Raw genomic sequence first — 922,866 nt, forward strand, 5'->3', positions numbered from 1 at the left:
AGAAAATTACTAGTGAGATATTTAATTTTTTTTCTTTTTTAACCATTCTAAGCCCTTGAAATCTGATTTATTTTACACCTCCCTCACATCTCATTTTGGACTAGGCATATGTGGCTAGCGGCTACCATGCTGACCAGTGCAGATGTAAGGGCTCCAAAAAGAAACATTTAAAAGTAAAGCACATTTTAAAGAATTTGATATTTGATTTTTCTACAACGCAATGTAAAAGTTACCACATGGAAAATCGTATCTCATTTATTTTGTGATTTTTGAATTAGAATTGAAAATGGTGTGTGTTGATGATGTCATAGTTTAATTAGCAGTATCTTTTTTTTTTCCTAGTGTCACATGATATAATGGTGCATCTTCTAATTCATGACATTTCAGATTTTAAGAAATACAAATCTCAACCCTCACAGTCTCTGGCTTTTCCTCCATAGAACAGGACAACAAGAGGACCTATGGAATAGGGTTGTTAGGAGGGTTAAATAAGATAATGTGTGTAAAATATTTAGCAGCTTCTAGGTGCTGCCTCTGTTTCTTGGCTCATGGCCCCTCCCATATTCAAAGCCTTTGCTCTGACCTCTGCTTCTGTCAACATATCTCCTCCAACTATGACTCTCCTTTCCTCTTTCACTTGAAACAACCCTTGTGATTACATCAGGCCCACTTGGAAAATAGAGGATAATCTCCCCATCTCAAGATCCTCAGATATGATCCATTATTCATATCTGCAAAGTCTCACGTGAGTCACACCTTTATAGGTTCCAATGAATAGGATGTGGATATCTTGGGGGACATCATTCTGGCTCCCACATTTGGAAAGGGGTAAGGTTTTGCTTTACCCTGATCTCTATACTCTCTCTATGCAATAGAAAAAAACTCACTATGTTAAAGAAACTATTCTTATCAATTCGAGGTAGGTGGCAGCAAATGCAGACCCAGCTGGAAGATGCCAAAGCAGCGTAAATATGAAGATCAGATGGGTGGCTGCATATTGAGGTGAACTCTGTCTTCCCACATAGAGATGTCCCTGCTTCTTCTCACTTACTTTCCCAATTTGGAAATAGCTGTCCCCACCTTTCTCTTTGCATAAAGAGCCTGGAGGTTACTCTAAATGCTTTTAGAGCAGTGGTTCTCAGCCTTGGCTGTATATTGGAATCACCTGGGATGAGGTGGAGGAGGGCTTTTCAAAACTAACAATGACCTTAAATGAAATCAAGATATCTGAGGTTGGGGCCCAGGCACTACTATTTTTAAATATCCCCAGATGATTCTAATGTATTACTCTCTAATGGTCTCTAATGGGAGTCTCTGGTGTAAAGGAAGTAACTGAATTGCTCTTCCACAGACTCACAGAATGTTCTTTCCCTTTTTCTTCTCTTTACTAAATAATGTTTCACTTTGGTCTGAGTACCTCTAGAATCACTGGCCTTGAAGGTTTAAGAATTTAAGTGTTGGATGAGATCATTGAAACGAGGTGACTACTGATTGACCCATGAGCTGGACCTGGGCAATCAGAGGCTTCTTACCCCTCCCCTGTCCTTGGAATGTGTATTTCATCTGCTCCCCCGCCCCCCACTCCAAAACTAGAAGATGCCTCAAGGACGTAGTGTTGAAAATGCAAGGTGTTGTTGAGACCATCTTGGTGGTATACACGACTGAACCCCCGCTAAAGCTGCTACATAAACTTTAAGATTCTGGAGGGCGGGTGCGGAGATCTACTCATCTCGTGACCACCTAAGACAAAGCCTCATATGTAAATTTCTTGCTTATTAAACTGCCATTTACCAATCTGGAGTGATTCGCCTCTTCGGTCTCTCCTTGCCCTTCGCGTTTGGGGACGCGCAGGATTATCAGAGAAATTCTCCCTCCAATCTTGTCAATATCGAATCCATTGAAGACAAATGTTGATTGAATCCTCTTTGGAACTCTTTCCTGCAGACCAAATGTAAGTGAATAATTAATAACATTTCTTAAACAATTAGTAATCAAGTAAGCTGCTGTTAAGATTTTCTCTCCTGGGAGAATTTTCTTTCCATGTTCAAAGGTTTAGTGGCGCTCTACCCTCTCCCTGGGCAGTTTAGATCAGTTTATTTAAAAGCCTGGGGAGTATTTGAATCACCATTTCTCATCTTCCCTCAGAAAGCCCTTCCTCCTCTATCTCTGAGGGTAGAAATCCTATCTCTCTGTCAAAGCTTATATCAAATGACACCTCCCTATCCTTCCTTCGTGCTCTAGATATAACTATCTCCTTTGAGCCTCCTTGACACTCTGTATGCTCTTAATGGTACTCGCCTCACTTTGCTTTGCCTTACAGTTACTAAGTACTTTTTATTAGTTGCTAGTAGATTATGAACTCTTTCAAGGTAGAAATTATATAATCAAATACACAATTCTGCTGTGCCTATTTTTCCTAGCACAGTAGTGTAGGTAGGAAGGACATGAAAATTTGTTGACTTGACATTTTTTCTTGTAAGATTAGTCAGTGGTGATCTTCCCAACAGGACAAAACCCTGGGGAGAAGGTAGGTTTCTCATTACATAGGAAGTCACGGGTACACTGGGCTCCATGCTTTTGTTGACTTGTCAATTTCCTAGACCAGAGCCGCTCAGACCATGCCTGGAGAAGCAGGTGGATCTTTTAGCACCTTATCTCAAGCTTACCTCTTATTTCCAGACTGAAGCACTGACTGTGAACTGTACAGAGTTTAAAGTGTCATGTGGTTTTGTTTAAAGTTGACTGCAAATGTAGTTCCAGGTTAAACTGGCCTGGAAGGTAGAGAATCTCCTAACCACCTACATTTGCAGCAGGAAAATTGTAGCAAAAGGAGGGATCAATAGACAGGAAATCCATTCCCCTTTTCATTAGACCCTCTTAGACGTTTCTCTCTGCCAAGCTGCCCCAGCCTTCACCTCCATCCCAGCTCACCATCCGGTGAATTGTAACTCTTTTAGTAGCTGCTGAAAGTCACTGCCTTTGCTCATTTCACTCTTCTGCGAATTAGTTCAGTGGGGCTGAGGAAAGCCTCAGGCTAGATCCAGGCTTCACCAACCTGCCAACAAATGTCCCAGAAGAAAAGTAAATTCTGAGCTCCAAGCGGGGGGTCAGTCTCCCACAGACTGATGGCAAACAGTAGACAGCTGCCCATTAGGGCAGCTTTGCTAGCTGAGAGCCTTTAGGACAGCAGTAGGGAAGTCTTCTACCTGCCCAAGCAAGTGGAGGGAGCAGCACCTGCCCATTTGTGGTTCCTGCAACAGAGCTGGTGGCTCTTGAGCTCAGGGACCATAGAGCCCTCAGTTTCAAACTCATTGAACTCCCAGAGGAAGCAACTAACATTGTGCTTTCAAGTTGGCACGCACACACAGGGGGCGAATGACAATGGCGTAAAGGCAAGGATTTCAGAAGATCTGATGCAGTTCTAACTGGTGAGTCTATATGCAGGGTGGGAGAAAGACCCATCAGGAACAGTTCAACTGGGCTTTGCAAGACAGCAATCTGCAGGGGACAATGGCACCCCTGGACAGGGCTGGGTTCCCTCCAGGTCCAATTATTTTATACTAAAATCTGTAACCTGAGAGTGGTGTGGCTATGTGTGAGAACTAAAGCTTTCACTTGGGCTCCCCAAGGGGTATTTCAGGCAAAGCTGCTCTTGGTAGAGTCATTATCCTAATGATTACTTAGAATAATGACTAATAATGACTAAGGAACAGCTTCCCTGTTCCTCCCTCGATACAACACCCTCACCCACCTTCGAGTGACAACAGCCTTAATATTTCTTTCAGCTCCTCCCCTCCCCCTGTAAAACTCAGTTCTTCCACTTTGTATTTATACTAAGGTATGAATGGCCCTCAATGCCTTGATAAAGCGTTTATCCAAGGCACTTTTTTATTTTAATGGGAATCATTAAACTAGAGGGATAATTCAGCTCCAAAGGAAAATTTAAGACCGTGAAAGGAATGATACTGGATCTCTATAGTAACTTTAAACAAACTATAGAGGAGAGAGGAAAATAAGTAATGGAGAAGTAACTGATTACACTTACTGATTCAACAGTTCTAGTACTTGGCAGATTAATGTTATATTTGAAGATGACTTCAAGGGTCTTGATCACTCTTTCTTACTTGCCTTTCGTGTTTCCTGGGGGAATCCAGAGGTGGCCTGTGAGCCCTGGCTCTGCCATTTACTATCAGGATAATCTCAGGCAGTTCACCAAACTGTGAAATGGAGACCATAGGAAGTATCTAATGCAGTATCTGCAGTACAGTTGATGATCTATAAATGTGGTTATTGTTAATTCTGAGCCCCCATTAAGTCAGCGTTTATCGTTCAGAAAACTTCGGAGCTACATCTCAACTTGATGTTGATCTGCCACACAGTTGAGTCTTTGAGAGCATGACTTATTGCTTATTTCTTCAACTGTTCCCACTTCCTTCTCCACATCCCAGTGCACTGATAGTGCAGTGCCTGGCACATAGTAGGAACTCAATAAATGTTTGTTGAACTAGAACTTTAAACCAAACTTCTTCTTTCTTTAAATTAATTTTTATTGGAGTATACTTGCTTTACAATGTTGTTAGTTTCTGCTGTACAGCAAAGTGAATCAGCTATACATATACACATATCCCCTCTTTTTTGGATTTCCTTCCCATTTAGGCCACCACAGAGCACTGAGTAGAGTTCCCTGTGCTACACAGTCGGTTCTCATTAGTTATCTATTTTATACATAGTAGTGTATATATGTCAATCCCAATCTAAACCAAACTTCTTAACTCAATCCTAGAGTTAATAGAAACATTGTTTCTTCTTAAGAAGAATTATAGAAGCACCACCCTCTGAAAACTCCTGAGGATGAAAAGTGATGGAAGCAATTTGAGGCTTCCAGAGGGATTCCCTGGGGAAGAGTAAAGGCCAGGAGAGGGCTAAGATCACTGGGAGAGCTGAAGCCTGACAGGCTTGCAGAAGGTTAGGAGGAGGGCTGTTTCTCACTCATGCAAAGACCTGAAGGGACTAGTTCGTAAAACCAAAGAATGTCAGCACAATGGTCTCGGAAGGCACTCAGAAATCAGGCCCAGAGAGGGTATGGTGACTTGTGGAAAATCAGCTACATAACAAAAAGGCTGGGACTAGGTTCCAAGGCTTGCTTCCTTATTCGGTGCTTCTTTCAAGACAACACTGGGGTTTGCAAAAAGATATTATAAAGTGCATTTTTTTTTAAAAAAATACATTTTTAATGTTATGTTTGGAACAGGAGAGATGAAAGGGGCAGGCTACTCCGTAGGGCATGGGGTGTAATGTTAAAAGGTAAGAATCCTATTCCACATCAGCCTTCTCTATCAAGGACATTAATTTTTTTTTTTTTAACTTTGGGTTTATTTATTTATTTATTTATTTATTTTTGGCTGTGTTGGGTCTCCGTTTTTGTGCGAGGGCTTTCTCCAGTTGCGGCAAGTGGGGGCCACTCTTCATCGCGGTGCGCGGGCCTCTCACTATCGCGGCCTCTCTTGTTGCGGAGCACAGGCTCCAGACGTGCAGGCTCAGTAATTGTGGCTCACGGGCCTAGTTGCTCCGTGGCATGTGGGAGCCTCCCAGACCAGGGCTCGAACCGGCGTCCCCTGCATTGGCAGGCAGATTCTCAACCACTGCGCCACCAGGGAAGCCCAAGGACATTGATATTTAGCATGCTAAAAAAAGATAGTCCAGAATAGTTAACGGGTAATCAAATTTTAAGATAGGTGAGAAGATATAAGGAAAGTGCTTCAAGCCTTCAGACCCAAAGACATTCCATTTCAGAATACTGAAAGAAAGAAAAAAAAGACTTGGCAGCTGCTGTAACAGTTTCCTGGGGGAGAGTATAATTAGCCACTTTAAAGCAAGGGTTAACTAGCTGCCTGGGGTCAACAATTATTACAAGGCCAAAGGAGATTTCACACTCAAGCCTCTCTCCATCCAAAGTTCAGCAGTTTCTCTTCTACCAGGTGACTCTGGTCATTAAATGGGCCAGTTAATTCCTCCGTAGAATCAGGGTTTTGAATGATTGCAACAGACTGAAACGAAGCATCCAAACCAACAAATGAAATTTAATAGGGCAAGTGGTTAAGTCCTACATGGTTTTCAGTATATGGTTTTATCAGTATTTTTTTTTAATCCATACAAATACAAAACAGAGAAGATGTAGGATAAAAATAATTCATGTCCAAAAATGTTAAGAATCTCGGTTGACTCCAAGCTCATATCTTTGTGTGATACAGTTGCCAGCCAAGATGGCTAATGAAATCTTAGGCAGCATTAATAAAGTCATACTGTTTAAACTAAGAGGAGAATAGGGCTACTGTACTGTGCCAGTCAGACCTCATCTGTAGTATTCTGTTCAGCTCGGTAGGTGCCAGGGAGGGGTAAATAAGAAAATACAAGATCTAGAAGCCATGTCATGTGACAGCTTAGAGGACTTGGGAATGTTCATTTGGAGAACAGAAGGCTGTTCATTTTAGTGACTAAAATAGAAAGGAGGCGGTCAATTTGCTGTGTTGCTATATAAGATTAACTGCTAGATGAAGGCAAACTTTACTATAAAAAGGAAACTCGTGCTGTTGAATGCTCTGCATGTGCCCTTTGTTGTGCTAGGTGGGTTAATTATTTTGTTAAAATCTTTCAGAAACTGATGGACCTGTGGGGTTTGGGTGTGATGAGCTCCCAGTTGCTGGAAGTGGGATGTCCGGCTTAGCACTGCTCATTTAAAGCAGCAGTGACCTCTCTTCTGCTTCCCAGACTTTTGAGTGCCATCCAGGCCCTTCTGGAGCCAGCTTCCTACTTGGAGGCAGGCTCTCCGGGTGGCAGAAAAAAGGCCGCTGTGCTTCTGCAACATGGATTTCCAGTACAACTTTAAGGTTTCAAATCCCCAGTGAAATGCAGACTGCAAGTGAGGGACTACCTAGTCGCAATTTTCCTAAGCCAGTATTGCTAGCCAGTCTTGAACGTTGGGACGGGCCCACATTTGTCTAGAACATGTTGGCGGGAAGGGCTGGGTAGTGGAGGAGAGCCTAGGCCTTCCATTTGCCTATGAGGGGCTGTGACCAGAGATGGGAATGACTCAGGAAATAACACTCTGTGGACACATCTCTTGGCCAGTTGCAAGCGTTTTCTTCACATACACCTTTAGTTTAGAATCACCCAAATGCTGAAATCCTCCGGTCTAAGGCATGCCTCGGCAGTGAACGGCGGCGGATCAGCCAGGGTCTTGGCAGGAACTCAGCTCGGAGGATTCCAATGAAGAGAGTTTAAGGAAGGGACCATTACAGAGGTGTGAGCAGGGAATCAGCAAAGGAACCTCAAACGCAGCAAGGGGCACACTCCACGTTCAAGGCCACGTACTTGCTGTCTGTCTCCCTGTCGGCCATACTAACCCCCTGGTATCCATATGCCTCCTTCATCGCCTTCAGGTCTTGGTTATAACGCTACCTTGGTTAATGCTGTAACGCTTCTCATCATCATTCCCCTCCTCCTCCCCCATCTAACTTTTTAATATATCCTAATATCATCTGATATTTTTAGATTTTAATTATTTATTATCTGTATCTACCCACTACAATGTGAGCAGAGATTTTTGTCTGTTCCATTCATTGCTATCATCCCAGCGCCTGGAATACTGCCTGGCCCAAGGAAGAGGTTCAGTGAATCTTTGTTGAATGAGTGAATGAATGAATACTAATTGTACTTATTAGAGCTCAAAGAATTGTCCAAGATCCATCTTTCTGCTTCAACTTGCGGATCACACTCCTGCCCTTTGGAGGGAAGCCTCTGAAATGCAATAGAGCTTGTATCTGGCCACAAGAGGGTGGTGTTGATCAGCTTTTCGTTTTTTTAGGAGCCTTCTGAGATCATTTCACCCTCTCCTCCTTAGACCCCCAAAAGAAAGCGTGGAATAGTGTTATGTCGGCAGCCAAAGCAAACATACAGTATGTCTCTTCCACCCTGACATCGCTGTGCAAGTGAAATTCAGTTAAAACCTTTGTCAGGAATGGTCTTAAGGAGAAAAGTCAGCAGAAAGCAAGAACCTCAGGAATGCACAGGAGGAAGGAGCTGCCAAACGAAGGACCCTCCACCATTGAGCTCTGGTGCCCAGTAGACACCACCAGCTGGTCACACAACCTCGTGTTTTGTGCCACTTCCTTCTACCTCCCTTCCCTTTCTTTTTTTTCCCCCCTTCCCTTTCTACTGCCAATGCCCAGTTGGCTGTACCCGCAAAAGAAAGAGCTCTCATAATACAGGTCTAGGCTCATGGTTGTTACCCTCCAGATGCCACAGAAGGGAATTACAAATTCTTCAAGGAATCTTTGTAAAGACACTGTTCTTGGGGCCATGAGGGATGATACAGAATCAAGGGATCAGAAGCCCTGCCGTCAAGACACACAGTAACAACACTACAAGGCACAAGTGGGCAGGGCAGTAAGGGAAGCCCAGAGAAGGTGCCAGCAGCATTCAGAAGAGGGCAGGTGGGGCTGTCTTGGGTTGGGAGGGGTCAGAGGAGGCATTATGGGAGGGATGGCATTTGAATTACGATTTGAATTTATGATAGCACTTGAATTTTAGGGTAATTTTCTTCTCAATTGAGAATGAGTAACCATCCGTGGACATGTAAAAGGTCAGCTTTTCAGGATATCCCACTCCTGTAAGGCATAGCATAATACAAAATAAAAGGGCTTTAGGGAAGATAATGTGTTGTTATCTTCCCTAAAGGACTCACAGACTCACAAATTCACAGACCAACACAGTGAACTCTGATCAAACATATATTTTATTTGAAAGAGAGACACTCTGGAGAAAAAGCGAGGGAGGAGAATGAAATGAAGAGGTCAGATGTCAAAGCAGCAGCTCTGAGTCAAAGCTCCACTTCCTTTCTGGCCCATCCCCCAGTTGGGGCCACAGCCATGCCCCCCTCTCCACTTGGGTGCAGTGTGAAGCCCCCAGGTCACTCCAGACTAATGTGGTAGAAGTTCTTCTACCTCTAGAGTGAGGAAGGGAAATAAGATGTCCCTCAGCCTCTTCAAGGTGTCTCTGCTCATTACCATGGGCAGAGCATCCACAAGGAGGTCTGGGTTTATGTACTGCAGGTAGAAAAGCACATAACCCAGCAGCCTAATGAAGATCATGACCATGAAGACAAGATACCTGAAATGCCTGCAAAGAGACATTCATCGTTAGCACGGGGGAAAAAGATAGCCCAGGATCCAGCCACAGGAGGTGAACTTCACACTTATAAATGACTGATGAATTGCTTTCTTCAGGCCAACCCGATGGGGAAGTGGGGAATGGAGACACAAAGGGTGAGGGTAGGGGATAGGCGATAACAGGAAAATATTGATGTGGTGGTAAGGAATTGAATACAGCCCTCCTGACATTTAAGCCCTCCAACAGAATAGATGTCCACATAGAAGAGTTGAAGGTGCAGAAGAATAAGACCTTCCAGGTACTATATACGCAGGCCTTTGTGGAGGTTGTCAGGAAAGGTCCAGGACTGTCACACTTATGAGTCTCATGATCAGTGGCCCTCTTCAGGCCCACTATAGAAAGCAGTTCTAGAACTTGAAATAAGTCTGGGCCATCTCTGATATTAACATCCACATAAAATGGTTAAGGTTGATTTTTTTCTAAACATCAAGTACCAAAAGAAACCAACTTAAATAATAATAGATTGTGTGTGTGTGCACACCTGTGTGTGTGTGCGTTTTCTTGTATACACCCAAGAAAATTCCACCTGGAAAACTAACCTAAGGCTTTCAGTCTTTAACTATACTGGAATGGCATAAATTGAAGCTTTTCGTTAAAGTGCCATATGGAGTATTTTAGAGTTAGTCTCCTTGTTTCAAAAATTAAAAAAGAAAAGGCCTGGAGAGTTCAAGTAATTTTTTTTAAAAAAATTTTCAGCCTGCAATAAAAGAACTAAGAAAATTAATGCACCCTTAACTCTCTTTCCGGCAAAGAGGAGAGCAGACTATCAGATTTAGGATCTGAAAAACAGAAAGGGGCCCTACTATGGGTTGTAAGAATGGAAATTGAAACAAAAATGCAACCAGCAAGCTTCATCTTGAACTTCTCAAAAATAGCCACTTTCTCCAGCCACCAAGTCCTGTATAACTCTGGTTTTCAGAAAACAAGGAAGGAAGAGTTAGGATAAATCTGGGGCTGCCTGATAGTTTCTGGTTGGTGGCTATGTTAATCCTCACTCCATATGCCCTTACCAAGTTACTTACTTCTACGGAGTGAAGATGACCTAGACCAGGAAAACAAAAAACAAAAAAACCCCAAGATTCTACCACTTACCTGCTGTACCAAAAGATTCTCTTCTGTTTCTTAATGATGGTCTTCTCCTGTGAGAAGCAATAAAAGCCAGAGGTGTGCCTGTTTATGTGCTCACAGAGAGGCAGTATAGCAGGGTGGCTAGAGAGCTTGACCCAGAAGTCACTGGCTCTGCCACGTCCTAGCTGCCATGGTGTGAAGCAAGATACTGAGCCTCATTATTTCCTAACTCTATTTCCTAACTCTTCGCTCTTCCTGCCCCCTGCACCCCCCCCCCCCCAACCATGGCAGGGGGCAGGAGGAGCAAAGCCAGGGAAGGAAGGGATAGAGGAAACTCCAGTTTGGGACAAGGAAGACTTACCATGTTGCTTTGGATGGTCTCCACCAGAACTGACCCCGGTTTCACTATTTGGGAGGAGTTGTCCTGGGCTTTGAACCTGGGTGAGAAAGATCAGATCCAAGAATTAAGTAACATAGTACGTGGGACTGATGAAAGGTGATTTTCTAAGTCATGCAATGTCTATGATTTATTTCCTAGATTCTTGATAACATTCACAATGTACAATATTCAAAATTTATAATTGGTCAATGTACAAAGAAACAAGAACTTGTGGTCCATTCTCAAGAGAAAAGACAATCAATGAAAAGTAACATGACGCAACCCTGATGTTGGATTCATACTGCAAAATGTCTGTCTTCTGGTGGCAGTTCAAACCTCAGTTTGAGTCTGATATCCTCAGCTGGGCTGTTCACAGAATGCCCTGGGCATGCGTGGTTTTGGAGGTCAGCCTGCGATTTGGGCCAAGTTTAGACAAAATCTGAGACTCTCCATCTCTGGCTCTCTGTTTTTTATCCAGCAGTTTGACTACCCCAAACTCTGTCCTCTATTTTCTAGCCCAGAAAGACTAAGTTTTCTCAAGGTATTTTAGTTGACCCTCACACACCAAGTTTAGCTTGCCCTCAGGCTAAAAGTGATAAAATGGGGAAATCACCTCCTGCCTTTCCCTTCTTCCAAGTGTCAACCACCCTCCAGAATCTGCTCGGTTTTATTCACTCTCCAGTGCCTACCAATTGTCCGTTCATTTCTCTTGTTTTGTTGTTTAGAGTTTAGAGCTGTTTCCTGCTGGAGGGTCAGATCCAGTAAAAACTTACTAGGCTTTACATGGGAATCTTTTTGTAATCATCAAATAGAGAAGAAAGGGGAGAAGAGACACAGACTCCACGTTCTGGCCATGATGGAATAGCTTGTATCAGGCTAGTCCAACTCTACAAGCAACTATAAAAACTGGACAAAATACATAAAAAAGCCATTTGAGTGCATTGAGGAATGCAGTCAGAGGACGAGGGGATACAAACCCTGAGCAAAGTGAAGCTTACTGAGGTAAGCTCCTCATGCGTTCAAGGGTTTCCCCAAGGGCACTTGCCAATTTGTGGTACAGGGAATAGAGTCCAAGGAGCAAGTGGCAGCATCAATTGGCTGAGGAGACAGGGCTTGGAGTTTAAGACCATAAGGGGAAAAATCCAAGGAAGTGTTGGAGTCCTGAGTCTATCTATTCAAACTGTTTCAGCTTCCTGCCCTTGGGTGAGTCATTCATCAATTCCTTTCTTTTTGAGGGATAGTAGTACATGAATTTTCAACTGTGCAGAGGATTTGTGTCCCTAGCCCCCAAGTTGTTCAAGTGTCAACTGAATCTATAAACCAATTGTATTTCTATATACTATCAGTAATCCATTAGAAAATCAAATTAACAAATATCTTATTTACAATAAAATCAAAACTATCAAATACCTAAGAATAAATCTGATGAAAGATGATAAAAGATGCACAAGCACAGTACAGAAAACTATAAAACATGTTTATGACAAATTAACGAAGATCTAAATACATGGAGGGATAATAATGTTCATGGCTTAGAAAACTCAATGTTGTTTAGATATTAATTAGCCTCCAAATTAATCTGTAGATTCCATGTAATTGCAATCAAGATCTCAGCAAGTTTTTTTTTTGGTAGAAATTGAAAAACTAGTTTTAAAATTTATATGGAAATTCAAAGGGCCAAAAAGTAGGGACTTCCTTAGTGACGCAGTGGTTAAGAATCTGCCTGCCAATGCAGGGGACACAGGTTGGATCCCTTGTCCAGGAAGATCCCGCATACCATGGAGCAACTAAGCCTGTGCGCCACAACTACTGACCCTGTGCTCTAGAGCTTGCAAGCCACAACTGCTGAGCCCACATGCTACAACTACTGAAGCCCACGTGCCCTAGAGCTTGTGCTCCACAACAAGAGACGCCACCGCAATGAGAAGCCCGCACGCTGCAATAAAGAGTAGCCCCTGCTTGCCAAAACTAGAGAAAGCCCGCGTGCAGCAACAAAGACCCAACACAGCCAAAATAAATAAATAAATAAATAAATAAATAAATAAAATGAACATTTAAAAAACAAAACAAAGGACCAAAAATAGCCAACATAAGGGTTCTGTCTGTCCGTTTTTTTTGTTTTTTGTTTTTTTTTTAGTAAAGTTTTTAGGGCTTGTCATCATTGGTGGATTTGTATTTTGGTTTGGTTGCTCTCCCTTTCTTTTTTTTTTTTCTTTTTTTATTACTTAAACAATTTTTTAATTTTTAATAATTATTATTTATTTTAATAACTTTATTTTATTTTATTTTACTTTCTTTTCTTTTCTTTCTTTCTTTCTTTTTTTCTCCCTTTTCTTCTGAGTCGTGTGGCTGACAGGGTCTTGGTGCTCTGGCCGGATGTCAGGCCTATGCCTCTGAGGTGGGATAGCTGAATTCAGGACATTGGTCCACCAGAGACCTCCCAGCTCCACGTAATATTAAACGTCGAGAGCTCTCCCAGAGACCTCCATCTCAATGCAAAGACACAGCTCCACTCAACCACCAGCAAGCTACAGTGCTGGAAACCCCATGCCAAACAACTAGCAAGACAGGAACACAACCCCATCCATTAGCAAAGATTTTAGGCAGCAGAGGCTGCCTAAAATCATAATAAGGTCACAGGCACCCCAAAACACACCACTGGATGCGGTCCTGCCCACCAGAAAGACAAGATCCAGCCTCATCCTCCAGAAAACAGGCACCAGTCCCCTCCAGGAAGCCTACACAACCCACTGAACAAACCTTAGCCTCTGGGGGAAGACAGCAAAAACAATGGGAAATACGAACCTGCAGCCTGTGAAAAAGACCCCCAAACAAAGTAAGTTAAGCAAAAAGAGAAGACAGAGAAAAACACAGCAGATAAAGGAGCAAGGTAAAAACCCACCAGACCAAACAAAGGAAGAGGAAATAGGCAGTCTACCTGAAAAAGAATTCAGAGTAATGATAGTAAAGATGATCCAAAATCTTGGAAATAGAATGGAGAAAATACAAGACACATTTAACAAGGACCTAGAAGAACTAAAGAGCAAACAAACAATGATGAACAACACAATAAATGAAATTAAAAATTCTCTAGAAGGAATCAATAGCAGAATAACTGAGGCAGAAGAACAGATAAGTGACCTGGAAGATAAAATAGTGGAAATAACTACTGCAGAGCAGAATAAAGAAAAAAGAATGAAAAGAATTGATGACAGTCTCAGAGAACTCTAGGACAACATTAAATGCACCAACATTCGAATTATCAGGGTCCCAGAAGAAGAAGAGAAAAAGAAAGGGACTGAGAAAATATTTGAAGAGATTATAGTTGAAAACTTCCCTAATATGGGAAGGGAAATAATTAATCAAGTCCAGGAAGGGCAGAGAGTTCCATACAGGGTAAATCCAAGGAGAAACACAACAAGACACATATTAATCAAACTATCAAAAATTAAATACAAAGAAAAAATATTAAAAGCAGCAAGGGAAAAGAAACAAATAGCATACAAGGGAATCCCCATAAGGTTAACAGCTGATCTTTCAGCAGAAACTCTGCAAGCCAGAAGGGAGTGGCAGGACATATTTAAAGTGATGAAGGGGAAGAACCTACAACCAAGATTACTCTACCCAGCAAGGAACTCATTCAGATTTAACGGAGAAATTAAAACCTTTACAGACAAGCAAAAGCTAAGAGAATTCAGCGCCACCAAACCAGCTTTACAACAAATGCTAAAGGAACTTCTCTAGGCAGGAAACACAAGAGAAGGAAAAGACCTACAATAACAAATCAAAAACAATTAAGAAAATGGTAATAGGAACATACATATCGATAAGTACCTTAAATGTAAATGGATTAAATGCTCCAACCAAAAGACATAGACTGGATGAATGGATACAAAAACAAGACCCGTGTATATGCTGTCTACAAGAGACCCACTTCAGACCTAGGGACACATACAGACTGAAAGTGAGGGGATGGAAAAAGATATTCCATGCAAATGGAAATCCAAAGAAAGCTGGGGTAGCAATTCTCCTATCAGATGAAATAGACTTTAAAATAAAGACTATTTCAAGAGAGAAAGAAGGACACTACATAATGACCAAGGGATCAATCCAAGAAGAAGATATAACAATTGTAAATATTTATGCACCCAACATAGGAGCACCTCAATACATAAGGCAAATGCTAACAGCCATAAAATGGGAAATCGCCAGTAACACAATCATAGTAGGGGACGTTAACACCCCACTTTCACCAATAGACAGATCATCCAAAATGAAAATAAATAAGGAAACACAAGCTTTAAATGACATATTAAACAAGATGGACTTAATTGATATTTATAGGACATTCCATCCAAAAACAACAGAATAAACTTTCTTCTCAAGTGCTCATGGAACATTCTCCAAGATAGATCATATGTTGGGTCACAAATCAAGCCTTGGTAAATTCAAGAAAATTGAAATTGTATCAAGTATCTTTTCTGACCACAACACTATGAGACTAGATATCAATTACAGGAAAAAATCTGTAAAAACTACAAACACATGGAAGCTAAACAATACACTACTTAATAACCAAGAGATCACTGAAGAAATCAAAGAGGAAATCAAAAAATACCTAGAAACAAATGACAATGAAAACACGACAACCCAAAACCTATGGGATGCAGCAAACGCAGTTCTAAGAGGGAAGTTTATAGCAATACAATCTATCTCAAGAAACAAGAAACATCTCAAATAAACAACCTAACCTTACACCTAAAGCAATTAGAGAAAGGAGAACAAAAAACCCAAAGTTATCAGACAGAAATCATAAAGATCAGATCAGAAATAAATGAAAAAGAAATGAAGGAAACAATAGCAAAGATCAATAAAACTAAAAGCTGGTTCTTTGAGAAAGTAAACAAAATTGATAAACCATTAGCCAGACTCAGCAAGGAAAGAAGGGAAAAGACTCAAATCAATAGAATTAGAAATGAAAAAGAAGAAGTAACAACTGACACTGCAGAGATACAAAAGATCATGAGAGGTTACAACAAGCAACTCTATGCCAATAAAATGGACAACTTGGAAGAAATGGACACATTCTTAGAAAAGCACAACCTTCCGAGACTGAACCAGGAAGAAATAGAAAATATAAACAGACCAATCACAAGCACTGAAATTGAGGCTGTGATTAAAAATCTTCCAACAGACAAAAGCCCAGGACGGATGACTTCACAGGTGAATTCTATCAAACATTTAGAGAAGAGCTAACAACTATCCTTCTCAAATTCTTCCAAAATATAACAGAGGGAGGAACACTCCCAAACTCATTCTACGAGGCCACCATCACCGTGATACCAAAACCAGACAAAGATGTCACAAAGAAAGAAAACTAGAGACCGATATCACTGATGAAGATAGAGGCAAAAATCCTCAACAAAATACTAGCAAACAGAATCCAACTGCACATTAAATGGATCATACACCCTGATCAAGTGGGGTTTATCCCAAGAATGCAAGGATTCTTCAGTATACGCAAATCAATCAATGTGATACACCATATTAAAGAATTGAAGGATAAAAACCATATGATCATTTCAATAGATGCAGAAAAAGCTTTCAACAAAATTCAACACTCGTTTATGATAAACACCCTCCAGAACGTAGGCATAGAGGGAACTTACTTCAACATAATAAAGGCCATATATGACAAACCCACAGCCAACATCGTTCTCAATGGTGAAAAACTGAAACCATTTCCACTAAGATCAGGAACAAGACAAGGTTGCCCACTCTCACCAGTGTTATTCAACATAGTTTTGGAAGTTTTAGCCACAGCAATCAGAGAAGAAAAATAAATAAAAGGAATACAAATCAGAAAAGAAGAAGTAAAGCTGTCACTGTTTGCAGATGACATGATACTATACATTACATTACTATACAACATTGTGACAATGACTCTACTACCCAAAGCAATCTACAGATTCAATGCAATCCCTATGAAACCACCAATGGCATTTTTCACAGAACTAGAACAAAAAATTTCACAATTTGTATGGAAACACAAAAGACCCTGAATAGCCAAATCAATCTTGAGAAAGAAAAACGGAGCAGCAGGAATCAGGCTCCCTGACTTCAGACTACACTATAAAGCTACATTAATCAAGACAGTATGGTCCTGGCACAAAAACAGAAATATAGATCAATGGAACAGGATAGATAGCCCAGAGATAAACCCACACACATATGGTCACCTTATTTTTGATAAAGGAGGCAAGAATATACAATGGAGAAAAGACAGTTTCCTCAATAAGTGGTGCTGGGAAAACTGGACAGTTACATGTAAAAGAATGAAATTAGAATACTCCCTAACACCATACACAAAAATAAACTCAAAATGGACTAAAGACCTAAATGTAAGGCCAGACAGTATAAAACTCTTAGAGGAAAACATAGGCAGAACAGTCTATGACATAAATCACAGCAAGATCCTTTTTGACCCACCTCCTAGAGAAATGGAAATAAAAACAAAAATAAACAAATGGGACCTAATGAAACTTAAAAGCTTTTGCACAACAAAGGAAACCATAAACAGGATGAAAAGACAACCCTCAGAATGGGAGAAAATATTTGCAAATGAAGCAAATGACAAAGGATTAATCTCGAAAACGTACAAGCAACTCATGCAGCTCAATATCAAAAAAAACAAACAACCCAATCCAAAAATGGGCAGAAGACCTAAGTAGACATTTCTCCAAAGAAGATATACAGATTGCCAACAAACACATGAAAGGATGCTCAACATCACTAATCATTAGAGAAACGTAAATCAAAACTACAATGAGGTATCACCTCACACCAGTCAGAATGGCCATCATCAAAAAATCTACAAAAAATAAATGCTGGAGAGGGTGTGGAGAAAAGGGAACCCTCTTTCACTGTTGGTGGGAAAGTAAATTGATACAGCCACTATGGAGAACAGTATGGAGGTTCCTTAAAAAACTAAAAAGAGAACTACCATACGACCCAGCAATCCCACTACTGGGCATATACCCTGAGAAAACCATAATTCAAAAAGAGTCACGTACCACAATGTTCATTGCAGCTCTATTTACAATAGCCAGGACATGGAAGCAACCTAAGTGTCCATCGACAGATGAATGGATAAAGAAGATGTGGCACATATATACAATGGAATACTACTCAGCCATAAAAAGAAACGAATTTGAGTTATTTGTAGTGAGGTGGGTGGACCTAGAGTCTGTCATACAGAATGAAGTAAGTCAGAAAGAGAAAAACAAATACCATACGCTAACACATATATATGAAATCTAAAAAAAAAAAAGGGTTCTGAAGAACCTAGGGGCAGGACAGGAATAAAGACACAGATGTAGAGAATGGACTTGAGGACATGGGGAGGGGGAAGGGTAAGCTGGGATTAAGTGAGAGAGTGGCATGGACTAATATATACTACCAAATGTAAAATAGATAGCTAGTGGGAAGCAGCCGCATAGCACAGGGAGATCAGCTCTGTGCTTTGTGACCACCTAGAGGGGTGGGATAGGGAGGGTGGGAGGAGATGCAAGAGGGAGGAGATATGGGGATATAGGTGTATGTATAGCTGATTCACTTTGTTATAAAGCAGAAACTAACACACCATTGCAAAGCAATTATATTCTCATAAAGATGTTAAAAAAAAAGAAAAAAAGAAAAATAAATAAAATAAATATTAAAGAAAAAATAGCCAAGATAGTCTTGAAGAACAACAAACCATTGCAGGACTTAAGCTATGGTAAATCAAGACTAATTATAAAGCTATAGGAATTAAAACATTGTAGTATTGGCACAAGAATAGAGGCTTAGACTAACGGTACAGAATAAAGTATCCAGAAAGAGACTCACACATATACGTCACCTGAAATAAAACAAGGCACCACTGAAAATGCATGCTCTTTTAAATAAATAGTGCTGGGCCAACTGGCTATGCACACACACAAAAGAATGAATCTTGATCTCTACCTCACATCATAGGAAAAAACAAATTCCAGATGAATGTAAACCTAAGAGTCAAAGGTAAAACAAACAAAAAAATTCTAGGGGAAAGCATAAGAGAATAGTTTTAAGACCTAAATAAAGCACTACACAAAAAAAGAAAAAAATTGATGGATTAGATTTCCTTAAAATTAAGAAAGTGTTTGTCAAAAAATTCTATTAGGAGAGTAAAACAGAAATGCCATAGAAATGACTGCAATAGCTATATCTGACAGAGGACCGTATGAAAAAAAATAAGGAACTCCTACAAAGCAATAAGAAAAAGACTGACAATCTCTCAAATATAGGCAAAAGATATATTATAAAAGAGGATATACAAACTTCCAGTAAGCATTTGAAAAGATATACAACATCATTAATAATCAGTAATGAAATGCATCATTAAAATCAAAATTAGATATCACTACACTCTTGCCAGAGTGGCTAAAATTAAAAAGACTGTAAATACCAAGTGTACATGAGGAAGTAGAATAACTAGAACTAGTATAGATTCTTGTGGGAGGAGATGTTGGTACACCCACTTTGGAAAACTGTTTGGTTTTGTCTAGTAAAGCTGAAGATATGTATACTCTATGACCCAGCAATTCCACTCCTTGGTATAAAACCGAAAGAAATGAGTGCATGTGTCCACCAAAAGACATGCACAAGAATGTTTATAGCAGCTTTAGTTGAATAGCCCCAGACTGGAAATAACCAAAGTGTTAATAAATGGCAAAATAGATAAATTGGGCCATATTCCTACAATGCAATACTATACAGCTATGAAAAGGACAAACCACAGGGGCATGTAGCAATGTGGATGAATCTCAGTGAAAGCCAGAGATGAGAACATATTGAATTTACATAATTTTCAAGATCATATAAAACCCATAAAAATGATAGACATCAGAATTGTGGTTACCCCAAGATGGCGGAGTAGAAGGACGTGCTGTCACTCCCTCTTGCGAGAGCACCAGAATCACAACTGACTGCTGGACCATCATTGACAGGAAGACCCTGGACTTCACCAAGGAGGATACCCCACGTCCAAGGACAGAGGAGAAGCCACAGTGAGACGGTAGGAGGGGCGCAAGCAGAGTAAAATCAAACCCCGTAACTGCTGGGTGGGTGACTCACAGACTGGCGAACACTTATACCACAGAAGTCCACCCACTGGAGTAAAGGTTCTGAGCCCCACGTCAGGCTTCCCAACCTGGGGGTCAGGCAACGGGAGGAGGAATTCCTAGAGAATCAGACTTTGAAGCCTAGTGGGAATTGGATTGCAGGACTTTGACGGGACTGGGGGAAACAGAGACCCCACTCTTGGAGGGCACACACAAAGTAATGTGTGCATCAGGACCCAGGGGAAGGAGCAGTGAGCCTGGGGGAGACTGAACCAGACCTACCTGCTGGTGTTGGGGGGTCTCCTGCAGAGGCGAGTGGTGGCTCTGTTTCACCGTGGGGATAAGGACACTGGCAGCAGAGGTTCTGGGAAGTTCTCCTTGGCGTGAGCCCTCCCAGAGTCTGCCATTAACCCCACCAAAGAGCACGGGTAGGCTCCAGTGTTGGGTTGCCTCAGGCAAAACAGCCAACAGGGAGGGAACCCAGCCCCACCCATCAACAGTCAAGTGGATTAAGGTTTTACTGAGCTCTGACCGCCACAGCAACAGGGAGGGAACCCAGCCCCACCCATCAACAGTCAAGTGGATTAAGGTTTTACTGAGCTCTGACCGCCACAGCAACAGTCAGCTCTACCCACCACCAGAGCCTCCCATCAAGCCTCTTAGATAGCCTCAACCACCAGAGGGCAGACAACAGAAGCAAGAAAAACTATAATCCTGCAGCCTGTGGACCAAAAACCACAGTTACAGAAAGATAGAGAAGATGAAAAGGCAGAGGGCTATGTACCAGATGAAGGAACAAGAAAAAACCCCAGAAAAACAACTAAATGAAGTGGAGATAGGCAACCTTCCAGAAAAAGAATTCAGAATAATGATAGTGAAGATGATCCAGGACCTTGGAATAAGAATGGAGGCAAAGATTGAGAAGATGCAAGAAATGATTAACAAAGACCTAGAAGAATTAAAGAACAAACAAACAGAGATGACCAATACAATAACTGAAATGAAAACTACACTAGAAGGAATCAATAGCAGAATAACTGAGGCAGAAGAACGGATAAGTGACCTGGAAGACAGAATGATGGAATTCACTGCTGCGGAACAGACTAAAGAAAAAAGAATGAAAAGAAATGAAGACAGCCTAAGAGATCTCTGGGATAACATTAAACGCAACAACATTCGCATTATAGGGGTCCCAGAAGGAGAAGAGAGAGAGAAAGGACCAGAGAAAATATTTGAAGAGATTATAGTCGAAAACTTCCCTAACATGGGAAAGGAAATAGCCACCCAAGTCCAGGAAGCGCAGAGAGTCCCATACAGGATAAACCCAAGGAGAAACACGCCGAGACACATAGTAATCAAAGTGGCAAAAATTAAAGACAAAGAAAAATTATTGAAAGCAGCAAGGGAAAAACGACAAATAACATACAAGGGAACTCCCATAAGGTTAACAGCTGATTTCTCAGCAGAAACTCTGCAAGCCAGAAGGGAGTGGCATGATATACTTAAAGTGATGAAAGGGAAGAACCTACAACCAAGATTACTCTACCCGGCAAGGATCTCATTTAGATTTGATGGAGAAATCAAAAGCTTTACAGACAAGCAAAAGCTAAGAGAATTCAGCACCACCAAACCAGCTCTACAACAAATGCTAAAGGAACTTCTCTAAGTGCGAAACACAAGAGAAGAAAAGGACCTACAAAAACAAACACAAAACAATTAAGAAAATGGTCATAGGAACATACATATCGATAATTACCTTAAACGTGAATGGATTAAATGCCCCAACCAAAAGACATAGACTGGCTGAATGGATACAAAAACAAGACCCATATATATGCTGTCTACAAGAGACCCACTTTAGACCTAGGGACACATACAGACTGAAAGTGATGGGATGGAAAAAGATATTCCATGCAAATGGAAATCAAAAGAAAGCTGGAGTAGCTATACTCATATCAGATAAAATAGACTTTAAATTAAAGAATGTTACAAGAGACAAGGAAGGACACTACATAATGATCCAGGGATCAATCCAAGAAGAAGATATAACAATTATAAATATATATGCACCCAACATAGGAGCACCTCAATACATAAGGCAACTGCTAACAGCTATAAAAGAGGAAATCGACAGTAACACAATAATAGTGGGGGACTTTAACACCTCACTTACACCAATGGACAGATCATCCAAAATGAAAATAAATAAGGAAACAGAAGCTTTAAATGACACAATAGACCAGATAGATTTAATTGATATATATCGGACATTCCATCCAAAAACAGCAGATTACACGTTCTTCTCAAGTGCGCACGGAACATTCTCCAAGATAGATCACATCTTGGGTCACAAATCAAGCCTCAGTAAATTTAAGAAAATTGAAATCATATCAAGCATCTTTTCTGACCACAACGCTATGAGATTAGAAATGAATTACAGGGAAAAAAACGTAAAAAGGACAAACACATGGAGGCTAAACAATACGTTACTAAATAACCAAGAGATCACTGAAGAAATCAAAGAGGAAATCAAAAAATACCTAGAGACAAATGACAATGAAAACACGACGACCCAAAACCTATGGGATGCAGCAAAAGCAGTTCTAAGAGGGAAGTTTATAGCTATACAAGCCTACCTAAAGAAACAAGAAAAAGCTCAAGTAAACAATCTAACCTTACACTTAAAGAAACTAGAGAAAGAAGAACAAACAAAACCCAAAGTTAGCAGAAGGAAAGAAATCATAAAGATCAGAGCAGAAATAAATGAAATAGAAACAAAGAAAACAATAGCAAAGATCAATAAAACTAAAAGTTGGTTCTTTGAGAAGATAAACAAAATTGATAAACCATTAGCCAGACTCATCAAGAAAAAGAGGGAGAGGACTCAAATCAATAAAATCAGAAATGAAAAAGGAGAAGTTACAACAGACACTGCAGAAATACAAAGCATCCTAAGAGACTACTACAAGCAACTTTATGCCAATAAAATGGACAACCTGGAAGAAATGGACAAATTCTTAGAAAGGTATAACCTTCCAAGACTGAACCAGGAAGAAATAGAAAATATGAACAGACCAATCACAAGTAATGAAATTGAAACTGTGATTAAAAATCTTCCAACAAACAAAAGTCCAGGACCAGATGGCTTCACAGGTGAATTCTATCAAACATTTAGAGAAGAGCTAACACCCATCCTTCTCAAACTCTTCCAAAAAATTGCAGAGGAAGGAACACTCCCAAACTCATTCTATGAGGCCACCATCACCCTGATACCAAAACCAGACAAAGACACTACAAAAAAAGAAAATTACAGACCAATATCACTGATGAATATAGATGCAAAAATCCTCAACAAAATACTAGCAAACAGAATCCAACAACACATTAAAAGGATCATACACCATGATCAAGTGGGATTTATCCCAGGGATGCAAGGATTCTTCAATATACGCAAATCAATCAATGTGATACACCATATTAACAAATTGAAGAATAAAAACCATATGATCATCTCAATAGATGCAGAAAAAGCTTTTGACAAAATTCAACACCCATTTCTGATAAAAACTCTCCAGAAAGTGGGCATAGAGGGAACCTACCTCAACATAATAAAGGCCATATATGACAAACCCACAGCAAACATCATTCTCAATGGTGAAAAACTGAAAGCATTTCCTCTAAGATCAGGAACGAGACAAGGATGTCCACTCTCACCACTATTATTCAACATAGTTTTGGAAGTCCTAGCCACGGCAATCAGAGAAGAAAAAGAAATAAAAGGAATACAAATTGGAAAAGAAGAAATAAAACTGTCACTGTTTGCGGATGACATGATACTATACATAGAGAATCCTAAAACTGCCACCAGAAAACTGCTAGAGCTAATTAATGAATATGGTAAAGTTGCAGGATACAAAATTAATGCACAGAAATCTCTTGCATTCCTATACACTAATGATGAAAAATCTGAAAGAGAAATTATGGAAACACTCCCATTTACCATTGCAACAAAAAGAATAAAATACCTAGGAATAAACCTACCTAGGGAGACAAAAGACCTGTATGCAGAAAACTATAAGACACTGATGAAAGAAATTAAAGATGATACCAACAGATGGAGAGATATACCATGTTCTTGGATTGGAAGAATCAACATTGTGAAAATGAGTATACTACCCAAAGCAATCTACAGATTCAATGCAATCCCTATCAAATTACCAATGGCATTTTTTACGGAGCTAGAACAAATCATCTTAAAATTTGTATGGAGACACAAAAGACCCCGAATAGGCAAAGCAGTCTTGAGGCAAAAAAATGGAGCTGGAGGAATCAGACTCCCTGACTTCAGACTATACTACAAAGCTACAGTAATCAAGACAATATGGTACTGGCACAAAAACAGAAACATAGATCAATGGAACAAGATAGAAAGCCCAGAGATTAACCCACGCACCTATGGTCAACTAATCTATGACAAAGGAGGCAAAGATATACAATGGAGAAAAGACAGTCTCTTCAATAAGTGGTGCTGGGAAAACTGGACAGCTACATGTAAAAGAATGAAATTAGAATACTCCCTAACACCATACACAAAAATAAACTCAAAATGGATTAGAGACCTAAATATAAGACTGGACACTATAAAACTCTTAGAGGAAAACATAGGAAGAACACTCTTTGACATAAATCACAGCAAGATCTTTTTTGATCCACCTCCTAGAGTAATGGAAATAAAAACAAAAATAAACAAGTGGGACCTAATGAAACTTCAAAGCTTTTGCACAGCAAAGGAAACCATAAACAAGACGAAAAGACAACCCTCAGAATGGGAGAAAATATTTGCAAATGAATCAACGGACAAAGGATTAATCTCCAAAATATATAAACAGCTCATTCAGCTCAATATCAAAGAAACAAACACCCCAATCCAAAAATGGGCGGAAGACCTAAATAGACATTTCTCCAAAGAAGACATACAGACGGCCACGAAGCACATGAAAAGATGCTCAACATCACTAATTATTAGAGAAATGCAAATCAAAACTACAATGAGGTATCACCTCACTCCTGTTAGAATGGGCATCATCAGAAAATCTACAAACAACAAATGCTGGAGAGGGTGTGGTGAAAAGGGAACCCTCTTGCACTGTTGGTGGGAATGTAAATTGATACAGCCACTATGGAGAACAATATGGAGGTTCCTTAAAAAACTAAAAATAGAATTACCATATGACCCAGCAATCCCACTACTGGGCATATACCCAGAGAAAACCGTAATTCAAAAAGACACATGCACCCGAATGTTCATTGCAGCACTATTTACAATAGCCAGGTCATGGAAGCAACCTAAATGCCCATCAACAGACAAATGGATAAAGAAGATGTGGTACATATATACAATGGAATATTACTCAGCCATAAAAAGGAACGAAATTGAGTCATTTGTTGAGACGTGGATGGATCTAGAGACTGTCATACAGAGTGAAGTAAGTCAGAAAGAGAAAAACAAATATCGTATATTAATGCATGTATGCAGAACCTAGAAAAATGGTACAGATGAGCCAGTTTGCAGGGCAGAAGTTGAGACACAGATGTAGAGAATGGACATATGGACACCAAGGGGGGAAAACTGCGGTGGGGTGGGGATGGTGGTGTGCTGAATTGGGCGATTGGGATTGACATGTATACACTGATGTGTATAAAACTGATGCCTAATAAGAACCTGCAGTATAAAAAAACAAACAAAAAAAAAAAAAAAAAAAAAAAGAATTGTGGTTACCTTTGCAAGGAATATTGACTGAGAAGAGGGCACAGGGGAGACTTCTGGGATACTTGAAATGTTCTGTATCTTGTTCTGAGTGATATTTAACACACCACTTAAGATTTGTGCACTCTATGTATATTACATTATATAATACATAACACAATTAAAAAGTATAAGCAAACAAAGGAAAGTGTGGCCAGTCCTAAACCATACAAGTCTATGGTTACAGATCGTCCGTAAATGGGTATCACTGGGGCCCCCAGTCAGTGTGGTGGGTTCACCATGTCCTGGGAAAGGGGTCAGCACAATCAATTTTCAAGAATTACACTCAACTGAGGACACAGGAAAAGAACATAAAAAGAGAGACCAGTTGCCGAGAAAGGTGAGAGAGAAGCCTGAATGCCGATGAGTTTTCAGTACAGAACATGTAGCAGAAGTTGACAAGGGTAACTTGGTGGTGGCTATTTATAGTGACACGAACTGGTCTGAGAAGTACTCTGCCCTTCAAAGACCACCCGGAGACTGTAACTTCAGCCCATTTTCCCAAACTTACACTTCTTTTTCAAGAAGCAGCACCTCCTTTTCCTTTTCCATCTGCCTCAGAATTTCCTGGTATTTCTTCCCATGGAAAGAAAAATATATTGATCATAATCAAGAATTTCTGTATATTTCATTTCAATGTCACTGATAAAAAGCTTCTCCCAAGACTAACTCCTAATATTCCAAATGGTTCATGCATGAATGTGCACACACAACTAGGAAGATGTTCTAATAAAAATTAGGAGATATTAGTCACTGGATGGATACACATGGAAAAAAAGAAAAACGAATTCTCTCTTTGGAGCCTGCTTGGATTCAAATCCCAGCTCTCACACTTACTACCTATGTTTTCAGAGCGCATTATCAAACTCCTTTGAACCTGTGTCCTCTTGATCATAATGATATCATCCCCAAAGAGTTACTAGAAAAACTAATTGAGAAAAATACTGTATGTTGATTGCTTAAAAATACTGTATGTGCCAGTGCCCAGCCCAAGACAAATCCTTAACATACATCTGTTTTGTTGTTGTTGCTACTGCTGGATAAATGGCATTTTCCCCAGTGGCAGACTTTAGCCTTAATGAGAAACCGAGGTATCCATGGCATTGGAAAAATTCTGCCTCTACTCTGACCTTTCCTCAGAGGCAGTGTACCTTTATGTAGTGGGCCTGGTCCTCACAGAGCTGATACACAGATTGGTAGTCACTCTCTATCTAGAAAGAAAAGAGAATTAACAAATTTCATGGATTAAATCGCAACCAACCAAGCCTTGGCTACTCCCAACTAGAGCACTGGATATTTGGCTGGTTATCTAGCAACTTCTTACTAGGGAAAGTAACCACATCACAAAGTGGTGATCTCATCATTCATGGGCAGGGTCTAATTTTGAGCAAAGGATGTTGTTTGCCTAGGTTCTCATATGCCTCTCAGGTGAGACATCAGGAGATGTTTCAGGGCACTTAAGTTTGGGCTTCAACAATAGTATGTAGTATTTGAGGTAGAGGGGTGTTTAAGAAATGGTAAGACCAGTACTTTTAATATAAACTTTCTTTCCCTTCACCTGCAGGTGAATCAGAAATTCTTGCTCCCTCCCCTCCTGTGCCTCAAGCTGTTCTGTTTCTAAGACCTTTGGGGTTCTCGCCCATCTGTATCCTGAACACATCCTCAATGGAGGAGACTGCCTCTACCTTGACCAGTTCCTTCTCTTGATTTGCACAGGATTCTGTTGACTTTTGTAGTCTCACCTATGGAAGACAGCGAGTGACAGCAAAAAGTTGATAGCATTCTTAGTGGAAGGCAAATGGGTAATATTCATCCTCCCTCCAGGCTGGCAACGAGCATGATAATAATGGCTATTATATAGTGAGGACAGACTATGACAATGTGGAATGGGCTATTATTGGCCCCATTTTACAGGTGAGAAGACAATGGCAAGGAGAGGTTAAGTGCATAACTTGTTTAAAAGTCACACAGTGGGGGCTTCCCCGGTGGCGCAGTGGTTAAGAATCCGCCTGCCAATGCAGGGAACACAGGTTCGAGCCCTGGTCCGGGAAGATCCCACATGCTGCGGAGCAACTAAGCCTGTGTGCCACAACTACTGAGCCTGCGCTCTAGAGCCCGCGAGCCACAACTACTGAGCCCACATGCCACAACTACTGAAGCCTGCGTGCCTAGAGCCCGTGCTCCACAACAAGAGAAGCCACCGCAGTGAGAAGCCTGTGCACTGCAATGAAGAGTAGCCTCCGCTCGCCACAACTAGAGAAAGCCTGCATGCAGCAACGAAGACCAAATGCAGCCAAAAATATAATAAATAAAATTTATTAAAAAAAAAAATCACACAGTGGCAGAGCTGATGTTTTTAAGCCTTGGTCGTCTGACTGACCAGTCTGTGAACCTAATCACCCTCCTTCCTCCAGTCTTACTGACCAAAGTACCAGCCCCTTCCTCCACCTTGTACTCCACAGGGTGCACTAACATGCCGCCTCAATCACAAAGCAAAAGAGAAAACCGCCTCTTTTTCAGAGAAAAAGAGGACAGTAGGGCTCTGGCATGGTGGGCTCAGCCAAATTGCCATATTTGCCACATAAAGCTGCAGAGAGCATTTCAGTAGGATTTCTGCCCTCTTTTGGGCATCCAATTCATTCATTCATCCAACAAATATTTACCAGGCTACTACCATGTGCCAGACACTATTCTAGGCACTGGGGAAATAGGAGTGAACAACACAGACAAAAATTCATGCCTTCATTGGGTTTACGTTCTGGTAGAAGAAAAAGATCAAATTTTTTAAAATTCCTTGCCCTATAAGCCATGGGTTGGAAAATCAGGTGCACTACTTGACCTATCCCTGTGTAATTGTGGAAGTTAGTATTCTCTTCTTACTTGACTATCTGTATTTGTGTGTCATTTAGATCATAAATTTCTTGAGGGCAGGTCCCGATGGGCATTCAGAACGTGTGTTCTAGTGACAAATAGATGGTGTCTCTGGAGCAATTCCTTCCACTTTGGTGCCATTGCAGTCATCTCTGCCACGAGTGTGACTGATAAAGTTATGAATGTCACCCAGGTCAGAGGGTAAAGCAGAGGGAACAAAGGACATTGGCTCACCTCTGTGAGCGCACAGACAGACTTAGCCTGGGGGAGTCCTTGGAAGCCGTTCCTCCCCAAACTTAGAACTGACACAACATCTCCCAGAAAATCTGTAGCTTTGCTTCTCTACTCACCTTCGATTCTGCCAGCATCTGCTTTAGGGCTTCTTTATCAAGGCCAGCATTCTTAAATCTCTTTGAAATCTGAAATACCAACCCACAAATTGTAAACTGAGTAAGGCATCCAGACATGAAAATGTGGGATAGAGTCAGACTTGAAGGTCTCAGAACTGCAGAATGGTGATTAATTATTTCAGATCCCAGATGGAAGCTCGATAGAAAAGTATCTCCTTCTCCCTCTGGAAGCTGCCTGACTCCACGCCAGCTGGACAGACCTTTCTGTCCCCATAGCCCATGAAAAGTACGGCACAAAGGATGTGAGGCAGGTGGGGAGAGAGGGAAGAGAAACTGGGGTAGGGTAGTTGGGGGAGGGAGGGACAGTTCTCTCCCTCCACAGTCCTTTAGCCTTCCCACCCCAGATCTGTAATTCCCAGAGGACAAAGGGTGGTATCAATTAACCAGAGTTTGTTCTAAGAGATTTGGAAGGTGGAGTCGGGAGCAAGCATACACTTTGGCGGTTGCTCCTCCTCCTGTCTTTCTGACTGGAGAGTTCAAGAAGACGACGACTCTATTGGGATTCCTAAGAAATGAGTCTCCTTTCAAGGGTGGACTTATCCTGGGGCCCCCAAAAACCCAGGGCCCACCTTACCTTCTTCTGCAGCTCTACCACGTTCCTGCTTAGAATCTCCTTATTTTTTTCCTGGGGAAAGAAAGAGGTAAAGGGAACAAACCCCACTCTGCTCTCATACCCTCCCACTCACCGGTCACTGAAATCCCATCTGGGCAATGAGGGTACCAAGTGGGAAAATTGCACTCTGGCCCCACGCAGGGGATCTGGGAACAGAGCCCAGGCCTCACCCCTGTGCTGAGTGCATCATTCCCAAAGTACTCTGTTAAACAGCTGTGATATCCACAGACACAGCAGTGATGGGCGATGATGGTGCCCTGGGAAAGAGAGAGCAGCGGAATGCGAGCAAAGTACATCTGACAGTCCTCTTCTAGACGCCTCCTTACCAGCTTTGCTGTTTCTAATTCCAGATCCCGCAGGGCTTCCTCCTTCTCAGATATGATGTGGTTCAGCTCCTCCCTCTCTCTGGCTTGTCCTACTGACAGGGTAATCTCTCTTTCCAGACTGAAAAATAGTGTCACCCAGGTGTGGCTCAGTCCTAAGGAGGCTGCCAGGACCCCAGCTTGGGAAGCTACAGCCAATGCCTCAGGGAGCCAAAGGGACTACCCAATGCGGTGACAGTAAAATGTCAACTTGATGCGGAAATTTAGTGCAAACATCTGTACATAAAACCTTTTGAGGGCACCACTGTTTAGTTTCAGAATTTAAATAACATGCCTAGATTCATGGACAAAGAAGTAAACCTTCTTCCCATCCCCTCTTGATCCCAAGGTACATTCAGATGAGGAGAAGCCCTTCCCCCACCAACTGCAAAGCCTGCCTTTGAATGATTTCTTCTTTCTCTTGAATTTTTTTGTGAAGAACCTGATTTGCCTCATCCAGTCTCTGCAGGTCCTTTTCAAGGCCTGAGTTCAGGTAGTTGAGGTTCTGTTTTATGACTTCTAGTTTCGGTATTTCCATCATCTCCTGCCTGCAGGAGAATCATCTTCATTACCAAACTCAGGAAAGGAAAACATATGAGCTGTCATCTCACTTACTCCCCCATCTTCTGTTGTTACTGTGCCTCACCAGCCCTACATTATCATTTCCCATGATAAATTGATTTCTAAGGTGTTTTGCATAAAGTAAATTCCTGGAGTCAAATCACATTTTAATTTTAAATATTATAAATGGAACCTATTAAAACACAAATATTTTGTGAAGCAAAAGAAATATTTTTTTCATTTGAATATATTCTAACTTATTTGTTTTCAAAAAAATGTATACAGAGTATAGGGAATCCAAGCCACACCTATAAAGCATTTAAATATCTGCAAGGGAGAGGAATGTTTTCAGTCTCCTTTTGTTAGAGTCTCCTAAGGAGTTTGTTATACTGAATACCTTCTACCTTAGTCAGGTAGGCACATGGGCTGGGTAGGGGGCAGGGACGAGGGTGGATCTTTTCCCCAAGTAAGACTGATTTGCTTTTGGAGACATTAGCTATCTCTGAAAACACCACTTCTAGTATGATGAAGTCCAAAGAACTAAAACCAAAGTCTTTCCTCCCTAGGAAGGCTTCCAGGCTTAAGGAGGTAATGTCCTGCACAATTGAGGTTTTCTTCCTTATTGGATTGTGGTAGACGCTTTCCATACTAGCTCCTCTTTCTCATTACTTACACATCATCCAATGGGTCCTGTCCAGCTTCTTCCATTGTAGGTCTCCTAAGTTGTTAATACAAACATGTGTTATGGGAAACAAAGCCCCTAGTGTCCAACATAGTCATTGGCCCAGGAAGGTGCAGGGAAAAGGTTTGACCAGGCAAGACAGAGCCAAGAAGAAACCCATGCCTCCTAGACCCTCTCGTATTTCAGAATCAGTTGCAATATTTTGCTAAATTACAGTAAGCCAGCTCATATCTCTTAAATGAATATCATAAATGAATCCCACTGGAGTACAGAAATCTTTCTGTTTTCACAATTTTCACACTTTGGCTACCTTTCCCCTTTCTTGCCTGCATTGGCCCAGTCACAGGTAAAGTGCTAGGAGAACGCAAGCTGGTGTCTATTGGCAAACACACTGAGAGTTTATTTCTAACCCTGACCTTCAGGGAGACTTAGGAAAAAGGAATAATAGAAGAGTCAGAGGGTACCAAAAAGTTGGCTGGCTGATTTCTGTTGGTCTATAGTTATCCTACTTTTGAACAAACTCTAGATATTATGACTGGGTTGATCCTGAAACGGGAGCAGAAACAGTACCATGGACAACAGGATATAACTACTGAAAGGAAAAAAACAAACGTTGGGCTCTCAGGGATGGTATCTGCTCCACTGTACCAAAATTAAAGTTCAGGACTGAACCCAATCTAAGAGAAGTAGAACACCAAATCTCCTTTCACATTTCATCTTTTCTTCCTTTCTCTTTTCTTTGAAGCTTTTTTGTTTTAATTCCCCTGTTAATTCCTTCTTCTACCTTCTCCTTTCATAGTCCTCCCTGCATTTTCCTTTTCTATCTACTCTCTTGTGTGTACACAAGGCAACCCAGCCCATGATGATGCCCTCTGAGCTCACCCTTCTCTTCCCAACAGAAAAGAATCTCTGTTAACAACAGAAATCTCTTCTTCTCCCACCGAGATTTCCAACTGAATGTCAGAACTTTCAGAAAAGGTATCTCCTTGATAACTGAATTCTCCACATACAGCTGGTCATGACATCTCTAGCCGGGTGGGGCAGCATGTCATAGTGGGTAGGGGTGGGCGGGGTGGCAGTGACTCTTTGTCATCCCTGTAGGCAGAGTGGGAGCAGAGTTCAAAACTTTAGGACACTTTAATTCTCTGACTGAAGTGCAATAAGATCTATGCAACAAATTTCTGGACACAGTTTAAACTGCTTCTGAAACAGCAATCAGCTCTATGGGACACATTTCTTCATTTTCCCAAATCCATAGACCTAGTAGTCGTTGACGTCATGCTCATTTCCTTCACAATCTCTGTGTGGTATATGTGCAGATTACTGCACTCAAATCCAAACCATGCAAGAGGTGGGGTTAGGAACATCTGAGAGCTGGCTAGGAAGAACCTGAGAGATGTCTTATCTGTGAACCAAGCAAGCCCTCATTCTCCCCAAGTTGGATTCTTGGAGCTGCAAAACAAATTCCTTTATTTTCCCTGAAGAGGCACTGCCAAGTCATTGGGAAGGAAAGTCTGATGTTTCAAAGGTGGAGAGTATGTGGATGTTGAGCAGGAAGGAGGAAAAGAGGAGTGTTAGGCCCACAGACCCAACTCTACTGCCCACTCCTTCAGAATTCTCTCCTCATTTTTTGAGGTCTTAAATTATTGGAACAGTAGATGGGATTTTACATATCAGTGTCACTCTACTAACCAGTTCTGGATTCCTCTCTGTGTTGATGGAGAAGATGAGGCGGGATACAGAATTGGTGAGATATCAATACAGGTGTGTGCTTGGACTTCACATCTTGCATTTCTGTCCCTTACACTCGGTTCACTTCTCCATGATATAAGTCTAACCTTTCCCAGCTGAATTATACTAATCTCGAGTCCCTGAAAAGGCCTTACAGAGCATACCACTGTCTCTCCAGGAAACTGTCTCTCCTACATAATTATCTGTCATAATCTTATCCATCCTTCTCAATTCAGCTTAAACACTGCTTCTTCTACACTTTCCCAGATACCACACCCCAAATCCTGGCAGAATTAATCCCTCCAACCTCTGTTCTCCTCTTTTGTTATTTTACATTGTTTTTAGGAATGTGCACACACTGGTCTTCATTCCACAATTAGCCTATAAACCTCTTGAAAGAGTGTGCTTTAGTCAAAGCCATTTTGATTTCCCTCCCCAGTTGTGTTCTAGGGCACTACTTGCAGAATTCAATGGGAATGGTGCCCCTGGAGTTGTTCAAGAAGGGGACGACCCTGAAAACAGAGAGTGGAAGTAGGCTGGGGTCAGCCACAGAAAGCACCTGAGTTTTATTCTATCCTGGCACTTTTTAGTTGTGGTACCTTGGACAAGCTACTTAATCTCTCTGAGCTCAAGTCTCCTGATCTGTGAGATGGACATTACTCTTGCTTCACAAAGTTATGGTAGAGATTAAATGAACTAATGCATGTAAAGCTCCTAACACAATGTGTGGCAGGCATAAGTACTTAATTCTCATCCATTCTCCAACACAGTACATGTTTCATTTTCCTATCTCATATTACCTTTGCTCATGGTACATGCTGAATGTTTTTAGAATAAATGAATGAATGAATGACTCATTCCACTCCCTTTATCTGGAACAGGAGTTATCCTCCCTTTCCTTTCAACCCACCTGGGAGATGCTCACCCATACACTCCCATTAGTACACTCTCGTTGGCAGCACAGTGCCCCATGGCAGAACTCTCAACAGAGGGCCACACCCCCAGGAGTCTGATCCACAATCACTGGGGATGCAATTTGAAAGCCTCTGTTAAACATCCCAGAGCAGCAGCCACCTCTGATTGAGAATCAGTGACAAAGACCATATTCTCTCCACAAAACTGCATCCCTCCTTTCTTTAAAGACACCACACAAATTCACCTGCTCCATGAAACCTTCCAAAAATGAACCCTTCTTAGCTTATTGCCCCAAGTAGAAACTTTGAAAGTGACCATGTTTCCCTTTTCACTTTGGTACCAAGAAGCAAAAATGCCACGTTTGAAACCCTCATTTTTTGTGATTGCACTGGACATTGTGGTCTGTGTATCTTTCCTTTGGCCTTGTTCTCCTATTCATATTTCACATGGTAGTGATTTTTAACTTATTTTCCACTATTCTGGATTTAATATAGATATAGTAGTTCCAGGTGATGCAGATATAGGTAAACATAGACATGGACATAGTTATAGGTTTAAATACTATCAAATACATAGAGATCTGAGAGGGGTAGTGGGTTTAAGTGTAGTGGATAAGGACATTAGCTTTGGAATCAGAACAGAGTGACTTTGAACACCTGCTCCACTTTCCAGATATGAGGTCTTGGATAAGTTTTTCAACCCTTTGGGCTTCAGTTTCCTAATTTAAAACTGGAGATAATGCGTACCTATTTCATAAAATTATTGTGAGCTTAAAAAAAGGACTTACCATTTGTTGAGACATGGATGGATCTAGAGACTGTCATACAGAGTGAAGTAAGTCAGAAAGAGAAAAACAAATATCGTATATTAACGCATGTATGTGGAACCTAGAAAAATGGTACAGATGAACCGGTTTGCAGGGCAGAAGTTGAGACGCAGATGTAGAGAACAAACGTATGGACACCAAGGGGGGGAAACTGCGGTGGGGTGGGGATGGTGGTGTGCTGAATTGGGCGATTGGGATTGACATGTATACACTGATGTGTATAAAATTGATGACTGATTAAAAAAAAAAAGCACTTACAATGCCTGAAACAAAATAAATGTTCAGTAAATGGTAACTATGATTATTTAATCATTATTATGAGCATTTCAGAGGGCTTGGCACCATTGCCAGCTTCTTTCCATCCATCGCCTCAGGGAGGCTCCATCTCCAACAACCATACTGAGCCTTTGCTCTGCTTGGATGGCTTCCCATTCCTTCCTTTGCCACATCTTTCTTTGGTTTCTACTTCTCTGTCCAGCCCTCTTAGCATTACATTTTTGCTGCCGAAGTGACCTTTGGTATTCTGGCTTTTTCCCCTGGACACTGTCCTTGGCTCTTCCTTAGTTGCACTTTCTGTCACCCATAAACCACCTTCCCCCAACACTGTACCAAGTTCATCCCCTGGAACAGTAAGTTCCCATCTGTTTATACAGGCCATGAGGGCCATCAAATGCTTCAAATCTTTTGTGGTGATAAAGGAAATGTGATGGCCACAAAAGTGGTCAATAAAGTGAGCCCTGAGTTGATTTACTTGCCAGAGAATGGGACCTAGACCAGTAAAAAAATGGCATTTGTTTCAGTAAGTAATTGGCTGGAGGAGAAAAACTCAGGGTGGGGGGTTGCTAGAAACCTAAGTTTGAGTGGGTTATACTAATTAACAATTGAAAGTTTGCACACTGGAGAGGGAGAAATGAATTCATATATTTGTATCAGGTGGGTTAAAACAAATATCATGTCCACAGGTCAGGAAAGAGTTTCAATTATGCTAGCAAGGAGCTAACATACTAGGATTTCTTGAAGTTCTCAGTTATGTGTCACCTTCATCTGGTGAGTTGCTCCAAGAAGATAGTCCTTTTTTTAAACTCCTTATTTTTAAGCAATTATAGAAAGTTGCAAAAATAGTACTGATAGGTTCCATGTACCCTTCACATAGTTTTCCCCGAACACCATAAATGACTATAGTACAATATTAAAACCAGGAAATTGACATTAGTACAATGTGTGGAAATTTCTATGACATTTTACTGAAAGTGTATATTTGTATAACCAGCACCACAATGAGGATTCAGAACTATTCCATCTCCACATACAACTCCCTCATACTATCCTATTATAGGTGTACCCACTTCCATCCCCTCCACTATCCTTAACTCTTGGCAACCACTAATCTGTTTTTATCTCATTTTGCCACTTTCACAATGTTATGTTAAATGGAATCACACAGTATGTGATCTTTTTGAGATGTGCTTATTTTTCTTCACTTTTTAAAAATCCTTGAGATCCACCCAAGTAGCTTCATGTATAATAGTTCATTCATGGTATGGATGTACCAGTTGGTTTAAACCATTTGCCTATTGACATTTTGGTCGTTACCAGGTCTCGCTGTTACATATAAAGCTGCTGGGAACATTTGTATCCAAGTTTTTGTGTGGATGTCAGTTTTCATTTCTCTGGGATAAATGCCCAGGAGTGTAATTACTGAGTTGTAAATATTATAAATATATGTTTACTTTTTAAAGAAATTATCAAGCTAAATTCCAGACTAGCTGTACCATCTTACATTCCCACCAGCAATGTATGACTGATTGTTTCTCTTCATCTTTTCTAAGATTTGGTATTGTTATTATTTTATTTTTAGTTTTAGTTTTTTAAGTTCTTTTTTTGCCCTTCCAGTTTTATTGAGATATAATTGACATAACAACACTGAAAAGTTTAAGGTGCACAGCATAATTATTTAACCTACATACATCATGACATGATGACCACAATAAATTAAAGGAACATCCATCATCTCACATAGATACATTTTTAAAATAGAAAAAAAATTTTTTTCCTTGTGATGAGAACACTCAGGATTTACTCTCTTAACAATTTGCATATATAACATATAGCAGTGTTAATTATATTGATCATGTTGTACATTACATCACTAGTAATTATTTAACTTATAACCGGAAGTTTATACCTTTGACTACCTTCATCCAGTTCCCCCTCTTTCCACACCCTGCTTCTGGGAACCACAGATCTGATCTCTTTTTCTTTGTTTGTTTGTTTGTTCCTTTATTTTCAAAGTATAATTGACCTACAACACTACGTTAGTTCTTATTACACAAAATAGTGATGTGATATTTCTATACATTTCAAAATGATCATCACAAGTCTAGTTACCATCTGTCACCATGAAAGATATTACATAATTATTGACTCTGTTCCCCACACTGCATTTCATAACTGTAACTCATTTATTTTGTGATTGGAAGTTTGTACCTTTTCATCTTCCTCACCTTTTTCTCTCATCTCCTCACCAGCCTCCCCTCTGGCAACCATCTGTTTGTTCTTTATATCTATGACTCTGTTTCCATTTGGTTATGTTTGTCCATTTCTTAGGTTCTATGTGTAAGTGAAATCATACAGTTTCTCTGTCTGACTTATTTCACTTAGCATAATACCCTCCAGGTCCATTCATGTTGTTGCAAATTGCAAGATTTCATTTTTTATGGCTGAATAATATTCCATTTTATGTATCATCTTCTTTATCCATTCATCAATCAGTGAGCACTTAGGTTGTTTCCATATCTTGGATGTTGTAAATAATGCTGCAATGAACACAGAGCTGCATATATCTTTTCAAATTAGTGTTTTTGTGCTCTTTGGAAAAATACCCAGGAGTGGAACTACTGAATTGTAAGGTAGTTCTATTTTTAATTTTTTGAGGAATCTTCGTAATGTTTTCCATAGTGGCTGCACCTATTTATATTCCCACCAATAGTACACGAGGGTTCCTTTTTTCCGCATCCTTGCCAACACTTGTTATTTGTTGTCTTTTTGATAATAGTCATTATGACAGGTGTGAGGTGATATATCATTGTGGCTTTAATTTGCATTTCTCTGATGATTAGTGATGTTGAACATCTTTTCCTCTGCCTGGTGACCATCTGTATGTCTTCTTTGTAAAAATGTCTATTCAGTTTCTCTGCCCATTTTCTAATCAGGATGTTTGGTTTTTTGATGTTGAGTTGCATGAGTTCTTTGTATATTTTGCATATTAACCCTTTATTGACTATATCGCTTGCAAATATCTTCTCTCATTCAGTAGGTGGCCTTTTCATTTTGTTGATAGTTTCCTTCACTGTGCAAAAGCTTTTTCGTTTGATGTGGTCCCATATGTTTATTTTTGCTTTTGTTCCCCTTTGCCTGAGGAGAGACATTGCAACAACATTGCTAAGACAGATGTCGAAGAGTTTACTGCCTATGTTTTCTTCTAGAAGTTTTAAGTTTCAGGTCTTACATTTAAATCTTTAATTCATTTTGAGTTTATTCTTATATATTGTGTGAGAAGGTAGTCCAGTTTGGTGCTTTTGCATGTATCTGTCTAGTTTTCCCAACACCATTTATTGAGGAAGCTGTCTTTTCCCCATTGTATATTCTTGCTTCCTTTGTTGTAAATTAATTGCCCATATAAGTGTGGATTCATTTCTGGGCACTCTATTCTATTCCACGGATCTATGTGTCTGTTCTTGTGCCAGTACCATACTGTTTTGGTGACTGTAGCTTTGTAGTATAGTTGGAAATCAGAAAGTGTGATCACTCCAGCTTTGTTTTTCTTTTTCAAGATTATTTTGCCTATTTGGTGTTTTTTGTGTTTCTATACAAATTATTGTATAGAATTATTTGTTCTGGTTCTGGAAAAAATGCCTATGATATTTTTATAGATACTGCATTGAATCTTAGATTGCCTTAAATAGTATGGTTATTTTAACAATATTAATTCTGCCAATCCATGAGCACAGTATATCTTTCCATCTGTTTGTATTTTCTTCAATTTCTTTCATCATTCTTATAGTTTCCAAGTACTGGTCTTTTACCTCCATAGTTAGATTTATTCCTAGGTAATTTATTCTTTTTGATGTCACTGTAAATGGGATTGTTTTCTTAATTTCTCTTTCTGGTAGTTTATTGTCAGCATATAGAAATGCAACAGATTCCAGCATATTAACTTCATATCCTGCAACTTTACCAAATTTATTAACTGGTTCTAGTATTTTTTTGTGGTTCCTTTAGAATTTTCTCTATATAGTATCATGTCATCTGCAAACAGTTGTAGTCTTACTTCTTCCTTTCCAGTTTGGATTCCTTTTATTTATTTCTCTTGTCTGATTGCTGTGACTAGGACTTCCAATACTATGTTGAATAAAAGTGGTGAGTGTGGGCATCCTTGTCTTCTTCCTGATCTTGGAGGAAATGCTTTTATCTTTTCACCATTGAATATGAAGTTAACTGTGACCTTGTCATATATGGTCTTTATTATGTTGAGATATTTCCCCTCTATAACCACTTTGTTGAGAGTTTTTATTATAAATGAATGTTGAATTTTGTCAAAAGCTTTTTCTGCATCTATTGGGATGATCATATGATTTTTATTCTTCAATTTGTTAACGTGGTGTATCACACTGCTTGATTTGTGGATATTGAAAAAATCCTTGCATTCCTGGGATAAATCCCACTTGATCATTGTATATGATACTTTTAATGTATTGTTGAATTTGGTTTGCTAATATTTTATTGAAAGTTTTTACATCTATGTTCATCAGATATTGGCCTGTAATTTTCCTTTTTTGTGGTATTTTTGTCTGGTTTTGACATCAGGATGATTCTGGTCTTATAGAATGAGTTCAGAAGTGTTCCTTACTCTGAAATTTTTTTTGAGTAGTTTAGATGAATAGTTGTTAACTCTTTTTAAATATTTGATAGAATTCACTTCACAGTTGCCTGGTCCTGGAGTTTGCTAGGAGGTTGATTTTTTGTTTTGTTTTATTTTTGTTTTTTGTTTTTTTAAAGTTACTGATTCAATTTCGTTACTGGTAATTGGTCTGTTTGTAGTTTCTGTTTCTTCTTGGTTCAGTCCTGGGACATTGTACATTTCTAGGAATTTGTCCATTTCTTCTAGGTTGTCCATTTTGTTGGTGTATAATTGTTCATAGTAATCTCTTATGATCCTTTGTATTTCTGTGGTGTTAGTTGTAACCTCTCCTTTTGCATTTTTGATTTTATTGATTTGTGCCCTTTCTCTTTTTTTCTTGATGAATCTGACTAAAGATGTATAAATTTTGTTTATCTTTTCAAAGAACAAGCTCTTAGTTTCATTGATATTTTCTATTGAATTTTTTAGTCTCTATTTCATTTATTTCTGCTCTGATTATTATGATTTCTTTCCTTCTACTAACTTTGGGTTTTGTTCATTTTTTTTCCCCCAGTTATTTTAGGTGTAAAGTTATGTTGTTTATTTGAGATTTTTCTTGTTTCCTGAGGTAGGCTTGTATCATTATAAACTTCCCTCTTGGAACTGCTTTTGCTGCATCCCATAGATTTTGGATCATTTTGTTTTCATTTTCATTTGCCTCCAGGTATTTTAAAATTTCTTCTTTGATTTCTTCATTGACTCATTGGTTGTTTAGTGGCATATTGTTTAGCCTCCATGTTCTGTGGTTTTTGCATTTTTGTGTGTGTAGCTGATTTCTAGTCTCATGACATGGTTGGAAAATGTGCTTGATATGATCTCAGTCTTCTTAAATTTACTGAGATTTGTTTTGTCACCTAGCAAGTGATCTATCCTGGAGAATGTTCCATGTGTACTTGAAAAGAATGTGTATTCTGCTGTTTTTGGAGGGAATGTTTTATATATATTAAGCCCATCAGATCGATGTGTCATTAAGACCAGAGTTTCCATATTGATCATCTGTCCAGCGTTGTAAGTGGGGTGTTAAAGTCCCCTACTATTATTGTGTTACTGTCAATTTCTCCTTTCATGATTGTTAACATTTGCCTTATGTATTGAGGTGCTCCTATGTTGTGTGCATAAACATTATAATTGTTATATCTTCTTCTTGGATTGATCCTTTGATCATTATGTAGTGTCCCTCCTTATCTCTTTTAACAGTCTTTATTTTAAAGTCTATTTTATCTGATAGGAGTATTGCTACTCCAGCTTTCTTTTGATTTCCATTTGCATGGAATATCTTTTTCCATCCCTTCACTTTCAGTCTGTATGTGTCCCTAGGTCTGAAGTGGGTCTCTTGTAGACAGCATTTATATGGGTCTTCTTCTTGTATCCATTCAGCCAGTCTGTGTCTTTTGGTTGGAGCATTTAATCCATTTACATTCAAGGTTATTCTTGATATGTATGTTCCTATTACCATTGTCTTAATTGTTTGGGGTTTTTTTTGTGGGTCTTTTTCTTCTCTTGGGTTTCCCACCTAGAGAAGTTTCTTTAGCATTTGATATAAAGCTGGTTGGGTGGTGCTGAATTCTCTTAGCTTTTGCTTGTTTGAAAATCTTTTGACTTCTCCATCGAATCTGAATGAGATCCTTGCTGGGTAGAGTAATCTTCATTGTAGGTTTTTCTCTTTCATCACTTTAAATATATCCTGCCACTCCCTTCTGGCCTGCAGAGTTTCCGCTGAAAAATCAGCTGATAACCTTATGGGGATTCCTTTGTATGTTATGTTTTGGTTTTCCCTTGTTGCTTTTAATATTTTTTCTTTGTATTTAATTTTTGTTAGTTTGATTAAGATGTGCCTTGGTGTGTTTTTCCTAGGGTTTATCCTGTATGGGACTCTCTGTGCTTCCTGTACTTGAGTTACTATTTCCTATCCCATGTTAGGGAAGTTTTTGACTATAGTCTCTTCAAATATTTTCTCAGACCCTTTCTTTTTCTGTTCTTCTTCTGGGACCTCTGTAATTCGAATGTTGGTACATTTAGTGTTGTCCCAGAGGTCTCTGAGATGGTTTTCAATTCTTTTCATTCTTTTTTCTTTATTCTGCTCCTCAGCAGTTATTTCCACCATTTTGTCTTCCAGCTCACTTATTTGTTCTTCTGCCTCAGTTATTCTGTTATTGATTCCTTCTAGTGTATTTTCCATTTCAGTTATTGTGTTGTTCATCTCTGTTTGTTTGTTCTTTAGTTCTTCTAGATCTTTGTTACACATTTCTTGTATTTTCTCAATCCATGCCTCCATTCTATTCCCGAGATGCTGGATCATCTTTACTATCATTACTCTGAATTCTTTTTCAAGTAGATTGCCTATTTCCTCTTCATTTATTTGGTCTTGTAGGTTTTTACCTTGCTCCTTCATCTGTGACATATTTTTTGCCATTTCTTTTTTTTTTTTTTTTTATGAGTGGGATTATGTTTCTGTCTTACTGGTTGTTTGGCCAGAGGCTTCCAACACTGGAGTTTGTAGGCTATTGGGTAGAGCTGAGTCTTGGTGCTGAGATGAGGAATTCTGTGAGACCTCATTCTGATGAATATTCCCTAGGGTCTGAGGTTCTCTGTTAGTCCAGTGGTTTGGACTCAGAGCTCCCACCACAGGAGCTTTGACCTGACCCCCGGCTCGTGAACCAAGATCCCACAAGCCACGTGGGGTGGCAAAAAAAAAAAATAAAGAGAGAACAATAACAAAGTAAAAAAAAAATTAGACTAGGAAACTAACAGATATATTAGAAAGAATATAAAAATAAAAATATAGGTGAATCAACAACCGGAAGGTACATCAGTACCACAATAGTAAAAAAGAGGAGGAGGGAAAGAAAAGGGGTGGGGGAGGCCTTGGCTGTGGAGGGCAGGGCCTAAGCAAGGGTGAAGTTTGGGCCATGGGCAGGGCCTATGCTTAGGACCCACAGGGCTGGAAAAGTCCCTGGGAGTTGTGGGGGGTGGAGCTTAGGCTCAAGGAACAGAAGGGGCCCAGTCTTGTCCCCCAACCCTGGTCTCAGAGGGCAGGGGTCCTCACCTGGGAGCCCAGCAGGCTTCCTGGGCTCGAGTGGGTGGGGCAAATGCTCTCCTCTCTTCTCCTCCTCCCCAGGTCTGGGAGGGCCCCTCCCACCTGCCTCTCCTGATCTCCCCGGCCTCCCTCTTATGCCCCCAGGACTAATGCACTGGGGGTGGGGAAGGGGGTGCCTTGGAGGGCAGGGAACCGGCCTGGGAGCTCAGCAGGCTCCCCAGGCCCAAGTGGGTGAGGCAAACGCCCTCGCTTCTCTCTCACTCCTTCTGGATGGCTCCTCCCGCCAGCCTCTCCTGATATCCTGGCCTCCCTCCTATACCCCCAAGGACCCACGCAGCCTGGAGGGGGCTTTGGAGGGCAGGGAACCGGCCTGGGAGCTCAGCCGGCTCCCCGTGCACGAGTGGCTGGGGCAATCACCCTCTGCTCCTCTCCCCGCTCCTCCCTGAGGGCCCCTCCTGACTGCCTCTCCTGTTCTCCCCTTGGCCTCCTTCCTATGCCTCCCCATATTTTACATGTTTTGGTTTTGTGTATCCCTTAACTACTTATTACAGATATAGATGATTTTACTACTTTTGTCTTTTAACCTTCCTACTAGCTTTGTATGTGGTTGATCTACCACTTTTACTGTATTTTTTAAAATTAATTTTTATTGGAGTGTAGTTGCTTTACAGTGTTGTGTTAGTTTCTACTGTACAGCAAAGTGAATCAGCCATACATATACATATATCCCCTCTGTTTTGGATTTCCTTCCCATTTAGGTCACCACAGAGCACTGAGTAGAATTTCCTGTGCTATACAGTAGGTTCTCATTAGTTATCTATTTTATACATACTATAAATTGTGTATATATGTCAATCCCAATCTCCCAAGTCCTCCCACCCCCCATCTTTCCCCCTTGATATCCATACATTGGTTCTCTACATCTGTGTCTCTATTTCTGCTTTGAAAATAAGATCATCTATACCAATTTCCTAGATTCCACATATATGCATTAATAAATGATATTTGTTTTTCTCTTTCTGACTTACTTCACTCTGTTTGATAGTCTCTAGGTCCATCCACATCTCTACAAATGACCCAATTTCGTTCCTTTTTGTGGCTGAGTAATATTCCATCGTATATATGTACCACATCTTCTTTATGCACCTTTACTGTATATTTGCATTTACCAATGAGATTTTTCCTTTTGTAATTTTCATATTTCTAATTGTGGCCTTTTGTTTTTTTGTGTAGAGAAGTCCCTTTAACATTTCTTGTAAAGCTGGTTTTGTACTGCTGAACTCCTTTAGCTCTTGTTTTTCATAAAACTCTTGATCTCTCCTTCAAATGATAGCCTTGCTGGCTAGAGTATTCTTGATTGTAGTTTTTATTTCCTTACATCATTTAAAATATATCATGCCGCTCCCTTCTGGCCTGCAGAGTCTCTGCTGAAAAGTCAACTTATAGTCTTATGGGAGTTCCCTTGTACATAACTAGTTGCTTTTCCCTTGTGACTTTTAACGTCTTTGTCTTTAGTTTTTCCCATTTTAATTACAGTGTTTCTTGGTGTGGACCTTGTTGGGTTGATCTTGTTTGGGACTCTCTGTGCTTCCTAGACCTGTATGTCTGTTTCTTTTCCCAGGTTATGTTTTCTGCCTGTTTCTTCTCCTTCTGCGACCCCTATAATGTGAATGTTAGTACGCTTGGTGTTGTCTCAGAGATCTCTTTAAACTGTCCTCATTTTTAAAACTTCTTTTCTCTTTTTTCTGTTCAGCTTCAGTGATTTCCACTATTCCATCTTCTAGTTCTCTGATCTGTTCCTCTGTATCATCTAATCTACTGTTGATTCTTTCTATTTTGTTTTTTATTTCAGTTATTTTATTCTTAAACTCTGTTTGGTTCTTCTTTATATTTTCTAACTCTTTGTTAAACTTCTCTTCTCACTGTTCATCCATTCTTCTTCTGAGTTTTATAAACATCTTCATGAGCATTACCTTGAACTCTTCATCATATAGATTGCTTATCTCCACTTCACTTAGTTCTTCTTCTGGCTTTTATCTTGTTCTTTTGTTTGGAACATGTTCTTCCAATTGTGGTGGGCCAACTGCTGTGGGTATGCTGGTAGGCATGGTTGGCCCCTGACCTGGTTGATTGTCAGGCCCTGGCTAATGCAGAGGCCAGTGGCTGTTGGTGGGTAAGGCTCCTGCTGACTGCACAGCCTGAGGGGTCACAGTCCTGGTGCCAGCTTTCTGGTGGGCAGGACCAGGTCATGGGGTGGCTGGCTACAGAGACCTGGTGGAGCCCAGGGCTAGTGCTGGCCCACTGGTGGGTGGTGATGGGCCTGGGGTGGCTGGCTGTTGGGCCTGGGGTCCCAGAGCTGGTGTTGGCTTGCTGGTGGGTAGGGTTGGGGTCCATGGGGTCCTGGAGCTGGTGCTGGCCTGCTGGTGGGCAGAGCAGGTCCTGATGTGACTGGCTGTGGGGCAACAGGGGTCCTGGGGCTGGTACCAGCCCACTGGTGGGTGAGATCAGGTACCAGGGCTAGTACTGGCCCACTAGTGCATGGGGCCAGATCCCAGGACAGATGGCTGAGGAGTCCAATGTGTCCTGAGGCTGGTATTGGCCCACTAGTGGGTAAGGCTGGGGCCCCGGGTATCTCAGGGCTGGTACTGGCCTGCTGGTCAGTGGGCTGGGTTCCAACATGGCTGGCTGCAGGGCCATGGTGGTAGCAAGGTAATGCCAGCCCACTTGTAGGTGGAGCCAAGTCCTGTGTCTCCAGTGGGTGAGGTTGGGGTCTGTGGCAGCTGGGGAGCTCAGGGAGGCCTATAGCAGGCAGCCTGATGGGGGTGGAGCTGTGTCCCTGTGTGGCTAGCTTCTTGGCCTAGGTTATCCCAGGACTGGTGCCAACCAGCTAGTGGGTGGGCTGGGTCCCAGTGTTAATAAACTAGACAAAGGACTCCAAAATAGCAGTTGCCCACACCAGTGTCCTTGTGGTAAAATAAACTCCCCAAAATTTTCAGTGTCTATGTCCCCAGCTGAGTCCCAATTTCCTCCTGCCTCTTTGGGAGGCTCTCCAAGATCAGCAAGTAGGTCTGATCCCAGGACCTTTCATATTACCGTTCCTGCCCTGAGTCTTGGAGCTGTGAGATTTTGTGTATGCCCTTTAAGGGTGGAGTCTCTGTTTCCTACAACATTTTGAATCTCCCCAAAACAAGTTCTACTGGCCTTCAAAACCAAATGTTCTGGCATTCATCTTCCTGGTGCAGGACCCCAGGCTGGGGAGCCAGATGTTAGGCACAGACCCCTTGCCCCTTGGAGAAAATCTCTGCAATTATGATTGTCCTCTTTTTCACAGGTCACCTGCCCTGGGTGTGGGTTTTGACTATACTTCATCTCCACCCCTGCTACTCATCTTATTGTGGTTCCTTCTTTATATCTTTAGTTGTAGAAGATCTTTTCTGCTAATTTTCATGTTGGTGTCATTGGTAGTTGCTCTGTAGATAGTTGTAATTTTGGTGTGCCTGTGGAAGATGGTGAGCCCAGTGTCTTCCTGCTCTGTCATCTTGGCCATTCCTGCCATTGTTATTTTTTAAAGACCTTATTTTTAAGAACAGTTTTAGGTTTACAACAAAATTAAAGAAGAGGTACAGTACCCATCTATTCCTTCCCCCCCTATATCCATCACCTCTCCCATTATCAACATCACTCACCATATGGTATTTTTTATTTTTTTAACCAAGTATGAACCTACACTGACATATCATAATCACCCAGTCTCTAGTTTACCATAGGGTTCACTATTGTTGTACATTCTATGGGTTTGGACAAACATATAATGACATATGTCCATCATTACAATATTATATGGAGTATTTTCACTTCCCTAAATATCCTCTGTGCTCTGCCTATTCATCCCTCCCTTACTCCCTTACCCCTGGAAAACACTGATTTTTTTATTGTCTCCATAGTTTTGCCTTCTCCAGAATATCATACTGTATGCAGTCTCTTCAGATTGGCTTCTTTCACTTAGCAATATGCATCCAAGATTCCTCCATGTCTTTTAACGGCTTGATAGCTCATTTCTTTTTTGCATTGAGTAATGTTCCATTATCTGGATATACCACAGTTTATTCATCCTTCCACCTAGTGAAGGACATCTTGGTTGCTTGCAAGTTTTGGCAATTATGAATAAAGCTGCTATAGACAAACACCTATGCCCAGGTTTTTGTGTGGATGTGTTTTTAACACCTTTGAGATACCAGGGTGTGCAATTGCTGGATTGTATGATATGAGTATGTTTAGTTTTTTAAGAAAACACGTAACTGTCTTCCAAAGTCCCTGTACCATTTTGCATCTCCATCAACAATGTATGAGAGTTCCTGTTGCTCCACATCCTCACCAACGTTTAATGTTGTCAGTGTTCCAGATTTTGGCCATTTTAATAGGTATGCAGTAATACTTCATCATTTTTTTATTTTGCACTTCCCTGATGGCATATGATGTGGAGCATCTTTTCATATGGTTATTTGCCATCTGTATATCTTCTTTGGTGAGGTATCTGTTAAGGTCTTTGGCCCATTTTTAAATCAGGTTGTTTGGTTTTTTATTGTTGAGTTTTTAGAGTTCTTTGTATATTTTGGATAACAGTCCTTTATCAGATGTGTCTTTTGCAAATTTTTTCTCCCAGTCCATGGCTTGTCTTCTAAATCTGTTGATGTTGTCTTTCACAAAGTAGAATTTTTAAATTTTAATGAAGCTCTGCTTATCAATTATTTCTTTCACGGGTCATGCCTTTGGGGTATCTGAAAAGTCATTGCCATATCCAAGGTCATCTAGGTTTTCTCCTATGTTATATTTCAGTAATTTTATAGTTTTGCATTTTACATTTGTCTGATCCATTTTGAGTTAATTTTTGTGAAGGGTGTGAGGTCTGTGTCTAGATTCAATTTTTGCATGTGGATGTCAATTATTTCAGCATACTTGTTGAAAAGACTAACTTTGATCCATTGTATTGCCTTTGCTCCTTTCTTAGAGATTAGTTGACTATAATTGTGGGAGTCTATTTCTGGGCTCTCCATTCCATTCCATTGATCTATTTGTCTGTTCTTTTCCTAATACCACACCATCTTGATTACTGTAGCTTTATATTAAGTCTTGAAGTTGAGTATCCATAAAATAACTTGCTGGGATTTTGACTGGCATTGAATTAGATATACAGATCAAGGTGGGAAGAACTGACATCTTGACAATATTAAATCTTCTGTGAACATGAAATATCTCCCCATTTATTTAGTTCTTTGATTTTGTTCATCATAATTTTATACTTTTCCTCATATAGATCTTGTACATATTTTGTTAGATTTATACCTAAGCATTTCATCATGGAGGGTGCTAATGTAAATGACATCATGTTTTTAATGTCAAATTCCACTTGTTCTTTATTGTTATATAGGAAAACAACTGACACTTGTATATTAACCTTGTATCTTGCCACCTTACTATAATCAATTGCTTATTAACTCTAGGAGATTTTTTTTGTTTTGTTGTCATTTCTTTCAGATTTTATACACAGATGATCATGGCATCTGTGAACAAAGATAGGGTTATGTCTTCCTTCCCAATCTGTGTACATTTCATTTCTTTTTCTTGCCTTATTGCGTCATCAAGGAATTACAGTATGATACTGAAAAAAAGTGATGAGAGTGGACATATTTGCCTGTACTTGATCTTAGTGGGAAAGCTTTGAGTTTCTTGCCATTAGGTAGGATGCTAACTGTAGGGTTTTTGTAGATAGTCCTTATCAAGTTGGAAAGGTTTTCCTCTAGTCTTACTTTGCTGAGAGTTTTTATCATGAATAGGTAATGGGTTGTCATTATTTTTATTTTAGCTATTCTAATAGATCTGCAGTAATAGCTCATCATGGTCTTAACCTGCATTTCCCTAATGATTAATGATGCTGAATGTCTTTCATGTGCGTAATTTGCCATCTGTACATTCTCATTGGTGAAATGTCTCTTCATGTTCTTTGCCCATCTTCTACTTGGATTGTTTTTCATTGTTGAGTTTGGGGAATTCTTTATATATTTTAAATACAAATCCTTTGTCAGGTAGGTGATTTGTGAATATATTCTTCCAGTCTGTAGCTTTTCTTTTCATCTTCTTAACAGAGCTTTTGCAGAGCAAAATTTTTAAATTTTAATGTCAGTTTACGGATTTTTCTTTTATGGATCATGCTTTTGTTGTCATATCTAGAACTCAAAAGCCCTATGTCCCCAAGTTATTTACTATGTTTTCTTCTAAAAGTTTTATAGTTTTACATTTTACGTTTAAATCTATAATCCATTTTGAGTTAATTTTTTTTCCTGCAGAGGCTTTTATTTCTATTTATTTTTTTAACATCTTTATTGGAGTATAATTGCTTTACAATGTTGTGTTAGTTTCTGCTGTATAACAAAGTGAATCAGCTATATGCATATGTATATCCCCATATCCCCTCCCTCTTGCATCTCCCTCCCACATTCCTTATCCCACCCCTCTAGGTGGTCACAAAGCACTGAGCTGATCTCCCTGTGCAGTGCAGCTGCTTCCTACTGGCTATCTATTTTACATTTGGTAGTGTGTATATGTCAATACTACTCTCTTACTTCTTCCCAGCTTACCCTTCCCCCTCCCCGTGTCCTCAATCTCATTCTCTACTTCTGCGTCTTTATTCCTATCCTGCCCCTAGGTTCATCAGAACTTTTTTTTTTTTTTTTAGATTCCATATATATTTGTTAGCATACGGTATTTGTTTTTCTCTTTCTGACTTACTTCATTCTGCATGACAGACTCAAGGGCCATCCACTCACTACAAATAACTCAATTTCCTTTCTTTTTATGGCTGAGTAATATTCCTTGTATATAGATATAGATATAGATATAGATATAGATATAGATATAGATATAGATGCCACATCTTCTTTAGCCATTCATCTGTCAATGGTCACTTAGGCTACTTCCATGTCCAGGCCATTGTAAATAGTGCTGCAATGAACATTGTGGTACATGACTCTTTTTGAATTATGATTTTCTCAGGGTATATGCCCAGTAGTGGGATTGCTGGGTCATATGGTAGTTCTATTATTAGTTTTTTAAGGAACCTCCATACTGTTCTCCATAGTGGCTGTATCAATTTACATTCCCACCAACAGTGAAAGAGGGTTCCCTTTTCTCCACACCCTCTCCAGCATTTATTGCTTGTAGATTTTTTGATGACAGCCATTCTAACTGGTGTGAGGTGATACCTCATTGTAGTTTTGATGTACATTTCTCTAATGATTAGTGATATTGAGCATCCTTTCATGTGTTTGTTGGCAATCTGTATATCTTCTTTGGAGAAATGTCTATGTAGGTCTTCTGACCATTTTTGGATTGGGTTGTTTGTTCTTTTGATATTGAGCTGCATGTGTTGCTTGTATATTTTGGAGATTAATCCTTTGTCATTTGCTTCGTTTGCAAATACTTTCTCCCATTCTGAAGGTTGTCTTTTCATCTTGTTTATGGTTTCCTTTGCTGTGCAAAAGCTTTTAAGTTTCATTAGGTCCCATTTGGTTTTTTTTTTTTTTAATTTCCATTTCTCTAGTAGGTGGGTCAAAAAGGATCTTGCTGTGATTCATGTCATAGAGTGTTCTTCCTATCTTTTCCTCTAAGAGTTTTATAGAGTCTGGCCTTACATTTAGGTCTTTAATCCATTTTGCATTTATTTTTGTTTATGGTGTTAGGGAGTGTTCTAATTTCTTTCTTTTACATGTAGCTGTCCAGTTTTTCCAGCACCATCTATTGAAGAGGCTGTCTTTTCTCTATTGTATATTCTGGCCTCCTTTATCAAAGATAAGGTGACCATATGTGCATAGGTTTATCTCTATGCTTTCTATCCTGTTCCATTGATCTATATTTCTGTTTTTTGTGCCAGTACAATACTTGGTAATCGATACTTGTCTTGATTACTGTAGCTTTGTAGTATAGTCTGAAGTTCAGGAGCCTGAGTCCTCCAGCTCTGTTTTTCTTTCTCAAGATTGTTTTGGCTATTCAGGGTCTTTTGTGTTTCCATACAAATTGTGAAATTTTTTGTTCTAGTTCTGTGAAAAATGCCATTGGTAGTTTGATAGGGATTGCATTGAATCTGTAGATTGCTTTGGGTAGTATAGACATTTTCACAATGTTGATTCTTCCAATCCAAGAACACGGTATATCTCTCCATCTGTTTGTATCGTCTTTAATTTCTTTCATCAGTGTCTTATAGTTTTCTGCATACAGGTCTTTTGTCTCCTTAGGTAGGTTTATTCCTAGGTATTTTATTCTTTTTGTTGCAATGGTAAATGGGAGGGTTTCCTTAATTTCTCTTTTAGATTTTTAATCATTAGTGTATAGGAATGCAAGAGATTTCTGTGCATTAATTTTGTATCCTTCTACTCCACCAGATTCATTGATTAGCTCTAGTAGTTTTCTGGTAGCATCTTTAGGATTCTCTATGTATAGTATCATGTCATCTGCAAACAGTGACAGCTTTACTTCTTCAATTCTGATTTGGATTCCTTTTATTTCTTTTTCTTCTTTGATTGCTGTAGCTAAAACTTCCAAAACTATGTTAAATAATAGTGGTGAGAGTGGGCAACCCTGTCTTGTTCCTGATCTTAGAGGAAATGGGTTCTGTTTTTCACCGTTGAGAATGATGTTGGCTGTGGGTTTGTCATATATGGCCCTTATTATGTTGAGGTAAGTTCCCTCTATGCCTACTTTCTGAAGAGTTTTTATCATAAATGAGTGTTGAATTTTTTCAAAATCTTCTTCTGCATCTATTGAGATTATCATATGGTTTTTTATCCTTCAGTTGGTTGATATGGTGTACCACATTGATTGATTTATGTATATTGAAGAATCCTTGCATTCCTGGGAAAAACCCCATTTGATCATGGTGTATGATCCTTTTAATGTGCTCTTGGATTCTGTTTGCCAGTATTTTGTTGAGGATTTTTGCATCTATGTTCATCAGAGGTATTGGCCTGTAGTTTTCTTTTTTGTGTGACATCTTTGTCTGGTTTTGGTATCAGGGAGATGGTAGTCTCATAGAATGAGTTTGGGAGTGGTCCTCCTTCTGCTATATTTTGGAAGAGTTTGAGAAGGATAGGTGTTAGTTCTTCTCTAAATGTTTGATAGAATTCGCCTGTGAAGCCATCTGGTCCTGGGCTTTTGTTTGTTGGAAGATTTTTAATCACAGTCTCAATTTCAGTGCTTGTGATTGGTCTGTTTATATTTTCTATTTCTTCCTTGTCCAGTCTCAGAAGGTTGTGCTTTTCTAAGAATTTGTCCGTTTCTTCCAGGTTGTCCATTTTATTGGCATATAGTTGCTTGTAGTAATCTCTCATGATCTTTTGTATTTCTGCAGTGTCGGTCGTTACTTCTCCTTTTTCATTTCCATTCTATTGATTTGAGTCTTCTCTCTTTTTTTCTTGATGAGTCTGGCTAATGGTTTATCAATTTTATTTATCTTCTCAAAGAACCAGCTTTTAGTTTTATTGATATTTGCTATTGTTCCTTTATTTCTTTTTCATTTATTTCTGATCTGATCTTTATGATTTCTTTCCTTCTGCTAACTTTGGGGTTTTTTGTTCTTCTTTCTCTAATTGCTTTAGGTGTAAGGTTAGGTTGTTTATTTGAGGTGTTTCTTGTTTCTTGTGGTAGGATTGTATTGCTATAAACTTCCCTCTTAGAACTGCTTTTGCCGCATCCCATAGGTTTGGGGTTGTCATGTTTTCATTGTCACTTGTTTCTAGGAATTTTGTGATTTCCTCTTTGATTTCTTCAGTGATCTCTTGGTTATTCAGTAGTGTATTGTTTAGCCTCCACCTGTTTGTATTTTTTACAGTTTTTTTCCTGTAATTGATATCTAGTCCCATAGGTTGTGGTCAGAAAAGATACTTGATATGATTTCAATTTTCTTAAATTTACCAAGGCTTGATTTGTGACCGAAGATATGATCTATCCTGGAGAATGTTCCTCATATGAGCACTTGAGAAGAAAGTGTATTCTGTTGTTTTTGGAGGGAATGTCCTATAAATATCAATTAAGTCCACCTTATTTAATGTGTCATTGAAAGCTTGTGTTTCCTTATTTATTTTCATTTTGAATGATCTGTCCATTGGTGAAAGTGGGGTGTTAAAGTCCCCTACTATGAGTGTGTTACTGTCGATTTCCCCTTTTGTGGCTGTTAGCATTTGCCTTATGTATTGAGGTGCTCCTATGTTGGGTGCATATATATTTATAATTGTTATATCTTCTTCTTGGATTGATCCCTTGGTCATTATGTAGTGTCCTTCTATGTCTCTCATAATAGTCTTTATTTTAAAGCCTATTTTGTCTGATAGAAAAATTGCTACTCCAGCTTTCTTTTGATTTCCATTTGCATGGAATATCTTTTTCCAACCCCTCACTTTCAGTCTGTATGTGTCCCTAGGTCTGAAGTGGGTCTCTTGTAGACAGCATATGTATATGTTTTGTTTTTGTATCCATTTTTGGATGTTTTTGTATCCATTCAGCCAGTCTATGTCTTTTGGTTGGAGCATTTAATCCATTTACATTTAAGGTAGTTATGAATATATATGTTCCTATTACCATTTTCTTAATTGTTTTGGGTTTGTTTTTGTAGGTCTTTTACTTCTCTTGTGTTTCCTGCCTAGAGAAGTTCCTTTAGCATTTGTTGTAAAGCTGGTTTGGTGGTGCTGAATTCTGTTAGCTTTTGCTTGTCTCTAATGATTTTAATTTTCCATCGAATCTGAATGAGACCCTTGCTGGGTAGAATAATCTTGGTTGTAGCTTTTTCCCTTTCATCACTTTGAATATGTCCTGCCATACCCTCTGGCTTGCAGAGTTTCTGCTGAAAAATCAGCTGTTAACCTTATGGGGATTCCCTTATATGGTATTTGTTGCTTTTCCCTAGCTGCTTTTAATATTTTTTCTTTGTATTTAATTTTTGATGCTTTGATTAATATGTGTTTCGTTGTGTTTCTCTTTGGGTTTATCCTGTATGGTACTTTCTGTGCTTCCTGGAATTGATTGACTATTTCCTTTCCTATGTTAGGTAAGTTTTTGACTATAATCTCTTCAAATATTTTCTCAGACCCTTTCTTTTTCTCTTCTTCTTCTGGAATCCCTATAATTCGAATGTTGGTGCATGTAATGTTGTCCCAGAGTTCTCTGAGACTGTCCTCAATTCTTTTCATTCTTTTTTCTTTATTCTGCTCCCTGCCAGTTATACCCACCATTTTATCTTCCAGCTCACTTATCCATTCTTCTGCCTCAGTTATTCTGTTATTGATTCCTTCTAGAGTATTTTTAATTTCAGGAATTGTGTTGTTCATTACTGTTTGTTTTCTCTCTAGTTCTTCTACATCTTGTTAAATGTTGTATTTTCTCCATTCTGTTTCTGAAATTTTAGATCATACTTTACTATCATTACTCTGAATTCTTTTTCAGGTAGGTTGCCTCTTTCGTCTTCATTTATTTGGTCTGGTACATTTTTACCTTTGTCTGTAACATATTTTTTTGTCCTTTCATGTTTATTGTTTTTTGTTTTTTTGATGGGTGGTGCTGTATTCCTGTCTTACTTGTTGTCTGGACTGATACGTCCAGCACAGGAGTTTTCAGGCAGTTGGATAGAGCTGGGTCTTGGTCCTGAGACGAGGACCTCCAGGAGACCTCACTCCGATTGATATTCCCTGGGGTCTGAGGTTCTCTGTTAGTCCAGCAGCTTGGACTCGGAGCTCCCAACACAGAGGCTCAGGCCTGACCTGCGGCCTGGGAACCAAATCCCGCAAGCCGGTCGATTGGTGTTCCTCCCATCCCTTTAGGTGTCTGTGATCCCCCAGTGGTGCCTGGTAGGTGCCCTAGTTGTGAGGAGATGAGAATTCTGCATCACCCTAGTATGCCATCTTGACCCCACCTCCCATTTTCAGTTAATTTTTGAGCGAGGTGTATGTTGAGGTTCATTTTTTTTGTCTATGCATGTCCAATTCCTCCAGCACAATTTGTTGAAAAGACTAACCTTTCTTCATTGAATTGTTTTTGCACCTTTGTCAAAAACCTATTGGCCAAACCATGGTCTTTCAATAGGTTCTGCTGGTTAGATCCAGTTGTAGTGTTACAACATTTAGCTCCTAGGCAAATGCTGTTGTAATTGAATATTTCTTCTTTTTCAGTGTCAGGGTAGAAATATACAGTTAAATCTTTTTTTATTCTGGGCTTTTCAAGTAACTCTATTAGCCCTTAGTGACCACATATGTATGACTAATTAGTAAAGTGTATTTGGATCTTTCTATTGCATATAACATAGCTTGAAGTTGTGGGTCCCCATAGATATAAACTTTTACAAGTATGGCCCATACTTTTTCCTGGCACAGTGTATAATCCATGAATGTGAACCATTTGCTGTTGAATAAATACTCAAATTCATGTCTTCTTGACATAGTTCCATTCATGTGATCCTAGCAAATAGAAAGAATGATATATGTATCAAGATGACAAAGACCTTTTTAACACTTCAATTTTCTAAAAATGAATCTAAAAATGATCAGCTCTTTAGACTTCCTATGGCTCTCCCTACACCTAGCAGTACACTTGTAATGATGTGGTGCATCAGCTCCCTAGTGGGAGCTCTAAGCTTCAGCGGCTTAGGGAAACAAAGAATTGATGGCTCCTATTTACTGTTTTGACTTCTGACTTTCTATTCTCAACAGCTTAGTTTTACTGAGAACTGCTCCTGTTTTGTTCCAGTACCTGAGGCTATAGAGGAGTTCTATGTTAATTTGCATGGCTGCAGAATGCAGTTTTAACCTTTTTCTTAGAAATGCCACAAGTCAGTAGGATTTGTGTTGTCACGCTATTTTAGTTCTCCAGAAATATCACAACATGGCAAGACAAATTGTTGCAGTGTCAGGAATTAACTTTGTTTTCTGATTAAGAAGTATTCATTTTCAGTCATTGGATTGTATGCCTGGAAGATCAGATACGTAGATTTAATACATTTTAAAGATCTTGCATTCTTCACTTTATATGTAGTTATGTGAAAAATGAAATCTTTTGAGATTTAGAGCAGATCCACTTAATTTGCATTTTGTATAACTTTTCATAATATTAAGATTAAGTTGTCAATCAAAACTAATAGAATAAAATAAAAATTTCCTACATCATTAATAGAGAGTTGTTCACAAGGTAATGGTGGATTTGCACAATTTGTAATCAAAGTTTATGACACTAGGATGAAAATATAATAAATGACTTGATCACCAAAAAGAAAGTGTGTGTGTGTGTGTGTGTGTGTGTGTGTGTGTATCCCTTCCAGTCCATCATGATAAAAACTTTTTTCATGATATTCTTAATATCTGGGAGAGATCTATTCTCTAAGAATCCCTGAGTTATTTTTAGGACAGTGGGATCATTTTAGATCAAAATAATGACAATATTGGATTCTTGAAAACTCCAAGATCTGTTTTCTCCTAAGGCGACCTATAACAGAGTGTGTTGTTGAAAACTTTGCTGGTGTCTTGCCTTTTATATTAGCTGAATTCACAGAAAAAATGAAGATCTCAGTTAGACAATATTACTTATGGCCTAATAATTTATGTGCAGCAACAAGAATCTTATACACTGCCAGTGGGATGTAAATTGGCACAAAACCATGGAAAACAATTTGGAGAAAACCACCTCTTCAGCAAAATCACTTTTGGAAAACTGCAAATGGCAAAATAGAACATTAACTCATCCTATAAGCCAGTAATCTCACTATATAACATACCCTAAAAATCTCTTGTGCATATACTCTAGGAGAGAATGTACAATAATTTTTACACAGCATTGCTAATAATAGCAAAACATTGGAAGCAACCCAATGTCCATCAACAGTATAATGGAGAAATAAAGTTGTGATATACAGCAGAAGAAATAATTTATGATTATACTCAATAACATGGATGAATCCCCTAAACATAATGTTGACCAGAAGAGACAGATCACAGAAGAATGTATGCATTCTAATTTGAGATAGACAAAGTTCAAAGTTGATTAAACTAAACAATATATTTTAGAGTACATATGTAGGTAATAAATATATTAAAAGAAACAAGGGGATAGTTATCACTAAAACTAAATAACCTAATTATATAACCACTAAAATTCATAATAGTGGTTAATATTCTGGAGGAGAGAGGGGATGAGATCAGGATAAGGTAGAGGAAAGTTGTGGAGTATATTTTGTTGTCTGGCCTGGGTACATGAGTGTTGACTACTAACCATTCCTTAGACATTACACATGTGTTTGTACACTACATTTATTCTCTACTTCAATAAAACATGTAGAGGAAAGGTACTTTAGTTTCATGTTTTTAGTGTCTGAGTTCCCTATATCCCCAGGAGGTGTAGGGGTTGGAGGATGGAGAGTTCACAGGTAACAGCTGAAGGAAACAGAAATGGCCCTTTCACAAAAGGCAACCCCAAAACAGACTTTCCTTTCATCCAAGTCTAGTCTAGGCCTGTTTGAAAGAATCACTCTGGATCTGCCAGGACAGGAAAGCAATGGCAGGAATGGATTTAAGCAGAAGTAGGAAACACCTCTCTCCAAAATGGCAGACTTGGTTCTGGGGCTCAGAGTTTGTAAACTGCCAATGGTAGGGAGGGGCTCATATGGGCCATGGACATGTGTTTATGATTGGACCCACATGTGTTTATGATTTTTAAGCTAGTTGGTAGCAACTTCAAAACAGAAGATTTCACATGAAAATCTTAAATTTCAGTTCCTCTTGAAACATCAAACCTGATAGCACTGGGTGCCCATTTAGATGGAATATTCACTCTTCAGTTCAGCACGATCCTCATCACCCCCCATTGGCTGACACCGAACTTGCTCATTTACATGAGTGGACTGACCTCTGAAGGCATGAGCAGTACCTGGTTTGTGGGTTCTGTGACCACAGAAATGTGGCGCTTTTGCTTCTAGTACTCCAGAAACAAGCCTGGGTATGGCAGAGGCCATAGGAATGCCCGTGGAGGCTGGATGCTATGTGACGTGGTCTCTGAAGCAGCAGTGATGAGGCCCCTGCATGGATCTGGCATGGAGGGACGGGGTTCAGCGGACATGGCTCAGGCCTCACAGCAGCTGGATGGGGAGAATGCCAGCAGGGATCATGATGGATGGCTAACCCTTCTCTCCCATTTTCCTGGATGACGAAAGCGGAGGATCCTGGTATAACACCAGGAAGGGTGGGTGGCGAGGGGAGGAAGCAATAGAAACATATTGATATTGGCCATCTCATTGATCTTGAAAAGGTAGGCTGAGAAACGGATTTGACTTGATGAAGAAAAAAAAGAAATATGACCTTTTTTGCACCTTGATTACTGTGGGAACATTCATTCATGCCTTTTATGTGGTGTTTTACGATGACCTATTTTGATGGGAGTTAAAAACAATATTAACCTCTAAATGTTTCCAGTCCCTCTCTCCTCCCATTTAGAAAAGAGAACCTTGTGTTTGCTAGTTTATCTTCTCTCTCTTCCTCACTCTCTGTTTATCAGTCCCAGAACAGTTCCTATACTTGCAAATGCCAGAGCAGAATCAGAAATGGGTGAGGAAAAAGCCCAGATGACAGGAGGAGAGGGGAAATGAAGGAAAGAAGCCAAACTGAGTTCATAATAAAGCGCGGGAGAGAGGGGAGGGGGTGAAAAGTGAACTGGGTGGAAAGAGGCTGGGAGGCGGCTTGACAGGTGAATCAGCCTGAGGACCGGGTGGTAAGCAAGAAACCAGTGGAGGACAGAAAGGTAAAGACCAGCATGCTTCCATCGTGAAATAAGTAAGACCCCCCCACTTAATATTTAAAATTTATTTGATATTTATGACAGACACAATTTAAAGATTGGAATCGCTATTTGGCAGTAGGTGGGGACTGGGAGACTGAATTCTTATTTGAACCTGATGCCGTTACTTACAGAAACAGGGCAATGAAGGTCCGCGACTCATAAGGGTTACCCCATAGCATGGAATCCAGCAGACCCGGACTCGGTAGAGGGAAGGTAGGGACTTTGAATTAAGAGGAGGGACCTGTCCAACTTTAGAACTGGGCGGGCAAATGAGCAGATCCCAGTGGAACAGACAAGATGTGGGCAAAGTCCTGAATCCAAAGGGAGTCAGTAAGGCTGGTGCAAACAGGGATGCGATCAATCAGAGCTACAGGAGAAGCTGAGGGCTCTCTCCGTTTCTCTACTGCCTGCAGGGGCAGGAGGCTCTCGTGGCTGGGAAGGAGGTCAGATGAAGTCAGGGAAACGCTGAGCTGAGCTGCTGCTGGGTCACTAAAAGGTCCTAAAAGGGAGAATATTTGGTTAAACGTTTTCCACTTATTTGCCTCACCTGACCATGCCTCACTGTTGATTGATGGGTGTTTATTTATTTGGAATATAAACAAGTGTTGATTTTTATGATAGCTGTCATGTCAGTCATGCCACTCTAAGTATTGGAATTCAAATATATTCCAATTAAACTCATTTAAATTCTATGCATATTTGCATAATGCCTATTGTTTATATAGTATTTGAATTTGCCAATTGTGCCAATAGTGTTCTTTACAGCATTTTTCCTATATCCAGGATTGCATCCAGGATCACACATTGCATTTAGCTGTCACATCTCTTTAGTCCCCTTTTTTATGGAACAGCTCTGCCTTCTTTTGTCTTTCATGACCCTGCTATTTTGAAGGGTTTAAGACAGTTGTTGCATAGAACGTTCCTCATAGTACATAATAATCTTCTTAATACTAAGAAAGATACAGAGAGAGAGAATCTTAGTGCTGAAGGAACCTGTGAAATTATTCCACATTGCTTAATTTTACAGATGAGAAATCTAGTGTATAAGCTAATTTAAAATTAATTTTAAAAGAGTAATCCAGACATTATAATCTCATTAGGCAGTTGGCACATAAAAAAGGTTTGATGAGGGCTGTAGTATATTCAGAAGATTCCATGAAGGAATCGGGAGCCTGAAGGCTGGTGGGACTTAGATAGAGAGAACACAGAGCATCAGGTGCCTCATGAACAGGACTCCTCTCAATGAAAGGGACCACCTTGTTACATTTTCCAAAGACGGCCATAATAATAGGTCTTTCTAGGACTTGGCCACTTCCTTATCAAGTGAGGAGTCCAAGTCCCTTCCTCCTTGAATTTGGCCAAACTTGTGATTGTTTTCGTAAATAGAATGCAGTGGAAGTAACACTGAGTGACTTCCAAGGCTAGGTTAGAAAAGCCCATGCAGCTTTTGCCTGATTCCCCTGGAATTCAGCCACCATGCTTTGAGGAAGCCCAAGCAGCTCACAGAAAGGCTTAAAGTATTAGGCTCACAGGCCTGGTTGAGCTGCTTGGCAACAGCCAGTGCCAACTTTCCAGCCATGTGAGTGAGAAATCTTGAAGGCAGGTCCTCCAGCCCCCAGTCAAACAGCCTCACCTAACACCACGGAGAACAGAATAGCTGTTCCCATGGGCACTTGCCCAAGTTGTAGATTTGTAAGGAAAAAGGAAAATATAGTTGACATGTACACACTGCTATATTTAAAATGGATAACCAACAAGGACCTACTGTATAGCACAGGGAACTCTGCTCAGTATTATGTAACAACCTAAATGGGAAAAGAATTTGAAAAAGAATAGATACATGTATATGTATAACTGAATCACTTTGCTGTACACCTGAAACTAATGCAACATTGTTAATCAACTCTACTCCAATATAAAATAAAAAGTTTCAAAAAATAAATAAATAAGAACAATTAAAAAAAGGAAAATATTGTAACTCTATTAAGCATCTAAGCTGTGTTTGTGGTTTTTTTGCTACACAGCTGTAGATAAACAGAATGCTGGCTAACCTTCGGGTGTCCCGTGAGGAGGAGGCAAGAAACCAGGAGTGAGGTGCTTAGAATCCTTCAGACACATGGGCTTCACTGGTGGCACAGTGGTTAAGAATCCGCCTGCCAATGCAGGGAACACGGGTTCGAGCCCTGGTCTGGGAAGATCCCACAAGCCGTGGAGCAACTAAGCCCATGTGCCTGTGCTCTAGAGCCCGCAAGCCACAACTACTGAGCCCGTGTGCCACAACTACTGAAGCCCAAGCGCCTAGAGCCTGTGCTCCTCAACAAGAGAAGCCACCACAATGAGAAGCCCGTGCACCGCAACTAGAGAAAGGCCACGCACAGCAACAAAGACCCAACGCAGCCAAAAAATAAATAAACAAATAAATAAAATTTAAAAAAAAAAACAACAAATCCTTCAGACACAAAACCAAGTATAGGGTTCCAGTTCAAGCACACTACAACTGCAGCGACCCGACCAAACGAATTTAAACAGAGGGCTCTTTGCATCTACTGGACCTCATAAGCAAGACACAGAAGCCACCCCTGAAAGGCTGCAGCTGAGAAACTCTGAGTGTCATCCCAGGCTCCCCGCGTGGCCCCAAGGAGCTTTGCTGGATTAACCATTCAGCCTCCTGAACTCCATCCTCATCCTTCACACTAAACACCACATCTCATCTTTGTCCTGCTTCTCCAGTTTATAGTGATTCTCTTCCATCCGCTCTCTGCCTCACCCTGAGTGCTTAACTACAGGTTTTTGAAACTGGGACACTTGAAAATGTGAATGGTGAGCAGGCCCAGAGTCTGCAAAGGCAGTCAGAGCCATTGTGCCTAAGACCAACCCACTGCCACAAGAGCCACTGCACCAAGAACCCAAGTCCTAAGGCTATCTCAGGAAAATAAGAGCTACTCTACAGTAAAGACTTCCCAAATGCGGGGTGGGATTTTTCTCCCACAGGTCAATAGCGGGCCCCTTGACAGCCATAGAAAGAGCTTTCAATCTTTTCTAAAATTTATTAGCGACTCGTTTTCCTTTTCTCTACATCTAGGGAGTAGTTGAAAGACTTCATTGCAACTGACAAGCTGTAATTAGGGACTTATGGTTTCCCTAGAGTTTAGGACCAATGGCTACAGAATCTTATTAGAAAATGTAATTAATGTATTCCCATTACATTTTCACTTACTAGTGGGGAAACCAGAATAGTGATGGAAGGCTTTTCACAAAAATGAAAAAAGTTAGGTAAATTACCATTTTTTAAGCCTCATTACAAAAGAAAAACACTCTTAATGCAATCTTGTTCAGCTAAATGAGTAAAATGCTTCTCTGCATTTAAAAAAAATGCCATCTCTCTTCCTCGTTTTAAAACAAATTAAGTCTGAATAAAGTATTACAGCTTCCAGTGAAATCAGTTCCTCCTGGATTGGGAAAAATATAATCTTGGTTATAAAGGGCAAATGAAACAAAGATTACCATGGCTAAGAGACAACGTTAACATCTGATTATTCAAGGGAGGGATAATATTTCACACAGTTCTGTCCATGCTGTGAGAGTAGACATTAAAGTCACTGTACTAAGACATATCCCCACCAATCTACCAAAATGACAAAAATTCCACAAATGAAGATTCACTAATTTTCAGTAAAACTTTTTGCATTTAGAATCAACCTGTTCAAATACTATTATTCCTGGAAAGAGTACTATATCGGTTATGACCACTTATTGAGGTTTTATCTTGAACCTTTTGAAATAAAGAATTGCTGCCTTAAAAAGCTAAAGCAAATGTCCTGAGTGAATGAGCACGCAGGACAGATACTTTGGATGTGAAAAGGAGTTTAACAGCTTTTCAGGAGAGCTGGTCTGTGTGGGATGCATAAAGTCAAAGTTGAAGAGCAAGTCTTCTCATCTTCCAGGGTTGGCCCTCATCTTTGGTGGTAGAACTGTAGTAAACTAGATTCTAATTACTTAAAAATAATGACGAAATTAAACATAATGAAAGTTTACCCCTCTATGTCTTTTCTCTTTAGCTGAAAGTCTTCTGCACTTGTTTCCCTGGCAAATGCCTAGTGTTTTCTCAAGGTTTAGCTCCTTTGTGAAGCCTTCCAGAAACCCCCAACCCCTAGAGCAATTAATTACCCCATCTTACTTAATCTCACAGAATTTTGTGTATACCTCCACTATAAATGTATAACCCCTGTTAGAGCATGAGCTCCTAGAACTTTGATGGTGCCTAAACAGAAAGGTGTCTAAAGGTTAAGATATGTAATAAGCACTGTGACACCTGTAATTTCTGTGCAGTAGGAGAATTATTTTCCAATTCAAATGCAACCCATATGTTATTTTTCCTACAGAGGCTTCAGGAACATTCAGAATAGAGACAGATAGAAAGCATCAGCAATATGCAAATCGAGAAACTATTCCCAGTTAATGAGTATATATTGGCAAGCATTTTGCCAAGCTTACTTAACAAAGCAAATCTCCTAAGAAATAAAATTGATGAGACCCTGTTTTATAACATCTGAACCTGTACATCTGCAAATCAAAAAACAGAACTCTGAAATTGGCAACAAGTGCCTTGATACAAGGAAGCAGCTGTTTAAGGCCAGAGCAGCATGGAGTAGGAATAGCTCCCAGTAGAATCTGAACAAGCAGAAAAGGGTGCAGAGCCAAAGAGGAACAATTCACTAATTTGCATTAAGGATAGATTGAAGTTAATCCCCAAACACCACAATATAGCATTTTTACTCATTCTGTCTATCAATCTATCATTTAGCTATTGAGTTAAAGGAATGGTAAGTTATTGTTTATCAGTGTGAGTTCAGGCATTCTCAATCCTTTGATTGACTTTACTAAAATTAGAAATAATTTCTCAAATATTATAGACAGCTATCTCAATCGATTCCACCTATCTAAAAATTGCAAAGGTAATCAATATCCTGGTGCTCAGAATGAACCCACCAGATAAGCATTTTTCCTTATAGAATTTTCCCTTAACAGGTTCATTTCTGTCTGAGTGTGCTATACACACTACAAGCACACATTCTCCCTTATTTTGTATTCCCAGGTACTAGTACAATGGCTGACATAGGTTAGGCATTCAGTAAGTATTCTGTCCTGTGAGTGAGTCAAAAGGGTGCCATATGTCCTTTCAGCTAAACCCTAAAAATGAAGTAGTTGAATGTTTTAATGGTGGGTACATAATCTATCTTGCTGTTGATGATAAATGTCATACAATAAAATTATTGATACAACACATTTAAAAAATGTGTTCTTGCAGAGCAGATGGATGTAAGTGGAGTCAAAGAGAGCTCTGAGATATTATTTTCTCACTTCTGGTTTAGCTTTGAATCCAGAAAATAGTGGTAATGAAGAGAAAAGGTGTGGGGTTTCAGTTCATGCAAAAGAGCATTCTTTTCCAAAGGCACATCGGGTCAAGTTTGCACACCTTATTTATGAAACTTCCGATGTTGTATCTCTAGGCCAAAGTGAGCCAAAAAACACTTTTCCCAATCAAATTCAGATTGATTTGGGTCGATATCTCAAAACTAGAATCTGAATCTGAGGGCTCTTTGTGTCAGGTTTTAGTTGGCTACTTAAGCCATAAAGTACTTACTCTCTTTCCTCATGTATTCCTCCCAAAACAGAAAAGTAGATATTTCCTTTTCTGATAAAGACATATGCCAAAGTCATAATGGCTGCTTAAAATGGGGAAGAGGGCAGAAAAAAAATTATTTTAATTAACACCTGGCAGATATGCATCATTACACATATTTTTGATTAAAGTATTTGGAGGCTTCCCTGGTGGCGCAGTGGTTAAGAATCCGCCTGCCAATGCCGGAGACACGGGTTCAAGCCCTGGTTCGGGAAGATCCCACATGCTGTGGAGCAACTAAACCCGTGTGCCACAACTACTGAAGCCCGTGTGCCTAGAGCCGGTGCTCCGCAACAAGAGAAGCCACCGCAATGAGAAGCCCGGGCACCGCAACAAAGAGTAGCCCCTGCTCGCCGCAACTAGAGAAAGCCCGCACGCAGCAACGAAGACCCAAGGCAGCCAAAACCAAAAATAAGTTAAAAAAAAAAAAGTATTTGGAACTAGACTGAATGTCAACACAATCAGTAGTTGTCACCATTTGTATTGACACAGCAAGGTAAAATTGTTACTCTGGGATCAAGGAAAAGTAATGAATAGTGACAGTAAAGTCTTTTATTATTTGGTAAGTTGAATTATACAGAGAAAACTCTTCTCAAATTAGAGTCAGAGAGGTAGCGCATGCAAACACGATCAACTTGAAGGACTGAAATGATAAATATTCGAACTGTCTTTAATTAGATTAAAATACCCTCTTTTAGTCCTTAGGGAAGATCTGGTCTTTGAGAGACCATATTTATCATTCTCAGGCTATGCTTTTGTGCAGTGACTGTAAGTAATAGAACAGTTCTGAAGCTAGAACCAGAAGTATGCTAGCTTGTGGGAAGTCTAACTGAATTCAAACCAAGAGGCAGGAGGGCTCAGAAACGACCTGATAGTTGTAAATAGAACCCCTGCCTGGTGTCATACGGTCTGACTGGCAGACAGAAAGGGCTGGGTCAATTTTCATATTTTATAATACTGTGCTAATTAGACCCTTTTTATTATATGGGATGGAGCCTCAGTCACTGAGTTTTAAAAAAAAAAAAGGCAGATCCTAGAGATAAACAAGAACCAAGCCCTGAAAGTCATCAGGATCTGAGACAGGTCTTTTAACCACGTACGCCTTGCTTTTACTCTTGGCTAGTGAAGGCTGCCTCTCACGAGGTCTTGCTTTACTGGGGGGGTATCTGTTTTATCATCCTGCTTCCTTATTTTTAGATGAGGAGACTAGTTCCTCTGCATAACGTTATTGTAATGATTAATGAATGTTACTAAAAAGCGCTTAGAGCAAGCATGCATTCCTTTAATCCATTCATTCTTCCTCTCTCCTCAGAGTTCTTCTCTATTTTAAACCTCCCACGCTTCCTGCCCCAACCTCATTCTCAGCTGATGACTTACTTGCTTTATATTTCACTGCGAATCCAAAAGCAATGAGAAGAGACTGTCCACAAACCCCACCACGACCTCAACTTGCTAACAAGTGTCTGTGCCTGGGTACTCGGCCTGCCGTCCTGGTACCACGGAGGAGGTCTGTCTGTGCGTCCCTCCGCTCATACATTAGGCCCCCTCCCTCTCTTCTACACAAGGACACCATCCCAGCGATGCTCGTCTCTCTTCCCTGTGTCATCATTTCCCCCTCTCTAGTAGATCATGCCCACCAGCATACAAGCAAAGTGTAATGTATCCTGCCATGAAAAAATCAAAATCAAAAGCCCTCTCTGGACCCTCACATCCGCCTCTGGCTACCACCCCATTTATCTCTTTCCCTTTAGAGCAGAACTTGCAGAAAGAATTTTCTATTCTGTTTCCAATTCCTCTTCTCACATACTGTCTTGAAACCACTCCCACCGAGCTTTCATCCCCCCACGCCTCCACCAAAACTACTGCTGTTGAGGCTCTTAACAATTCCCACACCTCCAAACCCAGCTGGTCTCCTCTGGCTATCTGCAGTATCTGTCACGGTCGACCATCCCCTACTCCTTCACTTTGCCTTCCCACTCCTAGTTTCCCCCCATCTCACTGGGTTCTCAACCTCAGTTTCATATCCTGGTGTTTCTTCACCTCCCAGATCTCTAAATAGTGGTGTTGAGACAGGAAGGGGGCAGAGCACAACCTTCAAAAGAATGACAGCCATTGAGGACACGACATAAACTGGTTAGAACCAACCAAGTCCAAGATGGCAGTCGAGTCGACTTCCCGTAGACCTTGAGCCTCAGTATACGCTCACTGTAACACATCAGCACAAGCTAAATGACACACCCACAGACGCCGTGACAGTTCCAAGGCCGACCATAAAAGGTCAAAAGGTGGGTGGTGGCCCAATTCCTGGAAATCCTCCTCCTTCCCCAAAATAGCTGGAATACTCTTCCCACTCATTAGCCTATGAAATTACACACCCCTATAAAAACTGATAACCCCATACCTTGGGGCCTCTAACCTTCCGAGATGGCCCACACTCTGTCTGTGGAGTGTGTATCTCCCTGAATAAACCTTCTTTCACTTAACTATGGCTCACTCTTGAATTCTTTCCTGTGCAAATCCAAGAACCCACACTTGGTGGCCGTCCCAGGGGCTCATTTGAGAACTGAGATGTGACCATCCTTTCTGTCCTGCAACAGAGTGACCCAGGGATAGTCGTTAGACCTTTTTCTTCTCTACCTACTTCTCCCTAGTTGGTCTCTTTGTATGTCACATGCTGGCATTCTCAAATATATGCCTGCAGGACAGTTCTCTCCACTTTTATGCCTAGTAGGCATCTCAAACTTATATCCAACTGAACACCTGATCTTCCCCCCTACAATCTGCTTCCCCACGGTTTCCCTTATTGCAGGAGATGGCAACTCTGTCCTTCTGGTTGCTCTGTCAGCCTTGGTTCCCCTCCTTCTCTGAACCCTAGTTCTAATTGGTCAGCAAATCCTGACAGATCCATCTTTAAAACATGTCCAAAACTTGCCACCCGTCAATGGAAATTCTAACAATTTCCATTGCTACTGCCTCCGTCCCAGCTTCCATTGCCTGCCCCCTGGGGTGTTACAGTAGTTGTCCGGCTACCCTGGGCCCCAACAGTCTGCTCTCAGCACAGCAGCCAGAGGGAGCTTTTAAAAAGGAAATCAGAGTATGTCACTCTTCTACTTCCCACACCCAAGGATTCAAGTCACTACATTTGACTTGAGAGGAAAGGCTGAAGTCACTATGGCGGCCTTTAAACAAAACCCAACACAAACTAGCCCTTCCCTCTACCCATTAGCCTCTGACCTCGTCTCCTCTATTCTCCTTATTCCCACACTCCAACCCAGCCACTCTGGCTGCCAGGGCCTTGGCACTGGCTGTTCCCTCAGCCTAGAATGCTTTTCCACGTGGCTCACTGCCTGACCTCTCTCTGGTGCTTATTCAAATATCACCTTCTCCAAGAGGTCTTCCTGACCATTTAAAGTCCTACTCTCCTCCAGCCCACCCCCCTTTCCTGACTTATTATCCTCCATAGCATTTATCACTATTTAATATTCTACTTATCTCACTTGTTTGAAAAATTGCCTCCACATGAGAATGGAAGTTTCGTGAGAGCAGGGTTTTGTTTTGTTTTGTTTCTACGTTTTCAGTGTGTGGAAAAGCTCTTGGAACAAAGTAGCTCCTCAAGAAATATTCAAACAGTGATTGGCAGAAGATAAATGGTCCATAAGTGTCATTGATAATTATCACCTGCTCTCAACTGACCAGTTTTGCTTCCCTGAGCAGGGAGAAATTCAAGGGGAAATTTCAGTTACAAGAGAACGTAGGCTAAGCAAACTCCCAGGAGGTCTGTGTTTCGTGGCACACACCACTGTCTGCTCAAACTGCTGCCGTGGCATTCAGCACATCTGAGTTCCACCCTGAGAAGCCGGTGAACTGTGTGCTCTGCCTGCCCCTCTGCCCTGTCCCCTGTTCCTCACCCAGAGTTAGGACCCACCCCTGTATGGAGAAAGGAGGGGTCAGGGGGCTACCATGCTCAGAAAAGGTCAGAACAACAATGGATGGAAACCGAAGAGTCTGGAAGAATCATCAGGCTGTTAATGGCAGTTTTCTCTGGGAGGGTATCTTTTATGTTGTGTATTTTGCTTGTCTGAGTTTTCTGTAATAAACAAATAGAAGAAAAAGGTTTGAAAACTTTGTTTTATGAAAATGAGAAAGAAAAGTTACATCTGGAGATTCTTCTGCCAGCAGTGTGTCTCTAAAATGTCGAGAATGACAAGTGCCCCAGGATTGGAAGCTACTGCCCTGGGGGCAAGTGTGCCCCTAGAGAGGGCCTGAAATGCATCCATTCCAACCTCAGTGGGCAGGAGGCTTGCCTGAGTAGTTCTGCTTGCTGTGATGCCATGATCACCAAGCAGCGTTCTGATAATTTAGTATCCCGGGAAAATTGCCTACCAGGAGAGGCACACAGCATTCGTCTTCCTGAGAGTTACATTTTCTTCAGTAAAAATTAATGTATTAGCTTTCTGGATTTGGTTTTTAAGATGATGACATTTTTTGCAGATCCTAGCTGAGAACAACCTCAAAGCCATCTTATTCAGAAATCCTATTTCAGTCTGGTTAACACGTTTGCCCTCATATGTCCTTGGCTGGAGGCGAGCCCTGTGTCTCACCTGGTAGTGAGAAGTGGATCTGAATTTCAGGTAACAGCTGAAACCAATGATGGGTGCCTGGTGAAAGATCAAATATTTTGTTGAAACTATGGTAAGCAAGACAAGGGAGACTCCACTGAAAGAAGCAAATGTGCCTTATGATAACGGGGAAGTAACTAAACCTCACTTTGGTGGATGGCTAACATTTATTTCATGCCTGCGGCTGCACATTTTAATCTTCTCCTTCTTGGAGAGTGAATGACATTATTTATGCCTGGCAACGGAGGATGTCTCTTCAACTTTATTGGCATAAAGATCTCCTGGGGATGTTATTTCACTTGGAATCCCAGGCCCCACTCTCAGACTCTGCTTTTGGCCAGCACAACGGAGCGTGGCCCTAACTCAGGGCAACTCAGTTATGCACTTCAAATCCAGCAAGACTCAGCCTCCTCTCCTGGTTCTGCTTTCCTCAGTCTGTTTCTTCTCTTCTTGCCTCCTGATCTCTGGTCTATTTGTCCTGTAGCTTCTCCCCCCGCCCCTCAGGACTGATGCCTGTTAAGCCTTCTTCAGCACTGAGCTTAGCTTCTATCTTTAGTCCATCCTTACTCCTCGGAACCCATGGTTTGAGATCAACCCAACCCTAATCCTAGGCCCATGATGGAATGAGAATAGAGGCTGGGAGCCATTGCCACAGGCAAATGTATTCATGTTCAGCGTCCAGGAAAGAAATAAAGGAATCTGCATTTTTATATAAGAACCCCAGGAGATTCTGTTATAGTGTGCATTTTGGGAGACGTCTTTGGATCACATTTTGAGAAACATTTTATAAGGCAATATGCATTTTTTCAAACTACAGATCATAATCCACTAGTGGGCCATGACATCAATTTAGTGGGTCACCACCAGCATTAAAAAATAATGAATAGGGGAGGAGCTTCAAGATGGCAGAGGAGTAAGACGTGGAGATCACCTTCCTCCCCACAGTACATCAGAAATACATCTACATGTGGAACAACTCCTACAGAACACCTACTGAACGCTGGCAGAAGACCTCAGACCTCCCAAAAGGCAAGAAACTCCCCACGTACCTGGGTAGGGCAAAAGAAAAAAGAAAAAACAGAGAGAAAAGAATAGGGACGGGACCTGCACCAGTGGGATGGAGCTGTGAAGGAGGAAAGGTTTCCACACACTAGGAAGCCCCTTCGTGGGCAGAGACTGAGGGTAGCAGAGGGGGGAAGCTTCGGAGCCACGGAGGAGAGCGCAGCCACAGGGGTGCGGAGGGCAAAGCGGAGAGACTCCCGCACGGAGGATCAGTGCCGACCAGCACTCACCAGCCCGAGAGGCTTGTCTGCTCACCCGCCAGAGCGGGCGGGGCTGGGAGCTGAGGCTCGGGTTTCTGTCAGATCGCAGGGAGAGGACTGGGGTTGGCAGCGTGAACACAGCCTGAAGGGGTTAGTGCACCACAGCTAGCTGGGAGGGAGTCTGGGAAAAAGTCTGCAGCTGTGGAAGAGGCAAGAGACTTTTTCTTGCCTCTTTGTTTTGCCGTGCATGAGGAGAGGGAATGATTCAGAGCGCCGCCTAAACGAGCTCCACAGACGGGCATGAAACTCTGAGGCTGCTGCTGCAGCCACAGGAAGCCTGTGTGCGAGCACAGGTCACTCTCCACACCGCCCCTCCCGGGAGCCCGTGCAGCCCGCCACGGCCAGGCTCCCGTGATCTGGGGACAACTTCGCCGGGAGAACGCACGGCGCGCCTCAGGCTGGTGCAACGTCACGCAGGCCTCTGACGCCGCAGGCTCGCCCCGCCTCCTCTGTACCCCTCCCTCCCCCCCCCCCCCCCGGCCTGAGTGAGCCAGAGTCCCTGAAGCAGCTGCTCCTTTAACCCCGTCCTGTCTGGGCGGGGAACGGATGCCCTCAGGCGACCTACATGCAGAGGCGGGTCCAAATCCAAAGCTGAACCCCAGGAGCTGTGCGAACAAAGAAGAGAAAGGGAAATCTCTCCCAACCTGATGTACCTGCAGCTGTGGAATACCTGAACAGACAATGAATCATCCCAAATTGAGGAGGTGGACTTTGGGAGCAACGATATATATATACATTTTTTTCCTTTTTCTCTTTTTGTGAGTGTGTATGTGTACGCTTCTGTGTGTGATTTTGTCTGTATAGTGTTGCTTTTGCCATTTGTCCTAGGGTTCTGTCTGTCCGTTTTCTTGTTGTTTTTTTTTTATTATAGTTTTTAGTGCTTGTTATCATTGGTGGATTTGTTTTTTGGTTTCGTTGCTCTTTCTTTTTTTTTTATTACTTAAAATTTTTTTTTAATTTTTAATATTTCTTTTTTATTTTAATAACTGAATTTTATTTTATTTTTTTCTTTCTTTCCTTCTTTTTTTTCTCCCTTTTATTCTGAGCTGTGCAAATGACAGGGTCTTGATGCTCTGGCCGGATGTCAGGCCTGTGCCTCTGAGGTGGGAGACCCGAGTTCAGGACATTGGTCCACCAGAGACCTCCCAGCTCCCCATAATATCAAACGGCAAAAATCTCCCAGAAATCTCCATCTCAACACCAAGACCTAGCTCCACTCAACAACCAGCAAGCTACAGTGCAGGACACCCTAAGCCAAACAACGAGCAAGACAGGACACAACCCCACCCATTAGCAGAGAGGCTGCCTAAAATCATAAGAAGGTCACAGACACCCTGAAACACACCACCAGATGCAGACTGCCCACCAAAAAGAACCTTATCCACCAGAACACAGGCACCCGTCCCCTGCACCAGGAAGCCTACACAACCCACTGAACCAAACTTACCCACTGGGAGTAGACACCAAAAACAATGGGAATTACAAACCTGCAGCCTGCGAAAAGGAGACTCCCAAACACAGTAAGTTAAGCAAAATGAGAAGACAGAGAAACACACAGCAGATGAAGGAGCAAGGTAAAAACCCACCAGACCAAACAAATTAAGAGGAAATAGGCAGTCTACCCAAAAAAGAATTCAGAATAATGTTAGTAAAGATGATCCAAAATCTTGGAAATAGAATGGAGAAAATACAAGAAACGTTTAACAAGGACATAGAAGAACTAAAGAGCAAACAAACAATGATGAACAACACAATAAATGAAATTAAAACTTCTCTAGAAGGAATCAATAGTGGAATAACTGAGGCAGAAGAACAGATAAGTGACCTGGAAGATAAAATAGTGGAAAAAACTACTACAGAGCAGACTAAAGAAAAAAGAATGAAAAGAATTGAGGACAGTCTCACAGACGTCTGGGACAACATTAAATGCACCAACATTCAACTTATAGGGGTCCCAGAAGAAGAAGAGAAAAAGAAAGGGACTGAGAAAATATTTGAAGAGATTATAGTTGAAAACTTCCCTAATATGGGAAAGGAAATAGTGAATCAAGTCCAGGAAGCACAGAGAGTCCCATACAGGATAAATCAAAGGAGAAACACCACAAGACACATATTAACCAAACTATCAAAAATTAAATACCAAGAAAAAATATTAAAAGCAGCAAGGGAAAAGCAACAAATAACATACACGGGAATCCCCTTAAGGTTAGCAGCTGATCTTTCAGCAGAAACTCTGCAAGCCAAAATGGAGTGGCAGGACATATTTAAAGTCATGAAAGGGAAAAACCTACAACCAAGATTACTCTACCCAGCAAGGATCTCATTCAGATTTGACAGAGAAATTAAAACCTTTACAGACGAGCAAAAGCTAAGAGAATTCAGCACCACCAAACCAGCTTTACAACAAATGCTAAAGGAACTTCTCTAGGCAGGAAACACAAGAGAAGGAAAAGACCTATAATAACAAATGCAAAACAATTAAGAAAATGGTAATAGGAACATACATATTGATAAGTACCTTAAATATAAATGGATTAAATGCTCTGACCAAAAGACATAGACTGGCTGAATGGATACAAAAACAAGACCCGTATATATGCTGTCTACAAGAGACCCACTTCAGACCTAGGGACACATACAGACTGAAAGTGAGGGGATGGAAAAACATATTCCATGCAAATGGACATCAAAAGAAAGCTGGAGTAGCAATTCTTCTATCAGACAAAATAGACTTTAAAACAAAGACTATTACAAGAGATAAAGAAGGACACTACATAATCATCAAGGGATCAGCCCAAGAAGAAGATATAACAATTGTAAATATTTATGCATCCAACATAGGAGCACCTCAATACATAAGGCAAATGCTAACAGCCATAAAACGGGAAATCAACAGTAGCACAATCATAGTAGGGGACGTTAACACCCCACATTCACCAATGGACAGATCGTCCAAAATGAAAATAAATAAGGAAACACAAGCTTTAAATAACACATTAAATAAGGTGGACTTAATTGATATTTATAGGACATTCCATCCAAAAACAACAGAATACACTTTCTTCTCAAGTGCTCAGGGAACATTCTCCAGGATAGATCATATCTTGGGTCACAAATCAAGCCTTGGTAAATTTAAGAAAATTGAAATCGTATCAAGTATCCTTTCTGACCACAATGCTATGAGACTAGATATCAATTACAGGAAAAAAATCTGTAAAAAAATACAAACACCTGGAGGCTAAACAATACACTACTTAATAACCAAGAGATCACTGAAGAAATCAAAGAGGAAATCAAAAAATACCTAGAAACAAATGACAATGAAAACACGATGACCGAAAACTTATGGGATGCAGGAAAAGCAGTTCCAAGAGGGAAGTTTGTGGCAATACAATCCTACCTTAGGAAACAAGAAACATCTCAAATAAACAACTTAACCTTACACCTAAAGCAACTAGAGAAAGAAGGGAAAAAAACCCCGAAGATAGCAGAAGGAAAGAAATCATAAAGATCAGATCAGAAATAAAACAAAAAGAAATAAAGGAAACGATAGAAAAGATCAATAAAACTAAAAGCTGGTTTTTTGAGAAGATAGACAAAATTGATAAACCATTAGCCACTCATCAAGAAAAAAAGGGAGAAGACTCAAATCAATAGAATAGAAATGAAAAAGGAGAAGTAACAACTGACACTGCAGAAATACAAAGTATCATGAGAGATTACTACAAGCAACTCTATGCCAATAAAATGGACAACCTGAAAGAAATGGACAGATTCTAACAAAAGCACAACCTTCCGAGACTGAACCAGGAAGAAATAGAAAATATAAACAGACCAATCACAAGCACTGAAACTGGAACTGTGATTAAAAACCTTCCAACGAGCAAAAGCCCAGGACCAGATGGCTTCAAAGGTGAATTCTATCAAACATTTAGAGAAGAACTAACACTTATCCTTCTCAAACTCTCCCAAAATGTAGCAGAAGGAGGAACACTCCCAAACTCATTCTATGAGGCCACCATCACCCTGATACCAAAACCATACAAAGATGTCACAAAAAAAGAAAACCACAGGCCAATATCACTGATGAACATAGATGCAAAAATCCTCAACAAAATACTAGCAAACAGAATCCAACAGCACATTAAAAGGATCATACACCATGATCAAGTGGGGTTTATCCCAGGAATGCAAGGATTCTTCAATATACGCAAATCAATCAATGTGATACACCATATTAACAAATTGAAGGGTAAAAACCATATGACCATCTCAATAGATGCAGAAAAACCTTTCGACAAAATTCAACACCCATTTATGATAAAAACCCTCCTGAAAGTAGGCATAGAGGGAACTTTCCTCAACATAATAAAGGCCATATGTGACAAACCCACAGCCAACATCATCCTCAATGGTGAAAAAGTGAAACCATTTCCACTAAGATCAGGAACAAGACAAGGTTGCCCACTCTCACCACTGTTATTCAACATTGTTTTGGAAGTTTTAGCCACAGCAATCAGAGAAGAAAAAGAAATAAAAGGAATCCAAATTGGAAAAGAAGAAGTAAAGCTTTCACTGTCTGCAGATGACATGATACTATACATAGAGAATACTAAAGATGCTACCAGAAAACTACTAGAGCTAATCAATGAATTTGGTAAAGTAGCAGGATAGAAAAGTAATACACAGAAATCTCTTGCATTCCTGTACACTAATGATGAAAAATCTGAAAGTGAAATTAAGGAAACATTCCCGTTTACCATTGCAACAAAAAGAATAAAATACCTAGGAATAAACTTACCTAAGGAGACAAAAGACCTGTATGCAGAAAAGTATAAGACACTGATGAAAGAAATTAAAGATGATACAAACAGATGGAGAAATATACCATATTCTTGGATTGGAAGAATCAACATTGTGAAAATGACTATACTACCCAAAGCAGTCTACAGATTCAGTGCAATCGCTATCAAACCACCAATGGCATTTTTCACAGAACTAGAACAAAAAATTTCACAATTTGTATGGAAACACTAAAGACCCCGAATGGCCAAAGCAATCTTGAGAATGGAAAACGGAGCTGGAGGAATCAGGCTCCCTGACTTCAGACTATACTACAAGCTACAGTAATCAAGACAGTATGGTACTGGCCCCCAAACAGATATATAGATCAATGGAACAGGATAGAAAGCCCAGAGATAAACCCACGCACATATGGTCACCTTACTTTTGATAAAGGAGGCAAGAATATACAATGGAGAAAAGACAGCCTCTTCAATAAGTGGTGCTGGGAAAACTGGACAGCTACATGTAAAAGAATGAAATTAGAATACTCCCTAACACCATACAAAAAAAGTAAACTGAAAATGGATTAAAGACCTAAATGTAAGGCCAGACACTATAAAACTTAGAGGAAAACATAGGAAGAACACTCTATGACATAAATCACAGCAAGATCCTTTTTGACCCACCTCCTAGAGAAATGGAAATAAAAACAAAAATAAACAAATGGGACCTCATGAAACTTAAAAGTTTTTGCACAGCAAACGAAACCATAAACAGGATGAAAAGACAACCCTCAGAATGGGAGAAAATATTTTCAAATGAAGCAAATGACAAAGGATTAATCTCCAAAATTTACAAGCAGATCATGCAACTCAATATCAAAAAAACAAACAACCCAGTCCAAAAATGGGCAGAAGACATGAATAGACATTTCTCCAAAGAAGATATACAGATTGCCAACAAACACATGAAAGAATGCTCAACATCATTAATCATTAGAGAAATGCAAATCAAAAGTACAATGAAATATCACCTCACACCAGTCAGAGTGGCCTTCATCAAAAAATCTACAAACAATAAATGCTGGATATGGTGTGGAGAATAGGGAATCCTCTTGCACTGTTGGCAGGAATGTAAATTGATACAGGCACTATGGAGAACAGTATGGAGGTTCCTTAGAAAACTAAAAATAGAACTACCATATGACCCAGCAATCCCACTACTGGGCATATACCCTGAGAAAACCATAATTCAAAAAGAGTCATTTACCACAATGTTCACTGCAGCTCTATTTGCAATAGCCAGGACATGGAAGCAGCCTAAGTGTCCATCAACAGATGAATGGATAAAGAAGATGTGGCACATATATACAATGGAATACTACTCAGCCAAAAAAAACCCCAAAATTGAGTTATTTGTAGTGAGGTGGATGGACCTAGAGACTGTCATACAGAGTGAAGTAAGTCAGAAAGAGAAAAACAAATACTGTATGCTAACACATATATATGGAATCTAAAAAAAATAAAAGAAGAAGAAGATGGTCAGAAGAACCTAGGGGCAAGATGGGAATAAAGATTCAGACCTACTAGAGAATGGACTTGAGGATACGGGGGGGAGGCGGAAGGGTAAGCTGGGAAAAAGTGAGAGAGTGGCATGGACATATATACACTACCAAACGTAAAATAGATAGCTAGTGGGAAGCAGCCGCATAGCACAGGGAGATCAGCTCTGTGCTTTGTGACCACGTAGAGGGGTGGGATAGGGAGGGAGATGCAAAGTGTATTCACTTTGTTATAAAGCAGAAACTAACACACCATTGTAAAGCAATTATACTCCAATAAAATTGTTACATAAATAAATAAAATAATGAATAGTGAATTCCCTGGCAGTCCAGTGGTTAGGACTCCATGCTCTCACTGCCGAGGGCCTGGGTTTAATCCCTGGTTGGGGAACTAAGATACCACAAGCCATGCAGTGTGGCAAAAAAAAAAGAAGAAGAAGAAGAATAGCCTAGGACAAAACAGAATAGATTAGATGTATTACTGAGTCCAAGCTCATACTTCTCACTGCACAACAGGCCAAAAAATCGAGAGATGAGTTGTAGGGGCAAGGCATAGCGACTTTATCTGGAAAACCAGCAGACCAAGAAAATGCTGGACTAATTTCCCAAACAATCATCTTCCTTGAGTTAGAATTTTAGTTTCTTTTATACTAAAAGGGGAGAAGGTAAAGTCCTGGTTCCTCAGACTCTAGAGGGGATGTATTAATTTCTTTCTGCCTACAGCCATTCACAGGTGGGCCTGGTCAGGATATTTCCTGTGAGCTAAACAAAGGTGTTTTAGCTTAAGGCTCATTGCCTGGGAGACAGGGTTCCTAGAGATGGGCCATTACATATAATTTAAGCTTATAGGCAACATCCCTTTAGTGATTAACTTGTAATAGAATAGAAGGTTCTTCCCTATTACAAGAACACATCACGGAAAATAAAATGTATTTCTTATTATGGGTTACAGTTAAGAAATAAAAAAGGAAAAACCTTGGTTTAAAGGATACTCAGGAATCATTAACATGAAACTTCCTCATCAAACACTGATTTTGCTTTCCATACTGGAAAAGTGAGTGATTTCTCTCTGTCTTTCTTATGATCGTACACTCTCCTGGGCCAGTGGCATCTCAAGTTCTGACAGTGTGTGGGTTGCTATTGCTATGGTGATTTTGATATTGGTTCTATCCCATTGCAATTCCTTAACAAACATGGCCCTCCTTATTCTCTACACTTAATTTGAGATTTAATTAGACAGGGTTACAGACCCCTCTTCATTTAAGCAGTATTTATTCAAAGATTATCTTGTAGCATTTTCAATTTAATTCCTTAATGTAACAGTGGAGAGGAATAGAAATCTGTAAGACTGATTTTAACTGTTTATCAAATCATTCAGGAAGGATTCACAGGTGATCAAAAAGCCCAGATAACTTGCATTTCTTATCTTGGCAATGGAGCTTCAGAGGAAGCAGAGAATGGGCAGTGCACTCTGTGTTACTGGGTAGCTGGTGGGACAAGCACCCCACCCCCTGCCCCATGTCTCCATTTATTCCCTACTATCGAGTATGGCTAATTATATATATTATTTTTTTTCTTTAAGTGCAACACAATACTCTGTGGCCTTCTACCTCTAAGCAATCTTGAGGCTTATTACCACAGGAGGAAAAAGTTAATACGGTGTAGAAAGAAAGGCCATTTGAATTTCAAATCTGAAGGATTTTGCTTAAACAATTTAGTAAGTTCAAAAGTCTTAAAAGCAAAGATTTATGGAGGTAGAGATGGGATGTCTGTGGCCCAAACCTTGTTTCCTTAACAGCTCCGTGCCAGGTGGTCTTGATCTCAGAGTCTTAGGTCAGGGGAAGCCAGTAGATAAGATGGAGAAGTGATGAGCCTGAACTTTTCAACACCTTCAGGTTTGTGAAAAGAAGAAAAGAGGCGTTTTCTCCTCTTCTGGAGCCCAAGCCTTGAGCGAGTGGGTGTGTGAGCACATTAAGGTGGGTACTGAGGCCTCCATGATCCTGAGACTCAGTGCTGCTTCCTGGGAGAAGCCTGGAGGAGGCTGCGGCTTCTTGGGGAGCCCTGGTCCGCTGCATGTCTCCACGTCCCACGCGGTGAGAGAGTGATGGAGTGGGGTGAGCTGATTGGGTCAGTGAGCGTGGGACCCTGTTCCTGGCTCCCCACTGGCCTCATCTTGCCTGGGGAGATGTCAATGCCCCGCTGAAGGGATGGAAAGTGCTGGGGGAGCCAGGGTAGCAGCAGGATGGAGAGGTTCCTATGAGAGGGGTCTTCACGTAGGAGCAGGTGGCTGGGACCGCGGACTCCAGGGATGGGTACCAGGAAGTGACCTGAGAGGGCCATATGGGACCAGCCACACTGCGGTGATTACCAGTTAAGGGTGCACATCGGACAAGCCATACTATAGTAAAGGCCAGCAAGCCCCCAGAGGATGTCCCCAGCAGGAACCCAGTAAAATGCCTTATAGATCTCTTAGGAAGGAGGACATGTATAGAGTAGCACTCTGGAACCTGAGAATTTACCCAGAGAGACCAAGTCATCCAAAATGCATGCTTTATACCAGACCCACTAGGAAACTGAACTTTGAATAATCTGATTCAGGAGATTGTTTAAACCCTCAGAGACAGAAACTTTAATTAGGAAGTTAATTAGCAAGTTTTTCTGGTACCTAGTGAGGGTGGAGGCTTTTGGAAAATTAACTACATCTTCTTTGTACATATGAGTATAAAGTCTGAGTTATTTGTAACCCTGCTACAAACCCTGTTGGCTGAGAAAAACACATATGAAAAATCCCAAGAAAATTCTTTCCTTCAGTTTTGCTTTATTGCAAACTATGCTTAGTCAGGGATGCAAAGGGCTGGGTGGACCCAGTTTACCTAAGTCACCCAACTCCCCACCCATGAGCTCAGGTGTCACTGTCCGCACTTTAAAGTTATGCCCTGTGGATATTTGTCTCACCCACAGCGAATCACTCCCTGGACCTCTTCTTCTTCCCTAACTCCTAGTGACTGAACAGTCAGGCATGTATGACCTTCCATTACTGGAGGTCCAGAGAGCTCAGGCTTGTTTGATTCAGTGGCCCAACCGTTCTACGAAGTCTCTGGTTTTGGTCCACTCTCTGGTCTATTATTATTAGTGTTGTCTTAACTGTCAGACTGGGAGAAGGTGACTGAGGCAGCTCCAAGAGTCACATGCGGACATAACAATGTCCTTAGGAAGCAAGACCATTTCTTCCTGTGCTTCCCAGAAGCCCTCTGCAGACTTCTCTCAAGTCTCATTAGCAGAATTTTGTCACCCATCAGTTTCTAGCCAAACGCTGGCAAGGGTGATGGAATTACAAGATGAAATTAAACTATCTTCAATAAAATTGGTATTGTGGGATCAACAACAAATACCCACTCCCTCTTCCCCATTTTTCCAGCTTCAGCAACGGATGATTAACTTCTTCCCAGCCCTTGATGTCTTGGGCATTTTTTTGGAGGGGGCGTCCCCTATTTTCTTCTGAAAACTTCAGGCTGTTAGCATCATACCATCCATTGTGTTGAAACTTCTGATGCTGAGAGGAAGGAGCTTTAGGTCCTGAGGGTGGAGCAGGGTGGGAACTCCACTGAGGGGATCTGACTCCAGCCAAGAGCTCACCCTATTTACTTCTCTCTTTCTCTTGATACCATGATCATTTAAAAAGAAAGAAAAAGGAATCTCTCAGTGTGGGAGCTAATCTTCCACCTAACATTTGAAGCTTATTGTGCCAAGAGAGTGAGCCTCTGCTTCCTGGCTCGCTGGCTTGCATCCCACAGCTGTCTCCGCCTAACTTCCATTGCTTTGCCCATTTAGCTGCAGGTTGTGATTTCTCCTTACCAGCTCGACTGAAGCTGGTTGGCGATAGCATCATACCGTCACACCAATTGTTAAATATTTATTGGAGTAGAAAATGCAAAGCCTCAAAAAACAGGCAGGATGAAGCGGGATCTGTAAGCAACTGGGGACCACAGAGATCAGCTCAGAAGGAGGGAGAGAGAGCATGATGCCATGTCTGAAGTCTGTGAGGCTCGTAAGCTCCGGACCACGCAGCTTGCCTCAGTTCTCTCTGGTACTTGAACTCTAGTAATTTGGAGCCCAAAAGGAAATGACTTGCACTTTATTTGCACAGGGTGTAGCTCACTGTATAGGTACAAACTCCGCTGTAGTCATTAATGGTCAACTATCATTTTAATTCCAACTACATAGCTACAAAACATTAGCTCTATTAGAAGGCACCTGTATTAACTTAATGATCAGAAGAAAACATTCACAAAAACATGTTTTTTCCAGTTAATAATGTAAAACCTGTACCTTCCTGAAAAAGAATAAAATGCAAAAACACACTGAGAGAGAACTATAAAATGGCACAACTTTCTGGGGGGAAATTTGGCCTTATGCTTCAAAAACCTTTAAAATGTTCATTTTCTGGGATCCAATAATCTCTATCACTTCTGTGAATTTATCTTGAGATGATTACCTCTCGCAGACTCATACACAGACTAATGCACATGGAGTCAATATGTCTTTAGTACGAGTGAGAAACTGGTAGTAAACTGCATGTACAGTAATAAAGGATGGATTAAATAAAACAAAACAAACACAAAAAAAACAAAAAAAAACACACCAAGAGTAAAACAGCAGTAATTCCGATGCCATCACTGGTAATAATCTGCTTTGTCTTAGTCTGATAATTTTTCTATATGCGTGATATTTTTCTATACACATACCCACGCAGATACACACGCACACACACACACATATGTCCATTATATTCATTGGGAACATACTACATGCCATTTTATAAATTGCTTTTTTCACTTAAAAGTATATCATGAACACTTTCCTGTTTCATTAAGTATTTCGCTAAAAAATGTATTTTGGTTTTTTTTCTTAATAATTCTTAGTCATCATGATGAACATACTATGTTTGGGGAACTTGGGGGAGAGCTGGAGGGAACGTTAGAGACCACCTTGCTCATCTTCCTTGCTTACGAGTGAGGACATTGTGACCCAGGCAGACGCTATGACTTAAGTACACAGAGAAATTAGTGAAAAAAACGGACAAGAGCCCAGACCTGTAGACTTCTAGATTTCATTCTAACCAACTGTTTTACCTGATGCCTTTCATCTTCTCAAATTTTCTGACCTTTTATATAAAATTGGGACCACTCACCTGCCATCAGCAATTGTTGTAAGCCATATTTTTTTAATTGCCAGCAGCACATCGGTCTAATAATCTTAAAGTTGTAAGCTACTTTGATTGCCCAGAAAAATGTCGTTTGATCAGGGTCTGAGGAAGCATTCCTCTTCACAAGCCTTTCTTTGGGGGAGCATCTTGTCCCAACATGGTTTCCTATTCCCCTGAGGTCATCGTTAATTCTGCGTGCACAGTGGTCCCTTTTCTCCAGACTGAAGCACTTTCACCCCTCTTTCTTCCTGCCCAGCCCTGTCCTGCTGCCCCCAGCACTAGATGGGAAGTATCACCATATATGCAAATAGTCCTACAGGGACCAGGGACATGAATGGGAAAGATGCATTTAGAGAGTCCAAGGTGAAGCCTATGGCTATACATCCCGGAATTTGGCCTAAAATCTTGACCTCACCATCAAGAACTGCCAACCATTTGACATAATGCAGCTCAGTGCCCTTCCTGTCCAAACAATACGCAACGAGTGTTTTCATTTTGTTATCGTGGTTGTGATGCAGATTCCCTGCTCTTGGATATAGCCACCTGTGTGGAGTGCTACTCATTTAAAGAACACATACTGGGAGTTTGCTGGTTGCCAGTCACGAAGGAAAGTGGTGCATCAGACAGACACGGAGCCTGCCTTCAAGGAGTTAGAGCCCGGTGAGGATGCCCGCGTCTAAACAGGTAAATACAACATGGCATCATAAAAGCCATGCACGCACGACAGGAGTGGGTAGAGGGGGCTGTGGCAGCACCAGGGGGACACTTAACCAAAACTGGGGAGGAGGAGGCAGCCGGGGAAAGCCTCCCAGAGGACAGTTTCTGGGTTGAGAATGGAAGGACAAGCGGGAGTTGGCCAGAGAAGAAAGCAAGGGTGGGAGGAGTGGGGGGAGATATGACAATAGGGGGATGAGGCATGGAAACTCACAAGCGGCGATAACAGCTCAGAGTTTCCTGTCCTTAATGAGACCGTGGAGGGCTGCTTTTGTGCTTACAAATGTTCATGGCACCCCACTCCTGCCCGCACCCATCCAAACCCGGAAAGAAAACACGTAGTGCTCGTCACTTAGTAGGCATTCAACTGACCAGAATTTCATTTCTGGTATGTTTTACTGAGAGCATTCCTAACAAACTTAGCTGTACATTGACACTTAGACACCACTAACTTGAGAGTTTTTATTCCCCCCATGAGACAATTATATTCATATAGCTAAATGCTGGTTTAAAAGAAAATCCCAGTTGTACATCATCTATACTTCAATAAAAATAAATAATAATAAAAAAGAAAATCACAGCAATTACTTTGATCTACTATACCACAGAGATGGCCCATGGTACATAGGGACACTTGCCACTGGACTTTTTGTTTTTATTAATGTCCCATTTTAATAGGTTTTTATCTCCTCTCTTCCCATGAGATTGTCAGCTGTCCCTCCTCCCAGATGTTGGTGTCCCTGCCTACAGCCCTCCTCCCCTCCTCCAGTCAGATGTGGCCTTGAAAACCATATGACCATGTCTGTTAAAAGTGCATGCGATATAAAAACATACAGTTTTTGAGTGAGGAATTCTCCTCTGAATGATACATTTCTGCCCTTGGGAGAAATGAACTTTGGGGGCATTTATGATTTTTCACTATTCCCAATCATTTTTCACTCCTTTTCAGTTGTGTTCTAAAGAGGAAAGCTTTCTAAATCACTGAATTTCCCATAGGCGAGGACCTTTGAGTTCTGAATACTGCCCACGTCATGTCTATTTCCTGATCTGTGGGCCTGTAAACATCCAGTGGGAATGCATGTACCAGGGAGTTACCATGATGAGTTGTAAGTTGGGTCAGAGTTGTAAGGGGAGTGGGGAGGAGGAACCATATGATCCACGGATTAAGGGTGGTTTATAGGAGGAGGCCAGAGAGGCCAGAAAAGCCAGAGTTCAGTTCTAAAGAAGGCTTCTAAAACATCAAATCCAAGGGGTGAGTGAGAAAAGCTGCAAACCAAATAGACAAGAGAGTGGTATTTACTCATCACTTTTTGTTGTGATTATGCTGTGTGATAAACACCCCCCAAATTCAATGGTTGTAACAATAAACCTTCGTTTCTTTGTCATATGTCTGTTAGGTCATTTGTGGCTTTGCTTGGCTTGGCTGGACTTGGCTAGGCTTGTCTAGACTTGGGTGCAAGTTTTTGAGTCCCACTGGAGCAGCCATTAGCCAGGGCATTTGGTCCTGGCAGAGGGCAGGAGGACAAGAGGGGAAGCAGAAACAGATGATACTTCTGCTCAGAACTTGCACCTGTCATTTCCTCAGATGGCCCAGTCCAGAGTCAACAGGTGGGGAAGTCCACGTGGTGAACAAAGAAGGGAAGGAAGAATTGTGAGCAAAGAATACATTTCACTACGATAGTTGATCAGAGAAGAAACTTTTGGGGAAAAGCTAAGAGGGTGGATCCAGGCTTAATATTTCAGGATATTGAAGGGCAGGCAAGAAGGCATCAGCAAGCCCTGGTCGACAGGGACCTCTCTTATTGGACCTGGTCACCTGAGTGGCCTGTTAACGACACAGAGATGGATGGGCTCTATGAGATGGCCGTGAGTCCAAGAGGGATGGCCAGCCCAGCCCAGCACCTGTGCTCTTATGAAAGCTTATCTCACAACTAGGAGGCTTGCTTCTTTCACCTTTTAGCATTCAATATGCAGTTCTTTTCTGGTTGGTTGCACAAATACAAATTTACCAGATGGGCCACAATTAAATTTAATTGGATACTTTAACAACAACAAAAAAAATGATCAGCTTACCTATTAAGTGTTCAGGAATTCTAGTCTCGGTCCAAGTTATGCATTCCCCTTCATGCCTCTTTCCTAAAACTATAGTTTTTATTTTGCAATCTCGTTGGTAACTCTCTACCATGACCATCAAGTAAATGTTTCCAGCTGTGAAGGTGATACCATTCTCTCTGGCACCTTGACGTGAAAATTCCAAGTCATCTGAGCTCCGGTATCCTATCTATTGAGTTGCCAATATGGGCACCTTTACCTGCAGGATGCTTCTTGCTTCTTTCTCCTTTCTATTCCTGCCGACACCTGGCACTTATGACGTCTCACGTGGACAATTGCACTAGCCCCTTGGGAGCCTCCTAATCAGTCAATCCACTGTACTCTGTCATTACATTATGGATTTTATTTTTCCTTTAACTTTCATTTTGACATATTTTTGGTTCTACAGAAAAGTTTCAAGAAAAGTACAAAGAATTCAAGAATACCTTTCACCCAGATCCTCCAAATATTAATATTTTATCACATTTTAAAATTCTTTTTCTCTCTCCAGATAGATAGATACATACATACATATAATACATACATACATACACATACACCCCACATATGTGTACTTGATATATACATGTGCATGTGTGTATATATCTATATTTCTGAACCATTTGTCAGTTGCATTTGGCAGATATATGTCCTTTTACCCCTAAATGCTGAGGTGGACATTTCCTAAAAACACAAATATTCTCATGCATAACCATAATACAGTTATCAAAATCAGGAATTATACTGACACAATACTATCTTCTAATCTATGAACCTTATTCAGATTTTGCCAATTATCCCAATAATGTCTTTATAACTAAAAAGAAAAAAAAACCCAAGTCACCTGTGGCATTCAGTTGTCACGTTTATTTAGTTTCCTTTATTCTGGAATAATAGTCTTTCTTCACCTTTCATGGTATTAATACTTTAAAGAGAACAGGCCAGTTATTATACAGAGTACCCTTTATTTGGATTTTTCCTGATGCTTTCTCACTATTCACATCATTCTTTTTAAAGCTCCACTGAGGCTCAGTAACCCTCAGTTACTATCTGTTACATCCCCAGCAAAGTTCATATCCTCTGTCCCAAAGGATCTGACTCTCCTCCTTTCTCCAGTCTAACTTTTTATAACCAGCCAGACTGGACTGTACAGTCTACAGTCATCTGTTCTTAAGCTGTTCCTTCTCTCTACTATATGTCACTACATCATTCTCTCCACTCCCATTCCAACTGATACCTACTCTTCCTCTTTCAAGGATGAATATAAATACCACCTAAAACTACTCATATTTTCTCCCCAGTCATGGAATCATCTTCTCCCTTTACTGAAATACTCTAGGCTTTGATTAGAGTTTTATGTTGATCTCCAGCAAAATTAGGATGAATTATGAAACACAAGTCTATGCACACTTGAAGGAAACAGTATTGCTGGAAGCCAGCTCCCATCAGTGAGGGCAAACTGCATCAGCGTAATCTCATTCCCTTTCGTGATAAGGTTGTGAGACGAAGGCTCAGGGGAGCAATAGAGAATCTCCAACTGGGCGATGCATGTGACCAAGTCTTGCAGTGTGAATCAGGGGAAGAAATATGACCTGCTTATTACTATTGACATACAGATTCCTGGCCTCTGGAGCACTCCTCTCCCTAAACCTGGTGCCACTGATTCCCCACCTGCAGGTTCAGCCTTAGGTGGTCTAGATCAAGTCACACTAGTGACCCATTCAGCTCTGACTCTGTGTTGCACTTCAGGTTTGCTCTCTTGCTTCTAAAACTAAGTCCTGACTGGTCCAAGTCCCAGTAACTAGATTCAGTTCTTACTGGCTTTCTACGCTCCAGTACTCATCTTTGCTACATTCTTGGTCCTCTTTTACCTCCAGGACCATGCTTTGATTTTACTATATCTTCCCCTGGGAATTGGAGTACTGCCCATGAGCTTGACTAGTAGCTTGGGTTCTAGTAGATCATAAACTGTATTCCTGATGTTAAATGATCCCCTGGATTTCCAAATATCCTCCCTAACACTCTGTCCCACTCACCTTTTAGATAAACCCATTATATTATGTAATTTTCATTCTCTGCCTCCCCTCCCTACTTGAGTACTTGCTTGTTATCTGTTCCCATGATTTCCAGATACTGCCTGTTGGACCGGGTTCCCTCCAGCATTGACGTGTGGATCTGTCTTCTGATGCCTGGTCTCCCCTTTGGCAGATACACATTTATATCTGGATCCTTTCCAAGTTATCCTAGCCTGACCTTCCTGGCAATAGGTAACCATACTATCTCTCATTACGACAGAGTGTTAGCTAATTAAACAACCATATGTGTAGGCTGTCGATTGCTGGATCAATGTCAGTTTGGCAGGAGATCTCTAGAGAATACTGAAGGGCTCTAGACTTGGTGCTGCACTGTTCAACGTTTTTTATTTTTATTTTATTTTATTTTTATTTATTTATTTTTTAAAATTTTAACTTTATTTATTTATTTATTTATGGCTGTGTTGGGTCTTCGTTTCTGTGCGAGGTCTTTCTCTAGTTGCGGCAAGTGGGGGCCACTCTTCATCGCGGTGCACGGGCCTCTCACTATTGTGGCCTCTCTTGTTGCGGAGCACAGGCTCCAGACACGCAGGCTCAGTAATTGTGGCCCACGGGCCTAGTTGCTCCGCGGCATGTGGGATCTTCCCAGACCAGGGCTCGAACCGGTGTTCCCTGCATTGGCAGGCAGATTCTCAACCACTGCGCCACCAGGGAAGCCCTATTTTTGTTTTTTAATCAAGGACTAGAGGAAACTAGAAAAAGAATACTCATCAAATTTTCAGATGATCTGTAGCCTGGGGAAATAGTAATTATAGACCTTTGATATTCTGAGAATATTCTAAGACTACTATGAAAGGGCAAAACAGATAATATGAGTATTAAAATGAATGAATGTAACGACTTTTTCTTAGGTTCTAAACGTAACTTCTCAAGTACAGGAAAGGACAAATCTGACTTCCAGTGATTTACTCTTGACAATCCAGCAATACAGAACTACAAGTAGCTCCTTTTTACATCATGCTGTTTCTCATCCCCTGGGCCTTCACCTGACTTTTTTCTTCCATCGAGAAAGTCCTTCCCTATTCCTTTCATTTACCCAACTCCTTCTCATCCTATAAGACTCAATCACCTCTTTCAGAAGTCTTGCTCCTCTTCTGTGGTTCTTGTGGTTGCTCCATCATTGTACTGATCACATTATGTGGCAGGTAGATGTCCTGTGACCATCTCCGAAAGGAGGCTGTGAGAACTCTGAGATTTCAGTGTAGACCTTCTTTATCATTTATACCTAGTGCTTAGCCCAGGCCATGGCAAACAGGAAATATTGATTAAATGAAGATGCTGGAACAGTCTTGGTCTTTTTAATAGCTTTCTCTTATTCTCTGGGCTCACTCCTGGAAGACCTAAAATTGCTTCGAGTTACCATTCTGGATTCCACCTATGAAACCTGCTTTGCAACCTTGCCCGTTCCTGCTTGAAGCCATTTCACTATGGATCTTGATTTTCATTTCAACTTGCTTCTTAGATGTTCAATTTCTATTTTTTGCCTTGCTTTCTGGCCTGCCCTCATTCAGGACTCCCTTTTCCATTTTCCCCTAAGCCTGGACCCCCAAACCCAGGACCAGGGCCAGCCTGATTTAATTCTCTGTCCACATACCCAGGTTCTGTTCAAGAGACCCAGCAAACGCAAGACGCATTTCCTTAACTAACCCTCCCTCGCTCCCTCTCCCCTCCCACCACACACTATAATTCCCCTGGCCAGGATGGTGGCTGGAGCAGCAAGATCTGGGGCTTTAGTTGACTTCAGGTGCTACACAACCACATACTTTTATATAGTTCATTAGTATCAATAGAAGTGTAAAACTATCATGAGATGAAGTGACCCCATTACACTTCGAATAGATCAGATCCAATATGGACATCACATTTAAAGACAATACAAATTTAGTTCTTCCAAAAGAGGCAAATCAGAATGCAGAAAAATTTTCAGGCTCTGTCCTGGAAAATAAACAACCTACGAGGAGGTGTGTTTAATGTTAAAATATCTATCATGGAAAAAATTTTTTTAAGAAATAGTATAGCTTTCCAAGTAAAGATTAAATTAAGTGAAGATTTTTTTGCTTAATATCAGGAGGATTTTTTTCTCACTTAAAACTGTTCAGGGGCTTCCCTGGTGGCACAGTGGTTAAGAATCTGCCTGCCAATGCAGGGGACACGGGTTCGAGCCCTGGTCCGGGAAGATCCCACATGCCGCGGAGCAACTAAGCCTGTGCGCCACGACTACTGAGCCTGCACTCCAGAGCCCGTGAGCCATAACTACTGAGCCCAGGTGCCACAACTACTGAAGCCCTCGTGCCTAGAGCCCGTGCTCCACAACAAGATAAGCCACCACAATGAGAAGCCTGTGCACCACAGTGAGAGTAACCCCTGCTCGCTGCAACTAGAGAAAGCCCATGAGCAGCAAGGAAGACCCAAGGCAGCCAAAAATAATAAATAAATAAATAAATAAAGTAAATACTAAAAAAAAAAACCAATTGTTCAAATGCAGGGCTTCCCTGGTGGCGCAGTGGTTAAGAATCTGGCTGCCAGTGCAGGGGACATGGGTTCGAGCCCTGGTCCAGGAAAATGCCACATGCCACGGAGCAAGTAAGCCCGTGTGCCACAGCTACTAAGCCTCGTTCTAGAGCCCTCAAGCCACAACTACTGAGCCCACGTGCTACAACTACTGAAGCTCACGTGCCTAGAGCCCAGGTTCTGCAACAAGAGAAGCCACCACAATGAGAAGCCTGCTCACCGCAACAAAGAGTAACCCCCGCTCGCTGCAACTAGAGAAAGCCTGCGTGCAGCAATGAAGACCCAATGCAGCCAAAAATAAATAAAATAAATAAATTTATTTTTTTTAAAAACTGTTCAAATATAAAATGGTCTGTTCTTGTAGGAGAGGTGTATATGTTTATATATATATATATGCACACACACATATATTCTCATAGGAAATATATATATATTTATATATATAAACACACACATATGTATCTCCAGGGTTTTTCCTTTATATTCTTTATATATACATGTAAATAATATATATTAAGTATATATACATAATAGATAATATTATGTATATAATATATGTATATTAAGAGTGTCAAGAAATGACCCTGGTTACCAAATATTCTATAGAGTGTGCCCTATGAGAGAAGTTAGGCTGCATAATTTCTTAGGTCCCTTTAGCTTCTGAAATTCCAATTCTATGAACTTCTAAAGCACCCATTTCAGCCTATTTTCTATATTTATACATGTAGTTGCCTGATTGGTCCTACTATATTCCAGACTCCTTGTATACAGGGATATTTTATCATATTCACCTTTCCTATACTTACAAGGGTACACACATAATAAACAGATTTGCTTAAGAGGTATCTGTTGAAAAATGAATGAATGAATTGATGGATAGATGAATGGATCAAACAAGAACCATGTAGAGTTCTCTAGGGGTTTTTCTGTGATCTTGAGAAGTCCCTCACTTTTTACTCTAATTAATAAAATAGACATTAACTAACAATCCTTTCTGCCTTCAATGTTAGAGGAAATAGCTAATGTATGAATTTAAAGACATAAACATAAAAATGTTAGGCAAAAAACATAGTAAAAGAGTACTTCGTCAATGATCGTTGCTCTTGTCTCAAATCCTTCTATTAAAATTTGACTTTCTGGGGCTTCCCTGGTGGCACAGTGGTTAAGAATCCGCCTGCCAATGCAGGGGACACGGGTTCGATCACTGGTCTGGGAAGATCACACATGCCGCGGAGCAACTAAGCCTGTGCGCCACAACTACTGAGCCTGAGCTCTAGAGCCTGCAAGCCACAACTACTGAGCCTGCATGCCACAACTACTGAAGCCCACGTGCCTGGAGCCCATGCTCCGCAACAAGAGAAGCCACCGCAATGAGAAGCCCGTGCACCAAAATGAAGAGTAGCCCCTGCTCTCCGTGACTAGAGAAAGCCCACGCACAGCAACAAAGACCCAACACAGCCAAAAATAAAAACAAATAAATAAAAAAATTTTTTTTGACTTTTTTTTCAAATTATGGAATTTTATAGCAGACATTTAAGGCTCAGATGCATTTTTATCTAAGAGATTAATGTTTTTACTATGCCATGTTCCTTGTAAGAAATCTTGAGACATAAAACCTTTTTGTAGCATGGATCAGAATACATTAACTGAATAATATGGCTTTAGTTCTACTACCTAAAGTCAATGAGATAAATAAAAAATATTCACTTCCTTATTAATTATCAACAACAGTAGCCGCAGCATAAATATGTACTTGTTAATTATCAACAACAGTAGCCACAGCGTAAATATGTACATATTAGGGGTCAAATCAAGAGATCATTCACTTATTTTAGAGTGGTAAGAGTTTGCCCTTGCAGTGGACATCTACTGAGTTATCTGCCCCAGCCTCCAACCCCATCCTGTTCATACTATTTACAGCCACAGTTATGTAAACCTGGATGGGCCCCTGACCAAAGCTCATTTACAGATTCTTCCTTCAAAATCTGAGTTTGAGATGAAATGTTGGGCCCTCTCCTTGTAGCTGTGTCCATAATGTATCCACTTTGATGCTCACTTCTGCCGTATTTCCCACTGTCTTTTAAATAATCAGAGGAAACCTTCCTCATGTATTCATTGTTTTTAATTATCTTTATAATGTGTGTGCACATATTATTGGGTCAATGCTGATTGCAGTCTTCTGGAGAGTATTAACATTGAGTTAACATTACTTTGGTTAATATTTAGGTTGCAAGTAATATTGAAAATATTTTAAGGAAAAAAAGAGGAAATTTATCTTAAGACTGTCAGAGTATCTAACGAAATCCAAGAACACTGAACCAGATAGCGACAGTATCAGGACGAGAAATTCAATTATTATTATTTTTCTTATCTCCTGGTTATTTTCAGTAATTGTTGGCCCTTGTATCTTTTCAAGTTCACTTCAAGTAGGTGTTGAAGTTTGTCCCGGCTGAGAACATCTCTTTCTAAACCAGAGTGTTTTAGTTGCCATCAACAGTGAAACCTTATTTATCAGACTCTCTATCAATCTCAGTAACAGAATCCCTATTAATGACACCTCTTTTTAGATAATAGTCCAATGATGATTACTTAGGTTCTTCAAGATCCCAAATTGCTTCCTGAATTCTTTACAAGAAATTAAACAGGAATCATAATTAGTTTGTGTTTTATTATTTCTTTAGTCTGTAAAAATTGTGAGTTAGTATTTGCTACATATGAAAACGCTATTTGCCAGAACATTGAACTCAAATCAGAGGGATGGCAGAGGATACACAAATTTTATCGGAAGCTGGATTAGCTCCTTGCCGCCAGAGGGAGACCTAACCTAATTATGTGGTTGCCTGGCCTCAGGAAGGATCTGGAGTGAGCCCCAGATTGTTGACAGGGAATATCACAAACAAGAACACACATCTGGAAAATTAAACTAAGCATACACATGCCCACAATCTTCCACTTTTCCCTATTCATACTTCCTTGTTTCTAAATACTTGTTCATTCATTAAGGACACATTAATTGTTTGCTACTTGATATTTTTATGTCTTGCCTTGGTTATTTTTAAACCCTGCCCTTGCCTCATTGCTGTCTGAGGTAATAACAAAAGTGTTTCTTTAGGGCAAAGGATTATGTAGACAATAACGCACTATAATATCTGCAACTCACTGCCTAAAATTGAAGGGTGGCCCTGGGGCCACTCTTAATGCATGGGGACCCCTCCTCCTTAAAGGTGCACTGAGACATTTGTTCCATTACCTCCCGTGTTGTTACAGCAACAGAGTTCTCGTGACTTTTAGCCCAAATTCCTAATTCTAATCCACATCCTCCTCCTCTGTCCAGTAGTGATGGAAACAGCTTGTTAAACACACAGAAAGTTCTGTCATAGCCTTTCCTTGGTTTTTTGCTCTGCTAGTTAAATAATATGCATTCTTCTTAGCTTCTTTTCAGGCATTACCTGGCATTGCCACTTCCCGGCTTTGCCCTCTTCTGAAACAAGCGAATTGGTTGATTTCACGTTCAGCACTCTTTAGTCCCCACCCCCTGCATTCGTTTGCCTCTTAAGGTACCAAGTGCATCATTGGTCAAGTGGTGGGTGTTTCCTTGTTTACTTTGGTTTTAGTTCAAAAACACACCAGAGCCAGCCACTTGGTGTGGAATCATGCTGTTTTCCACTCCTTCAGCAGGACACGAGAGAAGTCCCCAAGCCCGTCTCCAGACAAACGGCACATCGTTCGTTACCTGAAATCAGCCCTTGGATTCTCAAATGCAGCCACCAGGCAAGTCACAGCCCCCTTACTGCTGAAAGGTCTTTTTTGGGCCGTCTGATGACAGGGCTCAGCCTGTGTCCCCCTGGCGGGGAGGAGCCTTTGAAGTTAGGCTGCCGTCCTGTCCAAGGCACGCATGGCTCACGGCAATCATCCCTAATAATATCTCATGAAGACAGTCTTTCCTGGGAAACAAATCCGTTGACCACTGCAATCTGTGTAACGGGCTTCCAAGAGGTGTGTCACCCTGCAAATATGTGGGCATTAAGGAGTATATTTTCCTGGCTCCAGACATGGAAACCAACTCTGTGCTGACAGTTAACCAGCACTCCGAGGACCTGTGGCAAACAAACATGCTGCCCGGGTCAACACCGTGCCCTTTCCCTCCCGCAAGAGAAGCTCCTGTTCCAACACAAACAGGATCTTGTTGTAGTGAAGGGGATTGTCCCAAACTCACACACAGCAGAAGGTCAAATCGGAGGCACAGTTTCTTTAGTGAACCAGTGGCTGTCCTCCTTCTCCTCCGTCTTTGGGCTTTTGATAAGAACGAAAAAAGAAGCAAGACAAACCTGTGTTTTCCTTTCCTATCCGCAGCAAGCACTGTGGGAAACAATGGGTCTCTCTCGTGCTTAGCATATTAAATATTAACCACAAAGTAGGAACAGAAATTCCATTTTCCAGCCCCTCTACTCTGCCTAACATAAAGAAGTGTTAGATATATAAGAGCAGTAGTAGTTCCCATTTTTTCCGGGTCTTTCGTGGTGCCAGGCCGCTCTGCTAAGCACTTGGCATACATTATATCATTTAATTTTCACCGTGACCTTTTCAACTCATATTACTAGTATTCCTATTTTACAGATGGGGAAACTGTAGAGTGTAAGAAATTTGCTCAAGATCTCACAATCAGTAGGATGAGCTTTGATTCAGCACTTGTAACTGTACTTTAGTCTGGACTTAAAAACTGTGCAAGATAGGACATGTACACAGGCAATACACCCTGAGTTCTACATCACCAATCTCTAATCTATAGTTCATCTAAGATCCATGCTGTAAATATTAGTGTCCTGTCCTGCCAGTTTCTTGAACCAAAGGAAAACTTCATGTGACTCCGTGGAATGAGAAAAGGCTGCAGGCTTCAAGCTGGGGTGGGGAAGGGGGACACCGGGGGGAGGGGGTGGAGCTCCCAAACTGCTCATGTTTTAGCTCTTGAGGTTAATATTAAGCTTCTTGAGCTGTATGAGAGACCTCCTTACTCCAAATTAATACATTCTGTACAGTTGAAGATCAACAGAAATCAATCAATGCATTTTATAGAGTGTGTATTGTGTGCTCACGGTCCTGCTAGGCTCTGTAGAAGATAAAGAAGGAATATGAAACATGGCCTCTGATGTGGATTTGACCATAAAGGAAATGGACAGGCTTGAGGCTACATGTCACTCTAAATTGCTCCCTATTCCTGGGGATGGCCAGTTACCCCCAGGGACACACTGTGCTTCTTGGTCCAGCAGAAACATAATCAGTGATCTATAGCTGCGGTTTCTCAAGCATCTTGGTTTTAGAATTCTTTACTCTCTTAAAAATTATTGAGAACACAAAGAGCTTTTGTTTATGTGGGTTATATCTAATGATATTTCTCATATTAGAAATTAAAACAGATTAAATTTCTAAAAATAGGTACATATTAACTCATTTAAAATAACAATAATAAACTCACTGCATATAACATTTTATGCAAAATAACTGTCTTCCCAAAAAAATTAGTGAGAAAAATGCCATCATTATACATTTTTTCAAATCTCTTTAATGGATGACTTAATAAGAGAACATGATTATTATATATGCTTTTTCATTTATAACCTGTTGTAATATGTTGTTTCTTTTTTTTTTTCAAGGAGTTGTTCTTTTTAATATGCAAAGGCTTTTTAATATAATCATCATCATAATAATGTATAAATATATATCCATGATACATGTGTTACGTACTACTTGACTAATAATCTGGATGCTGGGACTACCTTGTAATTTAGGTTTCTGTGTACTTTTCTCTATTTTCCTAATTTTCTTTATTGATATGTTATTTCCCACACATAATGCAATAAGTGTTATTGAGGTTAAAAATAATATCTTAGGTAGTTTCCAAAAATGATTTTTCCATCCATTATGGATAGAGAGATGGATTGGATAAATACCAAATTTAAAACAGCAAGGCTTGCATTTATTTGGCTAATGTTACTATGTTAGGTATATCCCCAGGCCATGGAAGCCTGGGGTATAGTTTACTTACAAGATAATAATAAACCCTTCACACTTGGGAGTGCTTAGGAAACATAACTTTTTCTCAAAGTTTCACACTCCTCTTAGTTTCCAGGTGTTCCATATGCATCTATATTATATAGTTGGGCAGTGCCAGAGCAGCTGCCCAGGGACGTGTATGCCACATAATGCCCCATTCACTTGCATGTTAATGCCTGGACAGTATGCCTGCAAGAGCAGAATTTTGCATTCTTAACATCAAGAGCCATTCTCGCATTTTGATAATGACTTTAAATATATTAAATTATGTTGTTTCAGTTGAAGTGTATGAAGAAAATACAGCATCTCACAGATATGTAGGTGGAAACAGAGGACCTAGTAGACTCCCTGAGAGTGTTTTGGGGACCTCTCGGGGTCCTCAGACCACACTCTGAGACCAGTGCTTTTTATGTGGAGTTTGGGCACAGGCAGTTTGCATGGTTTAATGTCAGTCTGTGACCGCATCTTGGAACAGGCACAGAAATGTAATAAGAATATGGGTGGCAGATTAGGCAGCTGAGCGATAGGATTTGAGAAGCACGAAGAGGTGCTCCTGCCCCAAAGTATTTCCCTTTCAGTGCCCCTCACGGTGCTTGAACCTGACCATTTGTCTTATCTTTGGGTTAAGACATTGGGTGCTCCTATTTAAATGTAAACTTACCAGTCACCCTTTAAATAAACCTGTATGCAATGGCATAAATTGCAAGACTCAGAGCTAGGAACGTAAACGTGAATAAAACAGAATAATAGAACAATGTATTAGCAACTAGTTCCCTGAGAGAATGGAAAACATGACAAGCAAGTTTTGATGGGACAGGGAATAGTGGCTGAAAAAGTCTGAAGAGGGTGTTACCAAGGACTAATTCAGACCACAGGGGAGGTGGCCAGCATACATAATTTGAGGGACATCCAGAATTCTCATCTGGAAAGAAAAGAAGTATCGCCAAAACCCTATTTCTTTGACTTAATCAACTCTTCTTTTAAAATGAACATATGCCTTCCTCTCCCAACCATTATAGAGACCACTTTCAGAACTACTGGACAGTCCCACTTGTGTCATTCAGTGTTCCACCAGAGAAATAGAACCAGTAAGTTCTGTATTTATCTATATATCTATACCCAGATATAGATACAGACGGTCCCCAACTTAATGATGGTTTGACTTATGATTTTTTGACTTTACAATGGTGCAAAAGTGATACACATTCAGTAGAAACCATACTTTGAATTTTGAATTTTGATCTTTTCCCAGGCTAGTATGATACTCTCTTTTTTTTTTTTTTTAAAGGAATGTAGTTTACTTATTTATTTATTTTTGGCTGCGTTGGGTCTTCGTTTCTGTGCGAGGGCTTTCTCTAGTTGTGGCGAGCGGGGGCCACTCTTCATCGCGGTGCGCGGTCCTCTCACTATCGCGGCCTCTCTTGTTGCGGAGCACAGGCTCCAGACGCGCAGGCTCAGTAATCGTGGCTCACGGGCCTAGTTGCTCCACGGCATGTGGGATCTTCCCAGACCAGGGCTCGAACCCGTGTCCCCTGCATTGGCAGGCAGATTCTCAACCACTGCGCCACCAGGGAAGCCCCGATACTCTCTTCTGATGCTGGGCAGTGGCAGCTCCCAGTCAGCCATGCAATCAGAAGGATAAACAACTGTTACACTTACAACCATTCTGTTCTCCACTTTCAGTACAGCATTCAATAAATTACATGAGATATTCAACACTTTATTATGAAATAGGCTTTGTGTTAGATGATTTTGCCCAACTGGGGGCTAATGTAAATGTTCTGAGCATGTTTAAAATGGGCACTCCTGGGTAGGAGTGATGTTGCAATCCACAGGCAAAATTTCTTCTTCGAGGAAACCTCAGTTTCAACAGATTAGATCAATCCCACTCAGATTTTACAGGATAATCTCCTTTACATAAAGTCAACGGACTGTGGATCATAATCACATTGACAAAATATCTTCACAACACCACCAGATTAGTGTTTGATTAAATAACTGGGTACTGTGGTCTAGCCAAATTGACATAGAACTGACCATTCTACCACATTATGGTGAATTTGTTTGATCTCAACTTCTTCCTTCCTAAAACCTTCTTATAAATTAAAATTTAAAAGCAACCTAGGGGGACTTCCCTGGTGGTCCAGTGCTAAAGAACCCACCTTCCAATACAGGGGACTTGGGTTCGATCCCTGGTCAGGGAACTAAGATCCCATATGCCCCATAGCGTAGCCAAAAAAATAAAAAATAAAAATAAAAACAACCTAGGGAGTAAGAAGGACAAAGGATAAGAAAAACACAGCTCAAGAAGAAAATAAGAGAATAGGAAGAGCAAGCTGGTCAGGTGGGAGGGGAATGGAGAAGAAACACAGTATGGACAGAGAGAAATTGCCACAGAGAGACATACAAAATCAGGGCGGGAAAGACAAAGGACAGGAAGACAGAGAGAGGGAAGAGTGACTGTTCCTGAGTTAAACTGCTCTCATCACTAATTTTAAAGAAGGAATTGGAGAAATAATTATTATTCCCAGCTTTCCATTTTCTTTACCCTTAGAGCTGAATGGCAGAGTTTGCCAGGTAGGGACACGTAACTCCCAAAGCTGAAGTGATCTGAAAATTATTAACTTTAGATCCTTCCTGGAGCTGGTCCCTGGGCTAGAAATTTCCCATCTCTATGCTTTTCTGAATTTGACTTTAAGGAAAATGTGTCCCTTTCCTCTCTTGATCGGTGCCTTGGGCTCTGCAGTCAGACTGTGTGGAAGGCATCCTTGAAGATGCCCCACTGATCCTGCCCTCTGGATTATACACAACTTTTGTATTATACACTCCTTTTGAGAGTGGGTTGGACCTAGAAAATCATTTTTAATGAATAGAATGTGGCAGAGTGGTGGGATGTCACTTCTGAGATTAGGTTACAGAAGATTGTGACTTCCATCTTGCTAGCACTTTCCCTCTCTTTCCCTCTGAATCTTCTGGCTTGCTTGTTCTAATGAAGTGAGCTGCCATGTTGTAAACTTCCTTATGGAGAGGCCCATGTGGCAAGGAACTTTGGGCAGGCTTTGGCCAACATTCAGAGAGGAGCTGAGGCCCTCAGTCCAATAGGCCACGAGGAATTGAGTTCTGTCCATAAACACATGAGAGACGATGGAAGTCAATCCTCCCCCCATTGATCCTTGATATGACCAACCCTTGCTGACACCTTGAATGCAGCCTGTGAGGGACCCTGAGTCAGAAGACCCAGCTAAGCCCCACTTGGATTCCTGACCCACATAAAGTATAAGACAGTAAATGTTGTTTTAAGTCCCTAAGTTTTGGGGTAATTTGTAATACAACAATAGATAACTCATACAATCTGCCTGTATTTAAATCCCACCACTGATTAGCTATGTGACCTTGGGCAAGTAACTCGAATTCTATGCCTCAGCCAACTCAACTGTAAAATGTAGACAATAATAATAATACTGACTGTATAAGACTGCTTTAGGACTAAATGATTTATCATATAAAAGCCAAATAGTGCCTGGCACACAGTCAGTGTGAGCTTACTACGGCTACTGCGATTACTACAATTATCATCATCATCATCATTAAAAGTTTTGGGAAGGATCATTGTGTACATCCTTCTAGAGAAACACACAAGGTCACCACCAGGCAATTAAGACTAATTGCTGCTCCTTAGGGAGTTATTCTTACATTTTCAGCATTAACTTCCCAAGCTCGTGCTAGCTTCATGCGATTCTATATTTGGAATGGCATGTCCACATACACAGGTGGTCCCAGAGAGCCCAGTGCCTCAAGGAGCCCAGGATATCCTAAAATATTTCTGAAGTATTTGGGAAATGAACTCTTCAGCCATCTTTTCGTATCCGATCCCTTTCATCATGGTGTGATTTTACCCAAGGATTTTTAGCACACAGTCATGGATTTATCTGATGAAAAAATGGAGAAGACCTCTGGCCTCAGGGATTGGCAAGCCATCACTTAACCGAAACTCTGAGAAGAGTCTACATCTGCCCTTCGTACGATTTACTCTGGAATCTTGCAGAACTTTTTCTCTGGGGATGCTGACAGGGAGGTGGGGGAGGGGTGTCTACAAGAGGGAAAGGCTGTATTAAAGGATCATTATCGGTCATTTCTCTTTCCTCACCTGTAAATGAAGAATAATATTTTACTCTCTCTACTTTTCTGAGCTGTCTTATTAGAAATGAATGAATGAATGAATGATGATATCTCTAACACATCTGTTACAGAGAAAGGAGGCTTCAGGTAATGAGTACCTTTGATTTAAAAAAAAAAAAAAAAGTGCCAAAAGGTAACAGATGGAATGTTCAGTACTAGCTGAATGAGCCTTGCAATTTTTGCAGAAATGGGGTTGAACTCAGATCTCAAGGAATTCTTCTTCTCCTAGATATCCAAGAATGCCATAAATGCACCATCTGTTGACCAAGGCAAAGAAGTTGTCACTCAAATGGACTTCAATCTACTCTTTTTTGTCCCTTCCCAATTTGTTTTCTGTAAGCTTGCTGCAGCTGCTGGGAGAGAAGTAGCCTTAGAAGATGTGCCCATAGCTGTGCTGACTCTGAGAGAGAAGAAAAAACCTATCAATATAAGTGCTTTGGATCAATCTGCAGGATCTAATTTGACTATCCCAAATTTCAAGTGATTAAAAGAGTTCTTTGTCTCCCCTTTGCTTGAACTGGAGGCATCAAGCATAGTGATTTGGTCTGGCTTTGAAATAAGACAGACTAAGACGCAAATCCAAATTTAGCTTAAAAGGCATTCCTTAACCCCCAATCTTAATCCCTTCATCTATAAAATGGTGATAAAAATGCCTATCTCACAGAGTTGTTGATAGCTGTTATTATGATATGAGAGATAATGTTTAAGAGGGAAGATCAGTGCAGGGATGGAGAGAGAGATTGAAAGCTGGACCTGCCTCTGCGAATGCTGGTTTAGGGAGAATGGCATCACTGCTAGCAGAAAGCACTTTGCATATTCCAGGATAACTGAGGGATGGTGTGAAGCAGCAGTCCCAGCCCCCAGGCCTTCAACAGTGTATTGCTGCCTCCTGGAAAGTCTACTCTGCCCCTGTTCTTCTAACTGAAAACCAATCGTTGTATAGGGCTGAGCCTATTTACTCAATGGAGCCCATTCTGACTGCTCCAGCCCATGGCAATCTCACCCTTCCAAACAGCTTCTGCCCCACTCACTAGACACTGAGCAAGTCCTAATTTCCATTGCTGCTTACCTTACTGTACTATGTTTATAGTTGGTCTCAGAAACTAAGTTGCAGTTCCTTGAGGACGGAAAGGGTCCCAGTAGTAGGCACCATGAACTGTACCCCGCAAACTGCTCTGTGGATCTCTAAGATTCTGTAGAGGTGACTCCGGTCTATCAGCTGGGATGAGAGAACTGGGCTCCCAGTGCAAATCTTGGGCTCATCACCCTCACTGTCTCCTACCAGCTTTAGCCAGAAGACCCTGGCTTTCATCCGTTTTGCTTTTGGACTTCAACAGTGATGATGATGATGGCGTATTTATTGAGCATGCCGGTAGATAATGTCCCCAAGTATCTCCTTGGGCCCTACCGTTGTAGGGGATTTGTCGGCCCAGTTTCCAACTGCCTGAGGGCTTTCTCTGGCAGCCAGAGAATTCACTACCCTGGGACAGCCTTCAACACTGGCTGGAAATAGTATGTAAATACCTCAGGTTCCTTGACCTTCTGGGGGTGTCTCTGAGGTGGGTGTTCCTTACTGACTCCCAGACCTCCCCAGTGCAATTAGGCTCCACTTCCTCACAGTGGAAACTGGCTTGATAACCTACCCCTTACTGGCTTTCTTCCCTTCCCCATCTCACTTCTTCACTTATAGGTATTTCCTGGGATCATCTCCCAAATCCTTGTCTCAGGGTCTGCTTCTGGGAAAGGAGACATTAACTCAGCACCTGTTCATTACCAATCACTGTTCTAAAAGCTTTACAGATACTGACCACTTCAATTCTTCAACCATCCTATTAACAACTTTAAATTTTATTTTCATTTGCAAATAATGAAACTGAAGCAAGGGAAGGTCAGGTGTCTCACCTGAGTTCATAAAGCTAATATAGCTGATGCCAGGATTCAAAGCATAGGGTTCCATAATGAAGAGACTTTGAAATTTGCTGATCCACGTTGATATACTGCCCATTCGAGAAGAATCACAGCTTCCTCCAGAAGTCCTTGGCAAAGCTCATTTTCTCCCATTAACTCCTGAATCTTGTCTTTGCTTTTAAATATTTTAACTCTAGATGACCTTGGTCTGTGGTTTAAAGGTGACTCTATGGGAGGCATTGTTGTTTTTAATTGGAGTCGAGTTGATTATCAATGTTGTGTTAGTTTCAGGTGCACAACACAGTGATTCCAATATACATATACATATACCTATTCTTTTTCAGATTCTTTTCCCATGTAGGTTATTACAGAATATTGAGTAAAGTTCCCTGTGCTATACAGCAGGTCCTGGTTATCTATTATATATATAGCAGTGTGTATCTGCTAATCCTAAATTCCTAATTTATCCTTCTCCCCACCTTTTATTTTGTTTCTTACATACAAAACTCTGTTATGGAGGTCAGAGCAGGGGCGATGCAACAGGGAGAAGCAGTGTGTCCTGATATCTTGACTGAGTGGTGTTTATTATTTCTGCTGGTTCCCTTGCCCGTGTCACTGGAGGAATAAGGCCTTGGTTCTAGAAATCATTCCTCCAAGGATGGTAGTACCAATAACACAGATGTAGATGTTGGGAGGAAGGAGAAGCCAGCTGGTGTGGAAAATGAGAGTTCGTGGGGAAGGCTCTTCCTCAGGAGATGAATCCTGTCTTAGTCACGTTGAGTTTGAAGAATTGGTGATACACACAGTTGGAAACATTCAGCATGAGGTTAGAAAAAGTGAGCTTGGAACTTGGAAGAGCTGGTAATAAAGATATGGGCCTAGAGGTGGTGGTAGATAAAGTCATAGGAGAGGATAAGACTTGCATTTATAGAGGATGAAGGAGGCTCAAGGATGGAATACTGGGGAATGCCCATTCCTGATGAGGAAGAGAAGTCATCAAAGGAGGTGGAGAGGTAAGAGAGCCAGGGAAGCCAGAGCTTCCCAAGGATGAGGAAGGGGAATAGTATTAGTTTCAAGAAACAGTAACTAATCAACAGGGCCAAATACTACAGTGGTCAAGAAGGAGAACAAGGGCCAAAATTAAAATGTCATGCTTGGGATGTCTCTCTTGACCTTGGAGGTCAGAGACTAGAATGTTGAGGTAGAAACTAATGAGAGGAAGGGTTTGGAAAATGTGAAAAGTGGTGTGTAAGTCACGCAATTTAGTAAATCAATCCTTTGCTTTTGTGAAGGGTATTCTAGAACCACCCAATCCCCAAACCTCCTCAACACACTGTTTTAATGTATAAGTGTTTAAGTGAGGAATCTTTAAGATTGACCTCAATCTTAACTGTCTGGGTTTGTTTTGTTTATTTGTTTATTTGTTTGGTTTTAAAGACTAGTAAATCATTCCTTAGGGAACAAATACTCTAGCTAGCCACTAGAGAATCCCCACACAGGTATTATTGATTTTTAAAGAAATAGACTATAGTCAATTTACTTAACACCACAACTTAATAGAAGGCAAAATAATTTTATTTGATGATTAAGAAGATATTCCAGGATCTGGCTGTACCTCTGGGACATCACCCTGAATTCCATTACAAAGACAGCAGGGAAAACAAATGCTAGACAAGGAGCCAGGAGGTCTGGGCCTAGTCCCAGCTTTCATCAATTCAGTTCACCTCAGAGAGCCTCAGTTTTCTTATCTTAGAATGAGGAGGTTGACTTTATTGGAGAGTCCCAGACCAGTACTGGTCTCTGATGATGTTTGCATCTCCTTTGCAGCAAAGGAAGGAGGGAAGCAGGGGGTGGAGAGAGAGAGAGAGGAAGGAAGGAAGGAAAGAAAGAAAGAAAGAAAGAAAGAAAGAAAGAAAGAAAGAAAGAAAGAAAAATTATGTAGTGAGTGTTACATTGCAACATGAGTTGTTTATAAAGTCAAATGTATTCATTTTTAATTCTAAGATTTGTCATTTCTACTGTATGCTAAAATGTTCTTTTATAAAACAATGTTCTAGGCATTAACAGATTTTTTAAATATGTTTACATAGCAACATAAAAAGCTAGCAACCTCATGGTACTGCTGAAAATTTTCTCTAGATTTTTACTGGTCTATGGACCCACTGGGCTAGAATGCTTATTTCCTCTTCAATTCTAGGTTGAATGTGTCAGGTAGAGTTTAAAATCTCTGACTTTTATTTGTTGTTTTTTTTTTTTCACATCTTTATTGGAGTATAAATGCTTTACAATGTTGTGTTAGTTTCTACTGTACAACAAAGTGAATCAGCTATATGTATACATATATCCCCATATCCCCTCCCTCTTGAGCCTCCCTCCCACCCTCCCTATCCCACTCCTCTAGGTGGTCACAAAGCACTCAGCTGATCTCCCTGTGCTATGTGGCTGCTTCCCACTAGCTATTTATTTTACATTTGGTAGTGTATATATGTCCATGCCACGCTCTCACTTCATCCCAGCTTCCCCTTTCCCCCTGCAACCGTGCCCTCAAGTCCATTCTCTACGCCTGCGTCTTTATTCCTGCCCTGCCACTAGGTTCATCAGTACCACTTTCTTAAATTCCATATATATGTGTCAGCATACGGTATTTGTTTTCTCTTTCTGACTAACTTCATTCTGTATTACAGTTTCTAGGTCCATCCACCTCACTACAGATAACTCAATTTTGTTCCTTTTTATGGCTGAGTAATATTCCATTGTATATATGTGCCACATCTTCTTTATCCATTCATCTGTTGATGGACATTAAGTTGCTTCCATGTCCTGGCTATTGTAAATAGAGCTGCAATGAACATTGTGGTACATGACTCTTTTGGAATTATGGTTTTCTCAAGGTATATGCCCAGTAGTGGGATTGCTGGGTCATATGGTAGTTTTATTTTTAGTTTTTTAAGGAACCTCCATACTGTTCTCCATAGTGGCTGTATCACTTTACATTCCCACCAACAGTTCAGGAGGGTTCTCTTTTCTCCACACCGTCTCCAGCATTTATTGTTTGTAGATTTTCTGATGATGGCCATTCTGACAGGTGTGAGGTGATACCTCATTGTGGGTTTGATTTGCCCTTCTCTAATGATTAGTGATGTTGAGCATCTTTTCATGCATTTGTTGGCCATCTGTATGTCTTCTTTGGAGAAATGTCTATTTAGGTCTTCTGCCCATTTTTGGATTGGGTTGTTTGTTTTTGTGATATTAAGCTGCATGAGCTGCTTGTATATTTTGGAGGTTAATCCTTTGTCAGTTGCTTCATTTGCAAATATTTTCTCCCATTCTGAGGGTTGTCTGACTTTTATTTGGATCTCAGATGAGAGCAACAGGAGGCACCCAGCAGCACTGCCAGTGTCCGAACTCTTATCAGAGTCTGGGAGCTATCTGCCATACTTGTCAGCAGCGGTGACATATTGAGAAGAAATTTCAAAAGCAGAGCTCTCATCCCAGGACGCTGGAGCTCTGAATGCCAATGAAAAATTGTGCATCCTTGTAGAGTAGAGAGAAAGAAGATTTATTTTGATAAATTCCTTAATCACTGTAAAGGAAATTTCACCAGCTCAAAGATACTGGAAATGAGATCCGCTCAGCACAGGCTGGAGAGACAAATTAACCCAGAATTTGCCTACGGAAACATTACCTTAGAACCAGAATAAAAGTTATGTACGTCCATTTTTACCTCCTGAAATGTGGGTCTTACCCTGGCACCTGAAATAAATGACACAAAACTCCATTCATCTCCTTCCCACTGTGTACCTGCCTATTTCTGCAGGAACTCTTAAAACTGTAGCAGGTCAGAGCAAATTGTCGCTGGCAGCAGCTTCAATATATCTGTGCCACTAAACTGCAGGCAGGAAGAATTAAGATGCAGAAATTAGGAATCAAGGGCATTGAGTTTAGGGTAACTGAGACTTATCTAAGTGTAGTTTCATAGATCTCAATCTGATAAAGCCCTAGGCAAAACCTGAGGTGGGCACTGATGATTCCACCTACCGAGGAAGCCATGAATTTCAATACACCATAGCAACAGAATACATTTCTCATTAAAGATGCGGACATAATACAGTTCAGAACAAAACTCCATAGGAAACAAACAACGAAAAGCAGTGTTGGTGTTCCCCATGAACTCGCAATGAGTGAGATCTGCCCAGAATGTTTTGCTTATCGGGGCAGTAAATTGTTTCCTGAAATCAGAGACATTGTGTCTTTTTTGGTGAGTAGAGGCCTCCTGAAAGTCAAATGAGAAGGGAACTTTAAGAGAGGCAGGCATACAAACAGACCTGAAGGGCAGGCATTGGAAACCAATACAAAGGAAAAGAAAGGGGATGGATCTGCAAGAGAGATCTCAGGATTTTCTTTTCTTTTTCAGACGTGCGAATTTTTGTTCCCCGACCAGGGATCAAACTGTCACTTGTTGCCGTGGAAGCATGAAGTCTTAAGCACTGCCCCACCAGGGAAGATCCTCATGATTTTCTACTGAGCACTTTTACAAGACACTTTGATAAACATTTGCTAATCACCAAGTCATTTAATCCTTAAAGTAACCTTGAGAAGCAGGTCTTTTCATTCCCATTTTCCAGAAGATGAAATAAGTTCTGAGAGTTTAAATCACTTGCTCAGAGTCATACAATCCTTAAATTGTACAGTCTTACCCAGGACTCAAACCCTCATCTGCCTAATGTAAACTTTGTGCTATACACTCACGAGAGTGTAAATTTGAGGTTAAACAGTGGTTGACCTGGAGGCAAATGCAAATGAGCAATGATACTATTGTGGTTTAATCTATTGCTTTAACAAACGGTTCCTGCTGGAGAGGCCCTGAGGATGAATCAGCTCAAAGGATGGCATAGGGTGCGAGGATCCGCCTCCCAGGCTTCTGCAGGTGTGCCCAGCTTGCCTCCATCTCTGCTGAGATTCAGTCAAAACGCCCCCTGGAACAGAGCCCCCTCTTAATTTTAGGAGACTTTCACCAGAGTGGCATATTAGCTCTGACCTTATCATGTAATCTTCCAATCTTAAGGTGTCAGAAAAAGAATAAAATAAAGACATTTTCCATGTGTTAACTGCAGGAGGTCTTCTTAACTGTGAATCCTTGCCTGTGTTAAGCAGTTGTGACGTCTGTGACTTTTATGAGAGAGATAGAACAGATATCATCAGAAAAAGACAAATATTTTCCTGCATCTGTCCCCTTGCTAATGAAGAAAGGAATTCAAGTCAAGGCTTTTTGGTATGGCTTCCAATTCTTTGACCAAAGGAATTCATCAACTTAGTAGCTTATGGCAAATATCTTGGAAACAAATGATAATCATTACTTAACATTAAAAAAAAAAAAAGACTGGGCTTCCCTGGTGGCGCAGTGGTTGAGAATCTTCCTGTCAATGCAGAGGACACGGGTTCGAGCCCTGGTCTGGGAAGATCCCACATGCCGCGGAGCAACTGGGCCCGTGAGCCACAAGTACTGAACCTGCGCGTCTGGAGACTGTGCTCCGCAACAAGAGAGGCCGCGATAGTGAGAGGCCCGCGCACCGCGATGGAGAGTGGCCCCCACTTGCCACAACTAGAGAGAGCCCTCGCACAGAAACGAAGACCCAACACAGCCATAAATAAAAAAAAAAAAAAAAAAAAAAAAGACTAATGTAAGTGTGTACACCATTATTCCTATCAGTGCAGAATCAAAAGCAGGTGTCTTTTTTAGGAATATTTCTGTTCATGGGCTTAATTGGTAACAATACCTTCTTGCCCTCCCACCAGTAAAAGACCTTCACAGTTTAAATACTTGAAAAAAAACACAGAAAGGTGGGTTTTTTTTTTCTCTTTGCTAATGGAAAAATAAATACATCTGCAGTCAATATATAGATAGTACTCATGTGTATGGTGTTGGATCCAAAAAGATGGCAGCTAGCAGAGGTCAGACCCCTCCTCTCCTCTACAGTTATTCCATCATTGCCTTTTATACTTTCCCCAGGTGGAACGTGAGTCAATGCAGGCCAAAGTCATGAGCATAATTAACTGCAGAAATGTATTTTCAGCACATGGATGACTCCTGTAGCTGGGAGGTGAGGCTGAAATGGATATTGAAGACAGATTCAATGTTGTGTAGAGTTTAATATATCTCCAATAATATGGGTGAAGGCTATCTTTACCAAGTGTGGCCTCTTAGTTTCTGTGTCTCCAAGAATGGTAGGTCTTAGTTAGTCACCAGGCTTGGGCCTGCCTTCCCTATGGTTAAACCAGCAAAGGTTTCTGAGGCTCTTGGCCAGAGTAAAGGGGCCAGGGTCTTTGACCAGCAAATAGAGCGAGACTAACTGGCCCTCCTGGAATTGAATCCACAACCCTGGCCTCATTAACACCACTTGAGCAATTGACCACCATGAGTAATAAAGCATAGCAAACGAGATACTGAATTATATGACTGTAGCCATTTTTCATTATTTTAAAGCCGTATCAGTCTTTCTGGTAAAACACATACAAGAGGCCCTGTTATGTGAGAAAATCCTCAGAACCAATACTTCATGTGAGAATTTGCCAGAGGGAAAAATAAAATACATGAATTTTATTTCAGTAATCAGGCTTCAGATTTTGTCAGGCCTTTAAAAAGTATATATGTAAAATGTACAGAAGTGCTGAAAGGATAAAAATTAGAAATTTCTTGTTTGGCCCTGAAGGCCTAGGGGCTTTTACTACGTGCTTTCCAGCTGCTGGTGATATTGGCTGCACGGTGCCCCACATTCAAATGCTGCTGGTTTCCAGGGCTGGCTCTGAACAACTCAAGTATCCCAGTGGTATTTTATTGCTCTGTGGGCACCTCACTGGACTTTTAATAAATGGCAGAGAGCTTTCAGGGGTTTAGAAACCTGGGAGGCTTGGCTTTTTCCAATGAGACTATAGTAGCTGCTATGTCCTCTAAAGACCTAAAGTCCAAGTCCTCTAGCTCTCTACGAAGAGAAACTGGTTTTGGGAGATACCCAGTTTAAAATACAGGGTGTGGAGGAGCAAACCTGATATGTGGGGATGTAGGGTGGTGGGGAGGGGTTGTATCAAACTGATGGTTTCTATTTTTCTGTCCTAGAAGCAAGGCGGCACAGTATAAAAAGTACCGAAAAGTATTAGGCTTAGAGTCAGACAATCCAAGTCTGAATGACAGCTCTGCCACTTACCAGATGTATAAATTGACAAGTAACTTGATCTTAGTTTATTCTCTCCCAGACTTCATGGAAGGACTAACAAAGCCCAATATCTGAAATCTATCTATTTATCTACCTATCTACCTATCTATCACCTATCTACTATCTACCTATCTTACCCATACTAGTTTCCTTTCTTTCCACTCTGTCTTTCAACTAACCCTGCGGACAAGGGCTTCAGCTGTCATATTCAGTGTTATATCTGCAGACCTGGATGAATTAAATCCTAAAGTGGTGAGATAATTTGATCACCTGACTACAGCATCATTATTGGTAAATTTTGGGGAAATCTTAGAGAATGGAAGAGGATTTCACACGGAGGTAAATGTTCTACTTTCCCCAAAATATAGGCTGAAACTATAGGCTGAGCCCCGGAATAAATCCTAGACTGGGTAATTAAACAGATCACTTTTGTGCACACTAAAGCAATGTAAGGACCACCCAGAATCCAAGCGGATGCACTCAGTGTCAGAGCAAGGAGTGTCATTCCCACTTCCTTTTGTGGTGGGGTTATTTGACCGATAAAGAAGGTAGTGCCTGTCCTACCCCACGTATCTTGATTTCAGTGAAGTGTGTGAAAAAGGCCTTTGTAGTCTCATGGACAAGAAAAAATTTGGGCTGCAAAATAATATATTTAGGTAGGTTCTTTACCTATCAAATAATCATAGACAAAAGTATGAAACTTGACCCAAGAAGGTGTCCAGTGGTATGGCAAAGTTATGCCATACCATAGTTTAATGATAATTAGCACTTTGGATGGCATAACCTAGATTCAAAAATGTCTTAAAGGACCATATGTAGACAGAAATAAATAAAATGAATTAGAAGAGAAAGAAATACTTTTTAAAGCTGGTACTTCAGTACTTAGACATGACCAAAGTGGGGAAGTCTTGACTTTAGTGTCCCATGTGGAAAAGAGAAAAAAAACTACAGAAATTCTAGTTAAATGCAGACATAAGGTGTCATTGGTGCTGCTCCAAAGCCCATCCAATATTAGGCTGCATGTACAGACTGTTCAAAACAAGGGAGGAAAGCACTACGAATTAGGAGGAAGAAGACAAACTGGAATGCTTATAACTAGGCCATCAGAGATGATGGAGGCTCTGAAAACTGTGCTACAGGGGATGGCCAGGGGAGGAGGAATGTTTAGCCAGGAGATGGGAAAAGTGGATGGTGGGTCACAGAGGTGAGCATGACAGGTGCCCTCCCAGTATGTGAAGGGCCACGATGTGCAGATGGTTTGCTTTACTCTAGGCAGGCTTCAGAAGAGGCACTAGGGCCAAGGTGCAGCCTCTGGAAGGAAGCAGTTTGGGTAAAATATAAGAAAAAAACACACTATTTTTCTTAGCATCTCTGATGTCCAGTAGAAAATGTGAGACTGGAGTCCAGGAAAGAGGTCTGAAGGTAGAGCCAAGAGAAAGGCCATCAACACAGAAGCTGCAAAATTGGTTGGGGTTTTCAGTGTCCTCTGCCACCAGTAGCCCAGAATTGTCACACATACATCTTCTGGGTCCCTCTTCATCCTAGGTGCACCGCTCTCTTCGTAGCACCCCTTCTCTTGAAAGCTTCTCTCACCCTGGAACTTCTTGGCCAGCAGACAGAAGGAGGCATCCTGTACCCTCAGCTTTAGAAAGGACCAGTCTGACAGCCTCCCACCTCCGGAAAGTGACCTAAGGCTGGGTGAGATGTCAGCAGTCCAAGGACCTGGAAGCGGTCCCACTGTATATACTCTCCTCTATCTTTTTTAGAGTTCCCAGAGCTGGCACCCTAAAACGCAGAGTAAGTTTAGGAGATGAGGGGTAGTCAGAGAGAAGGGGTTTTCATGCCACCTGACCTCTGAACTGTGGATGGAATCCCTGGAAGCTCTCTGAGGTGCCGCGAGATGTTACTCTGTCCAGCAACAATGGATAATCAAGAGGTTCGGTAAAACTGATTGGATTTTGAAGAGGCGATGGGGCTCTCTTAAGGTGCGGAGAGGGCTATTCAGGGAGTTGCAAACTTTGTTATGAATGGACAGACACCCTCACGGCACCGTTTTCTCCCTGCTGCTCAGAAGAGCACAGGCACACGCCTCTCAGCCTTCCGCGGCTGGGGCTCCGGAGGCCCTCGGGTCGCAGCAAAGCATTCGTGTCGCCCCCGGCTCCACCGCGCCACACACGCACGAGGGGGAAGTGGGCAAAGCGAGGGGGTTGGCGCCCAATCTGGGCACGCTGGAGCCAAGCACCTGGCCTTTGTTTGCGAATCGGAGCGGGGTAGGGGCACCCTCCCGTCGCCGCGGGGCGCGCGTCTCCGCCGAGCTGGCGGCGCGGCGCGGCGCGGCGCGGTGCGGGGGCGGCCCCACGGCCCCCGCCCGGGTGCCTGCGCCGCCGCCCGCCCGCTCCGTGCGCCCGGCGCTGCGCTCTACGCGGGCCCCGCGGCCGCCGCACACTTGGCTGGGGCGATCGGCGAGAGGGTAGGCGGGCTGCTGGCGTTGGCGCTCTGCAGTGCAGTGTTAGCCCAGCTCCCTATATGGTCGGGGATTAGCTCGGCGCTGCTGAGGCTGAGCCAGGAGCCGGAGGAGGAGGAGGAGGAGGAAGAGGAGGGGGAGGAGAAAGAGCGCAGCAGCCGCGGGCGCACGCCGAGCGGCTGCCGGGCGAAGCAGAGGCGCCGGAGGCTGGGGCACCGCCGACGCCTCGGGAACCATGGCCGAAGGGGGAGAAGGAGGCGAGGACGAGATCCAGTTCCTGCGGACTGTGAGTCTCCGCGGCGGGGGCGAGGCGGCGGGGAAGGTGGGGAGGAGCGCGGAGCCGGGCGAGGAGGGGCTGCGCTGCGCCGCGGTGCCCGATGCGCGGTGCCCGATGCCAGGAGCCCGGCGCGTTCTCCGCACCCGCGGGGCCGCGAGGGGGCTGCGCGGGAAGGGGCACCTTCTCCCGCCTGTCCCTTCTTCCCCTGACGCCGCCCCCACCCCAGACCTCCACCTCCACCTCTACCGCTCTCCGGGCAACTTGCTACTTGATCCGAAACCTTTGATGCCCAAACTTCCAGCCAGGGTTTGCTCGCTGTTGTTCTGACCCAGAGGGTCAGAAGTGGAGGCTCTCGCCCCAGAGTCGACCCCGCTCTTTCACCCCAACACTCCACCCCAGCCCCCTGTCGCCTTCTCCACGCACTGGGGAACCGCCAGAAGGAACCAGCGGGGCAGGGGTGAGCGTGGGGCACCGAGAAGCGGGCGCAGGCGCTGGGTCCCAGTCCTGGGTTCGCTCGGAAGGGAAATCGCCCGGCACTGCCCCTCGCACGTTCAGCCCCAAGCCGGCAGCTGCTGCTGGAGCGTTGCTTGACTGCGCCGAGTGTAAGAGCCGTGGCTTCTGCTACTCGCTCTTCCGAGCCCCGCAGGACAGGGAAACCCCGGGCTCTGGCTCCGCGTCACTCAGGTCCCCTCCCTGGCACTGGAGGGCGCTGCTCCGCTCCAGATTTTAGGGGAAGTGGTGGGGTTGGGGGCTGGGGTGCCGTCTGTCGTAACCACATCCACCTTGCCCCTTAGGGGTTGATGTGAAGGTTTTCGGGGTGGACGACTACCAGTAGGGGTGGGGGCATTGGGGTGCGTCCCAGCTCTGATTTTCGCCACGTGACCTTGAGCGAGTCGCATAATCCGCCCTTCCAAGCCTCAGTTTCCTCGTGGGTAAAATGAAAAAAATACAACCAGCGTTTCAGGGTGATAAGGATTAAATGAGATAGTGAATATCATACTGTTTTGTAAACTGTAAATTGCTCTATAAGTGTTAGATCATTTTATATGTGCTGCCTAGCTGTCAGGGATTGGAATCCTTCCTCTCCTTCTCTCCTTCTCTTCAAGCGCCACCTTCAAACCTGGTCTCTGAAGATCACAGCTTAACTCTTGTCCATCTTTTGCACCATTCCCTCTCCTTCATGGAGTGCTTCCTTACAATTCCGTTTAGTTTCTCTTCCAAACATGGTTTCTCTTTTGGGGGTGGGACTTGGGTCTCGTTTGGGACCCAGTACCCTTCTGGTACTACCTTCTGATACTGCATTTCTTCATCCTGGCTCTGATCTGCAGACCCAGACCCCATCCTCATCTCTCTTGTCTATGAGAGACAACCACACAAGACAACCACACATACTACTCCTTACAGCCCTTTTGCTGTAAATCTGTCTGTTCCCACCAAAGCCCTGTGAGATCCTTAGGCTTTCCTTCCAACACGTGTTCTTGGTATTGGGTGGATGGAAGCTCAGGTGCTTCCTGCCTTGTGCCTTCCTCAGTCAGTCATTTCTTCTGCTTATTATTAATGATCTTCTAGGCATTGTTGATTGAAGAAGTTCCATTCTGACAGACAGGCTCAGTGTTGTATAGATGACCCAGAGGGTCAAGGCGAAGTCCCGGTGGTTTTCTTGAGATCCGATCCTATGTGTTTCTCTTGGCTTCTGTGGCCATCTTTCCTGACTTTTCCTCTCCATCAGGCAGTGTCACTGTTTTTTTGGTACACCTGTAACCAAGGCTTACCGTAGAGCAGTGCTTCTTAAACTGTTTGTGTCATGGACATCCTGCCCCTAGATCAGAGCAGGTGGGCTCCTTTTAAAGCTCATTCATGGCCCCCTGTGTGGTTCAAGGATCCAGGTTAAGAACCTCTGTTGCAGAGGTACTGCATGTCAGTTATGGCTTCTACTGAGACCTGCAAGTGACCATGGGGGCTAGTGACTCCAAATGTGGCATTGATCCTTTTCCTTCTAGTAATCACCTTAAGCATTTTTAGGTGTGTTCCTTAGTAACCCTGTGAAGCAGCTGAACTTCTTCATCTTTGGCTTATTGGGGAGAGAATAGGTGATGAAACTGAGGCACAGGAAATCAAATGACTTGGCCATGGTTGCCCAGCAAGTTACTGATCACTGTCATTCCATAATGTTAAATTAAATTCCCACTAGAGCCTGACATTGAGCATTACTCCAGAGGTTATAGTCTTAAGAATATACTGAGATGAGAACTGCCGTTTTCTGAACCCTGACACTCTCCCTCTGTATCCATGAATTAGACAAAATTATTTCTCCAAACCTAATTGATGGAAGTTTTTGATCTGCACAAGATTTTGGTTTTTTCTTGCTGCTTTTAGAAGTGTCAGGAATCATGGGGCTGTGCTATCAGTGGAAAATTTTCACTTCTGACCAAGACTAGGTTTGAGAACGTAATATTTCAGTTTAAACTCCCCACCTACCTTTACCTTAGAGTTTCTTTCTTTTCCCAAAACAGTATCTTTGAAAGCATTTTGGCCATATGTTAGTCATGTAATGCCTCTTCGCCTTAACATTGTCCTGGACCAGAAGGTGGTTGATTTTTGACGATGAAATAGAATTCTGTCTTTGCAACTGTGAACTTTAGAGGGCTGCTACTCCAAGAGCAGAGGCTTTTTAACCTACTTAAAAAAAAATAGACCATAGACTAGTACTGTGTCAAGGACCCTTGCCAAATTGTTGATGGTTGCCGTGTCCTGTTTATCATGATAGTGACAAAAATGAAAGCAGCTAGAACTGTCGATGACCTGAAATGGGCCAGAATTACTGCAGTAATCCCTGTAGGCGTGTGTACTGGGGTTTCAGGCACTAGCTGGGTGGTAGTGTTCGTCTTGGTTGCCTCCTCTGATACATTTGAAGCCCACCCTCTCCTAAGTTGGGGGCAGGTCCTGCACAAGGGGTTTGGAAATGTAAGTACATCATGTTAACTAAAAGCTCCTATACCCCAAACTTGAAAATGGCTGTGTAAAACTACCGATTCTCTCCTGGCCTTCCGAAATCATCTAAGTGATTCGTCATGGCAGTCATCTAAGTCAATGAGAGCGAGTCAGCCAGACGGATAGACCTGAGAATTTTCTTGAAGGCTACAATTTTCTCTCCCACTGCTGCTGGCAGTGGCATCATTCTCCCTTCCGATTGCTCTTGCTGACGTAGCCAGTGTCACTGACGTGGCTCCGAAGCTGCTCAGAAGCAGATAAACCTGCCAGCCGCCGATCTGAAAGCAAGAAGTTACGGTGAGAAGAGTGACAATTACCCTATCTCCAGACGGTTGGTGGAGTGCCTGGCACTGCATCGTGCTTTGAGAGTGCCAGGAAGAAGATGGTTTCTCCCCCCGATTTTTTTCCCCTTGGACTACAGCATCCGTGAAAAAAAGAGAGAAAGGAAAACCTCCAAGCCTCAGCTTGTTGTTTTAAAATGCCACAGCCTTCTCTTTGCCAACGCCCTCTCCACCACAGACTTAACTGAGACAGAACTCAAAATGAGATGGCATGCGTTTCTATTAGTTTCCATTAAAGATAGGTCATAGATGCCTCATTTAACCCTCCTCGTAGAAAGTTGTCCTCCTTCACCTAAATTTGCAGCTCTCAAGCGACGGGAGAAGGCACTTGGGCTGGGAACTGAGACCGCTCCTGTGGTCTTGGCTTCCTCCCTACAGGGTGACTAGGACAAATCCCTGAATTTGAGCTGCGTGAGCTCACGTCGGTCCAGAGCACATGGTCGTGCCAGGTGGGGATGACAGTGAACTTTCCTTCGGTGGTTTATAGATTCCTGCTTGCTTCTCCCCTCAGCTGAGTCCATTTACATAACAGCGGCTTGTTGCCAGTGTCGTGCTTTTGGTAGCTCTTCCTCAGGGAGGCAGGGTGAGGAGGTGGACAGCAGTGACTTCTTCCTTCAAGCACATCGGCTCTCGGGGCGACAGTGCTTGGTGATGGAGGGAGTGCCAGAATGCAGACCCAGGACAAGGTGTGTGTGGTTGGGCTGTGCTGCCGAATTAGGTCTGATGGTTAAAATGGCAAAAACGCAGAATATTCCCACGCTCTGGGTCTCCCAGTATGACTTCGCACTTTCTCAGTCTCTTTTCCTTTGGCTTTGGAAAGCTGATCTTACTAAGGAGCTGTAGCAGGATAGCTGGACACCTGATATCCCCTCCTTTCCAGGGAAATGCCCTGGGTGGATGTAGAAGGAAGCCAGTTCCTTCTCACAGAAATTAACTTGCGTCAGAAGGTCACATCAGCACCAGGGGGTGGAGCTTCTCCCCGGAGGCACTAATTGCCGTGACCAGGGTTGTCCTGGGGGATTGGGAGCTGCCGAGCTCCAGGGAATGAGGTGATGGTGACTGTGAACCTGGAAATGTTTGGAATGTGTCGTAGCCCAGTGTAAGAGGAGTGGGGCCAAGAACAGGTCTGCAGTTGAATAAGGTGTGTCTGACGTCTGAATATTTTTTCTGATGCGAATATGATTGTCAAGCAGGATGAGGACACTTCAATGAAATACATGTTTTTCACAATTCTTTATTTCTTTTCCAATACTGAATTAGAGGAAAACAAATATATTTCCTGGGTTCCTTAGGGTTGATCTGAGGGGAAAAAATGTTGAAAAAGAAAAGGTGGGAGGAACTTATCTGGAGAGCAGAATACCCTGGTAATTATTTTTGAAGGATTTGTATTTAAATAGATCTTATTATGAATATCTGTGTTCACTTGCCTCTGTTGCTTTTTTTGTGATCACCTGTTTTCACTACTTCCTGGGAAGGATTTTTTTATTTCATCATTTGACTCTTCCTTTACCTTACAACTTAAAGTGGGTTTAGTTTAGAAGCCACTGGCTTCATCATTTTCTAATTGACTTGCATCCTCCTGCCTGATTCTTCCCAATCTCTTGTGTAGGCCCAGGAATGTCTTCAGAAACCAACACTCCAGCTCATTTCCCACAACCCCGCATCTATATAAACCCTTCTTTATTAGCTCTCTTTAGGCTGCCCTTAATACAAGATTTATCCAATAGCAGTGGAATGATAGAATAAAAAAATTGAACTCAGAGGCAGGAATTCTTATTTCTAGCCCTAGCTCACTGTGACCTTGAATGAGTCCCTTAAGAAAATGGAGACCTTCCACACTGTATCAAGGTAGAACTTGCTTTAGTAGCTTCACAGAAGTGTCACGAGAGGCAACGGTCATTCCAACAGTACCTCAAAGGGGAGAAGAGGGTGTGTTTCGTCGGGTATTATCATTGTGTTTCTCCTGCACGAGGAAATCAACCCTGCTTGTGACTGGATCTTGTCGAAAAGCGTATTTCCTCTTCCTCTAAAATGCTCTCTGTCTCAGGGCCTCGCCTTCATCCCAGAGTCGTTTGACGGTCTCCAATGTTGGTCCAGCCCCAGCATATCTGGAAAATTACTTGACTAAAGCAAACACCAGCTTCCCCTCAAGCTATTTGACTAAAGAACTTGATTGAGAAGACAAGTTAGTTGGTGCAAGAGCCTTCAAAAGGCCAGGTAGGTCCCCAGGATTCCAGAACCTTCAGAGTTATTTTTCGTCTTCTCAGATAATTACCAAAGCTACGATTTCCCACTGGACCACCTTTTCTTATTGAATCCCTTATCTCTTCCCTTCAAAGCTACCCCTCCCGTTTCCTCCCTCCCATTTCTTTTATGAGCCCCATTGTCCTTTCCCCCAGAGCGCTGGGACCAGCTTTCTTATAAGCCCACCCTGCTTTTCCTCCCAGGGATTTTGCTGCTTCAGTCACGTGTGTTTGGAGAGTCGGGGCCTTTGAAAAGTTCCTGTCTGGCCACACCTGGATGAAGCAGATGTTTTTGTGGTGGGATCCCAGCCAATGCTGAGGCTGCAGGGCACCACTTCTCCCCAGGGAGCCACGTCGGGTCCTCGGGCTTTGGGCTGGCATCCTCTCAGCCATCTTCCTGTTTGGAAGCCGGTGGGGTATTTTAGGGACAAAGACATTTCCAGCCACTGCAGCTTCCTTTGCTTCAGTGAGTTTTGCCATCAGAGCACCTCTTCAACTCAGAGAGAGGGAATGAAAAGTGCTGGCACCTTGGTCCTGATCCTGCTACAGGGATGGGCCTTGTGAGGTGCCAAGATTGTTTTTTTCCTCCTTATGTCATTTCTGATTCCTGATTGTTAGAAAACAAAGTTCAGATCAGCTCTGAGACTGATGATGCAGTATTCAAAAATAAAAGAGCTGTGTCTCTTTTCCTCACATGCATTTCTTCCCTTGTCTAGCTCAGAGCACATTGCTGACTCTACAGGAATGCTCTGGGCTATTGTCCTCTTAGGCCGGACATGGCCTTACCAGTAGGAGACACTGAGTCACGAGGCCCTGTTTTTCTCTTTGTTGGGTTTTTCTCTTTCTTTCACCTTCCACCTCCTTAGACAGTGAACTCCTCACTGATTACAGGTCTCCCAGCCCCCATTCAGGTTTGACTACTTGAAGAGGTCTTACTTTATTGGATCTGGTGCCCAAGAAGAAGGACAGCAAACATTATATCCTAAAATCAGATCACAGAGAGATTCAGAAATTTTCACAGGAGCCATCCCCTCCAGGGTGACAGCTGCTTGTTGCTGCTTATTTTTCAGAGTACAGAGGAGGCAGGAGAGAGCTCTAGAGACAGAACCTTACAGGCCATCAACAGTTTTCTACTGAGTTTAGTTTACGTGTGGTTTTATGCCATAGGAACCAACCCATGTGATGAGCAAGGCAGCACAACTTTCAGGAAAGTGTAAGAATGCAAATCTGAGTTGGTGTCAATGTCAGTGTGACCCAGAAGGCTAACTTTCTTCTTGATCTGCCTTTGGGATGAAGCATTGACTCAAGAAATTCCCTCTATCAAAATACAGAAATGCAAAATTGATAGCTCAGCAGGTGCCGTCAATGATAAGCATCATTAGCAGAGCCAGTTTCTGAAGAAATAGGAATTGGATTGGTGACACCTGAGAGCACTTGGGAGCACTCCTGAGAGGGGCAGGCCTGGGTGAGCACTGCACTGGTTCTTGGGGGACCCTGAGTAGGCAGAAGAAGCACCAGGGCACGGAAGTCTGGGTTCTGGGGGTGGTGGCACAGAGACTCCATCTTTATCTACTTATGACCTTTGATCACAGGAGAGGAATCCTTGAGCTACATGGGAGAAGTGGCCAACCTCATTTCAGGCATTGGGAAGATCGCTGTTCGCAGCCAGGACTGGTGCTAATAAATACTTTGTTTTAGATAATTCAGAATCAGAGACAACAGTTCGAAAAAGAAAGCCTCAGATTGCTATAAGATGAAGTGACGCTACTTCAAACAGAGTACTAAGGCAGCACCTTCCTGAAGAAGAGTGTTCAAGTGACAAAACTCCATTGTCCGTTATCATATTTGGCGATACGTTGCTCATCGTCATCCCAAGCAAATGCTCCAGAGTCCCTGAAACCAGATCAGGGACAATTAGAACAACTCCTACAGCAATAAAGGAGAATGCCAAGGAGAGCTGCCTATCCTCCAACAGAGCAAATAGAAAAGGCTCTTACTGGAAGGTACCTGCTTCTCAAACACACCAGTGACAGGGCCTGGCAGTTACTCTCTGATAATTTCACAGTTGAGTTCTCTAATGGGCCTGAGCAGAGAGAGCTAGTCAGTGGGACTACAGGAAGAAATGGAAAGTTCTCCATCAATGGCACCTAAATGTTCCACAGTGTAAGAAGTATTGATTGGCCCTGCCGTACTGTATGCTGTGGACCAGATCCAGACTGTAAATAACACTGGGGCAGTAAGTGAGATTTAGTTGGCCACAACTTCACATTGAACCAAAAGCTGAATCCAAGCTGTCTCATCAAAATAGGGCAGGCAATCCAGGAAGAGTATGAGCCCCTCAAGAGCCCCTTCATCTCTATCATCCAGGACACATAGATGTTGCTCTCAACTATAGCAGTGGTCCACCTCCAAGTCGGCCTCTCTTCTGTCCTCTCTTCTGCCTAGAAAAGAGGAGTCCAAGAATAAACCATAGTGATGTCTTGAGCAAATCTCATTTCTTTGCAAGAGGGATTTTAAGATGAAAAACAGAACATACCAGTCAAATGGGTAAACTCAGAGCAAAAGCATTCGCTTTATTTGGTGGCATTTCCATCACCAGATACCTGTAGGATTGTCTGCCCTCCCCTAGGTTTTAGTTCATCCATTTCTGAAGACATGGCAATAATGTATATCTCCGGGATGCCTTGAAAATAGGAGTGAAGAGATTCTGAGTCTCCTCCAGGAGAATTAGATATGTGTATATGGAAGGAGTAGCTTGGAATAAAAGAATGTTTCGTTGCCCCATTGCCTGAAAAGTTTCCTATCCACCTAAAGCGTTGGCCACAGATTATAAACTCCAGGAACACAGAGGTCTTAAATTCAGTCTACTCCAAATCCCTAGGTAACAGTAGATTGGAGGGCTCACTTTTAAACACTTTTGGGGCCAGGCAGGTAACTAAATGTGTGAATCAGGCTTTATTTGCAAAGAGAGGTGGGCCTGCTCTACACATTCAAATAAAAAAAATTCTTAAACATGGCCAGCCAAGCAAAACACATCTGCAGCAGGATCCTGAGCTGTCTGCCAGTTTGCAGCCGTGGATGAACCCTCAGATTCTGAGTGAATGCGCTCCCTGGAATGCATGAATATTTTTATGAGTAGGATCGGGCTCACAGTACACATCAAGGTCCTTGGATGAAAATGTCAACATAAAAGACAATGTATCATCTGTTACAGTGTATAAGAGAGAGATTGGCAGGCAGACAGATTAGTAGGGTTAATAAATGATAGACTTGATCGTCAAAATGAATGCAGATTGTGCCAGCCTTTAAACACCCTTTAAAATTGTCATATAGATATAGATATCATGAAATATAAAGTAAGCAGGGTATCCATTCAACATTTATTGACCAGCCTGGACCTTGACAAGTGCCTGGGAGTTACACAGATGAATAAGACATCTTAATGGTCCATGCCTCCAACAGCTGAAGGTCAAGAGGGAGCTCCGTCTGGTTTTGAGGTAGCAAGGATATCACTTCAGATGCATTCATAACAATTAATTTCACTTTCCCATACTTCTGTGGTACAAAAATTTTCTTATTAAAATCTACGACCTTGGGGACGTTTCTTAACTTCTGTGCCTGTTTTCTCATGGGTTAAATGAGAGTAGTAATAGTGCGTCTCTCCAAGCTTTGTTGTGAGGATTAAATGAGTTAATCCATGTAAGGTGCTTGGAAGAGTGCCCAAAATATAGTAAGTCCTCGGTAAATATTAGCTATTAATATTGTCTCAACAACCAGTGTAAAACAGCGACATTAGTCACACTAGCTACTCCAAATGTCATTGCACATCCATTTTAAAGTTAGAAAGTACAAAAGGACAATGCCCTGGGATTATTCCATGGTCTGGATTGCTGACATTCTGCTTAAGTATAATATGACCAGGCCTTGTGAATGGAAATGAGCCTCGGATGGACACGGCCCCAAGTGCACAGACTGAAAGGTCAGTTCTCAGAGTGTCTACTGATGCAAATGTTGACTGACTCTTCCTCTGGCAATTTTTGATTACCTGTATCAGTGGGTAGGCAACGTGGCTTGCAGAATCCTAAGCACAAGCAACACATTGTCCTTGGTTTGGGGAGATTTTTTTTCAAACGATGTCTTAAGTATGGAAATTTGCCTTTCAGGGAATTCGCTGTATTTTTAGCAATGCAAGGTCATCCCACTGTAAAGATCTGGCTGTGCACCTTACCTGATCCCTTCTCATGTCTGTGGATGCAAAGCTTGAACCTAAAGTAAAGCTTGATTTTTGTTACGTACTTCAGTGCCCTCTCCTCTGAAGGGTCTTGCTGCAGGCAGTGGCCCAAGCTTCTGATTTTTACCTCCCTCCTACTCTACCAAACATTATTTCCATTATTTCTCCTCTGCTTTCTGTGGAATTAAATTTGGATAATGTTGGTTATTTAATCTTTATCAAGAATTTTCCCTTCTGTGGATGAGGGTAGATGTTTACCTAGTTAAAATTCTCTGGTCCTTGAGGAGTGACAGGTGTAATGGGAGTCTAGGCGTGTGGGCTGGCTGGTGGTTCCTTGTTTTTGATTAGGTTGTAGCCCCCAGTTGGCTCTTTATTTTCATTCATAAAGCTGGTCCCAACAACCGAAACAATTGGGCCAAGAAGATGGGAAGTTATATTTTAAAAAATTAAAGTGAGATTTCCCCCAGCTAATAGAGATTGGGGCAGGGGGGCTTTTGATTTCTTTAAAGAAAGGAGGAGATTTCTTTTAGCACTGAATCTGGATGTTTCACTAGCTATAAATTTCACTTTTTTAGTGTTGAATAGAAAAACTAAACTCTATGGATGAGCTATTTCATTGAATCTAGCCTCAGTTTCCTTCCTAATCTATAGAATGGTGACTGTCATAATTAATTCACAGGAAGGGGTCAGGATGAAATGACCACACCCTGATTGTCTCCAGAGCCGGGCCCTATTTTGTTACTATTGGCTGCCTCCTTCCCCCTAACATCTGATAACGTCTGCTGCTTGAGGATGTCCTCAGAAAGCATACTTTATAATATACAAAATGCTATAAAGATGTCACACATGCACATTAGAACCTGGGCAACAGTGAAGTCTGATTACATATGTCTGGAGCTCACTATTCTAATCAAATACATTTTAGATCAAAGTTATCCTGACATTTATTTTTGTACATAAATATTATTGTAGTGACTCATAATTAGGCATAATTGTGCATGATTCACATAAATGACTATAATTAGTATAAATTTTGCCTAGCCAGACCAATTTTTTAAAATTGCACGTCTTAGTTGTCTCCTATTATCAGCCTTAAAGTTGATGGTTTCTCTGGTACCCCTGCCATTTTCAGATCACCATTATCATAATTGTCATCAGTGTCAACACCATAGTCACTTGTAGTCTTTGATAAGAGAGTGTTTGAGAGCTCAAGGTAAAACAGACCTGAGTGTGAATTCTCGATTGATCACTTGCAGGCTGTAAGACCCTGACTGTTTCCTCATCTCTAAAATGGGAATATTGATAACTTTTCATGTAGCTGTTGAGATCATCAAATGTGGTAATGTTTGTAGAGCTGTAATGAGCACAGTATCTCATACTATGCATATTTTCTCCTCTGCGCTACAATATTATGATGTGATATAATACATATTCTCATGGTAGGTCCTCCTCCCCAGTGGATGGGGATTCCCTTTGCCAGGTCCCCAGCACCCATGCTCAGCCTGTGCTTCTACGAGCCACCTGGGATCCTGAAGCAGCTGCTCTTCAATGATTCGGGAACTGTTTAGAGGGTAGACAATGTACTTTAAAACTGTTTATTTACTACAATTTCTAACTCAGTTAATTGGGAAAAAAAAATCTAAATAGCTCTCCCACCTGCTCCCTAGAAGCCTTTGCCAAATGAAATCCTGTGGGTGTGCACGTGTTCCTGCTTGGGTTTCTGCATGTATGAAGGTTTCAGTCCCAAATCGTGTTTTTACGGACAACAGGAACCTGGGACTGACTTCCAGCTGCTTTTTAGGTGATGACAAATACATTTACCAATTCTTGGGCTTTGCTCTGGTCTCTGGCTGTGCTAAGTGCATGTCACTCACGGTCACGTCCTGGTGAACCCTCCAGGATACACATAAGAAGGCACATAACTCACAGAGCCCAAAGAGGCTCTGCATCTAGTTTAAACTCCCCAAATCAAATGAAAATTAAAAGTAGGTCTACTGGGGTTTTAGAGCACAAGAGATTTAAGGTTAACCTCTGTCTCACCCATAGGTTAGGTATAATATGCTGTTGGGGAAGATACGCTCCTTTGCCCCAGACTTCTCTCTCACCAGGTGACAAGGTGCATGGAATTCCTGACATTTAAGATACTCCTTTAGATTAAGGCATTATCTCCATGGTAAATGGAGTGGTCTGGGAGTGGATTTGGATGTTGCTGTGCCTCCTCTTGGGTGATCAGATTATCTAGAAATAAAACCTTGATCTGGTATTATGGCATGTGGGGTTGAAAGAAAAGGAATGGTCACCAGAGCACCGCAGGTTCAATTCCACAGTTGGTTACACTGGATCTCCTAGGGAAATAGGGAAAGAAAGGGTACGTTAACAAAAGGAAAACAATATGGCACCTAAAGGGTAAGGATAAGGAGGAAAGAGGCCAAACATCACTAACTTCATAATTTTCACCCCAATATTATTGTGTAGATGTTAATATCTTAGACAGAACTCAGTGTTTTCAATTAAGAGTGACTTTTACGTTAACTGTCTCTTTCGTACTGTTGATTTTTCTTCACCTTTCACACTTATCACCATCTAACATACTACATATTTTATTTACTTATTCTGTTTGTGTCTCTCCTGCCACTCAAGGATCAGAATTTTGTCTTCTTTTTTTCTTTGTTATATTCTCAGTACTAAGGATGGTGCCTGGCACAGAGTAGGTCTCTGAAAATAGTTGTCGGATGAATGAATACATTCTCACATGCTGGTCTTGCAGCCCACGTCCCTACCTCACTGTGTTCTCACTGCCTGAGTTCCCCTCTCTGTGCCCTTATAGTTGGTGACACTGATGTAAATGTGTTACAGTGAAGATTAAACACCCCAAGCATATCATGGAATCTTCCAATCCAGGCTTGGGAATATGGGGACTAATGTCTCAGTTTCTGACCTCCATGACTTACATGAAGTCAGCTTGTAAAAAATGAGAAATGAGAATGGCTCTGACTTCACATATATGTTTGCCTGACTCTCAGGACTAAACACACACGGGACATTTCTAGGTCCTTATGGAAATAGAAAACCGGTATGGGACAATTCCACATGTATGGAACATATGTCTGCTGTATATATCATTGATACCAATTTGATGACTATTGATATTTTTATACTCTTTGTGTTTCTCGGTGTTTGCAAACTGATGCTTATTTGAGTAACTGAAGGCTATTTTGATGTCAGTCTACCTTGGAAAAGATTTCTGTGTGCTTTAAAAATCCCTAATCTATACCAGATAGAAACCAGTAACCACTCTGTGTAGCCCCTTTATTTCCATGTTGAGCGCTAGCAACAGCATGTACACCATCCTCGACTGGCACATGAACATGCAGATTTGGAGTAAAACTCGGCCACCATTCATATTTACAGATGAAAGGAAGCCATTTTATTAATAGTTCAAATTATTGATAATTCAAGATTGATTTTTATTTGGCTTTGAAATGGACTTTAATACTTTCATGTTGTTCAGCTTGTTTCTACTTATATACCATCTCTGTTTCCTCCAAGCTCTCGCCCTCCTTTAGAACTTAGAGGTTCTTCTGGACCTTCTTCTGAGATTTCCTCCTGTAGGGTCCTGAATAAGACTATGGTGAGGCTTCTCCTTCTTATGTGAGTCTACTGAGGTGGTTTTTTCCCTCCCAGTGTCTACTGAGCTAAATCAGAGCTAATAGCTTTCTAAAAGAATCCTAAGACATTTATAGCTAGGTAATGACCCTTGGCAATCATTTGTTAACTTTTGTGTTAGGAAACTGAGATACTATATGTTATCCGTTTATCCATCCATCCATCCAAACAAATATTTGTTGAGTACATACTATGTGAAAGACATGTGCTAGGAACTGAAGAAGATTTAAAGGGGAGCAAAATACATAATCCTATTCTCAAGCATCTTAAAGTTTAGTGGGAGAGCTTAGACATCTAAAGAACTAACAGTAGATTAGGACAAAGATAGAAGTTACACAGCCTAGAAGGAATGCTTAATTTTGACCAGGGAGTCAGGGAAAATTTGAAAAGAGAGGGGGTATTTGAACTGGGTGGGTTCTATAAGGTGTTGGTAGATGGAAAATGGGGTTAAAAGCACATTTCAGACAGAAGGGTCACCATCAAGTAAAACCCATAGGTGCGAAAATATGTGACACATTCAGGGAACTGTGAAGACTAGAGTATAGGGGGTACATGGAAGACTATTGGGAGATAAGACTGGAAAACTATTCTGCAAGCAAATCAAGGTGAACTGGACTTAATTCTTTAGGTAATGGAGAACTAGCTAACATGAATATAATTGATCCTAAAGATTTCAAAATATATGCTCATGTTAATTCACTACTGTATGGCTTTGGTAAAGTAGAATATATAGATATAGATTCTGTAAGGGTACTCTTTTATACTGGTTTCTTCAGTTCACGACTGTATATCTGATACTTTGAGAATCCAGTTGGCCCTTTAAGGACAGATATTGATCACTTGAACAACGGCATCTGTATAGACGCGACCTAGAGGTCTGAGGCTATTACCAGAGAGAACCTCCACTGACAGGGACCTGGCCTTGCCCCTGGAATGGAAATGAAAGAAGAGTCTCATGCTGCACCTAAACTTTTCTTCATGGCGTGAGAACTACTGTATAGCTATAGAAGATGATTCACCTTGGCTTGGGCAAGGGGTTTAAAGTAACAGAAAAAGAAGTAGGCACTTCAAGAACATCTAGAAAATAGAAACTGATTAGCACTGAAGGGCTAGCACTGAACGGTAGCTCTATTACAGGCCTTCTTGAGGGAGGACTCTGGGTGTTAAAAGTTCAGTATCAGCAGTGTCCCTCATACCTCAAACTGTTAAACTTCGGCTCCTGTACTCCTGCCAGAGGCCATTTCTAGGCCATGGGGCACCTGAGCCCTAAAGTCACAGCAGTAGTGGAATGCAACCCTTTCTTGAATAGATTTTATAGGCTTTACTACCCTGGCTCTTTTTGCTTTTGGTGACCTACCATATGGTTACATATAATAGTGAGAAAAAAATAGGAGATCAAAATTCAAATCAACACATTCAGATGGTTTGTTTAAAATTTTTCTAAAAGTTTAGTGAGGCATATGACTGGAAAGTACTTGCTAATTGTTGTCTGAACTGAATAATCTGGTACTTGATCATATTGTGCAAACTTGGTTTCATGGGACCTAAATTTCCTTTTCTCCACAAGATTGACTATCTCCCTGGGGGCAAGGTCTTCTTTTACTAGTTAGTTTGATTTCTTACAGCTCTTTCAGTGCCCATATGTGTGTGTACAGTGGCTCAGTGATTTCTTGAATGATTTTTTTATTCAGTGTTTCTGCAAGACCTCATTGCTTAGAGCAAATGGCATGTTTTTATCTAGTTATTTATAAAAAGGGACTCCACCTTCAGAAATTACAGGTTCCATTCTGAATTAGACAATGTGAACTTCTAATAGGACTGACTCTTTTCCCATAAAGTTTAAAAGTGTGTGTGTGTGTTTGTATGTGTGTGGTTTGACTGTGATTAAGGCATTTTTGTTGTTGTTTCTGATGTATCCCCAGTGGCAAACAGAGCACAGCCTATAGTATGTGCTGAGTAAACACTTATAGAACAACCTAATGAAACAAAATGGAGAAAACAGGAGGAAACTTAAGTTTATTTGAAATCTGATACCTAAACTCAATCCAGGAAATGGAGCTAAGAGTTGGAAGTTAGGAAGACAACCATTGGTAAATCAAGATGGCGGTACAGATGGACCAAAAGGAAGTGATCCTGGATCTAAACACAAAGACCCGGAGGGTCCTTCAGGGCAACCTTCTTACACAGGCTTGAGGCATTCTGGGCCTAAGTCAGGCTGGTCAGTTTTTACTTGTGCTACATTCTGTGGCAGCACCATTCTGACCAATTCATAGCAAGAGTAACTAATCTCAAGGTGGTGGTTCTTCAGTTTTGGGTAACATTTTCTTCATCCCCAAATTATTGGGGGTACACCATTTTATGGGTTCCCTTGTCTTCCATTCACCAACCAAACCTACTTGTACTCCTTCCTCATGCCCCCTATTTACTCCCAGAACTTATACTAAATAAAGCTAAAAGAAGAGTGTCATTGTTTTTGTTTTCTTTGTCCTGGTATCCCCCTTTCTGAAACAGTCTCATGGGAACAGTTGCCAGCATGTCATTTTTTGCTCCCCGGCTTTCCTCCCACTGACTGACTGAACCTTCCTACACACACACTCGGGGGTGCTGCTCATAAGCTAGCTCATCCAGCAGGCTAGCTATGCTGTGCTCGAGTTGTCCTATTTTTCCTCCCCTCCAAAGTCTGCCTTCCCAGTGTTCCTTTACATCATGATTCTGTTTGGTATCTTGTTACTGTTTCTATGAATTAATTTGAGCTAGGATATTAAAGATTGACCAATGCTGTACCTAGATAGTTTTATTTTAAAATCAGTCTTCAATGCTTTGATTCATATAAATAAATAATAACTGGAATTGTAGGCATACTAGCAGGATGGCATAGATTGTAGCTACAATAAGAATAGCTACTCGGAGCTACCCTACTTCCACGGCTATCAATTCCCTTCATCAGTCTTATGGATATTGTTGCACAGAATTAAAATGAACTAAAGAGCAGTGAAATACTAGGTTTCACAGAATTGTCTCTTGAAAGTACCCACTCATTTAGCATTTGGGTTGTAGTCTTAGCTCTGCCACTAATTCTGTAAATTTGGACTGTTGCTCATTCATCTCTAAAATGAATGGGGCTATATAATTTTTAAGTTCAGTTCCAGGTCTAATATTCTCTGACAATAACAGTAACTGACATTTTATTTATGAAGAACTATACGCCCTGGGGAAGGGTGAGCTGGGACGAAGTGAGAGAGTGGCATGGACATATATACACTACCAAATGTAAAACAGATAGCTAGTGGGAAACAGCCGCATAGCGCAGGGAGATCAGCTCGGTGCTTTGTGACCAACTAGAGGGGTAGGATAGGGAGGGTGGGCGGGAGACGCAAGAGGGAGAGATATGGGGATATGTGTATATGTATAGCTGATTCACTTTGTTATACAGCAGCAACTAACACACCATTGTAAAGCAATTATATTCCAATAAGGATGTTTAAAAAAAAGAAAAAAGAAAAAAGAACTATATGCCCTAGTAAGCATTTCATTTATTCTCGTATTCAATGAATATTTTTGAGTGCCTACTATGTACCAGGCACTGCAATAGGCACTAGGGATATGATAGTAAACATGACATATGGAACTCCTGCCCTCATGAAGCTTACGTTCTAGCGAGGGAGTCAAAGAACATATAAACAAGGAGTAAATGTGATTTCATATAAGGCTGAAAGCTATGAGGAAAAGTAATACATGATCAGGGGATAGAGAGTGACAGTTTGCAGAGGTATAGGTGGTTATTTAAAAGCTGAAATGATTGTAAGGTTATGTTTGAGTTGAGCTCTGAATGATATGAGAGAGAAGCCACAGAGAACATTCATTTCTCTCTCAAAGGAAAGAGAGAGGACAGGTCAGAGGCCCTAAGGCTGGAGAGGCTGGTGTGGAATGAACAAGGGGAAGATTGCAGGACATGGAGTTAGAGGTAGGCAGGGGTCGGATCTAACAGGGTCTTATAAGCCTTGCTAATTGTATCATATGGGAATCACATCAACCCTATATTGTAGGTAGGCATTATTATTATCTCCATTGTACTCATAAGAAAACTGAGGCTCAGAGAGGACAGGCAACTTCTTCAAGTTCACACACGGTCTGTCCATGCCACAGCCAGGTGGTCTGTCTCCAGGGAATCTACCCTTGACCACTGTGTTCTGTCTTTAAATAAGAAGTAGAGATGAGATTGAGTTGAGCTAGTGTTCTGATGAGAAGCGGTTGGGAGGTTTTCAGAAGGGAGTGACATGGTTGAGAGCCCTGGCTTCCATGTAGTAGGAGAGAAGTGGAAGCAGGGAGACCAGTTGGAAGGTGACTGCAATGGTCCAGGTGAGGGGGTAGTGGGGTAGATAGACCAAGGTTTGCTGGAACACTGAGTCATGTCAAAGACCAGTCCATGTGATTAGGTACTTGTGCATCTTTGTGTTTGCTTTTATTTCCAAATAAACATTTAAGCTAAAAAAAATCCAAAAAACAAAAACAGTTCACCCGTTTCTTCTACCCCCCACCCCCCGCCTCTGGCAACCATTAATCTGTTCTCTGTATCTATAAGCGTATATCTGTATATCTATATATACATATAGATATACACATACATACACACACACTATATATATATGTATTTTTAAAAGTCCACATATAAGAGAAAGCATATGTATTTTTCTTTCTCTGACTTATTTCACTTCACATAATGCCCTTGAGTTTGTCACAAAAGGCAAGATTTCATTCTTTTTTATGGCTGAAATATATCTGTCTGTCTATCTATCTATCTATCTATCTATCTATCTATCTATCTATATCTGTCTCACAATTTCTTTATCCATTCATCCATCAGTGGACACTTAAGTTGTTTCCATGTCTTGGCTATTGTGAATAATGCTGCAATGAACATGGGAATGCATATATCTTTTTGAGTTAGTGTTTTTGTCTTCTTCGAATAAAAACCCAGAAGTAGAATTGCTCGATCATATGATAGTTCTAATTTTTTGAGGAACCTCCATGCTGTTTTCCATAGTGGCTCCATCAATTAACATTTCCACCAACAGTGCACAAAGTTTCCCTATTCTCCACATCCTCACCAGTACGTGTTATTTCCAGTTTTTTTTTGGTTTGTTTCTTTTTTCTTGATAATAAACATTCAACAGGGGTGATATCTCACTGTGGTTTTGATTTGTGACATTTCCCTGATGACTAATGATGTAGAGCAATGTTGCACGTAATACCTGTCTGTCTTCTTTGGAAAAATGTCTATTCAGATCTTCTGCCCCCCCCTTTTTTTTTTTTTTTTAGTTTATTTTTGGCTGTGTTGGGTCTTCGTTGCTGTGCGAGGGCTTTCTCTAGTGGCGGCAAGCGGGGGCTACTCTTCATCGCGGGGCGCGGGCCTCTCACTGTCGCGGCCTCTCTTGTTGCGGAGCACAGGCTCCAGACGCGCAGGCTCAGTAATTGTGGCTCACGGGCCTAGTTGCTCCGCGGCATGTGGGATCTTCCCAGACCAGGGCTCGAACCCGTGTCCCCTGCATTGGCAGGCAGATTCTCAACCACTGCGCCACCAGGGAAGCCCTGCCCATTTTTAAATTGAATTATTTCCTTTTTTGCTACTGAGTTGTATGACTTCTTTAGGTATTTTGGATGTTAGCTCCTTATCAGATACATGATTTATAAATATTATCTCCTATTCAGTAGGTTTCCCTTTTCATTTTATTGATGGTTACTTTTGCTGTGCAGAAGTTTTTTAGTTTGATGTAGTCCCACTTGTTAATTTTTGCTTTTCTTGCTTTTGCTTTTGGTATCAGATTCAGAGAATCATTTCCATGACCTATGTCAAGGAGCCTCCCGCCTATGTTTTCTTCTAGGATTTTTTTGGTTTCAGGTCTATGTTCAAGTCTTTAATCCATTTTGAGTTAATTTTTGTGTATAGTGTAAGATAGTGGTCCAGTTTCATTTTTTTGTATGTGACTGTCCAGTTTTCCCAACACCATTTATTGAAGAAGCTGTCCTTTCCTCATTGTATATTCTTAGCTCTTTTGTCATAAATTATTTGACCATATGTGTGGGTTTATTTCTGGGCTGTCTATTCTGTCCCATTGATCTATGTGTTTTTATGCCAGTACCATACTATTTGAATTTCTATAGCTTGGTAATAGAGTTTGAAATCATGGTGCGTGATGCCTCCTGCTTTGTTCTTTCTCAAGATTGCTTTGACTTTTCAGAAATTTTTATGGCATCTTTGTGCTCAGTATGTCTGTTTTGGTTTGGCCTCTATTTTGGGTGCAGGAGGGTACATGTGATGGTTTAATGTATTCAGATTTATCAGCCCTCTATAAATACAGAGGACTTCATCTCATTTCCAGGTAGCTGCTCTCCCAAGAGCAGAGCACTCAAGTGACAGTGCCTTTTTTGCAGTTTTATGAGCAGAGTTGAGAGAGCCTGTTTTAAAGGTTGGTGTTCAAGGTTTTCAACCTCTTCATCCTACTGTATATTTTTTAATACGTTAGAGTTAACAACTTTTTTCTAGACAAATATCCTTTGGATCTTTTGAAAGGATAATCTTTTAAAATTGATTCACTTTCAAATATATATTAACTTAATATTCTTGATGCCAAGCACCTTAGGGTACATTCACATAGCTAAGGCAAAATAACCTGTCCTTAAATTCATCCCATCCATTATCTTATAGCTATTTAATTTGTTGATGTTCTTATAAAGTAGATCACTAGCTAATACCACATTTAGGAAGATATACTGAAGCATAGTCAGGTTTAATTAATTTTTGGTAGCAAATTAGAAAGAGACTCTTCACTAGAAAATAAAATAGACTTTTAATAGTTTAACTAGAAATAGACTTTTAGTTTTCTTGATGCACCTGGTGATAATGCTTCTAGCTATTCTGCAGTGACAAAAAATATACACATACAATACATATTTATATATTACACATAGTAATTATATAATTATTTTAGTAAATATATAATTAAATAATTCTGGAGTGACAAAAACATACACATAAATATATATTTATATATTAAGGTCTGAAAAATTAAGATATCCAGTGAAATGATCTTTCAAGTGTAAAGACTAAATAAAAACATTTATAGACAAAACTAATCCAAGGAAGTTTGCCACCAACAGGACTTAACTAAAGGACGTATTTTATGTAGAGTAAAAATAATCCCAGGAAGAGGGTCTGAGAAGAGAGAGGAAGCGGTAAGAACAACAAAATAAAACCAAAACAAATAAAAATGGTAAACAAGTTGATATGAAACAGTAACAATAAGATTGGGGTTTAAAAAATCAGTGTATACCTACAATTCTGGACAATAATAGCCTATAAATCAGGAAGGAGGTTATTGATGATAATTCTTTTTTATTGTTGTGGGAGGGTAAAGATATTAATTTGAGACTTTAAATATGCAAGCTAAAATTTCTAAATTAGCCTTTAAAAAAAAGAAAGAAAGAAAAATTATATAACTTTAAAGCTAGTAAAGAAGAAAAAAAATATAGTGGGGGAAATGTCAATCAATCTAAAGGGAGACAAAATGAGATATAAGAAATCAGATGATCAAAGTAATCCAGGTACATCAATAATTACGATCAACTAAATGGACTTACCATCCAATTAAAGTTAAAGATTCTCAGGGTGGATACATAAACAAAATTCAACTATTTACTGTTTATAGGAAACACGCTTAAGACATGTCATTAGAAATGAATAGGGACAATGCTTATCTTCATAAGAGAATCAGTTCACCTTGAAATTATAAAAGGTTTAATTGTTATATATCTGAAAAAATAAAGCAAAAATGGACAGTGCTGTAAGTGAAACTGATAAATCCACCCTTTAGAGGGAAATTTTAACACTTTTCTCAATAATTCATTGGTTAAGCAGACAATCAGTAAGGATACAAAAGATTTCAAAGATACGATTAATAAGACACTACATATACATATGTACAGAGAATACACATTATTTTCAAACGTACATTAAGAAATTACAAAAGTGATCATATACTCGGCCAGGAATAAAATTTCTAAAATTTTTAGAAAATCAGTATCACACAAATCTACTCTCTCATCACAGTACAAATTAGTTAGAAGTCAATTACCAAAAGATAGCCTTGAAAAAAAACATGTTTGGAAATTCAAGAAGCACACTTTCTAAATGACCCATGGGTCAAGTAAATCATACTAGATATGAGAAAACACTAAGTTAAGAAGAGTTATGAAAACACTGTGTAGCAAAATTCGTGATGTAACTCAAGCAATACTTAGAGAAAAATCTATATCCTTAAAGCAGAGGTTAGCAAACTTTTTCTGTAAAGGAATAGATAGTAAAATATTACTGGTTACAGTCACAACGCTGTCACAACTACTCTACTTTGCTGTTGTAGCACAGAAGTAGCCAGGGACAATAGGAAAATAAATGGGTGTGCCTGTGTCCCAGTAAAACTTTATTTACAAAAACAAGAATCAGTGGGCTCTTGGTTTGCTGACCTCTGCCTTAAAGGCTGATGTTAGAAAAAGAGAGTGGTTAGAATAAATGACTAATCATCTAACTTAAGAACTCTTAAAACAAAACAGAAAATAAACCTAGAGAAAGGAGGAGGAAGGGAATGATAAAGACACTAGCAGAAATAAAGAAAAAGAAAGACTCCCTAAACCAAAGCCAAAATCTGGTTATTTTAAAAGACTGCTTTAGCCTGGGTACTCCAGAAAGCAGAACCTTAGGTCAAGACTAAAGTTACTAGCACTTTTTTACTTGAGCGGTAGAAGCCCAGGGCTATGAGAGTGAGGTAAAAAAAGAGTAGCAGAAAGCACAGGGAGCTATCAAAGGGCACAGCGTGTGGCCCGTCAGCACATTCACTCAGCAGTGTGATCTTGCATCCAGGTGACAGTGGAGGGGTGATCCAGTGTGGGTGGGGTCCGTATGAGAGAGAAAGAATGTGGTCAAGAAAATCCAAGAATGCACATCAATTTGTGTTGCAATATGAAGACTAATAATGCTTCTCAAAGTATGACAAGACTAATGTAAAAAAGAAAGAAGGCATGAGTAAACAGTATTAGGAATAATATTTTTAAATATCTGAAGCAGCAGAGATTTAAATGATAAGAGAATATCATGAACCATTTTATGCCAATAATTTTGCAAACTTAGATGTTAGGTCAAATTCCTAGAAGAGTATAAATTAGTAAAACTGATTTAAGATGAAAAAGAAAATTGGAATGCTCCTAAAGACTATTAAATGAAATGAATCACTGTATTAGAAAATGTTTCCTTCGAAAACACAGGACTAGGTAATTTTATAGGCAAATTCTACAACAGCAAAAAAAAAAAAAAAAAAAAAATCAAGCAACTGATAATTCCAATCTTGCAAAAACCTTTTAAAAGAGTGTAAAGAGAAGAGAGACTCCCAAATTAATGTATGAGGTCAATACAACCTTTACACCAAAATCAGTCAAATATTATTTAAGAAAGGAAACTTAGCAAATTCACTTTTGAACATGGATGCAAAATCTTAAACAAAATATCGTCAATTGAATTTATCAATAGATGAAAAAGTTATGACTATCAATTGGTACAGCCACTTTATTTTATTTTATTTTTTTTTAAACATCTTTATTGCAGTATAATTGCTTTACAATGGTATGTTAGTTTCTGCTTTATAACAAAGTGAATCAGTTATACATATACATATGTTCCCATATCTCTTCCCTCTTGCATCTCCCTCCCTCCCACCCTCCCCATCCCACCCCTCTAGGTGGTCACAAAGCACCGAGCTGATCTCCCTGTGCTATGCGGCTGCTTCCCACTAGCTATCTATTTTACATTTGGTAGTGTATATATGTCCATGACACTCTCTCACCCTGTCACATCTCACCCCTCCCCCTCCCCATATCCTCAAGTCCATTCTCTAGTAGGTCTGTGTCTTTATTCCTGTCTTGCCACTAGGTTCTTCATGGCCATTTTTTTCCCCTTAGATTCCATATATATGTGTTAGCATACTGTATTTGTTTTTCTCTTTCTGACTTACTTCACTCTGTATGACAGACTCTAACTCCATCCACCTCATTACAAATACCTCCATTTCATTTCTTTTTATGGCTGAGTAATATTCCATTGTATATATGTGCCACATCTTCTTTATCTAGCCGGACACTATCAAACTCTTAGAGGAAAACATAGGCAGAACACTCTATGACATACATCACAGCAAGATTCTTTTTGACCCAGCCCCTAGAGAAATGGAAATAAGAACACAAATAAACAAATGGGACCTAATGAAACTTAAAGCTTTTGCACAGCAAAGGAAACCATAAACAAGACCAAAAGACAACCCTCAGAATGGGAGAAAATATTTGCAAATGAAGCAACTGACAAAGGATTAATCTCCAAGATTTACAAGCAGCTCATGCAGCTCAATAACAAAAAAACGAACAACCTAATCCAAAAATGGGCAGAAGACCTAAATAGACATTTCTCCAAAGAAGATATGCAGATTGCCAACAAACACATGAAAGAATGCTCAACATCACTAATCATTAGAGAAATGCAAATCAAAACTACAATGAGATATCATCTCACACCGGTCAGAATGGCCATCATCAAAAAATCTAGAAACAATAAATGCTGGAGAGGGTGTGGAGGAAAGGGAACCCTCTTGCACTGTTGGTGGGAATGTAAATTGATACAGCCACTTTGGAGAACAGTATGGAGGTTCCTTAAAAAACTACAAATAGAACTACCATACGACCCAGCAATCCCACTACTGGGCATATACCTGAGAAAACCATAGTTCAAAAAGAGTCATGTACCAAAATGTTCATTGCAGCTCTATTGACAATAGCCAGGACATGGAAGCGACCTAAGTGTCCATCATCGGATGAATGGTACAGCCACTTTAGAAAACAACTTGGCATTGCCAGATCGCATACACACACCCTGTGGTATGTTCTGGATACAGCCTCTAAACTCATACATATGTATCTGAACATGTGTTTAAGCATGTTCATAATATTGTACAAACAACCGCCACACCAATCAACAACAGAATGGCAAAGCGTGTGCATAGCCTGCATATAAATAAACAGATTTCTAGAGAACAGTGAGGTGAATTCTCCCCCTGCAGCAATGTGGGTAAATCTTATGAACAGAATGGTGAAGAAGCAAGTCCTCGAAAACCACAAACATTTGTCTTCTCTTAAAAACAAGTAGGGCTTCCCTGGTGGTGCATTGGTTGAGAATCTGCCTGCTAATGCAGGGGACACGGGTTTGAGCCCTGGTCTGGGAAGATCCCACATGCCACGGAGCAACTGGGCCCGTGAGCCACAATTACTGAGCCTGCGCGTCTGGAGCCTGTGCTCCGCAACAGGAGAGGCCGCGATAGTGAGAGGCCCGCGCACCGCGATGAAGAGTGGTCCCCGCTTGCCGCAACTAGAGAAAGCCCTCGCACAGAAACGAAGACCCAGCACAGCCATAAATAAATAGATAAATAAAAATTAAACAAAAAACAAAACAAAACAAAAAAAAACCCAAACCCATCACCTCACATAGTACCTTTCTTTGAAAAACAAAAACAAAAACAAAAAAAAACAAGCAAAACCAAACAATATTATTCATGGGTACTTACACACGTGATAAAACTACCAGGGAAATCAGGAGACTGAAAAGCCTGCAAATCAAGGAGAGCTGCTACCTCCGGCAGAAGGAGGGTAGGTGGGAGGAGAGGGCTTCCTAAGATGGGTAATAGGTAATATTCTGTTCCTTATACCGGTGATGGGAACACAAGGGTTGTTGTTATTATATCATAGATGACATTTCACACACACACACACACACACACTCAGAGGCAAAAAAAATAGGTATTTTCTAAAAAGAGTTAAGGTACCTACTCGGACCCAGCGGAGGGGAGGCTCATGCTGGGTTCAGGGACTGGAGACCTGTGAGGTTGCTGTGCCTGCGGAGGTGATGGGCGTGTGGCCGAAGGACAGACTGGAAGGGCAGGCAGGACCATGAACAGCCTTGTCTGAGATCTGTGTTTTGGGAGGAAGACTTCTGCCCATCCTTTGGAGAGGATATGAAGGGGTGAGGTCAGTGATCAGGGGACCAGTTACAAGACTTCAAGTTTAGCTCAGGCAAGAGATGATGAAGGTATCATCAAAAGTAGTGGCAGCCGTCTCGCCTAGAGTCTGTCATACAGAGTGAAGGAAGTCAGAAAGAGAAAAACAAGTACTGTACACTAATGCATATATATGCAATCTAAAAAAAAAAAAAAATGGTACTGATGGGGCCTTCCCTGGTGGTGCAGTGGTTAAGAATCCGCCTGCCAATGCAGGGGACATGGGTTCGAGCCCTGGTCCGGGAAGATCCCACATGCTGCGGAGCAACTAAGCCCGTGCCCCACAACTACTGAGCCTGCGCTCTAGAGCCCGCAAGCCACAACTACTGAGCCTGCGTGCCTAGAGCCCGTGCTCCACAACAAGAAGCCCGCGCACCACAACGAAGAGTAGGCCCCACTCGCCGCAACTAGAGAAAGCCCGCACGCAGCAACGAAGACCCAGTGCAGCCAAAAATAAATAAATAAAATAAATAAATTTATTAAAAAAATAGTACTGATGAACCTAGTGGCAGGGCAGGAATAAAGATGTAGACAGAGAGAATGGACTTGAGGACACGGGGGTGGGGGGAAGGGGAAGCTGGGACAAAGTGAGAGAGTGGCATGGACATATATACACCACCAAATGTAAAATAAATAGCTAGTGGGAAGCAGCCGCATAGCACAGGGAGATCAGCTGGGTGCTTTGTGACCACCTAGAGGGGTGGGATAGGGAGGGTGGGAGGGAGGCTCAAGAGGGAGGGGATATGGGGATATATGTATGCATATGGCTGATTCACTTTGTTGTACAGCAGAAACTAACACAGTATTGTGAAGCAATTATACTCCAATAAAGATCTGTTAAAAAAAAAAAAAAAAGTAGTGGCAGACGGGAGAGAGAGGAGAGGAAGGATTTGAAAGATATCTCGGAGGCAGAAGGTACAGGATCAGGTGGTGCCTGGTGGATATGAAAGAGGAGGGAACCAAAAGGTCAAGGTGACCTCAGGGATTCTAGCTGGCATCATCAAGGGGTAAAAACGCCGTAACCTGAGCCATGGAAACTTGAGGAGGCATGTTTTTGTGGCCCAACAGGGAAGGGAAGGGGAGAGAAAGATGACAGATTGAGCTTGAGGTGTATCCAGGATTGGCAGGTTTGGTCACTGCCCTTCTAGCACCTGTCCTACTACTACTGCCTGCTTCTTCTGGGAAGACAGGGACCTCATACCTTATGTTACTCAATCTTCCTTAACTTTTCCCAATTTAGTGGCCCCTTTAAACCCTCTTATAAGGACCACAGCTCTCATATGACTGTGGCAAAACCATTACACAAGTTGCAGGTTTGGAGAACTTACCCTCTGAGCAGTGTCTGGCCTGTGCACATGGTCAGGGCTCCAGGAAGTCCTCTTCTTGCCATTTGTCAAGCTGACAGAACAGCCATCCTAGGGATTCATTTGTTTCTTTAGGTGTTGGAGACTTATTCCAGCATTCCAAAGTTTCTTAATTGAAATAAAAGATTCATGTCCAGAGAATCAGAAGACCTGGTATATTCATTTGCTAGAGCTGCCATAATAAAATACCACAGACTGGGTAGCTTAAACAACAGAAATTTATTTCTCACAGTTCTAGAAGCTAGAAGTCCAAGTTCAAGGTGTTGGCAGGTTTGGTTTCTCTTGAGGTCTCTCTCAGTGGCTTGCAGATAGCTGCCTTCTCTCTGAGTCCCCACATGGCCTTTTCTTTGGGTGTCTGGGCGTCTCTTCCAGAGACATTCTGGGAGTCTCTTCCTCTTGTTATAAGGATGACAGTCCTATTGTACAATACTAGGGCCCCACCCTTCTGACCTCATTGACCTTAATTAACCTCTTTAAGGCCCTGTCTTCAAATTCAGCCACATTGGGGGCTTAAGGCTTCAACATATGAATTTGGAGGGAGGGCATTAATTCCATCCATAACACCTGATTCTAATCAAGGCCTAACCACACACTAGAGGGGCCAGCTTGGGCAAGTGACTTTTCCTGTACTCCTGCCCTCCTCATCTGAAAAGGAGGGTACAAGGACCAGAACAGTGGATCTCAAACATTGGCATGCATTAGAATCACCTGTATGGCTTGGTGAAACACAGATTGCTGGGTCCCATCCCCAGAGTTTCTGATTCAGTGGACTGAGGTGAGTGAGACTTTGCATTTGAACAAGTTTTCAGGTGCTGCTGTTGGTTCAGGGACCACACTTTGAGAACCATTGGGATAGAACGATACATATGGTCCTTTTAGCTTTGCATTCTATGATGATTCTACGGGAAGGTAATATCTTGCAGCCTTTCTCAACTGGAGTTCCTCATCTGAATCACATAACCTGGAATTTAATCTGAGTGGCTGTTTTCTCTGTTCTCCCAAGGATGGTACATAACTAGTACCAATCTAGATGCATAGGGGGGAAGTTCTTTCATCACAGAGAGGGGATGTCTTTGGACATGAAAGCTTCATCCCCTTGTGGAAACTTTGTTGGAAAGGACTGATATTAGAGGTCCCAGCATACTCAGAGGACTCCTGTGACGAACTTTACTTTTCCCAAGGTGGTGTCCACAGCCTGCAGGAGAGCAGAAACCCTATCTTACCTGTCACTACCTGCTGGCCAAAAAGGATTTTTAAAAAATCAAAAGATGTTAGAACTCAAAGAGACTGTAAATTATTTCTAGAGCAGAATTCTAATTTTTTTAGAAGAGGAAACTGAGGTTCGAGGATGACCTACCCAAAGCCACACAGCAAAATAGTGGCAGGGCTGGAACTAGATTTGAGGTCTAATGATTCATCTGGCCAATCCAGGTGCTCCATACCTACTTAGCATGATAAACAAATGATTCAGCAGGACAAGTGAAAGAAACAGTATGGGGGTGGATGGGCAGGATTTCTGCTTTCCAGTGGAGCTGCAGGTCCTGCCCCAACAGATGTGGTGGGGTGGGTTACTTCAGCATTTAGGAAGGGCGGCATATGTTACATAAATGCTCCTGCTGGGAGCCTTCACTGACATCTGGCCCCTGCCATCTGCAAATTTCCGTAGTGTGGAGTTTAGAAAACTGATAATTTGTTGCATTGCCTCAAGCTCAATTTTCACTAATTAAGAATAAAATACAAGATAATGAAAGTTGCATGCCTAAAAGAAATTTGTACCTGATGAAAGTTGAGAGATGTTCATTCTTCTCAGCTGAGTTGGGATGTAGTGTTCATTTCTTGTACTAAGATCACAGCCCTGATGCCAGTTTTCTGCTTGATGTGTTGATATCCATCGACTAAGGATTGAAAATGTATTAATAGGGGAAATTTCCGTAACCTGCAATAGTTTAAAAAGTCATTTCAAGGAAAGCAGGTTTTTCATTGATGTACCTGATATGATCCAATGACCTTGTTTAGTGTAGTTATAGAGCCACTTTGTTTCCTCTTTCAGATTCCTTTTTCCATCCCCCAAATTCAAAATCATAAGCAAGATGCTTCCCTTCAGAATGGTAGGATTTTGTTAAAATTGTTTTTCTCCAGTTACCAGAATCTATGCCTCAGATTTTGGCTCTTATTACGATTATAATCAAACTATGAATTTCCCAGCCATACTCTGAGACTCAACCTCAAAACCATTTCCAAAGGAAAAAGACATTTCTTATTGATATTAACTCACAGCTCAGAAGTTCTGTTCAAATTCTGGCCCCTAGGTCCCTCCGCATAGGTAATGTCAGAGGACAAGCTGTGATCTGTGATGAGGTATCTAGATATAATATCTCATCTCAGGGGATTCTAAAGGGGCAGAGTATCAGGTTTTAAACAAAACAGAGTTGGTTGTTCTAAATGTTCTGTCTTGCTCCAGTTAATTAAGACAGAAAAAACATCCACAGCAAAGCTCTTTTTGATAATGGAAATGAGAAATTGGAGTCAGGGAGCATGATTTTCTTACTTTCCCATCTCCCCACTATATATATATAAAAGAGCAGCCATTGAGGTAATGCATGGAGCTGTCTTTACTAGGAGTGCAGTATTTTATAGCATCATCATGGTGTAAGTAAAATCTGCTTCCACAGGTCCTCTGAAAGTTCTGAGTTCTTTAAAAGCAAGGGATGGCTCTCTGCTTCTCCACAAGCTCCTAGTTTCCCTAACCTGCCCTTTGTTGTCAAATGAAAAATAAAAAATAGCCTTCATCTTTTATTCCCTTTCTCTCTTGAAGTCTAACAAACACCTCCTTTTGTGTTTTTTCTTTGTACCGCCTTCTTTGTGGTACCTCCTGCTGAATCACGCAAGAGAATTTATTTTGGGTTATTTTGTCACTGTTTTTTTGCTTTCCCCCACCCCCTACTTTGACTTCCCAGAAGCTCTCACTTCACTATCTTTTGAATTTTTCTGCCCTTTCCATCTTCACAGTGATTTGTGATCATCCTCGCCAATTTTTCACTGTCTCGGGAAAAGAGATTGTTCCTATAAGTGAAAAAACATTTTTTCCCTTTAGTATTATTTCCTGTCCACACATTTTGATATTTTCAAAATAGTTGGACATTTATTATTATCTCCTGTCCCCATTGTTTTGATCTCATTTTTCAGATGAAGTAACCAGGAGGTGTCCCATCCCAGGGAAGCAAGCTTTTGCCTTGGTTTCTAATTATCTGGCCCAGTTGCAGACAGCTTGACTACTTAGTTATTCAGAAAGATGTCTTGGTCATTTTCATTTTCATTTTTCCTGTGCAGTAGTAATTCATAGTATCTTCTGGCTATGAAGCATGATTAGTGAAATGGAGAAAGGTTAAGGGGATTTCCAAAGATGGCAGCTTCTAGCAATCTTATTTTAAGATTCAGAAAATTCTCTGCCAGAGGAAAAGTCCTGAAATGCTACTGCAGGCTTGTATTTAAAAATGTTCATTCACTTGCTAGAATTTTTGTTGTTGCTTTTTTTTTTTTTTTAAATGTTCTTTCCTTTGGGGGTAATTATTGTTTCACTGTTAGGAATTTTATTATTTATTAATTTATTTATTTTTGCCTGTGTTGGGTCTTCGTTTCTGTGCGAGGGCTTTCTCTAGTTGTGGCAAGTGGGGACCACTCTTCATCGCGGTGCACGGGCCTCTCACTATCGCGGCCTCTCTTGTTGCGGAGCACAGGCTCCAGACGCGCAGGCTCAGTAATTGTGGCTCACAGGCCTAGCTGCTCTGTGGCATGTGGGATCTTCCCAGACCAGGGCTCGAACCCGTGTCCCCTGCATTGGCAGGCAGATTCTCAACCACTGCACCACCAGGGAAGCCTCTGTTGTTGCTTTTTACAAAGCAGTATTACTGCCGAGTAGTGAGAAGTTACCATGAGCCAAAGACAGAAAACTCTTTGCCTTTATTGAAGGTGAGGTTTCAATCCATCCTCGTAAACGTCCAGTGGAAAAGGAAACTCCATTGACTTCATTCAACAGTGTACCTAGTACCAAAATCTGCCAAATGGCTGAAGAGATGTGTCTTGGTAACATTGAGTTGAGTAATGAAAAGTCATTTCTTCCTGGAAAGTATTTCCCAGTACTGACCACTTGCCAATTGAAGGTTAAAATTAGGAAAATTAGACCTCACTATGGCCATATCCACAATGGCAAGTGTTTCCTGACAAAGTTCTCAGTTGTCTCGTTTTTAACATATTCATTCTTAGAGGACAATTTTTTTTTTTTTTTCCGTAAGAAGATTTAGAATCAGCCAGTTCATATAGAAAAAAAAAGAAGTTTATTTTCCCAGGCAAAGTGTTTTTTCTTGGTGGTTCTTAAGACCACTGCCTTCAAAATGTTTCTCAAATGTTTCAACTCAACTGTAACTTTAAAGACTGGTTCTGGGTGAAAGACTCTTGATGAGTATGATAGTACAAGCATTTTGAAAATGGTTTCTTTAGACACCAAGATCTATTTTCAATTCATTCTACTTTCAGTTGAGTTATTAAATCTCCAGCCACTAGAAAGCTGAAGTGGGTGGGGAAGAGGGGTAGGAGATGTGACTTAATATACAAAATAAGAGACCAAGACGTAAAGGCCATATTTAATAAGTATAATTGAAAAGTCCTGGGCTTAGGCATGACTACTTATATAGGATGGCAAAAGTCTTGAGGCTGTAGCTTATTTTCAGAGTTTTATTGTTGAAATCCACCTTCCCAACTCTCCCCATATTTTACAGATATGAAAAAAAGAGTTCAAAGATGTGAAATGACTTCCCTAAATTTGCACAGTTGATAAATAGCACAACCAGAAACAGAACTCATATTTCTTGGTTTCTAATTCATTGTTTTTTTTGCAATTATTGCTTTTTTCAATACTAAGTAACTGTGTGATGTAGTGGCTAAAATACATGATGCAAACTCAGGTAAAAGAAGACTAGAGCAGAGTGAAAGCCTATCTCTTCTCAACAATCAACTTATGCATTCAATAAATATTTATTGAGTAGCTGCTATATGTCATGAATTATGCTAGACACAGCATTAAAAATGGCTATTCAGGATGCCATTGAACAGCTATTCTGTAATTTTGAGTCACATGTAGAATTTTTTGAAAATATCCCCAAACTCCTAAGAATAAAATGGCTGTCTCATGAGGTAGCGTGGTCCCAGTGTCCAGCCAGGAGCTGGGGAACCACCTGGTGGAGATTCAGTAGAGCATTTCTGCAATGAATGATTTTACAGCTTAAAAGTCCTAAGATTCCTGAAAAAGCTTCTATAAATGTTTTCATGACAGGGTTTTAGATATGGGTTGAGCAGAAGAGAAGGTAGTGTGTAACCTACATCAGTTACAGGACTAAAGAAGGTCTCAGACTTCATTCTCTGTCAAGTGTGGGCCCAACCTGGGTCCTGGCAGAACTCGAAGGGTTCACAGATTTCTCTAGAATGGCCAGCACCTCGTTGCATCAGGCCACATAATATTCAAGAGGAAATACATAGACATTTTTTAATATTGAAAACATTTCAAATTAAAAAAATTAATATGCTCTGTTTATAAAAGTTCAAACATGACAGAAATCCTACATAAAATCCTTTATCACATCGTCCTCCTATAGAGCAGTTTGGAGTGCATTTCTCCAGATAGTTTCCTCTGAATATACTAACATATATTATTTATACATATTATAACTTATTAACATATTCCCTTTCTTAATAAAAATCAAATTATGTTATACTTAAATAGTTTGCAACTTTTTAAACTTAATTATCTTAGATTTTTTTCCATGTTAGTATATTTATTTTAAGAGGCTATGTAGCATTCCATTGAATGGGAGTATCAGAACCTAAAGCTGTCTTTTATATTTTTTTCTATTTCTAAAATAACAATACTATACCAGCTTCTAAAGGATGTTGACCTTTCTGTTTTTAAGATAAAGGTGACAGGTGATTTTTGGAATATGAGAGAGACAACAAAACTTTCTTATTTTGGTGTGTGTGTGTGTGTGTGTGTGTGTGTGTGTGTGTTGGGGTGAGAGAGACATAGCTGATGGGGAATCAGTCATAAAAATATATTGAAAAAAAGAAATTGTAATTTCTGGACAAACAATGACATTCTGTTGTTCCTACTTACTGACCTAAAGAGGTTTCAGTGCAGTGCTACTGAAATGAATGAAGTAAATCCTCTTCTAATTATCTGCCCGCATCCTTCAATGAAATGTGCACAAAAGTCTGGCAGTGCCCTAGGGAGCCACAAGACCAGGAACCCCAGAACCATTTGGGAGGGCACAGTGATTTATTCATGGCTTTACCTTCTAATTTGAAAAACTATATCCAGGGGAATGTTTCAACTATTGATACCTAAATGTAAGAATTGACATGGGTTTAAATGCATGAGTTCGGAATTCTTCAAAATCCCCTATTTTGGTGTGTGTGGGGATCTTGTCATGATTAGAAATCCTGTTGACATCAGAAAAACTGGTAGGCAAGGTTCTCCTGTGACTCCTATAAGATACCAGAAAGAGTGATTGGTAACCAGCATAATCATGTTGCTTTATTGGTAAAGGTCCTAAAAAATAGCACACCAGAAGACAAATTAGTGTTTGTGGATTTTTTTATTGATAAACTTTATTTTTTAGAACAGTTTTAGATTTACAGAAAAAAATGAGCAGAGAGTGCAGAGTTCCCCTATTACTCCCCCTCCTTATCATAGTTTCTCCTGTTATTATCATTTTACACTAGGATGGTCCATTTGTTACAATTAATGAACTGAGGTTGATACATTATTATTAACTAACATCCATAGTTATTCAGGTATCCTTAGTTTTTACCTAATGTCCTTTTTCTGTTTCAGGATCCCATCCAGGATACCACATTACATTTAGGTGTCATGTCTCCTTAGGTTTCTCATGACAGAGAGAGTTTCTCAGACTTTGTTGTTGATGACCTTGACAATTTTGAGACGTACTCGCCAGGTATGCTAATGTCCCTCTACTGGAATTTGTCTGATATTTTTCTCATAGTTAGGCTGGGGTTCTGGAGAGGAGTGATCACTCCTCTCCCTTCCAGAGAGGTGAAGGGCCGAGTTCATCACATCATATCAAGGGTACACGTTATCAAGATGATTTATGACTCCATGTGCTGATCTTGATCACCTGGCTGATGTAGTGTTTGTCAGGTTTCTCCACAGTCAAGGTGCTTTTTACTGCTCTTGCCACACTGTTGTCCTTGGAGGGAAGTCACTTTGCACAGCCCACATTCAAAGAGTGGGGTGTTAGGCTCACCTCCTTGAGGGCAGAGCATCTACATAAATTATTTGGAAGTCTTCTGCATAGGAGATTTGTCTCTTCTCCCCCTTTGTTAATTTATTCAATCATTTATTTATGTCAGTATGAAGTAATGGATATTTGTTTTATACTTTGAGTTATAATCCAATATCACTTTATTTTGACGCTCATATTATTCCAGCTCTTGGGAGCTCTTTCAGTTGGCTCCTGTGCCCCTTTGATATACTCCCATCATTTTTTTTTTTTTTTTTTAGCACTTCCTTACTTTCTGACCCTGAAAGATGCTCCAGGTTCATCTTGCATAGCCCCTGCCCTAGTCCTAGAATCAGCTGTTTCTCCTTTTATTGGAGAATGGTATTAGAAACCAAGTTCTAGGTGCTAAGTGTGCTGGTTGCTACTAGCATTTTGCTTATTTTAGGTCCCTTTTACTAACAAAGGGATGTACACATAATAATAACCTTTGTATATACATATATCTATAAATATTCTGAGTGTAATCATCTATAAATAATCTATATCTATATTAAGTAAAACATGAGTGCTTATCAATGTCTCCAAACCTAATACCTTACCACATGGATTGTACTAGGCTTCTCCTCTTGCTTATCTGTAAATTTCACTCCCACAGTAAGAAACCTGTCTCCTCCCATCCACCATCCATTTACTTAATGGTTCACTTCCAGTCTACTGTATCAGAATTGTTGACTCATACCCCTGTGGGAAACAACTGAATCAACTGGAGTACAGGCTAGGTACAGTTCATTTTGCCTTTAGTCTTATAGACTTCATTTATTTCCAAAGTTACATAGGTTAGCATCTTCTCCCTACTCCCCTCAGTGAGGTTGTTTCATACATTTGCAATACAATGAGATTTTCTTTATCATCATCTTCATTCTTTCCTGATGTTTTCTGATCTCCTAAATGATTTTTCCAAATGTGCGTGCATTAAGATTCACTTTTTATGCCATAAAGTTCAATGGGTGTTGACAGATGCTTAGTATCCTATATCCACTATTATAGTATCATACAGGATAGTTTCATCACTCTAAAAATCCCCTATGCTTCATCCCGCCCTTCCTCCCTCTGAACGCCTGGGAATCACCGATCTTTTCAGTGTGTCTATAGTTTTGGCTTTTCCAGGTCACATGTGTAGTTAGAATCATATAATGGGTAGCCTTTTCACACTGGTTTCTCTCGCTTAGCAATATGCACTTAAGATTCCTCCATGTCTTTCTGTGGCTTGATAGCTCTTTTACTTTTTTCAGTGAATAATATTCCGTTGGATGGATGTGTCCTGATTTGTTTATCCATTCACCTATTGAAGGACATCTTGATTGCTTCCAGTTTTGGCAATTGTGACTAAAGCTGCTATAAATAATATTCATGTGCAGGTTTTTGTGTAGACATAAAGTTTCAAATCAATTCAGTAAATACTTAAGAGTGTGAATGCTGGATTGGATGGTCAGACTATGTTTACTTTGTAAGAAGCTGCCAAACAGTCTTCCAAAGTGGCTGTACCATTTTGTATTCCCAGCAGCAATGAATGAGACTTCCTGTTGCTTGACAACCTTGCCAGCATTTGGTATGTCAGTTTTCTGGGTTTAGCCATTCTAATAGGCGTGTAGTAGCATCTCATTGTTTTATTTATAAACATTTATTTATTTATTTTTGGCTGCATTGGGTCTTCGTTGCTGCGCGCGGGCTTTCTCTAGTTGCAGCGAGCAGGGGCTACCCTTCATTGCAGTGCGCGGGCTTCTCATTGTGGTGGCTTCTCTTTTTTTTTCTTTAATTAATTTATTTTATTTTTATTTTTGGCTGTGTTGGGTCTTTGTTTCTGTGCGAGGGCTTTCTCTAGTTGCAGCAAGCGGGGACCACTCTTCATCGCGGTGCACGGGCCTCTCACTATCGCGGCCTCTCTTGTTGTGGAGCACAGGCTCCAGACGTGCAGGCTCAGTAATTGTGGCTCACGGGCCTAGTTGCTCCGCGGCATGTGGGATCTTCCCAGACCAGGGCTCGAACCCGTGTCCCCTGCATTGACAGGCAGATTCTCAACCACTGTGCCACGAGGGAAGCCCTGTGATGGCTTCTCTTGTTGCGGAGCACGGGCTGTAGGTGCGTGGGTTCAGTAATAGTGGCTCGCGGGCTCTAGAGCGCAGGCCCAGTAGTTGTGGGTCACGGGCTTAGTTGCTCCGCAGCATATGGGATCTTCCTGGACCAGGGCTCGAACCCATGTCCCCTGCATTGGCAGGCGGATTCTTAACCACTGTGCCACCAGGGAAGTCCCTCGTTGTTTTAATTTCAATTCCTAATGACAAATGATGTTAAGCATCTATTCCTTTTCTTTTTTCTTCTCTTTTTTTTTGGGGTGGGGGGCTGCATCGGGTCTTAGTTACAGTGCAGCCTCTTGGTTGCAGTGCTCGAGCTTCTCTCTAGTTGTGGTGTGCGGGTTTTCTCTCTGTAGTTGTGGCACGCAGGCTCCAGGGTGCATGGGCTCTGTAGTTTGTGGCATGCAGGCGCTCTTGCTGAGGCACGCGAGCTCAGCAGTTCTGGTGCACGGGCTTAATTGCCCCGCGGCATGTGGGATCTTAGTTCCCCGACCAGGGATCGAACCTGCGTCCCCTGCATTGGAAGGCGGATTCTTTACCACTGGACCACCAGGGAAGTCCCAAGCATCTATTCATATGCTTTTGGCCGTCTGCATATCTTCTTAGGTGACTATTCAGATTTTTTTATCCATTTTCAATTGGATTGTTTGTTCTTTTATTGTTGAGTTTTAAAGTTCTTTGTATACACCTTTAGATACAGGTCCTTTACCAGATATGTGCTTTGCAAATGTTTTCTCCCATTCTATGGCTTGTCTTTTCATCCTTTTAACAGTGTCTTTCATGTGGTGTTAATTTCATCACCATTTTCTTTAGTCTCAAAGAGTAGCTTTAGGATTGAAGCCTTCTGGTGCTACACAGATCAGTTGTTCTGATACAGCCAGTGCTTCCTTCCTATCTTGCTAACCACTGTTCCAGATTCTCACTGCCAGGCCAAGCCCACCACACTTTGGAGCCTCTCTCATTGACTTAACTAGATTGAAGCAGTGGGGAAGTAGGTACATAAAAACCTGGGAGATTTGGTGCTTAGTTCTGGCTCTGCTCATTACTAGCTGTGTGACTTTAAAAAGACAGTGGTTATTTCTCTGCATCTCAGTTACTTTGGATCTGAAACTCTTTTAGCTAGTAGTTTATGAGATATTATTCACAAGCAAAAGCTTCAGTGTCAAAGTACTTGATTACTCTCATTGAGTTTCAAAGTTGGATACTACAGTTAGCCTTTTTAAAAAATTGAAGTATAGTTGATTTACAATGTTTCAGGTGTACACCAAAGTGATTCAGTTATATATACATACATATATTCTTTTCCAGATTCTTCTCCATTATAGGTTATTACAAGATACTGAATATAGTTTCCTGTGCTATACAGTAGGTCCTTGTTGTTTATCTATTTTATATATAGTGGTATGTATCCGTTAATCCCCAATTCCTAATTTATCCCTCCCCCCTTTCCCCTTTGGTAACCATAAGTTTGTTTTCTAAGTCTGTGAGTCTGTTTCTGTTTTATAAATAAGTTCATTTGTATCATTGTTTTAGATTCCACATATGAGTGATAATCATATGATGTCTTTCTCTGTCTGACTTACTTCACTTAGTATGATCATCTCTAGGTCCATCCATGTAGCTGCAAATGGCATTATTTCATTCTTCTTAATGGCTGAGTAGTATTCCACTGTATATATATACCACATCTCCTTTATCCATTCCTTTGTCCATGGACACTTAGGTTGCTCCATGTCTTGGCTACTACAATTAGCTTTGAAAGCAGGAGTCTGTTCCCACTTCTGTTCACGCATGGTGGTGATTTAGAGGGTCAATGTTAAAGCTGTAACTGGACCATTTCTAGAAAATATGTATAAGCAATTCCAAATGTCTCACTTAAATATCAGGACTTTGTGGGCCCATTTGCTTTTCTCTTAGTATATTATATTTAGTGTGGGCTGTGACATCTCTCCTAGGCCTAACCTGAGCTCTCCTTTGGAAAGTGCTTCCCGGAATGTAGAACCGACCTACAGGGTCTTCTTCAGACATTGTTAGACCAAGTAGAAAGGTTTAGAACAGTAAACCCAGTATTTTTTTCATCTTCTTCACTTCTCTAAGGTATATGACTGTGTTTTTCATTTAACTTGAATTTCAATAAGAACAGCCTAAGTTGGCTGTTCAGAAGGTAGTAATGTACAGCCAAGTCTGATTTTTGCCTTGATAAGATATTTCTATATTATTCCATTTGCCAAAGGAAGCAACCAAAAGATTTTAAGGAGGATATTGATGTGATTTGATCTCTTTTTAAAAGAGATCACTCTTGATGGTGTGTGCAAAAGATATTTTATGGGGACAAGAGTGGAAACAGGGAGACACATTAGGGAGTGATTATGATAGGCAAAGCTAGAGAATGGCTTGGACCAGCGAAGTTGGAGAGACGGCATCAGAGCTGAAGCCTGTTTGGGAGGGCGGGCTAAGTAGACTTGCTGAGAGATTGAACCTGATTGGGGGATAAGACCACCAACCACACTGGTTTGCTCAAGACTGTCCCAGTTTTAGCATGGGTCATGCTAGTAGGGGATTATCCACTCTTTAAAATCAGAGATTGGATTCACATATCACGAAGGTTCTTCTTGGCTCTAAAGTTCTACATTGCTATGATCCTGTGAAATACTCCTGTAGAGCAGTTTTCCCCCAATTAACAGAAGGTCTAACAGCAATCTTGGTATTTTTTTCTGCCAGGGCCAGGCAGGCACTTCAGAAGAAGGCATCCTCTATAAGAATAACATACCCCCCCCCAAAAGCAGAAACAAAACAAAAACAAACAAACAAAAAAGAATACCATACCCCATCCTTATAACATCTATGTGAAAGAGAGTTCCTTCCCAGTAAGGGAGTGTTAGCGTCTATAAAAGAGATAGTTTTCCAACTGGATAGCCCTGGGAAATGGAAAGCTGTGACTCCTCCCTTCTGAGAGATCTTTGAAGAGAAGTTCGGACATCCATTCATCTGAAGGCTGCTCAGAATCAAAAGAAAGGTTGACATGACCTTCTGAAGTCACTTTGGGATTCTGGCAAATGGTTTGGGTTCTATAGCAGAAGAAGTTGGCAAATGCAAAAGTTAATGAGTATTTATTGTCGTTACTCAAGATAAATGTTTAACATCCCACTTTCTCAGATACAGGTGACATCCATGAGAATCCTTAGAGATGCATTTGATCTTGCAGCTGTTCAATTCAGCCTCTCTGCAGCACCTGCCAAGAAATCACTTGTGAAAGAACCATGTAGTAAGATGCCCATTTGTTAGTGTTTCATCCACTCAGTTCTAATTCTCTCTTTGGAATCTGGTCTGCCCCCACCTCTTCTGATATAGCATTGCTCTCTATTTGCTTTTCTTTCTGAAAACTGCACACATTAAGTGCCAACATTTTGACTAATGCCACGTGTGAAGCCCTGAACCTACCCATGGGGAAATATCAAGAGTCTTTTCAAATCCTGTAAATGAGAGCATCTTTACAAAAAAGAAAAACTGCTAAGTGTCAAGTATCACTTCATAATGCAGCTCTTGACTTCTTATTATTCAAGAATGCTAGGGCTTTCATCTACTTCAAAACCTGCTCTGGAATTGATTTAATCAGCTTTGTGAGCATGGCGGGAAAGTCGTGGTATAGGAATGGGGGTAGGGAGTAGTTTCTCACTAACTCTCACATATACTCTTTATAAAATAAGGAGATCTTTCTTTCAGGGAAGAGTTTCTCAAGGCTGATCTGGAAGTGTACCCCTTTCCTATGATCCTCGATTTCTTTAGCAATTCACAAGTAAAATTGTTGGACTTCATCGGCTAGTCTGTGACAGAACCGCCTTTCAGCACATTCACCACATACCCTGACAGCCAAGAGCATGTCATTAGCTGCTTTGGGCAGGCTTGCCATCCTTATTTATGGGGTTACGGAAAACGGTGTTTTCAATATTTAATCATGAAGGTTTCTAACTTGCAGTCATTTAATGGCAAGGAGAATAAGACCCATGCTTATAATAACAGCCAATATTTATTTTGCATCAGACAGTACCTCATTTAGCAGGCTCCTACCAGCACTATGAGGGGTATTATTAACCCCATTGAACAGATGAGGAAACTGAGGTTTGGAAACTTTAAGATGTTTGTGCAGGCTCACATTGCTGGTAAGCATTAGAGATGGGTTTGCTGCTACTGTGGCTACTGTAAGACAATCAAAGCCATGATTATCTTTCTTCTGCCGTATTTCCTCCTGGGATCTTATAGAACCAACCTTTAATCCAGTCATGAGACATCTGGAGTGTCTGGGCCTCCCAGGCTGGTGTTGCTCCTACTGCAGCTGGCTCCGTGGAGGCCCTTTGTCACCTGAGCTGCCGGAAGGAAATGACTGCCTCTCGCCCCTGGTCTACTGGGCTGGGCAGCACTGATGCCAGTGGTACTCAGCGGTACTGAGTGCAGAGGAAGGGAGCTTGGTATCTCCTGGTTCCTATGCTGGCCAGGTCCTCACCACCTCACTTAGCTCAGTTGTGGGGCTTTCTTTTTGCCTTTGAAGTCCTTCATTTATTATTCAATAATTGTTATTAAGTGCCAACTTCATGCAGGACCCTGCTGTAGATACTGTGAGGGAAACAAGAATAAGACCTACAGCTAGGACACTCGGATGGAGATGCCCAGCCGATGGATAGTAGAGTTGTACTTGAATTTGGGAGATAGATAAGGACTATAGCATAGATCTGTGAATCATATGTGGAATGAGGTCTGATGAATCTAAGTGAAGCAGCACAGCTTATTGGAAAGAGCCCAGAATTTGAAGCAAGAACGTCTATGTTAGAGTGTCATTTTTGTCTCTTCCTAGATGGTTGACCTCTGGCAATCTATATAATCTCAACTAAACTCAAGATTCCTTATCTCTTAAAACAGAATAATTATCATTCCTACTTCACAGCATTGTCACAAGGATAGCAATGAAGTATTCTGGCATGCTTTTAATGCACTATCAAATTTAAGTTGTTTTTTTATTATTATTGTTACTGTTATTAACAAGGAAGAAAGACAAAAGTAGGTGGGGGTGAATCTACATGGAACCAACCTCCTGGTTACTGGCTGCCATTTGGGAGGTAGGCTTAGAAGTCTGAATTCGAATTTGTAGACCTTTCTCTATGGACAGATGCCGTAGCACAGATAGAAGAAACAACGGTAGTTGAGAACATATCAAAAAAAATAAAATTATGTATAGAAAAAGATTGTCACATATTCTCTCTGAATCTTGGTTTCTTCCTCAGTAAAATGGAAATGATTATAGACATATCATATGTTTACTTTGAAGATTAAATGAGATTAAAAATATACTTTCAAAGCCCCTTAGCATAGTCCCTGCCCGTAATAACAATGCAAGAAGTTGGCTCGGTGACTACTTAGAACAGTCTGGTGTTATGATGGTTGGGTAGCCCTGCCAGTTGCTTTGACCAGTTAGTCAAGTGTTCGTCCTCTGCTCCCTCATCTGTATGTAGATGGTTTATTGTGACAGTGGCTGCCACAAAGTAAGCATCCAATAAATGGTAGGTACTATTAACAGTAAGTTTATGTAATGAGCTAGTAGGAGAGTGGAAACCCATGGAAGCTAAACGTTTAGACAGATGGGACCAAATGGGAATTTCCCATCTGTTTTTTTTTCATTAGGCAGGATCAGTTGTCTCGATTGGTAGGATGTTAGGGCCTGCTTCCGACCATTCTAATATTCAACAGAGCCAGAGACAAAGGACCTAGAAAAGACAGGTGGACCTGGAATTGTCACAGGTGAGCTATTTATAGGTAAGGGTGGGAAGCAGAAGTCAAAGCAGAATTTATTGCCCAAAATTGTGTAGGAAAAAGGAAAGATCAGCTCATTTCACTCACTTGCAAGACTATAACCAAACACAATTTTAAATTTATGGGCTTATGGATTCATTAACTTCAGTAAGCATCATAGTTAGGCTGTCAAACAAAAGATGTTAACTCCAAAACAATAATTAGAGTGATGGATTGTTATAGTAAGTCACAGTTTGTCAAAAGTAATTTATAAAAGCTACTGTTATAAGTTTACGTAAGAGTCTTCAGTTGTATTCATTATATCAGAAGCGCTAGGATCTTTCTGGGGGGCTTACTATTAGTGAATCTGAGAAGGTTTTTGTTAAAATCTGGTGATTTGATGATTGCTGAAATTGAAGTGTATACAATAGACCACTAGAATTGAACTGCATGAATGATAAAAATATCAGTAGTCTGTACATCTAGTCAGTTTTTTTTTTTTTTGAGGTCTACCTTGTATAGTCTATTTTATTTCTATGCAACATCCTTAATACTCCATGTCATAAAGCACTTAACATAAAAAATAAGAGAATCAGTTACAGACTGGAAAAGACATAAAAATAATTTAACACTTTCTTCACATTGCATTTTCACACCAATTAATTTCAAAATGAGTCGCTGGATTTTTTTTTAATGTTTTTTTTATTGTGGTAAAAGTCACATAATATACAACATACTATTTTAACCATATTTAACTGTACAGTTCAGTGGCACTAAGTACATTCACATTGTTGTGCAACTCTCACCATCATCCATCTCCCGAATTTTTCGCTTTGCTAAACTGAAACTCTGCCCCCTTTAAACACTAACTCCCCATTCCCCCCAACCCCACCCCCGGCCCCTGGCATCTATCAATGTACTTTTTTTTTTTTAACATCTTTAATGGAGTATAATTGCTTTACAATGGTGTGTTAGTTTCTGCTGTATACTAAAGTGAATCAGTTATACATATACATATGTCCCCATATCTCTTCCCTCTTGCGTCTCCCTCCCTTCCACCCTCTCTATCCCACCCCTCTAGGTGGTCACAAAGCACCGAGCTGATCTCCCTGTGCTATGCAGCTACTTCCCACTAGCTATCTATTTTACATTTGGTAGTGTATATATGTCCATGCCACTCTCTCACTTCGTCCCAGCTTACCCTTCCCCCTCCCCGTTTCCTCAAGTCCATTCTCTACTAGGTCTGCGTCTTTATTCCCATCTTCCCCCTAGGTTCTTCTGACCATTTTTTTTTCTTTTTTCTTTTTAGATTCCATATATATGTGTTAGCATACGGTATTTGTTTTTCTCTTTCTGACTTACTTCACTCTGTATGACAGACTCTAGGTCCATCCACCTCACCACAAATAACTCAATTTCGTTTCTTTTTATGGCTGAGTTATTTTCCATTGTATATATGTGCCACATCTTCTTTATCCATTCATCCGATGATGGACACTTAGGTTGCTTCCATGGCCTGGCTATTGTAAATAGAGCTGCAATGACTCTTTTTGAATTATGATTCTCTCAGGGTATATGGCCAGTGGTGGGATTGCTGGGTCATATGGTAGTTCTATTTTTAGTTTTTTAAGGAACCTCCATACTGTTCTCCATAGTGGCTGTATCAATTTACATTCCCACCAACAGTGCAAGAGGGTTCCCTTTTCTCCACACCCTCTTCAGCATTTATTGTTTGTAGATTTTTTGATGATGGCCATTCTGACCGGTGTGAGATGATATCCCATTGTAGTTTTGATTTGCATTTCTCTAATGATTAGTGACGTTGAGCATCTTTTCATGTGTTTGTTGGCAATCTGTATATCTTCTTTGGAGAAATGTCTATTTAGGTCTTCTGCCCATTTTTGGATTGGGTTGTTCGTTTTTTTGTTATTGAGCTGCATGAGCTGCTTGTAAGTTTTGGAGATTAATCCTTTGTCAGTTGCTTCATTTGCAAATATTTTCTCCCATTCTGATGGTTGTCTTTTCGTCTTATTTATAGTTTCCTTTGCTGTGCAAAAACTTTTAATTTTCATTAGGTCCCATTTGTTTATTTTTGGTGTTATTTCCATTTCTCTAGGAGCTGGGTCAAAAAGGATCTTGCTGTGATTTATGTCATAGAGTGTTCTGCCTATGTTTTCCTCTAAGAGTTTGATACTGTCTGGCCTAATATTTAGGTCTTTAATCCATTTTGAGTTTATTTTTGTGTATATGGTGTTAGGGAGTGTTCTAATTTCATTTTTTACACATAGCTGTCCAGTTTTCCCAGCACCACTTATTGAAGAGGCTGTCTTTTCTCCAATGTATATTCTTGCCTCCTTTATCAAAGATAAGGTGACCATATGTGCATGGGTTTATCTCTGGGCTTTCTATCCTGTTCCATTGGTCTATATTTCTGTTTTTGAGCCAGTACTATACTGTCTTGATTACTGTAGCTTTGTAGTATAGTCTGAAGTTAGGGAGCCTGATTCCTCCAGCTCTGTTTTTCTTTCTCAAGATTGCTTTGGCTATTTGGGGTCTTTTGTGTTTCCATACAAATTGTGCAATTTTTTGTTCTAGTTCTGTGAAAAATGCCAGTGGTAGTTTGATAGGGATTGCATTGAATCTGTAGATTGCTTCGGGTAGTATAGTCATTTTCACAATGTTGATTCTTCCAATCCAAGAACATGGTATATCTCTCCATCTATTTATATCATCTTTAATTTCTTTCATCAGTGTCTTACAATTTTCTGCATACAGGTCTTTTGTCTCCTTAGGTAGGTTTATTCCTAGGTATTTTATTCTTTTTGTTGCAATGGTAAATGGGAGTGTTTTCTTAAGTTCACTTTCACATTTTTCATCATTAGTGTATAGGAATGCAAGAGATTTCTGTGCATTAATTTTGTATGCTTCTAACTCCATCAAATTCATTGATTAGCTCTAGTAGTTTTCTGGTAGCATCTTTAGGATTCTCTATGTATAGTATCATGTCATCTGCAAACAGTGACAGCTTTACTTCTTCTTTTCCGATTTGGATTCCTTTTATTTCTTTTTCTTCTCTGATTGCTGTGGCTAAAACTTCCAAAACAATGTTGAATAACAGTGGTGAGAGTGGGCAACCTTGTCTTGTTCCTGATCTTAGTGGAAATGGTTTCAGTTTTTCACCATTGAGGACGATGTTGGCTGTGGGTTTGTCATATATGGCCTTTATTATGTTGAGGTAAGTTCCCTCTATGCCTACTTTCTGGCGGGTTTTTAATCATAAATCGGTGTTGAATTTTGTCATAAGCTTTCTCTGCATCTATTGAGATGATCATATGGTGTTTCTCCTTCAATTTGTTAATATGGTTTATCACATTGATTGATTTGCATATGTTGAAGAATTCTTGCATTCCTGGGATAAAACCCACTTCATAGTGATAGTTTATGAACCTTTTAATGTGCTGTTGGATTCTGTTTGCTAGTATTTTGTTGAGGATTTTTGCATCTATATTTATCAGTGATATTGGCCTGTGGTTTTCTTTTTTTGTGACATCTTTGTCTGGTTTTGGATTCATGGTGATGGTTGCCTCGTAGAATGAGTTTGGGAGTGTTCCTCCCTCTGCTATATTTTGGGAGAGTTCAAGAAGGATAGGTGTTAACTCTTCTCTAAATGTTTGATGGAATTCGCCTGTGAAACCATCTGGTCCTGGGCTTTTGTTTGTTGGAAGATTTTTTAAACACAGTTTCAATTTCAGTGCTTGTGATTGGTCTGTTCGTATTTTCTCTTTCTTCCTGGTTCAGTCTCGGAACATTGTGCATTTCTAAGAATTTGTCCATTTCTTCCAGGTTGTCCATTTTATTGGCATATAGTTCTTGTAATAATCTATCATGATCCTTTGTATGTCTGCAGTGTCAGTTGTTACTTCTCCTTTTTCATTTCTAAATCTATTGATTTGAGTCTTCTCCATTTTTTTCTTGATGAGTCTGGCTAATGGTTTATCAATTTTGTTTATCTTCTCAAAGAACCAGCTTTTAGTTTTATTGATGTTTGCTATCATCCCCTTCATTTCTTTTTCATTTATTTCTGATCTGATCTTTATGATTTCTCTCTGTCTGCTGACTTTGGGGTTTTTTTGTTCTTCTTTCTCTAATTGCTTTAGGTGTAAGGTTAGGTTGTTTATTTGAGATGTTTCTTGTTTGTTAAGGTAGGATTGTATTGCTATAAACTTCCCTCTTAGAACTGCTTTTGCTGCATCCCATAGGTTTTGGGTCATCGTGTTTTCATTGTCATTTGTTTCTAGGTATTTTTTGATGTCCTCTTTGATTTCTTCAGTGATCTTTTGGTTATTAAGTAGTGTATTGTTTAGCCTCCATGTGTTTGTACTTTTTACAGATTTCTTTCTGTAATTGATATCTAGTGTCATAGCGTTGTGGTTGGAAAAGATACTTGATACGATTTCAATTTTCTTAAATTTACCAAGGCTTGATTTGTGACCTAAGGTATGATCTATCGTGGAGAATGTTCCATGAGCACTTGAGAGGAAAGTGTATTCTGTTGGTTTTGGATGCAATGTCCTATAAAGATCAATTAAGTCCATCTTGTTTAATGTATCATTTAAAGCTTGTGTTTCCTTATTTATTTTCAGTTTGGATGATCTGTCCATTGGTGAAAGTGGGGTGTTAAAGTCCCCTACTATGATTGTGTTACTGTCGATTTCCCCTTTTATGGCTTTTAGAATTTGCCTTATGTATTGAGGTGCTTCTATGTTGGGTGCATAAATATTTACAATTGTTATATCTTCTTCTTGGATTGATCTCTTGATCTTTATGTAGTGTCCTTCTTTGTCTCTTGTAATAGTCTTTGTTTTAAAGTCTGTGTTGCCTGATATGAGAATTGCTACTCCAGCTTTCTTTTGATTTCCATTTGCATGGAATATCTTTTTCCATCCCATCATTTTCAGTCTGTATGTGTCCCTAGGTCTGAAGTGGGTCTCTTGTAGACAGCATATACACAGGTCTTGTTTTTGTATCCATTCAACCAGTCTGTGTCTTTGGGTTGGAGCATTTAATCCATTTACATTTAAGGTAATTATCGATATGTATGTCCCTCTTCCCATTTTCTTAATTATTTTGGGTTTGTTATTGTAGGTCTTTTCCTTCTCTTGTGTTTCCTGCCTAAAGAAGTTCCTATAGCATTTGTTGTAAAGCTGTTTTGGTGGTGCTGAATTCTCTTAGCTTTTGCTTGTCTGTAAATGTTTTAATTTCTCCATCCAATCTGAATGAGATCCTTGCTGGGTAAAGTAATCTTGGTTGTAGGTTTTTCCCCTGCATCACTCTAAATATGTCCTGCTACTCCCTTCTGGCTTGCAGAATTTCTGCTGAAAAATCAGCTGTTAACCTTATGGGGATTCCCCTGTTTGTTATTTGTTGTTTTTCCCTTGCTGCATTTAATATTTTTTCTTTGTATTTAATTTTTGATAGTTTGATTAATATGTGTCTTGGAGTGTTTCTCCGTGGATTTATCCTGTATGGGACTCTCTGCGCTTCCTGGACTTGATTCACTATTTCCTTTCCCATATTAGGGAAGTTTTCAACTATAATCTTCAAATATTTTCTCAGTCCCTTTCTTTTTCTCTTCTTCTTCTGGGACCCTTATAATTCGAATGTTGGTGTGTTTAATGTTGTCCCAGAGGTCTCTGAGACTGTCCTCAATTCTTTTCATTCTTTTTTTCTTTTGTCTGCTCTGCAGTAGTTATTTCCACTATTTTATCTTCCAGGTCACTTATCCGTTCTTCTGCCTCAGTTATTCTGCTATTGATTCCTTCTAGAGAAGTTTTAATTTCACTTATTGTGTTGTTCATGATTGTTTGTTTGCTCTTTAGTTCTTCTATGTCCTTGTTAAACGTTTCTTGTATTTTCTCCATTCTATTTCCAAGATTTTGGATCATCTTTACTATCCTTATTCTGAATTCTTTTTCAGGTAGACTGCCTATTTCCTCTTCGTTTGCTAGGTCTGGTGGGTTTTTACCTTGCTCCTTCATCTGCTGTGTGTTTCTCTGTCATCTCATTTTGCTTAACTTACTGTGTTCGGGGTCTCCTTTTCACAGGCTGCAGGATTGTAGTTCCTGTTGTTTTTGATGTCTGTCCCCAGTGACTAAGGTTTGTTCAGTGGGTTGTGTAGGCTTCCTGTTGGAGGGGACTAGTGCCCGTGTTCTCGTGGATGAGGGTTGATCTTATCTTTCTGGTGGGCAGGTCCACATCTGGTGGTGTGTTTTGGAGTTTCTGTGGCCTTGTTATGATTTTAGGCAGCCTCTCTGCTAATGGGTGGGGTTGTGTTCCTGTCTTGCTAGTTGTTTGGCATAGGGTGTCCTGCACTGTAGCTTGCTGGTTGTTGAGTGGAGCTGGTGTTGGCTTTGAGATGGAGATCTCTGGGAGATTTTCACCGTTTGGTATTACATGGAGCTGGGAGGTCTCTTGTGCTCCAATGTCCTTAACTTGGCTCTCTCAACTCAGGGGCACAGCCCTGACACCTGGCTGGAGCACCAAGAGCCTGTCATCCGCATGGCTCAGAATAAAAGGGAGAAAAACAAAGAAAGAAAGAAAGAAAGAACAAGAAAAAAGAAAAGAAAAGAAAAGAAAAGAAAGTTACTTAAAAAATTTTAAAAAAAAGAAAGAAAGAAAGAAGAGAGCAACCTAACCAAAAAACAAATCCTCCAATGATAACAAGCACTAAAAACTTTACTAAAAAAACAAGAAACAAGGAAACAAACAAACAAAACGGATAGACAGAACCGTAGGACAAATGGTAAAAGCAAAGGTATACAGACAAAATCACACACACAAGCATACACATACACACTCACAAAAAGAGAAAAAGGGGAAAAAATATATATATCTTTGTTCCCAAAGTCCCCCTCCTCAGTTTGGGATGATTCATTGTCTATTCAGGTATTCCACAGATGCAGGGTACATCAAGTTGACTGTGGAGACTTAATTCGCTGCTCCTGAGGCTGCTGGGAGAGATTTCCCTTTCTCTTCTTTGTTCGCACAGCTCCTGGGGCTCAGCTTTGTATTTGGCCCCGCCTCTGCGTGTATGTCGCCTGAGGGCGTCTGTTCTTCTCTCAGACAGGACTGGGGTAAAGAAGCAGGTGATTCGGGGGCTGTGGCTCACTCAGCCCAGGGGGAGGGAGGGGTACGGAGTGCGGAGCGAGCCTGCAGGGGCAGAGGCCAGGGTGACATTGCACCAGCCTGTGGCGCACCGTGTGTTCTCCTGGGGAAGTTGTCCCTGGATCACGGGACCCTGGCAGTGGCGGGCTGCACAGGCTCCTGGGAGGGGAGGTGTGGATAGTGACCTGTGCTTGCACACAGGATTCTTTGTGGCTGTAGCAGCAGCCTTAGTGTCTCATGCTCGTCTCTGGGGTCTGCGCTGATAGCCACGGCTCGCGTTCATCTCTGGAGCTCCTTTAAGCTGCACTCTTAATCCTCTCTCCTCCTGCACCAGGAAACAAAGAGGCAAGAAAAGTCTCTTGCCTCTTCGGCAGGTCTAGACTTTTTCCCAGACTCCCTCCCAGCTAGCTGTGGTGCGCTAACCCCTTCAGGCTGTGTTCACGCCGCCAACCCCAGTCCTCTCCCTGGGATCCGACCGAAGCCCGAGCCTCAGCTCCCAGCCCCCGCCCTCCCCGGTGGGTGAGCATACAAACCTCTCGGGCTGGTGAGTGCTGCTCGGCACCAATTCTCTGTGCGGGAATCTCTCCGCTTTGCCCTCCGCACCCCTGTGGCTGCGCTCTCCTCCGTGGCTCCGAAGCTTCCCCCCTCCACCACCCACAGTCTCCGCCCGCGAAGGGGCTTCCTAGTGTGTGGAAACGTTTCCTACTTCACAGCTCCCTCTCACTGGTGCAGGTCCCATCCCTCTTTTTTTGTCTCTGTTTTTTCTTTTTTCTCTTGCCCTACTCAGGTACGTGGGGAGTTTCTTGCCTTTTGGGAGGTCTGAGGTGTTCTGCCAGCGTTCAATAGGTGTTCTGTAGGAGTTGTTCCACATGTAGATGTATTTCTGATGTATTTGTGGGGAGGAAGGTGATCTCCGTGTCTTACTCTTCTGCCATCTTGAAGCTCCTCCTACCAATGTACTTTTTTTTTTTTTTAAACTTTGGGTTTATTTATTTATTTATTTATTTTATTTATGGCTGTGTTGGGTCTTCGTTTCTGTGCGAGGGCTTTCTCCAGTTGCGGCAAGTGGGGGCCACTCTTCATCGCGGTGCGCGGGCCTCCCACTATCGTGGCCTCTCTTGTTGCGGAGCACAAGCTCCAGACACGCAGGCTCAGTAGTTGTGGCTCATGGGCCCAGTTGCTCCGCGGCATGTGGGATCCTCCCAGACCAGGGCTCAAACCCGTGTCCCCTGCATTGGCAGGCAGACCCTCAACCACTGCGCCACCAGGGAAGCCCCCAATGTACTTTTGACTCTGAATTTGACTATTCTAGGTACCTCGTATAAGTGGAATTAAACAGTATTTGTCTGCATCTAATGTGTACTGGAACGCATTTTTAAGGTTAACTTAATACATGTCCAGCAAACAGATTGTACCTTCTTTTTTTTCCTGTGCTATACAGTAGGTTATTACCAGCCATGTACTTCATACATAGTAGTGTGCATATGTCAATCACAATCTCTCAGTCCATCCCACCCCCCTCCCCCGTTGGTGTCCATATGTTTGTTTTCTGCATCTGTGTCTCTTATTTCTGCTTTGCAGATAGGCTCATCTGTACCGTTTTTCTAAATTCCACATAAGCGTTAATATACAATATTTGTTTTTCTCTTTCTGACTTACTTCACTCAGTATGACAGTCTCTAGGTCAATCCACGTCTCTGCAAATGGCACAATTTTGTTTATGGCTGAGTAATGTTCCATTGTATATATGTACCTCATCTTCTTTATTCATTCCTCTGTTGATGGACATTTAGGTTGCTTCCATGTCTTGGCTATTGTAAACAGTACTACAGTGAACATTGGGGTACATGTATCTTTTGGATTTATGGTTTTCTCCGGGTATATGCCCAGTAGTGGGATTGCTGGGTCATATGGTAGTTTTATTTTTAGTTTTTTAAGGAACCTCCATACTGTTCTCCAAAGTGGTTGTATCAATTTACATTCCCACCAACAGTGCAAGAGGGTTCCCTTTCTCCACACCCTCTCCAGCATTTATTGTTCATAGATTTTTTGATGATGGCCATTCTGACTAGTGTGAGGTCATACCTCATTGTAGTTTTGATTTACATTTCTCTAATAATTAGTGATGTTGAGCATATTTTCATGTGCCTTTTGGCCACCTGTATGTCTTCTTTGGAGAAAAGTCTATTTAGGTCTTCTGTGCATTTTTTGATTGGGTTGTTTGTTTTTTTTGATATTGAGCTGTATGAGCTGTTTTTATATTTTGCAGATTAATCCCTTGTCAGTTGCTTCGTTTGCAAATATTTTCTCCCTTTCTGAGGGTTGTCTTTTCATCTTGTTTATGGTTTCCTTTGCTGTGGAAAAGCTTTGAAGTTTAATTAGGTCCCATTTGTTTATTTTTGTTTTTATTTTCTTACTCTAGGAGGTGGGTCAAAAAAGGTCTTCCTGTGATTTATGTCAGAGGGTGTTCTTCCTATGTTTTCTTCTAAGAGTTTTGTAGTGTCCAGCGTTACATTTAGGTCTTTAGTCCATTTTGAGTTTATTTTTGTGTATGGTGTTAGGGAGTGTTCTAATTTCATTCTTTTACATGTAGCTGTCCAGTTTTCCCAGCACCACTTATTGAAGAGACTGTGTTTTCTCCATTGTATATTCTTGTCTCCTTTGTCATAGATTAGGTGACCATAATTGCATGAGTTTATCTCTGGGCTTTCTATCCTGTTCCAATGATCTATATTTCTGTTTTTGTGCCTGTACCATACTGTCTTGATTACTGTAGCTTTGTAGTATAGTCTGAAGTCAGGGAGCCTGATTCCTCCAGCTCCGTTTTTCTTTCTCAAGATTGCTTTGGCTATTCGGGGTCTTTTGTGTTTCCATATAAATTGTAAAATTTTTTGTTCTAATTCCGTGAAAAATGCCATTGGTAATTTGATAGGATTGCATTGAATCCATAGATTGCTTTGGGTAGTGTAGTGGTTTTCACACTATTGATTCTTCCAATCCAAGAACATGGTATATCTCTCCATCTGTTTGTGTCATCTTTGATTTCTTTCATCAGTATCTTATAGTTTTCTGAGTACAGGTCTTTTGCCTCCTTAGGTGGGTTTATTCCTAGGTATTTTATTCTTTTAGTTGCAGTGGTAAATGGGAGTGTTTCCTTAATTTCTCTTTCTGTTCTTTCATTGCTAGTGTTGAGGAATGCAAGAGATTTCTGTGCATTACTTTTGTATCCTGCTACTTTACCAAATTCATTGATTAGCATCAGAAGTTTTCTGGTGTCATCATTAGGATTTTCTATGTATAGTGTCATGTCATCTGCAAACAGTGATAGTTTCACTTCTTCTTTTCCAATTTTGATTCCTTTTATTTCTTTTTCTTCTCTGATTGCCATGGTTGGGACTTCCAAAACTATGTTGAATAATAGTGGCAAGAGTGAACATCCTTGTCTTGTTCCTGATCTTAGAGGAAATGCTTTCAGTTTTTCACCATTGAGAATAATTACTATGGGTTTGTCCTATATGGCCTTTATTATGTTGAGGTAGTTTCCCTCTATGCCTACTTTCTGGAGAGTTTTTATCATAAATTGGTGTTCAATTTTGTTGAAAGCTGTTTCTGCACCTGTTGAGATGATTATATAGTTTTTATTCTTCAGTTTGTTAATGTGGTGTATAACATTGATTGATTTGCGTATATTGAAGAAACCTAGTTTGTTTTTAAAAGGTGCCATCTTGGACTAGATTATCAGCTCTTAGCCTTGACTGAAGGAAGATTTTCTTTAGAAATGAATTTAATAATAGCAGCTTATGCTTCCTTTGTAATGCCACTGACATCTGTGATTGTGTTTCTTGACACTGGCAGAGCTCCCCTCCTGGACAAGCAGTGTCAGGGGGCTCTGGGCCCAGCCTTAGCTCCTGAGGTTCTGGGCTGAGGGTGGGGGTCAGGCAGGGCTGATCACCATACATCAATCAAGGCGATCTGAGAAGACCCTGGGAGTGGGTTGGAAATCAAAAGCCAGGCAGCCCCTCTGAAGGGGCTCCTGAGAGGGGACCAAGACACAGGACGGAGGCAGGGACACAAGCTCAGATGAAGAGAGTGTGTGAACCTGGATAAGGCATGAAGGGAGGAGAGTCCCCTGAGTCACTGGGGTGGAGACAACGGCATATCTTACGACACTTGCAAGCCTCCACAAGCTCTGATGTCTGGAAAGAAAAACTTTCTTCCAAGTCCTAAGGAAATTGGTCGGTAGATAAGACTGAGGTTTACTCTCCAGGCACCAATGCAACATTTAACTTCCCTCTAACTTTGCGTAAGATAAGCATCTAATAAATGATAGATAGGAATAGTTATAACATGGGAAGATGGGACTTTGGGGGCCATAGTTCAGCAAAGCCATTGATTATCAGGTAATGTAGTCCAGATGCTTCTTTGGAAAGGAGTGAGTCCTATGTCTCATGACATTGTCTGACTCTTTTGGACGTGTCTTTAGGAAGTGGAAGGTGTGTGTCCCATCCTTCCCTTCTGTCCTGCCTGCCTTCACCTGTCTGTTTGCTTCCTCTGTCTTTGATTTCTCATCATGTCGCCTGGTGCTAGACATGTACGGTGTTTGCAGCAAACAGAAGTCTAACAATGTTGAAAGAGGGTCTAGCCCTCCTTTTCTGACACTTATCAGGTCTAGATTATTTAGGAACTACTGGACTTCTTGAAGATGACATCATCTCTTTTATTGAATGATTTGAGAAAGAACAAACAACAACCACCAAACAAACAAAATCCTCTGCCCTTGTAGGGACTTCTAGTTTGGGAAAACTTACTTGCCACATTACTCTTACTTACTTGACAAGAGAAAAGGTAAGGCTATGTAGATCAGAGAGTGATCTGGTATCACTCTCATCCTCAAGTGACCTACATGTCACTCCATATCACCCTAATCTGTCATGCAGTCCCCTAGATTTCAGAACTTCTCTGCTGTTCAAACACCTTCAGGTTTTAAAATTTGAATCTAGTTCTCCAGACTAACCCATCCAGATTTCCCAACTTGCTGCATTTTTGTGTTTTAGGTTATTTTATAATGCCTATTTAAAATGAGTGATGATCTTCCTAAGTATGCTGGAAACTTTAGAATTAATTTATGAATATTTTAATGCATAGCTTCTCCTCTCACTAAGTTTTAATTACCATTTGAAAACAAACATACAGGGTATTTTCCCCCTCCTGCCATTGCCGTTGAACCTGATCGTGTTTGGGATCTTTTAGATGAGAAGTATTTTACGTGAATGGCAAACTTGTATTGGACTAGATGGGAAACTTCACTAGAAGAAGGGCTGTGTCCAAGCTCTTTTTACACCAGTATAGCATCACTGCCTTTCACCTTGGCAACAGCATGGTGGGGACTGTCTTCACCTCTCATTACTTCCTTCTGTACTGGCAGATTAATCAGAAGAGTAAGGAGTCAGGTTGGCACAAATTCTGGCTGAGTGACCATTGGCAGTTCACATATTTGCACCGCACCTTGCTTTTTTTTCCTTGGTGAAATGAGGATAATTATGCTAAGTTCATGGACTTGTCCAGAGCAGCCACAGTGGATCAAGCAGGCTGGGGAGCAGGGGTAGCTCTGTGCTGGGCACTCCTGCTCATCTGTGAGCTCAGACTCAAGCAGCAATCAGGGGAACGTACCCAGGGTTTCTCCACTGGAATATTCTCTTGGCCTCTATTTGGCTTACTCGGAATTTGTTTGACAGTGTCTCTAGCTGACCCATAAAGAGAGGGATTCAGACCTGTCTCCACAAATAAAACTCTCTGTTGTGTTAATGTGAAGAGGGGCTGCAGAAACATGGTGACCTGACATGGTTCAGCCCAGGACCTAGGTGGAGCTCAGGTCCTTAATTCCTGTCCCAGAGTCTAATATTCACAAGAGTTTTGACTTAGTCTTCTTGTAGTGACTACTGAAACAGGGTAATAGTCGTGTGGAAAAAGCAGGAATAATTTTACCTTAATTTTAACACTTTATTAAATTTTGCCTCTCTCACAGTCCCTTGCACCGTAGCAGTAGTTAAACCAGTGAAGATGAGGCCCTCTCACAGCCCTTCGGCCAAAAACACAAAGCGCTGCCTTCCCTACAGGGATGATGACAGTTCTTTTACCACAAAGGAGTGTTAATCCTAGCTCACAGGGCTGAGTCCTAACTGCATGCCAGGTACTATTCTTAGCACTTTTCAGGGGCTTAGCGTATTCTAAGCACATTTCTATTCTATTTTCCTTAGAATAGTCTAAGTATTATTCTAAGCAGTATTTCAAGTGCTTAGAGTATTCTGAGTACTTTTTAGGTACTTAGGTACATAGAGTATATGAAGTTCTTTTCCGGTTTTCCTCAGAGCCACCCCCAAGAGGTAGGTACTGTTTACTCCTCAGATTTACCCTGACCACCTTCTGCCACCTCCACCTACCCTTACACCCTAGTCCCGTCACTGTCACCTCATGCCTAGGTACTACACTAGTCTCCTCGTAACTACTGCTTCCATCTTTCCTCCCTTCCACCTCTTCTACACAAAGCAACCAGCATGATGCTTTAAAAATACAGATCAGATCAGATCAAATCATTTCTTATTTAAAAAGACACAGTAATAACAACAACAGTAATAACAAACAGACAAAAGCTTCCACTCACTTTCCAACCTATCTTATTCCAAATTCCCTACACAGCTTTCCTGCAGGACCACGTCTTTAGTCTGTCACCCTCAACTTTGATCGATTGGCTTCAGTCGTAGTGGTTTCCCAGCCACCCCAGACATAGTTCTGCCTCAGGGCCTTTGCACTTCCTGTTCCCAGTACTTGGAATGCTTTTCCCCCAAATGATCTCCTCCTCCTCCTCCTCCTTCTTCTCTTGCTCTCTCTCCCTCTCTCTCTCTCTCTCACTTCATTGAAGCCTCTGCTCGAAATGTAGTCTCTGCGGAGAGGCCTATCTCTGACCCTCTATCTAAAATAGCACCTCTGTCCCTCTGTATCCCCTTACCTGTCTTTATTTTGATGATGGAACTCATCACAACAAGTTGAATCCATTTTTATGCATTGATTATCTGTCTCCCCTCTTTAGAAAGTAAGCTTCATGAGGGCAGACACTGTGTTTTGTTCATGACTGTATTCTAGCACGTAGAACAGTACCCGGCATATAGTAGTGCCATATATAAATAAATTTTATTATTGAGATGCTATTTAGATACAATAAAATGCACCCACTTAAATGAACAGTGTGATGAATTTTTTTTTTTTTTTAGTTTATTTATTTATCTATTTTTTGGCTACATTGGGTCTTTGTTGCTGCACGCGGGCTTTCTCTAGTTGCCCCGAGCAGGGGCTACTCTTCGTTGTGGTGCATGGGCTTTTCATTGTGGTGCCTTCTCTTGTTGTGGAGCACGGGCTCTAGGCGCACGGGCTTCAGTAGTTGTGGCTCGCGGGCTCTAGAGCGCAGGCTCAGTAGTTGTGGCTCACGGGCTTAGTTGCTCCTCGGCATGTGGGATCTTCCCAGACCAGGGCTCGAACCTGTGTTCCCTGTGTTGGCTGGTGGATACTTAACCACTGCGCCACCAGGGAAGCCCCAGTGTGATGAGTTTTGACAAATGTATAAACCACTACTACAGTCATTGATGGAGCAGTCTCCCAAAAGAGTTCCTCCTGACCCTTTATAGTCAGTACAGTCAGTCCCTGCCCACTGCCCACCCCCTAGTCCCAGGCAAACACTGATCTGCTTTCTATCCCTATGGATTAGATCTGTCTTTTCTAGAATTTCATGTAAATGGAATCCTGTAGTGTGTACTCTTTTGTGTCTGGCTTCTTGCTCACATAATATTATAGATAGGATATATATCTATCTCTAGATCTGTCTATCTATCCACCTTTATTATTTCATGTACCAGCAGTTCGTTTCTTTTTTTTGCTGAGTAGTGTTGCGTTATACACATGTATCGCAGTTTATCAGTTCACCTGCTGATGGTCGTTTACAGTCTTTGGCTCTGATGAATAAAGTTGTTATGAACATTTATGTACAAGTCATCTGGAGGATACATGTTTTCATTTCTTTCTACTAAACACCTAGGGTTGGCTTAATATATATTTGAATGAATTTTACAAATGGGGAATTGGAGCCTTAAAGAGGGTAAATGACTTCCCAAGAACACACAGTCGGTGAGTGGGGAAGCTGGGGTTTGCCCCTGAGTGGTTTAACTCCAAAGTGCCTTAGTTTTGAATCTTTCCTTGAAGATTTCTATAGCCCCAGGCAGCTAAGGAACCTGGCACGTGCCTCAGAGTGGCCAGCTCTCTACTCTTGGAGATGGAACGGTAGACTGGGGTCTGACTGGGCCCTGATTCCCTTCCCTGTCTTCTCCCCTTCCTGCCTCTCTTTCCCAGCCTAGAGCGGTAGTGGCTCTGTTAAGGGAAAGATGCTGTGCACAGCAGCTCCTAGTCTAATTGGAGCACATGGCATGTTCCCTGCTAGCTGGAGGCTTCTCAGCCTGTATGCAGCTGGGCCCCACATGGTTCGTGGGCCTGGATGCAGGTCGTCAGCTGGGCTGGTGTAGCTTCACTACTGCACCTTCATGTGTACGGTGAGAAACAGACACTCGATCTCACCTTTCCTATTGGTAAAGAAGCTCTTTTCTTCCCACCTGGGACTCTTCACTGAGTGCCTGCTAAACACGTGACAGAATTATTACAAAGGATAGGACCCCTTGGCAATCTATAGCCTCATTAGAAGGATGGTGAGCAACAATGTAGCATTACAGGAATAAAACTACCTGCCCATGCATGGCTATCTGCATTCTAGCAGCAGGGGAATCACATGGTGGTATCAGTAGGATAGACTTCACAGGAGAGGATGAGGAAGAATGAAGTTCAGGGATGTTTAGCATCACACCTTTTGAAGAGTCGCCAGAGCAGAGAAAAGTAAAAGAAACTGCAAGAATTGCAGGTGCCCAGGCCTCAGGCAGCATCATGAATGCAAAATATGGGCTAAATTAGCAGCAGAAAGGGCTTGCTTCACTGTGAAGTTAACAGCTCCCAGCCTTGAGGAGCCCCTTTATGTTGTGTTTTTCCCTTCCTGATTGGCAGTGGCTTGGCTGATACACAAGCCAGTGGTCCCTGGTTTGGTTCCCAGTATGTGAAAAACCTGGTGCTGTGTTAAAAACACAGATTCCCAGAGCCTACTTTCAGTGACTGGGAGATAATCAGTCTGGGATGGGGCCCAGGAATCTGTATTTTAGCAGTTCCCAGATGATTCGGATGCTTGTTGTCCGGGAACCATACTTAGAGAAAGGGTGTTCTAAGCCCAGCATCTTCCTCTGTGAGCAGAGTTCAGTGGGAGCCCCGCAAAGGTAACTGCAAGCCAGCTGATGAGGCATCTGAGTCCCAGGAGCTGAGCCACATGGCCACCGGCCAGGTATCCATAGCCAGGCAGGACCCTCTTCCGACTGTCTTCACAGGGTCCCGTGGGAGGTGAATCCAACAGGTAAGAGTTGAGTTATTTATAGCACATTGCTTTTGCCACCTGCGGTGTGTTACTTCTTATTTTTTGTACCAACGGCTCTGCAGCTCTTGTAAATAAGAACTCCCTGTTGGCTTATGTTCTGCATTTATTGTTTGATATTTTTGTCTTCTGTTCTCTTTTGCCTCGCTGTGTTCCAAAATGAACAGCCTGATGTTTCCCCCTGCCCTCTACATCATAGGGTTGTTGGGAGAATTAAGTGAGATACTGCATGTACAGCATTGAGAGGAGGGCCTGACACTCATAAGCACTCAATAAATGTTAGTTGTCATCTTCATATCATCATTATGATCATCATTTCACGGGTATAAACCTGCACGTTTGTATAAATATATACATATGTTTAAACCCTCCGTTCAGATGCTAGAACAGAGACCCCAGGGCCCAGCTCCTAGCCTGGCAGCCATGGCCGACCGCAGCCTTCCTTGTCAATCGTAGCTCTCTCTTTCCCCCAGTGTTTTAATGGAGTTGAATTGCTCAGCATCCCCCCCGCCCCCATGCTTTTCCATGTGTCTTCTCACACTTGACTCCAGGCTTGGAAAGTCCTTCCCTGAAACATCGTATTCCATGACCATCCTTTAGGCCCAAGACAAGACACTGAAGTCATCCCCTCCCCCAGAGTTTCCCCAGCCTTCCTGGACAGTATAATGTTTTCCTCCTGTGAAATCTGTATGATTTATTTCCCTTCCCTTATGCCACCTACACTTTCTACATTATGATAGTATCAGTTGAGCTTGGGTCTTCTCTCCCCTGTTAGAGAATAGGGGCAGTGGCTTTAGGACAAGGCTGTGAATTATGTACTTCTTTGTATCCTCACCCTGTCCTAACTTCTTCTTCCCCAACACAGTGATCCACACATGATGGCAGTTCCATACACATTGATTGAATGAAGAAATAAACAGAGAATGAACATCACAAGGGTGCCATGTGTATCCATCAGCAACAGAGAGAAAGCAGGCAACTTTTCTGCAGTGCCTGCCCTCCTTGTTCACCTCTCTCCATCCTGTGCAGAGAGGCTTACTTAGCCAGTGTGGCCACTGCTCCGAATTTTCCCTCTTACCTTCCTCCCTCATTCCAGTTAAAAATGTCTTGGTTCTGTGTTGATTGTTGGCTTGCTAACATTTGATAATTAATTTTTGTCAGTATGCTAAAGGTTGAAAATAGCTCCAGAGCTTTCTCTTCCATTTTAACCAGTACAGATCTGTAATGTTCAGTTTTGGGGTGCAGGGGAATCCTTTGGCTGGTGGATTCTAGTTTGCAGCATGAAGGTTCATAGGTTACAATAGCAGTTACTACAGTGGGTCTTCAGATCCACATGTGCACTAAAGAAGTGTGTGCTGGATAAAAAAATACACTCTTGAGATATTTATATTAGTATTTTTTTAGATTTAATTTTTATTTTGTATTGGAGTATAGTTTTTCAAGCATATGTAGGTGTAACTGTGATTATGAAAATGAAATTATTTAAAGGAATTACTAGATACATCTTTTTTGCCAGTTTGCATTTTCTCAATCATGGGATGTTAGCTTAAAAATCACTATTATGTGCTGAGCTCGAGAAATTTTTGTTGAGAGGTTATCACATTCAAAACTTGCCGTGTCTCTACACTGTGCTGTCCACAGTGTTGTAGCCACCAGCCCCCTGTGGCTATTAAGCCCTTGAAATGTGGTGATGCAACTGAGGACTGGAATTTTAAATTTTACTTAAAATTTGAAGTTTAAATTTAAAAAACGGATACTGGATCCGGCTATTGGAAATGTTTTAAGTGTGGTTAGAACAAGGTGGATATAAGAATCTACTTTTTCCACTAAAAATTTTTATAAAATCTAAATACAGATCAGGTATTTCTGATGAAAATTTAGCATCTGAATTGAGCTGTGTAGTAAGTTGGAATTATACACCAGATTTCAAAGACTTAGTATAAAAATATATAATATGTCATAGTGACTTTTTATATTGAGTCTATGCTGAGGTGACAATATTTTGCATCTATTGGGTTAAATAAAATGTTATTAGTAGTTATTTCACCTTTTTCTACATGTTTAAAATGTGGCTCCTAGAAAGTTTACATTACACGTGTGGCTCACATTATACATTTGTTGGACAGTGCAGCGCTAAACCGTGTCTCTCAGTGGTTAACTGTTCACAGCACAAACCTGTTCTTTCTCTCATTCTCTGTGTTTCATATGGAGCAAAGGGGTTCTGTGATTACCTTAAAACAAGTGATTAAGCAAAATTGCTGCCTTCCATGCATACCTCATGAGCACCCCTTTGTAGGTTCCCTCTGTTCCCCATCTGTACCTTTCCTCTAAATTCTCCTTTTAACGAGATCATGATTTTTGTTAGCAGCTTGTAAAACCATGGGCACAATACTGGGAGAAATGCAAGACAGAGTAACAGTGGGAGACTTCAAATATTTGGACCTGTATAGGCAGACACATTCAACTGAAAAGCAGAGGGCCAGACAATGCACAATGCATCAACATGCTCTGCAATAAAAGTCCTTTCCTAAGATATTGAAGAAGTGACAAGGTGGACAGAATTCTGTCCAACAGGGAAGCCCCAGATTGATGAGCTGCAGAAGAATGCACTCTAGAAGAAAAGTGATTCTCTCCTTAGAGTTCATCAGAAAAAAAATTTAAGGAAGGCTAGACAGAGGAACCCTAGACTCGAGCAAGGCAGACTTCAGAAATGTCAGAAAAAGCAGGAGATATGATTCTCTGGTATCTAATTCTAACAGGAAAGAGGGATCAGTACTGTTGAGGCATTTTCAAAAAGTAACTCAACTACTTGCAAATGATCTCAGCAAGGAAGAAAAGAAGATATTTAAGAACATATATATAAGAACTGACCTTCTTTCCTTCATTCCTGAGATCATTTGCAGTTGCATTATGAATGCTTAGGGAGCTTCTTCAAGAGCTCAGAGGCAGAGAGGACACATACCAAAGATGGACAGAAGAACATGTAACCAAGAGGAGTATGACAAAGTAGCAGCAATGTGTAAGAGCAATACCCAGGAGGCTGAGGGTTCAGATTAGCTGATGCTGGTGAATAATAATGGCAATTCTAAGAGACATTTTAGTTCAGTTGGTGCAGAAAGAATAACAGGAAGGGACAGTTCGGATAGACTTCCTCCTTGGGGCCACGGTGCTTATCCTTGTCTTAAGATTGGGAGAATGAACATTAATTAATAATGGGGAATTGAGAGCTCATGGCTTCTAGCCTGGATGAATTACATTCAAGGGAACAGAGAAGCAGTCAGTAAGACCACTGAATTTTCTACAGAATCTTTAAGAGATTGAAAGGGGGAAAGAGTGATATAGAGTTTCTAGATTTAACAAAAAAGGAAGTAGATTGTAAAGACCAGTAGGTTGTAAAGTAGATTGTAAAGAGTGAGTTCTACATCAATTCCATCCGATACTCTGGAATAAGTTATGAAAGGGGTAGTTTGTGAAAATTAGAAAAAGCTATCAGTGATCAGTAGAAGCCAATTTAGGTTCACCAAGTGTACGTCATCTCAGAGAAGTTGATTTTCCTTACTTTGTTAAGATTGAGATAGTATTTTACATATATATCTACAGTTTACACAGCACTTGATAAGGTCTCCTATGAAAGTGTTGTAAACAAAAAAGAGAAATGTAAACTAAATGATGCCAGAATTGTGCTTGGTAACTAATGCTCATGCTTAAAAGACACTTAACTAGAATGCAAACAATGTTTTCAATGAATTAGGTAAAGTCTAGTGTATGTGCTGCCGAAGCGAGCACAAGGTAAAGTCTAAAATGACATGCTTTTCAATTTGTAGATATCATGAAGATTTCAGGAGTAGTTAATATATTGGATGGCAGAATTTAAAAAAAAATCTTAATAGCTAGGAATGATGGGCCCCATCCAAGAAGAATTTTTTAGGAATTAATGTTGGCCTCTGCACTTAGTTTCAAAAAACTAAGAGAACCAGCAGTAGTGGTACATGTGAACAAGACTTAGGGGTTTTAAATTGATTGTAAATTCAGTATGACTTTTCAGAGTGGTGTGCTTGATGAAGAACTAATGTGAACTTGGACTACACTGAGATAGACAAAGATAAATTGGAGGAGGGGTTTGCTAGGAGAATGACTGGATGTTGAATAGCTTAAGCACTGTGAGCTAGAAGGAACTATCAGACCCATGGAATCATGGAGCCTGGAGACACACAGTCAATAGCTTTACTCAAAATATGAGAGAGTTTTGCTCTATGTGAGAGACTTGCTGTATACATAGCCCAAATGCAGAACAATAGGACCAATTGGTAGAAAATGAGGGAGATGGATTTGAGCCCAACAAAAGGAAGCATTTTCTAATAGTGAAGATGGAATGGAATATCATAGGAGGAAACAAGCCACCCCATCTCTAGAGGGATGCAAGGATGCCTGGATGACACTGGGTATGTCTCATATCAGAAAGATTATTCTAGCACTGAGAGTAAACATTTTATTCATTCATTTAAATGCTTCTAAGGACGTTGCAGATGATTTAAGAGCTGTGAAAAATAAATAACAAAACATTATTTTTTTTTTGTAAGTACATTATTTTCAGCAGCCAGGGGCTGTGATAACCACCAGTGGTTATGTCATAAATCAGAAAGCATGCAGTTTACTACCAGATGTTAAGTTCTGTCACACTGCATTTCTGAAAAGAAGTTCAGAAAGTATAAAGAAAATAAATAACCAAGGAATAACTACAGGGACCTTATATTTATCTCCTCTGAATTCTTACTCTCTTTTTTCATCTCTATCTCCCTATTTCTGCCCTTTTTCCTGACTCTGTTGTAGTCTTCAGAGCTTTTAGATAGAGTTGATTTAATTTATTTTAAAATTTATTTATTTTGACCTCAAAGATTTAAAAACATTTTTTTTCCACTCCTGGTTATATATCCAAAAAAAATCAAAAACACTAAGCCAGGGGCTTCCCTGGTGGCGCAGTGGTTGAGAATCTGCCTGCCAATGCAGGGGACACGGGTTCGAGCCCTGGTCTGGGAAGATCCCACATGCCGCGGAGCGACTAGGCCCGTGAGCCACAACTACTGAGCCTGCGCGTCTGGAGCCTGTGCTCCGCACCAAGAGAGGCCGCCATAGTGAGAGGTCCGCGCACCGCGATGAAGAGTGGCCCCCGCTTGCAACAACTAGAGAAAGCCCTCGCACAGAAACGAAGACCCAACACAGCCAAAAATAAATAAATAAATTAAAAACAAAAAAACCAAAAAACCCACCAAGCCAAAAAGATATATGCACTCAATGTTCATAGCAGCATTATTTACAATAGCTAAGATAACCTACGTGTCCATCGACAGATGAATGGATAAAGAAGATGTGGTATGCAAATATGATGCACTACTACTCAGCCACAAAAAATAATGAAACTTTACCAGTTGCAACCACTTGGGTGTTCTTTAAGGGTATTATGCTAAGTGAAATAAGTCAGACAGAGAAAGACAAATACTGTATGATATCACTTGTATGTGGAATCGAAAAATACAACAAATTAGTAAATATAACAAAACAAAAACAGACTCATAGATTTAGAGAACAAGCTAGTGGTTACCAGTGGAGAGAGGGAAGGAGGGAGGGACAAGATAGGGGTAGGGGATTAAGAGGTACAAACTATTATGTATAAAATAAGGTATAAGGATATATTTCAAGCACAGGGAGTATAGCCAATATTTTATAATAGCTATAAATGGAATATAACCTTTAAAAATTGTGAATCACTATGTTAAAAGTGTGTAACTTACATAATATTCTACATCAACTACACTTCAATAAAAATAAATAAAAATAAATGAATCACACAACAAAAAGAATTAAAAAACATTTTTTCCGTTTAAAGTGTACAGCATGATGATTTGATGCACTTGTGTATTGCAAATTGATGACCACCATTAGGTTAGTTAATACCTCCATTTCCTCACATAATTATCATTTGTGTGTGTCTGGCGTTAACATTTAAGATCTACTCTCTTCACAACTTTCAAGTATATAATATAATATTGTTAACTATAATCATCATGCTCTAGGTACATTATATCTCCAGAACTTATCCATCTCATAGCTGGAAGCTTGTACCCTTTGACCAACATCTCCCCATTATTCCCAATCCCTAGTTCTACCCTGGTAACCATGATTCTACTTTCTATTTCTGTGAGTTTCGCTTTTTTGGATTCTATAAGTGAGAACATACAGTATTTGTCTTTCTCTGTCTGACTTATTTCACTTAGCATAATGTCCTCAAGGTCCATCAAAAGGCAGAATTTTCTTCTTTCATGTGGCTGAATAATATTATTATTTTTTAATCCATTCATACATTGATGGACACTTAGGTTGTTTCCATATCTTGGTTATAGTGAATAGTGCTACAATGAACATGGGGGTGCAGTTATCTCTTTGAGATAGTGATTTCACTTCTTTTGGATATGTACTCAGACATGGGATTGCTGGATCATACAGTAGTTCTAGTTTTAATTTTTTGAGGAATTTCCATAATGTTTTACATAGTGGCTGCACCAATTTACACTCCCACCAACAGTGCACAAGGGTTCCCTTTTCTCTACATCCTCACCAACACTTGTTATTTCTAGTCTTTTTGATACTAGTCATTCTAAGAGGGGTGAGATGATATTTCATTGGGGTTTTGATCTGCATTTCCCTAATGATTAGTGATATTGAGCACCTTTTAATATACCTGTTGGCCATTTCTGTGTCTTTGGAAAAATGTCTATTCAGATCCTCTGCCCATTTTAAAAGCAGATTAATTTTGTTGTTGTTGTTTTGTTTTGTTATTGAATTGTATGAATTCCTTATATATTTTTGCTATTAACCGCTTATCAGACAGGTGGTTTGCAAGCATTTTCTCCTATCCCATAGGTTGCCTTTTCACTTTGTTGATTGCTTCTTTTGCTATGCAGAAGCACTTCAGTTTGATGTAGTCCCACTTCTTGATTTTTGCTTTTGTTGCTTGTGCTTTTGGTGTCATATGCAAAAAATTGTCTCCAAGATCAACGTCAAGGAGCTTTTTCCTTACCTTTTCTTCTAGTAGTTTTATAGTTTCAGGCCTTACATTTAAGTCTTCAGTCCATTTCAAGTTAATTTTTGTGAGTGGTGTAATACAGGGGTCAAATTTCATCCTTTTGCATGTGAATATCCAGTTTTCTCAACACCATTTATTGAAGAGACTGTCCTTTCCCCATTGAGTGATCTTAGCTACCTTGTCAAATACAAGTTGATCATATATGCATGGGATTTTTCCTTGGCTCCCATTTCTGTTTCATTGGCCTATGTATTTGTTTTTATACCAGTACCACACTGTTTTGATTACTGCACCTTTATAGTAAAGTTTGAAATCAGGAATTGTGATGCCTCTAGTTTTGTTCTTCTTTCTCAGCATTGCTTTGGCTATTTGGGTCTTTTGTGGTTCCATATGAATTTTAAGATTGTTTTTCTATTTCTGTGAAAAATGCCATTGGAATTTTTATAAGGATTGCATTGACTCTATAGATGGTTTTTGGCTATGGACATTTTAACAGTATTAATTCTTCTGTCTATGAACACAGATATCTTTTCATTTATTTGTGTCTTCTTCAATTTCTTTCATCAATGTCTTATAATTTTCAGTGTACAGATTGTTTACCTCCTTGGTTAAATTTATTCCTAAGTATTTTATTATTTTTGATGCTATTGTAAATGGGGTTGTTTTCTTTATTTCTTTTTCAGATAGATTGTTGTTAGCACATAGTAATGCAGTTTAGTTTTGTGTATTGATTTTGAATCCTGCAGATTTACTGAATTTGTTCATTAATTCTAACAGTTTTTTGGTGGGGTTTTTCGGATTATCTGTGTATAAGATAATATCATCTGCAAACAGAAACAGTTTTACCTCTTCCTTTCCGATATGGATGGCTTATGTTTCTTTTTCTTGCCTAGTTACTCTGGGTAGGACCTCCAGTACTATGTTGAATAGGAATGTGAGAGTAGGCACCCTTGTCTTGCTCCTAATCTTAGTAGGAAAGCTTTCAAACTTTCACTGTTGAGGATTATGTTAGCTGTGGATTTGTGATATATGGCCTTTATTATGTTGAGGTACATTCCTTTTATACCCAATTTTTTGAGTTTTTTATTATGAAAGGATGTTGACTTTTGTCAGATGCTTTTTCTGCATCTATTGAGATGATCATATCATTTTATATTTCATTCTGTGAATGTGAAAATATATCACATTTATTGATTTGTGGGTTGAACCATCCTTGCATCTCAGGGATAAATTCATCATGATGGTGTGTGATTTTTCTAATGTGCTATTGAATTTGGTTTGATAGTATTTTGTTGAGAATTTTTGCATCTGTGTTCATCGGGGATATTGCCCTGTGATTTCCTTTTCTCATGCCTTTTTCTGGCTTTGGTACCAGGGTAATGCTAGCCTTGTAAAATGAGTTTGGGAGTGTTGTGCTGGAGTCCTCGGGTAGGCAGGTATTGTGTCTGGGCTGGAGAGTGGGAAGGCTTGATGCTTGGGTACATGGGGGCAAGCCTGGAGCCTGCTGTCACTGGGGTGGGCCTGGGAACTGGGTCTGCATGGGCAGGCTTGCATCCTGGGTCAAACTGGTGCCAGGGACCACAGGTTTGGGCCTAGCACCTGGGGCCCTGGGAAGTAGTCTGGTACTGGAACAGGCCAGGAGCCTGGTTTCCCAGGAGCTGGCCTGGAGGTTGGGTCTGCCGGGCTGGTGTGGTAGTGGGGCAGATCAGGAGCCTGGGTCCATGGGGGCTGGCCTGGCTGGGGCCTAGGGCTTCAGTGGTCAGCCTGGCTCAGGGCCTATCTGGAAGCTTAGGTTTGTGGGTGCCCACCTGGAGCCTGGGTTTGCAGGAACTGACTGGGAGCATGGGGCCACAGGAGCTGCCAAGGCCATGAGCTCTGGCCAGTGCTGGGATGTGCTGGGGGCCTGGGTTCGAGGGAGCACACCGGGAGCCTCTTTGGGTCACAGGAGTCGGCCTGGTGCTGGGGTGGGCTGTGCTGGGGTCTTAGTGCAATGGGCACCTACTTCACTCTCCTTTCCTAGAGGAAGGGTATCTATCTTTGAGCTGGACTGCCAGGCTTGGGGAAGGGTGATGGGAGTAATTTGAATCTATCTTTTCTACCCTCATCAATGCATCTTTTCTTATTTCTGCGCTTCATCCAAGTGCTATAATTCCTCACCTGGAATCCTTAGATCTTGTGAAGGTATTTTCACCTGTGGGTAGTGGTTTAAATTGATGTTTCTGGGAGGGGACAGGTGTTAGAAACTCTTATACTGCCATTTTGTTGTTGTTCCCTCGGTTGATTTAATTTAAATGGTGATGAAGTCCAATTGCATTAATGAAAAAAATCTGAATAAGAAAAGGAAACTACAGGCCAGTATCCCTGATGAATATAATATAGCTTTTCCACTTGTAAGAACATATACACAGAATAACCCCGTGGCAAGAAGAAAAAGAAATTGAGACCCCAGAATCCTGCCCAGGCTTAGGCTGGATGAGAACCATTTCTAATGAGCACAATTACTGGTTTGGTACTAAGGTTGCCAGTAAAGAGATTTGTTCTTAACAAGTTAAACAATGCCTGTGTACACGATGATTTAAAAACAATGCAAAATTCAGCCCCCTTTTCATGCAGAAGTACAGTATTATCAATTTCTGAGCTGCTTCCATATCCCTGAAGCTATACCCAGGAGCGGTGCTGGCTGATCTCATGACAACACATTCCTCTAAGTGCCCAGACTCTGTATGTTGCAAAGAGCTCAGGAGATCTCCCAGTTCAGCCTCACCATTTTGCAGATGTGAAAATTGAAGCCCACGGAGGTAACTGACTCATGTAAAGTTGTGGGGCTTCTCTGCAGCCATTGATCTCTTACACCAGAAGTTTCCCTTTGCTTTGTTTATATGACACATACTCTCCATAATGAATGTATATAGGTACTGTTAACCAGTGTAGGCGGGAAGGAGGAATAGAGGCTTACACTGAACTTTAGTTTTATTGAAGTTTCGTTGTTCTGCCAGTAAATTGCAGAAACCCTTTAACTTTGCTCAGGCTGCCTAGTGAATCCCCTTTGGAAAAGCCAGCCAAGGTAAATCACAGAAAGACATAAGGACTCAGCATAAGGAACAGACAGACCGCTACAGAGATTGAATTGCATCAGCTCATTTGAATATATCCATTGGACTAGATTCTGGGTCATAGCCTGGTTTTGCAGCTTGAGAAGGGGAATCTCTCTCTCTGTTGTAACATTCTTTCTCTCTCTCTCTCTTCCCCATCCTGGTTCCTTATCGTGAGGCCTGGTGAACAACCTTGCATCTCCCCTTTCAGCATCAGCAGGCCTTCTAAGCTTGGTGGGCGGGGGGGTGGAGGGGGTGTGTGGGTGCAGGGTTCAGCTTCAGCAGCCCCCATGCTGGTCTGTGCGGCTCACCTCTGTTGTTGGCTTTGCCTTTGGGACCTTTCTGAGGCCGTTGAAGCTGTGACTACGGGACGTGGTGAGATGGATGGATGTGCTCTCCTGGTCCCACGTTAGCGGTGGTCAATTCAGTGACCTGTTCAGTATAAAATGATCGCACCATTGCTCCCAAGAAAAATGCGGTGAGTTGCCTCCTTCTTCTGGTCCACGCAATCGGAACGCAGTGTCTTCACCTGCGGTGTCCGCAGCACGCCACCCTCAGCAGTGGATCAGCTCCCTCAGCAGGGAGAGCAGTGGGAGAAAGCCTCCATCTGATGGTGGGTCCTAGTGCCTTAAGACCCGAGAAACAAGCCTGAAGGGCCAAACTCACAGCAAGGTCCAGAAGAGAACATTTCAACTGGAGAGAAAGCAGTGTCCCGAAAGCTTTACCTTCCTCAATGCACCTCAAAATAATGGGTCATTACCCAGGGACATTTAGTCATCACCATGGATGTTTCCCAAGTTTGGGGAGAGGCTGAGTGAGCCCTTGCTTTGCACCGGCACTGTTAGACAAGGCCTTTACCACTCTCTCCTCGGTCGTAACACACACCGTTAAATGCCAGATGCTACTTACACGTTTGAGTGATATAAAATTATTTAATCCCTGAAACAACTGTGTGGAGACTGCTGTTCCCCAGTCTGCAAAGACTGAATCACCGAAAAGTATAGGTCACACACCTAGGAAGTGGCCAAACCAGGCAAGCTGGTTCCAGGACGGAGTCCTAGCTGCTGTGCTCTGCTGTCCTGGCATGGACCTTGTTAGCTTCCTGCTTCCCGCTTCAAGCATTCTCCTTACATTCTAGCCATTCCACTGTCACAAGGACCGCTGGCACTCTTCCACCTCTGTGTCTTCGTTCAGTTTCTTGTCCTTCAATGCTCTTGGTCCTCTCCCTGTTTGGTAGACTTCCTTATCATCCATGGCTAGGCTCACATGCTGTCTCCTCCCTGAAGCCTCCCTTCTCCTTCCAGCTGTAATAATTTCACCATCCCTGTGCTCAGGAGCACTTTTATTATAGGATCCTGTCTGTTACCTTCATGGCAACCACCAATTTGTAATCTCTCATCTGTCTGCCTATCTATCTATCATCCATCTGTACATCCTTCCATCATCCATCTATTCATCGATCATCTGTTGATTATCTATCTATCTTTATCATCATTCATCTCTAATTTATCATCTATTGCTCAGGTCTCTCCCTGCCCTAGTTGATAAAGGAAGACATCCTGCTGCTTTTGCTTTTTTTTTTTTTATTCTTTTCCATTATAGTTTATTACAGGATATTAAATATAGTTCCCTGTGCTATACAATAGGACCTTGTTGTTTATCCAGTCTATATATACTGCTTATTTTTCTTATCACTGGATACCCAACATCTATAGGAGAGCTTGGACTCAAATATTTGTTTAATGAGTAAATAAGTGAATAGATATTTGTACCTTTCCTTTAGTAGCTGTCACACTCTGCCTTATGTTTTAGTTCTCTTTGTGAAGTATTTCTCTGCCAAACTTGATCATAAACCCCTTGGGTAGAGCATGGAGAGCATCTTATTCATCCCAGCCTCCATCCTACACCTAATACAATGTGCCTAGCACATAGTAAGTAGTCCTCAGTGGATGTTTGTTCACTTGAATTGCAGGGGCCTCCTGACACTTTCAGCCATCACACTGCCATTTATTTGAATATTTCAAACAAGTATTTGAAAATGCATCTTTTTCCCCCCTTGTAGGAGCCTTGGTACCATGGCAACCAAATTGGTTTGACTTGGAAGTATGTCTTAGGAGCTGAAGGCTTTTCCTTCTACCTGCTGCTATAAAAGCCATGCAGTGAGACACTTTCCCCAAAAGGCTTTTTCTTTCCACCTAAGCAGGTTTGAGTAGGTAGAGCCCTTCACTCCATGCCCTCTGACATGGTTTCCACCTGGCCTGCCCCACCTCCACCTCTCATCCCATTACTGATGAGTTATCTTGGGACCTGTAATCATGATGTCAGAAACTCCACAGTGATCATTCCCTTGGTGCTCTTATTGGCTCAGAACACCGAAGTCCAGAATTCCCAGGCCAGATGTGCTGAGAAAGGCAGCTGGCAAGCTGTGCTGCTTGCAGACTGGACACAGCTGGCCGTAAAGAGTGCTGACTCTCATTTCTTGGCTAGGCTTCTCATCTTTCCTGTAGATAATCGCTACTGTGGCCCTGATGCAAAATAAACTTTTTGGAGTGGTGATATGTACCCAGTTTTCCATTTTCCAGCTGGGCATTTTATGGGAATTGTCATGCCAGGATGTTGGCAGCTTTGGTGCAAGACAAGCAAGGCTGGGAGCCAGGGTGGAGAAAGTCAAGTATAGCAAGTCAAGTAAAGCATCCAGAGGCAAAACTCACCCTTGGGTGTCTCTCCTTATAAGGCCACTAATCCCATCGTGAGAGCCCCAGCCCCTCGTGACCTCATCTAACACTACTTACCTCCCCAAAGCCCCATCTCCTAATACCACCACGTTGGGAGTCAGGGCTTCAACATGAATTTGACATCATTGCCAATAGCAGACACTATCTCATACTTCTCAGGTGTGTCTCTGCCGTTGCTCCCATCAGTGAGTTTACTGACCCATTCGTTTTCACCTAGTTTTCCAGGAATGGTGGATTTATGCTGATTGAGTCCTTGCCTTCCTAGTCTCTCTTGGATTCATCAATAAGCATCGGCAAATGGCTGACCAGGAGAGTCCTAGTTCATCACCTTCTGTCTTAAGAATACATTTCTGTTTTAGAGTCCGTACTTGTTTTTGCCTTATTTTTCCATCATCTCTATGTAAATACCAGAGAAGATCCAGATCATGTGAGGTATTTATTCCTAGTTCACCTACCAGATGAGAGACTTTCAACAAGTTAAATTTAACTTCTTTGAACTTTACTTCTGTGTCTGTAAAATGGACTGAGTTAATACCTATTTCCTAAGCTTGCCACAAGGTCTAACCAAAATAATGAGGCAAAGGGTCTGGTATAGTAAATGATCCACCTATCTTGAGGAAAAATAATAGTGTTGGTGATACACCACTGAGTGGAATCTCAACATATATTTCTGGGCAGGTGTCAGATATTGATGCAACAGCTGCTCTGTGTTTTTGTTTTGTTTTGTTTTTTTGTCCAGGATAAGTTTCCAAGAGGTGACTTGCTTTTTATATTCTGATGTGTTTTAAATTGCATATAATCTTAGGAAAAGGCATCGTAATGCTTAGTTCTGCTGCAGACCCACAACAATGAAATTGGATTCCCCTGAATAGGTTCAAGACATTTAAACTGAGGGCTGTCGGAAGTGGCCAACGCGGATAAGAAGAGTCAGTACACGATCTAATTTGTCTCTCAGTCGTCGTGGCTACGTGAAAATGAAGTTGGTCCCCGGGGTTTGCATGGAGAGGGGGAGAGGGAACTGTGCTCTGCAGGGTAGTGCAACCAGCCCCATCCCCACTACCTCCTGTGTGCTGTGGACGCTACATCATCTCAGAGCACAACACTTCCTGAAGGGCCCTAATGGCTTAATTCATAAGCGGCTTACATGGTATGTGGGGCTGAAAACATAGCGTTTCCTTTAAAAATAGCTAAGAGTTCTGACCTTGCAACCTTTAAAATACAATACACATCTCAAGGGGATTGGGCAAACAGATATTGCATGGCAAGGGATTTGGTCCCTAAATGGTATCTATTTCTGACTCCCAACAGAAAGTGTCTAAGACTTTCCCCCAACAGCTGCCAATATTTATATTTTGTAAAAGTGCAAGACAGATGAAATGGAAGTTAAAACCATTTTAAAATATGTTGCAGTAGAAATAGAGAATAAGAAACTGGATAATTGAAATTTATAGATGATTAAAGAAAATAAATCTAATTTTATGTGATGGTTTAAACCACCTTCCTCATAATGCCTTGAATCAGGGATTCTGTCAGAAAACAAAATTGGCTGGTTTCATTTGGTATCTTTTTATTGTCTCTGTCAAATCTCCAATGGAGCAGCTAATCAGTAGTGAAATGTTGAAAAGATAGGTAAATAGAGGGAGGAAGATGAGTAACAAAAAAAAAAACTTTAAGAAAGAAAAAAGGTTAATTTCGGACCCTGGATCCTCAGCATCTGAATAACTGAGTGTTAACTGCGGCTGCCTCCCCAGCTGACTGATATGTGCCTAGTTCTGAGGTCATCCCTCGTTTAGTCAGTGGCTAAATATCTCTCTCACACACATACACACACACACACACACATACACACACACACACACACACACACACACACACACACACACATCCCGTCCAGTGCCATCTCTACCTTCTTTGCTTTGAGCAGCCCTGACAGAGGGCAGTGAAAAATATCCACAGTCAGTGGCATCAAGAAAGATTTCTCAACACACCAGATCACACGTGCTTCTTTGGGACAGTTTGAAGTTGTATCTGGTGGCCTGAAAAGAATCTCACTGGGGTTTAAAAAGAACCAAAAGCAAATTTGTGCTCTGAATGTTAGTGAAATGGTAATGTTATAATTGAGAGCAGGTGAAGTATATTGCACTAAACATTCAATGAGCAGAAATGTAATTGTGGCAGTAGGTGTTTGGGGGCATTTTGGGTGTCTCCCAGAGCCCCCCGGGCCTTGGCTCTCTGTGGGCTTTATCCAGCCTAAATCAGAGCTTCAACTTGATGCCCCTTGTTTCTAAACCAAAAAAAGTGGTGTTATTTATTTTTAAAAGCTATCTTGAATTCTTGTTATAATCATTACATTATTAAAAGCATAGCTATCTTTTTTTATTTGAGTAAGATATTTTATTAAATATGTGAAAAGCAAATAGTGCCTAGTAGAAAGGATCCAGCCTTTGGAGTCAGAGTTGGATTTGAATACTGGGTTTTTTATTTATTGGCTCTATGAATATGTATAAGTTGCACAATTTCTCTAAGTCTCTGTTTTCTTATCTGTAAAATGGGGATAATCATACCTGGCTTTAAGGGGCTGACCTGTTTTTATGTGAGATAATGTATAGACTGAATGTTTTTCTTCCCCCAAAATTCATAGGTTGAAACCTAACCCCTAAGGTGATAGCATTAGGAGGTGGGGCCTTTGGGAGGTGATTAGGTCATGAAGGTGGGGCCATCATGAATGGGATTAGTGCTCTTATAAAGGAGATCCCAGATCACTTCCTTGCCCCTTCCACCATGTGAGGTTCTGTCTCAGAACCAGGAACTGAGCTCTCACCAGATGCTGAATCTGCTAGCGTCTTGATCTTGGACTTCCCAACCTCCAGAACTGTGAGAAGTAAATTTCTGTTGTTTATAAGCCACCCAGTCGGTGGTATTCTGTTACAGTAGCTCAAGTAGACTAAGACAGTAAACGAACCATTTAGAACACTGCTTGACCCGTGATAAGTACTCAAGAAAGGGCAATTACTGTTATTGCTGTTGTTATTGTTATTAAGTCCTCCCTGGTCTGGGGATGGAAGAGAGGTTGATTCTTTAGCTGGCAAAACAGTGAGTCTGGCCATCTGGACTCAGAGGTGGAGAGTACGTGAGGAAGGAAGTTGTCATAGTCCTCAAAGAACCTTAAAACTCCTGAAAGGAGGGAAATCCAGCTCCATTAAATTCAGGAGGGAATGAAAGGAGAAGGGCAGAGTTCTGAATGAAGCCAGATAGGGAAGTTTCAAGGCTTCGGACTCGAACATGGGAGTCACCTTATGAACCACTCTTTAAATCCACTGCAGTGGGATCGGCGGTGATAGAGAACTGTGCCCACAGCTGGGGGTGAGAGAGGAAGCCCAGATGCGAGGCAAGCATTTTTTATTGAAATAAAATCTTCATACAGTAAAATGCACAGAGCTTTTGGGTACACTTTGATGAGTTTTGACAATTGCATCCACCTGTGTAACCACCATTCTGATTAGGATATAGAACCTTTCTATCAACACAGAAGGTTCGTTTTTCCATTTTTCAGGGAACTTCCCTCTCCTCACTCCAGAAAAGCACTTTCTAATTTCTAGTACTGTAGTTTTACCTGATCTGGTGTTTCATATGAATGGAATCATACCATATGTACTTTTTTGTGTCTGGCTCCTTTGGCTCAACCTAATGTTTTTAAGATCCCCTGTGACGTTGGATGTATCAGTAGTTTGTTGCTTTTAATTGCCGAGTAGTATGCATTTGTATGACTATCCCACGATTTGCTCATCCTCTTTTGATGGACATTTGGGTTTCCATTTGGGGGCCATCGTGAATAAGGCTACGGCAGACATTCATGAATAAGTCTTCTGTGACCACATGTTTCATTTCTCATGGGATAACCCTTCAAAGTTGTCCCAAATTGAAACAAAGGGGCAGATCTTTTTTGTCCCCAGTCACTGGACAAAAGCTGTCTCTGGGGGTAGAATGTTACTCTGGGTGAGGTAGATCCCTTTTGCAGAAGGAAACATCTGGGGAGAGACTCAGCTGTGAACCACAAGAGCCAAAACACTTGCAGCTGGGGGAATGAGGGTCTTGATCTGATGGGGGGAACCTGGGTAGCTCACCACAGCATCTGCTACACCAGTCTGAGAAATTTTCTCCAACTGCAATGTCATGCTTTCTTTTACGTTTTCCTCTAGAACTTTTATGGTTCTTTTACATTTATGTCTGTGATTCATCTCAAATTTATTTTTATGCATGGAGCGAGTTAGGAATTGAAGTTCGTTTTTTTACATACAGATATCCAGTTGTTCCAGCACCATTTGTTGAAAAGACTTCCCTTTCCCTATTGAATTTCTTGGTGTCTTTGTTGAAAATCAATTGACCACATATGTGTGGGTCTATTTTTGGGCTCTCTATTCTGTTTCATTGATCTATTTATCCTTACATGAGGCAGTGTTTTGAAAGTACTCTGGCAGAAACGGCGTAACCCTTTTTGATCAGGAAGGTAATGTAGTAGCTTAGGGAAGCAAGGAAAACAGTATGGTTCATGCAGACTCACTTAGACAGATGTAGACAGTAATGGGCCCCAATAATTAAAGCCTGAAGTAAATTGCATGGAATGTGCTCAGAATTGGCAAGGCTATGCCATAGTTACAAACCAATTTTAAAATCTTAATGGCTTACTCTTATAGAAGTTTCTCTCTTCCTCACATCACTACTTGGTGTGAGCTGAGTGGCTCTCCTGGGTAAGCTCTTCTCCCAAGTAATGACTGGGACACCCTGGCTGCCTCCATCTTATAACTATGCTATCTGGAACTTACGCCTTCCAGGGCTTCATGGACAGGGAAGAGGGAGCTGAAGGTCCTCACGGGACATTTTTAAGTGTCTGCCCTACGTGTGCTCACATCATGTCTACTCACCTCTGACTGGCCAGTACCCAGTCACATGATGCAACCTAACCGCAGGGAAAACTGGGAAATGTAGTCTTTATTAGTAAACATGAGCATTGTCTCGGCCACAGGTGAGCCTGCGCAGTGAAGAGGCAGGACTCTCCTTGTGGAAGGCTTTGTAGCAGAGCTGTTAAATGCCTGAGCTCTAGAGCTATTCTAGATTCCTCCAGGTTCAATCCCGTCTCTTTCCCTTACTATGTGGGTGATCTTGAGCATGTCACATACATTTCCTGATACCCCAGATCCTTTATCTGTAAAAAGTGATGGATAATAATACTTAAGGGCTTGTGGTGACAATTTAAAGAATTAATATACATATAGCCCTTAGCATAGGCTTGGCATAGAATAAGTAATAAATTGTAGTTATTATTATGTGCATTCATAGAGGCCTGTAGGCATTACTTGAAAGTGTTCAGATCCAGAGGAGCCAGTTAGCCTAGCTTCTTCCCCCTTTATTCACTGCTTTGTTCCACAAATCCTGGGAACTCTTGGAGGGACCACAACATTAGAACTGAAACAGCTGTGTGCCCCACTGCCTGTTTTTCTAATAAAAACACTGCTTGTTTTCAATAAAAGGTGTTTATTTTTTTTAATTGAAGTATAGCTGGTTTACAATATTGTGTTAGTTTCAGATGTACAGCAAAGTGATTCGGATATATGTGTGTGTGTGTGTATATATATTCTTTTTTTTCGATTCTTTTCCATTACATGTTATTACAAAATATTGAATATAGTTCCCTGTGCTATACAGCAAATCCTTGTCATTTATCTGTTTTGTATATGGTAAGCCTCACACTGCTTCAAACTTACAGGTGTTGTTTCCTGGGAGAAATGTTGTCAAGGGGTCAGAGGCCATACATAGCAGAATTTTAAAAGAATTTTTAGTCCCAAGCATCTTGGGCTGTAAGTATTTTGAGGCTGTCTCTTCATCTTTGACAGAGGCTGATGTGGTTGGTGATATGCTGGTTTGCAATGACAACCAATGAAACCCAAGTTGTTTAAACGAGAAGCAGGTGAGGAGAGGGGGCTTAGTGTTTCCTTATGGAGTAAACTTAGCTGTACTCAGGGTATTTGTTTGGCTTGTCAGAAGTTAGTTTTAGGACAGAAAGTAGATTGAAAATACGTTTTAATACTACGCTTAATCCAAGTGAAAATCGTGTCTGTGTTACTACAGAGGTTCCCTTTTCTTCCTTCTAAACGACAGTGGATAAACTACTTCACCCTTCTGGGTGTCACTCTCTCCACATCAGTCTTTCCACATATGGAAAAAAATGGAGACGGTAAAAGACAACAGATTCTGATAATCTTCTGGTCAGGAAAGAAATGAGTGCAAGCAGTCTGGCTACTGCTGGGCAATCACATAAAACTGGAGAAATGTTTGTCCGTGATGTTGCGAAACACTATGGTTTTCAAAAGTCTGAAAGGTTGCTATGTAATATTCTGAAATAAAGATGGAAATGACACTTGGTTATCGATGACTAGCCATGTGGCTGTTCCTTATTATAGTCTAAAAGGAATGGAATTGAAGGGTTGTGCTGGTGGGGGCAGTGCTGGGGCAGATTGGACACTAAGGTCTGGTTTGACTTTTTTTTTTTTTGAAGAAGCTTTTTGTCATTATTCTGTTAGCAAAATCCACTTGACTTTGACTTGGACTGTCCTGCCACCTAGATTTCATCATTCTTCAGTTTGCTTGTTTGTTTTTCGCCTAATTGGGAAGCAAACAATGGAACTGATAAGTCAAGAACAGAGCTGAGATTAAGCCATTGACTTCTGCTCAAGTTTCTAAACTGGTGACTTCTCTCCCTGCCAACCTTATATAAAGGGGCTCCCGGTGCCCCAGGGTCAGCAGAGGGACTGACCAGAGTCTGCTCTTGGAGGAAGGAGGTGGGACTCAGCGTGGGAGTACTTAAGCAAGTGCCTATTACTTGCCCCAGGGAAATCCTTCCAACATTCTATTTTAAGGCATTTTCTGGCAGGGAATATTTATCTTTGAGTGACTTCTAAAGTTCTTTTAGCTGTGGGAAGGTGGAACTAGAGATGGCTGAGCGATTAACTACCAGGGTGATAAGCACTCTAGAATTTTCTAGCAAGAGGGCTAAAGATAGCAAATTCCACATGCTGCACTTATTATCAGAATGCCAGGGAGACAACGCACATTACTTGGGCTTCATTCATCTTACACGGTGTAGCCAGCTGTGTATTTACACGTTGTCAAGCCAAACCCCTTATAGAGTTTTGCAGCTGGTACGAGCTGTATGGTATTCCTCTGGCATGCAGGACATTCCTTTGGAGTCCGTGGAACAGCACATGTACACTTAAGCCCCGTCTTATGTGGAGATCCGAAGTTGTCTTTAGCCTGAAAAGCTCTCTCTGGTTCTGCTGATCTTGGTCAGCATCATGGCAATGAAGCCTTGATAGCCAGCTATTTAAAGGAGATGGTATTTTTAGGAAGCAATGGCTTATTCATGACTTAACAAAGCTGTGCTATTCCCCCATGATTTTGAATCTAAGGATGTATGTCTGAGTCTTCATCACCTTGTAAGGATCAGTTATCTCCTAAATTGTTTCCAGCCTCCTATTTGCTCTTTTCTGCCTTCAGATTATCAGACCAATCTCTCTAAATCTCCTAAACCTTGAGGGTGTTCCCCATACACAGAAAAAAAACAAGGGCTTTCAGCCACCCAAATGAAGGAGTCCCGTTTCCTTAGCTCACTGTCATCTGGCTCCACCCAATTTCCAATCTCTGCCTATTAATCTTAGAATGTTGAAGAGAAGAGCGATCTTAGAAATGCCCCAGGCCCACGTGTTACATGTAAGGAGACAGATATACAGTAGGGAAGCTTTGCTCAAGGTTACACTGGGAATTAGCCTCAGCACCCCTGGAATGGATGCTCTGTGAGGTCAGGGATTTTTATTTTGTTTACTGCTGACATCAGTGCCCAGAACAGCCAGAGATTCAGTAAATATTTGTTGAATTAATTCATGAAGGAGCCAGCCCTACACCACCAGTCATCAAAATCTGAGCTCAACCTTCTTCCTGTCTCCTTCTCTCCTCTGCAAACCTCAGCTGCCCCAGCCTAATCGTCCTCCAGGTGTTTGCTCAGGGCATTCTCCCTACCCCAATGGTTCCTTCCGCTCAGTCTAATTCTTCCTTCAAGATTCGGTTCAATCCTGCCACCCCTCCAAATCATTCTTGATGGCTCCAGATCTCACTTTCTCTCATTCAGTTGGCCTCCTGTGCTATCTGCAATATTCATGGCTCACTTAACCCAGGCTGCCGTGCGTTGATGTTGGTCCCCCAGGGGCACCTTCTCCTGCTCACCCACTTCAGCACCCTCTGTCCTGCAGGGGCTCTGTTCACTGGGTGGTGAGCATGCCAGTGCCACAGAGTGTGATGATTTTCATTCAGGCTCTTACACGCCTCATCCCATCTTCTTTTCAAGTATCTATTATTTCACCTACCTATATGCCTGCCTTCATCCATCTCACATCTTGGGTGTGCTGGGACAATGGTAGGTGTAACGATTATTTCCAGAATGCATGGAGCATAGTGTAGCACAAGAATCAAAGGAATTTACAAGGGGAAGGAGGGACATCAAAATTAGAATAAAATTTGAGTACTTTTAGAAGATGAGTAAAAGTTGGCCAGACAGAGAGGGGCAGAGAGAACATTACAAGCAGATGTAACCTAGCAGCACAGGGTTTGGGGGAACTACATGTGACCAGAGGACGACTGTGTATGAGGAAGTGGAGGAGATGAAGCAAAGGGTGTAGGCAGCAGCCAGATCCTAAAGAACTTGATTTGAACTTGACTCTGCATTCACTGCAATTTTGTTTCTGAGAGTACAGGACTGAAAAAAAAAAAACCATAAATGTCAACAGAGAGGTGCTAATTAAATAAATTATGGTTTATACTTGTAATTAAATACTATGCAGAAGAATAAAGTATGTCTGTGTGTGTTCATATGAGAGAATCTGCAACGTAAAGTGGATAAAAATCATTTATATAAAATTACAAATATATGTGTGTATATCACAGAAAAGTTTTGTGATACCTGAGAAACTATTAATAGTAGGAGCTTTGGAGGTCAGATGAGTGAAAAATCGACATTTCATGATCTATCCTTTGCTAATATTTAAAAATTTAAACCTGTATCTGTATCACCTTGACTAAAAGAAAATTCTTAGCTAAAACATGAGCAGTTCTTTACACCTAGAGCCACTTGGCACCCTGAGAGATTTTATTTATTTTTTATTATTGTTATTTTTTTTACCCTGAGAGATTTAAAATAAGGAAGTGATGTGATCATATTTCCAAAAGATGATAGGACAGCAGTGGGGAAGGAGATGGAGCGTGCCTGATGTAGGTAGGGGACCAGGCAGTGGTGAGAGACTCTTGAAGGAATCCCAGGGGGCAGTGATGGGGGACAGCAGTGGGAGTCAAGATCAAGTGTGATGAAGAATGAAAGATGAGCATGTCAGAGCTCCAGGGCACTCATGTAAGGAACAAGGAGGAGGGTGCCATGACAGCCAGGTTTGAATTGTTGCAGTAACTGGCTACCTAGTGTTGCTGCCACTGGAGAGGGAACATGGGAAAAAGAATTTTTTTTTTTTTTTAATGGATGCAGTTTTTAGACATGTCACATTGGAGGGGCCTCTGTTAGGCAATTAGTGTTCTTTGACTAAGAGGATTCGTGGTCCTTGTTGGTGTCTTCCAACTATTGCCTTCTGGATTTCACGCTAAGAGCATAGATTGGCATCTGGCATTTTCATGGAGTCCATAGTGCCTAAGTCTTCCCTTTCAAACCACAAGAGTCCAGTTAGTTTCTAGTTAGTAGGAACACAGGAGCAGAAAAACCAAAGCAACTTTTGCCCTGTGCCCTCTGCCCCTGTTTGATAGGGAGGTAAGTTCTGTCTCCTAGATCTTGAATCTAAGAATCCCTCTGGGAATCTTGCTATTGTGATATAATGTGATACTGTTTTTGGACCCAGACTAAAGAAAGATGGTTTGACTGCTTATGTTCTTTTTTTTTTTTTTAACATTTTTATTGGAGTATAATTGCTTTACAGTGGTGTGTTAATTTCTCCTTTATAACAAAGTGAATCAGTTATACATATACATATATCCCCATATCTCCTCCCCCTTTCATCTCCCTCCCACCCTCCCTATCCCACCCTTCTAGCTGGTCAAAAAGCACTGAGCTGATCTCCCTGTGGTATGCTACTGCTTCCCACTAGCTATCTATTTTACATTTGGTAGTGTATATATGTCCATATATACACTACCACTCTCTCACTTTGTCCCAACTTACCCTTCCCCCTACCCGTGTCCTCAAGTCCATTCTGTAGTAGGTCTGCGTCTTTATTCCCATCTTGCCCCTAGATTCTTCATGACCTTGATTTTTAGATTCCATATCTGTGTGTTAGCATACGGTATTTGTTTTTCTCTTTCTGACTTACTTCACTCTGTATAACAGACTCTAGGTCCATCCACCTCTCTACAAATAACTCAATTTCGTTTCTTTTTATGGCTGAGTAATATTCCACTGTATATATGTACCACATCTTCTTTATCCATTCATCTGTCGATGGACACTTAGGTTGCTTCCATGTCTGGGCTATTGTAAATAGAGCTGCAGTGAACATTGTGGTACATGACTCTTTTTGAATTATGGTTTTCTCAGGGTATATGGCCAGTAGTGGGATTGCTGGGTCGTATGGTAGTTCTATTTTTAGTTTTTAAAGGAACCTCCATACTGTTCTCCAAAGTGGTTGTATCAGTTTACATTCCCACCAAGAGTGCAAGAGTGTTCCCTTTCCTCCACACCCTTTCCAGCATTTATTGTTTGTAGATTTTTTTGATGATGGCCATTCTGACCGGTGTGAGATGATATCGCATTGTAGTTTTGATTTGCATTTTTCTAATGATTAATGATGTTGAGCATCCTTTCATGTGTTTGTTGGCAATCTGTGTACCTTCTTTGGAGAAATATCTGTTTAGGTCTTCTGCCCATTTTTGGATTGGGTTGTTTGTTTTTTTGATATTGAGCTGCATCAGCTGCTTATAAATTTTGGAGATTAATGCATTGTCAGTTGCTTCATTTGCAAATATTTTCTCCCATTCTGAGGGTTGTCTTTTCGTCTTGTTTATGGTTTCCTTTGCTATGCAAAAGCTTTTAAGTTTCATTAGGTCCCATTTGTTTATTTTTGTTTTTATTTCCATTCCTCTAGGAGCTGGGTCAGAAAGGATCTTGCTGTGATTTATGTCATAGAGTGTTCTGCCTATGTTTTCCTCTAAGAGTTTGATAGTGTCTGGCCTTACATTTAGGTCTTTAATCCATTTTGAGTTTATTTTTGTGTATGGTGTTAGGGAGTGTTCTACTTTCATTCTTTTACACGTAGCTGTCCAGTTTTCCCAGCACCACTTATTGAAGAGGCTGTCTTTTCTCCAATGTATATTCTTGCCTCCTTTATCAAAGATAAGGTGACCATATGTGTGTGGGTTTATCTCTGGGCTTTCTATCCTGTTCCATTGATCTATATTTCTGTTTTTGTGCCAGTACCATACTGTCTTGATTACTGTAGCTTTGTAGTATAGTCTGAAGTCAGGGAGCCTGGTTCCTCCAGCTCCGTTTTTCTTTCTCAAGATTGCTTTGGCTATTCGGGGTCTTTTGTGTTTCCATACAAATTGTGAAATTTTTTGTTCTAGTTCTGTGAAAAATGCCATTGGTAGTTTGATAGGGATTGCATTGAATCTGTAGATTGCTTTGGGTAGTATAGTCATTTTCACAATGTTGTTTCTTCCAATCCAAGAACATGGTATATCTCTCCATCTCTTTGTATCATCCTTAATTTGTTTCATCAGTGTCTTATAATTTTCTGCATACAGGTCTTTTGTCTCCTTAGGTAGGTTTATTCCTAGTTATTTTATTCTTTTTGTTGCAATGGTAAATGAGAATGTTTTCTTAATTTCACTTTCAGATTTTTCATCATTATTGTATAGGAATGCAAGAGATTTCTGTGTATTAATTTTCTATCCTGCTACTTTACCAAATTCATTGATTAGCTCTAGTAGTTTTCTGGTAGCATATTTAGGATTCTCTATGTATAGTATCATGTCATCTGCAAACAGTGACAGCTTTACTTCTTCTTTTCCGATTTGGATTCCGTTTATTTCTTTTCCTTCTCTGATTGCTGTGGATAAAACTTCCAAAACAATGTTGAATAACAGTGGTGAGAGTGGGCAACCTTTTCTTGTTCCTGATCTTAGTGGAAATGGTTTCAGTTTTTCACCATTGAGGACAATGTTGGCTGTGGGTTTGTCATATATGGCCTTTATTATGTTGAGGTAAGTTCCCTTTATGCCTACGTTCTGGAAGGTTTTAGTCATAAATCGGTGTTGAATTTCGTCAAAACTTTTCTGCATATATTGAGATGATTATATGCTTTTTATCCTTCAGTTTGTTAATATGGTGTATCACATTGATTGATTTGCATATATTGAAGAATCCTTGCATTCCTGGGATAAACCCCACTTCATCATGGTGTATGATCCTTTTAATGTGCTGTTGGATTCTGTTTGCCTGTATTTTGTTGAGGATTTTTGCATCTATATTCATCAGTGATATTGGTCTGTAGTTTTCCTTTTTTGTGACATCTTTGTCTTATTTTGGTATCAGGGTGATTGTGGCTTTGTAGAATGAGTTTGGGAGTGTTCCTCCCTCTGCTATATTTTGGAAGAGGTTGCGAAGGATAGGTGTTAGCTCATCTCTAAATGTTTGATAGAATTCGCCTGTGAAGCCATCTGGTCCTGGGCTTTTGTTTGTTGGAAGATTTTTAATCACAGTCTTAGTTTCAGTGCTTGTGATTGGTCTGTTTATATTTTCTATTTCTTCCTGGTTCAGTCTCAGAAGGTTGTGCTATTCTAAGAATGTGTCCATTTCTTCCAGGTTGTCCATTTTATTGGCATAGAGTTGCTTGTGGTAATCTCTCATGATCCTTTGTATTTCTGCAGTGTCAGTTATTACTTCTCCTTTTTCATTTCTAATGCTATTGATTTGAGTCTTCTCCCTTTTTTTCTTGATGAGTCTGGCTAATGGTTTATCAGTTTTGTTTATCTTCTCAAAGAACCAGCTTTTAGTTTTATTGATCTTTGCTATCATTTCCTTCCTTTCTTTTTCATTTATTTCTGATCTGATCTTTATGATTTCTTTCCATCTGCTAATTTTGGGTTTTTTTTGTTCTTTCTCTAATTGCTTTAGGTTTAAGGTTAGGTTGTTTATTTCAGATGTTTCTTGCTTCTTAAGGTAAGATTGTATTGCTATAAACTTCCCTCTTAGAACTGCTTTTGCTGCATCCCATAGGTTTTGGGTCATCATGTTTTCACTGTCATTTGTTTCTAGGTATTTTTTGATTTCCTCTTTGATTTCTTCAGTGATCTCTTGGTTATTAAGTAGCGTATTGTTTTGCCTCCATGTGTTTGTGTTTTTTACAGGTTTTTTCCTGTGGTTGATATCTAGTCTCACAGCGTTGTGGTCATAAAAGATAGTTGATAAGATTTCGATTTTCTTAAATTTACCAAGGCTTGATTTGTGACCCAAGATATGATCTATCCTGGAGAATGTTCCATGAGCACTTGAGAAGAAAGTGTATTCTGTTGTTTTTGGATGGAATGTTCTATAAATATCAGTTATGTCCATCTTCCTAGAGTCTGTCATACAGAGTGAAGTAAGTCAGAGAGAGAAAAACAAATACCGTATGCTAAAACATATATATGGAATCTAAGAAAAAAAAAAAAGTCATGAAGAACCTGGGGGCAAGATGGGAATAAAGACACAGACCTACTAGAGAATGGACTTGAGGATATGGGGAGGGGGAAGGGTAAGGTGTGACAAAGTGAGAGAGTGGCATGGACATATTACACTACCAAACGTAAAATAGATAGCTAGTGGGAAGCAGCCACATAGCACAGGGAGATCAGCTCGGTGGATTGTGACCACCTAGAGGGGTGGGATAGGGAGGGTGGGAGGGAGGGAGACGCAAGAGGGAAGAGAGATGGGAACATATGTATATGTATAACTGATTCACTTTGTTATAAAGCAGTAACTAACACACCATTGTAAAGCAATTATACTCCAATAAAGATGTTAAAAAAAAAATGGGTCAGTGCATTGGAAGTAAATGATAATCGGAAACAAAGTTTCAAGGTTGAAAAAAAATTACATCCATCTTGTTTAATGTATCATTTAAAGCTTATGTTTCCTTATTTATTTTCATTTTGGATGATCTGTCCATTGGTGAATGTGGGGTGTTAACGTCCCATACTATTATTGTGTTACTGTTGATTTCCCCTTTTATGGCTATTAGAATTTCCCTTATATATTGAGGTGCTCCTATGTTGGGTGCATAAATGTTTACAATTCTTATATCTTTTTCTTGGATTGATTCCTTGATAATTATGTAGTGTCCTTCTTTGTCTCTTGTAATAGTCTTTGTTTTAAAGTCTATTTTGTCTGATAGAAGAATTGCTACTCCAACTTTCTTTTGATTTCCATTTGCATGGAATATCTTTTTCTATCCCCTCACTTTCAGTCTGTATGTGTCCCTAGGTCTGAAGTGGATCTCTTGTAGACAGCATATACACAGGTCTTGTTTTTGTATCCATTCAGCCAGTCTGTGTCTTTTAGTTGGAGCATTTAATCCATTTACGTTTAAGGTACTTATCGATATGTATGTTCCTCTTACCATTTTCTTAATTGTTTTGGGTTTGTTATTGTAGGTCTTTTCCTTCTCTTGTGTTTTCTGCCTAGAGAAGTTCCTTTAGCATTTGTTGTAAAGCTGGTTTGGTGGTGCTGAACTCTCTTAGCTTTCGCTTGTCTGTAAAGATTTTAATTGCTCCCTCGAAAGTGAATGAGCCCCTTGCTGGGTAGAGTAATCTTGGTTGTAGGTTTCTCAGTTTCATCACTTAAAATATGTCCTGCCACACCCTTCTGGTTTGCAGAGTTTCTGCTGAAAGATTAGCTTTTAACCTTATGGGGATTCCCTTGTATGTTATTTGTTGTTTTTCCCTTGCTGCTTTTAATATTTTTTCTTTGTATTTAATTTTTGAAAGTTTGATTAATACGTGTCTTGGAGTGTTTCTCCTTGGATTTATCCTGTATGAGACTCTGTTGGCTTCCTGGACTTGACTATTTCCTTTCCTATATTACAGAAGTTTTCAACTATGACCTCTTCAAATATATTCTCAGTCCCTTTGTTTTTCTCTTCTTATTCTGGGACCCCTATAATTCGAATGTTGGTGCGTTTAATGTTGTCCCAGAGGTCTCTGAGACTGTCCTCAATTCTTTTCATTCTTTTTTCTTTATTCTGCTCTGAGGTAGGTATTTCCACTATTTTATCTTCCAGGTCACTTGTCCATTCCTCTGCCTCAGTTTTTCTGCTATTGATTCCTTCTAGAGAATTTTAAATTTCACTTATTGTGTTGTTCATCATTGTTTGTTTGCTCTTTAGTCCTTCTAGGTCCTTGTTAAACCTTTCTTTTATTTTCTCCATTGTATCTCCAAGATTTTGGATCATCTTTACTATCCTTACTCTGAATCCTTTTTCAGGTTGACTGCCTATTTCCTCTTCATTTGTTTGGTCTGGTGCGTTTTTACTTTGCTCCTTCATCTGCTGTGTATTTCTCTGTCTTCTCATTTTGCTTCACTTACTGTGTTTGGGGTTTCCTTTTCGCAGGCTGCAGGTTCGTAGTTCCTGTTGTTTTTGGTGTTTGCTCCCAGTAGTAAGGTTGGTTCAGTGGGTTGTGTAGGGTTCCTGGTGGAGGGAGCTGGTGCCCGTGTTCTGGTGGATGAGGCTGGATCTTGTCTTTCTGGTGGGCAGGACCACATCCGGTGGTGTGTTTTGGGGTGTCCGTTTGCTGATTATGGTTTTAGGCAGCCTCTCTGCTAATTGGTGGGGTTGTGTTCCTGTCTTGCTAGTTGTTTGGCATGGGGTGTCCAGCACTGGAGCTTGCTGGTCGTTGAGTGGAACTGGGTCTTAGCATTGAGACAGAGATCTCTGAGAGAGCTGTTGTCGACTGATGTTACGTGGGGCTGGGTGGTCTCTGGTGGTCCAGTGTCCTGAACTCAGCTCTCGCACCTCAAAAGCTCAGGCCTGACAGCCGGCCAGAGCATCAAGACCCGTCAGTCACATGGTCAGAAGAAAAGGGAGAAAAAAAAGAAGGAAAAAAATAATAATAATAAAATTATTAAAATAAAAAAAATTTTAAATATTATTAAAATATAAAAGTAATATAAAAATTGAGGAACCAAACCAATAAACAAATCCACCAATGATAACAAGTGCTAAAAACTATAGTAAGATGAACATAAAAATCAGAAACTAGTCAGTCACATACAGCAAACCACAAGTCTACAGTTTCTCCCGAAGTCTACCACCTCAATTTTGGGATGATTTGTTGTTTATTCAGGTATTCCACAGATGCAGGGTACGTCAAGTTGACTGTGGAGATTTAATCCACTGTTCCTGAGGCTGCTGGGAGAAATTTCCCTTCTTCTTCTTTGCACAGCTTCTGCGGTTCAGCTTTGGATTTGGCTCCGCCTCTGCATGTAGGTTGCCCTCTGGTTTCTGTTTTTCTCCCCCACAGGAGGGGGTTAAAGGAGCGGCTGATTAGGGGGATCTGGTTCCCTCAGGCTGGAGGGAGGGATGGGTTCGCAACGCGGGGCGAGCCTGTGGCGACAGAGGCCGGCGTGACGTTGCAACTGCCTGAGGCACGCTATGTGTTCTCCCAGGGAAGCTGTCCCTGGATCACGGGACCCTGGCAGTGGCGAGCTGCACAGGCTCCCGGGAGGGGCGGTGTGGATAGTGACCTGTGCTTGCACACAGGCTTCTCCATGGCTGCAGCACTAGTCTTAGCAGTTCATGCGCGTCCCTGGTGTCCGCGCTGATAGCTCCAGCTTGCGCCCATCTCTGGAGCTCGTTTAGGCGGTGGTCTGAATCCCCTCTCCTCGTGCACCCCGAAACAATGGTCTCTTGCCTCTTAGGCAGGTCCAGACATTTTCCTGGACTCTCTCTCGGCTAGCTGTGGTGCACTAGCCCCTTCAGGCTGTGTTCACGCAGCCAACCCCAGTCCTCTCCCTGGGATCTGACCTCCGAAGCCCGAGCCTCAGCTCCCAGCCCTCACCCACCCTGGCTGCTGAGCAGACAAGCTTCTCAGGCTGGTGAGTGCTGGTCGGCACCAGTCCTCTATGCGGGAATCTCTCTGCTTTGCCCTCTGCAGCCCTGTTGCTGCGCTCTCCTCTGTGGCTCCGAAGCTTCCCCCCGCCGTCCATCCACAGTCTCTGCCAGTGAAGGGGCTTCCTAGTGTGTGGCAACTTTTCCTCCTTCACAGCTCCCTCTCAGAGGTGCAGGTCCCATTCCTATTCTTTTGTCTCTGTTTTTTCTTTTTTCTTTTGCCCTACCCAGGTACGTGGGGGAGTTTCTTGCCTTTTGGGAAGTCTGAGGTCTTCTGCCAGCGTTCAGTAGGTGTTCTGTAGGAGTTGTTCCACACGTAGATGTATTTTTGATGTATTTGTGGGGAGGAAGGTGATCTCCATGTCTCAACTCCTCCGCCATCTTGAAGGCCCCCCAGCTAATGATTTTCTACAGGTTTATCGGGGGTGCTTTGGGATATCCAAGGCTATCTCATAAGCATTTAAAGCTAAACGAATGGGGCTTCCCTGGTGGCGCAGTGGTTGAGAATCTGCCTGCCAATGCAGGGGACACGGGTTCGAGCCCTGGTCTGGGAAGATCCCACATGACGCAGAGCAGCTGGGCCCGTGAGCCACAATTGCTGAACCTGCGCGTCTGGAGCCTGTGCTCCGCAACAAGAGAGGCCGCGATAGTGAGAGGCCCGCGCACCGCGATGAAGAGTGGCCCCCGCTTGCCACAACTAGAGAAAGCCCTCGCACAGAAACGAAGACCCAACACAGCCATAAATAAATAAATAAATAAAAACTAAAAAAAAAAAAGAACAGCATTACTGGGACTTCCCTGGTTGTCCAGTGGTTAAGACCCCATGAAAAAAAAAAAAGCTAAACGAATGGAAGGAATAGGAATATAAGACTGTGACAGAGTGGCCTTGATGTTTTCCCCTCCACACCTAGGTGGTCCCCACAAGTTATAGAAAGTAGAAAGCTAAACTGCTTCCTAGGAAATTTGATGTAAACCAGTTCCTCAGCTTTTTCCTTATTCTCTTACTTTTTCACCTATATTAAGGATTGTTTAATTTCAGCATGTGTACAACACTTGCCATTTTACTCATGGAAGCAAGATGCTGTATTAGTTAATAAGTGTTTATTGATTACTTCTGGGCCTCTTGGCAGAATTGAATTAGACCCAGTTGCTACCCCTTTGTACTGAATGGTAATTTTTTTGGGTGGTTTCCTTATAGAAGATGAAGAAATATATTCTCTTTGCTAACAACAGTGACAATGGAAATTTTGTTTCTTACCCCTGTAAATGCCAGGGTACTTAAGTGTGGCTTCTTATTTTTAGCTGAATGATGAGTAATATGATTCAAGTCATTTTTTTCTGTAGCTGTCTCCAGTACTGTTTTTGTATATAAACTGAGGAGACCTGAAGTTAAAAAGTAACTTCTTCTTTCTGCATTAACAAACAAAAACAAAACCTCAGAGTTTAAAATCTGAATGACAAAGCCAAATATTCATCCTCTATGTTATCACTGATTTGGGGCAGGAATGATTTGCCTCTACATCAGGAATTTTCATGAAATGTGCTGGTATCAGTACCCTCGTTTCTTTTCTCTAAAAGTGTCTTTACTTTTGTAAAACAGAAACAGTACTTTTCAAGAAAAGAGTATTCATGGATTCAAAAGCCTGAAATCTTTATAAAATTGTTTTTACCTTCTATGTCAATTTTTCATAAGTTGGGAGCGTTTAATTTTATTCATAGAGCCTGAAATTTTTTGCCTTCAAACACCAGCCCCTTGTTTGCTTTATATCTTCTTAGAAGAAGGTATGAATTAAGAATAAGAACTGCTAAGTTCTTCAACTCACTGGCCTTTAATTCCTTGATGCCTATTTTATCATAATTAGGCCTTATTTCCAAATACAGAGCAACTTTTTAGGTGTCAGATAGCCCATTCTCTTGGAGAAAAATGTTTATATGAATGTGCAGTACTAATATTGATCATTACCATGTCCCAGATTGATAAAATTGTCATGAACTGGTATACTCAAATCTATCTGGAATCATGCCAGCATGGGCTGAAATGGTAATTACTGAGAAATAACGGGCAGGATCCCAATGTGTCTGCTACAGCTTCCTGTAAATTGTTGTTTTTAGCCATCTTAACCACTTTTAAATGCACAGTTCAGTATTAAGTATATTCACATGATTGTGCAACCATCTCCAGAACTTTTTCGTCGTGCAGAACTGAAGTTTTACACCCTTTAAACAACAGTTTCCATTTCCCCCTCCCCTAGCCTCTAGCAACCATGATTCTTTATAGTTTGATTGCTCTAGATACCTTATGTAAGTGGAATCATGCAGTGTTTGTCTTTTTGTGACTGGCTTATTTCACTCAAGCTTCATTCATGTTGTAGCATATGTCAGACTTTCCTTCCTTTTTTTTTTTTTTTTTTAAGAATTGAACGCACTCTTTTTATTTATTTTTATTTATTTATTTTTGGCTGCATTGGGTTTTCGTTGCTGTGCGCGGGTTTTCTCTAGTTGTGGCAAGCGGGGGCTACTCTTCATTGCGGTGCGTGGGCTTCTCATTGTGGTGGCTTCTCTTGTTGCGGAGCACGGGCTCTAGGCATGCGGGCTTCAGTAGTTGCAGCGGGCGGGCTCAGTAGTTGTGGCTCGCAGGCTCTAGAGTGCAGGCTCAGTAGTTGTGGTGCACGGGCTTAGTTGCTCCGCAGCATGTGGGATCTTCCTGGACCAGGGATCGAACCCGTGTCCCCTGCATTGGCAGTTGGATTCTTCACCACTGCGCCACCAGGGAAGTCCTGCTTCCTTTTTAAAGGTTGCATAATAGTCCACTGTATGTATATACCACATTTTGTTTATCCATTCATCCATTGATGGACACTTGAGTTGCTTTTACCTTTGGCTATTGTGAATAATGCTGCCATGAACATGAATGTACAGATAACTCTTCAAGACTCTGCTTTTGTTTCTTTTGGGTATAATCACAGATATGGGATTGATGGATCATATGGCAGTTCTGTTGAAATATTTTTTGAGGAACCACATACTGTTTTCCATTGCAAATGCATCATTCTATATTCCCACCAACAGTGCACAAGAATTCCAATTTCACCACCTCCTCACCAACACTTATTTTCTGGCGTTTTTTTGGTAGTAGCCATCCTGATAGGATGAAGTACCTGTCAGTTTTTTATTGCTTGATTCTTAATTATGAATAACTAAGGATCACCAGATGTTTGCAAAGTGAAAAAAAAAGAAGAAAACTGAATAGAAAATAAATGACCTCACAGAAAACAGAAATAAGTTAAATGGTAAGAGAGCTCGTTTTATTATTTTCAGGAAAATGTGAGTAGATGCTGTATCCATAAAATAAGATGCTCTAAAAAATGAACAAATGACAAAACATTTAAAATGTGACTACTGATAAACAACAAGGTCCTACTGTATAGCACAGGGAACTACATTCAATATCCTGTAATAACTTATAATGGGAAAAATCTGAAAAAGAAATGTATACACACACATATACATACACACACACACACGATATATATATATTAAGTAAATCACTTTGCTGTATACCAGAAACTAACACAACATTGTAAACCAACTATACTTCAATTAAAAAAATGTGACTATTGAAATTTAAAAAATACTGAAAGCATGGAAGATAATGTTGAGGCAATCTCTTACAAAGGAGAACAAAGAGATACAGTAATGGAAAATATGAGAGAAAAAATAAGTCATAGAGATTAAGTCTATGAGAGAGAACAAGTAAAAGAGAAAGAAGAAACTTATCAAAGAAATATTTTAAGATAATTTTCTAAAACTGAAGGACCAGAATGAAAGGAGTCACTGAATGTCTAGTACAAATGAATAAAGTATGATCTATAGAGAAAACATGCAGTTTCAGAAAGTTCTGAAACATGCAGTTTCAGAAAGTTTAGAAAGTTCTGAATAAATGGAAGCTTTTATGAGTTTCTTGAGGAAGAAAATAACAAGATAAACATAAAAACAGGCAACCCACAAAGGAACAAGAATCATAGCAACAAGGGATGCAGTTCGTTCACGGGGTAAAACTTCAGGTTTTTGAGTGAAATTTTTCAATTTAGATTTCTCTGTCCAGCAAAATTCTCGGGCAAGTGGGAGGGTAGAGTACAGATATTTTCAGATATGTCCTAAGAGGAAGAAAAAACAAAACAGGAAGGTGAAATTCTGAAAATAATTCCAGCCCAGTAGTATAATTCAGTCCGAGGATGACAACTAGGTTGTACTAACTAATTGGTAGAAATTAATCATGATTAGAGCAGGAGAAAAGACTGATTTAGGAAGAAGTTATCAGAGTAGGTGTAGGTGAGGGAAAGGGATTCCACAAATATATTACTCCCTTTGATTCTTTAGAAAATATAAGGAGGTGAGACAGATAAACATTGCAAGAGGGAAAACAAAGGCAACTAGAAACTCAAGGAAAAATAAAGAGCTGTACAGAAAGGAAATATAACCATATTATACCATTTAGCTCTAGGTGTGAACAATATTTATGGAGTCATCATTATATAGATACTGTTTATTGATTTCAACTTTTAGAATTAAACTATAGACAAAGCATGGAAGACAGTCATGGCTACAAAACAGATGTAAAAGATATCAGTCTTACACTATAGAAGTGTTAGTGTGAGCAACAGAAGTTCAGAATTGGAAGTTAGAGAAGAGAAAAGAAGGGTACTCATAACTCTTCATTCTCAGAGTGGGAAATTAAGAAAAATTCTTCCACCTGTAGCAGATGGAAGAAGAAATGAAGAGATAAGTATAGTATCTAAATACAAAGAAAACCAACAAGGAAACTAAAAGTAACAACTAATATCTAAAATCAATAACTTGAGAAATAATAAGTATGCTATTTAGTGAAATAAAGATAATCAGCAGAAAAGTTGAACATTTAAATAAAAATGGTTGCTACGGGGGAATGGCAGCAGCTGGGATGGGGTAAGGCAGGGGACTGTGATATTATAATTCATTTCTTGACCATTTGATTTTAAATAGTATATATAGATTACATTGATTAAATGGAATTTTTAATAAAAAAGTATTAAAATTAAATCTATAGCAATAGTTGAATGGAACAATAACACATGGCATCTATAGAGAAACATGGAAAATATTTGCTGTATGTTGAACAATCTGTGAAAGTACAAGTACAATATGATCATAACTTCATCAAATATCTGTGCATTTGGACAGGAATTAAAAGGTAATATGCCAGGTATTGTGTAAAATTGTGAATGATTCTCTTTGCAAAATTTAATATTTTTACATTGCTTTTTCAAGGATACAGTTTAGTATTTGTGGTTATTATTATATGCAGCTGTTTAACCTTTCAGGAATATTTATGAAAATGTAATGTGACAGTGAATTACATGAGAAAATAGCATCCTATACAACATGCTGCCTTGGCACTAAGAAAGGTCACTTTGGCTATAAAAGAGTTACAATGAAGAGGACCATTTATTTAGGCTATGCTGATCAGTTTCCAATTTCTCTCATTTCAGATATGTAAATTATTGCTGAAAACATGGTTTATGTTTATCATAAATGGATTTTATGTCACTGGATGAGTTGGCTTCATTGCTGGAAATCTGCACTTTTATTCCAAGCAGAGTCTTGCTGTTGAGAGACAGAAGAGATGGTCTTAGTTTTTAACATGCTTTGCAAATGATTGCTTTCATTAAGTGATTTGTGTTTTCTACTGGAGACTTACAAAAGAAGTGTTTTGGTTGGTCTGTTCTTTTGGTTGGGCTGGGCCAAGACTGGCTTCAATACCTGTATACCTGGAGGCACCTAAACCACACTTGATCTAGTTAATACTTATGCTTTCAAACCACTCAGGACCAAGCTGCTGCAGAATAGAATTCCTATAAAACTTCCTATTAAGTTACTAATCTTTCTCTGTTGATCTTATGATGCTGAAATTAGAGGAAAATGTGTTCTATTTGTTTTCACAATTTCTTATTTACAGGGGTGGTAGACGTGCAGAAAAGAGTTAACATAACAGGCCTGAGGGCTTCTTTAGTAGGATCTGCTTGCAAGGCTGGCCTTTGGCTGGCACTTGAGAATTTCACACTTGACTCATTCCCTTAAGAGGTAAGGGTGATCCACTGGTCCTAGACTGTCTGCACAATGTGATTATGCCAAACACCTGCTTGCTTCTGGGAAGTATGTGCTAGGCAGAGGGTACCTGTGTGACCATACCCCAGTAAAAGCCTTGTGTGCTGAATCTCTAATGGGATCCCCAAGAAAAACATTATACACTATTGCATTTTTAGTTGCTAGAGAAAGGAGTATTCTCAAGTGTACACTTTCTCAGGAGGGACAGGTCAGAAGGAAGCCTGGCATTGATTTTTCTGCCTGTGTCTTTTCCTATTAGGATCCAGCTGTATATCCTTAGTACGTGGCTGTGATAAATCCTAGCCAGGGGTACCACTATATGCTGAGTTCCACAAATCCAAGTGAATCTCCGAAAGTGGAGGTGATATTTGGGATCCATGAAACAGGAGGAAATAGATTAATCATGCCCCTTTTCTCTCATTAATCCAAACCACCCCCTACCACCACCAGGTCAAAGATTTAAGAGTAATTCTCAAACACATTTTCTTTTTTTCTAAGAAAGGACTTGTAGTCCAACCAGTCTGAACCAGTGTGCCTCCACTGAGGTTATACTTTCAGCTTAACTTTTGAACAACTTCAAGATTTCATGTTTTTAAATGGGGTTTAAAAGTAATCAAGTTTTTCTTTGTGTTTTTTTTTTTTTTTAACACATCCTCTATGATACAGTGAGCTACCAAGAATTTTTTCTGCTTTCCTGTTTGGAAAAGTACATAGAACCTCTTAGACTAGCACTTCCAGCAAGTAATACCATCTTCTCTGACCAGTGGTACTACAGATACATTTAAAATACAGAACTGTTCATGTCCCCTAAGAATGAAAGGCAGAAGTCATATGAATATTGAAATGAAGAGAACAAAACTAACCTCAAGCAGGCTGCTCAGTTGTGGCCAAAGGGATAGAAACCTAAAGAAACACCCAAAGGACTAAATGTGTCACTCTTGGTTAAAGATATCTGCCAGTTGGAATTATCAAAGATTTATAGGCTCTAATGAGCTGCTGACTAGAGCGGTGAGCAGCCTTGCTGAGCGTCAGAAGAGTGACCTACTAGAGCCTATCTGCAAGGACTGGAAAGGAAGGGCCAGATACAGTAACTTACTTATGGCTATAAAAGGGAGAGCTTGACATGCCCACACCACTGGACCTCTAGAAACTTTCCTGAGTGAATTACAACAGGAGAAAATCAGACTTCTATGCAGTGGATGCTTGATGCATTTTTAGAAGCCTAAGCCATAGAGGCGAGGACCTTCAAGATGGCGGAGGAGTGAGACGTGGAGATCACCTTCCTCCCCACAAATATATCAGAAATACATCTACATGTGGAACAACTCCTACAGAACACCTACTGAACACTGGCAGAAGACCTCAGACCTCCCAAAAGGCAAGACACTCCCCACGTACCTGGGTAGGGCAAAAGAAAAAGAAAAAACAGAGACAAAAGAATAGGGATGGGACCTGCACCTCTGGGAGGGAGCTGTGAAGGAGGAAAAGTTTCCACACACTAGGAAGACCCTTCACTGGTGGAGACATGAGGTGGGCAGGGGGGAAGCTTTGGAGCCATGGAGAAGAGCACAGCAACAGCTTTTCCTGCATCTACTTAGATGATCATATGGTTTTTATTCTTCAATTTGTTAATATGGTGTATCACATTGATTGATTTACGTATATTGAAGAATCCTTGCATCCCTGGGATAAATCCCACTTGATCATGGTGTATGATCCTTTTAATGTGTTGTTGGATTCTGTTTGCTAGTATTTTGTTGAGGATTTTTGCATCTATATTCATCAGTGATATTGGTCTGTAATTTTCTTTTCTTATAGTATCTTTGTCTGGTTTTGGTATCAGGGTGATGGTGGCCTGATAGAATGAGTTTGGGAGTGTTCCTTCCTCTGCAATTTTTTTGGAAGGGTTTGAGAAGGATGGGTGTTAGCTCTTCTCTAAATGTTTGATAGAATTCACCTGTGAAGCCATCTGGTCCTGGACTTTTGTTTGTTGGAAGATTTTTAATCACAGTTTCAATTTCATTACTTGTGGTTGGTCCGTTCATATTTTCTGTTTCTTCCTGGTTCAGTCTTGGAAGGTTATACCTTTCTAAGAATTAGTCCATTTCTTCCAGGTTGTCCATTTTATTGGCCTAGAGTTGCTTGTAGTAGTCTCTTAGGATGCTTTGTATTTCTGTGGTGTCTGTTGTAACTTGTCCTTTTTAATTTCTAATTTTATTGATTTGAGTCCTCTCCCTCTTTTTCTTGATGAGTCTGGCTAATGGTTTATCAATTTTGTTTATCTTCTCAAAGAACCAGCTTTTAGTTTTATTGATCTTTGCTGTTGTTTTCTTTGTTTCTATTTCATTTATTTCTGCTCTGATCTTTATGATTTCTTTCCTTCTGCTAACTTTGGATATTGTTTGTTCTTATTTCTCTAGTTCCTTTAGGTGTAAGGTTAGATTGTTTACTTGAGATTTTTCTTGTTTCTTGAGGTAGGCTTGTATAGCTATAAGCTTCCCTCTTAGAACTGCTTTTGCTGCATCCCATAGGTTTTGGATCATCGTGTTTTCATTGTCATTTGTCTCTAGGTAGTTTTTGATTTCCTCTTTGATTTCTTCAGTGATCTCTTGGTTATTTAGTAGTGTATTGTTTAGCCTCCATGTGTTTGTGCTTTTTACGTTTTTTTCCCGTAATTCATTTCTAATCTCATAGCGTTGTGGTCAGAAAAGATGCTTGATATGATTTCAATTTTCTTAAATTTACTGAGGTTTGATTTGTGACCCAAGATGTGATCCATCCTGGAGAATATTCCGTGCGCTCTTGAGAAGAAAGTGTAATCTGCCGTTTTGGATGGAATGTTCTATAAATATCAATTAAATCTTTCTGGTCTATTGTGTCATTTAAAGCTTCTGTTTCCTTATTTATTTTCATTTTGGATGATCTGCCCATTGGTGTAAGTGAGGTGTTAAAGTCCCCCAGTATTATTGTCTTACTTTCGATTTCCTCTTTTATGGCTGTTAGCAGTTGCCTTATGTACTGAGGTGCTCCTATGTTGGGTGCATATATATTTATAATTGTTACATCCTCTTCTTCGATTGATCCTCTGATCATTATGTAGTGTCATTCCTTGTCTCTTGTAACATTCTTTATTTTAAAGTCTATTTTATCTGATATGAGTATAGCTACTCCATCTTTCTTTTGATTTCCATTTGCATGGAATATCTTTTTCCATCCCCTCACTTTCAGTCTGAATGTGTCCCTAGGTCTGAAGTGGGTCTCTTGTAGGCAGCATATATATGGGTCTTGTTTTTGTATCCATTCAGCAAGCCTGTGTTTTTTGGTTGGAGCATTTAATTCATTCACGTTTAGGCTAATTATCGATATGTCTGTTCCTATTACCATTTTCTTCATTGTTTTTGGTTTGTTTTTGTAGGTCCTTTTCTTCTCTTGTGGTTCCCACTTAGAGAAGTTCCTTTAGCATTTGTTGTAGAGCTCGTTTGGTGGTGCTGAATTCTCTTAGCTCTTGCTTGTCTGTAAAGCTTTTGATTTCTCCATCAAATCTGAATGAGATCCTTGCCGGGTAGAGTAATCTTGGTTGTAGGTTCTTCCCTTTCATCACTTTAAGTATATCATGCCCCTCCCTTCTGGCTTGTAGAGTTTCTGCTGAGAAATCAGCTGTTAACCTTATGGGAGTTCCCTTGTATGTAATTTGTCATTTTTCCCTTGCTGCTTTCAATAATTTTTCTTTGTCTTTAATTTTTGCCACTTTGATTACTATGTGTCTCAGCGTGTTTCTCCTTGGGTTTATCCTGTATGGGACTCTCTGCGCTTCCTGGACTTGGGTGGCTATTTTCTTTCCCATGTTAGGGAAGTTTTCGAATATAATCTCTTCAAATATTTTCTCTGGTCCTTTCTCTCTCTCTTCTCCTTCTGGGACCCCTATAATGCGAATGTTGTTGCATTTAATGTTGTCCCAGAGGTCTCTTAGGCTGTCTTCATTTCTTTTCATTCTTTTTTCTTTATTCTATTCCGCAGCAGTGAATTCCATCATTCTGTCTTCCAGGTCACTTATCCGTTCTTCTGCCTCAGTTATTCTGCTATTCCTTCTAGTGTATTTTTCATTTCAATTATTGTATTGTTCATCTCTGTTTGTTTGTTCTTTAATTTTTCTAGGTCTTTGTTAAACATTTCTTGCATCTTCTCGATCTTTGCCTCCATTTTTTTTCCGAGGTCTTGGATCATCTTTACTATCATTATTCTGAATTCTTTTTCTGGAAGGTTGCCTATCTCCACTTCATTGAGTTGTTTTTCTGGGGTTTTATCTTGTTCCTTCATCTGATACATAGCCCTCTGCCTTTTCATCTTGTCTATCTTTCTGTGAATCACAAGCATATCTTGAGATAAGGTTGGAGTACAAGTAGTTTACTTAGAAGGTGATTTCAAGAAGCGTTGGTAGGTGTGGGGAAGTGAGGCAGGGAAGAGAAGCCAACCCAGGGTGAATAGCAGGTCACCCCAGTGGGCAACTGAGACTCAGTCCTGCTGGGGCCTCAGAGATGGTGTAGAACTTGCCTCAGAGCTGTTCTGAGCAGTGAGGAATTGGATATTTAGTCACTAATTTCCTTCTATCTTGTTTGAAGGCCACCCCCTGGATCATTAACTCCCTAATACTTCTAGGCTGTTCCATTTGAGGGCCTAGCAGTCTCCTCTAGCTAGGGATGCCCCTTAAGCAAAGAGGAGAAAATATTTGTAATTGCAAGACCTCAGCCTTAGTGGAATGCTGTTGAGGTCATACGATGATGGGTCACCAACAGCTTATGGGACAGTCAGAAATTCAGCTGGATGAAACTTAAGCCAGGAGCATCTATGATTGTGTCCTATGGTGAAAATGAAAGGAAAAAGATAAAACTTTATATATGTAATTGTTATTATTGCTGACATATATTTGAGAAGTATGTGTGGGCAGTGAATTGCACGTGAAGCTAGTACACAACGTATGTATAGCTGTGGCCATAGGAACGTCATATTGGCTCTAGAGTTGGAGATGCTGAAGAAAGTTCTTTCAAAGTCCCTGAGTGAGTGGCTGGGACCATCTCACCTCTGTCCCATGGTGCCATATTTATCAAGAGGGACATTGTCTGCAGTGTTTAAGTGTGTTTTGTAACTGCTTAAATATTTTTACGAAACAGTCCTCCTAGTTTGACGTTAACAGGTAGAATCTAATAACTGATGTGACTTTAACAAGGAACTGAAACATCCCAGGACTGAGTATTGGGCCATAATCATTACTTGTTTTCAGAACATCAGCATAAATATGAAGTGGACTTTCTCCATACCTACTGACTTACTTTCCCCTGAGTGGAGCGGTTTTATTTCTACAGCAAGGTTGTTATAAAGACCACAGGGACCATGCTGAGAAATTATGTACCATGTGTGAAAATGCAACACGTCTTTATGCCATTTCTGGGAATTGGAGGAGAAGGAACCACATATTAAAAAATAAGGGTGGAAATAGGAAAGTTTATTATTTATAGGAAAGGAAGCAATTATATGTTCTAGATTGAAATTGATAATGAGCCCACTCAAACCCATTATAGTTGAGGAGCAAGATGAGAAAAATTCAACAACATGGGGGTATTGTTGGGTAGGACTCTGGAGTAGGAACTCTCCGTCCCATATTTTAGGCCTGGCACATTGCCAGTTTGGTAGCTCTCAGAACCTCTGTTGGTTGCTGGTGTGGGATGATAAGCTTGAATTCCAAACCAGGCAAACTCACAATCTTGGATCCTTGGACCACCACATGGCATCTCCTGTTGGCTTTCCTGATCTATCCCAGGGAAAGAGAACAAGCATCACTGAGCAAGGACCACGTGCCTGACCCAACGTTAGATATATCAATATTATCTCATTTAACACTTCTAGCTGCCCCATGACCTAGACATTGCAGTCCCAGTTTCAGATGAAGAACCTGAAACACAAAGAAATTAAGCATTGTTTCCCAAGGTCACTCAACTAGTAAGTGGCGGGGCCAGACTCATATTTGTCTGGTTCCAAAGTTTGTGCCTTTGTGCCACCCTGTGTGGCACAGGTGACCTCTCCATTTTCCCATGACCTTGGGAAATCAGTTGAAGTGTTATTATCCTTGTTTGTTATGTTGGGGAATGTAAGGCCATACATTTAACCCTGCCTGGCAGTGTCGCCTTCCCAGAGCAAAATAGCCCTTTGTATTAGCGTGGTGGCAACCCTATGATGGGCTGAGATGGTGGGCAAGGAAGCAAGACATTACAGAATACAGAAAGCTCTCACTAGAACTCAACATTGTTTAAAATATTTTCTGCAGAACCCAAAAGAGAGATGGGAGAATCAGAATATCAGAATGTCTGGTAATCTGAATCCAGTGGTCAGAGAGAAGGAAAGAATTTACATTTCACAGTCAACTTTCCGTGTGGTTTTGGTTGGCCCAGATTTCAGATCTTTTGTTTTTTTAGGCTTGGGGGCAGGGAGGGAGGTGGCTATGAGACACCTTGTTTTTTTCCATCGTATTGAGTCACAAGTTGTCACTTTGGCTGCTGAGCTGATTTTTTTTCCTCAGTATCTCTTTGGGGTGTTACCCTGTGAAGAGAACTGTAATTTCAGTGGAAGAATTCTTTCCTTCATTGCATGAGATTCTTGGCTGAAGCCACAAACTAATTTGATTCTGAAATGATGCTGTATAGAAAACTCATCTTTGAATCTCTGGGGCTTCCACCAACCAAAATGTGCCGACTCTGTTTTTCACAAGTCAAGCTAATTTCCAAATAATGTAGCAATAGTTCGGGCAATAAGAAGAGGGAGGGAAATTGATTTTGAAAGCCAATTTTGAGAGAAGAATGGAAAAAAATTTGGAATTTGAAAGGTAGGGAGAACCAGACTGGTATATGGTACAACACGAGTCATGAGGGATTTTTAAAAAATACTGGGTCCCAGAGGTTCTGGTTTCATTGGTATGGTATGGACTGCAGCCTTGACATTGGGATTTTACGAAGCCAAACTTTGAGAACCACCGGATTAGAAAGTCATGTGTGTTCTTCCCAGGATTGTGATATCAAGGTAATTTTTAGAGGAAAAACAAAATTTGCTCAGATATACCAAGAAGGCAGTTATAAAGTCTGATTGTGAGAAAGTAGTGCCCACCCTCATAGCTGTGCACACATCAAGGTGTCGCTTTCCGTATTACTCACGAACACGGGGGTCTAGCTGGAGCAGGTACCTCAAGCAGTGGACTGATTGGAAGGCACTTCTAATTCAGAGATGATGTTTTTATGTTTGGTATTTTATTACCCATAGTTCCTGGAGCACTGCTCTGTTTGTGATAGTTTGAAATTTAAAAATGGAACCCATCCAGGGCCCTTTTATCTCTAACATTGGCTGCATAAGGCAAGGCGCAGAAGCAGTTTGACACTGGGCATTTCTAAATGTCAGACTAGGCTGTCGGATGACTGACAGGCAAACCAGAGAGACAGGCAGAGCATAAAATTTGAGCTAGTGATAGAATCTGTGCCGGACCCAGTAACTGACAGGCTGCTAGTGACCGAGGCAGGAGATCTGCTATGTCTTTCCTCTGGAGCTGGAGCCCCGCGTTTGTCAGACATCCTAGAAATCGTATCTGGCTGCTCCAGGCAGTGATGAACGGGGACGTGCTTCACTCTGATGGGCTCACTTGTTAAGTCTTCTCTGGTTAGCAGAGTGGTTTATCTTGGGGGCTGTTCACCTTGGAATTGAGTTCTTATCTGTCCCACTGTGCCTGTCCCATGGAGATGTCTGGCCTGAGTGAGTGAGTGAGAAACTCCATCCACCTGTGTTGTCGTTCAGGGACACAGATGTTTTGGATTCATGACTTTTCCTCGGTGCCTGAAGAGTTGTGGGTGTTGCCTGAAGTGGTCCTGTATTCAGTTGTTGGCCCACTTGGGTAATTCTGAAAGCTGAATGTATTCTAACCCAAAATGGCACACCTCACTAAAAGAGCCATGCACAGGCTTTGTTGGGACTGCCCTCATTCAGATTAAAAGTTGGAAAATATATCCGGTCTGTGTGGGTGGGAGTGGAGTGCCCCATCCCCCAACCCTTGTCACTGACACATTGGGTGGCACATCTGACTCATGCCCAATGGGGACAGTCATGGCTTTCACCTCAGTGGTCTTCCTCTGGCCTCTGCCCACCTGAGAGCCACATCACCTGCTCTTTGGTGAAGTAATGGGACTTTATCACAAACTTCAACTTCTCATCTCCTCTCTCTCTAGATCAGAGATCTCAAGCCCGTATGATCACATGGCCAGACAGATGAGACAGGGGGGAGACAGGCCAGGGTAAGAGACATTAGGGGTGCTAGGCACTGTGGCAAACTGGAGAAGAGGTGACCCATCTACAGGGAACACCTACTACTCAGCTTCAGCCAGTTGTTGCCAAGAAGGAACTCGAGACCTAAGAGGTTCAAGAGAAACTGTAACTACAGAATAATATAAAACCTTTGGATTTTGTATGTTGACAGCAAATTAATATTTTAAAGAGAATGAGACAGACAAAAACTGCTATGTGTTAGATAGGATCTGGAGCTGCCGCTTCCGGTCACTCTAAGAAGCAACCTCTTTCCATGCCTTTGGATCTCCCTAGACCTCCCACCCCACCACTGCCTCTCCCTGCCCCTCAATACTATACATGAGCATGTAGGAGGGATCCAGCCCTGATATCAGGGCTCACTGTTATCAGTGAGATAACAGATGACCTGGGTATGGAGTCCTGGGGAGATGTTTGCCTTTCACCCATAGAAACCTCATCCCACAGGAAAGAAGACTTAGAGAGGCACCTTCCTCCTTCAACCCCCTTTATAGCCTTTGAAACCCAACCAGCCTCTTTATTTCCTTGGTCAAGAAACTAAGCCAGTTGTATGTTGTTAATACGGCTAAAATAAGGTAAGGAATAATGTCTGCAGAAGAATTGGAGCTTATACATTTCCTAAGAAGGAAACAAAATACATTTGATTTTTGTGATCTATCAAAAGCCTAGTATATCTAATATAATATCTATATAATAATATAATCTATTTAAACTCTTTCTCTGGTGTCCCATTATGATAAAATATTCAACTCAGGACTCCTTAAAGAATGATCTTTTATAAATTTACAGTACCTTTAAATAAAATGTGTGACAAACACATAAAGTTTACAGAAACTACTGAGGAACTACCTTTTTTTTAAGGTTTTTTTTTTTTTTTTTACAGTGTATAGATCGTGAAATGTCAGTGGTCAAAGTTGATAGGTTTTGTTATTAGAAACTATCAGGAATAAAGACGTAGACATAGAGAATGGACTTGAGGACACGGGCGGGGCGGGGAAAGCTGGGGCGAAGTGAGAGTAGCATCGACATATATACACTACGGAATGTAAAATAGTTAGCTAGTGGGAAGGAGCTGCATTGCACAGGGAGATCAGCTCGGTGCTTTGTGACCACCTAGAGGGGTGGGATAGGGAGGGTGGGAGGGAGGCTCAAGAGGGAGGGAATATGGAGATATATGTATACATATAGCTGATTCACTTTGTTATAAACAGAAACTAACAGCACTGTGAAGCAATTATACTACAAGAAAGATGTATTAAAAAAAAAGATATGGGGATATATGTATATGTATAGCTGATTCACTTTGTTATAAAGCAGAAACTAACACACCATTGTAAAGCAATTATACTCCAATAAAGACTTTAAAAAAAAAACCAAATTGTCAAGGCAGCCATTCATCCACAGCGTTTGTGGTTATCAGGTGTACTAGACATTAGTGTAGCAGCAGTGAGAGGAATTTGTGACTTTGTAATATCTTAACTGTCAAGAACATAAGTAGTGGACTCAGGGAATGGTGTCTGGCAACTTCACAGTCAGAAAATTGGGGATCTGAGTCAGAATTAGGTCACAGAAAATTTTGTTGTGCTGGGGCTTGCCTGGAGGCGCGGTGGTTAGGAGTCTGCCTGCCAATGCAGGGGACAGGAGTTCGAGCCCTGGTGCAGGAAGATCCCACATGCTGCGGAGCAACTAAGCCCACGCACCACAACTACTGAGCCTGCGCTCTAGAGCCCGCGAGCCACAACTACTGAGCCCATGTGCCACAACTACTGAAGCCCACATGCCTAGAGCCCGTGCCCCGCAACAAGAGAAGCCATCGCAATGAGAAGCTCGCGCACCACAAGGAAGAGTAGCCTGCGCTCGCCGCAACTAGAGAAAGCCCGTGCACAACAGCAAAGACCCAACGCAGCCAAAAATAAATAAATAAAATAAATTAAAAAAAAATTTTGGTTGTGCTAAAATATACTGTCTTGACAGAATGTCTCTGAATGGCAAATAGATCTGTACTAGTTTCACTTTGTGTAAAACAAGAGATTTCTCTCTACATGGGATTTCAGGGAGATGGATTGTCCCATGCTCTTCTTACCTAGGCAGGGGAGGCTTTGGTTGCCTCCTGTGGGAGTGAGGTGGTGTTGGGAGCATCGTGAAGCGCAGAGGTGAGCAGGGACCTTGAGCTGAGGGGTGATGGGTTGTGCAGACCCCCCGGGGCAGAGTTGAGCCACGTGCCTGGCCCTAAGGAGAGTGAGGCCCCAATCTGGAGGGGTTCCCTCACCCCAGAGAAAGTGGGCATCTCCAGTAGTCAGGGTACCTGGGTGCTGAAGGGCACTATAAGCTGTCACCTGCCCACAGCATGCTAAGAATGGACCTTCCAGATTGTGCTGACATTTCTTGGGTCTCTAGGTTGACTGTTTAGTTTCTCCAAACTGTAGCATTAGATGTAAATCCAGAATCCTACACAAGGGTTGGGATTTAGATGAGTAGACACCAAGAGTCCTAAGAACACAGAGACCTCGAGGTAAAGAGCACAGGCGTTAGAACCCATTACACCTGGGGCCAGATCCTGGCATCACCTTTGATAGGTGACCTCCTCTTTCTAAGTCTCTCTTTCTTCACCTGTGAAATAGAGCTCTGTTGTGGTGAGACTTTGATGACATAATTTGTATTTGCTCATTATCAATTTAAGCACAGCATTTATAGTACCATTAAGGTCCGAATTGTCACAATTTAATAAATCAGTTGATCGAGAATGAAGTTCTCTTTCCCTGTATTTAAAAAAACCCTGAATTGTTCGTGGGTCGCAGCTGTTTTACCTGTACCTCCCCAGTTCCACAGGCAGGGAGAAAAGTGACATAGCAGCTGATAACTAAAGTAAACCGGAAAGCAAGATACATCTATAGTTATAGCTGTAGCTATAGATAAAGATATGAATATATATGTATATATGCTATGTATACACTACATGTGTACAAACAATCAATTCCTAAGGCTTGCTTTTTTTTAAGATTTTTTTTTTGATGTGGACCATTTTTTTAAAGTCTTCATTGAATTTGTTACAATATTGCTTCTGTATTTTATGTTTGGGTTTTTTGGCCACAAGGCATGTGGGATCTTAGCTCTCTGACCAGGGATCGAACCTGCATCCCCTGCACTAGAAGGTGAAGTCTTAACCACTGGACCGCCAGGGAAGTCCCATAAGGCTTGCTTTTTAATAAACTTCTAAAATCGAATTAGGACAAATAGAGAAGTGCACATACAGTACAGCTCAATGAATTATCACAAAATCCATACACCGCCAGGTCAGGAAATTGAATATTATCAGAATCCCCAAAGCCCCTCTCATGCCCCTTCTCCCTTACTTCTCCTTCTCACACTTTCTGCCATGGAAAACTCTGACTGGATTTGTAACCCAATGGATACGTTTTGCATGTTTTTGAATTTCATTTAAATGGAATTGTGTATGTATTCTTTTGTGTCCAAATAATTCCACTTAGAATTACATTTGTGAGACTCAAATACATTAATGCATGTCCTAACACTAAGGTAACTATATGTAAACCGGGACCGTCCTGGTTATATTATTGTCTTATTGGTTGCCTACCCTTTCACTCTTTAAAGTGTCCTGATTTGGGTAATAACTTGAATGACCAACCCTACCACCAAGGCAAAGAGATGAAATCCTTTCTCCCACACACCCTATAGGCTCCCCTTTTGTGACTCCTTTTCCTTTAAAATCCGCTCTTCGTGATGAAGATTATTGATTGCACCTGTTGCTCTTTTTAAAATATTTATTTATTTATTTATTTTTGGCTGCGTTGGGTCTTCATTGCTGCACGCGGGCTTTTCTCTAGTTGCAACGAGCGGGGCGCTATTCTTTGCTGCGGTGCACGGGCTTCTCATTGCGGTGCTTCTCTTGCTGCAGAGCATGCGCTTTAGGCGCACAGGCTTCAGTAATTGTGGAACGCAGGCTCTAGAGCGCAGGCTCAGTAGCTGTGGCGCACGGGCTTAGTTGCTCTGCTCGGCAGCATGTGAGATGTTCCCGGACCAAGGCTACGAACCCGTGTCCCCTGCGTTGGCAGGTGGATTCCTAACCACTGCACCACCAGGGAAGTCCCGAACCTGTTGCCCTTTGTGTTCATGTGCTGGGAGAGAGAAGATGAGGCCCTGAGCTATTTTCCTGCTTAGAGGTTGGCGAAAGCTGTAGAGGGCTGAGTTCTATCGTAATTTGAACTTCCTTCACAGAGACCTTCTTCCTTCATGGGAGCTGTAAAAACAAGGTAAGAGAAAGGGGCATTTTCCTGTAGTAAGTGAGGAAGTAAAGAGTAAGGGTGCTTGAATTTTTTAGAGTCTGAAAGGAAAAAAATAGCTTCCATGGCAAGGTGCCTGAGTTGGCTTCCACTGGGGAGGGGTGGTGCTAAACTTATCACTGATTCTTTCTTCCCCCAACTCACACTTCAGCATACTAAAGCTATGACCTGAACGAGAAACAATATTCTGTGAACCTTCTTCTGTAAATTTTTTGTTCCCTTTTCTTGCCTCTGATCTCTGAGCGACTGTCTGGGTCAGTCATACTCACCTAGAGTCAAGACAGCCTGGGCAGCTCCGTCTTAGAGAAATGACTTGCTGGGCCAGCAGGATGCCTTACCACCCACCGTGACCTGGTCACCCAGAAACATCTTTTCGTTGTGTAAGACCTACTTTCTGGTTACCAGGACATGTTAAAGGCATTAGCAACCCGGGGCCAGATATGAACTAGTGCTCTTCTTATCTGCACCGTGTGAGGTGTGTCCCTCAAGAGTCTCATTTAGTGCTATCTTCTGCTCAGCTGTTATGAGGTCTTAAAAATAGCACTGCTTTGTTGGGTGAAACATGCTGAAGGAGAATAGAGTCAAGAAGCCCCTGGATGCCTTCCTTCAGATGATGGAAGTACTGCATTACATTTAGAGAGCACTTTGAGCTTCTCAAAGCTCATTCAAAAACTTAATAATTTTATCCTTGCAGTAATAGCCTTGGTCAGGATGGGTGTAACTTTCTTGTTGATTTCACAAGCGCTCTATATATTGCATGAATTTAAGCCACCTGGTAAAATCCTGTTAACAGGCCATCCAAAGATGATATTCAGCTGTCCCCCTCCCCAGCTGAATGCTGTATAGCCATTAAAATGATGCTGTAGAAATTCTGGAATTTCTGACCTGTAGAATACTTTTTACATGGACAAATATTCACAATATTTTACTGGAAAAATCGGGCTATAAACAATATGTTCAGTGTGATGCTGTGTGGAAAAAATGTCATATTTCTTTAAGACTAAGACAAATTGTTTTCTGTTAACATTTTTAAAATAAGGATACGTTTTACAATGTATTTGCCCCACTCTTACATGATTCTTATTACAAGAATGGTAAATCTTATATTTGATAGCATTTTGGGATCAATTAGGATCTCTCTCCCTCTCTCTCAAATCCCTGTCTATCTAAATAATTGAACAAGGATATCTACCAAAATCTTAACAGTGATTATCTCTGGTGGAGGACTGTGGGTGATTTAATTTTCTTTTTTCTTTCCTTTGTGTTTTCCAAATTTTCTGAGCGAATATATTAATTTCAACAGTGACTTTTAAATACTTGATTTACAATGTGTGTTAGTTTCAGGTGTACAGCACAGTGATTCAGTTATACATATGTAATATGTACTCTTTTTCAGATTCTTTTCCCTTACAGGTTATTATAAAATATTGAGTATGGTTCCCTGTGCTATATACAGTAGGTTCTTTTTGGTTACCTATTTTATATATAGTAGAATGTGTATGTTAATCCCAAACTCCTAATTTATCTCTCCCTGGCCCCTTTCCCCTTTGGTAAGCATAAGTTTGTTTTTAAAAAGATAGTATACAGATACTTAAGACCCCAAGACCCCTTAATCAGGGCAGTGCACTCTAACAGAGAAAGATGAAATTCTTTTCCCATGATTATTATAAAGCAGCAGATAGAGAATCAAAACAGCTACAAATATCTCCTGCAGAAATGGTTAAATGTATTTAGAGAGGTTGCTTTGGGGAAAAGGGAATATAAATCAGTGTAAATATTGTGTTTTAAGAGCTTTTTCTTGGTCGTAGATATTTCTGTACAGTGTAGGAATATCAGATAGGAAAGACATTATAAGACACTAATAAATTCATACTTGTTTTTGTGGTTGATTCATTCACAAGTGCTTTCCTCATAGAACAGGGAGACTATAGCTGTTTCCATTTTATAGATGAGGAAGGGCAATGAATAGCACTGCCGAAGTGGTATGATTAGTAAATGACAGTGGAATTCAGATTTCCTAATTTGGTTTTCACTCCCCAAATACTGAAGGTGCAGAGGAGGCTTGCATACACCTTTTGCATCATATATGTGCAAAAGCATTCACCAGGTACTCGGTGTTACTGTCCTACTTGTGTAGATTCACAATCTGCCTTGGATGAATGTCCTTTATTCATCATCTTAACCCAGACCTCTACTTGAGAGCCTGATTGATGGTGGAAACATAGGCTAGTGTTGTTTTTGTTAATACTAGGCTGAACTTAACATATGAAACAGCTTTGCTAGACTTGGGCCACTAGCTTTGGGGATGATCCATCCATTTTGCGTAAATCCTGCACAGACTAAGAGCGTGTCGTCAGAACTGGCCCTAGGTAGGGGGGGGTGCCCAAGGACTCAAGGACTCAGAAGACTGCTGCTGTGGGATATCAAGTTTGTGTTTTTAGACTTGGTGCTGTTTGTTGTTATGAAATCCTATGACCAGTAGGGCCGAGACTAATGAGGTTGACCGTGGTGCCAGCTGCAGAGATGCTAGTGGTCAGTGAACTTCCTACAGAGGGATAGCGGTAGGCAGTGCCAGCCCCTCGGTCTCAGCATGACGCTACTGTGAGTGACCACGTCTACCATCACATGACTAGAGACAGAGTTATTTAAAGGAGCATTTATTGGCATTTCACTCTGGTACTTTATTTTAGTTTGCATCTTTATTATGAGGGAGCATAGAAATGAATGAGTGGCTGGGACAGCTGATTTGGACATGAGGAATCATGAAGACTTCATTTCTGAACGACTCTGTAAAGAGGTTTGAAACCCAGTAACTGATGAAAGATCTCTTTAGCTACCTAACTATGTGGGTATTTACTTTCTAACCAGGTATAAGGAGCAAATTAAACCTGTTTGTGACAGTGCTTTTTCTTTTTTTTTCAAGCTCTGAGCCAATATCTTTATCTTTATAAAATATCTGGGTTTGTGAAGATAAGCAAATTTCAATGCTAAGTAAGATATATGCTTAAAGCCATGAAGCTAATTCTGAAGACTATACTGAGAAATGCCGAGATTTGTTTTGTTTTGTTTTTTCTGTTAGTGGGTATTAGATGCATTTAGTAATCAGAGATGAATTGAAATACTTTATATGTCAAAGGTACACTTTACCCAGTAATGTATATGCCTGATACATATTAAATATAAACATCCTTAGTAGATAAATATATATACACCTATACAAGAAATGAAGATGTGAGTCTTTCAGTGTTAATAGGTTCGATGAAATCTCTGAAGATTCCTCTAGGTTAAATTGTACATTTCACTGTAGAATAATAATTCTGTAACAACTTTCAGTAAACATGCATGATGCGTTGATGTAAATGTAATTTTAGAAAACATAAAATGAATCATTTTTCTTTTTTCATTGAAGTAAATAAATAACCACAATTTCGTCTCCCATCAGCTTCATGGCCGATAATGATATTCAAGTATTTCTGTGTATCCTTGACATTCAATGCCGAGCCTAAATGGTTAAGAAGAATCTGTTCATAATTGAGTCCATTGTTTTCTCCAATTTCTTCAAAATATCATTACTCTTAGTTAGATCTGGCTGAGTTTGTTCTTCAAATAAATCTTGGGTGGTTTCCAAATTAAAGCCAGAAGAGAGATTCTTAGCCAGCCATAATTTTAGATGAGCTGTAAAAAATAAATGCCATTGCCAAAAAGCATATGGAATATCTTGTCAACCCAGAGATAAACAGTTGTTTTGTATGGATATTTCTCACTTGTAATAGCAGGCCACATGTTCCTGTTCTGTCAGAAGTGTTTTACCTTTCCCTTTCAGGGGTGATGTGGCACTAAAGTAATGGTTAGCTTTCATCTGGAGTGGTGCCTTTTATTAGTAGAAATGATGACAGGATATAAAATCAAAATATTGCTTGCACCGTTGTTTTTTAGCTTATACTGTTGACTATAAATGTTGGAACATATTGGTGATCTTTAAAGGGAAGGAACTCACTTTTATTGAACTTTTACATGTTCGTGTGCTCATTTAATCCTCACGACAATTCTAGATGGTAAATGTTCATCCCTTCTTAACCAATTTAAAGAACAAGCTTCAGAGCTGCTAAGTAACTTGGCCAAGGTCACAGAGATGGGGGTGGCTGTGATCTGAATTGAAGTTTATCTGATCTCAAAGCTCAAGTTCATTGGGCTAGACCATTCTCTTAAGCCATCTGGTTTGTGCATGCACAATGACTGTCATTGAAATACCTAATTCAATTAGCACAATAAACATACCACAAAATAGGGATCTATTCATGATTTTAAATGAAGAATGTCTGCTTACTACTGTTGTTACTTTTAACTGTCAAAATTGGAAAGCATTAAGCTTGAGTTACTGTTAAAAGCATATAAACCAAGCAAATTATTAAAAAACTGAAAGGCATTATCACTATAACAAGGTCTTAATGTAAATGGAAAATAGTTGAGTTCATAATACGTTCATAATAAAAGTATAAATAGGACTGACATGAATTAGATTTTTGAAAGCTGTAGACTAATTTTTTTTTCTTTCTAGATAGAATGTGTACTTTTTTTAAAATTAATTAATTAATTAATTTATGTTTGGCTGTGTTGGGTCTTCGTTTCTGTGCGAGCGCTTTCTCCAGTTGTGGCAAGTGGGGGCCAGTCTTCATCGCGGTGCGCGGGCCTCTCACTATCGTGGCCTCTCTTGTTGCGGAGCACGGGCTCCAGACGCGCGGGCTGAGTAGTTGTGGCGTACGGGCTTAGTTGCTCTGCGGCATGTGGGATCTTCCCAGACCAGGGCTCGAACCCGTGTCCCCTGCATTGGCAGGCAGATTCTCAACCACTGCGCCACCAGGGAAGCCCCAGAATGTGTACTTTTAATCTATACATATAATCTTTGTTTACAGTCTTTTTTTTTTTTTTTGGTATCGGATGTCAAGTATCCGACGGGCTATCTCTTGGGGAAACTTGGAAGCAGAATGAAAAGAGCATGAATCCTTAAGTCAGATGGCCTGAGTCTAAGTCCTGGTTCTGCCACTGATTGGCTTGGTGACCTTGCGCACATGGTAAACTTAGAAAGCCTTGGTTGTCTTATTTGGAAAGTAGGAACCATAACATTTCCTAGGTTGCTGCGTAAAGCCCCAGTGAGATAATATTTATGGAAATATTGTAAATACACAGAGTTCTCTGAGTCAAAAGTGATGATATTTTCTATCAAACATACAAAAGAAAACTTTGGTCTTCTTGAGTGAGTATTTTTAGTGTGAGACATGGCTTAGTGATCTGAGTGAGCAGCCATGGCTGGTTTTCATGTTCTAAGGCCACAGTCCTGGTACCGGAGACCGAGGCTCTAAACCACGCTCCTGACATACTGCGTTAAGTATGTGGCTTGGAGTTTAACGGGGTGAGATGTGACCTTATAAAGTTTCTTGTGTCGACTCTCTAGGGATGTTCCCACGGGCTTTTCACTGAGTTATTTGGCTAAGATTCTAGGCCAGAGATAAGATTCTGGGACCATAGGAAGTTTATCTTGCCTTCCATAGTGAAAAGAAATACTGTTGAGCAAATCTGGACAACCATGAAATCTCTCTGGTGTGCTGATATATTCTTTTAGCCTGGATGTATTATGTGTTCAATAAATAGTTTCTCCAGTAGGGAGCAGTGATCAACTCATTGGGTAGATGCTTCTCTGATACTTACAAGCAGGTAAGGCCTGTATGTAGTAATGATATGTATTAATGATGTTTCAAGTGTGAAAACCCCAACTCAAACGAGCTTGCAAAACGGGAAAATTATTTGCTAGTGTAATTGGATAGTCCAGGTGATGATGTTGGCTTCAGACACGGTTGATCTGAGGATTTAGATGATGTTATCAGAATTCTCCTCTGTGTCTCTTGGTTGGCTCTGCTTTATTTTCAGGCAGGTTCTATGGGGACAAAGAGACCCACAGTGGCTCCAGGGCCTTGGCATCCTCACTGCTGTAGATCTTGGAGAAAAGAATGTGTTTCTAAACTCTTCTCTACCATCCCTATTAATTCTGAAAAGTACTTTTAATGACCTTGCTTAGGTCATGTGCCTACCCTTGAACTAAACAGCGTACCTAGAAGGATGTGTTATTCTGGCCATCCAGCCTGGGCTTTCTGCTCATTCCTGTGGTTAGAAAGGGTATTCAGGGCTTCCCTGGTGGCGCAGTGGTTGAGAGTCTGCCTGCCAATGCAGGGGACACGGGTTCGAGCCCTGGTCTGGGAGGATCCCACATGCCACGGAGCAACTGGGCCCGTGCGCCACAATTACTGAGCCTGCGCGTCTGGAGCCTGTGCTCTGCAACAAGAGAGGCCACGATGGTGAGAGGCCCGCGCACCGCGATGAGGAGTGGCCCCCGCTTGCCGCAACTGGAGAAAGCCCTCGCACAGAAACGAAGACCCAACACAGCCATAAATAAATAAATAAATAAATAAAAGACCATGAATTTCTTAAAAAAAAAAAAGAAAGGGTATTCAATTATAGTAGGGGGTTAGGATGGAAAGAGCACCACAGTGGTTCATTAGCACTTTGTGTGCTTTGTCGCGCATACATGGACATAGCAGTGTGATTGGATGTCAAAGAAATGCCTTCTTCCATTAACATCTTCTCTGATTAGAGAGGTGATTAGGGAGGAGGGAGTCTCAAGGAGTAGATAACTGATGACAGATAAGTAGCTCCCTTTGGCCAGATGGCTGGACCTCCGAGTGTTTCAGCGCCCCTCTCAGGAATCCTCCAACTGTTTTCCCCCCACCTCTGGCCTCACCCCACCTCCATAAAACCTCTATCTGTGATCTATTCATATCAGCCTGACAGTGAAAGGGTTGACCAAATGAGATTTAATTGCCTCTGAAGAACATTTACACTGGAGCTTTTTTCAAAGATAAGCTTTTAAGAGCCAAAGAATAAAGAATTACCATGAAACAATGGACAGAAGGTCTCTAAATGGGGGTGAGGCAGCCCCGCCCTGCAAATCCTCAAGTAATACAGTGCAGGCAGGCCCCTAGTCTGCCGTGGGCTACAGTCTCCAGCCCTGTGTTCTGAAGAATCAGTTTGGACGTAGCTGAAAGCCGGCAGATGAGAACCCTCCTGCTGAAGAGCGAAGAACGACCTCAGGACGGTCCATTGATTCCTTCCACAGATGTTGATTGAATTCCTGATACATGCCAGCTTTGAGTCTGGGTTCTGAGGATACATCAAGGAACAAAGCAAAGTTCCTGACCTAACTGAGTGTTCATTCTAGGGCAGGAGAGAGAGCAACAATAAATAGAAAGGCAAATAAATGAATCTGTTGGCAGAGAAGTAAAGCGGACCAATATGGTGGAGGGGAGGAGCCTCATTGGACAAAGGCCTGATGGAGGAGTGAGATTGAGCTTTAGAGGGATCTGTGGAGAGAGTTCCAGGCAGAAGGAACAGCAAGTACCTGGGCCTGAGATGGGCCGCGCTTGGCGTGACAGAAGAACAGCAGGTGAGGTAGCTGGAGCCAGAGTGCTGGGGGCCTTGGAGGCCACTGTGAGGACATTGACTCGTGCTCTGAGATAGGTGGGAAGGCCCTGGAGAGGTGACATGCCCCTTCACCCTGGTAAAGACCTGAGAGCTGGGTAGCTCGTTTTGCGTCGTTGGTTGGAGTGGGATGGGGTTCATGTAGCTTCCTACCAGCTACGTGGAGCCCTTGCTCCTCGGCAGTGGAAGAGAGTGAGTAAAGAGAAAATGGTGGCATCTACAGAGAACAGGAGTGTAAAATAGAAAGGCATTTACTCCTCCTATGGCTGCTGGCTTCCAGATTAACCGTGAGCTATACAGTTGCCATCTGAGCGGCTCCTGCAGCATGTGTATTCTTCCCTTCCCCTTTTCTCTCAAGAGTCGTATCTAGTAGTGTTCTCCTGTACAGTGTTGCTTGGGAGTAGGGTTCCCAGATTTAGAAAAGAAAAAAGAAAAAAAAAAAAAAACAGGGACACACAGCAAAACTTGAATTTCAGATAAACAGCAAATAACTTTTCAGTATGTCCCAAATGCCGCATGCCATCTGGTATTTTATCTGGTACTCTGTCCCGTGCACAATAGCTGTCTTGGTCTCTCCAGATTCTCAGCTCTGTCTCCTTTACTCAGGCTCCCCCTGGGGGTCCCCTCCATATGCCACAGCCTGGAACCCCCATAGGCAGAAAGCAAGGCCAGCTGTTGGGCTCACCACCCTTCTTTACCTGATGGCCAGTGTCTTGAAAACCATTGCTTCATACACACTATCTTGTCCTAGTTTTATTTGTTTAATTTTCTCTATTGTCATTTCGGGAGGGAGGGTAAATCTGGTCCTTCTGTCTCATCTTGGCCAGAGGTGGGTGCACAAGAGACAGTATCATAGGAGTTTCTCACTCCTGGAGTTCTAGCTATGCTTGCAAAACAGCTGAATTAAAACCCACCTCTTGGAGGGAATCAGTCTATTTTGTAGACTAAAATGATAAGAGGGAATCAGGCAATGACAGTTCCCATTCCCTTTTTCCTTCAGACCTGGATTGGAGGAGGATTGCAACCCAAGAGATACCTGAAAGTACTGGGGTCTAGTGGTCCCGGGATTCAAATCATGTCCATAGCATAGAGCAGTCCAAAGAGGTATAAACCCCAAAGAATACAGAAGTCAAGTTCACATAGATTCTGTTCTGTTTCCTTTCTTTCATTGTTTGGTTTTGAACTTGGAAAAATTGTACATCTCACTGCATAAACACGACCTGGGGCTCTGTGTACAGTGATAAATGGGAGCGAGAGGAACTGTGTAACTGGCACATATAATGCAGCTGCCTGGGGAAATCGCGTCACAGCGCTGATGAAGCAGAGATTTGGGCCCAATCTGCTAGATCATCAGACTCGGGAGCATTATTGCTCCTCATGTATTTTTAAATAACCGAACACGATGCTTAGCTTCTTCAGAGCATTCGACTTGACAGGCCCAAGGCTCCCTAATTTGTAATCATCTGAGAAGAATTGAGCAGGCAGGTAGCCTCTACAGTGGAAATTAATTATTCACTACATGTCAAGATGTTGAGAATGATTTGTTACAAGTTTAGACAAACTTTTTGTCGCTCAAGTTCATCCTCATTATTCAAGTGCAGGACCAGCCATCCATAATGGATTCAAGAAGAAAAGCCTGTCAGGCGAAAAAAGCCGACTGGTCAGAAAGCAATGAGCAGTCTGTGTGTGCTTCGCTGCATTATCTTCATCTAATTGTCAGAGTTGGAATTGAGTTGTAAACATCTCTCAGAGAAGTTTGCTCTTCACTGTAGATTCTTTCAGCTCCCGAGTGATAGGACGGTGTAGGCCCTCAGACCACACAGCAGTGGGTGGAGGACCCGGCGGGGTACCATTACCACATCCATCCTTGGCTTAGAAGCTGGCTTCCTGCTGGTATTCAGCTTCTCAGCCCCCTCCACCTGGATTTTTCTTGCTCTGGCTGTTTGAAAGTTGTTTCCCTAGGGCTGAAATTGTCTTGCTGAGCCTCTGAGAAAAGTTATGAGATATCCAGACTAAATGTAAACAGTAGATTGTTGTTGTCTTTACACAACACTCAGCTATGACATTGACATCTTTGAGGTATTAAGTGATGCAGGCAAATGTGCTTCCTGCCTTAAGAAGCAGGGGGCAGACATTTGTAATCAAAGCGAACAAATCTATCTGCTGCATTCTATTCAGATGTACATTGTGAGAGGAGTTTATGTGGCCATATATAGACATGAGAGGGAATAAGGTGTAAGGCTTGTTTAGATAGGATACTTATGGGGTGATTAGGCAACATCACCTGTTCCCTGGGCATGCTCTGTCTTCCAACTTACTACATTTTTTTTAATTAGTTGAGCAAAGCTGCCAAAATCTGAATCATAGAACTTCCCACAACATCAAATTTACCTTGAGTTAATTTCCCTGACTGCTCACATGCAAAAGATCATGAGGGCTGCAGAGGTTTCACACTTTCTGAGAGGCTATGTCTTTGTCAGAAAAATGCTGTTTCTGTGCAGGTCTCTGCCCTTTGGCTGAAGAGCCATGGCTTCTCATGGACCTTGCTGGTGGCCATCATGTCACCAATAAGCCCCAAGGTGTAGGGAGAAAACTGTCTGACCCTTTGCAAATGTCTGGTCTGTCTTTCCTATCTTTTGGAGATTTTCTGTAGTCATCAGCTCCATGAAGACATTTTAGGGCCAAATTAACCCCCAAGAAAGAATTTGCCACAGTTGTCCGCCAAGAAATCTCATGTTACTGTGAATGTAAAATCAACTGTATGTTTCCTGGGCGTCAGTTACACCTGTTGGTGCTATTCATTATGCTCCTTAGTGGAGAGTTTCTAAGTTACTTAGGATAGTTACTTAGGCAAACATTATAAATATGACCATTGAAATGAAATAGACTCATTTCCCTGTCAGAAGCAGTTATGGGCTCACAGAGGCAGTAGTTTCTGGCAAAAGAATGCAGCTTTTCCATCTCATGACCCCTTTGGCCTGTGGCTGGGAAGGGCGGGGGATGTACTGGGCACTGACTTGCCGGTGACCTCTTCCAAGTGCCAGAGGTATGTTCCTGAGCTGGATCTGGGCTTTGATGCCGCTCCTCCCCGGGGGGGCAAGCTGACAGCGGAAACTCCGGCTCTCTTTAAGCCCTTGGGAGAGGCAGCAGGTGGTGGTGTGTGGGTTTCCATCAAATAACTCAGTTGTCACCAGAAGGATCACTTTGCAGCCATCCCAGCCAACAGACCGAGTTTGTTGGCAGAGGTCTCCCTGCCCACTGGGGAAAGGAGAGGAAAGCCCCATGGTTTCCCTTCAGGGCCTAGCCTTTGTCACCAGGGCTCAGGAGGATGGGACTTAGGCCTTTTCCTGTATCACTGGGGATGGACAGGTTTGCTTGTGACTCTGAAGCTGAGCAGTGTGGCTAAATCGAGCTCCTGCTCCACTGGTGCATTTTCAGAACGGTCCTCCGGTTTGTCTGTTTCTCACCCTCCCACTTCGGCAGCTTCCTGTTTGCAAACAGATTTGCTTGTTAAATGGGGAAAACCAAGTTTGTATGCATTTGTGTCAGGGAAAGGAGGAGGAAAGCCAGTCTTCCTGGAGGAAGGCAGCTGGGGTTGAGTCTTGATCAAGAGAAAAAGATTCTGTTTGAGAAAATAAGATTCCATAGGATGGTTTTTCCATCTTTTTATTGTGTTCTTTTTGAGGATAGGAATGGTCTGTCCATCTCTAAACCTGAAAGGCAAGTGTACCGTCTTGATAATCATGATTTTTTTAATACCAAGGTTTTCTCATGTATAAAGTAACTCTCCTCTTTTGAAGAAAAAATAATGAGGCATTCTTGCCAGCTCTTGAATTCTGGCATTTGTGCTTCTAGGAGAGGCCTCACTATGCTTTTTTAGAAAAAGAAGGTAACTTGCATTTCCCAGGAAACATGGTAAAAGCACATTTGTATTGTCCAAATGCTTGTCTTGCTGATTTAGAGGATTCTCAAAAGATTTATGTCTTGGGCAAGAGTTCATACTGTTTTAGCAAACTTTTCAAAAGATGCACATGAGGAAGAGATGCTTAGCAAGCATGATTTCCAAAAGGCCTGAAAAAACTCTGAAACCAAAGTAAAGAACTGTTAATTCCTAGTGGAAGAGTCATGCTATTTGATAGACAAGATAGTCTTCTTTTAAAAGTTATCATTACAGTGCGGTATGTTAAGGGCTACGATAGAAAGTGAACCATTGCTATAGGAGCCCCGAGGACAGCAAGAGAGGGAGTGATCACTGCAAGCCAGGGAGTGGGGAAGGCTTCAGAGAGGAGCTGACACTTGAACTAGACTTTAAAGGAAAAGTAGAAATAGAACAGATGGAGAAAATGGAAAGAACATATTCCAGGGAGCAAGGAAGGCATAAAGGAAGACAGCAAGACAGGAAAGAGCTGGACAGAGTGGGTTGTAGGAAGAGGTCAGTGCGGCCAGAGGTGGAAACACATAGAGGAAAATGATCCTGGAATGATAGTTGGGGAAACTGGACTTTATCCTATAGAACATAGCCTATAGAATATGTTAGCCTGTCAGTGATGTGCAATTGAAGGTTTTTGAACAGGAGATGACTTCAGGTTTGTATTTTAAGACAACTAACTCTGGAAGCAGTATAACTGAGTACCTGGGAAAGGCCAAGTTAGAAGCCCCACTAAGACCAGGCATAAAGTCATTGTCCAGAGACATGAGGGCCTTGACTTCAGACCCTGGGAATAGGGATGAAGACAAGGTGACATAGCCACAAAATATTTAGGTGGTGTAGAAAACAGGATTTGGAAGTTGACTTGTTTTGGGGAATCAGGGCAGTCTGCTAGCGTGTTGAGGGCAGAAGCTAAAATACAGTTCTGAGTTCTAAGGGAATGAATGGAGGTAAAGAACAGGCAGCCATAAGGATAGAGGAGTCTTTATTTCCAGAAGCTTGAATGTTCAGGAAAAGCAGAAAGGTGAGTAGCCTTTGGTGGGAGGACATGGGAGTGGTGCATGGCCATCCTGCTGTGTGTCTCATAATGAGGGAAACTTAAGCTTTTGGTGGCAGTAGTTGGTGGGGGTGGGGTTGGGGGATAGAACCAAGTAGGAAGAGAACAAATAAGAGTTATAAGAGCAAGGAGATAGTTAGTGGGCAGAGGTTCCTGAAGAGACATGAGCAGGGTCTGGGAATCAAGAATTAGGTTAAGGAGAGAAGTCAAATTCAAAAAAGCCACCAATGGCAAATTGAGGTTGCTGAAACCCTCAGTTCTACCTTTTCGGTAACACTGGCACCACAGACTTGAAATTCTTCAACTTGCAGCAAGCGTCTTAGAGGTCTGTCCTGTTTCTGCTTGCTGCTGACCTCCCTAGAAGGGACAGGGAATCCATTTCAAGTTGGTTCTGCCTCTTGGAGGTGGGCTGTGCCAGGAAGCAATCAGTATGATGTTGGACTCTCCTGTCTCCCATCATAACATCGAGCTCCTGCCCTCCCCACCTTTTTTTAAAAATCTATGTGCTCTCCTTTGGGATTTAGTTTGCAAATATGTGCAGAAATAAAGTGTCTTGTAAAGGGTTCTCTGACACTTAATGGAAATAGTACCTTTACCTGACAATGTGACCACATGAAATACACTTTCTTTTTTTTTTTGGCCTTTATTATGTTGAGGTAGGTTCCCTCTATGCCCACTTTCTGCAGAGTTTTCATCATAAATGGGTGTTGAATTTTGTCAAAAGCTTTTTCTGCATCTATTGAGATGATCATATGGTTTTTATTCTTCAATTTGTTGATATGGTGTATCACATTGATTTGCGTATATTGAAGAATCCTTGCATTCCTGGGATAAACCCCACTTGTTCATGGTGTATGATCCTTTTAATGTGTTGTTGGATTCTGTTTGCTAGTATTTTGTTGAGGATTTTTGCATCTATATTCATCAGTGATATTGGTCTGTAATTTTCTTTTTTTTGTAGTATCTTTGGTTTTGGTATCAGGGTGATGGTGGCCTCATAGAATGAGTTTGGGAGTGTTCCTTCCTCTGCAGTTTTTTGGAAGAGTTTGAGAAGGATGGGTGTTAGCGCTTCTCTAAATGTTTGATAGAATTCACCTGTGAAGCCATCTGGTCCTGGACTTTTGTTTGTTGGAAGATTTTTAATCACAGTTTCAATTTCATTACTTGTGATTGGTCTGTTCATATTTTCTGTTTCTTCCTGGTTCAGTCTTGGAAGGTTATACCTTTCTAAGAATTTGTCCATTTCTTCCAGGTTGTCCATTTTATTGGCATAGAGTTGCTTGTAGTAGTCTCTTAAGATGCTTTGTATTTCTGTGGTGTCTGTTGTAACTTCTCCTTTATCATTTCTAATTTTATTTATTTTTTTAAATTTTTATTTATTTATTTATTTATTTATTTATTTATGGCTGTGTTGGGTCTTCGTTTCTGTGCGAGGGCTTCCTCTAGTTGTGGCAAGTGGGGGCCACTCTTCATCGCGGTGCGTGGGCCTCTCACTATCGTGGCCTCTCTTATTGCGGAGCAAAGGCTCCAGACGCACAGGCTCAGTAGTTGTGGCTCACGGGCCTAGTTGTTCCACGGCATGTGGGATCTTTCCAGACCAAGGCTCGAACCCGTGTCCCCTGCGTTGGCAGGCAGACTCCCAATCACTGCGCCACCAGGGAAGCCCCTCTAATTTTACTGATTTGAGGCCTCTCCCTCTTTTTTCTGATGAGTCTGGCTAATGGTTTATCAATTTTGTTTATCTTCTCAAAGAACTAGCTTTTAGTTTTATTGATCTTTGCTATTGTTTTCTTTGTTTCTATTTCATTTATTTCTGCTCTGATCTTTATGATTTCTTTCCTTCTACTAACTTTGGGTTTTGTTTGTTCTTCTTTCTCTAGTTCCTTTAGGTGTAAGGTTAGATTGTTTATTTGAGATTTTTCTTGTTTCTTGAGGTAGGCTTGTATTGCTGTAAACTTCCCTCTTAGAACTGCTTTTGCTGTATCGCATAGGATTTGGATCGTCGTGTTTTCGTTGTCATTTGTCTCTAGGTATTTTTTGATTTCCTCTTTGATTTCTTCAGTGATCTCTTGGTTATTTAGTAGTGTATTGTTTAGCCTCCATGTGTTTGTGTGTTTTATGTTTTGTCCCCTGTAAGTGATTTCTAATCTCATAGTGTTGAGGTCAGAAAAGATGCTTGAAATGATTTCAATTTTCTTAAATTTACTGAGGCTTGATTTGTGACCCAAGATGTGATCTGTCCTGGAGAATGTTCCATGTACACTTGAGAAGAAAGTGTGATCTGCCGTTTTTGGATGGAATGTCCTATAAATATCAATTAAATCTATCTGGTCTATTGTGTCACTTAAAGCTTGTGTTTCCTTATTAACTTTTTTTTGGATGATCTGTCCATTGGTGTAAGTGAGGTGTTAAAGAAGTCCCCCACTATTATTGCGTTATTGCGATTTCCTCTTTTATAGCTGTTAGCAGTTGCCTTATGTATTGAGGTGCTCCTATGTTGGGTGCATATATATTTATAATTGTTATATCTTCTTCTTGGATTGATCCCTTGATCATTATGTAGTGTCCTTCCTTGTCTCTTGTAACATTCTTTATTTTAAAGTCTATTTTATCTGATATGAGTATAGCTACTCCAGCTTTCTTTTGATTTCCATTTGCATGGAATATCTTTTTCCATCCCCTTACTTTCAGTCTGTATGTGTCCCTAGGTCTAAAGTGGGTCTCTTGTAGACAGCATATATATGGGTCTTGTTTTTGTATCCATTCAGCCAGTCTATGTCTTTTGGTTGGGGCATTTAATCCATTCACGTTTAAGGTAATTATCGATATGTATGTTCCTATGACCATTTTCTTAATTGTTTTGGGTTTGTTTTTGTAGGTCCTTTTCTTCTCTTGTGTTTCCCACTTAGAGAAGTTCCTTTAGCGTTTGTTGTAGAGCTGGTTTGGTGGTGCTGAATTCTCTTAGCTTTTGCTTGTCTGTAAAGCTTTTGATTTCTCCATCAAATCTGAATGAGATCCTTGCCGGGTAGAGTAATCTTGGTTGTAGGTTCTTCCCTTTCATCACTTTAAGTATATCATGCCCCTCCCTTCTGGCTTGTAGAGTTTCTGCTGAGAAATCAGCTGTTAACCTTATGGGAGTTCCCTTGTATGTTATTTGTCGTTTTTCCCTTGCTGCTTTCAATAATTTTTCTTTGTCTTTAATTTTTGCCAATTTGATTACTATGTGTCTCGGCGTGTTTCTCCTTGGGTTTATCCTGTATGGGACTCGCTGCGCTTCCTGGACTTGGGTGGCTATTTCCTTTCCCATGTTAGGGAAGTTTTCGACTATAATCTCGTCAAAGATTTTCTCTGGTCCTTTCTCTCTCTCTCTTCTCCTTCTGGGACCCCTATAATGCGAATGTTGTTGCACTTAATGTTGTCCCAGAGGTCCCTTAGGCTGTCTTCATTTCTTTTCATTCTTTTTTTCTTTACTCTGTTCCACAGCAGTGAATTCCACCATTCTGTCTTCCAGGTCACTTATCCGTTCATCTGCATCAGTTATTCTGCTATTGATTCCTTCTAGTGTATTTTTCATTTCAGTTTTTGTACTGTTCATCTCTGTTTGTTCTTTAATTCTTCAAGGTCTCTGTTAAACATTTCTTGCATCTTCTTGATCTTTGCCTCCATTCTTTTTCTGAGGTCCTGGATCATCTTCACTATCATTATTCTGAATTCTTTTTCTGGAAGGTTGCCTATCTCCACTTCATTTAGTTGTGTTTCTGGGGTTTTATCTTGTTCCTTCATCTGATACATAGCCCTCTGCCTTTTCATCTTGTCTATCTTTCTGTGAATGTGGTTTTTGTTCCACAGGCTGCAGGATTGTAGTTCTTCTTGCTTCTGCTCTAAAATACACTTTCTGTGCTTTGTTTTCTTTATCTCTATAACTTAGGCATTGAGTTTGATTACCACTAAGAATCCTCCTTTTAGTTCCAAAATTCTGTGGTGGTGTGGCTCTAACTTGAATTGGTGCCCATTTGTAAGACATGAATCAGAAAGAAAAAGTGATACAGCGTGTGCTCATCAGTGAGGGAGCCAGTGTTGATGGGCCACATAGGTCTAAAGTCCCCGTGTCGCCTTACTAGGCATCTGCAGTACAAGGACACTTTGCCTGTGTAAGCAGGGTATGCTTCAGCTCAGAATATATGCCAAGCACACTTGAGAACTTTCGTATTTTGCAGCTGAAATACAACACAGCTGGCCTCCTAAATGATGTAAAGTCTTCCTCTCCACCAGCAGAATTAAAACTAAGAGACTGTTATGGTGCCTCTAAGAGAGTGGAGATGCAACCTATAATTATGAATTTATCAGACAATAGGTGACTTTCCACAAGCAATCCTTAACATGTTACCCTAATCACACTTTCTCCTTTGGAGAATCCAGCCTTGTTTTCACAAATTTGAGTTGCATGGAGGATGGAGTAGGGGAAACAGATGGCTCATCCTTCAAGGCTGAAAAAAGAAAATTTGATGGGTTTTCTCCTTACCTGAAGCTGAGCAACCAAAAGATAGAGGAATCAGAGTGTCGGGGAGATGGGTGTTCAGTAGGTGGTCTGGGCGTCTCAAGCCCAGGGTCCTGTGTATATCTCTCCACAGAGCTTAATTCATGCCTTTGTGTCACGTTACTTGTGTTGGTATCTAAGTGTAGCTAATATTTTTCTAATGGCATAGAAGAGCAAGGTGAAATCCATTGCATTTCGTGTAGCTCTTTCTTTCAGAGGTGAGGTCCCTTCACATCTCTTATTTGTTCTTGCAACACCCTGGTAAGTAGTGTTTACCATCCTCATTTTGCACAGGAGGAAGTTAAAGCACAAAGGAGTCAGATTCAGCCCAGCAGGTGAGGGACAGGTGAAGCACTATAGAGTCAGGTCCAGCACGTTATTGTCCTTCCCTTTAGACGGAAATAAAAAGAAATTAAATTTTAAAAAAGCAACTGATGTTTGAGTTGTTTGCCTCGTTCTTTGCCTACCTTATAAGAAAGGAATCTATTTGTTTCTGATCAGGGCCTACCATGAAATATGCCCAAATAGGAGAAATAAAAGAGCAAGAATATTCTGGGTCAGTACCCGCCATTGGTAAAGTGGAATCCCACTATGCCCATTGCCTGTATGTTGCAAATGATAAGCTGTCATTCTAGGAGTGTTTTTGAGCACTTGTGTTGTGTCAGGCAGTGTGCCAGGCACTGAGGATACATGGTGAGCCCTCACAGAGCTCACGGTCTAGTGGGAAGAAGAGGCAAGTAAAACAGATGATTCAGATTATACGAAAAATGCTGTGATTGCAGTAGTACAAGGTATCACAAAGAGGAGCACGCGACAGAGGAGCCTCTAATCTTTTCTTGGGGATGGTACATAGTTTGGGAGGATTGCCTTGAAAAGATGACTAAAAGACATCTGAATAGGTTAGCCAGGTCAAAGAGAGATTCCCTTGCTATTCATTCTATCCAGAACACAGGCCTGGAGGTAAAAAAGATCCCTGTGAGTTAGAGGAGAAACTTAATGAAAGCTGAGTTGGTGCCTGATGAGACTGGAGAAAGAGGCAGAGGCCAGATATGGCAAGACTTTGAAAGCTGTGTCAGGTATTAGAAGGGCCTTCAGCAGGGAGTGCATCTAATCAGAGCTGTTGCCAATCAGTCATTCTGGGTCTAATGATAGGCTGGAGACAAGACTCAAGGCGGAGAGCCCAATTGGAGTTTGTTCGCCATCCAGATTGGAAATCCAGGCCCGGACTAGAATGGTATTGAGGATGAAAGTAATCTACATGGGGTGGGAAAGATTTAGAGGAACTTGGTGATCATTGGATGAGGAAAAAAGGCAAAGGAGTGAGGCTTCAAGGATGAGGCCTGGGTTTCTGGTTCTGAAACCCAGGGAAATGGTGAGGTAGGGAGCCCTGGAGAAGGCAGTGGCTCTGAGGGATGGTAGGAGACAGTGAGCTTGCTTTTTAGACACCTTTAACTTTATCTGTGAGAAATTCAAGGAGAGATACCCAGGAGGCAGTGGAGGAGGTGTGGACCAAAAGCCCAGTTGAGAGATTTAGGCTGGAGATAAAGATCTGAGTCTGAGTCTTCAGCAAAGGAATCAAAGCTTTTGGGGCTTCGGGGTTCGGGGGTGAGATGACCCAGACACACAGCAGAGAGCGGAATGAGGGGAGGACCTATGAGAGAACCAGAAGGCATGCGCCATATAAGGGAAGAAGAGAGGGAGAAGGGTGATCAGAGGAAATTGAAAAGGAGCATCAAAAGCAGCCACAAAAAGACAAATATTGTGTGATGCCTGCCACTTACGTTAAATGGCCAGGACAGGCAAATGCATAGAGACAGGAAGCAGGCAAGTAGTTGCCAGGGGCTGGGGAGAAGGTAAAATGGGGAGTGACTGCCAATGGGTATGGCGTTTCTTTTTGAGGTAATGGAAATGTTTTAAAATTAGGTGCTAGTGAAAGCTGCACAATTCTGTGAATATACTGAGAACCACTTAATTGTACACTTTGAAAGTATGATGTGTGAATTATATCTTAATCAAAGTGTCCTGTATAAAAGGAGCTTCAGTAAACCAAACACCTTAATTATGGGAGAAGTAGAGTTAATGCAAGGTTGCAGGGCACAGGGATTTTGTAAATTGGTGTCAACTTTCACCTGCTTTTCTCTGGATCCTTCAGTAATCAGGCTGAGCCCATCCACCTCCGAGAATTGCATGCGCCTAGAAGTTTATGCTTATAATTCAATAAATTAAAAACAAGAGACCAACATGAGAAGGACATCTCATTCCAGAACCACAGGACTGTGAAAAGTGTTTTTCTTGTTACGATAAGCACAAAGCAGCCACAATGTAAAAGGACTCGGAAGGCATCCAAGGCTTTGAATTACCATCATTTTTCACATCACTCCTGAGTGAACAGTTATTTTTTAAATTTTTTAAAAATTTAACCCAAGAATAAACAGAACCTATTCTTGCAGAAATGGCAATTTAAAATCTTTTGACTTAAGTCAAAAGTGTGTTTTCCATTATTGCTTCTGTGAGCTTAGCCTCAGCCTTCAATCTTCCTGGGACCCTGCTGAGCTGCTGTCTCCCTGTTGCTTTAATTCTCCAGGGCTACCCGGGGAGTTAAAATGGATAAGTTAAAATGGAAGCGATGCAAGGAAAATCCAGCCCAGCCACTAGTGAGAGCTGGTACATGGGCAGCAGATTTGGGAGAGCTAGGTTCATGAATCAATCTTAGGAATTAGTCAAGTTCAAGTTTCTGGCCCTTATGTTTGTAATGATCAGCTCTTAGTAGAACGGTTTTGGGGGACCAACTTTTCAAATATAAAGGACGTCTATGCATGTATTAAAACTGGGAATGCGGAGGCTCAGAGGAGTGACTGACAATCCCAGCTTCACATGTGGGATTAAGTCAGGGAGCCAGAGTTGAAACCTAGGGCTTCCCCCCTCCTGTGGAGCTCATCGTCTTTTCTTGCGACATCAGCTGTCACATGGGTCCAGCCTTGGGTGTGGGAGGTGGGGCACATCTGAGTGAGGACTTATGAATTGGACTTGCTCAAGGGCATAGGTGAACCTTCTCTGGGCCTGGACATTCAAGACTAGGCCAAGCCACCTCCTTCTGAAATGAACATGTTAAAAGCCTCTTTGAGGTTCTGATGAAATGTGGCATGACCTTTAGGTGAACTTCTCAGCTAGGCCCTTGGGGACTTGATCACAGAAGAGTCCAGCTTGTTTCTTTTTGGAATGCCTCCCAAGACCAGCACGGTACCTGACGTGGTGTCAGATGGTGGCTCCAGGAGAGAAGACTCAGAACACAGGTCATTTCCAAGTGCTGGGCGGGGGCCTGGCTGCCATAATGGAGCAATGGCTCAGGCTTACTGATACTAAGCAGTTCCAAAGAAGCAGAAGAGCAAGACTTTGATATTTGGGTCTAATTCTCTGTTCTCTAGTGGATCCAGCATGCTGGTAGGAACTTGTTAGCATGACCAGAGTAGCACAGGGGAGGGAGAAATTCAGTGGTGATTCCTGTCCATGCAGGCCAGGGGTACTAAGTAAACTCCAAATGAAAAATAGTCAAAAGTTTACTTTAAAGCTGGATGTGAAGGATGCGGAATAAGTTTTCCAAATGAAATAATAGTATAAATGGGGGTTGTAGGTAGTAAAAAATTGAGCAGAGCTGGAATTAGCTAACTGATGGAAGGGGAAATCCAGGGAGCATCACAGCAGGCGGCCTTCTGGAGGGGAAGGAGAAAGGGGGTGACTGGGGAAAAATCTTCCTCAATATAGCCTCCATTTCAGCCATAAAGAAGTGCTGTAAGCCCAGGGTGACGTCATTCCTAATGTTGGAATTCTCAATCCTGAAGAACGAAATGCTCATTTTTAATTATGGTCATGTAGGGCCGATTAGGCCCTAATCGTGCTGACCAAACTCATGGGAGTTTATCAGAGTATCAGTTTGTTAATTTTTATTTAGAAACTTATCTTTCTGATGACTGGAAAAACCCCCTATGTGTATCAACTCCATCTGCTAGATAGTGCCTCAGAGTAACCCAATGATCAGATGTATTTAGAAGCAGAACAACAACAAAATGGTTGGATTTTAAAGAAGGTTTATTTAGTCACATAAAACGTGGAAGCTCTTCTGCTTAGAAACAGACATATTTAGCGACAAAAATAATCAAATTACCCATTTGAGGTTGGTAGTATTGGATGATTACTAACATTTTTATTTTTCACCTTCAGATTTGGTTTCCCTTCGTTTCAATGCAACTCGGTGCATCTTTATAATTGAACAATCCTATTTCACGGGGAGCCCATTTTCAAAAAACCGCTTCTCATTTGCCTTCTCAGGAAACTTCCTCAAGTTCCAAAGTATATGGATTTCTTATAGTCCCACAGGTGTGGGTGGTCCTTTGCAGCTTTTCTGACTTTGATTGTTCGATGTTTTACTTCATACCTGGTATTCAAACCGAAATTTGATGTCCATTGAAGTACATTGAGGAAGTATTGATACCAGTGCGTGACCACTCCTTAGAATTTGGGGGATCTGAGTGTTCATTCCTCAGCTGAGTGCTGGGCTTACTGTCTTGCCCATTTGTTAGAAAAACACTTACGGGATACTAGTCCCTGTTGAGAGAAGTGAAATGGCATATTACTACTTTCAATAGAGTAACGGTCTAGTAGAATACAGACATGCAAGTAAACAATTAGAATATTATAATTGCTATTATAGAGGGACCAATAAATAAAGGCAATGGACCGTGGGTAAGGAGGCTCGGAAGTCCAGGGAAGGCTTCATGGAACTGAAACTTGATGGTAGATTGTTTAGGCATTTGCTAGATGATAAAAGTTGGGGAGAGGAGCAGTTAGTGAGCCCTTCCTAAGCACATGGAACAACATGGGCAAACAGAGGTATGAGAGAGCCCAGCATTCCTGGGGCCTGTCAGTATCTCTGAAGCATAGTTATAGAATAAGCAGAGGTGATGTGGGATGAGCCTGGACTTGAACGGGTAAGTAGGAACCAAATTAGGAAAGGTGTTGCATCCCCTGTAAAATAGTTTAAATATTAGCCTGTTGGTTGTAGGAAGCCAGTGAATTCTTTTGAATAACATATTTTGAAGATTCTCAGTTCATTTGCATATATTGTCATTCTTATCCAGCAGGGAGGCCAAGTTCCACACAGTTCTATACACAAGAAAGGTTGCATTTATTCCCTCTGGCAGTGGTTGAGGCAATTCTGCACATTAGTTTTTTGTTTTTATTTTTCTTTGAGGGAAAATTTTTCTAATCATGGTAACATATGTATAGCATAGAATTTGCAATTTGCCATTTTAACCATTTTTAAAATAATTAATTAATTAATTAATTAATTAATTTTTGGCTGCGTTGGGTCTTCATTGCTGCGCGCAGGCTTTCTTTAGTTGCGTCCTGCAGGGGCTACTCTTCATTGCGGTGCACGGGCTTCTCATTGCGACGGCTTCTCTTGTTTCAGAGCACAGGCTCTAGGCGTGTGGGCTTCAGTAGTTGTGGCACCCAGGCTCAGTAGTTGTGGTGCATGGGCTTAGTTGCTCCACAGCATGTGGGATCTTCCTGGACCAGGGCTCGAACCCGTGTCCCCTGCCTTGGCAGACGAATTCTTAACCACTGCGCCACCAGGAAAGTCCCATTTTAACCATTTTTAAGTACAATTTTTAAAGTACATTTTAAGTAAAATCCAGTATCATTAAATACTTTCAAAATGTTTGTAACTGTCGCTGCTACTTCTAAAACTTTTCCATCACCCCAAATAGAGGCTCTAACCAATAAGCAAAGACTCCCCATCCCCAGCCCACGATCCCCTGGTAACCTCTAATCTTTCTGTGTCTGTGAATTTGCCTATTCGAGGTATTTCACGTAGGTGGAATAATCATGCAGTATTTTTCCTTTTGTGTCTAGCTTATTTCACTTAGCAGAATTTTTCCAAGGTTCGTCCGTGTTGTAGCAGGTATCAGAACATCATTCCTTTTTATAACTGAATAATATTCCATGGTATGTATATACCACATTACGTTTATCCAATCATCTGTTGCTAGACGCTTGAATTGTTTCTACCTTTTGGCTATTGTGAATAATGCTGCAGTGAACATTGGCCTACATGTATCTGTTTGAATCTCTGCTTTCAAGTCTTTCGGTTATAAGCCTAGAATTGGAATTGCTGAGTCATATGATAATCCTATGTTTAACTTTTTAAGAACCGCCAAAATGTTTTCCACAACAGCTGCACCATTTCCCATTCCCACTGCCACTGTAGGAGGGTTCTAATTCCCTTACATCCTTGCCAACACTTATTTTCCATTTTTGGCATTGTTTTATTTTATTATTATGGCCATCCTAGTGGGTGTGAAGTACAACCTCATTGTGGGTTTGGGCCCACTAGTTTTGAGATATGCAAAGACCTTTCCTAGTAAGTAATACCAAGCTTTGAAGACATTTTTGTTCCTGAGGCTTCTTAAGATAAGTGTTCCTATTTTTGCTGTGAAAAATGATGTTTGATTATAGATTTGTATTTCCAAGTGAATGGTTGTCATTGGTGCATTCTTTCAAATTTTTTAAAGTAAGACAATTCTTTGCTCTGTAATACCCTCTATTGCATTTGGGATCAATTTGCTAAAACAGCAGCTCCTGGCTATCACAGTATGCTAGTGATACAAGTCGTACTTTCTTTGCCCTGGTTCAGATCCTCCGTGTCTCTGGGCAGGACTAGGGCACTGGCCTGCCTGCTGCCCTTCCTGCCTGTGATCTTTCCTTCTAGTTCTAAGAGCATAAGCGTTGGAATCAGACCCTGATCGGAGACACTGGTCTATCTCAGAAGTGTTGCTACCTGTGACACCTTGGGCAAGTCATTTAATCTCACTTAACCCTGTGTCCTTACCTATAGAAAGGGGAAGCAATAGCATCTGTTTGATTGGCCTGCTGTGAGGACAGTACATGCTGAGCCCTTGGTACTTGGCTTAGTACATACAGCAGGCTCAGTAATTGTTAAGTTGGGGCTCGTTGTGCAGCCTGCAGACTTACTTTTCTAAAAATCTGATTATAGAACTCCTCTGCTTGGACTAACTTGGATTTCTGTTTTCTCAAAACAAACTTCAGACTATTTGGCAGTGCATACAAGGCCCTTTGCAACTTAAGTTGCTAGCCTTGTCTGCTGCCTCTCCACTTTTCCTCAGCCTCGTGAGCCACTGGCCAGTGTAGACCAGACACATTCATGTGACCAGAGCTTAGAGCATGCTTTTCTCTCTCCCTGACTGAACCTCCTATAAGGAATTTGTCCTTGATTCTCAAGCCCATAGAAAGACGTCTTCTCTTTGAAGCCCCACCTGACATGCTGGGCTGGGTCATGGCTCACTTATCTATGTTACAGTGATTATCTATTGTCACATGGGTGTTGTGCATTAGGCTCCTCTGTCTTATTCATCTCATTTATTGTATCTCATTTATATTATGCATACTGTGGGGTTTGATCAAGACGTGAATATGGGAAATACTTTACCTGCGCAAGTCATTTATAGAAACCAGCCCTACTCCCTTGTTCTCTAGCTTGACATGGTTGGTGAGAATTAGAGTTTCTGTATCTTAAAACTTACCTGCCTTTCCTGGTGGCCATATAGTCATCAAAAGAGACTCCTTAAAAGTGAATCCTATTTGCTGCTGTTGATCTTGACTGTGTTTTACTTATTCAACAACTTTATTGACCACCCAGTTTGTATAAGTCAAGGGACACAAAGAATTGCATTAAGACACAAGAGAAATCCTGCTGTTTGCAAAGAAGTTGAGAGGGAGATCACAGTAGGTAGCAATTCAGAAGTAAACACTCAACAAAATAATCCTGTGTCATCTACAGTCTACAGTGAGTTTTCTGATGCCGGCTGTTTAGTCTGAAGTTCTACTAGGTTAAGACTCACAGTTTTGTTAGTTTTTATCTTTTAAAAACAATGTGTTGGTATGTTCCTTCATTGTTAACCCGCCTTCCTGACTCTCTAATCTTAAAAGCTACAAATTCAGTAGCATTCTTTTGAAAAGACGTTAATGAAAGGGGGAGGAGGTGTGAGTCAGGAGAAAAGTTCTAGGAAAAAGCACAGGCTAAGCATTCTTTTTAAAACTAGATGTAAAACTTAGTTTTGAGCTTCTTGACAGTTAACGCAAAAAACAACAATAAAATAAATATCAGGAACTGAATTAACACTTTGAAATATTATGATTGTAAAACTTTGAAATCGCTTAGTTAAAAGCTTTTCTTTGTTTTTAAGAAAATGTACTGATTGTAGGCATCCACTGTGGTCCTTCATGTGCTTCAGCCTTGCTTCCAGATTTGAGATGATGTTGGATCCAGACTTGGAAGTGAGGATGGGCCTTTGTTCCTAAGTTTGAAAGATAGTGGACTGTAGGCACTCACTATTATTCCATGTTTTTTTAGTTAGTCATTAAAAATGTCGCCCCTGAAAGTGGCACCTTGCCATCCTTTTAGTGGTAAAAGTGTAATATTTTTGTACTAACAGCAGCTTAGTAGGTACAAAAAAGACACAAGAGTTACATGGTTTATTAAATGCTTTTACATGCATCTAATTGGATTCAGCCTTCCCAATAACTCTCTAATGTTTTGAATTCATCCACATTTAACATGGATAAAACTGAGACTCATAGAGATTAAGTAAATCAACAGCTGATTTGTGGCAGAACCAGGATTGGAAATCAGGTCCGGGGATTCTCTGGCCTCGTTTTCTCCATTCCACCATGCTCAACAAGTATTTGTTAGGTTCCATAGCTAACTGGCTAAATAGTGCCTCTGATGGATGCAAGGATCCAGAGGAAAATACGCAGCAAAGCGTTGAACTTGAGTGTGTATGGATATGTGAGTCAGTGGGTGTTCGTTAAAAAAAAAGTGCAGTAGTATCAAAATTTAATGTTCTACTCTTTACTGAATTTAGCTTCTATCTCATTTTAGAGAGCTGGTGTCAGAAGATATTTCTGCCTACGGATCAAAAAAGATTCAAACTGTGATGATTGGTAGTCAGTAATAGAGAACTCTGATCATAGCTACAATTTAGTGTGTTTATGAGTGTGCTTTTCAGTAAATATTTAAAACTAGCATTCTTTCTTCCTTGAAAAACACATCTTGGGATGATGACTTAAAAAAAAAACAAATTTGATTTTCATTTTCTGAAACTGGCTATTGTATGGCAGCCCATCACTGGAAGTTTATTCATGACTGTCTCTGAAATGAACCTTTATGCATCTGTGCAAAGCTTGCCTCATGTCTCCAAGTGGGACCAGTCACCAATCAATGGCATCACAGTGAAAGCCAGAGGTGGAAAGGGAGCAGGTCCAGACCCACTAACATAACACATGAAACTAGACACTGACATTAAAGAGGTGTCATGACTGCATATCCCTTCCCATATTCCTGCTGAGAAGTCTTATTCTAGATCGGAGCTCTGATTCAAAGAAAATAGCAGAGGGCAGGTCTTGAGTAGACTAGAAATGTTGATGCAGGAAATGCCATCTTGGTGAATCCTTTCTCTTTTCTCTCCTTCCAGCCAAAGACATCTCTTTGACCTCCCTTCTTCCTCCGTGTCTATCCCAACCATGAGGTATAATAATCTGCCATGTATGTCCATTACATTTGCATAGTAAGCTCCTTGAGGGAAAGGTTCACATCTTTGTCTTTGCTTTGTAGTAGAAGGCCACCTGATATTCTTGAACAATCTGGGATTCCTAGATAAGCCTCATGTTCGTCATACATCTAGAACTATGGTGCATTTCCTTATTTCCCTATATCTTTCTCCATCTCTTGTGTTGCATGAGAGTGAATAAGCTACTTCTGTATCAGATGACTCTGTGACACTTGACATATGAGTACTTGGTGATTAATAATGATATGGGCACTATCTCAGGTTTAACAAGCTCTGCTGCAAGAAGGATTTCACTTTCTCTCCCTTAATTTCCTTTATGAAAATTATCTTTGTGTGTGCAGATATTAAGATCTGTACTTTGAAGATTTTAATAATCCTTACCCAAATATCTTGGCTAAACAAAATCCTCTATATTGTTGAACAAACAACAAAAACTATCTCAGACCCTTGTTTCTGGGTCTTCTCACATCCATTTAAGGCAAGATAAAATACCCATGTGGAAGTACAACCTTAATCTAGTTTTATTCAGGGTTTTTTTCTCTCCTCTCTTTGAAGAGGAAGATGCCTGGGAAAAATTCTCAGATTCATTCCAATTCTAAGATTACTTGATTCCTGATTCTTTTCTAGCATTCACATAGACCCAATTTGGTCAGACGTTGTTTCTGACTTGATGTTTTAAAGTGAATAATATAATGAGTTGTAGTTTAGAGGAAGTATTTCAATGAAAAAACTAGAGTTGTTAACATGATTCTCTAGGGTACTACATTAGGCTTTTCACTAAAGTAGGGTTTTTTGAGAGATAATTGATGTATTATATTAGTTTCAGGCATACAACATAATGATTATATATATGCATATATTGTAAAATGATCCCACGGTAAGTCTAGTTAACATGTATCACCACACATAGTTACAAATTTTTTCTCTTTTTTGATAAGAACTTTTAAGATCTACTTCCTTAGCAACTTTCAAATATAGAATACAATATTAATAACTGTAGTCACCATGCTTTCATTACATCCCCATGACTTATTCACTTTATAACTAGAAATTTATACCCTTTGACCATCTTTACCCATTTCACCCACCCCCTACTTCCCGCCTCTGACAACCACCAATCTGTTCTCTATATCTGAGTTCAGCTTATTTTTAGACTCCATATATAAGTAAGATCATACAGTTTTTGTCTTTCTCTGACTCATTTCATTTGGCATAATGCCCTCAAGGTCCATCCATGTTGTCACAAATGGCAAGATTTTATTCTTTTTTATGGCTGAATAATCTTCCATTGTGCATATAGATATCATAGTTTCTTTATCCATTCATCCATTGATCAACACTTAGATTGTTTCTATGTCTTGGCTATTGTAAATAATGCTGCAATGAATATAGGGGTGCAGATATCTTTTCAAGTTAGTGTTTTCATTTCCTCTGGATAAATACCCAGAAGTGGAATTGCTGGATCATATTTTTATTTATAGTTCTAATTTTAATTTTTTGAGGAACCTCCATACTGTTTTCCATGGTGGTGGAACCAATTTATACTCCCACCAGTAGTGCACAAGGGTTCCGTTTTCTCCACATCCTTGCCAGCACTTCTTATCCCCTTTTATTCTTTTTAATAATAACCATTCCAACAGGTGTGAGGTGATATCTCATTGTGATTTTGATTTGCATTTCCCTGTGATTAGTGAGGTTGGGCATCTTTTCATGTACCTGTTGGCCATCTGTATGTGTTCATTAGTAAAATGTCTATTCAGATCCTCTGCCCTTTTTTTTTAAGAAATACATTTTAATTAATTAATTAATTAATTAAATTATGGCTGTGTTGGGTCTTCGTTTCTGTGCAAGAGCTTTCTCCAGTTGCGGCAAGTGGGGGCCACTCTTCATCGCAGTGCGCGGGCCTCTCACTATCGCAGCCTCTCTTGTTGCGGAGCACAGGCTCCAGACGCGCAGGCTCAGTAATTGTGGCTCACGGGCCTAGTTGCTCTGCGGCATGTGGGATCTTCCCAGACCAGGGCTTGAACCCGTATCCCCTGCATTGGCAGGCAGATTCTCAACCACTGTGCCACCAGGGAAGCCCCCACTGCCCATTTTTAAATCAAACTGTTTGGGGATTTTTTGCTATTGAATTGTATGAGTTCTTTACATATTTTAGATATTAACCCCTTATCAGATATATGATTTATAAATATTTTCTCACATTATGTATGTTGCCATTTCATTTTGTTGATGGTTTCCTTTGCTGTGTACAAACTTTTTAGTTTGATGTAGTTCCCACCTGATTATTTTTGCTTTTGTTGCCTTTGCTTTTGGTGTCAAGTCCAAAATATTGCCAAGAGCCATGTCAAAGAGTTTATTGCCTATGTTTTCTTCTAGGAATTTTATAGTTTCAATTTGAGTTATTTTAATCCAGTTAGAGTTGCTTTTTATGTATGGTATAACATAGTGATCCAGTTTTTTCCTTTATTATGTGGCTGTCCCACTTTTCTCAGCACCATTTATTGAAGAGACTGCCCTTTTATCATTGTATATTCTTGATTTCTTTGTCATAAATTAATTGACCATATATGCACAGGCTTTTTCTGGGCTCTCTATTCTGTTCCATTGATCAGTGTGTCTGTTTTTATGACAATATCATACTGTTTTGATTATTATAGCTTTGTAATAGAGTTTGAAATCAGGGAGTGTGATTCCTCCAGCTTTATTCTTCTTTCTCAAGATTGCTTTGGTTATCCAGGGTCTTTGTGGTTCCATACAAATTTTAGGGTTGTTTGTTTTATCTCTGCGAAAAATACCATTGGAATTTTGGGATTGCATTGACTCTGTAGATGGGTTTGGGTAGTACAGACATTTTAACAATATTAATTCTTCTAATCCATGAGCACAGAATATCTCTCTATTTATTTGTGTCATCTTCAATTTCTTTCATCAATATCTAGTTATCAATGTACAGGTTTTTAACCTCCTTGGTGAAGTTTATGTCTATGTATTTTATTATTCTTAATGTAATTGCAAATGGGATTATTTTATAATTTCTCTTTCTGATAGTTCATTATCAGTGTATAGAAATACAAAACATTTTGGTATATTGATTTTGTATCCTGCAACTTTCTGAATTCATTTATTAGTTCTAATAGTTTTTTGGCTGTGTCTTTGGATTTTCTATATGTAAGATGACATCATCTGCAAACAAAGCAGTTTTACTTCTTCCTTTCTGATTTGCATGCCTTTTATTTCTTTTTCTTGCCTCATTCCTCTGTCTAGGACTCCTAATACTATGTTGAAAAGAAGTGGTGAGAGTGGGAATTCTTGTCTTGATCCTGATCTTAGAGGAAAATTTTTCAGATTTTCACCATTGAGCGTGACGTTAGCAAGTGGGTTTGTCATATATAGCCTTCATTATGTGAGGTACATTCCCTTTATACCCATTTTATTGAGAGTTTTTATCATAAATGAATGTTGAATGAATGTCAAATGCTCTTTCTGCCTCTATTGAGATAACCGTATGATTTTTATCCTTCATTTTGGTTAATGTGGTATATCACAATGATTGAAATGCAGATATTGAACCATCCTTGCATCCTTGGAATAAATCCCACTTGATCATGGTGTATGAGCCTTTGAATGTATTGTAGAATTCATTTTTCTAATATTTTGTTGAAGATTTTTGCATTGATGTTCATCAGGGTTATTGGCCCATAATTTTCTTTTCTTGTAGTGGCCTTGTCTGGTTTTGATACCAGGGCAATGCTGGCCTCACAAAATGAGTTTGAAAGTGTTCCCTTCTGTTCTGTTTTTTGGAAGAGTTTGGGAAGGATTGGTATTAATTCTCTTTAAATGTTTGGTAGAATCCACTAGTGAAGCCATCTGGTGCTGGGCTAAAGTTTTACAAATACCCAAGGTAATGAGACCTCATACCAGAGTGTGATTTGAATATCTGGTGATTTCTGTTCCTTTAAGCTGTTGAAATTCTTTACTATTGAAACCTGAGAATTTTAAGAGGAGCACCTACACAAGAATCTTGTCCTCAGCCATCAAAATGGCCAGGGGCTCCAACATCTTGGGAAAGAAACAATACTTTATGTTTAGGGATGGAACACTGCAGGAGTTTATTCCTCCTTTTCTCCCACTCTGATCCTTTGTGTTTTGTATTACTCCCTTAAAATAATTGTTGAAAGAGATGATGCAGGAGGCCTATGAGGCTAATTTTTCAATGTGTCTAAGTGTTTGTAAGAGTTACACCACCAGGGACCTCAGAGAAGTTATAATTTTATTTCCTCTCAGTTTTTATGGGTTGATGTGGAAATCTTTGAGAAAGCAAGGAAACATTTTTTAGCTCAATGAGTACCCTACATTAGTGAAGTGTAGGAGTCACTAAGGATTGTCATGTTGCTCAAAGAGATTTAATTTTTTTCTTATAAACTACCTTCCTTGCAACAGTAAAGGCAGCCTTTTCTGAGAAGGGTTTAAAAAATCTGAGATAATAAATTATAAGTATGTCGTGATGCAGGATTCCTCTCTTTCTTCCTCTTAGCTTCTGGGAGGCTAAGCTTTTAATGGTGATTACAGTATCAGATTTGAGCTTACAATAGTCCTCTAATTTACTGGTTAAAAAGTGCCATTGATGGCACTAATGTTTTCATTGTGCTTTTAATAAAGCTCTTTGAATAGAAGAAACACTCCTCAGAATTCTGAATGCTTCCCCAACAATCCTCTACATCCCCTCTAGAAACACTGTTTTGAGGGACTTCTTCCTTTGTACATTTTGCTTAAATAGATTTATTGAGAACTTTTTGAACATGTATAGGAAAATCACAAAAATCCAATGAATAATTTAGGAAGCTTCTTAAAATGACTGGATACCTCTGACAGTTGGCTTTTGGAAAGGCAGAGCTCTGTTAAATATTATATGACACAAATAATATTTCTTTGCAGAAGATGGGTTATTATTAGTGATTCTTCAGGAAATGGAAATAGCAGCAATGGGATAAAGACATTTCTTTGGTTTTCTACAATTCCTTCAGCCAGAAGCTCTTCAGAGCACATAGGGCCTTCTGGCTGGGTATGCCTGGGGTTGGTCTAATAGGAGAGGGGCATTCATTTCACCAAATGAATGAGTGAGATTTCTAGCCAACATAAGAAAAAACTAGGGAAGAGGAAGTGTAGATTGTTTGAGAGACATCACATGACTGCTAGTAAGCTCATCAAATACTGGCAGCCTTAGAAGAGAGTCTAAATTGCTTTCTTACCACTCCATTTTTTTTTTTGACCCACCTTCTGTATCCCTGCTCAGAAAAATGACTGAACTCAGGGGTCCAAAAGAGAATGGGTCAAAGTGAACTGCCCTAAATAAAAATGTTGACAATATCAAAACTAGCTGAGAATGTGGGGTAACTGGGACCCTCACTCATTGCTGATGGCACTATAAGTTGGTACCACTACTTTAGAAGGTGAGTTGGAAGTTCTAACTCAGCATTTCTGCTTCAGTATATCTAGCAGGAGGTAAGCATAAGAGTGTCCACTGCCAAATAATAGAGTATTTCTATACCATGGGAAAGTAACTATGAAGCGTTTAAAGGGAATAAGCTAGATCTGTTCCAGCTCAACACAGAGGGATCTCCAAGATGCATTGAGTGGGTGGAATAAAAGTTGAGATATATACATATATATATGTACATATATATACATATATATATACACACACACACATACATACGTATATATTTATATATACACATAATCTTATATTAATGCCTTTTATGAGATAGTATATAGTTTCTGTTGCTACATTTACATACAACCACACATAGATATGAGTATGTGTACAAGTGTGTAGGTGTGTCTGGAAGGAGATTAACCTAGTTTTACCTCTGGGAAGAAAGAGGAAACAGGGATGGAGGATGAGGCCTTTTCTGAAATGCCAAAAAGTCTTAAATAAATACGTGCTCACGTATTACTGATGTAATTTAAAGCTTAAAACAGAAAGAAGAGCATTGCCCTTTTCGTAGGGGGTGGGACTGGGAAGCTTGTGGGGCTAGGGGAGGTTTTTTTGCATCAAAGTGATCGGCAGCGTATTTTAGAGAACAAACAACTTGACTGATTGGAGAGAGGAGTTGCTTCTTCTGCTAAGTCAATGGGTTACCCTCACATACAGTGCTTTTCCTTGCCTTACTTCCGATTTGGCTACTTGTAAAATGTGAATGTAACAGCTAGCTCTCGTTTATCTCAAAGGTGCCTCACAAATATTAATTATTCAGTTTCAGACGAGAATATGTTCTCTCCATGGCTGACTGAGTTTTTTAGAGAAAGCCAAGATGAGTGTCACAGTAGAAGCTTGTGAAGATCATAAAAAATCATAGGTGCCGATGTACAAAGATGACTAGGACAGCAGGAAAAGAGCCGCGTTTGCTTTGTGCTCTAGGGAGCACAAAGGATATTATTGAACTGCACAGATGTAGTTTTCAAAACAATACACCTACGTTTAACCTGCCAGCCCTCATCCTGTGGCTGCATCATCTATTTGATAAAAATCACTGTTCCAAGATTTTTCCTTTCCTGTGGGTTGTGCAACTTCCTGCCACTTTAAGAATCCCCGCTCCTGAGCTTTGCAACAAGGCTGCACTTAAGTCGGGTTTTCAGACTACTATGGAACTTGGCTTGAAATAGAGTCAACCGTCTTATCCATCAGTTTTTTTTTTATTATTATTATTAAATTATGGTGAAATTCTTTCATTTATTTACAGAGAAACAAAATATTCTGTAGGAAGTATTAAGCAGGACACAACAAAAAGGATACATTACATTCCTATTTGTCTCTTATGAGAAAAGAAGGGGAGAATTTTTTCTAAACTTTTATCTACATTGTTTTAAATATTTGCTGGCAATTTGAAACAGGAAGTTGAAAACAGTAATCTTTGTGTTAAATCTAGAATGTCTATATTTTTTTACGATTATGCCAGTAGTCATTAAAATTCTATTTTACTTGTTTTTATTCTCTACCTCAAATAACCCTTGTTTATTGCACTTAATACCTCTATAAACTAGTTGGCTGAAAAGTGGCCTTATTGGGAAGCAGGTAGGGAAGGTCTGTTGTAAATAGTAAGTAAAATTATCCATCAGTTTTTGACCATGGGAAGCACTTACATTCCACTAGATGCAAAGCTGTTTCTAGTTCCACTGATTCCACACTGAATTAGTTTTTCAGTGTGTGGCTTATACGAAGTGAGGATAGAAAAATCAATAGACTCCAACTCTTTGGGTTAATTTAATCTAATCTTACAACCTTGGAAATAATGCCCATCATATTGGCTGCATTAAATTAGTTTATTGATTAGCCCTTTCACTTGGTTTGTCTATTGCTTGAAACCTATATTAACCTTTACCTTTATCAGGCTTTGACTCAGGCTAACATTCTGGAGGAAAATGAAATGGGATCTTCCAGTTCATTGCTCTCTGCTGTACAGAGATGCATTTTAAGTTGTATATAGTCAGGTATGTGTTTTTTGTTAGTGTTTACGCAGCATAAAACTGCTGCCCAGAGTTGGACCCAGGGGTCACCACACTGCTCGGTTTGCTGTCTCCCACAGGAAATCCACTGTTACAGAAGAGCATCCTGGTGTGATTTCTGTTTTACAACATTAGTACCAAAGGTTAGGCCCCCAAACCCTTTATTCCATTACTAGACCCTGAGTATACCTTCCGATTTATCTAAAGCTATTTTGGTCATTCATCATTTCATTTAATATATATATATAAGTACATATTAAGTGCTCAAAACTTGTGAGGTTTATGTGTTGGACGTAAAAGATGAAAAGTAAGTAGATACTCTCAAAGAGTTTAAAGGACATTTGGGAAGATTAATGTGTAAGTAAATAAATGCAGTATTAGGAGTATGAATAAGGGTAAGAAAAGGTAAAAATGAGAAGTAGCCCATGTACATCTTGATTCTGTAGCATCTTTTGCAGTAATGAGTTTCACATGATTACTCTATATAAGAAGTACTTTTAGTGTTTTAAAAATAAAATGAATATGTGTGAGAAAGCACCTAACTTAGTAGCTAGTACATTTCAGATTTTCAGTATATGTTAGTTTCTCCTTCTCTGGAGCTTTGAGTTGCCTGGTCTATACCTTTGGGTGATAAATTGATACATTCCAGTTACATTTCCTTTTCTAATCTCATCTTTTAGATTGGCTAACTCTTGTATTTTAGTGTGACTTCATTTGGTACAACTTCCTCCCCTTGATCATTATACTTAATCTTTTTGAATCTTTTCCAGGTCCATTACATTTTTCTTTAAGAACAACAAATTGAACTGCACACAATGTACCAAATACATAAGCACCCTTGTTCTCCAAAATTATAGGATAATATTTTGTACCTTTTCTAACGATCATTGACATTCTGTTGGCCATTTTTCCAGGCAATAACACACTGGGTCAATGTCATTAAAAATAGTTTGTGATGTCATCAAGTCTTCTTTTCTAAGTTGTGCCAGAGAGAAAGCTCATTAGGCAGCTGCGAAAATATGGGTTAATTTTTTTTTTTTTTTTAGTAAAAAAAACTGTCTTGTGCTTGCCCATGGTGACATTAACTAGTTGTTTGTTTGTTTTGTTGATTGTTTGCCACTCATAGCTTCAGAAGTTTGCTCTGCAAATCACCTCTAATGCCATGGTGGTTGTGGTACTTAACAGTTCATATTGCTGCAGAAGCTCGGTGTCATCTGCACATTTAAAGATCTCAAAGTATATTTGCTCCAAAAGGTGTTAGAACTCAGTTGAATCCATTCATTCCCTCCCATATTTCAGGTGTGCCTAAAACTATCTCCTTTCTATAATACAGAACAGCATTGACCAATTTCATGGCAACGTTTTTGAAAATAGAATTTGCTGTGGAACCTTGGCAATTTTATGAAATATTTCATACATATAAAAGTACATAGTGCCTATATGTGAGCTACAAAGAATAAAGGTAAAATGAGCCCATGTACTTACTATTCAGCTAAACCAACATTATTGATAACCGTACTCCCTACCTAACTATATTTCTTTACCTCCTCCCCAGAGGTAACCTCGGACCAAAATTTTGTATTTGTCATTCTCTCGCTTTTCTTTAGGGTTTGCTGCATTTCTCTAAACACTAATAAACAATATTTGTTTTTTTCTTTTTGAAAATTTTTATGTAAATGGTATGTTCTTCTGGAACTTGTATTATTACTTAATATTGAGAGTTTCATTTATGTTGATATATATAGTTCTCATCAGTTAATTTTCAGTTTTTCTCTGGTATTCCAGTGCATGCATTTGTCACAATGTATTTATCCTGTCAGTGGAGAGTTTGGGATTTTTTTTATGTGTGTGTTTGTGTGCTGCCCTATTATGAACATTCTTGTACTTGTGTGAGAACTTCTGTAGGATTTATACTTAGAAGTGAAATTGATGAGCTGTGTGCCTCTTTATTCATATTGTCTAAAGCCAAATTGAATTCCAGAGTGGTGCTTTATACTAGTTTACGTTCCCACCATCATTTTCTGAATCCACCTGGTTCTATGTCCTTGCTGTACTGGTTTTTGTTGGACTTGTATATTTTTTGCAAATCTGATAGAGTGAAATGGTGTCATATTGTGTTTAATTTTTATTACTATTGAGGTTGGGCATCTTTTTCATGTACTTAACAGACATCATCTGTGTTTCTTTTCTTTTCTTTTTTTTTTTTTTGAAACGTCTGCTTGTAGCTTTTTCCCATTTTTATACTGAGTTACTTTCTTTTCCAAATAGTTTGTAAGAGTTCTTACATCTTATAATGTACATTATAGCTGTTAAGCTGTGGGTTATATGTTATAAAGATCTTCCAGTTTTTGGCCTGTACTTTTACTTTGTCTTTTAATGAAACTGTATTTTTAGTTTTAATGCAGTCAGATGTATTAGATTTGTAAGATATGTGATATTGTTTGTTTCTTAAGTGATCCTTATTTATCAAAATGCCCAAAGTATACTTATCTTCGTCTAAAATTTTGAAAGTTTTTCTTTTTCCACTGAAATACTTAATCCACTGGAATTGATGTTATGTGTGTTGTGAATTGAGGATTTAGTTTTATTATTCAGGTAGCTAGCTAACCAGTTGCTAGGTGTCACTTACTGTAATGATTTATACTTGTACCTCTGTCAATATCAAGATTGTATGTGTGTCTGTATGTGAGTTAAAATTCTATTTGATTATAAGCAATAGAAAATATTAGTAAAGTAGCCTGTTAAACTAACATGGGACTTATTTATCTCATGCAGTAAGTAGTCTGATGAAAGGCAGTTCAGGCTGGCATAGCAGTTCAAAAGCATCATCAAGAGCCTGAACTTATTTTACATTACGACTCTACCGTCCTTCACATCCTTAACATTTTCCTCATGGTTACAAGATGGCTGCTGCACCTCCAGGCATCATATCTGTGTTCAAGTCAGGAAAAACAGGGGGAATTGTAAAGGACAAAGACCGAATCTTTGTGATGCTTCACCTTGTATTTTTCAGGAAGAGAAATTTTCCCTGAGGAAATCTTATTGTATACAACTGTTAACAAATGCTAGCCTTAGCTTAAAGGAGGTTAGGAATTTAAATAGAGTGTTTAACTGGGTAGTGTCCACTGCAGAGGAAAGCAAGATGGAATGTGGTTGAAATAAGTATTGAGTGGGCCAACTTACAGTATCTGCCACAATGGCCTGTTTCTGAGCTATACTTTTCCATTGGTCTTATATGCTTATGTTGGGCCTATTACCACATTATCTTACTTACTATAACTTTAAAAGAGTGTTGTTGTGTGGTAGGGCAAGTCCTCCTTTCTTATTCCCTATTGTTCTTCTTTCAAGCATCTTAGCTATTCTTTTTTCTTCCATGTAATTTTTAGAATTATCAAGTTAAGCACACACACACACTGGTTATTTTTGTTGCATTGTACTGAATCGATAGATTAATTTGAGGGTAATTGACATTTTTACAGTATCTTTTTTCTCTTTGATCATGATCCATTTATTCAGGTCTTCTTTAATGTCTTTCAGTAACGGGTATATGAGTTTCTCCTGAAATTGATAGATGTGAAAACATAATGATAACTAAAAGAAAGCATGCAATCAATGACACATTACCTTGTATGTCAGATAAATATACAGGCACATAAAACAGTAATCTGCACTTTATAAGGACTCACAGAAACAAGGATACAAATCAAACACATTAGGATGTTTTCTATGGGTGCTCTGGAATCGAAGAAGAAATGAAAGTGAATGGGCCAATGTTGACTTATGGGCCAAGATGTGAGGAGTATTATTAGCTCAAAGTTCAAAAAGTTAAAAAACTGAAAGTCCCATAATCTTTTGTTAATGTATTTTCCTGGTTTATTTGTTGTTATTTAAATCTTGTTATGTTTTTAAACTTCATTTTGTAAATTTTTATTGCTGGGACATAGAATGCCTTTGTTTTTTTGGATGTTTATCTTAGAACCAGCCACCTTGTAAATTTCTTAATATTTCTGTTTGTCTTTGAATTCACTTGGGCCTTCTATACACAAAAGTTTTTCTTTTGTGATATTGCATAGTACAATGTTGAATAGTACTAGTGATAGTGGATATACTTGTTTTAATTTTTAAAGGGACTGCTTCCAATGTTTTATCACTGAAGATGACTTAAGCAAGTTCCCTTCACTTCCTAGTTTGCTAGGGAGTTTTTTGGTTTGTTTTTTTTTTATTTTTTGTAAATGACTATTCCAGTGCTGCTTCTGCATCTATTAAGATCATCATATCATTTTTCTGCCTTATTCCATTAATGTGATTGGTGCAACATCAGAAAGTATATTTATGTGCTCAACCTTAGAATCCCTGGAATGCACTCAATTAGATTATGATATAATATCTTCTTCTTACTCTATTGGATTCAGTTTGCCATTATTTTGTTATTGTTGTTGTTTTTTAAATTTATACTCATGAATGAAGCAGTCTTTGTCTTTTCCCCTATTCCCCTTAAGGGGTTTTAATCTCATAAAATAAAGTAGGGAATATTTCCTATTTCTTATCTCTATTCAAAATGTTTTAAGACTAAATTAACTACAACCATAAAATGGTCGTGTGACTGTGGATGAGTTACTCAGTCTCATTAAGCTTTCACTTTCCTTATAAATAAAATGGGGACGATAATAGTACCAATGCCATGAGATTATCGAGAGGATTCATTGACATAACCTTATGAAGCATTTAGCTCGTTGACTGACATACAGGAAGCAAGAGTACAAAAATGATAGATACGGTTGTATTATCTTTCATTAGTCCCTTTTCATCCATAAACATATGGACTTGCTCTTTTCTTATGGAAAACAGGTTGCCTTTCATGTGCTGTAATTACACAGGCATGGGTATTTGAAACCACTGAATGCGCTAGGATTAATTCCCTTCGAGCTCAGGTAGAATAACCAAGCAACAGAGGGCAGGTCTGTGGGAGCAGGAGCTTGTTCCTTGGCTGATAACTCTTGTTCTGGTTTGATGTCAGAGCAACTAGCAATGTGGAGGTCAAAACAAATTCCCTTTAACTTCTTGAACTATAGCTCATCTTTTAACAAATTGAGTTCAACCTCGTGCAAGGTGTTATGGGAAATATGAATAAAATTGAGACTTGGATGCGGAGCACCGCCTTGAACCCATGTAAACGAGGAAGCCTGTAGGTGCACATACGTGAGCCTCCCAGCTTCACTGAGGCAGTCATCTGAGCCTTGATCCCACGTGAGTTTAAAGATAGACTAACTCAGTAGTTTCCAACCAGGGGCGATTTTGTCCCCCAGGGGATATTTGGCTATGTCTAGAGATGTTTTTGGTTGTTATGTTTTGGTTGTTTTTGGATGTTTGGTTACTGGGGTGTCGGTGGCGCTCCTGGCATCTGGTGGGTAGAAGCAAGGGATGCAGCCGAAACATCATACAATGCACAGGGCCGCCCTGGTAACAAAGGTCCAAAATGGCAGTAGTGCTAACTTTAAAACCTGTATGCATTGAAGTGACTCTGCAGCATAGCATGTCTAGGTATCTTTTGGGTTTCTTGTTCAAAATTTCTAGAAATTCTAGGCTCCATCCCTTGAGTTTCTGTTTCAGCTTCCTAGAACCCTAAAACCTGGATCTTTAAACATGCTGATGAATCTGATGTGGGTGATCCAGGAAGTTCTTAGGAAATACTGAAACAAGTACAGTGTGAACATTTTAATAAGTGCCTTGACCAAGTACCTGGAAGGCAAAGGGGAAAGAACGGTAGAGCAGCACCAAGAATGATAGTGCTTAGAGCTCAGGATTCAGGAGAAGCCAGGCTCTCATTGGCTTGTTCTCCTGCTGGTAACAATGATTTCTCAAGTCGTTCGCCTTTGTGCGGCAGTGGCTTCTTACCCCAGTTACATGCACAGCACAGCCAAACGATTTGCATTATTGAGCACTCTGTGCTCAGCCAGCCACATCTTCAGGGTCACTTCAGTGGCAAGGATCTGCCATCATTTCTAGGCAGGCTGCAAACAAGGCTGAGTGCTATGGATTAAAGTCACAGTACTCGTCACAGAAATGTCTTTATTGCAGTCCTGGTTGCAGTTAGGGACAGGATCACCCAGAGGAAATTGCACATCAGATTTTATTCTCTGTTTGCCAAATTGTTCATTCTGGCTTTTGGATCATCCGTTTTAGCAACAGCGGTAACTAATGTCACTTTGACCAAAAGCCCCTTTGTAGGGATCGTCTTTGTATAATAGGTACTTTTTTAGCTAATACTTACATAGCAGTTACAGTTTTCCAGGAACTTTTCTGAGTACTTGACATTGATGATTTAATTTTTGAAATAACCTTGGTGAGTAGGTGCTATTATTATTCTCATTTTTAAGGTGAGGAAGTTGAGGCAGAAGAAGATAAGTAATTTCCTCATGATCACACAGATAGTGCAGATGGAGACCGAAATCCAGACACTTGGTTCCAGAGCCCATGCTCTCAGCCACTTGACCAAACCAACTCTCTCAAACATTGTCTGTGATCGTAGAATTAAATTTACAAAATGCTCATGCCCTAAAAGTTCATTGTTTAAAGACCTGCGCTTTTAAGTGAATGTTCTGCTTTATACATTTGGCTTTTTAGTTCCATTTTATTTCTCGAAATGTCCTAAATACCTTACTGCTGTTGACTATGAAATACCTGTTGCAGGACCTTACATGGTCACCACATTGGATTCCGTGGTGAACATCTTGCTGGAGACTGAATTATTTCCTTGAGCATAGGAGAGAGAAGAGAAAAGATATTAATTGTACAGAAAGGAAGTGTTTTTCAGACATATCACTGGAATATCATTCAGCAAATTAATTCTCGGTTACCACTTTGGGGATTATCCATAGGTATTTCCAAATTTCATTTTCTCTACTGCTCAGCCGGGCCATAGGCTGTTGACTGTAGGATGGAACCAGAGAGAAGGCAAAGATAGAAACTGATGTGTCAGTGAGTGGCTTTTGAGTGAACCAAAACGATTTTTTTGATTTCTCAACTTGGTATTGTCTGTCCCCTGCATTTGGAAGTTGACTGTAATGATAAAGTAATCAGTGTAATAAATTACCTTTTTTTTCCCATCCAAGAGTGGAAATGTAGCTAAAAGATGGTTGTGAAAACAATATTCAGCCAAGCAGTTGGATTTCCATAATGAATTAATTATGTCGTTTCATGCCATTTCATTTTTATATTCTCCCGGAACCAAGTTAGCCGTTTTCATACAACTTACCTTTGAGCATTTGTGTTCAATTTTTTTGGTTTGTTTATTTTGCTTAATATTAGGTAGTTTAAAAACTTAAATGTATTTAATGCCCTCATATTTTGCTTCTAAAATTCTTTTCAAAGTTTCGAAGAAGAATTAGATTTGAGGATTTCAGCGTGAAATGGTTTTCTGTGATGCTTCCGGCCAAACTAAATAGGAGAGGAGATTGCAAAGACGTGACATTCAAAACTGACAATGCTGATAACACAATTAGCGCTGCAGGTTATAACCACCTGACTATATCAGCAGATTGCACGTGGCTTGGAAGTGTCACCTTTTATTTCCTTTCCTCAAGCTAAATAAATTTTAGACCGAAATTTCCACCAAAGCAGTACTTCCTTTATCTGGAGGTCACTTTTCCAGTATCTGTGAGCATTTAAAATATAATTGGCGATCTAATAATAAGCAGAGGCCTCTGAACAGCCAAAATGGATGTCACAAAGCCAAAACACTAAGTGCATATATTCACTCACCAAAAAGGGCCATAACCAAAAGACATTTGTTCCTAAAATAGGTAGTTCTAATTGTTTTGCTAATTAGGATTTCCAGACTACAGCACAGTAGAAGGTGGGAGAAAGGAGGGAATTACAAACTGCATAAACAAAAGCACAGCATTTCTTGTGGATAGCTAGAAAATGAACCAAACCCTGGAACAAGTCAGAAACAAGCAAAGGGTGATGCCCTGGGGCTCTTCAGATAGGCCACCTGACACAGGTAAGGCCATAGCGTCATTATTTAACTTGATTACTACGAATAAAGCAGAAGTTTATAATCCATCTAAAAAGAGATTAACCCATTTTTCCCCCTGAGAAATGAGTGAACAGCCCCTAATAACATGACAATATCATATCAAAAGTGCTGCTTACTTAAGATGGTAAAGAAGGTTGTGATGTTGTTCAGAGTAGTAATTGTCAGGTTGTCAAGCCCTTTTTTGTTGTAGGTGACACGGGGACCCCAGAGTCTGGAAATGATGGAACAGGCACAGTTAACATGCCCGTCTTGCTCATGCATTTGGGAAATCATGGGCTATGTCGCAGTCACCTGCACACAGCAGCCGGGTGCTCTGTCGTATTTCCCCTTATAATTCCCTCTTGTGTTCTGCCTTCATCTAGCTCCTGCTGTCTTTGGGGACTTCAGCCTACGTGTTGACAGTTCATCTGGGGTTTCTGAAAATCTGTTCCCCACCCCAGCACAGCACAGTTCCTGGGGGGAGGCAGCCATGGCCTGAAGCCGAGCTCTCTCTCTCACACCCTGTAGGTTATATTGGGGTGATCATTGCAAGGTGCCCCGTGGGCCTGAAATGAATTTGAGGGCTTTGTGGTTATGTTTTTTGAAATAAAAATTTCAGTCTGGAAAACCAAGTTGGGACCCACAATAACACACTTTGGGGGGCATTTTGCTCTCTGTCATGGCCTGCGAACGGGGTCCGTGCTCAAAGCTGGGAGGCTACCACAGACTTGGTCTAGACAGGTAGGTGACACTAATTATTCAGCTCCCTGAGCGGGAAGCTTGTTGTTAGAGCCGGGAGTTTTCCTAGCAGCAGCTCCTCCAGTTAAGCCGATTTGCATTTTAACTTGCTTTCTGAAAAAGAGAAGGTTTGAAAGTATTTCTTATTTTGCTGATTTCAACCGCAGAGTAATAAGGAGAATGTGAGATAGCCATAGTCCCTACTTGGAGGTCTCTTTTGTTTGGTGGCTGTTTACCATGACTGGCCTTGCTCATGGCATGGTGGTGAGGGCAGGACCTCCCTGCTCTCAGGGTGCTTACATTCTGGTGGGGAAGAAAGGCAACAGAAAGCACGTGAATAAATACAGATCAGGGCCGCTCTCTGGTATATTAGCAGTGGTGTGAGAGAGGGCAAAGGCGGGGTGGGAGGGTGGATAGCTCAGCATCAGGTTCCTGGCTTAGATCCGAGGGGTGCGTGAGCTGCCACATATTAAAACTATCAGAAGAGCATGGCAGACAGAGAGAACGGCCAGGGTCAGAAGCCCTGAAAGGGAAGGGGCTTGACATGTTCAAGGACTGAAATAAGGCCAGGGTGAGTGGGTCCTGGTGACGTGGAGGGACAGTGCTGGCAGTTGAGGTAGAGACGAAGGCAGTGGGCAGCTCAGGACGGGCCTTGGAGGACACGATAAGGCATTTGGATTAATCCTGTGGAAAACTGGACACTACTGAAGGTTTGTAGCAGAGGAGTGGTTTGATCTGTTAAGTTCTATAAAGATTGCATTTGACTGCTAAGATGACCGAGGAGAATGAAGCAGGAAGTTTGAGTTAAGAGGCCTCAGTGGTGGCCAGAGCAGAGGTGGTGAGAACTTGGGCTGAAGAGTCAGCGGTGAGGATGCTGTGAAGTGGGAAGATGGGCGTGGTTTGCGGGTGATGGTGATGGGAGCTGCTGAGGGGCAGGATACTGGGGGGAGATAAGAGAGAGGGTGGGATTGAAAATGAAGATGTGAGCTTTGGACAGCTGGATGAATGGTGGTATCTGCCATATTGAGGAAGACACAAGAGGAAATTAAAAGATCTGTTTGGGGCATAGTCACATTGAAATGACTATTAGCCATCTAAGTGAAGAAATGGATCTTACTTTTCCTGATTGAGGTCCCCTCTGGAGAATGTGGCAGATGAATGGTAGGCCTTAGGTTTGCCAAATATCATTAAATTGCAGAGAAGCTGCCTCTGTTTTTCAGTCTCAGATGTGAATGTCAATTCCCGTCTCTCCTTATCTCATTTTGCCACAAGAATAAGTACACACACACATACACATACATGAAAACCCTTTTGAGACTCAAAGAAGAAATTCAAGGGAAGAATTCCATTTTGATTTTGATTGAAAAGCTAAAAAATCATTTTGATGAAATGATTTTTTAAATTTAATTTTATTTTTTTTAACATCTTTATTGGAGTATAATTGCTTTACAATGGTATGTTAGTTTCTGCTTTATAACAAAGTGAATCAGTTATACATATACATATGTTCCCATATCTCTTCCCTCTTGCATCTCCCTCCCTCCCACCCTCCCTATCCCACCCCTCTAGGTGGTCACAAAGCACCGAGCTGATCTCCCTGTGCTATGCGGTTGCTTCCCACTAGCTATCTATTTTACGTTTGGTAGTGTATATATGTCCATGCCATTTGAAGGGTAAGCTGTGACAAAATGATTTTTTATTTTGATGAAAGTTAAAAATATCAACATAATTGATCCTTATTTTGTACTGGGATACTGGATTATACATTTTATAGCCAAAGAGGAAGATTGATGTAATTTTTTATACCATCAAAAATAACAGTAGAAGTGCTTTAAGTTAGATAATGAAGACGAGCCTTAAGATTCTGAAGGTTCTGGGACCCTGAGGCACCTTAGTAGGAGACTTGCTTCCCTTAAGCCTGTACATGAACTCTCAGGAATGGCTTCAGTGTCCAAAGTCCTGAGGATAGTGGATGCAGTTTCTTAAGAATATTCCCACCCCTCATATTTATTTTCTGCATGAGAAAGTTTTAGAATGGGAACTAAAAACCTATCCTTTTCTGTGATCTGGAGAAAATGCCTTTTATTACTATTGGCCTAACTTCTGTTTTCCTCTTCTCTTGCTCAAGTTAGTGTTCTCATGAGAACCAGGCAAAAGAGATTTAGGGTAAAAGATTTTCTTTTTAATTTGAAGACATAGGAAAAACTGAGCTTTTCCCTCCCAGGTATGGAAGTTTTAGAATAAACACCAACATCTCCTTTTATGGGTAGAAATTGTTATAAAAACAGACCCTATATGTTTGTATTAGTTTGCTAGGACTGCTGTAACAAAATACCATAGACCAAGTGGCTTAAAGAAAGAAATGTATTTTCTCACAGTTCTGGAGTTGAAGTCTGAGATCAAGGTGTCAGCAGGGTTGGTTTCTCCTGAGGCCTCTCTTTGGCTCACTGATGGCTTTCTCTATCCAGTGTCTTCATGGCCTTCCTTCTGTGCCTGTGTCTGAATCTCCTCTTCTGGTCAGGAGACCAGTCATAGTGGATTGGGGACCAGCCTAATGACCGTATTTAACCTTAATCAGTCTTTAACCTTAAAGAAGTAATTAAGGTTAAACATAACATGGTCATTAGACTGGTTATCTCTAAATGCAGTCGAATTCTGAGGTACTGAGGTTAGGACTTCAACATATGGATTTTGAGGAACACAATTAAGCCCATAACAGTATTTCAATCTTACAAGACTCCTCCCCCCATAAAACTCACTCTGGTGTGGAAACTTCCATCCTTTCTATTAAAAAAATGAACAGTTGTTAGTCATTGTGGATTCCCTGTCTCTGCTCCTTCCCTCCACACACACCGTCCCCTGTCTCCTGCTCCAGTGCAGGTGTCTTCTAACTGATGCCCATACCCTCCCTCCAATCCGTCTCCCACACGATGTTTGGAGTGACCTAACACACAAATCCCGTTACCATCCTGTTTGATATCCTTCAGTGGTTTCCCATTTTCTAAGAGAAAATCTAAACTCCTTAGGCAAGCCTCTTACGTCCTAACCGCACTTAACTTTTCTATATTCCTCCCAGATTTGCCCCCTGAGTGTCAGTCACGAACTGTGGATGCTTCTCTAAGGTGCCGGGCTCTGCACGTGCTTCTTCTCTGCCAAGAGCACCGTCCCTTCCCTTGCACACTTTGCTGCGTGCGGGCAAGTTCTACGGCGCCTTCACAGCCCTGCTCAGTGGTCTCCTGCTCTGAGAAAGCTTTTCTGCTCTGTTTCCAACACCTGCAGTTGATTACGGACTCTTTATGAGGCCATATTGTACTTCTCATCCTACACCACCATCCTTTACTTGCTTCCCTAACTTGGATTAGAGAGAAATGAGGTAAAGAAGTGTGTTCAATTTTGTATTCTAGTGTTTAGCCTGACATATAAGTGCTTAATCAATACGAAGGTGAAATATGTATAGGTGTTAGTATTAGCTTGAAGTTAAGCTTACATTTCACACATGGTTCATTGCTTAGGACTTGGTATTAATTACTTTAAATTCTCATGTTCTCATTAGCCTCACACAGAGAACCCCCTGACTTCAGCCAGCCAGTAGCCATTAAGGTGACTAGATGATGATGGCGATAACAAAGTGACAAGTATTCTTCAGAACAAGTAGAACTGAACATCCTGTTGATGGCAGGTCAGACGCACTCTCTTTGCCCGAAAGGGCTTCCCTCTCCATCCCATACCCATTCACAAAGTGCTTTCCTCTGAGCAGTATTGCACTCTTGGACTCTTTCAGGGGTCAAGGTGATATTTTGCAGCGCTCTCTGGTCATGCAGGCAGTTTGCTTGTACTCCCTGTGGGAAGGACATGAGAATGGCAGGCTGCTTCAGAAATGAGATATTCCTCTAAAGCTGAATTGTCAAATATGGTAGCCACTGGCCATATGGAGCTATTTAGATTTGAATAAAGTAAAATAAAATTAAAAATTTAGTTCCTCAGTTATACTAACCATATTTCGAGTATTCAATAGCCACATGTGGCTGGTGGTTACCATATTGAATAGCACAGACTGTAGAACATTTCCATCATCACAGAAAGTTCTGTTGTTCAGCTTGGCTCTAAAGATTAGATCCAATTTCTTGTTAGTCATTTACTTCAGTAGATGATAATCACAATACGTACCATTTAGTGTGCACTCACCATGTGATAGACTCTAGAAAATCTCAAGTTGAGCATGTGGAAATGGAAGCTCAGTGAATTAAGTAAATGACTCAAGATCCCCAAGATCCCCAAATTAGAAAGTAGCAGAGCTAAAATAATAATAAAAATATAGTATTTTTTGAAATTACTAATTTAATAGATGCAAAATAGTCCTTCATTATAGCTTCAACTTGCATTCTTCAACAGTGAAATTAAATAGCACAAAGCTGGTCCTAGAGAGATTGTGTCTTGTGCTAAGCTGGTCTCAAGTTCCCCCTGCCCAACTTGTCTTGGTCCCCAGTGTCTTGAGGTGGCCGAGGCTTCCACTGAGGGGTTCCCAAACTTGAGCAGCCCCTCTTGGGGAAGAAGAAGTCTATCCAGCTGCCAAACACGAGAAAATGTGGAGGCAGTTGCCCATCCTGCAATATCTCATTTACAAGGAGAGGTTTGAGCTCCGTATTGCTTTTTGCTCCTCCTCCTTTTCTGGATCCAAATCATGTTTAATTGGGACTAAGAGTAGGTAAGACTCTGAGGCAGCCCAGTCTACCAATGAAAAGATGCTCTGGCTGAACAAGAAAAGAACCTTGAAAGTCTTAAGGATGTGAATCCTTTATTCATGTTTCTATGTGACTTACAAAACACCTTGATCAGGGGAGACTATTGTAGACTTCCTAAAGAAATGGACAAATATTTCTAAAGAAGGGAACAAAGAAAAAGCCTTGACAGTAAGATTTGAAGGTGACTGACACTAATGAAATAAGGAAATGTACATAAAATACCAATCATAGAGAGCAGTTTCCACAGACTGTGGCAAAGTAATGACGGGCCTTTAGCTGATAGAGCAAAGGAAAGACTTATCTGGAAATCAATTCTTTTTGTTTCAGTGTAGTTGGACTCTTAAAGAAAATTAAAGACAGAGTGAGGGAACTGAGGCCATGGGAAGGGGATTCTGGGCCTCATTAGGTGACAGAGGGTGACAGGTGATGGCACTCTTCTCATACAGTCAGCTCCTGAAGACAAATGGCTTTGTCTTGGTGGTCCATTCTGACTGATTGGAAGGGGCTGCCCCCTGGAGTGTGGGGTGATTAATTCTCTGTACCTTCCACAGGTTCCAAAAGGGAAGTGTAGTACAAATGTCAGGTATTTGTGACACACGTTGTCTGAGAAGAATGTCTTAGGGAGAGTTTCAGTGCTCAGAACATCTGATATACAGAGTAATTAGTTATCTGCTGCTGCATAACAAGTTACCCCCAAACTTAGTGGCTTCAAACAACATTTATGATCTCTCAGTTTCTGTGGGTCAGGAATCTGGATGTGGCTTAGCTGGGTCCTCTGGTTCAAGTTGTCTTACAGGCTGCAGTCATCTCAGAGTTCTATCGGGGGAGGAGGTACTTCCAAGATGACTTACCTGGCTGTTAGCAGCTTCTGATCCTTGCTGGCTGTTAGCCAGAGATAGCAGTTCCTGACCACGTGGACCTCCCCACGGGGCAGCGGACGTCCACCAGAAACAGCAGGAGAGGGCAAGAAACAGGGAAGCCAGGGTCTCTTTGGAACCTAATCTTGGAATGACATCACACCATTCTGCCGCATTCTTTTCATCAGAAGGAAGTCCCCAGGTCTAGCAACACTCAAGGGGCGGGGATTCCACAGCGTGTGAACCCCAGGAGGGCGGGGATCCCTGAAGGCCATCTGAGGGCCTGTCTGCGCCATATTGTAGTGGGAGGGCAGGATATTGAGCATGTTACAGAAGTACATTTGTGTTCCTGGTAATAAATTTTAAAATGTAACAGCGCCATGTGTAGTCCCGTACTGCCTATTAAAAATAACACAGAAGCCATAATGAAACCTGGAAAAACCCTGACAGTTCCCTAAAGTGATAACATCATGAGCCTGGAAGTTTTCACAAAGTGTGTAGGAGGTCAGTAACTTTGAAGCAAGGATCTCTCTGCTCCAAAGACCGGGAGCCTGTGCCGGTGTGAAGTGAAGGTATTCAGCCAGAGGGAAGTGTTGAAGACACTGACATTTTGGAAGGAGAGAGACAAAGGGGAGTCAGGGAAGTGGAATGCAGTCTGAATGAGGTGGGAGAATACCCCAAAGGAAATGTAAACCTATTCTGAAGTTTTGCTTAGGGGCAGTCCTAACATTCCCTATTAGAGAGCAAAGTATTCAGGGGTTCTCTCTCCTATCTCCATCCCCTGTCCCCTGCCTTCCTGTGACTGAAGGATTGAGACCTAAAGAGGATAGAGCAAGAGATAAGGCAGCAGCATGGAGCTAGTTCCATTACCACCTTAGCAGGAACCCCCCTCAATGGAAGAATGCTGGGGGTATCACTCACCTGCATGGCCTAACCAAAAAGGTCTGACCAAGGGTCTGATATTCTCCAATGCCCTTCTACACACACAAAACACCATCCTGCTAACTAATTAGCTCTTGAGTCTATTGGCTGCTCTCGATTTGGGAAAACAAGAGCCTGATCATGAGTTTCTAACACATAATTGATTCCTCAGGCCAGGAGGAGAGAGCGGAGGGGGTGGGGGTGGGGGGTACTGGGTGCAGCCCAGCCCCAAGCCAGGCGCTGCAGCTTTGCGCGCAGCAAAGGCACGTTTCCTGCCTTCATCTCAGACCGCCCCAAGTCAGAGGTTTCTGTACTGCAGTTTACAGAGCCCCGTGTGCTGAGGCGAAACCTACGGATGATATACATAGCCTTTGTTTAGGCTGCAGAGTCTGCAGGATGCTTATCTTTGCAGAAGCATCAGCCCGGGCTCCCTGATCTTCCCAGCAAGTGAACAGATTTTGGTCATGCCCAGTTCGAGTGCACCTGTTGGTGCCAGGAAAGAAAAGACTTCCAGAACACGTGCTCTGGACCACAGGAAACAGAGCAGTAATACTGTGTGTCTCCTATCCGGGGTGTTCCTCGCTGCCCTGCTCCAGAGTGGGAGACATGCTTACTGACTTTCCAGCTCACAAGTTCCAGTGCCTATTCCCAGCCCTCCTGAGCTTTGCAGTGATCTCTGGAAGAAGCAGAGATGGGATGTGCTTTGGCTCTTACTGGAGGCTCGTTGAGGTGGCTGAAGCAACCCAGCGCTGGCAGAGGCAACGTAAAGATGAGGTGACTTTTCCCCTATCCCTTCCAGCAGACCTGGATTCTTTTCTTTTCTTTTTCTTTTTTTTAACTCCCTACATTGTACATTTCATACCCATGACTCATTTCTTGTGCAACTGGAAGTTTGTACCTCTTAATCTCCCTCACCTATTTCTCTCCTTCCCCAGCCCCGTAGCAGACCTGGATTCTCCTTTCATCTCTTCCACTGTGTGGCTTTGGGTAAATGACATGTACCTGGAGCCTTATTAGTTTTCTCCTTTGTGAAATGCATATGAGCTTATCATCAGTATTGATGAAGTACTGTTTACAGATTGCCTAGCATGGAACCGGTGCATAATAGGCACTCAGTAAATGGTGACTTTCTTCTTCTTTTTCCCCAGCAGAGAGCAAGGGCTGTCAGTTATTACATCTATTCAATCCTGTACCCTAATCTCCTCTCTCTCTCTTTTTCACCCTCATGCACCTTTCAGGATACTGACAGTTCCCATTTGCCTGGTAGAGCCTCCCACATATAAATGGATGAAAAAGAGTGCCCACAGGCTGCAAAGCTCTGTTGGAAGTTGTCAGGATTGTCAGGAAAGAGGAGCCCAAATTAAAAAAAACAAACAAACCACAACAAAAAAAACTGCAAAGAACGTCTAATCGTATTAGTGAGACAGACAAGCAGGTTCTGTTAGCTTCAGGATTATTAATGTGTCTGTGGCACCTGCAGCGGCCTGCCAGAATTTGGCTGAATGGAAGAGAACCCAGAAGATCTAGAGGCCAGAGGTCAAGTCCCGAGAGGAGCTTGGGGCTTACATAGCAAGGATGATAGGGCCCCAGGCAAATCAGCAGACTGAAAAATAAAGTTGAAGGCTAAGAATTTGGGTCACTGATGTTCGTTATGATCTTATCGTTTCCCTGCATGCGTGACTGTGTTACTTCTCACAATCATCTCTGACTTGGGCATTATTAACTTCATTTTGTAAATAAGGCTCATGGAAGTGAGGACTTACCCAGAGCCGCAGAGCCAGTGAGTAATCTAATCAGCACTCAAACCAGGGACTTGGGAATTGCATTTTGGTGCTTCGTCTGTTACAGCTGCTGTCACAGACTTAATCAAGGGCACTGGAAGTCTGGTTAAAGGACAGGAAAATGCCTCTGTACTCCAGCAACCAACTAGAACTTGAGAGTGGGGCAGAACTTTGTAGGCCAGGGCATGTGTATTTGTCTCTTTCTCAGAAATAGAACTGGTTTCAAAGAATGGGAAAGATCCCGGCGTACTGGGAGCGGACTGGCAAGCTTGGTTATGGGGTCCAGAGCGGGCCGTTATTTGCTGTTTGGTCAGTGCTGGTGATCCCCCAGAGGGCTGACAGTTCATTGCAGGACAGAAGCAGGACCCTCCTCATTTAACTTACAACTTCCAAGATCAGGACTGATATTTCAGGTCTGGGGCAGTAATCTGTTGGGGGATTTTACGTTGTTTAGGTTTAAAGTAGCATCTCAGTTGTCAAAAAAGCAACCAAAAAAGCAAAAATCAGCCCAATTTCTCCTTCTAAACTATGGTTGTAGCTTTGGAGACATCAATGATATGTCTGTGAAGATCAATCTATTCTATTGTTATAGGGGACATAGGCCTTTAAATATTGGTTATTCTTAAAGGGTTTCTCAAATAAAATATGGTAGTAATATTAACAAAATACCATTATCTATGGAATGCTTGTTATGTGCAAGTACAGTTTCAGGGGTTTTACATTTACTCATTTCATCTGAAACGATGCCTGAAGAAATTATTTATTATTCCCATTTCACAACCCAAAAAAAGTGAGGCAAGAAGGTAATAAACTTTGCCAAAGCCTACATGGCTAGATTCAGAGATAAGGTGCCAACCCAGCCAGTCTGATTTTCAGAGGCTGGTACTCTTCACTACTCTGCTGTCATGGATTTTTAAATGAAAATGGAGGTAGCAAAATCAATCAACTCACAAGACAGACTTGAAAAACATCTTAATGCTTTAACTGTAATTACATAAAAACCTGCAGAATATGATACTGCCAGTGGAGGTTATCTGTCTTTGAATGTGTAACTTGTCAGATAAAATCTCCAGAGCAGCAAGGCCCACAGCACTCTGGCTCTTTTTCCCTCTCTTCTAAGACTCCAGTGAGGTTTGCTGCTGTTGAAAGTAGGATTTTCTTCTTAGGGGCAGCAACTGGAATTGCAGCTTATAGCTTCAGAAAGGAATCTAGTGAAGCAACGAGTTGTATCTCTAAGCTCTAAATAAACTAAGACCTTTATTAAAACATCTATCTGGGGCTTCCCTGGTGGTGCAGTGGTTAAATATCCACCCCGCTCGCCACAACTAAAGAAAAGCCTGCACGCAGCAATGAAGACCTAACGCAGCCATAAGTAAATAAATTAGTTAATTTAAAAAATACATTAAAAAAAACATCTATTTGTCAACTGAAATGGAGGAAAGTAGAGAAGGCTAAGTGCCATCTTAGAGCAAGATTCGTGGACAAATAAATCTTAACTACTACTATTCAGAAGGCCTTTTGGCATTTTGTATCCATTTAGCTCTCATCCTGGCCCAGATGCAGTGGATTCCACAAGCTTATTCCAGCTTTGCTGGTGGTTATCTTTAACTGTTTGAGAATGTTTATGTATTCTTCCTCTAGAGTCGTCTCCCCATAAAAGTCTGGCGTTACACGTGGTAGGAAGAGAGAACATCCATTTGCATGATTGCCTGGGTGAGAAAATCCTATATACCAATTACTTGTCCATAAAAATGCAGAAATCTAAAGAGGAACATATGACAATTCTGTAGGTTTAATGCAGAAAGACCAACTGGTATAGTATAAAGAGTAACAGTTTAGCCTCCCTAGAAGTGTACATCTGTATGCAAATGTTGACGATGCCGTTATACCACAAACTTGTTACCCTTGGAAAATAAGCAGGTGGTATTGCATTGTCTTTATGTTTCTGCAATAGTCAACACACAGGTTTCAGTTCATGACTTTTTTATTGTTGCAAAAGCAGCAAGGATGTTGTTTCTAAAGGAAGTATTAGCTTCAGAGGGGCAAACATAGGGTTAACTCACACACAAAGGAACCGAGATGCACAGCAGTGAGTGACTCTTTGACTCAGTTGCAGAGGCACAGTGAGTTAGACATAGGCTTTCCATTCCATCCTCTTTCTGAGGATCCATAGGTAAATGCTGGACTCATGTTGAACTAGGAGCTGCTGGGTTCTTGGCAGGCTGAGGCTCGCGGGATGGAATTGCCCCTGAAAACTGACAGTCACGCAAAACCTGAACAACAGGCATAGTGGGAATTCCGCTAAGGCTGGAGGACATCCCGTTGGTCTGTTCCTTTAGTTCTTTCTGAGGTGGAGGTTCCCTTGGCAAAGTCCTATGGTGATACTGGAGAACTGGAAACCATGGCTCCTGACGTCAGGGAGCTGCCAGTAAAGAGAAGGCTTGAAGGCTAAGAAACAAGGAGCCGTACTGTTGCTGAGCACGCTCAAACCAGAGCAACGGGCCAGAGAGCGCAGTCGAGGGGCCTGCTCCTGACACTGTTTAACCCAGCCAGCTACTCCATTGCACGTGACATTGGCCTTTTCTTTCTGCCTGCTTCCCCTTCCAGTGGCCTGGCTTAACAAATAACAGCTAGAAGTTAAACAGTGACTATATTGGTGCGACAGGCTGAGGTCGAGACCCTGGGCCAGCTAAGCTCATCATTCATTCCTGAGGCATTTACTGGACACTTCCTCTGTGCAAGGCCTTGTTCGAGGCACACAGACGGATCAGACATAGTCCCCATCTTCAGGGATCTTACAGCCAGCAGACGGAGGCAGACAAACCTGCAGTTAGGGTACAAGGTAATAAACGTAAGGCCAGAGGTGTGCAGGGAGTCCTATGGAAGCACAGTGGTGGGCCTTTCCAGATCATAAGTCTCAGAAAATAGGGAGTGTGATGGAGACAGGTGTTCCAGGCCAAAAAAACAGCCTGTGCGAAGGCTCAGAGGTAAGAGGAAAGCATGGCACTTCAGTAGTAGCTCCAGAGGGCTGAAGTTTAGCCTTTGGGGGAGGGTAGTGGGGGGTGGGTGGGAAATGAGGCTGTGGACAAGAGGGCAGGAGCCAGATGAGGAGGAGGAAACTGAAAGTTACGGGGAAACCACTGGAGAGGTTTAAGCAATGGAGTGAGCTGCTCAGATATGCCTTCTGGGGATATCACGGTCAGGAGCATGGAGGGTTGGTGGAGGGGAGTGAAACAGAAGGCCCGGCTCGGTAAGGAATCTATTGTGATCCTAGGGGCCTAAATCAAGGCAGGAGCAGTGGGAATGGAGAGGAGGGGAGGAGGAAAGGAAATTCTAACTGGGTATGTGAGAAAGGAGCTGTGGGTGCCTTCCAGCCTCCTACCATGGGTGTGTGCATGAATGCCGGTACCTGTTCGCCCATACAGGGGGTGCAGAGGGAGCAAGTCTGGGAAAGGAAGGATAATGAGATGCTTTGGATGAATGGACTTGTGGTGTGTCACGGACGTCCAAATGGAGATGACCATTTCATTCATTCTAACACGGGGGCCTGGGAGATTGAGGAGTTGTAAGTGAAAGAGATGTGAGTTGAAACCAGTGACTTGGATGGAGTTACTCGGTAAATAGTACGAGCAGACAGAAGCCTGAGGAACTCCCAGCTCTCAAGGTGTGAGAGAGGCTGAGTGAGAGGGGAGACAATGGGAATGCACTGGGAGAGTCGTGTGTTGCCTTAGAAGCCAAAAGAGAAAACGTTTCCAGAAAAATGAAGAGATTTGCAGTGCCCATGGCCACACAGACAGGTCAAGAAAGACAAAGTCAGAAAAGCTCCCCCAGATATGACAAATTGGAGGTTACTGGTGACCTAAAGTGAACGCAACTGGCTGCAGAAGCAGAGATAATATCACACATTATTGAATAAATGGATGAGGCTTTGTCACATTGTCACAAGAGACAGACCCCAGGAATCCGGGTCTCTGGATGTTGGTTCTAGACAAAAGTATTAGGCACAACTGTCTACCATGTTAAACAAAGAGCAACAAAAATACTTTATTGCCTATTTATTTGCACATAATGCCATGCTAAACAGAGGAGAGGGAGAATTAAACCGTTCATGCATTTTTTGTGGAGCTCACATCAAGTGCATGAGTATCAAGGTGCTAAAATTGGGTAAATCGACCAAAAATAATCTTATTTTAATGGCTATTTCTGCAGAGTTGTGTTCTTACAGAATCTCAATCACAAGATACTTTAAACACTCCCAGAGGAGATGTTTCTGTGTTCCATTTGTAAATAACTGTAATCCAATCTTGATAATTTATGGTCGTGTTTAACCCTCACTTTCAGTAAGACCTTCCTCATATCTCATTTTAGTCTTTTCTGCTATATCTTTAGGGCTCTCCTGTCTCATTCTGACCTCAGTGGATAACAGATGGTTACGATTTTCCATATATCAATCCTGCCTGTACTTGCAGATGAATAATAAATTTCCTTCCTACTTGGAATTCCCCAGGCCAAATAACTCTAATAAAGCCTAAAGAATTGATCTCACAGAATACCAAGAGGATTAACTAGTTAACAAGTACTGGCTGTGGGTAGGCAGAGCAGGGTAGCACATGACAGAAGAGGTTTTTAATTTGGAAAGAGAAGTGTGCAAAATAGTATCCAATATTACATCTTTCAGTAGGTTTTTATATATCTTTTGGAGCTTCACATGTGAATTTTCCCCCTCATTTGTGTGAGTGAACTCCCGAGAAGTTTGGATTCAATGACTGCTGAGGTGCTTCTCCTCTAAACATGCTATGGTTCCATGTAGACCACTTTTCCTCCTGTCATCTTGGTCTGAAGGGATATTTGCACAGGAGAACCTGATCATGGCAATGCAGGGAGGAGGGAGGGCCTGTGCACTTTCTTAGCATTTTGCTGGTAGAGATGGATACTGCTTTGGGCTGTTCCTGGTGTGGTCTGCTCTGTACAGTTTTAGTCAGTCAAGGCTGAATCAAAAATCATCAGAACTACAATTAGTTGCAACTGTAGGATAAAATAGGGGCCTTTCTGTATTGTTGATCTGCTTCATAAAAAAACTAATATAATAATAATTATAGATACATAATGTTGTAAATCACCTATACTTCAATTTTTTTCTTCAGAAATGTACTTAATCCCATCTAACATCTTTTATTTATTTATTTATTTATTATTTTAAAATTGAAGTGTAGTTGATTCAATGTCATGTTAGTTGCAGGTGGATATCACATGATTCAGTTATATATACATATATATGTATGTTCCTGATCCTTTCCCATATAGGTTATTACAAAATATTGAATAGAGTTCCCTGTGCTATACAGCAGGTCCTTGTTGGTTATCTATTTTATATATAGCAGTGTGTATATATTAATCCCAACCTCCTAATTTCCCAACCACCTCTACTTCAGTTTTTCAAAAGCCAAAATAATAAAAGCAGTGGATAGTGATGCTTAACTCTAAGTCAGCTCAGGGTTTTACAACCTAAAATTATTAAAGTAAAGGTTCTTGATCCCTGGGACCATAAATATTGCAGCGACTAGACTTCTGCTGTGTTCAACACACCCATAGCCACCTATAGCTGAGCTGTGATTTCACAAGTTTGTTTGAAATACATTTACTTCTAAGTCACACAAATTATTTAGCATTGTGTGATCCCAGCCATAAATATTCCTCACCTTTAGGAAAGAAGACTAACACTGCTCTCCCTATTTCCAGGTAGAAAAAAATATGTGCCAAAGAAAAAGATGGATACCCGTTAGCTTTGGAACATCATTTAGATATGCTGACTCCTGCCACGGAGAAGGAACTGTGTTACTGAGGAGGGGTGGAGAGAACTTGCTTCTCTTCCAAAATCGGCCACTGGGCAACTCTGAACAGTTCCCTTACACGTTTTGAGGCTCGGTTGTCCCTAGCTGCAAAGCACTTCCGTTTCTTTAGGGAATGGAAAGAGTGTTATTCATTCCAAATGGTTTTACTTGCTCTTCATTGAAGTTATCAGAAAGTCCTTCACGCTTGTCAAGGAGGGGTTTGGGAGTGGGTTGGGGAAAGGAGAGCCACAGGTGTCATGGCATAGATAATGTCAGGTACATTGAGAACATTCAATACGTACTTGCTGGTTTGTTGGCTAGCTTTCTGTTTCAAACTTCTCATCCATTGTTAATTTATCATTCCCTACTTTTGGAGGAGTCTACGACATATTAGTTTCTCCTGGTGATTCGCTTATAGCTGACAGATCATCTTCCTAGTCCCCTGTACTCAGAGAGAAGGAGTCTCATGAGGCAACATTATAAAGGCCTAGCAAAAAAGAGAAAAAAGGAATCAGGCTATGTTCTAGAGGAGCACACCTGACGAGGGGCCCGCAGATGACGGCCTTTGGTGATTGGAGGGTCTTGGGTCAGCCGTGGCCTAGCTTTTGGATCCTTGATTAAAAGGAAATGAGGATACCTGATTTTCCCCCCAGGATTTTCCTTTTATCACATCCAGAACTCACTTATTTTTCCCCTGTGATTCCATACCTGTATCAGGGTATCTGCCGGCTGCCTCTGACTTCCCTAGTTGTCACCTCTGACCTGAGTCTGGAAAGGAGTTCTCCACCCTCACTGAGCATTGGTCACCTGGGGATACTTGCACCCAGCACCCTTACCTAGAGATACCCATCATTTGGATCAGGGTAGGGCCCCGGTATCAGCATATTTTAAAAGCGTTCAAGGTGATTCTCATGTTCACGTGTGGTTGAGCGCCACTGCTTTGCAGCAGAGGCAGGTTTGTTTTTTTCCTGTTGACTCATCAAAGTGAGAAAAATTTGGGAAAAAAATAATACAGAATAAAAATGAGTTATTTCTTTCTTTTCTTTCTCATCAAGAAAGGCTAGGCTTTGTGTCCTGGAGATCTGGGGCTTCCTTTTGCTCCGAGGACTTTTATTTCCCAAAGTCTCTTGGGGGTGAAAATTGGGTGGTCCTAGTAGGGGATGGGTCCCAAGACTTGGACAGGGTGAGGCTAAGTTGCCAAGCCTGGCGAAGCCTTGCTTTGGAAGCTGGAGAGAAGGGCATGGCAGGGGCTTCATAGGTAGCAGAGACCTTTAGCCCTGCCCATATACTACCCAGGAGATGGTAGGGTGATGGAGATCAAGATGCTGATCCTAAAACACCAAGACCTTGGGGACGACAGTCTCTGTGCCTAAGAAGGGTAAAGAACTACTGGATCCCTGCCAGCAAATGGACCACACAGACTCAGAAAATGAGCATCTTGGCAGCAATCTTGATGGACTTAGGACCAGCTGCTTTGCTCCAAATTTTATGGACTACATAAATCTCCTGGGATTGTTACACAGCCCTGGGGAGGAGAAAGCTTCCCTGAACATGACTGAGATTGAAATTATTGCAAGTCAGGATTCAGAGCCAGACGTTACTATATTTAGAAAAAAAGGCAATATGGCATTTTTTTTTTATATGAGGGATGTGGAATAAATACTAGTCTGTGTAACAAAAGGAATCAAGCAATCCAGTTAAATAACCCCATGTCATATGCTTTTAATTTTATTGGGTTTTCATTGGATTTCGGTTTGGCCAAGAACTCTGAGGACTTTTGCTGAGGAAGGGCACTTGCATTTTCTAAGCCTGTTCATAGAATGTAGTGTTCTCTGGAATTTAAAAAAAAAAAAAGCCTAGGCAGGATTTAGGGGTGGCAGTGTGGTAGTGAATGATGGAGGTGGAGTGTGGACAAAAAGAATGACCCTGGGGCTTGAAGTTCTATTTGCACTTGACTAAGATTGAGAAACAGTTGGGTGTTTATACTTTATTTAAGGAAGAGGAGGCGACCCCTTCAATGAAAGTCTTCCAGCTACAACCACCCAACCGCCACCAGCCCTAGTAAGGTGAGAAATTGAAAAGACAACATTGCTAAGTGGGAGTGGTGTTAATTATTAAATTACTGAAATGCTTTCTTCACCAAGGAGCCTCCGTATAGTGGGAAGAATGTGGGTTTTGGAGTCACACAGAACAAGATTGAAATCCCCACTTGCTAGCTCTTGATGCATTTTTGTCTTCTCAGGACCTAGCAGTGCATGGCGTATAATAGGCATTAATAAATACTTCATAAATTAATGAATAATGGATGAACAAAAGCAATAGCCATCTGACTCTAGGCCATTACTTACCACATCTGAACCTATGTCCAAGTGGCTTTACCTGTAGGATAGGCATACTGATGACTAACGTGATGTGGTTTTTGAAATTTTATAAAATATGAAGTTTTTAAACCTGTGCCTGGTAGGTTCTCCTTATATTTAATTTGCCTGCTAGCACACACCTTATCTCAGCACTGTGTATTCGCTGATTTGTGGTAGGAAGAGCCTCACTGAATTGAAACCATCAAGTATGGGAAATTGTTGCACACAGTAGCCAACTTTTAACCCCAGATTAGACTCTGAGAACTAAACACTGAGTCCTGCCCCAGGAGGATGTGTCAGAGTGAATCCCTGTTAGTAGAAACAGGCTCGGCTCAGCTTGGCTTGGCTTGGCTTTCGTGGGTCCTCTGTCTCTTCAGGAGGTGTGTCTTGATGATCCCCGACAGTGTCTGGTTTTGATTCCTGACTTTTAAGTACTCGTGGTGTACAGCTTTTTACTCCGCTTTGACCAACCATTCCGATCCACTATTTCTTCTCACCTTCATGATTTTCATTCAACAAGCGTCTGTGGTATGTTGGCCACGTGGTAGGTGTTAGGGATACCACACAAACAAGACGGAGATGAGCAGGATGTAATCCTTGCCTTCCAAGCAGGAAAAAAAACTCTGGTAAGAGGGGATTTCAATAAGAAATCCAAGAGTTACAATATGGAGGGGTAGGTTCTCTGATAGAAGCACATACACAGGAGCTCAGCCTGGACAGAAAAGGTGTCAGGGAGGAGGGAGAAGTATCTCAAATATTCCTGGGTTCTTTTGTCTTACTCAAATTCCTCTGGTCCTGAATTATATCATCGTCTCCGCAAACCACTACAACAGAAAGCCCATTTGAGCCAATCTATATGACGATATAGTCACCCACTTAGATTGGGGGCTCCAGGAGGGTAGATGCCTTGCCTTTGTTCACCACTTCACTCCAGGCCGTGAAACAGAACCTGGTGCATCAGTAGGCACACGAATATTTCTTGAATGATTGTATGTAAGCTGGAAGACATGGATAACTTTTTAAAGAAAGTAGTCCTGGACAGTTCATAGGGCTTTACGCACCATTAAACTATGAAAACACTTCTTTTGCCTTTAAGTGATCTATTTTCAAAGACTTAGCCATCTAAATGTCAGCGCATAAATTCCATTATAACCTACTGACTTCATCAAGCATCCTTTTCAAAAAAGGAACAGTGTTCCCTAGCTATTAGATTGTGTATGGAAATTGCTGGATGCTTTGTTCTTGCTTTCAGATACAACATCTGTCAGTAAGTTGGAGTGATTATGTACACACACAGAGTATTCAAGTGTATCTTACATGTAGGATACTTGAGTTTTGTTTGCTTTTTCTACAAATCTTAAAGTGGAAAATTTCAGAGAGCTCCCTATCTGAGGCACTGCCTTATGCTAGTAGAGAGAAACTCAAAAGTTAGTTTATGTCCCAGAAACAGAAACAGATGGTCCTGTGACCCACTCCCCTGAGCGTAGGGATTGTTAGAAGATTTGACTTGGGTTGACTGTCAAGGGTGAATTGCATGGCCTAGGGAAGACATTATACCTCAAGTCAGAAGCCACAGTTCCCAGAACCAATGACAAAAGCAAAGGAAATTGACTTAAAATAAAGGATAGATCTGATAACATAAACGCTCGTGGCACAATTCATCAAGGTCTCTCAGTAGTGCTGTTGGTAGAATCAGAATTGGATGCTCTGTGTCTTTCTGGGGTTACGGTGCTCAGGGTGTATCAAGATGGAGAAGGTGTGCAAACTCATCAGCTGTTATAATACAAACATGGGAAGTTGAATTGTGCTGGTCAAACCCCCTTTTTCCTTTCTAAATTAAAAAAAATTTTATTTTTTATTGGAGTATAGTTGACTTACAATATTGTGTTAGTTTCATGTGTACAGCAAAGTGATTCATTTATACCTATACATGTATCTATTCTTTTTCAGATTCTTTTCTCATATAGGTTATTACAGAATATTGCATAGAGTTCCCTGTGCTATACAGTAGGTCCATGTTGTTTATCTATTTTATATATAGTAGTGTGTATATGTTAATCCCAAACTTCTAATTTATCCCTCCCCACTCCCTTTTCACTTTGGTAACCATAAGTTTGTTTTCTAAGTCTGTGAGTCTGTTTCTGTTTTGTAAATAAGTTCATTTGTATCATTTTTTTAGACTCCACATATAAGTGATATCGTATGATATTTGTCTTTGTCTGACTTACTTCACTTAGTAATGAAAGTCTCTTAAGTCCATCCTGTTGCTTCCAATGGCATTATTTCATTCTTTTTTTATGGCTGAGTAATATTCCACTGTATATATGTATCACATCTTCTTTATCCATTCCTCTGTTGATGGACACTTAGGTTGCTTCCATGTCTTAGCTATAGTGCTGCAATGAACATTGGGGTGCATGTCTCTTTTTGAATTATGGTTTTCTCTGGATATATGCCCAGCAGTGGGATTGAAGGATCATACAGTAGCTCTATTTTTAGTTTTTTAAGGAACCTCCATACTGTTCTCCATAGTGGCTGCATCAATTTACATTCCCACCTTTTTAAAATTCGGTTCAGAGCAATGTTAGATCCAGAGACTTCCCTGCCACAACTATTATCGACCCTTGCTCCCTCTTAGGTTAGACATCTAACATCATGATTTGTTTTAGTGTTCTAACTTTTTCCCACTCGCTCTTCATCCCGGCTGATGTGCCTAAAGAAGAAAGAAAGCAAAGGGGGTGTGTGTATGCTCCCAGGTGTGGTCACTGGTGTAGGGGAGAAGGATTCAAAATATCAAGTTACAAATAACTTTATTAAAACAAAACAAAGCAAAAACCTTCCTGTGGGGCCTGAAATTCCCTTGGTACCAACTAGATCATTATTTTTCTATCCTGTGAGAATCGAAAATTTAAATAAATTGACCATTATTTCTAGGAGAAGATGTCATAGGTCACTGCATTCTTCCATGTCGCATAGCAACATGTTCTATCTGAGAGGGACTTAATTGCATATGGGAACCCTAGTGCCTGCGGATCTCCCTAATAAACTCAGGGAAGGCTTTCCTCTTTGCCTTCTTCTCTGCAAGTTCCAAAGGGACCAAGCCATGGGGGAGGCTGAGTCGATTTTATCATCAGACTTCAAATTCAGCCTTCTCTGCAATGGGAAAAGTTATAAAGAGGAAACAGGACACTTCTTTCGGTTGCTGGAGCAGAGAAGGCCAGAGGATTGTAGGCTGTAGGTTGCTTCTTTTGTTTGTCAGCCCTTAACATAAGCAATTCCAGCTGAAACTGAGGAATGTTTGGACGCTTCCTGTAAAGGAATAAAAGGGTGTAATGAATTCATCAGTTTTGGAGGGCACTGTATTTAATAGGAAATAAAACCACTAGTCTTTTATTTGGTGACTGAGTGCCTACCTGTACCAGGCACTGTTTTGGCCATTGGAGATACAGTGGTGAGCAAAACAGTATTCATGGAGGTTACATTCTAATGAAGGAGGAAAGAGATAAGAAACAAACAAGCACATGTTCTTAGGCGGTAAGTGCTAGTGCAGAAAGAAGGCAGATTAAGCAAAATGGGGAGTGCAGAGTGGGAATGGGGTTGTAATTTTATATGGGGTAACCTGGGAAGACCTCTCTGATAAACTGACACTGAGCAGACACCTAAAAGAAGTGAGGCAAAGGGTTGGGGGGGGGGAGCATGTTTCAAAAATTTGATCTCCTAGAAGGAGGCCAGTGCAGTTGAAAGTCAGCAAGCAAAAGAGTGATAGAAGAGGAATCACAGGCAGGGGGGCAGATTTTTAGGACCTCGTAGGCCACAGTGAGAATTCTACCTTTTTCCTGAGTAAGACAGAAAGCCACTGGCGAGTTTTGAGTAGTGGAGAGACATGATCTCAGTTAAAAGCCTTCCTCTACCTACTGTGTTGAAAAGAGATACGAGTGGGGAATAAGTTCAGGGGTGATTGCAGTAATGGTGCCAAGAGGCGATGGCATGACCAGGTGGTGGTGGTGAAGAGGATGCAAGATGGTCCAATCAGATGTATTTTGAAGGTAGAATGGGTGGGATTTGTTGCTGGTGTGAAAGTGAGGTGAGAAAAAAGAGGAATCAGTATGACTTCAAGATTTTTCTTTTGCCCGAGCATCTAATGAATGGAGTTGCCATGTCCTGAGATAGATCACAGGAGGAACGTACAGGGGAGATGATTAGGAGTTGGGCATATTAAGCAATTGGAGATACAAGTCTGGAGCTCAGAGGAGAAGTTTAAGCTGGTGATACAAATTTGAGAGTCAATAATATTAATGACTACATAATGGTTTTTAAAGCCATGAAACCAAATGAGATGACCAGGGAGGGGAGTTCAGATAAAGAAAAGAACTCTGAAAAATAGTCCGGGAGCATTACTCCAGCATTACACAGGCTAGGCCAGCCAAGGAGCCTGAGAAGGAGCTGCTAGTGAATAGGAGCAAAAAGCAAGAGAAAGTCTACCCTATGAGCCAAATGATGAAAGTATTTTAAAAAGGGAGGAATGATAAACTGTATCATCTTTGTCTCTCGGGATCCTGTCCTTTCCATTTTATTGCATTTCGCAGCAACCAGTGAGTAGTCAGGAACCAGAGATAGGAGCCATTCCTAATTTTTGACAGATTGGAAAAACAACCAATTCCAGAGGTGTCATCATACTAAAACCAAAACAGACAATAGCAACAGCAAACCCCTAGAAATGTTATCCTTAGAGACACAACATAATGCCAGCCTCTAGAGCTGGACATCAGGCTAGTTAATCTCCTCCCTCAGTCATCACCTTTAGCTTCATAATTTTTTAAATGGGATTAAGAATAGTTGTAGGTCTCATAGGGCCACTGTGGAAGTGAACAGGGTGTCTTACTTAGAGCCTTTTATATATCCCAACTATTTCCATGTTGGCATTCTAGACTCTGCAAGTAAGAAAATACAGAAGTCTCTTTATGATGCAATTTTTATACATAAATATTTTGTTAATATTATTAGTTGTTTTCAAAATATATGATTCTTTCGTTAAATTCACAAATATTTGTGATTTTCTACTCAGTGTCAGGCACTGAGGATTCACAGGGAAATGAGCGGCTCCTGCTTCTAAGGAGCTTTGAATCTAAGGAAGCAAATAGTTAAAATGATTGATACTTAGAATGTACAGTAGACCGCCAGTGCCATTAATCCTTGTGAAATAATCTGTGGATGGTCTTGTCATCCCAATAGCCCACTTATTTTTCATTTAAGAGATGCTTTGGGGTAAAGCCTTAGAATGAGCTCTGTTACCCATGTCTGTATATATTTAGCTCTAACTGTACCAGTTCCCAAAATAGTGCCAGATGAGTGGCTAGGCCACATATTCCTTTTTAAAGCAATCAATGGTTATGGATTGTCCTCTGCAGTCATATCTGCACTTAAACGTGGACCATGAAATCTGCTGGACTGCACTCTGTCCCACGTGCTCCCGTGCTTCTCTGTCCCAGTGATGTGCACAGCTAACTATAGGGCTGTCATCAGCTGCCTAATGATCTACCTTAAGTAGGGCTGTCAGCCATTTTGTTTTGTCCCAGAGTCCTTTGCGAATGACCTAGAGAGAAGAGGGAGAGCCAAGGTGCCTCTGGCCATCAGCTCCGAGATGGCGAAAACGGACACTCCAGTCCTTGGGCTGGGAGCCAGGGGGTAAGAGAGGAGCAGTAGGGATAGAATAGGCAAACCCCATTCATTTTCAAGTTCAGAGTTCTTTAGCTAGCAGAGTACAGAAAGAGCTTTACTTTGTCAGCAGCGACCTGTGATAATATGAAATCTCAGCAAAGAGAGATGAAGGCTGTATATTCTTGTTCAGGGACAATCACTCACCACCACCACAGGCTCAAGCTATGACAGGAATAGCTGGTGCTCGTGAACCACAGAGCTTGGAGGGATGCTGATATGTGATATACCTTGGATTTTTAATCTTTTTCTCCCCTCTGCTACAAGTTTGGGGGTGATGTTCACTCCTTCCATTGTTATAGTCATGGTACACAGGGAAATTTGGTTTTATTAGTTCTTAAGTTCTCCGGCTGTTCTCTCTGGCATCGTGCTCTGTGATTTGGTTACTTTTTAAAGTTGTATGGCCACGTGAGAGGGCTGGGATATATCTATTTTTATCGACACCGTCACCATGGGCCTTAGAGTCTGGAAGACAAGTTTCAGACCTATTGCTAAGGTCAGTCTCTTGGAGTCGAGAGCCAACTTGGCACCATGGTAAAGAGGACAGGCTCCTGATTCATGAAATCCTAGGTTCAAGGTCAGAATCTGTCACTTCCATGCTATGCAGTGTTATTAATTAACCTCTCTATGCCTCAACCACTTTATCCACAAATAGAGAGAATATTAGTACCTATCCAAGGGTGGTTGTAAGGATTAAACTGAGCTTTTGGAACATGGTGGCACATAATGGCTGTTCATTAAATGGTCATTCATGAAAATCGGCTAATTCCTTAGAGCTTTGGTTTCCTCATTCTTAGAATGGTTGTGTTGATGTGAGAGTTAAATAATCTGGGGGGAAATTTCAGCAGAGTGTCTGGTATAGAGTGGATGGTCATTATTATCAGTAATAATAATAACTAAGCAACAGAAACTAAAAAATTTTGAAATGGACTCCAAAGCCTCATCATTGCTGATTCCCTATTACTTCGTTGTGTCAACGTCTGTTCTCTTTTGATGAAATTACTCAGTTCTGACTCACCAGTGAAGCAGTGACCCTTTCTACAATAACTATTGTTACATGAGAGTAGAGAAATCTCTTCTTTTAATCGGATTCCGTATCCCAATCAGTCAACATGATTTTACCAAACACATTATGTTCCCAGCTTGGATGGGGAAGCCGTTTTCTGCTCTAGCAGAGTTTGTAAATAATTGGGGTTACAAGGGGAAAACACGCCCATTCAGTAAATTATAACTGGGTGTATAATGTGTATAAGGTGCCATGCTTGTGAGTATCCTGATAGGTGTAAACTTGAACCAGATGGGGATCCTGCCTTCAAGGGGTACCAAGTCAACCGAGAGGAGCTGAGAGAGACCATGGATATAGAGCCTGGACTGGATACCAGGCTCTACCCCTTGCCACCATGAGACCTTAGGCAAGTTACTTAACTGCTCTGCACAGGGGCTTCTCATTTGTCAAATAGAGATTATAATAGTACCTACATCATAATGTTGATGTGAAGCTTAAATGGGTTATTGTGCATAAAACACAGTGCCTGTTACACAATCAGAGATTAGCAAACGTGAGCCATTTCCGAATATAAAATGTAGCTGGAAATAAGACGTGCATATGAATAATCATAATGCAAGAGTATGGTGATAATTGCTATGGAAGTTCAGTGGGAGAGGTGAGATGACCTGGGTTTCGTAAAGAATGTGGTATTTGAGCCAAGCTTCGGAGGCTAGGGAATCTATGAACTTGGAAAAATAGGGCAAATCATGGCAGCTTTAGAATTACAGACAGCATGAGTAAGGGCATGGAGGTAAAGAAGGCCAAGGACGTCTGTAGGGAAGAACTTGAGAAGATAAGTTGGAAGGTGAAGGTCCTCATATGCTAGTTCAAGAAATTTATATTTGTTTTATGGATCGTGTAGACAGTCATAGTGGATTTTCAGCAGGAAAATGATAAGATCAGAGCTGTGCCTCCAGGAACAGACCAGAGGAAGAATGTTCTGGGTGTTGTTATAGCCTTGTCCTGGGCTCTGGAGCTCCAGTCTCTCCTTCCTCTGGCCCATTTGCTGTAGGGCAGGAGGGAGAGGAGGCTCATAGATAGACAGGGGGTGACGATGCTGAGCCTGGGCAGCAGAGGGGTTGGATGTGTCATGAACAAACATAGGGAACATAAAATAAGAGTAGACGGAAAAGGAAGCCTTTTGATGCATTGGGACATATTGCTTTGAGGTGTTGATAAGTCTGTGGATCAAGCTAGGAATAGGTGGAGGTTTGGGGCCTTGGGATGCCTTCAGGTTGGAGGTACAGATGGCATAACGACTTCTCAGAATAAAACTGGAAGCCTGAAGAATGGATGGGATTGCTAAGGGAAAATGACAAAGACCTATCCTTGGGCGATCCCTATATTTAGGGGTGGCTGGAGAAAGGGAACATGGGAAGGATCCATTGGAAAGGTAGGAGAACTAGGAGAATACACAGTCGAATGAAGGAATGGAGGGATTTCAAGAAGGAGCATTTCATGAATGCTGAGCAAGACTTATTTGGGAGACAGTAGGCAATAGGAATGGAGGAGAGATAAGATTAGAGGTGGAGGGGAGAACTCAACAGTGGTGGGGAGGGACGCTTTAAAAGCCAGACAGAGGGCTTCCCTGGTGGCACAGTGGTTAAGAATCCGCCCGCCAATGCAGGGGACACGGGTTCGAGCCCTGGTCCGGGAAGACCCCACGTGCTGCAGAGCAGCTAAGCCCATGTGCCACAACTACTGAGCCTGCGCTCCAGAGCCCATGAGCCACAACTACTGAAGCCCGGCACCTGGAGCCCGTGCTCTGCAACAAGAGAAGCCACCGCAATGAGAAGCCCGCGCACCACAATGAAGAGTAGCCCCCGCTCACAACAACTAGAGAAAGCCCGTGCACAGCAACAAAGACCCAACACAGCCAAAAATAAATAAATAAATTAAAAAAAAAAAAAAAAAAAAAAAGCCAGGCAGAGACCTTTTGACTTATTTGGTAGAAAGCCAGAAACCTTTATGTGATCTTACAGAGATTATTTCCTGGAGACCTAGGGGATTCATACCCCTCACCCTTAATGACAGAGGCTGGGTCTGAAAGGTCTTAACCATTACTGATTATTGTGCCCTCTTACAGATGGAAGGTATTATTATTTGATATTGACTGTGTTGGATCTGCTGTTAAGTCCTACAAAAAAGGACAAATTTTATGGTCTTGTTCCAGTGAATAAAGATTCAAACAAGCTGAGAATGCATTACCAAAAAAAACCCCATAAATTTATAGTAGAACAAAACTTCAAAGTTGTGTTGTTTTCCCTATCAAAAAATCAATCATTTTCCTTGCTGGGGTGGTGGAAATAATGGAGATGGCAGTGCCCTCTTGGAACTGGACGTCTTGATGAAGGGGAAAACAAGAATAGTGAAAGAGAATGAGAACGCAAGCAAGCGAGAAGATTGCATCTATAGAGTAAGATAGTCTCGTTTAGGATTTTAGAATTGGAATCATTCTAGGTTATGACAGGGAGTGTTCACTAGAGTGTGTTACTAAAACAGAGCAGCAGTCATTAGGTCTAGGTGTTCTTCTTGAATAGATTGTCCACATGAACCTTGAAGTTACTTGAGATGATGGCTGAAGCAGAGTGGGGAAAGGCTGTGGGCTGGGCTTTCAGTTGTCAGCTCCATCATGAAAGTATTAACAGATCTCCTCTTACAAAACCTGGTGTACTCCACGATACCCTGGAAGAATTCTTTGCCCTTGGAAGATAGTCAGTGCATGTGTGTTGAAATCACACAAAAATGTTTATCAAATTTCCTGATTGTCATTAAGAGTCAGATAAATGGTGGGAGAAGTAACTAGTCTGTTGATAGATTGCCAGAGAAGATGTGGAGATTGGCTATCATGTGTCTCAAACTAGAAGAGTGTTTGCACCTGAGTAGAAGAGGAATGATCTGAGTTGGCATTGGGGGATGTGAGGAGAGCGTGAGCTTCTGGGGAGAGGAGATAACAAACGTGGAAGAATTTCCAACCTTCAATTAAAGGGGCTTCCTTGGAAATGGAATCATCTGGAAATTCCCAGGTTTGCTTTAAAGCAAAGGGAGAAAGGAAGTGAGATAACAAGAGGGGAGAAAGTATACATCAGTATAGGGATCAGTAAACTAGATAGAGCTGGTAACTGGGGGGGGGGGGGGGGGGCTTGCGTTCTGTGTTTCACTAGGGAGTGAGAGAATTCATGAGATGGGTTCAATTAACTCATCTTATGATTCCAAATGGTGCAAAGATTTCCGGGCCAAGCACTCCAAGGCTCCAGATGTCTGTCTGTTGAAGGTTTGTGGAGATAATAGCTGCCGTCTGGAGCGAAGGCAGGTACGGGCTGCCACGCCAGGCGGTGTCTGTAGCCAGGTCAGCACGGAGCATACGGTTCCGTGTGGAAAAAAGCGAAAGTGTTTGGAGAAGAGTGAGTTTGACCCAGAGTTCCACACCCACCTGTGTCCCCCAGAGTGCTAACTTGGACAGCGCCTGTACACGGGTGCCCTTTAGGAAGTGGTTGCTGAGCCAGGACAATTCTTTTTTTTTTTTTTTAAATAAATTTATTTATTTATTTTTTGGCTCTGTTGGGTCTTCGTTGCTGTGTGCGGGCTTTCTCTAGTTGCGGCAAGCGGGGGCTACTCTTTGTTACGGTGGCTTCTCTTTGTGGCAGAGCACAGGCTCTAGGCACGCGGGCTGCAGTAATTGTGGCTCGCGGGCTCAGTAGTTGCGGCTCGCGGGCTTAGCTGCTCCGCGGTATGTGGGATCTTCCCGGACCAGGGCTCGAACCCGTGTCCCCTGCATTGGCAGGTGGATTCTTAACCACTGCACCACCAGGGAAGTTCCCAGGGTAGTTCTTTTATTTCATCAGTTGATTGGCAGCCTAGGTTGTGAGGATGTGAATTATAGCACAGGTCAATTTCAGAAGACAAAGATCCCAAGGCAGCTGGTGCAAGGTGGTTTGGGCACTTTGGGGTGGAAAGAGCATGGGAAAGGAGATCATGGAAAGAGATTCTCTAAGACACATATTGAAAAGAATACCCTGTCGAGTTTCACTCGACAGAATACCCTGTCGAGTTCGTGAAAAGTCTGGTCCATAAAACCACTCCTGTGATTTCCAGATTTTCCTGTTTTCACTGGGGAGTGGTGCGTAGGTGGGAGATATTTAGATATTTCTCAATAGGGGTCCTCTTGACATTTTGGACAGGTAAATTATGTGTTATGAGGATTGCCTCTTGCAGTACAGACCACTTAACGCCCACGGCCACTGTTTTGTAGCACCCTTCCATCAACTCAGAGTACTCCCTCACGGCCTGTGCCCCTTAGGGAGGATGGTATCACCGCTGGTTGCTGTGGGATCTGGGGGAGACCCCCCCCCGGGGAAAAACTTCATCCTTGTCAGAGATTTCCCTGAGCCCACATTTTGAGAACAGTGGTATTCTGGAGTTTTCTTCTGTCTCAATTCAAATGAAGACTGAATTCTGGCTTCACTAGATGCAGAGGCTTGAATTTATTACTGACTCAATTTAGTGATGAACAGTGACATTTCAGTGCTAGTGAAAGTGTGGAGCTTTTTTTTATTCCCTCAGTCTTCACCTCATATGTCTGTGGTTTGTGGCTTCTCGAATTTCCCTGCTGCCCCTGGCCAATCCCTGGGCACCTACAGCCATCTTTCTGGGGCTTGGTTCTGTTGACTCTCTTCATGTCCCACCAAGTAGAGGATTTCATTTTTCCACATGACCACGTGTGCTGTAGACACAGATGAAGAAAAACCATGCCTATTTAGTATGCCTTTCCAATACTCCACGACAGACACTAACAGCGGGGACATGGGAGTGAGACGGGCAACAGGAGAGCAATTGCTAAGGAGAAAGCTCCACCTGATGCTCCTCTGGTTACTCCTTTAACTTCATCACACCTGGAAATCTTTTTGATGTTTGCAACCCAAAGTCAGGCGGTAGTGGAGAGAGAGACTGTGGACTGACGGGTGGGAGGAGTAAGGAGGGGAGGGGTTGGTAAGGAGAAGGTTTTCCTCTCCGCCTCAGGCAGGGTTGAGCACGGGGTGAGCATATTAGTGTAAATGGAGGGCAGCCTCATTTCTGGACCATCAACCAGAGGAATGCCATTCAAACAAGGTGTCTGCAATTGGAGGAGGGCTGCTTTTGAGACTGATGCCTAGGAGAAAGGTCCCCTCCTTGGGAATCCAGAGTGGCTCCCCCACTCGGCCTTCAGCATCTCCTTCCGGTCTGGCTCCTCCAGGTTTCTTCTGTCTTCCTTTCCCATATGTCTGACACCCATCTGCTGCCTCTCTCCACAGCCTCCTCTGTCACCTCCGGCAGATGCGTTATCACTGCGTGCACCCCGTCCCCCCGACAAAACATGTCTCTTCTCTCCCTGACATAAAATGGACTTTCCCTCCACAAATCCCACCTCCCTCAGATCTCTGCTGTTGTCTCTGTCTCCCTCAATCTCACCTCATTGTTTTGTTTTTTTTTTTTTAATTTTTTTTTTTTTAATTTTATTTATTTATTTATTTATGGCTGTGTTGGGTCTTCGTTTCTGTGCAAGGGCTTTCTCTAGTTGCGGCAAGTGGGGGCCACTCTTCATCGCGGTGCGCGGGCCTCTCACTATCGCAGCCTCTCTTGTTGCGGAGCACAGGCTCCAGACGCACAGGCTCAGCAATTGTGGCTCACGGGCTTAGTCGCTCTGTGGCATGTGGGATCTTCCCAGACCAGGGCTTGAACCTGTGTCCCCTGCATTGGCAGGCAGATTCTCAACCACTGCACCACCAGGGAAGCCCCTCACCTCATTGTTTTATTGTTTAGTTGGAGAGATTGCTTAGGTTTACTTTCACATTCACTCAAGTGTTGACACCAACTGCTCGCTTGGATGGTGGGCAGTTTGTACATTTCACAAGTGAGGCTCTCGCTGTGTATTTAAGTAGTACCTCTGTTCCATGTACTTGCTCTCTGTGACCCCACCCCAGATTTGAGGAGAGTCCTAACTCAGGGGAGGAGCTCGGTTGTGCCATGGGAAGAACGAACTTTCCTTTATCTAATATTCAAAGGCATGTGCCCCTCAGCGTACCTGATAAAGGCACAGCAAGGTGCCTTGGGGGCTTGGCTCTGCGTGGGGATGCAGCCCTCTCACTGCTCACATGGGTCTCTGTTCCCCTGGCAGGAAGATGAAGTGGTCCTCCAGTGTGTCGCCAACGTTCACAAGGAGCAGAGGAAGTTCTGCCTGGCAGCTGAGGGACTTGGGAATCGCCTGTGCTTCTTGGAACCCACTTCAGAAGCCAAGGTGAGGTTGACTGTCTGCCCTGCACCTTCCCGTCTGGCACCCCAAAAGTCGTCTAGGGGATGGGACTGCTGGGATATGGTGGTGAGGGTGATAAGGATGGTAAGGAAGAAATCTGAAAGGACACATTTATTTTTTAAAATGGGAAGCAGATCAGAACACTGTCTTTCAGTGTTCAGCAGGACACGGGGGATGCCTTGAGGTCATTGTCAGTCTTCATGGAGGAGGTTCTTTTACTACCTCCAGAGCACCTTCCTTGTTGTTAATTCCTAGAAATCTGAGTGCGTGTTGTGTACTCCCAGCTATCGTTTTATTGCTACAGGGACTCATAGGTCCTTGGACCTGTGTTTCACAGTAAGCTCATCCCTTTCAGCTGTGACTGTGCTGAGATTGTTGTAACTGCCTGCTGTGAACCGGGGGCAGAGAGGAATGTTTGCTCTGGTCCCCACCTGCAGGGTGGCATGTAACATCATCTCTCCTCAGCCAGACTTTGCTTCCTGCGTTTTCAGTTGCTTTCTGCTTTTCATGAACTGTATGTCAGGTGGATGTGTTTGCCCAGTATTCTCACAGTACTTTGTAGTCCTGGAAAGACCTTTATATCAGTCAGTGTTTTCCAGAGAAACAGAACCAATAGGATCTCTCCCTTTTTCTAGATAGGTGGGTGGATGGATGGATGGGTGGATGGATGGATGGATGGATATGGATTTATTTTAAGGAACTGGATCATGCAATTAGGAGGCTGGCAAGTCTGAAATCAGTAGGTTCAGATCAACTGGAAACTCAGGAGTTAATGCTGTCTTAAGGCAGATTTTTTTTCTCCTCCAAGAAACCTCAGTTTTTATTCTTAAGGCTTTCAACTGATTGGGGGAGGCCCACCCATATTATCAAGGGTAATCCCCTTTAAAGTCAACTAATTGCAGATGTTAATTACATCTACCAAAATGCCTTCGCATCAAAACCTAGATTGGTGTTTGATTAAACAACCGAGTGCTGTAGTCTAGCCAAGTTGGCGCACAATTAACCATCACCCCTCCACGCTCAGTTTTTCTTGCAGAATCTTTTTTAATTTTAAATCAGAAGATGGTTACATTTTCCAGTGAGCCCACCTGATTGATATATCATTTCTCCATGTGAACATATACAACACAGGCACACATGCAGAGTCTGGGCAAATCCTAGCGCAGCAGATGTGCACCGTGATAGCTGCGTCTCCCAGAAGCCCTCTCTTCTCCCTCACGCTCCTCCCTCCCGTGTAGGTCACTGATCCACGAGCACAGACGTATGTCAGTGGCATGTAGGACAGGGTCACATTCAAATAAATGCCAGAGCAAAGAGACAAGGAAGATTTTTATCTTTTTAAAGGTCTTAGGCTTGATTTCCCTGAGGCCTTTTCTCATTTACTTTTGTTCTTAGCTAGGTTTTTTTCTTTTCACTCCCAGCAGTCTGGGATTATAGGAAAATCATTAGATTATAAGTCAAGTAGTTAATTCTCAGCCATTAGCTCATCATGTGACCATGAGCAAGTCACTCAGTCTTCTTTTCAGCTTTCTCACCTGCCAGATAAGATGCAGCCTGGTGCAGTAGAAAGAGCATTGGCCCGAATTAGAAACCCATGGTACCATTTTCTAGTCATCCATTGAGTGGATCTTAGGACGTTGGTTTAGGGCACAGCTCTGGAGCCAGACTGGCAAGAGTTTGAATCCTGTCTCCACCACTCACCAGCTAAGCCAGGGCCTTGAGCAAGGTACTTCACCTTTCTGAACTTAGTTTTCTCCTCTGCCTAGTGGGAATTTAATAGGAACTACCTAATAAGGGCGTTATTAGGATTAAATGAATTAATACATGTGAACCACCTAGCACATTGTAAACTCTATTTAACCACTGGCTATTGTGATTTACTCTTACCTAGACCAGATTACCTAAAACAAATTAAAGAGAACTGTATATCATAATCTAAGAATTCTTTGTATCTCACAGGTGTAAAGATAATAACCTACACCACTCATAAATACATTAGGGTTAAGACGAATCCTTCCTAACCCCCCGCTTGACTAAGTGATTGTTCTTATTTTAATTTTTCATTTTAAATGTAAAACAAGATAACACGACTGAAGAATTTTTAAATGAAATAAAATGTATCATCTATAACTGTATTCCTTTGTCACAACTGTTTTCATTTTTGTTTTGCACCCTGGCCTTTGTCCACATGTACCCATATGTTTTCAAAGTCGTACTCATAGTGGATAGTCAGACATTCCGCTTTTTTTCTTTCATGTTTCAGCCAGTTCCATATTGCTATGTAGCCTTCGTGGTTATTTAAAAAAAAAAAATCATGTATGTGGTTTTGTTGGTTTACTTTTGCTTCCTGGAGTAATGTCCAGGAGAAGAATTAATGATATCAGAAGGATAAACAATATTAAACTACTTTCCTAAAAGGATATACCAGTTGTTACAAGTTAACACACCCACTATCATTATGTGAGTGTCTCTCTTTTATATACAATATGAAGAAAATGTACCATGAGGGCTTCTTACAGAAAAACAGGGTAAAGTTCCTGGGAAGGATAGAGTAGGTCTTCAGAATTTCCTGTCACCGCTCCTGAGAGCAGCCTGCTAGATGAGCCCATTTTCTGTGGCTTCAGGCTTTCCTACAACCAGCTCCAACTATGCACACACCTCTTCTGGCCTGTCCCCTCCCTTTTCAGTAGATATTTCTCCTAATTCTCTACCATCAGATTTCACAACCAGCTGTGCCGTTCTTAGGCTTTTGGAAACTAATATAAGCCATGCGATGAAGTGAGAAGGTGTGTGTATTCCCAAGCCTGGCACTGGGCATGAGGCACAGACCTCAAATGTCACTCTTACCAGCTGGCTACAGAGCCAAATGGTGACCTTGGGCATTCCCAGTCAAGGGTATTTCAAGCTAGTTGAGACTCAGAGAGATAAAACTGAGATGAACTCTAGGGAGAAGAAAGACAGAGAAAGAACAGATGAGATAAGGTACTTAAAAGAGATTCTCAGTATATGAGCCCTGAGAAAAAGAGGTCATATTGAATTCATGAAAGCACCCTTATTCAGCTTTCCATTCTAATGAGCACAGCTCAAGGAGTTAAAAGGTATTTTGTTTTGTAGGGAAGACTCAGGGTAAAAGCCAGAGACCAGGAAACATCGAGGGGAAATGTTGCATCTCTATTTTATCAATAGCAGCAAATGTTTATTGACTGTCATTTTTAAGTGGAAAATGTGTTCCCAGGAATCAGGAATTTACTACTTTTCCTCTGGTTCTTATTATATCTCATCTGTGATGTATCTGCAGTGTCCACAAGGGGGTCATCTTTGGTTCAACTTCACATCCAGACTCATAAGATGCTGATAGACCCCAGTCTGCTCAGTAGGACAGGAGCCACAGCTTGCCTGCTGGGAAGTGTCAGGCACTCCTGCGGGAATCCTTGCAGCCCTCCAGGGGCTGCCTTCTGAATCCCCACCCAAAATGACAGCTCAAATTCAAAGACACAAGGTCCACATCAGGCAGGTGTGGAGTCACCATGGCTTAAAAGCCTCATGTACCACAGGAACCAGTGTATCATGTAACAACTCCATAGACATAGCTTTTGAGATGCCCACGAAGGACCACCACCACTACAAGGGTCATCACACTTGGGGAAATCACAAATACAGGACTTTCTATGAGGTACTGGTGGTCTTTCCAGGCCAGAGACAGGCTACCAATCAGGGATCATTTTCACCCTAAGTAATGTTCCCTAGTAACATAATTAACATATCAGTTTTATCAGGTTGTCCCAAGAACAAAACTGGACAATTAACTGAAGGTCAAATTCTCATGCAGAAAGAGAAAATTTCATAAGCCTTATCCCATAGGAATCTTCATTGATGACCATTACTTAACTACTGCAGCCCAACACCTTTCCAAATCCTGACTTCCACCTTCCTTAATTGTATTGTAGATCATCAAAAAGGAGGAAAAATATGGGAACTTTTTGTTTAAAATCAGTCGCAACAGACTGAGGTTTGTTTGTTTCACTGATTTTAATGATAATGAAACTGCAATTGATGAAGTGAAACAACTTACCCAAGTACCCATCAAAAGCCAGTGTCACATCTAAAGTCTTTGGGCTCTAGTATCTCAGAAAAAAGTTCTACCTCTGTCAGGGAACATTGTGTCTTACTGATCATGGTTTATTCAAAATGAAAAATCCAGTTTCATATCTAATTTTCAAACTGAACATTTTCAGGGAAAATTTTATTCCTATTGTTTTCACCTCCTCTTTTGAAAACTGAAAAATAGTCTGCTATGGTTTCTGAAAACTTGTATAGGTTCTCAAGACCCAGAATTAAACATTTGCGATTGTGCAAACATCATTATGTCAATGACATAAATTAGGATAGAATTCTTGGCTAAAAAACCCTTATTTTCTGTTGCTTTTATTATCTTCAGCTCAGAAAGATTTACTGTTTACTCCTGAAAAACTAAGCCTTTGCAAATTTACAGCCAGAGGCTCAGCCTGAAATTGTATACCCTTTTTTTAACTTCTGATTGTTAACTTTAGTGTGTAGTATTCTCTATGGACTTGAGATCTTAGGAAAGGCCAAACTATTATAAAACTTGCTTCAAAAAATTCCCTTGTCTTATAATATAAAGAGACTTACACATTAATATAAAGAGACTTAACACATCTTTTTGGTTTTTTAACAGTTATCAAGCATCATATGCTGTATGCCATGTAATGCCGCGGTGCTTACATACTTTCTTTCATTTAATCTTTACAACCCTATGGAGCAAATACTATTCTCATTTACAGAAAAAGAAAGATATAACAATTGAGACAAAGTTAAATGACTTCTTGAAGATGATTCATTACAAACTCGAATCACTGACTAATTTCTATAATGCTCATCGATAAAGAGTATTATGACTCTAACTTATTTAATTATAAAGAAGCCATATTTCTTCAGGTGGTTAGATTTTAAGAATACCTGGGCAGATCTCCACTCCCCTCCCACAACCTTCCTTCACGTGTCCTCTGAGTGCCTGACATTCCAAAGTTAGAAATACGTATTTTGCCTAAATCAGATAGAATCTATTAAAATGCAAATGCTCTCAACACCTGACGCAATATTAAAATTTTTATAGCTAATTTTTTACAGTATAAAGATTATCATATTTTTTCCTAGAAAGTAAGTTTATAAAGGGGTGATAAGGCAGATTACTAAGTGCCTCAGTATTGAGATATAAGGCACAGAAACACTGTAAATGGGGTAGCGGGGTGGGGGGGGGGTGATCAAAACATCCATTGCATTGCAGTAGGATGGTTTACTTGTCTTTTCTCCTGCCCTCCACCATTCTGTGATCACTAAAGTCAAAGACTATACAGGCATACCTTCGAGAGATTGCAGGTTTGGGTCCAGACCACTTCAGTAAAGCAAATATCGCAATAAAGTGAGTCACAAATTTTTTTGGTTTCCCAGTGCGTTTAAAAGTTATGTTTACACTATAGTGTATTAAGGGTGTAATAGCATTATGTCCAAAACTAACAATGTACATACCTTAATTTAAAAATAATTTATTGCTAAAAAAAATGCTAACCATTATCTAAGCCTTCAGCCAGTCGTAGTAATAACTCAGAGATCACTGATCACAGCTCACCATTACAAGTATAATAATGAAAAAGTTTGAAATATTGTGAGAATTACCAAAATGTGACACAGAGATGCAAAGTGAGCAAATGTTGTTGGAAAAATGGTGCCGATAGATTTGCTCAACATAAGGTGACCACTGACCTTCAATTTGCAAATAAAGCAATATCTGCAAAGCACAATAAAGTGGAACATAAAAAAAAAAAGTATGCCTGTATAGTACAGCAGTTAAGAAACACAGCCATGGAGCTAGAATTTCTGGGCTGGTAATTTTGGCTTCACTGCCTAATAGCTTTATGACCATGGTTCAAATGACTTCTCTCTCTTTGCCTCAGTTTCTTCATCTTTAAAACTGTTCCCATCTCATAGGATTTTCAGGAAGATTTAATAACAAGGGTTTAAATTGTAAAGTACTTACATAGGGCCTGACACATCCAAAGTGCTATTTAAGCAATAGCATTTATTGTCCCCAGCAGAGGGTCAGACACATATTAGGTCCTCAGGAACTGTTGTTGTATTCAGTTAAGTTACCCATGTACTGAATTAATTAATTAAAAGGCCTGGATTTGAGGATCAGCAGGACATTTGTGACCTTAAAAGTGACATATAAAGGAGAGTCAGAGAGAGTAAGTTAGATAAAAAGGATTAAGCAATAAGCAAATGGTTTTAAAAAGTAAGATGAATTAGTGGGATGTAGATTTTTATGTTACTGACTTCTAATTTAATTTTAATATGGTCAGAGAACATACTCTGTATGATTTCAATCCTTTGCAATTTACTGGGACTTATTTTTTAGCCCAGCATATGGTATATCTTGAAGAGTGTTCCATATTTACTTAAACAAACTGCATTCTGTAGTTGTTGAATGTAGTGTTTTATGAATGTCAAGATGAATATTCTTACTAAATTGTATCTGCTTATTCTGTCAACTACTGAGAGATGTTAAAAACTGAAGATTTGTCTGTGTCTTTCTTTAGTTCTGTCAGTTTTGTTATATGTATTTTAAAACTCTGTTATTACATGAGCACACGTTTAGAATTTTTGTTTGTTTTCTGATGAATCGGTCCTTTTCTCATTATCAAATGTAACTATTTATCCTTGGTCTTATAATATACGTTGACTGATACTAATCTAGCTGTAAGCTTTCTAATGCTTACTGTTTGTGTGGTATATCTTTCTCCATCTTTTTGTTTTCAACTTGTTTATATCTTTATTTTTAAAATATGTCCCTTATAAACAGCATAGAGTTAAGTGTTGATTCCCCCCCCATTCTATAATCTCTGCTGTTTTATTGGAGTGTTCAGTCCATTTACATTTATTATAATAGTTGATACTATTGGGTTTTAGTCTACTATCTTGCTATTTGTTCTGTGTGTGTATGTATACCCCTAGTTTTTGTCCTAGTTTCTCCTTTTCTGCCTTCTTTAGAATAAATCAAATATTTTTTTAAATGTCCCATTTTATCTCCTCTATTGGCTTTATAGCTCTACTTCTTGGTATTGTTTTTCACTAGCTCCTTTGGGGATTACAATATGAATCCTTAACTTATTACAATCTTCCATGAGTTACTATTACATCACTATCCTTATCCTTTGTGCATTATTGGCATGTGTTTATTACTACAAGTTATATAATGTGCAATACTTTATTATTTTGGTTGCAAAGAGTTGATTGTCTTTTAAAGAAATTAAGAAAAGAAAAAAAAAATGGTTTTTATAAAAATAATATCCAGGTATGTAACATTTTTAGTGCTCTTCAGGTTTTCCTTTAGATCCAGATTTCCATCTGGTAGATTTTCCTCCAGGCTGAAGAATATCCTTTAGCATTTTTCGTAGTGAAGATCTGACAGAGACAAACTCACCCAGCTTTTTTTTTTTCCCTGAGAATGTCTTTATTTTGTCTCTGTTTTTGAAGGATATTTTCTCTGGTTATAAAATCCTGGTTTGACTTTTTTCTTTCAGCACTTTAAAGATGGTGTTGTGTTGTCTTTGACCTGCTTTTATTTATTTTTTAATGAAAAATGAGCTATCATTTTATCATTTCTCTGTATGAAATAAGTCTTTTTCTTTGGAAGGTTTTAAGAATTTTTTCTTTATCTTTGATTTTCAGCAGTTTGAATGATGTATTTGAGGGTAGTTTTCTTTCTATTTATCCTGCCTAAATGTTGCTGAGCTTTATGGATCTCTTGGTTGGGTTTGTCTTTTTTTAACAATTTTGGAAATTTGACAGCTGTTACCTTTTTTTTTTTTTTCTTTTGGCTGCGTTGGGTCTTCGTTGCTTCACATGGGCTTTCTCTAGTTGCAGTGAGCAGGGGCTACTCTTCCTTGCTTCTCATTGTGGTGGCTTCTCTTGTTGCGGAGCATGGGCTCTAGGCACACGGGCCAGTAGTTGTGGCTTGTGGGCTCTAGAGTGCAGGCTCAGTAGTTGTGGGCTTAGTTGCTCCATGGCATGTGGGATCTTCCTGGACCAGGGCTCGAACCCATGTCCCCTGCGTTGGCAGGCAGAGTCGTCACCACTGCACCACCAGGGAAGTCCCCGTTACTTCTTTTTTTTTTTTCTTTTTATTTAACATCTTTATTGGAGTATAATTGCTTTGCAATGTTGCGTTAGTTTCTGCTGTATAACAAAGTGAATCAGCTATATGTATACATATATCCCCATATCCCCTCCCTCTTGCATCTCCCTCCCACCATCCCTATCCCACCCCTCTGGGGGGTCACAAAGCACCAAGCTGATCTCCCTGTGCTATGCAGCTGCTTCCCACTAGCTATCTATTTTACATTTGGTAGTGTATATATGTCAGTGCTACTCTCTCACTTCGTCCCAGCTTACGCTTCCCCTGCCTCATGTCCTCAAGTTCATTCTCTACGTCTGCATCTTCTTTATTCCTGTCCTGCCCCTAGGTTCATCAAAACATTTTTTTTTTTTTTTAGATTCCATATATATGTGTTAGCATACGGTATTTGTTTTTCTCTTTCTGACTTACTTCACTCTGTATGACAGACTCTAGGTCCATCCACCTCACTACAAATAACTCAATTTCATTTCTTTTTATGGCTGAGTAATATTCCATTGTATGTATGTGCCACATCTTCTTCTTCTTTTTTTTTTTATAAATTTCTCAGGCAGTTAACAACTTAACTTTTATAAAACACTTTCTAATTGTATTGACATTATTGTTTGTGTTACTTTTTGGAATTTACTCACTAGGATTTTTAAATTCTTTTTTTTTTTAATAAAACATAGTATATTTATTTATTTATTTTTTCTTTTTTTTAAAACATCTTTATTGGAGTATAATTGCTTTATAATGGTGTGTTAGTTTCTGCTTTATAACAAAGTGAATCAGTTATACATATACATATGTTCCCATATCTCTCCCCTCTTGCATCTCCCTCCCTCCCACCCTCCCTATCCCACCCCTCTAGGTGGTCACAAAGCACGGAGCTGATCTCCCTGTGCTATGCGGCTGCTTCCCACTAGCTATCTATTTTATGTTTGATAGTGTATATATGTCCATGCCACTCTCTCACTTTGTCCCAGCTTACCCTTCCCCCTCCCTGTGTGCTCAAGTCCATTCTCTACGTCTGCGTCTTTATTCCTGTCCTGCCCTTAGGTTCTTCAGAACCAATGTTTTTTTTTTAGATTCCATATATATGTGTTAGCATACGGAATTTGTTTTTCTCTTTCTCACTTTCACTCTGTATGACAGTCTCTAGGTCCATCCACCTCACTACAAATAACTCAATTTCGTTTCTTTTTATGGCTGAGTAATATTCCATTGTATATATGTACCACATCTTCTTTATCCATTCATCTGTCAATGGACACTTAGGTTGCTTCCATGTCCTGGCTATTGTAAATAGAGCTGCAATGAACATTGTGGTACATGACTCTTTTTGAATTATGGTTTTCTCAGTGTATGTGCCCAGTAGTGGGATTGCTGGGGCATATGGTAGTTCTATTATTAGTTTTTTAAGGAACCTCCATACTGTTCTCCATAGTGGCTGTATCAGTTTACATTCCCACCAACAGTGCAAGAGGGTTAACTTTCCTCCACACCCTCACCAACCTTTATTGTTTGTAGATTTTTTGATGATGCCATTATGACTGGTGTGAGGTGATACCTCATTGTAGTTTTGATTTGCATTTCTCTGATGATTAGTGATGTTAAGCATCCTTTCATGTGTTTATTGGCCATATGTAGATCTTCTCTGGAGAAATGTCTATTGAGGTCTTCTGCCCATTTTTGCATTGGGTTTTTCGTTTTTTTGATATTGAGCTGCATGAGCTGTTTGTATATTTTGGAGATTAATCCTTTGTCAGTTCCTTCATTTGCAAATATTTTCTCCCATTCTAAGAGTTGTCTTTTTGTCTTGCTTATGATTTCCTTTGCTGTGCAAAAGCTTTTAAGTTTCATTAGGTCCCATTTGTTTATTTGTGTTTTTATTTCCATTTCTCTAGGAGCTGGGTCAAAAAGGGTCTTGCTGTGATTTATGTCATAGAGTGTTCTGCCTATGTTTTCCTCTAAGAGTTTGATAGTGTTTGGCCTTACATTTAGGTCTTTAATCCATTTTGAGTTTATTTTGTGTATAGTGTTAGGGAGTGTTCTAATTTCATTCTTCTGCATGTAGCTGTCCAGTTTTACCAGCACCACTTGTTGAAGAGGCTGTGTTTTTTCCATTATATATTCTTGCCTCCCTTATCAAAGATAAGGTGATCATATGTGCGTGGGTTTATCTCTCAGCTTTCTATCCTGTTCCATTGATCTATATTTCTGTTTTTGTGCCAGTACCATACTGTCTTTACTACTGTAGTTTTGTAGTATAATCTGAAGTCAGGGAGCCTGATTCCTCCAGCTCCGTTTTTCTTTCTCAATACTGCTTTGGCTATTCTGGGTCTTTTGTGTTTCCATACAAATTGTGAAATTTTTTGTTCTAGTTCTGTGAGAAATGCCATTGGTAGCTTGATAAGGATTGCATTGAATCTGTAGATTGCTTTGGGTAGTATAGTCATTTTCACAATGTTGATTCTTCCAATCCAAGAACATGGTATATCTCTCCATCTATTTGTATCATCCTTAATTTGTTTCATCAGTGTCTTATAGCTTTCTGCATACAGGTCTTTTGTCTCCCTAGGTAGGTTTATTCCTAGGTATTTTATTCTTTTTGTTGCAATGGTACATGGGAGTGTTTCCTTCATTTCTCTTTCAGACTTTTCATCATTCGTGTATAGGAATGCAAGAGATTTCTGTGCATTAATTTTGTATCCTGCTACTTTACAAAATTCATTGATTAGCTCTAGTAGTTTTCTGGTAGCATCTTTAGGATTCTCTATGTATAGTATCATGTCATCTGCAAACAGTGACAGTTTTACTTCTTCTTTTCTGATTTGGATTCCTTTTATTTCTTTTTATTCTCTGATTTCTGTGTCTAAAACTTCCAAAACTATGTGAATAATAGTGGTGAGGGGGCTTCCCTGGTGGTGCAGTGATTAAGAATCCGCCTGCCAATGCAGAAGACATGGGTTCGAGCCCCGGTCTGGGACGATCCCACATGCCACGGAGCAACTAACCCTGTGCGCCACAACTGCTAAGCCGGCGCTCTAGAGACCGCAAGCCACAACTACTGAGCCCGTGTGCCACAACTGCTGAAGCCTGTGTGCCTAGAGCCCATACTCCACAACAAGAGAAGCCACCACAATGAGACGCCCATGTACCACAATGAGAGGAGCTCCTGCTCACTGCAACTAAAAGAAAGCCCACGAGCAGCAACGAGGACCCAGGGCAGCCAAAAATAAATAAATAAATAAATAAATTTATTAAAAAAAAAAAAACAGTGGTTAGAGTGGGCAATCTTGGGCAATCTTTTCTTGTTCCTGATCTTAGAGGAAATCGTTTCAGTTTTTCACCTTTGAGGATAATGTTGGCTGTGGTTTTGTCATAAATGGCCTTTATTATGTTGAGGTAAGTTCCCTCTCTGCCTACTTTCTGGACAGGTTTTATTATAAATGGGTGTTGAATTTTGTTGAAAGCTTTTACTGCATCTATTGAATTATCCTATGGTTTTTACCTTCAATTTGTTAATATGGTGTATCACTTTGATTTATTTGCATATATTGAAGAATCCTTGCATTCCTGGGATAAACCCCACTTGATCATGGTGTATGATCCTTGTAATGTGCTGTTGGATTCTGTTTGCTAGTATTTTGTTGAGGAGTTTTGCATCTATGTTCATCAGTGATATTGGCCTGTAGTTTTCTTTCTTTGTGATATCTTTGTCTGGTTTTGGTATCAGGGTGATGGTGGTCTCATAGAATGAGTTTGGGAGTGTTCCTTCCTCTGCTATATTTTGGAAGAGTTTGAGAAGGGAAGGTGTTAGCTCTTCTCTAAATGTTTGATAGAATTCGCCTTTGAAGCCATCTGGTCCTGGGCTTTTCTTTGTTGGAAGATTTTTAATCACAGTGTCAATGTCAGTGCTTGTGATTGGTCTGTTTATATTTTCTATTTCTTCCTGGTTCAGTCTTGGAAGGTTGTGCTTTTCTAAGAATTTGTCCATTTCTTCCAAGTTGTCTGTTTTATTGGCACATAGTTGCTTGTAGTAATCTCTCATGATCGTTTGTATTTCTGCAGTGTCAGTTGTTACTTCTCCTTTTTCATTTCTAATTCTATTGATTTGAGTCTTCTCCCTTTTTTTCTTGATGAGTCTGGTTAATGTTTAATCAATTTTCTTTATCTTCTCAAAGAACCAGCTTTTAGTTTTATTATTGCTTTAGGTGTAAGGTTAGGTTGTTTATTTGAGATGTTTCTTGTTTCTTGAGGTAGGATTGTATTGCTATAAACTTCCCTCTTAGAACTGCGTTTGCTGCATCCCATAGGTTTTGGATCATCGTGTTTTCATTGTCATTGTTTCTGGGTATTTTTTAATTTCCCTGTTTGATTTATTCAGTGATCTCTTGGTTATTTAGTAGTGTATTATTTAACCTCCATGTGTGTTTTTTTTTTTTTTTACGGTTTTTTTTTTTTCCTGTAATTGACATCTGGTCTCATAGCATTGTGGTCAGATAAGATACTTCATACGATTTCAATTTCTTAAATTTACCGAGGCTTGATTTGTGACCCAAGATATGATATATCCTGGAGAATGTTCCATGTGCACTTGAGAAGAAAGTGTATTCTGTTGCTTTTGGATGGAATGTCCTATAAATATCAATTAAGTCCATCTGTTCTAATATGTCATTTAAAGCTTGTGTTTCCTTATTTATTTTCATTTTGGATGATCTGTCTATTGGTGAAACTGAGGTGTTAAAGTCCCCTACTATGATTGTTTTACTGTCGATTTCCCCTTCTGTGGCTGTTAGAGTTTGCCTTATGTATTGAGGTGCTCCTGTGTTCAGTGCATATATATTTACAGTCGTTATATCTTCTTCTTGGATCGATCCCTTGATCATTGTGTAGTGGCCTTCTTTGTCTCTTGTAATAGTCTTTATTTTAAAGTCTATTTTGTCTGATAGGAGAATTACTACTCCAGCTTTCTTTTGTTTTCCACTTGCATGGAATATCATTTTCCATCCCTTCACTTTCAGGCTGTATGTGTCCCTAGTTCTGAAGTGGGTCTCTTGTAGACAGCATATATACGGGTCTTGTTTTTGTATCCATTCAGCCAGTCTATGTCTTTTGGTTGGAGCATTTAATCCATTTACATTTAAGGTACTTATCGATATGTATGTTCCTGTTACCATTTTCTTAATTGTTTTGTATTTGTTATTGTAGGTCTTTTCCTTCTCTTGTCTTTCCTGTCTAGAGACATTCCTTTAGCATTTGTTGTGAAGCTGGTTTGGTGGTGCTGAATTCTCTTAGCTTTCGCTTGTCTGTAAAGGTTTGTTTGTTTGTTTGTTTTTGATTTATTTATTTATTTTTGGCTGTGTTGGGTCTTCATTTCTGTGCAAGGGCTTTCTCTAGTTGTGGCGAGCGGGGGCCACTTCTTCATCGCGGTGCGCGGGCCTCTCACTCTTGTGGCCTCTCTTGTTGTGGAGCACAGGCTCCAGACGCGCAGGCTCAGTAGTTGTGGCTCACGGGCTTTGTTGCTCCGCGGCATGTGGGATCTTCCCAGACCAGGGCTCGAACCCGTGTCCCCTGCATTGGCAGGCCGATTCTCAACCACTGCACCACCAGGGAAGCCCCAATCTGTAAAGGTTTTAATTTCTCCATCGTATCTGAATGAGATCCTTGCTGGGTAGAGTAATCTTGGTTGTAGGTTTTTCCCTTTCATTACTTTAAATATGTCCTGCTACACCCTTGTGGCTTGCAGAGTTTCTGCTGAAAGATCAGCTGTTAACTTTATGGGCATTCCCTTGTATGTTATTTGTTGCTTTTCCCTTGCTGCTTTTAATATTTATTCTTTGTATTTAATTTTTGATAGTTTGATTAATATGTGTCTTGGCACGTTTCTCCTTGGATGTATTCTGTATACGACCCTCTGCACTTCCTGGACTTGATTGACTATTTCCTTTCCCTTGTTACGGAAGTTTTGGACTATAATCTCTTCAAATATTTTCTCAGACCCTTTGTTTTTCTCTTCTTCTTCTGGGACCCCTATAATTTGAATGTTGTTGTGTTTAATGTTGTCCTACACATCTCTGAGACTGTCCTCAATTCTTTTCATTCTTTTTTCTTTATTCTGCTCTGCAGTAGTTATTTCCACTATTTTATCTTCCAGGTCACTTATCTGTTCTTCTGCCTCAGTTATTCTGCTACTGATTCCTTCTAGAGAATTTTTAATTTCATTTATTGTGTTGTTCATCATTGTTTGCTCTTTAGTCCTTCTAGGTCCTTGGTAAATGTTTCTTGTTTTTTCTCCATTCTATCTCCAAGATTTTGGATCATCTTTACTATCATTACTCTGAATTCTTTTTCAGGTAGACTGCCTGTTTCCTCTTCATATGTTTGGTCTGGTGCGTTTTTACCTTGCTCCTTCATCTGCTGCATATTTCTCTGTCCTCTCATTTTGCTTAACTTACTGTGTTTGGGGGTCTCCTTTTCGTAGGCTGCAGGTTCATAGTTCCCGTTGTTTTTGGTGTCTGCCCCCAGTGGGTAAGGTTGGTTCAGTGGCTTGTGTAGGCTTCCTGGTGGAGGGGACTGGTGGCTGTGTGTGGTGGGTGGGGCTGGATCCTGTCTTTCTGGTCGGCAGGGCCACGTCCGATGGTGTGTTTTTGGGTGCCTCTGAGCTTATTATGATTTTAGGCAGCCTCTCTGCTAATGGGTGGGTTTGTGTTCCTGTCTTGCTAGTTGTTTGGCATGGGACATCCAGCACTGGAGCTTGCTGGCCATTGTGTGGAGCTGGGTCTTAGTGTTGAGACGGAGATGTCTGGGAGAGCTCTCGCTGATTGATACTACGAGGAGCCGGGAGGTCTCTGGTGGTCCAATGTCCTGTGCTCAGCTCTGCCACCTCAGAGGCTCAGGGCTGACACCTGGCTGGGGCACCAAGACCTTGTTAGCCAGACGGCTAGAAGAAAAGAGAGAAAAAAAGAAAGAAAAAATAAATAAAATAAATAATAAAATTATTAAAATAAAAAAGTAATAATAATTTTAAAAAGAGAGAAGAAAGCAGTGAAACCAATAAACAAATCCCCTGATGATAACAAGCACTAAAAAGTATACTAAGATAAACATAAAAATCAGAAACAAGTTAGTCTCAGACAGCAAACCCTAAGTCTGAAGTTGATCCCAATGACCACCCCCTCAATTTTGGGACGATTCGTTGTCTGTTCAGGTATTCCACAGATGCAGGGTAAATCAAGTTGATTGTGGGGATTTAATCCACTGCTCCTGAGGCTGCACGGAGAAATTTCCCTTTCTCTTCTTTTTTCGCACAGCTCCTGGGGTTCAGCTTTGGTTTTGGTCCCACCTCTGCATGTAGGTTGCCCTCAGGCATCTGTTCCCTGCCCAGACAGGAGGGGGTTAAAGCAGCAGCTGATTAGGGGGCTCTGGCTCTTTCAGGCTGGGGGGAGGGAGGGGTACGGTAGTCATAGTTGGAATGCGAGGCGAGCCTGCGGCGGCAGTAGAAACCAGCATGAGGTTGCAACAGCCTGAGGCGCGCTGTGTGTTTTCCCTGGAAGTTGTCCCCGGATCCCGGGACCCCGGCGATGGCGGGCTGCACAGGCTCCCGGGAGGGAAGGTGTGGATAGTGACCTGTGCTCGCACACAGGATTCTTGGTGGCTGCAGCAGCAGCCTTAGCATTTCTTGCCCATCTCTGGTGTCCTCGCTGATAGCCACAGCTCTCACCTGTCTCTGGAGCTCGTCTAGTCAGTGCTCTGCCTTCTGTGTGCAGACAGGGAAGGAATCCCCTCTCCTCGTGCACCCTGAAACAATGGTCTCTTGCCTCTTAGGCAGGTCCAGACTTCCTGGACTCCCTCCCAGCTAGCTGTGGCGCACTAGCCCCTTCAGGCTGTGTTCATGCAGCCAACCCCAGTCCTCTCCCTGGGATCTGACCTCCGAAGCCCGAGCCTCAGCTCCCAGCCCCCACCCGCCCTTGCCAGTGAGCAGACAAGCCTCTCAGGCTGGTGAGTGCTGGTCGGCACCAGTCCTCTAGGCGGGAATCTCTGCACTTTGCCCTCTGCACCCCTATTGCTGCACTCTCCTCCATGGCTCTGAACTTACCCCCTGTCCAACCCCTGTCTCCACCAGTGAAGGGGCTTCCTAGTGTTTGGAAACTTTTCCTGCTTCACAGCTCCCTCCCAGAGGTGCAGGTCCTGTCCCTATTCTTTTGTCTTTGTTTTTTCCTTTTTCTTTTGCCCTACCCATGTACGTGGGGATTTTCTTGCCTTTTGGGAAGTCTGAGGTCTTCTGCCAGCGTTCAGTAGGTGTTCTGTAGGAGTTGTTCCACATGTAGATGTATTTTTGATGTATTTGTGTGTATAAGGTGATCTCCATGTCTTACTCCTCCACCATCTTGAAGGTCCCGCATTACTTCTTAAAATATTTATTTTGCCACACTTATTCTCTCCTTCTGGGTCTCCAATTACGTATACATTAAACCATTTTATGTTGTTCCATAGGCCACTAAAACTCAGTTCATTTTTTTCAACTATATTTCTCTCTGTGCTTCAGTTTGAATAATTCCTATTGACTTATTTTTGTTTCTTGATTCTTTAATTTAAAAGTGCCTTTAACTCTCTCCAGTGAATTTACTTCAGATATTGTATTTTTTTAATTACAAAATTTTCAGTAGTTTATTTCTAAGGTTTACATATTCTCATTCTCATCTCCCATTGTTCTTATTTTTTTCTGATAAATTCATTAACATTTATAATAGTTATTTTAAATCCTGCCTACTAATGCCAGTATATGGGTTGCCTGTGGATCTGCTCCTTATGACTGGTTTTTCCTTTGATTGTGAGTCACATTTTCCTATTTCTTTGCATGTCTAGTAATTTTTATTGTATACTGAAGATTGTAGGTGATATTTTGGAGTTATTTTGTTTTCACTTTTCTTTCCCTAAAGAGTATTGTATTTTTTTGTAGCAGGCAATTAAATTACTGGTGGAGCTCCTTGATCTTCTGGAGCCTTGGTCTATTTTAGTTTTGCATTTAGTTTTAGGATATAGTTGTTAGTCTTGGGATGTAGCCCATCTGGGTTTTAAGGAAAATCCTGAGGTGTTTCCTAACCCCATCTAGATAGTTAGGCTTGATCACCAAATTCTGACACTCCAAAACCAGGTAGCTACTGAAACCTTCCTTCCTTTTAAGCATTCCAGCTGTTCCTTTCCATTGGATACTTGGAGTGCTGCGCTGTACAGTTGATGAGTGGGCCAGAATTTGAGGGGCATTTTTATGCCGATTTGGGGTTTTCATATACGGTGGTTCCCTCCTTTTTCCACATTCTCCTCTTCAATTTCCTGACATTCCAACAACCCCAAACTCAGGCCTCTGACTCCACAGCAGCTTTTTTTCTTGCCATCAATCCCCCATAAGATCCATAAACAAGGGAGTGCCTTCAGGGGAAATTGTAACTAAATGTGCATATCACCTACTTGGCTTCCCTTCTTTCAAGAGTCATATTTTTCCCTCCGGCTTTAGATTGCTCTCCAGTACCTTTAAACAGTTATCTTTTTAATGTTTTTCCAAAATTTATAATTATTATTGTCAGGAAGATTATTCTGCCGTAAGCTTCTCCACTGTTCCCTGAACCAGAACCTCTTCAGTGAGTGTTCACTGCTCTGTGAAGCAGCTGAGAGCTAAAAGGAAGAAGAGAAAATGGTGTTGAAGCAAAATCTGGGTTATAAAGAAGGAGTTTCCATGATAAGAGAGACAGGCATGTTTTAGGCAGAGAAAAAGGAGGCCGTAGAGAAGGAGAGACTGAAGCCGTAAAAAAAAAAAAAAAAGGCAGGGAAGGGGGGGACTAACATATAGCACTGTTAGTGAGGGGATTAACTGAGAGCAGCTTCGGCATATGCAAAAGAGAAGAGGCAAGGGCACGTGTTTTAACGTAGCAAAGATGGGAGTTGAACACAAACGGGCTGATTGTCAGGGGAAAACATGAACTTGTGGAAACTGTATAGGTCCTTCATATGTAAAAAGGACATGAATAGACAGGGATTAAATTGACTTCAGGTGTGGTTAATGGGACATATAGGGTGGTGAAGGGATCAAAGTGGGAGGAGTCAAGTGTAACTCTAGAGTTACAGGCTTTAGCTGCCTATGGATGACATGTTGTTTAGTGAAATAGGGTATATGGGAGAAGGAAAGTGTTAGGACAGATAGTGCTTATGAACTGAATTTGGGGCATATTGAATTCAAAAGACCTGGAAAACATCCAAGAGGACATTTTGATAGGCATCTGGATGTATGGATTAGAGAGGTTGGAATGGAGATAATATTTAGGAGATATTGGCTTAAGGATAGCCAGTCGAGCTTTGAGAGTGGAAAAAATATGGATTAAGAAGGGAAGAGAAGAGGGCTTGGAAAATGTAGATATTTAAAGATGAGTAGAGGAAGAGAAACACAGCACAGAGGAGGAGGAGGAGAAACCTAAGAGATCAGAGGGAAAATGGGCATTGACAATGTCATAGAAGCCACAGAAATCACGGGAAGAGTGTCAAGAAGGAGTATGGTCAGTAGGGTATAGGATGTCACTTGGAGGCAAAGTAATATGAGTTTGGAATGTGTCCATTAGATGTAGTGACACGGAGGCCAATGGCAGTCTTGGTGAGAGCTTGCTCAGTGGGGCGACAAGGGCAGAGCCAGTTTAGCCGAGGTGGAATGCAAGCAGAAAATAAGAAAATAAAGACAAAATAAAGACAGCCAGTGCAGAAATCTCTGAAAGAGAGAGTGATGACTGGAGAGGGTCAGAGGATGGAAGGATTTTTGTAATAGAAAAGACTTAAGTGTGTTTAAGACTTAAGCATGTTCCCATGCTGATGGAAAGGTACAAGTGGGGAAAGAGAAGAAAGAGATGCAGGAGAGGGGAGGGATGGTTTAGTGTGCAAATTGCTGATACGGTGCAAAGGGCTGGTATTAAGAACAGAGATGAGGAATTGGCCTTCAAGCAAGGAAGACCTCCTATTCCACTGAAGAGGAAGAAGGCAAGGCTGGGAGGAGACCTGTAGGTTTTGTGCAGAAAGTTTTGGCGAGTGAGCCGCCTAGAGGAGACTAGTGCGATTGCTGAGCGGTGTGAGGGCACAGCAGGGAGGGCCAGCTGAGGTTGGTAACCATGACTTTTCAGCGCTACCAGTTTCCTGAATTGTGTCATCTTGTGCAGCAGCCCTCCGCAGGCCCAGCGCAGGCATGGAGAAGGTGGATGGTTAAATTCTGCCAGGGTCAAAGTGTTGCCGGGTGAGTGGGGTAAATGTCAAAAGGGCAAGAGAGTTTAGGAGACTGGACCATGGAATCTTGGAATTTAAGCTGAATGAGGAAAGAACTAAAGATAGGAGGAGACTGTGTGAGTGAAAAGGATTAAGGGGTATAAATAGTGATGAGAGTAATTGAGTAAGCAAGCCCGCTGAAAGGTGACTGCATGGTGAAATAGTGGGGTGTGTCCATCAGAGGTTTCCGAGTAGAGCAGTTTGGCTGAAACTAGGCCCCAGGTGTATGACCATGAAAGAGGGTAGCTGAACTACAGTATAGAAGATCACTGATGAAGAAGAAGCAAAATAACTGAGAAGCTGTAATATGTGGTAGATTATTCATACAGCCCATTAGTTTCCTAGGGCTACTGTAACAAATTAGCATAAACTAGGTGGCTTCAGACAACAGAAGTTTATTCTCTTACAGTTCTGGAGGCTAGAAGTCTGAAATCAAGGTGTGAACAGAGATATGCTCCCTCCGAAGCTTCTGTGGGAGGATCCTCCTTGCCCATTCTAGTTTCTGGCAGCCCCAGGTGTTCCTTGGTTTGTGACAGCATACCCCCAGTCTCTGCCTCCATCTTTATATGGCCCTTTTCTGTGTGTCTGTCTTCACATGGCGTTTTCCCCTTCTCGTAAGGACATCAGTCATATTGGATTAAGCCCCACCCTAATGACTTCATCTTAAGTTGATTACATCTGTGAAGACCCTATTTCCAAATCAGGTCATATTAACAGTTGCTGGGGGTCAGGACTTCAGCATATATTTGGGGGGAGCGCACAATTCAAGAAATAACAGTGTGAGTGTTCTAATCACCAGGAGTGGGAACGCAAAAGGGCCAGAGATTTCAGTGAAGGTGAGAAGGTGACAGAAATAAACAGATAGCAAAAAGGGAGGCAGCAAAGGGTGATGTGTCCAGGCACAGGAAGCTTAAAGGAGAAGGAGTTAACTTGTGGAAGAGCAGTGATCTAGAAACAGTCCCGGGAAGGAGAAGGACACAGACCCTACCTCCTAAGCCCAAGTTGTCTGAAGAATGAGAGAACGAGCATCTGGAATCGAGAGAGCCCCAAGGGAAGATTGTTCACACTGGGTCAGGGACTGTTGTTGTTTTGTGTAGGCAGGATAAAGGGCTCATTTCCTACTGGTCCATATGTGAATTCATCAAGTGGAAGGGTTGGAATCTAATCCTAGGGATGCTCAGATTCTGAAAATCATGGCTCCACAGTCCAGTTCTTCCCATCCGGCAGCTAAATGGTTTTCTTTCCAGAAGCTTTCCTTCCATTTCTGCATCCACATTGAGCCTCACGCTCTGCTGTTTCTAACAGTTAGGAGATGAGAACGGAAACATATCCAAAGGAATAGCATAGAAGTCGAGAGCAACGCATGTCAAGTTTATTAATGCATTTGTCAGTTGCCGGATCCGAGGACCTAGTTAAAGAGAAGGAAAAAAGTGTTAATCCTGAGATCTCCTCTCGTCTATATTGTCCTTCTTACTATTTGAGTTATTAATACTGTCTTGATAACTTATCTGCTTGAGGCAATACCGTCCCCTCTTCTTATTTAAAGACAGTCTGTACCTTTAGTGGTGGGAATCTTCACAAAGAATTTATTCAGTGTGTAAAGTGGCACCATCGCTTTGCTGCTCATTTGTCATTTACTTGTTCACAGCAGGCAAATGGCCCCAGGTGAATTATGAGTAGGTGTTATTCATACCCGGGCTCCTCTGCAGCGCTTAGTACTTTGCTCCTCAGACCTAATAGCTGCTATTTTGGTCTCGATTAGCAGTATTTTTTCTTCCTCCACCAACTCTTGAACTTACTAATTAGACCACAAAGACTTGCCTTTTCTTCCTGTGATTAGGGGAATATCTCTCTTCCAGTTGTTACTTTTACATGGAATTAAAATGATGCATTGCGTTTGTGTTAGAATTTGAGTCAAAAACCCAAGGCATGTTACATCCGTCATTTTTATTCCTTGTGGGTATTTTAAAACCTGGGGATAAAACCTAAGCCATGCTGATGACCTCTTATGTGATCTTTTGAAACGATGTGCATATTCATAATTCACAGATGAAATTATTGTTTACAAAGAATGGAATAGTGATTCAAGAGATCTGGTTTTGCTCTCCCTCCAACGTGCTTTAAAATGTTACACAAAATAACCTCTAGGATCCGATTTGCCAGCCACTACATGAGGAGAGTTTTGTAAAGGAAATGTTTAAAATTGTTTTAGAAGTTAAGATTTGCAGACAGTTAAGTTGACAACTTTATTTCTCTCCTTTTCAGTAGTTCATTGAGTAGTTTTTAAATAGTGACCTGAACAAACTACATGAACTGAAACATTTTATGGGTCATTTGGAAACAATATCTTGTTTGCTCTTAAATTCCTGTTGTGTAGCAAATAGTTGATTTTAAATAATTCAGAATGCTATGGAGAATTAATTTGTGTTTCTTCATCCAAGTTATTTCAGGGAGTGAATACAAATTGTTTTTAAAACAGTCATTCCAGGATTTAGCTGCTTTCTCTGTCAGTATGTTTTCCAATCATTTTTCTTCCATTCCACTAAAACTCAGCTGAGCTTTATGCAAAGCCTTTAGATGAGAACAACTGGTACAGGAAATCTGTTTGTAAGCCTCTGTCAGACAGTTCTTTTTGAGCTATTGAGTGGTTGACAGGATTTAAAAACCCTTGACCCTAATGATGCATTTCTCATTAGAGCACTTTCATCAAAGACTTTTGCCTTAAGCGCTACTTTAGCACTTCGCTATACATCCCAACATATTTCTCCTTCAAAATAGAATAGATTATCATCTCTTTGGGGCGGTTCAGGTACAGTACTGCCTCAGAGCACTGAGGGTGGAATAATTGACTTCCACCCCACCTCCTCCATCCCCAGGGCAGTCCCTTGAGACTTGAAATCTGAATCCTTACCCTGATAAGCTGTAGCGGCTAGGTTCAAACAATTCTACTTCTTTTATCTAAAGGTGAGGAGAGTTTTTAGAATTTAATGCAAGCTCTGAGACTGAGTGAACGCAAGAAGGCTTACTATTATCATTCAGTAAAACCTCTTAGTAAACAGCTAAAGGGAATTACTTTTTTTGTGAAAAATACAGCCAAGAAAGATGAGAACTTTTTGATGTTCATGAGGAAGTTTCCAGAACCTCCTATGATCACCTTTCAGTTTGGAAAATGAGCACTGTGGTTTTGCTCACTCCCTGATTTCGCAGGTAAATTGTGTCATGAATGCTTTATCCTTGAAGATGATGATCCTAGCCGGCATCTGTGAGCTTTGGCACTGAGCTCACCCAGAAAGGCTGAGCTTCTCAAACTGGAATGAGCACATCCTTCAATCCCCAGCCTTGTCTTGCATGGGGCCAGAAATCTGCTTTTATTTTTTTTTTCAAACAAACTTCTGTCTGGTTCTTATGCAGGTGGTCCACAGACCTCACTTTCAGAAATTGTGGAAGGTCTGAATTTGCAGTCATCGGCCTTATACATCTGTTTCCTTGTTTGACTAAGTAATGACAAAGTAGCTAGATGTCATCACACAACGAGGCAAAGCTACCACCGACCTTGGCTTCATTAGTATCTCGTTCACCCTTTCCTACAGCCTGCCATGAAAAGTTTCGAATTGCCGTAGTAATGAATGAACTTGCTTCTTTCCCCAAATGTACACGTTTACTAGAAAGTCAGACATGGCGCTCATCTTCATCTTGTTCACTAGAACGTAAGGACAAATGCTGCTGGAGGACAACTGACTAATTTGAGACACTTTAAAATTTTTATTTATTTATTTATTTTTGGCTGCGTTGGGTCTCTGTTGCTGTGCGCAGGCTTTCTCTAGTTGCGGGGAGCCGGGGCTACTCTTCGTTGCGGTGCCTTCTCTTGTTGTGGAGCACAGGCTCTAGGCGCACAGGCTTCAGTAGTTCTGGTGCGTGGGCTCAGTAGTTGTGGCTTGTGGGCTCTAGAGCATGGGCTCAGTAGTTGTGGTGCACGGGCTTAGTTGCTCCGCAGCATGTGGGATCTTCCCAGACCAGGGACCGAACCTGTGTCCCCTGCATTGGCAGACAGATTCTTAACCACTGCCCCACCAGGGAAGTCCTAATTTGAGACATTTATCTTCATAAGGTCTGACAAACTTATCTTCAGTCACCATGAGCAAGGGCTTTCCTTTCTGAGGTATGGCATTGCTCTTTCAGCTTCTATCAGTGTGTTCATTCTCTCTCATGGCACCAAGTTGACACAACCATTGTGTGTTGGAGGTAACTCCTGATGAGGTGTTTCCTTTCCCCTTCCCTCCTGAGTAATCTGCCCTGCAACACCTATTCTCTGTCCTCATCGTTGATGGGAAACCTCACTAACCTGGGTTAGTTGCCTAGTGCAGATAAGGAAGGGAATTGAAGTGAAGGCTCTGTCACGTGAACTTGGATGGTTGGGCAGAGGCAGTATTTGACGTGTTATTTCCTGGTCACCTTCACCAGATGCTGAGTGATGGGTTGGGTTGAAATAGGAAGAGACTGAGTCTCCTACTGGTTTCCTTGTGTTTATCAAAGCTGGCTCACGACCTGAGTGAAAGGTATCAGTGACTTCAATGGGAGACGGTTTGGAGAGAATGGAACCCAACACGTCTCCACAGTTGAATGAACATTTTGATGTTTGTTCATCCTTCATACTTGGAGTGCTTCCTGGTAAGGATGGCACTACTGAAGTAGATATAGCCCACTCCAGTGAAGCAGTGCTTATTATTAGGTGAACATTTTTAACTCATGCAGCTACTTCTGACTGGCAGTGCTGAATCCCTCTCCAGTATACATGTTTTAAAATGTCTGTGTTGAATACTACACGCCCCCTTGTAAACGGGGGCATGTGATACTAATCCTTGCACATGTAAATATCTAGTGGTAGTAGTTTAGCTCAGACAACTATGAGGCAGTTGAAGAGGGTAGGATATAGGAGGACTTTTTCCATATTGGGGAAAAGTATTTATAACTGTTATTTATTTCCACAAAGCCTTTTTAAAACTGAAACTTTTATGAACATCTATCCATATACTCCTGCCAAAAGAAAAAATTTGAATGCAGAACTTAGTTTATAGTGACGTGTTTATTTTTTCCAAAACAAAAATTCCATGGAGGGGACAAAAAGTAAAAACTGCCTTTGCACATTGGAATTTGGATTCAATCTGAGAGTGGGAAGGAGGCATTGGAGAAAAAATTCAAACCATTTGGAAGCCAAGCTGTTGTCCTTGCCCTTTGGCGCCCCGAGCTTTATCCACTTCAGATCCAGAGCCTCGTGGAGCTGATACTGTAATCAAGCAGGACTCAGTACACAGGAGGTTCTCCCTGATAATAATAGTGGTGATCATTGCACCTAAGGGGACAGAACTGCCATTGCATACACAGTGTCTCTGTTCCATCAGCCTTTAGTTGAGCTTGGCATTTTCTCTTCTCTTGTGGGCGCCTCAGAAGGCTTTCCTCAATCTTCGCCTCCCTGTATGCGATGAGAGGCCAAGAGACACACATTGTCCCCTCCTGCAGCTGCTGGATACCACTGCTGGAGAAAGTGGAGAAGTGCCTTGCCGTGGAGAAAAGCTTTGCCGTGGTTTCTAAATTCTCTGACAACCATGTCATTTCTCAAAAGGGGGGAGAGGGCAAGTGAAATTGCCAAGGAATATGAGGGCGGTACACTGCTGGTCAGTGTTCCTCCCACCAAAGCTAAAGGAAACCAAGCTCGCGACTAAAACACAAACATTAGGTTGAGACTAGACTTTCCTGCCAGTCTGCCCCCCTCAGCTTTGATCTCAGCTCTTGATATTTCTGCCTATCACACCTCATTCCGACTCCACCATCCTGTACCCTGTGCTGTTCCTCTTGCTGAGGCTGGTACCCCTAATTTATTCATGGCACATGGAACACACATGCTGGTTTCATCTCCTTACTGACATGCTGCCTTTCCTCTTTCCTGAGCTCTGCTTTTTTTCCAATATGTAAGCTCTTTGGAATAACAACTTCAGTTTCTCACAGTAGATCCCATTGAAAAGTAGCAAATTAGGGTCGCATTCCTTACCACAGAGCTTGTTGTATTACCTGTGCTACTCATTAAGCTAGAGTTTAATTTATGACCGTATTTTTTTTAGGGCCATACAAAGAGTCATTGTTTCCGCTACCTCCGTCTATAAACAGTAGGTATTGTTTGCTGCTCCTCCGCACAGCTTGTTTTTTTCCAGGTGCAAGTGTTCCACATTTCTACCTTTTGGCACCTTTTGTTATTTTACATGCCGACCATGCCAGGCAGGGAGGCAAAACTTGGCTCAATCAAGACCCAAATCAACCATCCAGCCTGTGAGTTATGCATTTTCCCAGCAGGCAGCTTTACAAGCCAGCTGCCCAGCGTTTTTACTCTGATTCTTTGGCTGCCCCTTCTTCCTTATTTTAAAGAACACAAGCTTCACAGCACTTATTTTTGCCAGGCTCTTGGTGACATTCTTCCTATGTACCAGAAACAACTGATGCTTGCAGAATAGAGGTGTCCAGGGTACCTCAGCATTACTTTTGGTTGGGGCCATAGCAGGCAAGATCATAAAAACAACAATTATGTGGATTTCAAATTATTGGGTTATTCATTTGAAAGAAATTCTTATATTTTGATGAATTGAACTCTTTTTTTTTTTTTTTTTTTTTGAATTGAACTCTTTTAATGAAAGATCTAGAGTAAGAATCAGTTACTGTCCAGAGACCTGACTTTACTTGTTTGGTCCAGTTACTCTACAGTATCTTTCAAATTGGGGTCAGAGACATCCTGCTTCATAATCAGCTGGGAGATTCTTTTAAAGTACCACCTGGAGAAGGGTGCCAGGAATCTGAAATGTTAGCAGCCTTGCCCAGGAGATTCTTGGGCCAACTGTGCCTTCTGCATTCACGCTTCCAAAACAAGCTTATTTGTGTTACCTCTTGTGAGAAATCTCCGGGCATCATCAGAAGGATAGTTGATGTTGCAAGTGTGGCTCTTACTTGAATTAATAAACATTCTCCCTGTGAGAGGCTAGACTGTAATGGATCCGTGGATCAGTGTGAATTAAACAACCAATATCTGGGCATTTGAGGGATGAGGCAAAGAAACAGTGATTGTGGGTGTTTTTAGTTCTTTATCACTTTGGGCTGGTATTTCTTGGCAGGACTTTTGTCAAAGGATATTTGTCCTGCAATTTGGATTTCCCGCTTCTAGGTGGCAGTGGCTCCTCGCTCACATAGGAAGCGTTTCAGCAAGTGCTCTGCTCAAGTAAATATTTAACTCCCTAGTAGAAGCTTTTTATTTTATTTTATTTTAAATATCAACACCTTTCTGTAACTTGGTAATCTTCCCTTCCCTTATGCATGATCAACTTATTCTATCCCTTTCCTTCTGAATACTCCCTCTTTCTTGGAGTAAACCTCAGGCCAGCATGGCATCAGATGCTGCAGTTGTTCTGCTCATGACTGTGAGTGATTTTGCTTAGTAAGTCTCCTTGTGCTGTGGTAGTGATTTTCCACAGCTGTCAGTCCTCCCAGGGATGCTCACTGTTCCCTAGAATGAAGAACCGCCAAGAGACTGGGGGATACTGAGAGCATTGCCTTCCTGTGGTTGATTCCTTGGGCATCAGAAGGCACCTTCTTCATTTCATTCCTTTAAAAGATAATAGCATCTTTCTCCTCTCCTCCCAAAAGGAATGTTTTCCAGCTATAAGTTTAAATTCTGTGTGCCTTACTGTTTACGTATAATGGTTTTTGTTAGCAAAGTTCAGGCAAAAATTGGAACTCAAATGTTTTGAATAGCTTCTGTATATATTTTCAGAAAGACCTTTCTGAAAGATCCTTTTCCATAGCAAAATATATTTTTGAAAAATTTAAACGAGGTTTTATACATTTTAAACTTGTTTCATGATAACTTTTAACACAGATAGGCAAAGTCTCTTCCCTCGACATGTTTAAAATCTGGATGCACACATGTTTAAAATCTCCACATGTATGTCCTTTGTGGAAACTTGTCCCATCATGCCCAGAGTTGAATTGCTTTTTGGAAGAGAGAGCTTACGTGGTAAGTTGGTTTCAGATTTCAGAACTGCATAAAGATGGAAATGAGCTCGCTTGCCAGGAATCTCAATTTTAGAAAGCTCTTGAGCCCCGATAGTCCCACTAACTGCAGCCCATAATCTTTGCAGTAGCCATTCCAGAGTAGAGAACTCTTCCTGAGATAGTCAAGAACCTAATATGAAGTCCTTAAATTATTAAAGTATAAGAATTGGGAGGAGACTTCCCTGGCGGTCCAGTGGTTAAGACTCTGTGCTTCCACTGCAGGGGGCACGGGTTCGATCCCTGGTTGGGAAACTAAGATACCCCACATGCTCCTCGGTGTGGCAAAAAAAAAAAAAAAAAGAATTGGGAGGAGGTAGCCTAGTAGAATTAGAGTTCCACAACACAATGTTGGTATAAGGATGAGAGCCTTCTCTTCAGGAATATTGACACAGTATCAGAAAGAGTTGAGTTTGGAATTCCCGATTTAAATGCTATTCTCAGCATGTGATTGTGGGGAAGTGTTTCAACCTTTCTGAGTCTCAGTTTTCTCATTTATAAATTGTCTATCTATAATCTTTCTGCTAAAAGAGTTGATGTAAGAGTTAAATGAGGTAATATTTATAAAGGATTTAGTACAGTACCTGCTACAATTTATATATAGGTAAATAGTTACATTTTAAATGTATATGTGAATTCTATTCTTATTTCTCCACTTGCCCATATAAGTTTTACCTAATTCCTTTGTATCTCAGTTGACCCACCTCTAAAATAGTTGTAAAGCCACCAACTATTTTTGTAGAAATACAGAGACTGGGCAACAGCTTCAGGTTTAAATATTCAGTATATAACTTTCTTCATTATAATCTATCAAAAACTTAGCAGAGGTGACAAAGGTAGATTTAAAAGGCGCTTAACTGCATAAATACTTAAAACCTGCTTGGGACGAGATGTAGGTGTTAGTTTGCTTAACATCGGCTCTGCCTTTGAAGTATAAACACAATACAAATAATTATGTATTATCAGTAACAAGAGAGGCAGTCCACAGATGAGCTCATGTCTGCTGTAGGTGGATGAGGTCATGTCTGTGAAGTGCTTAAAGCTCCTGAAATACAAGCTACATGCCCCATCTCTAGCCATCCTGGTGCTCACCCATAGAAAGTTGGTCTTATCCAATGCCACGCCGTACCTAGTGGGGCCAGATTGACCTGGGACATTTTCTGGAGGAGAGAATAATTTTCTGCCTCTGGGGCCTTGGGAAGTCTTCTCATCCATAGTCTTTGAGTAGGACTGCATTGAGCCTTGATAGGGAGATGGTTATCGGTCCTGTGTGAGGCACTGTGGTGAAATGGAACAAACAAGGCATGTAGAAGCCAGACCACTGGGGACAGAGTCCAGCTCTGCCTCTTACCAGTAGACATAGTGCCCATGGAGGTGAATTGGGGGGATGGTGAATTAGGTGAAAAAGCAAAGGGAAGTGAGGACAGAGGTTCTGGAAAGCCTGTAACTTAAAAATGCTGCTTCAACGAATGGAATTTTAAACAGAAGGGAAGAATCCACACAAGGAAATGGAAGGATAACTTTCCCATCTTGTTCATTCATTAAACAAAAATTTGAGTTCTGGCTCTATGCCAGGAGCTACTTGCCCATGTAAACCCTCTTTAGGCCACGCTCCAGCCTGGGCTGGCCTTTCCCCATCCCAGCATGGCTGAGAGTCCTCTTGGTCCTGCAAGACATACAACTCATACTCTCCAATTTAGCATTGAATGTAAACTTTTTTTATTGTTTCATAAAGTCTCATCTATGGTAGATCTGTCTCTTCAAATAGCTTAAGAATTCCTTAAAGGATAGAAACCATGTCTTTTCTCTTTTGTTCCCCACAGCAGCTAGTACAATACTGAATGCATACTGTTAGGTTCTCTAATTATTGGCTGACTGCCTAATGGACATGGGAAAGGGAAGTAAGGTTACTTGGGCTGACTTTGGTTGCTGGGTCTCCAGGAATTCTCCTTTTGTGGAGAACATGTGTCATTCTCTCAGGTTCCTCCTCCTCTCCCAGGTGAGCCTCCCTCTGCTGACACCTGCAGGGATACCACTACATCTTCACAGAGACTTTGCTCTCCCATCATCATTCTGTTGCCCAAATGGAGATCCAGGGACAATTTGCCGAGTGCAGTTACTGTCTTCTTTTGACCCTTGGTGTGGCTTGTTCTTCCTGAATTCTTCTTTGCACTCTTTTTCCATCCGATAGAAACACTGGTTATCTTCCACTCCTCTCCTACGTCCAATTAGTCACCAGATCTTCTCTCTCTTAACTTCTGAAGATTTTTCAAATTCACTGCTTTATCTCCGTTTCAACTACCATTACTTTAATTCATGCCATTGTCCCCTTGTAACCAGTTTATTGCAACAACTTCCTAACTAGTTTCTCTGCCTTGGTCTAGCCCACTTCACACTGGACCTGCAGTGATCTTTCAACGATGCACATTTGATTTGGTCACTTCCTTTAATGTAGGCTATTGCTCTGAAGACAGAGTCCAAAATCCTTGGCAGGGTGACTCAAGACCCTCAGCCTAGCAGCTACTTCTTTCTCAGCCTCACTTCTCACCTCCCTTTGCTTGTTCCCCTCCCCCTCTCCCTCTCTCCACTCCAGCCCTGTTCAACTCTGGGTGCTTCCTCACGCTTCCTTACCCACCTATGGACCTTTTGAATCATACTTTGGAAATTTTCCGTTTGCTTCCCCAATACTCCATGAGACCGCACAACCTTGAAGAGCAGGGATTTTGCCTTATCCTTACACAAAATAAGAACTTCAAAAATAGTAGATATATACATAAACATTTAAGTGAGTTATTGATGTGTGGATTTCACTGCCCTGTGTGGACAACATTTGACATTTATTGAGTACTTACTACGTGCCAGACCGTATCGTAAGTTCTTTAAATATAAAAAATGAGTTTATTCTGAGCAGTGGGTACTATTAGATCTCTACTTTACAGGTAAGGAAACTGAGGCAAAGAGACTAAGTTATCTGCCTAACGTCATTCAGCTAATAAGTGGTCGAACAGAGATAGGACCTCAGGCAATCCTGTGCTAGAGGGTTCGCTCTTAACCAATATAACCTATATTGCTTTTCATTCAAAGCCATTGCTGCACTTACAGGGTATATTATTGAGGTGTGGCCGTGTGAGAGCCAGAAGGGCTAACAGAGAAGTGGGAGGAGACCCATGACAATGAGAGAAGAAGGGTCCCTTGAATCTTTTTTTTTTTTTTTTAAACAGGAGGAAAAAAAAAAACAATTTAATTCAAGCACATGGAGGTGACACAGAAATGGGACCCCCAAGGTGATCAAGCAGGGTGTTTTGTATAAAATTTTTAGACAAAGAAACAATTATTTGTGAAGATTTAGCAAAAGGACTTGTACTTGAAGCAGCAGACTAATAAAGAAACAACAAAGTTTGTGTATCCAGCTTTCTTAGCCTTCAATTCCCTAACTCTGGTAATAAGGATGCTTTCTGTCTTCGTGGTACAGGGAGGTGGTCCTTGAATCTTAAGCAGGAGGCTTGGGGAAGGGGCTCAACAGGCAAGTGCATGCTCAGTGCTGCAACCACAGCTATCATCAGTCACACACTCTCGGATAGTCTAGGACACAGAGAGGCAGCTCAAGAAGGCTTGAGTTGACCACTTGCTGTTCCGTGTACAAAAGTAGCAAAAGTAGAGTCAGACACAGATTTTGCAAGATACCCACAATCTAGGGAAACAGCCTGCATTGCGTGAAGAACTATATAAGCCACAGCGACTGTGGTTAACGGCATAATAGAGGGAGAACAGCCCTGTTTCTGATAACTATTTCTTCTCTTCATTTCCCTGAAGGCTTGCCTCGTACAAACTACTACCTTGGTGAGTGTACATTGTGGGGTGCTAGGTAGAAAAATGCTAAATGAATCCAATAACAGGAGTGTTAAATTCCCACCTTCTTAGACTTAGTAAGCCCCAGAAAAATACTTTGAGTGCAGCGAGGTATACGTTACATAGATTTATGGAACATGGACGGTCCATAGGCCTTCCCTTTCACTGTTTTCTACATAGTGGGGTTAAATGAATACCTCGTTCCTGGCTTATGCAGAGCCCTGGCATCTCAAGGTTTTCTGTAGGACATTTGGCAACATGGTGCTTCTCTAGGCTGCGGACAGGGCTGGGGAGAGTGATGAGGAGCTATTTCAGAACAGATGTCAACAGAGCCCTTCTCTCCGTGCTGAGAATCATCAAACACGTGCCCCACGCCCGCCAGGCAGTGACCCAGGCACAGGCTCCAGAGCGCAGAGACAATAAGCCGGCCTCCTGGGGGAACTCTCATGCTGCAAACAAATTAGCTTTGATGGACCAGTAGCCTTGGCTCATTCTTGGGAAATGTGGAGGTGGGAGCTCAGGCCGGTGTGGAGTTTAATTAAGGATGGCAGCTGGTGGAGCAGGTCAGACGGCTCTGTGCTCTGCACTCCATGTCACAAGTTGCTAGCTGCATTTTGTTTTCCTCCAGATATTCCTGTTGCCCTGTTCCCTCCCCTGCCGCTGCCCACATGTTGTTCTGCCTGCTCTTGGAGTGGTGTGACTTTATCCCCAAGCATGGAGAGTCCAGGCAGGACCACACTCTAGAGGAAGGAAAACTAAACTGTAAGGAAACTATGTAAACCAGTGGCAGACACAGTGTTCCCATATGAGATGCTTCCTCCCCGCGCTCACTCTCCCTCTGTAAATGTACCCATTTGTACCAGTAATTAAATCACGACCACCTTGGGACTTTTAATATCTGGAGGGAAAAGAAAAATGTAATTGGAGCATGCCTCGTGTCTGGTATCCGTGGTCCTCTATCAGGATGGGGGATGGCATCGCCGGGGGAAAGCTCCTATCCCTGTCCAAGCAAACCAGAACAGGAGGAAAGAGAGCTGACAGAATCACACAATCTCGTGTAAGGACAGGATCTCTAGCACTTGGAGCTGTGAAGGTTTCTGTCTTAAAGAGACTAGACTAAATAGGGTTCTTGTAAAAGTGAGCGTGAATGTTGGGGTCATTCAGTTGATTAGCCAAAACGCACCCTTTAAAGTACCAGCCATACCCGTAGACATTCCTGAATAGAGAAATCTCCAAATCGCATGCTCTAGTGAAGTGAAGGAGGAAGAGGAGACACTCAAACCCTAGCTCTTTTTGCTTCCTATTCTGGTGACATGAGATCCAGATAGACCAAGATGTGGTACGAAAAAAAACCTCTGTAAAATCTTCTGAGGTGGCATCCTCTTTTGGGAGACTGAGTCGGACTATATATACTTATGGCATGTGGTCTTTAGGGAAATGCTTTATCATATTATTGTCTGGTACTTGTAATGATGCGATATGTACTCTAAAAACACTTCCTGATGTGAAGCCTTGCCCTGCATCACCAGCCATCTGCTTGCTCAAGTCTCATACAAATGAGTTAATTACCTGCAGCAGGAACAAATGTTAAAAACGAAGCAAGAAACGTAAAATAAAGACTGTTGTCTCCTCGTGTTACATACAGTTTCTCCTTGGTTACATCATGTTCATAAAGAGAACTGGGCAATTTCCTGTAACACCAGAATTCTAGGTAGTCTGGGTTTTTAGGATTTCTGACTGTAGAGATCCTAAGTAGAAAAGTATTTAAGTGGCAAAATGTAAGTCACCCATGGGCCAGTAGCCTTCAGGATAGGATGAGCCACTCTTGGCTTAAGGGGGTCTTAAAATTTTACTAAAGGGAAAGAGTGGGCAGGTCCAACAAGTGGGACATCATTTTTATTTTTGAGGGCATTGAGGTTGGGGAGGAGGAGGAAGAAGATACAAACACTTGGAAATTAAAGGGAAATTAAAGATCGCCAATTCCATAATCTTTATTTAAAAAATGAAAATGTTGAAAATCAGAAGGGTTATCTGTGCTTTAGTAGCAGGCTTGCTTTTAGCTTTTAAGTTGGAGCTCCATAGAAACAGTGTTACCTGTCTCCGAGTGTTAGACATAGCTGTTGGTGACTTCTGGCCCTCATTCCTTATTCCTGTTACTCTGATGGTGTCAATGTTCAGCCAATATCACAGAGGAAACAAAGGCTTGGTGTGCAAGGTGAATATAAGCTGTATTCCCAAGGAAAATGATGTATCGTGGAACCAGATTGTAAACTCCTGAAGAGCATTGATTTTGTTTTGCGTGTCTTTATATCTTTCTCAATACCGAGCACCGTGTTTTGCATAAATATAAAACTTAAATATTTGCTGATTGAAAATAGTCTAGGGCTTCCCTTGTGGCACAGTGGTTGAGAATCCGCCTGCCAATGCAAGGGTCATGGGTTCGAGCCCTGGTGCAGGAAGATCCCACATGCCGTGGAGCAACTAAGCCTGTGCGCCACAGCTACTGAGGCTGCGCTCTAGAGCCCGTGAACCACAACTACTGAGCCCACGTGCCACAACTACTGAAGCCTGCGCACCTGGAGCCCGTGCTCTGCAACAAGAGAAGCCACCGCAATGAGAAGCCCACACACAGCAACAAAGAGTAGCCCCCGCTCGCCGCAACTAGAGAAAACCTGCACACAGTAACAAAGACCCAACGCAGCCAAAATGAATGAATGAATGAATAAAGAAAGAAAGAAAGAAATTTGTTAAAAAAAATAGTTTAGTTGTGAAAAAAATCTGTAATGTTTCCATCAGCAGCAGGAACAGAGTTAAGTGTACGGATTTGGAGACAGAGTGCCTAGATTTGAATCCAACTCACCCAAGTGTAAGCCATGACCTTGGGCAGGTGACCTAACTTCTCTGTGCCTTAGTTTCCTCAGCTGTAAACTGAGAGATAAACAGTGTGTATACATGGAGTGATTGTGAGGATTAAATGAGCCAATATAAGCAAAGCACTTAAAACAATACCTGGCACAGAAAAGTACTCAATGAGCATTAGCTATTACTAGTCAATCTGCAGAGAAGACTGTCCGTTTTTGAGAAATGTTTGAAAATATCATGGTATTACCTGAGCATATAATAAATCAGAATGATTGTTGTAGGGGTCATCAATTTCTTTGTTCAGAATTAAATTTATATAGCTCTTAATCCTCTCTTTTTACACTGTGGTATCCAGATTTTCTTAACAAGTAAATGGGCTCCCTATTTTGGTCACTATTGCCGAGTGTTTGGTCACTATTCTGGTCTTGTCCTCTTACAAATTATTGTGGATGAGATCCCAGTGACTTTCTTCCTTTGGTCCCACCCAGACATCAGTGTCGATCAGCCTTCGCTCCTTCAGCAAGACTGGATGTGTATTCTTCTCCCATGTGTGCCCCCAGCCATTACTCAAGCTGATCCTGACATTTTGGTCGCTGTTCCCTTGAGACTTGGGGCTTTTCTTCTCCTCATCCTTTAGAATCCAGCTTGAAACCCATTTTAACGTGAATAAAAAAAAAAAAAAGCTACCTTTTGTACTCATTCATCCATCCATCGATCCAAGTGTTACTTTGATTCATAGGCTCTTTGCCCTTGAGATGTTACTGCGTGACTGATCCCCAACTGATATGAGTAGGTATCCTCATTCTGGTTTTATTTCCACAGTATGTTCCTCCAGATCTCTGCGTCTGCAATTTTGTACTGGAACAGTCCCTCTCTGTCAGAGCCCTACAGGAAATGCTTGCCAACACAGGTGAAAATGGCGGCGAAGGGGTGAGTACCTGAATTATGTCCTTGGTGGGGATTGGGATACTCCATAGCCCAGAAGTATACAATTCAATTCATTCCTCCAGTTTTGAACTAGAAAACCTTAGTTTTCCAGTTTCCTTGAGTCAATCCTCTTATTCCTCTTACTTAGCAGCCCTAACTCTGCTTCCTTTGGGTTAACGAACTTCCACCAGAAAATAGAATAGATCACCATTAATGCTGCCTGAGCAGGGCATAGGACATTGAACCCATAATCCACTAGGAAATATGGAGAGGCTGAAAGGGCCTTGGGATGGGGGGGTGGGTACCTGTTAGGCTGGTTCTTTTTTCTTGGGAAAGTCTCATCAGAGATTTATGACTGCCTCAGTGCAGCACAACCAGGTTACAGTATTTTGGAGAGGATTTCCTGTAGAATGCAGAATCTTTGACGTGTACCCAGATTTCCACAGTTTCACTCATGATGAGCAAGTACAAAGCTGTCTTGAGTTTCTATTGTCGGTAAAATTGTCTCTAAGTCTTTTAAGTGAGGGATGATGGTCTCCCAAAGGTCTCCCAGGCAAGACTTTGGCCAGAGACTTCAGAGTAATGTTTGACCCTTTCACTGATGACCCACATCTATTTATATTCATTTATCATCAAGTATTTTAATTCTATGGCCTGAATATCTGAAGTCCAAACACCCCTCTCCACCCCTCTTAGATACTTTATTAGATGACTATCCTTTATCTTCTGCGTTACTACCTCAGACTAACTGCTTTGATTCCTTCTGTGCCTACCTCCCCTATCATTTTTTTCTTCACTCAACTGTCATAATGTTCTTTCCAAAATGCAAATCTAATCACTACACTTTACTGTTTTAAAATTCTCTGTCTGCCCATTACCTTAAGAGAAATCCCAAATTCCTTAACTAGGCATAAAGGCCTTCAGGATTTGGTGAGCCCTGCTTACCTTTCCTGCCCTGTCTCTCACCGTCCCCCACCCCAAGCACTCAGTGATCCAACCACATTGAATTCCCTTCACTTCCTCAAACACGACAACTCTCTTTACCCCTGATCATATGTGTCAGCTGTTTCCTCCATGTAAAACAGCTTTCTCCTCCTCTCTCTCTTACTTTATGTAATCTTTACTTCTCCTTCAAGGAACGAGTCTAGATATTAGGTCGACTGAGAAGCCTTTGTTGACCCCGTAAGTCTAGGTTGGGTGCCCTTGCTTGAGCAACAGTCAGTAAATAGTTCTTACCATTGTGTATTATAATTACAAGTCTAATTTTTTGCATCCTATACTGCACATAGGTAGGAATATTTGCAGGGCCTAGCACAGTTTATTACTTGACTTGAAAGAACTCATACATCATAAAGAATGTCTCATTGGTGGTAGAAGAGACAATGACCATAGACTCAAGAGAACCAATGTTTACATTTGGGTCATCTTCCAGCTCTTAATGTGATCTTACATAAGTCTTAACAATCTCTTGGCGCCATAGTGTTCTCATCTATAAAATTAGGATGTTTAATTAATTTTCTATGGTCCTTAACACCAATACTTGCGATTCTTTACTCTTTCGGCTTAGCATAGTATGCTTTCATCAGCCACCTGAAAATAGTTTTTCCTTAGAGCATTAACACAGGTGAGTTTTTGTTCTTTTGATGTTCACTGAAATCTGAAATCTGTGTTCACCTCCTCCTGACACTGACCTCAGGACCCCATGCTTTCCTCCTTAGGTACATACCCTCAAACGTTTCCAGTTCAGTGGAACAAATTACTTTTTAATTGCTCACTTTTCTTTCCAGTATGATTAACTCATGATTTACAGACACCTTTGGTGAGAGAAACCTGGTTGATGTGGAATATCACCACTTTCAGTGTCAACCAAGATCAGCTAGACCCTGCCAATATAGGACCCAGGATAGAAATTGGGAAGATAGAGAGAAGCCATGTTAACTGGAGAATTTATCTTGTGTGCATTCTCTTATTTTGTTTGTTCACAAAGTGCATTTCAAAGGACTTCTTTTTCTTTACCATTTAGTTTGAGTAGTTCAGGGAATCCTATAGATGACAAAGTAAATTGAAAAGTTCTGATTATAACCCTTGCTCTTCTTTGTTGCCAAGAACTTAAACAATAGTCTTAACTTGATTTGTCTTTTAAAAAAGAATAAATAACAATTCATTTTCCAAATAGAATACTAATGCCAACTTAATAAGATTGAATTCTTAGTTTTGGAACATATGAATAAGACATACCTTAATTACCAGCCATGTTATAGCAGAAGTTTATTCCATATAGTTATATATTTCAGGGGCCATCTTTAATTTATAATATTTAAAAACCAATATGTTAAATCTTATTGGAGGAGCCATTCTCTTTGAAAAATCAAGTCCAAAATAAACTATCCATGACATTTTTATTATTAAAAAGTCATTGGATAACAATCAGCATGTTGAATCAGACTCTGAAATTTTCCAATGTGTCATATTGCTGTTTTGTGCCATTTTACCAAAGAAAAGAGCGATCCAACAGTTCTTTCCCATCTTGATACATTATTGCTATTATTATTAATAACTAGAGATCTTAGAGCTAGAGGAAGGGATTTGAAAAGAGAGCTGGAGTACAGATAAGAGAGGGTACTCTTTTTAATTAATTTATTTACTTTTTATTTATTTTTATGGCTGTGTTGGGTCTTCATTTCTGTGTGAGGGCTTTCTCTAGTTGCGGCAAGTGGGGGCCACTCTTCATCGCGGTGCGCGGGCCTCTCACCATCGCGGCCTCTCTTGTTGCGGAGCACAGGCTCCAGACACGCAGGCTCAGTAATTGTGGCTCACGGGCCCAGTTGCTCTGCGGCATGTGGGATCCTCCCAGACCAGGGCTCGAACCCGTGTCCCCTGCATTGGCAGGCAGATTCTCAACCACTGCGCCACCAGGGAAGCCCCAAGTGTACTCTTTTTAAATGATTTAGATTTTATTATTTGTTGGTGGCTCCACTAGTTACCTGAACAGCAGCTTCAGTTGCTATAACTGAAGTTACAGCAACAGAAGAGTTGCTATGACTGAGAGTTCTTGGAACTCTCTCACAATTCCATCTGGGCTCTCAATCTTTATTATGAGAAATAATATTTTTATATAACCTCTTGAGTCTGAATGTTTTGCTTTTCTGAAGTGATTGCTGTGCGCACTTACTATTAGTACTTAATTTGATTTGAGATGATAATATTCAGCAGGGAAGAAAAAGGAAAAGTGGAAAAATCAAGAAGGAAGTGAGTTAACACGACAGAGCATAATGATTCTCCGGGGAGCCTGGGGATGTTTGACTGGGTTCACACCTCCTCTGCATGTCAGTCCATTCTGTTTGGAAATAGGCATTTACTGCTTTTTAACAGATATCCCTTTCCCTAATGATCATGACTGTCACCAAACGGGTTGCTTCGAAGACTGTCATTTTTCCTTCTAGGCATAAACTGGTCCTTTTGTGTCTCTTCACTGCTGCACAGCAACTGAACTTTTAAAAAAAAATGACATGGGTTATTTGTTTATTTGTTTGATGAGTGTACAGAAGCCTTTTTGCAAGGATTGACAGTTCTGCAGCAATTCCTTTTGCCAGCAAAGAAAACAGAGGTGTCCAGCTTGGTTTAACGACTGAGTTTATTATGGAAATGTCCTTAGCTACAGCCAGTAGCATGCGGGACCCAGCTTTATGTTGGAAAGGAGAATGAATGATGGGGAGGCCCTGGGGGCAGAGAACGTCAGTGCCCCTCAAGAGTCCACCCTCGCTAAACTCATCCTTGGGTCACTTTACCTCTGATTGAATGCTGTCTGGTGTTATTCTGGGAATATTACCAGGAGATGGATGCTTGGTACTGTGGCCAATTAAATAGCTGGAGTTTGATGTAAAATCCCTGCATACAAATATTAAGGTATTTTTCACATTTGGGATTGATAGAACCTACGGTATGGTATGTGAGGTCCCCAGCCACCTTCAGCAGGACATGGGGCTAAAAAGGATGTCACCTTCTCCCTCTGAGTCCTCAATCCGCATCATCCTATGGCAGTGACTTTGAATACAGAGCTAGCAGCACTTGTAGTGAGAGAAGCTCTGTTTTTGGAGTCAGGCAGATGTGTTTTCAGTCCAGGCTAAACTGGAGCGAGTGACCTCTGGGACAAATTGTTTCCCCTTTCTCTACCTGACTTTCCGCACCTTCAAAATGCAACCTCCCTCAAAGGGTCGGGTGAGAATTAAATAAGTGCTGACAAGTGTCTGTGGGTGTGGAAATGAATATTGGTTCCTCTTTTCATCTCTGGTTCACTTCCTCCTGTCACAGCTTTTCAGGCATATTCAAATGCCTCAAAAGAAGGAGAGACCCACACTGTATGACCAGGTGCATGTTAAACCGAGGGCCGAATAACTACAAATGGGTTTTGACGTGAATGAACATAATGTTTTTAAAAATGAAAGGCCTTGATTTACACAGTTACCAGCTGCACTCCTGATAAGGGCTCTGGTTTTCTCTAAAAGTTGACTTAATCACTGTCAGACTTTTACTACTTAAAAAACAAGAAAGAGATGAAATATACATGTAAGAAGAATTAATGTTACGGTTATATAAGATCACTCTTGACTTTAGATTCTAAAATATCTAGAATGCAAATACACACTCAGCCTTTTAAACTTGACTGGGAAATGTGACCTGGAAAGATACTGTTTTCTGCAAGAACCTGTCTCACGGGTAAGCTCACTGAGAGGTGGTCCTTTAATTCCCCATATTACTTATGAGATGGTCCTGTTAACACTAGGAGGAACTTCAGGCTCCTTTCACTTGCCCCTGTCTTTAGAATAGGGAATACTACACGCAGCACAGTTGCTAAAGAAATGCATACGTGTGGTGGCACATTTGTCAGGCTCAGGGATGACGTGCCCATGCTTTCTGAGAAGCTAGGGGTTGCCTCCTGGCATTGTGTGACCTTGTAAATGGCCAAAGAGGCATAATCTTACATTTTGCTGTATTCATGTAAATGTTATTTAAAGTACATGTCATGAGATACTTACCTTGTAGCCAAGATCAAGACATTCATCCATCTTATAAGGTCACGGAAAAGTGACAACATCATTAAAAAAGAACCTGCTAAAGATACATCTCCCCTGACATGGTTAGGTAATGAACAAATCAAAACAGATGCTGATGAGGGGAATTAGAAGCCCATTGTCTAAAGTTTGAATTCTGGCTGTGCCCAGATTTAGAGATCTTGTGCAAATTCATCCAGAATGAAGAAGGCAAATAGGAGCCTTACCTTTTAATTCCTGGGACCCTGAGTTCCCACCATCATTTCTGTATTATAGAAGAGAAGGGACAACCCCCATCATCCAGATGCAGCCTCTCAATTTTCTGAGGGTTTTGTCTTCCCTTCATCATTGTCAGAAAAGAGCCAGAATGAGAATTTATTTTGGTATGTATGTGGGGAGGGAACAAGACTGGTGGAGAAACTTTGTACACAATCTAAATAAACCTGGTCCCCACTGATGTTTTTTAAAAGAAAGAAATTATTTAATGAGTCAAATCTAACAGTGGGCATTAATTACACCTTTAAAATAGGACATAAGATTTCCTTTGGAGAAAAAGTACAAAGTCACTTCTGCATGTGTCGTTATGTCAGTCCCAGGACCCGCCCATATATGCCCTAAAGCTAGGGTAGACAGGATGCACCAAAAATCACTTTATTAGGTGTTCAAGTCTGAACTTCCTTTGCACTAGTTGGTAAACAGCCACTGCGTCAGGCTCTCCAAGTACCTCCTCGATGCTCCCACTCGGGACCTCCCCTCTCCAGTGCCACCACCTGTCGGGTTGTTCATCCTGTGGTTGTTACCTGTGCCTACTGCCTAATGGACAAGAGCCAGATGCCACAGTATTAAATTCTTAACTTGTTTGACTTGATCCTACTTTTTCTTTTGAAAGGGAGAAAAATAACATTCTGATTTGGGATGCTTCCACTTCTTTTTTTAACCTTTGGCTGGTCATCCACACCTGCTACAAAAAAATATTTTTGTATTAACAAAATAACCAAACCCATTTGGTGAAATTGCTCTTACATGCAAAAGCTTGAGGGGTTTATATACCAAAAACTACTCTTTAAAACCTGCCCCATGTTAGAGCTCATGGCAGCCTGTTTGGTGACAAAGCTGTCAGGTGGTTTAGTCCTAGTACTGCCACCTACTGGAAGTTTAACTGCGGGCAAACCTCTCACTGCCCTGGGCTTTGGTTTCACCATCTCTATAGGACAGACATCAAGATGAAAAAGAACTTCCTCCTGTCTGTGATGGTTGCAATGCACCAAGTTAAAATGGAAAAGTGTCACCATCTCACTTCCTCTGGTGTGTCCCGTTGACAATAACCCATCACCAATTAGCTGTGGAAATTTTAGCCTGTTGGTATTAGCTGTTATTCTGGAGACCCTGGCTCCCATAATTTTAAGTAGATGGATAAATGCATTTATTCTCTTTCTGCCTTGGTGTGGACAATGAGAATTTTTTCAAACTCCATCCAAAACATCAACCCTAAAGCACTAAGTGATGACAGTATAGTTTTATTTATTTATTTATTTATTGTTTTGAGACATGAATCTCCTATAAATTTTCTTTTGGAAGAATATGGGATGTATTCTGCAGTTTTGACAGAACTTCTTTCTTCAAAGAGCCAGATATTATTTTCAGAAATTAAACAATAATGAAAGGCCTCCAAACTAAGGTTTTTAATGTATTTTTCCACAGACCAAATTGTCATTAAACTTATGTCTCTTCTCACTTTCTTTCCCCTTCCTTACTGTTCTCGCTCATGTTAGGCTATGATTTTAGAATTTTATGCTGCTATAATGGATTTTAATGTTTCTCTGATAAGCTAATACTAATGAAAACGTGTGCAAGTAACTCATATTTTACTGTTGAACCGGTCTTTCGATAACATGATATCTCATTAAAATTTGCCATCTGGAAGACCTTACTTCATGGTAAGAAAACTCCTCTTTGGTAAAAGAAGAAAACTCCTCTTTGGTAAAGGAAAAACTCTAATTGATTGTTTGCAGTATTTCTAAGAAAAAGAAATTCCAAATTTTCTGATGTGGGTACTGACCATTTTCCTTGGGTGGATTTTCTTGCATAATGTAATTACAAAAAAAGTGCTGCAGACAAATTTTGGCTACAGCATGTTGCTTGCTTGCTAGTTTCTTGATGACATCAGCACAGTACTGGAAAAGTAAAAACAGACTTTAACATCTAATGCCACTGCTTACTTCTAGCCAAAATCACAAAATATTCACCCGGTAGGAACTTCATACCCTCTATTCCCATTGGGGTCTTTCTCTGTTGTAAGTATCAGCAGGTTCCTCAAATGGCTTGAAAGCTTTCAGCAAGACTGGCACACACTAAAATATCCATTTACTGTTTCGCTTTGGATTTTGCTAGCTCAGTGACCTCTCGGAATGGGTATGTTATTCACTCCTTTACTGTACATGTACTTTGCATGGACAACTGACTCCCGCTGTATTTGTCATGAACTGGGCTTTTCACTTGTGAGCGTTCAGGGCAGTTTCCATCCTTTGTGCCTCTGCAATTTAAAAAAACACCACTGCACCACACACTTCAATCTGGTGGAGTTAGAGGTGGTTGCACACTTAGGAATTTGTTGCCAAGAAGCTTGTTAAACTGCTGCTCTGAAATTACAAGGATGGCTTGCCTGTGGACTCATGTTTTTTCCTTCGAGATATTGAAAATTGTTTTTAAATTCTTTTTCCCTCTGACTGTGGTCTAGATGGCCTGTGGCCGTAGGGTCCAAGCTGGTGAGATGACGGAAGCGTGCCGCCTTGCCTTACTCCAAGCTTCTCAGTGCTTCAGACTCGCCTAGTCTATTATGCAACTCCAGCTCTGCTCCTCCGGAAGGCTGGAATTCATAATAAAAATGGAAGAAGCTAGTTGGATATTTTTCCCTTTCTCATGCAACATCCCCAGAGCCAACCAGCAGAAAAATCAAATGTTAATTTCAACAGTTAAGAATAACCATTAAAGTTAACTGGCTTTTTACATTTATTCATACCCTGAGTAGAAGCATTTTCAAGTAAAGAACCCACAGAATTAATTTTTAAAGCTCCAGACTCTATCAACCACCCCCCCCCCCTTTCTGAATATAGTGTTTCAGCTTGAGTGGAATTGCCTTTTCTTTGGTGGAATTTTTTTTCATTCTGAAGTCAGTACCTCCTGCTTAAAATCGGTATGCCTGTGTGATCTTGGGGTTATTTTGCAAATGTGATAACGGATAGCTTGGCTGATGTTACACAAACTCTGGAATTCTTCTCACTGTTGCTATGGACATTCAAATGCTCTGTGAATGTAGTCCTGTCACAATGGCCTCAGTTGTCTTAGAAAGCTTGAGCGTCTTCCCCAAGGCTGGACTAAATGTAGTTTTCAGTGGTTGTATATGTGTGTGTGTGTGTGTGTGTGTGTGTGTGTGTGTGTTTGCGTGTGCTCTTTACATTTTAATTGTAAAAAAATTTAAACATCTTCATTAAAGTTTCTTAGAGGAGTGAGGCGGGATTGGGGTACTTAAACTTTCTCCAGTACGTACTAAGTAGGTAAATAGTTGTATTCTTATGTGGGATGTTTTGAAGAGAAATTTTGCTGAATTTTTTTTAATAACTAGTTGGTGGGGGGCGGGGGCAGAGATGAATTTCAGCTGCATTTTTAGAAATTTTTTAAATCCCGAGTTGTGGGATATTTGAATTAGGGGAAATCTTTCATTTTAAGAGCCTTGCTTACCTTTTTAAAAATGAAGCACATTTGGAATTCAGGAAATCCTGGGAGAAGAGAAACCTTTCAAGTTATTTATTAGCCTTTTCCTTTGATCGTGTAATTTACTTTTAATAGCTACCAGAGTTTAAATTATATATTTGTAGGGAAAACTCAGTGAACTAGAAAAGAACTCCAGCTTATTTTCATTTCATGAAAGTTTAATGAAATTCTATTCTATTTGGAAATTCTGGGAAAGAAAAATTAACTTGGTTCCAGAGAAACCCTTACCTCAGCTGGTGCTTTCATCCTCACTGGAGTAAAAACCCTGTAGCCATTGTCCCAATCCTATGATTACTAATATCTGGTTTTACAATGGAAGGATCTGGAATGACCAAGTGGCATCAAATGGAAAGAAAACATGAATAAGAACAAGATGTAGGGAGTTCATGGGGTAAAAGGGCCTCCAGCTCTGTAGAGGAAGAGGAGAAAAGCTAAAGGCAGAATGCTTGTTTTTACCTGGCGTGTCCTGTGACTGAGACTTAGGTTGGTCCCGAGTGGGGAGGGGGCATCTGATGGGAGGGAGGGAAGTGTAGGACTAGCAGGGGCTGGGCATTCTGGCTCGGGCCTTGCTGCTCTCTGGGCCTTGTTCTACCCCTCTGCAACATGGGGCCTCTGAACTACATTAGTGGCTCCTGAACATCTTAGGATGCCCTTCCAGGACCGGTGTCTGTCCATGAGGAAGAATCTGCAGGTCATCAGGAAAAGTAGGAAAATAAAGACAACGTATGAGTTGTTTCATTAAGCAAACTTTAGAAGTGGAAAGTTCTGCCTTTCTTATTTTCTGTGATTATGTCCTTTTTAAAAAATATTTATTTTTTATACCATTTTTAAAGGTTATACTCCATTTACAGTTATTACAAAATATTGGCTTTGTTCCCCATGTTGTACAATACATCCTTGTAGTCTATCCTACACCCAATAGTTTGTACCTCCCACTTTCCTCACCTTGTATTGCCCCTCCTCCCTCCAGCTGGTAACCACTAGTTTGTTCTCAATATCTGTGAGTCTGCTTCTTTTTTGTTAGTTAGTTGTGTTTTTTAGATTCCACATATAAGTGATATCATACAGTAGTATTTGTCTTTCTCTATCTGGCTTATTTCATTTAACATAATGATTATGTCCTTTTTAGTATTGTATAACTGAATAAAGTTGGTGTGTTTTCTTTTTGAAAATTATAGTGATAGTGTAAGTGACAGCTTTCTTTCTTTCTTTCTTTCATAAATGCGTTTATTGGGAAAAAGTAAGATTGGCAACCATGGATGATCCGTTTTGGTCCTGTTGTTGAAATCGCACCAGTTCTTGAGCGTGTGAACCCCTAAGGCGTATTCTCATGTACAGCTTGTGGACTCCATGTTCTAAGTAGTTGCAGCCAAACACCAGACATGTGCTTTGGCTTATTTACAAAAAATGTTTGATGAAACCCAGATAGTTGGTGCCCTTGTTGGTGGTAGTTATTCACATCTTCCTTGGTGGGTAACTCCAGGTCTTAGCTCCGTGATGGAAGGAACGGGCTTCTGAGTTCATAGGCACCAGTTGTGCCTCTTTTGTTTTTGTTATGGAGAGAAGTGGAGTCAGCACGTTATTAAGAATCACCCGCTTCCATCTCATTAGTGATGTGCGGCTAGAGGCTGGGTTCCCTGCCCCATTTCTCTGCTGCTCGTCTGCTTTTATACGGTGGAGGGCAGTGGGCAGGAGAACCAGGATGTTGTTCTTAACTATGAATTCGGAGCTGTGCCAGCACCATACAGGCTTCTGCTAAAAAACAGCCTTTGGGGATTTGCTTGAGGAAGTGTTTCCTCTTCCTGACCCCCCTGAGTCCTCCTCTCTGGTTGGTGCTGGGGCCAGTGATGGAAACTCATGGCGTGACCACTCCTGAAAACACCTGTTTGCATGTCTTTTGTGAGGTATTAATTAGAAAGGTAAGTTGAATTCATCCCTTTTTTTTTTTTTTAAAAACTATGTGTATATCTTTAAATAGTTGTCCCTCTTCTGAAGTTTATGACTTGGTATTAGAAATTTTCAGAATTACTGCTGGAGTACAAAAATCTCTAGATTTTATCTTATTAGTGGATACCAGTAACTGAATTGTAATTCTTGAGCCGCCTTTAGTCCGGCAATCAGAGAGAGCTGTCCATGGTGCTGATTCTCTAAGTTAACGCAGTACGTTGTGTGTTCAGTTCAGGACACAGCTCCAGGGGCCAGAGGACCTGTCATTTTGCCCCAGTAGTTTGTAGGACTGTTTCCCCATGTTATAACCGCGGCAACTTTACCTTATCTCCTGCCCTCCTGGGGATTTTCCCACGTCAGCTTGCTAAAGGGACTGTTGGCAAACCCTCATCCAATTTTAGGATTTACACAAATTTTGGAAAAAATGACCTGATGTAATACAATATCTCAAATTCACATTCTTTCTCTCAGCCTTTAACAGGGTCCAATAACATGCTTCTATACCAGTTTCATCCAGAGATTTCCAATAATGGGGAAAATGGAGGGTGTATATTTAGCAAGATGCTAGCATTTCAGAACCTCTTGCTGCGCTCAGAGTTGTAAACTTTGTGGTGGATTCAACTCCCTGTTCTACTCCCATATTGCACCTAGGCAGGCCTCAGCCCCGGGTGATGCTAAGGGCCTGGGAGAGGTCTGAGAAGCAGCAGCCACAGTTCTCTGACCCCAGGCGATTGACCTGGGTCGCCAAGAGATTGAGCAACTGCTGTTTCCCAGTTCATTGTTCCCTCTGGGCAGCCACTTTGGAGTGTAGGGCAACAGGGATATACAAATCCATGATTTATTAGCTACGCTGATTTCAGTCAATGTCAGTGGGAGAAACAATAGGACTGGGGTAGTCCCAGGCTCTCTCAAGAACGCAGTCTTGGCTACTGTAAACAGCTATAGATGCATATTAATTACTAGACAGTGATAAGTTACCAGGAATTTTTTAGCTGCTCTGGTTCAAGACAGTCTGTCTGTTCCTCTGACTTTCCCTCTCCCTGCAGACTCTTTAGATAACATACTTACTTCTTCAGGTTTCTGAGGATCATTCACAGTCAGCAGTGATCTCTCTGAGTATAAAGAGCAGAAATCAATTGCAATATTTTTGTTATTGTTGTTTAATTGTGATATAATTGGTATACAACACTGGTCTACAGCATGACAACTTGGCATACACATATTGTAAAATGATTACCGTGATAAGTTTAGGTGATATCCATCACCTCATATACATAATTACAAAAACATTGTTTTTCCTTGTGAATTTACTCTCTGAGCAACTTTCAAACATACCATACGGTAGTGTTACCTAAGGTCATCATGTTGTACATTATATCCCCAGGGCTTATTTATCTTATAAGTGGAAGTTTGTACCTTTTAACCACCTTCACCCGATTCCGCTACTGCCCATTCCTTGCCTTGGTAACCACAAATCTGATATCATTTTCTATGAGTTTGGGTTTTTTTAGAGTCCACATATAAGTAGATTATACTGTATTCATCTGACTTATTTCACTTAGCATAATGCCCTCAAGGTCCATCGATGTTGTTGCAACTGGCAGGATTTCCTTCTTTTTATGACTGAATATTCTTCCATTGTACCACATTTTCTTTACCCATTCAACTGTTGATGGACACTTAGGTTGCTTCCATATCTTCGCTATTGTAAATGATGCCGCACTGAACGTGGAGGGTGTAGATATCTCTTTGACATAGTCATTTCATTTCCTTCAGATAAATACCCAGAAGTGGAATTGTTGGATCATACGGTAGTTCTACTTTAAATTTTTTGAGGAACCTCCATGCTGTTTTCCACAGTGGCTACACTAATTTACATTCCCACCAGTTGTGCACGAGGGTTCTCTTTTCTCTGCATCCTTGCCAACACTTGCTATCTCTTGTCTTTTTGATAATAACCATTCTAACAGGCACGAGGTGATATATCATTTCCCTAATGAGTACTGATGTTGAGCACCTTTTCATATACTTGGCCTTTGTGTGTCTTCTTTGGAAAAATGTCACTTCAAATCCTTTGCCCATTTTTTAATTGAATTATTTGGAGTTTTTTGCTATTGAGTTGTCTGAGTTCTTCATGTATTTTGGATATTAACCTCTTATCAGATATATAACTTGCAAATTTTTTTTTTTAAAGATTTGTTTATTTTATTGATTGATTGATTGATTGCTATGTTGGGTCTTCGTTTCTGTGCTAGGGCTTTCTCTAGTTGCGGCAAGCAGGGGCCACTCTTCATCGCGGCACGCGGGCCTCTCACTATCGCGGCCTCTCTTGTTGCGGAGCACAGGCTCCAGACGCGCAGGCTCAGTAGTTTGTGGCTCACGGGCCTAGTTGCTCCGCGGCATGTGGGATCTTCCCAGACCAGGGCTCGAACCCGTGTCCCCTGCATTAGCAGGCAGACTCTCAACCACTGTGCCATCAGGGAAGCCCACAAATATTTTCTTCCATTTCCATTTTGTTGATTGTTTGCTTTGCTGTGCAGAAGTTTTTATGTTTGATATAGTCCCACTTGTTTACTTTTAATTTCGTTGCATTTGCTTTGCGTGTCATATCCAAAAAATCATTGCCAAGACCTATGTCAAGGAGTTTTTTCCTCTACATTTCCTACCAGGAGTTTTATGGTTTCAGGTCATGCATTCAAGTTTTTAATCCATTTTGAGTTAATTTTCGAGTGGTGTAAGATCATTCTTTTACATGTGAATATCCAGTTTTCCCAGAACCAGTTATTGAGAAGACTGTCCTTTCTCCACTGAGTTATTCTTGGCTCCCTTGTCAAGTATTAGTTGATGATATATGCATGAGTTTACTTCTGGGCTCTTAATTCTGTTCCATTGGTCTATGTGTCTGTTTTTTATGCCAGTACCATAAAGGTATGATTATTGTATCTTTGTAATACAGCTTGGTTCCATACAAATTTCAATATTGTTTTGTCCATGTCTATGAAAAATGCCATTGGAATCTTGATTGGGATTGTATTGAATCTGTGGATGGCTTCGGGTAGTATGGACATTTTAACAATATTAATTCTTCTAATCCATCAACACAGGACATCTTTCCGTTTATTTGTGTCTTTTTCACTTTCATCAATGTCTTGTATTTTTCAGTGTAAAAATCTTTTACCTCCTTGGCTAAATTTATTCCTAAGGATTTTATTTTTTTTGATGTTATTGTAAATGGGATCATTTTCTTTATTTCTTTTTCAGCTAATTCATTGTTTGCAGTGTTCTTTTCTGTACCAAATCATCACATTGTATTATATTAACCATCACATCACAACCCCACTGGGAAATGATTGATTGATTTTTCTCCAACCATTGAAGGAGGCAAACATCAGCACAACTGAGATTTCGTTTTGCTTATTTTGGCATAATTTTTTTCAAATTGTAACCCATACTTGGTGTTTCTGAGCCAGCCACTCTCCTCCTCCTCCTCTCATAGATAGCAGGGGCCATTTTAATGTGCCTTTCTTCCCTTGCCCACAAAGATTTGCTGTGGTTTCTTGCAGCTCTAGTTGGTTTTACTGTCAGTCCCAGTTGGTTATCCTCTCAATGTCAGTGTGATGAATTTACTCCCTGCACAATGGCGAGAAAATAGATCAGATAGTGCTTCCTCTATCCAGGTCCTGGCTTCCATTCACAGATCAGCAGAGGAGACTTTTTTTTTCAAAAAAAACCCCAAAGTTTTTCTCTTTGACAGAAGAACTAGTTGGTAGCAAGAACACTTAGATTTAAGCTAGGCTTTTGAAAGCAGCCATGTGAATAGCACTGGCCAAGTATTAGATGATTCAGAACAACTCTAAGACACCTTACAGACGCAGGGAAAAAAGTAGAATGTTATAAGTGAGAATGCAGAAGGGCACTCTTAAGGGCTGGGGACACAGCAACCAGAGTGAGAACAGAAGACTGGAAATGACTGATTGGGGAGGGGGTGACCAAGTAGTGAGAGAAGAAAAGTAAAAGTCCCTCCCCCCTAATCTGTTCTGCTTTTTGCCCTCAACTTCATCTCTTCCCAGGCCTTATGAAGTCCAGACTGGTGGGAGAGGGAAGGCCAGATTGCGGGTGACACAGCACAGGAAGGGTCTAGCTGGTCTTGGACACCAAGAAGATGGGTGTAGAGATCTAGAGGTCATTGTGGTGGGCCTGGAACTCTTTTTCTACCAAGTTTGAATTGTCTAGAGCCCTCACCACACAGGTTTTACAGTAGAAATTTGTGTCTTTCCACCTGTCACATACATGGCAGTAGAGCTAAGAGACAGAGAGCTATAGTTGAACACTAGTCCTAGAGCTATCAAGGGCAAGGGGGAACAACCATGTTTATTCTTTGCTTTGGTAGGATTCTGGAGAAATGCTAAAAGGAAAATCAGCCACTGGTCCAGAATGATGCTTCTGAGAAAGGGGAAGTATCGGGCTGGCCAAAAAGTTCGTTCGGGTTCTTTGTACCATCTTACGGAAAAGCCTGAACGAACTTTTTGGCCAATCCAATACTTGCTGACAGTAAGCATCATACCAGTAACTTAGATGAAGGGTCCAGTGTGGCTGGGGAAGTCCCAGAAGGGTGGTGGCTCTCAAGCTAGGCTGTTCGTTAGAATTACCTAGGATCCCAGGACCCACCAGAGACCTACCAAATAAGAGTCTTAGGCAAATGGCCCTGCCTTTGGGGCTGTAGTTTTTTTTCCCTCGATTTGTTTTCATTTTGAAAGCTCTACCAATGATTCTGAGGGATAGCTGGGATTGAGGAGCACTTATGTATAATCAACCCATGAGAGGTTCAGGAGAACCATTTCCACTGCCCTCCGAGCAGTGTATGGTCCACGGACACATAGGAAGTATTAAGAGCACCTGTTCTATCCATCCACAGGCCCACACATACACAGAACTCTTTGAGAATCAGCTTCTCCACCTAAAGCCACTTCATATACTTCAAGGAAAGGTCAGGCTTTTGTTTGTTTGTTTTGCTTGGAAATGTAAACTTGACCCTAGGCTTATTTTGTGGATGTAGAGAAAACAGGATGAATTTATCTCTATCCAGCAAGATCATAATTGGGAACAGTGCAAGGGGGTTAGAGGGATGAAGGAAACAGAAGTTGTGTTGATAAAGGACGTCCAGGAGAGAAAAACAATTTGTTAAAGAGTACAGGAGAGAGAGAGGAGGATCAAACAACAAAATATATTTGAGTTCATTTTCTTCCTCATAGCCCACATGAGTAGAGGTGTTTGCACACAGTAGGACTCAATAGTAGTTTTATGATAAAAACTTACACCTATTTTGTTAATTCCCAGGATGAATGGTGATTTTTTTTTTTTTCCTAGAGACGTAGTAGATTAAAGACAGTATTTGATTTTTCATGTCCAGGTAATCTGACCTTTTAGATGTTAAACTCTTTGTAGGAAATATTTGTTATACGATGCCTTGGATGAAAGGAAATGGTTGAGCAGAGTTCTTAGTCTTGACCCTATGTGGCCGCTGGTCCACCATTCCATCAGAGGGCTGATGAATGATGAGGATGTACGGTTCAAATAAAAACTACAGCAGTGCCTGGAAAACAAATCTGGCTGACAGGGTCCTTTTATTTAGAGAATGAACTTGGCAATGTCAGATTCTTAGAAATCTGTTAGTCAGCTATAGGAGAAAGGGGGAAAATTAATTCAGAGAAGAAAATAATTGCTTCACCTCTTTCAAAGTATACTCGTCATCAGTCTGAATGTCTTTAGTACCCTGAGAAATATCTCCTGTCAATTTGCTCCTTTGAAAGATACCATAATAGGAAATATGTTCGAGCTGCCATCCTGGCTGTCTGGTTTCCCTGTGGTGTCTACCTGCAAAGAGAAGCACAGGTGCATCTAGAATGACCCCGTGCTCAATTTGGAAGCGTCCCAGTGGCCACCATTTTTCCCCTCAATGGAGAATGCTTATCCTCCTGTTTCAGAATCAGCATTTGTAAAATCCCAGCCCTAGTGGGAACCTCCAAAAGTCATTGAATTTGTTCCCCAAACATCGTGGGTTGGGATGGGAACATGGTTGCATGTGTCCACCATTCTCAAAGAGCCGAGACCTTTATTTTTAAAGACTTGAAAGGCAGGAGATTCCACAGTTGCCTTTAGTCGTGCATTCAGGGCTCAAATCTGCACCATCTGCAGGCTCTTCCTTCTCATGACTTGAAGTGCTCACAGGAAATAATGAACTTGGGGGCATAACAACAGTTCCTCTGCGATCCCTAAGTCATCCGAGCCATCTCTCTGATTTTCCTCACCCCTTCGGCCACATCTGTGCAAAAGAGAAGCCGTGTAGGCACTTTCCTGGAAGAAAATTCCTCCTTGCTGTGCAGGTTCTTGTTACAGATAAGGCTCATGACCCAGAGCTTACATTTTCTCACATAAGGATCTGGCCTTTCATCCTTTTGTCCTGAACTACTTCCATGTAGCTATGAAATTAATGAGTTGAACAAAAATGAGATTGCCAAAATCTTCTCACCCAGGAAGAAGAATTCTAGGTGCTTCCAGGAGGTTGGGTTGGCTGAATTCAATGAATGATAAGTTATGGAAATGGTAAATTTGGCATTCAGTGCTAGATGGTCGGCCGATGGATTGTTTGGGTTTTGCCTGTGTTTTCTCTATTTAAGAAGTGAAAGAAAGAAAAGAGACTAGCCTGCCTTTGTGCACAGCTTTTTGAGCATTCTGTTCGTGGGCCCTGGGATATGCAGTGATGGTGAGCGAGCAGTACTGAGGTCATGGGAGGTCGGGCTCCTTGGAGTCACGGTCACCCTGCTGACCTTGCTGGGAGGTCAAGTTCTGCCATAGGCCCTCTGCGGACCAGCTTTAGCCTTTTCTCTTTGGGGTTGTACTGTGCCTGCAGCTTGTGAATCGTGGGTCTGTCTTGTCAGTAGGGCAACTGGGGAGACTCTCGTGATTACTGAACGTGGGGAAGTGGGCTGTCAGACGCTGCACTTCCTCCTCTTTTCTGAACTTCATTAAAATTCTATTGCATGATTTCAGTTTTTAACAGTATCCCAAGAGGCCCATGAAGGATGCCAAGCATGTGACCTCCTTTCGCGTGTGTTTACCTTAAGGGCCTGCACTGTTGTGGTCGAGTTGGCCCAGACTCACTTGAAGTGTTTCCTGTAGGGGAAACCTCATTAGGGGACTCCATCCTGATTCTGTTGCTTTCTGTATAGCCAATGGCTCAGAAATCTTTGACTAAGAGTTTTAGATCCATATTAATCATCCTTTTATAAGTGAAAAATCAAGGTGTCAAATTGTAAGAATGATACCTTAGACTTCTTATAGTGTCATTATATCCCAAAGTGGGGAACCAAAAGCTGGACTTGGCAATTACCTAGCTGAAGAGTAGGGTATCTGATCCAGAAAAGGTGGTGAAGAAAAGAGTTTAGTGTCCTGTATTGGGTTTTTCAGGATTTCACACATAGTGAGGGAGTTAGGATGGCTAGAAAGTGCTTATGGAATTGCTATTGTCATATTCCCTGATCTGACTCCAAATCGCTAGTCATACTAATCTGTACATGTGCCTTCCCACCCCTGGACTTTGTAAATTCCAGTATACTACTTTAACTGTCATTAAAGAGGGAAAATTGTCTCTGTTCCCAGGAATTTCCAATCCAAGACCTGTTTGGAAAGTGCCCCAACAGTTCCTTTGGTGCCATTTGAGCTGGGGAGTCCCATCTGTCCCACTGATTATGCAGATCTATCTGTCAACCCCTCCTAGAACAGTGGGGTGCTTGAGTGGGGTCTTGGGAGTTTGGCCAGAAGGGTGTGAGGGCTTGTAGCAGTTGGGGAAGGTAGACCTGGAATCTGATGGCTGGTGGGGGCAGCCTTGGAAAGCATGGAGTAGTGTAGAAACCATGTCTCTAGGGACAAGGGTGGGATCCAAGGTGAAGGATCCACTAAGGGCTGTCAGAAGAGCCAAGATGTTTGAGATCCAAGTGAGAGTGACTCCCTGGGCAAGAGATTTTCCCTATAGAGTCTGGGGTAGGCCTGAGGGAACTCAGGGGAGGACAGAGGTGTCTTGGATAAAGACTGCCTCTCTGGGCTTTCTATCCAACACCAGGGTAGGGCTAGACTCTGGAGTCAGTGCCTAACTGCAAGTGTGCTAGATATGCCTTGCCAGCCACCTTTCAGACAGGTGAAGCCATTTACAGAGGATTCTGGCAAATAAATCACACCTCGAGCAACTGAAGTTTTAACGAAGAGACAGAACACTTTTGTAGCCCTCCATTGTTTTAAACACATGCAGCACGGTGTTGCGTCCCATGCACATGGACGTTTTACTGAAATGATCACGTGGTAGTAGTGCTAAAGAACAATTTGGAAAAGGAAAGTCCAGTCGTTCTGCAACCACCCAAATGGCTATTTCATTTTTATACGTTTCCTTATCATTCTTGCACATATATATATATATATATATATATATATATATATATATATATATATATATATATATATAATAGTAGAAGGCATTTGGCATTCTGCCTTTTTCACAGTGGTCTATCATAACCATTTTCTATGTTTCCAGTAGCCTCTGTAAATTGTCTCCTTTAATGGTTGCAGGGTAGAACATCCTGAAGAAGCCCCATGTTTTACTAGACAGTATTTTTCTTTTGGATAGTCAAGTCCTTTCCGGGTTTTTTGTTTGCCCCATTATGATGCTCTTTTCACAACAGTGTGCAAACCGTTTTGCTTTTTTTGAATTACTCCCAGAAGTAGGATTACTACAGCAAAGGTTATTGACTTCTTTATGGCTCTTTTTATATACTACCATCTTGCTTTTCAAAAGAGTTGTATTCAGTGCCACCTTACAGGGTAGCACCAGCTAAATTGCAACTCTGATGGCATTAAGGCTTTTTCCCCATTTTTGAAAATTTAGTTGATGAAAAATGATACATCGAAGTTGCTTTGTCATTCCTTTCATTACTAGAAGAGATAAAATCTCTGCCATATGTTTTAATTTTATTCCTGATATGAATCATTTATTCATATCCTTTGCCCATTTCTTTATTTGATGATTTTTTCTTACATTTCAATGAGATGTTAATCCTTTTGTCAAAGTGATACAAAGAATTTCTGTAGTCTATTAAATGTCGATGTTTCCATTGTTCTGAAGTTTAGTAATCTTGGTAAAATCCTGTCTTTTTATTTCCTTTGAATTTATCTGTTGCTTCAGAGCATAGATAAGTATTAGCTCTGTAAAAGAACGTGGACTATTTATTACATGCTAGTCGTCTTAGAGTTTAATTTTAAAATAAATTATTTAACTCTGTTACGCATCCATAATCTATCTTTTATATTTCCTGTGGATCTTATGGAATACTTTTCTGTTTTGCTCTCCACGTATCAAAGAGACATTTGCTTAATAATCCTGCCTTCCCTGCATTGTACTAAAAATCTGCTTTATCATGTGCTGCATTTCAGATCTGTTTATGGACTGTCCGTATTGTGCTACGTTCTTCTTTTGAACCATTACCAGAATGAATGAATGAATTTTGCTTCGTAACATTTTCTAAAACTTGGTTCCTTTTCAGAATAAATTTCTTAATGTTTTATGTTTGCAGATTAACTTCATAGTGATTTTGTTGAATTCCTAAATACCCTACTGGAATTTTCATTAAAAGTACATTAAATCTGTAAGTTAAATTTAGGAGAATAAGCATTAACAAGTACTAGTATTTTCATTCTGTAACAAAGTACACATTTCCATTTCACCAAATCAAATTTTGTTTTATAGAGCAAAAGTTTGTAGTTTCATTTTGAAGGTTTAGCTCAACATTTAGGTAAATTCCTAAAATTTTTAATATCTTGTAGCAATTATGAATAGAAACTTTCATTATGTTTTCTAACTGAAAATACTAGGTTACTTGCTTTTGCTTCTCCTATTAGATGTTACTGTTTTTTTACTTGTATGGCATCATTGTTATTTAGTTGTCGGTTGTGTCAAAGGAAACCTCCTGGGCGATGTAAAGGGTCTCCAGCGTGTTGGAGGCAACATTGCTCTGTGACCTTCTAGCAAGACTCCTTTCTTTCTTTGATAGCCTGAAAGAGTGGAAGGGAGGGGAGTGGGGGAGGAAAAGAAAATGAAAATACACACATCCACACCCAGGAAGTGATGTCGTGCCCTGCAAGCCCTCCAGGAAGCTAGCCCCCCAAGCTTTCGCAGCTTATGTTAGATCCACAAGGAGTCTTTCCAGATCCTGGGACCCCCAAAGTGGAATCTGGGGTTCCAGATTATAAAAGAAGGTGGCTTAGAGATCTGACAGTCTTGAAACATTTATGTATGGCTGGAGAGAAGCAGAGTTCCCCTCTCCTTTGTTGCCATATCGGGATTATCTTACTGGGTGACAGTGTCCTCTGGGAACCTCCTAAAGAAATGTCAGTGACAGAATCATTTTTGAAATTACAGATGAGATGATTGAATTAATGATCTAGTGGAACATTTTTCCTCAGGACATGGCATCAGGGTGCTTTTGCTGGCTTCACCCTCTGCTGCACTCCCATCCCACGAGGTGGTACCATATATTCTCATTCTGCCAATGATGATAGCGAAGGTCACTCCCAGCAGAGGCAGAACTGCCATCCCAATAAAGTCTCACAGTCTTGAGGTCTGGATCCCGCTTGGGAACAGACCCGTGAAGTCTTCTGTGTAGCATATCATCTCCTGGAATGTTATCTAGAATTAGCATCAAATAGTGAAAAGAGTTGGTAGAATTTGTCGTTAGACCCAAGTTGAAATCCAAGCTCGCTGCTTACAAGCTGACCATAGGAAAGCTTCTCTTTTTCCATTTGTATAAGGCAGACAAAAGGACTGTCTCATCCAATTATTATTCATTTGTTCAGGAAATATGAAGATGAAATATGAAAACGAGTGCCTCCTGTTTGCCAGGCACTGATAAAAGTGATGTTGATATGGCAGAGAACACACCAAAGACTCATGGAGCTTATGTCCTAGGGGGAGGGAGGGAGGGGAGATACATGTCAAAAACAATATATCAGCTAATAAATGCCATGAGAAATAATAAAGCAGAAAAAATGTGATCAAGTAAGGGGGATTGTTCTTTTAGAAGAGATGATCAGAGAAGACTTCTCTAATAAGATATCTGAACACAGAGATGAATAAGGATGGAAATGAGAATATTGAAGGAAGAGCATTCCAGGCAGAGGGAAGCATGTGCAAAGGCCCTGCAGTAGGAGCTTGCTTGTCTGAAGAATAGAGGCAGGGCCGTGGGGCTGGCGCAGAGGGAATGGTGGAGACCCTCCTGCTGGCAGGTGATGAGGTCAGATAGGTGGAGGGACCCAGATCGAGTAGGGCAGGGATCGCAACAGCAGGCCAAATCCAGCCTATGCTTGTTTATGTACAGCCCTCTAGGTAAAAATGGCTTTTAATTTTTGAAAAAGTTGTTTAAAAAAGAAGACTACATGACATATGTGTCCTGCAAAGCCCCAGTTATTTACTGTCTGGTCTTTTATAGGGAAAATTTGCCAATTCCTAATGCAGGGCCTTAGAAGCCATGGTGAGGACGTCGTATTTCTAAGTGTGAAAGGAAACCATTGGGAGGATTTTGAGCAAGAAAATTAATGTGAGGTGATTGGCAGTCTTAAACAGATGGCTGTGACTGCTGTGTTAGCTCAGACTATAAACGGGGCGAGTGCAGCAGGGGCACAGTTCGGAGGTGTTATAGTCAGGGTGAGACAGGGCAATAGGTTGAACCAGACTGGTAGCAGTGGGACACTGAGTAGTTGGATAGAGAATACATTTTGAAGGTGGTACCGAAGGTGCTTTGGATGGACTGTGGAGTGTGAGAGGGAGGCTGGAGTAAAGGGTGACTCCGAGATTTTTGGTCTACATCCTCTCCTTAGGTTGTCCTGGAAACTGAATGAGAGAATGATCTTTTCTGTCCTTAGGGTTTGATGCCTTAAATTCTTTTACCATTTTGCAGTCAGTGTTACCTTCCTAAGGGACAGTTTTGATTGTGACATTCTCCACATAGCACAGGGAGATCAGCTCGGTGCTTTGTGACCACCTAGAGGGGTGGGATAAGGGAGGGTGGGGAGGGAGGGGATATGGGGATATATGTATATGTATAGCTGATTCACTTTTTTATACAGCAGAAACTAACACAACATTGTAAAGCAATTATACTCCAGTAAAGATGTAAAACAAAAGAAAGAAAAAGAAAAACAAAACATTTACATGATTAAAAAAAAAAAAAACCTCTACCAGTGTCCTATTAGCTGTGGAACGGTCAGATGTGGCCCTCCATAATCTGACAGGCCTGTACCTGCGTCCTAACTCATTTCCAGCTGTTCCCTTTCATCAAACCCAACGCTAACCAGTGAATTGTCCACCAGTCCCCACGTGTACTTCATACTCCCACCTCCAGCGCTTTGCCTATATGGGTTCCTCTTTTTTTTTTTTTTAATTATCCTTACACATCAACAGTCCTACTAGAATGTTACTGTCTATCTTTTTGATAAAGCAATTCCTTAACACCCTCCTTACCCTCCTGGTCTATTCCAATGCTGTTTGTCTTCACCTCTTTGAACAGGGATGTCATTTCTATTTGTAACATGGTTTTTTATACACAAGCCTTGTCTCCTGCCAGAATACAGAGAGGGAGACAATAGAGGATACGGTTAAATCCCTCGTCTTTGTTAAATCCCAGCTTTGCCCTTGGAACCTGTATGACTTTGAGCAAGTTACTTTACTTCTTGCAGCCTCAGTTGGTGCTTCCGTAAAATGGAGGTAATTCCATGGTTACTTCGCAGCACTAATTAAGAGATAGAATGAGATGATTCCCGTACAGCACTTAGTGTCCTTCTGTGCCTGCCATGTGGTTAGAGCTCATTTAATTCCAACTGTATCAATTCACCTTCATTAAGGAGCTGAGGAAGTATCTTTCTATCCTGTTCTTCCTGGTGCTGTGTACCCTGGTTTTGTACACAGTAGGCAAATGAATATATTGTAAAAAGTACAGTGAAATGAGTCAGCTTTTGGAATTAACTCTGAGTTCAGTTCCCACCACCATCACCACCACATCCAGCTGTGTGACTTGTGGCAAGATCCTTTCCTCTCTGAGATGCAAATTCCTCACGTTCCAAGTGGATGAAATGATTCCTACCTTGAAAAGTTAGGAGGATGAACTATGATGGATGTAAAGCACCTGAGGCATGGTGTGTGCCAATGATAGCTCTCACCAGGATGACGATTATCAAAGCTTCTGCAGAAAAAGCTCCTTTACCTTTCTGACACGGAAGCTTGATCATTCCTTAAAGCGCAGTGGTCCTCAAAATGTGGTTTCCGGACCAGCAGCATAATCAATGTCATTTTCCCTGGAACTTACTAGAAATGCAAGTTCTCAGGTTCCACCCCGAGCCTAGTAAAGCAGACACTGTGGAGTGGGGTCCAGCAGCCTGTGTATTAACAAGCTGATGTGCACAAGCATCTGAGATCTTAGTGGAGGGAGGAGTTGGCATGTGTCGTTCCCTTCAATCCCAGTGGGGTAGTTAAGTCACTCTGCTTTTCTGTTGGCATCATAATTGAGGACATGAGGGCCAGGAGATGTTTCAAGCATTGCCAGAGAAGGATAACACAGGCTCCTTAGTGCCACTTTGGGGGTCAGCAACTCCTGACTCTTTACCTATGATTACTCACAGAGTTGACAGGAACAAAGAAGAATTGGAGGAAGATGTGACCCATGGTTAACAATGGGAAGTATAGTTTAGTGAGTAGTTCAGTTTGAGGCACAGGACTAGTCTGGGAGCATAAACCCACAACATAAGCCATCGTGAGCTATTAATTAACTTGTAATATTACAACTGTCAGTGAGCCTGACAAGATAATGAAAATTCTTTAGTGTGACTGATTTTAATGTACACGGTTGACACATTCGTAAATACAGCAACTAAAGTTAGTTCAGATGGTTTCAAGAAATTCAGAAATATTGTGAAGAACATTTAATCCTTCCATAGTATTAAGGTCTAGAGAGCATTTAAATATCTCTATAGCTGTGGGAAAAAAAGCACAGCCACATTTATATATAGTTACTGGCTTTTTTTTTTTAACATGATACCACATTTATCTTTTTCCTTTTCTTTAGGCTCCTTGTATGACATGAAAAATCATCTCTTTGACAGGGTGATTCTGTTAATCCAAATAGAGTTGAAATAGAATTACTTCAGGCCTTACCATCTAGACCTCTGCCTTCTCTCCACCACCAGCTTTCCCCTTCATCACCCGTGGCCCTGATGAGAGGTGGACACAGGAGGGGAGCAGACCCTCGAACCAGCCCTTGGGCTTGCTGCTATGTAGCTCTAATACATGATGCATAGGAGGTGCCCTTGGCATATGGAAGGAAAATGTTAGAATTTCTGTTTATGATTCATTTTAATCTCAGGCTTTGAACTCTCTTTTTGTCCATATTTGGGGATGGTGGTCTATGCGCAAATATTTCTTCCTAAAAGGGGTGTGTGATCAAAAAAATGTGACTTGTCCCTGAGGGCAGGTTAACATGACAGGGAGAGATTTGGGTAAAAGGTTGAAAATGTTGATGCCAAAACATTCTAGAATTTTCTGTAGATTTCAGTTTTCCATGTTTCCTTTTCACCTATACCTGGATACATAATAGCCTTGTCTCCTATCGTGTGCTATTCAGTTCAGATCATGGAGTGCCCATCAGATAAGGGGAAAAGTAAGAAGCAGACACCGGTGGCTTTATGTTGGGCTGTCTCTTCCTCTTGGGCCTCTCCCGCTGCTTGGGCTGCCACTGCGTGAACAGCCAGAGTGGAGCTGCCTGGTGGGGCACAGAAAAGGCACCTAGATGGACCCTTAACGAGAGGATCTATTCTCGCATCACTGGTTGCCCTTTTAAAGCCCTGGATTTCAGAGCCGTCTCTCGGTGGTGCAGTGTGGGTAAATAGGACCCATTTAAGTGAGTGGGCAGGAGGCAAAAGTGCCTTGAAGAGAAAAGACCACAAGGCACAGACTGTGACCATATGCCTGCCCCCAAGCTGCCTTTTTGTCGCTAGGCTGTAGTTACATCACATTTGTTTCTCTCTCTCACTCTGAACGCTTCTGAGAAGTTTCAAAGGAAGGTAAGCAGTACCTATCTAATTTACGTGCTTCTCTGGTAGAACGGCTCTGGGTTTCCGCTGATCCTGGGCAGGGGCCGTTTTCAAGAAGAGGCCCCACCCACGCTCTCCCAGGGGTGTTGCATGGCCGTGGTCACCAGTCTCCCCCCCGCCTGTAGGCTGGCCACTCGCTTCTAGAATGAATTCCTTGGGAGCTTCGCGATGGGTCTTTTCTTTGTAGTCTGTCTTCCAAGACTTCTTGTGCTGCTTTGCCGTCAGAGAGGCCGTGCCTGGCTGGTGCTGACACTTCTCGCCCTCCTTCCCCACAGGCTGCACAAGGGGGTGGCCACAGGACCCTGCTGTATGGCCACGCGATTCTCCTGCGGCACTCCTTCAGCAGAATGGTAAGCATCTCTGGATCCGCTTTCACCATTCAAGGAGGAGGGGAAAGATGAGGAGGGGAGAAAGGGCAGGAAACCAGCAAGTGTCTAGATCAGGTTAAGTAATCAGCGGGAATCATTTGAAATGGAAATAGCTATAGCACATTACTGTCTTAGCGTTTCCTTCCTGGAACTTACCTCACTTAGCACTTACATATTTGTGTTTGTTTAATGCCTGACCACCTTCCTCCCCACTCCAGAGAAGGACCATGTCTTTTTAAAAATTTATTTAACTAAACCTAACTCGACCGAGTGCAGTGCCTGGATATACTAGATGCTCAGTAAATATCTGTTGAATGGATGATCAAATAAACCGTGGAATAACTGATGACTTGCGCATACGACGTATACGAGCTTACCAGCGTAGGAGAAAAAACAATCAAATGGATTTTTTGTGAAATTTCTCCTCTTTTACTAGCTAAAGGAAATAGGATGGTATCTGGTGCCTTCAGTCCTGGAAGAATTTGAAGGTATTATGTTAATCCAGAGGTGGGAGGCAGACAAGGAGCAAAGCAGTCATGGGAAGCAGGTCAGGCTTTGATCTATTCAGGGATCTAGAACCAGAATTAACCGAAATGGCGATTACTCACTATAACTTGAAAATTTTTTCAAGTTTTAAATATAATTTGTAAAAAACAGATACCACAGTTCTTTTGCAGGGAGTGTTAAGAGGAATATCATGATCTCAATCAAGTATAATACGTGCCAACTCTAATAACCTTTGCCCCCAGTTCCTACATGTATCATTCTCCCTTGCTATCGGTATAAGGAAGATTTCTTTCTCTAGCCCTAATGGAAAACTGTTACATTAATTCAAGACTTTATTTTCACACATTTTACACCTGCAGCAGCTGCAAAGTTTGTCTCAAAGCTTGAACTATCAAATTGGCAGCGAGAGCAGCAGCTGCCTCTTAAATAATTTATTTATTGCAGCATTTTTTTTTTTTTTTCCTGAGCACTGGTAAGAAGTTGACCTTTTCAGCCTGAACATTCGTCTGTGATAATCCCTCGTGGCAAAGGACAAAGAACAAAAAATGACCAAATCGAAGGTTATCTGAGCAGGAGATGGGGACAGAGAGTGGGGAAACTTTTGCACCCTGGCACTCTCTAGAATTGAGAGGTGATCATTTATCTTTAAGAATCTGGTGCTTATCCATAGGGTAAATAAAACCCTAATACCTCTCTTTTTCTACCTAAATAGAATAAACAGAAGCTCAAATAGCACACTTCTGGCTTTGAAAACTCAGGCTAGTGTTGTGCTAGAGAGAGGAAGGTTTACATTATTCATCCTTAGGTTGGTTGCCCCTCACTCCCAAGAAATCCCACTCACAGTTAACATGAATTCTATCCTGGCCAGTTCCTTTTAGGAGCAGCACTGAGCATGAAGCCTATGAAGATGACTGTATAATACAATGATTCTCCATTTTCCTGTTGCAGTGAACTACGAGTATAACTCATCAAGTTTGTGCCAAGTGCATATCTGCCTCCCCGTCTAATTCTGAGACCACCCACTGTGCCTGTCAATAAAAGGAGGCAGGGAACAGGCTGTGTACTTTTTTCCTTTATTAAGTTATTTTTTAAAATAATTTTTAACTTTTACATGCACATGTATTTTTATCATCAGAAAAAAAAACCATAGGTATTATTTGAGAAGTTCTAAAGCTCATAGAAAATTTGAAAAAACAGTAAATAAATAGAAATGGGGGCGTCATTACGGTCGTTCCCACTGTCCAAAGACAACTTGTTATCAATTTGATGTAATTCCCTTTAGCCTGGCTGCTAGGCGTTTAAGTTTTGCATACATGGCAACTATATAAGTACACTATTTTGTGTATATTCCATATTGTTACACACTCTTGAAAAATATGCTTCATGGTAACATAATATTCCATAAAATAAAGTACCAGAGTGTATCAACCTTTCCATTATTGTTGGCCATTTATGTTCTGTTTATATTGTTCCCAGTTTAAAAGTTTCTCAGAGTATCTTTGAACAAAAGCATATTTCATATTTCAGACTTTTTCTATTTCAAACTTATTTCTCATAGTCCTATGAGTTAAATCACTGGGTCATCAGATAAGAACATCTTTGAGGTTTTAAATATTTTGCAAAAATATATCCCAGAAGCACTGTAGCAATGAACAAGATAAACAGGCCCTTTTCATAGTAGCTCAATGTTGAAATTGACAACTGGAAGCCAACTAGGGTGAGATGCCAAGATTTGACAGAAGAGTATGACTTTACTAGCATCTGCTCTTATTCCACAGTATCTAACATGTTTGACTACATCAAGATCCCAGACAGATAAACTTGCCTTTGATGTAGGTCTACGGGAACATGCCACAGGTAAGTCAACATGCCTAGGTCTGCTGCTCAGTGGGGTCTTGGGCTAAGGGCTTTTGAGAAGGGTACTGAATGCTACTCATTTGGGATTCCAAACCAAACTGGTCAATATCAACCTGGTCTGATAAAACTTTGGAGAATTTAAAAAAAAAAAAGAATGTGTAATGAAAACATAGGAACTAAGAATGAGGGCAAATACAATGTTTTAACCACAGTCTGCCAGAGTCTCAAAGAAAAACAATTTTTAGGGTTAGGAACCGAAAGTAAGTAGAGAAGTTATTCCTGATAAAAACCAATGGTAATGAATAATTGCTAAAAAACAAAGATAGCATAATAAGGGTTTATATAATGAAGTATAGTGTTGAGGTCAGAAGAGTAGTTCTGGGACTTCCCTGGCGGTTCAGTTGTTAAGACCTCAACTTCCAATGCAGGGGGTACAGTTCGATCCCTGGTTGGGGAGCTAAGATCCCATATGCCTTGCGGCCAAAAAACCAAAACATAAAACAGAAGCAATATGGTAACAAATTCGATAAAGACTTTAGAAATGGTCCACATTAAAAAAAAACTTTAAAAAGAGTAGTCCCATTTTATTCTGCAGTGACCCAGCTATTTTTAAAGCAGTGTTTCCCAAATGTTAGTCAATGACATCCACCATCGCGGTGTTTGCCATTCCTGTATATCACTTTTTTTTTTTTTTTTAAAGAAATTCACGTTCTTTTATTTATTTATTTATGACTGTGTTGAGTCTTCGTTTCTGTGCGAGGGCTCTCTCCAGCTGCGGCAAGTGAGGACCACTCTTCATCGCGGTGTGTGGGCCTCTCACCATCGCGGCCTCTCTTGTTGCGGAGCACAGGCTCCAGACGCGCAGGCTCAGTAATTGTGGCTCACGGGCCCAGTTGCTCCGCGGCACGTGGGATCCTCCCAGACCAGGGCTCGAACCCGTGTCCCCTGCACTGGCAGGCAGATTCTCAACCACTGCGCCACCAGGGAAGCCCCATCACTTTTATTATTATTTAATTTATATTTTTCTTTACATTTACTTATGTTTGTACTTAAAATTTTATAATAAGACAAAACTAAAATCATTGGTATAAGTAGAAAACTGGTATTGCTTGCCTTAAAAATAAATATAGTGAAAAGAAAACCATGTCACTAAATAATTGAAGAGGTGTTGGAAAATATTAGAAAAGTGTTCATGATATACAAGCTCCAAAGTGAAAACTTCCTGATAGAATCAGAAGGCTTAAAAGTAATAAAAGAAATTTCTCACTATATGATTCAATGTTGTTTAATTGCCCTCCACCACCAGTGCTATATATCATATACCGTCATATAGTTTGGGGAACACTAGCTGTTTTTTTTTCGTTCAGTCGAAAATAATGACAGTCAAGTGATGGATCCTAAGAAAGGTGGTGACCAGGAAGCTGCAGGTTCTCCCTGGACACCAGAAATGAAGAACAGAGGATTAAGATAATTGTCAACAAATATTTCTAGTTATAGTATCAAAGAAGGGGCTGACTTGCTGTGGGTTATTCCAAAGACCAGTGGAGCAATGGATAGAAGTTGAAAAGAGGCCCATTTCTTCTCAATGAAGGAAACCATTTTGTAATATCTGCAAGTATCCAGCAGAGGAACAGCTGGCCTCGGGATGGAAGATGTTCCCTGTGGCTGGAAATATTCATGGGCAATCTATCTGCCAAGGGCATTACATACATAATATCTGCTCTATTTAGAGGTTGGGCTTATGGACCAATCAGGATTCTTGGTTGCAAACAGCAGAAACTAATTCCATTAACTCAAGCAGAATGAGAGTTTACTGGAAGGATATTGTGTAGACCTGCTCTGAAGCTGAGCCCCAGGCTTAGAAAATGGACAGAAACAAAGGCAAGGAGAGAGCAAACAGCCTAGGTCACACTGCAGGAAGAGTCTCACTTAAAGTCTCAGTCTTTAATATCATGACATTTTCCCCCAAATAGGAGGGGAGTTCCATTGTTGGGTAGTCAAACAAGGACAAAATCCATGTGGTTTTGCTAAAACTACGTCAGTTCATAAGGGGATGATCCAGATTGTCTGATTTTACAGATATCTAGAAAAAAAAGTCTAGAGTTTAACCCATGTGCATTTGCAGTTTCTGCATCATGCACGGTCACATCCAAGAACGCCTGACGAGAGCCCCTCCCTCTCCTCCTTTTTGTACAGAGCAAAAGAGTGAGCCTGCCTCTTCAGGGTTTTTTTTTTCTTCCTGAAATCAGATTATATTTGAATTTGATCTGAGTTTGCTTTGTTTTCAGCTAAAGTGTTATTCTTAAAATATAATTCCCTCTAAGGTGTTGTCAACCTTTGCTGAAAATGACAAAATGAGTGAAGTGCCACACATTCTGAGTGTAAGTTGACCTCTAAATATAAACCAGCTGTCAGTCTTAGAGCACATAATTGGAAAAGTCATATACGGTCATTCTATTTATACCAGTAAAATGGCTTCAGACTTTTTGAGAATTGGGAGGAAATTTGAGAAATAACCACTTTCTCGTCATGTGTTCAGGAAACCTATTTTTTTTTAAATTATTAGAGCCTCCAATAAAAATAGAGGGAAATAGCAGCAGAGAATATTACTCTTTCTAGCATTTTTTTTTTCCTAAATTCCTAAAATCAGACTTGGTGTGAGTTCTGCTGACAGATTAGGGAAACACATGCACCAACCCAAGCTCAAGGTGGCTGATGAGAAGATGACTTTGGCGGAAGGACAGAGGGGAAAGTGTTGATCAGGTATTCATGAAAACCTAGAGCCTAAAATAATTTGTTCACCTCCCTCACCCCCAACCCATTTCATATTCTCCTTGAAGAAGGCCAGCTTGCTATTTGTTGGGGAGGAGGAGGGCACTCATGCAGCTCAGATACAGTTCAGTATGGCCTGGAGTGGGTCCTCTCTCTTCAGGAGGTGAGTCACTCAGGATCCAACAGAAAAGCATTGTTTTTTACCCAGGTCATTCTGTGAATGCACTTTTGGCTCAGAAACCTCTTCTGAGTTGAAAACAAGTAGTTGAGTTGAATCTCTAGGAGAATGTGAGTAGAAGTTTGGAAGCAGTTTCTTGAACATTTCTGGAAACTTTTCCCCCTGCACAGTGGATAGTAAATGATTTGACTGACCTAACAGAACTGGTGACCATTTTGCCCTTGATTTTGCTTATTGGGTTCTTTCTTTTCTCCTTTTAAAAGTTTTTTGTTGTTGTTTTGGTTTTAGACATAACTTTAGAATTAGTTTAGAATTGGAAAAAAATGAAAAAAAACAATGCCCACTAAATGTACTATTAGGTATTTTAGGACCTTCACCTGGCCCGTACACATCCTACTGATTTGGGGATTGGCCCTGTCCCTGGGCTCCAGACCACTACCCTGTTCCCAGGAGAGGGCGAGAGAACAAGGATGCTCTTCTCCCGTGTGCCTCTTTAGGACCCCTTCATCCTGGTCCCCCTCAGTGGTCCAGAGCACATAATGGATATATACATGTCATTTCCCCCTTCAGATGTAGAGGCCAGCCTCTTCTGTTACGAAATTTTAAGTTTAATCAAGATGTAATCAAAATGATCATATTTATTTATCCAAAGTAAATCAAAGTAATACCCGTACATAGTTAGAAGATAGACATAGTACTCCCATGTTTATTGGAAACATCCATCTCCTGCCCCACCCCTCCCTGTTCTGTATTCCTACGTCTCTGGGGTGTCCACTTTCAACTCCTCTAATATGCTCCCCACTTGTGTCTGAGTCATACAGTTTACTGCTATTTAGTTATTCTTTCCAGTTAGGTATGATCTATTGATGTCCTAAATGAACAATAAAAATTTAGCTCTTAGTCCCCACTCTTCCCTGTCTTCTTTCCACCCTCCCAATATATTTGCATCCATTTTTTATATAACTACCAAAGTCAATATTAACTACTTACATTGGCATAACTGTAACTTGTATTTGCAAGTGAGACTCATCATATACTATGGTCAGTTCACTTTACTGTATTGCTTTTGAGTTTTCCAGTACTTAATAATTGCCTTGTTTGTTGCTTTACTTTCCGTGACCCGGTCATTCATTTCTAAACTGTCCCATAGAACAGAAACTCTCCCCGGATTACATTCAGTCCCAAGAGCTGTTCTGTCAGTTTCATCTTCTTAGAAACATCCACTGTCATCCGGGAAATTCCCGTTTTCTCCCTCCAAGATTCTGTATTTCCTGGATCTCATGTTTTTCTCCCTTATTGGTTTATCGCATCGTTTTGGGGGACTCCACTTCCAGTAGCCTTTACGGAAAAGATCCATGGGAGAAAAATTGTTGTCTGAAAGTTTCTTGATTCCAGCTTTACAAGTAATTCATAAGAGTATTCTACATTGGAAATATTTTTTTCTCAGCATCCTGGAGGTTTTCTTCTAGCTTTTGGTCTGGCTGTGAGACGTTTACATTCTGATTCCTGATCTTTTGTGTGTGACCTGTTTATATATTCTGAGAGCTGCTTGGATCTTCTCTTTTGCCCTGATGTCTGCAGTTCCCCAGTGCTATGTCTTGTCCTGGATCCTTCTTGTTCTTAGTATTACAGGAGTGGACCCTGGTGTGTGTGTCCATTCTCCACTGTGCTAGGGACTCTGCAGGCCTCTTCAATCTGAAAATGTTTGTCTTTCAGCCTTGGGAAAATTTTAATATTATCTCTTTGTTAATTTCCTCCCTTTGTTTTCTCTGTTCTTGCTTTCTGGAACTCCTCTAGACTGGTTTTCTAATTTTCTTTTCAGTCTTGTTTCTAATCTGTTTTTCTTCATTCTTCATTTTGGGAGAATTTTTCAACTTTATCCTATAACCTTCCTGTTTCTTTCTCTCTTTTTCAGGATCTAAGAATTTTCTTTCTCTTTGAAGGGATCCTTCATGGATACTCTCATAGCTGCTTCGTGAATGTTACTTTTTCTTATCTCTCTGAGATGATTAATTCTAAGATTTGCTTAAAGTTATCTTTAGCTGTCTGTAATCTTCGTTTTTTTCCCTTTACCCACTTTTTGGTTTGTTCCCGTCATTCATGTTAGAGACTTTCCTCACATGTCAGGTCATCCTTGGTCCCCGCTGATGTTTAGATCAAGGCGGTAAAAAGCGACAGGAAGCCCTGACTGTGTGAGTGGCTTGCCATCTCTTAAGCCTCGCTTTGGGGTAATCTAGCAGGGACCTAGGCATTGCACTGCAGATGCCCAAACAGGTATCTTTTATGTTGGGTAGTTTGGCTTCCCTAAAGAGTAATCTTCATTTGGGTGGGGGGAGGTTCAGTATCGCAGCTGGCATTCTGGAAGCTGAGGAATGGAGGTAAAGGAAGAAGAGCTGGGGTTTTACTAATCAGGGCAAAGAATTCTAATTAGTCTCCATTTTCAGCAATACTCTTTACTTCCGTGTCTGACAGTACCTGATCCATGGAAGTCATTCCATGGATTTAACTTCTATTCTTCTGTACAGTGGAGGGGGAAGAGTCACCTGGCACGCAGGATAAAGAAAGGGATGCAAAAGATTAAATGTTCGCTTAAAACCTTCAGCCAGTCCTCCTGTTTTCAACCCCATCTTCTATGGTTGCCTTCACAGGGAACTGTTACCTCCAATTCCAGAGAGTTTCTGGAGAATATGTAGCAGGAATGGCCTTATTTCTAGAGATCAACTTCTCATCCATTTTCTTACCCAAAGACTGGAGTTGTAGCTTTCTCTTGGCTAAAAGCATCTATCTACATTCCTTTTTCCAAAATGTCAGTTTTTCTTCTTTGCTATTAACTTCTCACCTGCTGTCTTAGTCCTCGTAGATTTAGGCCTTCTGAAAAACCTCTGATTGTTTTTTTTTTTTTAGTGGAATTACTGATGATTTAGTAGAATTTCATGGGGAAGGGGTGGGGCAAAGATAAAAGTCTGTAAGTGGTCAGTAGACCAATGAAGTCATTTCTTAAAGATGTGTAGGTGCTTGTGAAAAAAAAGCATTTTTCCATATGTATTAAAAATACTCAAAGGCTTCTATAGCTTCTGACCTCCAGTACTCTTTTGCAAATACTTTCTGTCTCTAGAGAAAATGAAAATGATAAACACACTCAAGAGCAGACATGGGGGTAACTGGAATGCTTATAGATAAATAGAAATTGGAGTGTGTGTGAGTGCGTGCATGCGTGTTTCAGGGATTCTCATCAGGAGGAAGGAGAATGAGGGACAGAATTAGGGACACTGGCTTCCAAGAAGCAGTCACTAACTCAAGGAGCCTTTGTGTAGGAGAAGCCTGTTGGTGGACCATACATCCCGCTTCCAAGCAGAGGTCTGAGGGAGAAAAGGTTCGAATTGGTGATGACCTCATCCTTGTCAGCCTATCCTCTGAAAGATACCTTGTAAGTACCTCCTAACACAAGCACCTTTCATTTCCGGAGTAGTTTCTTTTAGAAATAGATGGCCAGGGAGAAGAGAACCACATTAGATTGGGCAGGATAAGATACCTTTACACAGTATACTTGAGAGGTGATTAAATTCTCTCTCCTGCCAGATTATCATGGGGCCTGGAATGTAACAGTTATTTTTTTAGATTAAAGTACTGTTCCCAGCAAACTCTGCTTAAATGCCCCCAGGCTCTTCCTAAGAAAGCCAGCTATTAACACATTAGTTACCATTACTCTCAGTTTATCACATTGTTTAGCTCTTGTCCAATGAGGAACAAGCCAGAAAGTGTTGGATATAAAAACATAAACTTATGTTGGAGGGAGAAAGAGAATTGCACATGTTTCAGTGTGTGGGATGTCACAGTGGTTAGAAGAGGCAAGTGAGATTTTGCACCTGGGGATGGTACTAGGCAAGCATTGTTGAAGTCAAGCCCTTAGGGGGTGGAGGTGGGGCAATACCTTGCAGATCAGAGAAATGTCAGAGATAAGTTTTTAAGCTTCTCAGCGCCAATCCTGCCAGCAGATTTTACTTTGCCTAGACCAAAGGCTGGAGTAATTTTTCCCACTTGTGAGTTCCCTTCTCCTACCAAGAATAGACATTTTATAACTTCCTGTTGAATCAGGGATCCATCCAGCTGAGGGGATGAAGTCAACTCTTGTCTGCCACCTCTGTAGCTGAATACTTCCTCTTCCCTGAATAAAGTGTCCCACTTTGAAGCTGCTTCTAGATTGGGTGGAACAATCTCCCACAGGCTACGTAGAAAAAGCCCGATTACAGTAAGGCTGTTTAATTCAATCCTTGAAATTCTAGGTGAGCTGCTTCTCTCAGGACTGGCCTGGTGATTTAAAGGGTGTCTCATTTCTGTTTCTGCTGCAGCATCTCTCAATATCAAATGGCAGCATACAAGTGGATGCCTCCTTTATGCAAACACTCTGGAATGTACATCCTACGTGCTCAGGAAGTAGCATCGAAGAAGGTGTGCTTCTTTGTGTGCATTCAGCCCTCAGCCTGCCTGTTTGTCTTGTGCTACGTATATTGGCATTTTCTGCGACTTCCCAGCTCCCGCCTGAATGTCTCGGTACACAGCGTGATTTTGGTTCACCTGAATTCCTTTCTCTGATGTTAGTGTGGATTATCTTCTGTCCTGATTTCTGATTACATGAGCACTCCTGACATGATTTTTCAATCCTTTCGAGTTCACTATTGTTTTGGCACTATGTGTATTCAGGACCTTGGAGACGTACCTTCCCTCTCCCGCTGACTTTTCATTTTTATTTATGGTTATAAGTATACAGACCTTAGCAGGTTCAGTTTTAGAAGACATTATTTGCCAAGAAGGTGACTTTTTAAAATATTTCTCCCCAGTGCATCTCTCCATACAGGTGGGAGAAGGACTTTATATAAAAGGATATTTGGCCATTTGTTTTTACTTGTATTTATGGAAGGCCATTTAAAAACAACAAATGGTATTTTCTCCATGTTTTCTTGTTCTCTTAGAAGTAAGATCATTAAAGTTTGTTCAACATATCCTATTTCTTGGAGCCAGGCAAAGTCAATACACCTTTCAAGTTGTATAATAAATACACTGGCCTTACCTTACTCATGGGTAATATCAAAGCTGAGCACAATAATCAAATGTCAATGACCTAAGGGTTATCACATCACATTCTAGCACTTTATAGCAAGATCAGGATTTTAAAAAATACTCGTATCACAGGCTTTAACCCTGTTTTAAATCTTGAGCCTGGTAGTTTCAAAGTTGGAATGCCTCTCTGTTTCATGATGTTGGAAAATAGAGGGAAAACTGAGAGTTGTCAAGGTGATACCCCAGTTTCAGGAAGCTAAATTGAATAATCAGGAAACAACAAATTTGTAACTCTTTTGGCAACTGATGGAAGACCTTTCAAAAGCAGGATATGTGTTTAGCTCTCTTCCTTCACACCAGAATTCACCCACCGCTCTAAATCTATTGTCAATCATTCCCTTTCTATCAGGAATCAAGGAACTGGGTTAAAAAATCTTCCCCAAGGAAGTTTTGACTGAATCTTCTCCATGTTAATTTATTCATTTCCGCTATAGGAATAAAATTATTGCCCAGTCCCAAAAGAGGGCTTGTGGAGATTAATTAATTGCAAATCACTTCGCAACAATGCTTTTAGAAGTATTGAGTGCCCTTGTGATAGAGCCTGGGTAGCTGATCACTTGAGTCATCCGACTGCAAAATGCTCTCTCAGCATCCACTGATGAGATACCCACTTCAGCCCTTGAGGGAGTGAGCGATCTTCCTTATGACCCTTCTTTCCTGATTATTGCCCTGGTGTGTTTCAACTAAGAAATGCTGTGATGCCCCAGCATTTGGCAGTTTCCTCTGTGGAGTAGGATATTGATTGGAGGAGCCTGAGGACTGTAAATGGTGGGCTCCAAGGGGAGCATGGCCTCACCATCATGAGACGATGGAGAGTTTAATCGAGTAGCCTTGACATACATACACTACCAAATGTAAAACAGGTAGCTAGTGGGAAGCAGCTGCATAGCACAGGGAGATCAGCTCGGTGCTTTGTGTCCTCCTAGAGGGGTGGGATGGGGAGGGTGGGAGGGAGACGCAAGAGGGAGGGCATAGGGATATTTGTATACATATAGCTGATTCACTTTGTTATACAGCAGAAACTAACACAACATTGTAAAGCAATTATACTCCAGTAAAGATGTTAAAAGAAAAAATGTGATCATGGAAGGGGTTAATTCTCTAAACAAATTGGCTGTTAACAATTCCCCTACAGTAGTATATCGTGAATTATTTGAATGCAAAAAAGTATGCAGTTGCAAATATTAGTACAGTAAGAGAGAGGAAAATGATAAAATGACTTCTAAATATTTGAGGGAAGTTCAAAAAGAACTTGCCTTGCCTGGATGGAGAAAAATGAACCAGGGAATATCAGACTGTCCCTGTATTAGATGCATTGATAACACCCTTTTCTACTCTGGCATGACTTTTCCTTCATGCCGTTTTGATCCAACACCCCAAATAGTTTGACAGCCCCTAAAGTGATCTAATTATGTGATTTTCTCAAAATCCTGATACAGACATTGAACATAATAAGTCCATTTGTCTCCTGAGAACTGACTAGCTGGGAGAGTTTTTTTTTTTTTTTTTTTTTTTTTTCTACTTTATTTATTTATTTTATTTTATTTTTGGCTGTGTTGGGTCTTCGGTTCATGCAAGGGCTTTCTCCAGTTGAGGCACGTGGGGGCCACTCTTCATCGCGGTGCGGGGACCGCTCTTCATCGCGGTGCGCGGGCCTTTCACTATCGCGGCCCCTCCCGTCGCGGGGCACAGGCTCCAGACGCGCAGGCTCAGCAGTTGTGGCTCACGGGCCCAGCCGCTCCGCGGCACGTGGGATCTTCCCAGACCAGGGCTCGAACCCGTGTCCCCTGCATTAGCAGGCGGACTCTCAACCACTGCGCCACCAGGGAAGCCCTGGGAGAGTTTTTTCATTCAAAGGGATAACGAATTTCATTTCTTCATGCAAGGTAAAGCTCAGACTGGGGCCCCTCTCTTGCTACTGTGTTCTTTAAATGGAGGCTCACAGTTTATTTGAAGACTTAACTGGTCATGGAGTCCTTGAAGTTCATTGTTTCCTATCCATCTTTGAATTCCATGGCTATTGAGATTCCTTTCCTTATTCTGAAAGCTAAGGGCTTGTTGATAGCTGCCTCTGTGCTTGTCCACTCAGAGATAGTGGAATGTCATTCTGCCTTCTCCTTGGTGCTGTAGAAATAGTGTCCAGGTTTGATCTGTGTTTATTTAATGCATTGGAAAAGTAGCTCCTCCTAAGAGAGCTCGGAATAACAGTTTGCTTCCTCCTTCCCAGCACCTTCTTTCTTTCTCATGGCTGCAATTTAATTTGGAATTTGCCACAAAGTATACACATCCAGATTGTAACAGTTTATCCAGGAACTTGGTGTTGGATGTATTTATATACTAAACAACTGGAAAATCCTTATCCTCCTAAGAGTAGCAGCTTAAATTTCCTTTTGGCCTTGTGTATGTGTGTATTTTTAAATGTCGCATTATTTTTATTGAGGCATAATTGATATACAACATTATATTAGTTACAGGTGACCTTTTGGCTTTTAATGATATGAATTGACACATTGTTTTCACCCTCCCTTTTGATATTGGACTTGCTCATCTCTGAAACCCTATTTAACTTTCAGTGTTAGAATTGTTTTGACTTTCCTGTCTTTTCTACCTGAGACCTGAAGTCGTGGAATCTGTCACGTCCCAAATGCTTTTCTCTTGGTGTTTTCTGTAACTGACTCAGATATGCATGAATTTACCCTTTTTAAATACAGTGTTCTCATTATTCAACTTCCTGTAAGCTCATGGTAGGATATAATTCTCTTATAGGATACCTACTTGGTGGGCATGTAGTACGTCTTTTCCATGGTCACGATGAGTGTTTGACAATACCATCTACGGACCAGAATGATTCCCAGCACAGGTAAGCCAATAGCTTTATCCTTCTCTTGTCTCCTGTCTCCGGTGACTCAGACTAAAGAGTTTGCTTTTGGATGTGGAGACAGATGAATTCTATAAGTGTTGGTTACTTGACAAACTTCCCTCCAGTCATGGGTTGCAGTTATAAAACAGGAAAGGCAGTATGCTTGAGTGTGCTCACAGGAATAGCTATATACACGCGCTGCTTCTTAGGCGAGCAATTCTATGGTGCTTTTCAATCCCTTTGTTTTCTGTGGTTGCTTCCAAATCTAAGGAGTTTCTGGTAGCATTAATTGTAGACTGAAGAACCCATTTTTGTGATGGAAATCAGGATAATCATTGTAGTGAGTCTGTGCACTTACATAAATTATTCACCAGGCTCTTCAAAGGCAGATTATCTCTATTACTCCCCCTTTTATGTACTATGAAGGTGAAGTTCAGTGATTTCATTCTGCTTATCATCAAACAGGATTGGAGAAACCAAATGTCAATATCCAGCCAGAGCTGGATTAGCAGGGGATAGTGCCAGGGGCAGCACGTAGAGCGTACTGCTGAGGATAATGCTTTCTTTGGTTCTCTAGGTATCTACTCAAAGGATGCTTTTCCAAAATTCAAAATCAGGAGATGGAAGATATTAATCTAGGTCTTAAATTCACACTGAAGCATCCTTTAGTATTCTGTTTATATAGAGAGGAACAGAGTATAAAAAGCTTGGCCTCTGTAACTATGGAACTCTGATATATTTTTAAAAATCAAATCTCAGATGTAAATTAGACTGAACTTAGGACAGCAACAAGTCTGATCTCCCAGATCGCTCGTAATACATTCTTTGTTTTTTGCATGATGTCTACGGGAACCTCATTAACTGCATTTCTTTTACTTCATTAGAAACACATGATCACATTCACACAACTTAGAAATCATCTAAGTCAGGCTCCTGCCAAAGGTCACACACTGGATGATTTCAGATGGGAGCCTGAAACCCAGAGATGCTGAGTCTCCAGCCGGGGCTCCTTCCTTATTTCATGTTCTAAAGGACCCCCAGGAGCAATGTGCTTGAGCGTGTTACTGTGCATCTGAGAAACTATCCATTGGCAATGTATATCCTTTATTGTTCGGAACCTCTTTCTACTTGCTCTGTCCTCTGTGTATCCCTTCATGGGAACCAGATGTGACCCGGAATGGTGTCTAGCCTTCCTGGTACTGGTCCAGTGGCTGGCAGTTATCTCTGAGTAGAAAAGTTAGGCTGACCTGATTTCCCTTGGAATTAAGGATTCCCTACAGTACATAATGTCATGTGATCCTACTCAGTTGTGATTTTCTTTTCCTTTTTAAAATTTTTTATTTATTTATTTTAAAAAATATTTATTTATTTATTTACTTTTGGCTGTGTTGGGTCTTTGTTGGTGTGCACAGGCTTTCTCTGGTTTCAGCGAGCAGGGGCTACTCTGTTGTGGTGTGCAGGCTTCTCATTATAGTGGCTTCTCTTGTTGTGGTGCGTGGGCTCTAGGTGCACGGGCTTCAGTAGTTGTGGCATGCGGGCTCAGTAGGTGTGGCGCACGGGCTTAGTTGCTCCGCGGCATGTGGGATCTTCCCGGACCAGGGATCGAACCCATGTCCCCTGCATTGACAGGCGGATTCTTAACCATTGCGCCACCAGGGAAGCCCTCCTTTTTTTTTAAACAGTAATATTATGCAGTAGCCCACGTACTGTCTCTTTTAATATCTTATCCTGCTGCAGTAAGGCAAAAGCTTGCAGGTGGATACACAACTGAAGTTTTGTTAGTGAATTTGGCAGAGTTCACTACATCTAAGATGGAACACGTCCAAACTCACTAGTTCTCTCTTCCCATTCCTATTCTTTTTTTAAGGAAAGGAATTTGGAAACAATTAAAATGATAACATTTGCATGGCCCTTTACCCCTCCCACACACACACATGCACCTGTCATTAAATTTAGAACAAAATTAGAAGCATCTGGGCAGAAACAATGCTACTTGGAGAAACTTGTCATTTGGTGGGCACTCCTGTTGAGTGGTTCAACAAGATCCTGACCCAAAAGCAAGACTGGACAAGTATTTGAAAGAAGGTGCTGGGGAGAGTGAAACAGATAGAGAGGAATTCCCAGAATGGGCCCCCTGAGGCAGGCATGCATGTCCTCATTGAGTTAAGAGCAAAGGTGGCCTTCCTTTGGCTGAGGATTTCACGTGATCTAATTTGTATTTTGGGGAAAAAAAGAAATCGACAGATAAAAATAAAAAGACTATTCCTATGAAGGAGTTGACACTGGGGTGAGTCAGCAGTGGCTCCCTTATACTGGAACTCGGATTTTTGTAGCAACTGGTCTCTCAATTCAACACAGGATGCTTTGGCATTATTTGCTGTCTAGGTGAGGTGAGTGGTAAGCCTCATCATTGTCATGTGTCATCAGGTAAATCCTCAGAACTGGCCAGGATAGCCAGGAATACCAAAATTTGGGAGAGCACAAAGGAACAGGAAATCGAGAATACACAAAAAAGGTGCCCGGAGTCAGGAAGGCATGCAAGTGATTCCGCTGTAATGGGGCTGACTTTCCAGAGGAAATCATTTCTATTCCTTGTAAAGCCTGAGAGCAGCCAGGCTGGGCAGACAGGCTGACCGTCCCAGGGTGCAAAGCCGAAAGAATAATCTAACATTCTGAGCTGTGATCCTTGGCTCTGCCTCAGGCTTGTCAAGCATCCTGGAATAAGTCACTTAACTTACTGAAGCTAAGGCTAAGCTGTCAGCCAAGCTTTCAGAGCACCTCAGCTCCCCACCCACTCACCTCCTCTCCTTGGGTAATTGTTTTAGAGAACGGGGGCAGGTTGTTTCAACCTCTGTAACCTTGCGAGATTCAATGCAGCAAGCCACCCGCATTTCCTAGATGGGAAGGACTAACCTTCTAGAATTCTTTAAATGTCAGAGGGAGAGAGTTCTCAAATCATGTGACCTAGGTGATCTGCTCCACCCTTTCCACCTGAGAGACCCTTTTTGCTCTCATTGAGGATGGAGAAGCATCAGTGAAAATCTCAACAAATTTTCCTGCAGGGCTAGGTCAGTACAGCATCATTACTATTCTGGGCCTGGCCCAGAGACACCTGGGGTGTTGGAGCTCTGCAGTAGCATAGGATTTCTTTCTTAATATTTACTGCATATTTCCTGATAGTACTTACATTTGAAAAAGGTTTAGAATGTCTTCTATAATCCCACCACCAAAAGGTAACCACTGTTAATGTAGTGTTTTATTGGATTTCTGTGCCAGGTAATGTAGCTTTTGATGCACATTTATAAACATCTGTATTTAAACAAAATTTGGAAAAATCAACAATACGTAGTATTTTGTACACCCACGAACATCTTTGTGCACATTCATTATTAAAAAAAAAAAAAAACATGAAATGCTCACAACCATTCTGTGACTTAAGTACCCTTATTAGGCTCATTTTACAGGTGAGGAAACTGATACACAGAGATTTGAAGGGACTTGACAAGGTCACACAGCTAATAGATTCAAATTCAGGTCTGCCTGACTCCCAAGCCCATATTTTTAACCAACTCATAATTATAATACTTCTTGGGAGAAGGAAATAATTACCACACACTTCCTCTTCCCCTCAATTGATTACCTGTTGTCTTAAAATTTAGATCACGATTCTTCTGGAGTTTGAGTAATTCGATTGTGATATATGCAAACCCTCTGTAGTAGAGGTAGCATTTTAAATTAGTGAAATTAAATGCAGTTAAATGATCAGTGTTGATCCAAGGTCACAAGATTCTCAGAAAGTATCTGGATTCAGTATACCAGGTAATCCAGGGACCACTATCATGAGACATACCTTTCAACTAAGATAGTTCATTTAATTCCTCATAATCTGTGATATAGATGGGTTGGTCCCAATTGTATGGGTTAAAAATCAGACTTTGATAATCATCAGATAAACATCAGACAAACCCAATTCGTGGGACATGTTACAGAATGCCTGACCCGTACTCCTCAAAACTTGCAAAGTCCTGAAAAACAAGGAAAGACTAAGAAACTCTAACAGACCAAAGGAAACAGGGAAAGCATAACTGAAAACATAAGGAAAAGAATTAATAGGAAAACTGATGAAATCCAAATAAAGTCTTGAGTTTGAGTTTAGTTAGTAATAATGTGCCAGTGTTGGTTTCTTAGTTCTGACAACTGTACCATAGTAATGTAAGATGGTAACCACAGGGGAAACTGAGTGAGACTATACAGAAGCTCTCTGGACTATCTTTGCAACTTTTTTTTTTTATAAATCTAGAGTTATTCCAAAATAAACATTTTAGTTAAAAACACATTAAAAGATTGTTGTTAATGCAGGAAAGGAGACAACAGCAACTGAGAATAGAGCTTTGTGCCCAGCTTCCTAGAACAATGGGAATGAATTCACACTGTACTATGTATATGTTTTACAAGTACAAATACATTTTCTAAAGATGTGAAACTGCATCAGCGAGCTGAACGAGAAAGAATTGGAGCATTTGGTATCTCGTCTGATGATGTGACTGGGCTGTTTTGACTGCTGATGTGGAAATAGAGACAGTCCTTTTCCATTGTACACCTGACGGTCCATGAATGTCCCTGATGAGTAAGCGGCTAGCAGTTCCCTCCCCTTTAGCACCCTTTTTCCCTTATAAGAGAGACTGGGAAGTAGTGCCTTCCTCCGACTCTTGCTTCTCATTTTGCTGACTCTGTGAGGGCTTCGAAATACAGCGGGTTCTGAGCAGCCTCTGCAGGGAGCTGGTCAGCAACCCACACAGAGGAGCTAATCTCCAGCTCTGCTCACAGGAGGATATACTACGAAGCTGGGGGAGCTGGCACGAGAGCCAGATCTCTGTGGAGAGTGGAACCCCTTCGGATAAGGTAATGGAGTGTCAGGGGGGGCATTCTTTTCAAGGATTTTCTCTTCCAGGACAGTCCATTGTCTTAAATGTTTCATTTGTTCCATATCACCTGGCAAACTCTCAGAAGTTCCTTGGCCAAGAGCTAAATTCTGAAATGTCTGTGACTTTGTTTTTAAGGTGCACGCACACGTGCACGCACGCAGTCAGAGACACACACACACACACACACACACACACACACACACACGATTTCCAAGACCTCTGTTTTGACTCTGAAGCCAGCAAGCTCTGCTGCCTTGGACCAAACCCCCAGCTCCTGCTGCCCTTGCAGTGGCTATGTTATAAAAGGCAAGCGCAGACATGTTCACCGAAAGCCATCAAAGCTGTTCGCCCATTTATTTTCTTAAGTAGATTCTCTGGAACCCAGGTAAGTTCTCCTCCTCCCGGTAGCCTTGTTGGCTCCAGTGCAAAGTTAGCTTTAAATGACAGAGTGCTGTAATCGCATGAGGTAGGGAAGACTAAAACATTACTGGAAGTGTAGCGGTGAAGGAAACTGTATTTATCAGAACTTGTCAGAAACGGTTGTACCTGGATGAAGGAATGGGAGGCTGAGACTTTGGATACAGGTCCTTGAGTAAAAACATGGCATCTCTAAACGTCAGACTACTGAAGGGGGTGTCCAGTTAAGCTCTGGACCTTTATTTTGCCTGGAGGGGTCACAAGTTAGGTTAGAGCTAAACTGCTCGGGGTGAGAGGAGGGTCAATGTAGCCATTTTTGGTTTTCCCTCTCTGCCTTTCCCTCTAGCTCTCTGCTCAGTCTCTCCCTGAACACTTGTTCAAAGTAAAATCTCTCTAATGCGGGGGTGGGGGGGACGCTATATGCCCCCCAGGGGGTCCTCAAGATAATCCCCTGGAGATCAGGAGAAAACATTAGAACTTCTCTCACACACACACATGCAGGTACAGTCAAATTTTTTCCTGAGAAGCTCTGGAGGTGGCTGGTTGAAAGAACCTGGTTCTAAGGAGCTTCTGCTTGTTAGCTGGCTTGTGGTATTTATATTCTCTTTCAAGCCTGTTGAAATTCTTATAGTATCATACTCTTTTTTTTCAGGGTATTAGGGCTTGGTTCTTGTTTAATGGACTTTTTAAAAAATCAAAATAAGTATATGTATATGTATATATATATATATATATATATATATATATATATATATATTAGTTCCAGTTATGGTTCTTTGTTTATTTCCCCAGAGTCTTAAATATGAAGAATTTAAGCCTTTTATCAAAGTTATTTGGATTCTTTGGGACTCCAAAGAATTAGATCAAGAGGAGGGTCATTTTAAAAGCTGATACGTGTATTCCTGAAACATTTTGTTCTAACTGAAAAGATAAATTAGATACAGATTATTCGGTGAATAATTCCTACCCTGACACTTAACATGACTTTTGTTGAATGCCAACCTTTTGATGTAGGACCATGGAACTTTGTACCTCTTGATCCCCTTTACTCACTTCTCCCACCTCCCCAACCTGCCTCCTCTCACAACTGCCAGTCTGTTCTCTGTATCTATGAAATTTATGTTATTTTCTTTGTTTGCTCATTTGTTTCACTCACATATGAGTGAAATCATATGGTATTTGTCTTACTCAGTCTGATTTATTTCACTTAGGATAATACCCTCAAGGTCCATCCATGTTGTCGCAAATGGCACAATTTCATTCTTTTTTTATGGCTGAATAGTATTCCATTGTATATGTGTATACGGCACATTTTCTTTATTGATGAACAGTTAGGTTACTTCCATATCTTGGCTATTGTAAATAATGCTGCAGTGAACATAAGGGTGTGTGTCTGTTTTCAAATTAGTGGTGGTAGTAAAATGCTTGAATTGTGATGGCACATTTGGAAATGCTTCACTTTCCCAGAAATAAGTTTCTCTAAAAAGGCAAGCTTCCCTTTTTTTTTTTTTTTTTTTTTGTGGTTTTGGCATCGAGACACTTCAGTGGAGTGAAGGAAAAATTGGAAGCTTGGGACTTCCAGTTACATTAAACCACTGACCTGCCCCCAGGACCATGTTCCTTGTTGGTGATGTTAAGAGAGTTCATTAGAGAACTCCATGCTGAGTTGTAGGCAGGCATGCAATCCTAGAGCAAGCCAGGAGTCGGGGGATGAACCCCAGAAGGCATGTGTGAAAAAGCACAGGATAAATATTGAAAAAGACTTATTTTTGTGTAAATGCAATTTCTTGTCTGTTTCATCTGCCCAGTTGGAGTGGCAGTAACATCAGATGGGGCCAGGCTTTCCGACTTCGGCATCTCACCACAGGCCACTACCTGGCCTTGACAGAGGACCAAGGCCTTATACTGCAGGACCGGGGAAAATCAGACACCAAGTCCACAGCCTTCTCTTTCCGAGCATCAAAGGTGAGGTGCACTTCGACCTTGTTGTCAAAGTGAAAGCTCTGAAACCTCCAGGTAGAACGGTGACTGAAAAAAAAGTAGGCTGGAACAAAATGGAATTGGAAATTAGACCTATGATAAACACTTTGTTCTCTTATCTTTTTTTTTTTTTTTTATAATGACTTTATTCAGAAAGCCAGCAAGCTGAGAAGCTGGTAGACTCGTCCCCCAAAGAACCGTCTTCTCTTATCTTTTGAATTGAGTTCATAGAGGAATGGTTACCTTGGTTGAAGGTTGAAGTCTTAAGAGAGAAAAACTTTAAAGGAAAGTAGAAAACCCTAGAAAACAAAAATGTTCACAGGAAGGGACAGCGTTGCTCAGAGGCTAATGGAAAATATTGTTGTAGTTAAATATGTTCTGAATTGTTTTTAATACTTTTAAGTCATATGCTTCACTCCCATAAAGCAAGGGTAACGTGGAGGCATAAGTTTCAGTGCTACATTTATTTAAATCAGGGAAGTGATTTCTTTCAGAAAGATGCAGAGAAGGTGTAATTCTGGACATGACATCGTCTTGCAGTTATTTCTATTATACAGAGTTACTAGTTCCTTTTCCTGGGTCGTCTGTTCTCTCCAGATGTCTTAGCTCTGGCCTGTCCATCCCCAGCCGTCTTTAAGAGTGGATTCTGTGGTCACCATGTTAACCCCAGACATGTAGCTTTGCCACTTGGTGTGTGGAAAGACAGATATTTTTTTAAACCTCTATCTTTAATGGTCAGCCAGGTTTTGACTCCGCGTAACTCAGAGCTGGATCTAGTTGGATGGTCGGAATTGCACACTGAGCTAACTTCTGACAGACAGTTCGGTGCTCTGTTACTTTATGATTGTTCTGGAAGGATCAGCCAAGCATGAGAAGGGCTCTGCCCAACATGCGCATAGTTATCAGGGAGCCTGCACCTCCTAAGAGGACAGGTCAGCGTCTCCGTTGGGAGCTTCCTCTCTAGCTTCATTCTTCTTTGCTCTTTTCCAGAAATAGATCTTGATTTGTGTTCTCAACACGATTTCAGTAAAGGCTTATTGATGATTCCGTTCATGTAGGACTCGGTGTCAAGCTGACAGCTGCATTCCTGCGGGACATCTCTGCTTCATAATGAATCAGAGAGGCCGGTCTTTCAGCACTGTCTTCCTTGAAACAGGGAGTCACGCTCCTTTTTTCCCTCCTTGTATGGTCCTGAAGTATTTTTAGGCAGAGAATCTCTGGCACAGAGATTTTTCTCCCCTAGTTGCCCTGTATCAGAGTCAGGCTTTTCCTACACCCATGGTTCAAACCTTAAGAAATGAGAGCTTCCTGCCATAAATTCCCTCAAGCATCTCCTTATGTCTGCTTCTCTTCCAATGGCACATTAGCTCCTTGACTTCATTCTGGTTTTCGGAGCTCATCTCCTTCATGTTACCCTCGCTTTTGTTTTTTTTAAGATCCTCAACACAAGAAGGATTTTAAATTCAAGTTTAGGACCATGGAGTAAAACATTCTGGCCTCCAGGAAGTGCGTTAGGACATTGCAGCTGGCTAAAAGAAGCAGCGAAACAAAGCAACAGAAAAGTCCTAAGAGCAGAGATGGGCAAGATCCCATTCTTCCCTACGAGACAACCTGGACATGAAGTGTGGGGGGAGAGCAGGTGTGGGAGGGTCGGGAGGGGTGGAAAATAAGAAGTGACTCATCATAGCTGGTGACCATGTAAATACCTTTCTAAGAATGCCAGCTTGGCTTGTCCCTTATTTGAGCGCTCTACCCCAGTCTCAGCCCTGGGACAAACCCTGACACTGAGGTCTTTACCACTGCAGAAAGAGCCTTCTCTTGTGACAGCAGAAGAATCAGGTGGCCTTCCAGGCAGCTGGCAGGATCCTGTTCCAAAGGGACTCTTCCATTCCGTTCCTTTCTTGGCTTAGCCTCGTGGAGCGTGGCTCAGCCCTGTGCTGTGGCCTCTGCAGGAAGCCAAAAAAGCTCAGAGTATCACGGACAGTCCTCGTAACATTCCTTCTACTCGGCACCACTTCCAGCCTGTGAGCACATTTTACCGTCCAAAAGCTCATTCCTTATCTCCGCAAGTCCCCCCGTTTCCGTGCACAGGGAGGCCAGCAGCTGATGGCTGAAAGGCATCATGGTTCCAGGGGGCTGCCAGCGTAGCAGAGCTGGATGAGAAGTCACCCATGAGTCACATTATCCTGTGCACTTGGCAATGTGGTTGCATTTCATTGGCGTCACAATGTTGGAGGTTTAAATAACTCTCGGTGCAGCAGTGTTCAGTCCAGCTACCTTCCTTTTAACTTGAAAGGAACTGAAATTAAAGTGACCTAGTCTCCATGTCAGGCCAAGATAAGGCTGCGTCCCCCAGGAGATCGGAGCTTCCTTGGGACATTGTGTGGACAGGGCATTGGGCATCTTAACTGTGAAGCTGCACAGGAAGGAAGGACATGTGGGAACATGAAGTTCTGCCGTCCACGATCCAAAGAGCTCCTGGGGAAGAACTCTAGAGATGCCTTGATTTCTCTGGGCCTCCAGACTCCTCCTTAGTAAATGTACTTTTACCTTACTTGGTGCAGGCTCTCTTCCTTAAATACACTCTCCACTGTGCTTCCCCTCACTGGGGAATAGTGTTCCCCAGCAGAGAGATTTGTGGCTCTGTTTTTCAACAGTGGGAAGGCTCTGAGTTGCCTTGCCAGTTCTCGCCTGTACCAGGTGTTAGGTGATGGAGCAGACAGCAGACAGGGGTCTGAAATAGCGTGTCAGGATCTGGGTGGTGGCACAGGGGTTGGGGGGACTCAGTGGGAAGGTTGAGAGGGGGAGATAGTGTGTCCTTTGTGCTTCAGTGAATGGGGTTGAGTGGGGCTATTCGTCTGATCTTCTCTGTATGGTGGAGAATCTGGAGAACAGGAGAAGAGACTCCCGGAAGGAACACTGTTTAGGCTCCTATGTTCTGGGAGGACGCTGGGCTCTGAGTCACCGGCAGTGATGGGCTTCCCGCCGCCCCATGTTTCCTGTCAGGCTGCATGAGCCCGTGACAGCTATGACTGCACGACCCGGGGCCCTAGGACAGCTGCAGGTGTGTGTTCATATCCTCAGCAAACTGTCCTTACGAGGAAGATGGCAGGTGCCCCTGTGAATCTTGTACCTGCACGACAGGATGGGGGGCGTGACTGAGCCTTACTGAGTGGGGGGATCAAGGCCGAGCATCGGCTGCAGTCATTGGCCTGGCCTGGCTCAGGTGGAATCAAACTGTGGTCTCTGAGCAAACTATGTGAATGAGCAGAATGGGATCTCGGTCAGAGCTTGCATTCGTCTCCTTCAGCAGAGGATCCAAATCAAACTGGAGGCCTGGGAGGTATATGAGGGCTCTGAATCACAGCATCGCACCTATTCCCTTAATCTGGAAGGGGTAGCGTGTAAGATAGAAAATGGCTTCCAAGTCACCTAGATCTGGCCTTGACTCCCATCTACCCTCTGTGGAACCTTGAACACAATTCTTAATCTAGTTGCAGCTCGTTTGAAGTCTGTCATAAAAGATGCTTTAAGGGCCGACCCCTGCCTGCCCTTCCATGGTATCTCTGGCCACCAGCTCACTCTTGCCTTGAGCTCTAGCATACTAAATACGTATCGTCTTTGAACATGTTATCTTTTCTCATTGCTAAACCTGTACCCTTTTAACCCTCCACGTACCGTCATCAGCGAACTCCTCCTCATCCTTCAGACAAATGTCAAGTGCCCCTCACAGGAAGAAGGCCCTTCCACTTCCCTCCAGCAGGGCCCTGTTCACGATTCTGTTACAGTCACCACTCACTCGACAGGGAGCTCCTGGATGACAAGGAGCACACATGCCCCCAGCCTTTTCTGTACCTCTGCACCCCACACACTGTGTAGCATGTAGTAAGTCTGAACATTGCTCACTGAAGGGATACGTAAATGTGGTCCTAGGCTAATACAGAGTGAAATCCATTCCATTTTAACCTCCATCCTCTTCATAGATTTTCTCATCATTGTGTAATCATTTTCGATCATAACACAACCCCTGTAAACACTTAAGGAGAGAGATTCATTAATTTGAACATCGAAGTCAAATTTCTGTGAACTTGATTTCACATCATTTTCCCATGGTCTTGACATTGCAAGGCCATTCTCCAAGGATTGTCGGGTAATGCGATTTAATATTTACTCTGGCACAGCAAGACTGTCTATCTAGATGTCATGTCTCCACGTCAGTTTATAACACTCAGTTCCTTTCAGGGAAGGGTGAATTAATAATGTTAAAGCAAGCCTTATTATATGAAGCCATTTATTTTATGGCTACCTTTAATGACTTTACCATAAGTTTTGAATGATTGAGATAGTCTCAAATTTTGCCTCCTTTGTTACATAAAGGCAGAGAGCTATCGCTGTTCTCAACTGGAGGAAATTTTTCCTCAGTGTATAAAAACATTCAGTTCAATTCAGTCAACATTTATCAAGTGTCTGCTATATGTTAAGATCTGTGTTCTTGGCCAAACGTGGCTTCCCCTTTAAAAACTGCCCACTGCTCTCTCTGCTATGAGTGGAAAGCATCCCTGTAGACCAGATCCTCTTGAGCTTTTTTTTTTTTAACATCTTTATTGGAGTATAATTGCTTTACAGTGGTGTGTTAGTTTCTGCTTTATAACAAAGTGAATCAGTTATACATATACATATGTTCCCATATCTCTTCCCTCTTGCATCTCCCTCCCTCCCGCCCTCCCCACCCCACACCTCTAGGTGGTCACAAAGCACCGAGCTGATCTCCCTGTGCTATGCGGCTGCTTCCCACTAGCTAACTATTTTACATTTGGTAGTGTATATATGTCCATGCCACTCTCTCACCCTGTCACATCTCACCCCTCCGCCTCCCCAAATCCTCAAGTCCATTCTCTAGTAGGTCTGTGTCTTTATTCCCGTCTTGCCACTAGATTCTTCATGACCTTTTTTTTTTCCTCCTTAGATTCCATATATATGTGTTAGCAAACTGTATTTGTTTTTCTCTTTCTGACTTACTTCACTCTGTATGACAGACTCTAACTCCATCCACCTCACTACAAATAACTCCATTTCGTTTCTTTTTATGGCCGAGTAATATTCCATTGTATATATGTGCCACATCTTCTTTATCCATTCATCCGATGATGGACACTTAGGTTGCTTCCATGTCCTGGCTATTGTAGATAGAGCTGCAATGAACATTTTGGTACATGACTCTTTTTGAATTATGGTTTTCTCAGGGTATATGCCCAGTAGTGGGATTGCTGGGTCGTATGGTAGTTCTATTTTTAGTTTTTTGAGGAACCTCCATACTGTTCTCCATAGTGGCTGTACGCAGATGACATGATACTATACATAGAGAATCCTAAAGACGCTACCAGAAAACTACTAGAGCTAATCAATGAATTTGGTAAAGTAGCAGAATACAAAATTAATGCACAGAAATCTCTTGCATCCCTATACACTAATGATGAAAAATCTGAAAGTGAAATTAAGAAAACACTCCCGTTTACCATTGCAACAAAAAGAATAAAATATCTAGGAATAAACCTACCTAAGGAGACAAAAGACCTGTATGCAGAAAATTATAAGACACTGATGAAAGAAATTAAAGATGATACAAATAGATGGAGAGATATACCATGTTCTTGGATTGGAAGAATCAACATTGTGGAAATGACTCTACTACCCAAAGCAATCTACAGATTCAGTGCAATCCCTATCGAACTACCTCTTGAGCTTTTTAACCTCAGCGGCTCCGCCCGAAACAAGAGGGCAGCGGGTCTCACAGCATCCCTCTGTGAAATCGCAAGCGCTGAAGTAGTGCTGTTTGTGCCTGTCCCCTTGCTTGCTCTGTCCATTTCCTCACCAAGTTCTCAGCTGGGGAAGAGAGGGTATGGAGGAAAGGAGGGAAGGGGAAAGAAGAAAACATGGACCTTGAGATTCAATCATCCCAAGACAGCACCACCTCCTGCAGTTTCATTTTAAATGGAACCTACAAAGCATTTTTAAAATTTAACTCGACAATTTCCCAAGACTTGATTGTTCAAAGTGGACCAGATAGAGAGGCAGTCAAGGAGAACCCTGGGCTTTGAAGTGGAGGAAACCTGGGTTTGAATCCTGGCTCTGCCATATGCTGTTCAGTCTTCCTGTCTCTTTTTGTAAAACACGAGAGTGAAGAAGTATGTCCTGAAGGATTGTTACGAGGATTAAATGAGACCAGGAAGATGACCTAAGAGAGTGTTTCCTTATGCATGAAATGGCAGGAGTGCTGCCTACCTGAAGGTGATCGTGTAGGGAGGGGGATTGATGAGAAAGACGGAGGAAAGAGCCCAGCACAGTGACTTCTGCTCACGAAATGCACCTTCCCTAACGAGCCAGACAGGCCTGCTCCCCTAGCGTGCTGGAAATGGCAGAGGATCTGTCATTGGCTTCCCACCCAGCAGAGGCTCTGCAGCCAGCCCTGGGGCTAGCCAGGCTCCTTGCAGTATCCTGCAGCGTGCAATTTTTTTAAGGCCATTCTAAGACCTCCCATTCGAGATCAGAAATTCAGAAGGGGACTATATTGGTGGAGAAGTGAACCTAAAGGTGATTTCTCAAGGTTTCTCCTGAGACTTTTAGGAAGGAATGGTCTCACCAGCACTTTGTTGATGGCTGACCGCAGCATCCATGAATGGGGCCCATCTTCCCATATCTCCTTTTCCTCTGAATCTTTTTTGATTGTTTCCTGTCTGTTGGAAAGGTACTTTTTTGTCCTCTGTGAATGTAGGTGGCTTCAATATGTCAAATGCAGCAGACTTCACTCTAATAATAAACACGAATTAGGACCTGCTCTGTGCCAGGTATCGTGCTAGATTTCTAATACCATAGCTAAAACTCGTCCATCTCTATGCCTTTGTTTCTTTTCAATCCATCATTCACATTGCTGCTGGAACAATTGTTCTAAGATGCAACCCTTGTGTTAGCCCCACTTAAAATTCTCAACAGTTTCCCATTACCTATGCTAGCTTTTTCCAAGAGGTGTTCCAAACAATAATTCTATGAAAAAACCATTTTTTTTTAAAACCATTTTTTTTAAGTAAAATGCTACGTTAAACAGAGTTGAATAGGTTGTTTTGTTTTTTTTTTGCTATTCTCATAAGAGTCCATTTTATACTATTCTAATGTTCCCTTTGACTCCTGGAAGAAGATACAGTACTGTCCAAAGTCCTCTTTTCCCACAGAAAGTCTGTGAACAGTGTGAGTTTGAGAAACATGCACCTATAGCATTAAGTCAGAGTCCTGTTGTTCAGGTCCTTTTCTGGACTTCACCACCCCCTTGCCACACTATACCCATCTTACTAGAATGTCGACCCCTTCCGTATTCCCCGTCTCTCCTCTTTCTCCTAGCCAAGCTCACATAAAGTGGCAACTGGTATAAAATCATCCCGAACTCCCCAGGCAGAGTGAGTTGTTCTCTCTTCCAAATTCCAGTTGCACCTTGAATATAAACCATATCACCTTGTTGTTGTTAGTGGTTTGTATGTATGACTCCTGAAGTTTATACTTTAGAACCCAGAGCCATTTTTTCACAAAATGATAACATATATTTTCCACTTCTTCTTTATAACAGCATTCAAACACATAAACATTAATACAATCAATACTTTACTGATAGTTACCATTCAAGAAATTATGTTCAAATGACAAATGGGCTTTGGAATTCCACTTGTCTTTGGATTCTCTTCCATTGCTTACTAGCTACAGGGCTTTGAGCAAATTACTCCAACTCTGCAAGCCTCAGTTTTATCATCTATAAAGTAGGAGAAATAAAAACAGCAGGACCATTGAAAGGTTTAGATAAAATATTTTTAAAGTGTCATGTTTAATACACATCACTGTGTAGGTCTTTGGTAAATTCACATGTTGGTGTTGTCATTGTAAAGCACTTGGCAAAATACTTCACTCAAAGTAGGCACTAAACGAATACTAGCTCCAGTTCCCTTTCGTGTCCTTCTAGAAATTTTAAATCGATCTGGAGAGCAGCAGCTTATCATCTAAACTAAATACATATTTATGTGACAATTATGATGTGGTCACAACCATTTCCTTATAAACTCTCAGTGGAGACAAGGGGTAATGATTATTATTACCCTTCAACACATTATTAGGCCAAGTAACCTGTTCCTTCTTAGAATCCACTCATGATGTAACGTAGGGGAGGTTGATGCAGATAAACAGATAAAAATGATGCCCACAGACCAAAAAACAAAAACAAATTATTTGCAACCTAGGCAGAGCATTGTGCGAAATGTAAAGACAAACAAATCTCAGTCTTGCCCTTGGAGACAGGGGACACAGGAAGTGTACCAGCAAAGGATTCATATTGCAGAAGACGGTAAAGAGCCTTGAGAGAGGGGAAGGGAGGTGCCATGAGATCAGGGAAAATGCACAGGTGGATCTGCAAAAGGTTTGATGGATAAGATGAAAAGATACAGAGATGAAGTAGGGTCATTCCAAGCAGGAAGTGTAATGTCAGTAAAGGCCCTGAGGGAGGGAACACTTGATATGACACAGAAACATAGTCCAGTTTGGTTAAAGCATGTGGTATACAAGAACTTTAGAAGTGAGAATTGTGTTCTGTGGGAATTGGGGAGTTATTGAAAGGGAGTGACTGAAATAGCCCTGTCGTATAGGAAGGTTCCATTTCTAGCAGTAAGTACATCTGGGGCCATGTTCAAGTGAAGACAGAGAGGGGAGTATTAGTTCATGGCTTAAGTCAGAAGGAGCTCACCCACCTGTGGTCAGCCAAATCCAGCTTCTCTATCTCGGGATGCTCTCACTTCTTTTTTTTTTTTTTTTTTTAAGATTTTTAGAAATTTCATGTAATGTCTAAAACATTTATATTAACATATTTCCATACAAATAACCCAAAGAAAGTTTAGTATTAGTTGTTTTTTTGTTTGTTTGTTTTTTTATACTGCAGGTTCTTATTAGTCTTCAATTTTATACACATCAGTGTATACATGTCAATCCCAATCACCCAATTCAGCACACCACCATCCCCACCCCACCATGGTTTTCCCCCCTTGGTGTCCATATGTCCATTCTCTACATCTGTGTCTCAACTTCTACCCTGCAAACTGGCTCATCTGTACCATTTTTCTAGGTTCCACATACATGCATTAATATACGATATTTGTTTTTCTCTTTCTGACTTACTTCACTCTGTATGACAGTCTTTAGATCCATCCACGTCTCAACAAATGACTCAATTTCGTTCCTTTTTATGGCTGAGTAATATTTCATTGTATATATGTACCACAACTTCTTTATCCATTCATCTGTCAATGAGCATTTAGGTTGCTTCCATGACTTGGCTATTGTAAATAGTGCTGCAATGAACATTGGGGTGCATGTGTCTTTTTGAATTATGGTTTTCTCTGGGTATATGCCCAGTAGTGGGATTGCTGGATCATACGGTAATTCTATTTTTAGTTTTTTAAGGAACCTCCATACTGTTCTCCATAGTGGCTGTATCAATTTACATCCCCACCAACAGTGCAAGAGGGTTCCCTTTTCTCCACACCCTCTCCAGCATTTGTTGTTTGTAGATTTTCTGATGATGCCCGTTCTAACTGGTGTGAGGTGATACCTCATTGTAGTTTTGATTTGCATTTCTCTAATAATTAGAGATGTTGAGCAGCTTTTCATGTGCTTCTTGGCCAACTGTATGTCTTCTTTGGAGAAATGTCTATTTAGGTCTTCTGCCCATTTTTGGATTGGGTTGTTTGTTTCTTTAATATTGAGCTGCATGAATGCTCTCACTTCTTTAAGCTGTGTCATCGTTGTTTAGTAGAGTTGGCTTTGTGTCGGTTTGTCTGTCTGTTTTAGATTTTGTTGTTATTGCTTCTGTCTTTCTTTTGAATTACAAGCAGCCCCTGTATTGCCAGCCATAGAACTTTGGGAGTTGATACCATTTTTTCAAAGCAAAGACACCATCGTCTGTAAACAATAATGATCCATTTATTTCAGAGACTCTAAAAAAACAAATCCTAGTATTTATTTTATTTTGGCAAAGTCATATTTAAATCAATGAAAAGTGATAAAACAAGTGAAATGACCATAGTCACTGATCATTGGGGAATATGTGCTATTTTAACTATGAGCTCTTGGTAATCAGTGTAATTATTCATATTTAACAGCCGTAGTGTGTAATATTTTTATTTTGCTGCATTGCCTATGGTTAGAGAGCAAGCTAGAGATGAAAACTTTGGTGTATTTTAAATCCATCTACTGGCTTGAGTGTCTATAGAACTCTGGATATTTTTGAAATGAAAATCAAATAGCCATTGTTTTATAGAATAAATGCATTTTTGACCACTTGCCTACTAAGAATTCTAAAATATCAAATTCTATTTTCCCACTGACTTTTGTTATAAAATCAGAAATATGTTCCTTTGGAAATGTTCATTTTGAGAAATAAGTCATATTTAACAATCTAGCCAGTGTTTCAACATACATTTAAAATAAGAATGTTCTTGCAATATATTAACGTTGCTCAAAATGATCCTTAAATATGTGCAAAATACCTAATTTTGCTTTTATGAAGATTTGAAGGAAAGAAATAGGAGCTGAAATGAAAAAAATATATATATATTTGAAGGAAAAAAATTACTCAGCTATATATATTTGTTCCTTCAATATATGTTTGTTAAGTAATTGATAATTCTCTGTATTAGGAATCCAAAATTAATTGTCATCTGGCCCATGCCCTTCATTCTCTTATAACCTGGCAAAAGGAAAGTATCATTAAAATAAGCCCGTTTACGTTGTGATGTGCTAAGTACTCAATAGAGGGATGAGACTGTGCTGGGGAAATACAGCAGGAGAGACTTAACTCTGCCTTCACAGAGAAGGTGGCACCTGAGCAGGGTATTAAAGGGTGAGTAGGAGTTTGGGACCATGGGAAGAGCACAGTCTCTGGAGTTGGACTTCCTGGTCTAAATCTTGGCTCTTTCACTACTTCTTAAATGACCTTGGACAAATTACTTGTTTCTCTGTACCTTCATTTTCTCCTCTGTAAAACTGGGATAATATTTGTAGCTACATCAGAGGCCATTATGAAGAGTTAGTGTATGTAAGGAACTTAGAGCACTGCCTTACACATGGGAAGAGCTTAGTGCATATGCTCCTGCTGTTCCATCATTAAGAATAAGAGTAAAGTTGGCACAGCAGAGGGAACAGTGTGCTACATTTTTATTCTGTAAAAATGCAAAATGCCACCTAGCTAATGGCTTTTACAAATGAGCAGTTTAACACAAGATGTAGAGAAGAAATGGAAATAGGGTAGAACCATACAGAGGCCCTGATTGACGAGGAGGGGACAGAGTTACCAGTCCACTTCCTGAGTCACTCTGTGACAGGCACCTCAGGTTATCACCAAGTGGACACCTGGTGCACAAGCAACTCCTTTTTCCATACTAGACGGTAGGTTTTGTGAAACAGTGGCAATTGAAGAATGAAACCCATTGACTGTAACACACAACTGAGGAGGCCATAAAAAACTAATACAACAATTACTGCATTGGACTAGCCCCCGACCTGCTCCAAGAGTCTGTTTCCTCTGCTGATTTCTCTGAAAGATACTTATATGATTTTTTTTTTAGTTATTTCTGAGATATACATTTTAAAGTAATAACTAAAATTATGACTTATAACATTATACCAGAACATATAAGATTTTTAGAAATTTCATCTAATGTCTGAAACATTTATATTAACATATTTCCTTACAATTAACCCAAAGAAAGTTTAGTATTAGTTTTTTTTTGTTTGTTTACACTGCAGGTTCTTATTAGTCATCAATTTTATACACATCAGTGTATACATGTCAATCCCAATCGCCCAATTTAGCACACCGTCATCCCCACCCCACCATAGTTTTCCCCCCTTGGTGTCCATACGTTTGTTCTCTACATCTCTGTTTCAACTTCTGCCCTGCAGACTGGTTCATCTGTACCATTTTTCTAGGTTCCACATACATGCATTAATATACGATATTTGTTTTTCTCTTTCTGACTTACTTCACTCTGTATGACAGTCTTTAGATCCATCCACGTCTCAACAAATGACTCAATTTCGTTCCTTTTTATGGCTGAGTAATATTTCATTGTATATATGTACCACAACTTCTTTATCCATTCATCTGTCAATGAGCATTTAGGTTGCTTCCATGACTTGGCTATTGTAAATAGTGCTGCAATGAACATTGGGGTGCATGTGTCTTTTTGAATTATGGTTTTCTCTGGGTATATGCCCAGTAGTGGGATTGCTGGATCATACGGTAATTCTATTTTTAGTTTTTTAAGGAACCTCCATACTGTTCTCCATAGTGGCTGTATCAATTTACATCCCCACCAACAGTGCAAGAGGGTTCCATTTTCTCCACACCCTCTCCAGCATTTGTTGTTTGTAGATTTTCTGATGATGCCCGTTCTAACTGGTGTGAGGTGATACCTCATTGTAGTTTTGATTTGCATTTCTCTAATAATTAGAGATGTTGAGCAGCTTTTCATGTGCTTCTTGGCCAACTGTATGTTTTCTTTGGAGAAATGTCTATTTAGGTCTTCTGCCCATTTTTGGATTGGGTTGTTTGTTTCTTTAATATTGAGCTGCATGAGCTGTTTATATATTTTGGAGATTAATCCTTTGTCTGTTAATTCGTTTGCAAATATTTTCACCCATTCTGAGGGTTGTCTTTTCGTCTTGTTTATGGTTTCCTTTGATGTGCAAAAGCTTTGAAGTTTCATTTGGTGCCATTTGTTTATTTTTGTTTTTATTTCCATTACTCTAGGAGGTGAATCAAAAAAGATCTTGCTGTGATTTATGTCAAAGAGTGTTCTTCCTATGTTTTCCTCTAAGAGTTTTATACTGTCTGGTCTTACATTTAGGTCTCGAATCCATTTTGAGTTTATTTTTGTGTATGGTGTTAGGGAGTGTTCTAATTTCATTCTTTTACATGTAGCTGTCCAGTTTTCCCAGCACCATTTATTGAGGAGACCGTCTTTTCTCCATTGTATATCTTTGCCTCCTTTGTCATAGATTAGTTGACCATAGGTGCGTGGGTTTATCTCTGGGCTTTCTATCTTGTTCCATTGATCTATGTTTCTGTTTTTGTGCCAGTACCATATTGTCTTGATTACTGTAGCTTTGTAGTATAGTCTGAAGTCAGGGAGTCTGATTCCTCCAGCTCCATTTTTTTCCCTCAAGATTGCTTTGGCTATTTGGGGTCTTTTGTGTCTCCATACAAATTTTAAGATGATTTGTTCTAGCTCCGTAAAAAATGCCATTGGTAATTTGATAGGGATTGCATTGAATCTGTAGATTGCTTTGGGTAGTATACTCATTTTCACAATGTTGATTCTTCCAATCCAAGAACATGGTATATCTATCCATCTATTTGTATCATCCTTAATTTGTTTCATCAGTGTCTTATAGCTTTCTGCATACAGATCTTTTGTCTCCCTAGGTAGGTTTATTCCTAGGTATTTTATTCTTTTTGTTGCAATGGTAAATGGGAGTGTTTCCATAATTTCTCTTTCAGATTTTTCATCATTAGTGTATAGGAATGCAAGAGATTTCTGTGCATTAATTTTGTATCCTGCAACTTTACCAAATTCATTGATTAGCTCTAGTAGTTTTCTGGTGGCATTTTTAGGATTCTCTATGTATAGTATCATGTCATCTGCAAACAGTGACAGTTTTGCTTCTTCTTTTCCAATTTGTGTTCCTTTTATTTCTTTTTCTTCTCTGATTGCCATGGCTAGGACTTCCAAAACTATGTTGAATAATAGTGGTGAGAGTGGATATCCTTGTCTTGTTCCTGATCTTAGAGGAAATGCTTTCAGTTTTTCACCATTGAGAATGATGTTTGCTGTGGGTTTGTCATATATGGCCTTTGTTATATGTTGAGGTAGGTTCCCTCTATGCCCACTTTCTGGAGAGTTTTTATCATAAATGGGTGTTGAATTTTGTCAAAAGCTTTTTCTGCATCTATTGAGATGATCATATGGTTTCTCTTCTTCAATTTGTTAATATGGTGTATCACATTGATTGATTTCCGTATACTGAAGAATCCTTGCATCCCTGGGATAAATCCCACTTGATCGTGGTGTATGATCCTTTTAATGTGTTGTTGGATTCTGTTTGCTAGTATTTTGTTGAGGATTTTTGCATCTATATTCATCAGTGATATTGGTCTGTAATTTTCTTTTTTTGTAGTATCTTTGTCTGGTTTTGGTATCAGGGTGATGGTGGCCTGATAGAATGAGTTTGGGAGTGTTCCTTCCTCTGCAATTTTTTGGAAGGGTTTGAGAAGGATGGGTGTTAGCTCTTCTCTAAATGTTTGATAGAATTCACCTGTGAAGCCATCTGGTCCTGGACTTTTGTTTGTTGGAAGATTTTTAATCACAGTTTCAATTTCATTACTTGTGATTGGTCTGTTCATATTTTCTGTTTCTTCCTGGTTCAGTCTTGGAAGGTTATACCTTTCTAAGAATTTGTCCATTTCTTCCAGGTTGTCCATTTTATTGGCATAGAGTTGCTTGTAGTAGTCTCTTAGGAAACTTTGTATTTCTGTGGTGTCTGTTGTAACTTGTCCTTTTTCATTTCTAATTTTTTTGATTTGAGTCCTCTCCCTCTTTTTCTTGATGAGTCTGGCTAATGGTTTATCAATTTTGTTTATCTTCTCGAAGAACCAGCTTTTAGTTTTATTGATCTTTGCTATTGTTTTCTTTGTTTCTATTTCATTTATTTCTGCTCTTATCTTTATGATTTCTTTCCTTCTGCTAACTTTGGGTTTTGTTTGTTCTTCTTTCTCTAGTTCCTTTAGGTGTAAGGTTCGATTGTTTACTTGAGATTTTTCTTGTTTCTTGAGGTAGGCTTATATAGCTATAAAGTTCCCGCTTAGAACTGCTTTTGCTGCATCCAATAGCTTTTGGATTGTCGTGTTTTCATTGTCATTTGTCTCTAGGTATTTTTTGATTTCCTCTTTGATTTCTTCAGTGATCTCTTGGTTGTTTACTAACGTATTGTTTAGCCTCCATGTGTTTGTGTTTTTTACATTTTTTTCCCTGTAATTCATTTCTAATCTCATAGTGTTGTGGTCAGAAAAGATGCTTGATATGATTTCAATTTTCTTAAATTTACTGAGGCTTGATTTGTGACCCAAGATGTGATCTATCCTGGAGAATGTTCCGTGTGCACTTGAGAAGAAAGTGTAATCTGCTGTTTTTGGATGGAATGTCCTATAAATATCAATCAAATCTATCTGGTCTACTGTGTCATTTAACGCTTGTGTTTCCTTATTAATTTTCTGTTTGGATGATCTGTCCATTGGTGTAAGTGAGGTGTTAAAGTCCCCCACTATTATTGTGTTACTGTCGATTTCCTCTTTTATAGCTGTTAGCAGTTGCCTTATGTATTGAGGTGCTCCTATGTTGGGTGCATATATATTTATAATTGTTATATCTTCTTCTTGGATTGATCCCTTGATCATTATGTAGTGTCCTTCCTTGTCTCTTGTAACATTCTTTATTTTAAAGTCTATTTTATCTGATATGAGTATAGGTACTCCAGCTATCTTTTGATTTCCATTTGCATGGAATATCTTTTTCCATTCCCTCACTTTTCGTCTGTATGTGTCCCTAGGTCTGAAGTGGGTCTCTTGTAGACAGCATATATATGGGTCTTGTTTTTGTATACATTCAGCAAGCCTCTGTCTTTTGGTTGGAGCATTTAATCCATTCATGTTTAAGGTAGTTATCGAAATATATGTTCCTATGACCATTTTCTTAATTGTTTTGGGTTTGTTTTTGTAGATCCTTTTCTTCTCTTGTGTTTCCCACTTAGAGAAGTTCCTTTAGCATTTGTTTTAGAGCTGGTTTGGTGGTGCTGGATTATCTTAGCTCTTGCTTGTCTGTAAAGCTTTTGATTTCTCCATCGAATCTGAATGAGATCGTTGCCGGGTAGAGTAATCTCGGTTGTAGGTTCTTCCCTTTCATCACTTTAAGTATATCATGCCACTCCCTTCTGGGTTGTAGAGTTTCTGCTGAGAAATCAGCTGTTAACCTTCTGGGAGTTCCCTTGTATGTTATTTGTCATTTTTCCCTTGCTGCTTTCAATAATTTTTCTTTATCTTTAATTTTTGCCCATTTGATTACTATGTGTCTCAGCGTGTTTCTCCTTGGGTTTATCCTGTATGGGACTCGCTGCGCTTCCTGGACTTGGGTGGCTATTTCCTTTCCCATGTTAGGGAAGTTTTTACTGTAATCTCTTCAAATATTTTCTCTGGTCCTTCCTCTCTCTCTTCTCCTTCTGGGACCCCTATAATGCGAATGTTGTTGCATTTAATGTTGTCCCAGAAGTCTCTTAGGCTGTCTTCATTTCTTTTCATTCTTTTTTCTTTATTCTGTTCTGCAGCAGTGAATTCCACCATTCTGTCTTTTTTTTTTTTTAAATAAATTTATTTATTTATTTATTTATTTATTTTTGGCTGTGTTGGGTCTTCGTTTCTGTGTGAGGGCTTTCTCCAGTTGCGGCGAGTGAGGGCCACTCTTCATTGCGGTGCGCGGGTCTCTCACTGTCGCGGCCTCTCTTGTTACAGAGCACAGGCTCCAGATGCGCAGGCTCAGTAGTTGTGCCTCATGGGCTTAGTTGCTCCGTGGCATGTGAGGTCTTCCCAGACCTGGGCTCGAACCCGTGTCCCCTGCTTTGGCAGGCAGATTCTTAACCACTGCGCCACCAGGGAAACCCCCACCATTCAGTCTTCCAGGTCACTTATCCGTTCTTCTGCCTCAGTTATTCTGCTATTGATTCCTTCTAGTGTAGTTTTCATTTCAGTTATTGCATTGTTCATTTCTGTTTGTTTTTTCTTTAATTCTTCTAGGTCTTTGTTAAACATTTCTTGCATCTTCTCGATCTTTGCCTCCTTTCTTTTTCTGAGGTCCTGGATCATCTTCACTATCATTATTCTGAATTCTTTTTCTGGGAGGTTGCCTATCTCCACTTCATTTAGTTGTTTTTCTGCTGTTTTATCTTGTTCCTTCATCTGGTATATAGCCTTCTGCCTTTTTATCTTGTCTGTCTTTCTGTGAATGTGGTTTTTGTTCCACAGGCTGCAGGAATGTAGTTCTTCTTGCTTCTGCTGTCTGCCCTCTGGTGGATGAGGCTATCTAAAAGGCTTGTGTAAGTTTCCTGATGGGAGGGACTGGTGGTGGGTAGAGCTGACTGTTGCTCTGGTGGGCAGAGCTCAGTAAAACTTTAATCCACTTGACTGTTGATTGGTGGGTCTGGGTTCCCTCCCTGTTGGTTGTTTTGCCTGAGGCAACCCAACACTGGAGCCTACCTGGGCTCTTTGGTGGGGCTAATGACAGACTCTGGGAGGGCTCACGCCAAGGAGTACTTCCCAGAACTTCTGCTGCCAATGTCCTTGTCCCCATGGTAAGCCACAGCCACACAGTCACCCCCCGCCTCTGCAGGAAACCCTCCAACACTAGCACGTAGGTCTGGTTCAGTCTCCCCTGGGGTCAGTGATCCTTCCCCTGGGTCCCGATGCACACACTACTTTGTGTGTGCCCTCCAAGAGTGGAGTCTCTGTTTCCTCCAGTCCTGTCGAAGTCCTGCCATCAATTCCCACTAGGCTTGAAAGTCTGATTCTCTAGGAATTCCTCCTCCTGTTGCCGGACCCCCAGGTTGGGAATCCTGATGTGGGGCTGACAACCTTCACTCCAGTGGGTGGACTTCTGTGGTATAAGTGTTCTCCATTCTGTGAGTCACCCACCTAGCAGTTATGGGATTTGATTTTACTGTGATTGCGGCCCTCCTACCGTCTCATTGTGGCTTCTCCTTTGTCTTTGGATGTGGGGTATCTTTTTTTGGTGAGTTACAGTATCTTCCTGTCGATGATTGTCCAGCAGCTAGTTGTGATTCTGGTGTTCTCGCAAGAGGGAGTGAGAGCACGTCCTTCTACTCCGCCACCTTGGTTCTGTCTTGATACTTATATTATTTTAACAGATATATTTAAAGCTCTGAGGCAGGGCATTTATATAACATAACCATTAAAATCATGGAAGATACAATTTGCTGAAAATAAGTTATTTGGCCAGTAAAGGGTTAGTTATTAAGGTATCTAAGTTGGGATGAAGAAAGTAGAAAATATAATGGAGAATTATATAAAACCAGAACCAAAGAGTGATTAAATAATCACTAAAGTAGCCAAAACTTGAAATCCATTGATTTTACAATTAGCAGCAGATAAAGGAAGCAAGCCTTTCTGCAGTCCTGGCTTGGACAGGCACATCATGATTATCCTGGTAATCGGTTCCCTGGCTTACAAATTCTGCACAGGTGACTTGCTTTATACATTGCATTTCTATTTAATCAGACATGCCTACCTTTGTTTCATTTTCTGTGAAATAGGAAATCAAGGAGAAACTAGATTCCAGTCACAAGCGAGATATAGAGGGCATGGGAGTCCCAGAAATCAAGTACGGAGACTCTGTCTGCTTTGTCCAACATATAGCCAGTGGTCTGTGGGTGACCTACAAAGCACAAGATGCCAAGACATCCCGCCTGGGACCTCTGAAAAGAAAGGTGAGGGGTTAGAAGGTCTGGAAGCAACTAGGCAAGAGAAGTGATTGTGAGAATCAGGTGAACATAATGTATGTTTACTTCTTACTGTTCTTACTATTCTGAAGAGTTATTTCTGTGACAGATTGTGTAGCCTAATGTGGTTACTCTGACCTCATATTCAGTGGGGGAAGAAAAGAGCTATATAGATGACAAATCTGTGAGGAGAGGGTAGAATATGTTCCATGTGCTCTAAAACCTGAACTAAATGACTTTTGGTGGTATGCTGTTTTGGGATTATCCACATCATTGCTCCTTTCATTTAAGTGGATAATTGAGTTATTGTGCAGTTTTCATAATATACAGACTAAATAGAATCTCTATAAAGAAAAACGCAGATTGCATGATAACAAGCGCACAGGAACCAACGTGCAGAATGATGAGATACCGTGGAATGATACTGTATTCACAGAGAATGAATCCAGATCTGAGTGGTCTGTCACAGCCTGCTACAGTGGGAAATCTGGCTTGGATACACAGAGCATCTTTTTTCCAGAAAGTCAATTGCCATAATAGGGTTTCTTTTGATAGGAACCAGAAAATAGATGCTCCAGGCATGATACTTTTTTTTTTTTTTTTTGAAAACCCTTAACAAAACATGGGTTTGGGTAGTCAAGGAGTCCCATAATAAGGTTCTAGGAAGCATTGTACACTATGTTTTGTATTTATCAGCCTAATGTGGAGGTGATGAAAAGTTTCCCAGAATGCTGGTTATTGTAAAAAAGGAGGTTGGGAGGAAACCATAAGGTAATAAATAGCTTATTTTTGTATAAAGTAAAACATACCAGGAAAACATCCAGAAAGGGTAAATAAAATTACAAAGAGGAAATAGAAAATAGAATAAGTAAGAGGGCACAAAGACTAGCTTTTATGAACCCAGCCCTTCCTCTGCCAACAATTATAAAGGCTGGATTAAACACAGAAACAAACCATTTGAAGGCTTCCAGAAGCAAGGTACCCAGGGCATGGGTACTAAAGATCCCAAATAGAATGTAAGTGCATTAAGGTGAGTTCCTCCTTTATCACCAGTTTCCCCTCAGCATTTTGCTGAGTTGCAGCACAAGGAGTGGGGTCTTCTGTTAGTTTCACTGGGCTGGAGAGACATATTTGTGATAAGGTCAGCCGAGGTTTCTGGGACTTGAGGAGCCACATTCCCCAGTGGAGGAAACTATAGAAACATGAACCTGAAATTCTATATGCAGCTTCCCCTAGCATCTTAAGCTGACTGTGGATAGAGTATGAAGCTAAGATAGTGAACAGAAAGTGTCAGCTATGGTGGAGAAGAGCAAAGCAGAGATGTGGACAGTATGACAGTACTAGGATACAGAGGTGGGGAATCGAAGTCCCTCAAGCTGGAATGGCCCCTGAAAATACAGTAGGTTTTCAACTGAATCCCCAAAAGGGCTCTAACCCAGGAGTAAGAGCTACACCCTGGAAATAAGGGCAAATTGAAAATCAATGCCAAAGGCCCATCATCTACCCTAACAACCAATGAGAAGAAAATTAAATCCTCTAAAGAGTATGATAATATCATCTAGCGTTTCCACAATTTTTCATACCTACTAAGATAAGAATGACATTTAAGAAAATAGAATTTGTGGATCTTGGCTGTAATTCTGTGTGGGTGGGGACACAGTCGAAGGACCCTGTCAACTAGGAGAGATCCCAGTTTACGGTGTTGATTTACTGTGCCTACCCCTGACTTTTTCTTCTGGCCATAGTCCAGAGGTCCATTTAATTGCTGGAATGTGCATGTGAATTTGCGAGATGCTTCCAGAAACTCTCTCTAAATGGTGCCATAATGCTCAGCCCTTGATAGGGCTGCCCAGCTCCATTTCGTGAGGAGCCAGTTAAGTTCCCCTCTATAAATACAAAGAATGTCCAATCTGTGTTAAGCATTTTATGAAACAAAATGGGAATTTAGAAAAACCAATGGGAAACAGACACAGTGAAAAACCTGACGAATGATACTTCACCTTAAAGGAAGGCTTCTGCTCTCTTCTCTTGGGTTATGGAATTCCTCGGAGAGAAAAAGGACCTTAGGACCTGAGCTGCAGCGATCAATAGGATACATAATAACAACATTGTAACAGCTGCATTTCCCCCATTTCTCATTACTTTCTTGTTTGATTGGCTGGTTTGAATGTGTTATCTGAACAAGCAAAACCTAAGGTCTTCAGGGACTGACCCGAAAGCTGGGACTGAGGCCAGAGTAAACCTAGTGAGATGTATTGCCAAATCTAAATGCAACATTGGTAGGCAGTTGCTGGGAAGTTCGGACAAAGTAAGGTTTTGAAAGAGTTGGTAAAGCCAATAGTAAGGGCATCCTTTGCTAATGCTTAAGCTACAGTGTATAGATGGCGTGCAAGGTCTTTTTTCGAAAATGAACATAAACTTGTACAAGCCAGCATTCTACTTCCTGTGTGAATTCATTAAATCAGGATATGCTTTCAGAAGAACATAAAATAAGGAAGAGATTTTCACATGGAAAGGAAAATAAGTTGTTTCTTTGTGCTAAAAATGAGGTACCAAAAATCCTTATTCTAAGGATATTTTTTGGAGCCACATATTTAATTGTCACAGAGACTGACTGACCCCCACCCCTCTTCCCCAGGACCTACAAATGGCCTCCCCTCACTTACTCACCATCCAGAGGAAACCATGCCAGGAACTTGAATCAGGATTTGGCCCTGACTTGAACTAGAGTCAAACCATCCCAGTTAATAACAGTATATATTTGGCCCTTCTAGAGAAAAAAACAGGTGACCTCCACGCCAAAAGATGCTAGCCCCACCCAAAAATTCTATCATGATGTCACTGGTGAGCAATAAGTATATTAGCTTCCAGACAACTGATCTGAGATCAGTAATATATTTCCCCTTATAACAAATATGCATCGAGTACCTTTTACATTCTAGGAAATATGCTAAATGACTTACATGTAAATCATCTAATCCTCTAAATAACCCTCTAAGTCCACCTGCAGATGGTGAAGTCAGCAGAGATTTGCCCAAGGTCGCACAGCTGGGATGTGGCCTAGCAGGATTAGAGCTCAGGTCAGCTGATACCCAAGCCCAGGCTTTCAAACCCCCTCTCTAGCCTCCATGAGAAGCAAGCTATCATCTCGAGCTGCTTCCCCAGTTCTACAGTCAGCTAACTCAGTGTAGCTGTCATTCAGGAGAGAAAGCCATGCCTGATCCCAGTAGAGGGTTTTAGAGGGTTTTATTTTAACTTGTCTTTCTTCTTCCTTGGTTTATCTCTGGAGGAAAAGGCTCTGAACAAAGTGATTTTTCTCATCTCCAAGGATAAGGTTTTGAGTTCATTTTAAGAGAGAAATCTATCATAAAATATGTTTTCACCCTTTCAAATGGGCCATCTAGGCCCAAGGAATTTATTGTAACTCACATCACAGCGGCACATAAAGTTTCATTTTCATCAAAGCACCGTGTCTCAGGAATGAGTCAATACGTCAGCAGTAGGGAGTATGGGGAAAATAACTTTTTTAATGTCCCACTTTCAAAATGGGCCCGGGGGGAACTTGGCTGGGGAGAAGGAGTACAAGGGATGAGGGGAATACTGCCAGAAACGTTGACTCTCCAGCTGTGTAACCTGGACCTGGTGTCCTTGGCTCTGGGGTAGGTCATACTCCATCAGGAAGGCCACATGGATGACGGGTTAACACTGCAGAGATGCCAGCATGAGGAGTCCCAGGCTGCCAGGATCATCCGGAACACGACCGCTTTATTCAGCCAGTTTGTAAGGTAGGTGAGCTCCTTCCCCTTCTCTGCTCGTCAGTTTCTATTTTGTGGCCATCCAATCCTACCGACCACCCCCTTTCAATACTATGAATTTTCAGGAAATAAGTGTGCACCAGCACAGAGTTTTGCCAGAAAGAGCTTGGGATTGAAACTTATTTCCCAGTAGGTAAGCTCCTTCCAGCTTCACTCTTGGCCCAACAGATGCCCAAGCCGCATTAGTTATTCAGGTTGGTGTCACCAACACCCAAGGTCTTCTCGTGAAAATTAAGTGGAGAGAGCTGGAGTGCTTTAAGTCCCGTTTGTATTAGCGCGCGAAGAGGGGAGGAGAGAGGAGTAATGGATCCACACCCTCTGTGCTATTTAGAAAGGCTTTCTACATCATTCAGAATTGTTGCTGTGGTTTGGTTCCAAGGAGATTTGCATGGAAGGCTTGGGTTACCCACCTATGGCTGGGACTTAAATGGGGAAAGTAACTTAGCCTGCTTGGCTCGTAATTCCTCCAGCCTCAACAGTGCCGCTGAAACAGAACTCTGTGGATTGTGTTCACCAGTTACCACGAGGAATGGATTCTGTTGTAAACAGTGCAGTGTTGCAAGCCGTCCTTCTCTCATAGGAAAATCTCTAAAGCCTAGAGGGTTTCAACTGCGTGTGTGAATTTGCATGAAGTGAGAAAAAAAATTTATACCTTTATTTTCCTTCCTTTTGAATCACTGTGATCCAAGGGATGTGTGTTAGTTAGGATACAGGCTAAGCTGCCATTGTGGTTCAGAATAAACTTTTATTTCTTTCTCAAGTAACAGTAGTATAGGGGAGGCAAGTGGTTTGAGGAAAACAGACCATGCTGCTACTGGGGCTCAGTTTTCTTCTGTCTTGCTGCTTTGAGATCTCCTACGGGTTCTTAAAGTATGTCCCTGGACCAGCCCAGCAGCATCACCTGGGAACTTGTTAAAAATACAAATTCTTGGGTTTTACCCCCGACAGACCTACTGAATCAGACACCTAGGAGTGGTACCTCAGCAAAACTGAGTTTTAATGGGCCCTCCAGTTGATGCTGATGCTTGCTCAAGTTTACAAACCACTGCCCTGGAGTAAAGGTCTTAACCTTGGCCAGATGTTAGATTCACCTGGGAAGCTTTTAACACCCTGATGCCCAGGTGGCATCTCCAAACAATTGCATCAGAGTCTCTGAGGTGGGATCCAAACACCAGCTTTTTCTTAGCGCTCCCCAGATAACTCTTATATTCAACCACAGTTGAGAACCAGCTGTGCTGGTATGTATTCTTCATCCATGTGATTAAAAATAGCTTACTAGTACCATGTCTAAGGTCCGTCCTGAAAAGATGGGAAGAGAGAGGAAGTAGAGCGCAAGCCATTTCTTTTTTTAAAAGATATAACCCAAAATTAGATCACCTTATCTTGCGTTCTATTGGCTAACAGTAGTAACATGGCCACATCTAGCTGAAGGAAGGCTGAGAAATATCATATCTGGTTGGTTGGCTATGTACAACTCAGGGGTCCTGATACTAAATTGAAGGAAGGCAAGTAGACAATAGGGGTATTCCTGCTACAGGATGGGACTGAGACCTGCAAGTCAATGATCTTTTGTCTGCTTTTGGCTCTTCCACTGGTTTTCTGTGAACCTTGAGCAAAATATTTCCTCCTTTTTATTCTGCATTACATCCAGACTGTTCTCCTTCTTCAAAGAAAGAGCCTAAGAACGAATGACTTGGTATGGGCAGAAAAAATTAGCTACATGTACACATGAAGGTTTCATATAGTCTGGGCTATGACCACAACCATCACCATAGGGAGTGGATGGTTTTATTAATCTGGCCCTCAATTCTCTCAGCCTCTGCCCTTATATCTTTCTTAAGTCAGGGGCCCCTACCTCACACATATACAAAAATTAATTCAAAATATATTAAAGACCTAATTGTAAGACCTTAAACTATAAAACCTGGAGGAGAAAACATAGGCTTAAATCAGCATGACCTTGAATTAGGCAATGGTTTCTTCAATATGGTACCAAAAACAAAACGTACAGAAGAAAACGTAGATAGATTGGACTTTATCAAAATTAAAAGCTTTTTTGCTGTGAAGGGCACCATTAAGAAAGTGAAAAAACAACCCATGATATGGCAGAGAATATTTGTGAATCATAGATCTGATAAGGGATTTGTATCTAGAATAAAGAATACTCACAACTCAGCATTAAGAAGACAAATGGAACCAATTTAAAAATGGGTGAAGGATCTAAATAGACATTTCTCCAAAGAAGATATATAAATGGCCAATAAGCACATGAGAAGATGTTCAATACCATCAGCTATCAGAAAAATGCAAATCAGAACCACGGTGATATAACACTTTATTCTCACTAGGATGGCTATAATCAAAAAGACTGTCAATTAGAAGTGTGGGATAGGATGTGGAGAAATTGGAACCTTCATACACTGCTGGTGGGAATGTAAAATGTTGCAGCCACTTGGGAATACAGTCCGGGCATTCCTCAAAATGTTAAACATAGAGTTACCGTGTGACTCAACAATTTCATTCCTAGGTATACGCCCAAGAGATATGAAACATAGGCACACACAAAAACTTGTACACAGATGTTCAAAGCAGCATTACTCATAATAGCCCCAAAGTATAAGCAACCTAAACATCTATCAGGTGATGAATGAATAAATAAAAGGTGCTATATCCACACAATGGAATATTATATGTCCATAAAAAGGAATGAAGTACTGATATACACTGCAACATAAATGAACCTTAAAAACATTATGCTCAGTGAAAGAAGCCAGTCACAAAAGAACACATATTGTATTATTGCATTTATATGAAATATCCAGAAGAGGCAAATCTGTAGAGACAGAAAATAGATTTGTGGTTGCCTAGGGCTGGGGTGGCAGCAGGTGAAAAGAGGAATGACTGCTAATGGGTGTGGGATTTGGGGGAAAGCTGAGGAAAAATTCTAAAGTTGATTTAGAATAAAGTTGCACAACTCTGTAAATATACTAAAAACCATTAAACCATTAAATTGTACCCTTTAAATAGATGACTGTATGATATGTGAATTATATTTCAGTAAAGCCGTTATTTTTAAAAATTCAGTGCAAGTTACATGCCAAACAATGGGAAAATTATTTTTAAACAGCTTTATTGGGTTATAATTCACATATCATAAAATTCATCCTTTTAAGTGTACAAGTCAATGAATTTTAATAAATTTACGGAGCCGTACAGCCATTGCCACAATTCAGTTTTAGAACATTTTCATCACCCCAAAAGGATTCTTATGCCCGTTGCAATTTATACTAGTTGCCACCCCCAGCCTTAGGCAACCAATCATCTATTTCTCTCACATTTTAATGCATTAAATTGATAAATCACACAATATATGATCTTTTGAATCTGGCCTTTTCGTTTGGCATTACATTTTTGAGGTTCATCCCTGTTGCAGTACATAATGGTGTTCTGTTCCTTTCTATTGCTGAAGAGTATTTCTGTGTATGTGTTTTATATATATATACATATACATATATATAAAAATTGTACACACATATGTACACATAAAGGTATATATGCATGTATATACGTGTGTGTGTATACATATTTATATATAGAGAGAGAGAGAGATACACACATACAGGTATACTCATGTCACATGCTAAAACATGTATATGATAATACAACACTGTCTTCCTTAATGTAGCTTTATAGTAAGTATTAAAATCAGGTAGAGTGAGTCCTCCTACAATTTTGTACTTTTTCTCAAAATTATTTTGCCTCTTCTAGGTCCTTTGCATTCCCATATAAATTTTAGGGTGAATTTGTCAATTTCTGTAAGAAAGTCTGCTAGGATTTTGATAGATATTGCATTGGATCTATAGATCAGTTTCAGGAAATTTTTGTCTTAATAATGAATCTTTCAATCCATAAACATAGAATGTCTGTCCATTTATTTATTCTTCTTGGATTCCTTTCAGCAAGATATTACAGTTTTCAGTGTATAAATCTTTCACTTCTTTTGTAAAATTTATTCCTAAGTATTTATTTTTGACGCAACTACAAATGGAAATGTTTTCTTAATTTCATTTCAGATTGTCCACTGCTGGTGTCTATGAATACTGGTATATAGATCAATCATGTATCCTGTGACTTAGATGAAATTTTTTAATCTACCAGGGGTAATTTTTGGTGTGGATTCTTTAGAATTTTCTACATACAGGATCATGTCATCTGGGAATAAAAAGTTTTTTTTTTCCTTTCCAATAAGAATGCCCTTTATTTCTATTTCTATTTTATTTTATTTTGCATGATTTCACTGGATAGAACATCCACTGCAATGTGGAATAAAGTAGAGAGAACGGACATCCTTGTCTTGTTCCTGAACTAGTGGGAAAACATTTGGTCTTTGACCATTAAGTATCATGTTAACTACAGGGTTTTTGTAGATGCCCTTTATCAGGTTGAGGAAGTTCTCCTCTATTCCTAGTTTGCTAAGAGCTTTTTATCTTGAATGAGTGTTAGATTTTGTCAAATTCTTTTTGTCTATTGAGATAATGATGTGGTCTCATCCTTTATTTATATAGCTTATTACATTACCTGCTTGAAAATGTAATTGAAGTCTATTATTGTTGAATTGTCTGTTTCTCCCTCAATTCTGTCAATTTTTGCTTCACACATTTTGGTCTCTGTTGTTGGGTGCTTTATGTTTATAATAGGTATATCTTCCCCCAAAATTGACTCTTATAATTATAAAACGTCTCCCTTTTTTTCTTTTTTTTTTTTTTTTCAGTTTTCCCCAAGTGTTTCTCTTCTTTGAAATTGAAGTATAGTTGGTTTACAATATTATACTAGTTTCAGGTGTACAGCATAGTGATTCAGTATTTTTGCAGATTACACTTCATTATAAGTTATCACAAGATAATGGCTATATTTCCCTGTGCTATACAATCTATCCTACTTGCTTAGGTATTTTATACATAATAGTTTGTCTGTTAATCCCATACCCCTATTTTGTTCCTCCCCACTTCCCTCTCCCCTTGGTTAACCACAAGTTTGTTTTCTGTATCTGTGATTCTGTTTGTTTTGCATATACATTCATTTGTATTATCTTTTAGATTCCATATATGTGATATCATACAATATTTGTTTTTCCCTCTCTGACTTGTTTCACTTAGCATAATATTCTCTAGGTCCATCCACACTGGTGTAAATGGCAGAAGTTCATTCTTTTTTATGCCTGAGTCCCTGGGCTTTCCAACCCTCTGTGTAACAATGTACTGCCCCATCAAGCTACAGAAATGCCTACAAACCTCTTCTTTCATCCTCATTTCTTATCACATGAAGAAACAAACACTTTTCTCTTAACTGGCATGAGTATCTCCAGTAAATGCAAAATATTTAAAAAAAAAAAAAAAAGAGAGGGAGAGAGAAAAACAAACTCTGCAACTAGACCAGAAATGTTGAGGAAAATGAATTCATCTTTCACTGAATCTAGAATTGGGGAGTCATTTCTGACTGGGTTTTTGTTCCCAAACCTTCACCTCATATCCACATGGGATTATCTTCCTCACTGTCTCTGTGTCCAATAATGTCCCAGAGAGTCATTAATAACCACTTCCTGAGCACCTGCCATGGGCCAGAGGACACACTGCAGAGAAATACCTCCTGCCTGTAATTCACTCTTCTCTCATTGTGTGCACTTGGCATCTTTATACAAAAATGGAATTATCATTACCTCATAACCTGAGTGTTTTCAGCCTTTGCTTTAGGCCTAGATCACAATCTTTTCTTAGCATGTGTCCAGACTGATATATAAGCAAATCTGCTGTAAATGAAAGGACAGCTCATTAGAAATTGACCACCAAGGAAAAACCCTGATGTTATTTACACATGGTATCAGTTCCCATTCTGCTGGGGCCACAGATGCAGTTCCACGGGGGCTGGGTCCATTTCCCCCTTCCTCTTCTTAGCCTTGGCCTCTGAAAGGCTCACTGGTGTCCCCCTCTCAAGGAGATGGGAAAACGAAGGGTCATTTTGTCATCTGTGGAGGTCTGTGGTCTCTCTGTGTTGAAAGGATTTAATTATAAGATTTGTTTGGAAAATTATGACAGAGGGAGTCAGACAGACATACATACAGGATGGGAGGAACACAACAGAGAAAGTGAGGGAGATGATGGGGATGTTGAGACAGAGAGGAAGGATGTTGAGAGATGGGACACTGGGGGAGGGGCAGGTAAACAGAGGCAGGGCACACAGAGGAAGGAGGGAGAGACAGATACAGAGAGCAAGGGAGACAGCAACAAATGGGGTGAGGAAGCACACACACAGAACACATGGGGTGCCTGCACACACACAAACATGAAGAGAAAAACACATGCAGAGGTATCACAAAGATGCGTGGAGAGAGACAGAAGACAAAGATGTAGATGGGGGAAGAGACCTGCTGATGAAACCCCTTCCAGCCAATGCTTAACCTATTCCAAGGATGTGTGATAGTCTAAAAGAGCTATGGGTTAATAAGTTTATTATTTATAAACGTGTTTCCACTTAAAAAGGAAAAATGGTGGCAGACAGCCAAGGGTCATTTCCCTGGATTTATGAAATGGCTTTAAAATTGAGTCAGAAATTCTCTCCCGTTGCTCTGTTTGTCGGCAAACTACAATTTGTGGTCATCTGTAGAGCGACTAGCCCGGGCAGCAGTCCGTGTGCCCAGCGTGGGGCAGGGAGGAGCCAGGACCTAGTGGACACTTGTCAGAGCCCTGCTGGGGACCCACTGCCTGAGCCGTGTCCATATTTGTGGTTTTAGTGGAAACAGCCGCACAGCAGCCCCTGTCAGCCTGCCGATAGAAGAGGTCCTGCAGACCTTACACGACTTGATCGCCTACTTCCAGCCCCCAGAGGAGGAGATGCAGCATGAAGACAAGCAGAACAAGCTCCGCTCACTCAAAAACAGACAGAATCTTTTCAAGGAAGAGGTAAGTCCAAAACATTAGAAACTGAGATTCTCTTTGTGTCCAGAGCTAAAGTACCCCCAATGACTACAGTTTAGCTTTGTCCCCATTCATGCACGTGTTTAAGAAAGAGACAGAGAACAAGAGAGAGAGGAAGCTGGAAAGAAAAGGATTCACTGGAAGCCGCCCTTCCCTGTAGGCACCCCTGATCACATTAGCAGCGAACATTGTCGTGCTTGTACGTGGGCACATTCAAACCAGATTAATTTAAAGCCTCAGTGTCACCTATGTATCCAAAATTCATCTTCCATAAATCTCAGCTACGAGAGTATGGCATTGGCTGTGATCACCACATTTTGGAAGATGTCAGAATTACCTTGGAAACTTGTTGGAAAAATACAGATGCCGAGGTTCCACCACATCAGAAATGCCTGAGGAGCTGGTTTGAGAGATACAGATGCTGCTATGTCTCAAGTCGAACTTGAGCATCTAAGTCACTTGGGATGAGGCCCGGATATAGGGGAAATACTAACTTGGGGCTCTAGGGACCCTGGCCCTAGTTCTGGCTCCATCCCTGGCTGTGTCTGTCCTTAGACAAGTCACATGCCTTTTCTGAACTTGGACGTGATGATTTGGCACTAATTTGAAGGTTATGGTCATATTCCTGCAGCCCCCCCATTCCTGGGGACAGGGCTCGTCCCTTGGGCATTTCCAAAGTTGATAGTGTGGGAAGTAGACCCATCCCTACCCAGCTTTCTGATGTGAGTAGACTTTGGCTGGGGGAACATTCTGTGTGCCTTATAGGGCTGTTGAAAGTACACTTAATACCTCCCTCCTGCTCTTTAAGAACAGCTGGGCACCGATATTTTTACTGGGCGGCATAGTATTGTAAATTAGCTGAAAAGTAGTTTAAGATCCTCTTTTATTGTCTCTAAATTCCACCTCTTTTCAAGGGGATGGGGAGATGTCTTGTGCATCTAAGAGAAAAATAGGTCCTATATCCAGGACTGTTTCTGGGTGAGTCAGAATCATTTCACACCTGACACAGGGCAGGCTTCTGTGAGACTCATTCATGCTCCCCCTTCCTCAGTATGTCCTTGGATTGAGTTAAACACGTGGGGAGCAAACCCGTCAGAGGAGACTGCTGATACTCCCCAAATGGGTGCTATTTAGGTCTCTGGGGCATAAAAATGCATGTTTTGTTTTGGGGAGGAATAAACAACATCCAAACTGGCACCATGAAGGTCTCTTTGCATATTAGCATTATCAGCTTTAAAAGGTGAATGATCTTGGAGAGGAAAGAACAAAAGGGATCCCATGATCTTAATCAAGTATTTTTACTTTTTGCCCAACTCACCTTCACAGGGGATGTTGGCCCTTGTGTTAAACTGCATTGATCGCTTGAATATCTACAATAGCATAGCACACTTCGCAGGGATTGCCAGGGAGGAGAGTGGGATGGCCTGGAAAGAAATTCTGAACCTACTCTACAAATTGCTGGGTAAGTACATACCCAGAGCCCTCTCCCTGGGAAGGTGGCCAAGGGTGGTCTGTAGGTATTTCCATGGGACAAGCTAAGACTGTCATCCAGCCTCATTCTTTGGAAGCTTTTGTTAAATCATTTGATTCTAAGCCAGCCATTCATTCTGTTAACTGGTAGCTGCTCGTGCTTTCCAAACTGACAGCAAGATGTCAGCAAGTAGAAGCAAATAGTGATCAGTTTTGCCAGAACTACCTGTGAAACCCTTAACACTCACACTCCCTGAACCTCAGTTCTTCATCTTTAAAATGAGGGAGCAAGACAAAAATACATTTCAGGTCCCCTCCAGTTCTAGACCTTTGACACCTGCAGTTGGAGGATGGTTACCCTCTTCAACTGTGTGCCCTTTCACCCTCCACTTGTTGAGCAGTCATGATTCCTGCTGCTTTGGCCTGTTCCTTATTTCATTTTGGTGGAAAGAAAAAGGCAAAGAGTAGGGATGTTCCAGCATCCAGCCTTTCTTCTCACAACTGTGAGTGTATGGTGACCTTCCGGTGCCTGCTGTAACTGATGCCATCACATGGGCCCAGGCTGCCAGGCTGCAGGAGGAAGACAGCATCAACCTCTGCGAGAAGGTGGCCACCAGTAATGGCTCAGCCATGGTAACGTGGCAGCATTTTAGTACTTTGCTGTGATGTAAATGTCCCATTGAGAGGAAGTCCATGGAAAGCTGAACAGGCCAGAGGGGAGGCCAGAGAAGTCAGATTAGACTCATTCTCCATGTCAAGGGTCAGGCTGATTAGACTGCCACTGTATTTAGTGACCTCATAAAGTCTCTTCCAACTCTAACATTTTGTAGTGATGTGGCTCGAACTCAGTAGTAATTATTACAATAATAGCTAACATTTGTTGAGTTCTGTATGCCAGGCAGTAGAATATCTCTTTTTGATCCACAGAGCAACACTGTGAGGTGTAGGTACTATTACCAATTTATTGATGAAGAAACAGAAATGCTCATAACTTATCCAAGGTCACACATGTTGTAAGTGATGGAACTGTTTTGAGGCCAGACAGCCTGACCCCAGAGCCTCGAGGTTAATCCCTTGCTGGGGCCAACCCGAAAAGTGGGGTAGGAGCTCAGACTGAATTCTGGAGGTACAAAACAGAGGTCCTGAGGAAGACATTTCCTTATCCAAATACCTTACAAACATCTGTCAAACCCGTGGTCTTTGAAAGCCAACAGCATGAAGAACAGGCTACTTGGGGGCCAATCAACTTACACGGACTTATTCCAGAGTTGCATCTACAGTACAGGCCTATGGAGGGAAGGTTACTTGGTCTAGATTGGTGGAAATCTAATGACAGCATATTCTCTCTCTCGCTTTACAGTATCACCTACCAGTGGTCCTCAGATAATGAACAAGCATCAGAATCAGCTGGAGGGCTGGTTAAAACACAGATGTTGGGCCCCATCCCCAGAGTTTCTGGTTCAGTAGATCTGGGATAAGGCCAGAGAAATTGTGTTTTTAACAAGTTCTCAGGTGATACTGACATTCCTCTCCAGGGATACACTTTGGGAACCACTGTCCTGTGCTGATGTGTTTTAGATATTTTAGAGTTTCATGTTTTGTTATTACTTACCTCTTAGTTTAACCAGCCTTTTCAGTTGTGTTCATTTGGATGCCTTCCTTTAGCACTGAAGAATAGCAGGTCTGTAGCTAAATTTGAGAAAACGTTAGAGGAAACTGAATTCTTAAGCCAGTAACCAAGCAGATATTATTTTCTTGCTTATCACTATCTGAAGTAATTTTATTAATTTGTGTGTATATTGTCTCCCTCTCCTGTTTCACAAACGCAGGGAATCTGTTGTTGCATTCCCACTGCTTTATTCCCAGCAAGTAGACAGATGCCTGGTACACAGTAGAATTTCTGGAAATATTTGAGTGAATGGTAGATTTTTTACTCTCCAAAATGTAGAAACAGGATTGTATCAAAGGGCTTGGGAGGGGAAGAGTGTTACTCTATTCTTTTTAGTTGCTAAGCAGGTGGAGTATTGAACAGCACCCCAAGTTCTCAGGCCCATCACTGTGCCCTTTAACCTACATGATCCAATGTGTTCTTGTTCACAGCTGCTCTCATTCGTGGAAACAGAAACAATTGCGCTCAATTCTCCAATAACCTTGATTGGCTAATCAGCAAATTGGACAGACTAGAATCTTCCTCAGGTAAGATTTGACAGGAAACATAACTGGAGAAGGTGGGGGGTTTTTAATTTCTGTTAAAAAAAAGAAAACAAAGTTGAATCTCTGAACAATTCTTTTTTCCACTGGATTGCAAGCAATCCTCAATAATTACTTTAACGAAAAGAAATATAAAGTCCTAAATTTTCCTGGCGCTCTTATAACTTTATTGAACAACTTTAACCCATGCTTCAAATATCTTTCCTTTTCTGCTTCATTTTTCACTTTGTGCCTTCATCTCCACCCTCTGGGTTCTTGACTCGCCCTCTCCCCACCCCAGGGTGCTGGTCCCCTTCTAACTGCTACTTGGACTGTTATTCTCTGGGTTTCTAAACCCTGTCTGGACATAGTGCTCTCAACTCTTTGGTTAGAAGCAGGTCTAAAGGATGACCAAGAACTTAGAGGAAATGATAATCCTCATACTCCCGAATCACCCTTAACATCCTATCTAGAGCCCTTCTTGGTGACTCCCAGATAATTTGAGCCAAGAAGAGTGGTCCTCGTTGGTAAGTGACCATGCCCTGAGGCTCTACAGTTTGCTTCCTCAGAGATGAGAGAACATGAGAGGTGTGGGCCCCCATCTGGGAAGCTAAAAGGTTTTTAATGCTCTTTTCATTGTCTAGTGATGGCAGGAGCTTGGACAGGCCAAGGCAAGGCTCCTCCAGGACCATCCACCTACATATGTCTTCTTCCAAAGCCTCTGTTTTCTTCAGTGCCTCCACCCATGGGCCAGACTACATTTTAGGGTAATTTATGAAAACCTTGAAAGAAACAGAATCAAGAGGAATCTTCTCAATAGAACCAATAAAGATATTGGCCAACTACTTCCCATGCATTTCCACCCCGGTGTTAACCCTGTAGGTGCTAGGCTGCAAGGGCACCTGTTAGTTTTTCTTCAACCTTCACTTAATACAGAAAACCATCCAGTGTGCCCAGGAAAGGGGACAAAGCCAAATAGTCTTTATTTGTGAGCTTATAGTTTACTGACATACCAGTGCATCTAAAATAAAAATTCTGGGATGATTCCTAGAAAAATTCTTATTCAAGGAACACTCAGACTATTTTCTAAATTACTTGAATGACCTTTAGAATTTATAGTAAACTAAGTATCCCATTTTCTATCTGTTTTTAAATTAAGTATTGCTTGGTTTGATCAAATTAAGGATTCTATTTTAAAGCTGCTTCTCTATATTTTGACACAGAAGGATCCTGTCTTTGTCCAGGAAGAGGGAGATGGGGTTAGTGATGAATAAACTCACTTCTGAATTACAGACTGGTTGGCCCCAGAGGCTTTTGAGCCATCCGAGGTGGCTGCATTTTTCTTCTGGCTGGAAGTATTTAATAGATTCAAAGAAATGACGATACTCTGTTCACTCAGGATGGTCCTTTCACTCTCAGGTTTCTAATTATAGTCAGTTCTGCAGGTTATTTAACGTCCAAATGGTTTTTGTGGTATTCGTGTAGGTATCTTGGAAGTTTTGCACTGCATCCTGATTGAAAGCCCAGAAGCCTTAAACCTGATAGCAGAAGGCCACATCAAGTCAATCATCTCCCTGTTGGATAAGCACGGGCGAAATCACAAGGTGGGTATAGAAAGAACCCCAAACAGTGTTTGACTTTACCCGGCTTTTCCCTTTCTGCCACTTAATAAGTGTTCTGTGTTACTGAGAGGATGTTGACTACTCTCTTTCTTGGCTTTGATTTAAAATAATAATAATAGTAATACCTTTGGAAACTGAGGTCCTGAAAGACCCTTCCTCCCTAAGAGCATATTCCGAGCCAGTCACGCGGGATCTTGGGTGGTCCCCTCAGTTTCCACCAGCTTCCCAAGCCTGGCTCATCATTACCCCTTAACCCACAGCTGGCTGTGTGTGGGGCGCTCAGCTCCTTACAAGGCCAGCTGCAGGATTCACGCCCACCCTCGGGTCTAAGAGCTTTAGTAGTGAAACAGCTAATACCAAGCTTTATAAAGCAGCTGTACAGAAATCAGATTTAGAATAATGTAGAAAGTCTTGGCAACATGGCATGTTCTTAAATGAAATCAGACTTGCCATGAGTCAAACCAGGTGAAGTAAATGGGTCTGCATGAACAAGCCGGAAGGGGCAAGCTGTGGGGCTCTCCCTCTGATACAAAACAGGTGTGTGACCTTGCACCCCAGTCATTTCAGCTGTAAAATGGAGCCGTCGCCAGCTCACTTATGAAGGTGGAATGCTATATCACGTTTTTCTGAGGTCTCTTAAAGTTCTAACATCTCTATTTTTATGGCATTATATCTCTAAGACACAATGATCTCTGGGGAAAGTCTATTAAAATATGTCTTATCCTGACCCTTCGACATCTGCCCCGTATATGGGGGTTGCTGTGATGACTTGCTAGCGAGCAGGCAGGTACTTCAAGGCTGAGGGGGTGCATTTCAAGAGCAGATGGCATAATTGGATGTGAGGGACGGCCGCTGGGCTCATGTAGAGTGGAGAGAACCCAGCTTGGTCACTGGCCCTCTCTGCTCGCCATCAGTTGGGGTCACTGCACATCGGAGACATGTCTCAGGCGGTCCAGGAGAACAAGCCTCCGTAGCACTGCTTGGATGATATGTGTCATCCTTAGGAAACAAACAAAAAAAAGCTGTGGTCCTTAGCATCTGTGAAATTGCCTGGCAAAGAACAAAAAGAAATATATGGGGTCTGTAATTGCTTTCCCAAATGTGGTGAATCAAAAGCAGGCATGAGGCTCCTGCTTCAGCCCAGCTTAGCTACGTTCCAACATGTTCCTTCCCGTCTGCAAAGTGTAATGAGCGTAATTGATAAGCACCCGAGTAACCTGTGGCCTGAGCCATGAGCTATGGGCACATGTCAAGAGGAGCCCTTAGACAGGAAAGCTGCTCTCGTTTCGTTGCTCCCAGGGCTGCTTTACGATCACACCACAGAACACTCTTAGTAAATAACCAGCTTTGCGATGGCTTCTTTCAGCCAAAAGCCACAAAGCCTTTAATGGATTGTCGCTCGGCGGAAAGTTGATTACTGTTCTGCCCATTCCACTGTTGAGAAAACTGAGGCCTAGGAAGCTGCAGGGCTTTGCTAGAAAGCAGTGCCTGGTCTGATAATGTTACCTGAGTGCACTAGCAGAGTAGTCTTTAATCTTCCAGAGCCAGGGCACTGTTTGAGAAATTCTGGCAATGATGTCAAAGTTGAGGCAATGTGACTTCATACGATAAGTCAGTGTTTCTCAGACTGGAATTTGAGGGCCCCTGTGGGTCCATGAAGGTGGTCTTCAGGGTCATGACACTTCTTGTTAAAGGTCTGTAGATGTGGTGGCTTTGAGAAACCCCTTACTGTACCATGCCACCTCCAATCACATGTTTAGAATGGGGAGGCATTCTTTGTTTCCTTCCTGAGTTCCCTCAGGGCTCACCATAGGGGCGGCTATAATACGACAGCTGATGGCTGTGACATCCTTTGTTTACTGATATGGCAGGCAATATTTTAGTTCTCAGTTCTATCCTTGCTGTGGAAAGCATTGCCACTCATCTAAAGCATGATCAAATTTAGGTCAAAAGGTTAGAGGGAAAGAGCACAGTCTTTGGAGTGAAAGGGACAGGGGTGGGATGTGCTGCCCATGTCCCGTTTTCTGAATGTACTCTACCTCCTGACCTCGCAGTGACGAGCGACCAGCCACAGTGACGCGGCTCATGGTGATCCCTCAGCGTCTCCTCACTTTCTGCTTTTCCAGAAACCATCAAAACTGTATCTGTCTTCAAAACTTACACAGACCTACTAGAGAATGGACTTGAGGATATGGGGAGGGGGAAGGGTAAGCTGTGACAAAGTGAGAGAGTGGCGTGGACATATATACACTACCAAATGTAAAATAGATAGCTAGTGGGAAGCAGCCGCATAGCACAGGGAGATCAGCTCGGTGCTTTGTGACCACCTAGAGGGGTGGGATAGGGAGGGAGGGAGGGAGGGAGATGCAAGAGGGAGGAGATATGGGGATATATGTATATGTATAGCTGATTCACTTTGTTATAAAGCAGAAACTAACACACCATCGTAAAGCAATTATACTCCAATAAAGATGTTAAAAAAAAAAAAAAGATTACAAAATCAAGCAAATGAACAAAGAACAAAAACCAAAAACAACAACAACAACAGACAACTTAGTTCAGATGCCACGCCCTCCCTGAAGCTTTTTCTGAATCCCAGTTGGACATGATCTCCTCTCCTCAATACTTGTACAACTGTGCACACTGTTACATGGTGTTTTCACTCTGCCTTTCCTTATAATTATATTACATGTATACTTCTCTCAGAGACTAAGTTCCTTTGCAGCAGGGACCTTGTAAACCCCATAGTGCCCAGCTCATATGTTATACATGACAGGCATTTAATACATGTTTGCTGAAGGTATAATGAATGAATGAGAGGAATGGACGCGTAGAGCCAGAATCTACTCCTGTCTCATCTTGAATGATTGGATGGTAGCTCACATATACGTACAAGTCTCATCTCATCCAACAGATGGCTATTAGTAGTAAGAAACACACCTATTATGTTGGTAGCACCCATGTTACTGGGTAAAAAGAACAATTCCTGAAAATTATAACAGTTACCCTCTAATTTTTCCATGGAGTAAGCATGTAATAATAAAAGTAAAATATGCCCTTTTCACTTGTCCCCCCCCCCAACCTACCTTACTCCAAACCTGCTCAGTGTTATCACAGATTAATATTTTTTATTATCTTCTTTGTTTCACAAGGATTTGGAGCCACCTGTGAGAAACATACATGGTAAAATAGTAATATCATTGGTCCTGAGAAAGTATGAATCAGAACTGAAAAGTTAGCCTGGGGTGGGGATTTGGGGCAGGAGGGGGCGGTGCAGAAGAGAACACAGGGAAGCAAACCATTAACTCCCACGGACCTGCTACAGTAGCTCCATAAAATCACCTCTGAGTTCCCAGGCAGCCAATGTAGACGTGTTCCTAACCACCCAGTTTGCGCATCTACAGCGAGAACAGAACCTGTTCCTCAGGGGCAGCAAAGCACTCATTTCTCAAATATACAACCTGACAACAAATTCACAGAATTAAGTACGTTTTGCATTTTTAAACATTGTTTTTATAGATAAATCTGAGGACAGAACTGCACCAGCCAAATGATATGTCCGTGGATGTACAATACCTATTTCTTACCTTTAAAGCAGAATTCCCACAGGAGCCTGTGTCTGGGGTAGTGACTAATGGAGATTAAAAGCACAAGAGAGGATCTTAGATGAAATGTGGTGTCATTGATGAAAATGATTACAGCTAAGCAGCAAATGAACTCCACAGAGTGGGCCAGGGAAATTCTCAAGTTGGGCCAGTGTACAGATTAGAGAAGCCTAATTCCTAAGACAGACAACCCCAGATTCTCACAGCGAAGTCATTGTCTGAGGCCGGCCAGCGGGAGGGCTCCGTGCTGTGTGGTCGTTCAGAAACACAGGCTCCTTCTCTGTAGCGGCCCCACTGTCCCCCAGGACAGGACTTCACAGACTGTCATGTGCTTATGAATCTCTTGGGAATTGAATCAGATATGAATCTCTGATCTGGTAAGTCCGGGGGTAGGTCTGAGCATCTGTACTTCTGGCAAGCTCCTAGGTGATGCCAGCGCTGCTGGGTCCCACTTGAAATAAGGAGACCCTTGGGATTTGTAATCCTTCCTTGGATCGCCACATCCAGCTGGAAAGAGAGAGGGAGTATAGGGGCTGGGCCTGAAAGCAGTGTACATCACATCCACCACTTTCCACGGGGCCAGAACTCCGTCACATGACCCCACAGAACTGCAAGGGAGGCTGGGAAATGTAGCCTCTCTGTGCTCAGGACGAGAAGGAGGCAGAGTCTGGTGACCACTGGGCGGTACCTGCCACAGCCTGCCACTCATCCCAGAGGTCTCTGGGATGCTCCCTGTCTGTCAGAAAGTACAGATGACCCCTAGCACTGTGTGCATGTCCCCCACGTGGACTGGCCCATCTGTACTCCCTTCACTTTTTTAAAAATTTTATTGGAGTATAGTTGATTAATAATGTTGTGTTAGTTTCAGGTGTACAGAAAGTGGTTCAGTTACACATATATGCATATTCATTCTTTTTTGGATTCTTTTCCCATATAGGTTATTACAGAATATTGGGTAGAGTTCCCTGTGCTGTGCAGTAGGTCCTTGTTGGTTATCTGTTTTTTATATAGTAGTGTGTGGATGTTAATCGCAAGCTCCTAATTTATCCCCTTCTCCACGTTTCCCCTTTGGTAACCATAAGTTTGTGTTTGAAATTTGAGAGTCTGTTTCTGTTTTGTAAATAAGTTCATTTATATCATTTTTTAAAAATTAGTTTCCACATATGAGTGATATCATAATATATTTGTCTTTCTCTGTCTGACTTACTTCACTTAGTATGTCATCTCTAGGTCCATCCATGTTGCTGCAAATGGCATTATTTCATCCTTTTTTATGGCTGAGTAATATTCCACTGTATATATGTATCACATCTTCTTATCCATCCCTCTGTCGATGGACATTTAGGTTGCTTCCATGTCCTGGCTATTGTAAACAACACTGCAGTGAACATTGGGGTGCATGTATCTTTTTGAATTATGGTCTTCTACAGGTATATGCCCAGGATTGGGATTGCTGGCACCCTTCACTTTTTTAACAGATGAGTTTTTTTTTTTTTAAATTAGTAGCTACTTTATTTATTTATTTATTTATTTATTTTTATTTTTGGCTGTGTTGGGTCTTCATTTCGTGCGAGGGCTTTCTCTAGTTGCAGCAAGCGGGGGCCACTCTTCATCGCGGTGCAGGGGCCGCTCTTCATCGTGGTGCGCCGGCCTTTCACTATCGCGGCCCGTCCCATTGCGGGGCACAGGCTCCAGACGCGCAGGCTCAGTAGTTGTGGCTCACGGGCCCAGTTGCTCCGTGGCATGTGGGATCTTCCCAGACCAGGGCTCGAACCCGTGTCCCCTGCGTTAGCAGGCAGATTCTCAACCACTGCGCCACCAGGGAAGCCCACCTTTCACTTTTAAAAGAACCCATTTAAACTTTTTCGGAAAAGGGAGTTTGCCCCTATTTCCCATTTTACCCAAAGAAATGCCTTCTAAAACAAAGCTTGAACAATGTCAGCACATTCTTTATGGCATCATTTATTTGTAGGCGACATACTACTCCCTTAGTCTGTGTGTTTTCTACTGAGCCTTTTTTCTTCTCACGGTTCCTATTGTATGTGGATTAAGCTCTGCTTTTCTTCCGGCTGTGACAGCAAGGCTCCTACAGCTGTCGCTCCAAGGCAAAACAGATGAAAATGTGCGATAGGCTGGGTGATAAGTATTTAATTTCCTGGCCATCTATGGCTCTTTTCTTAGAGTGGGAAATCATCCTCTGGATTTCCAGTGCCACAGTCAGTATGTTTCACGCAGTGGTAATGGTGAGAGTCCTCCGTAAAACTGCCTTTGGGGTTCTTTTCTGCTCGTCCCATAATTGTGCTTTGTATTTATCTGGAATGAAATTGACATGCAGGGAGTCAGGTAGGAAATTCGTTTGTGAGAATTATGGATACAGATGCCATCAACAACCTGAAGCCGTCCAACCCCACCAAGCACTGAGTCTTCGGTGGTCACTTTGTGAGACTGGACTGCGGCTGCCCCCTCCCTGTCAGCGCAGCCTGCCGCGGTCCTGGCCGTTATTTAGCCACTGCTGTTTGCACAGTCGTCCCCGTAGGGGAGAGAGGGAGGAGAGGGCCCGGCTCAGCAGTTTGCTCTGCCACAGTAAGAACACAACATCTGAATGAATGAGGGTGCAGCACAAGGAGGCAGGGCAGACAGGCCAGCACGTGGCGGAAGCGGCCAGAGGCTGTTCCCACTTCCCAGGTGGCTGGAGAACGATGTGGATTAGGAACAACTCACGACGGGTCTGGTAGATTCAGGGGCCGCCTGGTCTGCTTGCTCTGGTGGTTTGCTCTCACTCTAAGGGGGAGAAACGGTAGGTGAAATGTTTTGTTGTTTTTTTTTTTATTTATGGCTGTGTTGGGTCTTCGTTTCTGTGCGAGGGCCCTCTCCAGTTGTGGCAAGCGGGGGCCGCTCTTCATCGCGGTGCGCGGGCCTCTCACTGTCGCGGCCTCTCTTGTTGCGGAGCACAGGCTCCAGACGCGCAGGCTCAGTAGCTGTGGCTCACGGGCCCAGCCGCTCCGCGGCATGTGGGATCTTCCCAGACCAGGGCTCGAACCCGTGTCCCCTGCATTGGCAGGCAGATTCTCAACCGCTGCGCCACCAGGGAAGCCCAGGTGAAATGTTTTTGAATCTGGATTTCTAGGAATATAAGGGTATCTTAGTGAACTTTGGTAATATCACAGCAAGAGACCCAAGACTCGGAATCTGCCCTGCTCTCCTCTCTACCCCACCCACGTGAGTCCCAAGCCTGCTACGAGCAAGGGACCTTAGCCAAATGGGAATCGGAGTGTGTTTCAGGAAGCACTGTGTGAATGCCTACTGATCTGCAGAGGGCCCCCAGGGCCAGGCAGGAGCACGAGCGTCAGCTTGAGGCCCATGGAGGGCCTTCCAGCACCTACCCTGAGAGGAAGTTGTGCCTGGGTTTGGTGCCCTCGATGACTCACCTCTCCCTAGTCCTGGCCCTGGCTGGGATATTAATCTAGACGGGCTGTCTTCAGAGCTCAGACTCTTACCCACTTTAACAGAACAGTGGCCACAGGTGACATGCCTAGTTTGGAGGGATGGGGCACAAGACTAGGGCAGAGCAGTTAGCAAGAAGCCCAGCCTCATCTTCCCCGAGGGGCAGCAGCCTCCCGGGCACCACTCACTCATGCCTCGTGAGACAGGTGCAGCTTTCTTGACTCTAAACAGGTCCTCGCACCTGTCGCCTGGCCCCCACCTTCACGAGACCTGCTTCCTTCATGTGCTGTGGCCATCAGGGCCTGCCTGCTGTGCCCTCCCAGTGGTCCTAAGGTCTGGCGGCGTGTGTCCTGCTGCAGGTTCTGGACGTGCTGTGTTCCCTCTGTCTCTGCAATGGGGTCGCAGTGAGAGCCAACCAGAATCTGATCTGTGACAACTTGCTGCCCCGGAGAAACCTGCTCCTGCAGACGCGGCTGATTAACGATGTGACAAGGTAAGGCCACCACCGTCATTCCAAATGCCCATCTTGTCCCCAGAAAGGAAAGGAAGAGGGCTGATCTCAACTCCAAAGCCACCTGCCCATCATTTCTGTGCTGATGAAGCCACATAAGACGAGACCAGGCAAATGTGTACTTTTTTAGGGCCTTGTACTCCAATCCCTTCAGCTGCGTTTCTCAAACTTCTCCCATAAAGCAGCCAAAGGTAGAGTAAATATACCATCTGAGGGCTAAAGAATTTGGCCTTGAGAGAGGGGTCTACCACGTTTTGTATTAAACATTAATGCATCTCTTATACCTTCTTCCTAACGTATTTATTTTTATTTTGCGGTACCAACATTTTTTTCTAAAAATCTTTTAATAAAGTGGATGTCCCATGTTGAGACCATGATTTCTTGTATCCTCTGGCACACGGCCGTTTACCCCAGGGCCATCTGTGAAGGCCAGGATGAAGATCACGGGCCCGTGCAGAACCCTGGCCTACTGGTCCATACATGCGGCCACATGGGAGTCATGAACTCACTGGGCCTGGACTAGGGAGCAACTACAGCAACTTTGCACCTAGGCCTGCTCTCTACCCTGCAATGTGAGAAAAGAACCTCCCCTCAGAAGTGTAGAGCAGACTCTGGTCTGCAGGCATCACACAGACTTTCTTCTGGGTACCAGTCTGGTTTTTCCCTTGTGGACCCAAAACTGACACAGCCCCAGCCCAGGCCAGTGGACCTCTGAGAGTAGGATTCCAACCAGGACAACTCCAAGTGGTTTGTGCCAAGCTTTTTAACCATTTTTGCTGGATCCATTACAACCTCTATCCCTTAACAAAGTTGCCTAATAGTGATGTCTCCACACCCCACCTCCACCTTTTTTGTCATCAAGCTTGAATTTTTTTTTTAGCTTTATTGAGGTATAATTGACAAACAAAAGTGTAAGATGTTTAAAATATACGATGTGATGGTTTGATACACATATACATTGTGAAAGGATTCTCCCCATCAAGTTAATTAACACATCCAGCAGCTCACACATTTACCATTTTTTTTTAATGAGAACATGTGAATTCTACTCTCTTAGTGAATTTCAATTATACAATACAGTGTTATCAACTATAGTCACCATGTTAAATCCTCAGACTTTATTCATCTTATAAGTGAACATTTGTGCCCTTTTACCAATCTCTCCCTATCCCCCCAACCCTACCCCTGCTCTCTGGAAACCACTTTTCTGCTCTTTCTAGGAGTTGGACTTTTTCTTTTTTTTTTTTTTTTTTTAGATTCCACAGGTAAGTGATACCGTGCAGTATTTCTCTTTCTCTGTCTGGATTATTTCTAATAGTGACTTCTTAATGCTTTCAAGAGGCCATTGTTACTAGTAAGGCCTAGGGGGAAAAGCTGATGCTATGAAAATGGTTTGGGGGTGCTTAAACCAATTTACCAGAAGATGGAACTTGAGTAAGTCAGTTCTTTCACTTAGAGAAGGAAACAAGGGTTTGTAATCATACAACTCTGTATGATGTTTTCAGCATCTTTACCCATGGATGGCACTCAGTAAATGTTGGTTGCCTTGAATAGAATATTTGAAGAGATATCCTTTATATTTTATAAGGGAATTAATGTTGTCCTGACACCTCCCACTAAGAACTTGATCCAGTGTTGGAGGCTCGAAGCTTTTTCTACTTTAGAACAAGACAAAAATCACAAAATTGCTATTGCCCTTGGTTTAATTAGGCCGATGCCTCCTGTGGTCTGGTTCAATTTGCTTTTTTACTTCTTGAGAGTCTGTAGATGCCACCTGTCCCATGTTTAATTTCAGTATTCGGCCAAACATCTTCCTGGGAGTCGCTGAGGGCTCAGCACAGTACAAGAAGTGGTACTTCGAGCTAATCATCGACCAGGTGGACCCCTTCCTCACAGCAGAGCCCACACACCTGCGGGTGGGCTGGGCCTCTTCCTCAGGCTATGCCCCATACCCCGGAGGCGGAGAAGGATGGGGGGGCAATGGTGTTGGCGATGACCTGTACTCCTATGGCTTTGATGGACTTCACCTTTGGTCAGGTGAGCACCTTGCCAAAGCTTTGGCTCCTTATCTCTTCCTGAGGATGATTGATGCTCAAATTGTTCAAACTGAAATGGTCACTTGTTGAAATGATATAGACTCAAGTCTCAACTAATTAGATGGTTAAGCAGGAAGGGCATCACATCTGAAATGAGACTGTCCTGCATTTAAACCATGAGTCTGGCACTTCAGCTGCATGGTCTAGTACAGATTACTTAACTTTTCTCAGACTCAGTGTCTGCTTCTGTACAATCCTAATTGCATAGACTTGTCAAGATTATATAGGTAAACAGGGAAGGAGAAAAAGACTGAGCATTTACTCACTGGGCAGTAGGCTACATATCTTTTGTACATTTTTTCTCTCATTTTATTTTTACAGTGACTCCCTAAGGTGGATAATATTGATCTCATGTTACAGACATGGAAACTGAACACAAAGATGTTTAATTAACTTACTCCCAATCACACTGGGACGGATCCACATCTGACTACAAGTCCGTCATTTTGTCGATGCAACATATTGCTTCATGCTACACTTTGTAAGGTGTCTGGGTCTGTGCCTGACACACAGTAGATGCTAATCTCTTAAAGGAATTCAAAGCTTCCTTTTTTTATATAGACATTGATGCTTTCCCCAAAGCATGTCCATGGCCTGTGCCTGTGGACGAATGGGTTGGCTTCTGCCTGGGTGAAAATGTAAAACTAACCCTCAGGCTTTCACCCACAGCAGAAGCTCTACTCCTCCCATCTGCTGTCCACAGTGTGTCTTATCTGTATCTTTTGTAAAACTGCAACTGGAGACATTGTGTCCCTTATAGAAATTCCTTAGGTAAGCGTTGTGCTGTGTGCCTCTTACATAAAGAACCAGGACACACATTCCTCCTTAAATCCAGTACCAGGGAAAAGTTTGTCTCCACAGGACAAAACTATGTATTTTCTTTTGTATCTGAGAACTACATTATCCATCATGTTTTCCTTCTTCCCTTAGCCTCCAGCTAAAACCAGTAGCTCAGGTCCTGGTGACATGTTTCTTACAGTTGGTCTTTACTTTCAATTGATCAGTATGTTTTTTTTTTTTTATTTTGTGCTGTTTTATATTCAGTGTAAACAGTTTTTAACTTTTAGGAATGGTGTAAACGTATTTATTTATGTACTTCTATATCTGGGATCATTTATGGGAAGAAATCGTCTGTGTCTGTTTTTGTGTGTCCCAGGAGACAGTGTGGTACAGACAGAAGTGGGTACAAAAGGGCAGGATGATGGGTTAGAGTGAAGTGGCAGTCTTGTTCTCATATCCTCCCAGCTTAACCTTCCCTGGTTCCATTTTCGTGGGGGGCGGGGATGGATCTTCTCCTCTTGGTTCTCAGAGCCCCATCGTAGAGCCACTGTTTCCGTGGTGATACGGTCGTAGTAGCCTTTAGCTTAGATTATCATCAGATGGCATAAGCCTCCCAGGAAGTTGTCTCTGGGGGAGTGATTTGAAAAGAAAGAGTCCCTATGCTCACACACATCTACAGCTCCTGAGTTTGATAAAATTGAATCTGTGGGGGAACGAGTGGGATTCAGGTGAGAAACTCATTACCTCCTGCCTGCTGGTTGCCGCTCAGCTCCTGCCCTGTCCTCACCATGAGCCAAGCATATTCTCTGGATCCCAGGCTGCACCTAACGAGAACTCTGGATTGGTTAAGGAAATAACGGAGTCACCAAGACCCTTGGATGAAGCAAAATGGCCCCTAGTTTCGAAGAGAAACTAACCATTCTCAGAGGAAAACATTTACTCCATCTTTTCTAGATTTCGCAGCCCTCCATGCCCCTCCATGGGGCACTTGGCATATCCCTTTGTAAAGTCTGCAGAAGAAATACATCAGTGAGTCAGGAGGCAGACAACCCACTCGTTGAGCATCCAGAAAGGGCTGCCGTCAGTGCATTTCAGGACGTGGACATCCATCCAGTTGTGTATTGTTCCAGGAGTGTACGGTGCCCAGGGGTGTACAGTGTTCCCTTCTTTCCTCTTGTCTGCTCAAGACCAGGAAGCCAGATGTGCTGAGCCCACACGGTCGTTACTGGCAGGGGCTCATCTGATTGGAAATACAGGGGAAGGGGGCTTGGGATTCAGTTTTTCACAAGCTGACTGTGGCTCTCTGAACATTATTCACATAGTAATATAACTCCGTATAGGTGCATTTGGGGGACTTCAGCCTTCAGCATCTGGTGAGATGTAGAGAAACCAGCATCTACAAAATTGGCACCTTTCATGCTCACTAAAACACAAAGCTTCCTTGGGTTTGGGCATCATTCTGAATTCTCCAACCAGCACACAGGGAACATATATCTTGCAGAAGCCACTACAGATGAATATGTCATCATGTGCTCCAGCAGAAGAAATAAGGTTTCTGTTAATGGCTTCTACCAGGACAGCAGTGAATTCTGGACTATCTGATGAAAGGGTAATTGATGTAGAAATGAAGTGAAGTGACGCTCTAACTTACTGCAGGAGGGAATGGAGGATGGCTAGGGAGAGAGAATGGAAACTGGTCTGACAACTTTTCTTCTTTTCCTTGAGATGTAAATGCCCAGGTCCATTACCTTTATTTTATTTTTTTATTGGAGTAGAGTTGATTTACAGTGTTGTGTTAGTTTCAGGTGTACAGCAAAGTGAATCAATTATACATATACATATATCCACTCTTTTTTTTTTTTTTAAGATTCTTTTTCCATATAGACCATTACAGAGTATTGAGTAGAGTTCCCTGTGCTATACAGAAGGTCCTTATTAGTTATCTATTTTATGTATAGTAGTGTGTATATGTCAATCCCAATCTCCCAATTTATTCCTCCCCCCCCCTTATCCCCTGGTAACCATAAATTTGTTTTCTACATCTGTGACTCTACTTCTGTTTTGTAAATAAGTTCATTTGTACCCTTTTTTTTAGATTCCACATATAAGTGATATCATATGATATTTGTCTCTCTCTGTCTGACTTACTGCACTCAGTATGACAGTCTCTAGGAATGGGAGAAAATATTTGCAAACAAAGCAACTGACAAGGGGTTAATCTCCAAAGTATACAAAAAGCTCATGCAGCTCAATATCAAAACAAACAAACAAACAAACAACCCAATCAAAAAATGGGTGGAAGATCTAAATAGACATTTCTCCAAAGAAGGCATACAGGTGGCCGAAAAGCACATGAAAAAATGTTCAACATCACTAATTATTAGAGAAATGCAAATCAAAATTACAATGAGGTATCACCTCACATGGGTCAGAATGGCTATCATGAAAAAATCTACAAACAATAAATGCTGGAGAGGGTGTGGAGAGAAGGGAACCCACCTGCACTGTTGGTGGGAATGTAAATTGGTAGAGCCGCTATGGAGAACAGTACGGAGGTTCCTTAAAAAACTAAAAATAGAACTACCATATGACCCAGCAATCCCACTCCTGGGCATATACTCGGAGAAAACCATAATTCAAACAGATACATGCACCCCAATGTTCATTGCAGCACTATTTACAATAGCCAGGACATGGAAGCAACCTAAATGTCCATCAACAGAGGAATGGATAAAGAAGATGTGGAACATATATACAATGGAATATTACTCAGCCATAAAAAGAACAGAATAATGCCATTTGCAGGAACATGGATGGTCCATTACCTTTAAACTTATCTATGTGCACAAATTAAGCCACTGCCTTGAACTGGTCATTAACTACTTATTAAAGCACAGAGGATGTTGCCGAAGTTGGAAAGAATGGCAGAGCCCTTAACACTTTGTCAGTAGAGAAATTCAAGAAGAAACAGCATGGCTTTGGAGGTATGCCTGGGTTTAAATCCCAGCTCTTGACTTATTTGGTTTTTTTAACCAGGCAAAAAGACTTGGTTTCCTCAGATAAAATGAAGATGATACAAGGCTCTTAGGAAATTTAAATGAAATGAGGAATGTGGAGTTTTTGACACACACTAGATGCAAAGTAAATATGATTTCCCTTCCTTCAGTGTCTATGAAGTCAACCATCGTCATAAAGACCAACTCCAGAGTTCCACGTGTCTCACTCAAGATCATGAGATTAGCCCCATCCTGAGGGGGAAAAGAACCCAGGTTCCATGCTGAATGGGAAAGGAAGTTTTAAAGTGACATCCTGGGAATATGAATGAGCCTTTTCTCTGTGTAGGGGGAGGGCAGCCTTAATCGGTCTTTTTAGCCACGAAAGCCTATGAAGTCACTTTCAAGCAACAGCTGTACAAATATCCCCCCATCTCAGCCCTGCCCAGCCCTCCCTACAGACTCCTGAGTCAGCCCAGCCACCGTGATTCTCCTTTCAGAGGAATGGCTCTTTTCTTGTCATCATTTTCTCTCTCCTGATGTAGGCTTTACATACGTAGCCTTTCAGAACTGCAGTCGGGGGTGAATTTGGCTCAGGGCAGCCTATATAGTACGTCACTGGTTAGGGAGCAATTTCACAGGAGGAAATCACACCTACCCTTCCCTTTTTGCAACTTTTTCCCTTGCAAAATTGGAATAAGCAAAGGAATTCACCTTCCCAAGAGATAAGTGATACAGAAAGTAAATGAATGGAATAAAATTGTGTTTCCTGATTTCTTAGGACTTCTGACTCATGAGGACAAATTAGCTCTACAGTCGAACTTGGATGAGAGGGTCTTTACGTGTCTCCCTACTAAGATGAGCTCCAGGGTATCGGTTCATCTATCAAAACGCACCCCACTGTGACTTGGACTTTTCCAACCCTAGCGCTGTGTGGAGAGGGGTCAAGGAGTAGCTGTAGAACACCAGCATTTTTATGTATTTGGATCTTCTCGCTTTGCAGTTGCCTGAATATTTGTGTTTACGTTATAATGCCAAACTCTGCGGTGCGTGGGGCGATGGAAATGCTGAGCTGAGCATCAGTGTCTACATTACTCATCAGAAGAGACGAAATCCCTCAGTGTTACACCCTTAGGTTCATTAGAAGATGTACGGCATATGATAAAGCGGCTTTTCCCTTTATCTGAAAAATGCTAGGCTTGGAACGGCCTTTCCAAGCTTCCTGGGACCTTCAGGTGGTCCTGAGCCTCTAAGTCAGGGGAGGTTTCTTCAGACTAGCAGAGGCCACAAGACTTCCCAGACTGTCCCAGTAGGTGGTCCAAGGATTACTCAGAGTTCCTAATATCTGGAAAAGCAGTTGAGGCGATTTAGAAAAACTGTCTGTGACGTATTTGCTTTTCCTTTCTACAGCATCACATTTCTATTGGTTGTGCTAAAAGCATCAAATACATCGTAAATGTGTTTGAAAGTGACAGTTTTTGAGCACAGTTTTTCAGTGAAGGGATTTATTGGTTTCAGTAACTCAATTTTCAAATCACTTTCCTAGACTCAGCCCTCAATGTTATGATTCTCCATATTGTTATTTTTACCTAGTATTATAAAGGACATAATACCCCTACAATGTTCTGGTAAGCTTATCTACTGTTAGCCTAGTAATTAACATGTCTGGAGTTATAAAAGCAATAGTAATAGCATTTATTGTGGTTTGCAATGTGTCAGGCTCTTCCAGTTACTCTCTATGGAATAATTCATTCAAAACTCACAATAAATTGATGACTGATTAAAAAAAAAAAAACCTCACAATAACCCCACGATATTATTATTTTCATTTGATAGATGAGGAACCTGAGTCCACAAAGGTAAGTGACTTGTCCAAGGTCACACAGTAAGTGGCAGCACCAGGACTCAAGCCCAGGGAGCCTGGTTCTAGAAACACCCTTTACTGCTACATGCTGTGGCCTCTCGAGAGGTACACAGGACGTAAGTCATTGTCTCGTCAAAATCATGGGAATAGTAATGGTACCTTACAAACCTCTTGACAGCATTACTGTACCCATTTTATGGACATAGAAGCTGATTTTCTAACAGAATCACAGCAGACAAAGACTTGATGTTTGAACCAGCTCTCTGTGACTCCGAGACCACTCCCACCCCCATGCCACCTCATTACAGAGCAGTTGGAAGGACAAGCATCTTGTTTAAATGTGGGGTGCAGGACTCTCCAGAATCATCTGGAGTCATGAAAACCCTCCTAGGCTAGAGATTGCTTCCTCCATTTGGGAATGGTTTTATAAAACAGAGTGTACAAAAGCAATCTCATAATTCCATTGTTTTCTAGTTTCAAATCTTTATACTACTCACATTTTAAAACAAGATGTACTTTATCACATGACCTTTTACAACATGAATGTTATATGAAATGGACTCTTTTATTCAAATAGACTTCCCATTACATTGCTCTAAGCACTTGTTAAGTACATGCTTTATATCCAGTGATTATTCACAGTCTCTCTTCAGTTTCTAGATAATACTGGTCCCAACTCTATATTATCTATATGTTTTAAAAATAGGCTCAGACTATGATTTTGATTTGCCTATGGATGCTCTTAGCAAGTGTTCCAACAGCAACTTCTACTAGGCACCCAGTCTCTTAGAATATGGGAGTTAAAAGACAGTGTCCTTCACCACAAGGACATAACTTCTCGTCCTGGTGGTGGTTTTCAAATGAGAGAGCAGACTGGACAGGAGAGATACTCCCAGCCATCCTTCCTCAGTAAGGCACTTGGTGCTATGGTGTATTGAAGGCTAAATAAAGCTCAGAACTCAGTCTCAGATGGCATCAAGGCACTGCTGTATGAAGAGCGTCCCCCATGAAGGTTGCTCTTTATCTTTACTGGCTGAGGCTCAGACTGGCACAAAAACCAGCAGTGAATTGTGAGAGGGTGGGACGAGAGGGCCCTGGAGTCACAATTCAACACTGTCAGTTTTGTCCTAGTTGATGTGGATCTCAGAAAGCTAAAGGTCCTTCTCATTTGTATTTTTATCCAGTAAGGATCTTGATACTTTGAAAGGTAGTTGTCCAACCCAGCATTTCGATAATTTCCTGGTTTTCCCAAATTTATGGAAATCTCTCAGGATTTGTGCAAATGAGTACAGTGATATTTTCCAGAAGTTAAACTAATTGAAAAAGAAACAGTTGAAGCAGGAAAGATTGGTTTTTACTGGGAAAACAAGAACTCTTAAGAATGAGACAATTATGGCAAAGTTTGCTGAGTTTTAATACCAATAACAGACTTGAATATGATAAGGAAGGAAAGATTCTGGGACCCTGGGATATCTAAACTCCATAAAAGGAGCTGAGAGGACTCAGTCTTGTCAAATGGAGACATTGGAGAGGTATCAAACCTACACACTCATCAAGTTTGCTTAGATTTGTTTTAAATAGTGTTGACTGTAGGTCCTACAATAAGGAAGTTGTTCTTCATTCTCAGTGATGAAACAAGGTATAAAGTTGTAAAAACAGAGTCTGAGGCCATCCCAGGCTAATTTGCCAATATGCATTGAATATGTTAGGTGCTGTTGCCCTGTTGCAGTGCCGGTGGTCCAAGTTCTACATCCTTTATTCCCCTATCACCCCTCATCAGGCCCCCATAAAGCCCCACGTTCCAGCCTCACCAAACTCTAGCCATTCTGCAAATGTCATACGCTCATACACTCCTCTTGCATAAGCTGTTCCTTCTGTCTGGAATGCTCTTTTCTTTCTCATTTATCTAGTGAACCTTTCATTCTTCAAGTTTTAACTTGTTCCATACTCCCAGGCTGACTTCGCGCCTTCTTCTACCTCTAAAGGCATCTCGTCATGTACACCTTCATTCCAATAGTTATACTGAATTGTAGTTCTTTATTTGAATGTTTATTTTCCACGAGACTATGGATTTCTTAGGAGTGGGAACTGGATCCTCAGTCTTTGATCCCCAGCCCCAAGTACAGTATCTGGCACAGTGCAGAGCCTCATTACTGTTTGTGGAAGGGTGGGAGGGAATACAATATGATTTTGTCAGTCAACCAAAACAACCACAAGGGGGTACCTAAATTTTTTTCTTAAGGAGATTGTAGTAGTTTCACTATTTTAAAATCCACCATTTAGTTTGGAATCTATTACTAGAATAGCAGTAACCACTGAAAAAGAGTTCTAAACTAAGATTAGAAATATTACATAGCATAGATATATGTACAGAAGTTATGAACTCACATAGTCATCATAAGGGGATTTTTTAAAAATTGCCTTTTCATGGCGTATTATGAAGCTATAAAGAATCTAGTTTCCAATGAATATTCCATTATACAATCAAATATTTGCAATGTGATAAGTAGAAAAAACAAGTTACAAAATCTACAATATCCCAGTTTGGGTGAATATTTAAATATATGTGAAAAAGTCAAAAAAATTCATTGTAACATTTTTTTTCCTTGTTTATACTTTTCTACATACACAATTAACATTTATAATGAATGTGTATTGCTTGCATGATCAAGAAACAAGATATACCTTTATAAATGTTTTGCTTGAAACCCCATTTAATACCTAACTTTTGCCCCTTTGTTGCTCCCTTTCCAATAGAACTGAAAGCTTGATAGGGGGATGGGAGGAGTGGTTACGATAATTTACTTCTAGAACTTCCAGAATGGGATGGTGTGACATAGAAAACCTAAGAGATGATTTTCTCACTAGTTTAAGTTAGGTCAGGAAATGACAAATCATCTTATGAAAGATAGGCAACAACAACAAAAATCAACCAATACAGCGTATAACTGACAATGTGTTTCCCTGCCTCACTGAAATAATAAAATTCTTTAAAACAAGCAAGCAAACTATGCTGCACCGTTTTGTGGCTGGATAGCCTTGCTCTTACTCACTCGGATGGCTCCTGCATCCGATGCTGAGGTGGCCATGTGTTTTAGAGGAAATAGAAGAGAGCAAGGTCTTCGGGCATCTATGAATAAACACACACACATACACACTCTAGGAGCCACGCCCAGCAAAGCGGTTTGCCCGTTAACTTCAGACACCAGGCCAGAATCTGAGCACACGTTGAACGGGTCGAATTCTTGTTTGTTCTCATTCCTGGCAGCTTGAGACTTTCCTGTGGGACTCATCTCGTCTTGGGCTGCCTGTTCACAAAGCTTAGGAAACCATTTCTCATTGCGCACCTCACCTGTGAGCATCTCCCCAGAGTCCCACACACCTTCTTCCTGTTCTTTGCTCACCAGGCCGCATACCCAGAGCCGTGGCCTCCGTCAACCAGCACCTCCTGAAGTCAGACGACGTGGTGAGCTGTTGCCTGGACCTTGGAGCACCCAGCATCTCTTTCCGCATCAGCGGGCAGCCTGTGCAGGGGATGTTTGAGAACTTCAACACAGATGGGCTCTTCTTCCCTGTGGTGAGCTTTTCAGCAGGTGTCAAGTAAGTTATGGCTGGGATTTCATGGAGAGTAGCTGTTCCCCCAGCTCCCACCACTCTTATGAGCTGGCGAGCGTGGTAATCTCCTTCAGGGCTTCAGCACCATAAGCCAAACTCCCCGAAGAAAGCGATGGTGAAAGGGGAGGAGCAGTTTAGAGTCACGAGTATATATTTGTGGGACACGTACCTCCTGCCAGTGTTTATGTTATGTCCTCCGATAAATAGTAAGATGAATAAGATAAATCCTACGTAGAAAATTACCTTAATAATTGTAAAAAGTATTTCATGCTCATTACAAAAAATTTGAAAGATACAGATAAGGCAATAAATATCACCCATAATCCCAATGTTTAGTTCTAATCTCTATTAATATTTTGGTGTATTTTCTTCAAGTCTTTTATATTACAGATATATGTATTTTTTAATTGACATCACACTAAAAATGAAGTTTTGTCTTGATTTCCTTTCATTCAGCAGTAAGTACGGAGCCTTTTCCTGAGTTATTAAGTATCCTTCTCAAAATGATTTTTTATGGCCAATAATATCCTTTTATTTGGCTGTCCCACAATATAACCATTACTTTATGTTAGTCTTCCATGCTGATTTCTTTTTTATTGTTATAAATGAAATTATCATGAACATCCTTGAGAATAATTCTTTTGTCTGCATTTCTGTTTAGTTCCTCCCAGAAGTAGGTCAAAAGGTATAATCTTTTTAAAGTCTAAATTTACAATCGTGTGGCCAAAGAGATTTTCAGGAAGATTGTATGAACAGTTCAGAATTCATTATCAACAGTTCTGAAATCTAAAAAACTCTGAAAACCATACATTTTTTTCTTAACTCATTTCACTGCAAACTCTGGCCTGAACTTATTTTGTGGAAAAAAATGTCATCAACAGAAATGAGGCTGTTTTCAGTCCTTCATGTATTCAATTTCTTGTGAATATTTACATGCTTAACAGCAAAAATGTATGTGTTTGATTATGGGGTACAGCCTCTCACCTAGCTGGAGGTTCTATTTAATATATACTACATGTCTTATTTTCTGTCTTCTTTAAAATCTAAACAATTCTGAAGTCTGAAACACAGCTCCAAAAATTTCAGATAAAGAATGTGGGCCTGTAGTATCATTTAAAGTAACATATGGGAATACCCAAATGATTGGTTCCCCATTAACTTTTACTATTATGGGTTATTTTTAATCTTTGCCAATTTGAGAAAATTGTGTCTTAAAGTTTTAACTTCCTGTTTGTTTGATTACTGATGTGGTTAAACAGTTTTTATGCTTATTGTTCTTACATATTATTTCAACCCAATATTTTTTTAAAATTCTGTGTTCTCTGCCTTTCTGGTATTAATTTTGGGGGCAATTTTTTATATATTAAGATTATTAAACTATTATTGCTTTCAAATATTTTTCCCAGTTTGTGATTTACCTTTTTAAACTTAGTTTTTTTCTATTGTAGTTTTTGGTTTTTCCCTTTTACAAAAATAATGCAAGTCAAAAAAAAAAAAAAAAACCAAGAGCCCCTAGTTGTACCACCCAGAGATAACCATATTACCTTTTTATTTATACATCTCAATAATTTTATATTAAATTGGGCTTGTACTATGCATTCTGTTTTTCTTCATACTGTTGACAACTGTTGTGTTCATTGTTCTACCCCTTTCCTTTTTTTTTTTAAACATCTTTATTGGAGTATAATTGCTTTCCAATGGTGTGTTAGTTTCTACTTCATAACAAAGTGAATCAGCTATACATATACATATATCCGCATATCTCCTCCCTCTTCCGTCTCCCTCCCACCCTCCCTATCCCACCCCTCTAGGTGGTCACAAAGCACCGAGCTAATCTTCCTGTGCTATGCGGCTGCTTCCCACTAGCTATCTGTTTTATATTTGGTAGTATATATTAGTCCATGCCACTCTCTCACTTCGTCCCAGCTTACCCTTCCCCCTCCCCATGTCCTCAAGTCCATTCTCTACATCTGCGTCATTATTCCTGTCCTGCCCCTAGGTTCTTCATAACTTTTTTTTTTTTATTCCATATATATGTGTTAGCCTACAGTATTTGTTTTTCTCTTTCTGACATACTTCAATCTGTATGACAGACTCTAGGTCCATCCACCTCACTACAAATAACTCAATTTCGTTTTTTATGGCTGAGTAATATTCCATTGTATATTTGTGCCACATCTTCTTTATCCATTCATCTGGCGATGGACACTTAGGTTGCTTCCATGTCCTGGCTATTGTAAATAGAGCTGCAGTGAACATTGTGGTACATGACTCTTTTTGAATTATGGTTTTCTCAGGGTATATGTCCAGTAGTGGGATTGCTGGGTCATATGGTAGTTCTATTTTTTGTTTTTGAAGGAACCTCCATGCTGTTCTCCACAGTGGCTGTATCAATTTACATTCCCACCAGCAAGAGGGTTCCCTTTCCTCCACACCCTCTCCAGCATTTATTGTTTGTAGATTTTTTGATGATGGCCATTCTGACTGGTGTGAGGTGATACCTCATTGTAGTTTTGATTTGCATTTCTCTAATGATTAGTGATGTTGAGCATCTTTTCATGTGTTTGTTGACAATCTGTATATCTTCTTTGGAGAAATGTCTATTTAGGTCTTCTGCCCATTTTTGGATTGGGTTGTTTGTTTTTTTGATATTGAGCTGCATGAGCTGCTTGTAAGTTTTGGAGATTAATCCTTTGTCAGTTGCTTCATTTGCAAATATTTTCTCCCATTCTGAGGGTTGTCTTTTGGTCTTGTGTATGGTTTCCTTTGATGTGCAAAAGCTTTTAAGTTTCATTAGGTCCCATTTGTTTATTTTTGTTTTTATTTCCATTTCTCTAGGAGCTGGGTCAGAAAGGATCTTGCTGTGATATATGTCATAGAGTGTTCTGCCTATGTTTTCCTCTAAGAGTTTGATAGTGTCTGGCCTTACATTTAGGTCTTTAATCCATTTTGAGTTTATTTTTGTGTATGGTGTTAGGGAGTGTTCTAATTTCATTCTTTTACATGTAGCTGTCCAGTCTTCCCAACACCACTTAATGAAGAGGCTGTCTTTTCTCCATTGTATATTCTTGCTTCCTTTATTAAAAATAAGGCGACCATATGTGAATGGGTTTATCTCTGGGCTTTCAATCCTGTTCCATTGATCTATATTTCTGTTTTTGTGCCAGTACCATACTGTCTTGATTACTGTAGCTTTGCAGTATAGTATGAAGTCCGGGAACCTGATACCTCCAGCTCCGTTTTTCTTTCTCAAGAGTGCTTTGGCTATTCGGGATCTTTTGTGTTTCCATACAACTTGTGAAATTTTTTGTTTTAGTTCTGTGAAAAATGCCATTGGTAGTTTGATAGGGATTGCATTGAATCTGTAGATTGGTTTGGGTAGTATAGTCATTTTCACAATGTTGATTCTTCCAATCTAAGATCATGGTATTTCTCTCCATCTGTTTATATCATCTTTAATTTCTTTCATCAGTGTCTTATAGTTTTGTGCATACAGGTCTTTTGTCTCCTTTGATAGGTTTATTCCTAGGTATTTTATTCTTTTTGTTGCAATGGTGAATGGTAGTGTTTCCTTAATTTCTCTTTCAGATTTTTCATCATTGTTGTATAGGAATGCAAGAGATTTCTGTGCATTAATTTTGTATCCTGCTACTTTACCAGATTCATTGATTAGCTCTAGTAGTTTTCTGGTAGCGTCTGTAGGATTCTCTATGTATAGTATCATGTCATCTGCAAACAGTGACAGCTTTACTTCTTCTTTTCCGATTTGGATTCCTTTTATTTCTTTTCCTTCTCTGATTGCTGTGGCTAAAACTTCCAAAACTATGTTGAATAATAGTGGTGAGAGTGGGCAACCTTGTCTTGTTCCTGATCTTAGTGGAAATGGTTTCAGTTTTTCACCATTGAGGACAATGTTGGCTGTGGGTTTGTCATATATGGCCTTTATTACGTTGAGGTAAGTTCCCTCTATGCCTACGTTCTGGAAGGTTTTAGTCATAAATCGGTGTTGAATTTTGTCAAAACTTTTTCTGCATATATTGAGATGATTATATGCTTTTTATCCTTCAATTTGTTAATATGGTGTATCACATTGATTTGCGTATATTGAAGAATCCTTGCATTCCTGGGATAAACCCCACTTGATCATGGTGTATGATCCTTTTAATCTGCTGTTGGATTCTGTTTGCTAGTATTTTGTTGAGAATTTTTGCATCTATGTTCATCAGTGATATTGGCCTGTAGTTTTCTTTCTTTGTGACATCTTTGTCTGGTTTTGGTATCAGGGTGATGGTGGCCTCGTAGAATGAATTTGGGAGTGTTCCTCCCTCTGCTATATTTTGGAAGAGTTTGAGAAGGATAGGTGTTAGCTCTTCTCTAAATGTTTGATAGAATTTGCCTGTGAAGCCATCTGGTCCTGGGCTTTTATTTGTTGGAAGATTTTTAATCACTGTCTCAATGTCAGTGCTCGTGATTGGTCTGTTTATATTTTCTATTTCTTCCGGGTTCAGTCTCAGAAGGTTGTGCTTTTCTAAGAATGTGTTCATTTCTTCCCAGTTGTCTATTTTATTGGCATATAGTTGCTTGTAGTAATCTCTCATGATCCTTTGTATTTCTGCAGTGGCCGTTGTTACTTCTCCTTTTTCATTTCTAATTCTAATGATTTGAGTCTTCTCCCTTTTTTTCTTGATGACTCTGGCTAATGGTTTATCAGTTTTGTTTATCTTCTCAAAGAACCATCTTTTAGTTTTATTGATCTTTGCTATTGTTTCCTTCATTTCTTTTTCATTTATTTCTGATCTGATCTTTATGATTTCTTTCCTTCTGCTAACTTTGGGGGTTTTTTGTTCTTCTTTCTCGAATTGCTTTCGGTGTAAGGTTAGGTTGTTTATTTGAGATGTTTCTTGTTTCTTGAGGTAGGATTGTATTGCTATAAACTTCCCTCTTAGAACTGCTTTTGCTGCATCCCATAGGTTTTGGGTTGTCGTGTTTTCATTGTCATTTTTTTCTAGGTATTTTTTGATTTCCTCTTTGATTTCTTCAGTGATCTCTTGGTTATTAAGTAGTGTATTGTTTAGCCTCCATGTATTTGTTGCCCCTTTCCTGTACCAGTTGGATGCTGTATTAATTATTTTACTCTGACAATACATTTTAACATTTGTAAGGCAAGACCTCATTATAACTATTTTGTCGCAAAATTTTCTTAGCCATTCTTGATCCCTGCTTTTTAAGGAGATCGTAATTGATTGAGTGGGAGACTAGAATCAGTACAGTTAGAATCTTGCTGGTTTCCATTGGAAAAGGCCATGAAAAGAGGAGAGTTGTGGAGAGCAGACACTTAAAGCTGGGACCACAAAAAATCCATCTGAGAGCTTCTGGTATCCAAGTGATGGGACTTCCAGAGTGATACCACTGTGATAGGTCTCAGTACCTCCGGAAGATGGATAAATCAAGGCATATTCATATATTTTCCAAAAAAGGATAAAACTTTCATTCTGTCTCAATTAAATAGACTATTTAGGAATAAAGAATTATCCTTTGGATATGATATTCAGCCTTTGGAATTTGACACAGATATGCAGACATACATACTATACAGCAGGGGTCCCAACCCCCTGTTAGGAACCGGGCCGCACAGCAGGAGGTGAGTGGTGGGCAGCAAAGCTTCATCTGCTGCTCCCCACTGCTCGCGTTACCACCTGAACCATCCCCCCCAACCCCTGTCCATGGAAAAATTGCCTTCCACGAAACCAGTCCCTGGTGCCAAAAAAGTTGGGGACTGCTGGTATACACTACAGGTGTACCTCGTTTTATTGCGCTTTGCTTTATTGCAGTTTTTACAAACTGTAGCTTTGTGGCAAGCCTGCATGGAGCAAGTCTATTGACGCCATTTTTCTAACAGCATTATTTTTTAATTAATGTATGTACATTTTTTTTTAGACAGAATGCTATTGTGCACTTAACAGACGATGGGATAGTGTAAACAGCTTTTATATGCACTGGGAAACCAAAATATTCATGTGACTCACTTTATTGTGATACTTGCTTTATGTGGTGTCTGGAACCAAAGTCACAATATCTCCAAGGTACACCTGTAATATATGTTTGCAAACATACATAGCAACACAGTATACACATCCCTACACATGTACACACACACATATAGACATATTTATAAACATACCCGTGTAGATGGATATAATATATTGAAATTAAGCATTTTCATTGTTTGTGGTTCTTGTAACAAATGGAGAACCACTATAGTAAAACCTTACTTAAGGTTGTAAATATGCCCATCGCAGGTTAAGCCAGAGACTCTTAACATCAGCCTTAGGAACTATAGTCTAAAGAGTTGAGAGTTCTTTACCTGTGTTTCTCTGTGCTGACAATATTTCCATGAGAATTTCACCCCAATTCTCCCTTTTGAAGTGTGACAGAATGTATCATTCCTATTGCTATCCATAGGGAGCATGTAGACAACAAGAAGCGTTATTGAAAGACAGAGGCACTGTAAACACAAAGAAAACTGATTGGAACAAACTGATTCCCTCTGGCAATCAGGGGGAAAACCAGCAGAAGCCCCATTGTACATCTTTCCCACCCCATTCCCCAGGAGTAAAGAAAAAGAGCAGAAATCTAAATCCAATGTAACAGCATTTGGATCATCCACCTGTTGGCTCAGTGCCTTCCCTGGAGAAGCAAGGTCACTGAGCAGTCAGTTCTCAGGACTGCATTTGCCTGGGTAGTTAATGGCCTTGGTCACCCCGCATCAGTGCCCTTCCCTTTTTTCTTTGTTTCGACTATATCCTACTCACTGGGTTTCACTAATTTTCAAAGAAAGCCCACCTACTTCCCAAGCATCTCATCTGAGAGAAGTGCTTAGCTAGAAGTCAAATCTCTGGAGAAAGAGGTCTTTGCCAGTCTGCTGGCTAGTGGACTTTTCTGCATATTCTGTGTTTAGCAAACAGTATATCCGATCTCAGATGTTGTATGACTTTTAATCGTTAACTCATCCACCCGATCCCCCCTCAGTTCAAAGAGATAGGAATTTTTGAGTGTGATATGATTTTTGTTGTTGGGGATTTTTTGAAATCTTCTCTTTGCAAAGATTGTGGCTAGTAGGGGAAGAGATAGGGGGCTGAGAGGTATTCATATGTAAAAGATGTTTCTAGTATCTTGTGTCTAGGTCAGCAGATCATGCATCCTTCTCAGTGCACAGGAGAAAAGAAGCAGAGTTCCAAGATAAGAACAATGAGACGTCTAACACATTTAGAAGGCACAACTGCTGAGAGAATTTAAGAACTAGGGGTCCAGATGCGTTGACTTGAAAACTTAACAGCTTAGACATAAGAACCTCTTGCTCATAGCAGTTGAATGAGGGTAAGCTGAAAAGTTGTATCAGGGGACTTGATGTCTCTTAAGCCTCCTTTCTATCAGGAAAATATCACCTGTGTCATATTCCTGTCTTTGGTTCTCAGAACCTGATATGGTCTGAGGAGAGATGGAATCACAGTTGGTTGCATACTTGGGAAATACATTTTACTGAAATACATCCAGCCCGTCACACGATGTCTTTGCTCAGGGTCAATGCTGGTCCTGTCTTGGAGTAGCCAATTCTTTTATTTTCACTTATGAGCAAATGAGATCAATATACCAGTACTTACTCTTACGTCAATTGGTAAAATATGATTCGGTGCGGAAACCCAGCACTTCCTCTCCGTACTACTTTAGTTCAGTTGTACAAAAAGCTAGAAAGAGAAAACAAGTTATTAATCCAAGTTAAAGTACCTTATTGAAAATAAATGTGTTTAATAACAAAATTGAAAAGAAATTATTGTTTTCACCCAATATAGTAGAGTACTTGCCTAGTTCCATAGTGTCCCTCCCAGCAAGGTACAAGGTTATTCCTCTCTAGAAAGAGATTCTTCTCCCATCATACAAACATTGAGAATTGTTTCTCATGTTTACTTTCAACTTCTGTGAGCCCTCTAAATTAGATTTCTCTCCTATGGCCCCATTTTCCTCCTCGGTCTTTACTGAGGTCATGGTCTTGAATTTGTGACCCCACAATTATTTTTATAATTACAAACTATGTTGTTAATAATACCTGATTAGGCTGTCCTTGCCAGCAGTCATTGGAGAGCAAAATCTTTTTCAATTAGATTTACCCACAGTGAAGTCAAAAGCAGCCTGAGTCATTACTAATAAAATCCACAAATCAATATGTGCTCTCTTTTCTAACTATTATGAATGTGCCTCGTTAGTTTCCTTCTCACTGTGGTTTGTTTGTGGAGGGTATTATTAGTGTAACAGGCCCTCAGTGTAACAACCCTATTCATTCTGGGACAGAATTTGGGATGATGCATGTGTACCTTGGAGCCCACCCAAAAGTTGAATTACTTAAATACCAGGAAGCTCTTATTAAAAGGTAATCTCACCCTGCCAAGTGGTATGATGGCATGGGCCACATGGAGAACATTACGCAGAAGCCACAGTGTGTAGTGAAATTTGGGAGCTACTTTTAGTTTTGCAGAAAATTGATGAGTTAGTCACTGTAGTAGAATATATTTTATAGCTATGGTTAAATTCCCCGTAGATCTACTTAATCTTCTTATGTAACTCTTTTACCAGCCCTTTCTCATTTATAAAAGCAACACTATCCAAAGATGGTTGGTATTTGCGGTTGCTGTTTGTTTTCTGTTGGTATCCACCAGGCTTGGCTAAAATTCAGGTAACCAGTAGCTTAGCTATTTGCAGCTTGCTGTGGTCAATGCTGTGGAAATTATTACTGAGATAAATATACTTTTGCAGAGAACATGATGAGCGCTGGCTGGATTGCCCTGGGCTTTCATCAAACACTGGCCAGAAAGAAATATGAATGTGAGAACATACATAACTCCAATTGTTCTCCCGTCTTAGCAATATGGACTAAAGATGCAATTATGAATCATGACTTATGAATTGAATTTAGGTCAGCAGAAGCTCGCTAATTCTTTCTCCTCCTAACCACAGCCTGTATCTTTTTCTTCTTTGGAACGCCATCCCAACTCCTGGGAGGAATTCATTAAGAATAATGGGACATCTAGTAAGACTAAAATGATTTCACAGTTTGCTAGCACGCTATGAATAAGGAAACCTAGTCATCCTTTTTGAGCATAGCAAAGGTTTGTCTTGATTTTTACTCTATTGTTTTTTCATGGATCAGTCTTTCAAACTTGGGGATTTGTGATAGGTATTCTCATGTCTTCTGCAAACTGGCAAACAAAAATGCACAAATCTTAAAAGATGAAATTGGAAATGCTAGTGGGGATTTTTCAATGCAGTTTTCTCTGTTTTTTTAAAATTAGTCAATAAAAAATTCCTCTACACATCCTCAAACTTCACTACTCCCAGGCGGCTATTACTGAAGCTATTACTCATCTCTAAAGTGGAGAAATCTAAGGACACAGTCACTGACTGTAATCACTTTAGGAAGAAAAAAAAACCTTGGAGAGCCGATGGCATGTCTGAGTTATAGGAAGAACCCCAGAAGATGATACATGTGCTTTAGTGGAAGAGATTAAATTGATTAATGAAATTGATTTTTAAAATCTATTAATGTAGAGAAAAATTGGAGGGTAAAGAAGAACTAATTTTAATGAGCTCCGTTCTTAAATTATCTTTTTATTTTCAATTTAACATTTTTTTGCGATGCTGAGAGAGTCAGTGGAACCCAAGGAGCAGGGAAGAATATACTTAGAGAAGAGAGGTTTATATTCTAATTGGAAATTTAAATCTTTTAAATTTCAAAGGGTTTAAAAGATAAACAGTAAGTGCCAGATAACAGATTTATTGGAAGAAGTAGACTAGATAGGTGTAACTTCTGTTGGTTCTCTTTCCACCCCTTCAAATCCATGCTCTGGACTCCTGGATAAGTTCTTGGGCGAGTTCTATAGCCTTCATTACTTCTTTTAAGGCCAGGAACCATCTTGCCAATACTTTAAAAAAAAAATTCCATCTTCTGAGTAGTATAAAAACTCCAGATTTGTATCCAATTAATATTTGAGCCCTACCCGACTCCCCCTGCAGTTTGAGGTCAGGCTCCTCTTCAGTTAGCTAGCTCCTTTCTCATGCCCTTCTGGAGTCTAGGGTCCAGCCCAGACCCAAGATGACTGGGGGATGGGCACATCTGATGGAGTTGGTGCAGCTGCCTTGTGGCATCAGGACTTTTGTAGCAGTTGCACAATTGCTGCTTCTTTCTCTTCTGAGGCTCTTTTGTAGCTTTCTTGGAGAGCACCAGGCTGGAAGCGTCCAACTTCAGTTCCCTTGACTTGGCTTTACCACCTGTGTTGGTTGCTCCCTTCTGGTTGACCCCAGACCTCCCCCGTCCCCTCCCCCTCCAGCTGCATGGGCCTCCTACCTCCCCCAGCTCCTGGGTTTCTGATCTCTGCTCAGTCATTTGCCTTTCCGGCCAGAATTCCTTTCTGATGGCTGGCAGCTGGCTCATTTCTCCCTCTACTCTTCACTATCACTAGGCAGATATGACCCTCACTACATCCAGGGGGTGCTCACAAACTTCTGAGTACTTCCTTACAGCCCTCATTTGACTCCTGATGGGAAAGAACTCCCATCCCTTTCTCCCTGATGGTTTTCTCCAAATGAATTCTTTACCTTTCTTATCAGCGTGGAGGTATGGGGTGGGCTAAAGCTGAACAGGTTTCATAGTTTTTTGATGGATCCTCATAATTGGTCCAGCACTTCACTTCAGGATGAGAAAATATTGGCATCGTCTGAATTAGTTGCCTTTGGGACTCCTGCTAAAATGGAGACAGAGGGGATCCCGTTTTAATATCCTCAAATAATTAAGGTGGGCTTCAGGTATTTTATTTCTTTCTTTTGATTGTTTCCTTTAAGCCTGTATTTGATCCCCATTATTTCCTTTGACCTGGACAATCTGGGTGTCTCAGAGGGAGTTCATGAGGACCACCAGTATTGGTGGTGGTTTGCTGGAGCCCTTCCCACAGACTCTGGGCAGCGAGGGAAGGAGCCACAGATGGCAGGGCTGTTGTCTGGCAGGACTTGGGAAGCTACCCAGAACCATTCCTTCTACCCACTGAAGCACAGCATAATGGCGTTGGAAGACGAACGCTTCAGTAAGCAGTAAACGCTGATTTCTGGCTACGTTAATTTTTCATTTTACAGTCTTTGTGGCCATTCAAGGTGATAAGATTAAGCTGTAAAACCAGATTATCATTCTCCTTTTAATAACTGACTCTAAAAGCAGCATTGTTCTCCCTGAGTGCTACACGGCTTTCCACCTTTCTTGATTTGTTATCTATCCAGAAGACAACAGCAGATTTTAAAACATAAGAGAAGTGTTCAGACTAAATGGAACTGGCGAGAGAGCTTATGAATAATTAAATCCATCTAGACGGCTTCATAAGAGATCATTTGCTTGGCCTTGGAATCCGTACGCTAGTGAGTAACAGAGAATACAGTTACTGTACAAGCTCCCAGGAAGCTTCAGCTCTTCACAGGAAGGATGCTCAGTGAGAAGGGAGAAGCAGAAAACTTCCCACACAAATTCTTTGTTCAAAACAATTTAGTTTTATCCCATAGTTTCAGCATGTCAGTAACACAATCTGTTATGTTGCAACTGAATTTTGGAAAGTTCTCAATAAATTTTAAGTCTTAGTCATTATTTCCTGAAGTTTTACTAAATTAGTAACACTGCAGGCTAATGACTCAATTTTGTTCTTATATCATTGTTCATAGTCTTAATACACATAAATCGTGCCCTGTCATATAACATTTAATGTAGGAACGTTCACAAGGGACAGTTGTGGTTCTAATTCTATATTGTTGTTGCTTACTAGTTTAAAATGGGAAAGTTGGAGGCTTCATATGATTTCTGTAATTAATTTTACAACAGCATTTTATAAAATGCTGTTTGGATAAAAATTTTGTTTATATTGGGAAGGGGAGAAAAATCCTAAATGTCTTTTACTCAGAGAGATTTTCATTTTCCAGTTTTATCATTAGGCTACACACAATCACAGTTACTCAGCCAACACTGAGACTCTCTCGCAAGGCTGCCCCACCAGAATATTCCAGTTAAAGGACATGAGATCTAGTGGAGAGTGTTGTTAGAGCTTTGCTAGATCATAACCTTTCCCACATATACCTCACCCCCCTCCACACACACAGGCTCACTCCATCACCAGTTCCTAACAAAATTGGGATCTAACTGCTGCTTTCCAGCTTGGCTTTCATCACCTTGGTCCAACCCCCCCTCATGTCTCTTTGGGACTAGATTGGTGTCAGGTGCCTCCTACATAGAGCAGCTAGAAGAATCCTATATTTCTTCCTCCTTAAAATCCCTCAGAAGCTGCTCACCGGGAAGAAAATTCCAACTCAGAGACCTTGCCTGATCTAGCCCTGCCCCCTGCCATCTCATCTCTTAGCCCCTTGGGCTCTCCGTGTTCTCACTCACACTGCCCTCCACCCAAGCTCTTCCCTACCTCAGGGCCTTTGCACGTGTTGTTCCTCTGCCTGGAATGCTCTTCCTCCAGATTTTGAACTCATTGGCTCCTCCTTTTCCCTCGGGGTTAACAAAAATATCTCCCCCTCGGAGAAGCCTTTGTAGCCTCCAATCTAGGACTCTCCTCCTTCCCCGAGTTGTTTCAGTCTCCCTCTTTATTCCCTCATCAGATGTCTCCCAATCAGTAATTATCCTATTTGTCTCACTGGATGCCTGCTCTGTGACACCAGGGACAGGGTATTCTTTGTTCATTGCTGAATCCCCAGTATGGAGAACAGTGCAAGTCGTATGGGCTCAGTAAATAGTTGTTACGCAGAGGGAAAGAGGGAGGGAGTGAATACGTGTAGCTGCTATGTGTATGGATGGATTTTTCCTGTGTAAAGTTATTGTTGATTCTGCAGGGCTGTGTATCTTGCCATGTCTTAATTATTTAAAATTGCAGTCATATTTTCTCATCAATTTAATATGGTTGAAGTTGATCTACAAAAGCTATATATCTAGTCCCAAACCTAAGAGCCTATGACCCTCACTTTCACCCTCTTCTTGTAGAGGATCTGTGGGCTCTAACCCTAACCCTAACTTAATAATATATATGGGGCTGAAATTCAGCCAGAATGCTGAATTAAAATATTGAAAGACTTCAGTTTATTGGTAATTAGTGCCTGCCATGACTGTGGCCCCCCAAGGATCCTTCCCTCTTCCTTGGGAGGCCCCTGTGGGCACTGCTGGAGTGGGCCAGAGCATCAGGCCTGGATGGCAGCAAGGCAGTGGTGCCCCTGAGAAGGCACTGGGACCCTAGTGAGCAAACACTTGATGCCTATTTGGCACCCCCATGGCTGTAACCACCTGCTGATGCTTCCTCACAGTCGCCCTCATATGGCTGCTTTGGGGAACCGCAGCCTCTTCAGTGTTATCATTTCTATTAAAGCCTCTTGGCATGTATACCATTTCTGTTTAATACTCTCGTGTTACTTGATCTTTTACCTGCACCTTAAAATGGGAATGTCCTATTTTCCCCAAATATTTATATCATGTTTTCTTTCATCATTGTGTGAGTAACCTCTCTCAAGTAAAAAGACTTGAAGTTCTCATGCTGTAGTTTGAATGTGATCTTTTCAGAAAATAATGTCATCATCATTATCACTGTTACTCTTTTCAAACTGTAGTAATAATATCTACAGTAATGATTCCCCTACTAGAGTAAGGATGAACTTGATTTTTAAAATCTAGTGGTTTTAAAGTATAAGTTCATTTTTAAGAACTTAGCTGACATGGTCAACTGAGAATCACAGGCACTATGAATTGACAGTCAGCTTTCTCTCCACTGCTTTGTTGTGTACTTTAGAGTGTTTGCTGTGATGAATCTGAAATCATTCACTTCCCAAAAAAATAATTTGGGTAGGGAGAGCTGATCTTTAACTTTCACTTATTTGGGCTGGCATATATTTTTTTAACCTCTCTCTTCCTGGTCTCTCCAAATAACGCAGAGTACGTTTCCTGATGGGGGGACGTCACGGAGAATTTAAGTTCCTGCCTCCCTCTGGCTACGCCCCTTGCTACGAAGCCTTACTTCCAAAAGAAAAGATGAGATTGGAGCCCGTCAAAGAGTATAAACGTGATGCTGAAGGTGTTCGAGATCTGTTGGGTACCACCCAGTTCCTCTCCCAAGCTTCTTTCATTCCGTGCCCCATAGATACCAGTCAGGTAGGTCTGAGCTGCCAACAGAAGGCAGCCCATGGAGATGATGTAATAGGGTTAAATCCTCCTTGCTGCATTGTCTTTGAAACATTCTTATCATACATTCTACAGAATTGTCGTGATGTGTGAACAACCATTATTCTTCACGTTTCCACCATATGCGGCAATTGAGCTCTTGAAGGATTTTGCAACCAATGAACACGTTAAGCACTTGCTACATGCAAGGCACTGTACTAGGTTCTGTGAGGCATAGGCAGAAGTGTGACAGTATTCTCTGGGAATGCACAACCAAGTTGAAGAGATAAGAAGCTAATGTGTGATTTTTTTTTCAAGTCCAAATGTAATATGCAGAATGATCGTGTACACAAATAAATGCTACAGACATTCTTTATGCTAGAATGTTTCTAAAAGTCTGTGTAGAGAGATGGCATTCAGTCAGGACCTTTAATAAACTTAAATGGAGAGGGGCATCCAGGGGTAAAGTAACAGGAATGGGATGAATAAGAGCCTGGAAGTAGAAACACAAAATAGGGACAGGTGGCAATGAATATTCTCCTGGCTGGATGCTTGGAGGAGGAGGAGCAGGTAGGAGAAGAGTGGGAAGTAAAACTGAAAGCAGCAGGGGAGAGCATGGAGGCCTCAGAAGGTGCTGGTAAATGGACATTTTCTTGTTTTTTTTTTTAAAGTCTTTATTGGAGTATAATTGCTTTACAATGGTGTGTTAGTTTCTGCTTTATAACAAAGTGCATCAGCTATATGCATATGTATATCCCCATATCTCTTCCCTCTTGCGTCTCCCTCCCACCCTCCCTATCCCACCCCTCTAGGTGGTCACAAAGCACCAAGCTGATCTCCCTGTGCTATGCAGCTGCTTCCCACTAGCTATCTGTTTTACATTTAGTAGTATATATAAGGCCATGCCACTCTCTCACTTCGAAATGGACATTTTCTTTCCCTTCCCAGGGTCTCTGTTTTGAGAGACACACGTTCAGACAGTTATGATGAGGAGCATACAACAGCTTTCCAGTGCCTCTGCCACGCCAGTGCCATTCACATCACTATTCTAGATGTTAGAGAAAATAAATGTAAAGGCACCTTGTCTCTGAGGCACTTGGGGTAATAGTTTGTAGGAGTATGGCTCTTTTAACCTGTAGATGGTCTCTAGAGTATATTTTCCCATAATACCTGTATGACCCTATTACATTCAGCTCTGTGTGCGTGGTCATGCGTCTGCTTCTTACCTCCTGTAGCTAATGATTGTGAATTCTCATTGTCTAGAAATCACAGTGTCTCTCTGCCTGCTTCACAGAGCCTAGTACAACACCAGGAATGTAGCTGGAGTTGAGAATGTTGATAGGAAACGAGGTAGGAGTTTGTGAGCCAGACGTAATCCTAGGAATCGGATCATCTGCTTGCTGTGTATTTTAGATAAGAAGTTTGAGGGCCAAAGAACTAAACTAGCTTTTCTGTGGACACAAGGTGGTTAGTGCCCAAGCAGGGAGAGGTTGTACTCATGGACGTGATTTCTACTTCTCTGTGCTGCCCTCCTTACCAAGTTATCAGAGATGTATGTATTACTCAGAAAAGGCTTCCTGGAGGAAGCAAGCCTCAAAGAGAGTTCAAAAGAATGAAGGGAAGTTTTGATGAGGGAGGAAAGGAGGGCTGGACCAGAGTGAGAAGAGTTTCTAAACATACAGAATAGAAGATTTGAAAATCAAAGAGTGGAGATAAATCAACGAGCCAGATGAACTTTGATGTCTGGACCCAAAGCTGAATTTGTATAGACCCTGGAATGAGGGAAGTGTTGCTGGGAATCAAATAATAAGAAAGTTCTCATTGGAAAGGTGCAATTTATTATCTTGAATTAGACTTTGTAATTTTTTAGAATCTATCAGTCTGTGAAATTATTGTCTAAAGAGAAGTTAAATACAAGATACGCAGTCAACTCCATCCTGCTTGGGGCACATTAACCAGTTTGCAGATGAAGTATTGTTGACTAGATCCCTGCCCTTCAGTGCTACCTGTGTCCAGTGCTTGAAGCACCCCCAGGCCCTTGCTGAGCGCTGCGGGGGAGGAGCCCAGCTCCTAGCAGCCTTCCCTGGGGGCGTCAGTCTCAGGCCCCAGACACCCAGGAGGCAGTTACCAAGCCAACGTTACTCTATCCCATCTAGTCACCAGTTGAGGTCACTGAAATTATGATGTAGGATTGTTTGTGGAGGCTTCTTTCCACATTTCCCCCTTTTGCTGAAGCAAGTGGTTCCTTCACATGGAAATCCCCCTTCAGGCTGTGATTAATTTAAACAGATTATATTAGTTAACCAGTAAAACTCAAATACAGTTGTCATTTGTTTGCTAATAATTTTCCCCACTTTGCTCCTTATCAAAACATTATGCCACTTAACTTTGACTTTTCAATAATAAGTTGGTTTTTTTTTAAAAGAGTGTCTTTAGTTGAAAGGCCAATAGTGGTTATGACACATAGTTAAAATATTTTATTGCTACTTTTCTCTGTGGTCTCCTTATACATCACTGACTTGATGTACTTTTTCTACAAAAAAAAAAATATATACATTTTTTCCATGAGCTCCCCTCCTTGAAAATAATTGGGATTTTTGTAAGTAGTGGAAACACTAATAATCATTATAATAGAGCTAGAATTGTAGGAGCCAGGGAGGTGATACAGAAGGGAAACAGGTCAAGTGTGCAGGCCCTCCTAAAGCAGGGGCCCATTTCTTAGCCCCAGCTGACTAGTTGCCAGGCAAAAGTGTGGGGCCAATGTTAGCAATCTTTCAACTGGTCAAAGGAGATTAGAAATCTGGATTTTTATATGAAATCTCCCGTTTCTTAGGAGTTATCAACTAATAAATGAAAATGGTAATAAAAAATTGTTTATTGTTATAATTGTAGTAGTAGTAAATTAAAGAAAGAGGGGGAAAAAAGAGAAATTTGAGTCCCCAGTTTGTGACCTTTGTGGAGAGACATGAGCAAGGTACCAGGAAAACACAGAGAAACTTTCCCTGAAGGTACCTGGGGAAGACCTCCAAAAGGTAGTGAGGCATTTGAGCTAACTCCAGAAGGATAAATACTGAGGGAATTTGTATTAAGACCAGAGCTGGACAGCAGTTAAAGAGGTAAAGACAGATTTTTGCTTAGAAGTTATTGCAGTAGGGGAAAAGGAACTCCACTATAGAGCTGGGGTCAGTTCTGAATACAACACAAACAACTGGAGATTTACAGCCAAGGAGCAGGTTTGGGGTGGGGGTGGGGTGGACGTGTCAGTGATGGAAAATTACTAAGAGGAACATCAGGGGTTGGGATGGATTCTTGCTAAACTGATCTAACAGGATTCTTGCTGAGGGCAGGTCAGATAGATCCGATATCACCTGGGGGAGGATGGGGGATGAACAAGTTTGATGAGACATAGAGGGTGATCACATATCAAGGGTGTGGATTGTCACTAAACTGATTTAGCAAGATTCTAGCTAAAACTGGGATCTTGAGGACAAGGCCCAAGGATCGAGCCTAGTCAGAAATGGCTCAGAAGCATCCATCTAGAGCTTGGTCCAAGGAGAAGGTCTTTGTCATTTGCCATGTGGCATGGGGGTGGGGGGTATACATATTATGTGTATCATGGGGAGTACTAATAAGAATTAAGGTTGCGTGTGCAAGGGCACAGAACTGAGCGACAGTGTGACCTTTGGGGAGAATTTCAGGAGCTTTGAAACAATGTGTTTGGGAGGACCGTGACGAGAGGACTGAAGAATGGCACTCTATGCTTGGTTAATACATCTAGTCTGTGTCTTGGGAGCGTCAAGGGGCACTTGGAGGTGCTCAGGAGGAGAGTGTTTTGATGTGGTTGTGTTGTCATGGGCTCATCACTCTGGCCACAGTGTGAAGAACAGATTGGCAGGGAGTTGGGGAGACCAGTTGTAAAGCTCTTGCAATGGTCCAGGTAGAAAATAATGGGGTTGAGTGATGTAGAGGAGGGGAACCTTCAGAAAGATGATTAGGAAATAAACATGTTGGATTCTGTGACTGATTAGGTGTTGTTGGTGGGGGATGTAATGCCAAGAGAAAAGACACTAAGATGACTTTATGGTGGAGCCATTCAACGAAAAGAGAAAATACAAATAAGACAAGAAAAAGGTTTTGAAGGAAAAATAATGAATTCAGCTTTGAATAACATGCTGAGTTCACTTTGGTGGGAAAATCCTGCAGGTAGTTGGAATAGTAGGTCTGAACTTCAGGAGAGACCATGGCTGGAGACTGGATGGTCAGGAGTGGCCATCTACAGGTGGATGAGATCTCCCAAGGAGAGAGCATAGAGGAAGGGGAGATACGGTCCAGGGGCAGCCAAGAGAGGAAGGAATCTCTAGAAGTAGCCCCTCCTGGGTGATGTGTAGAGAATTCAACTGGGGCACATGATCTGTCTAGATTTTATGACAGATTTCAATACAGTTGATTCTTGCAGTTCTGACTTCTCACTTATTCCTTTTCCTTTTAGGTTGTTTTACCACCTCACCTAGAGAAGATCCGAGACAGGCTGGCTGAAAACATCCACGAGCTTTGGGGAATGAATAAAATAGAGCTTGGCTGGACTTTTGGCAAGGTATGTGTTTGAGTGGCTGGGCCAGGGTGGAGGGTTAGGTTGCCTTGTTACCTGGAAGCGTTCTTCAAAGACTCAAATGAGAAACAAACCTCATGAGCCCAAACCCACTGGTTCTTACTGACTCCCATCCAGCTCTCACTGAGTACAGCAGCCTTGCTTGGGAGTTCGTTGAACTGCAGTCAGGAGTGCTGGGGAGACCAGCTCTGCACAGACAGACCCAGGAGCCTGTCTCCTTCCTACTCCCAGATGCTGGTCTTTTTCTTCAGGGAATATCGACTGTGGTCAACCCTTAGCTCCTCCTTCAGAGCCTCACATCTCCCTTTCCCTTCAGAAAAAGCTGTTCTCTGTGCATGGCTAGTGAAAAGAGGCTGATTCATTGTTGTGAAGCAGAATTTGTTTAGTGTGGTTTTCAGATGCATCACTAAGATTCATGGACACGCAGAGGAGGTTAAGGAATCTCTTTCACTAGAAAACATTTTTCAAAGAGGATGTAAATTGACTTTGTTCTGTGACTTGTGTAAGGTCATGTCTGAAGGCAGAAGGATCTGTGATTCTGAAGCTCCCTACAACCCTGACACTCTCAGATTATGCACATTCCAGCTTAGTTACTGAAAGTGTCCCTGCACTCTAGCACTTATATATTGATATAGCTCCCATAAATATTCTCCTTATATATGACCACCTCTTTGCTGTATGCTCTTTTAACACCACAAACCTCTCCTTTGAGAACGAATTACAATTGCAATTGTAAATTTATTTCTATGATGATTGTATTACTACTCCATCAGACTGTATCCTTCGTGGGGCTGGGGCTACCCCAGCTCACCATTGAACTCCTAAGGTCTAGCTCACTGCCCACCACATGGTAGACATTCAACAGATGTTTGTGGAATGAATGAATGAATTAGTTAATGTCTGGATCTACACCGTCCGATACAATAGCTATGGGCCACATGTGGCTACTGAGCACTTAAAATGTGACTAGTGTGAGTTGAGATGTGCTGTAAGTGTAAAATACACATTGGATTTTCAAGACTTTCTATGAAAAACTAATATAAAGTAGCTCAGAAATAATTTCTTTTATTAATTACTTGTTAAAATGGTAAGGTTCCAGGTGTATTGGGTTAAGTAAAATACATTATTAAAATGCATTTCACCTGGTTTTTTTGTTTTTTTTGTTTTGTTTTGTTTTTTGTTTTCTTGCTTTTCTCCTATGGCTACTAGGAAATTTGAAATTACAAATGTGGTTCACATTGGTGGCTGACTTTGTGCTTCTATGGGACGGTGCTGGCCCCGATTCTGTAGTCCTTTATGTTCTGAAGAATGCTACCCTGCGGTGGCACTGTGGTTCCATGAGTTTTGGACCGGCAGGAGCATGGCTACCACACACAAAGTAGCTTCTCTGGGAATGTATGTTCTGAATGCAGACGCTTGACTAGAAGCGATCCACAGAACACAAGCCACTGGCAGCCTGGGGACGGCGTGTATCATTTATTAGAGAGAAGATCGTCTATTTGCCCATCAGCAAATAGCTGTCTTTGTCTTGCCTGATATGAATTGCCTGGGCCATGTTTCAAAGCGTGTCCTTTTCTGTTTCCCAAGGCAGTGCCAGTTGTCAAAACTTAAATTATATTCTTTCTTATGTTGTCACCTAGATACGGGATGACAATAAAAGACAACACCCCTGCCTTGTCGAGTTTTCAAAGCTGCCTGAAACTGAGAAGAATTATAACCTACAAATGTCAACTGAAACCTTAAAGTGAGTGTTTAATTGAATTGAATTTGGACTAAACAGTGAGTGGATGATTTAATGCCTTATAACTAAACTACAAACCTGTTGTCTCTCGAAAACATGATGCATTCTGACAAATTAGCCAGGATGGGGATTATTCATGCCATGAAAGGATTCAGCATAGTGAATAACACATCTACTATTGTTATTTAGCATATATAGTTCTTTAGAGACCATTTGCTATTTGCCAGGGACAGGGAAAAGGTAGGCAGAAAAAAAAGAAGAGAAACTTAGAATCAAAGGACCAAGTGCCTCTTTTAGTTCATGTATAATCAAGGAAAGAAGATAAGATATATAGTAGGTTCTAGGTCATACTGAAATTGGACAGCTTAACCTCTCTAAGTCTCCGTTTTCTCATCTACAAAATGAGGATAGTAATAGTTCTTATCTCTATATAATTGTTCTAATGGTTAAATGAGATGATAAATATTTTTTAAAAAAGAGAAAAGGTAAAGCATTTCTAAAAATGAATAGGAAAACATGGTTTAATTCACAAAAATTCAATTTAAAAGTGACTTTTAGCTTCTCTGTGATCCCACGTGTGGTTTAAACCCTGATTCAGATCTTCATTTTTTTAGCCCCATTTTATATCTCCCTTCTCGAATTCCCTTTGTGCTTGTTACCCGTGCTTCTCTGCATTGTATTTCTCTGTCTGACAGTTGGTGCAGAACTTTTTAACGCTGTGGTTTTGCTGGCACAGTGATGCTCTGTCAGGTTGCTTTGTCTCATAGATTCCCTGTATGTGATGTCTTCCATCTCACCGACCCTTCTTGAGGATGTGGCTTTGGTACCTCCTGGTGTCCAACACAGCTCAAGACACTTCGTACAGGGAGCACGTGGGAAATACTTGCTGACCTCTGGGTTTGCTATTAGGATCCTATCTGTCCTCTGGAATCAGAGAAGCAGGATACAATCCTAAGGCAAATTTGTAAACTAGAAAATGTCTCCCAAAGGGACTATTAACGAACTTTTTGTTGCATTCTTGCTACCGTCTAAATCACAAGTTGGCAAACTAAGGTCCACGGGCCAATCAAACCAGCCACCTATTTTGGTAAAAAAGTTTATTGTAACAAAGCCAAGCTCATCAGTTTGTGTATTTTCTATGGCTGTTTTCGCTCTGTAATGGCAGAGGTGAGTAGTTGTAGCAGAGACATAAGGACCACAGAGCCTGAAACGTTTCCTATCTCGCCCTTTACAGAAAGTTTGGCAACCTCTGGTCTAAGTGAATGAATATTGTCTGTTTTTATCACTTCAGACACAGGTTAGGGTTCCCACTGTCCTTCACCTTGCAGTTGACTCTTGTTTTCTCTCTCCGTTACGTCACAGAACCCTCCTGGCCCTGGGGTGCCACATCGCTCATGTCAACCCAGCTGCTGAGGAGGATCTCAAGAAGGTCAAATTGCCCAAAAAGTAGGTGATCATTTAATGGTCAGAGACTTTAATGCTTCAGTCTGAATTTTTAAACTGGGAGGACAGGAGGCCCATGCACAGAGGCAGGTGACGGCCCCAGATACTTCTAGCGCCCGCTCAGGATGTCTCCACCAGGTACCTAGACTGCCCTGAAACCCCCAGACGGAAGCCGGCTGAAGTAGAGTATTTCCAGTGCTTCTGCCTGGACCTACACTACTATCTACTATCGTTAGTTTTGAGCCAGGAGATGTGGCACTCAGATGGATACGCTGTGTTGGTCTATAAGAATAGCGGTTGGCACGGGAGCTTGAACATCGCCGGTAGCCACAGCAAAGATTCAGTCCTCTGTCACTGGGCCAACCTTGTAAGTCCCTTGTGGAAATGTGTGTCACTGCCAAGATTTAATTTGGCCCCTAAGTCTGCACGTGTCCTCTCCCTCTCGTCTGTACATTCACTGAGCCATGCGTTCTCACACATTCACATGCCGAGCCCACGGGCACATCCCCTGGCTCACTTGCTCACCCGCACATGTGCCAGCCTCGGGTGCGCACGCATTCACACCCAGGTGTCGTAATGACTTATGAGCCAAGGCAGTGCCAGCCCTTAATCAAATGCTTATCTTCCCCTTCCTCCCTGTGAAACTCCCAAGCTGCCAAGCGCCATTCTCAGAGGCAGCTCCTGGTGCCAAGGGCAGCTCATCTGAGAGGCAGCAGCTGAGGGGTGGCTGGGGGCAGTGCTCAGCGAACAACACACGTTGACTCTGCCCAAAGTCAGGCATCCCTAGAAGGTGGATGAGGGGCGATATCATGCCTACAGTCGACCTTGTATCTCGCGCTGCTCACAGGTTCTTGGGTCGAGTAGCGCTGGTCTGCAAGTCATCACATTTAGGCTCTGGCCCTGATCTGGGCAGTCCGTGGCCTTGGGGCCCTGGATGCCTCTGGACTCACATTCCCACGTGACTGTGGTCAGTTACTCTCCTGTGAGTCACTCCACTCAGGGCCCTGCTCCTCTCCACTCATACGATGCGTCTACCTGCACTCACACTGAGCTTTTCCCGTCTTCACGTTCTCTATCAAATTATCTATCGAATTACAGACATTTGTGACTCCTGGACTGGACAGCAAACCATGAAGATCACTTCAAGCTCACAAACTCTCTAATGTAATGATTTTTTAAAATTCTCAAAATGAAGGTTTAGTGTTCTAAGACTGAGTGATCATTCTTTGCTGATTTGTAAGAAACCATTTGGCTCAAGGTCCTGTCCTTGCCAATGTGGTCATAACCTTTTGTGCTTTTGAAGCGAGACCAAGGAGCTTCGGGTGATGTTACATTACACTGAATGTGCCCATCGTTTGTAGGGCAGAGTAGTTTTCTTAGGAATAAGGGTGGATTTGCACAGACCATCCACTTTCTCCAACAGTCGCCCTAATCTGTGACATGCATTGGCAAAAAGGATGGTGGATGAGGGTCTTCTTCTAAAGACTTGAGATAGAGCTGAACTGTCCATTCTGCCAAAGATAGAATCTGTGACTGTAGCCTTATTTTCCTAGTGTTCTGATCCTGTGCTATTGGTCTAAAATCAGGAATGGGGGAGTCGTACAGTTCTGTTCAAAATATATATTTTCCATTTACTTGTAGCTACATGATGTCCAATGGCTATAAGCCAGCCCCTTTGGATTTGTCTGATGTGAAGCTGTTACCTCCTCAAGAAATTTTAGTGGATAAGCTTGCAGAAAATGCACACAATGTTTGGGCAAAAGACAGAATAAGACAAGGATGGACCTATGGCATTCAACAGGTGAGAAGTGCTGGGTCAGGCCTGCTGGAGGAGCCAGGAGATGTGATCATGCATTAAAATGCCATTTTGCTTTGGTAGGTATTAGATTGGAAGGTGGAGGTTGCCCTTGCACTCTGTTCCTCATGCCTCAGCACATTCATTATTTATAGAATCATGGGACTGGATGGAATTTGTAATGGTCACATTGATATTAACTCCAGGCATAATTCCAGTTTTTCAGCAATGGATAGGCTTACCTTTCCTTTGTTAGTCTGGTTCACTTGTGATCATGTTGCCCTGTGTATATGGCCGCTGGCTGCATCTTCTCTCATTCCCCGTCTTGTTGCTCGCCTCACGGAGTGCTGAGCTTTCATGCACTCTCCAAGGCCAAGGTGAGGCTCACATAAATCAACGTCACAGCTCAGCAGTATTTCTGGGATGGTCCCAAGTATCTACCACTGAAGGGGAAAAGGAGGGGAAGCTAGCCCAGGAGAGAGGCAGACTAGCCCACCGAGAAGCCTGTGCCCCCTTAACTTGAGTCCACAGGGCCAAGATTCTTGGGCAGGGTTCTTAGTTTATCCAGAGGCAGCCTGAAAGCCCAGCAAGGAATTAAGTGGAGTTTAGAACCGGGGTTCGGCCCAAATCATCTGGTACACCTCTCACTCTGAAATGCCCCCCTCATCTCAGTAAGTACCGGGCTCAGTATCAGGGAAGTTCAAGGATAGCTGTGTGCACACGTGTTCATTCATTCCTGAGCCTCCAAACCTGCACGCGTCTGGAACCGAGAAGACCACAACTATGGAAACTGTGGCAGGGAAGGGAGTTGGGGATTCAAAACAGCATGTGAGGTTATGATGACTTGTCACTGCTGTTGTCATTATTGTCTTCTTAGTCCCCATTAAGGAACCGAGGAGGACTGTAATACAAATATGTGCCTACTACCATGAAATGGCCCCACTGTGGCTCTGCCACCTTTTCAGATGTTTCTCTGTGAGCAGAGATGTCTATTAAGAACTGTTGGGACTTCCCTGGTGGCTCAGTAGTTAAGAATCCGCCTGCCAATGCAGGGGAAACAGGTTCGAGCCCTGGTCCGGGAAGATCCCACGTGCCGCGGAACAACTAAGCCCGTGCGCCACAACTACCAAGCCTGTGCTCTAGAGCCTGCGAGCCACAACTACTGAGCCCACGTGCCACAACTACTGAAGCCTGCATGCCTAGAGCCCGTGCTCCACAACAAGAGAAGCCACCGCAATGAGAAGCCCGCGCACCGCAACGAAGAGTAGCCCCCGCTCACCGCAACTAGAGAAAGCCTGCGCGCAGCAACGAAGACCCAATGCAGCCAAAAATAAATAAATAAATTTTAAAAAAAAACGAATCTGTTGTGAGGAGGCCATAACTGTTTGAATCATGGCATGATCTTTCATAAGGGAATAGTTACACAAACCCCCATCTGCCTTGCCTTGGGAATGGAGGTTTCTAACCAATTTCATGACACTTCATTTTATTCACAGGCTGGCATTATTGAAATGGGTTTTTTTACTGCTAGTTTTCAATGTTAGTACAAATTTTCCTTTTATACTCATTTAATCTTGAAGCGGCAAATATGTACATTGGTAAATATCAAGGCACTGGGAGAAGAGCTAGCAGATTCACCCGAGGAAGCCAGGACTGTCGCTGGGAGTATGAGAGTGGGACAAGCTCTTTGTAAAGATGATAATGCATTTTCTCAGCATCTCTTTTCTCTGGCTTCACATAGGATTTAAAGAACAAAAGAAATCCCCGTCTGGTGCCATATGCATTATTGGATGAGCGTACCAAGAAGTCAAACAGGGACAGCCTTCGTGAAGCTGTTCGGACTTTTGTTGGTTATGGCTATAACATTGAGCCATCAGACCAAGAACTAGGTAATCAGTGGAGATTGTTCACTCTGGCCCCAGCTTACTAAACAGGTCTTCTTCTGGCGGAATGCTAGCTTTCAACAGGTCTAACTTGCACTATTAGAAATGCTGGTGGTGCTAAAGAGTGCTAAACTCAATGGTGTATTTTAGAAGTGGGGGGGAGGGAGGAGGGACCATGTTGATAATAAAGCAGTGTCCCATTGACAGATGTTTCTGTAACGAGCACGTCTATGACATAATCCCACAGGGAATAAGTTATCCTCCAGCACTGCTGAGCTTTTCAGGATATTTGGTCACAAAACCAAGTTACCTTTATTTCTCTTGTTTTCCAAACATGTGACTATCAGCTTACTTTGGGGCCAGGTAATGCCATCTCTAAATTGAATTCTAGCACTGATTAAAATCACCAGCTTATGATTATTTAACATGTCACTGCCATCTCGTACCCCAGGGGATACCATAGGCTAGTGGGGCAGTAAAACATGGTTAAGGGGATGGATTTGGAGGAAGACAGACCTGGGTTCAAATCTTTGCTCTCCTTGGTTTATGGGCTCTAAGACCTTGAAGAGGTGAAACTCTCTGAGCCTCAATTTCTTCATTGGTAAGAGGAAGACAATAATACTGATTTCATAGGATTATTGTGAGGAAAAACTGAGATTTAGTTTCTACTGCAAAGCAATCACTCACTGAATGGTAGCTTGTATTGTTATTATGATATGATGATGATAGTGAAGATTATATTATGAACAGAATGCTGTATTGGCTAGTAGGAGATCTGTCATCAGCCTTTGTTGTTGAAAGTCTTTTGAGGAATGCTCTCTAAATATTAAACCTATGTTCTCTCTCTCCCTCCTGCACCCTCTACTCTCTTTTCTTCTCGATAGCTGACCCAGCTGTGGAGAAAGTCAGCATAGACAAGATCCGTTTTTTCCGGGTAGAGCGCTCTTATGCAGTGAGATCTGGAAAGTGGTATTTTGAGTTTGAGGTGGTGACTGGAGGAGACATGCGTGTCGGCTGGGCCAGGCCAGGCTGTCGGCCTGACGTTGAGCTGGGGGCCGATGACCAAGCCTTTGTGTTTGAAGGCAGCAGGGTGAGTCTGGCTGGTGTCCGCATGTCCTCAGTCCGGGTTTTTCTGCTTCACATATTTCCCCGGAAGTGAAAAGTGCTGAGTATCTGGATCTCTGGCTTCAAAAGGGAGGAGCCACCACACTGGCTGATGGAGACCATAGAACGATCATCACTTAGTGTTTGTCCCTTCGCTCTTTCCTCGGGAGAAGGGGAGGGCTGCACACTTCTGTCCCTTCCGTAGTCACCTCCGTATCTGCCGTGCCTCTGAGCCCATGTTCCCCTCTGCAGGGGAGGCTCACAGAACACTGTGCAGCCAGTATGAGGGAAAATCTTACCACTTTGTCTTAGAGGCAGTTTGGCTTGTTTTCATAGCTGGCTAGGTATTGGGAGACTCAGGCCACCTTTTCTGATGAGCCTTGTATATCTTGGTTTCATTCATCTGTAGATGGACCACTTCTCCCTGTGAGTTGTCCTTGGTAGAAAGGAAAGTGCCTTGTAGAAAAAAGGTACCACTGCCCATTAGGAGAAATTATTCATGGGGTCATTTCTCCAGTAGCACAGGGCCCTCTAGGCTAGGACCTCCATTTCTCTAAGCCCTCGCTCTTGTTTTCTAGGGCCAGCGTTGGCATCAAGGGAGTGGGTATTTTGGACGGACCTGGCAGCCAGGAGATGTGGTTGGATGTATGATTAACCTGGATGATGCTTCAATGATCTTCACGCTGAATGGGGAGTTGCTGATCACCAACAAAGGCTCTGAGCTTGCCTTTGCTGACTACGAGATTGATGATGGTAAATCCACCAGCTTTCCCCCCTTCCACCTCCACAAGATGAAGGGAAATCCAGGGAGCAGGGTGAGATCTTCTACCTCCTCACTTAGGACACACTGACCTTTGCAGATTTGAAACCCTGGTGGGGAAGATGAGATCTTATACTATCATTTTTGAAGGATCAAGACAAATAATAGGGATAGTTGACGTGTGCAGTGGAAACGTAAGTCTGAACTTGCCGAGAGACTGACCAAGGGGCTCTCCTCTAATCCCCTGCCCTGTGCCTTGGCATGTTAAGGTACCTCATGTTTCCCGGTATCACAAAGGAAATGCTAATTGCATGTGGACTAATATCCCTGGCAGGAGAGAAAAGTTGGTGAGTTAAAGAGTTATCCTCATATTCTGAATTGAATTGTCAGTCTGAATGTCTGTGTAATTGAACTTGATGCTTTGATGAGAACCACTGAAACACAGAAGTCTGACTTAGCTGTTCCCTTGAATGAAATAGAATTTATTTTGAAAGTCAAGCATGCTATGAAACCCAAGCACAGTTGCACTTGTTAATGGCCGTGAATAGACTGCAGTCAGGGCAGCGCTTCCAGCTACACAAAGGAGTGACGGGCGCTTCTTACTTCCCATCTGCAGAGCTATGTTAGGTACCAAGGCTGTTGGCACCAGGAGAAGGAGCCCTGGACTGTGGGTTAGCTGACTCGCTCCTAACAAACTGCGTGGCTCCCGGACAGGTTTGGCTTGACTTCTCTGGGCTTTGCCTCCTTCCTCTGTACCAGAAAACAGGATGATAGACTGCATAAGTGCCAACATCCTTCTCAGTTGTAAAATTCTATGGCAGTGACTTAATACCCACTGTGATCACACCCCTGTGCTTGGTGCTTTGCCACTCTCTGCTGCTTCAGTACAGATGAGAAGGAGGCAGGGAGGTCGAGAGGAAAAGAGGCTGCTCTGGGTCAGGAGGCCTGGGTTCCTGTCCTGCCTCTGCCCTTCCCACCTGTGACATCTCGGGTTGACTTTATTTAATGTCTTTTTACCTCATTTCCCCCTTCTGTAAATGATTAGGGTTCCTGGTAGCTTTAAATTGCTGAGACTTTACAAAAAGAAACAGTCCTCCCTCCCCACCCTGAAAGTGAAAAAAGATAAAACCGCACAGGCAAGAGCAGCAGAAATACATGAGTATGTATTTTTAATACATATAAAATATTCTGTATTTACAACGTGTTTTAGCTTTACAAATCACTTTCACACTTTTTGCAGACATCTATTATCTGCAACATGCATATCCAACTGTACCTTAAAAGAGCTTTAAAGATTTTTCTAAGAGCCACATATTTGGGGTAATAGAAAAGTTGCAAGTCAACGTATTTTCCTAGAAAGACAGGATGACTGAAGCCAGATGGGGTCATATTTTAATGCCTTCTAAAAAGGTTTAAAATCAAAGTTTTGAAAAAATATGTTTCTGGAAACAACTGGGAGAGATGTTGCCAGCAGAAAGAATGGTTTATGCACTGGTTCAGAGGCAAAGAGGGGGAAATCATGTCAGGGGGCATGAGGGCAGTGGAGAAGAGCATCCTCTGACACTGTTCTTTGGAAACAGATATTTACCAAGTACCCATCACAGGCAGTGCTCTCCTCATGAGGCTGGAGGAAAACGAAGAATTAGAAGATTCAGATTCATCCCCAAGGAAAGTAGCTCCCTGGAGTAGGAAGAGTCCAAAGACCAGAGACCTTGTTATGACTCCCTTGAGTGTGGATTTGGGGAGGTCACTTGTCTATGAGACTTTGGCTCAACGTAAGGAGGAGACAAGAATCTTGTCTGTGTGCAAAGTTCTAAGAATTCTGTAAAGTCTAAAGCCTTGCTGCTCAAAGTGTGGTCCAGTTGTTATAAATGCAGAGTCTCAGACCCCATGCCTGTCCTACTGATTCAGAAACTGCATTCAGACAAGACACTCCAGTGGTTCCCACACACTTTAAAGTATGAAAAACAGTGGTCTAAAGTATACACAAATGTAAATAGTAGCAAAATTAAGGAGTTCATTTTCTAGTTGGAAAAATAAATAAGGTGAAAATATGGAAAGGTAACTACCAATGCGAAGCGGTGGGATAAAAATGGCAAATGACCAATGCAGGATGAAAATTCTATAAGAATGGGATTGGAACTGAAGGTTAAATAAAAAATATGAGCTGTCTACCTCTGAGGAGAAGGGTCTTCTTCTAAAGGGGATGTGAGTCGAGTAATAGTGTGGAATCAGGAAACTGCAGGAAAGAGTGATGATACGTTTTGGAAGATTTGTGTATGGAATTTACAGAAGATGAAGGTGGAAAGAACAAGAAGGTGCAGATTATAGCCTCAAACATCAAGGCTTGGTCTTTTTATTCAAAAAACTTTATTTATTGTCTAATCTGGGCCCAGCATCCTTGGACTCCACTCTCTATGACATGGGGAGCTGTCCTAGGGTTTGTGCAGAAGAATACTATAAAGAAGAGGGATGTTTTAGAACTCCGTTTTTAGAGATCATCTGTGCTGTAATGAAAGAGATGCCTCATAGACCTTTTGTGTACAGAGACATGATTTAACCTTCAGAATAACTGAGTCTATTATTAGCACTCTGTTTTATAATAGAATTGTACTGTACTGTGTTAACACACTGTACTGTAGTATTGTATCGCACTTTAATCACACAGAGACAAGATAATTGGGAGGCTCTTTCAGTTCTGTGATGGCTCAGGAGTCAGAGGAAGGGCAGTTGAAAGGCAGTCTGCATGCTTTTCTTTGATGACAATAACCCGGAGGCCTAGAATCACCATATAGCATCTCTCTATTCTCTGCATAAAGTGGAAAGAGGCAGCAATTCTTGCCTTGAGCTGTTAGGAAAAGCATCTGTTGAAAATAAAACATTTTGTGCATTCTAGCCCCATATCAAGCAAAATCCCCTATATGTTTGTGTTCTGGTCACCAGCACCCCAGCCTTGATGCAGGCCATTTACCCCAGAGGGAGTTGCACTGTGTGAAGTTTTTAGTCCTTTGGGGGAAGGAATGGGGACAGGCACTACAATTCGTGGCTGGTCTTTTTTCCCTCTGGGTTATTTATAAGTTGTCATCTTCATCCTCTCCTGTATCATAGATGATCTACTCTTATGGGCCTCGTTAGAATTTTCCTAATCATTGTTCCCTGGCCTGGACCATCACAGCTCACAGTGTTATCACCAAAAGGTATCTGGAAGCTCAGAAGCTTCCACGGTGAAACCTTTGCTATTAGTGTTCTCTTTTATCCCATTTAAAGGAAAGGAAGAGAAAGTTCTGCACATGGTGCCAGACCTCAGAACATGCTGTCTGGAAGAGGCTTCAGAGCTGGTCTCCTGTTCTGCCTGTACCAGGCACTCCCCTGGGGCACCTCCTGCCTCGCTACAGCTTCAGCTCCTGCAGGGGCAGCCTCCCAGGCTCTTCCTGCCCCTGGCCTGTCAGGGTTGAACACATCCCCCAGCTCTGCTGGCAGCTGTTCCGTAGGCAGCAGATGAAACTTCGTTGCGGGCAGTGTCGCCGCCATGTGCGCACAGACACACTGGGACCCAAGCTTCCCCTGTCATTCTCTCCCCGGATGGGTGCTGTGGCAGGGGAACGTGGCCTCTTGTTTCCTGTGTTCTCTACAAGCCTTGTGACCATCTCAGTGCTGTCCCCGAACACCATCTTTGTGAGTCTTAGAAAATTAAAGTTAATGGGTAAAACATGAGCTGCTGGATTGAGACTCTCAGAAACAGCCCAGGAATGGTCTGGGCAGTCATTTAACCACCTCTCCCCAAGATCTGAGTCTTTCCATTACTGGGAGTGATTTGCTCTCATGTCTTTCTTCAGCTTGACATGGCCTAAAAATGGATCCATGGTTGGGATTGTGTAGATAATTGGTTTCTTTCCAAGCTCCTGAATTATAAAAAGATGACCTCCTGGCTGACTCTCCTCCTAGTCGCAAAGCCGTATGAGGCCTTGTGATTCAAAGTTTATCAGAACCTGGGGTCCTCTGGAGGATTTAAATGCGTGTGTTCTTGACATACCTTTCCTAGAACAGGAATTCTATGCACATCTAGGTTCCAAGTAAGGCCGTTTGCAAATTTTCTCCTCAAACCTCTTCAATGATGTCAGCATAATTACTTCTACTAGGCTGCAGGTAGGGACGGAGTATTGCTTTTCCCCTTTATTTTTCCGTTTTCTTACTTCTCCAGTCTCATTTGAAGCTAGGGATTAATTGAGTTGTGTGCAAAGTGCAGATCCTTGTGTGTGCACGACATTGTTCACAGTAATGCCAGGTGGCCTTACCAAGTGGATCTGTTTATCCAGATCAACTCCAGGGAGCCGTGTGGCCACTTGAAGAAAGCAGCCCTTCTCCTCCAAGGGGCCTGGAGTGCTTTGCGGTTGTAGGTCTCCAGCTGCCTGATCTAGAGGCAAACTAATCAACTACACGACACTTAGGAAAATCATCTGAAAAGTGAAGGAAGAGTTCATCACAAAGCCAGTCACTGGAGATAAGAATTAGAAAGCAGTCATCCGGACCTCAGTCCCCATTTCTTGCTCTGGACTGCTCTCGGGCAGCCTCGTTCACATGCTGGCTCCACATACTTACCAAGAGACAGAACTTGAGCAAGTTATCAACTTGCTAGGCCTCGGTTTCCTCATCTGTAAAATGGGCACAATAATGAGCTAAATCTGTAGAGCGCTGAGCCCAGGGCCTGACACCTAGAAAGTACTTGATAAATATTAGCTGGTAGGGTTTATCATCATTGTTTCCCCTTATCTGTCTATCAAGCAGAGTTATCAAGTTACATGAAGTTGTAACTCCTCAAGTAAAGAAGTTGTAGAAATGGAGCAGAGTCTCTCCACCAGGTGGAGGGAGCTGATTAAATGTATCCAGTTTTCAAGTATTCTTCCCCAGGAGAAAGTGCTGGTGCCTTATGAGGATGTAGCTTTGCTCTCGGTCCTTTCTGGAGTTTCGCTTTTCTGGCTCAAGCCTGGGATTTAGCTTCTTGTCTGCTGTTGTACAGAGCTGTCCCCGCTGTGCCCACTTAGTCCCGAGGAGCTCCCTGACACTCCCTCCTGTTGCTTTGACATCCCCGACTTTTGTTTCAGAGTCTGTTTTCAGGCAGTGTTCAGCTCTCCCCCATAGAGATGGCTTCTGCCTCAGAGCGACAGCGCTCTGCTCTGTAATGCGTACAGCCCTCTGCCCTAGGACATAACTGCTGTTTAAATCTGGGGCATTCACCCCCTGTTACCTTCACCCCCTCTCTTGCACACTGACTGTCAGCTGGTCTGTGAGTCAGAGGGTGTGGGGTCTTTTCCCATTTTGTCACTTGCCCTTCTTACAACCTTGGTCAAGTCTGTTAGCGCCTCAAACCTTCAGATTTATCTTCAGCAAAGTACTGTCCCCTCTGCTGATGGCTTAGGAACAATGAGGAGCCCAAGCTCCTTAGAAAAAAGGCCTCATGCAGATATGACCTTTCTTCCTTTCTGCATGCATCTTGCATCGTCAGGGGGTCTATAACTAGGAAGTCATTGATATGACCTGGGTTAGTCAGAAGTCCCCATTGTTTTTGAATCTGCTGCTTACTTATCCCATCATTCAAGTTATTGGAGAAGAAAGAGGAAGAGAGACTTTATTTTTTTTTATTGATTTTACTGAAGTATAGTTGATTTACAATGTTGTGTTAATTTCTGCTGTATAGCAAAGTGATATATACATTCTTTTCCATATTCTTTTCCATTATGCTTTATCACAGGATATCAGATATAGTTCCCTGAATGTTTATCCATTCTATATATAATGGTTTGCATCTGCTAATCCCAAACGCCCAAATATCCCTCCCCAACCCCACCCCTTGGCAACCACAAGTCTGTTCTCTATGTCTGTGAATCTGTTTCTGTTGCCTAAATAAGTTCATTTATGTCATATTTTAGATTCCACATATAAGTGGTATCATATGGTATTTGTCTTTCTCTGTCTGACTTCACTCCCTATGATAATCTCTAGGTCCATCCGTTTTGCTGCAAATGACATTATTTCATTCTTTTTTATGGCTGAGTAATATTCCATTGTATATATGTATCACATCTTCTTTATCCATTCATCTGTCGATGGGCATTTAGGTTTTTTCCATGTGTTGGCTATTGTAAATAATGCTGCTTTGAACACTGGGGTGCATGTATCTTTTTGAATTATAGTTTTGTCTGGATATATGCCCAGGCATGGAATTGCTGGATCATATGGAACTCTATTTTTAGTTTTTTGAGGAGCCTCCATACTGTTCTCCATAGTGGCTGCACCAACTTACATTCCCACCAGCAGTGTAGGAGGGTTGCCTTTTCTCCACATCCAAGAGAGACTTTCTTAAGATGTCCTATCTCTGCTCACATCACGGATGGAATGCTTCAAAATCATGTCTCCAAGATAAAACTACTATAGTGGTACTTTTCCAGGTTGAAAACAAGTACTGTCTTGCAGGTGGGGATGTCTTACCACACAACATTCACTCTTGTGCGTTCTATTTGTCGTCCCCACTTCTGTAAGCTCCTGGTGATCAGGATGGTTTCTTTTCCTTCCCTCATGTCTTCTCATAGCATAGAACAGAGCCCGCTGGCCCAGTAGGGACCCAAAAGTTTTGCCAACAGTCAGTCCTTAGTCCATACTGGAATCAGATCTCCAAAGATTCCTCATTTATAAAAATCTCTTTCTCTAGAAGGGGATAGTTTCATCTATCCCAGTCTCGAATGCCACGCCAGAAACATAGCAGTGCTCAGGACGGTGCATGAACCTGTGCTTGTCTGATGGACCAGACCGTCTGCCTTACCGAGTGGTGGGACCACCAGCCCCCGGTGGTCCTGGGAGGAGGCTCTTTGTACATACGTCACCGTCATTGCTAGGATTTCACTGGAGCTCTCTTACTCAGAAATAGTATTAAATAGTGTCCTAAATGAGTTCATAGTTTCTGAAAGCAACCAGCTCAGCTTGGGAGGGATTTATCTTTCACTTATGAGACTTATTTACATAGAAACTTTGTGGCTTAGATAATAGTATATAAGCACTGGTTTTAGGAGGAGTGCATTTTGGCCTTGGTCTCTATGAGCGACTTACTGTTGAACATAAATTCTCCCAAAATAGACCTTTAAATGTCCCCTTAGATAAGCACCGCCATCCTAGGAGTGACACGGTTTTCCTCGTAGGGACTCCAAGGCCTGCTTCAGCCACCAGCCTCCGAGCCCTTCCTCCTTTTCTGAGCTCTCCTGGCAGCCTCAGCTGCCCTCCGGCTGCCTGCCGCCCATCTTCCCAGATCTGGGATAATTAGTGCTTTCCCAGTTCTGCTGATTTGTTGGTCCACAATTATGATTCATAAATAGCCTACAAACAAGAACACCAAATAATCTGAACTTCTGCCTTGGGTCTGTTCCGCATGACAGTGTTATAATATGATGAGGATACAGAAGAGAGCTTGGAGAGGCAGTCACTGTAAGAGTGAACAGAGATGTCTATGTCTCCTGCTTGAAAATCTCGCTTTCCTGCTTAGGAGGGGACTACAGCAGAAGGCTGCGAGGGTGCGGTTTGTAAACTGTATTTTGTAAACAAGCGGAGTCATTGTGTTAGCATCCAAAACTTCTTAGGCGGTACTCTCAAAATGACATGAACCGTTAGACCTCTCATTTCACTGGAGAAGATGCTGAGACCTAGAAAAGTTGGGCAGTTTACACCAAGTCATTCTTTAGGCATTGTTTTGTTTGGGGGCAGTATTTAAAATTACGCAGGGCCTAAGATATGGAAGCAAGCTAAGTGCCCATCAACAGATGGATGGATAAAGATGATGTGGTATGTGTCTATACACACACACACACACACACACACACACACACGTGTACATACAATGGAATATTATTTAGCCATAAAAAAGAATGAAAATCTGCCATTTGCAACACCATGGGTGGATCCAGAGAGTATTATGCTTAGTGGAATAAGTCAGACAGAGTAAGACAAATACTCTATGTTATCACTTATATGTGAAATCTAAAAAATAAAACAATTGAAGGTATATAACAAAACAGAAACAGACTCATAGATATTGAGAACAAACTAGTGATAACCAATAGGGAGAAGGAAGTGGGGAGGGGCAAGTTAGGGGTATGGGATTAAGAGACACAAACTACTGTGTATCAAAGAGATAAGCAACGAGGATATATTATTGTACAGCACAGGGAAATATAGCCATTGTTTTGTAATAACTTTAAATGGAGTACAATCTATTAAAATATTGAATCACTATGTTGTACACCTGAAACTAATATATTGTAAATCAACTGTACCTCAAAAAAAAAACAAAAACATCTCCAGAGATAAATAAAATAAAATAAAATTACCCAGGGCCTAAAATCAATTTTAGTTAAGGCATAGATAAAGAATTTCACTTTTTCTCTTATTGGTTTTACTTTTCCAGCTGATATTTATTTATGTCTTAAGAAGAATCTTACCTAGATGATTGTTTTTTTCAACAAATCATTTTGAACCGGACTCACTTTTCTTTCCCATATACCAAGGGCAGCCGTAAACTCCATGTGACCTCCTGTTGTTGAGTTTATGTGCCAGGAAGAAAGAAAAGGACGCTGTCCCATCTTTCTGTCTTTCCTGCTGAGACTCAAAGCTGTTAAGGAAACAAAGGTTCCGCTTCCTCCCAGCTTCCCAGGAGAGTCCTGCGGGCTGACCGGGCTCTCTCACCATTCTGCAGGCTTTGTGCCCATATGCTCTCTGGGCCTGTCTCAGATCGGCCGCATGAATCTCGGGATGGACGCCAGCACATTCAAGTTTTATACCATGTGCGGCCTCCAAGAGGGCTTTGAGCCTTTTGCTGTCAACATGAACCGCGACGTGGCCGTGTGGTTCAGCAAGCGCCTCCCAACATTTGTCAACGTGCCCAAGGATCATCCACAGATAGAGGTAACGCTGCACGTTGCGGGGACCCTGGCAGGCCAGGGGGGACCAAGGCCCTGAACTCCCGCTGGTGCTCCTGTCACCAGGTGGTGCTTGCCTAAGTCCACGCCCTAGCTGCGCCTACCCCGGTCACTTCCTCGCTGGCGCTCAGAGCCGTCGTTGCAGGTGCCTTAGTTGGGGCAGCTGAGTGGCATCTTACAAGTGGTAAGCACCTTGCAGATCCATCCCCAAACCTCTGGGCCACAATGTTTTCTCCAGACATGCCTATACCGGTATTATAGCAATACAGTATCCAGAGACCTTAAATGTTGTTTTCCTAAAAAAGTTCAGTACCTGCGCTCAGGATGATGTGTTCCAAACCTGGTTCTCCTCTGCTCATAACTCGATGTCTTTTAGGCTTTGTTTAATTCCTGCAGAACCGTCTCCAGGTTTTTAAGTGGAGGTGTAGTAGTTGATTATGATGCCTCCCACCTTGTCGGGGGAGCAGAGAGGCAGAGAAGCCAAAGATTGTAAGCAGCCTGATTCGGATTCTGGTTCTACATCTGCTTGCCTCTGTATCACCCAGCCCCACCATGGTTTTTTCATGGCGTAGGGGTGGGATGGGGGCCTATGGGATGTCAGACAAGTCAGCTCCGCTGAAGCGTTAGATTCAATGGCTTGATTCCCCCAGACTGTTAAGTCCCCTTCACTCACTGCCCACTTTGAATTCAGCAAGTATCCACTCTTCACCCTCCGCTTTTCCCCACACTCTTAAATGGTAGAGACTTTAATTTCTCTGATTCCTACCCGGCCATTACTTTAGAAAGCTGGCTCATAAACTTTTTGGAGGTCGTGAACCCCTTTGGCCAACTGATAGAATCTAGAGAACCTCCACTTAGAAAAATATACAAACCACACAAAAATATGCAAGTGTACTCATGGACCGCAGGATAGGAAGTGTTCTCTAGAACGCAGGCAGAAATGCTCAGATTGTAACAAAATTATTATTGTAAGTCTGTTTACTTTCTCTGCTCCTCCCTCCCACCCCCCCTCAGCCCCCGGCCACACACACACACCTCAAAAATCCAGTTTTGATCTTTCCTCCAGTGCAGCCCCTGCAGTGCTTGTGCCCTGGAGCTGGGAATTTCCTCCGTATGTAGAGGAGTCTCCAGGAGCTTCCGCGCTCAGGCTGCAACTGTGGTAAAGGTGGGAAAGGCACTGGGTGGGAGACAGTGCCTCCTAAGGAAACTCTGATGTCTCTTCTTGAGCTTTGGGCTTTCTGCTGCCTTCTCCCTTAGATGTTCTCATGCCCACTGACAGGGGAAACCTCTGGAAAGATTTTCTCCTTCAGCCACTTGTCACCTTCCTAAAAGGTCAGCATCAGCGAATACAACACTGCATTACCCCCCTGCCTGGCATCCTTGACCTTGCAGAAAACCCAGTGAGCATTTTTAGATCCCTAATTTAGATCCCTCACTCCCCCAGCCAGAGGCAGATCTGTGATACTTTATAGGGCACGGTCCACGTAAGGATGAGTGTAATGGTTCGTTATCACTCATGACAACCTTAGTAGTTCGCATGAAGCCTTGACGTAAGTAGTCAGTGAGGGGAGGAGGGGTGGGTCAGAGTCAGGCTGTGTCAGGTGAGGACCACGGCATTTCCAGGTCGTGAGGATCGATGGCACCGTGGACAGCCCTCCGTGCCTCAAGGTGATCCACAAGACGTTCGGCACACAGAACAGCAGTGCCAGCATGATCTACTGCCGCCTGAGCGTGCCGGTCGAGTGCCACTCCTCCTTCAGTCACAGCCCGTGTCTGGACAGTGACGCTTTCCAGAAAAGGTGAGGGAGGAGCCTCCAGCTCTCAGAGGTGCTCAGCGTGTCTGTTGCAAAGTCGGCTTTCTGTCTGTCTCCTGCGCACTCTACCTCGGCACAACTAGAGCCCTGTGAGGAGGGTTCCCTCTGCTTTCAGTCAGGAAGAAATGAGGATGGGTGTGCACACGAGTGCATGCCCGTGCACATGTGTGTGTGTGCAGTGTATAATCAGGGGACCAATCAAGCTTAACTGGGTCACATCCAGTGAACGAGTTTCTGCTCTTCCCAAGTTGTCTGAGTCCCTAGCCTCCTTGCAACCTATAATTCGTATGCTTTTGGAGTAAAAAGAATGTAAGTGCATGAGAGGGTTCAATTGTTGTTGCCTTTGTGTGAAATTAGAAGCTTCTGTAGGCAAATACCACCTTCTTTGCATAACTATGGACAGTGTCCAACCCAGTAGCTGTGTGACTCATGAGTAATGTGACTTCCTCCTTCCTGATAAGGAATATATTCCTTGCTATCTTTCTTCCCTTTAATGTCTATTTTTTATTGTTGATGTATATCTGGTCCGGGTTTCCTCTAGAGTTTTACTATCTACCAAGCTTTAAACAAGCAAAGCTGCTTAAGAGAACAGGATAATGTATTCCAAGTTATCCCTGCCTACATTATTAGCGTCTCCCAACCTCCCCCTAGCTCTAACTTACACCTGGGCTGAGAGACAAGAGTTGGAAGTCAGAGCCCTGCCTGGTGGTATCAGGTTGCAAATGAACAAGTCCCAGGACCAGTCAGGCTCACTCATGTATAGGAAAGAGCCAGCTTCTTAAACCTGCCTTCGTCATTAAAGGTAGATCAGTTGCCTGTCAGACTTGTGGGCTTCTCTATAGACCTGAAGAACTAAAACATGGATTTCTTCCCCCCAGGAAACAGATGCAAGAAATACTCTCTCATACAACAACAGTAAGTAAATGTGCTCAATTATGGTTTTAATTATTTGATTCTTTGCTGTGCCTGGTAATATGCCCCCTACAGCAAAGGTCTGTCTAGAGATCCTCTTTAATTGCCAATTACTCTGTCTTTTAATATCCTTCTTGATGCTTCCAGAACATATCTATGGCATTTCTCAAGTGGGGGAAAGAAAAACAGTTATTCAGTGCAAAACAGAACTCTACCTGGAGCATCTAATTGGGCATCATTGTGTGATTGGTGCCTATTTGCCACCAGGGACTCAGCACTGCCTTTCTGATTGAAATGAACATCAGTTGGGGGAGAAAGGGGGGGATTCTTAATGTAATCCTTTTGTTTGCTCTTTTATGTAAACTGCTATGAATCAATTCTCCCGTCTCTCTGAGCAGTGCCAGGAATAATGTTGAAAGCAGTCAAATGAGAAAAAGGAGCAGGGAGCTAGCCCAGAAGATGGAGGCTGCCTTTGGTTCTTTTTCTTCAGGCCAGACAGTGGTCAGAAAGCAATGCTTCTGAATTTCTTTCTTTCTCTCATCCTTCTTTAGCACCTGACCAAAAAACACACATACACACACACACACACACAAATTGCTTTGGAAGAAATGCGTGTCACCCCTTCTATAACGTTATCCTGCAACCCCACGTTCGTAGGTTAACTATCAAGAGTATGATTCTTGCAGCGGCATGTCACACACTTACTATGTGCAGGGCACTACACGGAGCACGTTGTATCACCTTCCCTCTTAAGTTCTACTGCAACCCCAGGAGATGAACAATATCATGCGCTCTGAGGCACAGAGAGGACAAGTGACTTGTCCAAGGTCACATGATTCATAGCTGCCAGTGCCAAGATGCCAGCACAGGTGTGTCTGGCTGACCCTTTTCCAATCAAAAAGTAGGACAGACTGCACATAAAAGGACTTCATTTGCACTACTGATACTATGTATAAAATAGATAACTAATGAGAACCTACTGTATAGCTCAGGGAACTCTACTCAGGGAACTCAGTGCTCTGTGGTGACCTAAATGGGAAGGAAATCCAAAAAAGAGGGGATATATGTATATGTATGGCTGGTTCACTTTGCTGTACGGTAGAAACTAACACAATATTGTAAAGCAACTGTACTCCAGTAAAAATTAAAAAAAAAAAAATAGAAGCAAAATAGAAAAAAAGAATAAATGTGCTCAGTTTCATAAAGAAAATGATGAAGCAGTCACTTACCTCAGTGCTTTAGTAGTTATGATAACACAGTGATACAATTCACAAGTTGTTACAATGCCCACCAAGAATGGCTGTAATTTTTCAGCCCTGCCTGTCACTGAGTCTGATGACCACACAAAGCACATTTGGCCACATTGTGGGCTTTTTCTTTTGTAGCATCTTTTTCAAGACTTAAAAAAACTTAGACTTCCTGCAGAATTGCAAAGTGTAGCCTGAGTTCTCTAACCCCCGGCCCCCAGGGCAATTTCATCGCTCTTCTCTCTGAGGGCAAAGATGTGCCTGGCTCGCCCTAGCAGCTCTGGTACCCAGAAGAGGGTTAGGGTTCTGTGCTGACCATTCTGAGTGGCTGCCCCTGGCCTCGGCAGCAGCATCTTCTGGGCAGAGGGTGGTATATTAGATGCCTGATGTTTTTAGGCTAAAGCACAACAGAAAAGGAAAAAATAAGGAAGCCAGATTCTCTCATCAACTCTTCCCCCAGTCCAGAGTGCAGTGCAGTACACCCCCAGAACAGTGTGTGCTTTTTAAGAAAAGGGAATCAAGGGGGGCTGCTGCATAATTTCTGCCTCTTGAGCCCGCTCCCCACAACAGGGGCGGGGGAGGGGGTCACTCACGCCCCCCTGTGGTCTCTCCCCAGCAGTGCTACTACGCAATTCGCATCTTTGCTGGACAGGACCCCTCCTGCGTCTGGGTCGGATGGGTGACTCCCGACTATCATTTGTACAGTGAAAAGTTTGACTTGAATAAAAACTGTACCGTGACTGTTACTCTGGGGGACGAAAGAGGCCGGGTCCACGAAAGGTAAGAGGACTCCTGAGGGACAGGTTGGCCCTCCCCCAGGGCCTCCCCCCCTTTTTCCCTTCCCCCTCACACCCCAAAGGAAACATCAGCCTCTATTACAAAGGGAAAACGAAGCACAGGCTTAAAATCCTTAAGTAAATGGGGTGGGTGGGTGGGGAGGACTATGGTGGGAGAAGTGTTATTAGCCAAAATAAAGGGCAATTTCATCACATGTATAAAACATGACCCAGGGATGGGAGATACAGATGGACAGTCGGGAAGCCTGGGCTTCCTCTCAGACTCCGTGATTTCTAGGCAAGCCCCAATTTCTACAACATCAGAACAAGACAGAGAAAAATCCCTGGGTGCTTGAGGGAAGCCAATTGCAGAAAATAAGAAGATGTACCACATCACACAGCAACTGATCAACTCAGAGCTTCTCATCCCAGAAGTTTGTAGTGGCTGAAAGCATAAAGAACATAAAAGAGACATGGCAAATTTATAAATAATAACCACTGAATAGAAATTAGGGATCTTCAAGGAAAATATGTTTTAGGCACACCCATACCCTCCCACGGGTCCGTTGGTACTACCACCAAGGAAGGATCTTTAACCAGTGATGCCCCAGAAATGAACCAGCAGACCATGCCTTATTTCCACCTAAGTGAGATTTACTAGAGTCCTTGCCCAGATGGCAGGCTTGTATAGAAATGTAATAAGTTGTTTCTCATGACAACTTTATCCCTACAAAGTCAGGAATGTTTTGCAGTCAGTACTCTTCAGATACTACTTGCTCATCAAAGGCCAATGGCCAGAGGTCGGGCGCAATTGCTGTTTTCTGGGGGGACCATTGTTGGCGGGTGGTTAAGAGTACAGACTTTGGAAGCAAACTGCCTGCGCTTTAAACTGGGTTCCAGTACGTACTAGAGGTGTGACTTTGGACCTATTACTTAACCTCCCTGGGTCTAAATTTCCTTATTTATAAAATGAGAATAATAGTTCTAATCTCACAGAGTGTTATGAGGCTTAAGTGAGATGATACATAGGTAAGAGCCTACAGCAGTGCCTGAACTCAAATACTCAATAAACAGCCCTCTTATTACCATCACTGAATGTCCATCGTGTTATGAGGCCCAGAGTAGATGCTATAACCAGATGCAACATCTGGTTTGGTTAAAAGGAAAGTATGTGAAAGCAGTTGACCACTCCAGACTTTGCTCTTCAGCCAAAAGAACAAAAAGCACACAGTCGCACCCCAGTTGGGTCTGTTGCTCCAGTTTGCTCGCTCTGCCATGCCAGACTGATTATTTTTATTTATCTGAGCCTCGGTGACCACATTCATGGTGAAAATTAACTGACACATCGGCACCTTAGCGTAAGACCCAGTAGATAGTAGGTGCTCATTAACTCTTGGTTCTTTGTCTTGTGTAATAAGAAGTAAACACAGGATCGATTTTCGGATGTGTTCAGGCATTTCAAACTTAGACCCTTTGAAATATGACCAAAGTGTGGCACTTCACACTCTTGCGGCTTCTGTACCTTATTAAATGAATTCTGTAGTCATTAGTGTACTTCGTACTTGAATCACTGAAAAGAAGTAATGACATCGCCACAGTTTAACCTTAATGGAAATCTAGCAATGGCTATAACTCTTTGGAAGGAGCAATTTGCACTGGCGCTGCCTGAGGGCATTCACTCTGAGAAACCAGCCTGACTGGTGCCGCGGAGGAGAGTCGAGGGGAGGAGGTGAAGGAGTGCTTACACACGGGATTTCTAGTTGTCTGGGAAAGTGATGGACTTCTAGAACCGGAAAAAACCTGGGAGAATTCTAATCAAACTCTTGGCTTTCCAAGGCCAGATCAGATTGACCTTAGGAAGTTTAAAGGGGCTGCTCTAGCATCCCGTATAGAGTCACTCTCTCCTTTAGCCTGAGACAAATCGCTTGGTGTTACTTTAAGCAACCGGGTCCCTCAGATGAGCCACACCAGGACTGGGTTTAGGAGGAGACATACCAGCTGCCTCTTGCCCGCAGCCATCGTGAGGGGCTCTGGGGATCCACATACCACTTCTCCAAAGCCCACCCAGGGTTTGAAATCTTACCATTAAAAACCCAGGCTTGGGCTTCCCTGGTGGCGCAGTGGTTGAGAATCTGCCTGCCAATGCAGGGGACACGGGTTCGAGCCCTGGTCTGGGAAGATCCCACATGCCGCGGAGCGACTAGGCCCGTGAGCCACAACTACTGAGCCTGCGCATCTGGAGCCTGTGCTCCGCAACAAGAGAGGCCAATAGTGAAAGGCCCGCGCACCGCGATGAAGAGTGGCCCCCACTTGCCACAACTAGAGAAAGCCCTCGCACAGAAACGAAGACCCAACACAGCCATAAATAAATAAATAAATAAAATTAAAAAAAAAAAAAAAACCCAGGCTTTGGAGTTTAAAGGCTTTGTGGTTATTATAGTTGGCTTTTAAAGCTAAATGCCTATGGTGGAGTTTTCTTTCTTGGGGGTGGTAGCCAGCTAGCTGAGGAAGGGACCCAGGTTGGTAGGTGGTGAAGAGTGCAGGGGGCAGGGCTCCAGGGAGCTGGGAGTGGGGGGTAGTACAGATCAGGAGGTGGGAGGCCATCAGAGACTAACTTTATCTACTTTGCAAATCTTCCTGGGGCCCAGGCCTGCCATCCTAGGGAACGTGGGCCTGAGTTCTCAAGTGTCACACGGCCTTTTGCCCTGGCACTGAAATGGAACTCAGGACACAGAGTTTTCGTTCCTGCCTCTTATACCAAATTCCTCTCTAAGTCCACCTGTGGTAGTCATCCTCTCTGCACCTTTATCTCCCACTTCTAAGGTGGGAATACTACCGTCCCCATTATCTGTTTCAGAAACATGAATTGACGATGAGCCAGGAAGCAAGTTGCCTGAACGCTCTGCTGTTTGAAGCAGATAGAGGTGCCACATTCCTAAACTGAGTGAATTCATTTAAGAAAAAAAAAATTATTCGCAGCTGATTGGAAAGCTTCATTGGAAGCTTTGGGGGGCATTTCAATCCTGAGTCTTGATTCCAAACTGCCCCAGTCCAGATTCTGTGCCTTTTCCTCTCTCTGGCTCCTAGTGTGAAGCGCAGCAACTGCTACATGGTCTGGGGTGGGGACATCGTGGCCACGTCCCAAAGAGCAAGTCGCAGCAACGTGGACCTAGAGATCGGCTGCCTCGTGGATCTGGCAATGGGCATGTTGTCCTTCTCGGCCAACGGGAGGGAACTCGGCACCTGCTACCAGGTAGGGGCGGCTCCTGGGGCCGTGACAGCAGCATCTCCAGCCTGGTGCTCAGGGCACGGCTCCTCGGTCTTCTCCGTAGGTGGCGTCCCCACCACAGCACATGGAGTTGATGTACCCATGTGGTCCAGTGCCATCTAGGGAGACAGACAAGAGTAAAGTGACTTCCTTTTGTTCAGAGAGGGAAAGATCTCATTTATTGGTTGATCAGAAATGCTGGTCATCCTTCTAGAAGATAAGAAGGCTTTTCCTTGGTGATGGGCTCTAAAAGGTTATTCGTTGGTTCCATCAGTATTTCTTGTGCAACTTTCATGTTACCTACACTATATGAGATGCAAAGTTTAAAAGGTCAACAGAGATACTCCTCTCTTTAAGAAACTTCTGTGCTCAAAATATAGACCTGTAAAAACTGATTTGCCAGGGAGTATTCCCTTTGCAATAAAAGGTTATTCTCATTCACTGTGGCTTCTTTACAGGGTGCTTTAAAATGCATTTACATAAATAATTTATTTTCCTCTTTCATTGACTATGAACTTCGACAGAACTACTTGGGGAAGCCATTAATTATACCCACGTAGGTTTACCCGTCATTAACCACAAGAAGCCTAATCTCCTTTAAGCTTCATCTTTGATGGCCAAGTAAGCTTGGGAAATGCCACAAATGATATCCTCCTTTGGAAGTTTCGCAGTGAGTGTTAGTACAGGAAAAGTTTAAGAAATGCTTCAGAAAGAAACCTAGCCAAGCATTTCTCATATTATTTAACCAAGAAGAGCTTTTTTTTTTTTTTTTAAACAATTAGTAATATTCTATAAGCCTAGAGTTCTACAGAGCATACTGTGAGACAGGCTAAGTTAGGAAGTCAAATTTCTGTATTAAACCTTCTTGACACTCCAAGGGTAGAATGGAGAGCCTCATGTACGTGTGGATAGAGTATTATCCGAGTTCAGAGAAGGAAGAGGCTGATTCCATTGGGAGTGATGAAGAGAAGGTTTATTACAGAGAAATCTTGATTTTGAAGCAAAGAATTCTTCCAGGTGGAGAGAGAGGAGTGTACTAGATTGAAAGAATGGCACAGAAGAGTAATGGAGACGGGGGCATAGTGTATGTCTGAGGAACGATGGACAGAATAGAATGGGTTATGGTTCATAGTAACAAATTTGGAAAGGTAGGGAGGTATTAGGAAGAAATGTGGAGCTCCTGAAGAGTTCTGACCAGGGCAATGGCAGGCAGTGTCCAGGGAAGCTTAGCCAACTACAGCGGATTAAAAGCCTCCGGCTCCTGTGTAAATGGCTAAAACCCCAGATTCCAGAATCAGCCCCAGGTTACAGCCTCTGGGCTGAAAAACCCCTTGGCAGCCATTGTCTGAAATGTTAGGTGACCAAAATCAGATGGCAGGGCCCTTCCTGGGGGCCAGGGATGGCCTGCTGGTGTGGCGGTCCTCTCCAGGACCTCCTGCAGTGGGTAGCCCCCTGCACACCTCCTCTTCCTCCTGGGAAGAAGTGGAATCATCACCACCACCCAGCAGCTGGGACCCCACCAGCCGCTCCCAGAAAGAGGCCTCTGCAAAACCAGGCTTTGAAGCAGAAAGTAAGGTATTCTTCCAGTACTTTCTCATGCTTCCACGTTCCCCTCCCCACCAGTACCGAGAGGAGGCTTATATACATTACTGCCGTCCTTCAGAATCCATTAGCTTTTTCCCATTAACTTTTGAAATGAGTTTGACTGAAGGGTCCTCCCTGAGCTACAGAGAGCTCCAAAGCATCTAATCACTCTTAAGGTCCCTAAATAAATAAATAAATAAATGGCCCATGGCATTTGCAGCAGCAGGGACTTGCCTGCTTCAGGAAAGAGCCCATGACGGTGAGAAGATGTTACAACAAAGAGGAGAACACATTTGTATCCCATCTTTCACAGTAGTTCCTGGTTGACATTGGGCTGGTCCACTGTCTGAGCTGCATGTTGGCACCTGCACCCCAGGATGCCTGGCGTGACTCCATGCGTATAAATCCCGATGGCTCTGCTCAGGGGTCCAAACCCACTCCCACCCTGAGGTGGGGTTGGGGAGGAGGTCAGGACTCTGAGCAGGGACCCTCGGGGGGCTCATCCCCACCCAGCCCCCTGCTCATTCCCGTGAGACAGTTAACGTGTCCAGCCATGCGTCTGGGCTCCCAGCAGTGGGATAATTGTTATTCTGCAGCTGTAGCCATTTTCATTTTTCAATTATCTCAAGAGGAGCAGGGCAGCAATATTTATATACTGGCTTTCCATTCAGAGAGGACCAGTAAGCAAAATAATGAGTGGAGGATTCTCTCAAACAATGTTTCTAGACCTCCCCATTAAATACTGCTGCACAATTTGAAAAGCTTTTTCTGTCTCACTTAATGTAATCATGGGAGAAATGAGAAATAAAATGTGTGTTCAAGAGATACTCCTCAGTTACTGCCACTCCAGCCACACTGCTCTGAGAGCAGAGCCAGCCGTCAGATTCAGATTTACCAGAGGGGTTACCATTCAGTTCAGGCTAGTTCCTATGCCCTGACCTTCACACGTGATTAGAAATAGAATGTCTGTCATTGCAAAGACAAAACATAGCAGCCAGTGATAAAAGGTACCTTAAACACAAAGGGAAGAAAGTCCATGGCACTTCGTGGCAGCCTCAAATCTGGGCTCACTGCTTATTCCATTAGAATGCAGCCTCCACTTCCAGAATGTAAGCTCCTTGAGGGGAGAGGCCATCTCTCAGGTTCACTGCTGCATCCCCTAACACATGAGACGGTACCTGGTACCTAGTGAGTGCTTGCTAAGTATTTATTATCAAACTGACCAACTCGGCTGGGAAGCCACTAGTTTTTTAATTGCTGCCTAAAAAGTTACCACAAAATTAGCAGCTTAAAACAGCATCCATTTATCATTTCATAGTTCTGTAGATTTGACTGGGCTCTCTGCCCAGGTTCTCACAAGGCCAAAAATCAAGGTGTCGGCTGGAATGAGCTAGCTCTGTCCTGAGGCTCTGGGTAGAATCCCCTGCGAGCTCATTCACGTTGTCGGCAGGATCCAGTTGTGGTTGTAGGCTGAGGTTCCAAAGTCCCCATTTTCTTGCTGGCCAACCCCTCTCTGCTTCCAGAGGTGCCCACATTCCCTCTCACGTGGCCCCTTCCATCTTCAAAGCCAACGAGGGCACATCTGGTTCTTCTCGTGCTTCAAGACTCTCTCTGATTTTCTCTTCTGCCCCCAGCAGGAGAAAACACCTGCTTTTTTTAAGGGCTCGTGCAATTGGATTAGGCCCACAAGGATATTCTGTCTATCTTAAGGCCAGCTGGTCAGTAGCCTTACTAACATCTGCAGAAACCCTTTTGCCCTGTGACATACACGATCAGGGGACTAACCCCAGGGGTCAGGAGGGCCGTCTAGTATTCCACTTACCACACCACCAGTTGCAGTTTCTCTCCTTAGGTACACCCATCAGGAGCTCATCCTTGTGTGTTCTTGTTATTTTAGTGATTGGAGAGACGTTTCCGTTGTTCATCGTGGTGGGAGTATACTCTGTACGGTAGAAATAAACCCATCCCAGGGCACCCATCCTAGATGCTTTCAAGGACCTCCTCTCTGCAAGCAGGTTTGAGGAGGGCCCTGGCATTTGACTGGGTAGTTTATGAAGTTTGCAGGGACCATTCCTGAGGGACCTAAAAACGTACCACCCTCTTCAGCCTATCGTTCCCTATACTGGTACAATTTAGCTCAGCAAAGAAAACCTCTGGCTGAATGCATTTCTCTCTCTCTTCACCTGGCTGGTCCAGGTGAAGTTTTCTCAGCTGCCAGACCTCTGCTTGCTTCAAGTTGCCATGACTTGAGGGACACACATTGTTCTAGATGTTATTGGGTATTTGAGAAATCTGGCGCCAGACCAGAGATGACTCTTGCCTTGTGGCCAAAGTCACACAGCATCAAATCAGAATTTCCCATATGTGTCTCTCACCCATAAACCCAGATCCTGGCACAAAGAAGGTATGTGATAGGCACTAAATAATTGTTGAATGTCCTTACCAAAGCTTATTTCAGACATAGCCTAGGCAGTTCTAGCAGCCCCCTCCCTACCCGTTGGTTTTACTGGCATCATCCCTTCATATCGTCCATGGGTACCTGAAGCATCAGGTAAAAGCAAACGTTTTATCTGAAACGTAAGCCCACTACCGTGTGCTCAAATGACATGTGCTGGGTGCGCGCCTGGGGTCTAACCAGTCTGGCCTCCTCATCGTGAGCAGATGATAGCACTGGACCAGACAATCTTTTAAGTCACTTCCAGCCATAAAGATGTGTGTTTATAATTCTTATGTCTGAATGCATTGAGGAAGTTCATTATTTACAGGAAGCCCGTAACCAATATCCTGGCAGAAAGGAAAACTGCTCTATTCATTTTCTGTTGCCTGATAACAAATTACCACAAACTCAGTGACTTAAAGGCATTCATTTATTGTCCCACGGTGTCCGTGGGTCAGGAGTCAGGGCACAGCTTAGCTGGGTCCTCTGGGCGGCGTCACACAAGGCTGCAGTCAAGGTGTCAGCCGGGCTGCATTCTTTTCTGGAGCTCGGGGTCCCTTTCTGAGCTCACATGGCTGTTGGCAGAATTCATTTGCTTACATTTGTAGAACTAGGGCTCCATTTCTTGCTGGCTGAAGCCAGGGGCCGACCACTCTCAGCCCCATGAGACCCCCTGGAACTCCTGTCACATGGCCCTCTGACAACATGGCAGTTTACTTCTCCGAGGCTGTCTGGACCATCTTCCTCTCCCATCTGCTGAGATGGAGTCTTCTACAATGTAACCCAATCAGGGGCATGACAGTCGCTTTTTGCCATATTCTGTTTGCTGGAAACAAGGCACAGGTTCTAGGAGAGGGGATTGTACAAGGGGGTGACTCATTGAGGGGCACTTTTAGGGTATGTTCCCAATACCCAGCAGCCCCTAATGTGACAGGTCGGGAGAGTCGCAAGGTTTGCTTAAAGGCAAAGGACTTTAGTTGGTGGAATTAAAGTTCCATTTCTTCTTCCGTGGTCCTCCGAGTCTGATCAAAAGCCCGACATCAAAGTGAGCAAGGGATAAGTGGAGCCCCAGATGTCATAAATAAATAAATCCACATGCCTCATCTCAGTGGCAGCTAAAAGGCAGTTGGTGAATCCTGCGCCATCTAATGTAAGAACTAAAATCATGGAGAGTGAGGAAGGGGTGGAGAGAAGTCCAGAGGAACCAAGTGAGAGGGAGCGGTTTTGAGGGAGGAGAGAGGCTCCAGGTGCGGCCTCTTCATGTAATTCCAGGGAAGCGCCGCGTGATCCCTGCCTGCAAAGCGGGCTCTCGAGTGGGGCCTCCTTTCCCTTCAGGGACATTTGGCAACTCTGGAGACGTTTATCAGTAGGGCTGAGGTTGCGACGCTCTGCTGTAGGTCCCCCGGCTTTGCCTGACCGACACCCATGTGCCTTGAGAAAGAATACTGAAGCCACCGCACCACCCTCCCTTGTCACCTTCCAGGGCGGGAGTGATGGATGGTGGTCCTCGCTGTGGGCCTGGGGGGGGCGGGTCTCCGTGCTCTGTGAAGAGCAGCACCTCAGCTTGTTCTGTGACCAGAGCAGGCACTGCCTTCGGTGGCCGGTGGGCTGCGACTGTCCTCCTGAGCACTGCAGAAAGCTGCTGGCTTCGGTTACCCGAGAGAGGAACTGAAAGGACGTGAGATCGTTCAGCCCCGCGTGGGGAGAGGAAGGGCGTGTGGAAGGTGGGAGCAGTGACAGTAGCTACGCTTAGGCACCGGGTCTCTGGGAATTTCTGAGCAGTGAACAATGAGCAGCCAGTTAACTGCCCTCTTTCAGCTCAAGCTAGAGTGAGAGTGTTGACTGAAACACCCATGACTTAGCCCCCCTATGATTTTATAATTCTGGGCAAACATCTGGATTTGTTTTGGTTTCCAGGTGGAGCCCAATACCAAAGTGTTTCCAGCGGTCTTCCTGCAGCCTACCAGCACCTCTTTGTTTCAGTTTGAACTTGGGAAGCTGAAGGTATTTATCTGTCCCCTCATCTAACGTCTGTGACATGAGGGGGCCTACTGACCATTAAGGGGAGAAGCTCAGGCCTGAGAAAGCTGGGAGTCTGTCACCTCTTGCTTGTCATGTGCCTCCCAAACTAATAGGTTCCTATTTTCCCCTTCTCCCACTTCTGTTGAGTACCGAAAGAATTAATGAATGTTCACGTAACCCATTATGTCAGGTCTTCATTGATGCTTGCGAAGCCCTCATTGGTCCCTGGATGCATTTGTCTCTTTGTAACGTATGCTCATCCTTTTGGTTATCATGGGCCGGGTGCATTGTCCAGCCACTGAGCATCTCTGCGTTGCACGTGTGTTCTCCTCCCTGATGCCTTTCTGCCTTGCCCCAGAACGCCATGCCCCTGTCGGCGGCCATATTTAAGAGTGAAGAGAAAAACCCCGTCCCGCAGTGCCCACCACGGCTGGACGTCCAAAGCATCCAGCCCGTCCTCTGGAGCCGCATGCCCAGCAACTTCCTGAAGGTGGAGACGGAGCGGGTGAGCGAGCGCCATGGCTGGGTGGTGCAGTGCCTGGAGCCCCTACAGATGATGGCGCTCTACATCCCCGAGGAGAACAGGTAGCGGAGGGGCCCGAAGAGGGAGGGCCGGGCCCGGGAGGCAGGGAAGCAGGTACCCAGCAAGCCCAGAAGCCAAGGAGGAGCATCCTCATTGGCAAAGGGCCCAAGATGACTGCTGATTGCCCCGAAGCCTCGGTTTCTCTTCTTTCCCTTCCCCACTTTGATTATTCACTCAGAAACAGCATGGTATTCACAGTGATGTGCCTGCCACGGGGCTTTCACTGTAGCTCCGAGTACCTGCACTCAGGGACATTTCCATGCGTTTAATTAAAAACCCTAGCATGGCTCAGAAATATATGTTACTGATGGCAAGAAGGGGAAGAATGAGGCATGCCTAGCTTGCTTGGAGAACCAAGAATCAGGCTCCTGGTCCCCACTCTTTAAGAGGTGCTCCTGGATTATGGGCTAGATTCAATTCCAGCACCATCACTTTCTGGCTGCATGGCCTTGAGTGAGTTACTCATGCACTCCAGGCCTCAGTCTTCTCATCAGTACAGTGAGATCAATGCCCACCCAAAGGATTGCTGAGAGAGAAAAAATGAAATTGTGTAGGGAAAATCTAGTTCAGGTTCTGTACATAGAAAAAATTAAGTAAGTTTTATTTTTATGGATGTTATTACCCCTTGATCTCTTGGACTGAAAAAATAAAGCAATAGAGGATGGAGGTATTTGGCACCTGCATAGCTCACATTTAGGTATTCCACTGGGTCATGGGCAGCAGAAGGACAGGCTAATGTGGGGAAGGAGCAGAAAAGACCAGGAGACCAGCCAGGTAAGCCAATTGCAAAGTGTCCTCAGATTCTCAGTGAGGACCAAGACAAAGTGGAAGAATCTAAGCAGAGATCAAAGCCCCGGGCCCCCACACACAAGGGAATAATACACAACAGATAGATCTCTACAGTCAGGATGGAGAAAGTGCACTGGTTACCTGACTACGCCAACTCATCACAGACTGGAAGGCGTTTCCTCTCTGGACAAGAGCGCGGGTGTGTGTTTGTTTTCAGGAAAAGGATAGCCCCATGGCTGATGGTAAACTGGAGATTACATAGATGAGGCAGAATGGTAAATTGATGGGAGGGCTTTAGCTACGTCTTCTGAGGGGTTCTTACATCAGGAAACAGAGGATCCCCTTGAGCCTACAAATAAGAGGACCAAGTCACCTGTCACATACCTGAATGTTTTCAGTTCTGAGTTGGGTTTTTCCCTAATAATGGGGACTTTGATATTTGGTAAGCTAGTGTCTTTTTTTTTTTTTTTTTTTTTTTTTTTTTTGGCTGCGTTGGGTCTTCGTTGCTGCGCGCAGGCTTTCTCTAGTTGCGGCGAGCAGGGACTGCTCTTCGTTGTGGTGCGTGGGCTTCTCATTGTGGTGGCTTCTCTTTGTTGCAGAGCACGGGCTCTAGGCACATGGGCTTCAGTAGTTGCAGCACGTGGGCTTCAGTAGTTGTGGCTCGCAGGCTCTAGAGCGCAGGCTCAGTAGTTGTGGCACACGGGCTTAGTTGCTCCATGGCATGTGGGATCTTCCCGGACCAGGGCTTGAACCCGTGTTCCCTGCATTGACAGGCGGATTCTTAACCACTGCACCACCAGGGAAGTCCCAAGCTAGTGTCTTTTAAGTCTTACAGACTTTTGAGACCCTCATAGTTAGAAATGGTGGATTATCAGGAGTTGGGATATGGACCAGAACTGGGAGACGAATGATAACCTGTAAGAGACTCCTCCAGGCTTCTACCCGCTCTGCCTTCCTTGGCTCGGGTGAGATCCGTGGGGATTCCGAGGGTAAGTGCTCCGCTGAATTCTGGCACAGTTTTCTCCCCGTGGAGTGGTTGATTGCTTGTCTCCTCCTCAGGTGTGTGGACATCCTGGAGCTCTGCGAGCAGGAGGACCTCATGTGGTTCCATTACCACACGCTGAGACTCTACAGCGCCTTGTGTGCCCTGGGAAACAGCCGCGTGGCTTACGCCCTGTGCAGCCACGTGGACCTCTCCCAGCTCTTCTACGCCATTGACAACAAGTACCTCCCCGGCTTCCTGCGCTCCGGCTTCTACGACCTGCTCATCAGCATCCACCTGGCCAGCGCTAAGGAGAGGAAGCTGATGATGAAGAATGAGTACATCATCCCCATCACCAGCAGCACCAGGAAAATCCGCCTGTACCCGGACGAGTCCAAGAGGCATGGGCTCCCTGGGGTGGGCCCGAGAACGTGCCTCAAGCCAGGGTTCAGGTTCTCCCCCTCCTGCTTCGTCATGACCAGCGAGGAACACCAGAAGCAGAGCCCCGAGATTCCCTTGGAGCTTCTCAAGACGAAGGCGCTGAGCATGCTGACGGAGGCAGTGCAGTGCAGTGGGGCTCACATCCGGGACCCCGTCGGGGGGTCCGTGGAGTTCCAGTTTGTGCCTGTGCTGAAACTCATCGGAACCCTGCTGGTCATGGGGGTGTTTGACGATGACGATGTTCGGCAGATCCTCCTTCTCATCGACCCCTCCGTGTTTGGGGAGCACAGTGGGGGCACGCAGGGCGGAGCAGAGAAGGAGGAGGTGACCCAGGTGGAGGAGAAGGCTGTGGAGGCTGGGGAAAAGGCCGGCAAGGAGGCTCCCGTCAGAGGCTTGTTGCAGACCCGGTTACCGGAGTCCGTCAAGCTGCAGGTAACTCTTTCCTGCCCTTGGAAAGAGCTGGGGAGGGAGACAGTGCAGCCTGGTGGTGACGCCAGGACTGTGGGCATTGGCCTGAATGTGGAGTGTAGCAGAGATGCTCAGGGAGAGCGCCCACTGGTCCTGCTTGTTCCTGAGCTGGAAGGTACTCCCTAAGTCTCCCCAAACCAAAACGAAAATACCAGCCCTCGTCAGTGAAGCGTGTGCTTTAGAACTGTTTTTCTGGTCCCAGTGACGGATTTTCCCTGATCTTCTCTCCTACCCTTTGGGACTAAAGCGCTCATTTGTGACATCTTGTCTGGAGACAGGGAGGAGCCTTTGGCCGTGGAGTTGTCCAAAGGAACTGGCTTGTAGGATGACCACACTCATCACCGGCTCTCATTTGTTGCCGTGCTCCGATCACAAGCCTGACGTGAACCGGTTACACTGGCACTCAAAGAAAGTGCCATCTGAGCTAGGAGCTCTGCTCACTTAGAGCTGCCCCCTTGCGCAGCTTAGTCTTACCAGACGTAAGCTAGCATCAGGGATGCACTGAAAGAGGATGGTGACTTTTGTCTTCTCAGCACTGAGAAGAGAGAAATGAAAACAAATAGAGGAGAAATGAACACAACACTGTAAATCAACTATACTTCAATAAATTTCTCTTCAAAAAAGAGAAAAGAAAAGAAATAGAGGAGAGCAGTTTATCTCAATGGAGTGACCCTGGTTCAGGCATCCCTGGATTTCAATTCCTGCTCCTCAGCCACTTCCTGGCTAAATAAATTTGCCAAGTCAGTAGCCCATCAGTCTTGACTTTATGATTTGTAAAATGTGGATGATGATATAGTAAAACATAATATTAAAATGTGTGTTTAAAAAATATAATTTGAAACATATGTTAGCGTAAAATATATTATAAAAAATAATCTGCAGTCGAAGCTCTCTTATCCAATATGATGGGATTGGTAGGTGGTCATTTCATCAAAACATTGAATATAGAGAAGAAGCATAACAAATTTTGCATATGTACCTTAAATATTTTATTAAAACATAGAAATGTGCTATTCTGATGGAGGGCCAAGACCTCTTCTTTTTTTTTTTTTTTTAATTTAATTAATTAAATTTTTTTAAAAAAAGATGTTACCTCAAGGCAAATGAAAATGAAAACAAAAATTACCAAAACCTATGGGATGCAGCAAAAATAGAAGAGGGAAGTACATTGCAATAAATATTTACATTAAAAAAAGGAGGAAGATCTCAAATAATCTAACTTTATACCTCAAGGAGCTAGAAAAAGAACAAACCAAGCCCAAATTTAGCAGAAGGAAGGAAATAAATATTAGAGCAGAAATAAATGAGATAGAAAACAGAAAAACAATAGGAAAATGTCAAAACTAAGAGTTGGCTTTTTTTATTGTAACTTTTCTTAACTCTAAAATTAAGAAAATAAGTGTGCCTGCAGTAGCCAGTTTAATTGAAGCAGGTATCTATATCCACATGATCTGGGGCAAGACCTCTTCTTTAATGTGAGTCCCTGACTGGCACGTAGCGTCCTCTCTTTTCCATGGATGACACCTGTCATGCACCATCTACGATTACCACTTTGGGGTCTTTAAGGTAGGCTGCAGATTTAGAGGTAATTGAAAGCAACCTGAGTGCAAAATGCTTCTAGATTTTTATGATTTCCCCCAACTTTTTATAGTTGTCTAACTCACACTCAATTTTAGCATTTAAAAAAAAAACAACTCACCTTTCACAGATGTTCCCTAGTCATTCAACTTAGTTTTCCTATTTCATTCACCCACATGACTTTAAATGTTGTAATTATAATCACAAGTAGGACGATCGTAAGCTCTGGGTCCCAGTTTACCTGGCGGGAGCAGAGGTGTGCAGATGTGCAGAGACTGTCCTGCTAGGTGACAGCACCCCACCACCCGGGGCCTTGTCTGTGCCCAGACACACTGGAGAGTGTTCTTTAGTCACGTGTGATGGGTTAAGTGGAGGTGGGTAAATAGAACTTCTGCTTTAGTAAAAATATGAGGAACACACATAAAGTATGGCAAGTGCCTGGCACGGTGTCTGGCAAATAGCTAGTGCTCAATAAGGTATGGCTATTTTTTTCTTATTAGTATAAATTCTAATAGTGATAAGATTAGTTATAACAACTGATCATAGAAAAACAGTGCCGATAAACAAAAACAATGAAAGATGGGGAGGGAAGCAGAGGTCTCGCTTTTCCATCATCCAGAACCAGAAGATGTCAGGAAGGAGACCCAGTGCTCATATGTACCATTCAGTGGTGGTTTCTGTACTGAGCTTAGAGCCCTGGGAAAACGCTCTCCTACATGCTGTTCTCTGTCTCCACAGGCAGACATGCTCTGTGTTTAATGAGCTCATTTTCCTGTTGTTCTCCTGGCTCAGCAGTAAAGAGCTGGGCTCTGGGTTCAAGTACTAATCCAGAATCATCCAGTAATGCCCAACTTGGATTCCAGTAGTAGCTCTATGATTACTCTGTGACACTGGGCAAGTTCCTTAAATTGCCTAAGTCTCAGTGTTACCATCTGTAGAATGGGGATGATAGCTGCTTCACCAATGTACATGACGTATTATTATATTCACGTGTGTGTACACTTTTGCAGATGTGTGAGCTCCTCAGCTATCTCTGTGACTGGGAGCTGCAGCACCGGGTGGAGGCCATCGTGGCCTTTGGCGACATTTATGTCTCCAAGCTCCAGGCAAATCAGAAGTTCCGCTACAACGAACTCATGCAGGCCCTGAACATGTCTGCGGCCCTGACTGCTCGGAAGACCAGGGAGTTCCGCTCACCCCCGCAGGAGCAGGTGAGAAGCCCCTCCCGAGCCTCCATCCCATTCCTAGGGAAGAGCTTGAACCCGACGAAGGAGGGTACACAAAGCCTTCATGGGAGGTTGAAAGACCCCGACCAGCACCAGGAGACAGGCTAGTCCTGTGCTGAGACAACTGGGAAGCCTCTGCCAGCTGTCTTGGGTGGAAAGATAACCTTCCAAAACCACACACAGAGCCAGGCTTCCTCCTTTCCTTCGCTCGCTCATGCCACCACTCCTGTCTCTGTTAGGATCCAGCTTCTACCCCTCAGAAGCATTTCTGTCCAGTCCTTCCAGAAGTCACTACTCTCCATCAGAGATCAACAGAATGTGGTCCGCATTTCCTGACTCGTGAGGGCGGGTGCACAGTCTTCCTTGACTGAGACCCTCTGGAATCCCCCCACCCCAGCCCCAGGAAGCCTGGAGGGCAGGACATGGATGAGGGAGTCCTCTCCTGGGATGTGTTGTCTCCATTCTTTGTGGTACCCCACCTCGTAGTCAGCCTCACCCGTTGAAAGCAGTTGAAAGGCTGCTTTGAAAAGAATGAACATCCTGGTGAGAAACTTGCAGATGAGGGAGGGACAGCTTGTAAAATAATAGTCTCCATTCGTCGCCACTGCTCGGCTGATCACATATATCCTGCAGGCCATTTGTCCCAGCTCCCTCAGTTTCAAAAGAGAAGATAGATCTTCCAGTGAAGACATTCATTTTTTGTCGTCGAAACCAAATCTTTGGATCTTATGTATATTTAATAAGCAGCCTATCCATAAATTGTTGTCGATATAATTACCACCATTTTGTAACAATGGCGAGGCCACCACAGCATGGTCCAATTACGTTCCTAAAACCTATTTTATAGGCTATAGATACTTATATTGGCTTAAAAATGAACCACCTATCTTGGCTCTTTAAGATGCCTTTGAATGATACTGGCCTTGATAAAGAGCAGACAGAGCTTCACATCTCTTTGCTAGAGGCAGAATGCCAAGGCCCTGTGGATTGGTGGGAACAGGTACTTTGCACTGTGCTGAGGAAAATACAGTGAGTGTGAATTATTCTTGAAGGCTTTACAGATGTTGTCAGGCTGCTTTTAGACTGGCAACAGGTGCGAACATTCCCTGTTTCACTGGGCAGATGCTGACTTGTATTTGTGAAAAACGGGAAGGTGGATGAAGTGGTGATTAAAACACTGCTGTTGGCTTCCGAGCCTGGCTCCCATTGCGCCCCCACCATCACTCACTGGGTAGTCTTGGACGCATTACTTCTCTTTGTCTCTCAGTTTCTTCGGGCTGCAAAATGTGGATGATGTTTGTGAGAATCCTATGAGATCATTCATTTAGATTGCTTAGCAGGAAATCTGTCAGGAAACATTCTGTAAGTACTACAAGCTGTCATTAGTTTTAGTGTCAGAGGTATTTGCATTTGCCTCATGCCATGTTCTATGCCCTTCTGTCAGTGAGCCAGTGAGTTTACACATGTTTTCTGGCATCTCCTTAAGCCAGCCGGGACTGGGTTGTCCATCTGACACCGTCATCCCCATAGACACAGCTCCTGATCCTGGATCCTAGAAGGGCCCTGCTGGCTGCACCGTCTTCTTGCCCCATTCTGCCTCCTTACCTTCTCTTCTGTCATCTTTGGGACCTAACCATCACTTCCTTCTTTAGCCTTCTAGACAATCCTCTGAACAATCATTTCAGACCCATTTCAGAAGTCTGTATCTCAAGAACTTGAGCAGACCTCAGAATCCCTGGAAGGCTGAATAAAACACAGATTGCTGGTCCCACCTCTAGGGTTTCTAATTCAGTAGGTCTAAGGTAAGGCCTGAGAATTTACATGTTTAGCAAGTTTCCAGGCTATGCTGATGCTGCTGGCCTAGAAATGAAATAAAAGCAGGGACCCTGTTACCAAATTCAGCTGTCCCATCTGCCACCCCTCCCAGAGTATTCATTTCTAGAAGGAACCTACCCATAGAACTTTCTAAGTAATTAAGAATTTAATATTGATAAACGATATGGAGGATTTCAATTTCAGGGCAGAGGAATGCAAAATCACTTGGAAAATAGGATACATAGGAATTAGAATTTTAAAACAGTGATATGATTACCTCATTCTTCTGTAACCTGTGAGGATAAAATAGAGGTTTTCAGCCCTATATCCATACACTATTCAGAGAGATGAAAAAACATACTTGGGGGATGTAACTAAGTACAAAAGTAGGTAAAGCGAAGATTAGTCCAGTGATTGTTGGCAAATTAGCCAAGCACAGTTTGCAAGCCTTTCACTTTGAAAAGGACTTTCTTTAAAGGGTATGACCTAGCAGAAAATTCAGTTCACTCCCCTTTTGGTTACGCCCTGAGGGCTGATGGGCCACTTGCTTCCTAGGTGTTCCAACAAAAGAAAGATCATTCAGTAAGAAATTAACTTTCAGATTCTTGAAATCAGACCTTCAGATCTGATTTTTATTTAATAAACAACACATCCATATATGTTGCTGATATAATTAGCATAATTTAACATTGTGGAACAACCACAAAAATTACTTTTCAAACCTGTTTTATCAATATTATTTTATTATAGACAATACCTTACCTTCTGCCAAAAACTTGTTTGCAGTAGAAGCTTTGAAAAAGGATCTTCCTAACAATATTAAATAAGGTTCATGGTTTAATAAAGGAGACTGTGAATTTTTTTCACCTAGATATCCTAAACAAAAGTAGAATATACCCCTTTGCCTGGTGTTTGGGTTACTCTGCCTGACACAGCAAAATGGACAAGATTACCTCTAGCTATTACTTCAGTGCCTCCAGATATTCACTAACCTGGTGTCATGGGTCTGTGGAAGAATTTAGACATCCAGAAATCTGAGTGACAGCTTTATTTTCACCAACTTTTCATTAATTTCTAAGAGCATTTCTTTCAATTATTGATGTAGACAGCAAAGCAAGTACCTAACCTTGTCACCCACAGAAATTACATATTTTTTCATATCATATTACAGAGTTCTAATACCTTGAAGTATCATTTACATTCATCACTACTTCAAGATCACAGTGCATGTGAGACCTGCTGCTAGATCTTTTTGTATATATGTTACTGTATCACAAATTTGTTTTTTGTCATGTTGATAACTGGATTGCAGTATAATTGTTTCTTTGTTTCTCTTTGTAATGCTCTATATTTTGTTTTAGGTATTTAAAATATTAATCTGAGAAAAAATCCACGGGTTTCACTAGACTGTCAGGTGGTCCATGGCACAGAAACAGTTAAGCATCTCTGACACAAAACTATAGGGGAAAAGATGACAGGCTGGCTGCAAAACTTAAAACCTACATGTCAAAAAAAATTCTGTAAACAAAATTAAAAGCTCACTAACAACTGGGAAATGTATTTGGAGTATATATTACCAAGAGTTAATAAACTGCAGATGTGCAAAGCACTCACTGATTAATTTTTAAAAAGATAATCACACAACAGAAAAATGGAGGAAGAACATGGATGGAAAATATATAAACTGTGAGATAAAAACAGTCCTTCTGGGTGGAAAAACAAAGTTCAACCTCACCAATTAAATGCAAATTAAAGCAACAGAGGGCTTCCCTGGTGATGCAGTGGTTAAGAATCCGCCTGCAGGGCTTCCCTGGTGGCGCAGTGGTTGAGAATGTGCCTGCCAATGCAGGGGACACGGGTTCGAGCCCTGGTCTGGGAAGATCCCACATGCCGCGGAACAACTAGGCCCGTGAGCCACAACTACTGAGCCTGCGCATCTGGAGCTTGTGCTCCGCAACAAGAGAGGCCGCAACAGTGAGAGGCCCGCACACAGCGATGAAGAGTGGCCCCTGCTTGCCACAACTAGAGAAAGCCCTCGCACAGAAACGAAGACCCAACACAGTCAAAAATAAATAAATAAATAAATAAATAAATAAAATAAAAAAAAAAAAGAATCCGCCTGCAAATGCAGGGGACACGGATTCGAGCCCTGGTCAAGGAAGATCCCACATGCCGCAGAGCAACAAAGCCTGTGCACCACAATGACTGAGGCTGCACTCTAAAGCCCACAAGCCACAACTACTGATCCCACGCTCCACAACTACTGAAGCCCACGCACCTGAGAGCCCATGCTCCACAACAAGAGAAGCCACTGCAGTGAGAGGCCCGCACACCACAACAGAGAGTAGCCCCGGCTCACTGCAGCTAGAGAAAGTCTGCGCACAGCAATGAAGACCCAACACAGCCAAAAATAAATAAATAAAATAAATTAATTAAAAAAAAAAAAAGATTAGGGCTGTTTAAAAAAAAAGAAAAATAAATAAAGCAACAGAGATATGACATTTTTCACCCATTAAATTGGAAACTATTTGAAAATATGTTAACTCTCACTACCATAATGGAGATGGCAAAGTAATACACACTCTTGTATAAATTTGGTATTAATGCAAATTGTTGTGAGCTTTCTGGAGGGCAGTCTGGCAATTAATATCAAAAGCCATTAAAATGGCAGTTCCAGTTGGAATTACTGGGTGGTGCATGCCAACATGACTGCGCTGGTAGTGAGAGGTGCTTGGGTCATGCAGAAGCCTGTGGACTTTGCAACGGTCCCACAGAGACTTTGACATAAGAAGCAGCCATGCAGCTGAGAGGGTCTTGGTGCTCCGGCTGGGTGTCAGACCTGAGCTGCTGAGGTGGGAGAGCTGAGTCCAGGACATTGGACGACCAGAGACCTCCCAGCCCCATGCAATATTAATCAGCAAGAGCTCTCCCAAAGATCTCCATCTCAATGCTAAGACCCAGCTCCACCCAATGGGCAGCAAGCTTCAGTGCTGAATGCTCCATGCCAAACAACTAGCAAGACAGGAACACAACCCCACCCATTAGCAGAGAGGCTGCCTAAAGTTATACTAAGATCACAGACACCCCAAAACACACCACCAGACGTGGCCCTGCCTACCAGAGGGACAAGATCCAGCCCCACCCACCAGAACACAGGCACCAGTCCCCCCCCCCCCCCCGCCAGGAAGCCTACACAAACCACTAAACCAACCTCACCAACTGGGGCAGACACCAGAAATAAGAGGAGCTACAAACCTGCAGGCTGGGAAAAGGAGAACCCAAACACAGTAAGTTAAACAAAATGAGAAAACAGAGGAATATGCAGCAGGTGAAGGAGGAAGGTTTTTACCCACCAGACCAAACAAATGAAGAGGAAATAGGCAGTCTACCTGAAAAAGAATTCAGAGTAATGATAGTAAAGATGATCCAAAATCTCAGAAATAGAATAAAGAAAATACAAGAAACGTTTAACAAGGACCTAGAAGAACTAACGAGCAAACAAATGATGAATAACACAGTAAATGAAATTAAAAATACTCTAGAAGGAATCAATAGCAGAATAACTGAGGCAGAAGAACAGATAAGTGACCTGGAAGATAGAATAGTGGAAATAACTGCTGCAGAGCAGAATAAAGAAAAAAGAATGAAAAGAATTGAGGACAATCTCAGAGACCTCTGGGATAACATTAAATGTATGAACATTCAAATTGTAGGGGTCCCAGAAAAAGAAGAGAAAAACAAAGGGTCTGAGAAAATATTTGAAGAGATTATAGTTGAAAACTTCCCTAACATGGGAAAGGAAATAGTCAATCAAGTCCAGGAAGCGCAGAGAGTCCCATACAGGATAAATCCAAGGAGAAACATGACAGGACACATATTAATCAAACTATCAAAAACTAAATACAAAGAAAAAATACTAAAAGCAGCCAGGGAAAGCAACAAATAACAGACAAGAGAATCCCCATAAGGTTAACAGCTGACCTTTCAGCAGAAACTCTGCAAGCCAGAATGGAGTGGCAGGACATATTTAAAGTGATGAAAGGAAAAAACCTACAACCAAGATTACTCTAACCAGAAAGGATCTCATTCAGATTTAATGGAGAAATTAAAACCTTTACAGACAAGCAAAAGTTAAGAGAATTCAGTACCACCAAACCAGCTTTACAACAAATGCTAAAGGAACTTCTCTAGGCAGGAAACACAAGAGAAGGAAAAGACCTGCAAAAACAAATACAAAACAATTAAGAAAATGGTAATAGGAACATACATATTGATAATTACCTTAAATGTGAATGGATTAAATGCTCCAACCAAAAGACACAGACTGGCTGAATGGATGCAAAAATAAGATCCATATATATGCTGTCTACAGGAGACCCACTTCAGACCTAGGGACACATACAGCCTGAAAGTGAAGGGATGGAAAATGATATTCCAGGCAGGTGGGGAAAAAACGAAAGCTGGAATAGCAATACTCATATCAGATAAAATAGACTTGAAAATAAAGACTGTTAAAAGAGATAAGGAAGGACACTACATAATGATCAAGGGATCAATCCAAGAAGAAGATATAACAATTATAAATGCTTATGCACCCAACATAGGAGCACCTCAATACATAAGGGAAATTCTAACAACCATGAAAAGGGAGATCAATAGTAATACAATAATAGAAGGGGACTTTAACACACCCCACTTACACCAATCGACAGATCATCCAAACAGGAAATAAATAAGGAAACACAAGTTTTAAATGACACAACAGACCAGATAGATTTAATTGATATTTATAGAACATTCTACCCGAAAGTGGCAGAATACACTTTCTTCTCAAGTGCACATGGAACATTCTCCAGGATAGATCGTATCTTGGGTCACAGATCAAGCCTAGGTAAATTTAAGAAATTGAAATCATATCACGTATCTTATCTGACCACAACGCTGTGAGACTAGATGTCAATTGCAGGGGGAAAAAACTGTAAAAAATACAAACACATGGAGGCTAAACAATACGCTACTAAATAACCAAGAGATCACTGAAGAAATTAAAAAATACCTAGCAACAATGACAATGAAGACACAATGATCCAAAACCTATGGGGTGCAGCAAAAGCAGTTCTAAGAGGGAAGTTTATAGCAAAACGATCCTACCTCAAGAAAGAAGAAAAATCTCAAATAAGCAACCTAAACTTACACCTAAAGCAATTAGAGAAAGAAGAAGAAGAACAACAACAACAACAAAAAAACCCAAAGATAGCAGAAGGAAATAAATCATAAAGATCAGATCAAAAATAAATGAAAAAGAAATGAAGGAAACAATAGCAAAGATCAACAAAACTAAAAGCTGGTTCTTTGAGAAGATAAACAAAATTTGATAAACCATTACCCAGACTCATCAAGAAAAAAAGGGAGAAGACTCAAATCAACAGAATTAGAAATGAAAAAGGAGAAATAACAAGTGACACTGCAGAAATACAAAGGATCATGAGACATTACTACAAGCAACTATATGCCAATAAAATGGACAACCGGGAAGAAATAGATAAATTCTTCGAAAAGTACAATCTTCCAAGATGGAACCAGGAAGAAATAGAAAATATGAACAGACCAATCACAAGCACTGAAATTGAAACTGTGATTAAAAATCTTCCAACTAACAAAAGCCGAGGACCAGGAGGCTTCACAGGTGAATTCTATCAAACATTTAGAGAAGAGCTAACACCTATCCTTCTCAAACTCTTCCAAAATATAGCAGAGGGAGGAACACTCCCAAACTCATTCTACGAGGTCACCATCACCCTGATACCAAAACTAGACAAAGATGTCACAAAAAAAGAAAACTATGGGCCAATACACTGATGAACATAGATGCAAAAATCCTCAACAAAATACTAGCAAACAGAATCCAACAGCACATTAAAAGGATCATAAACCATGATGAAGTGGGTTTTATCCCAGGAATGCAAGGATTCTTCAACATACGCAAATCAATCAATGTGATAAACCATATTAACAAATTGAAGGATAAAAACCATATGATAATCTCAGTTGATGCAGAAAAAGCTTTTGACAAAATTCAAAACGCATTTATGATAAAAAACCTCCAGAAAGTGGGCATAGAGGGAACCTACCTCAACATAATAAAAGCCATATATTACAAACACAGCCAACAACATTCTCAGTAGTGAAAAACTGAAAGCATTTCCTCTAAGATCAGGAACAAGACAGGGTGCCCACTCTCACCACTGTTATTCAACATAGTTTTGAAAGTTTTAGCCACAGCAGTCAGAGAAGAAAAAGAAATGAAAGGAATCCAAGTTGGAAAAGAAGTAAAACTGTCACTGTTTGCAGATGACATGATACTATACATAGCAAATCCTAAAAATGCTACCAGAAAACTACTAGAGCTAATCAATGAATTTGGTAAAGTAGCAGGATACAAAATTAATGCACAGAAATCTCTTGCATTCCTATACACTAGCAATGAAAGAACAGAAAGCGAAATTAAGGAAACACTCCCATTTACCATTGCAACAAAAAGAATAAAATACCTACAAATAAACCTACCTGAGGAGACAAAAGACCTGTATTCAGAAAACTATAAGACACTGATGAAACAAATCAAAGATGATACAAACAGATGGAGACATATACCATGATCTTGGATTGGAAGAATCAACATTGAGAAAATCGCTGTAGTACCCAAAGCAATCTACAGATTCAGTGCAATCCCTATCAAACTACCTATGGCATTTTTCACAGAACTAGAACAAAAAATATTACAATTTGTATAGAAACACAAAAGACCCCAAATAGCCAAAGTAATCTTGAGGAAGTAAAACGGAGCTGGAGGAATCAGGCTCCCTGACTTCAGGCTATACTACAAAGTTACAGTAATCAAGACAGTATGGTTCTGGCACAGAAATAGAAATATAGATCAATGGAACAGGATAGAAAGCCCAGAGACAAAACCACACACATATGGTCACGTTATCTTTGACAAAGGAGGCAAGAATATACAATGGAGAAAAGACAGCCTCTTCAATAAGTGGTGCTGGGAAAACTGGACAGCTACATGTAAAAGAATGAAATTAGAACACTTCCTAACACCATACACAAAAATAAACTCAAAATGGATTAAAGACCTAAATGTAAGGCCAGACACTATAAAACTCTTAGAGGAAAACATAGGCAGAACACTCTTTGACATAAATCACAGCAAGATCCTTTTTGACCCACCTCCTAGGGTAATGGAAATAAAGTAAAAAATAAATGAATGGGACCTAATGAAACTTAAAAGCTTTTGCACAGTGAAGGAAACCATAAGCAAGACAAAAAGACAACCCTCAGAATGGGAGAAAGTATTTGCAAAAGAAGCAACTGACAAAGGATTAATCTCCAAACTATACAGCAGTTTGTATAGTTCAAGCAACTCATGCAGCTCAATATCAAAAAAACAACCCAGTCCAAAAATAGGCGGAAGACCTAAACAGACATTTCTCCAAAGAAGATATACCGATTGCCAACAAACACATGAAAGAATGCTCAGCATCACTAATCATTAGAGAAATGCAAATCAAAACTACAGTGAGGTATCACCACACGCCAGTCAGAATAGCCATCATCAAAAAATCTACAAACAATAAATGCTGGAGAGGGTGTGGAGAAAAGGGAACCCTCTTGCACTGTTGGTGGGAATGTAAATTGATACAGTCACTATGGAGAACAGTATGGCGGTTCCTTAAAAAACTAAAATAGAACTACCATATGACCTAGCAATCCCACTCCTGGGTATATATCATGAGAAAACCATAATTCTAAAAGAGACATGTACCACAATGTTCACTGCAGCACTATTTACAATAGCCAGGACATGGAAGCAACCTAAGTGTCCATCGACAGATGAATGGATAAAGAAGATGTGGCACATATATACAGTGGAATATTACTCAGCCATAAAAAGAAACGAAATTGAGTTATTTGTAGTGAGGTAGATGGACCTAGAGTCCGTCATAGAGAGTGAAGTAAGTCAGAAAGGGAAAAACAAATACCGTATGCTAACACATATGTATGGAATCTAAAAAAGAAAAATGGTTCTGATGAACCTAGGGACAGGACAGGAATAAAGATGCAGATGTAGAGAACGGACTTGAGGACACGGGTGGCAGGGGGAAGGGGAAGCTGGGACGAAGTGAGAGAGTGGCATGGACTAATATATACTACCAACTGTAAAACAGATAGCTAGTGGGAAGCAGCCACATAGCACAGGGAGATCAGCTCAGTGCTTTGTGACCACCTAGAGGGGTGGGATAGGGAGAGTTGGAGGGAGGGGATATGGGGATATATGTATACATATAGCTGATTCACTTTGTTATTGAGCAGAAACTAACACAACATTGTAAAGTAATTACACTCCAATAAAGATGTAAAAAAAAAAAAAATCATAAGGGGAAAAAAAAGCCATTAAAATGTTCAAACCTTTTGGTCCAGCCATTTCGCTTCTCTGAGTCTATCCTAAGAAAATGATCAGAGAAATTCAAACCAACTTTATTTTACAAGGATAAAAAAAATGAAAACAACTTAAATATTTCATAGCAGATCATTAATTTTACATGTATTTTATATAAACTGCTGTTCATCCTTATAATGAAATGTAATGCACCTGTTAAAGATCAGGTTAAGAAAATTTTAAAATGCTCGAGGTAAATTAAGTGGAAAATTTGAGTTTCAAAAAAGTTTATTTAGAGTGTGATCTCAATCTGCATACATAAAGATATTAACTAAAATATTAACAGTGGCTGTCTTTGAGTGGGGAGATCTCAGTAAATTTTCTTCTTTAGGTAATCTCCAAGTTTTGTGTAATTAATAAATTACCTTTATAATCAGAGAAAAGTGAAAGCTACTTTTATTTTTTTTTAGCATGTCATAGTTTATTGCTTTGTTTCATTAGTGTATTTTTTACATCTTTGTATTCTCATGACTCATCTCTCCAAAGATCATTTAAAATGCCCTGGATGCATGACTTTTTTCTCAGAATCATGCATTCTTTCTTAAAGACAGAAATTAGAGCCATAGTCACCAAAGTAATTATTCTGAAGAAGGAGAGCAGAGACAGTATCTTGGTGATGAAAAGCAATATTGCTGGAATTTTTTTTTTTTTATTTGTAGTGGGGTTTTTTCCCCAGTTATTGAGATCTGGTTAACGCATAACACTGTATAGTTTAAGGTGTACAACATAATCATTTGATATATGTATATATTGTGAAATGATCACCACAGTAAGCTTAGTTAACATCTATCACCTCACATAGTTATGAATTTCTTTTTCCTATGATGAGAACTTTTAAGATCTACTCTCTTAGCAATTTTCAACTACAGTATTGTTAACTATTGTCGCTATGCTATACATTACCTCCCCAGGACTTATTCATCTTATAACTGGAAGTTTGTACCCTTTTTTAAAATTTTTATGTTTTATTTTTTATTGAAGTATAATTGACTTACAATGTTTCAGATGTGCAGCAAAATGATTCAGTTATAGAAAGCTACTTTTAAATGTTGGCCATCTTTACCGAAAAAAATAATAATAATCGAGTTAGATAAAATTTGCAAAGAAATACTAGGTGTCTGACTAAGGTTGGATCTGAGTTCTTTGGACAGACATTGAGAACCAACTAGCCATTCTTCTTTGTCCCTCAAAGATCAACATGCTTCTTAACTTTCAACTGGGGGAGAACTGCCCGTGCCCAGAAGAGATCCGGGAGGAGCTGTATGACTTCCACGAGGACCTTCTCATTCACTGCGGTGAGCTTCTGAGATAAAAGCTTTATGAAAGACAAGTCTGTTCATGATTCCTTTGTTAGAAGCTCAGGGGGGGTTGCGAAGTTAGTTTTCTATTTTAAATTACAATACTAATTGTCCAAGAAATGATTCTCTCCAAGACTGTTTGGGGCAGAGAAGATACAGGACATCATCCAGGCATAATACATGACTGAAACTACTACCTAGAAGAAATTTTGCTGAGATCTAAGAGAGAACTGGGTCTCTAAAGAAGGAAGGAAAAGAACTGATCTTTATATAAACCTCACCCAGTTTACCTCAAGTTAGATAGTTCGGACTCTGCTCCCAGCTGAGCCAAGATTCTGATCCCCTTTGCTTTTTAGCTTCTGCAATGATATAAGTATGGCCATGTCTGCCCTTAAGGATTCTGAACAAGCCATCCCTGCTTAGATACGTATCTGCTGGTTTTAAAGAGGCTCTCAGCAATTGTGCTGCTTGTACATGGGTGGGTTGAGTACTACGTGGATAAGAGATGACTTTTTCATTTGAAGTAACTCATGGTTAACTCTTTCTTTTTGGACACTCTAGAGCCCATTTTGGGTATGGGTTAGAAAAAGGTAAGTCTTGGGATTGAAATTACTTAATGTTCTTGTATACAAGAAATCATCTTTTTAGAAAACTTGCCGAAAGACATGATGTAGATAAATACTTATGGGAGGCTGCCTATAGTATCCTTAGAAAGTTCCAAAAGGTGGAAAGCAGTGTTTCTATGTTCTTTCCATCATCTGGTGGCTTCATGTACTGTTTGAGGTTATCACTCTGTTCTGTGACTTGCTTAGGGGTTCCCCTGGAGGAAGAGGAAGAGGAGGAGGAGGACGCCTCCTGGACTGGAAAATTCCGTGCTTTGGTGTATAAAATCAAAGGCTCTTCCAAGCCAGAGAAGGAGCAGCCGACAGAGGAGGAGGAGAGATGCCCTAGTAAGTTCCAGTGCCTTTCAATCACACTGCCCCCAACCTGGAGCTCTTCTAAGACTTAATTAAGATCACGGACTTTCTAAGCAAATACTGTGGGATAGAGAAGGGCTGCTTAGCTAGCTTCAAGGAAGCGCTCTGTTATAATTTGTAGAACTGATTGCTATATGTTTGGGGCTATGCTTTTCTTCTGACTTAAGGAACTTACTTTGAGTCGTCTTTTAGGGATGGATTGCTTGGTGGGTCTGCTCTTGTCTGTCTACTTTTAAATGCCTGTAAACAGATTTCTGTTCTTTCTTTAATGTTTTCATAATCTTCCTCTTCTAACCATTGTTGTTTCTGTCACTTTTGTTTGTGGTTCCTTAGCGTTGAAAATTGCCCCAGCAAGGAAATAACGTAATAATAATAAGGCAGAAGTAAAGGGAATAGGATGTGGGGTTTGGGTGGGGGGGGGGGGGTTGGTTTTTGGCTATGATTTTCCTAATATAACATCCCAGAGGAATTGGACCTTCTGTTTTTCAACATTCACGAACCTTGTTCAAATCATTTCTCTAATCCTAATAGTACAGATGACTCCTACCATTTCGACCCATGTTGAAACAAGATCATAATTTGTTCTGCAGGGCAGTTGACTGTCCATTACCATTAACATTTCAAGAGGAAGATTGTCTGCATATTATAATCAGTCTGCTCCATAGTACCAAATTCTGCAAATATTTCACTGTCTAAAGAAGAGGGAATTTCCCAGGTGTAATATAGTTGCCTTTTGTCTTATTCCCTGTTCCTATGCATCGTAGAACATGCTTTCAAATTATAGACTAGAGCAATAGACTGACAAGATGTGATCAGTTTGTTTGAAAACACTGCTTTGGGGTTCATACATCTTATTGCCCTTTCTATTGACCTTCCATCTTTGTCAGACTATCTCTGAAGGGAAAGTATCCTCTGCACTTATCAGCAGAATTGTAGAAGCCTCTGGAAGAGTGTCTGGGGTACTTGGCAGTAGTTGCACTGGCAACCCTTGGTCGGTCCTATTTGTCACCATGGCGGCGGGGGGGGGGGGGGGTCTTTGGTGAGGACAGGCCAGCATGATTCAAAGGTCCAAAAAAGTGAGTTTAGACTCCCTTTGTGGTACTGCCAAAGCAGAACTAAAAATAGGTTGAGCTGACCCATATTCCCTGCGGAGAGTCAGTTTTGAAAGTGGTTGCTTCTTTCTAACACAGTATGTCACAACCAGGGGGTCCTCCAAGGTGACCGCTTCATGTTAGGTAAATGGAGTCACTTAGATTAAGTCACCTAACTCTGTGAAGTCTCCCTAACTCTAAGAACGGTGTCCAGGCTCTAAGGACTGCAATCTTTAGCATTGCTACCCTGGGCCTCAGGCAGAAAGATTATGTTCTGTCTGTTCTGGCAGGATGTGCAAACCTGAAAGGCTAGCCCAGCATGAGACTCCATGGTGCGCCCCATGCTGCTTCCATACGACAAGCAGAATTCTGAGAGGTTCAAGCTTTGTGTCCTAAGTCTTCTTTCCTGCAGTCCCAGAAGTAGAAATAGAAGGTGGCCAAGCATGTCTGGTTGTCAGCATACAGGTTCCCTGCCAAATGTTCCAGGGACATAAAGCTCCTCACTCAGGGCTGACATTTTAAGAGAAAATCTTGGGGATGGTTTAACTGCCATACCACCCCAAAATTGTTTTTCACTTGATTGAATGGAAATGATGTTTCTGGATGCATAGCCAGTTGCCGTAAAGGTTTCTAATCCTTTAAAATATTGGTAACTTTGCCCATGTTATTGCTTATGATTTCTCTTACCCTTGCATCTGATAAAATATTAAAAGTTTAGATAATGAGAATCGCATGCTATAGTGAACTGACAGTTTACCAAATACTTCATATATATTAGTTTACTGCTGTTAGTTTTTTTTCACTCCTCCACTGTGTAGGTGATGAACATAGGACTCGGAAGAGTTAAAGGATACTTGTTCATTCACTAATTCTTTCCACCCTTACCTGGTTCCAGAAAAATTTCCAGATCTAGAATGTCAACAAGATGAGTAAAGCTGTGACTTGATTGAGGTCTTCTGACTCTGATTCCACACTCTTTCCATTGTCCCATGACACGACATTTGCCAAAGAATTTTTCAGCATATGTATCCATGAGCCCTCAACCCACATATTACACATATTATCAATACATACAGAACGACGGCATCTTAAAACCTTCATCTTTTTTTTTTAAGTACTTTATTTATTTATTTATTTATTTATGGCTGTGTTGGGTCTTCGTTTCTGTGCGAGGGCTTTCTCTAGTTGTGGCAAGTGGGGGCCACTCTTCATCACGGTGCGTGGTCCTCTCATTATCGCGGCCTCTCTTGTTGTGGAGCACAGGCTCCAGACGCACAGGCTCAGTAGTTGTGGCTCACGGGCCTAGTTGCTCCGTGGCATGTGGGATCTTCCCAGACCAGGGCTCGAACCCGTGTCCCCTGCATTGGCAGGCAGATTCTCAACCACTGCGCCACCAGGGAAGCCCAACTTTCATCTTTTTATCTTGCTTACTGCATCTGTGAGGTAACTCACTCCTGTGACTCATTGTTATTTGTAGGAATCTGAACCCAACAGAAGTCAAAATTTTTACATCAAAAAGTTAACCCAGCCAAAGATCTGGACTCAGGGTTTTCAGGGCAGGTGGTGCAACTTCTCCTCTACGAGCAGTTGGTGTTGGCCAGATAACCTGCAGGGGACCTCAGCTTTTAGGAAAGAGGAAGCAAGTGTCCTGAAACCCATAAGAATCCTGCTAACTGGTTCAGTGTTACAGGGATTTGCCCAAACTAATTCCAAGTCATATTGTGATGGAAGTTGTTACAATCTGATCAAAAGATTATATGATAATGAAGAGGTTAAAAAAAAAAAAACCCTCTAAGAGTAGCAGCCCACCATACTAAGTCACATTTCTTTTTTAATATCCCAATCCATCACATTCCCTAGAAAATCTTTTGCCTGTTCGTTGGAGGCCAGTGCTTCTCGCACACTACAATTTAAGTAGGGTTTCCTGGAATATAAAAATCTGTAGCCCCTGAGTTATCCCTCCAGAAGAGGCCAACCAGCTCTTTCTGCTAAATTCTAAATTTAACAAAATAAAAATCACCTGTCACTTCACAGCTCAAAGTTGGTGCCTTCCTGACCTCCGTCATTCTCTGAGTGCTTTCTCCATGGCAGGTTTTTTCATAATCTCTTTTCAAAGAAAGCTGCTACCTGTATCAGCTCTCACCCAGTCACTGAATAACCTGAGCCCTAGACCAAAATTCTCCCCCCCCCACCACCTAAATGCTGCAGCCTTTTCTCATGCTGAGGAGGGGAAGAAAGTCTACTGTTTGCCACCAAAATAAGCCTTGGGCCCCAACACAAATACTCACACACAAAGTAAGATAACTTAGCAGTAGGTATATCTGTGGCACTCAGGCAGTATTTCTAAGCCTCTTTAGAGTCTCTCCAAACAGCTTCTCCCTGAGACATACACACACAGATACCGCCTCCATGTTGTCTTTTTTTTCAATCTCATCCTCCATCACCCTGCCCCTGCCACATTGTGGAATTTCTAACAGGGCATGTGTGACTTTCCACCTCAGGTAGAGTATCTGTCTACCTGTTTATTTTCTTACTGGGACTTAGTACTGGGACCACGCCTTACTTGTTCCCACATTCAGCTCATCGGCACAAATCTTTTTGACCTCCAATGCACGTTAGTCATTTGAGGCTTACAAAGATGAAGAAAACAAGGACCTCGCAGACAAAGGAGTGAATATGTGTGGACAGGCAACTCGATATAACATGAGGTCAGATGTGCTATAGTAAAAGTACAGATAAAGGACAGTAGGTGACCAGAGGTGGGGGATTGGAAAAGTGTCCATAAAGAACATAGATGGGTAGATATATAAGGGAGAGGTATTTTTGGTGAAAGGAGCTACTTCAACAAAGCCCAGAGGCAAAAAAAATTTCATATTCCAAGAGTGGCAATGAGTTGAGATTGGCTGAATTATAAGAGGAGTAGAATAAGGAAGAGTGGAAAGGTAGGGTGGTGTTAGAGCAGAGTGTCTTGAGAAATCCAGCGGTTAAACTGTATTCAGTCTTGGAGTGTGACATGTTACTGTTCCTGTGTATTTTATACTACTTGGCCTTACAGCTGCCGGGGGGAGGCGTTGACATTTACATGGTACCCACTGTGTCCTGAGCATTGTCTTAAGCACTTCTGTAAGTATTACCTCATTTAATTCTCACAACGAAAATATGCAGTTGACAGTATTATTCCTATTTTACAGTTGAAGAAACTGAAGTAAAGACAGATTAAATAACTTTCCAAAGTCACACAGGGGTGGCATAAAAATTCAAACCTTTGTCCACCTGAGTCCAATTCCCATCCATATTATTTATGTAATAACATTATAGCAATGACTATGAAAGGTTCTTGAGGACTAAATTATTCTTTCATTCAGTAATAGTGAGGTAGGGACTTCCCTGGCGGTCCAGTGGTTAGGACTCCACGCTTCCACTGCCGGGGGCCTGGGTTCGATCCCTGGTTGGGAAACTAAGATGCCGCAAGCTGTGCAGCGCGGCATATATATATACACGTATATATATATATATACGTGTGTATATATATATATATACGTGTATATATATATATACACATATATATACACGTATATATACACACACACACACACACACACACACACATATATATATATATATATATATATAAAAATAAAATTTTTAAAAAATAGTGAGGTAGTATGAGCACAGGACTCTGGAGTTAGGCTGCCTTGTCTTAAATTCTTGCTCTGCCACTCTCACTGTGAGAGTGAACATGTGACCATGTCTCTGTGCCTCAGTTTCCTCATCGTTACGATGGACATAGCGTTAATGCTTCCCTCGTTTGGTTGATGCGATGGTTAAATTAGTTAATATATGCAAAGTGCTTTAAAGTGTGCCTGGCACAGAGTGAGCACTAACTTCAAACATTTTTTGGCTATTAAAATGTTTGTTGATCACCTGCCATATCTCAGACACTGTATTTAGCACCGGTCAATCTATTTTAGCAAGATAACCATCCAAAGGACTGCAGCAGGGATACATTGGAGGTATGGGGGCCCATTGGAACATCACTGCAGTGCCCTAGATGAGAAGTTCTGAGGACTTACATAAGGGTGGTGTGGTTGGCAAGATAGTGATCCCACAGATGTCCATATCCCTGGAACCTATATATATGTTAAATGACAAAGGGAAATTTAATTGCAAAAGGAATTAAGGCTGCTTATCAGCTGGCCTTAAAGTAGGGAAATCTCCTGGATTTCTGGAGTGGACCCAAAGTAATCACAAGGGTCCTTAAAAGTGAAAGAAGGTGGCAGACGAGAGTTAGAGGGTTGGGGACATGAGAAGGGCCTGGCTCAAGTCTCCTGGTGGAAGAGACCATGAGCCAAGGAATGCCAGAAGCCTCTAGAAGCTAGAAAAAGCAAGGAAATGGATTCTCCCTTAGGGCCTTCAGAAAGAAATGCACCCTGCTGTGCCATGATTTTAGCCCAGTCTGGGTTTACCCGTATCTGGGTCAGACTTCTCATCTCTAAAACTGTAAGATAGTAAATTGGTATTGTTTTGACACCAAGTTTGTGCTGATTTGTCACAGCAGGAAAAAAAAAAATTAATACAGGTGTTAACAGCAAGAAGTGAGCTCAAGGGGTCAGACACATTCTAAAAGTAGGGTTGGCACATCTTGGCAACCAGTTGGAAATATGAGGAAGAGGAAGGGGTTACAGATGGTCTTTGCATTGCTGATGGGACAGGATGGGTGACTGTGTTAACAGACATGGGGGTGGGGGGAGGCAGAGCTTAACTTTTATTTAGCTCCATAGGAGACACAAGAAGATTTTCCACACCTGGTCTCAATCTACTGGCTAGCCCTGCATGGCAGATGAAACAGGCATGTGAGTCCTAGCTTAGAGATGAGGAAGTGGAGAATCCGAGGCATTCGGTGACTCGCCCACCGATAGATGGCAGAGCAGGGTCAGAACTCACTGTGATCATGCACTGGCTCCCAGTCCGGAGCGCCACAGAAATCCATGCATAACAGGTGTTCTGCATCTGTTTGATCAGTCGATGTGAGGCCCACCCTCGGAGTAGCTTGCATTCTTGTGATGGAGAGGAGAGTCTGTCAGGAGAGGGAAAAACTACCATCGATTGAGCACCAGCTTTGTGCCAGGTTCTGTGCTAGAACCTGAGTTTTACCTCACCTGAGTTTATCCCACAGCAAACAGCCAGATAGAGTGGCAGCCAGATTCCCATTTTTGTACACTAGGCAGCTAAGCCTGAGAGAAGCAAGATAATTTGGACAAAGTTCTTGCGACATGTGAAAAAGAGGCCAAGATGGGAATCAAGCTGCCTATCCAGGGCAGGGACCCTGCTCTTTCAGAACTGGGCAGGAATGCTGGGCAGGGGCGGGAGGGAGTGAAGGGGGGACAGGCAAGCACAGACCTCAGGGACGCACGGCTGGGAGTTTGCCTCACCGTCAGTGTATTCTCCACAGTGAATAAGACATAGAAACTAAAAAGCAACTTGATTGCTTTCCCAACAGAGTAAAGACAGAGACCTCAGGTCCCTGAGTCCTTTGCTGTCCCATCTGGGCTTCGTCTTCATTTCAGAGATTTCCCCCCCTAACACATCAGCCAACATCATCTGTTCTCTCTGTGCTCTTTACCCTGTTGTCATCATCGGTCATTTAATCGCCTGAGTGTTTCTGAGAGAATGATTATGAGGCTGGTTGACTATTTTAGAAACAACAGGCTAATTATCTCCATATGATGGATGAGACCCCAGGAGGCTGCGGAGATGGGCTGGCAGGACCGGCGCCGTGAGTCCCACTGGTGCTTTGCGGGGCCGCCTCTAACGGCAGGGGGTGGCCAGCCAGCTGGGGAAACGGTCCTGGGGGTGAAGCAGTCTGCTTCACAAGTGGGGATGCTCTGGCCAAGGTAGAAGACCACTGAGGGAGGGAAATAGCTTTAGCAGAAGTAGCCAACCGCCACGAGACTGTCCCCACGTGGCGTGCCCTGAGAGCCAAGGTCCAGGACATCCAGGCCAGGGAGACTGGGAGGTTTGTAGGGTCCAGTTGTGCAGAGAGGTGAGAGGCTCCGTCTCCTGTACAGCACTCACTCCCCCACTGCCTCAGCAGACCCCCTATTTACAAGATCCTTGGTTTGTTTATTATATTGAAGTGCTTCCTTGCCGACATAAAAAATAAAGTGAGGATTAGTCTAACAGCGGCCATCCGTGTTGGAGAAACTCAGTTCCTGCCGCATCTGTCTTTTCTATTCTTACATGGTGGTCGTGAGGGTTAAGTGATCATTCAGATACAGCATTTAGCACAGAGTCTGACACACAGGAAGCTCTTAGTAAATATTGGCTACTACTGTTGTGAGAAGTAGAATGTTCTAGCAAGCAGCCTGAACTTTTATCCTTATTCCTCAGCCAAGGAAGCCCGTAGAGAAGGAAACGAGTAGACATGTCCCAAAATTAAATGGAGAGCTGAGATGAGCGAGAGCTGGGTGCTTTCTTGGATGTTCAGCTGCTTGCTGCAGAGCCGGGCGGTGGGGCGCTTGCGCATCACGTGCCTCTGGGGGTCTGACAGCCAGTGCCTGTTCATTGGGCCCCATCGTAAACAGAGCGGTTCTTTCTTAGAACAACAATGTCCAGTTGTCTTTGCAGGCTTTGCCTTTCAGGTTTTCAGGGCCTTGTAACCTTGTTCTCAGTGATCTCAATAGAATCATTGTTCTACTGAAATGAGGCAAAAGTGGCACCAAGTGCACAGCCGGGGCCAGAGAGGCACCAGGCAAGTTCAGAGAAATTAGCATGATGAATTTTCCAAATCTCCTTGGAGTGGATGGATTTAACTTTCTCCCTGACCGTCTCTGCTCCGAAGTCTAGGTATTTGGATACTTTGTAAGCCCGGAGGAAGCTCTGGAGGTCAGAGCACAGAGGGCATGAGACTTTCCCCAGTAAGTCTTCCCAGCTAAATCTAGAGAGTGTTATTGTGCCATCTGACCCCTGACATAGGGAGGGCTCTTTCTCCTCCAGCAGTCAGGACAGTCATCAGAAAGACCATCAAGTTTCCACAGCTCATCTCCTCAATGTAAGTGATTAGCGGTGTGCAGTGATGCTTCGATAATGACCACTTCCTCACCATGGTCAGTAACTGCTGGCATTTTAAGATTTTACTTCCTCAGTCTCAGGTTTTACTATTAGTATTTTCTGAATTTTATGAAGCTATTGAGAGTAAGCAGCACTAAGATGGTAAAGTAGATGGGTTTAGATTCTAGCAGGCAAGGTTTGAATCCCTGCTCGCTCATTTACTACTTGTGACGTTAGGCAAATTTCTGTAACTTCTGTATGTTTCAGTTTTCTTCTCTGTAAAAAAGAGAATAATAATTCCCACTTCACGGGGTAAGGGAAGGGAATATAAGAATTCACTAAAGCAGTGCTCGGTTTAATGTTCTGATACTTAGAAGTTGGTATCCCCATCAGCTTCTGAAGTGAATATACAAAGCACAGGTCATACGTAAGAACTTCACCTCCAAAATTATCATTTCAGATGCTTTCATCAAAAAAGAACAGAAAACCCAATTCAGGTAGAGTAGCTGACAAGGGACTTTTTTGACGGGCGTATCTGGAGGTTTAGAGATGGAGCCAGACCCTGGTTGAGTTAATCCCTTGGCTCTGCTCACGTCCCCAGCCAACACGGTGGCTGTAGTTCTGGGCCTTACATCCATGCATTACAGTGTCCCAGGGAAAAGCAAGAAAGTTTCTTCTGCCCTGATATTCGGGGCAAGGATCCTGAGATCACCTTTGATTGGAGAACTCGATCATGGGTCAACTTATGAACTGATGAGTGTGAACTAGAAAATAACATGTGCGGGTGACTTAGTCAACAGAGCCACCTTTGTAGTGGTGTTGGGCCCTTTCACAGAGGAACATGGGCCATAAGGCAGAGAGGCAGATATCGGTACAAAAGCAGAGTTCTGTTAGGAAGGAAGGATGGTCAAATGGATGCTGGCTCAGTGTCAGGAATATTCATTATGCCACGATGGTCATCACCTTCAGCATCTTTCATATACTCAGCGGGTAGTGTTGAGATGCAGACAGTTCTACCCTTGATGTTCAGAGGGGGAGTAGAGGCCAAAAAGCTGTGTTACGGGAACTAGAGAATGTGCTGTCTGTGATGTGTGCACATTATCTAATGGGCCATAGCGGTTCTACGGTAGGTACTTTCCGCGTTTGATGTTGTTCTCGTTTGACACAAGCTCTGGGCCAGATCCAGAGAGACTTTGCTTTTGTCAGCAACCCTGTCATTTACTTACTCCAGTTGCCTCATAAAAAATTTAGAAAACCGGCTCTGTCTCAGGTCCCAGTGTCTGTAGTACTTGCTCACTGAGATGCTCCAGTCTGATTTGGAGCTTCAGGAAAACAGTCAAATATCCTCAACCCAGGACTTCCTATCCATGGAACTATATTAGTTTCCTACTGCTGGTGTAACAAATTACCACAAACTTGGTGGCTTAAAACAACACAAATTTGTTATCACCCAGCTCTGGAGGTCACAAGTCTAAAATGGGTTAGTAGCATTGCAGTCTTTCTGGAGAGAATCTGCTTCTTGCCTTTCCCAACTTCAAAAGGCCTCCTGCATTTTTTGACTGGCGGCCCCTCCAGCAGAGGTACCGGTCCAACCTCTGCTTCTGTCATCACAAGTCCTTCTCTGACTGTAACCCTCCTGCCTCCCTCGTAAAAGGACCCTTGTGATTACATTGAGCCCACCCAGATAACCCGGGATAATCTTCCCATCTCAAGATCCTTAACTTAAACGCATATGCAAAGTATCTTTGCCATGTAAGGTAACATATTCACAGGTTCTGAGAATTTGGAGCTGAACATCTTGGCGGGGGTGTAGAGGGGCATTATTCAGCCTACCCCAAGGAGGAAGAAAGCAGAGGTCAAAATACACTTGTTCTTTCTACTCGGAATTGATCTACCAACTGTTACGCCTCCAGAGCACTTGCAGCATACCACAAGCTGACTTTTTAATCACCTAGAATTTAAAAATAAGTGTACGTAATTTAGAGACACGTAACTATTTTTCTTTTCCCATTGTAAGCGTGAGCATTATAAATTGCTTTCTAAGTTTAAACTAAGTGCAGTGCAATTTTGTTTGCTCCCTCTCCACAATGTAATCGGGAACACTTTTTCTTCCAAACTGACCCAGATTTAAGAGCACACTCGAAGAAATGTAACACCAGCATAGGTTTGGACTCTGTAAGCTGCAGGGATTTGCTTTGCCAGTGGCCAACATCTGCTCTCTGATAATAAGCATGCACTTCATTGTTTGATGGCCACTTGGACTGTAGTCTAAATTTAGCGATGAAAAGATTCTTTTCAGACCTCTGAAGCCTAAAAATTTAAACCTGCACCGTGAGAATAAATGGCCTTTCTCTTATTGTAGTTGGCATGGCAAAGCTGGTAATTTGACCATTTAGAAAAGCGTTATACCAAGTATGATGGGTGACTCCCTAGAGAATTTGCTTGCTAGGTTCACAGAATGGTGGGCTTGAGGTTCTGAGGTCCAATAGGAGGTTACAAAGTGACAAGAGGAAGGAAATAAACAACTTACCAACAAATACTACCTGGGCTCCCAAACCGGTGTACTAAGGCTAGCTCTAATTTGAAGACACTCTAATCCTTTCTTCTTATGTGGAATGTCTGACTAGTCGAGAAATTAAGTAGTGAAGTAGCTATTTTTCTTTTAGACTACCTTCCAGTCATCAAGTCTCCCTAAACAATACAGTGCCTTAGAAATATTTCCACTCTGAGTTAGCCTGAGCAATCATTTAAAATGCGGTTTCTAGATCATATACTTGATATAATTGCCTAGATTTGACTATCCCTAATTAGACTAATTACAAAAGTAAGGTGTGAGTCAGAATGTTAATAATTTCATAAGTGAAGCCACTTATAGTCATCAAGGAATCCACACGTACACGTCTAGCTTCCCAAAGGCGTTCTGTTTCATAGGATGTTTTATCTCTCAACAGAAAAACAAGGGCTTGGTTACATATCTTTCTTTCTTTTTTGTTTTTGAAAAGAGCACGCTAGCTTTTTTAAAATCCCATGAGCTGAACTATCCAGTTCACTTGACAAGGCCTTCTTGGAACAGGTAAATCGGTGGATAAAAATCCTAGCATTGCAACCAAGACTGGGGAAGCAATTTTATCACATGGGGTGGAGGTTCTGAGTGGAGCAATTAAGCGTGTGTGCACATGTATGAGAAAGTAACAGGGGCCAGAACATGATGGCAAACAGTAGATGGACCTCTCCACCTCACCTTTACCTTATTCCCAGAGCCTCGCCCCCTTCAGGAGACGTATTTCTTTTCTTTTCTTTTTTTGTAGTTTTAGCAATTTTTTTTCCCATTGATTAACAATGTTGTGTTAGTTTCAGGTGTACAACAAAGTGGTTCAGTTATACATATACAAGTATCTATTCTTTTTCAGATTCTTTTCCCATATAGGTTATTACAGAATATTGAGTAGAGTTCCCCATGCTATACAGTAGGACCTTGTTGGTTATATATTTTAAATATAGCAATGTGTACGTGTCAATCTCAAACTCCCAATCTATCCCTCCCCCACCCCCCTGTTCCTATAACCATAAATTGGTTCTCTAAGTACAGAAACAGACTCACAGACTTGGAGATGTGTTTCTTATGAACACCAGAGTGTCTTTAGTCATTAACGGGCAGCATTTCCAAAGATGAATTTAGAAAAACAGCAGAAATGAAATCAATATTTAGTTGTATCTGTCTCTGCTTAAGAAAGAGATTCAGATATATCTCAAGAATCGCCTCCGTTTGCTTTGTTGAAAATCCTTCCAAAATTGTCAGCACTCTCCCATTGATACCAGAAAAAAAAAAAAAAGTACTACGTGAACTACTTGTGTGAATCATATTTTGAAGGGAAATGGCATTCCAAACCATTGGAATGTCTTTTCTCTCAGATCGTTTTGTATCCCCCTTGGAGGGACCCTCTTAACTTCATGATAGAACTTTTTCCTCCCTTCTTCTTTAGTCTCCATGTAATGTGGACCTATTCTAGAAACATAAAGAACTTTAGATAAAGGACTCGTTAGGGAAAAAAGTAAGAAGGGAAGATCTGATCATTTCTCTTCTCTGATTTCTTTTGGGTACATGTATTACAATGGAAGTTGTACCTTCTTATAAGTTGTCTTATTTCTAAATGTCTTAGGCAACACAGTTTCACCCATTATTTTACACTTTATTTCTTCTTCACATGTATGTATTTAGTTTTCCCAGCTAGGCTGCTGTGGGTAATTACTGTGTCTTGAAATAATTTCATATAGAGTTCTTTACTCAAAATTGGGCACGTAACAGAAATTATCGTTCTATTAATAAGCTAATTTAGGAGGGACACAACTGGACGTAATTCAGCTACTAAGATGAGGAGAGGCAGAAACAGGTGAGTGACGTCTGTCCTGAGGCCTAGATATACATGGCCTCCAGAGCAAAGCCTTCTGGAATTGACAGCCCCGGTTTCCAGCGTTAATGAGAGTGAAGTCTTTGCTGAAAGGTAAGCTGATGTCGGGGGCAGAGGATTAATGCCGCCCCCTGCAGCCTGCAGCCCACCTTTTCTCTGTGCACCCCGTTGTACTGGCCACAGAGCAGGCTGCAGAAGGCCCAGCAACCTCCGTATCAAAGATACCCGGCCCCCTCCTTGCTCCCAAGGTGACTGATCTTCAACCCAAATGGAAGAGGGAAGCATTTAGGGCCCTTCAAGCTGGCGGGAAGCCCTTTGGTGATGAATGAGTAACGGCTGGGCCCCTTGCCGACTGCCGGGCTTCAATTTTCGAGATAATGATTCTTTAATCTTCACTTTAATTCTCAATGTGAGGTGTCTTACTCTTTTTATATTCTCATTTAATCTACCTCCTATCCAGAAACAAACAGAGAAAGCTTCCTAAGCTGCACTTTTCAAGGTTCAGGTCTCAGCCACTTGATTAGAATCACATAGCCTAATGGAACAGGGTTCATCTTAGCTGGAGGGAAAGCTTTGCTTTCCAATCACAGCCATCACCTAACATAGGCCTTTTATAGAGACCACTGATTCTCTAAATTTTGGTCTTGAGACCCCTTTATGCTCTTAAAAATTACCAAGGATCCCAAAATGCTTTAGTTTATGAGGATTATATCTATCACATTAACACATTTAAAACTGAATTAGAATTAGAATTGTTTTAAATTCTCATTTATTATCAATTTTATGAGAAAATGGTTATTTGTTAATTCCTTTAAAAATAATAAACCCAATTATGCTTAGTGAAATAAGTCAGAGAAAGACAAATACATTGTATTATCACTTATATGTGGAATCTAAAAAATAAAACAAACAAATGAATACAGCAAAACAGAAACAAACTCACAGATATAGAGAACAAACTAGTGGTTACCAGTGGGGAGAGGGAAGAGAGGAGGGGCAAGATAGGGTAGGGGATTAAGAGGTACAAACTACTATGTATAAAATACGTAAGCTGCAAGGATATATTGTACAGCACAGGGAATATAGCCAATATCTTATAATAACTTTAAATGGAGTATAATCTATAAAAATACTGAATCACTGTGTTGTACACCTGAAACTAATATATTATAAATCAACGATACTTCAATAAATAAATTAAATAATAATAGTAAACCCATTACATGTTACATAAATAACATACTTCTATGAAAAACAACTGAATTTTTAAAAATTAAAAAAATGATGAGTGACGTTGTTTTGTATTTTTATAAATCTGTGTCTCACTTAGAAGATAGCTAGATTCTGTTGTTTGGTGTTTTTTTTTTTGAATTCTTGTATCTGGTTAAAGAATTGGCCTCAAACAGACATATAGTTGGAAAGGGAAGGAGTATTTTTAGTAGCCTTTTCAGTTAATTGTGGATATTCTTCTCTGATACTACGTCAAAACTCAGCAAGTAATAGTTCCTCAGAAGTTAATTTGCTATGTGGGATCTGAAATCATAGTAAAGAAATTTTTGTATTTGGTTACATAACAATCCATTGGTCTATCTTACATATTAAATGGATTCTTTTACCCATGATGCTTTTGTAACATCATGCATTGATCTTTGGGAAATTATTGGTTCACTGAGTTATGCAGAGCTTTCAAATGTTGACACATTTTATTATAAACTATTTTAAAATCATTCATTAATATCAACAGCTTAATCAGAAAAGTCTTTAAGTGCTGAGAAGCTGTCAAATTCACAGTGGCAGATAAACATTTTGCAGAATTCTAGTTTTCATTTGAAAGCTCGAATGATAAACTTGGCAATAGGTACTATCAGTTGTTTTCCTTCAAGTGACAGGCTTCTTTCATTTTTAAGAAAATATCTCTCTGTTAGTCAAGTGTGACTAACCATAGTTTGTCATTCTTTTAATTAAGATGTCATTCCATGAAATAAGCACCTAGTTTAGCTCATAACAATCACGACAATTGCACAGGTGTTTTTCCTCAGGAAAACCGCTGACCTTTGTACAACAGAAGTGCTTTAGACATGCTTCCCATTTTGTCAGACGGGATATTAAAAGGATGTATACTCAAGAGTTTATTGTTAATAAAATTAACAATCTTTATATTTCACTCAGAACGTTCTTATGTGACACTGGGCGTTGTTCTAGGGATGTGGCAGTAAAGCATAGAGTTTGGTGCTGCTGCCGTGATTTGTGCTAGGTCCCCAGCAGTTTTACTCGCTGTTGCTTTTGCACCATCAGTGTTGCTGTCCGCACAATTAAAAAGACAAACGACATCTTAGAATTATTATGAAAATACAGTAGGCCTTGCAAACTTCCTGAAGGGTCTTGGAGACCCAAGGGGTCTGTGGACCACATTTTTATAGCTTCTGGCATAGATAGATAGCATAATAGTTACCCTTTATTAAGCCCACGGTATATGCCAGACATGGTTGTGTGCATTAATTATTTTAATCCCCAGATGTACAGATATATAGAGAGCCTACCACATTCTAGAAAATGTATTCTTGGGCTTCCCTGGTGGTGCAGTGGTTGAGAATCCGCCTGCCAATGCAGGGGACACGGGTTCGAGCCCTGGTCTGGGAAGATCCCACATGCCGCGGAGCAAATAGGCCCGTGAGCCACAACTACTGAGCCTGTGCTCTGGAGCCCGTGAGCCACAACTACTGAGCCCGCGAGCCACAACTACTGAAGCCTGCGTGCCTAGAGCCCGTGCTCCACAAGAGAAGCCACCGCAATGAGAAGCCCGCGCACAGCAACGAACAGCAGCCCCCGCTCACCTCAAGCAGAGAAAGCCCACGCGCAGCAACAAAGACCCAAAGAAGCCAAAAATAAATAAATAAATAAATAAATTTTAAGAAAAGAAAAGAAAATGTATTCTTTTTAACCTTTCTACCCTGGTTACGCTGCTCTGATGCTGGCTCGTGGGAGCTAATTAAAATCTGAGGAATTGTCAACAGCGTTGCTGCCAGGGGTATAATGCTCCATTTTCTCAGCCCCAGAAGTGTTTAGACCTTTAGAAATTCATGATGCAGTCTACGTTTGCTTGGTGGGTGCTAGGTCTCTAGCATACGTCAGGCCACAAAGTATGCTGTGCTTTTCAGGGTTCTTAAGAATGTTTCCTCCCTCCCCCCAATTTGCTTTCTTCTCATAGTTATTCTTTCTCTCACTTTCTGGACCTTGGTCTCACCATTTGAACCCCTGTCCAACAAGAATGGCCTTAAATGTCATGCCTTTGGCTGAATTACATCTGCCCATCAATACACAATGATGAGTTGCTTTTTCTGTCAGGATCTTGGGGCCACATTTTTTTAGCTGAGCATTAGCTTGGTCACACACAGATAATTGTTTATCCTGTTGTCTCATACGTACCTTGAAGGCTGGCCTGGACGAAGAACCTGTGGGGCATTTCCTGCTCCACCCTTTCGGGTTAAAGAGCTGTTTCTCAGAAACGGACTCACAGACATAGAGAACAGACTTGTGGTTGTCAAGGAGGATTGCGGGGGGAGGGTGTGATGGATTGGGGGTTTGGGATTAGCAGATACAAACTATTACATAGAGAATCGATAACAGCAAGATCCTACTGTAGAGCACAGGGAACTGTACTCAGTGTCCTGTGATAAACCAGAATGGAAAATAAAACTTTAAAAAAAGACTGTGTATACATATATATATGTGTGTGTGTGTGTATACATGTATATATATGTATAACTGAATCACTTTGCTGTATAGCAGAAATTAACACAACATTGTAAATCAACTATACTAAAATAAAATCTTGCCCTTTCCAAAAAAGAAAAAAATAGCTGTTTCCTTTCCCATTTGCCCTCTCATGAGATGTTTTGCTGGCAATGTTTTGTTCTCTAGGCTACAAATGTTGATTTGGATTGATAAGTCTGTGGGTGGCTAAGAGCTCTCCCAGATCCCGAATTAATCCGAAAGCCAGGTTAAGGGAAAGCTAATATTTGCTTGGTTTCATTATGACTCTGTAAAATTCCCTGTTGGAATGGTCCTTGAGCTGATTAACGACTCTGATGGTTGTTTTTCATGTGTGGCGGGGACTGTGGTGATGTGTGTTATCTCTGCAAAGAATTTGGTTGTAGGTATTGAGAACTGTAATTCTTTCAGGCCAAATTCAGGCTTAAGAGGGAACTGTACATAGAAGACTGGGACTAGATAAAATTACGTTGCGTCCAAGAGTGTCTGTGGTTTTGTCCTGCTTTTATTCCTTAGCGTGACTGTTAGGTAGGAGAAACAGGAACTTTTACATTTGGCTACTGAGGAAACAAGTTCCTGAGAGGAGCCCAGGCTTAGACCATAAACAACTTTTCTCTCTCAGAGAGTACAGATATTATCTAACCTAACAGATATTAGTCAGCAATCCCTGCCTAGTGAGATCTCTTAGGAACATCTTTTAACTGTGCTTCTCTCTGCCTTGGGTATCCTTTTTTAAGTTTTTCAGCTTATGTCTCCTATCTGAACCTAAAACACACACCGGGTTGATAGACACAGCGGTAAGTTAAATTAATCCATTACATCTAGATCTCTTCTGCAGCTTTGGTAATGAAGTTCTATTTTTTTTTTTAACTTTTATTTATTTATTTATGGCTGTGCTGGGTCTTCGTTTCTGTGCGAGGGCTTTCTCTAGTTGTGGCAAGCGGGGGCCACTCTTCATCGCGGTGCGCGGGCCTCTCACTCTCGCGGCCTCTCTTGTTGCAGAGCACAGGCTCCAGTCGCGCAGGCTCAGTAATTGTGGCTCACGGGCCTAGTCGCTCCGCGGCATGTGGGATCCTCCCAGATCAGGGCTCGAACCCGTGTCCCCTGCATTGGCAGGCAGATTCTCAACCACTGCGCCACCAGGGAAGCCCTGAAGTTCTATTTTTATACCCTTATGATGAGCCATTGCTGTATGTAGAGCAGATATCTGCCGTATTTAGTGGTATGGAGTAGAAAACTAGACTGTTAGAGATGGGGCACAGGCTCCCAAGAGCACCCATCTGAGTTGATTCCCAGTCATTTCACTGATAGACTATGTGACCCTCATCATCCCCTGAACTCTGCCTTTATCACTGGGTCTGAATTAACGATCTTGGTGCCATCCATACCTTGCAGGAGCGTGACAGGCAGAGCCGGACTTGGATGAAATTCTAAGAGCAGCATTTCTAACTTCTGTTATGGCATTTTCTGGAAATGTGTATGACATGGAGAGGGGTGAGCAGTAGCTTCCCAGACATTCTGGCAGGGTCCCCTGTCACTCTGCACAGATGTCCTCCTGCACAGATCTGCCTCTCTCTTTTGGTCATCTTCCCACACCAGTGCCCATCAGCACTTCTCGGGGGCCATTCAGTTCAACCTCTGAAGGTCCCAGGTCTGGTTTGAGCCCCACTTCAGCCGTCTTTCCTTTACTTGTGCAGCCAGTGGTGTTTCTGTGCAACCAGAGCCCTGATAAATTTTGAATTCAAAGTCCTACTGGTTTCCCTCTTGATGCTTGTGAAATTAGTCCTTGACATAACGTCAGCTGACTCCTGCCAAAGATCCAAGACAACACAGCCAGTTCAGTGGGTGATGGGCAGATGTCCAGTGTTGCAAGGTCTTTGGACCTAATAGAGTGTTCTCGGTCCACTTCTCTCCATCCCCTAATGTATGTTTATGTCTGTGTCATCTCAAATATATTTTAGAGTTCTTGAATCAGTGGCATGGCTTACTCAGTTCGTGGTACGTGGTATCTTTAGAACACTTGGAGAATAGCATTCATGGTAGAGAAATCCCAGCGCTTAATAGTGCTTTACTCTAAAGAGGCAGTGACCAATGTCTTCTTAATGTTTTCATGCATCCAGAATCACTCACTCCCCACTCTATCCCATGGCGCTTGCATCCATACCCCCATGTTAGTGTGTATTACATTATATTATAAAATAAAGATAAAACGTAACTTTTAAGTCAAAATGAAAATGTAAAGAACCAGCTTGTGAGCACCCTGAAGGCAAGAAGGCATCTTACTTTGTCTTCTACATCCAGCATCATTCAAACGTCATTTAATGTCATTTAATCCAAATAGAATATTTAGGTTTCTCAATTCAAAGTGGAGATATTCTTTTCTTATAGTACGGCTCACGGTCCTGCCTTTTGGTAATATGTTCTACTTCTCTACCTGCCATACCCCACCCTTAAAGAAAGAATTTTTTCACCCTGCCCAGCTGATGATGTGTATTATTACTGAATGACGTGGCGGAAGTACACAGCTCTCCTGAGCCTTGACAGCCGCGGTACTGGTCCTTCCTCTTGTCCTTCTAGCGACGCTGAAGGAGCTCATCTCAGAGACCATGATCTGCTGGGCCCAGGAGGACCAGATCCAGGATGCAGAGCTGGTTCGGATGATGTTCAGCCTCCTGCGGAGGCAGTACGACAGCATCGGGGAGCTGCTGCAGGCGCTGCGGAAGACCTACACCATCAGCCAGGTCTCCGTGAGCGACACCATCAGCCTGCTGGCTGCCCTGGGCCAGATTCGCTGCCTGCTCAGTGTCCGGATGGGCAAGGAGGAGGAGTTGCTCATGATCAACGGGCTGGGGTAGGTCATTCCCATCAAGGGCAAGTTCTCAGAGAAGCTTCCGGTGGGAAAACCGGTTCAGCTTGCTACATGGCAGTTCCGGAATCAAATCACATAAAACCTCCGTGTGCCCCCATCCTGACTTCACTCCTCATGGGATTATGTGCTCATTAAATCAGTCACCTTCGATAACCTGAGAGACCAGGGCTACTTGGGATGAAGGGACATGGCCAGAAGCAGTGGGGAGGAGTCTTGGAGAAAAGCAGATATTTAGTTTGAATCTGATAAAAGTAGCCCCAGGGAGGCAATGAAAAAAATCCAGAGGAAGGGGCAGTGTGTTCAACCCAACAAGAGAGAAACGTTTTGAGCACTTGATTTTTTGACTGGAGATCTTCTGAGACTTCCCTCTGAAAAATTACAGCCCAGTTCCTCCCTTTTTTCAGGACTAATGTGGAGTCATTTTCTTCAGTTCTTTGAGACACCTTTCCCCATGACAATAGCTCGTGGCTCTTCCTTAGAAGCCATGTCACCAGAAAGATTGCATTTTATTTATTTGTTTATTTTTAATTTCATCATTTAAAAATTTTTTTTATTTTTATACAATTTTTAAAGGTTACTTTTCATTTACAGTTATTACAAAATATTGGCTAAATTCCCCGTGTTGTACAATACATCCTTGAGCCTGTCTCACACCCAACAGTTTGTACCTCCCACTGCCCCACCCTTATGTTTCCCCTCCCCACCTCCCCACTAGTAACAACTAATTTGGTCTCTATATCTGTGGGTCTGCTTCTTTTTTGTTGTATTCACTAGTTTGTTATATTTTTTAGATTCTACATATAAGTGATATCAGACAGTATTTGTCCTTCTCTGATTTATTTCACTTAGCAGAATGCCCCCCAAGTCCATCCATGTTCCTGCAAATAGCAAATTTTCATTCTTTTTTATGGCTGAGTAGTGTTCCATTGTATATATATATACCACAAGAAAGATCACATTTTAGACATCAAAAAGATTTCCTTTAATTAGGTAGCATAGTTCCCTGTTGCAGATGAGAAAAACTGAAGCCCCAAAAGGCTCACTGACCAGCCCACAGTTTTACTTGATTAAAATCACGCACTAGAGCTACAGCCTTCCTGCTGCTGGATGTTCCATCCTACCACCCTCGAGCCAGCAGAGTAAAGGAGCATCACTGGGGCCCAGAACAGGGACTCTGAGGATACCTGCTGGGAGTCAGGGGGAGATGCATGCATTTTTAAAACTCATTTCCAAAGAGGAATCTTATAATAGAGATGAAGAGACTTTTATGGAAAGAGAAAAAAGCCACAGAATTAGCCTCTCCCCCAGGCCTTGCAGTAGACACAGCTGTGCTAAAAACTGAGTGTGTCTCCTCTCAACAGCTGCAACCCTTGGGGGAATGGGAATGGGCAGAGAGTAACCACCTGCAAGGGATTCCACAGCCGGGTCACAGGATGCTTCTGTGTTTTGATTTGTCTGCAGCTTTATTATGTGAATTTATGTTGAATGACTTAAAAATATAATTATTTTTATGTTTCATTGTTGATCATTTCATTGATTTTTTAGCACTGTTGTCCAAAAATATCACTGGTACCTAACACACAATTGCCTTAAGGAAAGGGTACAGCCCTACCATTTGGATATCTGAAGTACACAGAGACATAGATATAAGGACAAGAGAACAGAAAATAGAAGACCCTTAGCACACAGAGGAAGAGAAATCCAGTGATTTGAGCTGTCTCAAAACTATTACAAGCAAAAAAATCAAGGGACAACTGTTTAATGTCATTAGAAGGAAATATTTCAAAGAAAGAGGGCACTTAGTAGAAATAAAGGAGCACAAAATATTCCTTTCAGCTAAAGAAAGGCCCTCCATGTATATTCTCACCAACCTAGTGCCTTCTTAGCGTCTTTCCAGCACGTCACATGTACATGACTTCACCCCGAGTATGTTTGTGCATTTGTGTGTTCTCGCCCCTGAATTGTCGTAGCATTGAAATAAGCAAGGGCTGACCTCTCTCTCCGATTACCCTAGAGACATAATGAACAACAAGGTGTTTTACCAGCACCCCAACCTCATGCGAGTCCTCGGCATGCACGAGACAGTCATGGAGGTGATGGTGAACGTGCTGGGTGCAGAGAAATCTCAGGTAATGCTCGGAGGAGAATTTAACCAGAACTTGACCCCTGGGCAGGGACACGTGAGGTGACCTCTTCACAGCCACGTGGCTGGTGCCTACTGCCTAGTGACTCTTCCCAAGGAGGGGGCGGGGATGAGCACACAGCCAGGAAGGAGCCAAGAGTTGGGGTCCAGCCAGTGTAGGAGTTCTTCTCGCTCATTCCACCGGGTTGCTTAGTCTCCTTCCCATCCTCTGCAGCCCTGGTCCTTCCGAGATGGAATGCCTCTGGTTCCGCTTAGGAGCCTGGTGTGTTTGGTGCTGTGTCGGGAGAAGGCTGTTCTAAAGGAGAGCACGATTTTAATAACGATCCTGGCAGTGTTCCCACCAGAGTATGCGTGTTTCCTCCCTGAGCCAAGCTCCTGAGGATGTTGGATTTCCTGGCCAGCTCCCCCATGAGGAGCCTGCTGTCAGGGGGAGCTCCTGTTGCCAAGGGGCAGGGAGTGCTGATAGGGCCCACGTGGGCATGTATCCCAACTTGTCTGCGTCCTCCTCAGAGTTAGAGAGCTTCTGAAGGCAGAAGATGGGGTATGTTTTCAAATACTGGAAATTGCGAAGTGCCTGATCCTAGGAAAGCAGTTCCACCAGCATTGACAGGTGAGGGTTGTGAGGGAAGAACAGGAACCAAGCTGACCTTCCTCCTCACTTCCTTCCTTCTGGTCTCTTTTGACAGTGGACTCTCTCCAGAAGATCCCTGAGCAAATGTCTGGATGCCTCAGCAGGCAGGCAGACTGGAGCTTTCAGGAAATTAAGGGCTTTCTAGGGTCCTGAGCCAACACTGACACCACTTATTGAACATGATTGATCGGACAGAAGATGTGGCCAAGCCCTGGATATGCTAATTACTTTGTTAAGCAGAGAAGCCAAGCACTGTAGATGGCAATAGAAGTTGGCATCTCAGTGCTAAATTGTAGGAATCATATTACGAGTACTATAGGAGCCCATAGGAGAGTGGTTATCAAGGACAGAAGTAATTGGGGAAGGCTCACAGTCTGAGAGGGTGATGCTTTGGGGGCTTCTACAACTGTAGGGGCCAGTCTTTACCCAGAAGACTCAGGTTTGATAATAGTTTTGGGTCTTGTTTGTCTGTGATCACCCATCTCCCTTTCTGTCTACTCCCTTCCTAGTTAGAATGGTCTGATGTAGGGTTGTACAGTTTCTCATGACATGTAAGGATGACTGGGATTCTGGTTTGACATCTATTTTCTTTGAAAGAAAGATACTTCAGGAACTATAATTAGCTCTCAGTATTTTTAGAAGCCTCTTTTAGGTGTGTATTCTCTGTCCCTCCTATGAATCAGTCTTGGAACCATCTGGAAGTAAGGAGAAAATTCCTTTTCCAAACGGTTGGCAGCTTGCAAGACTTCACCCTAAGACTCTTTGAAGTCAGCCTTTTCAGAAAGGCCTCGTGATAGATTCTTCTCCCTGACACTTTCTACTTCTCCCTACAGATTGCCTTTCCGAAGATGGTTGCTAGCTGTTGCCGCTTCCTGTGCTATTTCTGTCGAATTAGCCGACAAAATCAGAAGGCCATGTTTGAGCATCTCAGTTACCTGCTGGAGAATAGCAGTGTTGGCCTAGGTAGGTCACATTATAACGTCTGCTGTTGGCTCAGAGGTTACCCTCCCCCTGCTGACCACTTAGGCAATAAAGGGAAAGAAGTCACATGCATGCTATGGTATTTTTAAATATAAGAAGGAACCCTGCCTGATCTAAAAACAGGTGAGATGATAATAATACCGTGTCTCTGCTCTCCAACCTGAGTAGAGAAGTCGCTGCCAGCCAGCGCTGGTGACAGATTTGTGTCAGCATAGTCACACAGTTTGCCTCCTGTCTCTGGGGACCAGTGGCTCATGGTATATGAAATGCTGCCTGAGACTGTGGATGTAGTCTGGAGATACAGCGCCTCCCAGTCCATTCAGCTGACCAGGGAGCAGTGCTAACGAGACCAAGGTCATGGATCCAGTCCCCTCTTGGGCTGCATGCCTGTCCCATCAGCCAACCAACCAGTGCTTTCGTAGCTGCAAGGCAGACGGGCCAGGAGCAACTATGGACAAACAGTGGAAATCCATCACCGTTGCTAGAAAACCAACGCATGCACATGCCTCACTCACTGTTGTGCATGTAAACCAAATGAATTTGTGGAAGACTCAAATACACACATTACGTGCACGTGAAATCTGAAATCTCAGTTTTCCTATTTATCAAATGCAACCATACACTAACCAACCTTTTTATAAAATGCCACCTGAAGTTTTTCTCAGTTCTAGCCTAAGAACCAAACAAAGGAAACGAAAGACGTTGGTGACCTGATTTAACTGTAAGAGCTAATGCTGTTTGAAGCTATTTTTAAACTCTAGGTGGTGACCCCAGAAATGGCCAAGTTATGTGAGCTTAGTTGATCAAGTGACATCTGAGACTTTTGAATGATCACCAAATGGGGGCCCAAGAACTTCCACGTTAGAAAAGCACTTGAAAATACGTGGTCCCAGCTGATCCTATGAACTGATTTTCTAACTTAAGCTATGTTCGAAATCAGTAATGAGTGTGGGGAGGAAAGATAGCAAATAGAGGTCTTCTTAAATTGGGCGGGCAGCCCCCCTCGGAGGACAGCGATGGGACCCAGGTTTTGTGTTTGCTGCCCTCTCCTGGCCAGTACTGTGCACTGCAACCTCAGCTCAGCGCTAGATGGCCTCTTTCTCCCTTTCTTTCTCCTTCTCTCCTCCTTCCTCAGCCTCCCCGTCCATGAGAGGATCCACCCCGCTGGATGTGGCTGCTTCCTCTGTGATGGACAACAACGAGTTAGCGCTGGGCTTAGAGGAACCAGACCTCGAGAAGGTAAGTGGCCCTGGGGAGGCACTGTGCTTGCTGCCCTCTGCCTGTAGCACAGCCAGGCCAAGGAAAAGCAGACGGAAGTCTGGGTCTCCGTCAGAACCTCTTTAGCGTGTGACAAAAATATGGGGGGGAATGTGAGTCACTGGCAGCTGTGTGATAATTAGGACCAAGCATCTCCTGTGGTCAGGGCTCGCCAGCTCCACAGACGTGGACATGTGTGTTCTTTGTGTGTGAAGGCCCAGCCTCACTGGTCTGCATGGGACCCCCAGAGACCTGTGGTTCCTAATAAAGTTCTGTGTCATCGAATTTACATGTTTATACACTAAAGAAAGCGACATGACAGAAAACGGTATAATTACTATAAAGATAAAGAGCGCCCACACATGTCCTCTCCGTGGACAGAGGAGATGAGACTGAGCTACCCGACGTCGTCGGGACGGTGAAGTGCACTCCTGGTGGGGGTCAGGCCGCCTCGCCTCCATCATTTCCCTGTCCCGTCTTGGGACTGTTTCCTTGACTAGACAGCTGACGAGGTTGGCAGTGAACTTCCTGAGTGCGGAGAGGAGCAATCTAGTAGGGGGACAAGGAGAAGGTCGTCCACTGCGTGGTGGGTTTGGGAGCACCTAGGAGTGGGCCCCTGACCCTGACAAGGGGATCAGGAAGGGCCCTCGGCAAAGAGGTGACCCCCAGCGTGGGCAGAAGCTACGCAGCCACATCGCGGGGAAGCGGGTGCCAGGAATGTTTGAAGTTCAGAGAGGAGAGCATGGCGTGCTTGAACTTCGGAAAGCTGGGTGTGAGCAGAGCGCAGAGTGCTTGGGCGGAGTGGTGAGGAAGGAGGGGGAGCAGAAAGGAATGGGCCTTATGCTGCCATTGCTGCTAATAACAGAAGTCCACGCTCCTCCGCAATCACTGTGTGCCGTGCCCCCTCGGAATTAACTCACATGACCCTCAGGACAAGCCTTTTTATTGTTGCCCTAGTTATAGGAGAGGAAACTGAGGCATAGAGCGATTAGGGAACATCCTCAGTGTCGTGGGGTTTGTAAGTGTCAGAGCCAGGGGTCAAAAGCACTGGGCCCCAGAGGCCGTGCTCTTACCTATTATATTGTGGGACCTCCCTGTAGAGCCTGGAGCCACGGAAACCACTGGAGGGCTTCAAGCAGAGGAGCAACACAGCGCCGTTTATATGTTAGAAAACACTTCCTGGTTTCAATGAGAAGAACTGATTGGAACAGAAACAAGACAACCCCCCCCCCGCCCCCATACACACAGGGACTCAGGAGCTGTGCACCCAGCAGCACGATAGGTGATAGCTGTTCCATAAATGCCCTGGGTATTCCTGGTCTCTGCCTCTGGTGGGACAGACTTCAGTCAGGCTCAGCTCTTCAGACATTTAGACAGCAATAAATATCACGGTTTTTATTTGGGTGGTGTGATGATAACTGACACCTGTATTTAAAAGCAGTTAATGGTTCTCTATTTATTTATTTATTTATTTGCTTTATCACTTATCTGTCAATCAACCAGCCTTTTTTTTTTTTTAATTTATTTATTATTTATTTTTGGCTGTGTTGGGTCTTCGTTTCTGTGCGAGGGCTTTCTCCAGTTGCGGCGAGCGGGGGCCACTCTTCATCGCGGTGCGCGGGCCTCTCACTGTCGCGGCCTCTCTTGGTGCGGAGCACAGGCTCCAGATGCGCAGGCTCAGCAATTGTGGCTCACGGGCCTAGTCGCTCCGCGGCATGTGGGATCTTCCCAGACCAGGGCTCGAACCCGTGTCCCCTGCATTGGCAGGCAGATTCTCAACCACTGCGCCATCTGGGAAGCCCCAACGGTTCTCTTTTGACAAGACAGTGCCACAAGGCTCAGTGCCCAGCACCCCACCGTCCGCCTCGTTCACCTGTTCAGTTGATACTGCTCGACAAGGACCACAAGCCTCCCTCAGAAGATGCAAGACATGTTGAGTGGAGGCCAGGAGGCGGGGAGAGGGGAGAAAGGGGACCCAGGGAAATCTGTAGAGGAGGATGGTGGGGTTGCTGCCTCCTTTTCAGGTGGTTCTTGTGGCTCAGCACAGTGCGCAGACTTCACTCAGGCCAGTGTCGGGAAATGCCCCAAGTGTGGTCCCTGGGGGAGAAGGCGACGGGCCAGTAAATGCTGCCATTCCATTCCACCCTTCTGTGTATCACAGCAGGAACCAGGCCTGAGACTGTACAGCAACCACACGCACACACACACACGCGCACGCACATGCATGCACATGCACACACGCACACACACACACGACCACTTATTTTTGTGGCCGGTGAAATGCCCTGCACCTGTAACCCTGAAAACTCTGCCTAATTCCTGCTTTTATTCATGCTTTTCCGGACTTTATTTATTTATTTATGGCTGCATCGGGGCTTCGTTGCTGTGCACAGGCTTTCTCTAGTTGCGGCGAGCAGGGGCTACTCTTCGTAGCAGTGCACGGGCTTCTCATTGCGGTGGCTTCTCTTGTTGCGGAGCACGGGCACTAGGGTGCATGGGCTTCAGTAGTTGTGGCACGTGGGCTCAGTAGTTGTGGCTCGCGGGCTTTAGAGTGCAGGCTCGGTAGTTGTGGTGCACGGGCTCAGTAGTTGTAGCTCACGGGCTCTAGAGTGCAGGCTCAGTAGTTGGGGTGCACGGGCTTAGTTGCTCCGCGGCATATGGGATCTTCCCGGACCAGGGCTCGAACCCATGTCCCCTGCATTGGCAGGCGGATTTTTAACCACTGTGCCACCAGGGAAGCCCTTTTCTAGACATTTTTAAGACCAAACAAAATCTAAGCTCCAAGCATAATAATATCCTTGCTACTTTAAGTAGGAAAAAGTGTGATGATAGTTTCTTACTGAGTTTTGGCTTAGATCCATCATTCTTTCAAAATGACTTAGAGTATTTGCTGTCAGCAAATACATGAGTCATTTGATGAATGTTTATTGAGCCCCTACTCTGTGCTAGGCCCTGGGGACTAAAAAATGAAAACACCATTCCTGACTTGGAGGATTATCAGCACAATGGATTCCCCTCTTCTCCCCGCGTACATAAAATATCAGAGGCTAAATTAGAATGACAACTGCATTTCAAGCACAGGAGGTCTATTTGCTAAGCTTTTAGCCTGGCACCTTCTGAAAAGTAGGCAGATTCTAAAATATTCTACCAGATCACAGAGCTGAGATCTTCTGATAAGTGTCTGGTAACCTGGAAGTGAAGAGAACGCACTACCCATCCTAGTCCTTAACTGGCCATGACCTCTTCGCTAGCCATCCCACACTGAACATCTCAACTCCTGACTTGGGACGGCTGTTGTTGAGCCAGAACTTACCTAGGGACCCCTGATTAGTTGAAGGCCCACCCAGTCGACCAGTGACTGAACATTTTGGTCTTGAAATAGCATGGCCAAATGAACATGGCCAGCCTGCGTACACTGTTGCCTCCCAAGAGACACCCTACTTAGGCCTACTTTTAAATGGCAGATCCCTCTTGCCAGAACTGGAAAATCCACGGAACTATAGCACATGGAGTGTTCCTACATAGCAGTGATCATCAGTCTCGTCAATTGCTTGGAAACAAAAATGAATAAAAGGTTCCAATTTCAAATCTACTAAATTATTTACCTGGAAAGTCCTGGGCTCTCTCTAGCTTCTAGGGAAATGAAAGCCCTTCAGTTCCCAGAATTTTGCATACCTTATAGCTATGTAAAAAACTTACATTAAAAAAAAAAAAAAACCTGGGCACTTACCTTTGTCTTCTTCTTGGCAGGTGGTGACCTACTTGGCAGGCTGTGGCCTACAGAGCTGCCCCATGCTTCTGGCCAAAGGATACCCTGATGTCGGCTGGAACCCCATTGAAGGGGAGCGCTACCTGTCCTTCCTGAGGTTTGCCGTCTTCGTGAACAGTGAGTCTCGGTTTTCCATGTTTTTCAGACCTAGGATGGCATAATTGTGGCGGATACTAGGAAAAGGAAATCCTTTGCACTGCTTCCTCTCCATAAATATGATAGATTCTGTAGATAGGTGGCAGCTGGAAGAAAAATCTCAGGGAGAATCAGGCTAGACAAGGATCAAGAGTAGAATCCAATGGACAGTCCTGAGCTCTAGTGCCGGAGCCTGCAAGGAACTCACTGCATGGGCTTGGGCTTGTCATCGCTCTGCACCTCTTCTCCTAAAAGAGGGGGCTTATTAATATCTTGATCTCACCTGTTTCACAGAATTAAATGCAAGTGTGCCTCCAGATCCTTAGACTATTAGTTGGTTGGATGGATGGATGGATTGATGGATGGATAGATGGATGGGGGGAAGGATGGATGGATGGATGGATTGATGGATGGAAGGAAAGAAGGAAGGATGGATGGATGGATGGATGGATGGATGGAAAGATGGATGGATGGATGGATGGATGGATTAATGGATAGATGGATGGGGGGAAGGATGGATGGATGGATGGATTGATGGATGGAAGGAAAGAAGGAAGGATGGATGGATGGATGGATGGAAGGATGGATGGATGGAAGGATGGATGGATGGATGGATGGATGGATGAATAAAAGTCAGGAATAACTGATCACTGTTAAAGGTAGCTAAACTCCCAGGAGAAAAAAATTGCTATAGGAACCCTAAATATTATTCTTCTTAATATTGATACAAGTCACCTCTCATTTATAGTGAATTCCAAGTTGACACAAATTCTGTATTTTCACTAGTTTAATATGCTGAATATTGTGTAAAATAAGTAAACTACTTTCGTAAAACTGTACCTTGTCTCCCTAGATTCTGCTAAAATACTAATTCACTTATATTTACATTATAGTTATAATAGTTCTCCCTTTTCCCAGTTTGGAGTTTCAGGCTAACAAATCCAGCTGGGCTGGTTAAGTGATCACAAAGAGGGATTGCACCTAATAAACAATCATGCCGATTGTTCTAACTATGAGAATTCACCTAAAAATATGTTGGCGTGACGTGATCATTATATTCCCACGTGCTCTTCTTGTCTTCCTTCCCCTCCCCACCCCCCATGCTTATTTTCCTGCACCATAATGCACTCTATTCTTAATATTTGAATGGTTTCCATTGTCCCGGTTTTTCCCCTTTCCTGACTTGGTGACAGACCTTGAGATGTCTATCTTTTGTTCTCCTGGGACTCATCCAGCCAAGTTTTTAGGAACTTGGGCCTTCTGCTTCTCTCTGCGTGTTCTTCACTGTCCCTCCTGTCTGTTCATCGTCAGCATTGCTAAGCTCCATTTTCTTCCTCTGAGGCCAGTTTCAGAGCATCCTCTAATAGTCTGTCTTACTTCTAATCCAGATGATTGCATGTCCAGAATTAATGCAGAGTTACTGTGGTAATAAAGGGAAATTTTTTGTTAAATAGATTTTAAGGATTCATAAATGTCACCAAATTATGTAAATAGACTGTATGACACAAACCAGATACAGGCAGGACCCATTTATTCATGTTGGCCACCTTCACAGTCAAGATCAAGTGCTTTATGAGTCAATTAGTGGGACTATCCACATGGGTTATGAAGGTAGAGGAGTCCACTGGCTGTGGTCTTACCTGGATGGCCAAATTCCAAAACTTCCTTATGCTTATTAGGTACGACCATATTCAACTAAAGTCTAAACCAAAAACATTTGGCCCACCCTCTTTGCTTTCAGTTTGTTTTATGTCTTTTTAATATATTCTCTACAGTACGATGTCATAATGCAATACGTTCTGGCAAATCTATTAGACCATCAGTAGGAAGATATGTGCACTTTAATGTTTATTGTGTCTCTATTATATAAAGGCCACATTTGGTCTTGGCAAAGGATGTTGGCTTTTGCATTGAAAGAATTAACAGTCTAGTAAGTGGAACAGGCATGGATAGAGGTCACTATAATAAGGTGTGGAGTAAGGTAGGGACAGAGTGATAGAGGATTTCACGAGGGGAAGCTCACATCCTGTTGAGATCAGAAAAAGCCTCCTGGGGGAGGTGATATTAGAGATGAGCTTTGAAGGGTCAGATTTCCAGATGCAGAGATGCAGGAGAGGTGATCCAGGTAGGGAGAAGCTTGAACAGTGGCCTGAGAGCTAAAGCACACATGCTCAGGAAACGCAGTGATTGGCTGATCTAGAGGATAGATACATGGTTGACAGCGGTAAGAGATGAGGTTTAAAAGATAGGTAGGCAGCTATACTAGGGAGAATCTAAATGCTAAGCTGAAGAGTTTTGTCTTGATTCAGTGTGCAGAGAACTGGGAAAATTTTTATCAGAAGAGAGATTGATGGCAACCACTGGGAACTTCTGTGCCCAGGTTAGGATAATGAGTTTCTGAATTATAATGGTGGTGATGGGAATGGGATGGAGGAGATCAGCTGGAAAGAAATTACAGAGACAGAATTTATAGGACTTGCTGGTGGCGATGACTCTGGTGGCTGGGCCCCGGGTATGTTGAGAGAAAAGGAACAGAAGTCACTTTGAAGTTTGGAGATTTTTTTTTTTTTCTTTTTTTTGCTGTGTTGGGTCTTCATTGCTGCGCACGGGCTTTCTCTAGTTGCGGCGAGTGGGGTCTACTCCTCGTTGCGGTGCACGGGCTTCTCATTGCAGTGGCTTCTCTTGCTGCGGAGCATGGGCTCTGGAGTGCAGGGGCTTCAGTAGTTGTGGCACACAGGCTCAGTAGTTGTGGCTCACGGGCTCTAGAACACAGGCTCAGTAGTTGTGGCGCACGAGCTTAGTTGCTCCATGGCATGTGGGATCTTCCTGGACCAGGGATTGAACTCGTGTCCCTTGTCCCCTGCATTGGCAGGTGGATTCTTAACCACTGCGCCACCAGGGAAGTCCTGAAGCTTAGAGATTTAAGGGTAGGGAGAAAAGAAATAAGGATGGTCAAAAGGAGAAAATGGTTTGAGATGGAGGGTAATGAGCTTGTGTGATTCAGGTAATGATTTGCGAACCCCAAATGGAGATGCCCCAAATTGGGGTAATAGGATAGAGATCAATCAGGTAACAGATTGGGACCGAGTAGACTTGCAGGTCACCTGCAGTTGAAATGGTAGGAGTGGACTGTCACAGGGGAGAGCATGAAAGAGAGAGGGATGGCAAGTATGGAGAAAGAAAAAATTAGAATCTTGTTGAGCACCTAGAGGAGATAGAGTGGCTCAGTCACAGCAGAATGACATGGAAGAATTTGGGCTGGAGGATGGAGTATCTTGGGTTCAGATATGGCTCCATCACTAGCTCTGTAAATTTACACAAGTTACTAAAACTTTCCTAGCCTCGGGGGTTTTTTGTATATAAAACAGAGATAATAACTGCATATATCTCACAGAGTTGTTGTGAGGCTTAAATGAAGTAATCCATGGAAAACTCAGATTAGCACACTGCCAGAAATGTAGTAAGCCTGCAGTTGTGTTAGTTGGCATTGTTACTGTGATCCTTACAAGAGTATTAGGGCATTTGAAATGGGAAGACTCTCATAAACGGATTCCTTGGGATCTCAAAGCTCTTTGTCTTTACATCTTTATTTCAAAGTCTTTATATCTAAGAGGTGATTAAAAAGGACTTCCCGGCCACTTTTGTGGCCTCTGCTCAGCAGTGAAAGATGAAGGTGTTATGGGTGATCATGATAGATAACGGGGGTGGTTATGGTGGGTGATGGTGATGGTGGGGGTGGGTTGGTGGTAGGTGGTGATGATGGATGAGTCATAGTGAGGGTAGTAATAGTGGGTAGTGATTGGTGATGACAGTGATGATGGGATATGATGGTTGAGTGGTAGCCATCGTGGGTTTAGCGAGGTGATTAAGGTGAGTGGTGGTGAGTGATGGTAAGTGTGGTGATAATGTTTCGTGGGTAGTGGTGAGTGATGGTAGGGGTGGTCATAGTGGGTGATGGTAGTGGTGGTGGTATGTGATGGCTGGGTGGCAGACAGTCATAGTGGGTTGTAAGGGGTGACTGTGGTAGGTGGTAGTGAGTGGTGAGGATGGTGGTGGTAGTATATGATGGCTGGGTGGCTGATGGTCATAGTGGGTTGTAGGGGTGACTGTGGTAGGTGGTAGTGAGTGGTGAGGATGGTGGTGGTGGTATATGATGGCTGGGTGGCTGATGGTCATAGTGGGTTGTAGGGGTGACTGTGGTAGGTGGTAGTGAGTGGTGAGGATGGTGGTGGTGGTATATGATGGCTGGGTGGCTGATGGTCATAGTGGGTTGTAAGGGTGACTGTGGTAGGTGGTAGTGCGTGGTGAGGATGGTGGCAGTGGTAATAACAGCCAGCACTTAGCATTTTCATGTGCCAGGCATGGTTCAAAGCACTTTTATATGTATTAACTTATTCATTTGATACAACAATCCAATGAGATAGATACAGTTATCTTCATCATTTTATGGATAAACACCCCTATGCTGAGAGAGATTAAGTACCTTTCCCGGAGTCACACAGCTAGTAAGGCTTTTCCTAAGATTTCAACCAGAGCAGTTTGGCTCCAGAGACCAAACTGTACTCAAACCATTATGTAGTATTGCCTTGATAACACTTTCTCCCTAATGAACAAGGAGAAATAGCATTTCCTCCTTTGAGCTGATCAATAATTGTGGAATTATTTAATTTCTGTTTGGTGCTAATGTTTAAAAAAAATTTTTTTTTAAAGGCAAATCAAAAGCTCTTGCTAAGAGGGAGGGGATATGGGGATATAGGTATACATATAGTTGATTCACTTTGTTGTACAGCAGAAACTAACACAACATTGTAAAGCAGTTTTACTCCAATAAAGATGTTAAAAAAAGTAAAAAATAAAAAAAAACTCTTGCTATATCAAAATAATAGAATTAGAAAATTCTTTCTAACATTATTTTACTAGTTTCTATTAAAGTTGGTGTTAAATCTTCTTAAAGAAGATTTGTCTTCAAAAGCACTTCTTAAAGCATATCATTTTCTCCACATTATTTTTATCAGCTTTCTGGGAAGCCTTGGGTTGTGTTTAACGCTAGGAGTACTGAAGCTGACAAGTTTCTGTTAACCCAGGAGTTGCAAACTTTATAGCCAGTGTACACACAGATGTGTCTGATTAATCCCTTCCTAATGTAGTACGAAGTAGGAAAAGATACCTTACAAATCCGCAAAAAGAAAGGAGAAGGAATTCTGTGCCTCCTTAGAGTCCTCGGAGTATTTTAGTGATATCTTCCTCAGGCTACAAGCTTATCTGTGAGGAACACAGTATGTCCTAGCTTTGCTGAATCTGTTTCCCTAGGCAGCTTGATCATCAGCGGTCATAAGCTGGGCATCCATCATGTGACATGTGAAGAGGGGTTATGAGAAGTGACAGGGGACATGCTCGAGAAGTTCTGCCCTGAAGTCACTTACAAATCAAAGCAGCAAACAGAGAAAACCCAAGTAAAATGATCAGCAACATACATACATACTAAAAACTCAACTACACCTACCTACATAGTGAGACATGTGCCTGCTGGCAGGCCAGAAATGATGGTGCTTATTGGAATCTGGTGAAGTGAATATAGGTATGCCTGGGGAAGAAGGCAAATGTTGAATAACACCTTGAAGGAAGAAATGGACATAGTTTAACAGAGTAGTTGGGGGAGAGCATACTGGGGGGGCGTTGAGCTGGGAGCCGTAAAACTTTTAGGATGTGTCATTTATGTCTCAATAACAATGGAGGAAAAGTCTTTTAGGATCAAGAGTACAAAGTAGCATGTTAGCTTTGAAGGGCATAGTAGGAATGAATGCTTAAAAGAATCAGCTGGTTCGTACATTCATGTTTTTAGAGTTAGAAAAAGATGTAATAACCATTCTTCAGTGTGATTGGTACTGATGACCGGGGATGGTTAGGATTAAAATGTCTTAAGACGTTCTCAAATTTATAATCCTAGGAAACGGACAGCCTTGGTCCCTGCAAACAAAGGCTGATAATTGGCCTGATAATCAGTGATGGAGAGTCACCCTCAGTGTTCCATCTGATCATTTCAAGCCTCTACGTGAGGTTAACAAGAGGCTTGAGCATACAGGGTTAGATCATTCAGACATGAGCCCTGTTCTTATTAAATATACAGTCTAGTGAGAAAAGTAGAAACAGATACAAACAATGCATTAATTATACTTGTGTGCAATGCTTTAAGGAAGAGGATAGGGTATTTGAGAGGACTAGATCCTCTGGGGCTTCCAAGTCTAAGCTGGTCCTGAAGGATGAAGTGGAGTTACCTAGATCAAGGTTTTATGTCAAAGGAATGAGGAAGGCAAAGTTCCAGGCAAAGGAACTTAAAACAGGGATTGTGTTTAGAATAGAGAGAGTAAGAAAAGCGATGGGCGGAAGGTAAGATCATTTCATCGTTACTAATCATCCCTGTGGTGAGAATGACTGCTTCTGGTTAAAATGAGGAGAATCATTCCATTTCCATGCAACTTCTTAGGAACATTGAAAAGAAGATCATAATGCGAAGGCAGTGTTGAGAGCCTTTGAAGAAAGGCTCTGTGAGCATACACACTGCTGTTAAGCTTATTATTCATTTGGAACTCCAGCAAAAACATTGCTATAAGCCCCTGGGCAAAACCAGCTTACCTCAGATCTCTCTCTCCCTTGAAAAATGCCCTCAAGTCAGTATTCGGCTTCCCCACTGTGGATTTGGTTGGCAGTCCGACTTCCTGAGCTACAGGTAATTAGGAAGAGAATGTTCTCTCTCTTCTAATCAGGCCATCCTCTCTACCTTGTGAAGCCTTGAGAAATTCTTTTCCCTGGTCCCCTCTCCAATTAGCATCAGTGGTTGCATTTCAGTTCCTTCCTATTGCAGCGTGCCCTCTGCATCCCCCACGGATGACCACAATTCAGTGATCAAGCGATGGCTTCCTGGGTCCATTGTAGCTCCAACCTAATTAGCTTAAATTTAAAGACCTGAGATTCAGATAAAATAAGGCTAATTTGGCAAATGAATTTCAATAGCAAACTCAATATAGAAATCATAGCCTAATTTTTCCAATTCTTTTGGACATTGCGGTCCACGTTCCGTCAAATTCCATGATGCTGATCGCTTTGGCAAGAGCTAAGTTAATTTCAGTGTGCTGGTAAAGGGCTGACCCACAAGTGTTTCCATTCTGAGAACTGAAAGAATCAGAGCACAGTGTTTAAATAAGCTTGACTAACAGGGTTGGGTTTTTTCTCCATTTTTTGACACTTACAATTTCAAAGTTTTAGCTTCATTATTCTTGTAATAGAAAATGACAACTAAGAGTGTGCTACCTGATAAGTTTCGGGGGCGAACAACATTTGAAAGTAGCCAACTGTGAGTTATGTCTGTAACTAAGAATATTTGCTTTCAAATATGCTGATTATAATGGTGCTTTTCTTTAAGTATCCCTCTGTGATTAAACTCTATCATGTATAAATGCTAGGTTCACCTCATAGGAAAACATGTCCTTAAGTCTTAGCATCACCTCTTTATCTGAGCTCTTCTATAAACTGTACAGTATCACTCAGCCTTCTCCTTGGGTTCCTTTCCTTCCCTGATTCATTCCACTATACCATTATTGTGATTATTTTACCTTTTTAGCATCTCCTGAGAATTTTCTTCACATGGATTCTAGTTTAATTAAAAGCAAATTCTTTTTTGGTGTTATATTAGATGAAACCTGAAGAAAAGCTTCTTTATAAAAATTTCAGTCTCTTCTTGAAGGATTGAGCTATAAAATAGTGAATGCATGCTGATGGGCTGTATAAATTCAGTTTAATGAAATATTCTGAATCTAGTTACACAGTTCTAAAACTTACAGAGGTATATACTTTACAATCCTGAATTTTACCTGTGGTGTAGAAGGTCAAGTGATAAAAGGGGATGTCAGCAGGCCAAGCTCTTGACCAAGACTACGGATAGACTCTGCAGGGCTGTGAGACACAGCAGTGTGTTCACTTGTGAGTTTGTGTGGGCACAAGTTAGTTTCAAATATTTGAACAGCAAGCTCAGCCCTTCTGATGCCGTGGGCATGGTGGAAGAAATCTCTGCATGTAGGTTAAACTAATAGACTCACTCTAAAGCTAGAAGAGGCACAAGCATCTCAACAGGGCAAATGAGACCCAGTGAGACTGTGCAGGGTACATACTCACACAGGGATTTGCTAAAAATCTGGAAGAGAAGCCAGATTTTAAGGGTTCCCATTCAAATGCTTTTCTCTAAGTTGATTCATAAAATTTTTCATCAAACAGAACTTAAACTCCTGTGATAGTTTTAAAATATATCTATAAATTCTTCCATGCTCCTTCTTCCAAAAGACGGAGGCTGCTTCTTCTCCCTTTGAGTGTGAGCTGGACTCAGTGAATCACTTCTCATGAATAGGATGTGGCAGGTGACAGTATGTGACAAAGTTGTAAAAGGTACTACAGCTTCTGCCTTACCCTCTCTCTTGGATCCTTTGCTCTGTGGGAAGCCAGCTGGCATGTCATGAGAACACTGAAGGAGCCCTATGGAGAGGTCACATGGTGAGGAACTGAGGCCTCCTGCCAACAGCCATGTGAGTGAGTGTGGAAGCTGATACTCCACGTCCAGTCAGGCCTTCAGAAGACTGCAGCGCTGGCTGACATTCTTACTGCAACCTCATGGGAGATCCCAAGGCAGGACCACCTCACTTAGTCACTCCCGAATTCCTGACTACAGAAACTGTGAAATAATAGTTACTGCCTTAACCTGCTAAGATTGGAGGAAATTTTTAATACAAGAATAAATAATATTACAACAGCATATCAAGATGCTATCTATTATAGAGCTCAATCCTCTAATAATATCTAATGATTTTATTAAAAAGTTTTTCTTTAGGCTTCATCCAATATACAACATCAAAAAGTCTTGTCTTTGAGGCTTATTAGCCCAGGGATAAATTCTTAGACACAAATTAAGTTGTCGTCTGAGACACTGAGACAGAAAGTGTGTTTCATGAAATTGTTTGAACAAGCTGTAAAACTACTTTTGATTATAAATATTGTCTCTGAGAAGCCTTGGCTATCCCTCTCTACATGTGATAGTTCACTGCTTAATTACTTCTTTGGGAAATGATACCCTGTCTTAGTTGTCTACGGTTCTTCCAAAGAAAAATACCAGCAAAATACAATTGTCCAACCTTTAGCTCCCCACAGAGCTAGTCTAAGAATAACCAAGAAAACTTTACCAAGTAGATTCTCACCTGGATAAATGATTTCAGAAATGCCCTGAGGTACATCCCCACCTGGTTGTCCTGGGGTATGTATTAGACCTGGTTGTTCTGGGATATGTATTAGACTCTGAGAGAAGACAGCTCAGGAGCTAGCATGTCACTTCTCCAGATGTTAATTGAGGCACACCCGCTTGAGTTACCATCTTACCTCCTTTCAAGGAAGGAAGGAAATACCTATTAAGCACCCCTCAGGGAGTTAATAAAGAGGTAAAGTCACTTGTGAATTAATCAGTAATCCATGGCAGACTCAGTAGTGTATTTCTTGCCCTCTGAGGACCTAAATATAGCAAAATAATGTGAATAGCACAAAATCCTGAACGGAGAAGTAAGACTGTTCTATATCAGTTAATCATAATACTTCAAATAAATAGAGTCTGACGTAATTTATCAAAGCTCCCCTTTCTCTGCATCAGTATTACCTCCTAATCTTAAGAGTATGTGACAGGATCCATCAAATACTGTTCTCCCAGCCTCGTCAATTAGAAATCAAATCTGGGGGAATTCCCTTGCGGTCCAGTGGTTAGGACTCTGCAGTGTCACTGCAGAGGACATGGGTTCAATCCCTGGTCTGGGAACCAAGATCCCACAAGCCACCTGGCGTGGCCAAAAAGAAATCAATTCCGGGGTTGTTCTCTCCAATGAGATGGTAATAATGCTTCTTTCCCTTAGGTGAAAGTGTGGAAGAAAACGCTAGCGTCGTGGTCAAGCTGCTCATCAGACGCCCCGAGTGCTTCGGCCCGGCCCTGCGGGGTGAAGGAGGAAATGGTCTATTGGCGGCCATGCAAGGTGCCATTAAGATCTCTGAGAACCCAGCCCTCGACCTCCCCTCGCAGGGGTACAAGAGAGAAGTGTAAGTGAATGAATTGCCTTCTCACCCCCATATGGTTGGTGAGCTCTGAAATATTCTCAGTACACGCATGATAAAGCAAACGTCCATAACCTCCCCCTGGTAGAGAAAGCACAGGCTCTTTGCAGTTGTGGCTCAGACATTTTAGATCACTTTGTCAAGCTTGTTGTTATCTTGACTCCCAGTAAGCCTAGTGATCAGTATCATCTTCACCCCTCTCCATTTCTCCTACTCCACTCAGGCCAATTGGCAAATGGAGGAGTCAGCAAGCTCTTTCAGCCCTCACTGCGCCTCCCTATGGCACCCCCATGGGAGGAAGCTGTATCCAGGCTAAGGGGCCTGGACCAACAGGGTTCCAGTCACTGTCTAACCCCAGCCCGTTCCCTTCAGTATTTTGAACCTTGGTGTCCCATCTCATACCTCACTTTTAAGAAGAGCGAGTACCCTCCACTCCCTCTTCTGAAAGTGTTTGATTTGATTCCTTAGGTAAAAAGAAAGCTGCAGAATGTGAAAAATCACAACACTAAAACTCTTGGTATTTAATGGTTAAAGACATAGTACATTATCAGATTGCCTCGTGACCTTCCTTTCATTATGTCTTGTGAACATTTCCCTTTTATTGCAGCCTCTAGATTAGAGCCCAGAGTCTAGAGATGGGATATAACTCAGCAGAGGTAACTTTGCAGCCAGTGACTCCTTTTTTTTTCAGGGGGGTCATTAGTTCTGGTAGGTGATCTGGTAGAGTTAGATAGAACCCCGAACATAAACTGTCCTAAATTTCTCATGTAAAATGAGAAAAACTGAGGCCCAGAGTCAAATAGCTTGTTAGCAGCAGGGCCAGGACCTGGACTTGACCCTTCTGACTTCTTGTCCAATGTGCTTTCCATGTCTATTAAGGAAGGAAAAGAGAAGGAAAGGTTGGTGGGAGCTTTGGGGGTCACAGTGCAGCTCCATGAGTATGTGTGGTCTGCATGATCCGTTCATGTCAGTAAAGTTCATGGGACCCTAGGAATGTCATGAACAAATATTTGGGTCCCTTGAGCTTGGTGAGTTAAACCACCTCATTGACAACTAGAGGGAGAGAAGGAGCCCAATGGAAAGGATGCGTGTTGCCCAGGGTGAGCAGAGAAAGTGATTCCATATCGTGTCTAAAACATGGCCCCACCTGCCAGGCTTCCTATACCTCCTTGTTTTGGTTCTCTCTCAGCAGCACGGAGGACCATGAAGATGAAGAAGAGATTGTGCACATGGGCAATGCAATTATGTCATTTTATTCGGCTCTTATAGATCTGCTGGGCCGCTGTGCTCCTGAAATGCACGTAAGTGATGGGTTCCCAGGGAGCAGATTTGGGGGGCTTGAACCAGGAACACTGTAGATTTCATGAATGTCATTTCTTCTTCTGACTCTGGCATTTGTGAACATGCCTTTCTCTCTGTTGCTTTTAGCCAACATCAAAAGTAGTTTCCATCTCTCGTACCTGATTCTACAGTTTTCTAAGGAATGACTCCTGGGAAGATCTCTGCGTTGTGTGATTTCTCTGTGACACTAATAGGGCATATCTGATACATATTCTGTTTCAAAAGCCTCCCAAAACCATGTTTTCCTATGCCTCAACTTGGTCAAAATATGACCAGCTTGATTTCTTGATTGTACATGTAAAATCCTTTCTTGACAACCATGGTGTCAGGCATCAGGAAGGTAGTCATGGTTCATGTTTGCTTATTTCCCAGAGGTAAGCTTTACAGACATACTAAAAAAAATGTTTCTATTTTTATGGAATGTCTTCTCAGACGTCCAGTTTTGAACTAAAAAGTTATGTTTTCACCTTCCTTTTTTCATCTCTGCTGGGGGTGGAGAAAGAGATTGGCCTTATTTCTCATAAAGACTCACATCATAAGTGAGAGAGGAAATAATTGCTTCCTGTAGGAAAACAGAAAAGATAGCTTTTTATATTTAAAAAAATACTTGGTTAACTCTTTAAAACAACTGTTTGATTTGCTCATTCAGGGCTCAGGTGCCTGCCTCTCTCCGCAGTGCTCACTGCATTTGGATTATGTCAGAGCGTCTCCTAAAAGTACTTACAATGCAGATTGGGATGACATAAATAGTGGTTTCTGGTATTGATGAGGTTATATATTTGGTCACTGCCAAGATAACAGTGGATATGTTGTATTTGTTTAATGCTAATGAAAGAATCAATTAAAGTAGTGGCTTTCAAACTTTCTTTCTGGCCAAAAAAGAAAAAAAATTTGTTTTGATCATAGTAAGAAATACAATTTAATTGCAACCTAGTATACATATATTCCAGAAACAAAATTTATCCTTACTATGGATAATGCACTCTAATATTTTCTATTCTATACTCATTTATTTCATGCTTTTTAATGCTGGTGACAATCCACTAAATGATTTTACAGCCCACAAATTGGTGATGACTACAGTTTGAAAGACATTGCATTAAAGCATTCACTCTTATCTTTCTTCCAGTATGTCATGGTCTTATCTCATAAATGATGTAGCCTGTTTGCAAATCCATCTACAAGTGTTTAGGGAAACTATTCCAGTACGGAAGAATCTAGGATAAAAGTACTGTGGAGAGGAGAAAGTCTAAATCTTCAAAGCGAGGCTGATCAGAATTCTTAACTTAGTATTCCAGTTCCTACTGTGGAACTTGTACCTTACCCACATAGGCCCATCTTGCCATTTCTGTGCCCTTAAACAAATAAAGGAAACTTAAAAGGGGGCTAGGGAAGTACTAGGGTGTCCTACAGTCTTGGGGCAGGGTGTCATTTCCCCAAATCACCTGTAATCACTTCAAACAACAGGTTACACCATTTGCCTAGTCTCGGGAAGACAGGCAGCTTGGGATAGCTAAGTCATCAGAGCCCCACTGGGAAGGTGTTTCCTCCTTGCTTACTGCCCCTCAGACTCAATACCTTATAAACACACACACACACACAGACACTTCTCCCCTGGCCCGTCCTCTGTTAGTGAGGGGGAAGGGCGATGCCTTCATCACTGACAGCCTCCCCTCTGCCCACAGAGATGAGAGGTGGCAGCTAGGGTCACACACAGGTGTCCTCCTGTCTCCAGTCCTTCAAGCATTATGTCTCAGCATGTCATCCAGCTCCCTCCTGGGTAGAGTCTGTCCTGAGCTCATGACAGTTCCATTGCTGGCTAAGAGCCTGTGCCCAGAAGCGCACCTGCTGCCCCCAGATCCAAGAGAATGTGCACCTGTACATCCCACCCATGGCCATAGGATCAGGTTATCCGTCCCCGGATAACTCCCTTGAGAGGTTCACGTTCTCTCTGACATCCTCTGCACCCCTTTTATTGCCTTAGTCCCAGCATTAATCAAACTTTTAGGAAATCGAAATTCCTAAGTCATTTCTACATTTAGCAGAATTCCAGGGTCTGGAATCGTGGCCACGTTGTCACCCCTCCTGTCATAGCCACCAAGAGCTCCTGGTATTGCAGTCACACTGAGGACAGGCTGCACCTTCACTGCTGGGACTTGATGCCAAAATGGCATGACCATTGCTGTCGCGGCAAAGGAACACACTAGCCCTCCTTGGCCAGAGTCATTCCCTCAGTAGCACCTCTTCTAGAAAATCAAGAGAAAGCTCCTCTTCTTCCTGTGGTCGCACATGTCTAGAACAATTAGGGAAACATAGACGTGTACCCACCCCGTCGCCCCGACAAGGAGAACCATTTTACTGCCCCAGGTTTGTGGAGCGGGAGTGTGGGAACCTCATTTATCTTACTCTCCAAACCTCCCTTGCAGCTTATCCAGACAGGAAAGGGGGAGGCCATCCGGATCAGGTCCATCCTGCGCTCCCTGGTCCCCACCGAGGACTTGGTTGGAATCATCAGCATCCCCTTGAAACTGCCCTCCCTGAGCAAAGGTAAGGGAAGCTGCTGGAGGCTGAGCCCTGCCGGTCTCCCCAGGGCCCCCTGCTCACGGCAGGACTCCATCCGCAGTGCAGGGCTCCTCCCAGCCTCCTCCTGCGGGGCAGGTTGCACAGGCGAAGTATCTTGCTCTTCTTCTGGTGTTGAGGAGTCCTCTCCTCCCAGCTCCAGCCGGCTGCTGTCTCCCCTGCTCCCCCGCGTTGAGACTCCCGTACCCCATTTCCTATAAGTACAGCTAGTCCAGACCTCGCTGTCTTCTGAACTCCAACCCTCTGGAAGGAGGCTGATGGATTGGAACCAATGAGATCTCTCACCAGACCTTCCTTCTCCTTTGCCTCTGTGCCCCCAGCTTGTGTAGCCAGCCAGAGCGACAAAAGGATAGGGTCTGACCCAGGCTCCCTTGCACCACAGTACTATGTACCTCGCAGTCATGGATCATAAAGAGTTTTCCCCCTGTGCTACATGTGACATTCGGCATCAGTCCTTATTAACTTTACAAAACCCGTACTCTCCCCAAAGCGCACAGGTTCTCCATGTCACTGCACCTGCTATCCAGGCAGTTTCCTCTTAGCAGACGGAAGAATTGAAAAGATAGCATGATTTTGTTATAGAGTTTCCCAAAACTAGTGTTCCAAGGAACATTTTTATAAAAGAGATTAATTGGTGTACATGTCAGCAAGGGGTTTGCAGTCAGCCACTTTGGGGAATCTATGGAATATATCACATTTTTTCCATCCTTATTGAGATATAACTGACATATAATGTCATATAATTTTAAGGTGTACAGTGTTATGATTTGATATTGCAAAATGTTTACCAAAATAAGGTTAGTTCATGCATACTTCACCTCACATAATTACCATTTGTTGTTGTTGTTGTTACGGTGAGAACATTTAAGTTCTACTCTCATAGTAACTTTCACGTATACAATACAGTATTGGTAACTATGGTCACCATGCTGTACATTAGGTCCCCAAAACTTATTCATCTTATAACTGGAAGTTTGTACCCTTTGGCCAACATCTTCCATTTCTCTCACTTCCCCCAACACGGGGTAACCATGAATCTACTCTCTGATTCTATGAGTTCAATTATTTTAGATTTGACATATAAGTGAGATTATACAATACTTTTGTTTCTCTGTCTTATTTCACTTAACCTTATACTTTCAAGATCCATCCATGTTGTTGCAAATGGCAGGATTTCCTTGTTTTTATGGCTAAATAATATTCCTTTGTGTGTGTTTGTGTGTGTCTGTATATATGTGTATACATACCACATTTTCTTTATCTATTTATCTATGGACACTTAGACTATTTTATTTCTGTATCTTGGCTATTGTGAGTAATGTTGCAGTGAACATAAGGATGCAGATATCTCTTTGAGATAGTGATTCCATTTCCTTTGGCTATATATCCAGAAGTGGGATTGCTGGATCATTTGGTTGTTCTATTTATAATTTTTTTGAGGAACCTCAACACTGTTTTCCATATTAGCTGCACCAATTTATATTCCCACCAACAATGCACAAAGATTCCCTTGTCTCCATATCCTCACCAGCATTTGTTATCCCTTGGTTTTTTGTTTTTGTTTTTGTTTTTTATAATAACCATTCAACAGGTGTGAGGTGATATCTCATTGTGGTTTTGATTTGCATTTCCCTGATGGTTAGTGATGTTGAGCATCTTTTCACGTACTTGTTGGCCATTTGCATGTCTTGGGAAAATGTCTATTTGGGTCCTTTGCCCATTTTAAATCAGATTATTTGTTTTTGTTTTTGCTGTTGAGTTTTTTTTAGTTCCTTTTATATTTTGTATATTAACTCCTTGTTAGATATATGGTTTGCAAATATTTTCTCACATTCTGTAGGTTGTCTTCTCATTTTGTTGATTGTTTCTTTTGTTATACAGAAGTTTTTTAGTTTAATGTAGTCCCACTTGTCAATACTTGCTTTTGGTGTCATATCCAGAAAAATCATTGCCAAGACCCTGTCAAGGAGCTTACCCACTATGTTTTCTTCTATGTTTCCAGAATTTTTCAGTTTCTTCTGGGTTGTCCAATTTGTTAGCATATAAGTGTTCATAGTAGTCTGTTCTGATCCTTTCTATTTGTGTGTTATCAGTTGTAATGTCTCTTCTTTCATTTATAATTTTATTTATTTGAGTCTTCTCTCTTTTTCTTGGTAAGTCTAGTTAAAGGCTTGTCAATTCTGTTTATCTTTTCAAAAAGTCAACTATTAGTTTTGTTGATAATTTTTATTGTTTTCTATTCTCAGTTCATTTATTTCTGCTCTGATCTTTCTTATTTCCTTCCTTACAGTATTAGAGTATTCTGGATCTGACTATATACTTAACTTTAACAATGTGTGATATATTTTCATATTTTTTCATGTTATTAATTACTATCCCTTCATTTCAGTTTGAAGAACTCCTTTCAGCATTTCTTATAAGTGAGGCCTAGTGGTGATGAATTCCCCCCACTTTTATTTGTTTGGGAAAGCATTTATCTCACCTTCATTCCTGAAATACAATTTGCTGGGTACAGTATTCTTGGTTGGCAGTTTTCTTCTTTCAGCATTTGGAATATATCATTCCATTCTTTCCTGATTTGCAAGGTTTTGGCTGAGAAATCCACTGATAGTCTAATGGGGGTTCCCTTGCATGAAAGAAATTTTTTTCTCTTGTTGATTTTAAAATTTTCTCTTTGTCTCTGGCTTTAGACAGTTTTATTATACTGTGTCTTAGAGAAGATGGTTTGGGATTGAAATTTGGGAGTGACATATCAGCTTTATAAACTTGGATGTCCAAATATCTCCCCAGGTTTGGGAAGTTCTCAGCCATTATTTCTTTAAATAAGCTTTCTGCCTCTTTCTTCCTCTTTTCTCCTGGGACTCCAGTGATAGCTGAATTGTTTCTCTTAATGGTGTCCCTTAAGCCCTGTAAGACCTTCTTCATTCCTATACATTATTTTTTCTTTTTGCTCTGCTTACTGGGTAATTTCAAATTATCTGTCTCTGAGTTTACTGATTCTTCTGCTTGGTCCAGTGTGCTATTGAAGCTCTCTATTGAATTTTTCCATTCAGCCATTGTATTCTTCAGCCCCAGTATCTCTTTTCTGTTCTTTTTCATGTTTTTAATGTTCTGTTCTATCTCTTTGTTGAACTTATCATTTTGTTCTTGTATTGTTTTCTCTGTATTAAGTTGTTTATCTGGATTCTCTTGTAGCACTCTAAGCATGTTTAGAATAATTATTTTGAATTCTTTGACAGGCAATTCATGTATCTCCATTTCTTTGAGTTCAGTTACTAGAAGTTTACTGTGTTCTTTTTGTGCTGTCATGTTTCCCTTATTCTTCATGATTCCTGTAGCCTCGCATAGGTATCTGTGCCTTTGAAGAAGCAGTCACCTCTTCCAGGCTTTATGGACTGACTTTGGTAAAGAAAGAGCCTCACCTTCAGGTGGGGTTCATTAAAGTGTACTGTGACCCGAGGTCTAACGGTACAGGGCACCAAGTACGGGGGTGTGCGGCAGCTTCAGGTCCAGAGGGGGCATGATGTCTTATTGACTCAGGCCACTGGGGTCAACAACACTGACAACTGCATGGACCTTGGCAAGTGCTGCCTGGGGTCTGCAGTGGCTTCAAGGGCTGTTGGGGTCCTAAGCAGTGCTTCTAGGTTCTAGTAACTAGGGACCAGGGTAGGCAGTGGTGGTGGCCAGAGCCAGTGGTGCACATACACTTGGCTGCAGGGAGCAGCTGCAGGTGACTGTGTAGTGGCAGAGGCCAGCTGCAGACACACACGTAGTGGCAATGGCAGGGACCAACAGCAAAGACCAGAGCCAACTGTGGGTACACTAGCACCTGCCGAGACCCTGGCTATCAGCGTGCACTCCCGTGCCTGCAGGGTCTCGCCTGGGTGCATGCACAGCAGTGGAGGCCAGCGATGAGAGCTGGGCTGGCAGCGTGCAGGTGCACAGCTGGAGTGACTAACCCTTCAGCTGAAGGGGTCTAGGTGGCATCTTGTACTTGCACAACCACAGAGGCTGGGGCAGGCTGCCAGTGCAGATTTTGGGTTCTGGCTGTTGCAGGAGAGGCACTGGGGAGAGAGTCAGGTGACTGGGCATCTGTGAACACAAAATCTTGTGGGACAAAAACTGGTGAAATCTGGATTTTGTGGCGGCTGTGCTGGCTTTTGGTTTCTTCAGTGGCAGAAGCTGCTGGGTCCTCAGCAAGCAGGTCACTGGGAACCACAGTGGCTCCTACTGTGTGGCTGATACTCGTAGCCCCTGCCCTTCTTCCTTGTTCCTAGCCATCTCTAGACATCTCAGCTTTACCAGTCTTTGGGTGGGGTGAAACCAAAGCTAGTCCTTCATGCAGTGCCCCCAGAAGGCTGGGGAAGCCGATCACCCAGCTCACTCTCGCTTTCTGGCAAAAGGAACTCTTTCCAGCTGAGGAGTTTCACTCTTGCCACTGCGATGCAGGCAAAATGAAGCTACCCTTCCTGCCCTTTTTGTGCACTTACTCTCAGAGTTTTTTTTTTTGTTTTTTTTTTTTTTTTTTTTTTTTTTTATCCTTCACCCACTTTTCCTTTAATGGTTATATTTTACAAAATTATAGTATGACATCAAACCAGGGTTTTTATATTGGTGTGTGTGACTGTGTGTGTGTGTCATTTTATCACATGTGTAGATCTGTGTAGCCACCAGTATAATCAAGATAGAGACCTGTTCTATCACAGATGTCAGATGCCACTCAGATCTCCCTCGTGCTGCCCGTTGCAGTCACACCACTCCCTCCCCCTACCACCCTGACCCCTGGCAATCACTGATCTGTTCTCCATCTCTATAATTTTGTCATTTTGACTCTCAGAGTTTTTGTTCCATTCTGTTGAAGTTTCTTAAGTGGATCCCTGAGCTCTCCCAGACTGGTTTGGTTCATGGATAGGTGTTTAATTGTTGATCTTTGGGGGGCGGGTGGCAAGGCTGGGGTCTCCTACCCCCCCATCTTGGTGACATCATTCTTGAATATATCACATTTTGTAACTTCATGAAGCACATTAAGATTATTAAGGCTCTGAGAAAACATATGATAAAGAAAATAAATGTTGAACTCAGTGTTTCCCAAACTTTTTGAACACAAAGCACTCATTAGTATCTGGTAAAAATACTGTTCTTCAGAACACCACGTGTCTGGAGAGATTAATTCAGCCTCCGATGTTTGCAAACAGCTCCCCCTGGTGCTCAGGGGAGGAGAAGCAGGCAACCTCCTGTCTGGAAGGTGTCTTCTCTCCTTGCTCTCCCAGAGCCCTGCACAGGTGCCTGGGCTGCATTAGGTTCTGGGCTGGATAGCGCTAAATGTTTGCGGCTCTCAGGGTGCCTTACAAAGTACAGTATTTATATATGCTGTGACTTTAGCTTGATCGTTTAGGGGCTCTCTTTCCTAGTTTTTGGTGTTAACAAAACAGTAGGAGGAAGACTTTCTTTTTTATCCTCTTTCAAGATCCTTTTTGTTCTCCAAGTCAAGAAATTTTTATTTTCTTCATGATATTTCCCCACTTTATCTTTGAACCACTCTATTAAAATAAGGTTAGAATTCTTGGATGATCTGATCTAAATTTCACCCAAATCAAATAATAGTTTCTAAATACTGAAAGAGTATTTCCTCAGTTTTGTGCTATTTATGTTACAATGGCTGTAAGCATGACAAACTTTTCAGTTTAATCTGCTTTACATTTTTCTCCCTCACTTTCTTCATCATTCAACAAAGCAATAAATCAAGCCCTGATTCCTGGCATTTACCCACCAGTTTCAAGCTCCCAATGTGATACCACTGAGCATGGAGTTGGACAGAGAATGCACATAGCACCCTGTTGTACTGTGCTTCCAACATACAAATACAACAGATATAAATAACCTCAAGTATAGTTTATAGTACAATAATTAGGAAGTGGTGATCTTTGAGTACTTGTTACCTTTTAAAATATAATATACTTAATTGCAAATCATAATTTTTAATAATGGGCATATCTAATAACTGGCTCACAAAATTCCTGAAATTTTAACAGTCAGTTCTTCCAAGCCAGTATAAGCTGACTCTAGCACAACAGTGTATTATTTCTAAAATTCCTGTTTCTTGTCAGGAGAACAAGCCATAGCCAGACAAGCTCTGTGTTCCACTTGAGACTGTGGAGCTAGAAAAGGGGAAATGACATTCTCTGTGTGTCTTTCAGATGGATCAGTCAGCGAACCAGATATGGCGGCCAACTTCTGCCCCGACCACAAGGCACCCATGGTGCTGTTCTTGGACCGTGTTTATGGTATAAAGGATCAAACTTTCCTGCTCCATTTGTTGGAAGTTGGATTTTTACCTGACTTAAGAGCCTCTGCCTCTTTAGATACAGTAAGTGGTTAAAATAAGAAAAATTATTTTTCCATCATTTTAAATGATTAACATTGGAATTAGAAGCTAATAGTTTCTATCTACTCACTGATTACATACTAACAGTTTGCTTTAAAGGGTGAGAAAATAGAGGAACCAAGAAATGGCAGATGTGAATTTATTAGCCTAGAGACTTATGTGTAGGTAAACTGGACCTCAGATATTCAGTCTAGCTCCCTCTAGGGCAAGGCTTCCCAAGCTCAGCACTCTTTGAGGTGGCGGTGGGGAGCACCCTGTGCATCGTAGAATGTTTAAAAGCATCCCGGGCCTCTACTGGTACTACATACCCGTAGCACACCCCCCCAAAGCAATTCACCAGAGGTACCCTGGGAGACAAAATCTCCCTCACGTGAGAACTATGGCTCTGTCACTTATGAAAAAGGATGGCTGGCAGCATGATAGGCTGGAAGTGCTCTTCATACTCTCACTCCTTAAGTTACGTGCACTGACCATCAGGAAGGATAGTCCGAAGCTCACGGCATGACAAGGTCAATGTTAGAGGCCAAGTGCAAATCCAAGTTTGGAAGTCAAGTGTGAGGTAGGGTAATCCAACATCAAGAGACATCAAGACAGGAGGCCCCAGGAGTTAGAACACATAGATACCAGATGCCCCAAGTCAGGATGAAGCAGAGAGATAGTGTACCAGGAGTCCTGGGTCCAAGGAGGAAAGACCAATTAGATCAGCGTAAGTTTTCAAACAAATCTTGGCCAGTTTAGGGTTGTTTTTAAAGAGCCAGTGGCATATCTTCTTGATCAGTCATAAAGTTTCTCAAAGGCTCCACCTGGTGTCCAACAGCAATAGAGGTCTGAGCTCTGGTGATGGGTGGTCAGCTAACCAATATCTTAACTGGGGTGGATTCCATTTGAACGAGTTACACAGAAATGGATGGGGTCACCCAGAAATGGAAAGCAGTATGAACCCCAGTCTGAATGGGAGCTCTGTCCCTATCTGTGGCATGGAGATAAGAAATGGTATATCCATGAAGGCATTAGAGGCATATGGCTGTTTTGTAAAATTAAAACAATGCTTCCACAGCGATTTTTTTGAGGTTTCCTATAAATTCCTTGATTTAAAATATTAAAATATTTTTAACTTGTGGGACGTTCCCAAGTTTCCTGATCAAAGCATTCAACTTGTTTATAGATCAAATAAACAGCAAATACTATTCTAGAATTTGGCGTTCAAATCACATGCTTGTCTACACACCACCTACCACAAAAGACGTTTTGTATTCAGTTCCTCAGCACACACATTTTCATGCATTCTCTTTTGAAAACTTTTAAGCCACCGGAATCAAAGCTCTTCCTTCCCCATTTTAACAACTCTGTCTTTTAAAGTGATAAATGTGGAAGATTAGCTGTTTCTTTCCATGTGATTACTGCAGCTCCTAGAAGGCAAACTTTTGATAATTAATAGAAACACCCAGAAATATGTACCATTCAAAGAAAACAGTTTATCAGATCATAAGTTAAAGGAAATGTGTTACAGATACAATGGCTGTGATCATGACAGGAAATAAGGATAATATTTCATCTCTCTGGACCTCAAGGTTTCTTTGGCAGTTCTGCACTTTTCAAAGATGGTAGTTAAGCATGCTTTGGCTATATTTAGTGTCACTAAGTGGGCCTTCCTTAAATCTAAGGAAGGCCCACTTAGTGACACTAAATATAAATGAGCAAGAGATAACATTGTGCATGAGGATTACAGCAGAGTTTAAGAGGAGGCCCTTGATGTCTATTCCTTGTACACTTTTTCCCCATGCAGACTTATGTTCCCTTCAGTGATGTCTTCCCCTCATGCCAATTATCAGATTGCAAATTGCTCACAATGCTCAAAAATTAGGTGATGGGGGTCAGAGCTCCACTTCCTCTCTGTAAAATTGTCACACAACCAGTGAGTTTGAGAGCTTGCTCAGCTTGTAACCGTTTACTAATCTCACGATCGCAAGAGGACAGCTTGTGAGTCTCCACACGGTGAAAACAGAGAGCGAAAACCAGAATAATAATACAGTAGCCTGGCAGTTGGTCTTTGCACATATCAAGGGTGTTGGGTTAGACTGGTCATCAGCTGATTTTAATAAGCGTTTAGGCTTCTTCTTTGAAGGGAACAGATGTTTGTGGACCATTTGGAATGAGTTAGCACCAGCTAGCCTTTGCTTTTCTTCTGTTTATTGTTTCTTTTAACCTGATTCTTTTTCATTTAAGATGCAAAAGAGAAATAGATCTCTTTAGACCAGGTAGAAAGTTGTTCAGTCTGTCACTGTGAAACACGCATATGTGTACACCTCCCCGCCCTGCTAGATGAGAGCTCAGTACAGGGGGAATCCTGGCTCTGTTTTTCCCAGGAGACTAATCAGCATCTCAATCTTCTTTCTTTAGGTTTCCCTCAGCACCACCGAGGCCGTGCTGGCCCTGAACAGGTACATATGTTCTGCCGTGCTCCCACTCCTCACGAGATGCGCCCCTCTCTTTGCTGGAACAGAGCACTACTCCTCTTTGATCGACTCTACGCTGCAGACAATATACAGGCTTTCCAAGGGCCGTTCCCTCACCAAAGCTCAGAGGGATACCATAGAGGAGTGTTTGCTGGCCATTTGCAAGTAAGTACCCGGTCTTATGTGCTTCACTTCCGTGTACGCACCCACATCAGCTGCATTGAATGGTGTAACCCAAAACCTGGTGAATCTAGTCTGAGGATATGCTCAGACTCTAAGGATATGCTGGGTCCCCTACTTGCTACAGGCTCTTTTTTCTTTTTTTAAAATTTTTATTGAAATATAGTCGATTTACAATGTTGTGTTAGTTTTGTATACAGCAAAGTGATTCAGTTATACATATATATATATATATACACATATTCTTTTTTTAGATCCTTTTCCATTATATGTTATTACAAGATATTGAGTATAGTTCCCTGTGCTGTACAGTGGGTCCTTGTTGGTTATCTATTTTATATATATATATATGTATGTATGTATGTTTTTTTTCCCCCACACTATTTTTTAAATATTTATTTATTTATTTATTTATTTTTGGCTGTGTTGGGTCTTCGTTTCTGTGCGAGGGCTTTCTCTAGCTGCGGCAAGCGGGGGCCACTCTTCATCGCAGTGCACGGGCCTCTCACTATCGTGGCCTCTCTTGTTGCGGAGCACAGGCTCCAGATGCGCAGGCTCAGTAGTTGTGGCTCACGGGCCCAGTTGCTCCGCGGCATGTGGGATCCTCCCAGACCAGGGCTCGAACCTGTGTCCCCTGCATTGGCAGGCAGATTCTTAACCACTGAGCCACCAGGGAAGCCCTGTATGTATATTTTAAACCGAAACTTCTAATTTATCCCACAGGTTCTTTCTGATCGCCTCTCCTTTGAGGCTTATCTCTCGCTCTGGGGAAGTGAGGCCGACAGCTCGGGTTCTAGCCTTTAGGGCTGGTGAACCAGGAGATGAGACTGATTTTCAAGCCTGAAGTATTCTGAACTAATAAGAACTGAAAGGACTGACCAGTTGTTTATTTCTAGGCAGGCCTAGCCCCCTACCGCATATAAGAAATAATGCTTTAGTTCCTAAAATAGAGCCAGAAGCAGATTTTCCTATTCTGAATGAGTGGACCTTTACACAGAGGCCAGACTGTAAAAGTGTCAATCAAACAACCTACTCTAGGCCTCACAAGGCCTGAAACGAAGAAAAGAAGGCATCTCCAGTCCCCGTGGGGAATGAAGGGCAGTAGCTTTCACCGCTACAGATGAGCATCAGGGCCAAACAAGGAAGAGGGTAAAGTCACCCCCAAGAGGGGAGATTGTCAGGAAACTCCATCAGGACTGGTTGGGTCAAAGGAAGAAGGACTCTTCCCGTGGTGGGTCTCAGCAGCACAGTCTAGGACCAGGCTCTGATGTTTAAGCCAGTGGCTTTCCACCTCAGCTATGTATTAGAATCACCTGGGAGCTACTAAATAAATACCCCAATGCCAGGCCACACCTCGGCCCAAAAAATCAAAACCTTTAGGGCTGAGAGCCAGACCTCCAGCTTGTGAAGCTCCCCAGATGATGCCATGATGTAGCCAAGACCGAGAATCACTGCTGTAGGTTGTCCTGGAGTCAGGACCAGCAGGTGCCCCCCTTTAGCGGCCAGCTGGGTCTGGTCCTGATTCTTGTTGAATGGGTTGTTTCCTAGTCACACAAGAGATGACTGCTCAGTGAGGGGCTAGGGCTGCCTAGAAAAAAGGAGTTGGTCAGTCCTTTTAGGACATCAAGTTAAAAGGCAATCTCACATTTCTATTTCAAATGTAACAATGGTCCTTCCATTTTAAATGCTTTATTAAAATTAACCTCTATCTGCTACCTTTCTATCATCTAAGGCCTACAGGCTTCAACTGCTTTAGGGACCAAACTGTGTCATGCACAGTACTCTTTGCCTAGGGTGTGGAGTGGAAGGTGGGAGACCTCCACCCAGGCCCCATAGAAGGGGTTTCTCTCTGAGATCCTCTGCCAAAATCAGGCCCTATACTCTGACACCACTTCATTCATTCCAATGTTATTAGAACTGGCAGAGAATTAAGCTCATTGGAATACTGTTGGTCTTAGAAGAGAGACAAAGCTTGGTAAACACACTATAGGCCTCTAGGAATTAATAGAGTGACTAGGGTTTCCACGCTGCCACTTCAAAAGGAGAGACAAGAGCCCCGTTACTGGTGTACATGGGCTCCTACTTTTCTTCTGAGTAGTGGTCAAGGGAATAAACAGTGAGTCTGCACAGAAAGAAAGTCTTCTATCAGCATCGATTCTGTAATTGGCTGGTAGCCACATCGATCACAGCTATAGATCTTGTTCTACCTTTTGCTGGATCTGAACTCAACAGGTATCTTAGAAACCAAACCAAAAGTCCTGTCTCCCAGCATAAGCTGTTTCCTAGTTTAAAAAAAAAAAAAAAAAAAAAAGTCATGGCGAGACTGATGTTAGCGCAAATGTTTTTAAAGAATCAGATCAGAACTTGGGGAAATTAGAATTTCACATCAAACCAAAAATAGAGCTCACAGCCCTCCCTATACCTGTACTCCTAGGAGCTTCCCCACTCCTCCTCTTAACCATCTGAGCTCTAGAAACACAGACAAACTGACACTTACATAGATTTTTAATTTATTTTTAGTAAGTCAGGAATTAATCAAGTTAGAGATTTATTTTATTCCTTGATTTTATTCATTAGTCAATCTAAGGTGATATTGCTAATTGGGTAAATGATGTAAAAAAAATGAGGAACTTTATACGCTTATAATTACTACATTTAGAGACAAGTTTTTTTTTTTTTTTTTGCTATATATTATGCCTGACCTCTTCACTCCAGGGCTTTTTATCGCAAGGCCAGCTCTACCAAAAGTTGTGAAACAGATGAACTTTGTTGTCCGTCTCCATTCACGTCCATGCTTCTTGTTGTGGATGCCTCCAGGGCTTTCTTTCCTGGCATTTTTACATTCAACATCAGTTATTAACTTTGCCTCCATGGCTCTTAGGCATCTCTGAAAGGGGCTCATGGGCTGAACTTAACGTGCCAAATTGTGTGTAAGTGTGTATTTTCACTGGGAAGAATCCAGAGGTTCCACTGAGTTTTGAAAGGTTTGGCAATCTGAAAATATAGGCTAAATCAGCGTTGCTCATCTCTCCTTTCTCTATCTCAGAATTTACTTTCACCAAATACCAAGGCCATGAATGCTTTGATAATTTGATACATTGTTCTCTAATTACTCAATTTGCCTTTTAAAGGAGTTTTTTTGAGGACCGACCCTTAACCCAAAGAAATGATTTCAATAATGAGAATATCAGGGATCAGGTAGTAACTCAGAGCACGCTTCAGATCACACCAGAAGGTGGCCTCAGATTCCACCCGTGCAGCTGATCACCTCTAACTTCTTCCTTTGCAGAGTTCGGGAGGATGGTCGGTTCGTAGCAATTGCTCTAAAATCACCTGCACTTTCTTTCTGTTATAGACTTCTTTGTACATAATCAGTGGCTGTATTTTGAATGTGCATCAACCCTAGGACATCTTGTCACATGGTGATTGGAATTTAACCTTAGGGATCTCAAGCCATGAGCCCACTCCCTCTTTCTGCATTTTAACTATACTCAGTTTTTAAAGTGTTTTATCATAGACTGTGGTTTATCCACGATCTGATTTAGGAGCTAAGTGTTTTGAAGCTTAGCTCTAATATATGGTTATCGCTGAGTATTCCTTTCATTCCCTCTTCCTTATTTTTTTTTCATTCTATCCTTTTGTTTTTCTTATTTCATACTGCAGTCACTTGAAGCCTTCCATGTTACAGCAACTCCTGCGACGTCTAGTTTTTGATGTGCCGCAACTCAGTGAATACTGCAAAATGCCTCTGAAGGTAAACCTCTCTATCGTTACAGAAAAAACAGTCTATGGCCCAGGAAACTTGCCTTGTAAAACATGATCTTCACAACTGGGGGAGCAAAATACGTCTTAAATGGGTTTTACTCCTTTAAGTTGATAGCTAACTAAATACGATCTCCAAAATCAAATCCCTTCTTGAGTGTCAAGGTTGGAAAGAGTAGTTCTGCTAGATTCATTAACTGCTCCAATTTTCCTTAATCGATTTCTACCAATTACTTGTTATTTAGCAGAGGTTAGTGAGGGCACTTGGATTCTGTACTTTCCTGCCCTAATTAGGTTTTCAGAATGTTTTTAATCTCAAAAAGCTTTGAAGGCCCTGTGATTCTTCATTTAGGTACAGAAAATAAAATGTCCCTTTTCTATTCCATACTGTGTTGTGCTTTTTTTTTTCCTTCTGTAACAGGTCCTCTTTTTCACTTTTTTTTTTTTTTTTACTTCTTTTCACTTGTTTTATTAATGAAAAGTAAGGCCACAGAGCCCTCTCTTTGCCACCTGATTCCTGATTTTCTCACAAATTACCAACATTTCGTTGCTGGTATAGGGAGCATCTGGGCCTGGGTAGAAGGACACCAGAATCAGCCCCCACACAGACGGCAGTGTTTTTCATCTTTTACCTCTGAGGCACCTGCCATATTAGCATATTCAAAAGGGTCAGCAGTGGCCAGCCCAGTGATTTCAACAGAACTTTTCCCTCTTTTCAGAAATATCAATAGTTCAAGCAAGGATTTCAAGAAGCATTTTACCGGGATAAACAGAATTCCCAGAAGCCTTTAGTTCATCCTCTTTCTCCACACCAGGCAGAAGACAGCTTGTATGATGTCAGAGATTCCACAGTCCTCCATGGGCTCATTCTTCTATCTAACCCTAACACTCCCAGTTTTCAACCCAAAAAATCCTTTAGCTAAAAACCACAGTTTTTACAGTTCAACCTGGCATTGCTTCCTTGGCAGACCTGTGCCGTCAGCTGGATTCTGGCTCCCAAAGAAACATCATCGATAGCCCTCAATAAGCTCACCTTTACCCCTTAGATCAGAGGGATTTTTCTTGGAGGATGTGGATCCCGCCGGCTGAGATGGGACCATTGGCAGTGTACGTGTGCCCTCTATTGGCCATGTGGGGAACTGCTGCAACATGGCTGGACCATCAGAAGGCTCAAGCGAAAGGCAGGGAAGCCAGGGGCAGTAATCAACGCTGATAAAATCTGCAGACCCACAGCCTAGTCCCCACCCTCCCCTCCCCATGTCAGCATTACCAGGATCTCCCAGATTTATTATAAGCAAAGATCTCAGAAGAAATTCTCCCCATCCCTGACTGCCTGGAAAAGCACACGGTGACTACTTCCGGAGGGTAGCGTTTTCTCAGTAGGAGGAGACACAGTTCCTCTCCATTTTCCTGGAAATGCGAGGGACGAGTTAGGAGGCACAAGAATTAATCAGGTAGATTCCGTTCAGGCTGGAGCTCGTTAGGCACAAGAGCAGACCGTTGCCAGTGGCGTTTGGGGGCCTCTCTGTAGATAACCGAACTGTTTCCATTGTTGGTTTCACTCTCCTGACGGGTGTGTGCTGTTTTCTTCTCCCCTGTGTGCTGTTGATACCTGTGGATCATCTCTGCCCCACCGCACTGGTGCACATCTGTTCTCAACCTCCCAGCTTCTGACAAATCACTACGAACAGTGCTGGAAGTATTACTGTCTGCCGTCAGGCTGGGGGAGCTACGGTCTGGCTGTGGAAGATGAGCTGCATCTGACAGAGAAGCTCTTCTGGGGGATTCTTGACTCCCTTGCCCATAAGGTAATGGCAGTGCTTCCTGAACAAAGAAGGGGGCTTGCCCATTCGGTGATACAACCGCCTGCACGTAAGAATAGCTGATACCTAGTCAGCCTCTATCTACCATGTGCCCAGAACTGTGCCAGGCACTTCACAAGCGGATCGCATTCATTACCCCAACTCTCTCAAGTAGGAGCTAGCCCGACCCTCCTTTGACAGGTGAGAGAAAGAGCAGTTGATGACTTGCCAGACTCACAAAGCTAATATATGGAAGGGCAACTTCCAGAGTGAATCACGGAGATATTTCCTGGTTCCAGTATTAATGACTTACCCCGCCCCCATTCCTTCCCTGCTATGTTGTGGGGCCCCGGTTAGCTGGCCTTCACCAAGTCCAAGCCTAGAGAAGTCCTAGCGTCTGCCCTGATGCAGGGACGTGGGGTTCCCAGGAGACCTTACGCCATTCAGGCGAGGTGATTCCCAGCCACTGAGGAGAAGGAGCTTGAGGGAGGATGCGGGCCTCTGAATCCCAAGCCTTCCTATGCGGTCTGATTGGATTACAGCCCCGACCTGTAGGCAGCCTCACACCTGCCTCCCCCTCCCTTACCCCAGATTTAGATTTGTGATGTCACCAGCTTTAGACAAGATCGGGAACATTCAGGATGGTAGGGCCATAGACAGGTCACCAGCTTTAAAGGTAGAACATGAGAAGTTTTTCGGGTTTTCATACAGAAGTCTGGAGCAGGTGTACAGCTGCAGTCTGGTGTTTACCTACACTTACATGATCTTCCCTCCTACCTTCCTTTGGTCTAGTACAAGCAGATCAAAGGTTGTCCCTCACCTGACATGCTTTAACTGAGATTCCTTCCTGGCCGGGTTCTGGAGAGAATGTCTGTGGTACAGAGCAGTCTGCTGATGGTGTCAGCATATGACCCGCATCAGCTACCGAGGGAGCCAGAAAAGCTGCTGTGCCCTCCCTAGGCACAGGCTGGGCCACTTTCTATAACCATCTATGGCCGACAAGTTTGTAGACTCTGTTGGCCTAGTGAGAACCACTTTAACCTTTAGATATTCCTGCAATTAACTAGTTAGGAGATATTGATTTAAACCTTGATTTAAGGTTTCTCAACCTACAGCAAACGGTGACTTGAAGGCTTTACAGATTGTCACTTTTCTGTGACAAGGATACCTCAGTTTCCACCAGAATGTATTACAGGCCTTACATGTTCCCCGTTTTGGTTAACCTGGGCAAATGCACGTGTTTTTTTTTTTTTCTTCCCAGCTAATCGGTAAGTGGTTCTGCCTGGCGGGCTATGGTTTTGTTGTGTGTGCTAACGTGGTCTTTGTCTTTCCTCACAGAGGTATGACCCGGATCTTTTCCGAATGGCCCTGCCCTGTCTCAGTGCTATAGCTGGGGCCTTGCCACCAGACTATGTAGATACCAGAATCTCAGCCACATTGGAGAAACAGATCTCAGTGGACGCAGATGGCAACTTTGACCCCAAGCCTATCAACACCATGAAGTGAGTCCAGAATCATCTCTAAGCTGGTCCTAGATTTTGCCCCGTGGCCAGTGTTTCTCTTTCAGAAGGTAGCCAGAAATTTAAGCTTCCCTCCCTTCCCTCCTGCCAACATGGTTTATCATGTCCCTTGACACTACGAGTCACATTAGGTGCTAGATTTTGTCCTCACCTCCTGAAAGATTAATCCATCCATATCTGATTATATGCCGTATTATTATATTCTGGGCTATTTTTTTGGAGGGTGGGGTTGGTTTATTTATTATAAGAGGTAGATGCTCTCCACATATGTCACCTGAGGCACCACAAGAACCCTGACAAATGATGCAATTAATTTATTAATGAGTTTTTTGACGAAATCTTTGCTCTTTGTGAATTAGGCCTGTATAGTACTAATAACATCATACATCAAAACATCTCCATAAATAACACTCAGCTGAGCTCCAGCAGGACTTCAGGGGGTGAGGGCAGAACAACATGGGGTCCTTATTTGAGCCACTGGACCTGCTCTTTGCCAACGGATGCTGGATCTTTGGAAAAGCTCTACAGTAGCGCTTTTTCATTTCTCCCCCTGATTCTCCAGCATTCCTCACTGGTGATGATTAGGCCACGGACAAAGTATTAGACAAGATCTGCTCAATTTTGACTTTGGCAGTATGGCCCCAATTATGATTATGGGTCATGGGGCATACAGGCTTCATCTCCAGCTGCAATTTCAATGAAAAGCTCCAAAACTGCTGTAGAATAAGCAGGGAAAAGAAGGCATGCCCTGTGAGCCCCTTGGACTTATGTTTTATGGCAGTAGTTCTCAGATGAGAGCCATAGCCTGAGCCCTTCCCCGGAGCTGTCAGCTTGTGATAACATATAAAATTCATCTTTGGGAAAATTAAATACGTATTCCATCAGCAGAGCCTTGAGCTGAGCGGATGGTGGGAAACAGAATTGAACCTGCTGTAAGGAAGAGGTAACGGGTGTGGTGAGCCTTCAAGCTAAGGCTAAAGGGAAGGCAGGTATTGATTTGGAGAACTTGGCCCTATGAAAACGTAAGTGTGCTGAAGGCGGACAAAAGGTGTGATCACTTGGACGCTTTTATAAACATCATGAGACAATGTGGTACTCTAGCAATGGTGTGCTGAGGATGACTCATTCGGTGTTTTTTTGAGAGTTCTGATTTCTTCAAATAGACCTCTGACATCAGTATGGCTCTTTGAGTACTGTGAATAATGGAAACTGTGACCAAAACTTAAACAGAAAAGGGCCTTATTGCAAGGATGTGGGGTCATTATTAAAACCTAGTGAAAGGCTGACTAAGCAGGCCTCAGCAAGGGCCAGAACTAAGGCAGAGTGACCAGATGGACATTCTCCAGGTGTCCACATTGGATGAGTCACCCTGAAGAGTTTGCTGTCCTGGTCTCACTCAACTCAGGATTCACATTCCAAGTTCCCTGGTGGTCTAGTGGTTAGGATTCAGCGCTTTCACTGCTGCGGCCCAGGTTCAATCCCTGGTTGGGAAACTGAGCTCCTACAAGCCGTGCAGTGCGGCCAAAAAAAAGAAAGATTCAAATTCCAGGAAGAGTGAGTCTGACTGGCCTCGTCAGAGCCAATCCTCAGAGACAATTCACATAAGACTGCACGCAAGTCAGGAAGACTTATTCCTTAAAGCGAAGCGGAGGCATATTGCCAACAGAAGGGGCAAAAGCTGCAGGGCTAACAGAAGTGACAGGTGTGTCTACTGGGTTGCCATGATTCTAGTATTTAAACATGAATCACCAAACCCCAAAATGTAGACAAGCATTATTTTGTATCATTTGGTCCTGTAGCTACCCACTTCTGCCATCCACAGATCAGAGTTGTGAGATGGCAGGACAGTGTCTTTGGATGAAGGGATTCTCACGGTCTCACCCGGACAGGTCTGGCTCAGGAGCCAAAGTGGTTCTTAGGAGCCAAGGGAACCCAGAGCAGCTGTAGGGAGGCCACCTGTGAAGCAGAGGCTGCTGCAGAGACGCCCTCTGATTAGCCATGGGTGTGTCTGTGACCTGGTCCTGGATATGCTTGGAGCTCAGGAAGGTCACTGCGTCTGGGGTCCAACTTCAAATTTGGGGTTAGCTGGTTGATCACATGCAACTTCTGATGGCCGATTGTTAGCTCTGGCCATCTTTTCGGCACATGTGACTGAAGTGCTTGGGGAGGTTGTAATTTTATTTTTCCCCTCATTTCACAGTTTCTCCTTGCCTGAAAAGTTGGAATACATCGTCACCAAGTATGCTGAGCACTCACATGATAAATGGGCCTGTGATAAGGTAGGGATCATCATCCAACCGACAATTGTCAGGGGAAAAAAACAAAACAACACAACAGCCCAAGAACATGAAAGGGTCCAATCCTGGGAGTCTGCCTGACTTGTCTTAAGTGACAGACTCGCCATGCCAGCGGCATTCATTATTTCTGAGCGGCGATTTCCCAGGGTTGGTGGAGATCGGAGAAATGGGCGGGGGCAGTTGCTGACGTGGCTTTTTGTGTCTCTCAAGAAAACGATCGCTTCTGGGAGTGTTAATGTCTCTCTTCACGTTGCGTTTCCTGGAGTCGGCGCCCAAGCACATGCTTGCGTGTGTTTGACATAAAGGCTTAACGTGGGGCTGGAGACTTTTATTAAATGTTTCCTTTGAATGTAGTGTCGGAAAAGGGAAAATTGAATGGAAAGATTTACCCTTGCATTTTGCCAGCAAGCTGAATTTTATTCTAGGGAGGACACACGGCTTCCTGTGGCAGGCAGTGCTGGAACTTCCGGACCCTCCCTTATTAGTAAGCCTGTCCAGCTGGTGTTTAAAATTCTTCACCACATGAGGTCAGGCTGCTAATAGGTTTAATTGCTCTGTCAGCCCTTTAATGCTGGCAGGCACATGGGGAGGAATGCCAAAGACATCTCGGAGTCCTGTGGGCAGCCAGTTAAGCACTGGGCCTTTGCCCAGCTGCAGCTTACAGCCCGTAACGGTGGACCTATCTCCACAGGAAGACCGCAGAAACCACCTGCCTGGATGCACCCTGGATGAGGGGCAGCTTGAAGCCCTGGCTCAGCCTCTGCCCTGATTCTTTCCTGAACCCCTGTTTAGAGCTCATGATGACGCCAATTGTTGTATCTGTAGAATGGGCTAATACTCATGATTCTAGAGCAGAGGTTGGCATGCTTTTTCTATAAAGGGCCAGAGAGTAAACATTTTAGGCTTTGTGGGCCGGACAGTCTCCACTGCAACTACTCATCTCTGCTGGTGTAGCACAAAAGCAGCCGATGACAACACATGAATCCATCGCAATATCCAATCCATCCCTAAGCCATGTGCCTTTTACCTCCTTAGTCGCTTTCGAACTTGAATGGTTCTCTCTGTGCCCATGCCTTGGTTTTAGTCTAAGCTGCTCTCATCTTTCACCCAGACGATGTGATAACCTTCTAACTAGTCTGCCCACGTGCACTTTCTCCAGTCTGTTCTTCACGCTGCAGGCAAGTGGTAGTTTCTGTATGCAAATTTGGTCAGATTCTCCCAAATGGGTCATGTTCTCCAACCCAGCCCCTTCTCCTTGTTAAAATCCCTTAATAACTTCCAACTCTTTTCATATAAACGTCCAACTCCTTAAGATGGCCTGATAGGCCCTGCTTCATCTGGTCTCTGCTACCATCTCTAGCCTCATCTCTCCCTTCACCCTCTGCCCTCCAGCCATATCCCCTTCATTTAGGCTCGTTCTCTCTCTCTCTCTCAAGCACACACACACACATGCGCATAAACACACACACACACACACACACTCTGCATATGCCTGAATCTGCCCCCTGTCTGAGCCAGGTACCCATCTGCACTCACACGTGTGAAAACACCATTCACCAATTCCTCCTTCAAAATCTGTCCAAGTGTGAATTCCTAGGACGCCTCTTTCCCAGATTTCTCAGTTATAGGCCCTCTTAGCACCTTGCTCTTTTCCTTCCCAGTATTTTTATAGCAGTCTTATATAGTTGGATTTGCAGCAGTTATACATTTATACATACCAGTTACCAACTATGCATTTACTGGCACGGTATTTGATGAATCACTCTCATCCACTAGCCTGGAAGCTTCAAGTTTGCTCACCCTTGCCAGGTGGGCGTTGATAATCTGACAGGAAAAGAGTATTTTCCCCTGCCCTCAAGGACCCCACAATCGGTGGGAGAAACCAAGTAAAGCAGCCATTATACAGGTTGTGCCGTGCTGTGATGGGCACGGGGTGAGAGCACACAGGAAGAGACCCCAGCCCAATAGGGAGGGTCCGGGAATGCTTCCTCGAGCTGCTGACACCTACAGGGGGTGATGAATGAGGGGCCATTGTTCAGGCACAGGGGAGCAAGTGCACTGCAGGCCCTGGAAGCAGCGGGTGCAGACCCCGAGAAGCAAGAGAGTGTGGTGGCTTTAGGGGAGCTTGGTTCAACACACTGGGGTCACAGAGTAGGGCAGGGGAAGAAGGGCAGGACATGAGCCTAGAGGGCCAACACGATCTTCACTGCAGCAGTAGAAGCCAGAAAGAATTTGGATTTTTACCATGATGGCAGCTGGGAATCAGAAATTTTTAAAGCAGCAGAGTGCCCTGAGCAGGGTATTTTATAAAAATCACTTGACAGTGGTGTAGAAAATGGAATCCGTGAGAGACGGCAAGACTGGAGACAGGGAGACCGCATAGGAAGCCGTTGCAGTAATCCAGGTGACAGCTGATGGTGGCCTGAGCTAAAGCGCTGGCAGGAAAGTGAAGGAGGGGCAGACCAATATAGGTCTGGGAGGTTGAACACACATGAGAGAGTGCAGAGAAGGAAGATTCCCACATTTCTGGCTTGAAAAGTGAATGTAAGCTGGTGCTGTTCACGGAGATACAGGGAACCTGAGAGGAAGAGCCATTTAGAGAAGTGAAATTCCAGGTGCTGTTTCAGACCTGTTGAGAGGTACCTATGGCCATCCAAGCAGAGCTTAAATAGGTATGGAAGTTAGGAGAGAGATCTGGGCTGGAAATGCTGATTTGGGATTCATCCACTTAGGGACCATGGGCCTAGATTATATCCCCCAGGGACAGTGTTCCTTGAGAAGGGACAGAAACTTGAGAAACAGCCACATTAACAAGGGGACATTGGCAGAGGCTGAGACAGAGCAGCCAGAAGTCTTTGGGCTGTGAGGTTATGGAAAACAGAGCCTTATTTATTTCTGTATCCACCATGCCTGGGACAGAGTTTGGCACCTACTGTCATAGGCATTCAACCAATGTTTGTTGCATGACTTCTGAAATTCTTAAACCTCTATGATTCTAGAAACATGCCTTGCTACAGCTTTGCTCTGGGGTTGGCGGGCAAAGGGTGCAAACCCAATCAGCCTCCTCCGAGCCGTGGCCAGTAGGTCCAATACTCACAAGCCTTCAGCCTTGACGTCTGTCCTTGCCTGTGATTGTGACACATTGTTCTGAAAAGCATTGTTCTCAGGTCTTTTGAAGCATACTTCTGTCTGTAGTGGGCCTGAAACACAAGCGAGTAAGTGGAGGGGACAGCAACTAAAACGAGAAGAAACAAAGGAGCAGGGTTCAAAATTCAGGGGGCAGAGAGCCTGACAGCCCGAAAGGATCAGTTAGACATTTCGGAGGGAAGTTTCCAAGCTCTGTCACATTCCATTATTCTATTTGTTCAGTGAAAATTGAAGCTGGGATGTGGGTCACCTAGCGGGGCTCTCTGGGTGCCAAGGATATTTGAACTGAGAACATTTCTACAGAGTCAGAATGGATGGAAATATGGAATTTCCCTGGATGAAAATGTGAAGACCCATCCATTGATCAGGCCTTTCAAGACATTAACAGAGAAGGTAAGGACCAGGCCATGCTAATTTCCCTTCCCTGGGAATTATATCAGATGGCAGAGGAGTTGAGGGCACATTCACCGTCCTGTTCCTTAGAGACTTGCCAGGACTTGGCAGACTCCTCAGGAGCTGGCCCGTGGGCCACAGCCTCAGGACTGGTTTCTGAGAACCCAGCCTCCCATTCTGCTATTTGGTTCTGAAAGCCCATTGGAGAGAGAAGCACCAGTCAGCACTTAGAGGCTGGGCCAAAATGCATTTGTGGTTCACTTGTAACTGAACTAGGAAGGGCTTCTGTTAGATTGTTGCAGGGGACGGGGGGCGGGACTTGCATTGTTGGAGAAAATTCAGATAGAAAGGACTTCCAATCATGACGGATAAAAAGAATAGAGAAGAGAGTCCCCAGGGAAACGTGGACAGGTCTCTTGGTTTGTTTGTGTTTTTTTTAAATTATGAAATTTGGTTCAACTCAACTCTGAATTCCTATCTTGCGATCAGTAAGAGTTCCTTGTAGGCTTTAGACCTAGTGTCACAGGTAAAGGATGACATGTGTATCTTTATGTGCATATTGACCAGTTATAAAATTGTGCATGGCTCAAAAGAGAATTCTAAATCTAAGAAAGTCTATTTCCCATGCTCCGAGGAGAGCTTTGTGCAAATGCATTTTGACATGTCCCCTCTTAAGTACCTACCAGAGAACAGAAGTCACTCTGGAGAGAAAGGGGTGGGTCCAGGGCAGGCGACACTTGTGCAGTGGGCGGGGCACAGAGGAGGCAGAGGTGGCAGCGCTGGGGGGTGGGGGGAGGGAAGAAGTCATTCTCCTGTTCTTGCTCTGCTTTCTCCACAAACTGTGGATATGTCTGGCACATTCCCTCTAAAAGCAGGAGACTGTGGGGTCCTATACTTAAAAACCTCAGAAAGACGGATGACGTGTTTCAGACGGGATGCTGCAGAGGGTATTCTGACCCAGTGAGAGGAAGCTGGAGCCATTTAGCCCCCTTCCACTGTGGGAGGACGTCTCTTCCGGGAGACAAGCCAGCCACAGTGCTGGGGCGTGCCCTGCACAGCTCTTCTGCTCCAATGTTCTTCCAGGAGAAGGAAATTTATCGCTGGCCTGCCAGAGAGTCCCTGAAAACCATGCTGGCTGTGGGCTGGACGGTAGAGAGGACCAAAGAGGGAGAAGCCCTATTTCAACAGCGGGAAAATGAGAAGCTTCGAAGCATGTCCCAGGCCAGCCAGGTATGACCATCACGCCCAGAGGCCAACACTAGGCCAGTAGAACCCATGGAGAATCTGGGAAAGCTATCCCCAGGGTATCAGAGATGAGGCCCACCACCCATGAGCCCTGGGAATCTTTCGGGACATATCTTTGGCCACTGAAGTCAGGGATGCTGATAAGAGTAAGGCAAGTAACGGGAAACCCAGTGATTCTGCCTTTGCTTTCCTAGGGCAACAGCTACAGCCCTGCACCCCTGGATCTCTCCAACGTTGTGCTCTCCAGAGAGCTCCAGGTCAGTGTTGATACTTTCAGAACAGCGTAACCGACTTTCTAAAACCCCTCAAGTGCAGGACATATTACCCTCCAAAGAGTTTTTTAAAAAGGGGCGAAGGGGAAGAATGCCTAAAATATATCACCGCTGAAATTACAAAATTAGAGAGGGCCACAACGAGCAGAGGCCACTCATCTGACACAGTCTCAGCAGAATTAGCCAACAGTCCAAGAAGGTGAGGCTTTGCGCTTCTTCCAGAGACGTCATAGCAGGTCATGACTCAATAAAAGGGAGATCGAACAGCAAATTACTGTATGAAAACCCAAAACAGAACTTATAACAGCCAGGAGAGATAACTAGTAACAAAGCTATTAACAACTAGGAGAAAACGTACGAGGTGACCCCTGGGTTGGGGTGCTGGACTGCTCACACCAGACCCCCCAACCTTGAGGACAATCGTGTATCCCGTGGTGGATTCACTCGAGTTGCCCTTGGTGGTACAGACAAGTCATCATTGTAGGATTTAGGGACTTAACACCCAAGAGGATGAAATTAAAGCCTTAAGCTTCCTCACCCCCATTCCTCCCCTGTACACATGTCGGTGACCGTGACCGGCTCCAGCCTGAGGCCGTTACTCCTCAGAGAGTCCATCAGACCAACGCTTTCGACCTTAAAGAAAGTTTCTTTCCAAAGTACACCCTTCATTCCAGGTCACTATTTTATGAACCTTATAAAGATGCACTCTATTTGAGAAATCTTATGTGCAGCAGTTTTCTCCAACATGTGATTATTTTTAGTTTGCTAAGCTAAAGGCTTTCGGGGATCCTAGAGTTTTGCATGACCCCCACTCCCAGCTGCCTATCTCAGGTCAGGAGTAAAATACTCAACTCCTGTGACAAATGAAGTGCCACCAGAATGCAGTTTCCAATGGAAATGTGTGTTTCTGAGAAATGCATCAAACTGCCAAGATAATAAGTTACCAGAAAAGGACAGAATTAGAAATTGTTTTCTGTGTGTATGGGAAGATATAAAACTAATGAGGTGCATAAGCACAGACTAATTAATGATGGGAGACACTCAGCAATGTGCCATTAGCATTTGGTGGTGTTCTGTTCCTGAGGCTGCCTGAAACAGCAGGGCAGATATGAACCCATTTTTCTTGCTTGCTTTCTCTCTGACTGTCGTCTCCCTGGTGGGACACAGGGGATGGTGGAGGTGGTAGCTGAGAACTATCACAATATCTGGGCCAAGAAGAAGAAGCTGGAGCTGGAGAGCAAAGGTGAGCTAGGTTCACAGCATCTCCCGCAGAAGGTGAGCTGGGGGGCAGGTGTGTTTTCCCAGAAGTGCAAAGGAAGAGCCACCTATTTTGTCATCTCTCACTTTACTGACCCCAGGTGGCGGCAGTCACCCTCTTTTGGTACCATATGACACCTTGACTGCCAAGGAAAAGTTCAGGGACCGGGAGAAGGCACAGGACCTGTTTAAGTTCCTCCAAGTGAACGGCGTTGTGGTTTCTAGGTAAGTCGTCTTCCGGGTGATGTTAGCAGGGCAGGGGCAGGCTTGTGTGGTCTCTCACGCTCTAGATAGTTAGTTGATCACCTGCCTGCAAAGCAGATCACAGTAAGGATAGCGGTTGAGTCTTTTGAAATGAATAGATGTTTATTCTGGAGCATGAATCCCTCTCTTCTGACATAAATAAGACTGGTCAATATCAATTTCTAAACATCAGTTACAGCAAAGAATCGTGACAAATTATACATCTGTACCTTAAACATTTAATTTTAATTAAAACAAACACACATGCATTCATTCACAAATCTTGTACCATAGGCCCCCAGATCTCATCTTTGTTGGTTGTTTTATTGATTGGAATTATAAACCACATCCACAGTGCATCCTCAAAGCTCTTGGAATTGGGCTAAAGAGCAGTTAAGGTACAGTTAAGAGAATTAAGGTACATACAAAACAATGTAAATGCAGTATTCTGGGTTTCTTTTTGTTTTTTCAATTTCCTCCCTATCTTTTTTTTTTTTTTTTTTTTTTTTTTTAATTTACTTTTGGCTGTGTTGGGTCTTCGTTTCTGTGCGAGGGCTTTCTCCAGTTGCAGCGAGCGGGGTCCACTCTTCATCGCGGTGCGCGGGCCTCTCACTATCGCGGCCTCTCTTGTTGCGGAGCACAGGCTCCAGACGCGCAGGCTCAGTAATTGTGGCTCACGGGCCCAGTTGCTCCGTGGCATGTGGTATCTTCCCAGACCAGGGCTCGAACCCGTGTCCCCTGCATTGGCAGGCAGACTCTCAACCACTGCGCCACCAGGGAAGCCCTCCTCCCTATCTTTTACGGTTGTCTCACTCACACCTAATTCAAAAACTCTGTATTTGGAAACTTAACAATCGCAGGTCTTTGCAAAATATGCAGCTTAATTCTCACAGAATCACCAGTTCTCTTCACACTTGTGTTTTTTTATTTTATGTGTTATTTAATGAAACGCCATAATAACAATAGGGAAGATGAGTGACATCAACAACCTTTGAACAAAGATGGCAACTCCACTGGAGAGACTGAATGAATCATGATTTCCTAAGACTTTATCTCAAACTTATGTTTGTCAGAATCATCTAGACAAATGTTTTAGGGGAGGATGGTCTGGGCTGCTGCTTAAGTCTTAAAGGTAGAACCTATTTTCCCCGCTGGTCAGGTGTTGGTGATGGGCTATGCTTGCTGTGTCCTTTGTAGAACGAAAAACAAGGTAGTGTCCCCACCTCAATAAGCCATTCCTCCAGAAAGAAATGTCTACTGAGCCAGCTGCTGTTTCTTCTTTTAGTTTCCTACAGAATTTTTGCTACTGAATGACAGAAACCTGAATAAAAATCTATACACATATTTCTATTGTAGCTCATATGAAAAAATAACAAAACCTATTTGCTGTATTGTTGAGTGGGAAAGGTCAGGCAGCAGGAGACAGCCTCTGGGGAAGCATTTGAGAAAGACTCCCATCGTCATTTTAATCCTGTTCTTAACACCAAGATGCATGCAGACTGTGATTTGCCAATAAATAACTTGCTCACAGAAGTGAAAAATTCCTCTTTACTGTAAGAAGGGAATCAAGGAGATAGGGGGGGAAAGGAAAAAGATCACTGAATTCAGCAAACATACCCTTATAGCGGTTTACCCTGAGCCAGAGCCTGTGGGGGGCACTTGGATGTACCGATAAGGCAGTAACGTCCCTGTCACCAAGGAGAAACCCTCGGTTCCTGCTACCCATGCCTCAGACCTGCTCCATCCTCAACTTCCCCATCACTTGATGACAGCCTGTTCTTCCCAATGCTCAAGCCAAAAGCCTTGACTCCTCTCTTTTTCCCTGAACCCACATCCAATCCTTTAGGAAATCCTGATGGTTCTCCCCTTAAAATACCCAGAATCTGACCACTTCTCACCCTTCGTGCTGTCACTGCCATTGCTGAAAGGGCTTCCTTCCTGGGCCCCCTGTTTCAATCCTTGCCCTCAGTCCATTTTAATCCTAGCAACTAGAGTAATTCTGTTACAATGTGAGTCATATCATGTTGTTTCCTCTATTCAAAACATTCAATAGCTTCCCATGTCAAAGCAAAAGCAAAATGCTAAGGACGGCCCACGGCATCCTGATGGTTGACTCCACTGCCCACCCCACGCCCCTCTGACTGCCTGCTCACTTCCATCCCTCCACACTGGCCTCAACTCAGCATGCATGCTCCCACTCAGGACCTTTGCACCCCCGCTCCCTATGCCTGGAAAGCTCTCTCCCCTGATGTCTCTATGCCTCACCTCCTTCAAGCCTATACTCCAGTGTCATCCTTCCAATAAGCCCAGCACTGATTTAACACGACAGTCTACTCAACCCCACTTCAGGCACTCTTGGGCCCTTTCATCTTCCTTTAGTTTTTCTTTTTTCCACAAAACTTATTAACTTACAGCATTCCAGATAATTTTTTAAAATGTATTTATTTTATTTATTTTATTTTTGGCTGCGTTGAGTCTTCGTTGCTGCATGCAGGCTTTCTCTAGTTGTGGCGAGCAGGGGCTACTCTTCGTTGCGGTGTGCAGGCTTCTCATTGCGGTGGCTTCTCTTGTCGCGGAGCACGGGCTCTAGGCGCGCGGGCTTCAGTAGTTGTGGCTCGTGGGCTTAGTTGCTCCGCGGCATGTGGGATCTTCCCGGACCAGGGCTTGAACCTGTTTCTCCTGCATTGGCAGGCAGATTCTTAACCACTGCACCACCAAAGAAGTCCCCAGATAATTTATATTTCGTTTTATGTAGCGTTTGTACCTGTTTATAGCAAGCACATAAGTTCCATGAGCACAGGGATTCTTGTTTGCATCTCTGATTTATCCCCAGCTCAGTATTTGTTGAATGAATGACAAAGATCTTTCTGAAAACTCTTTTCAGAAATTATTGTAGCTCAGGTGTTGCATGCTCACAGAGGCAGGTTTCAAGTGCAAGGGGAAATGAGTCAAATGATGAGTCAGGCCACTAAGCCAGAATAGCCATCAACATTTGGAAAGCAGAGCTGACGTGGAGAAAATTGCTTGTGCGCCAAAGTCACATTGTTATCTCTGTTACTCCCTGGGGTTTACCCATTTCCAATCTAGAGGTATCAAGGACATGGGGCTGGATGCCTCCTCCATGGAAAAGAGGTTTGCCTATAAGTTTTTGAAGAAGATCCTGAAATATGTTGACTCTGCTCAAGAGTTTATTGCCCATTTGGGTAAGTATCATTGTGAAATATCAGAAAAATGTGTGCTTCTCATAATATCAAAAAGAATTAGATATTCCTTTTACAAAGAGCGATGCTTTCATACTGTAGCTGTTATGATTCTTTTAAACATATGGTTTAGGGAAGGGCACAGTGGCTGAGATTTCCCACACACACACACTTACAAAAAATCAGTTTTGTCTTTGGTTTGCCTTCTGGGTTTGATTGAATCATTTGCCATTTTTCACATAACTCATCCTCTTCTAAGTTTTCTATCGTTTTGCTTTATGCCTGTGAGCATATGACTCAACCTCTCTGAAGCTGCCTTCTTATCAATAGAGTAGAGAAAAGAGTAGTGAAAGCCTAGACAATTGCCACAAGAAATAACCAACCCTCACAATTATAAAGTACTTTGTAAAATATTAGATATTTTGTAAAATCAAGTGGCCTTTTCATGACGAAAAGCTGCTCTGTTTCTTTAATGCCGTGACTCTTTTTGTTTTTGTTTTCTTTAGCTCTGGCCAACTTTGTGTCACTTTTGTCTTTGTAGAAGCCATTGTCAGCAGTGGGAAAACTGAAAAGTCTCCCCATGACCAGGAGATCAAATTCTTTGCCAAAGTAAGTGACTCTCTGCATTTAACCGGTTTACCTTCTTCTTGGGATCTGTACCATTTAGGGTACAAGTTAAGCAGATCCAATAATGACTTTGATGAGATGGACATGTGCTTCTCTGTTGTGGAAAGGTCCTGAGGCAGGTGGGTGGTCCGAGGAGGTAAGCAGCCTGCTCTGCTCCACGCCATCACTCAGGGACTCGGGTTCTTCCTCTCTCGATGCTCTCTCATCTCCTAAGATGTGGTCCCTGACAGTGGTCCAGACTCACCTGTACCACATCTGTGAGAAAGGGGGGAAGGAGAGGGGAGGGCAAGCTGTTGTTTTATTAAAGTTCTAAAGTTTAATAAAAGTTGTTTTATTAAGTGGCTAGAACTTAATCATTTCAGCCTCAGCTAGCTGCAAGGGAGGTGTATAATGCATGCTTTAACTGGGTGACCCCATGCCCAGCTAAAACACGGGGATTTCTACTGCTAAGGGAAAGAAGGGAAGAACGAATTTGGGTGCCAGTGGGCTGTCTCAGCCACATGACCCTACTCAGAGGACTAAATACAAGTGAGACTTTGGAGTAGCCATGCTCTGAGAAGCAGAGACAGGATGGTCAAGTCCAGTGGTGCTGGGCCATGCCTCAAATATTCTGTTGGATGCCATGCCCAAGAAGCCACATCTGAGTGCAGGTGTCCTACAGGACACTGATGAAAATGTTGATTCAGGATGTGCATTTCTTTGGGCCCTTAGTCAGTGTCCTGCACTATCCCTTCACGTATTTCTAAGGCCTCTGGTTACAGGCATAGAAGAAAAAAAATGTTTTGGAAACTGGGATTCACAGGTAGAGTTTCCTAGAAATTCCAGGACCAGAGTCTTTTTGTGTTCAGAGTCTTTTTGCTCATTAAGAATGAACTTTTTCAAAGGAACCAGAGGAAGGGCTTTGGCCAGCCTCCTAGAAGTTCATCTCTGGTGGATCTTTCAGGTTCTCCTCCCACTGGTTGACCAGTACTTTACCAATCACCGCCTCTACTTCCTCTCGTCCCCTCTGAAGCCCCTTAGCAGCAGCGGGTACGCCTCTCATAAGGAGAAAGAAATGGTGGCCAGGTGAGTCTACAGAAGAGAAGGTCACAGTGCTGATGTGATTTATGTAAAACCCCAGACTCCTGGGGCTTCAGTGGTGAATCTTTTGGAGAAATGCGCTGTGGCCTGATGATTGGTAGCTCAGAGGTTTTGGTTATCATCTGGTTTTGAAAGTGACTTTATTCACACTTATCTGTATATTATTTTGGCAACCAAGAGAGGTGCACTGTTTGGGGGTATCAGTAGGACTTGGGGGAAACTTACATTACTCAGGTCAGCTTCTATCCTGAAATAACATTTAGAAAAAGGAGAAGGTAATTCTGAAGCTTGGGAAAAGCAAACACACAACCTTGAGAAGAAACGGATTAATACTGTTTTCAATCTCATTCTTCTCAGGCTTTTTAAGCTTAAATTTTTTTTTAATTTATTTATTTATTTATGGCTGTGCTGGGTCTTCGTTTCCGTGCGAGGGCTTTCTCTAGTTGCGGCGAGCGGGGGCCACTCTTCATCGCGGTGCGTGGGCCTCTCACTATCGCGGCCTCTCTTGTTGCGGAGCACAGGCTCCGGACGCGCAGGCTCAGTAATTGTGGCTCACGGGCCCAGTTGCTCCGCGGCATGTGGGAATCTTCCCAGACCAGGGCTCGAACCCGTGTCCCCTGCATTGGCAGGCAGATTCTCAACCACTGCGCCACCAGGGAAACCCGCTTAAATTTTTTTTAAGGAATCAGATCTTACAAGTCCTGGTGTGGATGATCTGAGATTTGAAATCTAGAGTGACATGATTCAATTTAAATTCCTAACAGGAAACACATTTTCATCAAAAGCACCAGCTTCCCTTCTTATTCCACTAGGCGTGACACGTGGATGCCTCAGCAGAGCTGAGAACAAAGCGGGTGCTTCATGATCAGGCTACAAGTGGATACCACTATGCCTCAGGTTCTCTGTATTTGATTTACAAATGACAAGGGATGGATTAGACTTCTAAATTGCAAAGAGTTAAGGACTGCAATAAAGGCAGTCTATCAACCCTTTCCCTGGCATCCACTGATGGTGAACAATGCACTTTATATTTTATAAGGGCCCAGCCGTTGAATATCACCATCTTTGGGAGGATATTCAACCTTTGGATTTAGCTAACATTTATCAAGCGCAGCATGGCTCAGCAGTGAGTTTGATTTTTCATATGCACAAGTTATTGCCCACTTGTGGAAATATCATTGTGAAACACCACAATGCTTTAAATTCCAAGAACCACCTGTGTGTTATGATCTCCATTTTGCAGATGAGGAAACTGAGGTTTGGGCAGGTTCACTCCAGTGCCTAAAGTGACCCAGGTAGTAAGTTAGGGCAAGAATGAAAGCCTAGCCCTCTCTATCCAGATCGAGTGCCATTTTCTCTACACTGTAATTACTTCTTATATTAATATTTGTTAAGCAGGGAGGAACGCATGATGTCAAAATGAGATACACTTAGAATCAGTTACTGACCCAAGATTTGCTAGATATTTTCATGACACACCAGTGTTTTTTGTAAGAAGTTAAGGAAATGAGGAGCCAAGTGAGATACTCAGATAAGCCAACAGAGGGCAGGTGTGTCTGTTCTCTTCATCTATTTTTCTTAGGGTATTAATTCATGGAAATGTAACATTTGTTCAGCCAGGCACCACTTGTCACAGCTGGAATACAAGCTGGAGCTCGCTGATCAGCCTTGCAAATAGCTTTCCGATCCATCAGTGTGCCCGCCGCCCTCCCATAGAAGTGGCCGTATCGGCACTGAACATGCTCACATTTCCAGACCCCTTTTGTTCCCAGCCTTCACCCATACCCCACCTCTTCTGCATCTGATGCAATTTACCAGTGCTTTCCGGAATCTCTCCCCTGGGATCTCTTTAATTTATCACCTTGAAATTCTGAGATGAGAGAGAGGCGCCTGGGGACTCTGGCCCCTCATAACTCTGGGTGAAGGACAGTGCTTCTGCTTGAATCGTGGGTCCCACAGGCAACAAAAAAGGGCCTTTGGAAATTTCAGACCCCGGCCTTGACATGCCTGAGAAAGCACATCTGACAGCAAGGGGAGCCACGTTTATATTAGGATCAAACAACCCAAGGATCTGCTTTAGTTAGAAAAATGTTATTTTGTATTTATACAGAGCGGGTTCATTTTGAAGCATTTTGCCAGAAATAACTGAGTTTATCAGCCCCTAATTCTACAGACTAAAAGGGTCATGTGATTAGTCGCTGACTACAGACGAGAAAGCTAAAACGCAGAGCGGGATGAGGTGAATTCACCACGACAGCCCAGCGAGTCCTGGCAGAGCCACAGAAACTCATATTCCTCCAGGATCTCCGCCAACTCCATGAGTTTTCATCAGATGCATAACTCTGAAAAAAAAACAAACATCCGGGGAAGAGAAAAGAAGCAGCAGTTCATATTTAATTTCACACTCGCTGGCTGCCAAATTTCTGTTAACTTATTCTGAGCTCTCTTAAGCTCTAGGCCAGTGTTTCCAACTTTTTTCCACTGCAAAAACAAATGACTAACCAGGAGAGACTTTGGCTGTGGTGTCCAGTAGATAGCCCAGAAAGGGTCAGTGTATTCATTGAAAACCATTTAGAGGTGAATAAGTGTTCATCCCCACCAACACTTGGATGGATTTCTTCTCTATTTGAGCTGTCTCCTAAAGACGTTTGCCCTGTGTGGGGCAAGACGCCCATGACTTCTAAGAAGATCTTGGGAAGGACTTCAGCTAGGTCTCACCTTGGCATCCCATGGCCTGTACCAGGTGATTTTATTTTACTTCCCCTCTTTCTGTTCCACCGGGAAGGACAGCTTTCTGAAGGGATTGCTAAGTTCTTACCTAGCTGTGCCAATGTCACGTAATGTCAGCGTTCTAAGGAATCTCCTCCCGAGAACTTCAGCAATGCAGGTCAAATGATGGCCATAGTGCCCCTAGACAGAGGCTCTCAGGAGCGTGTTCAGAAACATCTACGGGCTCTTTGCTAACTGCACAAAGCCCTCTATTAGGCACTGTGGAAAGTAAAACAGTAAGACACAACTGGACTCCAAGGGGTTCCATGGTAGACAGTATGGGTGAAAGCATGGAATAGGGTCAAAAAACACAAAAGCGTAGCAGATGGGATTTCCTAGCTTCAAAGACACAGATAGGACAGCAACCCAGTCAGGCCTATAGGCTAATGGAGATGTCAGAGAAAAGCCATTTCTTGAAATGTTTCTGGTTCAGCACAGTATTGCCCATACCTGAACCTTTAACTTTCTTCCAATCCCACCATCTTGCCCACCTCCAACTAAGGCCTCACACCCTGTTCCCCAGAGTGAAGGCTACAAAAAGGGCTTGCAATCTACTGCAGTAATGGAAAACTCATGCTTCCTTCCAGAATCCTCGTTTATCCATGAATGTTATACAAATGAACCTTTCAACATATAGTACGCTCTAGCAAGAGGTGGTTTGCAACAGGTGGGTCATTGCAAAACATAGTACTTGTTGCAGAAGGATTGTTTTCTGCCTGCAAGGTACCCCTCGTGATTCTCCAACAAGACAGTGGGAACCACATGTTGTCCTAGTGTGGTCCAGAGGATTCTTTGAGGGGAACACAGTGCATCTTCCCGGGGTGCTGTACTAGGCACTTTGTTTTACTGCACAGGGGCCAAGGGGTGGGGTACAAATGAGTCTCCCTTGAATCTCTGTCCCTTTCTGACTTTCATTCTTTTCTGCTTCAGCCTGTTCTGCAAACTCGCTGCTCTTGTTCGACATAGGATTTCCCTCTTCGGTAAGAGAAGTATTGCTAAAGGCTTCACCCTCTGTAATTATCCTGAACTTGTGTTTTGCCTTCATCTGTGGCTCCTGCAGACAAGCTGAGCCTGAGGACTAAGGTGTCACCTAAATTTGCCATAGAAAGTTGGTCTGAAGTATGATAAACCCCTCTCTCCCCCTTGAACAGCTCAGATTTATGAATGAATCTTTAATGAATGCTTTAAGCCCTGCCTCTAACTTCCATCATAAAGCGATGTGTCAGGCCAGAGATAAATGCTTTGGCCCCGAACGGAGGCCTGGCGCTTTGTGTGTTGGTGGTTAATAAAGCTGGGCTGTTTATGCGTATTGAGAAGACTGTGTTTAAATGCCAGGCTGAATGCTTTGGGGAGTCACAGGGGATATTTCTGATTTTAGGGAACGATGCTACTACAATGGTGAGCTGTCTTCACATCTTAGCTCAGACACTTGACACAAGGTAAGTGTGCCCAGAATTCTCCAGTAGTTTCTCAGGACTCCCTCTGTGACCCTCTCTCCTTGCTTCTTATTGTACTGAAGAGGAGATGTGTCACCATTATGCAGGAGCTGGGGAGAAAAGGGAAGATGGGGGAAAGATGGATCCCACCATGACATTAGCACACTCTGTTTCTCAGCTCACATGATGGAGAGCCACTGTCATGGTAGATACCGAAAGCTGAGCATTTGATCAATTCTTGTCTTCTCTTACTGAGAAGTTCGTCTTTCAGAAGATAAAATATGTAACGTGGCAAAGTACCACTTCGTATCTAATTCTCCACAAAAAAAGAAAAAGGAAGAGCTGCCTGATGGGTGGCAATGCCATAAGAATCCTGGGAGAGGGGACCCATAGCACTCTGAATTCAAAATGGCCAAGGAAGGGATGTGATTACCAGAAGATCAAAGACAAAAGATAGATTCGAGCCCATGACCTGAGGGTCTGATAGGAAAGATGGCTGAACAAGAAAGGAAGTCTTCCTTTTCTTTCACATACATACATATATGTGTATGTGTGTGTGTGTGTGTGTGTGTGTGTGTGTGTATATTCTGGTAGTATAAACATAAATTATTTGATGAGATAAAAAAGAGAAGCAGTGCAAATAACTGACAGGGAGTTTTCTTTAGCACACTCATTAAGCAGGGCCCTTGTCAAAGTTGAGAGGAGAACACACATCCCAAAACCCAACGCAGAAGAGAGGCACCAACCTAAAAGAGTGGCCAGATGATGAAAATCCTCTACAAACTAAGAATGTTTTTTTTAAAAAAAGTTAAGGGTAGTTAAAGGGGATTTTCAAGTGTCAGAGAGAAACAAACATGTTGTGGAGATGTTAAGACAGCACAACATTTTCAGGCCCAGACCAAAGCATCCCAGGAATGCAATTGGGACGAGGAATCTTTATTCCCAAAAGCGTGCAAAATGCCTTAAGAGAGAGTCCTCTTTCTTAAACGTACCGACCTGCATTTTTTTTTTTTTTAATAGTCATTCCTGAGAAAACCTGAGGAGGATGGTTCATAAATACTTACAGCAAGCCTCACTGACTCTATTTCCTTGTTTTTATTTTTCTGATTGGCTGGATGATTATCATGAAAATGCTGTAGATAAAAAGCATCTGTCCTTATAGCAAGCCTGTCATAATCTTGTGAATAAGATGTAGAAACATGGAAAATAATAGATGACTTGTAGGTTTTGTTCCAGTTCTAAGTTTTATAAAATAGTTTTAAGGGAAAGCCCCAGGTACCCATAGCTAATCTCCATTCCCACATATTTTTTTCAGTGGTCTGATTAAGCTGTCTGTTTTAAAAGGGGCTGGCTCTTCTCCACTCCCCTTCTCCAAGCTAGGACATCCCTGAAAACTGGTAGAAATCTAAGCTTCAGTTGATTTAATTCTCTGTTCTCTCTCTCTAAGAGGTCATACATCACAGGAGAGCTAATATTTCTAACTAGTCCTTATGAAAGTTGCTGAGCCCATGTGGAGCTGCAAGAAAAGCTCCCCTCTCCCTCCTTTAAATTAGATATTTCCAGAAGAATGTAGCCAGCTGCAATATTATATAGATAGCAGGTGACCAACATCAGTTTCTTTCTAAGTCGTCCTGCCATTTCCTAAGAGTTGAGCAGTCATTCCCTCAAATCAAGCATGCCTTCCAGTTGCTGCCCCCCACCACCCCCACCCCACCCCCCACCCCCACCCCACCCCCCGCCCCCCACCCCCCACCCCACCCCCGCCGCCCGACCTTTGGGTTTGTGGATCCCAGTTTCTTTTTGGATGCTAATAACCACTCTCTCCATTTCTCCTGACTCGGTGTCTTCCAGGTGAGTGGGGTGTCAAATGTCTGCCCAGGTTGCACTGCAAGTCACCAGTCTCAAGAAGGGGGTTGGCAAAAAGTTCAGATTATGCTTCTGGTTTTGAACATTGTTTGCTTACAGGACAGTCATGAAGTCAGGCTCAGAGCTGGTGAAGGCCGGGTTACGAGCATTCTTTGAAAATGCAGCCGAAGACTTAGAGAAGACTTCAGAAAACCTGAAGCTCGGCAAGTTTACCCATTCCAGAACGCAGATTAAAGGCGTTTCTCAGAATATTAACTACACCACGGTGGCTCTGCTCCCCATCCTGACGTCCATCTTTGAGCATGTGTCTCATCATCAGTTCGGGGTGGATTTACTCTGTGAGTCAGCCTGCTGTCTGTCATGGATTCATGTGCATCTGGCCACAGATCAATAGCAAGTGTGTGGCTCATTCCCTTAGGCTGACCTTGAGGACAGAGTAGAGATAACTCTTCCACACTTTTTCCTTCTTAGATTTAAAAATGAAGTAACAGACTCTTGGAGGGGAAGAAATCCCCAAATTTGAGTATATAATATTTCATCTTTTCCCACTGTTTTTCAGGACCAGAATTTTCCACCCACTGGTTTAGCTCTCAGCCATTGTGTTCTCACTTAATTTGAAAAGGTTATCTGAGAAATCCAGCAAGAGATATAGGTTGCTCCCAGGCACCAATTTTCCTGTAAAGAAGCTTTAATTTATTCATTGGATACCAGGAGCAAAGAGAAGCTGCTAACATTTCATTGTCTAAGCCTCCAGAAGAAGACTGTAGTTGGTTGCTTTTCTTTTAGTTTGCATTTAGTACCATGTCCAGCCCTCTTTTACTGCCACCAAGCTTCAGTTTCACACTTTAAATGGTGGCACATGATTTAATTAGTTTAACCAGTTGTCAGTAGCCCAGGCTGTGTCTTCCATAGCCTTCAACAATGAAAATCACTTATTTCCATGGGGTTAGGGGGAGAGGTAGGGGAACATTCAAACTCACTATTCTGTGTCATGGACACAGTGCACTTCCTTGTTGAAAAATAAAAAATTAAATTAGTTCTCTTTATGTTAAATTGGTTCCAGCCTTATTGTGAGTTCCATACATTAATAGAGGCACGTAGCCTGCCCATTAAGTTCCTAAGCGACACATGCCCTTCCCTTGGGAAACATGGCAAAATCATGATACAATTGAATTACCTTTTGAAAAACATCCATCAGAGAACTTGGAACAGGTGGACATGAGGAATTTTGCTCTGTCTCTGCAGAGGTAGGGACATTGTACATATCTCCCTAAGAAAGGAACAAAAAGCTCATTCAGACTTCTTTGATTTCTTGCATTCTTCCTTTCAAAAGAAGGAAACAGTGCTCTGGATAAAATTTGATTACAGTGTCTCCCTCTATTGGAGGGAAAAAAAAATACCCATATGGAAGGACTCATTGGTCAAATGATTCCTTTCCCTGAGAAGCAATGTGATCTGTATCAGGAGTCCTACAAAGGAATTGGGATAGCTCAATGGAGGGTGTTTTTCTGTTGGTGTTTCCTCTCCCAGTTCAGTATCTGGCATTTGAGTAGAGAGGGGCTATATTTGTTAAAAAGAGAGGAAGAGAGCTCTTTGGCTCTTAGGTGATGCCAACACGTGTTTTCTGTTTGCAGACCCTTTCTGTGTGCAGGAGGTGGGTCACTGGGATTGATGAACAGGAATGACAGCTCTTGTTTGGTCTTTTCAGTGGGTGACGTGCAGATTTCATGCTACCATATACTGTGCAGCCTCTACTCCCTTGGGACAGGAAAGAACATCTATGTTGAAAGGTAATTAGCGAACAAAAGAGGCTAACACATTCAGGCTGAATGTGTTTCGTAAGTGTTTAAACATTTAACAACAATAGCATCTTTTCAATCCAGCAAAAGCAAAATGCTCACTGAAATGGCTTGGCGATTTGGAGCCTAGGGTATGAAATGTTTACGGCAGTATAAAATGTGTTAATGAGGCTTCTGAGATGTATGACTTCCCTGGCAATCGCTGGAGAATGTATGTGGCTGGAAGAGCAATATAGCCAAGCTAAATTATGTGCTGGTGGCCAAAAGAATGTCGAAGAAATGTCTCTTTTTTCACAATCACAGTTTCCAAATAGCCTCCAGAGTTCCTGTGGTTAAAGCTTGCTGAGAAGCTCAAGGGACGTGAGGCAGTTGCTTTAGTGTTTAATGAGTTTCTGTGTGATACAGCCCGGGACCTTTACCATTCTCGGCTGTCACATTAGCTATAGTTTTAGACAAGTCCACGCTTTGGAAGCAGAAATGCTATTCAATGGTCTTGAGTCTGAACAGGCTGATTTGCTGAGGTGCTTAGGTTCCTGCTCTACTCACTACTATGCCTGGAGCGATGGAGGCCTTCGGTGACTGCCTGCTTTTCACCATCAAATGCCGTGTGTTGTGTGGTTCTGTTTAAATCCACGGGGAAGATCAGGAAGATAAACACAGTGTTAGCCAAACCCTAGACTTAGTCTTATCCTTGGAAGACTTTTTTTCCCTTTTCTGCCTTTTCAGTCAACGATACTGAAGGAATTTGATCTGTGCTTAAAATTATTTAATGTAAACATCCCCTTGGTATCCATGCTCCATGGGCCTCCTCAGTTTATGATTTACAAACAAACCAACGGTAAATCCCTATTTCACATTGAAACTTACATAAATTCTAATTGCAATTTCTCAATAAAGCAAAGACAAGACTTGGGCTCCTTCAAGAACTCAAGAACTGATGACTTGAAATCATGGGCTAATAATCAAATAATGTTGAAGAAATGTCTATGTCTTCATAATTACTGCTTTTAAATAGCTTCTAGAGTTCAAGACATCGACTGGAGAACTAATGACTAATTTATTTTGATTATGATTTTAATTCCTTAGAGTTATGTAGCTTTCCTTATTTTACATGAAATATAGATAAATAGTTCTATCCTTTAATAGGAACTGGGCAGACAGAAGTCATAACCATATTTTATACCAAATCAACAAGAAAATTAATAAAATTTTTTCTGTTTAATACAGAATTTCACTTAGGGAAGGTATCTTTACTTTCATTAAGCATTTGTGAATATTTTCTCAATATCTTTTCTTATTCTGTCAGTTTCTATATGCATATATACATACATCTATATGTGTATGTGTTTCTTTATACAATTTTTTGAAAAGCTTATGCATTATTCTCTTTTTAAAAAAGAAAAAAATTCAAAGAAAGGTCAACTCTGAAATGTCAGACCAGACCATATGACTTTTTATATTTTATTCATATACTCACAACACTGTGAATATTGGTGCCTGTGTTTTATACTCCACACAGGTAGAAAGCCAGGCTTGAAGAAGCCCCTAGATCAAATATGCCCCTATTGTCTCTCCATTAGTTAAGGAAGCAACTAAGGAAATAAAGATTTAAAATCCTCGAGTTGTGATGCTGCCACCATTAATGACTTTTATTTGTTTATTTTCTCTTGTATTGTGAAAGTAAGACATACTTATTCAAAAAAAATCAAACAGTACAGACATATGTAAAGTTAAAAGTCTGCTGTTTTCGTCACCCCAGACCACCCCACCTAGTAACAGTTTGGTGTATACCATTCCAGGTGTTTTCTACATGTGTACGTTTTTACACATGTTGGATCATAATATTGCTTTGCAACTTTGTCTTGTTGGATGAAGCTAAAAACTGAATTTCTTTATCATACAACTCATATTTTTAATTTATCATTTAGATAAAATCATCATTAATTCTCTACTTTAAAAAAGATGAGCAAGTTTAGTACATTTACATTTCTAGCTACTTCCTATCCTTTCTACCTTTCCTTTTTTGCTATGTAATTCCTTATAACACGTACATGTTATTTTGGAATATTCTAGAACTAATGTTCCTTGAGTTGTTTACCTTGGTTTGTATTTAAATGATTCAGTGTGTAGCCAATCCTTTTGAACTGTGACTTTCCCATTCCAGAACTCTTATTTTGATTTATCTCTTGGTTGGCCAGATTCATCATATGTAGTTTGCTTCTGTAAGAGCCCTACTCTTGAGTCTTTGCATATTTTGGACTATCATCCTTTGACTTTATATGTGAACAGTTTCCATGGTATAAAATCCTTGGGTCATAATTCTCCTTCCTCGGAAGTGTATAGCCTTTGCTTCTTTGTGCTCTGACAGTGTGTGTTCCTTGGATCCGGTGATTTGTTCCCCATACACGCGACTTTGCCGTGGGAGGGGAGAAGCTGCTGCTCACTGGGTTCTTTCTTTGGTCCTGAAGCTCATTCACTTCACTACTACCATGTCCCAGGGTTGTCCTTTCTGTATCAGCCCCTGCACTTCTTCTCAGAACTTAATATGCCCCCTCCGTCTTTAGGTCCTCGTTTATTTAACGAGTCTTTCATTTTATTATATTGTTGTCGGGTTTTTTGTCTTAGCTGTTGTTCAAAGAGCGAAATTACGTGTATTTATTGGCTTTTTCTTTAACCTCCCACATCTCTCATTTTCTCTTCAGTAACTTTTTTTTTTTTTTTTTTTTTTTTTAAATTAATTAATTAATTTATTTAATTTTGGCTTGTTGGGTCTTTGTTTCTGTGCGAGGGCTTTCTTTAGTTGTGGCAAGCGGGGGCCACTCTTCATCGCGGTGCGCGGGCCTCTCACTATCGTGGCCTCTCTTGTTGCGGAGCACAGGCTCCAGACGCGCAGGCTCAGTAGTTGTGGCTCACGGGCCTAGTTGCTCCGCGGCATGTGGGATCTTCCCAGACCAGGGCTCGAACCCGTGTCCCCTGCATTGGCAGGCAGATTCTCAACCGCTGCGCCACCAGGGAAGCCCTCTCTTCAGTAACTTTTAGCTAATTGTTCTTTTCTGAAACTATCTCCGTGTTAATACTTCTTCTTATATTCTGTGAGGGTAGAGAGAAGTTTTCTGGTTTTTTTTTCCTGGATAATTCTTCCTCTGAACTCTGTTTCTCATCTATTTCTTGGTCATTAGGTACATTTCTAGTTCTCAAGAAGGGAAAGGAGTACGTGTGCATGTACGATGCATGTATGCGTGTGCGTGTATGTGTGTTCAGTGGAGGAGAGTGGACAGGGCTGAAATATCAGGCAGCTTCAGAACCTAGAAGCTGACTGAGAACTAACTCTTTCTCACTGTATCAGCAGTGCCTTTAGCCCTAGGAGTCATCCACCCTTATCCTTTGGTGTCCTTCCTCAACCAAAGTAAACAGCTGGTGCAGATAAGAGGTTGGTGAAATTCTTGGTGCATCCTATAGAATAGGCCTTTTGCTTAGTGATTTAATATGTGTTTCTTCTCTGCTTTAGAGGAGTTGAGGCAGCAACTACAAAACAGGTTACTTCTCACTCTTTCACTCTACCTCACCTCCACTGGTTCTCCAGGCCAGGCGTCCAGGTCATAGTTATGGCAGATGGCATGCACACTCCTTCCTACTCTGGTCCTGCCTGCCACTCTGCAGGATGGAACCTGGGTCCCACACACGTCCAACAGGTCTCCCAGGGGCTGCTCACACCCTTAATCCTCATTGTTTCAAGCAAAACTCATTTCCTGGGCTCCTCAAAATCCCCATATTTACTTCCAATGATCTCTACACTCTGCTCTAGGTCTTGAAAGAATGTTTCAGTTTCAGCATCTTCACTTGATTTGGTCCATACTTTGCAGTGTGAAATTATCACACATTTTCTAATTTTAGCATAGATCTAAATTTCTTCCCAAATTTTCCCCCAGCTCTTGTGGGTTTTAGGGAGGAAAGTATTGGCTTGGCCAAAAAGTTTGTTCCGGTTTTTCTGTAAGGTGTTACGGAAAAACCCAAATGAACTTTTTGACCAACCCAATATAACGAAACCCACCATTTCTCTACCACCTTTTACTGAAGTTTCTTTGGCTAATGAATGTCTGTAGGGTTGCAAAGGAACCACTCAATATAGCTTGAGTACATTGTGGATAGAAAAGATCCAGACACCTCAGTGATAGGGTTGAGTGTGAGAAGGAAAAAGTCATTGAAACAGAGTAGAGACCTCTTTTGGGGATATTTTCTAATTGAGGCAATACTGAGATGGCCACTGACAAGTTAAGTTTTCAGATACAAAATTTCAGGGTAGGGTAAAGGCTTTAGTGTATTTAAACATGGAGAATACTTAACATTCTTTAATCTGGATATACTTTGATTAATTGGTAGAGCATTTGATGGGGGGTGCATCAAGAAAACTAAGTTTTGTAATTAACTGCGTTAAGCATTGACTCTCCATTTTATTTCAAATTAAAACTTTGTTTTTGCCTTCACACTTTAGAAATGTTTATATCTTCCCTCCTGCTTTGCCCCCTTTGACCAGTTTTGTTCTGAGCAAACATTGCTTTCCCTAAACCACTGAGATGACTAGTATTTCTCTCTAGAACCTTGCTGTGCCTCCACTTTCCGCCCCTGTGCTACGTGTTGCCTCCTCTCCGTAGCATCCTGTGGAATTTACATGAAGGAACTTTCAAAATTGCAAAGCACCAGATATGTGCAGGCATAATTATTATTACCATGATGACTTTGTCTCTGCCTGTGTCCCGGATGATAGGCAGTTGAGAAGCAAGGTCCGAGTCCATGGAAATAAAACTGAGAGATCAACTTAGGAGGTAACAAGAACTGAAATACAAATTGAACCAAAGTGAAAAGCAGGAAGGGAGGGATAAATTAGGAATTTGGGATTAACAGATACACACTACTGTATATAACATAGATAAACAATAAGGACCTACTGTAGAGCACAGGGAACTATATTCAATAACTTGTAATAACCTATAGTGGAAAAAAATCTGAAAAAGAATATACACACACACACACACACCAAATCACTTTGCTTCACACCTGATACATTGTAAATCAACTATACTTCAACTAAAAAAAATAAATTGAACCGTTTTCAGTCTGTCAGCATTGACCAAGTACTGTTATATGAAAAATACTGTTCTAGGCAATAAGAACTAAGGCAGGGGGTGGGTGTGTAGGGGGAGAGTGAGTTTCTCTATCCACTGAGAAACTCTTCCAGTAGATCCTTTAGTTGCCATGGAACTGTTTCTGTAGCCCTTGCTCTGCTTGGTCTACACCCACACTGCCCCCTGGGGTGGGGGGCACTAATGATCAGAGAAGCATTTTAACAGCAGGCCTTTGCCAGGCTTAGTCCCCCTTGGACCTGGAGACCAAGGTCATTCACTCTGGTATTTCACAGCCAGGAACATTAATTGGCAGACTTCTGGGCTTTACTTTTACAGAACTTCTAACAGCGAGGCCAGGAGAACTGTTGTTTCTCCCTCACAACTAATTAGCATCATTGTGTGCTCCAGACTAGAAAATGCCAGTGTGGTGGGCTTGTAGAGACTCAGTTTGTCAGTAACTAATATTATGCTTGACCCTCTCCCTTGAGTCAGGGAATCAGAAGAGCACTAGAGAACTGTCTTTTGCTCCAAGGATTGCCTTTTATCAGATGAACTTCCTATAAGTCCACTTGCAGGAGATGACAACTTTTAATTTTGGTGAGAGAAAGAGAAAGGAAGGAATAATGGGTTTAGTACCAAGACAACCCAGGACCAGCTGTTTCCAAGGTTCCCCTCCCTGGGCCAACTAAAATTTGCTCTCAGATTTCATATTACCCCTGGTCCTCCCTGATTTTCACCCAGAGTTTTTTCTTACTCAAAGCTCTCTCTATGGTATTTCTTTCCGTTCGTAATTTACCTCTTTATTTCCTCTTCCTCCTCAAAAGGCAAGACTAATGAGAGGAAATGGGGTTGGTTAAAATGGCGAGACTGTTGACTGAAAGTCAGCCCCTGTGTGTCCTCATGTTTGATGCGTACAGGCCCTCACTCTGCTCAGTTGTCCCTGAGGGCGTTGGCCTCTTCTCATGCCCCTCCACCACCACCGTGAGCGGAGCAAAGAAGGGAGGGGGTGGGGGAAGAAGAGGTGGAGAGAAGGGGAGGTGGGAGAACAGGCCTGGCCGGGGCCAGCTCAGAGGTGAAGCAGCTTTTGCAAAGCTTCCGGGAGAGGAAGCCTGCGCAGCCCCACTGCCTCCCCTGCCCCCTCCCTCCACCACTGATGAAGCCTCCAGATGGAGCAGGGCAGCACACACAGGGCCCAGGGGGGCTGCTTCTGTGTCTCCAGAGCAGACCTGGATGGGGCGAATTAACAGTCACACCTTCCACGGAAGGACAAGGCTGTGCTGTTAGCTGAGAACGGCTTGTCCGGTTGAGGGCATTCTTGCTTGCTAGAGGCTAATTTGAAAGTTATCTGCTCAAATACTTCATGGCCAAATAAGCTGTCAGCTGGTCCCCTAAAAGCTGAGCCCAAGAAGAAGATACAAGATAAGGAATAAAACCATGTATATTAACTGTCTTTGAAAGTAATGAAAAGATCTCATTTTTCATAAGTTTGCTAACTTGGCTAAGATTGTGTGGGAATTCCAAGGAATACACAGCTTTCTACCGACTCACTCACCCACCCTCTCCCTCCTTCCTTTCTCTGGTCCAGCAGACTCCTCTGGCATCTCAAGCAGAACAGTTCCGTGTACCCCCGGGCTAGCCCCCTGCAGATTCTGATTCTACCCCAGATAGTCCTGTCAAGTCAGTTTTTCAGGACCAGTTAAGATCACATTTTTAATCCTGCTCAAATGTGTATCTTCCTCTGTGCTATAATGGTGTTGCAGGTTGATTTTAATCCTTATAATTAGACCATAAAGACGTGTTATTTTGTCATACTGCATCAGGGTTCTTTGTTTCCTTCCTGCATTCATTTCACCACCTGGAAGCCAAAGGCCAAGGTTAAGACTACCTCGCTCACCCCTCAGTAAACAGTGACTTCCCTAGCCATCCCCCTGCCTTGCCCCATAGTAAATGCTTGTTATCCCACCCAGAGACCCTGCAGCTTTGACACTCTGACTTCTTGGTGCTGCTGGAATTGTTGGCTGTTGTCATAGTGAAGGGCAGTTAACGCGGTCTTGGGTTTGGGTTTTGGTGGGAGCTGAAGGGAACCCTGAGAACTGAATGCCTTCCTGTTTCCACAGAATTGCAGTAGTAGGTTGTTTGCTCTTGGCTCCAAGTATGCCCTCTCTAGCTGGCAGTTTTCTCCATGACGGTTCTGTAACATCCCCCAAGATGCAGCCTGACACCCTCCGCTCCCGAGGCTTCTGCTAGAGGGCTTCATATACACAGTATCCACGCTCAGTTTGAGTTGATCAGTCACAGAGGAAGGCAAACAACCCTGTAAGCTTGAACCCTGTAAGCCCTTCCAACTCTTCATTATCGACCTACTGTCTGCATTTTCCACTAGCTGTCTTTGTATCACAGTCTAACAAAGGACTCACAGTATTGGTTTATTTGAAGAAATTTTTCCCCTTGTTTGGGAACTGACATCACTTATGTAACTCACAAGGCGGGCATGTAGTCTGTCTGTGATTGAATGCCAGTGAGTGGCAGAGAAAAGATATTGATGAGTGGAAACCAGATGGCTTTGGTCTCCCATTCATCAGAAAGCAACAGATGTCAGCCCCCATATGGGGCCCTTCTCGCCAGTACTGTCACCGTGTCATCTCACTAGCAGAAAGGACCTGTGGGGTTAGAAAGTACAACTCCAAGGCTAAGCCCAGGTCTGCGAGGGGGAAGCACTATTTCAGTACTAGCTCTGCTTTGACCAGCTGGTGGCTGGTTCCCATCACTTATTCTTGTAGCCTTGGTTATCCTGCAAGCAGCACAACTCCTCTCAGCCGGAGAACGCTTGGGTTGGCCAAAAAGTTCGTTTGGGTTTTTGGCCAATCCAATACAAATCTGAACTAGGAATCCCAAGCATTTTGTTTTTGACTGATTGCTTGTTTCACAGAAGGACTTAAAACCCAGAGCTTAATACATGGTGGACACACAAATGTTTGTGGGAAAAAAAGAGAAGTAATAGGTGTTAGAGCTCTTTCGTCTAAATCAAGCAATAGGTTTTAGGACCTGTTGTTTCTCTCGCAAAGCGGGTTTTTAGTTTTGTGTCTTATTGGTGCTTTTGGCCCATTATCTACTGTTCCCACTGGTGGACACAAGCTCCATTCACAGGGAACAGACACAGAGAAATTACACAGAAGATTTCAAAACGTTTTGAGAACCAGGAAGGTCCGATTCAATCTGGATGCCAGCAAAACTTGCTCTCAGAGATGCTGGGAGAGAAGAACAAAGCTACATAGTGTATTATATCATCTTAGTTGCTTAAGAACTAGGTACCAGGGAGTGAGACCATTGTAAACCATTGGTTAGTGTCCAGAGAAAGGCGAGGGAGGGGGAACAGCATGCAACCTTGCTGAGCCTGGGGCCCAGGATGTCCAGGGGAGCCATCTGGGGGGAAGTGGCCCACCAATGCATGGGGCCAGCATGAGGGTGTCACCACTTCTAAATGGACTTCTTTGTTTCCAGGCAACGTCCTGCCCTTGGAGAATGCCTGGCCTCACTGGCAGCTGCCATACCAGTGGCATTCCTGGAGCCCACCCTTGACCGCTACAACCCACTCTCAGTCTTCAACACCAAAACCCCCAGGGAGAGGTCTAGTAAGTATCATCCCACAGAGGCCATCACTGATGTGCTTGAAGAAAGCAGCGGGAGGGAAGGCCACGCAGGCAGGGACGGCAGCCTGCAGCACTGTTGCTGGTTCATGTGGTCTGAGAGGGGCCGGGAGGTCAGATCTGGGACCATGTGGCATGTCTCCATCTTGCTGGAAAAGTGGGCACAGGCAAGTACTTTGTTATCGCTAGACTTTGGTTTCATCTTGTGTAAAATGAGGAGACAGTGTAGTTGATTTCTAAATCCCTTGCATCCTAAAAATTCAGGTTCTCCTGTCTTCCCTGGTCTCCGTTCTCTTTCTGCACCTGGGGATGTGACTGCCCTTTACAGTTCCTCTCCAGAGTGTCAGTGGCAGGGGCACAGCTGCACTGATAACCTTGTTACACTCTTCAAGTCCACAGACAGGCCGTGTTTCCAAGGATGATGACCACGTGTTCTCCATCTTCGGGGAAAATAAAAACAGAAAAACACAAGAAAGAACTGAAATTCTACAAGAAAGAGAATTTGACAGGAGTGTTGAGGCACTGAGTTCTAGAACAGTGGTTGGCAAACTCTGGCCACAGGCCTAATCTGGCCCGCTGCTGATTTTTGTAAATGGTGTTTTATTAGAACATGGTCACACCCACTCATTTACATGTTGTCTGCAGCTGCTTTAGCACTGTGTAGGGGAGGAAAAATAATTTTCCCTCTACCCTTCATCGTTCTTGGCTGAGAACCCCCCTACTAAAAAAGACAGAATGACAGGAGAAAAACAAACTTTTACTTATGTACATATGTGTACATAAGGGAGCCCCACAAAGATATGAGACTCAAAAGCCAGCCCAACAATTGAGGTTTATACACCATCCTGATCTAAGGAAAGGGTTAGGAGTCTGGGGCTTCAAAGGGGGTAGCAATTCATGGGAAAGTGAGAAGAGGAAGGATTTGGTAAACAGTTTGCCCTGCCATGCACGTGAGTCTTTCAGAAGAAAAAGTAATCTCGGGCAAGAGCTCTCTTCTGGTACAGGCACTTGTATCTAAGGTAAACTTTCTTTATAAATGCAGATTTTCCTTACAAAAGAGTAACTCTGTTTTCAGACACTCTCCTGGGTCTGCAGTTTCTTAAAAATAATCAGCTCAAAGTAATCCCTCTGCCAAAGGGGCATATTTGGGGGTGGCCCATTCTGCTCCCCTTCAACTGCAGTGACACAGATGAGTAGTGGCAGCAAAGACTGTCGGGCCTGCAATGGCTAACATATTTACTGTCTGACCCCTTTATAGGAAAAGTTTTCCCACCCCCTCTTCTAGGATAACCTAGAAGTGGAATCCAAGGCAGGTGGTAAACTGCTTCTGGAGGGTAGAAGAGAGAGTCCCCATGAATGGATGAATTGTGATCCTGCTGAAGGGCAATGGATTAGAACAGAGGAGCTTCCAGTAGGAACCTTGAATGAAGCTTGGACTCCAGCTGGAAAGAACTACAATGATTTGATGCGACATGAAGCAAAAATTACCACATCATGGGTCTGATCAATATTAAGAAAAACAGATCAAAAAAAATCATAGTAAACCATTTCTAACCAGAACCTATCCTATTCAGAACCAATATTTTCTTAAAATATCGATGCACAGTACCAACAGATGACGAGACTGTGCATCAATTCCATTTGGTTCCAGCCCCCTTTTCAAGCTATCATGGGTCCTAAGGGTTCTAGGAGAGGAAAGGTTCCTGTCACACTTTTCTCTGTCACCACTCTTCTTTCCGTCTAAGAATCCAGAGTACTAATAAGCCCTGGTGGCTTTATTCTCGCTTGCTTTCATTACTTCAGATAAAAGAAGCACGTGACCCCCAGAAAGAATGACCAGGACAATTTAGACAAGACTGTTTAAAGTTCTCTCCCTGAGCTAGAATACAGTGGAGACTAGTGTCCTCAGAGCTCGTCGAGAGAGAAGCATTGCCAAGATGCCTCCACATCCCAAAGTCTCACATGGAGTCTCTCAGTTAATTCCCCAGCCCTCTCAGCCTCATCTCACCCTTCCTCCCCTCTCATGGACTAGGAAAAATATAGTTCCAACCTTGTTTTTCTCTGCCGTCTCATGATTCCGAATGAGTCACATCTTGCAGCTAAAGTAGGAGCTGAACAACTGAGCAGGCTTTGGCAAAGTTGAGGAAGGGCTGTGACATCTGTAGGCAAAAGCAAGCTAAAATGTTGCTCTCCAACTCCAGAGGGACATGGGTCCAGGCATGACAGCGCTGGATACTTATACGTTTATTCTGCTCCAACTGTGATTCAAGAAAAAGTGTGTCTCTGTGTATCACCAACGTGTAGAGCTTGCACCTTGGGAAAGAGAGAGACCTACTCTGCTCTTGAGCTCCCAGAGGTAAGCCCGTGCGCCACAACTACTGAGCCTGCGCTCTAGAGCCCGCGAGCCACAGCTACGGAGCCCACACGCCACAGTACTGAAGCCCACCCACCTAGAGCCCATGCTCCGCAGCAAGAGAAGCCACCACAATGAGAAGCCCGCACACCACAAGGAAGAGCAGCCCCCACTCGCCGCAACTAGAGAAAGACCGTGCACAGCAACGAAGACCCAACGCAGCCAAAAATAAATAAAATCAAATCTTAAAAAAAAAAAATGAATCAACAAAGACTGAATGCTGACCATGTGTATGGCTGTTGAAAAGTAGAGTGTACACAAATACTTATTCTGGGATAACCAGGTTTGCCTGGAGCCAGAGAATGACTGATGGCTTGACGGACTCTGAGAAGGTAGACTTCATTCATTATACAAAATAGGTGGCCTGAGGGACCAAGGAGGGAAAGGAATGTGACAGATAATGTGACGTGACAAATGATGTGAGTCTTTGGTTGAGAAATACAATATGAACTGATTTATCAAGGCTTCAGTCAATTGGGCGTCTCTATTAATTAACAGTTGGTGTTTTGCCAGCAGAGTTACTCATATTAGGAACTCTTCTCTCTTGTAATGTCCTGGAGCATTTTCTGACTCATCCAAAAACTGGAAAAGGTTTAATACTGTTATGTGCTAGATAAAACTAGATAAAATCTTTGGTTATGTGTGGCAGTGGTCTATTAATCAGAATATTAGATTGACCAAAACATCCTACTCACCAGCCAGTTTACTTTCCAAATCCTTATTGGAAAAATCAACCAGAGAGAAAGGAGGTCCAGTTTCCATGCAAGCTGTCTGCCTGTACTACAGAGACGGTGCTCTCTGATGCTGGCTTCTTGAGGGAAGAGCTGCTTGGTGAAGAAAATACTACTTTGGAATCTAACTCAGTGGTTCCCAGTGCTTCTCAGACACTAGCATGTATTAGAATCATTCGAAAGGCTTGTTAAAGAATGCCAAGTCCTGCCCCTAGAGTCTCTAATTCAGTAAGTCTGGATTCTGAAGGTCCTAACAAGTTTCCAGGTGATGCTGCCACTGCGGGTGGGAGGATTTCGCTTTGAGAACCACTGATCTAGCAGATGGAAGTCCAGTGTGTTCCAATGGTCCCCTCTTACATTCTTATGTCTGATTCTGATAGGACCCAGCTGAGCTCTTTTTCAGGTAGATAACTCAGCAGCATTCATTCTGCGGGTTTATTACGTGGCATTTGAAGAACAAAACACCAAGTAAATCACAAATGTTTCTTCCCCTCGAGGACCAATTACATATAAATAACTTTTAAAGGTCATTGTAATGACTCCAGCGAAGCAACCTCAAGCAACTCTGTGTTTCTCTTACGTAGGGAAAAAAAGTGTCCATGATGATGTATTGTCGATGTGACATCTAAACACACACACGCCCTGAGCCTTCTCACGTATAATTTTATAGCAAACAGTTGTAAACTTCAGTCGCATCTGTGGCAGTTGGCAATGTTCTGTGTGCAGAGCTTGAAGGTAGAATGTTTGACTGTACTGTTCGTACCTATTGATTCTGACACTGTATGTGTCAAATGATTTTGTTTGTGAGAGTCTCCCCAGACTCCCAGGTTGATGTCACCCCTGATTCTTGTTGCTCTGCAGCAAGGTACAGGCTGGACTTGTTCTCTGCAAATGACCAGCATTGGCAGTGGATCGTGTCTAACCTGTATAATTCCCTTACGCTGTAAATCATAGGAGTTCGATGTTCTTTGGCTTTCATGCTACTAGTCTTTTTTTTTTTTTTTTTAATTTATTTATTATTTATTTTTGGCTGTGTTGGGTCTTCGTTTCTGTGCGAGGGCTTTCTCTAGTTGCGGCAAGCGGGGGCCACTCTTCATCGCGATGCGCGGGCCTCTCACTATCGTGGCCTCTCCTGTTGCGGAGCACAGGCTCCAGACGCGCAGGCTCAGTAGTTGTGGCGCACGGGCCCAGTTGCTCCACGGCATGTGGGATCTTCCCAGACCAGGGCTCGAACCCGTGTCCCCTGCATTGGCAGGCAGACTCTCAACCACTGCGCCACCAGGGAAGCCCTACTAGTCCTTTTGAATTGTCTGGATTTAAAGGACATTGGTTCACTCCTAACTTCCAAGGAAGAGAGATCTGTAGTCTTCTACCTGCCGAAAGGCCATACCGATAGCAACAGAAAATCACAGTTAGGGAAAGGGTGTTAGCACCTCACAGGGCCTGCTCCATAGCAGGGAGGCTCTTCCAAGTCCCTCACTGTGCAGCTGCACACCATCTCCTAGAACCACTTGTAACAGCTACAGATTCATTGTCTCCAAGGCAGCCAGGATTATTCTGGATCTCTGCTCCAGGCAGGACAATTATGACAGAAATCAAGACAGTCCCTTCAATTGGCCAATATTCCTAAAGGCCAAAGAATTTGCAGTGGCCTCTTATTCATTAACCCTTCCATTCCTATAGACTTAAAATCTAGAAAAGAGAGAGACTTCACACCAGCAGTAACCCCATGGCAAAGGGCCTGCGGGCACAACCCAATTCACTAAACGGCACATTTTATTTAAAGTTTCTGCTTTGTCCTTTGAAATTCATGAGAACTTTACACTTTACTTCTAATATCAAAAAGAATTTCCTCAAATCTTCTAGTGGATCTAATAGGCTCCACTAGTGGATCTAAAATGCACCACATTTTCCTGTTGCTTCTCTGACTCCCTAGCCCCCCTGGTGTCTGATGCTTCGGCCCCACTGTGAGAAGTTTGGCCTGTGGGTGGAGTCTGCAATGAGCTGCCTCCCAGGCCCAGGCGGACCCTGGGGGCTATGACATAAATGGACGCTCTGCAGAGCTTTTGGCCTGTGCTTCTTTTCAACCATGCCCCGCCCTGCCACTCAGAGCCCTTGTTTTCGTCTCACCCATCAGGAACCTCAGGATGTTTCTTGTCTTCTCCTCCTGTCTTGGAGGGAAAGAGTGTCCTTTGCCTTAAGAAGAACAAGACAGATATCCCCTTGGCTTCTTCTGTTTGCTATTCTTGTATCTGACAACGTTTAATGTTGAACTCTGTCATCATCTCATCCTGTCTTTCCTCGATCAGTGAAGTGACCTCAGTCACTCAGTGTGAGGAAGAGATAGGACTGACTCACTATTCCTTGCACATAAACCTTCAGAAACAAAAAGGTTTAAGTGAATGACAAGAGGTCTTGGCAAAGGTTACTTCAGGTCATCAGTAACTTCTTTTGTAAACTCAGAAATCAATGTATGTGCAAAGCTTTCTTCCCCGAAATTTCAACTGGATGGAAAGTGTTGTCTCTGGTGCAGCTGAAAGAATCTTTGATGCAAGATGTTTCTTTTTCCTTTTTGAAACAGTACAGACATCCAGGTGACCGAACCACAAATTGGCAACTCAGCACCGATGGGTTGCTTTTCTCCTCCTAGTCCTGCCTTTCCTGCAGTGCATGCACTGAGGGCAGGATGGAGAAGCAAGAGACTGACTGTATCACAGAGAAGTTTTATGAAATGTCCCTCGGCCATGTCTCTGTTATGCTCCTTTAAGATTCAGTTTAAGTGTTTTAACCTGAATATGACATCTAGAAGATAACCCAGCCTCTGGAAGCTTCAGTCTTTACAAAGGCAGCAGGAGAGCAAAAGCTCCTCTGTATCCGGAGCTTACTTGTTTGAGGCTCTGGGGTGGAAAATTATGTCTAAAGACCAAAGGAGGGGTGGACAGAGAGAGAGAAGGTTGCACTATTTGTGCTTTTGAATTACTGTCCCTTTATTCTTCCTGTACCCTCTCGGTCAGTTCTGGGGATGCCAGACACGGTGGAGGAGATGTGCCCTGACATCCCCCAGCTGGAAGGCCTGATGAAGGAAATCAACGACCTGGCCGAGTCAGGGGCCCGGTACACGGAGATGCCCCACGTCATCGAGGTGATCTTGCCCATGCTGTGCAACTACCTGTCCTACTGGTGGGAGCGGGGGCCTGAGCACCTGCCCCCCAGCACAGGGCCCTGGTGCACCAAGGTCACCTCTGAACACCTCAGTGTCATCCTGGGCAACATTCTGAAAATCATCAACAACAACCTGAGCATCGATGAGGCCTCCTGGATGAAGCGCATTGCAGGTACCACACATGCCTTTCCTCCCCGGCCCCGGCCCCAGCACCAAGACGCCTGGACTCTCTTTTCTTCTCTTAGTCTATCTTTAAGCTATTCCCCCTCCCCGCATTTAGTTATTTAACAGTGAAAAGAATTGACTTATTCCCCTGTAGAGCTTCCTGGAGCAAATGCTCCTGCCTAACTCCCCAACTAATCCAGGTCCCTCGAATCTCCAGGAAGCCCTTCTTGATAAACTCTACCCGAATCCCATGATCATTGCTTATTTGCTTTTGGTACTTAAGAATTCCATTTGCTCTTACAGTAATAATTGTCCATATTTTCTTGGTAAGTGATCCTGCGTGTTTTCCACACGTACAAAACTCACTCCCATCTGGGCTGTACTCTAAGTTTCTAGCATTTGTATTTCACGTTATGCTTCCTAAGACACTCTCTAACTTAGGTTCACAGTAGCCTCACTTGGATTTCCGTCCTGTTTTGTACTCCTCCTTGCATGCAGTAGGCTCTTAATGAATGTTGTTAGCTGATTTTCTGCTCCTGAAACAACTCCAAAAGAGGAGAGGCTTGGAAAATTAATAACCACACTTTCCACAGTCAGGAAACCGTGAATATTTTAGTGTCCTCTGTCAGAGAGTCGAGAAGACAGAAGCTAAAGCAAAGTCATTGCCTTTGAGGGACCTGCAGTTTTGATGGACCATGGCTGTTTCACCCCTACAATCTCCTAACCATAAAACACAGCAGTGGGATCAGTGGTAGCTATTAGCTTCCTGGACAAATGAGTAGATATTCCAAGGAAGAAAACTTCTACCCCCTTCCTGTCTCTGAAGTGAACTTCAAATTATAAATACTTTGGGTACTGATGGCTCCTAGACAGTATAGGCCTCTGGGAACATAAGAGTAGATAAAGCTGGCGTTCCTTTCTTACCTATTAGCCCAAGAATATTGTTAACCCTAAGGCAATTTGTTGAGGAGCTCTAATTTCTACATCTGGATTAAGGGAAGGAAGGTAATCAAAGGATGGACTCCCTTAGCTTCCCCAGAGGTGCAATGGAAAGATGTCACAGCACACTGATGGGAACTGAACTTGACCTGTTATTTCACAGGTGAACCCAGATCTCATTCAGTTAGGCCACTTCATTCCTGGTGCCTAAACAAAGTCCATTTTAAATAGCAACCTCAAATCACCCATATCTGGAACAGCCATTCCGATTCCAGGTCCAAAGCAGAAATGCAGCCCAGTGAAGGCTGGAGTGTGAAATGTGAGCCATCACAGTGTTGTTTCGACCTGTTGGTTAATGCTTCTCAGCAGAGAACTGTTTTTGCCTTCTCTTTCTAAAACAGCCTTATTTATGAAAGCAAAAAATAAGGTAAAGTGAGATTAAAAAGAAAAAGTGCTGGATTATAGGCTGTTTCCAATTGAAACTCCCTACATTAAAGAACCTTTGAAATACACAAAATACGCAATGCACTTTGTGAATGGTTCATGACTCTTGAGAATTTTATTTCACTTATCTTTAAATAATTACTCTGATTCTCATCTTTATTATGAATTAGACCAATAGGATATTCCATTTAAGAAACTTGATGAGACATGTAAGTTTTATCTTTCTCTTCAAGAAGTCTGGAATCATAGTTGCAGATCCCACTGATTGCTTGTTTCTGCTCATTGGCTTCTAGTGGCCACCCCAGTCTGCCTCTCAGTTTATTATAGATGATAGTAGTTTCTCTGCTTTTCTCAGGGCCCAGAGGAGTCCCCAGGCAGTAGGTTGGCATTTCTCAAGTCCTGGGGGCTGAGAACTGTGGTTGGGTCCATATATTTTTAACAAGAGATTTTTCTATAAACCAGAAAGCGTAGTATTGAGTGCCTACTCTTGACTCAGCACAGTGTTGGTTATTATGAATAAAAGGTTTATAATCTAGCCAAAACCAACATGAATGTACTCTAAAATGAAACAAGATAGTCTGTTATGAAGAGCTCAGAGGTATAGCAAACGCCATACGTGTAGAGTTAAAGGGTGGCAAGGTTTCCCCATGGCCTAGAGAAGCAGAACAGGAATAGAGACCTTCTCCTGTAGCTCCACCCCCGCCCCCAGCAACTGAGGCTTCATGAGATGGAAGTGCCAAGCAGAGGATGAAGGAAGGGCAAGTGCCATCCTGAGTTGATGGCTTTTCACAGCCTCACCTTTGAGTATCACTTCTTTCCTTTCATCGATTGTCATAACATGCACAGTGAGGGGGAGGCCCTTTGTTTGCAAACACAGTGTATGCCCAGCCAATCATCAGCAAGGCCAGGGCGGACCTGCTAAGAAGCCACTTCATCCCAACTCTGGAGAAGCTGAAGAAGAAGGCTGTCAAGACTGTGCAGGAGGAGGAGCAGCTGAAAGCCGACAGCAGAGGGGACACCCAGGAGGCAGAGCTCCTCATCCTGGATGAGTTTGCCGTCCTCTGCAGAGACCTCTATGCCTTCTACCCCATGCTGATCCGCTACGTGGACAACAACAGGTACGGAGGAGGCCTAGGCAAGTCCCCAGGCTGGAGAGACGGTACTGGGTTTTGTTACAGGTGAGAGAGGGAGGTCACAGCTGCCACCACCGGTGCCCCTCCCCCACAGAATCCCTGGTGTGGGACCTCTGGGCAGTGCTTTTCCTTGGCCAGTGATTCTACATGGTCAGCGGCATGGCCACCCCTTCCATCTTCACAGGCCACCACAGGGAAGAGGGAGTTAGTCGAATAAGGGCAGCAGCGACCCACTTCTGCCCCTCTGCTGCTCTGTCACACATTCATTCACCAGACATTACTGACTGTGTGTCAGGCACTGTTGGAGGCATTAGGGGACAAGAAAGAGATGTTGGCCCAGGGAGCTTTCATTCCGGCAGGGGAGTGGGGCGAGCAGACAATGAACAAAATAAATACTTGCATATTTATAATATACTTACCTATATACTTATATATTTACTTATACACTTTACTTATAATTTACTTATCTAAGTAAATTATACAAGCAAAGTAAAGGGAATTAGGAGTGCCAGGGTGGCTGTTTTAAAAGAATGTTAACTGAGAAAGCGACATTTGAACACTGACCCGAAGGAGGTGAGGTCGGGAACACTGCAGGTCTGGGGAAGGGTTATGTTCCCAGGAAAAGGAAGCATCTGGTGCAAGCCCTGAGGAAGGGGTGTGTGTTGGGATGTTCAGGGGATCACGAGGAGGCCAGTACAGCTGGAGAAGAGTGAGGGGTGAGGAGAGCAGCACGAGACGTCCGAGAAGCCATCTCCTCTCCACGGGGCCAGGGCTTCTCCTCTGAGCGAGATGAGCAGTTGGTGCAGGTTTGAAGATAAGCTGTGATGTGATCTGACTCAGTCTTTGAACGCTGTGGTGAGGGATCAGGGCAAATAAGGAAGTGAGGAGACCGGCCGAGAGGCTCACGGTGACCCAGTCAAGAGCTGAGGGTGCAGAGCGGGCTCGTGGTGCCAGGGCTGGGGCAGAGGATGGGGAGCCCCTGCATGATGGGGCTGGGGTTTCCTTTCAGAGTCCTGAAAATGTTCTGAAACTAGATAGTGATGGTTGTACTAAATGTTGCTAATGAGTAATTTTATGTTACGTATATTTTACCACAATTAAAAAGAAAAAAAAAAAGAGTTGGTGGTGGCTGGGACCAGGCTGGTAGCAATGAAGGTTGACAGAAGATGTCAGATTCTGGGCCTGTTTTAAAGGTAGAGCCCTTGGGACCTGCAGATTGGGAATAAGAGAAAAGAGGGGAGTCAAAGATGACTCTGGGCAAATGGAAGGATGGAGTTCCCAGCAGTTGAGTTGGGGAGGATTGTGGATACAGAAGTTTTTTTAGGGCAAGATCAGGATGTCACTTTCAGTCGTGTTAAATTTGAGTTTCCTCTTCAATACAAAAATGAAAATGTTGAGTGGGCAGTTGAATATATGAGTCCAGAGTTCAGGAGGGAGGTCTGGTGTAGACATGAGAATTTGAGAGTCACCTACACGCTGATATGTGGTCTTTGAGCGACATGAGACTGGATGAGTTAAATAAAGGCTTGAGAGGGACAGAGAAGAGTTCTAAGGACTGAGCCCGTGTGCTCAGGTCAGGCAGAAGAGAAGGAACCCGTGAGTGAGACTGAGAGGGAACCACCAGTGAGACGGGAGGAAACCAACAGCATGTTGTGTCCTGGATGCCAACTTCACAAGGGATTTCCAGGAGGAAAGAATGATGATGAATGAAGGTTATTGATGACCTTGACAAGAGCAGTTTCAATGGAGCGATGGAGATGAGGACCTCTTCGGAGCAGGTTGGAAGAGAATGGGAGAAAAGGACTTGGAGATAGCAGTACAGACAACTAGTTCAAGGAGTTTTAACTGTAAAGGGGAACAGAGAAACGGGCTGCTAGCTGGGGGAAGAAGTAGGCTCGAGAGGAGAGTTTTTGAGATAGAGAAGGTGCTTGGAGGTTTGAGGAGGAAGGAGGCAGGGCCCAGGGAGAGCAGGAGAGCGGGTGGGCCAGGGAAGTGTGTGGGATCGCCGGGCTGCATCCAGGGCCCCACCTGAGATCTGCGGTCGTGAATTTAAAGTGGGACCCGTTGGCAAGTCGTGTTTTTCTCCAGCCAGTTTGGCTGCCAGGTACAGGCCCAGACTGGGAAGAGAGTTGGGGCTTTGCAAAATGAGTGTGACGAAGAAAAATGGGTTAGGGAGTTGAGGGTGTATATAATAGGGTAATTGTAAAGGTTGGCCATGGAATTTAAGCTGGATGAGGGGGAAATGAAGGCATAGTAGCCTAATGTTCATGAACAGGCAAAGGAACAAAGTACTGTTGGTCCCAGGGGAAGGCGAAGACCGAATAGATGTTTTTATTATACCACACCCTCTTAAAGCTTAGAGGCCTAAAATGTAAGTTTGGGAAGGTTTAATTTTAAAATACTCCATTGTAGATACTGAAAAGACCTAGGGATATTGGGGGGAACATTGCTGACTTTTTGAGTGGTATGCCATTCTGTCATGGGCAAGGAATAGGTCTGGATATGCCCATTTTAGCATTTATTTCATAAGGTAAATTGTACTTACTGTTTAAAATATTTACTTAAGATTACTTATATTTAGCTTTGCAAAATAAACATCTTACACACACTATATATAAGTGTGTGTGTATGTGTGTGTGTGTGTGTGTGTGTATGTATGAAATTCCTTACCTATCTGTGGGGAATTTTACTCACTGTCTCAAAAGAAATCCTGCTTTCAGGGTCATCATTTTAGTCATTTCTGATAACATAATTATGCTATCAGGTTAGCGAAGGAATTTGTCAGAGTTTGAGGTGAAAACAGAAATGAAAGTAGAGTAAGGTTGCCCCTGGAATAGCTCTTTAACTGCATTTGTCACTATTGACGATCAAGATGCAAAATAGAGTGTTCCACTTACACGTTGTTTGACAGTTGCTAAAAATGGCAATGCCAGAGAGTCTTTGAGATCATCATTAATTCATTCATCCCCGCTTTTCAACCCTTTCTTCCCTGAACACCAGGGAGCATTATGGCCATCTGAGCCTCGCTTAGAAATCCTTCCTTCCTGTGTGTGTGCCTTTACCTTCTTCAAGTTCTTTCTTCACCCAAAAGAATTGGCTGGCTTGGAAGCACGGGACTGTGGAGTTGGCAGGAACAATAGAGGTCAGCTCATCTTACCTATAACTGGATGAATCAATACCCTCTTCCCTTTCCTAGCGGTGCATTTCCTGCCTGATTACCCACCACGGTTATGGACGACAGGTACAGCCATACTGTGTGTGTCTTCCCACTCTAGTTTCAGACAGTTAAAGCCATTTTTGTTCACCTCTTTCTCATTCATTTTTTTTCTTCCAGTTTTATTGAGATGTAATTGACACACAGCCCTCTGTAAGTGTAAGGTAGACAACAGAACGATTCGACTTATATACATCATGAAATGCTTACAGTAAGTTTAGTGAATATCCATCACCTCACACAGATACAAAATAAAAGACATGAAAAAGTATTTTTTCCTTGTGATGAGGACTGTTGGGATTTACGCTCTTAACTTCCATATATAACATACAGTGTTAATTAGATTAATCATGTTGCACCTTCCACCCCCTAGGACTTATTTATCTTATAACTGGAAGTTTATACCTTTAGCCACCTTCATCCAATTCCCCTTCTCCCCACTTTGAACCGTTTTTGAGTTCAGATCTGTATCTCCTATCAACTCTGATTTTGCTCTCTTGAGCCACACAAAACTACTCCAATCTCTCTTGCGGCAGCTCTTTAAACATTGAAGACAGCCATCTTGTCCTGTCCTCTCCTGTTTTCTCTCGTCATATTAAACCTTTGGACTTCCTTCAGCCCTGTCACAGCAGTGTTCCGAGTCTCTTTGACATCTGAAACAGTCTTCTGAAGAGAAGCTTCTGTGGGTCAGTGTTGAACCTGAAGCTGCCCCAGAATAAGCAAGAGCTCCAAGCGTGCCGTGGCCCGAGCAGGGCGAATCAGGGCTCCATCTCCTCATGCCAGGAGATTATACATCAGCATAGGTTCAGCAAACCTCTCTACACAAGGCAGCAGCGTCTCAGCCTTCTTTCTGGAAATTAGACACACTCTGAACAGAAACGAACAACTTTAAATAGTACAATTTTGGGTGAAAACCCATCTCACAAACTGTTGAAGGGAATCCAAGTAAATCCTGTGTGGTGACCACCTCAGGCTGTATCCTCTACAAGAGGCTCAGGAACAAGGCAGAGATAAAGCTCTTACCTCTTAGTCAGACAACCTGACCGTGAATATAGGAACATGGCTTTACTTTCTTTCAAAACCTGATAACTGGCTTTACTTTCTTCGAAAACCTGCTAAGTTGGCATTTTGACAATAGCAGTCTAACTCTCCTTTATTCTCCTGCTTTTTGTTTCTGTTTTACCTCTAAACCCAGCCGTCTTCCCCACCTACAGCTTTGCATTTCCCAGCTGCCTTTTGGTAGCATGCAGAGCAGATGATAAAAGAAACCCACAGGTTGGCTAAGTACCTCCAAAAGGATCAAATGCCTGAATGTTGAGAAAGGTCTGAGTTCTGTGGAAGGCTGGGAGCAGGGAGGAGAGAGTCTGGTTACATCATTTGGGGGTAGGAAGTATACGGGCACGTTGGAGAGGCAAGGTCAGTATCTTCTGTCCTCCTGCAAATACTGACTTCATCTGGTTTGAGAGGTGCAGAGAGTTTACGTGCCTGGGGGAAAACATTTAATGGTGGGTTCATGTGTACCCACCATTCTGAACCTGAAGAAAGAACCTCACTAAAGACAAAGAGTAAAAATCTGCCTCTTGGAAGAAGGGTGTTGAAAACAAAATTCATTCAGCTGAAACTGCATTCCCATATGAAGGCAATGGTATGCAAAGCCTCTCCTTTCTCCTGTGAGCAGTGAGCAAATGTTTACCTGAGATTTTGCTTTCAGTGTTCCTGCGACTCACTCCCTGTGGCTGTGCTTTTCCTCAGCGGGATAGGATGTGACCCCTTGCTTCTTCCCACTCAAGGCATAGTGCAAGCCTATAAAGCACATTTAAACCAAAACGCTACAGAAGGAACAGCTGGCGGTTCTGATAAAACCTGACACTTGACCCTGAAAAAGCGCTCCTGAAAAATCAATATGAAAGAAATCAAAAAGCGTTACCAATATCAAGCCTCGAGTTCAGATTGCATTTGGCTTCTAGTGATGGATACCTTATAGAATGGCTTAAATTAGAAGTTAAATCTCACACATGAAGGAAGTCCAGAGATAGCCAGTCCATGGCCAGTATGGTTGCTCCTCATTAGAAACCCTCACTCCTCTGTCTTTCTGTCCTTAACGTTGGCTTCCATGTTCAAAGCCACTTCAGGTGCAACGTGCCAATTAGAGTTTGAGCTGTCATATTTTCATTCCAGAGAGGAAGTAGAAAGGCAAAAGGGCACCTTCAGCTATCTGATCCTTTTTAGAGAGCTTTTCCGGAAGGCTCATCCAACAACTTCCTCTTCCATCTCATTGATCAGAACTTAGTTCCACGGCTGTCCCTCGAGGGGGGCTGGGTAAGGTGACCTTCAGCAGGGCACAATGCCACCCGGAGTAAAATGGGGCTTTGTGCCTAAGGAAGAAGAGGAGAATGAGTGTTGGGCAGACCACCTGTAGTGTCTGCCTATAAAGGAGAGGCTAGTTGAGGTAGAAAACAAGGAAGGTTAGACAAGAATGCCCATGAGGCTGGAACTCAGGGCAGGAAGGAATTGAGGAGATGAGAAAGGAATCCAGAGGTGGTCTTGGCCTCATGAGTCTTCACCTTTCTTCCTTAGCCTGGTGCCTTCCATGAATGGGCAGAAGGTACAGGTTGCTCTGAACAATTCAGTCTGATGTCCCAGGGCTTAGGGAACTGGCTTTTTGATAGCTATTACCATGCATACACCAAGGGACATTAGGTTTTTTAGACCATTCATGACAGCCCCAAAGTTTTCTTTCTTTTTTTTTTTTAAAAAAACATGTAGTAAAGAAACAAATTTTTTTTTAATTTTATTTATTTATTTATTTATGGCTGTGTTGGGTCTTCGTTTCTGTGCGAGGGCTTTCTCTAGTTGCGACAAGCACGGGCCACTCTTCATCGCGGTTCGCGGGCCTCTCACTATCGTGGCCTCTCTTGTTGCGGAGCACAGGCTCCAGACGCGCAGGCTCAGTAATTGTGGCTCACGGGCCTAGTCGCTCCGCGGCATGTGGGATCCTTCCAGACCAGGGCTCGAACCCGTGTCCCCTGCATTGGCAGGCAGATTCTCAACCACTGCGCCACCAGGGAAACCCCCAAAGTTTTCTTTAAGAAAGACGATAGACAATTTAATTTCTAATGTGTTACTTTATGCAGATATTTACTCACCCAGCCGTTTCAAAATATAATTTAATTCAAATGCACAAGATAGAGGCAAGACAACTTTTAGGAAATGACTGAATTCTACTGCAATTTAGCCTTCTTGCCGCCACTGTGAAATTTACCTAGCCTAGTATTTTTTTTAAAAATGAGTAATGCCTATTTATAGGGAATTTGCAGACCATTTCAAAGGGCATGGGAGATGTTTGGTCTCTGCCTATACACTTTAAATAACAGTTAAAAAAATTATTATCTTACAGATTTCATTCATAAAAGTGGCTTTGAAAGGAAGACGGGCAAGGCCTGAACTGTTTATGCAGTGCTCACAATTTCAGAGGCTTGACAAGATTAGATGTCATAGTGACCAAGACTTTCCTAGTCTTGCTAGCCTTGAGGATTAAAGGAGGCCTGTCCCAAAACTTAGAATGTAACCTTGATCACCTCTTCAGTTTAAAGGACAAAAAAAACCTTACCTTTGACCATTTTGAAATGTTGATTTCTGACATCTGTTTGCTAAGAGAATCCTGGAATCCTTTGGTAAAATGGAAATGATTATTGTAGGTCTTCAAAGATACCTACAACAGTTACACGCCTATATCTAAGCATGCAAGGAATATATTGATATTTAGTCTCTCTGAAGATTGCCTCCTATGGGAATGCAATTTTATCTGGATAAATGTGTGCATCTGATGTCGGTATAATTTTTAGAGTGTGACTCTTCCAATCATTGCTGAATTCCACGTGCATATGCATTTATCTTTCACCTCAGATCTAATTGGCTCAAAAGCCCCGATGCTGACTCTGACCAGCTCTTCCGCATGGTGGCAGAGGTCTTCATCCTGTGGTGTAAATCTCACGTAAGCACACATGGGGGCCCTGGATTTAGAGTTGGTGGTGAAAGGTACACCTCAACTTTCTTGTAATGTTTGCTTTTTTATTTCCCCCCACTTAGAACTTCAAGAGGGAAGAGCAGAATTTTGTGATTCAGAACGAAATTAATAATTTGGCATTTTTAACTGGAGACAGCAAAAGCAAGATGTCAAAAGTAAGTCCATAGAAATCAATTCCAAAGACTCTCCAAACTTGACCTAAGCTACATATCTTGGGTGTATGAAGGGATTAGTTCCTACTGCATTTAGGTCAAACCACAGAAACCAACAGGTCCACTGTTCTTTCTTTGAGAATGAGCCAGAAGAAACTGCTCTCAAGTAAGCACGGTCATCACATTTTATGAATAAGTAGCTGCTCTGTGCGTCAAAAAGTTTAAGTTTCAAGACTTGCCGAAGGCATTCGAGAGGTCTCCAAAACAAAAGCTGCTGTTACTTGTTTTAAAATAGAACTACTTGCTGTGTAGAAAAGCTGCAAAAATACATGTGCCTAGAGCCACCTTTTAATTAGCTGTGAGGACATTGCCTTGCTCTGAAGATTTCGTAGACACATATTCTTACAGTTCACTTATTTTCTTCCTATCTTGAACATCTAATAGCTGCTTTATTTCAGCTGTGCTGACCTCTTAATGCCTTCTGTTTATTCTCCAAGTGAGTTGCACTCAGAAACCCAAACATTTGTCCATCCCCCTGCAGGGAAATGTTTGAAAGAGGGCGTTCCAAACCTCTGTCTGAAAACAGAGTCACCTACAGGGAGGGTGTCGCAGTATTGAATACAGGAGGGGGAGCCGGCCTCCGGGTTCCCCCTGAGTCAGCTCTGCACAGTTAGGTTTTGCTGCTTTTATTGGAGAGAATTCTCAGACACACTCCTTTAGGTGTACACACAAAAACAAGGCTTACTTAAATGTGCTGTTTCGTTCCCGGCTGTCATGGCTTACCTGGACTCTCTTCCCCTGAGAAGCATGCCTGGGTGAGGGTTGACTGTACTGTCACGTATAAGAGACGTGTGACACCTGAGGTGTGCATCTCTCTCACTGCTGGTACAGTGCTGTCTCTGAGGACCAGGAAGGTGGAGTGTGCACGGGAACCCCTCAGAAGTGAGAACCAGTTCTGGAAAGATGACAGTCGCGGGTTTGTAGCAAAGCTCTTGGGGCAACCTTCCAAATAACCATTTGGGATAGAAGACCTTTGTATGCAGAGCTGCAGACCAGGGGCCACCAAAAGTGAAAACTTCAACACCCAAAACTTCACCAAGCGTGCCTAGCTCTGGTCAGCTGCAATCACTCTGAACTTTCCATCCCTTCCATCTTTAAGCTATGTTGACATTAACACTTCTTCCAGCATCCAAAATTTGATTCTCAGAGTTTAGAATCTGGTATGCGCTGTTTAGTAAAGTTTGATAAATAGAACTGTGCACATACAATGTAGAGAGATTAGGTATATATATATATTCACATTCAAGAGGAATCTTTGCTGCAAAGGAACCTTACTTAAGGTGCATCCTTTTGTGCTTTGGATAATTTTTATTTGATTTTCCAAAGTTTATTTTCATTTGACTTTTGGCAAACACAGCTGCTCCTGTGAGGTACAGGAGGAAGGATATTTTCAGACTCCTGATCCCTGGATATCTGTCCCTAAGTTCCCTCTGAAGGGTCTTCTTAAAACCATTACAGTGTCTCGTTTGACCCTGTCCACCTAGCGAAAGTCACTGAATCCCAGACAGATTCCTTGCTACCTTCAACTTGGGGTAGATCTTTTGGCCTTTGATTGAACCAGCTAGCATCCGTTGTTATTGTCAGCGGATGGCAAAAAAGCAAAGAAAATGATTCTGATACAAGGATTTGGATCCCAGATGAGCAGAAATGGCAAAGATAATCTCAGCCCTCTGGTGATGAATGGATACTCAGGGTCCTTGGATTTATACTTGGAAAGAGAAGAGGTGACAAAGAATGATGTTTCAAAACTAACCTACTAACAAACTAACCTGAAATTGTTCATTCACATCACTGAATGAGGAAAAGGGTATGTTAGTCTTGTCAGAGGATGAGCATATTCAGAATCTGTGCATCTTTCCTGCTGGTAAGGTTAGTCCATAGGAGCAGATGCTTTCATTTCATTTCCACTGACATTGTGTGCCAGTGTTTTCTGAGATGTGTTGGAGAGGGTCAAAGTTACAGTGTAATGGATGTAAGGACACTCCCTAGATGTTAAATAATAATTTGCTGTGCTTCTCAGGGTAACAAATATTCATATTGTTCCTGTGGCCTCAGTTGAGACACAAAGTGTAGTAGCAAACAGGACTAGAGCCTGAAAGGAAGCGAAGTCCCACTCTTGGCCCAGCTGCTCGGTATAGGTATGGCCTTGCATCGTTCACTTAACTTCTCGGGGCCCCAGTTTACCAATCTGTAGAATGGGCTTGAGCTTACTGCCTGACTTCTCCCAGCTCTACTAGTAGGCCCTGTTGAAAAGTCAGTTTTAAATGCATCTCTAGAATTGAATAATGTTACATAAATGCAGCACATTATTTCAGACAGAGAGATATCATACCTCCAATAAACAGCAACTCATAGCCATTTCTGGTATTTTTTGGATGTAGAACTACGTATTGCGAGGATGGGGATGGGGTATTCTCTTTATTATCAGCTGAATCCCCATTGCCTTTGCCTTCCTGAAATTAGATGTTCTCTCTACTACCTGATCTGAATGATCACCTGTGCTTGCTTTTATCTGCACTTTTATCTGCACCTGTGCTGCACTTTTATCTGCACATAATTGAATTCTGGTGTTGTATAAATGAAGTTGGCCTCAGTGCATATGGCAGAGATATGTGTGCTGGAATGCTGCATGCCCACACACACTGCACATGCCATTGCAGATGGAAAGGAAGTGGAAACAATATACTTTGGGCCACACTGTTCTTACTTGATTAATTGAAGGTCAGTTCAAAGACGTGTCCTTTTTTCCAGCATCTAAAGCACATTTTGGGGAGAGCTCATTGTATTGTATTTTGTTTATATAACACCAGTTTGCAAATACATGTTAAGCAATACATAACTAAGCTGAGCACGTGTTTTTTGTTTTGTTTTTAAACTTGTTTTGTTTTCTGGAAAAATGGCAGCAGCTTCCTCAGAGGGGAATGGTAAGTTAGAATGTGTTTAGCCCAAGAAATGCCAGTTCCTTGACCAAGATTATAAACAATAAAAGAGTTGTGATGCAGCAAATATTAGAGTGCCTCGTGTAAAGCCACTCCACCCCATGAGCGTGATTTCAGTGTATTGAAAAAGGGCAGGGAAGAGTTGAGAAGACATCTTTATGCTTGTCAAGGGTATTCAGAATGACATGTGTGACTTTGCTTCCTCTTCCCATCTCCCTAGCTGCTCACTCGCCTCTCTCTCATTCCCTCCACCCCCCCACCTTTTTTCACTTTCATTTGTATTCCCTTTGCTTTTGCACTTGTGCAGTTCAAGTGCTCTCTCTCCCTCTGCCCCCCTCCCCCATCTCTTCTCTCTCCCCCTTCCTGTTCCCTCTTTCTCTTCTTCTCCCTGTCTTTCCCCCTCCCCCTCCCCCATTCACTTCATCTCTCTGTCTCCCATCCCCTCCCCCTCTTCTTTCTACCATTCCCTCCTCTACCCTTCCCTGTTCTCTTAACTGCCCTCCCTCCTCCTTTGGTGCCTCTCTCTCTCTCTTTCTCTCTGTCTCACTCTCGTTCTCCCTCTCACTCTCTCATTCTCAGACTGGCTTCTGGACATTCACCTTTCCCTCTACCATCTAATTTTGGGTTGACTGGTCTCTACTTCCCTTACCCCCTCAGTGGGGATGAGCACTTCAGATGGCAGAGCTCTGCCTTTGTTCCGAAGCCTCCCCCTGTGCTGTCTCAACACAGCACACCACCTACCATGTGTCCTCTTCCAACTCCTTTTCTCTTAAGAGTCTCTGTTTTTTTAAAGTTCACACATAAATTGTCTATTTGGTCATAAACTATTGGTGATAAAGTGTGGGGAAATGAAATGATTTTGAAGGTATAGGAATTTCTAGATTTCTGTTTCGGAAATAAAAAGTTTCAGCTAACATTAAAAAGATGCATAAATAGATAGATCAATAGATAAATACATATATACATACATACATAAATAAAAGCATTTCCAGCATTAGGGAAATGCGTTGAGTTAACTAATCCTAGCAATATGTGAAGAAAAGAATAAAATTAGAACCTATAGCGTATAGGAGCCTTTGACCTAAGGTATATTTAAAGGTCACAGCACAGAAGGGAGATTTCCCACCCTTTGGGCTGTGGGGTGATCCTGAACCACCTTGGATATTCCTAGAGTACATTTTTTAGAAACTTTTTTTAGGGGAAGCACATACATGGCCCCTTAGTTCAGTTCTCCCAACTCTTTTTGTAACCACAGATCTTCCGGAGGTGATAATGTGGTGGGTGGAAGGAAAAAAGAAAATTGGGGTCTTTGGTTACATGACAGATTGTCTGCATCCCACCCAGGTGCCAGGAGGGAGGTGAGAGGGGGGGAAGGCATGAGATCTAAGAGTTCACTTGGGTGGCCAGATCTGAAGACCACCAGGGTCTGAGGGTCACACACTCTGGAAGGCTGGTCTCTGAGATGACCTTGCCCCAGGGATGCACTGCTTGGTCTGGGTGTAAGTCCTTTTGATCCAATTAACCTCCATCCTAACCTCCCACCCCCTCTTCATGCTGTGCTCAACCGGCTTCCAGAGCCGTTGGTTTTCTGTTGTGTTGGCAGAGGAATGGGGGTGAAAGAGCTGTGACTAACATGTGCTGCCTTGTGTCTTGGACCCCTGCTTTCACTGACTGACTTCTCCTTGTTTCTTTTCTCTTGTCTTTCCACACAGGCCATGCAAGTAAAGGTACAGGTCAAATGCATGACGTGTCTTTTCTGTCCTAGTATTAGAGGTGCCAGGCTCTGGCCACCCTCTGTACTGTGATCACCGTGGGGGTGGTACAGAATGGATTTTCCCACCTGGAGGTCCCCCAGGCCTGCTTCAGGGAAGACAACTGCCTGTCAAAGAGTGAATGTAGGCCCTACCCACCCTTGGAATGGGGAAGCCGGGGAAGCCAGCCAAGCCTCGCCCTATCCGAGGTCTCCTTGCTATCTCTGCTCCCTTCCCCAGCTGCCCACTCCACAGCCAGCACACTGACAGATACGGACGCTGACTGAGGCTGAGAGCTCGGGAGACTCACTCCTCTTATCTGCTGTTAGTGATCCCAGCCCTTCCACACTATACATGTCTGCCTCTTGTGCAAGGCTCCTATGAGTCAAAGAGAGTTTTCCAAGGACTAAAGTCAAGGATTTGGAATCAGCAGCAAGGATTGGAAATAGCCATGAGTTTTTGCATAAAACGTGCACACAGTGGAATAAACCCTGGGACAATTTTCTAGTAACCTATACAGGTTATTGCTTGGAAATATTTCTCTATGTCTCCACTGATGTGTGTCTGCTGCCACTTGTCCCAAGCCCTCTGCACTCAGGTCTGTAGCAGAGACAGGGAGATGTGCAGGAACCAGGTCATGTGCAGCTCTTAGTTAGAAAAGGAAAATGGAGCCATGGCCAGGTAGATGTCGGTCTGTGTGACCTTGGAAAAATCACTTAACTGCTCTGAACATCATGTTCCCCTTTATAAAACTGACTGGGTATCTCAGCCTTGTTGGGAGGATTAGAAATGCTTTATTTAAGTAGCAGGCACGTTGGAGCCACATCATTTATGCAGCATTTGTAGTTAGAACAACATGAGATTGGCCAAATAAAATAGTGCAAGAAATTATTTAAATTGTGTATCAAATCCACAGAGTTCTATTTCGCATATTTCCTTGATTATATACTGCATGTTACTATTTACCTCTTAACATTTATATGTAATGTATATGTAACTATACCTCATAATTTATATTCACAAAACTGGGTTCTATCCTCTATGGACAATCTGAGGATAGAACCTCACAAATTACCCTTACAATTTTCAGGGGTAATTTAGACTTTAAATGAGTTCTGCATTAGGCACAACCTTTAGAATTCTCTGCCTGATAGAACATCTAAGGAACCCAGCAAGCACTCAGTAAATAGAGCTCTTGAGGTCTTTGTGTGAATCAGCTCTCCACTGTGTGTCTAGAACATAAGACACTTTGTATCTTGCCTGTCTGCCTCAAATCCCCCTCCCTCCTCATGTTTCTCACTGCCGCCTCCCACTGCTGTCCTGGATCTGACCTGTTGTTTTGGAGCACCAGGCACAAGTAGAATTGTCTGGCAGTATTTGGTCAGACTGGGTTTTGCTGGCCAGGGATTTCACTGCGGTTTCTGTGGTGTAACCACCCGAAGGTTTAGCCACCACAAGCTGGGTAAAAGAAGTCACCACTATTTTAAGAGTGTCCATTAATAATTATGAACTTCCTTCACACTTTGGGAAGTAATTTAAAGAGATCAGTCCCAAGGAGGTGTTCATTCTGACCCTACTTAATCTTCTCTCAGCAAGCCAATCCTTCATAAAACAAATTCTGTTCCAGCCCAGGGCCCCAGGTCTTACAAGCCAGTTCCAGAGGAGCATCTGGCCTCTTCCCCGCTCCCAGAGCCTTACGTGTTTGGGTTGCTGTGAACCACAGCACGACCACCTGGATACTGCAAACACTCGAATGCACCTCACAAAGCAAAAGCTTTAATGAGCCCCGATTCTCCCCTGTCATGGTCCCTGACTTCATTCTCGGCCTCTGGCCACCCAGCCCTTCCTCACTTCCAGCAAGAGCCCACTCAGCTGAGGCAGAGTCCAGCAAACGACGTACCACGTGGGCAGCTTTGCTCTTCTGGAACCTGACTCAGGAAAATCGGGTCACCACAGAGCCTTGTTTTGTTGAGCCCACCCATACCCACCTCGTGTTGTGGGTGCAGAGGGTCCTCAGTTGGTTGCCTGGGGCTGCCATAGCCTAGTGCATTGGCCTCTTCTCTCAGACCTCCCACTTCGTTGGATGAACGCTCCCAGAAAGGGGTGAGAAAGTGTAACCAAAAGAGGGCAGACTCCCCCAGACTTGGGGCGTTCCCTCCTCACTTGTCTGCACTGTTTCTCCTAACTCTGCCCCAGCCAGATCCCAAAGCAGCCCTACCTACTTGGAGGTCCCCCTTTTCCTGCAGGAACGTGTGCTGCCTTGAGCAGAGGCTGAGTGGGATACCGGTGCTCCAAAAGGCTCGCTCCAGCCCTGGCCACGAGCACTTGCTCTAGGGTAGATGCTCTTTCACTTGTTTGCTGCCGCCCAGCATCAGGATTCTCAGTTCTTTTCTGCAGTCATTTTGTCAGTTATCGAATCATTCTTTTAGTAGAAACACCAGTTTGTTCATTCTGCCCAGACGTCAGCGAACAGAGACCGTGGGTGTCCGTGGTGTGTGTCTGGTCACGTGGTTCCGTGAGCATGCGCACAAGGAGAGGGCGCAGGGTCAGGGCCGGTCTTGAAGGGCCACCTGGTTGGCTTTGTTTCATATGCTCCTTTACTGTCCTCTGAAATGTTTAATAGAAAGGCCCACCCTGTACTGATGGGGCCACAGGAGGCAGGCTGCCTCCAAGGTGAGGCGGTGCCTTTCAGAGTCACTGAGCCCGTTTGTTTCAACCTCACCTCCTAGTCTGGAGGACAGGACCAGGAGCGGAAGAAGACGAAGCGGAGGGGAGACTTGTATTCCATCCAGACCTCCCTCATCGTGGCTGCACTCAAGAAAATGCTGCCCATTGGTTTGAATATGTGCACCCCAGGCGATCAGGAGCTGATCTCCCTCGCAAAATCACGGTACAGCTATGTAAGTCACCCATCTGCTTTGGCGGAGCATGTAATACAGGTGGTGGTGATCAGTGCTCAGCCCCTAAAGGGTTTGTCCTTCTTCCCCGGGGACCAATGGACACAGAGGTGCCAAGGTGCACAGAGGCAACACACCATCATCTTTTTTTTTTTTTTTTTTAATTTACCATTTATATATATATCTTTTTAAATTTATTTTATTGTATTTTATTTTTGGCTGCGTTGGGTCTTTGTTGCTGCACACGGGCTTTCTCTAGTTGTGGCCAGTGGGGGCTACTCTTCGTTTCGGTGCATGGGCTTCTCATTGTGGTGGCTTCTCTTGTTGTGGAGCATGGGATCTAGGCGTGCAGGCTTCAGTAGTTGTGGCACGCGGGCTCAGTAGTTGTGGCTCGTGGGCTCTAGAGCACAGGCTCAGTAGTTGTGGCGCATGGGCTTAGTTGCTTTGCAGCATGTGGGATCTTCCTGGACCAGGGCTCAAACCCATGTCCCCTGCATTGGCAGGCGGATTCTTAACCACTGCGCCACCAGGGAAGTCCCAACACTCCATCGTCTTTACAGCTGACTTGGGAGTCAGCGCATGCCCTTTGGGACGAGTCTCTGTCATTTCTATTCTTTTGTCCTCATAATAAAGATCGCAGCAAAACTGTCCATTGGCCCTCGGTGCATCCCTGCGCCCTGCTTTATATTTCCATATTGACCTGTAGGAATAAAATTCAACATTTCTTTCCACAGAAGGACACAGACGAAGAGGTGAAGGAACATCTGTGGAATAACTTGCACTTGCAGGAAAAGGTGATGCAGCAGGAAGACAATGAGAACTCACACAGGCTTCCTTCTGGCTGCAGGGTGCCACACACCCACTTAGTTTACTCATGTTTTTTTAAATGTGTTCTAAAAACATTCTCAGAGTACTTGTGCTTAATTGGTAGGACTAACTCTCTGCCCTTAACTTTTCATTTTTTGGCCCTTAATTTTTGTTCTTTCCTTTGCTGTTGCAGAGAGGTCCAGTAAAACATGTCTTCCCACCTCCCACTGTGTGAGCATCAAGCCATAGCAGGGGGGTGAGGTTAGGTCTCATAATTTACTGACTGTAAAGTTTGTTAAAGAAGGGAACAAACACCTGGGGGAAGTTTTAGCACTTCCAGCTCTAGAGATTTGTAAACAAAGTAACTTTGTACCTGAGTTAATATAACCCAAAAAAACAAACAAACAAAATCAAGACTAATTTTGATTTTAAGGCTAAACCAAGCCTGCACATCTGAACAACTCTTTCCTCAGATACATTATATTATGCTCTAAGATGGAAGATTAAAATGACACAAATAGCCTCTCTTTTCCATCCCAAATATGTAGGAATGGTGGGTAAAATATACTACAAAAAAGGCAGTAAAAAGAAATTCCAAGTGCCAGAAAAAAGAAGGTGCTCTAAATCATAGTAATGAAGAGAAGATGATGCAGTTGGGAAAACTCGTAGAGCTCTCCTGACCAGATATATATATTATAGGGGCTGGGGTTTTTAGTAACCTGGAACAGGAGTGTGGGGCCTAACTTCCCACGCTGTGCATGAATGTAGAGCAAGAAACGTACATAAAATTGGCCTTGAACCAGTGAAACCCATGAATCTTCTGTAAAAACAGCCATGAAACCACTTAGAGAGTGTCTACCTGCTAGAATATAGGCTGAGATGCCAGTCAACAAAACTCCTGAATACAAGCTCATATTTTTAAAAAATACAGTGTGAAAGGAAATCCACCACCATTAGAGAGTCAGAAAATGCAACGAAATGAAGAATTCAAGCCTAAGGAACTACAGAAAGGAATTTTTATAGTATGGTTGAAATATTTAAAGAGATTAAAGGCAGCAATGTAAACTATAAAGCAAGACTTGGACATTATTTTTTAAAAAGGAGAGGGGAGGTGGCACTGAAAAAGACCTCACAGTGACTTTTAAAAATTAAAAATAATCATTGAAATTAAATATTCAAGTTATAGGTTAAAAAATATAGTAGATACAGCTGAAAAGAGAATTTATGAATTGGAAGATTGATTTAAGGAAATCGTAAGTCAGAGCAGAGAGAAAGGGGTGGAAAATATGACAGAAGGGTTAAGAGACATATAGGCTAGAATGAGAAGTTCCTACAAAGCATCTACATTGTTCCAGAAAAAGATAGTAGAGAAAATGAGAGAGGAATTAATAGAAAAGACTCTTGAATACTATGGCACCATGCTAGGAGTAAAAGGCCTTTTCAGTTCAAGGGGTATAAGAGATTTCTCATTTCATGTACGTGCTTCAATTTGCAGTCTGATGACCCAGCTGTAAAGTGGCAACTGAACCTATACAAGGATGTTTTGAAGAGTGAAGAACCTTCCAACCCAGAAAAGACAGTGGAGCGTGTGCAGAGAATTTCAGCAGCTGTCTTCCACCTGGAGCAGGTAAGTAGCATCTACCTTGAGGATTGAGGGAGGAAGACTACCCTGCAGAATATAAGACTCCTCCACACTCAGCTCTTAGTTAAGAGCACCCTTGTGAGACAGAAAGCAAGGAGCAAGGATCATCCTGGCCTACCCCCAAAGTGTCATCTTGGTGCCTTGTTGTAGCAAGACTCCTCAATGCTTAACATTCCCAGTGTTTTACAGATTTTTCCCATTAGTTCAAATGACCCATCCAAACTCCCTACTCATTTGTAAAGCAATAAGACACCAAAAGCAGTTGGGAAAAGAAAGAAAACCTAAGACTCCCACAGACTGAATCATTTAGTGCTGGGTACCTTTTGCTGACTACAGCTGAGAAATCAAAATTCTTCTAGGGTTGAGAAGTCTGGGCTGCAGGTGACTATCTTCTGCCACCCAGATCAGCCTGGTGTGCATGTGATTTCTTCTTAGGTGGAACAGCCTTTGAGGTCCAAGAAGGCGGTCTGGCACAAACTGCTATCAAAGCAGCGGAAACGGGCAGTGGTGGCCTGTTTCAGGATGGCCCCTCTCTACAACCTGCCCAGGCAAGTGTTCTGTCATTTTCTCCTGGCATGTGAGTCAGAGATGAGAATTAAGGTATCTTCCCAGAGCTGTGCTCTCTTCTGGCCCTGACCCTCATGATCCCAGAGGTAGAGATTGGAGTCCTTCACCCTCAGAGCCATTACAGTCTGCATGTAGTATAATGGCCTGCTAAGGTAAGCATAAAAACTGAAAATAGGTGAGATTCCTTCGTGCCCCCAAGCCTGCCTCAGCTCACCATTTTACACTGTAAAGTCAGCCATGTAAGCAGATGGAAGCTCTCTAGTTTTACCTTGGTGGGATTCTTTGTGCAGCTGTAAAGGCACCCTGGAAAAAGGGAACTGTTTTCTAAAATACTTTACCCCAAATTCCATCCACAGATCAAACAATATTTCCATGTTCAAGTACTTGGTTGACACCAAAATTATTATGTTTCCTTAGCAAGTACTGAAATGTAACCTGAGAATCCTTCAGCATGATGTACTTGCCTTCAAGATGAAGAAAGGGCACTGGTTAGGGATGGTCCAAGAGGCCAGCCATGGGCATGAGGCCTTTACCTGGATGTTTAGTCTATAATCTGAAGTCAAATATATGTGAAGGCTTTTCTGGATTGTGTGTGAACACATGCTGTGTCAACATAGGGCAGAGCATCAGTATAGACTGGACCAGTGTCGACCACTGAGGCTGACTCAGTGTCATTGGTGATATGGCAGCATTCCCATCCTCAAATTAATTGCACAGTCAGTAAGGTTGAGCCTATGATCATAAACAAAGCTGGTAGTTGAATAGCCACTGCTTCATCAACTTTCAAATCAATAGGAATATCCTCACCTGGTCAGGAAAAATAAACTGACTAGGCCAAGTAAATTCTGAATCCCATGTAAATAAATGTGTTTCTTTGGAATATTGGATGAAAGAGTATTCCTGTGCTTGACATTTTGCTTTCATCAAATTGTGCATCTTGGCCATCATTTGTTGAGAGTGTCCTATATCCCTGTCCTGAGCCATCTGGCCAACTGAACTCTCCTAGTTAGGGTCTTTGAAGATGATGGAGACTCATGGCCTCTGAGACACACACCTGCTCCTACAGGTCTCCTGAGAAAATAAACTAGTGTCTCTGGAAAGGTAGAGGCATCACAAATCAAGTAGAATTCATTAATAAAAAGCTGAAAAATTAAGTCAGGCAGTCATGGGCATGAAGCCTGCTGAAGTCCTGGCAGACAAATGAAATTTATAGCCCAGTAGAAAACGCAAAAATGCCTAGGATTTTTGTCTGTTTTCTAGAAGTGGTAAAACATCAGAAGGCATTCGCTTTCCCCTCTGGTAGAGGGCCATACCTGATGTGCTAATGTGACCTCCAGAAGGGCTCAGCTTTAAGCACATGTCTCCAGGGCCAGCTAGGCGGCAGTTACATCTCTCAGAAACAAGCAGTTTTTTCTAAATCCACTGAAAATGTTAGTACCATCCTTTAATATTTTGGTTGCTTCTTCAACAACTCTGTCCCTGTATGGATCATAGTAAGTCCAGGAATTCACTGTGTCCTTGATGAAACGTGGCCACCCCAGCCCCTAACCCAGCTGTTTTAGAGGGTTGCCCTGGATTTCTCCCTAGCATGGAGGATTGTATGTAGATTTCGTAACAACAATAAACACTAACTACCTAAGAAGCTAAGTTGTGGAGACCACTCCTTTTCTCCATCTTATGAGGATCTAAACTACATGGAGTCTTCCAAACTAAAGGGCTAAAGGGATTTATTTTATCATATGGAAACTGTTTCTCTGATGTGAGTTTTTAAAAGAAAACCTGTATGCTTTTCCCCAGACACAAAATTAACAATTTCTTCCTGAGCACCTTTCAACGGGTTTGGCTGGAAAAGGTTAATGAAAAAACTCAGTATGACAGGCTTATACCCATTTTAATGGTAATGTAACCTGTGGAGAGACCGGCTCATTCTCTGCACACCCCTCCTTTCTTGACCATGATTTAACATGACCATAAAAACACAAATTTGTACAATTTTTTAAAAAACTCTGATTGGTCAGATTTTGAAGAAAGATGGTAAGGGCTGTGTTCTACTGGAAACCATGACCAGGTCTTGATGACTCTGGTCTTGACCTTCCTTTTCTCTCCTTCCCTCCTCACATTTGGGTAACCACTTACTGGCTCGTCAGTGGCTAATATTCCCAGACGTCAATTCTTGTCCTATAGGGAGTGAGTGGCTTGTGCCAGTTTATTCAGTGCTCCCACATACCAGGGCCACAGCTAGAACATGTGAAGCATGCAGAAGTTGTGCAGCATGCCCAAGCTTTGCTTCCTGAGTAGAAGCTGGAGCTCTTGCAGCTGTGGTTCCTCAGAGGCCCTGTAATGAAGCCACGCTTTGCTGCTTTCAGCGTATCTGAGACTAACCCCCTCACCATCAGCATGATTTTGATTGGATCGCCTGGACAGGTGATCAGCCAAAATGAATAACCAAATTGCCATATTTAGCAGATAGTTCAGGACTGTTCCTTGGCCTAATGAATTCTCATTATAGGGAAAACATGATAAAGACCCAAGGAGACCAGAGTAGGGTTATGGTGACCTCCAGGTCTTGAACCAGATATTCAGGATCTGCCACGTTAGAGGATTCCGGTTTCTTTGAAATAAATGCTTACGGTGTGCTCTTGGCTACCCTGACCAATCAGAAGATAAGAATTGTACAAAACTGCTTACTAACCGTTAACCGCCCAAACTAAAACAAGGTGTCCCGTGGACCCCTCTTGACCTCACTCTCACCCCTTCCGCTCAGGCACCGCTCTATTAACCTCTTCCTCCATGGCTATCAGAGATTTTGGATAGAAACAGAGGAGTATTCCTTTGAAGAGAAACTAGTACAGGATTTGGCTGTAAGTACTGACTCAACTGGGAGCAGATATGGGTGCGAATGAATTTGATTTTTGTATTCATGTGTGTGCGTTATAACCATTAAAGATGCGCAAAGAATTGGGTGTCTAAATCTGAAAGGAGCTAACTGTATAAATTATCAGAGGAAACCCTGCTAATAATGGTCATAAGAGCCAGAGGATGAATTTCACTCGGAGGGGCTGGTCCTGTGATCATCCTCCTCCTCCTCATTAACAGCTAATGTTGCTTGGGATGTGCAGCCGTGCCTTGGAAAGTCCACGCTAAGTTAAGTTTTGAGCACCCTTGGTTGCAGGAGGCCAGCCACTCCAGCCAAAGCCCTGCATGTCTGGTCAGTAGCTCCACTTTGGGGAAGGCATATCTAAATGCCCTTCCTGCCTCTCACAGTTCTGTATTTGGCCCTTCTGAAGATTTGCCACGCCTCGTCTCTAACAGGCTTCATGCTCTAAAACTACTTGAAACAACACACAAGGGGAAAAGCTTATTACTGCAGCAACACTGAGCTTCATCCTGGTTCAGAAAGAAAATACACCCTTCTCTCCTTTGGCCAAGCCCTGGTTCTTTTCCTCTTTCTCCTTATTTCTCCCATCAATCTTTTTCTCTCATCCCTACTTCTCTCCATTAGTCTTGCCCTGTGTTTCTCGTATTTAACACTTTCCATGTTACATTCTCTTTCTCTTTCCCCATCTCCTTCTGTTTCTTATCCTCTTCCCGGCTCTTTTCCTTTAATCCTTCCTCCTGCATTTTCTTTCCATTTCTCTTTATGCCCTTCAGTCTTTTCATATATTCCTGTCGGTGAGAAAGACAGTCACTTGGTTTTCCCAGGTTCTTGATTAGTGTGAAGTTGACAATGAGCATCATTTCAACCCTCTCCCTTCTTCTGAACCATTCACACAACCTGCGTAGTTCTCACCAATTTACTGAATATGGTCCACCCTGCTGGTTCTGCCACTGCTGGAAAATCCACGTCTGGCATCAGCTGCTATTTCCCTTTCTGTAAAAGGAGATAGAGAAAAGGCTTGCTCAGAGGAGAAACTGCAAGGCTCACAGCTCCAGGATGGCATCTCTCAGGAACAGCAAGATTTTCAGGGTCAGGGGTGAGAGCGGGAAAGAGAACTGTTTCAGTGGGTTGAGTCTAGAATAGTAATAGACCCGAAAACAGCCCCAGTGCTTTATAACTCTTGCCCCACACTTGTTCCCAGCCCAGCTCTCCAAGACATATGTCAGGTGTTGACGGAGAGATGCAGCCTCTCGGGGACTCTCCAGGGCTTCCCTCCTGACCGCGGGTGCCCAGAGCTTGCATGAGAGTTCTGCTGACTGGGGTCTGTAGCGCCTCCCCTGCGGTCAGGCTTTTGCTTTTCCTTTCATTTCGTTTTAACCCCCAAATTGCAATGTTTCTTTAATTGGCTGAAAAATACATATATTTCATTCCCCAACCTTGCATCCTTAGGGCTTCTGTCCTGAAATAAACATATGACGTCGTGGTTTCTCTTTGTGCTTTGAGTTGATGCGCTCTGTGCCTGATGCTTTACCTATGTTCGCATGCGGTGGTGTGCCATGTGCTGAAATCCACGCCTAAAACCTGTCTGCCTTGGTTTGTGTAGAAATCTCCCAAGGTGGAAGAGGAGGAGGAGGAGGAGACAGAAAAGCAGCCAGACCCACTTCATCAGATCATCCTCCACTTTAGCCGCAACGCTCTCACAGAGAGGAGGTCAGCACTGCCGGAGCGCCCCGCTCGTCCCAGGCACAGGCACAGCTGTGTCAACCCCAAACCGTCCTCCCGCAGCTTGCAGTGTGCACAGAGGGGATGCCAGATTTGAGCAGCCCTCCTTGCTGCTCTGTTCTTGGCCATCCAGAAACCTCTAGGGGAACTACCTAAGCCCTTTCATCATTACGCCTGACACTGAGTCTGAAGATGAAGCAGCCTGAAATTGTAACTTCATCCCTGAATTCCGTGTCAAGCCAATGCTGATTCAGATTTTCACAGTGGTTTCTAAGAATCGGGGTGAGGGAGGGAGTTTCTAATTAATTCACCAGTACATTGAAGATTTATATGGCACTTGGTCTTTTCTGCTGGGTCCAAAGGTAGCCTGCTAAATATTTCCTCCATTCTTTCCAGCAAACTGGAAGACGACCCTTTGTACACCTCCTATGCCAGCATGATGGCCAAGGTACACGTGGGTTTTCTGCCCGTTGTCTCAGTCTTTCTATTTCCCTTAGACCTCTGCAGGCACATGAAAACTGTCACAGTGAGCGGCAGGCCTGGGACTGGGTCACGGCCTGGGCTCCAGGCCTTGCACAATTCACGTGCTCTACGGGCAGCATTAATAAACCACTCTCCCATCATCCTATGGAAACCTTGAAGCTTTGCAGAAACAGTGGGGTCTGGTGGCTGGGTTCGCATGACACTTCCTTTTTTTTTTTTTATTCCCAGTGTTTTTATTTATTTTTTTATTTTTTTATTTTTTAAAAAATGTCTGAAACATTTATATTAACATATTTCCATACAAATAGCCCAATGAAAGTTTAGTATTAGTTGTTTTGTTTGTTTGTTTTTTTATACTGCAGGTTCTTATTAGTCATCAATTTTATACACATCAGTGTATACATGTCAATCCCAATCGCCCAATTCAGCACACCACCATCCCCACCCCACCACAGTTTTCCCCCCTTGGTGTCCATATGTCCGTTCTCTACATCTGTGTCTCAACTTCTGCCCTGCAAACCGGCTCATCTGTACCATTTTTCTAGGTTCCACATACATGCGTTAATATACAATATTTGTTTTTCTTCTTCTGACTTACCTCACTCTGTATGACAGTCTGTAGATCCATCCACGTCTCAACAAATGACTCAATTTCGTTCCTTTTTATGGCTGAGTAATATTCCATTGTATATATGTACCACTTCTTCTTTATCCATTCGTCTGTTGATGGGCATTTAGGTTGCTTCCATGACCTGGCTATTGTAAATAGTGCTGCAATGAACATTCGGGTGCATGTGTCTTTTTGAATTACGGTTTTCTCTGGGTATATGCCCAGTAGTGGGATTGCTGGGTCATATGGTAATTCTATTTTTAGTTTTTTAAGGAACCTCCATATTGTTCTCCATAGTGGCTGTATCAATTTACATTCCCACCAACAGTGCAAGAGGGTTCCCTTTTCTCCACACCCTCTCCAGCATTTGTTGTTTGTAGATTTTCTGATGATGCCCATTCTAAATGGTGTGAGGTGATACCTCATTGTAGTTTTGATTTGCATTTCTCTAATAATTAGTGATGTTGAGCATCTTTTCATGTGCTTCATGGCCGTCTGTGTGTCTTCTTTGGAGAAATGTCTATTTAGGGCTTCTGCCTGTTTTTGGATTGGGGTGTTTGTTTCTTTAACATTGAGCTGAATGAGCTGTTTATATATTTTGGAGATTAATCCTTTGTCCGTTGATTCATTTGCAAATATTTTCTCCCATTCTGAGGGTTGTCTTTTCGTCTTGTTTATGGTTTCCTTTGCTGTGCAAAAGCTTTGAAGTTTCATTAGGTCCCATTTGTTTATTTTTGTTTTTATTTCCATTACTCTAGGAGGTGGATCAAAAAGATCTTGCTGTGATTTATGTCAAAGAGTGTTCTTCCTATGTTTTCCTCTAAGAGTTTTATAGTGTCCAGTCTTACATTTAGGTCTCGAATCCATTTTGAGTTTATTTTTGTGTATGGTGTTAGGGAGTATTCTAATTTCATTCTTTTACATGTAGCTGTCCAGTTTTCCCAGCACCACTTATTGAAGAGACTGTCTTTTCTCCATTGTATATCTTTGCCTCCTTTGTCATAGATTAGTTGACCATAGGTGCATGGGTTTATCTCTGGGCTTTCTATCTTGTTCCATTGATCTATGTTTCTGTTTTTGTGCCAGTACCATATTGTCTTGATTACTGTAGCTTTGTAGTATAGTCTGAAGTCAGGGAGTCTGATTCCTCCAGCTCCGTTTTTTCCCCTCAAGACTGCTTTGGCTATTCGGGGTCTTTTGTGTCTCCATACAAATTTTAAGATGATTTGTTCTAGCTCCGTAAAAAAATGCCATTGGTAATTTGATAGGGATTGCATTGAATCTGTAGATTGCTTTGGGTAGTATACTCATTTTCACAATGTTGATTCTTCCAATCCAAGAACATGGTATATCTCTCCATCTGTTGGTATCATCTTTAATTTCTTTCATCAGTGTCTTATAGTTTTCTACATACAGGTCTTTTGTCTCCCTAGGTAGGTTTATTCCTAGGTATTTTATTCTTTTTGTTGCAGTGGTAAATGGGAGTGTTTCCATAATTTCTCTTTCAAATTTTTCATCATTAGTGTGTAGGAATGCAAGAGATTTCTGTGCATTAATTTTGTATCCTGCAACTTTACCATATTCATTAATTAGCTCTAGCAGTTTTCTGGTGGCAGTTTTAGGATTCTCTATGTATAGTATCATGTCATCTGCAAACAGTGACAGTTTTACTTCTTCTTTTCCAATTTGTATTCCTTTTATTTCTTTTTCTTCTCTGATTGCCGTGGCTAGGACTTCCAGAACTATGTTGAATAATAGTGGTGAGAGTGGACATCCTTGTCTCGTTCCTGATCTTAGAGGAAATGCTTTCAGTTTTTCACCATTGAGAATGATGTTTGCTGTGGGTTTGTCATATATGGCCTTTATTATGTTGAGGTAGGTTCCCTCTATGCCCACTTTCTGGAGAGTTTTTATCATAAATGGGTGTTGAATTTTGTCACAAGCTTTTTCTGCATCTATTGAGATGATCATATGGTTTTTATGTTTCAATTTGTTAATATGGTGTATCACATTGATTGATTTGCGTATATTGAAGAATCCTTGCATCCCTGGGATAAATCCCACTTGATCGTGGTGTATGATCCTTTTAATGTGCTGTTGGACTCTGTTTGCTAGTATTTTGTTGAGGATTTTTGCATCTATATTCATCACTGATATTGGTCTGTAATTTTCTTTTTTTGTAGTGTCTTTGTCTGGTTTTGGTATCAGGGTGATGGTGGCCTCATAGAATGAGTTTGGGAGTGTTCCTTCCTCTGCAATTTTTTGGAAGAGTTTGAGAAGGATAGGTATTAGCTCTTCTCTAAATGTTTGATAGAATTCACCTGTGAAGCCTTCTGGTCCTGGACTTTTGTTTGCTGGAAGATTTTTAATCACAGTTTCAATTTCATTACTTGTGATTGGTCTGTTCATATTTTCTGTTTCTTCCTGGTTCAGTCTTGGAAGGTTATACCTTTCTAAGAATTTGTCCATTTCTTCCAGGTTGTCCATTTTATTGGCATAAAGTTGCTTGTAGTAGTCTCTTAGGATGCTTTGTATTTCTCGCATGACACTTCTAAGCCAGCTAATCAGGGCTTAGGCATCCAGATCATCCTCGCATTTTTACTCAGTGCTCAGAACACGTCCAGCAGTTCAGACACATCTGTAGGTGAAGGAAGTTCGGTACATTTGGAAACAGGCTTAGAGACTAGAGGAAGTTCCTAGTGTTCTGGAAGAGATGGAGTGACCAGAGATGATGTTTCTATGTCACATAGAGGGACGGTGGCCTCTGGAATGCCAAGTGGTTAAGCAAACTGCTGCTTCTCAAATGGGAGACCTTCATGTCGGGCAGCAAGGGGGGTAGGTTGGGGTACAGGAGCACCCATTCCTCTACCAGCTGCACCACGGGGTCACTTTGGGATTCACAGCCTGGGTTTCCCTAATCTTTGGTCCAAGCCCCTGGTTCTTGTTGAGAAAGGCCAGCTCCCTGTGCTCTTGTCTCTCGATTTACACCAGAACTTGACTAAGTAGAAGAGTTCAGGTCTGTGGTTAAACCAGATGGGTCCCCATTGACTATGTGATCTTGGTGTTCCCATTTCTCATTTCTGAACCCCTTGGTAACTGCAAAGGTGGCCTTTATAGTTGAATGTTGCCTGCAGTGGTCCAAATGTTCTTGGTTTTACAGAGTGCTGAGGTCCTGAGGTACCTGTGAATTACATCCTGTCCCCTGCCCTCACACAGTAGAGTCTTGTTTACAAGGCTCACCTTTTTGTTTTGTTTCGTTTTTTTTTGTTAACACCTCTATTGGAGTATAATTGCTCTACAATGGTGTGTTAGCTTCTGCTGTATAACAAGGTGAATCAGCCACACATATACATACAAGGCTCACCTTTTTGTTTTGTTTTGTTTTGTTTCGTTAGCATCTTTATTGGAGTATAATTGCTCTACAATGGTGTGTTAGTTTCTGCTGTATAACAAAGTGAATCAGCCATACATATACATACAAGGCTCACCTTTAATTTGATTGTCTGTCTCCTCCTCTCCCTGCTGCATTGAATTCAGAGTTGTCAGAGTGGGGAAGACGAAGAAGAGGAGGAAGACAAGGAAAAAACATTTGAAGTAAGTTCTCACTAAGATTGAAGCCAGCAGGAGGGCCTTCAGGGGTGGGTGCTGACATTAGCCACACAGCTCACCCACCACATGTGTCTGGTGGCAAATACATTAGTTGTGGTTGCTGTCTGTCTCTTGGCTTAATGAGACGTAGCAGGCAGCCAGTCAGTCAGCAAACAGCCCCACAGGTTTGCTCTTCTGGGAAATCTCCTGCATCTACCCAAGTGTGGTCGTAACAGGGGCCATAGAAGGGCACATTCAAACATTCAAAAGTGAAAATTCACAGCAGTAGAGACACTGGAAGGTTTTTTGCACCGTTATTCTGTAAACGTACTTAATAACAATCTTAATTTTGAGGCAGTGCAGGACCCTGAATCTCTCAAGATAGAACGACATGAGTTTACTTGTACTGTTTTATAGACAAAGTATACAATAGTAAAAGTAAATGAAGACAATTACAGTTCTGGAAAGCCTTGACATTCTAGCATCTCGTATCTTGTAGAGTCTCAGTTAAGTGTGGTCTGAGCATTCTGGATAAGTGGGTGTTTCCTACAGTCCGACAGATGAACTCCAGCTGAGCCCGCAGCAGGTCTTCCTGTATGACTGAACATTGAAAACAAGCACATCTTAATCTGGGGTCACTTCCTATAATTATAGTATCACAGGGGAACAGACTGTGTTACCTATCAGTACAAAAAGTAGAAAATGCGGCATCAAAAGGTGAGTAAATTATGGGTGGTCAGTTTTGGAAAGCTGGACAGCGTCTAAAAATAAACTTCCAAGGTCTGTTTTGTTCAAAATTATGTTTGTTGCCTTCTTAGGCAAGTAAAGATTCTCTCTCCCGACTCACCTGACCACGGTGAATTCTCTGGGGGTAAACAAATCTTTTCCTGCTTTTTTTTTTTTTCTAGGAGAAAGAAATGGAAAAGCAGAAAACCCTCTATCAGCAAGCTCGGCTGCATGAGCGTGGAGCCGCAGAGATGGTCCTTCAGATGATAAGCGCCAGCAAAGGTGACTTCTGAGATTTCTACATGGGCCCCTTAACTACCACAGAGATGTCACACCATGACGTGACGTCATTATTAACGGGTCCTGGTAAAGCCCAGTAGATGTGATTTTTTACCCTCTGTTTCCTTGGTGATTCACCTGAATCTTTACCACGGCAGGTGAGATGAGCCCCATGGTGGTGGAGACTCTGAAGCTGGGGATCGCCATTCTGAATGGGGGCAACGCTGGCGTGCAGCAGGTAATGGGGGCTCGCAGGAGGTGGTGCAGACTTCCTGGGGTATTTCCATTTGACAGCTGTCACACTTCAGGGAAGAGATGTTGACTCTGCTACAGAGGTGGCCACCCAGAATCACCTTTGCTGGTGTTTTGTCCTTAGTGACCAGTTATGCCAGAGTAACTGGGAACACAGATAAAACCAGGACTAGGAGTCTTTAGACAAACGTATGCTTAGTAAAGAGGGCTTACCTAGGGTTCAAAAAGAAAAACATTACATTTTTTTCATCATTAGATGATTTTCTACAAAAATATGCTCTAGAGGAAGTTTTCTAAGCCTTAGGTTTTTATTTCGACCCTTTCGCGTATTAGCTGCCTTACTGTGAGCAAGGGGCCTGATCAGTTAAGTGAGGTTCATAACAACACACACCTATTGTTTGTTCATTCATTCATTTATTCATGTATTTAACAGCGGTTTAGTGATTGCTGACTATGCACTAGGGCCAGGCTCTCTTCTGTGGGTAGAGGGTGTAGCAGTGAATAATGCAAATAAAAACCCCTGCCATCATGCATTAAATGAGAGAACACACAGAGACATACAAAGTGGAGTGTCTGGCACATGGAATTCATTCAGCAATCTGAATTGGAACTGGCTACAGAAGATAGAAATGCACGGGTGTCTCCTGAGTGCTCCAGGCTCTGGCTAAAAATAAAAGCATCTGTGTGCACAGGAAAATGAAATTTTAAAGACTTTTGGCATTCATAAGGGTTATATCCCAGGGCCTTTGAGAATTTCCAAATCCATGACTACCATTATTGCATATAATTTTTCCCAGGCTTTAACTCATCACAAACAAATTTCTCATTAAGAACTACCATTTTCAAAGGCACCCCTCACTTTCTGTTCTCTTCCATCACCACCCTGTCAGTTGACTTTCTTACAGAGCCCTTTTAAAAAAAAAACAAGACAAAGAAACAAAATTCTTATTATGTCAGACAAAGTTCCTGGCTTGCCAGTAACAGAGAACAGAGGAAACTAAGTCTTATTGTGAGAGAGATACTGAGCTCTCAACTAGGCTCATTAGTAGGTAAGCTCCTTGCTCCGGTGCGTTAAAATCATTGCATGAGCCGTTCAGATTGTACCTCAGCAACCGTAAACATTACTACATCCCAGTCCTGGCACCTGTTCCCAAATAGCAGAGGCCTCAAACAGTAAATCTATGAATGTCAAAGATCCACTATACTGTCAATACCAGCGGACCTTTATAAAATAAAACATCTGCCCTAAAATATTCTGGTTCCATAAGTGGAGGGTGGCGCTCAGGCACACGGAAGGTTTAAGTCCACAGGTGGAGTATCTCACTGCTTACCCGGGGTTACAAACCAGCATCCTGGATGTGACTCGGTGTGCCTGCATGGCTGCCATCTGTTCATCACAATCAGGAGGGTCAGTACGTGTGCCATAGTTGTCATTGTTTTTCCTCTTTAAATGTGTCTCCCTTGCAGAAAATGCTAGATTACCTAAAGGAGAAAAAGGATGCTGGGTTCTTTCAAAGCCTTTCTGGTCTTATGCAGTGTTGCAGGTAAATATGGGAAAACCACCCATAGCATTTTCTTAAAGTTCTTCACTATTCGGGGAAAGGGGGAGGGGGTGGGGGAGGGCCACAGAATAAACTGGCTTATCATGGAATTATTGAGAAAGGAGTAGCTACTTCCGAAAGCTAAGAGGATGGGTATTGTTCCTCCAGCCCTCAGGATTACCTTCAAATACCATTCAGAGGGGAAAATGTAATCTGTACACACACACACACACACACACACACACACACACACACACACACACACACACACACACCTACATACCAACACCTGTTTGGTGTTTGAATCGCCCCTTCCTCCTTTTTTCTTATGTTGTTGTTTTATTTGGAGCTGAGTGTGAGTTTCTCTTAAACATGTATGCTGATAAAAGTCGAACTAGAAAAGAATGGAAAAGAGGAGGAATCCCTCAGTATGACTCAAGGTTATGTGTTCGTTAGACCCATTAGGCACTTTGTTAATCCTTAACAATTCTTTGAGCCTGAATAGATATTTTGTAGGTACATATTTTGACACATCCATTTTGACAGAGGCACATCCTGACGTGGGAACATTTTGACATTGTCTGAAAAACAAAGCATTAAACTTTCCATTTATATTACCCAGTTGTGTAAGCCTCCCCTCATGGCTGAACCCTCTGACAGATGAACAATAGGTAACCAAAAGTCGTAAGGTTACCATACTTGCTCATTTCAGAAATAAGCCAGCAATCTTTCAGCTTATTCTCCGAGATTCGTATGTATTTTGAATCGTCTGCAACTCATTCTGAAAGAAGTCAAAGTTGTAATTATCCAGCTCGTTTGCCTCCAATTAATAATTCTTAAACTTGGAACGTTAGTCCAATTGAAAATTTGGAGGATGGATGTTCTTTCTTTGGTGGACTTCATAATATTGCTAGTTATATTGGATTGGGTACATATTGTACCCTGGGGTTGTACGGAGCATATTTGAGCTGCAGTACAATCCCTTGTCCTCAGCTCCATTTTTCCCCCACCGACAGCCAATTCGTTTATTACCTCCCTCAGGAAAAGAAAATGTAATATTGCCAGACCTGACTCACTGAGGGTGAAATAGTACATGTGGACTCAAAGATGGCAAAAATCAAGGCAGTTCAGTCCCATATTGCTCATGATATTCTCAATTAAATTTCTAAGAGTTCTCTTGGTAGACTGTAGAACTTAATATTGCTAAGCTAATTTATAATGATGGCTTAGAGGGACAAGTGACATACCGTTAGAGGCCAACTGAGTTCTCACAGAAGTTTTAAGGTATTTTAATGGTTTTTTGCTGATTATAAAAATAATATGTATTTGTAAAATAGTTAAGCATTGAAGAAATCAGAACATTTGAAATGGGTATTTCAGGATGGAGTAAGGGTCAGAAATGTCCACTGCACAGATTGTCTCCTGAATCAGCAGTGACACTTCAAAGCAGCTATGTCCAAATGTCCTGTTTCCGTATTCTCCTCCCAAAATCAAAGGATAATTTTGTATTATCAAACAGAACTTTTTTATAGCAGGGTCTGGGGAAAACCAACATAATGGCGGTAGGAATTTTCACTTTCTCTTTAAAATTCATCTAACTTACAGAACATATGTGACTCCCTAAAAGGGGAAAAGGGGTGCTGGATTTTTCCCCAAAGTCTTTCCAATCCAACAGTCATTTCCTTTGCCCAGTGGTAAAAGGAAGAAGAGGTTTTGCAGAATCTTACTGGACTCAGCCATAAGCTTCTCTAAGGTCTATATTCTTGTGAGACTTTGTGGTCTTATGTTCTATAAAATCTTTCATATTGGCTAAGGAGTTAGACCCTATTAGAGAAATAGAGTGAGCCCCAGTTGGAAATCACATGAGCATTATTCTCATTATAGCTTTGCGGTTGTCCTAGAGGTTCCTGGCTAAGCAGGCTTTGTTGGTGGCTGTGGCTGGGAAGGTTGTAGAAGGTGAGGACAAAAATGAAAGCCAACTTGTCACAGGTTCAGGAACACCTAGGGACACCATTGCCTCTAGAAAGCGTGATCTTGGCTACTTTTGGCTCCTGAATGATAGAGTAAAAGGGTGTGGCCCTTCAAAATCTGAAACTTTGTAGCTCTCTCCATCAGTATTCATCCTAAGCACTAAAAGCCACAATTCCTTGTGATTCTCAGAGAAAGTAGGTACACGTGGAAGGTGAACATGAATTAGTGCAGTTTAAAGTAAACTTTCCCTTAAGAAATCTTAGAAACAGGTTATTCCTTCTCGATTTGGAAAGCCTTTCTAAATCTTCATCCATAAGAAGGGACTCAAAGTGGACAAACAGTGACAATCTCCATACATGTTTCTGACCCCTGTCCTTGCACATGGCAAGGGCTGTGAGCTCCAGGCACCCTTGGACAACACTGCTTAGCACAAACCCGGGGAATCATGAGACTCTCAACCACACCACAATACGTTGGTGCATTTATGATAATGCAAGGACAGGGTATTCTTAGTTGATGGGTTCATCGACGTTAAAAACCCATTTTCCCAGTGTGCGTAGCCCTGAACCTTCTTTTCTTTCGTCTGTTACAAGTGTCCTTGATTTGAATGCATTTGAGAGGCAGAATAAAGCTGAAGGCCTGGGGATGGTTACTGAGGAAGGAACACGTAAGTAACTGATGAAGGTGAAGGCTGCTCTGTTTCCAATTAAAATCCTAGTTAACTATTTCTGGTTAGAGCCCCTGTTCACTGCTGCTTAATCTCCAAGGACTTGGTCCATTTCAGCAAGATGTTTCCATCCGTAGTTTTGATAAAGCATATCCAGGCTGATGTGTTCACAGAACCAGTATTAGCTGAAGAGAGTCTGTCTTGATGTCTGTGGTTTTCTTACTCTGTGTTCTTCTGTTTTTCTCTTATGGCTAGTCATTGTTCGTGAGCGTGGTAAGTCCGAGTTTCCGGCCTGAGTTCGTACCGCGTGTGCGAGTCCTAAGGGATCTTATTTAATTGGCTCAGCACAGACACATTTTCGGCTTGGTGGTTGCATGTTGAGTTTAACTCAGCAGTTTGTTGTTTAATTAAAGAAGTGTCTTCCATCTTCCAAAGCATGTGTTACGGACTGTGAATCATTACTGCCTAGTTGTTTTCCTTCCAAATGCATCCCGGGGCTAACAATTCTGGCTTTGTTGGGTGTTGCCTCAGTTCCAGTTTTAATTGGGTCTGTCACCATTCATCCACAGTTCCCTTTCCACACTGTTCTGACACAGCTCCTTTAGCATTTTTGCAGTCATGTGTGGTGGAAGGTATTCTATGTTGAAAAGCCAAACAGATGCTCACCAGTATTCTGTGTTTTCAAGGTGAAAAAGTACTCCAGAATGACGAGTTTACACGAGATCTCTTTAGATTCCTACAGTTACTTTGTGAAGGACATAACAGTGGTAAGTGGAACAGATTTGATTTGTCAAGGGACAACAACATTCAGGTACAAAATTTTGATTCATTTCAGGTTGCCACATTTCATACAGCCAGTTGCTAATTTAAGGACAACAGTTAATCCATTCCTTAATAAGAAACCCTATGTAACATGGCCTTTAACTTCATGGCTGATGTTATTTAGTGCCACCCAGGCTAAGCTGCTTCCAGAATCTTCAGATGTTGAAGCTAAACACCCACCCCTTGCTGTCAAGTCCCTCGGGGCTCGTTAAGTCCAGTTTCTGGTGCCGCTGGGATGGGAGGTCTCAGGGCAGTGCTCTGTCCTTCAGGACCTAAGCAGTGTGCCCTTGTAAGGCTTTTCACATGGTGAGTCTCTTCTGAGCTCAGCCGAGAAGCTGAGCTCCGCAGGGACGGACTCTGACCCAACCCTGGTGTTCTCAGATTTCCAGAACTTCCTGCGGACTCAGATGGGCAACACCACCACCGTGAATGTCATCATCAGTACCGTGGACTACCTCCTGCGTCTGCAGGTGGGTGGGCGTTGGATGGTAGCACACCTCACATGCACTTCTGGAAGCTAAAGACAGTCACACAGCCTCAGGGACGGCCCAGGATACAGTCCAGCCCCAGCAAGGAAGGTCTTGTAATCTTATGTCCACACACTTATGGGGAGTCAAATACCTAAAATGTGAGTTTGAAGACTGAAGTCGGGGGAGTGGTTAACTACCAAATCTTCTGTTATAAACTGCTGATTCACTTTAGTTTTGCCTGTGTAAGCTTAGCCACAGCGCTCCAGGCAACCTGTGCATGGGAACAGACTTTCACTAGGAAAAAGAGGTACAGAAAGCAGGAATAAGATGGGTTCACAAGTTCTTAGTGTTGAGACGTCATCTGGTTGAATTGTTTGAAGGAAAATCCAAATAATGTCAAGAAAATCTGCACAAACATAAAAAAGGATGCTCTTTCCTCTTTGCTGATTCCTCAGCCTGGTTCTGCCACTCAGCAGTTCGTGACCTGGAGCAGTCTGTTTAACCTCCTTGTGTTCCAATTTCCTCATCTATAAAACGAGTAGTCCTGTCTCATTGAAAATGGGTAGTCCTGTCTCATTGGGTGGTGGTAAAGACGGAGAGCTTTAATACATGTAACGTGCTCAGAACAACGCCCGGCACTTACGGTGTCAGCTATTATGTTGCTGCTGCTATCATGATTATTTGGATGATCAATATTATCTTTAACGTCCATTTTTCATTGTGAATAAATTGTCCTATAACATGGTCACCCAGGTCCAGCTGAACGCTGCCCTCTCTTCTATCTGTCCTTTCCTGCGGTGGGGGGGAATATCTGTACTTAAAAGGTGCTCGGGATCAGATACCTCTGTGCTTCTTCACAGAGTCCCAGGCTCCTGTCATAACAAAGTGGTCACAGAAATGTAGGACGCTCTTGTACTCTTCCTGAACATTGGGTTTAGCTTCACGGACTGGGATGTGAGAAATACTAAACTCTCCTTTTTTGTTCTTAGGAATCAATCAGTGACTTCTACTGGTATTATTCAGGGAAGGACGTCATTGATGAATCTGGAAAGCACAATTTTTCCAAAGCCCTGGCGGTCACCAAGCAGATTTTCAATTCTCTTACGGAATACATCCAGGTATGTGCTATAGAGTGCATGCCTGAAAACAAAGAGAACATTTTTAACATTCCCATATTCTAATTGTCTACAGAATACTTGGCTGCATATGTGGACTGTGCATCCAGCTATAGCACTGACAATATTCCATACCTATAAATAGAAACCAGTAGTACCTACACTCTACAAGAAGCTGTAGTTTATGGACCCCACTGTGACCTGTAAATAGCAGTGTCACACTTTATTTGCATTTATCTAGTTAACATTTTGCTTTCCCTCCTAGACTGAAATCTTTGTGTCAACAGAAAATTTCTTATTTGTTTTAAAATTCTTAATTTCTAGCATGTGTGGCACATCAGAGGTGTTCAGTAAGCATGGAGAGTGGAGTGGAGAAATGATTGATAGAATGAAGGAATAAAGGGACAAGTGGTATTATCTTGAGCCTTGAGATTAAAAACAGAATTCATGAGAGCCTACTAATTTGTCAGAAATTCACTCTATGGAAAAGGTAACTTCAGAAGCACATAAGCTAAGTGCAATGGCAGTCAAATCCACAGGTGAATTTCAGGTTGAACATCTCACAGCAGTCTTTCTCTGTTCGCAACATTCTCTATTCATTGCCTACAGTGGTCTAGCTCCTGTGAAAAGGAGTAGAGGACGTCCTCAAGCAGAATTTGCTGTGAAATCAGTAGCCATACCATGGTGCTCTGTGGTGTAATATAAGATTTTTGAAGATCTATATGTTGAGCCAACTGGCACACTCAGATCATATTTGCTTACTAAAATAAACACAAGACTAAGACTTGAAAAGAAGGATTTTAAGGAAGATATTGATCCATGCTTTATTCAAGGATTGTAAGAACATAGGGAGATAAACCTAGGAACAGGTGACTGATCTGAAGTTTCACAGCATGTGAAATACGTATGAAGATCATTGAACTGATCTGACAAGCATCTGATTTGCTCTCTGCAGAGCCCATCCTAATCTCCAGAACTTCCTATGGAGCACTTAACCCAAATGTAAAAGAAAAGCATATTTTGGGTGAACGTGAGTTTCTTTCAACAATCAGTTTTGTTTCAAAAAAGAATCTAGGGGCTTCCCTGGTGGCGCAGTGGTTGAGAATCTGCCTGCCAATGCAGGGGACGCGGGTTCGATCCCTGGTCTGGGAAGATCCCACATGCCACGGAGCAACTGGGCCCGTGAGCCACAACTACTGAGCCTGCGCGTCTGGAGCCTGTGCTCCACAACAAGAGAGGCCGCAACAATGAGAGGCCCGTGCACAGAGATGAAGAGTGGCCCCCACTCGCCGCAACTAGAGAAAGCCCTCGCATAGAAACGAAGACCCAACACAGCCAAAAATAAATAAATAAATTAAAAAAAAAAAAAAGAATCTAGAGACTTCTAGGGGTCAGACACCAAATGTACATGAACAGTGATTTTTAAACAAGCTTACTTGATTTAGGGATGCAGGCAAAATTTCTCCTGCTCACCTCTTCCCTGGGAATTCTGCCAAGCCTTTTCTAGAACTTGATACTAGAATACTAGTATCAGTGTTCCTTTTGAAAGTTTATTGAAGCGTGATTTGGAGAGTGATTAAAGTGTAGAAAAATATAGGAAAAAGCTATAAGGAGGAGTTAAGGATAAGGAACATAGGCAGAATGTGACAGAAGACTCTAAATGTATAAAATGTATATATACAAGACAGCCTCACTGAAGAGGTAGGGAATAAGGTGCTGGCCTAAGAAACTTTGGAAATGAGTACAGTCTGAAAGACCAAAGGCAAAAGGAACTATACATAATCACTTTAGTTGATGAAGTTTTTCCCATGTGGATATGTGTTAATAATTCTGAAACCATTATACATATATAATGGAAGTGAACCAGGTTTCTCACTGTTGGAGTGGGAGGTTACAGATGAGCAAGCAGAGGAGATAGAAGATCCCTGTGGGAATGAATGAGAGTCAGAGACATTTGTATGCTAAACTCATGTTCAGCTTAACATAGATACAAATGGTTACATATGGAAATATTTATGGATATGTGTATACACATGGATTAGGACAACACACATATTTCTGCTGCTCTGTCAGCCAGGAGGACCTAAAAAAATGATACCTCAGTAGCAACAAGCACAACTAGAGCCCAGATCTTGGTTTCTAATACCATTCTCCATTGAAAGGAAATAGGGCTCCTTAGAGAAATGGCTGATTCTAGAACTAGGGCTGGAAACATACAGGATGAGCTTGGAGAATCCTATAGTGCAAGAAAATGCTAAAAACAAATGATGGGGGTATGTCAAATGGATACAGGAGCCAACTGAAAGAGCTCCCAATGGCCAAAACTGGAAAAATTAGAGCTACAAAAGAAAGTAAATAAAGCAGTATTGAATTATAACCCAAAGCATATAATGAATGTGTGGAGTCCATAGTGATGTAAATAAATGATTAAATAAATAAGAAAGACAACTCTCCATTCAGAAGAATTCCAAATAACTTATTTTTAAAAAGAAGAGAAAAGAAACAGTGGTTCAAAAATGATCTTCCAAAATAGGAAAGGTTATTAACATGGAAAATTCAGACTGGTCATCAAGTCATCCGTCTAGGTCTGGCTTTCAGAAAAGATAGAGATGATGTACCCAACGTTTAGGTTAATGATAAGAAAATCCTAAAAGTAGTTGAACATTAGGAATATAATTCAGATTTTTTTCACTTGAGTAGATAGCCATGTGGTCATCACATTTAATGTGCAGCTTTGCCTGCAAACAATGTGTGCACAAGGGCCTGGTTTTCAAATTGTGCTCCTTGGAACCCTGGAGTTCCTCAGAACCCCTCTTAGGCCAAGGTGTGGGCCAGAGTCGGCAGGAGTACCCTTCAGTCCTGTTTCAACCAGAGCATTTACCTCTTAAATAATGTTCTTTAGCATAAGAACGGAAGCTAAAAGAAAATCTCTGAAAATCACCACACTGTGACATTCCTAGTGATTTTTCCTAGAAATAGGATCTTAGGATTGGGGGGGGACACGATGGAGTGGGGAGAAAAGTAATATCCTGGGAAAATATTGAGCTGCAAAATATGTGACTTTTGGAAAGAGCTCCCTACATATATGAGCTGATGTCAAATGCCCTTACTAGGGCAAGTTTCAGAGCAACTTGTGATGCTCCAGTGAAATAAGAATGTCCTCCTCTCCGTAGGGCCCCTGCATTGGGAACCAGCAGAGCCTCGCGCACAGTAGGCTATGGGATGCAGTGGTCGGCTTCCTCCATGTATTTGCTAACATGCAGATGAAACTCTCTCAGGTACTGTGGCCCGTTCCCCATTCCTGATGTGTCATTGGTGTGAAACGCTAAGTCAGTCCCCACCCCCTGGTCTTCCCATTGTGGATGTGGCTGCTTGACGAAATGATTGGAAAAGCCATGCAGATCAGGTGTCATTTTTAAAATGAGGGCTTAAATGGGAGATAGGAATGAATACCTCCTCCTGGTGGTGGGGGGGTGGGCAGGGGTGTCCCAGACAGGCTTTTGCATGAATGCAGCTTTCTCCCTTGTGTCCCCCCAGTTGCTACCCTTTTCATAATAGCCTCAACACTTGCTTTTTATGGTGCTAATCCCTTTTGCTTCCTTGTCACTGGTTTGCAATTTATGCACATGATCTACCCCCCTGTCTGCTCTGTCAAATGTCTGCATGTCTCTGTAATTCACATCTCCCTTCTCTGTCACCTTTGCTTCCCCTCTTCCCCATCTCTGCCTTTCCTTCTCACTCCCCATCTCTCTGGCAAGATGAATCGGAATCGCTCAGAGCATTTATTATGAACAAATAAATGTAGTGTCTGTAGTAGTCGATGGCCTCTCTCCATGGCAACACATGAGGGAGAACTTCAGGATATGTTTCAGGCTGATCAGAGTAACATTGGCAGCATTAATTTAAATAATGTGTGTCTAAAATTGTCAAGGCTGTCACATCTGCCTCTCTCTTCTGGAATGTGCTATTTACCCCTTTCATTTTTCCCCTTTTGACTCTGGCCTTATGGGAGGAGAGAGTTCTTGGGAGGGCTGCCAATTTGTCAGCCCAGTGGGGCAGTGCGGTGTAGAGGCTCCAGAGACAGGATGCTGACCCTGCCACCTCCTCACTGGTGTCTTCTGGGAAGTCACTTCCCCTTTCTGGTTTTTGCTTTCATCATCTATAAAATATTGGGAGTTAAAATAGACGACCTTTGAGGGCTCTTCTAGCTCTGACAGTCTACACTTCCATGATGTTTTGTGGATAGCTATGACACACTCCAAAGGCGCTAGAAAATCCCTCTGAAGTCTGAAGGGCCAAAGAACTATGTCTTTGTGAGAGAGAGTCTGTAAAAGAAGTGTGGCCCAGAATGCATTTTTTAACCTCACCCTCAGATTCCCCACCTCAGATCTTCCAAGGAGTGTTTTCCTTCTGTGACATAGGTATGAAGCCCAGAGCTCACCTGGCAATGCCTTGTCTGCAGGGCTGAAATTAAAACCAAACAGACTGGTATCAAAACCATCCGGAGGAATAGCCTCGATGATATATTAATGACAATTTATGGGCCACTGGCACCCAGATCACCACCAATTAGAATCAGGAGGACCTAAATTAAGAAAAAAAGGAGAACCCAATTGGTGATTAGAACCTTGATCCTTTAATTGGATTGCAGTAGTATTCCCCAAAAGCTCACTGGTAATTCTTCAGTATGAAAAATGGCAACCTAAGCTACTTAGAGACACCTAACGGCTCTTTGGTGGCTTGGGTTGTTCAGTAGTTTTGGACAACAATCGGTATATCTGCCACGTTGCGTTAATAAAAGGAAAACTGTAAAGGAAGTCTTTTGTATGAACCCTGCTGCAGCGAGCCTCCCGATGCTACAAAGAGAGGATGCTAAGACATCCGCATTCACCATGAGAAGGGAGCTCATTCTGGAGATGGATGCAGCCTTCACCTGACCTTCCCAGAGCAGGCTCTCCTTGCTCACTGCCCTGTACTTTGCTGAGGGATCAGATAGCTCAGGGGTATCTCCTGTTTCTGTTCTAGGATTCCAGTCAGATCGAGCTGCTGAAGGAACTCTTGGATCTCCTTCAGGACATGGTGGTGATGCTTCTGTCCCTCCTGGAAGGTTGGGCTGTTTGGTATAACTAGGCAATCACACGACTGTAATTGGTCCAAGCACTAACCATACTAATCACTCAGATTATCCTTCTGGCAGGTCATTGGTGCCATATGACATTGGTTAGAAAGCCAAATTTTCAGAAACAAAAAAAATGAGTGAGGGGCACATGGTCTGATGGACAAAGCCTGAAACCAACTCATTTTATCTCAGTAGGAAAGCCAGAATGAACTGGGGAAAACCTCCAAGCTTTGCTCTTCCCTACCCTCTCCCTCTCCCCATTGCTTTTCGATACATCTGGCTGCCAGTGTGTATGCCAGCCATCTAGTTGGGCACCCTCCTAGGTCTAAGGGGATTAGAGGGGCACCACTTATCCCTATGTGTCCCTGATAATCTGATAATGAAACCACTCTCCAGGCCCCAGGCCAGACAAAAGGCACTGGCGTGGCCATCTCCTCCTTCCCTGTGTTTCTTTCCCCCTTGGCTCCTGGTGGTGTAGTCTTTATGGCTTGCTGCTCCCTCCTACCCATTTCCAAATCATCACGGTCAGAAAAGAGCTGACCGATTTGGCATATAAGTCTTCTAAAAAATATCTGCCTGACCAGTTACATGATGACATGGGTTTATTTATGTATCTGTATGTCTTTTTGAACCTGCCTCACAGGGAATGTGGTAAATGGAACTATTGGCAAGCAGATGGTTGACACACTGGTAGAGTCCTCTACCAATGTAGAAATGATCTTGAAATTCTTTGACATGTTCTTGAAACTTAAAGACTTAACCAGCTCAGACACCTTCAAAGAATATGACCCCGATGGGAAAGGGATCATCTCCAAAAAGGAATTCCAGAAGGCCATGGAAGGGCAAAAACAGTACACGCAGTCGGAGATTGACTTTCTCCTTTCATGCGCAGAAGCAGATGAGAATGACATGTTTAATTACGTTGACTTTGTAGACCGGTTCCACGAGCCGGCCAAGGACATAGGGTTTAACGTGGCGGTGTTATTGACAAACCTCTCCGAACATATGCCAAATGATTCTCGCCTTAAGTGTCTGTTGGACCCAGCGGAAAGCGTCCTCACTTACTTTGAACCGTACCTAGGACGCATTGAGATCATGGGAGAGGCCAAGAAAATTGAGCGCGTTTATTTTGAGATCAGTGAGTCCAGTCGAACTCAGTGGGAGAAGCCCCAGGTGAAGGAGTCTAAGCGGCAGTTCATCTTTGATGTCGTCAACGAAGGCGGAGAGCAAGAGAAGATGGAGCTGTTCGTGAACTTCTGCGAAGACACCATCTTTGAGATGCAGTTAGCGTCACAGATCTCAGAATCGGACTCAGCCGACAGGCCAGAAGAGGAGGAGGAAGAAAATGAAGACTCTTCCTATATGTTAGAAGTTGAGGGTGAAGAGGAGGATGACAAGTCTTTTGAGTGTGCCTCTGCGTTTGCCATGGCCTGTGCCTCAGTGAAGAGAAACGTGGCCAACTTTCTGAAGAGGGCCACCCTGAAGAACCTCAAGAAGCAGTGTAGGAAGGTAAAGAAGATGACTCTGAAGGAGCTGGTGAAGGTGTTCTTCTCTTTCTTCTGGACGTTGTTCGTGGGGCTCTTCCACTTGCTCTTCGCCATATTGGGAGGAATCTTTCAGATTCTCTGGAGCACAGTGTTTGGAGGGGGCCTCATAGAAGGTGCAAAGAACATCAGAGTCACAAAGATCCTGGGTGACATGCCTGACCCAACCCAATTTGGTATCCACGATGATGCGATGGAGGCTGAGAGGGCAGAAGTGCCCGAGCCAGGTATCGCCACGGAACTCGTGCACTTCGTAAAGGGGGAGAGGGGAGATGCGGAGATTATGTCAGATCTCTTTGGACTCCAGTCAAAGAAAGAAGGTGGCTTAAAGCATGGGCCTGAAGTGGGTTTGGGTGACCTCTCTGAGATTATTGGCAAGGATGAGCCCCCCACGTTAGAGAGTACTGTACGGGAGAAAAGGAAAGCACAGGTAAGCATGATTTGTTTCTATCATCTTTCTTTATTCCCAGAAAAAGACTTGCCACTCTACCTTGCCATCAGTACTGACACCAGTTCCTAGGAGGCAATGTTGTGTTAGACACCAGCTCATCTGTGGTTACCCTGGTCTGATAATTCCAGCTCTGCCATGTCTGGGGAGCTGAGACTTAGATGGTTGTCTCAATATCTAATTGCTGAATGGTCTTCCAGTTTACATTGTAGAGTTCAAACAGGATGGTCCATGACCCTCAACTTGCTTCCACACCTTTATTAGGTTAGTTCTCAAGGCGCACAGGTTCATTCAGTAACTGAAAGCATAGAAAACCAGGTATAGCATACGAGGATACCTTTCTGGTGAGATAAACTTCTGCAGTATCCTAAAAGGTCCAGATGTTATCATATGATTTAGCACAGTGCCCAGTGAGTTTTATCATGCTTGGGACGTTTTCATCCTTGTGATGCAGCCACTATCCAGTTTGGACTTGGAGTCAGTCGACTGGATTAAGATAGCAGTAATTCAGAGCCCTTTGGCCATGGAAAGTTCTGGGTGTTGCAGCATCCAACTCACAGCATCATTCTAGCGATAAAGAGAGTATGGAGAGAAATGTAAAGAGATCAGAGCCCAAAGTCAACCTTTATTCATTTTTTAAAAATAAATTTATTTATTTATTTATTTATTTATTTATTTATTTATTTATTTATGGCTGAGTTGGGTCTTTGTTGCTGTGCACGGGCTTCCTCTAGTTGTGGCGAGCGGGGGCTACTCTTTGTTGCGGTGCGTGGGCTTCTCATCGCGGTGGCTTCTCTTGTTGCGGAGCATGGGCTCTAGGCGCGCGGGCTTCAGTAGTTGTGGCTCGCGGGCTCTGGAGCGCAGGCTCAGTAGTTGTGGCACACAGGTTTAGTTGGTCCGCGGCATGTGGGATCTTCCCGGACCAAGGCTCGAACCCGTGTCCCCTGTATTGGCAGGCGGATTCTTAACCACTGCGCCACCGGGGAAGCCCCTTTATTCATTTTTTACATGAATGTTTATTGAATAGTTAATATGCACTTGTCACTGTTTTAGGCTCTGGGAATACAGTGGTGAATGAGAAATGCATCGTTCCTATAATTTAGTGGAAAAGATAGACATTGGACAGGTCAGTACAAGCATGAAGAACATTAGGAAGGAAGTCTGTCAGGTGCTATGGAAATGTATAGGAGAGATGTCTCACCTGGGTTAGGGAGTCAGGGAGAGAAGTATCAGAATCATAAGCATTCTGACAGTATTAATTTATTTATTGTTTTGCTCCCTGATGTAACCCAGGGCCTAGAACAGAGTTTGATACATAAAAGGGACTCATTCAAGGCCTGCTACATGCCAGGCTGTGTTCCTAGGATATGAGAATACATTGATTAACAAAAGAGACAACACTTTTGTTTTAAAGGAGCTTAATTTCTAGTGGAAGAAGACAACAAATAATTATCATTTTTGACATATGCTAAAATAAATGAACAAGGTCGTGTGTTACAGAATGAATGTGGGCCCTACTATAAGGATACTCAAGGAGCATCTGCAAAGGTATCATCTGAACCAAGTCCTGAAGAATGGCAGGCACATCAAAAGCCAGGGCAGTCATATTCCAGGCAAATGATACGGCATGTGCCAAGGTCCTGGTGCAGGGAAGGATTTGGAATGTCCCAGGAACGGAATGAAGGTCTGAATGTTTGTGCTGGAAGTGAGTCAAGTGATGCAAGGTGAAAATGGAGAGAAAGGCCATGATCATGTAGGCCTTATAGGCTTTGGTGTAGGGAGCTTGAATTTTATTCTAAGTGCAATGGTCATCCATCAGAGGGATTGGGGTGATGGAAGAGAATTGAAGATACTGTCTGATGGAAGCAGGTTCTGGATTGGACCTGTGTTCCATCTCTCCCTGACCCCGTGAAGCAGTAGGACCACTGCCATGGGGCTCTGACAATGTCCTAGCAGAAGTTTTTTCTTTGGGTTGAATAATAACAGGGCGGTTATGTTTTCAAGCTTGAAATCTTTGTCTTATCACTCTAGAGCAGCTTAATATATAGCAGGACACCTATGTTCTGTGATCCTGAGAAAAGCAGAAGCATAAAGAGAGAAAGCCATTGGGACTTGTGACCATGGAGAGTAAAATGGCCAGGGATATGGCTCATCACCATGAACTCGTTTATCTGAGGAAAGTTTGACTGATTGTTATTTTTGTCTAGGCAGCAGAGACGAAAGCAGCTCATGAAGCAGAAGGAAAAGTGGAGTCTGAGAAGGCAGAGTAAGTTCTTGGTAGCATGGACTGCTCTAATTGCTGTGCTTGATAGTTCTTGCTGTTAACTACTATTTTGTTGTTATGGTAAATAGAAAGCTTGATTTCTATTAATATAAGAAACAGATATTGTGCAAGCCCTGAACATAGAAAAGCCATTTCTTTTTTTTCGTTTTTATGGCTGAGTAATATTCCATTGTATATATGTGTGTGTGTGTGTGTATCCTTTATCCATGCAGCTACTGATGGACACTTCAGTTGCTTCCATATCTTGGCTATTGTAAATAATGCTGCTGTGAACACTGGGGTGCATGTATCTTTTGGAATTACTGTTTTCGTTTTCTTTGGATATATACCCAGGAGTGAAATTGCTGGATCATATAGTAGATCTATTTTTAGTTTTTTGAGGAATCTCCATACTGTTTTCCATAGTGGCTGCACCAATTTACATTCCCACCAACAGTGCACAAGGGTTTCCATTTCTCCACATCCTGACCAGGACTTGTTATTTGTTGTCTTTTTGATGATAGCCATTCTGGCAGGCGTGAGGTTTTGTGGTTTTGATTTGCATTTCCCTGATGATTAGTGATGGTGAGCATCTTTTCATGTGTGGATACATTTCTTTTTACCCCAGCTATACAATAAACACAATCTAATAATTTTGTTCACTTTAGACTCCAAATAGTAGATCAGAGTTTCACCATCTGAACGAGCAAATTATCAAACACTCACACTTAGCAACTTCATATAATGTTGATGATGGTGATATCTAGTAATTACTGAATAACTATTACATACCAGGCCTTTTGCTAAGCTCTTTTATACAATATCTCATTTAATTCCTACGACAAACTTAGAAGAATAGGTACTATTGGTAATGCCCATGAAAGCCTAGAAAATAAAGGACAGCATTTCTGAAGGGGAAAAAGGTTGGTAAGGCAAAGTTCAGAAGAACTTGTATATAACTGATGTACGCCTGTGACTGTGACTCATCAAAGCAGGCACCGCTCCTCAATACAAAGTTGACATCCAAGCACTATGGGTAATAAAGACCTGAGGTTCCCACCCTCAAGGAATAATACATCTCCCACCCCTCTCAGCCAAGATTTCTCTTTAGCTTCCCTGCCAGGGCCAGGCCTCCCTCTCCCCTCCATGATGAGTGGGCTTCTCGTTCCTGCAGCATGGAAGATGGGGAGAAAGAGAACACAGCCAAAGAAGAAGAGCAGGCCGAGGCCGGGTGGGCAGACGTGACCAAAAGGAAGAAGCGATGGTGTGGCCAGAAAATTGAGAAGCCCGAAGCCCTCATGGCCAGTTTCTTTAAAGGGCTGGAAATCTATCAGACCAAGTTGCTGGTGAGTGCTCCGGCCCTGGCCCGCTCAGGTGCAGGCGCTGGCCTGGGCAGACCTCAGAGAAGTGGCCACTGACTTTGTTTCACATTTGGTTAGTCGTTCTTCCTCGTCTTTCTCATTCCTCTTCCTTCCCTCTTCTCGATTATCTGTCTGTCCCTTCTGTGTCGGAGGGAAAGGAAAAGGGAAAAGGCAAGTGCTCCAGCTCCTCTGCCCCGCCCTCTCTCTAGGAGAGCTGCTCCTTTATGTGTGCTAGGTGGGGACTTGGCCCATCCTGGTCCAAAACTTCAGAAGTAGTGCGATCATTCAGATGCAGAAAGAACATTCCTGTGTTGTGTTCGGTTCTCACACGAGTCCTCAAAAGCTCTGTTACTCCACACACCCTCAGCCCTCAGCCCAGCTTGTAATATCCTTTCTCTGGCAAATTGCCCACTGCGGCACAGTTGCTGAAGGCCAGGACTACACCTCCCAGCACCATTGGGGGGAGCCCCCTCCACAGAGAGGGTGAGAGTTTCCCCAAGCAGCTACCATTCCGGTCTTCAAGTGTCGATTTTTCCAGGGAAGATGGCAGTGGGTATGGGAATGGTTCCCCCTAAAAGGGGAGAGGCAGTAGCGCTGGGTCTGTGACTTACAAAGAGACAGAGACTCTCAGCCTCAGTCTGGCTGCAGCCAGGGTGGGAGCTTCAGGGGTCTTTGGTGGGCCTAGATCACTCATAATTTCCAAGCTGACTGCTTACTTGCTGTGTGGAGGGTACACGCACATGCGCATGGACACGCGCACATGTACCTTCACAACAGCATGAGTCCTGTGCTGGCGGCGTGTTTAGGCATTTGTTTCCCTGAGGTTTAAACCAGAGCAGGGTTCCCTTGAGCATCATTCTAAGCAATTTTTTAAAAAATCATCATTTTTGGTTCCCCCCAATAAGTCAAAAGAAGGCCCGGCTAGTCCTAGATGAGTGGTTACCAAAGAGTAGGACTAGTCCTGTGTAAACTTCTAATCAGAGAAGATCATCGGTGTGAAAGAGGGAAGGTCCTTCTCCCTGCCAAAGCTCTTCTACTTCTGCCTGTCCTTTTCTTTTCAGCACTACCTGGCCAGGAATTTCTACAACCTGAGGTTCCTTGCTCTGTTTGTAGCCTTCGCTATCAACTTCATCCTGCTCTTTTACAAGGTGATGCTTCATTCAGGGGGTATTTGGTGAATAGATTATATACTTTTTAAAAAGTAATAGAGGTTATGCTCTTAATTCAAGCAAAAACTCTAATATCTAAGGAAATTTCTAAGACACTGGCTTCTAAAAAAAGGACATTGTCTTTAGCAATGGGGAGAATGGAGAGACTGGTGGTAAGGGAAGCCAGTTAGGGCACCATTTCAATCATTCAGGCTTGTTTGAGTTATTACTTAATTCTTCAGACATTTGTTGGGTGTCTACAATGGGCTAGACCCTATATTAGGAGCTGTAAGGTATTTCAAACTGAATAATAAATACAGTTCTTTCCCTGGGGAATAAGGTAACAAAGAACCATGATAGTTGGCCCATATGTTAGAACTATTATGAAGGAAGAATTAATAGGAGTTGGTTTCTGGATGTGGAAGACAGGGACTCATCAAGACAAATGAAGATTTTGAATGTTGGTAAGTGGGTCTTGTACACTGTAGATGCATAATGAATGTTAGTAGAATGAATTAATGAATGCTGTAGGTCCTGGATTCTTTTTTTGACATAGTCTTTAACTGGCTATTCTGTCTCTTGCCTCTCTCCCTTCCTATTGAAAACCACAAATCTAATTTTTATAAAACATGCTCTTATCCACATCAATATTGCACTTGATAAACTAATGGCTTTTGCTGTTGCCCATAGCAGAAAAATGGAAGTCTATAGAGGGGCGTGGCGAAGCCTAGCTTTAAGCACATGGAGAGGTTGAGGTGACTCAGCCATGCATGTGGAGACAGCCAGCAGGCAGCTGGACATGCACGGTAACAGCCTCAAAGGCGCAGCTTTGGGAGTCACTGTGTAAGGATGGCAGTGAAGCCACGGGTGTTAATGGCACCTAAGAAAGAAGGGAAATGTCTGCACTTGTGCATAGGCGAGTTTGTCCTAGCCTCCTCCCAGGCTGTAGCATATTTTTTTTTAATTTATTTGTTTTATTTATTTATTTTTGTCTGCGTTGGGTCTTTGTTGCTGCGTGCGGGCTTTCCCTAGTTGCGGCGAGCGGGGGCTACTCTTCATTGTGGTGCGCGGGCTTCTCATTGCTGTGGCTTCTCTTGCTGCAGAGCACGGGCTCTAAGTGCACGGGCTTCAGTAGTTGTGGCACGCGGGCTCAATAGTTGTGGCTCACGGGCTCTAGAGCGCAGGCTCAATAGTTATGGCACATGGGCTTAGTTGCTCCGCAGCGTGTTGGATCTTCCCGGACTAGGGCTCAAACCCGTGTCCCCTGCCTTGGCAGGTGGGTTCTTAACCACTGCGCCACTGGGGAAGCCCCAGGCCATAGCATTTTAAAGATTATCTCCTGCAGCTGAAGGATTGTAGAACATGTAGTAAAACTCTCCTAACTTTTAAATTTTTGGCTTGTTTTCAAGAGAGAGGTTTTGTCTCTTAAAACTTTTGTTTGCAATTATGAGAGATGCTGGAGATTCCCAGGAACAAGGTACCTAAAAACCTCATGCCCTCATTGAGAAATATGGAATCACTACTATTTGCACAGCAAATGCCAGCGGTATGAAATACGTGGGGAGAGCCCAGTGGCGGAGGTCTTTCCGGTGTTTCTAAGAGAGTGTGTGTTTTGGGCCAGGTCACCGAAGAACCTTTAGAAGAAGAGACAGAAGACATTGCAAACCTGTGGAATTCCTTTAATGATGAGGAAGAGGAAGAAGCAGTGGTGTTCTTTGTCCTGCAGGAGAGCACTGGTTACATGGCGCCAACATTGCGAGCCCTGGCCATTATCCACACCATCATTTCTTTAGTCTGCGTGGTGGGCTATTACTGCCTGAAGGTAAGTTGCCAGCCACTCTGAATCTAATCTGACTCCTTGGGGAAGAAGCATCATTTTTGAACCCAGCCAGCCCTTTGTTCTCTAAGACTTTACTAATAGCCTAAGGTTGGTGAGGCCACAGCCTGGGCACCACCCAGGAGCGGGTTAAAACTGCAGACTCTTGCCCCCTACCCAAGCCTTTTAAATCAGAATCTGCAGTGAACATGACCCTCAGGTGATCTGTATTCACACTCTGGTTTGAGAAGCCTTGGTCCAGGAGTCTCACTTCAGCCACCCCTTGTTACATTGCATAGAATCAAAATCATCGGGCTAAGTCACGCATGGAGCTGGTAATGAGGGGCTCTTCTCACCTTTGAATTTATGTTGAAATGTTTATAAAAATGCTTTTCACCTTTCAGAAATTATTAGGTTTTAGCTGTTTGAGATGAGTTACTGTTTCCGTTGTCCTATTACTGCATTAACAAATCAGCCCCCAGAATTCAATGGCTTAAAATGATAACCATTTTATCTCTGATTCTGTGTCTGCCTGGGCGCATTAGAGCGGTTCCTCTGCTCCCTGTGGAAGTGGCCACCTCAGCAACCAGCTGGGAGCTCAGATGGGCTACACTGTCCAAGATGGCCCATGCACGTTGGCAAGGGAACAGCTGGAAGGCTGGGCTCAGTTGGGGTAGCTGGGCCTCTCTCCCGCTCCTTGTAGACTCAGGGCATCTCCCTTTCCATGTGGTCTCTTCACATGCTCTGTCCAGCTGGGTAGCCGGACTTCGTGCATATGATGGCTTGGGTGTCCAAAAAGAGCACAGATGGAAGCTGCTAGCCCTTCTTAAGGCTTAGGCCCAGGACTGGCAAGGTGCCATTTCTACCACATTCTGTTGATTCAAGCAAGTCACAGGGCCAGCCAAGATTCACTGTTGCACAGAGGGTGAAGAGGGGGCTACACAAGGGCATGAATAACAGGAGACATGGTTCTCTGGGGCCATCTTCAGACACTGCTATAGCTAGCTATGTCAATCTTCAGTCATTCTGTTTTGGGTGTTCCAAGTCCAGTTCTGTTTCTACTGCACCACAACTGTTTTTTCTCATTACATTTTTTCTTACTTCTCTTAAGTAGGAAGTTTCCTTGGCCCTACACCAAGCCACCTTTTCCCTGAGAAGAGTCCAGGAAATCTTTTCCTATCCTTGTGGCTCTCACTTCCCCTAGTGGACTGCAGTAGCACTTAGCAAGTCCAGCTGGCTCTGCTGGAGAGACCATGTGTCCTAAACTGCTCTGAGGCCTCCACTGTAACGATGAAAGAATGGATTCTGGAGCCTGGCCTCCGGGGTTGGACCCACAGCTCTGCCACTTAACCTCGCCATTCCTCTGTTTCCTCATCTGCGAAAAAAATGACCATGATAATAATAACACCAACCGCTAAAGTTGCTAAAGGGAGGATTAAGTGAATTAACATGTGTAAAATACTCAGAGCCAGACGTAGTAAACACTAGAGCATGTTCGCTACTATTCCTTAGTTCACCATGTAGAGCTCAGCTTGTCAGCTAGGGTACAGGTAACCTAGAGAAAACAAAAAGAAACACTATCTAGGGAATAAAAATGTGGAAGTTGTACTTACAAGGGAATACAAATTCATAAAAGATTGACGGAGAATGCTTCAAATCGCAGTGATCAGTACTGATCTAAAACTTGCTATTATTATTGTAATTCAGAGTCACCTCGACACACAGCAGACACTAGTCAGGGTGGCTTTCCCTGCTTCCCCTCCCACATGATCCATGAACCAACACCAGGCACTGATTCTGCAGTGTGCAATGTCCATTAGTAGCCTTTGACACCTTCCTGTCATGGTTCTTTTATTCCCTCAGTGTTGTTGCCTTGTTTAAAAAAAAGGGTAAGCAGGAACTATATTCAATATCCTGTGATAAACCATAATGGAAAAGAATATGAAAAAGAAGGTATATATATGTATAACTGAGTCACTTTGCTATATACCAGAAACTAACACAACATTGTAAATCAACTATACTTCAGTGAAATAAATTTTAAAAATAAAAAATAAATAATTAAGGGAGGAAGAAAAAGGGTAAGCAGTAACTCTTTACGAACCATTATCTAAATTTTGCCTTTTTTATCTTGGAAATAAAGGAGCAGCGTGGGTTGGATGGATATCATGAGATTTGAGAAAAGTTATTAGAAGAAACAGTTTGGAGACCAAGGTCTCAGGGATGTTGCCAAGTACCCAGTAGCTTCCTGGGTGGATGAGAAGCCCTAGCTCTGTCTGAGTTAAGTTTTTCTGGCTAGTGGAGCTCTGGCTCTTCTGCCTTCTCATTTCCTGGGATTCCAGTCGTATCCTCTGACCTTGCTCATTCTGTCCCTTATCTGAAGTGTGTGTGTCTGGCGATGGCTGGAGCAAGTGGATTTTCCCAGCATTTTCTGTGTATGTACTGCTTTTGTGATAGGTCTTTATAACCATGCCACCATGTGTAGGCTAGAAGCAGTCATAACTATAAGAGAATGGGAAGCGATGGTAGGGAACAAATAAGTGTGCCTGGCAGGAGCTCTTCTCGGAAGGAATGTCAGGAAGAAAACTTCAATAGCAAAAGACTATGCACAGAGCCCAGTGAATCCTCTCGTTGTAACCATTAAGCCATATTTCATTAATCAGAATTCAAAGACATGAGATGAATATGACCCTAGCTATTGAAGGGGGTTGGAACTTTTCATCGTTATTTCTGCAGCTGTCCAATATATTCTAGAATAGTTTATTATGCTTTCTAAGTCTTGGTTTACCTCCAGCCTAAGTGTTTTAGGAGACCTAAGTCATTCGGCCCTGTGATTCATCTAAATGTGGTCTTCTCACCAGGACAGGTCAAGAAGTCCAGTTTGTAATACTATCAGCTGTTTAAAGGATGACCCAAATCATATCAGCTTTGGAGAGGGAGGTGTCTGAGCCAGAGGACTGAGAAGTGATTTCTTTGGCTTTGGACCCACAACTAGGCACCCGAAGAATCCCACTACAAAGAGTTTGCTGCCCTGAAGTTGGAAGGCCAATTTGTGAGCTACGCATGGGAGAGGATGCTTTCGTTAGAAAGCCTTCTCTGAGTAACCAGTGTCTTCCCATTCCTAGGTTCCTTTGGTGGTATTCAAAAGAGAAAAAGAAATTGCCAGGAAGCTGGAGTTTGATGGCCTGTATATCACTGAACAGCCTTCTGAAGATGACATCAAGGGGCAATGGGATCGCTTGGTAATCAACACACCGTAAGTTTCCCCCCACCCCAAAAAGAAAACGGAGTTTCTATTGTAAATAGGATAATACCTTCTTCAGCAGCCCTGGAGACTGATTAATATAAGCCTTCCTTTGGTTTCTGGGACTTGTTTTCTCCCCTGCCTTTTCACAAAGTAACCTATTGTGCCTCCAACAGTTATATGTATCCCTATGCATTTCATGGGGGACAGAGGATATTATCAGAAAGTTCTGAGCATATTTAATTAAGACCGGATGGTCCAGCACAATACTACTTAATCTAGTTTTCCATGTTCAAGTCATACAGTGTTTCCCTGGCCCGGGGTTTCAGTGATCAAGCTGATCAGCTTCTCCAGAGTCCCCAAATGGCACAGCAGCCCTGTGACAGCACCACCTCTGAAGTCTTCTCCCTAAACAAATAGCCTGGTTGGTACTAGAACTCCTCCCAATATAATTTGATAGGCAGTTCCATGGGCAGTTAAAATAGGCCCATCTGAGTGGGGATGTTAGGACCCGTGGGGTGAAGCCTGCCTTCTTGGTAGGCACGTGTACAATTGCTAACGTGGTGGAGACAAGCATTGATTCTAGAGGCAAAGAGGTAGAATACTGAGTCAGCTTTATAACTTAGACACCCGTGACCTAGGGCAAGAGAATCAGGTTTGATAAACCTCAGTTTCCTCTTCATTAATAGAGGGATGAAAATACCACCACCTACAGTCCTGGGAGGACTCATGAATGGATTGTCACGTGCTTGGTACAGTGCCTGGCACGTGGCTGTTCGTTAGTCCCTTCCCCTGTTAAAGAAAAAATATTCATCAGCAGTAAGTCAGACAAATACCATATGATATCACTTATATGTGGAATCTAAAAAATACAACATAGAGAATATAACAAAAAAGAAGCAGACTCACTGATATAGAGAACAAACCAGTGGTTACCAGCGGGGAGAGGGAAGGGAGAAGGGGCGATATAGGGACGGGGAGTAAGAGGTATAAACGATTAGGTATAAAATAAGCTACAAGGATATACTGTACAACACAGGGATTATAGCCAGATGATTAAGATTGTAAATTTTAAGTTATGTACATTTTACCGCAATAAAAATTTAGAAAAAAAAATGACCACCATTAGCAAAGGTGATGCTCTAACGCCAGTGTATTCACAATAGGGAAATGAGAGTTGCAAGATAAATTAATGTGATGAAAGAAAAGTCAAGAAATAGGGCTGAATATGTAAACAAAGATGACTGTTGAAACTCTTGGCTGTGCCAATAAAATATGCACATCTAGAAACAACAACCGTGACCCCTGGAGGAAGAAAATGCCATTTATTCAAAGATGGTTAGGCAAATCGAGAGAGGCAGCTCTACACAGGCACCACTGAGCTTTTTTTAATAGTCCCTAGAAAGGGAAGACTCCTCTCTTAGGGGAAAAAAGGTGTGAGCAGGCAAATCAAAAGCTTCCTTCCGCCTGCAGGTCACTGCCAATCTCCTCACTTAAGGAAAACTAAGGGAAACTACTAAGACTTATTTCTGACCCTTTGTTATTATAGTATAGACATTTTGAATATTAAATAATCTCATTCCTTGGTAAGCTTTCTGTAATTATCAGTAACGCTTGTGTCTGTGGCACGATATAGCCTAAAAGTCCCAGTAAAAACGCAATTCAGTTTCTAGAAATTTATCCTAAGGAGATGATAATGAGACAAGAACACCAAACTGTTTTAACAAGGACAGTTGCTGACATTTATTTGAAGTGGCTGAAATGCCCATGAATAGGGAAACGCATGTATAAGTAAAACAACTGTTTTAAAACATTTAGATCAATGAACTTTGATTATTTCTTCACGATAATGGCATCATTGTACATGTAGTGCTTTGTAACCTGCTTTTTTTTGAGTTAACTATATGTCATGGAGAGCTTTCTTTTTTAATTTTATTTTTGTATTGTTAAATACACATATAGAAGAAAATATAAAAATGTGTAAGTATATTTTAAAGTACAGTAATAAAATGAACTACAAAGCTTTAAAACTGGAACATCGCTGAAGACTTTGAGGTCCCAGACGTTATCCTCTCTGGCCCCTATCCTCCCCAGGCCCCAGCTAACCACCCTCCTGACTTTAGTGCTCTCCATTCTTTTGCCTTAGTTTATAGTGTTACCACTTAGGTATGTGTCCCTAGATACATGGTTTCATCTTAACTAGTTTTGAGCTTTATATACATGGAGTTATACCATATGCATTGTACTGTCATTTGAATCTTTTGTTCAGCACCCTCTTCAAGAACTCATCTGTTGAATACGTTGATATGTGTGGCCCGAGTTGGTCATTTTCAAAACTGTAGCATTTTCCATTAGGAGTATATTATTGTGCATTTATCCATTTTCCTGACAGTGGCTATTTCAACTGTTTCCCACTAGTGTCTGTTGGAAACAAACAGTGCTGTAAGGACTATTTTTATACCTGGTGCACAAGTAAAAGAGTTTCTCCGGAGTAGGTAGCAGGAGACGAATTTGCTGAATAGGATATGCAAATGTTTGTCCCCATTTACATTAAACCAGCACCCTGTGAGAATTCCTGCTTCTCTGCCTCCTCGTCAGCGCTTGTTATCCTCAGATAACTTTGCTCATCTGGTAGGCGTGTAATAGCATCGCATTGTGCATTCTGCTGGTTTCTAAGAGGTTGAGCAGCTTATGTTGTTTTTCTTGACCATTCACATATATATCTGTCACTTATTTATGCATTTCCCTGCTGAAGGTTCTTGGCTTACCCCACACTTAAAGGAATATTACCAAGTGGAATTATGTCTTCTACCTTGAAGGAGCTTACGTACCTGGTCAGGAGACAAGAATATTCAGATCAAAGTAAGATTACATCTGTGAAAGGGTCTTGACCGGAGCCTTTAGTCACTGGCCCTTCAGGATCACTTGTGGAATTTTCCACTTATGCCAAAATGTGGCCGACCCTGAGTTGTATCTTTTTTTTTTTTTTTTTTTTTTTTTTAAATTTATTTATTTTATTATTTTTGGCTGTTTTGGGTCTTCGTTTCTGTGCAAGGGCTTTCTCTAGTTGCGGCAAGCGGGGGCCACTCTTCATCGCGGTGCGCGGGCCTCTCACTATCGTGGCCTCTCTTATTGCGGAGCACAGGCTCCAGACACGCAGGCTCAGTAGCTGTGGCTCACGGGCCCAGTTGCTCTGCGGCATGTGGGATCTTCCCAGACCAGGGCTCGAACCCGCGTCCCCTGAATTGGCAGGCAGATTCTCAACCACTGTGCCACCTGGGAAGCCCCCTGAGTTGTATCTTACAGACCATTTTTTTCTAAAAGATTTAAGAGAAAGGTGATACCAGTGTGGACAGAGGAAGACTGGCTTGTTTTTATTTGTTTTATTTTGGATTCTAAATACCATACATGAAAAAAAAAAATCAAGTAGCAGAAAAATGGACAAAGAAGGAAGTCAAAATAATTACTTCCATCCCCCATAGATAAAATCTATTAGCAGTTTGCTTTGTTTTTAAGTGGCATTTGGATGTTTAAGACCAAGACTGCTGGTGACTTCCCTGGCAGTCCAGTGGTTATGACTTCGCCTTCCAGTACAGGGGGTGTGTGTTCGATCCCTGGTCGGGGGAACTAAGATCCCACTTGCCGCGCGGCCAAAAAAGCAAAACAGAAGCGATATTGTAACAAATTCAGTAAAGCTTTAAAAACGGTCCACATCCCAAAAGAATCTTAAAAAAAAAAAAAAAAAAGACCAAGACTGCTTTAAAGATCCAAAAAAATTTTTTTGTTTTGTTTAAAGATTGCCACCCTGTTGTAAGAGAGGTGCCAATTGCTCAGGGTTATTCTTCTGAGAGGTCCACGAACAGAGGGAGGCCCCCCCCTTCCTCATCACCAACTTGGGTGGCCTCTATAGCATAGGGGACTGTTGTGTTCCAGAGCTAACAAGAACGATTTACAAATGAAGGAAAACAGAAGTAAGAATGTTTGCACCAAGGGCCAGAGGTTCCTTGGCTGCAAACTAGACTCCCAAGGAACCTCTCAGGAAGGACTGATCATTCTGGAGGGGAGCAAAATATTTTAAATGGTTTCTACCAACATACCTGAAAGTAACAGTTATTTCTCGACTTTAACAATAAGAAGGTATTTGCAGTGGAGCTGGTACTAGCTACTTGCCAGAAGAAAGCTGTTCCCTCTGTGGGGTTAAGGTTGGGATGGCATAGGAACCACCTCCAGAGGAGAGAGGGATCTCATTCCCAGGAAAAGCGCACCCCACAGGAGTTAGTTATGCAGGAATGGAGAACAGAGCAGAAAAGCACTCCATTAAGAAAACCCCCGTGTAAATTAACTAACGGTGATTTCCAGACGGGAAGCTTCATAGTTAGTTAGGGATCTTGTCTACACCTCCCACCACCGTGTCCCCAGCACCTACCCCAGTTACTGCCATAAAGCGGGCACTCAGTGAAGGAAGGTTGAATGCATGTGTTTCCTGCAGGGTTTGGTTTCTAGTTACACTGAGCCCAAGACACATATCCCTGCCTCTAGCTAGTCTGTCATCACAATTCCTGGCTCTTAACCATAATTTTGAAGTAGAAAATGCAAAGGAGCTTTCCAAGTGTTTCAGAACTCACCACAAAGCAGTGAAACCAGAAATCAGACCTGCGGTGACTCTGAACTTCAATCAGGTCTTGAATTCTTCAATGAGCAGGACAAAACCCCAAAAGATCACAGGTCCAGACACTCAAACTGCAAAGTTTCTTGATGTGCTTGCCTTGATGTTGTTAAGAATCTCCCTGTTTCATTTTCTTCTTCAGATCTTTTCCTAATAACTACTGGGACAAGTTTGTAAAGAGAAAGGTATGCCTTGTTGGGGGGCAGGGCAGGGGGAGTAAATTCCATGACCTCCAAAGAAATGTAGATTGTTTTTTTTTAAGTTCTCCATATACGAACATGAATGAATGTAATGGTGCTTTTATGATGCTATCTCGAGAAGAGTAAGTCACAGAAGGGGTTTTATATGGACGCATGGAGGTTTGGGGCTTAGTTCCTATACTCATCTGCCTTAATCAGCTTAACAAAATCACTGTTTTGTACATACTAGGATTTTTCTCTCCTCCTAAATGATAGCTAGAAAAGCAGTTTTCACTTAATTGTCTTTATCACTTCTCTTTTCTCTGGAGGTTATTTTTTTTCTCTTTATTTTCCTTTTGCATTTTGACTCATGTCTTTATCAACCCCTTGGAAGAGCCCAGAGCGTAACACAGCTCTGACGGCACTGGGGCTGGAGAAAACATTGGTGGTGACGCACGGCCCGAGCTCACCCTGTCATCCTCTCTGCTTTAGGTGATCAACAAGTATGGAGATCTCTACGGAGCAGAACGCATCGCTGAACTCCTGGGGTTGGACAAAAATGCCCTCGACTTTAGCCCCGTAGAAGAGACCAAAGCAGAGGCAGCCTCCCTGGTGTCATGGTACAGAGCTTAGGAGTTAAATCCCGAAGTCTGGCTGACTAGACCCTTTATCTTTCCAGTTCTCTTCCCTGTGCTACAGGGAAAACTCAGAATCATGTCTTCGCTGTCTTAGACTCTGGTCTCGCCTAAGTGTTTCTTCTAGGTTCTAAAATATGGGGGGGAGAGCAATGCTTTAAAAAAATCCTAAAGACTTATCAGCCTTTATGCCTGATAGAGCTGAAAGAGAAAGACTAATTAAAATTTCAGGGTGTGTGATTCAGCCATTCTCATTCTCATGGTGAACACATACAACTTGATAAAGCTCAGAGCTGTATTTAGGTTATTAAACCCGAGAGAGAAAAAAATTCATTTTTTCCCCTTATTAAACACTTAACTAAATCTTGACATTTTTAAGTTTTGAAATGATTTGTTCCCCTTTAGGCTAAGTTCCATCGACATGAAGTACCATATCTGGAAGCTGGGAGTTGTGTTTACTGACAATGTAAGTATGGCATCTGGGAAAGCAAAATTCTGTGCCCCAAGTCCAGGGATGTCATTAGATGCCACAGAGAAACAAGCTATGGAGGCGGCTCAGGAAGATGCAGGGAGTGCTTGTCAAAGACAGAGGGCCCTAGGGTGCTGGGGGGACACTCCTCTCTTGTGCAGTAGTATAAGGCAGATGGGGCTTGACTTGGGCAATTCTTGAGCCAGCTCAAAGCACCTCAGCCCCCCGAATGCCTGAAAAGCTGCTCAATTTCTTCCATTTCCCCAGTCCTTTCTCTACCTCGCCTGGTACACGACCATGTCAGTCCTGGGCCACTACAACAACTTCTTCTTCGCTGCTCATCTGCTGGATATCGCGATGGGCTTCAAGACTCTGAGGACTATTCTGTCATCTGTCACTCACAATGGCAAACAGGTATGGGGTTTATACTGCTGCAGAACGGGAGGGACCTAGATATGGTTAGGAAAAAACATAACCAGTGGGCTTCCCTGGTGGCGCAGTCGTTGAGAACCCTCCTGCCAATGCAGGGGACACGGGTTCGAGCCCTGGCTGGGGAGGATCCCACATGCCGCGGAGCAACTAAGCCCGTGTGCCACAACTACTGAGCCTACGCTCTGGAGCCCGCGAGCCACAGCTGCTGGGTCCACGTGCCACAACTCCTGAGGCCCATGCACCTAGAGCCCGTGCTCTGCAACAAGAGAAGCCACTGCAATGAGAAGCCCGTGCATCGCAACAAAGAGTAGCCCCCGCTTGCATCAGCTAGGGAAAGCCCGCACGCAGCCATGAAGACCCAATGCAGCCAAAAAAAAAAAAGAACCAATGACTTAGATATATATAGATCTATACATATAAACACATATATACAGCTATATGTGTATATAGGTAGACATATATAGCTATATATGTTATATACATGTATGTGTGCATTTCTATATATACCTATATAGTCATTGCTTATATATCTATATAGTCATTGCTCTACATCCAGTCTCATCAATATCCAGTCTGTCTTCTACAGAATTGTCAGGGTCAATCCCTTGATTAAAGTCCTCTAATGGCTCCTCCTGCGAACAAATTCAAACTCCCTAGCATTTTATTCCTCATTAAGTACAAATCCATGAATGAGACATGTTCCCTCATATCTCTAAATATTTATAGGAGAAGGGAGAAAAGAAAGGAGTTGTTAATATGTACCCAGCTTGGTACAGCCATTATGGGAGACAGTATGGCGGTTCCTCAAAAAATTAAGTATAGAACTGCCATATGATCCAGCAGTTGCACTTCTGGGTATATATATCTGAAGGAGATGAAATCAGTATCTCAAAGAGATATCTACATTCCCATGTTCGTAGCAGCATTATTCCCAATAGCCAAGATATGGAAACAACCTGTATCCATCAATGGATGAATGGATAAACAAAATTTGTTATGAACATACAGTAGAATATCATTCAGCCATTAAAAAAAGGAAATTCTGCCTTTTGCAACAACATAAATGAGCCTAGAGGGCATTCTGGTAAGAGAAATAAGCCAGACACAGAAAGACAAATACTGTATGGTGTCACTTATATGTGGAATCATAAAAAAGGCAAACTTCTAGAACCAGAGAGTAGAGCAGTAGTTACCAGGGGCTGGGTGTGTTGGGGGAAATGGGGAGCATTGGTCAAAGAGTACAAACTTTGAGTTATTAAATAAATTAGTTCCGGGGATCTAATGTAAAGCATGGTGGTTATAGTTAAAAATGCTGTATTGTATACTTGAAATTTGCTAAGAGAGGAGATCTTAAGTGTTCTCAGCACACATACACACACATACACACACACACGCGCACGCGCGGTAACTGTGTGAGGTGATGGATATGTTAATTAACTTGATTATGGTGATCATTTTATAATGTATGCATATATTAAATCATCACATTGCACACCTTAAAAAATAAAAATTCCAACCAGAAAAAAAGTCAGATTAACCTTTAATTGTTCTAAAATGAAAGGGTGCTAGATCATCAGGTATTACGATGGTTTATTTCTTCTAGGCTTCTGGTAGCGGCACCAGTTTCTTGGTTGAAACTAAAAAGAATGGAGGAAAGCTAGAGATAGAAATTTGCTGCCACATACAAGAAGCTAAAGTTTGGGGAGGTAATAAGAGAACCTGTGATACAGATGTTTGCTTAGAGAGTGGTAAATACTTCCTTATAGGTTCCTGGGAGAAAGGGCATTGTGTATTATTTTTCCATGTGTGTCTTGGGAAGTTTTATCCTATAAAGGTGCCGTTTCCCAAAACGGGATTTATGGAATGCCAGTTGTTCTTTTAGAATTCTTTTCTTCCCCTTTACTTAGATATAGAAAGTTTAAATTTTATTGATTTGGTTTAACGGCGTTATACAAAACTGTACCTTAAATGAAAAGTTTAAACAATGAATTTCTTTTAATTAAAAAAATTTTTTATTGGAGTATAATGGATGTACAATGTTGTGTTAGTTTCAGGTGTACAGCAAATTGAATCAGTTATACATATACATATATCCACTCTTTTTTTAGATTCTTTTCCCATATAGGCCATTAGAGAGTATTGAGTAGAGTTCCCTGTGCCATACAGTAGGTTCTTATTAGTTATCTGTTTTATATATAGGAGTATATATATGTCGATCCCAATATCCCAATTTATCCCTCACCCCCTTATCCCCTGGTAAGCATAAGCTTGTTTTCTACATCTGTGACTCTACTTCTGTTTTGTAAATAAGTTCATTTGTACCCATTTTTTTAGATTCCACATATAAGCGATATCATACGGTATTTGTCTTTCTGTGTCTGACTTACTTCATTTAGTATGACAGTCTCTAGGTCCATCCATGTTGCTGCAAATGGCATTATTTTGTTCTTTTTTATGGCCGAGTAATATTCCATTGTATATATGTACCACATCTTCTTTATCCATTCCTCTGTTAATGGACAGTTAGGTTGCTTCCATGTCCTGGCTATTGTAAATAGTGCTGCATATTGGGGTGCATGTATCTTTTCGAATTATGGTTTTCTCAGGGTATATGCCTAGGAGTGGGATTGCTGGGTCATATGGTAGTTCTATTTTTAGTTTTTTAAGGAACCTCCATACTGTTCTCCATAGTGGCTCTATCAATTTACACTCCCACCAACAGTGTAGGAGGGTTCCCTTTTCTCCACGCCCTCTCCAGCATTTATTAAACAATGAATGTCTTATACGAGCTTGCCGACTAGACTCTGGCAAGATTGTTAAAAAAAATAAGCCCAGTTTGTGCCATGTGCTGGGTATTGCAGTAGGCTCACAACCACCCTATAAGGTAAGTGTTACACTCACTTGAGAGAGAAGAGCACTGAGGCTCAGAGAGGCTAAGTGTTTCACCCAAGAGCACACAGCTGCCAAGTGGCAGAACTTAGATTCAAGCCCATTTGGTCCTTGGTGCAAAGCCCACATTCTTTTTTATTTTTAAATTTTATTTATTTATTATTTTTATTTTTGGCTGTGTTGGGTCTTCGTTTCTGTGCGAGGGCTTTCTCTAGTTGCGGCAAGTGGGGGCCACTCTTCATCGTGGTGTGCGGGCCTCTCACTATCGTGGCCTTATTGCGGAGTACAGGCTCAGTAGTTGTGGCTCACGGGCCCAGTTGCTCCACGGCATGTGGGATGTTCCCAGACCAGGGCTCGAACCCGTGTCCCCTGCATTGGCAGGCAGATTCTCAACCACTGCGCCACCAGGGAAGCCCCAAAGCCCACATTCTTTCTCTTTTTCTAAACCGGCTGCTTTCCATGAGGTCTGCTATCCAAGGTTCAAATCACTAAATTCATTGTTCAAGAAGCTGCTGAATATGTCTGTTCTGGTACTTATCATGCCCACTCCCTTTTGTGTAGCAGCTTGAGGGCAAAGATTTTTATGCTGTTTGTTGATCTTCACAGCTCCAGCCCAGCACCTAGTCCCTGGTATAGGCCCGATGAGCAGGTCCTGTGTAGTCCTCATTTATTGTGCCTCTGAAAGCCGAGAAACAAACAGGCCCTGTGACCCTGGCAAAGGTCCAAGGCAGGTGTCTTCGTTATGAAAAATGTCACTTTGCTCAACCGTCATAATTCTTATAGTAACTTCAAAGCTGTGACAATTATCCAGTTCATGGTTAGTTATGAAATATTGTGATGTAGGGATACCCATGAGCCCAAGGAATCTGTAGTTTCTATTTTTTTTAGTTTTAAAAAATTTTATTGAAGTATAGTGGATTTACAATGTTGTGTTGATTTCTTCTGTACTGAAAAGTGACTCAGTTATACATATATGTATATATATATATTTTAAAAATTTTATTGAAGTATAGCTGATTTACAATGTTATATTAATTTCTTGTAGTTTTTTAGAAGCAGCATTAGAACTTATGGTTACCAAAGTGGGGTAGGGAGGGATAATTTAGGAGTTTGGGATTAACATATACACACTATTATATATAAAATAGGTAAACGACAAGGACCTACTGTATATAGCACAGGGAATTATACTCAATATTTTTTTTTTTTTTAAAGGAACCATTTTGAGATATGTCAGAGCACACGGGTTTTTTTTTTGTTTTTTTGTTTTTTTTTAATTTTATTTATTTATGGCTGTGTTGGGTCTTCGTTTCTGTGCAAGGGCTTTCTCTACTTGTGGCAAGCGGGGGCCACTCTTCATTGCGGTGCGCGGGCCTCTCACTATCGTGGCCTCTCTTGTTGCGGAGCACAGGCTCCAGACGCGCAGGCTCAGTAATTGTGGCTCACAGGCCCAGTTGCTCCGTGGCATGTGGGATCTTCCCGGACCAGGGCTCGAACCCGTGTCCCCTGCATTGGCAGGCAGATTCTCAACCACTGCGCCACCAGGGAAGCCCTATACTCAATATTTTGTAACAACCTAAATGGGAAAAGAATTTGAAAAAGAATAGATACATGTATATGTATAACTGAATCACTATGCTGTACTCCTGAAACTAACACAATATTGTAAATCAACTGTACTTCAATTAAATCAATAAAAGCAGCATTAGAGTGAAGCCTTGGGTCACTGCTATCTCTGTGAAAAAACAAAGTAACCATCCTCAGAGCGCCATCACTGTTCTCATCCTTAAATCCCTGTGTAGTTTATATGCGCCCCGTGCAGCTGTTAGTCTGCCTGGGCTGCCATAACAAAATACTGAAGACTGGGGGCTTAGACAACAGACATTGATTTCCTCTCAGTTCTGGAGGCTGGAAGTCCAAGATCAAGGTGTGGGTAGCTTGGTTCCCTCTGAGGCCTCTCTCCTTGGCTTGCAGCTGGCTGCCTCTTGCTGCTTTTTCACTTGATTATCCTTCGATGCATACGGCTACCTGGTATCTCTCCTTCTGAGTCCTACCTCCTCCTCTTGTAAGAACACCAGTCGGATTGAAGCAGGGCCCACCCTCACGGCCTCATTTTAATTAAATCACCTCTTTAAAGGCCCTATCTCCAAATGCAGTCACCTTCAGAGGTGCTGGGGGTTAGGGCTTCAACATACGAATTCCGGGGGAACACAATTTGTTCCATAACAGTCCATCATTACTCTTTTCTCCCAATAAGCCTGTTTCTCTCTGTGATCTTGCTTTCCTTCGGCACCTGCTGTATGACAGCCTTCGTTCCAGACCCCTCATCTTTCCCCTTTCCTCTGTTTTCTTGGAGTCTCCCGCCAACCTTTCAAGGTGGAGAAGACCCACCTCCTCTTCCCTCTCTCTCTCTCTCTCCGCTCCCAGTTGGTCCTGACTGTCGGTCTCCTGGCCGTGGTGGTTTACCTCTATACCGTGGTGGCGTTCAACTTCTTCCGCAAGTTCTACAACAAAAGTGAAGACGACGATGAGCCCGACATGAAGTGTGATGACATGATGACGGTGAGAATTCCCTGTAGGGCCACCTGGTCACCTGGCGTGGCTGGGACAGAAGGGCTGTGGGTAGAGTGGAGACAGAGCAGGACAGAGATGAGAGTAGAATACCGATGTCTCGTCCGAAAGGGAGGTGGGTCCTGGAAAGACAGAAGTGATGGAATAGACCACTTGTCGGGGCCCAGGTGGAAAGAGAAGCACACAGCTAAGCGGATCACCATCCATCCACATCTGTGTGTGGCGAAGACGTGAGTTACCTGTGTCTGTATCTCGTGGAAGTCAAGCTCTGATTCTTTACCTCTGAGAGCTCGGAGCAAAGTCCCATGAATCTGGTGCTCCGTTTATTTCAGCAAGCCAGTGGGTCTTGTTTCAGAAGAGCCATGTCGTCTGAAAAATGTCACAGCAGCAGGACAGGGTCAGGGCGGGGCTGGGGCTCCTGCCAGGCCAGCCCCTGCGGGCATAGAAGGGCACAGCGCAGGGTGAGGCAGCACAGCTGCAGTAGCATCTCCGGACGTTTATCATGACCAGATTTCAGGAAAAGAATGTGTGTATCAGAGACAGGTGACAGTACACTGCCCCCCTGCCCCCGCCTGTGATCGTTTCTCCAGAAAATAGATACGCTTTTTGGCTAAAAACTCTCCGTGTGCTTTCTTGGGGCAGGCAGCCCATGAGACAGCAACACTACAGGCACAAGAGCAACCATATGACCAGCGTGGGCTCCGTGCTGCCGCTGGCTTTTGATTTACCAGCCATAAGACTGCCTCCACACTCCCATCCCGAAGCCATCACAGCCAGTCAGGAGGAGAGACAGAGGGCAGCCTGCGCTGTGAGCCCTGGCCCAGGTGCCTACCTGGAGCACACGGGCACTTGGGAGGAGATTCTGCGGGGAGCCCTGCCCTCCCGGGTGCGCAGAGGATGCCAAGTAGGGGAGGCCTTTTCCCAGAGGCTGTAGCCCGGCCCCAGGTCCAGGCTGGCACTTTAAAATTAAGTGAGAGAAAACTCGTATCTGGCATATGCCATCCTCATCAGGGCAGAAAGTTCTTTTAACTTATACACACCTAGAGTGAATTCTCATATGTGTGTCAAAGAGTTCAAAACTGTTTTTAAGAAAAGAGCAAAAAATACCTTTTAAAGGCTACGTGGAACAGCAATCTTTCCATCTTTATAGACACCAACCTAACCAGAGGGTGTAGAGGACAGAGTCAGCAGCATGAATGTGTTATTGTGAAGAGTACCCTTCTCCTGCCTCAGGGCTGTCACGTTTTGACCTTATTACATGAATGATCTGACCATCTCTGTAAAAACAAAACTCTGCGGCTTTTACCTGAATCGCCATCATTTTTCTTCCCTAGTGTTACCTGTTCCACATGTACGTGGGAGTGAGAGCTGGAGGTGGCATTGGCGATGAAATTGAAGACCCCGCTGGGGACCCGTACGAAATGTACCGCATCGTCTTTGACATTACATTCTTCTTCTTCGTCATTGTCATCCTGCTGGCCATCATCCAAGGTATGCTTGCCGGTTATGTCGTCTGCATGGGGCTCAGTCAATCTGATTCTCTTTGCCTTTCTGCATCTGACTTAATTGTTTTATGTAAAGAGGTTTATGCATTCGCTTACTTGTTAATTCAACAGACATCTCTTGAACGTCTACTATATATAAAGGCAAACATACACCCAGGCACTGATACAGGAAACTTGAGCATCCTTACAGAGGACTCCCCCCCGCCGCCCCGCAGTCCTTCGTTACCCACTCTGAATTGATCATTTGTCTCATTCTGCTTCCTAAGTATCTCCTTTGGCTAGTGCTGCCCCACACCCTCATGATTCCTGCCCTGATCATTTTCCTCCCAGGCAGTGGGGTGGGAAGGAGCAGAAAGAGGAGCTGTGAGAGTGTGACATGTTTTTTCCTTCTTTGCGGGGAGAGGTACTGGTATTTTGGTCAGTAGCTTGTCAGGAATTAGAGCAAGAGGGTGATGAATTCAGTTTGAGTCATGCTGAGTTGAGGTACCTATGAGACATCGTGCAGGCGTTGAGGGCTAATAAGCAGTTAACTGTAATTGGTCTTTCGAGAGACAAGTCAGGAATGGAATAGGATAGAAATATTACATTCAATAAGGACACACAAGACAAATATTAATGAATACAAAAATAAAAGAAATGGGATCCATTGGTGGTGGTGGTCAAAGATGTAGACGTAGAGATTTCCCAGAAGGAAAAGCAAAGACACTGAGGGAGGAGCCCTGATGGATACATATCAATGCCTCAGGGACTAAAAGAGGAAGAGCCGATAAGGAAGACAGAAAGGGAACAGCCAAGCAAAATAGGACAAGGAAGGAAGGACAAGAAGAGAGAGAGTCCAGGAGGAGTGAATAGTTAGCGTCAAATATTGCCGAGAGGCGGAGTAAGAGGAACCGTGAGAAATCGTTAGCCAGGACTCAGCATTTGAAAACACAAGTGTTTTTTCTAATTTTGATTTAATTGTATCATTCAGCTTTATAATTCACTTTTTTTTTTTTTAACAAAACATAATGGCCTCTGCCATTCCATCTATCATTCCTCTGCCCTGACTAAACAGATTATTTGAAGTGTTTTGTTTGTCTTTGTATTTAAAATTCCAGGTCTTATTATTGATGCTTTTGGGGAGCTGAGAGACCAGCAGGAACAAGTACGAGAGGATATGGAGGTACCGTTCTACTAATCCCGACTTGATTTCCGTTATGTCACAGCACATGGATGTTTTAAACAGTAGGTTCTACTCTTATTTAGGGCCAGCCCTAGGCAAAATTACCAACCATGATTGTTTTCCAAGCCTGTCCTCTTCTCTGGGCCCATCTACCAGCTCTGGGCATTTCTTCTGCTCCACCCTCTGTGCTCTGTACCCTACCCGTCCCCCCCCCCCACCCAAACCTGCTGCCTCCAGCATGTCCCAGGCTTAGGAAGGAGCAAGTACCCTCCACTAGGTAGAAGCTAGGTATGTGACACTCTGGAGAAGATGACTAACAGCCTAAAGCAGGAAAAAGAGAAATATTTTACAGTGCCTCTCAATTCAAGCAGAGATCCTCACCCTTTTGCTACCTGCCTGTAATGTCACGCCTACTCATGCCTTTTCTCCCCGTTATTCTTCTTAGACCAAATGTTTCATCTGTGGGATCGGCAATGACTACTTTGACACAACCCCTCATGGTTTTGAAACACACACCTTACAAGAGCACAACTTAGCCAACTACTTGTGAGTATCCTTGGTCGGCAAAGGTGACGGGGCAGGGGGAAGAACAGTGAGTGAAATATAGTTACGTCACGTAGTTCACGCTCTGCCAATGCCTTTTCCTCCTCGGTCTCCGGAAAGTAGAGGCAATTAGGAAAGAACCTGCAGGAGTCCCCGTGAGCCGGTGTCTTTGTCCATATGCCCTGCCCCTCCCCTGTTCTGATAGACGTGCGCTGCAGACTGTTTCTGCTCCAAGCAAATGTCAGCCCCTCAACCTGGAATTAGATCCCATCCCTTCTCAATCAAGGTCATATTAACTCCAGCAAGTTTTCTTTCTGCTGAATTTTTCCTATCACCATATAATATTTTTTAATCCTAAACAAAGAAAAAAGGCCATGGCCCTACTTTTCCTTCCAGCTGTTGCCCTGCTTTTTCCTTCCCTTCCAGCAAAACTGGAAAAGCGTGCATGTTCAGGGTCTCCAATCTCTCTCTTCCCACTCTCCTTTGAACCCCCTCAGGAAGTCAGGCCTTCCTCCCCACCAATTCATATTTGCTCTTGTCAAGGCGGCCGGTGACCTGCACGCTGCTGGATTGCAGGGCAACTGAGTGAGAGTAAATATTTTTACTTTTCCATAACATATCTTTGAGACACACAAAATTTCAATTCTGTATTCTTATAAGATGATAAACTGGCCTACTAAGAATTATGTGGTAAGAGTTTTGGTTACCATTTTATTGTTTACCTTAGGATTTTTTTAAAAAACAATAAAATGGTAGCCAAAATTCTTCCTCACAAGTGATCTTAGCTCAAGGTTTGATGACAGTAAAAAGGACCTCTCCTCACAAAAAGGCTAATTTTGAGATAAATGTATATTATTATTAGAAGATGATGGTGTATGCTGTCATGCCACATTTCCCCTATTCTGAAAGGTATAGGAGTCGTCAGCATGATGCTGAACAGTGTATTTAATCCTCTCTCCAGCTCACTTGACTGAGTAAATGAACTTTGGTTTTCTAACCAAAGTATCTAATATTGTCTTTTTCTCAGTTGTTAAACCTTTTTTCCTCGTTCCAGGTTCTTCCTGATGTATTTGATTAATAAAGATGAAACAGAGCACACAGGTCAGGTGAGAACTACCTTAATTAAGATAGAGCTTCCCCTTTCTACGTCAAGCCTCAGGAGAGCATAGGATATCTGAAATAGAAAGATGACCCCATTTGTCTCTTCTGTGCGTTTTCCCACTGCTTCCTGCATTGTTCCACCGTCTCTCTGTGACTTAAGAAGCCAAAATTCTCAGGCAACTCCCATCTATTCCAGAAGGCCCCCTGGTTATCCTTCCCAGCAAACAGTGACATTTTTCTAAACCCTGATAGTTGCTGCTTCAGGGCAGAATAGCTGGAGGTGGGGAGAACGTTACAGAGAAAAAGACAATGCAAAGCTGAGTGGGTGGTTCCAACAAAAAGCAGGAGCGTCAGAGTAAAATGGTGCGAGAGACAGCCTAAGAAAGCCAGCGACCTCCTGTGTGCGTGACACAGGGATGCGGAGGTGTGGGTGTGACGGTGTGCGTGAGAGTATGCGTCAGAGGGATTCTGTGACTAAGTATGAAAAAGAAGTGTAAAGACAGAGAACGGGGGAGGAAAAGGTAGCTTACCAAATATTCAAACATCATTGGATTCGTAGGAAGACTCCACGGCTCAGACCCTTGGTACCCAGATCTGGCCTTGGCTCTCTGGGCACCTGCCTAAGCGGGCACTCAGTGCTCCCTCGTCGTATATTCTGCCTTCTACCAGTTACAAATGGCATGGAGTCAACCCATTGCTAAATCTTTTAAGTATTTTTAGTGGCGATCATCGAGTTGGTTTCACTGTGGGGTTTTTTTGTTTGTTTTGGTTGGGGGGCGGTGGTCAGAAGAAGGGAGAAATGACTTCATGCTCCCAAAACAGCCTGAGCTGGGAACAGTGCAAGAAAGAATGTACCAGTTGGGCCTCATATTTATCCACATCAGTATTCCCAAAGGGAGACATAGAGAGGGATAATAAATTGGGTTCCAGCTTACTGTGGTTTATAAAGAAGTCTCCTTTGTTCCCGTTGTTTCAGGAATCTTATGTCTGGAAGATGTACCAAGAAAGGTGTTGGGATTTCTTCCCTGCTGGTGACTGCTTCCGGAAACAGTACGAAGATCAGCTTGGATAAATGGGAATGGAAGAAGCCTCCACCATTCTGGATGGTCAATAAAATCCTTCTCTTACAGTTCTGCAACACATTTGAAAAGTGACATTTCCTAAATGCCTCCCTTACAAGGAAGTGTTTGTTTGTTACCCATCTGTGATATTTTGGAATTGATTTGGCTTTTTGTACCTAATGGATGTACACTGTGCGAGATAACCTGTCAAAATGTTAAAAGAAAAAAGAGGATGGCACAGCTTCAAGGAAGCTCTAGTTGAAAGCCTTCAAGTTTCTCAGTTCTAACTAACTAGTTCGTTGGGATGGCACCACTGAGGGAAGGGCTAGAGAAGTAGGAAGTTTTGGATGCATAATACCTGGAATTTTAAACACTTGAATTCCACGTGATGGTACCCTACTAGTGACTCATGGTCTGAGCTACAAAAAAATCATTTTAACTGCAGTCTAATTTTTCCCATGGTACTTGCTAGTGAATGTATCCAGAATCAGCTTGAAAAGCTTTAAGCAGTTAAAGAAATAGAAAAAAAACAAACAAAAAAACCAACCGCCACTTTGTCGACACTGAAATATCGAGTAAGTAAGTGCCTTAAAAACCTCTTTAGATATAGCTATGCAAGTTTTTTACGTTTATGTTCGAGATGGACAGTTCCATTCATTAGTTGTGTTGATCTTCTTACTTTATGAAACTGCACTCAAAGGTTATTCATATGATTTTTTTTTTTCAGTAACAGCTTGTCAACTGCTGTTATTAGAGAAAAAAAGTACTGTACTGAAAATTCAGAAAAAATCTCAATCTTATGCCAAATTGCGTAACGCTTTATGGTCTCCCTTGTAAGTAGTGGAGCTGCTCTGTTTAGGTGAATCTCCTTAAATAAAATGAAGTGCCCACTGCAATAAAGTCATAATCACCAATTCATGGTTTGGCCTCTTGTAACGCAGCCTTTGTGGATGATTTACAACCACCCTGTGAGGCTGTGAAAAGGGACAGGAGACTAACAAACGGCCCACGGCTCCCGCACAAGAACGAAAGGAAAAAAAAAATCCACAGACCAGCGTTTGTTTATTTTGGCCAAATGCATGCCTGGTTGCTTAGCTCTCTTCATCAGCAGCACCTGCTATGCTGTAAAAATTGAGAGGAAGAAACTGGACACAAGGGCCGTAACATCTCCTGCCCTTAAGAAATCTATTCAATTACTAAGCCAGAGAACAAATGCAGCGAGCCTCTTACTGTTTCATTTCGGATTTGTTGAACATGGGGGAGGTAGGCATCTACTGCTAAGCGTGACAGCCACACGGGCTCGGGCTGTGCTTGTAAACCAGCTGTTCTGGAAGGACAGCCTTGGGCCCGCCTTCCCTTACAAGGCAACCAAAATTGGCTTCAGGCACTTTTCATTTTCTTTCTTTTTTTTTTTTTTTTTTCTTTCATCGTGTTTAGGAAATCATGCTGTCCAACCAATCTTCAAGCTCTTCCTCAGTAACATTTCTGGATATACTTGGTTGCTCAGATGCCACGTTCTTTTCTTCCAACGCAGACGGTTTTGCAGGATCTAAAAAAATAAAAGCAACGTTAACAACTTCACGCTAGTGCCAGAATCGAGGGTTAACGCTTCCCTGGGGTTTGATCCATGCTGGAAATCAGCCAAATTATTACTTTGCTCACGATAAGGGGAAATGTTCTATTATTTTCCTACTCCGTAAGAAGATCCAATAATACCTAAACAAATTCATAAATGGAGTAGAGATTTGCTCTTCTATTTATTTGGATGCTGAATTTCACAGTTCACTCGTTTTTTAAAAAGACTAACAAGCTTAGTTTCCTGGAAACTAAAGCTATTAAAGGGTCCTGAATGCAGTGTATGGACGGGGCAGTCACTAGACCTCTCCCTGTCGGATGGCCCACCATCTAACAGAACGTGCACAAATGAGGAAGTCTTCTTTTGTTAAAACGAAACAAAACAAAACAAAACAAACCAAGATCGAAATAGCAAGCAAGAAGCACAAAGAACTGGTCAACAGGCCTGTTCAGACAGTCGATTAAAAGGTCTGCTGCTGCACAGCTGAGGCCGTGAGTATCGAAATGCCTTTTACAGCACGAGTTCAATTTGCAGCCCCGGGTTTACGATTGCAATCAGGCAGGTAGCAGCTTTGGAAGCCCAGTATATCGAGTGAGAGCAACGTTGTCAGAAAGGTCAGCTCAGGGGGAAGCAGAGATGTGAGCACAGAAATAGATGTCAGTGGACAAGGCCAGATCGATGTCAGACACTGATGAAGATGTGTAGGGATGTGACAGAGGTGAAGCTATTCTCAGGAAAACACCAGACTCGAGAAGATGGATGGGGAATAAAATGAAAACCATACCTGTTTCTTCTTGGGCCACCTCCTCATCTTTCTCAGATTCCAGGTCCTGAGCTGTCTGGTCTGCTAAGATGTCACCTCTCTCTTTTACAGACGCATCTAAATTAAGCAGCAGATCTAGTTCTTCTTCCAAATCGTCTGCTGCCGACTGCAGTGGGGAAGTAGGGTTCTGAGAACCCTTGGCAGGGCCCAGTCCTAAGCTGTCTTTACCCAGGTACATGGGGCAGCCAGCGGCAGCAGATTTCAGCTCAGAGATGGACCCCTTTCCTCCAGGCCCCAAAGGTCCCTTTAACTGCATCCCCAGTCCCCTGCCATCATTATTTCTCTTTGGTTTCACCTGAGGAAGCTCCAAAGGAAGGGCAGTCTGAAAGAGAAGCACAATATCTGAGTTAATGTGAGTCCTGCCGTATTTGCTTAAGCAGAAATTAAAGCAAAGGAAGCCATCAGACTTTGTGGAGTAGGAAACTCAATTCAGACAGGAAGGTCACAAAGTGTCTCCATCCAGGTCCTGCCAGCACCCCTCTTACTGCTGCAGGGGTAAGTGTGGGAGACCTCCCTACTGTGCCCACCTCAGCCATGTGCCAGTCTGCTCAGAGCTGAAATCAAAAGGGCTGTGCATTCCTGTCACCAGCCTGAGAATGGACAGTCCTGTAGGTCTATGTGAATGTATACTTAAGCCTGCGACGAGGCAAACATTTGTAAAAGTCACCGAGAAGTAATTAGCAAGTCGGATCTGTTCACTGTACTAAAATGCACAAATATAGGAGATGAAGGAACAAATTCACCAAGAAGAAAAGAATGACCGTTAGTAACATTATTTGAGTAAAAACTGCCAGACAGGAAAGAAAACATTCCATTTGATTACATTTGTAAAAACTCCCCAAACAGGCAAAACTAATCTTGAGTATGAGAAGTCAGGATGGTGGTTTTAGGGAAGTATTGCCTCGGGGGGTGGGGGGAGGTTCTGGGTGGTGGCAGCGTTCTGATTCTTGATCTGGATGCTGATTCCATGGTTGTAAAGACTTAACGCATGCACTTCTCTATATGCTATAATTTAATAAAGTTAAACCCTCCCCCCAGGTGACTGTAATGTAGAGGAAGGCTGGGAACCACAGTTCTGGAGGGAGGCCTGTGGTGACCAGCCTGGCATCAGTGGGTAGGTTCAGAAGGAGCGTCAGCTGCTATTGGAGGTGTTGTCCCCTTATTTGTACATTTAAGCATCCTGAGCAGATCCAGTTTGCTAATAACTCCTTAGGGCTTTTAAGACCGTATGGCTTTACACGTGAACTTAAATATTCATCCAGCGTCGTCAGTGTGCAGGGCGAATATGGGATGTGGTCCCCTATTCTAATCCTGGAATCATTCAGCTGGTCTGCACTGGCTGTCTGGCATTGTTTTTGTTTGTCTGTTAACTCCCCAGGTGAGTCTAACATGCAAACACAGTTGAGAATAACTGCTCTACCTCATGGGAGGGGTTGGTATTTGAAAACCTGGCTAGATAGTCAAAAGTTACTATTTACAAAAGTACCATTATTTTATATCTTTCCTCTGAGGCCTGCCTCTGACAACATCATCCTTCACTTTCAAATGCTCACAACACTTCCCGTTTCTCTCCTCAATCCTGGGGCCCCCATCACCTTCATGTCAATGTTCCCCTGATGTGTTCTGTTAACCACTCCTCATTGTGTGGGATCAAACCAAGTATGTCAGGACTTTGACCATCTCTGGACAGCCAGAGGAAGAGGCGCGCCCACCCAATCACTAAGACAAGCCCCAATACCCCCCAAACGCTCCTAAAGAAGTCCCAGGGTGATTCCCCATCAGAGGCAAATGCTATCCTCTCTACTTCTCTGCTCCTAAGTGTCCTCCAGCCCTGAATTCTACTTGCTGCCCTAAATTTGACCTAAGTGCCACAGAGACAACTGGGTGGATACCTACTGATGCCTGCCTATGCTCAGGCTTAGTTAGTATCACATTCAGCTGCAGAACAACACTGATCATTTTAGTTGCTGGCATTCTATTTACAACTAGTACTGCCCAGGGTTTCACTTTTTAACAAAATCCAATCTAGCCACAATTAAATTTCAAAGTTCCTTCTGGTATAGCCCTTGGGCCCCTCCTCTCTTAGCCGATTCAATGGCTCCTCTCTTAGCTACCTTACACTGATATCTCCCAAATTTATATTTCCAACCCTTGATTCTGAACTATAAATTTCTATATCCAATGGACTTATATTTTCACTTTGACATCTCAGAAACACAAACCCATAATGTCCAAGCCTCACCCTTCCTGATACTAGCCACCACTGAGTTGCACAGGCTGGAAAACCTAGAAAATTCTTTCCCTGCTCCCTCTCCATTTCCAGTATTTCACCAAGTCCTGTTAATTTTACTTCTGTAATACACCTCTTGGTAAAGTCCAGTTCCCTGCCATCTCTACCCTCATTAGCCTGGTCCAAGCTACAGTATTACTCACCTGAACCGTGCAGCAGCCTCCTAATTTGCCTCCCCTCATCCACTCTACTTTTGCATGGGTGTGCATGTACAGATTGACCCTAAACACAGACACCCCAATACAGTCCTCTCTCCATTCTGCAGCCAGAATATTCTTTGTTACTGTTATTATTATTAGCACAGCTGTTTATGCAGATCTGATTGGGTCACTCTTCTTTAAATCCCAACTCAAATGTTCGTATACTTTGGATCTCGGCTTATCTGTCACTTCCTTCAGGAAAGCCATTCCTAATCACACCAAAGTCGATCAGGTTCACTATTACATATTCTCACAGCATACTGTACTTCCCCTTCACAGGACTTATAATTTGATAACTTGATTAATACCCATCTTTCCCAATAGATTAAGCTCCATGAGGGCAGGAACCATGCCTGTCTGTTCACCACTGTAACCTTAGTGCCTAACACAAAGCCTGGCACATACACATTTTGAGTACAATACAAGCCAGATTCTATACTTTTACATTTCATTCAATTCTATTACATTTGATCCTTTAAAATGTTTCAAATATAAAATGAAAACAAAACAAAACAAAACAAAACCTTTAGAAAGTATTTCATTCTCCCTCGAAACTTTACGAAATTCTACCTGATACAAAACGCTCAGCTTGATGAAAGGAAAAGCTGAGTCTGAAACATCCTGCCGGGGGATATTTTTCATTCTTCTTCTCCTGCCCTAATTCATACCAGCCTCAGGATGCTGTCAGGGTTTTTACCTGGACCAATTCAGCAGCAACATTGAGTCGGAGTGAGAGAGGCAGTTCTTGAAGGGCTCGAACCAGTGACTCACAATCCACATAAAATGCTGAATTCTATATAAAAAAAAAAAGATAGATTAGTGATCAAGATGATTACATATGACCTTTCAGAAATAAAAGCACAGGATGATAGGTAGTAACTGTAAAGAAATCATCTATTACTTTTAGCTGGGAGTAATCAGATCATAAATCACACTTGATATGGTTCTAATTTCTACCATCTCTGCATTAAGATAAGCAAAACCAAAACCGCCTTCTTGAGCCACAGCTCAGGCTGCCAGAGCAGCAGCAGGGTGGTGATCCCCTCACATCAAGACTGCATGGAGGGGCTTCCCTGGTGGCGCAGTGGTTGAGAATCTGCCTGCCAATGCAGGGGACACAGGTTCGAGCCCCGGTCCAGGAAGATCCCGCATGCCGTGGAGCAACTAACCCTGTGCGCCACAAGTACTGAGCCCGCGTGCCTAAAGCCCGTGCTCCGCAACAAAAGAAACCACCGCAATGAGAAGCCCGCGCATCACGATGAAGAGTAGCCCCCGCTCGCCGCAACTAGAGAAAGCCCACGCACAGCAACGAAGACCGAACAAAACCAAGATAAATAAATTTATTAAAAAAAAAAAAAAACTGCATGGAAACCTGGAACCTGTGGATGCTCTTGGAATTACTGAAAAAAATTCAAAGCACTTAATGAAATCTAACTGGACATCTCCCCCAGACTCAGATGGCTGGCCTTCAGGAGAGCAGGGAAGAGCTATCTCACCGGTCAGATGGGGATGACAGTCACGGCCAAAGAAGCCCATGAGGTATACGCTTCTCTCTCTTCCAACCAGAAAGCAGAGGATGGGAACTTACCCTCCAGCTGGCAGCACTTTGTGTGAGGCCAACACTAAAAGTCCCTTGAACTCCCTTCCCGTGCATAGACGCAAAATCCCGTCCAGGCAATGCCCTCACAAATTGACCGTATCTGAGAAAACGTTCCAGGTTATCGCATGACCCCTAACAGCTGCTTCTAGGTGCCCTGGCCACCCAAGAGAGGGAAAAACTGCAAGGTGGCTGCCACATTAGAGGCAGACACCGTGGACTACCTTGTCTACCAAGGGCTATCACAGACCCAGGCAGAACCATGACTTACGCTGCAATCACTGATTTCAAGTTAGAGAAGAACACCCAGGGGTCATGGAGTCTAATCTCGAGTCCACTGTAAGGATGTCTTGGGTAGATGGGTTTATAATGACTGGAGGTGGGGAGTCATTCCTGGTGCTCTCAAGTAGAGCGCCAACACTAAATCCAGACCCACTCAAACCCCTGAGCCTCCCAACGGCAGTACACAGGGATCAAAAGAAGCAATATAGCTTTTCAACTGCCCTTCTGAAAGTTTCCGGAGATGGCTAGCTCTAAGGTAAGCAAGGTTGGCAGCAGCAGATGTGGCCCCTCACCCTGGAAAAAAAGGAACTTACATCTAAAAACATAGAGTATTTAGGGAGCAGGATGGAGGATAACAAAGCAGGAGAGTGGGAAATGCACTACATGCGCAGGTCTTGCCTCGGTCCTGCACTCAGCACATCAAGTGCTTGATCAAGACCAGCATGGCCAGTCTTTGTTTCGAAGTTTGGAGAAGACCTCTCAAAGCACTAGAAAAGTGTGATCCTGAATGCTTAACCCACGAGTAAGTCGCCACATTACAAACTGGAAATCTCACCCTTCCCACTGCCAAGGTGTCTGCAAAGTCACCCGGGTAGACCCCCTGCTTTCAGCCTATAAAAGAGCGAGAACTTTCCATCCACGATGCCTGCCAACCATTCACCTGCTGCTGTCTCAGCTCTCTAGAGAAGGACCGCTGAGACGTGCTGGGGTCCAGCTAGAAGTACCCAAACTTCCTCCCCTCTTTTGCATCATGTGTGACATGGCTACAAGGTATATCGTTAACAATGAAGAATCTGTGAGATCCAGGGAATGGCCAGGCTGTGCTTATGTGCTGAGTCCCAAGTGATGGCCCTTCAGCTGCTGGAGTGTCTCTGTTCCCCATGTCTCCAATTCCCACCCACCATCCAAGGCCCAGGTGACAGGGCACCACCTCCATAAGGACCTCAAGACACTTCAGCCCAGCACAGTGATTTCTCCTCGTCTCCCTGCAGCAGTCCTAGAGCCTAGAACCGACCATCGAACACCACCATGTAAAAAGACTTCCCCTTCTTTGTCACCAGTTTGTCCCCTAAAGGGCTAAAGCTGAAGGCCTTAGATATAAAGGGAGCTGAAGTGAATTGCTTGTAATAGTAAAGTGTGAATTTGAAAATAGATTTAATTGGAATAACCACCATGAATTAGCTTTTTTGCTCCATGTTGTAAGTAACTGGTGGGTCATCTCTGCCCGGAGAGCCCCATCCCCACCTCCACCTGGCCAACCCTGACAGTCACTCACAGTTGGAGCATGCAACCTGGCCACCCCAGTGCCTCCTCTCCTGCAGACTCGGAGGCTGGGAGCAGGAGGCCAGCCTTGACTGTTAGAACAAAGTCCCTCCACCCCACTTCTCCGCCATCAGTGTGTGCACAGACTCGGTGGTGAGAATCTATTCTGGAAGGTTCCTCCCTGTCCAGGAACCCAATCAGACTCCGAGTCTCAGTGTCTGTGTAAAGGTACACCATTTGGTGAGGAACGAACCTACTAGAAACTCCACTTACAGCCTCTGATCAGACCACTGCACCTTCCTCAAGAGCTACAGCACTCACTGCCCACATTCATTTAGGGACTCAGGGACCACGGGGACACTTTACAGTGGAAGTGCCCAGATCAAGTGACACTTTAGAGAAAGCTGGGGTGCTTTCCATGGACAGAGCGTCAGGCCTCATTCAGAACTGCGCTCTCAGGGGTGGGCCTGAGTGTCTGTTCCCTTAAGAGCCACGCACTCAGGGACCACGGCGTGCCACCCAGTGCTCAGTGGTTGCTTGAGGAAGCTCTGCTGACTAAATAAGTCACTAGTCAACACAACTGAAAAATGGAATGAAAAAAAAGCTTCAGATGATTTTCAAAAAATAATGGACCTATTTTTTTCACCCTCAGTTCTCCTCCCACCCATTCCCTCCTCACATGTCCCCACACTGTCCAAAGGACAGGGCTGAAAACCCAACTCATGGATCGAAGGGACCAACTCCCCTGTGGTAATGGGGCCAACACGGCCGAAGCAGGGACCCTGACGGCCAGGCCATGTTCCCCTCACCCTGCATGTGAGCCACAGAGACACGAAGGCAAGTCACACGGACAGCACTGGGCCCTCTCCCATCAGGGTGCCCTTTGGGGCCTCCGCCAGGACCCACTGGCAAACTCCTGACTGCCTCATGTCACTGGCTGTGCTGGGGACAGGGGAGCACATGAGGAATGAATGATAGATAGATAGATAGACAGACAGATAGACAGACAGACAGACAGGTAGATAGACAGACAGATAGATTCTTCTCTTCTTTTTCTCTCTCAAGTAAGCAGAAATAAAGAGAACCGAGTGAGGAGAGATGTGGGACACAAAACAGTGCCGATGGCGAAGTGATGAATTCAGTTTGGGATGTGTCCTGCTAATACCTCAACTCAAGATGCACACAACCAAGCTTGCCTTCTCTTGCTCCATCAGTCATCACTGCTCACCTCATCAGCGTGCTGGGAAGCTTAGCGCCCCTGCGCGTCCTTCTTGTCCTCATGTCTCACGTCTGGCCCGTGACGCAATCTACCACGTCCTCCGCTGCAGTCCCATCTGCCAGGGAACCGTCTTCCCTCTCACGGCCCATGCTGTCGGCCCACGTCCCCTCCCGTTCACCCAATGTAATATCCTCCTACCTGCTCTCCCAGCCTCCAGCCTCTGACCTCCTCAGTCCCTCCTTCCCAATATTGCGGAGGTCCAGTCTAGCCATTTCCATTTTCTTGCTAAACAAAACTTTTGCTAACAAGTAACAGTAGTAATGAGAGCTAATTTTGAGTGTTTCCTCTATGTCAGGAACTACACAGAAGGACTTTTATTTATAATCTAATATAATCCTCATGACAGCTCTGAGTTACATTTTATTATTAGTTCCATTTTACAGATGAGAACTCGGATTTACACTCAGGTTTGCGTCTCTGAAGTCTATGCTCTGACCCACAGGCTAAACTGCCCCTAGATAAAAATGAAGACCAAAGCACTGGTACTAAGTGGCCCAGACCCACCCTGGAAGCCGCCTCTTCTGAGAATCCACACTCCAGCTCCACGCCAGCTATGCCCCTGACTCTGAGCACAGCCCTGGTCTTTCAGATCTCCTCATCATTCTCCTGTTGTTCCCCAGACAGAACCTACCAGAACCATACTCATCCACCAAGGCCCATTCAAATGATCTTTATCCCATGCTCCTACTCTCAATCACTTCCAGCCCAAAGCAGCTTTCTTCCACAGTATTATGTTCATTCATTTATTATACCACTTACTTTATGTTGCATTCTTTTTCATTTATCATGTAAATATTTACCAATCATCTACTATGTGTCAGCCACTGTGCTAAGGTAAGGGGCCTCGGGCGATGAACAAGCATAGTCTCTGTCTCATTCATCTTCCAATAAGCTACATCTAATAAAATATCTAATAAAGAACATGTGTTTTGATAAATGAAGAACCTTAGAATTATCTGAAACTCTCAGGATAACAAAATGTTCTCTGATAGCCAACATGGTTCAAAGGAGTTGAAATGTGAGTTGTTTGGCTTTCACTGAATTCCTGCATGGTCTGCATTCGTCTGTTTACAACTTGTCCTAGAATTCTAAACCATACTCAGGTACATGCCCAAACAGACCCAAGCAAAAACAAATATTTTTAATTCCCAAATTTTTCTATATTATAAAACATACTCTTTGTACAGTGACAGGAAGTCATTTTACAAGTCACTTCCCTCCCCTTTGTCTTTAAGTCAATGTCCATCCCAAACAACTGAACGTGACGCCAGCCCACCTGGGGGTGTGAGCCACCTACTGTGTGTGTACTGAGCTGACAGCAGAATGGGGAGGAAGGTCCCGCCCTTTACCCGTCAGGTCTGCTGCTCGCTCTCCTGTCTGAAGCTGTGGGCAGGCTTGTCTGATCACTGTATCAGATAGTATGCTCCAGCCCTGGAGTCGGAAGCATATGCCACGCCAGCACTTACTCATTCTCTGTGCATTTTAAAAAGGGAGAGAATACCTGTCGTCTCTCGTACGGAAAGATGCAGTGAAATCCTGCCTGGAGAATCATCAAAACTCCTTGGGAAGAAAATATGGCAGGAATACAAAGCAAATAAAGTGTGTGGGTGTTATGGATTCACTGAAAGACTTCTATGCTACTTGTTCTTATTTTACAGCTTTATTCTCCTAATTATAGAAGAAGAGTTATTTAAAACTATAAAGTTAAGGATTTTCTTACCTAACACCAAAAACAGTGTGGGAGAAAAAAATTAATTCTCAAGCCTAAGATGAATTTTCACAGAAAGGGAAAAGAAGGAAGGCCAAATGGCAAAGTAATCCACTCAAAATCGTGACTATAAACTTTCAGCCCTGCAACCCAGTCTATATGAACTATAGTCATATATGAGCTATATAAGTAGTTCACATAGATGGCCAGGTATAAAGATCAACTCCAGCTCCAAGAGCCTGTATAATTTAAGCTCCCTGAAATCCTTCTGAGCAATTTAGGTAACTGAGGCTGAACTCTACATGAATTACTAGACTCTTCTCTATGTGAAGTCTCCATTTCAACAACAATGTGAAAGGTGTTGGTCTTCAGCCCTGAGAAGAGCCAATCCACATTCCAGACAGAGCTTCACCTTACCTGTTTGGGGCACGAAGCTTCACTATCCCACTCTTTCTCCTCCGCAAACCGGAACTGTGAGAAGGAGTCCCCTGGGAATAGAAAAAACATACAATTTTATGTCAAAGCTAAAGGAGAACACTCAGTTCTCTCAATTTCCCTTTGGGAGTAAAAGTGCTGTTTCTGAAGAGCTGACCATCCCAAACTCAGTGATATCATTCAATAGAAGGTCCTGGCTTCTGCATCTTTCCACATCACCTGTGCCTAGTGGGTACTTGAAAATATTATTGGCAACTGTATTCATTGCTTCATTCAACTCTCAATAAGCCACCATCCTACATGCTTCTTGAGAGACAACTGAACAGTCCAGGCCTGCAGACCATGGCCATCTCCCCATATTTAGCATATTTTCATCTCATCTGCTTAATGTATGCAAGGAAACATATTTATGATTTTGGGGGTGGGCACAGCAGAAAAGGAAGGAGAAAAACAGAAATGAAGGAAAGCAGTTCTCAACTGATCCACAATATGACAGACTTAAAATATCTCTTTGAGGCGAGGTTACCAATCTCAACCATCACTCTAAAAATCACCTGGTTAGAATGTCAGATACAAAATAAAACTCAAAGAATGTGCATTAGATTAGTTAATGTGAATCATGGTGCACTGCTCTGAGCTCTTGGAATAAAGGAAAATGAATCAAGATAAACAAGCTTGACAGATGATTCCGTACAGCGAGCTTTGACACAAAGCTTATTTTGTAAATATGTACTTATCTGGTTATTTGCATTAAGAATAGCCAATTTATAAATAATTATTTTTCCACCTAGCTTTCAGGATCCTCCAGAATGTGATCCTACCTCATTAACCCACATTTGCTTCCTATTTCTTGGCTTCCTGCTCCCGAGTCAGCCTCTCTTCACATTCTGAACGTACTTCATTTTCTACCCTATCCTTATTTCTTTTTTAATCCTTCTCCCTTGTCTGGAAGGCCCACATACTTCTACCCATTCATATCCTATTTATACTTTAAGACTCAGGTACAGGCCCACTTTCTCCTCCTATGATATCTCTCAGGTTATTTAACCATAGAATCCATTCTTTACTTCTAACTTAAAAGAGGGGGAAAAGAAGTGAAGAATTCTGAATTAAAGAGACAAAGATAAAATCAGAATATAAACCATACCCCCAGCATTTCCAAAACACATGGATCATAACATTTTAACACTTGACAAGATCAAATTCTAGGTAAAAAAGACCAAGAACATCACTCTTTATCAGGAGAAAGGGTAAAATCACTACCATTAGTCATTGGCAAATCAACTTGATCCCTCAAAAATTATGATATAAAGAACCTGAATAATATAATTAATAATGTCTTGTCTGTGCATGTGGATGTATAAGTGTATTGTGATTATATGTGGGTACTTTATAAATATTTGTGCAATATTAATATTTTAAAAGGACAATAGAAAGGCTACAAAAAACCTTTAAAAAAATCCTAAAATGTAGCAGTCATACAAACCATATTTGCTGGTGATAAACATTTGTAGCACATATAGGCAAAGAGCCTGTCTCTTACATACAAAGAGAGCTTTTGCAAATCAACCAGAACAAAACCACCTAGTAGGAAAACAGGAAAAGGGGTGAGAATAAGAAATGCCAGCAGCTAATATATATATGAAATAAATCGTGAATAAATTAAAAATCAATCTGGTAGATTTTTTAAACTTGGTTGAACAGCTGAATGCCTTACTCAATAGTGTTATTTTTGGCATTCCTGAACTTCTATATTAAGAATGATCCTATGATTACATAGATCCTATAATATGTAATCAGTACAAGATAACAGTAATACAAACAAGGCATGCTCTATGTATTTATTTTTAATACCTGAATATTCCACTTCAAATACAGGTAAAATTCCAACAGTGGTTAAATAGTTTGTTGCAAACCTATTCTCTTGCACTAAACAACTAGGAACACTGCCTCCCCCTCACTCCCTGCAAAAGAAAAAAAAAAAAAAATCTATCTGAAGACATTAGAGAGCTACCAAGACAGTCAGGGTATGAGGGACAACGGTCCCAGATTGAAGAGACGCACAAGGAGGTAAGTCTAGCATTTAGAACTACTTTTCCCTTTGAGGCATTTGTTAGTTTCCAAGGTGGTGCTGAGAGACTGAAAAACTGAGCATAAAGTAACAACCAGGAGGTTGTGGAGCTGCAGAGAGCTTCTGCTAGTCTTATGGTACTGGGTGGGCAAAAATGGAGTTCATGGCCCATGGGTGAGGAAGAGTCCTAGACAATCAAGACTTTCGGGTGAGACCCCTGAGGACTACATCTTAGAAGGAAGGATCAAGGAGGACTAGGACGGCTTTACAAAGTCTGAGGCAAAGCAGTGAATCAGCTCAATCTCTGATTCTGACTGAAAGAAGCAAAAGTTAATCCTTTTTGGAGGAAAATGACATTATCAATAACCTAGAATTATCTCTACTATATTTTATACACAGTATCCAAAATTCATTTAAAACCATCAGATGTATCAGGAGACGAGACCAAGATGACAGAAAACTAAGAGAGTGGGGAAAACAAACAAACAAACAAAACTCAATCAAAAAATGGGCAGAAGACCTAAATAGACATTTCTCCAAAGAAGACATACAGATGGCCAAAAAGCACATGAAAAGACGCTCAACATTGCTAATTATTAGAGAAATGCAAATCAAAACTACAATGAGATATCACCTCACACCAGTCAGAATGGCCATCATCAAAATGTCTATAAACAATAAATGCTGGAGAGGGTGTGGAGAAAAGGAAACCCTCCTACCCTATTGGTGGGAATGTAACTTGGTGCAGCCACTACAGAGAACAGTATGGGGGTTCCTTAAAAAACTAAGAATAGAATTACCATATAACCCAGCAATCCCACTACTGGGCATATACCCAGAGAAAACCGTAATTCAAAAAGACACAGGGCGCCCCAGTGTTCATTGCAGCACTATTTACAACAGCCAGGACATGGAAGTAACCTAAATGTCCATCAACAGAGGAATGGATAGAGAAGATGTGGCACATATATACAATGGAATATTAGCCATAAAAAGGAACAAAACTGGGTCATTTGTAGAGACGTGGATGCGCCTAGAGACTGTCATGCAGAGCAAAGTCAGAAAGAAAAACAAATATCGTATATTAACGCATATATGTGGAATCTAGAAAAATGGTATAGATGATCTTATTTGCAAAGCAGAAATACAGACACAGACTTAGAGAACAAACATGGATATCAAGGGTGGGGGTGGGATGAACTGGGAGATTGGGATTGATGTATATACACTATTGATACTGTGTATAAAATAGATAACTAATGAGAATCTACCGTATAGCTCAGGGAACTCTACTCAATGCTCTGTGGTGATCTAAATGGGAAGGAAATCCAAAAAAGAGGGGATATATGTATATGTATAGCTGATTCACTTTTCCTTACAGCAGAAACTAACACAACATTGTAAAGCAACTATACTCCAATAAAAATTAATTAAAAAAAAATTAAAAATAGAGTTGCCATATGATCCAGCAATCCCACTCCTGGGCATATATCCAGAGAAAACCATAATTCAAAAAGATACATGCACCCCAATGTTCACTGCAGCGCTGTTTACAATGGCCAAGACATGGAAGCCCCTAAAGTCCAGTGACAGATGAATGGATAAAGAAGATATAGTACAAATATACAATGGAATATTACTCAGCCATTAAAAAGAATGAAATATGCCGTTTGCAGCAACATGGATGGACCTAGAGATTATCATACTATGTGAAGTCAGACAGAGAAAGACAAATATTATATGATATTGCTTATATGCAGAATCTAAAAAAAATGATACAAATGAACTTATTTACAAAACAGAAACAGACTCACAGACTTAGAAAACAAACTTATGGTTACCAAAGGGTCGAGGGTTGGGGGGAAGGATAAACTGGGAGTTTGGGATTGACATATAAACACTACTATATTAAAAATAGATAACTAACAAGGACCTACTATATAGCACAGGGAATTCTGCTCAATATTCTGTAATAACCTAAATGGGAAAAGAATTTGAAAAAGAATATATATATATATACATATATATATATATATATGTATATATATATGTATATATATGTATATGTATAAGTGAATCACTTTGCTGTACATCTGAAAATAACACAACATTGTAAATCAACTATAGCCCAATATAAAATAAAAATAATTTTTTAAAAAAGAGACAATAGGAAAAAATCCAGTTATCAGACCCGGATCTTATGATTTGCAATGTAAAATTTTCAAAACTAGGAAAAACTATAAAATCACAATGACATCCATGAAGTCATTTTTTTTTCCTTTTCCATTATGGTTTATTACAGGATATTGAATATAGTTCCCTGTGCTATACAGTAGGACCTTGTTGTTTATCTATTTTGTATATATAATTGTTGGTATCTGCTAATCCCAAACTCCTAATTTATCCCTCCCCTGCCCCCTTCCCCTTTGGTAACCATAAGTTTGTTTTCTTTTTGTTTGTTTTTATAAATTTATTTATTTATTTATTTATTTTTGGCTGTGCTGGGTCTTCGTTGCTGTGCGCGGGCCTTCTCTAGTTGCAGCGATCAGGGGCTACTCTTTGTTGTGGTGCACGGGCTTCTCATTGCGGTGGCTTTTCTTGTTGCGGAGCATGGGCTCTAGGCACGCGAGCTTCAGTAGTTGTGGCACGTGGGCTCAGTAGTTGTGGCTTGCGGGCTCTAGAGCACAGGCTCAGTATTTGTGGCGCACGGGCTTAGTTGATCCGCAGCACGTGGGATCTTCCCAGACCAGGGATCAAACCCGTGTCCCCTGCATTGGCAGGCAGATTCTTATCCACTATGCCACCAGGGAAGTCCCCATAAGTTTGTTTTCTATGTCTGTGAATGTTTCTGTTTTATAAATGAATTCATCTGTATCATATTTTAGATTCCACACAAGTGATATCATATGGTAATTGTCTTCTCTTTCTGACCATGAAGTCATTCTTGATTGATACAAAATAAAGTATTCACATAAAAAATACAAAGAAAAGAAGAAAATGTTTGAGAAAAATAAGGTACTTTAAGCACATTTTGTTTATAGTAGTCAAACTCCAAAACAACACAATTTAAAAATCCTAATAAAGTACATAGGGGCTAATTTTGAAAAATAAGCTGGTTAAATGACTATTAAAGAATGCCAACCTCTCTAATCCTCTCATTGAAGATGAAAGTGTGTCCAGACTTGTCAAAATTATGACTCCTAGAATCAAGAGTACTCCTGGAAAACATGTTACCAAAATTCTCTTCTTATACTGAGACATGTACAGAACAATGGTGGTATTAGTAAATATGCTACTCCTATATCTTGTACATCAGACATTTGGACGTGCAGGAACAATTGGAGACTACCTTTAAATAAGACAGCGTGGTGCATTCACAATGCATTCAATTCTGCTCCTGCTTTATTCTCTGGCTGAGAGAGTTCCTGTCTCTCACACTAACAGAATGAATCAGAATGAAGAAGTATAGAATGGAACCCAGTGAAGAACAGGGAAAGCCAACTATTGTTGACAATGGAACAAACATGGTGAAATGTGTCTTACAAGTCATAAGCATTCAAAGTTTTGGTCACACTCACCAGCTGTGTGTTCAGAAAGTAATTATAGCACAGTGTAATGAACAGAACCAGAAAGCATAAAAGGAGTATAACACTTTCCTCCTCCTCCTTCAGCCAAAGACTAATTTCATGATGCATAAGAGGCTGTGGAACTGCCTTGCTGTGTACTTATACCATATCCTCAAACAAGATGGAGAAGAGCTAGTGCCTATTAAATAGGCTGCTTGAACAACAGCTACAAAATCCCATAATATTCTACTTTGCAGATAAGAATACAAAAATAGCAGGCCTGCTAAATCCAATGATTATTTATTAAGAAGTAATTTATTCATTAGAATCTGCTAAAAAAAAAAAGGTGGGGGGGAGGATTTGAACAAAACTGATGTACCTTGAGAGTTCACATTTTTCCTACATAATAAAAAGTCCCATGTCATTCTATTCCAACAAAGCTGAAGCTGGTGTACATGCAATGAAAGCTGAGATACAGGTGATATTGAAACAATTCTGTATATCTTGAAAGTCAACAACATTGCTCTACTGCCACATTTCTGGAGCCAAAATTAATGATGGATTTTTTTCAATCAACTCATTGTATAAAGCAGCAAAAATATTAGAAAGTTAGACATATGTGATCTTAAGTATGCTTCTGAAAATAGAAAGAATGTTTTGAGCAGTGCACAATGCACATGAAAAGATGTTCAACATCGCTAATTATTAGAGAAATGCAAATCAAAACTACAATGAGATATCACCTGACACCAGTCAGAATGTCCATGATTAAAAAGTCTACAAATAATAAATGCTGGAGAGGGTGTGGAGAAAAGGGAACCCTCCTACAGTGTTGGTGGGAATGTAACTTGGTACAGCCACTATGGAGAACAGTATGGAGGTTCCTTACAAAACTAAAAGTAGAGTTGCCATATGATCCAGTAGTCCCACTCCTCGGCATATATCTGGAGAAAACTCTAATTCAAAAAGATACATACACCTCAGTGTTCACAGCAGCACTATGTACAATAGCCAAGACATGGAAGCAACCTAAATGTCCACTGACAGATAAATGGATAAAGAAGATGTCGTGTGTGTGTGTATATGTGTGTATACACACACATATATATATACAATGGAATATTACTCAGCCATAAAAAAGAATGAAATAATGTCATTTGCAGCAACATGGATGGACCTAGAGATGATCATACTAAGTGAAGTAAGTCAGACAGAGAAAGACAAATACCATATGATATCACTTATATGTGGACTCTTAAAAAATTGATACAAATAAACTTATTTACAAAACAGAAACAGACTCAGACATAGCGAACAGACTTGTGGTTACCAAAGAGGAAAGGCTGGGGGAGGATAAATTAGGAGTTTGGGATGAGCAGATACAAACTATTATATATAAAATAAATAACAATGTCCTATTGCATAGCACAGGGAACTACATTCAACATCTTGTAATAAACCATAATGGAAAAGAATATGGGAAAAAAAGCAGTGCACAATGCTTCAATTTGGGGGATTCCTTCAATGAAACTCATGATCATCAAACAAATCTCCAAGTCTAGCAGTTAATGAGGAGATAAGTCTTCACCTAGCCTATTACCCAGTCTTTAACTAGTTACTCTTAGAGAGGACAAATTTAATTGCGAGGGGCACCATTACCCTCGACTATTCTGGTAGAACTAGCCAAAGAGTATTGTGCTCCTCTACCTACCTCAGCTAAGCTACCATCTATTTAGTATCATGAATGTGTAGGATGGTACAGTGACTGCAGGAACAATCTAACAGCAGAGGGTGGTGAGAAATGAGAATGCCTGTATATTGTCAAAAGTAAATCTGGTCACTAATAACTTTTATAATAACATTTCAATAGTTTTGTTGAAATTTCAGATTTTTTTCATGTATTCCAGCACATTCATTCTATGACAGTGATATTTAGCGTTAGCTTCAGCTGAATATGATTCAACACTTGACATTCTGGCCAAAATGTATATTTAATCTGCCTCCAATAGTGAATTACTAACATTCTATGAGGTCATTTTAAAAATACAATAGTTTATGTAATGTACAGTATGGTGACTATAGTTAATAATACTGTACTGCATAACTGAAACTTGCAAAGAGAGTAGATCTTAAAAGTTCTTGGGCTACCCTGGTGGCACAGTGGTTAAGAATCCGCCTGCCAATGCAGGGGACATGGGTTTGATCCCTGGCCCGGGAAGATCCCACATGCCGTAGAGCAACTAAGCCTGTGCACCACAACTACTGAGCCTGCGCTCCACAACTACTGAGCCCATGCGCCACAACTACTGAAGCCCGCACGCCTAGAGCCCGTGCTCCGCAACAAGAGAAGCCACCGCAATGAGAAGCCCACGTAGCGCAATGAAGAGTAGCCCTGTAGCGCAACGAAGAGTAGCCCCCGCTCACCCCAACTAGAGAAAGCTTGTGCACAGCAACGAAGACCCAACACAGCCAAAAATAAAAACAAATAAATTTTTTTAAAAAAAGATGTGTGCTTTATTAAAAAAAAAAGTTCTCATCACAAGAAAAATAAAATTGTAACTATGTATGGTGATGGATGTTAACTAGACTTATCATGGTGATCATTTTGCAATATATACAAATGTTGAATCATGATACTGTACACCTGAAAATAATGTTATATATATCAACTATACCTAAATTTAAAAAAATAATGTAGTTTTATATGTACTGACAAATGGAAAGATGCCCATTATCTCAACTGTTACATGAAAAAAATCAAGTTTTAGTGCAGTATGAATAAGATATATATATACACACACACAGATATACACACACACCTATGCACATACTATATATACACATATATGTGTGTATATATCACAAAAATATTAATATATGCATAGAAATAAGTGGAGATCATTAGATACCTATTTTAAGAATGATTCTCTTTCAGAGGGCGGGATTGAAGGAGACTTCCTTTCTGCATAATACATTTTCCAGTTGAATTTTCCTTTGTAAACAACAAACACATGTTATTTTTGGAACTGAGCCAAACAGAAGTAAGGCAATCTAGAAACAAAGCTGAAACTTCTTAAGGGCAAAGACCATCTCAGAATGCCTTTAAGACAAAACATCCATAGATCTCAAAAGCTGGAACAGCAGATGCATTCATTCTAACCCTCACTTTATAGAACAGTAAAGAGCCTTAGGTCAGGAGAGACTCAATGGCCTGACCAGCCAGTTAATGGCTGGACACCAAGACCTCTTGGCTCCTAACATTCATTATTATACCTATAACTAACAAAGCTCTTTCCACTATTTCCACTAGGCTTCTCAGCCATCTGAGTTCCCTAGGACAATAGAGATACTCAAATATTTTATGAAATCTGATATACTACTATTTGACGTGCTGACAATGTCTGAAGATATGAAAATCCAAAAACAAAGAATTCCTCATTTTAGGAAAGGAATCATTTCAGGGATTCCTTTAAATAAGTACTTTTAAAAAATAAGAGTGTTTCTATAGCCCTCTAAGTATTCTAATAGGGATAGCGTCAGAGAAATAAAGGTGATACACCAACTGTCGCTGTGTGGATGATACCCAGGATTCTCACTCTGCCTACTTTCTCAAAATTAGTCTAACACAAGTCTCAGGATCAGTGACAAAGTGGACACTAAACTTGCTAGAATTCCAGAATACCAACATACTATCAAAAAACTTACATTTTAGTCATAGATAAGACAGCTTTGAATTTTAGGCTTACTCCTTCAGCCACATCAACAAAAAAGAGCTTTCAGCCAAATAAAATAACTTAACCATAAAGCTCTTCAGTGGAAGTTCAGGTGGGATGACAAGGAACAATCTCTATCTGGGCAAAGAAACCTGCAAAGACTTTCGGTTTCAACAATACAGATCATATGTATACAAAGAGTGAGTGCAAAAGATGGAAAATGTGCCCAAGCCTAAAAATACCCAGTTCCAATGATTTGGGAGTGGCAATTCCCATAACTGACATCCATCCTAAGTATTTGGATCTTTTCCTTATAAAATTGGCCCAGACCGTTGTGGTACGTCCTTTCAGAAACCACCTCTCGAAAGCAAGAGGAATGTAGCACTATTTCTGGATGAGTACTTCATTTTAAGCTCCATTTTCCTGGCTCTTCTTTATCATGATCACCTTCCTTTAAATCCTCCACAGCCCTTAGAATATGCCCTTAACCAGGACACCATGTCTATGGGAAATCACAATTTTATAGGTTGACAGGTTCACAATCTTCATAGAAAGACACTATGTCTCAATGGTCAACACCATGGCTGCTATAGAAAATGAAACATACCCTTTCTTCTCTCTGAATTTCTCTAGCTCATCTATGGGACATGGCATATGTGGAAGGTCCAGGTAGATCCTAAGTCCACAGGCTGACACAGATCAATCCAGAGACAATCTACAGTTCAGCCTACAGGATATAAAAAGTCCTTACTACCCCCCACTTTCTAGCTTCCACGGATGAGCCTTTCTAGACGCAGATGTCAAGCACTTCAGTATTTACCCTAAAACAAAGCAACAGCTAACATTTTGGTCTTTGTGAGGAAGATCATACAAGCCACGGTGGTGATGAATTTAAAAAGTTAGGTTGAGCCAAAAGAACATGCGAGGTAAGAAAACTCTCTCCTGCTCAACAGTGACCTATAATTAGCTTTCTCACCAGGTGTGCGGCCCCAAAGGCCCCTGAGCATCAAATATCCACACTGAGCATAATAGGATGTGCCTATCTTCCCAATGCCCCTAAAAAGTGCTTCCCCATCTGCATGGATTATGTTGAAGGAAAAGCCAAATATACTCAGGTACCATAGAAGGGTTCTAGGCTTTATGAGCAAAGGATGATGCTGACATTCTGGAATTTAGAATCTAACTTGTTTTCCCCAAAATAGTTGGCAAATATTCTGTGTTAACACTGTACTACAGTAGACAATCTAGTAAAATTTCTCAGATCAATGGTTTTCAGAAACAAGGCCAACATCAAACCCTGGCACAGAACTCCAAGATGACAGCAAATTTTTAGACAAGGCTGAATAAATAAAAGAATATAAAGGTGCATCCTCAACACTCATGCTGTATATTTCCTCAAAAAATATTTAGTCCACCTAACAGCTTGTTTTTTATTTACAACCTATCTGACACCCAAAATGTTGACTTTGTTGGTTATTGCAGCTGATAGAACCATCATACATATAATCTAAGGTTCCAGGTCTAATACCTTAAGGAGTAGACTGCCCTTTAATCCCATCAGCAATCTTGCAAGGGCACACGGTTCACTTCCAGAGGGAGTTAGGTGAGAAAGAAAAGTCAGATCAATGCCAAATCGTCATTATCTGGAAAACAGCCTGTTATCAGTAGGATGCCATGCAGATTCAAACACACTCGCACACACTTCAGTGTGGGACAGAAAAAGCACAATCCCACTAGGACAATGACACTCTCCAAAGGTCACTGCAAAACTCTCAGTAACTTGGGTCCCACAGTGGAGTCAAACTTTCCCTGAATTTCCTGGCCCACCATCCATTCCTCCTTACAATTTCATTTTCTTTCCTATACTGAGTACTTTTTTGAAAGTCAATTTATCCCTATTACCACTACATCTCTCAAACATGGTATTTTCTACCTTAATCTGCCCAAGTTTTCTCCTCGCAATTAAAAGTATTCCATCAAGGTGAATGTTAATAATTAAAATCCCCAAACACTAATCACATGATGAAGCAGACGGCTCGAAGCATGCCCTCAGAGAATACTGTGGGGTTTGTGAGAGAAAAATGTCTGAAGCCCTTTCTATCAGGAATATGAGGTTGCTTTCAATTTGTTGTTTACTGGCTAAATGTATGCCAGAGACTCATATATTAAAGGATTAAGAAGTCTTACCGGGCTTCCCTGGTGGCACAGTGGTTGAGAATCTGCCTGCTAATGCAGGGGACACGGGTTCGAGCCCTGGTCTGGGAAGATCCCACATGCCGCGGAGCAACTAGGCCTGTGAGCCACAACTACTGAGCCTGCGCGTCTGGAGCCTGTGCTCCCCAACAGGAGAGGCCGCGATAGTGAGAGGCCCGCGCACCGCGATGAAGAGTGGCCCCCCACTTGCCGCAACTAGAGAAAGCCCTCGCACAGAAACGAAGACCCAACACAGCCAAAAATAAATGAATAAATAAATAAAGGAGGCGACTGTTGTAATGACTTAAAATTCTAAAAAAAAAAAAAAAAAAAAAGAAGTCTTACCTATTATCTTTGATTTGTCTCATTATTTTCTTACTATATGTTAGCTCAGTTCTTTGAAATTATCTTTCTGATACTCATTCACATCTTCTTAGTATAAAATCCAAATTCATATCCATACCTTTAGCTACTGACTGGCCTTTTCTCTCTCCTACTTCTAGCTTCTATTCTCATTCATAAGATTCTATAAAGTCTTTTTTTAAATCATGTAAGAATTTACTGCTCACAAGCACAATATTCTTTATAAAATCTGCAACTGGGCAGCTCCAGCAAGCACGAGTAATACCCAAACTGAAGACAGGAGACCATTAGTCAATATACATTTTTTGAGGTCAACGCGTGTAGGCAACATAAAACCTACTAAAGTTAGTTTTGATTAACTTCTTCATGTCCCAGATTCTTGCTTTTCTTTTTAAAACTCTGAATTCTAGCTTTCGAGTTCGCCTGCAATGAGTTTGGTAAGGCAACATCTCCCCAGAGGAAACTCATGAGCAGAGGTCTCAAGACAGAAGGAAGTTTGGCCACTGGAGGAGCCGAAGGCAGGCCAGCATGGCTCGAGCACAGTGAAGGATGAAGAGGCAAGAAGAGAGTGAAGAGAAGGCTGGGTCATATGCTGTATGTGACTCAGCATTCTCCAACCAGGGGTCAAGTTTCACTGCTTAACACTATATTCCACAATAATAACCAAGGTTAGTGAAACTCAACTAGTCCTAGTTCTTATGTGTTAAACACATTTGACATGAGTACCCAAAAACACACTAATTCTCAAGTGACAATTACCCTTACCATTTACAGATTAAACAACACAAAATAATAAAAAAAAAAATAGCAGTGTCTGTCAAATTGTCACCTTCAAAACAGAGGGTGGCTACCTTATTGGGCCCCAAAGAACCTACTCTGCAGATAATTTTCTTCTAGTAAGAGATCTAACTGTGGACTGTGTACATTTAATAGGTTTGAGAAGAACGTTCTCATAGTTAGTTGACCCATATAGTAGAGATGACTTTTAATGAGTCGATACGTAAGCTGTTTTTTTTTTAGATACCCAGAAACTTTTTCTGGGAGGAGCTAGGGCAGGTCACAGTAGGCCTGATGGGTAACTCAGGTAAAGATGCTTTTCTTTTATCTGAACCACTAAATGACTGCTTTACTTTCAGTTTTTAAAATTTGGAACTCCAATAAAGGAAAGGACTGTAACCTTGGAAACAAAACAAAAAACAAAAAAACAGAGGGTGGAAGATACAAAAGTTCTCTTTGCATAGGGTAATGATTGTTCGAATTAACGTTACCATGGTTATATGCCATCTCTCCCAGCCATTCCTGAGAAGCAGACATGCAAATATGACGCTAAGGAATTTGGGAAGCTACCCTAACTAGTAAGTTGCTCAGGAGAAAATGTGGGGCCTCTACAAAGTTTGGGCACAGGAAAATCTCCATGCCTAAGAACATGCCACTTTTCTAATTAATATCCAGAGGCACTAATCTGGAAAGCTGATCTTCACATTGTCAGTGACAGAAGGGAGAGGAAATGTAGTGAGAGAGAGAATGAAACTGGGGAGTTTACACCTCACCTAATAACATGATAAATCCCTGCCGCCTGTTCCAGACTGGCAGAGAGGTAACGGTCAGCATTCTGGTTCTTTGTTCCTACTCAGAGTTGCCCACAGATTCTAACCCCAGTGACTGGTGTTGGCTACAGAACCCTGTCTCCCAGACTTTTGCTATTTAAGACAGTTGTTTTGATCAGCACCTTTCCTGATCCAACTCCTAAATATGAACCTCGGCCTATGTTTTGACCACATTTAACTTCCAGCCTTACCAGGTCTGCCATTTTACTCTAGTATCCATTTCATAGCTATTTTTTTCTTCATATAGATGGCCAGTACGTATTTTAATGATAGTTTACGAGTGTTCAATGCTTAAGTGCAGCACTATGAAGCAAAACTGCAAATGACGTATTCAGAAGCCTTAGTATTTGGTTTTACTGAACAAATTTTGATGGGCACTTTTTGGGACCTCACATTATTTATGTGAATTATATGTGCTGCCTTTACTGGACAGTCACAAGTTGCCTTGTACTGGGTGGATCTGTTTGAGAACGTCAGTAGTACCGATGTTGATTCTCATTATTTACAGCTGCCTTAGAGTGTACCTGGTTTGCTTTTATCTAAAGTTTCCATTCCACACCTAAAAGACAGAGTGTTGAGTTTTAAGAAAATCTGATATACAAAAAGTCAAAATTATAAGGCAGTAACTTGGTAAGTCGAACTGTAATTTATTGATTTTACCGATGGATTCATGAACGGATTCACTTAGTACTGAGATTCCTTGACATACTTAAAATGGGACTGAATTTCCAAAAGCTTTACCTAAAACTTTTTACTGTTCAGTGATAGGAACATCAGTGAATTATCTACAAAGAAACATCTGTTGTCTAGATGCTAACTCTACAGTGTTCTCAGTTTGATGATCATATTTGTATTTTATTATATATCATAATAAATAGTTTGCTTTTCATGGGTATTGTCAAAAGTAGCAACATCTTTTCAAGGCTTCAAAGCCCAAAGTAGAATTTCTGCAAGTGAACTATCAGAGTAGTCCCTCTAAATCACTGGTATATCTCTCATGTTTTAAGAGTAGGACGAGCATAGTAAATGTTGGGTTTGTGTTTTTGCTATTTTAAAGCAAGAATTATCTTATAGATCTTTTTACCACCACTATATGAGAAACTTTAGCTAGGCAAGGTGCCAGTGGAATGAATCTGTTTACCAAATTCCATTTGACAAGTTTTAGCAATTATTTTTGACATAATTAAACGAGCTTTGCTCCATTTCATGTTTACTGTGTTTCCAGGAGATGCCAGTTGGGCAGAATTCAGCAAGTTAAAGGCCTATTTGCTTTAAGCACTCACATCTGCAAATTTAGCCCCATCTGGGGCTTTCCAGGTATTAACCAAATAGCAAGCTTTTTAAAAAACTTTGGTATATGCCTCTAAAGTATAAGGTCTCTTTTTAATAATATAACAATAATATTATCATATGTAAAACAGCAGTAGTTAAAGAATAATATTATCAACTACACAGATAATATTTAAATATCCCCATAAAATGTTTTGTGTTTCTCTTGGGAGCAGGAGAGGTGGAAGACTGGGTTTTTTTTTTTGACATCTTTACTGGAGTATAATTGCTTTACAATGGCGTGTTAGTTGCTGCTGCATAACAAAGTGAATCACCTACATATATACATATATCCCCATATCTCCTCCCTCTTGCATCTCCCTCCCACCCTCCCTATCCCACTGCTCTAGGTGGACACAAAGCACCCAGCTGATCTCCCTGTGCTATGTGGCTGCTTCCCACTAGCTATCTATTTTACATTTGGTAGTATAAATATGTCCATGCCACTCTCTCACTTCGTCCCAGCTTACACTTCCCACTCCCTGTGTCCTCAAGTCCCCTCAAGTCCATTCTCTATGTCTGTGTCTTTATTCCTGTCCTGCCCCTAGGTTCTTCAGAACCTTTTTTTTTTTTTAGATTCCATATATATGTGTTAGCATATGGTATTTGTTTTTCTCTTTCTGACTTATTTCACTCTCTCTGACAGTCTCCAGGTCCATCCACCTCATTACAAGTACCTCAATTTTGTTTCTTTTTATGGCTGAGTAATATTCCATTGTAGATATGTGCCACATCTTCTTTACCCATTCATCTGTCAATGGACACTTAGGTTGCTTCCATGTCCTGGCTATTATAAACAGAGCTGCAATGAACATTGTGGTACTTGACTCTTTTTTTTTTTTAATTTAAAAACACTTTATTTTTATTTTATTTTATTTTTTTAACATCGTTATTGGAGTGTAATTGCTTTACAATCTTGTGTTATAGTTTCTGCTTTATAACAAAGTGAATCAGCCATACATATACATATATCTCCATATCTCCTCCCTCTTGCATCTCCCTCCCATCCTCCCTATCCCATCTCTCTAAGTGGTCACAAGCACCGAGCTGATCTCCCTGTGCTATGTGGCTGCTTCCCACTAGCTAGCTATTTCACATTTGGTAGTGTATATATGTCCATGCCACTCTCTCACTTCGTCCCAGCTTACCCTTCCCCCTCCCCATGTCCTCAAGTCCATTCTCTACGTCTGCATCTTTATTCCTGTTCCACCCCTAGTTTCTTCAGAACAATTTTTTTTTTTAGATTCCATATATATGTTAGCATACAGTATTTGTTTTTCTCTTTCTTACTTCACTCTGTATGACAGACTCTAGGTCCATCCACCTCACTACAAATAACTCAATTTCGTTTCTCTTTATGGCTGAGTAATATTCCATTGTATATATGTGCCACATCTCCTTTATCCATTCATCTGCCGATGGACACTTAGGTTGCTTCCATGTCCTGGCTACTGTAAAGAGAGCTTCAGTGAACATTGTGGTACATAACTCTTTTTGAATTATGGTTTTCTCAGGGTATATGCCCAGTAGTGGGATCGCTGGGTCGTATGGTAATTCTATTTTTAGTTTTTGAAGGCACCTCCATACTGTTCTCCAGAGTGCTGTATCAATTTACATTCCCACCAACAGTGCAAGAGGGTTCCCTTTTCTCCACACCCTCTCCAGCATTTACTGTTTGTAGATTTTTTGATTTTTTGATGACTGGTGTGAGGTGATACCTCATTGTAGTTTTGATTTGCATTTCTCTAATAATTAGTGATGTTGAGCATCCTTTCATGTGTTTGTTGGCAATCTGTATATCTTCTTTGGAGAAATGTCTATTTAGGTCTTCTGCCCATTTTTGGATTGGGTTTTTTGGTTTTTAGATATTGAGCTGCATGAGCTGTTTATAAATTTTGGAGATTAATCCTTTGTCAGCTGCTTCATTTGCAAATATTTTCTCCCATTCTGAGGGTTATCTTTTCGTCCTGTTTATGGTTTCCTTTGCTGTGCAAAAGCTTTTAAGTTTCATTAGGTCCCGTTTATTTTTATTTCCATTTCTGTAGGAGGTGGGTCAAAAAGGATCTTGCTGTGATTTATGTCATGGAGTGTTCTGCCTATGTTTTCCTCTAAGAGGTTTATAGTATCTGGCCTTACATTTAGGTCTTTAATCCATTTTGAGTTTATTTCTGTGTATGGTGTTAGGGAGTGTTCTAACTTCATTCTTTTACATGTAGCTGTCTAGTTTTCCCAGCACCACTTATTGAAGAGGCTGTCTTTTCTCCATTGTATATTCTTGCCTCCTTTATCAAAAATAAGGTGACCATATGTGCATGGGTTTATCTCTGGACTTTCTATCTTGTTCCATTGATCTATATTTGTGTTTTTGTGCCAGTACCATATCGTCTTTATTACTGTAGCTTTGTAGTTTAGTCTGGAGTCCGGGAGCCTGATTCTTCCAGCTCCATTTTTCTTTCTCAAGATTGCTTTGGCTATTCGGGGTCTTTTGTGTTTCCATACAAATTGTGAAAATTTTTGTTCTAGTTCTGTGAAAAATGCCATTGGTAGTTTGATAGGGATTGCATTGAATCTAGATTGCTTTGGGTAGTATAGTCATTTTCACAATGCTGATCTTCCAATCCAAGAACATGGTACATCTCTCCATCTGTTTGTATCATCTTTAATTTCTTTCATCAGTGTCTTAAGGAAAACTGGTTTTTATAGTTAATGTATTCAAACCATAATCCAAATAAATTCCCCACAATGCATTTAGTTGATGTGTCTCTTAAATCTCTTTAGTATTCATAGTTTTTTTGTTGAGGAAACCAGAGCATTTGACCTGTTGGTTTTTTCATTTCCTGGATTTTGCCGATTTGTACTCTCTTCTTGTTGTCTAATTTATTCTTTTATTCCTTCTATTTCCTACAAACTGGTAGCTGATCTAGAGCCTTGATCAAGTTGAAATTCGATTTTTTGGAAGGATGTTTTTTAAATCAGAGAAAAATAATTGAAATGTATAAGGACAGAATCCAATTTTAGATAAAGGTGTGATGCTGGGTTTTTAGAGTTATCTCGGCACAGAAGGAAAGTACCCCTACCATTTGCCTGAAATTTTTAGGAGAAGAGTAGACCTTAAAGTTGCTCATCAGTAATATCATTTAGTAGTGAAATTAAGATAAGCTTCGATTATAATAGAGGAAAGTTTTTTAAAAAACTGAAGTGATTGATAATAATGCACAACCTGTATGGTCATCAATAATGACATCATATTAAATCCAGGATGTTACTGACAATAAACTTTTATTCAGATGAGAACAGATTAGATCATGATCAGCCAGGGAAATGGACAGAGAGTCCCCAACTTATGATGGTTCAACTTATGGTTTTTTGACTTCCTGATGGTGCTAAAGCAATACACATTAAGTAAGAACCATATTTTGAATTTTGATCTTTCACCCAGGCTAGTGATATGCTGATACTCTTTGGTGATGCTGGGCAGTGGCAGCGAGCCACAGCTCCCCTTCAGCCATGCAATCATGAGAGTAAATGGCCAATACACGTACATCCATTCTGTACCCATACAACCATTCTGTTTTCCACTTTCAGCACAGTATTTAATAAATTACATGAGACATTCAACACTTTATTACAAAATAGGTTTTGTGTTAGATGATTTTGCCCAACTGTGGGCTAATGTAAGTGTTCTGAGCATGTTTAATGATGTTCAGTAGGTTAGTATAGTAAATGCATTTTCGACTTAACGGTACTTTCAACTAACGTGAGGTTTATCATATGTAACCCCATTGTAAGTCAAGGAAGGTCTGTATTTGTATCCAGTTTTGAACCCATCCTACTTTCCAAGGAAAAGAGGTAGCAAAAGTGGAAGAGATGAGTGCCACTTCCCATGCCACTTTCCCACCTTGGTCATTTAGAGATGGAATACAAAGAGAAGCAGATACATACCCAGGGCAAATCTAGAAGAATTCTGTTCAAGGAAATTTCAATAACTGGCGCATCAGGGAGATTAGCTCGGTGCTTTGTGACCACCTAGAAGGGTGGGAGGGAGACGCAAGAGGGAGGAGATATGGGGATATACGTATATGTATAGGTGATTCACTTTGTTATAAAGCAGGAACTAACACACCATTGTAAAGCAATTATACTCCAACAAAGATGTTAAAAAAAAAAAACAGGAAAAAAAAAGACTGGTGCATAATTAAACTGAGATTTCTAAAAGGAGAATTATAAGCTGTCTGAGGTTCTTCAGCCCATGCTCTGGGCTGGCTGCTTTGTGAGGCTCATGGAATGGCATGACCCTTGCCCCTGCAGAGTTCACACGCTGAAGGAAAAGAAAGGGTGCACGCACCCACCACACACAGGGTCCCCACCCCAATACACACACAACCCCAAGGTCTACAAGTTTGATGCTTTCATTTCCTCACCTGAATATGATGTAAGGACAGTCTTCTCCCACTAATCCAGGGCTTCCAACACTGAGGGGAACCTAAACCCCTTCCTACTCCACGTGCCTGTTTCCAATGAATTGTACAAAGCATTCTTTTGTGTTCTCAAGTTAAATTTTGGTGAATGATACATATTAAGCGCATTTATTTACAACTGTCATTGTGAAGATGTAATCTTGCTAAAATGGTCTTTATGTCAGAATTGAAATTGAATTGTAAAGTAGTATTTTGCTACAAAATAAAATTTCAATTTTTATGACTTCTCTCCAGGAGAGGATGTTAAGGTTTTTCTTTTCTGGTGGAAAATGAGGAAAAAATAGCTATTTGAAATGTCAGTGTTTCTAAACCCAGTACGTATTTTAAACTGTTTAAATGTAATCAATTCTGGCATTGCTTTCCTTTGGTTTCTTTTCTGGAGAGGTCCATCCTCCTACCAAATAAGAAGTAGGTTTTTTTGTTTTTTGGGTTTTTTATTTTTTTTTACAGTTGTATGTGACATTCAAAAGCTAATAATTCTTTTTATAGATGTAAAGCCCTTCAAGATAACTTACTGTCTCTAGAGAAAGACTGGGTTATGTCGTTTACTTTTTATTATTTTTAACTTTAAAATTTTTTGTGAACTTGTATAGTTAACATGGTTAATTTTTTGCTTTTCTTGGGTTGGTTGCAGGGCCAAATGCCTGAAGACCATAGTAGGCCGGCTTCACAGTGGTGTACTTAAGCAATGAATATTCATAAACTACATCAAAATATACACTAGCCATCAATGTGAAGGAAAACATAGCCATGACACAGATCCCAAAGTAAAATGGCAGAGATCAGCATTATGCAGAGGGCCATCAACATAAAGGGAGGGCTCTCCTATGTAGACTTCCCAAAGCTCTCGAAGCAGGTCTACTCATCAAGGACTATGAATCACGACGTGTGTGTGGCACACAAGGTCGTGTGATCTCGGACAAGCAAGATCCAAGACGATGTGTTTGCTCTGACCCAAGACTACGAACCAGACCTTGGAGCTCACCCTCAACTGCTGCTGCCACTCAGTCCCCGGGCAAGAACCCACAGGGATCAGAATGAAATGTCAGCCGGAGAGAGTTCCATCCTCGACACTGCCAGCACCAGGTAACTGATTACATGTAAGCGTCTCATCTGACTCCAGAGCGTCAGATCCAATGATCATATAATACCAACACTGCTGACAAGGGATATGGTAACTGGACATGATGGACAGAAAATGAAATTCACAGAGTATACATTTGAGAGTTTAAGATCGACTTTTTGATTTCATAATGTTTTAAAGAAACAACAAAGGTTTGCATGACAGATTCAATGACACTACAGAATGTTGCTGAATAGTCAGTGACACTTTTAAAGGTGAAGAACTGGGTGCCAAGGGGAAGACGAGATCAAGCTGAAGGATACCAAATCAAGTCCTCAGACCTAATTTTCATGGAAGAGGAAAAAGAGAAAGAGAGAGAAAAGAAGTAAAGTGAGCCACTAGAGCAAAATTGGGGATGGTCATTTAGAGGTAATCATTTTGGTAAATCAAAGTGCAAGTATGCTTTTATGGTGGTTAAGTGATTAGGCTCTGAAGTCAGACTGTCTGAGTTTGAATCCTGGCCCCACTGTTGAGTGGCTGTATGTCTTTAAGAAAGTTGCCGGTACTTTCTGTGCCTCCACTTCCTTTCTGTCAAATAGGGATAATAATACTTCTCAGCTTCGCACGATTCTGAGGATTAAATGATCTATGCAGGTAAACTGTTTTAACACAGTCATTGGCAGACAGCAAATGCTTAGTTGATGTCAACATAATCACCGAGGAAACAGTAAGTAGAAATTATGATGCTGCTCCATCCTGAGATATTTTGTGTCCCCCAAAGCCAAGTGATGCCAGGGCTCTCCCAAAAATGCCACTCAGGCTGATTTCCCTGTACCAATTTTGGAAAGATAAATAACAAAGAAAAAACTCTTTTGCCATGGGACCACAGGAGTTAAATAAAACTGAAAGAGCAATAGCCAAGTATAGTGATTATTTGAAAGCTCACAGTTGCTTTCTACTGTATTAAATTTCTACTGTAATCTTGAATTAGAGTGAATAAAAAGGTTAAGGTTAGAAATTCCACCTAAGTGCCTTCAAAGACCAATCATTTACCGTCAAACATCAAGTGTTGAGCCTAAATTATGAGAACTACAGAAAGAACTGTCATTGTTCCAAGACATTCAAAGTAGTTTTTAGTACACTGATGTTAGGAAAAAAAAAAAAAAAAACACTATAAATTGTTCCTGGATCACGATAAAAAGAAAATCATATAAATCCTAAATATTAAATTTCTTTTATTTCTTTACCTAGAAATAACTCTACATCAAATGTCAGTACATAATTTATCATTATCACAAAAAGTGATTCTGGGTAAGAGGGAAAGACAATCTCAAAATTCACCCATCAATTATCAGGATGTTCCAATGACCAAATTAACCTCATGTTCAATTCACCTTGTTCATCTGCATAACTCAATATTAATATAACAAAATTTGCCTCACAACTATATATTTTTTAATGGTACTTAATCATTTGGCTAAGATTTGCTGGGATGGGAAAAAACCCATATAATATAAGGTAAACAAATATAAACTTAGTTTACTTCTTACTCAGATTATAGTTAATTGACTTAATATAAAGAAAAACTAAAATATCTTCTGAAATAATATATCTCATCTCCCTTTAATAGGAAAGCATTTTTTAAAGCATAGAATACTTTTTTAATACTTATCTCTGTCACTTCCAGCCACCTCTTCCCAAGCTATAATAGCAAGAATTTAACACCAGCCAAGGGAATCTACCTGAAGAACAGAGAAATTCAGTAGAAGGATGATTACAAGATAAATGAAAAAAAAATCAACAACTTTTCCGCATACTATCAATAAACAATTAGGCAATGGGATGGAGGAAAAAAGAACCCCTTCATGACAGCAACAAAAACTTAACAATATATGTTGAGGCCTATATGAAGAAAATTATAAAACTATAAAGAAGGATTCTTGTTTATTCATTTAACAAAAATTTACTAAGAACCAGGCTGTATTAAGTGCTGGAAGTATAGCACTGTGTAGGACATCGCTGCCCTTGATGAGTTCATGGTTACATGAATAAGCAATCACAGAACGTACAACGAAAGACGCAACATCTTATGGGAGCACTGTGTGTCATGTCTGTGGGGAGTCAGGGATAATAAATTCAGGTTGGGGCAGCGTCAGGATTCCTAGAAGAGGTGATGCCTGACCTGAGGGATGACGAAGTTTGGCCAAAATCAGAAAGGGAGAAAATGCAGGCATTGTGGGTACCCTCATGCAGTTTGGTGTTACTAGAGCATAAAATTTGAGGAAGGAGTAATTAAAAATAAGGAAAAGGTATAAATGGAAAAATACAACATTCCTAGATGAAACCTTACAATTGTAAAAACATCGATTTCTCCCCAAATAAATATTTTTATTCAACACAATTCCAATAAAAATCCCAATTTGGGGTAGAGGGAGAATTTGTCAACTATTCTGTTTCATCTGCAAGAGTAAATGGATAACAAACAAGACTTTTCTGAAATTTTTTAAATAAAAAGGAAGAATGAGCCCTACCTACCAAATCAAAATAGCAGACTATAAAGTTATAGTCATTAAACATTATAGTCCTGGGGCTTCCCTGGTGGCGCAATGGTTGAGAATCTGCCTGCTAATGCAGGGGACACGGGTTCGAGCCCTGGTCTGGGAAGATCCCACATGCCACGGAGCAGCTGGGCCCGTGAGCCACAACTACTGAGCCTGCGCGTCTGGAGCCTGTGCCCCGCGACAGGAGGGGCCGCGATAGTGAAAGGCCCGCGCACCGCGATGAAGAGCGGTCCCCGCACCGCGATGAAGAGTGGCCCCCACTTGCCTCAACTAGAGAAAGCCCTCGCATGAACCGAAGACCCAACACAGCCAAAAATAAAATAAAATAAATAAATAAAGTAGCTATAAAAAAGAAAAGTGCTTTAAAAAAAAAAAAAAAAGAGGGTTGGTCTTATATATCCTCATATAAAAAAAAAAAAAAAAAAAAAACATTATAGTCCTGGCAGAAGAATAGGAAAATAAGATACACACTTCAGAAAGAAACCCAGGCACACAACTTTGTATGTGATAAAGATGGCATTTCAAATCAGTGGGGGAAAACATAATAGCCAATGAGTGGGACAATTTTCTTATCCACATGGAAGAAAATTTACATTAGGTTTTCACATTTCTTGCGACAGACACACACAAAACTTCAGATAAATTTAAAATATAAATGTAAAAAATGAAACTACAAAAATATTAAGACAAGCCAGAAGGGAACAGGTTTATTATTTTAGAATGGGGTAGGACTTTTCAAATCAAGACTTGATATTTAGAAAATCCATAAAGGAAAAGATAAACAGATTTTACTACTTAAAATTGAAAACGTCTGTTAAGCAAAAGACAAAGACTAGAGAAAGAAAAACTGACTTGAATTTTTAAATTAGCAAGATAAAAAAGACAAAGAGCTAATATCCTTAATATACCGAGAGCACTAACAAATCAACTCAGAAAACACACTCAGTAGAATAGAACTGAGGACAAAAGAACAGACAAATGAAGCTAACATAGGAAAAGATGCTCAAACTTGCTGGTTGTCAGAAAATTCAAATTTAAAACTCTTAAGAGACTGTTCCATTTTTTGACCATGAGACACAAAAATTTAAAAGACTGATACATCCAGGATTAGTAAGAATGTGGAGAGATGGGGCATTATACATTGCTAGTGGAAATATACCTTGGAGCAAGTTTCTGAAAGATAATTGGGTAGTACCTATCAAAAGTGACCAAAGCAAATCTACTTTTAGAACTCAGTGTATATGTGCAAGCATTGTTTATAAAAATGAAAAACTAAAAGCATCCTCAATATTCATTAATAGGAGAATGGTTAAATAACTCACAGCATATTCCTAATATAGACTACTACTCAGCCATTAAAAAAGAATGAGATAGGTCTGTATAACTAACGCAGAAGGACGTTTGTAATGCACTGATGAGTCAAAAGAGCAAGCTAAGGAACACCATTATGTTAGAGGTCCCTGAGACCATCCTCAGGTTGAATGATTTGCTAGAAGGACTCATAGGACTCAACAAACAGTTGTACCCGTAGCTATGATTTATTACAGCAAAAAGACACAAAGCAAAATCAGGGAAAAGGGGTGTGGATGAAGGGGCACGGGTGAAGTCCAGAGGCCCAAGCTCCCAACAGTCCTCTCCCAGTGGACTCACCTGGATCCAATTCCTCCAGCAACGAAATACGAAAATTCATGTAAAATAGGTTACCAGGGAAACTCATTAGAGACTTGGTGCCTGGGGTACGTACTGGGGGCTGATCACACAGGCACTTGCTGCCTAGCCTGTTCCAAAATTCCAGACACCCAGAGGAAAGCAGGTGTCTAGCATAAACTATATTGTTTGTACAAACAATTTAGATATAGTGAGCCACTCTAATCAGTTCTGGGGATGGTGAGAATCCTCCCGGATTCCAAGATCCCCCACACCAGCCAAGGGCCAACCTGGCAAGCAGGCCCTTCTATACATAAGCTGTCTCAGGCCTACTCTGTTAACGCTTTTTTGTACAACCATGAACAGTAAAAACAGACCACATAACGGGAAGAAGATGTATTTAGAGTTGGCACGACCAGGTTCTAGTTCCATCTTTGCTAACTCCATTTTCTCATCTGTAAACTTCATTCGTCCTTACGTACATTGGTTCAACGTTTACTGAGCACCTATTATACAGAGCACCTATTATACACTGTCCCAGATTGGGGGGGTGGTGATACAGGGGTGAATAAAACAAAGGTCCTGCCTCTTGGAGCTTACATTCTATCTACACAAGATAAATATGTAGTGTGTCCAGTGGCTGTAAATGCTGTGCAGAAAAACAAAGCAGGGTAAGAACAGCTGGGACCGAGGAGGGAGGGCGGGCAGACTACTAATGCATTATGGAAAGGTCAGGGAAGGCCTCTCTGATGGGTAACACTGAAGCCATCTCAAGGAAGCAAGGACCGGAGCATGCAGATTTCTGGAGGAAGAGCATCCCAAGAGGAGGGGAAACATGCAAAGCCTTGGGATGATGCTTCACACATGTGAGGAGCAGCAGGGCTCAGAGTAGCTAAAGCTATGGGTCATTACCTTTCTTCACAGGATTGCGTGAGGACCCAAAACAATGTGTAAATGTACCTGATAAGCCAAATTGACATTTTTATTAAATAGCTTTAATTTTGGGGAACTTAACATGTTATTTATAGGAAATACTTTTGGAATTCTGCTTTTTCCCTGTTTTGGTACTCATGTAAGATGTACTCTGGGGCTTCCCTGGTGGCACAGTGGTTAAGAATCCGCCTGCCATTGCAGGGGAGAAGGGTTCAATCCCTGGTCCAGGAAGATCCCACGTGCCGCAGAGCAACTAAGCCCGTGCACCACGACTACTGAGCCTGCACTCTAGAGCCCGCGAGCCACAGCTACTGAGCCCTTGTGCCACAACTACTGAAGCCCACGCACCTAGAGCCTGTGCTCCACAATAAGAGAAGCCACCGCAATGAGAAGCCCGCGTACCACAGCGAAGAGTAGCGTCCGCTCGCCACAACTATAGAAAGCCCGCGCACAGTAACGAAGACTCAACGCAGCCAAAAATAATCAATAAATAAAATTTTTTAAAAAGTAAGATGTACTCTTACTTATAGATATTCAAAAGAGATTATTCTTTTAACTTACATGTACAAGAAAATATACCTTTCAGAAAATATTTAATTACCATATTTTACATTTTGAACATTTGCCATTTTATTTTAAAAAATCAAGAATCTATTCTATTAATAAAGCTATAAAAATGGGCATCTTTGAATGTTGCATTACAAAGACTTCAAATGACAAATATATTAAATTCAACAGTTTTAAGACCCCATTATCCAATAATGATGGCCTTTTAATCTAAGTCAGTGTAACGAAACATTTCCAACCAATACTAAGATCATTTCTCTTAGTATCTGGCAGACTTCTGGCTTTTATTGTCCTCCCCATTGCTGGCTTCTGAAGTTTGTTTTGTTGTTTGTTTTTGCATATACTATGAGCTCAGCTGAAAACTCTAGAATAATATTAGGCTCATTAAAAAGTTCATGCTGTCCCCTGGATCCGCCCCCTCACATGCCAATGTAAATCTTAAATGTCTGTTTCTCTGCCTCATCCTCATCCTGTTCAACCCAATGGATATGAAATATGTTTCTACATGGGAAAAAACCATCAACCTTCTCATCCCATTAGATTTTCTTTCCTTTTATTTTTATTTTTGAAAAACACTAAAGTATTATTCTACTGAGCTATGATTTAATAGGCAAATATATGCAGAGTAATTTGAATTTTAAAAGTTTTTTGTTTTGTCTTCCTGTCAAGAAATAAAGCAAATAATGTAAGAGCTGTGGTTTTCTCTGGGTCGTGTCTTTAGAGACTTACAAAGCAGCTATGGTTCCTTTTCCACACCTACAGGGAAATCTGGCGCACAGTTTGACCTCAGGAGGGGGTTGAGAGGCAGTGGTCACAAAGCCTGGCTGTGAAAATTACGTGCAAATGAATGTGCTTTCCACCAATGGGGCAGGGGCACAACAAGGTGGCTGCAAGCCCAGCTTTCTGCAATACTAAGCTTCACCCAAAACCAATTTGCCACAAGGTATCAACCCAAGTTCCCTTCACCGAGTGTCACACTGATCTCACTGGTGGTGTTGATGCATCACTAACAGTGCCTCGGTTTTTGTTCCTTGATACTGTTTGGTTTTTTTTCCTATTCCTTGAGAGAAAATGGGTGATGCAAATGATCTGATCTTTGTGGGGGACCCACTCCACCTTGCTCCACACAAAGCCAAGGTCATTTCTGCATCTTATACACACCTTCACTAAAGCAATCATCTCAAGTACAGTAACCGTCAGAGCCCGTTGGTTCCATTATCACATACTCCTGGGACTAGTGCAGTTTCTGGCACAGCAGTAGGCAGTTAGTACATGTGTGTTACTGTATGAATAATGCGTAAATCTATGCGTGCAAGAACGAATAAGCAAATGAGTAAATGTACAGATCAAAGAACAAATCAGCGAATGACATAAGTGGTCCATGTAACTTAAAAGGGGTAGGCGATAAAGAAATAAGACAAAGAGTAAACATTCTATTTTCACGAAACTTGCCAAAATATCAGGCAGAAACATAAAATACAGAATTATATCTGCAGCCAGAACCTTCTGTTAAATCAAGGACCTCAATTAAGAACAAGCGGGAAGGAGGAAAAGATACAGAGATTTTCAATTGGAAAACTTACACTGCCCTCAAAACTGGAGAAAGACACAAAGAAACAAAGGATGGATCCCAAAATGAAAATATTCTAACAATTAACACTATCCAAGGCAAGTGAATGGTGCAAATTGAAGCAAAAATCCAACAGCCAACTAATTTTTGACAAGGGCACCAAGAACACACAATGGAGAAAGGACAGTCTCTTCAATAAATGGTGCTGGGAAAACTGGACAGCCACATGCAAAAAAGTGAAACTGGACCCCTGTCTTACAACACTCCAAAAATTACCTCGAATATGGATTAAAGACTTCAATGTAAGACCAGCAACCATAAAACTCCTAAAAGAAAACATAGGAGAAAAGCTCCTTGACACTGATCTTGGCAAAGAGTTTTTTTTTTTAATTGGAGTATAGTTGATTTTTTTTTCATGGAAAGGCATTTTATTTTAAATATAGCAATGTGTACATGTCAATTCCAAACTCCCAATCTATCCCTCCCTCCCACCTTTTCCCCCGGTAACCGTAAGTTCGTTCTCTAAGTCTGTGAGTCTGTTTCTGTCTGGCAAAGATTTTTTTGGTTAAGACACCAAAAGCACAGGCAACAAACGCAAGTGGGACTACATCAAACTAAAGAGCTTCTGCACAGCAAAGGAAACCATCAACAAAATGAAAAGGCAACCTACAGAATGGGAGAGATATTTGCAAACCATATATCTGATAAGGGATTAATATCCAAAATATATATAGAACCCATACCATCAATAGGAAAAAAGCAAATAACCCATTTAAAAATGGGCAAAGGACCTGAATAGACATTTTCCCAAAGACAACATACAAATGGCCAAAGGTACATGAAAAAGTGCTCAAAATCACTAATCATCAGGGAAATGCAAATCAAAACCACAATGAGATCACCTTGCACCTGGTTAGGATGCCTATTATCAAAAAGACAAGAGATAATAAATGTTGGTAAGGATTTGGAGAAAAGGGAACTCTTGTACACTGTTGGTGGGAATGTAAATTGGTACAGCCATTATGGAAAACAGTATGGTGGTTCCTCAAAAAATTTTAAATAGAACTACTATATGATCCAGCAAACCTTTTCCTGGGTATAGGTATAGCCAAAGGAAATTAAATCAGGATCTCGAAGAGATATCTGCACACTCGTGTTCATTGCAGCTTTATTCACAATAGCCAAGATACAGAAGCAACCTAAATGTCCTTAAACAGATGAATGGATAAAGAAAATGTGGTGTGTGTGTGTGTGTGTGTGTGTGTGTGTGTGTATACACACACACACAATGTAATATTAATCCATAAAAAAGAAGGAAATCCTGCCATTTGCAACAACATGGATGAACCTAGAAGGCATTACGCTAAGTGAAATAAGCCAGACAAATACAAATACTGCATGATCTCACTTACACGTAGAATCTAAAATAGAAAACTTACAGAAGCAGAGAGTGGAATGGTGGTTGCCAGGGGCTGGGGGAGATGGAAATGGGGAGATGTAGGTCAAAGGATACAAATTCTCAATTATATGAAGAATAAGTTCTGAGGATCTAATGTTCAGCATGGTAACCATAGTCAATAATACTGTATTGCATACTTGAAAGCTGCTGAGAGTAGATCTTAAGTGTTCTCACCATTTAAAAAGAAAAAAGCTACCTAGGTGAGGTGATGGATGTGTTAATCACCTTGATCTTGGTAATCATTCCACAATGCATATGTACAGCAAAATCATTACACTGTATACTTTAAATACATACAATTATATTCGTCAATTATTTTCAAGAAAGCTGGGGAAAAAATCATAAAAATAAAAAGGAAAAAATCCTAAAATATTATTAGAAAACACAGCTTTAAAATATTGCACTTGTACAAGGATCTACTATGTAGCACAGGGAAGTGTATTCAATATCTTAATTATCTATAATGGAAAAGAATTTGAAAAATAATACATATATATGTATGCATGTATAATTGAATCACTTTGCTGTATACCTGAAACATTGTGAATCAACTATAGTTCAATAAATAAAATAAAATATTCCACTTGTTATTAATAAGCAAGTGTTAGAAATGCATCCTCAGGGAAACTTTAATATACAGGAGAAGATGCATGCAAACACCAGCCCTGCTTGTAATATAAAGCAGTATTTTCCTGAAGATTCTCTACTTTTAAACTTTTTTTTTTTTTTTTGCAATACATAATGAGCTAATATAAATTCTTTAGAAACTTACTTTTGTTCTTTTCGCACTTTATCTTTCCTGAGTAAAAATCATGGTCCTCTACTAGGAAAGTGAAAATGGCCGGAGATATCTCAGAACTGATGAGACGAACCGCAGCAGCGGGCATGCGCTCCAAGGGCCCTCCTTCTTTGCTCAGCAGCACCTCAGAGCAGCTACCTCTGGTTCACACCAAATGTGCAATAAATGGAAGAAGCAGCTGGAAGACAGTATGGCCACAGTGATCCATCGAAGATACCAAGTTCCTTCGCAAAATTTCTCAAACAGGGCTTCCCTGGTGGCGCAGTGGTTGAGAATCTGCCTGCCAACGCAGGGGACACGGGTTCGAGCCCTGGTCTGGGAAGATCCCACATGCCGCGGAGCAGCTGGGCCCGTGAGCCACAACTACTGAGCCTGCGCGTCTGGAGCCTGTGCTCCACAAGAAGAGAGGCCGTGATAGTGAGAGGCCCGCGCACCGCGATGAAGAGTGGCCCCCGCTCGCCGCAACTAGAGAAAGCCCTCGCACAGAAATGAAGACCCAACACAGCCAAAAATAAATAAATTAATTAATTAATTTAAAAAAAAATTTCTCAAACAGAAAAGAGTGGGAAGGAGGAACAACCATGATGCCAAGAATTTCAAATAGGTTTTCACCAGCTCCTAAAAATGGAGAACTGGGAAGAAGCTGCTGAATCCTATCACATCTCTGGAAGGTGCCTGCTCTGCATAGTCTGGTTACAGAACATTTGGGCACTCACAGACCTTTCTCAGGACTTCAGTTCCTAGGGCAGTAGCACAAAACGGGTGGCTTAAAACAACAGAAATTTCTTCGCTCACAGAGGCTAAAAGTTGGAAGTCAAGGTTTTGGCAGAGCTATGCTCTCCCTGAAGGCTCTAGGGGAGGATGCTTGCTTGCCTCTTCCTAGCTTCTGGTGTTGCTGGCAACCCTTGGTGTTCCTTAGCTTGTAGCTACATCACTCCAATAACTGCATCTGTGGTCACATGGTCTTCTTCCTCATGTATCCTTCCCTCTGTGTCCAAATTTCCCTCTTCTTTTAAGGAAAGGACATCGGTCACTGGATTATGGCTCATCCTAACGCAGTATGACCTCATCTTAACTTGATTATATTTGCCAAGACCTTATTCCCAAATAAGGTCCTATTCACCAGTACTGGGATTAGGACATGAACATATCTTTTGAGGGGACACAATTCAATCCATAAGACACACAAGTAGCTATGAAACAAGGCAAAAATATGACAACACAACAAGAAGTATAAAGTGCTTTTGTTCAGAAGCTCTAGGGGGGTTAATAGAGGGCTTCATCATATTTGAAAAATAGTATTTGAGAAGACAGCCCTGAGACAGAGGAGTATGATTTGTGCCAGGAGATACGCAGGAGGAAGGTGGGACATTCTAAAGTTAAGGGAAGAAATGCTATGATGTTATCAGCCAGAGGCAGGAAGGGGTGAATAAGCAGAGAAGAATCCAATTTAGTGAAAGCATTAGCTTTAAGTGTGATATATAGACAAGGTAGGTGGGAACCAGGTAGCAGGTGGTTGAATATCTAAATAAGGAGCCTGTACTTCACTCACTAGATGCTTGGGGGCCATTGAGGGACTGACAGTGGTAGAAATAGCCCGCTTTCCTCACCCCTGCCTAGATAACACATAGAAGGGGTTCACATAACATGACAGGGGACTTTTCAAAGTAGTTCTTTGGACAGTTCACATAACCCAGGTTGCAATTACTGGGGCCCAAACTGGGAATTTTCCCTACTGATTCAGCTAACATCTAATATCAGAACTAGAAACAGCTGGAGGGCCCCAAACACTTTTACTACCTGTCATCCAGCGGTCCCCAACCTTTTTGGCATCAGGGACCGGTTTCATGGAAGACAATTTTTCCACGGGCTGGGGGAGGCGGGGGAATGGTTTCGGGAAGATTCAAGCGCATTACATTTATTGTGCACTTTATTTCTATTATTATTACATTGTAATATATAATGAAATAATTATGCAACTCACCATAATGCAGAATCAGTGGGAGCCCTGAGCTTGTTTTCCTGCAACTAGATGGTCCCATCTGGGGGTGATGGGAGACAGCGACACCTGAGGAGTGTTGCTTATGTCCTGTCTACTCCATAATCTCGTTTTGATTGCTGTCCCTGCAGAAAACCCTGCTTCACAAAGATAGGATGCTGGAAATGCAAGCAGGCTTTTCAGCGCTTTTGTGGCAATCTCAGGATATTCCACCTTGACTTTAATCCAGAATGTATGGAGATTTGAAGTTGTCTCAAACACACTTTTAAGGCCACCATCATCTGCGATCTCAAGCAGTTGATCCTCTTCTAGCATGGACAAAGTCGCTTCACCTGGCTTATTAACAAATGGGTCACGGATCCACTCCTTCCCAGTTCAGGGGTCTTTTGTGGTTGGGAAGTAATGCTCAAACTCTCTTGAAAGCTGAGATAGACGATCATGCACCAGCTGGGAGAAAGAAGGTCCTGGCTCAGTCTCTTTCAAAATCTCTGCTAATGTTTGAAACGTGTCAAAAATCCCAATGTTCACTCGTCGCCCCCATAATTCCGGTTTGGCTTTGAATGCAGCCACTTTATCTGCCGACTTGAACACAGTTGTCGTTCTCCCCTGAAGTGACAGATTGAGTTCGTTGAGCAGGCTGAATATGTCACATAAGTAAGCAAGTTTTGCAACCCATTCTGTGTCACTGAAATGTGCTGCCAGAGGTGACTGTTCTTCTAAAAGAAATCTCTGGAGCGTCTCTCGTAACTCAAAAACTCTGGCCAGTGATCTACCTTTAGAAAGCCATCTCACTTCTGTGTACAAGAGAAGACGTGTATGTTCTGTGTCTATCCCATCACAGAGCTGCGTGAACAGACGTGAGTTAAGGGCATGTACTTTAATGTGGTTGATAATTTTAATCACAACCTGCAAAACATTGTTAAGTTCAGGTGACATTTTTCGGCTAGCCAGCATTTCTCTATGGATGACGCAGTGCGTAGACTCACATTCAGAAGCGACCTCTTTGACCCAAGTAGTGAAACCAGAAAGCCGTCCAGTCATGGCAGCCACTCCGTCTGTGCATATACCGACACAAAATGAGTCCCAATTCAGTTTTCCTGATAAGTAATCATTCGAAGACTTGAATAGTTCTGCAGCTGTGGTGTTGGTTGGCAACAAAAGTGCACATAATGTATCCTCATGCACATCCTCCTGAAAAATATATCACACAAAAACAAGCACTGTTGCCCCATCATCAACATCAGTAGACTTATCAACCTGGATTGTATACCACAGTGACTCATTAATCCTCTCTAACAATTGTGCCTCAATATCCTCTGTTATTTCATCAATTCGTCTAGCTATGTTGCTAGCCGAAAGAGGAATACGTGCCACCTTTTGAACTGCAGCCTCTCCTAAAAGTTCATGACAAATGTCCTTAGCAGCAGGCAGAATCAACTCTTCACCAACAGTCAAGGGCTTCTTAGCTTTAGCAATGCAGTTAGCCACTAAGAATGATGCTCTCAGTGCAGACACATTTGATGAAGTGGTAGCCTTCAATAATCGCTTCTGTTCTTCGTGTTCATGTTTTTTTCTTTTGAAAAACTCCAAAGGCTTGTCTTTTAATGCAGGGTGCTTGGTTTCCACATGGCAAAGCAGTTTTGAAGGTTTCATGGCTTGGTTGGATAGCCGGTAGCCACATATTATACAAAGTGGGCTTGGAGAATGTGAATCACCTGTTGCAACGAACCCGTAAATTAAGTAGGACTCTTGGTATTTTCTTTTTTTCTTTCTAACATCTTTACTGGAGTATAATTGCTTTACATTGTTGTGTTAGTTCCTGCTGTATAACAAAGTGAATCAGCTATACGTATACATATATCCCCATACCCCCTTCCTCTTGCATCTCCCTCCCACCCTCCCTATCCCACCCCTCCAGGTGGTCACAAAACACTGAGCTGACATCCCTGTGCTATGCAGCTGCTTCCCACTAGCTATCCATTTTACATTTGGTAGTGTATATATGTCAGTGCTCTCTCTCACTTCGTCCCAGCTTTAAATGCAGCTTTCTTTTTGTTGGCAGTCTTAGAGTCTTCTGCTGTTTCACCATTTTGTCTTTCCCCCTTTTCAAAGAAGCTCTCCAGTGACGTTTGTTTTTTTACTCATTTTGGCTAGGGTTAGTTTGTGGGCTTACCAAAACTGTGACTGAGACAAGTGCGCAGTGCGGGAAAGAGGCACAGATGGAAGTGGTAAATAAAATAATGGGTGGGCCACGTGCGGACTGAAATAAGTGTCAGATTCTGACTTAAAGCCTGCCACCAGATGCAGCTGTACAATTGAAGTACATCAACTCACTTGCCACTATTAAGCCTTCCACCAGATGCAGCTTAATTGTCACTTGCCACTCACTGATAGGGTTCTGATATGAGTCTGCAAGCAACTGATTTATTATGGTCTCTTGGCAGTCAGTCCTCTCTGCTAATGATAATCTGTATTTGCAGCCGCTCCCCAGAGCTATCGTCACCACCTCAGCTCCACTTCAGATCATCAGGCATTCGATTCTCATAAGGAGCGTGCAACCTAGATCCCTAACATGCGCAATTCACGGTAGGGTTCACGCTCCTATGATAATCTAATGAGCTGCTGATCTGACAGGAGGCAGAACTCAGGCGGTAACGCGAGCGATGGGGAGCGGCTGTAAATGCAGATGAAGCTTCACTGGCTGGCCCGCCACTCACCTCCTGCTGTGCCACCCAGTTCCTAACAGGCCACAGACTGGTACCAGTCTGTGGCCCAGGGGTTCGGGACCCCTGACGTAATCTATTTCACTCACCTGCTGAAATAGTTACCTCTTGAAAATGCAACATTAATTCAAAAGTGTTTATACTTATTTGCTTCAGTAAAAGCCTTTTCTAGTGTTAGCTTGTAAGCTAGCACACAAAATTTAGTAAGATTTCTAACTCACAGTGGAACAAGTCTTGTAGGTAATTCCTCTCTCCAAAAGAGTATTCCCAGAGTGTAAACCAACTCATTCTTTTAGGTTACAAAGCTGAGGATCCTCAAATCATAGCTACATTATTTTTTACATACAGGGAGAAAGCATGTGCAAGTAAGTACATAGAATAGAGGATCTAGTTGACAGCAAGTCTGCTGAAATTCACAGGGAGAATGCCAAGGTCACAATTATTGCATGTACTCTTGTCTAGCATCCTGCATCTGTATTTAAGAACCTTCTTTTTCCCCCCCTTTTCTTCTAAGTCCTCTTGTAGGACTATGTAATTTTAACTGCTCTATGGAAAGGAGTCCTTGAAAACCCTTCCAATTTAGGTCACCTCTCCCACAAAGCTACATTGTGTCTAAATGTTCTCAACTGTCTGAGATCACAGCAACTCTAGCATGGAAAAGTAGATGGAAAAACATTTTTTCTTATTTTAAATACAAAAAGTCTGATTGCATAGCCAGATAATTACAACATGTCAATTACATGATGTCAATTACAACATCATTTTGGTGTCATACTTCTCTTCTACTACAATATAATTTCCTTAAGGACTAAAGCTTGACATTCAGCTATAAATGATATAAGACAGATCTTTTAGAAGATAAAATATGATAAAAGATATTAACTTTTAAATAAGCAACAGTCACCTATTGGAGCCATGTATCATTCTTTTGGCCACCAGATCTGAATCCCCTTCCTTACGAAACAGTCCTCTTCCTATTATCAAAGCAGAAATGCCAGTTACTCCCTTTTCACTTCTGTAAAACATGGGCACATACACAAGGCCACACTGATCATTAATACTCATCCCAATATTTGAATCAAGAGCTAATGACAAGGATAAGGGACCATTATTCAGAATCCATTATTAGTATTGGGTGGTCCCAACTATAACCAGTCTCTAAAAGGACAGAGCAGTGCCCAGTGTCAGTGACACTGGTGTGGGTGGTACAAGCTGCAGTGTCCCTCTGCACGGCAGCAGCAGCAAGCCCTCACTCCATTAGTTCTGCAATGTAATTTGAAGCCCTGCTCCTGGCCCTCTAGCCCTCGGCCTGGTCATCAGGCCCTTCCAGAGAGGCTGTGGGCTGCCCAATACATTTCTAATAAATTCCTTTTCTGCTTAAATTAGCCTAAGTCAGCTACTGTTGCTTACAACTAAGACCCTGATTGATACAGTATCTTGGTCTACTTAATTTTATGTATTTTTGCCATTATATAATCTCATTAACTATAAGTTTCCTCAAAGCACAGATGGGATCCTATGTAAGGAGATAGGTTTAGGGGGGGAAAAATTATATATATATATATATATATATATATATATATATTTAACTCTTTGCAATGAATAGATCTTCATTGATTCTAAAAGAATGAAAAACAGTATGGCTATAAAGGAAAAACTCAGCTTTTTCCTTTCTATGTAGGGAAAAATCCAGTTCTTTCCTACTGCATCTTTCTTTACCTTCAGAAAGAACACTTCACTGCTAATCACCAAATGTGTGGAGGTTTTTCCCCACACCAAGCAATTCTCTGCAACACCAGCTAGGTGTCCTACAATTGAAAACAATTCTGACACTATCTACCCATAGATAGCATCAGATTCCACAGGTTAATGGCTCAGTCCCACAAGACTATCCTCCCTAACCACACACACACACACACATTCAGACACCAGTCCAGCTGCAAGCCCAGGTTGTCACCTGTGCTTCTGACCAAACCACTATAGATTGGAGAGTCCAATGATCCCCTCACTGGGTTCAACTAATTTGCTACTACAGCTCCCAGAACTCAGGGAAACATTATTTTCATTTACTAGTTTATTATAAAAGGATATGATAAAGGATACAAATCAACAACCAGATGGAAGAAATACACAGGGCAAAGTATGGAGAAAGGGCCTGGAGCTTCCATGCTTCAAGAGCACCACCTTCCCTGCACCTCCAAGTGTTCACAAACCTGGAAGCTCCCTGAACCCCGTTTTGGGGGACGTTATGGAGGCTTCATTACATAGGCATGGTTGATTAAATCACTGACCATTGGCAACTGACTCAACCTTCACTCCCCCTCCCCTTCCCAGAGGTCAGGAGGGCGGGACTGAAAGTTCCAACCCTCTAATAACAGGGTTGGTTCTCCTGGCAACCAGCCTCCATCCTTAGGTGGGGTCCAAGAGTCATCTTGTTGACATTAACAAAAGAAAACCTTTGGCTCTCAGTTGCTTAGGAAATTCCAGGAGTTTAGGAGCTCTGTGCCAGAAACAGGGAGGATGATCAAATATATATTTCTTATTATAAATCACAATATCACAATGGTATATATATATAAAAGAATATGAACTTTGGGTCAGAAAGAACTACTTTTCATTGCTTACTTGCTGTGAAATATTGGGGAAGTTCCTTAAATTCTCTAGGCCTCAGTTTTCTCATTGGAAAAAATGAGGATGATCACACTCATTTTGCAGGGCTATTTCCAGGATAAGAGATAATACGTCTAAAACACCAACTCCAGAATCTGACATGTATTTGATGCTAAACAAACTTTTATACTCCTACCCTCAACAATCTGCCCATCCCCTCAATGTCAAATCCAAACTCGTCTCCAGGAATTCTTTGTTCCCAGCTAGGGAAAAGGAAAGTAAAATTCACTCCTGGACCCAATCTAACCAAAGCACTGGTGTTTGGTGTACTAGTTAGAATACTGTCTTCCCTACACTTCCAATATACTGTCTTTCTCCTATTTCTAGATTTTCTGATTACCTCCTACACATGAATTACTGCCCTTATATCTATGAAGGCATATATTTATATTAAGTTGTCAAATTCGATTTTATTAATGCAACTGTCCTAACAAAACGAAAATGATTAAGGTCAACTCAAAGCCACTCAACTATCTAAGAGTAGGTGCTAGTTTCCCTTTACTTCTTGATCAGAGCTGGAGTCAAAGGCACGTGTGTTTGTTCTCCTGCATATGTAAGATGGGTGGGACTGGCAAGTGGCAGCGAAGGCAAACACTGAAGAGGAAATGGAACTCTCATCCACAGGAGGTAGAAGACCTCCATGCCAATGCATTCCAGAGAATATGAGAGACACCTGAGGGGCTTTAGCAATCCTCTGATTCAACTGCTTCACTTTACAGACATAAAAAATGAGGTCCAGGGAGATTGGTTGAAGATGGTGGAGAAGAATTCTCGCGAGAGCGTTGCAATCACAACTAACTGCTGAGCAATCATTGGCAGGAAGACACTGGAACTCACCAAAAAAGATACCCACATCCAAAGACAAAGGGGAAGCCACAATGAGACAGTAGGAGGGGCACAATCACGATAAAATCAAATCCCATAACTGCTGGGTGGGTGACTCACAAACTGGAGAACACTTATACCACAGAAGTCCACCCACTGGAGTGAAGCTTCTGAGCCCCACGTCAGGCTTCCCAACATGGGGGTCTGGCAACGGGAGGAGGAATTCCTAGAGAATCAGACTTTCAAGCCTAGTGGGAATTGATTGCAGGACTTCGACAGGACTGGGGGAAACAGAGACTCCTCTCTTGGAGGGCACAGACAAAGTAGTATGTACATCAGGACCCACAGGGAAGGAGCAGTGACCAGACCTTCCTGCTAGTGTTGGAGGGTCTTCGGCAGAGGTGGGGGGTGGCTCTGGCTCACCACGGGGACAAGGACACTGGCAGCAGAAGTTTTGGGAAGTACTCCTTGGCGTGAGCCCTCCCGGAGTCTGCCATTAGCCCCACCAAAGAGCCTGTAGCCTCCAGGGCAGGGTCGCCTCAGGCCAAACACCCAACAGGGAGGGAACTCAGCTCCACCCATCAGCAGACAACCGGATTAAAGTTTTACTGAGCTCTGCACACTAGAGCAACACCCAGCTCTACCCACCACCAGTCACTCCCATCAGGAAGGTTCCACAAGCCTCTTAGAGAGCCTCATCCACCAGAGGGCAGACAGCAGAAGCAAGAGGAACTACAAGCTTGCAGCCTGTGGAACAAAAACCATATTCACAGAAAGATAGACAGAATGAAAAGACAGAGGACTATGTACCAGATGAAGAAACAAGATAAAACCTCAGAAAAACTAAATGAAATGGAGATAAGCAACCTTCCAGAAAAAGAATTCATAATAATGATAGTGAAGATGATACAGGACCTCGAATAAAGAATGGCGCAAAGATTGAGAAGATGCAAAGACCCAGAAGAATTAAAGAACAAACACCTAGAATAATTTAAAAAACAAACAAACAGAAATGAACAATACAATAACTGAAATGAAAAATACACTAGAAGGAATCAATAGCAGAATGACTGAGGGAGAAGAACGGATAAGTGACCTGGAAGACAAAATGGTGGAATTCACTGCCACAGATAGAAGAAAAAAAAAAAAAAAAAGAAATGAAGACAGCCTAAGAGACCTCTGGAACAACATTAAACACACCAACATACACATTATAGAGGTCCCAGAAGGAGGAGAGAGAGAGAAAAAAAGAAGCCGGGATTATAGTCAAAAACTTCCTAACATGAGAAAGGAAATAGCCACCCAAGTCCAGGAAGCACAGAGAGTCCCAGGCAGGATAAACCCAAGGAGAAAAACACTGAGACACATAGTAATCAAATTGACAAAAATTAAAGACAAAAATTATTAAAAGCAACAAGGGAAAAAGGACAAATAGCATACAAGGGAACTCCCATAAGGTTAACAGCTGATTTCTCAGCAGAAACTCTACAAGCCAGAAGGGAGTGGCACGATATATTTAAAGTGATGAAAGGGAAGAACCTACAACCAAGATTCCTCTACCCGGCAAGGATCTCATTCAGATTCGAAAGAGAAATCAAAAGCTTTACAGACAAGCAAAAGCTAGGGGAATTCAGCACCATCAAACCAGCTCTACAACAAATCCTAAAGGAGTTTCTCTAAGTGGGAAACACAAGAGAAGAAAAGGACCTACAGAAACAAACCCAAAACAATTAAGAAAATGGTAACAGGAACATACATATCAATAATTACCTTAAATGTGAATGGATTAAATGCTCCAACCAAAAGACATAGACTGGTTGAATGGATACAAAAACAAGACCCGTATATATGCTGTCAAGAAGATACCCACGTCAGACCTAGGGACACATACAGACTGAAAATGAGGGGATAGAAAAAGATATTGCATGTAAATGAAAATCAAAAGAAAGCTGGAGCAGCAATTCTCATATCAGACAAAATAGACTTTAAAATAAAGAAGATTATAAGAGACAAGACAGGATACTACATAATGATCAAGGGATCAATCCAAGAAGAAGATATAACAATTGTAAATATTTATGCACCCAACATAGGAGCACCTCAATATATAAGGCAAATGCTAACACCATAAAAGGGGAAATCGACAGTAACACAATCATAGTAGGGGATTTTAACACCCCACTTTCACCAATGGACAGACCATCCAAAGAAATAAGGAAACACAAGCTTCAAATGATACATCAAACAAGATGGACTTAATTGATATTTATAGGACATTCCATCCAAAAACAACAGAATACACTTTCTTCTCAAGTGCTCATGGAACATTCTCCAGGAAAGATCATATCTTGGGACATAAATCAAGCCTTGGTAAGTTTAAGAAAATTGAAATTGTATCAAGTATCTTTTCTGACCACAACGCTATGAGACTAGATATCAATTACAGGAAAAAATCTCTAAAAAATACAAACACATGGAGGCTAAACAATACACTACTTAACAACCAAGAGATGACTGAAGAAATCAAAGAGGAAATAAAAAAATACCTAGAAACAAATGACAATGAAAACACAATGACCCAAAACCTATGGGATGCAGCAAAAGCAGTTCTAAGAGGGAAGTTTATAGCAATACAATCCTACCCCAAGAAACATCTCAAATAAACAACCTAACCTTATACCTAAAGCAATTAGAGAAAGAAGAACCAAAAAAAACCCAAAGTTAGCAGAAGGAGAGAAATCATAAAGATCAGAGCAGAAATAAATGAAAAAGAAATGAAGGAAACAATAGCAAAGATCAATAAAACTAAAAGCTGGTTCTTTGAGAAGATAAACAAAATTGATAAACCATTAGCCAGACTCATCAAGAGAAAAGGGAGAAGACTCAAATCAATAGAATTAGAAATGAAAAAGGAGCAGTTACAACGGACACTGCAGAAATACAAAGGATCATGAGAGATTACTACAAGCAACTATGTGCCAATAAAATGGACAACCTGGAAGAAATGGACAAATTCTTAGAAAAGCACAACCTTCCGTGTCTAAACCATGAAGAAATAGAAAATATAAACAGACCAATCACAAGCACTGAAGTTGAGACTGTGATAAAAAATCTTCCAACAAACAAAAGCCCAGGACCAGATGACTTCAAAGGTGAATTCTATCAAACATTTAGAGAAGCGCTAACACCCAATCCTTCTCAAACTCTTCCAAAATAGAGTAGAAGAAGGAACACTCCCCAACTCATTCTACGAGGCCACCATCACCCTGATACCAAAACCAGACAAAGATGCCCCAAAAAAGAAAACTATAGGCCAATATGACTGATGAACGTAGATGCAAAAATCCTCAACAAAATACTAGCAAACAGAATCCAACAGCACATTAAAAGGTTCACACACCATGATCAAGTGGAGTTTATCACAGGAATGCAAGGATTTTTCAATATATGCAAATCAATCAATGTGATACACCATATTAACAAATTGAAGGAGAAAAACCATATGATCATCTCAATAGATGCAGAAAAAGGTTTTGACAAAATTCAACACCCATTTATGATAAAAACTCTCCAGAAAGTAGGCATAGAGGGAACTTACCTCAACATAATAAAGGTCATATATGACAAAGGCACAGTCAACATCGTTCTCAATGGTGATAAACTGAAACCATTTCCACTAAGATCAGGAACAGGACAAGGTTGCCCACTCTCACCACTATTATTCAACATAGTTTTGGAAGTTTTAGCCACAACAATCAGAGAAGAAAAAGAAATAAAAGGAATCCAAATCAGAAAAGAAGAAGTAAAGCTGTCACTGTTTGCAGATGACATGATAGTATACACAGAGAATCCTAAAGATGCTACCAGAAAACTACTAGAGCTAATCAATGAATTTGGTAAAGTAGCAGGATACAAAATTAATGCACAGAAATCTCTTGCATTCCTATATACTAATGATGAAAAATCTGAAAGAGAGATTAAGGAAAGACTCCCATTTACCAGTGCAACAAAAAGTATAAAATACCTAGGAGTAAACCTACCTAAGGAGACAAAAGACCTGTATGCAGAAAATTATAAGACACTGATGAAAGAAATTAAAGATGATACAAATAGATGGAGAGATAGACCATGTTCCTGGATTGGAAGAATCAACATTGTGAAAATGACTATACTTCCCAAAGCAATCTACAGATTCAGTGCAATCCCTATCAAACTACCAATGGCATTTTTCACAGAACTAGAACAAGAAATTTCACAATTTGTATGGAAACACAAAAGACCCCGAATAGCCAAAGCAATATTGAGAAAGAAAAATGGAGCTGGAGGAATCAGGCTCCCTGACTTCAGACTATAGTACACAGCTACAGTAATCAAGACAATATGGTACTGGCACAAAAACAGAAATATAGACCAGTGGAACAGGATAGAAAGCCCAGAGATAAACCCACGCACATATGGTCACCTTATTTTTGATAAAGGAGGCAAGAATATACAATGGAGAAAAGACAGTCTCTTCAATAAGTGGTGCTGGGAAAACTGGACAGCTACACATAAAAGAATGAAATTAGAACACTTCCTAACACCATACACAAAAGTAAAGTCAAAATGGATTAAAGACCTAAATGTAAGGCCAGATACTATAAAATTCTTAGAGGAAAACATAGGCAGAACACTTTATGACATAAATCACAGCAAGACCCTTTTTGACCCATCTCCTAGAGAATTGGAAATAAAAACAGAAATAAACAAATGGGACTGAATGAAACTTCAAAGCTTTTGCACAGCAAAGGAAACCATAAACAAGACGAAAAGACAACCCTCAGAATGGGAGAAAATATTTGCAAATGAAGCAGCTGACAAAGGATTAATCTCCAAAATTTACAAGCAGCTCTTGCAGCTGAATATCAAAAAAACAAACAACCCAATCCAAAAATGGGCAGAAGACCTAAATAGACATTTCTCCAAAGATGATACACAGATTGCCAACAAACACATGAAAGAATGCTCAACATCACTAATCATTAGAGAAATGCAAATCAAAACTACAATTAGGTATCACCTCACACCAGTCAGAATGGCCATCATCAAAAAATGTACGAACAATAAATGCTGGAGAAGGTACGGAGAAAAGGGAACCCTCTTGCACTGTTGGTGGAAATGTAAATTGATACAGGCACTATGGAGAACAGTATGGAGTTTCCTTCAAAAACTAAAAATAGAACTACCATACAACCCAGCAATCCCACTACTGGGCATATACCCTGAGAAAACCATAATTCAAAAAGAGTCATGTCTCTGACAAGTGCAGGTTTCTGGTAACTGACTGTACTGCTGAACTGAATGAAGAAGCATTTTCAGAACTCTAATGAAAAACTGATGAACTCATAAAAGTGCTAACAAAAGATCAAGATGAAAAAAAAAAGTAATTACATGGGACTGAGTGAACTGATGAGGATGAGTATAATTTTTGTGACTTTATGTTTGAATTAAAAAAAAAAATCCCACAAGGACTCAGAGGCAAAGAATATACAAATCAATTTTCACTGCAAAGTAAAGGAGCTGTTACAGTGGAGGATTACCGGACTGAATGTCAATATTATGACATAGTATGGGTGTGTTTCGTGTTTGGTAATTGCAATTATTGTTGCTTTTGTTGTGGTCATCCATGTACAATGCTCGGTGTCAGTCTATTTATCTCTTATAAAAATAAAATACAGTGTGTGTGTGTGTGTGTGTGTGTGTGTGTGTGTGTGAAAAAAAAAAAAAAAAGTCATGTACCACAATGTTCATTGCAGCTCTATTTACAATAGCCCGGACACAGAAGCAACCTAAGTGTCCATCATCAGATGAATGGATAAAGAAGACGTGGCACATATATACAGTGGAATATTACTCAGCCATAAAAAGAAACGAAATTGAGTTATTTGTAGTGAGGTGGATGGACCTAGAGACTGTCATACAGAGTGAAAGTCAGAAAGAGAAAAATAAATACCGTATGCTAACACATATATATGGAATCTGAAAATAAATAAATTAATTAAATGGTTATGAAGAACCTAGGGGCAGGACAGGAATAAAGACACAGATGTAGAGAATGGACTTGAGGACACAGGGAGGGGGAAGGGTAAACTGGGACAAAGTGAGAGAGTGGCATGGACTTACATATACTACCAAATGTAAAATAGATAGCTAGTGGGAAGCAGCCGCATAGCACAGGGAGATCAGCCCGGTGCTTTGTGACCACCTAGAGGGGTGGGATAGGGAGGGTGGGAGGGAAACATAAGAGGGAGGAGATATGGTGATAAATGTATATGTGTAGCTGATTCACTATGTTATAAAGCAGAAACTAACACACCATTGTAAAGCAATTATACTCCAATAAAGATGTTAAAAACAAACAAACAACCCAATCAAATAATGGGCAGAAGACCTAAATAGACATTTTTCCAAAGAAGACATACTGATGGCCAAGAAGCACATGAAAAGCTGCTCAACATCACTAATTAAGAAATGCCAATCAAAACTACAATGTGGTATCACCTCACACCGGTTAGAATGGGCATCATCAGAAAATCTACAAACAACAAGTGCTGGAGAGGGTGTGGAGAAAAGGGAACCCTCTTGCACTGTTGGTGGGACTGTAAATTGATACAGCCACTATGGAGAACACTATAGAGGTTCCTTAAAGAACTAAAAATAGAATTACCATATGACCCAGCAATCCACTACTGGGCATATACCCTGAGAAAACCATAATTCAAAAAGACACATGCACCCCAATGTTCATTGCAGCACTATTTACAATAGCCAGGTCATGGAAGCAACCTAAATGCCCACCAACAAATGGATAAAGAAGATGTGGTACATATATACAATGGAATATTACTCAGCCATAAAAAGGAACGAAACTGGGTCATTTGTAGAGACGTGGATGGACCTAGAGACTGTCATACAGAGTGAAGTAAGTCAGAGAAAAACAAATATTGTATATTAACGCATATATGTGGAATCTAGAAAAATGGCACAGATGAACCAGTCTGCAAAGCAGAAACAGAGACACAGATGTAGAGAACAAACATATGGACACCAAGGGGGGAAAGCGGATGGGGGGGGGTAGGTGTGATGAATTGGGAGATTGGGATTGACATATATACACTAATATGTGTAAAATAGATAACTAATAAGAACCTGCTGTATTAAAAAAAATAATAAAATAAAATTGAAAAACAAAATGAGGCCCACATTGACTTTCCAAAGCAACCAGTTAATAATAGAACAGGAATTCGGTCCAAGTTCTTCTAGTTGATGGTCCACAGCTTTTCCCACCAAACCATGAATGAAAAGAAAAATGATGATGGATTTGGAACGTCTTCCCCATCAGCATCTGGACCACCTCTGGCCTAGTATTACAGTATTCCAGGCATCACCAGGTTATGTCCCTGCTCACCCAACTCCAGTCCCCTGCTGACACCTACGAGGCACTAGATTAGCCAGTCTCTACTTACAACTGAGTCTTCAAATGCTGGAACTGGAGGCCATCCACTTTCCTACCCACTCAGACACTGCATTGTATCAAGGGCAGCCATCTGAGGCCGGCTATTAAAACAGGCTCTGGGAATGTTAAGGGGTATCTCGTAGGAAAGCAAGCCTGAGGTACGAAGGTTATTTTGCTTCCAAACTGGTTTATGCTTTTTGAATGAGACATTGGTTCTTAAGGGACATTGTCAACCCTCTGCTCCATGTTTTTCCACACATTAAAAAAAAATTTTTTTTTTGCTAAGTCAGTCCATCCAGAACGAATGAAATGTCACCTTGCTTTAGGCCCGCATGTTCTAAATGTCCTCATAATTTATAAATGTCCTCTAAATGTTCTCATAAGTAGTCACCCTGGAAACACAGATTTCGTGTTGCCATGTGGTTTTCACTCCCCTCACCTCTCCGTTCCGACAGCCGTATACAAATCAAAATTCAGCAGTGTGTAAGAATCAAACAGAGAGCAAAGGCTGTTTCCCTCAAGTCCTAATAATCCTTGAAAATAATAAAGCACTAGAAATATCCTCGCTGTACTGTCCTAAACCACTAAATTCCCAACACCAAAATAAACTCTACAGAGCAAAGATTTAAAGATTTTTAAAAGGTGAAAGTGTTAGAAAAAAACGTGGGTAAAACTTACTATACTTTTATAACCTCAGGAGTGAAGATGACCTTTATAAACACAATACAAAATGTCTATGACTCCATAAAATGTAAAGCGTCTGTATAGCCAGAAGCCATCAAGTCAGAAGACAAATCACAACATAAGAGAAATATTTGCAACACAACAGATAAAAGACTATTCATCTACTACAACGTACACTTTACAAATAAATGTTTAAGAAATTTTCGTGGTAAAACAGATACAGCATAAAAAACAATGAAAATGGTAAATTTTAAGTGTACAGTTCAATGGTATTAGGTACGTTCACATTGTTACACAACCATGGCCACCATCCATGTCCAGAACTTTTTTCTCCTCCCACACGAAAACTCTGTACCCATTAAACAATAAGCCCCATTCCCGCCTCCCCCCAGCCCCTGGCAACCACCATTCTACTTTTTGTCTCTATGAATTTGACTCCTCTGAGTACCTCATGTACATGGACTCATATATGTCCTTTTTTGTGACTGGCTTATTTCACTCAGCATGTCCTCAAGGTTCCTCCATGTTGTAGTATGTATGTGTCAGAATTTCCTTCCTTTTCAAGGCCAAATAATATTCCATTGTATGTATATAGCACATGTTTTATCCATTCATCCATCAAAGGTCATTTAGGCTGTTTCCATATATTGGCTATTGTGTACAAATCAATTTTTTTAAAAGACAAAGAATCCAGTTAATGGACAAAACTCCAGGAGGTCCGAGTCCCAGCTCATGCAGAGAACTACTGCTGGGGAAGAAAAGCCAGCTGAGATGGGAGCAGTCACATAGGTCTAGAGTGACAAAGCTGGAGATCTGAAGCGTGACCAACGTCCCTCACACGACGCTTGCTGAGTTCTGAAGATGCTGCAGAGACTAACGTGTTTTCGTACATTCTTAATATCCCCTGCAGCAGCCTCCCACCACTATGAGCTGCCTGCCTGGGCTGTCCCTCAAATGATCTCCCTAAGCACTAGTTATTTTTTCTGTGCTTGAGTCAGTCAGTCATCTGGTCACAAACTTGCGTAAATTCTGAGTGGCCAGCTCCTACCCTTAATTTGTCCCTTTTAAGCCCTATTAATTTAGTGTGTGATTTTGCAAAATCCCAGGTTTCTCAGGAAGGCATACAGCAGAAACATCTTTACTTCCACACCCGGGCACAAAGAAGACATTTTGTGCCTTCTACTTTAGAGAGAGGAAGAAAGCTAGGTAACAGGCTGGCAATTCAGAGAAAAAGACAAAAGTAAAATGTGCAGGGTGAGGGGGTAGTAACAGCTCTCATGTAAATAAACTATTTGCCCATTTGTGATTGTAAAATGATTTTACACTAAATCAATGCACTAACAGTAATGTGAATGAATAATGATATGTTACTAGTTCAAGGTTTGAACAAGAAAGCAGGAATCTTTTCTTCCCATTAACAATAGCACTTGCTGGAAGACACAAAATTGTCATCTACAAAGGTGAGAGCTTCTTAATTGCAGGCACCATCGGCACATTGTTCCTTGGAATTAGCAATTTAGCTTTATAAGTGAAAGAATTTTGGTTAGATGCTAAAAAGTGTCAGTTATATTCCTACCTCCATCAAGCTACCAGTTAAAAATCATCTAAGTATTTTTTTTCAAATGTTTAAAATCAAAACAATTTTAGAATGACTGAATTACTGTAACAGGTATATAAAATTATAAACACCACAACTTTGCATTTATTTAGGACTTCTTCTTTTTTAAGCATTAAAAGCATGTGCTTAGTAAGCAAGGTACTGCTTGTTAAAATGAGTCTCTTTCAGGGGTCCCCTTGGCCTCTGTGGGAGATACACCTTCCTTCTCTTTCTCTGAGATCTGTCAACGGGGAGCTCCAGGGAGCGTTAAAAACAAACAAGGTGGGAAGTTGTGAGCTGGCTAGGAACTTTGCCGGATGACTACTGAGTTGTCTGTTTAGAAATCACCCGCAGGAAAGATCAGAAGAAGAACAAAAATAATACAAAGCAAAAACATGTACCACATACACACCCAGTATCTGCAAGGCTTTGTGCCTGGTGCTCTAAGAACCAGGCAAAAAGTGGATGGAAGTTACTGGGGCCTGAAGATCGTGCCACCCATATTGGTGCCTATTTACTTGTCCCATGGCTAAAGTGATGCTGGTCAGAGTCTTCCTCTCTCACAGACACTAGCGGAATTTCTGCTCTAGGATTTTAAAGTGACCGAATGCACCTCATAAATGCTCGACTCACCAAAGGGAGACTTACTCATTCTGCTAGGAGGAGATCTGTCTAGTAGACACAATGGTGAGGTTCGAATAACAGGAACATTCTACAGGTGGACCAACGCATTTACTCCTATAAGGACAGACCTAAAAAGAAATCAGTTTTCCGAAGTCTAGCCAAGAGAAGGCAGCTCTAGCGAAGAGGCAGGGGACACACCGGTACCACGGCGAGTGCCGACTAGTCATCACTTCAACTCTCCATTTGCCCACTTCTGGGCAGATATCAAGATCGTAAATATTCTATATTAAAGTGCCTTAAGCTCTTTGGAAGAAAAGCAGCCTTACACAAATGAATCACTGTGACTCAACGCTGAATTAGGGGAGAGAAGATAAAGCAGTGAGAACAGTTTCAAAAACTAAACTGCACTGAATCCAATTCATTAAAATCCTCTCTCAAAAATACTTATAGATGTTAAATCAATGTTCCTTATTCCTCTGGGGACAAACTCCAGCACCCTCACTTTTCTTCACCACTCTCAGCATCAAAACCACTTCTGTGCCAATGCCATATTAGGGGTCAAGCAAAATACATGGTGAAAGCTTTCTCCACAGACCAGATATCACCATAAAGGCAGCAGATGAGAGCCAGTGCTGGACACCTCGTGAAGAACAGGAGAGGGACACAGGAACGACATGCCCAACAAAATCAACAGTGTCACTAGCTGTCATTTTCATCTGTGCTTTGTGTGTCCTTTTCTCTTTGATGAAGTACATTTAAATGATCAAATATTTCACATGGCCTTTCACAGGGCACTACACACCTTTCATTCAAAATGACTGTTAGAAATAGTGCAATGCCTGGAAAAAGAGGTATAAGTTTTATCCAGTATAACAAGACCAAATGGGAGAATAACCCTTTGTTAAAAGCATGCGTTGCATTTGAAATCTAAGGCACTCCCAGGGCCAAGGTTTTAAAATAATCTGAGCCATAAACTGAGACAGTTAAAGAGCAATACACAATAGATAATAATACAGAGCTCAGAAAATAAAAGCACATATTATTTAAACACTGAAAACTATTGTGTATTCATCTAATTGGCAATATGAAAAGATGGAACTCGTTTGTTCTAAATTACACAGAAAAATGAAATAGCAATTAAGAATCATCTTAGCAAACTTCCCATTCCTAAGAGGCTGACAACTAGCTAGTGACTTACATAGTTCCCTTGCTTTTTCTCAGTTATATATTGGCGAGGGGGAGGGGGGGAGAGAGAGACAGACAGAGAGAGAGAGGGGTGAAATGCAAGTCAGTTAGCTATTTTTATATTGGATCTTCCAATAACTATATTTGAAGACAGGAAAAGGAAGGAACTCCAGGCTTCAAGAAGGATTTGTGTCACCTATATATTCCCTGCATGATGTAAATTATCTGTGGATCTTTGGAAGCAGCACAAAGTAATGGAAATCAAAGAGACATGTGCCTAAAACACATCTCCACAACTCATCAGCTCTGTGACCTCAGCAAGGTTAATTAATCTCTCTTAACCTTCTCAACTGTAAAATAAGATTTAATCCTATCGACTTCATAGAGCTACTGTCAAGTTGAAGTGAAAGAACACAGAATGTCTTTCAGAAGAGGCACAATCAACACTAGTGCTCCCTACGTGCTCTCCTTGTTCACCACTTACCACGCTAACAGACCATAGTTGGAAGGTATCCTACATGATATGGTAGTTTTTGCTTAGTATTTTTAAATTATCAATTATGGAACAGTAGCCATTAAAATTCGGTTTACAAAAAAAAATGTTTAAATACAAGAAATGTAAAATATTCATAGGAAAGGTTATTTAATATGGGCATCCAAATGAGATTCCTCACAAAATTACCATCTATAATGTTAGGGACAATTCTTGGTAAAAGGGCAAAACTACAATATAAAACATTTCCCAGTATGGATTTCCATTAACATGTAAACTAACTCCTCTCAAAGAGGGCACCTTAGTTGATGTTCTGCCCATTTGAAATGCTTTGCTGTTCTGATCTTAGCTCTCCTGCGTTCTCTTTTTAAGGGAGGAGCTTGTCTTTCACTGCTAATTGACCAAATCAATCATCGCACCCAGACTGGTGACACAAGACACTCATGTATACTACATTGATGCATTGATGGCAAAGGGAAAAAACTGAGTCCCTAGAGGCCAGTGACTAGAACCCATATTTGGCAAGAACTTTCCAAAATTCATTAGTAAAAATTAATATAACACTCATATAGCCTGCATATATTATTTAGAGATTATTGTGTAAAAGACGTAAGAGAAAAAATAATATAAAGAGGCTTTAACTTAAACACAGCAGCTACACCTACTTTTAAACAAAGGCTGAAACCAAACGTTCAGCTTTTAAACTGACTGGTTTTAAAGAGAATAGAAATTATACACACAGGTGCCAAATAATACTGACTCCCAAACAGTCAACACTACAGTTGTTCAATTAATGAAGAAGGTAGAAGAGACAAGCAAAACATCATTAATTTGGGACCGTATAGCACATTACAGAACATAAGGGACTTTCAGCAGATTTACTCATAATTATGTTTTGCTCAATCTAATATTAAGATTGCCTTGCAGTATTTCTTAAGCCTCATGGTGGGATGACTAACAACACACTAAGCGGCAAGTGCAATGGGCCTGGGATGAGACCTAACGCAGTGGTCTCTCATGTACAAATCGCCCTAAGTCATTGAACTTTATACGTTTCCCATAAACCTGAAAAGCAGCCCACTGAGTCATAACAGAACGACCAAGAATATAATTAGCCGTAGCATCTTGAGTGCTTTTCCCATAAAATCAGAAACAAGACAGGCATGTCCTCTCCCACTACTCTGAGAACAAAAAGGAGACTTGAACGCGTGAAAAGCTATCCCCTGCTCTTGCTACGGACATCTCAGCGTCATCAAAGGGTACCAGATGGACGCTGGGACCTACAGACACTGCTGAAGAGTACTGGAAATGGTAAGTATGTGAGGAGATATAAAGGACCATTTTTCTTCTCCTCTCTTAATTTCTTGAAAAGACCACTGATGCTTAAAGCAAAATAACATTATAAGGTGGGGGTCATTGCCCTATGTAGAAGTAAACAACAGCACAAAGAGTGAGGAGGAGGTGAATGGAATTGTACTTACATTTGAGGAGGGGGAAGAGTGAAATGTCAGTTCTCCTTAAGTTAATGTATCAATATAATGAAATCCCCCCAGGATAGCAATGAGCTCTTTCACAGCAGTTTTATAGTCATTCTTTATAAAGCTCGAATGTAAAAATAAACATACAAGAATAGCTAGGAACACAGTGAAAAGGAAGAGCCATGAAAAATATTAAAACACATTAAAAAGCCTCTTTCATGAAAACAGTACCTAGCACACGCACACAGAGATGCCAATGGAACAGAAAGTCCAGAAATAGACCCATTTCTACCATATGAGGGAGATGTATCTCAAACCACAGAGGCAAAGACAGCCCTTTTAATAAACAGGACTGGTACAAATGGACAGTTATTGGAAAAAGATAAAATTAGATCCATGCCTCAAACCATACAGAAGAATAAACTCCACATGCATCAGAGATCTAAATGTAAAATATGAAACTCAGCAAGTACTAGAAGAGACTATAGGTGAATTCCTCTTTAATGTGAGTATAGAGAAAGGCTTTCTTGCTATGATTTAAAACCCAGATGCAAAAAAAAAAAAAGATTGATAATTTGACTACGTAAAAACTTTTGCATAAGCAAAACTGAAAGACAAACTGGGAGAAAACATTTGTAACATACTACAGAGATAAAGGGTTAATACCTCTAATATACAAAGAGCTTTTACTTTTTTTACTTTTTAAAATTTTATTGAAGTATATAGTTGATTTACAACAAAGAGCTTTTTAAAATGGAGGAAGAACATGAATAAAAATCCTACAGAAAAACAAGAAAAGACAATTCACAAAAAGATATAAAAATGGCCCTTAAAATATGAAAAGACATTCAGCTTGACCCACGATAAGAGAAGTGCAAATGTGAACCACAGTAAGATCCTATTTTCCAGCCATCATATTGGCAAAGTTGGAAATAAACTCTGTTGGCAAATTATGGGGAGAGAGACACATTTTGCATTGTGGGAATGCAGAATGGAGGAGAACTGGCATTATCTTCTAACTGCATATGCATTTTCCCTTTGATCCTGTAATCCCACTTCGAGGAACGTACCCTGAAGATAACCCCCAACAGTGTGAGGATGTATTTACACATGATTATTCATTGCAGGACCATTTATAACTGAAAAAGATTAAAAACCATCTAAATGTCCAAGAACAGGAGAATAGCTGAATAAACTATTGTATATACACACAACAGAGTACTAAGCAGCTAGTTAAAAAAGCAAAGCAAAGATCTCTATGAACTGACGGACGTGAAGTAAGTTCCAGGAAATACAGTTGAATATAAAATAAGCAAAGTGCAAAAAGAATCCATATACCTTGTTACTTTGAAAAAAGTAACATCTTTATTGAGATATAACTCACATTGCCATACAACTCACCCATTTAAAGTGCACAATGGCTTTCAGTACCTTTAGAGTTGTGCAACCACTACCACGATTTTAGAACATTTTCATCATCCCAGGAAGAACCACTGTTGTTTCCTCACTGCTGGAAGAACCAGCAGTCACTCCTCATTTACCCCCAGACTCTCTAGCCCTAGGCAAACATGTATCTACTTTCGGTCTCTTCAATGTGCCTATTATGGACACAGTGTGTGAGAAGGAAGGGGAAATGAAGAAAGCATATATATGCCCATCCATATAAAATGAAACCTAAGAAGGATAAACTAGAAAACAATGATGGAAGTTATCCACAAGGGGTAGGGGAAGCAGGGTGGAAGAGATATAGAAGGGAGTGATACATCTCTGGATGTACTTTGTAAAGTCTTAACCTTTGGAAGCTTAGCAATGTTATACGTACAACTGAATCAGTATGGTTGGGTACGAGAGGAAACACCTAAAACAGGAAATAAAAAAATACTCCTTTGTATTTCAAATGAATATCATAACCACGCTGAAGGAGCAGGGAAGGGAGAAATAACTAACTCAAGATATTTATTAAAAAAAAAAAAAAAAAAAGAAAAGAAATTTGGGACTTCCCTGGTGGTCCAGTGCTTAAGACTCCATGCTCCCAATGCAGAGGGCATGGGTTGGATCCCTTGCCAGAGAACTAAGATCCCTCATGCCACACGACTTGGTCAAAAAAAAAAACAAACAAGAAATTTATATAAACACCATACTTGACTGTATACTCTTTTTTTTTTTTCTTAACATCTTTGTTGGAGTATAATTGCTTTACAACGGTGTGTTAGTTTCTGCTTTATAACAAAGTGAATAGCTGTAAGTATACATATATCCCCACATCCCCTCCCGCTTGCGTCTCCCTCCCACCCTCCCTATCCCACCCCTCTAGGTGGTCACAAAGCACCGAACTGATCTCCCTGTGCTATGAGGCTGCTTCCCACTAGCTATCTAGTTTTTGGTAGTATATATAGACTGTATACTATTAATTGTGGGGTAAAACAGCAAATAAATCCCCATCTCTTTCTAGAGGTTTTGGGTTTTGTAGTGGAAAATGAGAGAAGCAGTTTGGAAATTATACTAGCTAGATGAATTATAAGATTGAGCAAATAAGTAAATGGGTTGATATTGCTGAGTGCCAGAGTTCTCACCGTGAAAGAAGGAACATACAGATATGAAGGGAAAGGCAAGAAGGAATCTTGTGGGAATAGATTAGAATTGGAAGTACTGGTATGAATTCATGACTACAAAAGAAAAAAAAAAGTATATGTAAGAGAATGGACTTGAGTATATGGAGAGGGGGAAGGGTAAGCTGGGACATAGTGAGAGAGTGGCGTGGACATATATACACTACCAAACATAAAATAGATAGCTAGTGGGAAGCAGCCACATAGCACAGGGAGATCAGCTCGGTGCTTTGTGACCACCTACAGGGGTGGGATAGGGAGGGTGGGAGGGAGGGAGACGCAAGAGGGAGGAGATATGGGGACATATGTATATGTATAACTGATTCACTTTGTTATAAAGCAGAAACTAACACACCATTGTAAAGCAATTATACTCTAATAAAGATGTTTAAAAAAAAGTATATGTAGAGATATATTCATGCATATGTGTGTGTGTACTCCTGTGCGTATGCATATATATATTCGTATTTTCCCTACCTCTGACCACCTAGCAAAGGCACCGCAGGAGCAATGTACACACGTAGCACCGTATCTTGGTCTTCAGAACCATCAGCACTGAAAGGAACCAGGGCCCCTGAGATAAATGGCCAATTCCAGGATTGGGACTGGGCAGGTACAAGATGAGTTTGAAACATCTTGAATGACAGAAAGTAAGAAAGTACCCCCCAAAATGATGGGGCATGTCACAAGCATACAGCAGCCAGCTAAAAGGGGCTTCCAAATGGCAAAATCCAAGATAATCTGAGGTGTGCTATAAGTAGAAAACACACACCAGATTTCAAACGTTTAGTACTCTCCCATCAAAATATATATGTGTGGGGTGTGTGTGTGTAATATCTCAGTAATTTTTCCATTGATTAAATGTTGAAATGATAATATTTTGGATATATCTAATTAAAAAAAATATATTATTAACCTTAATTGCATTTGTTTCTTTCTACTTTTTATAATGTGGCTACTAAAAAATTTTAAATTGCATACGAGGCTCCCATTACTGAACAGTGCTGCCATCCATTAAGAGATTTTTTTAAAACAGATGAATTTTTTTTTTTTTTTTTTTAATGAGCTAAACTATAGTGTCTAGAGCTACATTTGGGTAATAAAACTTTTTGAAAACATAGGAAGTCATTACTACAAACCAGGATGGTGGTTACAAACAGAGGGAAGGACTGGGCTATGATGGGGCTGTGTGTAAGGAGGACCCCTAGGGTACGAAGCTTTATTGGGTTGGCCAAAAAGTTCGAATGATATTTCTTGACCCAGGTGGTGATCACAAAGGTATTTGTCTTGTGCTTAAGCTATAAATTTATTTTGTGCAGTCTTCTGTACCTGTTTTATTCCATAATAAAATTATGCAACCAAAACAGAAATAAGATATTTCACTTTAGGCTTTCTTATGTAAAAGCAGATTCTTATATGTATCTAAGAAAAGCAAAGCAGAAACGATTGGCAGGTCTGGAAAAGATTAATCAACTTTTTAAAACTTCTTGAAGATTCCTTTAAATGACCATAAAATTTAAGCTAATTTAGCTCCCACTATGTACTTTCAAAATCAAACTGATGTTATAAATCTAGCAACCTACTCCTAAATCTTGCTTATTAAATAATTGAGACAACACAAATTGAACATTGCTAAAATTTGTGTCAAAGAAAAACAGAGCATTTTATAAAATTTAATGAAGCATGTTATCGCTTCCCAGTCTTTTAAATTAAAGCATGCTTTTTTATAATTAAACTTTTTCTTATAAATTATACGGTTTCAAAAGACTAAACAGAATTTCCTCAATGTGGAGAAAACTGATCTACCTTTTTTTAATGGAGGTTAATGCTGTTGACTTCTCATCAAACATGAATAGCACATGCCTCTGCTTTTGTTTGTGTTTTTAAGAAAAAGATCCATATTAGTATCTTGCTGACAAATTTTCTGAGAAAGAAAATAAATTCCAGACTCTACTCCAAACTTCAGTAATGTCTGAAAACATTGGGTAATGGTCATATTATATACCAAAGGCAAATACAGTAATGTAATTCTAACATTAGAAAGACAAAATTGGTGTTTCTCAAAAAGTAGGTGTGTAACTTTCATGTATTTCAGAATCATCCAAGGAGCTCGTTTAAGGTAGAAATGCTCAGGTCCCACCCAAAAGCAACTAAATCGGACTCTACAGGGTGGAGTTAACATCCATAAAATTGTTCCCAAATCTCAGTGGACTATCAAGTGCCCTTAGACAGAAAACAAAAAGGGTACGGGAATGGACCATATGAATGATGAGCCCTACTTGGCGAACACCTCAGCGATCTGCGGCTCAGAATAAGACCACACAAGGAAAAGCTGGGCAAGCAAAAGGCATTTTCTATGTGTGGGATGCTCCTTCCAAATATGGGAGACTCAATATATACACATTCTTCAACCGATCATTTTACTGAGCACATTTACATATTTTGTCTCATTCCCTCAACTATTACAAAGTACAAATAAGAACAATTCCAAGCAACCTCTAAGGAGCTTCCCATCTAACAGGAGAATTGGATTTATAATGAATGTAAGTATCCCTTCCACAGAATACATTTAAACTTCCATTTCCTATTCTCGGATTACAACCTCCTGTCTCTTTGGCATCTTCTCAATATGCTTGCTCTTTAAGAGCCATTCCTAACCTCTTATTTCTTCCCTGTCCATCCCCTACCCCAGAATTAATTGACCACGTGTGTTTGCTCTCATCAGCACTCCTTATTCCCTTCTACGCTGGTCCAGCAAAACCCTAACCTTGGATTCATGACTTACCTGCTTCCCTAGGCAACAGGGCACTAGAGATTAACTATGACATGAGGATTTGTCCTACTTTTTTTTTTTTTTAATTGTGGCAAAATACACATAAAATTTACCATCTTAACCATTTTTAAATTTACAGCTCAGTAGTGTTAAGTATGTTCTATAGTTCTGCAACCAACCTCCAGAACTTTCTCGTCTTGCAAAACTAAAACTCTATACCCATTAAACAACTCCCCATTTCCCCCTCACCCAGCTCCCACAACCATTTCTACTTACTGCCTCTATCGGTTTGATTACGCATATAGGTGGTCATGTGGGTATGTGTCTCTTTGTGACTGGCTTACTTCACTTGGTCCTATTATTTTCTTGTCAGTACTTTATGGTATTCCTTTCTACAGCAGTCTCATCCCTAAATCTGACGGGTATCTTAATCCCAGTACTCTCTTTAATCTTTCTCCTACTACTTTTAAAAGGACATGCCTTTTTTTTTTTCTGATTAAAAAAGTAATCCATGTTCAAAGCAAAATACTTGGGAAAAAAAAAATGAAAAAAGGCATTGGCTCCTGAATTCCTACTACCTAAAAAGAGTCACTATTAACATGAATGATATTACAGTCTTTATAAGGTCCTTACAGTTATCTTCTGTGTGTCTTGTTTCTGTATACATACGGATGCAGAAAAAAATTTTAACAAACTGGTATTATAACATACATACTAGATTTTTCTTTCCTGTTTCATCAATTGTCCTATTGGTTTTTGCCCTTCTCCCGGTCCTGTTCCTCTCATGTTCTAGGTCCACTCCTGCAAAGACCATTAACTGGGTGCTCTTCCTGCCTTTAAGTCTTGTACCTCTAAAGCACATGCCATATATGCCACCAGAGAGTCTTCCTAATTTTCAAATCTCATTGTCACTCCGCTTAAAACCCCTGAATAACTACTACGCAGAAGACAAAGTCTAAGACCTTCAGGACTCCAAAGAGGGTACTGGTACCTGCTCCCTGCCTTCCTCATCAGCCTGACCCCTAACCACTACCTACTGCCTCCTTATATGCCACTAGTGGGTACACACACCCCTCCACTCTGCAATATACTGGGATGTGCATTGCCTCCATGCCCTGGCTTTTGCTTTTTGCTGTTCCTTCTCTCTGGAATGACCACCCCCTTTTCTCCTTCATCCAGCTCACTCCTATGCATTTTAAGAGTAACCATCGTCAACTTTCATCATCACCTTCCAGAAAGAGTTCCTTTTGCCCACTCCAGCCTGCATTAGCGCCCCTCTACTGCTCACTGTAACAGTCTAGACTTTCCTCTGCTACTGGACATACCACATGGTTTCCTAACGACTCACTGTATGTATGTCTACCTCACCAGCGGACTGTGAGCTTGAGGGCAAGGGCCACATCTGATTCGTCTTTGGATCTCCAGCACAGTGGCAAGTACATAAAAGACACTCAATAAATGTTTGATGATGAAGTTTCTAAATATACTTCCTCATTTTTTCAATTTTCAATAGCTAACTTTTTATTTGCCCTTGATAATTTTTAATGCTTTTCTACAAAGTCTAGCTTCAACCACTTATTGTGACCAAATTCCTTCCACTGAATTTCAGTTTTTAAAAAAAGTGACACTCTCGACAATTAAGATTCTCACTCCTTTAGGCTGCCAACAGGCAGAGGCAAAGTAATTAGGTCTAATCTACCTAGAGATTAATTTCAAATCAAGAAACATTTATAGGACACCTGTTTTGCGCCAGGCTATACTTATTGCTGGTGAAACAGTGCATTTATTAGCTTACACTGACATGTGCCATTAGAGAGCCCTATGATGGGGGGTGCTCAGGCCACAATAGAGTACAACCATTCATTTTTTAATAACATTTTTTCTAATAATAAAAGTAAAAACAAGGGTTCTTTAATTTCAATAAAGTATATACAGAAAACTAAAATTACCTGTTATTCCACCATACTGAGATAACCCTTCACTGTATTTTCATCCGGTCATGCTCCGTGTTTATAATTTTATATAAATTGTACACATTCTAAGTACACTATTTAAAATCAATATTAAGTCACAAATGTGTTCAAAGTTACCACGTATTCTTCTACAGCCCAAATTTAATGGCTGTATAATGTTCCCTTTCATAGTTATCAAACAATTTAACCATTGCAATATTGGTGGAAATTCAGATGGTTTCCCATTTTTTCATCATAAATGATGATTCAATTAACTTTCTTATGCATAAATCTCTATCTGATACTCTATTTCTTAACTATAGAGTCAGAAGAGTAAAGTTATTAAAAGGGAGAACCTCTTATATCTAGAAACACATTAAAATACTTAACTATAAATAAACAATAAAATAAACAATAAACTATAAATAAACAATAAAATACTTTAACAGTTCTATCAATTACATTGCCAATAACTATGTAATCAGAATGCCTCTCACACTATACCTTCATCAATAGTGAACATTATCATCTCATTTATATTCAGTGATTTGATAGGAAATGGTATTTTACTTTTAATCATTTAAATCTGTATTCAGTTGATAAGTATATCAAAGTAACATTCCACCTCACTATTTAATAGCCACCCCTGTTCTTAACAGGCATAGTCTTAAAATCTGGCTCTTGAAAGACTAATCAGAAGAATCTCATTGAGTTAGCTGATCTGATAGCCCCTATCTTCTTCTGTCACCCTCCTTATCATGTTCTGCCCTTATAAAGTTATTACTTAATACCTAAAAGCTTAGAGAACGACAACTACGTTTTATAAGCTCTGAGATAGCCCCCACTCCTTACCAATTCTCCTTGTCTTAGTGAATAAGGATTCCATTTACACATGTTGATTTCCTTCCCCTATTTATCACTCTCTACACCAGCTCTTTTTTCAAATTAAAAAAAAAAAAAAACCTACAGCATCTTACTTTGTACGTACACTTCTTTTGAAGCTGTCAGTTATCATTTCAAGAAATAGACTAACATCAGCACTCTCCTTGTTGCCACCTCATTAAGCCTCTGGGGCCCTCACAGCTTAATGAAGGGTAAACTTGTCCAGTCAGACAGGCTATCCATTACAGAAAATGTGGCTTTGGATATCAGTGTGCCCTGAGAAGTTTCTTATGTTTAGGTAGCACGAATTCCTCTGGCATCAGAATTCATCTTCAAATGTGGTCAAAATCTCTTGAAGGCATAACCATCTTCTGCAAGTAACTTGACGACCTCTTAACCACCAATGAACAATTGACTTATTTTAGGACATTTAAAGAAAAACTGTTGGCTCTTACATTTCGTTTCTCAACAAGGACAAAAAATAACAAAAAGCGGCAGCAGAAGCTCCCCTGCACGCCAGACACTGTTCTACACTCTCCGCACATTTCTCACGTAACTTTCACAGCTACCACACGCGGTAAGTACTATTATCGCCCCATTTTACAGATGGGGAAACTCAGGAATAGAAGATTATGCGACTCGCTCAAGGTCAGACACGAGCAATCCTGGTGGCCCTGGGATTTGTACTGGCTACAGAGTCCTCCACTCCTACCACCCTGCTGCCTCTGTAGTGCAGTCCTCATGCAGGACTGACAGGCCCGAGTTTCAAAAACAAACACAAAACATGGAAAAACAAAGAAAACAAGTATCTCACCAACTTGAAAGGTATGGCCCTGCCCACAAGTTATTACTATTATTATTATTCAAATACTCTCAACCCATGGAGCAACTCCTAATGGACACGGACTAACCTCTGCAGTACGGTACCTATATACCTAATGTACATAAAACAGTGCCCATCCTTCAGGAGCTCGCAAACTAATTAGGGAGGAAAACAGGCGCGTTCCAGGCGACAGACACAAAGAGTGACAATTAGTATTTCAGAAAAGAGCCTCCTGTGAACTGATAGTCAGAAACAGTTTGGCAGGACAGGTGAGATGTCATCCGGAATTGAGAGGAGTGGAACTCAAGATAGGCTGCAGTGAGAAGGGGCATTCGTGGCAGAATGAACTTAACAGAAGTCACAGGCGTGAGAGAACCATGTTGGTGGTAGAGGTGGTTCCCTCTCGTTGGCCAGGAGGGTTCTTTAGGAAAATGGAAACCAAGAGAGTTGGAAAGGTAAGTTGGGACCAGACTGCATCGCCTAAAAATGGTGGGAGAAGATATTTAAACTACAGCCCACAGAGTGGCAGCAGAAATGGTGAGAAAGCAATGACATAGTGAGGACGGAGAGAAAGATTCATTTGTCTTCCTATCCTGAAAATACAGGTACAAGAATCATACTCAAAATGTAAGCACATCCACAAATCTCCATAAATGTTAAGAAAAAAGAACAAAAGAAAAACTCAGGGCACACGCTGACTGACATGGCTTTATCATCTGGCCTCCTCTTTCAGGTCTGTTATCAGCTTCCACAGCACAAATGTCTGTATGTGAGCAGGGGCGGCAAGGAGGGAGGAGGGAAAGTCTAGGGAGAGAAACTGGGAAGAAATGGTTAGCAGCAAGCCTGTAAGTCATCTTCTCCCTTTGCAGGCTGGGAGGGACTGGGGTGTGGAAATGCCCTAGGAAAGAAAGAGGGCAGTTAACCTGGTCAGGTCTTCTTGTAAACAACTAGTGTCAGAGCTCTTAACAAAAAAAATCTCATGATGTTTATTAGCAGCAGAGTCCTCATCTATGGAATCATTTTAGCAGGATATACCTAATCTGTCTAGGATCACTTATGGTTAACAAATCTGGAATCTTTGAATTTATGGAGTATACTCCCTTGGAAAATATGTCACATAAGTTTTGTCACCATCAGAGTACAAAACAGAAATGCTTCCCAATGGAAACAATGTACTAACACACCACAGGCATTGCTTAGAGATGTGGTACCTTAAATGCGGACCAGAGGATCCTCAACAGTCAGAGAGGACCTGGGGAGTCGGTGGCCAGGGGCGGGAGGGGGCAGTCCTGGTCCTCATCATGCTTTGCGGTGCCTCAGGACCTCCTGTATCCTTAAAACATTATTAGTAAAGCCTAATGGGAGGTAAGATCTAATTCTTGTGAATCTGATTTGACAATCGAATCCTCTGTGTTATCCCAGAGGCCTTCTCTTCTGAACAGCTTATTTCATGAAATGTTGTTTTCTGCTTTACTTTTGATACTTAAATGTTCCTCCTTTTTTTTGTCCTGTGACCATATCCTAAGGACATTCACAATTCCCTGTACAAAGCCTAAAGTTTCATTAGGAATAAATGAGTGAATGAATGAATGTTAAATTTACATCTGCTTTATGGGTATTCTAATCAGTATCATATATATGTTTAATAAATATCAATTTAAAATAAATCTTACACTGAGTTAACCTAAGAACACATATTTTACAGATACAAATTTTATACAATAATTAGCAAGTTTTTTACAAGATTAAGGCAAACTACATTAAAAAGGGATATGCTGAAAAGAAGGGGATATAAGCTTGGTAATTACCATGCTTTTGTTCCATTTCAATGAAACATCCTTATTAGGCAGAAAGAAAGAATTAGTAATTTAAGATTTAGTCAAACATTGTTTTACCAATAGAAGGAATGAGTACTTGGGAATTCATTCTATCCCTGAAATATGTGTTTAACTCCCATAACGTTAATGATCATTATATGTAACCTTACAATAACAGTCAAGCAGATGTATTAATGAAGAGTAATCACAGTTACTTCACCTAGGCATACTAAGTGATATTCTGTGACTACCACATTGTAAGAGCCTGCGATGTTACAAATGTGGAGCGAAGATCAGCAAACTTTTTTGGCAAAGGGACAAATGGTAAATATTTTAGGCTTTATGGGTTACATAGTCTCTGCTGCAACTACTACCTCACTGCTACAGTGCAAAAGCACTCTTAGGCAATAAGCAAATAAATGAGCGTGGCTGTGTTCCAATAAAACTTTATTTACAAAAGCTGGCAATGGGCCAGATTTGGGCCTCAGGTGGTACTTTGTGCACCTGTTATGCAGAGTATCTTCATCTCCACCAACCACTTACTGAATGCAGAGGACTGGGGGTACAGTCTGGCCCCTGTCCTCTCAAAAGTAACAAAGCTGCTCAATAATATAAAGCAGCACATACTGAGCCTAAAAAAAAGTTGAAATAAGGTAGGATTTAGACAAATGGAAAGAGAGTGAAGCAAAGCGTGCTTCTATTTGGGGGAAAACAGCTGAGTGAATATGTGGAAAAGTTCAAAAATGATCATGGAAGTATGACACAAATTTTGAGAGGAAGGCAGGACAGGTAAAAGAGTTCGGATCAGAGGGCCAGCTCTACATAAAGTACGAGATGAGGTCATTTTCAAACCCCTAGAGACCTGTACGGGATTATTAGGTAGTCAGTGAGAGGCTGTTAGATTTAACACAGCTCACAAGGGCAGCGCTGTCCAGAAGAACTTTCTGCAATGATGGAAACGTTTTACATCTGCACTGTCCAGAATCCAGTCAGCAGAGTCTGATGGATCTCCTGAGAATCTTCCACTACATTAAATCATACCTCATACTATGTTTTTCATAGCGCATCATTTTAAATTTTTTACTATGATTGTCTTCTACTATTTTAATGAATATGCTCCTGGAATTTTTCAAAGCATTTTGAAACATTAAAGTTATACAGGTGTAAGCATTCAGAATACGCTCCTGCTTCTCTTGTAGAACATTCCACTGTTATCATGGATCCAGAATTATTGGCATTGTTTGAAGAAGGAGGTAGGCAATAAATAATTGAAACAATTTGTTTCTACTCTGAATTAAATAGAGAAAATATGTAATACTATATTTTAAAAGCTATAAGTTATGTTTGCAACATAAATTATATAACTGTGATTAAATGTCTTTTTTAAACTCCTTATCACAAACACCCCTATGGTATAAAAACCTTGTTTAAAAAAAATATTTAATTGTTCATGTCAAAATTAGAACTGAAACTCATCCTTCATTAAACTCGAAGTCAACTATGTTAACTTTTACATATCTTCTGGTTTATAAAGCAACTCAGCGATTACTTCACACAAGCCCCTTGGACTTTCCTGCTGATGATTCCCTAAAACAATTACCAAACAAAGTACCACTCCATCCCACCTAACAATATAATTTTTACAAAGTCCCAGAAGGATAAATGATTAGTGCCGAGAGTGGATGGAGAGAAAGCTGCCTTCAAATCTCCCTTCTGATACCTTCCTTTAAGGCAAAACCAGGCCTGCTCACCTGATCCCAACAGGACTAAGGTATAATAAAACTGACAAAGAAGGAAGTCTTTGATGTCTATCTATGACACTTTGGTTGAAGGGATGGGTAAAAGAAGAGTGGGATCATTCTACTGCCATTAATTTCTCTCATGCTCCAGTCACTACAGTGGGAGCACTGCAGTCGTACTGCTGGCCATCGGAACCGTAAGGCAGGGCTTCTAAGACAGGGCTGTAGGTTAGTGGTTGTTAAATGCATGAGATACCTAAAGGTGATTCCTGCACATAAGCACAGGTGAGAGCCGAATACTATAAAGTAGTAAGACTGCAGTGAATGAGGTATACAATAAAAGAGATTGTTATCTAAAAAGGTACCATAGCAAAGTTAGTTGATGTGCTAAATCTCTCTGAAGTGACAGGGAAGTTTTCCAAACCATAGCTAGAATTCAACCCTTGGCATATTGGAAATGGAAAGCTCTTAATCATATTTATATACCTTGAGAAACTGACATTCTATACCTCTTTTTGGTGCAGTGGTCTAATATCATCATTAAGAAAGTGTTTCTTGCGTTTCATCAAACTCCTCCTATATTATTTAACCTATTTCTTTTTAATTATTCCTTTTCAGCAAACGAAGATATTGGACAATAGTTTTTATAGCAACCCTGTATGTGTTGTTTTTGCAAGACACCATTTTCATTTGTATTATCAGTTTAAAAACAGCTTTTCAGATGGGGGGGGTGGGAGAAATATGTCACCTATATGTATCTGTAAAGCACATATTGACTATCAACATCAAAAATGTGAAAAGAAGAACTTCTTTAGAAAACACAGGAAAATTAAGCAGCTTTTCAATAACTGCCCTCTCCCTGGCTAAACAGTCTGAACTCCTATTTTCTTAGGAATGCAATTTATCACTTCTTTTATTGTAGCCTCTCTTCTGTGAATCTTTCTCTTTTACACAGCTTTCTTACAACAGGAAAAACAGAAGACATCCATCTAAGTACACTGGAAGGTTTCCTTTGTTCCACTGCAACAAAGACAAGAACAAACTGACCTTCTACGTTGGGTCAGGATTATGGCAGCTCTACCAGGATTGAGACGCGGTGCAGTAGGTGAAGGACTCAGACTGGGCAGCCTGAGCTTTAATCCCAGCTCTACTATTTATTGGTGGTGGCAGGTTATTTAAAGTCTCCGTGCCTCAGATTTCTCCTCTTTAAATTGAGAATTATAATGGCACCTAACTCGTAGTGTTGTCCTAAGGATTAAACGAGATAATATGTTAAGGGCTCCTGACAGAGCCTAGCAGGTGGAAAGTGCTAACTAAATACCCACCATTATTACCAATAATGCTGTGTATACTGGCAGCTAATTCACTTCAATGAGTTCTCTAGCGCCAACTATATATATATATATAAAACACTGTAAAAGGCACTGCTCCAACCATAGTCAGATAGGGCACTCAGACCTTTCTCTACCATAGAAGATGAAGAATGGTCAGAGGCAGTTTACAAGAAACCTAATGAAGGTTATACTTCGGGGCTCCTCACTCGCACAGGCTCCTTCCAAGGCCCTGGGAAGCCTAGGAACATATTCATGCGGTCGGATGTTTTCGTAGAATTTGCGAAAGTAAGATATTTTAACTGCAATCTGTTAAGAGCACTCTTTCTTTCTACTCTGATTTCATACTTTCCCTTGCGTGGGGCAGCTTTGGCGTGGCCCTGGGCCTTCGAGGGATTTGGATAAAGGGAATTTGAATTGGAGACATAGCTGGGATTTAGTGGGACGGGTGCATGTGGTTTGCAATCACTTCTGTAGTGCTGACCGTCTTGGTACAGGGATAGCTTTCAGCAATCCCTTTACACACAAACGTCCCTGTGTGTCCTTCCAGACCTGGTGATGAAGTCTGTGGGTAGTGGAGTGGAATCAAGGTCTGAATTGTATCAAGGCAGGAGCTAATCCAGGCCAAAGTCTTCCAACCATCAAACGAGTAAAGTTGTAAGCTAAAGATGTGGTTCTCTTCAACACTTAGTCAAAATGGAAGTCCTCTCCATTCGATAATGCACTGGTACTACTATTAAAAAAACATTCCATGAAACTCATGATAAACCACTGCAACAAAGACAAGAACAAACTGTTTACCAAGCGCTGTCAATTCAAAGGTGAGTCTCTCCGTGAGAAAACTGGAAAGCTCTGTAGTCTTACAACTCATGTTATGAAAGAAACCTAAGAGAGGTGTTCCCAAATTTGACAGAAGGCCAGCAAGGTGAAAGCAGGAGATCAACCAAGGCGGGCAGGGCTGTAACGGTGGCAGCAAAGGTGGCCATGAGAGAATCCGAGGTAGGGAGTGACGCGGCCGGCAAGCCTAGACTGAAGAATGCATTTTGAGGACTAATAGACAGTACAGGAGTTTGAAGCTGAATGATGAGGAACAGTAAAATGGGCAGAGCACTCTCCAAGAAGCAGCTGATTGGGGGAGAGAGAAAACTTGCTCTTGTTGGAGCTTTAGGACCATGGATGTGCAGAATGGGATGCCTGACCCAGAATAATCAATTATGCCCAGCATATAAAGCACACATGTTTTAGCAGTCTTAGCACCTGAGTCATACCTGCTCTTTGATGCATTCTGCCCTCCCATACTCATTTTATTCCCTCCCAGGTCTTTATGTTGACTGTTAGTCACTGAGGCACCAAAATGCTAAACTTAGTCACCCAGGAAAGTTAAAGTCATACTGCCAATGTCCTGACTTCCTATTTTGAGCGATGATTTCAAGCAAGTTGCCCCCACCACACAGCTGTAGACACTCTTTCAACAGACAGGACTGGGGCCAACCTCTGGGTCACGGGAAAAAAGGAAAAACACTGCAGGACGGGTGCTGGTGCCAGCCTTGTGGGCAAGCAAAAAAAAAAAAAAGGAGGCTAGTTTTCAAGGCTGCTGAATTTACACATGCTTCAAGGATTCATCAGATTTTTAATTGTTTAAACAAACCATGAACCTAAAGCAAGAATTCTCAACCACCATTACAAAATTAGAATCTGTTTCAGCAAGCGACCTAAAATTGCACACAAAATGGGGAGGGGGGAGCCATTACTGTGACTAATTACTCTTTACTACCCTTTTCAAAGATAGATCAAAACACCCTTTAACAAATGTCAATTTAATTCTACTGCTGAAGGTTAGCAGCAGGTGATAAATGGGAAACACAGTGTCCCTAAATACACAGTGAAGCAGATCAGTCTAATCTTCACATATCTGAGAAGGGAAATTTATTCAGAACAAATAGGAACATAAGGCATTAAACTACTAGCGAAATGAATAAAAAGTATATGATAACAGACTGATGACTAAAGCATGCTCGGTTATAACTGGCACAACTGCTGCTAACAAAAACAAACAAAAAAAATCCATCCAGTCCTTTCTTCATAAGTGCTGCAAATCAGGCATCTGCTTGAAACATACCAAAGGGGGTCCTGTAAATGCACCAGCATCTTGATGAGCAGATTAAGTAACTGTCCCAATATGACATGGTAAGTCCCCAGGACAACTGAAAAAATTAACAAATACCTTCCATCATTTTACAAATAACCTTCTGTTATCTTTCTCTGTCCCTCTGTCCGTGATTTCCTAATCTTTTAGGAGTAAGCAGAACCATGTTCCAAAGTTGAGAAGATTTTATTGAGGGAATAAAGATCTGATTCAGGATAGCATCTTGACACCTAGCCACTCAAGACGTAAACCATGACACGAGGACTATTTTGAGTCCATCTGTGACAAAGAACACTTTAGTAATCCTTAATGACAGTTTATTAACCAAATACTAATTTCAAGTCCAGTTTAACCCAAGAAAAAGTAAGGTCCTAGACATAAAGAGACTTTCTACAAAAGAATGTTAGCATAAGTAAAATATGTGTAAATTATGGTCCATAACTCTTTAAGCAAAATATTCCCTCTTTCACATGAAACAGCCTATAAATACTTTTTGCTAAATGTAAAATGTAGAAATAGTCACTTAGACCCAAAATTAAGATGATCACATTGAATATGAAATTCTGAATGAAAAGCAATCTGTTATAATTTAAGAAATACTAAGGGCAGATTGCATGATAATCATAAAAACCATGATTTCATGATTTTTAAACATCCCCTTTTCTTCCCTGGGCAGATCCTATATTTTACTTGCATATACCACCCACTCCTTAGAAAAAATAGAAGTTACAAATAGGTGCTTTTCTTTCAGAATGACTACAGTGACAAGTATGGTATAAAAAATGAGTAAATTATCTACAGCCTGAATCATAAACCATTATCACTCTTCACTTAAAGAAAGGCAGCTTTCAAATACTGAAATGTAAATATTGCATTCCATTTACAGGATCATTTGTATGGATTTATTTTGAAGTTATTTCAGTCAGCATATGAGCATCAAATTAAGAGAGACACCTTTTTAAACCTGTTTATTTATTTGCCAAAAAGAAACTACACTGAATATTTTCATTAAATTCATTAAAATAAACAGTATTACAGCAAAATTAAGTATTTAATTTTAAATATTTCATTTCATCTCTTTTTTACTTAATAAAGAGATTGGTCATTAGAATTCATGTAGTAAGCAGAATACACGATCTAACTGGTTAGAAAGATTCCTTTCTCACAGCTAGAAGCATAGCTAATTTGTAACAGAGAAAATAGCTCATCATAGTCAAAATAATCTCTCTAACAGAAGAGAGGGATCAGAGAAACAATAACACATCCAGTTCACACTTACTTGAATAAGCTTGATTCTGAGATGACATTGATCTCCAGGGAAATAAATCATAATGAGAAGTAAATACTATCTAGCATCCTATAAGGTTAGTTTGAACAGACTCCCAGCATGTAAAAATTTGAAAATCGCTAAGTCACTAAGTATATCTTACCAGGTCAAGATGCAAGCCACTAGGGACTTCCCTGGTGGTCCAGTGGCTAAGGCTGTGTGCTCCCAATGCACAGGTCCAGGTTCGATCCCTGGTCAGGGAACTAGATCCCACATGCTGCAACTAAGAGTTCGCATGCCACAACTAAATTTCCTGCACGCCACAACTAAAGATCCTGCATGCTGCAGCTAAGACCCGGCACAGCCAAATAAATAAATAAATATTTTTTTTAAAAAAAGGATGCAAGTCACTAAGAGTAGCGTTAGATGGTATAAACAAGCTACATCTACTGACATGAATGAGCAAAAATCTGAAGAATAGAAACAAGTTCTGAGAACCTCTGGTCCTCTTTGTAATATACACTATTCAATAACATATATTCAATCTGGCAAGTTTGAAATTACTACCTCTAAATCAACAAAATAGTTTGGAGTCTCCATTTCCACCAAAGGACACGCATGTTGAAAAGGCATACAGTTGAAAAGGCATCTTGTCAGTTACATATGCACACACAGAAGACAAAGAGTTTGAGAACAACAATGTGTTATGTCCACTACATCACAAGGTACACAGTTTTGGAAGATTATTTCCATGAGGAAGTTAAACTGTAACAGGAATAATAAGCAATTACGAAGGAAAATGATAAATGGTCTCCTTAAGTCAGTATTGTTTTTAAATTGGAAGTCTTGGCATATTAGTGTTTTGTTAAATCAATATAGAAGGCATTTTCAAATTAAATAAATAGTAGGATATATCAAAGACATTGCATGTAGTAAATATAAGATGTCATGAGTCTTATTTCTGGTGTGTGGGGAGAAGGGGTGGCAATATAAACTGTATTTCTTACTTGGATCCTATTCAAAACAGTTTGAAAGCCACTGCCTCAAGCACTGCCTTTACAAGACAGAACATGATTAACCAGAGCTTGAGATGAAGAGATCCCTGAAAGAATCACGTTCCTTCTCAGAGCCTGCAGCTCCAGAACCACAAAGGTTATCTAAGCAGCTCACAATCACTCTGCATCACTGGAGAGGAGTAGGACGTATTCCAAAGACAGCTCTTGTCTACACACTGCTGGAGTAGAATGGTCTTTCGGAAGCAGGAACAAGGCTGTGAAGCTCTGAGAGAACAAGGTTAGATCAGAGTTATCTGTCTGGCTCCATGTGGAGATGAAGAGAAACTCTAGGCTAGCACATATGGCAACTATATAGTGGCCAATAACAAAAGCTTCAGTATTTCAGTAATCATTACAGGATGAGGAGCTACAAGAGAGGAAGCTGGGCTATCGTCACCATGACACAAAAGAACATCCTGTCCATATCTTTATCAAATGGCTGTGAACCTGACAAGTCTAGAATACAGACTAGAAAATTAATTTGTTTCAACTGTAAAGTTCAATCTGTTAAAATGACCATTGTTTTCCCATAGACTCACCCCACTGCCCAGCTAACTTTACAATACTGACGAGATGTGGCCTATGATTCAGTCACTTTCTAGCATCACTGGTCACGTATTAACACTGGCTGTGATGAAGGTCTCAGTGAGAAGCTATCTGACCCTTTTTGAAAGCCAAAAGTGAGAAATCAAAAGGAAGTTCATGACAACTAAACTGTGTAATCAAGACATTACATCTTGGGGGCTTCCCTGGTGGCGCAGTGGTTGAGAATCTGCCTGCCAATGCAGGGGACACGGGTTCGAGCCCTGGTCCGGGAAGATCCCACATGCCGCGGAGCAACTGGGCCCGTGAGCCACAACTCCTGAGCCTGAGCGTCTGGAGCCTCTGCTCCTCAACAAGAGAGGCCGCGATAGTGAGAGGCCCGCGCACCACGATGAAGAGTGGCCCCCACTCGCCGCAACTGGAGAAAGCCCTCACACAGAAATGAAACCCCAACACAGCCAAAAATTAAAATAATAAATAAATAATAAATAAATAATTTAAAAAAAAAAAAAAAAAAAAGACATTACATCTTGTAGAATTAAGGCATCTAAGAAAGGGGAAATCTTTGTTCTAGTGGAATCAAATGGTCCTGTCTCCAAAATAACCTCAAAGACCCAAACTTGCTACGGTACTATGAGAGATGATTTCTCTCTTCTAAAAAAAAAAAAAAATCAATCATAAAGCAGACTAAATAAAATAATAAGTGTGCAAATCTGTTAAATGTGAATGGCCAACATACTTTTTATGGCTACACATAATCTTAAATATGTACCCTCACAGTGTCTAAAAGTATTTGAAAGAGAAAGTAGTGAAGGCTCATTCAAAATGTTTTTCGAACATTTTGATAATAATAAGTGATTTTCCTCTTGCAATGAAGATTTGGATCACAAGTCATTAAGACAGATCAACCAACCTAGATTCTACTTATCAAACATGTTTAAAATAAAAAATAAGCAACAGCAAAAAGAAGGACCCATAATGGTAAAAGATTGGTTTAAGAAAAGGAATTTTCCTTGCTAAAGAAATCCCTCTTTGCTCATTGCTGAGGCTCAATCTATTACTTAGCAGAAGTACCTAATAAAATTAAGATAACATGATTAAGATCTTCAGGAGCTATATTTCAAGCAATTCTTCTAGGAACCCAAAGAATAGAAAAGAATTTGCGGGGGTGAGGGAGGGACAAAAATCACACAAAGTGTCATCTATGCCCAGGTTGACTCTATTTTGTTTTTTTATATTGATCTATCTCAGAATAGCCCTGGACAGCCATTCTGAGCAATACAAATGTCAGCTGGCCCCCTTCCTGGCGGTCTCTCTGTTAAGTTGGCTCTCCCAGCAGCATATTAACATCCTCACCAAAGACGACGACTAACTGGTGAACAGTGAATATACTTAACTCTTGACACCGTGAAATCAATACACTATAGACACAACCTGAATATAATGTATTTACCAAGTATCCTGGTTACACGGTCTCTCAGAAAGGAAGTAACAAAGAACACGGGCTCTATTATCAGAAAGACGTGGTTTCAACTCTGTTTCTACCACTTTCTGATTGTGTAACTCAGGAAGTTACCCACCTAAATCCTAAACCTCAGTTTCCTCAACTGTAAAGGGTAAATGAGAATACCTATGTCATACGGTTGAGTAAAAATCAATGAAATCATGTATGTAAAGCAGACAGCACACTGCCTGGCAAAGTATAGGTCTGAAATATTATTTACTTTGAAAGTAATCATACCCATGCCAAATCCAAGAAATAATTTCTGATTTTCAGGTTGTTCATCTATAAAATAGGAAACTGAAACAGATGTCACTTAAGCCCTTTACAGAAGTGGTGTGATCCACCAAAGTGCTATGATTCCATGGTAATAATGTGCAGACATGATTCATGTATTCTGATGGCTGTATTTTCTCCTGTTTTGAACCACAAATGCACAAACTGAAAATTCTGAGACATTTACAATGAACTAATTTTTACTTCCTTAAATGTGTTTGAGTATTTTCCAAATTTTCTATAATGTACCATAAATGTTTAAGACTGTTTGAGAGATTATTATTCAACTTTTTTAAAAAGTTATTCTCACTGAGTCAACATATGGTCATACATTTAGTTTTGTAATACCACTGGCAAGAAATGTGTCTAAGAGTAACCATTTAATTTCCTGAAAACACAATCATAAAATGAACCACTGTCAAGATTAAAAAAAAAAAATCAAAAACAAATTTAGGAATATACGGGAACTTTCCTAAACTGATAAAAGTTATCAAAAATCTTCAACAGGGGCTTCCCTGGTGGCGCAGTGGTTGAGAATCTGCCTGCCGGTGCAGGGGACACGGGTTCGAGCCCTGGTCTGGGAGGATCCCACATGCCGCGGAGCAACTAGGCCCGTGAGCCACAATTGCTGAGCCTGCGCGTCTGGAGCCTGTGCTCCGCAACAAGAGAGGCCGCGATAGTGAGAGGCCCGTGCACCGCGATGAAGAGTGGCCCCCGCTCGCCGCAACTAGAGAAAGCCCTCGCACAGAAACAAAGACCCAACACAGCCAAAAAATAAATATAAATAAATAAATTTATTAAAAAAAAAAAATCTTCAACAAACATACATAACGGTGAAACTTTAGAATCATTTCTAATCAAGTAAAAAACAAAAAGGATGCCCTCCAACGCTGCCTCCATTTAACCTGTGGAAAAACTAGTGTGATAAGAAAAAGAAATCAATGATGTAAGAAGTGGAAAGGAAGAAACAAAACTCGTCTTGTACTCAGACAACCTGGCTACCTACGTGGAAAGTGCAAAAGCATTTGCAGACAACTCGCAAGAATGAATGAGAGTTCTCTAAGGTTACTGAATCAAATCTGTTCCATTGATAACTAGAAAATATAATTGATAAAAAAATCCTATGTACCATAACAACAAAACTACCAGTTACCTAAGAATAAATACATTAAAATATGTCAAAGACTCTTGTGGGAAAATGTTACAATATTTTATTCAAGAATAGAAAAGAGCCAAATAAATGGAGTCTGTGCCATGATCATGGATGGGAAAACTCAATATCACAAAGAAGTCAGTTCACCCCAAATCATCTATAAATTCAATGCAAATCCAAACAAAATCCTTAAGTTTGGGGTTATTTTTTAGTTTGTGTGTGATTTAACTAACTACTCCTAAATTTCATAGAAGGGCCAAAATGGCCAAGACAATTTTAAAGTATAACAAAGTGGAGTCTTGTCTTCTCAGATATTGAGACTTACTATATAACTATAATAATTAAGACAGTGTGGGACATAGCACAGGGAGATCAGCTCGGTGCTTTGTGACCACCTAGAGGGGTGGGATAGGGAGGGTGGGAGGGAGATGCAAGAGGGAGGAGATATGGGGATATATATATTTATATGTATAGCTGATTCACCTTGTTATAAAGCAGAAACTAACACACCATTGTAAAGCAATTATACTCCAATAAAGATGTTAAAAACAAAAAAAAGACAGTGTGGGAGTAGTACAATTAAAGATAAAGCAGTGATTAAAAATTAAGACTCCAAAAATAGACCTTTAAAGCAATTATAAATCAGTGGGGAAAGAAAGGCTGATGCAATTAATGATGCTGGGACAACTGGTTAGCCATATGGAAAAAAATAAAACAACATCCTGCTATGAATTGTGTCCCCCTAAAATTCATATGTTGAAATCCTAACCCCCAATGTGATGGTACTGGATATGGCCTTTGGAGGGTAATCAGGTTTACATGAGATCATGAGAATGGGGTCCCCTTGACGGGATTAGTGCCCTTATAAGAAGGGACACAAGAGAGCTTGTACACTTTCTACCCACCCCACCCCACCACTACCACGTGAGGACACAGAAAAGGTGGCTGTCTGCAACCCAAGGAAAGAGGTCTCACCAGGAACCTACTATGCTGGCACCTCGATCTTATATAATACTTCTAGTCTCCAGAATGGTGAGAAAGTAAATTTCTGCTGTTTAAGCCACCCAGTCTATGGTATTTTGTTAAGGCAGCCTAGATGATTAATACAAATGCTTAACACACACACACACACACAGAACCACCTGAAAATTAAGGTACTAAACTTTGAAAATTAAGGAATTTAAAAGAAAGTAAATATATTCACATAAGATTTTAAGAGAAAGGAAGGATTTCTTGAAGTAATAGACCTGAAAGAATACAGGGAAATGCTGGTAAATTTGGTTACTATAAAATTTAAAAGTTACATTCAACAAAGGACACCATAAACCAAAGTAAAAAACAGGCCTTTCTCTTCCCGTCATGTGAGGACAACAATGAGAAGTCGGCAGCCTGCAACCTAGAAGACAGCTCTCATCAGAACCAACCATACGAGCACCTTGATCTTGGACTTCCCAGCTTCCACATCTGTGAGAAGTTTCTGTTGTTAAAAGCCACCTAGTTCATAGTGGTGCTTTGTTAAAGCAGCCCAACCAGACTAAGGCAGATGAAGACAAATTTATTAATTTTTTTCTTTTATAATTTGTTCATTTGAAGTCCTTTCTAAAACACACTCACCCAACTCAGGATCTCAAAGATTTTCTTCTGTTTTGCCCAGAATTTTTAAAATTGTAGCTCTTACTTTCAGGTCTATGATCATTTATTAAATTGTGCAAGGTAAAAAAAAAAAATTTTTTTAGCAGGCCATTCCCTGGGAGATAATATCTTAACACATGCAGCTAATCAAAAATTAACATCTAGTTCTAGAGTATACAAAGAACTCCTACAAATCTAAATTACTTGCTGGACGTTTATATGGAACCTCTTAGCAGCACCTTATTAATCAAATTGAGAATGCACTAATTATATAATCAGAATAAATGATAAAGTTACTTTTTAAATGAACTCGAGATGTCTTACCACCAGCATCAAGTGTCCTGCCAAACGCCCAGTGTCAGACAAGCCTGTTTCCTTTAACAGCACCGTCACTGTCCCAGCCACTAAAGCCTTGAAAACTCCCAGCAGTCTTTCACTCCTCCCTCTGAATTATCACTAAATCTGCAATGTGATCACCAGAATTTGGTTCAATTTTAATAATCAGTTATAATTCATGAATTGCCAGAGTATAAAACGGCACCATTTTAGGAGATATGATAAGCCAGAAATCAATATCAATTTTTTTTTTATGGAGTAACATGTACAACTGAATAAAATATGCTAAAGACAGATTTCTCTACAGCAGTAAACTCTAAAGGAACAGGGAGGGATGGATGGAGGGAGGGAGGGAGGGAGAGATCACAGCCACCCTAAGAAGTTGCAAAATGCATTGGAAAGAATTTTAAACTAGGAATCAGGAGACCCAAATTCTAGTCTAAACCCCACCATAAATTAGCTGTGAATGAAGTGAGCGGCATAAAACCCCTAGTCTTCAGCTTTCTCATTCTTAAAAATATGGTGAAGTGATCGTTAAAAGTTCTAAAAGCTCTAAAATTCTATGATTCTATAATCTCTTCTCCACAGATGGGGGAAATGTGGCACAGTGAGCTGAAAATAATAATTTGGACTGAACAGGTAATGTAAATCAGCATCTCAGTTTCCTTTTAACAATCTTGAAAAACTATTAAGGTATTTATTATCTCTTTTAATATGTAAAATTCAAAAGAGTATAAAATCAAGTAATACCAAATATTTCAAGAAAACAAACTTCCTTTTATTTTTCCTTTCATCAATCAGTCTTTCACTTCCTGTGTTCTGAAGCACAAATACAATATTAGGAGTTACTGATTGGCAGGATATCTTGTCCCCATTGCTCTCTGTCCCCAAAGTAGACTTCAGTCATACCTATGAAACTGGGGAGGAGGAAGCACACGTAAAATCTAGTTGAAATGTCTGTGTGATCCGTCAGATTCAATTTCATTTGGACCATACGTCCTTCTTGTAACCTACAACAAACTGGCTCTAGCAATTCCTAGTCCATCTTTCTACAGTTTGTTCTACAGGATATTAGTCCTGCAAGATGCCCTAAGAAAAAAGAATGCCACAAAAGTTTCAGAAACGCCGCATGCTAAACTTCATTCTTGAGCAATTAAAAAAGAACGTGCAAGTATTAAAGGCTCTAAGAAGCCCTAAAGATTTATATTGATCTGATTTATACTGTCTAATCCAGGGTTCCTCAACCCAACTGCAAAAGTCTTTCTTCACAAAATATCTACTAACACCCTATAAAATCAGTGCTCCAAGGAAGCCACCTTAGAAGGTGCTTGCTTAAACATAATTTGCTCAAAATATGACGATATTTAATTCACACATTGCTAAACTGAAACATTTGTTTTCTGCTGCTAGCATTTTATATCCAAGAGTCATTTACTAATTCTAAATATGAAATTACTTCCTCAACATCCAACTGTTTGAGGTCAAGCAAACAGTAAGACTTTCGCCCTGATACAGGCACCTGAAATGTACCAACCAAAGAATATGGCCAAGTGTGATAGGAATCATCACCAGCTCTCTGGTCCAAGTACTCTAATTACTATTACCCCATCAGAATGTAACATACCCATTCTAGTCTGATAGTTTTAGAATTAGCTTTGGTAACTGCACAGTTTACATTTAAAAAACAAAACAGAGCTTTCAAGCAAAAGGTAATTAAAATACAGCCAAAGTAAGAATAATTTAAATCACCAGCAGAAAAAGGGAGATTTAAAAACTGAAAATGGACAAGTCTTAAGATACACTGATACACTATAAAAAAGAAGAAAAATCTATGTGTAAAAAACATAAGACTTATGGATCAACACTCTTATAGTCAGCATTCATACTGAAAACATAAGTCATCACTTGAGTTAAGACTGACTCAGATCCACACAAGATGGGCAATACTTGCAAAAAGTAGAACACTTTGTTAGCTATCTATACATTAAGTTTTTCAGCATTTGCTTTCTTGACAGTAAGTGTTCTTTCTTCCTTCAAGCCATGTCAAAGAAAAAGAAAATAAAGGCACAGCCTACCCTAAATCACAATCATCAAAAACACTTGGTCCTAGGGGATTAGCTAACAAAATGGTGTCTATCAAGTAGTCTTCAAAATCCACTCTACAAATTTAGTGACACAAATCATTATGGCATTTGAAGCCTACTGTCAGATCTTGAAGAAAAATCAAAATAAAAATACTCAACCTGTCCTCATTAAATAAACTCACACTAACTATATCCAATTACAACTATTACTAAATATGGAAGAAAAAGCACTGAGTATTAGCTATCAATGTCAACTTCTATGATTGTGTCATTATGGGATCATTTTTTTTTTTTTTTTACATTAATGCATATTCTTCTTGCTGTCAATTCACATTTACCATCCTCCTTCAAGCTCCTATTCAAAAAGATCACTTTCAGGAAATCTTGTGTTACTGACATAATTAGATTTCACTCTCCTACTAAATGCCTGTGGCACTAAGTGTTGAAAGATTAAGTTGTTCTTTGTGACATGCTGCTTTGGGAAAATTCTTTATCTTCATGTATGTGCATGAATTCTTCTCAACTAGATTATTCTGAGGAATTTTTTACAATTCAGGGCTTCCCAAATGTTTCTACCAAAGTACTCCTTTTGTCAGAGGATCTACTACTACTACTAAATTTTGTCAGAATCAAAATTTACTTGAAGTCTTCTGTTTTACCTTTAAAAGTCATTCAAAATGTAAGATTCAATACCACAGTACATTTGTTTTAACATAAAAATAAAAATGTGTTAATGTTGGTGAAGATGTGGAGAATTTGGAACGCTTGTACACTACTGGAAGTTTGTAAAATATTGTGACTGCTATGGAAAACAGTATAGAGGTTCCTTCAAAAAATATAAAATAGAACTACCACATGATCAGGACACTACATAATGATCAAGGAATCAGCCCAAGAAGAAGATATAACAATTGTAAATATTTATGCACCCAACATAGGAGCACCTCAATAAGGCAAATGCTAACAGCCATAAAAGAGGAAATCAACAGTAACACAATAATAGTGGGAGACTTTAACACTCCACTTACACCAGTGGATAGATCATCCAGACAGAAAATTAATAATGAAACACAAGCCTTAAATGACATGTTAGACCAGATAGACTTAATTGATATTTATAGGACATTGCACCGCAAAGTAGCAGAATACGCTTTTTTCTCAAGTGCACACGGAACATTCTCCAGGATAGATTACACCTTGAGTCACAAATCAAGTAAATTTAAGAAAACTGAAATCATACCAAGCATATTTTCCTACCACAACGCTATGAGATTAGAAATCAATTACAGGAAAAAAACTGTAAAACACACAAACACATGGAGGCTGAACAATATGCTACTAAATAACCAAGAGATCACTGAAGAAATCAAAGAGGAAATCAACAAATACGTAGAAACAAATGACAACAAAAATACAGCAACCCAAAACCAATGGGATGCAGCAAAAGCAGTTCTAAGAGGGAAGTTTATAGCAATACAATCCTACCTGAAGAAACAAGAAAAATCTCAAATAAACAACCTAACCTTACACCTAAAGGAATTAGAGAAAGAAGAACAGACAAAACCCAAAGTTAGTAGAAGGAAAGAAATCATAAGGATCAGAGCAGAAATAAATGAAATAGAAATGAAAAAAACAATAGCAAAGGTCAATAAAACTAAAAGCTGGTTCTCTGAGAAGATAAACAAAATTGATAAACTTTTAGCCAGACTCATCAAGAAAAAAAGGGAGAAGACTCAAATCAACAGAATTAGAAATGAAAAAGGAGAAGTTACAACTGATATCGCAGAAATACAAAGGATCATAAGAGACTACTACAAGCAACTATATGCCAATAAAATGGACAGCCTGGAAGGTATAACCTTCCAAGACTGAACCAGGAAGAAACAGAAAATATGAACAGACTGATCACAAGTAATGAAATTGAAACTGATTAAAAATCTTTCAACAAACAAAAGTCCAGGACCAGATGGCTTCACAGTCGAATTCTATCAAATGTTTAAAGAAGAGCTAACACCCATCCTTCTCAAACTCTTCCAAAAAATTACAGAGGGAGGAATGTTCCCAAACTCATTCTATGAGGCCACCATAACCCTGATACCAAAACCAGACAAAGGTATCACAGAAAAAGAAAATTACAGGCCAACACTGATGAACATAGATGCTAAAATCCTCAACAAAATACTAGCAAAACAAATCAAACAACACTTTAAAAAGATCATACACCATGATCAAGTGGGATTTAACCCAGGGATGCAAGGATTCTTCAATATACACAAATCAATCAATGTGATACACCATATTAACAAATTGAATAAAAACCATATGATCATCTCAGTAGATGCAGAAAAAGCTTTTGACAAAATTCAACACCCATTTATGATAAAAAGTCTCCAGAAAGTGGGCATAGAGGGAACCTACCTCAACATAATAAATGCCATATATGACAAACCCACAGCAAACATTATTCTCAGTGGTGAAAAACTGAAAGCATTTCCTCTAAAATCAGGAACAAGACAAGTTTGCCCTTTCTCACCACTATTATTTAACACAGTTTTGGAAGTCCTAGCTACGGCAATCAGAAAAGAAAAAGAAATAAAAGGAATCCAGGGCTTCCCTGGTGGCGCAGTGGTTGAGAGTCTGCCTGCCGGTGCAGGGGACACGGGTTTGAGCCCTGGTCTGGGAGGATCCCGCATGCCGCAGAGCGGCTGGGCCCGTGAGCCACAATTGCTGAGCCTGCGCATCTGGAGCCTGTGCTCCGCAACGGGAGAGGCCGCGACAGTGAGAGGCCCACGCACCGCGATGAAGTGTGGCCCCCACTTGCTGCAACTGGAGAAAGCCCTCGCGCAGAAATGAAGACCCAACACAGCCATAAATAAATAAAATAAATAAAATAAAAAAAAAAGAGAGAGTTCTTACTCTCGCTAAAAAAAAAAAAAAAAAAGGAATCCAAATTGGCAAAGAAGAAGTAAAACTGTCACTGTCTGCAGATGACATGATACTATACATAGAAAATCCTAAAGATGCCACCAGAAAACTACTCGAGCTAATCAATGAATTTGGTAAAGTTACAGGATACAAAATTAATACACAGAAATCTCTTGCATTCCTATGCACTAACAACAAAAGATCAGGAAGAGAAATTAAGGACACAATCCCATTTACCACTTCAACAAAAAGAATAAAATACCTAGGAATAACCAAGCTAAGGAGGCAAAAGACCTGTACACAGAAAACTATAAGATACTGATGAAAGAAATCAAAGACAACACAAACAGATGGAGAGATATACCATGCTCTTGGACTGGATGAATCAGTGCTGTGAAAATGACTACTATACTACCCAAAGCAATCTACAGATTCAATGCAATCCTTATCAAATTACCAATGGCGTTTTTCACAGAACTAGAACAAAAAATTTTACAATCTGTATGGAAACACAAAAAACCCCAAATAGCCAAAGGAATCTTGAGAAAGAAAAACAGAGCTGGAGGAATCAGGCTCCCTGACTTCAGACTATACTACAAAGGTACAGTAATCAAGACAGTATGGTACTGGCACAAAAACAGAAATATACATCAGTGGAACAGGGTAGAAAACCCAGAGATAAACCCATAGATTATGGTCACCTAATCTATGACAAAGGAGGCCAGAATATACAATGGAGCAAAGATAGCCTCTTCAATAAGTGGTGCTGGGAAAACTAGGCAGCTACATGTAAAAGAATGAAATTAGAACACTCCCTAACACCATACACAAAAATAAACTCAAAATGGATTAAAGACCTAAATGTAAGGCCAGAAAATATAAAACTCTTAGAGGAAAACATAGGCAGAACACTCTAAGACATAAATCACAGCAAGATCTTTTTTGACCCACTTCTTAGAGTAATGAAAATAAAAACAGAGATAAACAAATGGGACCTAATGAAACTTAAAAGCTTTTGCACAGCAAAGGAAACCTTGAACAAGATGAAAAGACAACCCTCAGAATGGGAGAAAATATTTGCAAATGAAGCAAATGACAAAGGATTCATCTCCAAAATATACAAACAGCTCATGCAGCTTAATATCAAAAAAACAAAAAACCCAATCAAAAAATGGGCAGAAGACCTAAACAGACATTTCTCCAAAGAAGACATACAGATGACCAACAAACACATGAAAAGCTGCTCAACATCACTAATTATTAAAGAAATGCAAATCAAAACCACAATGAGGTATCACCTCACACCAGTCAAAATGTCCATCCATCAAAAAATTTACAAACCATAAATACTGGAGAGGGTGTGGAGAAAAGGGAACACTCGTGCATTGTTGGTGGGAATGTAAATTGATACAGCCACTATGGAGAACAGTATGGAGGTTCCTTAAAAAACTAAAAATAGAACCACCATATGACACAGCAATCCACTACTGGGCATATACCCTGAGAAAACCATAATTCAAAAAGACACATGCACCCTAATGTTCATTGCAGCACTATTTACAATAGTCAGGACATGGAAGCAACCTAAATGTCCATCAAAAGAGGAATGGATAAAGAAGATGTGGTATATATATAAAATGGAATATTACTCAGCCATAAAAAGGAACGAAATTGGGTCATTTGTAGAGATGTGGCTGGACCTAGAGACTGTCATACAGAGGGAAGTCAGTCAGAAAGAGAAAAACAAGTATCATATATTAACGCATATACATGGGATCTAGAAAAAATTGGTATAGATGATCTTATTTACAAAGCACAAAGAGAGACACAGACAAAGAGAACAAACATATGGATACCAAGGGGGAGTAGGATGACCTGGGAGATTGGGATTGACATACATAGACTACTGATACTATGTATAAAATATATACCTAATGAGAACCTACTGTATAGCACAGGGAACTCTACTCAATGCTCTGTGGTGACCTAAATGAGAAAGAAATCAAAAAAAAGGGGATATATGTATATGTATCACTGATTCGCTTTGCTGTACAGTATAAACTAACACAATATTGTAAAGAAACTATACTCCAATAAAAAAAAAAAAAAAAAAAGAACTACCACATGATCCAGCAGTTCCACTTCTGGGTATGTGCCCAAAAGAATTGAAAGCAGAGTCTAAAAGAAATATTTGCACACCTATGTTCATAGCAGCACTATTCACAATAGCCAAGAAGAAGCAACCCAGGTGTCTATTGACAGAAAAGTGGATACATGAATTGTGATATATACATAAAATGGAACATTATTCAGCCTTAAGAAAGGAAGGAAGCCCTGTCACATGATAAACATGGATGAACCTGAAAAACATTATGCTAAATGAAATAAGCCAGTTGCAAAAAGACAAATACTGTGTGATTCCACATATATGAGGTATCTAAAATAGTCCAATTCATAGAAACAAAAAGTAGAATGGTGGTTACCAGGGGATGGAAGAAAGGGGGAAAGGGGAGTTGTTATTTAATGGGTATAAAGTTGCAGATTTGCAAGATTAAAAAGTTCTGGAGATCTGTTTCACAGCCATATGAATATATTTATCACTACTGAGCTATATACACTTAAAGATGATTAAGGTGGTAAATTTTACATTATGTGTTTTTTTACCACCGTTTTAAAAATTTTTAATCACTTTATTTCTCCCAAATCTTCAAGTAAAATTGATGTTACCATATTTACTCAATATACACAGGCACCTACTGAATAAAGCAGCCTCAGCTGCCATGCAGCTCTGAAAGCAGCTCACAGAACAAAACTTACTTCTCTCAGATCCCCTTCTCAATTAACCAGATATCAAGCAAGCAGTGAGACTGTGGTAACTGAAAGAGAATATAAAGACTAAGTAGGCCATGATCCCTGCCCCTGAGCAGATCAGAGAAACCAGTTGCACCTAGCTCAGTGCTGGGAACCTATTATCCGTGCAATCAATCAACCAGTTCTACAGTTCTCCTCAATTAGCTGCTAAATTACAGGAGAAAAGTGGGATTTCTCAGGACTGAAGTTTCTCTGGGCAAAGTTCCCCTATAGTAAAGCACAAAGAACAATATCCACATGTGGGACAGAAGTCAGTATAAATTTTAAAACATTCAACTAACCAAAAGTTCTTTTGTTAAAAGAAAAACTTGAAGTAAAAATGATAGAAATGCCCTTCCACTAAAGCAGATATGTATAAAGAATCCTTAAGGCACTTAATAGCCTAGCAGAGCAGGGGTGGACTTTCCATAGCAACAAGAGCCAGCAAGCGCTGTCCAACAGAATAAAAATATCAACCCAATAAAACAGAAAATTTATGGCTGTGATAACTATAAAGAAATGTGTTAGTACAAATTCCAACATTTTATCCATCAGACCAGCTAAATTCAGTACTAGGCAATGTCTCATCATGACAGCACCTGGAGTTGTCCCGTGAACACTAATAATCCATGTTACTTTCTGGTGGGTCTTTTTGTGTACGGCAGTATCAAATTTGTCATAAATCCTAGTATTTCGTCTCTGGGTACAACCACAAGAGACACTTAGTCTCTAAGACCAAGCTTCCTTTCCTTAATAATGGTATATCGGCAGGTTGCATTACCACAGAAACAGCTTTACTTCCAGTGGAATCTGATAACATGAGCATTATGGGAAAAGCGGCTTTGCTCCATCCTCAGGGTCTCATCTTAGGCCTTCATCATTTCTGGATTATTGCAAAAGCCTCCTACCTGCTCTCCCTTCCTCCAGTCTTGCATGCCTCAAACCCATCCTAGTTTACACCCAGAGTTAATCTTTCTAAATCCAAAACTTATCACAGCACTCCCCTGCTTAAGACCTTCCATGGTTCACAAAGCCTTCAGAATCTCTGACATGGCATAGGAGGCTCTTGACGATTTAGTCCCTGTGTGACACATTAAAAAAAAAAAAACTTTATTTTTAAAAAATTCCAAATTTACAGAAATATTGCAAGAATAGTAAAAAGAACTTATTCTTGTGGAATCTAAAATATGATACAAATGAACTTATCTACGAAACAGACTCAGACACAGAGAACAGACTTGTGGTTGCCAAGGGGGAAGGAGGTGGGGGAGGGAAGGATTGGGAGTCTGGGGTTAGCAGATGCAAACCATTACATATTGAATGAATCAACAAGGTCCTACTGTATAGCACAGGGAACTATGTTCAATATCCTGTGATAAACCATAACGGAAAAGAATATGAAAAAGAATATATACATATATATATATATGTATAACTGAATCACTTTGCTGTACAGTAGAAACTAGCACAACATTGTAAATCAACTATACTGATTCTTTCATCCAAATTCACCACTCATGAACCCTAGGACACAACCTCAGTGAGAGCAGGAACTGCATATTTTATTCATAGCGTCTGGCACAGTGAAGGAGGAACTGATGAGGGGCCCAACTTCTGGCTAAAAAGAGTGGACTGAACACAAATGTTACTCTACTCCCTCCTCAACTCTCACTTAAATAACTGTTAAGGTCATTTTCTAAAGAAGCATAAATCCATAAGGACAAAGAGATGACAGCAGCCAAATGGGGGAAGACAACTGACCCAGCAGCCCGAGTCATGTGAACCTCAGAAGGGCAGCCCAGAAGAAAGGCTTAGGAATGGAGGCACGGGTGTCTCTGATGCGTGGGTGCAGGGAGGGCTGCAAAGGGAGAGGCAGGTTGAAAAAATCTTAGAAAGAGCCATCAGGCTCCCCAGAGCTCCCGCCCAACCCTACACAAGCATGTAACCAACTCTCCCTCCAAGGCCAGCAGGGAAACTTCTCTAGAGAAATTGTCCAGCTGATGGACGGCGAGCAACTACTCTGTGCCAGGCTCAGTCCTAGACGCCCAGAAGTCTCCATGGGAACACAGCCAAGGCCTGCCCCCAACGGAGCTTCCGCTCTCGTGGGGAGAAACGAGCAAGTGGACCTGTGATAACTGCTCTGGAGCAAGGTGCGGCAGGGCAAGGGACAGGGAGCAGGAACCTGACAGAAAGGAGAAGTGAGCCACGCAGATAGCCAGGGAAAGATCACCCCAGACAGACACAGCAGGCTGGCTGCACAGACCTCGACGGGGAAGCACGCTCAGTGGGCGAACCACGCGGACGCTGATGTGGTGGGGTCGGCGATGGGGGAGGGGCCAGATCACAGAAGGACCCGTTGGAGCAATGATTCCCCCACCTGGCCGCACTTCGGAAGCACCTGGAGAACTTTAAAAAATGTGAGTGAGTCCCACCCCAGAGTTTCTGATCTGAATTTTGATAGGTATGAGGTGTGGCTGGTTATCAGTAGTTTCAAAACCTCCGTGGGTCGTTCGAACGCGCAGATGAGGTTAGAACCATGGAATCAGAGGAGCTCTGGGCTCAGGGATGCCAGGCGTAGCTGTGGGAGGAAGTGGGGGGCTCCACTAAAAACGGGGAGACTAAGTAAAAGGTGACAAACTCCCAGCCCCTCCCGCCTCCTTTCCCATCTATAACTCCAAGAAACCACTGACAGAAAACCCTGGAAGCCAGACTCCTACACATCTGTTGGAGACTGACATGGGCAAATAGCCACAGTGAATGCTCCCAGCGTGAGGCAGGGAAAGCCAAACAGGTGGGGTGCTCCTTGTGCTTTAATTTCTTAAAAACTGAGAGGTATACATACCCCAACAAGCGGAACAGGAAAAGCGAAAAACCATCATAAGAGGCTGAGACAAAAAAGATGAAGAAAATAGAAATATCTGTAATATGTAGATGTATTTGGGGACTATGTAATTAAATAAGTGATTTAACCATGAAGTATAATCGCTTAGACTCCCTTGGACACAATCATTTGGAACAAAAATGATAGCTAGGCTGTATCTGTGATGGATGGAAAATACTGCGATAATAAGTTTCTACTATTTCTAAGGTAGAAAATATATGAATAATTACAACAGTTTTAAAGGTTTTTCCTTTTCAAGAATGACATAACATTTTTTAAAACTATACGTGATTACATGTTCAAATATACATACAATGAGATATAAACATGAGACCACATGCTATTTCTAGAAATATCTAATACACTTATGAGAATATCAAATAATGTCTCTTAATTGCCTATGTCAGCTGTATCAGCTGCTATACTAACTGATGTAAAGAATCAAGCACCTTGGGCTTCCCTGGTGGCACAGTGGTTAAGAATCCACCTGCCAATACAGGAGACACGGGTTTGAGCCCTGGTCCAGGAAGATCCCACATGCCATGGCGCAACTAAGCCTGCGAGCCACAACTACTGAAGCCTGCGCGCCTAGAGCCTGTGCTCCACAACAAGAGAAGCCGTCACAATGAGAAGCCCGCACACTGCAAGGAAGAGTAGCCCCGACTCGTCACAACTAGAGAAAGCCCACACGCAGCAATGAAGACCCAATGCAGCCAAAAATAAAATTAATTAATTAAATTTATTTAAAAAACTCAAGCACCACTAATTTATTTTGTATTGATATATTTTAAAAGTAAAATTTAAATATGTAAATGTCTAAGGAACATCCATATTTTAAAGATGCCATTAAGGCAGAAGGCATAACAATAAAGAAAGTAACAATACTTTTAAGGAATACTTTTAGTATCTTTTAATAAATACCTAAAAATAGTATACTAAAAAGGTAAGGGAGAAAGCCATCTCTGTATTCATGGATACTAAGGCAGGAGTTTGAGACCCCAAGAATGCATCTAAAATAAAGTCTGGTTTTTGAAGGTTGTTTAAGTATGACAACTCAATTCATTTCAACAAACATTTATAGATGTCCTACTATATGCCAAGTAACCCGCCAGGTGCTGGCACCTCAAAAATGAAAGGCACTGCGTCTGCCCTCAGGGAACTTAAAAGTCATGAGGGAGACAGAGCCCAAACATTACAAGTTGTCACTCCAGGTCATTACCACGGTTGTGAGAACACAGGTCCCAGGGACAGAGACAACATAGAGAAAGGAAGGACTGACTGACTGTAATGGGCCATCAGGGAAAGTTCCAGGAAGGAAATGAGGATGAGTGAGAGTCTAAGAAAAAGGGAAAAGTTGGTTAGGGGCGTAATCAGATAAAACAACCGGTAAAAGGGTAGAGAGTCTGGTATGTTCAGGAAACTGTAAGTAACTGCTATCATTAAAAGAAGGGTGAACTTGAGAGAGGAGACAGGACCTTGGCCAAGGCCAGATCTTGGGAAGTCTCGTGTGGCGCTCCTGTCTACACCTCCAGCACCAAAACCTTTATGAAGGCCTGCCTGGGGGAGGGAGGCCAACACTGTTTAGCCTCCTGGGTTCTGCGTGCTTCACAGTATCCCTGAGACAACTTCTTAACAATTAATACCTTGACCATGTGAATGTAATACTTACAGCCATTATTCCCTGAACCAAAAATTAAACAAGGCTTCAAATCCCTTCATTCATTTCCCTTTTCCTCCTTGTAGCATCTCTCATCTCGTTATCCTTTAGCCCATGCTTTTCCATTCTCATCAAACCTGTCTCCTTGAAGGCAGGAGACATTTTGCCCAAATGACTCCATGTACATAAGAAACAAATTTCCTTCCCAGTCTATGGGAATAGACGCAAACTCTCAAACTGAAGCTCTGCATTCATGTCCTTTAGCACATTTTCTCTACAACCTCAGTAATTCTATAACCTCTATGCTCTCAGTTTCTAATTCACTCCCTGTCTGAATTCACCTAGCATATACTAAACATAACACTGGACCCTTGTCAAGAATTATGTTACTGATTTTATATCTACTGTATTTCCAGTTTGCCTGAGCATAACATTGCTCTTTAGGGTTCCAGGAGAATAAAGAGTGTAGGTACAAACAAAACAAAATGACCTATGGCATTAATTGTTTATATTATACATCCTCTCCTACTTCCTCTGACTTTGAGCTAAAGATTATCGCTCCTTTTTCTTTCATTTCAATGTCACCCTTTACAGCTTCTTCTTCTCAGCCCACTTACAAGCTCAAGTTTCCTACACTTGAAGATGTTTTAAATATTCTACAATCCATGCACACCCTTTCCTTGGCCTGGTCTCTCCCTCAACCTTTGCCTCTTCTCCAACAAACTTCTTAACATGAGCTACACCTACTTTCCCTCCATTTTCTTCTCACTCATCCTTCAGACCCCAACACCCTGGCTTCTGTACTCATTGCCCCACTGAACTGCCCTCGCCAAGGGGACTGCCAAGCTTCAACTACTGGCACTTTAAAATCCTCATCCTGGGACTTCCTGGTGGTCAAGCGGTTAAGACTCCACGCTCCCAATGCAGGGGGCCTGGGTTCAATCCCTGGTCAGGGAACTAGATCCCACATGCCACAACAAAGATCCCGCAATGCAGCAACTAAGACCTGGCACAGTTAAATAAATAAATGAATATATTTTTAAAATCCTCATCCTGCTTTACTGCTCTATGGCATTTAACATCTTTTTTTTTTTTTTTAAAGTGGGATGAATATCAGGAGTCCCACTTTTTTTTTTTTTAATTAATTAATTTATTTATGGCTGTGTTGGGTCTTCGTTTCCGTGCAAGGGCTTTCTCTAGTTGTGGCAAGCGGAGGCCACTCTTCATCACGGTGCGCGGGCCTCTCACTATCGCGGCCTCCCTTGTTGCGGAGCACAGGCTCCAGACGCGCAGGCTCAGTAATTGTGGCTCACGGGCCCAGCTGCTCTGCGGCATGTGGGATCTTCCCAGACCAGGGCTCGAACCCGTGTCCCCTGCATTAGCAGGCAGATTCTCAACCACTGCGCCACCAGGGAAGCCCTATGGCATTTAACATCTTTGACCACTTCCTTTGCCTTCTTCCTTTCCACCAGAAACTCTTTCTTATCTCTACCCCTCTCTCAAGCCCAAACCCCTCTTCTGTACATCACTCAAATATTGATGTTCCCTAGGAGCACCTCTCGGTACAGGTTTCCAAGGAGAATACTCCCTTCCTCTTTTGTGTTCATACCCTTTCTATGTACCTCTGTCAGGTGCTCGTCACATATTTGCATATCCATCCACTCCACTAGCTTGAAAGCTCCTCAAAGGCAGGAACCAAGTCTTGTTCCCCTTTGTACCCCCCTACCAACCTCCCCAGGGTCCTAGCACAATACCCAAACACACAGTGTCATATAACAGATGTTTCTGGAATGAACATCAAATCAGTAATCAAAAGCTAATACAGATTATTTGTATTTTTAAAATATATACACATGTAATATTAAGATTATTCTGTTTACAGTTCCTACAAATGAAATTTATTTTAAATATTTAACCAAATAATAAAAGTTAGAGTATTTATAGTTTATCATTTTAGTTACCTCTACAGCATCTAGTTCATCCGGTCTCAAAGGCTATAAAAAGTTACATGGTACCTTCAGCCAAATGAGCCAGCGTGGTCTCAAAAGCTAATTCACTTCATGCCAAATGGCAAGCATCTCTAGTGTCCATTATAGGACAAGGGAGAAGGGGGGGCAGGTGCCATGCTGGGCCACGAAGGTAGCAAGAAGAAGCCCCTAAAGCAACCCAAGACGGAGGCCAAGGAGATGGACGAGGAAGATAAGGCATTCAAACAGAAGCAGAAGAAATTGAGGAGCTAAAAGCAACGGCCGGGAATTCCCTGGTGGTCCAGTGGTTAGAACTCAGTGCTTTCACTGCCATGGCCCAGGTTCAATCCCTGATTGGGGAACTAAGATCCCACAAGCTGCACAGCACAGCCTAAAATAAAATAAAAGCGAAGGCCACGGTGGAAAAGCTCCCTGGCCACAGGTGGAATACAAATCTGGCAAAAAGTAAGCTGTTCCTTGTGCCTGAGGCAATGATAATCCTTAAATCCATTCCTGTTTAAACATCTGGATTCGCCACCATAACATCTGTTGTCACCTATAGCTAGAATGAAATATTGTCTTGGACCCTACTGTACATTTAAGAAAACACTTTTGTAAAAAACAAACAACAATAACAAAAAAAACTAGGGAAAATCTTATTATCTGTCCACTCCCAACTATGAGGGAGAAGGTACTTACGTACTCAATTATGGTCACCCTAGAATAAGCCAAGCAAGCCAATAAGGCAGAAGAAAATGGGGGTGAGGGCTACTTTCCAAGTTCAAGGACCATGTCCACTACTAAAGTATCACACACACAATGAATATAAAATAATTTTAAGAGGAAATTATTTAGGAAAGACCATGGTAGCACAGGAGGAAAAGTTTGCTAGACTTCAAAGTTAAATGGCATCTTAACTGAGAAGGATGCTTCTATCCTTCAGGGAAATCACTCTCACCTCTATCTATAAGGTCAGATAAAAGCACTGCCAAACATAAATTTCCTAAATACCTACCACACACAATTCACTCTTCTCCATTCAAGTAAACACAGCTCTAGAGCTCAAAAATCCATTCAATTACAATAGCAAGATGTCTAGACCACCCAGGGTTTATGTGGCCATAGTCACAAAAGATATTTAGAACCAAATTCGCTTCCTCTGGCCTAGTTTGAATCAGAGTCGGTACCAAGGTGGCTATATAGATAACAGCAGCTCACAAACAGGATTGGGGTGGGAGCGGGGGTGATTATCTTCAAATAGAAAAATGCCAGTTGTTTTCCACATCAAATGAGAAAAAAATCCATTCTAATTTTCAAGGGTACAGGTGGAGGGAGTTGGAAGAAGCAAAGCACTGAGAAGACAGCAAAACACCTTGCAACCTATTCCCTGAGCTATTATATTAAAAGATGACTCCTAAATTTATCCTACTTTGTCTTTCAATATAGAGGCTGGCCCATAATTGGTAGCACCTGTAGTATTTGTTGGTCATAGGGAAGTGTGAAATTAAGTCTCATTTACTGCAATTTCAGTATTTCTCCTCTGAGTCAGTCATCAACACGCTCAAGGGCAAAAATTACGATAAATCTCTGAAAAGATATGAAATTGCATAAATAATGAAACAGAATTAACTCTTTTTTTAAAATGGCTCCCAAACAGCATAAACAGAAAAATAGAGAGTAATCATGCATTAGGTTTTTGTATAACAACTCAACTCAAATTTATCTAATTTTCTGAGATATTTGAACTGGATATGGGACGAAACTGTCTAACTGAGGAAAACAATATAGACAAAAATGTCAATCAACCAAAAACTACATTTGAGTATCTAACAGGGCACTACAGGAAGACAACCACATACACACAAGAATGGCCAGTCTGACATGACCTTTGCCCACAGGATCTAAAAAAGGAAATAAACAAAACATTTCAAGGACACACACACACATTTCCAAGTACCTCAGTATTAGTAAACAAGATTTTTCCATCTACTTCTAGTCTCACAAGCTCAACTCTTCTTAATTGAGATGAATAACACCTGAGTTATCAGTGTCAACATTTCTTAATCATCAGATTCTCTACCTAGACAAGTCCCTGAAAGGACCACTGACAAGTGTCAAATGGTTATCTTTCTACAACTTTGCACGGAATAGGGTACAAAACATCTTGGTTAGTGACTACCTGTCCAAGAATTCAATAGAAAACGATATGCTTACCTTTCAGATACCATAGAGGATACTAATCATGTAACATCACTGCCCTTTGTTTTTTTCTTTTTTAAATAGCACATACATCCTTGCCTATCAGAAAACCCTATAGGATCTACACTCATCAGCATTCAAAGTACTCTCTTAAGGTTTATATTTTTGCTAAAGCTTTTGCCTTAGTGACTCAAAGAGACTGCTGAAATATACTTGGGCAAAGGATTACATTTTTTAAAAAATCTAGATAGCAACCAAATTGTGAGAAAGAAGGAAGATGTAAATTAAGTTAACTTTTTGGGTTGAGCATATAATTACATTCTTTGTTAAGAATGTAAGCAGACAAGAATCTCATTAAATATTTGGTGCCCTATTTGCCCCTAATACTTATAAAATCTGAAGGCATAATCCACAATGTTCAATGCTTAAACCATGGAGACTGCAGAGAATGATAACATCCTAGACCAGAAGGTATCTCAAGCAGTTAACTGATCTCACCTTCTGCCCTCCAATACACAACTAGTCATGAAAAAGTGACAATAACCTCATTTTAAAGAGCATCATGAATGTTAGAATTCTGAGCATAAAGTGAGCAATGAAGCAGAAGTAAGAAAAGGATAAGAAATATGAGGGGAAGGGAGGGAATGGGAATTAAAAACAAAAGCACCGTTCTGTTAAATTCCACATATTACTTGCTTTTTCAAAATCAAGCAGTCGTAACTCATCTCTCTCCCATCATCAGTAAATTATGTTACCTATTCCTTGGCAACCAGAGAGAGACAGAGGGGCGACTACTGGCCTAAACAGTCAGTGATGTAACATAACTCACTGTAAGAGAAGCTAAGAGTGGCAATAAGCAACTAAAACAGTAAGAAATGCATTTCATTTACTCAGCATCTTCAAAGTATCCTCTGTAAACTAAAGATAGCTGAGAAAAACCTATCCTTGAATTATCATTTGAGTGTGCTAAATTTAATTTAAAACTCTACCCTAAAGCTTTCTTAAATAAAAAATTGGGGGCATAATGCAACCTTTTGTGGTGACCCTGATCAGTCATTATAAAGTGACACTCCTAGGCTACTGGTATCTGCCGGCCTGTTTGCCTTCACTGTAATGAACGTTCTGAGCTATGGCTTTCGATGTCTAGCTTCCCCGCCTTCTCCCCGACACGAGTTTGCTGCTGTCACTCCTTGCTGTTGTCAGTATGCTTGCCCCCATTTTCCCTGCCCTGCTCCAACTTGCTGACCCTACTTTTCAGCCTCCGTATCTCTGCTCCTGCTGTTCCCTCAACCCCAATGCCCTTCTCCAGTGCGGTCTCTCACCAAACTTTCTGACGTCTGTCCATCTGAAAGCTGAAAAATATGGATTTCAGTTCCATTTTAATTTGCATTTCTCTTATCATGAGTGGGTTGGGCATCTTTTCACATGTTTAACAGCCATTTGCATTTCATTTCCTGTGAACAGTCTGCTGATAGCCTTTGCCCATTTTTAATAAGGTTGTTAAAACTCATTATATACGTACTAGAAATCAGTCCTCTGTAATATGAGCTATGATCCTCCAACTGCCACCACCAGGCGCATCATCACATGTATTTCGGCCCTGCTTATGGTCTCTGCCATGCAGAAATTCTTAATTTTTATGATTAAATTTAAGTCTTTTATGGTTTCTGGATTTTGTGTGATATTTAGAAAGACCTTCCCCACTCTGACATTAGAAAAGAATCTGTCAGTGATTTGTTCTCTAATACTTTTATGCGTTTTTTTGGGGGGTTTTTTAACACTTAAAACTTTGATCAGGACTTTCCCTGGTGGCACAGTAGTTAAGAATCCGCCTGCCAATGCATGGGACACAGGTTCGAGCCCTGGTCCGGGAAGATCCCACGTGCCGCGGAGCAACTAAGCCCGTGTGCCAAAACTACTGAGCCTGCGCTCTAGAGCCCACGAGCCACAGCTACTGAGCCCGTGAGCCTAGAGCCCGTGTTCCACAAGAGAAGCCAGTGCAATGAGAAGCCCGTGCACGCAACAAAAGAGTAGCCCCCACTCGCCACAACTAGAGAAAGCCATGTGCAGCAACGAAGACCCAACACAGCCAAAAATAAATAAATAAATAAATAAATTTATTAAAACAAAAAAATTTGACCCACATAGACTTCATTCGCTTTTACGGTCTGAGGTTTGCAACCCACTTTTTTCCCAGATGGTGACTCCACTTGAACCAACATCATTGACTAACAAATCTGTCTTTTTCCCAGTGATATGAAATGCTTGAAGTTTGGGGTGTTTGGGGTATTTGTTTATGTCATGATTCTTTGAGGCTTAGGATTTCTAGGATAATGACATTCAGGTAAGCTAGAATTAAGAGTAATTTAGACGTTAAAGCATTGCCTTATACCTTCTTAAAGAATTTACCTGTGAGCTCCTTGGGGCAGACATCTTGACCCATGTACCTTTCTGTGACTAGCACACAGCAACTGCTTATTAAAGGTCCTTTGAATGAATAGTGATCTACATTTTTTAAGACCAAGTATAGATATAGATTCTCTTAGGACTTGGAGGAGAGCTGCATCACTGTTGTTTAACTACGTGTATGTCCCAAAGGGTAGTTTTGCCAAACTTCCCTGTCCACTCTAGCCCTTTCTTCTTTGACAAAAGTCCTTCAGTCTAGTCAAAATCTAGTATCCTCACTAGAGTCAATTAACATTTTTTTAACTTATTTATTTTATTTAGTTTTGGCTGTGTTGGGTCTTTGTTACTATGTGTGGGCCTTCTCTAGTTGCGGCGAGCGGGGGCTTCTCTTTGTTACAGTGCGCGGGCTTCTCATTGCAGTGGCTTCTCTTGTTACGGAGCACGAGCTCTAGGTGCGCAGGCTTCAGTAGTTGTGGCCCACGGGCTCTAGAGCACAGACCCAGTAGTTGTGGCGCATGGGCTTAGTTGCTCCGCGGCATGTGGGATCTTCCTGGACCAGGGCTCGAACCCGTGTCCCCTGCACTGGCAGGCGAATTCTTAACCACTAAGCCACCAGGGAAGCCCCTAAAGTCAATTAACATTTAATCACAGTTCAACCAGTTATATTACAACCACTATGGAAAACGATTTGACAGTTTCTTAGAAAACTCAACATAGGGACTTCCCATGGTTCCCTGGGGAGCAGGGGAGAGAGAGGAAAAGGCCTTTCTGGAGTGATGGTAATGTATCCTATCAGCGATTTTCAATATGCTGGCTCTGAACCAGCAGCACCTGGGGATTGTTGGAAATGTAAGTTCAAGTCCCCACCCCAGACCTACTGAATCTGAAATTCTAGGGGTGGGTGCAGCAATCTATGCTTTAACAAGCCATCCAGGTGTTTCTGATGCTCCCTAAAGGCTGAGAGCCACTCTTCTATATCTTGTGGGCGAGGGTGATTACACAGGTGTATACAATTGTCAAAGCTCATCTAAACGTTCCCTTACGATATGAGCATTTTGTAAGCAAGTGGCAACTCGATTTTTAGAATTTGGATATATTTCTTTAAATATTATCTTTAACCCAAATCTATCTCCTTCTCCTGTTTTCTGCATCTTGATACATGGCAAAAGAATCCATCTGGAAGCTTGAATGAGAAACCTCCCTTTTCCACTCCTTCCCCCCTCCTTTGCTCTATGCACCTCTGAAATGGCCCTCCCTCTTCAATTCTTACCCTCCATTTCTAGTATTTCTAATCCCACACCCTAGTTCAACAGACACTCTCATTTTTCTTTTAACCTGGTCTAGCAGAACAGCCTACCTCTGTCCTTGTCTGATTCAGGCTCTAAATTGTCAGAACCATTTCTCTCTGTCAGCTCAGTGTTTTCCTGCTGCTTTTCTAAAGACCATGGCTCCAATCTGTCTAAAGCACAAAGTCTACACCAAAAACCTTTGACAACCTGGTCACAGCCCAACATATCCAGTCTCATCCCGAGCCATTGGCCCCCTTGGACCTTACACTGCACCAACATTGCCAGTCAAGATTCTCCTAATATGCCAGCCATGCTCTTGCCTCCAAATCCTTCATTCAAGGTGCTTCTCATCTCTAAAATGCCATCTCTCCCACTTCCCTGCCTGGTGTAATCCTAGCTGCCCATTAAAATCCAGCTAAAATATCACCACTTTCAAAGTTCCTTATCATCATACCCCAGGCAGAATTAATTGCTTCCTTTTCTGTGCTTAGATTTTCCTACTTCAGAGAATGTGTATCTATCTATGCCTCACTCTTTTTTACATGCACATTTCAGTCTTCAAGTCAGTAGGTCTAGGTAATCTCTATCACTCCACCACTTAATGACCTTTCAATGGGTCTCTATTACCTACTAGACAAATTGTAAATTCCTTAGCAGAAAGTCCAGTACAGGTCTGTCTTCAGGTCCCTTAATATCTCTCTGACCCACGTCTCACACTGTTAGCGACGCGACAGCCCTCAAAGCACCACGCTCTCCTGAGTTTCCAGACGTTTCCCTGGGCTTCTGCCTCTGCCGCGCACATCCTCCGTCCCCCTCATCACTTCCTCTTTCCCGATCTCCTCCTCTCATGCTCTCTAGTGAGAGGGCAGTGCTAGGAGTCAAACTACAACAAACCAGTAACAGGTCATCAGGTCTAAGAACTAGGAATAGGCAACAAGGAAGATCAGAAGCCAAGGAAACTTGAGTCAAGGCAAGAAGGAAGAGGCTGAGCTGACCTCTCCCAGCAAATGCTGGAGACATGCATAAAGCCTGGTGTCCACCTTTGAGAAGCTCTTTTAGTGGAGATTGAACAGACATATAAACAAGTGCCTACAATGCAGTGTATGACAAAAGAATGCTGTTATACGAAAAAGGACACACATCAAACATAGACACACAGTTAGATAAATTAAAGGCATGTCATTGTGAGATTTAACCAAAGATCAAGGAGATCACTAAGCACAAACACTGCTGAACTCCAACACCATCACTGCTGTAATGTATTAACTAGTAAATCCCTGTTGAATTATTTGCCCTCAGGCAAGTCATTTAACCCTTCAGAGCCTCAATTTCCTCACTGTAAGATAAGAGAACTTGATCAGATATGGAGGGTTCTTTGAGCAGTAAAATACTCACAAACAAAAGCAGAATCCTAGGCACTGAATATATGGACTTTGTCAACATGAGGGGAGAGGAGAATGACTCTTGGGTACTCAACTAGATAAGAAAATAAAACCAATGGATGGGATTTTATATTCACGTCGGTGAATATGACATTGAATTTTAAAACCCTGAAAACTGCAGCTTATAATGGGATCTGCTGACACAACCTCAACCATACTAGCAAATGCACTCCCATAATCAGGTTGTTATGGCAACTAGAATACTTGGGTTAAAAAGAGGAAGAGAGTGTATGTGTGTGTGTCTCAGATTGTTGCCACTCCTATTATTTTAAATGTTTTGTACATATTATCTCAAACTAATTCTCCACTTAGCACACAACAAGCCTCTTGTTAATGTTTCGCGATAAACAAGAAGAATAAAATGAGCTTCTTAAAACTGATTTCTTCCGGAGGGGTTCAAAGAGCACCGAGCCAATGCCTACCCCCGACACCCCTCCTCTAGAAAACCTCCCTAATCTCTCCAGGTAACACTGTTTCCTCCTGCGTGTAAGCCCCGTGTTATTGACTATTCTATAGCCACTTTAGTAACTGTCACACTAAGGACAGCATTGTTCGTTTGTATGCTTGTCTCCCTCACTCCATGTCAGCTGCCTGGGAACAGTTTATCCTTAGTCACCCTTGCACAATGATCCAGATATTTTAGGCGCTAAACTGTTCAACTGAGGACTAAAGTATCAATCCTATCAAATAATAAATATGAAATCTCTACAGAACAATATATTTTACTTTATCAAACCTATTTCTTATAAAACATTTCTCTTATTATTCATGAGAATTTCTCCTGTGAGAGAAAGTTGAGAAGGAAATGGTACGTCTCATGGAAAGAATTATAGGCTGGGATTCTGATCTTGAGGTTCCACTGTTCTCATGTATCTACTGTTAACCAGTTGCAAGCAAGATCTGCATCCTTGGGTAAATGCCAACCTCTCAGATGCTCAGCATTCTTATCTAGAAAATGAGGTGTCTGGACCATCTGAGGAGAGCCCTTTCTGCCTATGAGCCAGTGCGACCAAGAAACCAAAAAAACGTTAAAGAAATCTGGACATGTCGAAAACCATTCATAGAAGAATTTTCTTTAATTATTCTCAACCAGGTAGGGGTGGGAGTGGAAATATGCATGGACATATTTTCTCCTAGAGTGACTTTTTCAAACCATACCCCATACAGAGAGATTAATTTATCCACTCCTTTCCTACCTCCCTGGGATACCTGCATGGAGAGAAGTTATGAGGAGTATGTGTTACATGTAAATAGTGGAGACAAGAGAAAACACAGGGAAGCTGAAACCATCATTTAAAACAGAGAAAAAGGCCTATTACAAAGATTACATATAAGAGTATGTTGACCCCTGCCTATAAAGACTGTATTCTTTCACATGCCCCAAGTAACTAAGAAGGTAACCCTTACCAGATCCACAGCCCAGCTTGTTCAGTATTTTCTCTAGTGATCTTCCCCCTCCCAAAGCTCCTCCTCAGGGAGCTTCCCAAGTTTCAGCAAATGGCATCTCCATCCACAGTTACTCAAGCCAGACTATTGAGAGTCATTCTCAACACTCACATCTCCATCACTTCACTCTCCATCACTCCCCAATTCATCAGCAACTTCTATCTTTCAGACTTGCAAAATAGTCCTTTAATCTGTCCATGTCTTTCCTTTTCCACTGTTATTACCTTGGTCTAAGGAACTGTTATGGACTGAGTGTTTGTGTGCCCCCAAATCCATATGTTGAATCCCTAATCCCCAATGTGATGATACTAGGAGGTGGGGTCTTTGGGGGGTAACTAGGTTCAGATGAGGTCAGAAGAGTAGTGCTCCCATGATGGGATTAGTGCCCTTATAAGAAGACGAAGGGACAACAGAGCTTCCTTTCTTGGCTGTGTGAGGATACCAAAAGAAGGGAGCCATCTGCAAGGCAGGAAGAAGGCCCTCACCAGAACCTGACCATGCTGGTGCTCTGAACTTGGACTTTCCAGCCTCTGGGACAGTGAGAAACAAATGCCTGTTGATTAAGACACCAGTCTATGCACAGAAACAACCAAAATGTCCACTGAATGGATCTGAATGGATAAAGAATGGATGTCCACTGAATGGATCTGAATGGATCTGAATGGATCAAGAAGATTGTATATACACAATGGAATACTACTCAGCCATAAAAAAGAATGAAATAATGCCATTTGCAGCAACATGGATGGATTTATCATACTAAGTGAAGTAAGTCAGACAGAGAAAGACAAATACCATATGCTATCACTTATATGTGGAATCTAAAATATGACACAAATGAACCTATCTACAAAACAGAAACAAACTCACAGACACAGACAACAGCCTCGTGGTTGCCAAGGGGGACAGAGGGTGGGGAGGCGTGGATCGAAAGTTTGGGATTAGCAGATGCAAACTACAATATATAGAATAGATAAACAGCAAGGTCCTACTGTATAGCACAGGGAACTATATTCAATATCTTGTGATAAACCATAATGGAAAAGAATTTTTAAAAGAATGTATGTGTATAACTGAATCACTTTGCTATGCAGCAGAAATCAACACAACAGTGTAAATCAACTATACTTCAATTTTTAAAAATACATACTAGTGAATTACAGAAGATTTATTAAACTTGGATGAAGCATTTCTAATAAATTCTTTACTTAATTTTTAAAAAGACACCAGTCTATGGTATTTTGTTACAGCAGCCTAAGCTAAGATAGGAACCATCATACTTTGCCTAGGTCATCACAATCATCTCCTTACTAGGCTACCAATCTCTTAATTTCTTACGATGCCACACAGGACTCAGATCTTTTAAAAGCATGGCAAGGGGACTTCCCTGGTGGCGCAGTGGATAGGAGTCTGCGCTCCCAATGCAGGGGGCCCGGGTTCAACCGCTGGTCAGGGAACTAGATCCCACGTGCATCCCGCAACTAAGAGTTCGCAGGCTGCAAGTAAGGAGCTGGTGAGCCGCAACTAAGGAGCCTGCCTGTCTCAACTAAGGAGCCAGTGAGCCACAACCAAGGAGCCTGCCTGCCGCAACTAAGACCTGGTTCAACCAAATAAATAAATAAATAAAAATAAAATAAAAACATGGCAAATCATGGAATGATTGAAACCTTCCTATAACTCCCCCCTTATCTTATGGCCTATCATTACATAGTTATTATCAATATTATTTTTACTTACTCATGCCCACACTAAACTAAAATGCATCTACCGCTTCCCACTCATAGAGCTCTAGTCTAGAATTTATCCCTAACAGATTTACATACTACTACCTAATCTTGGGGCTTTCCTCCTATCCTCTGTCTTTCAAATAATCTATAAAAATGTTAAATGAAAACTGTCTCAACTCCTAGACAATCCCCAAAGCTCCTCCATTCCAAGAACTGACGTCTATTCCTACAGTTCTCTTGCTGGCTCAGACAACTGGGCTATCCACTTAAAGGTCCCCAAGGTTACTTAAATGTTTAGCTATTTACTAAGCTTTTTAAAATAGATTTTAAGGTATATACTTTGTCAAAATATATTTTTTAATCTAAAATATAACCCCCGTTTCTATTCATTCAGATAGTTATTTCTGAAACCAAGCAACCTTTGCTTCAATAATCGCTCACCTAAGTATTCAAGAATTCTACACTTTTAAAAATAGATCTACCGGGCTTCCCTGGTGGCACAGTGCTTAAGAATCCACATGCCAATGCAGGGCACACGGGTTCAAGCCTTGGTCCGGGAAGATCCCACGTGCCGCGGAGCAACTAAGCCCATGCGCCACAAGTATTGAGCCCGCGTACCACAACTACTGAAGCCCGCGTGCCTAGAGCCCAGGTTCTGCAACAAGAGAAGCCACCACAATGAGAAGCCCGCACACCGCAACGAAGAGTAGCCCACGCTTGCCGCAACTAAAGAAAGCCTGTGTGCAGCAACGAAGACCCAATGCAGCCAAAAATAAATAGATAAATAAAAATAAATAAAGTGGCTGCACAATTCTATATTAAAAAAAAAAACAAACAGATCTACCAAAACAAACTTATGGTTACCAAGGGGGAAAGGTGGGGGGAGGGATAAATTGAGAGATTGGGACTGACATATACACACTACTGATATAAAATAGGTAACTAATAAGAACCTACCGTATAGCACAGGGAACTCTACTCAATACTCTGTAATGACCTACATGGGAAAAGAATCTAGAAAAAGTGGATATATGTATACGTATAACTGATTCACTTTGCTGTACAGCAGAAAGTAATGCAACATTGTAAATCAACTATACTCCAATAAAAACTAATTTTAAATAAATACATAAATAAATAAATATCTACCCTCCAGAAAGTTACTAATCTATAATTTTCAGAATTCCCTCTGGAACTTTTGTTACAGATAGAAGCCTAACAAATTGCCAGGTTTTCTATACCATCACTGTTTATGTAGAAATGTTTAGTGCTTTCCCAATTTCACCCTTAATTTCTTTTAAAACACACAATTGCCATTTACTTCAAAATATTTATCCACACAAAAACTCCTATGAAATAGTGTAATCATTAAGCTGATAATGACCGAATCAAAATTTTGGCCTTCCTACTCTGGAATGGATAGCACTAAAGATAACAATTCCAGTTAAACGGCCCGTCTGAAAAAGAACATTAAAACTTACTGTATAGGGCGCTTCCCTGGTGGCGCAGTGGTTGAGAATCTGCCTGCCAATGCAGGGGACACGGGTTCGAGCCCTGGTCTGGGAGGATCCCACATGCCGCGGAGCGACTAGGCCCGTGAGCCACAATTGCTGAGCCTGCACGTCTGGAGCCTGTGCTCCGCACCAAGAGAGGCCGCGATAGTGAGAGGCCCGTGCACCGCGATGAAGAGTGGCCCCCACTTGCCGCAACTAGAGAAAGCCCTCGCACAGAAACGAAGACCCAACACAGCCATAAATAAAATAAATAAATAAAAAGAATAAAAGAATAAACAGGAGCTGTTGTTTAAAAAAAAAAAAACTTACTGTGTAAAATGCGTGGTTAGACTAAATTATCTCTGAAGTTCTTCCAGCACTAAAACTAAATTCCATAATCATAACTGCTGACATTTATTGAGCATTTGCCATCTATGTGGGGCACTGTGCTGGGTACTCTTCATGGATCACTCAGAATAAGTCTATAAGCATGTTACTAGGAGACCACTCCTAACATAGAGAAATGCAAACGGGACACAGATGCTTTCTAAAAACATGTCTCTAGTATAAAGCAAAATGGAAATGGAAGATCCCAAATTGTGGGGATTACCTTGTTCCCTGGGATTGGGAGAGGCTGACTCTTGTATGAAGTGATTCCCTAAAGACTAGATGCCTAGAGCCACTGAGAAGGGCATCAAAAACAAAAAACACAGCCTATCCAAATAATCCAGTTTGCTCCAGAGAATGGCTCCTTGCCAGACTGATGAAGATGCAGTATCAGAGCTCACTGAGAAAGCAGAAGTGATCTCACAACAGAGGAACAGCTACAGAGAAGTTCAAGAGTATTAGAAGAGCTCTAATAAACCTGGAAATCTGAAGGGCCCCAGTAACTGGGATCTAAAAGCGTACGATGTGGCCATACCTAACATTCGGTTGTGGGACCATGTGTTCACTTTAGTGTCCCCACTAGGCTGCAGGGTTCTCAAGGTTCTTACCTTTTTTTTTTTTTAATCTACCCCGAGAACATAGCCTAGTCTAGGACCTGGAACATTAGAAACACTTAATAAATAGTTAATGAGAAATATTAGTAACCAATCTCCCCAGGAACATATCTATCCCACTCACTGGGGTGTGCCTGTAAAATCTGCCTTCTAAATTGTGGTCTGGAGACCTCTAGGGGTTGTCTGCAGGTCACTAGGAGAAGTCAAAATCTGAAGGAGGACAGACTGGATGGAAAGGGCCAAACACCAGGACACAGGTTAAAGCCCAAGATAAGAGAAACAAGTAAGTGCTACGGTAGCATAACGAACTAAAGAAGTTTAAAAGTGAAACATAAAACAAATCCAAAGAAGATAAAATTGCAATCAGTTTATCTGAATGTGACACATATGAAGACTTGTTTCCTATCAATTTTATTATCAAGTACAAGTCTAGTTCATATCCCCTCATAGCAACACACTCAGTTTAAAAATGTTTAATTAAACGTGACTGGTATTCTAAAACATACTACTATTTGAGAGCCTATAAAAGAATGAAATGAATAATTTTAGAAAGAAAAAATCACCCCTTTATAAAGGTTAAGCAGGGAAGCTAGAAAGGCAACATTCATCCTATATTAAATTCACCGTCCTTTTCTCAAGGACAGTCAATTCTTAGGGTCATCTGCCAGTCAGTCATCTGGGATCTCAGAGAAACTGCAGACCTCATTTTGGTAAAGTGTTGATTATGCTGGAGACACGCCACTGTCAAAATTATACTGGGAGTCTCACATGTAAAGGAAAAGGCTCCATCATCTTTTTCCTTAGTAGGGCATCCTACTGGATTCATACCACAGTTCAGCATCTTACTAGTTGGGTCAAATTGAGCAAGTTACTTAGCCCCTCTGTATCTCAATTTCCTCCTTTATAAAATATGATTGATAACAGTCTCTGCCCCAAAAAAAGCTACAAAAAAGTAGATTATTACACACTCAAAGTATCTAGAGTTGTGTCGTGTACCTAGGAAGGAATCAAATATTTGTTAATTATTACAATTAATGGGCTAAAGTGATCTAGAATGACCCATGTAAGCCAACAAAGATTTGATGTCTTTAACAAGAGCAACCAAAAAAAGCATATTTTAGAAAGAACTTGCATGATTCTACAATACTCTTAAAATGCAACTTTTTTCTTTCTTTCTTAACTGAAAAATAATGATACTCGATTGAGATGATGGATATTTAAAATGCCCTAAAAATCAGCAGTTGCCACAGAAGCAGTCCTGAAACACAAATCCTACTCATCTAAGAACTGGAGAACATAAAGAAGGGGCTATTTTTTTAATTTTTCCTTTATAAAAGCAGTTATGATTTTACAAAGACTCAGAAACAGCTGTGAGCATACTTCTTGGTATGGACAAAACATTCTTGCAAGAAAGAACTTTGTGGGGAAAAGTCGTTTATCTTATTATACATGAAGCTCTTTAAAAATCTATAAAGACTATGAAACTTCTGAAGTTCTTTGGTCAGTTTTATAGTGGAAATGGGCGAGTTCAGATTAACTTAAATTTAGAGAATAAAGGGAGTTGCAAAATGGAAGATGGGAGTTGAAACATCTGGACAAAAGAAAATTGTGCTTTATCACATGCATCAAAGAGAACATAAAATCCATCTCCCTGAGACTTTCCCTCCTCTTCCTGTGGAGGTGGAGGTGAGGAGAACAAGCCATTTACCCAACTAGCCGCTCAGCCCATTAGATCTCTGAACAATATTATTCACAGCGACAACGCCTTGTTTCAAAGCAGAAAGTCCATCCTACAGAAAGCAGAAGCATTTTGGCTCATCTTTTTCTATTCCATTTACGTGTATAAAATGGTCATAGTCATTAAGTATTTACCAGGATTTCACATATGTAGGTAATAAACAGATATAAACCTCATTAGGCATAATTTGACAACATAAAGAAGTGTTACACAAACAATCATGCCATAACATGACATGGGACAGGAGATACAGCCAGGGGTGTACCATCCATGGACCACTTGGGAGAGCAGAATTCTACAGCCTCCAGAGAAATGGGAGCATGGTCCTCAGCACTGGCTCTGAACCTGGGTATAATTTCCATCCATGCCCTTTTAGTGACCCCCCCCCCATATTTCATCTTCCCCGTTCTCATTTATCTAGCCAACCTGGAAGATGGAGAGGGAGAGAGAGAATCGGGATGAGAATGAAGAATGAATTTCAACAGGGGAGAATGCAGCACACAAGTTATTCAAGGACCTCATGTTATTGCACTCCTGAGAAAGTTAAGTAGGCAGCCAAATGCTCTGCTTTTTCAGAAAGGAGCTGGGAGTTCAAATCTCACAGGAAAATAAAAACTCATAGGAAAAAAACTGCTATTATTGGAAATAATTATACAATAATTCATAAAATTATACACTATTATGGATAGTATGTAATTATATAGTACTACAGTCACTGGTCCTCAGGAACACAATGACCCCATCTGATTCTTACTTCTTTTTAGATCTTCATGGAACTCATAGGTCACATTCAAATGTTGAAAGTGGCTTAATAATCAATGGCTTTAAACTTGGAGTGTTTATTATCGCAATACTCTACTGTGTTTGATAAGGTAAACAAGCAAGATGGTCTTTTTCAGCAATAAAGCAGAACTGACTGGAATGCATCGGATTGAACTTGCCCAGCCCAAATGGTAGGCTCAACAGCTTGCGCAGAATCCTGAACTATCAATACATACTCCAGAACAAGTCAAAACCAAAACTTATAGAAAGCAATGAACCTAACGAATGGCCAATCATTACCATATAAAATTACATTCCTTTTTTGGTATCATGCATAATGTTAAGTGGAAAAATATTCAAGAAAATATTCTAGAGATATGTTCTCTGTAGATATTCATATTATGAATGTGTGTAGAATACCACAATAAAATTAAATTTTACCTCTTCCTCGTATGTGATCATCTTAGTCAGAGTTTAAAATTCTAATGCCTAACAACTAAATATAATGTGTGGACTTTGTCTAGATCCTAATTCAAAAAAAACCTATGTAAAGAGACAGTTTAGGACACATGAGAAATTTTAAATAGTCTGGATATTATATGACCCCAAATGATTATTACAATTAACCCCTTTGTTAATTATTAATTATAATTATTAGTATTGTTAAGTGTGATAATGGCACAGTAGTCATGTGAGAAAGTGTTAATGCTTTAAACACATACATACTAAAGTATGCAGGGGTGAAATGAGATTTGCTTTAAAATATTTCAGCTACAGAAAAAACAGAGCTAAATGAAGCTAATATGGCAAAAACCTTGGTAATTATTGAATCTGGGTAATAGGTTTATGGAAGTTCATGTATTATTTCTTGTAGTTTTGTATAAATTTGAAATTTCTCATAATACTTTTTTTTTAAACATTTAAAAGCATTCTATTGCCCAGAAACCCTCCTTAAAGGACTCTATGTAGGGGAAAAAATCATCTTGTGATATTTCAAAAATGAAGTAAAAAATTATGAAATTGACATTTTTAGATCTATTCATTTATACAACTACTCAAAATTCCCTCTAATTTAGGAACTTCTTAAAAGGAAGACCCTGCTAAATTTTTATGTCAAGTGATGCTTTATTCCAAAGCAACAAAATGCATGTGCCTAAAGCATATATAAAAACATAAAAATATATTTTTTAAAAAGCAGCCTTTTCTCTGCTTACCCTCAGATTTATGTCAGAACACAGCTTACAATTGTTTTTTTTTTACACATCTTTCACAAAAAAGTAGTCTTTTCCCTGCTACGAAGTTTTTAAATTCACAATATACTTTTCTATCTCAAAGACTTTTTAAAAATTATTTTCCTTCTTTAGGGAAAGCTATATCATGAGAAAACAGCTCAGCAAAATCCCTGCAAATAATGCAGAGGTAAAATACACATTACTTTCTTCCAGCCAAAAGGACTAACAGGGAAAAATGAACATTTGCAAAAGCATTTTGGACCTTATTCCAGCTACCTCTGTGCTCAGCTCTTTGTTTCCTCCCAAAATACGTCACTTAACTGTCTGTCAAAACAACTCTTGCCCACTCTACCTGATCACATTCCAAAGCTGCAGCTTTTCCTGGATTCACTTCTCAATGACAAGCTGCTCAGAGAGCACCTATTAAACCGAATGTGATCATCTGCTCCTTCCTTTTTTCCTTTCAGGGCATACTGCTGTCCATCAGGAGAAGTAATTAATGGGTTTACTATGTACAGAAAGCGTCATCCCATCAGTTTGCTGCCTGGTTTGAATAGCTCCTATCAGCTCTTCATTCATGCCAAGTGTGCTCACTGTCCGGAGACTACGATAAAGCCGTACCTCCTTTTGGATTTTTTGCTCACTATTCACAGAACTATGTCTTACAGGAACACAAGAACAGAAGAAATCCCTTCACCCTCTACAGGAAGGAAGCTCATGGACTGAAAAGTTGGGAAAGGGAAAAACAAGGAAAGTAAGAGAACGCAAGAGAACATCCACGCTTCTAGTCCAGACAATTTTTTAAGGCAACTTGATTCAGGAGCATGTGTAGTTCTGAAATACAGACAGAACTTTGGCAGAAGGTAAAACGTCTATAGAAAGACCCAGGATTTCTCAATTGCTGAAACAGTCAATGAATTTTTAATAAGTTCTGAACACTCAAGTTGTCTGCGGTCAGATCGACGGCTGTCATCAGACAGAGAAAGGCAAAATTCACCCTTCTAGTTCTATAATCCTATCCAAAAGGAAGCTTCATCTATTGCATGCTGTCCTAACTAATGCTCCAAGATTACCGGGAATACAGACAGAGACTGCAGGAAAGAAAAACACAGGGGTAAAAGAGAACACAAAAGAAAGTAGAGACTGCATTTCAGGTATCGAAGCTTACTATTTCCAGCCGGAGTTCAAATAACTGAGCTTCAAACAAACCACTGCCAGGTAAGATTTAATTTTATAACATTAATTTATGTCTCGACCACTGAAACTAAACCTGCTGATGCTGTGAATGTAGTAGATTTGAATTTCATGTGATCCTCCCTTGAGCTCTGGGCACATTTACGCCTTGTAAGGTAAACACTTGTTTTTACTTATGCTCATAAACTAATCATCCATAACTAGGTAAGAAAACACTCCAAAAATTCCATTCATTTTTCAATAGATTTGTCCCATCTTTGTCTTCGTCTTAAAACTCCCAGTTTTGTTTTATGTAACAGCTTGGGGAAAAAATGCACGAAGAGAGCCCTGAATGGGGCAGAAGAGTCATTCAGAGATGCTATTTACCAAACACATTCAAATGTAATTTGTTTCCCAGGGCACTTGGTAAAACAAAGAAAAATTATTGTTTTTAATATTATTTCTATTGATGCAAAAGAACAAAGCTCAATGACTGGTTTTTATCATTAGCCAAAAAAAAGAAAAACCCCTGTGATGTCATTCTCATTCACACTCAAGAAAAACAATCTCTAGTAAACTAAGGTATAGCAAGCACTTCAGTAGAATGGAGCTAAAATACCCTAAGGTTCTGGGCATATTTTCATAACATTTATAAATGCGGCCATTTTTCTGATTTAACAACAGAACAAAAAAAAAAAATGGTATCTTAATACCTCACAAGCTTTAACTCAGATCAAATGGCCCAAACCGTAAAATGCAAAGAACTACTGAAACCATCACAGAATTTTAAAGGGTACAGTGCCTTTTAGAAATTCCCTAGAAATCACTCCATAATGAGACTTTCAGAGAGACTATCTTATGTTTAAAAAAAAGGATTTGTCAGAATCTGAATTCCCTACATAGATTTTTAGCAAAAATTCAACCATATTAGTTAACTTCAATAGGAAAAGTTCAAAGCTTAATCTTTTCATAAAGAAGCCCTACAAATAATATGCTTCTATTATCTTAAAAGACAGGAGATAAGTGAAACAATAAAAGCAAATCACACCTAACTGTAGAGATCTTCCAATAATATAAGGAAATTTATCTAAAGTAATTATTCAGTACTTGCCTGATAAGTCAAATTTGAAATTCTTCCATTTCACTGAATTCGTTCCTTTTTTCAAATTTTAATTAATAGAGTAAATTACATGATCCCATCACTCTTTTCAAGACAGTCTATAAATAACCTTAAATGTCATAAATTTTTTGCGTCGGAATTCATTACAGAAATTCACCCGTCATTTTCCAGTAAAGGAAAGCAGCAATTCAAATACAAGCAGTAATACTGTAGTGTATCAACTTGTTGCAGAGAAAAATGTTTATTTAAAAATTTCAAAATACTTTGTATACCAGTCCTCACTAAAAGTATTTTTTAACTATACTGACATGTACCTGTACCCTTAAGAATTCATCTTTTTCCTCATTATATTTTGTAACCTGACATGCTTTGAAAATAGGCATATATTTTTTAAGTTACAAAACTATTTCAGCTCAAAGAATTGTTAACTTAGGCAAAAAGAAGAGATTAACAATATTATACTCAAACAATTTGCTTCCAATAAATAGAACTGAAGGGGGTATAAAATTACATTCCTCAAGTCTTCTGGATTTTATTTACTCATTGTAATGTACAAAGAGACCCAGGTCCCACCAGGTTAGGGACTTTGCTTCTATGATTTATCTTCTAAAGACAATGGATGAGCAAACCCACCTCCCCTTTAGCCCTGGTTAGCATCAGTCCCAGTGAACCTTCATTTCTCTTTCCTATCTAAATCAAGCTATTTCTCTATAATAACCCATTCTGAATAATGATTATTGAGATTTAAATAACAGCTTTCCAAAAAAAACTCTAAAGCAATTTATTCCAAATTAGCCCAATCTACAGTTTCTTCTTCATTTTAAGTGAAAAAGTAAAGAATAAAAACATTAGCTAATTTTTAACACATCATTTATCAATGATTCAAGTTGAAAACTGCTTCAACTTTAGCATCTCATGGGTACAAACGGATAAGGAATTTTATGCTAGAAGATTTGGTTGGATACCTGAAGATGTGGTTTATTTATGAGAGTTTTTGTGTTGTGTGTTGATAGATTTAACAATTAAAAGAGATTTTGAACATCTTGGGAAGTATTCAATGACTGTCTAATTGTTTCTGTAATTTAGAATGTTTTTCATGCACACATGATATAAAAAGTATTAAATTATAAAAGTAATATAATTTTGTATTAATGGATGCTTTCATAGAAATGGAGCAAATATTTTGGCTACCAAATCCTTGCAATGATATTTAGAACTGTATTTTTAGCTTCTGCTCTTTTAAATCATCCAAAGGCTGCACTTTTTATTTAAACCATGAGAATATAAAAGTAGGTGTATAGGTCAAAATAAAGTACATCCATTTTGTGTCTTTGCTGACTCTTTTCAGATTGATATGTCATCTTTGTCTGAAATAGCAAGCCACATAATTTTGCATAGAAAATAAGAAACATACCTAGAAGTTACTTTTAAGTGTTAACATTTAAAGGGACCAGCACTACATAATATTTTTAATTCCATAAATATTACTGATACCTGCATTATTATAACTCTCAAATTTTTCCTTAGAATTTTGAAAGAATTTCCTTCATTCCAGTATCATGGAAAAGTTTTTCAAGCTTAATTCAACAGGGTATTTCAACTAGCCGGTATCTTTGATCTTTATTATGGTTAATTTTTCTTCATGAAGTGACCACATTTGAATAAGGCTGATGGTTCATCATGGAGATTCATCTCTCCGGCTTCTTCCTGCTGAGGGGGAATCATCTTTGGTTTGTGACATCACAGTCTGAGCTGGGCAAGTGGCTGTGATAGCAAACCGATGATTATATCCTTTCAGTGTGAATGAGCTGCAAGAGATGTGGGTGCTATCATTTCAAGTCCTGTCACAGAGACACTACTGAGATGCATGACAGGAGTCAAGTTAGGGAAAGATGCTTGCATTGCAACTGTCACTTTTACAGCATCAGCCATTAAAGATAAAAGTACCATTTCACAGTTTCCTTCATTATTAATTTAAAAGAGGGAGTAAACGTCATGTTAGTAAAACTCACAGATAATGATAAAATGGGAGGGAGGAAAGTACCAGCGAATAACCAGACAATAAAGGAAGAGGGACACGGAGAGTGAGGGATGGGTGCACAACTCCACCCTGGTTCAAACACTGACGCTGCTCAGGAAACTGAGAAAATTATCAATACACTCAAAACGGGAAAGAATCTCTGAATGAGAAAGAGACCCCTAAATATGGGTTATAAAGTGACCCATGACATAATTAATTAGTGTGAGGCACAAACACAGTACTGTAACATGGCGGGGCAGAGGGGGGTGGTGAGGAGAAAGCTGGTGAACATCCTTGTAAGAAAACATGAATTCGTAAAAGAGGAATCTCTTTAATAAGCAAACCTAGTGTGTTCTATAAAAGTCTTCAACAAAAATTTGCAAAAAATAATAAAAATAATTTGGAAGTTAGAGTTCAACAAAGGAGACAAAATGAGACCCCTCTTACAAACACATAAACATACATAGACCATCTCTCCTTTTTTTATCATCTTTTATTCAGCTCTCGCTGCAAAGGGCAGAGCAGAAGCACCAATCCTTCCACAGTGAACACATGTGCAGTTTATCCTTTGATTAGTTGCAGTAGCCCCAATTCAACATCAGTCATTTGTGTCTTAGCCTCCTGAACTCAGAGCCTGTGTAACGATTACGTTACTCACAAAAAATAACAACTCCATGAATTACTGGAAGCCACCCTGAGGACTTGTCATCTATAGTTACTCAGTTTGCTTGAAACAATGCTGTGTTAGAGAATACCTAAAGCATTCTTCCAGTCCCACACACTGGTTAATTACTACCACTTTATTATTCAACAGCTGTTGGAAGCTCCTGTCATTCTCCACTTCTCATATGGTATTGAAGGTATTAGTGAAATAGCTCAATAATCCAGACCAAATTTTATAGACCACTTTTATAGACTCATAGTGCGATGTCACATGTTGTCATCATCAAAACACATGGGTTTCCCATTTACTGATTGTCATTATAGGAATGTAGCATTCAATAATGTTCTTCAAGTAGCAAGTCAAAGTCAGCTTCCAGATCAGTTATCCCAATAAAAATCTTTAGCTGTTTACAGAATTTTCTTGATGCAATCATCTAAATATGCTGGTTGATGCACAATCTAAATCTATCGGGCTTAGTACTTAACATGCTACCACTCTAATATTTAATCCTTCATCGACTGCATGTTTTCCTTCGTTTGTGTTGCAAGGACACAGTCCTCTGCATGCAGTGATTTCTGGGTAGTTTGTGGTAATACCTACAGAAGAGTTTTCATGCCTAGAAACTTCCATAGCATTTTGGTAACACCTCTTTTGTAACATCTTGTTAGATTGCACTGAATACCTATTTATATACTTATCTTGCCTATTAAACTCTGCACCCTCGTGGGTGAGGGCCTCATCTCATTAATGTGTCTTTTCCCAAGATAAGCACAGGACTAGTTAATCAATAGTTAAGTCAATGTACAAATGTATCCTAATACATTCTCAAGTACAATCTCAAACAGGCAGAAGAAGAGTGATCCTGAAATATACCTTAGCTTCAACTCACTAGTAATGAGCAACTAAGACAAATACAGAAGTGTCTCAATGTGAGGAATCTTTTGGAGCAGTCATACAGAAATAATGGCTACAAAGAGATCAGATCTGTTAAGCATATTATGTGATATTATGAGGTATGCAAACACAGGATAGCAAATTTATCCCTTACACTTTTGCTGTATTTGACATATGGAAATCACACTTGCCATACCATATTGTGGTCTAGGACTTCATCAATAGTCCAAAGGGACCGAAATTGATCTTGCTATTAAAAGGCGATTACAGGAGAATTGGGATAAGCATTTTGCAAAAGAAATTGAAGCAATACTACAATCAGCTTTCCACTCAAAGATGAGAATGGGGAAGTGGCATACTTACAATCTTACATTTATTCTATGCTCCCTCTATGTGAGGAATGAATCTATGTGGGTACCTAAGTTTAGTCTCCTTTCTGAGTTTGAGAGCCGCATTATCAGATTTATCTGTTAAATCTATGCCAACAATGGTGATCTCTTTCAAAGTAGGGACAAAGGCTAGAGTCTATGCTGCATCTGATCCTCTCTGATAGAAATTAAGGTGAGAAGAGTGTGGAAGCAGGCCAGTATCACTCTGGAATTCATCAGCATACGTGTTGGGGTGGAGTCAGCTACAATCTCTAGAGATGCTCAGGGTATGTGGACGAATGCATTCATTAGTCCTCATAAAAATCTGTGGTTTGATGTTGGTGGGCACAGCTCAAGGGTTTTTTTTTTTTTACCTTTATCCCATCAGTTTTTAGCAGTGTTGCATTCTTTCAAACAAGATCTCAGATAGACCATCAAGATAAAGCATATAAAAGCAGACCTCCCCTGGTTGGGTTGAGATAGAAAGCTTAGAGCCATGCTAGCTAGAAGGTCCCCTTCGCACCCCATCTCTCCTCGCTCTCCCCTCCCCATACTTCTTGGAAAGGCTCCTGAGGTATATTTGTTGTAACTGTTCTGCCATCTAGAGGATCCACAAAAGCATTCCTCTCTATTTTAATACACACATTTAAAACCGTACAGACACTGCCAAATACTCTTATCTAAAATTCCTGAAATGAGTCGTGTCCAGTCCTAGCTTTTGCTAGCCCAAGTGGGCACACATTGCAAAACAGTGCTGGCTAGACATGCAGACTGCTACTCATTTATTCTGTTGTCTCTACAGTGATCAAGCAACCAAGACCAAGGAGTCAAATAAATTACAAGCTGATAAACATGGACTAAACATCTGTAATTTGGGTTAGGATATACTTTGGGCAGAAGTAACTAAAATTAACAAAATCTCAGAAAATTATATCATTTGCAATCAAGAAGTAAGGCACGGAAATCAAAGAGTGAGAATATGTCATAAAAGGAGTCAAAATGCAGTGTGAGAAATCAACAGAATTTAATTGTTGGAAGTCCAAGAAGCTTCCTCTATAATATTCTTTCACTGATAACATTGTGCCAACCATTTTAGTTACCGTCAGTTTATTCCAGGTTTGTGGGCTCTGTAATTTACTTTGAGAATGAGATAGGGCTCAAGTATTTAAACTACAAATCATACACAACTAAATTTTATATCTAGCAGGATATAGTGGATAAAAGCAACCTTTGATTTTTTCCAAGAGGAAATATAATTTTCCATCCCCCAAAAAACATATTTCAATCACAGTGACACACTGGTTATGTAATAATTTATTCATTTCCATTCACTGATCATCTCCAGCACTATTTCCTATTTACTAAGGAATTCGCACAACTATTATTCCAAAATCTCAAATGATTCCTATCTTGAAGCCAATCTCCCAAGTGAGCAAAGTCTTTTTCCCCCTAAAACGTTTTAAAATACTTTGAAATAGATCTTGATATTCTATTTATTTTTAATATTTTACTTTGAATTACTTCAAACAGACAGCCAGTACCCATGTAATTACCACCCAGCTTTAGCAAGTATCAATTTTTGCCATCTTTGCATCAGATTTTATGTCCCCTCCATAAATAGATCTGTGAAGAAAACCTCCCAATAGGCAATACAACTGTTTTCTCTAAGATAAGCATATTAGGAGCTAGTTATAATTCTACATCTATATTAAGGTTTTTAAGTATCAGAAGGATACTTAATTATTCTTTATAGAACTATCTTCATTACAAATATTTTAAATAAATGTAAATACCAAGGCAGAGATAAAGACTTTTTTAAAATTTATTGTACCCTTCCTGTCTCAGATGCCCAGCTGAACTTTGGAAATAAATGTCCTTGATAACAGAATCATAGGCTAGTTTCTTTCACCTCCCCACTGCATCAGCTTCCATGGTGTAGTAACATCCTGGGTAGAAGTAAAATAATATTACAGGGTCCCTTGGGAAGGAAACCAAGCCTCAACAGTGATTTCTTATGTAGAAAAGAAATACCTCCACTTGTGGTCACAAAGGCATGAACTAGGTATGGTAAGGTTAATACTCGTGTTTTTAAAAAATGCATTTTTGGCTCAAGTCAGTACCAAAGAGCTAGGAACACTGAAAATGTGCATCTCCTCGCTCGAAGGACAGTCGGAAAATCCAGCCACTCCCCTTTTTAGAAACAAAATAAAACAAAACCCAGAAGAACCGCGTTTAAAGGGAACGTAAGGCTGGACTTCTTACAGGGAGACAAGGAAGCCTTCCTTCAGGATAACAATTGGGAGTGAGCTACAATACTCTCACCCCTTGAAAGATACTGTTTCTCAAGGGGAAAGGTGGAGGGTGGGATAAATTAGGAGTTTGGGATTAACATATACACACAGTACTATATATAAAATAGATAATCAACAAGGACCTACTGTATAACACAGGGAACTCTACTCAGTATTCTATAATAACCTATATGGGAAAAGAATCTGAAAAAGAATGGATATATGTATATGTGTAACTGATTCACTTTGCTGTACACCTGAAACTAACACAACATTGTAAATCAACTATACTCCAATATAAAATAAAGATTAAATTTAAAAAAAAAAGGATACTGTTTCTGGTATACTGTTACCATAGAAAGATCATCTGATTTAACATATCAACAAATGCTGAAAATGAGACAGATTCAGACAAACCCTCCCCTCCTCACCACCTCCTCCTACTCTCCCCTTGCCTTTATCCACCACACATCAAATACTGCACATCACAATAAGTTCCAATTTTACACATTCCCTTTCTCTCTCGTTAGGAAGCTCTGACAGCATACTTAAGAGGCAGGCTGTTGTATCCCAGCCCAGTGGCTTCACTGAGCACAATTCATATGTTCTCTCTCCTCAAGGACACTTTGAAAGAAAGGATGGCCCATGCATATTTTCCTTTTCATTACATCCCTATATCTCTGTGCAATTTTGAACCTTGAAACACTATTTCTACGAATGGAGAATCACAGGTGCTCTATTACTCTATGTTTCCAATAATAAGATCTTCAGGTAAGTGAGTCCTATCTGTTAAAGCTGCCAGGCTTCAATCAGAAAGACTGGTTCAAAATTCACTGCTTCTATTTAAAACTACAAATGAACTGGTCCAGAAAGACTGGGGGATCAGAGTAGATAATGAGAGAAGAAAATCTCTCTGTAGGCAGAGATCCAATATAGACTGGCCATTCTGATCAAAGTGGCACTTACGTATTATTAGTATTTCCCAAACAGCCTCTGAACATGTTGGGGAACTAGACTGTGGTAAATCCATTGCAGACAGAAGTCTCTACGAGATTTAAAAAAAAAAAAAAAAAAACAAAGGAAAAGAAGTACATTTTAAAAACTGGGAAAAGTACCAAATGAAAAGTAAGTTGTACAAATTGGTCCTTAAAGGGTCTGAGAAAAACAGAAATCAGCCTGTTTTTTCCTTTCCCATGGTTCCTACACCCAAGAAACATTAGAAGGATATAAATCACAAACATGGAAACTAATCAGTAATATTCACTTCTATACTGAAGTCCCAGGTCTAACGAAAGCAAACGTGGAAAATGGACAGAGGAAAAAGATATATATCCGTGTCAGGCAAGAGTAGACAGTAGGGGTAGCAAAACGAGACAGCCAAAAATCAGGCAATAGATGGAACTTTTGGCTTGCATGGTACTCCAGGTTTCTTCTTCATTCTATATGAATATGTTTGGGAAAGTTTATATACTTGAGAATATTCACAATTTTTAACTCTGAAAAAAATGATCTCTATTTTCTCTCTACATACCAGTCTGATTATTGTTTACCCCAAGGACACGACCCCCAAGGAATCAACTCAAATTCCTTTCCAAATAAAAACTGGAATTCAATGGGATGTCTACTGCTATGATTTGGAAACCACTCTATCTTATGAGCCTTCAGAAAAGATACTTATCTGAGCAATTCATCTCCAACAAATACCTATATGACCTTAGGTTAAACCCCAACTTATATGGGTCTCAGTTTCCCAATTTGAAAAGTGAAAGATTTGGACCAAACGATATCTAAGACTGTTTCAGGGTGTACATTCTATGATGCCTCTTGAAGAATGAGGAAAAAGACATCAAAAGTTCAAAACAAACTAACTTCACTCAACTAAGAGTAGTTAGTTTGGGGAATTCCCTGGCAGTCCAGTGGTTAGGACTCGGTGCTTTCACTGCTGGGGCCTGGGTTCAATCCCTGGTCAGGGAACTAAGATCCTGCAAGCCATGCAGCATGGCCAAAAAAAAAAATTTTAATAAAAACTTAAAATAAATTTAAAAAATAAAAATTCATTTTAAAAAAGAGTTGTTAGTTTGTCGCCCTTGGGGATCTTAAAGGGTACATGTAAAAAAGCAATAGGGACTTGAAGTGGTCAGGAAAAAAGCGACTTATGCGTGGCTGTATATGTTTATGTCAGCTGCTGATTACTGGAATAGTAGGAGCAACCCAAGAGATTTAAGACCGGTTATTAGAAGAAACCATTCAGGTGAGTCCTTACTTGTTTTTAGCTATGAATTCATTATGTAATGATAGTTCTTAATTCTCTATTCTCCTGGTTTCAAAAAAAGAAACAACTCACTTTTTCACTATGATTTTGAGTGTTAAAGGAAAAAAAAAAGAGCATAAGAATAACAGGGGCAAAGACTTAAGATATTCTGGTTGAATAAGTACTGTTTTTTTTTTAATGATCCCACAGTAAACTAGGTACGGCTCATAGCAACCGGGCACAGTAGAGATGAGGCACAAGAAAATCAAACACGCAGAGCTGAAGACACATTGTTGTAAAGTTACATCAGGAACAGCAAATTCTTCTTTAGGAATTATACTGTATAGCTGACACATGCACACTCCTACACAGACCAGATTTAATAATATCTTTTTGTTAGCAGCTTACCTTTTAAGTACCAGTGTACCGGGAATGTCTTAACTTGACAAGACCTCACCCAGCAGCCTGCTCTAAAATGATTTCACGCTACCTGTTGCTTTACTTATATAAGGGTGTCCTGGTATAGTCCCTCACATGAACACTCCAATGGACTGCCCCTCAAGCAACACTCCCTCTGATTTCTCCAGCTGTGGCCTGATGGTCATATATGATAGGAGCACGACGTATGAATATCAAACATACACAAATGGGCTTCCTAGGAGAGGTACCCTGAGAGCAGGCAAAGCATAAATGAGTACCTAAAAGCCTTGAGCATTACAATAGGTGGTCAAGTACCTAAATGGGAAAGAAAAGGGAACACCACAGAGAAAAAAAAGGGGCAGAGGTCTAATGATAAAACTGGTCCCACAACTTGGCCCATTTATCATTAGCTATACACAGAGCCCAAAATTACTTCCCACTCTGAACAGAGGTATAGGCAAGTCCCTTAGCTGTTCCCAAATTCCATTTACACCATAAGCAAATTAAAGCATCAAGAACAGTAATGAAAACTACTAATGTGCAATACCATTCTGACTTCAAAATATAAGGGAGGGACTTCCCTGGTGGTCCAGTGGTTAAGATCCCTGAGGCTTTTAAAGTATACTCCTTCTGGAGCATTTAAAGAGGCATTTAGGGACTTCCCTGGCAGTGAAGACACTGCGCTTCCAATACAGGGGATGCGGGCTCGATCCTTGGTTGGGGAACTAAGATCCCACATGCTGCAGGGCAACTAAGCCCATGCGCTGCAACTACTGAGCCCACATACTCTAGAGCCTGCACACCACAACTACTAAGCCCACATGCCGCAACTACTGAGCCCGCGCGCCCCAACTAGAGAGAAGCCTGTGCGCCACAATGAAAGAGCCCGCACGCCGCAACGAAGACCCAACGCAGCCAAATAAATAAATAAATATAAGGGAAATGATACAGTTCTCATATAGGTAACTCCAGCCTACCCTAAAAATGACATCACGACAGCCTCCAATCAGAATTCAAAAAAGACTAACCTGGGATTCAGAAACGCTTTGCAAATAAGGACTCTCTCACTTTAAAATGGGGATCATCAAGTTGTAAAAATGCTCAACGGCCTACTGAGGTTACCGTGAGTTTATGTGTAAATATTACAATCAACTTTTTCCAAGACTCCTCTAAGCCCTGGCAACAATCCCTTTGGATTTTCTCTCAAAATTATAAGAAGACATCCAAATTAAAAATCCAAGAGGGTAATGTGAAAAATATTAACAATAGTGATGCCTTGTCAATTTTCCTAATATGAAGCAGATGAATTTCATTTACACATACACTGCATAAATAGGTTAACACACAATTATCCTCTTGCTCGAGTTGCTAATTAACAGCAGTCAAGAAAAATTCATTTCCGTGTTAGAGCTCCCGAGAACCTCTGTCATAATAAGTCAGATAGTTGAAGTAAATCCCTATGTTTCCATACTTTTCAGTATAAATGAAACAAGTAGCAGGTGATAAGAGTAATGTTTCCATTCTCATGAGCAGATCAAAAGGCAACAAACTAGACAACAAAGATAACTTTTTTAAAGTAGCTAAAAGTTTTGTTTGTTTTTACTACAAGGGGGGGAGGGGGTGGGACATAACTATTCCCAGACCATGAAATGACTCATTTTCTATACAATATACCAAAAGGGACTACTGCCACACAGCCAACTGCATGCATAGTCAGAAGGTAAGAGTTCAGTAAAGAATAGTGATGGGTTTTGGAATCAGGCTGATAGAAAATTACACTGCAGTTTCACCATGTACTAGTGATGTGACATTAGGCAAATTATCTAACTTCCTTGAGCTTAATTTGCCTCATTTGTAAAACGGTCCAATATCGACCTTGCAGGGTTATCTTGAAGTTAAATAGAATGTTGTACATAAAGTACCAACTACCTGGCCAAGTGCTCTACAAATAAGAACTATTTTAACACGTTTTGTTTGAAATTTGAATTTGTTTATGTCTACACCTCATCTATCCCCTCCACCCCAAATTAAGGCAGATATTGTTATTAACCTAAATTAATATGAAATGGCCCCAAAACATATCACAACAATGTTGCCTTCTCCATTGCAAATTCCTGCAAGAATACCCCCTCCTCTCATCTAAACCCTACTCTGATGACACCAAGAATTAGAAATGCTGTGCTTTGCAAAAAAAAAAAGAAAGAAAGAAAAAAGAAATGAACGTATTCCTGGCAATAGCTCATCACTAAAATCTGTTCTGGAGCAAAGCAGTAACATATGGTTAAGAGACCAAATTTCAGTCCAATGGTCAAATTCAATTTGATTTGATCACTGCCAAATGGTGATCATATTTTTTTAAGATCTTACAAATTTTTTTTAAATGCGGTAAGTCCTTACCCATATCTAGCACTGTAGCACTGTACCAAATACTATTGCAGATTTTCTCTTACTCAACTCAAATATCTAAGCAAGAATACATTCAGATTATGGGGCTGCTGAGAATAGCAGTAAGGATAAATGGTTATGTCATACGTCAAAAGGTCAGGATGTTTTTCCCCTTATCAATCTAAAGACACATTAAACAGATTCTCTCTCTGGACCAGCCCCTGTTTGGACAGCACCCGGGGCAACAAAGGCTACCCTAGAATTACCCCAACTTCCATGGAAGATCAGCCACATAGGTGGTATGTGCTGGGATGACTGCTGGCTCACTGAAGCATGCCTCCCTCTCATCTATCAACTGCTAGAGTAACTTTTGGAAGACTGCACCTCCTGATTGCATGGGACATCAAGACAGTCTCTTGCACAAGAAGCACAACATTAAACAAAGTTTCTTTTTTAATTGACATGTAGTTGATTTACAATGTTGTGTTAGTTTCAGGTGTACAGCAGTGATTCAGTTATACATATATATCTATCTATTCTTTAAATGAAGTTTTTCTGATCAATGGACTTTAGACATGTATACAAGTCATTTGGAATGAAGCTATTCATATATATATACACACACACACACACAAACACGCATATACACTCATGCATAAGTACATATACATACACACATACATACACATACATATATATACACACATACATACGTACCTTCTTAATTGGTAACCAACACATCCTCAGAGATAAATAAGCACTTTGTAACTGATTAATGAAGAAATTAAAATCAATGATTGATGTTTTACCTTGTTTAACAAATGTACCCTCATTCACCCCATTCAATTAATATAAATGCTTTGTCCCAGGCAACTCTTGGCCTCATTCTGAGAGAACTGGTTCCCCTGAGCCTTTAAGGAGAAACAGGATATTTGCATAACCTAAAAATATTTCCCCCAAGATAGTTATTATTTACTGTCACTATTTTAACATATGCCCACCAATTCCTTGACACTCCTCCCCTGCGTAGGTGAAGCTTAATTCCCATCCGCTTGAGTGTGAGGAGGACTTAGTGAACAGAGAGTAGGAAGTAACTTGACCGTGGAGAAACCTGACAGATACCATCTTCATCAAGGGATCAGAGTCAACACAATCAGTAATGTCACATTGATAGCATGTGTGCCAACAAGAAAGGCACGCCATTTCTGTGGTATTCCCCCCAAAAAACTCCATAACCTCAGTCCAATCACCAGAAAATATCAGAAAAACCCAAACTGAGGGATCCTATGAAATACCTAACCACTATTCTTCAAAAGTGTCCAGAAAAGACTGAAAAACTGTCACAAATTAGAGGAGACTAAGGAGATAAATAAATGCAATGTGGTATCCTGAGTTAGAACAAAGAAAGCACATCAGTGGGGAGAAAACGGGGAAATTCAAATAAAGTCTGTAGTATACCAACATTAATCTCTTAGTTTTGATAAAGGTACCATGTTTATTTAAGACGTTATTTAACATTAGGGGAAGCTAGGTGAAGGGTATAAGGGAACTATTGTTGCAACTCTTCTGAAAAATCTAAGTAGTATTAGAAAATTAAAAAGTCAAAAAACAAATAATTGGGCCTTAATATTACTTAGTATTAAATGAATCCACATGCAAGATATCCTGCAACTTGACCACCTTCCTCACTTGTTGGAACAGATTTATGCTAGGCGTCAAAGTGAGTTGCTTTTCATTGAAGACTATCTTCCCAGGACTATAGTTCTTAAAAAGGAGACAAACCGTAGTAGCAAATATATGAACCACTGATGCAGTAAATCACAACCAGCAGCTACAAATAACAGTTTATTCATCCATTCAGCAAGCTTATAGTCATGAACCATGTGCTGTGTACCGTGCCAAATACTGAGGATAAAAAGATCTACCCTCAATAGACACACAATCCAGTATGATCAGGTCAAGAGCAATGCACTCAGAAAAGCCTCCCTGACCTTCCCAAGATGAACTGGGTGTCCTTCTTTGGTTGTTCCACAGCTCTGTGCTGCCCACACTGAACTGTAATTGTTGGTTTTCTCACCTGTATTTTCCCACAATTGATACTTGCCAAGTACTATTCAGGGTCTCAGATTTTATCCTATTTGTAAGATAATAAGTTAGCCTATTACTGTTCCATGGATGCTGGCAGAAGACATGAGACTCCTGGATCAGAGACCAAGGACATGATTACTCAAGGCCAAAGCTTCATGTTCGTTTGCATTGGTTTCTCACGCCCCCTCTGCCTCAGAGCAGTAATTCAAAGAGCCCATCATGGAATCCTCTACATGCTACCGGTCATGTTACAGGAAAGGAACACTAAGCTTAGGAGACTCACTGCTCTTACAGTAAGTGGAAGCAAGCCTGACCTTTGCCTGGGGGAGATGTTACCTCATCCCTCACGGTTGCTTGTTGCCTCAGGTAGAGAGAGCGGTCAGGGTCCCACATTCTTGGCTTGTCCAACAGGAACATGCAGGAATGCTCAGGACCCCTGTTGCCTCTCCCAACAATCATCTTTTTTTTTTTTTTAATTAAGTTTTATTGGAATATAGTTGCTTTACCATGTTGTGTTAGTTTCTGATGTACAGCAAAGTGAATCAGTTATACATATACATATATCCCCTCTTTTTTAGATTTCCTTCCCCTTTAGGTCACCACAGAGCACTGAGTAGAGTTCCCTGTGCTATACAGTCGGTTCTCATTAGTTGTCTATTTTATACATAGTAGTGTATATATGTCAATCCCAATCTCCCAATTCATGCCACCCACCTTCCCCCCTTGGTGTCCATAAGTTTGTTCTCTACATCTGTGTCTGTTTCTGCTTTGCAAATAAGTTCACCTGTACCATTTTTCTAGATTCCACATACAAGCGATATTATCCAATATTTGTTTTTCTCTATCTGACTTACTTCACTCTGTATGAAAGTCTCTAGGTCTATCCACATTTCTGCAAATGGCACTATTTCGTTCCTTTTTATGGCTGAGTAATATTCCATTGCATATATGTACCACATCTTCTTTATCCATTCCTCTGCTGATGGACATTTAGGTTGCTTCCATGTTCTGGCTATTGTAAATAGTGCTACAATGAACACTGGGGTGCATGTGTCTTTTTGAATTATGGTTTTCTCCCAGTATATGCCCAGGAGTGGGATTGCTGGATCATATGGTAGTTCTATTTTTAGTTTTTTGAGGAACCTTCATACTGTTCTCCATAGTGGCTGTATCAATTTACATTCCCACCAACAGTGTAGGAGGGTCCAACAATAATCTCAATCACAGGGAATGTTTTAGGCATTTCTGTACCCTTAACACCTGGCATGACATGGGACACAGTGCAGACACTTGTTAAGTGTTTGCTAAATGAATGACTACAAATTAGAAATCCTGAGTTTGAAGCCAAAGACAGCTGCTCAATATCAAGACCATGGACACAGTCACTTAATCTCCTTAAGCTTCATTCTCTTAATTTCTAGAAAATGTTCAAAAATAGAAACTCAAGAAAGGAAATAAAAGATAATGAAAAAATTACCTCCAAGGATTCTTCTATCTCTAAAACTGAAAGTTTCTATAATTTTCTAAACAGGAGATGCCAGAAAGCCCGGGTGCCTGATTGTCTCTCTGACAGATGTGATTCCCGCTGCATTCCCACCATGGAGGTAGAAATTCATGACAACAAACTGAGAATTCTACTAATTTTGGTTATCCAAAGTTATTCATGATAACCTCAAATTTCACTATAAAATTTCATAAAGACTAAACTCTATAAAAACAAGGCAGAAAACTCTACTGTCACAGAATTCTCAAGGTAAATATTAAAACCACATAAATTATCTACTTAGTTAGTAAATGACAGATGAATAGATGAAGAAAACAAACTTTCTCAAACTTCATGATTTTAAGAGACTAGCAGTGTCATCAACACTGAAACATCTCCCTCTATGTACAATACACAGGATGCAATATTTAAGGGATAATAGATAATGACCACGTGACTATTAAGTCCCTTCCACAAGTGCCAGTGAAACACGTGAGATACAGATTTAATTGCCAAGAGGAATTCCCACCACAGATTATGAAAAGCTATGTGGGGAATGTACACCACACTCCGTCACTAAATTAAGCAGTATATATTGATATTTCATTAGCATCAGTTCCATTCTTAGGTTAACTGAAAATGCTGAGACAGATGTAGTATTCACATAACAGATCATGCGAAGGTATTCCTTCCACTCCCTTCAAGTATGACAGTACACTAAGAATATACAACGCAGTATCCTGTATGGGTTTTAATCTTTTGAGTTAATGTCACCTTTCAGATGGAAAATATATATTTGAGTTTTTTTCCATCAAATTCATTTGATATTGGCTTTTTTTTTTAACCAAAAGAATCAACAGCACCAGGCAGTCCTCGGACCTGTCTCTTGCCTCAGCAGTGTTAGGTGGAACAGACCCAAGATTTGCCCCCTTACTCCAGCCTCTTGATCACCCCTCAAACCCCCTCTCCAGCTGCAGCCTCCAGGACATCTTGCCATCCTTTGCTTCCCACGACAGTTAACCCAGATTTTGTGCTTAGCTCCTTGTTGCCAATCAACCATGAGCTCCCAGATCCAGCAGAATTTTTCCACCAAGGTCAAAGCTGCTATCACCCACCTGATCAACCTGCATCTGTGGGCTTCCTATACCTCCCTCTCTCTGGGCTTCCATTCCAGCTGCAAAAGTGTCGCTGGCGATGAGCTGCCGGAAAAATGCAAGGGCACCAAACATCTCTAGAAGATCCAGAAGCAGGGCTGCAGCTGAGTCCTCGTCCAGGACATGAAGAAGCGGCCTCAGGATGAGTGAGGTCACAGTCTGGGTGGCAAGGAAGGGGCCCTGGCCCTAGAGGAAACCCTGAACCGGGTCCTGCTGAAGCTGCATGCCCTGGGTTCTGCCCACAGAGACTCCCATCTCTTTGACTTCCTGGAGAAACACTTCCTGGACAACGAGGTGAAATTCATCAAGAAGGACAACCACCTGAGCAACCTCCTCGGGCCAGCCTGAGGCAGGGCTGGGTGAGGCCTCTTTGAAACCGCTCAGCCGTAAGCATGGCTAGAAGCCTCCAGGGGCGGCACCTTCTAAGGCCTTGCTGCAGCTCCCTGGCCTCTGGACTTCTGCCTCCAGCCCCATGGCAGCTTCTTAACCAATCACAAACCCTCTCCCAAGATGCAGACCCAGTGTCAACAATAAAGCTTCCTTTTGCAGAGACAGACATACAAGAGAATGTGTATCTTAGATAATGTTGTACATGTAGACTTTAATGGATAGTGTCAAATGGGAAAGATACCAACTCTGAAGCCAGGCATACTTAAGTTTGAATCCTTATTCTGCTGCATATTAGACGTGTGAATGTTGCATATATTATTTAACATTGTTTTTAAGGCTTAATTTCAACACATGTAGAGATAATGAAATCTACCCTGTAGTTACCGTTCCGAATCAATGATATAGAAAAAAGCCTACATCCTGCACCTGGTAGGTATTCAGGAAATGGCAGTACTTATTGCCATCAGCTTGTTAGCTTAAGGTCATTTGCTGTCACAGGGTCACTAATGGCCACAGGGATCCATTTACACACACACCCTTTACTTATTTATTTTAAGCCTAACCCTTCTGAGAACACTGGAAGTGTTAACTTAATGCACTTGAGTAAAATGCTATAGAATCATTGCAAAATTTAAAGAAGCCAGGAGAACAGAATTATAGGATTTTAAAAAAAGTTCCCTGGAAGTTCCCTTGTGGCCTAATGGTTAGGATTCGGCGCTTTCACTGCCGTGGCCCGGTTCAACCCCTGGTAGGGGAACTGAGATCCTGCAAGCCGAGAGGCACAGCCAAACAAATAAATAATAAAATTAAATTCCTTGATAAATCACCTTGCCTGTCCCTGTGCCACAGGAAGGACAATTGTTGGATCCATTCCAGTCAAATGAGACCATATCTATTCTGAAAGATTTCCAATTAGGATGATTCCCCAACTCTCCCTTAGATGCCCAGTTAACATCTCATGTACAAAATGTACATGAATATCTAATCTATTTCCCTTGCATTTTACTTGAGTCCATTTGGTTTTTTCCATTGTCTTTAGGGCCTGGAACACATATGACATAATTATTAAATCACTTCTCAGACTTCTTTTCCTTAGCATCATAAACATTTCATCACAGATCCAATTTTTCCCATTTTTAATCATCTTTCAAGTTCCCTGTGTCACCTCTGTAGTTGTAGAGATTGAAAGAGGTCAACAAATCCCATAAGAGAAAACGAGTTAATGGTCATGGTGTTTTATATTCTAATTATATATGTCAGTATTATGCTGTTACTTTAATGATGGCCCCATGTTAATGGCATAATTTTAAATACCACTAGATTTTCTCAATTGTCACACTTACACTGTGTATCTACCCCAACAGTTTGCTTGTCTTTGCCTATAAAATAATTAACTTTTTACAGCACTTTATAGTTTATTTAATAGTTCTACATGATCCCTACAACCATCCTGTATTAAAGCAAGGCAGGTATTATTTTTTACAGTTTAAAAAAATAAAAAAGGAAGTTCCGAGAGTTTTACTCCCTCAAGGGCACGTAGTTAGTGACAACCAGAACCAAGACAGTTCAGCTGACATCCATCAATCCAATGCACCTTCCATTCTACAACCAAAACACACATACAACACTTTGGGTACACTTACTGAAATAGACGACTTTGTTATCACAATCCTATGGTTATGTCTGCCCTTTTCATAGCCTTTAAATTCATGTTCCATGCTATTCATATTAGAAGAGGTTCTACCCTGACCTTCATTAAAGGCTTTACCAAAATAACTCTTTTATTGTCTCTTTCTAGAGCAAGTAAAGAGAACTTATCAACTTCCACTTAAATATGACATTGATCATGAGCATTTATTTGCTCTGCTTCCCAAAACCCTCTTTTAAATGAGGGTAATTTTTTAAAGCGAAGTATGAGTCCACATGAATAAAGAGACTGAGAGGGTAGACAGCAGAGTTGAGAGGAATATGCTAGATGCTGTTAGAATGTAACATGCAGATTTGATGATGTAGCCAGTTAGACATTTATCAACCAGAACAGTATCTGGAATACAAGTCAAATCCAAAAAGATTCAATAATGTTCTCTCAGGAAAAGTTCTAGTAAGAATAATCTAAATTATCTAATAGTCTAAATAAACATTCAGTTCATAAAATGAACTTGAGACATTTCAGTCACTGCGGCTCAGCTCTGAAGGACTGGGCTCAGGAAGATGGCAACAACAGCCAAAAATGGTGGTGGTGAAAAAATGGCTGCTCTGGGACCCAAATCAGTCATCGAACCAAGTGTTATTTGACTATAATTTGCCATAAGACAAATTTTTTAGGGAACAGATCAAACTGGATGAAAGCTGGGTACCTCTGGAGATAATATAATTCAACAGGTTAAAATCCCTCAGACTTTAATAGAAGTAGTAAGAAAATCAAAGTCAAAACCCATGAAAATAAATAAAGATAAAGCGAAAATCAGAAGCTCTCCATGCAAAACTCTCTCTGATGAGTATAAAATGTCTGATGACTGATGACCATAAAAAATGATGTAAAAACAGATCCATTTATGTAAAAGGCTTCTCAACTGGTACAACCCTTGGTGACAAAAGAAAGATTAGAAGATAAAGGTCAAGCACAAAATATTCAAATGAGAAACAGAGACCCCTGACCAAAAGCATAAAGACAGACTCTCTAATACTTTTCGAGAAAGATTAATTTGCAAAAAAATAAAAGAGAGAGAGAGAGAGAGAAGGCAAAATAAAGTATAAGCTAAACTGAGAGCTAAACAAGAAGAAAAACAGCAGTGCTATAAATGCTGAAATGAAATCTCTAGAAGAAAAGATTAGGTTTTTGCTGAGTTTTTTGGATGACTTAGATGATCCGACCTGTAGAGAAGATCTACACTTCCTTTCCTCAAATTGTGGGGAAATAAAGTGGATAGATTTCATCAAAGGTGCAAAAGAGAGAAATAATTCTATTTCATGAGAAAGCTAAAGCAGCACTAGATATAGCCGAAGAAGCCAATAATGGTAACCTCCAATTAGAGAACAAAGAAGAGAGGTGGGGAGTACCAGGAGAGATAAAACACAGCCCTGAAAAAAATCGTGGTGGATCAACCAGAATCCCTCAACAAATGGAAATCAAAAGGTCACAGATTTAAGGAAAAGGAGAAGGAATTAAAGCTGCCTAGGCTGGGTCTGTTTAAGGAAAACTACAGTTTCAGAGCAAGAAAATGAAAATTGACAGTGATGATAAACATGAAGCAGATGGACGAGTAAAAGTAGCCAAAGAGTCTTCATCAAAACAGTAGAAAACACAATGGTGCAGGAGACCAGTAGGGTAGCAAACAAATTTCTAGGTATTCAGCTGCTTCTATCTTTGGAGGTTTGAAAAAAAGAAAATCAAATTAGACCCACTTCAATGTCCAGCTGTAAGAAAGGAAAGATTTGTTTGTGTGTGTGTGTGTGTGTGTGCTTTAACCTGTGTGTGTGCTTTAACCTGTCTTTTTGTTGTTGTTGTTCAAATAAAGATTTTTTTAATGGATAGTTCTGCTTGTGTTATTTCAAATGATTCCAATATCAAAGGGAATGTTTTTCCACTAAATTGCCTTTGTAATATAAGAATATATTAGCAAAAACTAATAAAATACATATCAAATAAAAAGAAAAAAACAAAAGAACTGAATCAAGGAGGGCAAATACAACTCAACTGTCCCGCTGCTTCATGGGAAAAAAGGTTCAAAGTTTAATGAAAAAATATAGGCTGCTAGAGTGACAGCCTTCTTTTCCCTTTCAGTCTAATTGCTGGCAAAAGGATGCAGAGGCAAGAAAATCTAATATTAGAATGAAAATCTCCCCCCAAAATCAACTTTTCATAAAATTACACTGAGGAAGATATATAGTAGCTTTTTTTGGAAGGTCTAATTGGCTTTATTCGATGATTCACGAATCAGTTAGCATCCCATCTATAGGATAGATGGGCTTTTCCTGTAACAGCTTTAAATGAAAATATGCCTAGAAAACTATGCTGACCAAACTGTAGTCTAATCATTTTTATTTGTTCCACTTAAAATAAACAGCTTATAGACTTGCACGTAAAAGACTGTTTGCCTCATGTTTATCTTCAACGTTGCCCCAGTGCATCCTGCTCACACTGGAAACATTTGTCTAACTCTGGTTAGCTGTGACATCTGAAAGAAGAAAAGAAAGCATATGGCATGGTTTCAGTAACTCACCATTTGAAAAAAACGTAGGAGGCAGAAAAAATGCTTAAAGATCGAAGTTTTTATGCCTGAATGTGAGAGTACGGTACCATTTTCAAAGGTTTGGAAACATAACCTAGAACTGTAAGAATACTGTTCAAAAAGAAAAGCTGAAGGCATGATTAGCTATAAGCTGAAGGCTTCCAGAAAGAGTACTAAACAGATGTCTGAAGACTCCCAATCCTACCAGAAAAAGGACTTCAAGCAAACTAGTACCCTTCCCATATCCTCCATTTATAAAAATGAGATGCCACTGCCCCTGGCCAGAAACTCAAACAAAGCAGAAAGCACCTGCATGTTGAAGACACAGGTTGAAGGTGCTGAAAAGGGCTGCTTCTCCCAAAATGTTTCCCATGGTCTATGGTAGTAACAAATTCTACCATGAGAAGTCCACTTTTACACTTTTTTTTCCCCTTGTATAGAGAGATACATAAAGAATAGGCAATAGATATAGACAACTTAAAGAATTATTAAACAAACACAAGGAACCATTATCCAGATCAAGAAACAGAATACCGCCGATGCCACAGAAGCCTCCCTACCACCCCCAACGCACACCTACTATGCGCCCTCCCCAATCATTTCCCCTCATCTCTCCACTGGAGGTGACTGCAGCCCTGATTTTTGTAATAATCATGTCCTTGATTTTCATTTTACCATTTAAACATGCATCCCTAAATAACACAGTTTACTTTTTGTTGTGTTTGAACTTTCTATGAATAGAATCATACTGAGGTATTTTGGAGGTATTCACATAAGGTTTCAGAGATTCATCCACTTACAATATTTATGTACTCATCCCACTGTTAATGGGCATTTGAGTTGCTTCCATTTGTGACTCTTCTGAACAATACAGCTATGCACATTCATGCACATGTCTCCTGATACACACGTGCTAGGATTTCTCTAGAGTATCTCCCAAGGTTGGAAGTACTGGAGTGTCAACTTTACTGGAAAATGACAAACTGCTTTCCAAAGTTAATATACCAACGTACATATACACCAACCGTGTACAAAATAGAAATTCACTCTCTGAATTCATTCATGGTCTACAAAAATTCACAACTGTAATGGAAATCCTACTAGGAGAAGAACACCCCATTAAGCTAGGTATATTCTTAGCAAAAGGTCTGCCTTCAAAATGGCAGTTGAGAACTGGACCAGAGGTGTATGCAAAGCACAGCTAATTCTGGAATAGGAAATAATGTCTAAAGAACAGTCCAAAGCATAGGCTGAGAAACCAAGCCTGGATGACACACTGCGATGGCAATGGTGATTCTTCATGACACGTGGCAGACACCGAGATGGGGGAGAAAAGCAGATTAATAACTATAGGGAACAAAGCGCTGGAAAGGGGAAAAGACTGTTTTATCACTTAACTTAAGGCCACCAACTTTTAAATGTTTAGTAACTCAGACCACCACCACTGATTATTCAAGAAATAGAATCAATAAGTCAGTTATATTATACCCAAGGATAACTTTTAATTTCTCAGGAAAACAAAGATATATAAATTCTGTTGGCAACCAGTGCTATTATGTCTAACATTCAAGGAAAAAAAGAAATTGGACTTTATTTTACTGAACACAGTTAACTAAGCTTCTATCAACAAAAAATTTCAGATAAATACTAAATCTAGGCACCTTGGTTACACATCAAGCAGAACTAAAATCAGTGGTAAATTTGGGATAAGATGCTGACATCATCAAATCAAACACTGTTACTTCCTACTATTCCTGCACTTCCTACTGAGAGAAATAGCATTGCCTAAGATTAGACAGAAACATGATAGAATAGGATTCAAATCCAGATCTGTTCTACTTAGAGGCCTGTGACTTTCTATAAAGCCAAACTGAAAATCAACTAATCTAAAAATGGTCGTAAAAGTTTCAGTTATACAAGATAGGTAAGCGGTAGAGATCTACTACACAGCAGAGTACCTGTAGCTAACAAGACTGTATTGTATACCTAAAATTTGCTAAGAGGGTAGATCTTAAGTGTTCTTACCACCAAAACTAATAATAAGATAAAGCAGATGGGAGGAAATTTGGGGGGCTGATGGACATTCTATGGCCGCGACTATTTCACAGGTACAAACTTAATCCCCAAACTCATCAAGTTGTATATGTTAAATATGAACAGCTTTTTATATGTCAATAATACCTCAATAAGGTTTTTTTTTAAAGTTTGTGAAAGAATGTAGCAACTGATAAAATTTAACATGCTTCAGAAAACAAAGCAAAACTTGAATTTTTAAGAGAAAATTCCAGAGAACATATCTTTGTGATCTTGAGGGAAAGATGGACTTCCCAAACAAGGCACAAAACAACACATACTGTAAGACAGAAAGTTGATAAATTCAATTACATTAAAACATAAAACCATGCACCAAAAGATACCATTACAAAAGTAAGAGAAAATCCCATAATAGAAGATATCTGTGAAAATAAACATCAAAAGATAAGTATCAAGAATATATTAAAAATATGTCAAGAATATATTAAAAATACATGTCAATAAGAAACAAACAAGCCAAATGGTCAAAGAATGTGTGCAGGCAGTTCATAGAAGCAAGCTAGCACAGCAAAAAAAGATGCTCAGCCTCAACAGTTAGCCAAGGAAATGCAGCAACCCAGCCCTCCACGCCAGCTCAGAGCCACTCACTCACGCTTTTATACTAGAGTATATCATTATCATCATTTACAACCTCTGCCCCACTAAACCCAAACTTGAAATGCTCCACTCTATGGCCACCACTTCCCCCCTTTCCGACTCATACCCCTTCAAGGAGGTCAACAATCCTTCTGCACAGAGAAATCTACAGTCCACTGATCCCACTATCTTTCCTCTGCCCCTCACCTCTCTCATGCCTGCACGTCTCTCTTTACCCAGCCTGAATGCAATGGCAATCATTCTAATCACCCCTTTTCTGTTTCTCACTTTATTGCATTTGCTTGGCTGAACAACAATATAATCATGATTAAATCCTACTCTCCATCCCTCCATACCTGCACCCATACAGCAGAATGTGAATGGGGGAAAAACACGCCTTTTCTCACCTTAAATTCATGACCATCAACCTCCTGTGGGCGTCCATTAGCACCCAGCAACCAAACCACATTTTCCTACTTCAGTCAATTTCCCACTATCTAGACAGCTGTTTCTTTCTTTTTTAGTATTTTTTTATTATTGAAATGTAGTTGATTTACAATATTATGTTAGTTTCAGGTATGCAAAGGGATTCAGTTATATATTTTTTCAGACTATTTTTCATTATAGGTTATTATAAGATACAGAATCTAGTTCCCTGTGCTATACAGTAAATCCTTGTTGCTTATCTATCTTATGTATAGTAGTTTGTACTTGTTAATCCCATACTCCTAATTTATCCCCCTCCCTTCCCCTTTGGCAACCATGAGTTTGTTTTCTATAGATAACTATTTATCTTCTACTCTCTCCTCACATTTCCAGCACCTCCTCCCTGACTCTGACAGCTTTCTCATTTCACTAAGAAAACAGAAGCAACCAGAAGAGAACTTCCTCAAGCCCCCATCATATCTACCCACCTACCTATATCTATGCCCAAATATTCTGGGTTTCCTCCAATTACAGTTGAAAAACTGCCCCAGCCCCTGGCAGTGGGCAGTTGCTCCATCTGTACAAACGATTCCATCACCTCATGTGGACCAAAGAACACAGATCCAGTAATTCTCACCTCTTCTCACATTATTTTTGACCTCTTTTCTGGATCTTTCTATCAACAAATAAACATGCAATTACTTCTCCCATGTTTAAAAAATATGTTTTGACACACTTCCTCCACCAGCCCATTATTCTCCTTCCCTTTATAAACAAAATTCCTCAATATTAATAGTTGTTTATACTTTGTCTCAAATGTCTCTCCTTCCATATTCTTTTTGAATCCAAGAAAGAATTTATCCCACCACTCCCACAAAACTGCTGTTGCTAAGATCACCAGTAACCTTCTGTTGTTAAATTCAACTGTCAATTCTTGGCTCTCATCAGCTGTGTTTGACACAAATCCCTCTTTCTTCCTGGAAACACTCCTTCATTCCTTCTTCATTCTCCTTTGCTGGTTCTTTTCTCATTTCCCTAACCTCTAGACACTGTGGTACCCAGGGCTCAGTACTTTTCTAGTCAATAACTCCCTTGGTCATCTCATGCATTCTCATAACTTTAAACACCATCTGGCATCACCCAAATGTATATCTCCTGTCCAAACCCGGGTCCCGAACCCCAGATACCTTTATCCAACAACATGCTTGATATTTCCGATATTTCCAATATTTCCTGTTGGATGTTGTGCTGGGTCTCTTGCAGTTACCACTCCAGATTCACTCTCCACCCGTCCCCTCTCTGTTCTGCCCTAGGAGGTTGATCTACATGGATCACAGCTTCAGGCTTCCCTTGCCTTCTGACTTCCAGTAGGTTAGGCTTATGGGGAGCCCTGGCAGGAGAATGGAGGAAAAAAGGAGTCTAAGACCAGAGCACTTCTTCCCCTGTCCCTCTCCCTGGAGAGTCACCTTTGCTGGCTACATCTTTAGACCAAAGGCGATTCATCCTCTCAAGGCAAACTTCTCACATGAAGCTCTCCTTCAGAGTTCTAGTAACAGGGGTGGTAACATCTCTGCCTTTACCTGCCCTCCCAATGCTGTACTATCTTTGTGCTTTCCCTACATGCTACCTGTAACTTTGTAAATGATTCCTTCGTTAAAACTTCTTTATAATTATATTGACTGTACTGTCTATTTCCTACAGGATTTTGACTAACACAGGTGTCTAACTGGCATCTCAATTTTAACACGTGCAAACTGAGCACCTCCTATAGTTTTATCCATCTCATTTAATGTCAAACCCCTTCTTCTAGCTCTGCAGGCCACAATCTTGGCGTCATCCTTGTGCATCTTTTAATCTCATACACCACATTTGCAAGTCCGATCTTATACCCTACCATTTGCAGTTCTTCCAAAATAGATCCGAAACTCAACCATGTTTCACCACCTCCACCGCTACCACCCCTAGCCCCAGCCACCATCAGTGCTTGTCTGCATTGCAGTCGGCCCTTCATATCTGCAGGTTCCACATCCGCGGATTCAACCACAGATAGAAATCTGCAGATCCAGAACCCACGGAAACAGAGGACTAGCTGTACTACACCATTTTACGTAAGGGACTTAAGCATCCACAGATGTTGTTATCCACTGGGGGTCCTGGAACCAAACCCCCATGAATACCGAGGAACAACTGAATTTCAATAGCCTCACTGGTCTACCTGCTCCCTCCCTCACCAGTCTTCAGGTTATTCCGACTTAGCAGCCAGAGTGATCCCGTTAAAACAAGAGTTAGCTATATCACTCTTCTCTTCAAAACCCGCCAGTGGCTGCACATTTCACTCTGAGTAAGAGCCAACATCTTTATAATGGTCTACAAGCCTCCAGGTGATCTGGCCATGTGACGCATCTCTGACCTCACCGCCTACCTGCTCACTTTGCTCCAGCCACGCTGGCCTCTCTGCTGTTTCCTTTACTCCTATCGCAAAGCCTTTGAACTTGCTCCCGCCTCTGCCCGGAACTCTATTCCCACAGATATCCTCAATGCCTGCTCTCTCACCTTCTTCAGGTCTTTTATTCAAATGTCATCTTATCGGTAAGACTTTCTCTGGCCACCTTTCTAAAACTGTAACGGCCCCTCCTCACTTCATTTCTACCCTAAGCAATTATATCCATTTGACATCTTACATAGTTTCCTTTTCTTTATTCTGTGTCTCCACCCTCTAGAATGTCAACTCCACGAGGCAGGTGTTTGTGTCTGTTCTGTTTCACTTCTGTATGCTCAGCCTCTGAAACGGTACCTGGAAATGGTGGGTGCTCCAATAATTGAAGGAACCTCAACTAGATACCACTCAATCAATTGGCCACAATAAAAATTTTTTTTAAAAGTCTAACAGTGCTTTATTGGCAAAGGCGGCGAACACTAGGAAGTTCACCTCATCTCCTCTTTGGAGAGCATTTTGGCAATATCTAGGGAAGTTTACGATGTGCACGTCTAGGATGTTTTTTCTGGGTTGTATATTTATTTATACAAACAAGGATAGTATACTAAAAAATCAGGATCATTCCAAGGAGTATGGTCAGTGATACTTTTTCTGGGTTGTATATTTATTTATACAAATAAGGACAGTATACAAAAAATCACAATCATTCCAAGGAATATGGTCAGCCTATCTAGAGGACATTCTTAATACTTTATGATCACAGAATGAACTCCACTTCTCAAAAGTAATCCAATATAGCCTACCCCACCATAGAGGAAGAAAGCAAGGCAGCTCTTCTCAGGCTTATGCTATAGTGAAAAGAAAATGATAGATCAGCAGCAGAGTGGGAAAGAAATGTAAGCACATATCAAGATGTGACAGTTGTCATCTCCCAAGAAACTAATCACCGATAAACAAACCGCTTAAGAAATCAGTAAGCAAAGACAGACTACAAGAAAAATATACATATAAGACCCAAACCATGCCAGGCTTTAAGTTATAAATAAAACGCTACAATAAATAACCAAAATCATAAGCCAATGTGCGTAACTGTTGGATTAGACTAGCATTCTGAATTGCTTTCAAACATTTATGCAGTCTCTTTTATTGCCAGATACCGTCCTAGTAACTTGACTACACAATTGATTCAGTTAAATCCACTGGTAGGTAGTCCACATGTTAATTTTATGCACTACTTCAATTTGCCCCCTAAATCTTTTAGTGGAACAGCTGATAAAAATTGAAACTGACCAGCCCACATTTTATCCTTCTCCTATCTTGAATAAAAGTGCTTATCAATCCATAACTGGCCAAAATGCAGGTAATAAGAGGGAAACACTCATCTGAGTGGCAAAAAGATGAGCTACCAGTCCCTGAACAACGAGTTGGATGCCATCATCCACACAAGGGGGTTACGCTACGTGGCATAAACATAATGACCCCAGGCTGAATCTGCTCTCCTACCCAAATCTAAAACTGTCTCCACTTACCTCTTCGTTTCCTACTCGAAGGGTTTATTCTATTAACTTGGAAGACAATTCATCACTTTATGATACTTCGTTTGGTGCAGGCATTCAAAAATACAGGCAGATGAGAAAAGAGATAGGTACAACTCAACAGCAACATAAAAGTCGGGGAGAAGAAGAAATTCAAAGCCAACTACCTGAAAATATTACTTTCACTTTATTTCTCTGTTTCTCATAGCTTCATCCTTTAAATTTTTTTTAACCTGGCAACTTTTTTGAGGTAATTGTAAATTTAGATAGTTATAAGAAATAATACAGCAAGATCTCCTACACGGTTGGCCCCAATGATAACATTTTGCACAACTATAGTATAATATCCCAACCAGGAAATGACATTTGACATAGATAGAATCCACCAATCTTATTTAGATTTCCCCTGTTTTATTTGCACTCACTTTTATGTGTGTGTATATAAGAGTTTGTGTGTCCACCACCACAGTCAAGATACTGATCGGTACCAGCACCGCAATGATCCTTCGTGTTGCCCTTTTATAAGCACATCCACCTCCCACCCACTCCCCATCCGTAACTCCTGAAAACCGAAAGTCTATCCACCATTTATCCTTTGAATTCTTATGCCACACACTGGTAGGGAATAGCCTTCTATACAACCAGCTCTGGTCCATTTCCTGTTACTACTCTCAGGCCTCACACTGCTGTGCGTTGCTCAACAGAGTCAATCTTAAACAGCTGGTCAAAGAAGGCATGAGTTTCTCACCTTGCTGACAGAGAAGACTGTCCAAAACCAACAAAGAAAAGTATCGGTGTTCAGACACATATGGCTCCAATATGTGCCTACCCACTAATATGTAAAAGGAAAAAAGAACGTATATGCTAGAAACTTTGTAAAGCTTTGTATAAACTTCAGTACTAATTCCTCTGAAATCAAAGAAAACACGTCTGTTTCTCAGCCTACCCAATTCAGAGGGGCATAGTTTAGCATTTTTCATTCCTATAAAGCCTTTTATCCATTTCAACCAGGACTTAAGTCTTTCTACATCAGTACATGGAAACCCAGATTTCCACTGAAAGAAATGTCACTTTTTCCTTGCCAACCATTAGACACACTGTCCTTTACCTGAATTTAAAATCCAAAGAACAAACAATGAATTTCTAGTTATTAAAATGCTATTTAAAAAGGAACACAGATGCCTATGCAACTTTCATAGCACTAAGCAGTACGCGTGCAACTGGAATTCATACCTGCAGAGCTGAGGAGAACACTGAAATCTGTCCCCCGCTGTGATTCTCCACTTTCATTATCGACCTCTTTTTCAGTATCTTGATATCGATCCCAGTTAGAAACTATTTTCCTTTTAGAATAGTTTCCCTGTTCTTCATTCTCTTCTCCATAGGTCTCTGCATCACTGTCATCTTCGACCTGCAATCATTAGAGACAAATCGTTAAGCAGGCAGTGGAAATCTTAACCTTAGTAGTCTTAGCAGTAAAAATTTTTAAAAACAAATCAAAACAAAAAAGAGTACATAGGTATCAAGATAAAGAGCACATCTTATAAACCAAGCTCTACGCAAGTATTAAATAATATTTCAAGAGAACCCCATTATATCAGAATGTACTTTCAGCGTAAACTCTTCATTTAGCTGTGAAAACGAAATCTGATGAGATCCTACCTAAAATCGGTGTAACTGAATCACTAAAATCTACCCCCAATGTAATCCTAGTTCAAGAGTGGTTTCTTCTTACTGAAATAATCAAGGCTATAAAAGTCTTAAATTCAAAAGACTTTAGGATGGAAATTAGTTCTTCCAACTTACAGATTTTACAAACACATTCCGTAAGTATATTTTATAAGCTTTAAATGGGAACCTACTCAGATGCATTCTAGAGAACAGTTTCCAGACTTGGGCATTAAAATGTTAAGAGGGCATGCAGAAAAATGCAGAATGTGAGAAATTACAAAAGATAAAGGGTCTAGTTTCTTCAATAAATAAATTGCAAGGGAAAATAAATGATGGGGGAGGAGGGAGAAACCTATAGATTAAAAGAGCTTAATAAGAAACTAACACACCATTGTAAAGCAATTATACTCCAATAAAGATGTTAAAAAAAAAAGCTTAATGGACACCTAACCATTGTAATGTTGGGAACTTATTTGTACTCTGATTCAAACACTATAACTAGACAAAATCACATAAGACTATTGAAGAAATGTGAACAAGATATTTTCTTATATTAAGGAAATATTGTTATTTTATTTACTTATTGTTTGGTGTGATACCATTATTTTTTTAATGTTTTTATCTTTTAGAAATAAGTATTGAACTATTTATGGATGCAAAGATATGACATGTGGGTTTGCTTCCAAGTAATAGGTGGAGAGGAATGGTGGGTAGAGATGAAATACACTGGGCATAATTGATCATTTCTGAAGCTGGATGATGAGTACATGGAAATTCATTATATTATTCTATCTATTTTAATATGTGTCTGAAATTTTCAATAAAAGATTAAATTTTAAAAAAGATTTATATAGAATCTAAAGATACAATTCAAAGGAGTATCCCAAAGATTATAAAATCCTTACCAAGAAAAGAATTTGTGAAATATATTAAAATAATCCATCTGTACAGGATGAGTTAGACTTTTTTAAAGTAAGTTTTTATTAACACAGAAACAGGCATGTACATTGCAGAAAATTAGGAGGGAAAGACAAGTAAAAATATTAAAACCCCACATTCCCATCACCTGGGAGTACCACTACTAACACCTTAGTATATATACTTCCAGACCTTTTACTATGTAAAGATTTATATATACTTTATTTTGGTAACCAGTTTTTCATCAATATTCTCCACTTCTGCATTTCAGTAAATTTCATTTCATATAACATCCAGACTATTTCCAAATTTCCCTGACTGGCCAAAAAAATTTCCTTTACAGTTGGTTTGTCTAAGCCAGTATCCAACTCATGATCATGCGTTGTATCTCAGTGCTTGTCCCTTAAGTCTCTTTGAATCTAATACAACCTCTATTTTTATGACATTGATTTACTGAAGAGACCAGTACAGGTAGAATGCAAAAGGACTAATCTTCTGTCTGGCTGCTTCCTTGTGGTGTTAGTATATCAGTTTACAGGAAAGAGTGGATAAAAAAATTTTTTTAATCTAAACACCCAATAGAGTCAGGTATTTTTTGGCTAAAATATATCACAGATGGTGCTCTGAACCTTATGTTACATCACATCAAATGACAGATGATAAATGGCTAAGCCAACATAAGTAAAGCTAAGATTAACCAATGAATTTGGATGATGAAGCCTGATCCACCCACTGTATGGATATGTTTCCCCTGTTACATCTAGGAAATTGTCTGTGTAGTGTTATTTTGGTCCACTACAAATTTCTAGTTCCCCGTCAACCACTCACCTAACAAATTTAACAGTAGTCAACAGTCCTCACCTGAATCGAATTTTTATAAGTTTTCATGAAACAATGGAGTAACTGACCTTTCAAGATCACTTTCAGCACTCAAATATCATAAACCTCCTTGACAGCACCCAAAAAATGGCAATCCACATTATATTCTAGAAATTGCAGAGACTGCCTGAAACCTAGAGGTTTCCTACCATTCCTGCAAGCTTCTCAGAACCATAAGATGCTGGCAGATTAAAGGTATGTGACTGAATGAGATCTGCTATATAAATAACAAATACCAGGAACATCCTAAAGAAAATAGCTTTGCAACTGATGAGAATTTGGGGAATAGAACTACAGCTGAAAAATACTTGCAGGGTTTAATTTGAGAAAATCCAATATTCTTTTGCTGACCCACTGGGTAAACAGAGTTCAGAGAGTCTTCTCCAGTTAGTAAAAAACTTCGAACACAGATATAGCCATGGCAAAAATGTAACCCTGAGCAAAATAATTAGCTCGATGTGAAAGGATTATGATCTGAAACACCCGAGGAAGTATTAACACAGAAATAACCACTGAAATGGAAGACTGGAGACCTAGATAGAATTAATGACCCTGCCATCACCTCATTTAATATTTACAGACTGTTTATAATAGGCTGGGCCTCACACAGCTGAATGACTCACTAATCCCCAACTTAGAAGAATCACTGAACAAGAATCTCATTACCTCCACCCAACAGTGGAGACAAGAAAAGTCGTCATTAGCCTCCATCACAAGAGGGTAGTAGAAGTAATAAAGTTTAGAATACATTTGATGTAACTTAGAGAAAGGTGTATCTTAAAAGCTCCTAGAGATTTTATGTTTGGTTCATCTTGCAAAAATCTGGGACAAAAAATAAAATATGCATAGTCCCATGATGGAGAGAAAGAACAGAACAAATAAGAAAATACTGATGAAAGCAATGTGAAAACTAAATAGGAAGGCATCATTATTATGTTAACATCATCATTATGAAAGTAGTCTGGTGTATACTGTGAACTATAAGACACTGATGAAAGAAATCGACAGTACAAATAAATGGAAAGCTAGTTCATGTTTACAGATTAGAAGAATTAATAGTTAAAATGTCCATACTACCCAAAGCAATCTATAGATTCAGTGCAATCCCTATCAAAATTCCAATGGCATTTTTCACAGAAATAGGACAAACAATCCTAAAATTCGTAAGGGAACACAAAAGACCCCAAATAGCCAAAGCAATCTTGAAAAAGAACAACAAAGCTAGAGGCATAACACGTCCTGATTTCAAACTACATTACAAAGCTATACCAATTAAAACAGTATGGTATTGGCCTAAAAACAGACACATAGCTCAATGGAACAGAATAGAGAGCCCAGAAATAATCCCATGCATATATGGTCAATTAATTTATGACAAAGGAGCTAAGAATATACAATGAGGAAAAAAACAATCTCTTCTTTAAATGGTGATGGGAAAACTGGAGAGCCACATTCAAAAGAATGAAACTGGGCCCCTATCTTACCCCATATACAAAAATTAACTCAAAATGGATTAAAGACTTCAATGTAAGATCTGAAACCATAAAACTCCTGGAAGAAACACAGGCGGTCAATTCCTTGACATAGGTCTTGGGAATGAGGTTTTGGATTCGACAACAAAAGCAAAAATAAACAAGTGAGACTACATCAAACTAAAAAGTTTCTGCACAGCAAGGGAAACTACCAACAAAATGAAAAGGCAACCTACAGAATGGGAGAAATATTTGCAGATCATATCTGATACAGCCTCTCTTCCAATAACTGTTTTTAAAAGCAACTGTACAAAACAATATGCGCATAATTATATTTCTATACATTATAGACCCAATAATACATTTGCCAATAACAGCAAAAAGGAGGTGAGTGGGAGCAAAACTGTATTAGTCTAAGGAAATAACTATGTGGGGAATACCCAAAAACAAATGAAAAAAACTAGAAATAGGAAATAAGAAGGCTCTTGTAACAAAAGCCATAAATATATGCTTACTCTTCTTTCTTCTCTCATATTCTTTAAAAGATATAAAATTATATAAGGTAATAATTATAACAATGTGTTACTGGTTTTGTAACATATGGATGTAATACGTATAACAACAATGCCACAAGAAGGGGAAATGGGGACTAGAGTGTATTGGAGTAATGTTTCTATATCTCATTGGAATTAACTTATCTGATGCAGATTCCAATAAACTAAAAGGTATATGGTAAGCCCTAGAGCAACCATTAAGGAAATAACTCCAAAAAAGTGAAAAAAATCATTAAAGGAATTAAAATGTTACATTAGAAGTATTCACTTGGTGCAAAAGAAAGCAGTAAAGGAGGAATAGAGGAATGATATACATGAGACATGTGGAAAACAGAAAGTAAAATGCAGATACAAATATCCAACTGTATCAATCATAACATTAAATATGAATAGATTAAACAAAACAATTCAATCAAAAAGGCAGAGACTAGCAGAATGGATTTTTAAAAATCCAACTATATGCTGTCTACACTAGACATGTTCAATTCAAAGATAAAAATATCATTACAATGAAGAGGATGGAAAAAGATATTCTATGCAAAACAGTTCGCCAAAGAGAGCTAGAGTGGCTATACAAATATCAGACAAAATAGACTTCAAGGCAAAACTGTCATAAGAGACAAAAACGGACATTATACAAGGATAAAAGGGTCAATCTATCAGAAAGATAACAACTATAAACATTTAAACATATGCTCCTAAAGATAGAACCCCGTAACTTATGAAGCAAAAACTGACAGAATTGAAGGGAAAAATAGTTCAACAATATTTGGAAACTTCAACACTTCATTTTCAATAATGGCTAGAACAACTAGACAAAAGGTACCAATACACACAGCAGAACAAATAAAAATCTTTACTCACTGAAGCTGTAGTCCTATTTAACTTACAACAATAATTTACATTAACTAGCAATCAGCTTAATTTAACTGGCCAGCCTATGAAGATTATGTTTGAGCAACATTATTTTTTAAATATCCTCTTACCTTTTCTTTCAAAAAAGCAACAGTCTTTAAAGATTATCTTTATCATTAAGAGCTTGCAGATAAACCAGTAAAATCTGGGAAGTTACTAATACATACCAGTTAGACAACATATCCTATTTAAAGCCTTTTATACTCAGGAACCTAGCTTTTGAAGGTGCCTGTTCTACTTTCTTCTGGAGTAAATGGGTGTATAAAAGGCTTTCCTGCTTTGAACCTAATAAGGAGGTTGAAAATAGTCAATCACACATTTTTCAACAAACTCGTATGTTTCTCACAAAGTGTAATTATACCACAGAAGGGAACAGGTGGGATAGAAAGATATGAAACCCTCCTACAGAAAGTAACTGGAAACTGATTTCAGTAATTAGGTAATAATGTCAAATATATCCAACCAAAAATGTTACATTATGTATAATTTGAAAATTATATTAATTCATCCTACTATAAAATTTTTAAATGTTATCAAGCTTTAAAATATATCATTAGTTAATAATCTAGTTGCCAACTTTTATATTTTTAACCCTATTAAGGTTATTTTTATCTCACATAATCATTTGGACCATAAGCAGCAACTGATACGTCACTATTTTTTATTGAAGTATAGTTGATTTACAACGTTGTGTTAGTTTCAGATGTACAGCAAAGTGATTCAGTTATATCTACATATTTATCTATTTTTTTCAGATTCTTTTCCCTGATAGGTTATTACAAAATACTGAGTATAGTTCCCTGTGCTATTCAGTAGGTCCTTGTTGGGTATCACTATTTTTTTTAATTATGCTTTTAATAAAAAAAAATTCACACACCACCATGGTTAAAGAGTTCAATGACAGCTTTCAGTATTAGAAAAGTGTGCTAGCAAAAATAATTTTTATATATCATTTCAAGAAGCTAAATTTTAATAAATGATTGAATAAAAAATATTGTATATACCTAGTATACAGGTGTACTAAGAAGGACATTTCCATTTGTCATTATGTATTAAATAAAATACACATTACAACATGATCATACTTGAAAAAATTAGTAAATGAAATACATGGCACATATATATAAATTATCTATTGAGCCCAGAACAACATACATAGTATTTGAGCTCCAAAATACTGTGGCCATTAAGAATGGGAAAAAAAGTGATCCAGACTGTATTCAAATTCAACTGTTTCTCTAGCAAGAGAATTACATACAGCCTCTTTTCTTGTCCCTCCTTGTGAACAGTATACGGGAAAGAAGAGAGGGTGGAGGCATCTGAGAACAGAGAAAATGGTAACCCAACCGTCAAAGCAGCTGTTCAGTGACACTTCTCCACAGGCCTCCTCACTCACCCCAGTCCTTACATCTTTCTTTCTCAAGTCTTTCTTTCTCACCTGTGTTACTGTTTCACAGTGTTGCCTAAAAATAGGAGGCAAAGAAAGCCAATTACCATTTGCTGGCAGCCCACCTAAGACCTTGAGAGTTTATCGCTTCCATGATTTAAGGGCAGTCTGGGAAATTAGACTGCAGTAACTTTCATTGGGCCAACTGGTGATTTTATTTTTTTTTCAAATTTTCAAATAATAGCTTTATTGATGTATAATTCACATACCATGCAATTCACCCATTTAGAGTATGTAATTCAATAGTTTTTAGTATATTCACAACGTTGTGTAACAATCACCACAATCAATTTTAGAACATTTTCATTACCCCAAAAAGCCTGTACCCATTAGTAGTCACTCTCCATTTTCTAGAAAGCCCTAGAAAACCACTAACATACTTTCTGTCGCTATAGATGTGCTTATTCTGGACATTTCCTATAAATGCAATCACTTTTATGACTGAATTCTTTCACTTAGCATAATGTTCTCAAGGCTCATCCATGCTGTAGTGTGTCTCAGTACTTCATTCCTTTTACTGTTGAATAATATTCCATTGTATGTATATACCACATTTTATTTATCCATTCGTCCCAACTGGTGATTTTAAACTATACTTTGTGTATGTCCTTTTATGGAGTCCTTATGGAAAGGAGGGTGGGAGTGGCAATAGAATGAATCAGTTTCGCTTTATCTGCTTTACAACTTGAGCTCCATGTAAGAATTCAGGCTTAAAAAGGGTTTAAAAACTACCAAATTAATCCACCACGTAAGTCCCAACTCCCTGGTAAAATTCTACGAATTAACATCAACAGTTTTTCCAGTAGAGAAGGCACTACGTGCAACTATAAGGGAGACAATTTGCTTCTCGCTGTGGTTATGCTCTAAGTCACACAAGTTAACTAGAAAAGCAACTAAGAGGCCTTCAAGTAAGAACCTTGCTTTATCAAAATATTTGACTAAAAGGTTTTACATACACAAAAATCATCAACCTTCATATAAAGAGTGCATGTAGACCAAGCATTCCTGGGTAAAGCTCAGTGTACAAAACATATTCCCCTCCACCACAGCCATTGACAGTCTACTCTTCCTAAGAAGGCAAATGGTACTTCAGATGCACCTGCCTCTGTCCCATCTTCCCAAGGATTACACTGCATGGGCTTAACACTGGAAATCAGATTTTCTTTTTCTTAACTCGAAGTAGAGTGATGTACAATATTATAAAATTTAAGGTGTACAACATAGTGATTCACAATTTTTAAAGGTTATATCCATTTATAGTTATTGTACAATATTGGCAATATTCCCTGTGCTGTATAACATATCCTTGTTTGTAGCTTATTTATTTTATACACAGTGGTTTGTACCTCTTAAACCCCTACCTCTATCTTGCCCCTCTCCTCTTCCCCCTCCCCACTAGTTTCTTCTCTATAGGCCAGATTTTCTTTCAACTCTGTCTCAGGTAAATTTTCACCTCACTTCTCCACCAGCACAGGGTTGGTTTCCTTAGTTACTGAGGTTTTAATGTCATCACCTTCCATTTTCAAGAAAAATCACAGACCACTAAATAGCTGTTGTTTATCTGGCCAACTTTAAGACACTCCCCAAACCCTCAAGTCACCAGAGAGAACTTAATTAAATTAGTAAAGAATTATCAATCTAAAGGGAACCTGGGTAGCCCTGGTCCACCCTCTGCCCTCAAGCAAGATCATGTAGAAATCATATTGGGCCAGTCTACCTGGGTCTATGATTATGTTCTCTACCTAAATTAATCATATTTCTTCCTTCATAATGACAAAGTTCTGATTCCTTAATCATTATCACTGATTGTTCTATATCTCTTAAATTCCCCATGACCATTTTTAGTGGTTATAATCAAAATGGACTTGGTAGATGTGGCTTGACCAGTGCTGCCCTCTCCCCACCAGAAATTTTGAAAATAAAAATAAAAATAGTCATCTTCACAGTTCCATACCAGGACACATTTTTTCTTTAAATACAAGCCTAAGTGGCACTTTTCTTTCCCTCTGTCTATCTTACAATATATCTGAAGAGGACTGCTTTTGTTCCTTGCACTGCTCGTTTGCGAGTGTTCCTTCAACAAGCATTTCTTGACTAGTTGCTGAGTGCCAAGCAGCAGCTCAGGCACTGGGAATATAAAACACAAGACAAGGTCCCTAGCCTTAAGAACCGCTGTCCTGTGGGGAAATCAGAGAAGCAAACGCACACTTAAAGCAGTGTGATATGTGCTTTGAAAAACACGTAAGACGCTATGGGAGAAAGAGAGCATCAGAAATGGAGGAAGGAGAGGGATGGGGGACGTTTGCAGGACCAGTCTTGCACTTCAGGGAAGGCAAGAAGGTTGAGGGAATAGTATACCTCAGCTCTAGCTGTGAACACGTGGCCTGAGATTACTCTAGTAAAGGAAACAGCTGCTATCTCCTGCTGGAAGGCGGTCCCCAGGTTCAAGGAGAATTAGCAAAGAACACGCTTCTAACTAAGGGATGAGAGCTGTTCAAAGCACAGCCCAGGGAGGTCAACCATGGGAAAGGGTGAAAAAGAAAAACATGTTTGAGGATTCTAGGAAGATGGTAGCAGTAGTAGCAGTTTTTTAGTCTTCCCAAACCCCCCCATAAAGTCCACACACAACCACGAGGACAGAAAAATCAAAAACACACGGAAAACATCCACAAAAACCTAGGTGGCAAGGTACAGCCACAAAGTGACAGAGGTGAACAGGTAGAAACCAATCACCAGCAGCCACAAGCCCCACATGGACCAGCACCTGTGAGAGGAAGCAGAGGGAGCAATGGAGCACCGAGGAGACCTGAGCATCCCAAAATAAACAACAGGGGCTCACTAGAAGAGGGCCGGCGAGAACAGCGGCTAAGAACGTTGGGTCCTTTGTATTCCAGTAGTGGGTGTGTACAAGGCCTTCACAGGAAAGCCTGAAGGGGCTGAGTAAGCCAGGGCCTTATGAACCCTCGAAAGTAACAGGGCAAAGCTCCTTTGCAGGACAAGACTCCACTCTGGAGAAACTGCTGGGGGTAGAGTCACAGTTGAGCAGAACAGGGGAGGGAGGGAGGGAGGGAGGGAAAAGAAGGTCCAGGTTTGGGGGTAGGGGTGGTGAGGAGGCAGGGATATACCAGATGTGAGATGTCCGTATTTTTACACTTCAAAATAACATAAGAGGGGGCTCCAGAACCATGAAATCTGAAAAGCCAACCTTAGGTTGTGTCTCCCTTTTAAAAGTTCCGGAAACTGCTTTCACATGAATATCAGGAACAACCGAGGATCATGATCAAATCCCATACAAAGCTGTTATTGTAAGGACAAAGATACTAAGGATAAGCACATTTTTACAATAAATCCCACACAGCATCCAGAAGTGTTTTATCAGAATACAATTTCACTAAGTATGTAACTAGAAATTCTACCCTCAGTCTTTCGGGGCAAAGGATAAAAAAGAACAGCTGTCCAGTCTCAATGTTGCTCAGAGATGTCAATACATTAAAAAAAAAAAAAAAGTGAGGCGGAAAGAGTCTGAGAACAGAGAAAAAAAAGGTAAAACAACCCATGAAGCGGTTGTTCAATGACTCGGCTCATGGGGCCCTTCATGCCATCCCTTTCCTTCTCCAGGTTCTTTTATCTCTTTCTCATTGGTGTTATTTTGGCTCAGAGTCTGATAAAAATGAGGCATGAAGAACTGATTACCATTTGTTAGCAGAATCAAGAGCCTGGGGCCATACAGCTCATCTCCACTCCTAGCTCCTCACAGGCTCTGCACCTTTCCTTCCGACGATACACCCCCGATCCGAACAGTAACCACTTTTGTGGACACAAAACGGGGCGAAATTTTCTACTTCCTAGGTTCCTTATCAGAATGAAGTTCACAGCACTATCAGATCAGCACAACAGATTGTTTCAAAATTACCTAATAAACATTATATTAAAGTTAGCTTCTGAGATGGACTCTGGTGGGTATCTGTCTCACACGGTCACTTATTTCCTTGTTACTTCATTCTTTGCATGAGGCAGTCTCTTTGCTCACAACCGTCCCCCTCTCTTTCATATTGTACTTCAGTCAAAAGTTCTCTCAAGCACTATTTATCTCCAGAGCTGCAAAATGCACCTGAATCTCTTCTAAAATATTTCTACCAGTTTTTGGTCCAGCTAACAAACTTTTCTCCATCAAACTTGTGAACCCACTGTGAGCTAGACCCAAGTGTCTCTGGGTGCTTGTGTGCTACAGAGTCCGGGAGAATGAAGAAACAGTTGAAATAACTTAGCGAATACCCTCCTCTGGTGAGCAACAGGTATTTAGACAAAAGCAAGGTTGTTTTCTTCTTTACGTTCAGAGTTCTGAACCACTGTCTTGTAAATAATCTCTTGGGCTTATCAAAATACTGTGTATGATTTGCCAAGTGTCCCTTCACCAACTACGAACACACCCACCCATCCCAAATTCACCCCCAGTCCACCTGGTAACAATTCATCACAGAGCCTAGAGTGGAGTGCTAGACTCTCCCTACGAAATGACACAAAGTAACTGCCTCCACCTGCCTTTTAAACAGCATGGAGATCCCATCCTTGTTTCAGTAATAGTAAGCAGCTTCCTCAAAGAAGTTAGCTATTTTGAAACACTTACCACTTAATTTTTCATACAATGTCCCTGTTACCACGTAGCTATTAATTCTAATAAGATGCCAATTACCAAGGTAAGTGATTTCAGTAAGCCTTATTCAGAGATTCTGACAGGACTGAAAACTGTTGCCTGGCAACCATTTATTCCAGCAGCACTTCGAAGAATCACAAAGTCATATACAGTTCTTTTGTATGCTGCTGTACTTTACCCTATGCACACAACAGAGTCAATAAATTTATTTTTTTAATGACGTCATCTACTCTTTTCCACGCCTCAAAACACGTTTTACTACCAGATAATGTCATTTTCTACCTTCAGAACAGAATTTCTTACCGATAAATACCTTTACAAACTTGTTCCACAATAATCAACCCAAGGAGACAAATTGAAAATTTGGTTGAAATAACAGTATTTCTCTTAAAGCATCTTTGTAGATCATCTGGTTTAAGCCCCGAGGCTTTGGAGATGAGATGAGATGAGCTTCAGAAAAGAACTTGCCCAAGGTCTTACTGGCAGAGGCAGAATGACAATCTGCCTGGGACGTAATTTAGTGCTTTTGCAAATATGTCTCTTCACTGAGCAAAATCTTAGTAAAACAAATCATTCTCTCTAATGTTTTTAGTCTTTTAGTTTCTAAAGCTTTTGTGAAGGTCCTGCTCAAAACTCCTAACTACCAACAGAGAAAACTAATGAGACTGTTTAACGAGCAGAAGAGATGTAACCAGCCAGAGACTGATTATTCAAGAATCATCTTCTGATGTGTGAAACTACCTTCCCTGCATCAATGACACCATCTCGCATCTCTCAAAACTCATTCTCATTCAATTATCTTAATTTCAAGAAAGCCCTGGAAGATAGACAAGACCTTACTGATACATAATCAATTATATGTATACAGATGAAATACAGTTGAAACAGGTCACGTACCCACTCCAAAAACTTACCAACCACACAAGAGAACAAATGTCTGACCCCAAAAACTTATCCACTGCAACCCGTTCATATTAATTATTGGAAACAGCAAGGTTCACAGGATGGGGAAACGGCTTGATAGTAATAAGTCACTTACAGTTAAAAGCAATAAATGTGACCAGAGAGAAGGGAGGGGAGAGAAGGACACACGTAATCCATGACATGAAGAAAAATATGCAATTGAACAGGGGAGTTGACGAGCTTTTGCAAAAATTGTCGAAACTAAAATAGAAGATGATGTCAATGGGTGACAAACTGATAAAATGTGAAAAAAAGAAAACCATAAGCAAATAGGTGTGATTTACATCTTATACAATCTATTCTTATTAATTAAAGGACGAATGCTACCATCTGGGAGAACACACTTCCTCACACCGCCTCACAACTCAGTCAAGTGGGCTGCAATTTTCACTGCACTTTCCTTCGTGACTGATCTAAGTTACAGCTGTGCAGCTAGAAACTTGTGGGCCTTCATATAAGTTCTGCACATCTCCTCATTTACATCCCCTGACTGAATTACAGTCTTACTCTCCTTGTGGCAAAAACCTATAAGCTTAACCTATAAATTTAACCTATAGGTCAAATTTCTGAAGACAAAAGACACAATCTCTACCCTTTTTAGCTGTTCTCTCTTCAAAGACAAGGGCTAAACCCAGCCCCTACCCAGTGAAAGCTGCTGAATTTGCCATTTCACATGAAAGAACAAACGGACCTAAGAGAATTCTCTTCCTGTTGAGTCCCTACCTTACGTGATGTGGGGCAGCCCATGCACACGCTGACCGAATGAGGAGGAGTGACTCACTCTACCAATCATTGGAAAAGCGTTTCTTTGTGCACGTATTTTATCTGACACATAATTTAATGTATGCTTCCACGGTCTCTCGCTTTCTACCATTTGAAGTGCCTCTTTTGAATTTATCCCCCTATGCAGTTCTTCCCTGATGAATAGAATCTGTACAAAATGCATAACATTTCTCTTTTGTGGGCTGGCTGATTTTTTTTTTTTTTTCTTACATTAAAATCTTTTCTTTATCTTCAAGAGCACTTACACATGACAACATTAGCCTGAAGAGAAAACGACTCGGACGCTCGGAGCACTCTTGTCAGTCGGCCCCCTTAGCGTCCATAGAAATCGGATGCCGACTTCTACAAACATCGTATTTAGAGGTTTCAAGGGCAAATATTTTGTAGATGGCATAAGATGCCGTTGTTTGCAATGAAGACAAAACGCCTGCGTTAAACGCGAGGCCTACGTTTGCCGCATAATGCGTGACATTTGCAAGGAGCTCAAGCCGGCATGCTCTTTTCGGGCTCAACTGCCTTCTCTGCTCCTCTGCCATCAGCAGAATGACATCATGGCTACATGTCCGCAAAAACTCTTTCCTTCCCATCCGCACCACTTTAACCAAAATTGAGAAATGAGAAAAAGAAAATGCACTTTCCGGAGGCAGAGAGGTTCGCAAGACAATTTCCCCGGTGAAAGGACAGAATGCTATAATCAGCATTTCCCTTCTGCAGCTCTTTTCAAGTGTGACCTGTAGGAAGCTCTTCCAACATTAGGGAGGAAAAAACTTTAATTAAAAGAAAGGGCAGGGCTTCCCTGGTGGCGCAGTGGTTAAGAGTCCGCCTGCCAGTGCAGGGGACACGGGTTCGAGCCCTGGTCTGGGAAGATCCCACATGCCGCGGAGCAACTAAGCCCGTGTGCCACAACTACTGAGCCTGCGCGTCTGGAGCCTGTGCTCCGCAAGGGGAGAGGCCGCGACAGTGAGAGGCCCGCGCACCGTGATGAAGAGTGGCCCCCACTTGCCACAACTGGAGAAAGCCCTCGCACAGAAACGAAGACCCAACACAGCCAAAAATAAATAATAAATAAATAAATAAATAAATTTATAAAAAAAAGAAAGGGCAGCAGAGACACATAAGGAAGGGAGAGAGCTTTTTACCTTGCATTAGAGAAAGGTGGATTTTCTCAAAGCCCTCAATCCACAAGGACAAAACGCAAATCTCAGGACCAGGATTATGGAGTGCACACAAGCCAAGGGCCTTGAAGCTGGGCCATGGCACAGAGAGCCTGAATAATCGCATGTCGGTAAAATTCCTTTGGAGTTAGCAATACTGACATGATGTGTATCTCATCTTTTGTGTAAGCGTGAGACTATCTCCGCTTCATAGAAATGTAAAGCAACACTTAATTCCACCTTCTCTAGATCCCCACCAACAGTGTCCAAATACTCTTTTGTGGAGGAAGCACAAATTAGACTCGTAGTATTGCTTTCCTCTAACAAGGCAGCCTGTGAGTTTAAAATCGTAATCGAAACTCTCAAGAGGAATAAATATGAAAAAGCTACTACCTATTAGAACATGAGCTCTAGGCTTGGCAGAAGGAAAATGCTGTATCTTTCCATAATATGCTCAGCACAAAAAGGCTCATCTGCCCCCAAACTAGTGTCCCCACTGGGATGTCTAAAAAGGCAACACACTGACTAGATTAAAGAAACCTGAAATTCAAAGCCCTTCCCTGAGACTAACACACGGTCATTATCACAATTTTGACAAGAGGAGAAGAAAAGAAAATGTCTGGAATGTGACTTATCATTAAGATACCACAGGGAGATCAGCTCGGTGCTTTGTGACCACGGGGTGGGGGGGGGGGGGGGATAGGGAGGGTGGGAGGGAGATGCAAGAGAGAGGGGATATGGGGATATATGTATACGTACAGCTGATTCACTTTGTGATACAGCAGAAACTAACGCACCATTGTAAAGCAATGATACTCCAATAAAGATGTTAAAAAAAAGAAAAAAAAAAGATAGTTCTGAACGGGCTACCTCAGAGACAACCCTAGAGGACAGAAGGAACAGGAAGAAGGCCCTGGGTCTGTCCCAAAGAAAATGTCACAATCACCAGCAAGATAAACCTTGCTTCCTTCTGCACACAATCCCAAGACCAGCCTTCAGGCATTATTCACAGCAATTCAGTGCACTAAACGTTAAAAAGAAAAAGGGAAATTCCTCTCATTGTTTCTAATGGTCCTGAAGCCACTCAAAAAGCAGTAAGATCCAGAGTGGTAGATTTCGTTAGCTGAGGCACACAATTCACTTAAAAAGACATCACAGGTTTACAAGTCTACTAAACAGACACGCTCTTCTCTCACCACTGAAGAGGGCTGGTGACTTACCTCAAAGCAAAGTGTATCATGTGAAAAATAACTGCCCTCTCGTTCTGGAATACTTAGCTTTTCAGGGTCTGCTAAAAATTATTACTAGATGGTCCCCAATAAGTATTTTCTTTTATCAATTTCCATATAGTAAAATACAAAGTACTATGAGCTTAGACAAATGGAATCAATATAACCACCACCACGATCAAGATACAGGACAATCCCATCATCCCAAAGTTTCCCTTCACACCACCCTCCAAGCTTCTTTCACTTAACCTAGTACATTAGCAGCAGATCCATCCATGTTGTTTTGAGTAACAGTGGTTCATTCCTTTTTACTGCCAAGTTGTAGACCATTGCATGGAGAGTTTGTGTCTCTATTCACCAGTTAAAGAATCTTTGGGTTGTTTCTGGCTTTTGGCAATTATGAAAAAAAAATGCTGCTATAAACATTCATGTACAGAAAGTTTTCATTTCCTTGGGGGTAAATACATACCTAAGAGTGGGACTGCAGGGTCATATGAAAAGCGTACGTTTAATCTGATAATAAAGTGCTAGGATTTGGTACTGTCAGGGTTTTTTTAAGCCATTCTAATAGACATAAAGTGGTTTCTCATTGTGGTTTTACTTTGGATTTCCCTAGTAACACATGACGTTGACCACCTTGTGCTACTTGCCATCAATATATCTTCTTGGGTAAGCCATCTGTTAAAAAGTGGGGAAAAGATTTAAACAAATTGTTTACTTTAATACTGAGTTTTGAGAGCTCTGTGTATTTTCTGGATACCGGTCCTTTGTTGGATATGTGATTTGAAAATATTTTCTCCCAAGTCTGTGGCTTGTCTTTTTTTAATAGAATTTATTCTTTATAGCAGTTTTAGGTTCACAGCAAAATTGCATGGGAAGTACAGCAATTTCCCATATATTCCTGTGTCGCTTATTTTTTTTTTTTTTCCTCAACAGTGTCCTTCCCAAAGCATAAATTTTTAATTTTCAGGAAGTCCAACTTAGCAATTGTTTTCTTTGCGGATCATCCTTTTGGTGCTATACCTAAGAAATGTTTGCCTAACCCAAGGTCACAAACATTTCCTCCTATGGTTTCTTCTAAAAGAAGAATAGCTATCCTTCCATTCAGGTCAAGATACTTTAACTCATGGAGGGAGCAGACTTATAATAACTGCTTTAAAGTCTCTGGCTCAGAATTCCATTATCTGGGCCATCTTGGGGTTGGCATTTATTGATTGTCTTTTGCCTCAAGAATTGGTCACATTTTGCTGGTATACTGTGAAATTTTAGATGTAGAATAACATTGTGAATATGAAGTTGTTTAGACTCTGGATCCCATTAAACATCCTCTGGAGAATGTTATGGTTTTGTTTGTTCCATTTTATCAGGCAACCAATCTGGTTAGATCCAGACAGTAAGTTCTGTCTCATCTCCTGTGGGCGACAGTTCCAATGTCACATCAGTTCTCAAGGCTTTTGCTACACTGCTATTTCCAGTCTGTCTCCCCGATGTGCAGCTCAGGGTGAGCCCCTGCCTTTGGACATTTCACACACAGAGAGGATCCCCTTCCAGCTCTTTCCTCTCTAGGATTCTCCCAATCCTCTGGCCCAAAGGTCAGGTTTCTCTTAGAGTTCTAGCTGCCCACATTGCCGCTCAGAGGGCAAAGCAGAAAGGGGAAAAAAAAGAAAGAGGAAAAACAAAAAACAAAAACGGGCATTTTCCCATACTTTTTGGACTGCAGGAACCCATTTTCCTGGTCCTCTGGCCAGAAAAACAGACTTCTACACGTTTTAGCTGCTGGCACCACCAGCCAGCCTGACTCTCCAAAGGGTCTGGTGCTCCCCGACCCCAGCACTCATCCCATGATTCAAAAGAAGGAGGGGACCCCCCCACCCCATACTCTCCAACTTGCATTTTCCTAGTCCTCTGGTCAGAAAGATGGACTTTCTCTTGGTTTTTAGCTACCTCCGTGCCATGGCTGCAGCTCTGCTGAGAGCCTGCCTTTGGTTCAAGGCCAGAGAGAAAAGGAAAACGATGAGAAACTCGCCCCCCTGGTCCCCATACAGGTCGCTTACCCGGGGGTTTTCACTCCCTTCACCATCTGCCAGCTTTTCTTTGCCTTTCTGAGTCCTTGGGCAATCTGTCCATGGCGTTGAGCTGCACGCAGCAGAAGAAACAGGCCGTAGTGGGCCAACTCCACCTTGGTCGTGTCTGCCCAGTAACTCTACCGTGGTTTGCTGAGGCAGCATCTCTCTCAACCTCTTGGATTATGAGAGCTTCCACACACCTGAGCTGAGGGCCAGCCCATTTCTCACCTTCCATTTGATGGTATCGCCAGGGGAGAGAAAACCCCATCACTGACTCTTATAAAACCGTGATATTCGTGCACATTTCTTATTCTCCTCTTAGGTGTCACAATTTACCTAATACCCTCAAAAAAAAAAAAAAAAAAAAAACAAGAAAGAAAACCAAAACTTCCTGACCTCTGGAACACTCTCCTATTCTAGTCCCTGCTCTGTAAGCCTCACCTCTTACCTTCAGGCTGGGTTTAAGAGGCCAGGAGGGTGGGGAACTATTTGTAAACAGCTGCTCACCAGGTATGTTGCTAGAGACTAAGGAAAAGTAATCTACACACATTCCCGTTGTTAAGGGCAATGAAAGACAGAAAGCACGTGTTGGAAACTGACAGATGCTTATTTCTTTGCAGAGGCATTTAAACTCCTTCTGGCTCTTTTCAGGGATGGCAAAATAGAGGACTGTGTGCAGAGAGGAGCCCAGAGAGTGGATTTGGTTTCAGAGTTACTACAGCTACACCCAGCCTCCCTTCACTACTTTTAGTTGTAATAGGAAAAGCATAAAGCTGCTAACAAAAAAATAAATGTGAATATTTCCAAAATATTCTAATGCCATGCTTAAACACAAAATCCACTATTTGGTCACATAACAAATATCTATTGAGAGCCTATACTATGCCAGGCACTGTTTGATGGCATTGGAACATTGCCTGCCCTCCTGGAGCTGACAGTCTACTGTAGGAATCAAACAACCAACAAATAAATAGATAGATAGACAAAGTTTGAATAAATATATGCATAAAACACTGTGCTTTCAGGTAGTGACAAATAAAACCCTACAAATATAAAGCAGGGTAATGGTTCGGAGAATGATTAGGGCACTATTTTATATAGAATCATCAGTGAAACATCTTCAGAGAGAACATTTAAGCAGAGAACCAGATAAATGAGGGAGTAGGCCATGCTGGGATCTGGGGTAGAAAGGGAGAACATTGCAGGCCCGCAGGAGAGAACAACCCTGCCACATTCAAAAATCAGAAGTAAAGCCAGTATCCTGGCTATACTGCATTGAACTTGGAGGAAAGAGTGAAGGAATGAGGCCTAAGAGGCTCACAGGAGTCAGATTATGAAGAGCATTATAGGGCAGGGTAAGGAATTCGGATTTTATTCTAAATGTGATGGGAAGGCAGATCCATAAAGACATGAAAAGCGCAAGGTTTAATCTGACCAGCTCTCAGTCCTAACCAGAAAAATTACTTTCAAACTCAGAGCTAAATCTAACATTCAAATCCACTTCATGGTCAGTCTTCACAGATCAAGAAGCCAATACAAAGTCAAATCACAAAGTTAAAGATGAATAAAGCATAATTAACTCACCCCCCCAAAAACACATTATTTATATTTCATAAGTAATATTCTCAAATGCCAAATTATTCCTTTTCTACTAAAAAACAAAATTGACATCATGGCTTTTAGTTAGTAACAATATATCAATATTAGTTCATTAATTGTAACAAATGTTCTATGCTAATGTGAGATGTTAATGACAGGGGAAAAACTGGGTATAGGATCTCCGGGGACTCTCTATACTAGTCTCTCAATTTCTCTGTAAATCTAAACTCTTCTAAAAAGTCTATAAAGTCTATTTTAAAACTATATATATAGATATAGTTATATAGAGAGAGTTATCTAGAGATAATACATAGTTATATAGAGATATATAAAATCTCCATATATTGATATATATATAAAATCTCAGAGCAGGATATATGCTCTGAAACCACATACCAACAAAAGCAATCACCTTATCCTACTGCTATGAGTTATTTCAGTTGATACAACAATGAAACTGAAAATGAGCTTCAAATCAACTAAGGAATTAAGATTGCAGATCTTTTACTTTTTGTGAACAAGCACTATCCATACTCTACCTACCTCTTAAGTATATGGACATGTTTAGAAAATATGTTAGGTATGCTTACCTCTTTAAATAAGTTCACGATAGCAATAGCAAATAATTACTATTATGGGGGAAACGGAGCCGGTAATAAGAATAAAGCAAACACTAGGTAGATTTTTAAGTCAAACAAAAGGGCAAATGTTATATCCCAGAGCCTAAAATACTCCAGAAGTCTCAGAAACAATGGCCCAGATGTAGGCTAAGTACAGGTGTGACAAACCTTATTTAGCTCAAACACTTGGGGGATGCGGGTGTTATGTGAATATTTTAGGGGGGGAAAAAACAAATATGTTTATTATCGACCGCAGAACAGACGAGCTTTGTTTCTCAAAAGAGGACATAGGTTTAAACAGTTGAGAAATACAGACCATGACTCTTCCAAGAAAAGACAGGCTGAAAGACAAGAACTCCAATAATTTTCCAAGCAAAGTTTTCTTTTACTTTATTAAATATATCACTTTCTGCCTGTGATAGGCAGGATAATGGTTCCCCAAAGATGCCCACGTCCTAATCCCCTGCATCTGTGAATATGTTAGGGTACACTGCAAAAGGGAATTAAGGTTGCTAATTAGCTGACTTTAAAGCAGGGAGACTGCCCTGGATTATACAGATGGGCCCAATGTAATCACAAGAATCCTTAAAAGTGGAAGAGGGAGTCAGAAAAAAGGAGAGAAAGGAAAAGAGATGTGACCACAGAAGTAAAGTAAGACAGACCCCATGTTGCTACCTTCGAAAACAGAGGAAGAAGCCAAGAGCCAACGAACGTTGGCAGCCTCTAGAAACTGGAAACATTGTCCCTGGAGCCTCCAGAAAGGAATGCAGCCATGCAGACACCTTGATTTTAGCCCAGTGAAACCCAGGTTGGGATTCCAGAACCATAAGATAATCAATTTGTATTGTCTTAAACCACTAAGTTTTTGGCAAGTTGCTACAGCAACAATAAAAAAACAAATACGCTTCCTCTAAAAAGAACTCTCCTGCTTCGAGGAGAGAGCCCTTCTTAACCCAGTATCAGGGGGCGTCTTTACCACAGACGAGTCTTTACCACAGATGAGTGAAAGGGGGAAAAAATGTGTCATTCGCATGTGAAGTAAACAATCACAAATAAGAGAATCCAAAGATCAGTAACTAAAAGAATTGATATATGTAAGCTACAACAAAAAGCAGACTGGGCTATTCATTTCAGTAACAGTCAAGTGGTCTTAGTTTGCATTCATTTTCCCATCAGTTTCTTAATCTATTTCATCTGAAGTCTTCACATTACCCACTATAAAAAATACCTATTTATTTATGGTTAGGAAGTTAGCCATCTGTATTAGCCATACAGACTGCCCAAACAAATTACCACAGACTGTGTGGCTTAAACAACAGAGATTTATTTCTCACAGTTCTGAAGGCTAGAAAGTCCAAGCTCAAGGTGCCAGCAGACGATGTCTAGTGAGGACCGGCTATCTAACTTGTAGATGGCTGCCTTCTCACTGTATCCTCACACGTCAAGGAGAGAGGGCTCTGGTCTCTCTGCCTGTCCTGACAAGAGCACCAGCTCTATCAGATTAGGGCCCCGCCCTTATGACCTCACTTAAGGTTTATCCCCTCCTTACAAGCCCTATCTCCAAATACAGTCACCTGGGAATTAAGGCCTCAACATGTGAATTTGGGGGGAAACAGAAACATTCACTTCATAACATCATCAGTAATCATTATTTAGGTCAGAAAACAAAAAAGGAAGATATGTTGCCCAGAGAATATTCATTAGGGAAAACTATTAAGTCATATAAATTACCATAAACAAAAAGGACAAAACTGGGAGTATAAAGCACTTCCAAATAGCATATTAATATACAACTTATATGAGTATGTTAATGAATATATATGTGTAGATACAGAGAGGGGCACATGCCAGTTGTAGTTGTTGATAGAACATATACGGTCAGCTCCTGCACTAAAAAAGAAAGGTGCCCCTTTAATTTGTTCTTTTAAACTAAATGTGTATTTAAAGATATACCAGCTTTGGTAGTGGAGAAGTACAATGGCTGGGGCACCCAAAGTCACTATATATATAAACTGCAAATATCAACGCAGTTTCTGCAATCCAGAAAATGAAGGAAGTAGCATAAACAAAAGTCCATATATCAGAAAAGACTCAACGCAAAATAAAGAACAACTCCCTAAGTTTGCTGTTTATGCCACAAAATTTATTCTGTAAGTTCTACCTTAACTCTAAGCCATTAATGCTCAAAAATCAATGAAACTATATTGAAATTTCACAAATACGATAATACATACCAGATCTGGAGTTTATACTGCAAAAGTCTGTTTCAGGCAACATTTTCATCTAGAAATACCTACGTTAAGGATAAAATATTAAGCAGCCTATTAAGCTCACACATTTGCTAATTATCCTTGCCTCAATTACCCTTGGCCATGACATACACACCAACAATCAGAGATAAAGCCCACACACCCAAGAGATAAGAAACCCCTTCATTAAAGAAGATTTTCTCCTACAACTTGTCCCTCTGATTCCCACTCTTTTTTCCTCTATGGGTAAGACTGTATGAGTCTAACAAAACAAGGGGAGGAGGAACACAAAAGAGAATCATGAGTGTACATCATTTCTCAGATTTCCAGTCTGGTTTGAAATAATATCAACAATCTAGGAAATAGTCAAAATTGAGGAGTAAAGATTTATAATCGCAGTGAAGAATTTGTTGCTGTTGCTGTTGTTTTAATCTACTCAGCTAAAAAGGTTTGAACCCACTCGGGTTTGCATGCATTCCATGGTTGTTCAATCAATGACTAAGTATGAAATGAATGTTACTCCCATTTGGAAAAATGTTTGACTGCTTACCCCACCTGCTGTTCAAGGCTAAAACTGTACTTTGGCTGCTGGTTTCACGTCAGCTGCGAGCAGACACACATTCTGTGCAGCAGGTGATGCCTGGGAGTGGCCTGGAATTTTCTTTTCACTCCTGTTTTGGAGCCGGACAAGGGCACTGGAGTTCATACATCTAGTTCAACCTGCATTTGACAGATGGCTCAACTGTCCTTTATTTGATTAGGCCAAAGAGCACCTATACATTTGCTTTTATCTCTACTATTCACTTCTTATTTAAAAAAAAAAAATCCTTTAACTTTTGTAAAGAGAAATGAAGCATCACCATTTCAGTCACTTTTAAGCAGTCTGCACTTCCAGAATGTGGACTTACAGAGCAAATCTGAATCTAACACGATTTTTTTTTAAGCTAAAGGATGATTTAATTGATTATAAACTTTAATGATGACATTATAAAACTGAATGGTCTCTTAAAGGTTTTTCACACTTAAATGTTTTATAAGTGAGAGAGAATGAGAATGAATAAATACTTGTTTGCTATAGAGGTCCCAATTTTAGAAAAAGAAACTGAGAAGGGAAGGTTAAGTGGGATGCTAAAAGTTTCCCAGTCTTTTTAATACCACATATCACAGCAGCCCACTTAGAACCCCTTATGTATAAGGAACTAGAAACTGAGGGATAGAAGCATGGCTTTTTACAGCCTAGGGAGAACAGTGTGGTGAAGCCACACACGTAGACCTAGGATACTGGGCGGAAACCTCCATTTCTGTGTCATTTGGTGAAAATCTTAAATTCCCATCTCCACATTTTACTACTCCACATTTGCTATCTCTAAGAGCAATGACATACATATTGAATAAACTAAAAAAAACTTAAGTCAACAGATCTAAGGGATAAACTACAATTCAATATCGCCTAACCATTTGCTATATTAGAAAAGATATATATGCTTGATAGGAAAGCATGAAAAGTACATAACCCTTCTAGGAGGGGGAAAAAAAATTCACAATTCATTGTTTTGTTCATTCATAAACAAAAAAACTTGTCTCATCCTAGAAGTTAGAAACCCCAGGTATTCATTCCACCACCAACTACCTCGCTATATCCTTTAAAAGGCCTAAATCCACCCAACTACTCATTTCTTCATCTATAAAACTACACTCAGGGCTTCCCTGGTGGCACAGTGGTTGAGAATCCGCCTGCCAATGCAGGGACACGGGTTCAATCCCAGGTCAGGGAAGATCCTACATGCTGCGAAGCAACTAAGCCCATGAACCACAACTACTGAGCCTGAGCTCTAGACCCCATGTGCCGCAACTACTGAGCCCACGTGCCACAACTACTGAAGCTCACACACCTAGAGCCCGTGCTCTGCAACAAGAGAAGCCACCGCAATAAGAAGCCCACACACTGCAACGAAGAGTAGCACCCGCTCGCCACGAGAGAAAGCCCACGTGCAGCAACGAAGACTCAGAGCAGCCAAAAATAAAATTAATTAATTAATTGATTTTTTTTTAAAAACTACACTTAGCACTGACAGCCTCCTTCACAGGGAGGTTCTGATCATTTAAATGTAAGGATGGCTTTCAGGGCCTACGAAGAAACAGTTTTAGGTAATTTAACTTAATGTTTAATTTGTTTCTTTACTCATATGAGTAATGCATGTTCACAGCAACAAAATAAAAATTCAACAGTACAGAAAGATAGAAAGGAAAATCCTCCTTTTCTCCTATTCTCATTCCCCAAAGGTAACCACTACATATGTTTCTTATACAGCCTTCCATTGCATGCCTATGTATGAATACCTTCTTTTTACACAAATGTAATACTATACTTAGTTTTCTGAAGTAACTTTTTCCCTTGATATTAGACATTTTCCATATCGACCCCATTCTTTAATAGCTACATGGTATCCCTCTGCATAGACATACCATGATTTACTTAACCAGCCCTTCTTAACAGACGTTTAGGAAGTTGTTTCTAGATTTTCCTTATTTTAAACAGTGTTGCAAAGAACAATCATCTATTTACATTTGCTAACTATTCAGACATATTTGTAAGATAAATTGCTAACATGGAATTGCTGGGTCACGGGCTAAACCCTGATGTCAAATGGTTTCATTAATGAGTTGTATCAACTCCCACCAAGAGAAGAGTATCTAAGTGTTGAATATGATCAACACTTTTTCTAAAAACATAGTTTTAAAGGTTCTTTCTGTATATGCTTTCATTAGGAAGTTTATCTGCAAGGAAATTAACATAGTTTTTTTTGTTTTTGTTTTTTGGATGCATTGGGTCTTCGTTGCTGCGTGCGGGCTTTCTCTAGTTGCGGCGAGCGGGGGCTACCCTTTGTTGCGGTGCACGAGTTTCTCATTGCGGTGGCTGCTGTTGTTGCAGAGCATGGGATCTAGGTGCGTGGGCTTCAGTAGTTGTGGCATGTGGGCTCAGTAGTTGTGGCGCACAGGCTTAGTTGCTCCACAGCATGTGGGATCTTCCTGGACCAGGGATTGAACCCATGTCCCCTGCAATGGCAGGTGAATTCTTAACCACTGCGCCACCAGGGAAGTCCCTAACATAGATTTTTAAATATTTGTAAGCAACCTAATTTATGTTCCCACCATCTCTATGAAGCAAATAAAGAACCTATAATTTCTACTTGGCAAAAGAAACAAAAGTAACAATAATAATAAAATTAAGGCACAAGAAATGCTCTGTCCTGACCTAATTTTACAGCATAAAGAAACACTACTAAAAAGCTAGTAACTTTAATTATTACCTGCTAGGTAAAAAAAAAAAAAATTTTTTTCTCCAATCCCGTTATTCTATACATAGAACTAACACAGCACATTTTTATAAATAAATTCTAGTTTAAATTTAACAAACATGTACTCTTGTCAATTCATTAGTAACAGAATAGGAAATAGTTAAGAAAAAACAGAAAAGTAAACACAAATTTCTTATGGACTCTAACATTTCAAATATAATTTAAAATATACAGAACCATATAAATCAGACAGCTTTAAAAAAAAAACTTTTCTATTTAATAATTGACCAAAAAAATGGCAAAGATAAAAGTGGCAAGGACTCCAAAGTATAGACGAAATAAGAATCAAGTTTGAATAATATATACAACAAATGAGTTTAAAACACAAATAGAAAAAAAAAAGTGAAAAGGGGCGCTATACATATAAGACCTCTGGATACCATAATTCCTGTTTTATTCTCACAGTCTAAAAAATCTGTGGTTTGCATTACACTGGAAAGTTTAAAAGATTTAGAACAAGGAAAATATAAAATCCAATGTGATTTAAAGCTCTTGTGTAGATCTGGCCCTTGGGAGAGCAATAACTTTTTAGTTACTGAGCTCTCAACCACCAAAGGAAGGGTACTTCAAATAGCGTAACAAAGGCAAATGAAACATAAAGGGTTCCCCTGACCTGAATTCCCAAAACGGCACTGTCTAAAAACATACTCTCTAGCTTGCCCCATTTACCTTCTAAATTACCTTCTATTGATAAATCCTATCACTCATCTGAACACCACAGTGCTATATCATGTACAGGCCTTCAAGTAGCTTACAGTTAATGAAGGAGACATACAAATAACTGACTATAATAAAATGAAGACTAAAAATAAGTGCTCTATTTACAAAGTACCACATTGCTAACTGAGGAAAACTGGAAGCTTCACTAAAGGTGGCATTCGAACTAGCATGTGAAGATGAATAAGATTTTGAAAACCAGAGAGTGGGAGAAATGTAATGTATCAGTCAAAGTTTGGGTTGCAAACTATAGAAATCAATTCTGGCAAACATGGTCAGCAAAGGAATTTACTAAAAGAATTTCGAGTAGCTTGTAAAATAGATGAGAAGTCTAGAGGCTGGGGAAAAAAAAAAACAAAAAACCCAAGCAGGAAACGAGCAAATGAGAACTCAGTCACCTAACAGAAATAGTGAGGATGCCATGATTATTGCTATAGCGAATAATCTCTAATTATCCTACATCTATACGTCATTGCCTCAAGGTTCAAAGCCTAATAAAGGACATTATTGGGTCAACTGGAAAAAATCTCAATAAAGTTAGATGATAGTATTGTATCAATTTAGTTTCCCGATTTTAATAATTGTGCTATAGTTATGTACGAGATTTCCTTGCTTTTAGAAAATACAGGGCTTCCCTGGTGGTGCAATGGTTAGGATTCCGCCTGCCAATGCAGGGGACACGGGTTCGAGCCCTGGTCCGGGAAGATCCCACATGCCGCAGAGCAACTAAGCCCGTGCGCCACAATGCCTGAGCCTGCGCTCTAGAGCCCACGAGCCACAACCACTGAAGCCCGCATGTCTAGAGCCCGAGCTCCGCAACAAGAGAAGCCACCGCAATGAGAAGCCCGCGTACCGCAACAAAGAGTAGCCCTCGCTCACCGCAACTAGAGAAGGTCGGCGAGCAGCAACAAAAACCCCACGCAGCCAAAAATAAATTAATTAATTTTTTTAAAAAAAGAAAATACATACTGCAGTGTTTAGGGGTAAAGGGACATCATGTCTACCATTTACTCTTAGATTCAAAAAAAATATTTAAGAAAAAACAAAATAGTAGGTGCTTTGTGTCCACCTAGAGGGGTGGGATAGGGAGGTGACTTTTCTGGAAGCTCTGTGAAAAGCTCCATTCTCAGATCTTGCTCTTATTTATCTTTGGCTGCGTTGGGTCTTCCTTGCTGCACGCGGACTTTCTCTAGTTGCGGTGAGCAGGGGTTTCTCTTGTTGCAGAGCAAGGGCTCTAGGCGTGTGGGCTCAGTAGTTGTGGCTCGGAGGCTCAGTAGTTGTGACACATGCAGCATGCAGGATCGTCCCAGACCAGGGCTCAAACCCATGTCTCATGCATTGGCAGGCAGATTCTTAACCACTGTGCCACCAGGGAAGCCCTCAGATCTTGTTTTTATTTGAGCAGACTTAGAACTCACCCTGGGTAAACAGTCATATGACCAGGAAGTTTGTAAAAAAGAAAAAAAATCAGCAGCAAAAGTTTAAAATCATAGCCACTTGAGGCAGTGATACCAGGTGGGCTCAAAAGAGGCTGAAACTTATAAGGTAAAACTGGAGAATGAGATGCCCAAGAAGGCATTGTAAAGCTTTGACATATTCCTGAGAATCTAGGAGGCCATGCACATGTGCAAAGCTGTGGGCATGCCCAGGAAAGATCTGAGAAGGCCCTAATCTTTTACCTCAGGCCGACCTTGAGGCTCTACACAAGCAGGAAGTGAACGTTAAGGCAGAGCTGTAAATTTCCTGATAGAGCGTTGAAAACATACCCAAAAACACACGCACAGAGCCTCTCAGTAAAGGCTGGGAGACTTACTGCTTCAAAGCTTTTAAGGAAATTCTAAATGAAAAAAGATAATACCTTATTCCATAAGTAATACAAATTCTAAATATTCTATACATCTGTAAGTTCCTGTGTGTGACTAAGTGTAGTTTTGCATTTGACCTGCATACTCTAAGAAGATTGAGACTCTGCATGAGGGAGGACAGCAACATGACTGTAGATAAAAGAACCACCTTTGACTGTGTTCATCTAATTTCAATCTTTACAACTTTGTAAGGTAGACACTCTTAGTCACCCTTTACAGGTAAGGGAACTGAGTTTCAGAAAGCTTATGCAACTTTCCTGAGTTTTTACAACTAGTAAGTAGGGGTTTGGAAGGTAGGTTTCTAACCAGTCGGCTACACTGCAGAACACGCATCACTGACCACTATGTGATACAGTCCCTGAAAGAAAAATGAAAAAACAGAAAACAAAAAACCTGGGCGGGGGCTGGGGGGAGGAGAGAAAGGAAGGAAGAGAGACAGGCAAAAAGCAGAACTTAGGTAGGTTTTGAGAAGTTATACCCTAACTATTCATTTGTCTATAAAGTCCTGTTATCTACCACCTTGAAACAATAATTCCTATTTGTCCATAATTCTTCAACTCTAATACTTAAGTTTTCAGAGACCCCATCCCGCATGGGATCACCGTGATGCCCCCACCAGCATGGACACCCATCCTCAGGCTTCAACAGCACTTTCCCCTCTCCTCCCTGCCCCCCAGGAAGCCATGCAGGAAACAGATGAGGTGCAAACCTGAAGCTCCCCTCCCTGCCAATTCTGTCTAAAAACCCTCCATTTTAAGTCTACTTCCATATTGTAAAAATGAAAAACCAACTTATCTGCTTAATTTTCCCCTCCAATATACATAAAATAATTGCTCTTCAAATAACATTTTCTATTAACCTCTTAATTCAATGATTCTCTTGGCTGTGAAAAAAAAGAAAAATACTTTTTAAAACTTAATAGGTGGGGCTTCCCTGGTGGCGCAGTGGTTGAGAATCTGCCTGCCAATGCAGGGGACACGGGTTCGAGCCTTGGTCTGGGAAGATCCCACATGCCGCGGAGCGGCTGGGCCCGTGGGCCACAATTGCTGAGCCTGCGCGTCTGGAGCCTGTGCTCCGCAACAAGAGAGGCCACGATGGTGAGAGGCCCGCGTACTGCGATGAAGAGTGGTCCCCACTTGCCGCAACTAGAGAAAGCCCTCGCACAGAAACGAAGACTCAACACAGTCATAAATAAATAAATAAATAAATAAAAGAACGTGAATTAAAAAAAAAAACTTAATAGGTAAACAAGGACCTACTGTATAGCACAGGGAACTCCACTCAATATTCTGTAACAACCTATATGGGGAAAGAATCTGAAAAAGGATATATGTGTATGTATAACTGATCACTTTGCTGTACACCTGAAATTAAGACAACATTGTAAATCAAATATACTCCAATATAAAATAAAAATTAAGAAAAACTTAATAGGAATTGTTCTATAAAATCATAATACTACTGACATAAAAAAAGAAGCAGCAAACCAAAATACAACCTGGGAGTGGGGTGAAGGACAGTAAGGGAAAATAGGAAGCCAAGCTTTGCCTTTAGAAAAATACTCATTTCTTAATCAAGCTTTGCTCCCAGAGAACTCACAGGTTCTTCAGAAGGACCTGAAGTTTGTGTATCTGTAACAGCAATTAAGCCTTCTTCAGTAGTATAAAATAAGACTAGGCTTTAGTTAGTCCAAGTATTAAACAAAGACATGTTATTTTATCATCAGCATTGTAGTAGAAGAAAAAAAATGAGAGCAAAATATCCTAGTCCTCAATATCATGAATCCAGCTACTGGGATGTGAACTTTAGATTCATAATAGAACCACAGATCCAAATCCATGATTTAAATGAAATTCACACTGCATTAGACTTTGAGAGAGAAGGCTAAGTATTTTACATTTTCCCAAAATGCAGCTGTTAATGGTCCTTTCAAGCCAGAGACTACAGACACCTAAATTTGGTGACTAATTATTTCACAAAATACACATACATTGACAAAATCTCCCAGCGCTAGTAACTTCCCACAGCTAAATACAAAAATGGAGGGGGCTTCCCTGGTGGCGCAGTGGTTGAGAATCTGCCTGCCAGTGCAGGGGACACGGGTTCAAGCCCGGGTCTGGGAAGATCCCACATGCCGCAGAGCAACTGGGCCCGTGAGCCACAATTACTGAGCCTGCGCGTCTGGAGCCTGTGCTCCGCACCAAGAGAGGCCACGATAGTGAGGGACCCGCGCACCGCAATGAAGAGCGGCCCCTGCTTGCCGCAACTAGAGAAAGCCCTCGCACAGAAACGAAGACCCAACACAGCCATAAAAATAAATAAAAATAAATTAAAAGAAATGGAGGGATCACAGCACTGATAATCCAAGAGAATATATGAATTTTGGGTAACAGTCCTGTCATCCAATACTTTGCTTAGGTTAGTATTAAAATTTGTTTGCTATCCCTCAATATAAGTTTGACTTGGTACTAAAGAAATATGGATCAGACGTATTTGTATCGGTCCTTAATAGCAAGAAGAAAAAAGGTGAATTAAATATGTACAATGGGGAATTCATTCTATCAGTCTCTTACAAATTTTTTTAATTTTCATGCTATTTGCACATAGCAGTGATGTGACATGGATGGTAGAAATGGCATCCTTGGGAGTACTGTTCTTTACAGAAATTGTCTTTTAAGTAATTTAAGGCTGACAGACATCAGGTTAGTCAAATTCTAAAAACAGCAGCCTAGCAATATCAGGATCAAACTAAGCATATCAATTTGTATTTCTCCACACCCTTTGACAAAATCCACTCAAAAGTGTGATATTATCTATAACAATTATCAATGCACTGCCCCATGAAAACTCTGTAGAAAATATTCAGACCAACAAAGTTGTTGATTATTTCCATCCAAAAGGAAAAAGTATTAAAGAATTTATTCTTGGTACCTCAACACACACACACAAACGGCTCTAACAAAAGAAAAAGAAATTTTAAAGAGAATGAATGTAGTGCCCTAATAAGTTAATCGGTAGCTTCTATAAAATAGAAATAATTGTGTCAGTATGGTCTTTATTTCTCCCTTTGGTATTTCAAAGTGCATCAGGAAACAGCAACATCTGAAGAGAAAACACCTTTAAAACCACTTAAATTAATTTCTTAAAAAAGGCTTGTCAGTCATGCTGTGGTGTGGCTAAGACCAAATGACTTCTTACACAGCCTCTCTAGAGGTCACTTGCCCAGTACTGTGAAAGGTAATCACTACTTTTTCTGAAGAACAAAGGAAAAAGCAGAAATGGCTTACTACGTAACTCCCCAGGAAATGTAGCCTGATGGTGTTGAATTATGAGCTTGCCATTTTCCATCCTAGCAGTAGTTTAAATCAAAGACAGTAACACTACTAAGAATGACAAAAAATTGGAAAATTGGAAACCATACTCTGCACATAGTGTGAAACCCCCCAAAAAAACCCCAGAAAAACAAAAACACTCTAACCTTCTGGGTGAATACATGCAATAAACTATCTTACTAAGGAAAGAAAAAAAAAAAGTATGTGATTTTTTGTTTTTTTTTCAATTTAACAGTGAACAAGACAAGCTCCTGTTCTCTAGGACAAAGTAGAAAGTCAAGGGCTAAGGCAGCTCAAATACGGGGCACCGAACTCAGTGAGAGATAGGGTTCAGGTCACGAGGAGATGAGGGGAGATGAGGGGAAATCATCCCTAAGAAGGAGATCCTGAACAGGGCCTTCTGACAGTCGTGCAATTAGCAGAGCCTTCACACGTATTGATTTCCTCTTTTCCCTGGTACTACCCTTTTTCACAGGGCTCTACACAGGCTCCTGATAGGAAGGAGAGCTCGTAAATAATGTGATCTCAGCAGGCCTCTGATGGAGTATGCATAGGCCTTGGGGGCGTCATATAGATTTTCCTAAGGGTCTTTGAACAAGCACGTTTTTAAAAGAATGAAGTTCCAGTTCCAGATATTCAACGTCCATACTCTTTCCTAAGAGCAGTCTATCTTAGAAATACAGGACACTTAGCTCTTGAGGACGACGCAACCCCTTCTAGGCCATTCTCAGTCTGACTGTGGTGCATTCCCTAAGGCCCAAGCAAAGGGTAATTTGAAATATAGGTGTAGATATTGAGAAAGTACTGAGACCTTTCACAAATCAGTAGTTTCCAATTCCTTGTTTTCAACAAAATTGAAGGAGGACCTAATCTAGTCGTCAGCTGACAGATCATTCAAATGTTTTACAATAATGATTTCGGCATATAATCAGAAAGGTATTCAAAGACTTGAGTGACACTTATATGATGAAACTCCAACCAGTCCCATCTACCAATTTATGAGAACGATGTTTCTCAGTACTTACATCTATAAAAAGAAAAATTAGGAAGAGAATTGACAGTGAATCCTGTCTCATTCAGGCAATAAGTAATATTCATTCATGGATACCCAACTAAACTCATTAGGGAAAAAGATCATTTACAATAAAATTTTACATGTATGTTTAACAACTGCTAATTAAAATACATTGTATATAAATCAATGTGATTTTAATTTAATCTAAAAGAAAAATTTATACCCAAGCCTTAAGGTTACAGAACATTTTTTTAAATCACAAGTTGTTACAAGGAAGCAGAAAGGGTAATCACTAAAAGATTTTCAAGTTCAAAAATATATTACACTGGATCAAGCTCTAAGGGAGATGTGGAATTAAAAAACAAGTTAAAGGGGCTTCCCTGGTGGCGCAGTGGTTGAGAATCTGCCTGCCAATGCAGGTGACACGGGTTCGAGCCCTGGTCTGGGAGGATCCCACATGCCGCGGAGCAACTAGGTCCGTGAGCCACAATTACTGTGCCTGCACGTCTGGAGCCTGTGCTCCACAACAAGAGAGGCCGCGAGAGTGAGAGGCCCGCGCACCGCGATGAAGAGTGGCCCCCGCTTGCCACAACTAGAGAAAGCCCTCGCACAGAAACGAAGACCCAACACAGCCATAAATTAATTAATTAATTAATTTAAAAAAAAAAAAAACAAGTTAAAAAGAATAAGGAATAATGTAAGTCTTCTCACTGCTAATATTAATGTGATTCTTAAATGGATGGTGGTGTACAAACTTCCAGTTATAAGATAAGTACTAGGGATGTCATGTAAACATGAGCAATATAATTAACACAGCTGTATGTTATATATGAAAGAGTAAATCCTGAGTTCCCATCATAAGGAAATTTTTTCTATTTTTTTAAATTTTTCATCTATGAGATGACAGTTGCTCAATAAACTTATTGTGATAATCATTTCATGATGTATGTATACCAAATCATTATGCTGTACACCTTAAACTCATATAGTGCTATACATCATTTATAACTCAAACTGGAAGAAAAAAATAACATCGAGGGACTTCCCTGGTGGCAGTGGTTGAGAATCCGCTTGCCAATACAGGGGACACGGGTTAGAGCCCTGGTCCGGGAAGATCCCACATGCCTCAGAGCAACTAAGCCCGTACGCCACAACTACTGAGCCCTTGTGCCACAACTACTGAAGCCTGTGTGCCTAGAGCCCATGCTCTGCAACAAGAGAAGCCACCACAATAAGCCCATGCACCGCAACAAAGAGTAGTCCCCACTCGCCGCAACTAGAGAAAGCCCGTGCGCAGCCATGAAGACCCAACACAGCCAAAAATTAAAATTAAAAAAAAGAAAACCTTGAAAAGAAAATTTTAAAAAATAACAACATCGAAAAAAGAAAAAGGTTGAAAAATAGATAATGATGGCGAATATTAAATGACTGTAGTATTTAGACTCCATGTATAAGAATGATGTGACACTTCTATTTAAAAAGTCAGGGACTTCCCTGGTGGTCCAGTGGGTAAGACCCCGCACTCTCAATGCAGAGGGCCCGGGTTCAATCCCTGGTCAGGGAACTAGATCCCACACGCGTGCCGCAACGAAGATCTCGCGCGCGGCAATGGAGATCCCGCATGCCGCAACTAAGACCCCATGCAGCCAAAATAAATAAATAAATAAATATTTAAAAAAAAAAAAAAAAAAGTCAATACAGAGACTTCCCTGGTGGCGCAGTGGTTAAGAGTCCGCCTGCCAATGCAGGGAACACAGGTTCAAGCCCTGGACTGGGAAGATCCCACATGCCACAGAGCAACTAAGCCCATGCGCCACAACTACTGAAGCCCGCAAGCCACAACTACTGAAGCCTGTGTGCCTAGAGCCCGTGCTCCGCAACAAGAGAAGCACCGCAATGAGAAGCCCGTGCACCGCAACAAAGAGTAGCCTGTGCACCGCAACAAAGAGTAACCCCTGCTCGCCGCAACCAGAGAAAGCCTGCGCACAGCAACGAAGACCCAACGCAGCCAAAAATAAAAATAAATAAATTTTAAATATATATGTATCGATACAGACAATATGCTGGAAATTTTATATTCTGAAGCAATCGGAACCACTGATTTAAATGTTCATTATAAACGTTAAAGTACGACTTCATGTATAATTTATCAAAAAACTTTTAGGCAGACTATAAGCAGGAAGTTTCGAGGATCAGTTGCCTGTGTTGATAGTGAAAATAAGTAAGTGAAACAATGGTCAGTGAGAAAAGCAGACCTCAAACGGTATACATTAGCAAGGATAAGGACGCCAAAGTAGTTACAGGGTTGGAGCGGCAGTTTGCAGCTGCAGGAGAGAGGGCCAATTCTGTGGATTACCAAAAGCTAATCTCAAAGCAATTTTCTTTTGGGACACTTAAGCACGTTCAGCTTCTAACCATATTTGTTTCAGGCTTTCTGAAAATAGGAGCAATGCAGTTTAGAGGCTGTCATTTGAGTTTGAGCTTTAATAGGCTCTCAATCTCTAGTTGGCTGACAAGATGCAGGTGACTCCTTTCAGCGACAACGAAAGAGCAGGTACCTTTGACTGTCAGCAACTTTGATTTGCCATTGTTTCTTCTTCCCGGTTCACACTAAGCTTGAACATCAGAGATTTCCCTTTTACTAAGTAAAATAGTAGCAATGAAAATGTCAAAGGCATCTCATATTAATGACTACTCAGGCAAAGGCATTATATTATTGTTTGCAAAGCAAAAGTTTCATCAAAAAAAAAAAAAAGCCTCCAAGGCTACTCTCCTTAATGCAGCCATAAACAACTACCTTATCTTTTAATGGACATAAGTAATTAAAAAATGAATAAGAGCAGCTGACACCTTAACATGGAGCAAGAAAGCAAAGATCTGACACCCACAATAATTGAATATGGTATCTGTATTACCTTAAAACCTTATAATCATATCAAAACATCAGGAAAACAGGTATGTGAAAAGGATCACTCAAGTCCTCCATATATCCACTCTTCAAATCTCAAAATCACTCCAGATGCAGTTTGGGGTGGTAGTTAAAAGATTCAGCTGTAGAGCCGAAATGCCTGGGTTGAACTCAGACTCCTTAATTTGGTGGTTGAGTGATATTGGGTAAATCACCTAACCTCTCCTAACTGTGAGTAATCTAACTGTGCCTCAGTTTTCTCATCTCATACTAAGTGCTCAACAAATGTAAGTTACTATTAATATTACAGGGAAGAAAAAAATTTCCAAGGACTGCCAATAGGCCTTGACTTCCTCTCTGTTAACAGTTCATCAAAAATATTAATATTAAGCAAATCCTAGTATTGGGGGTTTAAGTTAATGATTGCACTAAGTACAATATTACACCTACTGGGTATTCAATGAAGATAATTAGCCTTATGACATGCTTACCCAAACTCCATAGGCTTGGGGTTCATACCATCTATAGAGGAAATGATTTAAGAGCAAGAGACTAGCAGATGCAATGTACTCAACTAAGTTACCTTGGAGCATTACATATCAAGAAGTTGTTTTGTTTAGTTTTATTTTGTCCTGTTTTCCACTTATAAGCCATGTATCCGTAGTAGTCTAAAACAGTAGCAAAGGGAATCGACAGTGTTCAATTCTGGAGTTAGGTACCTGGTCTTTACACAGCTAAAACTCTACTGTGAACTTTATTTCTTTCTAATCATTTCAATTAATCTCCATTTGGGGCACAAATGCACCATAGGATATGAGAACAAGGAGGCCTCAGGCACCTTAATCAACCTTGTCCCATTTAGTCTTCAGGCACCAAGAATGGTACTCTTAGCAAGCCTAAATAGGAAGAGCACTTCAGAATCTGAAACGTGGAAGTGACCTTACAGGCCACCAACCCAAACCAAAATGAAGGAATAATCTTTCCAGCCTCTCTTCATCCACCTCTGCCTGAAAATATGATGGTGGTGGTAACAGTGGCTGCAGCTATGCCCCCAGGCACTGTGCGAAGCATCTACATTCACTGACACACTGAATCATTAAACTGTGAAGTGAGAAAATCCTAAAGAAAACACAAGATGGAATTTTTCAGACCATTCTGAAAAAGGATAAAAGCCTAAAGTTTTAATACAATGGTTACAATATTAGCATAAATCAAAAAATACATTATTCATCTCTAAATGATACACCATCATTTCATTCAATTTAGTTCAACAGAGACCAAATACCAAAGGTACCATTACTACAATTACTGTTAAAACATGATCCCTGCAACCAAGGAGTATCCCCTTTATTCTCAGTAAGGCAGTGACTGGTTCACAAAAATATAAGAGATAAAACACAGTCGAGTCAAGGGCAGCTGGATATAAATCCCAGCTCTGCCACTGGCTACAACAGCTTAAGCAAGTCAGTTAACCTATAAAAATGAAGATTTTATACATATAAAGTATATATATAACAAATTTGTTATCAAGTTGTTTAAACAACTTTCAAGTTGCTAAAAAAATTAAGTTGTAATAAAGTTATATAGGTAAATAATGTTGTTATAAAACAAGATGTGACATATAATGTGCACTAGACTGGTCAGTTTCCTTCATTTCCTGGTGAGCTGACTAAGAATTTCTTCATACCTCTCTCAAATTTTACTTATTACCTGCCTTAATCCTAACAAGGTTAAATATGGCACACTTAAGTTGTGTATTTCTTTCCAACTCCATTTTTGTACACAACTCCTATCTTTAGGGACATCCTACCTACTATGCCCTTAAGATATTACAAATATCAATACTTCAGTAATAGGAAATTTAACTCAACCCAAAACTATAATAATTTTTTAATCTATGCACATGGGAATTCAAAATAGACAGACAGTTTTGTACTACAAATGTTAAAATAACAGAACAGCTCATAAAGACAGTAATTTAACTCCTTTAGCTAGAGTATCAGTAGAGTAAAAGTTTGCCCCCAAACCATTCCCTGCTCCAAGCTGTAAGACACTTTCAATTACAAATGCATGAATATGGCCGATTATATTGCTAGTAAAATTGAGACCTGACTGCTGAAACATTTACAGATTGAAAATTCAAATAGACGAAGGCCACCGACCCCTGATTCCTACACATATACAATGAAAAAGAACTATACTATTATAAAAAAGAGAACTATGCATCTGATCCCGCCCCCAAATACTATAGAGTCTAGCTCCTCGGGGTCATTCTTTCACTCAAACATTTACTAGGTGCCTACTCTGTGCCACGCATTGCACAGGCAGTGAACAAAGCTGACCCCCAAATCCCTTCCTTCTTAATAACAGGAATGTCTCCCTGGGAGGTTAGGCACTGGGAGACCAAGCCCTGGTTGTCCCCACCCCAAAAGGGTTAATCACACTGACACCCGCACCCAAACGGCCCCCTAGACTTGCGGACACATAGCCGCGGCCGCTGGGTTCTTTAATAATTGGGCCAAGACCTCTTGGGCAGGCTGGGGAAGCCCATGGCCTTGACCCTCCAGGGCACCCCAGCAGACAGGGAGCAAGGGACGCACACCCACACCCCGCGCCACGTGCACACCCCGGCGCACGCCCCCACCGCCCTCCGCCCATCCTGCGCAGGCGCTGCCGCCGTCTGGCTCGCGCGTGCCCTGCACGGCGCTCGCGGCTTCTGACTCGGGGCCCGGACCCCCCACCAGCCCCGGTCCCACGAGGCCGCGACCCTGACCCCGGCCAGGACCCCACCGGCCGTCCCCTCTTACCGGCGCACTGGGCCCGGCGCCCCGGCCTCCTGCCTCTCGGTGGCCGCCTCGCGGACCTCTTCCTCCTCGGCCTCCGCGGCTGCCCCGGAAACCCCTGCCGCGGCCCCGGCGGCCGCCTCTATCCCCGCCGCCGCCGCCTCTCGCCACCGCCGCCGGGGCGCCGGCCCGCTCGCGGTCGCCATTCCCGCTAGGCCAGCCGCGGCCGGGTCGGCGTCCTCGGCCGCCCCGAGCTCCGAGCTCCGCCTGCATCTGGCCACCGACGGCGGTGCTGAGCGCGCGGGAGCCGGGCCGCCGCGGAGACGCCCTTGCCCCACCGGAAACGGGCCGCACGGAGGAGCCGCGACCGACGGGCCCCCGGTGACAGCGAGCGCGGCGTGCGGGGCTGGGTATGGAAGCTGGCCGCGGCGGGGGCGGGGCGGGGGCGGGGGCGGGGGAGGGGGCGGGGCGGCCGGCCCCGGGCCTGGCAGGTGGGGCCGGAACCTGGTCTCCGGCAGGGCCGGGGGTTCCGAGGAAAGGGCTGACCAGTAGAAGCTGCAAGTGGGAGGGGTGTTTCTGGGGGAAGGGCCCTAGTAAGTAAAAGGATGGGTTATGAAATAAAGTTTATATAATATGAACTCGTTTTTTAATTAAAAGTAGAAAGACATACTGATACGGTGTATTTGCCTAAGAAAAGGTCTTAAAAAGTATATACCAAAACATTAGTGTTACCGAGTCCAAGCTCCTGCTGCGCGCTGCAGGACAGGCCAGTGAATCCCAGAGATGACTGGTTGGGGCAAGGAGTAACGACTTACCTGGAGAGACAGCAAACCGAGAAGATGGTGGACTCCTGACCCCAAGGAACCAGCTGCCTGCGTTGGCATTCAGGCTTCTTTTATACTAAAACGGGAGAGAGCAAAGTCAAACATGTCCGGGTTCTGGTCAGCCCCCTCTTCCTCCTTGCAGTCATTCACAGGTGGGCCTGGTCAGGATGTTTCTTGTGAGCTAAAAGAAAAGGTACTCTAGAGCTTAATGCTCACTACCTGGGAGGCAGGGTTCCCAGAGATGGGCCATTATGTATAATTGAAGCTTACAGGCAACAGCCCTTTAGTGACTAACTTGTAATAGAATACAAAGGTTCTTCCCTATTACATTAGTGGTTAACTGTGGGGTGAGACTTCCAGTGAGTTAATTCTTCCATTTTTTTTCCTGTTTAGTCTCCTGATCTTCAAGAATGAATAGGTGTAATTTTTAAAGTTCCTTCATACCTCTGGGTTCAGGAGGAGGTATGAAGGAAGGGTGGGGTGAGGTCCTCAGGTGAGAGGTGTGGCCTGCCACAAGCCACCGGGAGTCCAGAGAACAGTGCAGCCTGTCATGGACAGAAGGGGCTCCCAGGATGTCAAAAGAATGTTTACAGAAATGACTGCTTTAGCTCACACTTATTGAGCACATGAGCATTTAATTCTCCTGTCAGCCCTGTGAGGTAGGTACTACTGTCATCCTTATTTTACAGATAAGGAAATAGCCCTAGAGAAGTTAAACCACTTGTCTGATGTGACACAGCTACGGTAGCGGTGGAAATGGCATTCTAACTCAGGCAAGCTCAGTCTATTCATGTTTGTGTGTCAGTGTCATTTACTTAGTAGACAGTTTTGGGGACTCACCCATATTTTACGATTTAATATTTTGTTCCTTTTTATTGCTAAGCAGTAGTTCATTTTATGGATCCAGTCTATTTTAGCCAAGGGGTAAAAGGGCAGTTTCATATGGATACATGGGAGCCATTTTTAACTTTGTATTACAAGGACTTCCCTGGTGGCACAGTGGTTAAGAATCCACCTGCCAGTGCAGGAGACACAGGTTCGAGCCCTGGTCCGGGAAGATCCCACATGCCGCGGAGCAACTAAGCCCATGTGCCATAACTACTGAGCCTGCGCTCTAGAGTCCACGAGCCACAACTACTGAGCCCGCGTGCTGAGAGCCCGTGCTCCTCAACAAGAGAAGCCACTGCAATGAGAAGCCCGCACGTCGCAACGAACAGCAGCCCCCACTCGCCACAACTAGAGAAAGCCCACGCGCATGCAACAAAGACCCAATGCAGCCAAAAATAATAAATAAAATTATTTTTTAAAAAAACTTTGTATTATAGAAACCACATGAAAATAATAGAGAAGGGTTAAAACATCTATCATCCAATCAGTGTGGCGAAACAGGTGTTTTTTTCCGAATCCTTTCTGTCCCTTTCTTACATTCATACATAGTTAACACTGTTCATTGCTTCTAATTATCTACTGTGTGTTAGGCACAGTGCTTGGTCTTGAAGATTGAGAAAAAAAGAAAAGAAAAAGAAAAAAGCCACAGTCCTTGCTCTCAAGTATCAATAGCTCACTTCCCAGAAGGAAGATAATAACTCTGTAAGCAGGTGACTGCACTATTGTGCTGAGTGCAGTGAGAGATTCAAGGTGAAGTCTGGAAGGAAGAAAAGTTGAACTGCCTCAATGAGTCACCCAGGGCTTCATGAGAAATAGACCCAGGAGCCAAGTCCTGATGGTTGAGCAGGACTTTGCCTGGTAAGTGGGACTAGAGAACTGCTGAAGGGTTGTCAACTGCAATCTTGAACAAAGTAACGCAGAGCACAGTTCTAAGTACTTCCCATATAGCACCTCCTTTAGACCTCACAGCAGCCTTATGAGGTACTACTCGTGTCATCCCTGTTTCACAGATGAGGGATCTAAGACGGAGACGTAAAGTAACTTCCAAATCACACAGCTAGTGAGTAATGGAATGATTGGAACCCAGGGCAGTCTGGCTTCAGGTTCTATGCTGTTAACCACCGTACTCAGAAAACCATTCTGTAGAGGAGAATCAGAATTCCAGGCAGCCATCAGGAAACTACTGGAAGAGTCCAGGCCACAAATCATTAGGGCCTAAATTGAGAGCTAAGAAGGAAGATAATGGGACAGATAGGAGATGGGAGAACTGATAGGACTCCGTGTCCAATTCTAAGTGGGGAGGTCAGAGTGAGAAGTTAGGGGTGATGCCCAGGTTTCTTGCTTGAGTGACCAGGTAGCTAATGATGCTATTAGTCAAGAGGGGAAATACAGGGTTGGGAGAGGAGATGTGTCAGGATAGTAGTATTTTTTTTAACACTGTATTCTATTATATATTTTTCTCTATTCATTGTCTTAATAGTTAACATTTTTGTCAATAGACACTGTCACTTCTCACACAGTACATCAATTTTTCCCTCTCTACTCTTCTCCAGCCTTTCCCATTTTTTATTCCTCCACATCCTATTTTTCTCTTTTTTTTTTTAACCTTATCTTTTTTTGTGAAATTAACACTGTCAATGGCACTCAGAATTAAGTTATTCATCCTCATGCTCAAATTCATAATCCCACCCCTAGAGAAACACTAAACAAGCAGATGGGAGTAATAACAAGAATGTTATCCTTTTCTCTGCACCCCATAAAGGAACCAACAGGAGAACCCCTTGGACAACCTGAGCCCCCATCCCCTATGTGACCAGGAACTGTAATGGTTTGGTACATTCTCCCTAATGCTACGTGCAGTGACATAAAATTGGTTGCTTGAAACGGGTTACAGTGGGAACTTTTACACGACGGAAATTGGCAAAATTCTGCAAGTCAGGACTTTGTTTCCACCCCCATCAGTGGGGGTGGAAACAGGTTGTTAAATAGTTATCAACACACCACAGATTCAGGCTGTCACCAAGATGAAGATTCACATATTAATCTCACACCAGACAGCACATATCAGGGCTTCTCAACTCCGGCACATTTAGGACTTGGTAATTTTTTGTGGTGGCGGTGGCTTGTCCTGAGCATTGTAGAATTTAACAGCATCCCCAGCCTCCAGCCACTAGGTGCTACCCACTGACGACCCTCCCTCCCCCCAGTTATGACAACCAAAAATGTCTCCAGACATTTATCCCAAGGGGCAAAATCACCCTGCCTGAGAACCACTTGCAAAAATGGATTTAACTGTATAACTATCCCTCAAGAAGGCTCCAAAATTATGACATTGAAAAGATCAGTGGGAGGGAGGGCGGGGAGGGGTGGGAGCAGGAATTCCCTGGCAGTCCAGTGATTAGGGGTCCATACTTTCACTGCCGAGGGCATGGGTTCAATCCCTGGTCAGGGAAATAAGATCAGTGGGTTTCAGATTAAGCCAACTTCGTTAGACCACAGAGAGACTTGTTTGTGGATAGTAAAAGGTAACATTTATTTAACATTTACTTTGTGCCTGGCACAATTCCAAGCACTTTACACACACTAACTCATTTAATCTTCATTAATATTTCTAGGAAGTAAATACTATTATTCCTATTTTACAGGTAAGAAAACTGAGTCACAAAGGAGTTCAATCATTTGCTCAAGCTAATGAGTGACAAAACTGAGATTCATACCCGGTCAGTCTGGTTTCACAATCTGTGCCCTTATGTCTATGCTGCGGATGCCATCAGAAGTCCAGGGACTACATTACTCTGCCCTCCCCATCTATGAGTTCAAGGTTTTTTCCATTCAACCAGGAGTGTTTAGGATATGGAGAATTTGAAGGTCTCCTGCTAACACTTCCTAATTGGAGGACATCACTGACAGAAATCCTTTTAACCAGGATGTTGAGAAAGAATGCTTTCCTCATTTGATTCTGATCCACATGGGAAAAGTGTCTGTCATCGAGGATGAAAATGGCACACAAGTACCTACTGCACTGCAAAAAACAGAAAACAAAAAAAAAAAAGAGAGCTTTTAGTTTTATAAATAACAAAGGGAAGGAGGATTTTCTGCAACTGCTTTGACATGATAGTCCTGATTTTAAATATATGCCATTGCATGAATAAAATATTCAGTTCTCCCTTAGGTAGTATTCATGAGATATCTAAAACAAAGTCCTGAATTATATAGGTAACTCCTAAGAAAATAAACCTCCCTTTTTGCATATTTTATATATGCAAAAAATATATATGACCGAATTTTTTTAAATGAAGCCAATTCCTTAAGGTAATAGTTCTCAAAGTGTGGACCAGCAGCATAGCATCACCTGGGAACTTATGAGAACTGCAAATTCTCAGGCCTCACCCCAGAATCAGCAACTCTGGGGATGAGGCCCAGCAATCAGGAGTTTCACAAACCCATTAGGTGATCGTGATGCGTGCCCAAGTTTGAGAATCACCATCTCAAGGTAGTATTGGGCATTTAAACACCACAAGAATACCTCCTAATTCCTAGTCCAAGATTTTATAAACTCTCACTGCTTGATGAAAGTAGATGTTATTTTTCTTCTTTTTTTCAATTTCTTTTTATTGAAGTACAGTTGATTTACCATGTTGTGCCCATCTCTGCTGTACAGCAAAGTGACTCAGTTATGCACATATAGACATTCTTTTTTATATTCTTTTCCAGTATGGTTTATCTCAGGATACTGAATATAGTTCCCTGTGCTATACAGTAGGATCCTGTTGTTAATCCATTCTAAATGTAATAGTTTGCATCTACCAACCCCAAACTCCCAGTCCATCCCTCTCCCTCCCCCCGTCTCCCTTGGCAACCACAAGTCTGTTCTCTGTGTCTACAAGTCTGTTTCTGTTTTGTAGATAGGTTCGTATGTGCCATATTTTAGATGCCCCATATAAGTGAAATCATATGGTATTTGTCAGAAAGTAGCTGTTATGATAGGATTTTTTAAAAAAGGCACTGTGCCCTTGCAAATATAATTCTTATGGGAAAAAAAAAGCATCTTCCTGATTCTTCTGTTTATAGGCAGGCAGATTTTCTACAGTTTAGTTGATTTCTGATGCTTAGTCTATGAACAATGCAAATTGGAAAACACTGATAAGGTCTCTTATGTCTGTTTATTTACTTTGTGTTCTGGACAGCAGCATCCACCACTGAGGGGTGCTCTCTGGCTGAAGGGGGAGGGAGTCTGACAGGAGTCACTCTTTCAGGCCAGGTTCCCCAGCCTGTAACCTGGGGAAGATGAGGGCAAGCGAACCACCTGTCAGCTCACAATGGTGCTTTGGCTTCCAGAGCTGGTGTCAGGGGTAGAGAACTCCCAAAAATGAACGGAACAAACTCCTAACATACAGAATTCATGACTTGATCCCTTCTCCTCTCTCCTTCCATCCTCACTCCCACTCCCGCTTTCAGTTTCACAGAGAAATGGGAGCAATCAGAAAAGACTCTCCACCACTGCCATTACTACAACTCCCAGCCTACCTGTGCCTGCACACACATACCTTTCCTCCTCTCCTGTTCCTGAGAGGGGCCTCTGCTCCAGTGCGAGGTCAGTTGCCTTTAGTACGGCACTGGGTCCTATCCTTGCTCACCTACCGGAGGACATCTCTCCAGCAACTACCCCTCCTCTCTCCTACACATCAGTTTCTCTCTTCTAATGACTGGATCGCTCACATCAGGCTGCAAACGTGCTATAATTTACACCTTTCTTAAAAACAAAAACAAACACTCGGTCCCACATTCTAATCCAGCTTCTGCCCCATTTCTCTACTCCTTTCTACAGCAAAGCTCCTCAGAAGAGTCATCTACGGCACTGTCCCATTTCTCCTCCCATTCAGCCTTGAATTCACCCCACAGGGCTCGCATGCCCACCACTTTACCAACGTGACTTACGCTCTCCATGTAACTACATCCATTAGTCAGGTCTCGGTCTTAATCTTTCTTGTTTTATCAGCTTCATTTGATACAGTTGATCACTATCCCCTCCTTGAAACATTCCCTTGTTGCTTCCAGAATGACACACTATCCTTGGGAATTCAAAGATGAATATATGATCCATGCCTCCAAGTCTGTTAGGAAGACTTGGACAATGCCGTCAAGAGCTTCTGGACTTCCAGAGTCTCACATAAATCCATTTGTGGCGGTACCGCCCAGACTTTTTCATGTCCAGGCACACATAAAGAGATGATAACATCTGCCCCGTACTTCGGGATAAGGAGACAAGACAGACCGCAACAGAAGACAACCCACCTAGGCAACTCCAAGACCTGAGGGTCACAACACGTGCTTTGAATGGCTCCAATTTATGCCTTCATGTAAAGCAACCCACCTCTGTTTTCTTGGGCTACAATGAAAATACAGTCCTTTGATGGCCTTGGTAATAGACTTCTCTGTCGCATAAATGTGGTGCAAAGGCTCAATAATTCTTATATACTCTTTTTCTTAGAATTGTAGAAGTTTAACTCCTTCAGTTCAAGGCCTGTTGTATATCCCTCTTATATGCCCCGCAGCGCCTAGCACAGTGGTGAACACAGGACATATTGTTAAAAATATGTCAGATTAAAATTCTGTGCCAGATACTATTGCTTCAGCAACATCGTCTTTTTTTTTCTTTTACGTGAAAGCAGGTTTATTTAGAGAGATACACCTTCCATAGGCAGAATGCAGTCTGTCTCAGGAGGCGAGAGTGGCCGAGGAGTCCTTTCTTAATCACCATGTTTTTGGACAGCATTCCGTTCTATAAATCAAAGGTTAGATAGACCTTACTTGAAAGTAGAAACCAAAAAAGACAAGTCAAGAACCTCCCTTATTCACACATTGTGTCATTGGAAGTTCTTCCTGATATCTAACCCGATGGTACCGTGTGTCTAAGCTTACTTTCTATGATTTAGCCTTGAAAAGGAAGGAGAGGAGGAGCGGCACGTGAATAGTCTGCATAACAACACGAGCTGGTGATGATGGTGTCCTGATATCACTGGATTGTAGATGCTGTTAAAGTTTTCTGCTGTGGTTGCTATGGAAACAGTGAAGAGTGGTTTGGGCATAAAGCTTCTCAGAGAAAAGGTGTTTCAGAAAAGCAAAGCCCCAGAAGTCATCAAGGCCACTCCACAAGGAAAGGAATTCATTTGGTACACAGTGTTACCTTTTTCGGTTTTTATGATGTTTTGCTCCATTTGTAATTTATTGACAGCAAAGAAGCAAGAAGCAATCTACCAAGGTTGGGAACAAGGACACTTTTATTACTCTGAGATTCTTGTTTTCTGTTCAGTAGTGGAAAATAAGCCAGGGATGATTATCTGTTCTCTGCTGATGCAGGCACCTTAGAAATAAAAATATTCTCAACACTATGGTGAAAAACGGAAACTTTTAAAGTTTGAGTAACCAAATAAGAACTCCGAAGAATTCTCACTCCTCCCCATAACCACTTCTATTTCATTTGCCTCCATAACACACACAAAAACATTGTTTCCCCTCCATAAATACAATCTTTCAGTCAAAAACATTTTAATGATTCAAAAAGTTTATTATGGAAGACTAAGATGCCTGAAACTCAGTTTTCACCCTCGACTATCATGCAGCTATCAGAACAAAAAGAAATCAATCCTCAGTCATGGAACCTACCTCATGTCCCAGATGCCTCTGTCTGTGGAAAGTCTGTCCATTCCCAGCAGTTTAGCAATCAGGAAAATCACTCTCAAAAATGAGGCAGGGGGAAAAAAGGAAAGAATAGAGGGAAGCAAAGCTGGAAAGGAAATACGTATTAATTTCAAATAAGAAGAACTCAACTGTCCTTGTGATTAAGTAATTTTTTTTTTTTTTTTTTTTTTTTGGCCGCGCAGCATGTGGGATGTTAGTTTCCCCGATCAGGGATCGAATCCACACCCCCTGCATTGGAAGTGCGGAGTCTTAACCACTGGACCACCAGGGAAGTCCCTCAACTGTCCTTGGAAGGCAGAGGGGGATCCGAATTGTTACTGGACATTTCAGTTGGAAAATTCCATTTTCAATAGCACATTGTCAGCTATGGTTCCCCTTTTCTAAGAAGTTCAGCCATTACCCTCAGCCTTGCTATTTAAAGTATGGCTCATGAATCAGCAGCACTGAGAGGTTTTGAGAAATGTGGAATTGCAAGCCCTGCCCTTCTGCAATTTAACAAGATCCTCCAGGTAGTCATGAGCATTTTGAGAAGCACTGAGCCTGGTCAGCCTTCAGTTCTAACGTGCTCTGAGGCGATGCCAACACTGCCCCTCTATCAACCGCACCTTGAGTAGCAAGGATCTAGCGAAGGCACTGGCTTTCCACCCTGGCTGCAAGTGAGAATCACCTGAGGAATTTCAAAACAACATGAGCCTGAGTCTCTCCTACATTGATTCGGAATTAACAGGTCTGGGGTGGGGCCCAGACATTAGTATTTTTCAAAAGCTCCCAGATGATTCTAACAAGTGGCCAGTGGTGAGATCCACTTACCTAGACTAACTCTTCATTTTATAATAATTAAAACCCCAAACTGCCATTAGAATAGGACTCGGTGGTTTCACTACATTATCTCATTTGGGAGTCCTCAAAACAACTCTGTAAGGTAGATACAGCAGATATTGTTATACCTGTTTAACAGATAAGAAAATTAGCTGAGAGCTGCTTCCACTACACTAACTTAGGGTGCAGCTAAATAACTGCTATTTCCCTGGTTGAGAATAGCGGAAAGTTGAGGTCTAAAATTAATACAACATCCAGTGTTTTCCACTGTGAGTCTATAGGAAAAGCCTGAACTCATCTTAAAGGATAAATCACCAATGCCAATCTCTTAATTTTATATGTGAGGAAACTGAGGCCCAGAGATTTGTCTCAAACCACAAATTTTAGCTGAAATGAGAACTCAGATCTCCACACTCCTAGCTCAGTATGTTTCCCACTAAATTGCATTTCCCAAGCGTGATCCATCTTGTGGGATTCCACAAGATACTAACAGATGCTCCACTGAAAAAGGTTAGATATGCTAAGCCACATCTGGGTTAAAACAAATTCAATAGTGTCCTTGACCTCAGGACTTCTCGGCCTTCACTGGGCTCATGTGTCCTCCAAGTCTCTGAGAGCTTTATATAATATATGGCATTTCCAGAACTTATTTGACTATGGAACCACTTTTTTTCAGTCAAGAATCTTGAAATAGTCCTATTCAAATAAGCAGACCTTGAGGAGGACTGTAGGCTACTCTGCTTGAGGGGCTGGAAACAAGGTTATGCCCTCAGAATTAGGGCACCAACTATAATAACTAAAGGGAAAAGTATCATTAGCACCACGAAGCATCTAAAACAGTCAGCTCAAGGCTGCAAAAGTATGGCCTCATCATCTTATTCCACCTTGTCCCTTAATAGACCATGCCTCAGACCCATTCCCCCAGTAGGAAGAGTCATTGTGATGTCCTTCTTGATGGTTTGCTACTCTGTAATGAGCAAATCCCTGTGTCAGGCACTAGGCAAAGCACTTACCCGGATAATCTTGCTTAATCTTTAACACAATCCTATGAGGTAAGGACTCTTAGTATCCCTACTTTAAAGTTTAAAAATCTGAGAATTAAAAGAGGTTAAGTAGCATGTCCAAAGTCATACAGTAAGCAATGGAACTAGGTTTTGAACCTGAAGCTGCCCAATGTCAGATTCAGTTATGTGATTATGACATGATGTTGCCACTATAAATGATCTTCTTTTCCATTTATCAGAGTGTATTCCATTTATCAGAGAGAGACAGAGACAGAGAGACAGAGGCAGAGAGAGAGCTTTTTGAGAAATTTTTAAGACTGTGAGGGCTAACAAGTCTGCAATGTGCAGTGCAGGCCAGCAGGCTGGAAATCCCAGCAGGAGTGAATGCTGTAGTCTTGAGTCTGAAGGCAATCTGGAGGCAGAATTCCTTCTTCTGGGGACCTCAGTCCTTTCCCGTAAGGATTTCAACCGATTGGATGAGTCCCACCCACGTTATGGAGGATAATCTGCTTTACCCAAAGTCTGCTGATTCAAATGTTAGTCACATCTACAAAATGCCTTCACAGCAACACCTAGACTCAGGTGTTAGACCGACAGCTGGGTACCGTAGCCTGGCCAAGTTGACACTTAAAATTAACCATCACACTATGTAATAAACAAAAATTAAAAAGCGTAGGTATCTTAGATTGCAGAGTCCAATTTCCTTATTTTGCAAATGAGAAAACAGATCAGAAAGGATAAGCCCCCAGTGATACACATGCGTTCACAGGAGAACATGCACACCCACATATGCAGAACCTTTCATAAGCTGCTCACTACCTTCTAATACAATTAAGTAGAAAAATTAAATCCCTCCAAAGCACCGTTTATTTTTATTTTGAAGACTTGATTAGAAAAATTCAGTAAACAGTCCATTTTATTACTTCTCTCCAGGCTAATGCTCCCACATCCTGGATGTGGGGACTACTTTCAGAGCAGATGGGGAGTCTGGAAATAGCTGACACTTTTCTCCCCAAAAGCGGACTTACTCTCAAGTTCATTCCTGTCCCTCCTACCCACCCCCTCAACCTCTCCAGTCTCACCTGTCACTTCTCAGGCTTCCTCCAACTTGATGCCTCCTCTTGCCTCTGGGCTTGCAAACAAGCTCTCCCGTCTGCGGCACTCTTTCCTCAACCCCCTACAAGCTCTCCCGTCTGCGGCACCCTTTCCTCAACCCCCTACCCCTCCACACACACACCCCTTTTGCCTGGCTAAAGCCCAGTCATGCTTAGGTCTCAGCTGAAACATCTTTTCCTCAGGTAATGCCCCTGCCCCTAGCAGACTGGGTTAGATGTCCTTCCCATGCGCCCCTGTGGCACGCAGTACCAGCCCCTGATATTTACTGTTTATTTATCTATATCCCCACTAATGGTATCCCCAGCATGGTATCCCCAGTGTTAGAGTGTATCACATGAAAGACATTCAATAAATATTTATTGGGGGAAGGAAGAAAAGGAGGAATGAAGGAAAAAGGAAGGAATTTCTGTAGGGCCTATCTTGCACTGCATGACTGAGATCTGACTATTAGAAACAGTCTGTGATGAAATTTGCCCAGGGAACTGCAGGGTGTTGAGCAAATTTGGTCTTTTCAGGTGCTAGGGAGTCTCTGCCGAGTGACCTGGCATCCTGGGGTTTTGTTTTGCCGTCATTTGGACATTGATGTCACCAGGGAGTTATCGGTGTAAGGTAACAGGAAGCTGAACCAGGGTGGTAGCAGCAGGAATGGAAAGGGACCCATAAAGGGATGTTTCACGGCTAATTTGGACTGCATTCGTTGGGATGTGAAGGAGAAGGGTGCAAGATCAGGAAGCTGGGAGAATCTGATTTCTGGTACAAGACAATATCATCAATTCAATTCCACACTGAATTGGAGGTATTAGGAAAGCATCTAAAAATACAGCTGAAAATATAAAACAAAGCCAAGAAGGTCAATAGTCCTTCACAAATTATTTATATCATTTACTGTGATCAAAGAAGTGTCAAAACTGGCCAGTAGGCAGAACCGGTATTGCCTGTATGATGTGCTTTGAGGGTCATCAAAAAGACTCTTCTCCTTCACGATCTATCATCATGTCAAGGTACCTGAAATGTAATTAAAATGGTACTTTTCGTATATCATCACATATAATTTGTATGCACATATTATATCTCTGGAAGGAAAGATAAGTCATGGTAACAGTGGTTACCTCTGGAAAAGGGGGATTAGGAGATTGGAGGTCAGAGGTGGGAGGGAAACCTATCTTTTACCATTTACACTTTTGTACCCACTGAAGTTTTTATCATGTACATAGATCTTTAATGTAGAAAAGAAAATTTTTTATTTTATTTTTAAAAGTTGGAATTTGTCAATGGGCAGTTGGTTAAATAAATTATAGTACATCCATTAAGTTGGATAATGTACAGTCATTAAAATGAAAAAAAAAAACGGGGCTTCCCTGGTGGCGCAGTGGTTAAGAATCTGCCTGCCAATGCAGGGGACACAGGTTCGAACCCTGATCTGGGAAGATCCCACATGCCGCAGAGCAGCTGGGCCCGTGAGCCACAACTACTGAGCCTGCGCGTTTGGAGCCTGTGCTCCGCAACGGGAGAGGCCGCAACAGTGAGAGGCCCGCGCACCGCGATGAAGAGTGGCCCCTGCTCGCCGCAACTGGAGAAAGCCCTCGCACAGAAACGAAGACCCAACACAGACAAAAATAAATAAATTAATTAATTAATTTTTTTAAAAAATGAAAAAAAGATAGCTTTGATCCAAAAGATGTACTGATCCAAAGATGTCCATGATGATTTGTTAAAAACAAAATTTAGAGTGTAAACATTAAAACTCCACCCATTAAAACAAAATGTGTTTAAATATTTTTAGCATGTATATGCATAGGGAAAAGCTGTCAAAATACACCTGTTAGCATTGATTACCCTGGCAAGATGGAATTAGAAGAAACTTTCGCTTTCGAAGTTATATATTTTGACATTGCTTGCACTTTTACAAGGAGCATATTACTTTATAATCAGAAAAAAAGATAATTTAAAACATTTGTGACAATGCAAATAGCTCAAAAATGGAGGGAGGGTCATCATCTTCAGCAGCTGGGGCAACTTTTAAACCCTCTAGATGAAAACTAGGTACTCATGGGTAGTGTGTGCATTAAGTCAGGGAGAAGTGATGTAGTACAGCCTTGGCTCATAACAGTGCCTCAGTAATGTTTAATAACTGAATTTATAATTAAACTCAATAAAGTTGGACTATAAAGTAGATACAACTTGTCTTTTTCCCAAGTGAATGACAAAATAGGTACTTATCACCAGGAGCTTAAAAAACAGAGGGTCTGACCTCAAGGCCATAGTCTAAGATAACTTAGCATCACCTGTTTTCCCGTCTTCACTGCTTTCCAACAATCTGATTCTTCTCTTTTTGTTTGTCCTTGTCATCTTCCCAGCCCTTTTTGTAAAATTGCCCGTTAGAACCACAAGAGGGCAGCAGCCTCATGTACAAGAAAGGCTCTCAGGCATTGGTAATCATAAAAAGCAAAGGGAGGAGATGCCTTTATAAAAAGTGTTATCAAAACTTTAGAGATTTCAACATCTTGCTCTGAATAGGTGTGGGACCACATTTAATGTTCTGTTAGAAATTATAAACAATGAGTGGGAAAGAAATTCATGCTGGTGAGTGGAGCTAATGTATTTCCCTCTCTTCCAGAAACTGGCCAGAAGAAGTGAGACCGAAAAGAGAACAGTCTAGAACCTAAGACTTACTCCTAATGTAAACTCTTGCACCAGGATGGAAGGGGAATCTTACCACAATGCTACTACCGTCAATGGCACCCCAGTGACTCACCAGCCTTTGGAACGTCACAGGTTGTGGGAAGTCATCACCATCGCAGCTGTGACAGCCGTGGTAAGCCTGATCACCATCGTGGGCAACGTCTTAGTCATGATCTCTTTCAAAGTCAACAGTCAGCTGAAGACAGTTAACAACTATTACCTGCTCAGCTTAGCCTGTGCAGATCTCATCATTGGGATCTTCTCCATGAACCTCTACACTACCTACATCCTCATGGGACACTGGGCTCTCGGGAGTCTGGCTTGTGACCTTTGGCTTGCACTGGACTACGTGGCCAGCAATGCTTCTGTCATGAACCTTCTGGTGATCAGTTTTGACCGATACTTTTCTATCACAAGACCCCTGACGTATCGGGCCAAGCGTACCCCAAAGAGGGCTGGCATCATGATTGGCTTGGCCTGGCTGATCTCCTTCATCCTCTGGGCCCCAGCGATCCTCTGCTGGCAGTACTTGGTTGGGGAGCGGACGGTCCCACCAGACGAGTGCCAGATCCAGTTCCTCTCGGAGCCCACGATCACTTTTGGCACTGCCATCGCTGCATTCTACATCCCTGTTTCTGTCATGACAATCCTCTACTGCCGAATCTACCGGGAAACAGAGAAGCGAACCAAGGACCTGGCCGACCTCCAGGGCTCTGACTGCGTGGCTGAAACTGAGAAGAGAAAGCCAGCTCAGGAGGCTCTGCTCACGTCCTGCTTTAGCTGCCCCCAGCCCACACTGGCCCAGAGGGAAAGGAACCAAGCCTCCTGGTCATCCTCCTGCAGGAGCACCTCCGTCACTGGGAAGCCATCCCGAGCCACTGGCCCAAGCACTGAGTGGGCCAAAGCCGAGCAGCTAACCACCTGCAGCAGCTACCCCTCCTCAGAAGATGAGGACAAGCCCACCACTGACCCTGTCTTTCAAGTGGTCTACAAGAGTCAGGCCAAGGAAAGCCCAAGGGAAGAATTCAGTGCTGAAGAGACCAAGGAAACTTTTGTGAACGCTCAAACTGAAAAAAATGACTATGACACCCAAAAATACTTCCTGTCTCCAGCTGCTGCTCATCGACCCAAGAGTCAGAAGTGCATGGCCTATAAGTTCCGATTGGTGGTGAAAGCTGATGGGACCCAGGATACCAACAACGGCTGTCGCAAGGTGAAAATCATGCCCTGCTCCTTCCCGGTGTCCAAGGACCCTTCGACGAAAGGCCTTGATCCCAACCTCAGCCATCAGATGACCAAACGAAAGAGGATGGTCCTCGTCAAAGAGAGGAAAGCAGCCCAGACCCTGAGTGCAATTCTCCTGGCTTTCATCATCACGTGGACTCCTTACAACATCATGGTCCTGGTTTCCACCTTCTGCGACAAGTGTGTCCCAGTCACCCTGTGGCACTTGGGCTACTGGCTGTGCTACGTCAATAGCACTGTCAACCCCATTTGCTATGCCCTCTGCAACAGAACCTTCAGGAAGACCTTTAAGATGCTGCTTCTCTGCCGATGGAAAAAGAAAAAAGTGGAAGAGAAATTGTACTGGCAGGGGAACAGCAAGCTCCCCTGAAAAGTAACGACTCCCCTCAAAAGAATGACCGTGGTCAAGGTCCTCTGAGGATGGGTGAACTGATTCTGGTTTACTTTTCAAAAAGACCTTTTGAGTCCCTGAGGACATGGAAAGCCTCGAGGTCCCTCGCCAAAGGGAAAGAGTCACAGCTGCCACAGTTGCTGCCGAATTGAATGATTCTTATCCATGACCAGGGTCGCCTGATGCTGCTGGAGTGTTTGCCACCAAAGAGACAGACTCATGACCCTTCACAGAAGGAGGGGCACTTGGTCACAGTGAACAACAACTGAGGGAGCTCCTGTCCAACCTTCTGTGGGAAACAGCAGGACCGGTGGAAACCTGTCACAGAGTTTTGTGCAGTATGTATGTGTCTCTGAAGTTGTCTCATTTCAGTGAGAACCAGGAGAATGTAAGTCAGTGTCACCTGTTAACAAGAGTGAGATTCAACTGGCTTCTAAGATTCTATTTCTTTATAAACTGATCAGTATTTATTATGCAGCTATTATGTGTTCCGTACTGTGGTATGTTTTCCTGTCCCTACATCTGAGCAAAGCTCTTCCTCTTCCTTTTCACAACTGATGCCAATTCCTGGTACCCACTGAGGCCAGGCCGGTCCCCACAGAGCCACCCTTCCTCTCAGGGACCTGGGTCTGAAAGGACACTGGAACCTGATCACACCCAGTCCTACAGAGAAGCCTCTATTCTGCTAATAAAGGTGATCAGGTCTCCACAGTCAGTTATTTTGTTTTTACCAGTGGGGATTTTTTTCCTTTTATGTAAACAAATATTATGTATTGTAGTTGGTGCCCTTTGAACCCATTTATTTATGCTCTGTCCTTAGGAAGACTAATTGTATGACAGCTCTTCACTGGGTAAAGACCTTCTCCAGTCTGTTTAATCATGGTTCTCTTAAATTATTCTCAGAGGTCTTACTTTCTAATCTCTTCACAAGGCAAACCTGAGGCAAAATGTGCAAAACAAATTTGGTTTCACTCCATGCTTTTGAACTTCTTCCAGGCCCTTTTGCAGGCCCTCATCCAAACCCCCAATTCACACCCAGGCACAAGCAGGTCACTGTGCTGTCTCCAGCCAGAAGTGCTATTTAGAGGGACAGCAGGAGAAAGGCTCTTTTAAAAAAAATAGGTCCTCCAAATCATGGCTCAGAAATGACTTACTGGACTTCCCTGGTGGCACAGTGGTTAAGAATCCGCCTGCCAATGCAGGGGACATGGGTTCGAGCCCTGGTCCAGGAAGATCCCACATGCCGCGGAGCAACTAAGCCCGTGCGCCACAACTACGGAGCCTGCGCTCTAGAGTCCGCAAGCCACAACTACTGAGCCCACATGCCACAACTACTGAGCCCGTGCTCCGCAACAAGAAAACCACCACAATGAGAAGCCCACGCACCGCAACGAAGAGTAGCCCCAGCTCACCGCAACTAGAGAAAGCCCGTGCGCAGCAACAAAGACCCAACACAGCCATAAATAAATAAATAAATTTATTAAAGAAAAAAAAAGAAATGACTGATTTAGTCATTCCTCTCCAAATTCACAAAAATGAGAAGCCCAGAAAAATACAGTTGAGGTCCAGTAATGCTGGCTATGGTCATTAAAAATGACCATGTTTTCTTTAAAAACAAAATGTAGGCCACAATAATGTATAGAAATAAAAGTTATCAACATACATTTAAATATCAGGATTATCCAAAAACCAAATTTTAATTGAAATCTCTGCGTATATAAACAAACCAAATCTAAGAGGTTTCTTTGATAATTCTGAAAATAAACCAATGTGCAAGAAATCAAAACAATACAATAATGCATAAAATTAATGAACAGTCCACAAAGAAAGCAGCAGTATAGCATACAACAAGGATTTTAAAGATGAAACACTCCTGTCAGACAGAAACTCATTATTTAACCTGTTAATTACATCTGCAGTTGTATATAAAAATCTCTGGACTTCTTTTCACCTAATGTGGGCTAGTTCTTTTTCAGCCTCGTTTGCTAAGGGGATGTAAAAATAGCTGGTTTAGTTGTCCTGGGAATTCAGTATGTACTTGAGTATAGGAGAGTTTCAAGCTTTCCACTGAAGAGTGAATTGGCCTCTTCTACAGAGTACCAAGGACACTTCAGGGAAGTGGAAACCCAGGCCTCTCCAGCCCTGTAGGGACGTGATGTTGAGATGGAACATCTTTGAAGCAACGTAGCTGCTGAGGCTTTATGAAGGGCAGGTTGACATCCACCAAGAATTTGGTAGAGAATATTAACTGGCTCAATTCTGCAAGACAGAGACTCCCAGGTCTACAAGATGCCAACAGGATGTGGCTTCATAAGCTCTGGATAAAGTTGATTTTTTTAGTTTAAGGCTTTGACAAAAGTGAAAATCCCTCCAAGAGAATAGCACTTTGAGCTCACTCACTGTTCACAGTAGAGAGAGATACAACCTAATTCAAACAAAAGAACAGAGAACTGAGGGGGTGGGCTGGTGGAGGCACATTTTTCTCACTCCACAACTGCCTAGAACTAAGCCTTTTTTGTCTTTTGTGAAATTAATTGAGAGGCCTATGCCTCCTACATCACGGGCTTTGGGAGGCAACCAGTTATGCAGACTACCTATGCCCCTTGACAAAGACAAAAAGAATGCCCCAAACTACTAGGGGAAACTAGACTTCTTTAGAGTAGGGCCTCTGGTGGGGTCCTCAGAATGAACAGATCCAACTGTAAACTACAAGGGCCTGATGGGTGGATGGGTAGGGTGTGGACTGACTTTGGATCTTAGGCTTTCTTATGCCCCATCTCCAAAGCTCTGTTTGTGGTACACTGTGTGCAGCTTTGATTAGTTGCCTTTTGGACACTGCTATGTTGCTAATATTGTGGTTTGTTTCTCCTTGCTGTGAATTTGATGGCTTGTCGAGGAATCTGTTTTCAGTACAATTTTTGGTTAAAGCATTTCGTCAGCATTCCTGGTCTCTGCTTTGCTCCTTTGGTGAATGTCTTTTCAGGGTGATGCTGATGTTTGGCTCTTTGTCATTGTGAAATCTGTACCTAATCTCTGGAGAGAAAAATCCCATTGTCTACTGTAAATACTGGAATCACAGCAAAGGATGTGGGGACTGGACTGCTTTTCTGTATCATACTAGCATTGTTCTAGATATTAAAGAAATTAACCACACAGTAGTCCAACGCAAAGTGTTTAAGTAAGAAAATGGTCTCAGGCTTCCCTGGTGGCACAGTGGTTAAGCATCTGCCTGCCAATGCAGGAGACACGGGTTTGAGCCCTGGTCCAGGAAGATCCCACATGCCACGGAGCAACAAAGCCCGTGCGCCACAACTACTGAGCCTGTGCTCTAGAGCCTGCAAGCCACAACTACTGAGCCCATGTGCCACAACTACTGAAGCCCGTGCGCCTAGAGTCCGTGCTCTGCAACAAGAGAAGGCAGTGCAATGAGAAGCCCGTGCACCGCAACCAAGAGTAGCCCCTGCTCACCACAACTAGAGAAAGCCTCCATGCAGCAACGAGGACCCAATGCAGCCAAAAATGAATAAATTAAATAAATTTGAAAAAGAAAAGAAAGAAAATGGTCTCAGTGAGCTTGACAGATCCATCTATGTTAGAGATTCCACACACATTCACATCGCCTGGCCTTTTAAGGGGGTAGGAGTTGCTATACAATGTGGATACATGTCCCTCTTGCCACCTTTGTGATTTTCCCCTTTCCTCTCAGTTACCAAATTAAGATGAAATAATGATGACAAGATTCCTGTGACTAAAATGATCCCATCACCCTCCAGGACGAGGGAGGTGAGGCAGACCTCAAACCAGGGCACGTTAGCCAATACAGACCCTGCAACAAACCAGAACAGCAGCATTTCTTCTCCAACTGCTCGAAGAGCTGGTGCTCCAGTCATTTCATTCCCATTGTAAGTGAGACTAATTCCCATCTCCCCCTACTCATATCACCAGTAAAGTTTGAGATTATATACATTCTTTCCAATAAGAGCCCCAGATTGAGAGTGAGAGGAGGAAGGGAAATATGTTTTTTAAGCATCCAGAAAGGAACCAGAAGAAAAATTATTTAAAAACATACAACTTTTTTGCGGGGGGAGGATAATTTTAAACTTAGAAAAAAGCTGCAATAATAGTACAGAGAACTCTGATATCCTTCACCCACATTCCCCAGTTGTTAACATTTTGCCACATTTGTGCTGTGTGTGTGTGTGTGTACACATTTTTTTTTCTCAACCATTTGGAGTAAGTTGCAGACATCACATCCACTGACCTCTAAATACTCCAGTGGGTATTTCTTAAGAACAAGGAAATTATCTTACATTACCACAATACAAATACAAAATCAGGAAATTCAACATTACTGTAATATTATTATGTGAAACATAATTATGTAATACAGTCCATACTCAACTTTTACCAGTTGTTCAAACAATGTTCATTATAAGAATTTCTTTTCCAGTTAGGATCTAATCCAGGACCACACACTGCATTTAGCTGTCATGTGTCTTGGACTCTTTTAATTTGGAAGAGGTCTTCAGCTTTCTTTTGTCTTTTATGATATGGTCATTTCTTTAGAGTACATTCAATCCAATTTTTAAAAAAGAATTTCCGGGGACTTCCCTGCTGGTCCAGTGGTAAAGAATCCACCTTGCAATGCAGGGGACGTGGGTTCGATCCCTGGTCGGGGAGCTAGGTTCCCACATGCCGCGGGGCAGCTAAGCCCTTGCACCACAACTACTGAGCTCCCGTGCTGCAAACTACAGAGCCCACGTGCTCTGGAGCCCACAAGCCACAACTACAGAGCTCAAGCGCCCTTGAGCATGCATGCCACAACTAAAGAAGAGAAAAAAACCCACACGCCACAAGTAGAGAGAAGCCCGTGCGCCACAACAAAGATCCCGCATGCCGCAACTAAGACCCAACACAGCCAAAAAAAATTAATTAATTAATTAATTAAAGGCTTAGTCTAAAAAAAAAAAAAAAAGAATTTCCATCAGTTTGCAGTTGTCTGATGTTTCACATCAGATTCAGTTTGTTTGTTTTGATTTGGGCAGGAATGTCACAAATGTGATATTGTGTCCTCAGTGCATCACATTAGCAGGACATGCTGTTTTATCCCAGTAGTGGTGACGCTAACACAGCTCGCTTGGTTAAAGTGTACCTCCCATCCACCCGCCACGTTTCTCCACTATAAATTTACTATTTTTCCCTCTGCAACTAATAATTTTGAGAAAGATTTTAAGCCTCTATAAACGTCCTATGGGTCATCAGGTTTTCACTCAATAATTGTAGCATCTCTTTATTATTCTCATCAAGTTATTCCTATGATTGCCAAGTGGTTGGCATTCCACTGTAAGGAAGACTTGTTCCCTCTTTATTATCTATTTATTTACTTATTTATTACTATTATAGACTAACAAACTCATAATAATTGGTTAAAACCCATTACTGTCATTATTTCAATGTTAAAATTGTCACACATGTAAGCAGTAAGAGCCCCTTCAAGATGATTCCTGTGACCCTTTGACATAGTTCAAACATTTTTTGAGCACTCCCTTACTTTCTGGTACAAGAAGATATTCCAGGCTCATCTTCACTCTCCCCACCCCAACCCAAGAATCAGTCATTTCTTCAAGGAGCCCTGGTTTCATTAAGTAGAGAATGGTACCTGACTCAGTTCTAGAATCAGGATGTATTCATTGCTATTGGACCCTTTCAGTGGATGGAACTAAGAAATATGTATATGTGTATACCTACTAAAAACAATGAGTTCATATTGACATCTGCAATTCCAATCCTATACAACGGGGGCTTCCCTGGTGGTGCAGTGGTTAAGAATCCACCTGCCAATGCAGGGGACACAGGTTCAAGCCCTTGTCCGGGAAGATCCCACATGCCGTGGAGCAACTAAGCCCGTGCGCCACAACTGCTGAGCCTGTGCTCTAGAGCCCATGAACCACAACTGCTGAGCCCACGTGCCACAACTACTGAAGCCCATGCACCTAGAGCCTGTGCTCCACAACTAGATAAGCCACCGCAATGAGAAGCCTGCGCACCACAACGAAGAGTAACCCCCGCTCGCCGCAACTAGAAAAAGCCCACGCACAGCAACGAGGACCCAACGCAGTCAAAAATAAATAAATTTATTTTTTTTTAATGTTAAAAAAAAAAATCAGTAACCCTTGTTTTATTTTTACTCACAATCATTTTGTTTTTGTTTTTTTTCCTCTACTTTTCACTGAGCCACCTTCTCCAAATGCCCCAAATCTTTGTACCCTCTTTCCTTCACCATCTTCTTAGATCCAAGAACCACCATCCAGGCAACCTGATTACTCCTTTGTTTGGTTACTCATTTGTTCAGCAGATAATTATTTATCTCTGTGGGAACCATGTGACTGCAGAGGGGAATAAGACACTGTCCTGGCCCCCAATAACACAGACTAACAGAACGAGGGACAGGACAACAGTACAAAGAGAATCACTCCAGTGATGGCTGGAGGCCTCCAGCTCTCCTCCTCCCCAAGCACAAACATTTCCCTTCTCTAGGCCTCTTTTGTTCCCTGCTCTTTGGCAGAAGGGGAAACTAGCACCGAAATCTGAACTGCAGAGGGTAGAACCCTTATATGATTGAAAAGAGAAAGTGAGTGAAGAGTAACAAGATGAATGTGGATTATATCCAACATTCCACTTAGAAGCTCTCACAAGCAATCCGCTGGTCTTTTTTATCCAGTTTGGTTCCCAGGCCTTTCAGAAAGGAGTCTTGCTCTGTCTGGATACAGCCTAACCTTCCTATTCCATAATCCAATCCCTTCTCAAGGTAGAGGTCAGGTAGGAATGCAGAAATTGGAGAAGTTGTCAGTAGGATTCTGCAAGGACGCTTTCAAAATCAGATACATACAATCACACACATATTTACATACATAAAACTTGAAGCAGTGAGGATGGAAAAGAGCCTCAAGTTCAAGGTAGCAGCAGTTGGTTCAGAGTGGGAGGGCTGAGAGCATACCAGGAGCTCAGAGTCCTTCGAGACGCCTTGAAGAAGAGCAGGAACTTCCTTCCCAACCAATCCCCACCAGCCCCAAAGAAGATGAAGGGAAAGAGAAGCTGCTTTATGTCAGACATCTGCTGGGCCACATCATTTAAAGGCGTGAGGTTGGGCCAGAGAGCAAGTCGGGAGGGAAGGCAAAGCTTGTTTTTCTTCCATTAACATATTATCTCAAAGTTTTTGGGTACCTGAGGTTTCTACTGAAGACTCTAGGCTTTGGGGCAGTGATTTTCATATACCACAGTTAGAGACTGCTTATCAGTAATCAGTCAGGCCAGGTGACCACGGAACGCCATACACAGGATTTTCCCTTACCATTTATCCTGAAAGGAGCGAGGTGTGTCCTCGAGAAGATAAGGCGAGTTCAGGCCTGCAAGGCGTCCAGGCGGCCTCTGCCTACCTGTCCAGGCCTTCTCCCCTCCCCTCTTCCAGCAGTGCTCCAGCTATGTGCTTTTCTCAGTTCCTTCAGGGGCCCGACCTCCCTCCCACCTCAGCTCACACTGGGAAGCTCCTCACTCTCATCCCTTCTTCTCAGCCTCAGCCTAGTTTATTCCTATGTAGTCTCTCGTCTTACCTCACAGGTCACTTTCTCAGCAAAGTGGTCCTACATTGGCCCTCTACCCTCTCATCCAGATTCCCATGTTATGAGCTTTTATAGCACCCAGGACTTTTCCGTGGAGCACCTATCAAGGTTTTCATTACATATATTTATGTGTTTGGTTATTCATGTCTGTTTCTCCCACTAAATTCTAAGCTCTGAAGCCAGACTTCATGCTACTTTGCTCATCATTGTGTCGCCTCACCTAATAGCCTTAGGCACATTCAGGAGTATAGGTGCTTCACAATGTAGTCTTTACTAAATAGGTAAGTGCATACCTGAGGTAAGCGATGGTTGCAAGGTAAGGTTCCTGGGTTTTGTGGGCTTTGTTCTAGCATGGTTAGTATCTTTGTGCTTCCCTGAGAAGTAGAAGCTTAATTCACCACGAGTCTCTGATCTCCATTTTTGTCTAATGATTTGAGTTGGGATCCCTAAAAATGATGAAGCTGTATGTGGCAGCCACCCCAGAACTGTTTTAGTGGAGAAATTAAGATTCTTCCCACCCTTCCTTGAGAACAGGACTGTTGTATTACTAGTGCTTTACAGCCCAGGTAGCTTAGAGTCCAGAGGGGAAAGTCAGAGAAGTAAACAGGTAATCCGATAAAAGGAAATTCTATAATGGTGTAAGCACAGGCACGAAAGGGGACAAAAAAGAGGCTCTTATCCAAGCCTTGGGGGCATCTGGAAGATTTTTGTCAAAGGTGATTTCTACACTAAGTCCTGAAGAAAATGTAAGAGGTAGACAAGGGAAAGGGATGGGGGTGGGGTAGAGAGTTGAGAGGAAGAAATAATCAAAAAGGTCCAGAGGTGAGCAAACATATAGAACTTAGAGTGGGGAAATGAGGAAAATTCAAGATGTACGTGGGAACAAAATGGCAAGAAGTGAATCTGGAGGGACCATGGTCAGGGTCCCATATTTTGAAGTCTATGGAGAGTCTACAAAGGGTTTTTAATAAGGGAACGACCCCATCGGATTTGCCTTTTAGAAAGATCTTTAGGTTTACAGTGTCTGAAACTCTAGGCACCAGACATTAGGACTAGAACTGCTTTGCCTTGGAAGTCAGTTTCTCTTGACTACACCACCCCTTCTGAGGAGTGCTTGGAAGGAGAAAGGCAAGTCCCCAGATCATGCCAACAGCCATAGGCAGAGGGTGGGCAAGTGAATAGATGTATGGCTATGTGTTGATCATGGGTATGTGAACGTTTAGTTTTTTTAGTTTAGCTTGTGAGAGAAACACTGTAGGAAGTAGTTAACAGGACTTGCTCTAGGTTACCAGCTGGTGAGGTTGGGAAAATTTTAACCTCTGTTTCCTCATCTGAAAGGTAAGAATATTAATAATTATGAACTTTCACTGAGCACTTATATGAATAGGGTTAGTATTAAGTGGGATAATACATGTAAAGTGTTCTAAACAGTTCTACTTATGAAGTAGATGTTGCCCCCATTTTACAGATGAACCTTTGATCCATTTTACTCATGATGAAACTGAGGCTCAGAAAGGTTTCTTTCCCAAGATCATACAATTAGTAAGTGACGGAGCCAGGACATGTATTCACCCAATTTCTCCCTTAACTTAGAAAGTTCCTTCTGACCCATTCATTCAAGATGGATATGGAGGCAACACAGCCAATTTTGCATTGACTGAGGGAAAAAGAGAAGGCTTTCAGCAGGTTGGAGATCATTTTGGTCAGTTCTGGATAAGTGCATAAGTTAGGACACTGGGTTCAAGTGATAGACACCTACTGGAACTAGCTTAAGTAAAACACATAAACTCTATACTAGAGGATATACCAGTGCTCCGTGGAACGCAAGGGCAAGCACGCAGCGACCTCAGGAAAGGATTTGAACGAAGGTACAGTTGTCAGATTTCATCTTCCACTTCAGCTTGGAACCTGTTTTCTCCTTTTCTGTAGTGTACATGGTAGAATAAAGAGCCATGAACATCTTGCAAGTTTATATGTTGCAATCTACTCGTTTAGTCCCTGAGTTTTCATTTTAAATTCCCCAGGAACAGCCTTTGGCCTAACCTGGATGAGATGCCCATAAAAGCAGAGCTGCACAGCACAAATATGGCTGTGGGGACCTCATCTTTGCACCCCCTTCTCAGGGGAACACCAGTTACAGAGGTAAGCTGGGTGACAGCTCAACAGATGTACATTAAAGGAAGGAACGCTCTCATTGTCAGAGTTTAGATTTTCCTCTGCCCTTCCCCACTTTCCAATTTTGTTAATATACCTCATTTTCTCCTCCATAAAGTATCGATCCTACCATTCCTCACATTCTGGGAATAAAATAACTTACTTTTGGGGATAGAAAGAAATTTGAGAGACCATCAGGTAGGTGCATACATAAACCATCCTAAGAGGTGACTTTTGCCCAATTTTTTAACAACGCCAAGAAAAGTAAATCTCACGGTCACTGGCACCTCACAATTTTGTTTACTACGCCAAGAAATTCCTCTTCACAAGAAACTAATTCCTTCTGCTGTATTTAAGTCCATTTCCTTTCTCAGACTTCACAGAGTGGTACACAGCTCATTAGAATTTGCTTTAAACGGATTATCAAGCCTTTGAAAAATCCCCTCAGCATTCTCTTTACCAAACTAAAAATTACAGCCACTTTCATCCTTCTTAAAGTATATCTAGCTAATATAGTCATGAGGTCAGTAGAATCATTTGTATAGAAAAGTATGAATATTAATCGCTGGCAGCTTTTCTCTAGACCTGCTCTATATATCTTATTATAGAGGCTAAAACTGAACACAGTACCCTCCAAATCAGGATAAATGATAAGTAAGGGGCTAGGCTGGAGATGGTGGGGGAAGGGATTCAAGAGGCTTTCACTGAATCCCCGCACGAATTGCAGCTGAACCTCCATGGACTTGAAAGGTTGTCCAGCAGCTACTTGCTCCACCAGTCTCTGCCACACTCTTTGTGGGCCAGATTCCTTAGACTGTTGATTCTGCTTACCTGGGCTCAGGATCAGCATACCGCCTTCTCTGATACAGTACCACCCAACTGACTGGCTCAAGTCCCACCCTCAGTCCAACCAGCTGTGGATGGGAAGGCAGGTCCATCCAGGCCTGTGAAGAGACAAGCGCAAAATGAAATTTTTCTTTCGTGTGTATAATGCACAAGATACCATGACAGCAATGATTGCAAGGAAGCTTTTCTTACATATCTTCTCATGGTCCCTTATGAATCACCTCATAACACTTTCAGAATGATTCCATTTCTTAATCTTCATGCCAAATTTTCATGATCACTTAATTCTGAAGATTTTCTAATTATTTTTACTACAGTTATTTAGAAATATGCTTTAAAATATCCAAATATATGTAGTAGGAGCTCACTGAGTGGGATTACTTTATGTATACATATATACATATTTTCCATATATATATGGAAAATTTTGTTTCAACATTACCTAAGGAGGTACAGATACAAATCTTCAGTCATTACTAGTTCATTAAATTTTAGTGGAATTAAATGCCTTGTCAAAGTTTTCTATTGGAAATGCTGTGCCCAGATAGTTTTTACGGCTCTACCCATTCCTCCTGCTTACCACTTGACATTATTAATTTACTCCTCCCTCTTCTCAGGTTTGCCCAGGCTGGCTCAATGCTATCAGACTGAAGCCGTTGTGAAAGGCTTCAATTCCCTATGCTCCCATGATAAAGCTGTGTTACTGTGGGAAAGGAGATAAGCTAATACATGGTGCTATCTGGGGGAGGGGGGATTTTTATCTAAAATAGCTATTTTAGTATTTCATCATCTTTTTTTCAGGAATATTAAAACAATGTTCATAATTTATAGACAACATCTGAATTTTGCAAAACCTACCCTCAAGTTCTCCTAAATAATTATAAACGCTTGTACCAATTGGATATTCTCATATACTTTTCAAATTAAAAAATAATTGACTCTGATGACAATAATCACACCTAAAATGCTAAAAGGAGAGCACAACTAGGTCCTGCCTCAACATACTCTTTGAACAACACTAAAGGACTGGGTCGCTAGCTTCTATTGTGTTCCCTAAGGTTAGTGCTTAGCAGAATTTTTGTTGGGTTAAAATACAAAATGCATATGTAAACCATCCTAAAAGGTGAACCTTTTGCCCAATTTTTAAAGAACTGATTGTAACCATGCAAAAATATGACTATATGTGACCTTGAAGGCAATTCTAAAAAATGAAAATAGTTGTTTTAGTTTTTTCTTTAGGATATTTAATAAAAATATTTTCAATAGATTTTTTTAGTTGAACACTAAAAAAACCCCCAAACTTTCTGAAAGTTTGAGTAACTACTTAAATGATAAAGGTCTTCTTTATCATTGACCTCATCAGGACCTCGAAACTCTTCTGCTACTGAAAAGTATGCTGAATGGTTGCTTCCTCTCTCTGGTCAGAGGAAACATAAGAAAAAAAATGATAACAGACTTTACTACTCTGGGCATGTTAGGTAAAATGCCCATTTTTTTCAAAATGTTAACCAGACTCGAGATGAGTCCTGAGGTTTTGACTCCTAATAAAATGCTTGGAAGCTTGGGAGCTATGGATCCACCCCAGGCACGCAGGGCTTCTTGGCAAGAATGGGCAACAAAGATCTGTTTTACACAAAGTTACTACTCAGGTTTAATTTAGCAGAAGTGAAAAAATTTTAACCACAAAGCTTACATTTAAAAGGAGATACATGTAAACTGAATCTAAGAAATACCCTAAGGAAGAGCAAAACACTTTGTCTCTGAGAGAGGAATAGCAGAGAGAACCCAAGGAAGCTTTTAAGTTGGCACCAATCATACGGTTCTCAAGGATAGGAAATAATAGTATTGGGTTAAAATTATATTGGAATTTTGGATCTGAAAAGGAATTTACAGGTCTAATCCAAATCCCTTAATTTATAGATGATGAAACTTGAGGCCTGTTTGTTTATTCATTCAACAAACATTTATTATGTGCCTACATGCTCAATGCTGGAAATACAACAATGAACAAGACAAGACATGGTCCAAAGAGGGAATGTGACTTACCCAAATTCACAAAAGCAAGTTAGCAACTAAACGGGCTCTTTGCACTCAACTCCAAATTGTCTAACAATATACAATCTCTTCTGCACCTGTAAATACACTAAGCATTTGATGAAGGAGCTGTGCAAAGATAAGATTTTCATATACAATTGATGTAATAACATTCTGTAATAAGGTATAAATATGTTTATATTATATTCAGATTGTGTTAAAATCTACGTAAAATAACGAGTTTTTTAATTAGCAAATGAAATGGTAATTTCCTTGGAAGTGCTTTCTAATTTCTAGCTTATTAGGTATTCCATGTGCGAATTTTGAAAACCCAAATCTTGAAATTTTTGAATATGATTTCTGGTTGTACAACTATGACTCTTACTATATTCTGGCTCCTTTGAATTCCAACTTTCATGCAATCTGTATTCTAGTATTTTAGGTATTTTCAGTAAATAACTATTTTCAAAGATTCTATCCATTAACCAGTTTATCCACCTTATTTATCCATAGCTTAACCAGCGTGGTAACTTTAATGTAATATAATCAGAGATACAGCTTTTAAAATGTCCTGCATTGGAACTTATCTCTTTTTTCTTTTTTGGCAGTGCCACGCAACATGCAGGATTGTAGATTGTAGTTCCCCCACCAGGGATCGAACCCGTGCCCCCTGAAGTGGAAGCCCAGAGTCCTAACCACTGGACCGCAAGTGAATTCCCTTTTTCAAAAAAATATTTATTTATTTATTTTTGGCTGTGTTCGGTCTTCGTTGCTGTGCGCAGGCTTTCTCTAGTTGTGGCAAGAGGAGGCTACTCTTTGTTGCGGTGCGTGGGCTTCTCATTGCGGTGGCTTCTCTTGTTGCAGAGCACGGGCTCCAGGTGCACAGGCTTTAGTAGTCGTGGCGCATGGGCTTAGCTGCTCCACAGCATGTAGGATCTTCCCGGACCAGGGATCGAACTGGTGTCCCCTGCGTTGGCAGGCAGATTCTTAACCACAGTGCCACCAGGGAAGTCCCGAATTCCCTTTTTTTTTTTTTTTTTTTTGAACTCATTTCTTTAAAAGAAAACCCATATACCTCATTTCAAAATGAAAAATGGCACCTATAATAGGATAATAAAAGGGAAAATAAGAGTTTGGAACCAATCTTTTGTTGTTGTTTTTTTTTTTCTCATTTAATAACCCTAAGAAAGCAACAGGGAAGTCCTCTAACATAGGAGAGGATAGGAGCCCTACTAGAAGCAATACTGCAGCCTCAGAGTTCTTTAATTAAAACAATCCAGGGCTTCCCTGGTTCGAGCCCTGGTCCGGGAAGATCCCACATGCTGTGAAGCAACTAAGCCCGTGCGCCACAACTACTGAGCCTGCGCTCTAGAGCCCGCGAGCCACAACTACTGAAGCCCGCACGCCTAGAGCCCGTGCTCCACAACAAGAGAAGCCCCCGCAATGAGAAGCCCGCGCACCACAATGAGAAGCCCGCGCACCGCAACGAAGAGTAGCCCCCGCTCGCAGCAACTAGAGAAAGCCTGCGTGCAGAAACGAAGACACAACGCAGCCAATAAATAAATAAATAAATAAATAAATTTTAAAAAGATTGCTAAAAAAAAAAACAAACCCAAAATCCAAAAGAAAAGGTGTTGTAACTTACTGAAATAAAAAGATTTTGAGGCACTCCTGATATTTGAGATATCCTGATTGGATATTCCAACACCTCTGAGAATCAATAGTGGGGAAGATGAGGGGATTTATAAGCTACCTCTGCTATACTACCAACATTACAATATGGAGCTCTAAGGTTGATTTTCCATCCTCAGACTCTACAAGGCTCTCCTACTGCTGCACTTCTTTCCCCTGGCCATTCACTCCCTGTTATTATTTGTGCTTCCTCCCTACATAATAAGCTCTACGGAGGACAGGCACTGGATACTATCCATCTCTGTATCTTACCTTGAATCACAGCATATAGCTGATATTCAATAATTGTAAAATGAAACCAGAGATGGTAACCAGAATTTAAAAATTGGTAACACCTATTCTAATTCATATATCCACACTCTGAAACTAACTGTAATAATAAAAATTAAAACTACATCAGGAACATGTGGTTCTACTTCAAATATCAGGGAATGTTAAATGGCAGGGCAGGACTAAGAATTTTGAAAGGTCTAGTTACACAAAAACCCACAGTGCATGCTGCTCTAAAAATATCAACCACTTCTTTTTAAACAGGAAAAATCAATTTCAAGCCTCAGATAATGAAAGATAGAAGAATATTGTCAGAAATAAAGGAAACATTAAGTGGAAAAAAAATGACAAGATAATTTTATCTCTGGATTAAGACTTATTTTAATATACATAATGTATAGTACTTCATATAATTTATTAATGTCATTTTCTATAGGACACTGTAATTAATTCAGTGACATCAATATTGACCTCATACAGACAAAGGATGAAAGCTGGGTTTTCTTGTGTACCAAATACAAAACATGTGCTGAAGAGTTATCACATACAAGTTATAAGAGATCAACTTTAAGGATGACTCAAGTTTACAGTAGTTGCTTCACATGGTTCTCCCTCAAGACTTGGATGTCACCCAGTGTTGCCATGTTTGTGCAAATGCCATCTCTGGCCTGCCTGACTACCTCCTTTTGCCAGTCCCACTTTTGCCTGTTTTACTGCTGCCACTGCTAGATTTGCCAGATGATTTTGAAGAGAAGAGTCTTGTCATGAACTCAGAAACATCAGGCAATTCATGATTGGAATTCAGCATATTCATTGACTGCTCCATCTCCTGTGGGAAGACAAAGCACAATGATATGAAAGGCACACGTCATTTAACAACTAACACTTCCCTTAAGGAAGGAGGAGAGAAACAGAACAGGTAAAAGGTACTGGTTCTGAGCAATGATGTTAATGTCATACCCAACAGCATTTCAGAAACCATGTTTCATGCCTCCTTTATATCACTAAGCATTTCAATCCTTAGTAAATGTCCGATAAGTGTTGCCTGGGGTTTGATTCGGCTTTTGTTTTTATAAAGGGCATTTTCTCGGATAATGGACATATGTGATCATATTCCTGCCACCTTATTTTGTTTTCTGATCAGAATGCTTTCTTATTGTTTTAACAAGTGTTTTCTTAAACTCATGCTTTTTCTAGATGCATATAACCAGAATATCAATCTTTAACCATGTATCAAGGTATCAGAAAAGTCTGGAAGGTAACTGTAGTATTTCCAAGACTTGATTCCTAAGGGCCTTAGTAGTAAATCTATGAATACTGTATGACTTGGGTGACCTCAGTTACAGCATCTAAAGCAAGCAACACCAATGTTAAAATGTTACAAACAGTCACTGGCAGGACCTAAGGACATGGCACTTTTATTTTGAGGCTCTTGTCCTCCCCCTTACTGAGCCAACAATCTATAAAGTACTGTTCCATTTTTGACAATATTAATGTAATGTCTGCTTCATTTGAATTATATGTGACATTCCAAAAGTGAACTTAAAATTGTATTAGTTCGGACATGAAAAAAAATAGCAAATACTCTATTATCTATTATTTAAAATTGAATTTTTTGTTCAATTATTAGCTTGGGCTTTCTCCCCAAATGTAGAATATATACATGAGTTTTCAGGGAGAAAGCACCTTTACAAATACGGCCAGGAAAAGAAACATTATGTTAACATGCCCTAGTAATCAAGAATTAAATGTATATTTTAAATATAACAGGTCTTGAGTCCCCGCAAAAATATATCATCAACTCTATTTTTGAACCTGTTCAATTCTGAAGCTCTCGAATGAACAATTTTTACACTGCTTACTATATGCAAAGCATTTTGCAAGAAATGAATTTTTAATCCAATGTGACTTCTAATGTTTCCTTCTATTGATACCACAGAGAGTTAACTGCCTTAACAGATACAAGGACAGAGGATGTACACTTTCTAACCAACACTGAGGCAAAGATGCCAGAATTTAGCAATAAAACATTTTGAAACATCATAAAGCTTTCTTTTTTCATGAAGCTTTTTCTGCCATTCCAGCTTGGGATAAGTCTCTTACCTTCTACAGAACTCAATCACCTAGTACCTCAGCAAACATTTTTTATTTATGTATATCTTATTTTTCCATTTAAACCCACACATGCACACATACACACACACACAATCCTCTGATGGCAAGAGGAGTGCTTTATAAATCCATTCTACTTCCTACATTTAACTGGACTATGAGCTTGTTGACAACAGGGATGACCTATAATCCATTTTTGTATCCCTGTATCCAGAACCTAAAAATTGATTAATAAATGTTTATTCAGTGATGAATAAAGTGTAAATACATATATATTAAATACAACAGAAAAACCTGGAATTCAGGAGATATTTGTTGATGGTTTTTGGGTGGTAGATTTTTTTTTTTTTTTTTAATTCTGAAGATTTTATACGGAAGCAAATATTTAAAAGAGACAAAATGGTGGCACTAAAAATTTGAAGCATCTAACTTGGCAACTCCTCTCCCCTTTGCCAAACAGTATGCTCTTGTGGTAGAGAGTTTGAAAACCACTATTCTATTTTTCTCCCTTGGTCTATCCGAAATTCTTCTGTGTGTCTGAACACATAAACTAAATGTGTACTCTGAAGAGTTTTGTAAAGTAAAGATAGATTATAAGAAGCTACCACTTTGCGAAATATTTGGATTACGTATACCAGAATTATTATGCTTTTCAACTATTTAACAAGCAAGGTGCAAAGAGGCAAGTACTAAACAGAATGTTTTAACTATATGAAGAGACCCAGGCTTTTATCAGGCAGAACCAACTGAATTTATCTGGTCCAGTGGAAACAATTAATTAAATGCCAGGAACATAATACTGTATCAACACAACCTGTAGATGAATTTGACTTGGTAATTAGGATAAAGCTGAACAAACCCAAGCCATTCAGCCACAACAGAAGGACCAGGCATCAGAACACGGTTCAGTCATCTTACCCGCCTCATGTCAGGATCACTTGTGTTGACCACTTTGGGAAGAAGCACAAATATCAATAACGGAAGAACCATCATCATAACCTGTGAAATAAAAAAATTCAGAAAATGTTTTTCCTACTTAACTGTAGAACAAAATCTGCACTTAACAACCAATGATGAAATTAAATATTGTAAACAGAATAAAACTAGCAGCCACCACTTCAATTCTACTGAACGAGCCCTGGTGACAACAAGGTGCTCCTCAGTATCTGACTGCTGTAATATAAGAGTCTTACCTATAAGTGTGTGGACTTTGTATAGACACCTTGCTTCACATCTGTGCTACCTATCATTTTGCAGTTTAGAGTTTTATCTAACACAAATAGTTTGCAAACTGAACTATTCATTCACTTTCTTCAGTCTGCAGTCTGGCATTGAGATTGGTAATCCTGATGGCCAGTTGGATCCACAAGTCTTTCCAGATGACTTGTGGTTCTTGGAGAAAACACCACATCCCCCCTCTAATGTACAATATACCACTAGGCAACTACTATAGCAGAAAAGTTTCAAAAAATGACCTAGGAGCTTCTACCACTGCATATGTTCCCATGGAATTTCAGAAATGAGAACATGGAAGATATTTCTCAATTAGCTTTGGAGTCTCATCGCTAACTTCGCCCATCCACTCTACCCTCCTGCCTCTTTATGCCTAACTGCAGATTCCAGGTACTAATTTATGCCTCTCAAAGGATGTACAGCCTGAAACATCCCTATTTGTGTTCTAAATAGCTATCAGCAAGAAATATGATCAACATTTAGATAATTCTAAGGTAATAATTCAACTTTCAAAAAGAGCAAAGAAAAAAAGTCAAGCTGTTTCTAAATATGCTATTAGTATTTTATATTAATGGATACCATAAAATCGTTTCATGAAAATACCAAGTACTTAAATTACTACAGAATAACTTCTCTGTTCATAACACATTAAGAAAAAAAAGACTTTGTAAAAACCTTACTTGTGCCATCAAGAGGGGAAATTTATTAAATGACAGCACATTCATCAATGGACTGACATTCAGGGTAGTATGAAGGATGAGATAGTTAGCTCCATGTGTGACTTATCACATACTCTTATTCTATTTGAATTTTAAACATAAGTACTTATCTAATTTCTGCTGCACATTTCAATGTCAAATCTACTGTGCCATTCTCACTACTATCTTTTTCATTATGTATTCCCAAAGCTACTATTTTCATGAAATTCATGAACTGTTCACAGTAATCCTTTCATCCAACAATCTGACTCTAGCTTTCCTTTCACAGGGGTTAGAATTTTTCAACTGCCTGGAAGCAAATTACAGATTAGTAAAGATACTTTATTGTAGCCTGATACATACCATTGGGTTCATCAGAAAGTCTGTCCAGCCCCAAGATTCCCTTTTAATAAAGTAAGAAGGTGGGCCTGAAGATTTCATTTGGAGAGGGTAGGGCAGTCTGACCACTTCTGATGTTTTGATGTAATTCACATATCTCGCTCTGATAAAGCAACATGAAAAAAGCATCAGCATCAGGAATCCTATTAAAAGCATTACTAGTTAAAAGAAATGTTTATAATATATATAGCAATGCCTTATAATTACCTTTATTTAGCTTTTTCCAAAATGCTTTGACATCTAAACTTTTGATCTTGAAAATCTGATCAAAGTAGCTTTATCTGTATGTCTAAAATACTTAGCAAAATGTAGAGGGAGAACACTAGATTTGGAATCAAGAGACCTAGTTTCTAGCTATAGCTCTGCTATTACCTAGGCCTGTGGTCTTAAGTTCTTAACTTTTCTGGTTATATCAGAAGTTCTCCTGGAATTCTTCTAGCTCTAAAGCGCTTTGATTCTATTTAATAATAAATTTATTTTGTTATAAATATACAAAAATGCTGGAATTTTTTTGACTGTCTGAAACATGCATTGCTGAGTACACCTAATTTTAAAGGGCATTTTGCAAGAAAAACTTAATGATTTAAGAAAGTCCTGCAACAGTGCCATAGGTAACATTACATTTTTACCAGACATGCCAGTAATTTTAATCACCCATGTTCAGACATATTCCAGTTTACTTTTTGAAAATTGCCTCCCCTATTTTTTCTATCATTTCCTTCTGGAACTTCTATTAGACACGTGTTAGACCTTTTCATTCTTTACTCCACATCTTGTTAAATTCTCACTTTCACAGTGTCCTTTCCTTTATCTGTATTGCTTTCTGGGTAATTTTTCTGATCTGTCTTCCAGCTCATCAAACCTCTGTTCAGTTGCTTAGCACATCCACTGAGTTTTGTATTCCAAAGCATATACAGATTGTAAAAGTTCAGTTTTATTCTTTTTCAAATATCTATGGTTTATTTTGGTATTATGGTAAAAGCATTTCTTTTATTTGTTTAAAGCATTTTAAATATACTTTAAACAATTTTACAGTCTATATCCAATAAGCCTGCTATCTAGAGTTCTCAGAGGTCTGATTCACCTGCTGACTCCATGTACATTGTTTTCTTGGGTATTTTATAAGTTAAGTAGACTTTATTTATGCATGTGCCTGGACAGAGAGTTATGCATTTGTCTCTGCCAGGAGCCCAGGATTATGACCAGGGACCATCTTATTAACTGTTCAGATTGGCAGTTTCTGGATCATGCAAGAAGTAATATTTTATAAGTATTACTTGGGTATTTTATAAGTTAAGTATTTTATAAGTTAAGTAGACTTTATTTATGCATGGGCCTGGTAAGAGAGTTATGCATTTGTCTCTGCCAGGAGTGGGGGATTATGACCAGGGACCATCTTATTAATTGTTCAGATTGGAAGTTTCTGGATCATGCAAGAAGTAATAAATTCATACCCAAATTTCAATGAGGGTGTGACTATCAATTTTCAGGATAGATTTTTCCCTCCAAAAGCCAGGGCCAGGTTGGGAATCTGATCTTTTGGATTTCAGGCCAAGGGTCAAAGGGGGAACCAAGTCTTAGACCTAATTCTGACTCCAAGCATGCCCAAGGCTTGCCTCCCACCTACACGCTGCTAATAAAATCTAAGGCTTTTGGTGAGAGAATAACAAAACCCCCAGGTAGGAAAGTAGTTTACAGTTTATCCTCTGAGGATTTCCCTTACTTTTTTGGGAGCTATACATTTAAAAGGAAATGTTTATCATGCTTTACCCAGCATTTCTAAAATTTTTCATTCTGACAGAATGTCAGAAATTTAAGTCTCACATATATTTGAAACTAACTTATGCATGCTTATAAAATATTGGTCAAGAATATTAGTATCTTATATGGATCCCTCTTTGTTCTCTACTCTGTCCTCCCCAATTATTAAAATGGTAAGGGCCTTGTTTTTTTACCTATGCTTCAGGCATGCAATCATCAGGAATGGATCTGAGAATATGAATCCAACTGCTGCAACCAGTCCTTAAATACTAAAGCAGGAAGTACTCTTTACCCAAAGTGAAAAAGCAAATAAAACTTTATATTTAGAAAAATATTTCTAATTGCTTAGACTACTTTATTCAAAATTCAAAGTAAAAAGAATAAATAAAAATAAATTATAGTTTTTAATCGACAAGTATCCCCTTTTAACAACTTTCATTCCCTCCAGTATTCAGTTTTGGTTTTTTTTTGGGCCGGGCCACACGGCTTGTGGGATCTTAGTTCCCCAACCAGGGATTGAAGCTGGGCCCACAGCAATGAAAGTGCAGAGTCCTAACCACTGTACCCCAGAGAACTCCCAGTATTTTCAGTATTTTTAAAAAACGTTTAAACCTATATAAAGTTCGTATGGTAAATCTACAAACCACCCCCATCTCCAAGCTTGCAATTCTAAAATACATAAAAAGTCATAAGTCCTTTACCGTTTAGATTTTAACATACTAGAGTTTTATACATATATTTTAAAAAACTTTTATGCCTCTAAAAAGACATGAGAAAGTCAATAGCTAATGTGGTTCAGTTACTTTGAAACAATCCATTTATTACATCAAAAATATCTATAAACATATTTGCAAGGTATTACCTTTAATTCATGCTCCACCTTGCTCTCAATAGCCAATAGCAAGAAATATTAGCATTTGGACAAAGTAGAATATTCTAAGACAATTTAATTTCCAAAATAGAGGGGAAAGTAGTTTGTTTCTAAAGAACGTGTTTTTAGTAGCATCACAGTATTGGTTTCGTAATAATACCAAGAATTTAAATTACCACAGAATAACCATCTCTGTTCACTACACATCCTAAAAGAGGAAAAAGAAAACTCTATCAACAGGAGCTGACTTCACTGGACTAATATGCAGCTGATATTAAAGGATGACGCAGCTCAATATATGACTCACTATTTTAATTATGGCATATTTACACATTACACTTTAAAAACTTTCAATGACCAAAAAAAAAAACAAAGGAAGAGGGAAAGCATTTTAGGAGTAAAAACTAACTCAAATATAAATATTACAGTACTAACCGAACATCTCTCTTATGTCAGCTCAATTTGGGGTATCTACAAATCAACCTAAATACGCTAGGCACATAAGGAAAAGGTCAGTAGTGAAATACAGCTCCTCTAACCCCCAAATTATTTTTGCCTTTGCATAACCTCTTCTTTATTACTGCAACACGAAGTAATTCTGTGATCGCTCAAACAAAGAAGAGACATTACCATTTAAAATTGTTTGGTATTTGTCAATTATACCTCAATAAAGCAAGCAAGCAAGCAAGAAAACTGCTTCCTATCCTGGTCAGATTAGACTAAAGAGAGCACTGTTGGCATGAGACTAATAACAAATAAATAAATTGGGGTTATAAGAGCGTAAGGCTGAATCTGAACACTGTGGGCATCTACACAACTGATTCTAACCTCAAATGGGTTTGTGGTATTCCAGGATCAGAGCCTGAATTAGTCCAAAATTCTTTTCATCTCGACTTCAAAGCATGTGTTCATCTACTTAGAACTTCTGAAACTTTTTCCTAGTCTTCCAGCCTCTAATACTGTACTTTTCTTTTTTTTGATTATGATCCTCACTTTGAAGTAAACTCCATGATGTAATTTACTGTCTTCCAAAGAAATACTAAATTTCCATTGCACACTAAATGTTCCAGACAGGAAGAACGATAGAAATTTCTAGATCAACATACTATCAAACAGATACTAAGAGGTATCATCAAAATATCCCAATGACGAGTATTTTCAACTTAGAAAAGTTAAATTATTTCCAACTTTAATAATCACATTTCAATTAAAACTTTCACAGTGCTTTTGCTCCTACAGTAAGTAACCTTACCTCTTCTCTATATAACCATATTAGGAGCTTTAAAATAAATATTAAGCCAGAGCAGGAGAAAGTTCAACTGTACAATATTATCAATGCTCAGATCAGAACAATATAAGGATGTTTTAATATTTGTAGTTTAAATAGGAAACTTTCCAACCTTAACTATAAATTCTAAAAGGAATATATATAATGAGGTATTCAGTAGCCTAGCCTTTGGTAAAAATTAAATCAGGGGCTTCCCTGGTGGCGCAGTGGTTGAGAGTCTGCCTGCCAATGCAGGAGACACGGGTTCGAGCTCTGGTCTGGGAGGATCCCACATGCCGCGGAGCAACTGGGCCCGTGAGCCACAATTACTGAGCCTGCGTGTCTGGAGCCTGTGCTCCGCAACAAGAGAGGCCGCGACAGTGAGAGGCCCGCGCACCGCGATGAAGAGCGGCCCCCGCTTGCCGCAACTAGAGAAAGCCCTCGCACAGAAACGAAGACCCAACACAGCCAAAAATAAATAAATAAATAAATAAATAAATAAAATTAAATCAGTTGTCCTCACCTCATTTTGCCTTTTGAAGTGATATCTACTCGGACAGGATCAAACCTGTAAGCTGGAGAAATAACTTCCACTACATAAGATCCAGAAGGTATATCATGAACCACAAAACTCCCATCTGTCCTGGAACAATGAAATTATCATATTTAGTCACTTCTGATCAATAGCTTATTCTTTTCTTATGTTTTAAACCATCTGTTAACTCCCAAACCAACACCTCCCAAAATGACAGTCAGAGTAACAAAAAAAAAAACCCCAAACTGGCAAGAGTTGTCCCACATTTCAGCTTCCATAATTAACACTGCATGAGTTCTGAAAACGCCCCAGACCATTCCACAGAGACATAGAAAGTACTTCTATTCCTTCTGTGGAATAGAGATAACAGGTGACAGAAGCACAGGTCCAATTCTAAAGCCATGTCTTCATTCAAGGGAATGAATAATATATGTCATTCCTACAAGATTAGGGGTCCAATTTTGCAGATCCCCTCCAACAATTTCTTAATTAAAAATGGCCTTTTTTCCTAGTTTTAATTTGCATTTTGTTTTCTTTCCTTTTTTTCTTTTTTACAGAAAAGGTAATTAAGTACTGTTTGTTCCACTTGTTACAAATAGTTCCCATCTACCTTGGTTACTTCTTTTTGGGTATGTAGAAGTTTAAAATGTTTATGTAGTTAAAACCATCCACCTTTTCCTTACTGCTTTCTTCTAAACTTCTAGACTTAGAAAACCATCCCATCAAGAACTGATAATTTCATGTTCACAGACCAAAATTAATTTGTTTTGCTAATGAGAAACTGCCATTCTGAGGAAAGAGAAGTTTCTGTTTCAGGAGAACAAATGGTTCTAAAGGGATTGACTTTATCAGAGAATTGCCAGTCTCACGATAATGTTAAAATAATGCTCCTTAAATCATTAGGCTCTTTCACAGTTAAAGGAATAGTTGATTCTGTCACATCCACAATGTTTACTAAAAAGTAAGAGGAAAAAGTTCCTTACTACTTCAAAGTACACACTAAACTGAAACAGAATCGAAGTGCAAACATCAAGTTAACTTATTCCTGAGCTGGATGTCTTCTATTTGTCCTTCAGATCATTCTCCACCCTTCTCTCCCCACAGCAGGAAGGGAAGAAAATGAGCTTAGTATACTTTTCCCCCAGCTCTCTCCGTGAGAGGCCCCTAACTGGCTTTGTCAAGGGACACAGCTCCTTTCAAGGCAGTTCCTTCCTCTTTTCTAGGTTCCAGTAACCTTTACTTCCCCTCCTCCCTTCACGCTTAGAGGTGACAATAGCCTTGAGGTTGTAAACTCTGGAATACTGCATAATCTGGTTGTTTCCCTACACCATGACTACCCTGGTTAATCCTTTCATTAAACTTGCCTTGAATTATTCTAATTATTCAGTTTCTTGATGGGACCCTAACTTAATGAATTTCAAAACATTTTCCTAGGTCCAGAAAAAAGAGAATTAAGTTAATTCCGGCACAACACAAATAATAGCAGAACTAATGGCGCAAAGAAAAGCAAACATATTTTTCCTCCTAAGGTAAATATTTTGCTTTAAAAGATAACATAGACATTGTATAACGAAATTTTAAAACTTGGCTTTTAAAATGTACTCTACAATACAATGACCTTGTTGGACTCTGATTTGAAAGAACAATCACATAAAACTATTTCTGAGATAAGTGGGAAAACATAAAAATGGACTGGGTATTGGATGATATTATGGAATTATCATTTATTTTGTCAAATCGATAATGGCACTGTGGGGTTTTTTTTTTAAGTCCTTATCTTTCAGAGATACATAGTAGTGTTTTTACAAGTGAAATTATATTATGTTTAAGATCATCATATTTAAATATTCCAGAAAAAAATTAATGAGGTGCAGAGGAGATATAAAATCAAACAGTAAATTGTGATGGCCTCCTAAGCTATTCTGTTTATTTTAGTGTATGTCTGTAATTTTCCATAAGGAAAAGTTCCAAAAATTACAGTACCTAATCTTACGTATAGTAGTACATAATGCATAGCACATAATTTAAAAAAAACTGAAAACTACCTAAATGCCCCCAAAGAGAGGACTAGATAAATAAATTATGGTTTACATACACAGTGATGAGAGCAAGAAGTGGCATGGGAGTCCTCAGTTGAAACTCCCCTGATCTCCATTTAGCCAAGTCCCAAGCCACCTCCAATAAGCATAAACATAGTCAAAATTGCATGTTATTTATGCATAACAGGTACAAGACAAATTACCTATCCCTCTTACAAAAAGGTTGCCACCATAAGCTCTTCATATTAATTCTCAATTAACCTTTCTACATACAAATGAAAGAACATGAAATGGTATCAGAAGCTGCTCACAAAATATTAAATGAAAAAAAGCAGGTTACAAAGCACTGTATATTGTATATTACTATTAAAAACATAGGTCATATGATTCCAAAGAGATACAATAAAATGTTAAGGCTTGTTATCTCCACTTTGTTTATATTTTCTTCAATAAACATATCACATATATATTATTTTCAAATAAAAATAATAAATGTTTATTTTAAAAAACTGTATACTGCAGGAAAAAAAAGAGAGGTCAAATGGTTAATTATGGCTAATTTTCTAAAGCTTAATGAGAGTTTTATTATTAAAAGTTCATTTATCAGGGTAAAACTTAAAGAATGCCGTAATGTCAGATTTGTAATAATACACAGCACTTTAAAAATGATTGTAAGCTTGTCACTATTTATTAATCTGAGGTTGAAATTCTCATTCAAAGGCACCTGGATACTCTGAATATTTGCAAAACAGACTTAGAATTAAATGTCCACACTTAAATTGTCTGGTTTTCAGATACCACTTGCTGGTATACAAACCTACCAGAGAAACGCTTCCTTTACCAAATGAATTTTCAGTTCAAAGTTTCACTTTCCAAGCAGCAACTGAAAGACTTAAAACATTATACTTGTGCCTAGACATCTGAAAAGCAGCCTGCTGCAGAACTAGAGTGCTAATAAATCTACCACGTCTTTTAATATAGGCTCAAATCTTATTTCTACTCACAGCTAGAAAGGACAGAAGGGAGTAAGCAAGCACTGTAGAGTCTCACATAAATGACAATAGTGATGTCGCAAATCCCTCGATGAATTCAAGTGTAAAAAAGAACAACAATCCCACCTCCAGGCAAAAAAGGTGCTTCGATTAGGGACTTCAGGGCCCATTAATTTTAGAAGCAGCAACATTAGCCTCCCAGTCTGTGTCATCACTACAAGCCCTGTGGGCTTTGAGAATTCCCACCTGCTTAGCATCTTTCTACACAACATGAAGCCACCAAAAGACTGAAATGAATGCAAAAAGGGGCCAGATTCCAGGGAAACCAGATGAGATGCAACGGAAAGAATTCAGCAAAAGACAAATAAGGAGTCCATCTGTGCCCAGGGCCCAGGAGTGGTCGTCCCCATCCAGGGCCAAAATGGAGTTGAAGATAACCGACTCCACTGCTCCAGCCCTGGGACGAGCGCCAGCCATCCTCATTGATGAGGTTCGGGACCGGGAAGGGGAAAGCGTCGACTGCTTCTCAAGGTTCACCCTCGGACAGCGACGTCGTCAGGTCTTGACACTCAGCTCCCCTATGGGGAACTCCCTTCCGGCTACCAACCCAACCGCTTTCGCGCTGCCCTCAGGATGCTCACTTGAGAAAGCCGACGTGCTCTTCTCCGTCTACCAGCACTCGGGCCGCCGAGATCCAGTCCTGGGGCTTCACACCAGGAACAACCGCACGCCCCTCAATCTTGAAGCGATCTCCGATACTGACCCCACTCCCTCCTGAGCCCTCGGAGGTAGCCCCAGACACCTCCGAGCTCTGGGCATCCCTTGAGAGCATCAGCAGAAGGAAGGAAAAGAAGCCCCACACAGCGGCCGCCATGACTGCAGGTCTCGGCGGTTAGGCCGGGAGCCCCGGAAGCCCTCCCCATCTCTCACCGTCGTCGCCTCCGCAGGCTGATGTCGTCATCCCTGCGCGCCGGGTTCGTGCGGCAGCTGTGGGCTCAAACCCGAGCGCAGGAGTCTTAGCTAATCCACTTGCGAGGCGGAAGTGTTGCGGCGACCTCCGCGCGCTGCGGATTGGAGTGCGGTGTGAAGAGCGCCTCTTAAGGGGGCCGCCCACGAAGTGAAAGTGAGGTGTGTGTTGCTGTGGCCGCCGGGGGGGCTGAGGACCTCACGCGAGTGAAAGATGATTAAAACCGAGAGGAACGAGGATCTTAAGTAGCGTTTGCAAATGAGGCTCCGACTTAAGTAGAAACAAGTCTAGAAGAGAGCGTTTAAAAAGCTTCTAGATTCCCCAAGACGTGTAAGATGAAAAGGCTCCCGCTTTGTGTTTGAAGGAGATACCATCTCTGCATAGAAAAATAGCTGGAAAAATACGTAAACTGTTTACTAAGGGTTGCGGCTGGTGAAAAGGGAAAGAGTTGGAGGACATTTATCTGCATTTATTTATCTATAATCCACCGTTCGTCCAGTTTTGAATGCTTTACCGTGATAACAGATGAGTGGGGGGAACCTGCCAATGTTGATCATGAGGGCTAAGCCAAGATTTCAGAGATCATCTGCTCCAATCCTTTCATTTCTTGATGATAGAAAGGAAAGTGGCTTGCCCAGGATTTCTGTTGGCCTTAGACATTGCCACTCCTAGAGTTAGCCTCCCAGAGAGGAGTAACAAAAAATTGGAAAAAGATACAAGAGCCGAGGACTCTGAACCCCTGGCGTGGGGTAGTGACGCAGCCCTCGGGGACCACCCCATACTCTCTTCTGAGTGTCGCTTAGGGGTACTTTACCCGAGTCTTCTGAAGATGGCTATTTATTCACATTTAATCTTTGAAAGGAGCAGGGATGCTCTAAAAAGATCATGTGCTACAACCCTCCCCATCAACACCAACCGTCAAAACTATGCTAAATTATAAAGTTAAATTTCACTTTTCTAAAATGATACAAATATACAGATATAGAAATAGCTTCATCCCAAATTTTTCTCATTTTCTTTCACATATTTTTGGTGGCACTGCTTTGCTGGTGTCTAAGGCACATGTTCAGTTTGACTAACAGGTCATCAGTGTTGGTCTTAATACTCCAGGTAGAAGCTGGGAAGTTTACTTTTTCTGTGGGGCAAATGGTGGGAGAGGACCATCAGCACACAGCCACTGAACCCTCTGTATCCCCATTTCTGCCTTTCTCTTTCTGCCCCTACCTTATAGTCATTCTAATACAAAAATATCCAATGATTTGACCCCTCAATTGCCAGGCTTATACCTCCCCAGAGGCATTAGATGGAGGAGAGAAACCTAAGTAATGTTTTCAGGTGGTGTGAAATTCTGTTCTCTCTCGTGTTTTCCAGGTAGACCACAGGAATTGCATAGATATTCAACTCCAAATTATACAAGAGTTATTCCATAAAGTAGCCCTTGGACTCGTGCCTTATGAAAGAAACTATAATTATAATGAAATATTTTAGAAAGATTTTGTACTGGACTTGCTCTGTTTGCCCAGTCAAATCCACTTTCTACCCTTCAGTCTGCTTTGTGCCCTGGAAGGCTGGACCTTGAAGGATTGCAAAAGCTTGGTTCCTTTGCCCTCTGAGTGCTTCCAGTTGGGTTCAGCCAATAGGAAGTATGAGTAGGACATCCCTTTTAGTTTCCCTTACCAATGCCAATACTTCCAAGAAAGTTCAATGAAGGGATAATTTACAATCACCATTTAAGTCTTCCATCTATTTCCTCAAAGGTCCTGACCCATGTGGATTTCAGGCAGACCTAGTTATCTTAACTATGGAGAATATTGTTAAAGTGAGAGGTGATCAGTTTATCATTCAGGATTTTTGCTTTCTCTCTCTTCCTTTTTTGCTGCCTGGTTCTTGGCTTCTTCATATCATGGCCACAAGGGGGTGAGCAAGGATAGGGACAGAGACAACACTCAAAAAACCACACAAGGAATTTTTATAAATGTTGGATTATACCAACAGAGGTTGACTCTGGGTTTTACAGGTAATCTTTCTTTTCTTTTTCAAAGAGTTATGTGTCTGATTTTTTGAAATATTTTTATAATTATAAATATATTATAAATATATAAATTATTAAAATATAAAGCTATTTTTAAAAATAAAAGAAGGTAAAATTGCTAAATATATATATATAATAGAATTTACTTTGAACTCTTAAAATTTGAATCAGCCAAAAAACAGTTGCCATTCTTATCTAGAGTTTTGAGGATCACTTAAAGTGGCATCTTTGGTGATGATTTTGATCTTTTTTCCCCATCTCAGTATTCTGCTTGTCAGCATCTCTCAGTGTCACGGTGCTTTTCAAACTATTCTTCACACTTTGACTGTCATAGTAGGTTATAAGGTGTGACTACAAAGTAATGAGGATCATACCCTTAGCTGCTTTGCTTATATTTAAGTCAGTGGGTTTATTTTTTAAAATAGAGTAATACTACCTGAATGCTTGGGAAACTTTAGCTATGCTAATCCCCAAATACCCTGCTACTTACTTTAAGTGATTTTTGCCCTTTGAGTTTTCAAACCTCATTTACTTCAAGTAGATTAGCTAATCTTTTTCACTCAAGTAAACTGGAGCCAATTCTCTTGATATTTAAAAATGCCTATCATCCACTAGGACCCGAGGTTTGGCTTTCTCAAGTTCCCTATGTAAGCCTTCTGAAATGGACTTAGATGGAGTTCAAGAGGCATCTAACTTGCCTTAATGTCCTACAAAAATAAATTACAACGGAAAGATTTCACTTTTCTTGTTTTACCCTAAATTCTCATCCCTTCCACCAAATTCTGTGAAAAAATAAGTAAAATAAAGTAGGGAAGTGTGAAGATATGCTAAACAACGTATAAACATGAGGAGAAAACAATCATCTTTGATATTAAGCAAAGAGGCAAAAATTTAAACATCCCGTGATGTTCTAGCAAAAGTGTTTTGTCAATGCTAAAATATACATTCTGCTAGTTAGTGTATTTGAACAATAGTGAAAAAGAAGACAAAGTGTTAGAATAAAGGTGTTATGTAACACTCACTGCCCTCTGTGCTTTTGGGTTCTTCAGGCCTGGTAGACCCACTTCCCACGGGCTTGTGGCTGCAGTGTAGGAATGTTCAATGCACCACAGGAACCGAGGCTAAGGGATTGGCTCCAAGACCAGTCACAGTACCTGAGAAGTAACGGTAGTTGAACTCTAGGGTCAAACAAGTCATCCCAAAGTCCTCCTTGTGCCTTCTCTGTGTTGTCTGCCTCACGTGCCAGCCCTTACAAAGCAGTAGCCCTCTATTTACATCTGTGCATAATAAGCCTGAAAGTTGGATAGTCTTCATGCCTTGATTTGAGTCTAATTGCCTTTTTAAAAAATAATTGTGGTAAAATACAAATAATATAAAAGTTACCATCTTAACCATTTTTTAAAAATAAATTTATTTATTTATTTATTTTTGGCTGCGTTGGGTCTTCGTTGCGGTGCGCAGGCTTCTCATTGCAGTGGCTTCTCTTGCTGCGGAGCACAGGCTCTAGGCGCGCGGGCTTCAGTAGTTGTGGCACGTGGGCTCAGTAGTTGTGGTTCGCGGGCTCTAAAGCACAGGCTCAGTACTTGTGGTGCACGGACTTAGTTGCTCCGCGGCATGTGGGATCTTCCTGGACCAGGATCAAACCCATGTCCCCTGCATTGGCAGGCAGATCCTTAACCACTGCACCACCAGGGAAGTCCATCTTAACCATTTTTTTTTTTTTTTTTTTTTAGAAATTCACGTTCTTTTATTTATTTATTTATGACTGTGTTGAGTCTTCGTTTCTGTGTGAGGGCCCTCTCTAGTTGCGGCAAGTGGGGACCACTCCTCATCGCGGTGCGCGGGCCTCTCACCATCGCGGCCTCTCTTGTTGCGGAGCACAGGCTCCAGACGCGCAGGCTCAGCAATTGTGGCTCACGGGCCCAGTTGCTCCGGGGCATGTGGGATCCTCCCAGACCAGGGCTCGAACCCGTGTCCCCTGCATTGGCAGGCAGATTCTCAACCACTGCGCCACCAGGGAAGCCCCATCTTAACCATTTTTAAGTGTACAGTTCAGTAGTGTTAAGTGTATTATTTACATTGTTGTGCAACCAATCTCCAGAACTTTTTGAACATGCAAAACTGAAACTCTATACCCATCAAATAATTCCCCATTTCCTCCAGGCCCAAGCCTCTGGGAACCACCATTCTACCTTCAGTTTCTATGAATTTGACTACTCTAGATAGCTCACGTAAGTGAAATCATTCAGTATGTGTCTTTTGTGACTGGCTTATTTTACGTAGTATAATGTCCTCAAGGTTCATCCTTATTGTAGTATGTCATAATTTTCTTCCTTTTTAAGACTGAATAATATTCCATTGTATTTATATACTACATTTCTTTTTAATCCAACTGTTGATGGACTTTGGATTGCTTCCACCTTTTGGCTATTGTGAATAGTGGTGCCATGAACATGGGTGTACAAATATGTATTCAAGTCCCTGCTTTCACTTCTTCTGAGTACATACCCAGAAGTAGGATTGCTGGATTATATGGTAATTATACGTTTAATTTTTTGAATAAGCACAATACTGTTTTCCCTAGCAGCTGCATCATTTTACATTCCCATCAACAATGCACAAAAGTTCCAGTTTCTCTGCATCCTCCACAACACTTATTTTCTGTTTTGTTGTTGTTGTTTTAAATAGCCATCCTAGTGGATGAAAAGCAGTATCTCACCGTGGTTTTGATTTGACGAGTGCTATGGTCTGAATGTTAATGTCACCTCAAAATTCATATGTTGAAATCCTAACTCCCAAAGGTGATGGTATTAGGAGGTGGGGCCTTTGGGAGGTGATTTGGCCATGAAGATAGAGCCATCATGAATGGGATTAGTGTACTTATAACAGACACCCCACAGAGATCTCTAACCCTCCCCCCCATGTGAAGACTCAGTGAGAAGATGGCCAATCTATGAACCAGGAAGCAGGACTGCCTCAGAGCAAGACCATGCTGTTGCCTTGATCTTGGACTAACCAGTCTCCAGAACTGTGAGAAATAAATTTCTGTTGTTTATAAGCTACCCAGTCTGTACAACTTTGTTATAGCGGGACTAAGTCAAGTAGTGATGTTGAGTATCTTTTCAAGTGCTTATTAGCCATCTGCATATCTTCTTTGGAGAAAAGTTTTTTCAAATCCCTGGCCCATTTTTCAAGAGACTTGTTCTTTTGTTGCTGAGTTGTAGGAGTTCTTCATATAACTGGATGTTAACTCCTTATCAGATATATGATTTACAAATATTTTCTCCCATTCCATGAGTTGCCTTTTCATTCTGTTGATAGTGTCCTTTGATGTATTACAAAAGATTTTAATTTAGATGTGGTCCAATTTGTTTATTTTTACTTTCATTTGGTGTTATCTCTAAGAAACTGTTGCCTAATCCAATGTCATGAAGCTTCTCCCTTGTGTTTTCTTCTAAGAGTTGTATAGTTTTATTACTGTCTTTTTTGACCATCTTCCACATTCTTTGGACGATTTCTCTGCTTCTTGTAAAATCTAAACTACTCATTTTTGATGGGTAGAGCTGTTGATTAAGGATTTTTTTTTTTTAAACTCAATTGTATTACTTTTGGAGAAGTCCTCCCTATTAGAACGCAGAATATTTCCTAGGTACAGTCTTCTAAAACTGACAGTGCTTCTCAATTTTCCCATGCATACATATCACCTGAGGATTTGTAAAATGCACATTCTGATTAGCAAGTCCTGGGTAGGGCCTAAGTTGCTGTCCTATGGACTACACTTTGAGTAGGAAGGTGTGGGGGAGAGCTGTGATCATCAAGTATGGCCCTCTGTTCATGGGTTGTCTATGACAATCTTCCAATTCAGATGCTGAAGTACAAGTTCTTTCTTTAATTCTTATCATGTGACAAGGAGTTCCGTAGAATTTCATATAGCATTAATTGCTATATTTTGTGAGTTATTAAGAGCCATTAAAATGTGGCTCCGTGAGCAACATTAGCAGAGTATTAGACTTTACAACAGAACCTTTCATGATTTTAGGGGACCCTAGGCACTCTTGCCTTTGTAGACCCCTTCCTCCATAAAAAATTTTTAAATTCTATTTTATGACTGCATTGGTGTAAAGACAGATATAATCCAGGAAGATTCATTATTGTGGATTCATTATTGTTTTATTTATTTTCTTCTATTTTAAAAGATATTAAGACCTTTGTGGGCTCTTAAGAGTATCCTGGGCCCTAGGCACTGTGTCTACTGTGTCTAATACATGAGTTGGCCTTGGTTTACCATAGATTCTAAATGAGAATTCCATGAGGAAGACTGGCAGCCATACAATACTTGGCAGATTGTTGAGCTCCCACAATTAATGAGCAGAGGCAGATAGTTGGAATTCCTACAATTTTCAGACGGGATGCTGTCTGAAACACATTAGCAGTGCTGTGTGTTCGTCATAATTTTCAATTGTTGCTCATCCTACTTTTGCTTATAATAAATTACTGTTAGTATACCTTATCTGTTAGTTTGTGTGGGAATTAACCCTAGAAATTTTAATGATACAAATCGATATACTTTTGCCTATAATTTTCCAAAAATCAGACTTTAAGATAAGATACAGGTTATTATAGTTCAAATGTCATTCAGTCCCTTTTTGCTAAACAGGTGTATAGTTTCCCATGGTATAATTTTCGGTTGTCAGAGCTTGTCCAAAAGTTCATATTCTTCTCTTATAAAATAAATACAAGTGACAAAATGGTTTTTCTTGTACTTTGTTCTACATCTGAAGAATCAACTTGAATGTTGAAAATGTCATCAATGATGGTAGGAGTCTAGAGAGAACCAGATGCTAAAAAGGTGGTGGCAAAATATCTTCAATAGGTTGGTTAAAAGTGACAAAAAGAGATCACAATAATTTCAGGAAAGAAGATCCATGATAGAAGGACAAAAGTCTGGACGCATCAGGGGAGATAGAGGAGAATGCTGGCCTCTCACTCTGGCCCTAGGAAAAGGATATTGGAGAAGGGACTGTCTCTTGGACACAGCTAACCTTTACCATAAATTGTAATTGAACTGCAGATTTTCTATGCTAGTATATGCTAATATAGAGTGTTGTTTCCATCTGTGATTAGTGTATTAAAGTTTCTTTCACCCTGGCCAGCCCATCTGAATGGTCATATTAGTAACTAACATTTGTCTTGCTTATCTCCTAAAATTTGGACCTTATATCCAAGAGTACCTACAGCAAGGAAGTCCTAGGAAAATGTCTCTTCCCAACACTGACCTAACTTACTATCTTAGCTTCTACCTGTATTTGACTTTCATTGAATCCAGACCATTAAAAGTTAACATTGGTGGCAACTGTACCACTGGTTAGTGACGCATTCGCTGTTTTTCTCTTGGGCTCCAGATCAAGTTCTGGTCTGTGGGAAAGGATGGTGAAAAGGAAAGGTATATCTCAAAGAAGGAATGTTAGAACCAGAGTTCTTGGGCAGTGAGGACACAAATGTTCTTTTTCTTTTGAGCTTCAAAGGAACAAATGAATCATAGGAACTTGATGTACAGTATATTTCTCATTTAGAAGAGACATATTAACAACTACCAGGTTTTTAGAAGGTTCTGAACAACTCACAGAGAAAGTAAACAACATGTTAAACTTTAAATCTGGCTACTACATCTAATATATCATGCTAATGACATTAACATAAAATGGAGCACTTAGAATGCTTTAACAAATGGAAGATCACATTCCTTTTCCTGTCATATGGGCCTCTATATTTAAATACCCCCAATACAAACTACTATATATAAAATAGATAACCAACAAGGACCTACTGTATAGCACAGGTAACTATACTCATTATTTTGTAATAACCTACATGGGAAAAGAATCTGAAAAATTATATGTATATATATGTGTGTATATATATGTATATGTATATATTTAACTGAATCACTTTGCTGTACACCTAAAACTAACACAACATTGTAAATCAACTATACTTCAATAAATAAATACCCATATATAGAATTACTAAAGTTTATTTTTTAAAAAACCAATATGAATCAATGAATGTAATGAGTCCTATAATTCTAAGTGCAACGCTATAGAAAATAGTCTGACAGATGATGACCTGACCGTGGAACAAACACAGTCTCAGAGAGGCATCCTGTGAACTTTCAGAAAATAGCAATCAGGGAGTGACTTTCTTGACCAAAGGTTTTGTTTTGGCTGATTTGATTTGACTAAGAAGTTCTGATAAGGGGGTCAGAACTAGGACCAATGTAGGAAGCTCTAGAGAAATCGATTTCACTTCATTATAGGGAAAAATTTTCTAAGTCAGACAGAACAGGCTGTTCCCAGGAAGAACCAGCTATCTAGCAGAAATAAGCCACTTAGCCACTTGGTGGAGATGCCGTAAAGGAGAATTCAAGTAACATGGCTGTACACGATGGCTTTAATCTTGGGATTTTGTGATTCTTTATTTGGAGTCTGAACAGTTGTTGTTTTAAACTGCTTGAGATTTTATTAATAGTGGTTACAGGAAATATCTTTCACATACCAAGTGAAAAAGACTCAACACATACAAAACAGAGTGCTAGTTATTATCACTAATAAACAATCAGGAAAAAAGAAAACAGGAAAAAAGAAGAATGAGATGACAATCAGTTCCATTATGATATGTCATAACATAGACATTGCCAATTAACAATTATTATCTGAATTTAGACAGGATGATGGTTTGGAATTCATGAGTTTAGCCATTCCCAAGCTACTGTGAGGCCCATTTAGCCATTCCCAAACTACTGTGAGGCCCTAAGTAAATTTACAAACTTAAGAATTATCATTCCTAAAAAAATCTTCCCACTGTTTACAGACATCAGTGATTTTCAAACTTCTATGTGTGTCAGAATCACTTGGGAAGCTTATTAAACAACAGATGCCTAGTCCCTACCCAGGGAGATTCTGACTCAGTGGGTCTGGGATGGTACCCTGGGAATTTTCATGTTTACAATCTCCCCAGGTGATTCTGATGCACCTCAAGTTTGAGAGCTGCTGACCTATCTCAGGAGAACGCATTTGCGTTAAATAAGTAGTCTAGTACAGCTCTTAGACAACAAAGTATAATATAAATGCTGAGCTTTATTCTTTTAAGCAGAATACTTTCTATGCAGCTATTAATTATTAGCAAGTTTCCAGAAGCAGAAATTATTATGTCCATATATCAGGATACTAATTTCTCTCCAGCTCCAACTCAACACTTACAACACCATAGAGGTGCCTCCCTGGTGGCGCAGTGGTTAAGAATCCGCCTGCCAATGTAGGGGACATGGGTTCGAGCCCTAGTCCGGGAAGATCCCACATGCCGTGGAGCAACTAAGCCCATGCACCACAACTACTGTGCCTGTGCTCTAGAGCCCGTGAACCACAACTACTGAGCCCATGCGCCACAACTACTGAAGCCCACGTGCCTAGAGCCCGTGCTCTGCAACAAGAGAAGCCAACGCAATGAGGAGCCCGCGCACCACAACGAAGAGTAGCCCCCGCTCGCCACAACTAGAGAAAGCCTGCACGCAGCAAAGAAGACCCAATGCAGCCAAAAATAAAAATAAGTTAAAAACAAACAAAAAAACACTGTAAGTGTTAAAAATGCACACACAGGCTTTAGAGTCAAAGTAGGGATTGAGTATTGGCTGTCAATTATGAACAGTGAGACCTTGGTAGAGTGGCTTCACTTTGCTGAGTCTCAATTTCTTCATGTGGAAAAAACAGGGATTAGACTACTTGTCTCACAGGGTTGTTATGAGGATTAAATGAGATAATGGAAGTGAGATGTTTATCACAGCTACTCAATAAATGGAAGTACTGTTATTATTATGGTGACTAATCCTAGATGATTTCAGTGTGACCTTGCTGTGATTAATGCAGGATAAGAAATAGAATCAATTTAATGAGCTTTCTGTGACCATATATTTGTTCCAGGGAAGGGTGAAACATACATGTGTTTCCATTATACACAGTACAATCAAATGTTTTATCTATATTAAAGTAATTTTATCAGATCCCTTCCGTTCTTCATTTGTTTATATCACTTAGAAATAAACTCCCCTATAGTCACATAAGGAGATCATTTTACAGAAAGAAATTAATATCCTAAAATGGCCACCTGTGTGATATTGTAGGCCACACAGCAGACACAAGCTATGGAAATCCAAGATTTGGAAGACTAATTTTATATCCCAGACCAAAGTTCTCCCTCAAAACCAGAATGTTTTTTTTTTTTAATTAAGCATTTAATTTCTTTTTTAAATTGAAGTATAGTTGACTTACAATATTATATTAGTTTCAAGTGTACAACATAGTGATTCAATATTTTTATAGATTCAGAATGCTTTTCTAAAACAAAAAATAAATGAATCTTACAGTGGTGAGAGGCTTATGCCCTAATTCTAGACAGAAAACTGATAACAGTGATCAGCAAACAGCATTACTCGTTGTTCTTTCAGCTGGAGTATTCTGACCCATTACATTAAAATGAATATGAACAATTTTCAGACAAACAGTCTTCAGCAACTAGATTTCCAATAGAGCAGTTCAATTCCCCTATCCCAGACTTAACCAACTCTGGTTCTCAAGGGTCCCCAATCTTTTTCTAAAAGAACACCTTTTCATTTCCAGACACTATGATTTTGCATGGGTAGGAGTGGGCATGAGGTGAGGCCAGAAAAGGCCCAGGAGCTAACAGTGAAGTCCCTGAACATAGGTAGATAGTGCTGACAATAGAATTACTGAGCTCCCTGCTCCCATCCCTGTGTGGGAACTGGTCAGAGGAGAAACAGATAGGGTGTGACCAACAACATTTGTGCCTGATCTACTAGTAGAAATACAGATGAGCTGCTGGAGGTCCCCTGGGTTTTATCGTAATTATCAGCACACATCTATCAAACAATGAAACTGTAAAGGGTACTGTGCTGGGTACCTTATTGAGCAAGCACTTTACATTAATTCTGCAACAAAATATACAGTCTTACAATTAATGATCCATGTGTTAGGCAGCAAATCCCAATGGCAGTAACAGAGGAGGGTTTGCAGATGTGTTCATGACAACATGGCAGGGTCCTGTTACAGGAATTCTATTACTGAATGAATTGTCCCCGATAGAAAAACAGGTGCGAGTTGGCGGCTACAGCCAAGAAGAATGGATGACTGATAAGTACAGACACCTGGATCTTATCTGAATATTCTGGTTCAGTAAAAACACCCAGTAGCCCTTTGTTCCTTTGTTTACTCATTTAGTCAACAGATTTGTATTGAACACTTCTTAGTTAGGATGCATGGAGCTGGTTGCTGAGGATGCAATGGTGAGTTAAACAGACTGATACTACCTAAGAGCTACTGACAAGAAAATAAATAAAATGCAGTATTGCCAATCATATCAATATTTATGTACCATGGTAGGAGCAGTGCAGAATACCCTCAGAGCAGACAGAGGATCACCTGACATAAACAAAAACTGGGGGAATTCCCTAGTGGTCCAGTGGTTAGGGCTCCATGCTTTCACTGCTGAGGGCCTGGGTTCAATCCCTGGTCGGGGAACTAAGATCCCCCAAGCCACAAAGCGCAGCCAACAACAACAAAAAAAAAATGTGAAGAGTAAGCTAAGAAGCAAAGATTCAAGGAAGGGTTATTTTCAGAGGAGGTGGAGAGGGTGGTTGGAGGGAAAAAACAGAGGGGGAGGGAGGAGTGTTCTTGGCTGAAGGAACAGCGAGTTTGAAAGCTTGGAATTGAAATTGCAGGGTGTGTCAGATGAACTAGCTGAAGAAAACCCTGGCCCCCAGTGGGGGTATGATGTCAAGATGAGATGAGGCTGGAGATGAAAGCAAAGCCAAGAACATGAGGGACCTAGTAAGCCAAAGTATTTTATCCTGAGGCAATGGACAACTATGAAGTATTTCAAATCTTGATCTTCCTGCATGTTAGAAAGATCCCTCTAGCTATTTGCTACAAAAGATAAGGGAGAAGATTTAGTAATTTCCTTCATCTCCTCCCTCAAAGACAACCTGCCAAATAGGTTCATAAAGTTTTACCTTAGTATTTTCAAATCTACTAAAACCATGTGAAGGTGCCAGGAAGGTCCAGTGAGGTCAGTTGCAGCATTGAGTTGAAGTGATTAAATATGAGCAGATTCTGAGCCAGACTGAAGGGGGTTAGGCATTTTTGTTTCCACTGTAGCTGTTGATGCTTTCACCCCTTACCTTTCTCAAGCCGATCTATCCCAATCAACTGTAAAATATGAAGAACACAGAAGTTTGGTTGACATCACTAATAAAACTATTCCAATTAGGACATAAAGAATATTTATCCACAGTAAGTTGATAAAGGTTTCATCTGAACAAATTTGGTATTTGATATGTACTGCTTGAAATTGCCAATTTGAGTACAGAGACCATGTTTCCCAGATTCCTTCAAACTAAAGTAATCGGACCCTATGGGGCCTTCCTGGGAAAGATGCTTACATGTCCTCTGCCTGCCTCTTGTTAGTAGAAAAACTTCAGCCTCCTAGGTCTTCCCTGAGTTCCAAAGAGCAAATTTAATCAGAGAAGTGAGAAAATGCAGAAACAAAGGAAAACAGTCAAATAAGGCAAAATAATATTTAAGCCATTAAACAAAGTCAAGGACCTTTAGTTCCTCCTCAAGGGCTATGGATAATATCCTGAGCATATCCTTAAGCTAATATTTTGCGAATACTGAAACCCCCACGAGGTGGAAAAAGTTAACTGCATGCTGACCACAAGCACGTAGACCCCAGACCGGTTGGAACTAGAAGGTTGATAATGTTGACTCCCGTCTACCTCACCACCAACCAATCAGAAGAATGTCCACAAGCTGGTCGCACATCCTGCAACCCTCTCCCTCACCCTGTCTCTAAAAACCTTTCCCTGAAAGCCATCAGGGAGTTCAGGCCTTTTGAGCACAAGCTGCCAGTACTCCTTGCTTGGCCTCGTGATAAAATGCTGCACTTTCCTTCACCATGATCTGGTGTCAGTAAATTGGCTGTACTGCACATGGGTGAGCAGACCCAAGTTTGACTCGATAACACAATGATAATTGCTGTCCTTGAAGAGTAAATGATAGATTCCTGGGCTTTTCATGGTGCTCTGTGGTACTCCCGACTTAGGCTACTATCCTTTACTTTTCTGAAAGAGCAGGTCACATGGAAAACCTAAGACAGAGGTTGGCAGAAGGTTGCCTACTGCAACATGAGAGTGATCTAGGCTTAATTTTCATTCTGCTATCTTAGGGATAGATACACATTAACAACTCATTTCTTATGTTAAAATCTTAGGTAGAAACAAACAAACAAAAACAACAAAGCACAAAATGATTGCAAGCTTCTTTTAGAGAGGCTTCTGATATTCCATTTCATTTTTTCTTTGTACTTAGCTCTAATACTCAAATTAAGAAATCCTAATTTGTAGTATTTTCTAATTTTTGTGGTATAAATACTCTCACCATGACCAATGACAATTATTATGTCATGCCACTGAAGGGAAGGTGGAGTTGGGATGTGCACAACTGGCTATTCCAGAAGTGGGTGCAAGCTGGTTGCAGCATACCATTGCATGTGATCACAGTTGAGCCATACCAACCAACTCAAGACAGTCGATTCACCCCCACTTACGATCCAGTCATGGTTAGAGTAGATATGATCTGTTCCTGCTGTGCCCTGCCCAGATTCCTGACTCCCGAAATTGTGAGCGTAATAAAATAGTTTTGTTTTAAGCCACTAAGTGTTTTTTTTTTAAACAGCTTTATTTGAGATCTAATTCACATACCATATAAATTCACCCATTTAAAGTGTACAATTCAGTGGCTTTTAGCATATTCATAGAGTTGTGTGTCCATCAGCATAATCAATTTTAGAACATTTTCATTACCACTCCCCCCAATCCTTCCCCAAACCCCTTCCCTAGGCAACCAATAATCTATTTTCTGTCTCTATTGATTTGCCTGTTCTGGACATTTCATACAAATGGGATCATACAATGTGGCCTTTCGTGACTGGCTTAATTTACTTAGCATAATATTTTCAAGGTTCATCGATGTTGTAGCAAATATCAGTGTGTCATTTCTTTTTTATTATCAAATAATATTCCATTGTATGGATATACCACATTTTATTTATTCATTTATTAGTTGATGAGCATTTGGATTGTTTACACTTTATCTTAGTCCATCCAGGCTGTTATAACTCGTAAATTAGGAGACTTATTTTCGTTTTGTGACCCTTACTATACAGTGTCCTGGTTAGAAACAGAATGAATGATAAAAGGACTTTCCATATTACTCTTTACAGATTTTCTGCTTTATGGCTATATTTGAATAATGAATATGTTTCACATACACAAGGAATGTACAATGAGACAAATTATCTAAATTAAACTGTGGTAAAAACAAAGTACTTTAGATATAATAGCAACATAATTGTTCCTTTTCTCTGCCTTAACTTAAGGCAACAGGCTTATTAGAGTTATTTTAGCATCAATTTTCTTAAATAGTTTTGCTTATATTTATTAGGGTATTGGTAGATTATAATTTAGCCACAGATTAGACCTGATCTTGCCAATTTTGATGCAAAGGAGGTTTTGATATCTACTACAACCTCCATAGTTAAGGAAAAATATAAGCAGGAACACCTTTGATTTCTTGCTATATTTAGCACAATAAATTTTTTTTTTTTTTTTAAACGTTTTTTGTTTTTTGTTTTTAATTTATTTATTTTTGGCTGTGTTCGGTCTTCGTTTCTGTGCGAGGGCTTTCTCTAGTTGCGGCAAGCGGGGGCCACTCTTTATCGCGGTGCGCGGGCCTCTCACTATCGCGGCCTCCCCTGTTGCGGAGCACAGGCTCCAGACACGCAGGCTCAGTAGTTGTGGCTCACGGGCCCAGTCGCTCCGTGGCATGTGGGATCTTCCCAGACCAGGGCTCGAACCCGCGTCCCCTGCATTGGCAGGCAGACCCCCAACCACTGCGCCACCAGGGAAGCCCCAGCACAATAAATTTTAAATGGAAATTTTCTTGCTCCACCTATAACTGAAAAGGCATAGCACCATGGGAATGATGTTGTGTAGTGCTGCAGTAGCAGAGAGACATGGTTAAAAGTATACATAACTGGCATGAACACACAGATATATTTTAGATCTTATAGAGAAATGACTGCTATTAAGAACAACTGAAACAGCAGAAACTGATCAAAACATCTGTAATTAATATGTATCATAAAAATATTAGACACATATTTTGGGAGAATAAACCATTCTTTGAAGAATCACAAAATTCACATATGTCAGGGATGATAGTAATACCTAATTAAATGCCATATTCAAATGTCAAATTTTGCTTAGACTGCCCCACCTCCACCCCTTTTCCCCACCTCTTTTCTCTTACTATTTTAGGAGAGGAAAATAGCTCTATGGTTAAGAGCACAGACTCTAGAGTCTAGTTGCCTGCTTTGCTACTTATGAGCTGCGTAGTCTTGGGCAAGTCAGTTAAATTCTCTGTACCTCCATTTCCTGATAAGGACAATTATAGAACCTACCATATGGTGGCTGTGAGGACAAAATGAGTTAATATCAATACATGTAAAGTGCTCAGATCACTGCTTGGCACACAGTTAGTATTCAGTAAGTGTTAGATATCATCAGCTCCAGAAACTTTTTCTGCTGAGGGCCTTCAATTAAAACAAGGGCTTCTAAAAAGGGTGAAATATTTGTGTTCTTAGCATTATCACTTCTGATCTTCAATAAGATATACATATGCACAATTCAACAAGAAGTCAAATGATTAGAAAAATGTTTATTAAGGTGAAGCTGCAAGGGACTTCCCTAGTGGCACAGTGGTTAAGAATCTACCTGCTAATGCAGGGCACACAGGTTTGAGCCCTGGTCCGGGAAGATCCCACATGCCGTGGAGCAACTAAGCACGTGCACCACAACTACTGAGGTTGCGCTCTAGAGCCCATGAACCACAACTACTGAGCCCTTGTGCCACAACTACTGAAGCCCGTGCACCTAGAGCCTGTGCTCTGCAACAAGAGAAGCCACCGCAGTGAGAAGCCCGCGCACCAAAACAAAGAGTAGCCCCCGCTCACCGCAACTAGAGAAAGCCCACGCACAGCAACGGAGACCAAATGCAGTCCGTAAAAGGGCTGAAGGGATCACAAACCGAATCAAGTGACTCAGCAAATCCTGTTAGAAGGCAATGCATTTATTGAGTACTCTTCCAAATAAAGTGTTGTAATATTTCTATAAATACAGAAACTTAAAACTTAAAACTAATCAACTATCTGTTGTGTATTTATTGAGATCTTTAATATCTTAATATACAAAAAATGGGAAGATCAGGCTACAGTGAAGGAGCTAAGCTTATTACGGATTAAGGATTTAGCTCATTTTCTGACACAGCATTCAGAAATATTAAAAAAAAAAGTCTCAGTTGATATAAAAGTGTTTAAATCTGCCTTTCCAAACCAAATTTGACATAGCTTTATCAAGATACTCTTTCTCTGTGGAGCCAAAGCAGAAGTTGTATAGCATGCTGAGGACTAATTGTCATGGACCAGAGTTAATTATTATTTTGGGTATTGAGCTAAAGTCAGACCCATTTCTCCTAATCCACATAAATGAAAACTACTTCACCTGATAATCTCTCTGAGCCTGTTTTTAAGTGTTTAAAACTCAGGGTCCCCTGATCCTAATCCAGTACTCTTTCCCCTCTGTCACACTACTTGTGACTCTGCATGTGCTAAGGAACAGCTTCCTTCTGAATCCTTAAAAGGAAAAACTCAAATTCCCCAGAACATAAGCAACTTTGGAATGAAAAGTTCAGCAATTTCATTTGAGATAGTTCAGGGAATGTATTTATTTCAGGCTAACCACACCCCTACAGAGGGAGTGCTTTTGGCATATGGCTTCATCTTGTGCATTAGGAATGCAATCTGCAGTCATTGCATAACCACTGTACAATGCCAGTTTCATGAGGCAATGGTATTTTAGCTAAAATAGTTATCTCAGGGAGGAGGTGAGTTGTTGGTATACTTAAAGGCTATGATTTTACCTAACTTATACATAATTTTCTATAAAAGATAATGGCATGACAAACCCAAAGGAGAGCTACAGTTTTGCTCTTACAAACCATTTATAATTAAAATGGGACTATTCTCTGAAGAGCCAAAAGTAGCCATTTAGAAAGAATGTTCATACAACAATTCAGGAAAGAAAAAGTGAAAAACAGATACTTAGAATTTACCAAGCAGCCATTTACTCAGATGATAAAGGACACAAGGACTGAGGGCATGTGGAGCCTAGCAGACTTACAATCTAAATGAATATGAACAAGGATGTTCATGACATGTGGGAAAAAAAAATTAAAAAGTAAAATATCAAAAAGGAAGGTGAAAAGAATCTTTATTTTTAGCAAAACTTTGAATTATATTAGTTTCTTTAAGGGCGCATTCTCCTCAGCTTCCAAAGGTATTAATGGTTAAATGAGACAATTATTGTTAACTATAGGCACTATGTTGTACAGCAGACCTCTAGAACTTATTAATCTTGAATAACTGTAACTTTACACTCATTGAACAACTATTCTCCATTTCCCCCCTCCCCCCATCCCCTGGTAACCATCATTATTTTCTTCTTAAGTTTGGTTATTTTAAATACCTCATAGAAGTGGCATCATGTAGTATTTGTCTTTCTGAGAATGAGTTATTTCACCTAGCATGTCTTCAGGTCCAACGATGTTGTTGCAAATGGTAGGATTTTCTTCTTTTTTAAGGCTGAGTAATATTCCATTGTATGTATACAGCAAATTCATTTGTCTGTCAGTGCACATTTGGGTTGTTTCCTTATCTTGGCTATTGTGAATAATGCTGTACTGTGCACTTCAAATTTTTTTTAAATTAATTATTTATTTTTGGTTGTGTTGGGTCTTTGTTGCTGCACACGGGCTTTCTCTAGTTGTGGCGAGCGGGGGCTACACTTTGTTGCGGTGCGCTGGCTTCTCATTGTGGTGGCTTCTCTGGTTGCAGAGCACAGGCTCTAGGCACGCGGGCTTCAGTAGTTGCGGCATGCTGGCTCAGTAGTTGTGGCTCGTGGGCTCTAGAGCTCAGGTTCAGCAGTTGTGGCGCATGGGCTTAGTTGCTCTACAGCATGTGGGATCTTCCCAGACCAGGGCTCGAACCTGTGTCCCCTGTATTAGCAGGCAGATTCTTAACCACTGCGCCACCAGGGAAGCCCCGTGCACTTAAAATTTTGATAAAAGGATAGTCCTCATGGTAAGTTTTCTTGCCAAACACACACACACACAAAGGACACAAGGAAATTTTTGGAGGCGATGGATGCTTTTTTTTTTAAGATTTTTTTTTTTTGATGTGGATGATTTTTAAAGTCTTTATTGAGTTTGTTACAATATTGCTTCTGTTTTATGTTTTTTGGTTTTTTGGCCCCGAGGCATGTGGGATCTTAGCTCCCTGACCAGTGATCAAACCTGCATCCCCTGCATTGGAAGGCGAAGTCTTAACCACTGGACTGCCAGGGAAATCCCATGGATGCTTATTTTTTGATTGTGGTATGATAAACATCAAATTGTATGCATTAAATATGTGCAGTTTTGGTATATCAATTATACCTCAATAAAGATGTAAAAAATTAAAATAAGTTTAAAAATGATCTGGAAATGTAATCAAGAGTTCTTCTGGGTCAAATTCTTCTAAGGAAAACTTCCCAGCATCTACTCATTAAACAAGTCATAATATGCAGGGAAGGGTGGAAAGAACCCAAGACAAAATGTCCTTTAAAGTTGTACCTTAGTCCACTGGATGCCAGTACTTCACCTGTACTTAAAGCCAGTACTCAAAGACATCAATATGGACAATGAACTAATACATAGGCATATTTTATTTTAATTGAAGTATACTTGCTGAATAATATTGTATGTCACAGATGTACAATACAGCAATTCACAATTTTTAAAGGTTATACTCCTTTAGTTATTATAAAATATTAGCTATATTCTCCATGTTATACAATATATGCTTGTAGCTAATTTATTTTATGCACAATAGTTTGTACCTCTTACTCCCCTACTCCTACATTACCCTTCCTTCCTTCCCTCTACCCACTGGTAATGAATAATTTGTTCTCTATATCTGAGTCTGCTTCTTTTTTGTTATATTCATTAGTTGGTTTTATTTTTTAGATTCCACATAAGTGATATCATACAGTATTTGTCTTTCTCTGTATGACTTACGTCACTCAGCATAATACCCTCCAAGTTCATCCATGTTGCTGCAAATGGCAAAATTTAGTTCTTTTTTGTAGCTGAGTAGTATTCTATTGTGTGTGTATGTATGTGTGTATATATATATGCCACATCTTCTTTATCCTTTTATCTGTTGATAGACACTTAGGTTACTTCCATATCTTGGCAATTGTAAATAATGCTGCTAGAAACACTGGGTTGCATGAATTGTTTCAAATTAGTGTTTTTGTTTTTTTCAGATATACAATATATCCAGGAGTGGAAGTGCTGGGTCATATGGTAGTTCCATTTTTAGTGTTTTGAGAAACCTCCATAGTTTTCCACAGTGGCTGCACTAATTTCCATTCCCACCAGAAGTGTGTGAGGGTTTCCTTTTCTCACATCCTCTCCAACATTTGTCATTTGTGTTCTTTTTGATGACAGCCATTCTGACAGGTGTGCAGTGATATCTAATTATGGTTTTGATTTGCATTTCTGTGATGATTAGCAACATTGAGCATTGTTTCATGTGCCTGTTGGCCATCTGCATTTCCTCTTTGGAAAGATGTCCATTCAGTTCTTCTGATCATTTTTTAATTGGGGTTTTTTTTTATGTTAAGTTGTATGAGTTGCTTATATATGTTGGATATTAATCCCTTTATAGGTCACGTTATTTGCAAATATTTTCTCCCATTCAGTAGACTATCTTTTCATTTTGTCGATGGTTTCCTTTGCTGTGCAAAAGATTTTAAGTTTAATTACGTCCGTTTGTTTATTTTGCTTTTATTTTCTTTGTTTTAGGAGATGGATCCAAAATGATATCACTGTGATTTATGTCAAAGAGTGATCTACCCATGTTTTCCTATAGGAATTTTATACTATCTGGTTTTACATTGCTGTGATTTACGTGAGATTGTTCTGCCTATGTTTTCTCAAGTTTTATAGTATCCATTTTAACTTTATTTTTGTATATGGTGTTAGAGAATGTTTTAATTTCATTCTTTTACATGTAGCTATCCAGTTTTCCCAGCACTTATTGAAGAGACTGTCTTTTCTCCATTGTATGTTCTTGCTTCCTTTGCTGTAGATTAATTGACCATATAAGGGTGGGTTCATTTCTGGACTCTCTATTCTGTTCCATTGATCTATGTGTCTGCTTCTGTGCCAATACCATACTGTGTTGATTACTGTAGCTTTGTAGGATAGTCTAAAGTCAAGGAGTGTGATTCCTCCAGCTCTATTCTTCGTTGTCAAGATTGTTTCAGCTGTTTGGGGTCTTTTGTGTCTCCATACACATCTTTAAATTATTTGTTCTAGTTCTATAAAAAAATGCCATTGGTATTATGATAGGGATTACATTGAATCTGTAGGTTGTCTTGAGTAGTATGGTCATTTTTTTTAATATATAAATTTATTTTATTTATTTATTTATTTATGGCTGCGTCGGGTCTTCGTTGCTGCACACAGGCTTACTCTAGTTGCAGTGAGTGGGGACAACTCTTCATTGTGGTGTGCGGGCTTCTCATTGCAGTGGCTTCTCTTGTTGCAGAGCACGGGCTCTAGGCACACGGGCTTCAGTAGTTGTGGCACACAGGCTTAGTTGCTCTGTGGCATGTGAGATCTTCCCGGACCAGGGCTTGAACCCGTGTGCCCTGCACTGGCAGGCAGATTCCTAACTGCTTGTGTCACCAGGGAAGTCCCAGTATGGTCATTTTAACAATTCAAGAACATGTTACATCTTTCCATTTGTTTGTGTTGCCCTCAGTTTCTTTCATCAGTGTCTGACAGTTTTCTGAGTGCAGGTTTTTTCCTCCTTAGGTAGATTTGTTCCTAGGTATTTTATCCTTTTTGATGTGATGGTAAATAGGATTATTTCCTTAATTTCTCTTTCTGATATCTCATGGTTAGTATATAGAAATGCAACAGATTTCTCTATATTATTTTTGTACCCTGTAACTTTACTGAATTCATTGATGAGATCTAGTGGTTTTCTGGGTGGTGTCTTTAGGATTTTCTATGTATGGTATTGTGTCATCTGCAAACAGTGACAGTTTTACTTCTTCCCTTCCAATTTGGATTCTTGTTATATCTTTTTCTTCTCTGATTGCTGTGGCTAGGACTTCCAAAACTATGTTGAATAAAAGTGAAAGTGGGTATCCTTCTCTTGTTCCTATCTTAGAGAAAATGTTTTCAGTTTTTCATCAAGTATGATGTTAGCTGTGGGTTTGTCATATATGGCCTTTATTAAGTTGACTGTATGCCTACTTTCTGAAGAGATTTTTTAATCAAAAATGGATGTTGGGGTTTCCCTGGTGGCGCAGTGGTTGAGAATCTGCCTGCCAACGCAGGGGACATGGATTCGAGCCCTGGTCTGGGAAGATCCCACGTGCCGTGGAGCAACTAGGCCCGTGAGCCACAACTACTGAGCCTGCGTGTCTGGAGCTTGTGCTCTGCAACACGAGAAGGCCGCGACAGTGAGAGGCCCATGCACTGTGATGAAGAGTAGCCCCCACTCGCCGCAACTAGAGAAAGCCCTCACACAGAAACAAAGACCCAACACAGCCAAAAATAAAAAAATAAAGACTATTTAAAAAAAAAAACATGGATGTTGAATTTTAGCAAAAGCTTTCCCTGCATCTGTTGAGATGATCATATGGTTTTTATTCTTTTTGTTAATGTGGTGTATCACACTGGTTAATTTGCGGATATTGAAAAATCCTTGCATCTCTGGAATAAATCCCACTCGATCATGGTGTATGATCCTTTTAATATACTGTTGGTGTCAGTTTGCTAGTATTTTGTTGAGGATTTTTGCTTCTATGTTCATCAGTGACATTGGCCTGTAATTTTCTTTTCTGTGATATCTTTGTCAGGTTTTGGTATCAGGGTGATGCTGGCCTCATAGAATGAGTTCAGAAGTGTTCCTTCCTCTGCAACTTTTTGGGATAGTTTCAAAAGGATAGGTGTTAACTCTTCTCTAAATGTTTGGTAGAATTCACCTGTGAAGCCATCTGATCCTGGACTTTTGTTTGATGGAAGTTTTAAAATTACTGATTCAATTTCAGTACTTGTGATTGGTCTGTTCATATTTTCTATTTCTTCTTGGTTCAGTATTGGGAGATTGTGCCTTTCTAAGAATTTGTCCATTTCTTCTAGGTTGCCCATTTTATTGGCATATGGTTGCTCATAGTAGTCTCTTATGATCCTTTGTATTTCTGTTGTGTCAGTTGTAACTTCTTTTTCATTTCTGATTTTATTCATTTGGGCCCTCTCCCTTTTTTTCTTGATGAGTCTGGCTAAAGATTTATCAATTTTGTTTATCTTTTCAAAGAACCAAGTTTTAGTTTCATTGATCTTTTCTATTGTTTAGTCTCTTTCATTTATTTATGATTTTTATGATTTCTTTCCTTCTACTAACTTTGGGTTTTGTTTGTTCTTCTTTCTCTAGATGCTTTAGGTGTAAGGTTAGGTGGTTTGAAATTTTTGTTTCCTGAGGTAAGCTTGTACTGCTATAAAATTCCCTCTTAGAACTGTTTCTGCTGCATCCCATAGGTTTTGGATTGTTGTGTTTTCATTTTCATTTGTCTCTAGGTTTTTTGATATCCTCTTTGATTTCTTCAGTGATCCACTGGTTTTTTAGTAGCATATTGTTTAACCAACACATATTTTTTTGTTGTTGTTTTTTGCAGTTTTTCCCTGTAGCTGATTTCTAGTTTCACATCACTGTGGTCAGAAAAGATGCTTGATATGATTTCATTTTCTTAAATTTACTGAGGCTTGTTTTGTGGCCTAGCATGTGATCTATCCTGGGGGACGTTCCATGTATATTCTGCTGCTTTTGGATAGGATGCTCTCTATATATCAATTATAACACTAAACATAGTCATCAAATCACAAAAGAAGAAAAAAGAAGGGGGAAAAAAGACCTACAAAAACAAATCCAAAAGAATTAACGAACGGCAATAAGAACATACATACTGATAATTGCCTTAAATGTAAATGGACTAAATGCTCCGGCTAAAAGACATAGAGTGGCTGAATGAATACAAAAACAAGACCCATATATATGCTGCCTACAAGAGACTCACCTCAAATCAAAAGAAACACACAGACTGAAAGTAAGGGGATGGAAAAAGGTATTCCATGCAAATGGAAATTAAAAGAAAGCCAGAGTAGCAATACTTATATCAGACAAAATAGGCTTTAGAATAAAGACTGTTACAAGAGACAAAGAAGGACACTACATAATGAGCAAGGGATCAATCCAAGAAGATATAACAATTGTAAATATATAGCACCCAACATAGAAGCACTTAAATATATAAGGCAAATATTAACTGACATAAAAGGAGAAATCAATAGTAACACAATAACAGTAGAGGACTTTAACACCACACTTACATCAATGGACAGATCATCCAGACAGAAAATCAATAAGGAAACACTGGCCTTAAATTATACATTAGACCAAATGGATTTAATTGATATATACAGAGCATTCATCTCAAAGCAGCAGAATAATACGTAAGTATAAATATCATACATCTAACTTAGAAATAAACAGGAATGGCCATGGTATACAAAACTCTCTTTTAAACTTAATCATTACTTGAGTTTTGATTATAAAGGTCTGAGTCATCTATTGACACCAGGGCAAATAGCTTCCCTCTTCTGCAGCTAGTCATCTAGTAAAAAGTAACATGCACTACATAAAGAAAAAAACATTAAAATGTTCAATATACTACCTTATGCATTTGAGTATGAAATTGCTTACATGTCGGTCACCCTAAAACGTATAGGTAAGAACTAAATCTTTCAAAGTCTTTCCCAATAGTATGGTTTTAGAATCATGGTACATTTATATAGTATTTTAAAACAACTCTTTGAGGACAGGGACTGTACCTAACGTTTCTGCTTAACATCAACAAGCATATAGCAAGTAACCTGTTGATTATGGATGGCCTCACTACCTCAATCAGCTGACATCTTATTACCCACTGGGTATCTGACAGCTTAAAGCCTCTGTTTAGCATCTGGAAACAATGACATATAGTAAACAGAGAACTTTAGACATAGCCTCAATCATACCTGTTAGCATCCATTGGGACATAAAACCAACTTTTTAATTTTCCAATAAAAGTTTTAGGAAACTTACTTGAAATATGACTTTTAGGGAGCTGTATAATCAGAATGAATAACAGGAGAAAAAAAATTTTCTATTAGTCTTTCTTGAGGAAAAAAATATTCCCTAGATTCTACTTTATAAAAATTTAAACACTTGTTAACAACTTAATTGTTGAATGTTGAACCAAATATTTCTTTGGTATTTATAAACATTTTGTTTATAGTAGTTGTATACTATATTTCTAAACTATCAGTGTTACAATTTACTTAGATCACTACTAATAAATATTACTAGTATGTATTTGAGGAAGCTATTCCTTCCATACAGTCAGCTGTTGCTTTTTACTTAAAAGAAGAGGTGGAAAAGAATGATCAAGAGGTAAAAGTAGCAGACATGAAACTCACACATGTGATTTGACAAATGGGGGTGTGCCAGCTGCTACAAGCAGCTCATGGAAGCTGTGTATATTTTATAAATATCTTTTAATTAAAGTATTTGATTTCAAAGATATAATGCAGTTCCTCAAATATACTAGTCAACAGCTGAATTAACATTTTTAAAAAAAGCACTAAGCTGTGTCATTTAAACACAAATCTTATAAATGAGTCCTCCCATATCAACTTATATTTGCAAGGAATTAATAGGTCCTACTATCTCATAAAAGCAGAAAAAGAAAGTCATTATTTTCATTTAGTTCATATTACAAAAGTGTATCATTTGTCCAAGAAAATCTTAAGAAGATATATGGTTTCATACTTTTCTAAAACATTAGCTACTCTCTTGAAGACTACACAAACACATGTTGATCATTATAACTGTAGTTTTCCCTATTTAAATCCAAACTTATGTCAATATTTAAGTAATAAAATTTACAGAAAATTACTTTAAATAATTTGACCAATCTATAATTTCTAGTTATCATGAGAAACTTTTAAAGCAAACTTTTGCTATCTCATATTTTGAAGATTTGTAGAATGAAGTCATTATACACATTAATCTAACTATCTTCTGACTAAGCAGAAATTACTGATTAAATTATTAGACTAAGGCAACAATAACATGGCCCTGAATCAATATTATTAGACATTCTTGAAAGCCTAACATGTTACATTTGTTTCAATTGCTATCCAGTCACCTTTAAAAATTGTCTTTATTTTAAAAAGCTCATAAATGACAAAATAAAAGTTATATTCAAATGTTTAAAAATTATTAATTAGAAGGGTACTAAATAATTTTCTATTGGTGTTTTGCTGTTAATTGGCGTTAAAAGTGCCAAGTCAAAGAAAACAAAACTATACTAGGTTAAATCACCAATAACTTTTCAAATAATGTGGAGAATAAAATTTTATTGCTGTTCTTTAAAACAAACATTTAAATGGCTCTTTGTGAAAGCAAGCCAATATAAAGTGTGATCTTAGAGTTGATGAAGACTAAGGAATTTCACCTAGTTAGCAGTGTAAACACACTAAACCATTACAGGAGAATGTTCATTCAATAAAAGTCATTTACGTGTCCATCTGTAAGAAAACCCCCCTCCCTTTACTCTGCATAAAGACATAATAATCTTTTTTTTTTTTTTTTTTTTTTTAAGATATCCACTGTTACACAATGGCATATATCCATTTAGATTTTATTTATTTATTTATTTATTTATTTATTTATTTATTTATTTATGGCTGTGTTGGGTCTTCGTTTCTGTGTGAGGGCTTCCTCTAGTTGCGGCAAGCGGGGGCCACTCTTCATCGCGGTGCGCGGGCCTCTCACTATCGCGGCCTCTCTTGTTGCGGAGCACAGGCTCCAGACGCGCAGGCTCAGCAATTGTGGCTCACGGGCTTAGTCGCTCCGCGGCATGTGGGATCTTCCCAGACCAGGGCTCGAACCCGTGTCCCCTGCATTGGCAGGCAGATTCTCAACCACTGCGCCACCAAGGGAAGCCCAGACATAATAATCTTTATGGTTGATCACAGCATAGGATAATAGGTTGATCCTAGGCATAGGATAATATTCACATTATATATATGAGTATGTGTGTATGTGTATGTATAATTAACTAGCTTTACCTACCTCTGTTCCTATTCACCATTAACTAATTTTTTCTCCATTTCCAGCATTAAGTGATTTTCTTCCTGGACAGAATGCAATGATTACTTTTTATTTAAGAATACAGAATCTAACGAACAATTATTTAGGCAGAAGAGAAAATTATTCACTTAGAAGCACCTCATTAGATGGACTCTTTGTCGAAAATGTTTTAAGAGTCAGGTTATTTGGAATTGATTTATTTGGATAGGGCTGAATCTTAAAAATCAAATCTTAGTTCTATACTGACTCAACATTTATAGTACTGCTTAATGTTATGTCAGTTTCATAAATAAGGACTGAACTACTATTTATTCAGAAAATTAAGTTTGATGGCTAGGAGAAATACACTACAGTAGAAGTTGAAATTTTGAAATTTTGTTCCAAAATACTTAGAATCATTTAAACAAACCTATGTTTCTTTTCAAAATACAGAAAATTATATTTTTTCCTTATAAGCTCTCTTCCTAAAATAAAATTTTTTAAAAAGTACATAATGATTAGCAATGGTCAAACAAAACAGAATCCTATACTAAAAATTCTTCAAAAGTAATTCTCAAATATTTTTTCACCTCTTCCAATTTCCCCAAAGAAATTAATAGCTTTTAACGCATAGCTTTAATAGGCAAAAAAGTTTTTCAGTTACCTTCAAGCTCTTCCAGGATATGTAAAGTAGGAAACAATATACCAAACATCAGTATGTAGACTATGAATCCATTTGCATTAAAAATATGCATACATATGGAATAAAATCTGGAAGGATAGACACAGTGGTTCCTCTCTAGGTGGATGAGATTATGGGTATTTAATTTTCTTCTTTTTCTTATTCTATTTTCAAAAATAAGTATGAACTGCTACTGTAATTTTAAAAAGGAACTAATAGAAAAAAACCTCACAATTCTCAGTTGTTTTAAGATAAAAGCAGAAGAGAAACATAAAACATCAATTCCAAGAAAATTTATGTATTTTACACATTACATGAAAATACCTTAATTTTGAACTTTATAGATGGTCCTTACTTGCATGGGTCTTGTGTGGAGTGTAAAACCATACCATAGAGAAATAAATATAACATCTTTTAAGAATCAAACACATTTTAGCTAAGGCTGTATTTTGTTGCAGCATGAACATTTATAAACCAATTTCATAAAACAAAAAAGCGAGAGAAGAAAATTGGATATTTTGATTCTATAACTACTCATTTTTAGCTGCTATGCTATCACACAATAGCTTTGGACTACTAAATTACTTCCTCACACAGTGTATGCCCAAAGATGCCACACCCTTGCATTTTTATTCCTAAGAATTAAATGCCTACTACTGGTAGGCTAGGTAAATGCTAGGTACTGGGGATGTGAGAGAGAACACAGACCCTGGCCTCATAAAGCTATCAGTCTACCTGGGAAGACAGATAAACAATTACAATACACTACACAGAGTTAAAAACAGGGTTGAGGTGAAAGATTGTGGCAGAGACCTCTAGTAGCTGAAGAGGCTTCAGAGAAGTCTCTGAGAAATACTGTGTTTAAGCTGAGACCTGAAGGCCAAGAACATGATAAATGGGTGAACTTTGGGAGAAGAGTGTTCAGGCAAACAACCCTTGCAGAGGAAGTGTAATGTTTTTCAGAAACTGAAACAAGTTCATTCTAGCTGGAGCATTGGGAGGCGAAGGGAGAAAGGTGGCACTGTCGAGATTGTAAACCATACTGTTTAGACTCTCTCCTAAGTGGCCTTAAGGAGTGACACGGTAAAATTTGTGCTCTATATAGACTATTCTGGGGGAGCATGTGTGGAGAATAGGTTGTAGGGATGCAGGATGAATGCCAGAGAGGGCAGTCCCGAGGCTGCTGGAATAATGTAGACTAAGTAATGGCAGAAGTGGAGGGATGCGGCAAGATGAGAGAAATTTAGGGGGTTGTACCAACAGGATATGATGAGTGATTTGGAGATGATTCTAAGATGACTCATGGGGTTGTGGCTTGATGATTGTTGATATTAGGAATACTCAATGAGAATGGAAATCCAAGACCCAGATACAACACTTTTATCCCCCTGGGTGGTGGTAGGAGAGGGGGTTGGGGGGCAGGTTCGGGGCAAGGGAGAGGAGGTGGAGAATGAGGTCAATTCTGGGTATACTTTATTTAGGATGTCTACAAGATAATCCCAGTGGATGCTTCCAGTAGGCAACTGGATATATAGTGTATGCGCTGAGGCGGGTTTAGAGCAAGATATACATTTGAGAATGATAAAACATACAATTCAGTGTTTTCTCAACCTTAAAAAAAAAAAAAATCCATGCCTATTTGATCAGTCAAAAAATGACTTCCCTTCTGTCCCCCAAATGAGAACAATTAATGTGGATGATAAAGGACGCCATGGGAATAAACAATGTTTTTTTCAGGGAAATGGTAGAGGGAGAAGAGAAAAGAACCTAAGACAGAACCTTGAAGAATACCTATGTCTAAGGGAGAGGCAGGGGGGGCCTTCAAGAGATTGAAAAGTGAACTGGTTTCTCCCCTTCACTGATTTCTTGTCATCTATATTCTAAGTAAG

The 922,866-nt window shown here is 41.4% G+C and overlaps 5 protein-coding genes and 1 pseudogene across 10 annotated transcripts; 3 read left to right on the forward strand and 3 right to left on the reverse strand.

Moving 5' to 3' along the window:
* Window positions 1–8,978: 8,978 nt before the first annotated feature.
* LOC132360521 (transmembrane and coiled-coil domain-containing protein 5B-like) lies at window positions 8,979–31,146 on the reverse strand. Its single transcript, XM_059915599.1, is given in 13 exon segments — window positions 8,979–9,177; window positions 10,321–10,367; window positions 10,658–10,737; window positions 12,853–12,899; window positions 15,241–15,261; window positions 26,061–26,197; window positions 26,773–26,832; window positions 27,307–27,363; window positions 28,843–28,911; window positions 29,477–29,527; window positions 29,842–29,959; window positions 30,276–30,425; window positions 31,112–31,146. Coding segments are annotated over 13 exon segments (1,071 nt in total).
* Window positions 31,147–110,967: 79,821 nt separating this feature from the next.
* Window positions 110,968–664,308, forward strand: RYR3 (ryanodine receptor 3). Of its 4 annotated transcripts, none has more exons than XM_059913701.1 (103): window positions 110,968–111,131; window positions 291,236–291,355; window positions 326,490–326,597; window positions 352,822–352,896; window positions 355,200–355,278; window positions 361,543–361,655; window positions 362,578–362,677; window positions 366,113–366,206; window positions 371,034–371,108; window positions 373,357–373,513; window positions 391,991–392,164; window positions 395,840–395,961; window positions 402,779–402,947; window positions 404,289–404,424; window positions 406,533–406,628; window positions 408,108–408,226; window positions 415,653–415,786; window positions 417,600–417,841; window positions 426,945–427,137; window positions 441,157–441,373; window positions 445,872–445,976; window positions 447,632–447,735; window positions 449,095–449,178; window positions 450,817–450,976; window positions 452,712–452,859; window positions 453,738–453,943; window positions 454,536–454,710; window positions 463,455–463,663; window positions 465,301–465,476; window positions 466,370–466,406; window positions 468,267–468,430; window positions 471,514–471,679; window positions 477,633–477,719; window positions 478,096–478,322; window positions 480,169–480,964; window positions 483,589–483,789; window positions 495,321–495,423; window positions 496,239–496,376; window positions 515,302–515,575; window positions 517,608–517,722; window positions 519,201–519,330; window positions 520,484–520,587; window positions 524,356–524,491; window positions 534,448–534,628; window positions 535,833–535,944; window positions 538,411–538,531; window positions 544,762–544,931; window positions 547,350–547,570; window positions 551,249–551,339; window positions 553,015–553,155; window positions 554,488–554,651; window positions 556,870–556,948; window positions 560,417–560,506; window positions 561,590–561,736; window positions 561,946–562,008; window positions 563,191–563,266; window positions 563,382–563,505; window positions 566,611–566,726; window positions 567,265–567,332; window positions 568,294–568,415; window positions 572,130–572,179; window positions 572,578–572,638; window positions 574,601–574,839; window positions 576,210–576,291; window positions 584,925–585,055; window positions 591,229–591,549; window positions 593,803–594,043; window positions 601,179–601,266; window positions 601,362–601,454; window positions 608,931–609,101; window positions 609,833–609,892; window positions 611,401–611,532; window positions 611,983–612,095; window positions 614,879–614,975; window positions 616,596–616,702; window positions 617,111–617,162; window positions 621,345–621,401; window positions 622,304–622,403; window positions 622,559–622,638; window positions 624,120–624,196; window positions 626,758–626,831; window positions 627,087–627,104; window positions 627,518–627,598; window positions 628,035–628,123; window positions 629,113–629,241; window positions 632,412–632,516; window positions 634,264–634,345; window positions 635,001–636,331; window positions 638,557–638,615; window positions 639,787–639,958; window positions 641,035–641,121; window positions 642,743–642,943; window positions 646,063–646,193; window positions 650,990–651,032; window positions 651,519–651,646; window positions 652,067–652,127; window positions 652,398–652,544; window positions 657,879–658,013; window positions 659,357–659,513; window positions 660,625–660,689; window positions 661,135–661,235; window positions 662,287–662,338; window positions 663,310–664,308. In XM_059913701.1, exons 1-103 carry the CDS (start codon window positions 111,081–111,083, stop codon window positions 663,403–663,405), a joined length of 14,601 nt encoding a protein of 4,866 aa, XP_059769684.1. In that variant the 5' UTR covers window positions 110,968–111,080; the 3' UTR covers window positions 663,406–664,308. The 4 variants fall into 4 exon arrangements, with proteins under 4 accessions (XP_059769684.1, XP_059769685.1, XP_059769686.1 ...); XM_059913702.1 differs by having other exon boundaries at window positions 535,836–535,944; XM_059913703.1 differs by having other exon boundaries at window positions 468,270–468,430.
* A 129-nt stretch (window positions 664,309–664,437) lies between these two features.
* On the reverse strand, window positions 664,438–851,045 carry AVEN (apoptosis and caspase activation inhibitor). Its single transcript, XM_059913705.1, has 6 exons — window positions 850,651–851,045; window positions 812,708–812,885; window positions 674,830–674,900; window positions 668,981–669,076; window positions 665,755–666,115; window positions 664,438–664,943 (listed from the first exon to the last, which is right to left on the reverse strand). Exons 1-6 carry the CDS (start codon window positions 850,897–850,899, stop codon window positions 664,828–664,830), a joined length of 1,071 nt encoding a protein of 356 aa, XP_059769688.1. The 5' UTR covers window positions 850,900–851,045; the 3' UTR covers window positions 664,438–664,827.
* On the forward strand, window positions 802,386–803,473 carry LOC132360820 (lupus La protein homolog; annotated as a pseudogene).
* Window positions 851,046–864,677: 13,632 nt separating the features above from the next.
* Window positions 864,678–866,276, forward strand: CHRM5 (cholinergic receptor muscarinic 5). Its single transcript, XM_059915600.1, has one exon. The coding sequence runs from the start codon at window positions 864,678–864,680 to the stop codon at window positions 866,274–866,276; it is 1,599 nt and encodes a 532-aa protein (XP_059771583.1).
* Window positions 866,277–881,268: 14,992 nt separating this feature from the next.
* EMC7 (ER membrane protein complex subunit 7) lies at window positions 881,269–893,898 on the reverse strand. Of its 3 annotated transcripts, none has more exons than XM_059913708.1 (5): window positions 893,461–893,766; window positions 889,777–889,896; window positions 885,319–885,457; window positions 883,943–884,023; window positions 881,269–881,741 (listed from the first exon to the last, which is right to left on the reverse strand). In XM_059913708.1, the coding sequence occupies exons 1-5, from the start codon at window positions 893,691–893,693 to the stop codon at window positions 881,589–881,591; spliced, it is 726 nt and encodes a 241-aa protein (XP_059769691.1). In that variant the 5' UTR covers window positions 893,694–893,766; the 3' UTR covers window positions 881,269–881,588. The 3 variants fall into 3 exon arrangements, with proteins under 3 accessions (XP_059769691.1, XP_059769692.1, XP_059769693.1); XM_059913710.1 differs by having other exon boundaries at window positions 881,637–881,741; window positions 883,947–884,023; window positions 893,461–893,898; XM_059913709.1 differs by lacking the exon at window positions 889,777–889,896 and having other exon boundaries at window positions 893,461–893,762.
* Window positions 893,899–922,866: the final 28,968 nt, after the last annotated feature.

The sequence above is a fragment of the Balaenoptera ricei genome, chromosome 2 (assembly GCF_028023285.1).
Source record: "Balaenoptera ricei isolate mBalRic1 chromosome 2, mBalRic1.hap2, whole genome shotgun sequence".
Classification (NCBI taxonomy): Eukaryota; Metazoa; Chordata; class Mammalia; order Artiodactyla; family Balaenopteridae; genus Balaenoptera; species Balaenoptera ricei.

Bases quoted from the DNA above. Each gene is read 5' to 3' on its own strand.
- EMC7 (XM_059913708.1), bottom strand. From the start codon at position 893,693: ATGGCGGCCGCTGTGTGGGGCTTCTTTTCCTTCCTTCTGCTGATGCTC. The intron at 889,897-893,460 runs GTGAGCATCCTG...TCATTGTTCCAG, and splicing joins GAGCACGTCGGCTTTCTCAA to GACAGATGGGAGTTTTGTGG. The intron at 884,024-885,318 runs GTATGTATCAGG...TTTATTTCACAG, and splicing joins ACTTTCTGATGAACCCAATG to GTTATGATGATGGTTCTTCC.
- AVEN (XM_059913705.1), bottom strand. From the start codon at position 850,899: ATGCAGGCGGAGCTCGGAGCTCGGGGCGGCCGAGGACGCCGACCCGGC. The intron at 666,116-668,980 runs GTAAAAACCCTG...CTTCTCTTTCAG, and splicing joins TTGCTGCTGAATTGGTCCAG to ACTGCCCTTCCTTTGGAGCT. The intron at 664,944-665,754 runs GTATGGTTTTCA...TTATTTTTTTAG, and splicing joins GGTGGCCCAAGAAGAAACAG to ATCCTGCAAAACCGTCTGCG.
- CHRM5 (XM_059915600.1), top strand. From the start codon at position 864,678: ATGGAAGGGGAATCTTACCACAATGCTACTACCGTCAATGGCACCCCA.
- RYR3 (XM_059913701.1), top strand. From the start codon at position 111,081: ATGGCCGAAGGGGGAGAAGGAGGCGAGGACGAGATCCAGTTCCTGCGG. The intron at 427,138-441,156 runs GTAAGTTATGGC...CAAATAACGCAG, and splicing joins AGCTTTTCAGCAGGTGTCAA to AGTACGTTTCCTGATGGGGG. The intron at 477,720-478,095 runs GTATTTATCTGT...GCCTTGCCCCAG, and splicing joins TTGAACTTGGGAAGCTGAAG to AACGCCATGCCCCTGTCGGC.